At 50.1% G+C, this 1075280-nt stretch overlaps 340 protein-coding genes and 8 pseudogenes across 348 annotated transcripts in view, besides 8 other annotated features; 174 read left to right on the top strand and 174 right to left on the bottom strand.

Moving 5' to 3' along the window:
* The window catches only part of NCS57_01123000 (Cyclin N-terminal domain-containing protein), a gene marked incomplete at both ends in the record, with an annotated part of 2173 nt that extends 941 nt beyond the window's left edge, over positions 1–1232 (top strand). Inside the window, 3 exons of the mRNA XM_053060951.1 lie at positions 1–292; positions 345–884; positions 936–1232. The exon at positions 1–292 is cut by the window's left edge and continues 791 nt beyond it. Of these exons, the coding sequence (XP_052909337.1) occupies positions 1–292; positions 345–884; positions 936–1232 (1129 nt within the window). The remainder of the gene's footprint in view (positions 293–344; positions 885–935) is intronic.
* Positions 1233–5639: 4407 nt separating this feature from the next.
* On the top strand, positions 5640–7859 carry NCS57_01122900 (uncharacterized protein; the record flags this gene model as incomplete). Its single annotated transcript, XM_053060950.1, has 3 exons — positions 5640–5828; positions 5911–7086; positions 7143–7859. The coding sequence occupies 3 exons, from the start codon at positions 5640–5642 to the stop codon at positions 7857–7859; spliced, it is 2082 nt and encodes a 693-aa protein (XP_052909336.1).
* Positions 7860–13732: 5873 nt separating this feature from the next.
* On the bottom strand, positions 13733–14371 carry NCS57_01122800 (uncharacterized protein; the record flags this gene model as incomplete). The annotated part of the gene is made up of 1 exon (XM_053060949.1): positions 13733–14371. The coding sequence occupies one exon, from the start codon at positions 14369–14371 to the stop codon at positions 13733–13735; it is 639 nt and encodes a 212-aa protein (XP_052909335.1).
* A 2798-nt stretch (positions 14372–17169) lies between these two features.
* Positions 17170–18546, top strand: NCS57_01122700 (uncharacterized protein; the record flags this gene model as incomplete). The annotated part of the gene is made up of 3 exons (XM_053060948.1): positions 17170–17196; positions 17255–17612; positions 17792–18546. 3 exons carry the CDS (start codon positions 17170–17172, stop codon positions 18544–18546), a joined length of 1140 nt encoding a protein of 379 aa, XP_052909334.1.
* Positions 18547–23779: 5233 nt separating this feature from the next.
* On the bottom strand, positions 23780–26813 carry NCS57_01122600 (Leucine--tRNA ligase; the record flags this gene model as incomplete). Its single annotated transcript, XM_053060947.1, has 2 exons — positions 26202–26813; positions 23780–26149 (listed from the first exon to the last, which is right to left on the bottom strand). Exons 1-2 carry the CDS (start codon positions 26703–26705, stop codon positions 23780–23782), a joined length of 2874 nt encoding a protein of 957 aa, XP_052909333.1. The 5' UTR covers positions 26706–26813.
* A 574-nt stretch (positions 26814–27387) lies between these two features.
* NCS57_01122500 (Methylenetetrahydrofolate reductase) lies at positions 27388–29412 on the top strand (the record flags this gene model as incomplete). The annotated part of the gene is made up of 1 exon (XM_053060946.1): positions 27388–29412. The coding sequence occupies one exon, from the start codon at positions 27388–27390 to the stop codon at positions 29410–29412; it is 2025 nt and encodes a 674-aa protein (XP_052909332.1).
* Positions 29413–30079: 667 nt separating this feature from the next.
* NCS57_01122400 (uncharacterized protein) lies at positions 30080–31308 on the bottom strand (the record flags this gene model as incomplete). The annotated part of the gene is made up of 2 exons (XM_053060945.1): positions 30080–30822; positions 30918–31308. The coding sequence occupies 2 exons, from the start codon at positions 31306–31308 to the stop codon at positions 30080–30082; spliced, it is 1134 nt and encodes a 377-aa protein (XP_052909331.1).
* Positions 31309–32939: 1631 nt separating this feature from the next.
* Positions 32940–34056, bottom strand: NCS57_01122300 (uncharacterized protein; the record flags this gene model as incomplete). Its single annotated transcript, XM_053060944.1, has 4 exons — positions 32940–33015; positions 33076–33537; positions 33594–33812; positions 33878–34056. 4 exons carry the CDS (start codon positions 34054–34056, stop codon positions 32940–32942), a joined length of 936 nt encoding a protein of 311 aa, XP_052909330.1.
* A 1132-nt stretch (positions 34057–35188) lies between these two features.
* NCS57_01122200 (CTP synthase) lies at positions 35189–37810 on the bottom strand (the record flags this gene model as incomplete). Its single annotated transcript, XM_053060943.1, has 15 exons — positions 35189–35784; positions 35882–36043; positions 36113–36428; positions 36477–36555; positions 36605–36717; positions 36772–36779; positions 36832–36980; positions 37039–37128; positions 37201–37207; positions 37269–37319; positions 37373–37394; positions 37443–37451; positions 37509–37555; positions 37607–37615; positions 37762–37810. 15 exons carry the CDS (start codon positions 37808–37810, stop codon positions 35189–35191), a joined length of 1707 nt encoding a protein of 568 aa, XP_052909329.1.
* A 561-nt stretch (positions 37811–38371) lies between these two features.
* On the bottom strand, positions 38372–39200 carry NCS57_01122100 (uncharacterized protein; the record flags this gene model as incomplete). Its single annotated transcript, XM_053060942.1, has 2 exons — positions 38372–38743; positions 38796–39200. The coding sequence occupies 2 exons, from the start codon at positions 39198–39200 to the stop codon at positions 38372–38374; spliced, it is 777 nt and encodes a 258-aa protein (XP_052909328.1).
* Positions 39201–53406: 14206 nt separating this feature from the next.
* NCS57_01122000 (Zn(2)-C6 fungal-type domain-containing protein) lies at positions 53407–56321 on the top strand (the record flags this gene model as incomplete). Its single annotated transcript, XM_053060941.1, has 2 exons — positions 53407–54503; positions 54563–56321. 2 exons carry the CDS (start codon positions 53407–53409, stop codon positions 56319–56321), a joined length of 2856 nt encoding a protein of 951 aa, XP_052909327.1.
* A 1390-nt stretch (positions 56322–57711) lies between these two features.
* On the top strand, positions 57712–58971 carry NCS57_01121900 (uncharacterized protein; the record flags this gene model as incomplete). The annotated part of the gene is made up of 2 exons (XM_053060940.1): positions 57712–57757; positions 57950–58971. The coding sequence occupies 2 exons, from the start codon at positions 57712–57714 to the stop codon at positions 58969–58971; spliced, it is 1068 nt and encodes a 355-aa protein (XP_052909326.1).
* A 311-nt stretch (positions 58972–59282) lies between these two features.
* NCS57_01121800 (uncharacterized protein) lies at positions 59283–60631 on the bottom strand (the record flags this gene model as incomplete). The annotated part of the gene is made up of 4 exons (XM_053060939.1): positions 59283–59439; positions 59494–60112; positions 60168–60428; positions 60484–60631. The coding sequence occupies 4 exons, from the start codon at positions 60629–60631 to the stop codon at positions 59283–59285; spliced, it is 1185 nt and encodes a 394-aa protein (XP_052909325.1).
* Positions 60632–61061: 430 nt separating this feature from the next.
* On the top strand, positions 61062–63771 carry NCS57_01121700 (Spindle pole body component; the record flags this gene model as incomplete). The annotated part of the gene is made up of 2 exons (XM_053060938.1): positions 61062–61133; positions 61186–63771. The coding sequence occupies 2 exons, from the start codon at positions 61062–61064 to the stop codon at positions 63769–63771; spliced, it is 2658 nt and encodes an 885-aa protein (XP_052909324.1).
* Positions 63772–64103: 332 nt separating this feature from the next.
* Positions 64104–64964, top strand: NCS57_01121600 (Abhydrolase-2 domain-containing protein; the record flags this gene model as incomplete). The annotated part of the gene is made up of 1 exon (XM_053060937.1): positions 64104–64964. The coding sequence occupies exon 1, from the start codon at positions 64206–64208 to the stop codon at positions 64962–64964; it is 759 nt and encodes a 252-aa protein (XP_052909323.1). The 5' UTR covers positions 64104–64205.
* A 506-nt stretch (positions 64965–65470) lies between these two features.
* On the bottom strand, positions 65471–67501 carry NCS57_01121500 (LCCL domain-containing protein; the record flags this gene model as incomplete). Its single annotated transcript, XM_053060936.1, has 1 exon — positions 65471–67501. One exon carries the CDS (start codon positions 67499–67501, stop codon positions 65471–65473), a length of 2031 nt encoding a protein of 676 aa, XP_052909322.1.
* An 816-nt stretch (positions 67502–68317) lies between these two features.
* Positions 68318–69788, top strand: NCS57_01121400 (Queuine tRNA-ribosyltransferase accessory subunit 2; the record flags this gene model as incomplete). The annotated part of the gene is made up of 2 exons (XM_053060935.1): positions 68318–68561; positions 68611–69788. The coding sequence occupies 2 exons, from the start codon at positions 68318–68320 to the stop codon at positions 69786–69788; spliced, it is 1422 nt and encodes a 473-aa protein (XP_052909321.1).
* A 1756-nt stretch (positions 69789–71544) lies between these two features.
* NCS57_01121300 (Alkaline phosphatase) lies at positions 71545–73791 on the top strand (the record flags this gene model as incomplete). The annotated part of the gene is made up of 5 exons (XM_053060934.1): positions 71545–72153; positions 72204–72388; positions 72438–72516; positions 72565–73238; positions 73287–73791. The coding sequence occupies exons 1-5, from the start codon at positions 71614–71616 to the stop codon at positions 73789–73791; spliced, it is 1983 nt and encodes a 660-aa protein (XP_052909320.1). The 5' UTR covers positions 71545–71613.
* A 444-nt stretch (positions 73792–74235) lies between these two features.
* On the bottom strand, positions 74236–75066 carry NCS57_01121200 (Copper homeostasis protein cutC-like protein; the record flags this gene model as incomplete). Its single annotated transcript, XM_053060933.1, has 1 exon — positions 74236–75066. One exon carries the CDS (start codon positions 75064–75066, stop codon positions 74236–74238), a length of 831 nt encoding a protein of 276 aa, XP_052909319.1.
* An 873-nt stretch (positions 75067–75939) lies between these two features.
* Positions 75940–76976, top strand: NCS57_01121100 (uncharacterized protein; the record flags this gene model as incomplete). Its single annotated transcript, XM_053060932.1, has 3 exons — positions 75940–76045; positions 76098–76817; positions 76867–76976. The coding sequence occupies 3 exons, from the start codon at positions 75940–75942 to the stop codon at positions 76974–76976; spliced, it is 936 nt and encodes a 311-aa protein (XP_052909318.1).
* A 714-nt stretch (positions 76977–77690) lies between these two features.
* Positions 77691–79236, top strand: NCS57_01121000 (uncharacterized protein; the record flags this gene model as incomplete). The annotated part of the gene is made up of 4 exons (XM_053060931.1): positions 77691–77873; positions 77929–77970; positions 78021–78742; positions 78789–79236. 4 exons carry the CDS (start codon positions 77691–77693, stop codon positions 79234–79236), a joined length of 1395 nt encoding a protein of 464 aa, XP_052909317.1.
* A 74-nt stretch (positions 79237–79310) lies between these two features.
* On the bottom strand, positions 79311–82102 carry NCS57_01120900 (Periodic tryptophan protein 2; the record flags this gene model as incomplete). Its single annotated transcript, XM_053060930.1, has 3 exons — positions 79311–81852; positions 81917–82029; positions 82085–82102. The coding sequence occupies 3 exons, from the start codon at positions 82100–82102 to the stop codon at positions 79311–79313; spliced, it is 2673 nt and encodes an 890-aa protein (XP_052909316.1).
* Positions 82103–82786: 684 nt separating this feature from the next.
* On the top strand, positions 82787–84154 carry NCS57_01120800 (uncharacterized protein; the record flags this gene model as incomplete). The annotated part of the gene is made up of 4 exons (XM_053060929.1): positions 82787–82888; positions 82994–83156; positions 83216–83526; positions 83576–84154. The coding sequence occupies 4 exons, from the start codon at positions 82787–82789 to the stop codon at positions 84152–84154; spliced, it is 1155 nt and encodes a 384-aa protein (XP_052909315.1).
* A 725-nt stretch (positions 84155–84879) lies between these two features.
* NCS57_01120700 (uncharacterized protein) lies at positions 84880–86402 on the bottom strand (the record flags this gene model as incomplete). Its single annotated transcript, XM_053060928.1, has 4 exons — positions 84880–85683; positions 85737–86019; positions 86076–86195; positions 86257–86402. The coding sequence occupies 4 exons, from the start codon at positions 86400–86402 to the stop codon at positions 84880–84882; spliced, it is 1353 nt and encodes a 450-aa protein (XP_052909314.1).
* Positions 86403–88661: 2259 nt separating this feature from the next.
* NCS57_01120600 (Ubiquitinyl hydrolase 1) lies at positions 88662–92772 on the top strand (the record flags this gene model as incomplete). The annotated part of the gene is made up of 10 exons (XM_053060927.1): positions 88662–88884; positions 88968–89172; positions 89238–89697; positions 89748–90690; positions 90740–91389; positions 91438–91589; positions 91639–92068; positions 92119–92433; positions 92486–92615; positions 92663–92772. The coding sequence occupies 10 exons, from the start codon at positions 88662–88664 to the stop codon at positions 92770–92772; spliced, it is 3618 nt and encodes a 1205-aa protein (XP_052909313.1).
* A 626-nt stretch (positions 92773–93398) lies between these two features.
* Positions 93399–94205, bottom strand: NCS57_01120500 (uncharacterized protein; the record flags this gene model as incomplete). The annotated part of the gene is made up of 1 exon (XM_053060926.1): positions 93399–94205. The coding sequence occupies one exon, from the start codon at positions 94203–94205 to the stop codon at positions 93399–93401; it is 807 nt and encodes a 268-aa protein (XP_052909312.1).
* A 4163-nt stretch (positions 94206–98368) lies between these two features.
* Positions 98369–101573, bottom strand: NCS57_01120400 (2OG-FeII-Oxy-3 domain-containing protein; the record flags this gene model as incomplete). Its single annotated transcript, XM_053060925.1, has 6 exons — positions 98369–99389; positions 99445–99684; positions 99738–100105; positions 100155–100187; positions 100245–101022; positions 101071–101573. 6 exons carry the CDS (start codon positions 101571–101573, stop codon positions 98369–98371), a joined length of 2943 nt encoding a protein of 980 aa, XP_052909311.1.
* A 484-nt stretch (positions 101574–102057) lies between these two features.
* Positions 102058–103079, bottom strand: NCS57_01120300 (LysM domain-containing protein; the record flags this gene model as incomplete). Its single annotated transcript, XM_053060924.1, has 5 exons — positions 102058–102379; positions 102429–102494; positions 102545–102619; positions 102672–102968; positions 103024–103079. The coding sequence occupies 5 exons, from the start codon at positions 103077–103079 to the stop codon at positions 102058–102060; spliced, it is 816 nt and encodes a 271-aa protein (XP_052909310.1).
* Positions 103080–104239: 1160 nt separating this feature from the next.
* Positions 104240–104818, bottom strand: NCS57_01120200 (uncharacterized protein; the record flags this gene model as incomplete). The annotated part of the gene is made up of 1 exon (XM_053060923.1): positions 104240–104818. One exon carries the CDS (start codon positions 104816–104818, stop codon positions 104240–104242), a length of 579 nt encoding a protein of 192 aa, XP_052909309.1.
* Positions 104819–106352: 1534 nt separating this feature from the next.
* On the top strand, positions 106353–107219 carry NCS57_01120100 (uncharacterized protein; the record flags this gene model as incomplete). The annotated part of the gene is made up of 1 exon (XM_053060922.1): positions 106353–107219. One exon carries the CDS (start codon positions 106353–106355, stop codon positions 107217–107219), a length of 867 nt encoding a protein of 288 aa, XP_052909308.1.
* A 504-nt stretch (positions 107220–107723) lies between these two features.
* NCS57_01120000 (uncharacterized protein) lies at positions 107724–110911 on the bottom strand (the record flags this gene model as incomplete). Its single annotated transcript, XM_053060921.1, has 2 exons — positions 107724–110433; positions 110481–110911. 2 exons carry the CDS (start codon positions 110909–110911, stop codon positions 107724–107726), a joined length of 3141 nt encoding a protein of 1046 aa, XP_052909307.1.
* Positions 110912–111463: 552 nt separating this feature from the next.
* On the bottom strand, positions 111464–112778 carry NCS57_01119900 (Semialdhyde-dh domain-containing protein; the record flags this gene model as incomplete). The annotated part of the gene is made up of 4 exons (XM_053060920.1): positions 111464–111519; positions 111572–111621; positions 111671–111871; positions 111928–112778. The coding sequence occupies 4 exons, from the start codon at positions 112776–112778 to the stop codon at positions 111464–111466; spliced, it is 1158 nt and encodes a 385-aa protein (XP_052909306.1).
* Positions 112779–113480: 702 nt separating this feature from the next.
* Positions 113481–114353, bottom strand: NCS57_01119800 (uncharacterized protein; the record flags this gene model as incomplete). Its single annotated transcript, XM_053060919.1, has 1 exon — positions 113481–114353. One exon carries the CDS (start codon positions 114351–114353, stop codon positions 113481–113483), a length of 873 nt encoding a protein of 290 aa, XP_052909305.1.
* An 823-nt stretch (positions 114354–115176) lies between these two features.
* Positions 115177–118513, bottom strand: NCS57_01119700 (Mediator of RNA polymerase II transcription subunit 5; the record flags this gene model as incomplete). Its single annotated transcript, XM_053060918.1, has 5 exons — positions 115177–116207; positions 116309–116846; positions 116899–117474; positions 117527–117783; positions 117832–118513. The coding sequence occupies 5 exons, from the start codon at positions 118511–118513 to the stop codon at positions 115177–115179; spliced, it is 3084 nt and encodes a 1027-aa protein (XP_052909304.1).
* A 744-nt stretch (positions 118514–119257) lies between these two features.
* Positions 119258–120339, bottom strand: NCS57_01119600 (uncharacterized protein; the record flags this gene model as incomplete). The annotated part of the gene is made up of 3 exons (XM_053060917.1): positions 119258–119719; positions 119769–120175; positions 120234–120339. 3 exons carry the CDS (start codon positions 120337–120339, stop codon positions 119258–119260), a joined length of 975 nt encoding a protein of 324 aa, XP_052909303.1.
* A 385-nt stretch (positions 120340–120724) lies between these two features.
* On the bottom strand, positions 120725–121906 carry NCS57_01119500 (Pyr-redox-2 domain-containing protein; the record flags this gene model as incomplete). The annotated part of the gene is made up of 1 exon (XM_053060916.1): positions 120725–121906. The coding sequence occupies one exon, from the start codon at positions 121904–121906 to the stop codon at positions 120725–120727; it is 1182 nt and encodes a 393-aa protein (XP_052909302.1).
* Positions 121907–127357: 5451 nt separating this feature from the next.
* Positions 127358–127567, top strand: NCS57_01119400 (uncharacterized protein; the record flags this gene model as incomplete). Its single annotated transcript, XM_053060915.1, has 1 exon — positions 127358–127567. One exon carries the CDS (start codon positions 127358–127360, stop codon positions 127565–127567), a length of 210 nt encoding a protein of 69 aa, XP_052909301.1.
* Positions 127568–128345: 778 nt separating this feature from the next.
* On the bottom strand, positions 128346–129429 carry NCS57_01119300 (Splicing factor YJU2; the record flags this gene model as incomplete). Its single annotated transcript, XM_053060914.1, has 5 exons — positions 128346–129034; positions 129087–129106; positions 129179–129213; positions 129268–129363; positions 129415–129429. The coding sequence occupies 5 exons, from the start codon at positions 129427–129429 to the stop codon at positions 128346–128348; spliced, it is 855 nt and encodes a 284-aa protein (XP_052909300.1).
* Positions 129430–130239: 810 nt separating this feature from the next.
* Positions 130240–131262, top strand: NCS57_01119200 (C2H2-type domain-containing protein; the record flags this gene model as incomplete). The annotated part of the gene is made up of 1 exon (XM_053060913.1): positions 130240–131262. Exon 1 carries the CDS (start codon positions 130246–130248, stop codon positions 131260–131262), a length of 1017 nt encoding a protein of 338 aa, XP_052909299.1. The 5' UTR covers positions 130240–130245.
* A 272-nt stretch (positions 131263–131534) lies between these two features.
* On the bottom strand, positions 131535–132105 carry NCS57_01119100 (Transcription elongation factor SPT4; the record flags this gene model as incomplete). Its single annotated transcript, XM_053060912.1, has 3 exons — positions 131944–132105; positions 131628–131881; positions 131535–131568 (listed from the first exon to the last, which is right to left on the bottom strand). The coding sequence occupies exons 1-3, from the start codon at positions 132025–132027 to the stop codon at positions 131535–131537; spliced, it is 372 nt and encodes a 123-aa protein (XP_052909298.1). The 5' UTR covers positions 132028–132105.
* Positions 132106–132290: 185 nt separating this feature from the next.
* Positions 132291–132722, top strand: NCS57_01119000 (uncharacterized protein; the record flags this gene model as incomplete). The annotated part of the gene is made up of 1 exon (XM_053060911.1): positions 132291–132722. The coding sequence occupies one exon, from the start codon at positions 132291–132293 to the stop codon at positions 132720–132722; it is 432 nt and encodes a 143-aa protein (XP_052909297.1).
* A 179-nt stretch (positions 132723–132901) lies between these two features.
* Positions 132902–134654, bottom strand: NCS57_01118900 (Serine/threonine-protein phosphatase; the record flags this gene model as incomplete). The annotated part of the gene is made up of 7 exons (XM_053060910.1): positions 132902–132940; positions 132995–133119; positions 133166–133527; positions 133577–133820; positions 133873–134308; positions 134374–134454; positions 134514–134654. 7 exons carry the CDS (start codon positions 134652–134654, stop codon positions 132902–132904), a joined length of 1428 nt encoding a protein of 475 aa, XP_052909296.1.
* Positions 134655–135439: 785 nt separating this feature from the next.
* On the top strand, positions 135440–136795 carry NCS57_01118800 (uncharacterized protein; the record flags this gene model as incomplete). Its single annotated transcript, XM_053060909.1, has 1 exon — positions 135440–136795. One exon carries the CDS (start codon positions 135440–135442, stop codon positions 136793–136795), a length of 1356 nt encoding a protein of 451 aa, XP_052909295.1.
* A 387-nt stretch (positions 136796–137182) lies between these two features.
* Positions 137183–140236, top strand: NCS57_01118700 (Fe2OG dioxygenase domain-containing protein; the record flags this gene model as incomplete). Its single annotated transcript, XM_053060908.1, has 5 exons — positions 137183–137693; positions 138110–138371; positions 138431–138883; positions 138939–139190; positions 139246–140236. 5 exons carry the CDS (start codon positions 137183–137185, stop codon positions 140234–140236), a joined length of 2469 nt encoding a protein of 822 aa, XP_052909294.1.
* Positions 140237–141240: 1004 nt separating this feature from the next.
* On the top strand, positions 141241–143436 carry NCS57_01118600 (ABC1 domain-containing protein; the record flags this gene model as incomplete). The annotated part of the gene is made up of 1 exon (XM_053060907.1): positions 141241–143436. The coding sequence occupies one exon, from the start codon at positions 141241–141243 to the stop codon at positions 143434–143436; it is 2196 nt and encodes a 731-aa protein (XP_052909293.1).
* A 163-nt stretch (positions 143437–143599) lies between these two features.
* On the bottom strand, positions 143600–144579 carry NCS57_01118500 (RRNA biogenesis protein RRP36; the record flags this gene model as incomplete). The annotated part of the gene is made up of 2 exons (XM_053060906.1): positions 143600–144319; positions 144370–144579. The coding sequence occupies 2 exons, from the start codon at positions 144577–144579 to the stop codon at positions 143600–143602; spliced, it is 930 nt and encodes a 309-aa protein (XP_052909292.1).
* A 265-nt stretch (positions 144580–144844) lies between these two features.
* On the top strand, positions 144845–145964 carry NCS57_01118400 (FCP1-like proteiny domain-containing protein; the record flags this gene model as incomplete). The annotated part of the gene is made up of 2 exons (XM_053060905.1): positions 144845–145116; positions 145172–145964. 2 exons carry the CDS (start codon positions 144845–144847, stop codon positions 145962–145964), a joined length of 1065 nt encoding a protein of 354 aa, XP_052909291.1.
* A 363-nt stretch (positions 145965–146327) lies between these two features.
* NCS57_01118300 (uncharacterized protein) lies at positions 146328–147933 on the bottom strand (the record flags this gene model as incomplete). Its single annotated transcript, XM_053060904.1, has 4 exons — positions 146328–147309; positions 147366–147414; positions 147647–147833; positions 147904–147933. The coding sequence occupies 4 exons, from the start codon at positions 147931–147933 to the stop codon at positions 146328–146330; spliced, it is 1248 nt and encodes a 415-aa protein (XP_052909290.1).
* A 352-nt stretch (positions 147934–148285) lies between these two features.
* Positions 148286–149286, top strand: NCS57_01118200 (uncharacterized protein; the record flags this gene model as incomplete). Its single annotated transcript, XM_053060903.1, has 2 exons — positions 148286–149123; positions 149195–149286. The coding sequence occupies 2 exons, from the start codon at positions 148286–148288 to the stop codon at positions 149284–149286; spliced, it is 930 nt and encodes a 309-aa protein (XP_052909289.1).
* Positions 149287–156221: 6935 nt separating this feature from the next.
* On the top strand, positions 156222–157469 carry NCS57_01118100 (uncharacterized protein; the record flags this gene model as incomplete). The annotated part of the gene is made up of 3 exons (XM_053060902.1): positions 156222–157008; positions 157089–157343; positions 157402–157469. 3 exons carry the CDS (start codon positions 156222–156224, stop codon positions 157467–157469), a joined length of 1110 nt encoding a protein of 369 aa, XP_052909288.1.
* Positions 157470–165907: 8438 nt separating this feature from the next.
* Positions 165908–166867, bottom strand: NCS57_01118000 (Calcineurin subunit B; the record flags this gene model as incomplete). The annotated part of the gene is made up of 5 exons (XM_053060901.1): positions 166666–166867; positions 166530–166582; positions 166357–166430; positions 165968–166302; positions 165908–165918 (listed from the first exon to the last, which is right to left on the bottom strand). Exons 1-5 carry the CDS (start codon positions 166715–166717, stop codon positions 165908–165910), a joined length of 525 nt encoding a protein of 174 aa, XP_052909287.1. The 5' UTR covers positions 166718–166867.
* A 1019-nt stretch (positions 166868–167886) lies between these two features.
* Positions 167887–169924, top strand: NCS57_01117900 (Enhancer of polycomb-like protein; the record flags this gene model as incomplete). Its single annotated transcript, XM_053060900.1, has 3 exons — positions 167887–168033; positions 168194–168964; positions 169046–169924. 3 exons carry the CDS (start codon positions 167887–167889, stop codon positions 169922–169924), a joined length of 1797 nt encoding a protein of 598 aa, XP_052909286.1.
* A 1396-nt stretch (positions 169925–171320) lies between these two features.
* Positions 171321–172361, top strand: NCS57_01117800 (TRNA N6-adenosine threonylcarbamoyltransferase; the record flags this gene model as incomplete). The annotated part of the gene is made up of 1 exon (XM_053060899.1): positions 171321–172361. One exon carries the CDS (start codon positions 171321–171323, stop codon positions 172359–172361), a length of 1041 nt encoding a protein of 346 aa, XP_052909285.1.
* A 385-nt stretch (positions 172362–172746) lies between these two features.
* Positions 172747–174370, bottom strand: NCS57_01117700 (AMPKBI domain-containing protein; the record flags this gene model as incomplete). The annotated part of the gene is made up of 3 exons (XM_053060898.1): positions 172747–172794; positions 172844–173387; positions 173583–174370. 3 exons carry the CDS (start codon positions 174368–174370, stop codon positions 172747–172749), a joined length of 1380 nt encoding a protein of 459 aa, XP_052909284.1.
* Positions 174371–175336: 966 nt separating this feature from the next.
* Positions 175337–176045, top strand: NCS57_01117600 (uncharacterized protein; the record flags this gene model as incomplete). Its single annotated transcript, XM_053060897.1, has 3 exons — positions 175337–175648; positions 175705–175719; positions 175770–176045. 3 exons carry the CDS (start codon positions 175337–175339, stop codon positions 176043–176045), a joined length of 603 nt encoding a protein of 200 aa, XP_052909283.1.
* Positions 176046–176390: 345 nt separating this feature from the next.
* Positions 176391–178323, bottom strand: NCS57_01117500 (Serine/threonine-protein kinase BUR1; the record flags this gene model as incomplete). Its single annotated transcript, XM_053060896.1, has 6 exons — positions 176391–177117; positions 177171–177362; positions 177413–177809; positions 177861–177963; positions 178022–178103; positions 178178–178323. The coding sequence occupies 6 exons, from the start codon at positions 178321–178323 to the stop codon at positions 176391–176393; spliced, it is 1647 nt and encodes a 548-aa protein (XP_052909282.1).
* A 1774-nt stretch (positions 178324–180097) lies between these two features.
* Positions 180098–181881, top strand: NCS57_01117400 (Asparaginase; the record flags this gene model as incomplete). The annotated part of the gene is made up of 2 exons (XM_053060895.1): positions 180098–180305; positions 180470–181881. The coding sequence occupies 2 exons, from the start codon at positions 180098–180100 to the stop codon at positions 181879–181881; spliced, it is 1620 nt and encodes a 539-aa protein (XP_052909281.1).
* A 960-nt stretch (positions 181882–182841) lies between these two features.
* NCS57_01117300 (uncharacterized protein) lies at positions 182842–184105 on the top strand (the record flags this gene model as incomplete). Its single annotated transcript, XM_053060894.1, has 4 exons — positions 182842–183205; positions 183253–183422; positions 183469–184026; positions 184079–184105. 4 exons carry the CDS (start codon positions 182842–182844, stop codon positions 184103–184105), a joined length of 1119 nt encoding a protein of 372 aa, XP_052909280.1.
* Positions 184106–184848: 743 nt separating this feature from the next.
* NCS57_01117200 (Translocon-associated protein subunit alpha) lies at positions 184849–185818 on the top strand (the record flags this gene model as incomplete). The annotated part of the gene is made up of 3 exons (XM_053060893.1): positions 184849–184911; positions 185031–185482; positions 185533–185818. 3 exons carry the CDS (start codon positions 184849–184851, stop codon positions 185816–185818), a joined length of 801 nt encoding a protein of 266 aa, XP_052909279.1.
* A 434-nt stretch (positions 185819–186252) lies between these two features.
* Positions 186253–190882, bottom strand: NCS57_01117100 (uncharacterized protein; the record flags this gene model as incomplete). Its single annotated transcript, XM_053060892.1, has 3 exons — positions 190627–190882; positions 187392–190577; positions 186253–187346 (listed from the first exon to the last, which is right to left on the bottom strand). Exons 1-3 carry the CDS (start codon positions 190877–190879, stop codon positions 186253–186255), a joined length of 4533 nt encoding a protein of 1510 aa, XP_052909278.1. The 5' UTR covers positions 190880–190882.
* A 229-nt stretch (positions 190883–191111) lies between these two features.
* Positions 191112–191810, top strand: NCS57_01117000 (Protein FYV4, mitochondrial; the record flags this gene model as incomplete). Its single annotated transcript, XM_053060891.1, has 1 exon — positions 191112–191810. One exon carries the CDS (start codon positions 191112–191114, stop codon positions 191808–191810), a length of 699 nt encoding a protein of 232 aa, XP_052909277.1.
* Positions 191811–196727: 4917 nt separating this feature from the next.
* On the top strand, positions 196728–197582 carry NCS57_01116900 (BZIP domain-containing protein; the record flags this gene model as incomplete). The annotated part of the gene is made up of 2 exons (XM_053060890.1): positions 196728–197166; positions 197218–197582. 2 exons carry the CDS (start codon positions 196728–196730, stop codon positions 197580–197582), a joined length of 804 nt encoding a protein of 267 aa, XP_052909276.1.
* A 2039-nt stretch (positions 197583–199621) lies between these two features.
* Positions 199622–200890, top strand: NCS57_01116800 (Small acidic protein; the record flags this gene model as incomplete). Its single annotated transcript, XM_053060889.1, has 3 exons — positions 199622–199682; positions 199834–200102; positions 200159–200890. The coding sequence occupies 3 exons, from the start codon at positions 199622–199624 to the stop codon at positions 200888–200890; spliced, it is 1062 nt and encodes a 353-aa protein (XP_052909275.1).
* Positions 200891–201320: 430 nt separating this feature from the next.
* Positions 201321–201655, bottom strand: NCS57_01116700 (Stress-associated endoplasmic reticulum protein; the record flags this gene model as incomplete). The annotated part of the gene is made up of 3 exons (XM_053060888.1): positions 201321–201385; positions 201444–201579; positions 201653–201655. The coding sequence occupies 3 exons, from the start codon at positions 201653–201655 to the stop codon at positions 201321–201323; spliced, it is 204 nt and encodes a 67-aa protein (XP_052909274.1).
* Positions 201656–202092: 437 nt separating this feature from the next.
* NCS57_01116600 (uncharacterized protein) lies at positions 202093–202510 on the top strand (the record flags this gene model as incomplete). Its single annotated transcript, XM_053060887.1, has 3 exons — positions 202093–202200; positions 202257–202383; positions 202437–202510. 3 exons carry the CDS (start codon positions 202093–202095, stop codon positions 202508–202510), a joined length of 309 nt encoding a protein of 102 aa, XP_052909273.1.
* Positions 202511–202788: 278 nt separating this feature from the next.
* NCS57_01116500 (uncharacterized protein) lies at positions 202789–204715 on the bottom strand (the record flags this gene model as incomplete). The annotated part of the gene is made up of 2 exons (XM_053060886.1): positions 202789–203465; positions 203515–204715. 2 exons carry the CDS (start codon positions 204713–204715, stop codon positions 202789–202791), a joined length of 1878 nt encoding a protein of 625 aa, XP_052909272.1.
* A 1185-nt stretch (positions 204716–205900) lies between these two features.
* Positions 205901–206653, bottom strand: NCS57_01116400 (Protein YOP1; the record flags this gene model as incomplete). Its single annotated transcript, XM_053060885.1, has 4 exons — positions 205901–206018; positions 206089–206210; positions 206303–206518; positions 206603–206653. The coding sequence occupies 4 exons, from the start codon at positions 206651–206653 to the stop codon at positions 205901–205903; spliced, it is 507 nt and encodes a 168-aa protein (XP_052909271.1).
* Positions 206654–208185: 1532 nt separating this feature from the next.
* On the top strand, positions 208186–210849 carry NCS57_01116300 (RFX-type winged-helix domain-containing protein; the record flags this gene model as incomplete). The annotated part of the gene is made up of 4 exons (XM_053060884.1): positions 208186–208195; positions 208321–208942; positions 208993–209286; positions 209337–210849. The coding sequence occupies 4 exons, from the start codon at positions 208186–208188 to the stop codon at positions 210847–210849; spliced, it is 2439 nt and encodes an 812-aa protein (XP_052909270.1).
* A 1738-nt stretch (positions 210850–212587) lies between these two features.
* On the top strand, positions 212588–214621 carry NCS57_01116200 (Aspartokinase; the record flags this gene model as incomplete). Its single annotated transcript, XM_053060883.1, has 6 exons — positions 212588–212677; positions 212751–212770; positions 212845–212925; positions 213008–213335; positions 213553–214471; positions 214524–214621. The coding sequence occupies 6 exons, from the start codon at positions 212588–212590 to the stop codon at positions 214619–214621; spliced, it is 1536 nt and encodes a 511-aa protein (XP_052909269.1).
* Positions 214622–215422: 801 nt separating this feature from the next.
* NCS57_01116100 (F-box domain-containing protein) lies at positions 215423–218245 on the top strand (the record flags this gene model as incomplete). Its single annotated transcript, XM_053060882.1, has 2 exons — positions 215423–215519; positions 215571–218245. The coding sequence occupies 2 exons, from the start codon at positions 215423–215425 to the stop codon at positions 218243–218245; spliced, it is 2772 nt and encodes a 923-aa protein (XP_052909268.1).
* Positions 218246–218570: 325 nt separating this feature from the next.
* NCS57_01116000 ([RNA-polymerase]-subunit kinase) lies at positions 218571–219861 on the bottom strand (the record flags this gene model as incomplete). Its single annotated transcript, XM_053060881.1, has 2 exons — positions 218571–219586; positions 219639–219861. The coding sequence occupies 2 exons, from the start codon at positions 219859–219861 to the stop codon at positions 218571–218573; spliced, it is 1239 nt and encodes a 412-aa protein (XP_052909267.1).
* Positions 219862–221001: 1140 nt separating this feature from the next.
* NCS57_01115900 (uncharacterized protein) lies at positions 221002–223125 on the top strand (the record flags this gene model as incomplete). The annotated part of the gene is made up of 5 exons (XM_053060880.1): positions 221002–221333; positions 221429–221552; positions 221604–221732; positions 221786–221902; positions 221956–223125. The coding sequence occupies 5 exons, from the start codon at positions 221002–221004 to the stop codon at positions 223123–223125; spliced, it is 1872 nt and encodes a 623-aa protein (XP_052909266.1).
* Positions 223126–224216: 1091 nt separating this feature from the next.
* On the top strand, positions 224217–225154 carry NCS57_01115800 (uncharacterized protein; the record flags this gene model as incomplete). The annotated part of the gene is made up of 3 exons (XM_053060879.1): positions 224217–224246; positions 224301–224748; positions 224796–225154. The coding sequence occupies 3 exons, from the start codon at positions 224217–224219 to the stop codon at positions 225152–225154; spliced, it is 837 nt and encodes a 278-aa protein (XP_052909265.1).
* A 602-nt stretch (positions 225155–225756) lies between these two features.
* On the bottom strand, positions 225757–228069 carry NCS57_01115700 (uncharacterized protein; the record flags this gene model as incomplete). The annotated part of the gene is made up of 3 exons (XM_053060878.1): positions 225757–226427; positions 226478–227944; positions 228009–228069. 3 exons carry the CDS (start codon positions 228067–228069, stop codon positions 225757–225759), a joined length of 2199 nt encoding a protein of 732 aa, XP_052909264.1.
* Positions 228070–229609: 1540 nt separating this feature from the next.
* Positions 229610–230782, top strand: NCS57_01115600 (TYR-PHOSPHATASE-2 domain-containing protein; the record flags this gene model as incomplete). The annotated part of the gene is made up of 6 exons (XM_053060877.1): positions 229610–229689; positions 229762–229802; positions 229856–229931; positions 229987–230169; positions 230231–230439; positions 230499–230782. The coding sequence occupies 6 exons, from the start codon at positions 229610–229612 to the stop codon at positions 230780–230782; spliced, it is 873 nt and encodes a 290-aa protein (XP_052909263.1).
* A 55-nt stretch (positions 230783–230837) lies between these two features.
* On the bottom strand, positions 230838–232216 carry NCS57_01115500 (Methyltransferase-like protein; the record flags this gene model as incomplete). Its single annotated transcript, XM_053060876.1, has 2 exons — positions 230838–231661; positions 231874–232216. The coding sequence occupies 2 exons, from the start codon at positions 232214–232216 to the stop codon at positions 230838–230840; spliced, it is 1167 nt and encodes a 388-aa protein (XP_052909262.1).
* A 429-nt stretch (positions 232217–232645) lies between these two features.
* NCS57_01115400 (ER membrane protein complex subunit 2) lies at positions 232646–233727 on the top strand (the record flags this gene model as incomplete). The annotated part of the gene is made up of 3 exons (XM_053060875.1): positions 232646–233023; positions 233077–233283; positions 233338–233727. The coding sequence occupies 3 exons, from the start codon at positions 232646–232648 to the stop codon at positions 233725–233727; spliced, it is 975 nt and encodes a 324-aa protein (XP_052909261.1).
* A 4570-nt stretch (positions 233728–238297) lies between these two features.
* Positions 238298–241336, top strand: NCS57_01115300 (uncharacterized protein; the record flags this gene model as incomplete). The annotated part of the gene is made up of 3 exons (XM_053060874.1): positions 238298–238302; positions 238511–241264; positions 241321–241336. 3 exons carry the CDS (start codon positions 238298–238300, stop codon positions 241334–241336), a joined length of 2775 nt encoding a protein of 924 aa, XP_052909260.1.
* A 693-nt stretch (positions 241337–242029) lies between these two features.
* NCS57_01115200 (Polyketide-cyc domain-containing protein) lies at positions 242030–242683 on the bottom strand (the record flags this gene model as incomplete). The annotated part of the gene is made up of 1 exon (XM_053060873.1): positions 242030–242683. The coding sequence occupies one exon, from the start codon at positions 242681–242683 to the stop codon at positions 242030–242032; it is 654 nt and encodes a 217-aa protein (XP_052909259.1).
* A 382-nt stretch (positions 242684–243065) lies between these two features.
* Positions 243066–246636, top strand: NCS57_01115100 (AP-3 complex subunit delta; the record flags this gene model as incomplete). The annotated part of the gene is made up of 6 exons (XM_053060872.1): positions 243066–243136; positions 243362–243480; positions 243549–243745; positions 243807–244190; positions 244244–244472; positions 244526–246636. 6 exons carry the CDS (start codon positions 243066–243068, stop codon positions 246634–246636), a joined length of 3111 nt encoding a protein of 1036 aa, XP_052909258.1.
* A 654-nt stretch (positions 246637–247290) lies between these two features.
* NCS57_01115000 (uncharacterized protein) lies at positions 247291–250008 on the bottom strand (the record flags this gene model as incomplete). Its single annotated transcript, XM_053060871.1, has 3 exons — positions 247291–248129; positions 248183–249641; positions 249691–250008. 3 exons carry the CDS (start codon positions 250006–250008, stop codon positions 247291–247293), a joined length of 2616 nt encoding a protein of 871 aa, XP_052909257.1.
* A 4682-nt stretch (positions 250009–254690) lies between these two features.
* NCS57_01114900 (uncharacterized protein) lies at positions 254691–255530 on the top strand (the record flags this gene model as incomplete). The annotated part of the gene is made up of 1 exon (XM_053060870.1): positions 254691–255530. The coding sequence occupies one exon, from the start codon at positions 254691–254693 to the stop codon at positions 255528–255530; it is 840 nt and encodes a 279-aa protein (XP_052909256.1).
* Positions 255531–255904: 374 nt separating this feature from the next.
* Positions 255905–257255, bottom strand: NCS57_01114800 (Tyrosine--tRNA ligase; the record flags this gene model as incomplete). The annotated part of the gene is made up of 4 exons (XM_053060869.1): positions 255905–256171; positions 256231–256466; positions 256518–256584; positions 256638–257255. 4 exons carry the CDS (start codon positions 257253–257255, stop codon positions 255905–255907), a joined length of 1188 nt encoding a protein of 395 aa, XP_052909255.1.
* A 1070-nt stretch (positions 257256–258325) lies between these two features.
* NCS57_01114700 (Dipeptidase) lies at positions 258326–259979 on the top strand (the record flags this gene model as incomplete). Its single annotated transcript, XM_053060868.1, has 4 exons — positions 258326–258629; positions 258713–258925; positions 258976–259348; positions 259403–259979. The coding sequence occupies 4 exons, from the start codon at positions 258326–258328 to the stop codon at positions 259977–259979; spliced, it is 1467 nt and encodes a 488-aa protein (XP_052909254.1).
* Positions 259980–260227: 248 nt separating this feature from the next.
* Positions 260228–260715, bottom strand: NCS57_01114600 (uncharacterized protein; the record flags this gene model as incomplete). The annotated part of the gene is made up of 3 exons (XM_053060867.1): positions 260228–260539; positions 260610–260654; positions 260713–260715. 3 exons carry the CDS (start codon positions 260713–260715, stop codon positions 260228–260230), a joined length of 360 nt encoding a protein of 119 aa, XP_052909253.1.
* Positions 260716–261170: 455 nt separating this feature from the next.
* On the top strand, positions 261171–262249 carry NCS57_01114500 (Peptidyl-prolyl cis-trans isomerase; the record flags this gene model as incomplete). Its single annotated transcript, XM_053060866.1, has 4 exons — positions 261171–261591; positions 261649–261775; positions 261837–261988; positions 262119–262249. Exons 1-4 carry the CDS (start codon positions 261267–261269, stop codon positions 262247–262249), a joined length of 735 nt encoding a protein of 244 aa, XP_052909252.1. The 5' UTR covers positions 261171–261266.
* Positions 262250–262564: 315 nt separating this feature from the next.
* Positions 262565–263130, top strand: NCS57_01114400 (uncharacterized protein; the record flags this gene model as incomplete). The annotated part of the gene is made up of 2 exons (XM_053060865.1): positions 262565–262828; positions 262933–263130. Exons 1-2 carry the CDS (start codon positions 262643–262645, stop codon positions 263128–263130), a joined length of 384 nt encoding a protein of 127 aa, XP_052909251.1. The 5' UTR covers positions 262565–262642.
* A 417-nt stretch (positions 263131–263547) lies between these two features.
* Positions 263548–264605, bottom strand: NCS57_01114300 (Protein BIG1; the record flags this gene model as incomplete). The annotated part of the gene is made up of 4 exons (XM_053060864.1): positions 264478–264605; positions 264057–264400; positions 263749–264003; positions 263548–263687 (listed from the first exon to the last, which is right to left on the bottom strand). Exons 1-4 carry the CDS (start codon positions 264570–264572, stop codon positions 263548–263550), a joined length of 834 nt encoding a protein of 277 aa, XP_052909250.1. The 5' UTR covers positions 264573–264605.
* A 192-nt stretch (positions 264606–264797) lies between these two features.
* NCS57_01114200 (uncharacterized protein) lies at positions 264798–265588 on the top strand (the record flags this gene model as incomplete). The annotated part of the gene is made up of 2 exons (XM_053060863.1): positions 264798–265094; positions 265157–265588. Exons 1-2 carry the CDS (start codon positions 264882–264884, stop codon positions 265586–265588), a joined length of 645 nt encoding a protein of 214 aa, XP_052909249.1. The 5' UTR covers positions 264798–264881.
* Positions 265589–265852: 264 nt separating this feature from the next.
* NCS57_01114100 (uncharacterized protein) lies at positions 265853–266643 on the bottom strand (the record flags this gene model as incomplete). The annotated part of the gene is made up of 3 exons (XM_053060862.1): positions 266530–266643; positions 266122–266426; positions 265853–266015 (listed from the first exon to the last, which is right to left on the bottom strand). The coding sequence occupies exons 1-3, from the start codon at positions 266545–266547 to the stop codon at positions 265853–265855; spliced, it is 486 nt and encodes a 161-aa protein (XP_052909248.1). The 5' UTR covers positions 266548–266643.
* A 357-nt stretch (positions 266644–267000) lies between these two features.
* NCS57_01114000 (uncharacterized protein) lies at positions 267001–268386 on the top strand (the record flags this gene model as incomplete). Its single annotated transcript, XM_053060861.1, has 1 exon — positions 267001–268386. One exon carries the CDS (start codon positions 267001–267003, stop codon positions 268384–268386), a length of 1386 nt encoding a protein of 461 aa, XP_052909247.1.
* A 1703-nt stretch (positions 268387–270089) lies between these two features.
* Positions 270090–274077, top strand: NCS57_01113900 (Histone-lysine N-methyltransferase, H3 lysine-4 specific; the record flags this gene model as incomplete). The annotated part of the gene is made up of 3 exons (XM_053060860.1): positions 270090–270797; positions 270879–273915; positions 273974–274077. 3 exons carry the CDS (start codon positions 270090–270092, stop codon positions 274075–274077), a joined length of 3849 nt encoding a protein of 1282 aa, XP_052909246.1.
* A 597-nt stretch (positions 274078–274674) lies between these two features.
* NCS57_01113800 (uncharacterized protein) lies at positions 274675–275395 on the bottom strand (the record flags this gene model as incomplete). The annotated part of the gene is made up of 2 exons (XM_053060859.1): positions 274675–275274; positions 275375–275395. 2 exons carry the CDS (start codon positions 275393–275395, stop codon positions 274675–274677), a joined length of 621 nt encoding a protein of 206 aa, XP_052909245.1.
* A 6288-nt stretch (positions 275396–281683) lies between these two features.
* Positions 281684–282366, bottom strand: NCS57_01113700 (uncharacterized protein; the record flags this gene model as incomplete). Its single annotated transcript, XM_053060858.1, has 2 exons — positions 281684–282089; positions 282146–282366. 2 exons carry the CDS (start codon positions 282364–282366, stop codon positions 281684–281686), a joined length of 627 nt encoding a protein of 208 aa, XP_052909244.1.
* A 1702-nt stretch (positions 282367–284068) lies between these two features.
* NCS57_01113600 (uncharacterized protein) lies at positions 284069–285682 on the top strand (the record flags this gene model as incomplete). Its single annotated transcript, XM_053060857.1, has 1 exon — positions 284069–285682. The coding sequence occupies one exon, from the start codon at positions 284069–284071 to the stop codon at positions 285680–285682; it is 1614 nt and encodes a 537-aa protein (XP_052909243.1).
* Positions 285683–286954: 1272 nt separating this feature from the next.
* NCS57_01113500 (uncharacterized protein) lies at positions 286955–287881 on the bottom strand (the record flags this gene model as incomplete). Its single annotated transcript, XM_053060856.1, has 1 exon — positions 286955–287881. One exon carries the CDS (start codon positions 287879–287881, stop codon positions 286955–286957), a length of 927 nt encoding a protein of 308 aa, XP_052909242.1.
* Positions 287882–292135: 4254 nt separating this feature from the next.
* NCS57_01113400 (Sterol regulatory element-binding protein cleavage-activating protein) lies at positions 292136–295653 on the bottom strand (the record flags this gene model as incomplete). Its single annotated transcript, XM_053060855.1, has 3 exons — positions 292136–293070; positions 293134–295526; positions 295622–295653. 3 exons carry the CDS (start codon positions 295651–295653, stop codon positions 292136–292138), a joined length of 3360 nt encoding a protein of 1119 aa, XP_052909241.1.
* Positions 295654–299137: 3484 nt separating this feature from the next.
* On the top strand, positions 299138–300450 carry NCS57_01113300 (annotated as a pseudogene). The gene is made up of 5 exons: positions 299138–299502; positions 299557–299687; positions 299766–300195; positions 300243–300308; positions 300357–300450.
* Positions 299138–300450: a sequence feature.
* A 42-nt stretch (positions 300451–300492) lies between these two features.
* On the bottom strand, positions 300493–303096 carry NCS57_01113200 (AdoMet-dependent rRNA methyltransferase SPB1; the record flags this gene model as incomplete). Its single annotated transcript, XM_053060854.1, has 3 exons — positions 300493–301043; positions 301098–302880; positions 302929–303096. 3 exons carry the CDS (start codon positions 303094–303096, stop codon positions 300493–300495), a joined length of 2502 nt encoding a protein of 833 aa, XP_052909240.1.
* A 439-nt stretch (positions 303097–303535) lies between these two features.
* Positions 303536–306394, top strand: NCS57_01113100 (uncharacterized protein; the record flags this gene model as incomplete). The annotated part of the gene is made up of 3 exons (XM_053060853.1): positions 303536–303833; positions 303887–305911; positions 305961–306394. 3 exons carry the CDS (start codon positions 303536–303538, stop codon positions 306392–306394), a joined length of 2757 nt encoding a protein of 918 aa, XP_052909239.1.
* A 464-nt stretch (positions 306395–306858) lies between these two features.
* Positions 306859–308383, bottom strand: NCS57_01113000 (uncharacterized protein; the record flags this gene model as incomplete). The annotated part of the gene is made up of 2 exons (XM_053060852.1): positions 306859–307959; positions 308021–308383. The coding sequence occupies 2 exons, from the start codon at positions 308381–308383 to the stop codon at positions 306859–306861; spliced, it is 1464 nt and encodes a 487-aa protein (XP_052909238.1).
* A 697-nt stretch (positions 308384–309080) lies between these two features.
* On the top strand, positions 309081–310118 carry NCS57_01112900 (uncharacterized protein; the record flags this gene model as incomplete). The annotated part of the gene is made up of 1 exon (XM_053060851.1): positions 309081–310118. One exon carries the CDS (start codon positions 309081–309083, stop codon positions 310116–310118), a length of 1038 nt encoding a protein of 345 aa, XP_052909237.1.
* Positions 310119–313287: 3169 nt separating this feature from the next.
* On the top strand, positions 313288–315237 carry NCS57_01112800 (MYND-type zinc finger protein samB; the record flags this gene model as incomplete). Its single annotated transcript, XM_053060850.1, has 1 exon — positions 313288–315237. The coding sequence occupies one exon, from the start codon at positions 313288–313290 to the stop codon at positions 315235–315237; it is 1950 nt and encodes a 649-aa protein (XP_052909236.1).
* A 1047-nt stretch (positions 315238–316284) lies between these two features.
* Positions 316285–317625, bottom strand: NCS57_01112700 (uncharacterized protein; the record flags this gene model as incomplete). The annotated part of the gene is made up of 3 exons (XM_053060849.1): positions 316285–316613; positions 316672–317350; positions 317413–317625. The coding sequence occupies 3 exons, from the start codon at positions 317623–317625 to the stop codon at positions 316285–316287; spliced, it is 1221 nt and encodes a 406-aa protein (XP_052909235.1).
* Positions 317626–318295: 670 nt separating this feature from the next.
* NCS57_01112600 (uncharacterized protein) lies at positions 318296–318597 on the bottom strand (the record flags this gene model as incomplete). The annotated part of the gene is made up of 2 exons (XM_053060848.1): positions 318296–318351; positions 318435–318597. 2 exons carry the CDS (start codon positions 318595–318597, stop codon positions 318296–318298), a joined length of 219 nt encoding a protein of 72 aa, XP_052909234.1.
* A 697-nt stretch (positions 318598–319294) lies between these two features.
* Positions 319295–319896, bottom strand: NCS57_01112500 (Cyanate hydratase; the record flags this gene model as incomplete). Its single annotated transcript, XM_053060847.1, has 2 exons — positions 319295–319804; positions 319864–319896. 2 exons carry the CDS (start codon positions 319894–319896, stop codon positions 319295–319297), a joined length of 543 nt encoding a protein of 180 aa, XP_052909233.1.
* A 325-nt stretch (positions 319897–320221) lies between these two features.
* NCS57_01112400 (uncharacterized protein) lies at positions 320222–321297 on the bottom strand (the record flags this gene model as incomplete). The annotated part of the gene is made up of 2 exons (XM_053060846.1): positions 320222–321134; positions 321185–321297. The coding sequence occupies 2 exons, from the start codon at positions 321295–321297 to the stop codon at positions 320222–320224; spliced, it is 1026 nt and encodes a 341-aa protein (XP_052909232.1).
* An 832-nt stretch (positions 321298–322129) lies between these two features.
* On the top strand, positions 322130–323054 carry NCS57_01112300 (uncharacterized protein; the record flags this gene model as incomplete). The annotated part of the gene is made up of 2 exons (XM_053060845.1): positions 322130–322173; positions 322232–323054. 2 exons carry the CDS (start codon positions 322130–322132, stop codon positions 323052–323054), a joined length of 867 nt encoding a protein of 288 aa, XP_052909231.1.
* A 347-nt stretch (positions 323055–323401) lies between these two features.
* Positions 323402–324637, top strand: NCS57_01112200 (uncharacterized protein; the record flags this gene model as incomplete). Its single annotated transcript, XM_053060844.1, has 2 exons — positions 323402–324146; positions 324201–324637. The coding sequence occupies 2 exons, from the start codon at positions 323402–323404 to the stop codon at positions 324635–324637; spliced, it is 1182 nt and encodes a 393-aa protein (XP_052909230.1).
* A 1202-nt stretch (positions 324638–325839) lies between these two features.
* Positions 325840–331571, top strand: NCS57_01112100 (B-block-TFIIIC domain-containing protein; the record flags this gene model as incomplete). The annotated part of the gene is made up of 2 exons (XM_053060843.1): positions 325840–325907; positions 325955–331571. 2 exons carry the CDS (start codon positions 325840–325842, stop codon positions 331569–331571), a joined length of 5685 nt encoding a protein of 1894 aa, XP_052909229.1.
* A 600-nt stretch (positions 331572–332171) lies between these two features.
* Positions 332172–333247, bottom strand: NCS57_01112000 (UBC core domain-containing protein; the record flags this gene model as incomplete). Its single annotated transcript, XM_053060842.1, has 3 exons — positions 332172–332757; positions 332819–333116; positions 333199–333247. The coding sequence occupies 3 exons, from the start codon at positions 333245–333247 to the stop codon at positions 332172–332174; spliced, it is 933 nt and encodes a 310-aa protein (XP_052909228.1).
* A 458-nt stretch (positions 333248–333705) lies between these two features.
* Positions 333706–334320, top strand: NCS57_01111900 (uncharacterized protein; the record flags this gene model as incomplete). The annotated part of the gene is made up of 3 exons (XM_053060841.1): positions 333706–334104; positions 334185–334209; positions 334280–334320. Exons 1-3 carry the CDS (start codon positions 333991–333993, stop codon positions 334318–334320), a joined length of 180 nt encoding a protein of 59 aa, XP_052909227.1. The 5' UTR covers positions 333706–333990.
* A 160-nt stretch (positions 334321–334480) lies between these two features.
* On the bottom strand, positions 334481–335736 carry NCS57_01111800 (uncharacterized protein; the record flags this gene model as incomplete). The annotated part of the gene is made up of 5 exons (XM_053060840.1): positions 334481–334675; positions 334735–334989; positions 335038–335242; positions 335305–335665; positions 335727–335736. 5 exons carry the CDS (start codon positions 335734–335736, stop codon positions 334481–334483), a joined length of 1026 nt encoding a protein of 341 aa, XP_052909226.1.
* Positions 335737–336136: 400 nt separating this feature from the next.
* Positions 336137–340548, bottom strand: NCS57_01111700 (Cation-transporting ATPase; the record flags this gene model as incomplete). The annotated part of the gene is made up of 9 exons (XM_053060839.1): positions 336137–336420; positions 336477–336946; positions 336996–337228; positions 337278–337412; positions 337463–337545; positions 337592–337924; positions 337976–338129; positions 338180–340330; positions 340399–340548. The coding sequence occupies 9 exons, from the start codon at positions 340546–340548 to the stop codon at positions 336137–336139; spliced, it is 3993 nt and encodes a 1330-aa protein (XP_052909225.1).
* Positions 340549–342174: 1626 nt separating this feature from the next.
* On the top strand, positions 342175–343680 carry NCS57_01111600 (uncharacterized protein; the record flags this gene model as incomplete). Its single annotated transcript, XM_053060838.1, has 5 exons — positions 342175–342221; positions 342316–342395; positions 342473–343186; positions 343250–343578; positions 343630–343680. 5 exons carry the CDS (start codon positions 342175–342177, stop codon positions 343678–343680), a joined length of 1221 nt encoding a protein of 406 aa, XP_052909224.1.
* Positions 343681–345681: 2001 nt separating this feature from the next.
* Positions 345682–347473, top strand: NCS57_01111500 (Phosphoglycerate dehydrogenase; the record flags this gene model as incomplete). The annotated part of the gene is made up of 6 exons (XM_053060837.1): positions 345682–345992; positions 346148–346455; positions 346510–346989; positions 347042–347151; positions 347208–347391; positions 347445–347473. The coding sequence occupies 6 exons, from the start codon at positions 345682–345684 to the stop codon at positions 347471–347473; spliced, it is 1422 nt and encodes a 473-aa protein (XP_052909223.1).
* A 2392-nt stretch (positions 347474–349865) lies between these two features.
* On the top strand, positions 349866–354985 carry NCS57_01111400 (uncharacterized protein; the record flags this gene model as incomplete). Its single annotated transcript, XM_053060836.1, has 7 exons — positions 349866–350000; positions 350093–350225; positions 350295–350484; positions 350540–354386; positions 354438–354511; positions 354566–354780; positions 354837–354985. The coding sequence occupies 7 exons, from the start codon at positions 349866–349868 to the stop codon at positions 354983–354985; spliced, it is 4743 nt and encodes a 1580-aa protein (XP_052909222.1).
* A 478-nt stretch (positions 354986–355463) lies between these two features.
* On the top strand, positions 355464–356197 carry NCS57_01111300 (Adenylate kinase isoenzyme 6-like protein; the record flags this gene model as incomplete). The annotated part of the gene is made up of 3 exons (XM_053060835.1): positions 355464–355676; positions 355755–355900; positions 356002–356197. The coding sequence occupies exons 1-3, from the start codon at positions 355494–355496 to the stop codon at positions 356195–356197; spliced, it is 525 nt and encodes a 174-aa protein (XP_052909221.1). The 5' UTR covers positions 355464–355493.
* A 272-nt stretch (positions 356198–356469) lies between these two features.
* NCS57_01111200 (Inosine triphosphate pyrophosphatase) lies at positions 356470–357368 on the top strand (the record flags this gene model as incomplete). The annotated part of the gene is made up of 6 exons (XM_053060834.1): positions 356470–356697; positions 356754–356827; positions 356894–357038; positions 357091–357127; positions 357178–357211; positions 357275–357368. The coding sequence occupies exons 1-6, from the start codon at positions 356527–356529 to the stop codon at positions 357366–357368; spliced, it is 555 nt and encodes a 184-aa protein (XP_052909220.1). The 5' UTR covers positions 356470–356526.
* A 29-nt stretch (positions 357369–357397) lies between these two features.
* NCS57_01111100 (uncharacterized protein) lies at positions 357398–359264 on the bottom strand (the record flags this gene model as incomplete). The annotated part of the gene is made up of 9 exons (XM_053060833.1): positions 357398–357425; positions 357497–357707; positions 357761–357912; positions 357963–357994; positions 358047–358258; positions 358319–358423; positions 358474–358564; positions 358619–359089; positions 359187–359264. 9 exons carry the CDS (start codon positions 359262–359264, stop codon positions 357398–357400), a joined length of 1380 nt encoding a protein of 459 aa, XP_052909219.1.
* A 1276-nt stretch (positions 359265–360540) lies between these two features.
* Positions 360541–361270, bottom strand: NCS57_01111000 (uncharacterized protein; the record flags this gene model as incomplete). The annotated part of the gene is made up of 3 exons (XM_053060832.1): positions 360541–360780; positions 360854–361122; positions 361219–361270. 3 exons carry the CDS (start codon positions 361268–361270, stop codon positions 360541–360543), a joined length of 561 nt encoding a protein of 186 aa, XP_052909218.1.
* Positions 361271–362009: 739 nt separating this feature from the next.
* Positions 362010–364433, bottom strand: NCS57_01110900 (WAPL domain-containing protein; the record flags this gene model as incomplete). The annotated part of the gene is made up of 2 exons (XM_053060831.1): positions 362010–362252; positions 362307–364433. 2 exons carry the CDS (start codon positions 364431–364433, stop codon positions 362010–362012), a joined length of 2370 nt encoding a protein of 789 aa, XP_052909217.1.
* An 818-nt stretch (positions 364434–365251) lies between these two features.
* NCS57_01110800 (Uracil phosphoribosyltransferase) lies at positions 365252–366217 on the top strand (the record flags this gene model as incomplete). Its single annotated transcript, XM_053060830.1, has 5 exons — positions 365252–365406; positions 365460–365818; positions 365891–366045; positions 366103–366119; positions 366166–366217. The coding sequence occupies 5 exons, from the start codon at positions 365252–365254 to the stop codon at positions 366215–366217; spliced, it is 738 nt and encodes a 245-aa protein (XP_052909216.1).
* A 111-nt stretch (positions 366218–366328) lies between these two features.
* Positions 366329–366879, bottom strand: NCS57_01110700 (Transcription elongation factor 1-like protein; the record flags this gene model as incomplete). Its single annotated transcript, XM_053060829.1, has 4 exons — positions 366329–366477; positions 366538–366585; positions 366640–366778; positions 366835–366879. The coding sequence occupies 4 exons, from the start codon at positions 366877–366879 to the stop codon at positions 366329–366331; spliced, it is 381 nt and encodes a 126-aa protein (XP_052909215.1).
* A 1306-nt stretch (positions 366880–368185) lies between these two features.
* NCS57_01110600 (Uracil-regulated protein 1) lies at positions 368186–370774 on the top strand (the record flags this gene model as incomplete). Its single annotated transcript, XM_053060828.1, has 19 exons — positions 368186–368481; positions 368538–368656; positions 368724–368732; positions 368795–368912; positions 368968–369107; positions 369159–369202; positions 369264–369301; positions 369353–369422; positions 369482–369521; positions 369568–369623; positions 369676–369718; positions 369766–369848; positions 369897–370052; positions 370104–370146; positions 370178–370340; positions 370395–370424; positions 370489–370574; positions 370628–370697; positions 370762–370774. The coding sequence occupies 19 exons, from the start codon at positions 368186–368188 to the stop codon at positions 370772–370774; spliced, it is 1617 nt and encodes a 538-aa protein (XP_052909214.1).
* Positions 370775–372573: 1799 nt separating this feature from the next.
* On the top strand, positions 372574–373071 carry NCS57_01110500 (uncharacterized protein; the record flags this gene model as incomplete). Its single annotated transcript, XM_053060827.1, has 2 exons — positions 372574–372931; positions 372992–373071. The coding sequence occupies 2 exons, from the start codon at positions 372574–372576 to the stop codon at positions 373069–373071; spliced, it is 438 nt and encodes a 145-aa protein (XP_052909213.1).
* Positions 373072–374060: 989 nt separating this feature from the next.
* On the top strand, positions 374061–375089 carry NCS57_01110400 (40S ribosomal protein S1; the record flags this gene model as incomplete). The annotated part of the gene is made up of 5 exons (XM_053060826.1): positions 374061–374074; positions 374131–374215; positions 374286–374311; positions 374376–374877; positions 374946–375089. 5 exons carry the CDS (start codon positions 374061–374063, stop codon positions 375087–375089), a joined length of 771 nt encoding a protein of 256 aa, XP_052909212.1.
* A 500-nt stretch (positions 375090–375589) lies between these two features.
* Positions 375590–376794, bottom strand: NCS57_01110300 (AB hydrolase-1 domain-containing protein; the record flags this gene model as incomplete). Its single annotated transcript, XM_053060825.1, has 5 exons — positions 375590–375621; positions 375680–376179; positions 376233–376357; positions 376418–376457; positions 376508–376794. The coding sequence occupies 5 exons, from the start codon at positions 376792–376794 to the stop codon at positions 375590–375592; spliced, it is 984 nt and encodes a 327-aa protein (XP_052909211.1).
* Positions 376795–377140: 346 nt separating this feature from the next.
* Positions 377141–380434, bottom strand: NCS57_01110200 (AMP-binding domain-containing protein; the record flags this gene model as incomplete). The annotated part of the gene is made up of 7 exons (XM_053060824.1): positions 377141–378850; positions 378901–378994; positions 379059–379343; positions 379396–379499; positions 379557–379639; positions 379685–379819; positions 379870–380434. 7 exons carry the CDS (start codon positions 380432–380434, stop codon positions 377141–377143), a joined length of 2976 nt encoding a protein of 991 aa, XP_052909210.1.
* A 4971-nt stretch (positions 380435–385405) lies between these two features.
* NCS57_01110100 (uncharacterized protein) lies at positions 385406–386572 on the top strand (the record flags this gene model as incomplete). The annotated part of the gene is made up of 1 exon (XM_053060823.1): positions 385406–386572. Exon 1 carries the CDS (start codon positions 385508–385510, stop codon positions 386570–386572), a length of 1065 nt encoding a protein of 354 aa, XP_052909209.1. The 5' UTR covers positions 385406–385507.
* A 1180-nt stretch (positions 386573–387752) lies between these two features.
* NCS57_01110000 (uncharacterized protein) lies at positions 387753–388931 on the top strand (the record flags this gene model as incomplete). The annotated part of the gene is made up of 2 exons (XM_053060822.1): positions 387753–388183; positions 388238–388931. 2 exons carry the CDS (start codon positions 387753–387755, stop codon positions 388929–388931), a joined length of 1125 nt encoding a protein of 374 aa, XP_052909208.1.
* A 3573-nt stretch (positions 388932–392504) lies between these two features.
* On the top strand, positions 392505–393681 carry NCS57_01109900 (AB hydrolase-1 domain-containing protein; the record flags this gene model as incomplete). Its single annotated transcript, XM_053060821.1, has 2 exons — positions 392505–393456; positions 393656–393681. The coding sequence occupies 2 exons, from the start codon at positions 392505–392507 to the stop codon at positions 393679–393681; spliced, it is 978 nt and encodes a 325-aa protein (XP_052909207.1).
* Positions 393682–395158: 1477 nt separating this feature from the next.
* NCS57_01109800 (uncharacterized protein) lies at positions 395159–395805 on the bottom strand (the record flags this gene model as incomplete). The annotated part of the gene is made up of 2 exons (XM_053060820.1): positions 395159–395644; positions 395698–395805. The coding sequence occupies 2 exons, from the start codon at positions 395803–395805 to the stop codon at positions 395159–395161; spliced, it is 594 nt and encodes a 197-aa protein (XP_052909206.1).
* A 47276-nt stretch (positions 395806–443081) lies between these two features.
* On the bottom strand, positions 443082–444919 carry NCS57_01109700 (uncharacterized protein; the record flags this gene model as incomplete). The annotated part of the gene is made up of 7 exons (XM_053060819.1): positions 443082–443301; positions 443359–443395; positions 443452–443913; positions 443970–444148; positions 444207–444615; positions 444663–444720; positions 444776–444919. 7 exons carry the CDS (start codon positions 444917–444919, stop codon positions 443082–443084), a joined length of 1509 nt encoding a protein of 502 aa, XP_052909205.1.
* A 768-nt stretch (positions 444920–445687) lies between these two features.
* Positions 445688–446689, top strand: NCS57_01109600 (Alpha-L-rhamnosidase; the record flags this gene model as incomplete). Its single annotated transcript, XM_053060818.1, has 2 exons — positions 445688–445858; positions 445982–446689. 2 exons carry the CDS (start codon positions 445688–445690, stop codon positions 446687–446689), a joined length of 879 nt encoding a protein of 292 aa, XP_052909204.1.
* A 709-nt stretch (positions 446690–447398) lies between these two features.
* On the top strand, positions 447399–448766 carry NCS57_01109500 (uncharacterized protein; the record flags this gene model as incomplete). The annotated part of the gene is made up of 2 exons (XM_053060817.1): positions 447399–448116; positions 448165–448766. The coding sequence occupies 2 exons, from the start codon at positions 447399–447401 to the stop codon at positions 448764–448766; spliced, it is 1320 nt and encodes a 439-aa protein (XP_052909203.1).
* Positions 448767–452316: 3550 nt separating this feature from the next.
* Positions 452317–453370, bottom strand: NCS57_01109400 (Fungal-trans domain-containing protein; the record flags this gene model as incomplete). Its single annotated transcript, XM_053060816.1, has 2 exons — positions 452317–452475; positions 452525–453370. 2 exons carry the CDS (start codon positions 453368–453370, stop codon positions 452317–452319), a joined length of 1005 nt encoding a protein of 334 aa, XP_052909202.1.
* Positions 453371–454831: 1461 nt separating this feature from the next.
* NCS57_01109300 (uncharacterized protein) lies at positions 454832–455093 on the bottom strand (the record flags this gene model as incomplete). The annotated part of the gene is made up of 2 exons (XM_053060815.1): positions 454832–455027; positions 455080–455093. 2 exons carry the CDS (start codon positions 455091–455093, stop codon positions 454832–454834), a joined length of 210 nt encoding a protein of 69 aa, XP_052909201.1.
* Positions 455094–457296: 2203 nt separating this feature from the next.
* On the top strand, positions 457297–457968 carry NCS57_01109200 (uncharacterized protein; the record flags this gene model as incomplete). The annotated part of the gene is made up of 1 exon (XM_053060814.1): positions 457297–457968. One exon carries the CDS (start codon positions 457297–457299, stop codon positions 457966–457968), a length of 672 nt encoding a protein of 223 aa, XP_052909200.1.
* A 1356-nt stretch (positions 457969–459324) lies between these two features.
* On the bottom strand, positions 459325–460599 carry NCS57_01109100 (FAD-binding-3 domain-containing protein; the record flags this gene model as incomplete). The annotated part of the gene is made up of 1 exon (XM_053060813.1): positions 459325–460599. The coding sequence occupies one exon, from the start codon at positions 460597–460599 to the stop codon at positions 459325–459327; it is 1275 nt and encodes a 424-aa protein (XP_052909199.1).
* A 1219-nt stretch (positions 460600–461818) lies between these two features.
* On the top strand, positions 461819–463462 carry NCS57_01109000 (2-(3-amino-3-carboxypropyl)histidine synthase subunit 2; the record flags this gene model as incomplete). The annotated part of the gene is made up of 1 exon (XM_053060812.1): positions 461819–463462. The coding sequence occupies one exon, from the start codon at positions 461819–461821 to the stop codon at positions 463460–463462; it is 1644 nt and encodes a 547-aa protein (XP_052909198.1).
* A 718-nt stretch (positions 463463–464180) lies between these two features.
* On the bottom strand, positions 464181–464848 carry NCS57_01108900 (uncharacterized protein; the record flags this gene model as incomplete). Its single annotated transcript, XM_053060811.1, has 2 exons — positions 464181–464744; positions 464795–464848. 2 exons carry the CDS (start codon positions 464846–464848, stop codon positions 464181–464183), a joined length of 618 nt encoding a protein of 205 aa, XP_052909197.1.
* A 1568-nt stretch (positions 464849–466416) lies between these two features.
* NCS57_01108800 (uncharacterized protein) lies at positions 466417–468969 on the bottom strand (the record flags this gene model as incomplete). Its single annotated transcript, XM_053060810.1, has 1 exon — positions 466417–468969. The coding sequence occupies one exon, from the start codon at positions 468967–468969 to the stop codon at positions 466417–466419; it is 2553 nt and encodes an 850-aa protein (XP_052909196.1).
* A 2213-nt stretch (positions 468970–471182) lies between these two features.
* Positions 471183–471717, bottom strand: NCS57_01108700 (MARVEL domain-containing protein; the record flags this gene model as incomplete). Its single annotated transcript, XM_053060809.1, has 2 exons — positions 471183–471583; positions 471639–471717. 2 exons carry the CDS (start codon positions 471715–471717, stop codon positions 471183–471185), a joined length of 480 nt encoding a protein of 159 aa, XP_052909195.1.
* A 1289-nt stretch (positions 471718–473006) lies between these two features.
* Positions 473007–474528, bottom strand: NCS57_01108600 (uncharacterized protein; the record flags this gene model as incomplete). Its single annotated transcript, XM_053060808.1, has 6 exons — positions 473007–473475; positions 473523–473618; positions 473671–474047; positions 474096–474169; positions 474222–474275; positions 474324–474528. 6 exons carry the CDS (start codon positions 474526–474528, stop codon positions 473007–473009), a joined length of 1275 nt encoding a protein of 424 aa, XP_052909194.1.
* Positions 474529–475625: 1097 nt separating this feature from the next.
* NCS57_01108500 (uncharacterized protein) lies at positions 475626–476726 on the bottom strand (the record flags this gene model as incomplete). The annotated part of the gene is made up of 2 exons (XM_053060807.1): positions 475626–476606; positions 476655–476726. 2 exons carry the CDS (start codon positions 476724–476726, stop codon positions 475626–475628), a joined length of 1053 nt encoding a protein of 350 aa, XP_052909193.1.
* Positions 476727–477525: 799 nt separating this feature from the next.
* Positions 477526–478764, bottom strand: NCS57_01108400 (uncharacterized protein; the record flags this gene model as incomplete). The annotated part of the gene is made up of 1 exon (XM_053060806.1): positions 477526–478764. The coding sequence occupies one exon, from the start codon at positions 478762–478764 to the stop codon at positions 477526–477528; it is 1239 nt and encodes a 412-aa protein (XP_052909192.1).
* Positions 478765–479571: 807 nt separating this feature from the next.
* NCS57_01108300 (Chitinase) lies at positions 479572–480874 on the bottom strand (the record flags this gene model as incomplete). Its single annotated transcript, XM_053060805.1, has 3 exons — positions 479572–480328; positions 480380–480694; positions 480771–480874. 3 exons carry the CDS (start codon positions 480872–480874, stop codon positions 479572–479574), a joined length of 1176 nt encoding a protein of 391 aa, XP_052909191.1.
* Positions 480875–481290: 416 nt separating this feature from the next.
* Positions 481291–485145, bottom strand: NCS57_01108200 (uncharacterized protein; the record flags this gene model as incomplete). Its single annotated transcript, XM_053060804.1, has 3 exons — positions 481291–481930; positions 481994–484996; positions 485024–485145. 3 exons carry the CDS (start codon positions 485143–485145, stop codon positions 481291–481293), a joined length of 3765 nt encoding a protein of 1254 aa, XP_052909190.1.
* Positions 485146–486185: 1040 nt separating this feature from the next.
* Positions 486186–487520, top strand: NCS57_01108100 (WD repeat-containing protein JIP5; the record flags this gene model as incomplete). Its single annotated transcript, XM_053060803.1, has 2 exons — positions 486186–486447; positions 486502–487520. 2 exons carry the CDS (start codon positions 486186–486188, stop codon positions 487518–487520), a joined length of 1281 nt encoding a protein of 426 aa, XP_052909189.1.
* Positions 487521–488455: 935 nt separating this feature from the next.
* NCS57_01108000 (Fe-ADH domain-containing protein) lies at positions 488456–489511 on the bottom strand (the record flags this gene model as incomplete). The annotated part of the gene is made up of 1 exon (XM_053060802.1): positions 488456–489511. One exon carries the CDS (start codon positions 489509–489511, stop codon positions 488456–488458), a length of 1056 nt encoding a protein of 351 aa, XP_052909188.1.
* A 2641-nt stretch (positions 489512–492152) lies between these two features.
* On the top strand, positions 492153–493980 carry NCS57_01107900 (uncharacterized protein; the record flags this gene model as incomplete). Its single annotated transcript, XM_053060801.1, has 2 exons — positions 492153–492559; positions 492618–493980. The coding sequence occupies 2 exons, from the start codon at positions 492153–492155 to the stop codon at positions 493978–493980; spliced, it is 1770 nt and encodes a 589-aa protein (XP_052909187.1).
* Positions 493981–494550: 570 nt separating this feature from the next.
* NCS57_01107800 (uncharacterized protein) lies at positions 494551–497570 on the bottom strand (the record flags this gene model as incomplete). Its single annotated transcript, XM_053060800.1, has 6 exons — positions 494551–495986; positions 496036–496169; positions 496221–496384; positions 496433–496898; positions 496953–497301; positions 497477–497570. 6 exons carry the CDS (start codon positions 497568–497570, stop codon positions 494551–494553), a joined length of 2643 nt encoding a protein of 880 aa, XP_052909186.1.
* Positions 497571–498919: 1349 nt separating this feature from the next.
* Positions 498920–501438, top strand: NCS57_01107700 (uncharacterized protein; the record flags this gene model as incomplete). Its single annotated transcript, XM_053060799.1, has 3 exons — positions 498920–499115; positions 499507–500273; positions 500326–501438. 3 exons carry the CDS (start codon positions 498920–498922, stop codon positions 501436–501438), a joined length of 2076 nt encoding a protein of 691 aa, XP_052909185.1.
* Positions 501439–501650: 212 nt separating this feature from the next.
* Positions 501651–503675, bottom strand: NCS57_01107600 (uncharacterized protein; the record flags this gene model as incomplete). The annotated part of the gene is made up of 4 exons (XM_053060798.1): positions 501651–502286; positions 502336–502731; positions 502783–503507; positions 503558–503675. 4 exons carry the CDS (start codon positions 503673–503675, stop codon positions 501651–501653), a joined length of 1875 nt encoding a protein of 624 aa, XP_052909184.1.
* A 1149-nt stretch (positions 503676–504824) lies between these two features.
* NCS57_01107500 (MRNA-capping enzyme subunit beta) lies at positions 504825–507572 on the bottom strand (the record flags this gene model as incomplete). Its single annotated transcript, XM_053060797.1, has 3 exons — positions 504825–504998; positions 505053–505532; positions 505581–507572. 3 exons carry the CDS (start codon positions 507570–507572, stop codon positions 504825–504827), a joined length of 2646 nt encoding a protein of 881 aa, XP_052909183.1.
* A 2047-nt stretch (positions 507573–509619) lies between these two features.
* NCS57_01107400 (26S proteasome regulatory subunit RPN2) lies at positions 509620–513337 on the top strand (the record flags this gene model as incomplete). The annotated part of the gene is made up of 3 exons (XM_053060796.1): positions 509620–509894; positions 509962–512869; positions 512921–513337. The coding sequence occupies 3 exons, from the start codon at positions 509620–509622 to the stop codon at positions 513335–513337; spliced, it is 3600 nt and encodes a 1199-aa protein (XP_052909182.1).
* A 421-nt stretch (positions 513338–513758) lies between these two features.
* On the bottom strand, positions 513759–515564 carry NCS57_01107300 (Nitrate reductase [NADPH]; the record flags this gene model as incomplete). Its single annotated transcript, XM_053060795.1, has 1 exon — positions 513759–515564. The coding sequence occupies one exon, from the start codon at positions 515562–515564 to the stop codon at positions 513759–513761; it is 1806 nt and encodes a 601-aa protein (XP_052909181.1).
* Positions 515565–516272: 708 nt separating this feature from the next.
* Positions 516273–517856, bottom strand: NCS57_01107200 (uncharacterized protein; the record flags this gene model as incomplete). The annotated part of the gene is made up of 2 exons (XM_053060794.1): positions 517599–517856; positions 516273–517550 (listed from the first exon to the last, which is right to left on the bottom strand). The coding sequence occupies exons 1-2, from the start codon at positions 517836–517838 to the stop codon at positions 516273–516275; spliced, it is 1518 nt and encodes a 505-aa protein (XP_052909180.1). The 5' UTR covers positions 517839–517856.
* A 669-nt stretch (positions 517857–518525) lies between these two features.
* On the bottom strand, positions 518526–519257 carry NCS57_01107100 (uncharacterized protein; the record flags this gene model as incomplete). The annotated part of the gene is made up of 1 exon (XM_053060793.1): positions 518526–519257. The coding sequence occupies one exon, from the start codon at positions 519255–519257 to the stop codon at positions 518526–518528; it is 732 nt and encodes a 243-aa protein (XP_052909179.1).
* Positions 519258–519814: 557 nt separating this feature from the next.
* NCS57_01107000 (uncharacterized protein) lies at positions 519815–521494 on the top strand (the record flags this gene model as incomplete). The annotated part of the gene is made up of 2 exons (XM_053060792.1): positions 519815–519971; positions 520017–521494. The coding sequence occupies 2 exons, from the start codon at positions 519815–519817 to the stop codon at positions 521492–521494; spliced, it is 1635 nt and encodes a 544-aa protein (XP_052909178.1).
* A 209-nt stretch (positions 521495–521703) lies between these two features.
* Positions 521704–523565, bottom strand: NCS57_01106900 (MFS domain-containing protein; the record flags this gene model as incomplete). Its single annotated transcript, XM_053060791.1, has 2 exons — positions 521704–521721; positions 521769–523565. 2 exons carry the CDS (start codon positions 523563–523565, stop codon positions 521704–521706), a joined length of 1815 nt encoding a protein of 604 aa, XP_052909177.1.
* Positions 523566–525300: 1735 nt separating this feature from the next.
* On the bottom strand, positions 525301–526486 carry NCS57_01106800 (uncharacterized protein; the record flags this gene model as incomplete). Its single annotated transcript, XM_053060790.1, has 2 exons — positions 525301–525589; positions 525735–526486. 2 exons carry the CDS (start codon positions 526484–526486, stop codon positions 525301–525303), a joined length of 1041 nt encoding a protein of 346 aa, XP_052909176.1.
* A 1197-nt stretch (positions 526487–527683) lies between these two features.
* Positions 527684–528529, bottom strand: NCS57_01106700 (uncharacterized protein; the record flags this gene model as incomplete). Its single annotated transcript, XM_053060789.1, has 2 exons — positions 527684–527754; positions 527824–528529. The coding sequence occupies 2 exons, from the start codon at positions 528527–528529 to the stop codon at positions 527684–527686; spliced, it is 777 nt and encodes a 258-aa protein (XP_052909175.1).
* A 2597-nt stretch (positions 528530–531126) lies between these two features.
* NCS57_01106600 (uncharacterized protein) lies at positions 531127–532638 on the top strand (the record flags this gene model as incomplete). Its single annotated transcript, XM_053060788.1, has 1 exon — positions 531127–532638. The coding sequence occupies one exon, from the start codon at positions 531127–531129 to the stop codon at positions 532636–532638; it is 1512 nt and encodes a 503-aa protein (XP_052909174.1).
* Positions 532639–532700: 62 nt separating this feature from the next.
* NCS57_01106500 (Cupin-2 domain-containing protein) lies at positions 532701–533272 on the bottom strand (the record flags this gene model as incomplete). Its single annotated transcript, XM_053060787.1, has 3 exons — positions 532701–532942; positions 532988–533041; positions 533104–533272. The coding sequence occupies 3 exons, from the start codon at positions 533270–533272 to the stop codon at positions 532701–532703; spliced, it is 465 nt and encodes a 154-aa protein (XP_052909173.1).
* Positions 533273–534076: 804 nt separating this feature from the next.
* NCS57_01106400 (F-box domain-containing protein) lies at positions 534077–535740 on the top strand (the record flags this gene model as incomplete). The annotated part of the gene is made up of 2 exons (XM_053060786.1): positions 534077–534188; positions 534257–535740. The coding sequence occupies 2 exons, from the start codon at positions 534077–534079 to the stop codon at positions 535738–535740; spliced, it is 1596 nt and encodes a 531-aa protein (XP_052909172.1).
* Positions 535741–536092: 352 nt separating this feature from the next.
* Positions 536093–537286, bottom strand: NCS57_01106300 (CTP-transf-like domain-containing protein; the record flags this gene model as incomplete). The annotated part of the gene is made up of 1 exon (XM_053060785.1): positions 536093–537286. One exon carries the CDS (start codon positions 537284–537286, stop codon positions 536093–536095), a length of 1194 nt encoding a protein of 397 aa, XP_052909171.1.
* Positions 537287–537960: 674 nt separating this feature from the next.
* NCS57_01106200 (uncharacterized protein) lies at positions 537961–538561 on the bottom strand (the record flags this gene model as incomplete). The annotated part of the gene is made up of 3 exons (XM_053060784.1): positions 537961–538027; positions 538081–538427; positions 538484–538561. 3 exons carry the CDS (start codon positions 538559–538561, stop codon positions 537961–537963), a joined length of 492 nt encoding a protein of 163 aa, XP_052909170.1.
* Positions 538562–539782: 1221 nt separating this feature from the next.
* On the top strand, positions 539783–544101 carry NCS57_01106100 (uncharacterized protein; the record flags this gene model as incomplete). The annotated part of the gene is made up of 3 exons (XM_053060783.1): positions 539783–540252; positions 540303–540963; positions 541018–544101. 3 exons carry the CDS (start codon positions 539783–539785, stop codon positions 544099–544101), a joined length of 4215 nt encoding a protein of 1404 aa, XP_052909169.1.
* A 671-nt stretch (positions 544102–544772) lies between these two features.
* On the top strand, positions 544773–546259 carry NCS57_01106000 (uncharacterized protein; the record flags this gene model as incomplete). Its single annotated transcript, XM_053060782.1, has 2 exons — positions 544773–544853; positions 544919–546259. 2 exons carry the CDS (start codon positions 544773–544775, stop codon positions 546257–546259), a joined length of 1422 nt encoding a protein of 473 aa, XP_052909168.1.
* A 357-nt stretch (positions 546260–546616) lies between these two features.
* On the bottom strand, positions 546617–550845 carry NCS57_01105900 (Calcium-transporting ATPase; the record flags this gene model as incomplete). Its single annotated transcript, XM_053060781.1, has 2 exons — positions 547893–550845; positions 546617–547846 (listed from the first exon to the last, which is right to left on the bottom strand). Exons 1-2 carry the CDS (start codon positions 550509–550511, stop codon positions 546617–546619), a joined length of 3849 nt encoding a protein of 1282 aa, XP_052909167.1. The 5' UTR covers positions 550512–550845.
* Positions 550846–553037: 2192 nt separating this feature from the next.
* On the top strand, positions 553038–554396 carry NCS57_01105800 (uncharacterized protein; the record flags this gene model as incomplete). Its single annotated transcript, XM_053060780.1, has 3 exons — positions 553038–553169; positions 553225–554005; positions 554056–554396. 3 exons carry the CDS (start codon positions 553038–553040, stop codon positions 554394–554396), a joined length of 1254 nt encoding a protein of 417 aa, XP_052909166.1.
* A 477-nt stretch (positions 554397–554873) lies between these two features.
* NCS57_01105700 (Protein kinase domain-containing protein) lies at positions 554874–557219 on the bottom strand (the record flags this gene model as incomplete). Its single annotated transcript, XM_053060779.1, has 3 exons — positions 554874–555565; positions 555618–557110; positions 557173–557219. 3 exons carry the CDS (start codon positions 557217–557219, stop codon positions 554874–554876), a joined length of 2232 nt encoding a protein of 743 aa, XP_052909165.1.
* Positions 557220–561020: 3801 nt separating this feature from the next.
* On the top strand, positions 561021–561998 carry NCS57_01105600 (Zn(2)-C6 fungal-type domain-containing protein; the record flags this gene model as incomplete). Its single annotated transcript, XM_053060778.1, has 1 exon — positions 561021–561998. One exon carries the CDS (start codon positions 561021–561023, stop codon positions 561996–561998), a length of 978 nt encoding a protein of 325 aa, XP_052909164.1.
* A 20-nt stretch (positions 561999–562018) lies between these two features.
* Positions 562019–563803, bottom strand: NCS57_01105500 (Beta-lactamase domain-containing protein; the record flags this gene model as incomplete). The annotated part of the gene is made up of 3 exons (XM_053060777.1): positions 562019–562487; positions 562557–563521; positions 563573–563803. 3 exons carry the CDS (start codon positions 563801–563803, stop codon positions 562019–562021), a joined length of 1665 nt encoding a protein of 554 aa, XP_052909163.1.
* Positions 563804–565251: 1448 nt separating this feature from the next.
* NCS57_01105400 (MFS domain-containing protein) lies at positions 565252–567318 on the top strand (the record flags this gene model as incomplete). Its single annotated transcript, XM_053060776.1, has 5 exons — positions 565252–565314; positions 565379–565853; positions 565906–566088; positions 566135–567015; positions 567070–567318. 5 exons carry the CDS (start codon positions 565252–565254, stop codon positions 567316–567318), a joined length of 1851 nt encoding a protein of 616 aa, XP_052909162.1.
* Positions 567319–569161: 1843 nt separating this feature from the next.
* On the bottom strand, positions 569162–570833 carry NCS57_01105300 (Pyruvate kinase; the record flags this gene model as incomplete). The annotated part of the gene is made up of 2 exons (XM_053060775.1): positions 569162–570332; positions 570379–570833. The coding sequence occupies 2 exons, from the start codon at positions 570831–570833 to the stop codon at positions 569162–569164; spliced, it is 1626 nt and encodes a 541-aa protein (XP_052909161.1).
* Positions 570834–574481: 3648 nt separating this feature from the next.
* On the top strand, positions 574482–575038 carry NCS57_01105200 (uncharacterized protein; the record flags this gene model as incomplete). The annotated part of the gene is made up of 4 exons (XM_053060774.1): positions 574482–574487; positions 574540–574684; positions 574773–574815; positions 574900–575038. 4 exons carry the CDS (start codon positions 574482–574484, stop codon positions 575036–575038), a joined length of 333 nt encoding a protein of 110 aa, XP_052909160.1.
* Positions 575039–575502: 464 nt separating this feature from the next.
* Positions 575503–577404, bottom strand: NCS57_01105100 (uncharacterized protein; the record flags this gene model as incomplete). Its single annotated transcript, XM_053060773.1, has 1 exon — positions 575503–577404. The coding sequence occupies one exon, from the start codon at positions 577402–577404 to the stop codon at positions 575503–575505; it is 1902 nt and encodes a 633-aa protein (XP_052909159.1).
* A 1411-nt stretch (positions 577405–578815) lies between these two features.
* On the top strand, positions 578816–580866 carry NCS57_01105000 (uncharacterized protein; the record flags this gene model as incomplete). The annotated part of the gene is made up of 3 exons (XM_053060772.1): positions 578816–579694; positions 579746–580337; positions 580388–580866. 3 exons carry the CDS (start codon positions 578816–578818, stop codon positions 580864–580866), a joined length of 1950 nt encoding a protein of 649 aa, XP_052909158.1.
* A 1372-nt stretch (positions 580867–582238) lies between these two features.
* On the top strand, positions 582239–585516 carry NCS57_01104900 (Transcription elongation factor SPT5; the record flags this gene model as incomplete). Its single annotated transcript, XM_053060771.1, has 3 exons — positions 582239–582547; positions 582614–584855; positions 584906–585516. 3 exons carry the CDS (start codon positions 582239–582241, stop codon positions 585514–585516), a joined length of 3162 nt encoding a protein of 1053 aa, XP_052909157.1.
* A 414-nt stretch (positions 585517–585930) lies between these two features.
* NCS57_01104800 (uncharacterized protein) lies at positions 585931–586433 on the top strand (the record flags this gene model as incomplete). The annotated part of the gene is made up of 2 exons (XM_053060770.1): positions 585931–586306; positions 586360–586433. The coding sequence occupies 2 exons, from the start codon at positions 585931–585933 to the stop codon at positions 586431–586433; spliced, it is 450 nt and encodes a 149-aa protein (XP_052909156.1).
* A 601-nt stretch (positions 586434–587034) lies between these two features.
* Positions 587035–588858, bottom strand: NCS57_01104700 (uncharacterized protein; the record flags this gene model as incomplete). The annotated part of the gene is made up of 1 exon (XM_053060769.1): positions 587035–588858. The coding sequence occupies one exon, from the start codon at positions 588856–588858 to the stop codon at positions 587035–587037; it is 1824 nt and encodes a 607-aa protein (XP_052909155.1).
* A 2007-nt stretch (positions 588859–590865) lies between these two features.
* NCS57_01104600 (uncharacterized protein) lies at positions 590866–592576 on the bottom strand (the record flags this gene model as incomplete). Its single annotated transcript, XM_053060768.1, has 3 exons — positions 590866–590995; positions 591042–591418; positions 591467–592576. The coding sequence occupies 3 exons, from the start codon at positions 592574–592576 to the stop codon at positions 590866–590868; spliced, it is 1617 nt and encodes a 538-aa protein (XP_052909154.1).
* A 998-nt stretch (positions 592577–593574) lies between these two features.
* On the bottom strand, positions 593575–595246 carry NCS57_01104500 (Zn(2)-C6 fungal-type domain-containing protein; the record flags this gene model as incomplete). Its single annotated transcript, XM_053060767.1, has 3 exons — positions 593575–593982; positions 594029–594729; positions 594778–595246. The coding sequence occupies 3 exons, from the start codon at positions 595244–595246 to the stop codon at positions 593575–593577; spliced, it is 1578 nt and encodes a 525-aa protein (XP_052909153.1).
* A 625-nt stretch (positions 595247–595871) lies between these two features.
* Positions 595872–597923, bottom strand: NCS57_01104400 (Amidase domain-containing protein; the record flags this gene model as incomplete). Its single annotated transcript, XM_053060766.1, has 1 exon — positions 595872–597923. One exon carries the CDS (start codon positions 597921–597923, stop codon positions 595872–595874), a length of 2052 nt encoding a protein of 683 aa, XP_052909152.1.
* Positions 597924–598695: 772 nt separating this feature from the next.
* Positions 598696–599705, bottom strand: NCS57_01104300 (uncharacterized protein; the record flags this gene model as incomplete). The annotated part of the gene is made up of 2 exons (XM_053060765.1): positions 598696–599070; positions 599118–599705. The coding sequence occupies 2 exons, from the start codon at positions 599703–599705 to the stop codon at positions 598696–598698; spliced, it is 963 nt and encodes a 320-aa protein (XP_052909151.1).
* Positions 599706–600978: 1273 nt separating this feature from the next.
* On the bottom strand, positions 600979–602985 carry NCS57_01104200 (uncharacterized protein; the record flags this gene model as incomplete). Its single annotated transcript, XM_053060764.1, has 5 exons — positions 600979–601427; positions 601480–601495; positions 601545–602556; positions 602692–602776; positions 602868–602985. The coding sequence occupies 5 exons, from the start codon at positions 602983–602985 to the stop codon at positions 600979–600981; spliced, it is 1680 nt and encodes a 559-aa protein (XP_052909150.1).
* A 649-nt stretch (positions 602986–603634) lies between these two features.
* NCS57_01104100 (Beta-lactamase domain-containing protein) lies at positions 603635–605026 on the top strand (the record flags this gene model as incomplete). Its single annotated transcript, XM_053060763.1, has 3 exons — positions 603635–604204; positions 604260–604557; positions 604611–605026. The coding sequence occupies exons 1-3, from the start codon at positions 603680–603682 to the stop codon at positions 605024–605026; spliced, it is 1239 nt and encodes a 412-aa protein (XP_052909149.1). The 5' UTR covers positions 603635–603679.
* Positions 605027–605662: 636 nt separating this feature from the next.
* Positions 605663–608246, top strand: NCS57_01104000 (uncharacterized protein; the record flags this gene model as incomplete). The annotated part of the gene is made up of 2 exons (XM_053060762.1): positions 605663–605792; positions 605848–608246. The coding sequence occupies 2 exons, from the start codon at positions 605663–605665 to the stop codon at positions 608244–608246; spliced, it is 2529 nt and encodes an 842-aa protein (XP_052909148.1).
* Positions 608247–611770: 3524 nt separating this feature from the next.
* NCS57_01103900 (uncharacterized protein) lies at positions 611771–613268 on the bottom strand (the record flags this gene model as incomplete). Its single annotated transcript, XM_053060761.1, has 3 exons — positions 611771–611827; positions 611877–612439; positions 612494–613268. 3 exons carry the CDS (start codon positions 613266–613268, stop codon positions 611771–611773), a joined length of 1395 nt encoding a protein of 464 aa, XP_052909147.1.
* A 1125-nt stretch (positions 613269–614393) lies between these two features.
* NCS57_01103800 (Amidohydro-3 domain-containing protein) lies at positions 614394–615998 on the top strand (the record flags this gene model as incomplete). Its single annotated transcript, XM_053060760.1, has 1 exon — positions 614394–615998. The coding sequence occupies one exon, from the start codon at positions 614394–614396 to the stop codon at positions 615996–615998; it is 1605 nt and encodes a 534-aa protein (XP_052909146.1).
* A 2980-nt stretch (positions 615999–618978) lies between these two features.
* NCS57_01103700 (Alcohol oxidase 1) lies at positions 618979–621511 on the bottom strand (the record flags this gene model as incomplete). Its single annotated transcript, XM_053060759.1, has 9 exons — positions 618979–619527; positions 619573–619789; positions 619839–620061; positions 620147–620565; positions 620616–620741; positions 620794–620935; positions 620992–621073; positions 621191–621362; positions 621414–621511. The coding sequence occupies 9 exons, from the start codon at positions 621509–621511 to the stop codon at positions 618979–618981; spliced, it is 2028 nt and encodes a 675-aa protein (XP_052909145.1).
* Positions 621512–625077: 3566 nt separating this feature from the next.
* On the bottom strand, positions 625078–625974 carry NCS57_01103600 (Methyltransf-25 domain-containing protein; the record flags this gene model as incomplete). Its single annotated transcript, XM_053060758.1, has 1 exon — positions 625078–625974. One exon carries the CDS (start codon positions 625972–625974, stop codon positions 625078–625080), a length of 897 nt encoding a protein of 298 aa, XP_052909144.1.
* Positions 625975–626551: 577 nt separating this feature from the next.
* Positions 626552–629052, bottom strand: NCS57_01103500 (Glycoside hydrolase family 28; the record flags this gene model as incomplete). Its single annotated transcript, XM_053060757.1, has 6 exons — positions 626552–627090; positions 627141–627255; positions 627547–628082; positions 628131–628331; positions 628384–628615; positions 628663–629052. The coding sequence occupies 6 exons, from the start codon at positions 629050–629052 to the stop codon at positions 626552–626554; spliced, it is 2013 nt and encodes a 670-aa protein (XP_052909143.1).
* A 2476-nt stretch (positions 629053–631528) lies between these two features.
* Positions 631529–632341, top strand: NCS57_01103400 (uncharacterized protein; the record flags this gene model as incomplete). The annotated part of the gene is made up of 3 exons (XM_053060756.1): positions 631529–631749; positions 631799–631985; positions 632033–632341. 3 exons carry the CDS (start codon positions 631529–631531, stop codon positions 632339–632341), a joined length of 717 nt encoding a protein of 238 aa, XP_052909142.1.
* A 2270-nt stretch (positions 632342–634611) lies between these two features.
* Positions 634612–635304, bottom strand: NCS57_01103300 (uncharacterized protein; the record flags this gene model as incomplete). Its single annotated transcript, XM_053060755.1, has 1 exon — positions 634612–635304. One exon carries the CDS (start codon positions 635302–635304, stop codon positions 634612–634614), a length of 693 nt encoding a protein of 230 aa, XP_052909141.1.
* Positions 635305–636308: 1004 nt separating this feature from the next.
* Positions 636309–636732, top strand: NCS57_01103200 (uncharacterized protein; the record flags this gene model as incomplete). The annotated part of the gene is made up of 3 exons (XM_053060754.1): positions 636309–636352; positions 636401–636503; positions 636553–636732. 3 exons carry the CDS (start codon positions 636309–636311, stop codon positions 636730–636732), a joined length of 327 nt encoding a protein of 108 aa, XP_052909140.1.
* A 267-nt stretch (positions 636733–636999) lies between these two features.
* NCS57_01103100 (uncharacterized protein) lies at positions 637000–639924 on the bottom strand (the record flags this gene model as incomplete). Its single annotated transcript, XM_053060753.1, has 1 exon — positions 637000–639924. One exon carries the CDS (start codon positions 639922–639924, stop codon positions 637000–637002), a length of 2925 nt encoding a protein of 974 aa, XP_052909139.1.
* A 3555-nt stretch (positions 639925–643479) lies between these two features.
* Positions 643480–647276, top strand: NCS57_01103000 (DNA mismatch repair protein; the record flags this gene model as incomplete). The annotated part of the gene is made up of 4 exons (XM_053060752.1): positions 643480–643797; positions 643846–643899; positions 643949–646552; positions 646602–647276. 4 exons carry the CDS (start codon positions 643480–643482, stop codon positions 647274–647276), a joined length of 3651 nt encoding a protein of 1216 aa, XP_052909138.1.
* A 511-nt stretch (positions 647277–647787) lies between these two features.
* Positions 647788–654356, bottom strand: NCS57_01102900 (uncharacterized protein; the record flags this gene model as incomplete). The annotated part of the gene is made up of 2 exons (XM_053060751.1): positions 647788–653807; positions 653858–654356. The coding sequence occupies 2 exons, from the start codon at positions 654354–654356 to the stop codon at positions 647788–647790; spliced, it is 6519 nt and encodes a 2172-aa protein (XP_052909137.1).
* Positions 654357–655456: 1100 nt separating this feature from the next.
* Positions 655457–656719, bottom strand: NCS57_01102800 (Transaldolase; the record flags this gene model as incomplete). The annotated part of the gene is made up of 6 exons (XM_053060750.1): positions 655457–655868; positions 655913–656144; positions 656197–656305; positions 656350–656502; positions 656548–656591; positions 656653–656719. 6 exons carry the CDS (start codon positions 656717–656719, stop codon positions 655457–655459), a joined length of 1017 nt encoding a protein of 338 aa, XP_052909136.1.
* An 864-nt stretch (positions 656720–657583) lies between these two features.
* Positions 657584–659116, top strand: NCS57_01102700 (Protoheme IX farnesyltransferase, mitochondrial; the record flags this gene model as incomplete). Its single annotated transcript, XM_053060749.1, has 1 exon — positions 657584–659116. The coding sequence occupies one exon, from the start codon at positions 657584–657586 to the stop codon at positions 659114–659116; it is 1533 nt and encodes a 510-aa protein (XP_052909135.1).
* A 794-nt stretch (positions 659117–659910) lies between these two features.
* On the bottom strand, positions 659911–660972 carry NCS57_01102600 (Myb-like domain-containing protein; the record flags this gene model as incomplete). Its single annotated transcript, XM_053060748.1, has 2 exons — positions 659911–660402; positions 660451–660972. The coding sequence occupies 2 exons, from the start codon at positions 660970–660972 to the stop codon at positions 659911–659913; spliced, it is 1014 nt and encodes a 337-aa protein (XP_052909134.1).
* A 4091-nt stretch (positions 660973–665063) lies between these two features.
* Positions 665064–666632, top strand: NCS57_01102500 (uncharacterized protein; the record flags this gene model as incomplete). The annotated part of the gene is made up of 1 exon (XM_053060747.1): positions 665064–666632. The coding sequence occupies one exon, from the start codon at positions 665064–665066 to the stop codon at positions 666630–666632; it is 1569 nt and encodes a 522-aa protein (XP_052909133.1).
* A 438-nt stretch (positions 666633–667070) lies between these two features.
* On the bottom strand, positions 667071–668939 carry NCS57_01102400 (Non-reducing end alpha-L-arabinofuranosidase; the record flags this gene model as incomplete). Its single annotated transcript, XM_053060746.1, has 8 exons — positions 667071–667608; positions 667655–667820; positions 667867–668164; positions 668213–668301; positions 668350–668364; positions 668413–668525; positions 668577–668771; positions 668833–668939. 8 exons carry the CDS (start codon positions 668937–668939, stop codon positions 667071–667073), a joined length of 1521 nt encoding a protein of 506 aa, XP_052909132.1.
* A 993-nt stretch (positions 668940–669932) lies between these two features.
* NCS57_01102300 (uncharacterized protein) lies at positions 669933–671641 on the top strand (the record flags this gene model as incomplete). Its single annotated transcript, XM_053060745.1, has 5 exons — positions 669933–670081; positions 670130–670321; positions 670368–670501; positions 670550–671388; positions 671438–671641. The coding sequence occupies 5 exons, from the start codon at positions 669933–669935 to the stop codon at positions 671639–671641; spliced, it is 1518 nt and encodes a 505-aa protein (XP_052909131.1).
* A 503-nt stretch (positions 671642–672144) lies between these two features.
* NCS57_01102200 (Peptidase-S15 domain-containing protein) lies at positions 672145–673062 on the bottom strand (the record flags this gene model as incomplete). Its single annotated transcript, XM_053060744.1, has 1 exon — positions 672145–673062. The coding sequence occupies one exon, from the start codon at positions 673060–673062 to the stop codon at positions 672145–672147; it is 918 nt and encodes a 305-aa protein (XP_052909130.1).
* Positions 673063–674056: 994 nt separating this feature from the next.
* NCS57_01102100 (uncharacterized protein) lies at positions 674057–675350 on the bottom strand (the record flags this gene model as incomplete). Its single annotated transcript, XM_053060743.1, has 2 exons — positions 674057–675059; positions 675106–675350. 2 exons carry the CDS (start codon positions 675348–675350, stop codon positions 674057–674059), a joined length of 1248 nt encoding a protein of 415 aa, XP_052909129.1.
* Positions 675351–675594: 244 nt separating this feature from the next.
* NCS57_01102000 lies at positions 675595–677277 on the bottom strand (annotated as a pseudogene). Its single transcript has 2 exons — positions 677014–677277; positions 675595–676965 (listed from the first exon to the last, which is right to left on the bottom strand).
* Positions 675595–677277: a sequence feature.
* Positions 677278–678119: 842 nt separating this feature from the next.
* NCS57_01101900 (uncharacterized protein) lies at positions 678120–680112 on the top strand (the record flags this gene model as incomplete). Its single annotated transcript, XM_053060742.1, has 3 exons — positions 678120–678126; positions 678173–678927; positions 678979–680112. 3 exons carry the CDS (start codon positions 678120–678122, stop codon positions 680110–680112), a joined length of 1896 nt encoding a protein of 631 aa, XP_052909128.1.
* Positions 680113–680559: 447 nt separating this feature from the next.
* Positions 680560–683745, bottom strand: NCS57_01101800 (uncharacterized protein; the record flags this gene model as incomplete). Its single annotated transcript, XM_053060741.1, has 1 exon — positions 680560–683745. One exon carries the CDS (start codon positions 683743–683745, stop codon positions 680560–680562), a length of 3186 nt encoding a protein of 1061 aa, XP_052909127.1.
* A 2769-nt stretch (positions 683746–686514) lies between these two features.
* NCS57_01101700 (uncharacterized protein) lies at positions 686515–688267 on the bottom strand (the record flags this gene model as incomplete). The annotated part of the gene is made up of 3 exons (XM_053060740.1): positions 686515–687219; positions 687296–687513; positions 687562–688267. 3 exons carry the CDS (start codon positions 688265–688267, stop codon positions 686515–686517), a joined length of 1629 nt encoding a protein of 542 aa, XP_052909126.1.
* Positions 688268–688686: 419 nt separating this feature from the next.
* Positions 688687–690291, top strand: NCS57_01101600 (uncharacterized protein; the record flags this gene model as incomplete). Its single annotated transcript, XM_053060739.1, has 1 exon — positions 688687–690291. One exon carries the CDS (start codon positions 688687–688689, stop codon positions 690289–690291), a length of 1605 nt encoding a protein of 534 aa, XP_052909125.1.
* Positions 690292–691063: 772 nt separating this feature from the next.
* On the bottom strand, positions 691064–691794 carry NCS57_01101500 (uncharacterized protein; the record flags this gene model as incomplete). Its single annotated transcript, XM_053060738.1, has 2 exons — positions 691064–691403; positions 691454–691794. The coding sequence occupies 2 exons, from the start codon at positions 691792–691794 to the stop codon at positions 691064–691066; spliced, it is 681 nt and encodes a 226-aa protein (XP_052909124.1).
* Positions 691795–694295: 2501 nt separating this feature from the next.
* On the top strand, positions 694296–695756 carry NCS57_01101400 (uncharacterized protein; the record flags this gene model as incomplete). The annotated part of the gene is made up of 2 exons (XM_053060737.1): positions 694296–694504; positions 694604–695756. Exons 1-2 carry the CDS (start codon positions 694335–694337, stop codon positions 695754–695756), a joined length of 1323 nt encoding a protein of 440 aa, XP_052909123.1. The 5' UTR covers positions 694296–694334.
* Positions 695757–695982: 226 nt separating this feature from the next.
* On the bottom strand, positions 695983–699502 carry NCS57_01101300 (NACHT domain-containing protein; the record flags this gene model as incomplete). The annotated part of the gene is made up of 6 exons (XM_053060736.1): positions 695983–696681; positions 696735–696779; positions 696847–698134; positions 698180–698998; positions 699046–699345; positions 699393–699502. The coding sequence occupies 6 exons, from the start codon at positions 699500–699502 to the stop codon at positions 695983–695985; spliced, it is 3261 nt and encodes a 1086-aa protein (XP_052909122.1).
* Positions 699503–700091: 589 nt separating this feature from the next.
* Positions 700092–701431, top strand: NCS57_01101200 (MFS domain-containing protein; the record flags this gene model as incomplete). Its single annotated transcript, XM_053060735.1, has 2 exons — positions 700092–700470; positions 700518–701431. The coding sequence occupies 2 exons, from the start codon at positions 700092–700094 to the stop codon at positions 701429–701431; spliced, it is 1293 nt and encodes a 430-aa protein (XP_052909121.1).
* Positions 701432–701899: 468 nt separating this feature from the next.
* On the bottom strand, positions 701900–704359 carry NCS57_01101100 (Patatin-like phospholipase domain-containing protein; the record flags this gene model as incomplete). The annotated part of the gene is made up of 2 exons (XM_053060734.1): positions 701900–704053; positions 704102–704359. 2 exons carry the CDS (start codon positions 704357–704359, stop codon positions 701900–701902), a joined length of 2412 nt encoding a protein of 803 aa, XP_052909120.1.
* A 2355-nt stretch (positions 704360–706714) lies between these two features.
* On the top strand, positions 706715–707706 carry NCS57_01101000 (Opsin-1; the record flags this gene model as incomplete). The annotated part of the gene is made up of 3 exons (XM_053060733.1): positions 706715–706775; positions 706832–707441; positions 707487–707706. The coding sequence occupies 3 exons, from the start codon at positions 706715–706717 to the stop codon at positions 707704–707706; spliced, it is 891 nt and encodes a 296-aa protein (XP_052909119.1).
* Positions 707707–708901: 1195 nt separating this feature from the next.
* On the top strand, positions 708902–711370 carry NCS57_01100900 (Fungal-trans domain-containing protein; the record flags this gene model as incomplete). Its single annotated transcript, XM_053060732.1, has 8 exons — positions 708902–708913; positions 708965–708978; positions 709139–709443; positions 709495–710033; positions 710093–710366; positions 710419–710594; positions 710641–710818; positions 710871–711370. The coding sequence occupies 8 exons, from the start codon at positions 708902–708904 to the stop codon at positions 711368–711370; spliced, it is 1998 nt and encodes a 665-aa protein (XP_052909118.1).
* Positions 711371–712438: 1068 nt separating this feature from the next.
* NCS57_01100800 (uncharacterized protein) lies at positions 712439–713476 on the top strand (the record flags this gene model as incomplete). The annotated part of the gene is made up of 1 exon (XM_053060731.1): positions 712439–713476. One exon carries the CDS (start codon positions 712439–712441, stop codon positions 713474–713476), a length of 1038 nt encoding a protein of 345 aa, XP_052909117.1.
* A 1068-nt stretch (positions 713477–714544) lies between these two features.
* NCS57_01100700 (MFS domain-containing protein) lies at positions 714545–716211 on the top strand (the record flags this gene model as incomplete). Its single annotated transcript, XM_053060730.1, has 2 exons — positions 714545–715557; positions 715611–716211. 2 exons carry the CDS (start codon positions 714545–714547, stop codon positions 716209–716211), a joined length of 1614 nt encoding a protein of 537 aa, XP_052909116.1.
* A 2655-nt stretch (positions 716212–718866) lies between these two features.
* Positions 718867–720172, top strand: NCS57_01100600 (Pyr-redox-2 domain-containing protein; the record flags this gene model as incomplete). Its single annotated transcript, XM_053060729.1, has 3 exons — positions 718867–719119; positions 719166–719981; positions 720030–720172. The coding sequence occupies 3 exons, from the start codon at positions 718867–718869 to the stop codon at positions 720170–720172; spliced, it is 1212 nt and encodes a 403-aa protein (XP_052909115.1).
* A 1109-nt stretch (positions 720173–721281) lies between these two features.
* NCS57_01100500 (Fungal-trans domain-containing protein) lies at positions 721282–723237 on the top strand (the record flags this gene model as incomplete). The annotated part of the gene is made up of 5 exons (XM_053060728.1): positions 721282–721323; positions 721377–721486; positions 721538–722105; positions 722154–722947; positions 723009–723237. The coding sequence occupies 5 exons, from the start codon at positions 721282–721284 to the stop codon at positions 723235–723237; spliced, it is 1743 nt and encodes a 580-aa protein (XP_052909114.1).
* A 282-nt stretch (positions 723238–723519) lies between these two features.
* Positions 723520–724724, bottom strand: NCS57_01100400 (GFO-IDH-MocA domain-containing protein; the record flags this gene model as incomplete). Its single annotated transcript, XM_053060727.1, has 2 exons — positions 723520–724079; positions 724130–724724. The coding sequence occupies 2 exons, from the start codon at positions 724722–724724 to the stop codon at positions 723520–723522; spliced, it is 1155 nt and encodes a 384-aa protein (XP_052909113.1).
* Positions 724725–726321: 1597 nt separating this feature from the next.
* On the top strand, positions 726322–728274 carry NCS57_01100300 (MFS domain-containing protein; the record flags this gene model as incomplete). Its single annotated transcript, XM_053060726.1, has 4 exons — positions 726322–727019; positions 727065–727711; positions 727758–728066; positions 728117–728274. The coding sequence occupies 4 exons, from the start codon at positions 726322–726324 to the stop codon at positions 728272–728274; spliced, it is 1812 nt and encodes a 603-aa protein (XP_052909112.1).
* Positions 728275–728770: 496 nt separating this feature from the next.
* Positions 728771–731582, top strand: NCS57_01100200 (NAD(P)-bd-dom domain-containing protein; the record flags this gene model as incomplete). Its single annotated transcript, XM_053060725.1, has 6 exons — positions 728771–729166; positions 729213–729748; positions 729859–730594; positions 730649–730661; positions 730756–730934; positions 730986–731582. The coding sequence occupies exons 1-6, from the start codon at positions 728801–728803 to the stop codon at positions 731580–731582; spliced, it is 2427 nt and encodes an 808-aa protein (XP_052909111.1). The 5' UTR covers positions 728771–728800.
* Positions 731583–731861: 279 nt separating this feature from the next.
* On the bottom strand, positions 731862–733214 carry NCS57_01100100 (MFS domain-containing protein; the record flags this gene model as incomplete). The annotated part of the gene is made up of 4 exons (XM_053060724.1): positions 731862–732574; positions 732629–732769; positions 732819–732911; positions 732962–733214. The coding sequence occupies 4 exons, from the start codon at positions 733212–733214 to the stop codon at positions 731862–731864; spliced, it is 1200 nt and encodes a 399-aa protein (XP_052909110.1).
* A 505-nt stretch (positions 733215–733719) lies between these two features.
* Positions 733720–735354, bottom strand: NCS57_01100000 (uncharacterized protein; the record flags this gene model as incomplete). Its single annotated transcript, XM_053060723.1, has 4 exons — positions 733720–733921; positions 733969–734166; positions 734214–735136; positions 735184–735354. 4 exons carry the CDS (start codon positions 735352–735354, stop codon positions 733720–733722), a joined length of 1494 nt encoding a protein of 497 aa, XP_052909109.1.
* Positions 735355–735753: 399 nt separating this feature from the next.
* On the top strand, positions 735754–737671 carry NCS57_01099900 (FAD-binding PCMH-type domain-containing protein; the record flags this gene model as incomplete). Its single annotated transcript, XM_053060722.1, has 6 exons — positions 735754–736050; positions 736103–736929; positions 736977–737206; positions 737253–737464; positions 737513–737586; positions 737635–737671. The coding sequence occupies exons 1-6, from the start codon at positions 735760–735762 to the stop codon at positions 737669–737671; spliced, it is 1671 nt and encodes a 556-aa protein (XP_052909108.1). The 5' UTR covers positions 735754–735759.
* Positions 737672–738092: 421 nt separating this feature from the next.
* NCS57_01099800 (Zn(2)-C6 fungal-type domain-containing protein) lies at positions 738093–740431 on the top strand (the record flags this gene model as incomplete). The annotated part of the gene is made up of 4 exons (XM_053060721.1): positions 738093–739222; positions 739274–739701; positions 739749–740011; positions 740060–740431. 4 exons carry the CDS (start codon positions 738093–738095, stop codon positions 740429–740431), a joined length of 2193 nt encoding a protein of 730 aa, XP_052909107.1.
* A 42-nt stretch (positions 740432–740473) lies between these two features.
* Positions 740474–741799, bottom strand: NCS57_01099700 (uncharacterized protein; the record flags this gene model as incomplete). The annotated part of the gene is made up of 1 exon (XM_053060720.1): positions 740474–741799. One exon carries the CDS (start codon positions 741797–741799, stop codon positions 740474–740476), a length of 1326 nt encoding a protein of 441 aa, XP_052909106.1.
* A 545-nt stretch (positions 741800–742344) lies between these two features.
* NCS57_01099600 lies at positions 742345–743784 on the bottom strand (annotated as a pseudogene). Its single transcript has 2 exons — positions 743583–743784; positions 742345–743537 (listed from the first exon to the last, which is right to left on the bottom strand).
* Positions 742345–743784: a sequence feature.
* An 831-nt stretch (positions 743785–744615) lies between these two features.
* NCS57_01099500 (uncharacterized protein) lies at positions 744616–746356 on the bottom strand (the record flags this gene model as incomplete). Its single annotated transcript, XM_053060719.1, has 4 exons — positions 744616–745191; positions 745247–745408; positions 745458–745969; positions 746026–746356. 4 exons carry the CDS (start codon positions 746354–746356, stop codon positions 744616–744618), a joined length of 1581 nt encoding a protein of 526 aa, XP_052909105.1.
* A 722-nt stretch (positions 746357–747078) lies between these two features.
* NCS57_01099400 (uncharacterized protein) lies at positions 747079–748374 on the top strand (the record flags this gene model as incomplete). Its single annotated transcript, XM_053060718.1, has 1 exon — positions 747079–748374. The coding sequence occupies one exon, from the start codon at positions 747079–747081 to the stop codon at positions 748372–748374; it is 1296 nt and encodes a 431-aa protein (XP_052909104.1).
* Positions 748375–753406: 5032 nt separating this feature from the next.
* NCS57_01099300 lies at positions 753407–755555 on the top strand (annotated as a pseudogene). The gene is made up of 6 exons: positions 753407–753483; positions 753599–753694; positions 753753–754583; positions 754634–754720; positions 754771–755310; positions 755363–755555.
* Positions 753407–755555: a sequence feature.
* Positions 755556–756980: 1425 nt separating this feature from the next.
* On the top strand, positions 756981–757745 carry NCS57_01099200 (uncharacterized protein; the record flags this gene model as incomplete). The annotated part of the gene is made up of 1 exon (XM_053060717.1): positions 756981–757745. One exon carries the CDS (start codon positions 756981–756983, stop codon positions 757743–757745), a length of 765 nt encoding a protein of 254 aa, XP_052909103.1.
* Positions 757746–758360: 615 nt separating this feature from the next.
* NCS57_01099100 (uncharacterized protein) lies at positions 758361–758741 on the top strand (the record flags this gene model as incomplete). Its single annotated transcript, XM_053060716.1, has 1 exon — positions 758361–758741. One exon carries the CDS (start codon positions 758361–758363, stop codon positions 758739–758741), a length of 381 nt encoding a protein of 126 aa, XP_052909102.1.
* A 1970-nt stretch (positions 758742–760711) lies between these two features.
* NCS57_01099000 (Fe2OG dioxygenase domain-containing protein) lies at positions 760712–761413 on the top strand (the record flags this gene model as incomplete). Its single annotated transcript, XM_053060715.1, has 1 exon — positions 760712–761413. One exon carries the CDS (start codon positions 760712–760714, stop codon positions 761411–761413), a length of 702 nt encoding a protein of 233 aa, XP_052909101.1.
* A 1233-nt stretch (positions 761414–762646) lies between these two features.
* Positions 762647–763433, top strand: NCS57_01098900 (uncharacterized protein; the record flags this gene model as incomplete). Its single annotated transcript, XM_053060714.1, has 3 exons — positions 762647–762842; positions 762888–762959; positions 763009–763433. The coding sequence occupies 3 exons, from the start codon at positions 762647–762649 to the stop codon at positions 763431–763433; spliced, it is 693 nt and encodes a 230-aa protein (XP_052909100.1).
* A 2611-nt stretch (positions 763434–766044) lies between these two features.
* On the top strand, positions 766045–766808 carry NCS57_01098800 (uncharacterized protein; the record flags this gene model as incomplete). The annotated part of the gene is made up of 3 exons (XM_053060713.1): positions 766045–766092; positions 766150–766560; positions 766629–766808. 3 exons carry the CDS (start codon positions 766045–766047, stop codon positions 766806–766808), a joined length of 639 nt encoding a protein of 212 aa, XP_052909099.1.
* Positions 766809–767410: 602 nt separating this feature from the next.
* Positions 767411–768164, top strand: NCS57_01098700 (uncharacterized protein; the record flags this gene model as incomplete). Its single annotated transcript, XM_053060712.1, has 3 exons — positions 767411–767458; positions 767518–767928; positions 767991–768164. The coding sequence occupies 3 exons, from the start codon at positions 767411–767413 to the stop codon at positions 768162–768164; spliced, it is 633 nt and encodes a 210-aa protein (XP_052909098.1).
* A 1462-nt stretch (positions 768165–769626) lies between these two features.
* NCS57_01098600 (MFS domain-containing protein) lies at positions 769627–771704 on the bottom strand (the record flags this gene model as incomplete). The annotated part of the gene is made up of 9 exons (XM_053060711.1): positions 769627–769883; positions 769948–770063; positions 770121–770268; positions 770324–770386; positions 770436–770626; positions 770680–770871; positions 770922–771063; positions 771112–771335; positions 771391–771704. The coding sequence occupies 9 exons, from the start codon at positions 771702–771704 to the stop codon at positions 769627–769629; spliced, it is 1647 nt and encodes a 548-aa protein (XP_052909097.1).
* A 1247-nt stretch (positions 771705–772951) lies between these two features.
* Positions 772952–774526, top strand: NCS57_01098500 (DAO domain-containing protein; the record flags this gene model as incomplete). Its single annotated transcript, XM_053060710.1, has 3 exons — positions 772952–773270; positions 773348–774322; positions 774375–774526. The coding sequence occupies 3 exons, from the start codon at positions 772952–772954 to the stop codon at positions 774524–774526; spliced, it is 1446 nt and encodes a 481-aa protein (XP_052909096.1).
* A 748-nt stretch (positions 774527–775274) lies between these two features.
* Positions 775275–777414, top strand: NCS57_01098400 (uncharacterized protein; the record flags this gene model as incomplete). The annotated part of the gene is made up of 4 exons (XM_053060709.1): positions 775275–775313; positions 775493–775556; positions 775613–776427; positions 776599–777414. The coding sequence occupies 4 exons, from the start codon at positions 775275–775277 to the stop codon at positions 777412–777414; spliced, it is 1734 nt and encodes a 577-aa protein (XP_052909095.1).
* Positions 777415–777702: 288 nt separating this feature from the next.
* NCS57_01098300 (MFS domain-containing protein) lies at positions 777703–779535 on the bottom strand (the record flags this gene model as incomplete). Its single annotated transcript, XM_053060708.1, has 5 exons — positions 777703–778061; positions 778114–778725; positions 778788–779028; positions 779103–779234; positions 779311–779535. The coding sequence occupies 5 exons, from the start codon at positions 779533–779535 to the stop codon at positions 777703–777705; spliced, it is 1569 nt and encodes a 522-aa protein (XP_052909094.1).
* A 1014-nt stretch (positions 779536–780549) lies between these two features.
* NCS57_01098200 (uncharacterized protein) lies at positions 780550–784874 on the top strand (the record flags this gene model as incomplete). Its single annotated transcript, XM_053060707.1, has 7 exons — positions 780550–780598; positions 780654–780764; positions 780846–780956; positions 781012–781665; positions 781728–781963; positions 782031–782888; positions 782943–784874. 7 exons carry the CDS (start codon positions 780550–780552, stop codon positions 784872–784874), a joined length of 3951 nt encoding a protein of 1316 aa, XP_052909093.1.
* Positions 784875–785700: 826 nt separating this feature from the next.
* On the top strand, positions 785701–787953 carry NCS57_01098100 (Zn(2)-C6 fungal-type domain-containing protein; the record flags this gene model as incomplete). Its single annotated transcript, XM_053060706.1, has 6 exons — positions 785701–785773; positions 785824–786216; positions 786280–786689; positions 786754–787263; positions 787332–787503; positions 787553–787953. The coding sequence occupies 6 exons, from the start codon at positions 785701–785703 to the stop codon at positions 787951–787953; spliced, it is 1959 nt and encodes a 652-aa protein (XP_052909092.1).
* A 405-nt stretch (positions 787954–788358) lies between these two features.
* NCS57_01098000 (NB-ARC domain-containing protein) lies at positions 788359–790982 on the bottom strand (the record flags this gene model as incomplete). Its single annotated transcript, XM_053060705.1, has 3 exons — positions 788359–790252; positions 790308–790508; positions 790564–790982. 3 exons carry the CDS (start codon positions 790980–790982, stop codon positions 788359–788361), a joined length of 2514 nt encoding a protein of 837 aa, XP_052909091.1.
* Positions 790983–791650: 668 nt separating this feature from the next.
* NCS57_01097900 (HET domain-containing protein) lies at positions 791651–793677 on the bottom strand (the record flags this gene model as incomplete). The annotated part of the gene is made up of 2 exons (XM_053060704.1): positions 791651–793266; positions 793317–793677. 2 exons carry the CDS (start codon positions 793675–793677, stop codon positions 791651–791653), a joined length of 1977 nt encoding a protein of 658 aa, XP_052909090.1.
* Positions 793678–795655: 1978 nt separating this feature from the next.
* Positions 795656–798485, bottom strand: NCS57_01097800 (Chitinase; the record flags this gene model as incomplete). Its single annotated transcript, XM_053060703.1, has 3 exons — positions 795656–796179; positions 796230–797723; positions 797849–798485. The coding sequence occupies 3 exons, from the start codon at positions 798483–798485 to the stop codon at positions 795656–795658; spliced, it is 2655 nt and encodes an 884-aa protein (XP_052909089.1).
* A 2211-nt stretch (positions 798486–800696) lies between these two features.
* On the bottom strand, positions 800697–801176 carry NCS57_01097700 (SMP domain-containing protein; the record flags this gene model as incomplete). Its single annotated transcript, XM_053060702.1, has 2 exons — positions 800838–801176; positions 800697–800789 (listed from the first exon to the last, which is right to left on the bottom strand). Exons 1-2 carry the CDS (start codon positions 801096–801098, stop codon positions 800697–800699), a joined length of 354 nt encoding a protein of 117 aa, XP_052909088.1. The 5' UTR covers positions 801099–801176.
* A 413-nt stretch (positions 801177–801589) lies between these two features.
* Positions 801590–802912, bottom strand: NCS57_01097600 (uncharacterized protein; the record flags this gene model as incomplete). The annotated part of the gene is made up of 1 exon (XM_053060701.1): positions 801590–802912. One exon carries the CDS (start codon positions 802910–802912, stop codon positions 801590–801592), a length of 1323 nt encoding a protein of 440 aa, XP_052909087.1.
* Positions 802913–803408: 496 nt separating this feature from the next.
* Positions 803409–804162, bottom strand: NCS57_01097500 (TNT domain-containing protein; the record flags this gene model as incomplete). The annotated part of the gene is made up of 2 exons (XM_053060700.1): positions 803409–803716; positions 803769–804162. 2 exons carry the CDS (start codon positions 804160–804162, stop codon positions 803409–803411), a joined length of 702 nt encoding a protein of 233 aa, XP_052909086.1.
* A 1568-nt stretch (positions 804163–805730) lies between these two features.
* NCS57_01097400 (DHQ-synthase domain-containing protein) lies at positions 805731–807325 on the bottom strand (the record flags this gene model as incomplete). The annotated part of the gene is made up of 3 exons (XM_053060699.1): positions 805731–806409; positions 806457–806897; positions 806949–807325. 3 exons carry the CDS (start codon positions 807323–807325, stop codon positions 805731–805733), a joined length of 1497 nt encoding a protein of 498 aa, XP_052909085.1.
* A 1711-nt stretch (positions 807326–809036) lies between these two features.
* On the top strand, positions 809037–810638 carry NCS57_01097300 (ATP-grasp domain-containing protein; the record flags this gene model as incomplete). The annotated part of the gene is made up of 1 exon (XM_053060698.1): positions 809037–810638. Exon 1 carries the CDS (start codon positions 809109–809111, stop codon positions 810636–810638), a length of 1530 nt encoding a protein of 509 aa, XP_052909084.1. The 5' UTR covers positions 809037–809108.
* Positions 810639–810758: 120 nt separating this feature from the next.
* Positions 810759–812629, bottom strand: NCS57_01097200 (HET domain-containing protein; the record flags this gene model as incomplete). Its single annotated transcript, XM_053060697.1, has 2 exons — positions 810759–812522; positions 812570–812629. 2 exons carry the CDS (start codon positions 812627–812629, stop codon positions 810759–810761), a joined length of 1824 nt encoding a protein of 607 aa, XP_052909083.1.
* Positions 812630–813687: 1058 nt separating this feature from the next.
* NCS57_01097100 (MFS domain-containing protein) lies at positions 813688–815363 on the bottom strand (the record flags this gene model as incomplete). The annotated part of the gene is made up of 3 exons (XM_053060696.1): positions 813688–814993; positions 815047–815109; positions 815158–815363. 3 exons carry the CDS (start codon positions 815361–815363, stop codon positions 813688–813690), a joined length of 1575 nt encoding a protein of 524 aa, XP_052909082.1.
* Positions 815364–815873: 510 nt separating this feature from the next.
* NCS57_01097000 (Zn(2)-C6 fungal-type domain-containing protein) lies at positions 815874–817721 on the top strand (the record flags this gene model as incomplete). Its single annotated transcript, XM_053060695.1, has 1 exon — positions 815874–817721. One exon carries the CDS (start codon positions 815874–815876, stop codon positions 817719–817721), a length of 1848 nt encoding a protein of 615 aa, XP_052909081.1.
* A 343-nt stretch (positions 817722–818064) lies between these two features.
* Positions 818065–819585, top strand: NCS57_01096900 (Cellulase domain-containing protein; the record flags this gene model as incomplete). Its single annotated transcript, XM_053060694.1, has 1 exon — positions 818065–819585. The coding sequence occupies one exon, from the start codon at positions 818065–818067 to the stop codon at positions 819583–819585; it is 1521 nt and encodes a 506-aa protein (XP_052909080.1).
* Positions 819586–821161: 1576 nt separating this feature from the next.
* NCS57_01096800 (uncharacterized protein) lies at positions 821162–822355 on the top strand (the record flags this gene model as incomplete). Its single annotated transcript, XM_053060693.1, has 2 exons — positions 821162–821280; positions 821326–822355. 2 exons carry the CDS (start codon positions 821162–821164, stop codon positions 822353–822355), a joined length of 1149 nt encoding a protein of 382 aa, XP_052909079.1.
* Positions 822356–822472: 117 nt separating this feature from the next.
* On the bottom strand, positions 822473–824398 carry NCS57_01096700 (uncharacterized protein; the record flags this gene model as incomplete). The annotated part of the gene is made up of 4 exons (XM_053060692.1): positions 822473–823861; positions 823912–824007; positions 824058–824223; positions 824271–824398. The coding sequence occupies 4 exons, from the start codon at positions 824396–824398 to the stop codon at positions 822473–822475; spliced, it is 1779 nt and encodes a 592-aa protein (XP_052909078.1).
* A 914-nt stretch (positions 824399–825312) lies between these two features.
* Positions 825313–827635, bottom strand: NCS57_01096600 (Zn(2)-C6 fungal-type domain-containing protein; the record flags this gene model as incomplete). The annotated part of the gene is made up of 7 exons (XM_053060691.1): positions 827544–827635; positions 827359–827487; positions 827239–827307; positions 827076–827186; positions 826686–827014; positions 825729–826636; positions 825313–825675 (listed from the first exon to the last, which is right to left on the bottom strand). The coding sequence occupies exons 1-7, from the start codon at positions 827597–827599 to the stop codon at positions 825313–825315; spliced, it is 1965 nt and encodes a 654-aa protein (XP_052909077.1). The 5' UTR covers positions 827600–827635.
* A 3249-nt stretch (positions 827636–830884) lies between these two features.
* On the bottom strand, positions 830885–833550 carry NCS57_01096500 (Alpha-L-rhamnosidase; the record flags this gene model as incomplete). The annotated part of the gene is made up of 2 exons (XM_053060690.1): positions 830885–832337; positions 832382–833550. The coding sequence occupies 2 exons, from the start codon at positions 833548–833550 to the stop codon at positions 830885–830887; spliced, it is 2622 nt and encodes an 873-aa protein (XP_052909076.1).
* A 543-nt stretch (positions 833551–834093) lies between these two features.
* Positions 834094–835940, top strand: NCS57_01096400 (MFS domain-containing protein; the record flags this gene model as incomplete). The annotated part of the gene is made up of 5 exons (XM_053060689.1): positions 834094–834240; positions 834290–834562; positions 834615–835272; positions 835320–835649; positions 835699–835940. 5 exons carry the CDS (start codon positions 834094–834096, stop codon positions 835938–835940), a joined length of 1650 nt encoding a protein of 549 aa, XP_052909075.1.
* Positions 835941–836605: 665 nt separating this feature from the next.
* On the top strand, positions 836606–837211 carry NCS57_01096300 (uncharacterized protein; the record flags this gene model as incomplete). The annotated part of the gene is made up of 1 exon (XM_053060688.1): positions 836606–837211. One exon carries the CDS (start codon positions 836606–836608, stop codon positions 837209–837211), a length of 606 nt encoding a protein of 201 aa, XP_052909074.1.
* A 1349-nt stretch (positions 837212–838560) lies between these two features.
* NCS57_01096200 (uncharacterized protein) lies at positions 838561–840739 on the bottom strand (the record flags this gene model as incomplete). The annotated part of the gene is made up of 5 exons (XM_053060687.1): positions 838561–838690; positions 838833–838887; positions 838951–839708; positions 839768–840251; positions 840313–840739. The coding sequence occupies 5 exons, from the start codon at positions 840737–840739 to the stop codon at positions 838561–838563; spliced, it is 1854 nt and encodes a 617-aa protein (XP_052909073.1).
* A 958-nt stretch (positions 840740–841697) lies between these two features.
* On the bottom strand, positions 841698–843248 carry NCS57_01096100 (uncharacterized protein; the record flags this gene model as incomplete). The annotated part of the gene is made up of 4 exons (XM_053060686.1): positions 841698–842219; positions 842284–842601; positions 842653–842865; positions 842919–843248. 4 exons carry the CDS (start codon positions 843246–843248, stop codon positions 841698–841700), a joined length of 1383 nt encoding a protein of 460 aa, XP_052909072.1.
* Positions 843249–843843: 595 nt separating this feature from the next.
* Positions 843844–845576, bottom strand: NCS57_01096000 (uncharacterized protein; the record flags this gene model as incomplete). The annotated part of the gene is made up of 2 exons (XM_053060685.1): positions 843844–845489; positions 845543–845576. The coding sequence occupies 2 exons, from the start codon at positions 845574–845576 to the stop codon at positions 843844–843846; spliced, it is 1680 nt and encodes a 559-aa protein (XP_052909071.1).
* A 330-nt stretch (positions 845577–845906) lies between these two features.
* NCS57_01095900 (Aminoglycoside phosphotransferase) lies at positions 845907–847153 on the top strand (the record flags this gene model as incomplete). Its single annotated transcript, XM_053060684.1, has 3 exons — positions 845907–846005; positions 846065–846360; positions 846412–847153. 3 exons carry the CDS (start codon positions 845907–845909, stop codon positions 847151–847153), a joined length of 1137 nt encoding a protein of 378 aa, XP_052909070.1.
* Positions 847154–847368: 215 nt separating this feature from the next.
* On the top strand, positions 847369–848667 carry NCS57_01095800 (PKS-ER domain-containing protein; the record flags this gene model as incomplete). Its single annotated transcript, XM_053060683.1, has 4 exons — positions 847369–847583; positions 847637–848415; positions 848466–848517; positions 848565–848667. The coding sequence occupies exons 1-4, from the start codon at positions 847465–847467 to the stop codon at positions 848665–848667; spliced, it is 1053 nt and encodes a 350-aa protein (XP_052909069.1). The 5' UTR covers positions 847369–847464.
* A 149-nt stretch (positions 848668–848816) lies between these two features.
* NCS57_01095700 (Zn(2)-C6 fungal-type domain-containing protein) lies at positions 848817–852810 on the bottom strand (the record flags this gene model as incomplete). The annotated part of the gene is made up of 7 exons (XM_053060682.1): positions 848817–849883; positions 850255–850764; positions 851017–851042; positions 851101–851756; positions 851816–851896; positions 851956–852574; positions 852629–852810. The coding sequence occupies 7 exons, from the start codon at positions 852808–852810 to the stop codon at positions 848817–848819; spliced, it is 3141 nt and encodes a 1046-aa protein (XP_052909068.1).
* Positions 852811–853298: 488 nt separating this feature from the next.
* NCS57_01095600 (Zn(2)-C6 fungal-type domain-containing protein) lies at positions 853299–856217 on the bottom strand (the record flags this gene model as incomplete). Its single annotated transcript, XM_053060681.1, has 8 exons — positions 853299–854121; positions 854184–854339; positions 854400–854627; positions 854679–854811; positions 854870–855069; positions 855123–855944; positions 856015–856094; positions 856158–856217. The coding sequence occupies 8 exons, from the start codon at positions 856215–856217 to the stop codon at positions 853299–853301; spliced, it is 2502 nt and encodes an 833-aa protein (XP_052909067.1).
* A 793-nt stretch (positions 856218–857010) lies between these two features.
* NCS57_01095500 (uncharacterized protein) lies at positions 857011–858909 on the top strand (the record flags this gene model as incomplete). Its single annotated transcript, XM_053060680.1, has 5 exons — positions 857011–857115; positions 857163–857221; positions 857277–857371; positions 857447–858362; positions 858432–858909. 5 exons carry the CDS (start codon positions 857011–857013, stop codon positions 858907–858909), a joined length of 1653 nt encoding a protein of 550 aa, XP_052909066.1.
* A 388-nt stretch (positions 858910–859297) lies between these two features.
* NCS57_01095400 (putative oxidoreductase yusZ) lies at positions 859298–860336 on the bottom strand (the record flags this gene model as incomplete). Its single annotated transcript, XM_053060679.1, has 3 exons — positions 859298–859725; positions 859789–859970; positions 860020–860336. The coding sequence occupies 3 exons, from the start codon at positions 860334–860336 to the stop codon at positions 859298–859300; spliced, it is 927 nt and encodes a 308-aa protein (XP_052909065.1).
* Positions 860337–860834: 498 nt separating this feature from the next.
* Positions 860835–862608, top strand: NCS57_01095300 (Aldedh domain-containing protein; the record flags this gene model as incomplete). Its single annotated transcript, XM_053060678.1, has 7 exons — positions 860835–860879; positions 860929–860954; positions 861010–861296; positions 861350–861449; positions 861505–861876; positions 861924–862197; positions 862246–862608. The coding sequence occupies 7 exons, from the start codon at positions 860835–860837 to the stop codon at positions 862606–862608; spliced, it is 1467 nt and encodes a 488-aa protein (XP_052909064.1).
* Positions 862609–862860: 252 nt separating this feature from the next.
* Positions 862861–864744, top strand: NCS57_01095200 (uncharacterized protein; the record flags this gene model as incomplete). Its single annotated transcript, XM_053060677.1, has 4 exons — positions 862861–863479; positions 863535–864277; positions 864329–864438; positions 864489–864744. The coding sequence occupies 4 exons, from the start codon at positions 862861–862863 to the stop codon at positions 864742–864744; spliced, it is 1728 nt and encodes a 575-aa protein (XP_052909063.1).
* Positions 864745–864955: 211 nt separating this feature from the next.
* On the bottom strand, positions 864956–866787 carry NCS57_01095100 (MFS domain-containing protein; the record flags this gene model as incomplete). The annotated part of the gene is made up of 8 exons (XM_053060676.1): positions 864956–865081; positions 865135–865248; positions 865301–865934; positions 865990–866075; positions 866123–866182; positions 866232–866326; positions 866379–866646; positions 866701–866787. 8 exons carry the CDS (start codon positions 866785–866787, stop codon positions 864956–864958), a joined length of 1470 nt encoding a protein of 489 aa, XP_052909062.1.
* Positions 866788–867562: 775 nt separating this feature from the next.
* NCS57_01095000 (uncharacterized protein) lies at positions 867563–868931 on the top strand (the record flags this gene model as incomplete). The annotated part of the gene is made up of 5 exons (XM_053060675.1): positions 867563–867677; positions 867740–867973; positions 868020–868343; positions 868395–868617; positions 868670–868931. 5 exons carry the CDS (start codon positions 867563–867565, stop codon positions 868929–868931), a joined length of 1158 nt encoding a protein of 385 aa, XP_052909061.1.
* A 295-nt stretch (positions 868932–869226) lies between these two features.
* NCS57_01094900 (HET domain-containing protein) lies at positions 869227–871227 on the bottom strand (the record flags this gene model as incomplete). The annotated part of the gene is made up of 1 exon (XM_053060674.1): positions 869227–871227. The coding sequence occupies one exon, from the start codon at positions 871225–871227 to the stop codon at positions 869227–869229; it is 2001 nt and encodes a 666-aa protein (XP_052909060.1).
* Positions 871228–871740: 513 nt separating this feature from the next.
* NCS57_01094800 (MFS domain-containing protein) lies at positions 871741–873557 on the bottom strand (the record flags this gene model as incomplete). Its single annotated transcript, XM_053060673.1, has 5 exons — positions 871741–872086; positions 872143–872410; positions 872470–872812; positions 872871–873133; positions 873200–873557. 5 exons carry the CDS (start codon positions 873555–873557, stop codon positions 871741–871743), a joined length of 1578 nt encoding a protein of 525 aa, XP_052909059.1.
* Positions 873558–877311: 3754 nt separating this feature from the next.
* Positions 877312–878759, bottom strand: NCS57_01094700 (PNP-UDP-1 domain-containing protein; the record flags this gene model as incomplete). The annotated part of the gene is made up of 3 exons (XM_053060672.1): positions 877312–877615; positions 877676–877709; positions 877760–878759. 3 exons carry the CDS (start codon positions 878757–878759, stop codon positions 877312–877314), a joined length of 1338 nt encoding a protein of 445 aa, XP_052909058.1.
* A 1342-nt stretch (positions 878760–880101) lies between these two features.
* On the top strand, positions 880102–880599 carry NCS57_01094600 (uncharacterized protein; the record flags this gene model as incomplete). The annotated part of the gene is made up of 1 exon (XM_053060671.1): positions 880102–880599. The coding sequence occupies one exon, from the start codon at positions 880102–880104 to the stop codon at positions 880597–880599; it is 498 nt and encodes a 165-aa protein (XP_052909057.1).
* A 522-nt stretch (positions 880600–881121) lies between these two features.
* On the top strand, positions 881122–882846 carry NCS57_01094500 (uncharacterized protein; the record flags this gene model as incomplete). Its single annotated transcript, XM_053060670.1, has 2 exons — positions 881122–882292; positions 882695–882846. The coding sequence occupies 2 exons, from the start codon at positions 881122–881124 to the stop codon at positions 882844–882846; spliced, it is 1323 nt and encodes a 440-aa protein (XP_052909056.1).
* Positions 882847–884352: 1506 nt separating this feature from the next.
* On the top strand, positions 884353–885189 carry NCS57_01094400 (uncharacterized protein; the record flags this gene model as incomplete). Its single annotated transcript, XM_053060669.1, has 1 exon — positions 884353–885189. One exon carries the CDS (start codon positions 884353–884355, stop codon positions 885187–885189), a length of 837 nt encoding a protein of 278 aa, XP_052909055.1.
* A 946-nt stretch (positions 885190–886135) lies between these two features.
* On the bottom strand, positions 886136–888535 carry NCS57_01094300 (Alpha-l-rhamnosidase; the record flags this gene model as incomplete). The annotated part of the gene is made up of 4 exons (XM_053060668.1): positions 886136–886199; positions 886286–886913; positions 886968–888103; positions 888165–888535. 4 exons carry the CDS (start codon positions 888533–888535, stop codon positions 886136–886138), a joined length of 2199 nt encoding a protein of 732 aa, XP_052909054.1.
* A 1849-nt stretch (positions 888536–890384) lies between these two features.
* Positions 890385–892190, bottom strand: NCS57_01094200 (MFS domain-containing protein; the record flags this gene model as incomplete). The annotated part of the gene is made up of 3 exons (XM_053060667.1): positions 890385–891637; positions 891690–892052; positions 892121–892190. 3 exons carry the CDS (start codon positions 892188–892190, stop codon positions 890385–890387), a joined length of 1686 nt encoding a protein of 561 aa, XP_052909053.1.
* Positions 892191–893614: 1424 nt separating this feature from the next.
* NCS57_01094100 (Fungal-trans domain-containing protein) lies at positions 893615–895312 on the top strand (the record flags this gene model as incomplete). Its single annotated transcript, XM_053060666.1, has 1 exon — positions 893615–895312. The coding sequence occupies one exon, from the start codon at positions 893615–893617 to the stop codon at positions 895310–895312; it is 1698 nt and encodes a 565-aa protein (XP_052909052.1).
* Positions 895313–895895: 583 nt separating this feature from the next.
* NCS57_01094000 (Oxidored-FMN domain-containing protein) lies at positions 895896–897080 on the top strand (the record flags this gene model as incomplete). The annotated part of the gene is made up of 1 exon (XM_053060665.1): positions 895896–897080. The coding sequence occupies one exon, from the start codon at positions 895896–895898 to the stop codon at positions 897078–897080; it is 1185 nt and encodes a 394-aa protein (XP_052909051.1).
* A 201-nt stretch (positions 897081–897281) lies between these two features.
* Positions 897282–898364, bottom strand: NCS57_01093900 (PKS-ER domain-containing protein; the record flags this gene model as incomplete). The annotated part of the gene is made up of 1 exon (XM_053060664.1): positions 897282–898364. The coding sequence occupies one exon, from the start codon at positions 898362–898364 to the stop codon at positions 897282–897284; it is 1083 nt and encodes a 360-aa protein (XP_052909050.1).
* A 444-nt stretch (positions 898365–898808) lies between these two features.
* Positions 898809–899537, bottom strand: NCS57_01093800 (uncharacterized protein; the record flags this gene model as incomplete). The annotated part of the gene is made up of 1 exon (XM_053060663.1): positions 898809–899537. One exon carries the CDS (start codon positions 899535–899537, stop codon positions 898809–898811), a length of 729 nt encoding a protein of 242 aa, XP_052909049.1.
* A 749-nt stretch (positions 899538–900286) lies between these two features.
* On the bottom strand, positions 900287–902279 carry NCS57_01093700 (uncharacterized protein; the record flags this gene model as incomplete). The annotated part of the gene is made up of 8 exons (XM_053060662.1): positions 900287–900498; positions 900551–900679; positions 900733–900933; positions 900985–901332; positions 901386–901695; positions 901745–901950; positions 902007–902073; positions 902127–902279. 8 exons carry the CDS (start codon positions 902277–902279, stop codon positions 900287–900289), a joined length of 1626 nt encoding a protein of 541 aa, XP_052909048.1.
* Positions 902280–902994: 715 nt separating this feature from the next.
* NCS57_01093600 (uncharacterized protein) lies at positions 902995–905469 on the top strand (the record flags this gene model as incomplete). The annotated part of the gene is made up of 1 exon (XM_053060661.1): positions 902995–905469. The coding sequence occupies one exon, from the start codon at positions 902995–902997 to the stop codon at positions 905467–905469; it is 2475 nt and encodes an 824-aa protein (XP_052909047.1).
* Positions 905470–906364: 895 nt separating this feature from the next.
* NCS57_01093500 (Transcriptional regulatory protein moc3) lies at positions 906365–908049 on the top strand (the record flags this gene model as incomplete). Its single annotated transcript, XM_053060660.1, has 5 exons — positions 906365–906404; positions 906464–906793; positions 906849–907135; positions 907190–907417; positions 907468–908049. 5 exons carry the CDS (start codon positions 906365–906367, stop codon positions 908047–908049), a joined length of 1467 nt encoding a protein of 488 aa, XP_052909046.1.
* Positions 908050–909013: 964 nt separating this feature from the next.
* On the bottom strand, positions 909014–910417 carry NCS57_01093400 (MFS domain-containing protein; the record flags this gene model as incomplete). The annotated part of the gene is made up of 2 exons (XM_053060659.1): positions 909014–910304; positions 910359–910417. The coding sequence occupies 2 exons, from the start codon at positions 910415–910417 to the stop codon at positions 909014–909016; spliced, it is 1350 nt and encodes a 449-aa protein (XP_052909045.1).
* A 689-nt stretch (positions 910418–911106) lies between these two features.
* On the top strand, positions 911107–912063 carry NCS57_01093300 (Cysteine synthase 1; the record flags this gene model as incomplete). Its single annotated transcript, XM_053060658.1, has 1 exon — positions 911107–912063. One exon carries the CDS (start codon positions 911107–911109, stop codon positions 912061–912063), a length of 957 nt encoding a protein of 318 aa, XP_052909044.1.
* A 3031-nt stretch (positions 912064–915094) lies between these two features.
* NCS57_01093200 (uncharacterized protein) lies at positions 915095–916927 on the top strand (the record flags this gene model as incomplete). Its single annotated transcript, XM_053060657.1, has 3 exons — positions 915095–915575; positions 915628–915778; positions 915979–916927. 3 exons carry the CDS (start codon positions 915095–915097, stop codon positions 916925–916927), a joined length of 1581 nt encoding a protein of 526 aa, XP_052909043.1.
* Positions 916928–917411: 484 nt separating this feature from the next.
* Positions 917412–919143, top strand: NCS57_01093100 (annotated as a pseudogene). The gene is made up of 2 exons: positions 917412–917506; positions 917559–919143.
* Positions 917412–919143: a sequence feature.
* Positions 919144–919899: 756 nt separating this feature from the next.
* NCS57_01093000 (Zn(2)-C6 fungal-type domain-containing protein) lies at positions 919900–922268 on the top strand (the record flags this gene model as incomplete). Its single annotated transcript, XM_053060656.1, has 3 exons — positions 919900–921302; positions 921367–922153; positions 922212–922268. Exons 1-3 carry the CDS (start codon positions 919909–919911, stop codon positions 922266–922268), a joined length of 2238 nt encoding a protein of 745 aa, XP_052909042.1. The 5' UTR covers positions 919900–919908.
* Positions 922269–922861: 593 nt separating this feature from the next.
* NCS57_01092900 (GFO-IDH-MocA domain-containing protein) lies at positions 922862–924110 on the top strand (the record flags this gene model as incomplete). Its single annotated transcript, XM_053060655.1, has 2 exons — positions 922862–922923; positions 922976–924110. 2 exons carry the CDS (start codon positions 922862–922864, stop codon positions 924108–924110), a joined length of 1197 nt encoding a protein of 398 aa, XP_052909041.1.
* A 3468-nt stretch (positions 924111–927578) lies between these two features.
* NCS57_01092800 (MARVEL domain-containing protein) lies at positions 927579–928517 on the top strand (the record flags this gene model as incomplete). Its single annotated transcript, XM_053060654.1, has 4 exons — positions 927579–927869; positions 927947–928132; positions 928279–928358; positions 928424–928517. The coding sequence occupies 4 exons, from the start codon at positions 927579–927581 to the stop codon at positions 928515–928517; spliced, it is 651 nt and encodes a 216-aa protein (XP_052909040.1).
* A 6119-nt stretch (positions 928518–934636) lies between these two features.
* On the top strand, positions 934637–936597 carry NCS57_01092700 (MFS domain-containing protein; the record flags this gene model as incomplete). The annotated part of the gene is made up of 5 exons (XM_053060653.1): positions 934637–934806; positions 934864–935217; positions 935266–935319; positions 935372–935766; positions 935816–936597. The coding sequence occupies 5 exons, from the start codon at positions 934637–934639 to the stop codon at positions 936595–936597; spliced, it is 1755 nt and encodes a 584-aa protein (XP_052909039.1).
* A 219-nt stretch (positions 936598–936816) lies between these two features.
* On the bottom strand, positions 936817–940587 carry NCS57_01092600 (HET domain-containing protein; the record flags this gene model as incomplete). Its single annotated transcript, XM_053060652.1, has 1 exon — positions 936817–940587. The coding sequence occupies one exon, from the start codon at positions 940585–940587 to the stop codon at positions 936817–936819; it is 3771 nt and encodes a 1256-aa protein (XP_052909038.1).
* A 1063-nt stretch (positions 940588–941650) lies between these two features.
* Positions 941651–943668, top strand: NCS57_01092500 (uncharacterized protein; the record flags this gene model as incomplete). Its single annotated transcript, XM_053060651.1, has 3 exons — positions 941651–942292; positions 942339–942597; positions 942644–943668. 3 exons carry the CDS (start codon positions 941651–941653, stop codon positions 943666–943668), a joined length of 1926 nt encoding a protein of 641 aa, XP_052909037.1.
* A 19467-nt stretch (positions 943669–963135) lies between these two features.
* On the bottom strand, positions 963136–964365 carry NCS57_01092400 (Endothiapepsin; the record flags this gene model as incomplete). The annotated part of the gene is made up of 1 exon (XM_053060650.1): positions 963136–964365. One exon carries the CDS (start codon positions 964363–964365, stop codon positions 963136–963138), a length of 1230 nt encoding a protein of 409 aa, XP_052909036.1.
* A 2029-nt stretch (positions 964366–966394) lies between these two features.
* NCS57_01092300 (uncharacterized protein) lies at positions 966395–967683 on the top strand (the record flags this gene model as incomplete). The annotated part of the gene is made up of 2 exons (XM_053060649.1): positions 966395–966700; positions 966763–967683. 2 exons carry the CDS (start codon positions 966395–966397, stop codon positions 967681–967683), a joined length of 1227 nt encoding a protein of 408 aa, XP_052909035.1.
* Positions 967684–968263: 580 nt separating this feature from the next.
* On the top strand, positions 968264–968817 carry NCS57_01092200 (uncharacterized protein; the record flags this gene model as incomplete). Its single annotated transcript, XM_053060648.1, has 2 exons — positions 968264–968323; positions 968389–968817. The coding sequence occupies 2 exons, from the start codon at positions 968264–968266 to the stop codon at positions 968815–968817; spliced, it is 489 nt and encodes a 162-aa protein (XP_052909034.1).
* Positions 968818–971341: 2524 nt separating this feature from the next.
* Positions 971342–973327, bottom strand: NCS57_01092100 (FAD-binding PCMH-type domain-containing protein; the record flags this gene model as incomplete). Its single annotated transcript, XM_053060647.1, has 5 exons — positions 971342–971816; positions 971870–972147; positions 972204–972556; positions 972613–972645; positions 972700–973327. The coding sequence occupies 5 exons, from the start codon at positions 973325–973327 to the stop codon at positions 971342–971344; spliced, it is 1767 nt and encodes a 588-aa protein (XP_052909033.1).
* A 2290-nt stretch (positions 973328–975617) lies between these two features.
* NCS57_01092000 (Alcohol dehydrogenase) lies at positions 975618–976799 on the bottom strand (the record flags this gene model as incomplete). Its single annotated transcript, XM_053060646.1, has 3 exons — positions 975618–975647; positions 975693–976673; positions 976755–976799. 3 exons carry the CDS (start codon positions 976797–976799, stop codon positions 975618–975620), a joined length of 1056 nt encoding a protein of 351 aa, XP_052909032.1.
* Positions 976800–977951: 1152 nt separating this feature from the next.
* On the bottom strand, positions 977952–979547 carry NCS57_01091900 (uncharacterized protein; the record flags this gene model as incomplete). The annotated part of the gene is made up of 4 exons (XM_053060645.1): positions 977952–978244; positions 978294–979097; positions 979148–979202; positions 979257–979547. The coding sequence occupies 4 exons, from the start codon at positions 979545–979547 to the stop codon at positions 977952–977954; spliced, it is 1443 nt and encodes a 480-aa protein (XP_052909031.1).
* A 1761-nt stretch (positions 979548–981308) lies between these two features.
* NCS57_01091800 (uncharacterized protein) lies at positions 981309–982875 on the top strand (the record flags this gene model as incomplete). Its single annotated transcript, XM_053060644.1, has 7 exons — positions 981309–981366; positions 981416–981507; positions 981559–981592; positions 981643–981841; positions 981889–982284; positions 982334–982745; positions 982798–982875. 7 exons carry the CDS (start codon positions 981309–981311, stop codon positions 982873–982875), a joined length of 1269 nt encoding a protein of 422 aa, XP_052909030.1.
* Positions 982876–983912: 1037 nt separating this feature from the next.
* NCS57_01091700 (HET domain-containing protein) lies at positions 983913–985393 on the top strand (the record flags this gene model as incomplete). The annotated part of the gene is made up of 2 exons (XM_053060643.1): positions 983913–985310; positions 985385–985393. 2 exons carry the CDS (start codon positions 983913–983915, stop codon positions 985391–985393), a joined length of 1407 nt encoding a protein of 468 aa, XP_052909029.1.
* Positions 985394–990768: 5375 nt separating this feature from the next.
* NCS57_01091600 (uncharacterized protein) lies at positions 990769–992233 on the bottom strand (the record flags this gene model as incomplete). The annotated part of the gene is made up of 8 exons (XM_053060642.1): positions 990769–991005; positions 991050–991404; positions 991457–991513; positions 991568–991725; positions 991785–991829; positions 991922–992009; positions 992060–992097; positions 992150–992233. 8 exons carry the CDS (start codon positions 992231–992233, stop codon positions 990769–990771), a joined length of 1062 nt encoding a protein of 353 aa, XP_052909028.1.
* Positions 992234–993359: 1126 nt separating this feature from the next.
* Positions 993360–994272, top strand: NCS57_01091500 (annotated as a pseudogene). Its single transcript has 2 exons — positions 993360–993580; positions 993636–994272.
* Positions 993360–994272: a sequence feature.
* A 614-nt stretch (positions 994273–994886) lies between these two features.
* Positions 994887–996059, top strand: NCS57_01091400 (uncharacterized protein; the record flags this gene model as incomplete). Its single annotated transcript, XM_053060641.1, has 5 exons — positions 994887–994923; positions 994981–995035; positions 995080–995547; positions 995595–995933; positions 995984–996059. 5 exons carry the CDS (start codon positions 994887–994889, stop codon positions 996057–996059), a joined length of 975 nt encoding a protein of 324 aa, XP_052909027.1.
* Positions 996060–997985: 1926 nt separating this feature from the next.
* Positions 997986–999170, bottom strand: NCS57_01091300 (NmrA domain-containing protein; the record flags this gene model as incomplete). Its single annotated transcript, XM_053060640.1, has 4 exons — positions 997986–998234; positions 998285–998614; positions 998669–998953; positions 999075–999170. 4 exons carry the CDS (start codon positions 999168–999170, stop codon positions 997986–997988), a joined length of 960 nt encoding a protein of 319 aa, XP_052909026.1.
* A 534-nt stretch (positions 999171–999704) lies between these two features.
* On the top strand, positions 999705–1000742 carry NCS57_01091200 (Oxidored-FMN domain-containing protein; the record flags this gene model as incomplete). The annotated part of the gene is made up of 2 exons (XM_053060639.1): positions 999705–1000113; positions 1000207–1000742. 2 exons carry the CDS (start codon positions 999705–999707, stop codon positions 1000740–1000742), a joined length of 945 nt encoding a protein of 314 aa, XP_052909025.1.
* Positions 1000743–1002524: 1782 nt separating this feature from the next.
* On the top strand, positions 1002525–1003447 carry NCS57_01091100 (annotated as a pseudogene). Its single transcript has 3 exons — positions 1002525–1002533; positions 1002581–1002814; positions 1002866–1003447.
* Positions 1002525–1003447: a sequence feature.
* Positions 1003448–1003754: 307 nt separating this feature from the next.
* NCS57_01091000 (4HBT domain-containing protein) lies at positions 1003755–1004354 on the bottom strand (the record flags this gene model as incomplete). Its single annotated transcript, XM_053060638.1, has 1 exon — positions 1003755–1004354. One exon carries the CDS (start codon positions 1004352–1004354, stop codon positions 1003755–1003757), a length of 600 nt encoding a protein of 199 aa, XP_052909024.1.
* Positions 1004355–1005065: 711 nt separating this feature from the next.
* Positions 1005066–1007501, top strand: NCS57_01090900 (putative long-chain-fatty-acid--ligase protein; the record flags this gene model as incomplete). Its single annotated transcript, XM_053060637.1, has 1 exon — positions 1005066–1007501. One exon carries the CDS (start codon positions 1005066–1005068, stop codon positions 1007499–1007501), a length of 2436 nt encoding a protein of 811 aa, XP_052909023.1.
* A 2208-nt stretch (positions 1007502–1009709) lies between these two features.
* NCS57_01090800 (uncharacterized protein) lies at positions 1009710–1011719 on the top strand (the record flags this gene model as incomplete). Its single annotated transcript, XM_053060636.1, has 3 exons — positions 1009710–1010055; positions 1010113–1010596; positions 1010648–1011719. 3 exons carry the CDS (start codon positions 1009710–1009712, stop codon positions 1011717–1011719), a joined length of 1902 nt encoding a protein of 633 aa, XP_052909022.1.
* Positions 1011720–1012507: 788 nt separating this feature from the next.
* NCS57_01090700 (Beta-lactamase domain-containing protein) lies at positions 1012508–1013668 on the bottom strand (the record flags this gene model as incomplete). The annotated part of the gene is made up of 1 exon (XM_053060635.1): positions 1012508–1013668. The coding sequence occupies one exon, from the start codon at positions 1013666–1013668 to the stop codon at positions 1012508–1012510; it is 1161 nt and encodes a 386-aa protein (XP_052909021.1).
* Positions 1013669–1014539: 871 nt separating this feature from the next.
* NCS57_01090600 (N-acetyltransferase domain-containing protein) lies at positions 1014540–1015214 on the bottom strand (the record flags this gene model as incomplete). The annotated part of the gene is made up of 1 exon (XM_053060634.1): positions 1014540–1015214. One exon carries the CDS (start codon positions 1015212–1015214, stop codon positions 1014540–1014542), a length of 675 nt encoding a protein of 224 aa, XP_052909020.1.
* Positions 1015215–1018728: 3514 nt separating this feature from the next.
* Positions 1018729–1020645, bottom strand: NCS57_01090500 (uncharacterized protein; the record flags this gene model as incomplete). The annotated part of the gene is made up of 7 exons (XM_053060633.1): positions 1018729–1019047; positions 1019102–1019635; positions 1019685–1019942; positions 1019994–1020062; positions 1020113–1020338; positions 1020419–1020432; positions 1020485–1020645. 7 exons carry the CDS (start codon positions 1020643–1020645, stop codon positions 1018729–1018731), a joined length of 1581 nt encoding a protein of 526 aa, XP_052909019.1.
* Positions 1020646–1021769: 1124 nt separating this feature from the next.
* NCS57_01090400 (PKS-ER domain-containing protein) lies at positions 1021770–1022822 on the top strand (the record flags this gene model as incomplete). The annotated part of the gene is made up of 1 exon (XM_053060632.1): positions 1021770–1022822. Exon 1 carries the CDS (start codon positions 1021836–1021838, stop codon positions 1022820–1022822), a length of 987 nt encoding a protein of 328 aa, XP_052909018.1. The 5' UTR covers positions 1021770–1021835.
* Positions 1022823–1023129: 307 nt separating this feature from the next.
* On the bottom strand, positions 1023130–1024429 carry NCS57_01090300 (annotated as a pseudogene). Its single transcript has 5 exons — positions 1024188–1024429; positions 1024003–1024132; positions 1023846–1023949; positions 1023216–1023789; positions 1023130–1023162 (listed from the first exon to the last, which is right to left on the bottom strand).
* Positions 1023130–1024429: a sequence feature.
* An 872-nt stretch (positions 1024430–1025301) lies between these two features.
* Positions 1025302–1026785, bottom strand: NCS57_01090200 (uncharacterized protein; the record flags this gene model as incomplete). Its single annotated transcript, XM_053060631.1, has 3 exons — positions 1025302–1026423; positions 1026473–1026607; positions 1026726–1026785. The coding sequence occupies 3 exons, from the start codon at positions 1026783–1026785 to the stop codon at positions 1025302–1025304; spliced, it is 1317 nt and encodes a 438-aa protein (XP_052909017.1).
* Positions 1026786–1028440: 1655 nt separating this feature from the next.
* NCS57_01090100 (Cofilin) lies at positions 1028441–1029105 on the bottom strand (the record flags this gene model as incomplete). Its single annotated transcript, XM_053060630.1, has 5 exons — positions 1028441–1028584; positions 1028627–1028675; positions 1028721–1028972; positions 1029029–1029039; positions 1029100–1029105. 5 exons carry the CDS (start codon positions 1029103–1029105, stop codon positions 1028441–1028443), a joined length of 462 nt encoding a protein of 153 aa, XP_052909016.1.
* A 632-nt stretch (positions 1029106–1029737) lies between these two features.
* Positions 1029738–1032148, top strand: NCS57_01090000 (Zn(2)-C6 fungal-type domain-containing protein; the record flags this gene model as incomplete). Its single annotated transcript, XM_053060629.1, has 8 exons — positions 1029738–1029797; positions 1029848–1029871; positions 1029926–1030038; positions 1030089–1030501; positions 1030597–1030892; positions 1030949–1031383; positions 1031445–1031689; positions 1031743–1032148. The coding sequence occupies 8 exons, from the start codon at positions 1029738–1029740 to the stop codon at positions 1032146–1032148; spliced, it is 1992 nt and encodes a 663-aa protein (XP_052909015.1).
* Positions 1032149–1032717: 569 nt separating this feature from the next.
* On the top strand, positions 1032718–1034195 carry NCS57_01089900 (Actin, gamma; the record flags this gene model as incomplete). The annotated part of the gene is made up of 6 exons (XM_053060628.1): positions 1032718–1032724; positions 1032785–1032815; positions 1032876–1032931; positions 1032989–1033019; positions 1033138–1033909; positions 1033965–1034195. The coding sequence occupies 6 exons, from the start codon at positions 1032718–1032720 to the stop codon at positions 1034193–1034195; spliced, it is 1128 nt and encodes a 375-aa protein (XP_052909014.1).
* Positions 1034196–1035829: 1634 nt separating this feature from the next.
* Positions 1035830–1037150, top strand: NCS57_01089800 (EHN domain-containing protein; the record flags this gene model as incomplete). The annotated part of the gene is made up of 3 exons (XM_053060627.1): positions 1035830–1036285; positions 1036338–1036410; positions 1036462–1037150. The coding sequence occupies 3 exons, from the start codon at positions 1035830–1035832 to the stop codon at positions 1037148–1037150; spliced, it is 1218 nt and encodes a 405-aa protein (XP_052909013.1).
* Positions 1037151–1037883: 733 nt separating this feature from the next.
* Positions 1037884–1039347, bottom strand: NCS57_01089700 (uncharacterized protein; the record flags this gene model as incomplete). Its single annotated transcript, XM_053060626.1, has 7 exons — positions 1037884–1037992; positions 1038123–1038215; positions 1038263–1038291; positions 1038345–1038906; positions 1038958–1039104; positions 1039161–1039215; positions 1039266–1039347. The coding sequence occupies 7 exons, from the start codon at positions 1039345–1039347 to the stop codon at positions 1037884–1037886; spliced, it is 1077 nt and encodes a 358-aa protein (XP_052909012.1).
* A 343-nt stretch (positions 1039348–1039690) lies between these two features.
* On the top strand, positions 1039691–1042039 carry NCS57_01089600 (uncharacterized protein; the record flags this gene model as incomplete). Its single annotated transcript, XM_053060625.1, has 6 exons — positions 1039691–1039743; positions 1039810–1039938; positions 1039992–1040270; positions 1040333–1040649; positions 1040704–1041596; positions 1041698–1042039. The coding sequence occupies exons 1-6, from the start codon at positions 1039697–1039699 to the stop codon at positions 1042037–1042039; spliced, it is 2007 nt and encodes a 668-aa protein (XP_052909011.1). The 5' UTR covers positions 1039691–1039696.
* Positions 1042040–1043365: 1326 nt separating this feature from the next.
* NCS57_01089500 (uncharacterized protein) lies at positions 1043366–1044469 on the top strand (the record flags this gene model as incomplete). Its single annotated transcript, XM_053060624.1, has 3 exons — positions 1043366–1043681; positions 1043740–1043963; positions 1044023–1044469. The coding sequence occupies 3 exons, from the start codon at positions 1043366–1043368 to the stop codon at positions 1044467–1044469; spliced, it is 987 nt and encodes a 328-aa protein (XP_052909010.1).
* A 1149-nt stretch (positions 1044470–1045618) lies between these two features.
* On the top strand, positions 1045619–1046700 carry NCS57_01089400 (uncharacterized protein; the record flags this gene model as incomplete). Its single annotated transcript, XM_053060623.1, has 3 exons — positions 1045619–1045850; positions 1045908–1046215; positions 1046293–1046700. The coding sequence occupies 3 exons, from the start codon at positions 1045619–1045621 to the stop codon at positions 1046698–1046700; spliced, it is 948 nt and encodes a 315-aa protein (XP_052909009.1).
* Positions 1046701–1047800: 1100 nt separating this feature from the next.
* NCS57_01089300 (Lysophospholipase) lies at positions 1047801–1049834 on the bottom strand (the record flags this gene model as incomplete). The annotated part of the gene is made up of 4 exons (XM_053060622.1): positions 1047801–1048939; positions 1048985–1049134; positions 1049189–1049728; positions 1049780–1049834. The coding sequence occupies 4 exons, from the start codon at positions 1049832–1049834 to the stop codon at positions 1047801–1047803; spliced, it is 1884 nt and encodes a 627-aa protein (XP_052909008.1).
* A 478-nt stretch (positions 1049835–1050312) lies between these two features.
* On the bottom strand, positions 1050313–1050821 carry NCS57_01089200 (uncharacterized protein; the record flags this gene model as incomplete). Its single annotated transcript, XM_053060621.1, has 2 exons — positions 1050313–1050410; positions 1050458–1050821. The coding sequence occupies 2 exons, from the start codon at positions 1050819–1050821 to the stop codon at positions 1050313–1050315; spliced, it is 462 nt and encodes a 153-aa protein (XP_052909007.1).
* A 669-nt stretch (positions 1050822–1051490) lies between these two features.
* NCS57_01089100 (Cellulase domain-containing protein) lies at positions 1051491–1053247 on the bottom strand (the record flags this gene model as incomplete). Its single annotated transcript, XM_053060620.1, has 5 exons — positions 1051491–1052077; positions 1052124–1052240; positions 1052285–1052789; positions 1052840–1053127; positions 1053173–1053247. 5 exons carry the CDS (start codon positions 1053245–1053247, stop codon positions 1051491–1051493), a joined length of 1572 nt encoding a protein of 523 aa, XP_052909006.1.
* A 975-nt stretch (positions 1053248–1054222) lies between these two features.
* NCS57_01089000 (MFS domain-containing protein) lies at positions 1054223–1056134 on the top strand (the record flags this gene model as incomplete). Its single annotated transcript, XM_053060619.1, has 6 exons — positions 1054223–1054440; positions 1054549–1054914; positions 1054961–1055241; positions 1055290–1055409; positions 1055456–1055859; positions 1055913–1056134. 6 exons carry the CDS (start codon positions 1054223–1054225, stop codon positions 1056132–1056134), a joined length of 1611 nt encoding a protein of 536 aa, XP_052909005.1.
* A 242-nt stretch (positions 1056135–1056376) lies between these two features.
* On the bottom strand, positions 1056377–1058495 carry NCS57_01088900 (Zn(2)-C6 fungal-type domain-containing protein; the record flags this gene model as incomplete). The annotated part of the gene is made up of 4 exons (XM_053060618.1): positions 1057543–1058495; positions 1057410–1057496; positions 1056635–1057363; positions 1056377–1056581 (listed from the first exon to the last, which is right to left on the bottom strand). The coding sequence occupies exons 1-4, from the start codon at positions 1058463–1058465 to the stop codon at positions 1056377–1056379; spliced, it is 1944 nt and encodes a 647-aa protein (XP_052909004.1). The 5' UTR covers positions 1058466–1058495.
* A 1810-nt stretch (positions 1058496–1060305) lies between these two features.
* NCS57_01088800 (ZZ-type domain-containing protein) lies at positions 1060306–1061527 on the top strand (the record flags this gene model as incomplete). The annotated part of the gene is made up of 2 exons (XM_053060617.1): positions 1060306–1061279; positions 1061500–1061527. 2 exons carry the CDS (start codon positions 1060306–1060308, stop codon positions 1061525–1061527), a joined length of 1002 nt encoding a protein of 333 aa, XP_052909003.1.
* A 1223-nt stretch (positions 1061528–1062750) lies between these two features.
* NCS57_01088700 (uncharacterized protein) lies at positions 1062751–1063891 on the bottom strand (the record flags this gene model as incomplete). The annotated part of the gene is made up of 5 exons (XM_053060616.1): positions 1062751–1062825; positions 1062873–1063041; positions 1063109–1063241; positions 1063295–1063540; positions 1063627–1063891. 5 exons carry the CDS (start codon positions 1063889–1063891, stop codon positions 1062751–1062753), a joined length of 888 nt encoding a protein of 295 aa, XP_052909002.1.
* A 1126-nt stretch (positions 1063892–1065017) lies between these two features.
* On the top strand, positions 1065018–1066789 carry NCS57_01088600 (Methylmalonate-semialdehyde dehydrogenase; the record flags this gene model as incomplete). The annotated part of the gene is made up of 2 exons (XM_053060615.1): positions 1065018–1065675; positions 1065732–1066789. 2 exons carry the CDS (start codon positions 1065018–1065020, stop codon positions 1066787–1066789), a joined length of 1716 nt encoding a protein of 571 aa, XP_052909001.1.
* Positions 1066790–1067172: 383 nt separating this feature from the next.
* NCS57_01088500 (C6 transcription factor) lies at positions 1067173–1068785 on the top strand (the record flags this gene model as incomplete). Its single annotated transcript, XM_053060614.1, has 3 exons — positions 1067173–1067270; positions 1067329–1067627; positions 1067686–1068785. The coding sequence occupies exons 1-3, from the start codon at positions 1067188–1067190 to the stop codon at positions 1068783–1068785; spliced, it is 1482 nt and encodes a 493-aa protein (XP_052909000.1). The 5' UTR covers positions 1067173–1067187.
* Positions 1068786–1069517: 732 nt separating this feature from the next.
* On the bottom strand, positions 1069518–1070654 carry NCS57_01088400 (uncharacterized protein; the record flags this gene model as incomplete). The annotated part of the gene is made up of 3 exons (XM_053060613.1): positions 1069518–1069610; positions 1069664–1069748; positions 1069801–1070654. The coding sequence occupies 3 exons, from the start codon at positions 1070652–1070654 to the stop codon at positions 1069518–1069520; spliced, it is 1032 nt and encodes a 343-aa protein (XP_052908999.1).
* Positions 1070655–1071329: 675 nt separating this feature from the next.
* NCS57_01088300 (Aminotransferase) lies at positions 1071330–1073152 on the bottom strand (the record flags this gene model as incomplete). Its single annotated transcript, XM_053060612.1, has 6 exons — positions 1071330–1071590; positions 1071647–1071845; positions 1071907–1072072; positions 1072130–1072217; positions 1072274–1072620; positions 1072672–1073152. 6 exons carry the CDS (start codon positions 1073150–1073152, stop codon positions 1071330–1071332), a joined length of 1542 nt encoding a protein of 513 aa, XP_052908998.1.
* Between the last annotated feature and the right edge of the window lie 2128 nt (positions 1073153–1075280).

Raw genomic sequence — 1075280 nt, 5'->3', positions numbered from 1 at the left:
CCCTGCCATGTCAGAGGCTGAAGAGTGCTGGGACGAAGAAGAAGAGGATTTTGACGATCAAGACCAAGCATACACAACGGCGCATTCTTTCCGTTCTCGCGATCTGACCGCTGGAGGAGCTACAACAATAGTGCCGCCACGAGTGACTGCCCGCGTACAGCGTGAACTAGAGGAAGCCCGTGAAGAGGTCGAGCGGAACCGCACTGACGACGAGATTGAGGAGGAGCTTTGGGACGTCAGCATGGTTGCAGAGTACGGCGAGGAGATCTTTGAGTACATGCGGGAGCTGGAGGTACGTGACAAGGATTCGCGTCGCGAAGCGAGCGAGCTAACCATTTGTGTAGATGAAGATGCTCCCCGACCCTCACTACATGGACATTCAGACAGAGATCCAGTGGTCAATGCGATCGGTCCTTATGGACTGGCTCGTGCAGGTGCACACACGATTTTGCCTGCTTCCCGAGACCCTATTCCTCACCGTCAACTACATCGATCGTTTCCTTTCATCCAAGATCGTGTCGATCGGCAAGCTTCAGCTGGTCGGTGCCACCGCTATCTTCGTGGCCGCCAAGTATGAAGAGATTAACAGTCCATCGCTTGACGAGATTGTGTACATGGTCGACAACGGATATTCTGCTGAGGAGGTCCTCAAGGCGGAGCGATTCATGCTCAGCATGCTGAGCTTCGAGCTGGGCTGGCCCGGTCCGATGAGCTTCTTGCGACGTGTGAGCAAGGCTGACGACTACGACCTTGACACGCGAACTCTCGCCAAGTACTTCCTGGAGCTTACCATCATGGACGAGCGTTTTGTTGCCACACCGCCAAGCTTCCTCGCTGCCGGAGCACACTGCCTTTCTCGACTCATTCTTAAGAAGGGTGACTGGGTAAGCTGAGGTGGTCTCTCATACCGGAAGTTGAAGCTAATATGCAATTAGACTAAGCAGCATGTCCACTACTCGGGGTACACCTGGAGTCAGCTGAAGCCGTTGGTTACCATGATCATTGAGTGCTGCGATCAGCCTCACCTGCACCACGCGACAGTCTTTACGAAATACACAGACCGGCGGTACAAGGAGGCATCTTTGATGGTGCAAGCAGCCTTGGAGGCGGGATTCACGCTCCCTCACCAGCTGCACCCCGTCCGAAGGGAACAGTCGCATGAAGCTTATCATGATAGCAGCGATGATTTGCAGTACAATCCTCATGGCCATCTCGTCCCTATCGAAGGATGATTGTCGGCTGCGGGGGAGAGGTCGGCACGTTGCGGTTGAGTACGGTAATGTGCACTGCAATGTGTGAGCAGCGTTCTGCGTGGCGTCTGCACGACCTTATCGCGGCTCTTGTTCTCGATCCCATGGCAGCGATTGTGCCTCGGCGCAAACGTCGGCGTTGATGTTGAGAAAGTGTCGCAATTGCCGTTGCTTCGGCCGCTGTTTCTTGTTGTTGTTGCCATTCGGCGCTCACCGTCGGAGCGATGCCGGCCCGGGTTCGTCTTGACCGTCCACGCCTTGAGACCCGGGCCGGGAAGCGGAGCCTTCACGACGCTCTCCCCCAGCTTTGACAAGCCCCATTCCCCAGCCTTGGTCGCTCTCGGGCGTTTTTGTTTTTGCGTTAATCTCCTTCTCGAAGAAGGTGGTTCTTCTTGACAGCGTCTTTTTAATAATACCAGGCTGGGGCTGGGCATGATTCGCGACACCAACGACACAGAAGAGGAAGACGGTCCACAAGCTCCCGACCTGACCCACCTTGGCTTCTCTCATACCTACCGTTAGCCCTGTCTCAACCCCGGACTCTCGGGAACGTAAGGGAGAAAGGTTGGGTGAGACGGCGAGGGGAGAGGGATCGAAGGAATCTTTATGAAAGGACAACACTGTATAACGACTCTGGATGACTGTTACGAGTACCACGACTTGCGATCTTTGCGTTTAGTCACTTTTTTCTTCTTTTTTTTTTTCTACTTACCTACCGGTTGGCTGGTTTAATATGCTTCGGAATTCGGCGTTGCGGGAGAGGGACCTGTCCTCCCACACCCACACTGCAAGGTGTCGCAGAGTTGCAGCAGCATGTGGGAGATGACACTGGTGACCCGGGAGATGGACCACGGATCATGGATCGGGGAGGAAGGTGGCGGCGCATGGAAGGATTGTGTGTTAAGGGACCGTGGGGGTGAAATCGGTTTTTTTTTTTGAGTGGTGGCCTTGGCTCTGCGTCCCCGGAAAAGGCGGGCGACAAGAAGCAGCAGCACACACGCACACAAGGACCGTGATAGATGGGATCAATTGGGCTTGGGATCATTGTTGGTGAAGGGGCAAGATGGCCGTCGTGATCTCGGCCGATTTGGTCACCACCACCAAAAAGGCCGGAAAACACCAAACCACTGGTCTGGTCTGGCGCCCAGGTTGCATTTACAACATACGTAATTTAGACTCACTAGAGGCCCTGGACGCGTGTATGATATCTAATCCTCAATTCTACTGCTGAATGAGCTGAATCCTACCTGAAGCATCTCGAGTTGATGGTGTTGTGGCGTTTCAATGGCTGACTACTATCTACAGATTGATATCATCAAAGACCTTGTCTCACATGGCAATGTCGAGATGGCACATCATCCCGCACACCCACCACAACGTTCAGCTTTTTGAAGGCGGGCGTCAAGGATGGCCCGCCCTGTAGGAGCCGGCCGGTTCCCTCCACTCTTACTCGGCTGTGAAACCCGACCCGACGGTGAGAGATGGAGAGTCTGTAAGAGGTCGAGGCCATGTTACCGGTCCGATCCAGAAGGGAAAAACGTTGCTTTTTCCCAATCTATCGTGCCTGTCCCATCTCGCAGATTATGCTACCATCCCACGAGATTATGTGTGTATCACGTTTTGAACACGATCTGATTAATAAAAACAAGGTCAGTTTCAAAGATTCTAGACCAAAAGAGCCTCCCCCCTTCGACCCCGGGAAAGCTCCTCCAAACCCCGAGATTTCCCCACAAAGGAGATTCTCGTAATCCATTGTCATGGCTGCGCACGTACTCTCTGATTGCTCGCGCACGAGCTTTCTTCGCGTGGGTTGGTGGTGGTGGTGGCCACAGGGGTTCGATGGGTGAAGATCTGATTCCAGGGGGGGCAAGCAAAGATTCGCTAGCCGGGAATTTCCGGCACTCCGGACGGCCAAGGGGCCCCGGAGGTACTCGGCGCAAGTAGACTGGTGTACCTCTTCCTCTGACCCTGCGTACATACGTGACGCTAAACTCCCCGCAAAAAAGGCAGAGAGGAACGACCAAAAGATGAGAAGTGTGAGAGAAAGCTGGTGTGGATACGGCAGGGCAAAAAAAGAGCGCGGCCGGCAGCACCTGTGATAGGTGCGCGAGCGGTACTCCCGGTACTTGCGACCTTGTACCGGGTCTACAGCACGGGGTGGTTACAGTCAAAAGACGGGAGCCCACGGTGAGAGTCGGCCTTCTCTCGCTTTTCACCTTGGATGGAAATGGTGAAAGCGAGGCACCTCGTGACCTGGGGGAGATCCATATTTGTGAAATGACCAGGTCGCCAGATGCCGCTAGAAAATCCCAACTAGGACATGTGACGTGTGGGAGATGGGTGGACAAGAACTCGACTATCTTTCTGGAAACATGGGCATCGACAGCCCACGCCAAGCACAGACGACAAGCAAACCCTCCGCGCCCCCGGATCTGGAGAACGGGAGCGAGGGAAAGGTGAGGGAGCAGGTGAATGAGAAAAGCTGAGGAATGGGGGTCAGGGGATCACCGTTGGCCGCCTGCTCCACGTACTCTCTCGCTCGCAATCTACATGGCAATGCGCTACGGCCCAGCGGAACCGCGACAGTACAGCAAGCACCAGCACCATTTTTGACGCCCATGGGGATTGCTCCATATCCGCACGTCAGAAGGTCAAGGCTGGGCTGGGGGACCCGGAGGGGTCGAGGACCCTGTCTCAGCCGCGCGGGCGCAGGCGCGCAAGTCCCGTAGTAGGTAGTTCCGGGCCTTCGAGTTGAGTCGAGTAGGATATTTTCTTCTTTTTTCCCTCAAGCTGTGCGACGTCGACAGCTGCGCGACAAGGAGACTGGCAGCATGCGAGAGAGGTGGTTAGGTGCCGCTGCGGAAACGCGCCAGCAAATAAACGGCCTGGGCCTTACTGAATGAAGCAGTAGGCGCTCCTCCGAACTCCGGCTGGGCGGGTCCGTCCCCTGGGGTCCGTCCCCACCTGCGTATGCCACCCCGGGTCGGAGGGGGGTCGAGGGGTGGGAGGTATTCCCGGTGCTGAGGAAGACGAGGCTTGGAGTTGGACAGACATGGCTGTCCCGTCCAGTGGAGGGGCTTCATCTCGGTCTGGATCTGCTGGATCTGTGTGTATTCCGGACCGCGCGCTGCAGAGCCCGTATGCGGGTGATTTGAGTGGTTGATATTGGACTGTGGGTTAGCCTTTTTTTGAGGCTCAAGGTACGGGAGCAGCCTCCTTCTCCTGCTGGGCTACGTACCCAGGTGCCGCCGGGATGTGCAAGCCAAGAGAGGTCCACTGCAAGATGAGATGTGTGAGTGTACACCCTTTTGCGTTTGGACATGTACCACAAGGTACCACCGCATCTTGCGTGCGTTGTCAGTCACAGTTCAGTGGGTGCCCTCAGACGACGGCGGACGGGCTTGTCTCCCTTTGCACGTGGAGATGGCTTGGGGTTTAGTGAGGGCGGTCCCTGAGTGATGCCATGGTGGATGGTGACCTCTGTCGACGCCGCGTGTCATGTACGGCGTGGCCATTGTCTCGAAAGGGGCAACTCCTACATAAAGGAAGCAATATTAAAAAAGGCCAATTCTCTTGCCGGTCGGCCAGACCCTCAATATCTCTCGAGAAAAGAAAGGAAACCAGAAAAACTGCGCGCCTCCAGCGGCTCAACTTATGTCCGTCCGCTGGTCCGGTGTTCGCTGACCGCCCACGCCCCACGTCTCCTTCTGTTCTCACAAACCCGGGCGGGCAGGTAGTCCGCGCTTCCAGCTTCCAGCTTCAGCGGCGTTCGAGTTACTGGAGGTTAGGTCCCCCAGTGGCAGCTGCAGCGCAGCGTGGGCGGGCAGTCCAGTCCACCTCACGGACGGGGACGGGGACAGGCAGGCGACACCGAAGGTACTTGGGCCCATGTACCCTTGTACCCCCGTACCCCCGTGCCTTTCCATCGTTCCTTCCACCTCCCACACCCCCGGACCAACCACCGGCCTGATAGCAAATTTATGCCAAAATCTTGCTGGTCTCCTCCATCGTCGAAATTCCCAATTGACGCATCTCGTTCCTCTTCTTCCTCTTCCCCTTCGCTACATCGAATTGTCTCCGACATCCTCCCCCTGCCGCTGACTTTCGACTGTCGAGGGAATCATAATCCCCCTTCTCTTTCCTCTTTTTTTCCTGCTTTGTGTGCGCTTTGCGTCGTGCTATAGAGAATTCCCTCTTTGAAGCCGGTTCTCGGACCACCCGCCTCACAGCGAAAACGAAACCGTCCTCCTTAGACCCCAAAGGAAGAACCCCCCGGTCCTGATCTTTTGATTATCGGTCCGCCTTGTCCGACTCTTCAATTGCTAGATACGCGATTCGAATCCCCTCGATACCCCTTCCTTTACCCCTCCGATCGAATCATATACAACCATGTCCAAGCTCGCCGTGGCCACTGAGGCCGTCAAGGAGACCCTCGTTGGGACGCACGAGCCTGAGCAGCTCTCGGCCCACTCCAAGGCGCGCTTCATCAAGCACGCTGTCAAGGATGCCGAGAGTGGTGATCTCTTCCTGGGCCCCGATGAGTTCATCAACGCCGTTGCGCCCAAGGGCGAGGATTTCGTGAGTCACCACCACCCTCGTCAGCCTGGGCTTCTTTGAGGTCTGGATGTTTGCTTGCTGGGTTTGGCTAACCTCCAAATAGCACAAGATCTCCCGCGACCAGTACTCCATCCTGTTCAGCGTTGCTGACGCCAAGGGCGCCGGCAAGGTGAGCCTGGCCGACTGGGGTGTCTTTGAGAACCTCCTCAACAAGCCCGATGCCGAGTATCAGATCGCCTTCCGCCTCTTCGATGTTGAGCGCACCGGCTCTGTCAAGTATGACGACTTCCGCACCCTGTACGAGCTCAACAAGGGCCCCGAGAACATCGCCTTCGACTGGGACTCAGATTGGGCCAAGATTTACATTGGTAGCAAGAAGCACCGCCACCCTCTCGACTACCAGCAATTCTCCCAGATGCTCCGCGGCCTCCAGGGCGAGCGCGTCCGACAAGCCTTCCACCAGCTTGACAAGGACGGTGATGGCTTCATCAACGGCGAGGAGTTTGAGCGCATCATCCGAGAGACTGCCCGCCACAAGCTGTCTGACCACATCCTCGACAACCTCCACACCCTGTGCAACCTCTCGATCGGCGCCAAGATCTCTTATGCCAATGTGCGCGCCTTCCAGAATGTCATTGGCGGTATGGATCTCGTAGAGCTCATCCTGCGCCGAGCCATCGACAAGAGCGGCGACGGCAAGATCACCCGCCCCGAGTTCCTCAACGAGGCCGCCAAGCTCACCCGCTTCTCTCTCTTCACTCCCATGGAGGCCGACATCCTCTTCCACTTTGCTGGTCTCGATGAGCCTTCTGGCCGCCTCGGCCTTTCCGACTTCGCCAAGGTCCTGGACCCCTCATGGCGCAACCCCATTTATGACGCTGTTGAGGCTACCAAGGCCAAGCTTGCTGGCGGCAGTCTCCTGTTCGGAGTTCTGAGCTCGGCCTATAGCTTTGCCCTCGGTAGTGTTGCTGGTGCCTTTGGTGCCTTCATGGTGTACCCCATTGATTTGGTCAAGACCCGACTCCAGAACCAGCGAAGTGCTCAGCCCGGCCAGCGGCTGTACAAGAACTCGATCGACTGCTTCCAGAAGGTTATCCGTAACGAGGGTGTTCGTGGTCTCTACTCGGGTGTTCTGCCCCAGCTGGTCGGTGTCGCTCCCGAGAAGGCCATCAAGCTGACGGTCAACGACCTGGCCCGAAAGATGCTCACTGACAAGAACGGCCACATTCCCCTGTGGGCTGAGATGGTTGCTGGTGGTTCCGCTGGTGGTTGCCAAGTTGTGAGTTTCGTCCTGTGACATGAGCGTGATGAATGTTGGCTAACCAGTTTCGCAAGGTCTTCACCAACCCTCTCGAGATCGTCAAGATTCGTCTCCAGGTCCAGGGTGAGGTTGCCAAGACTGTCGAGGGCACCCCCAAGCGATCGGCCATGTGGATTGTGCGCAACCTGGGTCTCGTCGGTCTGTACAAGGGTGCTTCGGCTTGTCTGCTCCGTGATGTTCCCTTCTCGGCCATCTACTTCCCCACATACAGCCACCTGAAGAAGGACTTCTTCGGCGAGTCTCCCACCCACAAGCTCGGTGTCATGCAGCTCCTGACTGCTGGTGCCATCGCCGGTATGCCCGCTGCGTACCTGACGACTCCCTGCGACGTCATCAAGACCCGACTTCAGGTCGAGGCCCGCAAGGGCGAGGCGACATACAACGGACTGCGACACGCGGCCAAGACCATCTGGAAGGAGGAGGGCTTCACTGCCTTCTTCAAGGGTGGTCCCGCTCGTATCTTCCGATCTTCGCCTCAGTTCGGTTTCACTCTTGCCGCTTATGAGTTCCTCCACACGATGCTGCCCATGCCTGGCACCAAGCCCGAGAAGATTCCCACTGGTCTGGAGGCCGTTTCCAAGGCCAGCCTGGACACTAGTCCTTATGGCCGCAGCCGCAACGCCCTCAAGGTCATCCTCGACCTGGATGAGGACTTTGGCAAGGTGAAGCTGCCCAATGAGAAGGGCTGGCGATCGCTGCCCAAGATCATGGGCGGTGGTGGTGCTCAGTAAAGAGACGAAATGATGAAAAATGACCAAAAAATAACAAAAGGAAAAAAAAAAAGGTCGAGACCAAGGTGAAGTCAAGGTCAAGAAGGAGATGCAGAAACCAAGTTGAGGAGATCCAAGGTATCTTGTCGGTGGCTGCTCGGCTATTGCGCCTCCAACGGTCAAGGCTCGGGCTTCAATGTCCGACCCCAGGCCGCCCCGTTCGGTTCATGGACCCGCGGCTATCGTTGGTTGGTGTTCGGCAACGTGGAGACCCCCAGACCGGGGTATCCGAGGGAAGAGAACCCATCCATTCTTTTTTCAATATTTTCTTGGATTATTCTAAAAAAAGACAAGACGAAGAAAGAAAGAAGGAGGATATTCAATCAGGGATCGACCGAAATAAACTGGCGAGAGCGGAACACAAAAATACAACTGATATCCGAGTCCCCTGGCAGAGCGGGCGAGGGGGGAGCGTCTGCTACTTTTGCATCAGACTCGGCGTTCTGGGGCATTTAAAGGGCATGATGGGTGTCTTTTTTTTTTTTATTCTTTTCTCTTTTTTTCTGTTTCTCTTGTTGTTTATTACACCTGTTATGTGCTATTGTGACTATATCTCTGCGCGATTCTGTAGAAAATGATGAAGAAGTTTACATGTTAGAGTTGTGGTTCTTGTGCGGTATTCCATGGTGTGACCTATGTGACTGTACAATGCTAAGCGTTTTGTTGAGTCTTGTATCTGATTCTTCAATGAGACACTTGTTTGATCAACGCCAATTGAAGCTGTCCAGGTTGATGTGTCTCAGACACTCACGCTGAAGTTGGTATCGCTCCGGCTATTGAACACCGACGACTACACTGGATCTATGTCATCCGTTATCTATGGCCACGTTGGCAAGTCAAATATCCGTCCGCGTTATCTCTCATGTAGCGGACGCTTCTACAGTATTCGAGACCAACAATGAGATGGTAGGTCTGGGCGAGGATTACAGGACGACCGACGTATGAGGGGAGATGGGGCCGAGAGCGATGGGTTTGTCTTCAAATTTTGAATTGATCTAAACTACCTTTCTCCGTCCTCTACCTTTCCCTGTAACCTATGTCTGCACAGGGAGCCTAAACAGAGCAAATGATCCCCCCGACACCCTCTATGACTATCCCACTTGTGGCCATCATCATTGTTCAGGGCAGTCCTCAGTGTTGATAACTCCATTTCCATTCACAAGACCCAAAGGAAGTGTTGGGTACAGTAGCAAAGAACACAGTTCCATTCGATTCAATCTCTGAAATGTCATTCGATGTGGTGTCGGGTCTTAGGTCGTACCCATAGTTGCAGCAATGCTCTCCAGGCGAATAGCCTCCAGCTATTGGTGCACTGAAAACGGAGTAAGTCGGGGACATACTTGTGACTCCCCATCTAACTCTCTGTTTATTGGGTGAGGGACTGTTGGGCAGGGAGGCGATGGGGTTCGGTTGAGATCCGGGCCCTCAAAGTTGAGGCGAAGGCGGGGTGGGGATGTCAGTGACGAAGACTGGAGCGCAACGTCGCTGGCGAGTCGAAGTAGAGGCGAAGCCGAGATTAAGAGGCCAGTGGCGATACTTGCCCTGGAGCGTGAGGTCGGGTTGAACGGGTTGAGTGTAGATGTTGGTGGTCGTAGTGAAGACTTGGGTAGTAAAGCCTTCTGAAACCTTGAAGGACTGAGGCGCAGGATGACTGACTTTGAGGGCTCCAGGCAGTCAAACCTAGCTCACAGCCAGGTTTCGTTTTCGAGCTGCAACTCCAAGAGTTGCATGGTTGATCCAGTGACTTTGTGAACTCGAGCACTTCTCTTCCTACGAAGAAGAGAGAGTGTCAAGCTCGGTGACAAAGAACACCGTCTTCAACACAAGATGTGCTGCGTCAGACCCAGATCCGTCAAGACACCGCGACGACTCTGAATCGTCTGGTGAAAGTTCTGGATGTGGGTTTCTGCGCGTCGATGCAACCAAAGCCGGAGACCAAGTGTCTACCAGTTGCTGTGAGGTTGCTAGGAAATGTGAAATTGTGTGCTTCCCGTAAAAACAGGATGCCAGGAATGGTTGGCATCGAGCACCAGTCCCCGACATAATGTCGGCATGTATGTGATGGAAGCACCCTTGGGTGCCCTGAATCGTGCTAAAACTGACAGGGCCAGCAAGCAATTTGCGTCATCAAAGGGCAGGTGTTAGTGTTACACTTGGTGGTGCCGTAGAGAGCGACTGCTCTTCACCAAGTGACCCTGCCCCTTGTCCCTGCTACTACCAATTGAATGGCGGCAGGGAGTGTAATAGTTCATGTGCTTTCAAGTCGGTAACAATCCCTCGGGGAGAGATGCCGTGTTCTTCCGGTTCAAGTTGATCGTGGTTGGTATGGAACAGTAGGCATCTCTGAGGAACCTGATTCCGAGATGGAGCGGTCTGAAATATCAAGGAAAGGTCGCATCTCCACTGCACAGGAGACTCTTGTCGATTAGCCGTGTTCTCGGTGGGCCTGCGCATGAGAGTGTTTGGTCGTCAAACACCAGGGCGACATGAGAGGGACGCAGGTGAGAGCTTTGGCGCATCGTCGACCGATCCGAATGTTTTGGACGGATTAGAGGAAGAACATACTGAGACGGTCCCAAATATTGACTAGGAACCGCCTCAGTATGGGTTGGAGTTGATGGAGAAGATGTTGTTTGGAGCCCCGGAGGGCTCGCAGGAGGATGAAGAGGAAGGAAGGAAGGGATCGATCTAGGGGGGTAGACGGTCATTATATAGACGAAACAGATATAGAGTTTGAAGAATGACTCACTTTGAAAATGACCAGGTGGCCACAGAAACACCGAGAGGATTCGTTGGTGAGGCTGTAAAGTTGAAGGTTGTTGGGGCGGGTGAGGTGTTTATCGTGTAGACAGACTTTAACCTCGCATGGTTACCACCGTAGAAGGCCCGTATAATGGTAATAATGCTTCGGCCGCGGTGTTTTAAGGCATTAGGTTTCAATGCTGTCATGTGTTGATAACTGTGTTCTTTGTTATTGTGGCTGATGCCCTCTTTCGGAGAGAGGTGTCATGATGATAGAAGAGTATGCGACAATGGTTGCTGACCCGGAAGTCAGCATCTGTCGGACAGCAAAGGGGGCTTGTATGGGTAAAGTTCTTACACTTTCGACGAGCTATCAACCTTTGTAGGTTACGGTATTTTTCGACACTGGGTTTTGGTGCCGCCGTTGCAGCGATAGTGGTGTTGTTTACTCTATGCCTGGTCCTCTCTTTGACCGAGAAGAGAAGTGTAACCATAATGGAAGAAAAAAAGTAGAATCGTTAAGTATGACCAAACCGCTTGTATCGTGGGAAAGGGGGCATCTCGGGGGGTTGCTGTTGAAGATGTAGGTGTGCATCGCTATGCAGCTGTGTGCGTCGAAGGGCATTCTTCTCTTGCCATCAAAGACACAGTTATCAATACATGACGGTATCAAACCCCAATACCGTAAGATGAGCGTCGAAGGGTATCGAAGTCGGAACGCCAGGGCGGCCATCGTCATGGAAAGGGTAGGGTTCATTGGTGGGTGGGTATGGGATAGTGATGGGGACGTGACTGAAATCCCCAAGGTCGAGAGTCTCCCAGGAGTAGATCGACATGCGCTGAAAGTAGGCATGGTCGTAGACGGCACCAAGAATCTGCTCCGTCGCCTGGTATGGGTACTTGACGAGTGCATCAATGAACTCCTTCTGATGAACTCCTTCTTCTTGTTAACCTTGTCGACACTCAGGGTCATGATACCGTTGTTGTTCTGACTCATGAGCTGAATGAGGCCAGGCCCATGGTCAGGGAGATATCCAGACTCGACGAGGGAGGTGAGGAGTAGTCTAGTGCGGTGTTTTTGATGCCGTCGTGTGTTGATAATTGTGTTGTTCGCTGCTGGGGCTGGCGTGAGCGCTTCTGCAAAGCTCATGAGATGTTTGACTGTTGCGCTCTTCTGGCTCAGTTATCCCATCGAGGGCCGGGCTTCAACTATAACAAAGAACACATTATCAACACATCATAGCATCATATCCCAATGCCAGCACAGTGGCCTTGTTTGATTGTTGCGTTGAGAGACAGATATGATGGTTGTGTGGTCTCGTTACTGTGCTTCTCTGGTGAGTTGCCTTGATATGTCCCTGTGGTGGTGAACGAGATCAAGCAGCTTCCAGTTGTTGTTGGGTTGTCTGCGAGAGAAGGAGTCATGATATGTGCCCCATGGAGCTGTTCATCCCCATGTAGAGGAAAGGTAGTAAAGCTCAAAGGAGGAGAAACCTTTCACGGGCTACCTGCTCAAAGAAGGAGGGGACCGTTCAAGGTGAAGGGATCGCGGCAATCAGCCGCCATGGTTGTCTGGCGAAACGGCACCCGAACCTCCATCGGATGCGAGCTAGATGGGCCCTATCGCCTCATGTCCTCCCGGAGCACGGCATCTCGTCGCTGCACCTTCTCCGGGCTCCAATTCTCCAACAACGAGTCTTCGGTCAACGAGATGGCACTGGGTGGAGGTTGTCCGGCTCGAGGCTAGACTTGGGCTTGGTTGATCATCCAGAGCTCTCCCTGATGCGCTCTTCTAGCCGATGCCAGAATCAATCCGCCTAGAGGTACAAAGGCTTGAGGTATGTGGCTCCCTTCGGAAAGTGCTATAGCCTGGCGGACTGAGGCTCGCGCATTCGCAAGGATGCTGGTGTGGTGGTCGTCAATGCCATGACGAAACACGGACCAAGGAGTCGTCTTCGTATGGGAGTCTTTGGCAGGTGTGGCTCCCAAGACCTGAGCAAGGCCTCAAAGAGTTGGGATCTAAGGCGAAGATATGCATTGTGTGGGTGGAAGGCGAGTGTTTGGAGAGGTAGCTCATTGCCGGCGAGGTTGGTCGAGTCGTGATGCATCGGCAACACAGGCACGTGTCAGTGTATCACACACTCAACTCTTGCTATGATGCGCAAGTTAAAGATTTTATGATGATATGCGTAGCCTAAGGCAGGCGCAGAATATACCTTGCTTAAATTTACTCTCTCGAGGTTCAGATGGGATGTGGTATGCGGACGGATATTGATGTCTTTAAGCACTATGGTAGCTCTCACGTTATTCATGCCATGTCTCCTGCAGCTATTCATATGAGCCTCGATGTGATTGTTTCAGAAAATCACCCTCTTAGTAGCATTATTGCGCATCTCTCGTGGATTTCTATTTGTTTGCTATACTCTGTCCGAGCTATAAGACACAGCTCTGGATTTACAGGTCCCTTTCGTTAAGGACAACCATATCAGGAACTTTGCTTGTATCTGGCCAAAAGACTTTGATTAATAAGAGGATAATGGTAAGTATGCTATTCTAGCAAGCTGATAGGGGATGTAGCCAGCAAGTTATTAGGATAGTCATGATGTGGGAAATTTGGCGCCATCGTTGGTCAACCAGGTGAAACTCTTTCATGGATCTAGCGGATGGCTTGCCGTCCTGTCTTATCTGTATAGAAATGGATATCTCTCTGTCTGACTGGGAAAATAGGGACCTCTTCCGCGAGCTCATCGATTTATCTCTGCACCTAAGAATAGCCTCTTCCAAGACTTCACATGGCAAAGGAAGATTCTTTGTTGAAATCTTTGATCTGATTATAATCTATCACTATACTAGTATTGTAGATTGTCTTTCCATCCTGTATTTGCGCCCGTTCAACGAACGCTGTGGGAATCTCTTGTAAAAGTGTCAAATTCCCATTTTCCCAAAAACGCCGGCCAATAACAAAATCTAAACAGTCTTCATCATTCGTTATTGCTTTTTTGTTCGCCCTGTTGTCCAAAGTATACCCAAATTTACAAAACACGCGATGTGAAGCGAAAAAAGTCGAACGAATCAATCAAAGTAGAGTACACTTAGTAGTGCACGTTGGCTAACCGCTGGACCCAGCCGGCTTGTTGCTGAGGCACAAAGTCGGGGACCTTGGCGTCGGGTTCGCTCATCATGGCCATCTTGAGCCACTGGACGTAGTCCTCGAAGCCAGTGGTGCTGCCCGTGATGCGGACCTTCTTGACACCGCGGACGCCCTCAAACTTGCGGAGGTTGCGGTAGCCGACGCCGAGGAACATGGCCTGGACGACGTCGATGGAGAGCTCGTCAAGCCCGCTGAATGCTTCTGTCACGGCGTCGGCCTCGTAGGGGAGGTCGACGTCCAGGCGGACCTGGGTGTGGAAGCGGCGGATGCGGGGGATGATGGAAGACTCCTTGACGGGGCCGTACCAAGCGCGCAGGCGGGGGAATGAGGTGAGGAGTGTCGGGTGGGCGAGGAAGGTATTTGAGCCGTAGAGGAGGTCGGTGGCCTCGTCGTGGATCTGGCGGTTGGTGCGGAGGAGAGAGGCGTGCACCTTGGAATCGGGACCGGGGCGACAGCACTTTGTGTAGGGTGTTGTGCGGAGGAGCTGGTCGTAGATTTCCAGGCGGATCTCGACGGGGAGATCAAGGAAGCCAGTCTGATGGGGTTGTTCTGAGGGCTGTTGCTGAATTGTGGCAGCCATGATGGTTGATGTTGTGGTATTGGTGTAAGTGGTGATGGTTGATGTGGATAGTGATCCGACTAGTGGGCTTTCCCCAGACTTATGAACAAGTTGGAAAAGTTGGATTGGATTGATGGTGATGGTGAAAGATAGCACGTGCAGCTTTTGGCGTGATGCTGATCTTAGAGCTGAATGTCGATCCTTGGAGGATGGTAGATGTGGTTGACTCTAGTCAATTGGTTGGAAGGTCCAAGCAAGAGATGGATTGTAGATTTGCAACAGATGTTGATAGATACAAGATGGGGAAGAAGTGAGATTCAGGGCGGGACGAGGCTCGCTTCATATACAAAATCAAGATTGACTCTTTTGTATGAGTCTACTGTACTGTGCCAGACCTGTCGACCGGACACGCCCTCTCCGAGAAATGGACGAGGTTCGATAGCGACCAACAGGGACTAGGGTGAGTCAAACGAGACGAGTCGAGTGGCCAGGGATCGGGACGGGACGGTACATGATCATGATACCTACACGTTCATCAAAAGGCAAGGGTATGCCGAGCTAAGGGATTGGCTCCTCAAGGTTGATCCATTGTCAGCATGCAGTGGCTTGACGGGACGGTGTCTCACCGAGCGCCAGTCGCACACCCTCAAGACGCTATCAGGAATAGCATTGCGACCTGGTTGAAAGCTGAAGTCTTTCAAAGGCTGGCTGGAATGACAGATTCGGTACTGTATACAACCTACGCCCGTTTTGCCCGTTAACCTTTGAGCGGCGCGTAAAGACGCCCATCCCGGCGTCAGATAAGCTGACTCGCGGTGGGTTGTCGTGCGACCGTGGATGATTGGGTCGATCAGTAAAAGAGATAAAGGGCCGTAGAAGAAAAAAAAAAACATGATGGAAGCAATAGCAAATGCTGCCCTGAATTGCGCAACATGGGTGGATATCCGCCATGGGGGGCGTGTACGATCATGACCTGTTTCTTAAGACCCTGGGGCCTGGAACTGACGATGCCGAATGCCGGGCCCTGGGTCAAAGGGAATAGAACGGGCTGTTTTTGCTATCTCTGTGATCCATTAATTGCCCAGAACAGCAGTGTGGATATCGACAACTCTGTTTGTTAGACACGCCAGTGATACGGGTCAGGCTGTGTGGACGTCGGTAGCCGCCTGGCTGCGCTGCGCTTCCTGCATGGATGGTTGCATCTCGCAGTCATGCTGCAGCCATATCTGTCTGCTGCACACACACGCAACGCGGCGTAACCCAATGTGAGGTGAGGTGAGGTAGCCTGCGTAAGGTGACAAGTACCGTCCCGGTGCCGAGCAAAGGCCGTCCCGGAACGGCCGCCAGGGGCAGGCCAGGCCCAGCCAGCCCAGCCCAGCCCTGTCGATGAAAGCATACCCACTCTCTTCTGACAGGGTGTGCTATCGGGCTGGCTCTCCTTGACCAAAGCTCTAATCTAGCCTCCGTCTCCCGTTGGGCGCCGACAGGTGAAGCAGACACAAGTGAGGTGAGGTGAGAGGTTAGGTGTGTCGGTGAAGAATTAAATCATGCTGTTTCTGTTAATTGACAATAATCCATGGGTGATGAAACCTGGTTCTGTCTGTCCATCGTCATGACGTTGAAAAAAGGGGGTCCCGCCTTCAACGGAGGCCCAAGGCCGTGTGGCATCAAAACAAACGTATCGCGCGAGCTCGTATCCTGATTCTATTCCCATCAGCCTCTCCCTCGGTCTGTTCCCGTGATTCTATTCCAAGTTGACGTGTATCATTGATTTAGAGACGTGGGGCGGAGATAGTTCGGACACAGCACGGCATGGCGATACCGGCGGAAAACCTTTTTAAAAGAGTCACATCCGTTCCAGAAACGAAAGCAAAAAAGTCCACTTCGGATCCGAGTATCATCAGTCTCTTTTTCAGTGTGAAAGTGAAACGGAGACGAACCAGAAAAGAAAATAACCCGTGACGGTCGCCAGTTCGTCCGGCCTGTTCCGATGCTGCGAGCCCCCCACTCTTTTTTTTTCCCTGGTCCCCTTTTGCTTCTGGCGTGCTTTTGTCGTGGCTGGCCTGATCGAACTTGCGGCTCTGAGCACACCGCTGGCGACCGGCGACAAAGCTCAAGGTGAAGGAATTTCGAAGATTAGAAAGGGGGGCGTGTGAGTTAAAACAGGGATCCACAGCGGTGAGGGTATACCGAACAACGACAGGGCGCCTCGGACAATTCCCGTGGTGTGCGTTTTCGTCCTTGTCTATGCTTTTTGCTTGTTGGGTTTATTAGCCCGGGTCCCAGCAAATATTTTGTTCCAGAAGCCATGGATTCGAATTTTGATACCCGTGCCTTGCTCTAGTCGAAATAACATCGAGCTCGAGCTGACCGAATCTTTCCCGTATGGCTGCCCATCCCATCGCGAAGGCTGCTGAGATTGAAGGCAGAATGTCCATTTGTAGCGTCTGCATCATTTCTCGCTTCGCACAGGCGCAGTAGATCTTGTATCACCGCTTTCCTGCTCTACCCGATCTTTTATGCATCATGACAACACATTCAATTTATTGATGCTTTCACGACGTCAAAAGCATGTGCAACAAACACACAATATCCAAGATTTGGCAAAACAGCCCCCCTTCGATTCGACAGGGCCCCCACCTGATCGATCGGCAGGTTCTGATTGGACCATGCAGCCACAGCTCGGCACCTGCGCCAGCCACAGCTGCAGGCACTTTCCGGGCTTCTGGCAGGTCAGCCTCAGGGCCCTAACTTCCACTTCCCGCGGCGGCGCCACGTCGAGTTTGCCCCCTTTACCGTAAGGGGAAAGGCGGCTAGCGATGGCGCAAGGGAAGGGGGAAAATAAGGTACGTACCGCGATTGCATCAGCTGCGGCGCCCAGCACATGAGCTCTCCTTTAACCAGTCACACGATCTTCCACGAGCAACATCATCATCACCACCAGCGACTCTACGTCGCCGTTTTTCCTTCTCTCCGCTCTTTCAATTCCTCTCTTTGTATCTTTATCTGGTCTTTTCCGGTCTCCGCCTTTCTTTCCACTCTCTTACCCCGGTCTCTCATCGCGTCTCTACCCCCCGTAGAAAGCAAACAATAAAACAAGACCAGACCATGGCCGACGGGTTGCTCACCTTTCTCTCGGGCGTCTTCGGCTGGGTCTACTTCCTCGCCTGGAGCGCCTCCTTCTATCCCCAGGCCTTGCTCAACTGGCGTCGACGCTCCACCAGCGGCACCACTGTCGACTTTCCCTTCATCAACGTGCTCGGTGAGTGCCCAACCGCGCGCCCGTCTACCATCCCATCCCACGCGCCCTCTGCTTCTTATCCTTCCCCCCCATGGCATGATTGTCATCTCACACCCCCCGGCCCGCGGCTCTGTTGCCCTGCCGCCCCGGCACCCTGGGCCCGATCACCGCCACGTTCATGACCCCCGTTGGTCTCTTAGCCAGGGGATCCTCACCCAGCTCAGCTCTGCAACCCCTCCGACGTCGCTTCAAGTTTGCTGACCACGATGATTCTGTCACAGGCTTCCTCGCGTACTTTGTGTCCAACCTGGCCTTCTACTACTCCCCTGAGATCCGTGCCCAGTATGCTGCCCGCCACCGCGGCCTCGAGCCCACCGTCCAGTTCAACGACATCACGTTTGCTCTCCACGCTCTGATCCTGTCCATCATCACCGTCTCCCAGTACCTGTTCTCCTCCCTGTGGAACTTTACCCCAAGCCCCGGGAATCGCCCCAGCCGTTTCATCCTTGGGGTAGCCGCCGGCTGTATCACAGGGGTCGTCCTGACGTGTGTCATTGTTACCGCTTCGGCTGGAAACGATCCTCTCTACGATTGGGTCGCCTTGGATGTTGTGTATGCCATCGGCTATGTCAAGCTGATCGTGACTTTGATCAAGTACACGCCCCAGATTGTCGCCAACTACAACAACCAGAGCACCGAGGGCTGGAGCATCTCGCAGATCCTACTCGATCTGACGGGTGGCGTGCTGAGCGTCAGCCAGCAGGCCATTGACAGCTACCAGCAGCGTGACTGGAGCGGCATCACGGGCAACCCGGTCAAGTTTGCGCTCGGCAACATCAGCATGATCTACGACAGCATCTTCATCACCCAGCACTATGTGTTATATCGCAACAAGCCCCATCATGCGCATGCGGAAGGCGAGAGGTTACTGGATGACGAGGAACGGAGGGTGTAGTAAGCTTTTCTGCTGATTCGATCATTTACCTGTGATAGAAGATGCCATTTACACGGGCTTATTGTCAGACATGCCCAACCATTATGTAACCTGTCATTTGAGCGTTTGGATACCCTCCCAATAAGATTTACATACATGAATGTATCAGTTACAACGGCAACCTGGAAAGCGGCGGCGCACAGGCGGTATCTAGATTTGGGCGGTATAACAGTCAAGTTTTAGCAAATGAATTAATCGTATTTAATGCCAAGACGCGTAATCCCGCAGCTGAAGCAATTCAGCTTGCCTCTTGTGCCTGGCTGAGCCAGTTTCGTTTGATGGTGTTGTACTTGGTCAGCCAATAGCAAGGCAAGGGCTTACACCCTCCTAACGCATGTAACTTGTCAATTCCCATGGCAGGCCTCATGCCAATTGGAAATGGCTATTTTCATGCTGACCTCCATGTTTTCGGTCACAAGATTGTTGGTGTAAGCTGCCATCCAAGCCAGGTCAGGAGGCTGTACTCATTGGGAAGGTAATTTGATCTGGAAGAAGCTGAATGTCATGTCATGCCTGTCAATATCCAGCCTCTTCCTTCGCTGGCTAATGTTTTGTTTTGTTTTGAGAGGAGCCTTCATATGACGTATCACTCGGACATGACCGTCATGATGGTAAGTCGCTTATCTCGTAATAGAAGGCCTCGTATACAACTCACCAGCCATTTTCTTACCCTATCAGATGTCTCCCCCCAAGTTTCCTCACAATATCCCCAGACGAAAGAATGTGTCCGCTTATCTGGTACAACAATACAGTCAAGGAGGTGTCGCTGACAAGCTGCAAGGGTTGTATAGATCAGGTGCCTCGCCGGTGCGATCTCTCAAAGGGCATGTCATGACTTTTCTCGCCGAGCTCATGGAGCCTTTTTGACCAAGCCACCAGGACTCGCAGTGTGCAATTCTTGGAATGTGATTTCCTAAACTTACAGTTTAACTTATACACGGGATGAAGCTTCTTTCATCGAGTGCCCGCGGATGTTCTCTGACAAACCCTCCACAAAAAGGAAGCAAGTCCAAACCCTGGGGTCGAAACAGGACCAGCCACCCCCAAAGGGCCTACTTGGCACAGTCATGTAGGTGAGACTAGCCATGCTACTAATTACCCCAGTTTGGGTTTTTGTTATATGTAGAGTACACGTTTTATTATAAATGGCCTTTTCATCGAAGTTTATTACACGCAAATCGACTCTGCAAATTGTCAAAACCTTGTGGGTATCTTGACCTGTTTGGCCATCTATTTATAGCCACGAACCTCTTTGCGGGATAGCAAATCAAGAGCCTTGAAATAGAAGCTAGCAGGGGTTCATAGACCCACTAGGTTTTGCCAATTTGTAGATGCCTTTTGCAGGCTATCAATAGCGAGGTTTTGAACGCGATAATTAAAAAATTGACATTACATGCTGTTTATGTACTGAACTTTTATTATTTATTTAATCGTGTGGCTTCCCTAGTCGCTTTTTTCGTCTACTGTCGGTTCAAATGTCTCCAGAAATGACAGCCTAGACATATGCGTGCGAGGAATTGAACCACATGAACAAAGACAAGGATGACGGGATCTTGACTTCTCTAGTGGGTATGATCGTGCGTGCTAGAGCGCGTTTGTGAAAGATGTGATATGGAGCGAGAGGTGAATGGTTGTCAACCAATACTTCTCGATACGATAGTCAATTATTCCCAGCATAGTCTATATTCACGTTGAATATGGTCACAGAGGCGGTCTCTTCTCCTGGCAAGAGAACAAGGTCAACTAAACGCAAAATAGATTCGAAATAAATGCTAATATATGGCTATTTCGGCAAACAGACTGTTGTTTGTGCTGTAGATCTTTCCTCTCCAAAACCATTACCCTGCAAAGGCATTCACGGATTGGTGCAGAGTCGTTATAACACTCGAGCTAGCCCCAGGGAGGAATCTTGTCCTCGCCTCTGCCTGTCCCCAAGTCAAGAACAACCCCAGACCCCGTCACTCCAGGAGTGAAATGACTCGTCAGTCTGGTAGATCAAGGCACCGAGGAATAAAGAAGACGTGTGTGGTAACGCCTGATCAATATCAAGCATTCACATCGCCACTGTCCAGATTGCTGTATGCAAACAGCTATCCGGCCAAGTTTGTTCCTCGTTGTTGTGCCTCGCTCTTGTCCAGTCGACCTCTCAAATCTCATCCGTCAAGGAGCGTGGAATCTCCGTACCGCATGCGTATACCTGTCGTCAACCCTCCGTTACATTCGCAAGCCTTCAAACAGGTTTCGGTCCCCTAAGAAACACATTCTCCTCTTCAAGGCACATTCCCTTCCCCAAGAAGCATCCCTCTCTTCAAGAAACATCCCTCTCCCCAAGGATCATCCCCTTTCTCCCATCTTCCACCGTCGTCCTTTCAGTCATGCCATAGCTCCATGCAGAAAAGGACCAAAAAGACACAAAATGAACCGTCTGTCGCAAACTGATCCGACCGAAGAAGGGTACCCGATACCCTTCCACCGAATTCAGATTTCGTTGCTGTCGTAGCTTCCATTCTGAGTAGATGAGTTGCAAAGTACTCGAGGCATCATGGCCGTCGAGATGCCGTTCAGCCCGCGTCCAAAACACACAAAGATGGCTTCGTGATTTGTATTGTGGAAGTCCAATCCGTGACATACCGACAACCACAACCACAGCCACAACGACGAGAAAGAAATGAGGGATTTCCCGAGGACTAGATAGACAAGCCCTGACGAAAAAAAAAAGCCAGGACCCAAGACCAACATCGTAGTCCTGCAACACGCCCCGTGATTGAGCGTATCACTCGAACATTTCGCAATTCCAGATGACAGAAAGCTTGGATCCCCAAGTATAAGGATCCAAAAACACCATCATATGAAATTTGCGAAACTGGCGATACGTCGGTCTTCATCGGGCTGCCTCAGCCCTCCATCTGATCATCCCAAGGGGTGTCTCGCTGGTTGAACACCAGGGAATGCTGATCAGGTAGGTGGAAAAGGGGTTTGTTTGCCCCTTTGCACATGGCCAGCCGTGGTCGTTTCCTCCATGTCTCTTCGTCTCCGGCACTGCCTCGCCAAGGGATCAAGGTCGAAACTTGTCAACCTTCCTCTCCTCTAACGGCAGCCCGCAGCCTCTCCCAGGTCAATCCCCAGTCTTTAGCCCTGGCCAGTTCCCAGTATCTAACCCGAGCCAGTTCCTAGTCTCCAACTCAGGTCAGTTCCCGGTTTCCAGTCCGGGCCACTTTCCAGTTCTTAACCTGGACCAATCCCCCTTGTCTCTTCCGTTACCAACGGTCCAAAGAAGATGAGGCTCCATGAAACCTCGCTCAAAAGACCCCCTCACCACCTTTCAACGTGCGTTCGACATGCCCGGTGCTTCGACCCAAGGAACGAAACTGAGAAGTCGTCTCAGTCCTGGTCCCAGGACGCTATCAACCTCCATAGGTTGTCCGTTGATGAATGGTCGTCCGTCGATGGTCGTCCAAGCAAACCAACTTCCTGGAAAAGCCCAACACATGGGCAATCACCTTTCCATACGCAAACTCCTCCCACCGGCTCCCCCAATGCATCAGACGCCAAGAATGGTCAATCCAGACCGTCAAGCCAAGAACGTAGTCGAAAAGTCAAGCAAGAGCTCCTCATCCCTTCTGGCAGATCCTAGATTGCCCCTGAAGCCAAGGGCTAAAGATGCCTAGTTCGATTGCCATTATAAGAATTGCCGTTATGTACAGCAATCCTTTATACAAAAATCGTGTAGATTGCGTTGTGTTGTCCCCGGGTTTGTGTGTCCTGATCGCAGTTCCAATTTGACGTGTCCAAGAGCTGTAGATGTGTCGATCGAAAGAGCCCCGGGGAAATGCCTTTGCAAAAAAAATGATTTTGTTTGTGAGAGCGGGATGAGACGCTGTTGATGTGCTAGACTGTAAACGACCCGTAAAGGGGCTCACAGCATGCGATATGTGATGTCAAAGGGGTGGGTTGCAGATGCCGGGTTGTAAAGATGCTAATCCCACTCTCCGTTGTGCTGGGAGGATGCATGTTACTGAATGAGATCTGTCGGGTTGGTCTGAAGTGTTGACGAAAGCCTGTCGATCCAATCTGAAAGGATGAATGTCAAATGAATGTGATATGATGGGCAGTATGAGGCCGACCGGTCGTATGCTGTAATTAAAGAGTGGATAATGATAATGAACGAAGCCCTATCCAAGGGTAAATCAAATAAAAAAAAATGTGTGCAAAAGTAATGAATGCAGTAGTACCAAGCGAGTGTGAGTAGCTTGAGAAGATGCCAAGTAATGAATGTATGTTCGTAATGTATATAATGAGACGAGACCCATCAGAGAGGAATTCCCACTAGCCTATATACCGCGTTTTCATCGAGGACACATTGCCATTAATATCTTCCTTTACGTCCGGGGTCGGTGTAACAAAGGTGTAGCCCCGGGGTGAGGTCTTCGAGAGTTCCGGCGGATCGTGAAAATACCATTGTGGTTTGTTGAAGAGCGGGGTTATCTCAGGATTCACTCACCGTAGAGGCAGCAAGAGGTGAAGAATGATCGCGAATGAGCTGAAAAAGAGCTTAACTCGTCAACACATGCGGTTGAGGGTCAGCTGTTAGTGCATGAGACTCAACCGTATAACCTCTCCATACACGATCAAAAGGGGGAGAAAACTTGGAGAGCAGCCGAAAGTCTAGCACGCTGAAGTCCGTGTGGCGGAGATTAATCATTCAGCAAGAACGTCGCCGTTTCATCCCACAAGGTCTTGCGGGGTTCATTACCAGGCCGAGAGAGAGGCCGTATAGTTTCTTTACCACCATGAGACGGGGGTTTTAAGAAGCTTCGAGTGTGGCAGTGCAAGAATAAAGCAGCGAGATTGCCGAAACTGTGTTTGGGTACCAAAAAGGTACTCGTCGATGGCGAATCTGGCCTCATTTCCAGATTCAAGCACATCCATGACAGGCATATCATGCCCACTCAGGGGCAAAACACCATGATACCCCTCATCCGATCTTCGGAGAGGGGAATCATGGTCAAGCTCGACCCCCAGCATCACCATGCCAAAATATGAACACCGAGAACTATAAATGCTTGGTCATATGAAACTCCAAGATGCTATCACACGTCGCAGGCACCACATGCTTAGAGTCGGGTATCTCCTCATATCTATTGTCATCTAGGTAGTCTAGTCATCACAATATACGAATACATGGCTGATGGGATTACTTCCCCAGCACAAAATTGATGGTTTTTCCGCCCCTCACAGGAATGGCCCTCTTCGCGGATCTTAGGTCATACGGTCCCTTGGAGAAGCGCGCGGCTCCCTCGTCAGTCGCGAGAATCTCCTTCACCATCCAGTCGCGAAGCGCGTCGCCAGAGAGATCGGCTGGCGGTGGAGGGATCTTTACCACTCCACGCACCTTGCCATTGACCTGGACAGCGCACTCCTGCACCCGTGGCCGTACGAGCTCAACCAGAGAAGAGTCTGGCACAGGGAACGTGGTTGAGCGGAACAAGGAGGTAGTCGCGGAGGGATGAAGGGTAGCCCAACATTCTTCGGCGAAGGCCGGCGTTATGGGCGCCATCATGGAGATGATTGCCTGGGCGGCCTCGCGTCTAATAATTGGGCTGGCCGTTGAATTCTCGACAAGATTGTTGGTAAGGATCATAAGATCCGAGACGATTGTGTTGAGAGAGTAAACCTCTTCATATGATGCCGTGACCGAAGCAATGGTGCGCTGCACCTCACGCCAGATGGCTGCCTCAGCATCCCACTGCGCAAGCTCCTTTGCAGACAACGATCCAAGACGTCCGTGCTTGTCAGTCAAGTATTCTTGAGGAGACACTGTGTCGGAGACGGGCTCAGCAGCGATGGACACGATCTGATCGTGTAATCGCTGGAGCCAACGAGTGATACCTGAGATCTTGGCCTCATCCCAGTTGAGGATGTCCCCAACTGGTGCCTGGAAAAGCATGTGTGCTCGGGTAGCATCAGCGCCGTATTGAGAGATAAAGCCAACAGGGTCTACACCGTTGTGCTTGGACTTGGACATCTTCTCATATGATATGGTGGCCAGCTGCCCAGAAGAGACCACCTTGGGCTGGGCTGGGTCTGACAGGTCGACCTCATCAGGTTTGAGGAAGCGACCATTTGCAGGATCGATATAAGTCTTGCCGTGGACCATACCTTGCGTGATCAGACGCTTGAATGGCTCAGCAGTATGGGACGTCTCGTCAGAGTACTGGGGGAGAAGTGGCGTAGAGGCGAGGAACTTGTATATGAAGCGGGCGTACAGCAGATGAAGAATGGCATGCTCAATACCGCCGATGTATGTATCAACGGGAAGAGTCTTGCCAGCTTCGGGAGAGAATAGCTGCTCTTCATTGTGAGGGTCTGCAAAACGGGCGTAGTACCAGCTCGAGTCGACAAACGTGTCCATGGTGTCTGTGTCCCTCCGAGCAGGGCCGTCACACTTGGGACAGGTCGTGTTGACAAACTCAGGAGTCGCCTCCAAAGGATTTCCGCTGCGGAACGAAGCCCAGTCAACTTCAGGTAGTTCCACAGGGAGCTGCTCGTCAGGGACAGCCACAGGGCCACATGAATCACAGTGAACAATGGGGATTGGCGCGCCCCAGTAGCGCTGGCGACTGATGAGCCAATCTCGCAGACGCCATTTCTCAACGGCTTTTGCAAGCTCTGCTCCTTCGAGCAGTTTGATGATTTCCTCTCCTGCAGCAACAGAATGCTTCCCCTTGAAAGAGCCGCTATGCTCTGTCATGATTCCATGGTCGACAAAGGGCTCGTTCTTCATGGCCGTGGTCGTCTCATCTTCTGAGGCACAGAGGACTTGACGGACAGGCTGATCATAATGATGCTCTTTCCAGAAGGCATGATCTCGCATGTCATGGCCAGGGACGCCCATAACAGCACCCTCGCCGTAGTCGCCCAAGACATAGGGCGCCACGTAGACTGGAAGCGAGACTTTGGTGGCATCCGGAGTATCCTCATGGTAGGCAAGCGGGTTAATAGCCCGCACATGAGGCAACAGATAACCGACCTTGGAGTCTGGGGGCAGTCCCGGTATAGTGTCGAGGAAGGCCTGTAGCTCAGGGTCTGCCTTCGAGAGCTGAGCTACAATCGGGTGGCTAGCTGCAAGAGCTATGTACTGCACGCCAAACAGAGTATCGGGGCGAGTCGTAAAGACTTCGATAGCAGCATGGATATCATGACCCATGGCCAACACGGGGAACTTGACAGAAGCGCCCATCGATTTACCCAACCAGTTCTTCTGCTGAGCCAAAACTCTTTCCGGCCAAGCGTTTTCCTTGGCGAGAGCATCCAACTCCTCGAGGAGGGCTTCACGGAATTCGGATATGCGGAAGAACCACTGCTTGAGTTGTCTCTTTTCGACCTTGGCGCCAGATCTCCATGAGCAGCCATTGGCGTCTACCTGCTCATTCGCCAGCACAGTCTTATCGACAGGGTCCCAATTGACCTCAGCTTCGGCCTGGTAGGCAAGTCCTCGTTCGTATAGCATTAGGAAGAGCTTCTGGGTGTGTTTGTAGAACTTGGGGTCGCAAGTTGCCAGTTCCTAATAATTGTCAGTCTGACATTGATTATCCGGTATGACGGACCAAACGCACGCGATCCCAGTCCCAGCTTCCATTCATGAGCTCTAATTGCTCCTTCATCTTGGCCATATTGCTTGTTGTCCAAGTTCCCGGAGCAATGCCTCGTTCGAGGGCGGCATTCTCAGCAGGAAGACCGAAAGCATCCCAGCCCATTGGTAGCATCACTTTATCACCCTTCAACGTTCGAAATCGAGCGACAACATCGGCAATGGTGTATACACGCAGGTGACCCAGGTGGAGCGTCCCGGAGGGGTACGGGAACATGGGCAGGACATAGTGCTTGTCCTTGACTTGAGCAGCATCCTCAGCCTTTTCGGATTCCTCCCATCTCTTTCGCCACTTCTCGTCCAAGGTAGTAAGATCGACAGCGTACCATCGTCGCGAGACTGTCCTAAGAGTTGTCGTCTGAAGTGTCGTTAAACGCGGCCGGGTGGCGCTTCGGATAGAGTTCGATATAGCCGGCAAAGCGCGCCGAGCCGCAGCGCAGCTCATGAGCCTTCCGTGCAGCAACGGCATTGGAGCGTCGGCATGATGCGAGGGGGCATCAATGGGAGGGAGAAGCCGAGCAGTGTAGGAGCTTACACTGGTAGAGTTGAACTGAGCAAGGGACGAGAGGATATCAACCACGCGATCGTCCAGTGCAAAAAATCAGAGCTCGGGCCATGCCGGTACTTGGGTCACAGTATCCAATGGGCGCAAATGGGCCCTGCATGATACCCGGCCCCAGGTACCGCGCTGGTAACCTGGACGGGAATCGGTGCGTCATGGCTCTTTCCCGAGCAGGCGCCAAACCCAGAACAGACGCTGAAAGCCGACAGCGACAACCCAGGCCGTGCTTTCCAGTTCTGAACCCCGCTATCAGAGATGCCCCGCCAAACAAAACTCGTCCATCCCATCCCATCCCCCTCCAAATGAAAACCGAGCCAGAGGAAGTCAGCCTTCTTGTTTCCCGAGTTATCCCCTTTGGACTGAGGCTCTTGTCGGAGGAGAAGCCAGACGATTTCAGATAAAAGAGGTTCGGATCCTCCTTCCTCAATCCCCGTCCTATCTTAGCCTTTGAACTTCGTCGAGGCTTTGACTCGAACAAAACGGCCCCCGCCGACGATATCCGCCCAACTGCAGCACCGACGTCCGACATCATACCCAACTCGAAGCCTCAAAGACGCCGTCTACAATAGCAGTAGCTTTTACCGTCGCAATGGACAGGATCACGGACCGCATCGCCGCTCTGCCGGCTGATGGCAGCTACTTCTCTCTCGAGTTCTTCCCTCCCAAGACCGCCATGGGTTTCTCCAACCTTCGAGATCGTCTTCATCGTATGGAGCGAGCCCTGCGACCGCTTTTTGTCAACGTAACTTGGGGCGCCGGCGGCAGCACCTCTCAGAAGTCGCTGGAGCTGGCTGAGTTATGTCAGAGGGAGCTAGGGCTTACAACATGTCTGCACTTGACATGCACCAACATGAGCAGGAAGCTCATCGACAAGGCGCTGGAGGATGCAAAGGCATTGGGAATCAGGAACATTCTGGCTCTACGGGGAGACCCTCCTCGAAGGGAAGAATATCGCGACCCAGACGACTCAGAGGATGACGGTGGCCAGGACTTCAATTGGGCGGCTGACTTGGTCAAGTACATCCGCAAGACCCATGGCGACTACTTCTGTATCGGTGTTGCAGCATACCCCGAGGGACACGCAGAAGAGAGTCACCCCCTGGGTCAGAGCTTGGAGCATGATCTTCCTTACCTTGTCCAAAAGGTTGAAGCCGGCGCCGATTTTATCATGACCCAGCTTTTCTTCGATATCAAGGCTTACGAGCACTTCGAGAACACCCTCCGCGACCACCCCAGCGGTGCCTTCAAGACCTTGCCTATTATCCCTGGCCTCATGCCGATTCAGAGCTACCAGATGATCAAGCGCACAACGAAACTAAGCCACGCCCAGATCCCCGATGATATCCTCGACCGTCTTAATGCCGTCAAGGGAGATGATGAACGGGTCAAGATGGTCGGTGTGGATATTGTTAGTGAGCTCGTGGAGAAGGTCAAGGATATCAAGAGCAAGACGCCAGGTCCCAAGGGCTTCCACTTTTACACGCTCAATCTTGAAAAGGCCGTGTCCTTTATCCTCGAGCGAACAAATCTCATCCCTGAGCCTCCGGAGGATGAGGAAGCGCTTGTGGTTGACGAAGCTATTCCCATCCCCGCCCTCCAGGTCAACGGCAGCTCCAACCTACGCTCTGGAAGCCACTCTCGTTCTCGGGCCTCGAGGCGACACTCATCAGTCGGCTCAGATCCTCACAACCGAGTCATTGTGGGTGACCGACCAGCCACACACCCCGAGTGGGAGGCCACTGGACAAGAGGCCGGCGTGCGAGCCGAAGCCATCAACACCCGCGCCAACACTCTGGCCATCTCGGAGGGCGAAGGCGTTCTAGGCCGTGAGGCCACGTGGGATGACTTCCCCAACGGTCGTTTCGGTGACGCCCGTTCTCCGGCTTATGGTGAGATTGACGGCTACGGTGTAAGCCTCCACATGTCCATCACGCAGGCAGTCAAGCTCTGGGGCCACCCCAAGACACGGCAAGATATCAACGACCTCTTCGTCAAGCACATTCAGGGCCAGCTTTCAGCCATTCCCTGGAGCGAGGAGGAGCTGCTCGCAGAGAGTTCAACGATCCAGCCCCATCTCCTGCGGCTTAACCAAAAGGGCTGGTGGACTGTCGCCTCGCAGCCCGCCGTCAATGGCCTCCGGTCCAGCGATGGCACATTTGGCTGGGGCCCACCCAACGGCTTCGTGTTCCAGAAGTCATTTGTTGAGTTCTTCATCCCGGCATCTGAATGGAGCGTGCTCAAGGAGAAGCTCAACTCATCAGAGCTATGCGACTCGGTGTGCTTCTACGCCGGCAACGCAAAGGGAGACTTTGTGTCGTCGGACAATGGCGGTCACGTGGACGGGTCCTCGGGGGCGGGACCGAGCACCAACGCGGTGACCTGGGGTGTGTTCCCGGGCAAGGAGATCATCACGCCGACGATTATCGAGGAGGTGAGTTTCCGAGCTTGGTGCGAGGAGGCGTTTGGCATCTGGGGGGAGTGGGCCAAGGTGTACGGACGGGGGTCGGACAGCGAGAAGCTCCTGAGCGGCATCAAGGACGAGTACTGGCTGGTTAACCTGATTCATCACGACTTTGTGGAGAAGGATGCTCTATGGCAGGTCCTTTCTAGTTGATTGGTGATTGGTGGTAGTACAAGGTTACACGTCTAGTAATGCAAAACAGTAAAAAGTACAGTCTGTCGTACACCAGTGGCTTTGTGAGGATTGTGTCATGTCACGTCAAGACTCGGATTGTTTACGATGTGTTGATTGGTGTTGATTAGCTAGCTAATTCCCATACACGCCCCGTGAGTTTTCATTCCCATGGCCTTCCACAGTCAATCATAGATAGATCGTGAGGGGAAGACGTTGATAAACCCGCCCAAGAAGTAAAAGAACCGCGCTCGCACTTTGTAGACCTCGTGAAAGATCCTGGTATATAAACCGTTGTCGTGAGAAAAAAAAATGAGACGTAGAAGATGAATGAATGAAGAAGGACTGCTTTGTGTGTCCTTTGTTGGGTATCTGCGAAAAGGGGGCGAGTTGGCCATGTCGCAGAAGTGAAAGGGCATCATCGTTTGTTGAGATGCCGAAAGCGAAATGTCGAAATAGCCATGGTGTTTTGTTTTGCCAAGAATTAATACGGTACGCGGGGCTGTTGTTCTTTCTCTGGGGGTTACTGTATAATACAGTTGTTGTGGATGGATCTGAATGATGCGTGTTGTCGATACTCGAAAGGAGTATGCGAAACAGATTTCACCACTCAGATCATTTAGTGTGGTTCAGATGAACGGAAAGAGATCTAGATCTCTCCTTCACCGTCGTCATAGTCCGTGTAGTGCAGATCATCATGGTGGTTCATGAAGCTGCTGTTGTTGTTGGAGAAGCTGTTGAGCTCAGGCCAAGGCGTGGTAGAACCCATGAAGCTCATGCCAGAACCATAGTTAGTCATGAAGCCGCGGGGCTGCTGAGGCTGGGGCTTGCGCTCAACGTCGCCAAAGAGAGACTGGGGATGGATGGTGTTGGGGGGAGGATGAGTGAGAACCGGAGCCGCGATGGGCGCGACGACGGGAGCGGGCATCTCTTCGGGGGACGACCCGCTGCTCAGGGGCTGCTGCTGTGCGGCTTCGGCGATGGTAGCGGCGGCCTTGACGGCAGCAGAGCGGGAGGGCGTCGTTCCACGGGCAGGACCACGTCCGGTAGTCTTGGCGCGCTTCGAAGGGGTAACGTCCATCTCGTCAAAGTTGAACTCGTCATCCTCGCCCTCGTCGTCGGAGAGGGAGCGCTTGATAGGGCTCGAGACGGGGGCGACGGCGACCTTGCGCTTGGCTCCCTTGCCGGAACGGCTGCCGGGCTGGCTTCGAGACGGAGTAGGCTTGGAGGGCGTACCCGGGGCGAGGTTTGAGCCGACACCGAGGGAGAGGCAGTTGGCCACGTCACCGCCGTCGTTAGCGGTCTGACGGAGGGCTTCAGCGTCCTTCTTGATGGTGCGGAACTGGAACTGGATGCCATCCGCAGTAGACTGGCCAAAGTACTTGGCAATGTCTAAGAAAGAAGTCGAGTTAGTGAGATGTGCCATACGAGTGATGAGATATGTGGGTGTAAGGACATGAGAGCAGGGGCTAGAGGAAAAGCCGTACTGTTCTTGTCGATGGCTCCCTGGGTGGCAGGGAGGATGTTCTCGTCGGTGGAAAGTTCCTTGATGTCAAGATTGCGGGCGCGGGCTTCGGAGATGATGCTTGCCTGGGCACGCACGCGACGGAAGCGGTGGTTCAGGGCATGCTCAGTCATGTCGGAGCCGTAGCAGGCGACAATTTCTGCGGCACAAGAGAAAACAAAAGGGTCAATCCTCTGAATGGGCTTTTCACGCGAGATGAGGGGATCTGGGGATGTGAAGAAGAATATGAGAGAAGTATGCTTCTTACCCTTGTAGTTCCACTTGACCTCGGGGTGCGCTGCGACGATGGCGCGGACCATACGGGCCTGAGCCTCGTAGGTCTTGTAGTTTGCCTTGGAGTTTGCGGGGGCCATGATGATCTGCCTGATGATGCTGTTAGCGATGGTTGAGAGATGGTAGCCGCAGGCTCAGCTTTGGCCGGGATGAAGGATGTGAGTGAAAGAGAAGTGTTAAAAGATGAGATAAGAAACACGCGATAGAGGCAAGCAAAGGGTATCGCGAAGTCTCAAACGCGAAAACAATACTGACCTCAAAGGGAAATAAGATCGTTGAGAACGCGCGCGGTGTTTGACGAGTTGACGATCTCGAGGGGTGTGAAGGAGAAGAAAAGGTAAAGAGGCGACGCAAAGAAACGAAACTCGACTTGAGTAGTGAGAATGAATGGGAGCAAACGTCTATGACGTAGATAGAACAAACGAAATAGAGCTGCCCGAGCTGAACGCCTGTTTGAAAGATGAATGAGCGTGTGTGGTTTTGTGAAGGAGTTATTGTTTCCCGTGTTGTGAATGAGAGCGAGGTTAAAGGATGTGGATGAAGGCTTGCCCTACTTAGGGCAAACCGAAGATGATTCACGGACGATGTAAAAGAGAGGGACGAAATAATAAAAATGGTATACTCACCTAAGGAGTTTAAGACTATACTCGATGGCTTCTGTGAGGCTGGATAACCGTTAAAGGTCTCGAGTTGCGGCTGGCGGTTCTAGTTGCTGGGCGACGCGGGGTGTGCCTCGAAAAAGCAAACAGCCACAGCGAGAGCAGCCTTGCTGCCGTTTGCCAGCAACGAGATGCCCAGAACTCTAAGTAATAACAAAACTCTATAGGATGTAGTTGTTTATGTCTTGTTGACGTAAGAAATACTCGATATTGAGAATTGAGGTTGTTTTTGGCTGTTTCAGTCCGTTTGAATCTGGAGGCGGGACGAGAACACGGGCCACATAGGCCACTTTGGGATGATGACAACAAATGGCGGAAGGAGCGAAATCAGACAACGAAAGACAGCTTGAGATGAGAGAGTATCATTAGAGACAGTTCTCTATATTAGGAGTGCTTCACAAAGACAAGTCAAGCCAAGAGACAAAAGTCTGGTGGCTGGGAATCTCTTAGCATAAGGTGGTGAGATTTAGATAGTGCGTGACTTTGTGAAGAAACACGAACAGGTCAGGACAGAGATCAACAACAAGACAAAGGAACAGAATGCACAGATTTAAATATTAATTATGCGTGTGATTAATTATATACTTATATGTCTCGCTTCGTGTGTGATGGCGAATGTCTAAACGTCTATATCTAGTTTCTCGTGGCAGGTACCCCGCTAACAACAAGTAACGGCGGTCGCGTGTGGTGGTGCTAATGGTGGTTACACTTTACTGGTGCTTGTTTCAGAAACAAGCCAAGACTCGAGAGCCAAGACTCGAGAGCCAAGATCAGGATGGAGCCAAGACCCGGCAATCGTTCAAGGATTGCCCCGAATTGTGGAGCTTCAACTTGACCGGAGCAGCCGAGTCAAGACAATGAATTCCTGGCCGGTCCGAGATGGATGTCGCCTCGGCTCCGTCATCTCATCTCGTCTCGACTCCGGCTCCGATCAGCTCGACTCGACTGTTCTGAAGTCGACGTCCTCAGCGCCGTCTTTGTAACCCTCCAATGCTTGACTCGGCATCAGCACCTCACTCTTGTTCCATCTCTTCCTCATCCTTTCGTCTCCCTTATCGTGGTCGTAAAGGATGGCTGTTCTGACGGCTCGTCACTGTCGCAGCTCTCTCTTGGTATCGCACACCAAAACTACCATCACCATGTCATTACATCGTCTATAATTGATTAGGACCCTGGAGAGGCGCCTACTCGGTCTGCTCCGATTCCATAAACGGCCCCGCGTGTCGCGTCGGGGTGAGGCTCCTGCTGTGGCTCCGCGTCGTCCACTCCTTCATCGGGTGCTCCTTGACTGCCGTCTGCACCTCGCGGCTGTTGTACAAGAGGTACTGGAACCCGAGGAAGAAGTCGCACGACGCCTGGAACATGCCAGAGATCTTGAATGACCACGGGATCGCCGTCTTCGCCGTGAAGAACCAGAACAGCTTCATCGTGTCGCCGCCGATCCACGCCGCCAGAACCGACAGTCGCAGGCCAGCTGACGACTTGGATCGGTAGTTGATCAGAATTTGAGGGATGGGAAGCGTCGCCTCCACACCGAGTCCAATACATCCAATGGCGTTTGCGTAAGCACCGTAGAGCCCGGGAATCTGAGAGAGGAGCAACTCGAGAACGAAGAGGGCACCGGCGAAGTACATGATGGCATGCCAGTACCTATTTATCAATTAGTTCCCCGTCACTCATCCGAGGATCCCGGAGCAGACACCAACCTTCTGGGTGATCGCCACTGCCAAAAGTTATAAGGACGCTGGAAGCCAAATAGAGTATCGTCCCCGCCGGCAAAGGGGAGACCGGCCTCTCCGCCCTTGGTGGGCGGGGGCGGGCGGTAGTCGAGCGCAACCTTGAGTAGGACGACTTGGACAATAATCATGAGCAGCGACTGCAGGAGGAGGCTCGTATCGTATTGGGCATGGGGCCAGTAAAAGATCCTGTATATTCCGAGAAGCGCGGGTCAGCCACGTGTCGCGCCGAGGGTGAGAGGGAAATATCCAACCTCAGCAGGGACGCGACGAGCATGATGAGGGGGATATCCAGGGAGAAGCCGACGCTCGTCTTGTTCCGGTACATGGAGATGATCTGGTCGCTGTAGGACAGGACGGGCGACATGACGATGAAGAAGGGCGCCACCCAGGCCGTCAGCTCCATGAACCAAGCCATGATGTCTTGCTGCATCTCGAAGGCGTTCTCTGCAAGGCCAGCAGGATGGATCGGGCGCAATGGATGTTTATCGATGGGGGGACGGTCAAGGGTCGAGGGTGGAAGCGGAGGACGCGGACGGAGATGAAACGACTCAAAACGATAACGACAACCGTCCTCCGGGCCGGAAAGGGCAAGTTTCGTCTAGTTCGATGGAAGGAGTGATGGCCCGAGATGTGCAAGACGAGGCGCGAAGAGAGAGACACGGTGAAGAAGAAGAAGAGGGAGAGACAAGAATGGAGATGCAAAAAGGTCTAAAGTTGGCGAGGCGTCGAGGCGGGCGCAGGGGGTAAAGGAGAAGAGCCAGAGATTCTGGAAGAAATTAATACGGGCTGTGGGGCCCGAGCGCTGAATGGATGGAAGGCTAAGCATCTCACGCCCTGTAAGCCAAGCTTCTGTCCGCTGAAACCTTGGGGTTCGAGCCCGCTGAAACTCTCGAGCGTGAGCGCCCCCTTTCAGTGGACGGGCCGGGAGATGATGGGGATCGACCCTACGGCACTTGAGCCGCAGCCACTTGAGCACTCGTCAATCCAATGGGAATCTCGACAAATTCCCACATTCTCATGCCGTCGATCCGTTCGCTTGGGAATCCTGTTCCCATTCCGGGCTTGATGCTCAGACCGGATTGGTTCATTCCAGCTGAAGACACGTAGAATGCCCTTTCTCCTTTTTTTCTCAGTTCCATTTTTATCATCAGTTCGTAACGCGCAAGTCGTGGCATTAGGTGCCCTTTGCCACGATAAGCCCTATACTCGAAAAGCACACCTCTTGACCCCTGTTGTTTTGTCATCATCACGTCGGTAAACGGCGGAAATTGCTGCGGAGCTGATACCGTATCTTTTGCAGTAGTTCACTCTGAGAGACAGGGGTCAACTGGCACATGGAACTGGAACTGAGTGAACCCTTTGTCCAAGACAGTTGACGACAACCACACGTGACTCTTTTCCTATCTAGGACCATCAATAGACCATGGTTGTTTGTCAACCAACATGTTGACCAAACAGACAAACGGTTTCTAATTTGTAGTTAAACACTCTCTACACTTCGCAGCTTCCAGCAGTCTATCTAATCCGTAAACTCCATTTTACCACTAAACCACACCTTCACCCTACTGTCGGCTCTGCTGCTCCTTGGTGATCTCGTCAAGACACCCCGCGCTAGCAGCAACAAAACCAAGATATGTCAACGAAGGGCTAACAACTCGAGAAGTAAACTCCGGGTGAGCCTGAACGCCAACAAAGAAGGGATGGTCCTTGATCTCAACAACCTCCATGCGCTTTCCCGTCTCGTCCTTACCGATGAAGCAAAGTCCCGCCTTCTCAAGCTCATCGATGTAATCCGGGTTCACCTCATAACGATGCCTATGCCGCTCGCTCATCGTCTCAGCATCACCGTACAAGGCACGGAGCTTGCTCCATTTACTGTCGGGGGTAAAGAGCGTCTTCTTCTCGCCGAGCCGCATCGTGCCGCCCATGACCTCCTTGGACGATTCGGGCATGAAGATGACGACGCGGTGCTGGGCAACTGCGTCAAACTCCTCCGAAGTGGCATCCTTGTAGCCGCATAGGTTTCTCGCCGCTTCCACGACCGCCAGCTGCATTCCTAGACAGATGCCCAAGAATGGGACCTTGTGCTCGCGGGCCCATTGTGCCGTCTTGATGAGGCCTTCGCTAGATCGAACTCCAAATCCCCCTGGGACCAAGACTAGGGAGAGTCAGCAATCAGAACACTGTGAATTTGGTTTTGGCTGAAAAATCTCGCAAAAAAATCAGCAAGGAATAGAGAGACGCTTGCTACTCACCACCAGCGGCAGCTGTAAGCTGTGACCAAGCCTTGTGATATTTGGGTGAGTCCCCCTCCAACATGGCATCTTCGAGATGGTCCGCGTCAATCCATACGAGGTTGAGCTTCCGGTTGCATCGCATAGCTGAATGCTCCAAGGCCTTGAGCACAGAAAGGTAGCCTAACACGTTCATGGTTAGAAATTATCACCAAAATCTACCGTTAATAACGAGAACAGAGGGAGACTTACTATCAGGCAACGCAGTGTACTTGCCAACCAAGGCAATGTCAACCGGCTCCAGACCCGGCTTGATAGCAACCGTCTTCTTCCACAAAGCCCACAAGTCCGATCCTTGCTTGGCCACAGCCTCGGGGAGAATCAGCTCATCCAGCATCAATCCCTCAGCAAGGCGATCCCGCAGGCCCTGTTCCTCGAGAAGCTGGGGGACTTGGTAGATGGACTCGATATCCCGGACCGTGATGACCTGCTCGTTCTCGACCTGGCAGCTTCGGGCAATCTTGTCGACTGTGGCATGATGGAGGGCACGTTCGCAGCGGCATGCGATCTATACAAGCGATTAGCCATGGACTCGGCAAGTTGTGTCAATAACTACCAAGTCCGGGATTAATCCAGCGCTTCGCATCGTCTTGATGGCGTGCTGCGTCGGCTTGGTCTTTTCCTCTCCGTGGATACTAGACACTATCAGTTCTGGCTCTAGACAACACCCAACGGAGTTCTCACATGGGCACATATGACACATGGATGTTGATAAAGTTGCCCCTTCCCACTTTGTGTCGAAACTGGGTCAAGGCCTCGACAAAGGGCATACTCTCAATGTCACCAACTGTGCCGCCCTAGGTACAAGTTAGGAAAGCCGGCCAACGAGTGGCAGAAGCACAAGAACTTACCAGTTCCACTAATAAACAAGTCAGCAGCGGCACTAGTTTCAGGAACCAAAAAGAGCATACCAATACAGACGTCGGGCTCTTCGCCACTCTCGTCAACCGGGATCTTTGCTACTCGCTCGACCCAGTCCATGATTTCGCTCACAACGTGAGGGACGACCTGAACGGTTCGCCCTAGGTAGTCACCTCTCCGCTCGCGCTCAAGAACAGCCCTTGACAAAGGCTCCATGTCAGTGCGAAGTGTGAACGGTAGGAGGTAGGTGGACCAACTTGTAGATCTTGCCGGTGGTGATGTTGCTCTCTTTTGTCAGATTGAGGCCGAGGTAGCGCTCGTAGTTGCCCAAGTCGAGATCAGACTCTCTGAATTTAGTCAGCACATGAGATCAATGGCTGGCGACGGCGAGTCGCATGATGTCGCATGTGCCAACATACCCTCCATCTACATTGCAGTTCAGTCAGCTTGTAAGTTGACGATTTAGATTGCCAGGGACAAGAGTTACCTTTGAGAACAAAACACTCGCCATGTTCAAGTGGTCCTAGGGTTCCGGCGTCTATGTCCATGTGAGTTGGCAATTTTCGTTACATTTTGAGTCATGGGTCATACCTTGGTTCAGGTATGGGTCAATCTAGAGGGTCAGTAACTCCAACTAACTCGGATCAAGATCGCCGTATACCTTGATTGCCTATAAACTCTTCCATCAGCACTTGAGCGTGCGCTGCCAGGGACATCGCCTCCATACCGTGACTTTTAGTCCTGCCGTCTTGAGTAGAAGTCCAGAGGAGGAAGCTCAATGGGGTCAGCCAGGAGATAGAACCAAGAGAGCTAGCGTTTTCGTACCGATTATGCCTATAGATACACCACGTCAGAGATATCACGAGAAGCGAGGTGAAAAATTCGAGATAATTCAAAGAACCTGATCTTCCGGCGCAAAGTTCATGATGAGTCGCAATGCGACGGGCTCAGCAGGGGAATAACAAAGATAGAAGACACACCTTTCCCAATGCCACTAATGACGCCGCCGCTCACCAGCACGTACTTCATCTTGACGACTCGTTCCAGAGGCTGAATTAACGTGGTAGATGGTGAAATGCTTGTGCCTGCTCTCGGCGTGAACCAGTTGGTGCCCCGCCGATCCGGCGAATGACCAACCCCTGCACAGTATGCGCTCATCATGCACACGGTACCTTATCGATTCACAACCCAGCTAATTCCCACGTGGTCTGCGTTTAAGCCGAGTTTTTTCTTCTTTGGCATTGGACGCATCAATTGACTTTGTTTTAGTTAGAGCTGGTTGATATGCTTACGGAGTGCCTTTCCGCAACTCAAACTGCAAGTTTGCCTTGACACAAACACCTGAACTCATGATGTGCCTGATCTCTAACCGTCTGAGAGAAAATATGAGCAATTGCGCTGCGGGTTCGGGCCATTTTAACAGAGTAGACTTGGTCTGTTATAGAAGTACAAATACAAGATAACTCTCATGGAGCCAGTGATCACTCCGATAATCCTGACAGAATCCTAGCATCGATATACAGTATACAGTAGACCCAACATACCCAATCCACAGTCATTCATCATTCAGAACGTCCCGGTACTCACCCATCAAGCCTCCTCTCCAAGCATAAACCGTATACTAGCCTTGGTGATCCTCTTCACAACCTCCAACTCCTCCTCCCCCCTCGGCGCATAAATCATGAGGAGCCCCGTGTACAGCATCCTCCCACTCAGCGGATGCCGCTGTCCCCAGCCTCGCTCCAGCACCAGCTTGGCGTCCTTGGGCGCCAAGTTGAGGTGCATAGACCCGTCGCTGGCGTGCATGTGCGTAATCTCTTTCCTCGCCCACCAAGCTACTGGGTGAAGAGGACCGTCTGAGGCAATGAAGAGGGCTGGGCCGCGGCCTTCTGCCAAGGATTGGGCGATCTTTAGTTGTGAAGGTGAGGATGCAACTAGAGATTCGAGGAATTGATGGTAGCTCTGTGTAATTATTAGCTCTCATGTGTTATCAAAAGTCCTGAGGAATACTCACCTTCTTCACCTCTTCATCCCCCATATCCGTCAACTGACGACTAGGAACCGTCCAGCTGCCTACCTCTGGCCTCGGCGAACGGCGCACAGGAACATCATCTTCACTCAAAAACGCCGAGCTGGCATTTGGCCCTGCCTCTTTGATCGCCCTTGCGCCATCATAGCAGCTCGTGTGAAACGGTTCCTTGGTGATGGGTCGCAGGCACAGCTGGATGAGCCACCCAAAGACGTTGTAGGGGACGCCGCCAGGTCCAATCTTGATGTACTCGCGGTAGTCGAGGACCGCAACTCGTAGCACGGGAACTCCGATAAAGGTTGCTGCCAGGGCCGTAGCAACAACTCGTTGATTGCTAGCAATGCGCTGGAATAAAGATTGGAAGTGAGACGTCATGGTGATACCATCCATATTGAGGAATCTGCAGTACTATAATATCGATAACTGTTTGCTTGGCGCTGAGTATTAAATATCTAGCTGTAATCCGGAATCTGCACCGTCGTCGTTGTCAAAGTCCGGGCGGTTGGTGACGTTAATTCGGGGGCGCTCGGATTCGGATATGACGCTCGAGCGGATTTGCCTGTTCCGAAAGCCGAAATCCGCTCCGATAATCATGCTCCGTGCGCCCCACCGAGATCCGGACCTCCCGGCGACACGCGGATACGACGATCCCGATATATCACGGCTGCATGTGGCAGTGGTATCCATATATGGGCATTTCTGCTTACATGGCACGGGTTGTGGTTCAGTAATCGAATAGTGGCAAGTATACGAGGACTTCTATTGTTAAATGGAAGCGCTGCTAGTTGACTGTTACGGAAGCACCAACACTTTTACTCAACGCCAACAGCCTATAGTTCAGTTTCCATACAGTCGCTTTAACTTTGCTTTCTAGAGTCTCATATATTCGGTATATAGCATAGTTGTATCCGCCCAAAATATGCCATAACGGAGTTTGAAGGAGATGGGCACTGGTGCAAACACACATAGAAACACACCAAGTTGGAACACTACCTCCCCTCCATCGCTTTATTGCGCATACAACGCTTTGCGTTTCATCTAGTTCTGTAATAAGGGTGCTGATCAGGCCTTCTCTACTCCTACGCGCTACATCCACCTAAGATGCAACCTCTGAGGCATTGCGCAACTTCCCGTCGCAATTAGGTCACACTGGAAGATGTTCAAGTAATACATCAAAGGCATTCCCAGTCGTCCTTTTATGTATATACTTCAATTCTACCTGAGGTATATAACTAGGTAGCTAGGAGAACCATCACAAGCGCCTATACTTAGTCTATAAGAGCGGTGATAAGGTGGCAACTCTTGGCGGTGCCAGCTTTTACAGATTATAAGAAGCAGCTATATAGTTTATCTTAGCATAGTCTCGCACTCCATAGCGATTCGCTTTCTCTGTTGTCAAAGACAATATCCCAAGTCTCAACTTCAGGATTACGCCGTGGGCTTCAAGAAACCCCAATCAGGTTGCCCAGGACAAGCAGTACTGCCGCTATTATGACCACATATGAAGACGAATAGTTCCTTTAGATCACTCTTGACTTCATTCATAGCTATACTCGGGTATGGTCACTTCGTCACAGTGGATAGTCTCCCACCTATCTTGAACCACCACGTGCAAGTTGTCCTCGCGACGTTATATTTTGTATCTCTTGTGATATCACTCTCGCTTTGTCTACATCATATTCTTGTGTGAGGAAAGCGTGGTGACTTGCTGTACTAGTCTGATTGTGACTACAACCAGCAGCTGAGTCGCAGAGTGTACCAGGAGGAAGCGCCCCTGAGCAATGGGCGAGGAGCAGGATGCGAACAAGTATCAAAGCCGTGTGTTGTTATGTTCTATAGACTTAAATAAAGGCAGAGATATTGTGAAGAGGCGATAAGTGTTTATTGTGTTGAGTCTCCTTCTTGTTCTGAGTCTAGAGAGAGTCGGGAGGTGGACAGACAGGGTTGGTGAAAGTTGCCCAACGCAGACTATCGCCTATCTCTTCTGCTACGCATATATCCTCATCAACAATTTGAGATGAATTTATTCAAGTGCACACCGCAATGGTGACATTTACTATTCTCTTAGAGGTGCAAGTTTCGAACCCGTGATGCAAGTCGACATCCTTCTCCAGGTTTCAGTCAGGGCAACATTATGCGTCCAACTGTCGGGTATGCTATGATCACACGGAGTTTTCATTTACTCTCCAGTTTCTGTCTTCAACTGTGCAGTCTGTTTTGCGGGCTTACGATCAACCATGAGGATGAGGTGGTTTCCCCTGAGTTGCTGACACTACCAGGCATATGCCACGTCGGGCCAGAACGACATATAAGCAGTATCTGACTGCAGGTGATTTTTAGGCACTACTAGTTGCTCTGTGGTGATGATGCTGAATTCTCTAGTCTTGAGTTGCACTGCAAACTTGAGTATCCCTGCGCTGTAACAGTCGAGTATCCCTTCTTGCCGTTGCATCATTTTTTTTCGTCAAGGTCCAGTTAATGTCCAGTTCTATTTAAACATTGCAACACAAAGGCCTTCTGGGTTGAATATGACTCCATAATTCACAGTTTATGCTTTACTCTATAATAGATCTCTGTTGCGTGTATGATCTGACGACTCTCAGATATACTACCCTTGACCATTAGCAACACCTCCTGGCCATATCGAACAATGCTCGCCCGATATGTATATCCGAAGCATGGTTGTTTTAAATCCAGACGTGCCAAGTAAAATGAACATAGTCCAAGCATGAAAGATTGAAACCAGACGAGGAAACAAATCCTTGCATTAAAGTCAAGCAACTCCCGGGTTGCAGGCTTAACCTATACTCACCTGTAGTATAACTATGCCGCTGTCAATTCGCATCCTCCAATATCAGGGTCCAATATTAGCACCCAAAAGTAAACAGCCACCGGGACAGGGCAGCTCGCTCGGCACATGGGGAAAATCTCGAGACAGGTTTGTTTAGGGTATCTCGACCGGCTTTCAGAGTTGGACCCCGGCACCTCAACCGCGGACTTTGCTGCCGTCACATCGCAATGTATCATTCGGGTCATCAGTTTCGCGCGGCGCCGCATCCCATTCATTCCTCATTCCTTTGCCCCCGGAAGCCGCGACCATGAGCCGAGCCTAGGATGGATCGCACCCCATAGCAATAAGGTGAGACTTTCGGCATGAGTTCGCCAAAGGGCTTGGCGTCGGGAATCCCAGTGGAGCTGCCCTCGTACGCCGTCGAACCAACGCAAACGATGACGACTTGTCTGTGTGCGGGAGGTCACAGTCAAGGTATCCGTAAGGTACGGGACGGGCTGTCAGCGGGTCGAGATTGCTCGACTGCCGAATAAATTTACCCAAGAGGCAAGGATCCGTCAAATCTCGACCACCTCAGCCACCGTGGGCTAATGAGCACCCCCTGTTCAGATCCCTTAACTGCGGGATGGCCAATCAAGCGCCTCGGAGGAGCCACAAAGTCCACCGAGGTGGGCAAATTACCTGACTCGACTTTGTGTATCCCAAGGCTGGCGTTAGGCTGGCTGTCAGTCGACGGAAAAGATTTACCGGGTGGGAGATAAGGAGTGGACATGACCCCAACCAAGCGTGGGCGTACTGCAACCAGTTAACGTCAGCATCGGATGCCAAGAATCGTAGGGGATTCTGTCTCAGTGTGAGACAAAGTGAAGAGACCAGACCCGACTCATCGTCACAGTCAGAGCGGCCAAAGACCCGACGGGTACTCGTCCCGTCAGGGGACAGGGCAGCCTCTCGCACTCGCACTCCATACCACCCATGTCATGATGGATTGATTGATTAGTGATCGAGTTACCCTGAAGCATGGGTATCAACAACACGCGGCTTCTGATTCCTCCCTGCTTGCTGACCAGTTGTATTGTCATTGTGGTATCCGTACTGTGACCGGCTTGGTAGCATCAACCCACGTTACTTTCCCTGGCGCATAAACATCAAAGTTGACAGTACAAGTCATGGCTCGTCCAAGACAACCTAACCAGGGAAGAAGGTGAGAAGAAAAAAAAGTTTGCGGTTACGCCACCGATCTCCCCCTGCAGCAAGCATTAAAGAATTGCCACCATCGAGAATCTCGGCCGTTTCCCAAAAGATGTGCCATGCAACCGTTTCACTTCTGCAACGAATGCCCGTAGACTCGGCCGTTTAGCTGGGTCCGACGCATTCTTCTGCACTGTGCTGTGCAGAGATTGCCCACAGGACAGGACAGGACAGTCGCGCGCGCATTGCAGGGTTCAGACGGAACACGACCCGTACGGCCCGAACGGGAGCCTCGGCGACGTCAAGACTCTTGGTAGAACCGTTGCGTGTGCTGATCTCAATGCACTCCCCACCGATATTGGAAAGAAATCAACCACAACACCCAACTTCCAACCCAGGAAGAGGTCCATCGTCGTCGTTGACCAAGTTTCTCCCTGCTCAACCCCCTGAACTGAAATCCTGTTGTGCCGAGCAGTAGAGACGGACTCGATGGTGGGTCGGATAAGCAGCACTCTACGGCGTGATTCTCGGCCGCGTCAGTGTGATATTGCATCTCACCTGCGCCAGCTGGCCAGGTCCAGAGGCTGAAGAGGCAGAAAGTTGGGTTGTGCATACGATAGTGACCTGCCAAACCGACTTAGCAGGCACTCTAGTCGACATTTCGCCGAGCAGCACCTCCAACATCGCTACAATGCATGTTCCAGGCCCTCCCCGTGCTACGTTGTAGTAGGATGTAGTAGTGGTAGGCTTCCTCGACCAAAAAGCAAGCAATTCGATCGAGGCGAGATGCTCACCTCCTGGAAGGATCCCTGGGGGGTCATCTCTGAACGCCGTGGCGGCATCTCTGCATGTGGATGCCGGTACTTGTCGCTTGTTGCTTTTGTATCGGGATCCAGATCGGGTGGTTGAGCCGGCGCCAGGTCTGAGGCTGTCACAAATGATCTAGAAAGGAGTACAAAAACTGACTGGCCCTTTCACATGTTCGCATGCGCGCGGGGCATGGCATGGGGCGTTGTCAGTTCTTCAGGTCAGTCCTCCAGGCTCACTCAGGCCTTGCCTTGCCTTGCCCACTTAGGGCACCGTTGCGACTGGGACCTTGTAACTCCAAGCACATGATCCAGGGCTGCGGCTGGGGATATGACAGGATCAGAAGTGGCACAGCCGTCGATCAACGGATGTATCTCCATCGACAACGGATCCAAGTACGGATACAAGCTGTCCGTTGCAGTAATGTATCCGAGCCTGACACAGTTAGTGTTAGTTGTTGGTCGACATGGCAGCGGAACTTTCGCATCCGGCAGGTCGTTGGTTGGTAACATGATTACCCATACTGTCCGTTTGTCATCCCCTCACTAAGGAACAGCCGTGCGGGTATGCGCGGCCAAACCTGTCAGACAATCAAGACCAGATGCTCGGGCATCATCGTGGGCAAACCTAGAGGCTTGAATCAAGAAGGTCCCCATCTCTCTGTTTCGGGGATGCTATTTCGAGGAATGTTGCATTAGACAAGTACCGTGTCGTAGTCGACCCCAAGCTAGCCCAGTACGAGGGGTTGCCCCAAAGCGGCATGGAGTGGCCTGTCGCGAACTTCGCGTCGACGAGCGAATGCCGCATTCGCTGGCTGAGACGCCACGCCTTGTAAGCTCCGATACCCCTGTCGCCCACCCGGCAATAGGTACACACAATCATCGGTCTCACGGACCCCCAAGCTCGCTCTAGGCCCGCTTGGAAGGGAAGACAACTGGAGACACCTGGTACCAACAGCGTCGGTATGTTCGGTGGTGCAACCTGACCATTCCCTGTCTTTTCCCCTCACGATTAGACCATTAGGCTCATGGCGTCGAAAGATGAGGCGGAGAGACGGCTCGACAGTTTACCCTTCAATCAGCGACCGAGCTGCTGATGTCAATTCATGACCCCAACTCCGTCCCTGTACCCACCATACCCCTGGAGGCGGGCGGGTGTTGATGGGTCGAGAGCTGTCATGATGAGCCTTGTTCTAGGGCAATCACCCGTATTGGGATAACAGTTCGGTAGACAAGATGATGATTTGTTTCCGGCCGAGACTCGATACGCCTCGATACGCTCTCAGGATCCCCCCTTTTGTCTCTCGTTTCGACTCGCCAAGCCCGTGCTGCACTCTAAACGTGGATTGCACCCACGTCCTACGCAGGGCAGGGCAAGGCAGGGCGGAGTGATTTTCCGTCATCACCGAACTGGGCCGACGCTTTGACAAGGCTCATTGAGCCTCTTGGGTAATCCTTCGAGAAGGGTTCTCGGCACGTGGGCGCACTGTCAAATATCGGGTTTTCGGAGTTGAACTCAGCACGCCCGCTTGAGGAAACCAAAGTGGAGAGCCTTGTTGGTCAAAGAGTCGAACCGAGTTGCCCATGTATCCTGTTATCGCCCTGATCCCGACATCGCGAGACCCTGAGATCCTCCCACCGTGGGAGGGTGGCATGACGGGACTTGTTGGAATGCTGTGTCAAGACGGTTGTTGGTCTGCCCTGGCTGCGGGCATTGCGGCATTGCGTCTTCCGCTGGCATGCCGCACACGGCAGACGGGATTCTTCTGCAGGGACCAGGCTGAGCAGCCGGGCATGAAGAAGAAAGCGGTTGGGAGGGTTGTATCGCCAAGGAACCCTGGTGAGCCCCGGACTCTTCAGGGAGGCCCTGAAGATACAACGCAACACCGAGAGGTACCGCCAGTGGGGGTGGGCTGCAAAGCCATGATGGAATCCCTCTTTCCCCCAAGCAGCGCTGCCTTGCTTTACCCCTTGCTTGCTTACATGAACTCGCTCACGGGACTTGCCAACCAAGATTGCCGGAAGATACTCCTTTGCGACGTATGTCCTTCCGACCCTCCAGCCTTGGTGGAGTGATATAAAAGGCTCCGAAACTTTGGGCTGGCTTCCCTGTGTCTTGCCCGAATAGGAAATCCGTCTAGAAGGCTTGCGGCTATTGGCGAGTCACCAGAAGGTTAAGCCCTAGCGCGCTCCCGCTAATTGCAATGAAACTGCCCGGCGACCAATCGACCAATCCAGAAAGACGCTGGCCTGCGCGCTTGAGGGGGACGGCGGCTGGCACATGGGGATCCGCACCCGGTACTACGATAGACCGTTGTGCCGGCTGTTGTGCGACGTCGCGGAGACGGTTGCCCACATGCTCGGTAATTTCATGATGCCACGATAGTGATCATCTTGTCGCCGACCCAGGAGCTATCTCGAATCATTGTCTGAAACGGGACCGAGACTGCGTCATCACCCCCCTCGTTTTGTAGAGCGGCATGGCCTCGTCATGATGCCCTTGCTGAGTGATCTCTGACGGAGGGTTGAGTCCGGGTTAAAATGCTCTAGCGCCTGGCCCAAAGATCGACGTTTGCCGCCCGCGGCAGGTCCGTCTATTTCCAGGTCCGCACTACCCAGCAATTGCCGGCTTAGTTTAGGGATCTAGTCCAGACATAGTATTTTCTAGCGAGTGCCCGCAACAAGTCTCGAGCTTGGGCCGCAGTGCGAGGGCTGCGCGAGCGCATTGTCGATTTGACATGAACAATATTCTCACTCAATCTGTGTGTTGATGCGTGCCTTGGCCGTAGTACTGCCACCGTATTGTAATTACGGGCAGCGAATTCGGCATTCTTCTGCTTCGGAATGGGACCTTAATTGTCGACCTAAATGTGGATACGACCGATTCCAACGCTCTGATTCGAACAAAGAAGCGAGGCCGAAATCCTTCGTGTCTGATTGATCATGATGTCAGCGCTCAGCCACAGCACAAGCCCACCTTCTCAAGTCGGCTTTTCCTTGAGACTGCCTGGTGCCACATTTCCACACGATCCCGACAAGCTAGTGGCTTTCGAGACAAAAAAGAGTGCTAAACTGCGCTTGGGTGTCCTGATGCCATGGGGTGAGGTATACAGTAGTGCCAACACCCGGCCAGCTGGCTAGACGGAACGTAATACCGAACCTGTATCCATAATGTTGTCGAGAGTGTCGATCCGCTCACTAAAACCGCTTTCATACGAGAGTTTGATTGCCATGGAGGACCGTCATTCACGTATGCAACGAGCCGACCTACAGTTGTCAACAAGATGCTGCCAAGCGGTATGACGAAAGGGGATGTTGTTAAGAGGTGACGGCGCAATTGATGAGTCTGCCGTCATAAAACAAGATCTCCGATTGCTGATAAGTGACCATGTAGAGGTTATCGGTAAAAGAATATGCATCTCGGTCAAGTCTCATATGAAACCATCGAGCCGCGTTCTTCAATGTGAATTGCACCAATTCTTCCTTTCTAGGCTCGTCTGAGCTGACTCTCTGGGCGACGTTAGCGGATGGTTGTTGAGGTGTGATTGGCGTGGCTTTGCAGACACCGAGTCAAGGCAGGTTCTCGCTCCCGTCGGGACCGAGGGAGCCCAACGGTGTGGGGAGAGTGTGGTCACTGCGTGGCAGGCTTCTGCAACCACGCCAGGGTGCATGTCTGAAGAAGCGTCCGCGCTCCTTGGACCCTGGTATCCACGTTACAACTTGGTCCGAACATCCCGGCATTTGCTTGGCATCCTTCTTAGCGGCAGTTACCCGAGCTGGTACCATGGGCGATGCTCGGTGTAAGTCAAATGGTGGTGTCGTGTTCTCAACCATGAGTGGAATTCCCATAAGAGCGCGATGACCAAAGGGTGATGTTGCAGCTGAACGACCTGAGCGCCTGTGCAGCCTGACCCAAGGTGAGCATGGCGCACGAGACAGACGAATACATGCGGCACTTGGATTAAAAGGGGGCGGTAGCAATTAAACCCCTCATAGGCCCATAAACTGCAGGGCCAGCACCATCATCGGCATCTCAGGAGAGCCAAGACTCCATGTCCCATGGTTGTGGCGGTGGTGGTGAGGAGCCTGTTTCCAACCAACCTTTCCCGATTGACGGCCGGGCGGATTTTGAACCGAGGAAACATTCCTTGTGGGCTGATCTGGTCCGACTGTTGATCTTTACCACAGAATGCCATGGTGCCGGGAGCTGAAACCACTTGTTCAGCCTGGGCGTCAACGTTACAGCATCTTGGACGGGCGCGATGCGAGAAGCCAGAAGGAGAGCGAATTAACATCTGGGGAACTCGGCCGAGCGACAAGTGCCCAGGCTGTTAGTGTCCCAAAACCAGGATCGGAGATGAAGCTGGATTTGGAAGTCGACAAAGAAGCACCATGCCAGATCCGCACCGCGGCGACGTGACTGTGGATCCGGGGTAGAAGCCTTAAAGAAAGCGGAAGAGATGTGACCATTCGAAGGGAAGGGTGATCTGACAATGCGTATCAGCCACTGGTATTCGCGAGTTACTGAGATGGTTCGACATGTCTTTGGCACGGGCAGATTACCGAGGTCATCAAGAGAAAGGTTGCCATTCACCATGCCCTGTGCTTTAATCAGCCACCTGTCAGCGGTCTCGACGCCAACGGGCGCCAGGAAGTCGTCCTGTCGTGCATGGCAGAGTTGCTTGTGGTGTGGAGGCTGACGGTGACCCGGGACATCAGCTCATCATGTCCGTGTTCCAAATCTAAAATTCGATCTTAGCATATCCCTGTCCATGCAGTGACTGGTCACCTCGCGAAAGCAGCATCCGAGCTGGGAATGTGTCCACGGAGGTTGAGATGGACCAACCATGAGCGTGGCAATTACACAGCCATTGCTTGTCGAATGTGGAGGCGAGGCGCCACGAGGTGCGATTTTGCTTGTCGCACAAGCTTGTTGCTGCCCGCATGTCGATGTCCGAGAACAAAGTCATGCCGTCAAAGGGACGAAGTGATGATTCAGATGACATGCATTGTCTGAGGCATTGTTTGAATATTGGCGACTTGCTTCAGCAGGCCTGGGGCAGGCTCGCTTGGCCCCTCACATGGCAAAATGGTTCTCGGTGAAGTGCCCACGGTCTCGAGGGTAGACGCCTGCAAAAGTCTTGGCCTCTTTCAGCACGAGGTTGCCAATGCCTCGCGTAATGTAATGCCGACGGATTGCTATTGTCGTCCTTTGCGATGGAGATCTGATGCGAGGCACTTCTGTCAACCTTGAATGTCCGGCAGTTTGTGGCACGTGCTGTCGATTAAACAGTTTGGCAGGTGCCACGGCTGACGGTTGATCCGACTACCTGCCAGGTTGGTACCTATTTTTGCGACCTGCAATAACCCAGGTGAGCCAGCGAGTTGCCATTTCCAGGCAAGGTAGGCGTGATTGGTCCAATCCAAAGCGCGCCTGTACCTGGTGAGGCAGGTACGCAAGCACGGAGTGCGGAAGCACAATCCGCTGTCAGGGTACGACAGGAAGGTGCAGGAAGGACGACGCCGGACCTTCCTCAGCTAATTACTTGTCCTGGCCTCATCCTCCATCGTCTAGCATCCATCATAGCAACGGCTCCGCAGTGACTGTATGTTGGTGGCGCGCACTTACCCAAGACAACAACTTCTCCATCGAAAGCTGTCAACCGCGCACTTCTTTCGAACGATGCTGACGTAGCAGTGCGTGCGGACGAAGAAAAACAGGGGGCCGAAATGATTTCCATGCGTGCGTCTATTACCGCAAGGGGGGCTTCGACGGGGAGGATTCCGTCCGGTTGGTAGCTGACCTTTCATTCCTCGAGGGCGTCGTCCAGCAGCTTACACGGGCAGCGACGACCAAAATATCACGATGAGCGGCCAACGAGGGAGGTCACGGCACTGAACGCCTCCTACAAAGTCTCTCAAGGTTAAAGAATGAAGAAACGCTCTCACTTGGTTGCTGGTCTCTGACACTTTACATTGGCACCATGATGGGCGAGCCTCGTCTCCGCTTCTGGAATGACGACCAGACGACGAGGCACCAGTCGACATTAGCGGCTAAAGATCGTACGACTGCCGTGACGGAGAGTGACGATGAGGGCGCGCCATTCCTCTTTGAGAGACATGTGCCGCACCCAGCCAAGACGTCATAAGCGTGGGTCCGGGGGCTAGCGATCAAGGGTCACGGCCGGCACTGCGTGAAAAGCAATTCTCCCCACGGCGCTCGATGGAACCACAGCACCTCTCTGCAAGATGGTTGAAAGTCTATCGTCCCGCCTCGAGGATCGACATGCGCTTTGGCAGCCGCCAGCGACAACCGCCGTCGAGGGTGTGCACGCATAACATAACATGCATGCCTGCAACAGTTGAGCCTGTTCATCTTCAGCCGCTCCTCGGTGCATAATTTACGAGGGCAGGAGACGGGAATACGCGCAATGACATGTTGGTCATGGCGGCCTCTCGAGCCAAAGCACTTGAGAGATCCTTGCATCATCAAATCACCGCCCTGGTTACCCCAAATCCAGTTCACCGTTTTCCAACATGGTAGTCTTATGCAGCCCGCCAGATTTGGGATGCTCAAAAGCCGTGAGGGGTTCCTGTTGTCGCAGGGCCTTGCCTCTCGACCGGTGCATACCGTCCGATATTGGTTGAAGGGGCCAGATGGCATCGCCTTAATGATCACAATACTGCACAGCGGATTGTCATTATCATGGCAGAATAGCCTTTGAGCGGACAATACCCGCCGTCTACACTGACGCCTTGACTAGTTTCATGACCGGGCATTTCAAGCGCGCATCGCCCCACGAGTGCCGTTGACGAAGTAGATCACTCCTCCAGCTCAGGCTATATCGAACACGAGCCAGATATAACCTCAGGGATGCAAACATGCGGAGCCTCGTCTTGAGGTCGGAAACGGTGTCGAAAACAAAGTCCGTTGCACTTAATATGTACCTGCCCACGTCCCCCGCTCTTGAGACGATACGATACGGAGCGCATCAATGATACGGGTAAAAAGAGCGTCCCACCTGAACTGAGGGCAAATCTCCATCAGCTGCCAACAGCAGCTGGAGCACTGGGTCTTGAGGCGCTGCATCATCCCGCAGCCCACATGAATATGGCACCACTGCTCGGTAATCCCGCACTTGGGCGCTCTTATCTGTCTATCCCTTGAGCGTCATCACCAGTTCAGAGTTCACGACAACGAGAGCATCTGTGCTTCAGCCAGGGGACATTGGGGTCCGATGCTTCGTGCCAGGCTTCTAGCGTCTTACCCCAATCTGCAGGTGAAAGGGCAAGCCAGCCAGTCAGGCCAGACGGAGCTGCCTTAACCAGCCGCGATTGGTTCGAGAACGAGATCGCCCGTCTTGAGTTGACGAGCAAAGCCTCAGAGGGCCAGTGCGTCTTCGTCTGTTCGCTGATCAGGCCCGCTCTGAGCTGATGATGGTCCCGCAGTGACTTTGAGCGAATCCAGGGGACTGGGAGACCTACCGACCCCGTCTCCTCTAGCGCAGCCCTGGCCCCTGACGGCAGGGATCTCTTGGGATAAGGCCTGTTGGCCCTGCGACACCTCTGCCGTCCGCCATGGCCCGCCCGTCATGGTCCGTCCCAGTGCCTCTCCGGGCATGTTAGGCTGCCTCCTACCGACACCATTCATATCGTGGTGTTGGTGCTGAGTGCCAGATGCTTGGTTTAGCTCGGTCTTCGAGTCTTTCCACCGGCGCTCGCCCGTGGCTACCTACTCTCCTGCCAGATGCGATCAGTCCATGCGCCAAGACCAACCCATATAGGCTACTGCTCTGTATAGCACAGGTTTCATCAAGATGCTCTCGCGCGTTGGACTCATTCATGACTCTCTTGTCGCGGAGACATTCAGACCCCGCGCTGACTTCCGCACTCGCTTGATGGCACTCTACCCAGGCATCCCCGATCCACCATTGCCTGCCGGCACATGCATGGCGCGCGTGGTTTCATCAAGCAGAGCATTGGCAGAGCAGTTGGCTTACTATACAGAAGGCATGTGCTGTCGTTCTGGTGCCCATCCCTCAGTTCTTCTACCGGCAGCGCCACAGGCTCCCAGCCATTGGGACTCGTCCCTTTGCGGAGTGTGACCCAGGACTTAGACGCCTGTGTCGTCGCCATCACGTTGCCAAGAGCAATGGTCTTTGACCATGGTTCGCGCCGCGCCAGCTCCAAGAGGCCAATACCATCTTGACCTGCTTCTCATTCACGTCATCGGCTCTCGGTCTGTGATGGTGCTGGGTTGTCTGTCGATGAATGTTTCGAGCGTTTACCTGCGGTTAATGGCGGAGCGCACGTTCTCCCAAAAGGCCTTTGTTTTGGAGTCGAGTCTCGGTTCTTTTCCAGATGGGCTCGGAATATTCGAGCCCTGCTAGTCGGGTTTTACTCGTTAGTTCCAGTACCGGCGGCCCAGGGAGGAAGGTGTTGAGGCCCTGGACGGTAGCCCGTTGTCCCTCGCACGGATACCGTCCAGTCGTTCCGTGGCATTGCTCGCCTGGACTGGATATGCTGGCTTCGGCTTCCCGTCCCCTAATCTGGATCAGGGATCTGGCTGACGCAAGGTGCCACCCCTGGGTAGGCTACCTGACTCTTGTCACTTCAGGAGGAGCCTCTGCGCTGGGTCCTCTTGGCCCTCCACACGCCCGTCCTTGGGCATGCTCGCGCGGCTTCTGGTGCTCATCCGCCCACCACCCGCCGGCTGCTTGCCGTAACGCTGGCGCCTGGGTCGCCGTGGGGAGGAGCCATGAGCCGTCAAGACATATCAGCCACACACGCCCCCATGCAGAACACACGCCCACCCGGCCCCGTCCCCCGGTCCCCGGCAATCCATCCCTCATCCCTGCGTGCTTCCAGAGCCTGCAGACAGGATCACCATCAACCACCAGTGTTGGACCGTCTTGGAAAGAGAGAGCCGTTGGGTTGGCACCCACGCCATCTTGTACCCGCAATGCCGTTGGTGCCGATGTCCAGCGACTTGGGATCGCTCGACGCCTGCACTAGTATCCGCAAGTCATCCAGCCCGGGCCCATCCTGTTCCATGCAAATAAGGCCACAGATGTTCACCGCACCACACGTGTGGGTGACGGCACCACTCCAGAGAGGCGCCCGGTACTCGCATTTCGCGTGGCGGGCCACTGGCACTGGCACAGCACGGCTCCGTTGGCCGCTCGTTTGGTCCGTCGTCTCGCAAATCTAATGAGCCAAGGCCACGCCGGGCGAGTGAGTCCACGCCTCTCTCCCACGCTGAGGCGCTCGGTGTTAACGAGCGGCTGTTGACCATCGCCGTGCTGTCCTGGGCTACCGAGTATATCACTTGTTGGCCGTCCTGCTCTCTTCATACTCCCCCTTCTCTCACTTCCCCCCCTTCTGCACGCTTGTGTCTTGGATCCCGATTCGGTTTGTAAGTCACTCGACTACCGTGGTCCTTCCTCTTCCATCACCCTAGTCTTGAACTGTCACGCCCAACCTTCCCGACAGTTTGGGTCGTGTTAAGATTGGCACCTCATCCGTCCATCCACTCCCCTTCTTCTTGGACCAGCTTGTTCCTGGTTTTCGACTATCCGTATTAGGGCACCGCCGCGCCTCTGTTGTGGCCTGTCTTGGCATCCTTGCCCCCAAGAGAGCCGCGCCGCTGGTGCGATAGTTGTATCCGAGGGCATAGATATCTGCTCCCCTCCCCCACCAGCCGTTGTTGGCTTGTGTTGACCTCAGCTCTTCTCGTCCACGACCATTATTTTCCAACTTCAGTTATGCCCCCTTGCTGCAACTCGAGCCACATCGAGTAGCTCTCTCAATGGGTGTCCTACCTGCTCTAGATTCTCGTCCTCACTTGGTTCTCCCTAACACCCCGCCAGACTTGGTGAGTCCAGACGCCTCGTCTTACTCGTCCAACTCGTCATCATCTGCGGACCGACCCTGGATCTCGCCTGCGCCTACATCCCCTTCTATGAATAGCTATGAGAAGCCTTTGACAAGCAATATGCCTGCGGATCAGAAGATGGATGGAGAGCAGAACCGGCCGGAGTCCGCTTCTCAAACAGCACCTCGACAACAACTTCCTTCATTAAGTAGCCTCTTCGGTCCGCCGACAGCTCCTGGTCGGCCGATGCACTCGCCTCTCTCGGACCGCACCAGCTCTTTCCCTGCCACTTCTCCCCTGGATCGTCCTCGAGTTCCCTCAGGCGACAGGCAACATCCGACATCCTACTTCCCGCCGACCCTCTCTCCTCCTATATCACAACCTCGCAGCACTTACGACAGCAAATACGATGCCGACCGCCAGCCACTTCATGCGCTTTCGCGATCATACTCCGGCTCAGGATCGCCTAGGTTTCGCGATGGCGAGCACCCTCGCCCAGAGTCGCGCGCCGAGGGGCTTGGAAAGTGGTCGATGCAGCACGAGACCAGCCGGCATGAGTATTCATTAGGATCTCGGGATGGTTCCTTTCGATCACCCCAGGACCAGTTCCGTCTCCACTTTCCAGGACCCAAGGACCGTGTTGTGCCGAGCTATAACGACCAAAGATCTCCTCAAGGGGCACCGAACCCCCCGCCAACTCCGAGCACCACGGCGACCGAGGGTGTTCCCTCTAAGGATGGACTGGGACCGAAGATCTGGACTGGCACTCACTTCTTGCCTCGATTTGTGCGGGCCGCGGAGGTGCCTGGCGAGGGAATGTGTTACTTCTATGACGATGGCAGTCACTGCAAGACAGTGATCGATGGCGAAGCAGTCAACGCCCACTGGGGTGTAACCAAGGCCGGTAAGCCTCGGAAGCGACTGGCGATTGCTTGTGTGACATGCCGCGAGAAGAAGATCAAGTGTGACCCGGATTACCCCCGCTGCGTTCAGTGCGAGAAGTTTGGTCGGGTGTGCAAGTTTAAGAATGCGTAAGTAACATTGGGTGGGAACCGCCTCTGCAGGTCCCGACTTGCTAACGATTTCTTAGACCTCGGGGAGGCCACAATACATCTCCTTCAACCCCCCCTGCCGAGCTTGACGACCTTCGCAAGCTGGGCGGACCATCCAGACAGAATGAGAGCGAGGAAAGCTCCCCTGTGTCACCACGAACCACCATGCGGCCCCCGTCACCAGATGTTGGCTCCCACAAGCGTCTTCGGGTGGGATACGACAGCTATGTTACAACCGGCGAACCAGTTCCCTCGATGGCGCCTGTCGAGCCTCCGAGGCCTCAGTTTCCCGTTCATCGACTTCCCGTCGAGCTGCCTAGGATCTCCGAAGAGGTTCTCAACCGAGCCTGGTGCACCGACCCTTCTCTCTCAGACCCCCAGTCCATCCGTACTGTGATTTCCCACTTTTTCGTTCACCTCGACAGCACCATGATCGTTCGATTCATCCCTGAGAACGTTTTCAAGACATGGGTTGTGAACCCGGGGCACCGCAAGTCTCCCGAGGACTTGATGCTCCTCTACAGCATTCTTGCAGTCGGAGTTGCTCTGTCGAATGGCCCGAAGCCTATCGCCTATGAGTACGCCTCGGTGGCGCACTACGCTCAAAAGTTGACAACAGTCAGCTGCCTCCAGCTTGTGCAGACCAGGATTCTGCTCGCACTTTACTACCTCTCCATCTCTCGCGTATCCGAGGCGAGCGAGATGATCTCGGCGGCTGTCGCAACAGCAGCTTGTCTCCAGCTCAACGTCGAGCTCGAAGAGTCAAGGGAGGCTGGACTCTTGACTTTCCCCTTTGGGATGAGCAAGGCGGGCTACTGCGAAGCCAGGAGAAGGACTTTTTGGTCTCTGTTCATGCTGGAACGACTTGATGGACATTTCCCTGACCGTCTGGCAATGATCAATGCCGAAGACATTTACACTCGCCTGCCTGCTGACTCGCACAGCTTTGAGCGAGAGGTGGAAGGCTTCTCGCCAATGTTTAACCCCTACGTCTCGAACCTCGCCAGTACCCATGAGCGCGAATTTGGAATCTCGGCGCATCTTGTTGAGATGGTACACACGTGGTCGAACGATGTGTGCCGAATCTACAGGATGGCACGACGAACTACGTTGATGGAATCGGATTTGGAGTCTTCGCAGAGGATTCTGAAGAGGATTCATGACTGGCGTGCTGCGCTTCCTTCTCGTCTGCTGTTTACGGCTTCAAACCTGGAATCAGCGGCACTGGCAGGAGAGCTTGGCCAGTTCTTGACCATGCACCTCCTATACAACCACGCCATGATCAAGCTCAGCCGCCATACGGTAGCTGCAGCACGCTCATCGCCACAGACGGCCTCTCTTCACGTGCAGACTTGCTACGAGCACGCGACACAGGTATTGGACATGGTCAAAGCTGTTGTGCGACTCCACCGCGGGGGACAGCAAGTCCTCAGCGCACCGGCTCCGGTCATGGCCATGGTGGTGACAGAGGCAGTTGACGTGCTGACCTCTAGTGGTCGTCTATCTCACCTGGGCGATATTATTGAGAACGTCCATATGGTTCAGGAGGTTGTTCAAGCCATGTGCTCGACTTGGGACGACGTCAGGGGTGCACAGGAGGCGATCGAGGGACGACTTGGAATGTTGCACCGTATTCGAGACCGGGGCAGCCAACCCGCGAGCCCTATCGAGGGCTATCGCATCGTATACAGCGCTGAGGGACGCGAAGACGACAAGAGCCTGCGCTGGCAAATCAACAACCCGATGGAAAAGCTGTATCCCAAGGATATGGACACCATCTACTCGTCACTTATATAAGAGGACGGAACGCATTGTACATGCCGATCCACTGACATCGTTTGTTTCAACACTCGACGGATATATCCATTTATGTTTTTATCATCTCTGCATTATGCGGCATTGTACGCACGGAGTTTTGGCATGGGAAAGGGAGCATATTGGTGTTTATGGCGTGGTTGATACTGGGCGGGCGATTTTCGCAAGCAGCCCCTGATGTTTTTTGATACTCTTTTCCCAGGCAGAATACGTCGTGTCTGTCGTTTCTTCTCTTCTCATTGTATCATATTCTCTCACCTCGCACATATGCAGAGGGATTTGGCGTCTTCCCCATGGGCCGAGTTGCTCGGCACGGCTGGGTTGAGAGCAAGGATAGGATTGTGGGACATGGACACGATTCATGTGGCATGATGATGTCCCACGCATCAAGGTATCTGGGGATTGACCCAGGCTCGTTGGAAATACAACTGGTATCCGACAATTTGTTGGATTTGAACACACAAACATGGAGTGTCTCTTGGTGTGACTGTTGACTATTGTGCTGAATGAATGACACTGCCGGGCAGCATGCTCGCCTCTCTCAGGCCACCGAAGGGCGGGGTGAGTGTGCTGGGGCATGGGTAAGATAGGCTCTAAGGGAGCTGAGGGTCGGTTAGAAGCTTTGAGGCAGGGCACGGACTGAAGATTGGGGTCATAGGCGATGCCGACTGGGTATGTAGGTATGGGACGAGATGGATATGGATTGCCGGAGGGGGGAGCTGACAGCGACAGCAGCTGAGCTGTGATAACCGAGGTGGAGGAGGGAGGGGGGAGCGGGGAGACGGAGGCAAGATGGATCTCGCATGACTTGGGTACGAGATGAAGCTATTTTACGTAGTGGTTGGTGTTTTTCGAGACGACGAGGAGCCTTTTCCCAAGTTGTCCTTGTTGGTTGGTTCCCCTGTGTGTGTATGTATGTGTGCGTGTTTATTCGGGAATCCCCCCACCGGATACCCGTCAGGTGTTGTTTAGTGCCAGTCCAGTGACATTGATCTAGCCCCCCAGAAATCCAACATGGAAGAAACGCCTTAATCTCACTACCGTTGATGCCTCTCTATTTTTCAAACTTTGTTGTAAACCATCTACGTTTTGAAGTGCCATTTGCCGCCCGTGGTTACACTGCAGTTTGTGTTGTCAGACGGCTGGGCCGTATGTTTTTGTTAAAGTGACGGATGGGGTGTTTTTAGTGGTAAGATGCGACTAGCCTGATTTGGCAATACGATGGAACAAGCTCTGCCTCGGAAGCTTCAGGTTGACAAGCGCGTGAGACAAAGACAAGACAACATCGTCTAGACCGCCGTCAGCTAGAAAAGGCGCTTCCTGACATCGAGGTTTCATGAGTTTGGGATAATGGACTGCGCCATCTATCGACATGGGTTTTCCCGCTGAGCCTGCTGCTCACCTGCTGGGCGCCAATGGTGAGTTGTTCGACACCCCCTCCCCTCCCCTCCCCATCCCTCTCGGCCCCTTTCATACGAGGGAGGCATCATGGAGCCATCGCCGAGGCCCTCACCTCAGCTTCCGGTGTGGCGCTCGTCTCCATCGTGGAAAAAAAAAAGGTTGCCTACTTACTACTCTATCATGCGCTGACACGAACTCTCTCAAAAAAGGGCCGGTCCATGCTCTTGCATACTCGGCCTCTCCGGGCACATACATCCTCACCGGCTCCGCGGACCGATCCATCCGCCTCTACAACCCATTCCCCAGCACTGCCGTCCCCGGTGAGGATCGCCGCAGCAAAGCCGCCGTGCCTCAGGGCCGTCTCATCCAGACCTATGCCGCTCACGGTTACGAGGTGTTGAGTCTTGCCGTCGCTGCTGACAATGAGCGCTTCGTGTCGGCTGGTGGTGACCGCACCGTCTTTCTGTGGGACGTGTCTACTGCTGTCACCACGAGGCGGTTTGGCGGTAATGTTAATGGTCACTCTGCGCGTGTCAACTGCGTGAGCTTTGCTGGCGATGGGGATTCTATTGTCGTGAGTGGCGGGTTTGATACCACTGTGCGGCTGTGGGATACCAAGAGCAACAGCTTCAAACCTATTCAGGTGCTTGAAGAGGCGCGCGATGCCGTGACGTCTCTTGTCGTGCGCGGGCCCGAAGTCGTCGTGGGGAGTGTTGATGGGCGAGTACGCAGTTACGATATCCGCATGGGTCGCGTGACCGCCGATGTCATAGGTGCACCCGTCACGAGCCTCAGTCTGACACGCGACGGACGAGCAATGCTAGTTGGGAGTCTTGATAACAAGTTGCGACTCATGGACCGCGATAATGGCGCCTGCTTGCGGGCATATGCGGATCCTGGATGGAAGAACGAAGATGTACGGTTACAAGCACTTCTGGGCGATAAGGAAAAGTACGTTGTCGTCGGTGATGCCATGGCTGGCGAGCCTGCGCCTGAAGGGCAAGGGAGGATATGGGCCTGGGACTTGTTGACAGGCAAGTTGGCAGCCAAGGTGACGATACCATGGGGACCTGAGGGCATGGAGCCTAGGAAGAAGGTCGTAGGGAGAGACGGAAAAGAAAAGGCGAGAAGCAACATTATCAGCTGTATGGCGTGGAGAGAGGACGGTTGGGGAGACCAGTTCTGTGCCGGTGGAACATCAGGCGTGGTGACGGTATTTGGAGCGTTATAGATATATATATATATCACGGCACTGGAAATAATCACGAACGGACCTCGCTTTCAGCTTCAACATGGTTGATCACACGTGGCTTCGTCTATTCTTCAAGTTTCCATCATCGTCAAGGGGGCATATACTCCAACTCATACAAAGAAAGAACAAGACTCTCCGTCACAAAAAGAGTACACCACACAATATTGCTCGACATTTAGTCGTCTCCGCCAGCGCCAACAATGATTAAAACACCATAAAAATCCCAAACCCTTTTTCCAAATCATATCCACGTGGATTCGTACAAGATTACAACTTCGAGAGGTTGGCTCTCAGCCCATGCCAACGTACTTGAACCAGTTGGGACGGCAGTCTTCGCGATGTAGCCAGGCTTCACCGTCGGTGAGACGGCCGGTTACGCAGCCTTTGCACTTTGGTGAGTTGGGACAGTTGAAGAAGGGGATATGCTGATATCCAATGTCTCGGAACCTGGGTGAAGCAGTTAGCATAGGAAGTTATAGTGTTGATTGTTCTTGTACGAACCAGTGAATCTTGCTAGAGTCCTCAAACAGACCCAGCGCGATGCTGTGAACGGGAGCATCGCCCCATCGCTCATAAAAGAACCCACCAGCACGGTCGAGGTGGTTAAAGTAGTCTTCATAGGGCTTGCTGCGCCAAAACTCCATGTCTGCAATCTCAAAGTTGCTCCAGAAGTGACAAGTCGAGTAGCCCTGGGCCTTCTTGTTCGTCGACGGCCTGCGAGTGTCATCGGTAACCCACTTGACGGCGCTGTTCTCGTGGATGTAATCCGGGTGCTCGGCGAGGAACTTGACCGTTTCGGGCCACAGAGAGGGCAGGGTCTTGGGGTCGTCGTAGAGGTTGATGGTGAATCCGTACGTCTTGTTGTGGTCGTGCATGTAGCGAAAGACATCATAATCAACGTCGCAGAAGAAGTGCACGTTGGGCTCAACGCGCCAGTAGTAGCGTATGTCCTTGAGGGCCGGGTGCTTGTAGAAGAGGCCGCTGTTCCATCGGCACATCTGGTGGTACGACAGCTTGCGGGCGTACTGCACGCCGTTCTTCTCGAGGATCTTGGCCGACTCGTCAAAGATCTGGTTGTCTATCCAAGACGGGGCGTCCCAGTGCTCGGCGGGGATGACCTCTATAGTCAAACAATCAGTCATGAATTCCTCCCTTGATATTGTCCATCTGCCTACCGTAGTTACACTTGGCCTTTGTCGCGGCGCTCGTCTTGCGCTTAAACTCTTCGGTGAAAGGCTTGTCGTTGAAAAAGGTCCACGGGTAGTTGAACTTGGAGTTCCATGTGCGCTCGAGGTCGCGCATCGAGCTCACCATGGCGTCCACCTCCTCGTTCCTGACGAGCGCCAGCAAGGTGGCGTCGATGCGCTCCGTCTTCTTTGCGTCGTGCGCATATCTCGGACTCGTTCGATGTAGTACGCCTTCCGGTTCGTCGGTAGCTGCGATAGAGGATAGGTTAGTATCTGGTGACGTAGGCTCAAGACTGCGACTTACGATCAAGATTGGGATCCCGTTCAAAGTTAGAATAGCGCTCTCCAGGACCTGTCAAACCCCAGGAGGGAGCAAATATTTGGAACAAAAAGAAGCACCAGAGAATAATTCCCACGGCGATCAACGCCCGCACCGGCCGCGCAACCGTCATTTTCGTCTCGAAGGAGTGGAATCGCTGTCGGGGAAGAGGATACCGGGGTTCGCTACAAGCAAGCTGACGACCAAAAAGAACAAGAGAAGCTGTTTATCTAGCCATGAGGAACAAGACAAGCAAACAGCACAATCCCTAGAGAGATAGCATACGGCTAGGGAATTGTCCTTGAGAATTAACTTTTGTTTGGACAGCAAAATGTAAACAAGAAACAAAGTTGAAGGGATGATGAAAGGGGTTTCGAATAATTGAAGCTGATGTCACGCCAGATGGACCAATCAGGGACAGCGGGTGCTAGTGGAGCCGCTTTGACGCGACAGACGCGCTTCAATGTCATGCCAACGCTTGCTTCCCCCACCTCGATATAGCTTCATTGTCATGATACCCTCGCCATTTCGATTTGACCATGCGTGAGACATGATAGGCGAGAATGGCTTTTGCTGCGAGGCTGGGTGCTCTCACCGGAGAGTTAGTGGAGGCCATTACTCTGCGATCTGCCGAGGTACGTTTCAACAGACCTTTGATGGATCCCTCGTGCTCATGACTATGCATAGACAAACCTTGAACGATTCAAAGCCCAACGTGAAGCATCGCTGCGAACCTTGCGACCGAACCAATATCTTCGGACGAACCAATTCGAAGTCGAACACCAACTCGATGGCCTAGAAGAGCGATTCCGCGTCAATGGCCGTGAGGCTCTTGCCGACGCCCTCCATGAGAGACGAGAAACCCTCCTGGAAACACCCTCAAACTTTCATCCCGAAATCCTATTCTTGCTATTAGAACTCTCGGACCAGCCGACGTACTATTCAAAGCTGAGCGACTTGGACTTGCTCAAGACGGGAGAGGACGACGCGGGGCTTCAGCTGCGCTGGGAAGACATCGCCAAGGAAGATGGTTGGGGGAAGGATGCTGCCATATGGAAGTCCATAAAGTACAGCGACAGCTCGGATGATGAGATATACGAGGACGACTCTAAGAGTGAGTCCGAGGTCAGCACCGATCCCTCGGAGGTGCAAATTCTCGGCCGGACAGCAGAAGACTTCATCATCCACTCCGAGGACATTGTCCAACTCAACCAGATACGAGAAGCCCAGGAATGGCGACACGAGAAACCGACAGACTCGCACGGTCACGCACGAAAAGTCCCCGTAACAGAATTTCACATTGCCCGGGAGGTCTTGTTTATGCTTCAAGGCTTAGACACGACGCTATTTGGAGAAAACGGCGCCGCGAACCCTGCGTTCCAGATGGCGCATCTCGTCTGGGACACTCACCGGGCTCTGATCAGCTACTTTTCCGAGGCGGGAAGACAGCTTGCTGTTTTGCGCAGCTTCATTGAGCGGCCGCAGCGTGCATCACATCTGCAGGTTTTCCAGGATACAGTAGCCATGAGGCTCCGTGACCTCGACAGAAGGTTGACGAGTATAGAAGCGAAACTTGTTGCTCCCAAGGAAGACGTCATTGTCAGCCTTATGGCGATCAAGAGGGATCTGGTGTCTGACCTCGAGCCGCTGTATTCGCTTTCAAGTATTATCGCTCAGATTCAGGATGTGCCGAATCTGGGCACGTTTCGCTACCTGGAGCTACTTTTTGATGAAGCCAGCATGGCACAACTTTCTGGGAAGCTCGATATTTACGAGTTTCTGGCACGTATCTTTGTCGAGTGCTTCAATGTCTACCTCCGCCCGATTCGCCTCTGGATGGAGGAGGGCAAGCTCATTCCCGGAGACAAGATCTTTTTCGTGTCAGAGGCGCCGAGTCAAGTTTCTCCGAGCAAGATCTGGCGAGAACAATTCAGACTCCGTCGATCAGCGGACAGGAAGCTACATGCGCCCAAGTTCCTCCAGCCTGCGGCTGCCAAAATCTTCAACGCTGGCAAGAATATCGTCATTCTCAAGCGGCTGGGCCGCTGGGTATCGACGAGTTCGGAGTGGACTGTACAGGAACCTCCGTTGGACTATGAGACTTTATGTCCCAAAGGTCTTGACCTGGCACCGTTTTCGGAATTATTCGATGCGGCATTTGATGGATGGATACAGACCAAGTACAACACAACCTCTACAACACTTCGAAATGCTCTGTTTGAGGAGTGTGGACTTTGGTCTGCCCTCGATGCCATGGAGCACCTCTATTTCATGTCAGACGGCTCTGCGACTGAGCATTGGACGAGTCACCTCTTTGACAAATTGGACACTTTAAATACTGGCTGGCACAATCGCTACAGCCTCACAAGTGTGGCACAGGAAGCGTTTACGTCTCTTGTCGACATGACAAGAGTATCTGTGAATGTGACCCCTGGAGGGTTGCGCATCCCCGTCTTATCAGCCCGAGACTCGGTCAAAGCCGCGTTGCCGACCATCAGGGTCAATTATCGACTGGCCTGGCCGATCCGCATGATCTTGGCAGAAGACAGCAATTCGCACTATGATGCCATATTTGCGCTGCTTCTACAGCTGAAGAGGGCTCTATATGTGTTGCATAAACGAAAGCTGCTCGAGTGTTACTGGACAGATGGTGAGAACTGGGATGAAGAGGCGTTCTATTATTCGTTGCGCAACAACCTCGTCTGGTTCTGCACAACTCTCCAGACATATCTGGCGACACTGGTCTTGGCGCCCAACTGCGCAAAGATGAGACAAGAGATACGAGGTGCTCATGATGTGGACGCCATGATTGCCGTGCATGCTTCTTTCATGAAGCAAGTTGTTGACGAAGCATGTCTTGGGAGCAGGCTGACCCCTATTCGAGAATGCTTCCTCGACATACTTGACCTCGCCATCAAGTTGGAACAAGCGCAGACAGCCAACGCAGCCAAAGAAGCACAGAGAATGCAACATGTCTCACGGCTTTCAGCCAGAGACCTCTCCCCCACACCAGGAACTCCAGGTTTAAAGTCCAGATACGTCGACAGCAGCGACTCTGACCTAGACGAGCCCAGGGGGCGACCTCGGCGGGGGAAGCCATTCATGGCGGCCCTTAAGGAGATCAAGGCCGACTTTGATAGGCACTTGAGATTCGTGTGCGGTGGATTGAGGAGCGTGGCGAGGGCGACGAGCGATGTGCAGTCGGCAAAGTGGGATATTCTGGCCGAGATGCTGCAGACGGGATGTCGGGAGGAGAAGATGGGATTTTCGTGATGAATATGATACCCTTGAGCTGATTTACGTCCTCACCAATAAATGAGTCCACAACCATTTTGTTCTAAGAAAGGTTTCAAAGCCATTAGAATATGCATATTTGAAAGGCCCATCTGAGTCCATTATTCCATGTGCTGCTTTTCAAGCTGAAGCGTCATTGGCCTTGGGCTGGTTTTTTGCTTTCTCGAGTGAGCTCTCAAAGATGGTTATCAAACATATCCATTATGGTTCCTACTCATGAAATAATGGACGATTGTTCATGTTGAGCTGCAGGTTTTATCTATAAAGTGTGATGCCTTTTTAGGGATGCTGTACAAGCAAACCCAAACAAGCCCCACTCTACCATCATCATCTTCAACACCACAAAACAACATCACCATCACATCTCAATCATCACAACCCCAAACTCAACTCAGAAAGCTACAACCGACAAGATGCCCCCTCGTATCCCCACAGAAGCCGACTTCTCCCCCCTCCTCCCCTCCTTGCCACACACCCTCCACTTCCCTTCCCCGCCAGAGTCCACCACAACCTTCCTCATCCTCCTCCACGGCCTCGGCGACCACGACGTCCCCTTTGCCTCGTTCGCCCGCAACCTCAACCTCCCCGGCGTCCTCGCCATATCCGTCCGCGGCACAGAGGTCCTCCCGCCTGCGCTTTTAGGGTCTGAGAGGCCAGGCTTCCACTGGGGCGACGACTTGGCTGTGGACCCCGGCACCGGGGAGCTTGCTGATGATCCTGGGTTTGAGAGGGCGAAGAGGGCAATTATGGATAAGTTGATCGGGGAGGTGCTTATTGAAAAGTGTGGGTGGGAGATGAGCGATATCATCTTCTTTGGATTTGGTCAGGGTGGTTCTCTTGCGTTGGGTCTGGCATCTTCTCTCAGACAACCAGCTCGCGTGACCGACATCACCGAAGGCGAGAAGAAGGGATCTCACTTTAAGGGTGCCGTCTCTATCGGGGGACCTTTGCCACAGTCCATGGTGCCTACAATCAGCAGCCGCGAGAAGAGCCGGACAAGCGTGTTGGTGTGTCAACTAGAAGAGGACGCCGTTGACGCGGTCAAGAGAGAGTTTGAGGATGTGAGGGTTGTGCAGTGGAAGAGACGCGAGGTGGCTATGCCGAGCAACAGAGAGGAGGTGCTGCCTTTGATGCAATTCTTTGCGGATAGGTTAAGGAGCGGTGGGTGGTAGTTGTCAAACATTCGCCTTATGAGCTCGATCATGAACACTGGGGATACGGGATACAAAATACTACATGCGACTAGATGCAACGTTCTTCTGGTCAAGATGCTCTCGGTTGAAGCGGTTCCGAGACGAAAAATGAGCTTGTTATTCGGTGTTAAACACAATACTGATCTTGGTACAAGAAAAGGGAAAGCCTAGAAGGCAAAGCCAGTTTTATACAGTCCCCTCTAACTATCCATTTGATTTTCATGTCAAGATATACCTAGCTGGTATAAATATCTGTCGAATAACCTATCTACTCCATTCAAGATAGAAGTACATGTAACCAAATACAAACATTTTTGTCGTCAAGAGAGTGTCGTGAAAACCAGCCTCAAAAGACTGGCGAGAAGCATGGTATTCGTCCCTGAAACGTGACTACCCAACGCCAGTACCTGGTGTAAATGACAGTGATCCGTGGTATAAAGCAGTAAATGCACAAGCACAAGTGTCCAAACAGACGTATATCATGATCAACGCCGGACCAGCAGGTCTCTTTCCAGACTTCGAGCCTTGACCCGTGACGGACCCGGCCTCATCTTCTGCCACTCGCCATCTGCCGTCCAGGTGCCGGCCTTGGTATAGTCTCCGCTGTCGCTGCCATCCATGTATGCAAACCTAAAGTACTCTGGCAGATCCAGGGTGTTGTTCCTCTTCCAGACGAAGCTACGCTCCTGGTCTTCGTCGCCAAAGTACGACCGGAACCGTTCCACGTCATTGACCAAGATACTGATGCCGTCAAACATCTGGTCTGGTGGCTCCTCCCACTTGAAGGTGATGGTCGACAAGGTATCAGTGCTGTTGGCAAGGTCGATGACCGGCGTGGGGATCACAGGGAGACGGGTGCCCTTTTGCGCGTCGCCCTGCAGCTCCTCCGACGTCTGCAGCACCGGATCAAAGCCCCATCGCGCGATGCCGGCGATGAAGAGGCCAACAAGAAGCCCCTGGAACAGTAATGATGGTCGTGTTTGCATACTTGTCCCCGGTAATAGCAGGAGAGCAAGGATGTAATGGTGAAGTCGTAAGCTGAGCTTTGGGATGACAAGCGAAATGAGAATAGAACCCACAAACAGTATGTAGAGCTTCAAATACTTGATGAGGCGTCCTTCTTGTCTAAAGAACCACACCTGCATCGAGATGATGACGATCAATAGGAGGATGATCATGGCCAAGGCGGCCCTAGCGCCCGGCTGCTGGTCGAGATCGTGCTTGTTGAGCCTCTGGATAGGAATGAAGCTGAGCGTGTAGTTCTCCATGGCACCCACCCAGCAGGCGCCCAACCAAAGAATCGTCTTTTCGACCTGGGCTGTAAGACCACGCAGAGTCCGTCGGATGCCCATCTTGTCGTACATGACCCAGGCGCAAAACATGGCGGGCAGGAACTTGCCGATCAGGTTGGAGAAGAGAGCTGGCACTCTCGAATATGGGGGCGGGTTCGACGCCATGCCGACTGTCCAGAAAACACCGATGAACGTTGGGAAGTAGAACAAAGCCGGCGAGTTGGTGAAGAGCGAAAGGAGACCAGTAAAGACGGCCGAGATAGCCAGCAGAGCCCATCGCATGTCGGCCGCGGAACATTCAATGCCTTGAGTGAAGCGGAAGGAAAGCGGAAAGTAAGAGTCAAAACCTACGCTTTTAATCCCGTTGCGATTCGAGGAGACATAGTTCTTATCGCGACCGACCAGCTCGACCACGCCACAGCCTCCTCTCGCGTTGGAGATGACACCGGCGTGGATGGCAGCTCCACAGACAAACGAGTCTCCGCGGTAGACGGCATCGTCATCTCCGTTTGTCGAAGGACCTCCCACGACCATGGATCGATAGATGACCTCTTGATCTCCCACAGCTCTGGGGTTCAGAACGTGATAGGCCTCGCAATTGGCGGTACACTTGAACGGAAACCCAGTGCCGTTAAAGGGGCGGCAGTCGCTTCCATCAATGCCGCACAGGTTTCCTGCTCCCCAGTATGTGACGCCGCAGCCGATAGTCTGAGGCCTGCCCCAACCCTCAATCTCGCTGGCGATGGTGTCCTTGCGCTTGACAAGCGCAAATGTGACGACCCATATGGAGAGATAGAAAAAGACAAGCCAGGCGCGGTGCTTGAACTTGGGGATGAATCGTTCGACGAGCCAGAGAGGGTACTCTTGGACAATCGGGAAGAAAGGCTTAATGCGATGAGGTTGGGGACTCGTAGGGCCGCGAGACCACTTGGTGACCTTTTTCCAAACTCGACGGACGGGGTACGGTACCCATCTCCAGCGCTTCCATGATCCCTCGTCTTGTATGAAGCGCGGCGTAGGGGGATCGTTGTCGTCGATCTCTAGGTTCGACTGTGTCTCGAGCGGTGCGTCCGGATGGCCTGCATCAGTTGGTCGCGTGCCTCGTTCTCGTTGTTGGTCTCTCTCGCTCTCGCTGTCGGTGCCACTAACGGGCCTGACTTCGATGTCGACTTCGTCGTGGCCGGCCATTAGAGGTTGTGATTCTTCCTCGTCATAACCCACCATGGCTTGTGGTCTTGTTAAGAAGTAGAGGAAGAGGCGGAGAAGCAGCGGAAGCAGGAGAGAGTCGCCTCAGCCCGCCTTCTTGGCGATGGCGTGGACTTGGACTGAGGGTTTGCCTTTCCGGAGCACCCGATGCCCGCCCAGCGGAGCCAGCGGGTGGAGAATCTCACTGATCTTATCGCCGAGCGACCCCCCCTTGTCAGCCTCGTGTTCGTTCCAGATGCACCTTTAATGGGAACGCGGGGCAGGTGAGGATTGAAGGAAGGCAAGGTGAAGCAGTGGCTGTATCGCATGAATTGCATACTATCCACCCAAACGACGATGCCCTCAGAATATTGATACTTGCCGCGCCTTTGTCACTCGCAAAGTGTTGCAAATGTTTGTCTGCCGTAAGCTTCCATTGGTTGGCCTCGCCTTCTCCCACGCGGGCCGGGGTGTAGCTCCCGCCCGAAGTCGGGGTCCCAAGAAAGCAGGTACGAGGCGCCGTGTTCGGGTGCCTGCCTGCCCTGTCCTGCGCCACAAGCCACCAGATGCCGGATCATCTTCGGCGATTGGGGGCACTGTGAGCACAGTGCGCACCGACACTGACATGAATGGCGATCGATTAATCCTTGTCCAAACTCCAAGAAGCATCTCGTGAGGATTGAGACCTGGTGCTTTGACTCGGCGATAGACAGGGCGACTGCGACTGGTTCATTCTATTCTTTTCATTTGGGTTTATACTATTCTTTCTGATATTATCCCGGGACGATATTACACAATCTCGCCAATCTCAGTTGACAAACTTTCTTCACGTCAATCTGACTCAACCATGACAAGATGACCCAACCTGCTACTGGAGACTCTCAGCAGGAATCGACCCTCACAATGTTCGAGCTACTCAAGCCAGCTGTTGCTGATGTCGGAGTCGCCCGACTAGGCCGTCTGGCGTTTGCCAGTCGCAGGGTTATGGAGACACCAAACTATGTCGCTGTGGCTTCACGAGGAGTCATTCCTCACCTGACGCCGGACAATGTTGCTAAACACACATCATTCGATGCGGCCTACTTGGCCATTGAAGATTGTATGAAAATTCAAGTTTTTTTGTGAAACAATACTAACTTGAAAAATAGTTCTCGAGAAAAAGGAACCCCCTATTCTCAAACTAAACCCTGCAACACCTCGAAATCTCCAAAGCTTCACTTCTTTCCCATCAGATCGAGCCCTAGTCCTGGGCCCGAGACGTTTCCCGGCGGTCACGACACCCGTCGGCAACGGGGCCCACCATCTCAGCATCTTCACCTCCACGGGGTTCCGCAATCTCACCATTCCCGAGTTCGCCAAGACCATTGAGCTTACACAACCCGACATTGCCATCCCGCCTGCAGACCTCTTCCACACCAGCACCACTCCTCAGTCGAAGCGCCAGGTTCGCATGGTTGAACGGACCGAAGAATGGGTTGAGGAATTCTTTCACTTGTTGGACCCTCAGGGCCGCCTCAAGGATATGGGCGTTTCCGTATTCGCTCCCGTACTTCCTGTCGAATACCCTATACAATGGGACTACCTGAGATTCCTCGCCGAAGATGTGAGAGAATCTCTTTCAGGTTTGGCTGTATACGATGTCAATCTTGTGCCTGAACTTGTCAACTATCCGCCTCTTGTGGCATTGCCACGATTGTCTTTTGGCCCGTCCAAGACGCCCCAGGATCTGCTCCGGCAAATATCCCTGGGCATCGACGTATGCACGGTACCCTTCCTCAATACCGCCTCTGACGCAGGAATCGCCCTATCATTCACGTTCCCGCCCCCAGACACCTCCGGTGTACAGCCATTGGGCGTTGACATGTGGTCGGAGGACCACACAATATCCCTGCAGCCTCTGGTTGAAGGCTGCAAATGCTACACCTGCACCAGCCATCACCGGGCATTTATCAAGCATCTCTTGAATGCAAAGGAAATGCTTGGATGGAATCTTCTTCAGATTCATAACCACTCTATTCTCAGCGCTTTCTTCAATGGCATCCGAGAAACTCTGAGCCAGGGTACAGAGAAGTTTGGGGAGCTCAGCAAGAAGTTCACCGCTGCTTATGAGCCTGAAGTTCCAAGGGGAACGGGCGAGAGGCCTCGTGCCAGGGGTTACCACTTCAAGAGCATTGCTGGTCAGACCAAGATCAACGAGCCCAGCTGGCAGGCGTTCGAGAGCGATGACAGCCCCCACCCCGAGGCCATTGCAGAGCCTGCCGCGTCTGTCAACGTGCCTCCCGAGGCCCTGCTTGGTAATGGGGTTGCACCGGGCCTGGAGAAGTGACGGGACTAATGTACCCATCCGTTCATGTCAGGCACTGCGTTGCAATAGGGTCTTCCGGTAAGCTGGTTCGGCCCACCCTGGACATCTCTCGAGCATGTAACATGGCGATGTGATCGACAAGCTGTCAAGTTATGCTTGATAGTTAAGTCGGGAAACAATGCTCGAGTTATAGTTATGAGAGACATCCCCAGGCGAGTTACGGAATAGGCTTTGCACCACCGACAAGCCAATCGATGGATGTACGGACCGACCACCTCGTCTTTACCTGGTCGAAAGTGGACAAGTTGGAGCTCAAAAGACATCCGCCATTCCTCGCCTTTTTACATCTGAGAATACTTCTCATATGTGACTACCGAAGCCGATACCTAGTTATTATCAATGCACGCTGCTCTTCATGTCGTTCAACAGTATCGGTCGCCGTTGTGAATTATTACCGGAGGATGCATGATGGGGCTCCAACTAGAGAAGTCGCTTACACGTGCAAGCAGTTTGTGTGTCTTGCAGAAGTGGAGGATGCTAATTACGTTGGTGTCGATAAATTTTCGTCCAGCCATGTCCAGTTAATTCCGAATCCGCAGCACGTGGAACAAAGTCGAGTGCAGCTGAACCAGGCAACACCGGCCGGTACAAGTCGACACTGGTGTGAAGTCAATATGGCGAGATATCATGACAACCCGTCCCACTAACGTCATGGTGGGGATGAAGGAACGGTTGGCGTTACTCGTTCCGAGCCAACGCCACTGACGGCAAGAGACGACCGGGACGTCAAAAGGCCTCGAGAGGCGCCGCTTCAGCACAAACGAACTCGGTCGTCAAGTCCGATAGAGTTGAGTTAAGGATCAAGCTTGTTAAGCTTGGATGTCCGGGGATGTGTGGAACCGCGGGAGCAGGGGTCGAACTACCAATCAGGGACTTGGGTTTACCCACGAGCGGCATTTGAGCAACTTGGAGGAGGCATATCTGGACCCTTGTCATGCATGTCGCGGCTTTTTGACTATGATCTTATCTATGAGTGGAGGAGGGAACTGCATCGGCGGGCTTGGGGCACCAAACCAGGGTTGGAAGTCTGTTGCTTCTCCCCTGGTCGAGCTTGAGCTCGGTGAACGACTTGGGGCATGAACCCCCCGTTCACAGGATTGCCAAGGACCGACGATGGCGCGGAGGTGCCGTTCACCACGTCCGGCTGTGGTCTGTCATGGCACCTGGGGCCGAGGGCGAGGGCTGATTGACCTGCTCTCCTTGCAGCAACGGCATGGATCCCCGCTGTAGGCCATCGACAACAGTCACCGAATCGACTCGACAAGCACTGACGGGTCTTTTGCCAACGGCGGGGCCGGTAGAGCTTACACACGTGCCAGCTTCGCCCATCATGAGGCGCCAATTGCTCCTCTGGTGCAACGGTGCTGTAGCACTTTTGCTTCCCAACCCGATGGAACTGGTCGCACGCATCATGTCGATCCAAACCAAGTCGGTGCTGGATCATGCTCATCTCCCGGGCGCAATTGGCCAAGGGTGAGCTGATATTGGCCAGGACCGTCCAAGTCTCGTCCACCTTGCCCACAGAGGAAGGCGGCCGTTGCATGACATGGGGAACCAGCTGCTTGCTGTAAACATGATGCTCCGGGGACGGAGATGACTTCCGGACAGAAGAGAGCTGCAGCTATCCACGTGGGATCGTCGGGTTGATGTTCCCGCCAAAGTTAATATAAATGATGCAGCTCCCGCAAACTCTGAGCTTGCTTGGAGCTCCCCTCTCAAGCTGCCTCAGCTCGTTACTCTTGAGTCAACCCAAGGAAAAGCTCAAGCTTACCGCAGCCTCACCACAATGGTCAAGCTCAACGCCATTGCCGCCCTCGCGGCCTCGCTCTCTGCTGTCTCGGCGCAGACCTACCAGCGACTGGGCACATGCCCCAAGCTCGGCTGCGTGCTGCCCCCCGACCAGAGCGACTTCCTCCCCGGCCAGCTCTTCGACCTCCGCGTCGAGGTTCACGCTCCCGTCAACGGCTCCGAAGCCGCCCACGACGGCAAGCCTGACCAGAAGTTCAAGGTGACCATCGCCAAGGACGGCGGCAAGCCCAAGGACTTTGCAAAGGCCTTTAACATCGAGGAGCCCAAGGTCGAGACCTGGGACTTTTCGTGGTACGAGGACCTGTTTGCCGAGGACGAGGACAAGCCCACCATTGTCAACGTCGCCTCCAAGGCTTACCGCAAGCTCGCCATCTACGAGCCCGGCAAGTACACCGTCACACTCAACTACTACAATGGCGAGAAGACCACTGCCGAGTGGACTGTTCGCAAGCTTCAACCCAAGCGCAAGGCTAAGAACGTCATCTTCTTCATTGGTGATGGCATGACCACCAACATGGTAAGTGTTACGACAACTGTCAAGACGAATTGGAAGCTTACACTTGCTAGATCACTGCTGCCCGTCTCCTCGGACACAAGAGCATCAACGGCAAATACCAGACTCTCATGAAGATGGACGAGTTCCCCGTCCTGGGCCACCAGATGACCCACTCCATCGACAGCTACATTACCGACTCTGCCAACTCGGCCTCTGCCCTGTACACTGGCCACAAGAGCACTGTTAACGCCATGGGGTTTGTGATCCGCGGAGAGCTTTTGGAGTACAAGCTAACATGGCCTCAGTGTGTACGCTGACTCTTCCCCCGATCCTTTCGATGACCCCAAGGTCGAGACCATTGTCGAGATCTTCAAGCGCATCTGGGTAAGTCTGAGAAGCCAATTGACTTGATATCTTGCTAACGAAGCCAAGGGCGGTGCTTGGGGCGCTGTCTCTACTGCCTACCTCGCTGATGCCACCCCCATTGCCCTCACTGGCCACACCCGTGCCCGTAGCCAGTATGGTCCTCTGATTGACCAGGCTCTCCACGGTAACACCAACTACTCCTGGACCAGCCACGGTGGCCCCGATGTCTTCTTCGGTGGCGGTGCCGAGCAGTTCTTTGCCGGTGAGGAGTCTTTCCAGGGCAAGGACTACTACAAGGAGTTCCAGAAGCAGGGATACACCGTCAGTCTGAACAAGACCTCTCTCCTTGCTGCTGACAAGAGCAAGAAGGCCCTCGGTGTCTTCTGCCAGAGCAACCTCCCCGTCTGGCTCGACCGTAACATCTACAAGGACAACCTCAAGGGCCTTGACAACAACCCCACCGGCGGCAAGGGTGACGCCACTGACCTGCCCGGTCTCAAGGAGATGACCCTCAAGGCCGTCGATATCCTCAGCACCCGTGGCAAGGACAAGGGTTTCTTCCTCATGTCCGAGGCTGCCTCTGTCGACAAGCAGATGCACGCCCTCGACTACGACCGTGCTCTTGGTGACCTTCTTGAGCTCGACGACACTATCCGTGCCACCATTGAGAAGCTCAAGAAGCTCGACATCCTCGACGAGACCCTCGTCATTGTCTCTGCTGACCACGGCCACGGCTTCGAGTAAGTTTCATATCTAAATCTGGATATCAACATGCTAACAGTTCCTAGTGTCTGGGGTTCTGCCGACACCAAGTACCTCGCCGAGCAGGAGGACGACCGTGACAAGCGCCGCGCCATTGGTGTCTACCACAACTCTGGCGAGTCTCAATACACCAAGAAGGCCAAGGGTCTCGAGTACGGCACTGGCCACACTTTCCCCGTCAACTGGGAGCCCCGCTACGCCATTGCTGGCGGTGTTGGTGCTGCCCCTGACCACCGTGAGGACTACAAGGTCCGCAAGAACGGTCCCCGCAAGGCTGCCGTCGAGCTCAAGGATGGCGACTACTACGTCAACCCCAAGGACTCCCCCAAGGGCTTCGTCGTCAACGGCACCCTCCCCACCGGCGAGTCCCAGGGCGTCCACTCGCTGACCGACGTCCCCGTCTACGCCTGGGGTCCCTGCCAGGACACCTTCAGCGGCACCTTTAACAACGTCGACATTTTCTACAAGATTGCCAACTGCCTTGGTCTCGCTCAGGGCAAGGGCCGTGGTGCTCACTCTTGCAACCTTTAAGAGTTTGGTGGTGGTGGTAGTGGATTTATGACGAGATGAACGATGTGTATTGTAGATGATAAGCGATGATAGAGATGCAAGAGCTGCGTGACATAATGGGGACGATACTTAATGAAAAGATTAAACCTTTTGGTTTCTGTAAATCTTTTTCAATGGTTCGAGTTGAGATTTGATTGAGGATCAACTAGCCAGCTAGTACAGATTCCTTCTAATGCCCCCTTGACAGTATCCTGCCATCCATGTCATGCAGTATTCCATATGCCCTTCATATCGTGAGAAAGCCTAAACCGATTCCGATCGTCCCCTCATAAGTCGTTAATCGTAACTCGTGGTGTCTCCAAGCCACAGTCCCAGCCCGTCTGCCAGCACACCGGGTGCTGCTCAGTAGTGGTAATGAGGTGCTGCTTAGTAGTAGTACTGCTTGCCAATGCTGCTGGGGGATCGCTAGTCCTCAGCGTCGAGGCCAAGTTGGTCGACCAGACCCATAACACCGTTGACATCGGCGGTCTCGGGGTCGTCGTGGTCCTCGGGGCGGAGACACTCGGCGTTCATCCAGATGGTGTGGACATTGACGCCGTGGGTGTCTCTGCGCAACTTCTGAACCTCACGGCAAGCAACACCTCCGGCAATGACGAGTTGCATCTCATCAAGACGGTCGCACATGGATATCAGGCGTTCGACGTGGGTGTTGAAGTAGCCGTAGCCACCACCCGTCATGACACCCTTGAAACCGAGCATGTTGATCTGATGGAGGGCATCTCTCCACTCACCCGTTTCGAAGAAGTGGTCAAAGGCGCGGTTGAAGGTGCACGGAAAGGGCTTGGCTATCTCGATGAGGTGACGGCAGTATGAACGGTCAACGACAATCTTGTTCCTATCCTGAACGCTCCTGTTGTCGTTGCGTCGGAGGCAACCGAAGACAAAAGAGTCACCGCGGATGGGATTCATGACGCCGGCTTGCTTAAGCTCGCGGATAGCGTCGCACATCTGAGAAAATTCCTGGTTGGTGTAGATGTAGTCTTGTTGTTCGCCGAGGCCCGGCTTCGGAGCGGCGCGAGGCCGGATGGTGCAGTTGATGGGGATGAAGACGTTGTTTTTGAGCCCTCGAAGCTCTTGGACAGTTGGAGTGAGGCCGCCATCAGACTGAGAACCCTTGTGGCTGAGAAGGAGACGCTTGGCTCCATACTTTGATGCCTGGATGCCGTTATCGGTACCGTAGACAGACACCTCGAGGGGGATGGGCTTGGGGAACTTGTCGTTGGATGGGGGAGCCATGGTTGATGGATTGATAGGTTGATGAGGAATTTGGGAGAGAGAGATGATGTTATGAAGAGGAAGTGAGAGAAGGAGAGGGGTTTGTCATCTCCTATCTCGCTGATATCTGTTTCATGAATGATGCCATTTTCGGAAAACGGAGTCGTGACTTATACAGGAGCTGACCTGCTATTGTTGTTCGTTTGAAAAGCCAACGGAAGAAAAGACGCTGTGGACCTGTTTGAAGCATTCTGAAATACCATTAAAACGAGTAAATGGCCTGTACAAACAGCTATTTAATATCCTATATTCGTTGTCAATCTCCGCCTCGTGGTGTTGAAGACTCGAACCTGCCTCGGTTTGGTCGAAGTTGGATCATGATCCCGCACTGTCAATTAACACGGAGTACCCCGAGCCCTGTACCCCGCTAGAAACGCAGTGGAACAAACCCCCTGTAAAGAAACAGAGATCAGAGCTTTTCAGCGGGTCCCCCTCGGCACCTGAGCCACTAAGCGTTCGGGCCTTTCTCCTTCCGTGCAGAGCGCCCAATGCGTGAAAAAAGCAGGGGTCTGCGGGGTCCGGAGGGCGGGCCAATGACATCAGCTTGACCCCACCAAAAAGATTTCACCGCTGCGCTGCGAGGGAAGGTGCAAGTCATTTCCACTGCTCTGGGACTTGGGAAGTTTTTTTTTTTGCTGGAGCTGCCTTACTAAAACAAGCTGCCACTCACACTCCCCAGAAAAAAAAAAAATCTTTTTTTCTTTCATATTTATTCCCCTGTGTGACCCTACTTAATAGATCACTTCATCTCTCGAATTGGTTTATTCGAGTGTTTGTTCTGTTGCAATTGAGTTGAATTTGCTTTTCCAAGTACACACACACACCACAGCAACCATGTCTGCCGGCGATATGCAGGACGAGCAGCTCAAGGAGGCTCTCGTCACCTACGAGAAGCTCCAGGCCATTGAGGATGACTTTGAGGATGTCGAGCTTGAGATTCGTGAGTTTTTAAACCAAATTGACTTTACGCAGCGCTGACAGTTAGTTACAAGTCCGCCAGCAGGATAAGCTCACCCGGGACCTCTACGTCCGCCGTCAGGAGGTCATCGCCAAGATCCCCCAGTTCTGGCCCCTCGTCTTCGAGCAGGCTCCTCCCGATGTTGACGAGTACATCCAGCCCAGCGACTCTGAGCTCCTCCTCCAGGCCCTCACCAACCTGACTGTCGAGCGCTTCGAGCTCCCCAAGGGCGACCCCCGCAGCATCTCCCTCAAGTGGGAGTTCAAGGAGAACGACTGGTTCGAGGACAAGGTCATTGAGAAGAAGTTCTGGTGGCGCTACCACAAGGACGGCTGGGCCGGCCTCGTCTCCGAGCCCGTCGACATCAAGTGGAAGGAGGGCAAGGACCTGACCAACGGCATGCTGAGCCTGGCCAAGAAGGTCTACGACGAGGAGAAGGCCGGCAAGACTGGCGAGACCGAGTCCTCCAAGAAGCTCCTCAAGCTCATGGAGGAGACCGGCATGGGCGGCGTCAGCTTCTTCTGCTGGTTCGGCTTCCGCGGCCGCAAGGTCACCCCCGAGGAGTCTGAGGAGGGCCGCAAGCTCGAGGAGGAGAAGCGCAAGGCCCGTAAGGAGGGCAAGCAGACTGAGGATGAGGATATGGATGAGGACGATGATGATGAGGATGAGTACGAGCACGAGATCTTCCCCACTGCCGACGATCTCGCCGTCTTCATCGCCGAGGACCTGTGGCCCGGTGCCATCAAGTACTTCAGTATGTTGTCCTGTGTTTGTCTTGACGATTCATTGCTAACATATTACAGCCAACGCCCAGGAGGATGACGATATCCCCAGCGATATCGAATTTGAGGAGATGGACGAGGATGACCTCGAGGATGATGACAACCACCAGAACAAGAAGCGCAAGGCTTAGATACCTGATATGATGAGATGTAATTTTCCTTTGTTTGACGAAAAAAATAGACGGCGAGAGGGTAGAGGAGTGATTTAGAGAAGAGATACACACGAAGAGAGACGACTCATATTTGCAATACCTTGATCATGAATCATTCCCTTTATTCGTGTGAAGAGCTATTGCACACACACCCCTCTACCTGTAGTTATATCGACATCCACCCTGACAGATACATAGAGCGAAAACCCAACGCTGACCTGTACCGAGAAGAGAATCACAATCAAGAAGAAGAAAAAAGGAAGTAGAGCTTCATTGTCTGCCTTCACGCCCCAAGTCAATGTCAGCATTGCCAAACCTCGGGACCCGACTAGTCCGAAAAGTGGGCCTCGGCAGCACCTCAATGATGTCAGCTCCGGTTCAAAATCCGGGGTAACCAAGAGCTTCCAGCCCCGGCAGCCACCGAAATCTGACAGGCACCGAGACAACATGTTTCGATTTTACACTCGGAATTACGGTTAAATACGTCAATGTTGCATTCATGATTCAACGGCATTAACCAATCTGCGTTCAACTTTGTGTTTGATACATCCACCGCGGGAAACGACCGAATGCCGAGTCGTGACACATTTGTCAGCCCACCATCCTCTTTTGTAACTTGTCGTCACAAGACGATCTTGTTTCGTCGTCTTACATGAGGTTGTTTGTGTATGTTGGTCACGTATATAAACACCCATGTTGACCCCGCGTGTGATGAGAGTCTGGGCTAGACCTGTAGTAGCTGCATGTTCTAGATACAGCACCATGGCCACGCCGTTCAAGATTGAGATTCTTCCCAAGGATGCAGGGTTGTTGGGGATGAAGCTTGGGGATAAGGAGGCTTCAAAGGTTTCTGAGTTGCTGCAGAGGGATCTCGAGGTATGAAACTGCATCTCCTATTCACCATTTCTGGCCAGTACTCACAACGAACCAGCACCACCATGTCTTTTTCAATGCATCTGGATTCCATGATCATGTAAGTCGATTGTTATCATTCAATGTCTACAACTTACAAACAAATCTCAGATCGTTCATCATGTCCTCACCCTGTACGGCACCGGCGCTTCTACCAAGGACATGGATATCGCCTATGACGCAAACAAAGGCTACCAGCTCAAAGCCATGAAGCCCAAGCCAGAAATGGTCGACAACCTAGAACACGGCTCCGACTGGGCGGCATACCTCGGAAAAGGCCGTAACTACGCTGCTTTTTTGCGCTTCTTCCAGGATGAAATTCAGAGGATTGGCTGGCAAGAGGTTCTGAATGAGTACCTCTTCAAGAACGACGACCGTGGGCGTGACATGAAGAGTCGTTTGTTTGGAGGCCTGCTTCATCCTCTTATTCAAATGCTATACGCTATTGAATGGGAACAGCCCATGCTCGTTGCTTCAGCTCTCGCACAAACGGCAGTCCACGAGAACAAGCTACACGACTTTCTCACCACCGCAGCAGCAAACGCAAAAGCTGACGATGCACCCCCCAAGATGAGCACCATCCTTGGTCTCCTTGATGACATCAACAGCAACGAGAAGACTAGGAGCAGCGCTCGCTGGAACGACTCGCAGCCCATGTTTCAAGGTGTGCTTGGGCGTGCTAGGGATGAGATGGCTGTACTAGCTAGTAGGGTGAGGGTGAACGAGGATGAAGTGGAAGAGAAGGCGGCTGAGATGGTGCATACTGCTGCGTATATGGCCGCAGGAGCAGCTTTTCATCCTCCTCACACACCCAAGTTTGACTTTTTCCTCATGTAAGTCGTCTTCCTAGCTATGCCACATTCATACTAACATGCACAGGCACCACGTCACATCAACCCCCTTTTTCCTCTCCCTTAACGCCAAACCCTGGATCCCAGCCTCCACCAAAGCACAGCTCCTCGAGTACAAGATCCGCATGGATCTCCTGACCTACGCCGCCCGCGGTTGTCCAACCCTCCACGGTGACTTGCTCCGCGAGTACACCCCCAGAGACGGCAAGCTAGCGGACAAGATGGAGGATCTTCTCCCGCGGTTTCACAAGATTGTGGATGATGGGCACACGGTCAAGTTGGCGAGGGCGCTGATATTGGCAAAGAGGACTACAGAGCCGTTTGAGGATAAGAAGTGGGTGAAGATCAAGGGGGATGAGTGGTTGAGGGTGATGCATTTGTTACTGGATGCGACTGAGAATGCTGGTGGGACTATGTGGGTTAGGGGGGCTGGCTTTGACCAAGCTTGGGATGGCATTCCCAAGGCTAGGATGTAAGATAGTGATGAAAAGGAGACTAGGAAACACAATCTTGTACGATATTCGTGGGTATTAGCAACCATATTTACTGTCTATTCTAAACCAACCCATTCGTCAGATCCCTCATCAGACTCCTCACCCCCATCAACAGCCATGAGCTTCACCTCTACATCTGGAGCACCCAGCGTCTTGACCGTCTTCTTCTCCTGGGCTTGGCCTAGAAGATAATCAACCATGTAGACGTTCTCATCTGCAAGCCTCCTGATCTCATCCCTCATCTTGGAAACAGCCCTCGCGACGACACGCAGCTCAACATCAGCCTTTGCGCGGTTCGCAGAGAGCCAGGCGCCGTGCTTGTCGACGATGGCCTTGATCCACACAAGGCAGAACTCAATGTGCGGCGACTCCTCTGTCTGGGCGGCCACGAAGCGCAGTAGGCGTGACACGTAGATGGTGGGGAGGTCGGCTACGACGAGGGAGACTTCTGTGGCCGGGGTGGCTTGGAAGACACGCTTGATGAGGCCAGCTTCGTTGAGGCGGAAGGCCATGACCAGTGCCTTGAGGTAGTCCTTCTCCGTCTCGAGCACGGCAAGGGTCGAGGCGGGTGTGATCTCCATGTTCAGGTCAAAGGGGTCGAACTGGAGATCCTGGTCCAGGCTGTAGATGAGCAGACCCTCAGTCGAAGCCGCGCAGAAAGCCGTGCCCGTTGGAGAGAAGCCGATGCCCGTGACGCGGACCTCGGGCATCTTCTTCCTCGCTGAGGGGTCGCCTCCGCGTTTTGAGCCTGGCAGAGAGCTGTCGACGCGGTCTTCACGGTCAGAAGCTTCCTCCTCATCCAAATCACCAGCAGGACCGGCTTCCGTCATCAGCTTGCTGTTGAGGAACTCTTGCGTGCCCGATAAGGACAAGTTGACGCTGACGGTAAACTTCTTGAGCAGCACCATGGTGGTCACCGAGTACAAGCAAATGTACTTGCTGTTACCACCGGCCAGGAGGCAGCTGCCGTCGGTGCTATAACGGATTGTGTTGAAGCTCTTGGTGCCAGCCATGTTGGCCGCAGTTCGTCGGTCCGTGAGCTTACGCCCACCAGACACATCTCTTCGTCCGTCCAGACCAGAAACTTGCTCAGCATCCGTCATTGACCAGAACGACAATTGGCCGTCTAGTGTTGAGATGGCGAGTTGCAAGGAATCCGGTCGGATAGCCATGTCGAGCACATCGGCCTGGAGCTGCAGAGGCTCGCTGGTTTGCGTCCGGTTGAAGATGGACCAGATGCGGGCTGTTCGGTCCCAAGAGCCACTGACAAGGGACGAGCCGTTGGGTGCAAACGCCAGAGATGAGACGGGGCCTTCATGGCCTGAGAGCTGGTCGAGTAATTGGCCCGTCTGGACAGACCAGATGTGAATGTCGAACGAGTCAAGGGAGCCGGCAGCAACGACTTCACCGCTAGGATCAACCGCCATACACGAGAAAGACAGCCTCGTAGGTGCCGTAAACGTTCGGAAGTTTCGGTAACGAATAAGATCCCACGCTCGAATAGAACCGTCCAGACTTGATGTGAAGAGCACGTTGCCCTTTTTCGCAAACTCGCATGCCGTCACACCGCTGGTGTGCTCTGTAAATGTGACAATACAGAAGCCGGACTGAATATCCCAGACCTTGATCTTGCCATCGTCAGCGGTGGTGATAATGCGCTGTCCATCAGGCGAGTAGACAAGTGAATTCATCGAATCGAAGTGTCCTTGTTGCTTAAGGATATAAGACTCGGATTGCCATTCCCACACCAGCAATTGACCCAGCTTGGACGCGCCAAATGCCAGCCACTCGCCGCTCTTGTTGATAGTAACAAAGTCGATGTCGTTCTGAGAGATGCTCAGCTTGTGGATGTTGTTAAAGTCGGGCATCTCGTAAAGTCCAAATAGACCATTCGAGAATCCAGCAACCAAAAGGTTAGTCTCCGCATGGAAAGAAGCGCATCGCACATGAGCGCTTCCCTGCATGAAGAAATGCTTCTGAACGATGCGCCATTGCATATCGGAATCGTCGTCCTCGTCCATCTTATCGTCCTCCGCGATGCGATTGATGGGCTTCACATATTGCCAGTCAAAGACGGCGCCATCCTTGCTGACGGTGTAAATTGTCTCTTGGTTCTCGGAGAACCAGGCGCCAATCACAGACTGCTTGTGACCCGAGAGAACCGTGGGGGTGAAGCCCTCCTCAGGGTTCAAGCTCCATATCCGAGCCGTAAGATCCTTAGACGTTGTGAGGAAGAATCGAGAGTCGCTCGACCACTCGATATGCGTCACAGTATCGAAATGGCCGGTGTGTCTATGGTGTCGAACAAAGGGAGCGAACTCGAGCTCGCCATCCTCGGAGGTATCAGGTGTCGAGGGCACATGCCAGACCTCAATCTTGCGTCCAAGACCCACGGCAAAGTGTCGACCCGATGGCGAAAATGAAAGCGCCGTTACGGATGATCGGAACGAGAAGTGGTATATGGATATGCGACGAGGCACATTGGTCAGGATTGCATGGCCATCTTCGTCAACGGAGAGGAGCAGGTTGCCGCGGGGTGTAAGTCCAATTCGGGCAATGTTCTTGCGGTGCGCGAAGGGTAGGGTGTATGACTTGTTCCTGTAAGTGAAGAGTTAGCCAAGTTCCAAAATTCGTATATGCGATCCAGGTAGAGACAACTTACTCTACCAAGTTAAACACAGTGACCCTGTTGCCGACAGGCGAGAAGAGGTGAGTGCCATCTGGACTGTACAGCAGGTTGCCCTGGCAGTAAACAGTGCCCAGCAAGTTCGAGAACTATATTACAGTGTCAGTAGTCATCGCATAGAACATCAATTAAGAGCAATCCCACCTTGAAGTCGGTCTTCATTGTTATCGGTAAGCCAAGGCCATGATGCTGCTGAGCTTGAAGTCGCACGCCGCCAAAAAATCAACTTGCGCCTTATCGATAAGAGCCAAAATTTTTGGCCGTCGCAAAGGACCGGCGGGAAATTAATCCGAGGCGCCTGTCATTTCGCAGCGCTGATTAGACTAGTCCATATCCAGTAAGATCAGCCATTCCCCTGTGGCTGAACACTGGTTCCCGTGGCTGGGGCGCTCTATCTAGCCTCCAATTGGCCAAAGCTTCAAGAAAGGGGACCGTGGCTGTTTCTCAGGCCCCTTGACAACAAACCTCTGACCCCAAGAACCCCTGTTGTTTGGGCTTGTTTGGCACCTTCCCTTGCTGCCCCGTGTCCACTAGCCACCCATTTCAGCACTGTCCACTCACCGTCCACGCGGTCGCAGCCAACCAGAGGCAGGAGCCCCCCCTAAAGCGACTCCTTCCCAAAGGCCCAGGGGGGAAACTGGAAGGGCAGGAAATTCGTTCCCCTGAAGCACGAGCTCTCCCCCAAACCTCCACCTTGCACTCGTTCGACCTTCATCGCGATATCGCCGTCGGCCGTCGTCTTTCCATTGCCTCCGCCTGCTCGCCGTGCTTCTCGCTTCGACGCCCCGTTACGAACTGTTCCTCGCCGTTTTTACCGCTGCAACTTTAGAGTAAACCACGTCCAAGATGGCTACAGCTGCTGAGAACGCCTCACCGATTGGCATTGCCAATCTCCCCAACCAGCGACACAAGATTGTCGCGAAGCGTGGTGCTAGCTTCACCATCATGGTACGCGTCTACAGGATACTGCTTGTCCATCGAGAGTTGCTGCCGTGTCCGGATATAGCTATCTCGTGGACCTCATCTTCCCCATACTGACCGCATCATGTCTAGGTTGCTGGCGAGTCTGGTCTCGGCAAGACTACATTCATCAACACCCTCTTCTCCACCACCATCAAGAACTATGCCGACCACAAGCGCCGCCACCAGAAGCAGGTTGACAAGACCGTCGAGATCGAGATCACCAAGGCCGAGCTCGAGGAGAAGTTCTTCAAGGGTACTGCGCCTGTGACACAACACCTCTGACCGACACTCGCTAACACTGCTTGCTTCCAGTCCGACTGACCGTTATCGACACCCCTGGCTTCGGCGACTATGTCAACAACCGCGACTCTTGGATGCCCATCATCGAGTTCCTCGACGACCAGCACGAGTCCTACATGCTTCAGGAGCAGCAGCCTCGTCGCCAGGACAAGATCGATCTCCGTGTCCATGCCTGCCTGTACTTCATCCGCCCTACCGGCCACACCCTCAAGCCCCTCGACATTGAGGTCATGAAGCGCCTTTGCTCGCGCGTCAACCTGATCCCCGTCATCGCCAAGGCCGATACCCTCAGCCCTGCCGACCTGGCCAAGTTCAAGCAGCGAGTAAGTAAATAGTGATTCGCATTGATCACCCCCGCTAATTAGACTGCAGATTGTCTCTGTCATTGAGGCCCAGAACATCAAGATCTACCAGCCCCCGATCGAGGAGGACGATGAGGCCGCTGCTCAGCACGCCCGCAGCCTCATGGCCGCCATGCCTTTCGCCGTCATCGGTTCCGAGAAGGACGTCAAGACTGGCGACGGCCGCATCGTCAAGGGTCGCCAGTACTCGTGGGGTGTTGCCGAGGTTGAGAACGAGGACCACTGCGACTTCAAGAAGCTCCGCTCCATCCTGATCCGAACTCACATGCTCGACCTCATCCACACCACTGAGGAGCTGCACTACGAGGCCTACCGCGCCCAGCAGATGGAGACTCGCAAGTTCGGCGAGGCCCGACCCCGAAAGCTCGACAACCCCAAGTTCAAGGAGGAGGAGGAGGCTCTCCGAAAGCGCTTCACCGAGCAGGTCAAGATCGAGGAGCAGCGCTTCCGACAATGGGAGCAGAAGCTCATCTCGGAGCGCGACCGCCTCAACAAGGATCTCGAGCAGACCCACGCTCAGATCAAGCAGCTCGAGGCCGAGCTCGAGTCCATGCAGGGCAGCGCTGTCCGCAGCCACGGCCGCCGCTAAGCGCAACCTGGCAGATGGTTATGCGTGCATGCGTGGCTGCAGTTGGACAGTCGTTTTTTCATGCTTCTTTTATTGTGGCTCCAGTTTGGGGTTTGGAGTTGAAAATGAAAGGTCCGAGAAATACCACACGAAGAGGAAAGGGGGAGACCGAGTTCATGGATATACCTGCTCGCTCTTCCTACGGAGACAAGGGGGAGTAGCCTTGCTGGGACTGTTTTCATGGCCACGGCATGGCTGTGTAGGAGTTATGATTCCCTCCCCATGATTTTGTTTGTCCCTTGGTTGCGCCGGTAGCTCACGCCAGAAGTACGAGACCCCCTTGAGCGAACAAGACGTATGGAGAATGCCTTGATAGTCTTGCCTTTTTTATTACACCTTTTTACTAGAGCCCTTTCTCTGAGCTAAGCACATTTTAGTCCCCATGTAATTTCAGTCACAGCCTTTTATGATACCAATTTATAGGTTGTCCAATGTTGAATATTGTGTGTGTGTTTACCTTGAACTGTTATCTTGACCCGTGAACTCTGTCACGAGCATGTCCGTTGCCTGTTGGAACTGATGCAAACCCCATAACCATTCAACTCCTTGCTGAACGCCCAGTATTAATCCAAGATGATCGAAATCAAACACCGTTGCCCCAAGATACTAAACACCCTCTCATGATCGCCTCATATTGCACGCCAGTATACTCTAATAAGCCATCAAATTCAATCCCTCGTCAGAGTTCACAAAGCATCCATGCTAGCACGCGTTGTGAGCTGCTCATTCTTGTTGCCCAGTCGTGAAATCTGTAGGAACACGTCAACCCCGTAACCTTCGAGGCTGTGCAAATCCAGACTACCAGCCCAGTATTCAGCATAGACACGGCTCAGGGGCAATCCCATGCCCAGGCGCAGATTAGGTGGTCGGCTGGTGAGCGAAGAGAGAGAGCTCTGATATGGCGGGGCCTTGAGGTCAGCGCGGCCCAGCTCCTCCTCGACGTGGAGTTCCTGCATGGTGGCGGCCATCTTGGGCACCTGGGCGAGATTCTCAAGGCGCCTCTGACTCTGCGGTCCCTTGGTGAAAGACCAGAGGTAAGGGAGCTCCACCCGGGGGATGCCGCCACCACGGTCACAGATGCGGATGATGACGTGCTGGTGGTTCTCACAGATGGTGACCTCGACAGGGTGCGGTTTCACAGAGTTAGGGTCGGCATGTATCTGCTGGTGTCGGTCGATGACGGCCTGGACCGAGTTTCGGAGCAATTCGCCGATGATGTACTCGAGGTGACTCAGAATGTAGGGGAAAGACGCGTCGAGGTAGCCCTCAACCTTGATCTCGGGGATCTGAACGCCAGGACCGTTGGTCGTTCGAGCTAGGGCTCTAACGGCTTTTGAGCAGCGTTCGATGACGTCTTTTGCATAACATTTTATAAAAACCTCGCCGATAAAGTCCGATTCGGATAGCTTGGCGCCAGGGGAGAAGTTGGGGGAGTTGTAGGTCTCGGTCAGGGATAAGTGCTGTTCAGCGATGACTCGTCTTGAGATGCGCTGCCCTCATGGTTAGTAGCTGTTGATGTAGGTTACGGGTAGCCACGCCTCACAGATCTGAGAATAGTATTCATGAATTTGTCCAGGTCATTGGGATCCATGAGTCCGCCGCACTCTAGAATCCCCATAGCAAGCTTTGGTATGACGGTCAAGTGACTCTTGAGGTTCTGGCTGATGATATCGCACATCTTGTCGTTGTCCTCCAGTGTCTTGACCTCTTTGATCTTGCGGAATGTGTCAAAGGCATTGTAGTAGAGGTCATATACAGCTTTCATGTGGGGGTTCGTGACGACGACCCAGGGCAGGCGCTGCATGTCCCGGAGGCGATGTGCGATGCTGTGGTCGCGTGTGTCAGTTTTGATGTGTCGAGATGATGGCGGCTGACAACTCACCGGATGGGCAATTCGGTGCGGACATAGTTGGCAGAGCTGATGAGGCGAGATTCTGTGAGGGATCGACCGAATACCATGAGCTGGCGAAGACTAATAGGGCGGGCTTCCTTTGCGACCCATCTGAAGGGCATCATGGGTTAGCATCGGTTCAATCGAAAGCTGAGCATGGAAGGAAACGCACTCGTCGAGGATGGCGACGGGGCGCCATGAGGAATTGTTTGGAGCGCGCGCGTGGGCTGTCGAGTATAGGGCGTGAGAGGTTCTGAAAAGAGCACCCGGATGTGTCAGTCTGCATCGCCTGCTCTGTCGCAGGGCGATGGATGGCATCTCGTCGGAGGTCGCATACGTCGCGGAGTCGGTTCAAAGTGTAGCAAGACACAGTCGCGTGAGGGTGTCGAAATCGATGAAACGGCAAGAGAGGAGCTACCCCGGGGGGAAGATGAGAGGTTGGAGTTTCTGCTGCATGTGCCGCCTCGGGCAGAAGCTGGGATGGGCAGGGCACAAGTAGAGATGGTGTGGTGTGTGGGTGACTCGGTGCCTCGATTTCTTTACCCCACATTGGCGATACCGGCCGCTCGCCCGCGTTCCCGCATCTGGGGGGGTTGCATGTGCCTGCCGGTTGCGGCCCCTACACGGGATGAAAGGTTTGTAGAGGTAAATCAAACGGATGCTATAATTGTGTGACTAGCTGGGGTTGCTACTTGTGCAACTGATTGTGCATGATTATTGACTTTTGTCGGGCGGCTTGCTTGTTGTTGTGGCGTTTGCTGATGGAAGAGTTGTCAGGAGCTTCTGATGCTTCCAGGTTCCAGTGCCAAGCTGTACTGTACAAGCAACCCAGTCATACAAGAGCTTGCAGTGTTTGTCAATTCCCTACATCACAAGTCTAATGACGGAAATTTTTCTTAAGAGCGAGGATCTGGTTCTGTCAAATCTTGAAACCAACTTCAGAGTTCAGACCATGCTTGACGGCATGGAGCTATGGCAGCTAACTGGAGCTTGAGCCAGGATGATGCTTCCGCTGGGGGACATGCAAGACAGTGCTGGCTACAGCTAGAAATAGAAGCTAGAGAAATACTCGCAGCAAATGCTTCCCGGTTGTCAGTATTGCATAGCTACATAAGTACACAATTCCCACTCTACCTAGGTACTATGTGTTACCGATATAAGGTTTGTTGTCCATGCCTCCAGCTCTAGCTATGCAGCAAGCTCAATACTGCCCATGAAGCTCTTCCACAGCAATAGGTACTACAACTCACTGTCTACGCAGCAGGATCCAGCTTCCTTGCGTCAGACCGCTTCTTTTAGTCAACTAACCTCATCACATGTCATGAGCAAGGCGATCCCAGGATAGTGAGGCATGGTGCGTGCCTGTCTGACATTGCCTTAGCTTCGCATTTGCCTGGTATTTGGTGAAAGGCGGGCAACGTCATTGGCGGGGTGATCCGATGACGCTTCTTTGAGATAAGGATGTACTTGTAAGTGTGTGATGCTATAAGCAAAAATGCAAGTCCTTCCCTAGTGCCGCTGTCGCCTCAGCCCGGATCCCTCAGGCTTCGCACAACTCTTTGTTCCCGCCTTGATGATTGATTATCAGCTTGGGCCTGTCGATACCAGACGTCTCACTCTCCTCCTCACATAATTATCCCCGTATCTCGACGACGCGATACAGCTTCTCTATTTAGACGAGACGAGACTTGGGCCTTGGGGGGGCTTAGAACTGTGTGGGTTTCAGCCATTGTCTATCGCCTTTTTACTGACCTAACCGACCGCTCTCTTTTTTTTCCTCTTTGCAGTCCATTTGAGTCGAGTTCCTCATTCCTCCTGTCCTGTCATTGCTGCATTGACCTTGACCTGGCAGGCCTGCCAACGTTACGTTACCCACCTCATAGCTCACTCTTTTTTTCCTGTTTTACTTTGGAGTATTCATACATATTTATCTACCTCCAACCTCGGACTCCGTCCATCTACGTCGATACCTATCTGGGTATACGTCCGCTTCTGGCATCTGCCGTGTCTTCCGCTTCTCGCCTCGACATTGTCGAGCTGCTGTCGACGAGACGCCTTTGGACTGTCGCCACGCCCGCCCGCGCGTCGTCGCCAGTTGGACCAGCATCTCGTGAGATCACCACCACTTGCGTTTTGTCCTCGGCCGCCCTATCACCGGAAACTTGAGTTGCCTCATCCTGCATAACCACGCCGCCGTTCCTGCCGCTCCGGTCGGCTGCCTTGCACTGTCAAAATGGTACGTCGTTGTCCGTCCCCGTGCATCCTGCCGTGAATTGGCACTGCTCTTCGTACTGCCTGCACTGCAGCCCCGTTTGCCTTGGCTTGCCGTCAAGTGTCTTTTGTTTCTCTCTGCTTTCTCTCTTTCATTTCTGTCTTCCAACTCAAACTCCTGACTCCCTGCATCATCCTCCCGCTGCTCATCTCCAGCTGCATCCTGCCCCCATCAGTTGACCTTCGAAATCGCGAGCTTCCCCTACCAGTACTCGTTAATTCCCATCACCTTCGACCCGACATCACATCACTTGCCCCTCACCACCCGCGCTACTGGACCCCCCAGTCCCTCCGAATGCCGACATCATGGCCTCAAATCGTCGCGAGCTGCCGCATCACATCAGGCCCTTAGCTGACCGTCGCACTCTCCCGCAGACTCACGATGTCCATTCCCCGAACGACATGGTCATGGACACGGACGATTACATCAGCGTCGCCAACGAGCCCGAGAACGTCGCCATCATCAACCCCGACAACCTCGAGCATGGCGAAGCCGATCAGCTGCAAGATCTCCCCATGGCCAACGACCGTGCGTATCCCCGTCAATATGCCCTACCGCTGCCTACACCTGCCGTGTCCCCCTACAGATTGCGTCGACCGCGATACCGCCAGTTTTAGGCGATGCCATTCTTTCCAAGCTCCCCACGCTAACCGTCATCATGGCTTTAGACGAGGCGATGAAGGAGCTCTGCCTCCCCCCGTTGATCGATGAACCCAAGATCCTCGGAGACTACAACCATACCTGGACCGTCGAGAACTGGCGCACTCTGAGCAAGAAGGAGCATGGGCCTGTTTTCCAGGCTGGCGGCTTCCCATGGTGCGTCTGACTTGTTTCCGACGCTGCCGTTTGCCTAGACGCTGACACTCGCATTCCCGCTACAGGCGCATTTTGCTCTTCCCACATGGAAACAATATAGATCAGTGCTCCATCTACCTTGAGCATGGCTTCGAAGCCGATAGCGTCCCCGAGAATTGGAGCTGCTGTGTGCAGTTCGCACTTGTGCTATGGAACCCGAACGACCCAAGCCTATACGTCCACCATGCTGCCCACCACCGGTTCACCAAGGATGAGGGCGACTGGGGCTTCACCCGCTTCGTCGAGCATCGGCGTATGTTTAATGTACCATGGGAGGGTGGTAGTCGACCGCTCTGCGAAAACGACACGGCCAACATCACCGCCTACCTTCGCCTAGTCGACGATGAGACGGGTGTGCTGTGGCACAACTTTATCAACTATGACTCGAAGAAGGAGACGGGCTACGTTGGACTCAAGAACCAGGGCGCCACCTGCTACCTCAACTCGTTATTGCAGTCTCTGTACTTTACAAACAAGTTTCGAAAGGTAGGTTCTTGAGCTTGTCTCGCTTGCCTCTGTTTTGCTGACCTGCCTAGGCTATCTACGGAATCCCCACCGAGAATGACCCGAGCATGCACAACAGCACTTATACCCTACAACGACTATTTTACCAACTACAGACCTCTGACCAGGCGGTGGGAACCAACGAGCTCACAAAATCATTCGGCTGGGACACCCGACACATCTTCGAGCAACAGGATGTCCAAGAATTCTCTCGCAAACTCATGGAGAGAATGGAGGAGAAGATGAAGGGAACCGAAGCTGAGAATGTCTTGCCTGGGATGTTCAGCGGCAAGATCAAGACGTACATTTCGTGCATCAACGTCGACTACGAATCCAGCCGTATCGAGGACTTCTGGGACATTCAGCTGAACGTCAGCGGCAACAAGAACCTTCTCGAGAGCTTCCAGGACTATATTCAAGTGGAGAAAATGGATGGCGAGAACCAGTACTTTGCCGGTGACGAGCACAAGCTTCAGGATGCCAACAAGGGTGTCATTTTCACTAGCTTCCCCGATGTCCTGCACCTGCAACTGAAGCGGTTTGAATATGACATTCAGCGCGACATGATGATGAAGATCAACGACCGATACGAATTCCCTGAAACGTTCGACGCCGCGCCGTATTTGTCCGAGGATGCTGACAAGTCTGTCCCGTGGACGTATCAGCTTCACAGTGTCCTGGTTCACAGTGGTGACCTTAACGCGGGCCACTACTATGCCTTCCTGAAGCCCGCGCAGGATGGCTGGTTTTACAAGTACGATGACGACAAGGTGACCAAGGCCACGCTGCGGGAGGTGATGGAGGAGAACTTTGGCGGCGAGTATCGAACGGCCAACGGCTATCCACGCGCCCCCCTGCAGAAGAAGGTCCCGATCATGCGCCAAAACAGCGCGTACATGTTGGTGTACATCCGCCAGTCGCGCATAGACGATATCCTCTGTCCAGTCACCAAGGACGACATCCCGCTTCACCTCAGTAAGTCACACAGGGTGTCTCTTGTATCTCGTCTTGCTAACCTAGCAAGAACAAAAATTTGAGGAGGAAACGGCCCAACGTGAGGCCAGAAAGAAGGAGCAAAGAGAGGCGCATCTGTACATATGGGCCAAGGTGATCACCGACAAGTCTTTCCAACAATTTAGCGGAACCGATCTATGCCAATTCGATGCGAATCCCGACGTGGACCCAGCTGCACCAAGCTACTACCGGGTTCTCAAAGCAATGACCATGGAGGAATTCGTTGGACAAGTTGCAGCAGACATGGGCGAAGATCCACGCAGGGTGCGGTTGTGGCTCATGGTGAATCGGCAAAACAAGACAATCCGCCCCGACCAGCCGATCATGGACCTACGACCTACGGTAGACGAAACCTGCTCTCGATCAGCCGCTCACCGGGATTCAAGTCTCCGTGTGTGGGCTGAAGTTGCTGAGGAAGTCAATGCGGATGGTGAGGCAATCTGGCCTTCGTACCAGAGCCAGCCAAACGGCGTGATTATGAAGAACGAGGTCATCTTGCTTCTCTTGAAGCACTTCGATATCGAGACTCAATCTCTAAGGGGTGTTGGCCACGTTTACATCTCCAAGGAGAAGAAGGTAGAGGAGCTTGTCCCCCTGATCATGAAGAAGATGGGTTGGGGAGACAAGCTACCAGCCGACGAGAAACTTTCCCTCTGGGAGGTAAGACATCCTTCTGACTTGGAGACCTTGGTATCTGACTGCTGCTAGGAAATTAAACCGACCATGATCGAGCCTTTGAAGCCTAAGCAGTCTTTGAAGGTTGCAGAACTGCAGGACGGAGACATCATTTGCTTCCAGCGAAGCACAGAGCGCAAGGCCAGTCTAGAAAAGCGCTCTGGCGACAAGCCTATGCAAGAAACGTGTGTAATGACGTGGATTTATATGAGTAACTTACTAATGTTTCGCCAGGGTCAACACATCAGAGCACTTTGAGGATGCGCGCGAGTATTACGATTTCCTTGAGCATAAGCGAACTGTCAAGTTCCATCCTCACCCTACCCGGTGTGACCAGGCTCAATACCCTCCTTTCGAGCTGGTGCTCAACTCTAAGATTACATACGACACGCTCTCGGAACGGGTTGGAGCTCATCTGGCTGTGCAACCTACTCACATTCGATTCTGGACTGTGAACGCATCAACCCAGAATCCCAAGACACCCGTGAGACGAGGAGCAAACCCAACACTGCGACAGATTCTAAACCCGATGGGCTCCACGGCACTCAACTCAACCCAACGGAACGACGCATTCTACTTTGAAGTGCTTGAGATGAGTCTCGCTGAGCTGGACACCAAGAAAAGCATCAAGGTGATCTGGCTGAGCGAGGGCATCACCAAGGAGGTACGAGGGCGTGTGGCATTGAGATATATATCAGCTGACAAATTGTACAGGATCAATACGATCTCCTTGTCCCCAAGACGGGTACAGTCGACGACGTGGTCGAGGCATTGATCAAGAAGGCGCAGCTTCCGAGCGAGGCTGAAGCTGGTAGAATACGGGTGTACGAGACCAGCTCGAACCGATTTTACCGAGAGCCGCTCCGCGAGCATCCTGTCATGAACCTTAACGAGTATGCACAGATCTATGCTGAACGTGTTCCTCAAGAGGAGGCGAACGCCGATGAGAACCACTTCATCCAGGTTTTCCACTTCCAGAACGACGTCAGCCGAGTTCATGGTGTGCCTTTCAAGTTCTTGGTCATTGAGGTAAGATTTCCGGCTCGAGAAGGAAAGACATGTGGCTAATAGTATTGCGTAGGACGAGAAGTTCGCCGACACAAAGAAGCGGTTGGAGAAGCGAACTGGAATCAAGGGCAAGAGCTTTGAGAAGATCAAGATCGCGGTGGTGCGACGATCTAACTACTCGAAACCACAATATCTCAGCGATGGTATGTCTCGAACGGCGATGTTTGTTTATGTAACTAACAAGAGACAGACGACGTATTATCATCCTTTATCCAAGGGGAGGATGACTACCTCGGGTTCGACCATGTAGACAGGACAAGGACGCTGAGGAACGGCGTTGGGGACCTGTTTCTTCGATAAAGGGGGCTGAGGAAAAGAGACAGGCTTCAGGCACGACACGGCGTATCTAGCATATCTGCCGGCTTGGTGTCGAAAGGCATCATGCACGTTTGCGGCGACAGACACGGCATTTTCTCTTCGGTTGGGCCACAGACACGAAGAAGGCAAAGGAGAGGGATGAGTGGACCATGTCGACTCACGAAATATGACGTAGGAGGGACAGACAAGACGAAGGGGAGGGAGCGAGTGATGAGCACGACATTCGGTTTTATTATTACTGTTGATCCTATGAGCTGGTTCATGGCTTGTGAAGTATAGTTGTGTATGCAGCAATTGGCTAGACGCCGCTGGATTATACCCAGCTCATGGACAATGAATAGTTATCCCGAGTCGTTTGAGGGAGAAACTAGTGTTGGTCTATCTCGGTTCCCTTGATTAGGCTGAGCGCTTGTAAGATCAAGCCAGTTGCTAGGTAGTTGTTGGCAGTATCATCTGGTCCAGTTAAGTATTGTATCCGACGTCTTGGATATAAGATGAGAGAAATACGAGTTTGGTAGGTGTACATAAGTGTCATATCATTGCGTGCCTCAAAAATTGAGATCGTCTAATACAAAACGCTAGTCCAATACATACAACGAACCCCTCCGTTACGATACCGATATCGCCGCAGCAGAGGATGATGAACTAGCACTGCTAGCGGCACCCGCGGTTGCCATGTCTCGCATGGCCTTTTGCCAGATTGCCATACAGCTCATGACAACCATTAAGGCCCAGGCCGTGCCCAGCTCACCGGTAAGGCCACTGCCTCTGAATTGGAGCTCTCCCACGCCCGAGATCTTCCAGCAGCTGCTTCCCGCCCACACGGCGACAATCTCCTTGCCGTCGCTGGTGAAACCGTCTCTGTCATCGGGAATCTCCTCGTCACTTGAGTAGTCCTCTTCCTTGTTGCTTCCTAGCCGGACGAGCTTCCAGCCCCATCTTGACTGGCCGACGCTCTTGACTTCGCTGCCGTATGAGCGGCGCCATTCGAATCGCTCAATGTGTCGTCCGGCGCCTTGGCCGACTTGAATACCGAACCACCATCTTCCTTTTCTGCCAGAAGGACGGCGCAGGATCTCTAAGCCGCCATCAAAGTCGGAGCCGGGTAGTGGTGGTAGTGTGATGGAGTAGTCTGAGCTTCTGCAGACGCGGTCCCTCGAACCGCTTGCCAGAGGTGTCGACTCTGTGCTAGGTCCGTTGTGCAAGATGATGTCTCCGTACCAGCCCTTGGGGAGGCTGACGGAGTATGTAGGTTCAGCGTCGGGTTCGCCAAGGTTGAGAGAGACGCTCGTCCAACAGACGAGTTTTGACCAGGTGTTTTGGTACGTTGCGCGGATGACTGGAGGGACGCCTTTTTGTTGGCCCTCGGGGGACATTTGAGGAGCGATACCGGGTTTTGACTCTGAGTTGCCCATGGTGGTTGTGCTTGTGGTGTAAGTCTTGGTAATGATGCTAGTGGTGACAGGGTTGGTGTTTTTGGTGATAATTGCCCAGGTAAAGAACAAGATTGTATAGTAGTAAAAATGTCAAAAGACTGTTTTGCTTGGTTGTTTTTCATCATCATCTTTCACGTCTTCTTCATCAACTTATATACTTGAGGGCCTTGAAGCCGCGATATGCCTCTGACGACGTTGGAGCGCTCCATCTGCCTTATCACGGAAATGATCGACAAGCGGACAAACACCGCCAACACCAATTGTGGCTTTTTGCAATCAACTCGCCACCAACAAAGGGGGAGACATTATGACGTTGCAGAGAATGCAGACATTCGTTCATGGGCGCTAGGTTTGCTCTCGTTGTGGTTAATAGGGCTGATCTTGAGACCAGGTACGGGGTGTGATTCACGGCCAGGGTTGATTATTTGTAGATCAGGGCTTGAGCAGGGGACCATGATTTTTGTAGAGTTTTCCTTCTTTGGGACTTGGGCATTTTTAAGCTCAGGATTTGCTGTGATGGAGGTTTGAACTGGGGAGAAATGACGGAGCTTAATGTCGCAATCTTGCCAAGCACAAGGTGACAGCCAACAGCAGTTAGATATGCCTGGATACCTTGATAAGTGCGGCCGTCTCTGGATTTCATAAATACTTGGTGAGCTTCGCTTGAGGTTTTGCTAAAAAGACAATCAATTGGCTTGCAGTTTCGTCCAGGGTGGCCGCAATAAATGATGGACTGCCCACCTCGGTCACCTTCCAGAGCAGCATCTCTCCATAGATGTTCGCGGATCAGGTCAATGCCCTCTATTAAGTAGAACATTAGACGGGGTTTGCGCGTCTTGAACTTGATTGCTCAATTTGCCATCCATGAGGATATTTGCCTTTTTGCCATGGATTCTGACAAACACAAGTGACGGGGTCGTGCTGGTTGTGGCTGGTTGTGCTACCTACGGCGGCAGACATCGGACAAATGGCTGCGGGATAAATGCTAAGGTAAAATTATGCCATCTTCTATGCATTGATGGGTCTTGTTCACATGCCGGACGGAGACACCGGTGATTGCAGCAATTATTCTTGTTAGGAAGAATATGATCAGAGAGGTAATGAATGAATCAACATTGGAGGTTCTACAAGTAACACCATAATAACGTGAGTTTAAGTGGAGGTCCTGATTTTTCGGACGTTGAATTTGCTGATGTCTTTTGGAAGGTGGGACACGGGCTTCCATTGCCGACCGAGCCAAGTCAAACTTGTCGGACTCTTTTTCGTTTTTCTCCGACTCCTCGTCTCGAAAGAATTCACAACACAACGCTCATCAAGCTCGAACTTCTCAATCATGGGTATCAAGCGGTCTTAGAAGATGATGGATGGAGGAGATCAATTTGTGTTTCAGAGGAGAGGAGAGAAGTTGACCTCACGCCCACTCGCATCAACTCGAGTGGGTTTTATGGCTCTGATGGAGGATTGGAGGATTTAGAAAAGACAGGCATGTTTTGTTCGAGAGGTGAGTTCAATCTGCAAATTCTTTGAAGTCTTTTGCCCAGTGATGTTCAATCACAGATGAGGCTTAGATGTATGGGTGGTTGTGCCTCAACCAGAACAGAGACGGCACCAACATCAGAGATGATCGAAGAGCTCCGTATTCAATTAAAAGTAGTTGTTCAGCTCTTTCAAAACTGTATCTACTTCTATCTGCCATGGCATTAAACCCAGTCACTGTACTCGGTTCGCTTCACAGGACATACTGGGGCATATAGGGCCAAGGAGCAGACATTGGGCATACCAACTCTTCTCTTATCTCAGTATTACTATTACTTTGTCTACAAATATTAGAAAATGATCTAATATCATCATAAGTTTGCAGTGTTACCTTAATAGCATGGTACATATTTGTATTCTTTATATGCCACCCTCTCTGGTTTGCTCTGCGTGTTTTCGGGACTGCTTGTATGCTAGCATACCTCTACAGACAAACAAGCAAATAGACATCAGTCGTAGCAAATGTGCTTACCTTGATTCCCTCACCACCACCTATAAATATGTGACCTCCTCCTATACCGATGAGATTTCAACCTCCTTCTTTCACGGGGCCTTTGCCCGCCCTATAGTATAGTCGAGGAACCACGGTCCTCACCGGAGTGCATGCCAAGTTTCTTTAACCTTGGATATCCCACCGACAGAGACTCTTGGTCTTGTCTGATTACCCACAACCCTTCAACGTCGTATATACCTTCTAAACCTGCCTTCCCCTTGGATAAACGATACGAGCTAGCCAACTCTACCATCGATCGAAGACGAAGACGAAGCAAATCTCTCCCTCTCCTGGACCATCTACTGGGAGGATCTGGATATCTTCATTAGGCTAAGAGCCATGCTCAGCAAGGGGCACACACGGCGTCAGTTTTAACTTATGCCCGGGAGAAAGCCTGCACCTCCGGGAAGGAGAATGGTTCTGCTGATGGGAACTACCCGTCTTCGCAAGACCGGGATTCCGGAAACGGGAACGATGGAATTCGACCTTGTATGGTAAGAATCCAACCTAGGATTCGTGATTCTCATTGCTGATACATATGTAGATATATCGCCACCGCGATTCATTGTCCGATGAATCTTGCATCCACCGGATGAAGCAGACCAAAGAAGCAGACAAGGTCCCGGCTCCTGCAGGATATATATTTTGGCTGTCGAACACACTCAAGAACGGCATCTTCAGCGTTGTTTTGTTCCGTTTAGCCTGTGTAAGAGTCGATGGAGGGCCTGGTAGACTTCTACGTCTATCCACCAAGGATGTCCTTCCGGTTCTGCTGTCCAAGTTCTCTCCCCATACTCGATCGTCTACTTCTCTTGGATGATGTTTTGGTATACTTGGCACGGTTTCCTGGAGCTGCACTGCAAGACACTGGACAAATTGGGTTGCTTCCCGGTCTCTCGAATCATTAAACTATATATCGCCTACCAACTTTGAAACGGCCGTGTCACGGAAAGGCTTCGCGGGGTAGGCCTCCCTGATACGATGTTATCCAGAATCACAGGCAAGAAGGGATTGCCGAGACTCTCCAGGTTGTACTCGACCGGCCAACACCTATATAGGAGCTGACGCCTCCAAAACTGATCATCAGCTTATGACGCTGCTATGACCGGGCTACTGTCGGTCGTAACAGCGCTGCAGTACATGCTTGTTCTTCGACCAATTCTGCTTGGGAGCATGACCAGAAGCTCATCTCATGGACCCGATATGAGTATTCCGTCATGCAGTCAGAGTTTTCTGGTGCTTTCTTCTGGCTTGCTGCAACCCAGCCACCAAAAGGAGAAGGACTGGGGCTAGAGGGTCTTGGATTGTTTTCTTCTGTTCCGGGCGACATACCGAGAAAAACTCAAGGGGAGGGGGTGTAAGTTTATAAACCAACCATCTGTCTCACGAGGGCTCATCGAAGCCGAATTCAAGCGCATGCGGGTACACTTCTTTTGGACAAACTGTTTCTTGCCAAATTATATATGAGAGGCGGATATATGGATGACTTTTTCGACGTTGGTGCTCAACATATGGGCCATGTTATGGCCAGAGCCAATATCATCTCGCAGCCCTGAGCAGAGGAGGGCTTAACACAGGCAGACGCTCAAAACCTATTTGAAGAAACATGAAGTTGGATATGGGTATCTGGGGGGAAATTGGTGAACTGGATAGGTGAATTCGATGAAAAATCTCGGAATGAACATGCTGTAGCATGGGATGCTTGGAGGTGAGTAGAGGATGGCGGCGACGACGTGATTGACCGGTCATTGTCAGTGGACATTCTGGACGAAGGGAAAATAGATCAAGATGGCGCAGGTAGCGAGTTCTTGGTTCCACAGCTATCATTTGAGCTCAGTTCTATAGCTTGCGAGTGCCTTGGAACCCTAAGAGGAACTGAGAGACTATGTATGAAGACAACCAGATACAGATCGGCATTATACTTAGCTGCGGTGTCTGCCGTGATGCAATTTTGTATTTCCCACAAGACTTTTCGATAGATCTCCGAGTAACGTGAATACCAAGTTTCTCAAGTCCATATCCCATACAAAGGGGTTTCCTGTTCAAACTCCAATACCACTAGTATACACATGAAGAAAATTCCAGTCTCAATATCAAATTACAATACTTTTATTCACTCACCAGTCAAGTCAATGACATCGATATCTTCAGACCACCTACGCTTCTCCCCAACCACGGGTGCTCGCGAGGAGCCAGCCTGGGCCGTCTCTGCCAGGGGTTGCCGCGCACTCCGGGCAGCCAGGATACGGTCCATGTTGGTGATGGCCGTGTACTCGTCCCCAAGCAGCTTCTTAAGTCTATCCTGGTCAAAACGCACTAGCTCCTTGGTGGCCTCTGTGCGGCGAGTCGTCCAGCTCTGCAGCCGCTGCGCGATCTGCTTGAATGTCTTTGTCACGACGAGGGTCTGAGGGGATCCCCTGCGCTCCGTCGTGTGGGTGCAGTCGACATGTGCGCTGTCAAGCCCTTGGTGGAGATGGGCACGTCTTTGCTTGTTAACCGCGAAGCGTCCGACTTCACGAGAACGATCGACAAGGAACTCGTTTAGACGCTCACAGTCGCCACAGTTGCAATGAACTCTGGGTCGTACCAAGCTTCTGTTGTAGACGGGCTCTCGGCCTACGTACTTGTCAAGATAGGCCTTGAGAAAGGTGGTCAAGAGTTTCTGATAGCGTGACGACTCGTCTGACGACATGGTGGGATAATCCAGAGCCGCGTCGACTTTGCGCAGGAAGGGAATCCATAAGTGAGGAAGTTCAGTGGCTTTAATCCCAGGACAATCAGAGGTAAGCTTGGAGACAAAAGACGCGACGAGGTTATCAGCCTCCGTGTCAGCCTTTATCAAGCCCCTAAACAGGGTCGACAGCTCACGAATGCTGGCGCTCACTGAGAGTTCACGGCCAAGTTGGTCTAGCGAGCAACCGTACCGGGCCTTTTTAGCCGAGTGGTCAAGCGAGACGTGGCTCTGTGCCTTTGTGAAGTCGACCGAGGCGATCATGGTCTTGGCGATGGATCGGTATAGTTGCAGGGAGCTCTCCATAGGTAGCTTGCCGTCACTTGCCTTGTCCATCAGTCGAGATAGGAAGCTGACAGCGAGTGCCAGTGACGCCTTGTGCTTGGTGATGATGGGTGCCACGCTGTATAACTGTTAGCACCGCCAACTCTGCCCAATATTGAGAGCAAAAGACTTACGTCTCCGAGAGGAAGGCCAAAGGGTCGTCAAAGTAGAACGCAAGGTCTACCATGGATGGCCCATCTAAGCTGCCCAGAACATTGGTGGCACTGCTCTCCAAGCACTGGCGCGTGGTTTCGCGAGCCCACTCAAGCGCAGCTGGTTCGATGCTCGAGAGTTGGTCAGGGATGGGAACCAGTCTGGTGATGGCCTCAGCCCGCTGGCCGAGATCAGTACCCAAGAGAACAGCCGAGGTAATCCTGCCTTGTGTTAGCCTGCCAGATTCTCGTTACTGTTCACGCTAGAGACTTGCCCTTTCTGAATGGCCTTGAAGCGTTGGTTGACATCACCCCCATTTAACCACTCCTTGATCCAGTCCCAGAGACCAGGCTCCAGCTTCCTAGGGCTCAAGGCCATCGTTTTGTCAAGTAGATCATATCGTTCGCGTTGCAATGCAACTCTGACGACTTCCTGCACGGCTGCCGCATCCAAAGATGCCTGGTAGCCTGGGGTTCCCGTGGGGTTCCACGTCTCGCTCAAGATACTGTCGAGTGCGACGAAGAGAGACTCTGGTGCCCGAGGGAGCAAACATCTGCGGGCGAGGTGTGCCACTGGCGATGGTGATACGCTGTTACCGGCAAATAAAGAGGGAAGAGAGTCGTGGGGAGCAATGACAACGGTCTGGTTTGGATGATTAGACGAAGCTAGAACAAGGATGAGGAGATCATACCGCTAAGCGATACCAGTGTGTCGCCATTGGTCCCTGGAGAGTGTGTCAACATGGGCAGTCGAAAAGACAACCATATATGGAGAGGCATACCGAGTTCCCCATGTACCCTTCATACTCCTCCTGTCCATCAACGTCCTCAAAGGCGTCTTCCTGGAGAATGTCGTCTTCATCAAGCTCTAGACCCTTGGTTACAGTGTGACCGTCCAGGTCGACAAGAGTCAAGACTTTGTGCCAAGACTCTATAACCTCGTCGAGTGCGTGGAAGCCGTCTTCATCCTCGTCGTCGTCGTCGTCTTCGATGTAGCCACCATAGCCACTATAATAGCCACCGCGGTAAAAGCTCCTCCTATCGTAGGGATCAGGGCAATACTCGACGCTTCCCGTTTCCATCTTCTCGAGGAGCGCGAGGTAGACGTCGACGGGAAGCTTGCTGCACTCTTCCTTCAGGGCTTGTACACGAACTAGATCATGGGCCTTTAACGCATTGAGAGAAATGCTGGCTTCGGTGTAGTCGTGGTCCAGAACGTGGTAGAAATACTCATTCTCGCGTGTCGTTGGATCTTGGGCAAGCCAGCGGTTCAGCGCTTGTCTAAGTGGCTGAGTGTTGACCTGGCTAATGAGACTCGCCGAGGGGCGCGGCTGGGCCGGGTCGAGAGCCAGGTTGTAAGTGAGAACCCAGCGATATCCAGAGGTGACGGGGAGGACCTCGTGTGAGACATCCGAGTACCAGAAGGCACAAGATTGGGGATAGGCCGACGACCTGAAGACGTGCGCCTGGCCGTTGTGTTTAAGTACCACGTCTCCGCCCTGATGGGTTGACGGCAGACAAACGACGAGTGTGCCAAACATGCCAGGTATCTTTTCAGTGCTGTCACTTGTCAGTTATGGCATAGAGGACCATAGCCTGAGGTCTTACTCAGTGTGTGCCTTGAACATGGCACCCTTTTCGTAGATGAGCATCTTGTATAGCTCAGCCTTGATGGTTCCATTGATGCCCAGAGTCTTTGCAACTTGTTTACACAAGATTTGAACCTGAGCCGTCCACGTAGGATCTCGCAGCTCGAACTGGCTTGGATCCAATTCCCATGTGTTGCGCACGGCAGTGTCGACGATGGTATCGCTGCCTTTGCCGTAGGGTGCTTGGTGGGCCTTGGCGATCATCTGGCATGCATGAAACTCGCTGAGTGGTGTTGCGATATCGCCGACGCCATGAACGAATACGCCCGCCGAGAGGCGATTCACGGCGGATGAGGACGCAAATGTGCCATCCACTTGGATGCTCTCGATAGCCTGGAGGAGTTCATCCTTGAGGTCGCTGGGGTCACTCGAGATTGTGTGAGAAGTAGCATCACGGTCGCGCATCTCAACTTTGACGTCAGATGCCTCAACCTTGACGCCGGACATGGGCTCAGATGCCATGACGGTCAGTCCTGGGTTGTCGAGATGAAGTTATCACCAATGTCACCGATGTGACGTGCCCGTCGCGTATGTTGTGAGGCGCGTTTATGCACTAACCAACTATGACGTCGGCTGTTAGCATTTGCCGGCCACGACATGGGTATTTGATACTTGTACTGGGCTATTTCTATCATATCAGAGGTTGATCCGTCAAGTTTGGAAAAGCATTAACTAAGAGGATTTGTTGGTATTTAGTTGAAATGGTGACCACTCGTGGTCCCATTGTAAGGCACAGTACCCCTTCTCTATGTCGTTGTCTATCGGATCGTTAGTCACCCCCATAATCATCTTCGAAAAAGCAAACATTAGGAAACTCCCACAGTGTGTACTGTATCAATTCTCTGCATCCTGTGTCTTGCAACTCTTTTCCTTTGGATCGAACGGTATTTACACAAATACCCTAACACCAGCTCCACCACGCGAGTCTCTTGTAATCTCAGGCCCATCAGAGTTCATCAACGTCGCTCCCGGGTGTACATGTCTCGGGGATAGAGGACGGCGCCGTTGGAGATGGTCTTTCTGGAAAGGTGCAGTATATATCCATTAGGCTCTGGCAGTCTTCTGGTGGACCATCGGTGTCCAATGTGTAGTCCCAGGTCTCGTTCGTGAGCCAGCAGTACTTGAGACACTCTGCTTTCGAGTTTGCGGCTTCGGGGCTGGCGTCAATCTTTGACAGGTGAGTCTTGTATGGTTCCAAAGGCTCTGTTGTGGTGACGGGTGTTGAGTTCATGATGGTTTTCGATGGTTTGGTGGACACGGGGGCTTCTCTGGTTCGGTAGTTAGAAAAAGATTCGATCATGTTATGGAAGCACCCACATTCTCCATTTCCCCTTTACTGGTCGTGTAGGTGATGGCTCTGGACTATTGAAATCGCCTGGGGGACTACAACCCATTAGAAGCAGCTTCGTACAGATGCCCCAAGAAACACTGACCCGATGCAGATATAACGGCCAGCAACGGCGTCCAAGTTGGGAATAAGTCGGCTGTTGCACAACGGCTTCAGTGTACTAACAACCTTCAGTCAGTAAACACCAACAAGAAACTGCGGAGAATACATACGGGTTCCATGACTGGAGCTGGATCGTGCTAAACCACTTCCACTTGACAAAGTCTTGACAAGTCTGGCCTTGCTCGATTCTCGCAATCTCGCAGGCATCCTCTATACAGAGATTCCTCCCCTCAAGCAGGTCAGAACAGGTATATGTCAGACCGTTTCTTTCAATCAACCTGTCAGTGGCCACTGACATGGCCTTTGAAATAAACTGGCAAGTATCGCCCTTTTGGACGGTGTAGATCGTTCCCTCGCACGCATGCTGTGTGTTGGTTACAAGGCGAGAACCAGGAGTCGAGTGTAGCCTATATCACATGTTAGTAGGGACGCATGTGTCTCCTAGAATTGTTGAATACCCACTCGTCTTCGAGACAGAAAATGTCCTGCGCCCACAGAATCGACTCTGCAAACTCCATGGTCGACCTTGACTCGGATATGTTTTCCCATAGACCGCCTTTGAAATCCCCGCATGCTACCACGACATTGTCCAAGAAGTTACTGAGCGAAGAACGGCATGGGTTGGCACAGTATAAGGTCTTCGGGCTGTCGTAAACTGTGCTCTTTAAGCCGTCGAAATCTCTTACTTGCTCCACCGAAACAACAAACGGACAGTCAATGTCTTGCGACAAGGCTTCTCGACATGTCTGGGGGACGGAATCCGGCAACTCGAAGGGCGACTTGAAGAGCCTGTAACAGCTTGCCAACTGGAGAAGAGCTAGTAATCTGAGCTTCCAAGTCATGCTGGAGACTGTTTCGAACAAATGACGATGGATAGAATTCGTGAAGAAAGCACGCCAGGTGCGACCATATGAATGATTTGGAAACCTTGTAGAGTGCGCAGTGTCGTGCCGAATTGGGTAACCGAGTTGCGAGTGAGCGCCGGAAAGAGGTGAGATGGAAGGATTTGCTGCAAGGAACAGGGATGGAATTTCATGAGATTACATTTGTACTTGGAATTGTTTGTGTTGCTTGATATTAGTGAAGCAAGACTGAATAACTATACCAACGAAGAAGTCTTCCTCATAATAGCAATACACATATCGTGATATTTTATGCTTGATTATTGGGTAGTTTATTGAGCGTGCCATGAAGCTAATATGAAGCAATTCACCTGTCAGCTTACACCTGCAGTGCCGTGTAACCAACACTCCAGCGGGACGTGAGGTGATTTATCCCTGCCCATGATTCCTGAGCAGCTGGCCTTTCATTGAAGGCTTGGCTTTATAATTTCATCCTCAGCTCTGCCCCCCTCATTTTCCTCCTGTCAAGAGTCATCTCGTGAGAAGCCGAAATCGTCGGATCCCGAGGCACGGCCCCACACCGGGTGGTGGCGCCGGGTCGGCCAGGAACTCGGACCTTGTGTCGGGCTTGATCACGCAGCAGTGAGCCCCGGGGATATACATGTCACTCTGGAATCACCGTTCACAGTGAACTCACATGTGGGAAACAAAAGCATTTAATAAGTCATCTCTTAAAGCCTAGAACACACTCTATCTCGACAGTATCCAAACAGACTCAAGTACACGATAGTCACCTTCAACACCCTCACGTCCCCGAAGGAAAAGGATCACTTTATCTAGCATCCTCCGCCTCCGCCTCCGCAACCACCACCACCACCTCCTCCTCCTCCACCACCCCCTCCACAACTGCCGCCTCCACCGCCGCCGCCGCCTCCTCCTCCTCCTCCTCCGCTGCTATAGCTACTATAGCCTCCGCCACCACTGCTGTAGCTGCTGTGGCCACCTCCTCCACTGCTTGTGTGGCAAGAGGTCTTGTGGGTGCTGCTAATCGCAGCGTCGGCAGCGAGAAGAGAGTTCATCGTCGTGTTCTGATTGAGTCTTGATGCCATTCCCGCACCGCTTCCTCCCCTCGGGGATGAGGATGTCGCTGGCTTAGAGGCCGGCTTGGCTGCCGGCTTCTTGGCGGGAGCTGCAGCAGCAGGAGTGGTCTTGGCCGGGGCTGGGGTAGACTTGACTGGAGCCGGAGTAGATCTAGTAGCCGCAGGGGCAGCGGCGGCGGGAGGAGAGGTAGTTTTGACAGATGGAATTTGGGTCGTCTGAACAGGCTTTGGGGCTTCCTGCTTCTCTGACTCCTCTTGGGCAGCATCTCGCCGAGAGAAGCAGAGGCACTTGGCAAGGAGGTCCTTGAGAGCCATGTTGCCGGCTGCCAAGGTGGCTGAAGTATCAGAGAAGTGATGCAGTTGACTGTAGAGTTGAAGATGCTGGTGATGATTTTTCCAACTCGTCAGCCAGAGCGTGAGGCTTTATAGCTGAGATGATCAATGCTACAACTCCACATCTCGTATGCCTCTTCGTTGATCAACAAGGCACCCGCATCTCGGTGGTGCTGGGCCAAGACGGTTCGCCCGCACGTCTAGCTATCGCGTGCCTTGAAGCTCGGTATCAAAACAAGCAAGACATGGGTCGTCAGGTTAAGGTGCGGAGAAGGCGTCTCGGTTTATTCTAGTTTCCGTACGTGAGCCGGGCGTCTTGAACCTGGTCAGATCGAGGCTAATTCAGCTGGCGAGGTTGAATCATGCATAGCCTCCATGATCAGAGCCCGCCAAGACGTCTGTTGGCCTTGTTTCTGTACCCACTAGCCAGGCCGTAATCTCACCTTATTTTTGTTTCTCGCGCAAGTTTCTTTTTAGGTGCTGATGGCTAAATCAAAGAATATTCTTGGAAGGCTTGGCATATGCACCTTTGTAGTCAGATGTGCCTGAGCGGTGCCAGCACAAATCCATCGTATATTCAAGGTTGTTGTTTTATACTATCCATTTCTTGACTACTATTGCGCTTCCTTCTTTATTAATTCTGCTGGTCGTTGGGTTGGCTATGAGTTGTGACTGCGAGACCAGGCTATGTATGGGTGCACTTGAATATCAAAAGCCCACTTGCAATCATTCATCAACTCGGATAAAATACCCAACTGTTTGTTTATGCCCAAAGGAATCAATTGTAACCATCAAGTGAGTTCTTAAATGGAAGCCTGGAGGAACCGCCTCATTCTGCAGCCAACCGCTCAAACAAGTCTCAATTACTCCCTCCCCAGGCCGTGAAACAGATCAATTCCGAACATGTCTTCTTCTTTGAGGCTGCCTAGTGCTTGCCAAGCATGTCAAAGCTCCGCTGCAGCGTTGGACCTGGTGACACAGCCACCAAAATAACCCCTCAGAGTTATCGAGCGATACCAACTGCAAGGCGTCTGCAAGGCATATTCGCATTTTCGGTGGATACTTGATCATCAGGCAGAAAGGAAAAGTTATCGGTAGTTTTCATGTCGATCCTCTGTCCCTCCTTGCAAGTTAATAAACGCGATCATATGAAATAGCTCGAGCCGTCCCCCTAAAAACATTGATCTGTGACTTTGTCAAGATATGTAGTTGCTTGTTCATCCCACACCGGGGCACTCCCATGCTCTAAAGAAGGTATCAGCTAGGCACACTACAGTAACGAAGAACAGTTTTATAAATACATGGCGGTACTAAAAACCAATGCCATAAAACATCGTCATCTGGATATTGTAAACCTTCCACGGCAGCAGCCATAGAAAGCTAAAGGGATAGTGGAAAGCCATCTACACAATATGCCACCATTCCCAGGTTCCCAGGGGGAGATAAATACCCGGCCTTTGTCCCCAAGTACCTTTGTCACTTGCAGTTGCTCCTGAATGTCATCTTCCTTGTCACCATGGCCGACCAAGTTCCCGAAAGCCTCCGCCAGCTGATCGCCGCCCTCGACATCATCTTTCTCTTCATCTACCTCGCCGCCTCGTACCTGCCCTTCATCTACAGCTCATGGAACTACAAGAAGGGCATAATAATGAGGCGAGATATTTGGATAGCCACCGCCGTCCTGACCATGTCGGCGATCCGGATGGTGGGGATGCTGTGTTTCATCATGTACTATATGCAAGGTGGGAGGGGCTCTAGTATGTACAGCGTTACTCTCGGCCTGGGAGTCATGCTCTCTTTGAAAATCAGCCCCCTTGACGCTAGGGTGACTAGATGGGCGTTCAAGACGCTCAAATGGGCGGGGAGGAAGAAGGACAGCCTAGAGTCGGGGCCTCATCAGCCTTCCGCCGGCACGGAGCCCATGGCCCCCATCCCTCGAAGCCAGCAAGTACCCGTCCCCGTCAATCCCAACGGGGAACTCCTATCGGAAAGAGATGGGAGTTCTCTTCATGAATTCCTGGTCGCCATGTACTGGAGTGTCCCTATCAGCACCTTCATAGCGGCCACGGTCTGCGCCGGGCTCGTCATGTCCAAATCACAACAGCACGATCGGTACTCGCTTGAGACCATCATGATCTTGTTGCTGCCGCCGATATTTCTGATGATCAACAGATGCTTCTCCTCCGCTGGACGTCCGAGTCCAGCGAACCCCAGCCTATTGCGACCTGACGGCTGGTACTCGTGGATGATGGGGACCATATTCGGAGTGGCGATTTTTCTTGCATCATACGCCTCCTATTGTAAATTGAGAAAGGAGGCCGTTCCCAATATGGACGATTTCTGGACTCAGTTCGCAGGTGTAATGCTTGGTTGGGGTGGATGAGATTGAGCCCATCCACGTATGTGTGGTAAAAAGGGACACCACAAGTTGACAACCATCAACATTCCATTCACAATCGTCAACAGCGGTCAAATGATCACTTTGAACAAACCGCCAGCTGATCAAAAAGCAAAAAGAATGAGCTTGATCATTCGACCACGCCAGGATTCGAACCTGGAATCTCTAGAGAGTTCGGGAGCTCAAGACCGAAATCTAGCGCCTTAGCCATTAGGCCACGCGGCCGGTTCTTGTTGAAGCTCGGCCTTCTTGTTGGCAGTTTCATGGTGGGAGGTGGCCGGTCATCAGCAGTATGCAATCCATGTCCCTTGCTTCATATCATCATTAACACGACACATCCTTCTTAAGAGATACCTAGCTATACGTCCTGCACTAGATTGGTGTGCAAAATGGCCAAGTTGGTGTGCCTAACGCCCACTCACCACGAGTTACGTATCAAGTTCAAGTCTCTAAGCATTAACACCACTGCTAAGCTACACATATATCCGTCTACACGAGCCTTCTGGCCTTGATTGCTCTGCTTCCTCCCTCTTCATCCTCTTCAGCCAACCTCCGTTTGAAGTTGATTTCTTGTAGCCTGCATGGGAGCCTTTGCATAAGCTGATGAGGATCAACGCACAGGCACTGTGCGAACCAGCCCTGACACTGTTCAAAGGCCGCAAGGTTATCGCGAAGCCCGTCCAGTACCTTTGCCAATAGCCTGAGGAGAAATGTGTCGTCCTGAGGGCGAGACTGTTCCAGCAGCTCCTGCGCAGGGATCCCGTACGGCATGGCGTCCCAAAGGCTGTGGGAAGTCCATTTTTCTTGTTCTCTCCCCTTAACCCATGAGCAGACCTTCTTGCGGAATTGTGCTTGGCTCAAGGCCGGGACACGGTCGAGTGTGAGGTCCCAGATTCTCTCAAACGCTGGTCTATGGCGTAAACTGATATACCGTACGGTGAGGAGAAGGTGCAACCAGAAAGGGACTTTGTACTTTCCCTTGAGAGATAGCGGTATAAGGGCTGTTGGGTCTGCCCCATGACGGAGCAGCATCTCTAAGGTACCAGTCTCCAGCGCGATACCAGGCATTTCTCGACGGGAAAGTGTACACAATTCACAAGTGTAAAACTCGACAAATCTAGTCCAAAAAGTATCATCGCCATATGCTTTGTTTGGGTCGTGACCACCCTTGAGAAGAGTCTCCAATAGCCGCGGGTTGATCTTGGTGTCGATAGAAGAAGCGCTGGGTGGGGAAATAGGAACCATTTCAAGAACAAAAGAGAGCGGCGAATGATGTCGGTCTGTGTATGGATTGTCGAGGTATCCAGGCATGGAGAGTTTGTTGTCAAGGTAGCCGTCGATTCCGCGCTCGAGAAGCAGCAGGCGATAGACTCCTACCGCCGTCGACTCAGAGTCGACTTGGATCTGGAATGTTTTCACCATTTTCCCTATACCGAGTTCAGCATTATCGAGAAGGGCTGCTACTGCAACTTCTGTGTTTCCACCCTCATCACTGGCCAGGCGCGCGTATCGGGCCGCCTCGCGCAAGCTGTGAGCAAAGCCAGGCGCCTTCTCTATCAGATCAGGCACGTTGTTCATCAGATCTCGATATACCGTGAGAGGGGGCTCCTGGGTGAAAACAGTTCTTTTAAACCAGGCAAGTCGGGCCCGAAGCAGTGAAAGATAAGAGCAAAAGTTGGCCTTGGCCTTTTCTCGGAGGAACTTGGCCATCTCATCAGTCTGCAGAAAGTCAAAGACGGTTCTGTGCAGGAAAACCATTCGGCCGTTTTGCCATTCCAAAAGACCTTTGCATCTCCCATTGATTCGACGAGGGACCAAGCTAGACTTTTGCTCACAGTCGGCGAAATTGAGCGTTTGGTCATCAGTCGGATCGCGCAACGCATAATCCTCGTCGTCGTATTCGTGATCGTGGAACATAAACATCTCAGTAGCCAGCGGCTTTCCTGCATCGCGAGCAATCATCAGAGTGCCCGCCATCTTCTCATGGTAGAATGGGTCCACGGAATCCAGTATGTGCTTGAAAAATTCCTCCAGGTCGTTTGGGTAGCTCGAGACTCTTCTTTTTAGGTCCGAGAAGCTGTCGCCGTTACTCAGGCCTTCGCGTAGGAGGTCTGTGACGAGAAAAACCCATAGAAAGACCCCCATGGACTTGTCGACAACTTCGTTGATCAGAAACTGCGAGGCTGCAGCATTGGAGCCACTAGAGAAGAAACCCCATCGAGGATGCTCCTGAAGACGAACTTGGGTGTACCTAAGGATATCCCCATGGGTGAGTTCATGCATGTATAGTTTGGACTCTCTAGGGCTACCAAAGGCATCTTCAAACACATTCCACGGTCTGCTGGACACGCAGACCTTGATGAAAGGTGATTTAGATAGCTCCTCAAGCGTCTGGCAAATCTCAAGGTGGTCGCACGCGTACTCGTCTAGCCCGTCGATAAAGAAACACATGTGAACCGACAAGTCCATGTTGGCGACAGCTCGCATCGTAGATTCAAGCTCAGAGTGTGTCCAGTGAGATTGAACTGACTTGCTTGTCCATCGAGTCGGCAGTAACTTTTGCATCAATTTCGGCTCCCCGTCCAGGATGTTGTGCAAGAGTGACCGAAGAAGCCCTTCCAGGGACCTCTGAATGGTTGTGCCGTAGATAGTGAAGAAGTGCTTGGCTAACACGAGTTGTCCATGTCCAGCCCACTGTCGTAGACACTCTTCAGTCTTTTCGTTGTCAGCAACAAACTTCATAAAGGTCGATTTGCCAGACCCTGGCTTGCCCGAGACCCAGAAGAGATTAGAGTGCCCGCTCAGCCAGCGACGAAAAGACCCCGACCCTTGGCTTTCACCCATGTTGTCTTGTTGTACTCCCCACGCAAATGTAGTTTGGTGGGCTTCGGGGATGTTGCTGTGCCGTTTCGGGCGTTCTTCGTAGTCAAGAGACCTCAAGATATTCATGGTCTGCCGGTAGTCTTGGGTGTCAAGCGACAAACCTCTTAGACCGGAGCAGATGCTTTCAATGGCATCTTGGGGAGTGTTTTCCTGACGATTGGGTGTCTTAATTTGTTGACTGAGTGTCTCTATTTGCTGGCCGAGGCTTTTGTGTGTGTCTAAAAGCCTGTCAAACCAGGCAGCGGTTCTCATTGTCCAGTCTGTGATGGTCGACTGGAGTTGTGAAACCTCGTTGCTCATCACCCGGACCCTCTGGCTATAGATGTTAGTAAGTGGGTTTCAGGAATTCCCAGGGGAACAAACTTAAGCATCTTCGATAGCTGAAGGGAGATGAGGTTCTGGTGATCTTGGATCCTGCCCTTCAAACCTTCGATTTCCCCTACCTTCAGCTTGTGCGACAGGGCAGCGGAGAAGCTCTTCCAGCATTTCCGAGTTTTGCCCTTCTTGTCAGCCAACATTCTCACGATGGAGAGTAACCCATCGCAGTCCTTTTTGCAAGCAGCAACGCATGCTTGGAGGTCCTTGTCTAGAGGCGCATGCGGGCCAGAAGGCGTCACTTCGAGCTGTGCGCTGAAGGTGTCAAATTTGCTGCAAATGTCTTGGATATGGAGGTCATCGGAAGTGAGGCCCGACGCCGATGCGTAGATCTTGGATGCGTCCCTGAAGAGTCGGCCGACAAATTCAACAAACTGGAGAACATTCCCGGCTAGGGCGACAGCTGCCAAGGCCTCCATGGCTTTCGCTGTTGAAGGTGAACATGTAGAGCTGATGCATGGCGGGGGAGGCCTTGAATTTGAGGTGAAGCCTGATCAGCCCAAGCTCAAGCCCATGGGGCGAAGCACCTGTAGGTCGGACAAAGTGCAACTTTTGTGGCTGAGCTCCCCCATGCATGGAAGTCACAATATATTGGTAGGTAAGTACTGGGGGTTCTTGGCCAATACAGAGCAGGCGAAACCGCTATCGGCAGGGTCCCTTTCAACCTACAGGCCTTTTGAGAAGCCCGTATCTACGGCATCGCCATGGGCGGCAAGGCCCGTAACGAACAAATAACGCACTAAACGAGTGCCATTTTTGTTACTCGAGAACGGGTTTTACATGTGGTTTCTGTGGTCGGGTATCATCCATGAGGTCACGAACAGGCTCCATGTCCAAGAATCGGGTCGAGATGAGTAGAACTCTACCTTTTCGGCTAGACGCCCCAGATACGCCTTGGTGATATTTTGATCACTCTCTTCTCGAGTTCTCTTGTCTCATTATGTATCCATAATCTAATCTAGCTGACGCCTTTACATGGTAGGAATGCCCTCAAATTCCGCATAACCAAGTGCCAGGTTCATGTTTTCTGTAAATGTCGTTAGAACCTAAACGAATATCTTGATCAAAGAGAAACTTACGCAAGCACTGAGTACTGGCTCCCTTGTTCAGGTTATCTATTGTGGAACAACTGGACACAGTTAGCATGATCAATCCTTCAAAGGTTGTCAACCACTTACATGACCACACGCTTGCCAGTCTTATCAACGGCGAACCCTCCAATCTCAACGCCGTGACGTCCCTGGATTGCCTTGACAAGCGGCGCCTCTCCAACGACCTTGACCAACTTCTCGCCGTCGTAGCGCTGCTGGAACAGCTCCCTGATGTCGCGAGAGGAAATCTGCTTGTTAAGCGGGATATTGACAGTGTGGTGAATTCCCCTGCATATATTGTTAAAAAAAAAAGCCAAATTAGTTAGAGAAAAGGGAATACTGACCGGAACCAAGAAGCCACATGGGGAATAAAGGCAGCGGAAATACCAAGATGATGGTTGATCTCGCGTTCATGAATGTGACCAGTCAATGAATAGGGGAGGAGGTTGTCAGTCAGGTTTTCGACATTGTTCCTGGGAGAAGGCTTGGTGCCAGCACCTGAGTATCCAGATACGGCAAAGACGACAGGCTGGCCTCCAAGAAGGTCGTTCTCGACGATGGGAGCAATGCTGAGCTGGGCAGCAGTGGCGTAACAGCCAGGCACAGAGATCCGGGTAGACTGAGCAATCTTGGACCGCTTGGTGATCTCAGGTAGGCCATAAGTCCAGGCGTCATCAAACCGATAGTCGGCGGATATATCGACGACGACGCTCTTGTGATCGCTGTTCTTCTGAGCCTGATCAATAGCCTCGATGTAGGGCTTGCAGGCAGAATTGGGAAGAGCCATGACCCAGCAGTCGATGTCCTTATCCAGCTGAGCAATGTCCTCGGGTATCAAGCTCTCGTAGGTGAGCTTGCGCTTGGTGTATCCCTCAAGCTCTTGGCCAGCGAGCTCTCGGGAGGACACATGCCGAAGGTCCATGAATGGGTGCTCATTGAAGAGATCAATCAAGGCCTGGCCGGTATAGCCACGAGCACCAATCAACCCAATGCGGGAGGGGGAATCATTCGAGGCATTCTTCTTGCCCAGAGGTGGATTCGGGTTGGGGGTGGTGTACTGCCCCAGCGACCTCGTAGATGAGAGGCAACGGATCTGGGGATACTGGACGAGACGTCGGCTAGAGGCCTCAATTGGTCTCAACTGCTGAAAAGCTCGACGGGCGCCGGCGCGCATGGCAATTGAGGGGGCAGACATGATGTTCTCGGGTCAAGGTAGGCCGATGTTGTGGTGATGTCAATCAGGCCAGCGAGTGTCTCAGCGATTTCGCTTTGACCGTGGTGGTGTAAATATCACGTGACTGTTTTGAACTTGGTAGAGGGCGCTCTAAACGTTGCATTTTACATCAACTAACTCGTAAAAACAAGGGGCTATGGGTTTATTGGGCAGAAAACAATGATTGCGCTGTTGGAGTAGTGGTCGGGGTTACTTGAGTTCCACGCAATGTTGTCAATGTGGGTTAAAGCTGTGAATTCTGGGGACCACTTACACGGGCCCAGGTCAGTGTCAGACTTTGTTTCGAAACATCTTCATGAATGATAGAGGATCAATGCAGTTCGAGCGAGACTTCTCATCTGGGAACGCCAATAGCACATTATTTATGTGGAAATGTCATTACTGAGCTTGTGGTTCCAACTCGTAAGGGGCTGCTACGAGAACACTCCTCGACGGCTAAGCGAATAGACCCCTTCAGGACTCTAGAAGACCGGGTTATGCAGAGAATCGAGACACCATCTGTTCTGTGTACTAATAGTGAGAAATGAACGTGAATATCCTGGGTGGATAATTCTCATAGGATGTTACATTACTATTACCGCCAAATCTAGTAGACAGGCGCGGAATGAGATAAAGAAACTCCTGTCTGTAACCAGATATGACCATTCACCCTCCTCAATCGCCCTACTGAGCCAAAGGTCCAACCAGAGTCACCTCGTCGATGTGCGAATACGAACTACCACACACAAACTTGAACAAGATCTTGGGGTTATCCCTAGCCTGCTCCTCGCTCCATCGACACGTCGTCGTCATCTCCTGAAACCCTCCATCGGTAGTGGTCGCCGACGTATGGCCCTCTGCCTGGTTGAGTCCACCCCAGACGCAATATATATCGACGCTCCGGCACCCTAGGTCGCCGCCGAAGTCGAGGTCGAGGTTGACATACGCCGAGAGGTCGTACTCCGCTCCCGGCACGATGCGCGAGGCGTCGAGAGTGTTGAAGACGTAGTAGCTAGTCATCGCTCCGCTCGTAGAGAGGCCCAGAGACCAGCCCTGCACCTGCGTGTCCGGGTCGGGGCCGAGGCCCTCGATGCCGCCGTTGAGACCAGACGTCCAGGGTTTGATGGTGCGGCCGTCATTAAAGTCACCGTTGATGAGGATGTTGGTGATGACAGGCTCAGCAGATGAAGTGGTCGATGAGTCGGCCTGGGTAGTGGATGTAGCGAGTGTGGTGCTGTCGGTGGAGACGGTGGTAATAGTAGAAGAAGACTCGACTGTCGAAGAGGCAGACTCGGTGGTGGATGTAGGGGCCGTAGAGCTGTCAGTTGAGATGGTGACAATTGTCGAAGACGTCTCAACTGTCGACGATGCAGACTCGGTAGTTGTAGTAGCAACCGTAGTACTATCAGTTAAAATGGTCGCAACTGAAGATGTCTCAACCGTCGAAGACGAAGTCACATCCGCGCTGCTGCTAGACTTTGGTCTACACAGCGCGGCCTCGGAGCCAGCGACAAAGCTCAAAGCCGCAAACGCGGCAAACAACTTTTGCGAAACCATAGCGAAGGACTGAATGTGAGTTAAAAAAAAAAAAAGGAGAGAACTGAGGTGACCGCGAACTCCCCCAAGAACAGGCGAGGTCTGGACTTTTAAGTAGCCGCTCGCTCATCACGATAGAGCTAGCGCAGGGTCATCAGAATCTAGCTTGGCTCTAGACCCGTCGTCGATTACACGGCGCTTTTAAGCATACTCCCCGAAATCTAAGCCGGTCGATGAGGCATGATGGTTGTAGACATAGACTCTGGTGTTTCCCGACCCTTTCCTCTGATTCTGCTCCTTCAATGCCAAGATATTTGCCAAGGATAGAAGCAAGAGAAGCCAAAACTCTGAGACCCGTGAATTCCATGGTTCTAGATCTAGGTATGGATACGCCCCTTAGGCTTGGACATTCAACTCCCCTGTCAACTTTTCAATAGTTTGAAGAGTGGATATTCAGCTGAGCGAGCTATTTAGTATGCGACTGGGGCTATCCCTGCTGGCTTCTCATCAGTGTCTTTTTATATCCATGGCAGTCATCTTGGAGTTGACGAAGAATATTAAAGGTAAAGGGTTCTTTCTAGGTGTTTGCTCAATGCTCGTGTTAACAAACAACTGTGATTATGTAGCAAGTGCCAGCCAAAACACCACTTAGGTAAGGCTGCCCTTAGTAATTTATATTAAAACCTCTGTACCTCTCAAATAGCAATCTTGGATTAAGAGAAAGGCATTAAAGACAAAGACGAGCTTAACTTCTTATAAAGTCTTGAGACTTTTATTTAATTTTTGTTTCTTTTATTAAACCTTATATAAGATATACCAAACCCATGAGCATGCAAGCAAAGGTCTATACCATGTTATCCATATCCCAATCAAAGTTGTCCAACTCCTGGGACCCAAAAGCGCCAAACAACTCGTTATCACCCGACGGATCAAGGCTTCCACCAGCGCTCGCAGGCCCAAGTCCGAGGTCTGACGGAACTCCACCCATTCCAACATCGAGCATGTTATCGACAGACATGCTGTCACCTTGTACACCTGATGCCGCAGCGGCCATCGCATCTCCCAGCGTCATGTCTGCCGTCTGTAGCATGGCCTGCGCCTCAGGCATGACCATTAGCATCTCAACCCTGCGGTGTAGACGAACCACGATCTCAGCCAGCGCCGCATCCTTCTTCTGAAGCTTCTTGCAACCTTCTGCCTCGGCCTTCAACATCTCACGGAGCGTGCGCTGGCGCTGCAAAGATGGAGGCATGTTGCCGTTCGCATCGAGCATGCCAACAGGGGCATCCTTGATAGCGTCGGGGGCGCAGATCAGCGACGTAGCAACGTCATACACGCTGTTGGCGTTTCCTGCCTCGGTCTGCTGCCTCACCTCTTCCAAGATGATGTGCAACAGCCGCTTCGACCCGAGGAGCTTGAGGGCTGCAAGCATCTGGCGATGGGTATACGAGGTCGGCATGCTGTTGATCGCTGGGTGCATGCTCCAGTGCACTAAGCCCTGGATGTTGTGCTTGATGGCACTGGCAAGTCCGTTCGTGGCCGTCGAAGTCCAGGACTCGAGTTCGTTGATGTCGGCACCTCCTGTCCGTCGGGACAACGGGATGCTGTCCTTGAGTGCCCGTAGAAGGGGCTCGATATCCTGGTTCTTCGGATCGCGCCTCTGGTATGTCCGGAGGGCATGTTCGAGGGGTTTCGCAATGAGATTCTTGACAGACGACAGCATCGTACTCGCTTCTCCCGATATGCTGCTGGGCAGAAGGATAAGCTGAAGGACCTTGATAACGGACTTGGCCTCCTTCTGGTCGACCCAGAGATAATCTGACAGGAACCGGATAGCCGGCACGAGAGATGGCAACAAGAACGTATCTACCAGATCTGCGTTTTGGCGTTAGTACCTCAAAAGGTCATCAAATAGTCCTCCAGAGTCATTATAAACTCATGAAATATCCTTCCCAAGTTACTATTAGAGTACTCACATTCGACGCCCCCCTTTAGGCTCTCATCATTAAGATAGCCGTGCGCATAGGCAACCACAATGTTCTGGAACAACGTTGCCACCAACAGATAGAATTCTTGCGGCGGACAGGAAGACATTAATTCGTCGCCAAGGCCGCCGGCTTCGGTGTCGAACAGACCGTGGATCCATCCGCCTAGATGTCCGTTTTCCTGTTCTGTCAACTCGTCGCCTTGTCGTGCGATATGTCCACGTCCGATAATCTTCGCCACACATGAGTCTGGTCCGATCGCCCCGACATCTGTTGCCGTTAGGTTATATCGGTAGGCAAACGCCAAGACCAGCAGGAGAATGGAGCCGAATTCTTCGTAAACTGGTTGATACTCGCCTTGGTCCTCTTCATACCGCCAGTTATCGAGCAATTGGCATAAGGGCTCCAGGATTGTCGGCAACTTCTCAAACAGAAGAATCACATCTAATGATTGGGGTTTCGCTGCCAACTGACTGCACAGGAGCTTTAGAGACATCGTCTCCTTGCTATGGCAGTATTGTCGCAAGAGCTATGACTGTCAGTCGGCAAACATACGCGGCACACGGCCTCGAGTTGCTCACCTCGATGAGGGCTTGACAGACGGCACCGACATTGCCGTCCATCTTGTCAAGCTCTGGAATTAAGCCTTGGATCTTGTCCGTGTCGGACAGACAGTCCTGAACAAGTTTCTCTTTCGAGTACTTTTGCAATGACGGTTCGTCCGACAGAGAGATCTCGCCGAGGATTCTTTCCACGTGGTCTCTCTGCACAAGACCATGAAGGACACATGAGGCGCAAAACTCCTCTCTGACGCTTTCAGTATACGGATTGTTATTGCGAGACTCGTCAAACATGAGTGAGGCCGTCGGGAACAGGCTGGTGTCGACATGATGCAGTGCTTCTGTGATGCAAAACTCGGCAGACGTGCCCGGGAACTCAGGAGGGCAAAGTTGATATAGAAGTAGAGGAAGCTTGTTGATCAGGTATGAGCGCAAAAGATGAGCATCTTTCTGTCCCTCGTTACGAAACACAGCATTGGCTAGTATATCGAATGATGCTAGGATCAGGTCAATCGCGCTAGATTGAACGTCTCCTTGGTACTTGTTGTTCATGTAAGAGAATAGAGCGTTGTCATCCAGAATGGGGCGCCCAATAAGCTAAGGTCTACTATTATTATAAGGAAGCATTTTGAATGAGGTTATTACTGACCGCAGCGTTGAGGTAAATATATAGCCCTGCTCGGGTATTACTGATGGGAATCTCAGGTATCACAAAGTTTTCCAGTCCAACTGTGGAATCCAGAAGTTCATCCATGGCGGCATTAGCAACCTGCTTTTTCTTATCCGCAGGATCGAGACTCGCAAGGGTCTCGGTTCGAAAGAGCTCCAGTTTCTCGGTGAGCTCAGGCACAAGCTGCAGGGTTGGTACGAAGCTTGCTAGACTAGCAGCCAGTTCTTTTCGGGCGTCTGTCACAAAGTCAGCGTTTGATCATCAAGATCTGCGGGTTTAGGCACCTTTGGCAAATGGTTTGCTGACAGCCTTAACCAGTATGTCATTCTCACAAAGACGCAGAAGCAGCGCCACAAGGCCGGCTCGAGCCGACTCCATCTCATCTCTAATCTGCGGAGAATGCAGTTGCCCGAGCATGTCGGCCGCAAAGGCCGTAGACGCAGCCGTAAACAATGTCATGTACTTGGAAATGATCTTGACGACGTCCAACGCAATCGTCGAATCTGGGATAGCCCTGCCTTCCACTACCGCCTTCGTAAGGCTGTAGAAGATGGCTTCTTCGGCCCAGTACGAGCTCTTCCAATGCTTGATGTGTGGTGTCTTTGGCGGTTGCGCCGCCTCGTTCTTGTTGTCGCCATCGTTGGGCTGCTGCTGCGCCTGGGCATGTGAAGACGAGTATTTATAGAGAGCCTGCAATACGGATGGTGTATCGATATAGCTCAATCGCGTGAGCACTTGTAGATACGGAGGGATTCGAGGGTCGAGGCTGTTGTCGTTGGAGGGTTGCGGTCGCAAGAAGAAGTCGGCGATGACGGCGGGGGGTAGAGGATGTTCGGCGTAAACCTGCTGCACCAAGACCTCGAATCGATCCGAATCAACACGTCTGGCGATGCAGCGGGAAACAAATGTTTTCCAGAAGTCGATGGTTGCGCGCAAGGCGCCCTGCGCAGCGGTGCGACTATCCATGTTGATGGTGGTGTTGATGTCGATCGATGATGGTTCAAAGAGGAAGATCTGTTTATGCGCCGACAGAAGAAGGAAACCGATCCATGAGTCAGGCCTGCCCGGGCAACGAGCGCTTGCTGCCTGCAGTATAGATATACTTTGTCGTAAGGAGAGTTCGTTGTAGGTGGGAGCTTTGAAGCTTCAACTGCAGGCGCGAAGAGCCGGTCGGGTGGGACCTTGAATGTTGCGACCGTGACGCGGAATGGTTCCGCGTCAGACAGAAGGCATGATAGTTCTCTAAGGGTGGTCAAAGAGGGTTGCTAGAAGTGATAGAGTAATTAATAAAATAGATCCAAGGTCATATAAGTGATTAGAAGATTATTTTAGATTTTTCTTATAGATTTTAGGTAAATTATAATAAATATCTTTGAGTAGAGTTGGACTACCTTAGTTTTGACAGATAGAAGACCACGGCCGACAGGTCATCATAGGAGATGGGACATGACAACATGACGAAACAAAGAGGAGGCAATACAAGTTGCAATGCTGAATTTGCTGAATGGCTCCCTTTTTGTATATCGACTGTTTGTAGTGACTTAGGCGTCAACAGTCGGTCAATTGAAGCATCATCTCACTCCCTCACAGAACGGATATGGGCCGAATCAGCTTTTTGGTTCAGGTCACCTACAAGATGAGACGGATGTCTTGTGGGCAGACCTCCCCAATGCCTATAGTCATAGAGTGACACTCTTGTCCAGGTCTATGCTAGATGTTGTTTGTCACACCAGGCACGATCCCCTCGAGAATCTCCACCAGTTCATCCCACACCCTCCGTGTCAATCTCTCTCCTTCGTCACCCTGCATGATGCGAGGAGGTTCATGTAGCTTGGCATCAAACATGAACCGTCCATGTGTCTCGTCTCCCGCAAACGCTGCGACGAGCAGGGTTCGTGACCCCATCTCGGCTGTCCGTGCAAACAAAGCAGTGACAAGCTTAAAGATCAAGTTGAACGGGAACGGGAATCGCCTAAAGAGTTGTGTGCCGCAAAAGCCAGGGTGAAGGCAGTTGACGATTATGTGGCCTTTGCCTGATGCATCAACGGCCTCAGCGAGCTTTGCCGTGACCATGACCTGCATCATCTTGGAGACATTGTAACGCTCTAGCACGTCCGTCTTTGCATCCAGCGCTTTGAAGATGTTCTCTGACTCACGCTCCGGGAGAGGGCTCTTTCAAATTGTTAGCCAAAGAACCTGTTGAGTTGTCGAGAACACGTACCGCGGTGGCTGCATCAGATGACACGACGACGATATGGGGAACCAGGTTGAACTTGGTCGCCGTGCGCCTCATGATAGGCAGCACCAACATCGTGAGCAGAAATGTGGAAATGACATTTACAGTCAACGTAGATTCATGACCCTCGATCATCTCGCGCGTGAATATGAGCAGACTGGCGTTGTCGACCAGTATATCCAAGCGACCCAACTTGTCGACACGCGCGGCAAACTCGCGCACGCTGTCGAATGACGCCATGTCGAGTTGCCAGACCTCGACTACGTCCTTCTTTCCCGTCGTCTCCTCAATATCCTTCTTGGCTTCTTCGCCCTTGTCGAGGTTGCGACACCCCAGGATGACCTTGGCGGCCCCGAGGCGCACAAAGTGACGCGATGCTTCGCGACCAAGGCCTGATAGACAGTCGACGTCAGTATCGATCGGATAATGATGACAGCTTCTTAATATTACCGCTGTTGGCACCCGTAACGACGACTACACTGCCCGAGCAGTCCTTTTCTGGGTAGGGCATGGTGATGAACCCACTCCGGGCCATGTTGTAGACGAGGGTATTCATGGTGGCTGGCCGACAGTTGTCGCGCGATTGAATGGTGTATACAAGCCCGTTGATATGATCGAGACAGATCCAAGCCTTGAGATGGCCAGAATCAATGAGTGTCAAAGTGGTCAGTCAATCTGACAGCTCGAATGTAACTTCTAAGTTATCGCTAACCCATGTCGTCCCAGCTCGGGTTGTGGATTTCCCCAGACGGAGGGAGGCGCATCATGTCACTAGTTTTGGCGACACCACCAAACTATACAATGAATATGCAACGATTAAAGATTCATTTATTAGAAAGGAAAAAATCTAGAGGCAAAGCAAGAAACTGCAGAGCATGTGGGGGGATATAAATATTCCAACAACGCCGTCAAGTGCAATAAACACCAAAAAACGCACTCTCTCACTTCTCAAATGTCACCGACATGGTCCTCTTGCCAGCAGCCCAGCCACCAGCGTAGTCGGTGCCCAGGTACCGTCCCTTCATGAACCAGATCAGGAAGCTAAACATCTTCATCGTGCCCATCTGGCCAGTGGCCCTGCTGCGTCCCAGAGTCAGAGCAAAGATCTCCTTCTTGTTGACGGCGTACTCGGGAGCCTCGCCCGACTCGAGGTAGGCGGGGAGTGCCTTGAGCATGTGCCTGGACTGCGCCTCGGCGTGCATCAGCTTAGGAACCTCGAGGTTTCCAGCGTCGCCCACGACAAAGATGTTCTTGTGGCCCTCGACCTGGAGGCGTGTGGTCTGCTTGATGTAGTTGCGGCCGTCGAGAAGCTCCTTGGGCACGAACTCGGTGTTGGGGACGATGCCCGTGGCGGGGAGGTAGGCCTGCGCCGTGATGGTCTTTGTCGTGCCGTCCGAGGCCCGAAGCTCGAGGACGATGTCGGAGGATCCGGGCGTGGGAGTTGCACTTGCGACGGTCGTGTTGGGGATAAGCTTGACCTTGAGCTTCTCGAGCTCCTTCTGGGCCTGCTTGCGGACGGCATCGGTGGCAGGGGCCGCGAGGGGAAGGTTCTCAGAGTAGATGAAGACGACCTCCTTCTTGCCGTGCTGAGAGTACTCGAAGCCAAGCTCACCAGCCGTCTCAGAACCGGTCATGCCACCACCAGCGACGACAATTGTCTTGGCATTGCTGATCTGGTTCTGAAGCTGATGCAGCTTGTTCTTGGTCTCCTCGGTAGTTCCCAGGCTCTTCCAGATCATATCATCCCGAGTCCTCGAGCCAGTAGCGATGACCAGAGTGTGGTAGTTGACCTCACGAACCGCAGCAGTGCCATTGAGCTCAACACCGACAATGTTGGACGAAGGGTTCAGTGACACAGCCTTGCCCTGGATCCACTCAAACTTGTCGGAGGGATACTCCTTGAAAGTGGGCTCGAAAGGGATCAGGACCTTTTCGTCGGCGAGCTGACCAGGGACGACGGCGCGGGGCATGGCGATGGGCCAGTGGAAGTGGGTGTTGGGAGAGACGACGACGATCTTGAGGTCCTTTCGCTTGATGACATGGTTGACCATAGTCTGGCGGATGATGGGGAGGGCGGCAGGGCCAGCGCCGAGGACCACGATGGTCTTGACGTTGTCAGTCATGGTGAAGGTAGTGTAGTTGGATTTGGTGGTGTAAGTCGTCGAGATGTAGCAGGAGTCGGAAAGTCGAAGATCCTGTGCCAATTAAATTGTATGTGATTATAGATTATCGTCCTCAATTGAATCTCGATATAGACAAACTATTCGAGTTCTTGGGCTTGTTTGCTGAGCTTGGTGAGTGAGGTGGATGTGAACGAGATGCTTCATTCGGAACCAGCAGCCTCTAAATACCACAAGAACATCGCAGACATTTCAAACAAGAGACAACAAGACCCACCAAAAAAGACATTTGTCACCCATCGCTTGCTTTCAAAGCGGCTCTCAAATCCATCATGCAAAATTAAACAAAGCCCCCCCAGGCCGCGCGCCGACCGGCGACTTTTCCACACACAGGGGGGACCGCAAAGTTTGCCAGGGCTAGAAATCCACGATGTGGGAGAGGCTTCTTTGTATTTCAAACGGATGGATGTCTGGGGCATTCCCCCGTGTAGCCGCGCGCTGTGGCCGTCGGGTCGAGTCCCGCGCGGGAGGTGTCACCGGCGCGGGCCAATCACGGCTCTTGACGCCGGCGTCCCCCCGCCCTACCGAGCGCCGGACCTTTCAAGACAGCCGGCGTTGGGGTCGGGTAGATTTGTAAGTTTGCGAGATTCCAAGCGAGTGAGCGAGCTGACGACTTGTGACACGTGAGATTTCTCTTGGCCGGCATTTGGGAACATGATCTGATTTGGGGGCGGAATGATAAGCTTCTCTTGCATCGGTAAGTAGGCAGTGTTTGCTGCTGCACCTCGAAGCTATCATGTAACCCAAGACATGCCATTTCCTTGAGAAAACTCCCCGTATTCGGCGCCATCATTCAACATTGCCAAGTTCTTCCAAACTTTAATCAACGGCACATGCAGCAGATCAACAATAGCTCTACAGTAGCACCACCTCCAGAGACAAGCCATATCAGTCAGGTCTAGACCCTCCAACTATCGGTTCCCTCGTTCAATTACTCCGGCGATTCGGAAAGCTCCAACAATCCGAGGATCCCATCCCTTGCTGCCAGGCGCCACACCACCAATAAGCGACTTGCCAGCGAGATTAGACTGCCCAATTCGGGGGCCCAGAGTCGACTCCACTCAAAGGTTAAGACTTTAATTTAATGTCATAGAAACACCACGAAGAGGATCTATCTGATGACTACGAATGAAGAGGGAGTTGGACATTGCCATGTCAAAGAATCTCGAGATGTCAAGCGATGATATCCCGGTTGATGGCAGACTGCGCTATTACTGCCAACCCCCCCGGTCAAGTCAATTGAGATAGGTACCCTCGAGTTTATGAAGTACACGTGATGCAATACCTGCTTGTGTTTGGCCTTGAACATTGACCTCGTCAACCACTACAAGTCAATTCTATAACACGCATCACGTGTCATCACGGATAATATCAGTCATGACACTCGCACCCCTGGCATTCGCCTAGTTAGGCGTTCAAGCTGTACTGTAGGCTCTCTTATTTCATCAACTGACTCATGGACCCGAAGCTACTCATTCTTGAGTAGGTACTATGATGAACTACTCGCTTCCGAACTTTACAGAGGGATAGGAGTGTTCTCGTTTAGGGTATCTCACCTGTCAGATACGTCAGACCAAACATCAACGACATCATCGGCAACTTTTCTACCACAAATTTCAATCAGTGTCAGGAGTACCCTTGACCTTCCCGTGCTGCAATACGTCGTTCGAATCACTCGAATCTGAGAAATTGCGTAGTTCGTGACGCCGCCTCTCGACAGAATCTACAGAAGCTCATGGAAACACCTCTCGGTTCTGATGCCCAATGACGGCAGCCTGAACATCTTGACATCAGAAGTCAACCGGTTGTCACTTCTCAAGCCTAACCCATCATCTCGATCCCATGCCCGTCCCGAAAGGCAAATACCCGAGTGGCTGCAGGCATGCTGTCGAGGGTGTGCAATGACGAGTTTACCCTCGTCCAACCATCTGGCCTTTGGTGGCTCTGAAAGGCAATGACATCTCGACGTGGATTTGAACCATCGTCAGAGAAAACACCGAGTCGACAATATCTAGTTCAGAATGTCATCCCATCTAGCTATTGATCGTCATAGGCAGGCGAGGTTGAAATTCCGTTGCCTTTCCAGGTAAAAGGACACTGGGGTGGTGGTGCAGCTCAACGTCATATTCCTCGGAGGCGCTGTAGTATGATGCAAAATTTCGCCGCAGCGCAACCCACCAACACCTGCGGCGTTTCTGCCTCCTCAGGAACAAACAGTAAATTCCCCGAAGCAAAGCCAGCGTTGACAGTCTGGAGAAGAGTCGGATATCGGGTCATGGTGACGCTAGAAGATGTCGAAGAGGTGGGGAGCTCTTGGCCTGCACCTATGTCATTTCTCGCATACGACGTCAAAAGAAGCATTGGAGCAAGGATTGGGTTAAGGAGAGGGAGGGGCGAGGGTTGGGGCCGACAGGCTTGACACACCCTCAAACCCTTGAGCAAAGATGGGCCCAAGCCCAAGTCTAGAACGATTGACCCAGCTTGACTCAGCTCAAGAGTGACATTGAGGCTTTTGGGATAATCGAGCCAAGTTTGACCACCAGTGTCGTCATCACGTGTGTGGACAGATGATCTGGAGGCGACTCGACGAGGGTGATAGGCAAGGTATCCATATTGAGTAAGTAGCTTGCCTCAACAGGCTGAGATGAGGAAGCTGCCGTCCAGGGTCGAGGATCATGAGCTTCTCTTTGGGTAAGAGGCAAGCTGAATTGAGCAAGACGCCGTTTGCGACACTCACGAACCGTGGCCTTGGAAGCCCAGTGGGGTCAAGCGTACCTGGAAAGATGAGGCCCTTGATGCCTCCTGATGTCGAACGAAGCTGTGCCAGGCTGGATGGCTACAGTACCTTGACCAATGACGCAGATGGAATGTTGGAAGATGGCCTAGCCTTGTGGACGGGTTGTGGTCCAAGCTCATGACGCTCGAGGTGCAGGCAGCGTAACGTAAGAGGCGAAACGGTGGATGAGGCAAGAAATATGACGGTGTAGCATCGCACAAAGAAAGGAGGCTCAAGTCAATGAATTGTTTGTTGATTAATGGTTGGTGGTCCGCGTTGGGCTCCGTTTCTTCCCTGGAACCTAGCGAAACCCTCGAGGTGACATCAGCGGGAGGGGCTTTTTTGGCGTGGGCGGGGGTCAGTGACCTCACTGGCGCTGTGGGGTGTCGCAGAGGATGCCGTCATTGGCCCACTCAGAAGCTGAAGTTCCGTGTTGGGAGAGCAAGAGAGTGAGGGAGTGCTGATTATGAGTTGATACTGTGGTTGTGGTTCGACGTAATTGCGCTTCCTCTCTTGGCTCCGTTTCTCTCTTTCGAGTCAATCCGTTTTCGTGGCGTGCCGTTCAATGACAGAATGGAGAAGTCCATCTGTGGTGGTGGCGGCAGAGACTCCCGTCGTTCGGTGACTATCGACGTCAGAACAGTTGATGGACTCAGGGGGTGTATTGATCCTCGAGGTTCCAGTGCCTAGGATAGATGACCATATCCAATATTCGGTGTAAAGAGTCCATCCAAGTCAAAGATCCTTCTCGTCAGGTGCAACACCATGCAAGCAGTACCATTAGCCTTTTTTCGAGGCCGGAGCCCTGGGCAAATAAGGGGAATGGGGAAATTCAGGGTCCCCTCCAGATCGAGGATTTGGCTCGGGACCATGGGGAATTGGCGACAATCCCATGGTGCCTCGGCCGAGCCCGCTCCCATGATTCTCACTTTTGCTACCCCCTCCCGAGCATTCCCCACGTTCTCTCGATGGCGGTCGCAGTTGAGCCTCAAAGGGAGATAATCTCTCATTCTTGTTCCCTCTAGTTGTCCAATCACTCCAACTCTCGCCGGTCCACATGGGGTCCCTCGATGTCGACAACTTCGCCCTCTGTTGGGGATCTCAACGGTACGTACTCCCGCCAGTCTCGAGTAATCCAGTGAGCGCGGAACAGAGCATCCCCTAGACCCGGATGCCAATCCCGGGATGCTTGTCCTCCGGCTTGCAGCGATGATCCCTCGGTGCTAAAATGTCTCGGATCATCATTTCTGTTTTGTGCCGCACTGGGTCAGACCCAGATGAATCGTTGTGCTCTCACCCCAGCAGCCGCGTGACCCGCCCCAGGAGGAGGTGAGCGAGAATGTTGGCCCTTTCGAGTGCGTGTGCCTGCGTGATTATCGAGCAGGGTCTCATGGACAGGAAATGCTGAATGGAAACCTGAAGTTTCAGAGTCTGCAGTGGTCTAGAACTACTCTGTGCCCGCCTGTCAACGCAGAGACTGCATGCCACTCGGCCCATGATTATCTTTTCCTGCACGTCTCTTTCCGGCTTCTTCTCGACAGGCAGATAGGCAAGACCCGTGAGGTGTGACGATGACTTCAGTGCCGGACCCGGATCAGCAGGGTCTTTCCACGTCCGTCTTGTTGTGTTCCGTGCCACTGGGGGAGATCAATGCCGGCGAGCCAAGACTTGCTCCCAGGGCTGATCAGAGGATCCCGGAAAGCTTTGTTTCTGGCTGCTCAGTGGCGTCTCGTCTCGTACAGTAACGGCCATACTGTCATCCTCTCGTGCCGTAGCCTCGTCGTCGTCTGTGCAAGTGGCAAGCAAGCAAGAAAGCACGGGAAAAATGTGGGAGAAAGGACCCTGAACGACCGGGGGTTGTCTTGCAGCAAATCAGAAGCCATCTCCCTTGCCCGCATGCATGCGTATGGCATGGGTCAAGGACGCAGGGATCCAATGTCTCTACCTGCAGAGTGAGGATCCCTTGAAAAAGCTTACTGCGGCAACTGCTCATCGAAAACTCGTCCAGTTACGACATTCACCTGCGCTAGGAGACGACAATCACCGCCGATCAACAGAGGGTGCGGCCAAAGGGGATTGGGCCGTCGACCGAATGACTGCCCCCCGCCGGAAACTGATTGTTGAGCTCCGGTTTGTGGGATTGATTGATTACCCGCAGCGTGAGCTCTCTCGTGTGTTGTGTGTGTTGCCGTGCTTGCCCGTTGATGGCATCACGGGTATGACACGCAAGAAAGAAAGGGTCCATCCACACACACTCCCTTTCCCCTCCCCCTCCCACACACCCCCCATTACGCAGAATCAATCGTTATCCTCGAGTGGATGGATTTTCAAGGGACCTGGGGGTGGAAGCTTGCAGCCCACTGATCCACACACAAACCACCCGCTGCTCTTCTCTTCTCCGCTCCTTTGGGCATTCTGGCCTGGACGGCTTCTGGTATAATAAGACTCTGTATTCCCCCCTCGTAGACAGACTTTTTTCTTTATTCCAGTATCAGCATCTACCACTATAACAGTTCAGCCTCATCATCTCTTGACTAGACGGCTATTTCCACTACAAGCCTTGATCATCACTCAACTCTACACTCGTACACTCACCGATAAACATCACCACCGCCATCATGCCCGCTCGATCTGAAGCCTATACCGTCTCCATGCCTCTCTCTCCTCCTCCTCCCCAGAACCTCTCCAGCTACTCGCGCTTCATGCATGCCCACACCAAGCGTCAGATGGAGGCTTCCGGAGCCCGGTCGCCTCCTAACGGCTCGACTCCCCGTTTCGCTGCCTCGCCCACCATCACCAACGGCACCAGCACCACGCACTATCAATAAATGACGGGCGTCGTCATCACCAGCAGGAAAACATCCGCGCAAACTCGGATCGAATTTTCTTTGGCCGGCAAAGTTGGCGAATTTCCCCAATGACATCAAATACGACGTCAAGGGTGGCGAACAACAACCCAGCCCCTCTGGTCTGACAGCAAAGGGCTCAAACAAACAAACGAACACGACTCTCATCTCTCTCTTCACTCTCAAGTGAAATCATATTGCCCGGCGTACGGAGGAGCCAAAAGCAAAATCCCCGCCATTTTCAAATGGCGAATTGGCCTGTCTTTATTGTCTTTTTTTTGAGCGGGAGAAACAAACACTCGGTGCAAGGCGTTTCGGCTGCGATTATGTCCTGTTTTTGGACACGACATGGGGTTACAGCGAGAACAGGGGGTACACAGCATTCAGAGGAGGATTGGAATAAGGGAACCAGCTCCTAGCCATTGCAATTAGCGAATGATACACGAATTGATGATTCGACTCTTTTCAATCAACTTCTCTTCAATTCTCGTGCTGCGTGATATTATGCGATGCGTGCGAATCCTGCCAAAGCGTTCCAAGCCAACACAGCAAGTCTTGACTCGAGAAACAAGTGTTTCGCCGAATTCTTGACCAGCTGCGCCATAACTGCGCGACTTGATGCCAAGATGGTATATTGAGATTTGCCTTGCTGCCTTGGTTCCAAACTCCGAACTCCGTGTGCTGTAATTTGCCATAATTCAATCTGCCGTTATCGTAGAATCTTGGCGTGTCCCAACTCCTCCCACTCCGTTTCCTGCCTTTAAACCAGCGATGGCTTCTTCTTGATTCCAAGCAGAGCCGAATGATTCTTCTTCTTCTTGACGACTCGCTTGAACGACGGAGCTGCTGCCTCTGGTTCTGGGTTTGCCACCACAACCGCACCCGCGCTTGGTGATGGTCCTGCGCTACTCTCTGCTGCCTGTTCTGCGGGGCCGTCTTCGGTAACTGTGTCCAGCTGCGCTCGCGCCGCAGCAAATGCCCTCTTGGCCGCTTCATCGTCCTCCCTCTCCTGTCGCTCCCGCTCCTCGTCCTCGCTTCGTATGATCGAATCAGCAAAGTCGATACCCTCTTTTTCTGATCGGTTGATGCGTGCGTTTCGTTGTCGAATCTCGTCCAGTGCGTCTGCTGCCGCCATCTCTCGCTGCGCGTCCGCGTTCTTGGCCTCCAGATCCGCCATGGCATCCTTCTCCTCCTCGCCTGCGGCCTCTGCCTCCTCGCGCTCCAGCCGATTAAGCCTTTCTTCGTCAGTTTCCTCCTCCGCAGCGCGGTTGCGCCATGGTTCCATGCTTCGGACCGCCCCCGACACTATGGCATAATCGTTGTTTTTCGGGTCAGTTCGGAACCTGATTTCAGCGCTGCATCGAGTACATCGAATGGAGAAAAAAAACACTTGAATTCCAAGGTACTTTTCGTCGACGGGAGTTTCTTTTCTACTGTTGAACTTCCTTCCTTAATGATAACTGGTTAGTTTTATTCCTTAATGAAGGAAGAGGGCTCAAACCTTTGTAGATGTACTCGCCACTGGATATGGTTAGCATGAGTGTTCACAGAAGGCAGAGAGAAGCGGAAGGGAGAGGATATTGTGAAACTTACCAGGTAGTGCATTTCATTGACCAGGGTGCCATAAGCTGACAAGATGTTAGCAATCTATAGTAAGATGAAGCGATTCTAGAGGCACATACACGAACTGTCTGCACTCGGGGCCCTGAAGCCTTCGGTCCCCTCCTTCGGGTGATATCATTGGGGTTGAAGTCAGGCGGGTAGTACTTCTGGAGGACCTGTTCTCTAGTTAGTAGGAAAGAGCAGCGAAAAATCCATATAATACATACCTTTCGCTCTGACATGGTCGCGACGGGGTTGGTGATGCGTTTTTTGGTGTTTGTTTTGAGGAAATGGGAAATGCGGCCTAGAAAACGACGTAACTCAGTCACACGTGACAGTGCTAGGCAGTGCTGAACGGGGCTGACCTGGCAGTGGTGAACAGCAGCCCCACTGTCGTGTTGATGCCAGTGCCAGAACGGTGGCAGACTGGGTTTTTACCTTTGCCTGGGTAAATCTTGTAAGCAAACAATCTCGAGCTTTCCACATTCTCTGCCTAATATGGGGCCTCTTCTACTTCATGGTATCCATTGATGTTGGGTTGATTATTAATGTAAGTCATGTTGAAAAGTATGTCGGCTGCTATGTTAACCGCCCGATCTATCTGTTAGAAGAGATGCATATAATTAGTAATCTTTTCTTCCTAATAGCTCATCTGAGTTTCTGTTCCATGAGCTTTTTTTCTGTCCTTGGTTATCTCTTCAGGGTCTTTGTGCTGGGCGGAAATATCTGAACGGTCAGATGAAGGATTGACAGCAAGAGCGCCATGAAGTTCATCTACCAAAGCAGTAGCAATAGTATATTAGTGACAGAAACCAGGAAGCTAAGTAACTCCTACTTGATTCACAGGTTAGATATTTGCGAGACGCAGAAGCAAAAAGTCAACAAGTTCTCCATGGTGTTGTCTGTTGAGGCCGTTGAATTACAAACCTCCTTGGCCAATCACGTAGCCTGGCATTGTGGCTGGGTCCCTGCCCCACCGCCATGCTTTTCTCCAGTTATTCTGCCTACCGTTAGCGTTTTTTCTCCAAACTTTCTCCACTAACATCAACATCGCCAAAATGCCCAAAGCAGAGGTCGGCTCGACGAAATACATCGCCAACCGCATGAAGTCCAAGGGGCTTCAGCGGTTGCGATGGTATTGCCAGGTGTGCGAAAAGCAATGCAGAGATGCTAACGGCTATAAAATGCACACTCAGTCCGAGAGCCATGTTCGACAAATGCTCATCGTCGGCGAGGATGCGAAGAAGTACATCAGCGACTACAGCAATCAGTTCCAGCGCGACTTTCTCCTGCTCCTCAGAACCGGCCATGGCGAGAAGCAGGTCCACATCAACCACTTCTACCAGGAATACATCGCCAACAAGGAGCACATCCACATGAACGCGACGAAATGGTCCTCCCTGACAGAATTCGCCAAACACTTGGGTCGCGAGGGAATCTGCCGGGTTGAGGAGAACGAGAAGGGTGTACACATCTCTTGGATCGACAAGTCCCCCGAGTCTCTGCGACGACAGGAAGCTCTGAGGCGAAAGGAGGCGCAGGATCAAGGCAACGAGGAGGTCGAGCAGCGCATGATCCGCGAACAGATTAAGCGCGCGCAAGCGGCCGCCGGAACCCGAGACGAAAACAAGGAGGAGGATTCCGAGGCTCGTGAGCTGAAGCGACAAGAGGGCGAGAAGATTACGCTGTCTTTCGGCCCCAAGCCTGCCGCACCTGCGACAACTTCTACCGAGAGCCCCGCGCCCGACACGACCGCGACGGAAGGAGAAACGCCAGAAGCATCGAAAGCGACTACGGATAAGGGCAAGGAGGCTGAGCCAGCACCTGCAAAGCCCAGCGGCTTCGGGGGCATCTCGATGAAACTCGGTGGCAAACCTCAAGCCAAGAACGTATTTGCCCAGGCCAAAAAGAATGCCCTCTCGTCCGGTTCGAAGAAGCCCGCCAAGATAGAGCAGCCCAAGAAGATGAGCGAGGCAGAGCGCATTATGAAGGAGGAGATGGAAAAAAAGCGGTCCAGGGAATCGGCGGGCTTCAGTTTCGGCATGGGCTCTGGAAAGAAGCAGAGAAACAACTAGGAGGTTTCAAGATCTTGGTTGCATACGGACAGGGTGGGATCGTGAGGGGCGGCGTTTTACGGCAAAGGAATGCATGTGTAGACGGGACTCGGAAACATGCCAAGGCGTTTGGTTTTATTGTCCATCTTAGATACCAAGACGACACTTATCGAATGATGATGCACTATTTTTCCTATCTTTATACGGAATCACTGCTGCTCCTGTTCCTCCAACGCCTTATTCGCCATGAAAAGTGAAAAGTGTCAATTTTGACGGGCTTCGCAAAACGCTTTCTAAGCATCCGCCTCGGCCTCTGTACCGTCGCGCCTGCAAAGCAAGTTCTGTCAGACATAATATTCTCCAACTCGTCAAGGATCATCACTTACGGGATGTATTGTATTCTGTATTCGTCCTCAAGAGTCGACCGAACGTCATCAGGCAGCTGACCCGACACCTTGATGGCGTACATGCCTGGAACGTAGCCGTCGAGTCGCTGGTACTTCGCTATCCACGAGCGCGCAGGGTTGGCGAGGGTGATGACACCTTCAAAGACCTGCGAGGTGCAGCTTTCGATCTGGTCCTGGGAGCCAGCGAGGTGGAGGAACTCGTCGCAGTTGGGGCAGCCTTCGTCGCGGAATCGCTAGAAAACAAGGCGTCAGCTTCATGGAATGGAATGGATGATTGCTTTGAAGGGAAACGAACGTTGTAGGTCATGACGATGGAGCAGACCATGCACGCGCGCAGATAGCGCTGCTGGCCGGGGGAGACGAAATTCGTAGACGTCATGATTCGGAGATCGCTTCGAGACTCGTTCGGAGGGTTTGGGAGCTGAGAAGAGCTGCGTTGATCGTGGAGAGTGTTGTTTGTTAAAGAAGTAGGTTGGCATTGATCGCGACGGCCAGAGGCGGAAGTTGTAAAAGTTGTATGCATTTAAGTGGGTTATGCAACAAGTGCGGTAGTCGCTCAAACTTCAATCTTTACATCCAGGCAACTCACGAAGTATCACGAACAAGAAGAATTCGACTTTTGTGTTGAATCCTGGAATAAAGATGACGCAAAATACAAGCCAAGGGACTCAAAAGTCCATCTTTCAACAAAAAGACCTCGAGAAATCTCACGACATCCTCACCTGCACCATCAAAGAACCACCCTTCTCATACGTTCACCTTGAGCTCGTCTCAGACAGAAGCGGCGCCGTCACACTCGACAACCTACAAGTAAAGAGCTACTGCACAGCAGCGCTCCGTCAACTACTCGGACTTACGGGAGCAGCCATTTCTCTGGATATCCTTAAGGTTGAGGGTAGTCATGCATGGGTTCGTGTGCCGCGACCAGACCTAGGCTCCTTCTCAGCTGCCATCACAGCCTGGAGAGGCACAAGCGACGATGGAGCTGAGGTGAGCCTTCAAGTACGGCAGTGCGCCGACTGGCTCGGTGCCATGGTGGGAGCCGACGGGCAAGACCGGTTATGGAATGCTTGACGACAAACAAGAGCTTCATCATTCAACTGGATCGTCATTTATCATGTGAATGGGTATAAATGTATGCATGTACATCGCCCATCGGCCAACTCTGCAAATGCACCGTTTCCAGACGCCCGATACCCTACCATGCTTTCAACCCTACACCAACTCCGACTTCCAACGGCTTTCTACACCTCTTACATGAGAGAAGACATGAGTGAGCTCTGAGCATATGCCTGATGAAGGGTTAGTGCTGGACTTTGGTGGGAAACGCATCAATTGTAACTCACCATGGGCTTAATGTCGGGATGCGGTACGGCATCGAACTGCTCATACTTGAGCTTATAGTCGGGGCCGATGTTGATATAGGCACCCCTGTTCTCCGTCGAGTCGCAGTATCGAGGAGCAGAGAAGACTAGAGGGTTAGCCAGTGAGCAATCAGGGCAGCACATGTCACTTACCAGTAATACAACGGCCATCGTGCTGAACCTCATAACCATCCATGCGAACCTCGTGACTTCGGATAACAGCCTCAAGGCCGTTCTTCTCGCAAAACTTCTTCGTGATGTCGGGCCCGAACTGCATACCGACACCGCGCTTGCTGGGTCCTCGGCCGTTCTCCTCCTGGGGGTCCGTCCAGAGCATCTCCATCATCAGACCAGCCTGGCCTGGTTGTCGCTGGTTGTGTCGGTTCAGTTTTCGAATGTCATCGAGTGTGATGTTGTCGTCGGAGAACAAGCCTCCGTGGAGGACCAGGTACTTCTTGCCAATGAGGGTAGCCAGCGCCAGAGCAGAGAAACTCTCAGAGAACAGCTTAAAGACCCTACATCACAGTCAGTATGAGGGCACGGCATATGACACCAAAATCTCACCTCTCGTTGTACTTGGCCTTGCACTCGCCCTCGAAGCCGTAGACTCGGTTCATGTCGTCTGTCTCGTGGTTTCCACGGTTCAGGAAGAACTGGTTAGGTCGCAGCCACTTGTAAGCGTAGAGCAGCAGAGCAATCTCAGTTGACCAAGACCCTCGGTCCACAAAGTCACCGTTAAACAGATACCAGTGCTTGTCGCTAGGTGTGCCATTGCGGCGGAACAGCTCCATGAGATCAAAGTATTGGCCTAGAAACGGAGTCAGTTAACCATCGCTGCTGTGAAAGTTAGGGCGTCTTACCGTGGGTATCACCGCAGACAGTCAGTTGGACGTCATCAGGGATCTCAACCTCGACCATGGTGGGCTCGTCGTACACGAGCTTCTTGACGGCAATGATGATTTGGTAGACGTATTTGCGGTGGATCTTCTTGCCAGTCTTGAACCGCTCGATCATGTCGTCAATGAACTCTTGTGTCATCTCGTCGCCTAGTCGCACGCCGTCATAGCCAGGCTCGACAACCATAGAGTCGAGGTCAAGACCCTCGGCCGCAGAAGGCTCATCGCCGACCTCAATAGCGGCAAAGAATGCCAACTGTCGAACAATTTTCTTGCATTCTTCCAACTTCAGTCGTGCATCCTTGTTGTTAGGATCCAGGCTAACGCAGGTCTTGAAGTCGTCGATGGCTTCCTTGGGTCGCAGGATCGCAGTCTTGGCTAGACCTCGTCGGTAGTAGGCCTAGTTGTGTCAGAAACAAGACTGTTTCTTCTCGTCGAGGGCGCTCGCGTGCAAGGGTGACAAACCTTGACCAGCTTGGGGTTGAGCTCGAGGGCCTTGGTGGCGTCGGCGATGGCGTAACCGTACGCTTCAGTCTTGATGTACGCCTAATATCGGAAGAAGAAGGAGGTTAGCCACAATTCAGGCGCATATGTCGGCTACAAACCTGCGCTCGGTTGGTGAAGAACAACGGCTCCTTGTCGTTCAGCTCGATGGCCTTGGTGTACAGGTCAACTGCGGCGGGGTAATCGCCGTGGCCAAAGGCCTTGTTGCCCTGGTTCTTGAGGTCGACAGCCTTTTGCGACATGTCGACGGTATTTATCGCTCGCCCGCCGGAGGAGAAGGCGTCAAACAAAGGGGAAACGACGATCGACGTGGGGGAAGTTCGGTAGCCGAGAAGTTGGTGATGTTGCGCCGGACGTCGCTGCAACTACTTGAGTGTGTCGCAAAAGGAGGATCGGTACCAAGAGACGGAGTGAATACGTCCTAGCAAGTCAAAGTAGCAAAGGGGGAGAACTGGCAAGTCTACCAACGACAGGGCGAGGCTTGGTTCCACGATGTCAGGGAGAGCAAAAGAACTTTTGACCTCGACGTCTCGAGCGGCGGCTTTTTGGTGGGGGAAGCTTCTAGGCCCCGTTTACCGGCGTCATCGGTGGTGGGCAAAAACGACTTCCCGGACAGGGTTACAGGGCTTGAGGGGCCTCGGGAGGCAGCTGATGGCCCTGTAACCCCCTGCAAGCCAGTGCCTCTCGATCTGCCTGAACCAGTAAGACCTAGCGTGAGCAGCCGCCAGAAACTGGGGGACCGGGTGCTCCGTTATCAATCGCCACGCATGGAGAGCAGAGCCGGCCAGGATCGGAGGTTGGATAATTGCATACGCATCAAAGCGGACCTGACACGGCCCCACTAATATCCGTGCTCCTTCGACAAGGTTGCCATGAGGCTTGCCTGCCTTGAACATCAACTCACAACTTACAGCTCAACCATCGGCATCCTTTCAAACGAGATGCTTTTATTCAACTGGAATCGACGATAGACTCACTTCGAAGTAAAGGAGCTGTTTCATTGGCGCATCAGGCGCTTGCCATCATCATGGATTCATCAACCTCCGGGACCTCCAGCGCCCTAGTGCGCAAGAGAACAGACACAGACTTGATGCCTCCGCCTCCCCCAGCAAAGAAAATTAAGCGCCCTAAGCAGGTTCTTGACGAAGATACTTACACAGAAACACTTTCACAAATCATCGCCCGCGACTTCTTTCCTGGACTGTTGGAAACTGAGACTCAGCAAGAGTATCTGGATGCTCTGGACTCCAAGGATGCTGCCTGGATCTCGAGCGCTGGTCGAAGGCTGCAGCATGTTATGACTCCTGGGCGCCGAAATACACCTCTACCATCGCAGTCAAGATCGACCCTCCCTGGAGATCGGACACCTTCAGCATATGGTGGAGACACACCTGCCTCGGTCGCCTCAACTGCCATGGGACCACGGCCACGACTAAACACCAGCATGAGCCTGTCCAAATTTCAAGAAACTTACACCAGTGAGGACAACGAGAGCTTCTATAAACTCGTCGACAAGCAGAATCAGAAACGTGCCGAAAAGTATGCCTGGCTCTGGCGCGGCAACAAGCTTCCTTCAAAACAAATGATCAAGCAGAAAGAAGTCGAGGACAGATTGAGTCAAACGCGAAGCCTCACAGATGACGGCTTCAAGCGGGATCGTTTAGCCATCAAGGACAGGGACGACCGTCCAGCACGACCAGACACTTGGGATGCGAAGCCCAAGAACAACTTGATGTTTGGACCTGAGGGAGTGGAAGATGGAGTTGTTACTGTCTCTCAAAAAGCTGAAGAAGCTTCCAGGATGGCGCCCAAGTCTATATCATACGAGAACACGAGAATGCCCCAACCTCGAATTCCGCAGCGGCCACCATCCCCCACCATGTCATCAATACGGGATGCCATCGCAGGCAAGCCTCGTATAGGAGACCAGGACTCAAGCGCTGTGGGTGGCGGAGAAACACCGCGGGTTAACGGATACGCCTTTGTTGACGATGAAGACGATGAGCCGGAGCCTGCTCCCCCTGTTCCCATCATCAATCTTGGCCCAGGCGATGCCAGCCCCAACCCTTTTCGGTTACAGGAGCAACGCAAAAGAGAAAGCCTTCACGAGCGGATGGTGGATCGAATATCGCAATCGAAGAAGGAATCTTCGCGGAATGGCCTCACGGGGAAGGTTGATAAGACACCCGTGCCCAAGTTTCCCAGTAGCCCGAGGGTCACTGGAGGCCTTACTCCTGCAGCTCAGAGGCTTTGGAGCAAGATTGGAACTCCTGGGCGCGGCTCCTCCGGGAGCTCATTCGGACAGTCTAAGCCTATGACTCCCAGGGGCTCGCTACTAAGGTCAGCGAGCGGAGCCAACTCAAAGCCGAGGCCGAACCCATGATAGACCGACGACCCTGACTCCACGAGGAGGCCGGATTAGGAAGGGGGGGTTGATAGGTTGGTTGGGATAACCCCAAATGCAAACATTGAGTCTTGAGATTCTTTTCGAAGGAGTTTTGCAACCACGAGCAGTTTAGATACCTACGATTTTCCTTCTCACTAGAATAAATAAGCAGGGAGCATAGGCGTTATTATCACAGCGTGGATTTGAAGGATACTGGCATGGACTGCTATTTTTGTCAACCAACGACGGGATGAGCCGTCTTTAGCGGTTTCCGAGTGCCCCTTACATCATTTCCACCAACCACTTTAAGTTCACGCGACAGGCGCGTCACTCGCGACGATAACGCGTCAACTTGATCCTCTCCCATTCAACATAATACCAACCATGGTGAAGACGAAGATAGAGACGGTCGACGAGCTCGTCGACGAGACGCTTAGCGATGGCAATAGTGACGGCAGTGACGACAGTGACGGCAGTGACGACAGCCACGTTTTGACCGACGAGGAGCTGATTGGCGCCTCTCTGCTCAACACCCGGACCTCAGAGCCATTCGCATCCAATTACACGCTCGATCCTGAATGCAAAGCCTCCATACATGTCCCCGACGTCGGTTTGATCGATATGCCTCTCAAAGAATCGCAGGCCCGCCAATTGATTGCAAAAGCGCATCCCCCGGCGCCGCATGGCCACGGAGGCGATATCACCACTGACACTTCTGCTGGGAAGATATGGGAGCTGGATCTAAACCAATTCGGCTTTGGGGCAGGGTGGCCAGTACTCCTGTATCACGTATGCCGCGTCGTCAACCCGCCGAATTCTTGGCGGCCCCCAGTCCAGGTCGAGGTTGAGAAGATGGTCATATCGAAAAGGGCGCCACGTACAAGACACACACTGAGTATGCCCTCCATACATGATTTCCCCTAATCTACCACTGATGACTATGGCGGTCGCAGCATCGAGAAGAGGAAAGGCGTGTTCGGCACTGTCATCATCAGTCTGCCATCCAAACATGAGGGTGGAGACATGCTGTTCGAGTATGGCGGCCAGAAACCCAGGCGCGCTACAAGTCTTGCTTGAAGACCCAGTCCTTTGCTTTCTGGTACACGGGAGTGTCGCACAGGCTTGCTACCGTCACGTCAGGTTACCGCTGGGTGCTAGTCTTGAAACTCATGGATGACTACGGCCCTCAGGGCCACAGGCCGACAGGTCTCATCTTCCCAGACGAAGTTCAAAGAGTCAAACGGGCTCTGGAGTGATGGCTTATGACGAGTCAAGAGTCGCGCAAACAGCCGTGTCTCCACTTGTTGTTAGATCGAGACTACCTCTCAGCCAACGGTCAATATTGCCTACGAGACCAAGACTTGGGCCGAGCCCAGCTTCTGAGAGCGGCGTGCAGCGAGCTGCCCATCGAGGTCTTTGTTGGATCGTTTGAGGGGAAGGCTAAGCCACGCGGCGAGGATGTCTACAGAATAAAAACCCTGGTCGACCTTGATGATCACATGGTGGCGCGAGATCTCACATTTGACGAGAAGCACATTCTTGACCCGGACAGTTTCGGCGAGGTCAAGGGCAAGTGGGTTGGTCTGCCCGGTCATATTCATATTGCCACAGGTGCTAACAAATGATCAATAGGGGTGTAAAAGACAAAGACGTGTGTCGGTATAGTGCCTTCCTCTCCCCTTCGGATGGCACGATGTCACTAACCCCCGAGACTCAGTTCATCGCCCTGGTCCCCCATGACGTATTGGCCTCATTCCTAAAGTGTGATGGCGAGATACCGCCCGGCACCCTTGAGCCACTCATGGCATTCTTTGCCAGGTCGTCCATGCGCCCCGGAGCCTCAAAGTGTGTGCTCGATACCTTGCTGCATCTCTCCAGACAGCTAGAATTTATAGAAGCAATATCTGGCAAAACCTTGGCGCTCTGCCTCAAGGCCTTTGTTCAGTTTGGAGAGTTTGAGTATTTCAGAGCGGCTGTTATGCACCACCAGAGCACATTACCATTATCCTTCTTTGAATGGCTGCGAGGCTGGATAGTGGCTAGCCCTGACAAGGCCCTTGAGCGATTCATGAACATTCGGCAAGGGTATGTCTCTATCAAAGACTACTACTCAGACAATCCGCTCACTGACTTGCGCTAGGGCATCACTCGCCATCTCATCGTGCGAATCTCCGACCAACCAGTTCAAGTTCATAACCCGATTGGTACCTCCCCCCTCAAGAGACTTGGCTGGTGAAGTCGAAACACCAAAACTCGTGCTTGGCTGGGCTCGAGAAATGATCCGCTCCTGCCTGGACAGCATGGGGTCGGGTAACCTTGGCCAAGAAGCGGGATCGCTCATTGCAGACCTTTCACTATATTTCAGCGATCCGGCCGCCTTCCTGACGGAGGCGTGCGTCCTCCCAAGGCCATGATGCGTTAGATCACAGTGCTAACCGTTGACACAGCGCCTTGCCCAAGTTCAGGGGCATGTCCAACCCACTCCCGTTCCATCTCAGGTTCTTGGACCAATTGAGGAACCTGATCGTCAAGGAGGGGCTGCCCGAGAGGGAATACTCGCATCTATTCAAGGAAACGTTCCGTTGGCTCATTGAAACGGCAGATTTCGCCCAGTTGTCCGGCCAGGTGTCTGGCGAAAAGTCAAAAGCCGTCAACCAAGATCAGCTTGGATACAAGGTCAAAGATGTGAGGATTACCAACTTTCTCGTCCGCCTCATCAAGAGTAGCACCAAGCCGGATGACCTCGTGTCTCTATTCGCTTCCAAAATCGTCGCCGATGCTCCACGGTTTCGAGCCACTGAGCTCGCGACATTGTGGATGCCCTTGCTTTGCGAAGTCCCTGGCAAACTCATCGAAAATAAGATACCCCTCAACACGCCCTGTTACCAACAGTTGTGCTCTGCCTTGTTCAAATCTCTCCTCGACAACTTGGTTGGCCCCGAGCCTGTCGATACTGAAAGCCAGGCGCGAGGCAGCGTAAGTTGTGGCTGCGTCTACTGCACGCAACTGAACGAGTTCCTTGCCGATTCATCACAAAGCGTCGGTACTCTTCCTATAGCCAGGACAGAACGAGAGCACCTAAAAGACGGGATCAAGTCAGCAGGCGTCGACTGCAAGTGCGAGGCAGTGCCGGGGGACAGCCCTTGCACGCTCATGACCAAGGCGCCGTCTCCGCAGCATGTCGAGAACCGTAAGGCCTGGGTTAGTCGGCAGGAGACTGCCTACAACCTACTGAGGAAGATGGAAAAGAGTCATCTCGAACAACTACTCGGTCCTGATCACTCACTATTCCTCGGCCTAGAGCGGACGGTACATCCGCCAGCGACGCCACAACCCGGCGCTGGGATGAAGCGGAAGGTGTCGGATACTGACATTGTCGACTTGGGTGGTGAGAAGAAGAAGAACTTGAAGATAACTAGCTTTTTCACCAAGAAGTGAATGCGGTGGCTTGGGTCGAGGTTGCACGTGTACGAATGTACGTGCGAGTAATCATTGATTTGCAGCTTTGGACTTGCATCACAGAAAGATACTGGTTCTCAAATCCATGTAAAGGGACACGCTTATCATCAGAAAGAGCTCGCGGATCATATCTGTATCAATACACCCATGCCCTGTCAATAGGTAAGACGAATAAGGGATACGAGGTAAGTACGACCACAACGGGCTTGTCCCAAGTTTAACGGGATTCTTTTGACTCCAGGTGAGGCTGCATCTCGCCTTGCTAGAGGCTGTGTATGCTCAACACGCGCCCCCAACAGTAATAATAGCCTTTCCACCTTGATGAAAGCACCAGCACCCGCAAACACAGCCATCAAAGTGATATAAGGGAGTTTCATTCTTTCCCTACTGCCCTGAGCGGACGGTGGCAGACCTGGTAAAAAAAAAAAGATGAAATTTGAGAAATAGAGTTCCAGACATCTTATACCAGATTCGATTCTACCATATATCTTCTAACATCTCTATTATTTTACCAACTCGGATTGCTTTTTTACCAAGTATTACAGGCTTTTATTTTATAGCCCTATTTCCTCTCAATCTACTCCTTACCTTTGAAGTTTTCACACATTTATGATAATGCAGGTGGCCATGGGCGTTATGAGAGCGAGGATTTACAGACACAATTGTGCTTCAACCACAGTAGAGATGCCACAACCAGAGGTTCAGTTGCATAATATAAACATGTTAACGGATTCAGATTAGTCTAGAAGCAATTTTTATAGTCTCTAAATGTGTCAATTCACTTCCACTCATCATCCCGTCCACCCATCTCGCAACCCCCTTAGTTGCATGCCCCATCGATTAGATCATGGACTTTTTCCCCAATAACCTCAACCCAGCAATCCCACCTCTAAAAGCTGGCAGCCAACGCCAGCACGCCAGACAAAGCCCCCAAAACCCGTCGATCGATGCGCGCCCGGTCACGAGAGGCCGCATAAGCCCTCATGAGGTTCGTCGACTTCGCCATCGACCTCGCAGCGGTGCTCAATGCCTCCCGGGGCGTCGCCGCAAAGCATGTCGCCCTCCGGGGTCGGCAGCTCGAGAATTATAGCCGGACGTCGAGTGTTGCTGCGGCGCTAAGGAATAGAGCTGCGCAGAGGGGAGCTTATGAGAGGACGGCTGCTGCGGAGGAGAGCGATGAGGTCGTTTACGAGCAGGCTGCGCCGGCTGAGCAAGCTACGGAACCGACAGTCGAGACGCCGAAGGATCGAGTACAGACACAAGAGGTTAAGGCGGAGGCTACAAGGACGGAAAAGACACCGTTTGATGCTGGTATTCCCAGTCTCAGGCCGAATCCGCTGCAACAAGCTGCTCCCAAGTCAACAGAGGAGGAACTCGATCTACCACCAGGAATCGACGTCAATATCTTTCACACCACAAGAGGGTCCATGATATTGGATCAATTGAAGAAAAAAGGCAGACCGGGAGCTCCCCCGCCGCGGCCTGGAGCTGGAGGCCCTGCGAAGGAGCATCCTCTACGCAATTGGCCCCTACCACCTCCAGTACAACCTGAGCAGAGCTTCAAGCCAGCTCCTGAGAAGCCTCGAGAGGCTGAGGTCAAGGTTGAGGAGACACCGATCCAACCGGTAACTAAGCCTGTAGAGGAATTGGCTACTCCTGCGGAGGAACCGGTCACGCCTCAGCCAGAGGAGACTCCCAAGGCATCAATTCCTGCGGAGGAAGTGGCTGCACCTCAGCCAGAGGCTCCCTCAAAACCTGAGCCCGAGAAGGTTGACGAGAAGATTGATGAGGAGGTTGTCCAAGCTGCAAAGGAGATGGTCGGCGAACCTGTACCACCCCAGACTCCAGCATATTCTCTCAGAGAGTCCAAGGTCCCATCCTCCCGCATCAGCCGAATCTGGAACTATGGCGGTCTCGCAGCAGGCATGCTTGGAGGGGCCATGACCGAGGGCGTCAGCCGAGCCTTTGGCGGCGGAGGTGAAGGATCTATCCTGCTCAGCGGCAAGAACATGGAGCGTCTCGTCGCAAAGCTCTCGCGCATGCGTGGTGCCGCTTTGAAGCTCGGTCAGATGATGAGCTTCCAGGACACCAAGATGCTCCCGGCTCCTATCCAGGAGGTGCTGCAGCGTGTTCAGGACCGCGCTGACTACATGCCTGCCTGGCAGCGTGACCGTGTCCTCGCTGCCAACCTTGGTGCTGAGTGGCGAGACCTGTTTAGCGAGTTTGAGGAGAAGCCCATTGCTGCGGCGTCTATCGGTCAGGTGCACAAGGCGGTCCTCAAGAACGGCAACCGAGTCGCCGTCAAGATCCAGTTCCCTGGTGTTGCTGACTCTATCAACTCGGATCTGGACAACCTGAGCATCCTTCTCACGGCCACCAAGCTCCTGCCCAAGGGCCTGTATCTCAACAAGACCATCGACAACGCTCGGCTTGAGCTTGGTTGGGAGTGCGACTATGAGCGCGAGGCCAAGTGCGCCCAACGCTACCAAGAGCTCCTCAGCTCTGAGCAAGATGTGTTCCTTGTACCTTCAGTCTACCCCGAGGCTTCGGGCAAGCAGGTGCTCACCATGGACTTTATGGACGGCATCGGTGTGACACGCATCACGTCGTTTACACAGGAGCAGCGAGACTGGATCGGAACCCAGATTCTTCGCCTGTGCCTCCGCGAGATCACAGAGTTCCGTTTCATGCAGACGGACCCCAACTGGACAAACTTTCTCTACAATGCTGACCTCGAGAAGCTTGAGCTACTCGACTTTGGCGCCTCGCGCGAGTACCCTGAGGAGTTTGTGACTCAGTACGTCCAACTCCTCGCCGCTGCGTCGCGCTCTGACAAGGCGGCCGTCAAGGACCTGTCGGAGAAGCTGGGCTACCTGACGGGCCTCGAGAGCCGGACAATGGTGGAAGCACACACAAAGTCTGTTCTTACCCTGGCAGAGCCATTCCTGGCCAGTGCTCCCGAGGTGTACGACTTCAAGGACCAGACCATCACGGAGCGCGTCAAGGCCCTCATCCCCGTCATGCTTCATGAGCGACTAGCACCCCCGCCAGAGGAGACTTACAGTCTGCACCGCAAGCTGAGCGGCGCGTTTCTACTCTGCGCAAGACTGGGCAGCAAGGTGCGGTGCAGGGAGATGTTTGAGGAGGCCCTCGCCAAGGGGGGTTACCTCGATGCTTGATAGAGCTGTTGTAATGTATCATGTAACATAGTCTTGTAACACTACTAGACCATTCTCTAACGATTTGGGGATATAAAAAATAGAACTCGATGGGGTATGAGTAGATGTAACTTTTTTTTCATGAGGGTATATACTGGATGAACAATCTCCAGAGACAAACACTTTAACCACGCTCCCTCGCCCCCTGAAGCCAATCCAGCTCCTTCTTCTCCTTGCCCGCAACCTTCTTCCTCTTCCTCTCGATAGCCCTGTCGACCTGCCCCTTGCTCATGCCCTCGTACCGCTTCACCAGGAGCTGCTTCTTCTGCTCGCTCCTCTTGAGGTAGAAGGGCGTCTTTCCCTGCGCCACGAGTTCCTTCTCCTTCTTCCTGTGCTCCTTTAGCAGGTTTTCCTCCTCCTCCTTGCGCTTGCGGGCCTTTTTCCGTGACTCCATCGCTTGGAGCTGTCGCTTTAGATCTTCTTTTGCGTGGGTGTCCTTGGTCTTTTTGATCTGTGCGCGGAGATCGGACATTTCCTTTTCGCGGTACTCGTCCAGGAATGCATACGCCCTGCTGGCCTTTTCCTCATCCACCTTTCCTACAAGGGGATCAAATCGCGGATCGCGGTACTGCCGCCTCGTATCGGGAATAATCTCGCGACGGCGCGAGACAGGCTTCTTGGAGGACTGCTCCTGGGGCGCGTGCTTAGAGGAGCGCTTTGGCTTGGGGTCGTCCTTTGATCTGGTAGATTTTCGAGGTGCGGGGGTTGTTTCTGTGCGTGAGGTTTCGGTCGTTTGCTTGGAGGATTTTGAGCGACGGGAGGAGGATGGGAGGGATGCTTGAGCTTTTGCGAGGGCGCCGAAGGAGATTGAGGAGAGGTCGACTTTGGGGGTTTGTTCTTCGGGCTGAGGATGCGGTTAGCAATTGTAGAAGCGATTGGGGAGATATCGCATACCTCAGATTCATCTTCTGAACCTTCTTCCGAGTCTGAGCCTTCATCATCTTCATCCTCGTCGTGTTGACCTCGAATACCCTCCTCCTCAACCTCATCATCATCCTCACTCGAAGAACTCTGACTCTCCGGATCCTCCTCCCACTGATCCTCCCTTCTCGGACGCACCCTCCTCTCCAACCCCAGCGCTGTCGACTTGCGCTTGAAAGCCATGTTGTCGTCGTATATGAATAGTACCTATGTATAGGTAAAATGATGGTGGTTGGCTGCTGTAACTTTTTTTAATTTTTCGACCGATAAGCCCCACGAAACGCTTATCTTAGCACCCAACCTCCCCCGATACGTGAATATCCTCAACTTTGATCTACCAAAGGGGCTTTTTGGATCTGATCTGCCCCGCGCTAAAGAAAAAAATAGCGGTTGCGCGCCAATTGAGATCGCATCTTGTGAATATCATCTTTCGCTTCTCCTCATCCTAATGTCACACAAGCTTTTGACAGCAGCATCTTTGAGTATCCGTCGCTCGCTCGGCGCCTACACCTCGCGCATCGTTAGACACTCGCAGTCTTACTCTTCCTCGTCGCATTATGTCCCTGGTCTGCTCCCGTCCAAGACAATGACGGGATATACTACTTCTATGGCGCCTGCGCCCGTCGCGATACCTGGCCTCACACTCGCTGCGCAATCAGTAGACGCAGCGCCAAAGAAGAAGCCCTACGTTATTCCGAGAATACGAAATCGTCGGTCCAAGTATGTCATCCTCAACACCATCACGGGCCTGCCTAGCTAACCATCGCCTCTTCAGAACTCCTTCCGGCCCCAGAGATGAAGCCAATTCCGCAGACGCCAGACAAAACCGCGTCTCCTCGCCTCCAAAAGTCCCCAGCAATGAATCCGGCGGTGTCCCAAACCCAACACCCCAATACATGGCCCAGGCCCATCTCGAACCCCGTCGCCTAGCCCAGCCGCGCCGCATCCTCATCGTCATGGACCTCAACGGCACCCTCCTCCACCGCCCCAACAAGCGCCGCCCCTTCCACTTCGTCGAGCGCCCTCACGCGAAAGCATTCATGTCCTACTGCCTCGACACCTTCCACGTGGCCATCTGGTCCTCGGCCCGCCCCGACAACGTGAGCAAGATGGTTGATCAGCTGCTCACTCCGGAGCAGCGCGAGCGATGCCTCCTCGTCTGGGGCCGCGACACCTTTGGCCTCTGCAAGGCCGACTACGACACCAAAGTCCAGGTCTACAAGCGCCTCACCAGCGTCTGGTCCGACCCCCGCATCATGGCGGCTCACCCTGCGGTTCAGACTGGTGGCAAGTGGGATCAGACAAACACCATTCTCGTCGACGACTCGCTCGAAAAGGCCCGGAGCGAGCCCTTCAATCTTCTCCAGATCCCCGAGTTCTCTGGTCTGTCCACCGAGATGCCCAATGTCCTGCCTCAGGTTCACGATTACCTGAACAACCTCGCCCACGAGGCCGACATTAGTCGATTCGTCTGTCAATCGCCCTTTAAACTCGACCCAGCCTATACTCTAGAACAAGCCCCGGCCAAGCCCAAAGCCAAACAAAAGACCTCAGCCAAAGCTGACTGAGTAGATGGTAGCCAGGACTAGACTTGCATTGTTTGGCTTTGCTTCATTAAAGATACCCCGAGGCTTCGCTCCTCTTTCCAATTAGACAAACACTTTACTCCGAATAGTCAGATCACGTCGGGTCAGGTCAGGCAGGCAGGCACTTGGTAGTTGCAGCAACGCTCTGGTGGTATATTGTCCGTCGTCTTCTTCAAGACACCATTTTGTTTGTTTGTCCGGGCATTACGTCCAACAAGCTGCCGGCCCGGAGGCCTTCATGAGGCATACAATCATCATAAATCATTTCCCCATCCCAACCCATTTGGTTATCCGTAAGCCATTATCATCATCCCTTTCCCTTTTTTTCCTTTTGATTTGATTTTTTTACTTGAAGACCTTGCCGTCGGCAAGGGCGTACTCCTTGTCACCGACCTTGATGCCCTTCTCCCAGCCCCAGGCATCCTCGACGAACTGTCGGTCCTCGGGCTTGGTGGGGTCGAGCTTGGTGAACTCGTAGCTCTCGTAGTCGGGAGCGACATCGAAGGCGGGGAGGTACTCCTGGCCTCGGACGACAAAGGCACCCTGGATGACGGAGTCGTTGTTCTCGCCGTAGACGGCAGCGCATCCGAAGATGTACTTGCGGGAACCCTCGAGACGGTTGTTGAAGCCGCCAATCAGGTTGTTGGACATGAAGGTGAGGGTGAGCTCATCGTTGTACTTGTAGTCAACCTTCCAGATGGACCACTCCTCGAAGTTGAAGTTCTCCCAGAAGTACTTCATGGCCTCATCGTGGTTCTTGATGTTGGAGTACTGGCGCTTCCACTCATCGAGGGGGAAAGAGGGCTTGCCGAGAAGCTCAAGAGGGTGCTTGGGCTTGGGGGGAGCAGGGGCATCCTCAGCGGCGGGGGCGGCAGCGGGAGCGGGAGCCTCCTTCTCCTTCTTGGGAGCGGCCTCCTTCTTGGGCTGCTCAGGCTTCTTGGGAGGAGTGTTGGTCAGGGCGGGGGTCTCGAGGAACTCGACCTGCTCAGCAACCTCGGAGAAGATGGGCTGGCTGCGGACAGTCTCGAACCAACGGGTCAGAGCGGGGTGCTCCTCGCGGTAGGTCTTGTCAAAGAAGTACTGGAAGCCGCGGAGGGTGATGCTGGCGGCGAAGAGATCAGCGAGGGTGATGCGCTCGCCAACAAGGTAAGTGTTGCGGATGAGGTGGTCCTCAACAACGTCAAAGGCCTTGAGGGCGGCCTTGGAGGCCTCATCGACGTTCTTCTTGTTGTAAGGAACGACACCCTTGAGGGGCTCGATCCAGGCACCGAGACGGGGAAGGACCTCGGAGTTGAAGAAGGACAGCCACTTCAGGATGGAGGCATAGCTGAAGATGGTCAGCGACATGAACTACAAGCTCAGGTGTGCATGTCATCAACTTACTCCTGCTTGGTCTTGCCGAGAAGAGTGGTCTTCTCGTTCTGAGAGGTGACTATTGGCGGGGTTAGCAAAGCTCCCGACACACAATTGGCAGCAACAGGCAGCAAGAAATGGGGTTGCAAGTCAGAAGTTAGACGGTATCCGCACAATGTCTTCTGAGGAAGAAATCTCAGATAGGGATAACTGTATAATAAGGCTAGGTCATCATTCGCAAGGGGGAGGAGGGGTAGCTGAGAAAAATGAAATGAAAAGTGGTGTCATGCTCCATCACTAGCTGCACGTACTGTAGATGGCGATGGCGATGCACTCGGAGAGAGCGAAGCCATCCTCGCCGACAAAGGCGGGGATCTTGCCCAGACCGTTGGCCTTGAGGTGCTCAACGGTAGGGTTGCCCTTCTCGGCCTCAACAATGTTGAGCTCGATGTCGTTGGCCTTCGCCACAGCGCGGATGGCGGTAGAGCGAGCGTTGTTCTGGAGAACCCAAAACCTGTCAGTAACGACATCGCGAAGCTATTGTCTTTCAAGAGCCGAGAAGATGTACCTCGCGGGTGAAGAGAGTTCCGAAAGCCATCTTGGATGCTTGCTGAGCGTGCAGCTGAGAACAAGTTGACGAGGAGGATGAGGAGGAAGAAGAGAAAGTAAGGTTGAGGAGGGGGAAATTTTTTGAAGGCGGGATAAGTGTGTCAAATTACATGCCCCGCGCTAGTGTTACTGCCCGAGCAACGACGAGGTATTCGTGGCTGGTGCTGCGGGCGGTGAGGGGGAGGTGGCTGGTATTGGGAACATGTGGCAGAGCTCTCCACGTGATTGGGCGGATGAGGCCGTTGCACATCCGATTCTCGTGAAGATTTTCTGGCCCAGCAGTGAGTGAACTTCGAGGTCCGATCCGCCATTTCGACGGGGCCCCCTCCGATCCCGCCATCATGTCAACATTCACGAAAGGCCTACGGCAACTACGATGCCAGGGCCAGCTCCTGCGCGCACAATGGCCCCGAGCCGCATGGCAACCGCCCAGCTTCCATCTCGGCCTACGAACTCTCAACACCGAATCTACGGATGCTCCCAAACATGACCAGACCTCATTGGCCGAGTCGAGGCTCCCGTTGCCCTTCCAGGGCGTCAGACATGCACGAACGATCCCGTCCACGGCCTCGTACTTCTCTCGTGAGCCCCAATTCAACGAGATGTACATCCGAATTGCTCGGCTCTTCACCAAATATCACCACCTTCCGACACTACCCTCGAGCGAGGCCCCCCTGACGGCCTGGGTCAAGCTACCGGAGATGCGATCGAAGCTCGGTGAACGAGTCAAGGCCTCCCACTACGCCAAGGTTATTCGGGTTGCCAAGCGGCTCAACCTCATTGAGCCCACGCTCCTCCCAGAGGAGGTCAAGGTTGCCTTGGATGATTTCAAGCGAGATATCAACCCATTCTTGAACGTGCCGCACCCTGTATCCGTCGACAAGTTCGGCCGTGCCGTCGGAGTCGGAAAGCGAAAGGAATCTACTGCCCGCGCTTGGGTTGTTGAGGGCACGGGAGAGGTTCTGATCAATGGCAAGACGCTGAGCCAGGCCTTCGGCCGTGTCCACGACCGTGAGAGCGCCGTCTGGGCCTTGCAGGCAACTGAGCGGTTAGACAAGTACAACGTGTGGGCGCTGGTCGAAGGCGGCGGAACCACCGGGCAGGCCGAGGCTCTCACGCTGGCCGTCGCCAAAGCTTTGATCGTGCATGAGCCAGCGCTCAAGACGGCTCTTCGAAAGGGTATGTGCAGTGACATTTTCCTTTTCCATGACGAAACTTTTCGAGTGAGAACTAATCTCACCATCTTCCAGCCGGTTGTATCACGAGAGACCCGAGAACTGTGGAGAGGAAGAAGCACGGCCATGTCAAGGCCCGCAAGATGCCGGCCTGGGTCAAGCGATAAGCAGATTCTGCCACAACTTGATGATGAGGGACTTTGGAATGAGTCTGCGTCTGCGGCTGTGGGGGTGGTTATGAGAAGGATAGCGAACGGGCCAGCCACGCCCTTCCTCGCTCATCCAACCTGTACAAAACAATCATCGTGTAGTTTTAGGATCCCGAATCTAGGCTTCAGCCCCGAGGCGAGGTTGAACGTTGCAATCGTCACTGTGGCCAACAGGTCGTATTCGTTGCGAGAATCAAACGTGACATCCACATGTCGGGGTATCATGGGGTCGTCTATCTTGCAGCCTAGTCCTTGGTGATGGATGTCGAATCTCTGCCGTCCAACGCCACAGCTGTCAATCTCCAACAATGAATGGCGTTCGATCAGGGACTTTAATTCCGGCCCTTGACTATCCCATCCCATCCGTCATGGTAGGTTGAGATCTCAGGAACACCTCATCAGATGCATGGGAACCCTGGACACCAAATGCCAAATCGACCTTCGCTTCGCTCGCACCTCTCACCGATAGTGATGGCGTGCATGGCTGCAGGGGAGAGCGGCCTCAAGATGTGATCCAGGACAATATCACAGGTCCATAACTGTGACGAACCGGCCGAGCCGGATCAAGTCACGGACCAAGCCATGAGCACCCTGCAAAGCGTTCCTGTACGGTAATTAGCAAGCCACACGTGGAGTTGGTGGCCCAAGCCGCTGCCGAAAAATGCTGTCCATCAGACCATACTGAGCCTCTGTCGCCGCGTTGGTGAGTTGATGGCCTGGGCCAACTGTAGTGTGCCCCTGCAGCAGAACGTGGCACTGAACCGAGCGCGCCATTCAATCCAAGACAAGGACGGCCATAGGCAGTAGGCCATGGATCTGGTCAGAACTCGGACTTAGCCCGGTGTTGGTGGAGCAGGCAGTTGGATCCTTGGGAATGGCGATGGCACTGGCTGCTCGATCGCCCGCTCAAGAGGAGTTCAACGCTGGCAAGGGAAGGAAAATATCGCAGACCGGGCGGTGAAGCGTTTCGCGTCTGATGCGAGCGCGTCTCCCAGCTCATTCCGTGGTAATTGCAACCTCTCCACACAACATGTGGCACCAGGGCGGCATATGCTCAAGGATGAGCGGGATATTAAGGCGCAACATCATGTGGAAGGCACACATTTTGCGCATGGAGAAGGGCCACTGATTCGTTCGAGCCGTTTCAATTTCATATACGGCCGGCAGGCCGTGCTAGAATTAGCCCTCCGGAGGCGGGCAAGACGGTCGGTAGTGGTCATGGTAGCGGCAACGGCACCAGCTGCAGAGTGGATTTGCTGTAGAATCGAGAAGGTTTCTAGAAGAGTTTGGGTGGGGTGGTCGGAGATGTTTCAGCCTCTCTAGGCAGAGTGTTCCGGTTGGTCTCGACTTCCAGGTTTCAGCGGCGCAACGGTGTGCTGGCGGGTCGATGAGTTGGGAATCCTCCGAAGGAAATGATGGATAAGCGAGAGGCTAACGAGGAAGATGACGGCATCGGACAGCAAAGTCGAAGGCTGGCATCACGCGGCGCACTCGAGGACTGAGGATTGAGGCCGTCGCCCAGGCCAGGCCAACGCGGGTCCAACTTAGCCCTGATGGAAAGGTCTGATGAGAGGTACGTCCTCGCGACGGAGGTGGAGCGTCGAGCGTGGGCGGACTGTGGTTTGAGGTCGGCGTCTGGGGCGGACGCAGCCACGAGTGGACAGCAAGCCCTGTTGCGGGCAGAAAACCGTTGCGGCACTCTGTACTTCGGTACCTTTGTTCTGGTCTGGTCAGGTCTAGTCAGGTCAGTGCCATACGGACCGGCATCCGCACAAAGTCGGCTAGGCGGGAGGGGAGGGGATGGGAGGGGAGCAGAGTCCAACGCCTCCTGGGTGAGGCTGAGATCGTCCGTCGCTTGATCTCTCGCTCGCTCGCTTGCTCGCCCAGTACGGGACGGCCCAGTTTCGCAGGGCAGAAGACGATGGGCCAGTCTAATGCCGCGCCTTGCAGGCTTGCAGAACGGGGCTCCGAGAGATGCATCTTTGCCGCGCCGCCGCGTCGATGGCTGGCTTTGACGTCCACCCGCGAGCATCTGCCGGGTAGCAGCATCTGCACATCATCCGCATCGGCGCAAGAGCTCATAGCTCTTGGGGAACTTGCCGGAGAAGCGTTGCCTTGCTGATTCCATTGCAGGGCCGAAATGCAAGGCGAACAGGAGTGTAACCCATGACATGATGACCTCCAGTTGGCCAATGGCTCTGGCTGTGGGCAGCACCATGATTGGGCTCCCAGGCTGAGAGCAACGGGCAGCTCTCTTGGATGGGACACTAGCACAGCGCTATTCTCGCCCCCTCAGCTCCAAGCCAAGGTCGGGGAGGGGACAGCCTCTCATGCAGAGCTGATGCGCGTTCCCCTTTGCAGTGCTAGACGCGCGAAACATGGTCCGATATGCGCGTCAGCTAGTGCGCTTCAGCAGCAATCCCTGCCGGTCAGGTACCGGTACGGGACCTAGAGTGTTGTGTGGAGTCGTGGATGGGAGATCTTGGTGGCCACCTGGGTGACATTTTGGTCAGTACAGCCGTTGGAGATGTTTGATGTAGGGTAGTGATCGTCGCGTCAAATGCAGGCGTTGATCCTGAGGCGTTCCAGCCAAAAGTGAGGCAGGTCTAGGCGCGTATCATCCTGGAGTGCGTGTATGGTTCCAGGAAAACAATGCGCCGTGGGCCATTTGATGATACAGCGGTGTTGTTTTGTGTGCTGTTTTGTAGCTCGCATTTTGGATATCAGGAACAATTTGGGGTTATGCGGAGCACGCTCAGTTTATTGGTCCCGTCGTGTAAGCCACGCTGGTTTCCCCCGTGAGATGTTGGCCGGCTGAACTGTGGCGCCTGCAGCAGAAACTGGCAGGCTGGGGAGTACCTGGAGACCCTGGAAGACATCCGAGAGCATTGGCAACAGGAGCTGAAGAACGACATCGACAACGACGTGTGACTGTGAAGTGCAACTCTCAGCATTAGCATGGCTCTATAGCTTCTTATTTTCATGCTGCCTGCCTATTCGAGCCTCCTGCATTGATATTATAGTAAAGGATCATTCACTCACAAGCACCAGTGATGAAAATCGCCACCAGCCTCACCTTAATTCTTAGCTTAACGTCGTGTAAGTTGTTGCCTCACAATGATGAGAATCAATGGGCTTGGCCACTCCTTCCTTTGTCCTGATATTTCTGTCACCCGGGGAGGGATGGTGCTTTCCCCCACTGAAGTCAGCCCCGCGATCAAGCTTTCATTGGCAGGTGCCCTGGCTACCAAAAAAATTCCCGCCTGATGGCAACCGAGAAAGTGCCTTTGCCCCTAGTATCTGGTTAGACATCGCCTTTGTTTTTTCTTCACCTTTCACACGATGAGCTGGGATCCAGGGGCCATCTCATCCTCCACGACACGACCCATCAAGGACCCGTCCTATGCCCGTCTTGCCCGCATGCTTCTATCCTCTACGACCTGGGCGTTCTCCAAGCCACTATTGGCTTCCCGTCGGAAGAGAACGCAACGCTAGCACGCGCCAGCACCAGGTACGAACGTCGTTGTGTTTTCGTACCTGTACTCCGTGCTCCGTCCAGCCCTGGATCATCACCTTCTTGGACTCGGGGGCTCGTGCTGTTGTGGTTTGCACGTCCCGCCATCGCACTCTCCGAAGAAGACACACGGGCCGGTTTACATCCAATGCATCCAAGCTCAGGGAGACAACACGTACACCATCCGCACGAACGTCCGCAATTCCAAGCAAGGCAAGGATGCTAGTCGTTATCGCCCTCCTCCAACGATTGGCCAGCGTTTATTCGGGCTCTTCTCTCAGGATCCTCTCCGAGTGGATAAACACTATGCCTCAATCTGGCTCAGTTCTACTGCTTACTTTCTTTTCCTTGGCCGTAGCCCAATGTTCCAGCATTGCTTTTCCTAATGCTATCAAATTCTTCCTCGTTCTGGACCCTGGGCCGCACCGAACCAGGCAGGAAAAGCCAGAGCCAAGAGGAGGTTTTGTTTATTCGGACGGGAGGGCGGGAAGAGGAGGAGACATCTGCACCAATTGATGTTGCTGTCTTAGATCCAGCACTGTTGTCTTGCTTTTTATCCTCGAAGTTGATCCTGCGATCAGTTCTGACCCCTTCCAAGACAACGATCGATACCCCAGCATCGATTGGCTGCGGAACCGACATCCCCAAGTCTTGGGGATCAGGGCTTGACTCTTGACAACCGACCTGGCCCAAAACCGCTTAACCGCGTTTGACTACGGCACTCGTTCATCCTTCGGCCGATGGTGTCTGGACTTTTCTTCTTCTCAGCCGACCATGGACGGCGCATTGGATCGTCGGCATGCTGTGTGTGTTAACGGCACACGCTCCCTACCTACCCGTACACCCTTGCGCCCTGCCGCCCTACTTGGCTCCCGCAATTGTTTCGGCCTTTCGTTCAACAGCGGGATGCTACGATGCTACGACTTCACTGCGCATACATACGATGCGGAACCAGCTTCCAGAAGACAGGACCTCCAGGGCCCAAGGTGCGTGCGTCCTGACCTGACTTAGCCCATCCTGTGGTGTGTGCTTGGGCGGAAACGTGCCAGTAATAATTCAGGATGGCGGGCCTTGTCTCAAGTTGGCAATAACCCACTCGACTCTCTGTGGTTAGACTTTGCAATCCTCCACTCCAGGGCAGGCCTAAGCACCCCCATTCAAGCCCCGTTCATTCCTCTCTCACACGCTACTATGCACCCGAATAGTAATACACCACCACCGCCTTGCACCACAATCGACTCCCCTCCAAGGGCCCCAGGCCTCCGCGGACAAGCCCCAGACGACGCAAGCTGCAGGCGGTTACAGCGACCAAATACCGGTCACCATCAGCGCATGCAGTAGACGCGGAAACGCAGAAGCAACAGCAGCAACAACAACAACAACAACAGTATCAGACCCGCGTCGAGTCTTGGTTGTGTGTCGACTGCGTTGCTTCTCGGTTGCCGCAATTTTCAGCTGCCACTCACCGGCAAGACAGGAATGGAACTCGCTGGCCAAGAAGTTTTGACCAGAGCTTGGAGCTCAAAAGACTCCGAGCCCTTGAGAGCCAGACAGATGTTGGAGCCGCTGTTCAGCGCCAGCGCCCGCCTCAGCAGCCTGGATGCGCACACACTCCCGGATTGTCCGTTGGAGGCGCAGAGCGTGGTCGGTAGTCACTGAAGCCGAGGAGAGGCCCCAGTTTCTGTTGTGTCCACCCCGAGTTTAGGCGCACACCCAGACAAGCCACGTCGACGAGCTGCCCATGCCCTCCTTCAATCTTTCTTCGCGCCTCTTACCAATGTGCCGGGCCAGGGGGGCGGGTTGTGAGGACTCAACGCCGATCCTCTCTCAATCTCCAAAGCCGTTGTCTTGAGCCCTCTACTCCGTATTCGCTGGCTTACTTGACTGTTGTTCTCGGGGCAGCCGTTGCCGGTCTTTATCGGTGCCTCATCGGGATCCTGTCCTGTGAGCCAGCCAAGTCCTGTCTACCGCGTTGCCTCACCTATGCCGCTTCGATCCTCCGTCCCTCCATGACAGAGGATGCAGAGGACGTCGATGCCATGCCACCCACACTGTCAACATGGCTTGGGTTACACATGTCTACGATCTATCATGCCTCTTGGAGACATTCCCCATCATCATCCACTGCACCAGTCTTGACGCCATCTACACTGCGTCTCTGGGTGACAGACTAAAACCAACCGCCTCACCTTACCCTGTCTTTGACAGACACACGCCCACACCCCTCCTTCTCTTCTCGCGACCCCCTTCGAATCACACTCCATCAGTCATTCTTTTGCCCCTGTCGCGCCGCCAAACAGTGGACCCGAGCATGTTGCAGTGCAGCAGAGACTGCGATGCCTCTGAGAGCAAATACGCTATATAGATGCCATGGCTATCCTCTTCCATTTCAGAATTTCGTCATCTCTGCGATCTGTTTCTATTCCCGTGGCCCCACAGCCGGCCCTCCGACCTTCCAGCAACCCTCATCGTTACTAGCTGCCCTCACTTAAATCTTCGCCGGCGGGACTAGAAGGCCGTCGCTACCCCGACTCGGCGGCCTCGGACGCCTGTACTGGCTTAGTGAAGGCTTTTCTGAACGCTCTGGTCCCCCGTCGAGACCCTGGTGCGGTGTCCTGGCCCCAGCAGATCGAGGTGGGCTCGAGCTTGTCATGCCGAGGGCTCCTGCATGGGGCTTTGGCCAGGATACTCCCAGTAGAGCGCAAGACAACGGTTTTGACAACTCATCCCAATCAGCCCTGGGCCCCCAGAGCCCCAGACCAAGCTACTCAGCGGGCCCAACGCCTCGCTCTTCGTCATCCTTCTGGACCTCAAGTGTCTACCGGGCATAAATGGCACTAGTCTCTAGCTCGGCTACCTTGTCATTGGGATTCGACTTGATAACTACCTTGCTACACCCAGGTCCCCGGCTGAGCCAGCTTCCCTGCCTGACCAGTGAATCAGTTGGGCTTGGTTGCGAATAATAGGCCAGCGGCACCCTGTTTGTAAACTCGTTTGCGCTCTCTCACTTCGACTACTACCTCGCCTAGCCATCGATTCCCTGCCTCACCACCCCCCCGACCATCGATCATCGCGACTACTCCAACCGAGTGGACTTTATCCTAACGACCCCGCGGTGACCCCTCCAGCATCATCCTACTACTGTACCGGATTATCTGTGGCTCTCTACCATCTTGCGCGCGCAGATCTACCTGTACCTACCTACCTAGGCAAGAGAACATCACCTGCTCCGTTCTCCCTCTCTTGACGACAAAGCTCTAAGGCTTGTGCGATCTCTCGGGTGTATTTGAAACTGGCCGCCGTACACTCAGCAGCACTACCGGTCACCCATCGGTTGGGATCGACGGTAGGGTCGTGTGGGAATCAAGGTCTTCGGGGGATGGACGACCCGAATCGGCTAAGGAGGCAGAATGAACCGCCGGTTCATTCAACCCCCAACCAGAGATACTCGCTCAACGATCCCTCCCAGCCGCGCCGTTCTATCGCCGGAGCCTCCAGCGACAGGTACCGGCCTGCGTCCCTCGCTTCCTCGTCTCCTTCAGCAGCAGTGCGAGGGATGGGGGGCTCGGGCAACTACAGCAGCTACTATCCCGAACCCAGCGCATCCTTCTCGACGGCAAACATGCCTGGGACGGCCATGGCTTACGGGTCCGAGTACGGCCAGGACTCGCGCCAGCAGCCTCAGAGCTTTGGCGGCTACAACACAGCCGCGACCATGATGTATAACGTCGCCCAGCCTGGGGCGCAAAACCCCGTCTACGATGCGCAGCAATTTGGGTCACGGCAACCTGCAGCTATGCAGATGATGACGCCGGATGTCGCCTCGACATACTTCGGATCCGAGACGGGAAGCACAGGCGGTCCGGGCCTGCAACAGTCGGCGCAGGGCTCAAGCGGATCTGCAAACGTGTACCAGCAGAGCAATGCCATGAATTATGCGAGCAACATGTCGAGCGTGGGCGCAATTCCCCAGGCGACCGCGAGCACCGATGTTTCCATGGCAGAAGATCACGAGTACCCAGATGGCGCACTAGAGGAGAAATGGGTCAACTACCAGAGACAATTGGGCACCATATTCCAAGAGATCATGAATGGATCCCTAGAAAGCGCATCCGAGACATTACTGAGCGTCACCAGCTGGCTGTTGTCTCAGGTGGCAGACCTTGGTATGTGTTGTCGCAAACCCCAAGAGCATGGGTGGGAGCAAAGCATCAGGGCAGAACGACATGGCTGACCAAGACTGCAGGCCTCAATTTAGACGATACAAACCTCCACGCCGATCGAATCAAGTTATGGGACGATTTTAACCACGCCTGGCTAGGCCTAGGCCAGCGCCAGATGGAGTTGATGACTTCATCCCAGCCATCGAGATCGCAGAGCCTCATGTCAAAGGCCATGATTAAGAAGATGGGTAACGAATTAATACGTTTATGCGACGGGATCGAGCGCCACGGACTCGTCGACTACCAATACGGGGTATGGGAGGAACAGATAACTGCCGGTATGCCCAAGACTCTCCTGACCAAGGCCCGACCTCGATGGCTAATAGAAGCGCATAGTTCTCGAAGACTGTCTGGACCTCTACGAAGCCTCAGAAGAAGCCAGCGGAAGCGGCGGAGCTCGATAAAGACTTAAGCCGTCCGTCTAGCACAGACTGTGACTTGCGGCACCCTCTTGACATGACCTGGGCAGTGTTTTGTCACTCGATACGACAAAGAGATGTGACCCTTGCAATCAGGGCGCGGGGGTTGGCGGCTGTATTGCGCCACGGCACTTCGGACCAACCGCCTCGACATTGACGCCTGTTTTCCCCTTTGGTCACTGACACTTTGGACGCGCAACTACGCATCCATCCCACCCACTTGCTTGCGCTTTGGCGGCTGGACCGGATGGCGAGGTGAAGGGATGAAGTTTGAGAAGGGGACCCGCCCTCCTCCTTCGGTATTGTTGCTTTTCTTTTGACTTTTTTTTTCTCGGTTGGATTTGCTTTTTCCCTTTGAATTTTTTTGTCCCTCTTACAACGGTTTTTATTTTTATTTTTACGTCCTGGGGCTCCGTTTCATATGATTGCAATGGAAACGGAACCGGGTTGATGTCATTGGATGTACGGTAAGCCCATTGGGCAGGTTCACGATTTTCCTTGGATGCTTTTCACCCTTTCTCTCCTTTGGCGTCCGTTACCAGGGGTAGACTTGGGCGCAGAACAGCGATTATTCATGACTGCATGGCGGGGGGTTTAATCGGAGAAAGGACTATACAATATGCTACGCTACGCTACGGATACGGGACACACACAATGTCGGCTATGGAGCGGAGAGGATCGGAGGGGGGTAAGGGGAGGGGATAAAAAAAAAAAGGAACGGACATGAACAGGCAGGGCAGATGTGGGAAAGGGCGCGCGGTTAATGACTTGAAGGCAAAGGCGTTCAGACTGAGTTGCATTGCCTTGTTCTGACTGGGTTGGCGAGGTCAGTCGGTCAGGCAACAAGACAGGACAGGACAGGTCGCGGTCAGGCAGGCAGGGAGGGAGTGAGTGGGTTTTGCTTTCCAGACGACTCTCGACATAGACTTGGTTACTTGCTTGTACGTATGTACTCTATGTATTATTAGCCCGTTGGGAGCCTTGCTTATACTTAGAAGGGCTAGGGCGGATGGGACTTTGGGAGGTTGGGCGAAGGGGGGCGGGAATGGAAGCCCTCACGGGTTGGCTGGCCGGGTGGGAACGAAACACTGGGACGAGACGAGGCGTTTATTTGGCCTGGCCATGGCATGGCACATACATACATTGGATGGCACACGGACACACATGTATACCTGACGAGATGGAAGGTCCGGAGTAATAGACATGTATCATTATCACCCTCAACCTGATCTCGGTTGACTGCAGTTGTGACTGACTGACTGACCTACTTGACATGATAATGACATAGTAGCATGCATCTAGTTGTGAGAGAGTTGGCTGGGCCTATGGTAGTTTCGAACAAGTTCCCACCCAACCACAAGAGGAGGGATGCAACGATGGTGTGTTAGTTCATGCCCAACTCTGGATTGAAGAGGGACGACACAAACGCCCGGCTTCGTCCCCGCAGACGCGCCATGATGGGAAAGGACAGCAAATCGTTGACACTGCAGCGGGTAGGAACCTGGAACCTGGCCCTCTTAGTAAGGGCAATACATAAAAACAGCACAAGAAAAAAAAAAGGAAAAAAAAAAAGAGGTCCATCCCAAAAAGAGGGGGCGCGGCGGCCTAGCAGGGAACAAGGGGGAAGTGTGTTTCCGTCGTCGGCCAACGTAACATGAAGGGGAATGCTTGCGAAGGAGAGCCGAGGCCGCGATGAGAGAAAAATTGGAGAAATGTATGTCAATGGAGAAGATATCGAGAATGAGTAAAAGGAGATGGCTGAAAGTTGTTTTTGACCGCTACTGCATGCGATGAAGCTGGGCTTTGGTGGGTTATCGAAAGGTTAGCATCGTGGGTTTCTTTCTGGTTTTGGCCTTCTTGGGCAATTCGCCGAAGGTGGTGGAGGTTGGAGAAGGTATGAGCCTTGAGCTCTGATCCATGGGCTCATGACACGTTTTTTTTATGTGATTCTGTCTAAATGTGACTTGATTTATGAAGAAGGATCGAGGGTTCTTCTGTCTGGATCTCACTTTTAGGTGCCAGGGGTTGTTTCTTCAGCTGCGGGAGTGGCTGTTGGTTGCGCAGATGGGCGGACTGTGGAGGTAGAGTTCGTGTATCGGAAACAGCTATGGAGCTCTGTTGATAGCTGCAGGAGAGAGGTTGGAGAATGGCAGCAGATAGACCGGTGAGAGAGAGAGGGACGCGAATGCCGGGCTTCTCATGCTGCTGAGCGGCACAGTCAGTCTCAGAGTTTCTATGGCCAACGCCTGGGTTTCTCCTCCTTTCTATCTTTGTCTCCCCGAGTTATCCCGGCCCATATTAAAGCGGCCACATAATGCGGCCTGGTCTGTGAAGAAAGAGGGAGGTTGGAGAAGAGGAGAGTCAGTGGGCAGCATATCTCTTACATGCACGTGAGGAGACGAGAATAGCAATCACCATTCACAACCACCCAATTTTATTCATGCATCTGAAACAAGAGGTTCTAATAAGGTCACGTTTTTTTTTCTGTACATGGCATGGGGGGAGGTCAGCTCAGCTCAGCTCAGCTGAAATGGAGGGAGGGGATGGATGGATGATCCCCCTTCCCCATGCTCTTCAGCTGGGTGATGCACATTGGAAAGTGCTAAAGGTACATGGCCAAAGTACAGGTACGGGCGAGTCGGTTAGCTTCCCGCAGGCGGGCTCCCCAAGCCTTTCTCATGCAGGTACCTGAAAGCAAGTCTCTGCCCTACCCGGCCAAAAAAAGGCTGAGCCAATGGGGAAAGGCGAGGCCGTTTTTTGACTGGTCAGGGTGGCTTGCGAGGGCGTTGAGCTCTGTGTCAGGGCGTGTGAGTGGAGAGGAGAGGAGGAGAAGGGGAAAAAAAAAGGGATAATGGGGGGGAAAAAGAAACATTTGGCGTATTCTATTCTATCTTGAGGTTAGTACGTGCTTCTCAGAGTTGCACTCGGCCAGACTCCCTACAGTACATTACAGCAATTAGGCATTCTTCTCCCCCCATGGCGGATGCGCCATTGTCGCTTCCATCGGAAAATGCCATCGAGTCCAAGACGCTGTAAGCACTGAAACCAGTTAGTTTAGTTTCGACGCCCAAAAAGATTGCAACCTTTACCTCTAGACATGCAGGTGTCGCGCAGGGGCTAGGGAGACGAAGAGGGTGGGCACTTAATCAAGTCGGGGTTTCGATTTGGGCATGCCAGAGATGGATGATTGGGGATGGGCAATTTGTGCTGATTGATTTGACTCGTGTTTGTAAAAGGGGGTTGGGTCTGCACCTCACTTTCACATTGCATTGGATGGATGCAAGCAAGCTGTGAGTAATGATACTGGCCCTTCCCTTGGCTTCCATCCTTCCAACTTCGGACAAGAGGTAACAGAGGTGGAAACCTCGGCAGTTGCGTTTCTGCTGCACGAGAGAGGATCCGACTCGTCCTCTGGTTTTCCTTGGTTGCTGCGTCGATTTCAATCCCGAGTTTACTGTCTAATGAATGTCACTCTCACCAGGACACGAACTGTATCCAAAGTCAGAATCAGGCGATTTCATACTCGGGCAGACGGGAACTTTAGACTTTAGGGCTATAACTTCTCTAACGGTCGGGTTCTTTTTTAGTTGATTCATGGAAAAGACTACTCTAAGTGCTGTAGTAGTATTGGGTCCGTTCTAGTAGCAACAACATGAACCGTTCGATTTCCAAGGCGGCAGTCGAGGTAGGAGCCACCTAGAGGACCCCTTCTATATTCTGCTGTATTATAGGCGGGGGGTTCCCTTTCATCCTCACGAACTCTCTTCTTCGCTAACTTCTCAATCTCCAATCCTCTCACCGAGAACCCGAATGAATTTGATTCTTCACCGTCGTCCAACGTGGAGACGACGCGGCCGACTTTGCATCTGCGTCCATCAACCTCTCTATCGGTCTGTTCGATTCTTTTTGTCGCCCTCAGGCTGCACCTCAGTTCATCCCAATCTGCCCCCCGCCTTCTTCTTGGCCCCAGATCCTACAACCCAACCCAACCCCCCCTCAACTACAAGAAGAGGGGGAAAAGGACGAAAATGGCCTTCATGTCGTTGTGCCCAATATCAGCCCAACTCGTGGGCTTTCATCGCCACGGTCACAGGTTCTGGACGAAAGATGGGGGGAGGAGGGGGGGTGTTGAGCTTCAACTAGCAGCGCTGATCACGTTGCCCCTCGTGGATGCGACGCTGCGCAAGTGCGGCTGATGGGCGACTACGAATTGTCGAATGGCAGCTGATGCTTTTTTTTCTCCCCTGCGCCGCGTGGGAGAGACAATGACGACAATGATAGGGCTCCCAAAAGGATTTGTTCACCCGGCGCAGCAGCAGCTTCAGGCGCCAGCAGCCCCCCATCGCAGAAGCCCAACAAGGACGGCATCGACGCCCAACCGCTTCATCGGCAACTGCGCCATCATCACCAGATCGTGCAGTGCAGCCAAGAGCTTGCTTTTTCAGAGATTGGGGGCGGTGACGCCCTCGATCCTGCAGCTGGGCCTGGCGGGTAACATCACCATGATGAGCATCATCCATCCGTCCATTGCATCGGGCATCAACTTCGCCGCCTGTGATGCGATGCAGCCTGTTTCTCGAGTAGCGAGACTTGGCTGGCGCCTCAATCCGCTTCCTTCCTTGGCGAATATTGGGCGCTTGATGGTCTGAGATGGATGGCATCCCTTGCTCCCTGTCTTGTTGTTTCGACTCATCTCTGCGTTAGCTGGCTCGGAAATCTTGCACCCGTCCATCTTCAGCTTAACCGACCTGCGCGCCATGCCGGTTCAATCTTCAACTCCACCTCGTCCGGGACGACGGAAATGCTGGGCATTCAGCTCGAGGTTTGCTCTTTGTCTCCCCGTGTCATTGTCCATCTCGCTTCGCCAAAAGCGCCTGGCACCATCGACGGACATTGGAAAAAAGAAGAAAAACCATGGCCACTATCGAATATCGGTAGCGCCGTACAGGTTTGGCGCGCTCAGGCGCAGTAGCGCGCGGGGTCCGGCTTTGCTTTCAGTGTTCCAGCTGAGCGGATGCCGGTAACCAATTGGCACGGCAGTTTTTGAACGCAGATTTTGTGTCTTGGACTCGATCCCTTTTCTTCCGCCGCCTTGTTCAAGATGAGATGCTGACGCACACAGGAAAGCCTCAAGACATTGTCTCAAATCCTGAGGGCGGCGCCTGTGCCTAGCGTGACGGGTACCTAGCTTGAATTGCAAGCCATTGATATCAGATCAGATCCAGATGGATGCAATGAGCTAGATACCTACACGCCGTCTCGCCTTTGACACACCGCCGTCAAATTGAATCGCGGATAGTCGACTCGACTAAATCCCGGCAGTTGTTCTCCCGCAATTCGTCTATCGGTTTTGAAACACCCCTGCCCCAGCCCAAAATGTCTGTTCGCCGTCCCAGTCTGCCGGGGCACACGAAATCGACAAGACGGAGGGTCCAAAAGTGACAGGTCATTTTGCTACATATACCATCTACTGTACACCCCTCCGGTTCGGTTCACCGCAGCGCCGAAAAGGGAGAAGAGACAAGAAAATAAAATAAAATTTACCGACCTCAGCCTAAACCGCTTCGATACATATGAGATCAACTCGACGACCCTACAGAAATTGGGTTACATTTGATCGACATGTGAAGCTATCAATCTCCGATGCTCGTGCAATCTCAGCCTTTGCCTTCTCAGCCTCAGCATCTCAGCCCCTGGAAAGTGAAGCTGGCGTTCTTTGCGCCTTGCCCTGTCCTGCTGTGCCGTGCCGCCTTGTGCGACCTGTCGAATTAGCCACCATGGCTTCATGCCCACGCCCCGAGATATTTTCCGTGCTACCTGGGAAAATCGAGGCTATTCAGACATGGCTGTCGACGCCCCATGCATCCGATGACGTCCGGTACCGATCCTTCGGTGACCCTGGTCCTCGGCGATCCAGTCTCTCCGGAGGATATTCGCGCCATGAGACATCTCAAGAATTTTAGCTCCCATTGCCAGGGTGAAATGTCTCTGATGAATCATGCACCGGGCAAGGGATAACGAGCGACATTCCCAAAGTGTCGGTAAACGAAGTCGCTTGCTGAAAGGCCGAAAAGCATCGGGAAACCGAGACCTCGATGACCCCCCCGAGCTGTCGGCGATTTGATTCCGTGGGGGCCGCCGCTCCGCCTTCTGGGCGGGACCTGGCGCCGACTCGGATCGGGGCCACCCACGGACGGACTGGCCCGATTGGAGCGGACGAAAAGGCCGATCCGCGCGCCCTGGTCTTAAACACCATGGGTCTCGAACCTTGAAGTCAACAGGCGTGTGATGAGAAGATACACCAAGAGTTTTGCAATTCCAAATCACCAAACAAGGTCGAACAAGACTGGGTGACGTTTTCTTTGCTTTTCATCGCTGTCACATCGGGACTTCTTCGCCACGGTTCGCCTTGTCATGGATTGCTTGGCCTACAGCCTTGCTTTTCTGCGAGGCGACCAACGGCATGTCTCCAAGTTGCGCTTTCGACTGCCCTTGTCTGTATCCATTGTATCGCCGCATAACGCGTGTACCCGACAGGGCGGCTCAGCTCAAGCCGCGTCTCCCTGGCCAAAAAAAGAGCCCGAGTACGTAGCACCGGAGGCGACGCCATGATCCTAGTGTCTCAGCCACGGCCGTGACTGGGGGGTGCATTGCCTCAAGGGCGTCTGTGGATGTAAGTCTCATCACCCCCTTTGCGAGAACAAGGACGAGGATCTGCCGAGCTGGCGGTAATGTCTTGTCAGGAGGGCGATTACAGGGTCAAGGTTCAGCTGGAGAGGTTTGAGACTGTTCTAGTTTGTCTCCGGGGTGGATGGAGAGGGGTATCTTTGGAGTGTTGATCTTTAGCATCATCATTCCGATCATGGTGTTGATGGGAGCTGAATGTGCATATCTTTTGGCATCGACGTTGGCCAACAGGGTGATGACAAGTCTAAGATTGCGTTGCTGAGTTTATGCCTGTGGTTGTGTTGGCAATGCTGGTATGTATGGTCTTTCCAAGGTTGAGGCGATGGCCGTGTCAGCTCTTCAGATCTGGGACTTGATGATGGAAGTCGGAGAAAGATGTTGAGCATTGAGTTAGTCATTGCATTGAGAAATACAGTCTTATCGAAAAAGATTCTTTAAAGATACATGCTGGTGGGTATTGCGTTATCATTGCCTACCTCGTTGCGGTTTACCTCGGTTTGACGAAGTGAACAGTAACTCCGATAAGGCAGACAGGGCAATACAGAATATTATCCACAGCCATTCTGAGAGCAACGCTATCATCGTGGTCTCATACCATTTCGAGATGGTCAGGAGATTTTCTATCGATGAGGTTATCGTGCTTGATAGGGTGTCGTGGCGGGATCGGGTGGCCGGAGGGAGGTGGTTGATATCAACCAAGCTAAGTACTGGATCCTAGAGCTTGTCTGTTGGCGTTGGTGTTATAACATACGTGTGCTTTTGGTCTTGCCATCCTCTTGAACTCGTTTGATGATGATGCCAAGGTTGATGTTGGGGTGAGAATCTGTATATTGAGGACAGATGATGCCATATCTGACAGAGGGTGACGCTTCACTACTTGGACAAGCATGATTTTGGAGTTCTATAAGGAGTAGCATTCAATGTAGCTGCTTTGGCGAGTGATAAGAACATTCGGGGAACTGCGAGACAAGATATTGTAGTCGACAAGTCCAGCCCCTCTCTGTATACAGAGTCGAAGAGGGAGTTGGGATAGTGGTAGAGAGCACAGTCATCGAGACATGGCAGCGTTAATGGGATGTTGTATGACAGTATGACGCTGCATGAATGAAAGAGATACTTTACAACCTAGATCTATGTACTCTACTTGTATCTGTAGTGTTACGCCTGATGCCAGTGTTGTGGCGGAAGCTGCCTCCTTTGCTTCTATGCCCCGACTCCTCCCAGAGGGCAAGTCACTGCATCAATGCCAAAACATACTTGTTATAGGGTGGGACAGGATGTACTCTGGATCATGTAATGTCTACAAGGTTGTGCATGATGTTGTTGGCATTCCGTCATTGAGACTGAAAGCCTGACTGCGGACGACCTAGGCCTCGCTGGAGAGTCGTGAAAGTTACCAAACATACAAACATGCCACTGGCCTTTTCGTGAACTGTGTCACAGGGAGTTAGGCATGGTGGTATCGCTTACCGTATAATAGATAGACACATTGTAACATCGTGGTTGGCCTCCTCAACCATGCTAACCTCGACATCCAATCTCTGTAAGCAACGTGAGCATGAAGGATAGACACAGACGACCAACTATAGCCACGGCCATGACACGAAACTGAAACTGAATGCGTGAATTCATGATGGTGATGCTGTTTGAACCCGCTATGTACCCTGACTTGTCTTGCCCTTCTTTCTCTCCATGTCGACGCCCCAACACACCAACTCCCTCTTGTCCAGTCGCACTTAGAACTGATCTGATACGAGTTAGTTTTTGTGAGAACACCCACTTCTCAAGTAACTCACCAACAGTCATGCTCATGCTGACATCGGTATTCTCCACCATCTTGGTAAACTCCTCAAAGCTGATCTTGCCGTCCTTGTCGAGGTCGGCCTCCATGATGGTCTTGTCGACGATCTGCTGCAGCTGCTGGTCCTTGAGGTTGCTGCCGACCATCATCTTGAGCACGATGAAGAGCTCGCCGTTGCTGATGTAGCCGTCGCGGTCAATGTCGTAGACCTTGAAGGCGAACTGCAGCTTCTGCTCCTTGTTGCCCTTGCTGCTGAAGGCCGAGAGGCCTGTGACGAACTCTTGGAAGTCGACGTCGCCGCCGCCGTCCTCGTCAAAGATGGCGATCATTCTGTATATGGGGGGTTAGTGGTTGTAATTGAAGGTATGGAGGGCCATGACGGACCGTGTTGCCAGAGGGTTGGACGAGATCTGAGGAAGGCTGAGGAATTCATCGCGTTCGATCGTGCCAGAGTTGTCCTGGGAAGCTCTAGTTAGTACACTATGCCCATATACAGCGTGTACCCTTTCATCCACCAGCATCTATAGCTGATCCCAAGGGTCAGACAGCTTGCGCACCTTGTCCAGCTTCATAAACCGCTTCCGCAAACGATCGACCTCGTCTCTGTCGACTAGAGCAACACTCTCAGTTATAGTTCCTTAGCTGCAGCCAGCCCCTAACAACGGACCGCAGGGGAAGGAAATCAAAGCTCACAGTTGGACCCTTGGACGAGGTTGTCCAGGACTGCGCTGGTGGTATTGCCCATGGTGGCGGAGGGGTAGAGGGGAGTATAGTCGAGGGGGATAGATTCAAAAAACCCCCAACGTTTATCGGCGGCTTCGGAGAGAAAGTCGAGTAGAGTTTCGAAGTCGCAGGGTCCGCAGGTTCGACAAGAGGGAGGGAAAGTTGTACGTTCGTGATAAGGCTGAATTTGGCTGGGGCGAGGCAAAGAAGGCGGTCTTGTCTTACGGTTGGCGGTCACTCTTTAATTCTAGACCGGGGTCGTCTTCTCCTGAGTGAGCGGAGGGGTAACTAGACCACTACTGTACAGTAACGGAGAGCGGGAGGGGAGCTTGTCAGAGAAAACGGAGCTGAAAGAAATGACGTGACGTGACGTGCACGTGCCGTTGGTTACGGCAGGAGCGCTTCGCCCGATGCAGCCTTGAAAGGTTGCCTCCGTTTTGGAATTTGACCGACAAGACGGAAAGAGCTTCTGGGACATGCCGTGGAGAAATTGGCTTTGCACCTTATCATAGAGTGAAAACTATCGTAAATGATTCAATGCAAACTGTTCCATTTACTACCGTGATACTCATCCAGTACATCATAGCAAATAATGCACCAGAGTCAAAACATGGCAAATTACCTACCGTTTGCTTCCGTCTGTTACGTGGTCGCCTGGCCAGCCAGCCTACCCACTACGCGGCGTCGCCCACCCACTGAAAGCAGGCGCTGCTAGGCACCTATAGGCACCTCGCACCCACTGAACACCACGCACTGGCGGCCCAAACGGTACTCCAGTACCCCAGCCCGACTCAGCACCCAGCGACGGTCCCCAAAAAAAAGGAGGCAGTGGTCTGAGCGCCCCAAGTACCTCCCCCGCAGAAATCCGCTGGAGAGTGACCTCGTTCCCCTCCCTCCAGCAGCGCCGCCCGTCATCAACACTGACGTTTCCAGTACGTTCATCTCGCCCATTTTCCCTTGCAACCCAGCGAAAAATCTCTGCGCGGCAAAACCATCTCCAACGTCACCCCATCGAACCCGACCGCGCCGCCATCGAAAAAAGGCTGCAACAACGCCCTTTGCATCCTCTAATCGATCGATTTCGATCAGAAACCCACCGTTTTATGTCTTGATCGCTTTTTTTCGCGGATTTTCCGCCGCCTAGCCGCCGACCTCCTCCTCTCCCTTTCCCCCCTTCGCCCCCCTGCCAACATGTCATCACGCAAGGTCCGCGTCAAGAAGTTGAGCGTCAAGACGACGCTCCCCGTCCTTCGCGAAGACCAGATCGACCCCTCCGAGTACGAAGCCCTCACAACCGAGAACCAAATCGCGACCGGCGTCGAGCAGGCCGAGGAAAATGTGAGTCCTTTGTCCTCTTGCCAGATATCAGATATCACGTGTCTATTCACGTGATATATCTTGGCACTTCCCGACGCGTCTTGATACACCACCCAACTACTATCCACCACTACCTAGCACCACCCCTCCACGGGCCTCAGATTTACTCATTTTTAAATAGGAATACCATCTGCAAACCATTCTCAAGGAAGCGGGTACAAGCAATGACCAAGAAATTCCCGTTCCGCCTCCCCAGGAGAGCGACATCAACTATGATGAGCTCTATCCTGTTCCCTTTCATAAACCTTCCTCTTATATCCGCTTCTCCCAGACTGTCGAGGAATGCATCACATGTCTCTATGACATGACCACCGAAGATGATGAGTTCCTCAAGCAGTACAATAGTAAACCCCCTGCCGCCGGCCTCCTCTCCGAAGATGACTTTGAACGCATCATGGAGGTGTTTGAGGACACCGCCGCAGAGCAGACTCCATTTGCGTCAGTCGACAATACTGTTGCCGCCTATGACATGATGGTCCCAGCTCTTAACCACCTTGGCTCGCCAGTCTTGATGCACCACGCAAAGCCGGTGTATGAGTACTGGAAGTCAAGACGGTTGGAAGCTGGCAACAAGCCCCTGCATCCAACCCTCAAGTTCGAGACTCACCAAGAGACTGACGATGCGGATCCCTTTGTCTGTTTCAGACGGAGAGAGGCTCGCCAGACTCGAAAGACGCGAGCTCGTGACAACAAGATCGCAGAAACTCTCAAGAAACTGCGGCGTGAGCTTGAAGATGGTCGGCAATTGGTCCTCATGGCATATGAGCGCGAAATGCTGAAGCGAGAGCTGCTGACCATGGATCGTGCTGTCTTTGAGGAGAGGGCAAGGCTTAAGGGGATTAAGCTTCGGTTGGGGATCAAAGGAGAGGACGAAGATCTCGTCAACCAGAAGGTATGTGAACTGAACAGCCCGCGCAATACTCCTGGCGCATGTCACCAAGTTGGCCCGCTCGGTACTGACTTGGATAAACAGCCCCAAAAGAGAAAGCCCGTGGATGCGCCAGTGGTGCAACGACCGCCTGGAGTCCACCTGCGGCAACCTGTGCGGTCGGATGGTAGAACACTCGACGCCGATCTCGTCCAGCTGGCAGACAAGCTGGCAGAGAAGGACAATGAGCTGCGGCTTGACATAGAAATGAAGGTCCAGAACCACCGCAAGTGGAACCAGAACCATATTGATCTCACTCGAGATCCGCTCTCGCCTGTCAAGGACCAGGGCATGGAGCTCAAGTTCCGACCGGCCAAGACGCAATACTTGATGACGCCTCCCGCGTCGAATTCTTCAGAAATGGATGTGGATGAGGACGCACCTGATGCTATGCAACTGGACAAGCGTGAGCCGCCCGTCTTCCAGTTCAGCGCTGGATCGAGTGAGCCACCTCGGAACAACCATCCAGCGTTCCGTCGACGAATTGGCCGACTGAACCGACTTTGGATCGACCGAAGAGGCATGGTGACGCCGCCGCGGGAGATGAGTGACGAACAGTCAGACCGGTGGAAGTATGACTCAGACTCTGATGATGACGAGCCGCCGGTATATGAGGTCGATCCGTTCGATACTCGAGCGCTCAAGTTCAGAGCGACGATTCCGCTCAACCCATATATGTTTAGACCACGGCCGGCGGTGCCGCCAGAAGCAGTGGCGGCAGCGCAAGCGCAGGCTGCAGCACAAGCTGGAAACCGAGGACTACCGTCGGCGGCAGCAGTGGCAGCCCATGCGCATGCTCAAGCCCATGCGCAGGCGGCAGCACAAGCGCACCTGGCAGCGCAAGCGCAAGCTAAAGCGGCGGCAGCGGCGCAGGCACAGGCAGCGGCACAAGCTCAAGCTCAAGCTCAGGCGGCGGCATCGTGAGTGCCGAAAGGTGATGACCGGGACCGGCCCGGAAGCATATTGTATGATAATGGTGTTTATGTGTTTTATACCCAATATTTGGAGGAGAGCGTGGACGGTGGCGGTTCGAAGAGGGCCGGTAGCCGTTCAAAGGCGGGGGAGGAATGATGTAAAGTATTCAATCGTGGGCCGTGGCATTGCGAGGAGTTTGGAGCCGGTGATGTTTGGACGCGGGGGAGGAAGAGCTCAACCGAAGGCCCAAGCCGATGAAAAATAAAAAAGACGAACGGTCTGTATCAGACCGTAAGAATATTCGTGTGTCGTGCCTGCGAGTGTGAGTGTCATTGCGTGATGTAGACGGTCTGGTCGAGACCTGGGGGAGGTCAGGTGGACGTGTTGGTGAGAGGGTGGCTGAAGGGGGGAAGCTTTGTAGCGTCCTCGGACTTGAACGTGATGGAGGGAGTTTTTGAAGCAAGCGGTGGTGAATTGTTGACGTCTAGAAAAGAGACTCGAGGTTTTATATGTAGCAAGCAGAAAGTAAAAGGTCGATTTCGAGGAGGAGGCAGTGCGGGAACAAGGTTCGGGATGACGAAGCTTGAATGAGGGACCTGGAATATGTCATGTTAGCAGGGTAGCAAGGCTGGGGGGTGTGTAATGCAGAGGGGGGAATAGAGGAAATTAGTATACCAGATAAAACGAGGCAACAAAGAAGCAGACTCCAGCAGAAGAGATATCCAAGCTTGGAGGAGCAGTAGAAAAACTGCAAGGTGGATATCAAGTGTGAGCGAAGCGTGTGATGGTGATAGAGGAGGCTCGGTCGTCGAGTGGAGGGCAGCAGGCGGGCGGGAAAAGTGGCCGGCGAACCGGGCGCCCTGGATTTGGGTTTCGCTCCCGGTACGGGTCGTCGATGACTTTGTAAGGGACCTTGTTGTGGCTTTGACCCCCATGCACACTTTGTGTGGGAGGGGTGAGTGTGGCTGGTGACCCGCGCTAGTTAGTTTTTTTTTTTCTCTTTTTTTTCTTTGAGCTTTTTTAATTCCCATCAAACGGCTTGAACGATACCCCCACCCATTCAGGGCTGCTTCGACGAGTAAGCGAGGAGCTAGATTGGTTAGGTTGTTCCGTTTTGTTTCCCCTTCTCCACTGATTCGATTCTTGTATCGGCCGGGAGAAGGAGGGGGAGAAGATCTGGGTGTGCCCCTCTCTCCATCTCTATCTTATCGCAATTCATCCTTTGACATCACTCGATATACTTTGCCAACAACAACATTTTACCTTGGACATCTTTCTGCCTAATTTTGTTTATTCTTTGATGTTTATTTACATGCCATGATATAGACAGACTTTACGATATCAGACTACGATCTACACGCTGCGAACAACCTAGACTTCTCAACACCATCGACGATACCCCACCATGGCCTTCTCACGCAAGTCCTCCTACATCGCCCTCGGGTGCGAAGGCTCAGCCAACAAGCTCGGCATCGGCGTCATTCTTCACACTGCGACCGAGACAAAGATCCTCTCCAACCTCCGCGACACCTTTGTCTCGCCCCCCGGCACAGGCTTCCTCCCCAAGGACACGGCCGCCCACCATCGAGCACACTTTGTCCGTCTCGCCCGTGAGGCCCTCGCGGAGGCCCGTGTTTCTCCTGAGGATGTCGACTGCATTTGCTACACAAAGGGACCTGGTATGGGCGCTCCGCTCAACTCGGTCGCTGTCGCTGCGAGGGCGCTGTCGTTGTTGTGGGATCGGCCGCTTGTTGGCGTGAACCACTGTGTTGGACACATTGAGATGGGACGATATATCACCGGCGCCGACAACCCTGTTGTGCTGTACGTGTCGGGCGGAAACTCGCAAGTTATCGCCTATGCCGAGCAGCGGTACCGTATCTTTGGAGAGACGCTCGACATCGCCGTGGGAAACTGCCTGGACCGGTTCGCCCGTACTCTAGAGATCAGCAACGACCCCGCGCCGGGCTACAACATCGAGCAGCTCGCCAAGAAGGGCACAAAGCTCCTCGACCTCCCCTACGCCGTCAAAGGTATGGACTGCTCATTCTCAGGCATCCTTGCTTCTGCAGACGCGCTCGCAGCGCAGATGAAGGCCGGCGCCGACTTTACCCCCGCGGACCTGTGCTTCTCGCTGCAGGAGACGGTCTTCGCCATGCTGGTCGAGATCACGGAGCGTGCCATGGCGCACGTGGGTTCGTCGCAGGTGCTCATCGTGGGCGGCGTCGGCTGCAACGAGCGGCTGCAGGAGATGATGGGCCACATGGCGCGCGAGCGAGGGGGATCCGTCTACGCCACCGACGAGAGGTTCTGCATCGACAACGGCATCATGATTGCCCACGCCGGCCTGCTGGCCTACGAGACGGGGTTCCGCACGCCCCTGGAGGAGAGCACCTGTACGCAGCGCTTCAGGACCGACGAGGTCTTTATCGAATGGAGAGACTGATGCAAGATTATGGGCGATTTATGAATCGTGTGTGATTGTATTGACTCATCCTGGACTGGACTTGACGCTGGCTTGTCATGGTTAACAGTGCCATGGCGACTCGACTCACAAACAACCGCGGTGCCTATTCATCTCTCAATCTCCCGCACCGAGACGTTACTCATCTTGCTGCAGCAATCGTGGGCATCTGAAATACCCTCTCACCCCGTCTGACCTCCATCACTCATGCTATCCCCTTCATGCATACATATCGGCGTACATCACATCATGACCAAAAGAATGGAAGTTTCCACTTGAATCTTCCGTCCAAAACTGAGCGGGCCCATCGAAACATGGCCGTTATCCCCCGAGCAGGCTTTGTCGCGCCCTTGTCTGAGAGCTGGGTCTAACCATCATCCGAAGACGTGGGCTTGTAGACAATCGTCGTGACATACTATCTCCTCCATTAGCAAACTCCCTTTAACGGGAACGACGCCGCATACCTTGTTTCTATACCGAGTCGTGGCCGACACGGCGAGAATATTGTTCTTGATGCTGCTGGTGGCGAGATGGTTGAGAATGGTGTGGTTGGGCATGTTGAGCACGCTGTTGTCGTCCTTCATCAGTGTCGCCGCGTTGAGGATGGGCTTGCTCAGGAACCCGGGCAGCGTGGGAGGGTTCGGCAGCTTCTCAATAGCCGTGACGGCGTACTGATACGCGGGCGAGTCCTCTGGCTGATCAAAGTCGACCAGGTACTTGGGGATCTGGCTACGGTACGACTCTGGCGGGGGGACGGCCTTGCCCTTGGGCGGAGGCAGGACCTTTTGGCCTTGGGGAGCAGCCTGAGCGGCGGCTTGAGGATCCGGGGCCTGCTGCTGATGGGCATCATCAGGGTTGACCTCGATGTAGTTGACGAGGTTGTTGCCAAAGTCGACAGTAGTGGGCAGGTCGGGAGACGTCTGCATGATACCGTCCACCAGGAAGCGGACATGGTGGGTGCCGGGGAGGATGTAGACGGTGGTGCTGAAGCACCCGGGCCGACCTTCGCTGTATTAATATACATGTCAGTAAAACGAGCCAACTTGCATAATGTTTTTCGTTTCCTCATACGACCATGCCGGGCGAGTCGGGTGTGACAAGTCATCCGAGACTGTCAAGCCCGCCACGGAGACACAGGAAGATGCGGATAACCGATTCAATGTCTCGGAGGGAGGGTAACATGAGGGCAGAGTAAAGACTTACATGGGATGAAGTCGCTGCTTTCGATTCCATTGGAAGATTGTGCCCGTTACGTAGACCTTTTCGCCGCCGCGGAGCCACTCGAGCTTGGCCGGGACGACAGGTCTTGTCTTATCAACGCGAAGCTCCTCGCTGTCCTCCTCGTCGACAGTCGTCGCGCTCAGCGCGGAGCTCTTGCGGGTCATGCCATCCGACGAGTCGATCAGCTCGATCTCGGGGACCGGCTGGTCGTTCTCAGGCGCGAGGATGGGGGAACCCGGTGTGTGGACCTCCTCGTCGATGGGGAGCGGCAGACGGGGAGGGCGGGTGAGGTACATGTCGGTGATGCTGCTGTTGGAGACGAGGGTCGGCTCGGGGATGGGGATGTGGGCTGAGTGGTGGGAGCGGACGGACGAGGCCTCGATGGGCACGTCAACTGGCTTGGAAGGCTCATCGCGCGGAGCGGCGGGGGGCTTTGACTCGACAGTCTTGTTGGGAACGACCCTGGCGTCGGAGGACGAAGCGATCTTTTGCGGCACGGCGACGCCGCTGTGGGGAGAACCGCTGAGGGACGAGACGGCGGTGGGAGGCAGGCTCTTGGGGCGGTTGACGACGGTGGAGCCCTGGGCCTGGGCCATGGAGGGCTCCGGGGGAGCAGCGGAGCGGTGGGTGTGGCCGGGGATGATGTTGCGGGCGTCCTTGCGGTGGTGATGCCGGGGGGACTCGTGGCCGTGTCCGTGACCCGGCGCGGACCCGGGGGCCGACGACGTCGGGGTCGCCGGCTTGGAGGAAGAGGACGGGTTGTTACCCATGGTTCTCTCGATCCCCAAGGGGATGTTTGCAGAAAGGGTTTGGTATTTCGGGGGGGTTAGGTGAATGGTGTGTTTGTGGGAGTTTCTCTTATAGCGATGACGATGTTGGCATCTCAATCACCACGGGTTCCGATCAAGGGGCACAGGGTATCCCCATGCGTGCGCCCCCTCCTCTGCGCCAATTGAACGGCGCCCCTCTGATGGGACGAAAAAAAGCCAACAGACGGTCTGGCACGATAGGTTGAGCTCTGTGTGTGTCGCCGGTAAAGAGGTTTTGTACTTGTATGTGTATGTGTCTCGTATCTGCAATCGCCGGATGGGTAATGAAATACCGATCGTATAGAGAAAAAGTATAGCGCTTATATGTCCGTCGTGAAAATGAATATCGTCGTCGTCGTTGGTGGCGGCGTCCTTTTCGTCTTTGCTTGTACCACGCGTTGTGTGGCCTGTCGTCGTTGTCGTCGGTCGCGGGGCGGGAGTGGAGAGGAAGAGAGTCATGGAGGAGCGGAAGGAGAAGAGATGCTGGGGAGTGGTAGGGCATGGGCGGGAGGGACTTGACCCCAAGCCAAAAAATGGTGCTGATGAAATGTCACTCTGTGGCCTCCGCTAACTGCTGTGAGACCCACCGTGGTTGGGCTTCTGCAGTGAATGGCGGGGTGGAAGCATCCGCTAAGTGCAGGCCCACCACCACTGGAACCAACCATGAGAGTTGAGCTCAACAGCTCACAAGCTCTCCCTCCATGCTTGAAGCTTGTGAAAGAGTCCAACTTTCCATATCTATCAACTCTGATAAAGCTTCAGCGATACCAAAAACAAGTCAATTCCACTCGAAGACCAGATCGAGTTGCTCCTCTCCTCCTGTCTCGGTGATGTAATCTCAAACATCATCCTCCCTGGCTACTTAGGTAGCTTCCTAGCTGGAGGCTCTTCAACCTTGACTCCTATATCAAGCTCCTCCCATCAACAATGTCAACCCTCACAATGTCCGACGCACCACCGCCAACAGCAACCGTCATAGCGACAACCTCAGACCCTCACTCACCACTTCTCATCGCCTGGGACGTCGTATCCGCCGTCTTCCGCTTCGTCTACTCCTTCAACTGGTCACTCTACATTTCCCGTCTCTTCCGCGTGTTGTCCTTTCCTTTCCGCCTCATCCTCATCCCCTTGGGATTCGTTAAAAATGTCATTCTTGTCCTCCTTGCTCCCCTGTTCTACATCATCTCTTATTCTCTAGCTGGCGTTCGCGCCGTTGTTGATTTCCTTGTGAGCCTTGAGGTATGTGATGTGACACAACCCAGAGGAGCCAACTCAGCTAACTTGTTCCCACGTAGCCACTATACACATTCGTAAGAGTCAAATACCCCATGTTTACGCATGTATCTAATATGTCGTCTAGTTTGGCGCTGCTGCAGGCGTGGGCATCTTTGCTGGCATCGTCCTGGCAATCTGCTCCTCCCTCATCACCACCCATCTTGGAATGCAAGATGACGATATGGCATCGGAGCGGCGAGCCTCAAAGCAGAGCCTCACTATTGACACGGGCAGCCGACGAGATTCATCCGGCAATGAACTAGAGTGGCAATGGCTCGACTCGCCCAGCCACAGGCGCCGCCCAGCGGCTGGTTTGCTCTCGCAGACGATTCACGAGGAGGACGATGACTCGGAATATTAGTCCGTCTTGAGTGAGGGCGCAGAAGACGGGGCAGATACTACCAATACCAGGCATGATTCTATAGTTTACACACTATGATCCGAGGCACATAGGCTAGATACCTGCCTCACTGGAACGCGTCGCATATCGTAGATGCGCTGCGTCATGCAATAATGCTACAAACTCGGTCCTTCGCAGATCATTATCCCTTCCTTACTTGTTGATATTGTTGCGTCACATTAATCCGTTGCGCCGTGTGCATGCTCTGCCCTTGGATAGTTGACCAAAAACTGACAGACCTGCCCTCTTTAACGCCTACCAATACCGTCGTTCTTTGACCTCTTTCGTCGTCGCTTGCCGGCTATCCTATCTCCGGTACACGTCGCGGTCTGACCTCTCTCGATCCCGCGATCGGTCGTGTCTTGGTGATCGGCTGCGACTCATCGTGCCACGATCTCTGTCATAGCGACGATCGTCTCTGCTGTCTCGTCGTCGTCGCTCATCCCGTGGTCGGTCGTCCCGGGGTGGTCGATCATCTCGAGGCGGTCGATCATCCCGAGGTGGCCGGTCATCCCTCCGTCGACCAGGATCATCTTGCCTGTAAGCCGGGATGTATGTGTCAACATCCGGTCCTCTGGGCCCGGGTGGGCCTCGGCCTCGAGGAGGCGCTCGATCCCGATAGTCGGCATCATCGTTAGGAGGCGGGCGCGGAGGAAGCCCGGCGCCGGGACGTTCTCGCTGCCAGGCGGGACGACGCTGATCATCAGGCCCGTTGCGATATCTGCCTCCGTTCACCCCGTTACGACCGTTTCCATAGGGTTCGTTGCTATTGAAGCCCGCTGTAGCACCATTGGCATCAGGCCCCAAACCCACCGTGCCTCCCTTAGGGGCAGGAGGGAGAGCGGCCTTGCGATCATGGAACTTTCTTCGGTCCAGCTCGTGGCTTTCTTCATATGTCGGAATCTCGTGGGGTTCCAACGGGAGGGGTTGCATCTTGAAGTAGGGGTGCTGCAGAGCATCAACGGCGTTGATTCGCGTCCGCCAATCCAGCTTCAAAAGCTCTCTAAGGAGTGAAACAGGCCCTGATCCGAAGCTAGACATGCGAGGTTAGAGACGTTCACAGGTTGTCTTGACGAGTCAACTCACTCTCTGAATCGGTTCTGAAGGTTCCCTGTTCGTGGTCGAGGCGATAGGTGCTCTCCACCTGGAAGCGATTTCCACCTGGGCATCGTCTCTTCAGTGGGAGATCCCATCAGGTCCCAGATCATCTCGAGCTGATGGGCGTCGCTCTCGCCAGCCAAGATGGGCTTCCCCACCAGCATCTCGCCAAAGACGCAGCTATACTTGTTAGAACGAAAAATGTAAGAGTGGTCAAAGTCTGTGCTCACCCTACTCCCCAAACGTCAATAGCGGGGGTGTATTGCCGCAGCTGAAGCAGAAGCTCAGGTGGACGGTACCATCTTGTGACCACCAGACCAGTGTAGTCTCGTCGCCCCTCACCCATGGGCCGTCCAGCTTCAGGCACAGGTCCGTCGTAGTGCCGGGCCAAACCGAAATCGGCAATCTGGAGGATTCCTTGGTTGCTGATAAGCAGGTTGGCAGCCTTCATATCTCGGTGAAGGATGTTGTTGTCGTGGAGGTATCGAAGGCCCTCGAGGAGCTGTAGCATGTAACACTTGATCTGGGGTTCCTTGAAATGAACGGATGGGTTATCGAGAAGACCAGAGAGATCGTGATCCATGTAGGGAGTAGCCATGTAGACGATGGGCTTTTTGCGCTTGTCGGCTACAAAACGGTCAGTAAGAACAAGGCGCTGGGGTGTGAATGGGTGCGTACTCTGTCTTGTGGGATGTTCGATGGCCATGTCTTCGAGCTTTAGAATATTCTTATGCGATAGAAGCTTAAGCAGTTTGATTTCGCGAAGGGCGGTGATGGGAAACTTGATGAGGTCAGAAACGCTGTCATGGTCGCGCGGCGGAGTAGTTGCAAGGACATACGCCATCCTTCTCGTGATGCATGATGATCTTCTTCAGAGCGACGAGAGCGCCCGTCTTGCGCGATCGGGCTCGATGAACTTCACTAAAGACGGCCAAGTCAGTACAGACCAAAAAAGACGCTCGCCCGCGGTGGGCGACAATGCCATGTGCACGCACCCAAAGGTTCCCTCTCCCAGCTTGCCCTGGAGTTCATAGTCGGAGATTCGCGAGCAGCCCTTGAAGCTGGAACGGGGCCGCGAATGATTGAGGGCGAATGTGCGCGGCGAGGTGCCGTTTGGCGTCGAGTCCGGGACTTTGTCCATGATGCCAAAGTTCGGAATGCGACACTCGAGTGAAGCACGGATTCTGGCTTATCGCTGGGCTGGACGATGCGCGCGCGTCAAGGGTCGAGATAGACAGAGAGGCTGGGCTAAGTATCGACTCGGAGGGTTCGCATCGCCCGTCAGAAGCGGTCCATCGAGAAAATCGTGGAGGAGAGGTGATGGAAACGATGTTGAGCGGGAGAAAAAGCTTCGAGGGTTTTTGAAAAGAGTTGAAAAGTTCCAAAGATGGTGAATTTCATCCGACCTCGATTTGGTAACTTTAACTGACGACTCTCCTCAACTCGGAACTTTAGAAGAACAAGGGGAGAGGAAGCGCAAGAGGGCGGTGAGGCGAAAAAGCCGGCAGAATTTCCCAGAACGGGAAAGCCTGCAAACGCAGACATGTCGCGGGTGGTACGTACCCGGACACCCTTGCAGCATGTGTTTGCATTATCCAGGGCATGATCTTCAGTGTTGTGAGAGATTCTCTGACATTTTGGGCGATGGCCTTGCAGCAAGGGGTTCTGTGGCATTGGGTGGTGAATACGTCATCTCGTTTAATGCTGTGCAGTTGTTCACTGCTGCATTGCAGGCGGTATTCAAGAGGGCTCGGCAGTTGAAGAGACTACAGTGAATCCAGATGGACATTTTGATTCATTACATCATTGTAGTAATTAGACCCTGGTTACGTAGGTGTTCAACGGGAACTCGTTTTCTGTACACCCTGATTGCAAGGCTGCGTTTGTATGGCCTCAAACGGCCCCGTAAATCGGAGCTCAAACAGGCCACCCACGACTCAGACAACCCCCAAATTGGCCACATCAGGAACCCACTTTGTTCTAGGCGTTTCGCCAATGGAAGAGAAAGAAGAAAAAGGGTCCAACAGGTACAAGTTGCAGGACGGGACCCAGAAGCAGCGGCAATTCTTGACAGTTTTTTTTTGTGTCCCTGGCGGTTGGCTCTCAGACCATCTCCCATCTCCACGCCCAGACTTTTGTGTGACCCCCGCCAGCTGTGTCCTGGTTTGTCGATATTTCTCTGGGGTAAAAAGAAGTAAATAGACTCTACAACATGTTGTCGTATCTGACCACCGAGGGAGTGAAAGAGTCAAAGCCAGAGTGAGGCTCTCTCACCGACTGGCGAATACGGCCGGATGCTAGGTTCCGGTTCGAGTCAATGCAAAATCACATGTTGTACTCGACCGTCGTCTCCGATCAGCTTGTCCATGCTTCTTCTATCATTGTCCAAAACACCACCACCACTACCATCTCACTACCCGCCAGAGCCCATTGAATGTCCGTTCGCTCGCCCTCGGGGTTCAATAGCCGGTCACTCGTCAGATCAGATGCTCCCCTGATATTATTAGCCTGCACCTGTCCGCGTGGGCATCTTGCGTGCACCCATCTCCTCTCCGACTCGCCCAGTCCCCGCGAGAGGTCGAGTTTCTGTTACCCCTTCACAACCTCAAAAGGATCCACTTGATGGCCTCTTCTTCGCCCGGAAGGTTTTTGTGCGAATCCCCCCGGCATCGCGCGTGCCGTGGCTAGTTTTTTTTCTCACTTCTCCTCTTTCTATAAAAACCTCTTCTTTTCCTTTTCCAACGGTTTTTTGCGCATTGTCTAGTATTCTAATTATCATTGATTGTCCCAAGGTTGAGCTGCTTACATCAGGCCCCTCCCCTATCTCTCAACCTTCTTATCGAAACGTCACCTAGCACCTTATCTACCTACCTCTCAACTACTGGGAAACGCCATCAACCCCCTCAGTAGTCAACATGTCCGACACCGCCTCCAATGGCAATGGCCACCCCGTGGTGTCCGTGATAGTCCCAGAGACAACTTATCCTGAGTCTCGAGTCCTTATCATTGGTACAGGAGGAACCATCTGCATGCAGCAAGGCCCTGATGGTCTTCAACCTACCGACAACTTCTTGGAGAATGCTATGGCTCCTCGACCATCATTCAACGACAGGTCCGAACCAAGTGAGTCAGTCCCAGCATTAACCTTGTCAATTACCTTAGGGTCTCATGATATTTATATGAATGGGAGTCATGAGCATGGGGTCCCTGCACATCATGACTGGGATCACTTGAGCCTCACTTCAACATGCCATGACCTTGATGATAGTCCAACTAACATTCTTCAGTCACACTCCCAGCTATTCGCAACGGCGAAAAGATTCAGATTGACAGTCTCCGCACTCCTCCAACTGCCTATGATCGTCATGTCCGCTATGGAATCGTCGAGTTCAACCCCCTCCTGGACTCGAGCTCCATCTCGGCTCATGACTGGGACGCCATGGCTTCATGCATCCAAGAAAACTACCACCTCTTTGATGGTTTTGTTATCCTGCACGGCACTGATTCACTGGCCTACACAGCCTCTGCCCTCTCCTTCATGATGGAGAACCTAGGAAAACCCGTCATTCTCACTGGTTCCCAGGCACCCATCTTTTCTCTTCAGTCTGATGGCGTCGACAACCTCCTTGGATCGCTCATCATTGCTGGAACCTTTGCCATCCCCGAAGTGTGCCTATTCTTCCACCACCGCCTCTACCGTGGAAACCGCAGCGCTAAGGTCTCTGCAACTGAGTTTGAGGCCTTTGCCAGCCCCAACTGCGAGCCCCTTGCCAAGGTCAACGGCTTGGGTGTCACCGTAAACTGGCCCCTCATCCTCCGCCCAACTACGATTGCAAAGTTCCACATCACCAAGGGCTTAGACACCACGCACGTCGCCTGTTTGCGTGTTTTCCCCGGCATCAAGCCTGAGATGATTGATGCTGTGCTTCATCTGCCTGACCTCCGCGGCCTCATCCTTGAGACGTTTGGCATGGGCAACATCCCTGGCGGCGCCGACGGTCGTCTTACACAGATTATCAAGGCTGCCGTTGAGCGAGGTCTCGTTGTAGTCAACGTCAGCCAGTGTGTCAACGGTTTCGTCTCTCCCGTGTACGCCCCTGGTACCGTCCTCGGCCGGGCGGGCGTCATCTTTGGCCTCGATCTCACAGCTGAGGCCGCCCTGACAAAGGTTTCATACCTACTCGCTCAGCCCAACCTCTCGCTCAAGGACATCAACGAGAAACTATCCCGGTCGCTACGGGGCGAGATGACCGAGATCGCTCACCAGAGCTTCTCCCACCCGGCGGGCACTCTCGACTTTGCCGCCTCCCACCTCACGCCCAAGGAGATGGCATTCTCTGCCCTCGGATACGCCATCGAGAACGGCGAGCTCGGCCTCGTCAAAGAGCTCCTACAGGGAGAGGGTGCGCAGCTACTTAAGCAGTCTGACTATGCCGGCAACACAGCGGTGCACCTTGCGGCTGTGGCTGGTAGCACCGAGATCCTGCTGGAGCTCCTGCAGCGCGGCGCGAGCGTACACGAGCGCAACAAGGCCAACCACTCGCCTCTCTTTGTGGCCGTCAAGTCTGGAAAGGAGCCATGCGCGCAACTACTGCGTGTCGCAGGCGCACATCTCGCTGTGGAGGAGAGAGAGACGCTCCCAGGTTATGTGACACCTCAGTACAGTCAGTATGGGCAATACGGCGGGCACGGCTTCTAAAGTTTGGGTATAAGGTATTGATTTCTTGACATAGATGGTTTTGAAGCGAATCTGGATGAACAAAAAAGGGACGGTAGCGAGGTTTCGATGCTTTTTCGGATATCCAATTGGATGTGTTGCGCAGGCCGATAGATTTTGGCTACGGGAAGACTCTGGGTTAGCAAAATCAAAAGTAGAGAGGAATTGGTCCTGGGATAGGTACTAATTCAAGTATTAATGAGCATTGAAGTCGTACTTGAGTATCATGATGAGGAGTGGTCCAGTGTGGAGGCGTCCTTGGCATCGCCAGGGTACATGGAGTTGACTCGGGACTTGATGTTGCCCCAGATCAAGTTCTTTTTATGGTTTTACTGCCAGTTGTAGTTCTTATATATAGTTTGACGGTTTATTATCTTATGCCCAGGAGCTTTAAGTCCAATGGCTTCATTCGTCTGATGTATCTTCTCCGACTGGAGGAGCAATGACCATGCAGGCGGAAACAACACACCTCGACAACGACTAATCAATTAGTCATGACACCAAGGCCTCAATTGCAATTATCAAGTATATATTGAGTTTGCAGGCTCAACTGAATCTTAGGTAAAACATATCCCGATTCATCTTGAACCACAGCCCAGATCCAATAATAGCGTGTCCATTGATCCAACGACTCAAGCCCCATTCTCAAGTCTCCGCGGGGATACTCACAAAAGGAGGCACGAGCTGCCTCCACAAAACATGTCATGGCCATCGGCTCCAATTTCGTTCTGTCAGGAATATATGACGTCCAGCGAATAAAGACTCTTTGCGGGGCACTTGAAGAATCGGCCGAGTTTTTTCGACTCAAGGCCGAGACGTCAGGTGGCGTTTTTTGTCTCTAGCTCGTCAGATCATGGTTGTTTATAACTTGGCTGGATCTGCCAGATGCAAAATGTACATCTCTCAATTGTTGTTTAGATCTGGGGCGATCTGTTTGTCGTCATGACTGCTTCGGGGCTCGACTCGGGCCCGGATCTTGGTCAAGTTACATACCCCGGGTCGGCGCCGACGATCACGGAGGACTTCAGCCGGGGCCGGAAAGCTGTCAATCACCGGGGATGGCGCCGTGTCGTGCTCAGCTTCACACCGTCGTGGTTCACCGTCACCATGGGCACGGGCATCACGTCAATTCTGCTCCACAACCTGCCCTACAACGGCCGATGGCTGTACTGGATATCCGTCGTCATCTTCTGTCTCAACATCCTCCTCTTTATATCTTTCCTGTGCATCTCGATTATGAGATACACCATGTTCAAGGGGTTGTGGTCTGAAACTCTGCGGAATCCTGCTCAGGCTGTCTTTCTTGGTATTGCACCTTGTCAAGTTTACCCGATCTTGGCTGACATGTTTAAGGCACATTCCCAATGGGTCTTTCTACAATCATCAAGATGATTGTATTTGTCTGTGTTCCACACTGGGGAGACCGAGTAGCTGTCTTTGCGTGGGCTCTCTGGTGGATAAACATAGTCTTGGCCATGGCATGCAACTTTTACATTCCATACGCCATTATGCAAACGCCTAGTGTAAGTCTCCTGCCATTATTCATTAGCAAGTTGTTGAATCAAACAGGTAACACTCTCGTCAATGAACGCATCTTGGCTTCTGCCCATAGTCGCCGACATCGTCGCCTCCGCAACAGGCGCCATCGTAGCCAACGTCTTGCCCAACGAGCAGCACGCCCTCTGGACAGTCATCATCAGCTACATCCTCTGGGGCACCGGGGTATCTACGGCGATGCTGATACTGGCCATGTACTATAGCCGGCTCATGTTCCACGATGTGCCCCCAAAGGAGGTGGTCGTATCCTCCTTTATCCCTCTCGGTCCTCTCGGCCAAGGCGCAGCGGGCATTCAACTACTGGGACAACTTGCCCTTAAACTCTTCAAGAGTAACAACTTCATTCCCGCAGCGCCCATGGCAGGTCAGTTCTTCTATGTAACAGGAATACTTATAGCGCTCGTAATGTGGGGGTTCGGACTCATGTGGCTCTTCTTCGCACTCGCGGCCCTCTATCGGCGTCGACGGTTCCCCTTCAACCTCGATTGGTGGGCCTTTACTTTTCCCTTGGGAGTGTACGCGGTAGCTACGACTACTCTAGCGCAGGAGCTGCCGTCGATGTTCTTCAAGGTTCTAGGAACCATCTTGTCAGTCATTGAAACGATGCTATGGATTATTGTAGCTGTGGGAACTGTACGGTATAGTTTAAGTGGGCGGTTATTTCAGTCACCGCAGCTTAGGGCGTGAACTGAGAAGAAGAGGGAAAACAATAGAGAATGGGACATTGGTATGATTGAGTACCTACCTATTTAGAGCTTAAAGTCCAATTTGTAGTTGAGTCGCCGGAGAATGGCGAGGTGGGGCCGAGTCGAGCTCCGGAGAACCCCACTTTTGTCCGGGCAGCCTTTCCCATGTGGTGTGCCGTCCATCAGCTCGAAGCTTCCAAAAGCCTTGTGGAAACGTGAGATGAGGGTTAGAAGCTGGAGCTAGTGAAATTTGGAGAGGGGGGAAGTACATGAGAGATGGCGCACAGTTGAGCAAGAGTTTTGGTTGGATCCTCAACTGTAAGCCATTCTTGACAATAAAACACGCAATGAATACATTGCAATATCCAGCTAATTAGAGAAGATACTCTCTCAATTACCTGGTCATCCAAAGTTTAGGCTATTCACATAATCGTCAAAGCTGTTGAACGGAATATGCCAAGTCCCAGTTCCCCACACAAGAAGCAAGCACCTCCACTTCCCCCCTAAGAGGGAGGTACAGCACCTACCCCTGTTTAGTGTCGCCTCCTCCATTCGATCCCCATTTGCGTGCTGAGGCCAGATTGTCACCACCCAAAACCACCTTCTCTTCCCCATCGCCGCCCTTCACACAACCTTTCTTCTTCCTCTCTTCTTCATCCCCTCTTCTGTCTTCTCGGTTTCTCACGGTTCTCTCCATCTCGTCGCCATGCTCTTCAAGTCCTCGATTCTGGCCCTCCTGGCCTCTCAGGTCTTTGGTGCTTTCGCCCAGGTATGTTTTTGCTCTCCCCTGGTCTTTCATCCGCCACCCAATCTTTCATCCTCCCCCTTGGTCGCATGATCAATTGCTCTCGACTCCATCGCCAGAAACACCGCTAACAGCTTCCCCAGGACACTTCTGATGCCAACGCCCCTCCTCCCAATGTCGCCCAGCTCAAGGCCGATGTCAGCGCCAGCTTCCCCGAGGCCGACATCTTTGGCGTCAAGCTCGTCAACGGCCGTCCCACAAAGGCCGTCATCGAGGTCAACAACCGCGACGATGGCCCCATCCAGATTGCCTTTGTCGGCGGCTCCCTCTCCACCACCAAGGAGCTTCCCGCCGAGAAGCCCGCCTACGAGGCCATCGTCCGCAACTTGACGGCCGTCCAGTATAACCTCGAGGTCCCGGCCGGCGAGAAGAAGGAGCTTCCCTTCTCCTTTGCCCTCGACATGCAGCCTCAGGATGTTCTCCTCCGTCTTGTCGCTGTCGTCTCCGACGCCAAGGGCAACATCCACCAGGTCCAGGTTCACAACGCTGCCGCTTCCATTGTTGAGGCTCCCACCAGCTTCCTCGATCCCCAGATGTACGTCTCCAAACCACCTCCCATTGATTCAGATATCTGACTTTAAATAGCATCTTCCTCTACCTCTTCCTCTCCGCCGCCTTCGCTGGTACCCTCTACTTTGTTTACAAGACCTGGATCGAGGCTCTCTTCCCCCAGGCCAAGCGCGCCCGCTCCACCAAGAAGGCCAAGAAGGTCGAGACTGCTGAGCCCCTCTCCGGCTCCGAGGCCACCGGCGCTGCCACTGGCTCTGGCAAGGACTACGACGAGAGCTGGATCCCTGAGCACCACATCAACCGCCCTGCTGCCCGACGCGTCAAGTCCAGCGCCAGCAACAAGAACAAGAAGCTGGAGTAAAGAAGCTTCCAACAGCTTGTTGGGCTTTCTCCGGCTCCGGCATCGTCACGAAATATCGAGAATAATCTCGACGCGACGCGCCATGTAACGAGTTTCCGAGGCGGTGGGCAGAGACGTCCGCTTCCCGTGTATTCTTTCATTTTCGGGTAGACTAGGGGCGAGCGCGTCACAGGCAGGCAGGCAGGCAGGGCATGATTTCAATCGCATGATGGACGGATATGCGCAAAATGGTTGCTGCAGTGTACATTACCTGTGCCAAAATTGAATACCACGTCATGATATGGGTGTTCGCACTGATTCAGATTTACGCGATATTGCCTTGCCTGATTGTAGTTGTAAAATGCCCCAGATCTAAAAGCAAGCTCATGGCATGTCCAGCAGCCATTGCCTTCATCTTGTCAAGACAAACGCTTCAACATAGCTCTCATGACACATCACACGCCGTTTGACTGACCCATTCTCTCCTCTGCTGCTTCAGCTGCCAGATACCCCATGACGGCCTGTTCCTGCAACCGCGTATCCTTCTCTGGGCCCTCCTCTTGCCTAGCAACATGCCCAAAGAGGCACTCCCAGAGGTCATTCTTCTCGACATTCTCTCCAGCCGTCTTGTCCTTGCTCATGAGTCGTGACAGGGCCGCCTGCTCCAGCTCGAGCGTGTTGGCTTCGTCAATACTCGCCGCGAGCAGATCAGGAGTCGACTCCTTCGACTTGCCCTTGCCAGTACGGCGCATATGCTCCATGCGCCGCTGCACCGAGAGGTTGTAGATGGACTCTTCCACCGTGCCCGTAACAAGGTAGAGCCATACCGTAGTCTCGTGCTGCTGGCCAATACGATCGACACGCGCAATAGCCTGGAGCTCCAGGGCCGTGTTGAGGAGCGGCTCGCAGAGAAACACGTGGCTTGCATTGACGAGATTCAGACCGCTCGAGTGTGCACGAGCGTGCAGGAGGAAACATTCGACTGAAGGATCGTCCTTGAACCTGGTGATACCGTTGGCATCGTCGATGGACGCAAACCCGATCCTGGATCGCGAAAAGGCGTTGCGAAGGATGGCCAAGAACCCCTTGTACTGGGAGAAGATGATGGATTTTGCTCCAGGGTCTGATTCTCGTAGCCAGAGGAGGTGCTTGACCAACGTATCAACCTTGGTCGTGAACGAAACTCCATCAAGCTCAATGTTCTGGATCTCAGCCAGCTTGTCCGCATTAAATTCGGAGTAGATTAGCGTCTTGTTGGACAACGAGTTGCGCTTCTGAGGGCTATCGCCCACCTCGTTCTGTTCCTGCTCAGGGTTGTCATTGAGCACCTTAAGCTGCTGTGGATTAATGGTAATGTCGTGGAGATTGGACGACTTGAGCTTCCTCTTGCACACAGGGCAATTGTGGTGAGCTTTGAACCACAACATCATGCACTCTTTGCAGAACTGGTGCCCGCACACAGTCAGAACGCCAACCGTGAAGGGCGTCTGGCAGATGACACACATGCGGGGTTCGTTGGACTTGTTTCCTGATTCCTTGAGGTTGAGGACTAGAGAGGTTAGCCAAGGTCAAGTATCTTAGGCACAATACTTACGGTATCTATGCTTGGCTTCGTTTGACGAAAGCTTCTTCCGGAGGTTGTCCTCTGTCTCCTTCATCTTTTCCATGGTTGCCTCCGTGTTGGGCCCTTCGTACGGCAAAACGCTGTCCGAGACTACCTGCAGTTGACGGTAGTACTCCACGCGGAGGTTCATGATGATCCTGAAGTTTTCGACTTCAGCTTCAAGCGCAGTTGTCGCCTTGCTCTGCTTGTTGAGAAGCGCCTGAGTTGCCTTGAGTTGTCTATCGGCGATTTGTGCCTCAAGAACGCTCCGGTTCGTGTCCTTTGCCAACCTCGACGATAATGCTCGAAACTCGCTAATGGCCTTCCGCATTGAGGTCGACTGCGGCTTGATTTGATCTCGAAGGGTCATCAACTCGATGAGTTTCTGAGGAGCAGGGCCCTCGCCTTCGCGTGCAAACTTGAGCGACGTTTCTGCCTCATGCTTGATCAGCTCATTCGACTGCCCAGTCAAGGCGTCCTGTCGATCTGCCACGATGGCTCGCAGTGCCTGCACGTAAACCACCACCTCTTCCTGGATTCTAGCCGACTCTCCCATTTCCTCGCCGGTTGTGTCAACTTCATCCTCCTCATCCACCAAGGGCTTCAGGAGAAGTCCAATGAGGTACTCTCTCCACTCGTCAATCACATTCGCTTGGTCGTTCAACTCTCCATACAACGCCTCTAAGTCGTCTATGATGCGTCCGCTTTCTATGCCTCGTTCAGTCCCTGCCACGAGCTCTGGGAGCTCCGCAAAGGACTGTTCAGATGCTTTCTGCGCTATTTTCTTCATCAATCGAGTCGCTTTGCCATGAGACTCGCGCAAGATCTCTCTTCGGATGGCCTTTGCCTCGTTGTACCCGTCGTCCTCGAGCTTTCTTAGACGAAGGAACTCTTCAGATTCCGGCTCGGTCATTTCAGGGTTGTCACGTATCTGGAAGTAGGCGTTGGCGCAGAAAAAGACAGCTCTGTGCTCCATCTCGAGCGCTCCGCGTAGCCGCCGTCGGCTCTCGCCCAGCTGGCCTTTGTTTCCAGCTTCCATCTCATCTTCAGAATCTTCGTCTTGGTCACTGTCAGCGTCTGCTTCAAGGTTCCCATTCGCGTTGCTGGCAGTCAAGGCCTGGAACTCGGCTCGGGCATCTGAAACAAGCTTGCGTGTCTCTTCTCGGACGGAAGTCCAAATTTCCAAGGCTTCCCGAACCCGTGGGCTGTTTTCATACAGCTGGCCTCGAGTCAGCTTGCTAGAGAGGTAAGCTTTCTCATCTGCTCGTATAGCAACTTCGCTCTGTTCAATCATGGCATCCAGGACCTCGTCAACAGTTCTCATCGGTCGGTTCTTGTTATGACCAAGTCGACGGTTGTACCCTGCAACTTCAGGGTGCAAGGCTGTCTGCCTAAGTCGGTTCAACCAGGTTCGCATCGACTCCTCGTGCTCCTCCGGCAGCCATTCATCCGAAATCGGTGCCCCATGGAGATCGAGATCGCACTCCTCTGCCATTTCGCGAAATAGCGATTGATAATGTTGCTCCTCGACGGCCGTGAATGGCATGCTTATCACAAAGCGCTTCTGAGGTGGCAGTACCAGCTCATCCCGAACCATCGACTTCGTGTGGCGAACTGCGATACTATTGAAGAGGCGCTGGAATATGGGTTTGTGTCTTTCGATCATGGCCCGCCAGATGTAAGTTGAGGTGCAATACGGCTCGTATTGTAGGAACAGCAGCAAGCCAAAAAGATCCTTGACATCGTCCTTGACTGGAGTTCCAGTGATCCCCCAAGCATTGACACGAGGAAGCACCCGGGCCACTGTTGCCGCTTGGCTAACACCACTCTCGATCATCTGTGCTTCGTCCAGACAAACTCTCCACCATGCCAGTTGCGCGAGGGGTGACTTGGCTCGGGGATAAACTCGTGCGTGTCGTCGTGAACGCTCAGGGGGTGCCGCTACGAAATGAAGCTCAGCCGACAGAATCGAATACGTGGTGATGATGATGTCGTGCCCGGCGAGTTCATTAATAATCTGGTCCTCATCACCGGACATCTTTTTCCGACCCTGGTAAAACTTGACGCTCAATCCAGGTGCATGGCGAGCGATCTCGGATATCCACTGGGCCCTCAGTGACTCGGGTGTCACTATCAACGTAGCGCCGGTGGGCGTCAGGTTCGCCTGAACCTCATAGTCAGTCGCCACTAGAGGGGTTGCCCTTTGGTGGAGCAGAACAAGGCCAAGAATCTCCAGGGTCTTCCCCAAACCCATCTCCTCGGACAAGATGCCGCCTTTGACAGACGCTTCCGCGTTTCGAAATGGCGCCGGATCCCTTGTGACGACATGAAGTAGTTCGTTCAGATAGTAATCATTGCCCGCCACGTCGACCAGTTTGCGAAAAGCATTCACGGGCTCCTCTTGGTCGGCCGCGTAAGGAATGATGGTCTTGTCGGTGTCTGACCATTGGACTCCTTCTCGTTTCAGTAGCCACTGCAAAGTTCTCTTCTGGTACGGGAACAAGGCGGCTTCAAGAACAGGAACTTCGATTGTTGAGGGGGTCTGGTCGTCCTTGGGAGGAACAAAAGCTGCCTCGTAGAAATCCATTGGAGACCATGAGCGGTCGATCTGGGCAGAATCGGGGAGCAGAGCGTCAATCAAGACTTGGCTTTGACGTCGGTCCGCCGTTGGCCTCAATTGGTGTAATAGTGACGGGGTTTCATTCCAATGGAAAACGTGAGTAATCAGTATTGTCACCTTTCTTCCGGTTCTCTGGACTGTCACGTCAACCGATTTCCACAAAGCGCCTGGGCGGGACTTTGCTTGAGCGATACCAGCCTTGGATAGAATTGACCTTGCTGTCTTGTCCGCATCATGGGGCCTCAGAGTAACGTGAGGGCTGTATTTCGGACCTGTTGTGAACGTGATTTGGAGAATATTGGAGACGATTAAAAAATGAACATATTGGCCAATGTCTCGCCGAACAGTCGTAGAATCCGTAGGCGCAACATCTGCGCACTCGCGAGAAATCGAGACCTCAGTCTTTAAGACAGGAATCGAGGGCAAGGCAGGGCTAGAAGTCTTCTTGCGCCGCTTAGTCGGCGGCTCACTGGAGGATGAGGCTTGGCTTGAATCTTCGGACTGTTCGGAAGATGGAAGATTGCAAAGGCCATCAATGATCCGTGCTGGCATTATGGCTAGGATAAGTCAGAGTGAGTGTGCTAATAAGTGACCGGGACGACAAACCATCGAGGCCAACCTTCTGATGCTGGCCGACAAACATCTCGGCTTTTCTTGCGAGTTGTTCCCTTATGTTCTGGAGATGAAAAGGCTGCCGACCGAAAAATGTGTGATGAAAATAAAAAAAAAATGAGAGAAAGATGGTGTAACAGGAAGGATGCAGGTCGAGGAGGGTAGGTAGTCCTCGAGGTGGGATGTCAGCCTGGCCGTTGTTATCGGAGGATGACCAATGAATGAGCTCCGATAGTGCGCCACACATGCCGAGTGGACCGCACTCGACCAACAGCCTCGCTTACCTAATGCGGGTCCATCGTCAAATTTCGAGATCAATGTTCAACGGCTCATGAGACTCTAGCGAAGCTCGACGACGACCCGAGGATAGAGGCGGAACTCGTAGCCATTCGACCCATTGAACAGTGTAGGCTTTCTCCTCGGCTTCAATTGCCCACCTCAACAATTGGGTTCAAGGACTAACATCCATCTCTAGCAAAATGAAGGGCGAACGACTCCGGTCAACTTTTGGCCTGCTTCTGCAGAGCGGCAGCGCCTTTTCGCGGACAGGACAGATCCGACAACTGCACAAGACGAGGCCAGCACCGCCGATCCCCCAGCCCCGACCTTTTGTTCCCGATGTGCCGACTTTCCTCACCCTGATCGGCCGCGGCCTCAACAAGTACGCCAACAAGTTCCCCTCGTGGGAGGCCCTCTTCTCCCTCACCTCCCCGCAACTCAAGGAGCTGGGCATTGAGCCGCCCCGGAACCGACGATACCTCCTCCACTGGATGCACCGGTACCGAGAGGGCGCTCTGGGACCCGGTGGAGACTTTCAGCACGTCAAGGACGGGGAGGCACTGCTCAAGGTTGCGACACCGCCGCCGTCGAGCCTCAGCGATGCCAAGTGGGTTGTCAACGTGCCCCACGAGGTCGAGGGTGCCGCCGCGGAGCCTTCCTCAACGCTGGTCCGGCCACAAGGATACAAGGTGCTGGGCGCCAAGACGATCGCAGGACCTTATGCCACACCACTCCCCGGACTGGACGGCGCCGTGGTCAAGGTGACGGAGGGAATGTGGGAGAACCGCCAGGGCCGCAAGATTGACGGTGGTGAGCGCAGAAGGGCCGAGGTCCGGTTCAAGAGGAGGTCTGCGGAGCGGAGGGCCGAGCGTGAGGCCGAGATGATGTCGAACCTGTAACGGCCGGGCAAAGGAAACGATACGACGTGTACATTTACCACTGTAGTTTTAGCCGATTCAACTTATGGTTCATGGCCAGTTTGGCAGAGCATGTTGAACATGGTTGTTCTTGTGTACTTGGGTGAGATGTCTAACAGCTACGTTTCAGGCCTGTTTTCTTCCAACTTGGAAGCGGCAGGTTATAGTTTTTACATAGTAGACATTGACTCATTTCTCCCGCCATAGGAACCATCTACTATGTATTAAGCCAGTTCCAGGGATCATTCTCTCGTCAACACCAGATCTAGTCCAGTGGATCTCTCAAGGCGGTGCATTTCCCCAAAACGGCTGACGGAGCCGTTACCTTGTGAGAAAAAAAGGGCCCCCAGCCCCCTTGACAAGCGAGTGGCGAAAAAAAAGACAAATGCTCCTTTGAGAAGATGCCTTAATCCTTTTGACATGGCCTCGCTTGGAAAAGTTTAATTCAACGTCGTTTCTTGTGTTTGAGTGAAGAGCCGCATCCTGTTGTGGTTTGTTTGTAAGCGATGACGAAGACGGGGTGTGGGCGTGAACGGAAAGATCCGCATTGCCTTGGGTTTGATCGAGTTGGGAGTCGTAGGGCTGAGAAAGAGAAGAATGATCTGATATTTGGATATGCAAGTAAAAGCCGAGTAAAGGTGTATGGCGTTGTCTATCAGTTGAAGCCACGCGAGTAGACGGCGGCCTCTAGAAGCATTCCATGCACGACAAGATAGCCCGTCTACATGGACGATTTGCCTAGTATTATCTTACTTGGGGGCACCTGTCATCGCATTAATTTAGGCCTTGGCGATGGTATGGAGAGACACTATCGGATGTTGCCAATCCCAGACATACAATATTGACAGAGGCCTCCAAACTCATGAGCATGACAGCCTCCCTCAATCCCAGTCATGAATCCCATACAAACACCAGACCACGGCAATGACACGTTCCCGTCGCGTCGCTCCCAACGCCACAAAACCGTTCATGTCGAGCCATGGTTACAGGAAGCGAAGCTGCTCTGCGGCGGGGGGGAGGGAATGACGGGCCATGGATCATGGGTCTTGAACAAGGCAGTTTTTTTCTTGATAGGAGTAAATATCCACCAACCCTTCACCCCTGTTCACTGAATTACAACGCCGTGCGAATCACTCCCGTCGTGCCGTGGCCCCACGTTCAACGTGATGTTGATTGGGGTCGAGATAGTCTACCCAGCAGCGTTGACCTCCTGGAGGGGAAAGGTCTGGCCTTGTGCTTGGCATGGCATTGAATGGATCTGCTGTCATCCACACTCGCTGTTGACATCTCCGAGGATTAGAGGATGAGACCCCTGGATAGTTGAGCTTGGACAGTGGATGGGTACTGCATCCGTACCCCAATATCATACCCTATATCCATTCACATCGCGGACCGTTGTGAAACAGAAAAAAGCTGCATGTGCCGAGGTGGGTTTAAATAGCCTTGCATATTCGGCGTGACTCTGTTGAGGATCGACAACGGTAACATTTGGAGTCGTCGTTCAGACCTGTTAGCGTTGTCATGTAAATGTGCAGTGTCTGGTAGCGAAATGGCACGCGCAGCCGGCGTCGACGCCACATTCTTTAAGAATAGAAACCTCCAAGTTCTAAAGGTGGCTTGATATAGGTGACCATGGACGGCTCCTTGTTACATTGAAAAGTTGCACAAGACTCGCCCATTGGCATCGAGACTGTGATGATGGTCTTCAGCTATTGGATTCGTGTGTGATGGCTACATACTCTGCACAGGACGTGAATATCCATCCGTGCCATGAGACCCAGATTGCCAGCAAACATGCCAAAACTGCCTTGCCAGGCCGCTAAGGCTCGTCGGTGCAACTCCCATCTGGATTGGACGAGCCAAACCCTGTCAGGCTGGACGGACGAAAGCACGGCCGCAGCCATCATGTCCGATCCCATGGATGTTCATTTTAACGCAGAGGGAGAAAAAAACCCCTCTTTTTGGGGAGGAGAAGGGAAGATCGGGGCTGCACACCAACACACACTTACAAGAGAGTATTTTAAGTAACAGCAAAGGTGACGAACGCCGTTCGTTGGTTGGACAAGCGAGCGAGTGGGTGAGAGGCGTCAGGGATGGCCCGACCTGACGGGTTAGAGTTTCTTTCTTGTTGATCTAGTCTAGGAACCTTTGTCTTGCAGATCCCTCTTTTTTGGTGCAAAAGGCAAAAAAGAAAGCAGCTCGAGGGAGATTGCTTGTTCTCTCTCACCGACGAGTGAAGAGAGGTCTGCGTAGTCGATACGCAGAATACGGGTGACAGAAGAGACAGAGGAGACACATCCAAGAGCTGCCTAATTTTGGACATTGCTGTTTTCTTGTCTGCAAGGGTATGAATGAGCGAGGTTGTATTGAGTGAAGGTGACGACGTCGATCATCAGGGATCACTAATACAAGTGAACAAGGACTGAAACACGAGAATTATTCACACTGAGAGAGTGGAATCCGAATAGTCCCTGGATTTGTCAGGAGGCTATACTCTACAAGGAGGGGTCACGACGACGCCCTTTGCAAGACAACAAGATGTGAGGGCTTTAACTGCAGATGATGACTCTTGACTTGAACCTGACCTTTTTCGTATTTGGCTGTGTGCTGAATAATTGCCCTTGTATGTGTATGCTAAATGCCTTGCCAAGACTTGCTTCCCTGCTGGCACATCACCACCACCAGGCGAGAAACAAGGTTACAGCTGGAATACTGTAGGGCTGATGCGACCGACGGGCAACTCGGCCTCCCTCGCCTCCCTTGATTTATCCCAATCTGGCATGTGGGTATTTTCCGAGTCGAGCATCACCAAGAGCAAGAGTCTGGGCCATCTGGACTGTTGCATCACCTGGACAACCTGCCATTCGTTTGTCGTCACCACCATGATAATCAAACCTGTGGCTCATTGTGCAGCGCGTCCATCTGGCATCTGCCTGGCGCACTGGGGGCTTGCTGCGATTGCCTGCAGGCCCCAAGGCAGCAAGAATCTTGTATCACAGCCGTTCCAGAATCTTCCCGGCATACGCAAACTACAGTAGCATAACGGTCGAGCATAACGGGGCACATATCAGATGTACAATGAATGGGGTTGCCTGGGGCTGGATGGCCTCAAGAGGAGAGGAGAGAGTCCAAGTGCCTGGGACGATTCCTAAAACGACGCCCAATTGATCCTTGTCCCCGGCACATGTTCCGTCTGTGACAGGGATACCTAAAGAGTTGAAGAAGCAGTGAGTGAGTGCCATCTTGTGCAACGTCTTTCTATTGCTAGCTCATAATGATAGCCCTTGTTAATTTATCCAATGCCCACGCCTAAACTCTTTACAGAACAAGTCCCCCCCAAAAAACCCGCCCGCCTAAAACAACCCAACCCCAAGCAAGCTCCGCTTTGTCTTTCTTTGTCGTCGTTTTCTCGTCGTATATCTCGCATTCGGCCGCCTGGCCCTGTCCTTGCCTTACCTTCCCACACCCGTTGCGCTCGTGCGGGTGGCTTGGTCTCTGGGGGTGGGTGATTTCCCGAGGGGACGGATATGTGTGAGAGAGGCGTCACAGCCGACGCGTCTCTGCTTGATTATTGCCGTTTGCAAAGAGGTGATTCTGCTTCAAAGACTAATCATCTTGCTCCCAATCTCGAGGTGTGACGTCGGCACATACGCAGCCCTACCAGGAAAAGACAAGACAGCCTCGCAACCCCCCCATGCACTTTCGGAGAGCGCGGCCCCAGGACGATGACTCTTCCCGTTTGTCACGGGGACGGCCAATTACTCAGAATGTGAGTGAGTCTTTTGCTGCATGGCCTGGCCTGGCATGTGTCTGACCGTTCGTGACGGGACGGCTCAAGCCTCCTGTCACTCGTCTACACCACCACTCGGCGACGTCAAGCCCCACGAGCCTTGTACCTGCCTAGCAGAGCCTGGCTTCTTTTCCTTCTTCCCCCGGCGGAGTGAGGTTTGTCCCGGCCGGCGGGCGGCGGGCGGGTCGGACACCCTCCCATCCCCACTCCCGTTTTCACGGACACTCCCTCCAATGGACACACCCTCCTTTTGCTGCTCAAGCCTTCACTCTTTTTCCATTCCCACGGTCACACTAGACCCCCGGCTGCCAGGGCTGAGGGGGCCCATATGGCAAAGGGGAAAAGAGTCGGTAGACTCTGGACGGAGGGCGTAGACGATATGAATAGAGCCACCTCCAACTTCCAATTATGAATCCTAGTTATTCGACTCTTATTTCTCCCTCCCCGTCCACTCTCTGATCCCAATTCCTCGCCTCGCCTCGTGTCCTCTGCGTCACCCATCGTAATTCATTCCCCATACAAACAGTCTGCCCTACCGGGTCCCCCGTCAACCCTCCTTGTCTTGGTATTCGTATACACCCCCCCTTCCAAGACCTCTTCCAAGCCCCGGTCCCGGCCGACTCTCTCGGGGCTGGCTCTGCTGCAGATCCACTGTCGCATGGCCGTCGACATCTGGGTCCGTCAGGTACTACCGATGATGAGGATCATGGCACAGGGCGGACTTGTCTGGTACGTGACCCATGTCTCTTTTGCATCTTTTGACTCCCGTCCGCCTCTCTTTACACTGCCCTGCATGTATGTGCATTCGTCCCGCTGCTTGTCAAGGACCCCTGTTCAGTGCTGGAGTCTTGTTCAAGGTTGAGATATCCCCAAGTCTAAGCCTGCAGCTTGTCTGCCTAACTGATATCAACCCCTTGGACTATTATATATCAAGACCTCGTCTACCTGACTCGAGATAATCTTTACCTTCAACAACTTACACTGTTTTACAGATTCAACTTTTACTTGAAAGACTCTGAACTTTTATGTTCCTTCTTTACTACTACTCTTGTCTTGACAACCTCAAAGCCCTATCCTGGGGCTTTTCTTGAATGATACTCTGAGGGTAGATGTCATCGCCGAGATACTCTGCCTCCGACTTGCAACCCCCAGAGATCAGAATACAAAGCGCTTCTCCAGAAGTCCCACAGGCACAGCAAAGCCAGTACCAGTACCTGTACGAGGAGGAACTGGAAGCTTCTGAAGAACTTGAACAACATCGTCGAGCCAGATCTCTGCCTTCTGAGACTCCCCGTGAGGGACATCGAAGGCACAGGAAGAAGAGATCTTCCAACACGGCGCACCTCGAGACACCCGAGGTAGATCCTAGAAACAACAAGATGGCTGGAAGCTCAAAGCACAGTTCCAGCAGTTCCCGAAAGGGCAGCTCTTCCTCTTCTTCGTCAAAGAAGTCAAAGTCAAGTCCAAAGGACGATCTTGACTGGACCGACGTGACAGATCCTGAAGAGAGACGGAGAATCCAGAACCGCATTGCCCAACGCAAGTTCCGTATGTCAACGCTGCTTAACTACAAATGACAGTAGGCTAATAGAACAATAGGAGAAAAGGCCCGAGAAAACAAGGAGAAGGCGGAACGAGACTCGCGTAACCAAGAGTACGCGGGCAACAGCTACCGTATCCCAAACCCCGGCGACTTCAGCACAGATCCAGAGCCCTCAGGTCTCCCCTGGGGAAGCGTCAATATTGCGCACTTTGTAGCGCGAGGCCAGGAGGTCGAGAGCCGGCGAAGCAGCGGGCGAGGAACATACAGCGGAGATGACGGCTTCGCGACAGCGACATACGGGGCCTCACCGTCCTACGGAGGAGCTCAATGGGCGCAACATACAAGCTACGGTGGAAGCAGCGGAGGAGACGAGATGTATTACGACGATTCCTATCTGTACGACCCGAATCTGCAGCAATAATGGAGGGCTGAGCGATGTGTAAGTGATGCCTATGATGCTTCTCCTGAGGTAACAACTGACGGGATATCCAGTTTCTGGTATCTGAAGCATAGAGGAGGACTGAAATGGAACGTATCATGAAAGATTGGAACTACACATGTATCACAAGGGCTTGGTTACTTTTGCAATACCCCCCTCCCTGATGAGATGATGTTTTTGGGATTTCTATTCTAGGAAACGGCTGAGATTTTCTTTTTTTTTCTCCTGTAAGACGACATGACTCTGCTTTTTCTTATTCTTTTCTTTTGTGGCCGAGGATAACGGCAAAGATGCTGGATCTCTTCTCTATTCTATTCATAGACCAGACTCTCTTCTTTTGTTTCTATAGGCTGGGGCGTTGGAGACTGGGGTGGGAAACATGGATATGATTAGGGGATCAAATTCCACACACCGATAAAGAGACTGAGAATTTCGTATTCCCAACTTTTGAAATGGGGCCATCGTGATGTCTTACTGAATGCGCCAAGTTGTCGATCCCCTTGGCGGGACACTGACAGTTGTCGAGGGGCGAGGGAGACACTTGGGGATGAACTCGACACGAACCCCTGGGTGTGTATCGAGTCGTAGTCAATGCGTGAAGAAACTACTCGAGAGTAGGGCAAGCTTGGGTTGATGTCCTCCTGAGCCATCACGGAGAATACATTGTGGCTTAGCTCTGCCTGGCTGGCCAGAGACGTCCCTCACCCGCATTCCAGATACGTCACCAAAGACACAAAGGAGCCCCGAACGGGACGGAGCCCTGGTCCGCTTCCACGATGTCCTTGGGCATGTCGGCTGCGGCGTTTGGTGACAGACATGCAACCCGCGGGATCCGGGGTCCCATCACCAAGGCATCCTCCTCGGCAGTTGAGACAAGAAATCAACGTGACAACCGCGGGTACCTAGGTTGTTGGGTAGTTCAAGCCTACTGTACAGCACGTGCCGTGAAGCTCATAAGGCTACTACCCAGGACCAGGCTGTTGGCAGATCCAGGGGATGGAATATCGCATAGGGCAGCAAGCGTGAAACGTCCCGCCGGCCCCGCAGAAAGAGAGAGGACCTGGACCCTTGAGAAACTCCTGCTTGGGCGATGGATGGGACACTCAGAGACGTACGTACGTGCGTGCGTGGGTAGCATCACTCCCCCCAAGAACGAGCCACTTAGCATTGGAGGAATAACCTGGTCCCAAGGTCTAGGTAGTGTAGGTAGTAAGTGTGTGTACCCGCCGCTAATCATCACCGTCGTGTCTCTTGCTGCAGTGCGTAAGGCAGATTCAGCGGCAGGAACCCACCCGTTGCGGCGGGTCGGAGTTTCCTTCGTCTGCACGACCAAAGGGGGAAAGAGGAGCCCATCTCTATTAGGAAGACGATTCGAGAGACAGCGGCCGCCGAGAAAGCGACTGACATCATCTTAAAAAATGAGGGGACACGAGGAAGAAGGTGGGAAATCGAGATGATGGGCGTTTTTTGTGCTGACCTTAATGGCATTCCCCAATTGACAGACATAATTATAGAACCTGAGGCTTGCATATCCTATACCCTGTCATCTCGTACATCTTACCATGGCTGGATGCTTATCCGTCACCTCCAGGTGTATATCCGATTCTTCATCTTATGCAGAGACGGTTACAGTGTAAATCGCGGAAAGCCTTAGCTGAAGGCGCGGATGCCCCGCGACTGCCTCTTTAGGCAACCTCAAATCTGCTCGGGAGCCTCTGGCAGACGCCCGAGCTCCACATCCACAGGGAAGGCACGGAACGCCCCTCCTTCCCCCACACCCCTGCTGCAGGCTAACATTCACCGCCCGGCAGAAAAAGTAGGTAACGACATTCTCCAATGGCCCAGAAACCCATGAAGCCATCACCAAGTCTTGTTCATTCCATCGCACCCCCCACACCCGTTGGCGTCAAGGCCCACTTTGCAGTCTACAATTGATCCTTCGAGATCTTCGAATCTGCCTTCCTTCGTGCTGTGATCCCTCAAAATCTGCCTTCCTCGCGACGAGAAACGATCTAGCCGCCATGTCGGAGTCCACGAACCCCGGTCCTTCGATGCACCCTGACCGGCTGAAAGCAAGGAGAGGTAAGGCGTCTACCGGCCTAATATCAAGCGCTTTCTTACCAGTCTTATGCGCTCTTCCTCTTGCACCCCTTTTGCTTCCTGTCACGATACGAGGAGAGAGAGAGAGAGAACACACCCCGTTGCTAACATGATGCGCCGTGCGTGCTTGCAGCTCCGGCTCCTAAGCGCAAGCTCGACAAGAAGCAGATCAAGGCTGAGAAGCGCATGAAGAAGCGCACCGCCAGGGCGGAGAAGCGCGCCGCCAAGGCAGCTGTGGAGGAGCTCCAGGGCCCGAAGCCCAAGGTGCCACCCTTGGCCAAGGGACAGAGCAAGGTGCACAAGATGAAGATGCGTATGGAAAAGCTTGAGAGGGAGGGCCACCAGAAGCTGGCCAAGGCGAAGAAGTTGGCCGCTCAGGTTCAGGCCATCATCGATGCTCAGGTGAGTAATGGCATCGCTGGCAATTGGTTTTTTTCGATCTGACTTTGGAACTACAGAATGCCAACCAGTCCGAGTCCAAGTCCGAAGACAAGGATGAGGATATGCTTTCCGTCTCCGGATCCGAGGCTTCTGAGGCCACTTCTGACAGCTCTGCCGATAGCGATGGCGGCGTTGACGTGTCTAAGCAACCCACTGAAGTGCCCCCGGAGGTCCCTGCCGACGAGGTCGTTATGAAGCACCGCCGATTGAGCAACGCCGCCTCCGAACGAAGCCACGTTTCCCACGTCGAGACCCCCGCTGAGACGGAACCCAAGAAAGAGAAGAAGTCAAAGAAGGAAAAGAAGGCCAAGAAGGTTGAGGCGGAGGAAGAGGCTGTCGAGGCCGATTCTGAGGCCGAGGAGCCTGCTGTTTCCGAGAAGAAGTCCAAGAAGGCCGAGAAGAAGCGCAAGCGGGACAGCGAAGTCGCCGAGACTGCTGACGAAACCTCCACCAAGAAGGAGAAGAAGAAGGGTAAGGGCAAGAAGGAAAAGGAGGCTTCTTCAGCTGATGCCCCGGCTGAGCAGTGGCACGTCGACGAGATTGAGGGTGGTTCTGCTCGACAGGCCAAGTTCCTCCGGCTTTTGGGAGGTAAGAAGGGTGGTGCTGGCGCTGGCGCACCTGTGACCTCGCATGCTTCCAAGGGTCAATCCGATTCGACCAAAGCCGAGGCTGAGATCCAGAAGCAATTCGAAGCGGGCATGAAGATGAAGAACGAGGGCGGCAGCAAGCGCCGTGGCCTCGGTGCATAGTTTTGGACCTCTCGTTGGAGGTTGATGTTTAATTTCCCATCCATCATCGTTTCTCACCAATTAGTGGCACGGCGTCAGGTAGACAAAAACAAAAAGCAAAGAGACCCAATTGATATTTGCTCTTCAAAAAGAAGGGGATTATATTTGATTCCATTTTGCGCCGATTCTCCCCAAAGTTCCATGTGATATCAAGTCAACTCTTCAGTTCAGTGAAACAAATTACAGGTATAAAAGCCTTCCCCTTTTTGTTGTTTCCAGCCTCTCGGCGGCGGCGACGGCAGTTGGGTAGAGAGATTTCCATAAAGAAAAAGGTATCGGTGCAGAGACGGCCTGCTTCTCCGGTTTTGCACCACTGGAGGAGGAGCCATGTTTTTGTCGATTTGGTGGTTTTTGTTGTAGTGGTTTCGTCGAGTAAAGGAGACGTCTTCTCTTAACCGAAGAATCGGGAGATGGCCTCGAAGACGAGACCGCCAAAGATGATGAAGCCGAGGAGGACTGGACAGGAACATGTTAGCTTGATCATAGGCAGTGGTAGGGAGAGGTAGAGACGCACCAACCCAAAAGAGGGAGATGGGAGACTTGGGAGTCTCCTTGACGCGCTGCTTGATCTGGGTCTCGGACTTGCCCATCTTGGCCTCGTTCTCCTTTGCGAACTTGGCGTTGCGGCGTCGCTGCTCGGGGGTTTGCGCCTGCGAAAGAGTTCATCATGTCAGCTTGACTTCATCATGGGATCGTCGGTGGAAGGGGTGCGGGAAGCTATACCATTTTGATGTATGTAGGTTGGAAGGAAGTGCAGGCTTTTCAAGGCTTAGATGCAAAAAGTATAGACAGGGAGAAGAGAATGGAAGAAGGAGTGCGTTGGTTTGAAGAAGAGGTTCGAATTGATCTGCGCTGTTGGTTGAAGAAAGGGAGAGAGGACTTTATTAAGAGGGGACAGATTTCATAGATTACAGTAGAAGCCACCTTATGACCCCTGGAGCTCACTTTACTTCGCGCACGCAGCAAGCAGCAGGGTGTCAACATTTTTGGGGACATGTGTTCCTTTCCCTTTTAGTGCCCAGTCCCTTCAATTCCTCCGCCCGCCGGCCCCACCCCCGCCGAGCTGTGCCACACATCCCTTTTTTTTCTTTGATGTGGCTGGTGCAGTGGAAGCTTATCGATTGCCGCTCATCCAGGTTGAAGCGCAAGTCAAACATATCATCATGTCTACCACAATGCGGTCTGCCATGGCCCTTAGGGGCGTCTATTCACGGGGATCTATGCTTCAAAGGAGGGCCTTTGCGAGCAAGGCATCTAAGCCGAGTGTAACTGTAAGACTCGCCCAGACAATTGATGACATGTTCATGTTTGCTGATGGTCAATGTAGTCCCAATTCTACCGCAGCTTCACACGGCCAATCGCAAAGACACTACTGCTCGCCGTGTTCACTTACCAGCTCGTGTACTGGGCGTGGGTGAAGCTCGAGACGGATGAGGCCCGCGCTGAGCGAGACGGTAAGCCTGGGTATTCTGCTAAGAAGGCATGGGTAGCTAATGACAGTATCTAGCGACAATTGCTCAACTCGAGACAACAATCAAGGAACATGACGCTGCAACAAAGGCCAAGGAGGGAAAGGCATAAAGGTTTGACAAGATGCGACTAAACCAAGGTGTTTTCTGTATCATATGACGAACAATGAGTGTATAATATCATGATATCTTTTCTTCATGCACCCCCATTATCGAGCTCCCAGTCGTTTGATGTTACAACTATATCACACACTGGAAATTCTACTGTATCTTGCGGCTCGAAAAAAACCTAATTCCCAAGCAAAGGCTTCTGATGCAACCGTCTTCGAGGCTCATCTTGCCCGAACGCCTTTTATAAACGCCAAACATAAACATTCAAGGCACAAGGCCTTATAATCCCAACCAAACCATCAATGGCACCGCGCTCAGTAACAACACGCTTGGAGAAAGAACCCCAGCGGCACTGATCTTTGTTCTCGCCTCGCCGGGGTAGTTGCACGTCACACCCGTGCCTCGCTGCCCGTAACTGACGTCGAAGCTCTGAAAGCCAGGCTGCGGACAGCTGAAGCCGATCTGAGCGGGGCAGGACTGAACGACATCGTAGCAGAGGTCTTCGCAGGGTAGCATCTCTCTGTAGGGACCTGGCTTGATCGTTTGATCGATAAAGGCGTTGCGCGAGGCGTTGTTAGCCGGCTTTATCGTCTGACCCTTGAGGAAATCGGCCGATAGCTTTGTCCCGTTGGGAAAGGGATGAAAGGCATTGCGTATGATGCTTATGTTGCTGCCGCCCATGACATCCTCACAGCGAGGAATACTGACGGTACACAGCCAGCGCTTGTAGGCTTCACGACAATCATCACAAGTGCGTGCTAGAGAGTAGGCCGACTCAGGGGGTGCCTCACATGCGACCTGCGCCAGAACCTTTTCAAAGTTGGCATACATCGTCCGGGCGTAGTCGTCGTATTCCTTGGCGAGCATCGTGTTGTTGTATTTCTTGTTGTTGCCAGGAACAGCATACTGCGTCTCGTTGCAGAACGTGAGATCTGTCACCACCATGCAATTCGTTCCTGCATCCAAGTTAGACTCTTGTACCAATTACCGAGATACTCGACATACCGGATGACGTCTCAAAGTCGGTGGATTGAAAGACGATGCCTCCGCCGCCAATTGTGCGCCCATTAGTCGACTGTCTCTTATTGCTCTTTGTCGGCATCTTGACGAGAATGCCCGTGTAGTTTGTGCTCGAATTGAGGCCCTCGAGAAGAAACTGCTGCTTCGGTAGCTGTTCTGGCCCTGGCCCTCGGAGCGTCATGCCCATTGTGACCTGGTTGTAGCGCTGCCCAGTCTTGTCGTTGCTTGCCCAGATATCGGCCGAGTTTTTCAGACCGCACGCCGAGTGCCTTAGACCATCGATCGTCTTCAAGTTGCTATTTCCGATATAGATTTCATATGGTGGCGGCCTCTTCATGATCGTTTGCGTCTCAGTTGAATTCGAGCTTAGGACTCTGCTGACCAGCAAGGCCGATTTCGAGTCGCTGTCCAGCCACAGCAATTCAACGCTACCATTGTTGGGCACGTACGAGTGGTAGTACTCGTCAAAGGATATGGCAACCTCATACTTCCAAACAGCCTCCTCCTTCCTAGTCAAGTTGGGGGCTGCGATGCTGAGGTAGACGGTGTCGGTGGCGTTGAGGGTGTACATGACAGCTCCCTCCACGAACGGGATCTCCTTCAAAGCCGAGTTCTTCTCGTCAAAGTTGGTTGCGTCTGGGCATTGCGTCTTGTTTGTCGTCGAGACGTAGAGAGTGAGCTGCGGCATCTTTAGAGGCTTCCCATCCTTGGTGCCTGCGGCTGGACCATTGCAAGTGTTGGCTGAAATGTAAACAGTCTTCGCTTCAGCCCTGCGCGAGTTCTGGTGTCCCTCATTGTTGCCATCGGTCGATTCGTCGCCCGTGATATCCCGTTCACTTCTCTCGCCGTCCAACAACGTCTTCTTGTCAATCACATAACAAACTGTCTTCCCAGGGCCTAGGTTTCGGGCGTCAGGACCATTATTATCCAGAGACGACAGCTCGGGTTTCGGGTCGTTGGGTGCTCGTCCAATAATGCTGCGATCGAATGGTGTAAACTCGGGTTCGTATATCAAATCCAATCCGCTCCTTCGTTCGATCGGTTCTTCGATGTGAATAGCGGAATCGAGTACTGGTTCAGCTGCACTGGCAAAGGCTAGAGATCCAAATGCCAGACATAGTAACAGAGCCAGCAGAGAAGCCGCTGTCGACGTAAAAAGTCGTGATATGGGCGAGTCGAGCGTCATGACGAGGGGCGTGCCCTCCAGGGGCCTTCGCCGAGTATCGATCTATCGGCGCGCAGTCGAATAACGAGGGTAACGAGAGGACTCTTGGCTTCAACTTGTTATTGGTCGCAAGCTATCATGGTGAGGCCCTCGAGTTTAATTCGCCAAGGACGGTTTGCAACGGGGGGATTTGCACAATAAATAAAATAGTTGGTACAAAGTCGAGGCTGATCAGCCCGACGAGACGAGACGAGACGTTGCTGACGGGCGTATCTGCGCCAAGACGGCTTGGCCCCAAGAGTTTAAGGGGAATGAGGCGCAGCAGCCGGGGGAGCACAGCCACAGTTCAAGGCAGTTTTGAGCCTGTCCAGGGGCGGAAAAGAGGATTGACCACTGAAAATGTCAAGGTTCTTATAAGGATGGTGAAGGCGGCGGCTCAAACTAGAAGCTCTAAACTTGATTGAATTAAGAATTTCTTGCAATAAATATCAGAGCCTCCCCCGTATGTTACCCTCAAGCATCCCATCGTTGTGACATAAATAGACACGTACGCATCCCGAGTCATTGTATTTCTGTCACCCGCACTACGGACCAGGGAGCTTGCAAAGCTCGGGCCAGGCTAAAAAGGGACCCGTGGCCACTACGTAAGGCCTAGCAGATCGATCATGGCCCGGAAAGCTTGAGCTTGGCCGTCCAGAGCCAGTCAGCAGCACACAATTACGTCGATAGCTGCACAGAGACATCGCAGAAAATAAGCAAAGTGAGCACGCGACACGGTACCAGTACTGGAGATTTGCTGCTTGCCATTGTCACTGCTGCAGAAGCCCTTGCCCCGGAAATCGCTGTCGGGCCCATGCCACAGAGACAACCATGTGGAGCCGATGAAAAAGACGTAATCGCGAAACGTGTTCTCATGAAGCCTCAAGCAGCAGCCCTCTAAGAAAAGTCCATCGCAACAGCATAGCATACATTACACGCACAAAGTCATACGACATGAACCCTTCCTCCAAGCTGAAACACCCGTTGCGTTTCGAGCTTGTGTGCCATCCTCCTCCCTCTCGTCGTGAAGCACCTCGTGCCGGAGCTCACTCGTTACCAATCATTCAGAATGATATGGTTCTGTTCTCATTAAAAGCGTAGCAACTTGACCCGGGTCGCGCGGATGCGCCGGTTGGCTTTGCGACCAAGCTGCACTTCGTTGGCCGCTTATTCGGTCTTGTCCAGACCGTCGGCCTTGGCGCGAAGGCCAGAGGCAGTAGAGGCAGACTGGAAGTATCGGCCGAGGGTAGGGGCCAGGAAAGATCGGAAAAGAAGCTCAGCGCCACTGCGTTGTGTCAGTTTTCAGGTCGCACCGGACAGGTGGCAGGGAGCGCAAAATCTGCACCATGACATACCGGAAAGCAGGGAGAGAGAGCCAGAGGAGGAAGATGAACTTGAAGACGTAGTAGAAGGGGAACCAGTGGACAACCTGGACGAAGCTCTCGAGCACGGTGAAGAAGGAGAAAACGACCCAATACTGAAAAATGCGTTAGCAGCGACTCGCGATCAGTGTGCGACCGGCTCGATCCAGGGGAGAGCTCAGTTAGCAGGGTAAAAGAGGCCACGTACAGTCAGCCACTGAGTGTCATCCTCCTTGTTGGCAGTGAAGAGAGCGGCCAGTGAGTAGTAGCCGGGAATGACGAAACCAGCAAAGTTGGTCAGAAGCTGGCCGCCCAGGTTGAAGATGATGAGGAAAAAGTAGAGAGCGCCAACGCCGATGGCGGCGTAGGCCTTGGGGACGCCCGACGTCTTCTCGAGGTTGTTAAGGGCGGGGTACTTGGAGAGCTATCAGGGCAGAACCGTCAGCATCCGTCGGCTTGCGCAATCTGTCTTTGTCGGCATCGCTGTCGCGATCCGAATGAAACTTACCTCGCGGTCGAGCTGACCGAGGTACTGTTGAGCCTTGTCTTGAGTAGACATTGTGATTTTCTTGCTGTAAAGTTGATTGCAGTGACGTTGAGTGATGCTGAAAGGTTGAAGAAGGCGTTGGAGGGGCTGGAATCAAGGGAATGTGGTGTAGTGTGCAGCTAGCGTCCAATACGTAAGTACCAAGGTTGGAGGAGTTTAAAAGAGGTAAGGAGCAGGGCAGCTTTTATCGCGGCGCTAGCTATGAAGCGAATCTTGGAAGCGGGAACAATTTTGACGCGGCGTCAGTGGCTTGTGACCCTGTAGGCTCGGGGGCCTTCTGTGTGCTAAGGTCAGCAACACTTCACTGGAGCCAGTGGGAGGGTTCAGCTGACGATGGTTTGATGATGGCACAAGAATGAGGTGGAATTGAGCAAACCTGTCTTTTTTGCGCCGGTTTCCCCTTGAATGCGGTCATGCGAGTCCTGTGCGCCTACGCTGTGGCACCTGCGAGAGCCCGGATATCCCAGTGAGAGCTGCGCTGTTAAGGGACGAGTAGCCGCTATGACGCAGGGTACTTTTTCCGCCGTAGTTCTGGCACGGAATCACATGTATTTTTTCCCAAATGTGAGGGGACGATTACATCATTCACAACAGATAAGAGGATCGGGATGCAGCAGAGTGCATGTAATACTCCAAAGGCTTGAACTCCCCAACAACACAACACGGGGAAGCGGCAGCGGTTCGCAGCTGAGTTCCCTTTATTTATTTAAGATAGGTTTTCGCCCTGTCATGCGCATCCAGCCGTGGATTGTAGACGTGATTGTGATCGCGTGGTCTCAGCAACAGCAAGCCTAGAGTCTCCGAGGAGAGAGGAGCACATGCTCTCTCCCAGACAACGTCTTGACCTGACTCGGTCCCTCCACCTCTGTCTTTCGCGCTGCAATGGACGATCACAAGCTGCGAGCCAGTGGCAGACACTTGCAGATGACAGTCCGAGGACTCGCCGTGGCAGCTCTGGCCGGTCCTAGACTAGCCAACCAGCCACCCACCAGCCACTTGAGACACGATCGAGGCAGGATCGTGAAGAGTCGAGATGCGCAGCCAGTCAGGACTCGTATCACTGGACGCAAGGAATTTCGGCTAATTAGCGGGCACGCGCCAACCAGCGGAGGTCACAAATGACGGGGAAAGCAAGACGTTGGCTACCGCCAATGGGAGCGCGCAGAACCTCTCATCCCCCGCTGCAGGTTTGATTACCTAAGGCGCGCCTGCCCAGGTCTATCAGCCCGGACGGGTTTCCCACCGTCGGTTGGCCTCGCAACGTCAAAACAAGCTCGACAACAACAGTCCCAGCAGCTACACTTCAAACCAGCCAGCGCCTCGCCAGACTCGCCGGCGGCCTTTGCGCGGCATCATTTGGATTCTATCAGTGTCTTTCTAGGATTTCTCCCTTTTTTTTCTCCTGTCCGTTGTGTCGTCGTCGACCTTTGCGATCCCAATTCCCGTGTTATTGCGGCGACGCATCCGGCCCCAGCTGATGTTTGTTGTTCGGTTAACCCGCAAAATTCCTCAGTCCTAAGTCAACAGAACGTTCGTTTTCTACTATGGAGCAGAGTGAGTTCCTCCCTCTTTTCCTCGCTTCTGCCCACAGGCCATAACCCCATCACGTCTCCTTCTACCGCCTCTTCGCTCCGACCTGCTTTGAGGCAAGACCACGATTGTTGACAATCCATGCTCAGTCGACAACCAAGCTGCCCGTGCGAGGAAGCGTCCGCTCTCCCGCGCCTCTACCACCTCCATCAACAGTGTCCCCAACCAGTCTACCACTCTCGATCAGTCCGGCTTTGCCAACGCCTCGGATATGTACCCTGGGCAATGGATGTCGAGCGAGCATGCCCACGCGCAGGCCCACGCGCATGCCCATAGCCACTCGAAGGATATGGGGGTTTCGCAACTGTCCCCAGAGGACATGATCCTACAAGCCGCGAGCCACATGCAGGGTACCGGTCAGGATTTTTCCATGGACACCTCTATGAGTGCTCCCATGGGACATCCCATGTCATACCAGCAGAAGCACCCCATGCAACGGCACCCTCTTCCCGCCGAATACACACAGAATGCCAGCTTCACTGAAGGGAGCCAGATGATGGACCGAGACGAAAATGGCGAGGTAGGTGCTAGAGCCGCTGCCGGTGCCGCCAAACCTGCGTCTACTAGATCTAGCGCCAATAACGAGCTCGAAATGCGGCAGCTCTTCAGTGCCCACAGGCACCGCACCCTTCAAGAAGTAGCGGGAGAGCTCCATGGCAACGAGCGAGGTCCCAATTCGGAACGTACACGCCAAGTATTTGCCATGCTCTGGTATGCCGTAGGAGTTTGTCACTTTTAGACCTTGATACTGACCTGCGCAGGATTAACTCGGTCTGCGCCAAGGGCAAGGGCTCAGTGCCCCGTGGCAGAGTTTACGCCAACTATGCCTCAAGATGTGCAACAGAGAGGATCACTGTCCTCAACCCTGCCAGCTTTGGCAAGCTAGTCCGCGTCCTGTTCCCTGGCCTAAAAACAAGACGACTCGGTGTTCGAGGAGAATCCAAGTACCACTATGTCAACTTTACCCTGATTGACGACGAGCCCGTGGCCCGAGAACCCTCGGTGCAGCCCGCACGGCCTCAACCAGAGGCCACCAGCATGACCCAGAGCTTCAAGTAAGGTCCCCATGGACCTCGCATCAACTTGTATGCTGACAATGCAGTAGCACCGTCCCCGCTCCCTCACATACGAACCTAAGCCAAGGCGCCCTGCCTTCACCTCACATTGGCACCGAGCCTAAGAGCTCGTCGAGCCACCCCGACCTTCGATCACACAGCATATACAACCAACCAGATCTCGCAAGCCTCGACCATTTGCATACCACCACGACCAAGACCCAACTTGAGCTTGCGTTCCCCCCTGAGGTCGAGGAAGCGTTTGATATGTCGGAACCGCTCCCTCTTCCTCAGATCGAATCATATCTCCCACATGGGACCGATCCCGATGCCGCCAAGTCCCTCTCTGCGTTGTACCGCTCGCACTGCACATCACTAGTAGAGTGCATCAGGTACTGCAGGGAGAAGAACTTCTTCCACCTGTACACCTCCTTCCAGGGAACCTTGACCATGCCTGTGCAAAAGCTGTTCGGAAACCCGGCCTTGGCCCCCTGGATCGAGGAGTGTGACTTTGTTCTCTATCAGCGAATGATGAGAATTGTGTCTGGCCTTACACTGCAGGTCGTCCCGAAGCCCGTTTTGGATACCCTGAGGACCATCTCAGAAAGACTGGTTATGCATATTCGAGATTCATTCCAGGGCCAACCCCAACATGTAGTTCGAGCAAAGGAGGCACCCGCAGCCATCTTTGCTGGCCTCCTCGACCGGGCATTGAGAACCAACTTGACCGCCCACGCTGCAGCAAACATGCTGTCGAACCCTGCCAACCGCGATCAGATGTATCTTGACTGGATCACCATGATCCGACCGCGGAAGCTTGCAGAGTGCGTGCCGACTCGGGGCATGGATGATGTGGTCAACGTACTACTTACGGAGATGCGAGATCTCCTGGACCCTGTCAAGGTACCATGGGAGATGGAGTGCCTCACCATCTATGGAGATATCTCGTCCCGCACCAACCGAGAGACGGATGGCGAAGGAGCGTCAACACAATCTGGGCAAAATGTGCTGGATCGCTGGGTCGACTTTCTGCGAAGCCTCCCTCGCAAGTTCCCTTATGCATCTCATGCAGACATTGTGTCATGCGTCGAACGCATCGGAACGGCGGTGATGCGAGATCTCACTCTGTCCCAGGGTAAGAGCTTTGGGTCTTGGTGGGTGACAAAAGCGTTTCTGGACGAGATGATGTGCTTCATGGTGGCACAAGGAGGATTTATGAAGCAAAAGATGAGCCAAACAACAGGGGGCCCGACACCAACACCTCCGCCAGCCACGCAAGAGACCGCAGGCAGTCGGCAAAATTCTCGGTACAACAGCAGCGCTGAAGAGCTCGGCGTGAACACAGCGTCTCAGAACCAAGGAGAGCGAGCTCCGTTTCCACCGGCCAAGACCAACCAGAACAGTATGGGCATGAGCGGCAACGACGGGCTCGACGATAGCGGAATCGGGATTAGGACACCCGAGGAAGACTTTCCTATGGACAAGTTTAGCTTTACAGGATCAGAAAACCCAGACCACGGCCTATTAACAGGGACGGAGCTTGATCCTGGGGCAGGACTATGATTGATGGATGGGTTGGGCAAGGCGAGACAAGGCTGAGGGCATGGCCAGATGGCACGGCATGGCATGGCATGGTAAAGAGACAGGGCAGGATAGAGCGGTCGGCGGTGGTGGGGTCTGGCGTTCCGGGGTCGGGATATTCATCTATACCCTTGGGTGATTTAATACGGCATTCCCAGAGGGTCTTAATTCAAGCATGATGGGACGATAGGACGACGACATGAATTCGGGCCAAGGAAAAGGGGAAGGGGGGTCTTGGTCTGGGAGGGCGCGACTGAAGGATAGAAGAGCGCGCCCGTATCATGCATGGAAGGCAGTAGTTCATGTTTTTCAAGCTTCAATGTATATCCTTTCGGGAGAACCATGTAAGAGTCGATTCTTGGGGCGAATGGGTATGGGTGGCGTGAGGGCATTGCTTGAGGAGTCAACAGATCCATTATTATATTGCGAGCATTGAGCATCCACAGCAGACTGGAGTGAGTACTGCATTGCGGGATTACTATCGTAAGTAAGACTTGCAGGATTGTTCCTGAAGCTACCGAGTACGAACAGAACAGAACAACCAGTCAGTGACAGCGATTCTGCTGTTGTGTTGTTATTGTTGTTGTTGTTTTCGTGTAAGTGCCTCTTCTGTCGTATCACACAAGCCACCAGTGGAATCAATCGAAGCTCTGGTGGGGGGGTGGGGTCCCATGCGCTAACGAGTGGGGCCGAGGGATAAAAAAAAATGAGTTAAACCTGACTGGAAGGAAGGAGTCCCAAAGCCGAAGACGGAAGCAGAACTACGCAGAGTCCAGTCCATGGGGAGGGGAGTTCGAGTCATCCAGCCGGAGACTACCTTGCGTTTGGGTCTGGCTGGGGGTGCCAGGTTTGGTTCGGAGGTGCATTCGGTGAGAAAGAATGACTGGACGAGCGGGGAGGCATTTAAGAGTAGAGCAGAGTAGCTCTTCTACTCCTATCTACTCTCTTCTACTTCATCAGCCACATACATGTGAATATAGCCGGTTACATATCACGAACCGCTACCCGCACGCATTGACATCTGACGGGACCAGTTTATGAACCCGGGCCCCAGGCTTATATCAGACGCCTTACCCTCTGCCTTTGCCTTTTGCCCGCCGTCAGGTCACTCACTGCCCCTTCCGACCGAAAGCTTTGAAGCCTTGATTCCGTTCCCGGGGAACAAGGGTCCATAATAGCTGCCATACGGCGCCTTACCTCACCTCACCTCACCTCATCTACCTTTGGGCCTCTGACATCTGTCGTTTCTCACCTTAGTCCTCAATTCTTTTTTCGCCACTCGGTACAGCATTTGTACAAGCTCAATTGCAATCGCCTCTCCAAGAGGACCCTGAATATCATCTCATCCACCATATCAAACAAGCTGGTACGAAACTTTCCGCTTCACTGCCCCAATCTTAAAGCTTCAGCGTTTGTTCTTACACCCTCTTCCTCAGCCGCACGAACCCATCAGTGGATTGCGTTGGGCGTCAGACTCCATCAGCTTTTCGGCGCTTGATTTTTTTTGGGTACTCTACTCACTATACCTAGTGCCTCATTTTTTTTTTTTCTCTCACTCTCTCTCCGTTACTCAGCCGAGAAAAAAAAAAACTCCACCTCTTTCAAGGTTGCAGACACACCCTGAGAGCCTCCCCCGCGTTTCATCGACGACTTTCACCTCAAGGGTTCAGGGAAGAATAGGAAGAATTTCTTCTTTCCTTTGTTACATCTTGTCACAATCATGGGCAGCCACACATACAATAACCACTCGGACCTGGGCTGGGTCGTCCAGAAGTTTGGCGGCACCAGCGTGGGCAAGTTTCCAGACAAGGTTTGCTACCTTTACCCACGCGGGACTCAATTGAGAGAGAATTATATTTTTTGCTGACTTTTTATTGTAAAAGATTGCTAGAGATATTGTCAGGTATGGCATAAAACGCGGGGAGAATAGGAAAAGTTGGAGAAATGAGTTGGAATCGTCTCTAACCCCGCCAATAGAGCCAGCCTGTCTCAGAACAGAGTCATTGTCGTTTGCTCAGCGCGGAGCACTGGTAAGAAGGCTGAGGGAACCACCAGCCGGTAAGTATTTCTGTCAATGGCAGTTAATCTGTCAGATTTGACCTTGTAGTCATGTATGAGCAACTCAGCTAACGGCAAGAAGCCTACTCGCCGTCTATGGAAAACTACGCGGCGTCGGTGCCGCCATGTGCGTCGACGAGGACCAGCAGAACGAGCTGGTCGAGCAGGCGCGGGGGCTGATGCTCGACATCTGCAACGACCACGTTTTCGCAGCCGAGGCCTTCATCAAAGACAATGTCCTGCGCGAGACGCTCATCCAGAAGATCAGGGATGAGTGCCAGGAGCTGGTCGAGTACATCGTGGCGGCCAAGCGCTTCAACCTCGAGATCAACTCGCGGGCCAAGGACCGCGTCATCAGCTTTGGCGAGAAGCTGAGCTGTCGGTTCATGGCGTCGCTGCTGCAGGATGTGGTGAGTTGCCTCCCTTACCCGGCCGTGCCTTGGCCATGTGTGCGCGAATTAGCAGTTCCGTTTTGGATATGATATCCACCCTATGCACGTTTGGTTTCAGTCTGCGAGATGCCTCGTTTGGATGTCGTGAAAGCTACATCAGGAACAAGCAACATCTCTCTCATGCAACTTATTCACTTGCAATAGTCTGGGGGAATCACGCTAACATCAGCTTCAGGGCGTTGAATCGGAATATGTCGACCTCTGCGACTCATTCCACTATGATGCTACAGAACGGCTCGACGACGACTTCTACCGAGTCGCCTCGGAGGCGTTTGTCCGCAAGATTGTGGCGTGCGAGGGCCGGGTCCCCGTGGTTACGGGATTCTTCGGCAACGTGCCCGGCAGCCTGATCGACGGCGACATCGGCCGCGGCTACACGGACCTGTGCGCCGCCCTCTGCGCCGTGGGCATCAAGGCCGAGGAGCTGCAGGTCTGGAAGGAGGTCGACGGCATCTTCTCTGCCGACCCCTCCAAGGTTCCCACCGCTCGGCTGCTGTCGTCCATCACGCCCTCCGAGGCGGCGGAGCTGACCTTTTACGGCTCCGAGGTCATTCATCATCTTACTATGGACCAGGTCATCCGTGCCCAACCCCCGATCCCCATCCGTATTAAGAACGTCAAGAACCCACGCGGTAACGGCACCATTGTTATCCCCGACCCTATCCTGTCGGCTGGTCACCAACTCACAAGAGGCTCTCCCAAGCTTGAGAGTGACCACCGGAAACCCAAGCGACCTACTGCCGTCACTATCAAGGATCACATCAGCGTCATCAACGTCCATTCCAACAAGCGCTCCATCTCCCACGGCTTCTTTGCTCGTGTGTTTTCCATCCTCGACAAGCACTCCATCTCGGTGGATCTCATCTCCACCAGTGAGGTGCACGTCAGTATGGCCATCCACGCTGGTAGTCATCAGGTTGAGGCTTTTGCCAGCGCCACAAAGGAGCTTGCCGAGTGCGGTGAGGTCAGTGTTCTTACAGATATGGCCATTCTGAGCTTGGTTGGTGCCGAGATGAAGAACATGGTTGGTATTGCTGGCCGCATGTTTTCCACCCTTGGTGAGCACAATGTCAACCTGGAGATGATTTCACAGGGTAAGTGCTCAGATACTTCTCGGCTGTGTGACGATACTAACAAGAGTGACAGGCGCTAGCGAGATCAACATTTCCTGCGTGATAAATGCCTGGGATGCCACCCGGGCCATGAACGTTTTGCATACACATCTCTTTACCTTTCTTGAGTAGAATGTGACAGGAGTTGTCATTATATCCATGTGGATTCGGAGGTGTCTTTGGCTCGGCGGTCATTACAAGTATCGACTAGGGAGAGCATTTCACGGCGTTTGGAGTAACATATTGGATGCAGGGCTGAGATATAGTAAAAGCGATAGAGCCTGGATGGTGGGTAGTTTGCATTGGGTGGATAGAATGGCATAATTTGATACTTGGATTGTACACCTTGCTTTTAGCTGTGATTTTGCACATCTACTATTAACACATAAACAAAAGCAAATAGATATTCATTGCATTCAACAATAGCCATATTAATAACCAAGACGCCTCAAATACCTACACATGGCCACAAAACCTGTCGCTATAGGGTAGTTCCCTCCCGAGGTCGTCAGGGGAAGCTCTCCTGATGCTGATGCGGGGCACCCCCATTGTCTCCCTCCCCGGTAGCTTCGCTTCGCTTCGCCCCTGGAACCAGCGACCGCCAGCTACGTAACCCAACGTCGGATTATGGGTCCAGCGATTCCCACCGACAAGGTTTCTTTTACAACTCAACAGCGACGTTTTGACACTCAAACAATCTCGAATCGTTCACGACGATAGACGTTGATCGGCTCCATTGCTCAATGCTGGCGTCGCTGTCCTCGGAGAGCCCGGCGGCCACATGCTGATGGATTGACCGACCTATGGCAGTACGGAGGATAATCAGACGACTGACGACGACTACGAGAACTATATCACGCTGACGAGACGACACTGAACGAACAAGAACGAGACGGACCATAATCGAAATCACTGCGACACACTCCTCCCATCATGTATAGATCAAAGACGGGTGCTGCCAATCGCGGCAGCATCCTGAGCACCCTCAAGGCGACCGAGATGCTCGACTCAAAAGCCAATCTCCCAGCGGGTAAGAACGCGAGATGTAGCATGCTTATGAGCGTGTACTAACACCCAACAGAGATCCTGGCAACCATCCTCGACTACCTCCCTGTCGCCGACCAGATGCGCTGTGCCCGCGCCTCCCACCGCCTACGAGAAATGGTCTACGACGACACGCGATGGGTCTCGCGACTAAAGAGCATGGGATGCTGGGACGAGATAGAGGCTCGGAAGCGCTTTGAGGAAGCCGTACGGCGGAGGCGTGAGGCTGCCAAAGCTGCGAGCCAGGCCAATGCGCCTTCTGCTCAACCCGTGGGAACTACACTATTCGATGCGTCCCTAGAGGAAGCCAAGAACCGCACCATGTCTGATATTCGGGATGGATTCGAGACCATGTCTGTGGGGGCAACCTCCAAGAACCCCGCCGAGGATCCAGCAGCATATCTTGACGTCTTCAAGAAGGTACGGAGTATTCGAGGCGGCGCGAGACACGAGTACGGCAAGATCTACGGCGCCCTTGCACCCTTTTACTACGACCTGGCACGAGCAAAGAGTCACGCAGATCCTATTGTGTTTCAGGCGTTTCGCGATCCTGAGCGACAAGCGCAGATGCTCTCCAACTTGCAGCGCTTCTCCAAAAGCGACTGGGCGTCTGGATCTCATGAACGGACGGAGAAGGTTTCCTCCATGATTGGAATCTTTGAGAGCGCCGTGTTGCGAGAGTTTGAGCAAGGATACGAGTTCTGGGATGTTGATGGGCGTATGCGACGATATGCACATGTCCTTCACACGCTTGACGGCGCAACAGGGGGTGTTGACCTCTTCATCCAGAAACATCCCATCTTTAATGATCGGGAACTGCTGGTGGTGAATTCGATGGACTGCCTTAACCAGGCGCCTGAGGATGACATCACACTTGAGCCTTCGAGGCTGTTTTTCGAGATGCTCCTTGCCAAGGTCAACGAGCAAGCTTCGGTCATGGAGCGCATCTTTCCTGAGCCAGCACACGTATTCTGGACTTTTGTGGATAAGGTGAGGGAGGATATTATCATGGAGTACTCGACACCTTTATTCGATGAAGCCCATGAGCGAAGCATCGAGGCATATCTCAAGGCGGTATCCGGCGTCTTTGAGCAGACAATGCTCTTCTTCCAATCCCTCACACCGCCAAAGGGATCTACACGGGACATTAAAGAGGCGGCAAAGGAACTCTCATTACGAGTGTTCGAACCGCATCTTGACCTCTACCTCCAGGCCGAGCTGGACTTTTTCACAAACCACGCCGAGACGGAGGTGGCGAGTTGGGAGAAGAAGTTGTCGGAGCAGGACTCGACGATAGAGTCGTTCTACATGTCCAACATCAACCGATCGGCGGACAAGAAGGACTTTCTTAGCTCCTTCAAGAAGGTCGTCATGATGCCTGTTACGGTATTACCCAGCTTCCCCATTGGTTCTCCCTTTGCAACGAGCAAGCCGTCAGCGGCTGCAGCTTCATCCGCGTCCAAAGAGGCCAATGGCTCTGGAAGTCTTACTCCTCAGCCTTCACGGCCAGAGACGCCTAGTGTAGGTCTTGATGGACACAAGAGTCCACTGCCCGCGCAGGCGCCGACAGATGAGCTTGCGGCAAAGGCTGCTATCATGGCATCTAAGCTGGAGGGCATCAAGTCGCTCTTTAGCATTGAGATTGCGCTGAACCTGGTGCATGCTGCAAAGACTAGTCTAGGCCGTGCTGCTGTTTTTATCCGCCTGGGCGGACAAGCCGGCGGCGAGGCACGGGAGCAGTGTGCAAGCATCTTTGTGGTACTGTTGCGCATCCTCGGACAGAAGCACGTCAAGACTGGCTTCGACATGGCCGTCGATCACCTCTCACATTATAACCCCCGAGAAGTCAGCGACCACAACAAGGCGGGCGTGGCGCCGCTCGTCACATTCATCGAGCTCGTCAACGTGGGCGACCTCATCTCGCAGATGATTGACGTCTTTTACGAGCAGCAGCTCGCCGCGCCAAAGATTGCTGACCGGAACGACTTTTTGGATCCAGCGGGTCTGGCCAAGAAGAAGTTTGAGCAGATGCTTGATGAGAGTGTTGCAGCTGGTCTGAATAAGGGCATTGATGTCTTGATGGATGAGGTTGAGTATCTCCAGGCCACGACGCAGCTACCTACGGATTACAACCCGGTCGACCCCTCGGCTCCATCCTCCTCTTCTCCCTTTGGTGCCTCCGCGTTCGGGTCTGGCTTCGGGTCTAGCACCCCCGTCGAGAAACCCGCCGCCCCGGCCGCTGAGCCGGACATTGGCCCGACCTCGACAGCGAAGCGCATCGTCGACCTCGTCTCGTCTCATACAACCATGCTCGTGGGCACGACGGACAAGTCGATGCTGGACGTGTTCAATGGCGAGGTCGGACTGCGCCTCTTCACCGCCATCTGCAAGCACCTCAAGCGCCAGCGCGTCAGCACTGCTGGTGCTATCACACTTATCGCCGACATGAATCTGTATTTCGAGTACATACGCACCCTGCGCAATGCCGATCTTTTGGCCTACTTTGGCGCCCTGCGTGAGCTCAGCCAGATCTTTCTCATTGATCCGCGCCACGCTCGAGAGATGGCTACTGTCATTGCCGATGGTGACCGCTTTGGTGGCGTGTTTCGAGCTGAGGAGGTGTATGAGTATGCCCAGAGGAGGGCTGACTGGTATCAAGTAAGGAAGAGCGTAGAGAGAGCTATGTATGGATTGGAGTGCTTACTTATGTGACGGATGATGAATGCTCATGAATGGGGAATCTTGGGTTTGAAGGGAAATGAACGTCACGAGACATGTTGGGAGCGAGTGTTTTGGTTGGGATATAAAAACAATATAGAATTACGTATCATGATGAATGGGGAAGAATCCAATCCATCTAATCTAAATGGAAAGCCTTCCCATGCCTTTGTTTGCCTCCCCCCTTTTCAGCAAAGTCTTGTCTTGTGTGTCTGCCCAGATTCAAACGCCAAATGATGCCAAAGTGAAACGAGTACCGTATGCTCGTGAAAGATCCCCCTCCCCTTCCAATGCGCCAGGTATATAAGTTTCCCCTTTTTTACATGCCTCCAAAGTCGAGCTTGCGAGCAACCTTGGATCCCCGATCGTCGTCAATGACGCCCGGCCTGCGCTTGAGGTCGGCTCCCATCTTGTCGTCGGCCCCGGCACCGCCTTTCTTTGGGAGGTCCTGCTTTCGCGTGGGCTTGGGCTCCGAGTGCCACCACGGGTGATCGAGCATGGAGCGGGCTGTGATGCGCTTCTTGGGGTCGAGGATGAGCGTCTTCATGAGGAGATCGACACCGTCAGAGCCCACACTGCCGAAGCGCATCTCATACCAGTCTTTACCACGAACCGGGTGCTGTCCGGGAACAGCGTACCCGGAGAGCTTCGTGACGCCGGGCCAGTTGTCCTCGGTAGGTGTGCCGATGGCCTCGCAGACGAGACGGACCTGGTCGAGGTCCGTGTTGCCGGGGAGGTAGGGCGCACGCATGATGAGCTCCGCAAAGACAGTGCCGACGGACCAGACGTCGACAGCGCCGCTGTAGTGCTTTGCGTCAAAGAGCAGCTCAGGGGGACGATACCAGCGGGTGATGACGCGCGACGACATGAGCTGGTGAGGATCGGCAAAGCTGCGCGCGAGACCAAAATCAGCAAGCTTGACCTCCCCGTCAGCGGCGATGAGCAAGTTGTTGGGCTTGATATCACGGTGTAGAACAAAGTTCTCGTGGCAGAACCACACGGCGCGGGTGAGCATGCCCATCCACGTCTTGATGTCTGCTGTACCGTAGCGGACGTTTTCCGTGTCGCGGATGAGCATCTCGAGGTCGCCGCGGGGCAGGTACTCGAGGACGAGGTTGAGGTTCTGGTCCTTGGAGGAGAAGACGGAGAGGAGGGAGATGATGTTTGGGTGGGAGAGCTCCTGGAGGTGCTTGAGCTCGCGGACGGCGTCGGGCGCCATGCCCTCGTCGTACTCCTTCTGCACCTTGATCTTTTTGATGGCGACGAGGGTGGACGGCTTGGAGCGGAGGTGGCCGAGGAAGACGATGGCGTAGGTACCTTCACCTAGCTTCTTGCCTGTAGAGAGTTAACAATAATGCTTCGGAAGGGTGTGTATGCACGCTGTCACCTTTGACGTATTTCCGCTTCTCCTCGTCGTTCATCTGCTCGGCGAGATCCAAAGTCGCAGGCATGGTGGCTGGCGCAGGCACCGACGTGACGGGTGGTTTAGGAGTGCCATTGGAGGAAGAGGTTTGCGAGGTGACGTTCTTGAGAGGCGAAGAGATGGCGCGCTGGAGGGTTTGTGATTGAGGCACCTCTACCGTGTGGGTGACGACTGGGGAGACTGCCATGTTGAAGGTTTGCGGCCAGCTGGGAGTGAACCAGCGGACGCGTTCAATGGGAGGGATAGAGCTGATCAAGAGGCGAAGAGAGAATCGCACTCTTGGGAGTAAATGGTTGAAGTTGGATGAAGCTGAGTGAAGCCTACGCTTATCGTTATCGGAGGCGTTTCTCCGTGCGTCGGAACATCGGCGTTTAATTCGCCGACTCAACGTCACAGGAGGTACGTACCTCTCCCCTGAGGTCCTTTTTGAACCTTCTTCCCATCATCTCGCAACATGGTTCTCTCATCGGCTTAAAGAGGCTGGTATCATTCATCATGATTTATTCCTAGTGATGCTATGGAAATGAGCCAATTGCTACAAGAACATACAGCTTCAACTCCATCGGCAAGCCCGAAGCCAGGGGCTGAGCAAGTGCTGCAATCAGAGGCCTATTTTGCACGACCAAGAGTCTGGGCTTTTGGATATTCTCGTCATGATAACATTCGACTCTCGGTGCTTGCGCGGCCTCTGTTAGCCATGGCTACACGAAAAAGGACATGAAAGGGCGCCTCGTGAGGGGAGTTTGCCTCAAGGTTTCGTTATTAATGCAGAGTACGACTTGAACGACAACACCATCAGAACATCACAGTTCTAGTGAATCTTTGATTTGGCATCTAAGAAAAATGAACAAGTGTTCTCATTGAAGCTTCAGCCTGAAGACGTGGAACTCGGCCAAAATCTACAGCGAGGCGTCGAGTTGTGGAAGCCTTTTCCTCCGCTACTATGCATAGTTATTTCATCATGCTGGAACTGCGAAAAAGACAAAGACACATAGCCATGTATTTAACTGCCTTGTTCTTCAAGCAATGGAATACCTGGCCTCAACCCCTATCCAACCCACCCTCGCTTGCAATACATTCTTGTTTGTTTTGAGACCGACATTCATCATGAAGGTGGCTCTCGCCCTTTCGGCGCTCCTGGCGTTCCCGCTCCCTATCATGGGTTTCGCGCCCTTGTTCAACAACAAACATAAGGATCACCCTCTCGTTCGTGGTTCCAAGGCCAAGATCACTATTCGCCCATTTGACCTCTTTGAGAAAAAGAAGGGACCAAAGGTCACTTCTGGTCCTGGGAGCAGGGTGTTTGATGGCCCGCTTAGAGCTCGCGATGTCAATCATGGGAATCATGACCATGGCCGCCATGAGCACCATCATGAGGGTCATCACGGACATGGACATCGCCACGATCATAATGAGGCACATCGCCATGGACACGATGAAGGCCATCGTCATGGGCATGGACATAATGAGGCTCACCGTCACGGACACAGCGAGGGTCATCGTCATGATCACCACCAAGAGCATCGCCACGGCCATAGCCAAGATCACCGCCATGGACATGACCAAGTGCACGACAGCGAGCACAGGGAATCTCACGATAACAGGCACAGCTCGGCCCATCATGGCCATCACCACCAGACTTCCCACCACAGGCATGGCGTGTCCAGGCACAGGCATCCCACCAAGCACCATCGCCATGGACATCTTCATCCCCATTATCACCACCATCACACTCACCACTTGCATCCCATCAGGCCTTGCTACATCCTGACGGAGAAGAGCCTGTGTCGAGATCTTTACATCCTCGCCGAGAAGGCTGATCATGCGGCTCATCTTGTGCAGACTAGTCTCTGCCGCCAGAACTCGACCTGCTGGGATGTGAGTTGACTTCAATGACCATGATGATTTGAAGCTGACAAGGATGTATAGCATATCCGTGAGGCTATCTATAGACTCGAGTATGGTCTTGATCTCTTTGACAAATATGTCGACCACACCACCCTCGACAAGTGCTTCACCCGTGCCGAGGAGGCTGTCGTGACCAAGTGCTACATTCACGTGAGCAACACCCAGATAGAGTATGTCAGTTTGATATCTAACATCCATAATAGTATGCTCAATCGGTTATCCGCCTCCTAAAGGTCACCCACGAGTCGGGTAGGTACCTCGAGGGTGAGGTCGACCGTCCCATCCTGACCGCTATCAACAGCTTGCGTGCCGCCGACCGAGTGAGTAGTACAAAGTGAAAGCCAAGAAGTGTTTGTACTGAATCATCTGGTAGGCTTTCGTTCTGGATCTTGGACGTCGCATCGAATCTAAGGAATCTCTCAAGGTCATCATGCGCAAGCAGGGTGCCGAGGACGGTACTACTGGAGATAGTGTCCAGGAGGCCTTTAACAGGTTCATCTCTACACCTCTGATCACGGGTGAAGATTTCAAGAACTACCCATCCGAAGCCGAGGAAAGGGCTAGGAAGGTTGAGCATTATGGTAAGGGTGGCCGGAAGCACGGTGTTCAGGGCCATGGACATGGACATGGACATGACGGTCACGGTCACGGTCATCACGGTCATGGGCATGGTCATGAACACGGACACGGTATCTACCGTGGTTATAAGAATCATGGCCATGATGGTGGTTACACCGAGACTCTTTCTCATGTTCGAAAGGGAAGGGATGGCTATCATCATGTTCACCACCACGGCCATCATCATGGCCAGAAGGGAGGTCATCACCACGGACATGACGGCGGTCATCACCGTGGCCATCATCACGGCCATAAGGAGGGCCACCACGAGCTTCACGGGCACAAGAACGAGCATGGCCACGGAAACAAGCACGGTCATAGCCACGGGCATCAGAAAGGCCATCATCAGGGCCATCGCGAGGGTCACGGCCACCATCATGGTAAGCACCGCGGCCATGCTGACCATCACCAGAAGCGCAGCTTTTTCATGTTGCAACAATCCATACGTCCCGTCCTCATGACGGGGGACAAGATAAGGCCGCTGAAGCCGCTGACTCCAAAACAGGAAGAGGAGAAGATCCGCCAGCACAGGATCCACGACGACGTCGAGGACACGGTGGAGAGGTGGCAGGGTTCTGAAGACAAGACGTCGCCCTACAGCTACTACCGCGAAAAGGCAAGGAACGAGCGCCTGCCGCCCCAGTACAGGAATCGAGGCGAGCAGTACGCCGCCGACAAGCTCCGTGAGGACCGTGGTGGCCATGGGCACCGTGACCGCGATAGTCACTACGACGACGACAAGCACCATGGCAAGTTTGATGACGATGAGAATATCGACTACTTCTTTGATGAGCTGGATGATGGTGATGCGCCGCCGTATCCCAAGAGTGAGCACAATGGGCGTCTTCATGATGATCATCGACATCAAGATACGCCGTATCATCACCAGGAGGAGTACAAGTTTGGGGATAGGAAGTACGGTTAGTTGATGATGGTAGATGGATTGGGAAAAGTCTTGGAGAATAATGATTTATTGTCTCTGGAAGCCATTGGTGCCATGGTATCCATAATTGTCGTCTCTTCTTCAAGGTGCCTGTGACCTGTAGCCCTCTACTGATTGGGCATTTTTGTAAAGAGGTTGTTGATCTTGTAAGCGGAACCTGTGATGTCAAAGATGACATTCTGCCCTGAATCAGGGATGTTAAGCACAGCCCCACAAGCCCAAGTCATGGGCGGAGAGTTTTAATTGAAAAAGGGAAGGGGGGGAAGAATCTTGATGATGTAATCCAAGGGGAAAAGCAAAGAAATGGTATGATGTCATGTGAAGGTTGCATTTACCGAGTAATTTCGCAGTCGTGTCAGTGTCGTGTGCCTTTTTTTCTTGGCCTTTTTCCGTCTTTGTAATACTGTTTCAACAAGCTAAACTGCATTTCATTGAATCTAATTCTCTCGTTGTCTTGTTTCTTCTCTTTATCTGCTACGCCACGCTCTTCAACTGGACCCCGTTTGGCTGCCGCGTCACCAGTTGAACCGCTGCGCTAGCCCCCTGTCAAACCACGCCACGTCCGCGCCACAAGTTTACAGTTGCAGTTCATCTTGCTTCTTCTTTTCACTGCCTCGGCCGCGTGCTCTTGATCATTATTTACTTTGATCGGGGAAGAACCAATCGACAGGGCTGAGCTCTTGCCAAGAAAAAGAAGCTGGAATCATTCGCTGTCCCGGACTTTACGCGTTGCGGGACCCCGGGCTGTCCGATGTGTCCGAGATCGTCGGGTGCATTTGAAAGCTAAAATACTTTAGTTCCCGGCCGAGAGGGACGAAGCATTTCTAACGACTCCATACCTTACGTATTGTGTGACCCATAGAGGAGCATATACTTGACATCATCCTCCCCAATCTTTTTTTTATTTTTATTATTTCCTTGATATCTGTTTTTCATTTTCTACATCTGCGCCGTTTGTCGCGTGTCAGTTTATTTACCCTCAACAACTCCTTGGGTACTGTCACTTGCTTGATTGGGTACACGCGAGAGCTTCACTTGTACATCAACACCAAAACATCACAACTACCGCCAAAATGGCAGTAAAAGGAGTATTCTCATACTGGGTACGTCATCAACACCACAAACCCCCCCTCCAACTCTCAACTGACAGCATCTAGTGGTTCCCCATCATCTCGGGCCTCGTCTGGTGCGGCATGCTCCTCGGCCTCCTTCTCGAATGGCTCGTAAACCAGCACGGCCGCCGCTACCCGACCATGAACGAGGACGCCAACATCGCATACATCTCCAACGTCGGCGCCGACCGTCTCCAGCCGCTCTTCATCGTCGGCTGCGTCTTAACGTCCGTCTTTCTCGACCTCGCCTTCTTCTCGGAGCGCTGGCTGCGACACAACGGTCGCCTCGTCCCCAACGTCTCCCTTGGTGAAAAGATCCTGAGCATCTTGTCCATGGTGTTTGCCATTGTTGGTACTGTTGGGCTTATTTGCTTGTCTATCTTCAAGACGGGCAAGTACAAGGTGCTGCATAACTTGTTCCTCGGACTCTTTATTGGAGGCTACCTCATCTCTGCTGTATTCATCTGCTCTGAATACCAACGTCTGGGCAAGAGCATGTATACCCTCACTTTGTCACAAACCACCCTCTAACATCACCAGAATATCGCGAACACCGCATGCTCCGCCTCTCCTTCTGGGTAAAGCTCGTCTTCATCATCGTCGAGTTCGCCCTCATCGTCGCCTTCGGCGTCCTCAGCCGCCAGAAGAAGCGAGATCCTGCCGCCGTCCTCGAGTGGATCATCTCCTTCATCTTCACCTTCTACGCCGTCTCCTTCGTCATCGACCTCTACCCTGCCGTCCGCACAAAGAGTCCTGACGCTAGGTACCCCAAGTCCTACCTCGTCCCCTCTGCTTCTGCCACGCCCAACGACGTTGACAGCGGTAACGGGTCGAGCAGCAATATCTACCCCCGCGACGTCGAGATGGCCCAGAACGGTCCTCCTCCCCGAGACTTTTAAGACTCGATATCCATCAACACCATACATACATTACATCTCCAACAAGACATAATTACACATAAACACACACACACAAAACATCTCGCTTGCATGGGATATGCCGGAATGATTCCCCCTTTTTGGTTGCATGGCGTTTTGGGAACCAGGAACTGGCTCAAACTAGAGACAGCATACATTCTGTTTGGTTTAAGGCTGCATTCTAAACACTGTTAGACATTGGGAAAGACATTGGATGCCGCCACGACTCTGTTACACTAGCTTAGACATTCATCATCTTGTACTGTACATACATACAATCTGTGCACATTGCACCTTTTCCATCATGACCATCGTTTCCAACGTGAAAAACATGTCCACTTGTCGTATACTCAAAACACAGGTATCCCATCTCCCTGACAAATAGGGTCCTCATCATTGTCATACAAACATGATACGCCACGCTCAGGGACTGCGCGTCATCCAAAGACACTATCGAATAGGAGACTTCCACTTAACTCCGACACCAAACTCAAGTAATCACCACCCAATGACACTCCTCCCATGTTAAACACCCAATGCTATGCGCCAGGAACCATCCAACATGTCACTACATAGTAAGCAGCTTATTGATCCATCATCTCCTTGAACCGAGAATCCCGGGATGGACTAGGCGTCTCCCGCACTGCCGGATCCTCGATCGCTGGAGGCGGAGTGATCGCCAAATCTCGGGTCCTATCTGTTGTTAGATCCTCAAGAGTGCTGACAGGGCTGACGCCCCGAGAATCCTTCCGTTCCGGGTCGCTCGTCTCGGCTTGGGCACTTCGACCGGCGAGAGCAACGTCTCGCATGCTCGACGGCCGGTTATCAAGACTTGTCGTACTATGATTCAGATCCGATCCCCGAAGAGCAGCACCTCCGATGAAGCTGCGCCTCTTGTGGTCGTGGGTCTCCCTGTCCTTTTCTCCCAGAGACTTCCCTCGAGAGAATCGGTTCCTGATCCACCCCTTGACCTTGGAGGTGGGTGACATTCCTGAGTCACTCATTTTGCGCTGGTTGTCCGTATTGCTCGTATCCGTGTCAAGCCTCGTTGTTGTAGGTTGCTCAATCGGTTCCGTCACAAGTACACCTCCAGCCTCTTCACTTCGAGCACTTGCATGATCGTCAGTGCCCTCTTCGCCTGTAACCACAGAATCGCCCCTGGACCTTCGCTTCTCCTCCTTGGCGTGGCGCTTCTCCTCCGCCCTGGCTGCTTTCTCTTCTGCTTTTTTGGTCTTGTACTCTTGCTTTTCTTGTTCTGAAACATGTGTTAGTTCCTGTGTACCATTTCGCTGACAGACATCTCACCTTTCAGTTTCTTGGTAATCTCCTTAATCTCTCGCTCTCGGGCCTTTTGCTTCTCTTGCTCGGCCTTCTTTGCCTCCTCCTCAAGCTTGAGCGCCGCGAGTCGCTCCCGCTCAGCCTCTGCCTTCTCGTTGATGTCGTCCAACACAGGCTTCACTCTCTTGGCTGCAATCGTGTTCACCTCGTGGGGGTCCATAAACTTCCCACCTCCAATGTCAACCTTGCCCTTGTTCTCGTTTCTAGCATCATGACTGGCAGTTGCTACTTGGTGAGCCTTGAGCTCCCACTCGTTCAACAGTGTTGGGTTGACCATGCCGGTTTCGTGGTAGACCTTCTCATCCATGCCTTGAAGCCGAGCCTTGACGTTGCGCTGCGCCGCGGCAAGTAGTATGTTGCGATCTTCTGCGCGCTTCTTCTCGTCAACCTCGGAAAGCTTGTTTGAAAAGAGTGACATTTGCTGTCGAATCTTTTCCGACTGTTGCCGATCATCGAGGTCACCGTCACTCGATGACCGACGTCGCAGTTTCGAAGTCAACATAAATCTGCGTCGAGACGAGGTGGAATTCCCATAGTATCCTTGGAGGTCTCGGTTCTTCTGGTGTTCTTCTTCAAGTTTCGCTAGTCGCTCTTGGGCTTGCTTGTAAGCGGCGTCCTGGAGATTGATGTATGGCTTGGGATGTGCCACGTCGGAATCCTGGCCCTGGTTGTCCTTGGCCTGGTCAATCATCCTCTGTTGCTGTGTGTACATCTTCCGTGCCATTGCGACAGCAGTTGCGTGAAGTTGCTCGTTAGTTTTCCGTTCATCCACCTCTGGCTTGACGGGAGGATGAGAGGTGAACATGTTTCGGGTCATGGTTGTGATAGGAACAGCGCCTGCGCTTTCTGTCGATGGCTTAGACCTGAGACTGGCTTTATGCGCCAGAGTTGCACCACTTAACGCATCTGGTCGTGTGCTCGCACTCGGGTTCAGAGGGTCGCGGCCAGGAGGGGCTGTAGGTGTGGACTGAGCGCGGCGTCTGGTGGTTGCCATGGCTCCTTTGGCAGCGGCGAGAGACTTCTGGCCCTGAAGTGAAGAGTTGGAGGTCGTTTGGTGAACTTGTCGGATCGAGTTGGATCGATTTGTGTTGAATGCCTGGTTGGCAGCAGAGCTTCCCCAACCCTCGTGAGACTTGCGTTGGATCGACGTCTTGTTTGCTGCATTTGCGGAGCCAACTGCTAAAAGTGCCGCCTGCTGTCCTGCAGAGTTAGATGTTGGTTCCCATGACGGCGCCATCTTGTAGTTCTTTGCTAGAGCGGCCGCCGCGGAGGCCGAAGACGTCTTGTCGGGCTTCCAAAGCTCGATGGGTTTCTGGTTGGACCACCCGAGAGAAGCCGCAGCACTTGCAGCAGCACCATCGGGACGGAGACCGGTAGAAGGAAAGCTGGGAAGATCGCGGGGGTCGGCGTATTTGAGCCGTCCCGAGTTGTGCGCTATTCGCATGTGAGTGAGCTGGCGGGTGGGATGCTGGGGGGTGTCAGCCACAAGAGTACATACCTGGGGCTGTCGCGGACTGAGACTGAATCATGGTTGGCTGCTGGGATGTGACGGGGGGCATTATGCTGCACGTCAGAACAGACGTCGCCTCTAAGTGCGTAGACCCTCGTATTCAAAATGCAAGTGGGCGAACCCAGGACCAGAATATGATGCGGGACAGTGGTCGAGGGCACCCGATGGGCAGTGATGGAGCCAGTAACAGGACGCTTGGCGGTTTGGAGACGGGGTCTCGGGAAGCTGTCCAAGTTCCTGCGCCGAGAGGGTGTCGTCAGGTGTCTTGTCAATGAATCGTATTCGTCCTGGTCATGGGCCTGTAGAATTCTCAACTGGAAATCGAGTCCTGCTTGACGGTGGAGACGGAAGATATGTTTCGCTGCCGGGAGCAACGAGGTAAAATGCGACAGCTCAAGCTCTTGATGATGTATGCAGAGGTAGGTTGCATCTAGGGACGGTAAGGATGTAGGCAGTATCTGTAGTCAGCTTTCCCGTCTTCTTGGTCGAACGATGAAAGAGAGGAAAGGATCAGACGGCTAGGAATGGAGAGAGATAGGGCCAAAGCAAGATTTATTCGAGAAGACGATGATGATGCTGAGAGCGACACCCTCGTGGCGTCCCTCGCTCCAGTGATGGCGTCGTTGGCCCCGAGACGAAAGCAGGCGATGGCGCTTTCCTCCTGCGCCGGCATACGTCAGGTAGGTCCTTCCCTTTTCCTGCCCGCGATGCTGATACCCCAGATGGTGCTCGGTGCTGACGTCATGGGGCCCGGGGCGATGATCTCAAGGCGCAGGCGCTAGCGACAAAAGCGGAAATCGTGGCACAGTGTTCACCGTGTTCGGCGCACTTCCCGGCCGTCGCTCAGCTGGACCAGCGTGGTTCACGGCTGGGCTTCCGTGACGTCGGACGCCGGGAGGCTGAGCCCGGGTGGAGCTGTCGAAAATCAAGACATCCAACAATAGCGTCTCTGTCTCAATCACACCAGAGAGGTCTCGACCGGAATCCACGGGCAGCTCAAACTGCTTCTCGGTGTCTCACCACCTCGGAGGGCCACCGGAGACTATGACACCACACCGCTATCAATCCGCACTGTACACCCGTCAACCTATTTTTTTGCAGTAGCTGAGATGCCCATCCCCATTGGCATCAATCAACGTTTCAGCCCGCCAAACCCACCAGACTATCGAACTGCCGACGCCTGAATACGAATTCTTGGGCTTTGGGGGGATAAACTAGGCTGAGATTCCCAGCTCTTACCTGCCTTGTACCCGACTGGGCCTCGACTCTTTGTTCAGTTCCTTGGAATGAGACTCAGTCCCTCCGCTACTGGGATCAACGCCGAGTTTCACCCTTTTTGTCTGCTTAAACTTGCGCCGGCGGACGGGTCGTCCGCGCTTGAACCCTCCGATCACTGCAGGTGACCCGGGACTGGTTGATCGGCTCTCCGTCGTCCCCGGTCCAACGTCCGGCACTTCGTGTTACACAGAGCTACTCACCGGAACTCTCTTTGTCCGTTTCTTGATTCAGTTGCCCATTGTGAGCCAGGTGACTTTTAGTCTGGAATTTCTATCGAGGTTGTAGAAGAGCAAGATTCTTGGTAGCCAAAGATGAGTTCCCACGTCGGCCTTGAGAATGTTCTCAACTTTCGCGACGTTGGCAAAACGGTGAACGACTTTCTGGGCACAAGGTACTGAACTGTTTAATTTCTCTTTCATTTGCAACCATAAAAATATAATTAAGGATCTCTAACGGCGAACAGGAGACTTAGAGAGGGCATCTTTTACAGATCTGCAAGATTAGGTACGAGACTCATTCATCACCTAACCTAGGCTTTGCTCACATGGCACCTGTAGATGATGCTACACTCTTGGATAGAAAGCTTATTAGAGATGGTCTTGGTATCAAGACTGTAATAGACTTGCGCACCAAGTTTGTCCCCTTGAACTGACCCTTAATGATGAGAGATGCACTAACACACGTCCAGAACTGAGCACCTCAACCGGGTCAAAAGGCGACAGGAGCAATCCAATATTCCTGCTCTCGTCAAGTCCAACGCAGCTCTTGCAGAACCACTTCATATCTCGGGGCTGGAATATCAGGAGATCAAGATTACTGGTCGTCCCTTTGAGTTGTTTCTCCTACGACAACTCTCATGGTGGGATTTCTTGTGAGTTGCTCAAAACCGTTGTGTCTTGGCAGTTAAAATGTCGATTAACATGTATGCGCAGTCACTTTTTGTTCCTCTTCCTTTGCGGCTACCGCATGGAAGCCATCAGCATCCTTGGGCGACAGGTCATGATACCGCGAGGCCTTGTCGGCCTTGGTCTCGATACCCTCGACCAGTCAACAAGAGAGATCCGCGAGACTTTGTCTCTATATACGACCGAGACAACTCTGCCGTCTGTCGTTCACTGCACCCAAGGCAAAGACCGTACAGGTATAAGACACACCATATCGACTGTCAGTATTGCAGCTTGGCTCTGACACATGCGATAGGTCTCGTCTGCACTCTGGTGTTGATGATCCTCGATGTTCCGGTCTCCGCTATTGAGCATGATTATGCCCTCACCGATGAAGCGCTTACCCCTGAGCGAGAGGAGCGCCTGGTTGAGATCCGTCAGATAGGACTCACTGATGAATGGGCTGACACAGCAAAGGACATGATTGTAAGGATCGAGCAGCACCTCAACGAAAAATATGGGGGACTAGACGCCTATCTGGACGGGATAGGTTTCGGTGCCGACGATAGAGCAAGGGTTCGTGACGCGTTGCTCTACTGAGGTAACAATACACGGTTGCATGGCGAATGGTTTGTTTGACCTTGAGATGCTTTGTCTATTTCTTTCTAAAGCGGCCCTGCAGCCAGCATCTATACATCTTGAGCTTGGATGCTCGGTTGACCAGCAGGCGTCGATCAACACCAAGGTTCTCTATCTCGAACCGAGGGATCTCTGTCTCTGCCTCTGCCTCTTCTACCTCCTCAACACCATCAGCACTCTCAGCCGCTGGGGCAGCCAGAGGAGAGGGTTGCTGAAGTGCAGCAAGCTCCTTGGCCTTGCCTGTCCAGATATCGGCCAGCTGATCCTTGTCAAAAAAGTAGACGCGGGTCCCGTCGCCTCGGATGTAAAAGTTTTCGTCCAGATAGCGACCCTTGCGGAACCGGACCTGGGCAAGATCTCCTCTTCCATAATCTCGGAAGCAGACCAGGCCGCCAGGCTTGAGGACTCGGTGGACGTTGCTCACGGCCTTTGGCCACTGGTCGGGAGAGAGAGCAGAGAAGATGAAAATCAGCACGGCGACGTCTACGGAGCCTTCCTCGAGTCCAGGTGGTAAGCTGTCACTGGTCACGTCCCAAACGTCGGCCTGGATCGACTTGGGATCGTATTCTTCATGGTTCCGGATGACCTCTACAGCAGTCTTTGAGTAGTCGCAGGCATGGATCTTTAGTTCCGGGTTCTTATTATTGGCCAGGATGGGGAAAGCCGTATTACCGGCACCTGCGCCAATCTCGAGGAGGACCTTGGGTCCGGCATCTTCCTTGGTTACCTCGGCCAGCACGGGGAACTCCTGCTGAAGCCATTTGCGGTTCTTGAAGAAGTTGGCCGAGTTGTTCTTGTAGAAGAGATTCCACCATCTCGCAGGATCGATACTGAATTTTCCTGAGTTGTCATGTTAGCATCTCTTCAAAAGAGGATGTTGTGACAGCAAAGTGTAAAGGATGGTGTTGATCAGATGGGAGCGAAAGAATAAGAAGGTATAGTTTGTCTTCAGTAGGCTCAGATGAACTATGCATTGGTTTTGTATCATCAGGAACACCAGGCAAAAGCCAAGGCAAAGGAGAAACTCGAAATGCAGATGAGGGATAACTTACTCTTCTCAAAGTCAGAGACGGGGCTTTGGCGCTGCTTGGCGTACTGTTGCTCCGCATACTCTTTGTACGCATCGTCAGTCTCCACGTGGTCCCAGGCGTTGAACTCAAAGACATCGTCTCCCTCGTTCAAGTACCGGCTGCCAAACTGGAAGGGATCACTCCGCTTCAAGTTGTTGGCAGGATCATGCGATCGATGAGGCGGCACCTCGCTCTCAGGCGCCTTGGCTTCCGTGTCAGCCTCGGTGATCGGATCCTTGACGTCCAGCGCGGCCAGCTTCTCGACAGGCACCGACTCGATTGTCTGGCTCACGACGGCATCGCCACTTGGCGTTGACGACGCCATGATGGAATGTGGTGATCCTTGGAGCACGCACTCGCAAGCGCAAGTGAAGTGCTTCTCACAGCACGAGTGTTTTGCGCCGCGGGAGTAAAGATGAAGGATGCTTCAAGTTCAAGAAATTTTTCTGCAGAGCAGCCTTTTGTTGAAATTCTGAGAGTGGGGGAGCTCGACTAGCCTCTGATTGGCCACAAAGCTGGAGCCGGATTTTCTCAAACGCCGGGTTCCTGGAGCTTGAGCTAGCCTAGCCAATCATGTGAAAGCCTACCTGACCGAATAGCGCCCTCATCAAGCCTCCTGTGTCCATTCGAGCCGTGGCATTCTGAGGTCGACGGTCAACAACTTTCTCGACATCCAGCTATTTCGGTCGTCAATTCCTCGTCTACAGTTTTAAGGCGCTATAAACGTCTACGCGACTTCGATTCAACGCCCACCATGGCCCCCTCGCTCCTCCAGCCGCAAGGCCACCTATCACCAACCGAAGCTCTCCAGCTTGCGCAACAAGCTCCCATCATCTTGAAGAACAACCCTAAAGCCTTCTCCGCCTCGCCTCTCGTATCACTTTTCTCGGCCACCGAAACCGCTGACCTGTGGACCATCTACGAGAACCTTCTCCTCTCATGTCTTCGAACGGGCGACGACGAATCTGCGCACCAAGTTCTTGAGAGGCTGGTGTTGCGATTTGGCGACCAGAATGAACGCGTCATGGCACTCAAGGGACTGGTGAAGGAGGCCGAGGCAACAAACAACAATGAACTTACGCAAGTGCTCAAGGAGTACGAGGACATTCTGGAGGAGGACGGAACAAACATCGTGAGGATGAACTGCTCGTGACCATCCAAGGACGGCAGACTGACGAGCAACAGCCTATTGCGAAGCGACGAGTAGCCCTCTTGCGATCTATGGGAAAGACCCCTGAAGCGATTTCGTCATTAATATGGTTGCTCGATTTCAACCCTACGGACGCCGAAGCATGGGGAGAGCTAGCGGACCTCTATCTGTCCCAGGGATTGTACTCCCAAGCTATCTACGCTTTGGAGGAAGTGCTGGTGTTGGTACCAAATGCGTGGAACGTATGTGGCCTCATTGTTGCCCCTGTGAAACCCCCATCTGACAACCTGACCTAGATGCATGCACGCCTCGGTGAGGTGTCGTTGATGGCAGCCAATGAAACGACCGATGGTTTCCCTCAGAAGTTCCTGGCAAATTCCGTGAAGCGGTTCTGCCGAAGCATCGAACTCTGCGAGGACTACCTACGGGGTTACTATGGCCTCAAGAAGGTTACCGATAAGTTACTGGCTGAGTCTGCTAAACTCAAGAAGCACTCGGAAGGAGACGAGTTCTCTCTGCCAGACCAGGCAACAATCGAGAAACTGAACCAAGCGGCTACCAAGAAGCTAGCCGAGATCGTTCGTCGCTACGGGGCCCAGGAACCGCTGTGGCAAGGATACAATGCAGATGAGATTGCTGCAGCCCGTGACCTGCTTGACAAGTCATCGTCAGAGGTGGTCCGGTAAAGAGACTACATCTTGACAGTGACTCAGAATAGCGGGCACACGGGGTGACCAAGCGTACCGGGGGCTTGCCAACGGTGTCTCTGCCTGAGGAGCGGGGCGCAAGGAGGCCCCTGACTAGTTCATACACGACAGCAGAGGGGGCTTGAAGTCGAGAAGATGGGTGTCAGGCATGTGCAACATGGGCTCTCAATCTGGCTCTGGCTCTCGGCCAGATGCGAGCGGGAGGCAGCAACGGGGAGTTGGGCGATGCTGGGCATTTGGCACGTGGCGCCATAGAAGGACAGGAGGTGGGGTGTCCCATGCTCGATGTGGGCGGTGATGGAGTTTGGCAGGGAAGACAATGCCTGAATGAAGATATGAGGCCTACCCAAGGCGTTGAGGTGACGTCTACCTTGAAGCCTTGGGCAGGAATCTCGGGTTTTTGAGGAGGAGAGGGATGACTGGCTTTCCTAATGTAATATCCAACACGGCGTCTGGTGCAACCGACTTGTGGACGCGATACATAGTCTCTTGGGCCTCACCGCGACTGAGGCAGAATCAGCAAATTCGAGACTTGCAATTCCAAGTGGGTTCTCTCCACGTCGAATGCGCAACATCATGATGGGCACCTACTTATGCCCATGCGATTGTGGCCCTGTCCGTGGACGGCTTCTTGGTGGAGTCTCCCGGAGGAGCCGCTGCGGGAGAGAATCTGGCACCTCGAACGGCGCATTTTTGTTTGATTTGATCTCGATTCCCGAATGTCTATTCTCCGAGGATGGTCCATGCCTCACTTTTAACAAGTAATCTAGAGCCTGTGTCATTGGTCACCTCGTCGAAGATCAAGTGGCCGATCTTGGCCTGGCGCGAAGAAGGGTGAGTTGAAGAAAGATATGGATGGCTGAAAAGAATTATAGCTGTTCCGCCACCGTCCACATGGCCGCAGCTGGATGGCTGAGGCTCTGCGGGAAGGCGGAAATCCTGTCATTTGATGCCTATCATTCTTGGCCGGGTGGTTCCAAGTTGAAGCGAGTATGTGCCAATGTGAGCGCCAAGTTGTGAGAACTAGCAAGGCTTCTGAGATGGTTGATAGCATTTACACCAAACATGATATGGGGATGGCCCAATACGGACTGTATGAGGGGACAACAAGCATTTCTCACCGTATCTTCAACTCGTCCCATGCAGCGCCATGGTCCGTGATGAGCTGGCCCTGTGAAGCGATGGACCAGAGGGCATCGGGCCTCAACGCTGAGATGGGGCTCCATCCCCAGCCAGTCGCGGAATGGAGGGCATCGGGTTGCAGAGATGCTGTAGGTGATGGGTTCGGACTCGAATTATTGACTGAAAGGAGGAAGGGAAGAACATCAGAGTGGAATTGACGAGAGGCCGGTTGATATAAGGAGACGTGGTTTGCCAATGCCTCAATTCTTCTCTCCGTCTCCCTCATCAACCCTATCAACACTGTATCCGTGCAACTTCTAGACTGCAATTAAGCAACCCCCAGTACCGTTTTTCAGACTTTCAACTGTACGGGTACGGTAATCAATCAGCTCCTGCGCCTCGGTCCGTCCCGATTTACGTTATCATCCAAGACGTTTAAAACTGTACTTGGTTGGACAACGACGTCGCACAGCCTGAGACGAGCCGTCAACAAGAAATCCAGCTTCATGATGGGATCATGCTCCTTGCCGATAGTAATTGTTTCCACGACAATAAATATCGACAATGTCACGGGCCGAGGGACTCGAGTGCGTATCAGTGGCGGCTAGGGCCGCTCGAGGTATCCGACGGATAGCGGTCAACTGCAACTATTCTTCTAGCGGTCAGACCGACAAATGTTCCGTTCCCAATCGTCGCCCGTGGTGGGTGTCAGCTTGAGGGCGGAGGGGGAGCCTGGAACCTCACCATGGCTCCCCAGCAACTAGACGGCGTAACGTTGGGCTGCAGTACAGCAACACCGCCCTCTCGTCTTGGAGCCCGGGCCGCCTTTTTACTTTTTTTTTTATTTATTTTTTTTCTCTCTTGTCGTTTTTCTTATTTCCTGATGCTTCTTTCTTTTTCTTCTTTTCCCTTCTTTCTCTCCCCTCTTCTCCTCATTTCCGCCTCCCCCTCCGTAACAATTCCTTGTGTGCACTCTGCCATTGTCTCCCATCCAACCAGCCAAAAGCCCATGTTTTCTCATGCCCTAGTTAGGCTGTGTTTTTGCATTTCTAGTGACATTTGACCTGCGCCAACAAACCGAGGCCATCCTTGGCTCTGACCTGCACTTGCACTTGGGCGCTTGGGCAACTACCCCACCCCACCACACCTTAGGTCCATTCCCCAAATCGCCGCTAAGGGAGCTTGTCCGGGTGTTGTCCACTGCCGACTCACACAAAACCAACCGCAACAACAAACAAAACCTTCCTACACAAGACGACGACTCTCCCACAAGATTTCGTCAGAATCAGAGTCTCGCAATACGGTCCAGCTCAACCGCAGGGGCTGCCAGCACCTGGAACTCTACGGTATGTGACAATCTCTTTGGCTGTGTACTCGTCGTTGTCTCCCAGTCTCGTCAAGCATCCATCCATTCCCTTCGCATGAATCTTGTGTCTCGGGTGCGTCTGGGGGTGGGCTCAACAAGATGATGGTCCATGTGATCCCATCTGGCAGCTTCGAATCAAGCAAGCGACCGAGCGACCGAGCGACCGAACGACCACGCAAACATGCGGCGGCGGCGGACTCGGCAGCAGGTCAAATGTCTGCATGACATCCAGGCCATGAGCGCTGCGCCTACGGCTTCTCCCAAGGCATTCATTCCCGTATCCATCTGAGTTCCCGCTGTCGTAGCGGATGCTACCTCCGCCCTGCTGTCGTCTCTGCCACTATCAATGCTCCAGCGCCAATTCTAGCTTCTTCCATGAGCCATCAGGCTTTGTTTGAGGCTCCCTGGTTTTTGGCCCCCACCAGCGTTGGGCATTGGCATCCGCGATCTTTGACGCCCTACCACCAATCCACCGCCATGCGAAACGCGGGCGCAGCAGAGGGCGGAGAGAGCCTGTTGACAGGCACGACTGGGCAGCGGATGCCTGGGTCAGAGCCCGGGAGAGCCAAGATTTTCAAGGGCATCGACTCCAGAGCCGGACACTTCAAGGGTTGGTGGACCAGTCGCTGGCCAGTCCAGCATCTGCGCGCCAGCTCCAGCCCGACGAGCGCTAGCGAACACGCTTGGACAGGGTCCCCCATTGACTCCATCGACAGGGCGACGAACCAGGGTGTCCCGGTCCCGGGCGGCTGACAAGAACCGTGCTTTGGTGCCCAGCAAACCCAGCCGAGAAGCACATGGCAAGTCTTGTTGGGCATGGGCATGGACATGGCCTGGGATGAGGAAGCCAACGCCAACGTCGGGGAGCGCTGCTGCCAGTCGATAGATGCTTTACTGCACAGCATCGTGTCAAGGCCATTCTTGTCATGTCGTCCTTCCAATCCTCGGAGCCTGGTTCGCAGAAAGGGTTTCGCGCCACCATGTCGTTGTTCGGTACTCATGCAAGGGAGGGGATGCTAGTTTACCGGGATGATGGCTTGGACCGACCTTCAACTGTCCAAACGTCGTCGCCAACTTTGCTGACTGTCTGATGTGTTCCCAGTTTAGGATAACCTTTTTGCTCCCATCCACGAAGTCTGCCTGTGACCGAGATTTCGGTTTCCTAGAGAGCCCGCGCGCGCATACATACACACACGCCTAGATTTGCACGCCCACCGCCTCTGCACTCTCACCGTTGCAACACAACGGGCCCCTCCACTGTCGTTTGCTTCGAAACGTCGGCAACCGCTCGCTGCTTGACCGTTACGAACGCTCAACCCGCCGGCTTCCTCAACCACTGCAGTCACAGCGCACCCGCCGTTTCGACCCGAAGACAGGCTCGATTTGTTTCATCTGCATGGTTGGCAGCGCGGACCAGTCCTGTCGAGTGACCCATAAGTAAACGATCTGGACCCCCTCACCGCCGATCGATTTTCTGCCGTCCATCCCTCCAAAAACCTCTACCCATCCTTCGCAACCGCCGCCGCCTGAATCCACCCGCCCACACCTCTTTGCGCCTGACCTTCACGCCTACTCTCTGCAGTCAGTGCAGTCCAGCAACTTTGGTACCCTCCTCCGTCAGCAACCACAAGGCACCGTCGCTAGTCCTTGTTTTTATCGACTCCGCACCATCTCTTGCAAGCAGGCATTTTCCCCGTCTCACTGCTTTCGTGACCAGCCGACCATCCGCCTGTCACGCCCTCGTCATCTCTAGTGGCGCATCCGCCCAATCGAACAACCCCTCTCTCCGGTCGCGCAAGTCCAATTCCTCCTCGCCACGACCCTCGCACCAGCACTTGCCGTCCTGTTTTTCTCTACTGCCGTGACAACTTCGTCCTCCGTTTCTCCCTGTGTACTCTCTGTTACGTTGGGGGCCGCTAGCCATTGTCCTTATCCTATCAGCTGAGCGTTTGCTTGTGCTCGCTGCCTATTTTACCTTTCCTACCTCAGACGGCAGCGCCTTTGCTCCGGCTTTCTCTCGTGGATTGTCGTGGGCAGAGGGCATCCCATTAGTTCGCTGCCATGCCGTGAGTCCCCCTCCCTCGCTCACCCTCCTCTATCTCACCCTCCGCCTGCATTCCTCCCCCCTCCCCCTCCCTCTTGTTTCTCCCACATCCACCCCTCGGGTTGCCTCCACTGCGCCCCTTTGCCTTTGTTTACCTTTGCGCACACTCACCACCACTTCCTCTTCCTTTGAAACTCTACCCAGTCCACTCACCACAAGTTTCCGAATAGGCTCATCAAGCGTGCCCCGTCTTCGAGAGCTCCAACCGGTCCACACGGTGGTGATACTTCCTCTTCTCAGACTCAGTCCTACAACACTGAGGAGGACGACTCCTCTGCCGACACAAGCCAGGACTACACGGAATCAGAGGAGGAGGACTACTACAGCGAGGAGGAGGACGACGACCTTGGTCCTGCCGACTCAGCTTCTACGAGCGACCACGAGCAGCACTACGGTCGCCCTCAACGATTGCCGCAGCAGCGCCAGCATCAACTTCCAGCAGCAGGCCAATTTGGGCAACAATACCCACCACAGCACCCATATTCGACGCAGCACCAGTTCCCGCCGCAGCACCAGCTTCCTCCACAGCAGCAGCATCAACTCCCTCCTCGCCAACAATTGACTCCTCACCAGGCTTTGCAGCCGCATCAGCCCCCTCCTCCACAGGATTACGGGTTCGAAGAGGAACCGCAGCCGCAGCAGCAGTCTTATCGTCGACCGTCGCGGCGCGATCGACCGCCAAAAACCGCCACCCTGGACGACCCCCGTTATGGCCCGGCCTACGGCCGTGGCGGCTTCCCGCACCCTTCGGCCCCGGGCCGGCCCGGACCAGGCCAGTTCTTTGGCCGGGGCCAAGCTGGCTTCCAGAACCATGTTGGTCCTTATATGGGCTATCCCGCCAATAGTCAGATGGTCCCTTTCGGGTATGACCCGAACAACCCATACGACCCCTATGGCGGCGAGGGAAGAGGCATGTATGACATGATGCCCTACCAGGGACAGCAACAACAACAACCACCTGGTTTCTATGGAGCAATGCAGCCTCATCAATACGGCATGGGCTCTCACATGCAAATGCATCTGACTCCACCCCCTCCCCCACCTACTGAAGCCCCTGCCAAGCCATCCACGCCAGCACCTCCAAAGGAAGACCCGGAGAAGATTCGCCTTGAGGCCGAAATCGCTGCCTTCAAGGCCATGGAGGAGAAACAAAAGGCTGTGGAGAAGCAAAAGGAGGTCGAGGCTCAGATCCGCAAGGAGGCTGAGGAGGCCTTCCATCGCCGAATGGAGGATATGAGAATTGCTCAAGAAGAGGCCAAGAAGGAGATCGAAAAGGCCAGGATCGAAGCTGAAAAGGCCGCTCGTGAGAGGATGGAGGCTGAACGAAAGGCCGAGGAGGAGCGAGCTCGAAAACATGCCGAGGCTATGGCTGCAGCCGAGGAGAAGGCTCGACTTCGGTTCGAAGCTGAGATGAAGGCCGCTGAAATGCGTCGACAAGCTGAGGCCGAGGCTCGCGCTAAGGCTGAAGAAGAGGCCAGGCTAAAGTTCGAGGCTGCTGCTAAGGCCGCTGAGGCACAACGAAAGGCAGAGGCTGAGGCTCGCGCCAAGGCTGAGGAGGATGCCAGGATCAAGTTCGAAGCTGCTGCCAAGGCTGCCGAGGAGCAACGCAAGGCTGAAGCCGCGGCCCGTGCTGAGGCCGAGAGGGAGGCTCGGGAGAAGTATGAAGCCGAGATGAAGGCCGCTGCTGAGCAGCGCAAGGCGGAGGCGGAAGCTCGTGCCCAGGCCGAAGAAGAAGCTAAGAGGAAGTTGGAGGCCGCTGCTAAGGCTGCCGAAGAGCAAAGAAAGGCAGAGGCAGAGGCCCGCGAGAGAGCTGCGGAAGAAGCCCGACTCAAGTACGAGGCCGAACTGAAGGCGGCTGAAGAGCGAGGGAAGAGGGAAGCTGAAGAGCGTGTCCGGGCTGAGAAGGAGGCCAGATTGAAGTTTGAAGCCGAGTTGAGGGCAGCTGAGGAGAGGAGAAAGAAGGAAGAGGAGGAACGCGCACAGGCCGAGGAGCTTGCTCGAGTCCGTTTCGAGAAGGCACTGAAGGAGGAGGCTGAGGCTAAGGCCGCCGCTCTGAAGAAGGCGCAGGAGGAAGCTGAGCGTCTGATGAGAGCTGAGGTTGAGGCCAAGGCTGCCGCCGCCGCCGCCGCCGCTGCGGAGGCCGAGAAGCTCAAGAAGTTTGAGGAGGAGACTCGAGCCAAGGCTGAGGCTGAGGCCCTTGCCAAGATTGAAGAGGAGAAGAAGGCGGCCGCTGCTAAGGCCGAGGCTGATGAGGCCGCTGCTAAGGCCGCGGAGGAGCTCAAGAAGAAGATTGAGGAGGAAACCAAGGCGAGCCTCGAAGAGTCAAAGAAGTCTGCCGAGCAGGCCCCGATTCGATTCAAAGACGCTGTCGGCCGAAAGTTCACCCTTCCGTTCCATCTCTGCCAAACGTGGCAGGGCATGGAGGACCTCATCAAGCAAGCGTTCGTCCAGGTCGACGTTCTGGGACCTCACGTTATGGACGGCCATTACGATCTCATTGGCCCTGATGGCGAGATTATCCTTCCCTCTGTGTGGGAAAAGGTCATTCAGCCCGACTCGCTCATCACCATGACAATGTGGCCAATGGAGAAGGTGCCTCCTCCGGGGGTTAAGATGCCCCCTGGTCGCCATGGTCACCCGCCCATGCCTCCCCACGGACGCGTCCCGATGATGCCCGGTGGTGTCCGACCTCCTGGTGGCATGCCTCCTGGCGGCATGCCCGGTGGTATCCCCGCTGGTGGTATCCCTGGAGGATTCCGACCCCCCCCTGGATGGCCCGGAGCGGGCGCCCGACCCGGCCCCGTTCCCAACATTGTCAATGTCGGACCTCCTCCTGCCGCCCCTGCCAAGCCTTCTAAGCACAAGAAGCCTGCCAACCACTCGGCCTTTGCTGGCTTCATGTTCGGCAAGCCCCAAAAGAAGAAGTGAGTAACAGATACCAACTGATGGAACCTAGCAAGGGATGCTAACCACTGTCTAGGTCGAGCAAGAAATAAGGTGCTCGAATGCGGCATCGTGAGACGATAATGTGTGGAATTTGGTTTTTTTACAACCCAGCTTTTCTTCTTACCAGATACCTCATCGGCGCTACCTGCCGGCTTGCTTTTTTGATCCCCCCCTTTTTTTATGACCGGCTTGGTTTTTGAATTTGGATTGATTTTTGTTGTTGTTTTTGCTTTTCAAAAATATGAAGCAGTGGAATTTGGGTCGTTTTCCAACTCATGGGTAGCGTCACTCATATGTCGACGGCGTCACGAATCGTCCTATACGCATGTGGATCGGAGTATGATGATGAATGGGTTCAAGCAAATGATACTGGGGGAATGGAATACGATCCAATGTTGGGGACCCGGACCGCGTCTATGGTGCATCGCTGCGCCAAGATGGTTTCAAGTCCGGGCATCGGCGCAAAGATGACGCTTTTCTGTTTTTGTTGGATGGTGGACGAGCATGTTGGATAGACAGAGCCGTCCTAGACACGTTGTCATGTAGAATGAATGGAGTACGCAGAAATATGTTTATTATGACTTTTAACTGAGGCATTGAGTTGAATGTGATTGCTTGACCGAGAATGTTTGCCGTCTAAGTGGAACTTGTTCCTTGGCAAATCTATGATGTAAGGCGGCTTCTAAAGTTCTATCTATGGATGAGAGCGCAAGCACTGTCTAGGCTTTTTCGAATATGTGATTTTAAAGCTTCCGTTGTGACCCCAACTTCTGACGAGCTCGTTTCTCGAACGCTTCTATCATTAGAGCAGCGACCTTGTCAGAGACGGCCGCGCTCACAGCGCCGTAGAGAGGGTTTGTAAACTGGAAATCGATGTTGAGGTGCACCTCGGTGCGCGGTGTCGGCGGTCCCGCAATCGGCCTCACGGACCAGCGCGTCACCAAGTTCCGGAAGACAGCTGACGCATCGGGGCCCGAGCCACCGGGGGTCGTATCCCCGCTAATGGCCTCTACCGACCGGCCGGGGACGCAGCGCAGCCGGCTTGTAAAGACCTCGTCGAAGCCGCCCCAGCCGACGTGCAGGTCCGCAAGTGTGGGGTAGCGGCGACCGGTTTCGGAGTCCGGGTCGGACCAGCGGATGACGCGGGACTTTGAGCAGTACGGGACGAAGGACGAGTACGAGTCGACGTCGGAGATGAGGTCGTAGAGGGGTTCGGAGGGGTATGGGAGGGTGCGGGTGGCGGTGAGTCGCTGGGGCTCGGAGGACGGGAAGGAGATGAATGAGCGGCGGAGGGAGGCTATTCGCGGTGTTGAGGCTGAAGTGAGGCTCGTGATGTTGGAGATTGTAAAAGTTGAGCGTGCGACGACGGCTCGGGGAGGGAGGAGGCGGAGGGCCATTGGGAGTTCTGAGGTGGTGGGGTAGAGTCTTTAATCGTATATCGTTACGTTCGTAGCAAGTTCATGGTTTTGGCGTCGTGGATTAATCTCTAGGACCGAAATGAAGTCGACGGAGAATGAAAAGTGGTGATGGTGTTGAGGCTCTGCTCAACTCAAGTCGATAGAAAGTTGTAAAGGTTTCCGCCACCACCGGAGGCGTCCAGCCCCACTGATGGGCAGGTACCGAGGCGCCTGTAAAGTTGAGTGCTTAGCGGATGACAGAACTAAAGCCACAGGGGGTTAGACCCCTGTAGATGCCTGAACTGCGCACCTGCCGACCCGACCTCTGGGCATTAAACGCTCGGGCCGTCCTTGTCGCCGAGTCGAGGGCGGTGATTCCGTCATGGGCTTAGGTTCGCCAATCTGTCTCAATAACTCCCAAGACCGAAAACCTCACAGGCGACGCAACCTTGAGTGTGTGTGCGCCTCCCGCAAACAGACGACTCCTTATTGACTGCCGCCGTACGAAATGCGCCGTTCGATCGTATCCTTGCGAAGCCCCTGAAAGACCGTGACCGACCTCTCCCCTACACGAGCACACACTCGCTGACGGTCGGCCCCACGCCCGCGGGGCAAGCTTTCCAAGATGTAGGAGATAGCTTCAGGTATCGAACAAGAACTCGCGCTGACGCTGCGCAGGTTTGAAAAGTCGCTCTACGACCTCATCCGGGGGCTCCGGAACCACAAGGGCAATGAGAAGGAGTACATCCAAAAGAGCCTCAAGGAGTGCCGCGCCGAAGTTCGCAGTCAGGATATGGGTGCGTGCTTGACTTGATGAGTTGGGGATGACTTATGGATCGCTGACGCGTGTGTGTGTGAACATTAGATCTCAAGGCGACGGCGCTTCTGAAGCTCATATATCTCGAAATGGTTGGGCACGACATGTCGTGGGCGTCGTTCCACGTGCTCGAGGTCATGTCGTCGCCCAAGTACCAGCTCAAGCGCGTGGGATACCTAGGAGCTGTCCAGAGCTTTCGTCCTGATACTGAAGTTCTGATGCTGGCTACGAATCTGTTGAAGAAGGTCAGCTATAGAAGCACCATGACCTCTGCGTTGTGCTTGTAGCTAACTGGTGCCCTTGTAGGACCTTGGCTCGACTACACCGACCGTCATCTCCCTACCGATCGCGACCCTCCCCCACGTCATCACGCCTTCGCTGGCGCTCTCGACACTGCAAGACTTGCTACCGCGTCTGAGCCATAGCCACTCGAATATTCGAAAGAAGACGCTCGTTACGCTGTACCGACTTGCCCTCGTGTACCCTGAAGCTCTACGCGCCGCCTGGCCCAAGATCAAGGAGCGGCTTATGGACCCGGACGAGGACCCAAGCGTTACAGCTGCTATTGTCAATGTAGTTTGTGAGCTTGGCTGGCGACGACCAAATGACTTTCTTCCCCTTGCGCCTCGACTATTTGAGCTGTTGGTAGATGGCGGTAATAACTGGATGGCCATCAAACTCATCAAGCTTGTGAGCAGCTTTGTAAACTTCCTATTGCGTCTGGATATTGACCAGCTGTTTAGTTTGCGACCTTGACGCCCTTGGAGCCTCGACTCGTGAGAAAGCTACTACCCCCTCTCACCAACATAATCAGGACAACACCAGCAATGTCATTACTCTACGAGTGTATCAACGGTATTATCCAGGGCGGTATTCTCGGTAGCGGAGATGACGTCTCTGGAACTGATGAGATTGCAACCCTCTGTGTCAATAAGCTGCGAGGCATGATAATGATTGATGGTGATCCTAACCGTAAGTCGATATGTTGCTATACTGACACTAAATGACGACTGACGAGGCACTAGTCAAATACGTTGCGCTCTTGGCATTCAACAAGATCGTTACTACGCATCCTTATCTTGTATCACAGCAGGAGGATGTGATTCTGGAGTGTATCGACAGTCCGGACATCACCATCCGAATACAGGCGCTTGACCTTGTGCAGGGCATGGTTACAGGCGACAACTTAATGTCTATCGTGAGCAGGCTGATGAAGCAGCTCAAGTTATCCATGCCGGCTCGGGAGGTGTCTCAGCCAGGAACGCCTCCAAACGATCCGAACTACTTAGACGACGAATTCTCAGACTCTGCGCAGCCCAAGTCTGAAGCTCAAGCACCTCTTCCTGACGACTACCGAATAGACGTCATTGGGAGAATTCTGGCAATGTGTGCAAAGGACAACTACTCGAGTGTGTTGGATTTCGATTGGTACATCGACGTTCTTACGCAACTTGTCCGCATGGCGCCAGCTTCTCGCAAGGTTGACGATGAAGACTTGGGCCCGGCAGAGAGAGCGCGTGCCAACGTGTCAGAAAAGATTGGCGATGAGCTCCGTAACGTCGCTGTAAAGGTTCGAGTGATGAGGTCAACTGCGGTGCGGGCAGCAGAGATTATCCTCAACCAACTCAACAGTGACACACCGCCGGGCTATAACATTACCTCTGGGGCATTGAAATCAGTGACCTGGATTATGGGCGAATACGCCTCACAACTGGCCGTGCCTGATGAGGGGTTGAACGGCCTTCTTCAGCTCATTCCTCGGACAACTACCCCTGAAGTCTTGACCACTACTCTCCAAGCTGTTACGAAAGTCTTTGCTACCATAGTGGGAGACGAGATGGAGCCATGGACAGCCGAGAGGAAGTCTAGGGTTTCACTCCTCATGGCTCGCATTATTCATGTATTTGAGCCACTGGCGCTGCACCCTAGTCTTGAAGTCCAGGAGCGAGCCGTCGAGTTCACGGAACTGCTGAAGCTAACAGCCGAGGCGGCTTCAAGTCAACCTGCTTCGACCGATGAAGTTGAGCAGGATCCTCCGTTGTTGCTCACCCAGGCGATTCCTTCACTATTCAACGGCTGGGAGCTCAATTCGGTGGCCAAGGATGCGCAGTACAACGTCCCAGTTCCTCGAGATCTCGACTTGGATGAACCCCTTCATCCAAATCTGGCCAAGTTGCTGGCAGATGCCGACTCTGTTACTCTTGTTGCGGACGACTCGGACGAGTTTGAGGTATACTACCATCAGAAGCCACCACCAACCAGCATCGACTCTTCTGCCCCAGCCATTAGCAGGATAGCCGAGCCTGTGGACGATTATGTGGGTTCCTACCAGCAAGCAGACGAAGACAGCTATCTCGACGCCGACATCGTTGCGAGGAGAAAAGCAGAGCGCCAGGAGCGGAACAAGGACGACCCCTTTTATATCCCCAGCAACGATACGCCCCGAACTTCAACTCCTATCCACAACATTCTCCAAAACAGCAACGGCCCCGATCTGGATATCGACTCTATACCTATAATGCAGCTGGACCTTGAACGGCTCGGAACCCCAGCTGCCGCTCCCCAACGTCCCCAGCCAAGACCTCGTCAAAGGGTGGTCATCGCCCAAGACGAGACCCTCGGCGGAAGCGACAGCGGCCACGTCTCGGAGAACAACTCTGACAGCGCCGTCGCAAAGTCCAAGTCGCGCAGGCTCAAGCAGCAGGGTCTGCTGGGTGTGGACTCGAGCGGCATCGGCTCCTTCAGCCTCGAGGGCCAGCCGTCCTCGGGCTTTGACTATGAGCAGCAGCAGCGCGAGGAGGCCGAGATGCAGCAGGCCATGAAGGAGGTTGAGAGGCTTCGTCTCGAGATGCAGCGCGCCAACGAGAGGATCCAGGTCGCTCAGGGTGTTGATGTCGAGGGCACTATTGTCAAGAAGAAGAAGAAGAAGGCTGCCAAGAAGGGTGACGAGGAGGGCGGAGAGGTCAAGCCAAAGAAGAAGAAGAAGAAGGTTCCCCGCGCTGAGGCCATCGAGGAGCAGGCTGGCGGCGACAATAGCAGTGTTCAGGGGGTCGAGTCTCCCGCATCGGGAGAAGTCGTCGTGGCCAAGAAGAAAAAGAAGAAGAAGCGTGTGGTTGACATTCAAGAGGGGGAATAGGTGATGGTGGCATGACATGGGGAGGAAGTGTTGATTGATATGAGACAGCATTGTTATGGGGTTGGTATACCTAGGTAGCATAAGATAAAGGGATCAGGAGCATAGGAGGAATAAAAAACCGAACCGACAATAACTGATGACCATCAAAGACTCCATCTATTCATTCATTCGTTCATTCTCGTCATGTCTAATCTTCATACAGTCATGATAGAAGCACCAGCAATGGCCTCAGCTCCAGCACAAGCTCACCAACGAATGAATATCTCGGAAACAAATCTTAAACGAATAGGGAATCTCCGCCATGTCGTGAATACAATACAGCATAAATACAAAGACAAAACAAGAAAAGCAAGCTCATCCAAAAGCAGCAACAAGACAAAAAGTACACCGGTTGTTCTTTTTTGCTCATGTTCCATTAACACATACACATGACAAGATAGATGATCCCGGCCAGACTTTCATGGGCATGAAAACAGACAGGCAGACAATGATACTCGTGTCTCCCGTCTCTTTCGGCCCATATCCCCAAGCCCCGGCCGTCCACCTTTCGTCCCGCTGTATTCCCAAAAACCCAACTCCTCAGGTATCTCCCATGGTGTGCCCTGTCAGGTGAGAGGCCCTGCCTCAACCACGGGCAAGCCGTCCCACTCCAACCTAGTCCTCCATAGGGGCATCCTCGAGCTGCACGCCGCGGGCGGGCGATTCTTGAGGAGGGGTAGACGGCACCACGGGGATTCGCCTGCCACCTACAAACTTGGTCGGTGTCCGTCCCATGCTGTCGCGCTTCTCTGACTCGCCGTCCGCCTTGTCCGCGTCGCCGTTAACAGGTGCAGATCCATCGGGCTCGGGAACCTCAAGACTCTGGCGCTTAATGATGTTTAGGCTGCCGAGGCTGCTGCGTTGCCGGTCAGTAGCCGAAGTCGGGCTCGTTTGAATCGGAAATCGGGTCTCAGGTCCTCCGGTGCTGCGATCTCGACGATGGCCGCGGGGGCTAGGAGCAGGGCTCCTGTCACGGCCTCGGGTTGCGTTGGCCTTTTCGAGCAGAGCCCTATTCCGCTCCTCCATAAGGGCCTTGCGGTTGCTCTCGTCGGTACTAATTGCTCGAGGCCGGTTGCCGCTGACAGAAGAAGAATGACTAACCATGGACATGCGCTTGAGTTCGCTAAAGATGGCGTCCTTGTGGGCAAACAGATCCCGGACTAGTCGGTATGCGTGCTTCTCCTCCAGGGTCAGAGAAGTTTCGGTTCGCGGTCGCAGGATACAGGGGGCCAGGGCGGTTGCCAGAGACACGACGTAGGTTTCATCCGCGGACGTCAGGTCGATAAGACGGGTAAAGTGGTTCATGCAGGCATCAAGGGTCGCAATGTTAGTGAGACGGAGCTGTGAAAGAGTTGATTGGAGAGCCGCAATCCGGGAAGACTCGTCCGTATCGGTAGAAGTAGTCGAATAGATTGTTCGAATAATCTCGTAAACATGAGAAGAGATGATTGAATCTGGTTGTGGTCAGTTTCCGAGACAGAGTCTCTTACGCACACCCAATACTTACCAGGAAGCTCCAGGAGATAGACCTTGAGGAGTGAAGCAACGGTAGGGATATCAAACTCGTCAAAGACATCAGGAGAAACAGGCTTGCCGTCGTTGACCTTGGCACGGAGTTTGTGTGTCTGCGCCAGAGGAACCTCGACAAGCCACACACCTCGTCGAGCCTCGTCACCCTCCAAATCGGGATAATGGTGATCCAGATACGTCAGGATAGTCGTGACAATCATGGGCACTCGCTTCTTATCGGCCCTTGCGCGCGCCTCGAGGTCGATTCCGAAAGTCTGCTCGTCCACCTTGTTGTAGTAGTTCTCGTACGTCACAACCTTCGGGACGAAGCTTCCGGTGCGGTACGTCTCGAGCAGATACCGTAGGTCGCCCTCAGGCTGGATGGTCTCCTGAAAGAGCATCATCTGGTCTACAGTAGACTGGAGGCTGGGAATGACGTTGCCAATGGTGCCCGAGAAGTCAAGGATGACAGTCTTGACAGCCTTGAGACGGTCAAGCTCGCAGCGCTCGAGGAACTTGAGGTGAAGGAAGATGGCCTCCTCAAGCTCACATCGCAGCTCATCAAGCCTGCGAACACCGGCACGGTACTTCTCGTCGGCTTCGCGGGCCTCGCGCTGCATGCGCTGGCTGGGAGTTTCGTTCGGGTGCGAGTTGTTGAGGACATTCCAGCCCGACAGGTACTCGCTCACGGTGCCAACAACAGGGGAATCGGCCGTCTCAGAGCCAGTCGAGGCCAGGGAGAAAGTGCGGTTGATAGACTTCTTCTCGGGAACACCCGCCAATTGGAAGGCCTTGGGCCGCCACTGATAAAAGAGCTTGGAGCTGTTGGCAAAGTTGTTGCCGACATTACCGATAAGACGGAGGAAGCCGTTGGAAATCAGATCCTGACCAATTCGCTCAGCATAGGCGACGCTGATGTTGCCCATGCTGCGCTGGAGGTACTCGACGATATCGGAACCGGCTGAAGTGTTGAGGTATGTGCCCAGGATGGGGACCTTGGTCTCGCCCATCTTGATAGACGAGAGCATCTGGGAGAGGATCTTCTTGACCTGCTCGGGCTGATAGGTATCATCGCCAATCTCGTAGAGTATCTCCTCCTCCTCCTCCTCATGGGCGGGCGCCTCTTCCTTGTGGGGCTGAACCTTGATCTCGGGAATGTTTTGGTTCTGCTTAGGGCTGTTCTCGGGATCCTGGAAAGCGAGCTTGTTTTCCTCCTCAAGGTCCTCGACTAGGCGGCACTTGTTGAAGTAAACCGATCGGAGCTTCTTGACGGCCTCGGCTTGGCGATCGTGAGCCTTGATGCGGACTTGTAGCTCATCTTGAGAATCCTGGATGCGAGCCTCGTGGGCGTCGCACCAACGAGAGAATGGGTTTACGACGAGATCGCGAATGCTCTGGGCGATGCGATGATGGTTGCGGGCAGCATCCTGCATCTCGTTGCGCATGCCATCGAAGGCCTGTGGCGGTGTGCCAGTCAGTCAGCATAGCTCAGGCATTTGCGCTTACTGCGAAGACGGTGCTGACGGAGCCGGCTGTGGCGCGTCGACGATCCAGCCAGCGGGTAGGGACAAGTGAGGTGAAGCTATTCCTACTTACCTTGCGAACGGTAGCACCATCGTCGCGAGTGAAACCGCCAGTGACCTTGTCCGCAGACGGTGTGATCTCGCTCAGGCGTGAGCTATAAGTTTCCTCGGCTTCGGCGCGTAAGCGAGCGATGGTGAGGACCTGTCTGTTCTCGAGAACGCCCTGCTGAAGCTTGCTGAACAGGACGCCGAGTCCCGCAGCGTAATCGCTCGACCAGAAGGAATCAGCGAACCCCGGCATGATGGCCTGCCTTATCCAGCCCCTTCGACTGCTGTGATGATTGCGGTTCTCGTAGTCGATGTCGTGGTCGAGGTGGGAGAGGGCGAATTAAGAGAGCAGGCTGTGGCGGTGGAGGGCTGGCGAGCGGACGAATGACAGCGCAGGCGACGTGAGCGTGTGGGAGGGGGGATTGTCGTCGTGATGATGGCGGGGGAGGAATGGCAGCTGGGATCGTCAGCTGGTGCTGGTGTTGACGTCTCGTGGCAGTGACAGTGGTGGTGGTCTTGGTAGTTGCTGCGTGTCTCTATCTTGTGCAGGACTAGTTTTGTGAGACGGCTGCTGCCGAATGCAGGGGCTGCGAGCTTTGCTGTTGATTGTTTGTGCGGCTGCCAGGGATTGGGGGACCAAAGTCCAGTCCAGCCCGTCCAGTAGAGTTATGGGTCGAACTTTTTCTGCCCTTTGGCTGACTCGGCGTGGACGAGCAAGGCTGAATGGGGGAAGGGCGACGACGTACTGCTGACTGGGCTGACGGCTTGAGAACTGGGGGGCCTGGATCGCGGATGGGAGTCTAGCCTAGCTCGAGTGAGGGAGGGAGTCCGAGAAGGAGGTTGGCTGGCCTGGCTGATGACGACGTTTCGGAACTAATTAACAAGGGACCACGGATACGGGATGAATGGAGACGCTCAACTCCGGCGCTTGAAATACAGGTACGCGTACGCAAAGGTTGATGGGGAGATTGAATGCTATGAAGAAGATGTCAAGATGCGTGTAAGAGAAAGATTGGAAGATAAGATGGAAGGTTCTGCTTTGGGAAGGAAGCCGTGTCTTTTGTCGCTCGCAAACGGTGCAGACGTTCAGCCGTCAAATGTGGAAGGAACGAACCCAGCCAGCCTAGAATGTACCAGCCAGCATCAGCATCAGCGCCAGCATCAGCTCCATGCATGATGGGTTGTCACTGGGGGAACAACAAAATAAGGGACCAAGTGTCAAGTTTCAAGATGGAATACGACAAGGGAAACGAATATTTAATACCTGGGTCATAGTCGACGACACTCATTGCACCTCCCTTCCTCTCTCTCCCTCCAGTGACACACCAAAGGCTTCCCCTGTCGCCCTCACTGTCGCCAATCTCTTGGTGTTGTAGCACAACCGCCAGCGGCTGGAGACAAACGGCACTTGTCATGGAGCCCTCCCAGAGGCCTCTCTCTCACTGGACCGGTAGGCTAGGGGTAGCTTATTAGTGGCTTTTCCAGTAAAAATGCCTACCGAAGCGGGCACCCACCCCAACCGCTCCATCCTTCATCCGTCGGGTCTGCGTCTGCGCTTGAGTGAACCCCTGACGGCTTTTGCTTGTTCTCGTAACCAGACGGCGCGCTAATATTAGAGGCTTGTTTCAGGGAGTCGTGCCCAACTGGGGAAACTGCCCACTGTCCAGGGGTCCATCGCTGGCTGGGGGGAAGCGTAAAAGTTCGGTTCGTTCTTATCCATGGCTGGAGGACCGCTATTTTTGGTGGCTGCCATCCCATCTTACTCAGCGCTTGAGTCCGAGCTGGACTCCCGTGGAAGCAAGTTGGCTGGGCGGCTGGTGTTGGTTGTCCTTGTCAACCTCGCCATCTCCACCGCCAAGTCATCAACAACATGGTTTCTAGAGAAGCGAGAGAATGCAGACGAAAAAGCCTCGATGAGGACCCGATTGGGACCAGAGAAGCCCAGCAGGAACACATCTCAAGCTTGGCATTCAAGCCAAGCTTTACAACAAACACAGCAGTCATTCGTAGCCACATTGCCAGCCTAACCACCATTCATGTCGAGATTATCTGTTGACGACCCGAGCCATGGAATCACTTCAATGACTAGACCACCACATGTGTCGAGGACATAGAAGGCCCTGAGCCCACCTCACCGTCAGGTCAGCAGGGCTTCTATAGTCCATCACCCTCCCACCATGCGGACTGTCGAAAGTATCCTCCGTCCCGGTCATTATAGCTCAAGTCTTGCCTCGGAAACTCTTCATACACCAGATCAATGCCCACCTCCCCGAACGCCTCTTTGACGGAGCTGTCGAAACAGACTTCCTTCGTATCGCATCGAACAAACTTCAGCTTGCGAAATCGCTCTGGGTTACACCGCTTGTGTTCAGCAAGACCGAGCAGACCCAGCCTCAGTCGTTGAGCTCTCAGCCACCATGTCTTGGCGAGAGTAAGCGACACGATGTTCGGCGGGAGGATATCGACGAGAGAGTCCTCATGAGGTAGTTCCAAGTTGTTGAAGTTGTATATCGCACTGGTGGCGAGGAAGAGGTCCTCCAGAACCGTAAAGTCCTCGAGGCTAGGTAAGCTGTCCATCCCGGTATCGTGAGGCGTGCGGGTGTGGAACCGTAAGTCTAGACGCAACGACTTGAGTGTGTCGTGAAACTTGCTGAGATGTGTAACGGCATCAGAAGGCTGCACAACATGATCCAAGCCAGAATCAATGCTTGTTTCCAGAAACCCAGATGCCTCGTATGTAAACGAAGAAAGACTCTCAGGGCAAGACTCGACGATCCGGCCCAAATTATGTCTGTTGACACGAGTCCCTCTAATACGGAGCGACTTCAAACGCGGAAAGCCGGATTCCTCGAGGCCACCTACGCGACCACACGTGAGGGATTCGAGATCCGGCGTCACTCTAGAAAGGTATCTCGGTTTGAAACCCGCCTCAAGAACCCGAAGAGGCAGCTTGGTGACACCGAGGGCACTCATTGCCGCCGGTGGCACATCGGCCATCCCAACACCGACACTGAAAGTGGTCGGGGATGTGCTGAAGGCGAGGTGCTTGAGATTGGGGAGCAAGGCAAGTAGAACTGCGAAAAGCTCAGGAACCAGGACAGTTAGGTCTCGGGGGTGGGTTACTCGATTGATGCTGTGGAGAGGTCCGAGGAAGAGCTCCCGGCGAAGCTCGTGGTCCGCCCTCGACGCCTTTTCCCTGTCGTCCAAATTTCTCCGCTTCCAGACTTCGCTGAGGTCGACCTGCAAGGCATTCGCAGCGTGTCTCATAGCGACCCAGGCATCACCACGCTCGACGCCCTCTTGCAACGAAGGGTGGAAGAAGGCGGTCTTGACCAGGGCAGCAAGATCGCGTCGTGTGGAGGCGGTTCGAATGAAACTCGTCAATCGTCCCCGCCACGAATATTTCACTCGCGTTCGCAGGTGGGCGTATCCGAGGATGAACTCATGATGTAGGACATGCTGCGCAACATCTCTCATCCGTCTCGAGACCAGGCAAAGTGAAAAGAGCGTGTGTCGGTCACGCAGATAAGTTTCCGACTGGTCATGTTCAGCGTCTTTTTCGACCCAGTAAGGCTCTCTGAAACCTCCACGGCAATGCAGACAGAAATGCCCAAAGATGAGATGGAGAAGTTCAGATGGAACGTCGGAAAGAACGGGTGCATGGGCCATATTGCTTTGACGTCGAAGTGGAGCTATGAGGATCGTGTAAAAGATTGCCAATGTGAGGTGGAACCAACCTCTGTATGAGTGTGAAGATGGTACCTTTTATCTCTTAGGGCCCATGAGAAAGGTAGTCATAAATCTCGGAAGAAGCTTTGTTAAGGCCATCACGGCGTTACTATTGCGGCTGAAAGCCTTATTAACTTCTAGTTGTTACTGTGTTATTAAAGCTTGGTTCAAGCTTGTTATTTCTGTCGAGTTGCTCTGAAGCCCCCACCACTCGGCCTCATGCTCATGGAGGAGCCTTTTTCACTAAGGTAAGTGAGGTGGGACCTGGCAATGAGCAGCCAAAGAGAATTCTCCGTATCAAGTGAACGGTCTCGGCGGAAATAACTCTTTGGTGAGTAGGTATGGATCCATGGTTGTGGCCAAGTTCAGCTGTCGGCGGTGTCGAGGGCCCAACCTCTCTGCATCAACAAAGATAAAATAAAATGTAAATTTATGCTTCAAAGTTGGGTGTTTTACGTCAAATTAACTTTATCCTGTTTAATCAAATCCAGTTACAACAGAGTCATAGCATCTGACAAGAGTCGACCGTGCTGTTCTCACCATGTTTCACGCTCGGTTATCGAACCGAGAGCCTCCCCCATCATCTCATCTCAACGACCAACTGCATGCAACGCACAGATGAAATGGCAATTGCACTTTTCCCTTTGAGAGATTAGTCCACCGCATCTTCAGGCACTGATACGAGTTTCCCTGCATCACCAACAAAACGTGCCCTGGTCACATCGAATCGTACCGTCGCCCTAAACGCCCAGTCCTCGACTCAGCTCCCTCGAAACACCAGCCGTCATTGGTCGCTCGGAACGGCGGCCAAGAGCTTCACCTGCATCCCCACACACCCATGTGGACTCTTTTTTGTTTCTTTCAAGACATTCAGGAACAAAGGCGCCAATTAGTTCCCGCTGCTGTTTTTGGCCCTGAATATGGGCCCATTCTTGATTTGTTTGTTGCCAAGGGTCAGGTCAGGGCGCGGCCAACATGAGGAGTTCGGATGAGGGCGGGAAATATCCAATGTTGAGGGCGGCCCTTGGCCCCCTTATAAAGGAGCCTGCCGCCCTGAGGGATGCATGACCTTGTTGTGTTGTGATTTGCTATTTAGAGAGCCTTCAGTTCACTCGTTTTTCTTGTTTGAAGACTCATCTCCAATCATTGACTTCATCTCCATTCTGATACCATCTTTTCTTGACTACCTTCTTTCACTCACTCACCATGCCTTCAGTCAACACCCTCATCACTGCCATTGTGGCCGGCCTTGCCATTGGAGCCCATGCTGGTCCATGCAGGCCCCATGGAAGCTCCAGCACCGTCTCAACCGCTGAAGTTGTCACGACGACATCTGCTCAGCCTTCTACCACAACCTCTGGAAGTTACCCCAGCGTCTCCAACAACTCGGAGACCAAGACCACTGGAACCACGTCCACCACCGAGGCCTCTGAGACGAAGACAACACAGTCCTCTTCCGTCACCAGCAACTCAGTCACCGTGTCTGAGACTACAACGGATGTAGGAGCTCACGGTTCAAGCGAGTCCGAGACGACCTCTTCCACGGCAGTTGACACAACCTCCACTTCCAAGGTTGAAACCACCTCCACCTCGGCTCAAGAGACTACAACCGCTCCCTCCACCACTTCTTCTACAGCCGCTCCATCTACAACTTCTTCTACAACTGCCCCCTCCTCTACCACCGCCGACGAGTCAACCACCCAGGAGACCACCACCCTCGAGACCCGTACATCTGCCGCCTCGACCACAACATCCGCTGCGCCCAGCCAAACCTCTGGCTCTAGCTGCCCTCCCGCGGCCAACCTCGTCTGCGGAAAGACCGGCTACCTCGGCGAAAACAGCTCCAGTCACCTCCTCGACCTTCAGCGGGATACTGACTTGGAGACTTGCAAGACCCAGTGCAAGGAGAATGACAATTGTGTCACCATTGGACACATCGCCGACACTAACCAGTGTGAGCTGTACGATGCTTCGCCGGCTACGCTCGAGTTGAACGAGGACCCGAACTCTTGGTACGCCGTCTACGAAGCTTGCTGTTTCGAGTAACATCCACGGTTGCTGGAAGGAGTCTGCATGGAGAGTTGATATCGTGACTGTATACCCACTGGCGTTGGAGCCTCTTACATTACAACTTGTTCAAAGAAAGGGGGGATTGGAAAATAGTCCTGGGTGGAGATAAACCGTGTACTAATCAGTAATCTCATAGTGTAGTATCTTAGTTTTACATATCTCGTTTCAAATGGTATCTCGAGGCCTCGTTCTTCATGTCTCATCTATATCGCTTTTGGGGCGTCGAATGAGTCTATAGGGTCCGCTGAACAAAGACCATGAGCCCGGATAAACACGCTTGAGTCCTGACCGTTTCCCGTGTAGCAATCGTATCCCCTTTTTCTTCTTTTTTTCTTTTGACATTAACCCTCTCACGCACCGTTGGGCTGAGCGCCGTCGGCCACAGACAACTCCTCAACCTTTTTTGTCACTCCATCCTGCTGGGCATCGGCTCCTCCCTTGGCTCCAGGGAATCGGGTGCCTCTGTTCTTCACCTTCTTCTCCTTCTTAGCTGGTGGGGGGTACGCCTTCAACGTCACCTCCTGCCATTCTTCGGAGGCCTGGAAATCGGCCTGGATGGGCGTCATGATATCGATAAGACCCTGAGTCACGGTGGCCTTGAGCATCTGGGGTGTCAACTATTAAGGGCATAGTCAGTAATAGGCTCATCGGAGGGAGGGGCGTGGGCAAGTCATACCACATCGTTCTCGTAGTCCTCCTGCATCTGCTTGATGTTGGTGTAGACCAGGGGCTCGGCGTCGCGCCTCTCAACCTTGACCTCGCGAACACCATTCTTCAGACCTGAACCTGGAAGCAGAACGTACTCCACCAGGGCCAGCACGCCGTTGCCCTCCACCACCTTAGGGACGCACTCCGCTTTCCGAATCTTCTTAGCCACGGCTTCGGGGGAATCCAGAAGATCAATCTTGCTGTCTGCGAAGAGTTAGTTGGGAGCTTTGACTAAAGTCGCAGTGAGTCACGCACTCTCATCACTTGAACTCATCTTGTTGCCGTTCAGACCAGCAACCATGGGGTTGAGGAGATGCGCTCGCTGCAACAAGTGTTAGCATATGTTCAGAATCCAAGCTCAGAATCAATATTCACCTGTCGGTATCCGAGCTTGGGTAGCCACTCCTTAGCCGCCGTAAACAGCTTCCGCTGGTCAACGCCACCGAATTGAGCATCACAATCCAGGTACTGCTCGTCCAGCACCTGCAAAATGGGGTAGATGAGACCGCTCAGAGGAGCATTGGAAGTCTGCTTCACGACCTCGGCACCCGCCTTCTTGGCGTCATGCTCCGACACGAGTGCGGTCAGCTTGTAGACGTCCATGGTGTAATCCGAGCTAGTCTGGTAAGAGCTGCCGAGGACGAATCGCAGCTTGTCGATAGGTACACCAACAGCCTTGAGCATAGAGGTGATGACGAATCGGTAGTAGTTGGCGCGCTGTGCGACAAGCTCGAGCGGGGCCTTGAGGTTGTCGAGGAAGCCGTGGACGTCGGCAAGGAGAATGGTCACATCGCAGCCGGCGGCAAGGAACTGGGCAATCTTCATGGCGGGCACGAGGTAGCCGCAGTGAGGTCGACCAGTGGTAGCGGTGCCCCAGTAGATCTTGGGGTGCCGTCCCTCAGCCATGATGGACTCGATGATCTCGGGGTTGAGGACCTCGGCGAGGTTCTCTCGGATGAGGCCGAGCCTCTCTTCGATCGATAGGGCCGTCATGATTCACTGCGCAGTCGGGTTGATGTTGGAGGGAGAAAGAATTGTAGGCCGAGAAGGGCTTTTAATGGTGTTGCGCCTGCTACTCCTGCCGTTTGACTCACGCACAGTCGAGGTGGGCAGGTACATTGGTACCCCGCCAAAACCTGAAGGTGCAGTGAATCGGACTCCCCGCCGGAAAGGAGGCTCAGTTTTTCCGCCACCAAACGGTGAGGGTGGGACGAGGCCTACCTTAAGGAAATATAAATACAATTATAGGAGTCTTTTAAAATTATTACATGTTCTCATGATGATTTTTGCTCTTATTTAACTCTTCTTATGTAGATCTCATCATAATCCTCATAGCCTCTGGCTGAGTTGGCCATCCGTCCGCGCTCTCCATGCCTCCCTATGACTGTCTGTGGCTGGTGGTTTCAATTGAAACAGCCGCCATGATGAATTGCGCAGTCGGTTTAGAAGTTGGGGACCAGACCTGGAGGTCAGACCGCGTCCGTGTACTTCGGCCGCCAAAATGAGCTGACTCCCTGCGGAATGGAGGCTCAATATTTCCGCCAAAACGGTGAACGTCGAGGGGATAACGAGGTCATTCCCTCCGTTTTCGGCTCCGTTTGGCAGGAGCTCGGGCTGTGCACAAAACTTTGTGCAATGCCCGTGGCTGGTGACACCCCTGAGCGGCTCCTCCGAAAGTCCGAAGGTCCGAAAGTCCGCAAGTGCGACAGGGCGAGTTGCACTGTGGAGGCAGGCAGTCCAACTCGTCGGTCTTAACCAGCCTCCGAGAGAATGTGCCTGAACAACCTGTGCTATTAGGAGTAAGATCAGATGTTCTCAAGCGATATTTTGAGATCTATCTCTGCTGAATAGTGATATCAAGTATTACTCCATCACTAAAGGTGGACTTTGAATCGAGTTGCACATATTTGTCAGCGTGTTCCGTCTCATCCCTGTCTCGTATCTATCATCGTTCAAGACTCCAGATCAAACACACGACAACTCCATCTACCAGATCATTCATCTCCCACTATCGTCCATCCTTTGCGTATTTCTTCATTTTCATTTGCTCTTTTAACTTCATTATGGGTCGTCAAGAACCCCTTCTTCCTTTTAACAAGACAAGACCATCTCGGACAAGGGGTCCGAGCAGGCCGGTCAAGGGAGGATTGCTCCAGCAGCTTCACAACCATCAGCATCATGAGCCTCCCGCGACACCAAAGTTGACGCCGCGGAAGGCTATCCTGGCTATTTTCCTAGCGCTTCTTGGGCTCAGTTTATTGCATCGACCAGTCAGTAATCGTTACGGCGGAGTTCCTCGCTATGGTAACGGCCTTAGAACGCCTGAGGAGCGGGCTCGACATATTCTCACGACTACGCCATTGATTGGTAAGGCACAAGCACCCGATGCTACAGGCCCTCTCCAGGTAAAGGTGTTAATTGCAGTTGCTAACGAAAACCTACCTAATCAGATGGGCATGTCGACTTTCCCATGCTGATACGCTACTTCTATGGTAACCGTATCTACGAGGAGAACTTCACTCAGCCCTTTGTGGAAGGCGGCCTCCCTGGTCATGTAGACCTGCATCGTCTTCGCCAGGGCCAGAGTGGCGGTGCCTTCTGGAGTCTCTTCGCTCCCTGCCCAGAGAACGGCTCTGACTTTTCTGATGAGAACTACGCGTCGAGTAAGTTTGACTGTGTGCACGCTGACTCCCAAATACTACTTATCTCATAGGCGTTCAGTTCACCCTGGACCAGATTGATGTCATGACAAGGCTGCAGGCAGCCTATCCTGATCATTTCTCTCAAAAGGTTGACAGCTCCAACGCGTACGAGGCCTTCAAGCAGGGCAAACTGATCTCACCCCTTGGTATCGAAGGTTTGCATCAGATTGGCAACTCGGCGGCCAACCTTCGCAAGTTCCATGAGCTCGGCGTGCGCTACGCCACCTTGACTCACAACTGCCACAACAAGTTCGCCGACGCCGCCATTCTGGAGAACCCTACACGCAAGGCTGAGCCCCTATGGGGAGGCGTGAGTCCTCTCGGACGTCGTCTTATTCACGAGATGAACCGCATCGGCATGATTGTAGACATCTCTCACGTCAGGTTAGTTTACCCTTTTCCGAAATCATAAGTGCTATTCTAATTAGTCACTTCTAGTGAGGATACAATGCTGGATGTTCTGGGCAACGGCGATGACTGGGCTGGTTCCGAAGCCCCTGTGATCTTCTCACACAGCTCTGCATGGAGTATCTGCCCTCATCCACGTAACGTCAAGGACAACGTCCTTGAACTCGTCAAGAAGCGCAACTCCCTTGTCATGGTCAACATCGCCCCTGATTTCATTTCCTGCGTCGAGAGCGACAACCCCAATGGACTGCCCGACTTCTTCCCTCAGAACTCAACCATTGAACACGCGGCTCAGCACATCTTCTACATCGGAAACCTCATTGGCTTCGATCATGTTGGCATCGGTACTGACTTTGATGGCATTCCGAGCGTGCCCCGAGGTCTGGAGGACGTGACCAAGTACCCTGATCTTATCGCTGAGCTTCTGAAGCTGGGTGTCAGCAATGTTGATGCTGCCAAGGTTGTTGGTGGTAACCTCTTGCGAGTGTGGAAGGAAGTGGATGAGGTCGCTGCTCGCCTACAGTCCAGGGGAGAACTGCCTCTGGAGGATGTCTTGCCCGAGCTGAAGTTTTCAGACGTGCTCGAGGCCACGTTCGAGACCGTGTAGAGTACTTGTGGCGCCCAAAATATGGCGATTTAGGATCTCATTTCATCTGATCGTACATTGTATATACAAGTCTTGTACAGCAAGGAGGTGTTCTTGCTCGCACTTCCTCCTGGAGGTTGACTTTCCCATTGATGGCCTTTCCAAATGCGCCGAGATAGGTCCTCATCATGTCGACAGCCCACCTCTCAATCGAACTCCAAGTGACCATGCAGGTCATGACAAAATCGGCCAATCTGCATGTGAAATGCTTAACCCCTCCGCTCGACTCTGTTGAGCCTGTTGGCCGTTGTCGTCTGTGTCCTCGTCCTCTGACCGCGCACAGGCAGACCCATTGCGTGACGCCTACCACGGTACGAGCCCATATCCTTTAGTCGTCGAATGTTCTCCTGCACCAGTCGTCGGGCGTCGGTTTCGATGGTCATTTGTGATAACTCGGCCGTGAGGGAAGTGACGGTTCTCGGGGCGAGGGAGCCGACCTTGGCGAGCTTGTGGATGGAGTACTTGGCCATGATGCGAGCAGAGGTCGTGGGCCCAAGAGCGTAAAACGACTCGAGGGCTTTCTATTCGGGGGAGAGACGTTGGCGTGAGAATTGAGATCGTCGGATCGTGGGACGTAGGCTAGAGACTTACCTTGACCAGCTTCTGCTCGCCGAAGTTGACGCCTAGAATGAAAACCTGGATGAGTTGTTAGTATCTACCACTGTCATCTAAGAAGCAATTGGCGCAAACGTACCATTGTGACGGCTTGTCGTGGGTATCACAGTCGCATGCCTCGATCTCGGACCTGACGTGCAATTGGAAAAAGATGCACCATTCGGCGAAACCGGGGCTAATCCTCCGTGGTGGAGGGGTACGTACAGGTACTGGCGTTGCAGCAAGCGCTGGAGCTGCTCCAACACCTGTGAACTGCAGCGTTCCAGCGGGCCAAGGTGAAGGAAAAGGACAATGCGGTGAGACAAGTAGACATAAAGACGCAGTCAATTCAATTGCCAATTAATCAACAGACTGATCATATTTTAACATCAACCTGCTCTCTTACCGCATCTTTTTCACACCCTTGACGCTGATGAAACGCCCTGGAACTTGAGCTCCCCACTCCGGCCATTGATGTCGACTCCCCGCCACTCGCATGCCCCCAATTGCGCCAGCTCCTCCCCCGGTCAAGTTGGTAAGCCATCTACGGTATAAGTGTCCCCTACTCCAGCTCCCCTCGTTCCCTTCCTCGCACCATCACCATCATCAACTTGTCAGCTGCTTCACAGACAGTCGGCAACAAGACGATACACAATGTTCAACCTTCGTCGCTTCTTCGCGTCGGCCCTCGTCATTGGGCTCGGCCTCGTGCTGCTCGCCCAGACGGCCGAGGCTGCCAAGGGTCCCAAGATCACCCACAAGGTCTACTTCGACATCCAGCAGGGTGACCAGAACCTCGGTCGCATCGTCATGGGTCTCTACGGCAAGACTGTCCCCGAGACCGCTGAGAACTTCCGCGCTCTTGCCACTGGCGAGAAGGGCTTCGGCTATGAGGGCTCCGTCTTCCACCGTGTCATCCCCAGCTTCATGATCCAGGGTGGTGACTTCACCAAGGGCGACGGAACTGGCGGCAAGTCGAGTATGTTTTGACACTCTCTGCAGCTTTCACAAGTCCATTGGCTAACATACCTTCCAGTCTACGGCGACCGCTTCAAGGACGAGAACTTCAAGCTCAAGCACTCCAAGAAGGGTCTCCTCTCCATGGCTAACGCCGGTCGCGACACCAACGGTTCCCAGTTCTTCATCACCACCGTCGTCACTTCGTAAGCGCTATTCCCTCTGCCGAATCCCCGAATCAGACAAAGACTAACAGGACGATCACAGGTGGCTCGATGGCAAGCACGTCGTCTTCGGCGAGGTCCTCGAGGGCTACGACGTCGTCGAGAAGATCGAGAAGACCAAGACCGGCGCAGGCGACCGACCCGTCGAGGCGGTCAAGATTCTCAAGAGCGGCGAGCTCGAGGTCCCCCCTGAAGGTATTCACGTCGAGCTCTAAAGAGACAACGCAACACGCAACGCCCCCCGCATTGTTCGTTGCCTTTTCCACATGCCCTCATGCCGTGGCCGGATGTGCTGATACGTAGCTCTTTCGCCCGCCGCGCATAGACCTCTTTGGCGCCGCCGAGTTCGCCCCGGAAGATGAAGGGTGGTCTACTCTGCAAAAGGCTGGCCTTTTTGCCCTCGTGGCAGGCGTCCTCCTCGTCGGTCTCCGTGCTGCCCGACGATCTCGACTTTAGGTAAATCAGACTTGTGTCGCAGCGACAAGACAATATAAGACTGGCGTATCTTGGAACCTTGACATAGTCTGTCTCTACTGGATGCTTTGTCCATGCCAATTGTTGCGGATAAATGCGTGATCTTGTTAAGCTTTATTCTCCATTCCAAGACAAACTTACTCGTACTCCCACAATTTCGAGTCCATGTAAAAGATGTTCATTGTAGTCCTTGCCAAGTTCTCCTGCTTGCTGTCCGCGAAGCCAACACCCCTGTCACGTGGGGCTTACGACTCAACGCTCCCCCGCCATAGAAAAAAAAAAGTTGTAAGTTCAAGACACAACAAATTCGAGCCTCACTATCCCGTCGACACTGTTTTACTGTACTCAATATCATTCATCTTGCTGGATTTTAATATGAAGGTCCTCAGCCTCAACTTCCTCACCTGCGCCGTCAAGGCCTGCAAGTCCTCGTCCGACTCATACCCCCTCCATCCCAAGGACGCCGAGCTCGTCCAGGATGAGATTGAGCTGAACCCCCAGATGCTTCTCAACGTGCTGCCCCGTCTTGACTGGGCTGCGCTCCGAGTAACGGCTTCAGAGGTGAGTTTTAAACACTAAACCGAAACAGGGGGAGAGAGTGAAACGATTGGGGGGCACTCTGTCGCATTGATGTTGGAAACGTTCCCTGACTTGTTGTGTTACAGCTTGGTTTCCCTCAACTGCCTGAGCAGGCCCCCACGGCTGAGGAGCTTCAGGCGGATGAGAAGACGCTCAAGGATCTGCACCACTTGCTGCTTGAGACACAGATGTCCGAGGGCAAGCTTGTGTGCGGAAACTGTGGGCACGAGTACGCCGTGAAGGAAGGCATTGCCAACTTCCTCCTGCCCAGCCACTTGGTGTAGAGATGGGTTTTCTGGATAGCAAGCAACAAGGAGAGGGTGTCGAAAAAGAGGCGTCAGCGAGGCCAATAACTACGGGATTACGCCATGAGCATGAGGGAGGCTACTCATGATGCACAGATGGGGGTGAATGCATAGACCAGGGACCGGAGTTTGGCGTTGAATTCTCTCTATTACAGCTCTCAAACAGCATTTGGGAAAAAAGCATTCGATAAAAATCCGAGGTCGAGGCCCGCGATTTGAATCCCTCCCGTCCCTCCATATCATGTCTACACTCGATGCTCGCAACATGCCGATAACTGATTCCTCCCGTCAAGTCGCACCAAACGAAACCCAAACTCCGTAAATCTGATATACAAATACCGTGCCGCTTGCGGCAGTGATACTAACGACAGAATCCACCGAGCAGACACAGGTGGCTTACTGCTGCTTCTTCTGGGCGGCGGGACCCATGTCCTTGTCAAAGGCGCCGTAGGACACCTCGAGACTGGCGAGGGCCCTCAGGCCAACGCCCAGGATGGAGAACAGGACAATGGCAGTGACAAGAGCCATGAAGATACCTAAGAATGGAGTCAGTACGATGTCTAAGGCTAAACCGGAATGCATTGATGTAGGACTCACCAGGAGTGAAGAACTGGTACTTCTGGAACAGAGGACGGTTGTCCCACTCGGTCTCGTTATCAGCTCGTCGCTGGAAACCGTCCGTAACATCCCTCTTGACATCCATGCGCACAGGCTCGACAAACTCGGACTCGTAGATGGTCTTCTCAGAGGAGGAAGCCGACTTCTTGGAAGAGCGAGGAGTGCCGACGAACAGGACAGTGTGGGAACCCTTCTCAATCAGGCTCTTGGCCTGCTGCCACAGATCGACATTGTCTAAATCTCCATCAGCATGCGCTCTTATGGAATGGCATACAAAAGGTACTCACCACGGCGCTCCGGGTCATTGTCCAAGGACTTGAGCTCGACAACCTGGAACACAGCATCCTTTCCTTGCTGAGAGCACGCCGTTGAGACATAATCTTCAACATCCTTCTTGTTGATTGACTCGCCCACAACCTCGGGGACGATGAATTTTCCATGGATATCCTTGCTCTCCATCTCGAGATGCAGGTAAGGCATCGTTTGCGGTCGGCGGAGGTCAGCAGCATTGACATCCTTGTGGATGACCAGGAGGTAGTTGTCGGTCGGACATGTCGAAAGGATATCATTAACCTGTTCGATAGCCTGGGATCGCGTTTGGACTTGGTTGGAGCTCGGGGCGTCGGGGAACCTGAAATCATCATCATCGTTAGCAGGGAGCTCTTGAAGCTTGGAAACGGGACACGGGGGAATGATGGCGCGTCATACTCGGAGGTGGAAAACATGACAAGGGGCCATGAGTCGGAGAAGGCGGTCGCGGAGCCGACGAGCGCCAGCGCGCTGGTAAGAATTTGGAGACGCATCGCTGATAGTGTTGCTGGATCTTGGACGTCGTGTCTGCCTGTCAATTCCAGCTTGTGATGGGATACTGCCAGACATGGGAGAGCTGATGCAGCAACGGCCACCTTACGTAACCACCTCAGTACCTGCAGCGCCCCGTTTTGTGCACACCTCGGTGAAGGACCCTTGTAAAGCCAGAGCCACCTCGAAAGTTTGCGACTGGTAGTGGATTTTCCAGATGCTACAGACCAATCATCCAACCAAACAGTCCATTCGATATAGCTCTTGTTGACTCGACAGCGTCAGGGCTTGTCGAAAGAGCTAATTCAACCATGTTCGCCAAGCCAAGGCCCAAGAAGAGTCTTCTACCGCCCCCGTCGAAGAAGCGAAAATCGACATCCGCCGTCGAAGAAGTCAGTTTTGACAACGATGCGCGTCATGAATACCTGACGGGATTCCACAAGCGAAAGCAGCAGCGGATTAAGAATGCTCAGGAGGAGGCTGCCAAGAGGGCTCGCCAGGAAAAGATTGAGATGCGGAAGCAGGTACGTCTAGCTGGCACTCCTAACAATGGATGCCCATGATGAATCCTAACCTGTGCTGCTAGATCCGAGAGGAACGCCGCCGCGAGGTCGAACAGCACGTGGAAACTGTGAACCGAATGCTACAGGAGTCAGAAGCCGCCGGAGCGATCGAGCAGGGGTCGGACGACGCCTCTGACGAGTGGGACGGCTTCCCTGATCAACCCAATCTCGACATTGTGGACCACGAGGAAGAGTACATTGACGAGGATCGTTACACGACGGTTACCATCGAGTCTGTATCGGTGACAAGAGACGGGCTGCATAAACCAAAGGTCGACGAAAGCGAGGACGAGGACGACAACAAGGAAGAGGCCAAGGACACAACCGAAAGCAAAGCGGCAAAGTCACGACAGGAGAAGCCAAAGAAGAAAAAGAAGAAGTTCCGCTATGAGTCCAAATTCGATAGAGAGTTGACGAGCATCAAGCACAGGATCAAGAGCAAAAGGAGGGAATAAATAAGGTCTCCAGCCGAGGAAAAAGGAGCCACCGGAGGACCACGAGGACAAGCATTTACAAAGATACCCTTGAGAAAAGCCAGCTTCAACCAGCTAGTAGAAACGTAATATGCGGCAGCTGCTCCATTCGCTCATCTGGCAACACTTTGAAAACCATACAACCAAGACAACCGCCGGGCGGGTAGGCCACAGACACAGCTGTCCCGGGACATGCTAACAACCATATCTTGCATCCGGCACCTATGTATCGAGGTCGAGAGTCGCTTAGATGTTGCCAATCTCGTTCTGGAGGTCCTCCAGGTCCTTCTGGAGAGCAGCGTACTTCTTGGACATCTCCTCGTACTTGGTCTCCCACTGGTCACGCTCGTTCTCGAGGGCTTGCACCTTGCGCTCAAAGTGTCCAGCCTTGACGTCGGTCTGTCGGAGCCTAAAAGGGGGTAGATTGTTAGCGTACAGCCATCCAACAGGGAGCGAAATTGAAGGTGTCCGAAATGGCGGTGGGGAGGGACAGCTCGCCAAAAGGGCTGACGTACTTCTCGTTGGCCTCACGGAGCGTCTTGTCGGCATCCTCGGCCTCCTCCTCGAGGAGCTGCAGCCTTCGCTGGAGAGTCTCGTTCTGGGTGCCGTGCTGCTGGCCCTCATCGGCGGCCTTCTTGAAGTCCTTGACGGCGTTCTCGAGCTTCTCGACCTCACCCTCGAGCAGGTTGTTCTTGTGCTGCAGCGAGGTGATTTCCTGCTCCTTGGACAGGTTCTCCTGCTCAAGCACCTTGACCTTGGCCTTGAGTTCCTCGACCTGAGAAGTGGCCTCGTCGGCCTCCAGGCGGAGCTGGTTCATTTTCTATCCACCATCGCCATATTAGCATGGGGCGACGATAGTTTACCCCTCCACAGGGGCCTTGGGGAATTATGGCGGGGTAGCAGAGGGAGCTTGGGTGACAAACCTCCTTGATGCGGTCCATTTCGATGAGCTGGGGCGGTTTCGATTCGGGTGAAGAAAAGGGAGGAGGAAGCCTGGTGATGGAGTCAAAAAGCACGTTGTTCGGGTGTAAGATGAAGTGGTCAAGATTCAGGAAAGGGGAGAAGTGATGCCCCTCTATAACTGCCTTCCCGGCGGTGGATGCCGCGATACGTACCTAGCGAGCCCAGCCTCATTGGTTTGTGGCGGTCACTGGCCTGTGGCGCTCACATGCCTGCGCCTTCCAATTTTAGGTTGCAGCATACGGTTGCCCGGCCAGCCACCACCGGCCAACAAAACATCCTGGCAGTAGACCCAGCTGCCTGGGGGAAAGGGGTCTATTTCCTGCCCAACTAATCACCTCTTGAATTGCAACGGATGACGAAGACACCATCAGCCTAGCTACCTACTCCAAAAGAAACATTTTCGAATATTTGGTTCGTTCATTGTAGCCATCATGTTGGCGGCGCATCGCGACCAAGAGAACCTGGTTCACAGCCAGCAAATTCCCACCAAGCAGCAGCACAAGACCCCGGGCGCCCGATACCCCAAGACGCCATCTCGGTTTGCTCAGCACGATGAGAACGCGCCCGCCGCTTTTACCGGCAAGACTGGGCTTGGAGGAGCAAAGGCCTTTCTTGGAAATGATAAGACTCTGACCAAGGGCCATGGAGCTCAACAGGCCATGGCGACTCCCATGGGTATGGGCATCTTCCCAAAGAAAACAAAGACCAATTGGCTAATTGAAAACACTTCATCAGGAACTCGAAGCAGAGCCCCCCTTGGCAACAAAACCACCAATGCCAAAGCTAAGAATGGGCAGGCGGGCGGCGTCAAGGACATTGTCAAGGAGATCGAGAAGACGCAGCTCAAGCCAACAGCTCAGAAGCCCAAACTCCGGCCAGTCGACCTCGCACCACTCGAGTTCAGAGTTAAGGAAGAACAAAAGGCGATCGAGCAAGAGGAAGAGGAGCCTGAATACGCTCCACCAAAGCCCAAGGACTTGCCTTATGAATCTGATGTCTTTCCCAAGGACCTCCTGACTCTTGAGGGTCTCAAGAAGGAGAACCTTCTCAAGGGGTATTATCAGCATTTCTACAACCCTGTAGATGATCAGGGTATTTCTCGTCAGGACAGGGAATTCGAAGCGGCCTTGAAAAAGGTGGCAACCAAGGCCGAGGAAAGAAACAAGCAGGAGATTAATGCTCTCACTTGGAACATCGACGACCTTTCGGAGACTGAGGACCATGCCAAGCCAGCGGTAACCAAGAACGCAGCCGCCGGGGTTTCGGGCCAGAAAAGAACGGGCATTCGATCCAAGCAGCCTTCCAGCCTTGCCTCGAGACGCGCTGCTTCGGCATTGTCGATCCACTCAGACACTAGCAGCAACACCAAGGTCCCGACTGTCGCACGAACGACGAAGGCTAGGAAGCCTCTCAGCTCCCTGGTTCAGGGCAGAAAGACCACTCGTACCGTCGCTCCTACGAAGGCCTCGCATGCCGATAGCGCCACTGCACAAGCTGCCTCAAGAACCACCATCGGTTACAACCGAGGCCGATCTGCCTCATCCATGATGCAAGCCCAAACTCGTGGAGCTGGCGCGACAGTCAGGCCTCAGCGTTCGGTCAAGCCTTTGGAGACACTCGACTCCATCCAGTCTGATTCGACGATCACACCGGCTCGCCTTCGCCAGGCGGCGTTGAAGAAGCAAGAGAGCCAGCCTCGCCCTCAGTTCATGTCCATCTTCGATGAGGACAGCGAAGGCGACGACCTCGGGCCACTGAGTCAACCTCTGGTGCTTTCCGACGACGAAGACGAGTTTGAATTGAAGCTGAACTTCTGAGATTGGATGCGGAACAGTCTGTACGATTAGGGAATATGCGGCGTTGGGAAGGGATTTCGTCAGTGCTTGACGCTCAGTTCATGGGAAGGCGTTTGGGGTATTCTTTATGAATAGGTCTCTGGGTCGCTTGACTTGGAGACGAAAAGCCAGGACCTTTGTGATTCTGGACAGATACAGTTGGCGAGTGCCAATATGAATGACTTTGATTGATGACAGGTGTCGTTTGGTGTGTTGTCAAAATAGAATTTGCTTTCCAAACAGTCCAGAGCATCATTTCGCCGAGGTGTTGTTGACTGGCTGCCTACTTAGATAGGTACCTGAGTAAACAGACAAGCGATCCCCAGTTCCTTGGTACTCCACTATGATGACATCGGAGCGACTGATCATGGGGAACCGAACAAACAAAAAGCCTCGATAAATGCCAATTTTGGACTTTTCTTTCGTCTGTTTTAAGCTGGCGTTCCCTGTTTGAACCCAATCTTCCCAACCAATATGAGGAGCACTCTCGTTTCCAGTGTGTCAGGTCTGGCCCCCTTTGTGGACTCTGGAATGCTTGGACAAAGAGGTGGCCATGCGTTTGATGCATGATGACTGGCTCCCCATGGTGGATGAAAAATGCCGGGATGGCCCACTAGCATAATAGCTCGGCTACGTTGAATTCCAGGGGTTGTCAATTTTAAGATGGCCGCGGGATCTTGAAAGCGATATTTCCCTCTTTTTCAAGAAATGATGGGCCATTCAAAGTATGGTACCACGTAGAGTTGTGGCAGGCATGGAAGGTAGGTAGGCGCTATTTGACTACCCCATGGGTTCTTTCCACTGTCATGCCAGTGTGAAGCCCAGAAATGAGTAATAAAACAAACGTCACATGCTCTGTTGGACAAAGAAGGAGACTCTAGTTCGTTTGTCCCCGATCGGACTGTGGCTGTTTGCATCATCTCATGCAGTCAAAGAAAGCGGGCAACTGATCTGATGCGCATCAGAAGCTGGACGCCACGTTTGTCGAGGGGAGGCGCGGTAGCGGGACTTGGGACGCGTTAATGAGCACAACCTTGCCCCGTCAACCGTGTATTTTCCTGCTGACCCTCTCCAATCAGCGACAGCACAAGTCGCTCAAGCCACCCCAAGATCACTCACAGTGTGGCTGGTGGGACCTTCATTACCGCTCTGTCCAGAGGCTCCTGCTCCTGCATCCCTGAACCCAAAAGTCAAAGCCCAGAGCCAGCCAGGCCCAGTCAATCGTCAACTTTCTTGGTCGTCAGCCATTTTTTCCTCCTCCCGCAACCAATTCTCCTCGTCTTGCTGCACGACCTGGACATTGATACCGGCCATCGCAATCGACACTGCTACGCGCTTCGCTTCCTCTTCTCGACAAGGCGTCGGACCCTCTGGCCCTGGCGACTTTTTTCTCCTTACCGCCGCAGGACCTTGCTTGCTGTGCTGCGCTGGTGGATGACGCCGCTCCGCCGCCCTCTGCCACATTTCCACCTGCAACGTCGCTCGGTCGCGTGAAGGCTCCTCCTGCGCCCTAATTCTGCCCGCCTCTTCGCTCCTGCGCTCACAACCACCCGCCTGGAATCGCCTCAGAGAACCTACCAGCGTGGAAATAGCCCCTCCACAGTGCCGTGTGTACCAGACGCTTCAACGCTGGGTATATCATGGTCGGAGCACGGGGGGGGAGATAGGAAGAGCGCATCGTCACGATGACTCGCCCGCCAGGCGCGAGCTTCGCGCAGTTCTTCCCGACGGCTCCAAAGGTAAAGGCTCAGGCTCAGAGTCGCGCAGATCGAGAGCGGGATCGCGACCGCCCCAAGACGACGTCGTCGTCGGCGTCCATCAACGGCGGCGCCCCCGACCCGACGCCAGCGTCCGCTGGGTTTGATGCACACGCGAATGCTTCAGCCCAGCCCGCCTCTGGCCCCAACGGCCATCTTGCCGTGTCGGATTCCCTTCCCGCTCACCCTGACGACAACGGATCCCCCCTCGCAGACATCCCCAGCACCGTCGACTCGGCTAGCTCCTACAGCAGCGCCGCCTCGTCCATCTTCAGCACGTCCGCCCGGCACGGTGCCGCGGCGACTGCCACTTCGTCCCGCCTCCCCACCTCGAGCCTCACTCCCATCGCATCCAAAGATTCGCCATCCAACTCGTCGGCTACGGCCCCAACAAAGCCAGACATGTCGGCATCCCTGGCCGCCGATCGGGCCGCGAGACAATCCTCTCATAATTCCCCGGCCGTTGGTCCCAATGGCTCGATATCAGACGGACCCCTCGCCATTGAGCGCCCTCCGGCTCGAGATCCCATGCCCTCCGTCAAGGGCCTCAAGTGCACCTATGATCCGCTCCTCGATCGAGTACACAATAAGAGCGTCAGCAGAAACGCCAAACCGACCTATAAAGAGTTCGGTCGGGTACGTACAATTATATATCTTTCTCCCTTCGGGGGGGCGTCATCTGTGGTGAAGAGACTCATGGCTAATGAAACTGGTTAGGACGATGACGCCCCCCCAACAGATCCCCGGCTGTCCAAGCCTGGAGGTCGTCTGGGTTACATCAACACCGACTACTACCTCCCCAAGGCGCGCCTCCGGCCAGCGCCTGAGAACATCAAGCCTTACCCCTACGACCCCAAGACCTCCATTGGCCCTGGTCCACCGACTCAGATCGTCGTGACGAGGTATAATCCGCTGGTCCCTTTCAGCAAGGTGACGGCCATCTTTGCCACCTTTGGCGAGATCGCCGAGAGTAGCAACAAGATGCACCCAGAGACTGGCAGCTACCTCGGCTTCGCTACCATCCGTTACCGCGATTCGAAGCGCCCCGACCGACCCCGTGTTTCCGCCATCGATGCTGCTCGCCGAGCTGTGCGAACTCGTGGCATCAAAGTCGATGCTGACGTCGTGCGTGTTGACTATGATCCTGAAGGGCGTAGGAGTCGACGAATGCTTGAAGAGCATCTCAGGAGGGAAAAGGAAAGGATGGAGAAGAAGGAGAAAGAGAAGCTTGCTCAAGCAGCCCAGGCACCTCCGATCGGTCCAAAATCCACACCAGCGTCGAGCTTCACAAGACCTCCCCCCACCGCTCCCAAGGGGCCAGCAGCCCAGAGACCTACTGGTGCTCCCAGCACCCCGCAGCCGACGACAACTCCAGTCCAGCCCAAGGGCCATGCTGCGGTCGAGGTCAAGAATCTGGCCCCCCAACTTACAGACGAACCATACATCTACATCGCAGGCGATAGTGTCCCCGTTCTGACAAGCATCGTACCGCACATGAAGAAGCGGCTAAAGAATTACGGATTCGAAGACATTCGCCTCGACAAGTCTGGATACTACATCGTCTTTCGCAACTCTTTTACTGGCAAGTCTGAAGCTGAAAGATGTTTTCGTGCTGTTAATCACACCGAATTCTTCAACTATGACATGACCATGCAGCTCTGCCTCCCTCGGCCTCGTCGGTCAGATGAGTCCCCCGACCGTCGCCGACAGGCCAGCGCGAGCCCTGATCGGAAGCCTCGCGGTGAGACGGGCCAACGCGATGAGAGAGACAGGCGGCGAAGAGAGGAGGAGGCAGACCTCGAAGAAGAGAAAAAGCAGAGGGCTAAGAACTTCGACCCGGTGATTGAGGCTGTGGAGGTTGTCCGTCGTGAGATGACTGAGCATCTCATTAGACACATCCGCACCAAGGTCGCCGCGCCTTTTCTCTCCGAATTCCTGGATCCTGCCAACCACGTCGCTAAGCGACGAAAGCTGAACATTGAACACCCCGACGATATCGAGGAGATACCGAGCATCGAGGACGGCAATAATAGCTCACGCGTGGGAACCCCCAACTCACGGGCCGATCCCATCGAGCGGCGAACCGGCCGCCTGGAACCCAAGGCCTTGCCGAGAATTCGAAAGACAAAGGTCAAGGGCCAGGCCCAGCGGAGCGCCTTTATTGATCCCTTCGCACGTCAACGGCCTCCTGTTGCTCGGAATGCCTTCCGTTCCCTCCATCACCGTCTGCGGAGCTTGGATAGTGACGTTGAGTCCGATGACGACACCGATACTCGGGCGCTCCTCGCTCACGAAACTGAGGAACCCGAATCCCGTCCTCGCAGTCGCATGAGCACCGATGACGAAGCTTCCAAGGATGACTTTGCCTCTTGGGGACCTGGGGAAGATGACTCGATGACGGAGGCCAGCTTCCACATTACAGATCCGTTGATCTCCAGAAAGCGTAAGCTCGATGCCTCGGTAGAAACCGCCTTCAAGCGTCAAAAGAAGTCTGATGAGGAACTTTTCGGAGTCAAGCTCGGACAACTTGGCACAGGCTTCGTCACTCGGGAAGATTCTGTGGACATTATCCCGGAGCCGGAAACCGGCGACGACCTTGAGAGCAGAGTATCTCGGTCCGAAACTCCTGCCTCGGTGATTGGAAAGACGCTCAAGAAGAAGCCCGCCAAGGCGAAGAAGAAGACCAAGAAGGCTGTGTTTGAGGAACGTGAGGCCTTGAAGCGCCAAGCCGAGACGGATTCTCAGCGTGGTGATGAGGAAGAAGTCGTGGAAGCGCCCAAAGCGGAGCCGAAGGTTGAAGAGAAGCCGCCTGCTGCAGAGCCGGTTCCAGAGCCAGTTGTGGAGAAGTATGATGAGAAGCTCCTGTCGACAGAACCCCTGACACCAGCCCTGGTATTACCTGACGGCTTCAAGCCAGATTTGTCCCTCTTCCAAGGACTGGCCCTTGGTGTGAACGACAAGCCCGATGTTGCAAAGCTCTCCAAGAGATTTGCGGTCAAGGACATTGGCGACCCCGAGCTGTGGCTGTGGAAGCGTAATCGCATTAGGGAGCTTAACTCAACCCAGGGCACACTCGAGAAGCCAGTGTCGATCGAGGGCTACTATGTCCCCAACCCGACTGGCTGCGCACGTACCGAGGGCGTCAAGAAGATTCTCAACTCTGAAAAGTCCAAGTACTTGCCTCACCACATCAAGGTGCAGAAGGCCCGACAAGAGCGCGAGGCGCGCTTCAAGAAGTCAGGCAAGGACGCGGCGGCTGCAGCGGCAGAGGCGGCTAAGCTTGCGGCCGAGAAGCTCATCGCCAAGGGCAACTCGCGAGCGAACCGTGCTACTAACCGGCGCTACGTGGCAGACCTGAACGATCAGAAGAAGACTCTGGGTCAAGACTCGGACGTGTTCAAGTTCAACCAGCTTAAGAAGCGCAAGAAGCCCGTCAAGTTTGCCCGCTCGGCCATCCACAACTGGGGACTCTACGCCATGGAGAACATTGCCAAGGACGACATGATCATCGAGTACGTCGGCGAGGAGGTGCGGCAGCAGATTGCCGAGATTCGCGAGAATCGCTATCTTAAGAGTGGCATCGGCAGCAGCTACCTGTTCCGCATCGACGAGAACACCGTCATCGACGCGACCAAGAAGGGCGGTATCGCCCGTTTCATCAACCACAGCTGCATGCCCAACTGCACCGCCAAGATCATCAAGGTCGAGGGAAGCAAGCGCATCGTCATCTACGCGTTGCGCGACATCGCTATGAGTACGTCCTCCAGTTTCCACATCCCCTATAGAATCTCTGCTAACACTATTGCCTACAGACGAAGAGTTGACCTACGACTACAAGTTCGAGCGTGAAATCGGCAGCCTCGACCGTATTCCCTGTCTCTGCGGCACGGCGGCATGCAAGGGCTTCCTCAACTGATTGATTGATTGATTGATACTATAATACATTTCTCTTTTTTCAACAGCCGAAAAAGGGGTCGGGCTCTCTGTTTTACTAGGTACACCAAAGGCGAGAAGGGGGGGCATTCATCAAACGTTCAGGGGGCCTCCAAGGGGCGTTCAACCGGCCATTACCATGACTTTTTTTTCCTTTTCCTCTCCTCTTCTAATCGGCTGGAACAAGGGTCGTCTGGTTGCCATTCTCCTGTATATACCAACCAGCCCAACATGATAGACACGGAGTTTGCGGCAACTCTACCAAAATGAAGTTCAGCGTCGACGCTACCTATCCATCCACACTTGACACATCTCTATAACCTAAGTCCTCGAGTATGTAATGACAGCAATGGCAAAGCAGAGCTGGAGTGTAGGTACTGGTTCCCTAACTCTCTCCATGTTGTGTACAAAACCCTTTTTCTGCCGTATTATCCTGATCCCCCTCCACGTCTTCTCCTATCAAGACAGCTCGGTAGATTCGAAGTCAGATTTGTCCCTCCCTCTAGTTGGCGTCATATTGTAGATGTCGTGTGTGCGTGCTTCTCGTTCTTGTTCGCGCCGTGTTCGTTCTATATTGGTTTCAGTCTTGTTCTTTCTTGACCCTGACTCGTCGGTCGCCGACGTCTGGAGGAGCTCTAGGTCCAAGCATCCAGTCTTGCATGGCAAGCCACTCGCTCCAGTTTGATTCGGCTGCCTGTATCTCCTCCTCAGTGACGTTTTGTAAAGGCCTCAAGAAGGGAACTGTCTGCCCGTCCGCCATGTCGTACTGGGACTTGACTTTGAGCCAGTTGTCACTCTTTGCGGCAAATAGGTAGTTTCTGCGTTCGCTCTCGTGGACGGGCCCGATTCCTTGCAGCCAGTCATCGCCAAAGAAGCCATGAAGAACAGCAGGAGAGTCGAAGCCGGTCACTACAAGACGGCGAATGTAGGGAATCAGGGTAACTGGGGTCCTCGGCAAGCCCAGAGGAATAGGACCGGAGGCTGATGCCGACGGACCTGGTCCGGCGCGAGTAGGTGTCACGGGAGGGGAGTTTCCCTTCTGGAAGGGCAAGAGAATGTTGACACAAGCGGCCACAGTCTGAACGGGGGCGCTGTACTGGGCATGGTCGATGAAGTAGCGGAGGCAGGACTGGAATTGGGGATACCACTCGAAGATGTCAAACTGTGACTCTTGAAAGGGCTGTATCGGCAAGTTAGTTTAGGTAGGACTAGCTCTGAGACTGGACAAGCCAAGGGACGGTCCAAGAGCCAGCAAGCGGGGTTAAGGATAGACCACGTACGCTTTGGAATTGCATGGACATGATGGCTGACGGTGGTGGGCTCAGAATAGGGCTAAGGCATCCAACATGCTCTCCGTCACAGTTCTCAGTGACCTCGAATCAGGAGCACTTGTGGAAAAGGTGGTGTAGAGCAGAAGAGGTGTCTCTCATGGCAAAGCCACTCAAAGTAAGAACAAATGGACAGACACTTGGCAAGTGTTCAAGATTGGAGCCGCACAGTCAGGGAAAGGTGAGGAGCTAAGCTGCGGATAAGTACTCAGCACCGTTGAGACAGGCCCGACCCAGTACGGGGTACGGGATCAGCAGGGAGGTTGCAGGCCTCGCAGTCAGTGACTGCAGCGAGCGCAGCGACTGCGGCGTCAGCGGTGAAAGCGACGGGCAAAGAGAGGGTGACGGTGATGGGGCGCGCAGCTGAGAGCGGTTGCAAGCGCTGTACTAGTGATTGGTCGGGGGCGAGCTGCCGGACCAGAGTCGAGTGGATTGTAGATGGATCCCCGTGTAAGTCAATTCGCAAGGAGGACGTAAAGGCGCGGAATGGCTGGTGTAGTTGGCTGTCCGTATTAAACCCCAGCCAAGCAGCAGGACGAATCTCGACCCCAGGAGACCCCTGCCTGGACCTGGACCTGTCTGCAAGATGGAGTATGTATGTAAGGAGACAGACAGGGTTAGGCTGGCAAAGATATTTCTGGAGCGTGACCAGCCAAGAATGCAGCGATGTGTATGAAGCCTTGGTTGGGCAGTGCTGAGATGAAGATGGAGTAGGTGACGAGAATTGGTGCGTGTTCTATCCAAGATATTGGTGTTGGCGAGAGATAGAGGATGCTTGTGTAAGATGACTGAGAATGGAAAGATAGGGCGACGGGACTGAAGGCGGATCCAAGCCTGGGAAGGCGCAAGAGGGTTGGTGGTTACCAAGGACGTTGTTGCCTCTATCAGCAACGGGATCTAATGCAGGAAGGTGCCTCGAGAGGAGCGGTAAACGGGCAGGTGGCGAGAAAGAGTGTCTGGGGTTTCGGCAGGTATTATACTCGGATGAGGTTGAGCGTTGGCATTGGCCGAGGGAAGGGACCTAGATGTTGTCGGTAGGTAGAAAGGCAGACGGGACAGCCTGGTAAGGTTGAGGTTGTGTTAGGTAGCCCAGCTCTTGCCTTTCTTTTCTCACTCGGTCTCTCCCTCCCGAACCTAGAACCTACTCGGACCTGACGTCCCTAGGCAGGTACGTAACCAACTCTGACCTGCCCCAGCACACTACTATTGGACCTGGACCCTTCTTTCCTTCTTCCTGTCTCCCTTTTCCCTGTATGGGCAGCCGGCCGAATCACGAGTTCTCGAGAGGAAAGTGACAAGTGATAGCCAGAGGCGAGACTAGCTTCCATTTTCCTCCTCCTGACCCTCGTCCATTCTTCTTCAGCACCCCAGGCATGTCTGTCATATCATTCATCCATGGACGGTCCAGGTCCAGGTCCATCATCAACTACCGGCTAAACCCGCCGATTCGATACCCTTCCCCTGGGGCAGACCCACGTTCGCGCCGGCGCCCACCCTCACGCCCATGCCCAGCTACGGTGGTACAGGTAATTACAGCCCACACGCCCTCGTCGTCCGGGTCCGCTTCGAATATCTGCTGTATGCAGGTATATACGGTACCGAGCACGGAGAATGGATAGTGTCCGCTCACCTCACCTCCTCGAGAGGACCCTTGGGGCTGCACAAGCCTGCCATCCATTACATGTCGGCCTGCGGCAGCCTTGCGTCGCCACACACTCGTCGTGGATGCAGCATGGCAAGGGTCCTCACTAAGGTCTCGGCTACCGACCCAGTCTGTCAGTACAGCAACCTCCCACGGCCTCTCACCTGGGCGATCGTCTCCCGCGGACGGGAGAGCTATGTCTACTCTGTATACAAATGAGTCCCTAGAAATCCTGCGTCCGCGCGCGTACGGAAGCATGTCATAACTGCCGAGGTGAGGCTTCAATCCCTGTTAAAACAAGCGGCGTTCCCGTCCGCTTGAATAGTTTGGTGGCTGGCCCATGGTTCTTTATCCCTCGACTCGACGGCTGCGCCAAAAGCCCATCACCTTGCAGCCCGGGAAGGGGACCGCAAGTATAGCACGCGCGGTATATCCTCGTGCAGGCATTCATTCACTGTTGTGCATGCATGCTTGTGGTGCCGTACCGTGGGCTTGGGTCCCCGCCCCGATCTCTATCAGCCTACAACCAACCACGAAATCGACGTCAGAGCCCGCCAAATTTAATTATTACTCAACAAAGGCAAACCCAGGCTGAGCACCGTCCAACAGACCCTGGTCAAGCTCAAGACACGCAACGGGGACGCGGAAAGAGGCTTGTCACTAGCTAGTCATCTTTAACTAGGGCCCAGAGCTGAGGCGTAGCAGGGGGTTGACCTCCAGGGGATCTGGTTGGCCAGTGGCCAGATCTAAATGCCCGTTCGAGATAGACGAGCCTTTTGCCTCCTCAAGGGCCATTGCCAGGTAATTATCAAGTGCTCTCTCTCACAGCCCAGAGACGGCAGAAATGCACTCAGTTACCTCAGCAGCGTCAGCCCGGGGCGCCCTCGGTGTCAGTTGACTCGAGCGGAGTAGGATCAATCGTCAATAATTTCTTGGCCGGCGGTTAACACGACTCGCGCCCACCGCAGGCAGGTCCTCGGCAAACCATTGTCCTCGACGGGACCGAGATGAGCTGCCCCTATCCCCCGTCGCCCATCACGGCTCAGGTTTGCTATCGCAAGTCATGAATGGCACACAGCTACATAAAAGCAGGGATTTCAGCCAGCAGCAAGGATACACATATCGGAACAAGAAAAAGCAATGGAAAAAAGCAAGTCAGCGACGATGTCACACTCGTCCCCGATGGACCCGGTCGATTGGAAATCGACCTGTTCCCTCAGCCAGCACCCACCTACATGTACATACTGTACAGCTTTGGGTGCTGCAGCTGCAATGATATGACTGGCGACTTGAGCGGGACAACGAACCGAGTGAAACGAACTGTTGGTCAACACCGATGGTGGCCAACAAGAACCCTTTGACCTTCAGGCCATCAAGGATGGAATGGCGATGATACACTGCGCGGGTGACAAGCCCCATTCAGCAACAATGGCGATGCATCGTCTGTGGGGCGTGGGCTCAGCTCTCTGCCACTGTGCTCGAGAAAAGATACTCCTTGCCTCGGTTGTATTCATCGACTGCTCATCATTGACGTTAGTCGGGGATCATTTGTTGCCAAAAAGAATATGTTCCAGGCAGTTGACTACTGGCGCTGTCCTAGCAGTTTAGCTGGGCTTCTCAATTCCAGCAGGTCAGACAAGATTTCGCGTCCATTGACGCCAGGAATAGGGGAATTGGACTCACCAGGCTGTCGACGACAGCTCAAGGATCAAAGAAAAATCTGCTTGATGTCAGCCGGCCCCTTGATGGCTTTTTCGCCACTAGCCGGTCCACTCGAATCGTGCAAGTGGGCATCCATGCTTGGCTCTCGGGAGTCTTTTGTCTTCCAGACTCGGGCATATTGACATTCTGGATAGAAACGTATATCGCACCAGCCACACTACTGGACAGTACTCTCAGTCGGCTCTCTTTGGAGCTCCAGCGATCAGATATCTACCAGCTGGGTGTGTGCGACAAAGGCCGCTGAACCGCCGCGGACATGTCAAGGCGAGAGCCCTACGGTACCAGGGGATCTGAGGACTGGGCGCCGCGCAGCCCTGCTGATTGGCGGCAACCCCCTGGAGTTCCCAGGGTGGTCCCAGTGTGATTGAAGGCGCCCAACGAGTGCTGGGAGAGACTTGAGGTGGGATCTACGACTAGCTCCGCAGGTGTGGCGGCACGGTTACCATCCCTTCGGACTCCATCGACGTGCCCGTCGAACAGGGGCCGGCGCCAGATGAACGCGCCAGCACGCTACCCGGGCCGCTGTCCAATGCCCTCGTGCTATCTGGGTAGTTGGATCACGGGTGACGCACTTTTCAGCTGCGTCTAGCACCGCCAGATCTTGGTTGAAAAAGCAACAAGCCTGCCATGTCCCCACGCCCCCGAGACAGACAGATCGGTGTCGACCACAGTGCCGGCCCCGGGAGGGGTTGCAAGGGTTGTATGTGTTATTTCCAAACTAATGAGGACGTACTGGTACTCGTCTGGCACAACACTGTGGCGACCGGGGCATGTATCTCGAGAAGCTGCTCTGCTCCGGGTCTGTCAGTTCCCTGCCAACGGCCAAAGGGCCATATTCGCCCGGTTGGCATATCAATCAATGGATAGAGGCTAAAGGGTTCCAATATGCTCGACCCTTGCAACCAGGACGCAGTCGAAAGCGTCAGGAAGCGGCGCGATGCAGTCTATCCGCCATGTTAGCGCAGCAGGCGCCACCACCATGCGGTTTGGTTGAGCGGCAGCGAGCTGTCTGGGCCGCCAACCGAGGCTCCTTGATGCATGCGCGGCGTGGACATGGTCCAGCAGGCAAGGCAAGTCTGGGTGTTTCGCATAATGATTACGGAACGGAACCCAAGGAGCCTTGGCCACGAGGTTCGACTGCGGGTTTGAGTTTGAGGCTCCAAACCAAACCAAACCCAACCCTGGGCCTGGGCCTGGACCCAGCTGAAAGCTGCAGGGTGACATGGCAGGGGAGCAATGTGTCGACGGATGGACATGAGGAGTTGCAGGTGTCGTTTGGCGAATCATGAGCTTATGCTTTCAGATCCGGTGTGGCAACCAGATGCGACCTGTCAACTTGGCCGAATGAAAGTTTGACAAGCTCCCTTGCAGGGTGGTGGACGAGTTTGACACTCGATCGGGATAATGGTTGCGATGCTGGAACACGATCAACTCGATCGACTATCCAATCTGGTTCAGTTGGGAGCCGTAGCAACACCAAGCTCACCAGCGTTCTCGCTGACCGGTCAGTGACGGGGCCACATGACGATGCGGCAAAGACTTACTGGGGAATATGCGACTGCTCCTTGGAGATTGGGTGGAGGATAAGGGAGTCGGGCCCCTTGCAAGGCTGTCTCAAACGTACACTCGGAAAGAGAAGATGCCGACCGACGACTTTGAACTTGACTAATGTTGTTCATATCGACGCACCATGTCGTCTCCTACACTGCATGGCGAGGCGAAGCGGGTCGAGTCGATGGCCAAGGAAAGGAGACGGTATTAATGGCGATGCTGCCAAATGCAAATTGACCCGACGATCTCACTCGGCGGGGGATGGGCTCCAGATAAACATAGCACGGTTCCGGAAGCTCAACCAAAGGATTAGAGAGGAAAGAGGAAAGACGAGGCGGATAGGAACCACGACAGCCAAGCCACGAAGCGTCACAGGACAGAGGCAGCCTTGAGGGTGTATAGGGCGTGTCCATCGGATGCCATGCCAAGCCAGGCTGCGATGTGGTTGTCAAATACGATATCGGGAAGTTTCCATGTCAAAACAAAAGGTGGTTCCCAGGACCCTGGGAATGTCAGTCTGATGACGGTGACGTTCTGCGGTGTGCTGGATCGAGGGCACGCTGGATCTCTTGTGCTACCCCAGACGAGACCAGGCCAGCCGTCTCATCTCGTCACAGCGAACCCGACGGTTACACTGACGATCCCCAGGGTGTTGTTGGACGCTAGCTCGTGGGCTCAAGCCTCCAAGGGGCACGGCAGAGGTGAAGCGTGTAAGGCTGGCGACATGACATGGCATAAAACGAACCAGGGGCAGACTCGACAGGACAGGACACCACCAATGGGTATATTTCGATGGCCGTTTCCAACGCCACAGGCGGCCATCTCTCAAACTGGCAGACGCGCCCGCGTCCTGGCTTCCGATGCAAAGACGCCAAGACCAGGGCTTTTGACTTTGTGTGACACGAGAGAAGAGATGGATGTTTGGGGGTTGGCTGCTCTGTTGCCGTTATTGTCTTCGACATGCACATACATACATGCACATTCAGCCATGTTGGATCGGCAGCGACTTCGGGGCCGAAAATTTACGGACTTTTTATTATGACGCCCATCATGGCTACGTGATGCTATGCAAGGGGACAGGCAAGTTGGAATCTTGGACATTCGATGGTGCGAGGTGAATTCCCCTGTCGTCTAGTTGACTCTTGCCTCTTGCCTCTACCCTTCCCTAACTTGGGAGACTCACCAAGAAAGGGTAAACACATTGATAGGCGGACTGGGCTATGTCATATTTGTGAATAACAGAGCTGACAAGCAGATGCACATGGTATGCATGAGTCACGGTCACTCAGCAAGCTGCGTTGTGTTGTGTTGAGCCAACAGACAGAAGCTTTATGGGCAATACTCATTCATCCGGCGAGTGCCTTTCCTATCAGCTCCTTGGCTCGATCACTGTGGTTCATCTCGAGAGCTAGTTGATGCCCCTTTTCGCCCATCTTGCCCCAGGTCTTGCGAAGAATGCCAACCATCTTGTCTTCGTCGAGGTCCGACTTGCTCTCAAAGTCGTCAAACTGGTCATCAAGGAAGACCAGGCAGGCCACATCCTCGAGGACCTGAGTTTCCTCGTCTGACTTGAGATTCTCTTTCCGGATCAGGGCGGCCACACGGGCTCGATCCTCCTCAGGGATCGGGGGTTGGATTTCTGGTGAAGCCAGCAACTCGGCGACTTGGACGGCGGCCTGGGTCTTGAGCTTTGCGCGCCAAGTGAGATAACCCGGACGGGTCATGGGATAGCTGCTTCGAGGGATCTCCCATCTATGAGGATTTGGTGAGTCTCATGAAGCTGTGGCAAGTTGGGACAAGGCACAAACCTCCTAAAGTGCTGAGCTCGACAGGCGAGCTGGAGCACAGGGCTAGCGGATGGGGATCGGAGAGCGAGCCACTTGGTCATCTTTCGGGCATAATCAAGCTCGTAAGGGAGAGTAGTTCCATCGGGTCCTGAAGCTGTCCTCGGGTCCTCGGCGTGGGCAGCGTCAATGAGCTCGAGGCCCCGGGCGTACTCGGCGGGGAGGGGAGGTAAGGAGTCGGGCATTGTGTCGATACTTGAACTCCTTATAGAGTCTCAACTTGGGTCCTCGGGACCTAAACGCGTGTTTGATAGGATGAGTGGTGTTTCGAAAGATGGAGGCAGAGGATAGAGAGTGCGAGTCAAGCGATATCCTGATGTTGAGCGAGTTGCGGGATGAGTCAGCTAAAATGGCGACAGCCCCATTGGGCCGTGATCAGACTAAGGTCTATGGCGAGAACAATATACTTGATCTGGACGTGGTTATTACCTTGAGGAGATTACTATTCTTTGAGTCCAAGTTCTGTGACTTGTGGTGTTGTTTTGGGACTTGAATGCCGTTGTTGTGTTGAAACCATTGTTCTCTGGATTGTGCCCAAGACTCTCTTTGACTCCCTGAGAAGGAGAGTGGCATCGTGAACAATAGTTATTGACGTTGATGGTACTAGCTTGTGTTCTGCTGAGTAGTAAATCACTGTTGGTTCTTGGTGGTCCAAGGTGTCGATGCGGCGGGGGAGTAGAGTGTCGCTTGGTCAACTAGAGCGACAACAAGAAGCACCATGAGATCGCATCAACAACTCGTAGATGATCTGAACAGTAGCTAAGCAGTATTTGATATCTCTAGGTAAATCTCCAACTGTTGGTTGTTCTGTTAAATAATCCTTTGGTGTTGAGCACAACTCTCAGTTGCTGTATGCATCAACTCTGCCCGCCTTGTTTACTGGCTCTGCCAACTGCCCGGCACCCGCAATTAGAGTCCAGGTAGAAAACGACTGCAGTGACGGCCCTGACACTGCTCGACGGCCGTATGCTGCAGCTTTGAGATGCCTCAAAAAGCTCGACTCTCTCCAACCTCCTCTCTTCCTCTTCCCACACACAACACAACCCTTTCCAGCATCTCGAGATCTTGGGGGTTATTTCTTGCCTCTGCTTCTTGATCACGAGTATCTTGTTCATCGCTTGGATCATCGCGATAGATGCTCTTCATATCTTGCATCGCTTTGGAGTCACAACCTTTCAGGCTTCCGGGCCTATCTGCCTGTTTACCCAAGAACCTTTCCCTCTTATTCTCTCCCTTCTTGCTCCCGAGCCATCTCCATTCACCTCTCGAGGCACCGCGGCGAGTCTTCTTCTTCCTTGATCCTGCGACCGAGCGGCAGGTCTTGATCCTTCTTCCCTTTCACCTTCATACCATCTCGAATACCCTTCCTCTTCCTCTCCTCCCCCTAGAAGCATCTCTCTTCACCTCTGACCCATCGCATCGCGCTCTCGCCTTCTCTGATACCGCGACCGGGCATCAGGTGCTGATGCTTTCCATTCACTCTGGAACCCCATCCCGAAGACCCTTCTTCTCTTCTGCGAAGCATCCCTCATCCACCACCTCGAAGGTCGCGTCGGAGATCCAGCATCGTCTGTCGCCCTCGAGCCTTTTGTGCTTCCGAGCCCGCTTCTATCATTCACCTTTATTCACCCCAAGCTTAGAGTCTTCTGTGCTCGTCATCATCCTACCTCCTCCACACGAAGGTCAAGGCACATAACCATCAAGACCATCGACTATCGCGTTCAATATCCGTCACCTATTGCCGTGCTCAAGTCTTCAGTACTGTCAGGCCCAACAATCCATCTTCCTTCATCTCAATACGAGACATACTTCCTTACTCATCATCACACCTTTCCCCAACTCAAGACGCGCAACCAGCAGCATACTTGAACGGCTTGTTCTTTCATCATGCGTCGTATGCGTCGTGGTAAACGTCCGGTGCCCTTGACGCCGCGAAGCTTCCATGTAGCTATCGCCGAAGCCGTCAGAGGCTACGATCCTACTGCACCAGGACCATCCGAGGGTCAGGGGGCTTCAGTTGTCCAGCCTCCTTACGAACCGCATGGAACGCCAGTCGTTAGCCCGCCTGTTGTCCAGGTACCTTACGAGCTTGACGGGACTCCGATCGACCCTTCTTCTCAAAACGGAAGCACTTGTGTCAAGGGATGTGACAAGAAGTGTCCCAAGAACAAGTGTGTAAAGGCTACACGTCGTACAGCCTCTTTCAGAGACGATAGCTCTACCCAGGCCGAGACCAGCGAGTCTGAGGCTCAAACCAGCGAAGGCAGCAGCAAGGCGCCTTCCGAGGCCAAGAAGACCAACAGCAACAAATCCTCCAATGCAAACTCCACCGAGGATGAGTCTGAATCACAGACTGATGAGGCCTCAGCTCCAGAGGCAGAGGCAAGCTCGGCCAATGAGGACCCAAACTGGACAATCTCCCAGGACTGCCTCCTTCGCGGGATGAAGGAGGGCGACTCACCACTCCCCTGGACCGAGATCGCGACCGCCCTAGGAAAAACAAAGACCGAGGTGGCCGATCGCTGGAACCTCATCAAGGATCTCCCCACCGAGAAAGAGCCCGAGGTTTCTTCTTCTGACGATACCACGGATTCAAACGACGACACCAGCGGCGATGCCGATGATGAATCCGAGAGTGACACCGACCAAGAGTCGAACGAAGAAGAGGACGAGGAAGTCGAAGTTGAAGGGTCTGACGATGATGAAGAAGACGAAGAGTCTGAAGAAGACTCCGATGTTGACTACGACGACTCTGATGATGACGACGAAGAAGAGTATGAAGAAGCCAGCACCAAGGGCAAGGGAAAGAGTCCAATCCACAACAAGTGGCACACCGGTATCCGCAACGAAAAGATTGCTGCCGAGAACAAGCAGGCAAAGGCCAACGCAAAGGCCAAAGCCGCTCAGCGAGATGACCACTCCTCCTCCGGTGAGGATGCTTCCTCCGAATCGTCCGATGTTGAATCCAGCAGCTCCGATTCCCAGGTCATCATCTGTGATTCCGACAAGCGCGCTGACATGCGCTATCTCCAGGACCGTGTGTACAAGTTGCTCTACCCGCCAGAGATTCACCCCGAACCTGACGAGAACTTCTGTAAGAAGGACTGCGAGCTGCTCGGATCTATTGACAGCAAATATAAGAACCGCTGGCTTGAAATGCAGGCAAACTTCTTCAACGTCACAGGCCGCTTGATCCCCCTGGAGTTGATCCGAGCCAAGTGTGAGCGCGCCGAGGCTGAACGTGCCGAGAAGGAGGCCAGACGTGCCAAGAGGGCCGCTGAGCGTGAGAAGGAAGATCGCGAAAAGGTCAAGGAGTGGATTCAAGATGTTCCTGATGAGGATGAGTCCGACGATTCTGGTGAGCCCGAGGAGGAAGACAACTCTGAGGAGTCTGGTGAGGAGTCTGGTGAAGAATCCGGTGAAGAGTCTGATGAGGATTCCGAGGAGGATTCTGAAGAAGACTCCGACGACTCTGATGACTCTTCGAATTCCGAGTCTTGAACAGGGCCAGAGTGAACCGACGAGTATCTTGTTGCGTGAGTGTTTCTCACGATCCAAAAAAGGATCATGACGATCGAGGGAATAACCAAGTGGTGGTGTTGTTGTCGCGAGTCTCAGAGAGACACGCTCAAGGCAAAGATCGAGTGCGATGATGAGTCGAGGTTGGTCAAGGAGAGTTGGACCATGTCGATATTTAACCTCTAGAGTTGTTCCCGGATTGGATTGGATCTTGATTGTTTGTTACATCTTCGTTGGATGGCGTTTCGATGGATATTCATAGATCCCCTATTCGATAGACATCCGATTAGACATAGACAGACACCAAATAAGACTCGTTCGACCCCTTTTAAATCAGATTCAGATAAACCACGTGTCGATGCAAACGTCCTGGGTATTGTCAATGAACATGCTAGGTACTCTTACATCTATCAGACAAGCCCGATCAATCAATAAATAAATCAGTCAGCCAATGCAAACAGAGCCTCCTCCCCCCGTGATACCTTCTGTTCTATTTTCCTACCGCCAACATCCGAGACCCTACAACATGAAAACAGATCATCAATAGATAAATGAATACGTAGAAAAGTAAACGCACATGCATATCAGAGTCCGGAAATATTTGGGTATCAAATAACAGAGTAGAAGTGAAGAAGAAAATGCACATCAAACGCGAAGGGGAAATTAGTCCTCGCGTTGCGCCAACATGGATGTGTCCACTCCGCGGCTCACAGGTAGATGGAAAGGTGAGACCGACTGGCTGCGTGAAATAACATCCGAAGCCGTACTTATGCTGTCGTTCCTCCCTCTCAACCGCGTCGTGAGAGGCTCCGAGCGCGTGTCCTGTCTAGGTTTGCCCATCGGTCAATCGATGGACCCGTATGTGCCGTGAGCTGATTCAATCTAGGCCCTCCTGTTGATCATGTCTGAGAATCCCCACACGTTGCCGTGTCGTGTGCGTGTGTGTGGTGCCGTGCCGTGCGGAACGGCCCGCTGAAACTGATTCAACCCCAAGTGTTGACTTCTTGGCGCGCCCGTCGTGACTCAAAATGATCTGTCGTCGTTCCAACTCTGGTGTGGTGCAACCAATGCCTGGGTCCAAGTAGTGTCGTGTCAGCCTGTCCCTGCTCGCATCAAGTTGCCCATGCCGCGAGCAAGTATCCAGACCTGACGTGAAGCTTCTCCCCGGCTCCCTCAACCTCCCAAGAGTGCTCGCGATTATACGCCCGCGATCAAAGCATTACAAATTTCCAACAAATCTCCCGTGGCGACTCTTCATATAGGGTTCTCCATCCCGGGGACTGCGGTAATTCCAGGCGCAGGGCTCTGGTTCGATGCCGACGCTCTGCTGCCACGCAGGTTGCCACTGGACCCGAGACCACGCTTCATCATCTTGCCAAGGACCGTAACCAATTCGCAAGCGTCGCCAAACATGTCGTCGTCCATTCCTTCGGTAGCTTCGTAAACTTCCGCGATGGTGTCCTTGGCGAGCTTCCGGCTTGCCTCGGCGTCGTGGACACATTCGTACAAGAAGGCGGCATACTCAGTCTTGACTGAGAGTCGGAGGGAGTGCGATCCCCAAAGAAGAGAGTCGGCAAGCTGGATGGCTTCGAGGAAGTGCTGTTTTGCCTCTGGGAGATAGTCCTTGGCTGGGATGAGAAAGCTGGGAGAGAGAGGCATGTTTCGGTCCTCGAATCCTGGAGGCGGCATAACAGGGCCTCCTTCCAGAGGGTGGGTTGGTTGTACCGAAGAAGGTCTCGAGTCAGCCTCCAAGTCAATGGCTCGTCCTTTTCCCTTGTCCAACCGTGGTGTCAGAGCAGCTGTGACGTCTGGTGTATACCTGCCCAAGTTTGACACTACAGGTTGGTTGCCAAACAGGGCATAGATGTGAGAAAAAGAAGCACGAAGCTTGTAGGCGAGAACCTTGAGTTCACCATAGTTTCCAACCATGGGGATGACGTACTGCTCGAGCATTGTCCTGCCCTCGCGGGAGAGCCAGATGATGCGCAAGATGCGACGCACGGCATTGGGTGATGGCTCATAGTCGGGACGGCGCTGCTTCTTGGCTGCGACAAGCTGCTCAGCAAGATTCAGAGACAAGCCCAGAATCTTGAAGAGCATAGAGGCCAGGAGGGGGTTGTCATTCTCGACAGCCTTGGCCAGCTTGCCGAGAAACTTTTGGTCAACCTCGGAGGACGCCATGCAGCCCAGCACAGAGTTTCAAGGGGATAGTCAAAGCAGGTCAAACTAGACTTGGAGGATCCACGGCTGAGACTAGTGGATTGGTTCAGTCTCGATATGTCGACCAGGGGAACAGAGGGGCGACGAGGGTGGGAAGGGAATAGCCTCGCATATGAATCAAAGCACGAGTGACAGGCGTCATGGACAGGAGCAGATCAGGAGGAAGCAGGGAAACAGGAGAAATGGAGGCAAGAATGAAGAGGTTGGCTGGACTAACCGGTACCAAGATCCACAGCTGCAGAGAGACGCACGGCGGGAACGAAGCGAAGTGCAGGTCGTTGCGGCACGGCGCAGGAGCTCGCGCAATGCAGCCCGATGAGAGGCAGCCAGAGCAGCCTAGAGACAGGAGGCGAAAGGCTACTTGGTCCGCAGAGGGGCGACTCTACGGGTCGGCCAGCCAAGTTGAAGGCGCGCGCGCGACAGCTGGCAGGCTTTGATTGGGTCCGAGACGAAGTGGTGGTGGTTGGCTCCGAGGGAAGCGATGAGATGAGATTTGAAGATCCAGAACGAGAGCGTCAGGACAAGAACGAGTGACTGATGACGCTTGAACGGCGCAGAATCGATTACCGAGCGCTCCTGGGACCAATTGACCTATTTCGAGATCAGAGGCGAACGGTACACACGAGGGCGCATGCGCATGAACGACCCAGGGCCCAGCTTCAACTGAACTGAACGTACGGTACGGTACACTGACGACGAATGAGACGCAGGCGGGCAAACGAACGCGTGAAACTGGGAGCCAGCAACCACAGGACTACAATGGAGGACTCGGCAGAAAACGAGAGACTAGCAGCAAAGAGCAAACGCGAAGGCGGCGACACCGGATAGCATGGCGGAGGAACGACAGGACAGCAGGCTCGTTGGGGGATGTTGATATAGCGGCCGGCCAGTCGCGCGCTGGTTGAGGTGTGAGCGCGAACGAGCGAGTGTGAGTGAGAGTCGCCCAGCAAGCAGAGGGAGCGTGAGACGTGGGTGCAGTCAGGTCCAAAGCAAGAAGCCGAGGCGCCCTCAGGTCCAGCGAATGGGCAGGGCAGGCGGTGAGCAGCGCGGGCGACAGGCCTAGCAAGACGGTCAGCGGGCTGCCGACTGGGGGTCTTTGTCCCAAGACTGGGTCCGCAAGATGGCCTGTCAGGCTAGACAAGGGACCCCGAGCCCGAAAGAGGCACCACTATCGCCAATGCACCACTGGGCGCTGGTACAGGTGGCCAGGGGCTTGTCTAGTCGGATCGAGTCCTCGAGGATGTTGGCGATAGAACCAGGGACTACGACGAAATGCGGGTAGCAGTTGTCGAAGCCTCAGGCGGGGAGCTTTGAGAACGGTACGGTGACGAGGGACAAGGACGGATGACTGACGCTTGGTCCAATCGAAAGACGACTGAATGATGCGGTTGACGAGTTCAAAGCTTCGGATGAAGTGCTCGAGAAGTGTCACGCGTTCAGCAAATGTCAATGCTTTCTAGGTGCTGGCTGTACAGCAGTTGAGGCAGATGCAAGAGGCGAAACGATTGGTGAGTGAGTAAACAAAAGCCGCGCCAAATCGATGAGCCGCAAGGGTGCGCTGTCAGGGCAGCTCCAACCGCTGCAGTCGATGCTGGTGCTGATGGGCCGAATCTCGAAGATGCGAACCGTACGAGGAGAACGAACAGTGGCGGATTTCGACACTTCGCAGATATAAGATATGAGCAGAGAAGAGTAATATTCGAGGTTGGAGATGAGACCACAGAGCAGACAAAAATAACACGCGCACTGAACGCACGGGGCGACGCGGCACGACGCGGTACCGTACGGGGAACCCGGCTCCTTGGGACCTGAACCTTACTGCACGGTGGGCGGACAAAATAGGAGGAGCCTGTGAAAAAAAAGAGAGAGAGAACCACAACACGAAGATGGCCAAGAGTAAAAAAATAAAATGTGCGATGAGGCTGTCTTTGGCGGCGGGGACGAGGTTGGACTTTGCTTAACAAGAGTTAAAAAAGAAAAGAGGAAAAGAAATTATGTCGCTCGGCAAGATCGGGTGGAAATGAGGTCTTCTTGCACGGCAGGCGCGTTCCTTCCCTCTTCTTTTTTTTTCTTCATTCATGATCGTGGACATGATGAGCAACGGGGAAGGAACCATGGAGCCTTGTTTCTTTTGCCAGCCAAAGGGAATGATTGCAATGTCACCTTTCGTTTTTCCCATGTGATTGAAATATCACGGTTCATCTAATCTCGCCCAGTTTCCTCTTCTGGAATTTTGCCGACTCGACTCGAGTCTTCTCTTCTTGTTATACGCGACATCCGCTCACTTACACGCCTCGTTCGCCATGTTTAATACGAATACTCCGCTTCGTACTTCCCTCCCCTTCTGTCCTCCCTCCTTGCGGCTTCGATTCCGCTCCGTCCCTCGGTGCAAATCCTCTCTCTCTCTCTCTGAACACATCCCTGTCAGCTGTACCCTGCCCGAAAAAAACATGACGGGCATCAAAATGTCAGCCAGCAGATCGTACGTGCGCATGAGGACCCAGAAAAAAAAAGGAAGCAGAGTCAAGGGATGGATGATTCCAAGCTAACGTAGGTACGGAGGGACACGCACGATGTGACACGCAGGCGAAGCGAGGGAGAAACACGGGGGGGTTCTCCCGAGACCTTTCTGGCTCATCCATTCATCGCCTTGGCTTGACATCAGCGTCTCACTGTCTGCAATCTTGTGTCAACCACCTCGAGACTCGGAAACCTAAATGGCCGTTGGTATTACGCACGTTTACGCAACTATCATGTTGGCTGTAGATCCTAGCCTCACCCTCTCAGGTTCGCCATGCCATCATGACATGAAACCACCCCTGTCTGTTCCTTGGGCGTCTCTGTGCTCCACGTAGTTAATCCTCCGCCTATGGCAAGGCAAGGCACCAACGTGCATCATGTCTCGACATTGGATCGATGACATGGCATGGAGCCTGGCTTGACTTACAACTCAGTGTCTCCCGATACCAAGAAGAGCTCGCATGCCATCTCATCAGCGCTCAATATTCCAAACACACATCATCCAATATTTCATCCAGCTCAGTGCCCTCCATCCATCCTTTTACATCTAGTGCACCGTCCTCCTCCAATCACCATCTACCCTGCACTCCCCAACCACCTCAATTACCTCGCCCAAGATCTTGCATCGTTCATCCTCATCGACTCAATCACCATCCGCCCGATATCGCGGGTGGCCTCTTTTCATGCGGCCACCCTCACTGACCACGTAGCTTTCAGGTCTCGATCGCCATCAAGCCCAATCGCCTGCCATCGTCCAATCCCGAACCCCCCCAGCATCGCCCATTCTGGAGGCATGCACCCAGACCTGACCCAGCCAGGACACACTTACACGCGAAGCAGCCCAAAGCGGCCACCACCAACCTCTTGTTTTCTCAATAGCCTCCAGCCAGTTGCTCGTATCGTCGCCTCGCTCAGCTCCGTGCCCGAGCCTAACCTACCTACCTACCTACGCGTCAGAGTAGCGGTGAACCAACAGGTTTGGTTCTCCTGACTATTCCCTGGCATTCCCTGTGCTCCATCCATCATATCGTCTCTCGTCCTCAATCATGACCAACCGACAGGCAGACCATCATTACTGTAACAGATACAGTGTCCGCAGGGACCCGTCTCCTGCACGTCAAGAGACGGCATTGCCGCACCAGGCCCAAAGCGCCAAAGTCTGCCACTGTGATACAGAGACCATGTGAAACAAAGGTTCCCTTCAAGCGTTTGCTCCTCCTCCGCCTCTGCAGCTGTCTTAGACATCCATGGCTCTGCCCTGGCTTACAGTGGGCCTGGAAAAGGACTCTGGAGTCTTACCTGCAGAACCATCAGCATCCATATGGATCCGGTTCAGCCTGTGGGTGCCACCCAAGCTGAATTCTCCAGCCCTATCCTCTCAAATCTCGATGTCCAACGTCAAAGGCCAAAACAAGTCAATGCATTCATTTAGCTCACGTCTATGAGCTTCGTTTCCCACCGTCTATGACATGTGACGCCGGCTGAACCTATGTACGACGCCTGTCCTCATAGCTCCCCTGAACTGTACTCCACCCAAGTTGGGGAATCATCCGAACGAGCTATACAACCGATTGACCACATGTACGCCTTCCTTCTATTCCAACCAGACCGTTATGTATCCAATGTCCAATGTCAAGTTGCCTAAAAGCCAAACGCCAAATGTCCTATGACTGAAACGCTGTCCTGTCTGCTCCATCATGTCCAAGCTCTAGGCCGCACCATCGCGCCTGGTTTTCGACGCCTGCTTCCAACATTCAGGTGCTCAAGAGCCTTGTCCTCTATGCTGCTCTCGAACCGTTCGTGGCCGCCCACTGTAACCAACTTTACCACATTTCCAAAGCTGAATGCAACAGATCGCTGCCCCACTCTGACCATTGGTCCCAGGTCTGACACAATAAGATGCCCTGCCTTCTCATCGTTCTGAAAGAGTGGTCGTGTTTCGTCCGTCCTTAGCTGACCGCTTTGTGGTGCTGTCCATACTTCCCACCGTCCGAAGAGGTCTCGCGCCGTCTCCTTGCGAGGAGATCGATGCCGAAGTCCTTCTACCTTGCGTCGCCCGTTGCTTTCGATATCGAGAATTCGAGCTGACTTTTGCCGTATCCCTACCACACTACCGTCTGATAGAACACTCCAAGAGCCTGGGTTTTCGATATGTCTCCGGCTCTCCTTAACTGATTCCCACGAGCACCAGCCCCTCGTTGTCGGCGTAGCAGAGCTGTGGAAACAAATCATGTCGTTTTCGCCCGGGGGTGTATATGTCTGTACCACGCAATCTCCCGAATCTGCCTCGGTGTAACATAAAATGAACCATGACAAACCCTTGACCCCTGTCTGCGAAGACTGTCGATTGAAAAATGCGCTTTGCAGAGACCGCTGGCTCATGCGTTCGGTGGAAAATGTGTGGACGAGACTGTAGTCGTCAAGGTTGATGAGATGAACACGGTTGACACCGGCAATCAAGAAGAGACCCAATGACGCGAGTGGGACTACCTGGTGCACCTCGTCCTGCTCCAAGCCTTCTAGCTGAACACTACGGGAGTTCCATGATAACGTCTCCCGAGTTGCCGCGTGAACACACCCTCGCCGAGATGCCGTAATGATTGCGACCAATGGCGCTGTCTGTTTGCTTCCTATTGAAACGTTGTCGTGTCAGTGCTCTCATTACGTACTCCCAAGGGACAGCCAGAACCTACGCTTTTCAATAAGGGGTCGGACACAGGTTAAGGGGCTCCGGCAAACTCCAAAATCTGCCCCTTCACCAGCATCGGGCACAAACTCGGTCAATGTGCCATTTCTCCGCACAAGGACTAGTCTGGGGATGTCGGTATGCGGATCGGGGGAACCAAAGAAGAAGGCCTCGGGCTTTTGGCCATATAGGTCGACGGATAGCCAAGGTCCCCAGGTTTTCTCCTTCAGATTCCATAGCGCTGCCTTGTAAGTGGATAAAATCGCGAGCCACTTGGAGTGGTCGTCAATGGCCATGGCGAGGACCGGAAAAGGAGCATCATCTGATTGCTCCCCGTCAACAACCACGTAGTGTAGCCCTCCGGGGCGAACATTCCATACACGGATCAGGCGATCCAGTCCAACTGATACCACATGGCCGTCAGGAGCAGCCGCCAGCATCGCGATGTCAAGCACATGACCTCCAGTAAAAGACTTTACACCTAACGTCGGGTCTGTGTCAGAGTGGCGATCGTCGTCATCTGCCTCATCTTCCCACAGGAGAAAACTTGTAAGTAACCGAACGGCCGCAACAACCACAATGACAATAACCATAAACCGTGTGAGCTGATGATTGACAAAGTCATACACAGCTGGGAGCAATGTAGGCTCCTTGTAGTTCGGCATGCGGTCTGAGCCTTTCATGACAAAGACGACTGGTTCGTAAACTCGGGCAACATAACTGTGCGCCTGGGGCTTGATGATGCTGATGATTTCTTGAGCTGTTTCGTGATCCTGCAACCGTAACCACGACTTTGGGCTTCGTGCTTGGTGAATAGCATCCAGTGAGGTCCGAGATGACTCTGGGCTCTCCGGGACATTTTGGCGTCGATAGAGGTGAACGAGGAAATGCAACAAGGTATCGTCCTCGAAAAAGTGCCACTGTGCAATGATGACAAAACCAAGCATAATGACCGTGCCAGCAATGCGAGTTGACATTGTTACCTTGCCTTGGAGCATAAGCTCCCATGTGGTGCGAGGTCTGAATTCGGATGCGCCACGGTTGTGTCGCATCGAGGCTTTTGCAAGCGCCTCACTGAGTTCCGTCCGCTGCACATCAACACTCAAGACCGAGAGGAAGAAGGTTGAGAGATAGAAGAAGTCGAACACAATGGCAACGGCAGCAAAGATGCAGAATGCCGAAACGCCAGCCGATACCCAACGGGATATCATCAGCAAAAGAAAGACATTTTGCATGGAGCTGGCAATAGCTGTATACGCAGTCTCGCCAAAGGCGTGGCCGATGCGGCTACTCGTCGAGTCCTCGGCAGGGGTTAGTATGACAGCATTTATCAGCCTGAAGATGTTCTCGAGGCTCATGGCAAGCACAACCAGCGGGTAAGCGGCTCGGGGGATGCGGGACAAGTCAAGCCTGAAGATGGCGCAGACGGTAAAGCTTGACATGACAGAAAATGCAATCTGAGCCATGACTGTGACGGTAAGGCCAAACTTGGACTTGAAGGCCCGAAGTTTAGACAGGCTCATGAGGAAGTAAATGGTAGTCAAGCCGTAAGCTACGGCGAGAATGACTGAATCCTGGCGAGATATGGGACGGAACTGGAACTCGTAGAGCTGACTTGCCATGGAACGACCGCTGGGAGGGTAGATGTCCCATTTCTCAGAGACCTTGCCCGGAAGCAAGGCAGCTTTTCTCTCCCATTGCTTCCCTACAGGCGAATCTCGAAGATAAACGAGGGTGATGACCAGCGCGTCTGCGGCGAGGAGACGACGTTCTTCGAATCTTTTGCCGCTGAAGACGATGGAATGCCTGAGTGTGACATTGACCGAGGTCGACTGGGTTTTCCTGTCGTTCACAGTTGCCAAAATATCAGGATCCGCCAAGATGCGCTCCCGAGTGCAGTCCCAATACTGAAGGGGAGAATGGAAGAACCAAGACTGATTGGTCAACCCGTTAATGGCGTGGAACGCATCGCGCTGACTTGTAGAAAGATCTGTGCCTGGCTGAGGAGTTTTGCGGGGGACTTGATGAGCTTGGCCTGGCCTGAAGTTTTCAGTCTTGCCCAGTAGTTCATCCTGTAACTCCAGGGCGGAAGCAAGAAGTTCCTTGTCCAGAGCCTGCATATAAGTCCCGTGAACCCAGATAGACCGCATCATGACATCGGGATTGATGCTGGCGCCATAGGGCAAAGGTTGGGCGACGGTCCAGGCATGGTGAGGTAGGTTGGAAGCGCCGTTGACGTAGTCACTGGTGAAGAGGTATGGGATAGGGTAGATGAGCATGGTGGCAACAACCACCGAGACGAGGAGTGTGGTGACAACATGGTTGGCGGCATAAGACCCGTACCGAGAGAGCCCATGACGGAGAGGATGAGTAGGCGCAAGCACCGGCGCTTCCGTTGTTCTATGGCGGGATGTGAGCTGAGGACGGAACGGAGCGGGGAACGGAAACGGAGGAGACGGAAGAGCTCGTGGGAGTTCGGAGCAAACATGACTGACCCTCGGAGTGGGTACAACAAGTACCAAATCATGAGGACGGGAGGTGAGATTGATACCGCCTACTGTCCCATGTGCGAATTCGTGAGTCCAAGGTGGAAAGATCAGCAAAGGTGGGAATGAAGCAGTAGCTTAAGCTTCGTGATGCGTCAAGAGGCGGTTGGCGTGACATGGACTGAATGTCTAATAATGAGGAAATGATGCGGTGGTGCGATGTGCAGACGCGGGCTGCGCCGCCTGGGAAACCAGGCGATGCTCGACAGGACGAGGGTGAGGCCAAGGACCGCAGACGATGACCAGGGCGCGATGAGGCTCGTGTTAGCGATCGCCCGTGTCGTCAGGTCAGGCCAGTCTCGGCGCAGATCAGGTCACGAGACTCGATGGCGCTGGCGCTGGACTGGCAGCGACACTGGGAGGACAAGGACAGGGTGTGGCTTTGGGAGAAGGTGGCTGGCATGGACAATAGATGGCCCGTGATGATAGGTACGGTGTCGTTTGAGATGATGAAGATCGCGGGAAGGGTGTTGCCGTCAGCTTTGGTGAGTTCCCGGCAATGGCGACGCGGTGAAGAGAGACAGAGGCCTTTGAGCGTGGAGGATCGTCCAGATCTCAGGGTGACGAGGTGGTGATGGAGGATGGAAAATTGGCAGCTGAACGCTACGGGAAGTGGGAAAACCTGAGCTAAGATGGATAGCGGCGATGGCGGCGATGACGGCGAGGCACGAGGCTGTTCCTTGTTACTCGACCCTGCTTAACCTCTGGTGCCTTCCCGTCTTTTTGGGTTTTGGGTTTGGGCAGGTGGGGGGATGGAATTGGATTAGGGAATGCCCGTGGGACGGGATGGCAGGTTGGCGGGAACCTGGAGGATGGGAGGCACTCAAAAGAGAAGGAGCAAGAAGGGAAAACCGATTGGGGTACGGTGAGTACGTTGAGTTGGGGATGGGGGCTAGCAGATGAAAAGAAACTGAAACCCAGAAGGGAAAGAGAAAGGGAGATCAACAAGCCGCTAAGGGCTGCTCTTGCCGTTCCCATTGGCATCCGCAGCCTTTGGGCGCGCGGCCCGTGTGCAAATGTCCTCAGTCGACGCGTTCTAAGAGGAACCAGTGATCGACCGAGGTGAGCCAAGCAAGGTACCTGCCTTGGAAGAGAGGGGATGGCATGTGGGAGAGAGGGGGATCTCCCAAGGGGAAAACATGGGGTGAAAACACCACTAAAACAAATACCCGATAGAAATGACGAAAATGGGCTTTCGACGACGGGGAAGGGCCCACGAAAAGATGAGCTGTTTAACGCCCATCACCGCCTCCAGAATGCAACATGGAAGAAAAAACATGTACCTTACCTGGACCCGGGTCCTGGGCCATCCATGCAATGGCCCACAATAGCTACAGATGGTATACCTTTAACCCAACGACACGGAGGCGGCGGTCTGAGGTACTCGCAGTGTACCCGGCACGTAGCGTGAATTGCTTTCCCGCCGTGTCCCAGTTTGGATTCACAAAGCCCTTTTTGTGATACTTGGCGGTTGCACAAGCTTGGATGGGGTAAATGCTCTGAAATGAAACCCGCTCGTCCACGGGACGACGAGGTTGGTAAGGGAATATGCGACGCTGGCTATTGGTCGTTGGATGATAATTAATCGTACATCAAGCCAGTGGTGAAGGCCAAGGATACCCTTTGAGGCAGGGGAATGCACTTTGCCAGCCTTAATGCTACCGCATTGCACTATTCCGGTAACCCCCCTGACACCCATGTCCCTGCTTCCCGTTCTGAACGATTCCTATGAAGTCAAGCCGCCTTTTTCTTTTTCTTTTTTGATCTCGGTACACAGTTGGCAATCTGTTGGAATGCCGAGGAGGAGTCAGAGTCTTGTATGAACTTGGCCTAGCAATGATGTTTAGGCTCACTCTTTCTCAGCTTCCCCTCAGTCAGTGTGACCTGCTCCCTCCTGGTTCTTGAACACACTGGCCAATGCAATTTAACTCTTTTTAACCCTCATCTACTCTTTAAGCCACCAGGTAAACTGTCTATCCCGAAAATGGATGGGCCCTTGGACTTGGGCTTGAAAAGCTTAATAACCTTGATCGCCTCTGCCCGCCCCCCTCTCTCTCTCTCTCATATCTCAGCTCGGTTGAGTGATCCCAATGGTAACACATCCTTCAACTCAGACTGAGCTGAGGCGATTCTAAGACCTTTTCAAGTCTAAACACTCTGCGGCTCAAGGATGCGAGTTACTCCGCGACATTTGCCGACACGGTTCGGACCCCCACATTCTTGCCATCGTTTCGGGTCTCGACTTGAAGCGTGGGAGTGTGACCCTTAATTTGGGCCAAGTGTCGCGGGTCTCACACGCAGTGGCATTCCCAAGCAAGGAGTTGGTGGTCGCTCAGGCTTTTGCGGGCCCTGTGGCATTATCCCCAAGTGATGGGAGCTTATTATGGCCGCAAGGCTTGCTGCAATGGTGGCGTTGCATTCGAGATGGGGGCGTAGGTGGGAAGCGAGCTGGCAGGGCTTTGACCTCGATGAGAAGGAATGGGATGTTACCTTTCATGCACAACATTCTCCTGTCATCCATAGAAGCCATTTCGAACCTGGCCCTACTCTTGTCTGTGTGTCCGTGCCCATCCGCGTATAGATGGGAGCAGATATAGACACCAACTCGGCATGCCGCCGAGGCTATCATGTGTTAATCTCCATCCGCATCTATGCATTTTATGGTATCCAGTAGTATTCGTCGGTTATGGATATCCCTATTATAAAAAGTCGATATTCTTCTCTAGCTTCTTCTGACCATTTATTTACGCTGTTATGGCATGAAGGCCCGCGAAATAGCAAAGTTTTTTATATCGTAGGTATTCTAGATGCGGGTTGTAATTGAGTTGCGCGGGAGGTTCCGGCACTAAGGTCGATCACCAGCCTTAAAAACGCGGGCAACCTGGAATGGGGAGGCTTTAGCGTTCTAGAAACTCGTCGAGACGTGGAAGTATTTCAATAGGGGATAAAGGATCTAATTGACATGTGATGGTCACCTCACTTCTTGAAGTTATGCCTAATTGAGTGTCTTCAATCAGGATCGATATCTCGGTACTTGGCTCCATTCCTTGGTCCAAGTTTCAAGCTTAGATGTCCCACCAAGAAAGGGTGTCTAGGTCTCAAAATGTCGATTTTTAACCAGTGCTCAGTATAGGCTTGCTCTCCGACCCGTCTTTTCATCCTGGGGGAGAAGAAATGTGATATTTTGCTCTGAGCTTGTCCTCCACTGGTTACCTACCCTACGATCCAATATGTGTAAAGCTGAAAGCGCGTAAAACACACCAATCGGCGAAAGCAAGTGATAATCTCCTTCAGACTTTACGACCTGATGATACTCTAATTGTTAAAAAAAAAACCATTGCCGGGATTGTGTGATCCTATTGTTGGATTCATAGGGTCCTTCATCCGCAACGGGCCGACCTGCATTTTCGCTGCTTTCTCATTGGTAGCGGAGGGTTGCGTTCAACTTCTAACTCCACCATAAGCTCACTCACTCAACTTTGGCCTCACTTTGAAACTGGGCCGACAACCATGAACGGCCTCTTTTTTAACCAGCATCTAGCTGGCCAGAATCTCACGACCGGTGCGAAGTCAAAGGGCAACTCGGGTGGGGCTGCAGACGCCGCCATCGAGAACCTCATCTCGACCTTTAACGAGCTCAACAGTAACGTTATCGATGAGCTTCATGAAGAGCCTAGTCCACTCGAGTTTATGCGATATGTTTCCCGCAACACGCCGTTTGTGATCAGGGATGGGGCATCCTCGTGGAAGGCCTGTCGGGAATGGAACTCGGCTTATCTGCTCTCTGCGCTCAAGGGTCAATCTGTCAACGTTGCTGTGACACCTTACGGGTTCGTACAGTGCGGACATGGCCTGGTAAAGGATGGATGCTGATGATCACATAGCAATGCGGATATGCCAACCGTTCCTCCTGGCGAGGATTCTCCTGTCTTTGCTAAACCCCACTACGAAGATGAGCCTTTTGAGGAGCTCCTCGAATATGTTGTTCGTCAAGAGACGGACCCCGACTTTCCTAGTGATGCAGAGATTCGATACGCACAAACTCGCAAGTAATCTGTATTCCGTAAGCTGGCTCATACTGAACAGGTCCCAGAGAACGACAATCTCCGCGATGAGTACGTCACCCTCTTCTCAGACGTCCAGAAGGACATCCCTTTTGCAAGGATAGCACTGGACAAGAGCCCTGACGCCGTCAACCTGTGGATCGGCAACTCCAAGTCAGTCACAGCAATGCACAAGGACAACTATGAAAACATCTACGTCCAGGTCCTGGGAAGAAAGCACTTTGTCCTGCTCCCCTCGCTGTGCCACCCCTGCGTCAACGAGCAGCCCCTGAGGTCTGCTACCTACAAGCGAGGTGATGACGGCTTGCAGCTTGTGATGGACTCGGACGATAAGGCTGTGCCTTTTGCGATCTGGGATCCTGAGAAGCCGGAGCAGAATGCCACGCGGTTCTCTCACCTTGCTAAACCCCTGCGAGTTACTTTGAACCCGGGAGACATGCTGTACCTCCCAGCTATGTGGTAAGATGATACGTTCAAGTTGATATCCAGATACTCATACGTCCAAGGTATCACAAGGTATCGCAGTCGTGCGCCGAAGAGGATGAAGGCTTTGTACTTGCTGTCAACTACTGGTAAATCCCATCAAACTCCTCTCGGTCCTAGGAACTAATATTGTCCAGGTACGATTTGGACTTTACCGGTCCCCTGTATCCTACATCAACATTCGTTCGTGACATCAGCCTGGGAAATCGTGCACAAGCAAGCGCAGAATAACAAATGCCCCAAATCTATTTTCGCCAATAAAATATCTACCTATTACTTCCGCTTGGCTATCCTCTTCTGCGCCCTAAGCTCCTTCTTCATCCTGGGGTCCACGATTCTGTAACGACCCTTGACACCCTTTGGCCGTCCCTTGATACCACGGTTGAGACCGCGCGCCACGACGAGCTTGGCGGCCTGCTTGGGCTTCTTGCGGGCAGCCTTGGCCATCAACCTGGAGATGCTGTCCGACTTCTCCTTCTCCGTCATGTTCTCGTCGTTGTTGAGAATGTCCGACTTCTTCTTGAGCTTCTCCAGCCTCTGCGCGGTCTTGAACTTCTTGCGAGCCTTGGCTTCCCGCACCTTCTTGATGGGGCGGGCGTTGAAGGCCCTCATCTTCTCCTTGATAGCCTGGGCGGCAGCCTTGGTGATGGGCTTCTGGAGCTTGTCATGTCTCGACTCGTCATCGATGAACCACTCAGGTAGGCCGTCGCGGTCTCGGAAGGCGTATTTGTTGAATCCGTCGTCAATGGCATCGTGAGTTGTCTTTTGTCCTGTGGCGAGCTGGTGTGCCAGCGTCATGGCTTCGGCCGTGATGATATCGATATCTGAAAATGTTAGCTCCCTGTCCTCATTCATGCCAAAGTGAGTAAAGCACTTACCGAGTCGGCCATCGGCCTTTCGCTTGTCCTGGTCCCAGTCGTCCTCCTCATCCCGCTTAACTACTTCAAACCCATCCCCAGCGTCTTCCATCTCAGAGTCAGAGTCAGCTACCACCTCTTCCTGCTTGGCAGGTGTCTTTGTCTTGCGGTTCTTGGCTTGTTGTGCAACAGCAGCCTCTGCAGCCCGGTCCATCTCTTCGTCAGCGCTGTCCTCGGCGTTAACTTCCTCCTCAGGCTCAGGAACAATGCCTGTTAGTCCCTGAAAGATGTCTTGGTTGAAGAAGGCCGTTGCCTTCTTGGACAATCCATTGGCACCCTGTGAGGAGTCCAGGTCTCGGATAAGTCCAGATGAAGGGCCCTCTTCGTCGTCATCAGATGAGTCGTCATCCTCATCAAGTTCTGAAGAATCATCTTGCTCCTCCTGTGCCTCATCCGCAGACAATCCTTCCCACTCATCATCGCCGTGTTCTTTGCGCGCCTTCTTCGCCCGGTACTTGGCATCAGCCTCGGACTTGCGCTCTCTGAACTGTTCGTACATGGAATCAAGTTCCCGCTCGAGGCGATCCTCTTCAGCGTCACTCTCATCCGTCTCCCCAGAGGATCCAAGGCCACTGTCCTGGTCTTTCCTGGCAGTCGAGCCTGAGACGATGGCCATCTTACCACGGTTCAACCGTCGCATGGCGTCCGTCTTGTCGACCTTCTTGAGAGAGAACATGGCTCCTTCACCGATAGGGCCAGATTCCTCCATACCGATATCCATGGGAGCAGTCATGTTGAGCTGCATTCGAACAATCTCTCGCTGTTTCCGCTCATTCTCCTTGCGCTTCTCTCGCTTCTTCTTCGAGTTTTCTTTGTCCTTCATTGCTTGCAGCTCCTCTTGGATCTTGAGTTCCTCGTCCATAGACTCAACCTCAGCCACTTCCTCAGGCTCCTCTGTTGCAGTCTCCTTTGTCTTGAACCCAAAGATCTCCCGGACCTTCAAGCGCCACTTGAGCAGGAGCTTAAAGTCCTTTCGGCCAAGCACTCGGAGATCATCACAGCAGTTTCGAATCTCCGGAGTGGTTTCGGGGAGCTTATCCAGCGCAGCCAGTGCCACATCGCCGTTCAGGGGTTGCTGGAAGGTGAGCTTGTTGTAGCTTCCGAGTACTGCGATAGGGTCCGTAGTCTGAATGAACTCGCTTGCCGGCATTTCCTTGAACTGTGTATAGTCACCCTCCTCGTAACCGTCTCGCTTTCGCTTTTTGACCTCGGGGTTGTAGACCTTGGCTTCGTTGTTTGGGGTCGCGCCAGTAAGCTCTGCAAAGACGGCTCGTGGATCGAGGAATCGAGGATCGATCTTCTTCGGGGCCTTGTAGCCTCTGCAGACGACGAAAATTTCGGCCGAGACGTTTCTGGAGGACGGGGGCTTGGTTGCTTCGACCTTGGTGAAGAGCTGGTTGAGAACCCATAGCAGGGGATTGTAGTCCTTCGATCTGAAGACCTTGGTCACAAAGGTACCTCCCTCGATGAGGAACTCCGTTGCCAGCTTCATTGCCTGAAGTGCCAGCTCCGCCTGGTTGAAAGAATCCTGCGCCCAGGCAGTACCGACGTTGGGAGCACCATCGTGCAACACAGTATCGGCCTTCCATGTCTTGAAGTGTTGTCGAATCGTAGCGCGACACTTTTCGGTCGTGATATCGCTCTGGAAAGTGATGACTCGGGGGATGGGCTTGATCGGAGCCAAATCGACACCGACGATAAGACTGTTGGGGGGCATCACCTCGGCTGCGACCTGGCACCATGACTGCGAGATGTGAGCTCAAGTTGGTCGACCGAGAATTGCAATACTTACACCAGGAGCAGCGCAAAGATCCAGAAGGACCTTGCTCTTCTCCAGGAAGCCATACTTCTTGTTCAATTGAACAAGCTTAAAGGCAGCTCGAGCACGATAGCCCTTTTCCTTGGCCAACTTGTACCACTTATCCAAGCGGCCCTTGCCGTGCTTCTTTTGGATCGCCATCTTGACGGCGTTGGGGCAAAAGAATTGATCGGAGCGACCTACTCTGTAGCACGAGAGGCTTCCCAAAAAGTCCCCGCGACACCAGAAATTTTGCGACACGGTCAGCCTTATCGGCTTCTCACGTGGAGATAAGCCCAGCACCTGCCATTTTTTTCTTGCGCCTCGGTTTTGCTGGCATGCGCTCAACGTCCCGCCAGTTTGGTGGGTGGATCTCGCTTACCTAATAAGTCAATGCCTCCTCGGCATTGCATTGCATTGGCAGATGGATGAGCACTTGAATGATATCAGAACTTCGATAGAAAACGGACCACCCGATAACGACTCGATCTTGGATGCTACACACTCTTACCGGCCATTGTCAACTTTAACTCGGGCGTGTCGACGGCCCTCAACACCAAGACTTTGAGCCTCGAACATCACCGGACGGCGATCCACAGCCATGAGCGGACGAGTCCTCGCTGCAGGGCTCCGGCCTGTGGCTCGGCGTGCGGCTATTCACCCTGCTCGACATCTACATCGTCATTCTACGGGCGGACTCCTCCAGGCCGATGCAACGATACGAGCGACTCGGAAGCGTATGTGGTACGGTGGCAACGCTTTTCACAATGCCGTCACCGCTAGGAATGTCTCGTTTGCGAGATTCTTGCCCAAGCTCATGGTCAAGTTTCTCAGAGTGCCAGCAATGTTTGGCGGCGTAGCTATCGGTGCTTTCGCTTGGGTTCAATATCAAGCTGCTCGTACGTTTAGCCTTCAATCATGATCTGGAGTCGTTATACTGACTCGTGACCAGAGGCCGGTACCTTCGCCATCAACCTCTTCAACACGACCACCGATACGGTCACCGGTGCTGCCTCGAGCCTCTTCGGCGGCGCCAAGGATATTGCTGAGCAGATTCATCAGGGCTGGGAAAATACAAAAGAACAGGCTGAATTACCCGATTGGGTCAAACAAGTTCTTCGACTTCATGAAGATATCGGCACCGGTGGATCCGGCGGCTCAGGCGGTGGCGGTGACCCAAAGCAGAGCAGAGTTGGTGCCGCAGCTGTCGCCGGCGCTTCAGCTGCCGCCTATGGATATGAGAAGTCAAACACCGATGATCCTCGTGATGGCGAAGAGGCGGCCAAGGACGACCAGATGATGATTCTGACCAAGAAAATGATCGAGATTCGAAGCATATTACAGAAGATTGGGCAGTCGAGCACCCTGACCCTTCCCTCGATCGTCGTCATTGGCTCTCAGTCATCCGGAAAGAGTTCTGTTCTGGAAGCAATTGTTGGTCACGAATTTCTTCCCAAGGGCTCAAACATGGTCACACGACGACCTATTGAGCTGACTCTCGTCAACACTCCATCTTCCAAGGAGGAGTATGGCGAATTCCCCGATCTCGGCCTACGACGCATCACAGACTTCTCATCTATTCAGAGGACATTGACCGAACTCAACCTTGCCGTCCCCGACACCGAGTGTGTCTCTGATGACCCAATTCATCTCACCATCTATTCCCCCAACGTTCCTGACCTGTCACTCATTGACCTGCCTGGTTACATTCAAGTTGTCGGACAAAACCAGCCGTTGCAATTGAAGCAAAAAATTACTGAGCTCTGCGACAAGTACATTCAGCCCCCCAATGTGATCCTCGCCATCTCGGCCGCCGATGTGGACCTGGCGAACTCGACTGCTCTGCGAGCATCCCGCAGAGTTGATCCTCGAGGCGAGCGAACCATTGGTGTTGTCACAAAGATGGATCTGGTTGACCCTGTACGTGGTGCTGCCATTCTCAACGACCAGCAGTACCCCTTGAGGCTGGGCTACGTTGGTGTTGTGCCCAAGGCTCCGCAAAGCCAGGGTCTGTTCAAGATCGGCTCTACAAACCTTCTCTCCGACATTGTCCGGAACGAGAATGCCTTCTTCTCGTCTCATCCCATGGAGTTTGGCCCCGAAGCCGGCGTAAATGTGGGAACCACAACGCTGCGCAAGAAGCTCATGCATGTTCTGGAGCAGACCATGTCTTCTAGCCTGCAGGGCACAAGCGACGCTATCCGACAAGAGCTGGAGGAGGCTACCTACGAGTTCAAGGTGCAATACAACGATCGCCCACTCTCAGCTGAGTCGTACCTCGCTGAAAGCCTCGACGCCTTCAAGCACTCGTTCAAGCAGTTCGCAGAAGAATTCGGCCGACCTCAAATGCATGAGCTCTTGAAGCAGGAGTTGGACCAAAAGGTTCTTGACTTGCTTGCAGCTAGGTACTGGAATAAGCCTATCGATGATCTGTCGTTGGCCAAGCCTGACCTCGACAACCTGGCGGATCTTCCCAAGGCTGATCCCGACTCCCTTTACTGGCACCGACAGCTCGATGCGTCCACCTCCGCACTTACGAAGCTCGGCGTTGGACGTCTGGCGACGACAGCTGTTGCATCTTCGATCCAGGCACATATTGATTCCCTCATCGCCCACTCCAGCTTTTCCACCCATCCCTTCGCTCGCCAGGCCATCATGGAAGCTGCCTCTACCATCCTCAATGAGCGGTTCTACAGCACAAGTGATCAGGTGGAGAACTGTATCAAGCCATACAAGTTTGAGATTGAACTTGAGGACAGAGAATGGGCCAAGGGACGAGACCACGTCGGTGGTGTTCTCAAGAAGGAGCTACAGGACTGCGAGGCAGCCATGAAGCGACTCGAGGACACTGTCGGTGGACGACGAAAGCTGAAGGAGGTCATTGCCTTTGTCGACAAGGCTCGAAAGGGCGAGATTGTGGTGGAGGGTGATGGACGAAGCGGCGCTGGCGGCTTCAGTGCAGCTCTTCTGGGCAAGGGTAAGTAAACGAAGAGATCCTGGGGAGACGAGTGCTAATTATGATATAGGACGTGAGGCTGTCTTCCTTCGTGACAGAGCCGACATCATCAAGATGCGTCTGCTTGCAGTCAAGTCCAAGCAGTGCGCCAACCTCAAGAACAAGTACTACTGCCCCGAGGTCTTCCTCGATGCTGCCGCTACCAAGCTGGCCTCCACTGCGGTCCTCTTCCTTAACGTTGAGCTCCTCTCCGAGTTCTACTACAACTTCCCCCGTGAGCTGGACCTCCGCCTCGGCCGCCACCTGTCCCAGGAGCAGATCGAGAAGTTTGCCAAGGAGGACCCCAAGATCCGCCGACATCTCGAGGTCATCCGCCGCAAGGAGCTGCTTGAGCTGGTCCTCGAGAAGATGGAGAGCCTGCGGCAGCTCGACGGCCGCGGCGACCGTGACCGCATGACCAGGAGGGATTCTGGAAAGCAGCGTGGTCGCTGGGGTCTATTCTAAGCTGCCAGTCAGCACCTGATGTGTCCAATACGAGTCATGAGAACCACACTGGGAGTTAGCGGAGTTGACTGCTTGGCTGGCCATTGGATTTAGATTTCTTACTTGCGGTGGTGAGGATCGGATATAACGTCAGGGGGACGCTCAAGTTGTTCACCCGTATGGGTCTCTTCTCGCCCCTGTGCTGTCCATAGTCAAGAGAGGCCCGGATGCTTCAATCCAAAGAGCACATTGAGCGAGGCTGTAGATAGGTGTGCTTTCGTTACGTGCAAGGATACCCTCCTCAATAACATGACTATTCCATTCCATGCAACCAAAAAAAAATGATGGCGATCAATTACTCCTGAATCCTATCTGTCGTGACATGTTCATCTGATATCCAAGTAATGAAATAGGACATCTATCTGGCAACAGCCTTGGTTATATGTATCTTCCCCCCCCTCTCTAGTATACCATCGTCTATACCGTTATGCCCTCCCATCGGTACTCATCTGCAGTGTCACCTCCCATCGAACGCTTCCACCGTGACCGTAGCCTTCGCCCAGGCGATTTTGAATCAACGCCGAGATACGGCTACGCAACTTGCTGAGTGACATCTCGTCGTAGCCCTTGACCACACTCAGCTTGAGATTGGCCATGCAAAGGCCGTAGTGGACCTGCCAGAACTGGGCATCGTCAATTGCAACAATACTGGGCTCTGTCTCAATCTCACGCAGGACAGCGCTGACGCCGTTGTTACCGCCGTTACCACCATAGGACATGAGCAACATGAGGCCCTGAGCCACGGCGAGACGCATGCCCAGGGCGAACATGGCAAAAGAGATGACAGCGCAGATTAGGCGGTCGAGCCATGTGTAGAGGGCAATGGAGAGAAGGGGTAGCAGAGCAATTAGGGCAGAGAAGGATAGAGTGAGGAAGTGGAAGGGGTTGGAGAGAACGCTGGGGAGAGAGGCAAGGTAGGAGACACGCATGATCTTGGCAATGCGAGCGTGGTTTCGAAGACCATACGCAGAGACCAGTGTGCTAACCATGGCAGCAGCAGAGACAAAGTCAATGGAACCATCTGGGCCCTCATGACCATGTGCATGGTGAGCCTCGTGGTTACCAAGAGACTCGAGGAAGTGCTTGAGAGCATGCGAGACAAGATCGAATCCACCAAAGAGGAGGAAGATTGACATGGCAAAACCAGCCAGAACCTCTGCTCTCTCAAGGCCAAATGGATGGCGAATGCTGCTGCGGCGCCAGACCTCAAAGTTGCCGAGAACGTCCACCATGACGCAGACAGCGGCACTTCCGGCATCAAAGAAGACAAGGTGTGAGAGCGCTGTTGTAGCGAGAGAGCCCTCGGAGCGGAAGAAGACGTATGTAGCAACGGCAAGATGGCAGAGACTCCAGTAGCAGTGGATGCGCTGGTCCTTGGTCATGCTCTTCCATGCTTCGCGGATGGTCGGGATAGGAAGAGACGCCGGCAGAACAGGCGGAGGCCTTTGAGGTGGTTCCTTGAAGATCTGGTGTTGTGACGAGATGCTACTGTGCTTGTATCGGTGACCACGACGTTGTCCAATGTTCTAGGAGAGCGTTAGCACTCAAGGCATAGATACCGACTTGTCCAAGAGAACAACCACATACCGACTTGACAGGAGCAGTTGATATCACTTGTGTCTGAAAGTTGAAGGGATTCTTGGGAGCAGCGGCGGAAGAGTCGCCAGCCTCATCTTCGAGACCCATTGTGGGAAGTGATAAGGAGGATGAAGACGCAGTGGCCGATGGCGGGAAGAGGAGGCTTGGGGTGGACGAGTTGTAAAGAGCGGCGTCGCGATTGAGCTGCCGCTGGATAGCTACAGATTCGGCCTCGACCTCGTCCTCGTCTTGGATATTGATATCGATAAGCGACTGGCGTTTGTTCTGGCTGATATCGTCGTCGCTGTCACCGTGGACAACGAGACTCGGCGGGGCGGGGATGCGAAGCTGAGCACCTGGATGGCTCGACATGTGCTCCTGCTGCTTCCGGAAGGTAGACGCGTCCCCTTGACTCGACCGACGAGGCGATTGGGAATGTAGGGTTCTGTTAGGGACAGAGATGCTATGTCATTGATGTGATTTTTGACTTTGGCGCAGTTCGATTTTCTGCTTGCGGCGATGGCGCGCGTGGTAGAGGAACAAAATGGAAGGCTGATGGAGGATGGAATGCGTTGACGTCGCGATAGAGGTGGAAGGTGGCACAGACTTTCAGGGGTACTCCAGGAGATGCAGGGGTTACAGGGGACTTCGCTGCGCCTAAGCCACATCCCCATACCCGCTGGGGGAGGCTGCAGCGACGCCTGGAGCTCAGTGCGGCAGGCGGGGGTCGGCTAACCTTCAGTGGACGGGACGGAAGGTGGGCGGGCTGTTTCGAAACCATTGTGGCGTCGCGGTTCAACTGCCATCTAGGATCATCGTCATCGTCAAATCTGGCTTCCCCTCCAAGCTTCGTTATCTATCAAGGAATAGGATACGACCGCCAGAAGAGGCCATGCAGAAGACTTCTTTGTATCAATAACGCCAGCTTACGGCACGTATATGCGGCCGTAAACTCGACCCTATTCTTCATCTCGGACGATTGCCGAATCGCATTCATCAACGTTTTCGAAGGACCTCACAGCGACATACTCCCACCACCCGCAACCTCTGATCCGAGCCTCTCGCGACCATGGAGGATACCGCCCGAACGCAGCGCGAAACTTCACCCACACCGTCTCCTTCACACCGACGAGCCCCCTCGAATTCGAGTCTCATGTCCAAGTTCCCCTTTTTGAAATCCTCAGAGAAGCGAGGGGGGCAGGATGGTGCCGCTACCGCCGACAACAACACCACGTCTGCTCCCCGTACTGCACCGAGACCTTCTGCAAGCGTGATTCAGCAGCAGAGAACGCGCCGACGAAGAGGATCTCTCAGAAAAGTTGCGCTGCTTGGCCGGGGAGCGCAACGCGAACGAAGAGAGAGCAGACCCCTGATTATCGATACTTCGCACGCCGCAGCGTATGGTCTCGATCCGGCAGCCATTCAGACCGGGAGTCCTACGCAAATTGAGGCCTTGGACCTTAATGCCACCTCAGAAGACACGTCAGGCACGTCAATTGGAGGATTTACGCCTTTGACAGGGAGCATCGGCTCATCATCTGCGCTGCCCCAAGGAAGTTCGATGTCACAGTCAGTCGCACATACGACATTAAATGTGGATGGAGATGCGGCATCATATACATCAACGGACGAAGAGGATATGCTTCAGATTCCGAGGGGTTCGGCAGCGCTACGGCAAGGACTGTCAATGTCACCAGGACCAGATTCATACTTTGGCAGTTTGAGCTCAGCGGTTTCTCAGCAGCGACGGCGGTCAATCAACCGAGCCAAATCACCCTTGTCATACGGCGGGCTCTCAACCAACACATTACCGCAACACGAGGACTGGGACTATGCCGAAACAGAATGGTGGGGATGGGTGGTGTTATGCGTGACATGGTTTGTGTTCGTTATCGGGATGGGATCCTGCCTCGACGTCTGGAGCTGGGCATGGGACGTGGGCAAAACACCATATGCGCCGCCTGAGCTCGAGGATGACGAGACCTTGCCGATCGTGGGATACTATCCGGCATTAATTATACTTACTGGCGTTATGGCTTGGGTATGGGTTGTTGTAGCCTGGGTCGGCATGAAATACTTTAGGCATGCCAAAATCAGCGGTGACTGAAGAGATGGTGTTGTCGGTTTGAACACCTGCGTTAGATATCAAAACTATCACGCAACCCCTTATTAATAGCAGCACCAACACGAATGAGACCGTAGACCATGCTTTTTCCAACTTGTTGGTCTTGATGTCAGCTCCCGTTTGCTGTGCCTACATCTGCATTCGGCTAGATACTCCAGGTAGGGGTAAATGAAGCTGTTGGTTAAGAAGTTGTTGGCTGTTATACGATTCTTGATTGGGTTTAGGAGGCGAGACCTTCGATGGAGTGTCGAAAGCTAAGCGCCGGTTCGGCGGCAACATACGCCAGGGCAGCCAATCAAGATTGGCCGATGCTCAGCCGTGGCTTTGGTCGATCTCGTTGTGGTTCCCTTCGGCGGGGACCGACAAGCCTCAATCGCGGGAATGACGATGAATCAGAGGGAGCCGCTGCCGGTGCTGGGCGAGTCAAGCTGAAAACCTAGCTACCCAGGCAGGCCTGGGCAGGGCATGTCCCAAGACAGAGTAACCAAGATCCATGCGGAGAGACCGATTCAACACTTGCCTCCACAGCTGAGCAATGCTGTCCCTGCACGATCGTGACCTAGGCTCCAGAGTGGATGTATGAGCGCTGTCAGAGTAGGGTCCACGGCGGGAGAATCTACGTCACTGTCCTCTGCCTGTCGTTGCTAGCGGGAGGAAACGGTGGCAAGCCCATGTCAATACTGGCATCAGCACGATGATGGGGGATGACTGATGAAGAAGAAGCGAGGAGAAAGCCGCAATTTGGTAAACCCGGTCATCCCAGTCAACTCCGAGATTTGCGCTTAGTAAATCTCCGATCTGACTGAACCCCCAGGTGAGAGAGAAGAATGCTTTGTCACCTCCTGCCTGATTCACGCTTGAGCGATAAAACGGTGATGTGCATGAAGGGATCGGCATGACCATTCCCAAGAACGTCGTCAGAGCTGGCTTGGGGAACATCGAGAACTCGCCGCCCCCGGCCGAGACGATCATGCCTGACACGAGCATCGCACTGTGACTCTTACTGTGACTGGGCCAGTAAAACCGAAGGCAATTTGTACTAAAATCACAGTGCGTGAGGCGACGTGGGGGAGAGGGCTGCCAGCCGCGACAAGAGAGAGAGCCAGAGTCCAGAACGAGCTGAGAACCCGGACGGAAATGTGTGCTTGGCGTCCAAGCACAACACGGTCAACCCCCCTCATGCCCTCTCACGCTCTTCCACACTCAAGGTCGACCCATCCTCAGTCATGGGGGAGTGGTCGCTGTTTATAGAAGCTGCAATGGCGACCAGCCCTGACGTGACATTTCAAGGAGCGGACGAGCCTCATCTTTGAAATGGGGGCAGTGGTCTCGTGACAAGTAGTGAGACCCGACCGAGAAGCGAGATGGGAGAGCTGGCCGTGGCATCCTCAGAAAAGGGTGCGGGTAGCGGTGGTGCTTTTTTATCCTTTTGATGTTGCAACGTCGGGTTTCACCTGCATACGAAGCAAGCCACTGCATCAGAACGGCCAGACTGTTTCTCGTATGGAACTCAATTCTTTTTCTTCGAGAGTGCATAAAGTCGAGATTGAGTTAAGCTCCAGAAGCTCCAAGAGAACGTTGGCATCCATCGAGACGACCACATGCTGCTGTTGGCGTCTGTGCATGGATCCATTCTCCAGGTATAGAGACGTTGATATTACCCGTGTACTCCCTGACCTCCAGGCGTTGGTTCGACCCGATGGCACGGAAAACCCTCAAGGAATGAAGCTTCAGAATAGGTATTCCCGGGAGTCGGATCCGAAGCCCTGAGGAGACCCTGCAAGAAGACGACAATAGGTAGCAGAATAATAGACGGAAGGGAGAGCGAGCCCTTGTCGCCCCCAACTGCGCCTGAAACAATTCCACCAGTGACCACAATCAAAATCAAACCACTGAGAAGCCCAACCTCACACTAGACGCAACACCAGCCTGGCATTGCCATCTCGGCTGTCAAACCTTGCTCGGAAAGGCTCATTCATCAATAATTCTCTATTACCTTGTTGCGGCTATTTGCCGCTTTTGCCATCAGACCTCTGTTGATCCATCCACTTGCTCGCAAGATCCACAATCCATCTGTCCGCTGAGGAAAATTGCTGATGAAGGAGGCGAGTGAGAGAGCAGAGAGCGAGAATCGGAACAACGATTTCGAGTGGACAAAGAGACGAGAGATTCTCTCGAGCTGCAGCAGTACATTCATGCTCCTCTTGGCCCAACTCGTCGTTTTCTGCCTGCTGCATTATCCCCTTAGTCACATATTCACCACCAAGCTTGGTCATCACCACTACCACTGAACATCAAGAGGACAACTCTCCGTTTAGACTCGGATTGGAATTCATCTTCGAGATTATCCATTTGCAATACCCTCATCAAGGTGCTCCGCTCCGTAGAGGTAGCAGGTTCTTCCACCGCCACCCACGCACCGCACCGCACCGTACACGCTGGGCTGGGCTGGAGAACACACAGACCCTCCCCCATTTGTCTCCCCCGAGAAGCCCCAAAAGAGACCCCCTAGCGCGCCGCCAAATTCGGTCTCCCCTACAGCGGGCACCAGCGCCAGCACCGTACTGGACCACCTCCAGGTGCCTACGCTCTACCGAAGCCTGGGCTTCCAAAACCCGCCTAAAACCAAACCAGCCTCTTCCTCCTCATTTGCACTCACTCCCTCAACCCTCTTTTCTCCCATCTTCCCCCATCATCCTCCTTCTCCCGCCGAGCCTGCTCACAACGCCATCAAAAAAATCCCTTCATCTCCATCTTCACTTGTCTTTTCTTCTTGTACGTATATACCGTCGCCCGCCCTCGAATATCGCCCTTCCGCCCACGGCATACGTTTCCCCTGCCTGCTCGCGAGCCATCCTGCGCCTATCCGCTCCACCGCGTCACGACCCGTTACGATAACCTCGAAAAAAACTGCCCGACTCGCTCTTCCTTGGCCAGTCCCCCATCGAGGGGTTTGTCCAGAGCCTTCTCCAATCCCGTTTGCCGTCGTATCGTCGCTCTCCCACCGCAAAACTGGCCCAGCTCGCCTGTCGTTATTGGAGGCTCCTGGTCGCCACGCCACTCCGACTTTTGCTTCCTTGAATAATCCCTCCCGCATCCTCCCTCGACTGCCTGGCTCTTCGCTACCTGGCCATCGCCATCAACAGCAACCATGAGGGAAGTCAACTTTAGCATTCCAAACGTCAACAAGGCGTCTGTTGGTATTACCACGGCGCTTTATGATCGAAGGGCCCTGGATTGCACGTCCACTCTCCCCCTCATCAACTCCCTCAACCATCTCGCCTATCTCACCACATCGTCTGCTCGCATCCGCGATATTCTCACTGTCGATGGCGGCATCGAGCGTCTGGTCTGCATCCTGAAGCAGGGTCGCAGTAAGGATATGATGGGAATGTGGAAGTGGAACCTTGCCTTCCAGTGTGTCGTCAATATCGGCGTCCGAGGAACGGAAAACGTCCGCACCCGCGTTGTCGAGGCCGATATGGTCCCCGTCATCGCTACCATCCTCGACAATTACATCAAGGCCATCGACAAGTGCCGTGAAAAGGCAGAGGAGGCCAAGCAGAAGCAGATCCATGACCACCACCACCGCCACAGGAGTCACGAGCATCGCTCAGGCCCCAAGCCCTCAAACTCGGCCTCTTCGTCCGCCTCGTCCTCAACCTCCACCGTCGCCGCTTCTGCTACCTTCGGCCATCGCTCCATTCCTCGCGTCGATGCCGCCGACCAGCGATCGCTTCGTCGTCACGGCCCTCCGCCGTCCATTGACGTTTCAGCTACCTACGCTGGCCCTTCTACCGCCGCTCCTCAGCCCCTACCCCAACAATTGCAACAACAGCCCCTCGATGCTGCTCTGGCGACTCCTCAATACCCCCTTGGCACGCCGGACCGTGCCGTCTCTTTCACACCGACCCGTCACCAGAGCTTGAGGGGCTTTGAGAGTCGTCACGCCACGACTTCAGCTCCCCGTCAGACCATGCAGCCCCTTGCAACTGCAGTCCCAGCGACTGAGACTGTTGAAGGTTTTGTGAGGCCTGTCCGTGATGTCGACCGCCTTGCTTCGATGGCCCCATTCGGCCCCACAGACCTTGCTTCCCAACCGACCTCCCCAACCACACCTCTACCGCCAGCTCAGATGCGCTCGCCGACCGTCCGCCCAGCCTCAGTTCTAGGACCCTCGGGCCGATCTAGAAGACGCCCATCGATCCGTCATCAGAACTCGACTGCTGATGCCGATGACATTAACGGAGACAGCATGCCTTCGGACGAGTCTCCTGAAACCGAAATGACGGGAACCGACAACATGCAGTCTGCCGTTGGGATTCAGGACATCACCATGGAGGACGGTGATGCTATGCTTGCCGGTGCCGCTCTTGATTTGACTACACCCACAGTCTCCGAGACGCACCAGGAAGCCAGCACCTTCAACATCACCCACCGCAGCCCCATGGATGGCAGTATTGCTAACAACAATACTCCCACCCCTGTACCCCCAATTGGGCTTTCGCCTAACCGTCCCGCCATGGCTACTCCTCCTCAGCCTCCCATGCCCGCCACTACTGTCCCTCGATATCTCCTCGACCGCCATTTCGTTCCGAACCCTCAGATGCTCGCAGCCATGCCACGGGAGGAGGATGTACTCATGTCTCTGCAGCTCCTCGCCTACGTCTCCAAATACTGCGGTCTTCGCTCTTACTTCCAGAAGAGTCATCTTGTTCCTCGCCTCAAGATTGGCAAGGAACTCGCCGTGCTCGATGGTGAAGAGGAAGTTCCCGAGGTGTATGACGAGGACGCCGACGATGAGGAGTATCTGCTCCCCAACGACTTTAACCTCTTCCCACTTGTTGAGAAGTTCACAGTTCGCTACCACAGCACTGATATGCAGTACTGGGCTGGTGTTGTTATGAGAAACCTCTGCCGCAAGGACGACACTCGTGGAGGCATCCGCCAGTGTGCATACTACCAGTGTGGCAAGTGGGAAGAGTACACCCGTCAGTTTGCCAAGTGCCGCCGATGCCGGCGGACCAAGTACTGCAGCAAAGAGTGCCAAAAGAGTGCTTGGGCTTTCCACCGCCATTGGTGCGTGGCGGCCACGCAGTAAAGCAATCGGAGCACTTTTTCATGATGATCCGTGACAGCATCAACTCGGCGCAATCTGCGGCATCTCAATGCTTGTTTCACAGTCTTCCAAGGGTTGCAAATGCATTGCACAGCAAAGCGTGTCATGAGCGCATGGCGTTTCCTCTCGATACCACTGGTTTTTGCTTTCTCTTTTCATGGGCGTCTCAAGGCTGGGCATCAACAACGGACGTTGGGTTTGGGGGCATTATCACATGTCATTGCACTTTGAAATTTTCTTGGTTCCTTTTTGCTTGTCGTCTCTTTTCCTCGACTTCTTCCTCACCCTTGGAGGGCTTCCCTTTTTTCTAATTCTTACCCATTGCTTGCCAGGAGCCTCCCAGAGATATTGCCACCCCTGGGCCGCTCCTCGGCGCGAACGGGCATCAAACATATCACGGCCGATGCTCGACATGTATATAGATACCTTTGATTGCTGGCGGCCCACGGGGGGCAATACTCTCGGGGGCCATGGAACTCTGGATATGACTGATGACGGACGGAGAACGACGGGAGGAGCGATTGAAGGAAAGGGGGAGGTACTTGTTTTCGCAGGGTCTGCAGCAGCTGCGTAAAATTGACCTGGAGGTTGGGGGGACATGTCCAACGGCGTTGGAGGACGGTCTCTTGGTTGGTGAAGTGTCCTGAAAAAAGGCTTCATCATCATGGGCGTTGGACCGCGGCGAATGAGGCAGTCGCTACTCAGAATCTTCTACATATTCCTTTGGGTATAGATGAAATGACCAATGAATTCAAACACTCGAGTGCCTGATGGAGTGAGATGTGTTGGGGACGTGGGTATGGACATGAAGACAAAGACATGCCTACACGGCCCACAGGCAATTTTTATGCAGAGTAAACTTGGTCAGATAAAAATGTGAATAGTGACCAAATGGCTTCGATTTACATGTATGAATGAGGACCCGAAACGCCAGCCCTTCTCCTTCATCTCCAGCCTTTTCTTTCAATGGGAATGCCGCCTCCAACAAACTACCTTGCTCAGCAACTCTATCTATCAACTCGAACCCTCTCACCGGGCACCCATGGCCTTCCTCCTGGCCTTGCCGGGCCGCGACTTGGAAACCTTGCTGCCGCCGGCCTTCATCTTCTTGGCGTTGAAGCCGCTCAGGTCGCTGGAGCTCATAGCGTCGCCCGACTTTGCGTGGCGCTTCTTGCCGCCGAAGCCGTACTTTTCGTTCTTCTTGGCTCGCTTGTGGTTGACGGTTCCCGAGCCCGCGCCCATCTGACCACGGCCGGCGCCGGAGCGCTGGTTGTGCTTCTTCATCTCGCTCTCGACGCCCACGTCGAAGAGATCGGCCTCGTTGGTGCCGAGGTCGGCACCGCCAGATTCTTGTCGCTCTAGGAGGATAAATGTCAGCAGGTGAAAAATACAGCATGGAGAGAGTGTGATACTCACTTCGCTTCAGAGTCTTGATCTTCTCGAGGGTCTCGCGCTTGGCCTTTTGGCGCTCCTGGAGCTTGGCGACCTGGACCTGCTTGCCAAACTTCTTGAGGTCGCGTAGCTTGCGGGCCTCGGCGGCGGCCTTCTTGTTGGACGCCTCCTCGACGAGCTTGGCCTTGACCTTTTCCATGTGCGCGTCCTCCTTGACCATCTCGGCAAAGTAGTCCTTGGGGCGGGAGAAGGGAACACCCTCTGCGCGGAGGAGCTTGCGAGCCTGGCGGGCGGCGTCGAGGCTCTGGGAGTAGAAGGCCAGCTCGCGCTGGAGGTCGTCCTGGACGTCGGGGATGGAGGCCGACGTCTCGGACTCGGCGAGGACGGACTGGTGGGTGGCGAAGGGGACGGACTTGTCGGAGGGGATGGCGATGCGGTTGAGGGCGGCGAGGAGGGCGGTGGTGTTGTTGATGGTGAGGCGCTGGTGGGGGATGAGGTCTTCCTTGTCGGCGTCGTCGAGGTCCTCGAGGTCCGACATGGGGATGTCCTCGTCGTCCTCTTCCTCATCCTCATCCTCTTCCTCCTCGTCTGCGACCTTCTTTGCTGCGGGCGAGGCGTTCTTTTTTGACTTGCGGGGAATCTTTTCCTCGAGCTCGATTGACGAGTCCGAGTCGTCGCTGTCGTCGATACCTTCTAGGTTGTACTGGTACTGGTCAGTGTGCCGTTCAAGCTGCGATTTCCCTCCAATTGAGGCCAAAGACAAACCTGGACTTCTTCATCCTCCTCATCTTCATCGTCGTCATCCTCGGCGACCTCGTTCTCGACCTCTTCCTCCTCATCGCTCTCCTCAGCTGCCCCGCGACGAGCAGCCTTGTTGCGCTTCTCAGCCTCCTTCTGTTTCCGCTTCAACTTGAGCTTCTTAAAGTCGGTGCCCTTCTCCGCGGCCAGGGCCATCTTGAGCTTTCCCTTGGTGACCATGATTGCGAAAACTTGAGAAGATGTGGACGTTGGCGCGTTTCTTTGGTGGTCGGTCGCTACAAAGCAAATTGTTTGAGCATTTGGAGCGCCTGCTAAGGAAAAATCTCCAAATTCTGCCGCGCCATGTGGTTCACCGCCTTGACATTTTTTTAGTGGGTCCTTTGCGCTTGCGCTTGTGCATCTACAGCGGAAAGGAAGGTTAGGCCATTTCCCAATCGAGACGTTTAGAGCTTGACAACCTACAGATACTCCTTGCCCTTTATTACACCAACATTGTGTCAAGAATTTCTTTTTCCAAGACTTTTGAGGCTTACCTAATAACTTGGTGTAGTTTGTCCAGTTTCTACGATCTTTGGTTAGTTTTGGCCAAGTATGGATGGCCAGGTAAACCAACGTCACGGGCAACACACCAAACTTCGGTCCAAGGGCTTGTATTGAAGAAATTATAAAGTAAAATGTGGGCAAAAATCAATCTCCCCCGTCATCTAGATGCTAGTGGCTGTCCTGTTCCCATCTTGCGCTTGATCAAACTAGGCAGCATGTCGTGGTAAAAATGGCTTCGGAGTGTTGGCGTCCCTTGACCCAGAGCCAGGTAATACAAATTACAAGCCAATGGTACCCGTCTTCTCCCCATGTCATTTGCTCCTCTTGGTTGTCGTGAGGGCGAGAATTATTCGTCCGGTGCTCGTGTGTATTGCGTATCGAGTTGTGGTCGAGTGTTGAGAGCTGGTTCAAGGTTGTCGGATCACCAGCTCAGGGGCCTCGTCTTCAAGACAGCCCGGAAATGCAGGGCTTTTACATGATGATACAGCCAATGGGGAAGCCAACAGCTTCCTTGGGGCCAGGCTTGGCCATAACGTTGCAGCCAATGGGGAAACCGACGGCTTCCTTGGGAACGGGCTTGGCCATGACGCTGCAGCCGATGGGGAAGCTGACGGCCTGGACGTTGGTGTTCTTGGATGAGGCAGGCATGATGAAGGCTGGGGTGGAAAGACTTTGAAAAGTCAGAGAGTGTTCTGTGTTGAGAATGGTGGAAAGAGTGTTGTTTGTAAGTAAATGTTTGTGTTTGTCGTGTTCTGAAGATTCTGGTTTTGGGGAAGGATGAGGACCTCTTTATACTTGGACTTTGATCACTTCTCCAGCTCATTTTTACATTTGTGACAAGTGAGTGTAAACCCAAGACTTGCTAAGATGAGACGTTGGTTGTGAGGCCTGTGATCCGTGCGAGATGCCTTACTATTGTTCTTCATATGGTGTTGTCAGGGGACAAAAAGATCACGACCGCCACCATGTCATGGCGCACCTGAAGAAACTTGCCGATGTTCCATCAAAGACGCTAGTGAACGTCAAAACAAGCCTGTTCCTGAACATGGCAGGTGGGATGTCATCGTGTGATGCAAGTAAGTGGGAGGCAGGGATATGGAGCAGGGGTTTCTTTGTATGGGCTTAGTATTGTTCTTCAGCAGAGGCCACAACTGCCTCTGTCTAAGTGATGAGACTTTAAGAAAAATGACTCGTATTTTCATGATATTTCGTAATAGCCTAATCCTGTTGACTCATTTCAAAAGAGTTACCGGCTTAATACCCGTAGAGGCGGCGGATGAGGCGGGAGAGTTGGATCCGGGATGAGCAGCCAGCCGACTGCCACTCACTAACAGCAACACTATCTTTAGAAACGACTGAAAGGGAGCCTGAGACGGTTAGTGTGAGTTTGACGTTGGGAGGAGGAGAGGACTTGCCATTTGCCCTTCAGTGTGATAACCACCCACGGAGAGCCGGCTTCATCCACCTCCTTATCCACGGTGGTAGAGAAGCAGATGGCACTCATGATTCCGTCGCCAAACTTCTCATTCAAGATTGCCTTGTAGGCGTATCCGTAGTTCTGCACAATCTCATATAGCCGGTAGATGAGAGGCTCAACCGGGGGCATGGGACCAGCCTGGCCACGGTTAGGGAACCCTGTCATCTGGGTTGTCAACGTCTCCTTGGAGATTTCCAACAGCTCCGAGAGGCGGTCAATATCCTCAGGTGAGGCTGTGGCTTGGCCGTAGAACAGGGCCGCACAAGCAACCTCGCTCCTGTCAAGATGCTTTGCGATTGTCTCAAAGCTAAGACCCTTGGCGGCCTTGCCGTCGAAGAGCAGCTTGGAATAAACCGGGAGCCTGTCGGCAACCGTCGACTGGTTGGTTGAGAATGATGAGTACAAACTCTTACACAACGGGATCACGGGTATCTCACATCGAGGGTAGCAATGCGTCCTTCGTTGGCCATGGTGATGCAGGGAGGATATGTTGGCGGGATATTGTTGTTGGTTCTTGGATGAGGGAGAGGCGAGATCTTATCAAGGAACCTCAGATCCGCATGTCGGAGAGGTTTCCTTTCCTGACAAACTTGCGGGGTTGTGCTCCATGACGTGTCATAGGTGTGTACTGATCTAGATGGGGTCTGCATTCGGTGATATTCCGGAGACTCGGGAATAGATGGTTCGACAAGGGTGGATGTGCGGAACTCGGCAGAAAGCGTCAACATTAACTTCGTGATATCACGGTTTGTCGGCATGGATAGATCGGTCTGTGTTGATACAATGCTATCGACTTTACTCGACCAAGCGTCCTCGCCTGGCAAATATGTCCTTGGCCTCCACCAGGTCGTCAGCGTTGAGGACATCAACACCTTCATCGATTAGAAGCTCTCGGAGTTGATCCCGCACATGAATCGGCCAGTAGGGCATGCCCCAATATCGTGCCTTGAGTCCTCGACTGTGAGCCTGGGAAATCTGATTCCGCAGCTTGGCCAGCTGCGCCGGCTGAAGACCTCCACGGCCAATCTTGCCGATCGTCTTCTCGAACGACACGCTGGTGTAGTACGAGTTGAGAGAGCTGAACTCCCCTTCCTCGAGTTCGTTAAGCGGTGCGTCAAAGAAGACGTCTCGAAAAGGAGTCTCCTCATTCACCAAACGAACTTCGGTATCGCCGGTTCCAACGACTGTGATGGGCCTTGAGATGAAAGCGCCGTTGTTCACATGGCTCAACCATCCTCTTTGACGCAAAGGCTCCAGTCTTTCCAACAAAAGCGGCCAAGAGCTGTTGGGGTCGGCCTTCAAGTCCACCAGCAAGACCAACGTCTGGCTGGGGTCGTGATCGTACACCCCTCGAAAGGGGATGTTTGGATCTTTGACTGAGTTCTTTGTCTGGAGCAGTTCAACCAGAGGTTGAATGTACATCGACGTCAAAGTCTGGCCGCTGGAAAGGGATCCCAGGTTATGACCGACCAACAGTTCACCCTGAACCACCCACACGTCTGCTTCGATACCAATACAGCCAGCGTTGATGGCCGAGTAAAAGGGAATTCTCCTCCAATAGTCGTTGTGTGAATGACAAGGAATTGGAAGTGCTGAGCCGAGTCCAAGAGTTGGATTGTACGTAGGCTCGACTGCTGATGAACCTGAGCCCTGAGACCAAATCAGGGGTGTGACGCCAACAATGAGGGCCAGCACAAGGGCCATGGTGCTTCTTATAGTCAGCTGGTGAGTAAGAGATTAAAAGGAGTCGAGACTTGCCTCAAAGCTGCTCCGACCATACCCAAGGCGAAGACATAGGGGTTTCGTTGAGCGGTAAGGCCGGGTGCCGCTTTGTTGGCCTCATTTTGGGCTTTGGGTTTGCGTGAAGCCATGTTTCAAACAAAGATTGGCCTTGAATCTGACATGGATCCCATAAAGATGTTGTTATTATGTTGAGGATATTCGCCGTTCCATGGATATGCAGTGAAAGAGTCTCATTGGAAGTCTCACCACCATGGCTGTTGCTGTTCGGTAGAGGCGGAGGCCCCACTCGACATGGATAGCTAGGTTCATCTCCGTTCAACGGCGCCGAGGGCGAGATGGATAGGTTTGAGATTTGCTATCGACATGGAACCGTGTGAATATTTTTAAGAATTCATGAAAAAGGCAAAGCAAGAATGAGTGACTAGTAAAATACTGAGTTGGTGATTCTATCTGCCTACCTATTTAATCCGCAAACCAAAGCATTTAAGGCTTGTGATTATGAAACTAAGCTCATGCATAAAGCGTTTAGAGTAGAGTTCATCTATTTTATATCTTTCTTTGTATATTATACTCTAAATTATGTCCCCACGGCCCGACGAAGGTCTCATTGCCCACAAAGGTGAATCTCTAAGTTGGTGTCTTGAAGAATCATGAACTCGGCCGAGTCCGGCAAGTATAGAGCATTTTGGTCAAGTATTTTTAATCGGAAATACCTACGGGGGTACGTTATTTGGGAGGCTGGGGCTGTACTCGAACGGCCAGTGACCTCTTAGAACGATAAGCCCCAGATAGCACCGATAAGAGAATTTTTGGACTGCTCCATCCAACTGCGACAACTTCAACTTCAATGTCTCTTTGACGACCTTGCAACTTCGCGATCACGCCCCCGGATCAAACGACTACTGTTTCGAAAGTAAATAAGGAGAATTATTATTATTATATCCTCTTCCAGCTGCAGCCATGCCGCACAAACACAAGAGAAAGAGGGGCGACGACGAAGCAGAGTGAGTCTGATGCCCTCTACAATGAACCTCCGTTTGCGCTTCTGACACTTGTTTGTAGATTCAATCTGCCCCCCTCCCAACGAGCGCGAGCTTTACCTGTCGGATCGAAGAATGCCGGAAAAGATGGTTCCCAAAAGGGAAAAAAGGGCAAGAAGGCGCGCAAGGAGAACGACGCACCGAGAGCGTTTAGGCGGCTCATGGCTGTCGCACAGGGCAAGAAAGTGAGGTCTGGGCTCGACGATGGAACCGAGGGCAAGCCGACTGCGAAGGAACAGGCACCAGAGCTCAAGATCCGGCCTGGAGAGGATCTGCGGTCCTTCTCTCACCGTGTAGATGCTGCCCTGCCCGTTGCTGGCCTCACAAAAAAGACGGTTGTCAAGGATGGCAAGGATGAGGCTGGTCTCAAGGTCTACCGTACGAGGAAGGAGAGGAAGATGCACAAGCTCTACGATCAATGGCGCGCTGAAGAGCGCAAGATTCAGGACCAGCGCGAGGAGGAGGCTGATGAAGCCATTGGCCGAGAACTGGACGAAGATCCTACGGGTGCTACGGCGCTGGCACAGTCAGAGCTCAACGAAGCCCTGAGCAAGCGATCCAGGAGGAAGCGCGGCAAGGTCGATGACGATCCATGGGCTGAGCTGAAGAAGAAGAGGGCTGAGGCCAAGGTTGCGGTGCACGACCAGGCCCAAGCACCCCCTGAGCTGAACAAGGGCACGTCGCGACAGCTCAAGGTGGAGGGCGCCACGGCAAACGTGGGCAATGTCCCCAAATCGGCGGGCAGTCTTAAGCGCCGGGAGGAACTGCAGGAGATTCGCGCAGACGTCGTGGACGCGTATCGACGAATTCGGGAACACGAACAGGCCAAGTTGAATAGAGCATAGCGAACGAGGACTTGCGATTGTAGCGTGCGTTGGAGTCGAGGCGTTTGGCAACAAAAAGGAGAACCATATCAAACGGCGAACTTGATTGCTTCGGTATTATTCAGTGTTCGTCAGTGCAAGATGTGAATAACCTGTTCCAGGATATAAATATTTACCAGTGAACTTGAAGTCATTTTCAATTCCTCGTCTTTCATCTCTAAGTCCCTGACAGCTGCTGTTCCACTCAACTTCAACGTGAGTCTCCCTCGTCTCGACATCAGTCTCGACTCCGAACCACTCTTATAGACATTGATCAGCCTTAGCCTCGTCATACCCTCATCTTGGCCTCGTCTTAGGCCGTAGCCAAGATGGTTGGTTGGAACGACATGGCCTACGAGCTTCGCTTGAAGGTCTACGAATGGGTACTTGAAGAATACCCTCGGCCTCGCGGCAAACTGACCGACTATTCTCTCGTTTCCAAAGAATGGCAGCAGTTCTTCGAGAAGGAGATTTATCGTCACATCACCATCGATCGACGCTATTTTCGAACGTTCTACCACTACATTCATCGTCAGAAACACCTTGTTAAGCATATCTGGCTCCGTATCGAGCTTGAACGATATGAATGCGATGTCTGCGACCACACACACTTGAACGATGCCTCCGATAACGACAACCTCGAGCTTCGACGATCCATCATAGGGCTCTTCACGATCCTTCATTCCTGGGACGAAGACGGAGCTTCGGACATCAAGCTGGAGATTAGCATCTGGTCCCGCAGCGACTTTGACCATACCTTCCGGGAGGATGTCTACATCGACTCCGACTTCAACTTGATCTGCGAGCTCGACCGACCCGAGGGTCCTTGCGACGAGACCTTTCGCGAGATGGATGGCGAAAACATGTGGCGTCGTCCTTACGGCCTCGGTTTGTACCCCGACATGAAAGGCCTCCCTCGTGTCCGAGCCATTGGCGGCCTGCTTGTTCGCCGACAGACTCGATGCGTCATTGGTGTCGAAACCATTCAGCAGATCATTGATAGACTTCCAAAGCTCAAGGAGATCTTCTATGAGCCACGTCGCAAGTATTACCTGATCCCGCACAATGACCCCCGTAAGTACTCACACTCACCCCTAAGAGATATCACCAGGAGACTAACCATTGCAGGCCTCGGCTATGGAGAGCTCATGCTGCTGAGGATCCCCGGGACGCTCCGACGCGTGGTCATCTTCGAGGATTTCAACGAGGCTCACGAGAAGCACATCCTCAGCCGTTCCCTCTGGGCGCAGTCGCAGCCTCGCGTCCGAAGCCCTTCTCCTGAAGTTGGAATCGCCATGGCACACCTCAGCCTCTCGCTGGAGAAGCTCTCCGTCTCATACATGACCAATGCGACTCAGTTCTTCAACGCTTGCAAGAGCCACTGGGTCTGGCACAATCTCCGAGAGCTGGCCCTGACGACCAACCTGATGCGAAGCATGACCCCGGAGACTTGCGACTTGATTGTGCGAGCAGGACAGTTTGCCATGAAGATGCCCAAGCTGCACTTCATGGAGCTCTGGCACGGAAAGTCCAAGACTGCCGCCAAGTTCGTCTACCAGTCCTAGAGCGACTGGACCGCCATCTCCTGGGCTGCCACCTATCGCATTCGCTTCAACCGCGAGATCGTCGACCAGTGGAGCAAAGTAGCCGCCGAGGTCCGCGGACATCAACTCAACGTCTTTGGAGGGCAGACTGTAGATCCCCGTGATGTCAACTCTCACGCGACGGCGATCCAGGAGCTCCAGCTGTTGTGTGTTGTTGCTCACCCGGCCTCCCTGGAGGAGATTCGCCTTGAGGCGATCAACTATTCCCTTCTCAACTGAGTGGGGACTGATTCGAGTGTTTCTTTGTGGTTTGCTTATGGGGTCAAACGAGTGAGCTGAGAGCATGGAACCGGCTCGATCGAGGGGAGGTACTTACCAGGGGGCTAAGAGTAGGGTGCTCTAGCCTATGACTTAATGAACTTAGCTCAGATGTTACGAATTAGTCGAGCCATACTTACGATATTCTTTGTCAACATTTGCCCACTGTGAGAACCTTTCGTTTCGTAATATACCTTAATCATGACCGGACGAAGGAGCTGTTGTAGGTGGTGGCAGGGGTGCACTCGTTGATAAAAAAGACATAACACAGTTACCAACGCAACAGAAGAAAAAAACATTGCTTAAAGGGCATAAAATAATTGCAAAAATAACTTAATAAAATGAATAAAAGAGCTATCATTATTTGACAATTTTATCCCTTAATTTACGTATCATTAGGTTCAGTTCATCATGTCTGCTGTCTAAAACTACAGGTGCCTCACTGTCAGTGGTGCAAGAGTCCCGTGATCTTATTTGCACCGTTGGTGGTGCAGGTATGAGTCCCCCGATCTGCCAAGAGTGCTTATGTCATCAGTCTCGACCGCCGCAGCTGGCGTAGCTTCGTTCTCCATCACCCCGCCATCCCCACTTCAATCTGCCTCGACTGCAGCAACCGGAAAAAAAAGTACGACAGACCCAAACGACCCGGGGCTTCTCTGTTCAATTCGCCCCAGACGATTCCTGTGCAGATTTTTTTAAGGCATCGCTTCGACTCGAGAATGAGCCATACGGTAACTTGGATGAAATGGCATCGGAGCTTGAAGGCTTGATCGCGGGCCTGTTGGTGCACATCTCGTGCGCCGGCGAACAGGGCAAGTTTGACTGACTGCTTGTTATGTTTCGTTGTTGTAGTGACAGAAACTGACAAGATCAACTTTCAGGGTGTCCCGTGGGCGACGTTTTAGATGCGATTCACCATCCTTCAAAAACTCACGCTGAACCTCTCTCGCAACTACGTGGGGGTGATCCCGCGGTACAGCATCGTACTGCCTCTACTATTTGGAGCTGGCTTGTCTCAAGACGAGACATCTCTGTTGGTCCTAATCGCAAGTACAACCGTCTCACATTGGATGAGATACTAGCACTTGAACCACCCGCAGATGCCAACGAGCAAGATGCGGAACCCTCAGAATCAACATCAGAGGCCCGCACAGCTCCTCAACATGTGTTGGTGTACGCCTCTGAGGAGACCATGTGGGAGTCTCTCACCGGCCACGCGGTTGACTACAAGCGGGTACCCAAGTCTGAATGGATGTTGTTGCTCGGAATTGCTTCTACGACTACCCAAGGTATCCTGCAAGGCGATCTCGGCCGGCTCGTCGACCAGGACAAGAGGTCCGTTCCCAAACGAACCGATGCGCTGCTTAAGAAGGGCTACATCGCCAAGAGAACGACACTCGTGCGAGGAACCAAGACGAGTAAGATGTGGCTCAAACTGTTTGCGCCGCCGCTGCCAAAGGATAGTGAAGGGGGAGATGAAGTCCGCCCTGACATGACCCTCACTCGCCAAGTCTTAGTTGACAACCTCGACCCAGTGCCCTGGCACATCCGATGGACCGGAGAATCTATCGACTACACAGCCTTGGCTACAACCATCATGGCCATCGCCAAGGAATGGGGTGTCCTGCGAATGACCGACATGAAGTCCAAGCTCGGCGTGCTGGGAATGCGCTGGCAGATGAAGGTCCTTGCCAAGGTGTGCCGTTTTCTCAACTCTCGAGGTGTCATCCAATACGTCGCCGCGAAATTGGGGGAGAAGGTGTTCAAGGACTGTATCAAATATGTCCGAGACTTCAACTCTGAGGATTGGGCGGTCTACTTGGCTACGGGCAAAAAGCAGGCGAAGACGCCCAGAAACCCTGATCTGGATGGCCTCGATGGAACCAAGGCCGACGGCCAAACTTCTAACGCTTCAGAAGTAGCCGCAGCACCACCGTGGTCGCTAGATAAGCCAGTTCCTGTCATCATTGCGGAAATGGCACAGCGACTTGGCGAGACCGGCTTGACAAACCCAGATGTTTATGCCTTGACCCTGGGCCCGTCTTATAGCCGCCACCTTTCTTCCATGACCACCGCTTTGTCTGTCCCAAACCTGCAACCGGCTCATCTATCCCATTTTCAACTTCGCAGTGAGCACACCAGGACTGGAAAGGTAGCTTCATATCGCTATTTTGCTCAGAACGATTCACTTCCGCCTCCAATCGCGAATGGCAACGACGGCTCTCACAGCCATGGGGCAACTCTCGCCGACTCCTACGGCTTCTCCCCGATACCTGCTACAAGCATCTCTAGCGAACCTTCCACTACATTGATGGAACTTTGCAGCCTGGGGCTGGCGACTCGAAAGACGAACAAGGGGCGTCCCAAGAAGGGCAACGCAAAGAAGCAGAAACCTGCTCCTGCTACAAAAGCCAAGGCAAACCGAAAACAGTCTAAAGAATCATCAGTGCCACAACAAAAACAAGCAGCTCGGGAGAACACGGCTCAGGAGGATGCAACTCAGGAGAGCGGAACTCATGAAACCGATACCCAGGAGAATACAAGTCAAGAGAGCGCGACTCAAAAGGATGGTATCCAGGAGAACGGTGTCATTTCGCAGGGTACAGCAGCTGAAGAGCCGGGCGCGCCTTCACAAGATTCGACAACACAGCTGGAGACAGCGCCAGAAAAATCACAAACTTTGAATCCAGACGATGCGCCATCGGGCTCAGGCGACGCTGATACGCTTGTAGCTACTCTCAAGGTGTCTTCAGACCATCTCAAAGACGTGCTTTCCGAGAGTCAGCCAGCTGTTACCACCCCTGTACGAGCAACACCTGCACGAGCGACGCGTGCTAGATCAACAAGATCTTCAGCGAAGAAAGCAGAGACTGAAATCGCGAGCGCTTCTCTTGACGCCGAGGAGATTGAGGACGGAGATGAAAATGAGAAGGAACCTGAAGCTGAAGAGGCAATCAAGAATCCCTTGAGCAATAGAAAACGTGGTCGCCCGAGAAGGGGCGAGACGAGGAAGAAGGGAAATGCGGCAGAGACTACCGATGGCGACTCTGGTCCACGTCCATGGGTTTGCGAAAAGTGCGGCGGCAGCTGGAAGAACGACATTGGTTTGAAATACCACCTGGAAAAGTCGAGGACGGCTTGCAACCCCTCATTCGATGAAGCCACGGCAGGCCCAGTCCGGCGCGGAAAGAAGCGAGTCATCTCTGAGGTTGAAGAGCCCGAAACTCCAACTCCCGCAGAGGATAAGTCACCACAGGCCGAGGCACCCGATCAGGCGGAGCCAGAGAAAGAAGATCAAGGCCAAGAGGTGGAGGAGGAAAGCTTCTCAACTCCAGCTCGACGTGTTCCGAAACTACGAGGCCCAGTTGCCCGACTATCTTGGTCTTCACGACCAACGGTCAGTTTCAAAAGCGACTCGTTTCATGTTAACCCAGAATGGCGACGTCCTCCAGTCACCAGTTTTGACACCCCGAAAACACCGCTATCGAATGGAACCAACGGTGCTCTTGTGCAGAATGAAGATGGACAACCACGTCCTGTTCTCGGGCCACTGCACCGCTTCGATTTGGCTGCGAGCTCGCCAAAGACCCCTCGCCCGAGATCGCAGGCGAAAGCACCTGAGTCAACGGCTGAGACTCCCCAGCCAAAGGCGCCTCAGACCAACGGCCAGGAAGGTAGCAATGGCTTACTCAATGGTGGCAGTTCAGCTGTGAAGCCCAGATCACCGGCAGTTGTCGATACCCCCATATCCAAGGCTGCTATGAGTGCTCGCATTCGCCAGATTATTCAGGAGATCCTAACAGAGCAGTCCGGCGTCTTTCCAGGAGGTAAGCCGTTTTGGCATGCGATCACAATACGTTGGACACAAACGTTTCCGACAGAAGCAATCCCCCAAGTGCGCGCGTATCAAGCCGTACTTCGGGATATGCTGAAGAACAAGGTCGTTGCCGAACACTGGCACAGCTTCCGCAGTACCAAGGGCATGACTGAAAAGTGTCACGTCATAGTTCAGGCTGGTGTTGATCCATTCTCCCCTGAAGCCACCAATCTGCTCGACAAGATCAAGGCAGCTCACCCAGATACATATATACCGCCACCCTTTGACGCTCTGGCCGACCACGACTTGCTCAACCGCGGCCGTCGAGATCTTCCGATCGAGGTTGAGATGCTGGATGCCCCAGTGTATGTGGCACGAGCTGCACAGAAGCGAGCCTTAGAAGAGCTGGACGATGATGACGAAGATGCCCCTCCACCTCAGAAGCGAAGCAGGAGACGCAAGAGAGCGGCAAGGGACAACAGCGCGTCCCCAGATAGGGCATCCAAACGGAACGATATTACCTTTCATCAAGATTACGAGACCGGGCAAGGAAAGTGGTATGAACACTTTGCGGGCGTTGCAACCCATGGTGCCCCCGAGTCAATTCGTTTCCTCGAGCCCAATACTTTCCTGGACGAGGAACCCCCGAGGTGGTTGTCGAAGCGCGCCTCCAAGGCCGCAGCTCGTCATGTGCAAGAAGAGGAAGCTTTCAATGATATACCCAAAGAATTGGTGTTTGACAAGCCGATTTTGGTTTCCGGCGATCTTGGTGCCTGGCCATATATCAGCGCCCAAGACTTTGAGCTGCAGGATGCCAGCTACACGCTGAAGGGCTGGATGCCTGACATGAACTGGTTTGCTTGGTCATCTATGCTGGATGTGATTGACGAACGCACCCTTGAGCTGAAACGCCAGAAGCGGCAGCATAGAACCGACCTTGGTCGATACCAACGCTTCGTTGAGAGACTACAGTGTTGTATGGATACGGAGCGATCATGGGCCGAGTCCTTCATTCATGCGCCACGCGGTGCCGCGGGTCCTCACAACACCTTCGTGACGTTCTTTAGCGGAGCCGACATGGAGTTGGTCGATGTTCCTGGCCTCACGTGGCCTTCAGAGTGGCAACTTACACCAGAGTCCTTCCCAGGAGCCGTCCCAGACCGGCAGCTTCTTGTCGACTCGACATCTGATGAGGAAGACGACAGCCCTAAGTGGACGAGACTATCAGTGCCCCAAGCAGGACCCGACGGAGAGAGCGCGCGCACCACTACTGCTCGGCAGCAGCAAGGCCAGCAGGCCAGAGTCAAGCGTGTCCGCCTCCTAACCCGCGCTTTAACCACCATCCCTGCCGAAGCAGAACAATCAGAGGGTCTCAACGCCCAGAATGCAATCAATGACTCTTCTGACTCTGAGGAAGCGGACAGGTTGCTCGCTGCATTTGTTGCTGTTCGTGTGCTACTCGGTGGTTCCGACAAGGCGATCGATTGGGGACTGTTGTTGAAGCTCTTCCCATCGTTCAAGCTCAAGGATCTTCGCCGTTTTTGGATCACTGCCCGTAGAGATCAGGGCGCATACATCGGAAAACTCACGAAGGACTTTCAGGATAAGTTTCTGATCGCATATCAGAAGGAGGAACTTCCAGAGTTTGACTTCGATGACCCCTTGGACTATGATTGGCACGAACTGATTGATTGGACGCTTCAGCTACCACGCAGAAAGGGCGTTGATCTGCCATCGACCAGAGCTCTTCTGGAAGAGGACTTTACCTCTCACAAGGCCTCTCGCGTGGTGGATGACTGGCGAGAGAAGTTTCACCATGTGCAGTCATCTGTCTTCTCTCGGTTTGAGGCTACTACTGGCAGCCCAGCCGTTGTATCTGTTGACAAGATGCTGACCGGCCTTGAGGAACATGTCGAACTCACTGACAGGGTCATTGCAAGGTCTTGGGTGAGATCTCTATGCTGCACGGAGGACAGCCGGTATTCAGTGGAACAGATCCGGCAAAAGTTCTCCTCGCTCGCGAAGGGAGACCAGGATCGGAATAACGCGCTTCTCAAGCAGGCCATTGAGGATTTGACTCAGCAACGAATCATCTGCAGGAGCAAGAAGGCTCCCCTTGGTGGCCGACCATACCGTCTCAACGAATGGTATTACCACATGCTGGGGAAACTAGCACAGCGGACAAAGTATCAAGAAGCAGCCGACTTCAAGGCCAAGCTGGACGCTGTCTTTCGTCGTGGAGAAACCTTCCAGGTTCCATACACTCTTGAGGACGGAGCTGTCATGGCATTGACAAACTTGAACGCTTCCGAGAGAATCAAGCTGATGCCCGTGGATGTGCCCAACATTCCTCTTGGATTCGAGCCAGGCAACTACGAAAGTCGCAAGTTCCCGAAGTCGTACTATCATTTCAGCATCGAGGCGGTCCCGACAGACACGTACAAGTATGATGAGGATATCGATGTGATCCGCAAGACCATCTATGAGGGCCCTCCCACAGCGGGCAAGGAGAGCGTGCTGCCGCAGTGGGTTGACTTTTTTGGGCGACGAGATGCCCAACGTTGGATGGATATCTTGGGCGCATTCTGCTTCGTCTTTGCTCTCAGGGGATACCTGTCGATCGAGGGAGTGTGCAGTGCACTCAAGCCAGTGCTAGAAGAGTTTGAAGCCCAGATGATCATCGACTGGGGCAAGAAGACGGGCGTGCTCAAGGAATCGGAGGATGGGCTAGGAGTGACGACAGGAGAATGGTGGTGGTTGGCAGTCCCGTGGCAATGGGGACGGCAACTCAGAGCGAGAGGTCGACGAGAGGACGACTAATGCAGGACCATGGAAGGGGGCTGCGATGTACGAGTATCATGATACCCCTGAGGAGGAAGCGCAGGGTGGTGAAAGTGTATGACAAAAGCATTGCTATTCGCTAAGATCATGTAGCTCTAATAACTTGCAGTAGCTAGCCTTTGAATATTGACTATTGCTAAAGTTCCTTGTTCTGGTCCGTTCAACCGCTGGTATATATGATGTCGATGCCTTTGTACTCTGGCGGAGAGCAAAAGAGTCGGCAAAAAGGCCAAAAAGACAAGACATACAACACTCGGCATTCGCTGGTCGTCACCGACCCAACTACTACTCAAGCGCTCCTCAGCTTGACTATGGGAGAGCAGACGGGATCCCGTATTCTCTAAGGGCTATGGTCGTATGTACTTGGGAGGGACGCTGTTGCGGCTCATGTCGATGATCCTTGGAGGTCATCGGCAAAGGGTCAGTGTGGGAAGGCATCTTTCAGCGCCAAAACTTGCCCCAGCTATGTACCATGACAAATACTCATTTCCATTGGATATATAACTCGCTACACTCAAAAAAGATCCAATTCACCATACGCCAAACTCAGACCCAAGAAGATGCCCTCTCTATCCTCGCCTACAGGGCAAAAAGGATCTTGAGCACGAGAGCTACCAGAAGCACCACCAGGACGACAATAGTCCGGTCAAGCCAGACCGGGACTCCATCGTCGGATGCGCGCCGTATTTGTTGTCGCTGTGTACCGGGCGCCGCCGCTCTGGGGATGGGGGCCGCGGCGTTGGGTGCTGGGCCGGCCGGGACGGGGGCGGGGTTCGGGGCCGTAGTTCGGGTTGGGGTGGGGTTGTTGATCTCGGATGTCGAGTTGTCGACAGCGGCAATAGGTGCAGTCTGAACGAATCCCTCAGCCAGTTCTGCTGCCTCTGCATCGTCATTTGCCTCGTCGGCCTGGTTCTCGGTCTTCTTCTTGCCCTCCATCTCATCGCGCCAGCCCATGTTCAGCTCCTTTGGCACCTCGACCTCCTGGGCGCTGGAAGATGCTTCGCTTGCTCTCTCCTCGCACTCCTTGATAATTTCACCGTTTGTCTTGCCGCAGGCTGCGCATTTGAACGAGGACGACTCTGCTGCGAGACGTTGTCGCACAGCGTCGGTTGTCTCCAGGCCGCCTAGTTGACCACGGGCGTCGGTTTCCATGAAGCTTCGAAGCCTGCAGGTTACATCACGTTAGCTCTGCATACACGTTTTTCGTATGAGGAGATACAACGTACGCCACGAGAGCTGTTCGCACTCCCCAGGCTGGCTGCCACGTCTCCTCATGATGGCCACTGATGCTCAGGCAGATCTCTCGATTGGCCTCGAAGCGACCACTAGGTGTCATGAAGCGGAAGCTGGGGGGTCGCAGAGGGTACGTAGGAGGGAGGACGATGCGGCCATGGTAGAGGCCGTTGCTGTAGACTGAGTTGGGAGGGCCGCGGAGGGTGAAGTGCCATTCGAAGAGGTCGGACTCGAGGGGCTCGGCAGTGTAATCGGCGGATGGGGAGTTGGATAACTCAGCTGCTTCCTTGACTGTTGTGACATGTCAGTATCAAACTAAGGAGATGGGTGTTGACGGGCCTGGAGGAGTGATGGTTGAGGCGGGGAGACTGACGTATACGACGAATCGTAGGGGACTTTGTGCTGAACTTGGGAGTCGCCATGGTTGGCTCCTGTTCCCGTTGTCGACTCTTTGCGTCGATCTTGGGGTCTAGAATGCGAGATGCTTTTCAAGTGTCGCGTGCTAGATTCAAGGTGGTTGCCTCCGGCTGATGATACTAGGTAAAGGTGAGATGCAACGAGGAGGAACAAAGGCAATGGATATTCTTTTCCAACAACAAAATGTTTGACACGAACGATGCAAGACGTTGAAAGAAGAGTAAGAATGAACAAAGAGAATTATACGAGTAACATAGTTTGGCCAAGGCAGCTCTTAGACGCAAGGTGGTATCTTCGATGGCATGGACAGCCTTGTCGTTTGTTCGGAGCTATCACTCGCATTACCTCAGACGGGCGCGGAATGGGTCTAGAAGCGGGAACCCCACTGTGGGAGGGATCCGATAGAGGTGATAACTCGATAGTGGCATCTGCATGTATCTAAGAGAGTCTTTTGTTGATTACATGCATATCAGCCTCGCAGCCAATCAGAGGTCATCCTTACCTAATCAGAGCCTCTGCCGAATTGGCTCGGCTCACGACTCCATCCACGACCATTGCCGTACCATCACGACCTCGATCGCCTTGTCCACGTCCCTCAATTCGGTCTGTCCGTACGTCAGCGACATTCTCCTTCTCCCGAACAACTCTTGTCGCCTCTCAGCAACCGCTAACCCGCCTAATTCCTCCAGGCCGAACCCCCGAATCGAGCGATCTCTCCCCCGGCCGACACATCAACCGACGCTTCATCATGGCTGGCCACGGTCACCACAGCTTCAATGGGCCCCCCAAGCCCCCGGTGGCTCACGTGCCCCGGATCTATCGATTCACTGCCACTGCTCTGGGTGCTGGCATGTGGTTCTTCGTGAGTCGACCTGGACCGAGCTGAGCCGATGTGGATGAGGATTCAAGAAGTGGAATTGCTAACGGGGTTGGGGTTTATAGCTGATGTACCGGGCTAAGAAGGATGGTATGTTGAAGCGCGCATGCTCTTACAGGGGAACTCTTGTGCCTGGGCAACAATGGCTAATATTCCTCAGGTGCCGTGCTCCTCGGTCTCAAGCACCCTTGGGACCACTAAACGACAGCCATGTACGACTACTTCCCATTCCCGCAGCATCTACGACAACACGAGCGTTGGGGCGCCAAGAGAAATTGGCTTTGGTGCGGTGTATATAGAGCAGATGAAGAAGAAGCTCAGGAATGAAATCAAAAGATGCAATACACTTCCAAGTCCCAAACTACGCGCCCGGCTTCTCGAACAGATAGTGCGATACGCCCCATGTGTCTCCGCCCTCGTACGCAAACAGCTCCGAACACGCCATGTAGAAGATTTGCCAGCGGTTGTACCACGTCGTTGCGTTTTCCTCGCCGTACGTCTCAATGAGGTGCGGCCAGATTTCTTTCTTGCTGGCCGTCATCTTGGACAGCCAGTGCTGTTGCAAGAAAGTCAGTCAACACATATTGAAATGCAAGGGGGAAAGAGAGAGCTCACCTCGCAGGTCTTGGAATAGTGCTGGCCATTGACCCACCACTGGTTCTTAATCTGGAGATCCCGCTGGAAGTACAGCAAAAGATCGGCCGAGGGCATGGTCCCGCCCGTGAAGAAGTGAGTCGTCATCCAGCCCTCCTCGTAGTCGTAGGGGTCCGTCTTGTGTGCAAAGATGTGCACAAAGAGCTTGCCCCCGGGCTTGAGGGCGCGTGACACCTTGGCCATGAGCAGTTCATAATTCTTCATATGTTCAAACAACTACGGGCTGTCAGTGAGACGTTACTGATTTAAGAAAAGGGGGGATACCTCGATGGAGACAACGCGGTCGAACGACTCGGGTTCAAACTCGTAGTCGACGACATCTCCGGTGATGATCTCGAGGTTTGTGATGCCCTTTTCCTTGGCCACCGAATCAATATACTCCTTCTGCGTCCGAGAGTTGGAAAATGCTGTGATGTGCGAGTTGGGTAGCTTCTCGGCAAAGTAGATGGCACCAGATCCCCATCCACAGCTAGATATCATGAGTTAGCCTGTCTCTCATGAGTGACTCACTTCTCCCCCAGCTCAACTCACCCGAGATCAAGAATTCTCATCCCATCCTTAAGCTCAGCCCTCTCCAGATACAGCGCCAACATGGCCTCCTCGGCCTCAGCCAGCGTCTCCCTGCCCTTGGGGTAGAGGCAGCAAGAGTACTTCATCCTCGGACCCAGACACGCCGCCAGCACGCCAGTCCCGACCTCATAGTGCTGTGTGTTGGCCGTAGCCGTCTCAATGGCCATGGGTCGTGTGCGCAGCTTCTCCAGGTAATTCATCTTGCGCCCATAGGCGGCGCTGAGAGAGGTACTTGCAATAGAGTCGATTCGCTCCCGCAGCTGGCGTCTGATGCCGACGCGAATGACGGCATGGGGGAGGTAGCCTCCATCGAGAATCCAGTCTAGTAAACATGTTAGATGGCATCTTGGGGGTTGAGTGGCATGAGTTATGATGAGGCTCACCGTAGTTCATTTCCAAAGAGCCCGCGTATACTTGCTCTGTGTACCTATCCCAGTTCGAAGAAAATCATTCAGCTTGATCAAAGTCTATGACCAAACGTCAAATTATCGTCAATTTGTACATGGCTGTTGTTCTGGTTGCCGAGGCTGTGCGTGATGTCCACACCAAGTCAACTACGTCATTGACTCTGCATCAATCGACAAAATATGCCATGTAAACAGCTGTAGGTCTATATCCAACCATTGCATACACGCAATCGTGTTCGAGTATCCGAGTGTTCCGATAGAAAATTGGTTAACTCGCTATGGATGCTCTACTTCATACTCCATCTCATCCAAATGCTTTTATCATGGCTCTAACATCGCCAACCAATCCAACTCAGCCATTGGCTCACATCAACCATATCCCAATATTATACCCGAGCTGCTTCCCTAATGATCTTGTACTCCTTGCGCTTCTTTGTCTTTCCCGTGATTCGCTCCTTAACAACCCCGATATATCGGGCGAGTTGTAGAGCCAAGAAGTGCTCGAATGCCCAGGCCACAACGAAGTAGGCAACTCCCAATCCAATAAGGAATAGTTCGTAGTCCCAGCTCATCTTGGTCAGTTCCATCAGATTGATCACCCACTGAGCCGGTACGAGAATCATGTACACGGTGATCAAGAGGGCTATAACGACAGTCGTGGTGAATGGCCCTGCAAACATCTCAAGTCAGCCCAGCTCATTACGCGGCGTAATTTTAAGTACTCACAGTTCTGCGTTGTCCGCTGCCGGAACGGCCGTCCCGCGTTGAGGATTACTCCAGACAAGATATATTCGAAGCAAGAAAACAGGAAGAGGGCCGTGTTCTGAGAGTTTTGGATGCTGGGCTCATCGCGGTGCACCTCTGGGGGAATGTACCACGGCTGTTCCTTGACTGTGATATATGTCACCGTCTGGAATAGAACGCAAATGGTCATGAAGCCCAGCAATGGCGTAAGTACTTTGCGCGATACCAGGTCCGCCGTGGGTCGCTTGCGACAGAGCTTTGGTGCTGGCCCTGCCCATCCCATGAAGATGGCGATAGGGAGGATCAGGGTGAGATCGATAAATAGAAACTGGAAGTCTCCCAGGTTGGAGGCCCTGGCGTAGAGAAACGTGACCGAGGTGAACTGGATTGCCGAGTACAAACTCATGTACTTGAAGCAGCTGAAGCTCGTCACCAAGGCCGCTCGACCCTCCCTGTGAAATTGTTAGATCACTACTCAACCTGGTATCACTGCCAACTTACTTGATAACCTCCAAGACACAGCCGATATCAAAGACTCTGGAGGTGAATGGGGCCGCCACAGAAGCCTCTGCCTCGGACAAGGAAATGCCCACGTCTGCTGCCTTCAGGGCACCACAGTCGTTCGCACCATCGCCGCAGAAGCCGCACGTGTAGTCGATGCTCTGCAGCTTCTCAACCAACTCGTGTTTTTCATCAGGGGACATTCTCGCAAACACTTTGCCAGAGATGAGCATCTACATTCCAGTTAGCTAAGCCTCAAGATAAGGAATTGGATAGACGAACTCGTTGGAGAACTTGAGGTGATGCAAAGTCCACAACCCAGCGGAACACATCGCCAGTAACGGCCAATGAGTAATTACGCAAGTTAGATATGTCATATGGCAGAGATGCATCATCCTCCGGGGGCGCCGGTAGAGGCTGCTCATGTTAGCGAACGCAACTTATAGCAGCTTGTAGTGCCAACTCACCAGCAACGTTGCTTCGTCCAAGTGGTACAGGTTGTTGTCAATGCTTTCCCACTGCAGTTTTGCTTCCGCATCACGGCAATCGCCTACCAAGTTAGCATAGTTCTCACTACTTACGAATTCCAAACTTACCCTCGACGAAGCGAGGCACAAAGCAATGAGCAGTTCGATCCATAAGGCCGCACTCCCGAGCGACGCTGATGGCTGTCAAGATGTTGTCTCCAGTAACCATCACAGCTCCAATGTTGGAAGCCAGAAGCTCCTCCAAAACTCCCGCGGTGGTAGGCTTGAGCTTATTCTCAAAGACGATGAATCCTACAAAGTCGAGGTTACTTTCGACATCAGCTCGAGTCATCTTCTGAGCCTTGACCCAGCTAAGCTTCTTAAGGTGGCGGCTAGCAACACCGATGACACGGTAGCCCTTGTGCGTATAGAATGATAGAAGCTCGTCATAATCACTGGGAACTATACGGGGACAGTCAGCGTAAATCTCTCGGCGAATTACGCAATACTTACGGCTTTCTGGCCGGCAGATCTCCCTCATAGCTTCAGGAGCACCTTTGACGAAAATATCACCGCTTTTCTGGCCAAATTGACGGACAATGACGCTGGCTCGTCGAAGCTGGGAGACAAACTCGAACGACTTGAGCACACCAAGTTCGAGGTTTGCCTAATTGAACGTTAGCATCCACTTAACCAGATGAGACATGAGTTGCTTACGTTGGGAGGTCTTGCAATCGATGGCGCAAGTCCGCCTTGTTCCTCATCTTCACCCTCTGCAACGTTTTGTTTTCCTTCTTCGTATGACCAGCATGTGAACTCGAACATCTTGAGATCCAAAGGATCACCGACCAGTTCGTCATCTACAGACCGCAGAGAGTGACACGTGGCCATGGTGTGCAAGGCTGCTCGGAAAGTGTCCTGGGCATTTTGCCGCGTAGCCTCGGCAAGTAGCATCTGAGGCTCCGTGATGATCTCGCCGAACTTGTTGGAGTCCCGGTTGACAACTCGAACACCGAGAACATCCAGGCCCTCCTCTGTCAACGTGCCTGTCTTGTCGAAACACATGATATCCAGCTTTCCACCGACATTGACTCGCTGTGGGCTAATGCAGAAGATTTGCTTCTTCTTGAGCCGGCTTAGAGCAAAATTCGTTCCAATCGTCAGGGTGGCAGGCAGAGCGGGAGGCACGACGATAGTAATGAGATCGAGTGCTCTCACAATGATCAAATGCCAGGCGAGTCCCAGTCTAATGAAGTTGACGAATGACGCCAGGAAACCGATGGCAGCAACAATTGCCATAACACTAATATACCGGAACGAATCACGGTAGAACTTGAACCCAGATGGTTTCGGGAACAGCATTGATCGTACCAAAGACCCCTTTGTGGTATTGAAACCAGTCCGGACAACAAGTGCAAGCGCAACTGCATCGCCATCCTGATCGTCCTGAGGCCGTCTCGCACGAATGATCTTGGTACCAGCGAAAAGGAAGTGCCGAGCCGTCTCAGGCGTCACCGAAGAAGCCGCCAAGTCCATAGAGCGCAGCGTCTCGTCGGTGGCCGGGAGCTTCGAGACAGGAACTGACTCGCCAGTGAGCATACTCTCGTTGACAATGCAGTCCCCAGTGAGCAAAAGACTGTCACTTGGGAACTGTGTGAGACTAGGATCGCTGAGTTCGTAGACATCGCCAGGAACCAAGTCGCTGGAGCTGATGAACCGCCAGAATCCGTTACGAAGGACTCGAACATCGCACTCAAAACGCGAGATCTCGCGGAGACGCTGCATTGTAGCCCGTGTCTCGAGAAGCGTAGCTGCAATGCTACCAACAGACATGAGGAAGATGCAAACCGCATAGTAGTAATAGCTGTCCAGGGACCAGAGTATAAGACTGGCAATCTGAAAGACATAAAAGGGATGGAGCACCTCATCGACCAAGAGCTGGCCCATCGTCTTTTGCTCAATGTCAATCAGGTTGTTGCCAAACACAATCTCACGAACACCCTTCTCGTCGCTGTCAAGTCCAGCGCGAGTGAGCCGCACATCGGTCCAATTTGGATCCTTCCACCCATTGAAAAGCATAAACTTATCCTTGAGAGGGTGGAAGCAAAGTCGGACGTAACGGTAATCGAGGGTTCGGAGGTCATCGATAATAGGATCATCATCGTCCAAGACTTCTGAGTAGAACTTCTCGGACAGGCCAAAAACGGTCGACAACGGCCGCCCGTATGGCTGAGAGCGAACCGACATGGTGACAAGTTCACCCCATTGGTTTTCTATGACAACCCATTCGCAGTCCCGCAGGGCGCATGGCTGCCCAAGGAGGCCGACATACCACCGGGGCAGCCAACGGAAAAGAAGGTAGGCCAGCCCACAGGTTAGGATGCATAGCAGCAGGTATACTGCAGAGCCGATGCGGCTGGTTTTGAAACCTGCAATTGCGATTGTGAGGTCCTCGTTGACCATATAAATCTTCTGGCTGGTCCGACCATGTCGGCGGAAACTTCCGATTGTGGCCGTGCTGTCCCGTCGCAAGAGACGAGCATGAACCGAATTTCGGGAGTACGATGAAGAGTGCCTTCGAAGGGCATAATCATCCTCCGAGACACGATAGTCGTGATCCAACTCTTCATCCTCATCTTCGACAGCATCAGCTCCAAACTCCAAGTCGCCAATGTCCGAGACGCTTCGCCGAATATAGTCACCAGGGATACTTTGAACGGCAACGCTCTCTGCGTCTTCCTCATCTGGGAAGCCATCGGCATCGTCATCATAGTAGGTGAAGCTGGTCGTCGAGTCGGCGCGTGGTCTGCGGTGCGAAAAAGCTGATACGCTGGTGGGGAGACTTTCAGCAACCGGTCCGGAGTAGAGCTGATAAGAGACTTAAGTCAGTTTGATCCATGCTGGAAGATGGCACCCAATTGGACGGGCTGTCTTACCTCTTCATGAGCCATCTCTACATCTTCAAAGATGCTGGATCTGCTCATATTAGAGCCAACTCGATACAGAGAGACGCGACCATTGGATCTGTGATGGCCATCATGGTGATCCTGGCCCGGATCCGGGCTGAGAGGAGCATCGTCTTCCATCAAGGTGTCTCAAGGGGGTCCGGCTCTCATCGTCCGCAAATACTTGATGATGGATTGACGATTTGCGGATAATTCGATTGTGGTTGTCGCGATGCAATTACGTCGTTGGTTCAGCGCTCGTGCCCTGGCCAGGCTGAGGCGAGCCATAGCGATTCGATGCCGAGTTTGCCCCGCAATGACGATGATTGGACGATTGCCGATGCAGGATGCAAGGCTGTCATCACAAAAGGGCGAGAGAAACATGCATCACATGATTGGCTGACAAGACCAATGCGAATTCAGGTATTTCTATGAATCAGTATCTATGGGAAACGCATAATATTACGATTGCAGCTGGGTCCCAATGCACAAGACCTGAAGAAGCTAGCAAATCTCATGATGGTACTCTCAGTATCAGGGATTCTTAGGTAAATGGTCCCAGGATGCATGAGTGTGCCCGGGGCGGTCTCTGTTAGCCACCAATATCCATCAACAGTTGCTGCAGAGAGAAAAAAGGAAGAAGCATTGGGCGAATGAGACGCCGGCCAGGCAGCCCGCTCCGCGTAACATCAGGGCGCGATTCGTGACGCATCCCTTGACTTGTTGGTATCGGTCCTTGATCATGATCCAGCCAATCGTTCACCTCGTTGCGAGGAAACGCAGGGTCTGTCACAGTGCGTGCGAGCCGCGTTTTATCACGTAGGGGTATGGTGAGTTGTTGGAAACATGTTTCCCTTCAACCCTTCCATCCGAGCCAAGGGCAATGAAGGGGTCAGCATTTTTTGTCTTTCTTGGCTGGGCGTTTCTTTTGATAGCCGGCTCCGTGTGAACCGTTGCTTGGGGCCCAACTTCGCTTGCTCGAGGCCAATGCCGCTCCCGAGATTGTGAGCAACCTACGGAACGGGGCTACGTAGTTATCAAACAATCCCGAGTTCTCCATCGGGCGAGTCCGGGTGTCTCGAAGTCAACAAAAGAAGAAGTCCGAGATCCAATCCGGGGGACGGCGTGCTGTTCCTGGTTTGGGGCGCCACCATTCCAGTGTCTTGGTGTCTGGGAAGAGAAGGGCCGGTGACTGAAGGGCTGACCCGAGGGTGAGTGAGAGGCAAGGGAAGGGAAGGGATCTGGGTTTCTGGAATTTCTCTGGATTGTGGCGAGTGCTTCCTCGGGCTGCGAATGGGCGAGTCGGGGTGCATCACGGGCCATGCGCCACAGGCCCCGGCACACGATTCGGTCCCAGAAATGGGCGGTCGGTGGGAATAGTGCGGCTACTGTGCTTCACGCACTGTCCTTCTGTGGCTCAGTCTCCCTTCTGTTGTCTCCCTTCTCCGCTATCTCACAGCGCCTCCACGCTCCACACCCCTCTTCCCGCCTCTCCCAGAAGGCTAGAGCATCCCCTCTTTCACACAGTCTGGGTTTTTTAGGCGATCGACCAGTTGAGCTTGGTGCTTGGTGGGCGGCCCAACAAGTGAGAGCGCTGCTTGTGTACCTACCAGCCAAATTTTTTTCAACTTGTCGCCCCCCACCAAAATTTAGCAAACGTCAACGGCCGTCGCTCCCTCAACTTCCTTTCCTCCTTCTCAACCTCATCTTCCGTCTCCCCCAAGACGTATCCCAAGCGCATCTTCGGATCCCCTCATATCAGACACCATGGCCGAGCCGATTCGTGGAAAGCGTCCTCAGGAGACTGTGGCTCCGTAAGTCATTTTTACGACTCCAGATGCCATCCTTTATTGATGTTTTGCCCGCCGCTTCACGGACCACGATGCTAACTACCCCACCTTCGCTCAGTACGCCTCAGAACACTCCCGCTGCCACCGCTCCCATCTCCTCCCACGCTCAGCAGCCGGGCGTCGCTAGTATCAAGGAGGGTGAGTGTCTCTTTGCGACTTTTCGCCTGCTCGGTCAACGAGAAACCACAAAGAAGCTTGTTCTGACCCCGCTATAGAGGATCTGGACCGTGCCGCCGCGGCTTCCGTCTTCGCCCAAAACCCCAAGCTCATCCAGATGATTCAGGGTCGTCTCGGCTCCCTCGTGGGCCAATCTTCGGGTTACATCGAGTCCCTGCCCGCTCCCGTCCGCCGCCGTGTCGCTGGCCTCAAGGGCATTCAGAAGGACCACTCCAAGCTCGAGGCCGAGTTCCAGGAGGAGGTGCTTCAGCTCGAGAAGAAGTACTTCGCCAAGTTCTCTCCCCTCTACGAGAAGCGTTCCGCCATCGTCAACGGAAAGTCTGAGCCCACCGAGGAAGAGGTCAAGGCCGGCGAGGAGGATGACGAGCCCGAGGCTGAGGGTGATGCCCCCAAGCCTGAGCAGAAGTCCGAGATCCCCGACAATGTGTCTGGTATCCCCGAGTTCTGGCTCTCTGCCATGAAGAACCAGATCTCTCTTGCCGAGATGATCACCGACCGTGATGAGGGTGCCCTCAAGCATCTCACTGACATCCGCATGGAGTACCTGGACAAGCCCGGATTCCGCCTCATCTTCGAGTTCGCCCCCAACGACTACTTCAAGAACACCACCATTTCCAAGACCTACTACTACCAGAATGAGAGCGGTTACGGTGGTGACTTTATCTACGACCATGCTGAGGGTGACAAGATCGAGTGGCTGCCCGGCCGTGACCTCACTGTCCGAGTTGAGAGCAAGAAGCAGAGGAACAAGAGTGAGTGATGGCTTACCGGCTGCGCTTTTTCCAGTCCGAGCAGCTCAACTAACCCTTTCTCAGACACCAAGCAGACCCGTATCGTTAAGAAGACCGTCCCTACCGAGTCCTTCTTCAACTTCTTCTCGCCACCCAAGGCTCCTACCGATGATGACGACGAGGATGCCGAGTCCGATATCGAGGAGCGTCTCGAGCTCGACTACCAGCTCGGTGAGGACATCAAGGAGAAGCTGATCCCCCGCGCCATCGATTGGTTTACTGGCGAGGCTCTCGCCTTCGAGGAGATCTCAGACGACGAGCTCGACGGTGCCGATTTTGACGACGATGATGATGACGAGGATGAGGATGACCTGAGCGAGGAGAACGATGACGAGGAGGAGTCAGACGACGATGTATGTGACGGCCCATCCGAGATGTCATGATGCAGCTAACAGCGTACGCAGGACGAGTCTGGCAAGCCCAAGCAGGAGGCTGCCGAGTGCAAACAGAGCTGAGCGAAGCGATAAAAAAAAATCGACGCCAGGCATTCACACACTCATGACATGAAAGGGTCCCGTGGGGTTTGAGGATTACATCTAAGCCACCGATCTACCTCGGAAAATGGACGGGCGGCGAACGACAGGAGAAAAGGCTACAGAAACAGGAAGCGGTTGAAGCAGGTCGGCGATCCAGCCGGTGCCGTTTTCAAGGGGTAGCATGGTCAGTTGATAGGCATCTTTTGCAGGAACCAGCAAAGTTCGCAGCAAAACTCTGGGACTGGAAACCATCTCATAGACAGCCAGAGGGGCAGAGTCGGCCCGCATCTCATGTTTCCCTTGTTTTTGGCAGCCTCTTTTTTCTTCGTTTTTCGGGGTTCTTGTCTCTGATTTTTTCTTACACTGATGTTAATTTCGTCCTGGCATGGAGGTAAGGTTAGTGACGGATGGTTCTTACAGGGTGCAAGGTTTTCCGGTGCATAATACATAGAGAATGAGTTTTGCCACAATGTAAGCTGAAAATGTTGATGCAAGTATGGAAATGTCTGGTGTCTCTTGTGACTGTCTTGGTGGAGTGTTTACAACGACAAGGGGAGTTGACGTGAGGCGGTTGTCGGTGTGGAGTCTCTGGGGATCGATAATCAACACCATGGATTTCACCATATGTGCAATTGACAACCGACATGATGGGTCACCACATGGTCTATACATCTATTGGCACGCGAAGAAACATTGAAGTCCAGATATAGCCTCCGTCATAGGTAGAAGGCCGATTACCGCCAGAAAAGAGACTGCCCGTGAGTCGACTCTACACATATAGGGTAAGGCTACCACAAGCAGACGGCGAAATACAATGTTTCGCCGATGGATTCATAATGGACCAAGCACCGAGAGCCATCAACAGGGGCCGGGAATGACAACTGCCGTCGACATTATACACTCATCAACCGGGGAACCATTCGGAGGTCACGATGCAAGGTACTGCAAGCTCCGGGGTGATGTCCGTGTATCCCCCGCCCATCACCGCCGCCTCCGCCGCCGAGCTGCATATCCTGCTCCGAGATTCGACTTCGCTGACGCGGGACTTCTGGAAGCGGCAACGCATCGCCCAGCAACCGACCACCATGCGCCGCCGGCAAATGCAGAGATTGACGCCATTGCATGACGGCATGGTGGCATTACCCGTCTCGGCCAAGGGTCAAAGGATGCTGCGGCGATTTTTTATAATGTGGGAACCCGTCTTGCAACGGGGCTCCCTTTCAGGGCTGGGCTCGTCTAAGCGCGTCCAGTCAGTCCCAGGAATTTGCTAGCGGGGAGTCACTGGGACGAGGCTTCTAACTCGTTGCCTCGACGGGATCCTCAAGGTCGAACGACAGGTAACTTGGCCGCGGCCGAGAACGGGGGAAAAAGTTTTTTCTGCTCCCTTCGCCTTGTACCCGAACTTTTCCCTCCCACTCAGCCGCTTCGAGTTCATGTAGTTTCACCAAGAGTGACCTAGAGTTGCAAGGGTACCCTGATCCCGTCTTCTCTCTGACCGAGTGCGAATTGCGCTCTGATTCGGCAACGATGGCATCAATTCTGGATGACTCAGGTATCGGAACTCGGTAGAAGCTCTCTACACGTGGATTCTGAAGCTGGGTCCGGCCCGTCGCAGGTGGACGGCAGTGAATTGCCCGGGCCGATATCCAAAGTCAAGGTACATTTTATACATTGGATGGAAGAGCGACGTACGTAGCTGTGTCCACCAAGCCAGCGGAAGCGGACGAGTCATCATAGCCTTTGCGCTTGGAGTAGAACGTTTGCCGCATCATAAATACAATTGGGCCCCTCCCTTTGTCTCTGACCATTTTCTCGCACCCCCAAAATAACCGCATTGTAATTCCCTCGTGGTTCCAACAACAGCAAGCGGCTTGTCTTTACCTTTCTCGTGTTTCTCGATAAAACATCCTCCGCGTCCTCCGACCACCCCGCCGCCATCTGCCCCTCCATTCTACTCCAACAAAACAACCACACACCATCATGACGCCTGCTCCTCAAAATATTGCTGGCAGCCTCTCCGCTGCTGCTCAGCGCGAAGTCTCCCACAGCTGGGACCAGAACCTTTCCACCTCCCCAGTCGCTTCTTTCCACTCTCCTCCTCCTAGCTGGGCTGCCAACCTCCCCAGCCGTGGCGCCCCCAAGGTTCTCAAGCCTTTCAACTCCCAGGATATCAAGATCCTGCTTCTCGAGAACGTCAATGTCACCGGACAGGAGATCCTGAGGGCCCAGGGCTACCAGGTCGAGGCTATCAAGACCTCTTTGCCCGAGGACCAGCTCATTGAGAAGATTCGGTATGTTGATGCAATGCCCCGCCATTTCCAACTTTTTTTTTCTGCTGCGACAACATTGCCCCTCCATTGTCACCAAGCTTCACATGCCCCTCGCTTTGAGCTCCCTCATAATCTCATTTACCCCGCCATTTGTGCTAACGTAACGATTGCGACAGTGAAGTCCAAGTCATCGGTATCCGTTCCAAGACGAAGCTCACCGAGAAGGTCCTCCGCGAGGCCAAGAACCTGCTCGTCATCGGCTGCTTCTGTATTGGTACTAACCAGGTCGACCTCGATTACGCTGCCCGCCATGGTATCGCCGTCTTCAACTCTCCCTTCGCCAACTCTCGCAGTGTCGCCGAGCTTGTCATTGCCGAAATCATCACCCTCGCTCGTCAGCTCGGCGATCGATCCAATGAGATGCACCGTGGAACCTGGAACAAGGTCAGCGCCAAGTGCTGGGAGATTCGCGGAAAGACTCTGGGTGCGTATTATACCATGAACCATGAGCTTGGAGGTCAATGCTAACGGCCCGCAGGTATTGTTGGTTACGGTCACATTGGCTCTCAGCTGTCCGTCCTGGCTGAGGCCATGGGCATGAATGTCATCTACTACGATGTGGTGACCCTGATGGCTCTGGGAACCGCTAGCCAAGTCCCGACCCTCGAGAAGCTCCTCCAGGAGGCCGACTTTGTCAGTCTGCACGTCCCCGATCTGCCCGAGACCCGCAACATGATCTCGGGCCCCCAGTTCGATCAAATGAAGACCGGCGCCTACCTCATCAATGCTAGCCGCGGCAGCGTTGTCGATATTCCCGCCCTCATCAAGGCTAGCCGCACCGGCAAGATTGCTGGCGCCGCCATCGATGTTTTCCCTCAAGAGCCCGCCGCTAACGGCGACTACTTCACCAACGATCTCAACACCTGGGGCGAGGACCTGAGGAGCCTCAAGAACCTCATCCTGACCCCCCACATTGGTGGCAGCACTGAGGAGGCTCAGCGTGCCATTGGTATCGAGGGTAGGTTCACCTTGCAGAAATCCTGATGAAACACGACTAACTCTTTTAATAGTCAGCGAGGCTTTGGTGCGCTACATCAACCAGGGTATCACTCTGGGCAGCGTCAACGTTCCTGAGGTGCAGATGCGCTCTTTGACTCTGGACGAGTCCGACACCGCTCGTGTAAGTTTGCCTTTGTGTCACTTGGAAGTATCGGAATATTCTGACACGCATTGCAGGTCATTTTCATTCACCGAAACGTCCCCGGTGTGCTCCGAAAGGTCAACGAGATTCTTGGCGACCACAACGTCGACAAGCAGATCTCTGACAGCAGAGGCGATGTGGCTTACCTCATGGCCGACGTTAGCAGCGTCAAGTATGAGCAGATCAAGGATATCTTTGACAGCCTCGAGGCTCTCAGCTGTAAGTCAAGCGCAGAAAAACAAAGCCAAGACGTTAAACTAATGCATGCACAGCTCGCATCATGACCCGTGTCCTGTATTAAATAATGAAGCAGAGGCCGCATGGTGGTTGTGAGGTTCAACCCTTACCCTTGAAACAAAAGAAAAGCGATGGGACCAACGACGCACTGGTCATTAGGCATGGAGAAAGGGGAAATAAAGGGGGCGGCCCAGCCTTTCTGGCCCGTCTCCATCCCCAGAATCGTCACTGACGCATTAATGCATTGAATACTTGAATGAGGACCGAGCCATGGAATGCTCAACTCAGCTCACGACCTGGAGATCGTGGACCGGTAGGAAACGCTGCGCAAGACGGAAGAGATGGACTCTGCCCTGTGGCGGACTGTATGTATCCGGTCAGGGAACAAAAGGGGGATGTAGTTATTGTTTTTGCGGTTGGTGCTAGGGGCTGGTGATACAGGAATGAAGCCCCGAATCGACTGGCTGGGCGAGCCGGTAGCACTGTACGGGGTATATGGGAAAAGACATGGATTTAGCGGCCTTGAATGGAGCAGACGACTTCAACACAAGCTTAGAAATACCAAAATAGGACCAATCCGGATCAAAGTGAGACATGTTAAGGACCCATATCTTTTCTGTTGGCCTCTGTGGAAGTGGTTCTTGGCTCTGGAGATGTGTGATCCAATAGTGAATCAAGAAGGCTCTGGCTTACAAGATAAGCACGGCTCAAGCTGCTTGTTGGTGAGATGCAGACACGGTAGTTCTGCCTTGCTCAGGCAGACTGAGTTTGCTTGACGTCAGGGGCTAACTGAGTGTTGGGGATGCGATGCGAGATGCATTGCATAGGCGTGGATGGCTGCGGATAAGCCGGTGGATGACGGGCTTTTGGGGGCAGCAACTGAGGTGCAAGAGGATGGATGCGTGTCAGCCGGACCGGTCGAGAACCGGACGAACGCGACGGGCTTTCTCCGGGGGAGGGAAAGAAGGATGTTTGCGCCTTGCTGGGGGTTGGGAGCAACAACAAGTTGGTTGAGTTTCTTGGACCGTTTCTCCAGGAGGACGAGGGTGTTTCGGGTTATGAAGCCGTCTGTGGTACGTACACGTGGGGATGGGATGGTTGTTGGCTGGGGTTGGAGTTGTATCTGAAGCTGACTGGGGGCTTGATCATCTTTTCCCCGGTATTTTAGAATTGGCATCCCCCTTTAAGATGAGAAGTTCTTTCTGTAAGTGTCCTGCAATGTCGGGCCAAGGACCAAGTATCGATGGAGTACGGAGTACTGTATGCTGCTTGGCTGCAAGCCTCTCATCAAGGGCGGAATCAGTTCTGCAAGTGAAGCAGTAGGCGGGACAATGCCGTTCTAATTACGGAGTTGAGGTGTTTGATCGTCAAAGTTAAGGGGTTTGCGGCAAGACGGTTCAGCTCTGATCCCCAGTCACTCACTCAAGTCTCTTGCTCCTATTCCCCGTCGCTCCAGGGCTGTCTGCTTGTTCTGGGTCGGAACATGACCAAGAAAGACGCTCTCGAAAGCTCACCGACTGTCAGTCCCCTTCCCCTCCACCGCCTCGCTATAGCACAGTGCCGACACCGCTTGCGCCGTTGATGATCGGAAAAATGCATTTGTCTCGCTTGTCCTCACCCCAGACCAAGAAGAGACCAGACAAAGCCAAAAGACGCGGACGGGTCGGCCCCTCATTGGCCCGCGGGACTGTCCTTAAGCCCCTAATCCACTGAACCTCCAGGAGCTTCCATGAACTGAAGGCTGGGAGGCCCTCCTAGTGCGGAAGGTACTCTGGAGGGGAAGCGTGCGTACCGCGTGGCTGTGAATGCTTGCAGTGGTACCTGTCTCAGAGCCCCTATGTACATCTGAGCCCTAACGCATGCTGCCCCGCCCCCCTGTTCCTCTCACTCTCCAGTGCCCCGTGCGCTGCAGCAGCCGCCCGGCCCTTTCAATCAGGAGCAAAACGCGTGCTGGCATCACTGCATCCGTAACTTTTGACTCTCCAAGGTCTCTGACTTTACCTTGCCTTGTGCGACTCATCTTGCTCGACCCCTTGTCGGCGAGCTTCCTGTGTGCTGCGTGGAAAGAAAAAAGGGACAAGAAGCTCCTGCTTTTTGCCGCCTCAGGGTCCTTTCCGCTTCCGTTCTTCGAGTACGGAGGACCTCCGATACTCAGCTTCGACTTGCGCATAACCTTTTGAACGACGTTCGACGGCCCGTTCAACAGACCTGCAGCTTGCATCGATCGCAAGACGCCCTTCAGCCATCGTCGACACAGCCAACGATTGCATATCACACCTTGGTTCCCGGCTGGCCGCGCTGCCTTTCCTCAACGACCCCATTTGCGACTGAATGCCTCCCACCGCCGTCTAGCCTCGTCCGCCCCTTAGAACCGCTGCTACCGCTCCGCTCTGATATAAGCGCCTTCAACTTCTCGGATTGTATACACCGGCCTTGCGCCCGGTCATACTGCCTCCATGGCATCGACCTACGAGGTTGGCACAAGGGCATGGCAGCCCGATGCCGCTGAGGGATGGGTAGCCTCAGAGCTTATCAATAAGACCATTGATGGCAACAAGGCCAAGCTCACCTTTCAGTTCGAGAATGGCGAGGTTCGTTTCTCAATATCCTGCTTTAATATGATTCCCTCTGTCTCTGTACATCTCCGCAAAGTCAGTAGCTGACCGCATCTTTGTCCCCGCAGACCAAGGACATCGAGGTCACTGTTGAGGCCCTCCAGAGCGGCAACCATCCCTCTCTGCCGCCTCTGATGAACCCCACCGTCCTCGAAGCCAGCGATGATCTTACAAATCTTTCCCATCTCAATGAGCCTGCTGGTACGTTGGACCCCGAACCGGAATTTGCGCGGTGGGACTGGAAATGCTGATGCTGACGTCTTGCTTCAGTCTTGCAAGCAATCAGGCTGCGATACCTGCAGAAGGAAATCTACACCTACAGTGGTATCGTTCTAATTGCTACCAACCCCTTCGCAAGAGTCGATTCTCTCTATGTTCCTGGCATGGTCCAAGTCTATGCCGGAAGACAGCGAGCTACCCAGGCACCTCACTTGTTCGCTATTGCCGAGGAAGCCTTCATGTAAGATCTGCCCCACCATCAAGCCTATTTGTACAGCGATTGACTCTGGATCTAGTGACATGATTCGGGACAAGAAGAACCAGACCATTGTCGTGTCGGGAGAGTCTGGTGCTGGAAAGACTGTCAGTGCCAAGTACATCATGCGTTACTTTGCTACCAGAGAGTCTCCCGACAACCCTGGCGCGCGCTCCAAGCGAGGTGAAACCATGAGCGAAACCGAGGAGCAGATTCTCGCGACCAACCCCATCATGGAAGCGTTCGGTAACGCCAAGACCACCCGAAACGACAACTCGTCTCGATTCGGAAAGTACATTGAGATCATGTTCGACGACAAGACAAATATTATCGGTGCTAAGATCAGAACTTATCTTCTCGAGCGTTCACGACTCGTGTTCCAGCCTCTCAAGGAGCGAAACTACCACATTTTCTACCAGCTTGTCGCTGGCGCTTCGGACAAGGAACGGGAAGAGCTCAACCTTCTGCCTATTGAGCAGTTTGAGTACTTGAACCAAGGAAACTGCCCAACCATCGACGGTGTAGATGACAAGGCCGAATTCGAAGCGACCAAGAAGTCTCTGACTACCATTGGTGTCTCGGATGCTCAGCAAGCCGACATTTTCAAGCTCTTGGCCGGTCTGCTGCATCTCGGTAACGTCAAGATCACGGCATCGCGTAACGACAGTGTGCTCGCCCCGACTGAGCCTTCCCTGGAGCGTGCTTGCGACATTCTCGGTGTCAAGGCGGAGGAGTTCGCTCGGTGGATCGTGAAGAAGCAGCTCGTCACCCGTGGTGAAAAGATCACATCGAACCTGAGCCAGGCTCAGGCTATCGTTGTCCGAGATTCCGTCGCCAAGTTCATCTACTCGAGTCTGTTTGACTGGCTGGTTGAAATCATTAACTATAGTCTGGCTGCCGAGGAGGTCCTGAACCGTGTGACCTCGTTCATCGGTGTCCTGGATATCTACGGATTCGAGCACTTCGCCAAGAACTCGTTCGAGCAGTTCTGTATTAACTACGCCAACGAGAAGCTCCAGCAGGAATTCAACCAGCACGTTTTCAAGCTTGAGCAAGAAGAGTACCTCAGGGAGCAGATTGATTGGACCTTTATTGACTTCTCTGACAACCAGCCATGTATCGACCTAATCGAAGGCCGCATGGGTATTCTGTCCTTGCTTGACGAAGAGTCTCGTCTCCCCATGGGTTCTGATGAGCAGTTTGTGACGAAGCTTCACCACAACTTCTCTACCGACAAGCACAAGTTCTACAAGAAGCCCAGATTCGGCAAGTCGGCCTTCACAGTCTGCCATTATGCCATCGACGTCACCTATGAGTCCGAGGGCTTCATCGAGAAGAACCGTGATACTGTCCCTGATGAGCACATGGCTGTCCTGCGTGCCTCGAGCAACGACTTCCTCAAGAAGGTTCTGGAGGCTGCCTCGGCAGTGCGAGAAAAGGATGTTGCGTCATCGTCCTCCAACGCCGTTAAGCCCGCCGGTGGTAGGAAGATCGGCGTTGCTGTCAACAGGAAACCCACACTTGGAGGTATCTTCCGATCGTCGCTGATCGAGCTTATGGGCACTATCAACAACACCGATGTCCACTACATCCGATGTATCAAGCCTAACGAGGCCAAGGAAGCCTGGAAGTTCGAGGGACCCATGGTTCTCAGCCAGCTCCGTGCTTGTGGTGTCCTCGAGACCGTTCGCATTAGTTGTGCCGGTTACCCAACTCGATGGACCTACGAGGAGTTTGCTCTCCGATACTACATGCTGGTGCGCTCTGACCAATGGACCTCCGAGATTCGCGAAATGGCCGATGCCATCCTTAAGAAGGCGCTCGGAACCAGCACCAGCAAGGGGCTTGACAAGTACCAGCTCGGTCTCACCAAGATCTTCTTCCGAGCTGGTATGCTTGCCTTCCTCGAGAATCTCCGAACCAACCGCCTCAATGACTGTGCTATCATGATTCAGAAGAACTTGAGGGCCAAGTACTACCGACGTCGCTACCTTGAGGCCCGTGAGGCAGTTATCCGCACACAGTCTGCTATCAGGGCTTGGAAGGCCAGGAAACAGGCTATGGAGCTCCGCACCATCAAGGCTGCCATTTCCATCCAGCGTGTCTGGCGTGGTCAGAAGCAGCGCAGGACCTTCCTGCGCATCAGGAGAGATATGGTGCTCTTCGAGTCAGCTGCCAAGGGATACCTTCGGAGAAAGAACATTATGGAGACACGCCTTGGTAATGCCGCGCTTGTGATCCAGAGATCATGGAGGTCACGAAGACAGCTGCGGGCTTGGAGACAATACCGCAACAAGGTGGTGTTGATTCAGAGCTTGTGGCGTGGTAGGAAGGCCCGCAAGGATTACAAGAAGATTCGTGAGGAGGCTCGCGACCTTAAGCAGATTTCCTACAAGCTTGAAAACAAGGTCGTTGAGCTCACCCAGTCTCTGGGCTCGATGAAGGAGAAGAACAAGAGCCTGGCATCCCAGGTGGAGAACTACGAGGGACAGATCAAGTCATGGAAGAACCGCCACAACGCTCTGGAAGCCCGAACGAAGGAGCTTCAGACAGAAGCGAACCAAGCCGGTATTGCCGTCGCCAGACTGCAAGCAATGGAGGATGAGATGAAGAAGCTCCAGGTTGCCTTTGATGAGTCAACGGCGAATATCAAGAGAATGCAAGAGGAGGAACGGGAGCTGAGGGAGTCCCTGCGCACAACGAACTCGGAACTGGAGACAGCAAGGAGGACAAGCACCCAGCACGAGAAGGACAACATGAGCCTCAGACAGGAGCTCGAGGCTCTTCGAGACGCTCTGGAGATGGCTCGGAGGAACGCTCCCATCAACGGAGAGCTCGCCAATGGAACAGTACCTGCACTTCCGGCAGCCTCTGGGCTTATCAACCTTGTCTCCTCCAAGAAGCCCAAGCGCCGCAGCGCCGGGGCGGAGCCACGGGAGCTTGATCGCTTTAGCGGTACTTATAACCCTCGGCCGGTCTCCATGGCGGTTACTAGCACGGCACATCGTCAGAATCTTTCTGGCTCGACCTTCCTTCCTGGCGTCGATAATATCGAAATGGAGCTCGAGGGCCTTCTCGCGGACGAGGATGGCCTCAACGAGGAGGTAACAATGGGCTTGATCAAGAACCTCAAGATCCCCTCTCCCAACACCACCCCTCCACCTTCGGACAAGGAGGTGCTCTTCCCTTCATACCTCATCAACCTGGTAACATCAGAGATGTGGAACAACGGTTTCGTCAAGGAGTCGGAACGTTTCCTCGCAAACGTGATGCAGTCTATCCAGCAGGAGGTGATGCAGCACGATGGCGACGAGGCCATCAACCCTGGTGCCTTCTGGCTGTCCAACGTGCACGAGATGTTGTCATTCGTGTTCCTTGCCGAGGATTGGTATGAGGCCCAGAAGTCGGACAACTATGAGTACGACCGACTCCTGGAGATCGTCAAGCACGACCTCGAGAGTCTGGAGTTCAACATCTACCACACTTGGATGAAGGTGTTGAAGAAGAAGCTGCACAAGATGATCATCCCGGCTATCATCGAGTCCCAGTCTTTGCCTGGTTTCGTTACCAACGAGAGCAGTCGATTCCTGGGCAAGCTCCTCCAGTCTAACTCAACACCAGCGTACAGCATGGACAACCTCCTGAGCCTGCTGAACAGCGTCTTCCGCGCGATGAAGGCGTACTACCTGGAAGACTCCATCATCACCCAGACCATCACTGAGCTCCTGCGGTTGGTGGGTGTGACGGCTTTCAACGACCTCCTCATGCGACGAAATTTCCTCTCATGGAAGCGTGGCCTCCAGATCAACTACAACATCACGCGCATTGAGGAATGGTGTAAGAGCCACGATATGCCCGAAGGCACGCTTCAGCTGGAGCATCTGATGGTGAGTATCATTCTTGATGTTGTGCAGAGTAACGTGCTGACAATCGAATAGCAAGCAACCAAGCTTCTTCAGCTCAAGAAGGCCACATTGAATGATATCGAAATCATTCAGGACATTTGCTGGATGTAAGTCGCAGAACCCAGTCGTCATGGCAGAGTCTTGGTACTAACTACTCGTAGGCTCTCACCAAACCAGATCCAGAAGCTCCTCAACCAGTACCTGGTTGCTGATTACGAGCAGCCGATCAATGGAGAGATCATGAAGGCTGTGGCTTCGCGGGTAACTGAGAAGAGCGACGTGCTGCTCCTCCAGGCCGTGGACATGGACGACAGTGGTCCTTACGAGATCGCTGAACCCCGAGTCATTACGGCGCTTGAGACTTATACTCCTTCTTGTAAGTTCCCGATATGATTTGAAATGAGAAATGACCATAACTAACTCAATATGCAGGGCTCCAAACTCCTCGCCTCAAGAGGCTGGCTGAAATTGTGTCAGCACAAGCTATCGCTCAGCAGGAGAAGTTTGACTATGCTGAGGGCGACGAGTATGACGCACCGGACGAACTGGCTGGCGTTGATGAGGTGGAGGTAGAACAGTAGAGGATAATGAAGCTGGGTTAGGCATTTCGAAGGCACATAAGGGATAGAAGCCGCATTTTCAGGGTGTTCGATGTCGAATTTTCTAATGGCGGCGTGTAGCCGTAGGGGATCTGGAGGGACTGGAGCACTCGGGCATCTGTCTCCCATATCTTGACGGCGTCATGTATTCAGAGTGTGAGATCAGTGACCTCCTTCCGCAAGTCGGCAGGGGCCTGGACTTGGCTCTATCTATTGTAAGATGAGATACGGCTGTATTGGAGAGCGCGAGAGACGAGAGTACGAAGCGATCGATCTTGTGGTTGTTTTCTGTTCAACTATTGTTCCTGATCCTGAGTGACTTGGATCTGAAGTTGAGGATTGATATTCATCTAACAGAGCCGCACGACTCGATACGTGCATGATAAAATTCCGCCTATATGCATTCAGCAGAATGCCCAATCTTGAAGGCCAATCAATCTCTGCAACCACAGAATGAGATGAAACCTCAGCTACAAATACAATAATCACCATGCGAACTTCACCAAATATTATCGTTACGGGGACGCCCGGTGTCGGAAAGACGACTCACTGCGAGAGTCTGGCGGAAAGGACTGGTCTTCGTCACCTTTCTGTCAACCAAGTGGTCAAGGACAAGGAGTGCCATGAGGGATGGAGTGACGAGTATCACAGCTGGATCGTTGATGAGGACAAGGTGAGACATGGAAGACACTCCTAGGAGGTTTTGAGGAGAGGCAAGACAAAGATCAAGGCTAATGCTGGAGTGTCATAGCTGCTGGATGCTATTGAGGATGATGTCAAGGCTGGTGGTTGCATCATCGACTGGCACGCCTGTGATCTTTTCCCCAAGAGCTGGATCGATCTGGTCGTGGTACTTCGAGTCGACTCTTCGACGCTCTATGATCGTCTCAAGGCGAGGTATGCGATTCCACGCAGCCCCTTACTCACAGGCTTTTACTATGATCATGAAGACTTGGGAGATGCAAGCATCACTTGGCTAATACGGTTTCTCTCTACAGAAACTACCCCGAGTCTAAGCTCCAGGAAAACCTCGACTCTGAGATTATGGAGGTGCTGCTACAGGAGGCGCACGAGGCTTTTGATGAGGAGATTGTCATTGAGTTGACGAGCAACACTGCGGATGAGATGGAGACCAACGTCGATCGCATCGAGGCCTGGACGAAGCAGTGGAAGAAGGACAACAGCGAGCAATGACATCAAACTACGGATTAAAACTACCAATGAGGATTAAATGGGGGCGGCTCGGGAGGCTAAAAGATGTTTTTGCACTGGGAAAAAGAGGATGGATCTTGAGGGGATTCGGTTGGTGAAAATAGATTTTTAGATGCAAGCCCTGGAACAGGCGATGAATTGACACGATCTCTCTAATGGTGTTTTTGCTGCTAAAGGTGCTCTCCGATTACCGGACAAGTGCATATCTTTTCACGACCAGTGGGACCTACTGACTCTTTCGCAGCCCAAGTATCTCGAGACTCCTTCTAGGATCTGCACATAATTTGTCTCTAGATTTCAAAACTGTTAAAATGGCTGCGCACAAGGTTAACTTCATTACTGGCAATGCCAACAAGCTGCGCGAGGTCAAGGCAATCCTCGAGCCGGAGATTGAGGTCACGAGCAAGTCTATCGATCTTGAGGAGGTGCAGGGCACGCTTGAGGAGGTTTCGGAGTCCAAGTGCCGCAGGGCTGCTGAGCTGGTATGGGTTCTATTGATATCATTTGCAATAATCAACTCGTCTAACTGGAATTGTAGGTGAAGGGCCCTGTGCTGGTCGAAGATACGGCGCTGTGCTACACGGCGCTAGGCGGTCTTCCTGGAGTGTACATGTATGTTGTGCAGCGGCTTATTGGAGCTGCTTCTAAGGAGAACCCCATGCTGACATATAGGTGAAGTAAGTGGTTCTTGGCTACCATCGGTCACCAGGGCTTGAACAACCTCCTGGCTGCTTATACCGACAAGTCTGCCGAGGCTGTCTGCACGTTTGGCTACTGTGCTGGACCAGGCGAGAAGGTCATTCTCTTCCAGGGCCGCTGCCCCGTATGGAACCCCTGTATCCTATGCGTCTTCTTACTACTGACAGTACCCATAGGGCAAGATTGTGCCTGCTCGAGGTCCCAATGACTTTGGTGAGGCGTTCTATAGAGCGAGGCAATAATTCTAAGCTGACTTTCAACAGGATGGGATCCTGTCTTTGAATATGAAGGCCAAACGTACGTTCCAAACCAAATATGACGAAAAAAAAAATTGCTTGCTTTGTTCGCTAACATCCCCAGGTTCGCCGAAATGGACAAGGTTGAAAAGAACAAGATCTCCCACCGAAGCCGCGCGCTGGCCAAGCTGCAGGCCTGGTTCAAGGAGCAGCAGTAAACGGGCCTGATCATGGAAAAAGCACGAGACTACGGGATGGTGGCATAGTCTGTCAGACTAGAGGGGTTTTCGCAATTAGATGAGCAACACGATTTCCATGCAAAAAAAGGGGGATATAGACAGCTTACTATAGCACTTCGAACTGGTTGTACTTGCGGAAGTAGTGTCCTCCGCGGCGATATGGGTGCAGTGACTCGTCGATTGAGGATGCCTTGTGCTGAACGGTTCTGCCAATGAGGCTTCGGATCTTGGATGAGTCGCGGAAGCTGGGGTCGAAGACGAGGAGGTTCATGTGGCCGTCCATCTGCTTCTCGATGCCGACGATGGTCAAAGAGTGTCCTATACTCGCTACTTAGTGCTCGTCTTGTGTATGTGATGTAGATTGTTATTACCGGGATGTTGCAGGTAGATTGGCGGGAGGTCTGTGACGCGGATCCTGTCTTCTATGTTCTTGATGCCGCCCTGGAAGTAGCCCTCAACGGCCTCGAAGAGGCGTGATTTGGACCGTCCTCGCTCCTTGTCCTTGAAGGCTTGAACAGAGCAACTGAAGTTCGAGTTAGTCATAGTTCCCAACCAGTTCTCGACTCGACTTACGTGATATCCAGGCTTAGAAAGACAGCTTGTGCCTATTTCCTACAAGTCAACTCAGTCCACCTACAATGGGTTGAAATGGAATACCTCTGGCGTGCCGATGTACTTTCGGGTTCCCTTCACACCTCCCGTCTCCACGCGACCTTGGGAATTGATGCCCATGTCCCAAGCGTTCTCGATGAGATCTTGGATCTGGAAGACAGAGGGAAAGGTTTGAGCGAAGCGCTCCGAACCTGGTGCCTTGGCACCAATCATGTGCGAGATGAGCATCTGGATGTTTCTGTAACCACAGAAGCCACCTGTATGCCCGCGTTAGACTGCCTTTACTGATAAAGGTTGGTTCTCGAGAATGTGCTTACCCTCTCGTCGTAGCTTGGAAACATGCTGTACCTCAGGGTGGCACAAGTATGCGTATTGAGTTTCAGGGCTCTGTTCGAGGAGCTGTTTGAGAACTGGCAAGACGCCTAATTGCGTGTAAGAGACTGGCAAGGAGTTCAGTAGTAGTGGCACATACCATCGTTGACAACTTGACCCTGATCCTGCAGGAGGTCTACGAGCCAGGATGGCATCCGTTTCTCGTGTGCAAACCGGCCAAGCTCGGATTTCTGTCCAGTCAGTCTCAGCCACTGCACACTCATAAAGACTAGGAGACCGCATACCCCTAACCGGTTGGACTTTCGACTTGACTCTCCCTCCTCTGCTGGCTGAGGACCCTCAGACCGACTTGAAGAGCGCTTCGTGCTTCCATCAACGGTAGACCTCTTTGTCTTGTGCCGTGTCCGACTGCTCGACCCACGATCACGTCCGGAACTGGTGCTGCTGGTCCCCGAGAATAGATCCTTCCACGCCTGTATGGCACTGACCTTTTTCTCACTCCGGTGCTTACGCGAGTTGTCCTTGGAGGAGGACCTCGGCCTTCTCGGTTCGTGCTTCCTAGAACCGCCGCCGCCGCCATCGGGCTTGGGGGGCACGGTAGGCGGTTCCGGCGTTGGCTCCTGGGCCTCGAGCTCGTGAAGCCCTAGATGGTACGCTAGCTCATCCGTCGAGACGAGTTCACCGCAGCCATCCTGTGGACAGGGGACGGGATCCTCGCCGGCGGACTGATCGTCGGGGTGCTGAGTGTCAATGTGCTAGGGGTAGGTGCGTTCTTAGTCCATGGGTTTTTGCTTAGGGGCGGTGAAGAAAGCAATAATATTCAGGGGTGTGAAGGGGAAGAGGCATGCGTACTAGAAGGAGCTCATATTCGCCCCTTTCGGGCTTGAAGCCGCAGAAGGGGCAGTCGGTGGCAGGGTCGGGATTGGGCATCAGGCTGAGGTTTGAGGGTATTGGTGAGATGGGTGTTATGAGCCAGGGGCGGGTATCACTTGTAAGGACATGGGAAGGAAAGAAAGAAAGGAAAAAATGAGGAGTCTAATCTGGTTATTCTCCGACTGGAGAGTGAGTCTCTTGCTTTGTGTCTTGTTCTTTTTTTCGTCAGGGGCCGTGATAAAGGACGGAGGACAAAGGGCTGATGCGCGGTGAGATGTAAATTGAGGCTGTGATGCCTGCACACGTACCACCTGTACGCAGGGTCTCGGTGGCCGAAGTACACTCAGCCCAAAGTTTAGGCGTCAAGGTACTTTGGATAGGTACCTTGTGACAGCACAAGCAATAGATGACAACTCCATGGCAGCAATACAAATTTCTATATCCGGATTTTACGGCGACACAGCAAATCCCGTGGATTTCACCGGTGAATAGCCAAGACAAGGGCATCGGATTCCTAACTTTTTCTTCCATGGGCATGCAACCCAATGACCGAGACCGCGGATCTCGAATCGTTCTCCCGGTGCTAATACGACCCTGAATTGCATACGCGAGGCCGATGCAGCCACCAAGGATCCGATAGCGGGACCGGCCGAATGGGGCCAAGTTGGGTCGCGGCCTGCGCCTGGCCTGGAATCGCAAGCATTCACATGATGGTCCCAAAACTTGCTGATGCAGACCGCCAAGAAAACAACAGCAGATTCAGCCTTTACAACCAAGGCCCGGGCCAGATATCAGGAACCAATTACCTAACCCGGGACCGGGGACGTGCAAAAAAAGACAGATAGCACTTCTCGGTAGTTGCGAGCTGCCTCTGCAGCTATTGTCAACCCCATGTCCAAGCTAACAAGTTCCCTGGCGTCAGTCACGAATCAGGACATCATCCCGGCCATGAGTCAGGGCAGGGATGGATTCTTCGAAAGAAAATTCTAAACCCAAAAAACCAAACCCGTTGATTGAACCGTATACTCTAGTTGTAAAAATGGCAGAAAACAAGACATGGAGAGGAAATGACAAGACAAGGACAAGTTGGCAGTCGTTGATGGCTGCGTACAAAATCTGACACCACGGAGAATTTAGCCATAAACAGGACTCTGAATCAAGCCCATGTCCTGGCCATCCCGAACCACCTTGTGCCCTGTGACCCTGTGAAACGACAGGACAGGGCTTGGACGCCTGGGTTTTTGCCCCGCGGCTCCGAATCATCATCGTGATCGTGATCGCCTGGGTGGTGGAATGGGCTTCTTCGGGGGGAAGAGAGAGTTTCGCAATTGCCTCACATCAGGACGCAATTGCTCTTCGCAGGCGCTTCGCCGGGGTTCTGCGACTTCTCGATCTGCGCTATCAAGAGCTCAAAGGCCTTGCCCACGTTCTCGTTGTACCGCGCGCTCGCCTCGGTCCAGCCGCACTGGATCTTCTCGGCGAGCTTCTGCCCGTCCTCGGGGGTGACTTGCCGTTGCTCGGGTCGCAGATCGCTCTTGTTGCCCACGATGACGATGGGGACCGACTCGGTGCCCTAGGCGATGAACAGTCAGCTTTCTCTCTCTCTGGTGCGCTCTCGTCGCAGAGGTGTGAACATCTCCACTCACCAGGTGGTTTAGAATCTTTTCCCGAATGACCTGCACCATTTCGAACGAGGGCAGCGATGATACCGAGTAGACGAGCATGTACCCGTGGATTCCAATAAAATGCTTCGAGTTCAAGATGCTGTACTCGTCTTGGCCTGCCGTGTCGACAATCTCGGTAGAAAAGTCCTGGCCCTTGTACTTGATCATCTTGCTAAACGTGTTCTCGATCGTGGGGTAGTAGCTGTCGACGAAGTGACCGTCCACGAACCGCACCGCCAGAGACGACTTGCCTGTTTGATCCATCTCTGTCAGCTCTGTCTGCACCCGACACTTGCAGAAGCAAATTCCAACATCGAGAGGGGGGATCAGTACGAATCAATACTCACCGACGGAGCGGCTGCCGACAATGGCGACCTTTCTTTGCTTGGGGGAAGGCATGGTGGAACAGCGTCCTGTCGCGATCGCACACGCAGGTCGAGAGAGTGAGTGGAACAAGAGAAGGGCAGTTGGAGAAACTGCCGCTTGGTTTGGAGCCGGGTAAAGATGCTGGGGGAGCCCAAAAAGGGAACAGGTGGCGGTACAAAGCCGAGACCTACAGCCGGCGCAGTCACAGTTACGGACGAAAACGAAACGGATGGGAGTTGATGGGCGACGGGATGTATGATCGGAGTTTGGATGGATGATGCCAGTGTAACAGCCTGGAAGTTCAGGTGTACGTCAAGTGTAAGTGTCAGTGCAACCCGCGGGCAAACAAGACAGACAGACTCAACCGACTTGCGTCCAGTCCAGTCCCAAGCTAACTAAACCCCCCCCACCGGATCTTCCCCCCCTCCCCCTCCCCTTGCATCATACCTGAGGTAACTTTGGCCCGTGCAGGTGACGCCTAAACTTTCCGGGATTGCTGGTTAGGGAGTTGTGCTCCTCGCTGGCTGCATACTGGTTGGTTATCCGTCACCCCCAAGCCGGATATGTGCATATCAGCCTCCCTGACGAAATGGTATTCATGTTGGGTTATCAAGCTCACATTGTAGCATCATCGACTTTGAAGCAGGTATGTCATAAGAGTTGTTCTCAAAGCACATATCCGTCGCCTTTTGGACTTTATATCCCTCTCCTACAAGCAAAGCCTCTAGTTTAGTATAACGCCCAGGATGCTCACCAGCTCAACCCATATCATCTATTTCATCCGTTGTCGGATTTGGAGGTCATTGACAAGCCCCTCGAGCTCTGTCACCTTGTTGTCCACGGACCTGTACATTCCGATGAACTCTTGGATCGATGAGATGAGGCTCGAGATCCCTCCACTTCCCGCCTGCTCTGCGAACCGTTGTCGTGCTGAGTCTATAAGCGACAGGTAACCCAGCAGCACCGCGAGATACCCGAAAGCCACAGTGAGTTGTGACTTTTCCACAGAGTCGGCCTGAATCACTCTTGTTAGCTCCGACATGTACATGAACTGGAAGAAAAGGCTTACCTCGCTCATCGAGGCCTGGTTCTGTAGGTACAGGGTCACCAGGCCGTCCAATGGCTCACCGGCGATGTTAGCGCGAGCAGGCGGGCAATGCTCCAGGATGTTGATTGCCACACCGAGCACCAGGAGGAGTCCATCATAAGTTTCCCCTCGTAGGCGTCGGTTGCTCAATGCATCCAGCGCTGATTTGAACCCTGCACGCATGCAGCTGGAAAGTCTCGCCAATAGAACCTCGTCGTTGAAGGCTGCTGCTCCATGTGCCGTGTTTGACATGTTGATCGAGAGTTTGAGTGTTGTAGTCTCGACACTGCCAGGCTTTTCTGGCCATTGCCGCAGACTGTTGTTGAGGAAGCAGGCAACCTTGGATGTCTGCTGAGATACCCATGAGACCTCCTCTTCATCGCCCACAGCTTGGCTTGATTGTGTCTCCAGAATTGAGACCACAAGAGCAAATACCGCATTGGTGCTCGGGTCTGCAGTTGTGCAACGTTCCATGATGACTGTGAGATCGCTTTCAATGTCTCTGATGACCCCTGAAGTCTGCAGAGGATCAATGCGCTGACATACTATGTTCAGCAACTGCAGAGCAAGCGTCTGGGGTGACAGCTCCTGAAGGTGACGTCCTTGCCAAATATCCATCTTCATCAGAAGCGTCTTGACTTGGCTGACAGAAGCTCTGCTCATCTTGGAGAGTCTCATTTTTCGTTGCACAATCTCATCAATGTCCTCGGATGCATGCAGAAGGACACCGAGCAACTTGCCTAGGCCGTCCTCTACCAGCTGTCGCAGGAGATGCGCCGCATCACTGAAGTTTAGAAACGTGACGAGGACGGCCGTCAGAGCAAACCCGCTGATCACATCTTCCTCTTGACCGATGTTGGAAGCAATTTTGTCGCGGGTGGCATGGTCGCGGAACTGGCCGATGAAGTCCTTGTTCTGTAGTTTCTGTGCAAGCTCCAGTAACGCATTCCTCCTCATGGTTGAGGGAGAACTGCTAGGTGTTCCTATCCGCGCGAGCAGATCCTCCATCTCGTCGGCGAATCGATTGTTCGCTCCCGCTCGCCGCAACTCGTGCACGCTCTTGATTGCGGGACGCACATCTCCGTCCTCATCCAGGTCGTCATCGCTCATATCAAAGGGGTCCGGGTTTATAGGTGGTGGGGGTGGTGAAGCGAGCAACGCGTCCAACTCTTCTTCTGTGGTAGCCATGCCTGCCCCCATTCCAGGCTCGCTGAGTTTCGAGGACTCGCTTAGAATCGATCGAGATTGTCCATAGGTATACTTTATTCGCCTCCCTTGAACACCCGCAGGGCGAGCTCTCGGCCGAATGACTGCATCTTGAGAATTGTATTGGGAGTTGGTTTGAGAGTTATCTTGTGATTGCTGCGAAGGCGTTGCCGCCCCGCTGTACACGGGCGATGGTGGGCTGTGATGGTCGACTTCTGGAGCTGAATCGTCGGAATCTGAGCTATCCGGCCGTTGGGCGGCAAGCGCATCAATCAATCGTGGACGTCGCTTCTTAGGCCTCGTCACTTCTGGCTCGCGGTTCTTGGGAATCGGCGTCGGTCCGAGGCTGGATTTAGTTGCTGATATATCAGACTTGCTTCGAGGTAGAAGGCGGGAACGAGCGCCTGCGTCTTTAGGGCTCTTTTTCATCAAGGGTTCGCGACCAGGGAGACCAGGGGTTTTGGCATCGTTCTGGGATGTCGCGGCTGGCGGATGTCGTGGAAGCGTCTTCGTAGGCTTTGGTTGCTTCTGTGGTGAAGGAGCTCCGTCATCATCCATCGACTCTGCAAGCGCAGCTTGAAGGCGCTTTCGCTTCTTCGAGTCTGTCGCATCTCGCGACTCCGTCTTCTGTCCTTCCCCGGCTTTCGCGCGGCTTGACCCATCGGGCGCGCTCGGTCGGCTATTAACATGGAGTCTCGGTGATGGATCTGATGTTGATCTTGGGAGCGAGGGCACCGATGGTTTTGCGACAGGTTCGGCGGGCTCGACGTGGCTTGATGATGTCGTGTACAATTCGGCAGTTCGCAGCGGCACCGCACTCTGCATATGCCTCTTGCGCGAGGGCTTGCCATACGTCACCAGCTTCCGCGGGGTGGGCGCGGTTGAGCCATTTCGCGATGCCATCGCGACCGTGTCGTTTGAGACGACGGTGACGGAGGCTGGGATGGGATTAAGCCATATACCTAGGGCCTGGGCGAGGCGACGTGATGCGAGATGGCCAGTCGAACAAGGGAGTCGATGATTGCCAGAGTACGATTTGAACACAAAGGAAGGAGGCGGGTAGGCACGGGTTTCTGCAAGCTCGGGTGCTTGCAGTGGGATGACAGGAGGAAGTTGTTCTGGGGGAGGTGCTCGGGTTGATTGAGTGCGCCTCAAAGGGTCCTGTAACGTGAGGGCAGTTGTTAACGTTGAAACGTTGCGGCTCTACGGATAGCGACGCCAGGCCTTTAGTGTGAATATTGCAAGTGCCAAAAATAAAATAACCAGCCCTTCGACTCTGACTTGTCACTGACAGACAAAGTACCGACGAGTACCTGTTGCGTAGTGGTCTCGGTGCGAACGCAGAAGTACCAGGCGCCATCTCCACTGTTATCAATGCGACGCGGTCGACTCCGGCCTCGTCGCATCGCCATTGGAATCCCCCGCGTGTTGCCCATGTCTCTGCGGACCCCGTTTTGCGCATATGCAGGTGGCTTCGAAATGGCGGGCAATGCAGGGCTCCAGACTCTTATCCTCGAAGGTTCATATGAAAGATAATTCCTCTCCCACAAGCTCAATCTTCTTATTCATTCTTGGTTTCTTGAATAGACACACAACACTCGACGCCTTAACTTCAAAATCATAACCCCACTTGTCCCACCAAAGCTCTGTGGCAGCTCTGAATCCCTCTCCTACTATCAACCGCTTACTCCAAATACCGACGTCAGTTCCAAACCGCTAACATGACGGACAAGACGACCCAGGAGGCTCCCACGACTGGCGTTGGCCCTGAATACCGTGATCACCAGCAGAAGCCTAACGCGACCGTCTCCGTCAATGTCAACCTCGACAATGTCCATGTCCTGCCTCAGACCCCTCAGCTCATTGCTCTCCTGTCGTACGTCTCAGATCCCAGTTAGGTCACCACATCACGGAGCTGAGAATGTCTAGGATGATTCGCAGCAAGGAAACAGACCGAGCAGACTTCATCTTTTACTCGAACCGCATCATTCGACTACTGGTCGAGGAGGGTCTCAACCACCTGCCCGTGATTGAGCACACCGTCACCACACCCGTGGGTCGCACCTACAACGGTCTCATGTTCCAAGGCAAGATTTGCGGCGTGTCCATCATGAGAGCTGGCGAGGCTATGGAGCAGGGTCTCCGAGACTGCTGCCGCTCCGTTCGCATTGGCAAGATTCTGATCCAGCGGGACGAGGAGACGGCGCAGCCCAAGTTGTTTTACGACAAGCTACCCGAGGACATTGCCCAGAGATGGGTGCTTCTCCTGGATCCCATGTTCGCTACAGGTACTCGATTCTCCTTTCCGCTCTACGGTTTATCCTCTTCACGCAGGCAAATATGTTGACCAAATGAAACAGGCGGCTCGGCGACCATGGCGGTTCAGGTCCTCAAGGCGCGAGGCGTGCCGGAGGAGCACATCCTGTTCCTCAACTTGATTGCAAGCCCCGAGGGTGTCAAGAGCTTCTCTGCCAAGTTCCCCCGCTTGAGGGTCGTGACAGCTTTCATCGACCAGGTTCGTCATTTCGCTTGCACACATCGCATGAAACCACTGGCTGACCAACATCCACAGGGCCTTGACGAGAAAAAGTATGAAGACTCAAACAAGTCAATGCACATGCTGACCTTCCAACAGCTATATCGTTCCTGGTTTGGGAGACTTTGGCGACCGTTTTTACACCATTTGAGAGAACCATCGAGGAGGTCATGTGTTCGTTTGTGTCGCAAGCGCATGGAGGGAGGTTGTCGGTTATTGAGTGACGTATGTCTTGGTATTGAAATAGGGCGCATAGAAACGTTCAATAATCATCATACTCGCCCTCGTAGGACCGTCTATCGTCTTCATCGTTATCGACCGCTGACCGGCCGCCCGCGGCACGTCCAGATCCTGCACCGCGAGAGGTTCCGGTGTAACCGGCGTCCGCGCTCTCCCCCTTGGCTACCGAGTCTAATCAAATTAGTTAGCACCTTCTCGCATCATAAGGCATCGGGATATTGGAGGGCGTACCGGCTGCATCAACCCACTCGCCGTAGACGTCGACTGCAGCGGAGAGGTCTGTCGCAAAGTTAGTGGCTGATGCGCCCGAGGCTTGAGATGGCTGTATCGTACAGTTGACGGCACACTGGAATTTTTGTCCGCAGATACGGCAGTCAAGCTGGCCAACGCCAGCCTTCTTGTCAAGCTTGACAGAGACCGAGTTCTCGTGGTTGCAGAAAAGGCATGCGAAAGTTGTAGGCAGGGGGTCGGACTGGCTTTAGCGTGAGCGCGGAGGGTCTTGAGGACCGCTGTGTGTAAACTACAAACCTTCTTGGGCCCCATAGGCTTTTTAGACGACTTGCGCTTTCCCATGGTGGTTTTTTCGGGGTCGCGATCCGGGTCGAAGAATGCGAAAAAGATGCCACCAATATTGCTGATGTTAAGCTTGGGACTGTCGCAAGAAACAAACGCGCCAGGGGTGTTGGTGCGTTATCTTATCAGCAGCCTGATTTCTGTCGCACGTGCTCGGGTCTTTATTCACGGTCACTGAGAACTGGAAAGTGGCATCGACGGCAGGTGTGCTCATAGCGCATGCATCAAGCGGGGGAGACACACCGAAGAGCCCCGCCCCCGCCTCCCGGCGACCTCCGGCCTCTGAGATCTCCTACGCCGGGTTCCGTCCAGCTGCCCAGGTAAGCTAGTTTATCCTTATCAAACAGGCTGGATGGATGGGCAAGGAGGATGATGCCTGGATACATAGCAGGGTAGGCACGGCGGTAACGGTGCGTCTCTTTGTTCAAAGACATGCAGTATGAATGGAAGACGTTGGCTTGAGACACACAGGAAAAGCCAAGAGAGGCGCCCAACAAACAGCAAACTTGTGGCCCCTGCCGTGTTGCCTTTTCAGTGTCATCCAGAGAGAGATGACGTTCGTCGAGCAACGGGCCTGCCTGGGCTAAGGTCGCCGGCGCCGGCGGCTGGACGCAAGGGGCTCCTCTCCGATTTGGCGGGGTAGCTCCGCCGGCCGCCGGTGGGGACGAGGCTTGAGAGTTTCAATGTGCCGTCTTATCATGTGGCCTCTTATCAGCGAATAGTGAGGAGCTAGATGCAAGCTTCCCGTCAAAGAAACCAGCGACTGGCTATCATGACTTCTCCTTGTTGGGAGAGCTCCCCTCCTGAATGCCTGACAGTTCATGCTAGCCCCTTCATGGCGGCCCGATAAGTGAAAGTTATGATTCTACAGGGGACCTTCCCACGAGGTCTGGTGACCCTGATACGACAGATGAGGCAAGGTCGATGGGTTCCTGCTTGATACCTACGCCTCATTATGTATTACGTGAGGCATCGGGGCGGTCGGGGGGGATAAGAGGATGTCGCTTTCAGTCATGTCGTCCGTGGTCATGAAACTGTCTCGGTAGGTGTTACCTTGTGTTCCGCCGACCGCTCTTCTTGTCCCTCTTCTCTTTTCTCCCCCCTTCCTCGTCTTCCGATCTACTTCTCTTTTCTTTTCTTTATTGAATCCCCTCGATCCTCAATTTCCTCACCCCATCTTTTTGCCTCTCGTCGCATTCAATCAGTACCTACAACTCCACTCCGTGAACCTCCTGGAACTACCCTAGAGATATACTCCCAGCAGCAGTTTCTATTATCGCCATTGCGCAACCCTTCGAATCTCGTCATGGAGCCAGGCGATCAGCAGGCCAGCGTCCTAGACGCTCTGCGCGAAATTCAGCGCACTCAATCACTTCTTGTGAACGCTGTTGAGTCGCTATCGGGCAAGTCGATAGACGACGCGGCCGGGCCCAACGGCGACCTCACTGCCAACAGCATTTATGTCCAAGACTCACGCAACGAAGCTGACGAGAGCGAATCGCCTTCCGTGGAGTCTCCTCTCGAATCTGCGGACAAATTGAAGGCTCCGGCTCCTCCAACGCCCAGTCAACGCCAAGGCTTTACGTCGCGCATTATCTTGACGTGAGGATCCTCGCACATTCCCCACTAACACAGGTCACTTACACCAAGGTAAATAGGACGTATCCTAAGCAAATTGGAATCAAGCCTTTGCCTATGGACTGGGGAAACTCAGATCCTCTTAAACGTGGCCCTATCGTAGTTTCCAGGGCTGCCTCCACTATCCGACGCCGTAATGGTTCGTTCAATGTTGCCTGTGATGTTTGCGTGATTCCGTGTTGCTGACGTCCATGTGTGTCGTCTAGCTGTTGGAGGTATGTTCTGTCCACATCAATGTCCGTTATTATTCGCTAACAACGTTTTTTAGCCCAGTGAGTCGATTCCGAACCAATTGAGTTATTGCAATACATACTGAACGAGATTCCCAGTGGTGGTTCGTACTCCATCTACTACGCCCTCGCTGTCGCCAGCAACGAGCTGAACAGCGACCATCGGTTTGTGGCCTTGACCCAAAGAAAGACACACCAAAACTGACGATGCGTTTAACAGACCCGATTTTACCAACACCGAGCCGGCCGCGAAGATTGGTCCCTTCCCTCAATGGGGAGACCCCGGCAAGATCGTGGCGATGGACCCTTGGGGTCATCTTGCCCCCTGGATTTTCAAAGACACCATCGAGAAAGACGATGGTAGCGTTTGAAGCCCGAAATTTGCAATAAGCTTGCTGATAGCATCCCTAGTCGACATTCGACCGACCATTGCCATCACCAAGGCTCATATGAAGGTGGGTGATACTCCATTGAAATCTGAACTGTTGAAGGGGTTGCTGAATATGTCGTCACCAGCTACCCGAGCTTGCCGAGAGTGTCAAGGCTGGACGTTTGTAAGTCGAATCTAGATGTATTTCGACGTTTTGTACAGCTGACGAGATCAGGGTTCCTGATGGCAAGGTGTGCCTCAATGAGCAGGGTGAACTGGCTGTCACCAAATTCGCCGTTGAGCCTGTAAGCGCTTCTTTGGCTGGCAAGCAGACCAAGCTCGTGACTGACCCAATCTTCTTCAGGTCTGGTATCTACCTGGTGTTGCAGAGAGATTTGGCATCGGTAAGACTACGGCATAACCTCCGAACCCGTCACTGACACGACGTAGATGAGGCTACACTCCGACGTTCCCTGTTCGAACATACTGGAGGAAGTTACCCTGAGGTATGCCCATATTTCAAGTGATCTTAGAAGCTAAAGTGTTGACATATCCAAGTTGATCACTCGCGGAGACATCAAAGTCTTTCTTCCGCCTATCGGTCAGTCACGAAACCTAGCCGGTAGACTGTTGACTAACAACTTCAAGGTGGCCTTACTGTCTACTGCTTCGGGGATCCTGCGAAGATGTCGGATGAGTCTGTTCGACTGTCTCTGAGAATCCACGACGAGGTACGGCCCCCAACTCTTCCCGTTAGGTCTCAGCTTACCTCTTGCTAGTGCAACGGCAGTGACGTGTTCGGATCTGACATCTGCACTTGCCGACCATACCTCATCTTTGGTATCGAGGAAGCCGTCAAGGAGGCGCAGAATGGTGGAAGTGGCGTAGTCATCTACTTCAGAAAGGAGGGACGAGCCCTGGGAGAAGTTACTAAAGTAAGTGACTTGCTGGTAGACGCAACAGAGTGGATCTAACATGACTGGCAGTATCGTAAGGATGATATCCCTTCGTTTCGGGAACACAACCGGCGTGGAGACTCGGGGTACTAATTCTGGGGTAGTTGTCTACAATGCCCGTAAACGCGGAGCCGATCGAGCATCAGACTATTTCAAGCGGACCGAGAACATTGCTGGGGTCAAGGACATGCGATTCCAGGCTCTGATGCCGGACATCCTGCACTGGCTAGGCATCAAGAAGATCGACAGGATGCTTAGCATGAGCAAGTGAGCGGTTATCGCTGGACACGTCAAGGTGAAAACAGCTGACAATGCGCTTAGTATGAAGCACGATGCGATCGTGGGACAGGGGTAAGTTGACAGGAGCCGGAAGGCCGGCCGAGCGGACCAAGAGATCCGATTAACGCGCATCTAGGATCCCGATCCATGAGAGAGTCGAGCTTCCCGAGGAGCTGATACCGGCCGACTCGCGAGTCGAGATTGACGCCAAGATTACAGCTGGTATGTGTCAAATCGAGGTCTAGAAGATTTCCGGGAACTAACGGAAGATCAAGGCTACTTTACGACGGGCAAACGTATGACGACTGAGGAGCTGCAGGCAGTCCAGGGAAGAATCTGGGAAGAGTAAGCCAAATCAACATCTCATCAACCGAGGAGAAATGGAGCAAGAGACTGATGACTGTGGCAGCTTCGACCACTAAGCCGGACGGGCTGAAGGACGCGGGACAGGGACGGGAGAGACGTGGCGGACTTGGCTGTCGCGGGGTGCGTCAGCAGCGACCAACTGTGCATGTCGGTCTGGGTCGTTTGGCGTGGGAGGCTCATCTTGATTGATCAGAATCCATACGATGCCACGGTGCCACGGTGCCATCCGCCCATGGTGTTGGGGCTGAGCGCCCCAAAGAGGTACCCGGTCAAAGTGGGAGGTCGCACAGGGCAATCAGGGGCGATACTGGAAACTTTGGAACGGCCGTTTTCGCAAGCGCCTCCAAGGAGCCGGGTTGTAGAGGTTGCGAGATTTGAAGATGGAGAATGACAGGTCGCTGGTGGAACTCGGGATGGAAGCCTACGGGCCGGCCCCCACGAGGCCGGTGAGGCGGTCATAGGACGTAAATAAGTGTAATTGCGCCTACTTTACCTATGTACAGATACTCTTACCATTCCCACTTGGAAATTGCATCCTTATCCTTGGGTACACGTGTTGTGCGAAGAGCAGTTTCTGACAAGTGCAAGAATAGAGTGTCTCCTGTGAGGGAAATACTCCGATGGCTGCGCACCCCAGCCTGGAAGGCGATCAATGATCCATCATATTACCATCTCGACGGCAGAGCGGCCGGGGCTGTCGAAAGATGGGAACGTGCTAGACTGGATTTAATTACCCGGAGAGACAACGTGCACATCTTGGCTTCCAGGTACAGCACGGTTCAGGGCTGCGGGATGGTCCAGCTGTGATGCTGGTCCGAGGCTGCTCTGTTTTGTGAATGCCATCACGCCCCCATCATCGTACATGTACAGCGCAACCCCCTCCTCCAACTGCACCATATGCCAAAGGTAGCACGCTAGAGTGGCCTTGGCTGGTAAGGAGCGTAACCGCTGACCCCTCGTGTCTGCTACCGTACTGTATCATTCTCTGTTTCCAGGGAAGATAGTCGCCGTCCGTATCTGCTGCCATGGATGGATGGCATCCAACATGAGCGGTATGCATCTGGGGGACCTGTTGGGTAGCAATGCGACGGTAGCTCAACGGCGGTTTCCATAGTCTCGCTCCCGTTTCCCTTACCGACCTTTACCAATAGCTCCGGCCCCGACGCGCCCGAGTCTTGTCTCGCTAGGGTGAGCCTTCACTGGCTTCGTGGGCTAGAGGATCCCCGCATGCAACTGCACGGGAAGCCCGCCTGCAGGCCCCGGGGCCCGGGCGTACCCAACGCCAGGGATACTTGGGCCATACACCTCGAGACACGAAGTTGGCACCCAATGCAGCGATGAGCCGACAAGTGGCGAGCAGAAGCTGGCACCCCCAGGCACCACAAGGACACTTTCAGGACGGTCCCAGGGCCTGTTGTTGCGTGATGCTGTGGGAAGAGGCGCGTGGTGAATGGCGGGCGACCACGGGTGAATTTGCTGATGCCCTGGCCTGGTCTGCCCTGGTGATGGGATGGCTCATGTCGGGTAGCGGGTGGACCATGTCCGCACTGCCGCCGAAGCTTGATGACTTTTGATGCATCCATGTTTGTCTCTGTACGTACCGTACCGTCGACGCGTTGACTAGTTTGTTGTACCTAAGCCTTGGGGGTGGATGTGGATGCCTTGGTTGCTGTCCTGGTGGTTGCAGATTCATATGTATTGCCAGCTACTGCCGTCCATGGCTTCCACGAACCTTACAGCTTTTGCTTTCTTTCCAATGCTAACCCACCTTTGCCTATATTCCATTTTAATTCACAAGGCTTTGCACCCTTGATTGAACAAGCAAACGTTACAACACTCGCATACATCTTCGACCATGGCCTCCTTTTCACGAGACACTCGAAGTGCGGTGAGAGCTCACCGTCGAGACTCGTCGTCGTCATCACACAACACCAGCCGTCAACGACCACGACTTCTCCGCTCCAGCGCGACTGAACCCTCAATCACCACATCCAATGCCATCCGCGGATCACTCGCTGGACCTGGATCGCCGCAGAAAGCAACTGATCTGCTCAGCCGCGTTGTCGTCTATGCCCCGCCTCCAGAGCAATCATCAGCCCCAGAGCCGATCCCCCACCGCGCCGAAGCTATTGTCATCTGCCGCGATGATCGAGACCAGTCTCCCACCGGCAGCCCCGGAAGTCAAGACGTAGTCTTGGTTGACTCGCCCTCTGGTATGTCGACTCGCAATTTCATCAATCACCTATTCTGGCCCGAGCTGACACCGACCCAAGGTTACTACTTCAGCTTCCCTAGCTTTGAGGAGTGGAATAGGGACAAGTCCGAGGACATCGACAAAGACTCGGATGATTGAAGGGTGAAGGGGGACGAGGGTGAGGGGAACCGGATGGCCTCGAACCGAGATGGTAGACGACATGACAGCGATGAGCACGACGCGAATCGTTTAACCGGCAGGACCAAGCTCTCGACATAGAGTTGCGCGTCCTGCTGAGGCTCCGTGGAGGAGCAAGTGACAGCGAGGCACAGATCCGGAGGGAGTGGTATCCCGTCGCCCGCCAGCAACCGTACCGCCTCCTCGCATCATCACCAGCCGCGGGAGGACGAGGCTGCGGCGGGCAGGTCACACTCTAGGACCAGGCTGCCGGTGAAAGGCTTCCTGCCTCATGAGAGGCGACACTGAGACCAATGCTGTACACGATAGATGAGGGACGAACTGCACCTCAATGAGGTGAAGTTACGGGACGGATGAGGAACAAACCAAAAGTCGGGGCCTTTATTAGCGACCCTTGAATGGCGAACCAGACGCCGAGGTTCTGGATTTCTAGCGATGTATTCTGTAAAACATAGTCGACGAAACCAACATGTACAGCAAGTCACATTTTGTTCATGGGCGTTGTCTGAGTGATGGATAGACACCTATTTTGTTTTGATAGGCGACGAATGAGAACGCGATAAATGCATCGATAACGAACAGCACCTATCTCATGCTCTGGGCGTGTCAACCTGTGAAGTTCCAAGCCTCATCGCGAATGTCTCACCAGGCACTCAATCGATTCAAGGGGCTGGAGAGAAAAGTCTCGGATCTGGCCTGTGGCGGAACCGTGGCTCAACTGACCCACACACATTTTTCGTCTTTCTCGGCACGTGATGTAGGCCACTCTTGCCCTCTCCAAAGCCCACAAGCCTTAGCGCCGGAATAACCATGAGCCGCGAATTTTCGATCCAACTCGCTTAGACCTAAGCTGGTGCACACAAAGCCTGAAATTATTTCGCCCCTCCTCCAATCTCTCCAGTCAGTACCTTCGGTTTTCTCTCCAACGGTTCACACATAGGCCAGCAAACATGGCGGTTGGAAAGTGAGCATCACCACGACGAGCAGCGATGAGGATTATCGACTTACGCGATTCTGCAGGAACAAGAGACTCTCCAAGGGCAAGAAGGGCCTCAAGAAGAAGACGGTCGACCCCTTCACCCGCAAGGACTGGTACTCGATCAAGGTGGGTGGTTTCTTGACCCGATGCGATGCAATGCGCGCTGCTCTGAACACGGCTGACTCGAATTCTCCAGGCCCCTAACCCCTTCAACGTCCGAGAGTGAGTTGCGACGCGAATCGAGAATTTGATATTTTGTGGGCAGCGATTGACCGAATATTTGCAGTGTCGGCAAGACCCTCGTGAACCGGACTACCGGTCTCAAGAACGCCAACGATGCCCTCAAGGGCCGCATCGTCGAGGTCTCCCTCGCCGATCTCCAGAAGGACGAGGACCACGCCTTCCGAAAGGTTCGCCTCCGTGTCGATGAGGTCCAGGGCAAGAACTGCCTGACCAACTTCCACGGCCTCGACTTCACCTCCGACAAGCTCCGATCCCTGGTGCGAAAGTGGCAGACCCTCATTGAGGCCAACGTCACCGTCAAGACCACCGACGACTACCTCATCCGCCTCTTCGCCATCGCCTTCACCAAGCGACGCCCCAACCAGATCAAGAAGACCACCTACGCTGCCTCCTCCCAGATTCGGGCCATCCGACGCAAGATGACCGACATCATCCAGCGTGAGGCTTCCAGCTGCACCCTCACCCAGCTCACCTCCAAGCTCATTCCCGAGGTCATTGGCCGCGAGATTGAGAAGTCCACCCAGGGCATCTACCCCCTCCAGAACGTGAGTCGAAACCCCCGCATTTTTACTGCCATTGGAAATTTTCTGTGCGCTGACACGCCACTCAACAGGTCCACATCCGAAAGGTCAAGCTGCTCAAGGCCCCCAAGTTCGACCTTGGTGCCTTGATGGCTCTGCACGGCGAGTCGGGTACGGATGACCAGGGCCAGAAGGTTGAGCGGGAGTTCAAGGAGCGTGTTCTCGAGGAGGTTTAAAAGGCTTTTTGGCTTGTTGGCGCGGGGAGGGCATAGGGACCTCGCGGCTAATAAACTCATCCCTGGCACTGTTTCGGTCATCGCAAATGGCGTAGCATCACAAGGGCGGCTAGGGGATTGGGTCATGTCTCTTTGAATGGTAAAAAAACGTTCAGTCAAAAAGGCGAATGGTTTACGACGCGTGACCTGGTTACGATGATGCTGTGACGATTTGGCTTGGTCATGTAGCTAAAGAGAGATACTGCTGAGCCGAGATGAGTGAGCCGCAGGTAGACACAAACCGAGCTGATACCCTGTGAAATTTGCTTGGCTCGCTTGACTGCAGTGGTTCTGAAGAGTAGGTATGCAACCTGACGCCACACGAATGAGAAATGTAATCAATTCTAGTGGCCCTCGTCTATTGTCTATGATACCTAGGGTAATGTTACACAGGCAGTTTCTCCATACTGTCCAAAATCGAGGCCGATAGCGGACTCGCCACCCTTCACGCATTTACAAGTTCACTCGGGCTTCTGGAGAAACTCGACAACCGCTATCGACAATTAGTCTCTGCTACCCCTCGGATTGGAACTATACCAATGGATACTTACCTTGCCTGAAGGCTTCAGGCTGCTCAGAAATGAGCCAGTGCCCGGCATCTACGTCGACAAGGCGGAACTTGGGGAAGAACTGGCCGATCAAGGGGATGAGCTCGTCCGGAACATATTTACTCTTGGTGCCTCGCACAAACAGGGCAGGCTTCTCAAATCGGATCTCGTTGGGGTCCTTGTAGGGAAAGTCTCCGAGGTTGTCCAGAGACTTGCCTAGGATATCCAGAGGGATGCGGAACTTGCGGAACTTTTCGCCTGCGGGCTGATACATGTTGCCCAACAAGAACTGTCGGATGGCGAGGGACTCTTCGTACTCGCTAAGAATCTTGTCGGCCTCGGCCTGACGGGTGACGTTTGCGTTGTCGATCTTCTTCATGCCGCGAACGTACTCGGCAAAGTCCCTGCTGAGGGTCACGTCTACGGGGGCGTTGTCAACGGCTACGATGTCGGCCACAAGTTCCGGAGAGCGCAGGGCCAGAGCCATTGAAGTCTTGGCGCCCCTGAGTTTCGATCAGCGTGTCGGTCCGTTTACAGAAGTCGTATGAGTGCTTACATTGAGTGACCGATGAGTGTCGTGTCAGTGAGACCATGTCCTTCGATGAACACTGCTACATCCTGGGCCATGGCAAGGTAGTCATGCTGGGTGCTGTGAGGCGACTCGCCATGGTTTCTGAGATCCTGTGAATTGATCGTTGAGTCTCAACCGCGCTGTATCCTTGATTGGCTGGATGTGCCTACCAAGGCGTACACATATCGTCCAAGATCCCGGGCTAGGGCTCTGTTCCGTTGTTAGGACTCAATTGGTGAAAACGGATGAGAATGACCAACTTGCTGATGGCTCTGTTGTTCTTCTTGGATCCGAATAATCCGTGCAGAAAGAGAATGGGAGCTTTCCTCTTGTCGGTAATCGGACGCGGTGGTTCATGTAGATCATAGACCAATGGGCCAACGGCCTGGGAGTACAGTCTTATCCTTGCAGATGTAGCCTGAAGACCCTGACGGCCAACAGCAGGGGCCGTCGTCGTCGCTATCCTTCGTAGGGAGAACATGTTTTCCGTCACAATGAGAGACAAAGATGTTTGTTCAAGAAGCCGATTAGATGTCAAAGTTGCCATTTTCGGTAAGACTGAACCAATCGGAACCCCTTTGCTGCATATATGCTTCTAAGGTACATAGATTGAAAATGGTCTCGAGTGGGCCATGATGTCACAACTTTTTGGTCGCCCATGCCTTTAGCTTGCTGAGGAAACAAAACAAAACAACTATTTTACACACTTCGCGATGATGCTCACTACAATAACTGACATAAGAAACGGAGAGAGAAGGAAACGATAGACGCCGAACGATCACCAGATACACGACGCTCGATCTGGTAACATGCTGGAGGAGGAAAGATTAAGAAATGAAGCCTGAAGGAGGCACAGTCGAGAAGAATGAGGGAATCGAGAGAGTTTGGGCAGCTTAGCTGTCCCAGATGGCACCGTACGCCGGTATGCCACGCGTTTCGAGACCGTATACGATCTTCTTTGTTATCTTTTCGTTGGCGATTACAATCACGGCCTCAGCGTCAAAGGCCTTGGCCATGTTGAAGCCCATTCGAACAAGGTCTGGTCGACCCTCTTTTTTGGTGTCGTGGATGATAGCGTCTGGAACATGCCTGCGGATTAGGCCAACGATTTCCTTGCCAAAGGTCTCCTCTGGCCGTGGCGTGGACCAGATCAGCTGGGTAGGACACGACTGTCGGGTAATATGTCCAAGCAGTGGCCCAATTCCAGACCCCGTGCCGATAAGCACAATGCGGTTGAACAGAGTCGCGACACGCATCACCCCACATGTCGGCACACCACGCACCCACAACGCACTGGGAGGGTTCTGAATACAGGAACGCGTCCAATCGCCGGCGTTGGAGACCACTAGCGAGTATCCTTTGGCATGATGGGTCGTCTCTGGGTTGGGGATGGTCGCAAACGAGTGCCACTCGACCAAGGGTCGCCGCGAGATGCGCGTGAAGCTTCCATTTACGGGCACGGTGTAGTCAAAGTGCAGCCGGATTGCATGGTTAGAGAGGACTTCTGCCTCGACCGGCACCTTGCGAAGGAAGAACCATGAGGAGGCGATACTGCAGGTTGCCACGACCAGGAGCCAGAAGTCTGGACTATTGACAGCTGCCAGACCGAGGTCTTGGTCCTTAGGCCGAGAGTCGTTAATGGCAAGGATTATGCGCACCCAGAACATGGCCAATGCTGTCCAGCCAGCAAAGCGATGGAAGCGTTCAAAGAGATTGTGATATTGTTTCCGGAACGATGGCCATGCAGTCGCCACCATGGAACACAGCAGCCCGCACAGCAGCCACGACACCACCTGAGTGGCCAGGGAGCCCGATGTGTGTCCTTCACAGAAGCCTGCATTGCAGACGGTGCCGCGGACCGTTGAGATAACCAGCCATGCGGTCGCACAAACCCCCGCGCCGGAGTGAACACCACCCAGGTGATAAATCTTGGCGCAACGGGTCCTAATCCACAGCGGCAGTTGTCTTGGTACCGAGCAGGCAACAGTGTACAGGACGTTGATCATGCTGTCCTGGCGCACGAGCACTGCAGTTGCGAGGTTGATGGCGGTAATGGTACCCAGCCATTCAGACCTTGGCTGAAGGGTGATCACGCAGATCAATGCGGCCAAGTTTAGTATCCCGATCAGACTGAACAAGGTGCGATAGACGATGAAGATTCTGTATCTCAGACCCCTGAACGGCTGCTTGGTCGTCTTGTCAGGCAAGTCGCGCATCAGGTCTGGTTTCTCCACCACAGTCGACAGAGTCGACATGGAAGAGTGCGACTTGAGCTCGCCATGGTCAGACACGCTCTTCGTACTCTCGTCATGGTGTGTAGATGGCTCTGCATTGCATAGCTTGGCCAATGCCAATGCCTTGAGTGCGTTCTTGTCTACTTTGCCGTTGGCAGTTGAGGGGAGGTCATCCAAGAGGTGGAGGTGTGTCGGGATGGCGTAGTAGGGTTGGTGTTGCTGCGTGTGCTTGAGGATGGTGGTTACATCGCTCCCGCATGGCGAAGTGAACCCATGGATCTGCCCGTTGATCAGCAGCGCAGCCGCCCGAGACACGCCGGGGGCGGATGCGAGGGAGGCGGACACGCCATCAAGCTCCACGCGGAAACCCTAGCCAAGTCAGATTGGGATGACAGATGGAAGATGAGATTCAGACGAACCTTTACTTTGACTTGATCGTCTACGCGGCCGAGGATTTCGATTGAACCGTCTTGTCGCCATCGTCCAAGATCACCGGTGTTGTACATGGTAGACCTGGCATTCATGGGTCAGCCTGCTTTGACGCAGGGTTTACTCTTTTACTCTCGACACCACTTACCCGTCGTTGGCAAACCGATCCGGTTTGTACTTGTCTTTTGCCTTGTTTTCGAGTCCAATATAGCCTCGAGAAACTCCCAGTCCGCCCGCCCACATGACACCTGCGGCACCCACACCGAGTTGCTTACCATCCTCGCCTAGGATGTACACCTTGTTGTTTGGGGTTGGCTGACCAATTGTCAATTCTTGTCCCACAATGTGCTTTTGCATGGTGTTGACAATTGTTGTCTCGGTCGGGCCGCAGCAGTTCCAGTACGTGCCGTGGGTGGCCCATAGGTCGGCAAGACTGGGGACAGGTCAGCGAGGGAGCAGGAATGTAGTCTCCGCAGGCGACTTACCCCTTGGTGGTCGGCTCACCCGCTGTAGCGACCGTTTTTATTCTGGGGAACTGAGAAGGATGGTACTTGGAAAGGATCGTGGGAGTGCAGATCAAGACGTCAATCTGTCTTTGTTGTCAGTCGGCCTAGCCAATGCTTCACACAACAAAGGACTGACGGACCTGCTGCAGCGTCGGCTCCCAGTCGGAGCCCCGGAGGACAAGTGTTCCTCCATTGCATAAGCATGCAAAGATTTCCCATGCCGCTGTCTGGGTTAGCATTGATGGTGATATCAGGATGATATACCTACCCATGTCGAAGCTGATGTTGAGAACCGATCCCACACAGGTCCCGGCTGAAACCCCTAGGTTTCCGGGAAAGAGGCACACCAGATTGGCGACATTCTTGTGTGTTACATCGACTCCTTTCGGCTGTCCTGTGGTTCCTGTGATATTGTCAGCGAGAGTCCATGGACATATGCATCTTTTAACTTACCGGATGTATATATCACGTAGCAGCCCCCGTCTGGTGTTGAGAGGTCGACATGATTGCCTTGATCCGGCTCAAAAGATGTGGTCTTGGCTTCGTCAATGACTACAACGGCCTGGTCTGGATGCTGAGTGGTGATGCGATGCTTGGTCGAGGATAGACAAAGGACGACACCCGACTCAGACTCCTCCAGAATCCGACGAATCGTCTCATCAGGTACAACGCCACCATCGAGAGGGATGTACTGGGCGCCGCAGGATAGAATCGCCCAGATACCAACTACCATGTCTAGCCCTCGTTTGATGACAAGTGGGATCCTTGAGTTAGGGACTACCCCTTGAGCTCTGAGCTGGGCGGCCAAGCTCTGAGCTCGTCCAGCAAGTTCCGCATATGTCAGCTCTCTCGGAGATCCCGAGAGATCACGAACGGCTGTGGCATCCGGACAGACTGTTGCATGGTGATAGAAGGCGGCGGTGATAGTAGGGAATGGACGCTCAAGAAGCTCTCCGTGGCCAAGCCGGCCTTGAGACTCGGGGTGGCGATCTCCCGGCCGGGTATTTGTCACGGTCATGATGAAAAGAACTCTGAAAAGAGAAAATGAAGGTAAGAAGAGACAATGCTGATTGTTGACCGTTATGGTTGACCCTGAGATATCCCTCGAGACTTATATAGTCTTAGACGACGTGGCGGCGGTGGCAACTCACCCTCGCCAAGTTGATTCAGTGATTCAGTCGTTCATCTTGATGGACGTGAATTCGATAACCAGAGCCATCGGCGTCTCAAAGATTTGGTTGTCCCTTGAGTGTCCCCACGGGTTGACGTCGTCGCCAGCTATCGAAATTGCCCTTGATTCCCCTGCCAACATGTAGTGCACCTCTGTACGCCGAGGGCACGCCGGGGGCGCCAGCTCTTGTCACAATTACTGCAGCATTCCACGCCCGCCCCCGGGGTCTAGAGTACATACGGAGCCGGCCCCGGCTACGGAGAATGTGGACGGAGCAGTCCGGTGAGGGAGGAATGTGATGGCTGTCAATGGCGATGAGACATGGACCTCAGCCGGCCGAGGGATGCTGGGCTGGGGGTGGGTGCCCGGCCAAGGGACCGCAATCACGCACCGACAAAGGAGCCCTTTATCGAGGAAGATCTCTGGGGTAGCATCGCTAGTTCTGATGCGAAATCCCGATGAGATGGATCATTGGCTCTCCCTGAGAACCGGAAACCCGTCAATGTCGGTCGGTGGCAGTGGACCCTTGCTCTCGGGGCGATCATTGACGACCGAGTCCGTCTTGGACAATCCATTCCGCCCTGCCAACGTAGGCACTGAAAACATGGTCGAGAGATTATCGGCACTGGTGGCTTTGGGTAGTGCATTGAGGAGTGTCTTGTGTTTGTCTGCACCAACGTTCTCAACATTACCTGATGGCGCGTCATTCTGGGATGACCTCGGTCCAGGGAACCTTTGATGCCCTTCTGTTTGTGCCCTTCTTGGCCCTTTTCTCCGAATCTTACGATGTGCTCCTGGTGATGGATCATTTTCTTCTCTTCTGGACCAAAAAGTGTCTCCATACCTGTCCAATTATGGCTACTTTGCAATCTCGTCTCGATGTATTGCCCCGTCGACCAGGTTGAAGTGATAGATCTCAACCACTTGGCGAAGCGAAATACGCCATCAAAGCGCTTGATTAATGAGTTTGCTCCGGTCCTTTTGCGGGAATCGGCTCACGACAACGCCATAGTTGCCGTAAATTTGTGCTTCGACCCTCAGCTGTTGGTTGAGTTGACAAACCGCTCTGTGCTTGACTCCCTTCTAAACCATCCATGACCAGCGCGGCCGTCAAAGACATCGCCACGATGGAGATGGCAGAAGCAAAGCCTCCCCGCGCTCAAAAGAGTTGTTCCATAATATGGTTCCAGTTCGCGAGTCCGTTCTCGTGCGTTGACGGTCCCATCCGTCTGCATGTGTTGGGCCTAGCCAACCGATGGTCAACATAACTTGAAGGTGGCGTTGAGCCTCCCTCATAGTGAGACTTGTAGGGAACTATTGGAAATCAAATTCATGCTTCTAATTAGGGTGCGATCTCATTTACGCGTCTCCACGAGCCCGGTTCGTTGTTCCCCTCGAGGCGAGCCTCGCCTCATCCCTGGAGTAGGGGGCACGCGGCGACTTGCGTCTACTTTGAGCCAGTTCAGGGTGAGTTATATCACAGAACCGTTGTTACACGGGCGGTTGAGAAGGGGCGCCGAGACCATGTCCATTGTCAGGCCACGAAGGCTACCGTGTTCGAGGCGGCCATGTTGAGCGAGGAACCCGTGTCTTGTGGACTCGTGTGCGACATGTTTGAGGACGGGCAGGTCTTGCAGAAGACTATTGATGATACATCACAACTCTCCAGTTGAAGAACTATCGCCACACAGCTAGCAAAGAAGGTTGTTTGCCGAGGTTGGCGGACGGCTGGCTTCCCTCTGTCGAATCAAGAACTGACGACACATCCCGGGCGGATGAGGCTTGTGGTGATGACGAAGTTGAGAGGAACTTGTATCACTTTGCTTTTGTGACTTGAGCAAGGGCAAAAAGAGTGGAGGTTCCTCTTTGGAGGTACAGTTTGAGTCATTGATTGATGTCAAAACCTTCAACGTTGGTCTCTGGCCGTTTCTACCGTTGTCGGTTGGTAATTCATGGCCATGCTTTCAGTGGACCGATAACTGTTGCTGCAGCTGCCGCATACCAACTCATTCACTTCCGCGACGCCCAAGAGCGGAACTATAGACTCCCCATCCCTTTCTTTTCTCGTTTGTTCAGCGGCGCCCTATCGGATTGTCCCCCACTGAGGTGAGACAGATTGGTGTTGGCAGGCGGCCCATGCTGGACGCATGTGGTTGATGGCGCTCAATCGCCAAGATGACGGATAAGGCGGTTGTCCTACTTCAGGGTAATTATCAGACAATAGGTAGGTGATGAAAAGGAGATGTAGAGACTCTGGCGTTCTGAGTCACGGTCAGCTCGGCCTTTCTTTGCCACGCGGTCCGTTGGCGAAGAGGCGTCCTGGAATGGGAAGATCTCTGTCTTGAACTGCGTGCCATCCTTCTGGAAGACAGACATGGCCGAGGGATAGCACGCCGTCACATCGTGGGCGTGGGTGGGTGGATTAGTCCGGACGTAATGAATGGATCTCTTCACGGGCAAGGCTACAGGGCACATGGTGAGTGAGGATGTGGTTGGCGGGCCAGGCCGCGATCTCTGCAGCGACCAACCCAAAGATGTGGGATCTCGTGGGAACTTGTGAGTTGCCGTGGAGAAATCCCGTGCTTGATCGTTGCACCGAAAATGGACTGAGGTCATCGTGAATGGGATGTGACTGTTGACTGCGGTCGAGTGTCCGATGCCGCCACATGAATGCCTACGAACACCTTGTAAGCCTGTCGTCAGCCTCAACGATCTCCAGTCTCAAGGCCTAGCCTCCAAGTTCAGCTCAAGTTGCCCTTTGGACATACCTAAGATGATGAATCAGCTACGCCCAGTAATAGATTCGCATGGAAAGGGTTGAGTGGCTTCTTGTTCTAGCCCTCCTTCGGGAAGCTCACCAAGGCGTCCACGCATTCGCGTCCGTCTTGGCTCAAAAGCCCATGGGCAGCCATGACGACCATTGCGAGGCTATTGGCCGTACGAATAAAGAGACCGAGATGCTTCGGAAGGGAAGCAAAAGGTCCACTTTAGACTCACCCGGGTCTCAGCTGGCGACCTGAACGCCGGGACTATCGCCCACACTCCCTTTGTCACTTCTCAACTCTGATAGCTGCCAGTGTCTCAGCTGTCACTCAGCCAGTACCGTGGAGATGGAAATGGGATTCACGCGCAGGCGCCGGGGAACAAGGTCCCTGAGGAGAGACAGAAAGGGCGAGGGATCTGCGCACACCTTGGGGGAAGACGCCGAGTGTCCGGCCGAGGGCGCAGAGCCCTGGTCTGTCACATCTTTTTGAAGCGTGCTAGCAGTGAATCAGTCGAGTGCAGGATCTGAGACCTCTTGCGAGATTTACTGCTAGGATTCGCGGTGGTGGGATGAGGAGGAAAAGGAAAAAAAGAGAAACAACAAGGGGGGCGCTTTAGACCGGAAGAAGTAAACAACGTGAAACATTTCTCAGTCATTTCATAACTCGAGACAGTGCATTGTTTGAGCACACAGTGCCTTGTGCATGAGTTGTATTTGTACAGTGCTTGGTGAGTGTGCGATCGAGTCGCGGGCTTGTCACCACGACCCAAACCAGGTGACGTTGATCTGACCGGAACAAGGCGTAATTGGGACCTGACGCCTTTTTTCTAGTATTATAGACTTATTATACAGAATCTCTGTCATCGCTTACCATTAAAAGCCCGCATCTGACATCAGAGATGACTCAGGCGTCGTTCACCAGACTGTGTGTCTGCGACCAAGGATCAATTCCCTTCCGTCAAAAGGCTTCAGTGGTTGCACGCCTCACGTAACTGAGTATCTATGGATAAAACTCGAAAGGTATGCCAAGGACTTGATTGAATGGCTCAGCAAATTGCCTTGAGTTGGGCATTTCTCAGATCTTCAGAGATATGCGCTTGCTGCCATGTTTCACGGCTAGCCAGGTTGCCGAGACAATCATACCGATTCTTAGAGAAACTTCATGGATCAAGATAAAATGGATCAGCTATATCGAAAGAACTTCAGAGCTCCTAGATAGAATTCTGACCTCGCATCTCTGCTTACTCCCAATATTACTAGTCATGAGACTCGCGATGAGAGCGTTTGCTCCTTGACGTAACCTCTTCATTGGAGGAGAAGTTTCAACAAATGTAGTTTAGGGTAGCTAGAGCAGAAAAATTGTATATATGAAAGCTTGACTGCGGGGGAAGTGCGTACCTAGAGAGGACTAGTGATGCTGCCGTAGGAGGTCTGCCGGAAGAAGTACGAGATCCAGGAACAAACGCCTGCCGCGTCAATCAATCTCCATGAACTCCTGTAGAGTATGATATGATGTACTCTCATTTGTTCCGTAGTTTCTTCGGGATTTAGCCTATATGCGGAATTGTTCAATTTGAAGTCAATATCGATCCTCCATGTATCGCTGACGAGAGCGAAAAGGGACATGCTTTTGCGAGCTCTATTTACGTACGACAGAGTTCAGATCTTAGTCAGACGCCCAGACTTCGCGAATATCGGCTTCGGCTACAGAAAATATTTAGATGAGTGCAGAGTAACTGACTGTGACGGTAGAGCGGTCCGCTCACACCCAATTTCACTTCCACCGCAGGTCCGTAGGGATTCTCAACAGAGGTGATCTGTCAAAGCGCCGGCAAGAAGGAAACCTAGTTGATGTCCTGGCCAATAGAGTTTTTGGTATTTAGCTCTCAGGTCATGCTGATCGACGACATTCACGTATCATCGGATCAACTAGACGCCACACTAGCTTTAACAGGGCGTACTTAGCACTTCTTGGCCCGGGAGCAGTGCACTGAGCCGGCTGTAGCTGAGCGTAAGATAGATAAACTGACTAATGTCTCGAGTAGATGCCCCAAATCCTAAATCCCCATGCCACTGTCTATGACGCGTGTAGTAGCTCACGTTTCTTCACCTTCTCTTCCTCTCACTCACACACGACCAGCCCCTACTGTGCTACTATGAGTGACAGACGCTGTCGACTACTTCAAACTCAGCTGTCGTCTGCTGATAAGCAGCCTCGGCCAGTGTTGACATCCTTGAATGGGGACAACAGTTGGCTGATGTCCTTCCCAAGGCCCGAGACCGAGCGGGCGGCAGCAGGGAAGGTCTTTTACCACGTCGTTTTCGAGCCGTGGCTCGAGGGGCCGACAAGTATGCTTGGGTCGTGGTTTATCAACATATCACTAAGCTCCAGCCCCGCAATCCCAGATGCCGAAGCTGTCAAGGATGTCGTTCGAGAGATCGAAGATGCGGCTGCCATCCATCTCTTCCAATCAGGTGATGCATCGGCAAAGGCGCCGAAAGAAGAGCCAGATAGCGGCGGTATAGATGCCATCTTACTTGGATTTCATTACCTAGACCACGTTCACGAAGCGACGCTTCGAAAATTCTCCAAGGATATCCCTGTTATAGCCACGCCTGAAGCCGCCGATATTGTCAGACGTTGGGGCCACTTCGAGACGATCAAGCTTATTCAGGACCTGGAGCCGTCGATTCAATCGTGGCGTACCCCAGAGCTTCACCCTGGTGAGCCTCTGCCTTTGTGGCTAACACCAATCCGCCTTCCCGGCTTCGCGGTCCTCAACTTTTGTCTTGCTATTGTATGGACACATCCCACCAATGGTGAGGGTGAGGTTCATGAAGTTATTTTGAGCTCGCCGCATGGAACTCGCTTCGAAGGATCTCTGGAAGCCTTCCGCAATGCGGTGCCCAAGACAAAGATGCTTGCCATGCTCCATGGGCTCAAAGAAAGCCACACATTGGGAAGTCAGACTACACTCGGGGCCAAGGGAGGACTCGAAATCTATCGAAAGGTTGGAGGAGTCAAGTATTGGGTTCTGAGTCATCATTCCAAGTTGCTCTATGGTGGCATTTTCCTATATCTCGCTTGGACTCAAGATACCCAGAGAACTGTGAGCTGGATGCTGGAGGAAGAGCAGAAGGCAGACTCTGATTCGGCCAAGAAAGAAAAACCTAACGTCGTGGAAGTCGACAATGGGGGATCGTTTGTATTGGAGGACTGAACGAGAGCGGTTGGAGTGCTACTTATTGTGCTGCTTGCTGGAGTGGTTTTCATACATGACGATTTCGAGCCAAATCCGATGTTTTTTGTGTAGATATCTACATTTGAGATTTCTGAATAGGCCAAGGCAACGATATAGGCAGCGAAAGCAAAGTCTATCTTACTATACCTCTGTATTTTATAGTTGATAGTGTTAACTACTGCTTGTCATTGGCTCCTAGACCCATTTTGCCTCCGCCATTCGCGAGATATTCTCCACCGCTTGCTTAATTTCTCACGCATTTCTTACCACCATGTATAATTTCTGATAGCGTTACAATGGCATGATCCGAAACAATTAGGGCATTTGCTTCTCTCTCAAAATGAGTTGGTGCTCGTGGATGATTGGTGGAGTTTTTGGATTGTCTTCAGGTGGTTTGCACAGCCCTGTGCTATGCTAACAGAGAGGGCCTGCACACTGAGGGAAAAAGATGGTGCTACTTTGTGGTACTTGTCCGAGGAGAATTGATTGCCGAAGACCGGGATCTAGGCGAACTTTACCGCCTTGAAACAACCGCTTGTGTATGAAAACCAATCACATTGACTGAGGCTTCTCAATAGTAGGCAGGGGTGATCCACCCTTGTCCTTGAGCTCTAGCCTGATGCCAGGGTCCTCCTTGCAGCCCGGGTGCAGAACCCGGCAGCTCAGCCCAACTTGCCAAGGGCGGCCAAGAAGAGCTGAAGCTGCACGATATTGGGCGTGTGCCACGCTGTGTGTGTAGGTTGCGATCGATCACGTTGTGCAACTGGTGATGAAGTACAGACTTTGTGTAGCGTACGCCCTGTTACTGTGAGCAGTTGCACAGCCTGATTTTGAAGATAGCCGGGCTGAGGGCTGAGAGCTACAATGGTTTTGGCGCATTCCCCAGCGAAGCGAGGGGACCTAGAGACTCAGCCCATGCAAGCCACTCGAGGAGTCATGTGCTGTCTAACGCAGCATCTTCAATCAGAAGCTGCCTTACCAGAACGCCCATCGCTTGGCGCCAATCAACCCCCAACCTTCATCGACCCTTGCTAGCGGGCTGCGTGGTTGCGATCCTTTGAGGCTGGGAGTATGAAAAAGCTGTACCCCGCCCCAATTGCCATTGTTGAGACCTCGCGAGCTCTTGCGCCTTGATCCCCTGGAGTCCTAGTCTCTTGTCATGTATCGGCCTTTCCATGCGTTGGCCCTCGGTGCCATGGCCGTTACGACGGCCGCCATGGCTATCTCGGAGCCAACAGGGCGACGCGATGCCGGACACCTCTATCAACCAGCGCCGACGCTAATGCCCGAGATGCACGAGCTGGAGAAGCTCCAGAAACAGCTTCTTCACCTGGGCAAGCGTCAAGAAACCGCTTCGGTAAACACCTACACGGTTGTCAACAGCCCCGACGAGACATGCGGTTTCCTATCGGGCTCTCCAGGCAATGCCATCAAGTGCGCCAATGGTGAGAAGTGCAGCTGGGAGCTTGCACACATTACGAGAATCATGTGCGGATCAGTCGCACATGTGACGTGCTACAATCGAGAACAGGCTCTAAACACGGAGCTCTGTAACGATGTTTGTCAAAGCAATTCTTTCTACCTGCTTTGGTAAGACCCCTGGCTTGACGGATACCATCTTCATATTGACCGGACTGATTACAGCACCGAACGATCATCAGCGTACTGCGCAGTGTACTCCTACGAAGATGGAGTCAAGGACTATCGATGTGCAACTGCAAGCCTGTCGAGGGCCCAGGGCGTGTCATTCACCTACGATGGCCAAAGAGGGCGACGTTTCACGACGTTAACGGTTGCTGGGGATGCCGTCGAGACTCCGACTCCCTCCTCAACCTCTACATCTACAACTGAGGAACCGGAGGAGTCCGAAACCGAGACAGAAACGCCCACTGAATCTGACGATTTAACCACAACTGTCACTGTTGATCCAGGCAGGGTCACCAGTGCGGGCCCTGTGGAAACCGAACATGGCAAAAGTGACGGCCCCAATATCGGAGCTATAGTTGGCGGCTCTATTGGCGGCTTCGTCGCCCTATCGTTGATAGTATTGGGCGCTATTTGGCTGCTCCGACGCAACAAGAAGAACAACCAAACTCCCCCGAACCAACCAGCGCCTGTACAACCGCCTATGCAGCACCACACTCCTGTGTCCTCAGTGCCGCCAAAGAGCGAACACACCGGTCTCGTCTCGCCAGCCTCGCCAACCCAATCTGACTGGCGAGGTTCGACCGTTGCTCCGACCTCGACCCAGAGCCCAGTCTCGATGCAAGGCTGGTCAACCCATTCGCCCGCAAGCCAGCCTTACAATGCTGCCCCGCAGAATCCCAACTATCACTAAAAAACTTGGAAATATGAAACGAATGCTGGAGGAAGGTGAGATACCCGAGGGATCAATGCGTTGGGAGAGGCCGCTGGCACAAACGGGACGGGTGTCTCCCGATGCGCCGAATGGCTACGCCTCTCATTCCAGATTCTGTATCATGCTGAAGTTTGTGTTCACTCTGGGGCTGGAATCTCTCCTTTATTGACAAGTATGGATGTTGCTTGGGATATCATGGAGGCTTCGGTAGCATATTCATCCAGGGACTACTGATGGGCTCGGGCAATTAGAAGAAACACATGGGCATTGCTACCCGATATGAAGTGCATATCGGCCAACACTCGCTTCTGTAGATAGAGGCTTTGGCTTTTCTTCAGTAATATAGTGTTTGGAGAACTAATACTGCTCCTAGAGCGAGAGACACATGCTTTCCCTAAACTGATAGTCAGTACATATGGTCTGTATATCTATGTGACGTTGAACTACCTCTTCTTTTGTGCTGCGTCTACAAATGAGCATCGGGCAGATAGTTGTGATAACTATCAGCCTGAGGAATTCGCATGTTTCAATGATTCTCCGAGTGGAGTGCATCAAGAAGGTAAATTCTACCCGACATTGAGAACGACTAAGCACTGTAAACCCCCACCCCCCAAAAAGGATATGAACACGCATCACTCAGGTTCTTAGTCAACTAGATACCTAATTCTTGCTGCAACGGGGAGACTGTAGGCGAAGACAACCTCAAACCTTGGTCACGTATCTAGAGTTACGACTGCACCCCCAAATGAGGAGCATTGATTGGAGAGCAATCCCGTCTTCGTTGGTGAAGCAGTTTTCCCGAGAAGAGGAAACTCGTGCGCAATGATGAGTTCGATCCAGACCATATCATCTAGTCAGAGCATGTAATCGAATGAAACGTTCTTCAAAGCCACAGTGCTCTCTAAAGTGAAAATCGAGTCATTCCAGCGATACACCGACTTCAGCTACCTATGCTCTATTTAAGTCCTTCACTAACCACGGATGAAGCCCATCATGCCCATGGCATGAACAAGGTTCGTCGACAGCCAGCCCCATGGCATACTGGCTCATCGTTCACTCACACCAGGAGCTGAGCGCAAGAGTAGAAAGCTATTTTTGAACATCGTACCGGCCTGTAGTTCGCGTGATGGAAATCATACTGTGAACAAGGTTGGTGCCTTGACATACCAAATCTCCTTTTACTTGTCTTTTGATTCGTGTTTGAAAATTAAATGATACATTAATCTGGCCACCTATATCATGTTTCAATTAGCGGGATTCTTCTATTGCCTTTCAGGGAACGATAGTCTTGAGGATGAAGGCAGTCGAGGTACACTGATGGTCACAGGAAGATTCCCAAAGGAGACTTCCTTGGCAATCGCCCTGAGTTGAGTTATCCTTCCTGAATCAAGCACCATATCGGCAATCCATCCTCGTTTAAGAATTCTATGAGTATCATCTGATAACCATGTCGTTGCTGGCATCAGTCGACACGACCCAGGCTCTCCTGGACCACTCATTGCTCCATTCGGAACTCTCATGCTCTCAAGGATACTTTCCATGACCACTGCTTCTTTTGAACTTCTAGAAAAGGTTTCATACTCATAAGTAGGGGCCTTTTAGCAGCGCCAGAAGCTTCCATGGGGTAGATGTCGCCTAATCACTGGGATTGTCGCTAACCTTGACCACCACAGATGAGGATGCCTATGACAACTTTACGAAGTTTAAGTCATTTTATAGCATAGATTAAGTTTAAAATTCAATTGTTCATAGACTTCCTAATACGAAGGAGGAATTTTAATTGGTGTTGCTGGGTTTGGTTTATTGAGCTAGGAGGAACGGGATCTTAATTAGAATAGATACTTAGAAAGAGTGATAAACAAGCGGAGAGGATGAACAGGAGAGAGATGAGAGAGAAATTTAGTGTTGTAGAGTATTTAAATCCTCGAACTTTTGTCTCTCATCTTGCGTAGAGATTCCACTTTATTGCAGTTGAGCTTGTCGAAGGCGGCCGAAACCCCAACCCTAGGCTGATCCTTGAAGCGAGTAGCCAGAGTCTGTGCAAAATGGAGTCTCGTGGGATAAGAATGACTTTGAATGCCAGCCGGGCTCATCCAAGCTCCTTCGAGATCTTGTAGGCTTGTGGGTAAATGATACAATAGCTCCGAGAGCAGCATGCAAACTCATTGGAGTGTGATCCCTCAGCGCTGAGCTGAAGCAACCCCAGAAAGCCTGAAAAGGGTTTGAAATTTATGGAACCAGATGTCTTAGATCCAATATTTGGTGCCTGGGTGGGAGCGAATGTAATACTCCGTTGTAGGAGCAAGAATCCTTAACAGAGTCCTAGGATTTAAGCAGTCAGTGGGCAATTCAGATAGCGTTTGCTTCTAAATTTCTTCTCTCACATACATTGTATAGCCTAAAGTCTGTCTTTAAGAGTTGATTTCTCGTTTTTCGTTCCTAGTCTTTGTGCATTGGTCACCATGTCGGCCGCCCAAACCATGGAAACGCCATCTCAGTCTGTTCTGTCACTCTAAACAAACAAGAAAAAAAATCTTCCGCCATTGACTGAATAACCTATCTGAAAAGCCGTGTGTGCTCTCCAACGGTGGCCTTGGGTGATCTGGTCAGAGCTACTGCTAAGATGAATCGTCGACTGGCTTTTGGCTTTCCACAACTGACTCGAGATAACGGAACAAAAGTGTACTTGTGGTATCTGGACGGAGCTGGATTCAAAGAATCACAAGATATAGTGAGACTTTGGTGACCATGGTCGCTTAAAAGGATACGAACGTCTGGCACGCTGTAAACCAATACCTGTAGAGGTATTGGTTCAGCTTCTTCTGGAGTGATTTTTATACACTGCCTCAGATCAGCCTGTATGTACTTTTGATAGGCACTATAGACATCTAGATGCTAGCTACACGGCGTGGTGAAACAGCCTAATAGGTCATATCGCTTCGGCAAGATGCATAGCAGGAAGGAAGCTGTGCCTAACCACAGGTCGTGTTGTGGTGGACATATCGATGTCGTTCGGTAACTAAAGAACTATTCGTTGTGATACCACTTTTGACAATGGAACTTTTGAGAATGGATACTGCTAATTGCGTAGGTAGATTAGAGATGGGTGAGAGTCGTAAGGTATCTTGTGTTTTGTCTGCTTGATGTTGCCATCCATGGGTCTTTCGGCCACTGCACTAAAGAGATAGATACCCGGTTGAAAAGAGCTTTATTATTGACAGGCGCCTGAACAGAAGTGAAACATTATCTGGAATACTTTTCTTCATTACCTGAGGTAGATTGATCGCAATTGGTACGGTTGGATTATTTTGTCCATGTGGCGATGCAGAAATAGCGTTGTTATGGTCGACCGTACACATCCGCAGCGGTGTACTCTCATTGGCCAGAGAATCTCTTATCTTTGGCAACCCCTGAACAGCCCTTATTCGATTAGCGGGAATAAGCATGCGCCCTTTGTTTGACAGCATATCTGACACTCACACACACCACACGCAGTCTCAATTTCATTCGTACTGTACTCCGTACCACCCGACCAGCAACACTCGTGCAAACATGTCCTTCAACCCGGACCAACTCGTTCTCCCACGCCCTGGAGGGGATGTGGCATCACCGCAACCACCAATTTCCGGCCCATCTGAGGAAATCTTCACCAAGACTTTTGGTGCACTTCTCCCACCCGCCAAGTTTCTCAACACGGCCACGGGAAAAGCTGCATACTATGAGTTACTTCCCTCGTCGCCCGGCGATGATTCAAGCACGCCTAGCCGTGTGCTTCTTATTCATGGCGTGCAGACCCCGGCTCTTGGCATGCTGCCACTCGCACGGGAGCTCCATACGTCATTCCCAAACGCACATCTCGTGCTTGTCGACCTCTGGGGCCACGGTCTGAGCGACACACCTATTGTCCCACACGAAGCAGGACTATTTCACCAATTGCTTGATGATCTGCTTGACCATTTGCAGTGGCCTTCAGCCCATCTTGTGGGGTATTCCTTTGGCGGAGCACTTACAGCTGGATACGTTGCATCGCGGCCATCGCGAGTGCAGAGCTTCACGCTTGTTGCCCCGGCTGGCCTCCTTCGCTTCACCGATTTCTCGGCCGAGGAGCAGGGCTACTTACGCGGCGGTGACGAAGTCGCAGCAAGGAAGTGGGTGGTCGAGTGGCTTGAAGGCGGCGAGTTGACTGTGCCCGCGGACTGGGAGAAGCGCGTTGAGAAGGGTGAGGTTGTTGCCGAAGCCGTCAGGGAGTGGCAGATGCGCAAGCATCCTGGGCATACCGCTTCTGTTGTTGCCATCGTGAGAGACGGTGGGGTTATGGACAGGCATGCTGAGTTTACCAAGGCGGCAGGAACTGGGATCCCGGCTCTGGCGGTCCTAGGCGAGCTGGATAGCTTGTGCTTTGAGCAGCAATTGAGCGATCATGGCTTTTCTAATGTGATTGTGGTCCCGCAGGTCGGACATGGTGTTGTGAGGGAACGAGCGAGAGAGGTAGGAGTAGAAGTAGGTAAGTTCTGGGATAGTATTATATAAAAATATATATATATATATATAAATATAAGCTAGCTAGCTAAGCCTTTCTAAGCTATAAGTATAATTAATAAGAGATTAATAAACAACTTAATGTATTAAAAAATACTTTTATATATATAATTAATTTAATATATTAAAAATATTACTATATAAATTAACTTTTATAAACCTAGCCTGGGCGGCTGAGCCGCCGGTCTGATGAGTTTTCGCATTGTCGTTAATCCGTAGCATTTGATAATTTGTCCCGCACTCAAACTCCGCGATCCGCTCGTATTTATTCCTTGGAACGCGAGAGCGACGTCTGAGGACTATCTTAGCTCCTTGACCATCTAACACCGACCTTTTTGACCTTTTACCCATCACCAAGGACCAGCCGTTCCACACCGTACAATGCTGGTGTTCTCGCCGATTTGCACTATCTTTGCCGTATACCTGGCCCTCGCGTATGGCTATCTCTATAACTTATTCACGTCCGTCCCATATGTTTTCGAGGACACTTACGGCTTTTCCCCAAAGATGGTCGGTCTTGTGTATCTTGCACTAGGCATTGGCGGCTTTATAGGTATGGCTTGGTTCGCAGTGGATGGCAAAATGAGGTTAAGAAGCAGTTAGCTGCTAAGAACTTCAAGCCCGAGACTCGACTCAAACTATTGCCTCATGCCGCGATTGTCTTTCCTGCCGGCTTCTTTATCTATGGCTGGACTGCCGAATACAAAACCCACTGGATGGCTCCAATCATTGGTTTGGCCGTCATCGGCATTGGTAAGCTGTCCTCTCTTTTCTGCGGGTAGTAACCCACCCTGGCAAATCTAGGCAATCTGGTCTGTTTTATGGCCATCTGCGTGTATCTCGTTGATGCATACGAGCTATGATGCTGCCTCAGCACTAGCAGCTAACATCATGATGAGATCCATTGCCGGTGCCATTCCTCCTCTTTGTGGACTGAAAATGTATCATGCGTTGGGCCTTGGATGGGGAAATAGTACGCTTGGGTTCATTGCCGTGGCACTTATCCCTGCCCCATTTCTGGTTCTGCGATATGGTGAGCGGTTGAGGAACAAGTTTGCGATTGAAAATCTTTAACTTGTAACTGGTCGTTCCATTTTGAAAAGAGTGCTACTCCATTAGACGAATTCAAAGTCTTGGAGGCCAGACAGAGGTTTGCGTCAGCTATGACTTTCTTTACTTGCACAATTGGTCTAGTATTTTCACATCAAGTCACTTATTCTCTTATGTCTATCGGTCTTCTAAATGCTGTAGAGATAATTCAACAGTCATACAGCACACATGTAATATTCTGATGCATCAGACAAGTCCACCAAAAGCTACCAGCAAAGAAACATATCCACTCCCGTTTCTACAGCGACATCTCATCCACATTGATCTCCTGTTCTATGGGCCTTTTTGGCCAGGCGATCCATTCCTGCCACTTGTCCTCTAGAGCACGCTCAACCGAGGCCATGACATTAGCGCTCCAGTCCTGGTTCATCCAGTGTTTATTTTCAAAAGATTTCGCCAGTGCGCCAGAATGATCAACGCAACATAATGGCTGCTGCTGAGTAGCTCGAGAAAGATATGGGTTAGAGAGATAGGCCAGAGCCAAATGCGGCGCGCACGAGACGGTGACCTGTCAGTCGAGCAGCTCGAATGGATGGTCCTCAGCGATTCGATAGCCATTAGCACGATGACTTCTCATTGATGGCATCGAGGGTCGGGCTAAGACCTCGTGCGAGAGCATACAGCTGATCCATACGATCATGAAACGCCCCAGTCTGCTTTGCAGGCAGAGCTTGGGGTTGGTCTTGCTCCACAAGCGGTGCCAGAGGCCCATCACGGCTCCATATCTCCGTTGACTTGAACTCGTAGATGCACTTGGCTCCCTGTAGCAGCATGAAAGACTGGGCGATCTCACTCGGTGTGACAGGAGACGGCGAATCTTGGCGTTCAGTGATGGAACAGAGGCTCAAGATAAAGATAAAGGTGGCCAGGTAAAAATAGGGCTCAATGTTTTCTTCATTAATGTCTTGAAGCTTAACCGCAAACATCTTGAGGGCAAGGTTTTGATAGTGTGAAGAGATGAGGATATATTCCTTCCGTTGACCGGGATGGTACTGAACGTAGTGAAGTGCCGACACAGCAAGTAGCCCATGCATGAGGGACTCCTGTCGATGATGAGTCAGTCATCCGCTGTCAACCTGCGGGGAAGTTAACATGCGTGTGAGAATGCCATCTTTGGTACAAGGTCCTTCCAGACCTGGGATGTAGACCGCTCATGCGACAGCACATCACTGACAGCAGTGTCGTAGTGATGGAGACCGCTCATGCGACAGCACATCACTGACAGCAGTGTCGTAGTGATGGAGCAGCTGAAGACTCTGTAGCCACGCCGTTGGGGAACGCCAGGATTGATCCTCAGCTGGGTCTCCGCGAGGCGACCTAGAAGGGGGCGGTTGGTCCGAGACTAGCAGACGAGGGGCGACAAGCGATTGTGACCGGTTTCTTGGTGAAGTATGCTTCGCGGCATCCCGATTGGGTTCCGACGTCAAGCTGCAGGATACGTTGAAACGTACACATTCTTGACAGGGGCGTTGCTCATCGCACTGGACGTTTCAGCGCGAAGAAAAGCGACGAGAGATCTCCCCGGAAGTATTTACCTTGACATGGCGTGCCTTGCATTGAACACAACCGTTTCGAGACTTTTTGTGGCCGAGCCGCTTGGGGGTCGGACGCAGTCTCACAGGCCGTATAATGCACTGCTTGAAGAGGTCCTTTGTGGACAGGCCAGTATCAAGCCTGGATCGCAAAAGGCTATTGCCTGTCTCTTTACGCAGACGGCTCGCCTTACGCTCTAAGAGAACAGGGGCATAGCTCTCCCTCAGTACTAAGAGCATTGCGCCTGAGATAGTACCGGCCACAATGACGATAACCTAAAAGTCCCACCGCTAGCCTTTAGCCTTAGTGAGAAAGGCTCCTATGACCGGCCCAATGATAGGCCCGACCAGAGGTCCGACGCTGAACACGGCCATGACGCCAGCTCGCTCCTCGGCAATATACATGTCTGCAATGCTTCTTCTCCCATTAGCCATCGGTGGTGCCCCGAAGGTTCTAGCAAAGGATCGAAAGATAATAAGCGAAGTAAGCGAGGGCGCCTTAGCATAGGCTACTGTGAAGCCTAGGAAGATAATATTACAGGCGTGGTATACTGGTAAGCGCCCTAGTATCTCTAATAGAGGTGCTAGAGCTATAGGCCTAAATGCAAATCTAAGGACATAGACCGAGATAATAAAGGAGAAATATCTTATTAATAAAATTAGATTAGACCTTATATAATAGCTTAGAGGGTAATTATATATATAAATAGCTAGCTAGGTAATCTCTAGCTTAATAATAAACTAGGCTTAATTAAGAAAGCTATATTATAGCCTAAAAGGAAAAGAAAATTAATATTAAAAATAATAATATAAGAAATATATATAAATTAATATAATTTATATAAATGGCCTTAATTTATAATAATTAAAAGTTTTATATATTAATTAATAATTAATAATTAAAATATTTAATTAGAAAATATTTATTAATTAGTTCTTAAATAATTATAATTTTACTTTATATTACCTTAAATAAGAATTAAAGTATTTTAATTTATATCTTAGTAATTTTAATAATAAAGACTTTATACCTAAAGCTAGAAGTCTTAATAAGCTTAAATTAATAAGGTTTATCTATATAACTATTAGTACCTTTAATAATATACTAAAGCTAGCTTTATTTATACTAAATAGCTTATATCTTAATTAATTAAAAAGATTAAAATCCCTTTTATATAATAATTCTCTCTTTTAATATTAACCTTTTAATTATAATTCTTAATTACTTAAAAAATTTAAAATTACTTTTATTATCCTTATAAAAAGAAATTTAGCTATAACTAATAATAACTATAATTAATTAATTAACTAATTAATAACTAATTAATTAATAAATAATATATTAAGGGTATATTTATATTACTATAAAGACTTTAACTTACTAAGTCTTCTTTAAGGCTTTAGCTAAATTAGGTTATATAGTCTTATAGGTTATATAACCTTAGTGGGTTATTACTAGGGATTTAATAATAATTAATCAATTTTAGATATGCTTATAATTACCTCTCCTCTAGAGAGCTTAGTCCCTAAGCTTTATTATTTAATTAGGGTTATATATTTTATAATATTATATATATATTAAATTTAAGTATTTTTTTTATTAGCCTTAATAAATTCCTTTATGCCTATTATAGCTTATTAGTAATTATTTACTTTTTTTTTTATAATTTCTTTTATAGCCTTTATAAGTCTTTATTATAATTATTATAATAATTCTTTATAATTAATAGCTATCTATTTATTATATTATTATTAAATATTTATTAATTAGCTATTACTAATAGCTTTAAATATAACTAATTATTATTATAACTTAGAGGTTTTTTTTTGTTATAATAAGCTTTTTCTTATTATATTATTTTATTTTTATATTATTATATTTTTATTTTTTTAAATATTTCTTTATATTATTTATAATTATAATCCTAATTTTTCTTTTTACTTAGTTATTATAAAGCTCTTAATAATATCTTTTTTTATTACTTATATTATTATACTAAAGAGATATAAATATAACCCTAATATTATATTTTAAAATATAAAAATAAATAAAGTTTTTTATATATATTATTTAAAATATATTAATAAGGATTTTAATATCTTATATATTATTAATACCTCGCTAAATTATTATATATTTTATATTTATAATAAAAAGAAATATAGCTTTATAGGTATTTTAATTTTATTTCTTAATTATTATTAATTTTTTATAAATCCCTTATAAGCTTTAAGGTATTACTTAGTTTTTATAAAATATTATTTATAAACTTATTAATAATATAAAAAAAATAGTATTTTTTACTTAAATATTTAAATCTAATAGGTTAACTAAGTAATTAGATAAATAATGTATTATTAATAAAAGATTATTAATTATTTATATAACCTTATTAGTATATTTATTATAAGTAAGAAAAAAAATAGCCTTAAAAGAGATTATATAGACTTAAGAATTAGCCTTTAACTAAGAGTTATTTTCTTTAATATACCTCTAAATAATATATGCCTTTATTATATTATTATTATTATTTTAATAAATTTTTCTTTTTAAGCTAATATAAATATAAATCTTATAGAAATAACTTAATATATTATTATTACTACTTTTATTTATATATATAATAAGACTTTTACTAAGAACTTAATAATAATAATTAATAATATATATATTTATATTAATATATTAATAATAAATATTAAAATTAAAAATTATAATAATTTTTTACTTTATAGCCTTAAGTTACTATATAATTAGGCTTAAGCTACCCTTAATAATAAAAGCCCTAGCCTTATTTACCTTATTTTATTTATTAGTATTAATCCTTATCTCTAAGGTATTATTAACCCTTTAGTAACTCTTAGTAATTATAAGTATTATATTTTTATCCCTAAGGTTAAGAAAAAAAAAAAAAAAAATCTAATAAAGACTTATTAACTTATTAATTAATTAAATATAAGAAAATAACTATTACTAAGGGTATTAAGAGTAATTATAATTATAGCTATAGTTATAGTTATAGCTATAATTATGATAACTAAGTTATTTATAAGTATTTATTAAGTTATTAATAATAATTTATTTATATATTAAGTTTTTTTTAATTTTAATATTATTATTTTTTTATTTTTAATATTAATATTATTAAGGTAATATTTTAAAAATAAATTATATAAGTTTTTATTTTTTATTATTATTTTTAGGTTTTTTTATTATTTAAATTAAGTTTATTACTTTTTTATATTATTTTAATATATATTTAATTATACCTTATTTTATTTCTTATATATTTTTTTTATAGCCTTATAATATTTTTTTATTATTTCTTATATATTTTATAAATATATTTTTAGCTCTTAAATATTATATTTTATTAATTAAATTTTTTATTTAATATAATAAAAAAAAGGTTTTAATTTGTTTATATATAATAACTTTTTTTATTTCTTATTTATTAGGCTTATTTTTAAGATTTAATAATATTTATAATTTTTTAATAGCTTTTTTATAATTTTAAGAAAAAAATATAAAATATATTATATATTTCTTAATATTTCTTTTAATAATTTTAATATATATATTTATTCTTTATAATATTTTATTATTTTAGCTTTTATAAATTAAGATATTAGCTTAAAATATTAATTTTTTATTAAGACTTTTATAAAATCTTTATAATAATAAACTTATAGTTTATATCTTATATTATAATACTTTACTTATAATTCTAAGGCCTTTTATTAATACTTTAAGGCTTATAATCTTATTTAGCTAAGTATCTTTAAGTATTTATAAATACCTTAGATAATTATTTTTATTTCTAAAGGAATATATTTTATATTCTTAAGGTAATATCTAATAATTATATTATTTACTTTTTAGGTAAGTCTCTTATATATACTCTTAAGTATTTCTTAAGTATTCAATAAATATATTTAATTTAATTATTTATTTATAAGTAATATATAATAAATAATTAATAATAAATTACTTATTTTTTTATTAAGTCTTTTTAAAATTTATTTATAATTAATATATCTTAATTATTAATAATTCCTTTTAATATATTAAAATAGCCTTTTTTATACTTATATAATAAGGTTATAAGCTTTATAGCTTTAAGTTTTTTTATAATTAAAATAAATTTTATAAATTCTATTATTTAATATATAATAATAAGTATTATATTACAATTTTTATTATTATTTTAAGTATTTAATAAAAGGCTTATAATAAAGTTTAGGCTAATTTCTTAAAATAAATATAATAATAATAATAATAATAATAATTTATTATAAGGCTTATACTTAGGTACTTAGATATTTTAATAAATTAAGTAATTTTTAATATATTTTTAGATATTTTTTATAATACCTTATTAATAAAACTTTTTTATTATTAAGTCTAAGGTTTTTTATATACTTATATATCTTACGCTTAGGTTATTATAATATTAATAAAAGATCTTTATTTTTATTATATTTTATTTTAAGATAATTAATCTCTTTTTATAATATAATACCTTAAGGTTATTAATAATATAATTTTTATATTTTTTAATAATTTTTTTAAGCCTTTATTATAAATCCTTAGTATTATTAATCTTAGGCCTATAAATCCTTAATTAATACCTTAAATTATTATAAAGGTTATAAAAATAATATTATTTTACTTTTTATAAGTTTTTTTATAACTAGGCATAAGATATATTATTTTAAAATAATAACCTTAGCTTTAAATAAATCCCTAAAAGCTTACTTAGAGTCCTTTTTTTACTTAGTAATCTATAAAGCCTTAGCTTTTATTTATAACCTTATATCTATAAAGATATTTATTTTTTTCTGAATAAGCCCATAGAGAATAAATCTCTTAGTTTTAATAATCTTCCTTATAGGTATTTATTTAACTAAGTTTATAGATAAAGGGTTAAGATTATCTTTTATTTTCTTTAGTTTTCTAAAGAATTAAGGTATTTAATATATATATAGCTAATTATTATAAATAATTTATTTTTATCTTATAGGGGAATCTAATTAATATTAATTAATTTTTTTAATATATAATCTAAGGCTTTATTTTAATTTAATTATAATTATAATATTTAATTATAGAGGGTTTATTACCTCTTTAAGCGCGATATATTATTACTATAAGTATACTTAATTTATTTTAGCTTTCTTATATTTACTTAGATATATAGCGAGATAAGTATATAGAGGGATATCTTCTTTTTAGCCTTATTTATAGTTTTTTTTTATAAAGAGAATAATATATTTATACTAAGGGTTTAATAATATTAGGTATATATTTTTTCTTAGTATTTATCTAGGATAAAAACTAGCTCTAGATATATTTTACCTCTTAAGTAATATCTCATACTCTTATTATAAGGTGCTTAAGTTATTTTAATTCTTTTTTTTACCCTTAATATAAGGTAATAATAAAAATAATATATTATATTTTTAATTTTTTTTTATTTTTTTACTAAGGAGTTATAAAGGGTATATTATTATATAAAATATTAAAAGAAGGTTTTTTTTTTTTACCTTATATTATAATTATAAATTAGTCTTAGGTATATTTTTCTTATAATTTAAGATTAATATATTATTTTTATATAAATATAAGATATTTTTTTTTATAAAAGAGGGTTTATTAACAAGCCTATAATATATATTTTATTTATAATAAGTAATAAAGTTTTATTATTAATTATTTAATTTATTATTTAATAATAATATTAAGCCTTAATTAATTATTAATCTTAATAGCCTTAACTTAGTTATTAGTCTTAATTATATTAGCTTATTTTATAAAAACCTTATAATTATATTAATAGCTTTATATATTTTTTTTTAAAAAATAATTATTAATTATTTAATAAATTAAATTAATATCTAGTTTTATAATTATAGCTATTTTATATATACTTTTTATTTCTTTTATTAAGCTTATTATGTATTTTATTAATTTTATTTTTATAATTATCTTAATTATTTTAAGAAGGAAGATCTTAATAAAAAGCTTAAAGAAAATATCTTTTATTTTTTATAGCGCCTTAATAATACTTTTATTTTACATAATATTATTAATAAGGTCTATTCCTTTACTTAGAATTATTTTTATCTTAAAAAATAAATAATCCCTTTAAAGAATCTTATTAGGTATTTTTTATTTTCTTAATAAGGAATTAATAGAATATTTAGAAGAGTATTTTAGAAGGTCTTATATTCCCTTAGATTAATTAATTAAAGTCTTTTAAGTTTAGGTAATTAATTAGCTTAGTCCTCGCGATAGAGGCTAATAAGGATATTTATCCTCTATAATATAATTTTACTAAGGTAATCTTAAGGGTATATTATTTTACTATTAATTATTGCTTAATAAGTATACCTTAGTATAATTTATTTATTTTAATTATATATTAATCTTTTATAAGAGTAGAAATTAAAGAATTATAAAAAGGTAGGCCCTTTTAGGTATAATTCGGGTAAAATTAGAGATTAAGGGTATATTTATATTACTATAAAGACTTTAATTTACTAAGTCCTCTTTAAGGCTTTAGCTAAATTAGGATATATAGTCCTATAGGTTATATAACCTCGGCGGGTTATTACTAGGGATTTAATAATAATTAATTAACTCTAGATATCCTGATATCTATAGAGACCTTTAATTAAATAATTAAAATAATATAACTAATATATATTAATAGGTTTTTTAATATAGCTAAGATAATCTTAATAAAGAAGTCTATAAGCTTTATAAAGATATAAAAAATATTTATAATAAGCTATAAGTAATAATATTAAATAAAAGCCTTAAGAGTATTAATATTACTATATAATATAATAATTTATTATTAATTAAATTTATTATTTTTAATTATAGTATTTTTTGTTTTACTTAGCGTTTTATATTTAATTATAATTATACTTTTAATAAAAGGTTTAATTTTTTTAAAAAAAGCTTTTTTTATTAAAAGCTCTTAAAAAGAAATTATAAAATAAGAAATATCTTATTAATAAAGATATTAAATTCCTTAAGGACTTAAAAAATAATACTTAATATAAAGTATAAGTTATAATACTTATAATAACTATAAAGATTTTCTATATTATAAAATAAAAAGATTAAAGAAATCTTATTATAGCTAGCTAGGATCTAGCTATATAGCTATAGGCATAATATTAGGAAATAAGGGTTATTAATATTATAGGTTTTAGAGGGATTAATTCTTAGAATTAATATTAGAGTTTAATCTTAAAAAGAGTTAGTATTAAGGCTTAGTACTAGACTTAGAGGTAAATAAAGGTCTATAAGTTAAATTAATTAAATCTATCTAATTAAATATATAATATATATATCTTAGCTTATATAACTATATAAATAATAATAATTATAATAATAATTTTAATAATAAATATTTATAATTATAAATATAAAATAAGCTCTTAATAACCTTAAGAGATCTTTAAAAATATAATATAAAAAGCTTTTTTATAATAATAAATAAAAATAATTTAAAAGTAATTAATAAGCCTAAGTACTAAAAAATTACTTAAGAATTAATTTAAAAAGGGAAAAAAAAGCCTAAGAAATTAAATATAAAAATAAATAATTAAAATATTTAATATATAATTTCTTATATCTCTTAATTACTTATTATAATATATTTCTTAAAAAAATATAAAAAATATAAATTAAATATTAATTTAAAGAAATTAAATTTTTTTTCATTTTATATTTATATATTATTTAATTAAATATAAAAAATTTAATTAGAAGAATTAGCTTAACTATAGCTTATTAACCTTTATAATTAAGAACTAGCCTTATTTATTATTAAGCATTACTTATTAAGAAATAATATTTTTTTAATGTTAAAATAATAGTATATATCTTTAAATATACCTTAGGGGTTAAAAACTTATAAATTATCTTAATAAAAAACTTTTTTTAATTAAAAATAAATTAAATATTAATAAATAATTATAAGAATATTATTATTAACCTTAAAGTTATTAATAGCTTAATAAAAAAGCTAAGATTTTATAATATTATCTTATATATTAATCTTATTATTTATTTAATTTATTATAATAAGTTTAAAAAATAAGGCTTTTAATAAATATAAGGCTAAATAAAAATTACTTAAGAAAAGTAAAGAATAATCCTCTAAAAGAAATAAGGAAAATTTATAAATAATATATCTTGAAATACTAAGTAATAACTTAGGTAAATAAATTATATTATATATATAGCTAATTAAGTATTTTTTTTATATAAAATTATAAATATATAAATTATTTAATATAAAGATTATTTAAAAGAGATTTTTTTATATAATACTAATACCTAGGGTATTTAAGGCTAAAGGTTTTTAATTACCTAATAATTATCTTAAGAAATATAAAATTATAATTAAATAACCCCTAAGGCTTATAAGTAATTAGTATAATTAATTAAAATATATATAATAGAATAAAGGCTTAATAAATAATCCCTTAAGAATTAATAAAAGAAATAAAGCTAAGAAAATATAATAGTATAAGCTTTTATTTAATAATATTAAAGTATAAAAAATATTATGAATTAGATTTTTATAAATAAAGCCTTAAATTATTTATAAGATTATTATATTATATATTATTATATAAATATTATTTTCTTAATATTAAAAAAATTCTTAAAGCTCTTAAAAATATAATATTTTTTTAAGATAAAAATCTTTAAATATAATAATAAAATTATAAAAGTTAAGCTTTAAGTAATACTTTATTAATAAAAAGAGAAATATATTATAAGCCTTTTATATTTAATACTTAAATATAAAATAATAATACTATGAGAATTCAATAATAATTATATAAAAAATTAATAATACTAAAAATAATAACTTATTTATTTATTTATATACCATTAATTTAAAAGAAAAAAATTAATATATAAAATCTTTTATATTTATTAATACTTTAAGAATGATATATAATTAAATCTTTTTATATTTATAAAGATTTAATTATAAAATATATATTCTTAATATTAATATTTAATTATACTAAAATTATCTTTAAAAATAAGCTTTTTAAATATAAATATATTTGTTTATTAATTATATTTTAAGTAATTCTTTTTATAAATAAAATATATTTTATAAAAAACTAATTATAAGAAATATAAACCTAAGAATTTATAATAAAATAAAAAACTTTAAGTTAATAAAATATTTAATATTAAATAAAAAACTTAATAAAATTAATAAGCTAAAATATAATTAAGAAATAAAAAAAATCTTAAGGTAGTATTTTAAAATTAATAAAAATATTATATAAAAAAACTTTTTAAATAAAAATATTACATATTAATTAGATTTTAAGTCTTTTTTATATTATTTAGTTCTATATTAAAAATATTTATTTATATTTAAAATATTAGTTTAAATATAAAAAAATATAATAAAAAAGATATATTTAAAGAAAATAAAAGTATTCTTAATAAATATATATAAATTCTCTTTTTAATATAATTATTCCCCTAGTGATTTTTATTTTTTAAAATTTTATAAAAATACTTATTAAAAGGTATATAAAGGCTTATACAGTTATAAATTATTAATATTAAAAATAAATATAATTTACCTTTTAAGTATAAATAAATAAAGAGTTCTTAAAAAAGATATAAAATAGCTAATATAGCTTATATATTAAAAATTATTAAAATACTTTCTAAATTTTTATATAAATATAATAAATTATTTATATTAAAATGTAATTTATAATACTAAAAAAGTATATCCTAAGAAGGTATAAGTAATTAAATTTATAAATAAAAATCTTGAGGCTAGTACTAAAAAGTTATTAAGTATTATAATATTATTAAATCTATATTTATAAATCAAATAAATAAAATAAGTTTCTAAAGATTAAGGTATATTTTATAATTTATTAGAATTAATAAATTAAGAATAAAAGAATATATATATTATTATATTAATAAATATATTAATTAAAACCTTAATGATTAATATTAATTAATTTCATTAGAAAATATATTATTATAATATAATTAATATTTTTATATATATCTTATTAAATAAAACTATATTTATAAAGATATTAAAAAGGTATTAAAAGCTAAGTAAAATCTTAAAACTCTAGAAAGCTTTTTATAGCTTTAAAAGATTTCTTTTATTTCAATAATATTATTTTTAAAAAGGCCTTATAAAGAATAATATAAAAAAGGTACTTAATATGAAATATTATTAAATACTTAATTAGATTATCTTATTTTTTTTTATATAAATAATTATATTTTTTATTTCTGAAAGTATAAATAAAAAGAAAATTAAAAAAATTCATAAAAAGATATAAGATTTATATTACTTTAAATAGAGAAATCCTTTTTATTAATTTCTAAGAATAAAAGTAATATAATATTAAGAGAATTATTAATTATAGCTTTTTTAAGTAATATATATTATTAAAATATCTTATATTTTCTTTAATACCTTACTTAGATTTAAGATAAATATTTTAATAATATAAAAAGAATTCTTATTATATTAGAAATTAGTAAGCCTAAGAAGTATTAACTTATCCTTATAGAATATAACTATAACTATGTATATAATACTAATAACTTAGCTAGATATTATCTTTATAATAAGCTAACGCGCGAGATTTAATTAAAATCTAGGCTACTAATATTATAAAATTATTAATTAAGTCTTATAGTATTTATTTTAAATTAGAGATTATATCCTTAGGTTTAAGTAGGGTTATAATTTAGTTAGTAATTAATTCACTAACTAGTTACCTAAGATTAGTTATAACTAATAAGTTAGTGATTTTTTAGTCTTAGTCTAACTAAAGTTACCTTAAATTTTTAAATAAGGATTTTAGTTAGTCTAAAGTTAAGGGCTATTTATAACTAAGAATTTTTAATTAGACTAAGACTAAGACTAAAGATTTTTTAGTTAGACTAAAAGTTAGATCTTTTATTAAAGGGAAAAATCAGTTATATTATATATAATAAATTAAATAAGTCTACTAAGCTTATATTAAGAGCTTTATAATAAAATATATAGATTTAATATTATATAATATATTTTTTATTAATTTTATATAACTTAATAAGCCATATATAGTCTTATTAGAAATTATATATTTTTAAAGTTCTAATTTAAGTCTTATAAGGATACTTTATATTTCTTTAAATTTTAATAATTATTAAAAGCTTACTAAGTAAAAAATAATATAGCTATAAAATAATCTTACTTTTATAGTATATATAAAGACTATAACTCTATAGTTATAAGGCTTAATTAATAATATATAATTTATTTAAAATTAATATCTCTTAAAAGCTTTAATTTAATTCTTAATAAAGTATATTACACTCTTTTAAAATTTAATAATTTTTAAAGGCTTGATAAGTAAAGATAGTTATAAAATATAAAATAATATTATATTTATAATATATATAACAATTATAACCCTAGGGTTATAACCCTGAATTAGGGCTATATAAATTCTTTAAAAGTAATATCTCTTAAAAGCTGTAATTTAACTCTTAGAAGAATACTTAGATAAAAAATATAATAACTAGGCTAAAAAAACCCGTTTTTATATATAAAAAAATATAATATAATTTAAATTATAATTAATAAATATTATATAATAACCCTAACCTTAATAAAAATTTTAACTTTACATAATAAAAATAAGATTTTATATAATATCAAGTCTATACCTCTTTACCCCTTAATTAGCTTTAATATCTTTTTTTCTAGCTTTAAGCTAGCTATATATAAAATAAACTAAAATATATACCTAGAAAACATTTTCTAGACTATATAAATAGATAATAAAGTAGCTTACCTTATATTAGAATAGCTTATTTTTACCCCTCTTTTATATAATACTTTATAATTTATTATTAAATAATCATAAAGGGTTATTAGGCTGATTTTATATAACTTAGAGCTATTATTAGCTAAAAGGGTTCCTTTTAATTTCTAATAGCTTTCTTTATATTTCCATAGCTATCCTTTTATTTTCTAATATATTATAAATTTATTTCTAATTTCTAATTAATTTTAATTATAATAGTAACTTATTTCTTCTCTTAATAATACTTTTTCTATCTATCCATAATATTAATTCCCTATTTATTATATATATAACCCTCACCTTAACCCTTACCCTAAAATAGCTACTTTAAGCTATATTAGGTCCAAAGACTAAAGGTAATCTTAATTATTTAATTCTAATATTATTTAATCTTTTATTTTTTCCTTTATTATTTCTTTTAAAGATAATAAGGAAAATTGCCCTTATTTTTTACTTCCTTCTTATAAAAATACGAAAATTTATATTATAAAAAATTAGCTTTTTACCTAAACCCTATTACCTATATATTAAAGTAAGCCCCGGTAAATACTTATAACTTATAATATATAAGTAATTATTAAGGTTTTTATTAATGTTTATACTAATTATTTTAGATATAATAAAAAAAAGATTATAAATATAGCTAGCTTTTAAGCTACTAATTTTATAAGATATTATAAGTAAAAATACTCTAAAATTACTTATTATAAAAATTAGAAAAAACCTAAAAAAGAAATAAGTTAATTTCGTATTTTATAATAAATAAAATACTAATTAATTATAATTATAATAGAAAATAACCTTAACCCTAAATTAGATTTTTTTAATCTAATTATAAGGGAAAAATGCTAAAAACCCTTATTTTCTTAGTATGGCTATCTAAAGAAGATATTATACTTTGTTATCTAAAATAACCTATCTTTTCGGGTTATTAATAATAAATCATTCTAAGAGCTATTATATTATTATAATAGGTATTTATTATGTTTTTTAATATTTAAATTTTAAAATATATATTAACTACACTATAGCTAATTACCTATTATTAATAAGTAGAATTTTAAAAGCTTTTTAGAAGAGACTTTTAAAATATCCTTATTTCGCCTAAATTCCAAATTAGAGGAAAATATAGCTAATTTAGGGTCTTTTTCTAGTACTTTTAATATTTAGTCTTCTATTAGGTAAAATTCCTATTTAGGAGTTAACTTATCTTATATTTTATCTAATTTTAATTTAGAATATAAGGTTATTAGTAATTATAACCTTAACCATAACCCTAACCTTATATTAATATAAATAGGCTTTAATAAGCTAAATAAAGCTCATGCTAGGTTATATATATATAAATAATTCCTTTCTATTTTGAAGAAATTTCCTATTATGTCTATACGAAATATATTTAAGTAAATATAATTATTTTATTATCTATTTAAAGCTAATTATTTATATTATTAATATTTATTAATATATAAATAAAAAAATACATTATTATATAAGAAAAAATAGCTAATATATATTTATAGTATTACACGCGATAATATAGTAAATAATAATTATTTTTTAAATGCCTTTTAAAATATAGCTAAAAATAGCTATAAAAGTAATGTTTAAATATAATATTTACTATATTAGTTATAATTTTAACCTTATAACGTAAGATATTCTTAAGGAATATATAAATACTAATTTTTCTATTTTATCTAATAAAATAAATAATTTATCTATAGAAGATAATTTAAAGGAAGCTAAATTTATCCCCCCGGGCTATAATAATAAGTATAAATTAAAGCTATTTTTTATTATATTTTATTAATATATATATAGCCTTAATAACCTGATGACGCTGTATTATTACTATTATAAAATATAATAATAATATAAAAAAGCTATTCCTAGAAGGAATATAAAGCGAAAAAGACCGCAAAGCTTTGCCTTATAATTTTAATATTTAGTCTATTTCTTTATATATTTTTATCTCTTTTTTCCCTTTCTATAATATTTATTATAAAATATATATTACTTAATTATATAAATAATATAACCTATTAGTATTCTACTTATGATATAATTTATATAGCTTATATCTTAAAAGAGCCTATTAATTATATTATTAATATAGATTTTAATAAGGAATTAAAAGCTATTATTTTTAATAAATTAGATTAGGCTACTTTAAAAGACTTAGAATTTACTTTTTAAGTGTTTTTAAAAGCTTTAATTAAGCTATAAGGCTAATTTTATTTAACTATGCCTAAGGGGTTATTATATATATATAAATTATATAATAACGTATATGATAAGCAAGCGTCGCAATCAAGTAAGCGTCGCATCTATACTGTGCATTAAATTTCTAAATTTTAAGGCTTAATAAAAACTGCAATAAAATAGCTATAGATTTAAAGAGAAGATTTTAATAAATCTAACTTTAAGATAAACTATATATAATTTTCTAGGATTTTTAAAAAATTCCTATATAGAGAAAAAGCTATATATACAGTGCGAATAGCCTTTTTTCTAAACTACCTTATAAGGGATTTTTTTAAAATTTGTAGGAAATTATAATAGATTTATTTTAGCTTAATTAATCAAATTATAAGTTATAAGCTAATAGAAACTTAAGCTAAATTTCTTAGAATTTTTAAAGCTATTTTAAAATTTAGTATAAATCCCACTATAGGGTAAAATGCGACGCTTGCTTGACTGCGACGCTTGCTTATCATATACGTTAATCTTAAAAATTTAAAAGAAGGCTATATAAATAATTTAAAATTCTCTAATAAGGTAAGTATTTTATTTTATATTTATTTTATATTTATTACTAATATACTTATAGGGTTATTATGCTTATTATTTTAATACTATCTTAAAAGGCATAGAAAATCTAGAAATATAGTACCTTAAAAAGCTTACTTGTATTTACTTATAAAAATATAAGTAAGTAATTCTTTCTTATTTATAAATTAATTATAAACTATATATACTAATTTTAATTAAATAGGGCTTTTACCCTTATAACCTTATTTAACCCTAAGTTTAAAGTAGCTTATTTTAAGCCTTCTAGGAAGTTATATATTATTATAATCTAAATAATAATATAATTACTCTTTTTAAATAAAAATATAAAAACTAAATAAAATTTATATTTAAAATACCTTTAAAAATATTTATTTTATTTATCTATTATATATATACTAAGTAAAATATATATAATAAGGTTAAGGCTAAAGAAAGCTATTTAGAGCCTAATTAGTTTATTAATAAATTAAATACTGATTTTATTTATAGAAGTCTTTCTTTTTTAAGGTATATGGAAGTAGATTCTAATAAGGAGCTATATATTAATAATTTAGATAAGACTAAGGAATATAATATATATTTAACTAAAAATAGGATAAAAAGAGAGGTATTTATAGCCCTAACCTTGTCCCTAAGCCTAACCCTTATGTATTAATTATTAATTATTTATTTTACTAAGATAATATTTTATTATAATAGAAAATAAATATTAATAAGTTTCTTATTTTATTTATTTTAGCTAGGCGTTATTTAGCTGTTCTTATTACTTTTATTGCTATAAAAAAGGTATTTTTTATTTCTAATAATATTATTATTAAAAATAAAAATCGAATTTCTTTTAAACTAGTTAGGTAGCTAATTTTATTAAAAAGCTAAGAAATTTAGGATATAGATAGCTTAGTTAGTGAATTAGCTAATAAAGATACTAATAATAAAGAAGGTTAAAAAGAGCTAAAAGGGAAGCAAAGGCCTAATATTACTAAAGAGGAGCCTATTAAGGTTAAAGATAATATTAGGAATAATAAATATTTAGATTAAAAAGGGAAAAAAAATAATTACCCTATAGTACTTATATAATATATATTTATTTATATTAATAGTATATATATGTGTTTTTTTTTTATTATTTTAGCTATTTTATTTAGCTTATTTATAGCTCTTTTTATCTTAAGGCTTTTCTAAGAATTAAATTAGAGCTTTTAAGAGTTATTAGTTTTAAATAATTTATATTACTTTAATTAGGCTATATAACCCCAGGGTCATAATTTTTAAGGATAGTATAAAAATAGGATTGGTATTTACTTATAACTATATTTACTTATTAAGCCTTAAAAAATTATTAAATTCTTAAAGAATAATTTTTCCTAGTATTATTACTATAATAGTAATTATTTTATTAAAAAATTCTTTTTTTAATTATATAAAATAAAAAAACTTATTAGAGTTAGGGTTGTTATATTATATACATTTCTTATAGTTTAATTTATATTATAGTCTTTTTTATTAATAAAAAGGGCTCTTATTAGCTTACTTATAATATTTTCTATCTTAAGGCTTTACTAAGAGTTAAATTAAAGCTTTTAAGAGATATTAATTTTAAAGAATTTATATAGCCCTAATTAAGGGTTATAACCCTAGGGTTATAATTTTTATATATACTATAAATATAATATTATTTTATATTTATAATTATTTTTACTTATTAAGCCTTTAAAAATTATTAAAATTTAAAAAAATCTAAAGCACTTTATTAAGAGTTAAATTAGAGCTTTTAAGTAATATAAATATTAAATACTTATATATCACTAATTAAGCCTTATTACCCTAGGGTTATAATTTTTATATATAATATAAAATTAAGATTATGTTAGAGTTATATTATTTTTTTTTTTTATAAGCTTCTAAAAATTATTAAAATTTTAAGGAATATAAAATACTTTGTTGAGTTAAATTAGTGCTTTTGAGATATATAATTTTTCATAAGGCTATATAATGCTTATTAAGCTATATAAAATTAATAAAAAATATATTATGTAGTATGATAAGTATATATTTTATAATAAAATAATTAATGTAAGTTTAATAAGCTTATTTAGTTTATTATATATAATATAAGTACTTTTTTCCCTTAACTAAAGATCTTACTTTTAGTCTAACTAAAAAATCCTTAGTCTTAGTTCTTAGTCTAACGAAGAATAATTAATCTTAGTCTTAGTCTTAGTTAGGCTTTTTTAGTCTAACTAAAGTTAGCTCTTAACTAAGACTAAAGTAATTAAACTTAGCCCTTGACTAAGACTAAAGTGACTAAATAATAACCCTGTATAAACCTAATATTTTATAGGTTTATATAAAGCTATATTATATTTATCCCCTCCTTTATATTAAAAATCTTAGCTAGAAGTAAGTCTATATTATTAATTCCTTTAATAGTAATTAATGGCTTGCTAATACTATTAATGATAGCTTCGTTTTTATTAATAATAAAGCCTATTTTCTTTTTATATAGTATAATAATAAGATAATAATTTATTATTACTCTCTAGGTATTTCTCTTTATTAATAAAATAATAATATAAATAAAGAGTTATTTCTTTATATATATCCTTATAATATATTCTCTTATTTATAATTTATATTTCTTTAAATTATTTTCTTATTAATCCCTTATTATATCCCTTTTAATTCTTTAATATAATATTTAGTAATAAAAAGACTAATTATATTAATTAATATACCCTACTAGAGATTAATTATTAATATATAAGGTATTTTATTTAATAATTAAGGCTAAGGGTATTATTATTAATTCTTTAAATATTAGCTAAATCTATTTTAAGTATATATTTATTTCTTATAATTATACTAATATTATATCTTCGTATTATACTAATTATAATAAAAATAATAATATTTATTTTATATATATATATTTTCTTATTTGTATATTCTTATTAAATTACCTTGATAATAATTTAATTAATTTATAATAAAGCCCTTTTATTATTCTTAAGAGTAATATTTATAAGCTTTATTCTATATTAGCTTTTATTAATAAGGCTTATCCTATAAACATAACTTTAATAAAAACAATAATATTAATAATTATTATTTCCTTAATAAAATTACCTTTAATTATTTTATTATTATTATTAAGTAAATTCACTAAGCCTTTTATACCCTAGAGATTACTTATTATTCTAAGTATATTATTATTAATTATTATTAAAATTACTATTAAAATTATTATTATTTATATATTTATATAAGCTAAGATATATATATTATATATTTAACTAGATAAGTGTAATTAATTAAATTTATAGACCTTTATTTATGTCTAAGCCTAGCGCTAAGCCTTAGCGCTAACTCTTTTTAGGTTTAAACTCTAATACTAACTCTAGGAACTAATCCTTTTAAAACCTATAATACTAATAACCCCTATTTCCTAATATAGTTATAGTTATAGCTATATAGCTAGATCTTAGCTAATTATAAGACTTTTTTAATCCTCTTATTTAGTAATATAGAAGGTCTTTATAATTATTATAAGTATTATAACTTATATCTCGTGCTAGGTATTATTTTCTAAGTCCTCGAGGAATTTAATATCTTCGCTAATAAGATATTCCTCTTTATATAGCTTTTTTTTAAAAGCTTTTAATAAAAAAAGGTCTTTTCTAAGAAAGCTAAACCTTTTATTAAAATTATAATTAAGTAAAAAAAGGCTAAGTAAAAGAAGAATAATATAACTAAAAATAATAAATTTAATTAATAATAAATCGCTATATTATATATTTATATTAATACTCTTAAGGCCTTTATCTAATATTATTACTTATATCTTATTCTAGGTACTTTTTATATCTTTATAATACTTATAGAGTTTCTTACTAAGGTTATCTTAATGATATTAAAGTATGTATTAATAGGTATTAGCTATATTATTTTAATTATCTAATTAAAGGTCTTTAAGGAAAGCTATTATAATCTCCTTAATATATTATTTATTAATTAATTAATTATAGTTATTATTAATTATAATTAAATCTCCTCTTATAAGGATAGTAGAAGTAATTTTAAACTCTTTAAGTAATAAGAATTATAATTATAAGGTTAATATTAAAGGGGAGAGCTATTATATAAAGAGGTTAGATTTTAATCTCTTTAGTTAGTTAAGATATAAGATATTTATTATAAATAGAGCTAGCTTTAGCATATTATTAAAGCTATTAATAATTATATAGATCAACCTTATTAATTAAAGCCTATTAAGACCTCTAGCTTTAGGTATAAAGCCTTTATTATTAAAACTACTAAGATATAAATTAAAATATATTAATCCCTGTTTTATATAATATAAAGTTAAGTTATAATATTATTATTAAAATAAAGAAATCTATATAAGTAAATTATTTATTTCTTATATTTTTAATATTATATCTTAATATTTTTATAAATAATAAGCTATTATTATAATATAAAATAATATAGTTTTTAATTATTCAGCTTAATTAGCTATTATATTTTATACTCTTAAGATAAATATAATATGTTTATTTATTTTTTATATTTTCTTTATATTTTTAGTATTATTTTATTAACAAAAAGATATTTAGCTTTATTAGCACTAAACTTAGGTCTTTACCTTTTATCTCTTTAATACTAGATATAATACTTACGTAGCTACTTACTCTATCTTTTACTGCGAGATTAAGGCTATTATTAGCTATAATAATAATATAAATATAATTTATTAGCCGCTATACTTAGCTCTCTCTTATTAAAAGTAGTTATATTAAAACCTATATAATCTAAAATTTAATTCCTCTTAAACTAATATTTTAATTAATTTTTCTTAGTATTTTAATATATTAGTTTTATTATATAAGTAGGTACTTTAACTAGGTCTATAAATACCTATAATAATTAGTACTTATTTATATAATTAGTTATTATATATATTTTATATTATATATATTAACCTATTAGTTATATCTTATTAATTATCTTATCTACTTAATTAAATAATAGATTTAGCCTATACTTTTTATTTTATTTAATTTTCTTAACTATATATTTTTTTTTATTTTTATTTAGATAAGATATTAATAAATCTTTTCTATTTTAACCCTAGTGGTATACCTAGGGTTAAAAGAGGCTAATATAGAACATATTATAAGTTTAGAGTATTTATATAATAAAGTAAGCTAATAAGCATATTTTCTAATCTTCTTAAAGATCTTAAATAGTTTAATATATCTTAGTAATATTTTTTTTTCTTATTTTACTATAAGGTTTTTAATAAATAATCTTATAAGGTCTCTTTATTTAAAGTCTATAGGTTTATAGTAAGAATTATGAAATTTTATTATTTTTTTAATAGCTCTTTATTATAATTATTAAAGCCTTTTTTTAACCTTATATAAATATATTAGTTATATTTTAACTTTCAATACTTAATACTTTAATATATTCTTCTTAAGGGCTAATTAAAACTCTAGCTTAAAGCTTAGAAATATATTATTTAGGGAGATATTTATTATTATATTAAAGGCTATATTATATATAAATTATATTATAAGGAGGAGTTTAGGCTACTTTTCTTAATACTTTATTATAAAGTATTATAAATAATATTTTAGTATTTAGTTTATATATTATATTTAGCTATTAATGTAAAGATAAAATATTATTAAAAGCCTTTATTTAATCTAAGATATAAAATATAACTCTAATTAGGACTTATTTATAAAAATAAACCCTTAATCTAAGATAACTCCCTATAAAGCCCTATAATATAGCTTTACCTCTATATAAAAGAGCTTTATTATATCTATTATTATTATTATAATATTAATAATAAGAAATATAATATATTTCATATACCTATCTATAATAACTATAAATATATTAACCTCTTAGTTCTTATATATAATAAGGGATAACCCTATTATAAAATTTATAAAGAGTTTTATTATAAATTAATATAGAATTAATAAGGTTATTAAGGTATTATATAAATAATACCTCTTAATAATTACCCCTTAATAAATTATATATATCTATATATATTCTTTAATATCTATAGTTATTACCTCTTAATAAGATTTATATCTTATGAAGTTAAATGTCTTCTTAGTATTAAAATAACTTATTAAGAGGTTTTTATAATATAAATAAAAGATATTTTTTTATAATATAAGGTCTCTTAGGATATATATTTAGTCTTTAAAGAATAAAAGCTTATCCCTTTATATAGTCTATATTATTAAGTTTTCTTTTTTTTTCCCATAGGCTTTATAATACCTTCTTATAGTCTCCCTAAGGTCTTTATTTTATATTACTTTAATTAGCTCTAAGAATAAGCTAAATACTAATATTTATATTAATAACTCTTTTATAAGAGTTATTTAAGTTATTTTTATATAGATAAGGTTTATAACTCTTAGCTTTATTTTTACTTACTTAGGAAATTAATATAAATTAAGTAGAATTTTAGTATTAATTCTTAAGGTTTAAGTAAAGAATTCTTTTTCCTCTAAGACTTTATTATTTCTAATTTAGGCCTTTTACTTAGCCTTATAGCTTTTATTTATACTTATATAATAACCTAAATTTTAATTATTTTATACCTAAGTATTTTAAGTAATTTAAAACCTTAGTTATTTTATAAGATATATATAAATAATCTTAATATAATATAAATAAAGTTTATCTTACTTTTATAATACTTAATTATAAAATTATATAATATTAAGTAAATATATTATTTTACTTATTAATTATTAAGCCTAGGCATTTTTATAAATATTTATAGATTTTAATAATTACTAAGGACTTTAATTTAATTTAAAGCCCCTCTTAAATAATATTTCTTAATTAGGGGTATTATAATTAATCTTTATTATATTAAATTTTCTTATTAAAAAGTAATTAACTATTATTTATCTTTTATTATTTAAGTAATATTCTCTTTGCTTTTTCTTACTTAATATCCCTTTTATAAGACTTATAAATAGTTTTATTACTCTTAAGTACTTATAAATAAAATATTTATAAAAATTTTAAAATATAAAAAAAACTTAGACTTCTCTATATATAATAAGTTTAAGCTAATTAATAATTACCTTTACTTAATAAAAGTAATATATATATATATATATATTAAGTATACTAAGTAAATAAGTATACTAAGAATCTTAACCTTTTAAATAAGAATTATAATAAAAATATTATAAATTATTTAATTAATTAAAATTACTTATTATATTTTTCCCTAGATCTTTTAATTATTACTTAATAAGTCTTTATATTATAGCTAGGCTAACTATAAATATTATAATATTAAACCCTTAGTTATATTAACCTTCCTTAATTACTATATCTTAATAATTTAGCTACTACCTATATATTAATATCTATTTAATTAATTACTTATCTTCCTTCCTTTATTATTATAACCCCTCTTTTTTATAACTAAGTTCTTTTTACCCTCTAGCACTAAGTAAATATCTTATTTATCTCTTAAAAGTCTTTATTCTTAGTAATTAATAAGGTAACTTAATATATAATTTGCTTTATTTCTTTCTTAAGAGACCTTAGGGCTTTAAGGATTAACTCTAGGGAACTATTTTAATACCTTTTAATTTATTTTTTAAAGTATTTAAATTAAGATTTAGCCTTAAGTATAATCCTTAGGGTCCTTAAGACTTAAGAGGTTAAAGGCTTAGATCCTATCTTAGTAGGTATTAAAGTCTATAGCTATATATTATACTTTAAGACTATAATTTCTAAGTTAAAGAAAATAAAATTAGCTCTTTTAAAAGCCCTCTTAATATTTTATTTTATTATAATAGCCTTATATATAATATAAAAAGCTAAAAATAATTTAATTTTTAAAATATAAATTATAAAATATTTAATTAATTAATTTATTTCTTAATTATAAGCTTATTTTAATATATTAAAATACCTAATATTAAAAGACTAAAATAAATAAAATAATATATAAAGCTAAATAATTTTTTTTATAATATTTCTTAAATTTAATAAAATAATAACTTTTATAATAATTAAAAATTAAAAAATAATAAAAATTATTTAATTAATTAATTATATATTAATTAAAATATTTAAATTACTTAAGATTAATTTTATTATTAATTTAATTATTTTAAGTTATTATAGATACTTAATTACTTAAGTAATTATTATCTTAGTATTAATTAATAAGGTAATATTAGCTTATATTAATAATATATAACTAGATTACTTAGCCTTTTATATTAATTACTTAAATAATTATAAGTTATTTTTAATTTCTAATTTAAATTAATTTTAGCTTTAAATACCTTTTTAAGCTTATACTAATTATTTTATTTATAATTATACCTATAAGAAAGCTAATCTTATTAAAGTTATAAATATTATTTAATTAGATATTATATTTTATAATTATATTTATTATAAGCTAAAATTAATTATAAATAATAATTAGATCTTTATATTTAGCTCTTTAGTAATTATATTTCTAAAAAAATATCTTAAGGTTTAAATATTACTTAATAAAGTTTAAAGCCTAATATATATTACTAGGTAATATATTATAATTAATAAGTAATTAATTAGCTATTTCTTTTATATTATAAAGCTAAGGGGGAAATCCTTATAAATCTAGGTTAAAAATAAACTAAATAAGAATCTATTCCTCTAGATCTAAGAGTTTATATAATTTTAGGATTATATCATATTAAGACTAGATGCTATTATAGCGATAATATAAGATATAATAGCTAACCTAATAAAGCCTTATAGTTAATTAGAGCTTTAAACTTAAGTTATTTTAAAGGGCTAAAAGTATAAGAAATAATCTAGTTATATTATTAATAAATAATATATTAGGTAATTAAGTATTAATTAATTAAATAAAGAAGATATAAGTTAAGGGATTTTTAATATACTCGCTTATCTAGTATACTTACTATATATATATATATTATATTAAAACTTTTTTACTTAATAAAATATACCCTAAGAATTTAATTTCTATATTAATAAAAAAAGTATTTTAATAATTTAGTATATAACTTTATTTTTATTATATAACTTAATACTTTTTTAATTACTCTTAGATAAGATTTTTTATCTTTAACTAAATAAGAATAGTATTTAAATATATTATATAAATTATATTAAAAAGCCTATAAAAGGCTTAATAGATATAATATTAAAAATAGCTAATTTATTTATAAGTCTAATTAAATATTTAAAATAATTATAATATATATAAAATATAGTCTTTTACTTATTACTTTCTTTAATATAAATATAATAATATATAACATACTTAATAAGCGAGTAAACTATCTAAGCGAGTAAACTACTTTTCCTAGCCCTTATAACTCTAAACTATAATAAAAATATAATAGATTAATTAATTAATTAAAATTACTCGCTATACTCTTCTCTAGAGGTCTTAATCACTACTTGACACGTTTTTGTATTATGTCCGGGCTTACCATATATTCCATAGCGCCGAACGCCCGGTCCGATTGACCTTCCTTAACTACTACTTCTCGACGATTCCGCAGCTACCTACGCATTAATATCCATTTGATTAATTACTTGCTTTCCTTCCTCTATTATCATTACCCCTCTTTTCTATAGCTAGCTTCTTTTTGCCCTCCGGCGCTAGCTTAGTATCTTATTTACCTATCGAAGATCCTATACCTTAGCCTTCAATAAGGCATTCTTATATAATATACTTAATATTCCCTTAGTTAGAGACTTAAGAGTACCTAGAATTAACTCTGGGGAGCTATTGTAATATTTTTTGATTTATCGCTCGAGGTATTTAGACTAAGAATTGGCCTTAAGTATTATCTTTAGGGTTTTTAAAGCCTAAGGGGTCGAGGGCCTGGCCTCCTCCTTAACCGGCGTTAGGGTCTATAATTATATATTAAGCTTTGAGACTATACTTTCTAGGTTAAGAGGGATAAGCCTGGCCCCTCTAAAAGATAACCTAATATTTTGTTTCGTTATAATAGTTTAGTAAGCGGCATAAAAGGCCGGGAAGAACTTAGTTTTTGAAATATAAGTAATAGAGTATTTAATTAGATGCTCTATTTCTCGATTATATGCCTTCTTTAGTAGGCTAAAGTACTTAATATTAAGAGGCTAAAGTAGATAAGATAAATAAGGCGGTATATAGAGCGTAATAATCTAGTTCTCCTTATAATATCTCTTAAAGTCGATGGAGTGGTGACTTTTATGCCTATTAAGGATTAGGAGATAATAATAATTAATTAATCGCTTAGTTATATATTAATTAAAGTGCTTTAGTTATTTAAAGCTTATCTCGTTATTGGTCTAGCTATTTTGAGAGGTTATAATTACCTAATCGCCCGGGAGGTTGCTACCTTGGTATTAGTTGGCGAGGTGATATTGACCCGCGCCTATGATAAATGGCTAGACCGCCTAGCCTTTTATATTAATTGCCTAAATCACTATAATCTATTCCTAGTTTCTAGGTTATATTAATTTTAGTTATTTATATCTTTCTGAACCTATAATAACTATTCCGCTTATAATTATGCCTATAAGGAAGCTAGTCTTATTAAAGTTATAGATATTATCTAATTAGATATTATATTTCGCGATTATATTTGCTATAAGCTGAAATTAATTATGAATAATAGTTAGATCTTTGTACTTAGCCCTCTGGTAGTTATATTTATAAAAAAAACGCGTTTTTAGCTTTTCTTATCGCCTAATAAAGTTATGAGCCTAGCGCTTGCTGATAGGTAATACGTCGTAGTTAGCGAGTAATCGATTAGCTATTTCTTTAATTATATATAATCAAGGGGGAAATCCTTGCGAATCTAGGTCAATAATAAATTAAATTATAATCTATTCCTCTAGATTAGATAGTCGGCGCGAATTTGGGATAGCATCGCGTCGAGATTAGATGCCTTGCTGCTAGCGATATAAGGTTATGCGATTAACCTTATATATATCTGCAGCGCGTCGGAGGCTTAATTTAAGGTTATTTTGAATAGCTTAAAGTGCAAGAAGTATTCTAGCTTTATAATTTAGGTCTAATATGCTTAGTGGTTGATAAATTAATTGATTAAGTGAAAGTTAGGTATAAGAGGGAAAAGTGGTTTACTCGCTTAGATGGTTTACTTACTTATTAAGTATGTTATCTTTATATTAATCTTAGAGAAATATTTAATATCTTATATTTTAGTAATAATCTCTAAAATTAAGGCAAAAAATATTAATTTTTAATAATATTAATATTAAGGCCTTTATAATTTATATAAAGGTATAATCTTTTATTTTTCTTTAAGATAAAGAATATTAAAGCTTTTATAAGACTCTTAGAGAGCCTTATATATCTATTTTATATATAATTACTAATATATTCCTATAATTTTATTAATTTAGCCTAAAATAAGAAATAAATTAGCTTATAAAAAGGGTCTTTACCCTTAATAAGTTTAATTATATAATTAGTTCCTTTATATTAAGGTAACTTATTTACCTTCTTATAGCTAAAGATATTTACTTTATATTATAGCTCTAGAGGAAAGGTAAAATTACCTAAAGGTTTTACTAAGTCTTTATTAAGTAATTAATAAGGTTCCTTAGGGAAATAATAAGAAAATTTTAATTTAACTATTTTACTTTTTTATAAAACTTCTAAGCTCATAAGACTTTAATATTATTAATTTTTATTTTAAATTATTAATATTATTTTTTATTATTAATTATATAAATAAATAAATTATAATAGATATTAAAAATAAGATATTAATTCCTTAGGGTTTTATTATCTCTTTAATATAAATATATATATATTTAAATAATTATATATACCCCTAATAATTAGTTTTCTTTATTAAGACCTTTTATATATAATATTTTATTTTTCTTATAATTTAATAAAACCTTATTATTTCTTTATATTCTTAAAGTCCTTATCTTTATATATATATTTTTATTAATATAAGCTAATTCTATTATTATATCTAAATATATTATAATTTCTATAGGTTTTTAATTATAGATTTTTATTATTATTTTAAGGCTTAGTTTTACCTTAATTCTATCTTTTTATATTAATACCTAGGCTATAGCGCTAGCTAATTATAGTTTTTTATTAATATTCTTATTTTTTTTATTTTTAAGGCTTAAGGTAAGCTTATAATAAATAATTAATCCTTTTATATAAATAATATTTAAGTAGGTTCTTAGCTCTATCCCTAGGGTTCTCTTTTTATTAAGGTATTATATTAGTATTTATTTAATAAGAATTTAATATAGTTTTATTAAGCTATTACCTTACCTTCTTTTATTATTAGCTACTAATAATAGTATTTTTATATTTATTTTATTATATTATTATAATATATATTATAAGTAAGTAAAATATATAAATGAGTAAAATAAAAATCCTAACCTCTTTTATAAAAATCGCAATAAAAATACCATAAACTATTTAATTAATTAAAACTACTTATTATATTTTTTCCTAGATATCTTAATTACTACTTAATAAGTCCTTGTATTATAGCCAGGCTTACCGCAGATACCATAATATTAAATACTTAGTCGCGCTGACCTCCCTTGACTACTACTCCGCGACGATTCGGCTATTACCCGCGCATTAGCATCTATTTAATTAATTATTTGCTTTTTTTCCTTTATTATTATTACCCCTCTTTTTTATAGCTAGGTCCTTTTTGCTCTTTGGCGCCGGCTTAGTATCTTATTTGCCTATCGAAGGTCTTAAATCTTTGCCTAAATAAGAGCCATCTTATATATAATTGCCTTTATTCCCTTTATAAGAGACTTTAATACTTTAAGAATTGACTCTAGAGAGTTACTTTAGTGCCTTTTAATTTATCTCTTAAGATATTTAGACTAAGATTAGGCCTTAAGTATAATCTTCGGGGTCTTTAATGCCTAAGAGGTTAATTAATTAGATGCCTCCTTAACCGGCGTTAGCGTCTATAGCTATATATTAAGCTTTAAGACTATATTTTCTAAATTAAAAGGAATAAGCCTAGCCTCTTTAAATAATACCTTAATATTTTTTTTTATTATAATAGCCTTATATATTATATAGAAGGCTAAAAAGAACTTAATCTTTAAAATATATATTATAAAGCATCTAATTAAATACTTTATTTCTTAATTATATACCTTCTTTAATATATTAAAGTACCTAATATTAAGGGGCTAGAGTAAATAAGATAAATAAGGTAATATATAAAGCTAGATAATCTTATTTTCCTTATAATATCTCTTAAATTTAATAAAGTAATAACTTTCGTAGCTATTAAGGATTAAGAGATAATAAGAATTAATTAATTAATTAGTTATATATTAGTTAAAGTATTTAAGCTACTTAAGACTAGTCTTATTATTAGTCTAGCTATTTTGGGTTATTATAATAGCCTAATCGCCCGGGAGGTTACTTTCTTAGTATTAGTTAGCGAGGTAATATTAGCCTATATTAATAATAAATAGCGGGATTAACTAGCCTTCCATATTAATCACTTAGATTACTATAATCTATTCCTAATTTCTAAGCTATATTGATTTTAGCTTTAAATACCTTTTTGAGCCCGTAATAACTATTCTACTTATAATTATGCCTATAAGGAAGCTAATCTTATTAAAGTTATAGATATCTTCTAATCAGATATTATACTTCGCGATTATATTTACTATAAGTATAAACTAATTATAGATAATAATTAAATCTTTATATTTAGCTCTCTAGTAGTTATATTTATAAAAAAAACGCGTCTTAAGGTCTAGGTATCGCCTAATAAAGTTTAAGGCCTAGTTTATGCTAACTAGTAGTACGTCGCGGTTAATAAGTAATTAATTAGCTATTACTTTTATATTATATAGCTAGGGGGGAAATCCTCGCGAATCTAGGTTAAGAATAAAGTATTTAAGGATCTATTCCTCTAGATTAGATAGTTAATATGATTTTAGGGTAATATCGCGTTGAGATTAGATGCCTTTTTGCTGATGCTAGAGCGTTATTGGGTTAATTATATAGATTATTACAGCGCATCGGAGCTTTAAGGTTAGGTTATTTTGAAGGGCCTAAAGGGCAAGAAGTATTCTAGCCTTATAATTTAATTATAATATGCTAAGTAGTTAAGAATTAATTAATTAAATAGAGAAGGTATAGGTTAAGGGATTTTTGTTTTACTCGCTTATGTGTTTTACTTACTTATGATATATATTATTTTAATATTATATAATAATAATAATTATTTTATTTTAAGATAAAGGTAAATTTATAGAATTTAATATAATATAATTATATAATTTATAATATAACTTTAAGAAATAAAAAAATACCTTTTATTTTTTAATATATCTTAGAAAATATTTCTTTAGGAAATTAAACTATAAATAAAAGTTTTATAATATTTAGCCCTCTCTTTATTTACCCCTTTCTAATTAAGATATTAAGAATATATCTTAGTTTTTTATATCTTTAATTAGGTATAAAGTCTATTTCTTAAATACCTTTTAGTCCTCTTTAAGTTTATATTAATATATCTCTTTATATTCCTTTAGGTTTTTATTTTATCTTATTTTTTTTTCTTAATCTATATAATTAAATATAAGTAAAATCTTCTTATACCTTTTATAATCTTAATAATAAGCCGTATTAAGTACTTAATAATAAATATATAATTAATTATTATATTTATAAATAATTATAAAGAGAATTAATTTAATTATATTTTTAATTTTTATTTCTCTTTTAATTAAAATAAAAAAATCCTTAGATTCTTATTAATAATTAAATAAGTTTATATTTAACGTATATGTATAGCGAGTGCACCGGACAAGCGAGTGCACTACTATACTGTACTGCAAAAAATAGACTACCCTAGACTTCCTAACTTTTTCTATAAAATAGCTATAAATATAAAAAAAGTATTTTTATAAACCTAAAATTTTAAAAAGTCTTAAAATAAATCTTTTAGACTTTTAGAAAAATCCCTTTATAGAGAAATAGCTAAGTATATAGTGTAAATAAGGTTATTTCTAAACTACCTTATAAAGGATTTCCTTAGAATTTTTTAGAGAATTATATAAAATTATATAATATATAAATAGTATTTTACTAAAATCTTATTAATTTTAAGTAAGATCTCAAATTTTAAGATATTTTTTAATTTTCTCTTTTTAGGTAATAATACAAGTAGTGCACTCGCTTGCCCGGTGCACTCGCTATACATATACGTTAGTAATAATTATAATAATTTAAATAATACCTATTTCTTATTTTATATTATTTTTAACTCTTTTAGGTATTTTATATATACCTTAACCTAGGCTTAGTATTTCTTTATTACTAATATTTTAGTAAATTCGTTATTAAGTTAAGGGTATAGGGGTATAAAACTATTAATTCTTATTAACCCTAATAAGAGAGAATTCTTAGTACCTTTATAGGCTAATTCTAAGAGAATTATTTCCTAAGATCGCTTATAAAGGAAGTTTTAGAATTATTATAGTAATAACTTCTTAGGTTATAAAAAGCTAAGTAGGTAAAATAGTTATAGTATATTAAAGCTTATTAGGATTAAGATAATATTTTCTATAGCGAAATATAACGGATCTCTTTATATTACTTCTTTAAAAGGGTAGGGGTATATAAACTTACTATTTTATAGGTTTATATAAAGCCGCGTAATAATAGCCTGAACTAAGACTAAATAACTAAAGTTAGCCCTTAACTAAGAATAAAGTAACTAAATTATAACCCTATTTATCTTAGTCTCCCTAGGATAAAAGATATTCTTAGAATTATTTAGATATAAGATAACCTCTTTAAGTATATAAGCTAATATTATTATTAAATTCTAAGCTAACTTAAAATTAATTAAAATAAATATTTTATACTTAATTTAAAAAAAAGATTAATTAATATTAAAAAAATTATAGTATTATTAAAATTACTTTATAACTTTTTAATATACCTAAGTTATACCTAAGAGCTTTAAGGGAATTTATAAATTAATATATATAAACTAAAGAAAAAAAAACCCTTTTAATTATTATAGTATACCCCTTATAGTTATACTTATAAAAAATATATATTTTTAATTTATTATTAATTATATATTATAACTTAAGTTTTTAATAAGCATAAGTAATAAAATAAAAAAGGGCACTTTATTAATAATATACTTAGTAAAAATATAATTAAGATTAATAATAAAAGAAATTAATTTAATAATATTAATTAAAAGAAAAAAAGATATATTAAAAAATTAAAATAGAGAAAATATAAAAATTAATAAGTATTAAGAAAGAATTCTTATAATAAGGAGTTAACTTAGCTATTAAATAATCTAAGTTTATAAAAATAATATAATAGACTAAGCTTTTAAGAAGAGCTAATAATTTAAATAAAATAAAAATACCTTAATTTAAGTCTTAAGAGCATAAAAGCCTAAGAAAATATTAAGATATTATTAAGCTATATTTAAAAGCCCTTAAATAAAGAAAGCTATTTATAATTAATAATAATAGTATAAGGGTAATACTTCTTATAATAAAGAGATATATTAAATTAGACCTTATATACTAGCTTAGAAGATAATTATATATAAATAGCTAGCTAAGTAATCTCTAGCTTTATAATAAACTATGCCTAATTAGGAAGGCTATATTATAGCTAAAGAAAAAAAAAAAGAGATTATTATTAGGAATAATAATATAAGTAATATATATAAATTAAGATAATTTATATAAATAATATACTTAATAAGTAAACTAATTAGATAAATAAACTAATTAAAAATCCCTTAACCTATATTATTACTATTTAATTAATTAATTTTTAATTACCTAATATAGTATAATCTAATAGAGAGGCTAGGGTCCTTCTTGCCCTTTAGGCCTATTAAAATAACCTAAAATTAAGCCTCCGACGCGCTATAAAGATCTACTAAGTTACTTATAATACCCTTCACGCCTAATATAATAGTATCTAAGCCTAAGCTAATACTATCCCTAAATCACGCAAGCTATCTAAGCTAGAGAAAGAGATCCTTAAGTATTTTATTCTTAACTTAGATTCGCGAGGATTCCCCCCTTAGCTTTATAGTATTAAAGAAATAGCTAATTAATTACTTATTAACCGTAATATATTATTAATTAATATATATTAGGCTTTAAATTTTATTAAGTAATACCTAGAGCTTAAGATATATTTTTTTTAGAAATATAATTATTAGAGAGCTAAATATAAAGACCTAAGTATTATTTATAATTAATTTTAGCTTATAGTAAATATAATTATAAAATATAATATCTAATTAGATAATATCTATAACTTTAATAAAATTAGTTTCTTTATAGGTATAATTATAAATAAAATAGTTATTATAGGCTTAAAAAGGTATTTAAAGCTAAAGTTAATATAGCTTAATAACTAAGAATAGATTATAATAATCTAAGTAATTAATATAAAAGGCTAATTAATCTTATTATTTATTATTAATATAGGTTAATATTACCTCGCTAATTAGTACTAAGAAAATAACCTCTTAGGCGATTAAGCTATTATAATAACTTAAAATAACTAAATTAATAATAAAACTAATCTTAAGTAGCTTAAGTATTTTAATTAATATATAACTAATTAATTAATTAATTCTTATTATCTCTTAATCCTTAATAATTATAAAAATTATTATTTTATTAAATTTAAAAAATATTATAAAAAAAAAAATTATCTAGCTTTATATATTACCTTATTTATCTTATTTATTTTAGCCCCTTAATATTATATACTTTAATATACTTAAGAGGACTTATAATTAAGAAATAAAATATTTAATTAGAAGCTCTATTATATATATTTTAAAGACTAAGTTCCTTTTAGCCTTTTATATTATATTTTAAGTTATTATAATAAAAAAAAATAATAAGGTATTATTTAAAAGGGCTAGGCTTATTCCTCTTAATTTAAAAAATATAGTCTTAAAGCTTAATATATAGCTATAAATACTAATACTAATTAAAGAGGCTTTTAATTAATTAACCTCTTAGGCATTAAGGACCCTAAAGATTATACTTAAGGCCTAATCTTAGTCTAAATACCTTAAAAAATAGATTAGAAGGTACTAAAGTAGCTCTCTAGAGTTAATTCTTAAAATATTAAAATCTCTTATAAAGGGAATAAAGGTAATTATATATAAGATAGCTCTTATTTAGGCAGAGGTCTAAGACCTTTAATAGGTAAATAAGATATTAAGCCGGCGCTAGAGAGTAAAAAGGACCTAGCTATAGAAAAGAGGGGTAATAATAATAGAAGAAGAAAGGTAAGTAATTAATTAAATAGATACTAATGCGCAGGTAATAGCTGAATTATCGCGGAGTAATAGTTAAGGGAGGTTAGCGCGACTAAGTATTTAGCGTTATAATATTTATAATAAGCCTAGTTATAATATAAGAATATATTAGGTAATAATTAAGATATCTAAGGAAGAATATAATAAATAATTTTAATTAATTAAATAATTTATAGTATTTTTATTATGATTTTTATTAAGGTAGTTTAGGATTTATAATTAGTTTATTTATTTAATTAGTTTATTTATTAAGTATATTAGCTCTAATTTATAATATTATTAAAATAAGTTCTTAGCTCTTATATATAAATAAAGAAGTATTTATATTAAGATATAATAAATAAGGCTAAAGAGATATAGTTATAAAGCTATAAATAAGTAAATATATAAAAAAAAATCTTAAGGCTAATAATAAAAGAATACTAAGTCTTATATTATTATTAAATATATATTTATAAATTAAATATATATAATATATTCCTTAGAATTAATATATATTTTATAATTTATAAAGATTAATAAATTATAAATAAAAGAAATATATATACTAGTATAGTAATAAGTATATTACTTAAGACCTTAGTAATTATTATTACTTAATTTATAGATAAGATATATTAATATAATATAATTAATATTTATATATAACGTACATAATAAGCAAGCGTCGCAGTTAAGCAAGCATCGCATTTTACCCTATAGTGGGATTTATATTAAATTTTAAAATAGCTTTAAAAATTCTAAGAAATTTAGCTTAAGTTTCTATTAGCTTATAACTTATAATTTGATTAATTAAGCTAAAATAAATCTATTATAATTTCCTACAAATTTTAAAAAAATCCCTTATAAGGTAGTTTAGAAAAAAGGCTATTCGCACTGTATATATAGCTTTTTCTCTATATAGGAATTTTTTAAAAATCCTAGAAAATTATATATAGTTTATCTTAAAGTTAGATTTATTAAAATCTTCTCTTTAAATCTATAGCTATTTTATTGCAGTTTTTATTAAGCCTTAAAATTTAGAAATTTAATGCACAGTATAGATGCGATGCTTACTTGATTGCGACGCTTGCTTATCATATACGTTATATATATTATTAAATAAAGATATATTTATAGAAATATTAAAGAAATATTAAAAACTAAATAAGATATTAAAACTCTAAAGGGTCTTTTATAACTTAAAGAAATCTTTCTTATTATAATAATAATATTTTAAATAAGGCCTTATAATTAATAATATAAAATAATTATTTAATAAAAATTATTATTAAATAATTAATAATATTATATTATTTTTATATATTAATACTTATATTTTTATATCTTATTATATAAAAAGAAATAAAAATTAATAAAAAACTTATAAATATTATAATATCTTAAAAGAAATTTATTTATTATTAATTAGAGATAACGTATATGTATAGCAAGTGTCACAGTCATGCAAGTGTCACAATTTGATTTTAGTTAAAACAAGGGTTTTTTAAAAAATTCTAGAAAATTGAAACTAAGCTCAAAAAGGCTAAAAATTAGAAGTTAGTATGATTATACAATATATTACTCACCCTAATTCTTATAGATTATTAGAAAAATTCGTATAGGGAAGTATAGAGAAAACCTATTCGCATTGTATAAATAGCTATTTCTCTATAAAGTAGATTTTTTAAAAATCTATAAAAATTATATATAGTTTATCTATAAGTTAAATAGCTGGAAACACTCTTTTTAAGTTTTTAGCTATTCTATTTAAGTTTTTATTAAAGTTAGAAAATCCTAGTTTTAGTGCACAGTCTAGCTGTGACACTTGCATGACTGTGACACTTGCTTATCATATACGTTAAAAATAATATAAAATTAAGTATAATTATATGCATATTAATAATAATTTAATTAAATATTATTTTTAAAAATTATTATTAAAATTAGTATAAAAACTATTATTATATATATATTAATATAAGCTAAGATATATGTATTGATATAAGCTAAGATATATATATTAATATAAGCTAAGATATATATATTATATATTTAATTAGATATATTTAATAAATTAGATTTATAAGATTTTATTAATTTTAAGTTTAATAAGAAGTTTTAATATTAAGTTTTTTTAAATATATAACATTTTAATATTAATTATAAAAATTAATCTTTTTAAAACTTATAATATTAATAATCTTTATTTCTTAATATAATTATATTTATAGCTATATAGCTAGATCTTAGCTAATTATAATAAGATTTCTTTAATATTTTTTATTAATATTATAGTTAAATAAAAAAAATACATATTATATCTAAAAATTATAAATTTATTATATTTTAAATATTTAAGATTATTAATTAATATATTATTTTAAAAGATTTTATCTAATCTTATTTATTATAAGTTATTATAAATATTTTAAATATTTTTATAACCCTGATAAATTTTCTTAATAAAATGATTTTAATTATATTAAAAGATATATTATAAGGTATTAATTATATTATTTTAATTATTTAATTAAAAATCTTTATAAAAATTATTATTATCTTTATAATATATTATTAATTAATTATAATAATTATTATAAAATATATTTAAATTTCTTTTTATAAAAATAATAAAAATAATATTAATTTTGTTAAATAATTAAGAATTATAATTAAAAGGTTAATATTAATAAGAAGAATTATTATATAAATAATCTCTTCATCTCTTTAATTAATTAAGATATATATTATTTATTATAAATAAAACTAGCTTTAATATTATTTAAGCTATTAATAATTATATAAATAAAGTATATTTATTTTTACTTATTAAGACTTTTAGCTTTATGTATAAAGCTTTAAATATTAAAATTATTAAAATATTTTAAATCTCATTTTAAATAATATAAAATAAAACACTAATAATATTTATGAAAAGATTAATATTATTAAAAAAGATTTATATATATTAAAAGCTTTTAAATAAAATTTAAAAAAAGAATTAAAATATTATTACTAAAAATAAAGTTTTTCTTAAGAGCTTATTAAATAATTAATATAAGATATAATTAATAACCCTTATTATTAATATTAATCCTATTTATAATATTAAATATAAAGATTAAAAAAGTTTATAACTAACTAAGATCTAGCTATATAGCTATAAGTATAATATTAAGAAATATAAGTTATTAATATTATAAGTTTTAAAGGGATTAATCTTTAAAATTTATAGTAAAAATTTCTAAATTTTAAAAAGAAATTAATATTAAGGCTTAATATTAAACTTAGAGGTAAATAAAGATATATTATTATATATATTTATATTACCTAAAATATAAATTAAAGTATTTTAATTTATATCTTAGTAATTTTAATAATAAAGGCTCTATACTTAAAGCTTAAACTCTTAATAGTCTTAAATTAATTAATAAGGTTTACTTATATAATTATTAATAGCTTTAATAATATACTAAAGCTAGCTTTATTTATAATAAAATAGCTTATATCTTAATTAATTAAAGAGGTTAAAATCTACTCCCTTTATATAATAGCTTTCCTCTCTAATATTGATTTTCTAATTATAATTCTTAATTACTTAAAAAATTTAAAATTACTTTAATTATCTTTATAAGAAGAGATTTAAGTATAATTAATAATAATTATAATTAATTAATTAATAAATAATAAATTAAAGAGATTATATTACCTTTTTATAGAGACTTTTAATTAAATAATTAAAATAATATAACTAATACTTATTAATATACCTTTTAATATAATTAAGATAATCTTAATAAAGAGATATATATGCTTTATATAAATATAAAAAATACCTATAATAAGTAATAAATAATAATATTAAATAAAGGCCTTAAAAATATTAATATAAATATATAATATAATAATTTATTATTAATTAAATTTATTATTTTTAATTATATTTTTTTTATTTAATTTTTTTTTTTATAATTTTAATAAAAGGTTTTATTTTTTTTTAAAAATAGCTTTTTTTATTAAACGCTTTTAAAAAAAGCTATAAGAAGGGGAATACTTTATTAATAAAGATATTAAATATTTTAAAGACTTAAAAATTAATACTTAATATAAGATATAAGTTATAATATTCAAAATAATTATAAAGACTTTTTATATTATTAAATAAAAGAATTAAAGAAATTAATTAACTTAGATCTAGCTATATAGCTATAAGCATATCTATATTAAGAAATAGGGGTTATTAATGTTATATATTTTTAAGGGATTAATTCTTAGAGTTAATATTAGAGTTTTATAAATTTAAATAAAATTAGTACTAAGGCTTAGCGCTAGACCTAAAAATAAATAAAGGTCTATAGGTTTAATTAATTAAACTTATTTAATTAAATATATAATATATATATCTTAGCTTATATATATATATATATAAACACTACTAATTTTCATAATAATTTTTATAATAATATCTTTTAATATAATTAAAATAACTTTAATAAAAAGAATTTATAAATTTTATAAAAATATAAAAAATATTTATAATAAATTATAAAAAATAATATTAAATAAATAGTTTTAAAGTATTATATTAAATAAAAACCTTAGTAATTTCAAATATATTAAACTTATAATTTTTAATTATAATATATTTTTTTTTATTTAATTTTTTTTTATTTAATAAAAATATTAATAAAAAAAAGAATTTTATTATTAACAACTTTTAAAAAGAAATTAAAAAAAAGAATTTTTTTATTAACAACTTTTAAAAAGAAATTAAAAAAAATAAGTTTTTATTAATATAAAAAATTAATTCCTTAAGGACTTAAAATATAATTAATATAATATAATTTATAATACTTAGTATAAATATTAGTATTTTTTATTATATTAAATAAAAAAATAAAAAAAATCTTATTATAGCTATTTAAGATCTAGCTATATAATTATAAATATAATTATATTAGGAAATAAGGGTTATAAATATTATAAGTTTTAGAGAGATTAGTTCTTAGAGTGAATATTAGAATTTATCCTTAAAAAAATTAATATTAAGGCTTAGTATTAGACTTAGAGGTAAATAAAGGTTTATTAGTTTAATTAATTAAACTTATCTAGTTAAATATATAATATATATATCTTAGTTTATATAAATATATAAATAATAGTAATTTTAATAATAATTTTAGTAATAAAAGAGGCTAAATATAACTTTTTTTTAATATATTTATAATAATTTAGGCTATATAGATCTTTTAGTATATTTAATTTCTAATTATTACTTATAAGCAGGGTTGTGATTTGGTCACTTTAGTCTTAGTCAAGGCTCTAACTAAATCACTTTAGTCTTCGTCAGCCCTATAATTTAGTCAGGCTATTTTAGTCTTAGTTAGACTAAGACTAAGACTAAGACTTTTTAGTTATACTAAAAAATCAAGCTTTTAGTAATGTATAAATAAGGGAAAATTACTAAAAATAGCTATTTAAGGCTATTAAGAGAATATTATATAATATAAAAACTATCATAAGTATCTTTTTATAAGCCTTTAGTTATAATATATTTTATCTTAATTTTAAATAATTTATATAAGGTATAATTAAATAATCTATATTAGTATTCTTAAAGAGCTCTAAATAAGCTTCTTAAAAATACCTATTTTTTAACCTATTATAATAATCTTAATAAATTAAATAAAAATATAAGGTTAATTTTAGTATAATATAAATAAAATATAAATAATATATAGCCTACTTATATTAATATGAATTAAGGTTTTTTATTTATTATATTAATAAGTAACTAAAACTATAACTTTTCAGTTATAACTAAACTTAGTCATTTAGTCAGTGAATTAATTACTAACTAAATCACAACCCTGATAATAAGTATACTAATAAATTAAATAATAAAGGCATTAGGTCTCGAAGGGGCTAAGGTATTAATACTTAAGTAAGAGATATTTTAATATATAATAATCTTTGCTTAGATACTTATATTAATAAAGGTATTTTAGGTAATATATATATTATACGTAATAAGCTATACTCTAAGCGCAAGGGTTTATTTTTACATAATATAATAGATTTTAAAAGAATTTATAAATAAATATAAGAATTTAGCTTTAATAGTTTTAAATATATTAATAAAGACTAAGAAAAATTAATTAAATATTATCATACAATTTATAAGCTTTATTATAGTATTAAAGTAATAAGTTTTATTATTAATAATAATTACCTTAACTTCTTATTTAAAATTAGCCTAAGTAATATTAATAATTTTATTAGTTTTAGTAATATAAATATAAATAGCATATTAATACTTTAAGGCCCTTATTAGGCACTAATTAATATATAGCGCTCTTTAATAATTATAAATAAAATATTTAATCTCTATAAAAAAATATATATTAAGGTCAGGGTTGTGATTTAGTTAGTGATTAATTCACTAACTAAATAACTAAGATTAATTAAAACTAAAAAGTCAGTGATTTTTTAGTCTTAGTCTGACTAAAGTTAGCTTATTTTTTTAACTAAAGATTTTAGTTAGACTAAAGTCAAGGGCTATTTATAACTAAGAATTTTTAGTTAGAATAAATAGTAACTAAGACTAAGACTAGTGATTTTTTAGTTAGACTAAAAGTTATATTTTTCGTTATTATATAAATACCTTGTTTATTTAATTACTTAAATAAGCTTATTAAGCTTATTATACTAATTATATTATTAAGAGTATTTATATATATATATATTTATTATTATAGCTATTTTTTTAAGGTAATTATGGCTTTTTTTATTTTAATACTCTTCTTAGAGTTAAATTAAAGCTTTTAAGAAATATTAGTTTTAAATAAATTATATAGCCTTAATAAAGCCTTATAACCCTAGGGTTATAATTTTTCTATATATTGTAAAAATAGGACTATCATATAGCTATATTTACTTTTGCTTATTAAGCCTTTAAAATTATTAAAATCTAAAAGAGTAACTTTCCCTAGTATTATTACTCTAATAATACTTATCTTAATAAAAAAATCTGTTTTTTCTTACATAAATTTAAAAAGCTTATTAGGGTTAGGGTTATTACGTAATATATATTTTTTATATTTTAATTTATATTATAATCTTTTTTATTTATAAAAACGGCTCTTTTTAGCTTAGTTATAGTATTTTTTATCTTAAGGCTCTTCTTAGTATTAAATTAGAGCTCTTAAGAGATACTAGTTTTAAATAAATTATATAACCCTAATTAAGCCTTATAAGCCTAGGGTTATAATATTTATATATACTATAAAAATAAGATTATCTTACAGCTATATTTATTTTTACATAATAAGCTTCTAATAATTATTAAAATTAAAAAGACTATAAAGTACTTTACTAAGAGTCGAATTTGAGCTTTTAAGAGATATAACTTTTAAATAAACTATATATCGCTAATTAAGCCTTATAACCCTAGTTTTATAATTTTTATATATATATAAAAAGTAATACTATTTTATACTTATAACTATCCTTACTTAGTAAGCCTTAAAAAATTATTAAAATTCAAAAGAATATAAAGTACTCTTATAAGTACTAAATTAGAGCTTTTAAGATATTCAAGGTTTAAATAAATTATATAGCGCTAATTAAGTATTATAACCTTAGGGTTATAATTTTAATATATATATAAAAAGTAAGGCTATTTTATAATTATATATATTTTACCTTATTAAGCTTAGTTAATTAGTTATATTTAATATGAGTGATTTTTCCCCTTAACTAAAGAAATAACTTTTTAGTCTAACTAAAAAATCTTAGTCTTAGTCTTAGTCTTAGTCTTAGTCAGGCTATTTTAGTCTGACTAAAGTTAGCCCTTGACTAAGACTAAAGTGACTAAATCACAACCCTGATTAAGGTTATTAAGAAATATCTATAATTAAGTTTATAGCTTATTATTATAAGAGGCGGCTTAAATATTAAGCTTTCCTTAGCTATAATATAAGCGCTTTATATAACCTATATTATTATAAGAAATAAATATTATAAAAAATATATTATAAGGCTTAAATTTAGGTTATTATTTAGCTTTTATTTTATTAAATCAAGCCCTCTTATAAATTACTAAGTATTTCTCTTATAATATATAAATATAAGTCTTAAGCTATACTTTTTTAGAGTCTTATAATAAAATAAAAATAAAAATATTTAAATTATCCTTAGTTTATAATCTTAGGGTAGGCTTAGGAGCTAAATTATTATTATTATTAAATAGCTTAAGGGCTAGGTTTTATTAATTTTTATAATAAAAAGATATACTAACTTACCTTTATACTTTCTTTCCCTTAGGTAAATAAAAAAATTAATATATTAATAATAAAAGATATAAACTCTTTTTTTATATTATTTCCTTAAGCTAAGGCCTTAGGATTTTATTAGCCTTTAATAGTTTTTATACCTAAGTTAACAGCCTTAATATTTCTTATTTAAGATACTTATAATATAAATATATAATATATATATCTTAGCTTATATAAATATATAAATAATAATAATTTTAATAATAATTTTAATAATAAAATAATATTATAAATAATTAAAAATAATTAATAATATTAATAATTATAATATTATTATAACATATATTATAAGTAAGTAAAATATATAAATAAGTAAAATAAAAATCCTAACCTCTTTTATAAAAATCGCAATAAAAACACTATAAATTATTTAATTAATTAAAACTATTTATTATATTCTTCCCTAGATATCTTAATCACTACTTAATAAGTCCTTATATTATAGCCAGGCTTACCGCAGATACTATAACGTCAAATACCTAGTCGCGCTAACCTCCCTTGATTATTACTCCGCGATAATTCGGCTATTATCCGCGCATTAATATCTATTTAATTAATTACTTGCCTTCCTTCCTTTACTATTATTACCCCTCTTTTCTATAGCTAGGTCCTTTTTATTCTCTAGCGCTAACTTAATATCTTATTTACCTATTAAAGGTCTTAAACCTTTGCCTAAATAAGAGTTATTTTATATATAATCGCCTTTATTCTTTTTATAAGAGATTTTAATACTTTAAGAATTAACTTTAAAGAGCTATTTTAGTGCCTTTTAATTTATCTTTTAAAGTATTTAGATTAAGATTAGGCCTTAAGTATAGTCTTTGGGGTCCTTAATGCCTAAGAGGTTAATTAATTAGATGCCTCCTTAACTAGCGTTAGCGTCTATAGCTATATATTAAGCTTTAAGACTATACTTTTTAGATTAAGAGGAATAAGCCTAGCCCTTTTAAATAATATCTTAATATTTTTTTTTATTATAGTGGCCTTATATATTGCGTAGAAGGCTAGAAAGAATTTGGTCTTTAAAATATATATTATAAAGTATTTAATTAGATATTTTATTTTTTAATTATATGCCTTTTTTAGTATATTAAAATACTTAATATTAAGAGGCTAAAATAAATAAGATAAATAAGGTAATATATAAAGTTAGATAATTTTATTTTCCTTATAATATCTCTCGAATTTAATAAAATAATAATTTTTATAGCTATTAAAGATTAAGAGATAATAAGAATTAATTAATTAATTAGTTATATATTAATTAAAGTATTTAAGTTACTTAAGATTAATCTTATTATTAATCTAGCTATTTTAAGTTATTATAATAGCCTAATCGCCTAAAAGGTTATTTTTTTAGTACTAATTAGCGAGGTAATATTAGCCTATATTAATAATAAATAGCGGGATTAATTAGCCTTTTATATTAATTACTTAAATTACTATAATCTATTCCTAATTTCTAAGCTATATTAATTTTAGCTTTAAATACCTTTTTAAGCCTATAATAATTATTTTATTTATAATTATACCTATAAGAAAGCTAATCTTATTGAAGTTATAAATATCTTTTAATTAGATATTATACTTTGTGATTATATTTGCTATAAGTATAAATTAATTATAGATAATAATTAGATCTTTATACTTAGCTCTTTAGTAATTATATTTATAAAAAAAATATATCTTAAGGTCTAGGTATCGCCTAATAAAATTTAAGGCCTAGTTTATACTGATTAATAATGCGTCGCGGTTAATAAGTAATTAATTAGCTATTACTTTTATATTATATAGCTGAGGGGGAAATCCTCGCGAATCTAGGTTAAGAATAAAGTATTTAAGGATCTATTTCTCTAGATTAGATAGTTAATATGATTTTAGGGTAATATCGCATTGAGATTAAATACCTTTTTGCCGACGCTAGAGCGTTATTAAGTTAACTATATAGATTATTATAGCGCGTTAGAGCTTTAAGGTTAGGTTATTTTAAAGGGCCTAAAGGGTAAGAAGTATTCTAGTCTTATAATTTAATTATAATATATTAGGTAATTAAGAATTAATTAATTAAATAAAGAAGGTATAAGTTAAGGGATTTTTATTTTACTTATTTATATATTTTATTTACTTATGATATATATTAATATTATAATTTTAATAAATTTATTAAATAAATTTTTAATTTTTAGTTTATATAATATTTTATAATTATAGAAATTATATAAATTAATAAAAAGGCTTTTATTTAAGTTTAAATTAATTATCTTTTTATATATAAAATAATTTTAATTATAATATAAAAGGTAATATATTATAAAATTAAAAATAATAATAAATTATATTTTATATATTTTATATAATATATATCATAAGTAAGTAAAATATATAAGTAAGTAAAATAAAAATCCCTTAACCTATACCTTCTTTATTTAATTAATTAATTCTTAATTACTTAGTATATTATAGTTAAATTATAAGGCTAGAATACTTTTTACCCTTTAGGCCCTTTAAAATAACTTAACCTTAAAGCTCTAATGCGCTATAATAATCTATATAATTAACCTAATAATACTTTAGTATCGGCAAAAAGGCATCTAATCTTAATATAATATTACCTTAAAATTATATCGATTATTTAATCTAGAGGAATAAATCCTTAAATATTTTATTCTTAACCTAGATTCGCGAGGATTTCCCCTTTAGCTATATAATATAAAAGTAATAGCTAATTAATTACTTATTGACTATGATATATTACTAATTAGCATAAACTAGGCCTTAAATTTTATTAGGTGATACTTAGACCTTAAGATATATTTTTTTTATAAATATAATTACTAGAGAGCTAAATATAAAGATTTAATTATTATCTATAATTAGTTTATATTTATAGTAAATATAATCGCGAAGTATAATATTTAATTAAAAGATATTTATAACTTTAATAAGATTAGTTTCCTTATAAATATAATTATAAGCGGAATAATTATTATAGGCTTAAAAAAATATTTAAAGCTAAAATTAATATAACTTAGAAATTAAGAATAGATTATAGTAATCTAAGTGATTAATGCGAAAGGCTAATTAATCTTATTATTTATTATTAATATGGGCTAATATTACCTCGCTAATTAGTACTAAGAAAGTAACCTCCTAGGCGATTAAGCTATTATAATAACCTAAAATAGCTAGACTAATAATAAGATTAATCTCAAATAGCTTAAATACTTTAATCGGTATATAATTAATTAATTAATTAATTTTTATTATCTTTTAATTTTTAATAGCTATAAAAGTTATTATTTTATTAAATTTAAGAAATATTATAAAGAGAATAAAATTATCTAGCTTTATATATTATTTTATTTATCTTATTTACTTTAGCTCTTTAATATTAAGTACTTTAATATATTAAAAAAGGCATATAATTAAGAAATAAAATATCTAATTAGATACTTTATAATATATATTTTAAAAATTAAGTTCTTTTTAGCTTTTTATATAATATATAAGGCTATTATAATAAAAAAAAATATTAAGGTATTATTTAAAAGGGCTAGGTTTATTTCTCTTAATTTAGAAAGTATAGTCTTAAAGCTTAATATATAGCTATAGATATTAATACTAGTTAAGGAGGCATTTAATTAATTAACCTCTTAGGCATTAAGGACCCCAAAGATTATACTTAAGGCCTAATCTTAATCTAAATACCTTAAGAGATAAATTAGAAGGCATTAAAGTAGCTCTTTAGAGTTAATTCTTAAAGTATTAAAGTCTCTTATAAAAGGAATAAAGGCGGTTATATATGAGATAGCTTTTATTTAGGCAGAGATTTAAGACTTTTAATAGGTAAATAAGATATTAAGTTAGCGCTAGAGAGTAAAAAGGACTTAGTTATAGAAAAGAGGGGTAATAATAGTAGAGGAAGGAAGATAAGTAATTAATTAAATAGATACTAATACGCAGGTAATAGCTAAATCGTCGCGGAGTGGTAATTAAGGGAGGTTAGCGCGATTAGGTATTTAATATTATAATATCTGCGGTAAGCCTAGCTATAATGCAAGGACTTATTAAATAGTAATTAAGATATCTAGGGAAAAGTATAATAAGTAGTTTTAATTAATTAAATAGTTTATGGTATTTTTATTGCGATTTTTATAAAAGAGGTTAGGATTTTTATTTTACTCGCTTATATGTTTTACTTACTTATAATATATATTATTTTATATATTTTATATATTTTATATATTTTATATATTTTATATATTTTATATATTTATAATTATTATTATTAAAATTATTATTAAAATTATTATTATTAAAATTATTATTAAAATTATTATTATTTATATATTTATATATATGTATATACTAAGATATATATATTATATACTTAATTAAATAAATTTAATTAAATAAATATATAGATTCTTATTTACCTCTAAGTCTAGCGCTAAGCTATAGCGCTAATTTTTTTTAAGTTTAAACTTTTAAATTAACTCTAAGAATTAATCTCTTTAAAACTTATAATATTAATAACTTTTATTTCCTAATATAGCTATATTTATAGCTATATAGCTAGATCTTAGCTAGCTATAAGACTTCTTTAATCTTTTTATTTAATAATATAAAAAGCTTTTATAATTATTATTATTTATTACTTAGTAAAAAAAAATATATAAGCTATATAAAAATATAAAAAGTATTTATAATAAGATTATTTTAAATATATTAAATAATATATTAATAAATATTAATTATACTATTTTAATTAATTAATTAATTATAATTAAATTTTTTTTTAAAAATATTAAAATTAATTATAAACTTTTTAAGTTATTAAAAATTATAATTAAAAAACTAATATTTAAAAAGAGAATTATTATATAAAAAAGATTTTAATCTCTTTAATTAATTAAGATATAAGTTATTTATTATAAATATAGCTAGCTTTAATATATTATTAAAGCTATTAATAATTATATAAATAAACCTTATTAATTTACGCCTATTAAGACCTCTAGCTTTAGCTATAAACCTTAAATTATTAAAATTACTAAGATATAAATTAATATATTTTTATTTTTATTTTAAATATTATAAAACTAAGTTATAATACTATTTATAATTAATTTTTAAATTAATATTTTTTATATATAATATAAAATAAAATTAATATTTTTAATATTTAACTTTAAAATTAATAAAAATAAAAATTAATTTTTTTAATTTTTAATTTAATTATATTATTTTATTAAGCTTTTTTATTTAATTTATATTATAATTATAATAAATCCTTTATTTAAATAATAATTAAAATATTTAAAAATAATTTTTTATATAAATATTATAATTTTTATAATATCTATTAATTTAAACTATTTATTTATTAAATATATTAAATAATTAAAAATATTTAATTAAATTAAAATATAAATATTATTTTTTTTAATTCATTAATAATTAAGATTAAAATAACTGAATTATTACCTTATTTATCTTTAAATAGCTTATTATTTAAGCACTCTCTACTACTTACGCCCCCTTTGCATCCTCCAGGGTCTCGACCTCCTGAAAACCATGCTTATAATCCCGTGACTTGCCTTCTAACATCCCTGCACCCTTGTCGGTGTGGTCAATACCGCCGAAGAGATGGTCCATATGTTCCAAGGATACCCCCTTTGTTTCCGGAATCAAGAACCAGACATAGAGAAACAACACAATGTTTATAGCGCCAAACATGTACATGGCATAACTGTCGTCGCGATGTGTTAGCCCTGATGATCTCGTGGGTGATTGGAATGACACCTACAAGCCCTTCTTGTCAAGAAAAATGGGGAAGATTTGTTCTGTACTTGTTGTTAGCGTGAATCAGCTGAGACACCTTGTCCTGATGTATGCTTACGAAGAATTGTGTTTGAGACGGACTGTGACTGTGTGGACATTGCAACGGCTTGCGCTCTGACGTTCATGGAGAAGACCTCAGAGGTCCAGATCCAGACGGTAGCACCCCATGAAGGCTTATAGAAGAAGGCAAAAAGGAACATGAGGAACACAGTGGCGATACCTACGCTCTTCTCCTTGGACCCATCTGCCAAGTTGGGTGTTTCGGTGACAACGGCGGCAACGATAAACATGCAAACCGACATGCCGGCAGCGCCAATTAGCAAGAGAGGCCTCCGACCAAAGCGGTCGGCCATCCATGTGGCATTAAGTGTAAACAGAATGCCAAATGTGCCATTGAGAGCGTTGATCAGCTGGATCTGGCTGTTGTCGGTGAATACCTTCCTGTAGATCATGGTTGAGTACATGACCAAGGAACCCTGGCCTGTGAACTGCTGTCCAATATTGATTCCGACAGCCAACACTAATACGATCAGCATTGACGGTCACATGTTAGAGTCGAGCGGAGAGGATACTCACGGAATCGGTAACGGGTCGCCTTGTCTTTCCACAGGGGAGAGTACTTTCCATTCATGTGGGCCTTCTCGTACGCAATGGCCTGGTGTACCTCCTGAAGCTCAACTTGAACGTCATCATCATTGTCCCGTAGTCGGGTCAAGGCTCGGACAGCATCCTCCATGCGGTCCTTTTGGATATACCTGGGGTCATGTCAGCTCTCCTCGCCCATCGAGGCTTTATCGGGGCTCGCAAACTCACCATCGAGGTGTCTCGGGACAGAAGAAGAGCCCAACAATGATGATTATCGGTGCAATCAGCTGGCCGAGCATGACAATCCTCCAGTCCCAGTTTCCGAGTGATTCCGACTTTTTGGTGCAGACGAAGTTAATCCAGTACGCCAGAAACGAGCCAAATCCGAAGAATAGCTGCCAGAGACTCATGACCATTCCACGATGTCCAGCCGGAGCGATCTCGTTGATGTAGACAGGCCCAGCCGGCATGGCCATTCCTTGGCCTATACCGGTCAAAGCTCGGCTTGCAATGAAACCACCAATGGCACGGGGTGTGAAAGAACCGATTATGGTGGACACAATGATGAAAAGAGCCCCGATATTCATGGTCCACTTGCGGCCGAACCGATCAGAAACTGGAGCGGATAGAAAGAAGCCTGCATCCATGTCAGTCAAAACTACAAGTCGAAATCTACCCACTCACCAGTTACCACGCTTCCAACCGTGTAAGCCGTGTTGACTGATCCGATGACTTCAGGGGACTGCATACCCGACAAATTAGCGAAGCCTCGTACCCAATTTGTTTCACATTCATACCGGGTTATGAAAGTAGTTCATGAAATGCTCCGATCCTTGAACCGCGTTGAAGGTAGACGAGTCGTATCCATTGAGGAACATGCACATAGCTGCAATCACACAGCAGTACCAGAGGTACATCTGGGTGCGAGTTGGGGCCTTCATGGGTGATGAGGTGAACGCGATCTTGAGAGTTTCGAGAGCAACGATGAGCAAAGATGTTTCTTGAAGGGATGAACTGGCATTTTGGCTGCCGAACACTGGGCTTAATATAGTCAATGTCTGAGCCCATGCTGAGTGAGTCGTGAACTACGTCCACCTGACGACCTCCACTTCCCCATAAACCCCGGACATCGGGGCCGTCGTTATGATCCTCCGCATGGATGGATTGTGGGGAGAGCCATTTACCCCGGCCCCCGAGTGGAGCGGAGCGATCGGGCAACGATTGGTTATCCGCTCAAGTTGTCAACTAGCGTCTGTTGTATCCGCGTATACGAGATGGTGACCTTGATGTGGCTGACGGAGGCAGCCTTCAAATGTTTTGTCCCAAGGCTATGAGCGCCAAGGCCGCTCATCCCTGTTAGTACCTGGGATACAAAGAGTTAAATCCCTTTAGCTATCTACTCCCTAAAGCTATAGGGAGTAAATAGAGCTAAGAAAGCTATCTCGTGAAGTGAGGCCGGTGAAGCCCAGGGGTGATATAGAGGCTTCAAAAGCAAGGAAAGGTGACCAGAAGTATCGAAGTATCATGGCTTTTTTTGCCCCTTCTTAATAGCTGCTCTCAAGAGGTGGCCTACTGGCCAGAACAAAATATTTGAAGGCTGCCTCCGTGCCAATGGCCTCGAAGCACTTTTGACTTGCCACCGGCCGATTTGGGGTGACGTGGCTGTTGCTGGGCCATGGAACTTGTACCGGGCATTTGGAGACGACGCCATGTTAGCGGAGCAGTATTCTCAGGCTCAGTCTTGGCTCGATATAGGTCTTCCGCGCAACTCTGAGGGCCTTTGGGCGCGGAATCTGTTCCAATTTGCAGACTGGCTGGACCCCAAGGCACCGCCCCGGTCTCCTGGTGACGCCACTACGCCCAAGGACTTGGTCGCAGACGTATATTTGATTCGGATGACCCAGTTTATGGCTGAGATTTCATCCGTCCTTGGAAGAGAGACAGAAGTCAAGCGGTACAGGAGGCAGCACTCAGAGCTAATCTCTCACTTTCAGAATGCCTAGGTCAAGGACGGGTTACCACCAACCCAGACTACGTACGCCCTAGCTTTACACTTTGGCCTTCTCTCGGGACAAGAACAAACAGAAACTACTACCCGTGTCCTAAGAGAGCTGGTAGCACAGAACGACTACCTCGTAGGCACTAGGTTTGCAGGAACTCCATGCCTTTGGTTTGCCCTTCACAACATCAACGCAACCGAGGACGTTTGCCGCATGCTTCTCCAGATCCAACTCCCATCTTGGCTCTACCAAGTCGTCCAAGGCGGTACAACCACCTGGGAGAGGTGGGATAGCTTGATTCCTGAAGGGACTGTCAATCCAGGAGAGATGACCAGCTTCAACCACTACGCCTTTGGCTCGGTGGCGGACTGGATGCACCAGGTTATCGGTGGTATCGCTCCTCTTGAGCCAGGCTGGAGGAAGTTCTTAATCGCTCCGGCCCCAGGTGGAGATAGCACGAGTGCTGAGATCAGGTTTGTGAGTCAATACGGCGAAATCCACGTGGAGTGGTGGCTCGAATTGAAGGACAAGAATGCGGCCAGTCCCAGTCACACTCTCCAACTGAGAGCTCTGATCCCGCTCAACTCACGCGCGTCAGCTCGGGTGCCAGGCAGCCAGGAGACATTTGAGGTTGGCTCTGGAGGGTTTGAGTACCGTGGACCGTATTATCATTTATCGAGGCTCAAAACCGGTAGACTGGGGGATCTTTGAGTCAAGGACGGTTAAAACATATATTATGTAGCGTTAGATAGTTACATGATGCAGTTCACTCTAATGTTCAGAATTCTTGCCGTGCCATCCAAACATCGCCATGAAAGGTGTTACGACTCACTCACCCTTGGCAAACGCCATTGGAGAGTGTTTGGGAGCAAAGAAATATGATGGCCTCGTGCTATTATGAGACAGATCAGGGAGTCTGTCAGGGGTGAGGACACCAAGCTGCGGCCCAGGACCCGTAAAACACAGCAAGTGTAGCGCCGCGGCCAAAATTCCACCGAAAACTGCCAAGCCCAGTAGCGCCATGTCTAGCACCATCTCGAACGGATCGCTTGCGTATGGAGACACAGGCTGTGGTCTAGTAGGAACCCAAGGGCCCCGGGGTGGGAACAGGTAGGGACCATTGGTCACGAGGGGCCAATTGCGGACGTAGCGGGTAGCAAAAGACCCATACCAACTACAGTGATCCAAAGGTAGGGATCGGGAAGGCGGATATCCAATCGTTTCTGAAGCGTCTTCGGCTTATCAATAACCGGACGGCATAAAAGCCCCCGAGAGAAAGGCTACATGCCAACTTGAGCATTTCACCAGGTCAAGAGACTTGCCACCAATGATTCCTTAGCCATCTCTCCTGTCATTCTCTTCTCTGTGTCCTGGCACTTGACCACCACCGCCCTAAATGCCTTCATCAGTCCCCTCCAAAATGTCATCTTCCGAAACAGTCTTCGACACTGCTTACGAAAACTCCCTTCCGTCCAACTTTATCTGGGGCTATGCAACGGCTGCCCCTCAGATCGAAGGGGCATGGAACGTTGACGGCAAGGGTCCTTCGATCTGGGACACCTTTAGTCGAGTACCGGGCAAAATTCGAGACGGAAGCACAGCATCTGATGGCTGTGGTGCGTACAAACTGTGGAAGGAAGACGTGGCGAGACTGAACGAATACGGCGCCCGCGCATACCGATTCTCTATAGCCTGGTCCAGACTCATCCCTCTCGGTGGCAAAGATGACCCCATCAACGAGGAGGGGATGCAGTTCTATAATGATCTCATCGATGAGCTGCTGGGACATGGTATCCAGCCATGGGTTACGCTGTACCACTGGGACCTTCCGCAGGGCCTACTCGATCGATATGGCGGCATTTTGGATCAAAAGAGATACACCGAAGACTTTGTTCACTATGCTGGCCTCTGTTTCGAGAGGTTTGGTGACCGAGTCAAGAATTGGATCACCTACAATGAGCCTGGGCTGACGGCTCGTGCTGGGTACGCCCAAGGGCGGTATGCCCCAGGACACACGAGTGTTACTGAACCATATATCGTCGGGCATACTCAACTGGTCTCCCATGGCCACGTCTGCGCTCTATACAAGAACAAGTTCAAGCCAACACAGGGAGGCATAATAGCGATCACCTTGGACGGTAACTGATACAAACCTTGGGACGGGAATGACGACCGAGACGTGGAAGCGGCTGAGCGAGCCAAGGAGTTCGAGATTGGCTGGTTTGCCGATCCCATTTATGGTAAGGGGGAGTGCGACTACCCAGCCTCCATGCGCGCGCAGCTCGGCGACCGGCTTCCACAGTTTACGGCCGAGGAAAAGGCCCTGATCAGGGGTAGCTCAGAAGTCTACGGCATGAACTCTTACACTACCTTCTTCGTTCGGCATCGAGATGGGCCACCACAGGAGTCAGACTACCGAGGCAATGTCGAGGTTCTCGATGAGAACAGCGCTAAGAAGCCGCGTGGGCTCGAGACAGACACCCACTGGTTGCGAATGTGTCCGTGGGGCTGGGCGAAGTTGCTACGCTGGATCTGGAACCGATACAAGACCCCTATCTGTATCACCGAGAACGGGACGACTGTGAAGGGGGAGCATGGGCGCTCAGGTCCATCTCAGCCTGGAGAGATACTTGAGGACCCCTTCAGAGTTGCCTTCTTCAAGGCATATATAGACGAGGTTGTAAAGGCTCGTCAAGATGGAGTTGTCATCAAATCTTACTTTGCTTGGAGCTTCATTGATAACTGGGAATGGGCACTCGGGTATACCTCTCGGTTTGGCGTTACATAGGTTGACTATGATAGTCCACAAAAGACACGGTTCGCAAAGAGATCGGCCTTCTTCTTGAGGGGCTACTTCAGTCATCTTTTAGAGTAGATACATAGATGAGATGGCGTCAAAATATTCCTTCAATTGACAATTCAGTTCGGCATTTGCTGTGCTCGCTTCTTGGGTTCTTGAAGTCTGCATTGTCGATCATGTTTCTTTTCACATTAAAGCAAGTGTCAGACATAGAAAACGAACTCGGCTTTAAACATGAAATTGAACTGAGAAGGAGCCCTGTAAAATACCTCCGAACTCTCAAAGCGCCCCTTCTAGAGTTTCCCTTGTTGGTCTGGTTGCTAGATTGTCTTGTTGATTCTCTTCATCAATGATGTCTCCAAAAGAGGCCATCTGCCATTACAGGAAAAGACACAGTTATCGCCTTGTTCGTATGTTGTTGGTGATTCAAGTCTGAGTCCGTGAATAGCGGGCATAGGTGGAGATTGGACAAGTTATTTATCATCACTCTCGGGACAGGGAAGGAAATGCAAAGGAATTTGCGAGTTGAACCCAGTGATACCCAGGCTTGGCTATCGAAAGAACAACCTTCAACGTGGCATCATTCAGATGTATTCCGCACTAGACTTCCCAGCGGTTCTTCGAACTCTTGAGACAGCCTACAGCTGCACCAAGAGAGCTTCCGAGACTGACAGAACAAAGCTGGCGGTCCCCGAGCGAACCTTTACTTCTTCTTTCCTCGCCAAGCCTTCCAGTTTACAAGTTGTATCAGAGATAGACTGGCCTCCAAATGTCGGTAAATCTCCATGCTCCTGTCGTGCCAAAGCGCTCTGGGCCGTCAGCCGCTTCGCGAATAGGCTGTTCTTCGTCAGGCCTGAGATAACAAACTCTCTGGTCTGCCTTTCTTCATCTCCAGTGTAGATATCAGTGTTGATCAAGACCATGAACTTCGGTGTTCCCTTGGAGTATATGGCGTAGACAGCATAGCTGGTTGTTCCGTTGTCCAAGGCCGCTATACGGTCCCCGCCAGCCATTGCCTCAGTCGCCAGCAAAGCACCGTAGGAAGCGGGTTTGACACCAACAAGGTCCCACCAGGCGTAATACGACACGCTGTTAATCCCCTGGAAATGAAAGTTGAGCCTGGAGATATTCCTGGAGATATTGGTGCTTGCGGCACGGAGGGAGTAGTCGAGAACCCAGAGCCCTGCCCCGAAGGTGGGAGAAATCTCTGGATCACCGCCTCCAGATATTACCGACAGTCAGGACACGGAAGGTAGAGGTTGTAGTTGTGGCTCACCAGAGTTGGTCTCTCCTAGGACGTATTGAATGCCCTGGGATGTCGAAAATGCGGCATCCGCTTGGTACTGTCCAATGTTGCTAGAGACATTGGCATGGGACATGAATGACTTCAGGTCAGGTCGTGATAGACCACTGGTCGCACGGTCAGAGACGGTCTGTGGATAGTTGTGATGAGAGAAGAACTTGACATAGCTCTTGGCGGCCGGCTTGAGATATGTAAGGAGACTTGGCGCTCCACCCCAGACGTTTGGAGATAGTACCCGCCAGCTTGGATAAAGGGTTTTCCCACACTGCGGCCGACGGCTAGATTCCACTTGGACTCGGAAGAGGCCTCTGCCTCTGGCGTCCAGGTCGTGGCATCAAATCCAGCATTCGTAACGACAGCGTGAGGCTTGCCGCCTGGTCCGGTGTATGGGTAAACTTGGAAATGATCAGCATTTGTTCGGGCGGCCGTTGTCAATCAACTCTTACTATCCTGCACAGTCGGGTCAGAGGAATTCACCCCTCAGAAAGGGGTAGATGGACTCACTGGCTCGTTGCCTAGTTCCACGGCCTTCACAGATGGTATGTATCGTGCGATGTCTTTGGCAGCAAGGATGGTGTTGGTTAGATTGTCGCTGTCTCGGTTTAGCCCTGGCACTTAATGCGTCGACTGTTAGATGCAATGAGGTTGTCGCAAGTAGTATTTACCAAACACAGAGAGACCAGGATACTTGGCGACTGCTTTGAGATGACGCCTTCCGTAGTAAAAGCGTCTGTCAAAGAAGCCCGGTTCAATTTCATAGTAGTAAAGATATTCGTCCAGGTCTGGTTTGTAATCACCCCAGTCAATATTTTCACAGTCAGCGGAAGTTCCTCGATCTGATTGAAACCCTGCAACTGACTCTTCTCCCGCCTCCAAGCGAACATCAGGCCATACTCCGAAAACGCTCTTCAGGTTTCCCATGCACTTGAGTATGAGGCTCATGTTCTGGAGGTACTCTGCAAAGCCATAATCAAAGCTACGCAGACAGTCAGCTCATCCAGGTTGATCAATGTGGTCAGGATGGGGAAGCAAACGAGAATCCAACGGGAGCAGGGTCAAGAAGGGCACTTCAACCCGGCGGGCTTTTTGGGAGATTGAGCACTGCTGGGCCTGTGTCACAGGCTGCAACGATTGCAAGAATGGCGAGGAACTTCATTGTCGTGCCTCATGACTTGCAGCTCCAGTTTGAAGTGAAGTAGGTGAGAGCGTATGTTTTCAATGTGTTGGTCAGTATTGTGCATGCAGAAGGCATTCCTTTCATACACGGTAACTCGAGTACACGTAGAGAACTTGCAGCAACACACTTGACGGGATTAGAGATGCCAATTCATTCCCCGGCTCCAGCTCCCGCCCCCGCTCCCGCCCCCGGACCCCAGGATCTCGGGAGCGTGGGGAAAGTCCCTTCGATCGAGCGTATACGCGTACTGCTTGCTGTCAGATTGCAAACATTGTTCGGCCACTTCGCACAAAGCTGGCCCGAGAGTCGTGCTCTCCGGCTTGGTTCTCAACATCACATACCGAGACAAGCCAGGGTTAGCTACCCAATGATTGGCTTCTGAAGGAGGCCCAACACCAAGTCGGATGAGTATAGCACCGAGAATATGATCCGATAGTCACCTGGTGTGCTTGCTTGCCCCATGTGGAAAGCAGCGGAGTGTCGGGGCGGGTTTTCGTTTCATTGGCTATTTCTCCGACCCCTGCTTGGATGGTCTTCACTACAGAGAGGGCTTGACTCCACGAATGCAGGGTAGTGATGGCATCGATTAAAATGGGGTGATCTAATGGGATGAGGGGCAGTCAGAAGAGACAAATCCTTTCAGAGATTTTCCTGAGCAAGGCTTGAAGGTGCTGGCTTGTTTAGCTCAAAGTTAGACAGGTATGCCAACCTTCCTCCGCGTCAGATTGGGTGCAACAGGGGCAGACAGTCTCCTCTAGATTGAAAGGAATTGCTAAGTTGAAGAGAGTTCAGCCTTGTTTACAGTTGAACGACCGCCTTGCAACACCCTCTAACCATACAAAAAGTAGCTTCCAGACTCAGCCAGTGCTGGATAAGCTCAACACGAAGCGAACGGCTGTCGTGGTCGCACCCGATGCCGTTATTCGCCAAAAGTCCCACTGGGCACCCGCAAAGACCCTATGTGTCCCCAGCCATCGGGTTCCGTAGTTATATAGGTCTTTGGCTGTTACCAGCGCTATTAATGTATTACGATTCGTCAAGTCCCTGTCGGCCCTTTGTTATACAAGACGTGCCCCGGTTGATGCGGCTTCTAAGCCAGGGTCCTCCAGGGGAAGGTGATGCTCTAGGAGGAACCTGACCATCCACTTGTCGAGTTTGTACGTTTGCAACTCGCAAGGCTTTAGGCAGGTCTCCTGGAAGATGTGTAGGCGCTTTTTCTCGAGGACTTGTAAGTTGACAATCAAGCACCGTGGAGTCCTCGCTTACCGAGTTTGATAGAGATGGCCAGTATCTTTCAAGCTCTGTAATGGCTTCGAAATTTGACTGCAACATTGTTCGAATCTCAGCGGCATCATGTCCATCGCCAAACATAAGCATATGAAGCAAGACGGCCGAGGAGACGACTGCCCCGTACCCCACTGCTCCGTAGATTATCTCGCAATCTGGAATTTCTCTTGATAGTTTAATGAGTCGACTCTGAGAGGCAGCATGCTGCTTGCAAAGCTCCGCATACTCTTTTGACTTGTTGGTTTGCGGTCGGTCAATGTCGAGGAACTGAAAGAACAGGAGAGTTGAGTAATGATGAAATCCAGTATGAAGGGCCATAAAGGGACCTCCAAGTCCTTTCCTGGCGTGACAGTGGACATTCTCATCACTCATTCTTTTGTCGTCTGGAAGCCCGGCTTGCCAGAGGCGAAGGTTCTCTGCAAGTATTGCGACACGTTGTTCAACAAAGTCGTCGGTGAGCTCACCCTGAACCAACTGCTTATTTAAATCATGAATTGGCCCAAACTGTTCTGCCAGCATAATATTGTATGCCCACAGACCCGGGGTTGCCTGGCGGGCGAGATCAGAGTCAGCTGGATCACCATCGAGGCGGTGAAAGACACATTCATCGATTGGTAGACCCAAGGCCTGATCAAAGTCTCCTATGGCCCTCCGCAAGTTCCATCCCGCAGAGCACCATCGGTCGGCCATGTACAATGTCCACCACACTCTGCGTTTGGTTTCACGCAAAATCGGGGAGTCTTCGGGGTTCGGAGTGTCAAACCCGAGAAGTTCAGCCATCCGTATGCCAATGCTGATATAGAGGGCCTCGGACTTTGATTCCATGGTCGAAGATGAGAGGTTGGCGAGAAGAACGCAGGTCTGGATATTTTCTAGGCAGACGTTTCCCACGTCAGAATGTAGGAAAGCCTTTGATTCAGCAAAAAGGGAGGATTCCATGGAACGTAGTCTTTCTTGTGGATGAAAACGGCAGCCAAAAGCCAGAATCGCGCAGAGCAGCCCGCGTTTCAAGCTCGAATCGCGCACTTGAGTCCGTAGGGTGGGTAGGTGAAACAAGCTATGAGGCCTGTCAAGAACGTAATGAACGTAGTTTTCAAAAAGCTCCTGAACCATGTCGGGAGAGAGATCAAAGACCTGAGTCTGTTTCGTCGAGGCTGTAGTCGTTGCCGGACGACAAGCAATGGTGGCTATTGGCTTGCTCTCTTGTTTAAACGAGCAGGAAAGGTGCCGTCGAACGCATGTGTCGCATGGTCTTCCGGGCCCTGGGCGAAAGCATTTCTTCCTTATTGCCCTACAATTGGAGCATGCTGTGAGGTTTCTCATTATTAATGCTCCTGGGCCACTTGGCGTTGGCGTTGAGATGCAATGAAGCAATGCATTAGGGAGAGGGTTTACATGCCTCTGCAGCCCCCAACATGGGGAGCGGGGCCGGTGGTTGAAATATCACGTGATGTGTCTTTAACGAGGCAAATGCAGTGGCTCAGATCCTTGGCTTCTACGACCCCCGGTTCTCCAAGTTTCGCGACTTGATGCAATAGTCCATCCCGTCCGGACATGATATCGGGGCCAGTCTGTGCCTGAACATTAATGGCGACGAAAATGTGGTGGAAATATTGGGGAGAAGGGGGCTCGCTGACCCATCGATCGAGAAGGCCTGGCCCCTGTCGTGCCTCCGCCGGGGCTTTGATCCAAGAGCCACTTCAGCAGATGGGATGCGAGCCGGACTCAATCACAATCCGTACGTCACGTAACCCCCTACTCACAGATGAGGGCGCCAATACTGCGTTCTGGAGGTCCGGCGTGTTGGGCTCAGTCAACGGCCACAGGAACGCCAGGGGCATGGTCAAGATCCTCTCCTGCTTCTAGCTTGGCGGCAAAAGTGCAGAAGGTGGCCATCGCCTGCTGTCGACTGAGGCCGTGGAGCTGGCGCTCACAGAGCATGCGAATGGGGTGAATTTAGTCACAGGGCGTCCCGGGAGACGCGGGCTTGGGATATACCTCACCAGACCTGGCTCAGAAACCGTCAAAGGCAAGCTGTCAGATGGTCGTGTTGGATAGGGTAGTGGATGGGCGGTTCGATCGTGGTTATGGACCGGGACAGGAAACTTAGGATCGCGTAGGATGCTGAGTGCAGAGCATCCTTCCCCAGCAGCGTTTATTAAGACAGTTTATGAGATACTTGGAGTCTGCAAGAACAACTTCAGAGGCACATTATTATTGACCAGAATCGAAAGAAGTACCAGTACCTCAATTTTCTCTACTATAGGCAGGTTGCCGTCATATCTATTAGGCTGGAGTTGCCGAAGGCGTAGCTTCAACGGGTGGAGGAGGCGGCGGTCCATCTTCCTCCTTGGCAGGGGTAAATGCTGCCCCGTCCAGTGGAATCTCTCCCACAGCTCCTCCAGATACTTCGGTTCCGTCAACATTGGCTGATGCTGCTGCCGAGAGCTTTGAGTAGTTGACCAGCGAAGCTTCGTTTGGCCTATGAGAGTTCAGTTAGCAAGCTTCAAGCGCTAGTTAGGGATCTCTCTTACGGATTAATTGCCATGACTTGGCCGTTTTGGCAATGGGGACCAGTCGCACAATAGAGATAGATGGGGTCTGTACTGGTCAAAGGCAAATTAAAGGTCCCAACCGTAGTCTGCCCAGCCTCGAACGGGATGTGCCCGCTATGGATGGCTCCAGCCACCGTCGCCTGCAACGGTTGACATGGGGCGTCCTCGGCACTCTGAGTGACTGTGTGGTTCCCTGAGCTGAACTGGAATTGGATCACGTCGCCAACCGCGGCCCTGATCAAATTGGGAACAAACGTGTCCTGGGGACCGCCAACCACCACCGGTATAAGCCTATTGGCTCGTCGCTCGAGGGGAGGATTCGTTCGAACTACCATGTCTTAGCTGTTGGGAGTTTCAAACACAGATCGAGGTACTGACTTGTAAATTGCCTCTTTGTTTCAAGCTTCGGTAACAGAGCCGGCTCTGATTGATGCACCTCAATAAGCGGCATGGCGACGGCGACTGCCGCCAGCAGCCCATATACCAACATTAACATGATCATTTATCCTTCGGTAATGGGTAGAACAAGGAGAGGCTGCGAATGATGTATCCTCCAGTGATAACTTCAACCGCCCGAGTTGTGCTCGGTAGGAATTACAGTGAAAAAGAGAGAAAGAACAAAGAGAAGAGAAAAGACGCCCGCGCTATGGGATAGATCCAAGGTAGGATTCTGGAGTCTTTGGTCACGCCACATCTCTTATAGATAAATCTTGGGGGTTGTAAATTCATTACAAAGACGGGCAACATCCACTCTTGAGTCCTTGTTTGCAACACTCGAAACCACCCGAGAGTGGGTGAGACAACAAAAATGCGCAATGCGTCGCTAATATTGCTCAAATCTTGCTCCTGCGATGACGAACTCTTGTCGCATCCATGTCCCAACGTGTAGCCAAGCCGTCTGAAGAGGTTGTCTCAAACATCGTTGCAGGTGTGCCGAGAAGACTTGCTCCAGTCATCCCTCGCCTGTGATTGGATCATCATGGAGACGTTTACGAAACAAGCAATTAGAACGCAGCTGAGATTCAGTTCTGATGCAAATCAGGCACTGACCTTCTGTGTCATCTCCCCTGTCAGAAAAGGTTTCATTGATCGGGATGTGGGCGGTGGAACAGATGACACCCTAACTTTGGCGTCCTGAAACGTGAAACCCAACGGCCCATGAAGATCTTGAAACCAGGCTTAAGCCGCTGACAAAGCGATAAATCCGTATATCCAGGCGTCAAGCTCAGTGAATATAATCGGTATTCAGACCTCAGGTTATTACATACGACCATACCCACCGGAGAACTCGGGATCCCGTCCGCTCTCCCATAGATAAGCCGGTGAGGGGCGGATTAGTAGTTGGGTCGGTGACGACCAGCGAATCCCCGCTGTTGTATGTTTTTTTGGAACCCCCTAACTCAGACTTTTTGGGCAGTTGATACAGCCACTCGGTCTTATTTTTGCACTGTCATTCCCTTCAAGTTGGATCTTTGGCCAGCCAAACGAGTATTTGAATGACTCTCGTGTGTGTAGACATCTTCTTTCCAGCTTTTGCCTTCGCGTGATGTTCCTGGCCCCGACCCTTTGAATGTGCCAAACCCAACAGCGTCCGCTCTCATCAGCATTCCTCTATAGGTCTTCTTGGCCCGGCTACTTATTCATTTCCATTTCGAAGATTATGGTGTGGAAAAAAACCTGGTTGTCATCTGTTGTTGCCAATCCGACCTGCATCACCATCGACCTCATCACAAACACCACATCCCTCTGTGCGGGGGTTCAGGGGAGGCCCATCATGTTATCACCACAACGAACGCACCATTTGCTTCCTAGTCATGAGCTGGTGGCTTCTCAAAATTATCATGAATCAGCCTGTCAACCCCACCCGGCCCGTTTGGCCAACGCAGCTTCCTGTTGAATGGAGCAAACGTGACATGATTGCAATATGCCCTGCTCCTGCGTTCGTGTACTTGGTTTGCTTCGATCCTCCAACACTATTGCATGCTTTTGTGAGCATTCTTCTATTCTTTTGTCCCCATTATTCTCAACAGTTGCCCAGAAGAAACCCCAAAATCTCCTCGTTAGCCAGTCTTCTAACCAATATCGACCCCATTTCGTCGGCCAGTTCTCCTCTCCAAGCGCGTACCGACCCAAGCCTTCTCAGTCTCAACCCGCCGGTGACCTTCCGCAGACCGACAAGAAATCATAGTGGTCACGATGCTCCGGCTCAAGATTGTCGTCTGTATGTTAGTGGCGGGTGTAACAGGGGCGGCATGCCTGTTGGTCTACAACCCCGAGCAACATGAGGATCAGAGCGCCCGGTTCGCTGGCGACAAAGGCTACGATAGCCTAGAAGAACAGAACGACCAGTCCTCCGACCAAGAGAGCCGTGATATTTCCGAAAGCAAGTCCAAAGGAGAGCCTGTGTGGCTCCTGCGACACATCGACGACGAAGGCGACCCCAGGCAGTGGGCACTCTACATGTTTAGGAAAGTATACGAGCTTCGTGTCGTACGGAATGCGCCCTTCCGCTACTCAATCATTTGTTCTCCACGGTTCGAAGCGCACGTCACCGACGGTGTCCGACTATATCCAAGAACGGGCTTTCATCATATGAGTCCAGAGAGACCTTGCGTGGGAGGTACCCCTGAGCTTCACATGACCTACTACCTTACCAGTTGCTACATCTGCATGGTTGGGAAGACACGTTTGACGCCAGATGAGATTCAGCAAGCTTTTAGCAGGGTCAAGGACGACTTTGGAGTGTTCATTGCCACTTTCCCTTGCCAGAGCGTCCTAGACAGGTTTCTTAAGAAGATCATTGCACGAAGGGATCGATCCCCCGCCGCAAGAATTCTATCAGGCAGGTTATCACAGGCAAGCGATTGACCATGTTCAACCCCAGGTCAAAGAGAAGACTCCATGAAAGCCAGGTCAACCATGGTGGACCGTTTCAAGGTCAAGAGATACCGGTCTTGGAATCGCAAACGAAACCAGATTCTGTGCAAGATGGCGATCAGGCGAGACAGGAATCATCGCTGTCTACTTGATAACTTGACAACTTGACAACTGAGACTGATTTCTCGAGCTTGAGGTGACCTATCTCTGATGACTGTCACCAGGATCGTTGTCATGCGGGTAAGTGTCAATCTTCTTGGGCCTGGCCATTCTAACACATGAATAAAACTTGTCAGATCCAGTCAAAGCGCTTCCAAGCGGTCATTCATTCAGACTTTTGGGGAGGCTTATTTTCGACGGGAGTGTGGCGTTTACGTTTTACTCTTTGGTCAGTGAGTGGGAGTCGAGGCTCACATACTACCTAGCTGAAAATCGTTGTCGACCGCCCTGGCTCATTTGTTCACAAATCACCCATTTTCTCCTTCATGCTTTGAGATTCAACAATAGCCGGTGAATGTTTTCCCTCACAACGGTGATCCCTCCAGAGGACATGTCCGCCCTTCAGTTGGCACAACACACCAAGAAAGAGGAAGAAAAACATGAACATGGTGGCACGCAGTCCTCGTAACTCCTCTGGTAAAACTCTAGGGTGGGCCGCAGATACTTATGAGGGATGGCTTCTTATACTCTCCTGAGATTACCTTTGCCTGAGACTAGGTAGTCAACGCCTTTCTAGGCAAAGACGTTAAGAGTCAGGGTTGCCTCACGGGTTTGTCACGTCTGATGACATTTGAACTATGTTTGTTCTTTCATCCGCCATCTTTCACTTCGTAGGTTCGTTAAACCTGCCCAGGATTCATATTGATGCTGGTTACTGGAAGCCGGTCCCTTACCCTATCCTTCCCTCAAGAGGAATCAAGAAACATATGGATTGCTGATACAGCAGGCCCAGTCACTTGCTTTGGATGCTTTGCCAGAATGAAACCGTGGCTGTAGATAGGAAGATTGCGTACAGTTCCCTAAACAATACCACGTTAGTTCTTCAGTGGCATCGTAACGGTAGCCGACAACTGGGAATACACCTACCTCTGTAATTTGTGCTTTGTTCCATGTTGAGGTAGACAAGGACAATGACCTTAAAACAAGTTAAAAACCCAATATCAAAATTTCACATTCTGTGACTACAAGGGGTATCTCCGAACGGTAGTCAGCCTGACTGCATCGAGCCCTTCCATCTACCTCGTTTCCAACGTCACACCATCATCAAGCAACCCAACTTTTCCACCCTCACGGCCACACAATGCCCACTCCTTCAATTCCGTCAAGCGCTTCCTCGCCTGGGTAAGTTTAAGTTCCCTTTCTCCCTAGAACCCATCTGACAAAGTTGCCCGCTATTAGCATCAGCCACAGTATCCAATATCGCAGCCCTGAGCTGTGCCCACTCTTCAATCTTGCCCGTGAATCTTTAAGGATCTTCATCGCTCGTGGTACCGCCAGCTTATCATATGCCGAGATAGCCCCCCCTAGCGAATGCCCCTTGGATAACTGTTCCGCCAAGTCCCAGGAATCACACAGCGCCAAGTTGGCACCAAACCCAGCAAATGGGCTCACGGCGTGGTTGCTATCCCCAATAAATACCACGGGCAGCTCGTCGATATTGTCGTGGGGAAAGGCAAGCTTGTCTCGCGCGTTGTGTGAAAGAACCGTCTTTGGGTCTGTGTGCGCGACAATGGTCCTAAACGGTTCTTGCAACGCAGCACCCAGCTCAAGACCCCGATCAATCACAGCTTGGACTTGTTCTGAATTTTCTAGGTCAAGCACCGGAACTGGAGTGGCTTCGAGATGTCCAATACCCCAGAAGACGCTATTCTTGTCAACTGGAGAGAAGAAGCATGATATGCCGGTTCCTGACAGCATAAAACCCCAGTCTTTGTCCACTGGAGCAGGAGGATCGTGCTCAAATCTCGATATGCCACCTCGAAGAATGGCGCCGGCAAAGTTGAGGTTGTCATCTGGTCTTAAAAAGGCCCGAAGCTTACTGCTGGAGCCATCTGCAGCAATGAGAAGATCGCAGTCCTCGTCTGTAATGGTGTCTTGACCCTGCGTCCTCCTCGCAACCTGCACCCGAACTCGCCCATTATCAAGTCGGTGGGCCGAGACGCACCGCGTATTCCATTCAACCGCATCTCTCGGCCCAAGCCCTTCGTGAATGGCTTGGCGGACGTCCTTCCGCGGTACTCGTATGCTGGAGGAGGGTAAACCTTCGATAGGCTCGTGCCTCAGGGTCATGTACTCCTTCCAGTCAGGTGCCCAGATCTTGAAGGCGCCAGCCCCATCGAGCCCCGAAACAGCTTTTTCGATGATCTTATCGAGTAGTCCTAGCTTCCGCAGCGCGAGGAGCCCTCCTGACGTGTTGTAACCGGTGAGTGATAGACTGTAGCCCTCGCGCTGAGCTGTGATTTCTGGCGAGTCGCGATCATAGATGAGGATTTTTGGCGGATTCCATGCGGGGTTCCAAAGTCTGCGTAGCCCGACGACAAATGCCGATCCAGAAATACCTCCTCCAGCAACGATGATCGTCTTGCCTTCGAGGAAGTGGTGGCTTGGGGTCTCCTTGCCCATGGTGACTGTTGGCTATTATCTCCGCAATGCGACGTGGTCGACAGGTGAGGAGATCCGTCGAACGCAGAGCATTTTCGATAAAGGACACATCGTCATTAAATATAATTGTTACACAAACACATCGGCAATAGTAGTCGCAGGTATTTGTTAGGGGCGCGTCGCCATGTGTCGCCATAGTTCGCTAGCCCCCGTTAAACCCGAACGGCAGTTGAGCCGTGCATTTACTGATTTCCCTTCTCAGAATACGTATTGCCTATTTCGGATAGGTCACGAACACCGTCCGAAGGGACCTGACGGCCACAGTCACTCCCGCGATATGTTTGGTGTAATTTCTTCTCTTAAAACGGCTCTTCAGGGGCCGTGGGGAAGAGAAGGATTATTGTTCATTGCGTAAGCTTCGCGTGAAAGACAGTGCACGAGAAATCATGCGACCGTTGGCTCACCGATCCCAGAGGCGTCGTCACCAGGCGGATATATCCTCTTAATTCGGAATTCATTACCACGGAGGATTCAAAGTGTCTACGAAGTAGTAATGTCGCTCCGGGCTTCCTTCCAGAAGAAGGTTTCTTCGGTCACACTCTAACATTTGCCGGGCGCAAGTCGACGGGCACTTTTCAAAAGGGCACGGCCCGGCATCTTGATGCCTGAGAGAGAGATGATCGTCGACGCTCATGACTACCAGAATACCACGGGAAAAGATATGTGTGGTTTTATAGGGGCATCTCAGGAAAAGCACTCGAGCTAGGTAGCCTCCCCCGCGCTTCTCAGAGATCTAGCCTTACGAGTGCGGGACAGTCGCGATTGTAATGCTCGTCGTCTCATTCGCTCGTCATCTGGCCAGCCAAAAGCTGGGGCGATCCAGCCTAACTAACACGGCGCCTTGAGCAACAAATATCCAGATATCTTTATTGAAATTCTTAACAACTCAAATTGGAGAGACTGCTAAACACTATTAGATCGCCATAGGTGCGAACATCTGGGTAGGATGTCACTAATCAGCCTAGAGGTTCAAGATATTCGGAATACACCGCGACCTAGAATTGGTACCCTCCCCTCCCCAAAATGTCAATGAAATTCGCACCATCACCCCGCCTTCACACCCGCTCTCCTCAAACCATCCATCAACCCCACCATGAAATATTCCCATCACCATCACCACAACCACAAAAAATTCCACCATCCTCTACCACCGACATAAACCTTCTCCTCTCTTGCCGTCATGTCGTCCGAGCTCTCCGCTCCCCCTGTCCTCTCCACCCCGGACGACCATATCCTCGAAATCCCTGCTGCCGACTCCCTTCCCACATCCTCCCTTTCCGACGATGCCCTACGCTCCACATACGAGGTCGTTCGCACGGCCACAGAGATCCGCGCTGGAGGATGGCGGCGTGTAGGGCTACAGTTTCCAGACTTCATGCTCGTTGATGCACCGCGTGTGGTAGAGGCGCTGTTGAAGGAACTCGCTTCCCAGGACGAGCGCGAGGATTCGGCCGAGGACAAGGGCAAGGGAGAGAGGAGGATCTACATCCTCGCGGATAGTAGCTACAGTGCCTGCTGTGTCGATGAAATCGCGGCCGAGCATGTCTCTGCACATGTTGTCGTTCACTATGGCCGCACGTGCCTTAGCCCAACAAGTCATCTCCCCGCGATATATGTCTATACGAGCCATGACCTCGACTACGATGCGACGCTCGCCGAGCTGGAGAAGGAGTTCAGTGACAAGGAATCAAAGTTGGTCGTCATGGCGGACCTCACATATCAAAACCACGTCGACAAGCTCGTATCTCTGCTCCACGAACGAGGCTTTGCCAACGTCGTATCAACAGCCGTCACACACAACCCCGCGGCCCTCATCCCCAACCGCAAGATCATTTCCGACCCCGATGTTAGCGACGAAGAGCACTGGAAGTCCTACTCCCTAATCCACATCTCCGATCCTCCCTCCGCCTTGCTCCTCGCCCTTCACTCCCGCTTCGCGTCCCTACACATCCTCTCCACACCCTCCCCGACTCTCGAGAATCCGACCTTCCGCACAGCTGGTCTCCTGCGACGCCGCTTCGCCAAGGTTCTGTCTCTCGCGTCCGCCGGCGTCATCGGCATCCTTGTCAACACACTCTCGGTCGCGAATTACCTCACCTCCATCAATCTTATCCGCGAAAAGATTGCCCGTGCGGACAAGAAAAGCTATACTGTCGTCGTGGGCAAACTCAACCCTGCGAAACTCGCAAACTTTGCAGAGGTCGAAGGCTGGGTCGTTGTCGGATGTTGGGAGAGCGGTCTTATTGAGGATGATACTGGATACTGGCGGCCTGTTATCACACCATTCGAGCTCGAAGTCGCCCTGATGAGTGAGGAGGAGCGAGTCTGGGGAGGAGAATGGTGGGGAGGTATTGAGAAGCTGAAGTTGGATGACAAGCCTGCTCCTGCAGAGGAAGATACGCCTCAAGCTAATGGCCATGAGGATGACGTCGCGGAGGAGGATCAATTCGACGATGTCCCTGGTGGCGTTGAAGGCGAAGAGTCTGCACCACCTGAATTCGACCTCCGCACTGGAAGACTCATTTCTTCGAGTCGGCCAATGCGGCTACCAGTTCGCAAGAATCCCTCAGCCGTCGCAGGTGCTATCACAGCCAACGGTGACGCAAACGGGACATCTCATCAAACAGAAGCCCTCGTCAAACACTCAGTGGGTGAATTGGTGAGCATCAACGGTGTCGCGAGTCCAGGTGCAGAATTCCTCCGATCGGGGCGCACATGGCAGGGTCTAGGTGGTGACTTTGACAATGAAGCGAGTACCCTTATTGAAGAAGGCAGAAGTGGGATCGCGAGAGGGTATCAGGTTGGCGAGGGAGGTCGCCATTAAAGGCAATCCGGACTTGTTCATATATGGCGATACCAGTTTCTGGCATATGGCGTTTGGCATGGGAAAATAGACCACGGGGATTGAGTCCAATTTATTCTCATTTCATTCAAATTTGTAGATTTTGCTCATAAGTTGACTCGTGAAATACTGAGTCGTGCTATATACAAGAGAATCATGACTGGGAGCAGCCTCCAGGGCATTCACTCCTCACTTACCATACCGATCCAAGCCTTCGCTATAAAACGTTCAACATGTGCAAGGAAATCCGAAGGAAGCAGACCTTTGCGGGCTTCGTAATACGTAGACACAAGGAAATCATCAACATTCAGACATGTTGGTCATAGATCCATCCATCCAAATCCTTCAAGTATAGGAAATTCTTCTAGGGGCGTCATAAGGCGTGAGACCAATCCTTTGGCCATCATTACATCAGTTCTTCAGCTCGTTCCATTTTTCGTCTGCCGTACAACCTCGTCATCATGGGGAGGGAGTAGGGCTCATCGCCCATGGCACATCTGTAGTGCATGGGCATCTATCGTCTCTCGAGACAAATAAAAGCTCGTGGGGATGCGATCATCGCATGGTCATTAGGTTGGGTATTGTGATATTGGGGTAGTCGTATATGCGGAGAGCGGGTGACAGCCGAGGAATGTGTCTCAGACTAGCGCAGCTCCATGTATTTTTGGATCGTTTTGTTTCAGGTACTCGACTGAGCCGCTTAGACGTAGACACGACGAGAGTGAGGGCGGCTGCCGCTGTAGCGAGAGCCAGAGCGAGATCGGCTGCTTCGGTGGCTGTGGCGGCTGGAGTGGTAGGAGCGGCGGCTGCTGTGGCTGCGGTCGTAGGCGCTCATGTGGCCGCCATGCATAAAAGCGACGACAGCGGTGGTGAAGAAGAAGATGATGTTCATGATGCCAAAGGCCCAGCAAGCCTTGAGCATGGAGCAGGGCTTGTCGTTGACAAGGTTGTAGCTGGGTCCAATGACACGGACATCGCCCACGGTGACATCCCAGTCCTCAGCGCGGCGGATGCTCACACAGTCTGAGTAGCGGACATAGCGCAGGTAGTAGACGGCAGCGATAAAGGCACCGAAGAAGAGGATGTCGACGAAAGCGACAAAGTGGGCGTTGGTGGAGGACCGGTGGTAGCTGAAGAGGGTGAAGAGGGTCCAGGCAAGTGCGAGCACCGAGACGATGAAGAGGATCAGGATGGAGTCGGGAGTGAGAGCGTTTTGGTTGACGAAACCATTAACGAACCAGGCGAGCATGCCCATACAGGGGATCTAAGGTATTGTCAGCGATGCACGCTCGAAATTGGAGCGGAGTAACTAACCAGAGTGACGATCTGAAGGACCCGAAAGAAGACGAACAGCAGCGCGAAGAACATTTTGGCGGCGTTGTCTCTGCTATGCGACTATGCGACGATGAGGGTGGTGGTGATGGGGATTTGCGCCCAAAAGTCGCAGAAGCGGGGAGTTTGCGACAAGAATAGCCGATGACGTGTGCGACGACTTATTCGAGGCGGACGAGAGAAGGGATGCAACAGAGAAAACGAGTCGCTGTCAATGCCTAATAGTGATGGCAACTTATATTGTCGTTGGATGGATGATAATGGAGGAGAGGAAAGATGATGGAGGGTGCGGAAGAGACGTCTTTTTTGTAGCACACACAAATAACCTCAGTTCGGTTCCAAGCTTCCAATCCCATCCATCCCACACACGCCAATTGCCTTTGCATCTGGGATCCTTGGTTTGTGAGGTGGTTGGGCTTGGAAAAGGATGGCGCAGGGCCACGAGGAGGGGGGATGACCCTTGTCAAGCACACCCCTGCGATTCTGGTTTTTTAGTGGTTGGACGACCCTTTGGCGTGTTCCTTGTCAGCTCCTTCAGGGCCTTGGTCAGCTTTAGCTTCTCCCGCTCTTTTTCCCACGCGAGGGAGGGCATAGAATTGGTAGGTTGGGGTTTCATGCAGAGACTTGAAGAAAAAAAAGTCAATTTATTCGAGGGAAAAAAAAAAATGTAGCCTGAATTGGGATGAACCGCTATAGCCGTCATCCTCCATAGACATGGATTCATGCCCAGTTTCGGCATACCCAGGCTCTTACAGCTCATCAAGGCATTCCCCCATCTCGCCAGAATCATGTTTCCCTGCCGGCCATGCCGACTTCTTGGACATGACGTCGGGCTTGGCACTAACCATGCAAGCACTCTACACGGGTCTGGTGCGATAACGCGACAATGAGAATTGATACCCAAGACAGAAGGTGGAAGAACACAGACCGAGATGCCGGGAGGGTAAGGATAGATGTTCCATGCCTCCCTTCAATTGCGACGTCATCAGAAATCGCGGGGTTGGGGAACGGGCCAAACCCCCAAAAGCTCCCCAAAAAAGAAATCGCCCAGAGAAAAAAACAGGCTGGCTGGACGACCAAAAACACGAGATTCAGAATGCCCTCAAGGGTCGCCGAGAAGGCGGCCCCAACCATCCAGTCAATCACGTCTTTTCGGCCCCTGCTTGTACCTCAATAGCGTCCTTTGTTGTCTCGGCTGCCAGTGTCATAAAGCCAGGTGGCTAGGAAATACCCACGAGATCCATCAAGCCAGGCACAGAAAGCTCAGGAACAGGCGAGGCGCAATGCACACTCCCTGGGCCGTCCCGCTCGTTTCGGACACAGACGAAGATCGGATCGAAATATGCGGGAGGCGGGTAAGTCTCCTTTTATCTCGGTAGCTGCAACTCCACAGTCGTTTACGGCTACTCCGTAGATATAATCGCTCAGCGTCCTGCTTGGCGGAGACCTGCAGCTTTGGTGTTGTTAATCGGTGGCTGGGAGACGTGATCAACAGGTACGATCTGTTCCTCCTCGAACTATCAATTAATAGTGGGGTGATTAATTCAATGTCCACCACATGGATGCAGACATTGTGCCTATTCGTGGACCACTGCATTACTGATTTACCTCTCTTCTCTTCCTCCTCGTCTGTCCGGACTTTTCCTCCATGGTGTCCCGGGTCCCGGGCTAAGAGACCCACCCAGCACCGGACTCACATCACCCGCTGCCCCGGTTCCTCTCCATCCCCGCACCTCCCTCGGTCCATCATCCTCATCTGTCTCCCATTTCTCGTCTGCAACCCAGCAGTACGACCTCTCGTGCGATCCTTGTCCAATTCTATCACCGTCTCCGCCCTTCCATGGTGGTATTCTCGCTCCCGTCAGCCTTGGACTCAGATGGTATTCGACCCGATCAGTGTGTAGCACCATCTCGTCATCCACAGAGACGGACGCCAGCGTCTGCAAGATTCCGTAGATAAGCACCCATCGGCCTCGTCGCGCCCTCGCAGGATCTACATCATCGGCTCGGCCACTCTTCTCAAACCGTTGGAACGCCTCAACGAGCTTGTTGGCAGCAAACTCGCTTCCCAACTTGAAGATGTTTGTGCTCTCTGTGTAAGCAAGTTGCACTCTTCTCTCCAGCGCTCCCATGCGGCCTCCACTGGGGGTCTCAGACCTCTTCCCTCGGGATGGCATTTCCAACGGCGATATGGACTCGGGGAGCAGAGGGTACGGATGCGGGATATGTGGGAACCGATGCTTGTTGTCAAACTCGATCAACATGTCCGTCATTGGCACTTCATCAGTGTCTGCTTCAAACATGCTGCTGCGGTTCTCCGGTACCATCATCCACTTCCGTCCCGATCGCGCCTCCGAAACGTCCCAGACAATATCCCGGTTGACGAGGAAATCGTACAACGCGCCGAAATCCTTTTGTAACGCCCTCACCAGCGAGCGTGTGAGCCATGTGTCTTCTTCAGTGCTGGTCTCTGAAGTAACAGACTGATTTCTAGATCGTGCCAGGGGTGAAGGTGGCCAGGATCCGTATACTTGCTGATAGTGGCAGTACAGCATTTCTCTGAGTCTCTCAGCTGCACCCCTCGCCTGGCCAGCTTCTCCGTAGTGCGTCCACATATCGTCGTACTCAAAACCAGCCAGGCGTTCCTCCGCGGCGTTAACACGGTCTTGCATCTCCAGGCTCGCCTTCTCCAAAAGAGCTCTGGAGATTGGTGTCAGGGACTTGTAGTCCTTACACATCTCGACACTCGGGAACATGCCCGTGCAATGCGTGAAACACTGCCTCCAGCCGTCTGCCCATCTCACGTCCTTCCCTTCCGCCCAGATGAGGAGCGACACTGCCGTTGCAGGGCTACATCTCACATCATCTAGGGCGCGACTGCGAATGTACCGCACTATTTGGCCAACGTTGTCGTTGTACGGGGGCATGTAAGTGTCGAGACGTACATGAAGGTCCGAAAGCGCCTGTTGCAAGGAGAGACCGACGATTGAGGCATGGCATAGCATCGCGAAGACGTTGCGGGTGGTGATTTGGTGTCGAAGCTCTTCGATTCGGCCAAGGTTCCGAGGAGGGGGGAAGTACATCTCATATGAGATTTGGCCTTCAAAATCCCCAATACTGGTGCCTTCAGAGGCGGGTGGTGTAAGTGGCTCATCGGCGAAACCTCGACCAAGATTTGCACCGTAAGATCCATCGCCTGGTGAGAGAGGTGGAGGTATATCTTCTTCCGTCGATCCTTCACGCAACATCGTGATGAGTGGGCGACTCCCGGTGCCCTCGATGATGTGTGACGATAGACGGAAGCTCGGTAACTTCTGGCCTTTGCGACCGAGAAAGATGAGGACATCCCCGTTGGGATCCCACAGCTCCGGATCCTTGCGGAGTTTGTTCCACTTTCCAACCGGACGTCCTCCGCCTAGCCACCTCTTCATCTGTGGCGCCGGTGCGGACGGTGGTTGTGGGATCGCAGGCAGCTTCGTCGTCGGTGGTGGACCGATGGGAGGCAGTAATGTCTGCGGACTAGGCGGCGAAGGTAGGGGATGATGAGAAGACGCATATGGTGTCGGCGTCGGCGCCGTTTGTATCATCATCGGAGAGTACTGGGCGTTCGTGTGACCCTCCTCTTGACTTGAAGTGGTGCTTGGTAAAGTATTTGCGACACTTGGAGGTCTATCACTGCTCCCCCGTCTTTCCCCCTCTTTATCCTTCTTGCGAAAGGCAAACGTCTTTGCCAATCCTTTTCGAAAATCGTCGCTCCGCTTGTCTAGAATCGTCCGTAGTCCGCTCCTCTCGATGCCGCTTCCATCTTCTATCCTCGGCTCCGGTAGTGTAGCTCTCCTCTGCGGCCAGGCATCTGATGAAGTAATCAGATTGCTCATGTGTACGTCTCGCCTCGTGTCCCCCCTCATCATTGGGCTTTCCGGCGGGTTCCAGCCTCCTCGGATTCCCGGTGATGGCTCGCCAATTTGAATCTGCGGCAGCTGGTTGGCATACCTCGGGTAAGAGGCGCTCGTGCCCATAGGCGGCATCGGGAAGTCGGGGAGAAGGTCATCATTGCTGGAGACCGTGGTTGTAGATCGAGGACGACTGGTGCTCTCATTTTGTTTCTGTTTGGTCGCGGTGACCTTTTTGCGCGCGATCGCGCTCCGTCCAGACATGTCTTTGGTGTGGCGTCGATTCGGATCGAGGGTATAGTTGTAGTTTTCGGATGGTATCGATCATAGATAAGATGATGGCAATGCTTCGCGTCAAACATTAAAAATGGCGATTAGATGTAAAGAGCCTTTCTGGAGCTCAGTGGTAAGAATGACGCTCGCTGTCGTGGGGAAAAAGAGGTCGAAAGTTGTCAGACAGGTTCAAGATGCAGACCACGACGATGAGTAGACTGGCCCAGAGGAACCAGCATCGGACGGAGTTAGGAGATTAGTCAATTCAACTGGCTCGACTCAGGTAATTGACTCTGAAGATGCAAAACACCGTCAGACGCCTTTTGCTGGACCGCGGTCGAGCCCTAGATGGTCCCCCCAGAGTTCTTATACACCGGGCGCAAGAGCGCACATCCGAGGCCGTTAACTGGATGCCCCGACGTCAGTTGCGCCCGCTACACCGGGAGCTTGGTTAGAGCCCTTGAGCCCACGAGGATCGCAGCTTTTTCGTTAGCGCAAAAGGCAAACTCTGGTCGTAGCTTTTTGGCTTCGTTCGGGGTCAGGGCCGAAGCTTGTTTCTGTGCCGGAGGGCCGGGTCTGGAGGGTGTTGATGCCAGACTGTCAAGGGACCCTACTCTCCTAGGCACGATGTATCGTGAATAAAGTCAAGGCTGGTCTACTTCAATGTCGATCGAAAATCAAGCTCGGGAGCTTTGACTAGAGAGTGAGCTTTGGTGTTGTAGTCCAAGTTTCACCCTCACATCGCCAGGTGAAGAAGCAGTGGGACTTGTCAAGGTCAGGATGATTCCAGACGAAAAGATCCACAGCCCAGGACAAGGACATGCTCGCCATTTAGATAGAACCCTTACGGTTCTATCCCATCTCTCCATGTTGACCTGGCAAAAAAGAATGACCATCTCCGTTGATAAGGATGGTCTGCCTCAGACCCTGGAAGCATCCCGGAACTTTGCGATATCTCTGTGCCGGCCTACTGATAAGGATGACAGCACTACTACGATTACCCTTGAATGAGACGGGCTCATATAAAGAGCAGCGAACAGTATCACCAAAAGGTAATTCTCAAATTGGGCTAACGCGACGGGATGGTAGCATCGTGCCGAACCGGAGAGCGTGAGCCCCCTGAGTGGGTGGCCCGCCTTTCTTTTTCGAATCTTGGGGAAGTGAGCGATCAACAGATAACGGGGAGAATGTCAAGTGGAGCGAGATGCTCACCCGTTGCGGTTTGTCATGAGCGACACAAATCACTAAGAGCCCCCCATGTCTGGGGGCCTCCAGGGTCTAGCCCGCGGGGACCGAACGGTGCTTATCAGGACGCTTGCACTCGCTAGACACAAGTCTCCCATCAGACCGCGGGCCAGAACGAAGGTTCAATAATTGAGACACGGAATAACCATCTCGAAGATCATTAAGGAGGAGAGTCAACTTCGGGATAATGTGCGGCATTGATCTCCTCCAATGTGAATCAGCCACCGCGCGGCGCGGTAGGGGTCCAAGTCTGACTTGGTGCATGTGATGAGCGGCGCAGCATTGAACCTATCGAAGTGCTGATACTGATAGTAATAATTTCCTATGCCTTTTCTTTGACAGCCAAAAGTGATTGTTCTAGATTCCTGAGACGGAGCTTTGCGATATTGACAATCGAGATGGAAGTGTCCGGGCCACGCCGTTAACCACGAAGTGGGTGGGTGATCATCTGGCGCATGGCCCCAAATTACATCATCGCAACAAGAACAAGCACAAGTTGCTGATTATCAGTTCAGCCAACACGCACTTGGTAAAATAGTCAAAGACATGTCTTGGCCAGGTAGTGAGTGACCTCGGTAATTAATTCAGAAACGTCAACGAAACACTACGCTTATCCATGGCGACGTCACACGCATTGTGTGAATCAATGCAAAGACCAAGCCACCAATGCCACTGGCTTACACCCATTCACTTGTGAGACAGCAGCCCATTCACACAAGAGATAACAATTGAGAAAAGTGATTCATCTTTTATTAACAGACTGACGGCAATCTACCATTGCGCAATACACAAGAAACACCCAAATAAATGTTGACGCGTTCCAACGCGTTCGTCAGTCCTGAAGGGTATCTTCCGGCCGTTTCGCATAACGTTCAAAAATCATACAAGAGACGAGTAGGCGTAGGAAACCATTACCACCGTCATTCTGTGACACCAAATTGCTTCTTCTCACACATCGCTTAAGCACCGTAATGGTTCATGGCGGGCTTGGTGGTGTCCGCATGGGCCGCATGACCCCGGGATCGCATGTAAGCCAAGCCCTCCATGACAGTCAAGCCAGTAAAGATGGCCCAGATGAAGAAGCCAAAGGCGACGGCAGCCTGGGCGGACTGGCAGGGGGTCCAGCCGTGGCAGTCGGGGACGCCAATCTTGGCAGCCATGGCGATGGAGCCGGCAAACCAGAAGATGGTGGTGATGGCGAGCAGGCCAAGGGCGGCGACGCTGTGGTAGAGGCGGGAGGCGAAGAGGGGCGTCAGAGCCAGGTAGAACAGGATGATGATGGACCAGACCGAGTTGAAGAGCATAAAGGCAAACGACGAAGGGGTATCGCCCCAGCCACGAGGGTTGCTGATGTCGACAACTGGGCAAGAGTTAGCGTGGTGATGGTGGTGAGGGAGCCCACAATGCGGACTTACCATATGCCGTCAGACCAAGCTCAATGATGAGGAAAATCGCCAGGACGGCGTGGATAATGGTGATGATTCCCATAGACATGGCGACGGTTTTTGTCGGGCTTTAGGTGTAGGAATTAAGCTTGTCTAGAGTGAGATTGGAGCTCCGGAGGCGAGCACTGCAAGATTCAGGTCGGGGTTGAGGAAAGAGAAATCTAGATGATTAGCAACAATGAGGAGCGAAGGTAGCACTTTAAGAAGACGGCAGCTTCGGCATGATGGCAGTGACTTCACTGTAGCAATGACGGAACTCTGTCAGGTGGCCCAGCCCATTCAAGGAAACGAGGCCAGCCCAGCCCTACCGGACAAGAAAAGTCGATACGTCAGGACAAGCCCACGGAATAGCGCATTCGCTCTTGGTCGGCAGTCATCAAGTCCGGCTTGAACCCTTCCAAGAGCGTCGTCGACCAACCAAATGCATTCACACGAGCAGCGAGTGGGTGTGAAAGAACAGCAGGTGGAGCGAGGATCCCTCCGATGACGACGACGCTGAATGGCTGGATTCCCGGTTCGAGAGCTTCTTGTCATGGCAGATTGGGTGGTGATGGGCAAGAATGGCAGAGCGTGGCGTCGCGCGAATGACGTGTTGTGCTCGAGATTTGCCCATCTTCTGACGTTTTTGGTGTGCTCCAGTGAAGCCTTGGCAGATGAGGTCATGCTGCGTGGCTTGGGCGTGGCTCAGTTTGACTCGGCAGGAAACTCTCCGGGGGCAGCTTTCAGTGCTAAAGAGCGCTAGAACTCCCCTCTGAAGAACTTTGGGGCTCAAAAAATCTTATGATACCAAGAAGCTTGAACCCGAACACGAGGTCTCAGCATTCCTCAGCCATCAAAACAATCATCATCTCCTGACGACGACGAGCCGCCCGACGCGACGACTCTTTTGGTTCCGTCGCCTCCGATTCCCCAATTGAAGCTTGCGCGTTTGCCGTGAAACTGAAAAACGCGAACACAGCCTTGGCTCGGCAGCTGAAAGCCGTACGGTAGCCAACCCATTTTTAGCGTCGAAGGGTTCATCCTGGTTTTTGTGGCCTTGGCTCCAGTGGTTCTTTCGGAATGTGACGACGGCAGTGGAAACGCGTTTCACGGTCGGCCTCAGGTCTTGCGGCCTAAGATCCATCCAATGGATCCCTTGGCGCTTCTCTGCTTTGCTGGTTAGCAACCACTGGACCCAACGTTTCACGCGAACGGCGTCGAAGGCCTCCGAACCAACGAACACAAGCCCAAAGGATATCAAATTAACCCTGTCGCCAGGCTTCAAAAATAATCACTAGAAAGCAATCAGTTACTCGTGTATCCCATCTATCCAAACGCCCTAATCATCCCGTCAATGCCTCAGAGGCCTCTTTTACCCCGCTCCTCATACACGACCGTCACAGTCGTCGTCTGAACAATCGCCCGGTCACCCTCATCACTGTCCTTGCGTGGATCCCAGAGCCGCGTTTCAGATGCAGCGTCTCCAAATTTGTTGATGGACTCTTGTCGTCGAAGGTGCTTGATCATCTTTTGCGGCTGAGCACCTGTTTCATAGGCCTTGACCTCGGTCTCTGTTGGTTCGGCCTGTCCAATCGTCTTCAAGTCGAAGCCGGCTTCTTCAATGTCCATTCCGTATTTGTCGACTTTTCCTTTGTTTGCGACGCTTCCGATCGTCCGGAACGGGTGCCCTCGCGTTCCTTTGCTGCCGCTTACTGCATATCCAGCCGACGACCCTCGTTCGCCAATGAGCTTGGGAGCTGCGTGAATGAAGAACCGTCGGAGCGTTGTTAATGAGGCACATATCACAAGAAGGTTGGCTTCAACATATCTGCGGCCCTGTTAGCCACGGTCTTTCTGAGGATGTGACGGACTTACATCCAGACCACGGCACTGGAAATAACCCAGGTCGTGTCTGTGGTGGTGAGAATCGGCATCAAGAGTATCAACCGAACGACCGACGTCACAAGTGTGCTGTATTTCGGTTAATGATCCTTCAACCCAAAATATCCCTTCAACTACTCACGCAGATCCAATCCCAAACAGCAGGACCAGTCCAGCCTTTTGCCTCGGCGGCATCTGCAAGCGCATGATCATTGGCATCGGCATCACCAACAGCAAGAGATCCGACGCGATGCCAAGCACTGCAGTGCAGATGTAGATAGCCGGTCGGTTCACGCAGCTCCCCTCAGTCACCCTCACATCCCAATGCTTGTTGAATGGTTGACAGCCAAAGATGATGGCGAAGAAGATGGAGATGTTGTACCCGGCCACAAGGAAGAGGACGAAGTACACGCTCCACTTCCACCAACGTTGTGGTGAGAGCTTGCGGTAGAAGAGGATCAGCGACATCTTGGAAGCGCCAGTGCAGATTGCATAGAGAATGGGCGAGATGACCATGAACTGAGATTATCAGCGATCCATTCACGGTGGTCAAGTGGCGCAACTCACCTTGCTCCCAAAGATGTAGTCATCCAGCGAGAGTTCCCATGCGTGCACTCCCATCAGCCCCAAATAATACGATCCTGCTTGGAGTAAACATCATAGACACTAACACGATGTCGAGCTGACACTTACGAAGAGCCACGGCTTGAACCGCGATGGAGGATAACCACGCGAGCATAAGGCATGCTATCCATACTCAGCACATATCCCAGAAAGCAACCAAGGGGCACATACCTGTCTCTCCATCCGTTTTCCGAAGAAGCCCCAACTTGACGTACATGAACTGCAAGAAGAAAAGAGCCGCTATCGCCATGCCGAGACCCGATACCACATACGACTCGATCTCATGCCGCCGTTTCGGGTGCTCAAAATCGACATCGTAATCATCCGGCGATGCGACTGCCACTGTGACGCCGTGGACAACTGGGAACTCTGGCATGGTGGTTTCTTCTGCCGCACCCAGTTGCCAGAGGTGTCTTATGCAGGCTGGGTGATCGATGAAGCTCGTTTCTTTTTCGCAGTTGCCTGTATTGCTTCTCGTTTCGTATTAATGCCAACGTCGTCGGATTCAAGAACGCTTCGCAAATCGGCTTTGATGAAACACAATCTCACACCAGGTGAGTGATTCAACACCGCAAACTCGAACCGAAAAGAGGAAAGGACAATCAACCCAATGAACGCTTTCTCTAAAAGCAAGCAAAAGAAGCATCACGAGAAGAGAACCAACCGTGAACAAGACCCAACAACCTGGGGGCTCCTGCTCTTAAACCATCTCCCCTTTGAACCCACGAAACAATCCTTCAATCCTCCAAGACCACTTTTGTTTCCACAATCCAGCATCAGCCTTATCCATCCGCACAAGGTACGGACCATCCACTGCCCTGGGACACGCTGCAGGATGCAGTCGTGAGACGGAGTCCGCAAGGAGATGCCCGAGAGGAAGGTCTCCACTGATGTGATGGTGATAGGGATCAGCGGCCGGGATGTTGTTCCCATGTGGGATGGCGTCCTTTCGGGGGCTTTCCGATTGCGGGGAGTGGAGAAAATGGTGGTTTTATCGTCAGATGTCAGATGCGTCTTTGAGTTTAAGATCTGATTGTCTTTCGAAGGATCGATATGGCGGGCTCAGTTGGTGATACCTTCGCAACTTCAACTACACTCCTAGAGACCTCCATCGTTAGTTTTGTTCATCTTTCACCCCCTTCTCAAACAATATGACGGCAATCCACAATCAACAAACGCATCTGCAGGGGTCGGGTCAGGACAGCCAACATCTCCACCAGATCCATGACTCGGACTTTGCATACGGCGCGCACGGTTAACAAGACAGCGCATGGTTTCGTTTCAGCTACAGTATTTTATATGAGTGGACATTACCGGCTGAAATCTTTGCCCAAGAACATAGGACAAAATAGCCATTATAGCTTCAAATAGTCAGGTCCATGGGTCGATACGCAAGTCCTTCCACATGACAAGGCCCAAGAGCAGGGACGGCATGAAGAGTTAATATTCTCAAGAAATTATATTACTACAAGTTCAGCTCCCTCCCTTGGATATTTGCTTAATCGCAGCATCATACAGCTGATCCGTACTCTCATCATCCCCCGTCTCCATCCCGCTCCTCTCATGCTCTATCTCAATCTTTGTCGTCACAGTAATCTGCTCGTTTCCCCTCCGCGATGACGGCAATTCTTCAAGATACACAGTCTCCGGCTCGGGATTGCTCCTGGAGCGTACCTTTCCAACTTTTGGCCTGCTTCCTGATAACTCGACGAACCCGCCCGTATGGTGATGTGATTCTGGACCTGAGGGATTCGAGCCGCCGCGGTTCTGCACAAATTCGACCAACTTGCCCAGAACTGCAAACTCGAGCTTGAGCTTGATCGAGTAGACGACCACTTTTATCCCTTGCTCCAGCGTGTAGTGATTCTTGTACATGATGACCAAGAGAGCAATGTCCATGGCCACGATGACGAGGTTGATGATGAAGAGGTGCCACATGAACTTGCGCTTGCTTCCAAACGACGTCTTGAGGATGTCGACCGTTTTCCAGATATACAACCCCGAGATGATGAACTCTTGGACGCAGAAAAAAGTCATCTGGACCTTCTCCATCATCTTGTACAGAGGCGTAGTCTGACTGCCATTCATGCTTGACGAAGACCTCGTAACAAATAGCAACACAGTCATAGTCGTATGCCACGTAACTCCATTAAAAACAATCATCCAAAACACTGCGCGCTGGATATGAATGTTTCTGAGAACTAGATGGAGTCGCGAGTATAACACGACAGACTGTCCGCTGATGAGGAGCACCCAGCCGACGCTGCAGATGGCCATGCCGACATACCTGACGACGAGATCAAAGTAGTCAATCAGCCAGCCGAGGGTGTAGGGCACGACGCCAAACGCCGCGAGTAGAAGACTCCAGAAGTAGAGTCCTCGGCGGTGCTTGAACGTTGTGAAGATGAGTGCGATGAGTTCGAGGCCGTTGTACAAAGCCAAAGCCGAGCAGGCCTATCAACAGGTTAATCACCGCAACACTGCGTTTTCGAGAAGACGTACAATGACCATGACGGACTCGGAGCTATACGTCAACCCCGTCACCTTGCCGTCGCCGGCGCTTGTCACAGACATCGTTTCCTGCCGATCGCTCAAACGTCAAGGACAGGAAGAGATGGTGACCAAGTAAGACGAAGGTTACTCTGGACGGGAGGCATGTGGGGACAAAGAAGGTTTAAAGGGTTTCTAGTCGAGGCAAAAACCTCCCTTACTCAACCCTCACGCTATCAAGTTACTGCACCCGTTGAATCCGGGGTACTCCATGGGGCAGAATCCGGGGGCGGGGATTACTGACTCGAGCAATGTCACAACATGTTATTCCTCCCTCAGGTCTCCCGACTCCATACTCCTCTCGCCTCTCATTCCCCAGAGTCTCGCGCGAGCAAGGAAAAAAAGCTGGGGGATCCAACCATTCGGACAACGAGAGCTGAAGGATGGTGGAGGAACCATGACCTCACATCCTTGCCCACGCTGGGGTTCAAACCGAGCTACTCTATAGCGCCGTCTTCTATTGGTTGTTTCCACCGGCGAAACTTGCCTCGAAAGGGCGAGTCGTCGTGGGGAATTGCTTGTTTGAGGTGATCGTCGAGAAGGGCAATTCTCTCCACGAGGTCATGTCAAAGAGGAAAGTACTGAGAGCTTATTAAAGAAATAATATTTCCAGAACCTTTTAAGTTGTCTGATGCCCCTTTCTTGACGTCGTTCTGAGATGCAAGTTTAATGAGCCACCGTTATGAGGCGTCTTCTAGAACAAAGACGTTTAACTCTAATCAACACCTCGAACGACAACGCACACGCAGCAAAAAGTGGTGCAAGAAGAGACATCTTCAATTCTTCAAATCTATCTTCTAATCATTATCATCTCATCATTCCTCTACTTGAGGCCAAAGCAGTTGGCGTAATAAGTCACAGTAGCGCTCCAGTCGGAAAAGACGCCAACGACTCCAATCTGTCGGAACACATCCAGCAGCTTGAACACGTCGCCGTCGTTGTCGACGATTGAAGCAATGGTGGCATAGTAGTAGTTGCCGTTCGCACCGTTCTTGAGGGGACCGGATCGCTCCAGACTCCAGGTGACAATGTCGAGACCGAGCTTCTTGGCCTGGATAGCATACTCGCTGGGGACAATCTCGCCGTTCTTGGGAGCGACGAGGTATGGCAGAGGAGGCGCAATGTATTTCACACCATCAGCAGCATAACGAGTAAGATTGGCGATGGCAGTCTTGAAGGTCTCGGGGGTGTCGCCCGTCTCGTCGAGGTACATGGCCTGGCGGGCAAACTTGGGCTCGGCCTTGAGCCAGTACAGCATATCGTCGTACAGGAAGCTCTGCAGGAAGACGTTCTTGGGCTTGACGCCAGCCTCCTTGTACTCATCAATCAGCTGCTGCGCGTACTTCTCCTGCGTGTAGTCGCCTTGGAACGGCATCTTAACCTCGGGTGTCTTAAGCTCCGGGGTGTGCTTGAGGCCGAGCGACTTTGTGAGCTCAATGTGCTCCTTGAGGCTCATGACGGTGCCGCACGTGGCGTACAGGTCGGTGCGCCAGTTGGGCGTGCCATCAAGGAAATCGACGGCGTTGGTGGCGCTGGCGTTGAAGCCCTCCATCTTTGCGCACAGCGTCTTGAACTCCTTGAGAGTGATATCGCTGGTGCAGCACTTGGCCGAAGCCGGCTTGCCATCCTTGGCCGCCGTGAAGGGCTGCGTGCACTTCTTGTTGAGCTCGGGGATAGTGACGATGTTGGTCGTGTAGTGGAGGTCGCACTGAGAGTGTCGGCACACGAGCTGGCGGTCCTTGGTGAAGGCCACATCGCACTCGAGGATACCAGCACCCATACGGGCACCGGCAAGGTTGGACTCGAGAGAGTGCTCAGGGATCATGAGGGTACCACCACCACGGTGAGCAATGGACCACTCCGAGGGCTTCTGACGCTTCTCAGAGCACGACTGGAGCTTCTTCTTGAGAGGACCTTCGTCCATGTTGTTGGCGAGGAAGTAGGGTCGTGGGCCAAGCTCGATCTGCTTGATGGGCTTGTATTCGCCATAGTTGGGCTTGGGCGCGGCCGCAGCAGGGCTCACAACCGCAAGACCGGCGAGGAGGGAAGTCGAGAAGCGCATCTTGGACGAGAACGAGTCAATTGATAGACACAAGAGACAAACGGCAGAAGGGAACCAAAGCACTAGGTCGGTCTGGTGAGGAGCGAGGAATTGAGGCCGCAATTGAGACTGAGGCTGACCAAAACACCAGAGACATCGATACAGCCTGGGCACCCTCCAGGTTTTATGGACGTTCAACCACGGCCTGGGAACAGTGATCCGCGACGGATAAGCCTATTCAGGAAGTTCACCCAGATGACGTCGCAGCGAGGGTCCCGTCTCGCAGGGACGGGTCGATTCCTCACCAGACATGGCGCCGCGGGAGCTCCAGCTGGTGGTCCTTCGCCGAGACCTCGGTGTTTAGGATTGGAATAGCCCCAACCCAGGCGAAGGGATCATGACGCCGATCGCAGGCTTTCACAGGTCAACGTCTGCAGCAAGAACACATGGTTTCGGGAGCTCGCGGTGGGCACACAAGCTCCCCTGGCCACGAGGAACGGTATCTCAACGGGCACGTGTGGGGAGGAGGCTGGTATCGTTGGAGGACAAGAGCGGGGGAGATACTCTGCAGTGTCGCACTCAGAGGATCAGCCGTGGTCGATGCGTGTTTAGTTTAAAGCTTATGATTCGTCATGCAGGAGCTCAATTGGAGGACCCTAGCTTAGAGCTATGCATATCCCGGTTAAGGTAAACACCAATATCCCCGAGACAAGTCTTTAATTCGCGGATGAATATCTCTATCCGGGACGGCCGAGTCGACAAGGCTTGGCAGTCATCTCATAGCCTGCTTATGCATTTTGGTGAGCACGTGGAAGCGGCCTCTTGGTGTTATAGCTCGTCCTTAGCTCCATCGGCTGCTCGTATCTTACGAACTGCTTCAGTCGTCGTCTTGAAGTGCTCAAATTTCGGTGCATCTTCTCCGAGGCCCCAAGCAAACACCCCGCCCACGTTGACCTGCGGGACAACATCGTCCATCTTCCTCTGGATACTCGCCTCAGAATCGAACGACCACCATCGGAGCTCTCGAGGATCCCAGTAGTAATAGCTCCCATCATCGTCATAGCTTCCTCCATCTCGCGCATGGGCAAATGATTCAGCCACATCGCCGGGAATATCATCGTGCCAGCTAAAGGCGCCCGTCTTGCCCAGATCCGCCCCAGTCTTCGGGTCCTCGAGCAGTTGAGTAGGACAGCCTATCGGGTTTGAGGGATCGCATTGTTCCGTCAAGAACCACTTGACATAGTACCCAAACCCAAGATTGAGCCTCTTTGGCGAAGCACCGCGGTCAATGTAGCGCTGGATGGCGTCTCGTGAGTCTGCAACACCGCTGTGGTGCTTGGTGATGTTGTCGCGACGGTTCATCAGATCGTACGTCATGACGCTGAGAAAATCGACCTCTTTCATGATTCTAGGGACCGTGTCAGGTGTGAATGCCATCAAGTCGACTTCTTTGCCAGGCACTGCAGCAGACAAAAGCTTGTCCGGCCCAAGGGCAGCGCGAAGATGCTGGAGAAGCGAGACAAAGGCCTCAATCTCCCATTCGCGCTTCGAGTTCGGTATCAACTTGTAGTCATCACGGTTTCCTCTAGTTTTCACGTCAGTAAGTCTTTGGTCCGTATCAATAGAGAGAGCATACCCTGGGTACTCCCAGTCAATGTCGACGCCATCTGCCCCGGTCGCATCAACCATGGCAACAACCTGACGAGCCCATCGCTTCCTCGACGTCTCACTTTTTGCACCTTCCTCGAAGCCCTTGGTGTCGCCCCATCCTCCAATCGCCACCATGACTTTGGTGTCGCGTGAGAAGCTAGAACGGACCTCGTTGACCGTGGTAAACAGAGGAAATTCATCGGGAGTCTCGTCAACATTGAAGACTTCGGAGCGCATAAAGGCAAGAATGACGTGAGATACATCTCTGGTGTCTTCTTTTCGGGGAACAACATGGTGCTGGCTGAGATATAGTCAGTGTATTGTCCAAACTCAACTTCATGGCATCCCTCCACCTCTCGTGAGGCAACAGAACTCACCCAGTCAAGTACATGATGCAGCGAAAAGGCTCTTTGCTAGAATCAGCGGTCGCCACTGCTGAAAGCGCCATGAGCCATGCGCAAAAGATGCTCACGAAATGCATCTTGTCGGTCTCAATTATGACAAGAACAGTGTTGATATTGGCGGAAGGGAGGTTGGGTGGTTGCAGGTGAAGACCCACCCACTCGCAGGCGTTGGCCACTGCAGCTGATCACGCACCGTACGTGGAACGAACGGCTGGTCGCAGACCGTCGCAGCTCATGCAGTGCTTCCAACTCGTCAGAATAGTGTCTATTCTCGTTAGTATTCATCTTGATTAACCCCTGTTGGTACCCTCCATGGATACTTTAGAGCGCCCAGACTTCACTTTCACTCAGTCAGACAGGGACAAGTTCATGCATGGCAGCCGGCTAATACGCGACTCGGCCTTCATGTGGTTGTGTTATTTATCCACAATGTAGTTAATGTAGGTGTACTGTTTACAGGATATTTTGTTGCTTCGCTTCGTTAACATGTCCGTTACACAATGCCATGACTCTTCAGAATCCGGCTCAGCTCCTTAAGTTGCACCGGTTTTGAGAGGAACAGGTCCAACCCAGTCGCGAACGCATCTTCTTGCGCTTCTTTCGAGGCCAACCCAGATATGGCAAATATGTGGCACCGTGGAAGGTGCTTCTCCTTTTCGAACCCCCGAATCAGGCGAGTCGCCTCGAATCCATCCATCACTGGCATGGATATGTCCATCAGAATGCACCGATAGCGTCCACCTCCGTCTCTGTAGGAATCAACGGCTTGTCTCCCATCTGTTGCTGCGTCGTATACGTGGCCAAGCTTCTTCATGAATGCTTGGAGGATCCTCATATTGATGGCGTTGTCCTCTACGAGAAGGAACCGGGGCTGGTGTGCATCCTGGGTTTTCTCTTGAGCCGGCGGCTTGGGGGTACTGGCTTCGTCATTGGATTCCGTAACTTCGAGACGCGGTCGTTTGGCATCGCTGCTCCGGTCACTGGGTTCGTAGGGAGTCTCATCGACTTCTGGCGGCGGAGGGAGCTGGTCAAGTATCGTCGAGATGCTCGAAACCTCAGCAGCCGATGCCTGCAACTTCACCCATCGCCTGAAACTAAGTACCAGGGCCTTGGCCAACTTTCTGGGGCCAATACTGAGCATCATGGACTATCAGTAACTGCCAATCATCGAATCATGGTGCGGGGGGTTAACTTACGGGCGAGAGATGAAGCTGAACAAGCCCCCGTTGAGTTTTTGCAGTGACTTGTGCGATTTTTCCTTCTTGCGAGCTGCTGCCACGCTGTGGCATACGACAATGACGGGAGACGAGGATTCGTTGCGTGGCTGTTTCGTGAGGAGTCCGACGTGATTCTCGTCGCAAAGGATCAGATCTGGGAGGAACTCTGACCTCTCATCCATGGCGACAACCTGCATGCGCAACCAGTCTTGGCATATCTTCTCCAGAGACTTCTGTTCGTCAAACTCCTTTAAATTCCACTGAGCGGGGTCCAAACCACTGTGGGAAGGCGAGAATCCCAACACCGCGACGCGCAGACGAGACAGCTCAATCACTTGTGCCCTGAACTCGTCCCGTTCGGCTACTGTCTCAGTTGCCTCGAGACTAGAAACTTGAAGTGGAAGTTTCACGGTCGCTCTCGTCCCCTTACCCACCTGACTCTGGACATGAATCGAACCACCAAGTGCTCTGACAAACTTCCTCACAAGGCTAAGACCAAGACCGGCTCCCGCAGAGTGCGTGTCCTCTTGTGTAAATGGTTTAAACAGACTATGGTTGAGATAATCCAGTCCAATTCCAGGTCCAGTGTCGATAATGTCGATGTGAACAACTCGGTCTCTCGACCCGCGCTGAGTAGGCGGTTCTTGGTAGGCCGCTACCTTGACGAAGCCACGATTCGTGTACTTGAGCGAGTTTCCGCAGAGATTCATTATGATCCTTCGAAGCGCACCCGGTTGAGATCGGAACGTCCATTCCACTGTAGGGTCAATGTCCAGAATCACCACGACTCTTTCAGAGCTCAGTTGCGATCTGTTGTTTGTACTCCCAAACGCACCCGGGTTCTCTGCAGCATCTATGCCATCGAGTCTAGTATGCGGATGGGCATCACTGCTTTCCGGTGACCCTTGATTACGGAAACGAAACAGGGATTGCTCTTGGTAGGTGTGTCCGGCGTGGACACATTCGACGATTTCTTCCACCAACATGTCCACGTCCAGATCCGAAGCAATGTACATCATTCCATCCGACATCGAATTCCTCTGGGGAGGAGATTGCACGCCCCTTCTCGGAGGCCGGGTCAGATGTGTCGGTGGCTCTCTTGGGCTCTGGATGAAGTTGTTGATCTTTGACCAATCAAGCAAATGATTGATCGTGTCAAGTAAGGTGCGGCCACAAACTTCAACAGACCGAAGCACATCGCCTTGGAACACATCCAACGAAGTGTCGCGGAGGAGCTCTGCACACAGGACGATTCCGTGGAGCGGAGATCGCAGCTCGTGGGAGAGTGAGCTGAGAAGACTGGTGGATGCCGAGGTCACAATCGAGCTGTCCATCATTGCCACATCGGCCATGATAACTGTGCCAAATGCCGATAGATAGCTGAGTTCGCCCTGGACGGTAAAGATACGTGTGGGCGTCATGGTGTAGGCAAAGCAGCCCGAACACCAACGCTGCTTGTTTGAATCCCAGAGGGGCACGAAAGCGACGCTTCGGGCTCCTGGAAAGAGATTTGCAATGACTTTACCTTCATTCTTGCGCGAAAATACCTCTTCACGCCGTCGTGGGAGCTTTGCGTGATCACTCCGGTCATTCTCGTGCCCAGTTGAACCTTGAGCAGAAAAAGGCGTAGCTTCTTCTCCGGAACGGCTACTCGAAGCCAACACCCCGTGATGATCAAAGTTGAAAATCTTTCCCTTTGGGTAACGGCGAAGCAATCGTTGCAAATGTCGTTCAGGGAGTGATTGATTGCGAGCGGTTGGATCTTGGCCATCGATGCTGGACGATATAGAAGTCGAAAACCCCAGGACACTACAGGTAGCTGGCGCTGTATCCGAATTGCTCGAGGATACGGGATTTGCATTGAACTCGCTGTAGTTTGAGGAGGAAGATGAGGAGGATGGCCGCCTTTTGGTACTCGAGTAGCGTGGTAGGCTTCTACGGCCAACGAGGCCAGCAAAAGATGCAACGCTCGCGTCCAAGAAGAGTACACCCTCAACCTCGATGGATTCCCTCAATATGTTGGCAGCTTTTGAGAAAATTCGGCGTAACTGTATGTGTCGGGGCTGGTCTACCAGCGGTATTGATTGATCACTCAATGGACCAAACGATGCGGATGTCCCGGCTTCAGTGGGACTAGCAAGAATGAAGGGCTCTGCCAGCGGTCTAATCTTTTCGGGCTCGGTGGTGTCGACGATGGAGCCGGGCTCAAGCTCATCTTGTCGACGTTGCAAGTCTTGCTGCCCAGAATTCAGGGAGCCCTCCTCGGTGGCAGGATTCGTGTCAAAGGCGTGGCTGAAACTGCCCTGCCAGCCAGACATTGTGGCCTTTCCCTCGACATAGCTCCCCAATCCGCGCACCATGCGCTCTGCAGGGCGACGGCCCTCGCCGGATCGTCGCAGTTCTAGATGGTTCAGGATGGCTTTCGAGACATCTTGCATGAGGTGAATGGACGCATCATCCAGGCCCGGGCGGGGCTTCGCATCGAAGATGCAAAAGACGCCAATGTTGATGCCTTGAGGGGACTGAATTGGTACACCCGAGTAGAACCGATTCCGGGGCCAGCTTTGGCAGAAGCTCTTTTCTCGGAAGACAACATGCTCAGAAAGGTCGCGAATGACGGTGACGGGGAGCCCTCCAGCGGAAGGTGGTTCGGGTGTCCAGTCCGACCTTTGAGAGGTAAGAACGTGCTCGCATACTCCAGAGGACCTAGGGATGGAAGTTCCACAGAGCCAGAGTCGCTCTGAGTCATAGGTTGGCGATTCGGCATTAGCGGATATGCTCAGCGTAGGCGTGGCCTCGGCGATGATGTGTTGACGCTGGCAGTCGAACAAGGAAATGAGGGCACGAGAGGCTCCTAATCTCAAGACAGCGACCTGAGCCAGGGCTGTCAGGGATGGATCAGAGCACGAATGCAGTGCAGACGAGGGTATCGGGTTTGCGATGTCATTGCGAACCGAGTTGGCAATCAGGACCGAGTCGTATCTAACATGGACGGAGAATTAGACGAACTCTAGCACCGCCAGGATGCTTGTGGTCGTGGCGAAGGGGCCCAGCTGGAAACTGACAGGGGGCATGACGTACTTGAACGTTTCTCGTTCTCGAATTGCCTCCGTGATCCCTTCAGCTGTCATGGTCGAGACTCATGCGCATGAGCCAAGGGTTGCGGGAGCGGACATGCGCATGTATGGAAAAAGATAGGGCTCAACAATTGACGGCCTCGATTTGTGTGCAGACCAGTCTGAGACCCATATGAGTAGTAGGCAAGTTAGGTAAGTAGGGAGATACAGTAGTAGGTAGTGACTAGGTACGGCCATGGATGGAGATCGCCACATTGAAGGAGGTGGGGTCGTTCTAGACCCAGATCTACCAGAAGAAACGGGCACTAGGCGCGGTGTAACAAGGGAGCTACGGCGCCAGGCGGCCACCATTTGACTTGTCGGCTCCGATCGGGATCGAGCTTCGATGGATCTCCATCGTTGGATAGAGCCACCACCAATAAACAGTGTCTTGTGTTCCTTATTTGGCTTTGATCAATGTCATTGACGACATTATGTGGAGAGGCTTGTAGCTAATCATGCTATTCCTGTTTATGAGCATCTATTAGATGCGATTTGAGACCTACTTCTCGATTCTCCCATTCTAACAGGCAAGATTAGTAGGGTTGAAACAAGCTTTTCCGCATTGCAATCGGGACGAACCACGAACCCATTTCCACCGTAAGTAACACGGTAATAAAGCGCCAACTTAGGTGCTTCACGATTTGTGTTCATGTTATTCATCCGGGTTGTCGTGACCGAGTAATACGTTGGTCAAAAGTTACCGTGAGAGATCATTGTAGAGTTGTAGGGTAGGCAGGTACCCGCCTCCACCGTGCCCAATCAGAGTTATCGGCAGTATCGACACTGTACAAGCTCCCTGGAGCTGGGCTGCCATCTTTTTTTTTTCTAGCCTCAGATGCGAAACATCTCGATCTGCAGTTGACCAGTTTCGACCAGGCTCCAGCCCATCATTCCTATTGTCCAAGATCCGGGCAAAAGTGTCAACACTTCAGCTCACTGGAGTTGATTGGCCCCTGCTCTGTTTCTAATTCGCAGTTTCTTTGCGCCTACCTTCTACTGTTCTCTATTCTTTCCAAGCTGCGATTCACGCCGTCCTTCAATCATCCACCACCATGTTCGAAAACACCTGCACGCTACCTCTGACCGCCGATGTCTTCGCGACAGCCCTTCATCCTACCGAGCCGTTGCTCACCGTTGGTCTCTCCAGCGGACATGTCGAGACCTTTCGATTGCCTCCCGGCACCGGCTCTGACGAGAGCGCCGACGGAGATACCAGTGTCCTTAGTGATGGAAAGAGCATGATTGACTCTGTCTGGCGCACGCGAAGGCACAAGGGTAGCTGCAGGTCTCTTGTCTATGCCCATGACGGCTCAGGTAAGTATTGTTGAGGCCTCATTTGCGCTTCAGGCCAATGCTAACAGGACATAGCCGTTTACTCGGCCGGAACCGACTCCCTCGTCAAACATTTCGAACCGACCACTGGTCAGGTCATTTCCAAGTTCGCTATCCCGAGTACAACATCGATGCCCGATGCGCCTACCTTGCTCCACGTCCTGAACCCTCAGAGCCTCCTTCTTGCGACCGACTCAGGCGCCTTGCACATAATTGACCTTCGTGACGGCGCTCCTGGCAAGAAGCCTGCCCAAACCCATTTCCCCCACGCCGACTACGTCTCCTCGATCACACCTCTGCCGCCTACCAAGGAGAGCACTAGCGGATTTCCTAAGCAATGGGTCAGCACTGGTGGTACGACCCTGGCTGTCACAGATGTCAGGAGAGGAGTGCTTGTGCGCAGCGAGGATCAAGAAGACGAGCTGCTAACCTCGTGCTTCGTCCCCGGCATGGGTCCCAAGGGACACCGTGACAATGGCATATTGGCCATTGGCTCCGGATCTGGCGTCCTGACACTCTGGGACAAGGGCGCATGGGATGATCAACAAGAGCGCATCATTGTCGACGGCGGTAAGAAGAGCGGAGGTGAAAGTATCGACGCCTTGGTGCTGGTGCCCCAAGAAATGGGTCTCGGAAAGAAGGTCGTCTGTGGCGTCGGTGATGGAAGCCTTCGTGTCGTCGACCTAGTCCGCCGTGAAGTCGATGTCTCGGCCAACCTGCGCCACGATCATATGGAGAGCGTTGTGTCTCTGGGTTTCGATTCGGAGAACCGCCTTATTAGCGCTGGAGGCAAGAGTGTCAAGCTGTGGGAGGAGCTCTCGGAGCTACAAGGCGGCAACGATAGCGACGACGACGATGACGAGGACAGCGATGACAGTGATGATGAGGAAATCAACTCTGGCAAGCGAGCCGCGGATAGTGATAGCGACGAGGACAGCGACGACGAGCGAGTCGCCGAGATGAAGCGACGGGCAAAGCGACGCAAGGAGGTACAGAGCAGCAAGCTGGGACCGATGGGAGCCCACGGCATCATGGGCTTCGATGGTCTGGATTAAAAAGGGGAGGCGTACGTGGATGATATTTTTGATGGAGGACAACTCACGTTGTGATACCCTGTGAACATGGCTCTGGAAGGAAAGGAAAAACGGTTATAAACATGGATAGCAACCCGAGACAGTTGCTAGCCAGCATGTCGTATCGAATGGCATTGGTAATTCACACATGCAATCAGATATGGAAAACAAAGTCTGGCCATATTATAAGTTGGCAAGAAGCCTTATTGATAACACTAGCAGTAGAAGCTAGCTATTCGGCGATTCAAAGAAGTCCGTCCTAGGAGACGGACATCCAACGACTCGTGTGCAGTTGGTGGTCTTCCGAAACGAAGGCATCACAAAGTGAAATAACCAAGAGCCCCTCCATCGAGTCGAAACAAAACACGCCTCGGCCGATGCTAGACAGCCAGCCTTTGAGGGTGGATTCTGGGGCCCAGCGGCCCCGTGGTAGTTCGAAGCCTGGCAGGCTCCAATCATGAGTCTCTTCCAACCCCGGGTCTTGACTCGAGGTGTGAGATGGTCTCTTGTTTAGGTTGAGCAGAGGCGGCCATGGCTCCTGCTATTGAAACATTAGGTTTCGGAGACTCAAATGGTGACGTCATCCCCGGAACTGCTCAAGTCTTGAGCATCCTTTGGGACGGCCGTCAGTTGCCATCTTGTAGAAGCGTCAGGCCTCGGGCTCTGCAGAGCGCTTGCGCACTCGGCGGGCCGGACACTGGCTTCTCGGGCTCGTATGGCATGCCCGATGGTGTTTGGGGGGCGGTAGGTAGTGGTCGCATGTCGTGTATGTCGCATAAATTCATCTCAAGTCCGAGAAATCGGCGCCATCGGGTGTACAGTATGAGAATCGGAGCCTCAGGTGCTCCTAGCAATATACAAAACTGGGAGTACCGAGTCTAAGGAGATGGGAAATCTGAGTAGGGAACCCTGTGGCCTTAGACACCTGGAAGATTGATGTAGCTCCAACAGGCGTCTTCTGACTTGGGATGTGGTTCGGCTCGGTCCTCCATGATGTCCTCGTCGCTTGGAGCAGAGAACCGGGTTGATGAGCTTGTGGTGAGGTCGTCGTCGTAGATGATGACAGCAGGGAGTGTTTTGGATTCTCGAGCAATCTCCCTCGCTGCTCTTGAATTGCTTCCTTCACTGCCACCACGCTCGCGGGGCACTGGGGTGCTGCTTTCGGGAATCATTTCGCTGCCGCTGAAGGTTGTAGGGATGCAAATGTGCGGGATCCCCTTGCGTAAACTAACAGCCCGGGCCAGAGTCACAGCTGAACCACTGCCGACACTAATAACACAGTCTCGGCCGGAGATTCGAGTAGGTACAGTGATGACGGCGGAGCTGAGGATGCGAGTGTCGAGATTTGGAATGATGGCCTGAATCTTGCGGGCAATCTTCAGTCGAGAAGGGCTCGAAACGATGAGCGGCGACGACAGGCGCAGGCTCGCCAGCTCAACGGGCAGCAAGTTGATGGCCTTGGGGCCGACGACAACACGGGGAGACGGGCTGTGGACCGGACGGCGGGATCGCAGACGAGGAGTCGCGCTGGGAGAAGCGGCGCGCGAGGACCGAGGAGTGACGAGCGTGGACGTCTTGACAGCGAGGGCGTTGAGCAGCTTAGCGCGGATTGCGAGGAGGTCCGGATCAGTGGCTTTCTGGGGTGGTAGCCTCTGTATGGTGCTGCCAGAGCGGATCATCAAGACGGACGGACGCTTGTCGTCCGACGAAGCGGAAGCGACGTTTGTCTGAATATTGAGGCTTTGAGCGAGCACAATATCAATGTAAATATTGAAGAGAGAAAAAAAGTTATTTGATCGATGGCGATGAAGTTGACCGAAAATAGGGTTGTAAGATGTAAGGGACTTATGGGAGGAGACAACAATGGCACGAGGGGAAGAATATGGGCAGATGAACGTGACCCGGAAGCGAAATATTGCTACTGATACTGCTAGCAGAAACCGAAACGCGGGTGCCATTGTCCATCGGAGCATTTTGTTATGTTATTCGCCACATTATTAAAACGCCACCCCTTGCTCTAACGTAAAGCACGCAAAGGCACTCCCGGGACGAGAAGCTACCCGTTGGGCTAAGGGAGTTAAACAGCGGAGCATTGTCGCCGTGGAACAAATGAAACCAATCTCTGCTGATCAAGTACAGGAGAAGAAGCCCACTGGATCCAACTCACTTTTCGGTCCCTGCATCAAGGACAGAAAAACCTGCAAGACCCTGAAAAATGACGAAAGAGAGGGGGTCCAGAGGACCACGGGATAGACCCGTTGATGTCAAAGAGACGTCAAAGGGAAGTGCAGTGGGGAGCTTTGGACCCTGAAGGAACCACCGTTGAGGGAGTCGTGGCTTCGGGGATGCAAGGTGTTAGCGTCGGGGATGCGGGTTCCCCTGTTAGCTTCCATCGGAGAAGGACCCGTCAGCTATAATTGGCTGTCGTTGTCGCCCAAAAGGCTTGATTGTGCGTGTGCTGTCTGTCATCCCTTGCTGGAAAGGCTTGAGCAATTGGGCACCGGGATTGTAATAGTAGAATAACAGACTCGTATTGAGACTACTGCAAGATCTGGACAGTAACGCCTGGTCAAGGGCTCGAAGAAGGGGGAGGGGGTGAGCTTCTGAGCAACCCAACCTGGACAGTAACGCTCGAGCAGTCGGGATAAAGACGACCTGATAACTCACTCCTCTTGGAAACATCAGTGATACCAACAACGAGGAAGAGTCAAGTCGGAAAAAGGAAGAAATGAGAAAAGTGACCGAAATGGATAGTAGGGAAATGCCTGGGAAAGATGAGCCTGCAGCGCGGAGAAGTCGCCGAGGCCGGATACCATCATTTATACGTCTGTATTTCGTAACGCTGATCGTTTGCCCTCTCTGCACTGAACTATGCAGCAGCGGACGCTGGCGAGTGGGCAGCCCGGAGCAAAAATCGCGGAGGCGGGCTTTCGGGAGGGGACGGGAGGGGGGTTGCATCGCTTGTGGCTTGGGAGATCTGGGGAAGCCACAGCCTGAGGCTTCACGATTCATGCCGAGCACGTACGTAATACAATTTTTTATCTTCTTGATCTCGTTACAAACAATTTCGCAGAGATCAAGTCCACCTTATTTCCATCTCGTCGCTCGATTCCGGGGCGACTGTGTGCTGCAGTATCGCAGAACGCATCAATTATTCTGGGCAAGGTTAACTGTCACGTAGGCACCTTCCGTAAACGACAGCAGCATTCTCGCCAATCTCATAATATGGCGAGACTGGATATCTTACGGCAATCTCGTTTTCTCCTTTCTTTTTTCTCTGTATAGATCTCAACCATCCATCCGTCCGTCAACCATTTCCCTTTTCTGCCTACGAATGAGTTGCGTGGCAAGCTCTTCTCACGGTCATCGCCGTTGCTCAACTCCGGGGTTGACCCTTTATGTTTAAAATTTCGATGCCATTGACGCTTGCGCTACCGCCCGACTCCGTCCTCTGATATCCCAATCACCTCTGCTATCGCAGCGGATGTGGCCGAAACCCGGGGTCTCGCACCCGCCCTATCTTATCTGATAGCGCTACTCCTTCTTGGATGCCCAGAGCTGAGCAGTGGCCGCGGACAGCAACGTGCCTCGGTGAACTCTGTCTGGAGCCAAGAACTGCCTCCACCTGCAAGATAAACAGGAGCAAGTTGGATGGCCACAGCGATGAAATGCATGTCCTTGGTGCCACAACCTCCGCGATGGCGCCCCCTTCCCCGGCCATGCTTGATCTAGCGCGCGGGCTGGAGGACCGAAGCGAAGCCATCACATGCATTACCTTTCCAATCGAGCTCTGTTTGTCATCGTCACTCTTTCTTGACAGCGATTAGGCGAAGCATCCTAATCTGTGGCGAAGAGTTTACCCCGGACGATGGACTGATGCACCCGTCGATTCGGTCCCAGCCCAATGGTTGCTCCAGGCCATCCTCCTTATCCCCCACGCCGTCGGCGCATTTCGACCTGCTCCCCGCCTTCGGTGATAACGAACTGAAAAATTTTGGCATCCCGGATGTAGCTCAGGGTTACACTTTCACCAGAAGTTACTGCGCACAGGCAAGCTCACCGGGAACACAAGAGATGATCTGCCCTGACCGTCCCTGTCGTTCGATGTCATCCTATACCAAAGATGGCCTCAGGGACCCGCATACGCCCACTCGAAGCCCCAACCCTGGCCATTCACCGAGCTGAAGGAGGCTGATAAGCTATCTCTGGAACAAAGCTGTCAGTGCTGAGACCTTGAACTATCTGCGCCAAAGTTGGCCGCCGGCTCCGAAAGGCTCCAGCACCACGCGACAACGGCCCCATCCGAACGCTGTTCTGACTCTGGGCCGATTTGCGCAGAGTCAGTTGGCGTTTGATACTTTAACTCGACCATGTCCGGCCGATTCACAACTTTTGTTTCGACAATTCAGACATCATCTCGTCTTCGGCTCATCCAATTGCCTGCCAATTGGTCCCTCACTTTGCTCTAGGCTGTTCATGTACAAGAGTCGATCGACGCTGAACCCCTGTCTAGTGTCGACTCCTTCAACGATCGCCGTCTAAGGCCATATTTATCAAGTCGAAGCGAGCCATCATCGACCCATCTCTCTTTCTCCTCCTTTCAACATCACAAAAATGGATGAAGATCAAGGTCCGCGGTCCATCGTGCCCGAGCAAGCACCAAGAAAGTCGATTGGCCAACGCCTCAATGGCCTCAGGAAAGCATTCACCACCAGGCATGGCCTCATTGGCGATTACAACTATGGCTTCCTCTTTCGACCAAACTTGCCTTTCATGAAGAAGAGCACCAACGCGAGCCCCTTCTTTGGCGTCAACGATAAGATGCCAGTCCTCTTGGGTCTTCTCCTGGGTTTTCAGCATGCACTGGCCATGTTGGCTGGTGTCATTACTCCTCCCATGATCATTAGTAGCAGCGCCAATCTGCTACCTGATCAGAAGCAGTACCTTGTGTCGACCGCTTTGATCGTCTCAGGTATCTTTTCTGCTGTTCAGATCACTCGTTTCAAGATCTGGGGCACTCCGTATGCGCATCCTTCCAACAATGTCCTGATTCTTCGACTGACTTGGATCTCTTTTTAGGTACTTCATTGGCACTGGTCTGCTTTCCGTCGTCGGTGTTTCTTTCAGTGTCATTCCCGTTGCCCAAGGCAGTCTCACTCAGATGTACGCCAACGGTTACTGCCCTTCCGACTCTGAAGGCAATCCCCTCCCTTGTCCAAAGGGCTACGGAGCCATCATCGGCACATCTGCAGTGTGTGCTCTTCTGAACATCTTGATCTCATTCATTCCCGCCAAGTTCTTGCTGCGGGTGCTTCCCCCAATTGTCACTGGCCCCACGGTCATGCTCATTGGTATCAAGCTCATCAAGTCTGGTTTCTCTAACTGGATGGGCGGCAGCGGAGTCTGCATGACGGCTACCGAGGGACTGTTTGCCATGTGCCCGGATATTAACGCGCCTCACCCTCTCCCCTGGGGATCTGCAGAGTTCCTGGGCTTGGGTTTCTCCGTCTTCCTGACCATTATCCTGTGCGAACGATTCGGTTCTCCTATCATGAAGTCCACCTCGGTGGTTATCGGATTGTTGACGGGTTGCATTATCGCTGCTGCTTGTGGTTACTTTGATCGATCCGGCATCGACGCTGCCCCTGTGGCCTCCTTCGCCTGGGTTCACACATTCCCGCTCTCGGTTTACGGTCCTCTCGTCCTCCCTCTCATGGCCGTTTATCTCGTCTGCGCTACCGAAGCGATCGGCGATATTACAGCCACCTGCGATGTCTCGAGACTCGAAGTCACCGGAAAGACGTACGAATCGCGTATCCAGGGAGGTATCCTCTCGGACGGTCTCGCTGGTTGTATCGGCTCTCTCATGACCATGACTCCCATGTCCGTCTTCGCCCAGAACAACGGTGTTATCGTCCTTACCCGTTGTGCCAACCGCAAGGCTGGTCTCGCTTGCGCCATGTTCCTCATCATCATGGGTGTCTTTGCCAAGTTCGCCGCCTCTCTTATCGCCATCCCCTCCGCTGTCCTCGGTGGCATGACTACCTTCCTCTTCAGCGCCGTCGCCGTCTCGGGCATGTCTATCATCACCCGTGGCGTGCCCTTTACTCGCCGCAACCGATTCATCCTTACCGCTGGCTTCGCTCTGGGTTTTGGAGCCACTCTTGTCCCCAACTACTTTGACAACATCTTCACTTACAAGGGCGATAACCGCTCACTTCAGGGATTTTTGGATGCCATCACCCTCATCATGGAGACCGGTTTTGCCGTTGCTGCCATTATCTGTGTGATCCTCAACCTTGCTCTGCCAGAGGAGATGGAAGACGATATCGATGCGGGACGCTCGTCTACGAACATTGCTATTCATGAGGAGGCTCAGCCTGATAAGACCACGACTGAGCTGAGCAGAGAGCATAGCATCGAGCAGCAGAAACAGGGCTGATGACCACTTTACGATCGTTACGTTCTTGAAAAGGAGTTGGAGGATATTCAAACACTGGCTTTCTACACACGCACATATACCCGTACATTTAATAAACGCCATTTAGGCTTGAACTAGACTCAACATGACCTGTGAAGTTGATGACCGATCCAACATATGCGAGACACAGACGGCATGCATCTCAAACCCCTCTTTCTGCCTTGCCTTAGCTCCGATAGACGCCACAATCTCTCACCTGATGCACAAATCTCATCAACACAAGCGTGCGAATCAGTCCCCAGAACGATATCGCCTTGGACAAGGAAGCCCCCAGGTGTGATGTCGCGTGAGCAGCAGTCAGATCGCAAGCACAAGCCATCCAGATATCACAATCAACAGGTTTCAAAGATTCAAGCTAACCCCAAATTACATCAAAGGGAGTGCCTCAGATATCATCAGATTTTTGCACGCCCTCACGCCATCTTCCCCCAGTAGATAGACAAATGCCAGTACTCCTCTGCTCCGACCCAGCCAGATAACTCCTTCAACGCTGATGCAGCCCATACCATGCATCTCACAGACAAAATCTCATCAGCTCATGCCTCCGTAGACCACATGTTGTCGGCCCTCGTTCTTCTCCTTGTGGAACTTGTTGACGTCTCTCCTATGAAACTCCTGTACTTGTCCCCATTGCCCACGGTGACCTTCTTGGATACATTTCTGCAGCTCTCCTTGCTTCTTGATCTTGCAACGACACTTGTTCGGAGTTCCAACAAACTTCTCCCTCGCAGTGGCGTTGGGGAACTGAATGGACAGACGCTTGAGGTTCGGCCAGTTGACATCGTCACTCGCTGCTACTGGGTTGTTGAGTGCCAGCCGGGCCATGTTCCAGTCCATCTCTCCGTCGGACGGCGAGGGTTCATATCGTCGAGCCGCGAGATTGGCGTCACCCTTGCGCTTCTCAATGGGCGCCAAGGCACAGGCAGCTCCATCCTTGCCCGACTTGCGACAGTTGCAACGTTCCGGGTTCAAGTTTGTGTCTTCGTCAATCTGGACAGTCACAAAGGATAGCTTGCCAGTCTCAAAGCTTTGCGTGAACAGGACAAGCATGGGCTTCGGGGGTCGACGGCGCAGCAGCACTCCAGTGGTGTTAGCTCCTGTAGAGATGCTGATGCTGCGGCCGTCACTGTTGGACGAGTTGCTGTTGCTCGATATGCCGCTGGATACGCTAAAGGAGCGCCTGTTGTTCGTCCCGTTCGTACTGTTTGATGGTGTCCCAATCAAAGTGTTTGATCGACGAGGGGAAGGGGGCTGTCCGACTGGTTTCCGAGGTATTTGACGAGGTGGAGCTCCTCCAAAAGGAGACTGCCATTCTGGAGGCGACGACCGAATTGGCCCGGGTGAGGTCTGCCTTGGGAAGCCAAACGCCTCGGGACCAGTCGCTTGTCGTTGATGGATCGTTGAGAGAGACGAAAAGCGACCGGAAGAAGTCCCATTGCCTCCGTTGAGTGGGCTACTCCCTGACATTACTGTCGGAGATGATACTGAGAACCCATTACCGTTGTTGCTAGGTGGTGAGTTGCTTCCGGTAAGCGTAGTCGAGAGCGAGGCGATGGAGCCACGGCCAGGGCGTTGAGGAACTGCAGAACTAAAGGTAGCAATAGAGTTCTGTCGGCTGCCATTGGGACTTCTGGTGGTACTGGCTGCGGCATCACTATTGGTGACCAGCGAGCCCTCGGTCTCCTTTGGAACCCAGAGTTGAATGGTGGCCTTCTCGATGAGTTTTTTGTCGCCAATGACAAACGCAACAACGACCCCGTGATATGTAGAAGTAGACCACACCTTGTATCCGGTGATAGCTTGTTGGAACTTGAGGATGTCGCTCATATCCATAAAGGTCATTCTTGCAAGCCTCTCGTCACGGCGGATAAGTAGCTCTTGTGGTATACCGGGGCCAGTTGGGAGGTCGGGCATGGCGTATTGGGGATTAACAACGGCCGAAGTGATATCGAAGTCGATGACTTCAGCTACTGAGTGTTAGTAATGAGCCCACGAAGAAGTCAGAGTCTCACATACTCTGTTGTCTAGGCCGACCAGATGCTGTTTGTTCTGAGCCTGACATGATGATTCTGAATCGACGTCCATCTGCACCAAGACGCCGGAGAAGCTTGGCCTTCTTTTCGACACTTGGGTGGGAGCCCCTTAGAGGTCTACAATCGGTTAGTTATCCATCCAACTCGAAGTTAACAGGGTCAACTTACACCTCGAGCAGCTCCTGCATCATCTCGTCTTGGGTCACCACATCGACCAGAGGAGTCGGGTCTTTCTCCGGCCAGATGATAAACATTTCGCGCCTCAGTATTGCGGTCGATAACTCTGGTTTAACAAGCTCGCGACCGAACCGACTGCACTCGAATGAAAGATCCTACTAGGGTTAGCAACAATCCCAGAAACTTGGCTCGGAGCTGCTCACATCTTCAAGCTGTCGGGCATAGGAGGGCCAGTGCGAGATGTCCCGATCCGCCTCCTGGAGAGCCCGAGACCCTTGGATCCTTCTAAACAGCCATATACACTTGAGGAGATTAATATATTGATCGATAGGTGGGACACGGTCCGTGACCAGCATGCCGGCTTGGAAGTTGGCAGTGCTGCCTCTGAAGTTCATGATGAAGGCATCGGATAGCTCGCTTAGGTCGAAGTCGCTCTCGGTGCGATACTCTGAGTGGCCAGTAAGGGCGGCAAATCGGAATTGCTCTGCCAGGTTCATAGGTACTTCCAGGAGGACCGTTGTGTGCTGCTCTCGCAATCTCAGCGCTTCATCGAGGTCAGGGATGAGAACTCCCATGAGTCTTTTGATATCATGATGAATGCCGTCGAGCCTGTAGGCGATGTCTGCGTGCATGTACTCAATGTCTTGTCGTACTCGATAGAGAAGATCGCTTCATGGTTGTCAGCCCAAATTCCTCAGCAACTACCCCACCAGTCATACTTACATCTCAAACGGCTTCAAAATATGGAGGACCTTGGAGTTGTGCAAAATGATGCGTTGGCGCAGCCGGTCGGCAGTGGGTTGAACGAGGATGTTCCATTCTAAGTTGCGGAGCGGGCCGCTTCCCCCACGATACCGTATGTTTGATTCGAGAAGTTCACGGCATTCTCGAAGCGTACCGTCATAGTCGCCGACAATCTCTATCAGTGATCTCCGATCCCATCGCACTCTGGTCTTTACGCTTTGTCTTTCTCTCTGGAGGGAATTGTCCGCCTGTGTAATCACGCTGCTGAGGATGTCGAGGTTCTCGGCAAGCCCTCTCACATCTCTCCAAAATTCCAAATACTGTTTTGCTAAATGACAGTCAGCATGACTAGTTGAACAAAAAAGGAAGGAGAGAATAGCTCGATAGAGTTTTGAAGGACATCGTGTGCAGAAGGAAGCCAACGACGGCGATGTGCCTGGGGAGCCTTGCAAGGCAGCCCAACGTGGAGGTTGGAAACACTGGTTGGAGCATTGGGCACTTACTTGCATTGCGATCTTCAGTCCAACCGGCATCATAAATCTCCCAAGCTAGCCGCCCAAGACTGACAAGATCTCCAATCTGGAGAGGACCTGCCATCAGGTACAATTCCGCCGGTGTCAAACAAGGGCCTCAGGTGGCATGAGATGGATGTTGGTGGAGGAGTGAAGGTGATCACTTGGCGCAGCGTCGACAAAAGTAAGACTATGGGAAGAGGTGGCAAGCAGGAACTCCCTCACGGGTGCGTGGGTGGTATCCTCATAAGAGAAGATCCATAAGCCAGGCTGTCGGTTGGGAGGCCACCGAGTGAACAGTAGGACAGGGCTTGGTTAGAGGGTATCTGAGGGGGATATCGCACCGGTCCGTCGTCTGAGAGGTGCGAAAAAGCAAGGGCCGAAGAGCCTCTTGAAATGAGAGGCAAGAAGTGGGTGTGCAGGACTTGGTACAGAGGCGTCAGACGCGTACGAACTGGCTGAGACAGGACCAAACAGCGTGAGTCCAGCCCTGGGACAAGGACAGAAGAGCTCGTGTGCCCTGCTTCCACCCAGGCAGCGGGGGTAACGGAGATTGGGAGGGATGGGCGGTTGTTCCGGGTGAGATGGTATCGGTCACTCATGCGGGCTAGCACACGCACATCTGCTTGGGCCTGGTCTCGGTGGGGTGGGCGTTGGGAAGGGCACAGCAAATCGAGGCGAACGTCGTGCCATAACTATCTCTCATCCTGGACACCCGGCTCTCCGGTCATCGATGCTGTAGGCCGTCGGAGAGACGAGAGGGATTTTCCCTTATCAATGTCGGACAGAGGGCGGTTGATAATGGGTCCTCGTCATCTTGAGCCGAGTCCCACAACCCAAGTTCCGAGCAAGCTTCCCCGCGTAAAGACTTGATCGTCCCCAGGTCTTCAGCTCGGCTTGGCCCCGTCCGTTTGCCTGGCATGTCTGGGGGCTGTGCAAACGCAGGGGTAATGTATTGGTGGTTCAAGTGGCACAGGAGGCGCTAGGAACCCCATTATTACCGGCCGGCTTCTGACGCGGTTGGAACGTGTCGGCAAGGCAGACACATGGATAAGGCTGTAGGGAGCTTGTCGCCAAGCTAATGACGAGTCTGCCTAGGACGGCATGGGTCACACGATGCGTGAAGAGGCTGAAGCGGCACGTTTTGCTTGGTCGGTTGCTAATCCTGGTTCAATGCTGTGCGCCCGGCTTTGGTGGTGTTTGTCGCGCCCTGCGTCCAGGATACCAGATGCGTTACTTAACTACCACTGCCCCAGATAACCGCCGTCTGTGTGTTGGTTCGCTCCTTGCCTATGCGTGTCTTTAATTGACTTGACGACTGCATCGACTTCATGCCAGCTCTTCGTTCGGCCTGGCTCTTGAACTGGCCTCAAATCTAGCTCCAGCATCGAGTTAGCACAAGAGGACCGTCGACGGCGATACACCAGCGCAAAGATGGACGACTTTGCGCAATTCAACCAAGGGCACCAGGCCGAAGCCCGGAATCGAGAGGCACCGGCCATGGACAGCGACATTGAGGAAATCATGGGAGATCCCGACAATCCCAATGAGATCGTCACATTTGCGCCCAAGGAGGCGTTCAAGTTGGGATACTTCGACGTCGTCTGCTTGGTGGTGAACCGAATGATTGGTAAGTGTCCCTAGTTTTCGCAAACTCGCAATTGAGGAAGAGAAAGCTCTCAGAACTCAAGCAATTGGACGATCTGGCGATGTTTTGTCGAGGTTGGATTTAAGTTGCGAGACTGGAAGGTGTCAGTGACAATCCAAGTGGGGATATCCGCTGTCATGGCAAGATCGGACGAAGGATCGATCGCTCTTGCTTGGCCAGTGCTTCAGTTTCCATTTGTCAAGCGAGCGATCTTCGTTTCTTGAACTTGGCGTCATCCCCAGATCTTGAATTGTTCACTTTGCCGACATTGCGATGGATCAATCCACTCTGCGCTGCGCCGCGCATTGTGCATTGTCACTCGCTCTATGATTGCTACCCTGAAGCTGAGAAGATGCTGACCAGAAAACTACAGGAACGGGAATCTTCAACTCGCCTCATCGTGTGATGGAAGGGACTCACTCGACGGGCGCTTCGCTTCTCCTATGGTTCGCCGGGATGATCTATTGTCTCGCCGGCACCCACGTGTACATTGAATACGGCCTCAATGTACCCCGATATGTCATCAACGGGGTTGAACAAAGCGTTCCTCGAAGTGGCGGTGACCTTAACTATCTCCAGTACGTCTACCGAAAGCCGGCGTACAGGAAGGGCACAGTGCTTCTGAGCACTTCTCTTTTCGCGATTGGCTTCATCGCATTGGGCAACATGGCTGGTAACTGCATCAGCTTCGCCATGAGAGTGCTCATGGCTTCAGGGCAAAGTGACCCAGAGCCTAGTACCGTCAGGGGCGTTGCCATTGCTGTTGCCATCCTGACCTGCTTTATCCATACATTTTCTCGAAGGGGTGGTATCATGCTCAACAACCTGTTGGCCATCGTCAAGGTCATGATCCTGTTACTCATCATCGTTACTGCTATTGTGGCCGGTGCTGGTGGATTGAAAGACACCAAGAATGTCATATCCGAAAACACCACTCCTTCAAAGGCCTTCAGCGACTCCTCAAAGGATGCAAACGGATATGCCCATGCATTTCTTGCCATCATCTTCAGCTTTTCTGGCTTTGAGCAGCCCAACTATGTCATGGGCGAGATCAGCCGACCGAGACGGAAACACCCAGTTGCCATGATCATCGGCATCAGCACTGTCATTTTGCTTTATATGGCCGTCAACATTTCCTATGTAAGTTTGAGTCAATCGCAATTGGAGGCACACATTTACTGATACCTCTCAGATGGTTGTCGTCCCCGCCAAGCTGCAGGAAGAAGAAAACGTGGCGCAAGCATTCTTCGACCTCACACTTGGCTCCTTGTCCAGCAGTGACACTGGATTCCGAATTTTCAACGCCTTCCTTGCTATTTCAAGCTTGGGAAACATCATTGTTATGACATATACTGCCGCGCGCGTCAAACAGGAGATTGCCAAGGAAGGCATCATCCCTTACGCCAAGTTCTTTGCTCAGGATGGAGACATCTCCCTGGGACGCTTGTTGAATTGGTTCTACCAAAGGGGGATGTTCAGCTCGCTCTGGCGCATCCGCTGGTTCTCCCCCGAGGACCATCGTGAGAAGACACCAGTTGGCGCCTTCATCCTACACTTGGTCTCGTGTTTCATTCTCATCTTTGCCACTTGGAGGATGAGCAATGATGATGCTTACGACCTGCTCACCAAATTGAGCGCATACACTATCAATGCCTTCTTTGGCGTGTTCCTTGGCCTGGGTATTCTTATCCTGCGTTTCAGAGGCCCACCAAAGACAGATGCTGACGCGCCTCACAACCCGACCTCACCTCCTCAAACATGGCGCCAGATGACGGGCAAACATTTCAACCCTGTTCTCAGTGTCGTTTGCGCCACAATCTACATTGTTGGTGGCCTCTGGCCCATCGTCACCACTTGGATCAAGCCCACGACCAAGATTACACAAACGCTCACATGGTGGCTCGTTCCCACCATTTCGTGGTCAGTCATCGGAGGAGGCATCATCTGGTTCATTGGCTTCATTGCGTTTGCCTGGCGCAGGAAGAAGAAGAGAAGCGAGATCTTTGTGGTGGAGAAGAAGCCCGAATTCGAGCTGGCCGACGACTTCACCGAGTCGGGAGGCAAGCCAGGTCGAGGAAGCGGTGGCTATGTGCTTGTGCACGAGACGGTGTACCACAGCTGGGAGGCAGATGAGAATAACGCTCTGAGGGATTTTGACACAGGGCAGTATCAGAATCAGGCAAAGGAAGTACCGATGCATTCGACGAGTCCATATGTAGGAACGGACTTTGAGGGGTTCTATGAAGGAGGTCATGGACAGCAGCACAACGGAGGAGGGTATGGAATGGGATATAGGGGTAACTGATATACTTTAGAAGCCGATGGATAATGGGATACCAGGAAAACAATAGGCCCAGGATGGGTTATTTGGGTTGGTGTTGGGGTGTCATAGTTATTTTACTTGTCATTAACCTTCAAGTACTTTCAACCAAGGTCAACTAATGACCGTGTCTATGATATTGGATGAGAAGACGCGAGGGTTTTTAACAACACTAGAGGCAAAAGTTGACCAGCTCATCAATCATCAGCCCCTCCTTCGTGGGAGATCTCACAGCGGTAACTCGAAAACCACCACACCAGTGTACCAGACCACGGAACCTTGATCCACCCGTCAACTTGGTCAACTGTTGACAAGGTCGCCTCCACCACATTGTTCCACTTGTTCAGACGAAAAGACATCTCCTTAGAGTCTCCAACCTCGACGACCGCATCGAGGAGATCCGGACGGACACTGCCCACAGCCCTCTTGCACCCGTCCCCGTGGTGGAAGAGGATCCCCAGGACGCAGTCTGGTATGCCATCCGCCTCGCCCCGGCAGAAGGACAGCTTGGTCGCACCACACAGCGGAGCCGACGAGTAGAGATACTCGTCATCGAGGTCGTTGTCCCAGGGGGACCAGTATTCGTCATCGAAGCCCCCATTCTGCAGTTGGTAGTGCTGGCTGGAGCTTCTGTAGGGTACCCGTGGCGGGTTTGCTTCATGCCCTTCGTTCGGGTCGGGGGACTCGAAAGCCAGTTGGGGTGGCTCGTTCAGCGCATCTTCGATATAGATGCGTGAAGGACTCACAGATGGCGTATCCAGCAGAGTCCAGACGCCAGGGTAGCACCTCGAGTGTAGGCCAATGTTCCACATGCGACCCTGGCTTGTCTTCATCTGTGGAAAGGTCAGTATGAATTGTTTTATGCGACGCCAGTAAACGTACCACTAGTGACTGGATCCTCCGAGATTCCGGTCTACCGACGTCGTGAATCTCGACCCGTGACTCCCAGAGCTCCGTCACTAGCTCACCCTTGTCCATCGGCATGTACAGCCAGGTTACCGTTGGGTGTTCTTCTGCTGTCTCTTTGTAGAAGCTCATGTCTTCGCCGGTAAAGTGAGGGCGAATCACTCTGACGGTTTTGTACCAGCAAGCTGAATAGCCAACGATGTCCGGATGATTGCATTCAAAAAAGGTGAATCGAGGGATGCGATAACTATATCCTCCCTTGTGGATGCGAAGCCGTTTCTTCAAAGGTTGAGGAATAGACCACATATGCTTGGGCTTTACTTCCTTGGTGATTCCGTGAGACACAGCTGACAGTTTCCGCAATTTGATACCCTGCCCAAGATGTCAGCAGTGATTACAGGGAGGAGGTGTGGCTGTACGTACGTCGGAGTGACTGTGAAGTTGTCCTGGTTGTTGAAATGAACTTGCCCACCACCAGAGACCAGGTTCCGGAGAGACCCGGGGAGCTTCTTCAGAGTTCCCAAGCATGACTCTCCTGATGCCCAAGTGATCTTGGGCGACATAAAGAGTATCGATCTTGCTTGTCCGGGGCACGGGAACGGCCATCACCCCCTTTGGAAACCGCAGGTTCGACAGTTCCGCAACGTAGGCAACGCCATCAAACATGACATACCGAGCCCACACGGGGTACTTAACCATGACCATGAACATGGGCTTTCGGTGGGCTGCCATGCTGGCGACCGATTCTGCGAGGGACTCGGCGTGCGACAGGGCCAAGGCTGAAGCGCACTGCTGGGCGATATCGATGGACACTTCGGGAGGCAGCCACTTCACGCTGGTTGACACAACTTGAGCAGTTTTCGAGATGAGCCAGTTCTCCCGTCGTTCGCGAACCACCTTGGAGGGGACAAAGGTGCAAGCCACCCGTTGCAGGACTTCGGGGATCCGAGACGGCGCGATGGCCTCAAGGCATTCACCGTGACAGACCACCCTCTCTCTGGTGTAGCTGGAATCCTGCAGCTTGATCATGTTGTGTTCGCTTCCTGAGTTTTGGAGGTCTGAAGTGAGAGTGATGCCAGGGGCCTCGTTCTTGTACCCTGGTAATGCCTTGAGTACTTCGATGCTGCCCTCCGGGTTCTGACGGATCACTGGGCTCAGTAAGAAGATGAAGACCACAGAAATGAACAAAAAGCCTCACCCAAGATGACCAGGCCATCACAGCCAAAAACATCGTTCTGGCAGAGACCGCACCAGGGTGGTAGCCAGTGCTTGGGACGTTCCCATTCTCGAGGAGAACAGGTACCGCACCAGCACATGTTGGAATCGCCTTTCGCAATATCAAGAAGATATCGTTTAGTTGGAAAGATTGATTGAACTGGGTGATGTTGTATCAGGAGATGAAATGTCGAGATGGATGAAAGAATCTCAAGGCGTCAAGGCAACAACGGTGTAAATAAGTAAGCTGTTGGTCGAGGTCAGTACGTGCAGCAATGTGAGAATAATGTGAGGAGGACCAAAACGTGTTGCAAAATTCTCCGTTTCTGGTTAGCGTCGATGCTGAATTTACCAAAATGGCAGTTTTTACGTGCGAGCCATTCACTTACACGAACAACTCAGAAAACAATGAGAACGCAATGGAAATATTTCTCCTTCGAGCGAAGTATGCTTGACACAAGATCATATAACAAGATATTTCTTCTTTCAGCGAGATTTCCCACAGGTTGTGCTTGTAGAGGAGCTGGTGCGAAGTGAAGCTATCCATGTACGTTTCTTACACTCAACACCCTAGAGCGATCAGAAACTCAAGGATTCACCAATCTTGGGTTGGAGGTTAATTGATCATGATCATCCTTCTTTTTCTCCATAAATATTGGAGGACCTAGTCCTTTAGACACTGTCATGTCCTTAGTTTCTGTAACTCAATAAAAACAGGCCTTGCGTAGCGATTGAAGTGAGGTTCAAAACGGGAGATATCAACCATTCAAGTGGATATAAATTGCTGTATTTACAAACACACCAACAGCCAACATCCTCGCTCTCCCAAACAAAGGCCATGTCAAGAGCCACAACGAGCACAAAAGAATCAAGAGGTTGAAAAGTATTTGACAAAGAAACCAAGATAGAATAGGTACCTAAACGGTAAATCAAGAATGACGCCACGCTTTGTTCTCCTTGACATCCCAAGGCCCATCCATTTTTTCGCATATACCCACCCATAAAGGTAACAATTGGTAATCCCGGATTTCTAGCTAAGATGCAGAACCTTGTTCTCGTTTGACTAACGCTACCTTTGTTTTGTTTGTTTGTTTGTAAATTTACCCCGTCTTTCTTTCTTTCTTGCTTGCTTGCCTTCTTCCATGAGCGCCCCTTCTCGTTCCCGCCGTTTTAAAAAAAGAACCGCTGTCGTTTGGACAAAAAATTATGATATCATTACTGGGAGTGTTGTGGCCGTGCGCATGGGTGTCTCATTGGAGATCCCTTGCTTTGCGAGCCAGAACCCGCACATTGTCGACAAAGCCCTCAACGAGCTCTTGGTAACGGTGCGGTTGTCCACTGCTAGCTCTGCGTCCTTGGTCGACGAGGACGGTGGGGTTGAGCTCAATCTCGAGTTCGTGCTCCTTTTCCATCCGCTGTGCGCCCTGGAAATAGTTAGTACGGTGTGTTGAGGGTGAATGTTGGGCATGGAAACTTACACCTGGGCCAGATGTTGCGTGTGTGACCTGAGTAAGGTCAACTTGGTAATGCCCGTGGGTGTAGCTGAGGCGATCTTTGTTTCGATCAGGTTGGCGATCTGGATGGTTCCCTAGTTGCTCCAGCTCTTCTGCAGGACCGTCCCAGTTCATTTCGAGATTGATGCTGATGCGGCAGTCCATTGGACACTGAGGGAAATGGATGTCGAGATCTGCCACACGCGCCTTGATGATCTTGGCAAGAACCTCGCGGGTCTTCTGATCGTAAGTTACTCTGGCGCGGACGCTCTTCATCCTTGAGCCAAGACGACTGCGGACACACCCGGGAATCCGCGCCTGCAGCTCTGGTGGAAGCTCGAAGAACCGGTCAACTTCTCGACGGTGCTTGTAGTGTACCTGGACCCGGTTGCCTCCATTGGGAGCGCGTGGGTGAGTTTGTTTGACAATCTCATTGAGGAAGTCGTTGAAGTATTTGTGTTGTGCCTGCCAGTTGTTAGCATGAACCAGCCTACGCCATCAGACCTGACTCACCTCAGTCATGCTGCTTCGGAAGGCAACGCGCTGGGTTTCTTGCAAAACACATTCCGAGTCAAGAGCGCGGTCTACTCGATGGTTGGTATCCTTGTCAATGAGTGTGCCCAGCTTTGCCTCAATCTCAAACTGGATATTTCGGCTGACAATTTCGCCCATGTCGGGAATGTTGATGATGTTGACAAACAAGAAGTCGGCCACTCTTCTGGAGATCTCTTCGTATGGCTTGACACCTGTGATGCTGGGCTCCCAAGCACCAAGAATGTCTTGCGGTCCGGCTTCGGCTGGAGGAGCAGGGGGAGCGGGTGGGTTGGCTCTTGTTGACTCGGGAGAAGCGTGACGACTGGTGCGGTTGCTGGCCTCGGGTTTTCCGTTGATATGTGAGTGCACTCTCTTCTGCAACACAAAGTTTGCGTGATTGGGCATCTTGTTATTCAACTCTCTGACATCCTGCGCCCAAACTGGCGGCTGAGCGCGATTCCTCCGCTTCTTGCGTGCTTGAACCACGGGTGAGCTAGGAGGTTGTGATCCACGAACGGATTGAGCAACATGGCTGCCGTTGACCCCACTGGGCCGAGCGCGCTTTTCCTGATGCTCAGGTTCTTCTTTGGGGCTTAGGTCGCGATCTTCAAGCTTTCGCTTCGCCGGGGTTGTCGCGCGCTCACTATCGATAGCCATGGGCTGAGGAATAGAGGCCTGCCGGGCCTTCTGAACTTGCTGCGCTTGTTGAGCTTGCTGCGTTTGAGCCTGCTTGGCTTTGGCGTCTGCTGCAAATGCGGCGAGGGGATCGGGGTTACTCTGGAGCGATGGTACACGCGTTTTTGGACTGACGGATGCGCTTGGTGCTCGTTCGCTGTGAGACTGAGATCGTCGGTGCATGTCCGGGACAGGTGAGCCGTAGCTACTAGATATACGCTTGACCGGAGGGGGAGGTGGTGGTGGTGAGCTTTGTACTTGTGCCTGTGCTTGTGCCTGTGCCTGTGCTTGCGCTACTGGAGCGGCGGCCGCGGATAGCCTTTGTTGGTAGGGACTGGGCGGCTGCGCAAAGCCACTTGCGTTCGAAGGTTGTCGAGAGCCAGCAGACAAAGGAGGCCCAATCGGCGTCGCAGGTTGGGAAGGTTGTCGATTGTATTCGCCAGGAGGCGGGCGCGATGCGGCGACGGGGCTACCGTGACTGTATGGCGGCCCGTATGGGTGCTGAGATTGAGCAGAGGTGGGCGTAGGAGTTGAGTGTGTCGATTGGGAGCGTTGATGAACAAAAGGTTGAGTATTAGTCGCAACGGGTGGAGTGTGCGGAACGCTATGCTGCTGTTGCTGTTGCTGAGCCGCGGCATAGGCAGATGGATGAGCTTGGGGCCCGCTTGGGGGGCCTTGAGAAAAACTTTCCCGATACTGCGGTGGATACTGTTGACGCTGTACCGGGCTGGCCATCTCCGCAGGGGGCTGCGTAGGGAAAGGATATCCAGCACCGCCAGATGCAGATGGAGTCACCGCAGTTCGATAGGGAGACTGAGCTGGACCTGGGCCGCTGGGCGAGCGCACGTCGTGGAAAGAACCTGCAGGTTGAAGAGGCGGCGGCGCAGGACGCCCTGGATATGGACCTGGCCCCGGCGTTTGATACGGTGAGGGAGGGGGGTATGCCCCGGCAGGGGGTTGATGAGGCGACTGCTGAGGGTGCGACGGCGGCCGCGACTGTGGTCGTGACTGGGACTGTTGGTGTTGATGATGAGGACGGCCAGCATGCGGAGGATACTCCTGCGGTACCGGCTTGCCCGGCGAGGGCTGAGGCGGTGGTTGACGATTATAGTCGCGATAATACTGCGGAGGAGGAGCCCCAGCTGGACTCTGGGGCGGACGATGATGAGGCTGCTGTTGCGGATGAGGCTGTGAATGCTGTTGAGGCGGCGGAGGGGGTTGTTGCGGCTTTGGAGGAGCTTTGGCCGGAGCGCGGTCGCCGGCATCCGACGTGTTGAGGACAGATCGAAGATCCATGGCAGCGGATTGAAGCCGAGGGTGGAAATTTGCGACAACACTACGCCGCCCTGGGTCGGCGCGAAGGAAGACGACGACAGAACAATGTCAGCGGCAATGGCCCGTCTCGCATCAGATCGTCGACGCGACTGAAGCGCAGCAGAATATGAACAGGTTGTGTCCGCGCTCGAAGCGGTGGTTTGGGCGGCTGTGGGCGATGATGGATGGCGTTCGTCGTCGCGCCAGGGAGAAGGCGTCGCAAGCGGACATGGATGACTGGGGGGGATCTTTAAGCCGCCATGGCGAGGCTGCCACGCTGTCGAATTGACGATTGACGATTGATAGACGATGATCGCAAACGGGACGAGATGGACGCGGCTGAACGGCGGACAGACAGAAGGAGAGGCTGGCGGGTCGTGGAAGCTGCGTGTCACTTCAAATGGCCATGATCGTTTTGTTCGCCGGAGTTGTTGGTGTCTTGTCGTCGTTTTCTGGCGACAAAGAAAGATGGGCGACAGCCTGGCGCTAGAGCTCCAGGGGTGCCCAAGCACGTAGCCTGGTGGTCAGAAAATAAACGAGACACCAGAACGGCAAAGATGATCTAATTCTTCTCAAAGCTTATCCATAAATTTACATAAATATCCTAAAATGATACCCTAATCTAGTAAATGCATTAGACATTTCTTATATATTATTTTATTGCTCTTATTACGTCTTCATAGCTGCCTTTAGAGAAGGACAATCTAATTTGAACCTCTGTGCGGATGTCTTGTCTTTTTGTCGGCCTACGTGCCACGGTACATGGTGACTGGGCAGAATTTGTTAAGGATTTTCTTTCTTTCTTTTGGCGGCCATGCTGCGACTGATGGCGGATACCTGGGCGAACGAGCGAATCAGTATGGCGAACGAGGTACCACTCATTTCGACCCTGGGGAGCTTAGCACAATTTCAGGTCAGGTTAGCCCTGAGGTGAGACGCGCTACTTGTCACTCCTCATCAGGGCCCGGCAGTAATGCGCCAACTGAGCAACAGGCATTAGATAGCTACCCAGATGCCGTGCGCTTGATAGTGGAGGCCAATCTGTGTTCTATTTCAGGGGCTCAACATGAATGGTCTGGTCCTCAGCCTTGTCGCCAGTGATTCCTCATGGAACATTTCTCTTCATCGCAAGACTTTGTTTACAAAAAGTTTCAAGCTCCGTGCTCGTACGTCGACGTCATCCTTGTCAGTAGGGGTCTTGGGGAGCTTCTGTGCGCTCAAGCTGTGACGATAGAGATGATCATCCTGATACTGATGCAAAATAAAACTCCCGAGCGGGTATCAATCTGTGATAAAGCCCCGATATGGAAAGTCGTGAGTCATGGAATAAAATGCACTGCTGATCGCATTGTGCTCTGGCCTTAATTCTGTCTTGCTCCCCGAGGCTGAAAGATGCATAGAGCTCTATGAAGCATGTGCACTAGATAGTCGCACGTGAGAGAGTGAAAGGAATTTTGAAGTCCGATCAATCTATCAGAACCATGATTTGGCAATGAACAAGATACTGAAAGATTCATCTTCGATTTCGTGGCGGTGATTATGATATGGCTTCCATGCGGAGGTCCTTATCCTGGAGATGGTACAAGACTGCACGTGCTTCTGGAGTTTCACTGGTCTCTGTGATAATAAAGGCAGAGGCGCCCAGCGTGGCTGCTCAATTATGCCAAGATCGAGTGTCCCGCGCCCGCGTTTTGCGCTGAATACTGAGCCAAGCCGCGTTTTATCAGCCGTGTCTCTGTGACGCAACATGTTCCCTGTCGCGCGGAATCTCGCGATGCTTCCATGCGATACCCCCTTGAGTCACGTGGGGTGCTGAGTCAGTGAGGGGAGTTATGTAATCTTGCACCTGCCTGGAAGCTCTCGCTGGTCCGTGCACCCGCTGCAAGGCAGAGCTGTGCCTGACGTGGACGTCTCGAGTTACTCTTTGGAGCAAAACACCAACCGATCCATCTTTCTCTTATTCCCCCAATTCTCTTATCGTCTTCTTTGTTGAACCCATCATCGACTCCTCCGTATTCGGGCTCTGCATATGCCCCTGGGCCTGTACGGAAATAGTCCCTTCTCTTCAACTCGACCACTTGTGCCACAGCAACCGCTCGCGTCGCCCCTCGCTCTGCTACAGACCTCTCTCGCACGTCCCTACGACCCGTCGCGATCCCTCAAAATGCCTGGTATCGTCTCGGCGACCGGCGTCCTCGCCTTCCTCACCGATGAGGAGCCGGAGCTCAAGGTTTTCGCCCTGCAGACCCTCAACGATGACATCGACACTGTCTGGACCGAGGTTGCTGCTGTGCTGAGCCAGATGTACGTCATGGTCACGACTCGATCTTGCTGCTCCTGTGTTTCCACAAACTGACTTTCGTGTTTCAAGTGAGGCTCTCTACGAAGACGAGTCCTTCCCCGAGCGGCAACTTGCTGCCCTCGTCCTTGCTAAGGTCTACTACCACCTCCAGGCATACAATGACAGCATGGTATTCGCGCTCGCCGCTGGCGACCTCTTCAAGCTTGATGCTCCTGGCGAGTTTGAGGAGACCATCATCTCCAAGTGTGTCGACCAGTACATCGCCACTACTGCTGCCAAGAAGTCGGCTCCCCAAGCCTCCAAGACGACTGACCTCCCTGAGCTTGCTACCACCTTCGCCAGCGGCACCGATGCCGTGATGTCGCCCACAACGCCTTTCTCACAGACGACTCTGCCCCCCAAGTCACTTCTGTCCCGCGACTCCATCGACAACACCATGCTCGAGGCGACCTTCCAGCCTGCGTTTAAGCAGGGTCGATCCGGCTCTATCGCTGAGCTCCCCTCTCAAGCCACTGACTCGCTGCAACGGGTAATCGATAGTCTCTTCGAGAGCTGCCTGCAAGAGGGTCGGTACAGGCAAGTGGTGGGTATCGCTGTCGAGGCCAAGAACCTTGATGTTCTCCGACGGGTCATCAAGCGTGCGAGTGACGATGAGAAGAAGGCCAAGTCCAACCCTCTGGAGAACGCTCCTGGCCCCACCGAGGACTTGATGGAGTACACTCTTGGTATCTGCATGGACATTGTTCAGGAGAGAGGCTTCCGAACTGAGATCCTGAGCCTGATTCTCGACCTTCTGAACGAAATTCCCAATCCCGACTACTTTGCGATTGCCAAGTGTGTCGTGTACCTCAACTCCGACGTGGAAGCCTCCCGCATGCTTCGCACTCTTGTTGAGAATGGCGACCGCACCTCCATCGCAAACGCCTACCAAATTGCCTTCGACCTTTACGACAACGGAACACAGGAGTTCTTGGGCAATGTCATGGCGTCCCTTCCCTCTGGAGTCCAGGAGAAGCCGGCCACAGATGAGAATGCCGAGGAATCCAACGAAAACCAATCTCTACTGCAAAACAAGCAGGAGGCTCCCGAAGATGAGCTTCCCGATGAGACAGCCAAGGCCTACCGCAACATCAGGTCTATCCTCGACGGCAGCAAGACGATCCGCCTGAACCTCGAGTTCCTCTACCGAAACAACCGTACCGATCTGAGCATCCTGAACAAGGTCCGCGATAGCCTCGAGGGCCGAAACTCGATCTTCCACACCGCTGTCACCTTTTGCAATGCCTTCATGAACCAGGGAACTACCAACGACAAGTTCTTTCGCGACAACCTCGAGTGGCTGGGCAAGGCTGTGAATTGGTCCAAGTTCACCGCTACTGCCGCGCTTGGTGTCATTCACCGAGGCAACCTCACCCAGTCCCGCAAACTGCTTGAGCCCTACCTTCCTAGGCAGGGTGGACTTAGCAGTGGCTCCATCTTCAGCCAGGGTGGTGCTCTCTACGCATATGGACTCATCCATGCCAACCACGGCGACGAGGCCTTGGATTATCTTAAGAATCAATTCGGCCAGGCGGAGGAGGAGGTTGTTCAGCATGGCGGTGCTCTTGGTCTCGGTATTGCCGGGATGGCCACTGGGGACTGGGAAATCTTTGAGAAGCTCCGAGAGGTTCTGTTCCAGGACTCTGCTCTCAATGGTGAGGCTGTTGGTCTGTCGATGGGTCTCATCATGCTGGGCACCGGAAACGGCAAGGCTCTGGAGGACATGATCACCTATGCTCACGAGACCACACACGAGAAGACTGTTCGCGGCCTTGCCATTGGTATGGCTCTCATCATGTATGGTCGCCAGGAGGGAGCCGATGTCCTTATCGAGGGTCTCCTCAACGACCCTGATCCGACACTGCGATATGGTGGTATCATGACTGTTGCCCTTGCCTACTGTGGCACTGGCAGCAACAAGGCCATTCGAAAGCTTCTTCACATTGCCGTGAGCGACGTCAACGATGATGTGCGCCGAATTGCGGTTATGAGTTTGGGTTTCATTCTCTTCCGCAAGCCGGGAAGTGTTCCTCGCATGGTTGAGCTTCTGTCCGAGTCTTACAACCCCCACGTCCGATATGGTTCCGCCATGGCCCTTGGTATCTCGTGTGCTGGCACTGGTCTTGACGAGGCCATCGACCTCCTTGAGCCCATGATGAAGGATCCTACCGACTTTGTTCGACAAGGAGCCTTGATCTCCCTTGCCATGATTCTCGTTCAGCAGAACGAGGTCCTGAACCCCAAGGTGTCGTCTATCCGCAAGACTCTCAAGAAGGTGGTTGGTGATCGCCACGAGGATGCCATGACCAAGTTTGGTGCTGCCCTCGCTCTGGGTATCATCGATGCCGGTGGCCGCAACTGCACCATTGGCCTCCAGACTCAGACGGGTAACCTCAACATGGCAGGTATTGTCGGTATGGCCGTCTTCACTCAGTACTGGTACTGGTTCCCCTTCACACACTTCCTGTCCCTGAGCTTCTCGCCCACATCCATCATCGGACTGGACCACGACCTGGAGATCCCCGACTTCAAGTTCCACTGCGCGACACGACCCAGCCTCTTCGAGTACCCGCCTGAGCAAGAGGTCAAGGCCGAGGAGGGACCCGCTATGATCGCCACTGCTATCCTGTCGACAACTGCCCAGGCTAAGCGACGTGCCCAGAAGAAGGAACGTGCTCAGCGAAGAGAGAGCATGGACATCGACAGCGCCCCTCCTAAGAACGTCGGCGACAAGATGGACGTGGATGAGGAGAAGAAGACAGAAGAGGCCAAGGACAAGAAGGAGGGTCAAGAGAAGGAAGCGGCCGCCTCGACCGACATCAAGAAGAAGCCTGAGAAGGAGAAGGTTGGCTACGAGATTGAGAACATGACACGAGTCCTCCCTGGCCAACTCAAGTACATTAGCTTCCCGGCTGGCCGATACAAGCCTGTCAAGAAGGTGAGATATACTGATCCAATAGTTGGGACGAGTTGAACTAACGCTTTATAGCCTACCGGTGGCCCTCTGCTGCTCCATGACACGCAGCCAGATGAAGAAAAGTCCCTTTTGGAAGAGAAGCTCAAGAAGGTGACAATCGAGCGGGCCCCTGTTGTTGGTCAGCAACCCACTCGTGGTGGACGATCTGACCAGAGACGGTCGCTGCTTGAGGGCCTTGTCGACCCCTCGCGGCCAGGATCTAACAGCGCCATGATCGGACAGCTCCTGCGCAACCAGAGCCGAGGTTTCGCCCACTTGGGAGCTGAGCCCCAGACCCCTGGCAATGTGGGATCTGGTGCTGCCGCGGCCGCAGGTGTGCTAACGGCGGTTGACGAGGATAATGAGGGCGATGAGGAGGCCAAGACACCTCGTGAGTTCGAATACTTCTCCGACGGTGATGACGACGACGATGAGGAGGAGGAAGAATAAGAGTAATCTACTAGCACCGGGCGTCTCTTCAAGATGAACAGGGGCATGCTACGTATACTACTGGCAGGCCATGTTCTGGAGGAAAGTTGGATTGTACAACTAGAAGGGTCGGCGAAGGGAATAGAGGAGCTCTGGGCGAAGGCACCATGGTGTATAATACGTCTCGGAGGGATGTGCACACGGTCAGAAGAATAGAAATTATCGGACTTGTCCATCATGACAGGGCGAGTCTTGTCAATTAATGAATGGACTTTTCTGATTTTGATGTAACAACTAGCTTTTGATGATTTACAAGGGACAACCGTGGAGCTCTCGACGCAATGCCACCTAGCACATGCGGGCCGAGGCTGTATTTACCAAACTCCTCAACCCCAAAACGCCTCTACTCGATAAGAGTATCGCTATGAGTTCCTATACAACTTTATCCATGCTTTGGTGGTTGACTCCCTGTCCTGGCAGGGCATTCGGTGCAGACCTTCATGCGATGCCACGCTGTAGCCAGATTCCCACGGATATTCCATGTGGCGGCATGGCTCTCTGGCTGTGTGTTGTAGGACTCATCCGTGGCCTTGACGACAAATGTCGCACATCGCTTCTCCCCCTTTGATGCTTCATCTCCCTCAAATGCGGTAAGCGGCACATGACCATCAAACTTCCAGCGTCGCCAGGCCCAAGAGCCGTGGCCGAGACAGGGAGACGGGGCGCCGTCCTTTGTGGTGCAGTCGGGGAGGATAGACGCTTGAGACCAAGTCTTGCCGTTGTCGAGTGAGACGTCGACGCGGATGATGGAACGGCCGCCCCCTGAGTATGCGTAGCCTGTGAGCGCAGCTGTCTTTGTGTGTGCCTCTGCGCTGTCCTTGTCTAGTCTTGACCAATCGCCGAGTTTGCAGGTTGTGATGGCGCTCTGGACTGGTAACTCTTGGATTGCAGGGGCAGTATCCCAGTCCACATGTGTCTGATTGGGTCCAAAGCATTTATAGTCTCGTCGCTGCCATTGCGTCGTGCTCTCCTCGTCACTAAGGGTGATGTGGTTTAGCCACTTGACTGAGCGTGCAGCTACATGGCCTGGCACGATGGCCCTCAAGGGAAACCCGTGGTCGCGTGGGAGTGGCTGGCCATTCATCCCGTAGGCGAGAATCACGTCGCCTTGGGGGTCAATGGCTTTCTTGATGGGGATTGACGCGCCGTATGCTTCTAGCCCGGAGAATTGAACGTGCTTGGCCTCGGATTCGCCCGTAAGACCAGATGACAGGTCGAAGCCAGCATCTGCGAGCACGTCTGAGAGCAAGACTCCTTCCCAGCAGGCATTGGATATGGCACCGGCGGTCCAGGGGAGTCCACTCGTCTTGTGTCCAGAACCTTCATTCATGTGGCGGCGGCGGTTTCCAGAGCATTGGAGCACAGCTGTGACCCTCCGAGGCTGGAAACGGGACTTGAGGTCGCCCAGAGTGTATTCTTTTGTTGTACCATCCGGGAGTTCGACAGTGAGGGTGTGTGTATCCGCATTCTCGGGGATGGTCGGCACCCACATATGGTTGCGAACATAGAAGAGGTCATTAGGGGTGAGGAACTCTGTCGTCATGGCATCTGCTGGTGTTTCTGCGTTTCTGGGCTTATCCGTCATGGTGATCAAATCTGGATGTCGGCTAGGGTCGTCGGCGAATGGATCTTCAATCTCTTCCTGTGCTGGCTTTCCATTGACGAGGTCCGCAGAGTCGACGTAACCGATGAGGTACTGATTCAAGATATCATAGACATATTGGTTCTTGTGGATGGCAAAGATGTCCCAGTAGGGGTTTATAGAACCGCCTGCGGCACGGAGGATAACATTGCCTCCAGGATGGGCGCCTATCCACTCGGTAATGTCGTAGACCTTGTCATCGTGTATGACCCAAGGGTTGTCAGAGTGAGCATCGTGCTTGCGGACTTCAGAGATGCGATACCGAGGGAGAGAAGGGTCGCGGCTGTCGGAGGGAGCATCGCATCGCGTGGGAGGAGCTTTGGCGAAGGAGTAAGCAGCGTAGAAGGAGGCAGCTCCAGCGAGGAGGATGGTGATATAAGCACTTGGGAATCTTGGTGTTGTTTTTGTACTAGGTCGAGGGTTTGTTGATGCGGCTCTCGCTATGGGGGAAGTGATATACAGGCGAGCTTGTGCCCTCGGAGCAGCTTGTGGAATAGACAAGGATCGTGAGCGCCTGGCCAGGCGTAGGAAGGGTCGCGAGAACATGGCCAAGGCAGCCGGAGGTGAAGGTGTTATGATATCGAAGGAGGAAGCATCACCAATTGAGGTTCCGGGGCTTTGTGCGACGATGATTTGAGACCACCTGACTGTGCGGCAACTGTCCCCGGTCAACAAGACCACGAACAATTACAAGATGACGTTTGCAGAGTCAGGTCAGATCTCAAGATGAGATCGATGTCCGGGGGATGTCAAGGCCATGTTTGTTGAGCAGCGGTCAACCGGAGGCGACACGTGGACAATGCCGGGACTCGGGACAAGGAAACCAGCAAGAGATGCCGAGACACGAACAATCATCGTGAAAGGGTCACACTCGAGAGTCGCGTTTGCACAAGAAACATCCTTTTGGTCGCCGATTAGAGGGAAGCAATCGCCGATGGATGCCGCGGGAAGCCATGACAAGTACGTCACTTGACACCTCACAAGAGCGTGTGATTGGCTGACACACCGAAGGTGACCCCAAATGGAAGCTGTCTGGAGAAGCGGGAGCTGGGGTAATTTAGTGGACGGGGCCCCTGTAAGTCACCTGCAGCCACTTTTGAGATTGGCGACGTGACCTTGATAGGGGACGATAACAAATGCCCTTCATTTTACAGGTGAAGCAATCGCCGAAAGACACATTGTTGTTTTCTATCTCGGATCTTTTTGCTATCTTTGGTTTTCTGTGCGTGAGACACCATGATTGATCCGTCCCCCTCATGTCTCAGCCCCCAACGCTGTAAGCTCCTCCTCGACCTTGTCCCAAGTCCGTGGCAATAGAGATCCCTCAAGCCAATAATTCCCCTCGTGATCCTTGCCCTTGATCACCATGACATTCCTAGTCACTATACTCTGCTTCATAGTCGAAGGAGATAACTGTATCATGGTGCCTGGTTTGTTCGTCCTCGTCTCTGCCCCTTCGCCCTGCCGGATCACCGCCGGACTAAAGTCGGCAGCCTGCATAATCTTTGCTTTGGTCCAATTGCTGATGAGTACCAGCAACATGTTGGGCTCTCCAAACAGAAGCGTGGTATCCTTCTTTTCTTTTTCAACTATGAGGGTCCGCATTATCGCTCTGAGTTGCGGCTCTGTCGTCTGCGCCTCGATATGTTGACGGTTCGCGAGGGCAATGGGACCTATCGGGCCCTTAGCCATGGCTGGCGACAGAAATGTGTAAGCTGCCGTTGCCAGATTCTGAGTGTAAACACCCGCCGTCTCCATTAGAGACTTGAACCGATACCTCAAGTTGACCGTTGTAAGTGTCGTCACCGGGAGTCTTCGGGGATCTGATGATGCGATGAGCCTCGTGGTCCATGCCGCCAACACATCGCCCTCGCTGATAAAGGGCTTGTCGTCACCAGGATGCGTCGTGATGGCCGCCTCTTCCAAAGCCTGACGCATCAACTTTGTGACAGCATCTTTGGGCAGAAAGATGGACTTTGATTGGCAAGCTCCCTGCCAGAGCAGATCCCAAAGGAACCGCAGACCGAAGAGAACTAGCTTGAAGCCGCTGATGCGTTTTTGGACGAGATGCAATTCCTCTTGCTCTGTCTCTTCCATCCCACTCGGTGGTTCAACTATGTCGTAGACCATGTCATCTCTTGCCCTAAGAACAGGGAGGACCTCCGACTCCCGACCTGCCATCACAAGGGACCAGTTCTTCAGCACGGCCTGGAATCCCACAGCGTCCATGGCAGAGTGCGGCCACACAAGCGAAACTAGGGTTGCGTCTGAGAAGGACACGATCCGGAGTGACATTTGAGGCTTGTCGCCCTTGAAAAGGTCAGATCCATTCACGGGATCGTCACTCGTTACGGCAAACTCCTTGAACTCTTGGGCTCCAGGTTGGGTTGATGGCTTCTCAGTGACTTTTGGCATCTTTTTCCCTAGGGGGTGGCTGTTGATGCTCATGTCGAATGCCTCGTGGGTATACCTCACAGCTGGTCTTTCGGGAGTAAACTTCCGGGGAACGTGAATCTCGAGTCTGTCCTCTTCCTAACAACTTGTCAAATCAGATCATTCTCGTCGTACTGGAAAATGTACATTTAGTCTCAGGCGGCCACCCAACTTCCCCCAGTCATCAATCTCCAATAGCATCGTCAGCGATGAATGCAGTTTTTCTGGGTCGAGGACATCGTTGAAGCAGAAAGTCCAGGTAAGAATCAGGTCCCGAAAAAGATATGTGTCGTCGAGCAAAGATGTTGGGTATACATAATCGCTTTCAACTTTAGGAAGCTGGCCTCGTTGCGGGTTGGTCCCAAAGAGCCCCCGGATAGCGTCCATGGCGGTTGACAGTCGAGCTCTTCAGAGTTGAACGACATGCATGAACGACACGGGCGGCTTAAAGGCTATTTAAATATCCATGCACTAGCAATTCTACCCGAGCGTCTTCGTTTTTGACCACCATTGCCCACGCGTGGGTGGAGTATCTGACTTGTCGAGATCTAGTGCTGATGTCTGAGCCTTAGCGAGGTCATATTCCGACAGGGGGCGTTCAATGACAACAATTGTGAGATGGCCGTGAGACTCAGCTGACGTTCAAGACGGACACAGAACCCTGTAATGGACCGGATAGCCGGTCGTTTCGGATATGACCATTGACTTTACTCCGTTCAGGCTCTTGGTCAGATTGGATGTTCAACTTTGTATTGTCAAGTGTGTCTAATAGACAGCTCGACTGTACACTCTAGGATTAGATGTTGACCAAAGCCCCAACAAACAAATGACCAGGACAAAAATGCTCGCAGAATTGGCATAAGGTCGTCATGGTGTCCATGGCAACCATCTCCAAGTATTAACCAAGTCCGAATGAACAACGTTTCTCTTCCAATGCCTTCCATGGCCAACAAGGTTCTCGAGCACCCGACTTGCTCTCTGCATACCCCAGCAATATTATCTCGATGTACCGAAGCCCTACCGATGGACTGGGGTGTCTATGTGGTAAAAGTTCGTTGTTTATCACCGAAAAAGTTAATCGCATCCAGCTCCAGCATCTGTTCCAGCACAACCATCCGATCCAAAGTCACCACAACCGTATGACCCATAACCAACAGTCCCAGAAAAACAATCAGATCCGGAACCTCCTGCGGCAGTGCTGCTGGACCCCACGCCGCAGTCGTCTGCTGAACTGCTGCCGTGTCGTGTCCCGTGTCCGAGTTCGAGGTCTAGGCCGGTTTTAAAGGCGGATGAACCTGTTATGACGAGCTTGACTTCCTCCAGAGGCCCGGCGAAGAAGGGCCCCTTTTCTTTCCCCTTGGGAGATGGCTTGGATGTGTCGGTGGGACTCTTGTCTGAAGAAGACATGGAGTGCATCCTCTTGATAATAGCCTCGCTGTCAAATTCCTTCTCCGGCGTATCCTTTCTCTTGTTGCTCTCCTTCTTCTTGTCGTACCGCTTATTCTCAACCCTTCGAAACTGATCCGTGAAGAGGATCCACGCCTTGTAGAGGTTTCTTGGGTCCAGCATGATCTTGGGCATCGTGATGAGCAGGAGCTTAAAGAAATCACCCAGCGTCGTCATGGATTCTTGGAGTTCTCCTGTGCGGTGTTTGCGGAACATGTCGACGGCTATCATGCCGACAAAGGCGAGTAGCATCAGGCCGAGGATTGCATAGGAGAAGACGAATGTTCGGATGTCATTGGGGTCGATGGACCAGGGGTTTTGGCTCCGGGAGGGGCCGACGGTATTTGGGACTGGACTCATGGTAGATTTCGAATGAATTTCGTCTTCGTGATGAAGAAATCGAAATTTCGAGTTGTTGTTATTAGTTGAGAGTATTTGAGAGTCGAGTTGACGATGGTGATGGAGTCTCAGCCATTACACAACAAAAGATGACAAGCTGGGGAGCAAGACAACAGGACAACATGCCATCTATATAAGTCACCTTGATAAGAGTCATCGTGCATGAGAAAAGCTTGACCTTTAACCTTTGTAAACAATGAAGTTATCAACATGCCTTGCATTCTGCAGAAAGCTTGTCTCTCAATACTCCCGCGTGGAGTTTCATGACTCAGTCGACTTACATAGAGTCCCGTGACTTGGAAAGCCAAGTAATCTGTGTGAGAACTATGTGAATTTGGGTTCAGGCAAGTTAGAAAGTATAAAAGATGTACTCCCTCTTCCGAGTTTAATTCACGCATGTTGTTTGTTGTCGTCGTTGTCGATGGTAAACAAAACACTCTCGTTAGATCATCATAAAGAAAGAGGGGAGATGGAAACTGTCACAGCAGTGTCAAGCAACTGGCGAACGGTAACAAACAATGGGATCTCCAAACAAAGCATCCGCCGCCGGAGGTGGTGATGATTCACCATCTCCCTCTCCATCACTTCGAACTTCATCTCTTCTCCGTCGTGTTGGGTCTGTGAGGGCACACAGAAACGACCTCTCTGAACGCCTCGGTCTCTTGAGAATGATGAGTACGTATGTTCTCGCGCATATATCGAGATGTACTGACAATCAAGACTCTTCGAGCGTCCGCAGGAGGAGCAAATCAAACCCCCAAGTGGCTTCGCCGCCAACCACGCCGCGGTTTTTGGTCCAAGAACCGCCTTCTCATCGCAAAGGGCTTCCTGCTTGGGACCGTGCCTTTGATGCCGTCTACCACAGCAACAGCAGCTACACTCCAAGCTTCTCCGATACTCTTACCAGCTTCTTCGAAGATCACGGACGCTCAAGACCAGACTCGGGTTACTTTCGCCTCCCAGATGATATCCGTTTACGAATCTGCAACCTCATCCTCCCCATCGTCGATCGTCCAGTCCGTCTAGACCGCCTATTCTTCACCCGCGATGTCTGGCGCGAAGGAGACCTCGCAGCGCCAACCGATGCTCTCCTCCCCCTGGCTCCGTACCTCCAAGTCTCGTTTGCCTTTCGCGCCGACTTTCTCGTGGCGTTCCTCCAGAGCGTCACGCTGCATGCCGTCTTCTCGCCCTTTGTCGGATACAGGGTTAACCCCCTCGCCACGACCTGGCTGAATCGCTATGGACCGTATGCGCGGAGCATTGCTGTCGAGGTCGACATGTCGCGTTTGGGTTGCGGACCGGCGGATAGTGCTACTTGTCTTCTTCCCGATGTCGAGCACGTTGAGGACCTTGTCTGTGAGTTTGTAGACTCGCAGCTGAGACGAAAAGAGTCTCTTCCTCTGCAGAGTCTGATTCTCCTCTGTCGACGCTTCTACGGCCGCCGCGACCCTTCACTGTCAAGACCGGACACAGGACGTTCCAGCGGGGCGAGCAGTAGCAGTAGGGCCAACTCGGCCGAAGACATGAGGTTCCAGTCTCCCGAGATGTACGCATCCATGGACGAGCTCATGAAGCAGATGACCGAAGAAACCGTGTCGAGTCCGTTCGAAACACCGATGCCGTCGCCGTTGCCACAATCAGAGTACTGTCCAGACTCGTACCTTCTTTTCTGCAACCACATAGTCCATCTCAAAGGACGAATCAATTCCCTACGAATGTGTGGTTTCGACGAAACGTATACGACGCGGTTCATGGCGACCTTGTTCTCGGATGCCAGCAGTGGACAGGCATACCGGGTAGCGCCCTCGACGATATGGCCTAGACTAAGCGGACAAAAGTCCTGCCTAGATGCTGGAGACGGATACACAATACTAGACGATCACCAAGTCCAATCAGCTTTGAACGCCCCGGTAGCGCACCGCCCCTGGGAAGGATGCGTGCAGCTCCCTCCTCCCATCCCCGACGAAGAAGGAAACCAAAGCCTCCCGTCCATCGTGGGAGATCTACAAAGACTAAGAAGTCCATACGCAAGGACAGTCACGAGTCTATCGGAGCGGACGTGCGATCAGATGCTCAAGGAAACTGGGGGACTTGGAAATGGATCCGACAAGAATAGATTTCTGCGGTTCATGAAAAAGTACGGCAAGAAGAAGAAGAAGCAGAGGACTCTCACGAGGGAAGCTTCTGCAACGTTGTGACGAGACACATGGGACAACATAGATAGAACGGAAGCAGCAATGCATCTAGGTCATTAGGACATTAATATGGGAGCATATGATACCCTCATCAAAGCGCGCCCAATAAATCATGGACGCGTGTGCTGATTCTTTTCACCTCAACCAACTCTCTGCTTTATGTGTGAGCGCAGCGATCCATCATCCACACATCCATCCCGTCAAGTAACATGTTATTGTTTCTGCAGAGACTATGACTTGTTAGCACTTGAACATATGGACCAGTGTCAATACTCACAATCGCAAAGCTACTCCTCGATCGGATCCTCTCTCCAAACAGCACCAACACCCAAGGGATGAGCGTCAATCCGCTGGCAATGCCACCCAGAACACAGCCAGCATTCTTCAGCCCGAGATTACCAAACATGATGCCAGTAATCACCGGGAACGCCCCGCCGAGCACGTTGCGGCAGAAACTCTGAGCAGCCAGCGCCGAGGAGGCGTAAAGGTGATACGTATCAGCCAGATAGTTAAACGTGGCCAGATACACCGAGTAAATGCCCCAATTAGCAAGGCCAATTCCAATGGCAATCGAGTAGTGGCTTGTACTCGTCGGGCTCAAGAAGGCGGCAAACAGCCCGGCAGGAAGCAGTAGAGACGTGATGCAAGCAAAGTACAATCGCGCCTCTGGAGCATCCGCTGGGAAATGCTTCCTGATAAACAGCCAAAACTGCGACACGGACTTTTCATCGTCCTGTCCTTGCCATAGAGGATGCTTCATCAAGTTCTCCTGAAGAATGCCAACCACGGTCGCGATGATCGCTGACGCCATCATGGCAATGTAGACACGACTCGACATGTCAAAGTTTGCAGCGTACAGGTATGGCACAACGGCAAAGGACAAGTAGAGAACGCCCCATGAAAAGGCAGCCCAGAGGGAGAAGCAGAAGACGACAGGCTCTGTGAACAAGAGGTAAAAAGGTCGCTTCACCGACGTTGCAATCATCTGGCCCAAAGGGGGTCGCTGCTCGTCTGCGGCCACGAGCCATCGAACTCGTTGCAGGCGTCGTTCCCTGGACTGGATGCCGTTGTACTCGAGTTCCGTGTGATGGCCAGGGCTGGTCTTGATGGTCGACGTGGATGAGCTGGCGCTTGTCTCTTCTGGGGTGCTGGTAACCCAGACTCCATAGGCGCCAGCCTTTTCCAACTCTTCATACCACTCGTTCAGCTTCTTGGCCTTTCTCGACAATAACACAGACCCTCGAGTCTCCTCGAAGAGAAACAGAATGGCAATCAGCAACAGACCATCCATGATGACCTGATGCCAGAATGACCACTTCCATGCTAAGGTATCATCAGTCAGCCCCTTCACAAAGGCAGCCGAAACCAACGGTCCAGCACCAGTTCCGAATAGAACTGATCCGCTGAACAGCGCCATGGGGGTGTTTCTTTCTTCCTTCTCCCAAAGATCAGCGAGGACTCCTCCAACGACCGAGCTGAACACGGAGCCTCCGACCCCGACAAAGAAACGAGCGATCAGCATCCCAGCAAGGTTTGGCATCACAGAGCAGACAGCCTGAAAGATGACATAGACAAACCCAGCAAAGACAAAGACAGGTCGTCGACCCCAAATCTCAGATACCGGGGCAAGGACCATGGGAGCAATCGCAAACCCCATGCAGAAAGTTGTGATTCCAACAAGAACGGCCAGATGTGATGCCCCTAGATCCTTGGCCATTGCGGCTGACGGAGGGGAGTAGGCTCCCGCAGTATATGCTGTAAACATTGTAGCAATACATGACAACGCAAGCAGAATGTTCTTTCGTGCTGCCGGTAACGTAAAAGGTGATGCGTATGGCCTAAGGTCGGGGCATGGTGGGAGTTCCTGAGATTCGGAAAGGCCTGCCTCTTTTGGCAGTGGCGGTGTTGGCAAGACGGTGTTGAGGGTCAGATATAGGGAAGTGATGGGCTCGTCTTCGTTGAGTTTCGGCTGTGGTATCCTAGATGGAAGTGTTCCTTCGATACTGATTTCGAGATCGCCAGGATCTCGATTCCAAGTGCCGCCGTTCTGACCGGCCTCAATATCTTGAGCCATGTCTTCTGTTGAAGTCTTTTTAGACTTCTTTTCGTGTGGATCTGGGAGTTCCTCGCCGAAAACGATCGTTGTAAGTCCTGACGGCTCGAGTTGTCACAGGACAAGATCAGGGAGGAACAGACAAAGAGATAGGAGGAGGAGAGACGAGGAACAAGAGAAAAATGCAGTGGTCCAGCCTCCGGGGGCACAACCCCGGCATTATCAATGCTGGAGTAGCGGGAGATGAGGAAAAGAGAACGGGATCTCGACGGGAATAATCTCTTCCTTGGCACTGGATCCGCCCTCTCCACGCTGGACCGCGAGTACGAGGCCAACGATTCGCTTGAGCGTCAGCTGCCGAGAGACGCTAGTGCAGATTTTGTGCACCCGAAGTGGCATCAAGGGTGAGAATCCCCATTGCGGCGCGGCACTGAGATGGATGGTAGCCTGTGAGGGAGGGACTGAGCGTCATGGTTGGTGTTGACGAGGGATTGCCACCTGTCTTTCCAACAGGTGTCTGATGATATCGAGCATGGCTCTCAACAGAAACCTTGAATAAAAAGCAAAGACGGTAGTTCCCGGGCAAGCATCCCAATTTGACATGCCGCCGCCCTACATGGACATGTTGCATCATCCGGCATCCCTCCCGTTGTCAGCAACAAGACCCGACTCCCGTTCCCGGGGCTGGCGTTGTCGGGAATAACCTGGACGTGACGTTGGAGTCGGCGCCAGGGACGCCAAACGGTTAGTCTAGCCCTCTTAGTGGCATCCAGACCTCTTGGCTTTCGAGCGCCATGACCGGCATTCTCGAGCTTGCCCGGGGAGTTGCAGCTCTTCGCACATACCCGAGGAAGAAGGACCACGAACTGATTGGGCGTCGGGAGCATCTCCAATCAACAGCTTGGCCAGAGAGAGCATGTCGTCAATGCCACCATGCCACGAGGAACCAACAGTTTGCAGCTCCGAGAACACCAACTTTGCTTGGCGCAACCCGACAAACCTGCACGCTCAGACGCAAGTTCGGAAATGAGGGGTAGGGGTGATGGAATACGGGATATTTCCGACTATTACCGGGGCGCCATCTCGCCAACGAAGATCTTAGATTCGAGGGATCTCGTGAGAGGTGATGGGGCTGGTTTCGGCTTTGTTTCCCCACCATTTCCGCTTCGGATCTTGGCCGCATGGAGGTGCGGAAACCAAGGGTTCTCCGGATTCCCGCGTGGAGTAGGAATGGAGTAGAAATCGATCTTGATTTCAAATCAGCTTTGATGTCAGGTCGGTTGATGGGAATGGAGGTCCCATTGAGGTTGAAAGAAGGTGGCAGATCTGAGTCATCACGTGATTAGCCGGATGGCCACCTTTCAGCTCACTCTGGCGAGCCAGTTCTACAACCGGACATTCCTCAATGTTTGGTGTCTTGAAGAACTCAGGCACGGCATATATGCAACGACTACTTCTGCTTCTGTATTAATTCGGAAGTTCGTGTTGTGCATGGTGATACCTGTCCGTCATGTCCATCGCACGTATCGGAGTGGCTCCTACACCCTGAGGCTCAAACTCCGGTGACGAATTGAGATTACGGAGCAAAAGGAGGGAAATTCCTAGTCAAACTAGAGAAGAGAAATCAGTCGATTGCCTGACCCGTATTCTGGCATCATGACTAACTAAAGACCGTAGCGTTAAAATTCGGCACCAAATCCCGAGCAATCCCCATCTCGGGTCCCATCCCGTGTTTTTGTAGGTAGTCGTTGTTCCCTCAGTCGACATCGTCCACACTCGTCTTCGCGTTTTCTTCCTCTCCATACTTGACCCCAAGCTTTTCACCCGCCTCCTTGAGCGCCTCCTCGTCGTCGAAAGTGCCGTCATTCCCAGAGATGGGGGCTTGGGCCGGCTCATGTAGAGACTCTTCAGCACCCTCCTTGAGCGTGCCATCCTCATTGACATAGTCCTTGTGATACAGCGTAAAAAGAATGACGAGGTACGTCTCCTCCGTCTCCTTGTTCCGCAGGACATATCTGAGCTGATGTGAGCGTCTTCGGCCGGACCTGAAACGAGGGTAAACGAAAACGGCGTAAGAGAGATGACCACAATGGGAACGTACCACCTACGGCTCTAGGAGCCGCAGGGACGTAATCAACAAGGGGATTGCGCATGGCAGTACCCAAACGCAAGGAGAGGGGCATAGCTTACCTGAGTGCTTGACCATCCCAGTACTTCATTATGGGTAACTGGAAGCCAGGCAGCTTCAATGCGAGGTTGGAAAAGTCGAGGTAAGGGTTGAAGAAGTCGAAGCCGTACATCTTGTCGTACTCAAACACCCACTTCTCCTTGCTGTCCGCCCTCAAAGCCCACTTCATACGGGCCTTGTTGTCAAGAGGAGCGCCAATGTCCTCACGAGCCTTGAGACCAGCTTCATCACCGCCTTCTTCGAACCAAAGGCCACCCTTGGCTTTGTCATGCTCACCGGTGCCCACGTGGATGGTGTTGAAGGAGCTCAGAGCCGGGCCATAAAGAAACGGCTTGTCAGCGTAGGCATCACCCTCCAGACCAGGATCGATCCACCAGCGCACAATGCTCATGGCAGTGCCGAAGCCAGGAGGCAGACGATCACGAATCGGGTGATCAAAGTCATTGCCAAACTGCAAGTTGGCGCCATTGATCCCAGTGCCCTCGTCACTGGTGAGCTTCTTGGGGGTGAAGCGGAATGAGATACTGTACTGGTCCTGGTTATAGGCGTGAGGCTCTGTTGAGAAGTAGGCCGAAGTCTCTGGTGAGTTTCGAGGTAGGCCCTTGTAATCCTGGATGCGGACGTTGAGCTCGATGTCAGCGAGGTCGCTCTTGATGACCATGGGCTCAGCCGTGTTGACAAGGACATCGACCTGCTGCTTTGAGTCGTAACCGGGGCCGGCCGTGACCCGAAGGACGTAATTGTTCTCCGCCATGTTTGTCGTCTGCTGTACCTGCTTGTTTGCTCCTATTTCGCTTTATCTCTATGTGCTGCCCTTGGGCTTCGTTCTATGGCTCCGGCTAAGAGCAAGGTAAAATCTTTCAATGACGTATGGACCGACCGCTAATCGACGATAGCAAGAGAAAAAAAAAAAGAACAGGCAAGGTATAAGAACACAAGTGAAGAAGAAAAGAATGCCTCGCAATGCCGTCGCGTCGATGTTGATAAACCGGAAAGTGGCACTGATAATGGTCTTATAAGTTGATGACGTGAGGGCTTTTTCAAGCCGTGAGTCGCCAGCACATGCCAAAGAGCACCATCACTGGCTCCATCACCAACAAGCGGCGGCCACTAAATTTGCTCCGCTCGAGACGGGTATTTCTCCTAGTAAAAACTTGTGCATGAAAACCGCGGACAAATAAGGGACTTGCCCGCATCTGTATCCTTTCGATTTTGCTGGATCATGGCGTGTGCGCCGGATGCAGACATCATCTGGCAGATGCAAGCAAGCTGCAGCCCTCAGATTCTCTGCCTTACAGTGGACGAGATGTCCCCAACGGCTGCGACTCGACACGCTCACCGCCGCGACGCGTCTTTCGTTGGCGGTGCGGGCCCCATGCTAATGCTTCCTTATGGAATTCACCGCCAAAGAAGAGGTGCCTGTGGCGCATTATCACCGGAGAACGACTTCATTGAGGAGCATCGGGATAGCTGCCCTGGTTTGTGCCTGAGGCTGAAGATCGCCTTCGTTAGATTGAGGGTTGCCACGTGACGCCCCACATCGCACCTCCTCAAGCGATGGCTGGTCACTCATGAACTACACGTCATTCAACAATGAACAACACTTGATCATCTCCATCTCCATCACCAGCTACAGTGTATTGCGTAGGGTTCACTCAATTCTGGCGTTGCATGCCCATTTGCTTCTACTACGCATCCTCACTCCGCTTCATATGGCCCACGGATAACATCTCGCGACACGACGACAGGGATACGCCTTCAAAGCCCCCTCACCCATACGATGCGAGAACGGTAAGGATAACAAATGTTCGAACTGACCACTTGACAGGCAATCCTGTTCTGTAGCCTATTACCAAGAACTTGTACACTCTATACCCCAAACGCCAAACCGCACTGCCCTCATTACAGACTCTGAACCAGCATTGTCTCACTATCGCGTTTCCAAACTTCATCACTCATCTCGGGGCACCATCGCCCCCGACCCCAGTCGGGTCTGGGCAATGTGCGCCTGCGCATCAATCACTACACCATGTCAGCAAACCGACAACAACAAGCACGTCTTTGGCCTGGACTTATCGGGCGCCAACTTACACTGCATGTCCATCTTGGACCTCGAAACGAAGTAAAAGTCTTCGTTGATCTTGTCCTCATCTAGGCCGTCTGGATGACACGAGCAAAACTCAAAGTCGGTGCACAAGGGCACAAGATCTGGGGTTGACAGTCGACTATCCCGAGGCGTCATTGGAGTCCAGTCCTCCGCCAGGATGTCTCTCTCATCATCAATGGGATCATGCACCTCGATGGATTCCTGGGGGGCCAAGTGGCACCAAGATCCAGCATGCGAGAGCCTTTCGTCCCTTGGGAGGTGAGAGGGCCGGCCACCATCGTTCCAATCAACCCGACTGTTTTGAGGGGCCGGAGCCCGGCGTCGCTTACGGGATCGGGGCTCTGAGTGATCCCCACGTTCCCGGCCAGCTCTTGGGGAAGATGAATCGATCTTGGCCGACACTGGATCTGGGAACAGTTGTGGATCACGTGACCATGCCACTTTACCACCAGAGCCAGGACGAGTGTCAACGTCACCCATGTGGTCAGCCCCATTCGAGACGGTTGTGCGACGACGCCTATGACCATCGCCGAGATTGCGCTGCTCGGCTCGGCCTGCGGGTAGCGACGAGTGCCTAACCGTTTCACGAATCTGCTGGTGTCCGAGCCGCGAGGCTTGGTCCAAGGCCCGTTTAAGCTCAGGTGCCGGCAGGGACTGAGGGAACAAGATGAATTTATGTTGCGACGACATATTGTTGTTGTGGATGATGGGGTGTTACTATGCCAGGTGTCTGGATGCGATATCAAGTCGTCAGCCGAGGACGACGACGACGAGGTCCCAGTGTGAGTTCTACGAAGTCCTAGTGGGACTCAAGAGACTCTTGGGGGGTATCAAGTGATGCAAGTCGATCAACTAAAAGGGGTGGGATATTTTATGGCTGTGGATTGATGATGGGGAAGAATGAGGATGGATAAGGGAAGAGATGGGAAGAACGAGAGTCGAGGGGGGCAGAGCTGGGCTTTATGCCAGAGGTCCGGAGGTCAAGTCCCCCGCGGAGCCAATCAGCTTGCCGCGCTCTCAACCTCACACAACCTCACCCCAGCCTACCCTCCCATCCAAGTTCTCATTACAATTCTTCACTCGTCCTCGATCGTATCTCTTTTCGGGTTGAGTAAAAATGGCGTGCAAAGGAGCCTCAAGAAACACTCTGCCCTACTACCTCCTCGACCACTCCAAACTCTCTGCGTACGCTTGTCGTGGGCGATTCTCAGGTGCCATTCATTACGAAGCCCATTTGCAAGCTATCCGCCATTTTGTGCGTTGCTTTCGGGACCACGATTGCCGCCTTCTGCGATTTGGCGAACGATGATCTACTTGGCTGACCTAGGTTGCCTCTTGGTCACCTTGGTAAATGCTGCTAGAAGTGGGAGGCCTAGATCATCCACCCCTCCTCCCCCTATCTTTGGTGTCCACTCCCATCCCAGTATACATGTTGCGCCCGCGGAGTGGGCGGCGGAATGTGAAGCTGGTTTGCTGTATTGAATGAAGAAGTGCAGTGATCCATGGATCCATCTTCCATCTGGGGTTGTCGGGGGGTGATGTCGCCGGTGGGTCTTGCTGCTCGCGCCAGAGTGGACCCACAGGAGAAGGCCGGCGGTTTGGTACATAATCTTTAGCGGGCAGCACCGCAATGGAGCATGTACCATGCCCTGGCCCAGCTGGACTCAAGCGGGTCTTGGCGGACGAGAAAGACCCACTTCTCCGGCCGGTGGGGTCCAAGCATACATCGACTGCATGTTTACGTGCCGCAAGAGACGATGCGACACAAGAGGTTATCGACAGTGAATCATTGTCACTAATCCCGGCTCCTGGTCAACGGAGCACATGGTGTAATAAGAGATTCGTGGGGAGGTGTTAATTGTACATCACAGTTTGTAAGAAATGATGACTACCTAGTCATAACGCTTTGGCACGACATGGCTCGCCTGCTTAGAACTTGAAGAAGGAGGGGGTGCAAAAGCCAACCGACGCCATACAATATGCGGATGTCTTTGCTTCGGTGTTGAATCCAGGGTCTGGGTGTGCGTAGTCCTAGATCTCGAGGTAAGGAAAGATACCCAACCCGGTCCATATTACCCCATGACGCAGCATTCGGTATCCGTTACTTCTCATCTTTCAAGGCTCAGCCGAATCCGCGGTCGAGCCTGCACTGCATCAGCAGAGCCCACCCCCTCCCACGCCCCTCCCACGCCCCTCCACCCCCGGTCAAGGTAAGAAAGAGCAGCAGATGCAGGGGTGCACCGCCGCCAGGTACAGAAGCGGGACGTATTGCTGGGCTGCCAGCCTTGAGCACATGCACACGCAACCCCCATTTTTTTTTTCTTATAGACTTGGCTGCAGGTTGACCATTGTCATTGTGGGTAAGAAGCGTAACGCCCTGCACGCAAAGGGTCCTCTAGGGATGAACACTGACGGTGGCATTGAACCTTGAAGCCTGGTGATCTTGTTAGATTGTTAGATTGTCAGGTTGTTAGATTGTTGGATTGTTTGAGTAGGTATGCGGTGCGGTTCTAAGCCAATAAAAAAACATTCTAGAAACCCTCCGATGAGATATACTTCCAGTAAGATGCTGATTCGCTTCTGAAGCGAGTATTTCTTAACTGCATGACAGACCCATAAATTATGGCAACTCCATGACCGACAGACGTTGCGTCGACACTCGATTTCGGGATCGCGTATTGATCACGTCGCCTGAGGTGAGTGCCCAAGCAGCTGTCAAAGCATGTTGGTTTTTTTTACTCCCTCTCTTTTTGGAAGAGCCTTGCTTCTCCAACAGATTAAAGCGGTCTCTTCAAACGGTTCACCAATCAGCACCCACCGGATAAACCGACCCGGGAAGACTTGACCAATCTCACAGCCTTGACGGTAGTTGAATCACTCAAGCAACCTCGAACAATGGTTGTTCAACGCTTTTGTATCTTATCAGACCACCGGCCGTCATCTCTTGGTCAGGCTCCAGGGATTTCAAGTCTCTTCTCTTGTCTCCACGGCTGAAATATGAGGCCGCTCTGAATGTGTAGGAATCTGATTGACTGGGACACGTGGCTGTGCTCTCTCACTAGCCACATCTCTTCAATAATCCTGGCCTGACGACCAGGATGGGGATCCAGATCCTTGCAAGGCTGCATCATCCCATCGTCTGCCCCAACAAGAGCCGTTTCAACAAATGCGTCATCATGTACGCATTTCATCCCTCAAATTCTCTCTCATCACCAGAAAAAACTGCATCTGTATCGCCAAAAGTTAAAGCCTAGCAAGTCCGGTAGACCCGGCACACTCCGAACCTCATGATCGGCACCTCGTTTGGCGAATGGATACTCATCCGCCTGTCTGTTGCCTTCTTTCGTTACGCTCCTCTTATTTACATCTTTTTGATCCTGCTGCTGCCTCTTGTTGCGCCCTTTTCCATCGCCTTCCCGTCTATTTGCGTGCTTCTCGCAGCGTTACTCGCTGAGGGGACGTTTTATGCCTTCATCTATCGACCGTACCTCAGACGACTTAAACGGAACGCCGTTCACCCGTCACCGTTGTCGCGCGAAGAGCGGAGGGTGTTGTTTGATCGGTGCTTTAGAAATGTGCCATCTCCAGAGAGTTATCTGACGTGGTGGTTTTTGGGTGCTGATCCTGATGATATTCGACGGGACAACATCAAAGAGTTCCTCCTTTGGGCTTTCTTTGAGCGAGGTAATGGTTCCGTTGATGAACCAGATGAGGCGGTGGATGAAGAGCTCGAGCAATATGTGACTCTGCTTGAGCAACGACTTGGACGACAGTTGCCGAGCGGCAGAGGAAACGTCCAAAGTCTTCGTCTCACTCTCGATGGGATCACGACAACGTATCGTGGCCTCGCCTGGTACGTGATCGTCTTCTTCGTCGATCAACTCACGCATCTTGCATTCCTCTGGCACGGCTTCGAGTACTATCGTCGTCCTCGATCATCTGCGATTCGAGTATTCCCTCCGCGTCCGCAAGAGTTGTGGCCAGGCCGGACATCCCCCTCCTCTCAGCTCAGTTACTGGCATCGCCCACACACCGCCGAGGGCCAACTGCCCGTCGTCTTCTTCCACGGCATCGGAATCGGGCTCTGGACTTATGTGCGTTTCCTGGCTGGTCTCCACAAGACGAACGATAAGAAGAGAAGCGTCGGGGTCATCGCCATTGAGATTCTACCCATTTCGTTCCGCCTCACGTCTGCCATCCCAGACAAGGCTGAGTTCCTGTCCCAGATGACAGCGATCCTAGACTACCACTGCTGGCAGAACGTTGCGCTCGTGTCGCATTCATACGGATCCGTTTTGACAACCCACATGCTGCACTCACCCAGCCTGCAGCATCGTGTTCCCTCTGTGGTACTCATCGACCCCGTCACAATTATGCTGCACCTCCCCAATGTGGCGTACAACTTTACACGGCGCAGGCCCAAGAGGGCCAACGAGTGGCAGCTCTGGTACTTTGCAAGTACCGATCCAGGTGTTGCGCTCTGCCTGGGACGACATTTCTTCTGGCGGGAGAATATCCTCTGGAAGGAGGAATTGCTGACGTCTCTGGGAGACAACGGCTTCAAGAGGGACGTCGCAGTGACCTTGGCTGGCCGAGATCTCATTGTCGACACTGCATCGGTCGCGGAATACTTGGAGGATGATGCCGAGACTTGTGTGGAAGGTGATGAAGGTGGAGTACAAGTGGTCGTGTTCCCGAAACTTGACCATGCGCAAGTGTTTGACGACGCTCCGAGTCGCAATACTGTGATCCAAATGGTCCGGTCGAGATGTAAATCGGGAGGGCTGGCACTTCCATAGTTGCAACATTGGTAGAGTAACCGATAGACAAACGCTTGCAAGAATACATACTATATCAAGCCTTATTTACGCGACTTGACCATGTCGCCGCCCCAGTCAGTCAAATCTGCTCGTATAGGAGTTGGCCCGCTTTGAATGACGAGAAAGACAACATCCTCATCTGTCTCGTTCTTGATCTGATGCTCGGTCCAGGCTGGGACAAAGGCAAAGTCCCCAGGTGATAGCTCGTGATTTTTGGGGTCAGAGTCCACTGACTCACTGACTGCCAAGATACCGTTTCCAGAAACGGCATAGAAGATGGCGTCTACAAGGTCAGAATAAGGTTCAGAAACAAGAGTGAGGGGATTACCTTGTTCGCTGTTGTGACGGACGGTTGAGTTTTGGTGAGGCCGCGCCGTGAGGACTATACTGCGTGAGAACTGATGCTTGAATATCATGAGCATAGGTGCGCTCTCAAGTGCTCACCTGATACACACATCCTGTCGCATTTCCCAACGACGGCTGGCCGCTCAATCACAGGCCCTTCAACAGTTGGGTGAGTCGGCTCGAGCTGTTTGGCACGGGTTATGTTGGCAGAGGCGGGCATTATCATCGGAAGAATCTCCGAGATAAGCGGAAGCAACGCGCTCATCATGGGTAGGTTGGTGTAAGTTGTTTTGACTGGTGTAACGGGTGATGCAGGTGAGACACTTTCAAGCTTCGAGGCGTGTGGATTAAGTTGTAGGCGTGAGATTGTAAGCAGAAGGATTAAGATGTGATTATGAGCCTCTCAGTCGCTGAGTATTAAAGATATGGCGCAAAGTAGGAAAGGAGGCGAAAGATGAAGGTATTCCCATGTGGTGATGAAGCTCAGATGACGTCGACAAGTGGCTCACGAGACTGCGATCGACGATATGACGGGCGAAACAACGTTCTTGGGGATGACACTCAAGACGCAATAGACATTATGTTGGACCAAACCAGAGATCAGGGCACGTTTGCAAGGACGGGCGGGATGACCTGATGACAAAGGGGCAAATTTGGTGTTTGTTGTTTCTGGCGCTTCGAGATGTCCGGCCCAAAGCCGTTTAGTTGGGTACGTACCGGGGGGGAGCAACCGAGGCGGCGGCGTTTACTAAAACTGCAGTATAAACATTGCACAGCACAACAGTTGACATAAATAGTAGTGAGACCTTTGTGCAAGTCTCCACATAATATGCGTTCTTATTTTTGGACAGGTTCGTCAGCGTTAGGTGCCGGCGTCGGAGCCCGCAGGTGCCGACCCCCGCTATATTGTCCTCCGTGCATCCTCCCGTGATATCACCACCTCAGCTTCACCACACCTAAACAAGAATCCCCCCTCGCTTCTTTTTCATCTTGGCATCCGGGAATAAACACTCTTTTTCCTCCTTAGAAAAGCTCCCCGCGACCCTGCTACAGCTGCCATCGTCAACTAAAAATGTCGGATCCCAGCGACCCTGCGTCCGTGCCCCCTGGACCATCTGCGATACCTCGGTCTGCGACGCCCAGCCTTTGCCCAGACTTGCTTGGGGAAGGATCAAACCCCACCGGTAGGTTTCGATGCGACGCTGCTTCTGATTGGGGTCTATCTCTTATCACCAGCTAACCCGTTCAGTAGATGACGGGAATCCATCAGAGTCGCATTCATCAACGTTCGGGGCCTGCCTCCTTCTGGATCTTCCCTCAGAGCTCATAACCACCATCCTCTCTCACCTCTCACCTTTGGAACTCATAGGTATATCCGAAACATGCCGCGAGCTTCGCGAGCACGCGCTATCCGATGTTCTCTGGCACCCTCTTGTCCAGGAAAACGTCCCTGACGTTACGCTCACTAGTCCTCACCCATGCAGCAGCTATTATGAGCTGTACGTCGCTCACGACCGTCTGTGGTTTCTCCCCCGCCACAAGATCTGGTTCTGTGATCGCGATCTCACTGGAAGGGTTATGCTTGTCCGGTATGACCCTCGCCGTGGATGCATCGAGGGCTACCAACTACTCGCGGCCCGTGGACGGCCTGACTATTTCCAGTGGGAAGGCCATCCCAACGTTGTGATCCACGATTTCAACCCTCAGGTCAAGCTTCATCTCGACAAACCTCTCCTGCAATTCCATGCCAACGTGGAGACGGACGTGAGCAGGTTCTTTAGCCGCCCTGACGCTAACCGATATGCGGATGAGATGCCCATGGCGCTGGAGGATCGTGTCGACGGCATGTTTAGCAACTTTATGCTCGCGCATGAGCTGGAAAGGGATATAAGTGACGAGATGATTTCTGAGCGCTTCCCCTACAGTCAAGTATGGCCACCCCCTGCGATCCCTTCGGATCATCGCACTCGTGGTCAACCAAACTTTGTCGTCACTGGCTTGCCCTTCTCTGCCCCGTACGACAGGCCCAAGAGAAGGGACGAGGTATCGGAAAAGTTGTTTCACATTCGCCAGTGGATGGAGATGGCTGGCGGCATGACTCGCCTTGGTCGGGCTGCAGGGTTGACTGGCATCGTCAACGTCTTGCGCGAGTTGCACCCAGCAGCTGTTGGCGGTTTACCTGGGATGCATGTTGGCGAAGAGTTGATCACGTATTCGACACTCGACCCGAAGCTGTATACGCCGACGCCGTTGAAGCCGTGGAGGGGAATCTATGCTGGCGACTACAGCACTCACGGATGCGAGTTCTTGCTCGTACATCAGCCAGATGATGACGATGACGAGCTCTTGACGGACGAAGCGCTGGGTATCGTCCGCTTTGAGGTAGAGTCGGATCAGGAATGGGAGAAGAGAAAGGCCGTGGCTCGCACCCACCGAGGACGACTAGAAGCCATCAAACTCACCGGCGACCCCAACGTACCACGCGGCGAGATCTCGTTTGTTGCAGAGGATCTCGGACCAGGAGGTTTCGTCGGCGAAGCAAATGATCCGCACTTTGGCGGTGCGAGGATCGTCAACAGCAGGGGGCACGTCTCCGACACGGGCTTCACCTCGAGCAGTTATATCGACGGTCAGCTCATCCTCGTCAGCCATGACCGGTTGGCTCATCATTGGATTGAGTTTGGGCATGTGAGTTGCTTCCAGAGGGTGGACATTGATCAGTTTTTGAGCGTGTGAGCGGGATTGTATTGACTATTTGGTGTGATGGTCACATAATACGCCCAGTCTCATGATGGGTTTGATGGGCTTATTGAGTACAAGTAGTACGGAGAGGTCAGGGGGCAAGTCTCTAGGAGAATGCTGGTCTATTCAAGGCTCCACGAAGAAACGATTCGAACCGTAATAACATGTAATTAATGAAACTGTCTCAAGTACTATGGCCTTGTATGAATTCTATTCCTAGGGGTGACTGGTCTCGTTTATCAACTCGTAGGCTAATAAGATATGGCGACTATAAACAGCTCCAACGAGCCCAACAATGCCCGTCTTCCTGGTCACTCTCTTCAAATAATTAATCACCCATCATCCCTCATGACTGTCTTTTGGCCTCAGCCCTCTGCTGTCTAATAGTCGTACTACTAATCTTTGCCGCAAAATCCTCCGTCTTGCTAATATCACCCTCCCCAACCTCTGTCGCATCCAGCACGTCAATCTCAAACACCTCTAGGGGCCTCCACCCTTTCTCCGCCCTGCGATCGTTGATCGCTTTCCCTCCGCTCCGCGTCTCTGCGGACACAACGATGGCGTCGGCGTCTTCCTCGTGGATTGGTGGGCCGAAGGGGTCGCGGAGGATTATGCATCGGACGAGGATCCTGCCCTCGCGGAGGGAGGCTACTAGTTCGCCGGGTTTGGATGTTGTTGGGGGTTGAGGTGCTGTTGTGTCGTACTCTAGCAGTGTGCTTAGGAAGGAGAGAACTGTTTGTACACGGTCGTCCCAGGATTGAAGCTCTTCGGCGTATTTTTTCTTAGCGAGGAGTTCGTCGCTCGATATGCCGATGATGAGGGTGCACGTCTCGGTCGACTTTTTATCCGGGATTGCCAGGAGGAGGGCGGAAGCGTGAAGGAGGAGCTTGTGACCTGGGTGAAGATGGTCGAAAGTCCCGCCTAGACAGACAGTCTTGAAGCCTTTCTGGAGGTCTGATGATAGAGTGCCGGGTTCTGTCGTCAAACTGATGCCGCCTTCGATAGCCACGAGCTGACTCTGTGTAAACGTCTGCTTTCCCTCGGCGAACTTGAGAAACAGGGATAGCAGCTCGTAGCCCGCTTCGCAGCTTGGATGGTAGACAGTCTTCCAGGGTCTCCTCTTTGTCGCAAAAGCAGCAAGGTCCAACACAGCAGTGCAGTTGGCCTCATAGCCGCCATCAAAGTCGGGCTCATACCGTCTGCCATGGCCATGATCAACAAGAACGACCCTAACATCCACACTCCCTACCCCAGCTCCAACATCAACCGGAATGTCCTCATTGGCGCAAATGACGGATACGAGGGTGTACAGGCCTGCCAGGAGAGACTGCGCCGTGGACCAACGGATAGACTTGACGCGCGGGGCTGGACCCTCAAGGAGTGGGAGGGTGAGGGCGATGACGAGGGTTTGAGGCGTGGGAGATGATTTGAGCTTGAGGAGGAGGGAGGTTAGGGTGTCGCGGTATGCGGCGGAGAGTGTTATGGGGGATGAGGGACGGGGTGGTGATGGGAGGAGGAGGAGGGATGGTGTAGATGACATGATGGGCAAGGTTTGACTTGAACTATCGAAGTTGGGTCTAGGTGAAGGAATTTCTCGTTCTAGAAACTCAAGTGCAAGTAACTGATAGAGAAGAGGGCGCTTGAATGAGAAATTGCACGTATTGTTCAATTCATGATGAGAGGTCAAGAGTTGTTGTCGCGACAGATGTTCACTGCGAATTGAAGCCGAGGTTGTACCCCGCTATTATCATTACGTGTACTTGCATGGCATTCCTTGAGTTCCAGGCTGCGGATGCAAGCAAGCAGACAACAAGGACTTTGCATAGACTCTAAAACGTGCTTGTTTGGATTCAGGTTCAGAACTTTGTAGATGTGATTGCTAAAAAGCCATTGGCTGGCACACGGATTGCATAGGCAAAGGGACCAGCTTAGAGCCAATTTCTTGGTATATTTTGCAAAGGGTATCACAGAATGATCCAGAAGATTGCAACCCATCAGACTCTATACCTAGAGCATTTCATGCTCCCATTCAGATACAATGCAATGTCATCAAGATATCCCTTTTGACGTCCCGCGTCTGTACCCTGGACCCGTCCTTTTTCTCTCTTCTCGTGGCGTGATCCGGCCTGGGCCAGAGCTGTCGGCGCATGGCCCAGCGTTGGTCGTAGTTTTTCCTTTTTACTTGTTTTTTCGTGTGGTGCGTTGGTGGTGGTTTTACTTGGACTTGGCCTTTTCAGCCTGGGCTTGCTCGTAGATCCAGTCGTTCAGACCAGCACGGTTTCTAAACCACAGCGTTAGAATCTCTCAAAGGAACAGATGTCAGTGATTACTTACCGTGCAATCTCAAGAGCATAAAACTGCATCCTCGGCACAAAAATAGCCGTATCCTCCTCATACTCAACCTTGGGGCTGTTCCTGACCATGGTTCCAAAGTTGTAATCGTCAACCGTCTTCTCATACGCCATCATGAACTTGCGCCAGCGCTCCTTTCCGCTCTTGCTCTTCATCTCGTCCTCGTTCACGGTGGCGGCGGGGTCGAACTCGGGAAAGGCCTCCTTGAGGTGCTCCATGATCTCGTCGTCGATCTTTGTCAGGCGGAGGGTGGAGCCGCGGACGCGCTCGAGGATGGCCCAGTAGGTTTGCATGTGCTGGACGGCCTTGACTGCGAACTGCTTCTCGATCTGCAAAAGTGTCAGTTTGCGGTTTTGTGAACGTGGTGCTGCTGGTGGGGGCTTACGTCTTCGTTGTTGCCGGCGTTTTCGGCGTCAAAGTTCTTGGGGATTTGCCCGCCGGCCATGCTATCGAGAGGATCCATCTTGATGTTTTAGCTGTAGCTCAGCTTGTGCGTGTAGTGATAATTGAATGTGAGGTTATCGTTCAAGTTGTCGTTGGGCAAAAACCTTGAACGTGGGGCAGATGTTTGATGGAGGGGCAGAGGAAGAGGAAGATGTGGGGGGATGATATCAGCGCATAGTGCATGCGCCTATCAACACTGTCTCCCTGACACTGTGTAAATGGTGCCTGCGAGAAGTTGGTGGATGCTTCATGTTTCTGGTAGCAAACTCCAGCATCATCTCGTCTTGCCTTCCGCTGTCACATTTGCCTTGAGTTTTTTGTATCGTGTACATCGGGTACTATCATTCTTTATCAGAGGCCTCCGTTTCGCATCTAGTGATGTGACTTCAGCTAGCAACACCGATCGTCGGGTCAAAGAGTGGCGAACATCACCAGGAACCTCATATTGCAGCCTCTACTAAGAGCACCGTCATTAACGACTTATGCCACATTTTATGGTCTCGACCGCTATCTATGGTCTCGATTGCTATCCGAGAAATCATTGATTAATCTCACAGTTGCTTACACATCTTTCCGTCCAATATCTCCATGCACCGTTGAGTGCCATCAACACAGCGTTACGCATTTCAGTTCGCGATCGCTATTACCAGCTGCAAGGGGGCGTTGGCCTGACTTACAGGCATCTCCTGATACATGGGCCAAATTCGACCTATCAGATCTTCTACATAGTGTGGTTGAGGTCAAGCGTGCCTCCTGTGCTCAAGCAAGGGGCTGCAACACCATGGCCAACACCACTCAAACTAATAGCCTACTGACATCGGGTCGGCTCGTCGGGATTTCCAAGCCCCCGAACCTTTCACCAAAAGCATCAATACTTCCCAGTTCGGCAGGTCGCCAGCTCGGGGCTTCTATCCTCCCGCTTCCGTGTGTGATATCACCGTTGGCAGCCTGAACAATATTTCCAACTCGCTTAGGAAGAACAATACTAACGCATCCTCATTATAGTCTGTGCGCAACTTCAACCTGAGTTTGGCAGCATACACCCATGTCATGCTTGATATTGTTCTTTGTTCTCCTACCAACCCGGGCAACATATCTGCGTCGTCATGTCGGCTACTGAAATGTCTTTCATCGCGCTTCAACTTCTGCTCTTCATGATTTTTATCTTTGACCCAGATTGAATTCCTCCAAATGATTGCTGCTGAGACGCCTTGCTCTTAAGAAGATGCGCGACATCGACATGGCTAATATGGATTCTCAATCTCCTATCAATACGGACTCTCCCAACTCCAACCCTCCAGCCCAACAGGCCCCCAAATCATCATGGCGACAACTCTTCCTCTTCACCAGAAAATCCCACACAGGTGCCCTCATCGCCGCCCTAATAGCAGCTGTCTTCACAGCCGCCTTCAAGACCGTGCTCGCCGTCATCCTCGGCAAGATCTTTGATGTCATTGCAGGTTTCGGAAACGGCTCCCTCAGCAAGTCCGAGACCTTGTCCGACATCTCCATGTGGTCTCTTGTTCTCCTCGGCCTTGGAATCGGCAACTGGATCGCTAGTACCGCTTTCCTTGCACTCTGGGTGGTCTTTGGGGAGTTACAGGCTTGCAGTGTTCGGCGGGACATGTTTGCTAGTTTGTTGTCGAAGGATATGGCTTGGTTTGATGCACAAACGGAGGGAATTTCTAGTCTTCTTATTCGGATTCAGACGTGAGGAACTCTGTCATCTACCCTTCATCCCAGGCTAACATGTTTGACAGACAAACTCGAGAGCTTCAGCTTGCAACCTCCCAAGTTCTAGGCCTTCTCGTCTGTGACCTCATCACATCCCTAGGTTCTCTCGGAATCGCCCTCTACTACTCCTGGAAACTCACATTGGTACTCCTAGCCACTCTACCAATCTCAGCCATCATCCTCTCGCTCGCCACACAAAGACTCGAACCCGCCATCCAAGGCCAAAAACGAGAAATGGCAGCTGCTTCAAAGTTTGCCGTCGCTTCGATTACCGCCATCGATCTCGTCAAGGTGTTCAACGGGTATGATCAGGAGGTGTGGCAGTACTATCCTGCCATCAAGGCCGCGGCGAAGCATTACCTCGTTCAAGCACAATGCAACGCGATACAGATGGGCTACGTCGCCTTCTGGGTTGTGACAATGTTTGTCATCGGATTCTGGTATGGTGTTGTTCTTGTCAATGATGGTCTTCCGCCAGGATATGTGTTGACGACCTTTTACGCCACTCTCGCATCGTTTCAAGGCATTGAGGCTTTGATGCCGCAGTGGTTGGTCATTGCAAAGGGCATGTCGGCTGGCGGGTTCCTGTCGAGCATCACATTGGACTTGATGGGTGGTCGGTCTGTCAAGACCATGACTGGCTCGTTGAAGCCAGAGAGTTGCAGCGGTGATATCGAGCTCAACAACGTGAGATGCATTCCCCTTGACAGCTTCTATCTTACGAGTACTAATTGAGTCTAGGTGAGCTTCGCATACCCTTCAAATCCAAACCAAAAAGTGCTGAACCAGTCCGACTTCTTCTTTCCTGCCGGAGAATTAACTTACATCGTCGGGAGGAGTGGTTCTGGGAAGAGTACACTCGGCAACCTCATAGTCGGCTTCTACGAACCAACAACTGGCCAAGTTCAAGTCGACAATCACCCCCTACAAGTTCTCGATCGACAGTGGCTACGCGAGAACATCACCTTGATTCAGCAATCCAGCATTCTTTTCAACGAAACATTCTTCAAGAACGTGGCATTCGGCCATAGTAACCCCGATGAGGCGACGCGATCCGAGGTGATCAGTGCCTGTGACGCAGCACTACTTCAATCTACACTTGCAACACTTCCTGGGGGAGTTGATACATATGTCGGCGCTGATGGCTACAACTTGAGCGGCGGACAGAAGCAGCGGTTAGCACTCGCCAGGGCCCGACTTCGAGATCCTCCTGTGCTCATCCTTGATGAAATCACGAGTGGTTTGGACCAGGTCAGCAGAGCTCTCATCATGGACGCTATCCGAGACTGGCGACGCGGCAAGACGACAATCATTATTACGCACGATGTGTCCCAAATCGAGCCTAATGACTTTATCTACGTGATGGACAATGCGTCTCTTGTCCAGGAGGGCTTCAGGCGAGACTTGGAACGACAAATTGACGGCGTCTTTGCCACGCTTGCATCAATCATACCAGGCGAACCGGAGACGCCCATAGAAATCACCATCACATCCCCCGAAACACCCATCTCCCCAGTATTTCCTCTACCAACAAAAGCATCAAGGCTCTCTCAGTTGCTCGTCGGAGAACTAGAGAGACGGTCCCTCAGTCCGGCCCCAACCGGCCTATCACGACCTGTATCGCTGGGAGCAAGCACAGCAGCAGCTCTTCGACTCAAGACAGCTCAGATCTGGGAATCCGAGACTCCCCTGGAACTTGAGCGGCCAAAGTCGGTAGCCATCAGCTCACCGACGGCGATATCTGAGAAGTATAGTATAGCACTTAGGAGTCATAGCAGCATGGACGCCATTGACGCTTTGGAATCAGAAGACCCGACAGTTGATGAGCCGCGGTATCTGTTTGGAGGAGCCGATCGTCGCAAGAATAGGTCGAAACTCAGGCTGGCCAGGATCGACGAAAAGACTGCTGCAGACGGCACCGGCAGCGAAGCTAAGGACCTTCCTCCGCCAATGTCCCTGGTGGCCATTCTGAAAACCGTTTGGCCCGCGCTCGGATCTCGACATCGGATCATTCTCATCCTTGGAGTCTTGACGTGCTTTGTTGGAGCTGGAGCCATTCCCACGTTTGCGTATTGCTTCGCACAGCTCCTAGGAGTCATGTGGTCGTCCGGAAACAAGTTGGCTGAAGGACGGAAATGGGCCATCTACCTCATCATCAACGCCGTCGCCGACGGATTGTGCACTGGCGGTGGTCGCTATCTCCTCGAAGTTGTCGGCCAAGCCTGGGTCAACACCATCCGCGTAGAGGCGCTCAAAAGAATCCTCCGACAGCCCAGACCATGGTTCGACAGATCGCGCAACTCTCCCGGTCGCATCAATGAGTGTATGGATAGGAACGCCGAGGAGATGCGCAACATTGTCGGCCGGTTCGTACCCATCGTCATCGTCGTGACTGCCATGATCTCGGTGGCCGTCATCTGGGCGATGGTCGTGTCTTGGAAGCTGACTCTCGTGGCACTCGCTCCTTTGCCGGTCGTTATGGGCTCCGTCAAGGGATATACGATTGTGAGCGGAAAGTGGGAGGTGAACTGCAACAAGGGGGCTGAAGATTCGAGTGCGACTTTGACAGAGATATTTCTCAACATTCGAGTCGTGAGAGCGCTCACGTTGGAAAAGTACATGAGCAACAAGTACTTCAAGACTGTCATCCACACTCTTGGCCTCGGGAAGAAGAGAGCGGGATACACAAGTCCCTTATTTGGACTGTACCAGTCGCTCAACTATCCCCTTACCGCGCTCGTCTTCTACTATGGAACGGTGCTGCTGGCGTCTAAGCAGCAGATCACAGCAACGGCCGTGGTGCAGGTGGTGAACCTCCTCTTGTTCAGCATAGGCACGTCGACAAGCATCCTCAGCACGATCCCGCAGGTGACGATGGCTCAAGCAACGGCAGCTCAGATGCTGGGTTACGCTAACATGCGTGTGCCACTGTCAGCAGAGAACCAGGCAATGCAGAAGCCAAGTACACCACTACCAGTGCAGTTCAACCATCTCGGATTCTCGTACAAGCCGGGTTGTGAACGACCAGTCTTGCGGGGGTTGTCGTTTGATGTGCATGCTGGAGATTGTCTGGCCATCGTGGGTCGTTCTGGCTGTGGCAAGTCGACTGTCATTTCGATGTTGCTGGGCCTTTATGAACCTTTGCAGCCCATAATCCTAAGGGCGGCATCACCGCTCACTTTTGCTGGCATCTCATATGCTGACGTCGATATCGAGCATCTCCGGTCGATGATGGGATACGTGCCGCAAACACCATTCCTATTTCCAGCCACCATCGCCGAGAACATTGCCTATGGTCTTGGTGAGCTCTCCCCATTACGACGGATCCAGAACCTCATATCTGCAGCGCAAGCAGCTGGTCTTCATGAGTTCATTGTGTCACTACCAGAAGGATACAACACAAGGGTCGGTGATGGCGGACAGGCCCTTTCAGGCGGACAAGCACAACGGTTGAGTATCGCACACGCTCTAGCCAGGAATCCACTCCTCCTCGTCCTAGACGAACCTACCAGCGCACTCGACGCAGAAAGCTCCGAGATGATTCGACAGACGATGCAGAAACTAGCCGACAAGTCGAGACGGAACCGCGGTGGAATGGCAATCGTGGTGGTGACACATAGCAAGGAGATGATGGCGATTGCAGACCGGATCGTGGTGCTTGAAGATGGAGTCAAGGTTGAGGAAGGGACATATCATGGATTGATGCACGCAAGAGGGCCTTTTGCGCATTTGGTAGGTAGCGGAAGCTGGACGGGAGATGAATCGTCGAAAGCTAGTGGTAGTGGCGGAGGGTTTCCTGGTGTAAGCGGCGATGAAAAGCAGTAATTTTGAGGGTCGTGATAGCGGATAACGTCGATATTAGTGGTGTTGAAAAATTTCCTTGGATATCAATCATACAATCATTCAATGATTGTCTCGAGTCGTTGCATCTTGTACCACCTTGATTGATAATGCAACATCCATCGGCACCGCATCCGTAGCGAATCTATAAATCGCCACCGTGTCGTTGGTTGCGTCTCCGTGGTGGTTCGCGCGGACTCACGGGCAAAGGGAGAGGACCGAAAGAGGCCCTTTCCTAATGTATTCCCTGGTCACGGGATTCGAGGGTCGGGATGCTGATGTAACTCCTCCGAAACCACTTAAGAAGAGGGAAGCCCCCGATACCCGCGGGGAAACCCACTTCCCGGATTAGTGATCTCCAGTCTCTTTCACACTTACAGTGACACCAAACAAAGGCCAGCAAATACCAAACATTAACATCCATTCTAGGCTGCTCAACAGTGCGACCACTTGGAGAAGCACGTGCATTTTTTAATACATTCGATGCTGAGTAATTGATTTGCCCGCCTGAGGAAAGAGCGATTGGTTTACTTGTCGACGACGCGCCCTTTGATATCGGATGTTCAAGTCCGGACATCATCTCTCACCTTCACAACGCCAGACACGCTCACATACTCACTCAATCATATCAACGACAAATACATCCAATCGCCTAGATGTCAGATAAGCCTCTTCCCGCCAAGCGGCGGGGCCGTCCCTCTTCCAACACCCAAGAAGTCGATGAAGCAACTCTCAAGGTAAAATCCTCCGTCAACAAAAATCCTCCGTTTCCTTCGGTGGATATTCAAACTTACACATACAGGCCCGTCGCGAGCGCAACCGTGAAGCTCAAAACATCTTTCGCAGGCGTAGACAAGCCGCAGAGGCTGCGCAGGCAAAGCGCGTGCGTCGCCTAGAAGAGGTGGTGGAGGAGATGAGCTCCATATTCATGGCTTTTTTCGACGAGGTGCTCGAGACCGAGGCCGTGCTAAAGAGTCAGCCCGTCCTTGTCGGGAGTCTGAGGAGGTCCATGGCTAGGATCTTGAAGTTGGCGCATGAGGTCGTTGGGCCGGATGAAGGGTGTGAGGGCGTCATGATGAGTGCGCTGCCGACGAGGGAGAAGAGCGATGAGGACGAGGACGAGGACGAGGCGATGGAAGTGGAGGGGAACAGGGAGGAGGAACCGACGAGGTCGACTTCGGAAACTTTGAGCACGTCTCCTGATTCCAACGACGACACCACGACGACTTCGGATTCATCGCAGTCTTCAGCTCTAACCGTTCCCCCCAAAACACCACAACCAAGCTTCATGCTCCAAGACCACCCCTTTCTCAAACCCTCCCCTCCTCCGCAGCCCTTTGGCTTCACACCATCCACGCCCATACCCATACCCCCTCAAATCTTTGCCAACGGCTGGATAGGAAATACACCCGCAACACCAATGCGCAGGATCGACTTTGTCCCCTCACCGTCTTCCCCTCTATCTCAAGATTCCTTCACTTACCGCCTCGCCAGGGCTGCACTCACAGTCGCATACCTCTTCCTCAGCAATGACCCGCACATCCGCTCCATCACAGCCCCCGAAGCTCGTCTCTTCAGCAACCCCCTCCGCGGCAAGGCAAGAGACGAGATGCTAACCCGCCTCCGCTGGCTCCTCGGTCCCGGTCGCCCCGAGATGTACCGAGTCGTCGACCTCCCCTACGGCCGCTACGGTCCCCACGTCTACTCGCGCGCAGAGCTCAACCCCCAGACTGTAGAGGACGTCGGCTGGCCCTGGCCTTCAAAGCCCGCAGGTTCACAACTCTCCGGCCTAAGCAGATTCTTCAGCATCATTGGCGTCGAAAAGCAGCTCCTCGCCCTGGGCGCAAGGGTAATCGACCACGAGACCTTGGAACTCAACCTGACCAGTCCGCCATTCGCCCATTGCCTCACGGATCCCGGCGCGGAGCAACCCGCGAGCTGGAGCTTCGTCAACTGCTTCCCCTTCCCAGCCCAGCAGCAGCAAACCAAGTCCAAGTCAAAGTCCGACATGGCCATAGTGAGGCTTAGCGCCGGAAAGCTCGTGTCAAGTCTGGCGCTAAGGGCCGTGTGCCTCATGCGAGGGCCGGGGTTTCCGAGGGACGAGATTGGGAGTGCTATCGAGGAAGCCATCATCACGACATGACAAGAGGTGGCATCAAATATGGAATCAAGAGCGAGGAATTAGATGGAAGGCGTTGGAGGATCAAGACAAAGGATACTTGGATGGATCGGAATGACCAGGCTCATCTCAACTAAACGGGCTTCATGAAAGACAGCATATTCAACACGGCATTTATTTATTAGGTGGCAGTGGAATTATTGATTGATTCCTTGGCTATTAAACAATCGCAACCTGTATATTGGTATCTTGGTTCCCTCTGTTTTGTCCGTCATAACGTCGTAACCCGTCATATCAGTACAATTATATGCACATGTCCGGTATATATCCTCCTCTTTCTGTCCTGTAAGATCCAGTCAAACAGATGGTGAGCTTGATCCCTCATCTTCTCTTAGATCTCAACAGTGCTTCCCATGTAAAATGCCTCCTCCACGACTGCTGCTGTTGCTGTTGCTGCTGCTGTTGGCGAGGTTGTTGTTGCGCTTCTCGTCGTGGTCCTCGAAGCGATTGCCTTCTCGAAGGTTGCGGCCGCCGAGCCTTGTTCAATGCCACAAATCTCATAAACCGGGCATCTTGGCTTGGTGGTATCGTCGTACCATCGCTCGTTCTCAAAATGGGGTCGTCCTTGAGTGTCTTTGGGTGAAGCTCCAGAGTTGCACCAGCATATTCTCGTCCCAACTTGGCTGCCTCCACAAGACCAAGCAGGTCTATCTCTCTGGGCTGCTTTTCCGTCTCCTGGGCTTTTCTCCTCCTGTCTGAGCTCTCTAGTGCCTCCCTCTGCTCCGCCGTCATAGGGGTCTCATCCTCTTCGGGTCCAGGCGTCAAGTGCATCCTGTGGAGAATGTTTTCCACGTGTCCCATCTCTTGGGGCCCTTGTTGCTGTTGCTGTTGCTCTTCATCTGTCTTCTTGCGCCTGCCACAGCAAAACATCTTCGAGAGGAACGCACGAAGTGGTCTCCAGACGGCGTACCACGCGTGCGAGATCATGGTGAATAGATCTTGAACGATGCTATCCGGGATTTGGCGAATCAACGCACCCAATGGAATCGACATGATACCAAACAGCAAGCTCCATCCCCATTGGGCACCTGTAAGCGGACTGGTGTCGAACGCTTCACCACCCTTAAAAATGATGACGAACTGACCCGCCACCGTGATGAGTTGCACTCCAATGAACCATGGATTGCGCAGGATCCCCTGGTAATAGATATCGAGTTTGTTGTCTACCCGGCGGCAGTTGTGCTGGTTGAAGAACTGCATCCACACATAGATGTTGAGCACCAGAGTCTGAAGCTTCTCGATCTCAAACTCGGTGTCGGGGTTGAACAAGTCCCATCCGGCGTAATGCACAGTGAAGACGACTGCCAGCTGGTACATGGCTTGGCCCAGGATCATCTTCCACATGGTGATGCTGACAATAGGGGCGTTGCGAGGCTCGGGCTTCCGCTTCAAGAAATCCGGTGACGGATGGTCGGTGGCATAACCAAGCGAGGCGAAGATATCCATGATGAGGTTGATCCAGAGCAGCTGAACCACAGTAAAGATGGCATCACCAACGAGCTCGGAAACAACCGTGATGATGCCTGCAGTGATGTTGATAGTGAATTGGAACTGACCATCATTAGTCTGGCACTGATAGAGCAAACGAGAATCTTACCTGGCAGAACTTCTTGACCGCATCGTTGACTGTTCTTCCCCAGGCCAGAGCCTTGACAATTGACGCAAAGTTGTCGTCGAGCAGGATAATCGAAGCCGCTTCCTTGGCCACTTCTGTGCCTTGGATGCCCATTGCAAATCCAACATCCGCAGCCTTGAGAGCCAGGGCATCGTTAGTACCGTCACCTGTCACCGCAACCGTCTCGTTCATGCGCTTCAGATGAGATACGAGAAGCAGCTTATCCTCGGGGCTCGATCGAGCAAGAACTTGTAGCCGTGGGATGACGGCGTCCAGCTGCTCTGGAGACAGATCTCGAAACGTAGGTCCGTCCATAGCAATACCACCAGCCGTGTAGATGCCGCACTCGGCCGCTATCGCCTTGGCCGTCAAGAAGTTATCTCCCGTGACCATGCGAACAAAGACTCCAGCAGCTTGGCACTGTCGAACAGACTCAACAACCTCGGGGCGAAGGGGATCGCGAATTCCAAACACGCCAATACAGATCAGTCCAGAGGCTAGCCATTCGAGGTTGATGGCGTCCGGATCATCCTCGGGGCCCTCGAAGATGTCCTCTTCGCTGAAATCCCGATAGGCCAAGGCCACCGGTCGCAGCATTCTGCAAGCGTAGTCCTGGATGGTGTTGCGAAGGCTTTCACGATCTGTCTCTGACATGCGGACAATGGGTGTTCTGAAGGTGGGATCCGACACAATGAAGGCACTATACTCCAAGACAACCTCTGCGGCACCCTTGACCAATAGTCGATATCGACCATTGGGGAGCTTGATGAGAACTGCCATCCATTTCCGAGACGAGTCAAAGGGAAGAATGGCGATGATTGGGCTGTTGGCTCTCTCCTCAGCCAAGCAATCCATACCCAAGTGTTCACGGCTAAATTGCAGTAGAGCTGTCTCAGTGCTTGAGCCCACAAAGGCCATGGAGCCAGAGTCGTCGTTCTCAAATGCTGTCGAGTTCAGCGCGATACTGTCCTTGATCAACCTCTTCGATTCTGGTGACAATGACTTTGCAAGATCCACCGAGCTGTCACACTTGATGGTCGAGGCGCGGGACATGGACGTATCGGGGTCAGGGGCGCCAAGGTCGGTATCGTCAAAGTAGGACTCGAGGCCGATGCGTCCAACAACAACAGTCATCTTGTTCTGGGTGAGAGTGCCTGTCTTGTCGGAGCAAACACAGGTTGCATTGCCCATGATCTCGCATGATCGGATCAGCCGCACCAGATTGTTGTCTCTAAGCATACGCTTTGCTGCAAAGGCTAGCGCGATCGTGACATTCAAAGCCAGACCCTCAGGAACAGTGATAACAACGACCGTGATAGACAGGATTAGCACATGCAAGAAATCCTCGGCCTTGTCGGAGGGGCCCCCTGTCAGGTCCTTCAGCCTGATCATGAAGCGGATGAACAAGATCAGGAAGAAAAGGGATCCAGCAATAGCGCCGATGACGATGAGCTGTTTACCAAGGCGGCCGAGCTTGGCCTGTAGTGGCGTCTCCTGGACATCGTCTCTCAGAGACATGAGAACGCGGCCGTAGGTAGAGTTGACACCGACAGCTGTGACAAGATAATGGCCTACTCCACTGGCAACAGTAGTTCCGCTCAGGATGAATGGGTCGGCCTGGACTGTGTGGAATGGATCATAGTGGTTCGGGACAGATTTGTGAACAAGGTCTGACTCTCCAGATATGGCGGATTCGTTCATCTGAAGGCTCGAGGCTTGAACAAGAACACCATCCACGGCCACCACGTCACCAGCTTCGAGATGCATGATATCACCGACGACGACATCATACACAGATATGCGCTTCAGCCTGCCCGAACGCATAACCGTAACATCTCTTTGCTGCTTGCGTTCATTGACCTTTTTGAACTTATGGTTCTTTTGCCAGTCGGTAGCAGCGCTAGCGATTATGATGACGAGGATAGCAACAACGATGGTGACACCATCCACCCATTCAACGCGCGAAGCATCAATTGACTTGTCGACCGACTGGTAGATGCCGATGGCGAGCGATATGGAAGCCGAGATGGTGAGCAAGATGATCAGTTTGTCGTTGAACGCTATCCAAAGTAGCCTCAAGAAAGATTTCTGGGCTATTTGGGGAAGACGATTAACACCAAACACTCGTTTTCGGTCGGCATAGTGATTATCGCGATGTTCGAAAAGGCCATTGGGGAGTAGCGGCGACGGCGGGGGAGGCGAGGCTGCTGAGAGAACAGGAGGTCGTTCTAGGCGGCCAGAGGCCACAGCCTCGTCAAAGGTAACGGTGCCATCGAGGGTCGTCTCGTCGGCACTGAGACCGGATGATATGTCGGTGCGCAGACCTGCAGCCAAGCCCAACAATCCGCCAAAGGCGCGAAGCGCGGGAAGACTCCTTGCAGTCACGAGTTTGTGAAGCTGCGTAGGAGTAAAGGCAAAATTGTTCCCCTGAATAGGTTCATCGTCGCCGAAGTCGAGGGAGGCGTTGTCGTCGTTGGTGAGCTGAGAGGTTATCTGGTCGTCGGTCTCGGGTTGGAGTTGGAGATGGTATCGAGCACCCTCAATTGATGATTCGCCGGAGCCGCCATGGCGTTGATCAGGAGCAGATGTGATTTCGTCCATAGATGAAGAACACAGAACGAAGTCAGAAAAGGAAGCACCAGAAGCCGGGTTGGGCGCTGTGCCACGGGGAAAAGAGAGGGAGAGAGGCCAAAAAAGAGAGGAGAGAACGGAGTCGGATCGCGACCGTTGACTGTGGAGGAAGCGCTGGAACCGGCCGCGTGGGGGGGTTGGTGTCGGACCGGAAGGGAGCAGCGGGCTCTGTCTACCCCAAATCAGTTCAAGCGTCAATAAAGAGCAGCAGGAGAATAAAGAACCTTAAGAGAACTTCGTCATTTGCAGGCCGGCCCCACTGCGGAATGACCTGGAGAGCGTCTCTGACTGGCTGGTGATGGTGATGCCCTTGTTGACAGGCAATGAGGATGGTCCAGCTAATGCCAGGTTATCCGCTATGTACGGTTCCCCCAGTAAGAAAAGCCGGAGAAACCTCGCACGTCGACGCTATTCGTCTGCCCTGCAACACACAGGACGACAGTCTGTGGATCAGTGCTGCTTGGTGGGTTGAGAGTTAATCAGTGCACCATTTCCATGGGTCGCTGTCCGTCATCTCGGGGACGCCGAAGCAGAAGCCGCGCAGGCCCTGGATTCTGGTCTTTTTGATCCTCTTGGCCTGCTCGTTGTGATGTTTGGTTTTCTTGGCTGCTGCATATTGTGCCGATCAAGAGAAAGAGGCCGACCTAGCGCATGCGGCATGTCAGCGTCGTCGTCATCAGGCTTGGCGGCGGAGAGTCGTGTATCTGGATATCATCTCAACAGAGCGAAAGATGATGTGAGGAGCCGGCCGAAGGTGCCGAGAAGCCTCGACGTCTGGTGATTTGAGGTGCGTCTTGCGCAGTGAGAGTGCCTCCTTCCTGAGTAAGATTTGGCAAAGCTGGGCAAAGTCTTGGCGCTGAGGGATGCCAAGAGTCCAGTCTGGTGGCAACGGTCGTGCCTTCCTCAGAAAGTCCAACTACCGATTCTTGATTCTTGCTCCAGTCCTGCCGCACTGACCATATTGTGAATATCCAAGATGGGTAATAGGACAATTGTATGGGCCCTCGTCTATTTTCAATATGTCTATTAAGGGCAGTAGTTGAAATGAGGTCGATATTAACATCCATGAACCTCAGGATTTAGATACAGGGGAGAGGTATCCAGTGGAAGCCCGCCGTTGGCCGTTGGAGGCAGGGACAAAGCTACAGGGCGCCTGCCGGCACTCAAATCCAACAGCAAGGAAAGTGCATCCCACAGCATAAAAAACTCGTCAAAAGAGCAAGAAACACAGACACAAACCACGTGCCCCCAGCACAAAAGTCCACTCCCTCCGCTCCATCCCGAAACAACCTCATGATTCTCGTGGGGAGGCCTCACACTCACACATGGACATGGACACATCCGCTCGCGCGTCCACCCACAAACCACCAAATGCAGAGCGTACACGGGCACAACAACGTACAACAAATGTCATGATTGCTACCTTGTTCTCTTTTTCCTCACTTTGCACCACCTTCGTATTCGGCACACAGAACACTCAAGACATCCATTAGCATTGTTCTTGATGTCTTCTCGTGCGTTATGAATTGTTCATTGACCAGGGTCCTCCAAGACTCGTCTCGTCTGCAGTAGCCAATTGACTCTCCCCCCTCTTGATTCGATCGCTTCGGTACCCTGCCGGCCGAGACATGCTACCCCCGGATCGCTTTGTCGATTCGGCGAGTGCCATTTCCAGGGGCTTCGAGTTACACGGGAGACGATCGGGAAGCCGACTCTTGACGTATTGTCTTGCAGAGGCCTTAACGGGAAACTTGTTCAGCTTTGGGAGCTGCGAGGTCCACAATCAAGTGTTTGTCCGGCTGTACGAGGAACCTGAAGTTGTCATGGCTCAACAAGACGTCCAAGACAAGTTCGACTCATGTCCAAGTCCGGTCCCTGCTTCGCGAAACTCAGGGTCCTCAGCGGTCACATTCCCCAGCTAGTTCCCGAATATCGATCGCATGTCAAGACATGGCGATGTCTTTCGCTTCCGTCTGGTATGTGCATGGTGTCTTGTATCAGCTTGTTTGTACATGAGATTCTTGGTGATAAAACTAGCAACCTCACAAGGCTTTGGTGTTACTTCTGGTTTGACCTCAATCCCCAAACCATTCGGATATTGACAATCCAGGCAATGGCTTTCCGTCAAGTCCCATCATTGTCCTTCGTTCACTCCACTTTATCCCGATCCCTATCCACAATCTCGGGTATGGTTTGTTGACGGTCTTGAAGTTAAGATTCAGTATCACTTGTCTCATTTTACTCCCATTCCTGGAGTCCCATCCACCGGATCTTCCCTCATGGTCTAGTCTGACAAGACATTGTTTCCCACATGGCTCTCCCCAGGCAGAAGGTCTCATGTATGACCCGTCTACGCCAAGAGTCTCAGAGTCTTGGTGTTTTGACATGGACGCTCCTCTTCAATCCGTCTATCGACAAAGATTAAAGAGTGCACCAGCCGCGCTCGAGGTCGAAAGAATCCTCTCAGGGCCCGCAGGAAACTAGCATGTCGACACAATGCAGCTCTTAGGATTCCTCTTAGTGATGGTCTACCCAATGTTACTCGTTCCTGGGACACAGGCCCGACCGCATTCCTTTACATCCAGGTCAGAGGAACTGATTGCCCCCAAAGTGATGATCATATCAATGGTTCGTCGTTCCTACCTCGGCGTTATAGCACTTCTTTGCTCATCCGTCTTGACAGTGGTCCCCAGAGGCTGATGTTTGGTACGACCGTCTACCAGACTCAGGCCTTGGTAACTTGACTTCGTCATGCTATCACTCCCCTGGGCTGTCTATGCTCTTCCCATCGACTTGCTGTATAGAAGGCGGTGCCATCTGCCTGCAGACCGTCGGCGAGGGGGAGATCAACTCTGCGGCATCGCTCATGGCCCTTGTTTTGTCACCTAGATTCGACCTCAGCAAGACCTACTTTCTCCTCGCCGGGATAGCCGGTGTCAATCCCAAACATGGGACTCTGGGCACCGTGGCCTTGGCTCATTACTCTGTCCAGGTCGCTCTCCAGTACGAGATCGATCCTAGGTCCCTCCCCTCCAATTTTCCCACGGGCTACATCTCGTATGGCCGCAATCAGCCTCACGAGTATCCTTTCATCACATACGGGACTGAAGTATTTGAGCTCAACGCCCGGCTTCAAGATGAGGCCTATGATCTTGCTTCCAAAGCAGAACTGTCAGACGCCGATGGGCCGCGACAGTACCGTTCCCTGTATGTCCGCATGGGCGAGTCATACATGGCCGCTTCGCAACCACCAAGTGTTGTAAGGTGTGACACAGCTACCAGCGATGTGTACTACTCCGGAAGCAGGCTCTCAGAGGCATTTGAGAATACGACTTCAGTCTGGACCAACGGGACTGGGATCTATTGCATGAGTGCACAGGAAGACAACGCATTACTCGAGGTCTTGGTCAGGGCTGCAATTGAGAAGCTCGTTGACTTTGAGAGGGTCATTGTCCTCCGAAGCGGTATGGCTCTCACCTTGTTCTACACGAAAATGTCTTGCTGACAACCTCAGGCTCCAACTTTGACCGCGCCCCTCTTAACCGATCCGACCTCGAGCACCTCACGGATTCTCAGCAGAACGGCTTCTCTATCGCCATCGACAACATATACAATGTTGGCGTCAAGATTGTCGAGGGCATCGTCGAAAACTGGGACTGCAAGTTCAAGGGTGGCGTCAAAGCGGAAAATTACGTGGGGGACATCTTTGGCAGCCTGGGGGGAGAGCCAGACTTTGGGTTTGGAAGCCTCACCCGTGGAGAACGTGTCGCTCCTGATGGCAAGGATACTACTTTGGCGATGAAGGAGATGGACAGACGGAAGATCTTGACTCAAAAGTCGTTGAGAAAGGTTTAATTCGGGTGATGTAATGTTGGCCGCGAGGTCGGTACGCGCCCGAAGCGTTGCGATTGGAGTGGTCCGCTTTCATTTATGGTTTAATGCGTTTGCCTGCTGAATTCATATCCTGTATTAATAGTTCAAGATGTTATGATAGCTTTCGAGACTGAGCTGGGATGGTTCCCAGACAACATGGATAATCTGTGAAAGATGAACAAAGGAGCACCCATGGCAGCAATATCGAAAGACAGGCATTGAACATGTATTTTATTCACCATGGTAGACGTTATAACTATTTTAATCCCAACTTATGCACCCCCAATAATGATCCCCCTTTCCATCACCATGTACAACCTTGTAAATCTAGCCCAGTTGAACCCTCCCGCGCCAACTCTCTCGTGTACCTAGTTGTAGCATCCAAAGAAACCAATCGCTCAAGAGAACCCCATCATAATACACTGTTCTTTTTTAATAGTCATTCTTCATGAGATACCATCACCACTCTGGCTGTGTCCATTCCTCCTGCTGAGGGGCAGCACAGAAATTGTCCCACCCAGACGCAATCCAGAGCAGAGTAAAGTGAAGACCCAGCAAGGTCAAACTCGTTCCTAAGCCCCAGGCCCGCGGTCCGCTTGTAAAGTAATCTCTTGATGCTGGTAGATAGCTCGTTATCCGAGGTAGACCGAGGTCCAGGGCCGCGACGGCCACTAGGGGAATAGCAATGTTGAGCTGCACCATAAAGGGCCAGCAGGGGCGTGTCAAGGAAGTGATTTTGACAGCAAAGAGACCCAGGCGGATGATGTAGCTCAGGAGAGGCAAGCTCGGTCCTGCCATAGCAACAATCTGAAGGAGATACATGCGCAGCCTGTCTCTCAAGGCGTTGGAGATAGTAGTTGGAGGCGCCAACAGCAGTGGGGGGCTCTGCGAGCTCCTCCTCTCGTTCAACTCTGGCACTTCAGGGGCGTCTCTCACAGTGGCCACGATAGAACTACGACGGTGGCCTTCTTGGCTGCGAGAAAGAACCATAGAGTGTGCGGTACGATGACGAGAGACAGATTGTCGGTTCGGATCCAGACGAGAGCTCTGTGTGCTCTTGGACGGCGACAAGTCTCGCGAGGTAGGCCGAGCCAAAGCCCCAAGCTCCTCAAACTTATCCGCTGTGCTCGAGTGGTGACGGTGCCGGGAACCTACATGACAGTAAGGGCAAAGCTTGTTAGGAAGTAAGACTACGGAGCTTACCGGTGACTGGGGTACCCGGGGGAGCGGGCGAGTCAAGATTTTGGACTCGGCTTCCATTCAGGCCAAGTCCAGGGGCGGCTTCTTCCCTTACCCCATTGTCAAAGCTCATTGACTCTCTCATGCTCATGACCTTGAGCACCTCGTTGGCGCTGGGCCTTTCGGCGGGGTTCAACGACAAGAGCCTCTTGAGGAGCTGATAGAGCTTGGAGGGAAGGTCTGGGCGTTCGCGTCGCTCATCCTGGAAACCCTTCCACTGAGTGATCTCTGCTCTAAGCTCATCGACATCCTCAAGCTCTTCCTGGAGGGCATTCGCGCTCTTATAAGGAAGCCTTCCGAAACACATGAAATACAAAATCATGCCGAGCGAAAAGATATCGGACTTTGTGGTGAAGTTTGCGTAGCGTCCTGTGACCGGATCCAGTCTGAGCACTTCCGGGGCGCAGTAGGATATTGTTCCAGTGGTCCCGGATGAGTTGCGGACAACATTCTCAGGCTGGACTTCACCAAAGTCACTGATCAGGCAGGTGAGTCTGCTACCCTCGTGGTGCAATAGACAATTGCTCGGCTTGAGGTCGCGGTGGATGTAGCTGGCAGCGTGGAGATATGCCACGCCAGAGGTGATATCTCTGAAGAGTGAGTAAATCTCATCAAAGGATAGCTGGCGGTTGCCATGAAAGAGGTCCACGGGAGGGTCGAGCTGGCCCTTGGATCTTCGGCGCATTTGGGCCTTGAGCTCTTCTTTGGTGGCCTCGCGAGGCGCCCCGCCGACAATGTACTGGTGAAGATCGCCACCATTGCAGTACTGCTGAAGAATGAAGGCACAGGCTACACTGGGCCCGAAACGAGTGAGCTGGAAGTCCTCCAACCAGACATGTCGGTACGACACAAGATTTGGGTGGGAGAGCTTGGCAAGCAGCTCGACTTCAATGAGAACCTTTTCAAGCCAAGCATGGTCGTCTCCGACCGGGACTCGTTTGCAGGCAAACTGACCCAGTGGGCAGCCGTCAATCTGGTGGCGCACAAGTAGGACGACTCCCTTGCCTCCTCGGCCCAACTCACGTTCTTCGACAAAGAAGGAATTAAAGTAATTAGGACTGAATGCGTTTCTTCGAATTCGGCTGCCCTCGGTATGCACAACACCAGGTGTACTCGAGAGGAACTCGGCGTTGCCGTCGTGGAGCTCGGGAGACGGCGAGGTTGGACTTGGAGAGCTACCAGCAGCGCCGAGGGTAGGCCCAAAGAGTCTCCTCACAGGGCTCGGAGGTGCATGTTCTGGAGTCGTATCGGTGTTCGCGTTGACAGCGCGAAGCATGCGAAAGTAGTCGGGGTCGACATAGCTCTCTCGACGAGGGCCAAAGGAACGATCAAAGGTGCGATCATCGGACGAGTCAGGACGGGTAAGCGGCTGATGACATGTCGGACACTCTGTAACGGCGCGGATTTCGAGACGATGAGACTGAGAGTCGCGGACGACAATGGCGTTGTGGTGGCGGCTGCAGAGGTCAGCAGGCGTTGGAGTCAAAGAGCAATGCGAGGTAAGGTTACTATGACGTACAGGACGATCTCCCGGCCCTCATGGGGCTGGTAGGGAATCAGCGACATTTTCTCGAGGCAGAAGCATCAAATTGAGGAGAAAGCATCGCAGTCATTATGCGCCGAGGGCAAGATGACGGGCGATGATAGAGGCGGAGGGGGGTTTATGGTGGGAGAGCTTTGGAGGAGGTGCAAGAGGAGGGTTTCTCAGGTGTGAAGCTCGGAAGAGGTGGTGGTGTTTAGTGGCTGCTGACTACCTACCTAGGGAGGAGCACAAGGGACCTAGGTAACATGCCCTGGGGATACACCACCACGTAGTAATATCCGACAGGTCGGATGAGAGGTGAGTGATGCAAATGAATGTGTGTTTCTTTGAGGAGTTTTCTTTGTTTCTGCTGTCAAAGTTGAATATTTCAGTGCTCGTACAAGTTGTGCGCTGCAGGGTAAAGCGAACTGGTTGGAAACTCTCAGTGGGCTTATGACAGAATATGGTACTAGGAGAGGTTCCGAGCTGCTATTTTGCCGCTGCAGTCCTGGAATATGGCCTCCATCAAGCCGAATTCTGTTATTAAAAAAGAACAGAAAAAGAACTACAGCCCATTGCCTTAGAATAGAAAGCATACGTGCAAAGAGAAAAACATGGCAAAAAAATTGGTAGCTTCTCTTTGAAGAGCGTGTCATCCTTAGTGCAGGGGCCATGCTACTACAAAGTTGTTAGATGTGGGATTCGAACACTCGAACTGGAGAAACTTACATCTTCTCTGTATCGTTATAAATAGACCATTTGCCCGAAGGCGAAATTCTTCTGCGTAAAATTAGCTTATAGACCTCCGTGGGGAAGCACCGGCCTGCTAGGCTGACTCAGCAGTTCTTTCCCGTCGTTCCAGAAACCTGCCAGCCTCTCCCTTGCAAGCCCATTCACTCACAAAAGAAAGCATCGATGTCACAGAAGCAAATCTACCCGGGACCCGCCACATGATGCCTTCTGAATACAGCAAACCGCGGAATTCTCGAAACTCGAAACTTGGAAGCGCCCTCCAAGCCTGGATTGTTGCTCACAACGGCCGTCTCTGGCAAACGACGGAGGAAACAAGCGTTGTCACAGAGCAAACGGGCTTTACGAAGTTACAAATCAACAACTGGTTCGCCCCTCGACGGAAGGACGCGAGACTTGCGTTGGAACGCACGCTGTTGGAAAACCCTCAAGAGTTCATGTCAGGGTACAGCGTCGATGCGGCCAAGACTCTCAAGCATTTCTTCGCTACTGTTAAAGAGTATGGCTACCTCCCCGAGGCAGGCAAAACCTTGATCGCAGAGTCCACAGGGCTCAGCACTAGATCAATTGTCGATTTATTCGATAAACTCCGGGAGAATCCTCGTTTTAATCACGCCGCTGCTATCATCACGAACATGGAAACGCCAGATTCAATCGTCCAAGGAGATGTAGCGCAACCCGTCGACACCCCGATCCCATTGTCGCCCGCATGCTCAGTCACTACCCCCAGGCCCTCAGTACCAGTGCAAGTGTCGCAGCCTTCAGCACCACAACTCATACTGGTCGAGCAAGCCGCCGATACACTTATAGCAGGTGCGGCATCACCTGCTAGCACGAAGTCGCCGAAAAAAAGGAAGCACAGCAGTGCAAGCTTACAAGATGGCAACATGTTCGCGTGGCATCGAGGCCGTCAGGTTAACCTCACAATCGAAGTCGAGCCATTATTGCGCAACCATCCTGGCGTCCAATCCGCTGCATGTCTCAGTTAGGGACAGAGATTAATCGGATTCGTTGCGCCTGATACCATCTCGGCCAGTCAACTCCAACAGCAGCTGCAATACCACGCTGAGCCCCGCGTAATCCCTGATCTGATTTTCGCACTTGAAAGGATCCCGCTCAAGGCAAACGGAACTGTTGACTTTGAGACACTGGGGACAACAGCATTGCAGTATTTTCCTGCCCAGGCAGCAGGAGGGTTTGGCTGTCCTTACTGCAATAAATTCTACAAAGATGCATCTTTGGCTGCGGCTCATCTACAGCGCCACACCGGCCCATTCTTCATTTGCTCTGTACCGAATTGTCGAGCGAACGTCGGCGAGATCCCCATGACCCACAGGTGCGTGCAACTCCATATGGAGGAGCACAAGAAAAGAGAAGACGTCAACCCCCCGGGACCTCCTCCAGCTCGACTTGATGCTAAAGAACACTGGCAACGGACACCTCAAGAGATCCAGGAATACATTGTCCAACTGTTGGCCCGCAAAGTTGACAACGGCCACATCCGAGATAATGCACCCCAAACTATCGATGCAAAAGAGTCCGGCAAAACGACCGACATATGGCATAAGAGGTTGAAACAACAAGCTGCTGCTCTAGCTGAGGATGCAATTTCGAGGACGACAGACATATCGGAAGAGACACAAGCTCAAATATTGTCATACAACCTTGAGCAAGTTGAGAAAGGCAAGTTTCAATACAGTGACACTTGCAACCCGCTAACATCTAAGATCCAGGGCTCTCGTCTGGAGTTGAAACTGCTTTCACGAACTGGGGCCGCATGTGTCTCGGTCCCCGCCCTTCCTTGGTGTGGGTTACAGAGCGATGCCCACGGGACGCCCGCTTAGAATGGACTACAGCAAAAGTCAAGTCAAACCGAGCAGGGCTAGTCATGGACCTTGATATCCGCTGCATTAAATGTGCTAAGGAATTTGCACTGAACGAGCTATTCCGATCCTATGGAGTTCTGGCAGACGACGATGACACTGAGACGATCTGTACCAACCAAGATTGCTCTTATCCCCGGGTATATCGAGCGCTCTACTGTTCAGTTCACCTTGTATCTCAGACGTTGTCATCCCACAGCAGGGTCTTCAAACCAGAGCATCAAAGCCTCGTTTTGCAGAGACTCCAGGGAACTGGGGTTTGGAAATTAGACCAATCATCAAATTTTGGGCTTTTCCTGAACAGACGCCGGCTGCCCGGCGCACCAAGGTTTTTCGCTCTAGATCTCGAAGGGCATCTCTCAAGGAAACCGCCTGTGGTCGAACAAGCTGCCGCCGTCGACATCGATTTGATGCATAGGGAGAGAAATCAGATCATGTTCAATGTTAACATTGACAATCCTCCGGTCGCCAATGACGAGAAGCATTCCCAAGAAGCCGAAACCCAAGATTTTTGCCTCAATCTCCTCAAATTTGGGACTCGAGATTATTGGCAATACAACAAGGAAACCTTGTCAGGAGAACGAGTTGATCCTATCCGAGCGTCGACCATCATTAAAGAGAGCGGCATCACGTCTCAGGACTACATCGTAGTCTGGCATAAAAACCACGCGGATGTCATTGCGTTGAGACACTTACTCTCGCAAGCTGGTGTCCAAGGAGTTCTACCTCCGGATGACCACGTTATTCGGCTTCCCTACCTTTTTCGGCATAATCTTGACCTTCCGAAGGGGGTGGTATGTGCTCTCGAGTTCCTGTTCAGCATCTTCTTCCCAACGCATCCACTGAGGTTTGATCACCATGACGCCTTGATCGACAGCAGAAAAGCTGCCCTGATGGCCTTATTTGCAGAGAAATTATGTAACGGGGAGTGTAAGGACGACCAGAAAAGAGATTAGGCCTATGTTTAAATATAAGCTAGATTTGTTGGAAGGCACGATTAAGCTTGTGCATCACTTCTATGTGCGCATTGCTTGTGTTGTTCTTGAGGCTATTGCGACCTTCCTTTGCAGGCCGCAATGTGGCCTTCCTAATTAGGACTAGATTACGAGGCTTCTCCGACCGATCTTGTGGCCTTCAGGCGACCGCCTTCGAACCTGTACACAAGGCTCCAACCTACTTGACAACTTCTCCTATACTATCGTAAACTCAACCATGGCCGACCTTCGTTCAGCGTGTGATCGCTGCCATAACAAAAAGCTACGATGCACAAAGATACCGGGCTCTATAGTTTGTGGCCGCTGTGTCAAGGCTGGCGTCTCTTGTATCTTTAGCCCTCCTGCTCGATCACTCCGCCAGCCCGACAATACCGCCTTTGACTGGTCTCCTATGCTTGAGTTCGACAGCCAGACGTTTGATCGTCTGGGCAATGTTGGCCTAAATCCTCAAACAGTTACTCCTCCCGTGAGCGATGAAGCAGACCCAACACCTCCCAGTCCAGTGTCACAGTTGGCCGACCTCATGGTCTCACTGGACCGACTACAACAAGACTTTCCCAGCCCTGTACAACATCACGTTTCAACACATCAGCTTAAAGAGATTCCCCAGAGCTTGACTGCAAAGTTCAACCTTCAGACCACTCTTGATAATTTACTACAGAGGGCTCAGAAGCTTTCGGCGTTATATCCCGAGGTGCTTGAGCGACTCCAACCAGAGCAAGACACTTGCAGTATCCCAGATTGCATGCATACGGCACATGGATTTCTACGGACTAGACCTCAACTACCATTTGACCAGTCTACCGTTAATCTTCTCCTCGCCTGCCATCTGAAGCTCCTGGCAATCTTTGATAGCATCGTCGATCACGCTCACCTATGTGCGAAAGTGACCGCGATGTTGCCCGACGACCATGAACCCAGCTTCGACATCCCCGAGATCCGAATCGGATCCTTTGTGGCACCAAAAGCCTCTGCCGCTTCAATGATGACGGCCATGATAATTGAGCTTCAGTCAACGCTCGCAGCAAGAGCTCAACAGCTCAGTGACCTGGTCGCATCTGTTGCAGGCAACGAGTCAAGAGAGGCCAAGATACTTGGTCTGCAATGCGAATGTCTAAAGGAGCATTCTTCAACTACACTAGCCGACCTCCACGAATTAAGAGACCATCTCACCAAGCTTGGTTTTATCCGATGAGGTGAATCATCAAGCAATCTCTACCTCTGCCTCTCAAACCAGATCAAGGGTACATCTTCGCCTTCCATCCGAATGTCGAGACCAAAACTATATGAACGTCCTGTCTCGTCCACCCTGAACTGAGCTCGGTAGCATTCCCTCGGACGTCTTACACTGGCAAAGTCATCATTAAAGAGCCAACCCACCCAGTAGTCTCCCGACTTGTGCTCCAGTTGATATGAGACTTGTTTACCAAAGTTGTCCGTCTTGAACGCCATCAGCCTGCATCCGTCCTTGGTGGTGGAAGAGGGTGCAGGAGAGTCAGAGGGGGCATCCCATTTGTCGCAACTAATGGAGACGGAGATTGGGCCATAGCCTGGGTGATGATATTCACCAGCAAACCTCCCCGGTGGCAGCGGGGCCCGAATAGGAGGGGATGGCAGAGAAGGGTACAGCCTATTCGAACAGTTTCCAAGGCGCTCCTCCCACTCTGCATACGTCTGGTTCCAGCTGAGATGTTGTTAGCTTCTGGTACGATAAAACATGCTGTGGCTCGATAAGAGGAAATAAGGTGCTTACTTTGCTTCCAGGTTTTGCCGCTTTCCCTCCTCTACATGGAAAAAGTCGTATAGAGTCTTGGCAATGATGGAGTCAAGTACAGGGGCATTTTCACTGTTCAGCATGATGACAAAGCCGAACTTCTTGCTCGGAATCATGAGCATTATGGACATCATGCTGTTCACGAGACCGGAATGCCACCAAACTGGCTCATCCTGGAAGACACTTCCAAACCAACCGAAGCCATAATAGACAGGGCCCGTGAAGAGCCGCTCGCTTTCTTCGACAACCATGTGTGGAAGTTTGAGGATGTGATGACCAGCTTTGGAGATGGGGCCTGTCTCATCGATCATGTGCCGCAAATATCGAGACCAATCGAGAACAGATGAGATGGCCATTCCTGCACCGGCGATGTTCTGCTCATCTCTCCATGGGATCTCGCCATATGCTTCTGTGTCGTTGTTCCAGTAATATGGAACTGCCAGAGTACTCTCGCTGGCCAGTGCATCATCGGGATGCAAGTAGGTGTTGCGCATCCCCATGGGAAGCCACAGCCGATCTCGGGAGAAGTCAGCAAGTGAGGAGCCTGTGAGCGTCTCAATCAGGTAGCCCATGGTTCCGTACATCAAGTTGCTGTACCTCCACTGCCCGCGCGGCTCTCCAGCCATTGGCAGATGGCGGAACGAGTGGACCATGTTTACGGACGAGTTGAGGAATGGACCAGCATAGTCGTGCCTCGGGTACCCGGTTCTATGGCAGAGTACATCGGCGACAGTGATGTGGCTGGTGGCCCAGTCATCCGAAAGAACAAAGTCCTCGCGGAGGAGGTTAGATACGGGCGTGGACCATTGGATGTCGGCATAGTCTTGGGATTGGTCTACAAGGAGTGACAGGGCGGCAGCAGTCAAGGACTTTGTCATACTGCCACAGTAGAAAAGAGTTGAGGGTGTGACCTGTTCACGGTCTAGTGAAGCATATCCGAACCCCTGTTGACGACGTCAGTTGGCTATGAATGATACACCAAAGCTGTTACTCACCCTCGTCCACGTCTTGTTTCCGTCAAGTATGGCCATGGCAAGACCAGGGGCATGCCATCGGGCCATCTTGTCCCGGATATACTGCTCAAAGGCAGCATCAGCAATTGGAACGTCATTGCCGTCGTGGTCTGTTGACTCAGAGTGCGACGACAGCTGTTCATTGAGCGGGATCTGCTGAGAAGACACCAAATCCGCCAGACACGCGACATGCAGCGCTAAGAACAGCCTCATGGCTGGGATCTAGACAAGGGTGTCGGGTCTTTTGACACTGGATGTTGATCTGTGGCTTGGTTTTCTAATGGTCCCGAGAGGATGGTTCACGATGGGAAAATGCGACGATCGGCGACTGCATTTGCCGGACGCCAACTTTTTCCGAGCGTCTCTGAAACGAACGGAGGCATTGATCTTGGCCCGAGATCACGCCTCCTTGTTTATCAGATCCTTGGTCTCGCTATGGGTCTTGGCTACGGGTGGTGAATTCTCCACTAACAAGGCGACAGATGCGGAGCCAGGGAGAAAATCCATGACAGTTGCCCAAAGAGAGAAACTGTACGTATTATTTCCAGAAAAGATTGTTTACGACATGGATCAAGTCCGATAAGACGCCTAACTCCGGGAGACGGATATAGCTGTTCTGTTTGATGTTGGGTTGGGAGACTTTTTGTCACGCAACCGAGATGACAACAAAGGGGACCACCCATGCCTCCACTCGGAAGGGTAAGCTTAACATGATTACAGCTGGGCTCTTTTCATCTCGGACCCGTCTCATAGCGAGGTCTCTCTCACGCTTCAGCTTACCAAGCCAAGCACCACCCATTTTCACTTCTGTGGGGAAGACGGAGGGCGTGCCGACTTCCGGGGGTGGTCCAGCGGAATATTTTACGGTGATGAGACGTTGATCGGCCGAGAACTCGTCAAGGGTTCGCACGAGGTGGCGTGAACTTGAACGGGAGACGATCAAATCAATGGAGCCCGGGTGCTTCTCCCGTCCAGGGGTCCTTCGTTTGAACGATAACGAGATGCTCTTCTGCGCAAGTCGGCGGAGTTTGCGATGGCCCCGAGAGCGAGAGCCCGAAACTGGGGTCCTTTTTTCGTTGATTCTTCTGGTCCCGAGGACATCGGAAGGAGGCCATCCTGGTCCACGGGCCTCGAAATACCCGGGTCCCCCTCTCGTTGTTTTTGGGGGTCCCGTCGCATCAGATGAGCCTACCAAGGGGAATAAGATGAATGGACGATGCCTGTTATCTTTATTCACATTTTCGCCTCTCTCTCTGTTGACCTTCCTTTTCCTGACCGCTTCCTTATATAATGTACTTGATCCCCCCTCTTGGTATTGGCAAGTCTGGGGTATAAGTCAAGCGATCTACTTTTAACCGGTCACCACACCCGATTTGAACATTACTTCCGTTCTCTGTCCAAGAAGCCGAAGCCGAGGGACAAGATCTTTCGTTCCGCTCTGCGAGTTTGGTCATTCCGTGCAGAATCTCATCTGATCGAATATCTGTTCGGGGCAGCTCTCCTCTTTTATACACTGTCACACCACCTCTGTGGACACGAGTTGATACGACCGATTACGCGACGATTGAGAGTAGCGAATATTATTCAGAGAAATCATTTATTAGATCTAATTGAGGGATTCAGGCGCGAAAGGCGCAGGTACGTACATCCTGACCTCCACCATGTCGAGCCGAGGAATTGCCCAAAACGGAAATGCGGATGACTTCAGTCCCAATGACGACTTGGTACCTCTGGCGAACATGGGTATATGCTTGGATTACAGTAGCTGGATCTAACTATCGAATCAAGAATTGCAACATGGCTGCCGAAGCCAGCATGGCTCCAACCGAGTCCGCACACAAGACGACATCCTACGAACTAAGACGCGAACCAACACTAGAGGAAAAGACACGCGAGGCCGTCGACGAAGGCCACGATGCCGACATCCCCAGCAGCATGGGTTTCGTGCCCACCCAAGCCGACGAGCGTAAGCGAAGAGCCAGTATCGCGAGCAGCAGACGTGCTAGAAGGGCCAGCAGCGCTGCTGCGGCGGAGAATAGAAAGGTTCTTGATGATTTGCAAGAGCGGAGGAATAAGGAAGAGGGGAATGAGGAGGATGGGGAGAGTGGGGAGGAGAGTGGTGATAGTGAGGAGAGTGAGAGTGATATTGTTTGGTGGGAGGGCGACAAGGATCCTCAGAACCCGTACAACTTCCCCACGTGGAGAAAGGTTCTCAACTGTGCTCTCGTCAGTTCTCTGACGTTTGTCACGCCGTTAGCTTCGTGTAAGTCATCTCATCTCCTCACTGACTGTTCGAAACAGCTAAACATCTGTAGCCATGTTTGCACCTGGTGTTCCTGAACTCATGCTCGAGTTTGGAAGCAAATCCTCTGAACTTGCCTCTTTCTGCGTTTCGGTTTATGTCCTTGGTTTCGCTGCTGGTCCTATGGTCTTTGCTCCTCTTTCTGAGCTGTATGGACGTGTTATTGTCTACCACATTGGCAACGTTGGCTTTATTGGTAAGTTTACCTCTCTTAGCGAGGAACTAGTTATAACCTTGTACAGTCTTTGTTATTGCTTGCGCAAAAGCTCCGAGTCTAGGGGCTCTCATCGCGTTTCGATTCTTGAGCGGTGTGTTTGGGTCGTGTCCTATGGCTAATGGAGGAGGTTCCATCGCCGACATGATTGTTCAGGAGAAGCGTGGTACAGCCATGGCCAGTTTCTCAATCGGACCTCTTCTCGGTCCCATCATCGGTCCCATCATTGGCGGTGTCGTCACTGATTCACTCGGCTGGCGTTGGGTCTTTTGGATCATCACTATCATATCAGGAGCCATCACCGTCGTCTTCTTCATCTTCGCCGTCGAGACATATGCACCAGTTATTCTCGAGCACAAGGCCCGACGTCTTCGAAAAGAAACTGGCAACGATAGACTCCGGTCGAAACTCGACGCTGGCCTAAGTCCCGCCGACTACTTCAAGCGCGGCATCCTCAGACCATTCAAGATGCTCCTCTTCTCGCCCATCTGCATCATCTGCGGTCTCTACGTCGGCCTTTCATACGCATACCTGTATCTCATGTTTACAAGTCTCACACCCTTGTTTATGCGCATCTACCACTTCAACACCATCAACTCCGGTCTCACATTCCTCGGTCTCGGCATCGGATCCATGATTGGCGTTGTTTACTTTTCCATCTCGAGTGACAGGAACATGAAAAAGATGGCAGCCAAGGCGCAGACTAGCAGCGATGAGGAGACGGGGCCTACGGAGCAGCAGCCTGTGGTTATGAAGCCAGAGTATCGGCTTCCTCCTCTGAGGGCTGGAGCCATCTTTTTGCCGGCTGGTTTGTTCATTTATGGGTGGACTGCTGAGTACAAGGTTCATTGGATTGCGCCTATTATTGGGACTGCTGTCATGGGAGTTGGAAACCTCATTATCTTTATGGTAAGCCCCTAACTCTCACAGTGCCCCCCTGACAGTTACTAATTACACGTACAGACCCTCCAAATGTATCTCGTCGACAGCTTCACCGTCTACGCAGCCTCAGCACTCGCCGCCAACGCTGTCATGCGTTCCATTGCCGGCGGTGTATTGCCTCTTGCTGGTCTACCCATGTTTGACAAGTTGGGCATGGGCTGGGGAAACAGTCTTTTGGGCTTCATCGCAGCTGCTCTTATTCCTGCGCCTTGGTTGTTTATCAAGTATGGTGAGCATCTGAGGAAGAAGTTTGAGCTCAAGGATCTTTAGATGGGGTTTTGTTATGGCGTTTCTGGTGGGAGGCATATTGATACATAATACTTAAAAGTCATATTGGGATACTCAGTGTTTAGATAGATAAAAGGGCTGGCCAATCTATAGTTAATGCATTTATCTATATCACGTATTAGTTTCATGATGGAAATAAAAACAAACAAACAAGTCTATTCAAGGCCCCCAACGCCTCCTCCTTTGTCTACGTCTACGTCTGCTCTACTACTTGCTCACCCACTCACCCAAACTCGCACATTCTGTACGTGCAAGTTTACTTACTCTCCTTTGTGCCGCCCTAATCCTTGCACTTACCACAGTTCCCCTTTCTGTTAACAGTCAGCGCAAGATACGGCTTAACGTTCTCGCAAATGACGCCGGTTCTCGCAGCCTCGGGACATCGCCTGTAGAGCTGCCCATCCTCTTCGTGCAACCACACCCTGTCTTCAGCAGAGATCTGCGATCGGGGACGGGGCTCCTCGTGGCCGCAGCCGTCAAACTTGATGGTAGGAATCCAACACATGGCTGTTGGTGGTGGTGGTTTGGGCTCAAGGCTTTCAGTGAGTGTGTGAGAGAGGAGAAGGGTGCAGACTTGTTTGCCTGTTTGGTGAAGAAGCAATATGTGCCTGATGTCAATAGATTTAAATACTCGTGACTACGAAGGATATCCATATGCAGTTTTACAACAAAAACATGGCGTTCAGTAAAGTTGTGTCTTCTACCTCTGTATCTATTTATGTACTTGGCCCTTTCGCCATTGTTCATTCGGCTTGCTCATATGTGAGAGGACTTGAGTAACCTCCACCTGCGAGTGAACATTCATCAAAGACCAAGAGCCTCTCCTTTGTTCTAGCAAGTAGCTCCAGCGTTCTCGTATGCATTCTCAATTCACCTTACCTACACCTGTTGATGCAGATGGAAAGGACTCGGAATATCCTCGTCCAAACACCATACCCTCAACACATCCCCTTAACAACCCTGAAGATGGCCTGACACCAAAACTATCCCTCAAAGCACAGACTCAAACCCTCATCATGACTTTCTTTCGCCTCATGCCAAGCCCAGCGGATACACCCGCTTCTAGAACAAAGGCTCAAACTCGAGTCCCAGTCCAACGACATGCCCTTTCCAAACGAGGCCTCGCTAGCAATGGCCCGAGACAGTTTTCCTACAAACATCATGCCACCTCGAGGCTATGACTCTTTTTCCCCTGACGTGAAATCAGCCCACTCTTTAGAGCCCTAGCACACGGACCAAGGCCGCATCATGATCTCATGTATCGTATCGTATCGTCCAGGGGTTTGAAGTGTCTATGCAAAGATCCCTTGGCCACCTTGCATCGTGGCTTTTTGCTTGCCTCTCCCTCGGGTATCATATCATAGCTAATCCTTGGCCGCATATGCCCACGTTGTTGGCTGGTTGGCGTCGGGCTGACATCAAGGATGCATGAACTTTATCCGTTGCCTTCAGCCAAAGCAACTTCTTTTGTCATATCATATATGCTACCTGCCTCTTCCGCGCGGTTGGCGCTTTGTCCATCTCCCTGCATGATCCTTCACGATACGTATACGAAGCATTGCTGACGACGACTCGATCACCGCCTTGTCAAAGTTGATGGGAATTGGACAAGTTAGTATCAAGAAGATAAACAATATGACAGTCACTGGAGGCACAGACTTATGCTCAATGGGGTCTTGCCCCTGCTTTATTCCTTTGATTGTTCAGAACTCGAAATTCCGATACCCTAAACCCTGGAAACAACCGTTACCCTGTCTATCATTACTTATGTGCATTAAATCACTCCCCACTCCGGTCTCAAGGCCTCAGCCACAAGACGTTGCTCTTAGTTGAGCTGGCCAATGCCAAGGTGCTCGGGGTCGGCCTTGACAATACGCAGGGTGTTGGTGTTACCCATACCACCCTTCCAGCCCTGAACAACCACGACGGTGTCGCCGGGGGTCAGGACCTTGAGCTGCAGGGCGTTGTTGACGGCCCACTTGATGCGGCGATCCACATCCTCCTGCCAGTTGACCTCCGAAAAGTCAGGCTTGGCCTCGGGGAACAGGAAGGGGTACACGCCACGGTACAGATGCGCGAATCGAGAAGTTGTGGGGGTTCGCGTCACCATGAAGATGGGGCACACGGGTCGGTACTTGGACAGCATGCGGGCCGACTCTCCGGAGGTCGACAGGACAATGATACCACCGGCACCGAGGTCCAGGGAGGCACGGACAGCAGCCATGGCGCAGGACTCGACGGTGCTGACGGGTCGCTTGACCAGAGTGCACAGCTCCTCGAAGTGGGAGACGTAGGGGATGGTGTTCTCAGCCTTGAGACAAGCCTCGTGCATCTCCTTGACGGCCTCGGAGGGGTAGCTACCCTTGGCCGTCTCGCCGGAAAGCATGACACAGTCAGCTCCGTCAGTGATGGCGTTACCGACATCGCTGATCTCGGCACGAGTGGGACGGGGGTTCTTGATCATGGACTCGAGCATCTGGGTAGCGCAGATGACGGGCTTGCCAGCAAGGTTGCACATGGCGATGAGCTTCTTCTGGGCAGCAAACACCTCGGCGGCGGGAATCTCGATACCAAGGTCACCACGGGCAACCATGACACCGTCAGTCTCTTCGAGAATCTCCTTGAAGTTGTTAAGTCCCTGTCGGTTCTCAATCTTGGAGATGATCTGGATGTTCTTGCCCTCGTCACCGAGAACCTCACGGATATCTCGGATGTCCTGGGCGCGGCGGATGAACGAGGCAAAGACCATGTCGACACCGTTCTCGACACCAAATCGGAGATCGGCCTTGTCCTTCTCGGAAAGAGCGGGCAGGTCGACATCGGTGTTGGGAAGGTTGACACCCTTCTTGGAGCAGATGGCGCCGTTGTTTCGGGCCTGGACCCGGATGGTCTGCTCATTCTCAATGCTGAGAACATCAAAAGCGAGGACACCGTCGTCGACGTAGATGACACGGCCAGGCTCAATGACCTTGGTGATGTTCTTGTAGTCGACGTACCTAAAGAGGTCAGCAAGAATAGGCATGCGCAAAGCGTTAGACTAACATGTTCTCGGCATCGGAAGCGGTGGCGTAGGCATCGTCGGTGGTAATGTTCATGATGTGACCAACAGAGATGGGGATATCCTCATCGTTGGGGGTGTTTCCCGTTCGGATCTCGGGACCCTTGGTATCAAGAGCAATAGCGACGTTGCGACCGTCGTGAGTCTTCTCGGACTCGCGGGCGTGCTCGATGACCGACTTGTGGTACTCGTACGATCCGTGGGAAAAGTTCATGCGGACGACGTTAAGACCGGCATCACGGAGGTTGTTGATGGCCTCGACCGAGTTGGTCTTGGGGCCAATGGTGCAGATGATGGAGGAGCGGCGGTAGTTGCGCTGAGGTCGGTAGGCGGTGTTGAGGGAGGCAAGCCACGAGATCTTGCCTCCGAATTCGAGGTGGTCCTGAGCGGTGGCAGCCATGATGCTCTGGGCGCGCTTGTGCGAAGGTCTCTGAGCCATGGTGAAAGGAGGGGTTAGCTACAAAACCGACTATCAAGGGTAAATTGGTGGGTGGTGGAGGAGCTATCGGCGGGGTAGCTCAGGTGGTGGAAGTGAAGGATGAGGATTCAGGGAAGAAGCAAGACAGATGCAATCGGACAGAGCAAACGTTATATGTCTGTCGGTCAAACAAGACACCTGTAGCAAACGCTGCGACCAGCCCAGGGAGACATCAGGTCGTTATGCGGGCACTTGCAGTGCACCACACAGATGTCCTGAGCTGTGGGCAAGGACAAGGGGCGGGCGCTGGGGCGGCGAGCATGGATCTGACGTGAAGTGACGTGGTGGGATGGGCGATTGCGATGGGGCGTGTGGCATTTGTTGGTGGGCAGAGCAATCGGCGCGACGCAGAAGGGCTGGACTGGACTGGCTTGGCTGGGGCAGAGAGAGAACATGGCTCAGCAAGCTGAGCTGATGGGCCGGGTCAAACAGATGTCGGGCCGTCGAATAATCGGGCCTAGAGACGAGGCGAGACGGATTTCGACAATCTGGTGTGATTTCGAATCGCAAAAGAGGACCATGCCCTGGCAGAGCACGATATGCTATATGCGATGCGATGCTGTTGAGCCAGATATTGCCACTGCCTGCTATCGCCATCTGTTGCCAGACTGGATCCCTCGTTCCCCTGGGCCCAAGCCACCGCGGTCGTCTCCATTCATGTGCAGCAGGTCGACTTACAGGAGTCTTTGGGCTTCGTTGTACGAGTGTAGCACCGTACGATAGTAATCAAAGAAGATGAGGTGGTCAGAGAGAAAGAGGAACGTGCGTTCTCCCTGGTGTTATTTCAGGACGTTCGATGACGGACGAGGAAGCTTGCGAAGGTCGAGACAATAAAAGGGGGGAGTGGAGGCGAGAGGATAAGGCTGCAGGCGGCAGAGGGAGAAGAACCGGAGGGAGGATGAAGAAGAAGAAAAGAAAGAGGAGAAGTAAAGTTGGTGTGTGGTGATGGTGGTGATGAGATAAAATAAAAGAAGGGAAAAAAACCTAACGAGGCCACCACCTTTCTCTGCTCCTTCCTCCCCGGACAACAAAACATACGTACCTCACCTTACCATGGGCAGGTAAGGCACTGCCACCAGGCCGGGAAGGAACCACGAGCGATGTAGCGCTACGGAGTACATGCCCAAGAGGTACGGAGAATTCCCAGTCCGCCTCATTTTTTCTCTGTGGTGTAGTTTTTGGTGAGATGGGGGAGCTATTTTTCTTATTTTTTCTTGCATTCTGGCGATCTGGTTCAAAAATTATGGGGAGCTTCCTTGCACCCCGCTTTCCGTGTCAGATGCCAGATGAGAAGCTCAAGGGGCCTGTATCATAGATCTAGATTTCGATTTCGTTAATTTAGCCATCTCTACAGAATCTCGCATCTTTCTCGAGGCTCAAGCATTTCAGAGACACCCATGGCCAGCGTATTTGCCTCTCGGTCATGGTTCATGTCGTCGTTGGAGGTTGCATCAAGGCGCTACCTGGAGCTGCTTGCCTTGCCCTCCTGGGTAGCTGCCTCCCCCACCAATCCCCGCCGCTGCGTTAGGTGGCTTTTACCATCGTTACAGTGGCCTCTCGGGGCAAAGTGCTCCGCCCGCTACTGCAGCAGCCGACAGTACATTAGCTCCTTCCCTCGCTCGCGAACTGCTTTGTCCCACACAGGCAAGTGGGCTGGAGATGCATCGTACCTACCCTGCGAGAAAAGAAGAAAAACCAAAGCTATAAAATGAAAAGCAATATTCGACCATTGCTTCAGCATCACGATGGCTATGTTCCAATATTCAGCGCTCTAGCTGTCATCCCCGGCTCATCGCTGACTGTATCCTCTTTGTACACGTACAAAACCGTTGAGTCACTTTTTCCTCCCTCCCACGGGCAGGGTACTTGATGGTGCCAACGTAAAGACGCGCCCAGCACCAGCGAATGAGCTGCCTCTCCCCTCATTCGATCAGATTCAAGGGCACTGACCTTGACCTTGTTTTGTCACTCTACCTAACGCCTCAACAACGGCCGGCGAGGCGTTGATTGGGCTCTGGCTGGCAAGGGGACCCAATCAGTCAGCTATTTGGGCGGCATGTTGCTGAGGTTGCTGATACGATTGGAGTCGGGGTTTGTGTGACTATTGCATACAGGTAAGGGTTGGAGGCGTCTCTTGGCATGGAGATAGCTGCAGGGCCATTCCCTACCTCAACCTAGAAGGCGGTTGGAGTTGAGACACAGGTGACGACTCGGCTCAACCATTGGAGTTTAAGAGAGCACATGTCTATGACGCGCAAGGAGAGACAACGGGCCCATGATACTGTCAGCTGGGCCTATTAAACACGGGACAGTTTACAGTGCTGTCATGAGTTCCTGGTTCCTGTCATCACACTCAACTCAAGACAGGTTGTTAGGGTTCAAACCGCAACTACAACCATGTCGATGCGGAGAGACTCTTGACCGCGGAGACAATTCCACGCTGCCGGAGAATGCCTTTCCAAGCTCGAAACGAACAAGCCCCCATCTCTTGACAAATCGATCAAGACGCTTGGCATGGCATCCCTCGATGGCTTTTTGCTGACCGACCTGTCTTTCAACAGAAAAAAGACGCCGGCGGGAACCCACTTACAAGCAGCCCCTCACCCAAGAGGCGCGAATGAGGTTTCAGACACAGCTCATCGCATTGAGTAACGGCATTCTGACCGACTCCATCTCCAGATATCGGTAGATATCACCCGTTGGGGGGGAAGGAAGCGAACATGTAACAAGAAGTCTGGCCCACGCGGGGGTCCATCATGAGGGATTTTGCTTTTGCTTTGCCCCCTCCCCCTCCTCCATCTCGTGCTCTAGACAAAACGGAGAGCTCGGCGGTGCTTTTGGGACCCTTGGACCCCTCCATCGTCTGGACTCGGTTTTTTTTTTCTCTGGGCTCGGTTCGAGTAAGGCCGAATGCGAGAAACTTGAGTCGCTGAGGGGTCCCTCGACGGCGACTACGATGCTAGCGGCTGAATAGCTGCAGATGGAAACGTGTGCTGCATCGTTTATGAGACCCATCATGGCCGGTCCAGCCCAGACCACTCAGAGGTTCGCCGTCTTAGTTCCTAATCTGGAACTTCCGCCCTGAGGCTTGTCCTGGGCGATGGTGATGCCTCATTTATAATGTGCGCCACCAAAGACTGACTCCAGCAGAACCTCTACCCATTCTTGGCCTAGCCATCTTCCATCGGCTCAACCCCGGTGATTTCTTCCTCTTTCAACTGAGGTCGTCGTTATCTTTATCACCATGTCACATGTCACGGGACCCAGCGATTTGGGACGCTCAGATCTTGAGTCTCCGTCGACACGTGAAACTTGAAGGTGCCAGCTGAGAGTGCATGCTTGGGTCCAATGGAGGTCGTCCAGCCAACGTTCCCCGGAGCTTTCGGCGCCGGTGAGCCGGGGACCCACCCCAGACTCCCGTTCCCCAGCTGGCGTTGTCGCATGACGAACTAGCGACTCCATCAACTGTCTATTATCTTGAACGACCAGCCTTGTATCTATTTGCGATTCATATCGAACTACGGGAAACGATTCTGGACCTACGCTAGGGTCATTCAACGTCAATCCACTCAAACCGCGCCCTACACATCTCAATAGAAGCTGCCCATCATGGTGGTATGTACTTCCCCCGCTTCCCGACATTGAAGCCTGCCTCTCTCCCCCCGAGCTCCCGCTCTTGTCTGATGCCGCTGTCGCTCTCTGGCCTGGCACGTCTAAAGACTTTTTTCTCTTGCAGCTCCTCGACCTGCTGACTCTGGGACTCTGGTCAAAGGTCGGACGGTTGACGCATTATGCCTTCGACGCCGTTCTCAGTGAGTTATCCAACCCCCGTGCCGAGGTTGCTCGCTCCGCGCATTGCTCGGCTTCTCTTGCATGACAAACCATTAACTTATGCCATAGTCTCGGCTTTCCTCGCTGGAATGAAGCGATCGACCGGTTTGACGTGAGTCTCTGCGCTCTCTTCTCCTTTTCGAGATTACACCGCCTATGGGAAAACAACGCTCTGACACGAATCGTTTGGATACAGTTTCAAGACGGACAAGGTCGCTGGCGAGAACAAGGAGGTTTCCGGCTGGATCACCAAGTACCTGGGAGTTGGTGAATGGGTCATGGATCAGTCTGTCGCCATTGCCGGCTCGAGCGGCTTCTTTGAGCGAACTCGATGAGCTAGACATTGACGGGAGTCTGTGGCTTCACCGCTTACTTGGCTCGATACCATGAACCCCCTCCGACTCGAGCACGATCACGGCCAAACTTTGGGATGCGATTGATGATTTACGTACGTTTTCTGGGCGCCAATACATTGCGCACACGCACCGACGACTCTGCCACGGGCACTTGGAAGAGGCGGGACAAGTCTTACGTTACCTACCACCATGACAACGCACGAACCTCGGCTCTTCACGACGCACCAGATCTTGATAGCGGCGTTCGGGTATATATGATTAGGAATGCGAACATTGGATCAATGATACCGAATTCATGAGAAAAACTCCTACCTCCCTTGTCCAACCGCTCTTTGCTCGAGGTCAATCTCAGGGACACTGCACGCCTCAACCCTTGTAGTCTGATATCTATTCAAGTCCGTACACTGTCATGATTCATATTAAAACGTAAACACTCCTCTCCCTTAGTCCACCTTCTGTTGAGGCTCTGTCAGAAATGCCGGCGGAACGTCGCTGTTTTCAGAATTATCCCGTCTGAGCACCACGCTCTGCTGCTGGGGGCTGTCCGGAGGATCATGGTCGTGATCCTCAAACCTCGATACCAACAAGTCGGCCGGTACCTCATTGTCGCTCTCATCGTGACTCTCGTCCTGATTCTCTTGGCTTGGTTCATCGGATTCCTCTCTTGATTCGTTGACATCGGACGACTCTTCCGTGACTGGGGGTTCATCCGAGACACCGAGCGAGTCCCTGAGGAGTGCTCTAGCCTCCAAGAAGGCCTCCAACTCGGCGCCGATAGCACAGATGAGAAGGTTCCAACCCTTCTGCTCAGCTACACCCAGTCGCTCCTCCAGGGCTTCGACGACAGAGTCCATCTTTGCCAGATGATTCTGCATTTTGGTCTGCTGAGATTCATCAGAGTCGTCGACTGGTCCAGTCTTTATCAGCTCCCGGAGTCCAGCTTCAAACTCAGCGACGATGCCGGTCACTTCGGTCCAAACCCGAGATCCCTCGTCGAGAGCCTGGCAATCTTTCGATATCTGTGCTTTGCGACGTTCAAGGATCCCAATCTCTCCTTGCCACCACGTCCTGGCCATCTCGGCTGTACGGCGCTCCGGTCTCAGTTGTAGAAATTCTGTTCCTCGCAGTGATTCGACGTCTTCTCTTGACTGTGACTTTGCGCTGGGTCCAAGAGCGTCGATATCCAAGGGAGTAATAGGTGGTCGTTGCACCAACGCTCGTACTTCCATGTCCACATCTCGTCCAGCAGCTCGGTATCCGCTCAGGCCTGCCTCTCTTCGGTTCTTCACATCCTCCATCTTCTCTCGTACCCATCGACGACGATTTCGCATCCCAACCAGTTTCTCTTCCAGGAGGCGGATATCTTGATCCAAAGCCTCACGTTCTGCGCCAAGCTCGCGCAACTCTCGACCAAGGGGTTCCTCCTCGTTGTTCTCAAGCGTGTCGAGTTCGGCATAAATCTCATCTCTCCTTGTGCTGATCTTGTCGAGGTAGGTGAGAACATCCTTTCTTTGCGCCAGAGCCGTATCGAGATGGGCGTCCTCTTCTGCCTTTAGTTGAAATAATGCATGCATGGACTGGTGAAGGCCGGTTCGAGCTGACTTCAATCCTCTCGGCTTTTTCGGAGGAGGTTGTCGCACCGGAATGACGTTTCCTTCTCGCGTCGATCTTGTCGGAATGTGCAAAGAGTTGACCATTTGTGACTTGGAGGTGGCTGTCGAGTAAAATGTGCTTTCGCCAGTATCGCTGTCCCGTTCAAAGTCCCTTTCAGAACCATTCCCGCTACCAGCAATTAGCCCCGAGGCTTGGAGGTCCAGAAGCTCTTGAATCTCGCGCTCGATAGCTTTCTCTCTTCGCTGCATACTCCGCCATATTGAATCGCGACGAGGGTGGCTCTCCGGCGGCTTCTGGTCCAGCAAACTGGTGCCGAGCCCGAACCGGGTTGGTGAGAGCAATCCATATCCCCACACGCTGTCACTTTGGTTCGAAGGAATTGGTTGTTGAGAAGAACGCTGGTGGATCAGACCCGACGCAGCAATTGGAGGTGGTGGTCCGGCGTAGAGTGGCTTCGGTCTCGTTCGGGAGGGAGAGTCGGAGTAGCGACGTTTACCATCGCGCGAAGATGGAGAAGAGGATTGTCGAGTTGACGCAGTGGAAGTAGCTTGAAGTGGCTTTCGAAGCCTGGGGCCTGGGGGCCTTTGGTCGAGGATAGGGTCTTCGGCTCGCGGTTCAAGATCATCCAAGTCATACTCGCTGACTTCGCGCGCAGGAGGGCTGCGTATCGATAAGCTGGAGAGGCCCTGCCGAGGACTCGAGATGCGGTCGAGAATAGACGGTGACGGCATATTGAGGAGGGGTAATTCGGTCGCGAGAGTTGGTATGCGGTGAGGAGAGTACAAGGGACCAGCGTCGCAAAGAGCAAGATGGTCGCCTACATGCGCTCAGAGTCGGGTAAGAGCTGTCTCACACCGGATCGGTCGGGCGCTGCCAGCTACAATCCGTGAGATTTGTTGCACCAAGTGTCGCGATTCCGAAAAGGCCAGTTGTTGAAGTAGAATCCGCTGTCGTGAATGGCATATGGTGGGTTGGATAAGGTCACAAGGAGATTTGAAGCTGAGAATTGAAAGCTTCCAGGGTTGGCATGTGCCCGCCTGGGGTGCACCTGCCATGATTCCCCGTTTGGGAGCTCCTGCGATCCACAGGCGCGGGGAGTGGGGACCTCCGGCCGCGTCACGGGGGTTTCACCTGCCCTCCATGTGATTAAAGTGAAGGTGAGCTCTGTAGGCTTTCCGTGACACCTGCCTATCAGCATGTCAGAAGAACCTTAGCTAAAGGCGTTGCGTGCAGGCAGATTCTATCATATGCTCCTCTAGTCCTTATGGCGTGCCTTATCAGAGAACTTACAGAATAGATGTGAAAGCTTAGGGCTGTCAGCACGAGCGATGAGCAATCCAAGACACGATATCTACCGTTGATAAGCATGCCCAACGGTTAATCATAATACATGGCCCTTGGTCGCCTTTCCTTGCTGCCGTTTCAATCTTCCGGCGCATATCATATCAGGGAGGTGGTAACGTTGGAAGTGGAAGGCGCATCCTTGGGCAGGTAGGACTGCTAAACCGGGCAAGATTGGTTTTCATTTCCACCACCACCAACTGCCGCCTGGCCGTCAACTTGCAGCAAACATCTTCTCGCAAGGCGCATCTGTTTGCCCTCGGCTTCGAGGACTCGGCTGTTTCTTGGTGCGAACCATTCATTAAACACTCGTATCCGCGTCCTTCACCTCTGCCTGGGCGCTATTTGGTAGCCTCGCCCGATCGACTCAAACGGAACTGTCTCCGCCGCCCGCACCCGCACTTCTCCAAACTCCCCGCTGAGCATCGTTCGCAACCCATTCTTTTCCCCTTCTTCACCTTCTCTTGTCTCTGATGCGCGCCCAATAATACATCCAAGGCCGAGGGTTCGTTTCTTCTGTTCCTCGAGCAAAAGGCGCTTGGCACCCGGATGGGACGGACGACTGCAAGCCATCAACTGCCGAGCGAGACCCTCGCATCTTCAGCAGCGAACGGCCGAGGGAGATTCTGTTAACCCACTCTGACTGACTCCAGTCCGGTTCCCGTCTGCGCGCTTCTTTTTTAAACTCTTTTCCCCTCGTCCAGCCACTGTTCCACCATCTGTTCCGGTCTCTGGCGCCAGCCCACCGAGCTTCTTTGGCCAAAAGGGCCCCCAGCCAGAAGTTAGAACACCTCAGTCGCCATGAGCCAATCACAGCAGTTCCCCCCTTCACTGCGTCAGACGCAGGTGGGCTCCTCTTCGTACATGTCTGGTTCTGGTTCCGGCTCTCAGTCTCAGCAAGACGAACTGCACATGCCGGGCTTGAGCCAGACCGGTGCTCCAATCTCCATGTCGCCGCAAGACTACGAATTCGCGCCCCAGATCAAGCTCCAGGAGTCGCCTGCCAACCCCCAGTACCAGTCCGCTCCCGTTTCCGCGTCCTCGGTGCCCAACGTCCTCCAACCCGCCGGTGGCCTGTCCGCTCGCGGTGCCCCAGCCTCGCCCAACTTGGCTTCGCCGATGCAGCAGGCCTCTCCTGCCTCATCTGTCTCTCACCAGCCGCCGCCGCAACACCAGCAGCACTCTCACCACTCCCAGCAGTCACTGCATCATCAGTCTCAGCACGGCCAACAGCCCCACGACTACGCCAGCGCGTCTGCCGCCACTCCCAGCAAGCCCCCGCTGAGCATGTCCCATAGCTACTCTCGGTCGAGCCCAGCCGCTGCCTACGACGGCTCCTCGAACTACCACGCCTATACTCCTACGACGCCTGGCGGCGCCTCTTCCTCTCACCTCATGTCGCCGCTCGACCCCTCCAAGTACAATGCTCCCGGTTCTCAGCGCACCATCTCCAACACCCCGCTTGGTCTAGCCGACATTCGTCCTCGAGCCGACTCGAGCATGTCTGATGGCGCTCCAGCTAACATAGGAGGATACGACCCAGCCGGCGCGCAACCTGGAACGAGCAATTACCTGGCTCCTTGGGCTATTTATGCCTTTGACTGGTGCAAATGGCCACCTCAGGGCAACGGTGCCGGCAAGCTGGCCGTGGGGAGCTATCTTGAGGATGGCCACAACTTTGTGCGTTGATGACATGCCAACGCATCTTCACCCACCTGCTGACAGTGCCAGATCCAAATCCTCGATAGTCACATCATTCAAACTCCCCAGGACGTCTACACGCCAGGCACATCCAAGTATAGCCTCGACTTCACCAAAGTGGCCGAAGCCACCCACTCTTACCCCGTGACTCGATTGTTGTGGGAGCCGCCCTCTTCTCAGAAGCAGTCTACTGACCTGCTTGCGACTTCGGGCGACCACCTGCGTCTATGGTCTCTGCCCAACGAGAATCCTTCGACTCCTAGCAACACGATTGGCCGACGTGACAATGCTGTTACCAAGTTGACGCCGCTTGCTCTGCTATCCAACTCAAAGACTCCAGACCACACCGCACCACTCACGTCACTCGACTGGAACACCGTCTCCCCAAGTCTCATTATTACGTCTAGCATAGATACGACATGTACTATCTGGGATATTCCCTCGCTCACCGCAAAGACTCAACTCATTGCCCACGATAAGGAGGTCTACGATGTGCGGTTCTGCGCTAAGAGCGTAGACGTATTTGTTAGCTGTGGTCAGGATGGAAGTGTTCGCATGTTTGACTTGCGGAGCTTGGAGCACTCGACCATTATCTACGAGCCCACCGGCAAGGAGGAGAGAGGTGGGGTTGCCTTGACTTGAATATTGGTACGTCTACTGACAGATATCTAGACCCCAACGGCGGTCGAATCAGCCCAACACTGGCCCAGCAGACAATGGCGAACCCTCCACCTCTGCTACGACTGGCCACCTCACCACACGATACTCATCTCCTCGCCACGTTTGCTCAAGACTCCAACACGATTCGCATCTTGGACGTGAGACAGCCAGGCCAGGCCCTGCTCGAACTCCGCGGCCACGGTGGAGCTATCAACTGCATCGAATGGTCGCCTCTACGGCGGGGTATGCTTGCTTCTGGTGGTGACGATTGCCAGGTTCTTCTTTGGGATCTCCTCAACTCCAACAACCATGGATCTCAGCCTATGAACGGCGCGCCTCAACAGGATAACTCTAGAAGCCCTGTGGCCAGCTGGCAATGCGATTACGAGGTTGGAAATCTCGGCTGGGTGCCTCATCTGCCCAACTCGGAGTGCGGCGAGTGGCTTGGAGTGAGTGCTGGACGTGGCATCTGGGGAACTCGAGTCATGTGAAGACCTGTAATGGGCTGGCGGTGTCATTTGTGATGCATGGGGCAGAGCTAAGGCTCTGCTCTGAGGACTGATGATTGATTCATGTAGAATGAGGTTGGTTAGGGTATGGTACATGCATTATGCAAAGCCTGGAGTTTTTCGAGGGTTTTGAAGTTTCCGGAGCATCTGCGACATAGCCGGATTGCTGGATCAAAACGTGGACGGCGCGGTGGCGGGTTGGTTTGGGTCAGGTTAGTGGTTGATGAAAACAACATGAGAGGTGTATCATGGACATTGGCGATCTTTCAAGGACTCGGGTCGCACATGCCGTGATTACCAAGCGATGTATGAGTTTTGCAAAGTCACCACACAGCAGACAGCACTCTACGGCCTGAAAGCTGCAGTGCCGATGGCGGGTCTTTCATGGATACGCCAGCAAGGGACAGGCCGTCCAACCGATGAGGGTATATAGAGGACATGACGAGATGTGCCCAAGGGGAGAAACTTGGAACGAAGACGCGGGTGGCGATATAGACTTGATTCAACATGCACTACAGACTGTCGATGGACAAAGGAAAAGGGGTAGAGGAGGGGATACTCTGTATGATATGGGTTTGCGGTGAGGTGATAACTATCTTGAAACACATCTAAGAAAACATGTAAGCGTTTATACGTTCCGTATCAAATTTGACTTCATATCCGTTGTGAACCCTCGATTTTCTTTGTCAAGTTGTCACGGAGGTCTAAGTCTTGCCTCTTGCTGTCCTAGCAACACCCACTACTTGGGATACGCCTCTGAGGTACGCACAGCAGTTTATCGACACTGCAATGGAGAACCTGTCTTCTTTGAGTGATTGGTAGATTACTTTTGAGCTACTTCAATCACAGCCAAGCTTGTGGTATCACAAGTTGTCGTCAAGAGGTGCTCCTTTTGCCTGACTTCACTCCTTTAAGATGCACCTCGACCAGCAGGTTCAATGAGATGATACAATGAGCACAGTTATATCATTGCTTCCTGCAAAGGTCTGACTTCTAAATGTTTTATCGCTGCTCGGCAAGACCCTGGGGTTTGGTTGCGATCAATGCCGATACAGTGCATATAACAGTGTCCAATCTAAACTCACACGCACCGCACAACGCGTTATGCGACTTGTGCAGCGCCTGACTTGCCTGCACAACGGCCGGGATTTTGCCGTTGCAGCATCAAGCTCTGGAAACCTTGAATCTCAGACCTCTCATCGCTCGAGGTTCTTTGTCATCCATCAAAGCGCTTCTCTTTTCTTTCTTTCTCATCGTCGCCTCTTAATTCTCTTTTTCTCCTCCTTTCATATTCTTCGAGCAAACCCCCCAAACCGATCCCCGACGCGCTACGTGTCGCGGCCTCCTCGCCACGATGTCTTCCCACGACCCTTCGCGCTTCGACGACTCGGAGGATGAGGAGGATTTCAATCCCGCGCCGGCCGACCTTTCTGACGAGGAGCAAGATGGTGATGATCAACAGTCGAGATCGCGAGCTCGTGACAGTAGCCCTGCGCATCGCGACGATGACGATGATGAGGATGAGCGACCTGCCAGATCGCGACATGTCGACGACGATGAAGAGGAAGAGGAAGAAGAAGATGACGGTGGAAGACGCCGCGATGATGATGATGACGAGGATGAGGAGGAGGAGGAAGATGACGAAGACGAGGATGTCCAGCAGGTGAGTCTGTCCTTTGCGCCAGCGGGTGGTCTGGTACCTTCCCAGAGCCGTACTAATTGTCCTCAGGGGCATCGTCGGAAGCGCCGCAAGGAGAGAGGCGCCAATTTCTTCGATATCGAAGCCGAAGTCGACGACGAGGATGAAGGAGAGGATGACGAAGTCCTTGGCGAGGAGATAGGAGACTTTATCGCCAACGAGCATCCCGACGACATGCCTGGGTCTGGTGGAATTAATGACGACCGACGACATCGCGAGCTCGATCGACGCCGAGATATGGAATCGAGCATGGATGCTGAGAAGCAGGCAGAAATCCTGCGACAGCGATACGGCAACCGACGCTCAGGCAAGGGCTTCCGAGACGCTACCATCGTCCCGAAACGACTCCTCCTCCCCAGTGTTGATGACCCCAGCATCTGGGCCGTCCGATGTAAGGAAGGCAAAGAACGAGAGGTTGTCTTTTCCATCATGAAGCGCATTGAGGAGCGAGCTGGTACCAAGGATGAGCTCGCCATCACTGCTGCTTTTGAGCGTGGTGGCACTGAATCGGTAATGAAGGGCTTCATCTACGTCGAGGCGCTACGCCAGACCGACATCATGAGAGCGCTGGACAGTATGCTTAATGTGTATCCCCACTCCAAGATGGTTCTGGTCGAGATCAAGGATATGCCTGAGCTCTTCCGGGTTCAAAAGACTCCTACTCTGGCTCCTGGCGCTTGGGTTCGTCTCAAGAGGCCTATGAAGCACAGCGGAGATCTGGCGCAAGTCATCGACGTTACTGAGAATGGTCTGGAGGCTCGTGTTCGCTTCATTCCAAGACTGGACTATGGTATGCGTGACGACGCCTTTGCAGGAGTTACTGCGGACGGCAAACGTAAGCGACCCTTTGGCGCCAGCGCAGGTCCTCGACCGCCGCAGAGACTATTCAGCGAGATCGAGGCTCGAAAGAGACACCCGCGACACATCCAGGGAAACCCCACCACCAACACTTGGCAATACATGGGTGATGAATTCGAGAATGGCTTCCAAGTCAAGGATATCAAGATTCAGCAGCTTACCGTGGCTGGAGTCGAGCCATCTCTTGAGGAAGTGACACGATTCGCCTCCAACGCCGAGGATGGTACTGAGAACCTGGACCTGAAGGCCCTGGCAGCCAGCTTGAAGGATAGTGGAGCTCGAGCTACATACCTGCCTGGCGACATCGTTGAGGTTTACACTGGTGAACAGAAGGGTGTGGTGGGTAAGGCGATGAGAGTTCAGACTGATGTCGTGTCCATCACGGTTACCGAGGGTGACCTCGTGGGCCAGGAGATTGATGTTCCCATCAGGGCTCTGCGCAAGCGTTTCAGAGTCGGTGACCATGTCAAGGTCATTGGTGGTAGCAAGTTCCGAGATGAGGTCGGAATGGTTGTCAAGATCCAGGACGACCGGGTGACTCTCCTGTCGGATCAGACCAACGCTGAAATCACCGTCTTCAGCAAGGATCTTCGCGAAGCCAGTGATATTGGTGGACAAGGTTCTCTCGGCCAGTACTCTCTTCACGACCTTGTTCAGCTGGATCCCACCACTGTGGGTTGTGTTGTCAAGGTCGACCGTGAGTCGCTCGTTGTTCTCGACCAGTTTGGAGACACTCGCCAGGTGATGCCATCGCAAATCGCCAACAAGCTTCCGAAGCGAAAGAACGCCGTGGCTGCCGACCGAAATGGTTCGGAGATTCGATTCGAGGATGTCGTCAAGGAGTACACGGGTCAACAGCGCCAGGGCAAGATCATCCATATCCATCGCTCGTATGTGTTCTTGCACACCAACGATAGCAAGGAGAACGCGGGTGTCTTTGTCACCAAGGCTAGCATGGTTAACACCATTGCGGCCAAGGGTGGCCGAGTCAGTGGCGGCTCATCAGGACCAGACTTGAACGCTATGAACCCAGCGCTCAAGCTCCACAAGAACGGCAATGAGAATAAGCCCGTTCAGCCTGCCAAATCCTTTGGCCGCGACAAGGCGATTGACCAGACTGTTATTATCAAGAAGGGCGCCTACAAGGGTCTACTGGGTATTGTCAAGGACACGACAGACACACATGCTCGTGTCGAGCTGCATACGAAGAGCAAGACGATCACAGTTCCTAAAGACTGCCTGAGCTTCAAGAACAAGACTACAGGAGCTACAATTGAGATCGGTGGCCGAGGCCGTGGAGGCTACTCAGGAGGTGCTGGACGAGGTGGTGACAGAGTGCCAGGATGGCAGGGAGGTTCTCGCACGCCCATGGCCTCTGGTGGCTCGGATCGGGTGCCTGCCTGGGGATCACGAAGTAAGTTTTTTTTGTTTGAAACAATGTTTCTTGATGCTAACTCGCAATAGCACCCGCAGCAGGTGGCCGAACACCGGCCTGGAAGGCTCACGACATGTCCGGAGCGCGCACACCCGCTTGGGCCGATGGCTCTCGAACGGTCAACCCCTATGATGGGAACCGAACTGCCTACGGCTCTGGCTCGCGCACACCTGCCTGGCAGGCTGGAGGCAGAACTCCTGCTCCCGGAGATGCCTTTGGTGCTGGATCACGCACTCCGGCTTACGGTGGAGGAGACAGCTGGGGATCAGGTTCCAAGACTCCTGCTTGGGGAGTGTCGGCACCAACTCCAGGAGCCAGTGGCAACGACTCGTGGGGCTACACACCTGGTGCATCTGGCTCAAGCTACGATGCTCCTACACCTGGAGCAGCTCTCGGGGCACCAACTCCTGGTGCAATGAACGCTCCTACGCCAGGCGCCTACTCGGCTCCCACACCTGCAGTCAACGCACCTACTCCTGGAGGCTGGCAGGGCGGGTGGGGAGCAGACTCGGCCCCAACTCCCGCAGCTGGAGCTCCCACGCCGGCTGCAAGTGGCTACTACGGCGCTCCTACGCCTGCAGCCTATGGAGCACCAGAGACTCCCGCAGCTTCTGGTCCTCGATACACAGATGATGACTGATCGAGGCGACTTGAGGGACAGGGTGCAAGGAAGGATGCAAAAGGCGTTTGGGTGAAGAGAGAAGTGTGATTGTATAATTAGGCTCAATTACCACATTTTTAGTAAAGCTGCGAGCTTGCAGTGAAGATGACCGTCTTAACTATTTGCCGTTTAAGCGCAAGGTCATATCCTGGCTTGATTAATACATATTGTTGTTGTATCTCTATGCCATGTGCTTGGTACCTGCAGACACTTGGTGTGACGCAGCCTTTGACCCGAGGATTTCCGGCTTATCGATAAGACAAGTTGCTGAAGGTGGACATCTTTTCCACCATCGCCAACTGTATTTGACGCCTTCAACGGCAATTGAAGCGACTTCAACAGCGTCGCATCGACCAATTACGTCCCAGATCGCTTTCTTACTCTTAAGACATCATGTCGTTACTTCAAGCGCCTCGAAGACAGCTCTTGGAACGCCTCCCTCGAGCTTGCGCGATCAGTACCGAATGTCATTTCCAGCAACACCTCCAGCACCAACTTCAATCGCCCTCGACACCCCGACGCCTCTTGTCAACGACTATCACACGGTCGTATGCCTCTCGCCGTCGCTCACCGGACAATGAGACTATCCAGCGCGTCAAGCGGCTGCAAGAGGCCAAGTTGGCAAAGGACCAGTCGCTCCAAGGCATAAACAAGGCCGAGAAAGAGAAGGAGTATAAGAAGCGGTACAATTCGGCGGCGAGGAAGTGGACGGCGTCCATAATTGCGCTGCCGATCTTGCTGGTGACGAGCTACTACTTGTTTGACCGATGTGAGTTTGTCTAGCTAGGTTTGGATGAGTGATGGAAGCTGACTTTTGAGCAGTGGTTAAGGGGAATAAGCAGAAGGAGATGCCAAAGCAACCAGCCGCGTTGGGAGGATTGCCAGAGCCACGGTGAACGCGCTTGAGGCTAGAGGATCGTGACGTATGAGACCGAAGTCGGCCGCTTAGACATTGAGACATTGAGACGCGTGGACACGGATGCCCGATGAGCTTCGGCTCACTCTATCAGAGTCCGAGCACACGATACGGCAAGAGGTGTCAATCTACAATGTAACCCGTCTTATCCGTTTGACAAACGCCAAGACGGCACCAGAGGCAGAAAGTGAAACGCCACTGGATAAGGGGACGGAGGAAGACATGGCAATTCCAATTTCCCAGGCTCAGCTTGACGGGCACAACCAAGACGCCGCTTCCGGTCGGCTACAGATTGGTGGAAACGGTGGCTAGTCAAGCCATGGTTATTATCACAACAGGAGGAGCAACTCTTGGAGCACATAAGAAGGGAAGTGTTATAGCAAGTATAGTCATACAAAGGGTATATGTTCATGTCTGGAAATGGACGATTTAGAAATTAGGTACGGTACATATATGTGCACTCCGTTTTCCTCCGCTTCAATCAACACGCAACATGTCCTAGAAGGTGAAATAGTTACACTCGTGAAGCAGTCGTTTGTACAAGCCGCCGCAACCTCACGAGAAGGCCCGGACTAGGACGCTTAGTAAGGGCCGTTCTTCTTGTTCTTCTTGGGCCACTTGCAGCTGAAGCACTTGGGCTCGTAGAAGAAGTCGACCATGTAGTTGTTCTCCTTGACCTTGCCGCCAGAGTACAGGATACACTTGGCAGCCTTGCCGTTCTGCTTCTTGGTGAACATGAAGAACTCGCAGGTGGTGCTCGACTCGATACAGGTCTTGGCGCAGGCTCCGAGGTTGTCGTTGTCGCCGTTGCCGATAACGACGCCGTTCTTGACGTAGCCGCGGGTTCCGCAGTTGGAGTCTCGCTCACACTGGCTGAAAGAGGCAGTGTACTTGGGGCAGACAGCAGAGGTGCTGCTGGGAGGCGCAGAAGTGGTAGTGGTGGGGGTGGAAGGCTCAGGGGCACAGCCGTAGCACTTCTCAATGTCGTAGTACTTGGGAGTCTCGTAGTTGCAGGGCTTGAACTTGAGCTCGCTGAGGGGAGCGTCGTAGAGCTGGCAGTGGCTGCCGAAGGTGGCGAAGCTGTAGGACTTGCAGCCGGGCTTGGCGAGACACTCGATGCCACACTTGGCCTCGGACTCGGCCTCGAAGGCGACGCCGAGCCAGTGCTTATCGCAGCCGGAGTCGACAGTGCCATGGGCACCGCAACCCTGGGGGGCGGGGACGATGGGGGTGAAGTAGGTGCAGGCCTCGGAGGTGGTGGTGCTGGGAGCAGCGGTTGTCGAGGTGGTGCCGATGGTGGAGGAGGAGAAGGTGGTGGACATGGTGGAAGACTCGGTGGACGAGGCGGTGGTGCTCTCAGTGGAGGAAGCAGTGGTGGTTCCGGTGGTAGACTCGGTGGAAGAGGCAGTGGTGGACTCAGTCGAGGAAGCGGTGGTGGTTCCAGTGGTGGACTCGGTGGACGAGGCAGTGGTGCTCTCAGTGGAAGAGGCGGTGGTAGACTCGGTCGAGGAAGCAGTGGTGGTTCCAGTGGTGGACTCGGTAGAGGCCGTGGTGGTTCCGGTGGTAGAGGCGGTCTCGGTGGAAGAAGAAGCCGACTCAGTGGACGAGGAAGCAGTCTCGGTAGAAGAGGAGGCAGTTCCCGTGGAAGAGAAAGCAGACTCGGTGGAGGAAGAGGCAGTCTCAGTGGAAGAAGAGACGGTCTCGGTGGAGGTGGCGGTAGCAGTAGCCGTGGTAGAGACAGTCTCGGTGCTAGACTGAGAAGCAGACTCAGTGCTGCTGGAGCCGGTGGTGGACGAGGCAGTCTCGTGGCCGCAGCCGAAGCAGTTCTCAAGGTCATAGTACTTCTGAGAACCAGATTCCTCAGAACCGTAGAAGCCGAGATCCGTGCGAGGGACGGTGTACAGTGTGCAAGGGGTGGTGTCGACAGCATAGTCGTTGAAGGAGAAAGAGACGCAGCCGATGGTCTTGCCGCACAGGTTACCGCAGTCCTTGACGCTGTAGGCGGTGTTGTCGCCGGGGATCTTCTTGCCCTCAGTGTTATCGGCGAAACCCAGGCTTCCGCAGTCCTCGGGTTGGAGCTCCAGGGGAGTGTAGTAGGTGCAGGCTCCGGAGGAGGTGGTCGAGGCCGAAGCAGAGACGGTGCTGCTGGACTGGGTCTCGCTGGACTGAGTCTCGGTGGTAGAGACGGAGATGGTGGTGCTGCCAGTCTCGGAGGCAGTAGTGCTAGTAGCAGTGGTGTCGGTGCCCTTGCCGGTGCCGCTGGTGCTGGCAGACTCGGTGGAAGAAGCAGACTCGGTGCTGGAGGCAGTCAGGCTGGTAGTGACCTTGGGACGGCAAGGCGAGGCGCTGGCCAGGGGAACGGCCAGCGCGGCCAGGACGGCCGTGAAGACCTTGGCAGAAGGCATTGTTGTGTGAATAGAGATTAGACTAAGTTAAAAGAAACGATTGTAGTAGGAACTGGGGAAACAGATCCGGTTGGTGATGAGCGAGTGAACTGTCTAACGAACGACAACAGCAACAACGGAAGAAAAGAATGATACCGCTGAAGTGAGAGAGGAAACTCTGTGAAGGCTGCCAGGCTTCTGACGGGATATATACCACTCAGTCCCGAGGTTGCCATCACCACTGGGTGAAATTAACCGATCGGACCACCCGGTCTAGCGTAAAGAGAGAGACTCTTCCGGGCTCATCGTCAAACGGTGGAACTAGCCCGCGGGTGGATGAGCCCAGAAGTTGAGCGCCAACAAAAAAGGCGCCGTCTCTCCGACTAGAAGCGGTGATGAGGTCAGGGCGAGATGCACTGGTTGGACGGCGAGGGTCCGGCGCACGGGAAGCTCGCAAGCCAGCATGTCGTTCTAGTTCAGGAGGGGTCTAGCCAGGAACGAGCACAGCAGTCAGGGGGGCTGGTTCAGCTGCAGATACGCTGAGGCTATCGACGCCTCCCTAATAGGAAGAATCGATAGTTCAGCTGAGTGGCGGTTAGGAAGCTGGTCAAGCCCTGGTTGGTGATCCCTGTATGCGTGGGCCCCTAGAGACCCATCCCCGCTTAGTTAGTCAGGGGTTCGGTTGACGACTGGGGGCGAGAAGGTTTTTGTTGTCAACGTCGGGACCGATGGCGCGGTACCGTGAAATTGAAGGAAGAGAGAGATGGAGAAAGAGGGGATGTTGGTGTTGGGGCTGAGTAGGGAGAGACATACCGGAGTCTGAAACGCAAGGCTGGATGAAGATGGAGATGTTGGAGTAGAGTCGTTTTGTGGCTGTTGGCTGTGAAAGACGATAGTTACGAGTTATGAAGCGTTTGTGTAAGCAGTCTGGCTCCTTTCTTTCTTTCTCTTCTTCTTCTTCTCTTCTCCTGACAAGCTGATGCGATGCAACCTCTTGTGAGGCGAGTAGTCGGCGCCACGAATCTCCACCACTTTTTGGACTGGGCGCGTATTTTCACAGCATCACAGCTTGCACTGCACAGCACTAACAGACCTCGCCTACCGTAGACCGCGATGGCCGACGACCGACAATCTCGGAGAATAGCGAAAGCAAAGAACCGGTCTCTTTCCAGAAAAACAAGGTTCGTCTGCCCATCTCCCGCGGAACCTGTTTGTCTCTGCCCTACCAATTCTTGGCCAAACAAGTTCCAAGTGGGGACAGCCTAAAAACGCTCTGTGTAATTTTAAAATGAAGTCGGCGCCAGGAGGCTTTTTTTGTACTGTGGCTTGCTAAACGGCGCGAGACTGTCTCCTGTCAGAGTCATCCTTAATCGGGTCTATCGAGTGTCTTTATCGAGACTATCGAGGATTTGCAGTGTCAAGCTGGGGAAAGGAATGACGATGTGCATTCTTAAAAAATACTCGGCCGAAAGATGTTTTCCCCATGTTTTTTGATGTCTTAAGAGAGGTGATATTGATGTTTCTACCGAGGGCCCGCAAAATGTTTGCAAGATTTGCTTGTTGGCACGGGTCATCGAACGAGCCGAGTCTGCCTTGCCCTGCTCTGCCAGGGCAAGGATGTTGTTCCTCTCTACGGTTCTGCCAAGCTGAGCTCACAAGGCACAGATTCTTCCATGTGCTGCCCCGTTCAACGTTTCTTCCTGTGGAGACTCTTGAAAGAAGCAAATCAAACCGAAAGACTGCCGGCAGATAAGGGGGGCGCACGAGTTTCAGCGTGAGTCAAGATGGGGCAGTCTTGAAGAGTCGAGAGCGGATCAACAATGATAAGCGCTGCCAGATCTGGGCACAGAAACACGAGCTGGGATGGCCCCCCTGTTCGCTTGGGCTCCCCTACGCTAATATGAGCTGGTTGTTTTGTTAGAGGCTGTGCCAAGAACCGGCTCACGGTAAGACGGCAGAGAACGGTGATGGGAGATGCCATTTGTTTCTATCGGCTGTGTTCTACGGATGCCACCGACAGAAGGTCGTCTACTGATATCTTAGCTTGGTGATGGTGGTCCCATCCTCTAGGACATGTGTTTCCTCCTCCAGCTTGGTTCCTCGCCAGCGAGGAATCGCGATGGTCCACATGTACCAGTATACAACGCCCAAAGCAAATCTGTAACTGTTAGCATCAACCTTCACATAAGAGGCCAGTGACTTACATGCTCAATCCCACAACCGCATACGTCGCCGTCTCATCCGGAGGCCGGAAGAACGGCGCAGCCAACAACGCACAGCTCAGCGCTATCCTTAGAAACACGGCTGGCAACCACGCCCTGAACGGACGCTTCAGGTCCGGCCTCTCCACCCGGAGCTTGACGAGGCCGATGGCCACCGCCAGCGCGATCATCTGCCCGGCGTACCCGTCGATCTCGAGCACCAGGGAGTAGATGTCGCCCGTGGGGAGCACCATTACTAAGAAAGAGGGGATGTAGTGGATTAGGAACCCGCCTAGGGGGGAGTTGAAGGGGCGCGAGGAGGAGAGGAGGGATGAGTAGGGGAGGAAGCCTTGTCGGGCGATTTCTTGCTTGATTCGGGCCTGGGGGTTGTTAGTCTTTGTTTGAGGGGATTGGTAGGGCTACAGTACCATGGCGAATGCTACCACGAGGACGTTGCCAATGGCAGATGAAGCAACCGCCATAGGAAGAACCTTGCGACCAAAGCTCTCTCCAAAGAGCTTCTCAAAGAAGAGCGCTGCGACGAGTTCACCGCTGCCTCTAATGTCCTCGATGGGTACCACAAGGAAGTACGCGACGTTAATAAGAAGATACATGCCGCACGCCGTCGCCAGGGCCGTCAACGCGACAGACCTCAAGGTTCGCACGGGGTTCTTGACCTCGTTCATCACATTGGTCACATTATCAAGACCGGCGTATGAGTAAAAGACTTTGAAGAGCGAAGTCGCGATGACGCCCCAGTTCCAGCTGCTATCATCCCAAAGGTGCTCCCATGCGAGTTGACCCTGGGGTACGGCGTCGATGTTGGGGCGGAAGAGGACGACGTAGAAGCCCGAGAGGATCATGAATAGAATGATCGCGATTTTTATCCAGCCGAGAAAGTTTTGGATCCTGATGCCCGTCTTAGGGAATACTCCGTGGATTATGGTCACGGCTGTCAAAAGCCCGACGGCGAGGGTTTTGCTCCAGAAGTCATCGTCTTTGTTGATGCCAAAGGCGAAGAGCGTGTATTGCGCAAAGATGATACAGTTACTGGCCGTGAAGCCAAGTAGCACGGCGTATATGGCGAATAATGTGGATGCGAGTAATCGTGGTCGTCGATATGTAAACTCGATAAAGACCTTGTCGCCTCCAGATCTCGGAAGCATGCACCCGTACTCGAGAGACACTGCCAACCCGCACGCGCCGATGGCAGCCCCAACGACCCATAGGAGCAGAGACAAACCGGGGCTTCCGACAGATTGAACTATTGTCCCTGGAGTCGCAAAGATGCCGCTCCCGACGACGCGCGAGATGACGAGGATGTAGGCGCTCTGCCACGAGAGGGTCCGTCCGATCGGGGACGTCTCGGGGAGGACGTCGTCTTCGAGGGAGCGCGAGGGTTCAACAGCTCCAACAGCGATTTCGCCTTCGTCTACGGAGCTTGGAGGTGACGTGGGTGTCTTGTCAACAGAGCCATATGAATCTTGACTTGACGGCCGCTGCAGCAGCGGCTGCTTTTGAGGAGCGTTTCGTGTCATGACATTTGCGATGATGATCCCTCTTTACCAAGCCTTGGGGGGCATGGGTTTATAAGAGGTACGGGTGAAGACGTGATCGAGGTCATGGTTGATAAGCTGCGAGACATCCGGATGTTCCTTGGCGTGTGATGGGCTGTGATGGTGTTGTTCGTCAGGCGTGATGAGGATGACGCGATCGCTTGGGGGGTCTGGCATCAACACGTGTCGTAAGCTGTGTTTCAGATGATTGTGAAACTTGATGGCTTGAAGTATAAGAAAGAGGTGAATTTTTTTAAATTATTTACGTGTTTTTCTGTCATTTGAGAGAGTTGTGATGCTGTACTGCTCCTTTGCTTGTTCACTGTTGCGTCAGCTTGCAGATATCACTGTTACCACTCAAACAACCAAGATAAGAGTGGTATGGAGAGATGGACCCCCATATTCAAGAATGACATCATACTTTCCATATTAAACGTCAAATCAAAAAGTCCCCGACGCAACGTTGAGGAAGAAAGCTATTAATAATTCCCCAATAACGCGTGTCTGTAGGGTAAGACGTGATAAGATCAACACCGAATAAAGCGGGATGATATCCCACTCTGGCACCCTTGTTAACGACTTTCACATGCTCACAAATTCTTAGGTTCATTGCTAATTTATTCCATGATAGCTATTGGATAGCTATGGCCTCGCCAACGAGCCGCCCACGACCACCAAACGGAGTATTTCTAATTTGTGAACTTCCTTCTTTGCTAAAGTCATGTAGAGACTATTTGCATCAAATGAGGCCATGAACCGCATTGGAATACTTCGTTAAACGATATTCCTTTCATTAGACAAATTCGTTGTCTCCCATGCTGGTGCTCACCGCCTGGCTACTGTCTGCCCTGAGCTTCCAAACAAGACATGACTCCGATGAGCTCTTCAAAAACTCTCAAAACACGCTGTCTATTAATCATACACTACCCTCAAGACCATGACGCCGTACCTTTCTTTGCTTTCATCTCGAGACTTGCTATTCATATCAGAATAGCACAAACCCCCATATCCGCCATAGCATGCCTCGCACTCCAAAGCTTATCCGGATACTGTTCCCTCTGCTTCCAAGCATGCTTAACAATCCGATACACCGTACCGCAATTTGTAAACCCAGCTTCTGACCTACTAAGCAGCCCCTTGAGAAGATCGTCGAAATACTGTTGCTGTGGAGGAAGTGCCATCGACCCAGCTACGCAAAGAGGCCACGGCGTCCCGCGTAGTGAGATGTTGGCGGGCATCTGCTCCAGGACTTCGATTACTCGCAAAACCGCTTGGTGCGGATCGGGTGCTGTTAGGCCATATTCTGATGCTAGGGTATATAGTTGGACGAGGGCTGAGGTTGCGAAGAGGTGGGTTACTGAACGTGTTACTGACGTTGACTGCTTTGTCTGATATTCGTTAGCTTTTGATAGTTTGAGACAGTGATGGACCTACCGCTGATTCAACTTCCAGAGTTGCTTCCATTCCGTCAAATATTTGCTTCTCGAGCTCGAGGATGCTTTCTTGTAAGGTCTCGGTGCTCATCGAACCAGCCTTTGAATCAACAGCCACCAAGTCCCCAATCGCAACGACGATGGAATTCTGACACCCCATGACCCTCGACATGTCGATCTTGCCGGCATCCAGCCACTCGCGGTAGGGCAGCTTAGGAGCCTCGCCCGTCGAGACGGGAGCTAGAACGTCAATCCAGAGGAGATTCGCCAGGAGAAACTTTTGAGCCGTGTTCATGCCCCGGAGAAAGTCAAAGTCTGGGCTCGAGGGGTCCGGGGGGCAAAAGTCGAATTCGGCGGGTGTCAGGCCGTTGGCGACCGATACGAGGGCGTTGAAGTGTGGTTCCCAGTTGCTTGTGCCTCCTTGAAAGACCTTGATTATCAGTACGGGGTGAGAAAGGTTGCAGAGTGGGAGGTGTACCTCGAAACTTATTAGAAACATGCCGCCTGCGAGAAATTCGAGCCATTCTTCGCGGCTGTCGGCGAATCCGCCTACTTCTCGACGACCTATTATTTGTCGAAGTTCTTGTAGGGCTTTTGTGTGATAGTTGAGGAGTTCATCTTCTTGGTTTTCTGTTCGGTATGGTGAGGAGATGTGTTGATGGAATGCAGATAGTGTAAGAGCAGCATTGCGTAGAGGAGCACCTTTGATATGTTAGTACAAGTTGGGTTGGTTTAAAGAGAGATGCATACTTCGCTCGAGAAGAAAGAATAACCATCCTCGCCCTCCTTCTTCAGGTGCATCAACGTAGAATGTATACTGGATAGGAAATATGTAATCCAAGTAATGAACAAGATACTGCGCCTCTCTAAACGTCGTGTTCCTCGCCTGCGAATCCGAAGTAGAAGCAACAACAACAGCATCATCTTTGAGCCTAGCAGCAGCACTCGCCCTCGACGCCTGCGCAGCCTGAGCGGTCGCCTGAGCGAGCCGCCTATTCTGGACCCTCTTGACGCGCCGAAAGTTCTCCTTGACAGCGGCCTTGATGCGTTGTAGTTCTTCCTGCAGGAGGGCCTCGTCGGCCATCCACTCCGGCGCGTCGAGGTCGTAGCCGTGGCATTCGATGTGTCTGTCGGTGCACTCTTTGCAGTCGGGGACTTGCTCGTCGCATTTTCTATGGCGGATGCGACATGTCCAACAGCCCCTGCGTCCTCGTGTCATTGTGTCTGAGAGGATGCAAGGTGGGAAATGGGAGGTTCAAGGTGGGAAATGGATTTGTGGGGGATGTGGAGTTTTTGACGTCTTGGCTGGTGAACCTAGTTAAGGAGACTAGGGAGGTTTCGACTCGTGATGGTCCGAGGTTAGAGATAGGGGATGGTATTGGGTGGCTGGGATGTCACTGACTCGGACAAACCACCTGATCCTAGTCATGATGTTTAACTTTGTAGTACGTGGGGGTGGTTGATATGAAAGTAAAGGGATGATAGGTGCGATGTTTGACACATAATTCGAATATTGAGTTGCATTGCTGTTTTTCTTATCTGCCATCCACCTCAAGTGCTTGGGGGTTAAAACTCATACACCTTTAAGACTACGGTATCCTTTGTTGATGTCAACAAGGCAGAAGGAACTGAATTGATGAATGAATGTTCGTTGTTTAAAGGCATGGCTGTGGGTGGCATTTATGCGATCCTCAAGACGAGATGAATAATTACTGATTGCAAGTCTGAAGTGTTGATCATCAGAGCCATCCATCGCAATGGCAGGTTTCAAGCATTCGTTGAGTTTGGAGTTATACAAAAACCAATAGTATACAAATCTACTCTATCCAAGAAACTATCAACGCTTAATCAATCACCACCAGTTCCGCCGCACATCGTCCATTAGACCCCTTGGCAACTACAACAACCATGAACTGATCCTTGGGCACAATCCTCGCTGTCGGGAACCGCTCCGCCCTTTTTGGCCTCGTAAGGCGATCCTTGAAAGCCCAGCTACTACCTTGAACGGTGATGGCATCGGAGGGTTGGCCGTTGACAAAGGCTGTTACGGATGTCACTTGGACGTTGGGGTTGTTTGTCTCGAGAGTCCCGTTGATTTCGACAGTGCGGATTTGGTTCGACTTGTCTTCGTCTTTTTGAGTGGTTGTGGAGGCGATGGTCAAGACAGGTACGACATTTTTGAATGTCTCCTGAATGGAGGGGGAAAGAGAAATCTCGTCTGTAGCTAGAGGAGGTGCTAATGGGGGCGTGGCTCTGCTCCGAGATCTAGTTTCGTACGCAAAAGCATATCTGAGAAGATCTTGGTCCTGCCAGGCCTTGGAACAAAAGGTGACACCAACGGGCATGCCCTTGTCTGCCATCTTTCCCATCGGCACAGTGATGCAGGGGATGCCGAGATGCTTGAATGCTCTTCCTCCGTTGGAGTACAAAACACCAGGACGAAGAGCATCCGTCATGGACTCAAACGTCTCGTCTGCATCTGCATACGCCACGTCGCCGTTGGTTGGGAAAGCCACGAGGTCATACCCGTTGGAATCCATCCACTCCTCATATAGTGTCTTTCGCATCGCGTTGAGGGCCTTGGCGGCTTCTTCACACTCGGGGAGTGTATACAAAGTTCCGTTTCGTTCGCGAACCGCTTCGATCATGTCGACGTATCGTACTTGGTTTTGGGACTCGGTGTGCAAGGTCGGATCGTCCATAGGCGCGACGAGGGGATGGATCTTGTCGGGGTCTGCAGCGGGAAGGTTTGGAATCTTGGCGTCGTTGTTTTCTCGGAGGAAGTCATCCCAGGCTGTGGCGATCATCTGGCATCTTTCAATGCTCACCCACTCCTTGGACATGCCGGGCACGTTGGAGCTCTGGCCTGAGAAATCCTTTTTCGTGTATTGTTCGAGGATGGGGAAATCTGTTTCGACGATTGTGGCTCCGAGGGCCTCGAGGTTGGCGCATGTAATCTTCCAGAGGCTCAGGACTGAATCGGAGCAGAAAGAGGTTGGTTCGTAGCCTTCCATGCCGAGGAAGCATTTTGGAACCGCGATTCTCTTTCCTTGAAGGGATGTTATTTCTTCGAGGGTGTGGTAATCAGTTGGACGGACTTCTGAGGGCTTTGGGACATGAACATATGTCTGATTCCGCCAAAAGTCGACTCCTTTTGCTGACTCGGCATCATCGGCCACAGCAACATTGAGAACATCAAAGAGATCTCGCATCGACCGTGTGTGAGGTACAATAACATCGCAGGTGGGATAGAGAGGCCACTGTCCCCTATTGGGTAGCACGCCCCAGCTCGGTGAGTAGCCAACCAGAGAGTTGTTGGACGCAGGGGCTCGGCCTGATGAGACGGTCTCCCCGGCGAGTCCGAATGCGGCGAAACTCGCTGTTGTTGATGCTCCACAACCGTTGGATGATCCAGACGCAAATGCGGTGGCCATGTAGGTGAGGTTGTAGGGGCTTTCTGCTCTTCCGTAGACACCGCGTTGAGAGCCGCCGTCGGCCATGGGTGGCATGTTGGTCTTGCCAACGAGGATAGCTCCAGCCTCACGGAGGGACTTGACAATGGCAGCATCTTCAGAAGCAATAAGATCCGCAAAAGCAGGCGAACCTGCAGCCACGGTCATGCCCTTGACCTTGAAGCTATCCTTGACGGTGTAAGGAATGCCCTCGAGCGGACGAGGAGGATGGGAAGCCCGATAGTTGTCTGACTCTTGGGCTTCTTGGAAGACATTGCGGTTGAGGACGCAAATTGAGTTGAAGGAGGGGCCGCGGCAGTCATAGTAGCCGATTCTGTGGAGGTAGAGGGAGACGAGTTCGACGCTGGTGATGGCTCCTGAGTCGAGGGCCTTTCTCAGGTCGGCGATGTTGGCGTCAACCAGGTTGATGCGGGATATGGCCATGGCTTGACTGATTAGATGAGTAAATTAATAGATGAGGAGATGTGAGGATATCGCCAGTGATGGTTCTGAGTCTGGAATGCTGATCGAGTTGTCGATGGTTGTCGAGGGTATTTATCCCTGACTGGAGGCACTCGCCCCCATCTTGGCCGGCGCGCCGGCGGCCACATTCAACGTGGGAATTCCCAGGTTTCTATAGATAAATGATACGTAAAAGAGGCCGAAATTTGGGGGATCGTGTCATGTGCATTGTTTTGACGATGCGATATAGGCAGTTGTGTGGTATCAGTATCGCGGTGTTGCGAAAGACGACAGGGATGGAAAGTCGAGGCGGAGGTTGGGGTGGAAGGTCGAAGCGCTACCCTATACAATGGATACTGCCAACGGGGGCAATTGTGTTTATTTGCTAGCAGTAGACGACGTGAGGTTTAAGGAATGTTGAGTCCTTTGTGAGAAATATTCTACCTCTCAACTGAGAGGTTCTTTCAAGTAACAACTTAAGATCCCATCGGTTGTTCTGACACGTGGAATAAAAACATCGGTGAGGGGTTGGTTCCTGGATGTCCATCAGATTAGATCACTGATTTAAAGAATTCTGCTTAAGAGGAAAACAAACGGTTCAAACAAATGAGATTATCGCTGATCATTCTTGCTGGTGTGATACAAAAGAAAAATGTGCCGTGGTCAACCGTTACCCCGAAACTCCTCACTGTCCTTCTTCCATACCTTCCAATCCCCAGCTCTGAGCCTGTAATTCATGCTGTCCCTGGTCTCATCATTCCTTGAAATACTCGGCAATCTCCTCGATCAAATCAAAAACCTTGTATCGAAGGCGATGCTCTCCCTCTACCGCGATCCAGCAAGTAAACACAATCGTCTCTTCTGTGAGGTTACCCGAATGAGGGCCCTTTGGGTTCAACTTGGCCGTTTCTTTCTTCTTCTTTTTCGATACCTCACCGTTCATTGCAGCTTCGTATTCGGCTGGGAGTTGGAGATCTTCTGCGTTGCACTCTGGTAATGAGTAGATTCGGAGTGCCCCAAGTAATTCCTTCTTCTTGTTTGGTGGTTGTCCGGTCTTTTCAGATCGTCTGAATGTGGCCCAGCGGTCCTTTTCAAGTGTGGCAATGACGGTTCCGTCAGAGCTGACAAGCTGAGGAGATGTTAGTGTTGATCCCTGTGTCGACTCGGAGAGCATACCTTGAAGTCATGGCTTATGCCCTTCCAGTTCTTGGTCCTCCCACTTCTAAACCTCCTCGTTCCAGTCCATCTATACTCCTGCCCACCCAACTCCCACTTGAGAGTCCTGCTTAGGAACCCACTCCTCTTCATCTCAACCGGAAAAACAAGACCCTCAACCTCCTGCTGCTCCTCAAGTTCCTTCTTCGGCGGCGTAGGGCCCAAGCAGAACCACTTTCTAAACTTTTGCCCTATCCTATAATCCCTCTGTTCTTTTTTCCTCCTCTTATTCTCCATGATCTCGTGCACGCCGTCGCCGACCTGCAGACGGAATGAATTCCACATGCTTGTGCGACGCGCGCGGGCTATGGCTTTGCTGGTGGGCGTGTACTTTGGGTTGTCGCCTCTGTACAAGATGGGGCGCCATGTGTCGTGGTGTTTTTGCGGGACGGGGTTGACGATGAAGTACTCTGCTGCGTCGGCGGTTGAGGTTGCAAAGAGATGTTTCTTGCCGAGTGCAGCTCTGCGATAGAGCTGGAGCGTCTTGAGAGGCTCCTGCGCATCGTTGAGGGCGTGTGTTTCTGTATCGGCTTTGTCTGTACCGGCCATGGTTGTTGATTTGATGTTGTGGAATTAGAGTTGATGCCAAGGCAGGCTTGGCCGATGGGGATCTTAAATATCGAGATGTGAGTGTCCTCCCGAGGAATGCGAAATACGAGAATTACGGAGGCTCAGCTCCCTACGGGAAGCTTACCCAATCGGGGACCGTAGGCAGCACAGGTGCTGCGGCTGAGCAGTGCGGGAAATTGGATTGGGCTGCGAGGCGTTTTATAGCGGCATGTTGGTGCGGCTGACGCTGTAAAGGAGTCGATTTTAGAACTCGAGGTGGAACAAAATGGATTTATTTGTGCTGCCGGCTTTGCTGGATTTAGCAGCTGCTTCGACAAGGCTGACTTCGGGCGAATTCTACTTCCGAGCATTACCACTTGGTATTCATGCACAGCATACTGATAGTCGGTGAGACGTAATACATCGAGGCACATCAATTTCGTATTTCTCGGGTTAGGGCAACCTTCCATGTGACGACTTGAGAGCCGTGCTCTTGCCGCCAACGGTAATCTATAGAGATTTTAGTGGTCGTGGTTTTCGCAATGCCACCACGGTATTGAAAATTGTACCTTGTTGTGAAGTTTGTGTGGGCCAGAAAGGAGAGCTTATGAGATCAACGAGATGGAGTTTCTCTCAGTACCCATTTCGGGTTGCTAACAGCTTCATGGCTATTCGTGCTGTTGGAATGCGAAAGTATTTGAATATACTTCAAGTATCTTGGTCCTTTCCTGTGATTGGCGGTGTTCACATCCTTCTTTTGTCGAATCTGACATCTCACTCTTCAAGCCTCCGCAGCAAATGCCTCTGCCCTCCATACCGGTAATGCTGACTTCCGCTGTCAAGGATCAAGCCCGAGGCCTTTGAAGTGTATCGATGTGTTTGAAAACATGGAATTGATGCTATTACCGGTACTTCATAGGCCGGGAAGTGTTTGTGGCTGCGCTCAGCTAATGCCGCTCTGTACTAACCCTACGGTCGATTTAAGCTTACCTCTCTAGCCACCAATGGCCGATGATGACACTTCCATAAGCGAGCCCCAAAGAAGGAAGAAATCTCCAAATTCTTTCTGCTTTAGACTCCGGAAAGGATGTTACGTCAAAATCAGAGCTACATCACGGGTATTCTTCTGGCTCCTTTGTTAATCTGTTCTGAGACTAGGCTGATTTTCCATGGACACATATTCCAAATCGCACAGAATAAATCGAACTGATAACAGACTTTAAGTATATCAACAGATCTACAAAGGATAACTAATTGCTTTCGTTTGTTCAGCTTAGGCCTTGACAACATCGAATCCCTTCATAGAATCCAAAGCCTCCCGAATCTCAACCTTGTAAGTCGGAATACCTCCAGAGTAACAAACCGGCTCGTACACCTTGTCAGGAATAGATCCACCCATGTAAGTGCTCCTGGTAGTCGGGAACAAGCTCCTGTTGTTCAGCTCAACTACATGCTCCTTCCACTTGTCGGCAGCCTCCTGCTTGGGGTTGATGTACTTGATGCCGTTGTTCTCCATCTTGGCGATGCAGTCGGCGATCCAGCGGCCTTGGACTTCGACGGTCGAGGGGCCGTTGGAGAGGAGGGTTGGGCCGTGGACGCCGTAGATGTGGAACATGTTGGGGTAGCCGCTGGTTGTCACGCCGAGGTACGTCTTGGCGCCCTTTACCCATTCTTCTTGGAGTTTGGTGCCGTGGGTGCTCTTGAGGCCGAGTTGGGTCATGACTGTGAGAAGTTAGCTTGGCTCGGGTGATGATTGACATTTCATGTGACAAACCTCCAGTGACGACATCCTGTATCTTGTTAGTAACTATTCAACACATCTAGATTGAAGAAACTTACAAATCCTGTGGCAACAGCAATCACGTCAAACTCGTGGTGAGTACCATCAGCAAGAGTGATACCAGTCTCGGTAAACTCCTTGATGGCGTTGTTCTTGATATCCACAACATCCACGTTGGGTCGGTTAAACTGCTCGTAGTAGTTGTACTCGAGACAAGGACGCTTGATGCCAAAGTAGTGAGGCATCTCGACGGGAGCCAAGAGATCCCTCTTTCGGGGGTCACCGATGCGGGCGCGCGTCTTCTTGAGCCAGAAGTTGTACGACTCCTTGTTGGCTTCCGGGTTGAAGAGGTTGTCCTTGTAAAGGGCGACCCAGTAGCGGAAGCCACCATCAGCCCAGACCTTTTCGTAAAAGGCGTCTCGCTCCTCGGGGGTATCGTCGAATGTGTTCTTCTCGTACCAGTCGTAGTGGAACCCGGCGAAGCTGGTCTCACGGAACTTGAAAAGCTCGGGGTACCACTTCTTCTCGCGCTCTTGCTCTTCGACGGTGAGCTTTCTTCGACGCATGGGCACAGCCAGGTTGGGAGTTCGCTGGAAGACCTTGACTTCGCCGGCGACAGGACCCCAGGCTTGGGTTATCTGCACACCAGAAGCTCCAGTGCCAATGATGGCGCAGCGCTTGTTCTTGACGTCGACTTCGTAGTCGGGCCAGAAGGACGAGTGATGAATGACGCCCTTGAACTTATCCATACCGGGCCAGTCTGGGACATAGCGCTTGGCGGCGAAGCCTGTTCCAAGGATGAGGTACTTTGCCTTTGCGGTGCGGCCATCTTCGGTCTTGACGGTCCAGCGACCGGTGTTTGTGTCGAACTCTGCGCCGACGACGACAGTGTTGAAGGAGCAGTCCTTCTTGATGTCGAGGACCTTGTCGACGTGGTCAAAGTATGCGCGGAGCTCATCATAGGTGGGATAGTTGCTCGACCAGTTCCAGGTCTTCCAAGTCTCTGGGAAGCTGAACTGGTACTCTGGGACCTCGGAATCCACACCTGCTCCGGGATAGCAGTTCCAGCGCCTTGACACTCGTGTTAGTGGAGATGTACTCGGATATGAGGGGCAAAGTATGCAGGTGGGGGATCACAAGGCCACTCGGCCCCATAGGACATGTATGCAAGGAGCCTGTTTTTGCTTGACCGGCGTGGGTACTTACCATGTGCCTCCGAGGTCGTTGCCGGCCTCAAAGATGACGGCTTTGTGTCCACGGTCGCGAAGCGTCTTGAGCATGAAGATGCCGGCTGTTGATGTCAGTATTTGCATAATCCCATGGCACAATCGAGAAGAGAATTGTGTTCATCGAAAACAGTGCAATGATGCAAAGTGACTTACCAAAGCCAGCTCCTACAATGAGTGCATCAACGTCGATATCCTTGCCATGTTGGGTAGTCGAGTAGGCAGTCAACTTGGTGTTGAACTCGTTGGATCGGATAGCAACATTTTCGCCCATTTTGGAGACTGTGATGTGAAGAGGAGACTAAAAAAAGGAGTAGAAAGATGCTGAAAGTTGGTATTGGAATGCTTGAATGAGTTGAGAGTGATGATACATGAACTTGAGGAGGATCAAGACGTCCTATTTAACAGTTTCTGTTCTATGACTCGCAACGCCGCATCAAACACTCAAAGAAACCTTGTCCTCATCTGTACGCACAGAAGATTGCGGAAGGTCCTGCAACAGATCGGGCTCCCGTCCGCCGCAACTTGGTCACATTCATGAGGATGCATTGCGTCTTGCTGCAACGCAGTGCAACACTACAACTCCAGATTCAGCCCGTATCTAACCCCCTCTCCCCGCGTCTTTCCCCGGCTTCCTTGGCGTGGGGAAAGCTCATCTGCCGAGCTAGGATCTTCATCCACCCCGGGAGCGGCGCCGCGTCCTGAATAGCTACCCCTCAGTTTAGGTAGGTGGTGAAACCGCATTTCAGCTGCGGAGGCGGGTCCGCTTGCCGGGGCAAGGGGATCGTCGTTGGCGTTGGGCTCGAACTGAGACATGTGTGTGTCCGAGCACATGACAAGGTTGTGGAGTTTGTGAGGGGGAGAGGATAAATAGAAGAGTAGAGACTAAGGTGCATGTGTTATTGTGGCAGGTATTCACCAGTATTCGTATCCTCTTTTTTACTCAGACACATATCAATTCCTCCAATATGCCCCTCGATTCAAACGTCGTCACCAAGCTACGAGGCATCGTGGACGGGGCCTGCGCAGATCAAACTGCAGGTATCCCCGGCACGTCTGTCGTCGTGGTTAGCAGAAGCGGCGAGGAGCTGTTTGCCCACGCGGCGGGGAAGAGAGGAGTCGCCTCCCAGGAACCCATGACGCTCGACAATGTGTTTTGGATTGCATCCTGCACAAAGATGCTGACTGGCGTTGCCGTCATGCAGCTGGTCGAGCAGGGGTTGCTCAAGCTCGACGATGGGGAGCAGACGGAGAAGATTGTGCCTGAGCTCAAGGAGCTCAAGGTTTTGAATAAGGATGGCAAGTTGGAGGACAAGAAGAGGGCTATTACTCTTCGCATGTTGTTGACGCATACGTCTGGATGTGCGTATACCTTCTTCAATGAGAGGTTGAGGGACTGGACTCTTCCTGCTGGGTTTGATGAGTTTTCAGGTCGTCTTGAAGACATCAAGATGCCTCTGGTGTTCCAACCGGGAGAAGGCTGGGAATATGGTGTAAGTGGCCCTTGCATGAACCGATCTCACTGCATAAAATACTGATCATCTCCAGGTGGGCATCGACTGGGCGGGCTTGGCCCTGGAGCGAGTCAGTGGGCTGTCGCTCAACGACTATCTCCAGAAGCACGTGTTTCAGCCCCTGGGCATCAAGAACATGTCTATGCTCCCCGGCAAGGATATGCGATCTAGACTGGCCTACATGCACGCGAGGGATCCCGACGGGAAGCTTCGGCCAAGAGATCATCTCTTGAGGCTGCCACTGGTTGTGGACCCAGACAACAAGTCTGAAACGGGTGCCTTGTTTAACAGCGGAGGAGCAGGCATGTTTGCGCAACCACAGGAGTATTGCAGTGAGTTTTTCCCTTGGTGATAAGAGACTCGGGTTATTGACTATTTACGGCAGAGGTTCTGGCGGTGCTCCTCAACAATGGAACATGCCCTCGAACAGGGGCCAAGATCCTTCAAAAGGAGACGGTGGACGAAATGTTCCGCAACCAGATTGAAAAGTTCCCCAACGCATCTCGGCAGTTCATCCCAGCGGCCAAGCCGGATCTCACCAACCCGATCCCCGAGCTGTACCCCGTGTCGGGGAACCCTCCGCAGGGCTGGGGTTTGACCTTCATGATGTCCAACGGCGGAGGTACGGGGAGATCAAAGGGCACGGTGCACTGGGCTGGTCTGGCGAATCTCTGGTGGTGGTGCGATAGGGAGAATGGCGTTGCGGGCATGGTTTGCAGTCAGATTCTGCCCTTTGCGGATGCCAAGGTTCTTGGGCTCTGGGCCGAGGTTGAGGCTGAGATTTACAAGGCGATCAAGTAGATACATACCCTCGAGACGTGATCAGGGCGCGAGAATAGGACGTGCTTCACTAGAGTAACCTCGCTTAAACGTTTGGATGAATTCAAGGCTTGCCTTTCCAGTTCGAGACAAGACCCAAGACATGTCAGGCTCGAGGACACGTGGATTAATTCGGGAGCGTCGGAGAACAGGGGCTTGACAGAACCCTTGCCCTGCAGATCCAATGAATGCGTCTCCTCGTCCAAAGAAAGTTTCGACGGCTCTCCTCCTTTGCAATGCATCCTTCCAAAAGAACAACCTCCGCCCTCCCTCTGACGTATCACCCATCCATCACCCATCCATCACGTAGCACAGAAAACGCGGGGAAGATTCCATCCAGGTGGAGACGACCCCCGGAGAAGCGGAGCTTGTTGCTCCACAAAATATAAGGGGCTTCTCGGTTTCGGGTTTTTCCCCCCGCCCTCAACTCGCAGATTGTCCCCAGCTTTTTTCGGCCTTCTTCCGCAATCTTGTTCATGCTTGGAAATGCTGAGAAAAGAGAGATAAAATCATATCGCGTGCTTTTATTGGCTGATACCCTCTTCCTCTTCCTTGTCCTCCTCCATCCATCGACACATATAACCTGTCGCGAGTCCGTCGCGCTCACGGTAACGCGTCATGAAGCGTCAGACAAAGCTCGCATGCGACCAGTGCAGGAGGTCTAAAAGGGCCTGCGACGCCCCTCCTCTCGAGCTCCCGGATCACGACAGCTTCTCTAACGGGACCATCGTCCTGGGCAAGAGGCCTGGTGGGTTCCCCCGCCCTCCCCCGGTGCTCCCATTGTCCGTTACTAAATCCCTCAGCCTCGGAAGCTGAGCTTCAGCCTTGCTCGTACTGCACAAAGACCAAGAAGCAATGCACCATGAACTGGGCCTGGTCCCAGGTCCAGATCACCGCCGCCCTGGCTGCCGCCGCGCGTGAGGACTCGAGCTTGGAGTGCATCATACCAGGGAAGCGGAGGCAGAGTAGCAGCAAGGATGTCGAGGTTCAGCCTGCGATAACAGATACTGCCAGCTTCAGCATTCCAGCTTGTCAACCGGGGCCGTCTCAGGGCCCACCGCAGGGTCTGTTCAGTCAGGAACTGCCGAACCTCGATCTATCGTTCCCCGAAGGGTCTCTCAGTGTCCTGCCGTTTGGTTCCGTGCCGCCAGAGAGTAACGTCCCTGGCCATGACTTTAACATGTCGGCGTTTGAGGAAGCCACGTCGTCGTCGTCGGATTACTTGGCTGACAACTTGAGTCATCATTTATCCGTTGGACCGGAGAGCATCTGTTCGCAAGCGCCACCTGAAGTCCAATTCGACGATTCCCTTTCTGCCTCGCAGCAAATTGAACCGATTCCTCCTCCCAGTCGCTCTTCTCGCTCCGGATCTAGTCGACTTGGAAGTGACAAGAGTCGGCAAAGGCAAAAACGCCGTCGCACGTCACGGAGCTGGTCATCGCACCAGACCGGCTCTCTATCCCCCTTCTCTATAGACCAGTCAATGATGGCGCGGTCCAACACTCAGTTCATCTCTACCAACCTGTTGAAGATCTATCACGACGTGTTGGAGCACAACCTCAGCTGCTGGCTGACAGAAGTGACGTGTCCGTATAGACCTGGTTCCAACACGAGTCCACACTCTGAATGGGGTGCTTCATGGACGAACAGAATCTATATCCGAACACAGAGACTTGACCGAGTGGCCCAGTCTGCTAAGCTGATACAGTTGACCCGATCCGAGGACCAAGCGGCCACGAGGGCCCTCCACCTTGCCATCATGGCCTTTGCGACCCAGTGGGCTCAAGGGAGTCGTCGTCAACGAGAGCGCTATCATCCCATTGGCGACCCCTTCGAGGATGACCGACCAGAAGACTTTCTCGACGAGATCTCGGAAGAGTTTGATCGAAACATCCAGAAGCACTTTTGGGAGCAGGCGCAAAAGGCTCTGCAGGATGTCGCCGACGTCGAGTCATACCGAGTAGCCTGTGCGGAGCTGGTCTTTGGTCTGACGCAGAAGCCATGGAGTCGTGACGATGACTCGACCTCTGGGACTGATGGGTTCGACTTTTTACTTGGTCAAGAGAGGAGGTTCGACGCGGACTCGATGATGGCTGAGCTAGGCGACATCATTGCCCGCGATGGTGCACCAGTCATGATGGAACGAGCAGCTCGAAAGATGCATGCGTTAAAGTTCCAGTTTGACTCTACGAGGAGGGGCCTCGATGGGTTCCGTCGTGGGAAGAAAGCTAGCGACTCTCTTTCCGTCATGAGCCCGGAAGACCGAGGGACTGTTGGCTTGTTGTTTTGGTTAAGTATAATGTTTGACACGGTGTCGTCGTCGATGAACGAGCGGCCGGTGGTCGTTTCTGACGCTGAGAGTCAACATGACGATGCTCGGCAACATCCTGAAGGACCAGATGGACAGTGGAATGTCCCTCTGTTTATCCAGGATAGTCTTGAGCAACCGTATCGGATGGTTCATTGGCCTTGCACATACGAAGCTGCGGCGGAAGCTGTCACAAAGTCGGCGCCTGTTAAGGTCCTACTCTACCGACACGTCTCATACCTGCAAAACATTCTCCGAAAGGGAGGCAGGGGAGAAAAGGTCGAGCAGATCATCCGCAACTCGATATCCGTCTTCAGATACTGGAACCTCACACACGGGGCCTTCTTCAAGGAACTGCTACACGACTACGAGGCTGTACCAGGACGTATCCAGAGTTGGTTCGTTTGTATATCATGTCACTGGCATTTGGCTGCTCTCATGCTAGCTGATCTGATCGAGTACGTGGACGAGAACGAGCTGGGTGTTGCTTCTGTATCTTATGGCCGTCTTGGAAGCAAGATGGTTTCAAGGATACGAGAAGCCAGCGCAAGAGAGCTATCAGACCTAGCAAAAGTCTCCACCCCGGACAGAGGCACAACAGGCATGATATCACCCTCGCTCTCACACTTCCACGACGCCGTAAACGAAGCCACCATCCTCACCGAACCGTGGACCATCATCCTCATCCGCGCCTTCTCCAAGGCCGCGGTCCTCCTCATCAGCGAAGCCAACGACTTTCTCGAGTTTGGACTCACGACAAGGGGGAGCTTCCAGGAGAGTCTTGCTCGGGCGGATGAGTGCACAAAGGGGTTGTGGTTGTTGGGTAAGAAGTCGGATATGGCGAGGAGGGTGGCGGATAGGTTGTCTTTGGCGATTAATAAGCTAAAAGTGTAATTTTATTGGAGTTTTTGGGGTTTGTAATATGATCAAGGCAATAATGATCTGTTTTCTTGCATGGGCGGTTGGGGTCTTGATGTGGTGTTAGCTGAATCAAGACTGGTTGTTGTTTAGGTAATTTGGAGTTGTTGGATTTTTGAAGCGAATTTGATGTTAGCTTACGAGGACCTTGTGACGACAGATGCGAGTGCTTGACTCCTACTAAGACTGTCTTCTGAAAACAATAATTTAATCATTTACTACGAAGCCTGGGTATTATATGATTGCTGTATTTGTGTCTCCTCACCCGTGTGCATCTGTTCAAGGCCTGGTGGCTGTGGAGGGTCATGGGCTGGCCAAGATGACTTGCCAACCCTAGGCCACCTTGATACTTTCCATCACGACACGTCAAGCTTACAAAGGAAACAAACACCAAAAAGATTGGTTTTTAGGTGGATGGTTTGTTTTTATATAGCGCCTGGTCAGGGGTGGATTTAGGTTTTGCGGATTAAAGAGAGTGGTTTTGTTTTTTTAGGAGCGGATTTTAAGGAGATTTTGACCACTTGACCAGGCGCTGAGCACTTTGTGCTTTTAGGATGGGAGAGTAAAGGGTAACCTTGCTTATATGGCTATCTCTCGAGTCTACAGAGCCTCAAAAAGACAAAAAGAGTAGCCCTTTTTGGGTGACGCCCGGTCAGGTGATTTATTAAGTTTGCGGATTTGGGTTTTTTTTTAAGGAAGAGGAAGAGTTAACCACCTGACCAGGCGTCGAGTGTTTTGTGTTGTTTTTTTGGTTGATAGAGTAAAGGTTGAACCTCCTTATAAGTCTAGTTTTGCCTGTCATCTCCGGTGTCATCCTCACTTTGGGCTTCCAGGCGCAGCAACAATGGTCACGTCCGTTGTGTTGAGTATTGCTAAAATCCATGGCTTCATCGCCTGACTCGCACTTTTTCGTATGGAACAATGACTGCTTCATGTCAGACTCCAGGGGGGAAGTCGCCTCAAATGCCAATCAGCAGCGGAAGCATTGGAGTGTTGCACAACTTCGAGGCCTGCCACGGTTGGGGACTCCACTGACCGGCGTCCCCAAGAGGGCGTTATCTAGAAGCCAGTGTGTTCTAAACCATCAAAAGGCGCAGCACTTGACTGACGTCCTGGGCTTGATGGGAGACCGGGGTTCTTGTTTATGGGCCTGATCGCTTTCTAGGAGTTGTGTCGGGCCTCTCGGCTTTTTCGTCTGCATGGAACCGACAGACCATGGATCATCGAGAATCATGTCTGCCTTAGAAGATGTTGGGCGATAATACCGATAGACCGTGGCAAATCCCCAAGATACAGGCCCAAGGCCGCTGGGGGAAACAATGCTGTGTTACACACAAGGGAGCTTGTAAAACAGCTCACAAGTACCCAGAGCCAGGTCGATAACAGATTTATTTGTTTCTAGTTGTCACTATCACACACTGTCGCACGACATGATGCCCGTCTTGTCACCTGTGCATCCCATAATCATTCGGCCCTTCCGATGCATTGACGCCCAAGCAGCGGGAATCGCTTCCCCGGATTTACGAGGGTGGGTGATGCCATGCTTTATACACCCTCTGAAAAATTCGATTCAAGATAGACCCCACGGACCCTGCGGGATTCAGTTCAGATTGAGTTTCTTGAGCCAGGACTGAGATAGGAGGTCTGGGGAAGATGATGCCCAGGAAGGATGTTCGAGCCGCCGTGAGCCGAGATTTGGCTTAAGCCGAGATACGCCAACAACCTCCGGGGAGGGAAGCTCGAAGCGCCGATGCTGTAGACTCGCGAACAGATTCACAATTGTCTTTATGAAGTCTTGGAAATTATCAATTATCATTTTCAAGCAAAAATAAGTATAAATGAAAGCAACTCTCTGTTACGATTCTTGACATTGCCTTGCTGCTAGACACGCCCGAATGGCTCTGATCGCGTGTCAGGGGCAACTCATAACCGCGACCCAGCAAGACTGGTGGACAAATACAATGGAGGTAGGACTCGAGACAACCAAGAAAGATTTCGGGCCCTATTAGTTGGACTAAGAGCGGATCCGTATGAGCTTTGGCCCAGACTCTCCATCCTGGAGTGATGGGACAGAGGACCTCAGGGTCGGCCTAGTCTTCCAGCGAGTGTCACCCCCTGGACCCAACTCTTCGGGTTTGAGTCTCTATAACTGCCTCTCCCCTCAACAGCCGCCGCGGCGTCACCGAGATGGGGAGACAGAGTGTGGAAAGCCACACTCTCTGAAGACGGTGTCCTGATTGCGTGTGCAGCTGATGCCCATCCCATGCCCATCCCTTATCATTGCCACTCCCAGCCGACCCGGAGATGCCCAGTCCAGGCCCAGTCCAAATTACGCAACAGATTGGGGATTCTAGATGCCATTGGCCCTAGCGTGATCCTAGTTGAGCTCACTTTGGAGGGCCTCGAATCGGACATCTCGGAAATCGGGGGACTTGCTAGGTTTCAAGAAGGCTGTCTCCATCATCTCCCCATAACCCCGCTGGGACTCTTAGTTCAAGGTCTTCCCTTGGCAATTTTTTCGCCTTCACTAGGATCGGTAATGTCTCCTGTTGGTCGATGAGGTTATCTGGATGTCCATTACAACACCCTGTTACCAACGGCAGTCCCGTCTAGGGATGATACTTTGCGTCAGCTCACTGTCATGTATCCCTGGATAGGTCCCCGGCAATTACGCAACACGAACAACCTCTTAAGGCAGCTGCAGAAAATACAGACAGATAATCAGTGGCGGGGAGCGTGATTGGCGAGTGGGATCAGTGGGTTACTGGCAAGATCTGCCTCAGACAAGGAAGTCATCTTGGCCCCAGCCCGTGATGAGGTGACTACTCGCATTGAGGTGGCAAATATGGTTGAAAAGCCTGCTGTGCTAGAAGGAATGAGACCAGTCAGTGGCACGGTATGGTTCCTTCGGAGGAGCCGTGGGCCAGCTCGTGGTTTGCCCATTTTTAGGACACAAATGGGCAGCTATGAAACATATGTCGGGCCGAGACACTGCTTCGGAATTCTGAAGTCTTGTTTTGCGCTTGGATCTGGTCGCTAAATCCGATAGGAGTCTGTTGGCGAGCACGGAGGCTGGGTCATGCCTAGGGGTTCGCGGGGTGGGAGGGAGAGATCTATCACTCAAAATGCTGTCATGGCTACATTGTCAAGTCATGAATGAATGCTACAATACGGAGTCTCCATGTCTTTAGTGCTATATTACTAAGGTGTGTAAGAACTTGGACCATTGCCATGACTCCATTGGTGCCAATTCCAAAGATCAAAGATGACAGTTCAGATATTACATCATCTCAGCCTTTATCCAATACTTCTTCAAGGGACAATTGGCTCATACCACCTCACAAATGAATCAGAAAAAGCAATTGAACACAAATAGTTCTATTTCCTGGACGACGAAGGCTCTTGCAGGGGATGTTCCAACCAGGATGAAGTTCTATGTACAACGCTCGATCCCCAGCTTCCATGCTAACAACTGACAATCTCAAATCCAAACGCGTCAACTAAGCGATGTTGCAGGAAAAGGGTCTTCCGATGTCTCCCTTGTTAAACTTGGCAACCTGGACTATTATTAGCTTCAGTGGCTTAATGTTGGGTAGATAAACTCACGATCTGGTCGAAGCTAGAGTAAGTTCCGGCAACAAAGATAAAGAATCCCACAACAAAGACGATCAAGTTAGGGATGGCCCGCTTAAGATTGTGTCTATCGTACCAGTTACCCTCCTTGAGGAGACGGAACCAAAGGATAGGAGGGATCCAGAAGGAAAAGCCGGAAATAAAGAGAGATGCGCAGATGGAAAGCAGCTCCGAGAAGAAGGGGATGGCCTCTGCGATGATCCAAGACAGGATAGTGATGAACGAAACGACTGAAATCCAGGAGATCCAACCCTTGGGAGTATTAATGTATCGCGTAATCGAGTCTTTATACATTCTTCCGTGGATGAAGCGGCAGGCCACCGTAGCGTTGATCGAGCCCGAGATGTAAATGACAGGTAGAGCAATACCGAAAGCGATCTTAGATACCAGAGGGCTCGCGGAAAGCAAGGCTGGAGACTGCACGCTCTGGCCAACGAAGGCATAGATGACTGCGCCAGTAATGGTATAGAGGACAATTTCGGTGCATCCGAGAGTAACGATGGACTTGGTAAAATCGGCTGGAGTATGCATTTCACCTGTTGAAAACTGAATTAGTATGATTACCCCTGATTCGAGCATCTGGAACTTACTCATGAAACTGAACTGAGCAGCTGCAAAGGCATACGAAAAGACAATGTTCGAGATAGCGACCATGGCCTGAGTGAAAGAAAGGTCGTCCTGAGGCCATGCCGACCAATCAGACGAAGACATGCCTCCAGGAGTCTCTGATCTCTGAACACCCGTGGCAATAATGGTGATGCCAATGGCAATAATGATGGAAGCAAAGTCGACATATCCCAAGATGGCAATCTCGGTGAAACTAGGAGGAATAGCCAGAACCAAAAGGATAATGGCAGAGACTGCGCCGAACACCAGAGAGCAGACATTAGTCGCCCCGGTGATCTTGATGAAAGCAATCGTGCCCGTGAGACAGTGGGAGCCGGTAGCGAGAACCATCAGGCCCACAAAGATGACGGCAAAGATCTTGTCGCCAAAGCCTCCGAACAAGAGCCGACCAGCATCGACATAGTGATCGATGTGAGGGTACTTGAGCTTGGTAAGACCAACCATGTAACTGGCATACATGGCAATGAGGCCTACTCCAACGCATGCAATGGTTCCTGGGACCATGCCGAGGGTGGCAAAGGCTCCTGGGAGACTCAAACTGCCGAGGGCAATGGCCTGGACGATGAGAACGACAGTCAGTCTCTTCCAACCGAGGCGGTGGAAGTGGGCATCGCCCTGGATGGTCTTTTCTTTCTCAAGGTCGGTTTGGAGGTACTGGCTCGGGACCGCGTCGAACGAGGCCTGTCGCTGGATCTCATCGCCAGTCTTTTCGGCCATGGAGATCTGGTCTTGACCCATGATTGCGGCTGGCCTAATCACCCGTGTATATCTTGGAAACAATGAAGATGGAGGAGAAAGGTCTAGAAGGACTGAAGAAGCAAAGAAGGAGGATGTGGATGGAGAAGAAGAACTAGAACTCCACGGGGAACGGCGTAAGTTATATCTCCAACCAGCCAAGGACAAGTTCCCCATGGGGACCAGGGTGTCTCCATGGAGCTTACCTATGGGGAACAGTCACCCTAAGCATGGATGAGGTTCTTCTGGGGTGATAGGGGTTGGTCGGAGTTTCGGAGAGAACGAAACTTGAATGTTTTGAGAATATCACGCTTTGACAAACTGGAGTGTGGACATGGTTAGCCTGTCCCGGTAACCGTAGTGGATTATGGCCCAACCGAGCGTGGAGGAGCCCGGCGAGGGCGATGGGGTTTAAGCCTGCGTTTACCGATTGCTGGAGTTTTGGCGAGTCAGAAGCGCTAAGTGGGCTTTTTGGGCTGGTAGGGCATGGTCTTGACAGGTGGTGATGTTTTGGAAGAAGGTTTGGACGGTGACATGCCATTAGCTGAAGTCTGTATCATGTTGATTGTAACGGTTCATGTATGTCGTTTATGTATTTCTTCTTGCAACGGCCTGGCATGCAGCTAGTGTCAACGACGAACGCATCCTCCAACTCCAATTTCCTCGTGCGGAGAGGACAGGCTCCGTCACATCCTCCCCCGTCACCAATACGCTTCTCTCGAGCGGGGAAAAAAGGTTGGGGTCACTTGGGGTTTCAGTGACAAACCGATGATGGAGCGAGAAAACACGCCCTGGCGCAGTTTATACGATTCCCACTCATAACTGGGATCTGTATGGTAGGACGTGGGCCGCATGATGACCAGCTGCCGAGGAAAGGATTTTATGAGTGGGGAACTCTCCTGGGAAGGAAGGTGGGAATTAGACTGGGAGGGAAGTTCGAAGCGGTTTATGCGCGTGTGGTGCATGTTGGGAAGAATGACTCGCTTTTACGAGGCATTGAGATCCGAGGTTATCGTGTGGTTTGTTTATCAGTCTGGGCATGATGTGGCTGTTCGAGTTTTTCGTTCTGTTTGGATATCTTGACCCTTGATTTACTCTTTTCATTATTGAGTGTATCATCACATCGCAATGTCAACCACCTTGTTCGTCAATGGTCGCATCTTGACCAGTGCTGGGGCAGGCCTCAATGGCACGGCCCAGTTCTCGGACTGCATGCTTGTGCGAGGGGACAAGATCGCCGCCGTCGGAACCCGAGAGGAGATCGGAAATGTCGAAGACGCAGAGGTTCGCGACCTTGAGCAGAAGATTGTGCTTCCCAGCTTTATCGACGGACATATGCATCTTTTGCTACTTGGTCAATCCTTACGAAAAGTCGATCTGAGCCATTGCAAAACCCTCGAAGATATTCGATCCGTTATTCGAGATTATGCTGTCGCCAACCCTGATACCCCGACTATTCTATGCAAAGGATGGAGGAATTGGATGACTCCTGATGGAGTAACGGCCGCGATGCTTGACGATATCGATCCGAGACCTATATTCATCGACGCTGGTTCTCTTCACTCGTGTTGGTGCAATACTTCCGCGCTTGAGCAGCTCAATGTGGCGGATATGCCTGATCCTGCTGGAGGCAAGATTCATCGGGATGCTGATGGAAAGCCATCTGGTCTCTTGGACGAAGGCGCTATGATGTCCATCATCTGGCCCTTCCAAGCTAGCTCTTCTCCCAAGGAGGAGCGCATTGAGGCTATCCGCGCGGCTGTGCAAGAGTACAATGCCGCAGGTTACACTGGAGCTGTGGAAATGGCCATGGATGAAGATGCTTGGGATGCCCTCATCACATTATACAAAGCCCAGCCGGATCTTTCACTTCGTGTGTCAGCGTATTGGTTAATCAAGCCGACGGCCGATCTCGAACAAAACTCCAAGCAAGTACAGCGAGCGATCGAACTGAGCCGGATATACAACTCAACAACAAGCCCCGATGTCCGTCTCGTTGGAATCAAGGTTATTACAGATGGAATCGTTGATGCTTGCACTGCGTACCTGTCAGAGCCGTACTGCACTGCGGACAAGCCGCCACCTATTTGGGAGCCTGAACGCTTGGAACCTGTTGTCAAGGAAGCTGATGCTGGCGGACTACAAATCGCGCTTCACGCTATTGGCGACGGAGCAGTCAAAATGGCCATCGATGCCCTCGAGAAGCACGCTACCCCTGGTCGACGGCATCGAATCGAACATCTGGAGCTTACTTCTCCCGAAGACGCAAAGAGACTTGGAAAGCTGGGGTTGACGGCTTCGATCCAGCCTATCCATGCAGATCCCACCGCCCTCGTCGAGTGGCCTCGACTATTAGGAGAAGAACGATACGAACGAGCGTTTGCGTACAGAGAATTTGCAGACGGTGGTGCCCTCATGGCCATCGGAACAGACAGCCCAACATCCCCCTACTCACCCCTGCACAACTTTCAAGTCGCCATCAACCGAAAGTCCTCCAAGGACCCAGCTTGCCAAACCGTCATACACGAGCACTTCCGGCTTGGTCTGTGTGAGACGTTTGTGGCTGCTTCCGAGGGAGCGGCGCGCAGTGTGTTTTTGGAAGATCGGACGGGGAGTCTGGAGGTGGGGAAGTTGGCGGATTTTATTGTTGTTGATATGGAGTGGAATAGGGAGGATTTGTTGCAAGGGAAGGTTAGGGAGACTTACTATAGCGGGAGGAAGGTTTTTGGATAATCTTTTGAGGATTAATTAAAAGTTTTCCGTTTCGAATTGGTCTCATGTGGTTGATGTGCTTTGCCTTGCCAATGTGTGGAGGATCAAGGACTCAAGGCCAATACAAGTTAAACAAGCCCTCTCAAATGTGATAAAAGGGAAATTCTAACCACAGGTAGTCACAGCTGCCCTTTTATCAGCTTGGTGCTTTCATTGAGCCCCCTTTTCGCCCCAACTCTGGTCCGTAGAACATCCACTTGGCCAACTTTGAAGGTCATGCAAACTTATGCGTTGACGACATAAGTAAACATGCTGAGCTTGGGCAACATTAAACTGATAACCGAGACATATGAATTCATGATTTTCTATTTTGCGAACCCTGAGCAACTCGATGTTATTGTCTGTTGCTCGCTGTTGTGAACTCTGGCACTTCACTAGTGTCGTTTGCTTAGGTATGTTCGCCGTGCCCTCGCCGCGCCCTCGCCGCGCCCTCGCCTAACTTACCACAGCCCTGGGGATAACGGCCGACATTTCCAGCCTACTTCACTTCCTACCCAAGGACGTTGCTCGGCAGCGACCCGTCCCTGCTGCTTCTGCTGCGGCTGCGGTTGTCTCTGCTCACGCCTGCGTTGGCCATGTTCTCACCAGGGTTAGGAACACAAGCCTTGAATAATCAGCTACCCTTAAAAACCACAATCATCACCAAATTTTCTAACAAGACAGATGGTCATGCACTGTCAAGTAATATTCCGTGCTTCAGTGCCGCCCGCAGGTATCCCGTTATCCCGTTGGATTCGAGAGCGTAGGTACCCGGTAGGCCCGTCCATCTCACTCTTCCAAAACATCCATGTGAATGTTTTACCCTTGATCTTTAGCGTCGGACTAAGAGTAGCATTCATCACTGTCTTTTTTTAATGATCACCATGGACTGTTTCTCTTGAAAAGATGGATTGCTAGTATAGTTATAAAGAATGCATGTAGCCTTCGACAGAACGTTGACATGAATCCCAGTACAACAAACACCAATAGACATGGCCCTTCACAGTCACCTACTCACTAAAGCGAACCCTTTGCCACTCCCTGCCCACCTCCATCCATGAAGTCCCCTACACTCCGCTCGCGCATGCAGGCCCGCTCAGTCCATGACCCTGAACTTGATCTTCATCAACGTCGTTAGCACGAGGTCCAGCGCTCAAGCTAGATGGAGTCGTGCCCTCTGGTACTGCTGGCTCTCCCGCCAACAGACCACGGGTCGCATACGCAGACGACCTCACCGAGCCCAACCCCAATGAAGGAATCTTCCCTCAACAATCACTGGCAAACCCTCGACTGAACCAAATCTCTGCCGGATAGCCGTCACTCTCCTCCCCACTACCTCTAGGCCCTGTGGAGAGTACTGCCGTAGGTATATGAGCTTCTATCACCAGCACGTCTACTCACCTTGATGTTGAGGCCTCGGCCATGGTGATGGCTTCTTCGCCTTGCCGTTGCTCTAGCGTTCGTTGACTCAGTGGCGCCGGCTCATGGCCATGTAGGCTTCCCGAGCTGTCCGTCATCGAAGAGAGGGAGATACGCGAGGGTCTCGTCTGAAGAGGTATGCAGGTGACAGCGCGGGGACGATGGAACGGGAGTCCAGACAGGAAAAATACAGCACCCTTTTTGCTCCACGAACGATACTTGTCGCGGCCAACTTCGCAGGTTCAGCTCAAGGAAGACCTTCGGCCATGATGTTTCAGCGTGAGGCGTCGTCCTTTCCACTCTTTCATAAGCTTCTGAGTATTCTGCCTGGGCGTCACAATGACTGCCCACTGCACACAGACCAGACATCCAGCGACAAGCTTCCTAGACCAAGTATGTATCCGCCATTGAGCCGAATCGACAGGGTAATTTGATCCATCTCATCCATGATCATTTGGGAATGTCCCGTACCCACGAAATAGTTCCAGTAATGTCTCCCATATGTATGTATCTCACACCTGAACCCAAAGGTCACCCCAGTCCTTGCCCTTGGATGTTATCACTTGCATCCCTTGTAAGGACTAAAAACTAACATTTTAGTGATCCCATGGCTGTCGGCGCTTCCTGTCTGGACACGTGTATATGAGAGGGAGAAAAAAGCCGTCTACACACACACACGCACAAAGGAATCATATGCATTAAGATGTTAGTAATGCTTTTGGAGCTGACCTTCAAGGACGCGATGCGTATGTTTCAGCATCGGGAGATCGCTTTCTCGCTGCTACCTTGATAGTGTCGCCATTGAACTTTTCCTAAATGACTAGACCATATTCGCGTGATCGCCCTTCGGTTTGAATCTCTTCCAAGTCCTTGAGCTCGGTTGCGCCTTCGCCTTGAGGGTAGTTCGTATCGTCCTGAGCAGTGTAGTGTATATAATCCACTAATCCGGCCCCCCCACCATCGAACTCTCACTACAGTGGTTGATCACAATCACACATCTTCCGTAGTATAGTGGTCAGTATGCAAGCTTGTCACGCTTGAGACCCGGGTTCAATTCCCGGCGGGAGAGACGCCACACGAGTAGTAACTCGTGAACATTCTTTTTTTGATGATACTGATCTTTCTTGCATCACCATTGTGTCTACTTGGTGTACCTTGGTCAGGAGTCTTTTTTTTTTTTTCCCCGTTACACCAGATTTCTCTGCGTTTTACACTTTCAAGGTCCGTCGATCAGTGAGTGTTCATGTTTCCTTTGAATTATCAGCTCATAGGTAGCATTCTGAATCAATGTTTGCATTTTGGTTGATCCCAAGTCATCGTAACGTCGTTCCTTCCTCAACATTCTGTGTCCTGAAATAGGTCAAGCCACCCGCACCGTTGTTACCGTCCCATCCCGTGGCAACCTCGGATTACCTGTTTTGGAAACCACGACAATAACACTCATCAATCAATTTCCATACATAGACCGCTCTCAAATCATTTCATTGCGTTTGGCTAAAGTGATACAATCTCAAACAACTTTCAGTTTCTTTGCGCTCAGCACTTAAAGACGATATCGAACGGCAAGCTCTCCAGGGGCATTATATGTGGGCACAGTCATGTTGAGAGCATCGCCAGAGTAGCCGAGATCCTCAGCCACGAGCATGGCAGCCTTCTCACCGATGAGAAGGGCAGTCGAGTAGGTGTTGCAGCCGACGTTGTCGGGGCAGATGGAGAGATCGGCAACCTTGAGACCCTTGACGCCGTGGACGTTGAGTCTCTCGTCGAGCACGCCGTGCTTGACGATGCTGTTGCCCTCCTTGGGTGCCATGGAGCAGGTTCCGAGGCAGTGCCAGGTGGACTCGACGTGGCGCTTGACCCACTCCTCGACGGCCTCGATGTCCTCCTTGCCGTACTTGAGCTCCTCGCGGATGTGCGCCTTGTTGGAGTTGAGGATCTGGGCACCGGGCTTCCTGTCGCACTCGGGGAGAGGAGAGGACCAGCTTCCGTGGCCAATACCGGCGGTAAGGTTGCCGGGGAGGGCATATTGCTTGGTGGTAGCAAGGTCAAGGTCGTGAGTACGGGCGGGGCTGTCGTAGTTAAAGAAGGGGTGCTATTCTGGTGAGCAGAGGTTCTCGTATTTGATTGATCAACTTACCATGTTCTCGACTTCACCGGCGTAGGCATCCATGCGTCGGGCTGTCTCACGAGACTTGATGTAGCCCCAGACCATGGGTGCCATATCACGCTCATCGTTCATGAAACCAGCATCAAAGTCAGGAGTCTCATAGGGGTCGGCAGACTTGATGTGGGTAAATCCACGAGAGAAGGGGTACTCGAGGAAGTGGAACATGGTGAAGAACTTGCCAGGGGGCCTGATATGGTTAGCAGGTGATCAAGGCTTGGAAGTTAAGATGAACGTACATGAGCATGTGGTCACCGAACCAGCCGGCAATGACACTGTAGTGCATGACGGGCTTGTCAGGCTTGTTCTGGAAGTACGACTTCCATCCGTCGGTGAAGTGGGGAGTGGGCCAGCGCTCAAAGTCCCTGAGCTCCTCCTGTGTGGGACGGATCTTGACACCGGCTTCAATGCCATTGGTGGCAAGAGGGCCAGTTCCCTTGAGATGCCACTCATCAAAGACCTCTGAAAAAGCGTGTTAGTCTTGGTAACTCGAAGATGTATTGATGAATAGGGGGCAGTGATGAAAAGGGGCTGGAGTGAGACGTACTCTTCTGAACTTCAGGGTCACCCCTGACAAAGTCATCGAAACTCTCAGTCTCAGGCTTGGCCCTGTACACCGAGAAGGTGAGGTAGTGGTCCTGGAAGTTGAGTCCCACACCGGGAAGGTCGACGATGGGCTTGACACCAGCGGCGCGGAGCTTCTTGGGGTCACCGATACCAGAGCGCTGGAGGATCAGGGGCGAGGAGAGGGTTCCGCCAGAGACGACGATCTGCTTGCGGGCACGGAAGGTTCGGGTCTGGAGCTGGCCTGGGTGCAGGGGCTTGGTGGGAACGGTCTGGACGCCGACGGCCCGGCCGTTCTCGATGATAACCTTGTCAACCTTGGTGTTGCAGGCCAGGTACAGGTTGCTGTGGACGGCGCGGGTGGCGTGGACGTAGGCGTGAGCGCTGTCCGATCGACGGCCACTGGTGCCGTGTTAGTTGGAGTCGCATTGCACGTGTCTACAGTTACTTACGTGTCTCTGTTGATCCACTTGAGCCAGTGCTCCGCACCGTGGCCAGTAGTGAGATCCTGGAGATCATCCACAGTGGGAATTCCCTGGGACTCGGCAGCCCGGAGGAAGTCATCCTTGATAGGGTATCTGGCTATTGTTCAGCTTCCGGGAATTCTTCAGGCAAAGGGGGCAAACTCACGTGTAGTTTCCGAAAGAAACCTTGATGGGACCCTCAGTTCCGTGAATCTCACGGTTCTGAGAAGCTCGCTGGTAGGTCTCATGCTTCCTCATGAGAGGAAGGAGTTCCTCAGTGGTCCAGCCCTCGGCCTGGAAGTCATCATCTGTCGTAGAGTCAGCCACAGGGCCCGGGAATTGCATGCTCGGACTTTGAACTTACAATCAGATGCACTGGCACGGGTGTACATCATGAAGTTGATTGATGAACCACCTCCGAGGATGTGAGCACATGGCACAACGGCCTAATTCCGTTAGAAAGGTGTTCATCTTGGTTGTGGCGGGGAATTCAAACACCGCCATTGAGCAAGCAGAGCAAGCCAATGGCGCTAACACAGTGACAATCAGGTTGTTGCGCTTACCTTGCGACCAGCCAACCACTTTGAAGGACGAGACTCATAGAAAGAAGCAGTCTTGGAGTCCAACTTCATGTTCCGGGGGTAGATTCCAGGACGGAACACCCAAGGGTTGTTCAAGTTGCTCTCTCCAGCCTCAATGAGCAAAACCTTGAGGTTGTGGTCAAGGTTGGCAAGTCTATCACCGGTCAGTTGCGTGTCCCCAATATCAGAAGTGTCATCTCCTTACCGTCCCGCGACTACACATCCGCAGCTGCCACCACCGCACACGATGATGTCGAACTCATCGGGCAGGGTGCCGACGCTGTTCGTGTACGATGCGGCCATGTTGGTGCTTATTCAGATCAGAGACAATTGTTTGAGAAGTTTCTTGTTGAGAGTGAAGTATGACTGGAGATGAACGTCCACCAGCTCCTTTATAGATCCCCTCAAAGGCAATACGATGCCGAGTTTACGTCGAAGACGATCAGAACAGGACTTGAGATGCCGAGAGACCTCCGCGAGTCAAGTCTAGATGCGCAATCATGTCTGAAAGGAGATATCCAAGCGCTCATCTTCGCATATGGTTCCGATGCGGGCACCAATCGAAGACGCATCGCCACGGGTCATCTGGGGAGGGAGTATGGTTTCATTATCCCATCAGCTCCTGGAGCACTGGCCAAGTGCGTCTCTTCAGGGTGTGGTTGGACCAACGGGTTGGCTTGGCTGCATTCGTGGGTAAGGGAGTGATCTGCCGGACGAGCTTGTGTGCCATGTTGAGCGGGCGTTCCAAGGCTTGACCCTGTCTAGGGAAGCGTCTGAGGGTGTTATCGTGTCAAGACCAAGCTCGCACTCTGTTGCTTGAGCTCCTTCTTTCTCACTCAGAGCTCATTCCTTCTCTTCCAGAGCTTCTCCTCTCTTCCCCTGAGCCAATTGCTCACTCTGTTTTGCTCAGTCTCGCATATCGATATCCGCACTCCTATATCATGACTCGACCTGTCACAATTGACCCACGCAAGCCGTCCTGGGCAAACTATATCCGCACCATCCCACGCCTGGCAAGCTGGATCAGGAAGTCCCATCTCCCCGAGCCCCCCGGTGCTCATAGCTGCAATCCCACCACTCACGTCAAGCCAAGGAGGAATAACAAGCCTCTTCTAGCCCATCAGATTACGACGTCCCCCGCGGGGTCACACACGCCAAGGACGCCCATGGGTCCTATCCCCAGTCTGTCCCCGGGCGAATAACCTCCCCCAGTCCCCCACAAGGTTCCACATATCCCATGTACCCCAGAATGCGGGGAGAGCTTTGCCGATCTCTCTTGCCAGATTCTCGGCAATCCAGGCAGGCTGTGCTCTTGATCTAGGACGCGGAGGTGGTCTTACGAGAGGATGACGAACCAAGCAAGTGCAGAGGCTGTGCCCCGGAGGAGCAGACCAAGAGTCCAAACTCGAGTGATACTGCATATGCACAAGACTGGGATTTGCCTGTCCAAGGCGGGGTAGGTTCAAAAAGTATAGCTCCTGAAAATAGCTTGTTCTGTTCTGCCGGGTTAATGAGGCCGAGCATTCCGGCCGCAGGTAGGAGCCCGATGTGACAGTCTGGCGGCTGCTGTCTTTGTCTCGTCTGGCTAGCGACGGTAGTACGACGACGACCGTACAATGACTCGCAGTCTGGGGTATCATGGGAGGTCTGGAAACGTGCCCAACGGGTGCTGCGGGCGCTAAGCCGTCCAAGCCAGCCTCAATACTGTGTGCCATGCGTCCAACGCGCGCAGATCTGTATGCGGAACTCGCCACGGAACAAAGACATCAGGGAGTTGGGTCTCTGACGGGGACGTAAGCGGCAACGATAATCCGAGGCAATTCGTGCATGGCTCGTTTTCGTGCCCTGCGTCTCTGTTTCAGTTTCCATCGTAGGAATTACATTTCCGTCTCCCTTTTCCGTCAATATTTTTTTTTTCTTTCCTCGACAACGGGGGAACAAGCTACCCCGCAAAAAAGATTGGCTGCCACGTGTTGTACTAAGTTAACGTCGATTCCCCCAGCGTATTTCTGGGGAAGTAAGCGCTACTCCCCCGGCCTTGACATGTCCGAAGGTCCATCCTTGCCGGCCGATGGCTGCTAGCCCGCACCTCGTGCGGAGCCGTCGCCGCAGCTCTCAGGTGTGAGGGCGGATCAGGCGGCTGAGTTCGAGTGCATTGAGCTGCGGTGAGACTTGTGGAGTTGGATCCTAGTTGCTATGGATAAGGGATACTCCCATCTGAAGTTAGATGCCACGTCTGTTGAGGTACTCTTCATCAGCTTCTTCTACTACTCCGTATTGGTCCAACGATTCCCCGCAAGCCTCGACGCAGCTAAGGGAGATTTAGGTAGCACTTCCCCCCGCAGCTGGCTCGTGTGTACGCTACGAGAAGATGTCCATGTGGCATTAGTCATGAAATCAAGGAGAACCGATACTATTCACGACTACCGTTAGCTGGTCTCTGGCTGGTGCCTCGTTGGAGTCTGTTAGTCAGTTCTCAGCTACGTCGGAGGCGGCGCCATCAGGGCTTGCCATGTGCTCATGGGCCCCGGACCTGCATATCCCTCGAGGCAACTGGTCAATTTCGCGTGGTGGCACTTTGTTGATGTCCGACATGCAGAGTAGCGAGTAATTGGGGGTCCGGCGACATGAATCAACAAACATGGTGATCTGCAGACCGCCAAGCTTCCTTTGTCTCAATGGTTGTGGATATCAACTCAGGGCACAGGAGTTGCACAAATTACGGAGTTTCCCGGTTTGGCTTGGGAATGGTTGCATCGAGTATATCTTTGAGATTGCGAAACACCGAAAAGTTCAGCTGTTCTTCTTCGTCTCCGCGGACTTCAGGACGTTAGGCTGAGCAACTGTTGGTCTTCCACATAAGCCATTCGCTGAACATGGATCCTGGCGCTATCTGCGGCACTGCATACAAATTTTGTTCTCAACTATGCAGCTTTTCCCGACAGAGTGAGCAAATACTTATTAGACTAGCTTTACTTCTGCCTCGCCGTAAGAATCTAGGGTCCTTTCGCGGTTCGAGCATGAAGACTGTATTGAGCAAAGACGGTTCGAGACCCTTGACAGACTATCGGCAATTCTCTCGTGATCTAAGATTGCGAACACAGATAAATACAATGAACAATAACGATGGTTTCCCGTGGGGAGTCTCAATAGAATGGCAAATTGCCAAGTTGTTCTGATAAGTCCCCGCTCCCGCCTACTTTGGAGCGGCGTACTAATTATGAAGGATCGCAATCCCAACCCATGTTCTCAATCTAGACCTGTGGGGTTGAAGAGGTCAGTAGCACATGGATATCACGTTCTAGATGCATCTTTTCTTCTCATTACTAGCTACTGATCAAAATAGTTATGAGGTCTGGATTTTAGGGTAAGAGGAAATGCTTGGGCACTAGGACGAACGACGAGAAGAGGGTTGACTTTATTTTGCACCCTTTCTTTTGGACCATTCAACATTTTTCATGCATTTTTATGAAGATACCGGAGGTAGCGGTCAGCATTTGGGGGCTAAGCTTCTCTGTGACATATGTTGATTTTCTGGAAGTGCACTGTAATCTACGAGCTTCGAAGGAGGGGATATTAATATCACATATTCAACAGTCATAATTCATCTCAAAAAGTAGATCTCAAAAAGTAGAAAGGATAATATGGAAACCACCTTTAAAGCATGAGGCATTGCCTCAGCCTTCATAGATCTTACGGGACACAAGTTCTGAGCAACTATTCTATTGAGGTTTGCGATACATCGCGTCAATATACGGATCATGTACCCTACAGTTGCCGAGTTTTGAGGCTGCAAAACCATTGGCCGTCACCCCTAAATGTCGTCAATCAAGATCTAGACCAATAGCCCATCCAAAACTGTCCGCTCTTTACCGCGTCTTTGGCTCCTTAATAGGCTCCCCTGGCTTCTTGGCCGTGATAGCAACGTAATGCCAACGATCACGCCCTCGATACGACTCGACACCAGCCACCGTGTTGATGAAATGCTTCTCCAAGTGAAAAAAGGTAACGAGGAGCCAAGGGATATAAGCGACTAGGTAGAATAACCGCGTCATGGGAACAATGTTCTTTGAGTAGTCTCGAACCATGACGTCGGTGAAACCCGCCTCCTCGAGCATCTCCTTGAAGACGCCGGGGTGCGAGAGGTCATTCGTTGGCATGGCGGAATAGTCATTGATTTTCTTCATTGACTGGGCCATATCCTCAGTTGAGTCAGAGACGAACTCGTGGTCATACTCGAAATGAGCAACATGGCCACCTGGGCGTAGAATGCGGAAGAAACCCGCTAGAACAGCCTTGGGATCCGTAGCGTGCACAAGAGTCTCCATAGTGTAGACTCCGTCAAAAGACTCGTCGTCTAGGGTTTCGAGGTGGTGGTAGTCCATCCGACTCGCCGAGATTTGTCCTTCGGATAGCCCGGATCGGGCAAAGTTGCGCTTCGCCTTGGCAACGTGGTGCTCAACGACATCAATAGCCTTGACGCGGTACTTGAACTCCTTGGCGAGGTGAAGAGCCACATGACCGACACCACAGCCAGCGTCAAGGACGTTGGCACCTGGGGGGAGGTTCAGCAGTTCGCCCATCTTTGTCTCCATGGCCCTCAGCGAGCGACCGATGGGGAAAGGCCAGCTTTTGTCGCTAGGATAATAACCAAAGTGACGCGTGTCACCAAGGAACACCTTGTAGCCGATTCTAGACTCGAGGGAGGCATAGTAGGCCTGGAGTTTGGTGTTGTCGTTGATCAATGGGTCCGAGTCGCCAGGCATGATGGGCTACGGAAGGGTCGGGATAGCGTAGATGAGGTGGTGAGGAAATTCTGTGGTTGTTCTTTCAAAGGCGAGATCAAGATCTGCCAAGTGGCTGGAAGATGTAGAGAGAAACTTTCGAGGAGGTCGGAAATTGCTGCTCATGGTAAAGAAGAGGTTGAAGCTAGAGGGGACACGCGTCAGCACCAAAAAACATAAGCTTGGCACGTCTCAAGACAAAGAATCACGGCCATCTTGGCAGAACAAAGGACTCTGAATATTGAAATGCCATGATTGATTCCTGGACTGTCCAAAACACTTACGATCAACCCAGCCAATCTTGACTTTGCGTGGATTAACCTGGTTTTCATGCGCTTTAACATTATCATGGAATGGATCATTGCTGCTTATTTATAGTGATGCCTTCTTTTCAAAAGAGGGCACTGGACACAATATCAGCTAACAAAATGGGGTATCTGAATACACTGGCGGCATTACCAGAATGCCTCAAAACACAATAAGCCTATCCCGTGACGCCCGCGCAAGGGATGGCACTTTGACAGAGGGCCTGCCTCGCCCTGCCACTTCGAGACATGGCTTACCAGAAGCGGTTGTAGCGGCTGTAGAAGGGATCGAAATGGTCGTCATCGTAGACGTCGCCGTGCTTACGCCCCTTCTTATAGTTTTGCTTCATCGTCACCAACTCCCAATCTCCCCACTTCTTCTCTTCAGATCGACTGACCAGGGTGATTGTCATGGCCTGCCTCTCCTTACCTAAGGCGCGTATGGCCTTTATGAACTCCTTCTTGTTATCCTTTTCGCCGAGGATGAGCGTCCTTAGCTTAGGCGCCCACTCCGGGTTCTCCCGTAGGGCATTAAGAGACGTTCCGGTGATATCGTTCCCACGGGAAATGCCGCTCTGCTCAAGGTACGTCAGGGCAGGATAGTTCTCGAATAAGGCGAGGAGGGCATCCTCGCTGACTTTAGTTGTAGCTTGGAGCTCGATCCTCCTGAGTTTGGGGCATGCCTTTGCTAGACGGACGACGGCCGTAGCTGACGTCTTTGTACTCAAAAATGAATTACCAAAGGCTTCCATAGACGCCAGGTCCAAGGGCCAAGATGTCGTCGACGTGGCGACTTGAGAAGAAACGTCAGCCATGGGGTGTCGTATAAGGAGGGGGACTCACTCTTCAAGATGAATTCGGATCCAAACTTGATGATTTTAGTCGCCGTTCCGATCTTGGCTTCGTACTTGTCGTCCCAGTCACGCTCGCTGCTCTTAAAGTAGGCTTCCTTGTCGCCCTTGGGGATGGGGGTTTGACGCGACCGCGTTTTAGCGTGTTGACATTACGCAAGGGGCTGAGAAGCAAAGAAAAAGAAGAAGAAGATACATCTCAACTTGGTTAAAAGGGCTTTTCTATTTTATCATTCAAGTTTTATTTCTTTTTGTACTGAATTAGGCAGCTATACTATGTGGTATGCTGCGCGTTCCTATCATCTCGTTCCAGCAATGCAACCACTCGTTTCCCCAGCAAATCAGGAGACATTCAACCTCCTTTACTCATGAAACTTTCGGACCTTGAATGGACTCACAGAAGCCGCAGGGGCAGTGCACTTGTTCGCCAATGCCGCCTTGGCTTCCTTGCTGGTCGCACTCACACAATCCATGCCAATGTCTGAAACACCATCGCAGATGACAACAGGCTTTCCGCCGCAAGGCGTCTTGATGTCAAAGTTCTTGAACTTGATGTTCTCACACACGGCGTTGGGGTTGCTGCTGCATGTCAACCTCGCGATGGCATCGCCGTACTTGCCGGATGAGTAACCGGTAAAGTTCTCGAAGAGGATGTTGGTGATGTTCATCTGCGAGGGGTACTTGGCACATGTTGCCTCGTCGATGTTGAAGTAGCACGAGTCGATGAAGGCAGTGTACTCGTTGTTACCACCCCAGAAGTTTCGGAATGTAACGTTGTCGATGAAGCCGTAGCCAACGTCAGGGCCGGCCCAGGTCTTGAGGCGGGCTCCGTGTTGGCCGTTGAGCATCCAGACATTCTCGATGACGACGTCCTTGACAAAGGACTTTTCGCCCTTGTACTGACCAAGAGATCCAATAGATTGTCCGTGAGTTCCTACGCTTGTCAGTACCTATCAAGCAGGAATCAGAGGAGGTGGCATACCGTTGCAGTACATGGTGTTGACATAAACATCCGAAGCATTGCTCTTGGGCGAAAAGCAATCATCACCAATATCAACCCAGGCACGCTCAACCGTGAGATGCTCGACATTCAAAGAATCAAAGAAATCGGTGTTCTTGGGCAGAGATGTGGCGTTGTTGGAGTGAGCCGTGCAGATAACATCCTTGAAAGAGATGTCCTTAGCTGATGGTATGTTAGCTTGATACTTCTTGTTAGCGAGTGCAGCAAAACTTACAGGTGACGACAAAGTTGGTCCAGCACGGCGAGTCCTTGAAGTGAATTCCTTGAATATCCAGACCGGTGGCGTTCTCGGCGTAGAAGAGAATGGGACGGAGGTACTGGTTCGTCTTGTCCAGAATCTCTTTACCGGCAAACTCGTTCCACCATCGCTGACCGTTTCCGTTCAGCACTCCGTTACCGTAGATCTTGATGTTCTTGCCTCCCCACTTCCAGAACATGATCGAGTTCTTTTGAAAGTCAGTCGTGCACGCGAGTCTCTTTGGGGATGACATACCTGGAAAGGATGGGTGAAGGAGTTCTTCTGCCAGTATCCAGTGTCATTGGTAAACTTGATTTCTCCATCAAGATGAACATGGACATTATCCAGCCAGGTCAAGTCAAGAGGCTTGCCAATGACATATGTATGTCCCTTGGTCAAGTGGAGTGTACCTCCCTTGTTCGCTCTCTTCAAGCCCTTGTAGAACTCAGACGAAACATCATCATGATCGTTCTTGGAGGCCCTGATGGTAAACACCTTGCGGTGACTGCGCTTGGATGGCGGCGTGTATTGGTGTTTCTCACGAAACTCATCCACGCTTCGAGGAACACCAGCAGGAAGCTCAACAGCTCCTGCGAGTGCACTCGTGACGAGGGTAATGGCGGAAACAAAGATTGACAGCTTCATGATGAAGGGACGGTTTGACTATTTTAAGGAGCTGTATAGCCAAGACAGATGAGAAAGATCTGGTGATGAAGCTTGAAAAAACAGCTCGACTTGACACTCAATTTATATGAAATCGACGCACAGTCTCTCTCGGAGCTACACCCCCAAAGCATACACCCCATCCGGTCCATGAACACATGTTCCCCAGGTCAACTCATCAGTCTAAATTACATCTGTCGATGCAAACATGGGGTTAGTCAAGCTCGACTCCACGATGCAAGGTTCGCAGACTGTCATCGCTGTGCGGCAAGTAGATAGATTCTAGCTAAAGTGGCTTAAGCTTGTTCTAGTCCAAGCTTCTGATTCGTGGACTTGGATTTTTCCGCGGCTGAGATCCCGTGGAGGCATTTCTCCAGAGTAGATCCCCCGCCCCCAACTTGGTCGGCACAAAGTTGCCGTGGAGCAAGGGACTGCGTTTCAGCCATTTGTCCTTTGTAAGTGTTTATTTCTCATTTTAGAAGGGCTGTTCTTACCCTGAACTCATAATTGAAGATGGATGTTGAAAGAGGTAATGAAGCTTGTAAGATGCAAGTTGGGAGTAAACTCGATGGAAAAGGGAAACAGCGAGCATTATAGACGAGTCGGCTGGGTCTTATGGGAATTATTTTTAGGTGTCTCTGGCTAGCGAATAACGGTTCTCTCGTGTGTTTGGAGGCCTTTCCCTGCATCGGGTCGTCGCTGAGATAAACTCAATTCGCCGATAATGTTCAGAAGAAGCAACAAACTTGCTCAATGATGACAACAACTTTCCGCCGTGGAGACTGAGTAATGGTGACTTGAGCAGATGTTACATATCAAATTATAGATCGTGGAATTTAATTTCATGTAACATGGGATTTAATATCAATAGTATTTAAGAACTATCTTCTGTACTCCTATACCTGGTATCTTCTTTTTCTGTGAGGAGGAAGTAGCAATGCTATTCTCATGTATTTGTCTAAGCGCCCACTAGTACCCAGGCTTTTTTCATGTGTAGTGACAAAACGCAAAGCCACCACGCATTGGGGTGCCCAAGCCGCCAAGCGAAGGATGCGGGAGATCCCCGAATCGGGGGAGCTGATGGCTTCCGATCCTGATCTGGGCCCCCAGGAACACTGGACGGCGAAGCCATGGACGAAAATGAGCACTTCGTGTCCAAACACTGAGTGAGCCGTCAATGGTGCGCGTAACAACTTCTACTGAAGCGCAGGGACGAGGCCCTTGTACAGTACTAGCAAGCCCTCCTGGGGTCTTGACCACAGCCTCGGAGAGAGCGCAACAAGGCGATAAAGTTCCTTCTTACTTGATCGGCCCCTGTCGATCCCTTAAGGCTATGCTTATTCCCATAGTTAAATGGGTTTAAAGGAAACGCAGGATGTAACGTGAAATGCGTCCGGCTGTCCAACCTAAAGGAGCAGCACAGTATTTTTTCTTCAACAGCGAAAAGACATGTCGGTTAGGTTTTCTGTCAATCTGTATAACCAGCCAGCCAGCCCTTTGAAAAATAGACAAAATTAAAAAAAAAAAAAGAGAGACAGACAGAAAGAAACAAAGAAAGAATGCTGGGGGTTCAAACAGCAGCCCAACGGATTAGATGGGCTCACCACAAGCCTAGGGCCCCGCAGTTCCCTAGCGCCTTGAGTTTGGTGTCCCCCAACAGCACGGGACGAACGGTTAACCCGTTACGCCACTGGCGATTACGGCTGCTCAAATTGAGGTTTATATATGTAGGTGCAATGGGATTGTTTGGATGCTGGGAAAAGTTATTGAGATTGCAAAGTTGACTGGCAAGTGTTGATGTGGTTCCAAGCTTTGTGGGTGGGGATGACCAAGTGGACGATCATGGTGATCATTGGCCAAGTGGACGTGTGGGACTGCGACTGGGGGTACCCGCCTGAGGCACCCCCATTCCGAGAGCCTCCAAGTCCTTCAAGTTGCTAAGATCGAATTTACAACTATCCTCTTCAAGTTTTCCTCTGTTAATCTAGTTGCCCTTTGGAGGGATGATTGGGAAACGGAAAGGCGCTAACATGAAGGTTGTCTAGTCCAAGCAGGAGCAACAACCATTCATACATGCCAATATCAGTTAATGGCAATGGTCATCATCTACAGGACACCACTGCCAAAGGATTTTTGTGAACAACGCCTATCTCCGAAATCCTTTGTTTCAAGTTCATATGTGGCAATATATTCAGTGAAAATCGCTGTGCTGTAGAGGCGATATCGCCGATCATGACCTCGGTGGCTTGCGATGGCTTACTATGGCTTACTCTGGGTGATCGCCTTCCCGCCCGGGACAGTGGAGTTGTTTAAAAGTCCGCCAGCAACTCCTCAAAACTCCGCACTTTCAGTTATCTCCTGATTCTTGGCGACCAGTGCTAATCAGATATAAATACATACCTTGGTCTTGAATTATTACCTCATTCACTTCAGATCCATCACTGTTCAATTGTTCACCATGAAGGTCCTAATTGTCGGCGCCAGTGGCATGATTGGAGGCGAAGCCCTGCTTCAATGCCTCGCCAACCCTCAGGTTTCGAGTGTCGTCGCTTTTGTTCGCCGAGAACTTCCCTCCGACGTATCAAATAACCCAAAACTCAAATCCGTGATAGTCAAGGATTTTTCAAAATGGCCGGAAGACCTATTGCTTGCCCACGCGGACGCCGTTGGCATGATTTGGTATGTCGTCATGGATCGCCTGAGGGGCATGTCCACTAACACACTACAGGGCCATGGGATCATATCGCGGTGATGTTAAAGCCGACTTGGAGTACCCATTTGCGTTCCAAGAAGCCATGGTGCGAGTATTGAAGCCCACCGGTCGTCAGTTTAACTACGTACAACTGAGTGGCAAGTTTGTCCGTCAAGACCAAGACACAAAACTATGGTGGGGAAATGAGCCGCGAAAGATCAAGGTACAACCAAATCCATAATTACTTTGCCTCATCTAACAACAGTTCAGGGACAGCTTGAAACCAAAACTCTTGAACTTGCCAAGACCCATCCCGATGTATGGAAGGCTTTTGTTCTCAAGCCCGGAGGTGTAGTACCCAAGACCATGTTTGGCAGCGGATTTCTCGGTATTGTGACATCTACGGGGAGAGTTATGGGTGAGAATTGGTCCGTCCACATTGAAGAGTTGGGCGCTTTCATGATGTATCTTGCACTTGATGGCCAGGGAGAAGAGCCGCTGCTGCTCAACGCTCGAATCGTGAGACGAGGGAGAGAGCTGTTGGAACTACAGAAGAAGACCGAGTCGTCTGCGAACTAGTGGACTTGATTCATCATGGCTAGTACGCCAGGCACACCCTAAGCTGACGCTGCACCGATCTCATCCTCCCATACAGAACAACACCTACGAGTAACAACCTCGTTTCACGATTCCATAATAATTAATACCAGTATTCTTCACATTTCAACGGAAGAAATGTACGTGATCTAGAGCTTGGGCTTATCCCTGGGCTGGGCTATAATGCCCATGGCTCCGCTTGCAACGGCATCAGATCTGCTCTCGCTGGTCATTTCCTACCGGCCGTCCTAAATGAAGCAGATAGTCACCTAAGGATGCTCCAAGTACGGATGCTCGTACGAACTTGTATTCGTAAATTCGGATCTCAGCGTCGTTCGAGCTTCAGCGTCTCGAAAGGAGAGCATGATACTGCCGTTGGGCATCAGATAGTCATTTCTTGACTGTTCAACTTTAGTTTGGCCTTGTGGAAGCTTCAAAATTGGAACATCATTAATTAGCTACCAGCCGGACAAGGTTCCCAGCGGTCTTGCTACAAATCTAATCTACAGAGTGCAGACACTTGCATGGATGGCAATAGCACTTGGGATGAACCTGTCATCCACGTAAGCTAGTTATGAGATCTTCGGATCATCACCATGGTCGTTGGAAGAGAACCAACTGCTATGATCTCACCACCACCGCCCAAGCCCGGTGTGCTTCACTGGGTAGGAACTCAAACGCGAGCCCCTATATGCATCTTGATTTCCCAAAAACTCAAGCTTGTCAAGTGACAGTGATGAACTTTAGATGCTCGAGCTGATATAGATTTTTAGCGGTGAATAGTTTCGATACGTCGCCGAAGGTCCCTTGCTGGACTGGCCAAAAAGAAAAAAAGAGAGAAAAAAACCTAGAAAACTGGGTGCGCTGCAACAATCCGTTCTTTAAGTTCTCTGGTAAGGTTTACGATAACGCAGCTGGACTGTACGCCGTGGCCTAGCAGCCAGCCCATTAGCAACTACGCCTAGGTCAAAGTCGACAATGGGCAAGGGGAGTCGCTAGTACTCAAGGTCATTGAAGCATTCCATGCCAAGTATGATGCTAACAACCCCACGATTTGCAAGGGCGATGTTGATGGGGCGATTGACGAGGGCGCCCTGACCAACACGGATGGTGTCACAAAGGGCACGAGCCCTTCTCATAGCTGCTAACCACAGATGGCCTGGGCATAATTTTGCTCGCTTAGATTGCCTAAATACAGGATAGCATTTGCACCATTGATCTAAATAACCCCCTGGTCTCAAGGAAACCCCGGTTGTGGAGAAATTGCTGCTTGGTCCAGGGCAGGTAGTCCAGGGCAAAGCCGACAGCAAATCATACTACAACGTGTGTGCATGTGCCTTCTGAGCCCCTTGTAACAGTGCAGCTGAGGTAACGCCTGGACTCTCTGAGCTATCTGTTGTGGTCGCCCAGACAGCTTGTAGACTCGTGGGTAGACTATGAATACCCTGCACCATGTACGGTAGTAATTGATGAGTTGAACAACCCGAGATCCAATATATAGGCAACCCGTAAATGTATAGGTTAGCAGGGAGAAGATCAGGCTGAGAACTGAGCTGCTAAGTTTCTAAGCTTGAAATAGGGTAGGTGGTTTTTCTTGACTGGGTGGTGTATTATTTTCTACCTTAAACCGCTAATAATAACCTCCCTCTTACCTTTTGTCGCCTTTTCTCTTTATGAATCACTATTCCTTGGCGTGGTAATCACACAGTCATCTGCCTAACAAGCAGCGTCATTGGTCTAGGGGTTAGGATTCAACTCTTCCATTAGAGAGAAGTTGAGGCTCGGATTCGAATTCCGGATGACGCAAAAGCTGTTATTTTTGCCCCTTTGAAGTCCTTATTCCGATTTCAAAGCACCGGTCTTCTATTTTTGCCTTGGGTGTGCCTGTCGGACCTATTAACTTGTCTGCCCCTTGCACGTCTCTCGAGCTGGGATATCAAGGCGGTGAGATACTGGGACTTGACCGAGGAAACCTCTTAGGATCACGTTGCACAAATATAGTGTCTCTTTTTAAGCACTGCAAGGAACGGGAAATATGGAATAAATCCTTTTGTTTCTGTGGAACCGTTCTAATTCCGTTATTGAATGTTCATGCCATTGTAACCCACAAAACGAAAATCGCAAGTCCACCTCTATTCAACTGCACACTGTATAATACATCTAGTATTAAGATTCCTCCTGCACAACTCTGCATAATTCAAACCCCAACTATCCAACCCGTAACGTTACTCGCAAAAGACCTGTGCAGCCGCTTACTTGTGGCTACCCTCACCGTTGCAGTAGGGGATAGGGTACTCAGTGCTGTTGCAAAGTCGGATGAGGCCCTTGACCCACTGGAGGTTGCCGTAGCTCTGGCTCTCATAGGTATCAGAGACAAAGCCAGTCTTCTTCCAGTCGTCGGTGCAGCCGTCGAGGTAGTTGCCCTCAACACGGCGAACGTAAGGCTGGCTGACGATGACACCGTGCTGGCCAGCGGGGACCTCAAAGGTGAGAGACTGGTCCTGGCTGGTGCTCCAGCTCTCGGAGTAGTCGACGGAAAGCGACATTCCGAGGATGCCCTCGAGGGCGCTGACGGAGAAGGACGAGCCAACAGAGATGGAGTTGGACAGGGAGTAGCCGGAAGACACAGTAACGGAGGCTTTGCCGCCAGTGCTGCTGACCACGGGCGAGATGGCAATGTCCCAGTTGAGGAACTCCTTGTCGGAAGTGACCTGAACCTCGCTGGACTTCTCGCAGCCACGGCGGCGGAGCTTGGAGGAGCCCTTGACGGGAGCGGGGGCGACAGGCTTGTTCTCGAGAGCGTTAAACTCGGCAGCCTTCATGACCTGCGAGGAGCCATCGTGGCCGAGGACGATGACCTCATCAGGAGAGAGGCTTCGCTTGGTGGCAGCGGCGTTGGAGGCCGAGAGGAGGCCGAGAAGGGTGATAGCAACAGAGGGAAGCATCTTGATGGTTTGTTTGGGTAAAGTAAAGAATGTAACTTGAAGACAAAGTCTCTGATCAAAGAGTGAATGTGTATGAATTGCACGTCAACGAGCGTAGTAAAAGAACGAAGCTTAAAGAGTGTGAGTGGGTTGTGAGCGTTGTGTCAACTCAACTTCAGACGCCGGTGTCCCAGTTCCTTTTATCATCCACGACACCACGATCATGTCCAACAATAGACATCTAAGCCACCAATTTGTCGGAGGCATCGGCCTCCCCGTTGATAGTCACCGCCGCATGCAAACCCTCCCATGCAAACTCAAAGATAGAGTTCCGGTAGCAGTTCGGGGATGAAAGGGATGACGGAACCCCATTTAGAATGTCAACGTCTTGTAACACTCTGCCCAGCAAGGCGACCACTCATCTTTCTGCATTCCGTCACCTAGATGCTCTGTCCCACACGGACAAAACTTCTCCGGGTTTCAAATCGACAAGGATGCGATGGTTCAAAGGGTCGATTTAAAGTTTAGACCCCTGCGAACGGGTTTATGCGACGATGGCTATCACCGGAATCGCCGTCAGGGCTAAGATCAGATGATTAATGTGAATGTGGGATGCGAGTTTCCAGATTGGAGGATAATGTGACGGTCTCGGAAAAGTCCGTTAAAGTCCGTTGCTGTATTCGTCGATTGTCTAGTTTCAGAGGTTCGTATTCATCTAGACTTCGTTGATGCGTGCGTCATCATGGTGTTTCAGGCGCGTGGGCTTAGCAAGTTCAAGATTGGGGTGGTCTTGGCGTTAATAGCTTGTATTATAGGACTGATAGTGATGAGAGAAAAGAGAAGGAGGCATTTGGAGTGATATAAGGTCTTCGTCTTCTGCTCGTTGAGTTAACTCTCCAAGACACTCATTAATCTTGTGCTTACAACTACCAACTCTCATTCATTCATTCATTCGTTATCAGTCACTCGTTTAGACTATCATCCTTCGCTCTCAGTTCATCAACACAAGATACTCTTCATTCAAGATGCTGGCCAAGACTCTTAGCGTTTTCCTCTTCCTTACTCTGGCGTAAGCAACACTCCATCACTTACAAGAACCAAACACTGACTGCTGTAGTGCGGCCGACCTGCACGACTCGTGCACCTGCCACAACGGCGACAGCTACAACTGGCGCATCACCACCAACGCTTGCTCTGACTACAACGACTCCAAGTACGAGGTACGTCAACATCTTTCACTCATACAGAATCTAGCTAACGTGCCTTTAGTGGGGTGGTGCCTCCTACAACACTCCCTCTGGACGATGCACTCAGATCACCGCCGAGGACAAGATCGCCGGCAAGGAGTGGGAGGCCGCCTGCAAGAAGATTGCCCAGAGCGGCTTCCAGTGCGCTGATGGCGTTGGAACCTGCTACGCTGACCCTAAAGATGTCCGTGGCCGATGCTAAGCGTCTTGACCGATGTTGAGGATACTGTTAAGAGCGGTGCATCTTGATAATTGGTTCTCAAGTTGAAGAGGGGGTGGTAAGAGGAGGGTGCTGCTTGAGGCGGCATGGGCATGTATAAATATTTCAATTTATTGCACAATCTGATAGAAACTATGAAAGAAAATCCGTGATAGAACCAGCCCTTGCGTAAATATGAACGACAGATCCAAGCTAAAAGAACGTCCAAAAGTATCAACACCATGATTGATCAGGCGTTAGACAAAGTGTCTACCACTTGACACGTTTGTTCCTGAACACACTGACCATGCCCATCGGCAAAAGCCCCGAATCAACAATATTCAACTCCCCAAAGCGGTCAACAATCTCTGGCCCGTACACCATGGCCACCCACCTCCAATACGGCTCCATACTGTGCCAGCTGCGAATCTTGGACATGCCGCTTACATTATCAAGAGCCAAGCACACCTTTCCATCGTCCTTGTCGATGCTCTTCTCCTGGGGACGCGTCATCAGCCGACGGAACACGCTGCGCAGCTTCTTGCTCCTGCGGTAATGGTTGAACTCGAAATCTTCTCTGTAGCGGATGTACTCTTCGAATGGCATGAAGTTTTCTTGGTCGTGTTCTGACTTGGGCTTCCAGTCTGGGTCATCGAGGGAGTAGCGTTCGTTGTTGATGCTTCCGTTGAGGAAGGCTTTTTCGGCACGTTTGTACGACTCGATTTCTGCTTCTTCAAAGGCGATGACGGGGTCCAGGGGAGACTTGTACACCTGCTCGCGGATCTGAAGTAGCGAAACGAAAGGAGACTGTAGGTCGAGACCTCCGAGGTCGACAGGGAAGTAGAGGAACCCGTTAGGGATGTTCTCGATGCCAAAGCGTCGGCTCATCTCCCTCTTCAGATACTCAGCAACACTGGACACCTTTTCCTCGCCGTCTCCCGACAGCTTGGAAAAGACTTGTCTCTGAATCCGCTCATGGGTAGAGAGCATGTTGTCCACGTGCTCTCGACCAAAGCAATTTGCCGCCTTGCCAAAGTTGGACGTGAAGAATGTCGCAGCGTACGAGTTCCAAGTCTGAATGAAGGCGAGAATGCTCTTGCGCTTGTCATGAAGCTGCTTGTGAAGCTCATCAATGTGGGCGTCCACCATCTTCTGGTCAATCTCGAACCTTCCCGTCTGCGGCGATAGACGGAGGAAGCCCCAGCGAATCTCGCCTTCGGGGAGGGACTCGTCGATGGCGAGCGTCATGTCGCGGTTCTTGGCGACACGGATGGTACCGCTCTTTGCATGGTTGATCTCTGTACCCGTGATGGCTTTGAACTCGTCCAGGACTTCCCACGTCTTGACAGCCAACTTGTGATCGTGGGTCCAGAACCAAACGTCGTCCTTGACCCTCCAGAGTCTGTTTCCAGAAGTGGACTGGTTGACAGCAAAGTCCAGACAGAACAGAACCGTCTCTCCAAAGACATCGCTGAGCACATGTGAAGTCGGTGCTCCTCGTCGGCGCTGGCGTGGAGTCACATCTTCGTCATCGACAAACTTCAGAGGAGCTTCGAGGAACCTCTTGAAGAAACCAAGCCACTTCTCAGAGACGCCAAAGTACTTGAGGATGGTGTACACAGTCTGGTGCGGGAGGAGGGAGTTCCAGTTGTCAAAGACAGAGTGAAAGGCCGTCAGTTCACCGTAGAGCTGCGTGTTGATGTTGATCTCCGTTGACAGTAGGTGCAACAGATCTTGCTTGAGAGTCATTGGGTTTCTCTCTCCCACTGAGTCATCGTCCTCATCATCCTCATCATCATCGAAACTGTCATCGTCATCATCATCATCGTCGTCCTCGCTGTCTGAAGGCATCCGCACTCCGCCAGTCGAAGGCGCCGACTTGCGACAAGCTTTGCTCGCCAACTGCCGGTGTCGCTTGGCTCCCGTTGTAGCCCTGGCAGTCATCTTTCTCTTGAGACTGACAGCCGAAAAACTCTCGTACTCTGCCTCCTCTTCACCCTCTGCAACATCCGTTCCCTGGAGCTGGTTGTCCATGAGCCCAGTCATGAAAAACTTGGAGTTGTAAATCTTGGTCCTGGCAGACTGCAGCGATGGAGAATCAGAGAGCGGACCGAGGTAGTAGCCGAGTCTGCGTTTGTCGATCTTGGGAATATCGGCACGCGTAGACTTCCAGGCATTCTCGCAGCGACGAAAGTCCTGAAAGGCATCTTTGAAGAAGACACTCCACTTGACACCGATATACTGGAGGAAGATGGCGTTGAGGAGATCCTCCTGAAGGTGAACATTGTAGATGCCGCTGATCTTTCGTCTCATCTCGAGGGGAACCGCGTCAGAGCTCCAGTTCCATGAACCCAGGGCGCTGATGCGCATGTCGAGGACATCAGCGATCTCCTTGAGGATGACGTGATTGCCCTGGAAGTCTCTGAGAACCTCTCGCTTCTCGTCGGAGAGAAGGTCAGACGATAGGAGTCCTCTAATGACCCATCCCAAGGTCTGCACGCCGAACTGGTTGGGAGTCGACAACTTCGCCTCGAACGCATATACAGCCCTGCGGAGTTTCTTCAAGGCACTGGCAACGTCTTTTTTGTGCTTGTTGTCAACGCCAAAAAGGTGATCCAGATACTGCTTCAGTGCAGTCTCGTCAACATCAGCTGCCTCAAACGCCACGCCCTCCCATTTCATCCTAGACTCCAATTTGGCGGCGCTACCAACATCCTCAAAGGGTTCACCCATCTCAACGTCATCACCAGCAGCACCCTCCTCTTCTTCATCACCCGACAGCCACTCAGTGACAAGCTGTGCGTACAAAGCAGCGTACTGGAATTGAAGGGACTGCATGTTCAAGTGACGAATGAGGGACTGCTGCCAGGCATCCAACATCTTTGAGGAGATTGACGGGTCACATTTCGCCTGGTCGAGGAAGCGATCGAGATTCTTGAGCTCAATCTCTAGTGCTTCGTGCCCCGTCTGCTCGGTTATGACCTTGCCAGCCTTGTCGAGCTTGATGTCGAAGCACTTCTTCACGCCATCACTCAAGGTGATGACACGCTTGACGGCATCATCCTCGACCTGGATAGAGGCAAGAATGGAAGCCTTTGCCTCCTCAAAGCGGGAACGTCTCTTGGAGAGCTCGTCGAGCTTGGTGTTGGTGATCTCCTGTAGAGTAGCAGAGAAGACACTGCCTGAAGAAACCATGATGTATATGTAAGAGTATGTACAGTCTTGATAAGGGGTTGAGGTGATGTCACTCGATGGTGAGATGTATGTGATGAAAGAAAAGAAGAAGGAGAAGAAAAGGAGGGGAGAAGGATGGAGGAGGAGGAGCAATTTATATCAGGGAGTGCTCGATGGGAACTAGCGTCCTCAGGCCACAGTCATGTTGGCTGGGCCAGCCTCGAGCCAGCCAATGATATGAGGGTCTGACAGGGTGGGCGTCTGCCTGAACCCGACCAGAACGTCATAATGGCTTCCTTCTATGATTCGGGGTCGCCATTCGATAATTTGGACATGAAATGTCTCAAAATTGGTCAAAAATTCATTTAGTAGACGGTAGAAAGTTGTTTTAAGCAAGAGAACCAAGGCATGACGTTGGTATAAGACGTTGGGAAAAGCGGGTCGGCCTCGACTTACACCACCTCCCCTGACCTCACCTTGGTCTCGATGCCGGAGCCTCGGAATAGATGACAACAAGTTACTATTAGAAATTGACCTCTTGGGATGTTCTAGTGGCTTGACTTGATCCAACAATGATATGACCGGGATAGTTGCTGATTGAGGGATTCAACTCTCAGGGGTGCACTTGACGACCCTGCCTGCCCGTCCCCTTGGAGGCTTTGTACTTTGTGGCACTCCTCATGTGTCGCTAGGAGATGACTCAACAAGAGATCAACGAGTACTTTGTGAGCTTCACTCATCGTAAGCGATATTGATTGGTGAAAAACCTCGTATTCCTAGCTATCTACCACTACCTCATCGGCGTTGCCCTCCTCCTCCTCCTCCTCCTCCTCCTCCTCCTCCTCCTCCTCACCCTTTCCCCTGTTCTGATCCTACCCACCAGCACCAATACCTCCGCGACTTCCTTTTGATGCTAGATCAAGATTCGGTACGTCTTGCCTCCATTGCGTAGTCAAGCTTTTCGATGGCATCTCTTACGAGTTTGAGAGACAACTGCTGGCTTCGAGCTCAACTGAGCGCTTTCTCGCAGGACGCGGCATTTTTGATTCCAATCCAACAACGTCTGTCAACATGGCTTCGATTAAAAGGCCCAAACTTAATAGGAGACTACTCCCCTCCCGTCCACTTGGTGTGTACTCCTTGGTCAGTTGCTCAAGATCGGTCTGGTTGTTACGCCCGCTGGGGCTCGAGAGTCCTTTTCCAAGGAAGTTCTTCCATATGCTGGCCATGGTGGACGATTCAAGGTCCTTGTACTCGAATTGAAAGTGAAGACAGCCTGACGTATTGTGTTAGCAAGCGTCGGCTTGGGGAGGTAGTGCCTAGCCAAGATCCGGATCCCCTACTCACTCATGAATGCATCGTCGATGTCCTCCATGCGGTTGCTCCATTTCATCCCAGGCTAGTAATAGGGTGTCTAGTGAGATTTACATCGGTAAGGCCTTGGTTATTGAAACAAGACCTCGACTGTGTATGCATAGCCGCGTGTTCTTGCCTACAGGCGGCTCGGCCGACTTCCCCAACATCAACGCCTTGATACCGTTGAATATGTCTCGAAGGACTGCTGCGAGCTTTGGTGACTTGATATCGATCTCGGTGTTCTCAAGGAGTCCCTTGGCATTGATGATTCTTCGCAAGTCTGAGTATCCCATATGCTTGAGGGATATAGGGGCTCGATGAGTCTTTGGTTGCGAATGGCCAAGCATGTTGATGAATGGTATCAATAATATCGCAAGGTCAGCTTCGAGGGCGTGGACATCCTCTGGAAAGACGTGGATAAGCTTGTTCGTTCGGAGGACCTTGGTATCTCTCCAGATCCAGAGTCTCATTTCCCAAGGGATGCGACAGCATCCCGATGCCAACTCGTTTTTTTTTCCCATACGGCATGCTGATATTTCTGCAGGCAAGTTCTCAGATTGAGGGTTCCTTTGAATCGGCCACTAGCTATACTACTGACATCATGTAGGCGATCTCAAACTACTTTGATCTTAGGTGCTCTCGGATTGAATCCGTCGAGCAGGCGTGCTATAGCGGCCTGCGGGCTGCCATCGTTCACCCGAGAGGAATCAAGGTTGCTGAGTCTGAGGGCAACCATGCCACAGACTGCTCGTGATGACGAGGAGCAGTCGGACAGCAGCAGCCATAGTTCTAAAGAAGATGAGAATCTTCTACTGCCTGCAGTAGAAGGTTAAAAAAAGGTTACTGTGTTAGCATTGGGATATGATGCTATGATGTGTTGGCAATGTGTTCTTTGTTATAGTTGAAGCCCGGCCCTTGATGGGTTAACTGAGCCAGAAGATCGAAGATGAGAACATGTTGTTTGGAGATATGAATGAACTCTCTAGCGAGCCCTCTATCCATCTACTAGTGAAGGCGCGACTTCGAATCGAGATTCCCGGTGGCAGGGAGGATGCCATTCGGAGACAGCGAGGAGGAACAAGACTGCCAAGAAGACTACCAAAATCGCGAAGACGCACTGTCTGGTAGGATCTCGAGGAGCGCGATCTCGGCCAAGAGGCGCAGCTGCGGGATTCTGATGAGAAGAGAAATGTCCCAGGGTTTCATTCCGGGACAACCTTGACCAAAAACCTGGACGAACAGACGCTCCGTCTCCTTTCTCACGGCACCCGACGCGGCAATAAGGACCATCGAGGCAAACAAGAAAGGCAAAGGAAGGACAAAGTCTTCGCCGAACCCTCACAGGGAAAAGAGCGAGGGGGAAACATCGGCGGCACGGTAACCATCTCACCAGAGGACAGCCTCGCCAACAAGGTACAGCAACCCTGTCTCAGCCCCCCGCAAGCGGTGCACCTGGTGGCCGATAAGTTTGAGTGTGGGGGGCCCAAAGGAGGACATGACGGCGATCGGGACAATCTTATCAGAAGGTGAGACCCATTATGTCAAATTCAAGTTGTTGCCGAAGTTGAAAGAACTTTTAAGGCTCACCGAACGTTCCGGGCGAGGACAAGGATGAGGACGACTGGGTACGAGTTCCACCTGAAGAAGACGGAATTGCTGGGCCAATCAGGTATAAGTGATCGGGAATACTGAATTCCTCACAGGCCGGAATTATCTGTCACGGCGAAATTTGCAACACGGTAATCGGCATCTCACTGAATCACCGGTTCACGAAATTCTTACAATGAAGGTGAAGATAATGGACCCATGATGGATGCCTTGGGTGATGTTACAGCGCGTCACGGGGAAATGATCTTGAAGTGCCGAAAAGTGGGTCCATGTCGGCAGTAGCGTTGTTTCCCCAGCACCAGACGCAGGTGCCAGGGGTGCTTTACGCGAGAACTTGCCTGACGGGACGCGCCCGCACGCGCTTGGGACGCGACTGCCAATCTCCATTTCGCCAGGGCAGGCGATAAAGGATCAACCATGTCGAGTCTGTGATCTCCCATCTTTAACCATCACCAACTCTTGTTTCTCCTGTCGTTGGTACCAATTGTGTGTCCTCGACAGTTCCAAGTTCATCCTGTTTTGATCTGCAACGTCGTCCCGTGATTCACGGCTGCGGACACCAGCTGCAATATTCACGATCCCTCGTTCCTAGGTGCTGCTCGTCCGTTCACCATGGCTCCAACGACGGCCAAAACGCCCTCCAGGGCGACCAAGCCAGCTGCACCCTCCTCCTCGGCCAAGCAGCGTTCCATTGTCTCCTTCTTCCAAAAAGCTCCGCCCTCGAGCCCCGCCCCGGCATCATCGCCCCTCAGCAAGAACACTCCCGCCAACAAGCAATCGTTGTGCCTCCGAGAAACCACAAAGGCCAACTCTCTCCCCAAGCCGACTCCCAAGTCAACTCCCAAGACCTCTACCAAGCTGTCGACTCCCGTCCCTAGCAGTGACGCTATCGAGCCCCCGAGTTCGCAAGAGAACGAGTCAACAGTCAAGGTACGCCAACATCCCCATCATCGCCACCACAGCTGCTGAACAGACAAGAAACCCAAGTCCGCAATGAACAACGACGCTCTCCCAAGCAGCCCTACTCGCAAGGTACTATCTCTCGTCCCTTCTTTCCTCTCCTCTCCGCTGACCCACCCAGGTCAAAAAGGTCGTTAGCTACGCCGAGTCCTCCGATGACGAGCCCTTCACGTTTGGCGCTTCCAGTGCCCGCAGGCGATCAAGAGCACGCCCATCCGTCAAGGATGAAGATGACTACGATGAGGAAGATGCTGAGCAAGCAGAGGATACCGGTATGCGCTACTCTCAGTCGCCTTTCGACACAAGACTCACCACCATAGACACCATGGATGACTTTATCGCATCCGACTCAGATGAAGATGTATCTCGACCCAAGAAGCGGAAGCGATCCTCGAAGCCAGCTGCTCCACGCAAACGATCTAACATGTCGTCGCCCGTCCCCGCACCCGATATCGATATCAAGGATAGTATCCTTGAGGATGACGAGATGATGGAAGATATCCCAGAAGGCTCAACAGCGTCTCAATGGAACTACGACCCCAAATCATCCGAGAAGCACCCCGTTATGAAGCCAGCAGAGCGGGCCGCAAAGGATCCCAAGTACAAGGAGAAGGCCTACGTCAAGGAGCCCGAGCAGCGATATCCTTGGCTTGCTAAGATCATGGACAAGGAGAAGCGCGCGCCCGACAACCCAGAGTACGACAAGAGAACCATTTATATCCCCCCCGCTGCTTGGAAGAAGTTTTCGCCTTTCGAGACCCAGTACTGGGAGATCAAGCAGAACCTGTGGGATACCATTGTCTTTTTCAAGAAGGGCAAGTTTTACGAACTCTACGAGAATGATGCAACTGTGGGACATCAGGAGTTTGACTTTAAGATGACGGATCGCGTTAACATGCGCATGGTCGGAGTTCCAGAGAGCTCCCTCGACTACTGGGTCAACCAGTTCATCGCCAAACAGTACAAGGTGGCTCGTGTCGATCAGATGGAGACCAACCTGGGCAAGGAGATGCGTGAACGGCAAGACAAGAGCGGCAAGAAGGCAGACAAGGTCATCACCCGTGAATTGGCCTGTGTCTTGACTGCTGGAACCCTCGTCGATGGCGGCATGCTGCAAGACGACATGGCTTCATACTGCGTGGCCATCAAGGAATCCGTGGTGGACGACCTCCCTGCCTTTGGCATCGCCTTTGCCGACACTGCTACTGGTCGATTCTACCTGTCCAGCTTTGTGGACGATGTTGATCTCACCAAGTTTGAGACTCTGATCGCTCAAACTGGTCCTCGAGAGCTTCTTCTGGAAAAGTCGAAACTCTCAACCAAGGCACTGCGTATCCTCAAGAACAACACCAGCCCGACAACCATCTGGACACACCTCAAGCCTGACACCGAGTTCTGGGATGCAGACACGACCCGTCGCGAGCTTGGTTGCGGAAAGTACTTCAAGGTTGAAGACATTGATGATGAGGTTTGGCCCGAGGCTCTCCAACAGTTCCGAGACGATGACATTGTCATGTCAGCCGTCGGAGCACTGGTCTCGTATTTGCGCTTTCTCAAGCTGGAGAGACCTCTGCTCTCGCAGGGCAACTTTGAGCGTTACAACCCAATCCAGAAGAACGGAACTCTGGTCCTTGATGGACAGACGCTCATCAACCTGGAAGTGTTTTCCAACTCGGTCAATGGTGGCGCCGAAGGTACCTTGTTCAGCCTGCTTAACAAGTGCATCACACCCTTTGGAAAGCGCCTCTTCCGATCGTGGGTTGCCCACCCTCTCTGCAATATCGACCGGATCAACGAGCGTCTGGATGCCGTCGAGATGCTGAACGCCGACCAGGGTGTTCGTGAAGATTTTGCTTCGCAGCTCGTCAAGATGCCTGACTTGGAGCGACTCATCTCACGAATCCACGCCGGCGCGTGCAAACCCGAGGATTTTGTGAAAGTTCTGGAAGGCTTTGAGCAGATAGAGTACACCATGAGCCTTCTTGGAGCTTTCAAGGGCGGCAATGGCCTTGTTGACCGCCTCATCTCTTCAATGCCGAACCTTGAGGAGCCCCTCAGCTTCTGGAGGACGGCATTTGACCGTCGCAAGGCTCGCGATGACAAGCTTCTCATTCCCGAGCGTGGTATCGAGGAAGACTTTGACGAGAGTGCGGATCGGATTGAAGAGATCAAGCAGCAGCTGGACGAGCTGCTCGCTGAAAAGAAGAAGGAGTTTAAGTGTAAGCTCCTCAACTACAGGGACGTTGGCAAGGAGATCTACCAGCTGGAGGCACCAAAGAGTGTCAAGGTTCCGTCCAACTGGCGTCAAATGTCGGCCACCAAGGACGTCAAGCGCTACTACTTCCCCCAGCTGTCCCAGCTCGTCCGGGAGCTGCAAGAAGCTGAGGAGACACACTCGCAACTTGTACGCGACGTCGCCTCTAGGTTCTTCAAGAAGTTCGATGTCGACTACGAGACTTGGCTGCAGGCCATCAAGATCATCTCGCAGCTGGACTGCCTGGTCAGCTTGGCCAAGGCTTCAGCATCGCTCGGCCATCCCAGCTGTCGCCCACAGCTTGTCGACCAGGAACGAAGCACCGTCGACTTCCAGGAGCTTCGACACCCTTGCATGATGAACACGGTAGACGACTTTATTCCCAACGACATCAAGCTCGGCGGCGAGCAAGCCAACATCAACCTGCTGACAGGTGCCAACGCCGCTGGCAAGTCTACTGTCCTTCGCATGGTAAGTTCCATTCTCGATGATGCTCCGATATGGTACTAATGATATCTAGTCCTGCATTGCAGTCATCATGGCCCAGATTGGGTGCTTTGTTCCAGCCAAGTCTGCCCGCTTGACACCTGTCGATCGAATCATGTCGCGCCTTGGAGCCAACGACAATATTTTTGCTGCCCAGTCAACCTTCTTTGTTGAGTTGTCCGAGACAAAGAAGATCCTTTCCGAAGCCACTCCTCGCTCGTTGGTCATTCTGGATGAACTCGGCCGTGGAACCAGTTCGTATGATGGTGTTGCTGTTGCCCAGGCTGTTCTTCACCACGTTGCTACTCATATTGGCTGTGTCGGCTTCTTTGCCACCCACTACCACTCGCTGGCGACTGAGTTTGAGAATCACCCCGAGATTCGAGCACGAAGAATGCAGATTCATGTTGATGACGAGGAACGACGTGTCACGTTCCTGTACAAGTTGGAGGACGGTGTTGCCGAGGGCAGCTTCGGTATGCACTGCGCTGCGATGTGTGGCATCTCATCAAGAGTCATTGATAGGGCTGAGGTGGCTGCCAAGGAGTGGGAGCACACCAGCCGACTCAAGGACAGCCTGGACAAGGCAAAGACGGGATGCTACATCCCATTGGGCATTCTGAGTGATGTGGGGTCGTTGCTGGGCGACAAGGGCGAGATGGGAGAAGGGGGTGTGGATGTTCTTTTGAAGGCTATCGAGGCGTTGTAGGAGGGATATACATGATGAGATTAATGGGTAAATCCGAGGACATGGATGGACATGGAATGGGTGGAACAAGAGTTCCACAGGGTAAGGTAAATGGGGATATATCAGGCGTGTTGGGCGTCTGTAGATGCAAGGCTGAGTAACGTCGATCTAAGAGTGCCTGGGATATAGGCGTTTAAATGGTAGTGACCGATTAATGGCAAGATTCGTATGAAATAGCATTCTCTTCCTCGTGTCAGACATCATTATTCATGAAGACCATGGTGATGGATGAATTGAGAATGGGCAATTGGCGCCATCGTGACAAGTCAATAGCAGCAATAGCACCAGATCTCTAACCACTACCAAGCAAGGCAAAGCGCCAACTCGAAAAAGACCAAGCAAATAGATACAAAAACACTATCCATCCATCCCAGTTCTCTACCGCCAAAACCTTGCCAACCCAAAGTTCATGTCAGTCATATCCAATCCCAAACTCCTTTCCTCTTCTATCCCATCATGTGTCATCCAATATCTACTCCCCAGCACCAGAGGCATCCTCAGACACACCCTGGGAAGCCCGCGACGTCTGCCCCTTAGACTTTGCACCGCCAGACTTCTTCTGTCGAACTCTACTCGACGCTCTGCTGGGCTGGCCGCTGGCCGCTTCGCCGCGAGGTTTCTTGGCCCTCTTGGCCTTTGGCTTTGGCTTTGGCTTTGCTAGATATCGTGTTAGTACATGACTTGATATGCATGATTGTAGGAGGAACTTACTACCCGGAGTCTTCTTGGTCTTCTTCGTCGCAGGACCTTCTTTTTCTTCTTCAGCTCCAGTATTGATTCCAGACCCGGCAGGCGTGTTCATAGCTTCACCGGTCCGTCGCCTCTTGAGTCCACTAGCAGCACTGCTATTGTCATTGCTCGCCTCGTCCTGCAACTCGGCAATATCATCCTCATCAGGCTTCAGGTCATCATCCGAGTCCTCGTCGCTCTGGTATCTATACAGAGGATCATCCTCTTGTCTTCCCTGCCACGAATCGCGACGCTTCTTGCGACCCCTTTCCTCGGCGGGAATGCCGGGATCCTCCCACGAGCCAGGGAACGGAGGCTGGCCCTCGTAAGGCGGCCAGGGAATGTTCCAGAAAGGCTCATTGTCCTCGTTGTTGGGGTCAGATCGCCACACGGACGCGTTGTTATCGGACGGCTTGGTCGGGTAGATGGTGCGATCATAAGCAGGATACTTTGATGTGAACTGCGACTTGATCTGGCCGAGCTTAGCAGGCAGGTCAGCGGCGCGGATCCAGCCGCTGCGGTTGGGGAGATTCTCGGGAACGCCCTCGCCGTTGCGGATCCTACAGCATCGGTTGAGGTTGGAGTGGCACTCGAGTTCCTTCTCGCGGCCGATGGGGGAACGGCTTGGACTCTTGTTTCCGCTCTTGGGAGCCTTGCGGAGACACTTTGAGCAGTACATGTCGTCGCTTGGCTCGAAGTCGGGACCTCCAGGGCCGAGTCTCTTGACCCAGTCTGGAGATCGAGCTCGTCGTGGGCGCTTGGGAGCTTGAGACTCTTCTTCAGGTTCATCATCTGTAGAGGCACCATCGTCTTCATACTCGCCATCGTCGTCGCGGGGTTGGCGCTCTCTCCGGGGCTTCTTGGAAGGACGCTCTCTGCCTTGGGTCGCTGAGCTTCTAGACTCACTCGCCGCCGGGGCGTAGGCGTCAGTCTCCTCAAGAGGTTGAAGCTCAATGGGGACCAGCTTCTCGCGAGTGCGGGTTCGGCTGGTGCGGGAGGGGGTATCGCTGGCGAGGCCAGAGAGCTCATCCTCTGATCCCTGATTCATGACCTGGTTGCGAGGCTTCATGTTGCGCTTCCTCTTCTTGGAAGTTGACGTCCCAGACTGTACAGTCGAGGAAGAAGGACGGTTTGACTCGTCAGTTTGGGCGCCCTCGGCCTCTGTGACCTCTGCGACCTCTAGTTGAATCGCAGGCCTAAGAGTAGGCGCTGGTGTCCGAGTACGGGGACGTGGAGCCTCCTCCTCTGTTTCTTCCCCATCTCCAGAGTCAAAGTCGACCATCTGGACCTCCTTTGGATGGCAGACGCGTATGTGACGGCGGAATTGTTCATCCGTCATTGAGCCAATGACGGCACCACACTTCTCAAAGAAGGGACATCGGGGGTCTTTTTCTTTTCCAGAAGTATCGGCTGCTTGCTCCTCTTGAGCAGTGTCTTCTCGGCACTCTTCCTGAGGGCGAACAGAAGCTCCTCCAGGGCGACTGGTCTTTTCACCACCTTTCCGACGAGCAGCATCCTTTGAGCGAGCAGCCAAAAGAGCCATCATCTCTTCATCAGCATCCAAGTCCTCATAAGGACCCGGCGGCGGCAAATCCACCACAAAGTCGTACGTGGCATACTTTCCTTTGGGCATCAAGCTATCCCAGAGCTCCCAGATGTGACAGTCAAAGTGCTTGATACACTCCTCCTCTGGATGATGCTTTTTGACCTTCTTGCCAGTCTCTTTGTCGTCTATGGTGTAGACGAACGGCAGATGGCAGAGAGGGCAGCGATCTAGAGTGCCATCGGGATGCTTCTTCACAAAGTGATCCCATATCTGACGAGATTGCAGGTACTCAAAGTTGTTGGCAAAGCAGTCGGGAAGAGGACAAGTCATGGGAGGATCGTCGTGGACAAGGGGGCCAGGATAGTCATACCAGGGGAGGGGATATGTGAGTGTCCGGGGAGGCTGGAGATTTCGAGCTGGGGTATAGCTGTCAAACAGCTTCTGTTGCTCGACGGGATCATAAGCGGAGGGGTGCATTTCCGGGAACAGCTTCTTCAGGGGATGTATCTTGTCTTGAGCCTTCCCCTTGGACACAAACTTGGTAATGACCTCATCGAGAATCTTTTCCACGACGTCTCGAGATACCATCTGAGCTGACCCAGTAACAGCACGCCGAGGTGGTGCCGTGGTTCCTGCTTGAGGTCGCTGGGTATTCACCCCTCCAACCAGACCATGGAGCTCCGAGATGATCTGCACAACTCGATCGGGAGCAACGCCAATGGGCTGCAAGACACTACCTCCACAGACAAGAGAGAGAAGCTCCGAAGAGAGTTGCAGAATTCTATCAGGGATAGCACCCCTCGAAGTGTTTGTAGCAAACAGCTGGGCGTTTCCACCTTGAAGAGGCGCAGTACCCGTCATGTCGGCCATGGGGGCTCTGGGAGCGCTCTGGTTCCCAAACTGAGGAAACACCTGCTGCCGTTCTGATCTAGGGACCCTGTTAAACAGACCACCCGAATTGGCTAATTGGCTGTCGGTAGGTTGCTGCCAACGAGAGCCAGAAGCAAACGATGACTTGGCCTTGTCTCCAGCAGGCGGCTTCATACCCAAGGCCCTGATGAGCTTAACCTGATGGTTCTTGCGCAGGTGAGCCATCCTCTGCTCTGGCGACCACCACTCAAACAAAGGCTCATCACACCACATACACTTCTTCGCCTGGTGGACGAGCTTGGCGTGCTGCTCAATGGCCTCCGGCTCATCGAGACGGTGAGAAAAGTCGCAGCCCTGGAACGGACATTGCATGGCGCGCTTCAAGGCAATGTTGCGGACACCGAAAAAGCTGCTCTGCAGCTCAGCCTGCTCGCTTGGCGTGAGTACGGCCTTGATCATCATCGGGACGTTGTCGCTCGTTCGAAAGACCTTTTCTGTCGGTGCCGCCGTGATGGGAATGGCTAGATCGTTGCAGGACGGCCATGCCCTGGGGTCCCAGCCTTCAAAGATACCAGGTTGTTCAGCCCACGTTCTGGCTCTGTCGTCATTGTCGATGGGCTCCATGGGTTTAGGGCGCGAAGTACGCTCATGGAAGGTGACAGGTGCGTCTGATGGCCCTGAAGTATCAGATACAACGTCATCGCCGTATTCAGAGCCGGATGCGAACTCGACCTGAGGACGCCTGTCTTGTTGATTGCTAGGCTCGCCTTCCTCTTGGGCTTCCTCTTCCACATCCCTCATGGGCTCATCATCTTCTCCCCAGAGATCAGCATCAGGAGGGAGTCTACCTTGATCCGGGGTTTCGGTCGGCTCTTCCTGCAAAGGGTCTTCGGAACTATGGGTTGTCTCTTCTTCTTCACTCTCTATAAAGATCGGTCGCCTATTATCTCCCGGCGTGCGGAGCCACTCAGGACGCTCTCGCTCTCGCTGTGGCTGTGGCAGCGGCTGCGGCAGCGGCTGCCTCTGTCGCCTTGGGCTTGGCTCCCTTGAGAGGAATGAGGGAAGCTGAAGCTTGGATTGGGGAGCAGGTACAGCGCGCTGGATCTGGCCTCTAGGCTTGGCCTGATGTTCAGGCTGTTTCTTTGTAGAGCTGGGTAGACCAGGAGTGTCACCCTTGTTCTGGCCTGTTGGTTTGACTGGAGGCTCAGGCAGTGGCCTTGCAGAGCTTTGCAGAGGTGGCCCATGACGAGACACTGGACGCTTGGCTTGGTGCCCTGGAACCCGCTTTGCAGGTCCCGAGGAGTTTTCAGGTTGTGCCGTCTGCTTTCCCGACCCCTCTTGAGGCTCAGGCACAGGAAGAGCCAATCCACCAGGAGAGATATAAGGCGACTTCGGACGATCAAAGATAGGACTCGTCCCGAAATGCCTTCGCGAACTAAACGCAGACACCCTCTCTTTGGTTTTAGCCTTAACCGTGCCCTTCCTGCCGTCGACGCCAACTTTGGACTCCTTGGCGAAAGGAAGTTCTTCAGCGGCGGATTTGGCCTCTTGCTCGAGCTGACGGGGGATCGGTAACGATTTACTGCCGTCGACCTTTTTAACCGTGAGAGCGTTGATGTCAGTCCATGCGTGGGTATTCCAAAACCAAGAGAGGGAGTTGTCGTCGCTGAAATATGGTCGCACACCCCAGATGTTGCTCTTGGCGATGCTCCGCCACCAATCCGCCTCGGAAGCCTTGAGAAATGACACCGAGACATCGCAGGATGTGATTGCACTTCGAATCGCGCACCACTCGTGCTGGGTCGTTTCAGTGGTGAGGAGAAAGGCTGGAGATTCCGTCTTGGGTGTCTTGAGGGCGTCCCAAGGAGGCAAGGACTTGAGGAGGATGACATCTTTGGCACGGCGCCAGTCTCTTCTGTGATTTGTGGCACTACACAGGGAGTCAATCAGCTTGAACAAGGTGCCCAAGCTAGAGTTCAGGGGCGGAAAGTCGGTGTATACGTTGGATGTGTCGGGCCAGGCTGGGAACAACTTGCTCTCCCCAGCTCTCCAGACCGGAAGAATCAGCAAGTATTCATCAGCAATCATGCCTTGAAGCTCTTTTCCGAGCTGTAATCGCTCCTCGAGGAGATATGGGCGGTTGGTCGGAATCTCGAAGCCGTTCATCATCCCCTTCACAATGATCGAGTCCATTCTGGCAATCGTCTCCTTGTTGAAGGCCTCGGTGACAGCATCTTGTATGACTTCGAAGGCATCTTCAAAGGGGCTCATCCCAGTCCAAACTTGGTTAGATAGTAGATGAGGATGAGGGTCTGGGTAGTAGTTGGGCACAATGACAGCCGTCGTGCCGTAGACGCCTATACCCATCCAGTCCACCATCCAGTCGGCACCTGGGTTGTTCAGAGGATGGAGCATCTCCCAAACCCACTGCATCTGGCCCATAGCATCAAACACAATAGGCGGCAAGATCTCCGTGTCCGGCTTGTTCCTGTCCACAAGGCGAACCAGTCCATGTTTGGGTTCGAGGCTGCGAGGCTTACCGAGCAGGACATCAATTACCATCCGAAAGTTGGCATTGAACTGGTTGCAGCCAAACTTATCGATAGTGAAAGTTTCTGTCTTGGTCTTGGGGAAGGCTATATAGGCATAGCTGATGGCATTCTTTCCGGGGCCGCTCTTGGCGTCAAACACATAATGACCAATCTTGGCCAAGTCCGCTTCAAACTGCTCCGGATGAGGCTCCCAGTGACGAGGGTGTGGCGGACGTTCCCCTGCATACGTCGCAAAGAAGGCGCAGCAATCTTCATGGCCGCTGGTAGTATCGCCAGTGAAGTGCTCCAAGAGATACTTCATGGCAGGGCTATCCTCGGTCAGGTACAGTTCATCGTCTATCGTCGTTGCCTTTTTGGTCTTTCGGTCAAAGTGAACCAGAATGTAGTCGATGGGGTCTTCAGGATCTTCAGGGTGGAAATAAGGAGAGTCGTGGTCCAATTGAAGAATCTGTCGAAGGGCTTTCGCGTATGACCGCCACTTACGGGGGACAAAAGGGATGCAACCGGTGTAGCCATATAGGTAGATCCATTCGTCCTTTGGAAGAGCTCCAGTTTCGAATTGGGGCCAGTAATCGTGCTTGACAGTAAAGGGGAACACCCTGTCAGGGGAAATATAACCTATGGCATCATTGCCATCATCGCTATCGCTGTCATCATTGTCATCACCATCGCCTCCTCGAAGGCCCATAACTGGCTCATTCTGAGAAATAGATGTGTTCTTCGGGGCAGGTCTGTCTTGGTGGGTGGGCGCATCACCCATCGGGATAGGCATTGGCCAGCAAGGAGCTTCCTGGCCTATACACTGTTAGTTAAATACATTCCAGATAGTAGACTCGTCAACTCACCTCGCAAGCTGTCCTTTCCCCAGTTGCGAGCTTGGTGGGCAGAGAGGAAATGCAGCGGTGGCTGGACATTGTACATCGGGACATGTGGTTGATTAAGCCCAAAATCATTGACCAGCTCCTCCAGAAGAGAGGTCAAGGGCTCAACGGGCAGACCAAAGTACATCATGGTGAGCTTGGACACCAGGTCTCTCTCGACGCCGCGAAAGCGCCCCTGAAGCAAGGCGTTGTACCGTTCCGTGTTGGCATCCTGAAGGCTCTTGATGTCGGCACGGTCCGAGGCTAGCAGCATGCGGGTTTCGTGGTAGGTAAAGTGTTCCGACAGGATCTTCTGGAGAGTTTTGTCGGACTTGTGCAGCTCGGTAAAGGTGTAGAGCATCCTTCTCCAGTCGCGATCTTGAGGTGTGATGGTAGGGTTGACGCGCTTGGCGGCTGCTTCAGGCGACACATAGGGAGTCGGCTCGCCTGTGCCAAAAGCGGCCGATAACGGTATGTCCCCCATTACTAGATCACAACGACAAAGGGAAGAAGGGAGGTGTATGGAGAGGGATCAAGTTGTCGGGCGGTCTATGGTACAATGCGAAGAAAAGGGAGAGAACGAACACAGAAGAGATCAAGTTGGGGAAGAGAAGTCTATAAGGGACGGCAAAGAGAGTGAAGACATAAGATTGGAGGGAGGGGGTGAATAATGGCCGAGGCTGATGGAGGGTTAAATGACAGACGTGCTCTACCTCCAAGGTGAATTATCTCAAGCAGCCAGTTCAGGCTGCAGGGAATACCAGCCCCTGGCAATACCATTGTTCTTCGGGACGGTAACCTGGCACATGCTCTCGAGGCTTGGGTATGGTGTCGCGAACAAAGAAAGGGTGATTTCTTTGAGGATTGAAAGGGTGGTCTGTGAATGCCATCGGCATTGCCGGTCTTTGAGGTTGGCGCAGTTACTGTACTAATCGCGGTTCCTTCTCCTGTGTCAAGTCCAATTAAAGTACTATGCGTTATAAATCCAGTCGAAAGTGAAAGCTGAGAGAAAGTTTCATACAGTCACGAATTGTTGCGACAGCTTCGTTCACTCTAGTTGACATAACTCGAGGGTGACCGCCAAGTTGGTTGCCAAAGTCTGTGTGCCCACCATTTCAAGTGACCGATCCGGAAGAGGATCTCAATAAAGCCTGCAACGGTGTAAAATTAGCAATGGTCCAAGGGAGTGCACGTCCTAGCCACATCCCAACCTCCCTTCAGTTGCAAGTTGTCTGTCTTTCTTTGTTAGCTGTCACGCTCTTGGTGGAAGCCAAAAGAGGGGAAGGCATCCGCCAGCCTTGATGCCGAACAAAGGATATCGAAGGTTCCAGTTGAGCACCCTACAGGGATCAATTCAGGGCCCAAGATCCTCTGTAATCTCTTTGTCCTCGAGAATGGGTCTTCTGATCAGTCGGATTGCGATTGCGCATTCACGGAGAAGGCAGTGATTGAGAAGTTGAATGATATGGTTGATTTGAGTATTGTCAGTCAATTGCTGATTGCCGGCCTCTGTCGACCGCTGTGAACTCCCGTTAACGGGCCGCTGCGACTGGGTTATTGACAATCACCGGTCGGCACCCGTCGTTATCCAGCATGGTGCTTCACCAGTTCCTCCAGTTTCTCTTGAAAGTCGGCAAAGTAATTGATGGCCTGGATGATCTTTCCTTCGCTTGAGCCGAAACCACTTCTAGTAAAGGCGAGCCTCCATGCGCTTTCATCTTTGACAAGAGCACCGTAATCCTTCGTCTCCCAGCTCTTGTTCGCAGGTCCTTGGGCAAAGTACTCTCCCAGGGTCCCTTTCCAGCTTGACAGGTCGGTGGAAGCCAGTCCGCGGAGCAGGTTAGGCGAGATGGTGACATGCTGGATGCCTGCAAGTTGCATCACTTCATCGAGAGAAGTGAGTGAAGCAGCCAGGACCTGGGTGCGGAAAGAGTGGCTAATGTAGTACGCTTGTGCCTCTCGGCAAAAGTCGAAGGCTTTGTTTTGGTCCACGTACCTACGATTGTCAGCAGGGAACAGGCATGTCAAAGGGAGACATACCCCTCTTCAAAGTGAACCTTGAGTTCATTCACGTAGGGGGCAATGTAGGTGCATTGTGCCTCAGCGGCCAACGCTGCTTGCTCCATGCAAAATATGGTGGTCGCAAGAGTTGCGATGCCTTTCATCTCAACACTCCGACAAGCTTGGAGGCCCTCCCATGTGGAAGGAATTTTGATGCACACCCTCTTTGTGTCAAAGTCGGGCGCCAGTGCTTTGAAAATGTCGATGATTCCTGATAACATGTTAGCGAAGGGGATGAAATCAGGTCAAGGACAAGAGTTAACTGAAGGCGTTGTCAATTGTTCCAGCTGTTGAGTATGACAGCTTGGGGTTCGTCTGGATGTGTACGTAGCCCGTCAAGTTGGGCAGTGTCAATAGTTGCAGTTTGACCATCTTTTCATGTTAGAACATCTTCATCTTGCGAGAAGCCTTCATACCAGAATCTCAACCACGAACTCCTCAAAGGTCGCGGTGCCTTGCAGCCCTTTTAGAGCCTCCCGTGCATCTCGAATGGCCTCCACGATCAAAGACTCATGGTGCAATAGGGGTTGGCCAGCGAGTGGCCGAGAAACCTCAAAGAACGCAATGGCCTTGAACTTGTCAGCACCACACAATACACACACGGGGTGACCAACCTGGTTAGAAGTGCAATCCACGAAAGGGCCCAGCTCCCGAGCAACTGGATTTACAAGTCAGTTTCTCAATGTCGTAAGAATATAGCATGTCCGAGCAGCCCGTACCGTCACTGTCAAGAGTGTCGCAGTCGACCTGGCTGGTCTGACGAAGAGCACTTAGGAGAGTCGGCATTGTCAAAAGGACGGCGTTGGAACAGAAGCTCGAAATTGATCGTAATGTATTTTTGATAGTATGCTAGTCACATCGAAGCATCCAAAGACGAAGATATTTGAACGTTTCGAGACAGGTGAGCCGAATTCGGTGACCCATACTGATGTCGACAGACACCCCACCTTGTTGATCTGGGAGGACATCTGACAACCTCGAGCCGAAAGTCAATCGGTGATTCGCTCGGCTTGGCTTCCCAAAAGGTTCAAAGGCGTCGTTCTCGTCTCCATTGCCCTGACGGTGCGGTTGCGACTGCCATCAGAAGCACGAGAGAACTTTTCCAGACCCATTCTAGGCTTCCGGTTTTCGAAGCTCCGCTAGTGTCCTTCACCAATGTCGACGCAGAGAGTCGATCATGTGGTGGAATGCGTGGGTCGTGGTATGGAGGTTGTGTCTTGAGACCCAGAGAACCACTCAACCTGGGCCACGATCCTCAAGGTCTGGAGAACCACCCCGGCACTTGCCGATGGCAGCTGCTGCAGTTGTGAGACGGCAGGATGGGTCCTCTGCTGCAATCATTGCATTTAGCCGGAATCAATCTGCAGAGAAAGAACATGATAAGAAGATGGTGTGCAGGGCGTGGAGGAGACAAAAACGTGGGGGCGTCTGAGAGCAAGTGCGGGTACCCACGTGACTGGTCACGTTTCACTTCCTTTTCCCCAGACACTTCCTGATTGGGTCAACCCACCAAGAAATCTGCCATCAGAGTCGAACCATCCATCCAATCCACGACCAGCTTACTCTACTCAATCGAACCTCTTCGGCTCCGCGAGTCGGTTATGGATTGAGTCTCGTCGACGACGGCCATGAACCCATCGCCCGGCGATCATGCGACCACCACGATGCCTCGTCCCCGCCGCGGAGCTCCAGTCCCTGCTCCTCAAGGCTCCGAGGACCGGCCCATCGCGACGATGGATGTCTGCCGCCGCCGCTTTTCCTGCGCCTAGGATGGTCGCTTCCACTTCGTCCAAGTGTGCACCGTTTTTCCTATCCAACAGGCTCTTTGACCGATCCAATTGCCTCGATTTCGTCATCCTCCGCCGTGCCAATGGCATCTACTCTACCTCTGCCTCGGCATCCGTAACACCCGATTCGACAGTATCGTCAACTACCTCAAATGCCTCCAATTCCTCTCAATCCGAACCTGAGCTTGCTCCTCACCGGCGACGACAAGCTCAACGCCGCGAAAAAGCTGCTACTGCCGCCGCCGCTCGAGGAGAAACCCCTCTTCCTCCAGATGCCTCATCTCTTCTTACAAGCCATGCCGCTTCACACCCCACCGACTCGCTCCGACGGCACATTTCCACCTTTCTCTCCCTCTCGAAACCCCGATTGACGATGCTCGTTGTTCTTACCGCAATGGCTACATATGCACTCTATCCCGTCCCCGAGATGCTCTCCCCGAGCACTACCGAGACTCCGAGTCTGAGCCCGCTCACATTATTATTCCTCACGACCGGCACGGCTCTTTGCTCCGCTAGCGCGAATACCTTCAACATGCTGTACGAGCCCAAGACCGATGCCAAGATGACCCGAACCCGCAACCGCCCACTCGTCCGGGGCCTCATCTCGAAGCGAAGCGCTATTATTTTCGGAGTCCTGTCTGGTATCATTGGAACGGGTGCCCTTTATGTTGGTGTCAACCCCACTGTGTCCGGACTCGGTTTCGCCAATATCGTCATTTATGCCGGCATGTATACACCTCTCAAGGCTGTGACAGCCTTCAACACCTGGGTCGGCGCCGTTGTTGGAGGTATTCCTCCTCTGATGGGTTGGGCTGCTGCTGCTGGCGAGACTGCTACCAAGGACGGATCCTGGAGGGAGCTCCTGTTTGCTAATGACGGCTCGTCCATTGGCGGTTGGGTCATGGCAGGGTTGCTCTTTGCATGGCAGTTCCCCCACTTTATGGCCTTGAGCTGGCCCATCCGTGAGGAGTACAAAAATGCTGGACTTCGCATGTTGGCATGGACAAACCCAGCCCGCAACGGGCGTGTCGCTCTGCGATACAGTATCGTCTTCATTCCCCTCTGTATATCGCTCTGCGCCGCAGGAGTCACAGAGTGGTCTTTTGCCGTTACCAGTCTTCCCATCAATGCCTGGCTCGTGCGAGAGGCCGTGCGCTTCTGGAAGTACGAGGGCCACAAGGGCAGCGCCCGAGGCCTCTTCTGGGCCAGTGTGTGGCATCTTCCCGGTGTCATGATCCTTGCTCTGCTACACAAGAAGGGTATGTGGAGCAGGGTATGGAGGAGCATTTTCGGTGAGGAGGATGGTGAGTGGGAAGAGGAAGAGTTGGATGAGATGGTGAGCATGGCCGTGGAGAACACAGGCAGTAGGTTACAAGCTGAGAAGCCTACTCGGTGATGTAGGATGGACGAGTAAATGGATGTACCAACAATTGTATGAGTGATGGTGGGAATGAGGTCTATGTCATGGGCTGTAGTCGTGGTTCTTGTGATGCCGTCTCTTGCACACTACTCATCATATCATGCATCACTGTAGACTATCATGTTAATAACATTTCAAGACATTAGTCTGTAGAGTATCTAAGGCTGAGCAAGCCTAACCATCAACCATCCCGAAAGATCAACCTTGGGAGTATCTACAGTCACAATACCATATTCGAACCCAGTTGAACGCAGAAAAAGCTTGTATTCCTGATATCGCATGTCTCAAAAAACAGTAAAGACAAGGCGCTGCTAGATCAGCCGACATGCTTCGTGTCATGGTATCTCTATCTCTAGTTGTACAAAGGAAAACGTAAGCATTCCCCCGTCCCTCCTCTTTCGAACCACCGTTTTGAACAAAGCAAATGCACACAAAAAGTAAACAGAAAACATTAATGCAGAAAATATCCAACGCCAAACACACACAGAAAAACAAGTAGACAAAATGACCCAGTCGTGCGTGATCGTCGTTATAGTTTGTCCCAGGAGCGCCAGAAACACCAAAAACTCGCCCGTGCTGCTGCTCGCCATGCAGTGAAAAGGACTGGAACCGCCAACATGATGATGCTGGAAACAGATAAAGAAAAGAACGGACGGCGGCAGTTGGGATTTGTTTGTGAGAGAGATGAAGAGGTAGATGAGAATGTGTTGGGTGAAAGTCGGAGAGTGAGAGAGAGTAAGGAGAAGGGTGAGAGCCATGATGAGTGGTCATTAGATATTGGCTCGTGGTCGGTTGATGAGATTCCCAATGCCCATATCTGAGCTCTGGGGTCGTTGTGTCGTCAAATACTGCTGCGGGCTGTTGCCCTGGCTGTGCCCATTCCCAGCATGAGCTGCATACCCATGGCCGGCGCTGGCACTGGAGCTCACGCTCGACGAGTACCCGTGTCCCCCGTAGCCGCCTCCGTACGCGGCGGCGGCTGCGGCTGCCATGCCGTACTGGGCGTTGCCGAGCGCCGCCATCTGGGCCTGCGACTGCAGCTGGTGGAACGAGGCGGTGGCCGAGGCGGGCACCGAGTGCACGACCGATGAGGTTGTCTCGGGGCTGCTATAGGATGCGTCTAGTTCGTCAACGGGTGTCAGGCCCATGCCGGAGATGCCGCTGTCGTCGTCATACCCTGAGAGAGCGCCGGACTCGAGACGGTCGCGGCGAGCAGCGGCGCGGGCGGCGCTTTGAAGATTCTTGAGGCCATTAGACATGCACTGGAAGTATGTTAGTATTGTAAATATCCAGGGACACTGGGAGCTTACCTTGGCCTCAACAACATTCCACTTCTCGCCTGTTCGAGCGGCGAGTCCACTCCAAATCTCCTTCCTCATGGCCATGTACTCCTTGGCCAGCCGTTGGAGCTTCAGGTTATCCCAGTCATCAGCGCCCTTGCGCTCCATCAACCGCTCGTGACGCTTGCGGCAAGCATTGGGGGTCTTTGTGGGAAAGTAGTTGGCCTGGATCTGGCCCCAGTTGAGGCCTTGCATCCTCGCCGTGAGCAGCTGCTGGTCGTCCTGAGGAGTCCATGCTCCCGAGCTCGCTCGGTGCTGCACCGGAGGGGGCACCGACACAGTCGGCGCTGTGCTCGTGTAGGACTCGTAGGTGGGCTGCTGGGCCTGGGTCTGAAGGGCCATGGAGGAGGTAGTAGTAGTAGGGATGTTGTAGTATGTGGATGGCATGGTCATCCGGTGCTGGTTATACAGAGGAGAAGGAGCAAGAGAAACAGGAAGACCAGGATTGTAGCGGTTCTGGGGGTTGCTGGGAGCGCGAGTGTGTTTCGGCATGATGAAGAAAAGGAAGAAAGAAATGTAGAGATAGGTTGAAGAGAAGAGGATCCCGTTGATGAAGGATCCAGTTGTAACAAGAGATTACGGATTAAGCGTAAGAGAGAGGGTAAGGCCTGGGTCAACCGGCCTGGGTCTGCTTGGTCCGGTCTTGAAGATGGTGGCCCGGAGGTTCAAGTGTGTAATCGGCCGAAGCGATAAAGATTGAGATGCCAAAAGGAAATCAACGATTGGGTTTCAGAGAGTCAAGGAAATAATAGGAAATTTTTTGAAGCCCAGATGATGAAAGCGACAGATGGAATATCGACCAAAAGGAGAATGAACCAAGAACGGAAAGGAAAGGAGAAAAAATAGGAATGATGCTGTATAGCGAAGGAAAGGTTGTCTGAGGAGAGAGGAGAAAGAGGCCATGAGAAGGCCGGATATGAGGCAAGCTTTAAGCACCCCCGCGACGCCATCGCAGAGTGGATCGTTCGCCCAAAAGCTGAGGCAAAAGATACCATGTACCCAATCTAACCCTGGGCGGCTCTGGCAGTGAGTGAAACAGGGCAAAGAGGGACGACAGATGGCAATGAAACGGCACACTTGTGTCTAGAGCTAAGAGTATGCTATGAATAGGTCACGGATATTGGTCGGGACATGGCGGCGGCTGTTTGGAGCTCGGCGGTTAGGAGGGGGAGTGGAGGGTGGAGGGGGAGGGGAAGTTTGACAGGGCGGCTAGGGTGAATCTGCTGAGGATGGGGAGAGCGGAGCTGGAATATGGATTCATCCGTAGCACGAAAGGGTTTGAGCAAGCGCCAGAGGTTTTAAGCGGGGTGCTGAAGACCAGAGAAAGAGACGGGAGCATGTTCGAGCCGTCTGTCTGTCTGGCCATGTTTAGTTCAGATGGCATGTACATTAGTGACATGTTGACAGGACAACTAAGAGAGAGGCTCTAGATCTTGACAGCCAGCCGATTTGCAGGTTCGAGAGCGGTTCATGACAGTCCAGCATGGGTCGCTAACTCTGATGTGGCGGACTGACAGTCAATCGGGCGCCTGGGGAAATGAAACGGGGGCTACAGGGATTCCGGGTGAGAAGTGGTGTGCCAAAGTCAAACGTGGAACCAGAAGGGACGAAAAAAGAACCACAGAGCAGAATGCCCGCGGGGATCGCCAAAGGCTGCACGAACTGACGGGAAGTGCATCTTGTGCAGAAAACAGCATGGGTATTTTTGTTCTGTCGAGAATGCGCATCATCGTTGCCGAGAAGCAGCAGCAGCAGGGGTCTTGTGTGAAAAGATGAAACGAAACAACCCCTGCAGATCTATTCAGAGCATCTTTTTTAAAGTTCGCCGACGATTGTGGTTTGCCGCCCAACCGTTCTAGGCGAAGAAGAAACGGTTGCCCAAGAGGGAACGATAAGAAGAAGATGCAATGTCTTGGTGTTGAAGAGACAGTGAGTTCACTGGGATTGTGTTGTGGGGGTCCCGTGGTTATCCAATTGGCCAGCCCTTCCAGGCGCGCGTTTAACTCAAAAACCATCGGCGACTCCCGAAACAGACTAGCTCATCTATTTTGAGAGCAATGCTGATCCTCGATTGGACATGACCTCACAAGTATCCCTACCGCAACATTTTGCGGCACAGGTACCTGTCCACTCAGAAGCTCTCCATCTTGGTTGACAAGCGCCGAGGAGGGTCGCGGGCCGGGGTTAGTTGACAGCGGCAAGCGTGTAGTGAAGCAGACGGGGCGTTTCAGGTAGACGAGAAGCAAGCAGGTGAACAAGTTTCTAAGCCTGTATGTTTCTTTAAACTTGTCTGGTGAGTTTCTTTGTATAGTATCATTCTTTGTGAGACATTGACGTTTTTGGAGACGCCTTGTTTCTGCCTACCGTTTGCGCCATTGTCTCTGCAAGGACGTCATCTGCCGAGCCCGGCGTTTGGGTACTAACCGGCTACCACGACAAAGATGGGCGGCTGTTTGAAGATATCATGAGGGAAGTAGGGCTGGCGGTCCGATAACTGATGACATTATCTTTGAGAAGCTTGGCAGTTGTTTTGTCAACTTGCTGAGGTCAATTTCCACCCTCATCCTCCATGTGAGGACCACACGATCGTGAGCTTACAAGATAAAGTTCAACTGACTCTGGGTATCATTGCTCTATGTATGTTTATTCATCTACGGAGAACTATGTACTCATAAGTTTGTATACACAACCGAAAAGCCCAAGCCTGGGGTTGCCGCAATTCGGCAGGGCGACCGGAAGAGCTTATCTGACAAGCCCTCCAGAGTCCACCATCCTCCAAGCTGCCATCTTAGTGAACTTGGCCACACATTCATCAGTATGAGTCCCCCAAAAGCTCAATGCTGATGCACGCCTCGGTATCAAAGCGCAGCCAAGTGCAATTCTAGGTTCCTATACGTTGTTCTTATCGACGCGACTCGCATGATTGAGTGTCGCGTGCTTGCAGGTTGCCTTAACAGACGAAGCATCCACGCTCGTAGGCATTATAGGCTGCTGAGGGGACCTTCTGGAAGCCAGCGCGACAGATGATGAGCCCGGTCTACAAACAAGCGCATCAGCACCGACAGCAGCCAAAGCGACAGCAAAGCCAACGATCATCTTGAAAGCCATTTCAACGTCGAAATGTTGAAAAGAGACGACGAGAATTCTCCACCCTTTCACGAATTGCTCGTCTTTTGCTTTTAAAGTCTTGCGCTGTCCCATCTTAATTTCCCGGGTGGCGTCGAGCTAGACCTTGGCGACGGACACCATTGCTAATAATTTGACGGCTAAGAAGCCACTCGTCAACGGTCGTCGAGAGAGGGTTCCACAATCGGCCGAGACATGTTTAGCGGTTTATGTCTATGAGCTGTTGGTAGAGTGTTTGGTCTTGTGTGTTCTAGATAGGTTCAAGTGTATCTAGAGTGTAGAGCTGAAGTGAAGAAGAGGTGCTCGAGCATTATTCCTTGTTGTTTTGCCCGAAGAGGATTCATTCCCCGCTACGGGTGATCCCGAAACCGACACACGGCAGAACCCCGCTGACAAGAGCGTATTGAGTCAATGCAACAAGTTAGGGGAAAGTGATAGCATGACCGCCTTTTTCATCTAGGCAGCAGCAGCTACTATGGGCCATATACAATGTTGTCACTGGCTACAGGAATAATTAGCTTTCGCTGCTGATCGTAGTTGAAACCGGGTGGATAAAAAGGCAACTGAGCAAGGGTGATGATAGCATCAAACAAGTGCCGATCCGTACTCAACCGACTTTAGCATAACAACCGAAATTGTGACATTCGGTTAAACGCTGTAAATGAGAAAAAGTAGCAATTCACGCTTCAAATATGAGTTATCAAGTCTTGAAACGCCTTGAGTCGCGACACATTGCTGCATTCCTGGGCGATCTTTTGTTGATATAGGGTAGCCGGTTTTGCCCAACCTACAGTGTAACAGGTCGTGATCCCACTGTGGCAAGCTTCGTATCTGCGTATCTGCATTGAACAGCCTCCAAAGGCAGGGATCCAAGCCTCCCATCCATTCAAAATGGTTCGCCTCAGCCATATTCTCTCAACAAGGCAACTTGTAGGGCTGCAAGGATACTGACCTTGAACGAGAACGAACTCTTAAGTGGAGATGTCAAGCTAAGGCAGCAAGGCGGTGCGTCTGGCAGGTTGCCTCTTTTGGCTTTCTGTATCCAGTTTCAAAGTCACGGGTACCTGGGGTTTCATTCTGCACGGATGGATCGGCAGGTATTTTGGACCCTTTCTGGTTTTGGTGAGCCTCGCGTCTCTAATGCACGCACGTCATGAAGGATTTAGTCTCTTGCGCAGCCAAAAGGGGACAAGAGAATGTGAGTGTCTGATAGGTTGGGTATGGCACAGCCCAAAGCTGACAGAAATAGTGAGCGTCCGACAGATAGGACACTGTCTGCCGTATTCTGTCGTTGATATCCCCACCCTCTGGCAACCCCAGCTGGACATGGCGATGCAGGTGAGACGATAGGCAGCGGAGGCTATGAACATGCCGTTGAAACGAATATATAACTGGCCTGCTTGGCCCTCTAAACTTCTTTCCATGCACAGCAACCTCAGACACCTACATCACACAAAATGGAGTCCCCAAGCACAGCTGGCAGTATCCTCGGCCAAGGGTCAGCGCTGGCCGCTCTGGATGCTCTGTTCCCCGGTTTCACATCAGTCCGCAACGCCACCTTCTTGATGTTTCTCGCGCCGTACGTCTACGATGCTGTCAAGGGCGTCGTCAAGACTCGACTCATCTCGTCTGTCGAGATCAGTGCGAGCGATGAGATTTACACCTATGTCATGCGCTGGGTTGCCGCCCACAGCCTGTCCAAGAACAACCACCGTCTTCTCGCGAGCAGCAGCATCAACTCAGAAGATGATGAGGAGGAGGATGGTGATCCCGACTTGGCTGAGCCTGCTAGCAACAACCTCGCTGATTTGAGGTCCAACATCTCACTTTACAATGCTCGACCGCTGCATTGGACACCCGCCATGGGTACACACTTTCTTCGTTACGGGGGCCGTTTCTTGACTTTTACCAGGTCGTTGGAGGAGAACAACACTCAACCTTTTGGTCGCCACATCGAAAAGATTGTCATCTCGTGTCTTGGAACAGACGCGACAGTGCTCAAGAGGCTCATCTACAACGCCCGGATGGAGCACCTGCAACAGCAAAGGGGACGCACCAGCATCTATCGCGCAGTCAAGGTCTATGGCGACGACCTCGCCTGGTCCAAGTACATGTCCAAGGCAACGAGGCCCATGTCAACAATCGCACTCGACGAGTCCATCAAGGAAGGCCTCATCAAGGATCTCCAGCGGTACCTGGATCCCCGGACGAAGCGCTGGTACGCCACCAGGGGCATTCCCTACCGTCGGGGGTACCTCTTCTCGGGGCCCCCTGGCACCGGCAAGACGAGTCTGACTCTTGCGGCTGCTGGGATAATGGGTCTGGATATTTACATGATCAGCCTGAACTCGCCGCTTCTCTCCGAGGATACTCTGGCGACTCTGTTCCGGGATCTGCCCCGTACTTGCCTTGTGCTGCTCGAGGACATTGACGCGACAAACCTCACCCACAAGCGAGAGGTTATTTCGGTCGAGTCCAAGACCCCTGCTGGGCCAAAGCGCGTTCGGGAGCGGGAGCCCGTCTCCCTCTCGGGGCTTCTCAACGTCATCGACGGTGTTGGAGCACAGGAGGGACGAGTCCTCGTCATGACGTCGAACCACACTGAAAACATTGACCCAGCTCTCCTGCGCCCAGGAAGAGTTGATTTCTCGGTTAAGTTTGGGCTGGCGACTTCTCACATGGCCACACAGCTGTTCACGCAAATGTACGAGGACAAGGCTGAAGAGGCGGAGGAGGAGATGAGGATGTCACTGAAAGAGACGGAAGACTTGAACTCTTTGGCCGTCGAGTTTGGAAAGAAGGTTCCCGAGTTGACGTTTAGCCCTGCGGCTCTTCAGGGGTTCCTGCTCACGCACCAGGATGATCCTCATGGGGCTGTCGAGGCTGTCGAGGGATGGGTAGAGGAGCGAGCTGCCCAGGATAAAGCCGCGGCCAAGGCGAAGGAAGAAAGTAAGGCTATTGAAGACGCACCAAAGGCCATTGAGGATACACCCAAGACAGAGGTGAATGGTGAAAAGAAGGATTAGTGGGAATAAGCGAGGTGGAGAATAATAAGGGCAAAATGCAGTGATGAGAGATACTCAACGCAATGACAGGCGTGACATGACAAACACTGGGAATAGCACAATAAGATGAGGCCAAGATACTTCATGACTCTGATTCATATACATCGTTACTTGGTCTATCTATCAATATCTCTATAGGTATCCAACCAGGCCCCCATACCAAGCCCCCATACCAAGCCCACCAAAAAGACCCACCAAGTGCAAAAAGAAGAGACCTAGAGAACCTCATGGGGTGAACCGGGATCGAACCGGTGACCTTCAGATAATTCGAATTCGAATGTTTGATTGAAGTTGTAGCTTCAGTCTGACGCGCTCCCAACTACGCCACCGCCCCAAGTTGCTTGGATGCCGGCCGCGATAACTCTGCTCAGGTGTCCGCGTCCTGGAGCAACGCCCGCTCTACAGCTTCCAGCGGAGAAGAGTGAGGGAGTGCTTGGGGAAGGTAAAGGTTCCTTGGCCGTCCCACTTGGACTCCTTGATGCCGACTTCTTCCTTCTCGGCTGTGTTGACAACCTTGACGTCTGCGCCGCTGACCGTGTGCACCTCAACCTCTCCGCTGACAAGACCCTTGAGCTCAGTCTCATAGTCCTTTTCCTCGTGGATGTTGACAACAGCCAAGTTGACAGTACCATCCTTGTCAAGAGCAGCAGAGACATCCAACCAAGGCGTCTCGATGGTTCCCCGGATCCAGGCCGGCTGGGTATCGCCTGCGTACTCGCCGGAGCGAACGTTGACGGCGATGGTGGAGCCGCGCATGTACTTGCTGTAGAGCAGGAGAGGCCACCAGGTTGACTGCTTGAGGATACCGTCCTTGGTCGTCATGAGAGGAGAGATGACGTTGACGGATTGGGCGATGTTGGCCATGCCCATGTGCTTGGATTGGCGGATGAAGACGTTGAGCCAGACGCTGACGGCGAGGGCGTCGGAGAGGTTGTACCTGAGATGTTAGTATTGTTGGTGAGTGAAAATGAGGGTTTACTTACTTCTCTTCAGCACCCTCTTCTCCGGGAGCGCGGACGGGATCCCAGACGTTCCACTCATCGAAGCAAATCTTTTGTCGTCGAACTGAAGGAGGAACACCGTTCTCAATGCGGGCGAGATCGATCAAACCAGCCGTAATCTCAATAGCCCTCTCAGCAGATCTCGGAGCTAAACCTGTCAGCCATGCCTCACTAGCTCTCAGCATCAAACATACCGGTAGCGTTCTTGTAGTGATCAGAGCTAGCAGTATACACATGAATACTGTGCATATCGATCAAGCTCGCCGTCGTGCTACCTCCCAGTCCGTGGAGATCAAACTTGATGCACTCCTTGACGACGTACGAGTCCCACGTGCTGTAGCCCGTCTCACCACAGAGGATGAGCTCAACGCTGGGATCGAGAAGCTTGATGGCCTTGGCCCATTGGTAAGCCTGCTTTGCGTAGTCTTCCTTTGTCATCTGGCCGACTTGCCAGGGACCCCACATCTCGTTTCCGAGGGCCCAGTACTTGACCTGGTGATGGTGTTAGTGATGGGTAAAGTGAAGGTTTGGGGGACGTACGTTGTAAGGCTTTTCGCGGCCGTTTTGACGGCGGAGGTTGGCGTAGTAGCTGTTTCGGTCAGAGTTGCAGTACTCGACCCATCCGAGGGCTTAGCATGTTAGTGAGAGTGCGTGCTTTAGATGCCTCATTTACTGACCTTCATCGAGAGTTCCTGTGACATGTTAGCAAGTGCATCTCTTATTGACATGAGTATGCTTACCGGTTCCAAAGTTGAGGCAAAAGTAAGGCTCAGTGCCAACAACCTCACACCACTTGAGAAACTCATCGGTTCCAAATTCATTGCTCTCAGTGCCGATCCAAGCAAGCTCAGGTCTGCACCTCATTAATACTCTCCCAAACATCAAATATTAAGTGCAAACTCACCTAGCAGGTCGCTTCTCCTTGGGTCCAACACCATCAAGCCAGTGGTACGTAGCAACAAAGTTACCACCGGGATACCGCACAACCGGAACGTTGAGCTCCTTCATGGCCTCGATGACATCTGTGCGGAAGCCGTTGGCGTCGGACAGGGGGTTTCCCGGGTCGTAGATGCCGCCGTAGATGCAGCGGCCCATGTGTCTGGGCGCGGCACGTCAATACAACCCTAGGGGGAACCATGAAATTGGGGGGATGTGCTCACTCTGTGAATCCTCCATAGATGTTGTCTTCAATCTTGGAGATTACGGCCGTTGGGTCGACCGTGATGGTTGGACGTTCGTCGTCCGAAATGCGAGTAAAGGTGGCCATGACTGAGTTCTACTGTGGTAGGTCACACAAGATCAAACAAGCATACACAACAAGGCCAAGCACACGGGGATTCTCCAACATGCACACACACTTGTGATGTTGTCGATTCTAGATTCCTTAATGCTCAGTCACGAGAGACACTCAATTTATGCAACTCAAATCTCACGCCAGACACATTCTCTCCATGCCATATCGTGCAGTCCCACCGCTCCCCTCGGTGCTTCGACGGGACTCCTCTCACCGCGTCTCTCGTCCGGTTCGTGCGCTTGACGCGAGCCCCAGCGATTGGAGCGCTTCACCTGTGATCATTCTAGGTTTCGATCGGCATAGTAAAGCACCCCCGCAACGACACGAGACGTGGCCGGGGCCCCGGTCCAACCACATGGTGGCGTGAGCTTTTCTTTTCCCTCGGCCGGGGGAGTAATTGCAACGCCGGAGCTAGCAGGGGAAACTCCACCAGTCCCGTCGAGTTCCCATGTCACGGTCTGTGAGACCGGCATGTTGCTAGAGCCAAGCCTCATCAACTGGTCGGGACACATTCCGGCCACTGTCAGTTGAGCGCTTGTAGAGCAAGTCAGCTAACAGAGAAATATTCCAGCTAACTCAGGTCACAAGGGATCTCACCGAGGCTCTTGTCATTCCGCTCTCTCCACAACGCACTAGCAGCCTGGCCCTGTCAACCCACATTGGCGATCCCAAAGACGGTAGTCACTCCGGGGACCCGCAGAAAGGGTATCCCCAAGGCCCATGCGGGGAAAACAAGAGGGAATGAATTGCCTATTGATGATGAGCATCTTTGCAAGATTGCAAGTTCGGGGCTCTCGTGCCGTCGCGCCAGAGTGTGATGGACCTAGCCCTGTCCCCCGTTCTCCCGTTGTGTCGGGATCCTTTGACCCCGTCCGTATACGACCTCGATGTGTTTAAATAGAGCCGTTGATCGCCTCTCTTTTTTGTGATTCTCCAGTCAACCACTGCCAATCCAAGATCTTCATCATGGCTCTCCCTCCAAAGTGGTATCAGTTTGCAGTGTCCGTCTTTGCCTCGCTGGGCTCTCTGCTCTATGGCTATGACTTGGGTGTCATTGCCGAGGTGATTGCCTCTGGCAACTTTGTCAATCAGTTTGGTAATGACCCAAACAAGATGTGAGTAACCTCACCCATGTGTCTCCGTGTTTATACTGACTCTGGTAGTGGTGCTGTCGTGTCCGTCTTTACTGGAGGTGCCTTTTTCGGTGCCATGTTTGCTGGTCCTGCTGGTGATAAATTCGGCCGCAAGTATACCATCCTGATCGGTGCTCTCATCTTTATCCTCGGTGGTGGTCTTCAGACTGGTGCCTCGCATATCGACTATCTGTACTCTGGACGATGTCTCGCCGGTGTTGGGTAAGTTTCCTTAGTCTAATTTGCTGTGCTTCACTAACATGCCCAGTGTTGGCTTCCTTGTCATGATCGTTCCCGTTTACCAGGGAGAGCTTTGCCATCCTGATATCCGTGGAAGAGTCACTGCCCTTCAGCAGTTTATGCTTGGTGTTGGTGCTCTCATCGCTTCAGCTGTCGGCTATGGTAAGCCCCCATAACCCTGCCTTAACCTCCCAAAACTAACACCCCCAGGCACATACGTTGGCTTTGAGGACCACGACTCTCGCCAGTGGCGCATTGCCCTCGGCCTGCAGTGTCTCCCCGCCGTCATCCTCGCCGCCCTGATCCTCTTCTTCCCCGAGTCCCCCCGATGGCTCATCGACAAGGGTCACGTCGATGAGGGTCTCAAGACCCTCGCCCGCCTGCACTCCCAGGGCAACGTCGACGACCCCTGGGTGCGTGCCGAGTTTGAGCAGATCCAGGAGCGCATCGCCATCGAGCACGAGGCCGCCGCCAAGAGCTACCTCGAGCTCTTTACCGACAAGTCCTGCTTCCGTCGTCTCTTCCTTGCTGTTGCTCTGCAGGCTTCCGTTCAGATGACTGGTGTCTCCTGCATTCAGTACTACTCTGTCAAGATCTTTGCCAAGATTGGTATTTCCGGTGACGAGACTCTCCGCTACCAGATGATTTCTTCTGTCATCGCTCTGGTCGCTCAGTTCACTTGCATGCTTCTCATCGACAACACTGGTCGTCGCTGGCCCCTGATCGGAGGCAACTTCTTCAACGGAATCACCTTCATCATCGCCACCATCCTCCTCGCCAAGTTCCCCCCTGGTTCCGAGGGCGGCGGCGGCGCTGCTGGCTGGGGTTTCATCGTTATCACCTGGATCTACAACTTTTCCTTCAGCGCGACATGCGGTCCCTTGTCGTGGATTATCCCCGCCGAGATCTTTGATATGAAGACTCGTGCCAAGGGTGTGTCTATCGCTACCATGATGTCGTTTGCTTTCAACACCATGATTGGCCAGACTACTTCTGTCGCTCTTGACGAGAAGGACGGCATTGGCTGGAGATGGTACATTGTCTTCATTGTAAGTTCCCTCTTTGCCAGCATCTCTGTAACTATGCTAACCGAACCAGGTCTGCAACATGACCAACGCCCTCTTCTTCTGGGCTGTCCTCCCCGAGACCGCCCACCGACCCCTGGAGGAGATGCGCTACCTCTTCACCGAGGCCCCTCTGTTCGTTCCCTCCATGGACAAGAGCAGGTTCGCCGCCGGCCAGGATCTCGAGAGGCGAGCCGAGGAGGTTTCTCAGAAGCAGGAGTTGGCTCATGTCAACTAAAGTGGCTGTTGAAGCTGGCACAATGTAGTTAATAGCATCAAGTGTGTGTAGCATGCTTGTTGTAGACTGTTAATTGGAAGACGCGCTTGTGTACTCCATTCTGAGGTTGTCATGGGTACTCGCTGTGACATCTGTGAATAGTAATGCATGACTAGAATGCAGAGAATCAATCCGATGTTCACATGCTTGAAGTTGCCATAACAACATGGTTCCTTCGAGCACGACCCCTAATGCACACCCCCAAGTTGTCACGATCCTTCACTCACCGTGATATCTACACCCCTCCCAAGCAAGACCGATCTCAACGGCTCCCCAGTTATACCCGAGTTGTCACCATCCAATCACGGACTCTCCCAACTACCCCTTGGCTGATGTGCGGCTAAGGACATACATAAGCCAACGGGTATACCCCTGACACTTCACTTTTCGTGATATCAACCACCAGTTAGACACCAAAGCACTTGTCAAACTTGCCCCTGATACTCAATTGATATTGACTACCCCTAAAGACTCTTTCCAAAAAACTCAATCAACTTCTTGCCCGCCTCATCAACCTTGTCATACAAATCCGCATGCGTCATCCCCTCAAGCACAACAAGCTCCTTCGGCTCCTTGGCCTTTGCAACCGCATCTTCGCTATACCACTTTGTCGCAGCCTTTGTCCCCGTAATCATCAATAACGGCCTTGGGCTGATCATCTCAATAAACGCAAACGCGTCAAAGTTCCCCATGATATCCCAACTTCGGGGAATGCAGGTATTAGTCGCTCGCTTGTGATGTCCTCGAGACGTGCGATAGTAATTCGCCAGATCACGGAACGACTCGGGAAAGTCGTCTGGTAGATCCTCGTACTTCTCCGGTAGCATGTGGACGATGTCTACCTTTTCGCCTGTAACGTCGCTGTTGCGGTCCGAGGCTGCGGCTTGAAGTTGAGAGTGCAGGACGTCCATGTTGGAAGAGTCCTTCTCATAGCCTCGACGGGCCATTGTGCCGGCGCACACGGCTGCTGCTGTTGCGCACGCTTTGATGCGGAGATCTGTCTGTGCTGCAAAGGGTGCGTAGCCACCAGAAGCACAGATACCAAAGACGCCAATCTTGTCGTTGTTCACCTCCTTGAGGCTCACGAGGTACGTAACCGCACACTTGATGTCTTCAACCCTCTGATACGGATCCTCAAGATCGCGGGGCTCTCCCTCTGATTCACCCTGGTAAGCGGCATCGTAGGTCAGACAGATGAAGCCGGCGGGTGCGAGGACGCGGGCGTAGTTGGCGGGCGATTGTTCTTTGATGGAGGTCCAGGGGTGGCAGATGATGATGGCGGCTCCGTTGCGGTTGGGGGCGTCGGAGGGGGGGAGGTAGAGATGAGCAGCGATCTTGAGGCCGCGGGACGAAAAGGAGACGTTCTTGGGAGTTACAGACATGTTGGCTGATGCTGATGCTGATGCTGATGCTGATGCTGATGCTGATGCTGATGCTTGTTGTATTGTCTAGATATTCATCATCTCCTCACGGGATTCCCCATTATATATATCTTCAGCCCAACACCATCATCTTGATCAATCCCATGTAAATGTGGAGTGATCCCGATCGAAATGTCTCCGTCAAAAGATTCTGGTGTCGTCTTTTCGGTATCGACTTTCGGGCCCCGACAATCTTCGGGGTGGAGGCTAAAGGCAATGCAACCTTCGACTCCGCGAATCCTGGGACGGAGGCTCCAATCCAACGGCTGCGGAGACGCCACTGGCTTTAACTTTTATTGGTGTCAGGCCACTTTGACATGGAAGCATGGGTTTGACCTGAGCTGGTGATGACCGGAGGAGAGTTATAAGTCCGTGGGCATACATATCACTTTATCCTGTTTGTTCAGCTTTCGGACTCAGCTTCGGGAATCGCCCGTTGTTTTCGGGATGATTAATGGCATGTCCGAAAGTGATTGTTTCTTATTGGATGTCTGACTACGAGAGTTCTTTGTCGGCAAGTTGACTTGTCTCTCGATACACGTCATGGCCACGACTAGCTCCAAGCACATGCTGGCCAGCGCTGAATGCAAAGACACTCCGGTTACAGCATGCCTGAGACAATTAACTGTGGCCAGCGTGTGTTTGTGAGTGGCGTAGGGATATGACTGTTGGAATAGGTGAAGCTCTTTCTCTGAATGCATGTTGAATGCAAGCTAACAAGTCACCAAGTCGATGACAGAGGCGTCTGTGAGAAACTATTCAGTGTTCCCGGCAGAGAATAATCTGCTTGTTGCATATCGTATACTCGTAAGATATATAAGTCCAGCCCTCTGGATCCATTAATCGGACCCAGACCAGGGGTGGGTCATTCCCCTGATGTCCCTTCTCATTCTGAATGCCCTCACTCACCATGACACCCCCAAAGACCTCAACTTGACGACCGATCCCAAGTAAATCACGCCCCAGACGCCGACCCAAGCAACTCCTCAGCAAACCTCCCAACAGCATCCTTCATGGTATCCAAAACACCCTCCTCAACCCAAAAGTGTCCTGCCGTTGTAATCTCACGTCCTCGAAATCCTGACCCAGGTCTGTCACCTAACTTCGCTGTCCAGGCTCGTAATCTGTGTGCTGCCACAAACACATCTGTGTCTCCGTAGACGGCCAGTGTGGGATTCCAGATAAGCTTCTCCTCGGCCGCCACATCGTGAGGATCCCGGTTCTTGACGAGCGCCGTTGGTACCAAGGACATTGTAGCCAGGTGTGTAACCAGACCTTGAAGCGGGGAAATCATGAAATACGCTGGCTTCGGCATGGTGAGGTCCGTGATGGTAGGCAGATGCTCCCCCGGTGGAGGAGCAACAGCACTACTCTGGCTATCCGTCGGACTGTGAAACAACCTCTGCCCATGTCTCCCTGACTTAGCCTTTGCAATAAAATCGTGAACACCACGCCGAAACCTCTCCTCGTCCAGCGAGAAGCTCCTCCTCCCACCTTCATGGCTCCGTCTTGGACTTCCACCCTCGTCGCCGCCGATCCTAACGCCGCGCTTGCTCTTCCCTCTTATGGAGCCGTGCTCTTTCATCGCAGCGCGGGCGCTTGCCAGGACAATGTTTTGTTGCTCAGCTAGGTGTGCTGCTCGGAGGCGGACTTCTGCGGCGTCGGAGCCTGCTATGGGAGACACGAAGGGTTGGAGGAGGGCGTCGAGGGGAGGTAATTGGCTTGTTATCATTGCTCCGTATGAGTAGCCGCCCATGAGGAGGATAGGACGTTGTCGAGTTGTCATTGCGTTGACGTCGATGGGTGCTGGACTCTTTGGGCCAAGACTATCCGAGGATTGAGGTCGAAAAGGATCGAGAAAGTGAACATAGTGTAGGATAAATGCTACAAAGGTAGCATAGTCGTCACGTTCTGGTTTCGAAGTCCAGCTCGTCTTGCCCGCTGAACCACTGGCGCCTCTGGTACAATTAGCCATGAACCAATGCAGACCCTGGAAACACGCACCGAAAGTTGAAAGTGCCGACTAGATATCCCTTACGCAGGAGCTGAGCAGCAACTATATCCACCACGGGATCATCGTAGGATCCTCCCATGGGGGCATAGGGATGCGCTACGACGGCGGCATGGCGCTGCCACTGCGGAGCGCGAGGGTTCGCCAACAGCGACACAGGGTGGTAGACGCGACAGTCGAGGGTGAGGCCGTCGTGGATGCTGGGCAGCGTCAGGGTCAAGGTCGGTTCGGGGAGCATGCTGGGCGTGTCAGTGACATCTTGCCTCTGTCCGGACCCCGTTAGTGATGATGTAGGGTCTGGGTTGGATCTGAGGGGATCTCGATAGCGGGAGATGTAGTACGTCAAAGCTGGGGCGCCAAGGGTGGTCCAGCCGAGGCGAAAATAGGTATAGCTACGTAATAGTCCAGGACAAGGGTCTTGACTTCAATTAATGCTCGTATCTATATTTCTACATTTCTAACATACATACATAGTAAATAAATCATTGCGCCTTCTTCTCGCCTGCATCCTTTGCCCTCTGTCTCCTCCTCTTGATCCATCCCCTCAGCTCGTTGACCAACCCCATCACCAGTGGAACCCCCACGGGGCCCAGAAGGGGAAGATAGACTGCAATCTTGTGCTCGTCTGGGAAGTACAGCTGTCCGACCATGCTCTTTTCAAAGAATGCTCGCTCAGCTTCTTCCTCGGCGATTCTTGCATGCAATAATCCAGATGGGTCGCCTAGATTGGAGCAAGCCTGCTGGAGATGCTCCATGGTTGATGCAACACCATCAGCGACGCTGCGGGGAATAGCAATGGATGGAAGAGCAAGAGATAACCGCGCCAGCGATCCAAGCGTTGAAGAAGCCTGCAACAGCAAATCCGCAGAACGAATGCGCGATAGTGTAGACAGCCTCAAAGGCAGAGATCCAGACTGCGGCGTGCCCAGCAGCGACAACAAATGACCATTAAACGTCAGCATCGGCTGCTTCAGCGTCTCGGCCGACACGTGCGCCGTCGTCTCGGGCAGCTTGAGGAGATACACGCTTCCCCACTGCGGGAACATCCACGACTGCGAAGACGTGCCCGCCTCCGAGTCGAGGCCGATCTTTTGGTCGCCCACGTAGATGACAAAGTTGACGGTCGGAGCTCCACCGATGGAGGGCGAGAGAGGCCACTCGGCGGCGTTGATGAAGGAGGCCAGATCATCCTTGCTGAGAACCTGCGACTGCGCGCCAGGTGTCGCATAAAGCTGCACCTGCGTGTCGATGGTGAAATTATGAATAGGACCTAGAATATCGAGCATGGGCTTCATGTACTCTTCGATAGCAGCCTCAATGTCCCACGTGTTCGGGACGGCGCCGGCCGTGAAGAGCGAAAACGTGAGGTGATACGTCGGCGCATATCGCAGGGATCGTGTGGTTCGCTTCGATAGTTGGTCGACCGTCTCGGGGCTTAGGCCTGGGGGTTTGGCGTCGGGGGCTGAAGATGTGGAGAGGAGGTACGAGATGATGGATTGTTCCTCTACAAACGTCGACTGAAGCTCGTTGGCGATATACGTCGCAAGAGTCGAAGACGACGAAGAGGAAGAAGGAACGGCGTTGGGAGGGTATGCGATGTTGAGAACGGCAGAGTCGGAGTCTAGAGAAGCCGAGTTGCTCTCGCCGGGTGTGAGCTGGATCGTCAACGCAACGTGGGAATCGTCGTCGGTAGAGGACTCTTTCGGGGCGAGCTGGAGTCGGAGGTGATGACCAGAAAAGTCATTGTGATCGTCGAGAGCGTGCTGCGTCAGGCGCACGAGGTTCTGAGCGTCATTCTCCTGGAGCGCATCGGCCTTGACTGAGATCTGGAGGGGGAACACTGGACGGCAGGCCTAGAGATGTGAGTTTGACGAAGCATATTATGGCATTGATCATCTCACCTTTCCCTCTGCCCATTCTAGCATGCCATCGAGAGGAAGATTGGCACGGTATATGGTGGTAGTCTTCCACCAGATGGGAAGACCAAGACACAGCACTATAAGCCAGAACGACACAACGACGCGGGTGCGCCTGGTAATGTCGGAGGGCTTCTCGGGAGGGGGAGAGTTGAGCCCGGGGTTTTCTGCGGACGGCACCGCTTGAACCTCTTGGGACGCCATGATGCCGTCCAGAGTTTGTGAATAGAGGCGCGGGGGAATTGTGCACCTTGGCTCTTATCGTGATTGTCCTTTTGGTAAGGGAGCTTGGAACACGACATCGCCATGTCACGTGATAGGGACGGTGGTTCGGTGTGTGTAAGCGCCGATGTGGAGATGCGACTTGGATGAAGTCTAAGATTCTGGGGTTGATGATACAGTGAGGAATTGGGTATGTTGTTTGTTATATTAAGCTGTCAAATTCATCAGGTGTATTATGTAGAGTTTCTGCAAGAGAGATAGCTGTACCTCATGCATGTATCCTCTCTATGATAACTGATATGCCCATATTTACAACATCGACATCTACAAACAGCTCTAGCAGGCCGCTTATCGTACTGTACCTGCAGCGTCCCATCAACCAGATCCCTCTCTACCTCCCTAAAAAAAACATCCAAGTCATCATCGTCATCATCATCATTCTTCTTCTATTTCCCCTCATCCCGTAACTCTTGCCCTTCTCAGTTTAAATCCCTTCACATGTCGTACACGCATCCCACCCAAACGTCCGTGTCTCGGGGCCGAGGCATCATCAACACTCCGCAGGACTTGACCATGCAAGCTGCGTACTTGGCCTGACAAAGGCGGTACGAATCGGGTAATTTCATCGCGAGCGTTGGTCGTGTAAAACATTGACGCAGACAAGATGTGCCTCTCTTCTTGATTTTTACTTAGTTCAACTCCCTATAAATACTTCGGCCCCTTGTCTTCCCGCTGTGGAGAGTGTTGTCGTCACTGACATCTCCTTATCGCCATCACCCCATCGACCCACGTCAACAACACGGAGCTCGTTCTCTTCTTTCAGGCCCGACAGGTCCGAAGGCCTCAATTCACGCTCAACAACCTCTACAATGCCTGGTAAGCCCTCCGCCCTCTTACTCTCACTCCCAATGCTAATCCTCAGTCCCCCTCGCCCTCGCGGCTCCAGCCGTAGCTGGCACCATCGCATACCTCAACGCCCGCTCTTCCACCTGGTACGACCTCTGCCTCCTCCGCTGCGTACTCGCCGGCGCGTCGCGCATGTACTACCGCGAATGGGTCGACCGTCTGAACCTGTTTTACCTCGTCGAGAACATCGCAAAGAACCCGAAAACCGCCGACCGTTTGTTCATCATCTTTGAGGGCAAGCGCTTGTCCTACGGAGAAGTCTATGATCGAACACTGAGGTGTGGACACTGGCTCAAGACGGAGCAGGGCGTTAAAAAGGACGACATCGTTGCTGTCGACTTTCAGAACTCGGATACGTTTGCTGTGCTGTGGCTTGGTCTTTGGAGTATCGGTGCGAAACCTGCGTTTCTCAACTATAACCTCTCTGGCGCGTCGTTGGTGCACTGTCTCCAGGCCGCGACGACCAAGCTGTGCATCGTGGACCCCAACGTCGCCGACAATGTGGGACAGGATGTTCGTGATGCCATGGGCGAGATGCGCTTCGTCGTGTATACCCCAGAGGTGGAAGCTCAGCTCTTGGCTACGGAGCCTGTGAGGGCGCCAGACTCCGAACGATCCGAGAGCAGTCTGTCCAATATGGCTATCCTCATTTATACCTCTGGCACGACTGGTATGCCCAAGGCTGCTGTGGTTTCGTGGGGAAAGTTGATTGTTGCGGGTACCATGGCACAGAAGCTGCTAGCTCGTGAAGCCGGCGATATCATGTATACCGTGAGTCTTCCCTATCTTGGTCTTCAACTCCATACTAACGCTGATATCCAGTCTATGCCTCTCTACCATTCCTCAGCAGCCATCCTCTCCTTCTGCGCAACCCTCCTCGGCGGCAGCACCCAAGCCCTCGGCCGCAAATTCTCCACAAAGCTCTTCTGGCAAGAAGTCCGCGAATCCGGCGCAACATCCATCCAATACGTCGGCGAGACCCTCCGCTACCTCCTCGCCGCGCCTCCCCAGTACGACCCCGAGACGGGCGAGTGCCTCGACAAGAAGCACAATGTGCGCGTGGCGTTTGGCAACGGTCTGAGGCCAGATATCTGGAACGAGTTTAAAGAGAGGTTTGGCATCGAGGGGATTTGCGAGTTTTATGCTGCTACTGAGGGCACGTTTGGGACGTTCAACCTCAGCAAGAATGACCTCACGGCTGGGGCTATTGGTCGGAATGGCTGGGTATACAACATGATTATGAGTTTCTCAGTCACCCTCGTCGAAGTCGATTGGGACACCGACATGCCCAAGCGCGACCCAAAGACGGGGAGATGCCGCAAGGTCCGCGCCGGCGAACCTGGCGAGATGCTCTTCAAGCTACCCTCCAAAGATCCTTATGCACGCTTCCAGGGGTACTACGGTAACAAGGCAGCCACGGAAGCCAAGATTCTACGGGATGTGTTTAGCAAAGGCGACGCTTGGTTCCGTACTGGAGACGTCGTTCGGTGGGACAGCGACGGACGCATCTACTTCCACGACCGTATCGGCGACACGTTCCGCTGGAAAGGCGAAAACGTGTCAACGGCCGAAGTCAGCGAAATCGTATGCCAGCACCCCATCATCAAAGAAGCCAACGTCTACGGCGTATCCCTCCCTCACCACGACGGCCGAGCAGGCTGTGCAGCAGTATACCTCTCCTCAGAACCCACGCAAGAAACGATGCAAAGCCTAGCATCCCACGTTCAAAACTCACTCCCCAAGTTTGCCCGCCCTCTATTTCTAAGAATCGTCACAGAGATGGGAGGCGGACAGATCACGGGGACAAACAAGCAGCAGAAGCACGCTCTTCGCGAGGCGGGAGTTGATCCTGCGCAAAAGGACATGGGAGAGGTGTATTGGCTCAAGGGGGATAGCTATGTGCCGTTTACAGACAAGGATTTCAGAGAGATGGAGGGTGGCAAGGTCAAGTTGTAGTCTAAGAGTCTAGGATACCCATAATGATACTGCATACTCATTTCATCTCGTTTACTCTTCTCCCTTGGACCGTCACTCTGACCCGTCACATCTATTTGAATCGACACTAGTTTGGTTTCCTATATCACTCCAACCTAGACAATATCTCACCCCTCACATCTCCCCAGCCTCGGCACGGCACATGCATTCTATATCCCCCCAAGTCAAGGTCCATTAGTCTAGTTAGCGCGTGATATCTTATATGTTATGATATGTCCATCCATGCCATGCATGCAGTGCTCCATGTACATTGCTACTCGACGCCCTCCTCCTTTCTTCTACATAGATAGACCGTGACTCGTTTCGTTACATATGCCATGCCAGTGTTTTACTTATTTTGCTTATCCCTCGCTAATGTTGCCTGCCTGCCCATCCGATGCGATGCCAATTTCACCTCCAGCAACCACCTCATGATCCTGCTATTCCCAACCCAACTCGAGGCTGGCTTGGGCCGCCAGAGTACCCTGGTCCCATGCCGCTTCCACCAGTCGTCCCTGTCCTCTCTCTCATCCTTCTGCCCTCCATCAGCCCTCGCAATCCTCGCTTCTGCAGCCCAATCACGCTACTGAGCTCACCACTCCACACAAAGTTCTCCCGCTCGCTGCCACCAATCTCTGAAGAGCTCCACTCTGAACCGCTCTGGCTTGTCGTCGCTGACAGTTCGTCACTTGGGGGACGGTTAGGCTGCTGTACATTCGTGTTGAGACTAAGGCCTTCGGTTCGCGCTTGGATATCTGAAGAGAAGCTGTCGCTAGCTCCATGGCCCAAGGAAAAGTCCGATGTAGCAGTAGGCGAGCCAACAGGGTCCAGAGTTCCCACAAAGAAGTTGGGGTTGAGTGATCCATCAATACCACGACCTCCTCCGGCAGCCATTGCTGTTGCGTTAAACACGGCTGCTGCGTTTCGGCTGTCAAGCAGAGCATGAAGTCGTTCGACAACTGCTTCAAGAAGTCCATCGATACGATAGGGTCGTGCAATTTGCAGGAGCGAGCAGAGAATCTGTGGCGTGCAGAGCGGAGAAGATGGTGGGGGTAGGGAGCTCGTGTAGAGGAAGTGAAGGAGGGCTTGGATCGTGAGATAGGTGTGTGGCAGGTAAAGACATCGCGGTCGTGAGTTTGGTGGTAGCGAATGAGGCGTAGGCGCAGCATTGATGTTGGTCGGGTTGGCCTCGTGGCCCATGGCCCCAGCAGAGATGCTTGAAGGTGCTGTGCTTGCTGGGATACCAGTTGAGCCCAATGATCCAATAGTGCTACTCATGGATCCTGAGCTCTCGGCTGTCCTGGAACTCGGCGTGATGGTGATAGCTGATGCTCGTAGGGGATTGCTCGCTAGACCAGACCGGAGAGTCATGGCGTCACTTCCATCCTGAGTTGCCGTGCCCTCTCTCAGGAGCTGCACAAAGTAAGGCCCCCATCGTCGTCCCACAATCCTCGAGTTGACAGGGATCCGCTCGCCTCCGATGCATAGAATGTCCATATCTGACAGCTCCCGCAAAGTAAATGCCTTTTCACCAAGTTCTTCGCTGGCCCTCGAGTGATGTCTTCCACCAGCTGTGTACCCAGCTTTGCGCGCGAGACTGAGTCCAGGGCCCGCATAAGGACTGCTGGCAGAGATGAAACCGGACAGAGGACTCGTCTTGCGTGGGTTATCATAGAACCCAAAAGCTTCCAGCTCAACCATGCAAACGTTGGAAAAGTTGATTCGTCGGTGATTATAGTCATCGACGAGGCTTCTCTTCCGGTTGCCCAGAATCACAAATGTGTTTCGTCGGTTCCAAAGCACTCCGCGATTCCAGCTGCCCTGGCTAAACACACTTCCTCCAGCATCGATCCGGCTCCATGTGAGCGTCCGCAGGTCCAGAGCCCAGAGAGCATACTCTTGCCGAGACGAGGTGAGGTACGTCCCGCTGACCACAAAGTGTGTATCGATAACTCCGCCGTTGGGGAACCGCAATCCGGGAGGTGAGTATGTTCCCGACATGGGCCTCTCTGTCAGAGTTCCGTCTGGCGCGCGAATCTGCAGTTCCAGCTTGACATCCAAAAAGTTGTAGTTGCAGTAAATGAGCATAGACGATCCTGGTTCTCGGGCCTCCTGGCTGATTCCTCCCTCTGTGCGCTGGACTCCATTCGAGTGTCGTCGACCAAGCTTGGCTGCCACCGCAGGGGGCAGTGGAGCCGTCACGCTTCTGTATGCACCCCAACTCCTATCCAGAGGTTGTGTAGATGTCCATTTCAGGCTTCGCAGGTTGAATACGCTGATTTGCTCGATATAGTTGTTCCTGCCGTCTTGTCCACCCACAATCACCATTTCAGCACCTCCCGTGCCGTCTATGTTGATACCAATACGACCCTCGTTGGGATTTCCGGACGAAGGATTATGCTGAAGTGCGGACAGAGGTGCGCGGTGCGAGGAAAAGGTGGCGGATGAAGGGAGTATACAGGCACAGTGGGCGTATCGGCCTTGAGGAGGGTCCTGAGTCGGGATAAATGTCCACACTTTGGTCGTGACGTCGTAAATGTAAATATCGGACATGACAGTGATTTCGGGCTGGTCACCGCCAGGGGGTTGGTTAGGGGCAGGCGACATGCCTCCATAGCAGACCATCTTGGTATCTCCAAGCGCACACATGGAGTGAAAGTATCGAGGAGGTGGAACATCGCCAGTCGTCTCCAACTTCGTCCAGTGTCGCCTAATAAGATCCAGCTCGTACATGTCTGATGTTAGAGGGGCGGGTCGGCTTCTAGACAGAATCCTTCCTCCAAAAACATAGAGCTTGTCCCCCAAGATTGTGGTTGTGGCTCCAACTAGCGCATGGGGCTCTCGGCCTGTCGTTCGATGCACATTGCACATGAGGCCAGAGAGGTGTGTGGAAGGACCTTGTGACGGTCCTCCGACCGGGTTTGAACGACCCTGTGTCACATTTGGTGATGGTCCAGCAGAGGCCGCCCCGGTGGCCCCTGGCTTCAGATTATTGTTGGGATCTTGAGGTCCCTCGTATCTGGAAGAGCTCGACACGCTGCTCATGCTGTTGTTGGCCTCGTTAGCACCGTACATGTGCGGCGGTGGCGCCGAAGAGTTCGAATCCATGGTGCTTGTCCGGCTGTCCATGGCGGGTTCTTTTGGTGGCGGTAGTGGTACTGGCGATTGCGCCGGTGATGGATCAGGGTAGTTTGGCGTGACCTGACCCTCAGGGACGCTCGGTAGGTTTGTGGGAGAGTTGGAATCTAGTGGCGACGCAGAATCTCGATTGGGAGGTGGTCGGGGTAGAGGCTTCGCAAGACTATATTGTAGGCTCAAATTTCGAACATGCTGGATGGCCGAACTCTCGGATGGTTTCTGAACGCTCGATGTGGACGAGCTCGCAGAGTGTAAACTCGACGAGGAACTCTTTAGGTTGAGGCGGGAAGGGCTGCGAGAGAGCTTGACTGAGGGTAGCTTGCGAATGCCTCGATAGACGCCTGAGAGCAGATCGGGAGTGTATCGAGCGGTCGTCGGCGGCGGTCGTCCGTCATCGGAGTCTGAATCGGAAAAGTGGGAAAAGTCGTCGACGGCGGGAGGATCCTGCCGGACTGTTAGTTCTGAGGAATCAGCCATGTCGGTTGGCGAGTGGATGGCGCAAGTAGCAAAACATGAGATGATGGATCTGGCAAAAGACAAGGAAAGAGAATCGCGGGGATAAAGGGTAGCACTGGGCGAGTAGCTGGCCAAATAGGAACTCGCAAAATGACAGCTGCCCTCGAGACGGAAGCCAAGGAAGGGATGGGAGCCAAGGGAACGGGTGAGCCTAACAGACGTTGCGTTGGAGATCGTGAGGGCGATCCGGTGAGACCAGGGAGGTCACCGCTCAAGATGGGTCTAGATGGGGACTTTGAGCCAGGGTTGGCGAGGGCAGAGAGATGATGACGGAAGCGTAAAAGGACAAGAGGCGTAGTCGAGAGACACGAGGACTCAGGGAGGCGAACGGAAAGGGCCGTGGCGGTTGCTGGTCGCGGGGGAAGAGGCTCCGTCTGGAGACAGGACCGAGATGTGACAGGCAGCCAACCGAACGAGGATAAGAACGACAGGGACACGGCGGGACAGAGAGAACAAGACAAGGACCAGGCAGCGGAGGCAGGGGAAGCAAGGCGTACGTACCGTTCGTCAAGATGCCCGAGAGGCCGCGATACGGGGCAGTCGGTCAAGAGGTTGCAGGTGGTAATTTCGGTCAGGGTCGCGGGCGCGGAATCGAATCTGTCGACATCCAGGAGGTTTGGGCAAAACGGGAGAAGTGGACAGCCGAAGCCGAGCTCTGGAGCGCACTGCAGCTAGTGCAGCGCACAAAGTCTAGATCCAACAACCACTAAGAGACGTCCGAGCCAAGGCAGGGTCGCAGTGGCAGTCTGAAGTCGTGATGAAGGGGACAAATGGACACCGACACCAGCCAGACGAAGTGACAGGGCGTGCGTTGGCAGTCCGCGCACGGACACTGAACGAACGTCAAGGAGGGGATCCGAGGGGTTCGTTTCCAGGTGGTCGAGCTGTAGCGCTAGTCCGCGTGGGAAACGGGGGGTTTCTCCTCGGGGGAGGGTTCGATACGATGCGAAGCTGCAGGTGCGAGGTTTTAGCGCCAGACGAGGAGATGAGACGAGACGAGACGAAGTCTCTGGCAGCTCGCAGCTGGTTTCTCAGTGATGGTGTTGGTTGCTTGACGTTGTGGGTGTTGATCGTCGTGGACCCGGGATTGGTGGTGCGCTTCTCTGGGGGTCTCGGTCGGTCCCAACGGTGGAGCGGATCCTTTGGACAGTCGTAGTATCCCGTTCGCGGAAAAAAGTCAGGGGCAGCGACGGTCAGATTCTGAACCTAGAGAAGTTGCTTTTCAGCGATTGGGATCGACGATTATGCCGATTTCTCGGTCTTGATCTTTCGGTGAGGAAAATGACGGAGGAGAGACGGATTGTTTCAGAGAGCATGGTGCAATCAGCGCTCAGCAAGCGCTCAGCAGGAGCTTCAGCAGTCACTAGAGGAAGGCGGCAACCAGTGGCAGACGGGATGATTCGACCAATGAGAGTCCACAACCTCCAGTGGGAAGGTGCGGCGTAGTCGCCCGCCGTCCACTGTTTTACCGCCAAGCAAACCGAACGCGTTAGCTGTCACCCCCCTAGAAAGCGTGACAGCGCCTAGAACTCCAGTGGAAGCAATGTGTTGCTTTTTTAGCGACAAGGGTCCCTGCAGCTAGGTTGGTCTTGTGATGGGTGGTAACCGCTATGGAGGTACTGACGTAAGATGAAGTGGGTAGGTGGTTTTTGTCTCTGATCATAAAAGACATGATAAGTTTCAGAATAAGGGTGTCTAACTATTCTGAGAAGGTTTAGAAGATCTTATTAACTAGCTGTTTGAGGATATTATTTGCATTGGGCATCGTAATTAAAATGCTCTTATCTCCACATCCACATTGGATCCCATCCACCTGCTCAAAGGGGTGTCTTTCGGCTTGACTCTTGTTATGCTTTGCATCTGCTGGGATCTAGAGTTTCTCATAGATGTAGAGTTTGTCTTGGCATCACAAATAGGTAGGCAAGGATATTTCAGCTTTGGAGCGAGCACGCGACGGTTTCTGCATACGCTACGACGTCTTGGCTGCTTGAATTTCATCCCAACTTTGCCCATGCATGCTAGGGCAATGCTACGCAAGACGTGAATATTAGAGGTTGCTTTAGAGTAGTTTCACATGCTGCTCGTTGGAGGCGTGGATACTCAAGGATCAATGTCAGCGGTGAGAAGAGATCTCCTCTACGGAAGTTCAGAGATCAACATGTAAGACGAAACGAAACATTCTAAAACCACTCCGACTATGATTCCCATTCTAGACATCAAAAGACAGTTTCACACCCCACGGGGCATCCATCTCGGCAGCCTTTCCAAGCTAATCAAGAAACAACCAACCCGCATATACGCGAGACCACAAACGACAACCAAAACAAGGATCAGTTCCGAAACCGTCACCAACAATCAGAAACATCGCGGCATGTGACCGAAACGCGTGGTCTAGACCCTCTTTTGAAACGGATTCAGAAAGATGATGCTTGGCGGTCATCAATAGGTGCATTGCGTAGTGTGATGAGACGCGCGGCTTACAACTCGCTTCTGAACGTTGACTACAATCAGTATGCAGTTCGGTCACCCTTTAAGCGAACTGCAAGCCTATCACAGGTGAAGTTCCGTGCATAGATAGTTGTCGGTCCGGGAACTCTATGGGTGTAATAATCTCGACTGACTTCTATTCAAATGGGTTGGTATCTGCCTATTCAGACATGAGCCGAGGTCGGTTCCGGCTAATATCCATCGGGCTTTGCAAATATAGCCAGCCGAAGCAACTATCCGTCATTAAACTACCGTTCCAGCCACCTTGCTCTGCGTGTTCTTGGGAGCATCGAAATCATAGCAGACATCAGTGATAGGGAGCTCGACATGGTACAGGTTGGCGCTCCACCACTTTGTAGCGAATCCAACAAGATCAAAGACAAAGTCGGACTTGAAGGTGACATCACAGTCTCCGACAACTCCTCCAGAGGCTCCTCCAACGTGCGTAGCTGTTCCGTTGGTTGAAGCGCTGGCAGACTGCTCAGAATCGAGAGTAAACTTGTTGATCAAAGCGGGCGTAGCTGTGAGACCGCTGCTGAGGTCGATGAGTCCTCCGAGAACCTTGACGGCCAGTTGGACAGTCACGGAGGTGCTGGCGTTGAGTCCAACTTCGACGCTCTCGCTGACGTTGGCGTATGAAGTGTACTGGGGCACCCAGCCGGTAGCAGAGTTCTTGGCTGAGTCAAGGACGTCGAGGTGGACGTTTCCATCTGGGATGGAGATGCCAGCACCAGCGGTCACGGAAACGGCACCCGAAGCATCAATGTCGACGCCAACGGCAAAGCCGACACCTGGGCCGAGAGAGACGATTCCTGGGACGTCGATAAGGTTGAAAGTAAGAGAATCAGGGTCGTAGAGAATGGAGCGAGACCAGGCAGCTGCGACATCGGCGCTCAGGGCGACGTCGGCAGAGAACTGGGTGTCGATGTCAAAGTAGAGATGCTCGAGCTAAGACAGTCAGCACCAGCATATTAAAGAGCTTGCATCTACCCAAGGGTTGATACAATGAAATTCAGACACTCACTTTGAATCCCCAGAAGTTATACTTGAGGTATCCCGAGAACGTGACTGTAGACGCAAACTCGGCCTGGTCGGCCTTGACAGTCACCCAGGGGTCTTCCTTGAACAGGATGGTATCCTCTGGCAGTCCAGCTCCGAAGCTCAGGGCAACGCTAGGGTCAAGCGTGAGGCGCTTCTTGAGGGTAGTAGAGGGAATAGAAGAAAACTCCATCTCAAAGCTGTCTGTGCACTTGTCAGTACATTGCAACAGTTTTCATATGCGCAACTCACCAGCCACCTCTGAAATATCTGCCTTTGAGGCACTGCAGGTAATGGTCTGCTTCTTTTCATCTGGAGACACATTTCCAACTGAGAAAAAGGTACGCTGAGATCCCGAATCGCAGCCGCTTGAGCCACTGGTGATGATGGTAAAGTCGCTGTACTTGACCCAAGACTCCTTGGCCTTTTTGAAACCTTCTCCCTTTCCAAACTCGACGGTGATGGAGTCGCCGCTGCATTGAACCTTGGTGATGGAGCCGATGGTGTCGAGAGCAACAGCAGGCTTGCTCATGTCGATCTTCATGTTGATGGAACCATCTGCGGTCTTGTTGCCAGGGACGCTTCCTCCAGGGACAGTTCCCTTGGGGGCGCCATAGGACAGCTTGACCTTCTTCTTGGGGACACAGTTCTCGGGGTTGGAGTGATCCTCATCAGGGTGGGGAACTGGCGTAAAGATGACGGTGGTGTTGTGCTGGGCAGTAGGAGTTGCTGGGCGAATCGTGGTCGTGACAGTCTCGGAAGCCTTGGGAATCTTGACAGTCTCGGAGGGTTTGGCACTCTCGATCTGCGCAGCGGCAACAGTAGGGACTTGGCTGGGCATTTCCACTACAATGTAGCGGACAGAGCACGCGCATGATTCTTCAGCAACGGCATGACGGGCGAGCAGCAGCAGATTGCTGACTGCAAAAAGAATGGACGAAGATGCAGAGATCTTCATGTTGAATGAGTGAATGGCAACTGTAGGAGATTAGCGAAAGGAGGGATGCATGGTCAACAGAGAGATTTCGCAAAGGGATGTAGTTATCTATATACATGATATATCAAGACAGGGTCCTATAGCGTCCTCGGTATAGCCCGAATAGGGCAGGAGGTACCACAACGGCATGTGAAGAATCTACTGGGTATAAGATAATTAAAACCGCCGAGAAGTGGAGTAGTCATGAGGTGAGAACGGTGGCAGTTGTGAGGCTAACTCCGGTTGGACCCTGCAGAGTAATCGAGTTGTGGCTTGGCCCGCTCTATGACATGGGTTGTGATGCAGCCCGTTAAGGTAGCGAAACTCAAACCCAACAACTACAGCCCTTCACGGCACTTATATCCACATCCCGCCGGCGAAGCCCTACGTGATCTGCACCCATGTCAGTGCCTGAGCAACTTGTCCAGAGCGTCTTCAAGACAATCCCTCCCCGCTTGCGTGGACCTGGAGGCGCCGTCGCCGTCGTCAAGGATGGGCATCTCCTCGGGCAGACCGTTTGGGGGTACGCAGACCTTGACAGGAGGATCCCCATGACGGCGGACACGCCGATGCCCATCTGCTCCATCTCGAAGCAGATGACATGCGCAGTGCTGCTCGACCTGGAGCGTAACCCGACGTTGTCCATGTCCAAGGGCGACATCAGGGGGCAGTTCGAGGCTGAGCTCAAGAGGCTGCTGCGTCCAGAGATGACCAAGGACGGCAAACTGACCCTGGAGCACCTGTGCGATAACCGCTCTGGTATTCGGGATTACTGGGCATTGACCACGCTCTGGGGTGCCAAGCCGGAGGGACGGTTCGACCTTGACAAGGACGGCCCGCAGGCAAGGGACCGACTGAGGAGCTTCCACTTCGAGCCTGGGGCAGAGTATTCCTACTCCAACACCAATTTCCACATCTTGGCGCGAATCATTGAGAAAGTGAGTGGAGAGTCGTTCGAGGTGTTGCTGGGAGAGCGAGTCTTTGGTCCAGCTGGGATGAAGACTGCACGGCTGTGCGCAGACACGTCAAAGCTGCCTGAGCCGTGTGTTGGATACGAGGGAGATGAGAAACGTGGCTATACGCCTGCTGTTAACCGCATAGAGTGGGATGGTGACGCTGGCATCGTGGCTTCGCTCTCAGACATGGTTGCTTACGAGGGATATCTGGATCGCAGCCTGTCTGATCCAACGAGCTGGTACCAGGCTGCGATTGAACCGTCACAGTATAGTGATGGTACACCAGCTGTGTATCGCTACGGCCTCTCCCACGTCGACGTTGAAGGAGTGGAGACTATCGGTCATGGTGGTGCACTACGTGGGTTCCGATCTCGACGTCTGCAGGTTCCAAAGGAACGTCTCTCTATTGTGGCCATGCTCAACCACGAGTCAGAGGCTGGAACACTTGCTGAGCATGTTTTGAGAGGTATCCTGAACCTCCAAAAGCCTCAGTTCCCCGTTGTCGCACCGACTCCTGACTGGTTCGGTACCTTTATTGACGACAGGACCTTTCTGGCAATCACGGTGTCGCCGAGTGTCAAGGGGAAGGTCAGCATCTACTACGCTGGGTATCCCGAATCTATCACCCTCACGGAGCCTTCTCGTGGAGTGTCTCGCGACATGACTGCGACTCTCACTTTAGATACACTTCACATCGAACGCCTGAAGGATCACAGGGCCCTCAGGGCTGTACGTGTAGCCCAGAGCGGCACCCCCGTGGACAATACCTTTTACCAAGGCGACTTTTACTGCGACGAGATTGATTCGATCTTTCACTGTTACGATCAGGGCGGTATAATGTTTGGTGCTTTTGATGGATTTCTAGGTGAGGGGCCAGTACAGCCGATGCGTTACATTGGCGGTCATGTCTGGACTCTCTCATGTCCGCGTGGAATGGATGCTCCAGCGCCTGGTGACTGGACTGTTGTGTTCAAGTGTAAGAATGATGCTGTTGTTGGTGTTGGAATTGGGTGTTGGCTTGCCAGGTCACTCTATTTTGACAAGAAGTAGGCAAGTATTTCGCTCTTTTGCAGAACAGCAGAGGTCTGGGTGACACCCGGCTCATCCGCGAGGAGGATAGGGTAGTTGTTGGTTTGGGCTGTATGCAACATGATTGATGATAATGTAAGCTACGAACAACACAGAATGGACATGAACGGCTTATTCAGATGCTCAATTCGATTGTATCCATTGCCCAATAAGATAGCTGATATCAGCCAGCTCAAGGCTCCGGTGTCGTAGCTTGACCTCACGTCAGCTCAACATCATGAACCCACCCCAGCAGCATCAGACTTCCGGAACTCGGCCTCCCAAGAAATCTACGGCTATCGTCAGCCAATCTCGCTGCACACTTCTCAAAACACCTCAATGGCTGACCGAGAGAGAGCGAATATTGCTCACTTGGCTTCATCAGCATCGGCGTTTACATGGCACTTTCGGGGTTCACATTCGCCGACTAGCAGGGTCCTTCAACCTTCTGAATCTCTTGCTCCACTTGATGCCGCCATCGGCGACCGATGGCCCGAACCCCGCCTTCTAGAAGCACCTCATGATCAAAAATTGGGCGGTCACTGTTTATCACTTCACGTAGACAGATAGGAACAATTTGGTCATTTCTTCATTTATTCTTCATCTTTATGCTATCACAAATGGCAAGTCTAGAGTAGGAGACCAGTCATGGTGGTTCCGTCCACTGGTATCATGACAGTGGTCGTACTGCGCCCATTCAAATCTCCCTTGCTCATCTGCTCGGTATCATTTTGGGTATTAAGTGGTGATCCCTTTACTGGGAAATAACCTTCTCCTTGGCCAGAGGAGTGAATCGGAGGTAGGGCTTGACGATGCGGAACTCGGGGAAGAGGGTCTTGGCCTCCTCGTTCTTGACAGAGGGGTGGACAATGACGTCCTCACCGGGGACCCAGTTGATGGGGGTGGTGATGCGGTACTTGTCGCCGGTCTGAAGGGAGTCGATGATGCGGAGGATCTCGGCGGCATTGCGGCCGGTGGAGGCGGGGTAGGAGAGGATGGTACGGATGGTCTTCTTGGGGTCGATGAAGTAGACGGATCGGATGGTGAAGGCAATACCCTTCTCATCGACGTTGGTGGCATCCTGCTGGTCGATCCTGGGGAAGTCAGTACGCTGTGATAGTTACACGCACAGACGTCAACTTACATGTCGTAGAGCAGAGAAACCTTGCGCTCCTTGTCACCAATGATGGGGAACTCGACGTTGCCGCCAGTGACCTCGGAGATATCCTTGATCCAGCCCTCGTGGGACTCGATGGTGTTGGCAGAAAGACCAATGGGCTTGACACCACGCTTGGCGAACTCGGGGGCAAGCTTGGCCATGGCGCCGAGCTCGGTGGTGCACACGGGGGTGTAATCCTCGGGGTGGGAGAAGAGGATGACCCAGTTGTCGCCGATGAACTCGTGGAAGTCGATCTTGCCCTTGGTGGTCTCGGCCTGGAAGTTGGGGGCGATGGAGCCCAGACGAAGAGGAGCGGGAGCAGACATTTTGGCAGATGAAGAAGATGTTTTTTTTTTGGTAGAAAAGGGTATCAAAGTTGTTTGGGAAGCAAAAAGGAAGAAAGGAGGGAAGAATGAGGGAGGGGGCGGGGGATTATATAGACAAGACGTGTTCTCCCGAGCAAGCACGACAGGCCGGTAGGAATTCCGAATACGCACGCAACTCGCTCAGCCTTTTTCGAGTGGGTTGCTAAGCTGCTACACCTTGTTGGAAAGCTCGCCGGCTAGTGGCACGCCCAAGGGGATGCTAACCCGCGACGATCCAGCCTCGCCCAGAGCCCGGACGAGTCCAATTGAGGGCGCCACGAGGTGAATTGGCACATTGACGTTGGGGCTGTTGAAGCTCGGCGTGCAACCTTTTTGACCTGAAGTTAATCCACCTAGTAAAGTATAGGATCACTCACAGGTGCTAGCAAGCTTGCTCGATCTCTACAATACAGAAATTCAATTACCACTATCTATTCTCACTCTCATCATCTCATCTTCTGTCCATCATCATCTCCCTCATCTCCTTCATCACCCCGCCAAACCAAATAAACAAGACACCCTCACTCATAACGTATCTCTCCCCCACCATCACAAGCCTCCACCACCCGCCAACCTGCCCCTCACTTGGCCCCAGAACGGCAAGGCTCGGTATTGCGTGCTGGGGACACGTCTCGATTGGTTCACTCTCGAGAATTGTGCCATCGCCAGCGGCAATGCTGCCATCGCGACGTTCCTGACGCAATCCCTCCCGCCTGCGGCGTGAACTCACCTGCCTGCCATAGCGCGATGGGCCGGGCACATCTGTGCGCTTCCATGGGCTTCGGAAGTCGGGGCGGGTTCTTGTTGGTTGAGAGATACGGCAGTAAGACGTGGCAGTGAGGATAGACGCGGTGTAAGAGCCACTATTTGATCAGAGTGAGTTTTTAGCATTGAACATCCTTGACAAAATAAACTATTCTTGACTACATTTGGAGTGGTGATGGTCCCTTGTTTCGTCAACATCAAGGCGATACGCCATCCGCAAAACTGCCGGGCCCAGCACACCATGGCAGCCAAGCCTAATCACACAAACCTCGCATCACATCGCGTTACGCCGTAGCTTCGCGTCCAGATGTGATTGACAGAGACAGCTCTGCCTGACATCCACTTTCATCCCCACGTCGCCAGCAAGTCCGGTCTGTCGCTGGAGGCCTACCGCCCGACCCGATGGAGGGGCTGGTTGAGAGCTGGCGGGGTAATTAACTGTTGTAGGGTAATTGAGGTTGACCAGACATGAAGAGACATCGTGCAGTCTACAGTCTAGAGTTTGGAGTAGAAAGAAGTATATTTGAATACATGGAAGCTATCTGTAAATAGGATGGTGGTACTCTCAAATCATCCTGATACTTTCATAGCACGTTTGTAGCCGGCTCCTTCAGAACGATGTTGGAGTCGTAAATAGGCATTCTGGAAAATCCATTGCACCCAACTCCATGAAAGAATACTCAAGAATAGGCCAGTACAAGCTGTTTGAAGCCGTCCGACCTCACGCCCAACACTCGGCGATCTTAGCCTTACCACGCATCTGTTCATACAAACGGCGATTATCGAGGCTTCACTGGTCATGGAAGGACCTCCCTGCACGTGCCTCCCACCTTAGGCTCATGGTGGGCCGTACGACTGCCTTTCTTCAACAAACAAGCTCCGGCCGCGTGGCCTAATGGCTAAGGCGCTAGATTTCGGTTCTCGGACACCCGATCCCTCTAGAGATTCCAGGTTCGAATCCTGGCGTGGTCGAAAACAGCTGTCCGGATATTTTTTTGCGGTTTGAAGTATTTTTGGTGATTTTCTGAGCATTTTGGTGGTGGTGCTGATGCATTCTGAGGCGGCTTTGATATCCAAATCGCGCTCTTTCCCTCGCTGCGCTGGTCAGCCTTATGCCAACGGCCCGTGTCGCATGGCGTCTAACCCGATTGGGATTTTTTTTTTTTTTTTTTTTTTTTTTTTTTTTTTTGATCGCGCTCCTTCCCTCTGCGACGAGAAATTCAACGACATCTCTTCCATCGTGATGCTTCAATTTTTTGCTTCGGCAATGGTGAAGCTTTTCATGGTGCATCTGGATAGTGGTGGGTCAAATGCATCAGTGCTTGTCGGCTGTCCGGACACAGTTAGCTCCCCCATCATCCCACAGTGGAGCGTCCCCTTGATTGACCAGGTCAACAGGTACCAACCCGAAACCGCCAGAGACACCCTCTGCCAAGTATCTGATACATTCTCGCTGCAATTCTCGTCTGGGAAAACGCGCTGGAGAATCGGGAGCCAAAAGGCCACCATTGAACGCCACAGCACGCCAGACAAAGTCGAGTTCAAATGCAACGCACTTGAAGCGTCTGGATCAAATAAAGTGGCGGCAAATAGGGGTAGTGGGGAATAGGGAGGGATCTTCCTTCCCGGATGGAACACTGGCCGTCGCTGTTATTTAGGCGTACGCTTATTCCCACATCCCGTTCCTGCCTCTTCTCCCTTGTCTCGGAATCGCGCTCCCTTTGGCCATCTTGACGATGCTGTCCTCCATTTCGCGCGCCCCGCGCTTTTCGGTCACTACTTGTATTCTTATTGCTGCCGGCGTCTCTCTTTTGCTGGTCTTGTTTGCTTATTTCTCGGATTCTTTGAAGGCGCCGTTAGAGTATGCGCACGGCAAGGCTGGAGAGTACTGGGACAAGACTTTCAAGTATGCATCTACGCTGTGACTCTGTTGGCTACACAGACGTCAACGGCCCACGTGTCGTGACGACTTGGCATTATCTTGGCTCGGCGCTGACCATCACAGACCCTCCACACAGGTGTACAACTGCGAGGACCCTTATCGCCGACCAGGCTACCTCTATATCCCGGCTGATATAAACGGCACCGATCAGTACAAGAAGACACGATGGATCCCGTACACTGATGACCTCCTCGACGCCGAGGACCCTGATTACGCCGTGTACCCTGCCGCCGGCGAAATCGTCTTCAACGCCACCGAGGTGGAATCCGAATACCTCGACCTATCATCCACACCCCGACAATGGATGCCCGCCGTCGTTGCCGAGAGCCAGCGCCGACGAAAGGCTGCTCAGTATATGAAGACGGCCAGCGTTGAGGACTATGCTCCCATGAAGAACGAGGGCGAGTTGGGCTGGCTCTGGGGCCGTCGTATCCTGCTCTTTAGCGACTCGGTCGATCGATTCATGATGGAGTTTTTCTGCAAGGAGCTCGGACGAGGCATGCAGCAGCCGGCGCCGCACACGACGGCCACTTGCACTATCCCCGAGTTCAACCTTACCTTCGTCCACTGGCATTTTGCTGGCTCCTTCACATACCGACCTGACTGGTGGTGGATGACCGATATGAAGGCTATCGCCTTTGAGGACCGCTGGGAGCAGTACTGGGGACCCATGAACGAGACGATCCAGGGCCCCAACGGATACCCCGACCTTATCCTCTGGCAGAGCGGTCTCTGGGATCAGCGAGCGTTCTGGGAGAGCGGCGAGGCCAACCACGAGAAGGATGTCTACCCCATGGGAACACGGGTGCGACAACTGGTCTGGCAAGAAGTCCGGTTCACCGCTGCCCGTCTCAGGAAGTTTGTCGGCCGCATCGCCCTCGAGTTCCCCAAGTCCCCAACCATGTTCCGATCCATGACGATCCACCGCGTGAGCGATGCTGGAGACGCCACCATCTACGACCTCGACCGACTCTCGCGGGCCATCGCTGAAAAGGCCGGGCACGAGGTCTTTGAATGGGGCCGTATCATCACGTCGCTGTCGATGCTGTACAAGGACAAGACGCACCCGGGTAGGGGCCCAGCGAGCTGGCTCTGGGCCGACATGGTGCTTGAGTACCTGGCTCGTGGTGGAGGCGCTGGGGATGAGCAGAGGAAGCCGTACTTCGACGGGTGGGATGCTTGCCATCCGCAGCTTATGAACTGGGGAGGACGATGAACATTTTCTGTACATGTAGAATTATGAGCGACTAGACTAATAAGACAAGATCACTGTCATTTGACACTTGGGCATAAATCGGCCGTTTGTAGACCGTAGACCTCCCCTTTGGCATGTGGTACAAGTGTATGATGTATTTCCCTCGAGGCCATCGAACTTGTCATAGTGGATTCATTGCATGATTCCCACCGTACAGTTGTGATGGTGGTTGCCCTCTTCCCTGTATTCACTCCAGCGGTTTTGCGCCATACTCCAAGAGCAGATCAATAACCATCTTGTTTCCAACCTTGAGGGCGTGCGATAGCGGTGTTGCACCGTCGTCTGATGTTGCATTCACGTCCGCCCCATTCTTCAGGAGTAACTCGACCATCCTTGGGCTACGCAATTCCCTGGTGGCAATCAAGAGAGGTGTGAAACTATTTACTATCCTGTGAGAAGGAAGAGGGTAAGAATGGACGTCGACTGGCTTTGTTCTCAACAGAAGGTCTACCACGGCCGTGAAACTCTCTTGTTCTTCTTGGTTCCTTGGAAGAACTTTTCCTGCACCCAGGACAGCCCATGTTAGAGGTGCCCGACAAAGGGGACCTCTGCCACACGCGTCTGGGTCAACGTGGCCAGTTTCGAGTAGTCTTTCCACAATTTGAAGATGACCTCTCTCGGCGGCAAATGACAAAGGCGTTTGGCCCGCGATGGACTTGTCCAGCGATGTATCCGCAGCTTTCGGATCGACATTGATGGCGGATGTCTGTAGAAGCGCTTCGACAACTTCTATCTTGCCATGTTCAGCAGCATATGACAGTGGAGTCCGTTGTTTGTCGTCTTTCGAGTTGACGTCAATGTTGGGAGCCTGTAGGAGGGATTTAACCACCTGCTCATGGCCGTATTCAGCAGCATAGGATAGCGGTGTCCTCTGCATATAATCTTTCTAGTTAACATCGGCGTTGTGTCTCTGAAAAAGGCCTTCAACGACTTCCACACATCCTTGGCGCGCAGCATAAGATAGCAGAGTTCTTCCCCAAACATCTTTCGCGTCAGTATTGAAAGAACAATAGCTTAGAAGAAGGGTGGTAGCTCTCCGGTGGCCCCTAACTATGGCCATTGCCAAAAGCATATCGACAGATTTTGGTTGGTCCGTCGCGAGCAGTCTTTTGAGCATCTCCTCGTTCTCTTGCTTGACTGCGTAAAACATGGGTGACTCACGGGCAGCACCTTCGTAATAGTCCAAGTCGATTTTATCTCCAAATTCCGGAAAGGTGACGTAGACATCACTAATTCTCAATAAAACATCTGCGATTGAGGTCGAGTCTCTTTCGACAGCATATGACAAAGGGGTTCGACCATAATAGTCTTTGAGATCCACATCGGCTCGGCCGGTTTCAACCAGTGTCTCACAAACTTTGGCATGTCCGTTTATCACAGCTCGATGCAAGGAAGTCATACCTATTTTATCCTGGACGTCAACCTTCGCTCCATGTTCGAGCAGCAGCTGGATCATAGGGTCATGACCCTGCACTGCCGCGAAGGCAAGGGGTGTCCACCCCTTGGCATCTTGCTTGTCGACGGTATCGGAAATGGCGAGCTCCGGCACAATGGCAACAAGGCCAAAAAGAGCGGCGATGTGAAGGCCGGTGACTTGGCTCTTGACTGAATTCAACAGATTGCTGCCAAACAGACCGCTGCCATAACCGAGCTCTATACAAGTTGGACCAATTTGGTTCCGGACAAACCCATGAGTCTGGAACAAGGGTTGAAGAGAGGAACAAAAAGCTTGTTTCAGCCGGATGAAGGATAGTATTCTGGCAGGCGACGTCTGGCAAGCATGGTATCCCCAATATTGGCAAGCGTATTGATAGAACGGCCAGTCTTCAAGACGCTTCTGGAGCGCGCCAGAGGTTTTGCATTGCTCTCTCCTGAACGGCTCAAACGACAGATATGCGAGACAAACGTCGGCCATTTTTTCTTCAGCAGTGGAAAACCAGGCCTCTCTGGTGCGTTTAAAGTACTCTTGAGTGGTGTAGTGAACGAGACGGATAATGCCGCTTGCCTGGTCAATGGTGACTAGCCCTCCGCAGGCGGTCACCATGTCATCAGCGTCCGGGAGGTTGTCAAAGTCCAGATCATCTTCACCAGATTCCACAGCCAGAGCGTGCTGTAATTCTGATACTGGCAGGGGGGTCTTTGCGCAGACGATCCACTGCAACACGTCCTTGGCGAGGCCTGCCTGGTCAGGTGACTGTGTTTCAATTCGTCTCATAGTTCTCTCATAGGTATCGTCGTAGGCAGTCGAACCTCGTGGGAGTCCTTCGAGGGCTGTGCGTAGGGCCTTGGCAGTGCGCTTGTACATCAAAGACTCCAGATGAAGATGGGCAAGGAGGAACCTGCGAGGGTTAGCAACATCGGCAAAAGAGTCTCGAGTCACATACATTCCGTCAACAACCTGCACTATCTGTTTCTTGACTTGCTCTTGGAGCTCGGGGCTGCGTGCCACGAAACCTGGTAGCCGCCCTATTTGACCATCGAGGTACTTTCGAACGTCATGCTCGCTGGCTCGGACCTTGATGGACACAGCCTTGGGGAACCATGTTTCGATGTCGGGGATGGGCCGGGATGTGCACAAGACATTGGCTGAGAGAGCAGTTTGCAGCTTCATGATTTCTGACAACAGGATGTTCCGGCGCCCGTCCCGTGAGGGGCATTCATCGAGGGCGTCGACAATGATGAAAACTCTTGAGTATAGGGCAGACAAGCTGTGGAGAATCTTAGAAATCTCTTCGAATTTCAGTTTGGAGCCCCTTTTTGAATGTTCTTTGTAGACATCCTGAACAGCGTCTGGAATATGGGATTGCCCCGCCACGAGCTGTCTGAGCAAGTTTCCAAAGACTTGATCGATAGTTTGGTTCTCCTGCTGCTGATAATTGAAGTAAACGTGAGCAACACAGACGTTCGAGTCGTCTTGAAATCGCTTTGTGAGTTCCTCCACCACTACGGACGAAAGAATTGTCTTCCCGGCACCGGGAATGCCTGGACAGTAGAGGGTTTTGCCCTTGGAGGACTTCCAAGACACAAATTCTCGGGATTCAAGAAGCCACAAACCTGTACCGGCCTCCCTTCGAGCAGAAATATCGTTCTGTTGAGCCATGTGGTCAAAAGAGCTGAGCCAGTTGAGAGTGTTAAGTCGTTCTTGACGATCTTGTCCCTCGTTCAGACGGTCGACGCCTTTCTTCACGGCAACGGTTGTCTCGCTATGCTGGTCAGACTGACTAACCAAGATATTCTGTGTATATCTCACCTGGAAAGTTGGTTCAACAATGTCGTGAGCAGAGAAATGCTGGAACTGATGCGCTCACGAAGCTCTCGAGCCTCGTCAGGCTCCCACTTGAGCTTCTTCCAAACTCGTCGGATAGACTTGCGAGAATGGCCTTGCGAGGTATCCATGTCGCTGAAATTGTCACAAACAGCTTGTAGGTCATGGAGAACGGCTTCACACGTGCTCATGGCTTGCTCTAGGTTGGTCTCTTGTTGTGGGGTGAGGTCCGACTCGTCCACTTTGACGTCGACATCTTGAAGCACCATGGACAGAAGTTTGGTTCTGGGAGATCAGTCTGTAGTTCCGGTAGGCAGAACGGCGATACTAACTCGTCAGAAAGACTCTTGAACTGGCTCGGCGCTCCGCTAAAGTCCTTGCGAATCTTGTGCGCTAGCTGTGCGGCAGCGAGGAAATCGCCAATGCTGAATCCGAAACTCATCTTGGCGAAAGACGAGATGCACGGCCCTAAGTGGCCGGAGGCCACTGATGATTGCGTTTGGCCGTCTGCTGGGATGAAATGAGTCGATGGGGGAAAAGTTGCTGAGGAGGGCTCAAGCCAAAGAGGAGAGAGATTGGGTCAGATAAGAGGGAACTCCAGGTCAGGAGAGTCGTAGAGCCTCGTGAGGCGGAGTTAAGGCAGCCTGGGACTTGGCGACCAATGCATCAGACGTGGCGCACTCAGCTGCATGTTGACGGCCGTTGGTTGGATATTTAAGGATGGCAGTGTTGTGTGGATGTGACAGAATCACAAGTGGCTCTCAAGGCACAAATGCATGTTCCTAGAAATGAGTATATGCAATTGTTTAACGTAGAGGTTAGATAGAAAACTCTATAGTCTTGACTCTAGGTTGATATTTGTAGCTGGCTCTACTTCCTTATTGGGCAAATGGACAATGTCTCGATTAGGAATGAGTGACCATGCATCTAATCCATGCAACTCAACTCAACGCCTTATAAAGACGTCGCATCCACCTGCAAGGATTCACCGCTCAACGTTTCCTACTCATTCGATATACCTACGCTTCAAAATGGCGTTACAAAACCCCGAGTCAACCCAAAAATACGAAACCGACAATCACACGACTGAGAGCCCTGATGATGACGTCCTTACGTACCCAGAAGGCGGCCTCAGAGCTTGGGGCGTCGTCTTTGGATCTTTCTGCATTATGCTCTCTGTTTTTGGCGTGATTAATACTGCGGCTATTTTTGAGTCGTATTTTATGGAGAATCAGCTGAAAGATAAGGAGCCGTCGACTGTTGCCTGGATCTTTTCGTTATATCTCTTCAACATTTACTTCCTGGGATTGTTGGCGGGCCCTGTATTTGATAAACACGGCCATCGACTGCTCATCTTTGTTGGAAGTGTTTTAGTGGTTGCTAGTTTCATGTTGTTGAGTTTGTGCTCAGGTAAGATCCTATGAACTCCTTGAGAACTATCTCTGACTGGTATCTAGAATATTATCAGATAATTCTCTGCTTTTCTATGCTCTTTGGAATAGGAGCCTCTCTAATGAACATTCCCGCCTACGCCGTCATAGGCCACTGGTTCGACAAACGACGCGGCTTTGCAGTTGGTGTAGCATCAACAGCGGGAGGTATTGGCGGCATCATATTCCCCCTACTTTTTCAAGCTACACTGCCAAGCATTGGGTTTGCCTGGAGCATGCGGATGCTGGGCTTCATTCTACTCTTACTCGCCCTACCTTCCAATCTCTTGATTCGGACTCGATTACCACCGAGTGAGCAGTTTGAATCCGCATGGCCTGAGTTTAGGCTGTTTAAAGATCCAAGACTATCTTTATGCTGCGCGGGAATATTCTTCATGGAATATGGGATAATGGTTCCTTTAACTTATGTTGTCTCCTATGCCACAGAACATGGACATGAATCTTCAAACAGTTATATGCTCCCGGCACTGCTCAACGCCGGTAGCGTTGTTGGGAGAGTCGTACCAGGAATTATCTCAGATCGAATCGGCAGATTCAATGTTCTCATCATTACTGTCGGGGCATGTATCATCTGCGTTCTTGCACTCTGGCTACCAGCGGGAGATTCAAAACCCATGCTCATAGCCTTCACCCTCCTCCTGGGCTTCGCAAGCGGTGGAAACGTCAGCTTGGTCCCTGTCTGCATAGGCCAGCTCTGCGATTCGAAAGATTACGGACGATATCTGTCAACCGCTCTGCTGGCGGCGAGCTTTGGAACCTTGACGGGCATTCCTATAGGGGGTGCTCTCCTCGGGCTCGGTAACGGAGATGGGTGGTTGGCTGTCATCATATTTTCTGGTGTTTCATATGCGGTGTCTTGGAGTTGTTATCTTGCCGCGAGGATACTGGCCGTGGGATGGACTGTGAAGGCTATCTATTGAGAGTTGATTCTCAACATAGAGTCAGGATATGAAAAGGCCTGGAGATAAATATCAGAAATGGAGCCATCCATAATGAGGTAGGATTTAAAAGGGATAAACGAGAAGAGGGGTTGAACCAGCAATACGAATATTGTAGCTTGTCAAGACAATACATTGGCCACATAGGTACCCGTTACATGAGCCAACAGGTAGTTAAAGCCCAGGACACGTACGCTTGGAAAGATAATTGGTATATCGTATCTGAATACTCGAGGTATAACTGCCAACCACTCGCCCCCCATGCATCCATTATCCCACAATGCTCATCCTAAAACAACTCCAAGTCGCTCTCAAAAATGCTGCTCAAAAACAAAAGAAAGAAAAAATATGTAAAAGGTGGTTCTCCCTCCTCTTGTCTTGATGTACTCTCTCTCGTCTAAGCCAAAATGCTCATCTTGTACCCCTTCTCGCATATCTCGCCTGGTATCCCTAGTCCCAGAGAATCCAGCCTGCCCTCTCCTCTGGGCCGTAACGTCCTCGACTCTCTACGCTGAGGGCTTTGTTTGGAGTGTTTGAGATTTGATGTACGTCGTATGGCTCGGGATCACTAATGTCCGTGTCATCTCTGTGGGCGTCGCTGGAATGATATGCTTCGCTTGTTTCAGCTTCTTCAGCAGGCGGTGAAATGCTTGTGCGTGGCTGCCATGCTGGTGCAGACCAAGGTTCTGGAGTTGCTTCCTCCGGCTCTTCATCTACTGCCACCTCTGTATCGTTATCCACCCCCTTCAAAGGTGGAGTTATGGGCTTCGAAAAGTTAAAGCCTGGGTTGGTTTCCTCGGCGTGAACTGAGGATGCCAGTGTAGCTCGGGTGTGAATGTGAACTTGGCTTCTAGATGCTCTCTTCAGACGAGGCTTGCGCTGCGAAAGAGATGATCCGACCTGGCTTCGGCGGGACTCCATCTCGAGTCGTTCCTCTTGTTCCGTCTCGTCATCGGTGATGGCATCGTCGACCAGTAACCATTGTCTGGGAGCCACGAGGAGGCTGCTTCCAGACTTCCGACGATGTCGCTTCTGGTTCTTTGTCTCCGCAGACGCCGCTGCCGCTTGTCCTGCTTGTGCTGTGGGAGGGATCTTGAGGGGAATGTTCCCCATGGTGACATTCAGGCGACGCAGGTCCCGCTGGCTCTCGGAAAAGATGACTCTGGCCCGGAGTCTATGCACCGCGCGATCCAAGGCCAGCTCAATAGCGCATCGGTCTCGTATCCGGCTCAGTTTGGGCCAGGTCGCCCGCTCACCCACGAGACACGCTCGCATCATGAACTCGGGCGACGGATTTCGCATCAGGCGTGGGAGGTCGTTGATGCTCATCTCGGGTAGGATGTTGATGTCACCAGAATACTTCTGGCTGAGGACACTGCGAAATTTGGTGGCAAGGTTGGGCATGATGCCAAGCTCAGCCAGGAAGTGAAGTCGGTGAAGCGCCTCGTCCCTCGCTAGAGATGTCAACGTGTACATCCAGTCAAACTCGTCGGCATTGACTTGCTGGGGGCGTTCCGGCTTTCTTTGAGGGGACAAGTGGTCATCCTTGGCAAGAAAGGGGACGACGTGGGGATTCACTTGGGAAACGATAAAGTGATTCACGTTGAACATTTCCGAGAGGCGCGCCATGGGCAAGTCATTGTCCACTGAGCCATCAATCCAGCGCTGTGGAGTTGGGTTCCATGGCAAATGCTCGCCCGTGATGGGATCTTTGACGAGAAGAGGCGACGCGTTGAAGACGAGAGGAACCGAACATGAAGCGGCGACAGCGGACCAGATCATGACATTCGGAGCCGTGACGTAGTTGAGCAGTCTCGGCAGCTCATACATGGAGGCCGTCGAGACGCAAATGTTGAGGATTCGGCGTGTTCGGTTGTAAGCCTCTTGAAAGGTCATGTCACCCATCAAGCCTCTCATGACCCTAGTAAGGTGCTTGATGTCGGACCAACTCCCTTCGGTGAGCAGACGGCGCAAGTTGTTCCAAACGCCGTCCGTGCCATCGGGACTCTCGAATACAGAAAGGTCTCCGTAGGGAAACTCCTCGATCAACTGAGGGATTTCCTCGTCTGTTCGCGTGCACATGGCGGCGCAAACAATACTTCCGGCGCTTGCACCTGAAATAATCCTTGGCAGAAGCTGTGCCTCAAACAGGGCCTTCAACACGCCAATATGGGACATGCCAAAGGTGCCACCACCTGACAGGAGCAATGCGCTGCGGCCAAAGCTCTGCCGAGCAAATAGGATGCCTTCAAGCAAGTCGCGATACTCAACACTCTGGTCAAGTCGACTTTGCGTGACAACAGCCTCAATTGTATGTATTGTGGACTCGACGTAGCGCTCGATGAGATGCTTCGTTCCCGAGTATGAGTGTCGGTAGAGATCAACGTTATCCATGCCACCAAGATCTCGAGACAGGGCAGTGCGTATCAAGTGCATCATGGTATGAACGTCGCATTTGGTGCGGGCTTCGTCAAGGGCTTGTAGACGCTCCTTGATCAACTTGGGGTTGTAGTCGCCCGACGATGCGTCTCGTTTCCACTCGTCGTTTCCTTCGAGAACGTCAAGTTCCTTCGCGGCAGCCTCCCATTGCGCGTGAGACTCGGCCTATGTCTGTTAGCAAGTGACGCGACGGGAGAGGTGACGGCAACTCACATTTTGCATGCGCAGACCCAAATGATGTTTCCTTTCTTCCAACTGTTGAACCTTTTGGCGCTGGTCTTCTGTCAAACCATCCTTGCACCATAACCAAGTATCATTGGCCTGCTTGATGGCCTTTTGAATCGTACTGACGACCGCTGGAGCCGACGAGGACACGCTCGGTGGACGCTTCGCTTTCGTGTTCGACTTGACGGGAGACTTGGGCTTCGAGTGGGTAGGAACCGCACGGGTTTGGAGCAGCAGATCGGCCATGATAAAGGCCCACGCAGGTCAAGCGTGGGAGCAAGGTCGTCTGCGAGGAGGGAGCGGTAGCGGCGGGAAAGCGACGTTATAGCATGGCAGGGGAGATGTTTGGAACAGGTTCGAACGCGAGCGTTGTAGGTTTGAGAATCGTGATCGTAGGAGGGATAGAGCGTGTTTGCGTCTTGTGATTGAAACTGAGAGATTATTGTTGAAACAGGACAAGAGATGGGAGTAACCGGGGGTCACAAGTCGAGGAGCGAGCGGAACTGTAGGTGCGGTGAGCTGGCGGAAGTGGTGGGGGTTGGCGGAGGGGCTCCGAGACACGGCACAGAAGGAGATAACGGCAGTGGCTTGTAAGGACGGCTCGAAGTTTTTCTTCCAGGTAGATACAGGTAACAAGCGATGATCTGAGGGTGATGATATTCGGGGATGGACTTGGTGATGATGAAATTGGATCTTGGTGTGCGAATAGGGACGAGAGGAATTTCTTGAATTTGGGAAGGTCCCCATGACCATGTCCACTTTCCGAAAGATTGAATCCACTTTTCCCCGCCATTGTTGAATGTGGGGAAAACTGCCATGCAGCCGCTGTAGAGCAGTTGGCAACCGCTAAACGCCCTGTAACGTTCTGCAAATACAGGGCATATGTTTCTCCTTTTTTCTTCTCAACACCACATCAAACATTGAACACGAGATATTCAGCTCACAGCCTCTGCAATGCCCTTCGTCGTCAGCCCTCAGCAGACATCTGACCAGCCGCAAACTGGAAGCGCACCCAATTCAGGGCATCCTCACCGCCTGGAGGGAGGGCGGCCGACCAATCAAGGAGACAGGAAGGGCAGCCCTTACAGGGGCACGTGGCCGCATCTCTAGGGTGGCTTTCCAACTGGGGCTGGCCTGGCCTGAGCGGGTCCTCATCCCCGCCACAGCGTAATCAATTATCCCGCATTTCACATGTCAACAAGGCTGTGAGTCCTCTTCTATTGGATCCTCCGCAATTCTTTGCATCCTTTGTGCAGTTCACGCGGGCCGATGCTCGGCAGCTGATTCAGACGAGAAAAAAGTCTGGGGAATTTGCGGGGAGGAAGGGGAGGAAAGGTCAAAAGTGTAAGCGAGATGAGAAAACGTGAGCGGGTGGCTACGGTTCCATCGTGGTCCGATGTTGAAGCTTCAACGTGATCTACCACGATAAAAGTTTCTTTTTAAATGCGGGCTATGCACAGTATTGCATTGTTAGACTGAGCTTCGAGTGCCAGTATTTTTTATCTGCCTGTTTCACGGAAGAGAGGGGAGACTTCCGTCCAACATGAGACAAGGGCTGACTCGTCTGACCTGCACATTGACTCAGGCGGCTTCGGAACAGACGATCAAAGAGCGATCGAGATTCCATTCCTCACAGCCAAAGATCTGCACAAGGCAGTGAACACAATGACGACAACCCGTGGAAGAACCATGTTCCATACCGATGAGCTGCTGTCTAAACTGGGCAAGACCTCTGGACCAAGGTCCTCGTAGGGTGGGCGATAAGCTTCTGAAGCTCCTCACAAGCTTGCGAGTTCGGACACTCCGGGGCAAAGGAGAGGGCAGCCATTCACGACTAAAAAAGTAGTGTTCATGCCTGAAGGACCAAGGTGCCAAGTTATCTTCAAAAAGGCATAGCAGCTGCAGTAGCTTCCCTGTTTGAGGCTGAACCAAATCCTCAGAGTCTGGACCATCCATGTTGCAATGAGTTCCTGGCTGCCGGCCCTCTTCCAAGCTTTTTGCATTAAGGTATTTTCTTGAAACGATGGATCTGCAAAATATGCAGGACAAAATTTTCTTGAACGTTCCATCGGTTGCTCGTTTGTGACGCCTCTGCCGCGAGGGCAGTGAGGGTATCGTGAAGCCATTCCCGCCATGGCTTCGGTCAGCTAACACCACACAGCTACTGACAATCATGTGGAAGGACTACACCATTATCACAAGCTTACACAAATTATCATCTCTAGAGCACAATTACAATACAATTATAACATCCATCAACGTCACCTGACGAAACACGTGCATCAGCTCCCAAAAAGCAAACAACTCAACATCACCTCGTCCTACCAGATTACGTTATGGTGACGCCGTACACACGCGAAGCCCGCCTAGACACGTCGCGATCCTGCTGCTCCCCCGCATCAATACCTGCTTTTCTGCAACGTCGTTTGCCAATCTACATGTCATGGATGACGTTTGTTTGCTTACAGGAGGCGCAGAGGACTGGCATGCTGCGTTTGCCTCTTAAATGCCTGTTTGCCCGCTTTGCCTTGGGGGGTTGTGTTCTGTAGTCTTTGAGCTCTTGACAACTTGAATATTCAGAGGAGATTCGAAAACGATACAATGGATTCTGTGATTGAGGCCATCAAGACCAAGCCCGTTGGGCCGATCCCGACCGTCATTCGTATGTTCTAGAGCGAATGGCTTCACTCGAATGGGCTTCACACTAACAATTCCCAGCTGAGCCGACTCATTACGAGACAGCCGGGCACAATGGAATCCGCGCTCTATGGGTTCTCTTCTTCATGATGGTGGTGGCTTCCGCCGTCTTCGCCCTCCTCTCGTGGAACGTCGCCGTCCAGCGTCGCATCTTTTACTTCCTCACCACCCTGACCACCATCATCTCCGCGCTCGCCTACTTTGCCATGGCCTCCGGGCATGCGTCCACCTTTAACTGCGTCAGCGTCCGAGATCACCACAAGCACATTCCCGATACGTTCCACGATGTGTGCCGTCAGGTCTACTGGGCTCGTTTTGTGGACTGGGCCATCACAACTCCCATCCTGGTTCTCGAGCTTTGTCTGGTGGCTGGTGTTGATGGAGCGCATACCGTCATGGCTATTGTGGCGAATGTTATCATGATGCTTACGGGTCTTTTTGCTGCTATTGGTCATGCGAATACTGCTCAGAAATGGGGATGGTATGCCATCAGTTGCATTGCCTATCTCTTCACCATCTGGCATGTCTCTATCCATGGTGCTAGAGCTTCTCGAGCTCGTGGTACCAAGGTCTCCCGACTGTTTGGCTCCCTCGCCACTTTTGCCCTCATTCTCTGGACCATCTACGTTGTGTAAGTGATTTCCTTAAATGCTGTGTTGCATGCTAACGATTACAGGGTCTGGGGTGCTGCTGGCGGTGCTTGGAGGGTCAAGGTCGGCACCGAGATCATCATCTACGCCGTCCTCGATGTCCTTGCCAAGGCCATCCTTGGCCTTTGGCTAATTACGGCTGCTCGTCAGAACCGCGAGACGACCCCCGAGGTTGGTGGCTACTGGGCTCATGGAGCTGGTACCGAGGGAGCGATTCGCATTGGCGATGACGAGGAGGGCGCGTAATCGCCTCGAAGAAGAACTGGAAAATAGCCTTTCCGATCACATTGGGCGAATTGGTTATTTGGGTGCCATCGTCAACATGGTGCCTGGGCAAGAGTCCTGCGTCTGGAATGACGCGCGACAATGAGCGGGTGGTAATTGGTGGTGGAAAGTGTCTATGACAGGGTAAAATGGCGTCGGAGCAGTGCAAGGTATACAAGGATGCGAACTGCGTTACATGACACGCCGCGATGGCGTCAAGTGGTTTTGAATGGGTTGGCAAGGTTATGGTCTCAGAGTTTGAAGATGGAGAATCAAGTCATCGAGTGGTAGGGAATGCGCTTTAATGGAAAATCGCCGGAAGGAGAAATTGGAGTGTTATCTCAGTCTTGTTACTTGTTCTGTCAATGAGAACATGAGCCAGGGATTGATGAATTGATACCCCCATTCTGCTGTCTTGAATTGACAATGCCACTCGCCGCATCCAGTGGGATCGCTCACCGTTACCCTTCAGCATTGCAACAGACAATAGATCAGTCTGCTATTGCTTCGGAATGATTCCTTAGGATCATATTGCCGTATAAAGAAGTGTTAATCCTCGTATTTTGTGAGGGAATGAGTCCGTCTCCTCTTGGTACCGAGTATACCGAAGTGGGCCCGGACCGGTCGGCTCGGTATCTCCGACTCCCGGAGGTACGGGGTCGTTTCTTGCTGGAGGCCCAGTTGCAGTATATTCGGATGGGCACAGCCTTGCCTGCCAATAAATTCTCTTACCATCTTATATAATTGCCTCTTCCAATTACTCTTCGTTAATTTACAGGTTGATGGTCTTGTACCAGCCCGTCACAGCATCCACTGGGTACACCATGTTCTATCGGCCTCAATTGCACAATTACCTTCTGAGATAGAGTGCCCATGTAGGCCTTTGAATAAACTTGGACAGTTACTAAAGCCAGGTCAAGCAATATAAAGAATACATCTGCCTCCATTTGCGGATGATTGTGAGCTCAAGTCAACACCTCGAAGGCTTGCCTGTCTAGGTTACGTCAGCATTCAAGCCCAGAAAATGGTCTAGCTTCTGGTCTTGGCCTTGCGATCGGTCCGTCTTGACACGAACCGGCCTCCTCCTTCATTATCGCTCTGCCTTGATAGCTACCAGTCTCCTATACTGCGTCGTTCCACACAGCTTCAGCCATCCGGAAGAGATGAACCGCCGGCGATGTTTGCGCGCGTCAGTGACCTATCACGGAGATACTGTTCCCTCGACTGACTGTTGTTATAGATGCGCTCGATGCCGTGACATGAAGGTTCGATGCTCAGGCTCGGCTCCATGTGCACGGTGTCAAAGAAAGAGGCACGAATGCTACTTCAGGCCTGAAGACATGCGGACAACCGTCCCGATAAGGGAAGCAGACTGACTCACTCTTCGCTTGGGCCTAGCTAACATTGGCTGTAGCTATCTTCAGTCGCTGGAAGCCCGGGTACAAGAGCAAAATCTTCAAGAACAGAGTCTTCAGCCACAGCAGCCGGCCATGACGCCGCCGCGGTCAACCATTCCGTCGGAACAGCTCAGCGGTATCGACCCGGCGATTCTGAGCCCAACAGAGCGCTCATCACACACCCAGGGCCATTCAGATACGGCTGGGAGCAGCACTCAGGTCCCCTGCCAAGTTGACCCTGCATTGAACTCCCCCGAGTTCAATCGCAACCCGCTTGTCGACAACGGAGAAGTATTTGCCCGTGATCCTCACGGCAAATTCTGTAAGGAGGCCGTGTATTTTTGAGATTTACTCTAATTAATTACGTCGATAGGGTATATGGGACCAACGTCGTCTTGGGCCTTTTGCAGGCGTGTCCTCGCCATCATCGGGAGCTGCATGCCCAAGCCGGAACCTCCAGTTTACCCCTGGGACCTCGAGACCATCAATCTGACCTGGAGTCCTGTCGGGTTGTATGATCAGCCAGACGTTTCGGGGCTCCCATCATGCGAGTATGCGCTCTATCTATTGTCCACGGTTCAGTACCATCTCGGATCGCTCTACGAAATCATCGACCATGAGTCCTTCCGTGAGCAGGTCGAGCGCTTCTACAAAGATCCTGCAGGAGAGGCTTATCGGTCGAGGTTCTGGTATTCACAGTTTTTGCTAGTGCTGGCATTTGGTGAAGCCTTTTTGAACACTGGCTCAAACAAGGGCGTTCCGGGCATCAAATATGCTTCACGAGGGTTATCATTGATACCAAGTCTCATTCCGCTAGACAAGGACAAGGAATCGTTGGCGGTGGTACAAGCTCATTGTCTAGCGGCTTTGTACCTCCAAGCGGTTGACTTGCGACTGATGGCATTTCAGGTTGTGAGTACAGCAGTTCGACCTCCTTTTTTAGTCAAATGTGATGATCTAATACTGAGTAGATTGGGCAAGGATTGCGTCTCGCAATCATTGAAGGATGGCATAGACACATGCCACCAGAAGATGTTGGCGAGCAGCACTCGAAACGCTGCAACACGATTTTTTGGATCTCGTACATCATTGATCGAGAATACGGCCCTTTGGTCGGAGCCCCGAGTTCCATCAGAGATGAAGACATCACAACAAAGCTGCCCTCCGATATCGGCGGTTCTCTAAGGGCCGATGCCCTCACGCTGCAGATTCGCATGTCTCGTCTAACAGCGACAATACTGAACGGTACGGAACCAGTATTCCTGTGTTTGTGGAAATCTTTATTGATGGCATCTAGGCGTTTATGGAGTTGACAGAAACTTTGACGGGACTCTACTCAATGATACGCAATCGGTGCTACACAGTCTTGCGGACGTTTCGAGAGATATCACCGCGTTTCTCGAGACGAGGCTTCAGAAAACAAACATTCGCTCTTCAAAGATCGCCACAAGGTTGATTCTTTCGTATCATCACGCAAGTAGCACCTCTTTCATACTATATTCGACGCTAATGAGGCCAGTGTGTTGTTTTAACAACTCGACCTTTGGTCATGTGTGTCTTGCAAAGACGATTGACTGGGAGTGATGGAGACCGAACCATACCTGATGGTCCCATCAGTTCGTTGCTGCAGTCGTGTGTTCATTCAGCCTTGAACATTCTAAAGACGTTACGAGCACTCGGAGATGAAAATCTTCTAGGTAAGAAGTCAACCTTCCCATTCGATGGACTGATCTGACCCCTAATACCCAGACTCCTTTCTGCCGTTTCAAATGGAGACGGTCTTCTCATCAGCCTTTCTCCTCTACGTTATCGACGCAGTATCACCCGGTTTCGTGCCAGACCAAACCTGGCTTGCAACTGCACACGGAATATTCGACACAATGATTGCAAAAGGCAGTCCAGCAACACCACTTCGAAAACGAGAGCTACAACGCTTGGAGCAGATCATGACATCGTACCTTGACTCCGGATCCAAGACGAACCCTTCACCGTTGCAATTCCAGGAAGAGCCCATACTGAGGCGGGGAATGGATATACCTGATCAAACAGCAACGACAGACGTTGCGTATGTGGATGAGACTTCCCCTTGGGGACTGCTGGGCTCTCATGGAGGGTATATCTTGTCGCCCGGGGAGATTATGCAGTTGGCTGAGGGACTCAACATGGAGGATTTCATGGTTACACCCGAGGATGGTGTGGCTCTGGGGGAGCATGGCCAGGTCGAGATAAACAGGGATACTGGACCGTGATAGGAGTAGTAAGAGATAATGGTATCAGTGCGGAAGTCATGGTCAATAGCGGTGCTGTGACATCTGACTGACCCGGTCTTGACTCGAGGCAATCCGGACTGGACTGGATCTAGTCCTGAAATGTGTCCTCTTGGAAAAAACGATGAGATTTTATTACTTCCTTATCAGCCCGGGATCGCGGCTTGTTGCCGGCGATGGGACCCCGGCCCGAAAGTCGGCCCCACATACCGACGCCGTGATACCGGCCGGGTCCCGGACCGTCCCTATTTTTGATGGGCTGGAGCATTGCCTGCAAGCTGAGAAATAGCGCGGAAGTTGGCACGGGAGTTCTGGAGCGGACTTTATGACATGGAAGCTGTCTCATGGAAATCATCCCACGGAAGTGGTGCCAATGAGAAATAGGGGATGGCATGTTGAGCGCGGTGTTCACGAAGTCAAGAACTATTGGCTCTCTAGGCCTTGATTCATAAGCCGTTTATGTGCGTGAGTATGGAAAGATGCATTCTCTACCGGGAAAATATGTATAGCGTTAGAGACACTTGTAGATCCAACCGGGGGTTTCACAGTCTAAGTCATTCACAGTTGGTAGCCTCTTGTCTTCAACTGGACTCTTTACGTACCTGGGAATGCCCTAGAAACTCTGGCACGTGCTTGCGTATTCAATCTGAACTCATATGAGCCTGAACCGGATCTGTAAGTTCCGTCCTCCATCTCCATTGTCCGCAATGAGGGTCCACGCAACGTCGGAATCCACATGCCGATGTATCCACTCGCCGACTTCCTGGACTGATCGATGCCATGCAGAGGCCGTATCGATTACAACAATGCGGGGGACGGAGTAAAACGTCGAATGAATGAATATTGAACGGAAAGAACGGATTCTTGAACCATTCAGATGATGGTGATCTCCCGTTCAGTCGGTTGGACCACCTCGGAAATCATCTAGAAAAGACGCCTAACCTGCATTCTTCCCATCCTTGTCCATTGTGGCATATCACCCCCTCACGCCCTGGGCCACTCCCACGATCTCCCCCTCACAGCAAGCCGAATCATCCCTTGCAGCTGATCATGGCTTCCTCTCCATTCTGGATTGAAACCGAAGACTGGCATACCGCCGGGGAACCTTTCCGTGTCGTTAAAACGCTTCCGAATGGCTACCTTCCCGAGTCTTCGACCGTTGCCCAGCGTCGTTTCGATATAATAGCAGATCCTCAGCATCCACTCGATCAGCTTCGTCAGTCGTTATGTCACGAACCTCGCGGTCACGCCGATATGTATGGCGGCTTTATCACGCCGCCTGATGATGCTGGAGCTGCTTTTGGAGTGCTCTTTTGGCATAAAGACGGCTTCTCCACAGCTTGTGGTCATGGAACGATTGCGCTTGGATATTGGGCTGTCGCGAATGGTATCGTCAAGGTCCCAGAGTCTGGAGAGGCCAAGGTCGACGTTGTGATCGATGTTCCATCCGGTCGAGTGGTGGCTAGCATGAATATCGTCGACGGCAAAGCTGTTGGCGCCGACTTTATCAACGTGACTAGCTATCAGTTGGCCAAGTCATTACCCGCTGCCGTGCCCTCACGAGGGACCGAGGTCAACGTCGATTTGGCATTTGGAGGAGCTGTCTATGCTACTTTGGATGCGGACCAACTTGGACTCAAGGTTGAGCCAAAGAATGTCAACGAGTTTATCAACATTGGGCGAGAAATCAAGGCGTCATTGGGAACTCGAGCTCACTACGGAACATATGACTGCTACGGAGTCATCTTTTTCAACGAGGAGGGCGATGAGGAAGGAATCGTGAGGCAGCGGAACGTTACAGTGTTTGCAGACGGCCAGATCGACCGATCGCCCTGTGGCTCTGGATCATGTGCTCGACTTGCAGTCTTATTTGCGCAGGGGAGAGTGGCACCCGGAAAGGCGAAGCTGCTGCACCGGTCGATCATCGCGTCGCAGTTCCAGGCGGAAGTCTTGTCGGAGGAGAAGTCGCCCGTGGAGGGGTTCCCTGCTTGTATTCCTCGTGTGACAGGTGAGGCGAAGTTGTGTGGGAGGATGAGTTTCTATATCGATCCTTCAGAAGACATCTATCCTGGGTTTCTTCTCCGATAGACAATACAAGAATAGTTTTACTTTCCACTATACTAAACTTCTTTCATTGTTGATATCTGGGATGTTGTGTCTCGCTCAAAGGAGGCAGTGGGGTAGCTCATGGCGACATGCAGCTCTTCAATGCAGTCATCACTATTTGCATTCAATGGGTTCACTTCCTAAGCGACTATCAAGCAAAAAAGGACGAGAAAAGATGTATTGTAGAAGTTTCCACCGAACTCCGGATATTAACGAGCATATCCACCTAGACTCGTTCCGCTCCACGATCCTCTTCGTCTTTAGGGTAGCTGTAAAGAGTTCGACTCGAGGCACCTTCTGAGAGGTGGTATTGATCCCTGCATCTTCTTGGCTGCCTTGAACACGAGTAAGACTCTTCTATTAATAAGGATTTGGTTTGTAATCGTAGATTGCTTTGTCTGCCTCAAACCCAACTCCCAATCAACTCCCATAACCTGGCACCTGGTTAAAATCTGGCTAAATCTTGCAGAAAGATGCAATCGATGCAAATCTTGACCAACAGTTCGTCCCATCTTCCCCACCCGCCTGCATCTTAGATGGAGTTGACACTACTCCTCAGATAGGCAAGTCAAGCCGGCTTATCTATGCTTATTCGCCAACTCGCTGTGAAGCTCCGCTTTCGGCCTAGTTTTGTCCGGTCCGAAAGTCCGAAATCCTCGCTTGCGACGTTAATACCCTTTCTGGTGATAGACGATGGAGGTGTAGAGACCGAGATTTTGCTTTGGAGGATCATGCTCGGTCTCGAGATATGTCCGTCTGTCCGTTAAAGAACCAGCCTTAAGAAGGAGGATCTGCCTCTTTGTCTAGTGCCGGTGCTAGACCTTGAGCTTACAAACCAGACACTTCGAGTCGTATAATCGATCAATAACATCATCACCATCTCCGCTTCCTCTGTGACTGTTTTCTGCGAGCTAAACACAGCGGACCCAATTATCAATTCCTTCACCAGACCCACACTCCAAAACCCAACGTCGCTTATAAGAAACGAGTCGCCATTCTTCGACCCTTCCATCGGGCGCACACCTTCACGCACACTTACCGACACTCCATATGGTTTCCACAAACGAAAAGGATTGCACCGTCGACGGGGTCCTCGACCAAGAGCGCAATGGATCTTCGCAGGAACCTTCGCTCCTGTTTGATCAGAAGGAGATTGAGAGGTTGGGACGAGAGCGTCCGGCGTGCTTTCACAGCTGGTACGCCGAGATAGGTTTCGTCTTTGCTGTTGTCGGGTCTATGATGGTTAGCGAGTACTTTGTCAGCGGGTTCAATATTGCGCTTCCTTCTCTTGCGAAGTCGTTGGATATTCCAGAGTCGGCTCGGACTTGGCCTGCGGCTGTCATCAACTTGACTACGGCAGCTCTCCTTCTACCTTTTGCACGACTATCCGAGATTCACGGCGGGCGATTAATCTTCTTGGGAGGTCACGTATGGTTGCTGGTTTGGTCATTGATCGCCGGGTTCAGCCAGAACCCAACCATGCTCATCGCCTGCCGAGCCATGCAGGGCTTGGGATCCTCCGCCTTCCTACCATCGAGTGTTGCTATCATGGCACGCATCTATCGCCCAGGACCTCGAAAGAATTTGGTCTTTGGAATGTTTGGAGCCTTTTCTTGCATTGGGTTTTATTCAGGCATCTTCTTTGGCGCCCTCGCTGCCCAAGTCCTCGGCTGGAAGTGGTACTTTTTCATCGGTGCCTGCTTCTGCGCTGGTATCTTTCTCGCAGGTCTTTTGACAATCCCCAAGAGCCAAGGTCATACACAACCTGATCTTGGGATGGATTGGATGGGAGCTTGCACTATCGTTCCTGGGCTGGCGCTGGTTGTGTACGCGTTGACGGACGGTGGAAACGCTCCTCAGGGTTGGCGGACACCTTACGTCTACATCACCCTGATCATCGGTGTCTTATTTCTTGCTTTGGCCTTTTACATCGAAGGCTGGAAGGCCAGTCAACCTCTGTTGCCCGCCGAAGTATTCAAGACAAAGTACATGACTCGCCTGATCATTGCTCTGTTCTTTTCCTACGGATCTTTTGGCCTGTTTCTCTTTTACGCCAGCTTCTAGTACGTCGCTCTGTCCAAGGTTCTCTGATCTGTTAGACTGACATTTGACCTAGTATCGAAGAAGTGTTGGGCATCTCCCCTTTGCTGACAGCAGCGTGGTTCATCCCTCTGGCGGCAGGTGGATTCATCCTAGCCGTCGTTGGTGGTTTTGTCCTTCACATTCTCAGCGGACGACTTTTGCTGCTGATCTCTGGATTTGGATTCCTTGGATGTTGCATATTATTCGCCCTCATTCCCGATAGTGGCAAGTCAAACAGCTTTCTCTACTGGGCGTTTGTCTTCCCTGCCATGGTACTCAGCACAATCGGCGTGGATATCGCATTCAACGTCACCAACATTTTCATCACAACATCCCTCCCCAGCCATCTCCAGGCAGTTGCTGGAGCCTTGATCACAAGCCTGCTCTACCTCGGCATGGCATTCTGGCTGGGCGTTGGAGAGATGGCCATTTCTGCCAAGAAGGACGCCGAAGGAGCAGAGAACGTGAGCCAGAGGAGTCAGTATCAGATTGGATTCTGGGCTGGTGCAGCACTTGCGGTCGCTGCTTTGCTCATCTTTATCACTGTCAAGATGGAGTCGGCCAAGGCGGATCTTACTGCAGATGAGAAGGCTGCGAGGGAACGGGAGAATGCAACTGAGCAAACAACAGAATGACGAACTTATTGAATCACGGGTATAATGGGGCATTGAGGACATTAAAAGTTATTGGTTTCATGGCATATATCCAGCAAGCACTGTTGTTAAAAGTGGAATGATAGACATGGGCACATCTAAGACAGGCTTCTTGATGTGGAAATAGACTAGGATTATCTATTTATATATAATGATATAAAAGACAACTCAACTACCCTTCCTAGTACCGGCGGCTTTTGCTTTCTGAGGTGTGTTGAGGCGTGCTTGAGCTCCCCGTTGAATGAGCGGCAATGAGCGAAAGAATGCTGTATGAAACGCAGCTGCAGATTGAACCATTAGAAACCTGAAGGAATCATTGCTTGCATTGTGAAAATAGAAGAAGAAGGCGTTTGGGGTCATCTTACCAAAGATGATCAGCCTTGATTTTGATCGCTAGATCACTTGCTTTTGCACTCAGGTCTCCCACAGTTTCCAGGCGCCCTCTTGGAAGCCAAGTAACTCTTGCAGACAGCATGGCCCGGCTTTCCCTGTTGTGCGCAGGGGATGAGGACTGGCTCTCTTGCCACGGTGTGGCCGCAGCCAGTGTAGATGACGTCGGAGTAGGTAAGCTCGCACATCTTGTCTGACGAAGAGGCGATGATCGGTTCAGTGTGTGCTTTTGCTGAGCAGGCTTGGGGTCGACGGGGTTTTAAGTAGCTGGCAAAATGCTGAGATGCGTGAGGAGGAGGAAGATGCTGAAGAACAGAGCTCAACGGCCTGTAGAACGATTCGGCGCAACAAAGAGAGCCCAACCGAACGCATAACATGCTGTTTGTTGTTATTGGTTGTGGATCGACGGTTTTGAATGATTAGGCACGTACAATGAATACAAAGAAACCATGAAACAATGCTCAAGAAAACCCTTTGCAGGGACTGGTTTGATGTACAAGGGAGGGTCTACAATGACCAACCTGTTTGTTAATTACAACCAGGTTTTGAGCTCTCTCAGTTGGTGTTGGTGTTGAGATTGATATTAGAATAGGTACCTAGACGTGAATGAAATGGCATCATTCAGTGGCCTCGATGCATGCTCTGTTTGTCATTCGAGCCTGCAAGTGATGAAGCATAAACAAAACCTGCGACCTATCCAAACCTAATCAAGCAACGATATTTCCTTTGAGTGATATTCACGCTGAGCAAGTCAGTATCAAAGTGTCATCCTGACCAAATAGGCATCTAATGAAGACTACTGGAAGTAAAAGAGACTACCATCCTGATCACTGATGACCAGATATCTCGGCTTTCGTTCTTGAGGCTGTGTTGACCCTAGGCAAGATGTTGGGTAGCGAAGTACGGACTGACAAGTGTTGATGGCTGGAAAGAAAGTTTGCAATATGCTATTGTGTGCTGATGTGACCTGTGACCTCCTAACGAAGGCCAAGTAAGAAAAGGAGAATACCGAGCTGAGAAGGATCAGGCACCATCTGCCTCTCCCTGGTCACGACCAGAGCCCCCGAGGACAAAGAGATGGTCGTCCTCAAGTCCAATTGTTTCTTGTCGGTTCTTGAATTCGTCTACGCAAGTTGAATAATGCGACGTGCCTGACTGCTTGTCAACGTCTACCCGCCGATGAAGTCTTGGATGTCGTGTCCCGTAGGATACTTGACGCTTGAGAGGCTCAAATGCTGCAGCTGAAAATCTCCAACCTGGTATCTCCATGCGGGGACGTCGAAATTGAAGCTGATTTTCGGCCGAGACCAGTCAGCAGACCAGTCCCAAGTGGAGAGCTTGTGTGGATTTGACAAGGCGGTGATGGTGGCACGGGAATGCCCGCACCTTGGCTCCGCTGATGACTGGGATCATCCTAGAAGAAGTGTTTATGGTCTGCAAAGGGTCCAAGTTTATTATCCCTTGGCCATGTCTTGGACCATGTCGTGCATTCATCTCGCTACCTGGTGCTTGATGAGCTTGGCTGCCGATCAGAATGAGAAAAACACTCATGACGCGTGGCTTGAGAATGGGCTTCACAGAAACGCCCTTGGGTTCTTCAGCTGGTGTTTGGCCTCAATATTGAAGCGAAATCTCGATAGAAGCAGCCACTCAAGACAAGATTCACCTCCCAACCTCTCGATTTTCCTCATGCATGCACGGAAACTAGCTTCAACCTTCAGCTCTTGGCCCGCCGTAGATCCCGAACATCCCTGCTCGACAGATTTCCTTGGCACGGCGGCGCCTCGGGAGAATCAGCTCAACCGCAAAGAGCGGCTTGCGTACAAAAGGGCCTCAAAGCCTGCGGGGAAACGGGAGCTACCAGGACGGTCCGAGCCTGTCGCTGACACAGAAGAAGCCGTGAATGGTTAGAGCTGCTGGAAGATGGAGAGCTGAAGGCTTCCGTGTCTCAGATGGCCCACTGCCCAGCTGATGGTACAAGCTGCAGGCGAGAGGGTAGCTTTGGACCATGATCGACATTGGAACCAGAATTGGCGAATCATTTTGGTTCGTCTCTTTTTGAGAGAAATATCTCTCGGCTTGTGTCAAGCGATCACAATATGTAGCTATCGTTAGTAGCGGCAGTCGTGATGCATCCTTGCTGCCGAGGGAGCGGAGTGAGTCTGGTATAAAGGCAGGCGCCCATCGCAACATCTTCCATCTCGTCACCTCCATTTGCTCTTCATCTTCTTCTCTCCATCTTTAGGTCTGAATATGCGGTTCCTTTCCACTCTCGTCGCTTCGGCGCTCATCTCTCTCGGCAATGCTGCTGCCATTGCTCGAGGGGATGTCCCTCCCGTGCCTCAGACCCAATACGATGCCATCATCGTGGGAGGTGGTCCTGCTGGCCTCGCTGCCTTGAGTGGCCTTGCTCGTGTGCGTCGAAATGTTCTCCTCATCGACTCGGGGGAGTATAGAAATGCTCCTACTCGACACATGCACGATGTCCCTGGCTTCGATGGTGAGTATTATCGTGTCTGCCGCTGTGTCGCACTAACACATCCCAGGTGTCACACCTGCGTACTACCGCTGGGCCGCGCGTAAGCAGCTGTCTTACTATGACACTGTCAAGATGGAGAATGGAACCGTCACCGACATTAAGGCTCGCGACGAGAACACCTGGTTCTCTGTCACTGTCGACTACGGTAACAAGCAGAAGAAGACCTTGACCGCACGCAAGATCGTCCTCGCCACTGGACTTCGTGACATTCTTCCCGAGACACCTGGCGTCGAAGAGGCTTGGGGCAAGGGTATCTTCTGGTGCCCTTGGTGCGACGGCCACGAGCACGCCGATCAGCCACTCGGACTCCTCGGCCCTCTAGACAAGGTTGCTGGCATGGTCCGTGAGATGCTGACCCTGAACACTGACATTGTCGCCTTTGTCAACGGAACCGACACTCGAGATTCCCGTGCCCTGGCCGCCAAGGATCTTCCTAAGTGGGAGGCATACCTCAACATCCACAACGTCACGGTCGACAACCGCACCATCACCGAGATTGAGAGGGTTGCCGAGGGAGCCAACGAGCACGCAGACCCCAGTCTTCCCAGTGTTCCTGAGAACGACTGGTTCAACGTCAAGTTTGACAAGGGAGAGCCCGTCGGCCGAGCTGCGTTCCTGGCCAGTTTCCCCGACGAGCAGCGATCTGACGTTGGAGAGAAGGCAGGAGTTCAACTGTATGGTGGTCGTCTGGCTGCTAACCAGTCTGCGGGTCTTGTCACAAACATTCCCGGCATCTACGCCGTTGGTGACGCCAACTCGGATAACGTCACGAACGTGCCACATGCCCTCTTCAGTGGCAAGCGGACAGCCGTGTTCCTACACGGTGAGTAGCCTTTGTGTGTAACGTGTACGTGCACTAATGATCATGCAGTCAAACTCGAGAGAGAGGACCAAGCCGAGGAGCTTGCTGGAGAGCCCGCCAAGCGTGACACCCATCTGCAGGCACGCGATGTTTGGGAGGCGATGAATGGCAAGCGGGGAGATATGCTGTATGCTGGAAAGTTTGATCAGTAATGAGTTGGAACGCGAAAATGAATACCTGTAGCAATGAGATAGCAGGTCTTGATGAGTACATTTAATGCATTCGTATGTTGATCTCTGCCGTGGCCTGACAAGTGTGTACTTTGACCCGAGTTGCAAGAGTGACTTGAGATTGAAAATAACTACACAGGTCAAGACTCCATCCATATAGATATGGAATGCTAAGAAAATCACTCGGTGCACATCACGTGGATGCTTAGCAAGGTGTTTCTATGAAGCATTCATGCCACACTTGTCAAATGTCAACTGAATGCCTGAGTTTGAGATGCCCCAGAACTACATTAACAGCCAATTGTCTTCAGAGCCGAGTTAAGTAAGCAGGCTATCCTCAGCCAAATGCTATAGAGAGGAGAGTGTTCTTACATTCAGGAACACATGCTTTTCTGCTCCTTGATGTCTTTCCGATGAGGGCCATGCTTCTTTGGCTTAAGAACAGCCAACTTCCTTTGATATAATGAGATGGAATGCACAAGACTGAAATTGGCGACTAAGAGGAAGCTTTAGTTTTAGCCTTGGAACTAGCTTAATCACTCGCCAAGAACTTGATCTTTCTCTTTATATGGCCCGAGGATAGTTTCCATCAAGATGATAGATTTTTTAGAAAAAAAAAAACAAAGACACTGGATGTGCGTTGATCGTGACTATATAGATAGGTAGTTTCCCCTAGATGACGGAATCGAGAATGAACAAGTCATTGAGTGATGAGAGAAGCATATGAAGGGGTGTAAGCGCCATAGCTAGTATGTAGAGCTAGGTTAATAGACGAGCAAAACATGGAAAATGATGTATCATGATGACACGCTGTACTGACGACTAGTGGTATTTTATCGCCATGATATCTAATATTGTCAGGCGTCATAACATCCCCTTCGGCAGTCCCTGTAGCATCCGCCTTCCGAGCGATGGGTCGAAGCTATTCCCAACTTGCACATTCTCCGCTGAGTCATCAGATCAGCAACATGGGTCCCCCTGGCATAGCTTAGCTACCAACTGTCGGATTCAAGTTTGGACTCCTTCCTTGCGAACTCTTGCCCTTTGGCGACCTGGCCTATTCCGAGGGAACGTAAGGACTAGTCGCCGACATGCCTCCGAAACGGGCTTGCGACTTGTGTTACTCCAAGAAGGTGGGTTGCTCTGTGGCGTCTGCTGTTTCCTTGTTGATACTGACGGTTTGTAGATCTCCTGCGACCGGTCAGATCGAGACGCTGCCTGCGACTGGTGTAGGCATCATCAGCTCACCTGCACATTTGACAGGGCGAGGGCTAGAAAGCGATGCCCAAAGCCTAGGTAGGACAATGCGTGACAAGCGTTGGGCGTCCCTGACTTGTGTATGTCTAGGATAGAGAATAGCGTCTTTGCGGTAGAACGCAGTCTGTCGAGCCAGCTGCAACCCGTTGACTTTGTTCTGGACCGGGTCATGATGGACCAAGTCAACTCTAGTACTTCTTCCTCACCTTTTGTGCAGGAATCACAACCGGGTCACTGCGGTATCTTTGCCCAGGAAAATTTCAAACCCGATGATCTCCTAGAATCGTCAATGCCTTTGGCCGAAAGCCATCTTTCGCAGCTTAACGACCTCGGTTGCCTGGATAGAGAGACGGCCTGGCAGATTCTTCAAGCATACTCCGAGTCTTCTGTACGATATGTCCTACCCCTTGTCGACCCAGTTCTCTTCCAGGATAGCCTCGAGCTCGCATACTCCTCCGAGGAAACCATTCAAGCGTCTCAACGAGCTCAGGCACAGGGAAGTATCTTGGCCCTCATTTCTGTTCTGAGCTTTCTCGACGACCACGCCTTGTCTCTCTCGCACGACCTGGGAATGAAGTGTGCGTCTCAGGCATCGGCCCTGGTAGAGTTCACGAATGAAGAGGCTAGCCTCTTGAATCTCCAGACTGTTTCTTTGCTGGTATGTCTTGCGCATGTTCATAGGATACGGCAGCTGATGATTATCAAGCGACTTCAATGTGCCTTTACTGGCCAGATCTCAGGTGCTATCAAGAGGCATGAAACTGCCTGTCGTCTCGTCAAGGAGCTTGGCTGCCATACTATGGGGGTTGGTGGATCAGGACTTGAGAACACGGCTTACAACCAGCGCGAGAATCGAGAGCTGCGCACATTGTTTTGGCATAGCTACATTACCGACAAGCAGATTATCATGCGAACCGGCATGGAACCTCTTCTACCTGATGACATCTGCGACCTGACACTCCCGAAGGACTGCAGCGCCTCCAAAGGATATCCCATCCCCGAACTCAAAGACGGAGGCATGTCTCTACCGCCGTACGGGGTCTTGTCGCCTTGTCTTGTGGGGGATATCCAACTCAGCATCCTCAAGTCCAAGGTCTGGCGACTCCTGTACTCGACCGAGGCACGGCAGAGGTCCGAGGCGGAGCTACTGTGGGCGGTACGCGAGCTCGACGGTGAGCTGGAAGCCTGGAGGATGTCTGTCCCTACAAAGCTGAGACCGACATTCTTGATCGCTGACAAGAGGCACATCTCGCCTCCTGAGATTGATCTACCGTCCTGGGTGCGGCATCATGCTACTACTCTGCATTTGGAGTATCGTCATCTGTTTATTACTATACACCAAGCCAACGCGAGATATCAATTTTCCAAGGGTTCGGATAGCTTGGAGCATGCGTGGAGTAGTAGCGTTCAGTCTAGCATTACGTTGGCGCTTGAGGCTAGTCGCTCGACACTGTTGTATCTGGAGACGGTGCTGGATCGGCTCGCAAAGGAAATGTTCTGGTGAGTCCTAACAACCTCTGAGCTGCTAGGGATTGCATGACGGTAACCATTGAGCGTGCAGGATGTGTATTCACTACCCCATCGTCGCCCTGCGAACCCTATTCGTAAACATCGTGGCCAACCCGTCAGGCCCAGATGCAAAGTCTGATCTACAGCTCCTCTGCTCCACGGCTAGCTTGATCGAGCGGATGCCCATGTCTAACAGGCTTGTTCACGGGAAGGTGTACATCCAAAAGATAGAGGAAGAGATTTCTGGGTTGGTTGAGTATGTACGGAGTCTAAAGGGTTGATGTTTACTGGTGATGGTTTTGAGCCTTGTTTTCTACTTGACCATATAGATGGTCTGGGCGAGAATGGTGACTCACGTTTGCTTGAATCTGGAATAGATATTGGCCGTGGGTATGTGTGCTTGATATACCTAGTTATATGTACTTCTCTTGAGAATGGAAGTCAATAAAGGAGTTGCTCATAGCTATTGGATTATAGACTCGTTAGAAATAATGTTGAAATCGCCTCATCGAGATGCCCACCCCGTGATGTTCGGAATCAGGGTGGTTTGTCAATCCTGAGAACTACTTCGAGCTATCCGAGTCCCATTCTCTCAATAGTCCATTCAACTGCTCATGGCGCAAAAGAGCGTCGTCAAAAGAGACCAGCCCTTTCCTGTTACCCTCTGCAAACCTCTCGTAGACAGTAGCAACGCTACGACTGACAAGGGGAAGCTCTTCCTGCCAATCCTTCCATTGCCAAGCAATCTCCTCAACCTTGCCGGTATCAAAATCATCAACTTCAATAGTCACGGGTTTATCGTAGCTATTAGCATGCAGAGACGTTCCACCCTCGGCCTTGAGTCTAATCTCTCCCTTTTCACCGTTGATGGTAAAGACGAGGGGGGCCTCTCCTGGGAAGGGCTGGCCCCGACGGAAGCGGATGAGGACACTTGCGCCCTCTTGGGAGTTCTCTGATTCTTTGAGAGTGCCGGTCGCAAAGATTAGGTCTGGGACGTCTGACTTGACTGTGCTGATGATTTTGTTTGTTGTTGGGTCACGGACTTTGACGTTGGGACGTTGGAGGTGGAGGCGGCTCTTGAAGTTGCCAATGTCGCCCAAGATGTATTGGACTTGGTCAAAGACTAATCTAGTGTTAGTAGTGTTTCGCTCTTTCGGGAAAGCATTAACTTACGGTGACCAAGGCCGATGGTATAAATGTTGCCGCCCACAGCCCGCCGAGTAAAGTAATCCAATATAGATGGCAATACCTCACGGTCATTGGTGCCTCCAGAAGCACGAAGTTCACTGCTAAGAACCTTTCCAATGCGGCCTTGCCGTAGAAGCTCGTGGATCTTGACAATAGGCGGCGCAACACGACCTTGAAGGCCGACGATAGTACGACTACCGCTTTCTTTGGCGAGAGTAGCAAGTTCTCTAGCATGCTCGTCATCTTGCGCTAGAGGCCACTCCACGTAGACAGCCTTTCCAGCTCTGACACTAGGCAAGGCAGTTGAATGATGAACGTCGACGCGGGTAATGACAACCACTAGATCAATCTCATCATCGGCAGCAAGAGACTCGGGGTCGCCATATGCCTTTGTCTCTGCGGGTAGTTCAAAGTGCTGAATAGCTTTGTGAGCAGCTTCTACACTGCTATTGCAAAGAGCCACGATCTGATACTTGGACTTGCCGCGCGGGGAGAGGAGGTATGGCAGATGGGCGACAGCGGCCCAGGAGGTTTTGGCCGAGGCGGAGAGGCCGATGAGGGCGGTGCGAATGGGAGCCATTTTGATACTCTTTTACTCGAATTGAGTATTTACAGTTGATAGATTCATTGAGAATCAAGGCGTCTTTTATCTTGAGATGTGATGCCAAGATGTGAGATGGATGATGCCATCCTGATTTCTAATCATGGATTTGTCAGGTTGCTCACAGTGAGATATCTGCACCAAATTGGGTATTGTTGGGCGAAGGGTAAGCACGTTGTCTGTTTCTGGGCTTCGTACAATGGGTATATATTCAATTGGGGTTACAGAAATATCTTGACGGAACTGTGCTACATGCGAGCCTTTATAGTGGCATCAATGTGGATTGGGTAGAGCTGGCTTCACGAACTGGGTTATGCTGGTTTGAACAAAACACAGGGTTTAATTGCTTTAAAACCATTCGAATTCGTAAAGTAGCCGAGGCATTGATAATAAATTCCACCGTCTCCAACGTCCATGCGACACCCAGATGAAACGTTCCGTTCAACACCAAAAATCGGCTGATCCCCCATGACATCCACTTACCCCAGAGGCCCAGACCAATCGCGAGAAATCTCCGACGACAGATTTTCCGACGGCAATTGCCTCTGCGGGATATATCGAATTTAGGCATCAGCATTTTGATACCGTGATCATCTCGTGGAGGCTCTGCGGAGTGCCCCATATCTCGTTTGGACGGTGCTCGGCCGGTCGCTTTGGGGGTGGAGAAATGGGTGTGATATGCTTACTACAGAGTTGAGACGGGGTCTGCTCACTCACAGACGGGGTTCACTGGTGTGCTGAATTCTCTCCCTGTATCAACAACTCCATGCCAAGTAAGAGGCTCTGTCTAGCCAAGAATTGCCCAGTCTTCAGCTCCTTCTTGGCCGAACTTCCCGGGAGATGTGACGGACCAAGCTTGTCGATCTTGAGCCGCAAGTGAAAAAAAGTACCCGCTGTGACGCAATAGATTCTACTCCCGACAGACTAACCAGGGAATAAACTGGGCGAACAGAACTTCAAAGGCTTCTATTGTGGAGCATATGTGGAGATCAAGAATTGTGCTGCCTGGAGGTCAACGTCTCGTGGTTGTTCGAGTTTTTGTAAAAAATGCTTTTATTGCCTCCTTTTGTGGACTGAGACGTCATTTTACAAGATGCGCTTGTCAGTTAACAGTCGGTCCGGTTTTGTCGGCCGAGTCAGTTCGGGCTTCAGCTTGTAGGTTAGCCATGGGAATCCTGAAGGTAAGATGAGGCAAAATGGAATAAGATCAGCATGATTTACCTACCCCGGCTGCACCCAACACGTCCCAGCGTCTGCACAATGAAATAACCGCATCCAACAACCTTGCCCCCCAGACTTGACTCTTGCTGCTCGCATCGGGATATCCGTCGGATAGAACGGCTCGTCCTTCTCCACACAGACGTCCCCACGACACCATCTGGAATGGGCATGTGTCTTGGTTTGCTTCCATGGAAACCGGGACGTTGCTAACGTGCTGTGATGTCAATGTGGGTTTTGTCTTGTTGGTCGGAGCTGCCGTGGTGATCGCTCAGTTTGTTATAAGAGAAAGATACCCCGTAGACGTAATGAAATTCTCGTGGACAGCCTCAATGACCTCGGTCTTGTCATCATCACAATGCCAACCCATTTTTCAAATGACCCCCCACAGGTCATCAATCAAGATGACCTGCACATTGCCAACTCACGTCTAGAAGGATCAACAGACCACAGCCCTTCCAGCGGTGATGAGCGCACCGTCCACAACGCCAGCGGCGGCGGCCTCGAGAAGATGGGCACCTACGACAAGTACGAGATCACAGAGGATGACTGCTACGAAGAGCTGGGCTACTCATTCCCCAAGTGGAAGAAGTGGTACATCCTCACCGTCATCTTTTGGGTTCAGGTCTCGATGAACTTCAACACTTCGCTGTACTCCAATGCCATTCCTGGTATTTCGGAGGAGTTTGGCGTGAGTGCACAAGGAGCCCGGTGCGGAGCCATGATCTTTCTCGTCCTCTACGCCTTTGGCTGTGAGCTCTGGGCTCCTTGGTCGGAAGAGTTTGGTCGTTGGCCAATCATGCAGGCATCACTGTTTCTCGTCAACATCTGGCAGCTGCCCGTTGCCCTTGCGCCCAACTTTGCTTCCATCATGGTTGGTCGGGCGCTTGGCGGCTTGTCGTCTGCTGGTGGGTCTGTGACGCTGGGTATGATTGCCGATATGTGGGAGGCGGATAATCAGCAGTATGCTGTTGCGTATGTGGTGTTTTCTTCGGTTGGTGGATCAGTGCTTGGTCCCATCGTTGGTGGTTTCACGGAGCAGTTTCTCGACTGGAGGTAAGTTAAACCACCTACTTGAGTAAGCATGTCTGACATTGTTAGGTGGTCCATCTGGATCCAGCTCATCCTGGGAGGCTTCATCCAAATCGTCCACTTCTTCACCGTCCCCGAGACCCGAAGCACCATCCTCATGAACCGCATCGCCAAGAAGCGCAGAAAGGAGACCAACGCCAACATCTGGGGTCCCGACGAGCTCGTCCCCTTCCGAGACCGTTTCTCAGCCAAGGAGATTCTCATCACCTGGACCCGCCCCTTCAAGATGTTCCTCACCGAGCCTATCGTGCTGGTCCTTTCTCTGCTCTCCGGCTTCTCTGATGCCCTCATCTTTATGTTTATCCAGTCTTTTGCTCTGGTTTATGCGCAGTGGGACTTCTCGACCATTGCGGTCGGTCTTTCGTTTATTCCCATTGGCATTGGATACCTGATTGCTTGGCTTGCTTTTATCCCTGCCATCTGGAAGAATGTCAAGGAGCGAAAGGAGAAGCCGCATGATGAGAGGGCTCAATACGAGTCTCGTCTGTGGTTCTTACTTTACACTGCTCCCTGCCTGCCAATTGGCCTGATTGGGTTTGCTTGGACAATCCAGGGTCCTCCTATCCATTGGATTGGATCCATGATTTTTGCTGCAATTGTGGGAATCGCCAACTACTCCATCTACATGGCCACCATCGACTACATGATTTGCGCCTGTGAGTATCCTCAACCTCTACATAAAACCTGTACTAATTATCAAAGATGGACCCTACTCTGCTTCAGCAACCGGTGGCAACGGCTGGGCTCGAGATTTCCTCGCTGGTGTCTTGACCGTCCCCGCCACGCCGTTCTTCCAAAACATTGGAAAGTCATCCGGAAAGAACCTCGAATACGCCTCAACGATTCTATTTTGTATCTCTTTCGTGCTTGTAGTTGCCGTGTACGTCATCTACTGGAAGGGTCCAGCTCTGCGAAAGAGGTCGCCGTTTGCCCAACGGTTGGCGGATGAGCGACAGGAAGTGCAGGCCGAGGGTCGTCGTGGAAGCATCGCCTATGATACTAGGCGGAGGAGTAAGTTTTTACTGAATAAACTTTGAGGAACATGGCTAACGATATTTCAGGCTCAGCTGCGTCTGCGGATGTTGAGCGTCCCGTATACCCCCGTCAGTACAGCAACTCGCATCGTTTCTTTGGTGAGAGTCGTGTTACTCCTCGCCATACGCCCCGTGGCACCCCTTCAGCCAGTCGGGCCAACAGTGTCCACAACGTCAGGAGGTAAAAGAAGAGAAAAGACACTCTCTTTGTGTGACTTTATGAGCTGTACATGACACTCGTTTGCATTGGAACTGGCGTCGGTTGGCAGCCGTGGTGTTTTGGTGCCTAAGCATAGCCGGATTTTTTAGACTGCATATCGATGAAACCTGGACGATTGTATATAAATCTTTGAAAAAATGCATAAACATTGTCAAACTCACCGTTATATCTGAAGCACGATCAGACGACTATGGCTATCTAGATGGAGGTTGACCCGGAGCTACTGTGACGTCATTGGGCCAGTCAACCTCCCATCACCAAACCACCTTTGACGCACACAAAACCCGCATATGGTGCATTACATGACTTTAAAAGCTTCGAATAAAAGAAAATGATAATCGGGTACTCTCCACTGGGAAACTATCGTCCGAGTAACACGTGAATACCACGTGTTGGCCTCCACTTGTGGCTCTTTACGAGCGTGAATCTTGGCAACCATTCTTACTCATTCATGCACCTCGACACTCTGTACAGCACGTTTCAACGATATCATGCAGGTTACTATCGCTCCCGCTAGCACCAGGACTGGTGCCGCCATCGTTCGGTCACTGCTCTCGTTTGAGAACCAGTCCATCAACATCAAGGCTCTCTACCGGAACGTGAAAAAGGCACCTGAGGAGTTTACGTCACACGACAAATTCACGGCCGTCGAGGCGGATGTTTCGGATGCTTCATCACTGGACTTTTCTGGATCGGATGCTGTTCTTGCTATTACTCCTCCAGTATATGACGGCCGTGACATCGTTGCTCACGCTACAAACGTCTCCAAGAATGTCCGTGATGCTGTCGAGAAGGCTGGTACCGTGAAGAGGCTCGTGTTGCTCTCGAGCGTGGGGGCTGAGTTTTCTGAGGGAACAGTAGGTGTAAATGGTCGTCATTCACAATCTTGGCTTACCTTTACAGGGCGAACTCAAGACAAATCACACTGCCGAGCAAGTCTTTAAGGACACAAATGTTCCCGAGATCATCTTTGTTCGATGCACGTATTTCATGGAGAACTGGACAATGTCTCAAGAGACTCTCAAAGCACCAAAACCCTTCTTCTACTCAACCATCACGCCCTTGGACTTTAAAGTCGCCATGGTCGCTGTCAAAGATATTGGTCAAGCTCTGGCTTCAGAACTGGTCAAGAAGTCGACCCCACCCGCCAAGCCTTACATCTTGGAGCTTCACGGACCCCAACCGTATACACCACTGGATGTCAAAAATGCATTCTCGCAAGTTCTGGAAAAGGACGTTGAGGTTATGGCTGTCGAGAAGAAGGATCTGCCAGCGTTTTACGGCAAAATCTTTCCTCCTCAGATCATCAACGAGTGGGTTGAGATGGCCACGTGCTTCTTGCCTGGTGGGATAGCAGAGAAGGATGTGACTAAGCCGAGTGAAGTTGACATTGTTAGAGGCAAGACGGAGCTGATTGAGGCTATTCAAGCGGCACTGAAGTAATTGTATCGTCAAAAGTGCAAGAGACGGAAGAAATTGAGTATTTAAAAGGAATTATTTCATTGGTCAATCCCATCCTGCCTTGAGTGACGTACCCCGCTAATCATAGCCCGATAAGCATTCCTTATCGGACCTCGCATCGCGACTCGTACAACAAATTCTTGATCCTTCAAGAACATGCACACTCGACGACCATGATAATAACCAGGGTCGCGCGCGTCGCCCTGCGTCGCCAAGCGATAGCGACGACGATACTTACTCGACCGATACCGGCCCATGCGCGATCGTTTTCGTTTTGGGATTTGTTCAAAACCCGAAGAGTGGCGGGGGAGGTGAAGGAGTCGACCGAGACGAAAACGATCGAGACGGAAGCGGCCGGAACAAAGACGTCCGATACGCAAGCGACCGAGATACAGCCGGTGAAGAAACCGCCGTTCGATACGGTGCCTGTTGAGACACCGCCAAGCGAGAACCAATTGAACAAAGACGAGCCGGCCAAAGACCAGCCAGCTGAGGAAGAACCCAAGGACGAGTTCAAGGAAAAGTTCAAGGGAAGGTCCCAGAAAACACAGCCGACCGACCAACCGAAACAGAAGGAGAAGGGACCATACAACAGCCGTCATGGGCCAAAATGGATACACATCATAAACAGGCGCATACAAGCGCTGCAGGAGAGGCAACGCACCAAGAAGGACATACCCCGTTCATTATGGAGGGAGATTGGGAGGGTGAATGCCTCTGTCAAGCAGAACTGGTCGCGGGTCTTTGCTTCGAGCGAGGGCTTTCTGACGCCTAAAGAAGGCGTGGCTGGATTGACGAAACAAGAGGTGGCTTGGGGTGATATGGTGAGTCTATTTGTTTTTGTCTGTGCTGATAGAATGCTAACGCGAGAGTTGTAGGATAACATGGTGAGTGACCTGCCCTCTGCAAGGACAAGGCTGACTAACGATAAATGATAGGGTAGGTTTTCCCGGTCAAAACCATGGCCCGTCTAACCATGAAGCAGGCCATGTCAACAACGTCATGTACAACAAGTATGCCGAGGCTTCCCGTATCAACTGGATCCGTGGATTATCGGAATACCGCAAGGATAATACAGCGGAAGAAGTACAGGAGTACCTCCAGTTGATGACACCCCAGTCAACTGGCCTTGTTCTGCGAAGCATCAAGACTTGGTTCAAGTTTGTACGTGTTCCACCTGATCAACTAAACTGGCCCCCACTTACCATCCTCAAGCCCGTCACATTCCCCGATCGTGTGAGTGTCTTTCACAAGATCACCAAGCCTCCTGAACCGAACTCGGATCACTTTATTCTTGAGGCCATCATCCTCTCTGAGTACCACTACAGAACCGCCGCCAGATTGACCGAGGAGATCGGCATCTACGACCACATAGAGGGAAAGAAGACGACCTTGAAGCCTAACCAGGTTAGGGATCTGAACCGCATCTTCAAGAGGCAGCCGCTGAACAGGGAAGCTGCGGACAAGGAAATCGACGAGTGGATGGACCGACTTACCGACCTTGAGATGAAGGTGCAGATGAAGGGTAGACGTCTTAAGGACCTTCCTCTCAAGGAGGCTGCGGTGGAATCTGCCATCGACGACGCCCTTAGGGCTACTGGCGAGCTTGAAGCCGAGTTCGACGTCAGCAAGGAAGACTCCAGATACGCAGAAGCCCCCGAAGATCTGGAAATCTCCAAAAAACTAGAAGCCGAGGAGGTAGAGGCTTCCAAGAACACAGTGTCAGAGTCTACTGAGGAGTCGAAAGAGTCAAGGACTCCGAATACCTCCAAGGCTGCAGAGTTTTTCAAGAAGATCTTCAAGTGGTCATAAGTCCTAGCAGGTACTAAGGAGTCAATGTTGGAGTCTTTTGAGGAGTCGAAACGGCTCAAGGGCTTGAGTGCATTCGAGGATGCAGAAGCCCTTAAGGACTTGGAGGCAATGGGACGGTGTCAGAGTCTGCCGAGGAGTCCAAAGAGTCCAAGGACTTGGCGTCAGAGTCTCCTGACGAATTGAAAATGTGCAAGTATGCCCCAAAGTGTAAAATAGTGTACATAAGGAGAATGAATGATCTCAAACCATCCGCTCCCCATGATTGGCCGTCTACCCTGTCTAGAATACAGTCCTCAAGTTCCACCCTCCAGCAACACCTCTGGCAAAGACAAAAGCTGCAAACGCCGCCGTGTACAGAACCCCCGCAAAAACGATGAGCCCCCAATACGAACCATTGTTGGCTTCCAATATGGCCCCTGCTATAGGTATCCCCGTCAAAGCGCCGAAGCTGGCGATGAAAAAAGCTGTTCCGTTCCTTTTCCCGTAGTCTTCGATCTTGCAGACCTGGCTGACGCAGACTGGCGTGAGGCTGATGGCTGCTCCGGACCAGAAGCCGAAGAGGATGGTGAAGGATGTTGTTCTGACTTCTTCGCCGTCGGCAGTTAGCCATAGTGTCAGGATAAAGGCCGCGCATATGAAGGCCGTTATACACATGGTGTTGAACGTGCCGAAACGGTCTGCCACGTACCCCGGCAAGGCGCGGCCGGGAACAGCGCCCACGTTAAGCAGGGTGTTTAGCATGTATGCTTTCTGTGAATCGAACCCATAATGAATGGCGTACGCCGAGATGTACGAGTAGGGTATAAACACGGCAAACTCGATTAGAAAAATGGCCGCGGTTGTTGCCGCGTACTTCAGGTCTGACAGTGCTTTCAGGTCGATCGATGCGCTGGCCTTTTTGTTCGGCGGTAGTCGTTTGTGGAGAAGACAGCATGCCACAGCCCCTGAAACGGCGTTGATCAGAGCGATGACTCGGATCGCCCAAGGGAAGCCTATCTTTGGGCTTAGATATAAGATGACTAGCGGGAAAGCTACTCCTCCTATACCTCCTGCGGTACATGCCAACCCTGTGGCAAAGGCGCGGCGTTTGTAGAACCAGTGTCCTACGGCTGCGAGGCTAGGGTTGAAGAGGAGGGAGGCGGATATGCCACCGAGAACACCGAAGGAGAGGAGGAACTGATAGAATTCTGCGAGGTTCAGCAAGAGGGAGATGCTGTGAGGTGGTGTGTGCCTGACCTGTTGATAAACTGACGAAAATCATCGAAGCTACCATGCCGATGGAGCCAGGGATGATGACAAGTTTGATGTCGTGAGCATCAACAATTGGACCTATTGAAGTCAGCAATTAGACTAAATATTGTTGAAGTAGAATCACTTACCGACTTGAGCACCGCAGAAATACAAAAAGAAGCCATAACATCCAAAGATCCATCCGACGGTAGACTCTGGCAGGTGAGACAGCTCATTCTCCAAAACCCAGGCCTGCAGCACGGCTAGGGTGTTGAGAAGACCCATTGAGGGTATCATGGCGCACCAAGCGCCTACGACTACGAGCCATGCCCGAGTGCCGCCTTCTGGGTAGTCTTGATCGTCATCGGTGACGGTGATGGAGGATGGGCTGTGGTGAGGCATTGTTGCATCCTCGGGCGGTGGGACATTTTTCCTTGTCGATATCATGGCGTTCTTCTGACTTGAGGTTTGTAATTGATGTTTGGCCCATTTTCTTATCTCTGCTAGAATTTTCGTGTATTTATTCGCAGTATACGCCTCAGGCGTATACTCAAGTGGAGGCTGCGTAGATTACAAATGGCAACGACAAACTAACTAACAAGGCATCCGAATACGACGGCCGCTTAGCAAATGAAGGGGGGTGTTCAAGCCATATTGGCCTATCTTGGCAGTCTCGGACATGTTCAAGAGCTGTCATTAGAGGGCGCCGTGGGGTGTGCCAAAAGACATGCCATCCGGAAGTCGTCGTTCCGCCCCACAACTCACGAAGACTCCAGAGGACTTGGGCGGATTCCAACTAGGTAGAGTACCTTTGGAGAGCCTGCCTCGTATTACTTCCACGAGTTGGCATGTATGAGTATGTGCTTTATTCAAGAATCGAGGTTTATGTCTGTCTTTAATAGACTTATCACAGATTATATCTGAATGACTTGTTCTCCCTGTCCGTCATATCTTCTAAACCATGGCTCAGTTCGGGTTGGCCGTATTGCCTGTCACGGCTACTATTTTCCCGTGCAAGCATCACACGAAGTGCAAGAGAGACGCCCACGCAGATGGCGAAGCAGATCATAATGCCAATAAAGCTTTCATCGTAGCGAGGGGCATATTTGCTAAGACATATCAGCAACTGGAGTGACAGAGGCACCAAGGTACTTACGCATCAAACATCAACGGGCCTACGATGTTTCCGAGAGAGTATCCGATGAATGTACTCGCGGCGTAGACGGCCTTTTTGGTGTGGCCGGCGACGTTGGATGTACCCAGACCAATGCATTGGACCCAAGCGGACGAGAAGAAGCTGATAAGGTAGAATCCCACAATTCGCCCGGCCAGTGCGGTGTCAGGTAGTTTCCATCTGAGTAACTTAGCAAAGAACAACACATCTAGGGTCGTGCAACTTACAGCAGAGCACAGCCGAGAATGACAGGCGCACAGGCACCCACAACCACGTACAAACGCGAGTTGGGAACCTTTTGTCCTATGTAGCCCGATCCGAGAACGCAGATAAATGCCATGGCGCCGATAGGCAAGTTGAGGAGCAACGAGGTAAAGACGTCGAAGCCCATATCTTTGAACACGATGGTTCCAAAGGTCGTCACTGCTCCAGAGCCTGTGCATGAGACGATGGATAGAATGATGATGCCCCATAGCTGATAGTCGAAAAGGGCTTCCTTGAATTGGTATGGCTTGAATTGTCTGTTTTCGGAGCCGGCGTTGTTTCCTCGTACACGTTCGAGTAGGAGACGACGTTCCGTTTCGGTGAAGCCCTTGGCGTCTTGGGGACTATCCGGGAATACCCACCACAGGGCAATGCCCCAAAGAAGAGTGGCGATACCGGCGATGATGTACATGTACTGCCATGAGTTGAGAGAACCACCTTTGATGTGGCCCAGGCCATAGTTGATGAGAGGCGAGACTAGAAGGGAGCCACCACTGAACGAGTACCACCAACTGGAACGGGAGACTTGTTCAGCGTGGGTATACCACAGTCCAACAACAAGCATAAATATCGGCGACACACCAGCCTCGATGAGTCCCAGGAAGAAACGGTTCACGAGAAGACCGGCGTAGGAGGTACACGCTGGGGTGCAGAGAATGACAAAGGACCAGGCGATGCAGATGCCAGTGCAGACTATTCGACTCGGGAAACGTTGGGCGAGGAACGAGATGGGATATGTACCGACAATGTAGCCAAAGTAAAAGATGAGGGATACCCAGGAGTATTTTAGACCTGTGTTGAGGTTAAGGTCATCTCGGAGTCCAAAGATGGCGGCTTGGCTGAGGATGGCCTTGTCGTAGTATTGTAGGGCGTAGGTGAAACAAAGCTAATAATGTTAGAAAGGAGTACTGAAGGGATTGGGGGCTGTCGTACCACGGGCATTAACCGCCAGTCAATCTTTCGTAGGAGACGTTTGTTGGTCGCCTCGTCCAGCTCGATCATGTCTCCATCGAGCGAGGATCCGATGACATGGTCTCCCTCGACGGCACTGGGCTTTTCACCCAGACTAGTCGAGGTATCTTCTTTCTCGTAACGTGAAGTCATGACGAACCAGCAAAAGGTGCATAATACTGGGGAAAGATCACAGAGTCATAGGGAGAAACGTGGGTTTTTTAAGCAAATGAATTTTTCATCTGCCCCAGACCTTACCCCAGACTCCTCCCCCATCCCTGTGACCATCTAAGCGAAGCAATTCCTTCACCGGTGTACGACCCAATCATCAGACGATTGATTCACCCAGCTAAGGTCCATCCGGTACCCCGAGACCGGACGCGGCTCCACCTGTATCCGATCCGGGCGGGGAATGCGGAGGCCTTTCCAGTTTTGGAATATCCGACGGATGTGCTTCGGCAGCCGAGACTTTGTTATCTGGACCTTGGTTTTTGATGTGCAAGGGGATTTTTTCCTCTGGATATGTTGAGATTGCGTCAACTTGCGTCAGCCATCAAGATGAGGCCTCTGAGATTGAGTTTAGCCGCGCGAAGGCCTCAATTGGTCTCGATGAGGGGAAGGCGCTCCCTTGGGACACGCCGGTCTTCCACGTCGCAGAGTAACAGTCAGCAGCGGCCTCTGGGCTACGCAGTGGCTGGAGCTATTGTTGGAGGCCTATTAACTGCATCTGCTGTATCCTATGGCTTCTTCCAATCGTCAGCTGCAGAGCCAGCTCCAAAATGGAAGGATAAGGATTTCAAGCAAACCCTGGCTCCGGCAAAATATGCTGACCATGCGACAATGATGAAGGCACGTCCGTACCAAACCACTCGTTTAAACATGTGCTTACCATTTGCTCCAGGCGGTCAACGAGATTCGAAGTATTCTAGGCAACGACGCCGTCAGCCTTGACTCTCACGATCTCGACGAGCACGGCTACTCCGAGTGGTCCACCTCCAACACAGATGTCCGCCCAGTAGCCATCGTCCGACCTAATTCGACCGAAGAAGTTTCGAGTATCGCAAAAGTCTGCACGAAATACAAAGTTCCGATGGTTCCGTACGGCGCAGGATCGAGCGTTGAAGGTAACTTTAGCTCTCCGTATTCTGGCGTCTGTCTCGATCTTTCGGGCATGAACAACATTGTTGCTTTTCATCCTGAGGATATGGACGTTGTGGTTCAGGCTGGTGTCAACTGGACAAACTTGAATGACGAGATAAAGCATTCGGGGCTGTTTCTGCCGCTTGATCCTAGTCCGACTGCGTTGGTTGGAGGAATGATAGCGACAAATTGCAGCGGAACCAACGCGATGCGCTACGGCACCATGAAGGACTACGTGGTAAACCTCACAGTGGTTCTAGCAGATGGATCCATCATCAAAACTCGGCATCGTCCTCGAAAGACGTCAGCTGGGTATAACCTGACTGGTCTTTTTACAGGCTCTGAGGGAACTCTTGGTATCATTACCGAGGCGACGTTGAAGTTGGCCATCATTCCGGAGAGCTTTAGCGTTGCTATTGCTACTTTTTCTACGGTCAAGGAGGCTGCTGATGCCGCTTTCAAGATGATGAGGAGGGGTGTGCCGCTTGCTGCTCTTGAGTTGATGGATGATGTGCAGATGAAGGTTATCAACAAGAGTGGAGGAGCTGGAGGTAGAATGTGGGAAGAGAGGCCTACATTGTTCCTCAAGTAAGTATTGACTGTGTTGGAGTCGATTCGTTTGCTAAGAATGATAGGTTTTCCGGGTCAGAAAAGGCTGTCGAGGATAATATACGGTTGGCTCAAGAGATCACCAAGTCTAACGGCTGCCACGCATTCGAATCAGCCAACACGGAGGATCAGATGCAGTCTCTCTGGTCTGCAAGGAAGCAAGCTCTCTGGGCCAACCTCGCTGTTCGACCTGAAGGAACACAGATCTGGTCGACTGATGTTGCGGTGCCTCTGTCCCGGATGGCAGAGTTGATCGGTGAGACAACTAACTAAAGATGCCTTCAGAGGCTAACGGGCATTAGAAATCTCCAAGGAGAGAGCGAGCAAGCTGGGCTTATACAACAGTGTCCTCGGGCACGTGGGAGATGGAAACTTTCACCAGGTGGTAATGTACAACCCAGATGTTGAAAAAGAGCGAAAGGCAGTCTCGGATTGTGTTGATTCGATGATGGTGAGTGCCCTAGAGATGGAAGGCACAGTATCTGGCGAGCATGGAATCGGACTTGGGAAGAAGGTGAATATCACTCTCAGGATCTGTTTCTACTTGGCTAACTTCGTCTAGCATTGTCTGCAGAAGGAGCTCGGTCCGGCGACAATTGGAGTTATGAGAGCACTCAAGGAGACGTTGGATCCGCAGTAAGTTGGTTAAATGCTTCACTTTGGATCGGTGCTGATATGTCTTAGTTGGCTTCTTAACCCAGGTAAGGTATTTGACAAGTGAGGACGGCAATAGAAGGAAACCTTTATTAGATTTGGCACGTTTATGAATAGATATTAGAAAGATGTCTGCCAAGTTACGATTTGATGCCGTGATGTTTGGACATGCCTTTTGCTACTGTGGCTGGTGGCCTCTTTTGTCGACGCCGCTGATGACAACCAGAAGCACCATGGAACACAATGAGTTACTACGCTATTCTCAAATGTCAAAGTTCCCTTTCAGCAGGTACCGAGGTAATAAGGCCTTATATCCTACTTCACACATCCTCTCATCCCTGTCCGCTGCCAAGAACCAATAACCGATCATCGGAGCCGAACGTGTGGGGAAATGAAATGAGCCATTGTCGGATATCCGTAGCCGAAATCTTGAGCCGAACCACAGTGACATCCGACGGCTCCAACCTCCACGATTCGGCTTCTCTACAATGGCCGAGCAAGATCCCAGCGGGACCTCCCAGATCGGATTCCTTCCTGTCAACCAGACGAACTCACCACCTGCGTCTAAACATCGACGGGCTTACTTGTCTTGCGAACGCTGTAGGAAACGCAAGTCGCGTTGTGAGCCTCTACAGGGAGAGACGCGATGCAAGAGATGTGTCGCGGATAATCAGGTTTGTGAGTTTCGTGCGACGAGGAGTACTAAGAGAAAGGCATCGCCTGTTGAAAGAGATGTGCGTCGTCGACGAGAGGATGAACCTGGGCCTCAGGGCTCCGACACGGTGGAATTTCAACCTTTCAAAACGGGAAATACACCACAGACACGGCATGCGATGGATATGAATACGCTCGAGAGCCCGGTTACGACTGCTCTAGATGCAAGATCAAGACTTGTCTCCACACACATCCACAACACTGCGGACGCGTTGGATCTTTTGACCTTTGCTGCAACGGGGAGCCAGGGCTATAACCCGTCAGATACACCGGCACATGAGAGTCAGACCTCATCGGCTATGCCTCCGAGTGTTTACGGTCCGTCAGCTGAAACGAGAAGAGTAGCAACCGCCTGGTCTGGTTTTGTCCTGATTCGAAAAGGCGTCATCTCGCAACAAGAAGTCATCGAGTATTTGGACTTTTTCTTTGAGAGACTCTGGCCACTGAAACCTGTTGTTCCTTCCTACTATCGCAACAGAACATCATACGTACAACTGGCCGTGGAGGAACCGCTCTTACTCACGTGTCTTGTCACAATTGCGTCGCGATACGTTCCCCTGTCTGGTTCACACGGGGAGATCAGATCCGAGAGGATACACTGGCAGGTTTGGAAGTTTCTTCAGCGGTTTCTGCAGTCTGTCATGTGGGGATCGACGACCACTCGGTCTCTCGGGGCTATTTCGTCCATGATCCTGCTTATTGACTGGCATGTCAAGGCCATCAACAATCCGATGGACTTTACTGAGGGTGATGGGGAAGCTATCAACTTTGTGGATGATTCCATGACGGGGTTTAGGGAACATCCTGGTGATTCATTGACGGGTCAGCGTCGTTATGGTATGACCTCCTTAATGGAGAAGCTCAACATTGTGTCTCCGGCGTACCGAAGCAACAAAATGTCATGGTGAGGGCCTAATTCTAGACTATCTAGTTATCTTAACTGACTGAATCTTAGGATCCTGTTGTCTAATGCAATCGCCCTTGCACACGAAGGCTGCTGTTTCGAAAACGAATCCCACACACCCTCAACATCCTCTTCAGAGTCAGAAGCCATCCGACAAGAATGGAGCCGCCTCGTCTGCGTCTTCATCTACCTAGCGGACGAAAGCTTGGCCACTCGCCTCGGCCTCGAGCCCTTGCTCCCCGAAAAGTCGAGACAAGTCGTCAAAGATCGGTTCTCTACAACATTTGCAGATTCTTTATCTGATAGTACTTTGTGGGAGGGATATCTTGAGCTTGCTGTTGAGGCTCGGAAGGGGAGAGAATTTCTACACTCGCTTAAGAAAACTGGGACGACGTTGTCAAGCTTGAACTTGGTTCCTACTCTTGAGCACTTGAGACGATCTTTGAGTCGTTGGAAGAGGCAGTATCACCACCACTACGGTAAGTATGTTCAAAACCTTTTCATTGGCCTTGCTAACGGTGCCAAGATTCCAATACCTTTCTGAGCGCATGCTTAGACATGGAGTTTCATTACATCACCATGTACTGTTTCGCCCCAGCAGCTCAAGCATTGCCCTCCTCTTCGAGAACGGCGGCTAACGCGCTGTCCGAGTTTTCTGATCAGGCAGCACAGGCGAGCTACTCGCTCTTGGCTGTAATTGTCGATGTGCTTGAGCCAGGAAAACTGATTGCCTACTTGCCTGTGAGGTGTTGGCTGTTTATCGTAGCTGCGAGTCTGCATCTGTTGAAGGTAGGTGGGCTCGTGCATGAGGAGAACCATTGCTTACGAGTTTAATAGGCCACTATTGCCAAGGAGCAGCACATCTCATCATCACATCCAAACATCCATCTCCTTCGATCCGTCATCGACGCCATCCGCCAAGGCTCCCCAGACGATTCACACATGGCCATGCGATTCTCCAAATTTCTCGGAATCATGCTCCAGGCCTCACTGCCCCCTCCTCGAAGCGCTGTACCCGAGAGAGCCCAGCAAGGTCCTGAAATAAACGGAGTAACTTCCCAGGGTGAAGGTAACATTGAAGGACCGTTTGCTTCCATGTTTGAGGATGTCGGCATCTGGGATATTCCGCTCAACATCGATGTAGTTTCTGATCCTTTCACGTGGTGGGACTCTTTTTCGGGGAGGAATGGGTTTGCTAGGTTTCCATAAGAAGTCATTCAAACAGAATGATCATTAGACAGACTATCTTGACTACTGGAAGAACCGGTTTTCTGGTCTAGGAAGACCAAGATGCTCTCTCAGAGTAGTCCCCTCATAGTCCTTGCGGAACAACCCACGCTTCTGCAACTCAGGCACGAGCCTGTGCGCAACGTCTTCCAGTCCCTGAGGCAAGAAAGGGAATGTGACAGTGAATCCATCTGCTGCATCTTCATGAAGCCACTGGCCCAACTCATCCGCGACACTCTCGGGCGTGCCTACAAAGGCAAGGCCAGAATAGCCTCCGTACCTCCCTGCCAGCTGTCTAACAGTAAGTCCCTCTTCTTCAGCGAGCTTTATGACCCCGGCGCGGCCCGTCTTGCTTGCGTTGGTCTCTGGGATATCTGAGGGTAGAGGACCATCAGGATCGAAGCCGGATGCGTCAGTGCCGAGTGCAACAGAGAGTGAGGCGATGGCGCTATCGTAGTGCACAAGACTGTCCAGCTCAAGACGCTTCGCCTTGGCTTCCTCCACCGTATCTCCAATAATAATGAGAGCAGCTGGAAGGATCTTCAAGTGGTCTGGGTTTCTTCCAGCAGCCTTGGCACGTCCCTTGATGTCGGCGTACAGCTCCTTGGCTGCATTGATATCCCGAGGCGAGCAAAAGACAGCCTCTGCCGTTTCAGCGGCGAGTTGCTTTCCAGGCTCTGACTGTCCGGCCTGTACGATAACAGGCCATCCTTGGACTGGACGCGCAATGTTGAGCGGGCCTTTCACTTGGAGGTTATCACCCTTGTGGTTCAGAACGTGAAGCTTCTCAGGATCAAAGAAGACGCCACTCTCGCGGTCTCGAATGAAAGCATCATCAGCGAAACTATCCCAGAGACCGGTCACGACATCGTAGAACTCTCTGGCTCTCTTGTAACGCTCGCTGTGCTCGAGATGTTCATCGGAGCCGAAGTTCTTGGATGATTCGGGGTTGCCGGTTGTGACAATGTTCCACGCGGCACGGCCGTTACTAAGATGATCCAAAGACGCAAAACGACGAGCAATATGATAAGGTTCGTCATATGTCGTAGATGCAGTAGCCGCGAGTCCGATCTTTTCCGTGACTACCGAGAGTGCCGAGAGAAGCGTAAAGGGCTCGAACGAAGTGACTGTGTGACTGCGCTTGAGGGCTTCGGTTGGCATGTTCAGAACAGCAAGGTGATCGGCCATGAAGAAGGCGTCGAATTTGGCCTCTTCAAGTGTCTTGATGAAGGATTTGAGATGGGCGAGGTTGAAGTTGGCGTCTGGATAAGAGCCTGGATATCGCCAAGCTCCTGTGTGCAGGCTCACCGGCCGCATGAAAGCGGTTAGGTGCAGTTGCTTTTGACTCATTGTGAATTTGTATTGGAGATTTGAATCTTGTTTAATGGCAATGGGAAGTAGACGTCACTTATGTTTAGAAGCACCTGGCCTTTATACATGCAGATAAGACGCGCGGTAGTTGAAGATGACGCTAGATACCGGGCTTGATCACGACATCGGCTTCTGCGGGGAACGAAACGGGATGCTTACATATCCTGTCCGAGATTATCAATCCGACGTCCATTTGTAGCTATTTCCGTCCAGAGTCGGAGGAATTTTGAGTGCGTCAAGTAACTTGAAGATGGAGCAAGTTGTAATCGATGCTGGCTAACTGATAGTGACTCGGGCCTCTCCTACGGTCTTTACCTCCCCACAGAGCCACGTTTGGCATGTTTTATATCAGACGGAGATCATTCTCGTCTGTAGTCTCTTCTGAGCTTCATTACTGTCTACCGGCGTATCGTGAGAGTGACTCGAATCATCTTCGCTAACAAAGGTCGACTCCTCAATAGGCGGGCGTGACTTTTCACTACACTCATATTAGAAAACTTCAAAACACCAATTGTAGTCAAGACTTACCCGTGACTTCCAAAGACGATGCGAATGACCTGCGTCATAGTGACCAGACCGACAACCATAACTGCCGAGTATACATATCCCTTTGGGAAACGAGGTGCTTCCACCGTGGGATACACGAGCAGCGGGATCCATGCATTCGTCGAAGTGGCAATCGCCGTCATAAGAATTAGAGTCAGCGCTCTTTGCTCGTTGTTATGTCTCAGGATAGTATTCGCCCATCCATACAACACAGAAGACACCGCAACAGCAGAGTATCCAACGCTAAAGGCAAACCACTTTGCAGCCTCGGGAACATTCCAGATTGCGAGGATGACGAGTCCGGTAAAGTTGATTGCTGAAGCCAACGTGATGGCCGCTGGTCTTCCAATCCAGAGGTCGGCGCTAAAGTTGATGAACAGAACGAAAAAGATACCGAGACCGGGACTGATGGCTCCCAGCTGGTTGAGTCTAGTCGTGCTGTACCGGTTGAGACTCTTGATCCAGAGTAGGAACGCAGCGCTGTTAGCACTTGTGTTGAAGAAGAAGATGTCCCAGATAACCAAGAGGTAGAACTGCCAGCTTGTAAAGATGCGACGGAGCAAGGTCCAGGAAAATGGAGTGCTTTGGACTTTGGAGCCTGCACGCTCCAGTCTCTCCTTGGCGAGGGCGATTTCAGACTTTTTCATGACGAGACGATTGGGTTTGTCTGGTGTTCCAGGCCAGATAAAGTAGCCCACAAATGCCAGAGGGAGCGTGATAATTGCGTTGATGATAAAAGCCCAGCGCCAGCCTGGAAGACCATTGACACCGTCAAGATATTGAGTCGCAGCTCCTTGAAGAAGACTGGCCGTCATTGTACCAAGTGTAAGACCGATGTAGAAGGTGCCTCCTCGTCGACCAATCTCATCACTTCGATACCAAGAGCCCAGAACAAAGTGAACACCAGGGAAGTACGACGCCTCAAAGATGGATACCATGAAGCGATATGCCATAATCTCGGCGTAGCTATGTGCTTGGTATTGCAACAGGGTAAAGATTCCCCAGCCGAGGTCAAGACTGGGGACAAGATAGTGCATAGGAACGCGGGGGAAGAGGTAGATGAAGGGGAGGAGGCCGACAACGTTTCCAACGACAAAGATTGTCTGGAACTGGACTAGTTGGTTTCCCGTGAAGCCCAGTTCTTCGGCCATACCAGAGACGTAGGCATTGTCTGAATTGTCAGTACGGGTTCAACGCTGGGGAGGCGTAAACGTACTGATGTTTGTCTGGTCGACATATTTCACCCAATAGATGGCAAAAGCATAAGGAACAAGTAGTAGATCGAGTTTCAAGATGAGCTTTCTCTCCTCTGGGGAATCAGTCGGCGAGTACCAATGGTACCATCTCCTAACAGGTGGACTCGACATATTGCCTACAGCTGCAAAGAATGTCGAATCTCCTGCAGAGGGAACGGCACCAACTTATGCTGATCATCCAGCTGATACACCTCGCTAAAGACCCTTCATCCCGCCCCCGCAAACCGGCCGAGTCGTCACTATCATGACCGAGCACATCAACCATCTGTGGGGGTTGAGAGCCTGCGTATCTACTAGGATCCATGTATCCGACGAGAATTGCCGTTCTTAGAAATGGTCGGCTGGAAACCAGCTGTCTGGCTGCCAATCGGTGGTCGGGGTTGATGATGCCATTTCGGCCACCATTGCGTGAGCCTCAAGCGATAGCGCCGTCCCTTCAAAGTCTTGGCCACGGCACATATTATCCTGATAATGCCGTATCATCTCCGGTTAGAAGTGCCTCGAGCGGACTACAAACGAGTTTTTAGACTGCTTGATAATGCTGGATATAAAGAGCCGGTTAAAACCACGCAGCAAGCTAGCAGTCACGTCATCTCACCAGCCTAACCCTGAGCTCGCTTGAACAGGTTCGGGGCAGTTGCAAACGAAAAATGCTGGTCATTTTATTATTCGCTGGATGCATATCTGGCGTATACATGAGGTCGAAAAACACACCCGGGCCCCATTATCTTTTGTACATGACACATCTCTATCTTGCAAATCTGATAAAGAAAAAGGAAATATCAACCGTGTAACCAGGGAAACAAATCTTGCGTCCGTTCTCGCGTGAGTTGGAACATGCATGAAATATGTATAGAGGCTGGCCAATGCCATCCCATGAAGAATTGAAGTGTGGTGAGTCATCTTTCGCTCATGCCATAACTGGATATCCACGGCGTCTTGCCAGGTGACTTTAAAACAAAGCTGTCACGCTGCAGATACGGCGCCATGTAATTACCTAGATGTCCTTGCCCAGATCATTTGCTTGCCCTTGTACAAGATGAGGCCAAGAGCCCAAACGACAATAATGACAAGGGCTTGCTGGGGCGCAAAGAGAGCTCCCCTCACAATAACGAATCCGCTGACCAGTACAAACAAGATGGGGTTGAACGAGTACGTCTTGTAAGGACGGTGGAGCTTTGGCTCGCGGTAACGGAGGATGATGGCGCCAAGAACCGTGAGGAAGAAGAAGGAAAACTCAGCGAGACCGTTCAGAGTCAGAAGGGCGCGGAAGTCGCCAAACAGGATGTACATTGTTCCAAGAAGAGCCGAAAGAATGACAGCGTTGATGGGCGCATCGGAGGACTTGGCCTGGCCGTCTCGGGAATGGCTGTTTGTGTTTGAGTCGACAGTGAAGCCAACTCGACCAACAATGGTAAAGTAGTCGGGGATCCAGTCCTTCTTGGCTGCAGCAACCGTCATGCGGCTGGCGACGAATGAGTTGCCGAGGAGAGAGCCAGCAATGACCAGGCAGACGAGGATGGCCATCAAGATGCCAAAGCCACGACCCAAGAGCAGTGTGATGGAGGTCTACGCACAAAACGTCAGCCAAGTTTTTCAAGAAGAGCTCAAGACTTGAACTTACCACTGCCACGCTGTCGGTGGTGGAGACAACCTTCCAGGGCAGGAGGATGTAGTATCCCGCGTTGGCGAAAAAGAAGCAAACAATGGCCGTGGGGATCGATGTGTTAATAGCCAGAGGCAGCTGCTTGGCAGGCTGTGAGAGCTCAGAGGTGACATAGATGGCCTAAAATTCGTCAACGTGACAACTCCATACCAGTGATCAGATAACTCACCTTGTCCCAGCCGGAATAAGCCCAGAGAGCAGCATACAGAGCAGCCGAGTAGTGACCAAAAATCTCCCACTGGCTCAGCTGCGTCCAATCCGTCTCGGTGCCATCGGGGTTCAGCGTCTTGCGCCAAGAAAACCAAGACTGGCTGAACCACTCCTCTCCGCCAATCTCTCGGTTGGGCTGCGCGAGATGGATGCCAATGACAGCCATGGCAGCGACAACAACGACCAGGATGCTAAAGAACTTGGTGGCGACAAAGAAGTTGTTGAGACGCGTGCTGGCCTTGGTGCTGATTGAGTTGGCCACGCTCATGCCGACGAGGACCATGATAGACAGCAGCTTGTGCTCCACGGTGTCGGAGGCATCTGTGACACCAGCAGCTGAGAAGGCGCTCTCAGCAAAAGCGATGCTAAGGATGGCGAGAGTCGCCGGCATAATAGCAACAATCCAGGTCCATGCTGCAAGGAAACCAAACACTGGACCAAAGATGTGCTGAAGGTAAGGCTGAACACCACCTGACATGTCGTTAGAACCAAAACAAATCTCATCCACTAATGTCTCAGCTTCAAACCTTCTCCGGGAATGGCGGTTCCGAGCTCGGCGAAAGTCGTGGCTCCGGTCCAGGCAAGACCACCGCCGACGAGCCAGATCATGAGGGCGATGCCCGGCGACGGAACATTGGTGTCGATTGAGCCGGGCGACGTGAACACGCCGCTGCCGATGACGATGCTCACGACAATGCCAAAGGCCTCGACGGCTCCGAGATTCCGCGTGAATGACCCCTGCGCCTGCGCGTGTCGATCAGTGGGCGGGTACTCGGCGGACCCCTCGCGACTCTCATCGCGGTCCTCGGCCAGCAGAGGCTGGTGGTCTCTGATGTCGTCGACCTGGTGAGAGGGCATCTTCGCGTCACGTTGCGTCAAATGAGTGAAAGGCTTCGTTATCGCGCGAGATCAGCAAATCGTGGGAATAAGGAGGTCCGTTGGTTTGGTCTTGAGACGGCGCAAAATGCGGAAGCCAGATTGCGTGACCCCCCATAGCGGCTAATCGTCGGAGCTTACGTCAGAAAACGCCACAGGGGGAAGCAAAACACTGATCTTTTTCCTAAGGTGGTCTCAAATTGAGACAAGATCAGCCACAGTTGTTGGTTGTGTTTTTTCTCAATCAATCTCGCGATGGCTTCCTCTTTTTGAAGTTGGAGCTTGGCCTGCATATGTCACGGTCTTTTAATTCGCCCTTGCGACCCCCGTTCGTGGGAATGCGCCCATCACTGAAACGGTAACATTTCCCCTTTGCAATTTAAAGCCCCCCGTTGTTTGGACCCATCTGGCACACGCTCACTCGTCGCCTTTTCGTATTCACAGTGCAGGGACTCGCTTCTGTCATTCTGCCCACTGATCCCTGGTTCTGAAACGTTTTGACGAAACTATGCCAGGCGGGTTGGATAGTCCACCAATTGACTGCTGGAACTGGTGTAAACTCCCGTCGGATGTTTTATCGTGATAGGGGAATATAAAGAAGACTATGGTGCCGGTGCAGTGGTTGGCCGATTAAGCACCTTGAATTCACTTCCATTCTTTACCTTATTTTTAACCTTCTTTTTTAAAACTGCCGTTCGTTCAAAATGGGTTTCATTAACCGAAAGACTGCCGCTCTCGGTCTTCTCGCTGTGGGCAGCCATGCTGCTCCCCAGGCCGCTACCCCAACTGCTGATGCCCAGGCGGCACCCGCGACTTACACGGCGAACCCCAACGTTGGCCCTGGTGGCAGCAGTTTCAAGGATTCCGCTCACTTCCGCGTTTACGGTGGAAACGCAAACGATGTCAGCCAGGCTATTGACATGCTGGAGGGAGCGTACGACTGTTTGGTTGGAACTCTCAAGTGGCGCTCTCCCGGTCTGTCTTTTAACGACGTTGAGGGTACTGGCGAGCACTACAAGACCAACATTTACTCTGTTGGTACTCTCGAGAATGCCGCTGGTGTGATGCACTCTGACTACGAGACCGGGCTGGCCTGGCTCGAGGTCGTTAATGAGTATCTGGCTGTTCCTGGCGTCACCGTTCACGAATATGGCCACGGCCTTCACTACCACCAGCGCACCTGGGTTGACCAGGGCCGAACTGGCGCTTGGTGGGAGACCCTCGCTAACTGGGTTGCTGATACCTACAAGACCTCTGACATCTGCGCCGATGCCCGATCCAAGCATAACCAGGAGACTTCCGCCACTGAGATCGAGCTGAACAAGGTCCTTGGCGACTCTCACCAGGTCATTGTCGACGGATCCGTCAACACTGGTAACTACTACCAGGCCTGGCCTTTCTTCACCTATCTCACCAACAACCCGGATGACTTTGCCGGCCTCGGCCAGGACACGCTGCGACAGCTTATGGTCCAGTACCAGGAGGGCAGCAACGAGACTCCTCTCCACACGCTCGCCCGCGTCTCCCAGAACGCCACCATCGGCGATATTGTCGGCCGCTACTGGGCCCGCATGGCCTACGTCGACATCGGCCACCCCTCTGCTCAGGAAGTCTTCTTCAACCAGCGCGAGACTATCAACTTTGCCAACGTCGAGGCTTCCGGAAACGGCTACAAGCCCAAGGCTGACCGTCAGCCCCGATACATGGGCGCCAACATCATTCCCTTGACCGTCTCTGGCAGCGAGGTCCAGGTCAAGGTGACCTCTGATGCCGAGTTTGTCGCCACCGTCGTTGTCTACCGTGAGGGCGGTGAGTCGTCTTACGTTACCCTCACCAACGGCGCTGCCACTGTTCCCGTCAAGACCGGTGAGCAGGTCAGCGTTGTTGTGGCTAACGCTCCTGCTGAGCCTATCCTCTACGACGGCTTCAACCTGAGCGACGAGGTTTCCAAGGGTCTGGACTACACCCTTGAGGTTACCGGCGCCACCGTTCAGGTTTAGGTATAATCCCGACTATTGTACGGCTTTCCATTCTTGTACATAGAAAATTCCATAGATAGTCAAGGTATATACAAAAAGCATGGTAATCCAAAGGTTGAATGCTACATCTATCCCAGTCTGAATATCCTGACGAGTCAAATGCTCAATAATAGGGTTACAATGGTTCTCTAGTAAGAAGTACTAAAGATGTAATGGTAGACTTGGCAAGTGATGAAATAGTTTATTGAGTTTGCTTCTTAGTAGCGCGTCAAGCCTGCAAGCAAGGAGAGCATAATTATATCTCTATAGAGAACAAAGAATCCTCCTCAATCCTAGGACTAAAAAAGCTCTCCTTAATCTTGAGCCTTATCTTCCAACCAATTTATCGGATCTGCGGATAATTGACCAGATAAATCCTTACATATCCTACATTGGCCCCCAATTCTGTGTCCTTGTAGACGACTTATATTGTGTTGTGTTTTCTGAGGCTAGTGCGACCTCCCGGGCCCGCCTCAGCACGTTGGGAGCTACCCGCAGGATCCAATCCGACGATAGCAATAGCCGCCAGCAGATAAAGAAACGTCAAATACCAATGTTATCGCGCAGATTGCTTATTAACAATTTCTACTGCCAACAAAAATTGACATCTCACCAGGCTGAGATTATGTCCCTTCAACTTTTTCTTTAACGCGCTGCCATGACCATATGCTCTCTATGCCTCCCGGCCTTGGTAGTCCCAACACAGCTGCCGATACTACAAGGGTCTGACGCTGGCTCCCTCCATCCTTGCACTATACCATTTGTTCGCGCCAGCCGCGATGATGTACCCGCTCTTGACCAAGTTGGGTTGCTCCATCATTCCAGCCTTGATTCACTCTCGCTTTCAGCAGAGAACTGCCCGCTTTGCAGAGTCATCTTGCAAAAGATTGAAAAGTTCATCCAAGATTTTAAGCAGATGGAGCAGAATGCCTACAATAGGGCCTGGTGGATTGATCACCTAGGCCATGCTCTTCCCGCCGAGTGGACCCTTAGACTGGTCCAACGTGACGATGAGGCGGATGGCTTCGTGGTCCTTGCAATTAGCAAGAACGAGGAGTACCTCTACATGATTGATGTTTTTGGGTTCTGCGTCGAACCTGAAGAGTCAATGTATTCGATTTCCAATTTATCGGACCGCGGAGCATCGGTTACTGGACGAGTTCGTGGGGCTCGAGTTGATCCCGATGCTGGGTCTAAGAGAACCCTGAACGTGGCTGCTGGTTGGATACACGACTGTGTGTCAAACCACGACGGCTGCCACCCTCTTCAAAGCCCACTTCCCTCACGAATTCTTGACCTGGAAGCCTTTGATGACCCAAGCAAAATCCGCCTGTGGGAGACGAAAGGCACGACGAGATCCGATTCCTATGTGACCCTCAGTCACTGTTGGGGAGTTGACACCTCGCATCATGTGAAAACTACACATGCAACACTCCCTAGTCGCTTGGACACTATCATCGTACAGGAGCTCCCCCAGACTTTCCAAGATGCAATCAACGTCACACGCCATCTTGGCATACGCTTCCTCTGGATCGACTCTCTCTGCATTTGCCAAGATGATCCTGATGACTGGGCCAGAGAGGCTGCTGCTATGCAGCGAGTCTATGCCGGAGCATTCTTAACCATCTCCGCGGACGGCGCGCCAGGGTCTGCACATGGGCTGTTGCAAAGGCGGGAACGAAGGCATGTGCCTATACCATTGAAATTTACCCCTGACAACACCGACTCAGCCACTGCCACAAGACCGAAGGAAACTAGTGTACCTGCGTACGCCTTTGAATTCCCCCGGTGGGAAACATTCAAGAAACGCGTTTTACTCGCGTTGATGGGTCAGCCTCTATCATGCCGAGCCTGGGCCATGCAAGAACGCCTCCTTTCCCATCGCGTGTTGCATTTTACGAGTGAGCAACTCTTCTTTGAATGCGATTGCCACTTTCTATCTGAAGATGGCATCAAAATCTTGGGCCGCTGGAATTCTTTAGACCTGGGGGGTGATAAAACATTGTTTGACCTGTCCCCGGTTTCCAACATTCACCGAATGTGGGACCTCATCCTGGAAGAGTTTACTACACGACAACTCACGGTCAAAACGGATTGGTTCCCGGCTCTTTCAGGGTTAGCAGCTCAGATCAAGGGTAAGTTGAGCGCTGATGCGGCGCGAGACAAGCCATCGGATAACCCTCAGGATGTCGAATACGTCGCAGGCCTCTGGAGCAACGCTTTGGTCAAAGGGCTGGGCTGGGGCCCTTTTAACCGAATGCAAGAAGGTATCGCTTTTCCAGATGAACGACCTCTGCCAGGAGACAAAGGATACATTGCTCCAACGTGGAGCCCAGCTTCATTCGACAGGCATTCAGTTCACAACACGGCTGGCCCCTGGGCTGACATTGCAGTTGTTACTGGCTACAGTGTGACACCCAAGACTATTCAAAACCCGCTCGGCGAAGTTGTGGATGGTTGGATCAGCCTGCGAGCTCCCTTGGTGAAACTGGAGCAAAGTGAGCTGCCAGACACTGATGAGCATGTCCGGAGCAGGAGGCAACGGTTTCTAAGGCTATGCACGCCCCACGGTGACCGATATGGATCGGTTGTGGATTTCGATGGGCTTGGACGCCACACCGCTGATACACGCTCCTGGGTTCAACTGAATGAGATATTTGCAGTATTTCTATCCGAGTTCAGGTGTAAAGATGATATATCTTACAGGGCGCTAGTAGTCACGCCTGTCAGCCCAGAGAAACGAGTAAGGGCTGAGCGGAAGGAGTTTCGTAGGATTGGATGCATTTATTTCGATTCAGATGATGATGTGGATAAAAAAGGGATAATACATGATCTGCAGAGGGTTGAAGAGATAGTCTTGGTCTAGCAGTATGGTTTAATGATATAAGAGTAATTATGCCTCTAAGCCATAAGAATGAAGAGGGTCTACAATAATTTATAAAAAATCATCTATCCATTCTGGTTCTATCTATTAAGGCCAGGCCCTCTATCTCAAATCGTGAAGCCGCAAACATGATTATCTAGGACACAAACGGAATCACTCCAAAGGGGGAACAAATCAAGACCAGTCCCCGTCGTCGACAATCTTTTCCCCACGCTCGGCAAGGCCCAAAAGCTCACTGACAGTCCACAGCTGGAATATGTGACCAGGAGGCGTGTTCATGTTCTCGAATGGGGTCCCAACAACACCGGCGTGGTCATCGGTCTCAAAATAGTCAACTGCCTTGGCAGCGTAGCGGATGGGAATGCCGAGGTGCATGGTATACTATGGAGTAGTGGATGAAAGAGGGATCGACACATGCCCAGGCCTTCGCCTAGCTTGCCAATGAAGCCACTGTCGAATTTGTATGCATGGTACTCCCTGGGGAATGTTGATTCGTAGCAGGCGTCAAGGAAGCCGGGCCAATTCTTCATGGTGTTCAAAACCGAATCACCAATTCCAATGATATCGCCGATCAGAAGCTTAGCTCATCATATTGAGTGAGAAGAGAGAAGAAAGGGCGGTCGTACCGTAGTCTTCGAAATTAGGCCGGCGGTCGATGACACGAACGTCGTGACCCTTTCAGTATCCCTCAATTGCCATGCCGAGACCTGCAATGCCGCCGCCCACAATTAGGATGGACAGCCTGGATGAAGGATACCTCTTGATTGGCTCCACATTGTTGAACGTGTTTGGCACAGCTACCATTGTGTCGACCAAGACCTGAAGATGTTGGGAGAGGTTGTTACTAGAGTAACTGGCAGAAAAGAAATCCTGATGAACAGGTTGGTGATACTTATAGCTGTAGTTCACGTATATGTATAACCGAAGAGTAAGATATCTGCTCCCACGGAAGTTCTGGGAGGTCGTGATCCCGTATAAACGAGGGTCGTGGATACGGCCAAGGCTCATGCGGCCCAGGGACGGGATTGCTCAATAGTCCGGCGGCATTTGGATAATGATCTGCATTACCCGTGAAGCTTGAAAGTTATGGCTTAGTTCAACATGATTCTGGAAGACCATTTTCTGGCTTGGCTTCGCAGTCAACGAAGAACCACGCTGTGAGATGTAAGAGGGGGGGCGGCTACCACTGGCACTCCCACGGAGATGCTATTGGTCGATTCAAGCACCAGCACCATGGGCACTTTCGAACAGACTCGGCACTTTCCCCATTGATGCTAAAGTCAGTAATAAGCGGGAGAAGGGGCTGGATTAGAAAGAGAGTCGTCTTCTCGATGCACCCTAATTACATCAAACCCAGGTTTCAATGCTGACCCACCGATCTGCGGCTTTCAGGGCCCAATACTAGCAGCATGAGCGTATACAACCCGGTGCGACGGTGTAGGGGCAGCTATTTCCGAGACCTCATCATCCACATTTTTTTCGTTGTTGGAAAACAGAAGGGCATGCACATCTTCAGACAGAACTTTAGCGCAACTTCACTTCGTACATAGCAGTTTTACTACATCATTGGCTCAAAGTATGTAGACATATTTTTATAAGTGGATATTATCTCGGAAGAAAATTCCCAGGAGAATGGCCTGAGTCCCTGAGTGCTTTGACATCAAGGTTCAGATCTCTCTTGAGTTGCGTCTGTTAAGCCTAGTGATGAACAACGCACCACTTAAAGGACTATAATTTATTATGTATGTCGAAAAATAGATTTCCCACTTTATTATTCCCAATCCATTCCCATCTTCTGGCATGTCCTACTCGGGAGCTTACGTTCATTCCTCAGTACAGATCAGCCAATGGTTCTGTATCTCTCACACCGCGTCATCTTCACCCTGTAGAGAATCATTTACCCCCCACGGCCCCATTCAGAACCTCGGAGTCTCCTCCGCATCCGCACACTGCCCGGAGCACCCCCGGCGATACCATGCCGGAGGTCCAAGGTCAAGCCCGGGCCGGTGACTCAGTTTCTCCGTGCCCTATTGTCAAAAGTGGATCCGGAGGGCGCGACATGGGGCCACTTGTGTCCGGGCGGAGAAAAAAGCCGCCAACCTCCGCCACTCTTCCGCCCTCCTCCGCAGACTCATTCCTACCCTCTCAGACATGGATTCTGCGAAGCGGAAGCGTGCCGCCAAGGCTTGTAATTACTGTAGGAAGAGGTAGGTTACACGAAGATGATGGTCGCCGCAGACTCTGTCAGAGACTGCGCTTTTGCTGTTGTTTGCTACTCTTTTGAGCGATGGACTCTGCTGATGATTGACTTTTCACCGCTAGAAAGAGAAAATGTGATGGCAGGCAGCCGGTTTGTTCTCTCTGCGAAGAGGCAAACAACTCTGAGTGCGAATACCGGGATGAGAGTGAGAGCAACAAGTATGCGCATCCGAACCTGTCTACACCAGTCACCCCATTTGCTGACTGCAGCTGGCAGACGAATAGCCGTCGAGGTAGACCGAGTCGATGAAATCTTCAGTCGGCTCGAGACGCTCGAGTCTACCTTTCGCCATGCGATAGCAGTGCGAAGGGATAGGAGCCCTGTCTCTACTCCTTACACCTTACCACGACATGGAGAAGCCATCAGTCCCGAAAATGCAGCTGCCTCGGTCCCTTCGACGACCGACAGACCTGGAACCGCCTCACTTTCTCACTTTGCCAACAATAATGTTTTCAACACCACTATGGACATACCCTTATCCCATTCGTCCACTACAGGAAACCTCCTTCGATCAGCACCCGCCAAGGCGTTACTAGGCCACTATCCCGCTGACCTGTTTCTCCATATTGAACTTCGTCGACCTATCCCCGACGGCCTGCAGCTCATTCCAGTACCGACCAACCAGATAAACTTGCCCACGTTACAACCCGATGAGACGGATATCCTGATACAGAACTTCTTTCGACTGGTGCATCACTTTCATCCTATCCTTGACCAGAGGGCATTTCACGACTTGTACAACCGGACTATTGATGATGGCTTACGTCCCGATCTTGCCTCTGCTTTGGTCTTGGTCGTGCTGGCTCTTGGAGCTGTAGCCGCTGCAACACCGAACCTGTCGGAGCCTTCGTGGCACCCTGGTATTCAGTATTTTACTCCTGCCGTTCGACTCCTCTTGGCCGAGTCTCTGTGCTCGTTTGGTGGCAATCCCATCCTGCCGCAGGCGCTGTACCTGGCGGCGCTTTACTATAGTTATATATCCAGGCCTCTACTCGCTTGGAGGCTGGTTCATATGGCATCTACGGATGTGCAGCATTACTGGATCCGGTGAGTCAAATTATTTGGTGATATTGACGATTGCTAACTTCTGGGATGAGCTCTGAGAAGTTGCTCCGTGATGGCCAGGGCGGATCACAAGATCAGTCAATTCTCAGGGTCTTTTGGGCGATTCTCGTCCTTGAATGGTGCGTTACTTGCTGAGGAGAGCTGTGCGCGATGTGCTAACTACCCGTAGCGATATTCTTGCCGAGCACCATCTTCCACGCAGCGGTATTGAGAAGATTGTAGACAAACTGCCCTATCCCTGGTCTGACGGTCCATCCGAGCCTTACATGCACCGCTGGCTCGCGGACCTTTCATCACGCCGCCTACTAAACCGGATTCACTACGTGCTGTATGCTGGTGCTGAACCGGGTACCGGGGGTGATGGGGCCGCTGAACACTCGGCAGATGAAAGTCTCCCTAATCTGGCGAACGAGTTGAATCATCAACTAGGCGGTTGGTATCATCTCCTCCCTCATAGCATACGGCCGAACTTGGATAGTCCTCCATCTGGGGCGGACGACACCATGGTTACGATCCGCTACCATACCACAGGGGATATCATTTTTAGACCCTTTCTGTATCAGGTTTGCGCATTGGCACCCGATGCATCTCCAAGTGCAACTTTACTCGAGAATGCTGAAAGATGTTTGTTCCATTGCCGGGGATACTTGAATGCCGTGGAGCATGCTGTCCGCGCCCCTACAGCTTCACTGGAGAACTTGCTACATGGGTGAGTGAATACGTTCCTTGAAGCGAAACTCAAATGCTAACTAGGACATCAGAACAATGGCGGTTGTATTGCTGCTATCATTCGCCGCCTTTTCCAAACTCGAACCTCTTAGAGTACCAGACCTTAATCAACTGCAAGATAAGGGGATACGGATCTGTGAGAGATGGGCGTTTCCGGGATCGAGCATTGAGCAGATGGTTGTCATCTTGCGTGCGCTGAGAGCTAAATGCATCGATACGGGATGAAGGATGGGCAGTCATATAGTAACCACTATAGTGATGTCTTTTGTAAAGATACCCTTGATAACGTTTCTCTTGAAGCTTGGTCCAACGTTGTCATCAAGTGTCGATCTCACAGGTGGGCTCTCCCATATTTGACATTAGGGCGCACGCTAAAACACGCCTTCACGCCGACAACCGGGAATGCCGTGGAACCTTCAAGATTCTGCCGATAACAATTCTCAGAGAAAATCCACAAGGAGGTCCATTCGGAGTCAGCTTTTAAATATCAAGGGATGTCAGAGGAAACTGACATAACAAATTCCTTACGTGAACCCTCTGAAAGATCATACGACACCATTACCTCCTCAACACGTAACATCGTCCTTACTTTCACCGACCCAAGTGAAACGCTAGAGTCATATTACGTTAGTCGAATCAAACCCATCGATCCAATGGCGGTAAAAGAATCGCAGCCTGTTGCATCAACCAACAAACCTGTCACTCTCCGCCCGGCAAGCGCCAAAGATGCTGGTCGCATTGCGGAACTCGGGGCCCACGTTTTCACAGTGACGTTTGGCCACTCGGTCGAGCCACACGAACTGGAAGCTTTTCTTGAGGAATCTTACACTCCATCGGCTATTGCGAAGGATATAAACGACCATGACAAGGATGTGATAGTCGCGACCGATGCGAGTAATTACATCCTTGGCTTTGCGTACCTCACGCGGGGGAGTACTGAACCTTGCGTCCAACGTGTTGAGAATACAGTCGAACTTCAGCGCATCTACGTCCACCCTCTAGCACACGGGAAAGGAGTTGGGCGCGCCCTGGAGAGAGCAATAGAGAACATGGCACGAGAACAAGGCTTTAAGAACATCTGGCTTGGGGTCTGGGAAGAGAACCGGAGAGCAATCAAGGCATACGAAAAATGGGGATACACTCAAGTGGGGGATCATGACTTTGTTATTGGGACGGTGGTTCAGACGGATAACATCATGCTTAAGGCTTTATAAGGGTCATTTTGGGATGGCGTTTGGGTAGTTAGGGAGCTTTTTTAGACGATAGATTACTGATGTTACGAAACCCATATCCTTCGGACAAGTTCTCCGTCGATAACTGGCGACTTCGGAGTCTTTTGCCGGCTCCGAAATATGCAAACAGGGTGATAGCGCTACCACTGACCAATGCCCTTCTCTCGATTCGTCCTAGGCTCTGCTTAGAATGACTGAGTCGTTGATTTGCCGCGCCGAGAGCCTCCCACACCGGCCCGGTCTGTCGTCATATTGGGCGGTCCGCTTGTCCCGCTGCTGACTTTAAGACGTGCATTGCGCCTTGCGATTACCCCAGATTCTCCTTGTTACCCTGCCGAACCTGATCATCAACTTATCCATCGCTGAGAGTATCTTCTTCACGATCAATTGTTCCTAGAATACTTGCCCATCTTCCATCATGTACATTCGAGCTGCCCACGCGGAGACTGATCTCCGCGTCCTTCGACGCCTCATCCACGAGAACCCACTGGGCATGCTCACGACAGGCATCAGATCCCCTACATACCCCTTCCTCCAAAGCAGCCATATCCCATTCATCCTCGACGTCCAAGATGAATCAAGCGAAACCGAGCTTGGGCGGTTGCGAGGGCACCTCGCCCGACAAAACCCCCAGAGCAAAGCCATGATGGAAGCTTGCACCTCCAATCCTAGCGCCAACAACTTTCTCGAAGATGAAGTCCTCGTCATTTTTACTAGGCCAGCTCACCATTATGTTACGCCTAAGTTTTACAAGGAGACGAAGCCTGCGACTGGAAAAGTCGTGCCTACTTGGAACTATGCCGCTGCGCAAGCGTATGGAAAGGCGCGCATCTACTTTGAGAACAACGATGAGACGTCTTCATTCCTCGGAAAGGCTATTTCTGACTTGAGCCATCATGCGGAGACCAATGAAATGGGATATACCGGTGGAGATAGACCTTTGGAGTGGAAAGTCTCCGACGCCCCCGAGAGGTTCATCGATCTGCTCAAGCGAAACATTATTGGCATCGAGATTGAAGTCGATAGACTGGAGGGTAAGTTCAAGATGAGCCAGGAGATGGGCAAGGGAGACAGGGAAGGAGTTATCAACGGCTTTGAGAGTTTGCAGTCGGAGAGGGGAGATGATCTTGCAAGGGTGGTTAGGGAGCGTGGTGAAATCAAGGATAGGCAGGCTCAGAAATGAATTGATTGAGAGTTCTGAGGCAGTAGCAATTTAGAATAATGATACCAAGTTCAAGAGGAATGCCCATATACAAAAGAATGTTTTGCAGCGTCCAGATCCTCTTAGCAGATGCAGGCCTGAGCCCATCGTCTGGGGACAAATTCGTATATATATTAGTATAATGATTAGAGAAGCGCTTAGAAGAGACTCCAGAATACTTTTGTTCAGACTTGGACCTATTTCCATTACTCTTAGACATCTATTCGATAATTTATCACATACTCATGAACATTTTATCCGATAATCTGGGAACAGGTCACAGAGCCCGGCTGGTGTCAAATGCCTACTTCCTAGAAGCATGGCGAACAATATGCATCACCGATAAACCCGCAGACCCGATTGAAGCATCGTTTCGTTAAAGCCTACATACCCACCAAGACGGATCAGAATGCATGACTGCTTGGCTCAAGATGGGCATCTCGGCCCGCCGATTGTCTCGGCCCGGTGAGTTCTCAGCCAAGATAAAAGCCCAAGAAGTCATCTCGATGTTCTCTCGCGGACTTGTCATTACAGATATTAGAGTCATTCTCTTACCTTTAATCCAGAACTCAAATCTACGTCTTTGAAACCGCAGTCATGAAGACAATCTGTCCCGACCGCGCCCCTCGCACCATCGGCCCCTATGTCCACGCCATCGTCCACGGGGACTTTGTCTTTACCACGGCCTGCATCCCTCTCGACCCAGAGACAAACAAGCTTATCGAAGGAGACGCTGAAACTCAGCTTCGACGTATCTTCGAGAACCTCAAGATCATTCTTCAAGAATCTGGCACCACACTCAACCATATCATCAAGCAGAATGTCTACCTCACCAACTTTGACGACTTTGAGGCTTTTAATAAGGTTTCGGCTGAATATCTTGGGGAGCATAGGCCGGCGAGGGCGACAATGAAGGTTTTGGAGTTACCAAAGAAGGCCAGGATGGGGTTGGACGTAGTGGCTGCTCTGCCTCACTGAGTTCTCGACCCGAACCACGAGCAATGGCGAAGCAGATCTCTTGTTGTGCAGTATCGCTTTCAATGTGTTTTAAATGCAACGGTGTTAAAAATTGCTTGTTTACTGGCGTGTCTGACACTTTGTATTTGCCTTTGATGAGAAGAGCCATAACCTCTATCTATCGGTGCAGTTATCCCATCAAGGGCCGGGCTTCCACTATAACTAAAGAACACAATACCAACACATCATAACATCATATCCCGATTACCACAGTGTCCTATTTTTAGTCCTTTTGCTGCCTGCAGTAGAAGGCGAGTCATAAACTCACTAATCGGGCTCACGCGCGGGCTACGCATGCAGGCGTTCACGGTGGATGACGTCGCACAAGGTTTCACAGCATCTTGGTAGTGAGTCACACGTAAAATTCGATCGTGTTGTTACCGACCCAAGCATAAAGCCGGCCGCATTTTCTTAAGTCCCGCTACTGTTATTGCTGCTGTCGTCGTTAATCCCACTTCCCTCGTCATGGAGAACATCGCCATGGAGAACGCCGCTCCAGACTTGCAATTATTAAACCCAAAGCCAGAGGCAAAGGATGAATTTCACCTCTTTCCTAAATTTCCGTTGGACGTTCGGTGCGCGATCTGGGAACAAGCACTTTCCCATGAGCGTCTTATCTTTATCGATCTTGTCCCCCCTGAAGCCGACCTCGCGAGTTATTGGTACCGTCCCTGGGACCCTTGGGTAGAGTGACCAACTCCCAACGACTACGTTATCGTTTTATCGCAGCGCCCAATCATCAGCAAGCTATTCCGTGTCAACACAGAATCCCGGTCCTGCGCATCCCGCTTCTATCGGGTCCAGCTTCCCTGTACCTACCAATACGGGGACCATGTGGAAGAGAATGGCACTCTGTACTTCAACCCCGAACTGGATATCTTGACGATTTCGGGCTTTGAGTATTTCGTCAAGTTTGCCCATGACACCTGGGTTCACGACCCGAGACATGTAGGGATTCTCAATATGGCTCTATTCGACCACAGAGTTAGGCCCATGTATACCCACGAGAAGAAAAACAATCGCCTGCGCGAGGTGGTGTCCCGGCTTCGGCGCATCATGTTCCCGTTCATGCAGCAAGGTAGCGCCGAACTTCGACGTGTGCGCTTTCCCGGCACAAACGACACCATCCCGAGACTCAAACCACTCTTCTACCGACCCATCATGCCCGCAACCCCTATTTTCCATCGGCAACCCGATCCCAGACCTATTCAGGCAGAGCTTAGACTGGTATTCATTGGCTCATTTGACCCCCGGGTCGGGATTCATGAATGGGTTAGCGTGGTTACTGCACTGGGCGCGCAACAAGATATCGAATACCGATTCATGGTTACGTACAGGGATAAAAGAGCGCAGATCAGCAATCGAGACGATGCTGTGAGATACATTCAGGAGGAGGATAAGCTGTGGAAGGAACGATTGCGTCGTCCCCGGAACAAAGTGTGTCAGCCTGAATGGCTATCAAGCGCCGCCATCGACGAGACTTGCCAAGATGCAAACCAGGTACCTCAACCAGTGATGGGGTTTTGGCTCTTCCCCATTGAGTGCCTTGGACCTTTGCCTCCGGTCAGCAAGGATCCTCGAACTCTCTACCAAGGCCCTTGGGTCTTTGACAGGGTAACCACAAAGGGTTAACGGCCCGGCCGCTATCTCACGAAAGTCAACATGTCTGAGTATTGGCCTGAGCTTTGTCTATCATATCTTCCATAGATGTCCTGTAGGTACGTAGGTAGGTCGCTGAAGTTACGAAGCGTAGAGTCGGTTCACTTACAACCTCAACCAGCGGGTGGATCACGTGATAGGAAAACTTGGCCCATTTCTCATTTTGCCCCATCTCAATGTGCGACTCATACGATGTTGAACCTTGATTCAGGCCAGGTCTCCCATAACTTTGCACCCGGATATGATGCCCTTTTCGATACGACCTAAAAAACATGGAGAATCTTCCTATTAAGCCCTCTGGCATCTTGATGCAAAAAGATTTCATCACGCCAGAACACGAAGCCAAACTTGTCAACCTCTTTCAGCACGAGCTGGACTGGCCTGCACGCTCAGGGCGTCTATCACTACACTGGGGGTATACCTTTAGCTACAAGACGTTTGGAATCGATGAGGATATCCCTTTCAAGCCGTTCCCAGACTGGCTCGTCCCTCTGCTGCCCATCACGGAAGGTCGCCCGCCGGACCAGGTCTGCCTTCAACATTACGCACCTGGTACTGGGATACCGCCTCATGTCGACACCCACGGTGCTTTTGACCAACTATATGCGCTTTCCCTAGGCTCACCACTTTTCATGCAGTTTCTTGACAAGGAAACAGGCGAAAAGACAGAGGTGGATTTGCTACCCCGGAGCATGATCCAGATGAGCGGGGACTCGAGACTTCACTGGACACACGGCATCAAGTCTCGCAAGACTGATACCCTACCGGATGGGACAGTGAGACCAAGGAAGGATCGTTGGAGTCTTACGTATCGCTGGCTACGCGAGGGTGGAGAATGCGAGTGTGGGAATGAGAAGCTATGCGATACGGCGCAAAGACGACAGGGCATGGAGAGAGAATATCGGTGGAAGCAATATGAGGAGGATGCAAAGAAGAATGAAAAGACTACAGGACATATAGGGTTGGCGAGTTGACCTTGGGATCTATCCTGTTGACTCAAGATCGATGGTTCAGTGTATTGACTCCCTGTCGGCTCTTTTCCCATCTTGGAACATAGAACAAGTGAAGTTAGTGTTGACGACCGCACTTGAAGGCGAACTAAGGAGATCATGACATGCTTCAAAGAGCGCTGCTAAGGAATAGACTATAGTTAATACAGAGGCCAAGAAGATAAAGAACCAAAGACGTTCCATCAAGATAACAAGATCAATGAAAAATAGGGTGATAGGGTAGACGATGCGGACTTGACACCGCAGGGACCGTTGTGTGAGCCCGATGCAGGTGATGCACAGCCCACAGAAGGCCCTTGGCAATAGAGCCAACAGCAAGTATGCCTCGAGTAAAGTCTGGACGATCTGTTGGAGAGCGGCACGGACTTTCTGTCATGGTACGTCAACCGAGCCGATGACAGCCTACAGACTTCGACAATCCAGACTCTCCAATAAGGATATCCCCAATGATAAACTGCGTGTTGACCTCTCCAAAGCCAAGACTAGACGATGCACACATCCCCAACAGCCCAGCGAATAAAACGTGGAGTGAAAACAATCCACGCTTCGGTAAACTCGCTTGGCGTGCTGGGGTGTCGTCTCGCTATTAAGAATAACCCAAATGGGAATGCACGAGACTCGCAAGCGAAGAGAAAGCTCGTTATTTTTCGCATGGGACCACCCGAGCGATCTGCGCGGTCCAGAAAAACGCCAAAGCTTCCTCGTTGGCTGATGATGATCCGATTTCCACTCTGATGATCAGATAAGATCAGTGCTCCTCTCCAGGAAACCTCAACCCCCACCCTCGAGCTGAATGCTCAGAACAGAGGGGCCTCTTTTCAATCTCTCACTTCTTACTCGTAGGTCGATTGCCCGGTGTTCAGCTGCAGCCCAGACAACGCGACAAACAGGTTCGCTGGTTCCACTTACTTCTCGGTTGCACGGCACGAACCCCATTGTATTGTGTAGTTCTTTTATTCCTGGTCACATCATTCCAGTGCACACATCCTTGTGATCGTGGGAGATGTAGTGTGTGTGTGTGTGCCCCATTACGATCTTCCCCTCTGGGAACGCCAGCAAGAGTATATCAGCAGAGACGTTCGCCTTGGCTTCTGTTACATTTTTTACAGAGCTTTTATTCACTTGAGGTTTAGTCTATTCTAGCTCATCTTCAAATCAGTGGTCTTTTGTTTTCAATCACCCTCTCCAAGCATCGCCATGGCTCCCACGCTAACCTCCATCCTGACCCTTGGGTTCTTGGCAGCCGCACCCGCATTCGCGCAGACCTTTAGTGACGGAATGGGCCCCGCTGCTTTCATGTGGCCGAATGACAGAGAGTGGAAGGCTGATGGGGACCGAAAGGCCCCTTGCGGTTCGGCTGCCGCTGTCGGAAAGAGGACCAAGTTCCCTCTTGGTAAGTCGTCTTTTGTTAGTGTTGGACAGGACTAACACGTCACAGAGGAAGGTCACCTTGCCTTTGTTGCTCAGCATACCTTCTACGATACCAAGATTAGCATCTCCTTTGAGGATGGTACGTCCCCTTATGTCATGTATCTTGGACAGCCTCTAACCCTATCTAGACCCCAAGTCAGACGACGACTTCACGGCCCTTGTCCAAGACACTTCTATCGCTTTCCTCGAACCCGGCCACACATGCTTCAACATCCCCGACCCCAAGGGTAAGAAGGTCGGCGACAAGGCCACAATACAGTTCCAGTACCAAGCCACCTGGAACACAGCCAAGAACGAAACCTTTTACGCCTGCGCCGACATCATCTACGCCGAGGCCGACGAGGTCAGCTCCCGTGTGCCCTGCTTCAACGTCACTGTCCCTGGCCGTCGAGACACCATCCCCGCTACAGAGTCCGAGAGCGCCTGCACTACGGCTTCTGCTGCGCCGGCTGCTACCTCTGCTGATGATGAGAACCTCGGTGGAAAGAATGGTCTGCCTGGTACCGCTGCGGCTGCTCTTGTTGTTGCTGCTGCCGCTCTGTTTGCTCTCTAAGTTTCGATTCTCGATATATAATAAGGGATGGGGCAGTTGGCTTGCCCGGAGGGGTGTTGGGGACCCTTTTGTATATAGTACCTATAGATTTTAAATTTGCATTATAGACTCATATCGGATCGCAGTTTCATGGCCTGGTCATCTCCCTAGCTTGGGCTGGCGATTCTGCCGTAGCGGCCGACAGTGGACGTTGGAACAGGGGGTGTGGTGCTTGTCGGCCTTGCGCCGTACCGGCCGATAACCCCAGTCTTGACTCATGCTAAGTGACCCCCTTGGTCAGGAACCAGCTTGTCATTCTAAGATTGACTATTTCCAGAAAGGGATTGAAACAAAAGCCTATCAAAGGCCTTGGTGGTTATCTGAGAGGACGTTGGGTCCGGATGATCTAGCCGCGCCCGTCGACTCTCGGTTTCGCCCACACTTTGGATAAGAGAATGTACGGCCTGGGTTCCCCGCCAGCCCAAAGGCGCATAACTACATTATGTGGTCTAAGCTATGGGCTCAGAGGAGGCCTGCTTACCGAAGCAGGCCAAGGTCTCCAAGGTTAGGCCCAAATACCTTGAGTTTTGAGATCGCTAAGCTCTTTAACGGCTAGCTCAACTCAGTACTGGTTACGGCTCTAGTGATGGTCACATTATAACAATCGAGGAGGAACCCCAGAGACTACCATAAAGGCGCTCATATTCCCACCTCCGCACCATGAACGGATCAGCAGTTTGCAAAGATCCTTTGTCACAATGGGAGAACAACGGCTACCGAACATGCAAGGGAGCGCCGGTGAAGAACTGGGAGCTTTTCAAGCAGTTGGATGGATTGATCAGAAACTTGAATGAGCTTGATGCCGAGGTTTTGTTCTGGCATGTACCTCGGAGTCAGAATACGGAGGCGGATGAATTAGCTAGCAGGGCACTGCGAAGCCAATAGTGCATTGTCTTAATCACGACACTGAGATGGGCAAATGTGTGAGAAGTGGTAGCCTAAGTGGGCTAGATCTATGGCTGGATGACGCATAACCTAGACCAGTACCTTTTCGCATCAGACATAGCTATCCTCCACCCTCAAGTACGCTTCTATGCAGCATACTGTTGTGATTGCGGCGGCAGTGCCCCCATATGGTTAAGGGCCTATTTCGGCCTTCCGGCCATGTTAGTTATGTACCAGTCTTGCAAAAGTCATGTTTTACCTATGCGCGTAGCCCGCCCCTGGCCGAGCCTCAGTTGAGGGGCAGCCTTGCAAGCAAACAGAAGGCGATTCATTCATTCATTTTTTGGCTTCTTTCTGGCACGATGGAGACCCATTGACAACCGAACCATGTTGATGGTTCTTTGCTCCTAGAAATCGGTCTAAGGGACGATGCGGTTCCTTTCTAGCCTTGCTAGTATCAGCTGGAGGTGCTGGCGGCAGAAATGGCACGCTCGGAAGTAGCGAGAGGATGAAATCAAATAATCCCATTGCCTTGTGTACCACTGGTGGCGGTGTCAGTTGTGTAAGCTGATGGAGGCTTCCTTGCGGTGTTGGTGGTTGAAGCTGGTATGATGCCCAAAAGGCCGAGGTTTTCTGTGGGAAGCTTGAACCGACACTTATGCACAACTGGCGGGCTATTTAAGAGGTATCTTTTCACGTGAAGATGTAATGACGTCAGCAGATACGGTTGGGCTCCGTCGGCCTTCTAGTCCCCCTGTGAGACTGGCCGGCCTCTGGTCACGAGACCCTTAGACCCTTGGTAATTACTACCATACAACGGGTTCAATTTAGTTGGCAGCACTGTAACTCTCACATTAGCTAAGAGTTAGGTCGTCGGTCGAGTCTCTCGGTCACAAGAGCGATGGATATGCTACCCATGATCCCCATTCAATGTCCGCCGACACGATCTGAAAATCCTGCCAAGCTCTTCTATCCCCGAAAGGATGCTCGTATCACCAACCTGGCTCGGTTGCCAGGCCCCGTTAGGTAACAGGGGCATGCACACCCGGGTCTAGACCACAGTCTGGTCGGACGACAAAGACCTCCCGTGCCCTCCCCACCTCGGCCCGCTATTGATGTGAGATATGAGTGATCGGTGCACATAGCCGACACATTGTTCTAACTGGCTCGCACGGGGCTGGTTATGAAGCAGCCCCCATCCATGCATGGGAGCTTGCCATCATGATGTAAAGTGCTATAGCAACTGCTAGAAAACACCGCATGTGTCCTATTTCGAAGGGGGTGCTTGACCGTCATCCCGAGATCAAGCCTATGGACGGTCTCTGTTGGCTCGGGAAGCCCCGGTGCTGTCTACTACCCCTGTAAACTGTGGTCCTTCCTTCTTGGGACTAATAGCTAATATGTGTAAATGACCTGATAGAGAGACCTAATTAAGAACCAACTGCATAAACTAGAGGCACTTCTGGATATGAGGGCACCCACCGACACACCCAACAGCATCATGCCGTGGAGTCGAATATGCCTTGTAACGCAGTGGGTGCTGAGGCCTCGAATATTCCAGCCATGACCGCTGTCTGGATCGGCCCACATCAGCATTAAATTCTTTATCTGGCTGGGCATCCCTTTGTCGCTTTACTCTCCAACGCTGACTTCTTTGTCTCATACCGGCTGAAGCCTTGCCAGCGCCATGAAACTTTCCTACGTCGTCTTCTTATTAGCAGCCCTCTTTTCCAACGTAGGTCCCTCGACCAAGTCCTCTCTTTGAGAACTGCGCTAACAGCAAGCGGAATAGGCCGATAGGCTTGAAGCTCCTATCGAAGGGTACGGAGTGGTAGTGCCGGAATGGGAGGTTGAAGTGACACCAGGAGGGCCCACGACGGTATTGAACGGGACGATCGAGGAAGTGCATGATGAACTGCTCCAGTTGAATCCCGACTGGGATGAAGAGTACATCGGAAACAGCACTGCCGATGCTGGCGAAATCAACGAGCGAGACGCTGGTTTCAGGCTCCTCGCTCGGACCGATTTTAGCGATGCTGCCTATCGTTGCGGTGGCCGATGGCCAAAGTGCCGAACCACCTTCATCAGTCAAGGCATCTACTATCTCCGCAGCGTCAAGGGAAAGCCGCGAAACGGACCCGGGCCCGGCAATTGCGGTCGAGTTAGCTGTTCTTTCAACTCTGCAATTTGGTGGTGCAATGATGTGAGTGTTTACGTTTGACAGTTGCTTGGCCGAGGTTGTTTTGATAGCTGACCATGATCGGGATTTAGAACGCTAAGCCAAAGACGCTGAACAGCTTTGGGAGCATTGCAGACGGTGCTGCGTTTATTGTCAAGAAATGTTACATCCCCGATAGAGGACCACCTGTGCCAGGAAAGTGGAACATGATCTCTGGCCAGGCTTTTCACCATACCAACTGGAATGTGATTGTTAGAAAGGATAAGTGTTAGTGGCTTAGTACTTGCTTGGATATTTGGGCGAACGGGATCATTTCGTAAACCTCTGCCTCATAGATAAACCACAGATTTGACGAAACCATGGCAAGCCAAGAATAGAGTCTAGAATTATGATGACTGCGGCACAGTGGCGAAGTGAATTTTAATGCGGATAACCCTCAGGGATGACTTCTGTTGGTCCACTGCTGGAATACCTGCCGTGCTGAGCAGGGCTTGAACCTTCCGAGGTCCCTCAACATCCAAAACAGCTTCCAGCGCGGCATTCTTGATACGGATGCCAATGTCTTTCATCTGATGATGAGTATGAAGTCAGAGCCCCACCGAGAACCAACTGCATATACGAACTGATGGGCCCCCGTGCGCACTGCAACTGATTGGGAACGAACACCGCATAACCGACAAGACCGATCCAACGTGAGGCATTTGACTAGCGGTCAAGTTCCGCCGTGTGCGTGGTTTTATGACCCTAAAAGCTCATGGTGTCGCTATCCGGTCATGATGTTCTGACCAAGGTCTACAACTGTAGTACAGTCCCGATCGCTTCAAAAGCCACTATTGTCCAAAGTTTTCACTCAAAATTCTTCCTTATCTTTACTATGAAGCTTCAACACGTCGCCTTTCTCGTGGCTGGCATTTTGCCTGGCGTGAGTCTACGAAACAGCCGTATGACCGAGGCAGTGCTAACGTCACATCTGTGTACTAGGCACTCGGGCTTGATGCTCCCATCGAAGGGTATGGAGTGGTTGTGCCTGAGTGGGAGATTGAGGTCACTCCGGGAGGTCCTACAGCCGTACTCAATGGTACGGTAGAGGAAATCCACGAAGATCTCCTTCAGTTGAACCCCAACTGGGATGAGGAGTACATGTCGAACTCTACCGATACTGCCGGCGGCGCTTCGAAGCGAGATGGCGACTCCCATCTGTTTAGCCGGACTGACTTTAGAGGGTCCAAATACACGTGCCGTGGTCGATGGCCAGAATGCCACCCTAACCCTATTCAGAGGGGAATAGAGTATCTCAGGTACGTGCAGGGTAGGCCCAGGAATGGCCCAGGTCCCGGGAACTGTGGCCGGGTAAGCTGCTCTTACAACGCCGCGATCTGGTGGTGCAACGATGTAAGCCATACTGAAAATTCTGTCGATAAGGGTTGAACCTAATGGCTAATCAACGTAATTAGAACACCAGCGCAAAAACTCTTGCTGGATTTGGGAGCATTGCGGACGGGGCTGAGTATATCGTCGATAATTGCATGCGGTGGCACTGGGTCAAGGGGGGTTACGTGAGCGCCGTAGCGGGCCAAGTGTTTCATAAAACCAAGTGGAATGTTATAGTGAGGAAGGATAAATGTTAGATAGGCGTTGGGTTTTAGGAGAGGTATATCACATTTCGTCGCCGCAGTCTCTGTCCGCTCTAATGTCTGATTGCATTATATCCTTCGAGCAGGTGCTCTTTGGGGATGGGGTTAGGCGCAAGTTTATCAACAATTCAGCAGCAATGGCCCGTTTCCAGTTCTGGACTAATCATGGCTCTCTATTACTACAGGGGTCATCTAATATCTTCATACTTCCCTCTACCTCACCTGTCCCTCTCGCCCGATGGACCTGGGCAGACTCGCAGCCAGACTCTATTTACGACGAGGCGGTACACAACAAGACGGTCTTTATGAGCTGGTTCAACAAAAGAATTCTCCCCGCGGATCATGATTATCTGATCTGCTCCTCTGGATTCCTTCTTCACATGGACAGCAGTGGCGGCTTCAGCAGCCGCAATCAATACCTCAGCCCGCCCGGACTACCATTTGGATTCTCGAATGCGGGCATCTCCATTTTTTCCGAGGCTCCCGACACCGTCTTTCCCCTCGGTCAGATTCCAATTTTTAGCTCCATTACAAACCAGACCGAGTTTCTTCCAGTGACGATTGACGTGATTGCCGCAAGAGGGTGTGACGGGCTGATTGCAAGGCTGGCGAAGGACCTTGTTGCCGCGGGAGTTCTCAATGCCCCTAGCACTGGTTCAGGGCTTGACAGTGGGACCATCCTGCTGAGAAGAGATTATCGGTACTGATATTGGTCGTGTTTGTGGCTCTCGCTAGATTATTCCTCGGCGACTCTTTGCAACTACGTAAGAACGTACCGAGGTAGCTTGGGTATCTAGAACAATACAGGAAGAAAAGCTGCTGCTCAGAACTAGTTTTAATGGCACTGATTGGAGACTTTCACCAAATTCACACCTAATTTGCCTGGCCATCGCAAGTTACACTTCAACCATTGGGCTTCTCTTGCACCCCGGAGATTGTCTCATATGCCGTGCAAGCTTCTCACTGCAACTAGGCGTACAAACTAACTATGGCAATGAGATAGTTATATGGGCAAGAGTCATTGGAAGTGCGGCTACGATTTTTGATACAGGTACAAGTTTCAGGCGATGTATTCCCGTGAAAAGGTGGGCAAGGCGTTGGTAAATATCACTCCCAAATACCGTGAATGAGCATTTCCAGTAGACCTCCAGATGCGATGTGTCATCCTCACGTTGGGGCATTTAACAACGAAAGATATTATAGGGGCTTTCAAGGCAGATGGCACTATTGAGAAAGGGCATATGTAGATGAATGCAGAGACCTAGACCAAACTCTGGCCCGCTAAGTATGGTGGGAACTAATCACCTAAAGTACACCTATCTAGCTACTCTGTGTTATCCTTTGGGCAAGGATCTTGCCCGGAAAGAGTCACATAGATAGTTGGGATAGACGTATCTGAACCTGCGAACCCCGTTTCGTTCTAGCCTTACCTTGATCTAGTGGTGCACCAGACCATTCAGACACACTCGACATCCGCCTTGGAAGGCTCCTTTAGGAGTTCCTCGTCCTTAGTGGCACGATTTCCTACTTCCTCAGTGCCTTCAATGGCGTTGTTCCTCTTGGGCTGGAGGGAAACATCAGCCAGGTGCTCCAAACAACGCTTCAGGGGTACCGGACTTACTCGGATGACTTTCAGCTCAATGACTCGCAAGGTGACGGCCACCATGATAACAAAGCTGCAAAGGCCAATAGATGACTGCCAGCCATGCTTGTCTAAAAAGTGTTGATGTGAGCAAGGCTTCGAAAAAGTCGCTGACTACCAGGCAAAGCTGCTTACAGTAAGGGGCTTGCTTAGCAGGCCAGACGAGAACTTGACTCCATGCTGAAACTGCGTAGTAGCCTGCGATGGCAACACCAACCGTAAGGGATCGCTCTTCGGGTTCTTGAGGAGCACTGTGACACATCTTGGTTAGAGCCTATGCACTTCCGCGGCAGGTCAAGGATAATTACAGGTCGGAAAGCCATGTCCAGATGAGCGGCGCAGTGCCAAGAGAAAGGGTGGACAGAAAGTAGCCGGCGTACGCGGACGAAACCGGTGTTCTGGTAGGGTTTGTTGTCCAAATGGTAAGAATGATTCCCACAATGATGGCAATACCGGCTAAGACGACTTTATTAGCATACCTAATGATAGCAGACACTTTTCAGCTAGATACCTTGAGTGACAATCAGAGCCCATCTCGTTTTCAGGATATCAGACAAGAAGGCCCAGATCCATACTGTAAGCTGGTTAGCTAAACGCAACGATAGATTTACGGCAAGACTAACCGAAAACAACCGTGATGACACTGCCACCGATTGGGATGAGGTTGACCTCCTCAGTCGACCATCTACGCGTTCCGTCACTGTTCGTCAGAGCTTTCAAGAACAAGTTGAAGTAGTTGTATCCCAATGTTCCAACAACCATGGCAATGTACATGACGGTGATGACATAGACCAGCCAGTTGGTAAACGTGCGTCTGTCAAGAATCAGCTCCCTGTTCCATCCAATACAGGCGGGGGATATAGGTACTTGGCAGCGGTCCAAGTGATTGGCTTTATGTCGACGCGGCCCTCCCTATCAAGTCGATGCATAGCAAGTTCTGCATGAACTCGCTTGAACCAGACTGCGCGGGGGTTCGGGTTGTTGGGGTAGTCGGGGATCATGAAGTAACCGGCGGCGCCTTGAAGCACCGTGATGATTGCGTTAACAACAAACAGCCACCTATGGTCTTTAGTGAGCTTCGTCCTCTCAGATGGAGTGTGGTAGCATACCTCCAGCCGGACAGGCCGTGTCGTCCTTCCAACGACTTGACGATAGCTGCCTGCATCGCGCCAGAGATAATTTGTCCAATTGCTTGACATGAGTGGTAGAAGCCAATTCTTTTTGCCATTTCAAGAGGGGTATACCACGACACTACAGTTGTTAGCCGAGGGATATCAGACTTGATGAGAGCGCACGTACTGAATAGCGTGATCATTCCTGGATACGCCGTGCTCTCACACAGTCCCAAGAAGACACGGAGAATATAGACCTGCTTCGCATTCTTGGTGATAGCGAACAATCCCGTAATGACGCCCCAGACAACTTCGAGGGAGGGCAGCCAAAGGCTAGGTCGGACGTAGGTGATGATGATCTGAGAGGGGATGAGCATGACGCAGTAAGCAATGTTAAAGTAGGTTGTGAAGCTGGAAAGAATATGTTAGCTTTACATGAACTGCGAGAGAGCTGTGCCACGCATACTAGTTCAGCTCATTGCCCCAGAGATGCAGGTCCTCTTTCATGCCCGAGACATAGGCGTTCTGGATATTCGACTGATCCAAAGACCTGAACTCATTAGCCAGTTTCCATCTGAATCCGCAGAGTATGCATACTTGATGACTGCAAACGTCAGTGATTTGAACCAAATTAACAGGGTACATCGAATTCCACTCACTCTGGGCAAAGCATCCAAAAGTCAAGAGGAACATATCCAGTCTCCTCACAAGGCTCCTCTCCTGCTTCGACCCGGCAGGTGCCAATGCCGATGGGACTTTGAAACGACTGAAGCCGAGCATGTTTTTGAGATTTGCCAAGGGATCAAGCAAATGTTGGGCGCTGCGTCAAGGGGGAGGAAGTTGCACACGGTGTGTACGACTCGAGGTGTGATTTCGGTGACTCGATTTGGAGGAAGAGTTTGAAGGCGTACAGTCAAGGTGATTGTTGGAGGGGATGTCGAGTTGAGTCGTTTCTTTTATCATGGATCTGGACTGAGTAGATGAGATATGAGGTGTTATCTGGGGAATCTGGGGTAAGATGCCTGTCAGTCTAGATACCTCGGGATTGGGGGCCAAGGCCCGCCTGTGGGTGTAGACGAGGGTTAGTATCGACCGAGCGCACGAGTCAGGCTTGTTCAGATATGATGCTCGGTTATCCAGACCTAACCAAGCCAATCAGTTACTGTACATGCGATTCAGCAATGCTTATTCCCTATCATGCAGCATTGAACCCTTGTTATGTATTATCAGCCCCTCAAAATTGTGCAGCGACTCCAGCAAACCTGCTAGAGCCGGCCTCAAGACCGTAGCGGCCGATGTGGCTCCTCTTTATCCTTGCCATTCCTTTCTATTCGTTCGTGCTCTCTACAGTCCCGCTTTGTTGCAGGGGATCAGACGTCGGTGGCATCGCCGTAGCGTCCGCCGATGTGGCGCCTATTAGTCGTACATGTCCACCACGAAAGGAAGACCTTTGAGGGCTTCCGCGCAGCCGGCGGTTATGTCCCGCGTGTCGAGTACCTACTACTATGGCGAGGAGGCGGCCAACAAGACAGGGATCACGGACGTGCCAGATGCATACGGGTGGCGTTCAGTGGTGGCAGGTGTGACAGCGTCCAAGCCCACAGGCGCAAATCCTAGCCACTCACTTTCTCCCCTTCCATCTTCTAGGCATGGCTTGCATTTTAACCAGCGCACCAGGGGTTACAAAGATGATACTGGGAGGTTCATGGAATGAGACTGGACTGCCCGAGTGTTTCCAGCACAGCCAGTGCAGAGTGGACAAGGTGTCGAGTCTGTTCTACACAACGGCCAAATTGTAAAGGTACATACTGTAACTTGGGCATCCTGGCTAGTCGGCGCCACGCCGTAGCGGCCGATGTGGACAAACGACCTGCTCCTCGTCTCCCAGGGCATATCGTCTTCAGATACAGAAATTTGTCTTACATCCTTATAAAGATGAGCTTGGACATTCTTTTCATACCACTCAAGTGCATATATCTACTAGTTTATCTGATTTCCCCGTCCTCGACTCTTTACCTTTAGCAAACATGGCCTCCAAATCCGATGTGGGCGTTCTCGCCGCTCGTGTCAACACCCCTGAATCTCGCAAGCGTGGGCCACCCATAAGGGACCCTGGTCTGAGTTTCTGGCAGCAGACTACTCGAGCCTACCGCCACCTCCAGTCGAATCGATACCAGCCCGTCCCGTCGACCTCGCCCTACGTCGTCATTGGCACTGGCATTGCTGGGGGGTTGCTAGCCTATGAGTTGATACAGGCCGGCATCCCCGGCAAGGACATTGTCCTTCTCGAGGCTCGTGAGGCTGCCAGTGGTGCCAGTTCTCGCAATGCTGGTCACGTCAGGCCTGGTAAGGACATGGCATCTCGTTCTGGACTTTTCAAGGCCTGGCAGCATGAATCCGCTAACACTTGACGTACCTGCTAGACGCATTCCGGGGCTTCGAGACGTATGCACGACACCATGGCAAGGAGCAGGCCGTTAAGATTCTTGCCAACGAGCGAATCGTCCTTGAAAAGGTGAACCAGTTTGTTCGCAAGCACGACGTCCCCTGCGACTTTAACTACACCACGACCTTTGAGTGCTGCATGTCACCCGAGTTTGCCGAACATGACAGGAGGAACTACGAGGCGTTTAAGGCCGCTGGTGGTGATGTCTCGCACGTTCGACGCTACACCGGCGAAGAGGCGACAAGCAAAACTCGCATCGCCGGCGTTCTGGCAGCGTATGAGTGGCCGGCGGGCTCAAGTCACCCGGCGAAGCTGGCTCAATGGCTGCTGGATGCTGTCGTTGACAAGGGCGCACAACTGTACACCTTTTGTCCAGCCGCCGCCGTCACCAAGTCCTCAGGGAGCCAAAGAGATGGGCAGCCTCAGCTGTGGGATATCCAAACTCCTCGAGGAGTCATCACGACCCCCAAAGTCGTCTACTGCACCAATGCTTTCACGGGCCATCTTCTGCCACAGCTTGCCTCCTATATCATCCCGTATCGCGGGCAGGCCCACGCCATCATCCCAGTCCCATCTCTCACCGGCGACAAGGTGCTAACCAGCACTTACTCTCTCCGATACTCCCTGAACCATTACTACTCGATTATCCAACGCCAAAGCGACGGTACCGTTATCTTGGGATGTTCGCTTCCCAATCCCGCGCTTCCCAAGAGCGTCATCGAGGGCATCCGAACGATTGATGACACGTACTTCAACGACGCCATCAAGCAAGACGCCTTTACCCAGTTGAAGGCTCTCTTGCCAGATGCCGGTCTTGAAAAGGCCACGTACGGTGAGGGACTTGTTCATGCATGGAATGGCATTGTCGGTCTTACTAGTGATGAAGTCCCATTCTTGGGACCCGTCCCAGGCAAGCCGGGTCAGTTTGTCTGCGCTGGATTCAACGGCCATGGTCAGTTTCTCTTCTCCATCACACTAGCGGGCAATGCTAACATTCTACAAAGGCATGGCAAGAATCTTTACTTGTGCACCCGGTGTAGCCCAGATGATGTTGGGCAAACCTTGGGCCGACACTGGTCTACCTGAATGCTTCGCGTTCGACCAGGAGAGGATCGACAAGCTGTCAACCTTGATCAAGCCGACCTCGAAGATCTAGGGCGTGAGTACACGCAGTACAGTGATCAAGTGTTCTTTTTCCACTTCTTTTCTAGAATAGATGGTTCATCGGACAATGCAGAGGGGGTGGTGACAGATGTGGTGATAGCTTGGGTATTTGGCCAGTGCGTGACGGAAGCTGAGAATGCTTCAATGTGTACGCGGGGTTTAGAGTGGTCGTAGCAGATAGCCGTTAGTCTTTACACGAAGATGAAATGATAGACCCCAGACGGTGCTATAGCCCAAGCAGTGAATGAACTTCTCGTTCGGCATCGACAGGTAGAGTTGTGGTCGGGTCGTCGTCGCCGCACAGTCCCGAGTCATGAATCGAGGACCGAAAATTAAGTGGTCTAGTCATCGTCATGCTGATGCTATTCAATGCCGGCATACTTTAAGACTGTGGTTGTTTAGTACGATGGCTGATGACTTCTTTTGGAAGCGTCACCAAGTTCACGAGGGTGATCTGTCATGCCCGGCTACACTAGGCGAGTCAGCTACGGGACGGACTCGATTGAGAACCTTATCAGTGGCTGGCTGGGGTTATCTTGGAGCGGTGTTATCGCAGAATGCGGGGAACCCTTGTCACTAACGTTAGTGAGCTGCTGCTATCGCGGTATAAAGAGGAGGACAAGAACCTTCACTCCTTAGAAACCACCCAGCTCCACGAATCTGTAGTTACGTCACCCATCACAGCCCAGGCTTTACACCCTCACATCTTAGAATGGAAGCCAAGACAGACAGACGACGCAATGCCAAGCGGCGGCGAACTGGTTGCTGGCCCTGCAAAGGTGAGTTGCGGCGTTGACTTGCCAGCATTCCCCAAGACTGATTGGAGTCGTAGAACGCAAAGTGAGATGCAACGGTAATATGGTCTCTACTCCCACCGTGTATGTACTCAGACTGATCGCTACAAACAGAGGCTCGACCAACATGCAACGCTTGCGAGCGTCTGAACCTGTCCTGTCAGTATGGCATCAGGTTGCTCTGGCGCGAAGAAGCCCTCTCTAGAGGTATAGCTTTCGGTCGATCAGGTAAGCTGGACACCATGGCCTGCACATTCGGGACACTCACAAATATCTTTGTTTAGGCTTGTGGTCCAAGAGCGGGGGAATATCGGATCAGAGGCACTCTAACTTCAATCATGACTGGCCTTTGAGATCCCAGAATGAGCGAGTTGATGGCCTAGCTCTCCCGACTCACGAATGGATGTTCTTGAACACCACGTGCCAGGACTTCAAACGCAAGCTAGAGGCAGGTGGCGTTCGGAATGATTCGACGTTGGACGAGGCTTCAGATTACGCACCATCCTGCCCGTTGCCGGCCTTTGCGGCATTCGCCGCTCCCTGTATCCAGAAAGGACATTTCTCGGAACCTGAAGATCCTCTGGCCGCAACTCCTCAAATCCTGTTCAGAAATAACCTAAGCTTGGATGATGTCCGAGGTGTCAGCATGTTCAAAGAGAGTGATTCTGGCGTGTCGTTGCTTACGCCGAGGAACCAGACTCAGATATCATCATGGAGTAACCGGACATTCAGTTGGCCCATCGCCCGAAACCCGTCTCCCCTCGCTCTAGGAGACAACGAGATCTACTTACTGGACTACTTCACCCATGGAGTCAGCCCCCGATGCACAACCTGGCCTGCAGACAATCCCTTTGCAAGAACCATGTTGCCTATTTGCATGTCCGGTCCGAACAAGCCGCTCTTTAACATTGTCATCGCGGTTGCGTCGCATCAGCTCTCGCTACTCAACGATACCCGCTTCAGGAAAGATATCTGGATTTACAGGGGAAAGGCACTTCGCGCATTTCAGGCCGAGATGGGTCGGCTCCAGAGCGGACGAGAGTGCTCTGTGGACTGGGAGCAGGTCATCTCCACGCTCGTGATGCTTACCTTTTTTGATGTAAGTCCAGCTTCGAACCCCTTGCATGGCTTGTCATAAGCATCATCTTCTGACGCCATTCGGTTCTTCAAGATCTCTCATGATAGTGCCTCCGCATGGTGTGTACACCTTCGCTGCGCCCGCAACCTTTCGAGTCTGTTACCCATCCAAACACACTTGTCAACCGGTCAGAAGGAACTGTACAAGTTCTTCTTTGCCTACTTTGCTCAGCACGAGGCTTTGTCGCGCACGACCTCGGCCCTATCTGACCCTCATGATGGCCAGCCAATGCAATGGTTCCCACCTGAGCTTGACATTGATATGACCATCATCGATTCGCTGCTGGGGTGCTCGCACGAGCTGATATACTTGATCTCTAGTATTTCGGATCTTGCCACTAGAAAGCAATCTCAAACGTATGGTTCTCGCGACCAAGTATTGGAGGCTGCAGACGGCGTTAAACAAGAACACCCCGCAGCCCTCAAGGAACACCGCGACAGCATCGAAAGGCAGCTCCACGCTCTGATACAACATCTGCCGCCTGATAAACCAGATCTACCAGGCTATGCTACTCACGGCTCGAGCACCATAGAGGAGCTTGCCTACATTGCCGAGACTCGCCGTCTATCCGCCCTGATCTATCTATATTTCAGGATCGATGGGTTATCTCCCGGCCACTCGCCAATCAGTCGCATAACGGGACAGATCCTTGCTCTCATCCCGAAAATATCTCTTCGATCTCATGCCCTGCTCTGGACACTATTCATTGTAGGCACGATGGGTATCGGCCAAGGTGACGGTGATCCAGGCAGGAAGTTCATCCTCGAGAGATTGGTCAGCCTACAACGTACTCGTGAGCTAGAAAATGTGAGAATAGCGAGAGAGGTTGTGGAGGCAGTTTGGAAGATCAGGGACTCGAGAGGACCGGAATATGTATCAGGGACTCGAGAGGACCGGAATATGTCGGCGGCTGGGGAGACATTGTTGATGCTGGAGGTGAGGGTCTGAGCTTGTGCTGAGCCAGGCTAGAGGAAGGGGATAAGGGCTTCAAGAGCCCCGGAAGATTCAGATCAGGTAATAATGAACAGACTCTTTATCAAGCGGCTAACTAGTTACAGTATCCACGAGCTAGCCTCTGCCTGCCATTCTTCTTGGTCAGTCCCGTATTCATGGTTATTCTCATCAACACCACTTGCACGTCCCCTTGCACCTTGGTAGCTGCGAACACATCTACACAATGGGTCCTACTATCCACCCATAGTGTATGGGCTGTACTCTACAACTGCCCCGCAACATCTAGTGTATATATCTGAAATCCTCCTGCTTCTTATCGGTCAGATCCTGGTAAACATCAAACAGAGCATTGAGATTGTCCTCGTCGACCTTAAGCGCAGAGCCGTACTTGCGGTCCTTGATGCGGTTCTCCAAAGAAGCCACAAGGAAGTAGACGAGCATGAGCAACATAGCCGTGCAGTAGCAGACCAGCATGGCAATAGTGCCACCGGTGTACGCGGGGGCTTGGCTGGCGCGGAAGGTCTGGGGCCCGATGAGGTTGCCTGTACCGTAGCCTAGGAGCAGGATACCATATGTGACTACCTTTTTTGTGCTGCCGGCCGTATTTGCTTGAGGGAGGGAGATTGCAGCGACGTATGGGGCTGTTGAGGGGTGTTATTAGCTATGCTCAACATCACACGCAGAGAGACATACCCCAGTAGCAGTACATCATATACAGTCCAAATAGCTGGCCTCCAATATTGGATCTTGGGAGGCCGTAGACGAGTCCCGTTCCAAGAAGGGGGAAACAGATGGCAATCATGACGACAAAGGTACGGCGGCCAACCCATTTTGCAGCGCAGTAGGAGGCTATGAAGCCCGAAATCGACGAGATGATGCCATTGGGCATGGAGAGCAGGGCAGATTTCTGAGGATCGAATCCGAGGTTCTTGATGATGATGGCTCCAAAAGTGATGAGGCCTCCGTTGGGAATGTTGACCGAGATGTTGAAGAGAAACATGATCCAGATCTTGACATCCATGACAGCCTCGAAGGCCTGATCCCACTTCCACTTGTTGCCTTCAATGCCGGTACGGTTCTCGGCAAGACGCTGCACAGCGTGCCATCTCTCCTCGACGGTGAGGAACCGGGCGTTCATGGGGGAGTCGGGCAGGTAAATGAGCATGAAGATCGAGTAGAGCACGTTCATTGAACCCGTGAGGAGGTAAAGATATTGCCATCGAGCAAGGGGCGCATCCTCGGGAATCAAGCCGACGAGCCAGGAGAGGAATCCGTTGACCACGGACGAGAAGACGGTCATGATGACTGGGTGATGGTTCACTCGTTAGGTGGCTTGCTAGGTTGTTTGGGGACAAGAAAAGACTCACTGCCGTTGCGGATGGGCTGCTCCGACTTCTTCCAGAAGACAGATATGAGGAGAGTAGCGCCGGGATTGATGATGGCCTCAAAGAATCCCATCAGGAATCGTAGAACCATCAGACCAGCCCAGTTGTGGCAAGCTGCAATGCACAGGGTCATGATGGACCAGCACATGGAGCAGCCACCTAGGTATTTACCGGCCGGAAGACGATGGATAAGGTATGTAGATGGCCAAATACCGACCAACATCTAAAAATGGGAAAAGAGATTTTTCGTTAGTTTCTCATCCAGGCGCAGGCGAGCGAAGGACAGAAAAGACATACTCCGAGAGACAGGATACTGCCTAACCAGCTGTATTGCTGACCGACCAAGCCAGTGTCCTTGCTGAAGCCGTAAAGCTCACCAGTAGCCAACTGAACTTTGTCAACAGCAGCAAAGAGTCCCATGAACAGCAGCTATGCGAGCGAGCTCAAGGTTAGCTTGTCTGAACGCGATTGCCGAGAAGAGAATCCTAGAATGTTGACAACGTACCAAGGGAATCATCCAACGATCAATTTTGCGGACCAGCTTCTTCTCCTCCTCTGGGGTCATTGGAGGGAACGGACCAACGGTTGCCAGAAACTGGGCTGCTGCATCATTGGCACCAGAGGCATCCGCCTTAGCCTTGTCAATGCCATCGTCGTTGGTAGCAGCTTGCGCGCTCGTCACGGGCTGAATGACATTGTCGCCTCCCGTGCTGGCGTCTTTGGAGGTCATTGGATCGACTTGAGGTGAAGATGATCTTGACGAAGTGGGGGAAGAAAGCTGGGAATGTCAACGGGAGAGGTATCTACCGAGATTGAGGGGATACTGATGAGGAAAACTGGAACGAGGACTGGCCAAGGCTTATATACACGAAATGCCGACTATCTGCTCCTGATGTGTAGATAAGTGCAGCCAGATAGCGAACATCTCATATCGTCGGGATGTTGATCAGGTTGCGGGCCTGCGGAGGGGTGCCAAGCCTGGGGAAGTTGGGGTCACAGATGATTGACAGTAGCCAAAGGCAACTAAGTCATGATAGGATGGGCGCCCCGTGGAAGGTTGATGCGACGAGTGGCGGCCCACTAACCTCGACGTTGTAACTAGGGCAAGGGTTTAGTTGATAGATCCATGCTAAGCCGGGAGCTGCGCTAGCTAGAGACAATGATAGGGCGGGCGGCTTCAGGAAGGTTGATGCGAGCAGGGGGCCCACTAACTTTGGCATGCGTCAGCTCACAGATTCATGCCAATCCCCGGGAGGTTGGAGTTGTGCGAGTCAGAGACGATTATTGGATGGGCCTCCTAAGGAAGGTTGATGCGACAAGAAGGCCCACTAAACGCTTGGGCTCCGGGGTAAGCGTTGGTAGTTCTGAGGAGAGATTGCGGAGGCGATATGGCCTCATTCCTGTCAAGGGTTCCCTGGATTATCTCCGGCGATGAGGAGGCTTGTCGGAGGAGATGAGCACTGGGCCGGAACCTCTTATCCGCTCGACCTTATCAGTCTAGTGATAGCATCTCGACTCTGGTCGCATCGACCTTCCTGACCGGTTTCGCCTTGGTGCTCACCACACTCTCCCGGCCATGCGGGTGTTGATCTCGGAATCAACATCGGAGGCATGTTTGAGAAGGTTGATTGTGCAGTCGGGTCTATATAAAGGTAGTCCAGATCCCCCGGTAAATTAGGTCTCATGCTTAAAGCCATAGAGTCCCCTCAAAGCCATCGTCTCCTCATCAGGATAACAATTCACAATGAACTCGATTCCAGCTACGACGCCCAAGGGCATCAGATTTGCCATAGGTACGTTCTCGTGATCACAATCCCATCTTTTAGATGCTGACTTTGCCCTTCCTAGATCGTGGTGGCACATTCACGGATGTGTGGGCCGCGGTTGACGGCCAGCCTGACATTGTTCTCAAGCTGTTATCGGTTGACCCGGACAACTATGCTGATGCTCCCTCTGAAGGTTCGTGTTGCACAAGGCGGGAGAGGAGAGGAATTTGTGATCCAAGTGAATGATGACTGACAACTTTGACCCTTGCGTTAGGAATCCGAAGAGTCGTGGAGCAGGTAACCCAGGTCAAGATCCTGCGAACTCAGCCAATCCCAAAGGAGCACATCGAGTCCATCCGCATGGGAACGACTGTGGGCACAAATGGTATGTATCAGTGTTCTTGACTACGAAAAGTATTATGATTAACATAATGTCTTAGCTCTGCTGGAGAGAAAAGGTACTAGGCACGCATTTGTTGTCACCAAGGGCTTCCGAGATTTGATCGAGATCGGCCATCAGTCCCGCCCCAAGCTGTTTGCGCTCGACCATCGGAAGCCAGAGACACTCTATGACGTCGTCGTGGAGATCGATGAGCGCATCACTGTTGAGGGCTTCGAGGAGGGGCCTGACAAGCTCGACATACCGGACGAGGAGGTCACTCCAACCCTGGTAGAGGGCTTGACCGGGGATGTCCTCCGCATCATCAAGCCTCTCGACCACGACGAGGTCAGGTCAAAGCTGGCTGCGATCAAGCAAGATGGAATTGATGCGCTGGCCATCTGCTTCGCTCACTCGTATCTCTACCCTCGTCATGAGGAAGAGGTGGCCAAGATTGCGGTGGAGCTTGGCTTCACACACGTCTCGACCTCATCTAGCGTGGGTGCCAAGATGATCAAGATGATCACTCGAGGCAGCTCAGCTTCGGCAGATGCATATCTCACTCCAGAGATCCAACGTTACGTGGAGACCTTTGCCAGGGGCTTCGACGGCGGCAGCCTAGACGGTGTGAGGTGCGAGTTCATGCAGAGCGATGGCGGGTTGGTCAACTACCGATACTTTAGTGGTTTGAAGGCCATCCTGAGTGGTCCTGCAGGTGAGTCTATCCAACTTAGCCCCTTCGTGACAATTACTAACCTCGTCAACTTCATCTTCCAGGTGGTGTTGTTGGATATGCACGAACCTCCTACGATGGAAAGACTCCCGTTGTCGGATTTGACATGGGAGGCACCTCCACCGACGTCTCTCGATATGGAGGCGAGTTTGAGCACGTCTTCGAAACCACTACAGCTGGCGTTGCGATTCAGAGCCCTCAGTTGGATGTCAACACAGTGGCAGCTGGAGGAGGCAGCATTCTATTCTGGGAAAATGGGCTCTTCAAAGTTGGTCCAGAGGTACGTACAGCCAAGCACCCCCTGTTGAGAGACGAACTCTCTAGACTAACAAATCTCGTTCTCACAGAGCGCAGGGGCTCACCCAGGTCCTGCATGTTACCGCAAGGGCGGCCCTTTGACCGTCACGGATGCCAACCTTGTGCTCGGTCGCCTGCTACCGGATTACTTCCCTTCCATCTTTGGTCCCACGGAGGACATGCCGCTCGACGCCTCCATCGCCCGGGAGAAGTTTGCCGAGCTCACGCGGCAGATCAACAACGAGACTGGACGCTCCATGACGCCAGAAGAGGTGGCCAACGGTTTCATCGACGTCGCCAACGAGGCCATGAGCCGGCCTATTCGGGCCATCACCGAGGCTCGTGGCCACAACACTGCAGCACACAACTTGGCCGTCTTTGGTGGAGCAGGTGGCCAGCATGCCTGTGAGTTGGCAAAGAAGCTTGACATTAAGCGCGCCATCATCCACAAGTTTTCCAGCATCCTCTCTGCTTATGGTATGGCCCTTGCAGAGGTGGTGCAAGAGATGCAGGAACCGAGCAGCGAGGATTTGTCAGAGGAGTCTATGCCTAGGATCCAAACTAGGGTAGAGCATCTCAAGTTGGATGTTCGGAAGAGCCTTCTGGCCCAAGGTGTTGAAGACAAGGCCATCCGATACGACGTCTATCTGCATCTCAGGTATGAGGGAACAGAAACACAGTTGATGATCCTCCAGCCCGCAGACAACGACTACAGGGCTGCTTTCGAGAAGGAGCACCTCAGAGAGTTGGCATTTCTGTTCCCTGCCACAAGAAAGGTTCTTGTTGACGACATTCGAGTTCGAGGGGTTGGTGCTAGCACTGAGGTTAGCAAGGACAATGAGCGTCTCACGATGGAGCTGCAAACTACCTCATTCAAGGCCGTCAACCCGATTGACGCAGTCAAAAAGGTTTGTAATCAGGCCCTCGATGTTTACAATACAGACAGCTAACAACCATCACAGTCCAAGGTCTACTTTGCCCCAATGGGTTACCAGATGACTCCCGTCTTTCTGGTTGAGCAGCTCAAGACTGGGGACGTGGTTGAAGGCCCAGCCGTCATCATCGACAAAACGCAGACTATCATTGTTGTTCCATCTTCAAAGGCGTCTATCTTGACCTCCCACCTGGTCATCGATCTTCTTGAGGAGAGCAAGGTTGTCAGCACAGGGCTGGCTGAGCTGGTGGCTGATCCTATCCAACTATCGGTTTACAGCCATCGGTTCATGAGCATTGCCGAGCAGATGGGCCGCACACTACAGAGAACTAGTCTTTCCCTTAACATTAAGGAGCGGCTTGACTTTTCTTGTGCAATCTTCGGCCCTGACGCTGAACTCGTCGCCAACGCTCCTCACGTCCCAGTGCATCTGGGAAGCATGAGCTACGCCGTCAAGTATCAGGATATGCTTCACAAGGGTAACCTGAGGCCGGGAGATGTCTTGGTCTCCAACCACCCTGAGTGTGGCGGTACGCATCTGCCCGATATCACCGTCATCACCCCGGTATTCGAGGCCGATGGGAAGACTGTCTGCTTCTACACGGCTTCGAGAGGCCATCACATGGACATCGGTGGCCTTAATGGAACATCTATGCCTCCAGATTCGACCACCTTGTATCATGAGGGCGCGTCCATTCGCTCATTCTTCTTAGTGAGGAATGAAGAGTTTGACGAGAAGGGCATCTGCGATCTCCTGCTTGAACCTGGCACTCACGAGGGTTGCACGGGTTCAAGACGGCTGGAAGACAACATCTCGGATCTAAAAGCGCAGATCGCCGCAAACAACAAGGGTGCAGCCCTGATCCAGGCGCTGATGGCGGACAATGGAAAAGACCAAGTACACTTTTATATGAGGAAGATCAAGGAGAACGCTGAGGTTGCTGTACGGAACTACCTCAAGGAGACCCGGAAGACGTACGGTGATGAGCCATTGACCGCAGAGGACTACATGGACAACGGCTCCATAATGCGCGTTTCAATCACCATCGACGAGGAGGGAACCGGCACCTTTGACTTCAACGGTACTACGTGCGAAATGTTATCGAACATGAATGCACCACCAGCCATTACCTACTCGGCGCTCATATACGTCATGAGAGTACTTATCGGTAGCGATATTCCCCTCAATCAAGGATGTTTGAAGCCGACCAGAGTCATTCTCCCAGAGAATACCTTCTTGAATCCATCGTCAGGACGCGCAGTCTGCTGTGGCAATACCTTGACTTCACAGCGAGTGACAGATCTGCTGCTCAAGGCGTTCCGTGCCGCTGCCGCCTCGCAAGGGTGTATGAATTGCATGGGATTCTTTGGTCGCGGTGGTGTCGGCGAGGACGGCAAAACTCTCCCCGGTTTCGCGTACAACTACGGCGAGACCATCGCCGGAGGAGCCGGAGCCGGGCCAACTTGGCACGGCGCAAGCGGTCTGCACACGCACATGACCAACACTCGGACGACGGATATCGAGGTTCTGGAGAAGCGCTATCCAATTCTAGTTCGGGAGTTTTCCATCCGCCAGGGCAGCGGTGGGAAGGGCAAGTTCAACGGCGGATGCGGTGTGGTCCGCGACTTTGAGTGCCGTGCGCCGCTGACATTCAGCATGATCTCGGAGAGGAGAGTGACTCGGCCGTACGGTATGGAGGGTGGTGAGTCCGGTGCCCAGGGAGCCAACTACTGGGCTCAGAAGAAGGCTGATGGCACGTACACGTGGTTGAACTACGGACCCAGGGGTCAACTGGACATGGCGTATGGTGACCGATTCGTGGTGCACACCCCTGGCGGTGGTGGCTGGGGTCGACCAGAGGACGCTGTAAACGGGAAAGAAGGTCATAGGGGGAACGAGTTCCAGCCTAGGGCCAACGGAAGCTTCAATGCCTTCCTCGCAGCCCAGCTCGAGGCTTAGTTGTCTTCTGGGTTATAGATAGAATAGGTATAGGTATTGGGCTCAGAGTAGTAATCAAAGGGACCACATTTTACATGTTCTGACAGTATAGCCGCTGGATATCTTCAACACTTGCTGTCACAGCCAAAGTCCTAGTTACGCGAAAAACTCACCGGAACCAGACCAGGCCCACTTCCTCTGACCACCGACAAGGGACTTTTCTTGTTCTTGTCATCAATGCCATCTCCAGAAAAGACCATTAGCCACAACAGAAAAAGAGACCTTTTTCAAGAGGTGAAGGCATCAAAACCCAATATGGTAAAGCATCGTAGCATAGTTGAGGGGGCCTAGAGACCGGCTCGGTTCCCCGTGCTTGGTTTCGGTTGCACTTGGAAGGTGCTTGGTCTTCCGAGCACAACGGAGCTGCGAAAGAGCAAGCATAGGAAGAGGCCGGACTATAGGCCCCCTCAAGTAGGGAAAGCTAACCCCCTCGAGAAACAATGAGTGATGCCACACCTCTCACTCATCATGAAGAAGCAGAGCCACAAGGCTTACCTTAAATAAAGTAAGACTGCTCGCATTATAAGAGGCACTTATTTACACATCCCTCTATCGTAGCTCCCCGAGCTATCAATATGTCTAAGTTGTACATAACGCCTGTCGGATTGGATTAAATATTCAACCGATAGTCTCCTCTAAACCTCATTGGGCATCTTCAGAACTTTAACATCCCTCGGATGCGGTTAAATTGCGGAGCAAGAACCATTCGCTATCCACGCAATCAACGTACCTATCTTGGTCATGCATACTTTCACCGTAACAGTGTGAACACGATCCTACACCGAAAATGCTTAGACCCAAGGGACGCAATATTACGGCATGCTATGACTGTCATCGTCAAAAGGTCAAATGTAGTGGAGGTAAGCAATGGCAAACCACAGCCTATTTCCCGCATGCTCATCTCTCACAGAGCAGCCGTGTCAGCGATGCGCCGCCAGACAAAAGCCTTGTCTCTATCCAAAGCAGGATACAATTATCCCCGTTCCGGAGAGCTACCTGCAGCGCATAGATCGTTCTCTGAATGAGTTGACAGAAGCCATCCGGAACCATTCGCTTGATGCCGGTGGCAAATCAGCAGATGCATCTCGCAGCCAGACCAATCTGCAATTCGAGGGGCGGCAAGCACGTCCTGTGGTTGACTCGATGATTGGGAACTCTACTTCTGAAGCGTTTGTCCTCAAACTGAGGGAGACGGGGAGCTTTGCTCGTCAATCCGAGGACGCCTTTGAGGCCGGGCCGCGTTTAGATCACTCGAGTCCTCAGACTCTACAAGGCCATGCGAGGATGAGATTCGATACCTTTCGTATGTTAAAAACCTCACTTGGTGATTCACCACCAACTCGACGTAAACTAATCCCTGCTTCAGTTCCCAACATAACATTTCAGCTTCCCCCATACTCTTATGCTACGCAACTAATGACGAGAGCAGAACAAGAGTTTGGTGACTATCATACCTTTCTCCGAAAATCGTTTTGGAAGCGATTTCATGCGACATACAGAGGTGACGAATGTGAGGCTAACGACAGGAACTGGTTGTGTCGCTTGTCCCTTGTTCTGGCCCTTGCCGAAGCCAACACGACGACAAGGCGACCTATCCAGGTCACTGCAGATGACGGGGTCGTCGAGGCTTTCCCTACCGCCGGTGTCACAGCATTGGAACAGGAAACAGCCCCGATCTTGTCTGCAGGGGTTGAGCTTTTTGAGCAAGGCCTCGTGTTGCTAAAGGTGGCTTATGAAGAACCCACTGTTGATGACGTCGAGGCTCTCAACTTGGCTGTCAGCGGCTCCCCATTCACCTTTCACTTCCTAGAACTGAACTAATCAACGGTCGAGGTCATAGTCTCATTGCTCCCACATCCTCAACCGCCGCATGTCAGCCTATTCATATGCAGGGCAGAGCATCCGAATCGCCCATTGCTTGGGCCTAGACCGCCCGGCGCCAGCGTCCTTATCCAATCTCGAACGTGAGCACAGAAAGCGGGTTTGGTGGACCGCCTTCTGCGTGGACCGCGCCATTAGCACGGAGCTTGGCCTGCGTCCGGCCTATGTCGGCGTGGGCGAGGATTTAGACTATCCGAGTTCAAGCGGGTTAACTACAGAAGAAAAGGAAGAGTTTTACGATCCGGATCTGCTTACGGCACAGATCAAGTTATGCGAGATCAAATGTGCCGTGGTCGACACGGTCAGCCAGTTAAAGAGTAAAGATATTGCTGGACCGTACCAAGTTCTGGGGCAATGTCTGCAAAGGTTGGATCGATGTGGGAGAGAAATGCCTGAAAAGGTGTTTGCTGGGTCAGACTCAACGCCGGAGCGCCGTATATGCGCGTCCATCGCGCTGCGCTTTCATCAGGTACGCTATCCCTATCTACCTAGGCCGTCTTTACTACCACCAGGCTAATCCCATACCTGTTATCTTAGTGCTACATCTTGCTTCTTCGACCTGTTCTTCTCTATCAGTTTACGTTCCTGCTTCGGACAGAAGCCGTCACCACCCTCTCAGATGAGCTTTGTACAGTTAACAACATTTGTCTTCATGCGGCGCGGAGCAATGCTTTCATCATGCTCGAGAATGCGCAGTCGGGAAACCTAGGTTAGGCGTTTCATATTCACAGGTATATCATCAGAGCTGACCTTGACAGTAAACTATGGCTATTGGGACTCGGCGCACCTATTCTCGTGTCTTTCCGTCCTCGCTATCGCTGGCCCCATGCTGAGCAAACACCCCAACGCTTTTCAATGTAGCGAGGATGACATTGCACGCGATGCAATTACCTACCGAAAGGCTCGCAATGTCTTGGTGTACATGGCGCGAGCTGGGAACTTGGCTTCAAAGCGTCACCTCGGTATGCTCGAGGAGGTGGAGAGAGATGGAATCGCTCTATCAGCACAACCAAACCCGGCGCCACGTACCTGGAATGACACGACTGCAGCTTCAGAAACGAGGAATATGGAGGTCGACCTGGGTTTTGAGGACTGGCCGGGACTAATGGCCATACCAGACTCTGCATCTAGCGGCGTCGACCCCTTCTCAATATCATAACGCACTGCATATCTACCACATAGCCTCACCGGTCAGCAAGCGTTGTTTCGTTGACTTTGTGGCATGGCAGACCTCTCGTCCTCTCGAAAAGAGCCTAGAAAAGATATGATAGGACTAGATTGCCGCTAAGCTCTGTATATCGTGCCTGTGGATGAGCATAGGTAGTTAGCTAGGAGCGGAAAATAAGCCGCCATATAAAAACATGCCTAGAAAGGGGAAATATGTCCAAGCTTAAAGAAATTTGTTCCAGACTGTCCAAGTACTTCTCTAGATCTTTGCAAGCAATACAGGCTCAAATTCGCGTATCAAACATTCACTTCATCTACACGAGAACGTCTCCCAGCACATCTCTCACTGAAAATAGATACATGCAAAATTATCAATCTAATCCGACCATCTCCACCGCTATGCTTTCCTCAGACTCGCCAATAGACTCCGCGTGTACACCGTGCGATGGTGATCCTGACCACAGACTTGTTCCAGCAAGGGAAGACACCACTGCGCGAGAGCAATCGCCTCCTTGTAGCGCTTCTGCCGCTTATACACCCCTGCGAGAACAGACGTTGCCCACAGGGTAATTCCTTCATTATGTCCCCGGGTCCTTGTTAGTCTCTCCACTGCCGGTTTCAACAACTCCTCTGCTTCCGTGTACTGCTGAAAGTCCATGTGTGCTATTGCCAGGTTGACTGCGTCTGTGTCGTATTGGCTGTCTTTCTTTGAATCTCTGTTGACCTTTTCTAGTACAGTAAAGAGTTTGAGACCTTCCTCCTTCTTGTCGTTCTTTCGGTAGAGGCCCGCAAGCCGCCTCATGGTGGTGAGCGTACCGTGATGATGCTCTCCCAGAGTCCTCTTTTGTTTCTCAATAACGGACAGAAAAAGTTCCTCCGCTTCTTTGAAACGCTTCTGCTTGCAGTATGAGTCTGCCAGGAGGTCCATCGCGGTGAGGGTGTTGGTGTGCTCCTCGCCAAGGGTCCGAGTTCTGATCTCAACAAGCTCGGCCAAGAGAGCTTCTTCTTCCTGGAATCGACGCTCGTGGCCCAAGAATAGAGCAGTGTGGTCTATCAAGGTTTGGGTCTTGACGTCTTCCCTGCCCCAGACGGCCTCGGCTTTTGCCAGTGCCTTTTTAGACAACTCGATTGCTGTTTCGCCTCTCTGGGTGTCTCTGAAATACAATGCGCAGCGTCTCAGCAAGACGACCCAGTCATTGAGACTGTTGTCGTCAGGTTCCTCAGCAAACAGTCGTTCAACATGAGGAAGAAGTGCTTGGCAAGTAGATCGGTTCCCACCGCCTGGGACACTCGGAAACTGGGCGGTCATGTCGCTTAAGAAACGCCGCTTCCAGTACTCCATCTTTCCAGACTGAGTCAGCCAAGCGCGTGTACAAGTTTGGATCAGAGGGTGCATCTGATAAGTATCTCCCGAGGCTGAATCTGACACGAGACCCAACGCGCAGAGGGTCCTCAGATCTTTGGTTAGTTGGCGCCTGACCCTCCAATCAACGTCGAACATGTAGCGCTGCAACCCCAAGGTAGGGATTTCTTGAGGATTGAAAATACTCATCAAAGAGAGTAGCCTCGCCACAGATAGCTCTCTCTGTTCCATTCGTCTAAACGACATTTCCCATGCTGCAACAACAGGAGCCGGGACAGTCTCGTCTAGTGCAAGATGGCCCCCTTGCTTGCTCAACAGACTATCCTTTTGCTGACCAACTGTCAAGAATTGATCCAGATAGCTCTCAGTCGTCATTTCGGATGCAAGATGAACAATGAAGGCGGCGGCAATGGAAATTGCGAGTGGGCAGTGATCCAGAGCTCGAACAAGTTTCCGAGCTGAATTAGCATCGTAGCTGTCTTCAAGTTTGGACCGATTTATCTTGCCTCGGAAGAGACGCATGGCTTGGGCGTCGCTCATTGCGTCAACCTCGTAGATTGCCTTGGGGAGTATAGCGAGGCTCTCGGCAACAACTTGGCTGCGCGTGGTGGCGATGAGACAACCGGTGCGTCGCCATGGGAGGAGCGCTGCAAGTTGAGTGTCATCCTCCTTGGAATTCAAGATGCCGTCCTCGACATTGTCCAGGACCATAACCCATGGCCCAGCTTCTTCCTTATTGAGCCAGTCACTAACAAGTACGAGGCAGTTGGCTTTGGGATTGTGGCGTCCAGGGAGTTGGAGCGTGTCTGCGAGGGATCGGAACGAGTGTTCAAACATTGGTTTGGAGCTCGCGTCTATCCAAAAGACGCTACATCTGTGGTCCTTGTCGTGCATTTTTTCGGCGAAGTGGAGTGCCATCTGTGATTTTCTGTATTGTGGCAGTCAGTCTGGGAGTGTAAGGTGATGGGTTCGATATCTCATACCCAAGCCCGTCTCTGCCGATTAATGCAATGCGCCCAGCATGGGTATCATGCTGTTCCTTCATCCACTTGAGAATCTCAGGTCGATTTATAAAGTCCGGGTTAGACAGAAATGGGACACTGAAGCAGCCAATGCGAGATGCGATGTCCAGGTGCTGGTGGGAGACGTTGTCGAGTCCACGAATAATGTTGCCGAGTATTCCGCTTGGAGCACATTCATTAACCATGCTCTTCCTCTAGTGGGACATCTCAGACTTACGTTTTATCGGGTTCCAAGGCGAGAGTAATGACCTGCTCGTAACGATCCAGTTGTGAGATGATTTTGTCAAGCTGGGCTCTCTTCCACGGCCACTTCAATGTACGCGTACTCCATCGCCGATGCAAATTTCCTTCCTTGTTCTCCTCTAACGCCTTCTTTATACTGGAGAGCTTCTTGTTGCAGATATCAATGACGTCCAGGGTTTCCTGGGATACAGTAAGCTTTTGGCCATCGCGGCTTTCGACAAACTTCTGGGTGGCTTTGAGTGCCGTGCCAAGCCCCTCTACGCGAGACTGTAGCTTGGAGATTTCGGGGTTATTTTTGTCTGCAGCAGAGTACTCAATGCATAGAGTGGTGACTTCGCCAGAGAGCTTGATGAGAACGGCGATGTTCGCGGCTAGTCCGGCTTTTTCGGCCATGGTGATCAGATTGGCTTGACACTGGTGTGACAGTAAGAGGGAATTAAATCCGGGAGAGAATTATCACGATGCGGGGGATATCTAGAGCCTGATTCTTCAGCTGTCGGTTTCATCACCTGACAATGCCGCCCGAGGCATACTTGCCAGGCTGCAACTGTTGGTGTCTGCCTTGTATGGGATGAGATGGAGGGGTAACATGCAGCTACAGAAGTGGGCGTAGGCAAGATGGACATGCATAAGATAAGGCCTGCAGTTACGATTAAAGTTTCTGTGAGTGGATCAAATGAAATGTAATAATAGTCATCAAAGCTTGTGTGGTGATGGGGGTATGGCGATGCCTTGCATCAGGCCAAAGGTGGTGTTGAATGCTTTGCACAGCGGCCAAGAACAACGCATTAGGTTATCCTCCCCTAAGGTACCTACAAAACATTTGGTTATCCTTCCCTATGGTACCTACAAAGCATTAGATTATTCTCCCCTAAGATACTAACAAAGATACAGTACTAAAAGGCCGGTAAAAAAGCAATCTCGAGTATTGGGCCTTATCGGGATATATCCTGGTATCTTTTTTATTCCGTAATTACATAGGAGGGTTCATCGAGTGTACCACAACGTCACAAGTGATCTCATGTATCTTTTAAACATATATTTTAGTCCCATGTAACTACTTAATAGATATTTACCGTCACTGTTGTAGCCTCACTCAAAAAGTGATCCAGAAACGTCAAGCCTTGATCAGGCGCCCCTCTCCTCCTCCTCACCTGAGCCCTCAAGAGCCCAACGCGTCGAAACAGGTCTTGATCAGGCTGCAGAACCAGAAAAGTAGCCGACTTTACCTTTTCATCAACCGTTTCTCTAATCATCTCTACAACGAATACTTCCGACGCTGCGTCATCCATTCCCCAGTTCTGAATGTCAGGATGAAAAGTCCAGCTCCCACCCAGCTCTCCGTACAGCTTAGCGTTTTTGAACCGTATTTCTCGTACCCTTCTGCCCCCCTCATCAACTGAAGATATAGTTAAAGTGGCAACTCGACTCTCAATAACCAGTGTGGCTCGGTCCACATGGCCCAGGAATGACGGAGGGTCGGGCTCGCAGCTGATCTCAAGGACTGTGGCTACTGGCTTCACCTTGTCATCATCAAGGTCAGACTGACACCAGAGTGTTGCCAGCCCCCCAGATACAGATCCCCAGGACCAGGATGGGAAACCTTTCAGTTCATCCGGTCTTTCCCCATTCTCGAGGATCGACCAGCAAAGATCCGCGATGAGACAATCTTCCCATAAACCTGCCAAGTATCTGCCAGTGGCTCCCTTCGCCAGCCGCTTTGCCACTCCCGCAGCAGCAGGAAGTCTATCCTTAAAGTATGTAAAGTTTAGGTTCATGATTGCCTCAACATTATCATACCACATTCTCCGTCTGGACTTTTTGTTTGTTACGTCCAGGCCAGTCTTGGTGACGCTGAGGACCTGGTTCGTCGTGTAATCAGACCTTGGCTGCTTGGGTATAACGCCACACTGGCAATGTGTAGCAGAGTGACACTCCCACATGAGTTCTCTCCTTCCAAAGTGAAGGAAGCGCCGGGATAAAATGTGCTCTTGGTAAACCCATCCTCGGGTCATCAGTGGGAACTCGGTAAGTGCGTCCTGCTCGTCTTCGAAGACGTGGTTGATCGAAGTTCGAGCAACGAGGTAGTACTGTTCTCCGCGGTCATTGGTACCTTCCAGCACTAGAGGCTGATCCTCGACATGAGGTTTGGGGAACAGTCCAACGGTTCCATCAGGAGCTGCTGTTGCGGCCAGGGTGACATGGGCGTTGGTGTAGTACGTTGCCATTTTGACGGCCTCTTGTTTCCAGTCCTCCGCGTCGTCCTGCACGATGCATAGCGAGTCAATCCAGACAAACTCCAGTCCCAAATGCAAACAAAACTCAATGGCGTCTTGAAAAGTGGTTGAAAGATCGTCCCACGGGATTTCGTCCTGATGCTGGTTGAAGTTGCTTTTCGTCGTGGTGATGATCTGATGCTTGCCCCAGCAATGGCTGAGACAGGCATATGCGCCTTGAGTATCCTGAAGCGGCTCGTGAAGGCGCACTGTACAAATGCCAGACCCCGGCCCAGGTACCATCTGAACGACCCGTTTGGGGAGACTGGTCTGGGCCCTCCGACAGTCAGGATGATTCTTTTCGCAATCATAGATCCATCCCTTCGCTTGCGCAGCCAAAGCTTGGCGGTCGGAGGAGATAACAGAACCTCCGCCAAATAACGGCCAGGGGTTGGGCTTGTCTGACTCTTGTCAGCACAGTCAGACAAAAGCTGAGCCATTCAAGAGCTACCTTGCACAGAAAAGATGTGAAGAACGCGAGGCTTCCAGCCACCGGGTATCATCTCCAGAGGATCATCGTCTGTATCAGGGAACTCTCTCGGTGAGATGCTCAATCCGAAAACATCGTTGGACCGTTGGTGTCCTTTTCCACCGAAATAAGAGAAATAGAGCTGGAAGAATGCTGGCTTGGCAAAAACCTCCGGGAAAGAGTGCCGGACAGCCTTAAGCAGGAGGCTGCATGTTTGACACTTTTCCGAGGATGCAATGATCTCCTCGAGATAGCAAGAATAGGCTTCTCCGTGGAGCTTACGTTCCAAGAGCTCCTTGTCGAGGTCGAGGCAGACGTCGCATTTCGGCAGTTGAGGGGTCATTCCGGCTATTCAAGCCATGAATGTCTCGGGGATGTGATCCAAGACAACGGCAAGGAGAGTTTCAGAAGATAAGTCTATTGGGAGCAGACCCTTGTTGAGGCTTTAAGTGCGGCTGTCAGGTGAGGCTGAAGGGGTACGGGCTGAAAAGTCGGTCTGGCGCCAAATGCAACGTTGTTGATCCCTGCAGTATGTCACATATGCTGTTAGCCAGAATAGGCAAGTGGCTCTGTAAGGCTTTAGAGTTATTCCAGCTGCTAGAATTCCTTTAGGAGACTTAATATCCGTTTGTTAGAGTGTTAGCTGCTTCTACGATAGCCCTTTCATCATAGTTACCAAGTATTTAGAGTAGGTATGTATCTAAGGATATACTATCGACACAAACGAGCATAGAGCCGCAAGCTAGAAAGAGACAGATATAGGGTGGCTAGGCGATTCCAGTTGTCCTGGTGAGGATTCGAAAAAAGAATGGATACCAAGAGGACATGAGAGATACTCATAGATACTGCCAAGCTTTCTCGAGAACTTGCCACAGCTTTTCTTACGGGATATCTCCTTGCATAGAGGCTTTTAACATCTCAGCCACATATCCTACTTCAAAAGAATCGCATGATCATTGCTTTCAGCTGGGCTTGAGGGCTTGCTCAACATTCCCCACAAGATATCTTGGCATTGCATGGCTGATAAAGTGTTACGTTTTCCGTTGGCGCCACAGGCAATGTAATTGTCCAGCTGCTCTTCAACTTGATATCATGGCTTGGGGCTGAATGCAACCGGAATATCAAGGAGTAAATGTCTTGAAGTCTTTGAATTGGACCTGCTAGGTAGGGTAAGAAGTGTAGCGAGGTACGAATCAACAAAGGTTCAACATGCAGGGAGGAGCAGACAAACATATACCACATGCGATAAGAGGGGACTGATTCTAAGTATAAGAACCTATGCATCACCCTTCCTCTCTATCAAGCACTTCACACAACATTCTCTGCTCAACCTTCCATACTCTACTTTCTCCCCTTAACTTAACAACCCAACATCATATTCTACTTTCTCTACTTGCAACAATGCGTTTCTTCCAGGCCATTGTTTCTTTCACGCTCATCGTCGGCTGTATGGCTCTGGCATTCCCCAGCTATGACTGGATGAAAGCAGACCCTCTTCACCGTCGAGCCGAGCCCAATGCACCAGCTAAACTCGCTCATCGAGCTGAGGATGCTCCTCGAGCTGACCTTGCCCCACGATCTGATGTTTCCCCACGAGGATCCGAGCTCGCTCCACGAGCGGACCATGGTCCTCTGGCAGGGCTTCCTGATCGAAACCATCTCAGCCCGCGATTGTTCGGCTCATTCTTCTTCGAAACGGAAGGTCGCACTGTCATTATCTACCCCAACGGGACGAGAGTCGAATATGGAGGGAAAGTGAAATTCAGCTTCGTGAACGGTTGGGTCGACATTGTCAAAGATGGGATAGGCCTTTTCAGAGTAAGAACCATCCAGGGATCCAATCCCCGACGCAAAGCAATAACAATTAACAATTTTTTTTGCTAGACCAAGCTTTCTTGATCACCAGTACTGGCGATGAAGGAGACTGTTGCCGCCATGCGGTGTCATGGAATTGTCTACCTGGACTGGGCAGTGTGGGTTGAATGGTGGGTTCGGGATTACAACGCGTGCAATAAACCTGGCTTATTAGCCAGAGGTCTCGTTAGTTTCCTTTAGTTATCCAGGAATGAGAGGCTCGCACAAGGCAAGCGTCTTCCCTTTGTGATGATGCGCAGACATGTGAAAAGAGTTAGTTGACAATCATCAAACCTTCGGGGCACCGCCTCTGGACAAGTAGTCAGGTGCTCAAAAAAGGCAGAAACCAATGGCTTATGTACGAAAAATGAATCGCTTCAACGTGAAATTCGCAAACTGTGGTACTATGTGGGATTCATATATAGCTACAGGCAAGATTAAAAAAACCCCGAAACCACATCATCTTTTTAAGGCTTGGGCGAGAACCAGACCTCCAGGTCAACAGCCCATTCGACGACACCTCCAAAGTTCAAGCTTTGAGCCCAGCTTGTACGCTTGGCCTTTGTAGCCTCGCTCATGTAGGCTACCCAGTCCGTTATGCCCTTTCCTTTGGTGCCGAACGTCAAAATGTCGGAGTCCGAGGCCGCGTCGTACCAGCTGTTGGCGGTGACTCCAGCCTTCTTGTACTTGAAGTCGTAGATGATCTTGCGGATCTCGGCGTTGGCGAGGTAACCAGGGGAGTTGGTGCACTCGCCGGGCTCGGCGTTGGACACGCTGAAGCTTCCGGTAAAGGTGCACTGAGGGCCGGTACATTTGGGATCGGTCATTCTGAAGCTGCGGCCGTAGCTGGAGATTCCAATGATGACCTTGGCGGGGTCGACTCCGGCCTTGGTGATCATGGCGAGGGCGTCGAGGGTCTCGGTCTTGTTGACGTGGGAGCGGAGGCAGTTTCCCTTGGGGCAGCCGGGGCTGACGTATTGGTTGCCGTAGTCTAGGCTGTCGTTAGCATGTCATCTAATACCGATAGTTAAAGAAACTTACCCCATTGACCGTGGAGATCATAGGTCATGTAGACCATGTAATCGACGAGGGGAGCAATCTTGGCGACAGGGAAAGGCTTGAGGTACCAGTAGGCGGCAGGAAGGGCAACAGACATGGACTTGCCGCTGGTGCCGAGCTTCTTTCGCATGAGGGCCAGGAAATCGACGTAGTTGGCAGTGTCGGTAGCTGAACCGGTAGAACCAGCAGAGCCGGGGTACTCCCAGTCAAAGTCGACACCGTCGAGCTTGTGGCCGTTGAGAACGTTGATGACGTTGGTGGCAAACTTCTCACGGTTGGCGGGCTTGATGGCATCACGGTACAGCTGGAAGGTAGAGGCGTCGGTGGAATCAGCCCATCCTCCGAAAGAAAGAATCTTCTTCCAGGAACCCTTGACTTCCTTGAACTTGAGGAACTGCTCCCGAATAGCAGGCTGGAGGAGAACGGAGAACTGGGGGGTGAGGCCAGCAAAAGCAAAGTGCATGTGAGTGTAGGGAGTCTTGAGAGCAGTCAAGTTGCCGACGTCCATGTTCAGGCACTTGCGGCCGAGGTTGTAGCCCTGGAAGTAACCGACGTTAAGGAACTTGGCAGGCTTCTTGGTGTTTCCAACAATCTTGGTGCCGCAGTTAGAAACGCAGCCGGGGGTGTTGGGCGTGGAGGTACCAGGAGAGCCACCCTTAGCAGTCGTGTTGGTGCAGAACTCGGCGGTGATACCGCAGAAGCCGTAGCCAGAGCAGCAGGCGTTAAGGGGACAAGGGTTCATGCCAGTGAGATCCCAACCAGTCTTAGCAGTGGTAGGAAGCTTGGATCCAGGCTTCTGAGGACCGCAGACGGCGCCGGCGATGGCAAGGGGCATGGGGTTCTTGCCAGCACTGAGGCAGATGAGCTGTCCAAGCTGAAGACGGTCACAGCCAGCAAAGCCCCAGGTGTTCTTGTTGTTGTCGAGGATGCGCTGCTGGGTGATGCCAAAGGCCTGGGAGATGGAGTAGCAAGAATCTCCAGACTTGATGTTGTAGGTGTAGCAGCTTCCGTCCTTGTTGGGCTGAGGAGTCTTGTCAGGGAGAGTACCAGCACTGCAGCAAACCCACTGCTTGGGAGCAAGGGTAGAGCAAAAGTTCTTGGCAGGGTTGTACTTGTTGAAGTTGGCGGTGGTGACCTTGCACTTGGTAGCCAGAGAAGCACAGCTGTCGCCGGAAACGACCTGGATGGCCTTGCAGTCAGCTCGGGGGGCGAGCATGTGGTCGAGGCCAAAGAGACGGGATCGTAGCTGGAGGCTTCGGGTCTTGACTTGGCCGACGGTCAGGACGCCGAGGTTGACGCTCTGCGAAGTGGCCTGGGAGACGGAGACGCATTTTCCGTCGGACCAAGTCTTGACGGCGGCTTGGGCGTCTTCGAGGTCTTCGACAGAGTCGACGGCGAAGACGCCGACGGTCTCGGCTCGCTTGTCGTTGGCGTCGCAGACTTGGAAGGCCTGGGTGCCCTTCTGGAAGCTGGCCTCTATAGATAGTGTTAGTGATTGTTCTCGAGTATGCAAGTCTATGTAAGTGAGTTGAGGTTATACGCACTGCATCAAAGTTAGTTAACGCTCGAGGAATATAATGGGATGACTGACCTGGCTGAACGGATAAGGCTGGAAGCGCTCGACTTCTGCACCTCAGCACCGACATACAATCCAACAACAGAAGAACCAGACTTGGCAAAGAGGATAGTAGTTCCGCAAGAGGCGCCGTTGTCGAGGTAGTTAGCAAGAAGGTCAGAAGCAGCCGCAGCATCGCCAGATCGAAGAGTTCCAGTTCGACCAGAAGAAGCAGTCGTCTTGACGGTACCCTTCTGAGCACCGCAGTTGCTAGCCAGGGAGACGGAGCTCTCGGCAGCTCGGGCCTCTACACGGCTAATCTCATCCCGACGAGTTGGCGTAGATCCAGAGGTCGTGACACAAGTGTACAGCGTCGCAGACTCGCTGTAAGGGTTCTGAACATTGAGGGCAAACAGCATGGGCTGGTCACACCCAGACAGCTCATCCAGACTGTGGAGCTGCGTCCAGTTGACGGGGTCAGAGCCGGCAGCGCTGCATTCTCGGGGGCAGCCCTCCTTGAGCGGGCTGGCGATGGGATCCTCGGTCTTGATTTCCTGGATCGGAGGCACGGGGTTCACGTCGCCCGGGTTGGCGTCGGTGTCGGCGGCGAGAGTCGCAAGAGGGGAAAGGAATGTGAGGAAAAGAAAAGAAAAGAGTGACGGAGAATAGGTTCTAGAACCCATCTTGGAAAGACAAACGGCCTTTGTTTCCAAAGGCGATAATGAGCGACAGGTGGTGGGAAAAGAGGGAGTGTGAGGGATGGGGTGAGAATGGAGGGACGAGCTAGTCACCCGTCATCTTATGTATGGCGTCGACCATCCCCAGGCAGTGGCTTTTCAATCTCGGCGCCAGTTCTAAGCTAAGACTGTCTCAAGGAGCGTGCCTGGCATGTGTTCGTCGTGGGATGGCAGAGGGCTGGAAAGATGCGCCCACAGTGGCTCAGCGGTGTCTTTACCCTTGTCTAGCGTTCTTGTTCGCTGTAGGGCTGGTCCCAACCTTGCATTACCCCAATCTCTTGGTTCCATTTCCCTCCAATGACCACGGGACAGTGAGTGAAGGGTTCTGTTCGGAAGAGCGCAGCCGAGGGGGTAGAGCGGTCCCGACTCGCCAGAATGCGACGCTCTGTGCTTTTTGAGAGAGGCAATTAGAGGTCAGGATCAGGCCAGCAGGTCGGCCGCTGAATCCTTCGAAGCTGGTCCGGCGATTTCCTCATTGGCTCAAGTGTCGCCATTCAATCTGGTCTAGAACAGAATCGGGCCTGGTGCGGGAGGGTGAGATTTTCGACAGGGCTAAAGTGAAGTGTTAGTGTCTCCACGTGGGATCTGCGTGGCTCGCTAACAGAGATTTCTGTCCTCCCTGCAAATAAAGTGGTCTGGCCCAGGAACAGGTTCTTTTGTGGCGTGCTGCGAGACAGGAGCTGCGCAGGGATTGGCTTAGTGAGCGTTGACAACCCCCTGACTAGCTTCAACAAGAAGCGGCCGACAGCTCGGTAACATTAGAGATGGTGCCTCTGCTGACTGGCTTTGGAAGCCTGGGTGGGAGACTGGATGGCAGATATCAAGTGATGCTGACAATGAGATGAGTACCGTTGCTTGTCAAGGTTTCAGCGGGTATCCGTTGGTCAGGGTCACTGGAATGCAGCCCCCAATATTGATACCGCAGATCTGGTTGGCTCGAGTCAATCTTGTCGTTCCGTCTTCTCTCGGAAGATTGATAAAGCCTGTTACAACCCGTCTCGCCTCTCGCCAGCCCCTCGAGGCGAAATCACTCCGACGGGCCGGTTTCCCTCGAAACTTTTGAGTCATCACACCGAAAGATTTACCCTCTTTTGAGACTAGGCCCTTTCCAGCAGTTCGGACTTGGCATACCCGTCAGGGTCGGATCGGGCCCGAGCACTGACCCGCAGCAATCTATCGGCCCGGCGTTAAGGATGTACGGATAACAACGTTGGGATACCCTAGAGCAACAGAGGAAGAAGAGGAATTTTGAGCAGTGAGAAATTCTTGATGGCATTTATGATGTGGAAACTGATGATGTGGAATGTCCCGGAAGCAGGTTTGGGCAGAGTTGATCACCATTAGCCGCTGTTGATCAAGTTGATCAGTGGGGGTAATCTGCCTTAAATTCGCCATGATGTCACTAGCCAAACTGATCGTTCGACGGAGCTTTTCAGCCGCTACTACGTCGGCCGAGCAGAATTGGTCCAAACTCTATCTTGTTTGCGCAACAAGGTTGTGAAGGAAGGATCTTGCTACCTAAATCAATGCCATCTTCACATGCATCGTTTTCAAACCAATTTCTGTTTGAATGAGAGTGGATATTTAGGATCCATTTCTAGTGGTTCTCAAGATAAGGATAGATAAGGATGCAAAAAATTCCTTTGAAGAGTTCGATGCAAAACTTTCCCTTCTCAGGCCTCTGTTTGTTACTCTTCGTTGTTACTAAATAACAGTAGAAAAAGGCATAAATAAGAACTCCAGTAAGGAAAACCAGATATATACAAAGGGAGCCTTACTAGTATCCCAAATACCTGAGTTAGTACAGTAAATATCTACCCCCTTTGTAAAGACTCGAGATAGAGCTTGCTCAGCCTGCAGTATGGCTAAGATACTCTTTCAAGGCCAATTCATCTCGCAAGCAAACAAAGTAAAGTGACTTCAATTTCGAATGATAAACTAGTTTTATGTCACATTTTGTTTCGACACAGGCAAGCAATATGTAGGATCACCACAGGAGCTACACACATCATCTGTTCTGGGTACATGGCAGCCCGATATGGGAGGTCACCGTTTATAATACATTTAAAAACTTTCATTGATCGACTGTCTCATGATTGGGAAGAACGCATATGTAAACTAACCGTGGGATTCCGAGATGGCCTCGCTTGGTCCCCCCTACTCCCCAGTTGCTCTCGCATTCTGATCAGCCACCGACTGAACATCTGATGAAAATGACCCTCCTCCTACAGGTGCTCCTGTAAGCCGAGCCTGCTAATCGTTAGCTACAGTTTCCTTCCTCGGATGTCTGGGTCGCACCTCTGCACTCTGCACCTCGGCTGCGTCCTTCTTCGTAATCTCGTCAATAGGCTTCCGAGCAATGTCGCCGGCCTTCTCCAGAAAGTTTTGCTGTCGGTCATGGATACTCTGAGCAGTCGCTGCAGTGCCACCTTTGATGGGCCCACGACCCGTCATGTCGGACTCGTTGGCGGCGATGGTGGATGCTTCAGACTGAGCGATGGGACGGCCCTCCATAGCCCGGGCTTGAAGTTCGTCCTTCTGCGGGATGTCTCCTTCCATGTTGACTGGTGCAGATGCTGTTGAATTGAAGAATGAGGATACTTTAAGGGTTAACAAGGTCGAGATGTGTGAGCAAAAGTTATCCCCTGTTTTGGCAGCGTCGTTGATCGATGATATCATATGACATCCTCACCCAATGCCTGGTGCTCGTAATTATGACCTCACATAGAAAGGCAAGAACGGAGGTACCTTGATCCGAAGATTACCTGCAGGCCTTTGCCAGAGCTGTTCGGTTATTGCCATAGCTGATACAAATATTGCAGCTCATGCGTGGTACTGAGTCAAATGGAAGCCAGGATATTTCAGCAGTTGTATGCAAACTTAAATTCGCTATCAACTTTAAACTTTCCACGGATACCTATCGATTACTATATCCCCCATCGGTAACAAGTTTCGGCCACTCTTCCATACCCGTCTCCGTTCATCATCAGGTAACGCCGTCTGGTGAACATAAATCTCTCTCCACCCTTCACTCTGCTACCACTGACCACTCATGGTAGAGGCAGAGTACTCATCCCATAGGCGAATGCCTCATCAAGGATTTGCAACCCCTCGCTGATCTCCTCCGCTGTGACAGTGACAGGCGGCGCAAGTCGAAAGACCCCGCCCATTCCTGGTAGATTGACAATGTTGCAAGACAGACCGAGCTCCATGGCCTTGTCCGAAACCTTCTGGCCAAGGTCAGAGCCTGGTGCCTTGGTCTTGGGGTCTGAGATGATCTCGACTCCTTGTAGGAGACCCCGACCTCGAATGTCGCCAATGCACCAGTACTTCTTTTGAAGCTTCAGGAGACCCTCTCGGAGTTGTGCGCCTCTTTCAGCTGCCTTCTCACAGATAGCGTCTCGCTCAACAATCTCGAGGACCTTGTCACCAACGGCGGCTGTCAATGGGTCGTTAAGATGAGTCGTCAACCACAGGAATCCCGCTCTCTTGCAGCCCTCCGCAATCTCTGATGTGGTCGAAACAGACGCCAACGGTAATCCACAGCCAAGTGTCTTGGAGAGAGCAAGAATATCAGGAACGACTCCGTCTTTCTCGAAGGCAAACATCTGGCCAGTTCGTCCAACTCCGGTCTGCGCCTCGTCCATGATGAGCAGCATGCCACGCTTCTTGCACTCTTCGCTCATCCGCTTGAGGTAGCCCTCGGGCATGTCGAGAATACCTCCAGTGCTGAGGATGGGTTCCATGATGAATGCTGCAAGGGATCCAACGCTTTGACGATCAATCATGGACCAGCCAAATTCGAGTTCAGTCTCCCAGTCATATGACCCGTCAGCCTTTCGGAACGGCGAGCGGTAGGCATAAGGGGCCGGGAAAGCAAGTTGGCCCGGCATGGTTGGACCACCGTTCTTTCGGCCGGCAGAGAAAGTTGCAGATCCAGAACCCTGGGTCAAGCCATGATAACTAGCCGAGAAGGCAACAATCTCGAACTTGCCAGTATAGCACTTGGCCATCTTGATAGCGGCTTCAGTAGACTCGGAACCAGTGTTTAGAAAGAAAGATTTTTCAAGAGGAGCTGGGAGAAGACGCGCGAGGCGCTCCGCAAGATCCACCACGGGATGTGTGATCATGTTGCTGAGCAGGTGATCGAGTTCAGCGACATAGTTCTTAACAACCTCCACAATCTCGGGATGGGAGTGCCCAAGAAGAGAGCTCATCTGACCAGATGTAAAGTCAAGGATCTTTCTGTTGTTGGCATCGTAGAGTCGTGTGCCCTGGGCTTTGGTGATGACGACGGGTGAGTATGGGACACCTGTTGACATGAGGTACTTGTCGGCCCTCGACCAGAAAGTAGAAACGCCGTTGGAAGACATAATGCTTTGACAGAAAAGATCAAAGTTGAGGAGTATGGTGACGAAGAAGAAACGACTTGTTGGGCTTATCAACCTCACATTTTATATCTGGTATTGTCTGTGGAGGGGAATTCTCTTTGCCGCGGGAAACTGGTGATAGGGCGGAGGGATAACATGATAGGGCTTTGATGAGCTCCTTTGCCGATATCTTCCTCCATATGATGCGAGATATGCAATCCATGATCCGAGGTTGTGGAGTTTCCCGCGGCGATGCAGGAGTTTCCCTTTCCGCGGAAAACGATACTGGGTCATTCTCCTTATCGGGCCAAGACTCAAGACCCATTCAACCCCGCGTGGCCTAGCTATTAGATAATGAAGATTTGCGAGACTTGGCAGTTTCTCATATCTCGTGATCACAGTATTTACTCTGCATACATGGCAATCGGGAGGAGAGGTGAAGAAAAGTCTCGCATAGATTCTGTTTTCCAATGACTCCCTAGTGCACAATACTGCTATTTTACAGCTCCTCGCGCTCGAATCCACAGCCAGGACCATCCTTGACAAGTTCATTAGGGTCAATTTCCTTCAAAGAGCCATCCTTAAGGTAATGCTCCACCCTGACATCATCACCAAGGAAGAACTGTGTTCCAAGCCCCGGCTGGCCAAAACAAGGAGCAATGGGCCCGGCAATGACGGTTATCTTCTTGACGACTCTGTAGACATGGTAGTTGTTGGGAAATTCGGGGGAGTTCTGGGGGGTGTCAAGGTTCTCGGGGTTAAGGGCTCGCTGCGCGAAAGGAGCGCTGGCTGGAGAAATGTAACGCCCTACGGGAGTTAGACTTTGCTTTTAGTCGTGCATATTGACAGATGTGCTTACCAGTAGCGTAGCCGAATCGGTCCACGAGCATACCAGGTTCCAGGATCATGCTGGCATTCATGGGCTTGTTGTTGGCATCGAGTTGGAATCCATGGTGGTCGGGGTACTTCCATCCCTTCTCCTCATCCCACCACGTCTTGAGGAAATCATCAGGGCTCAGACCTCCAAAGCGGTCGTAGCTGGCAACGAAGGTGCCAAGAGGCAGCTTCCTTGGAAGAACCCTGGGTCCAAGTCGCTTATCGCCGCAGATGTAATCATAAAAGACAGAGACATTGGTCTTGATGGAGGTACCGGTGCAGTCGCAGTATGGGTACTTGGAAATAATAGGATCTTGGGGTAGGACTGAGGCGACGGATAAGCCCAAAAGGGATAGAGATAGGAGATAATGGAGCATTTTGGAGGCTCTTGAACGTATAGAGTAGAACTAGGGAAGGTCGAAATAGTAGCTAGAGAAGGGACAAGGAGAAGGTGGTCATCGAGTAAACTCCACGGCTCAGACTATCGCATTTTATAAGTAAGCCTCAGCACGCCAAGTCCACCATTTTGTTGCTCCCTTGCTACATGAACTACGCGGCATCGCCATGGACCATCTCAAAGTCCTGCGTTCACCATGCCCAAAATGGTCAAGCAGGAAGCGAGTATCATTCCGTCCCGTGCCGCCCGCGCCGCCCCGAGATGAAGTGGCTGCCTGACAAGAGCCTTTAGCTTGTCTTTTTCCCCAGGTATGCGAATATCAAAAACAACTATCGACGGTTATTCGTACAGAAACGAGGCAAGCCCGACGGCCCGAGGGTAGACTAACAAAGAGAGGCTGAGACGTGCAGAGAGAAGCGGGGTTTTATTGCTTCTTCTGGAGGCGATCAAGCGATGTATGTCCTAATGAAGCTAGAGGGTAGGCAATAGTGTAGCTGAATGGGCAATGTGGCTTGCGCTCAGATACGAATTGATAAAGAGTATGGGGCTCGCCGCACCTTTTGCGAAGTGTCGTGCATTCTGAAATGCCGTCTTTGCATCCTGTGAGAGAACTGCTTGAACTTTCCCCCATGTTGAGAGTGTAGGAATGGATCTATGCTCGCGTGGCGCTACACGTTAAGGCTGGGGAAGCTTAGCCCTCCTGCCAATCACTCTCACTCTATTTCAGACGCGTAAAGGGGGCCTTGAATGCGCTCAAAGGCCCGTCACTTTGCCACTTGCCAAGGGAGACGGCTCGGAGCGAGTACCTTGCCTCCTCGCAACCTCAATGGCGGCAATTAATGTATTCAGCGTCTTAAACATCCGTGTAGGCACGACCTGGCAAGGGCCCAAGCCAAGCGGGCGTCAATTTCCACGCTATCGAGTGGGCGTTACGGGGATACCTGCAGTGGCTTGCGCACCTCAAGATCTGCACCTCTCGCTGCCCTTATTTGACTTGGCGATAACAAAATGGAATGCGCTTCTTATTTGTGGCTAGCTCATGTTGATTGAAAAGGATGTGATTGGGTCTGACACCGCGGATACTGTGCAGCTGAAAAGATAGCTGAGACATTCTCTCCTAGTTCTGCACAGGCGGTACATAATGGCGATCAATCACCTCCCACATGTTCCTGGGCATTCTCCAGTTCTCTGTTGGTACATGGCCCAAGCATACCTCCCCATGCCTGCCGTACTTCACAACAGGGGTGTGCATATTTGAAGACCGGTGCCCAACATTGAACCGTTCTAGACGTTTATGGGTCGGAGAAAACGGTCTCGCTAGCATTCGACCTTTCAATAGGCAGTCGTTAGCGCCGGACAAGGCTGCAGACAAGGCAAGGTCTAGACCACCTGTCATGAGACAGAAGATGAGGAGAAAATGGTAGTGCTATTTTTTGATGCATGATTATAATCGGCCAAAGAATTTCCTGGACCTTGTGCGAGTAGATAAGAAACGCCCTGGACTTGAGCCAGCCAACACGTATAAAAGCTGGTCATCCCTCCATCACATCAAGATCCACGCAGACTATCAACAGCAACAGTGTTGAAAATGTGATTCTCCAGACCATTCACCTTGTCCTTCAATCCACTGCTGAGCTTGCCAACTCCGTCTTTATACCCATTGGATCGACCGTTGAGGGTGTAGTTGGTCGTCTCCTCGTCGCTGCTGCTCTGAAGACCATCTACACCCTCTGGGCCAGATGCATGAAGATAACTGTTTTCGACACTATTCATGGGCAGACCCTTGGAAGCACCGTTCTCTACCGGTGTTCCTTGGACCGTATAGCCGGTGTCACTGGCATCCACGTAGGCTTCAAGACCTTCGCCCTGACGAGGGAAGCTCTTCATGAGCTTCTTGTGTGTCTCAAGTGCGCCGCACATCTCTTCATGGCTGACATCGTTGAGGAATACACAGTCGCCCATGGGGCTGACAGGAACTGCAGCCCGAAGCTTGCCGTCTCGTGTCTTGAGGATGGCAGCTGTGGCATTCTCCAATAGAGGACCGTCGAACTGGGGGTGGTCCATGGAGAGACCTGCTCGAGAGAAGAGGTTTAGCAAGCGCTTGTGCTCTTCAGACGAGAGGAGTCCCCTCGAATGAGCAAGTGTGGCTGAGTAGGCCATGTCAATAGAGATGGCATGACCATGTCGAAGAGGTGTCTCTGGCACAAGTTCATGTAGAGGAGACCAACTATTGCCATGTCAATAAACAATCAGTATATATGAGGCAGTACTTACGTGTGTCCGTAGGCAATCACGCGGTCAAGCATAATCTCATGAAGATTCGGCGTCTCCAGTTTCAACATCTCATAAATGCCAGCCCGACAGATCTTGTCAGCAACAGTCTTGATCTCCTCCGAAGCATCATCAGAACGACCAAAAGCTGTGTCAATCAACTCCTCGCAGTACCCATCGAGCAACTCATAGGTCTCGTGATGAGCACATGTGGAGATCTTGATGAGCTCGGCAAATCCGTTGCGGATCTGCGCTTTGGGGAGAGTGCGGAGGAAGGTAAAGTCAAGGAATGTGTGGGAGGGGGCGTGGTAGGCTCCTAGGCGGTTCTTGTAGCGGCCGTAGTTGACGGCAACTTTGATGGAGACTGAGGCGTCGATGAGGCCGATGACTGTGGTCGGGATGCGGATGTAGTTGGTGTTGCGGCGATAGGCAGCACAGGCAAACCTAAAGAGTTAGAATGAGATTGACATAGGGGAAAGCATAGGCATAGCATACCCAGCCACATCAGTGACAAGGCCACCACCAACAACGAGGACAGGTTCCTTTCGGTAGATGCCAAACTCCGTCATAGAATCAACAATAGAAAGCAAGGTTTCCATGCTCTTGGCCTTTTCGCCAATCATGGTCTTGTGAATCTTGAGAGTGATGCCATGATGATCAAAGTACTTCTGCATCTCATCGCCGTACAGGTTGAAAATGTTTAAATCCATGACGGCGAGGCAGCGACCCCAGGGCTTGTAGCACTGGGCCAGCTGCACGTTGGCAACGTTGAAGACGCCATCGAGAAACTCGAAGTCGTATTCAATCTTTTCGTAGCCGCAGACTGAGAAGCCTTTTGTGGTGGGCTCGACAGTGGCCTTCATATCAGACATGGTGGGCAATGGGGTTGTAGTGTAGGATGTTTTGAGGGGTAGAAGATTGAGGGTGAGATGAGTAGGGTACGGGATACTTGTGTGTATGGGAGAGCGGCTTTTATGTCGTTCAAGCCACACCGAGACACGACAGGAGAGATGTATGGGGAGTTGCTTGTGAGTGGATCGGCTGTTGAGGTATGTTCAGTCGATTCAACTGCCGACGATGGAGTATGTCTTCACCGAGACTTGTAGACAGTACACAAATCAAGGCTGAGACTGTACTACTTTAGAGGTACAAAAACATCAACAGCATTATACTCGTTCCATTGGCCATAGATCATCCAGTGTTTTGAGCACATAATGATGTGATCGGCCTAGCGTTCTAGCCAAACCAGTCGTACCACGCGAACTCGAGAATATTCGTGTCATCAAGTCACCGGAGATGTGTCCGGCAACCCGCCCAATGAATGGCTGAAAGGGGACCCTTGCAAAAGCACGGCATAGGTCTCTCTCTAACCTCTTCCGTGCAGTGTCTTGTAAATCTCCCCGTCTAGGTGTCATACTTTTGCGGGAGGTATCGCCAAGAATGCGTTCGCTGGGGACTCGGATAACCGTCATTGAGGGAACACGTTGTTAGACAAAGGGTCCCCACACCTAAAGACGGGTATCTCAGATATCTAGAGATGGGGCGCGTGCCTGGATCGATCTAAACTCAAAGGCAGATTCGATTACACTACCATCTTGCATGTGCGCGTCATCAAAGTTTTGCCCATTTCTGCCGCATGCGAAAGATGGATACTCCCGCAAGGGTTTGTTCTTTTGGGCATGTGAGAAAGGCAGTGTTTCACAGAAATATACTCAAGAGGGAGGGCCGGGGAGAAGGCTGCCGTGGAAGATTCCACGGCTGATCTGCCACTATCACAGGGTCTTTTACCGCAACAAGGACCCGAACGTTCTAACATCTGCCAATGTCACCGTGTTTCTCTCGAGCCAACTGCATCTCTGCTGTGTTGACAGCTGACTGTGACAAAATATGCAACTCCCTTGAGCAACAGTCTATCACGTCATAGAGAAAGATGCGGTCAGCCTGCCCCGTGTGTTACTTGTACGAAAATGCAACAGAATAGATGAAACATTTTCTTAGTGATACAACATGAGGGGACCCATTCCTCGGGGATCGCTTCAGTGTGAATGGCCGTTTTCAGGGGTTGCGGTGTGTCTATGAAGCCATGATTCTCGACTAGTCCAGACTCGTTGGGTGTAGAGTAAGATTAAGCCTCAACGGTCGAGTCAGCCTGGGTACGTACACGGGAAGATGTATCCAATACTGTGTTTCTATAAAGAATAGAGCTAAAGTTACTTGTCGTATTCAATCGCGGGAATATGCAATATTGACCCCGTACTCCTCGTGTATCCCGTCCCGTCTCTTCAACCCTCGGTTCGCCGCTTTCGGATAGTCGAGCATACAACTCCCATTCCACACTCTGGCGTTCCCCTTTCTAGCTTAGAGCTCTTCTCCTAAAAAATACATCTCAAATCTAATGATTATTCGCCGGAATGTGTTGCTCCGGGCCGCTCCACCAGACCGCGTTTTCTGTGAAACTACCCCCCGCAAGTCATGACGTCTTAGATATTTCGGCCAGGCTCTGAACTCTTGGCTCTTGGCTTTCTAGCTACACTCGGCAATCTTTGTAAAGCTTCTTGTGAGCTTTGCTTTAAGCAAATACTGAGCCAGTTGAATTTGTTGTCACAGCCTTGTTGTTATTCTTTGTTCTTTCACATTGTCCGACGTCAGCTCCTGATGGCGCCTCAGGATTTCGGGCCGAAAAGGTCTAGGGAGAGGTCTCGCCTATATGACTTCTTGAAGAACCTTTCGCTCCTATTACTGAGCCTCGCCCTGCTTCCCGCTACCAGCGTGGTTGCGCTCACAGCCTACCTATGGAATCGAATCACTTCCGGTACTCCCGAGAAACCTCGTGATGCTGAAAAGAGAGTCACCGTCCTTGTCACTGGGGTGAATATGGCCAAGGGTCTTGCACTGGCCCGTCTCTTCTACCGTCGTGGTCATCGTGTAATTGGAGCCGACTGCTACTCTCTTTCTCCTGGGCGAGTTTCCTGTGCAGTTGACAAATATTACCGCCTTCCAAAACCTTCCGGCTCTTCCGATGTCAACCTCAATGATCCTTACTTGGAGAAATTGGTAGATATCGCCCAAAAAGAAGAAGTGGACCTTTGGATCTCCGTCTCAGATGTCAACGCCGCCATTCAGGATGCAGCAGCCAAAGAGATTCTCGAAATTCGTACAGGCGTCAAGGTCATCCAATTCGGCGTAGAGCATGTGAAAAGGCTCCATGAGAAGGACACGTTTATCGAGTACACGAAAACACTCGGTCTGACTGTTCCTACTACTGAGATTGTTGGTGGGCAGGAAGAGGTGATTGACTTTCTCAGACGACATGGAGGCTTAGAGTACAAGTCTGGTGCCAAACAATACCTTGTCAAGCCTGTGGGCGTTGATGATGTTGCCCGGTTCTCCATGCCTTTGCTACCTTTGGCCTCTGAAAAGAACACCCTCGCACGGATCGATTCCATTCCCTTCAAGTCAGCCAAATGCTCCTTCATCATCCAAGAATTCTTAACCGGCCCCGAGTTTTGTACTCATGCTCTGGTCATCCGCGGTCGAGTCTGCGCCTTTGTTGCATGTCGCTCCGCCGACGTACTCATGCACTACGATGCTCTTCCCGCCGACTCTCCACTGAGCAAGGCCATGCTCGAGTTTACAATCAAGCAAGCGGAAGCAGGTGGAGATAAATTTACTGGACATTTGAGCTTTGATTTCTTGACGGAGAGGGAAGATGAGGAAGCAACACAGTCAGAAGCGGAAAAGGAGGTGACGATATATCCCATCGAGTGCAACCCGAGAGTTCACACTGCAACTCTTCTCTTTAACGAGACCCCTGAGATTGCCGATGAGTATCTTTCCGTTCTATCAGAGTCTCAGACGCAAAAGCCCCTATCCACTCCTCCACTCTCGCCGACCAACCCCCAGCGCTACTACTGGGCCAGCCAAGATCTCGTAGAGTTGGTAATATGCCCCCTCTACTTGACTCTGTTTCGTGGCACGATGGCACTTTCAGAATTTCACAGATCGATACGCACTTTTGCTCATCACCTTCTGTACTGGAAGGATGGCACATTTGAGGCGTGGGATCCATTGCCTGGGCTTTGGATGATGCACGTGTACTGGCCGACACAGTTTGTTTGGTACATGGCCACGGGATCTGTGTGGACTAAACTGAACGTGAGCACTGGAAAGGCGTTCCAGGGGTAGGGGCGATGCATGGGTGACGAGCATTCGAAACGATGTTTTATCAAGTATTGCAAACAGTTAGTCGCGTACTTTTCATCGAGATCACAAAACAAGTTAGCAAGCGAGATGCAATATCGATCATTAAATAATCGCCATGTCTTGAAACGTGGGAGAACCCTCAACCTTCTCGCCAACCATGACACAATCAACAAATGCATCGCCAATAAACTCATACGTCGGAACTCGATCCTCCAAACCAGTGGGAGTATCAGCCCTTCTCAACACATACGGAACTCTTCCCCCGGGAATGATAACAACAACATCGTCTACTTGTGCCGACTCTGGCCCAAACGCCATGTCTCCATCTTCTGTCACAAAGAAGCACCTGCCCAGAGAAGCAATCTGAACGAGAAAGTCAAACTCGCGAGCAGTTGATCTCGCGTCCTCTGGTAGTGAAGCAGGCTCTGGATGAGTAAACCACGAGTGCCATGTATTGTATGCCGCCGTGTGGTTGCATGAATGGTCTGCCCATTGTGAAAGAGTGACATTGCCACAGAGTGATCGTTGGAAAGCCCACTCTCGCTTGGACTCGTCAGAGTCTCCGTTGGGAGGGGCTATAGGTTCTCGAGGCAGGCCGGAAAGTTGACGCCATTTCTGCAACAATTGCTTGCCTCCCGTTGTCGAGTCAGGGTCGGGATAGCCTGGGGCTGTAGCTGCGATCTTGGCAAACTGGAGGCCATGGGTCGTGACGAGGCCTGAATCATGGAGAATCCATTTAAGCTTGAGATCTTTTGAAGCTGAGAAATGACGCAGCTTGTCGGTTCTCTCTGTGTACATCAGGTGATAATCGTCATCCATGAGAGCGTCCCAGTCTGGAACCCAGCTTGGCAGTCCAGAGGTTCGCTTGCGAATGGATGGCCTATGCAAGACATGGCTCAGAAGATCCAACGTTTGAGAGTTCTCAATCGCAGCCATGGCTAGGTTGCGATAGAGGAGCGCCGTCGGAATGGTGTAATCTGTCGGTAACATCTTTTGGAGGTTATCATCTTTGAGATGCAACCCCAGCAATCCAAATACTCGATCACGCGGATCTGAGCATTGTCTCGTCCGGAAGAGACTGGTGGCATCCAGCAAATTCTGAACACCAAATGCTTCGGCATTGATGATGGAGTTGAGGTTGTTAATCCGGAGAGTAGCTTTAAACAAGGTCAGCCCGTTATTCGCCTCGCTAGGGTAGTCGAGGAATCCACGAGCATTGCCATCAGCAGCTCGACGCGCAGCCCAGCAACATTTCCTCTCATGAGTTGCCAGGTTTCTAAAAGCCGTCAAGACTACACTTCCTTCCATTTGCCGGTTTCCACACTGGAAAATGACCTTAGCTGCCAGGGCATATTCTTGGACGGTCCACACTCGGGTCCACCATGGGGCGGCGAAAAAGGAAACGAGAGAATCTCGGAGAGATTCGGAGCTGGCGGTGAGGCCGTTGACGGAGATGTGCGGTGAAAGTGATGGCTCATAGTGAAGCTCCGAATCACGAGCCGCCTCTTGAAGGAAATCCAGTCCAAGATCGAAAGGCTCTGGCAAGGGAGATAGAAACGCCAGGACATATGACGCGCGGGAATAAATACCGCCCATCAAGGCTACCTGGGCAGCACGTTCAAGCAAGTCATTCTGGTTTATGCACAGAGCATCGATCCAGAGGAATTGGTCAAAGTTTGCCGAGGAGAGACATTGTAGAATTACATGGAGATTTCTGGTGGCTGGGATGACTTCTCCCGAAACGTGCAGTGGCAGGGTATCTTCCAGGTCGCCCCATACATACGAGAGGGCGACAAAACTGGGGAACTCCGGATCTGACAGTGAGACTTGCTCAAAGGTGATGACGGGCTGAGAGGCTGATTCTGTCTGGTTCTGTCAACACCGCATTCGCTTCTGGAGAGATATTTTCTTACCTTGGAACTCAAGCGAAGGAGTCGTATCTCATCTTTTTGCAGGGGAGTTCGTATCGTCATGGCTGCAGGTGACCCCATGTGGGCATGACAGGGCATGAACCAACTGCCTGCCAAGACGAGCCGGGTTGACGCGACGCGCCTGAACGCGGAGTCGCGGGCTCACCTTTGTTCCCGAGAGGTGCTGAGTAATCAGTATCGTGATACAGGGTAGGTCAGTATCTTGTGAACAGAGAGCTCAAGGTGTTGATCTTGGGTTGAAGCTGAGCAGCTAAGGCAATTGAATGAAGGGAGCGAAGTTCTTTAGTTCTTTACGGAACTGTTTCACCTATTTTTGCAAGTCATCCGTGTCTTACAGGCTTGCAAATGCTGAACAGTCTATCCATTGGAATAAGCCAGTGCATGAATGTATGAGCCCCAAAACACTTTCTACCACTGAATGCAAAACACAGCAAAATTGGCAATACAAGTGTAATGAGAGTATCTACCCATTTAAAATGCCCCCTACTACAACAGAGACATCATATCTGCCAAGCAAAATCCAATTTGATCAGGGAAAAGCCACCAAGTGGGCGCTGACCCATCGGCTCCAGTTTGGGTAGCGCTTGTCAGACTCAATAACGTTGCGTCATTCACAAGCAATCGGGCGAATGGTTTAGGGGTATAATGCTCGCTTCGCATCTCTGAGCCCCCTGGTTCTGAAGACGATCTGCGAGAGGTCCGGGGTTCGATTCCCCGTTCGTCCAAAGCCAATCATCTCAAGGTGTTTCTTTTTTGCGACCGTCGACGACTGGCGACTCTTCTTTTTCGCGTGCTTCATTGTGAGATGAGACCTGTAGCTTTCTTTTCCGCAATGCAAGATGGAGTATTAAAGGCAGTTGAATGGACAATAGTTGCGACCGTAATATTCCGTCGCATTAACTCCTTGTTGCATAAGACCACATCCCTTCACTCTGGAATAATCACCAGATTGGCCATCAAACTTGTAAAGAACCGAATAATGTGAAATTGCGCTCGCTATCTTATGGCAACTCCCATCATCGCCGAAAATTTAATCAACTCAACTGCCACCCAATTACATCTTGGCCAACGTCAGTCAACCGTCAACTCATCATCCCTGCTTACTCCAGCTTATAAGTACCCATCTTCCTCGGGCTGACCTTGAGCTCAAACAGCCTATCAATCTCATCGTATCGTCTTCCTTTGAGCTCAGGAACAAAGATCCAGCTCCAGATCATGCCCAGCAGACCGAGACCACCAAAGATGAAGCCGACCTTGCCCTTCAGGTTGCCCTCGTCTGGGTTGACCATGTAGGGAATGGAAACGTTCATGGCAATACCCATGACGGATTGGGTGGCTGTGGCCAGGGCCATGGCCTTGGCCTTGAGAGCCAGAGAGCAGGTTTCTCCTAGGACAGCAAAGGCCATGGCTCCGACTGTGGCAAAGTAGACAAAGGCGTAGATGACACTGCATGCGGCCTGCACCCACTTGGCAGCGCCGGTAGGAACCACATCCATGATTCCGATGAGGAACAGAAGCGCCGTGAGCGAACCCATACCAATGACAAAGATGTTGCGACGACCAAACGAGTTGACGACGAACCAACTGCAGATGTTGCCAGCCACACCGCAGGCTGTAACCACGACACCCAGGTCAAAGCTGCTGGATTCGGCGAGACCGGCCAGCTGGAAGAAGTAGGTCGAGTAACCGAGGACAAAGACAATGCCCACAAGATGCTGGCAGACAAAAACACCGATACTGATCATGGATCGGATGAGATCAGTGCCTCTGAAGCACTGAGACCACGATGCTTCCTCAGCTCGAGCAGCATCCTCTTCGGCAATGGTGGTCTGGATAGCGGCAAGCTTGGCTTCGACGTCAATGCTGGGGCCGTACAGCTGGATCAGAGACTTCTTTGCCTCATCGAGCTTGCCCCTTCGAGCCAGATACCACGGTGTCTCGGGTGCAAATGGAAGGCCTATAGCAAGGACGATGACGAAGAAGAACTGTGTGCAGAAGGGTCCGCGCCATCCCCAGCTATCAGGCCTCTCACCGAAACCCTTGATGACGGCGTTGGAAACGAGCTGACCGATGGCGATGCCCAGGTTCACACCGGCCGTCGCGATACCTCGAAGAACCACGGGTGCGATCTCGGAGGTTGCGAGAGGGGCGATGGTGAGGTAGAAGCCAAGGCCACAACCGAGGATGAGCTTGGCGATGAGGAAGGACGCGTTGGAGGTGGCAAAGACCTCTCCAAAGATGCCGCCAGTAGCAAACACGAGGCCGATGGCGAGGGACCACTTGCGGCCAATGCGGTCACAGAGATAGGAGCAGAGGAATCCACTGAAGAAGCCGCCGACGCTGGTGATGAGGTTGAAGGCTGATTGCCAGTCGGCGGGGAGAATTGCCACGCCATCTTGGACGTATCTGGGACATCGTTAGTTGTTGCTGTAGTAAAAATGGAGTGGAATTGTCCATACCCAAAGTCACGACGGAATGATTCAACCGAGATGGCGGCACCGTTGATCTGAGCATCAAAGCCCCTGCTCATTGTCAGTAATCTAGCCACGATCGATCAGAGTGTAACTAACCAGCCAATGGCAGCAATGGCATAGAAAAAGGACCAGCCAATGAGTGCTGGATGGTGACGGAGGACTTGTCGAAGAGTCAAGTCGTGCTCAGCCTGACGATCAGCATTGACAACGTCGGCCTTGGGGTCCGCAAACTCGGCACCCGAGGCTTTCGGCTCCAGGGCAAACGAGGGCTTGCCTTCTGGGGAGATGTCTTCAGCTGCCATGATCTGAGAAGCTGTAAAGATGTAGGATGATGTGATGGTTCAATTGGTAATGTGAAAGACCGATGAGTCTCTTGGTCCGAGTTTTTCGACTTGGGATAATGCTCGAGGATTATATAGTTGCAACCATGACATAACAATAGTCGCTGGTCACCGGTGGTTGTCGTCTCGCAACGCCATGTCGAAAACCACAAGACCCGGCTAAAGACGACAGTTCATGGCCTGACAAGATTAGCTCTTCAAAGTCACAAGACTGACATCCGAGCTTCGTCTAGGCCGGTCTGGGGTTTGTGGGGAGAGAAGCTATTGGAGCTGCCGGATGGATCCTGGAATGTGGGGGATCCGCTTAACCCAGTCTGGCCGTTAAGGGCGACACTCCCCGACAAGGTTTTCCAGCTGAGCGGGTGAGCCGTTTACCTGTGCCGGCGATCTCCAGCGGTTCTTATAAGGGGCGAGACTCCCCGACGGACTCTGACCGTGACTCGCTAACCCTTCATACCACCCCCTAACACCATGACTCCACCGAAACAAGCTGAACAGATGGACGAGACCTCGGTAGACAGAGATCGCCCCCCTGGCAAGAGGCCGGCAGCTCGCGGAACTGCCTTTTACCCGCGCAAGAGGGCCAACGCCGCCTGTCAGGTCTGCCGAGCTAGAAAGACGAAATGCGATAATCGAAAGCCATCGTGCTCATACTGCCTCAGCGTCGGCGCGACGTGCATACAGTCACCTGTCGACCTCTCCGCTTTTGACCCCGCAAGTCTCAAGATCCTCGAACGGTTAGATGAGCTAGAGAGGCTGATCAAAGAGCCGCGTGCCGAGCAGGGGCTGGGAAATGAAGCTGTCAATGCTCCTCAACAAACGTTTTGTCAGAATGAAGAGATGCAATCGTCTTCGAGTTCACCTGCCAGACCTATTGGTGATCTCAATGATATCCCTCTGAGGAGCATTCTTCCGGAAAAGATGGAGAGTCTGCTTATTTGGTCCGTCCTCGCTCAGCACTCGCCTCAGGAGAGCCTTCAAGCTTCCCCTGCCCAGCCACGGGACTCGTACTCCCCTGGATGCAGCCCACTGAGTGGAATCGTCGACATGGACACGCAGAGCGTGAAAATGCTTCTAGACAACTTCTTCACACACGTGCACTGCAAAAACCCCATACTCGAGGAGACGGCAACTCGGCAGCTCGTCACGAGCACCATCATGGAAGGCATAGACTGGTCGGCAAACTCGTGCCTGGCCCTGCTCATCTGCGCGCTGGGAAAGGTTGCCACTCCCCTGGGACCGAGCCTTGGGTCTAAGCCGGATACAGCAAACTATCTCGAGGCCCAGAAGCTGTTCCACGCGGCGCAGAAGAGGATCGGGACGCTCATGACGCAATCGGACATAATCGGAGCGCAGTGCTTCTTTTTGTCTGGGGTGTTTCTGATGTGCAACTTTCAGCCTTTTGAAGCGTGGAGGTTCTTCTCGCAGGCTCTGGCTGCTTGCCAGATGTTGCCGTTCCTGCAGAGGGCGCATAGGGGCGTCAGCTCGGGGCTGGACATTGTGCAGCCGGAGGCTGATGAGACGCAGCAAGAGGCGATTTATTGGTCTTCGTGGAAGTCGGAGCACGAATTGAGGTCGGCGCTTATGTTGCCGGATTTTAACAAGTCTCACCACTCTTCGAGCAATTTGTATCCTCCCTTTTTTCCTACGCCGCCTCATCCGCTTGACTCGAACAAGACGACAGACTCGGACAGACAGCGAGCGTCATGGCTGTTTTACCTGGCTGAGATTTCTCTGCGACGGCTTCATAGTCGAATCGCTAACGAAATACTTGAGCTGCATTGTTCTTCTGCTTCTAACCTGGACTTCCTCAGGGATCTGGCCGCAAGGGTACCGGACTATGAGACACAGGCTCATCAGTGGGCCGGTAGCCTACCACCAGAGCTCTGTCTTTCAAGACCACCTACAGAAGATAATGTGTGCACTTTTGTTCTTCGCGGGCATCTCGTCAACTTCTTCGAAACCATTTACTGGGCATTTGTCATGGCTCACTTCAACGCCCTTGAGAGAGGGCTGCTGCTAGATTTGCCTGGTAAAGAGTACGCCGACAAAGGATTGGAGTATCACGTTATTCGAGTGCAAGTGAATGAAGTCGGACTATTGCATCGTCATCACGGGACGTGGCTGATGATCAGGGCGTGCATCCGCTCTGCCGGTATCCTACTCGGGGGGCGCGTGCTAGGCGCAACGATGCCCAGGGGCTGGCACGAGGCGGTGCAGAAGATCATGTACCTCCTCAGCTCATGGGAAGACGAGGCCCCAGAGCTCTCCGCACGAAGGGCGTTCCTGCAGGGGGTCATGATGAGCTTTGACAGCTGATCCGGGGAATGTAGCTTTGATGGACAAGTTTGAATCGATCGATCAACTATGTTTGGCACTGGTAAATTCCCACGGCTAAATTCTCATGGCAAGTTTCCCCAGGTCAAGTGAGATGCCGATCCTTGGCGTGGCCTGAGAGCGTCGGGGAGTGTCGCCTTTAACCGATCACAAGGCTCCAGCCCACTCGGCACCTTGACCATTTAAGTCTTGATTCGTGCTGCAACTTGGGACGTTGAATCAAGACAGCATAACTGTGTAGGGCACTTGGAATATTGTTTCTTTGTCTTTTACACATTTCTTCTCAATTTTTGTTTCTATCCGACACATCCTCAAGTCACACAAAATGGTTGCGACCGCAGACAGCAAGGGCTCTTACAGGGTCTCTGAGAGACCAACCCCTCAGAGATCTTCTTGCACTATGCTGCGAACAGATGGAAGCCGCATCGTCAACCCGGCGGGTGAGACTGTCGTTCTCAAGGGCGCTGCTATTGGTGGCATGCTCAACATGGAGAACTTCATCACCGGTTACTCTGGACATGAGCATGAGCATCGCGCTCAAATGGCTGAGGTTCTCGGAGAGGAGAAGGCCACATACTTCTTTGACAGACTTCTTCACCATTTCTTTACCGACTCAGATGCCGCCTACTTTGCCTCTCTGGGCTTGAACTGTATCCGAATTCCCTTCAACTACCGACACTTTATGGATGACCTTAGCCCCGACACACTCAAGCAGGAGGGCTTCGATCTGCTGGATAAATATGTCAACATCTGCGCTCGACACAACCTTTATGTCGTTCTCGACATGCACGCTGTTCCCGGAGGCCAGAACCAGGACTGGCACAGCGACTCTGGCATTGCGCGAGCCATGTTCTGGGACTTTAAGGACCACCAAGACCGTGCGATCCAGCTGTGGGAGGCTTTGGCCAAGCACTACAAGAACAACCCCGTGGTGGCCGGTTATAACCTTCTCAATGAGCCTGCCGACCCTCACAAGAACAAGTCGGGATACTTTGGTGAGAGGCTGATCAAGTGGTACGAGCGCGCCGAGAAGAGCATCCGAGCTATCGACCCCGACCACATGATCTTTATCGACGGCAACACTTACGCCATGGACTTCCGAGCTTTCCCTGAGAACCCTCTTCCCAATGCTGTGTATGCTTGCCACGACTATAGCATGCTTGGTTTCCCATTCGGACCTCAGTATGAAGATACCCAGGAGCAGAGAGACCACCTACGCCAAAGCTTTGAGCGAAAGGTCGAGTTTATGAGGGCTAAGAACGTGCCTATCTGGAACGGAGAGTTTGGTCCGGTGTATCAGAATGAGAAGAAGGAGGGAGAAACAGCTGTTGCGACCAACGCCAAGCGATTCGCACTTCTGAAGGAACAACTTAACATTTACAAGGAGACCGACGTTAGCTGGTCTATCTGGCTTTATAAGGATATCGGTTACCAAGGCATGGTCTATGTCGACCCTCAGTCAACATACATGCAACTCATCGCTCCCTTCGTGGAGAAGAAGCAACGACTCGGTCTCGACTTCTGGGGCGTCGCAAACAAGGACGAGGCAAAGCACATCTACGAGCCTTTCCTCTCGAAGCTCAAGGAAGGCATCCTGCCCGCCTACCAGAACACGAGATATCCCAAGATCTGGACCTTTGAGCGACACTTTGAGCGAGTCATCCGTGAGTGCCTGATGAGCGAGTACGCGGGCTGGGAGATGGCGGAGCTGTTTAGGGGAAAGAGCAAGGAGGAGCTTGAGGAGCTCGCGAGCTGCTTTTCGTTTGAGAAGTGTGTTAAGAGGGATGCTTTGACTGAGATTCTTAGCTTGGATTCTTTAGATGCGGTTAAGAGCAAGGGTGCTTAGGTATGGGTATAGGCTGGGTAGAGAGGGTTGAGTTTCTGTAAACATCTCCTTGGGTTATTGGGGTCATGAATCTGGGTTAAATATTAGACTGAATGCATATAAACGGTGTTTCTCATGAGAAAGGGGTGCTCTAGTCAAGACATACTTGAGAGCCTAGAAAACAGAGTGAGCGAAGAGGATCAAGTTGGATTATAATTCTATCACGATTGGCCCATTCATGAGCGCACTGTTCGGCCCAGAAACAACCGATGCATTGGCAAAGACAGTACCTTCCAGGCCTAGTTTTGAAGTCAGGATCAACCCCTTCAGTTTCGCCCAAAGTACTAGAATTGCCATCCAGCCCACCGCCATCCATCCGGCCCATCCAGTCACTACCTCCTCATGTGCTCTCTGTACACCATCTAGAACTACATCTTCACATCCATAGGAAACATGGATGTGCTCAAATACGACGAGGCGTGGCCGAATTTGAGCGATCTCCTCAGCTAGGTAGGGACATCCTGCTCGGTGAAAGTCGCGCGTGTCAAGCTGGTGCTTTGGCGGACCGTGAGTGATGATGATGTCCGGTTTGGTGTCCAATGAGGAGAATCAAGTGGACCAGTGGAGTTCATCGTCAGGCCGATACTGGAATGCTGATGTTCCGTACATTGGTGTCCAGGGACTGCGTCCAAACACCTGAGTCCATCCGTGATGTAGCCAACGGGCCATAATATGGGTGCTGGTCACGTGCTGCCAGAGCAAAGGGGTTATTCCAGCCTTTTCAAGCTCCACTCTACGGTGCCAGCCAACCACAGCCTGTGGCTCGGTTTCTCTCTACTTGCACGCAGTAAGTATCCAAGTCTTTGGCGGGGAGAAAACGTTCTGTGAAGGGATAGGAAGAAAAGATATAGTGGCAAAAAGAAACTAGACTAGCTTTAAATGAGAGAACCGTGCTTTACAGGTACGAAAAATGTCAGGAAACACGGTGCTCTCACGCATGGTCCAGGCAAATAGAGCAGTGTCTACTCCATAGGTAGGTATATAGTTAGATATAGAAGATTCAGTGTTAATGGCCTTACTAAATTTTGTTTTCTTCTGTTGTTTATCTCGCTCTCATAACCATAGAATTCTTGTGTAAATGCTATTGAATCACGAGGTCTCATAAGTCGGATCGACTCCCGAAGTCTCGATCCGGTTCACAACCAACAGCCAAGATTGAACAGAATCTGCCTTGTAAATCCAAGAACGCATGATTCATTTCATTTAGGAAAAGACCAAAATATTGACTGAAAACACGTTGGCAATTTGGGCATTCCCAGCCCTTTATCCAGTAGCCGAGAATGCATGCCAAGACCCTTGGCTCCTCTCGATCACCACGCCTTGGCCACGTGGGATCGGACTTTAGCAATGTGTCCCTCAGCTGAGGCTCACAGTTGCTTGGCGGCGGGGCCTTTACTCCGTTGGGTGGTTGGAGCTGGGGAAATAAAGGGATTCTCGGATGTCGCTGAAATGTTTATTTGAACAACCGGAGACCCGAATTTGAAGCTCTGATTGAACAGTGAATAGTTGTGCCATTTCAGAACCCTTTTCGGTAACTATGGCTTTGCAGGTCATCCCCATCAGCCGACTCAACCTTGAGCCAGAGACGGTCAAGTGTCCAGCCTGCCAGCATGTTGGCAAGTCAATAAGGGTCATGGAGACGACCTCTAACGGACAGTGAGTTCTTGCATCTCCCTTGGCTGCAGATCTGACATCAGATAGGGCCACGGCGAGTTGCCTCATGGGAATCCTGGCCTGTCTTGCATGTAACTGCGGATACATGACGGCCCCAACATATTACTTCCTCAGCCACTACTGCTCTCGCTGCGGTATCCGGTTTGTCATTGTGCCGTGGTATGATAACCCAATTCTTCATCTGGAACGGTCACTTCTTGTCGAAGCCGACTCTACAGAGAAGGGAGAGTCTGGGCGAAAGATTATGCCCTCGCCTCTTGGACCGCCACCGCAACTTAACGAGGAGCTGTTGCGCAACTTTGCCATCCGCTTCATCTCCTCCACTCCATCCCTCACCCTTGAGATCCTTTTGCAAGGCGATCGCAAGTTTCCCTCTCAGGCTACAGATGTGGCATCTTCTAAGAAGCTCTACGACATCACTTGGCCTGGTCTTGCGGCTGGGGACCCTGTCGAGTATACCCCGGGTGAGCCCATGACGGCAACTCCAGCGAAGCCAGATAGCAAACAGATCAAGTCGATGGCTTCTTGGGACCCCTCAAAATCGACACCCCACATCCGCGTGTCAACAGTCGATGGTGTCGACCGGGAGGTCGCTACAGCTCAGGTGTTTGCAACTTCCAGGGACTATATCCTTCACACACCTACACTAGGCCCGGATGGAGTTGTCAACTATGTCTCACGTCGATCTGGTATCAAAGGACAAATCTCAAGCAAATCCGGTCACATGGTCTGGAGTAGTTGTGCTGGTCCACTAGCTTGGATTGTGCGCAGTGTTCAAGACAAGGAGATGCAAAAGACTTCCCGCAGGATTGTCCTGATGGATGCATATGACAGACTCGTGGGAATGATTAGCTCTGCTGATAATGAGGAGAGTGTGCGGTTGAAGATCTATGGCGACCTGTCGCCAGAGCTGATTGGGGAAATTCTGGCGAGTTTCTCTGCCGTATCATATACTATCTGGAACTATTCACGTCTGGAAGGAACTGATGAAGGATGGGGAGTTGCCGCCGGTGCGATGAGCGTGGCTGGTTTGGGTTTGACATTGGCTGGCATCTAATATTTCTTGTGTTGAGGGGCTCGGCTACTGTTATGGGATATTGATACACGAACGACACTTATGCCTTATTGTTATGAACTCGATAGCAGCTATGCGAGAATTCCTAGCCCAGGAAATCTACTGTCGCTGCTGCCTCTCCATCTCAACGGGTTCTTCCTCCTGCGCCTCCTTTTGCTTAATGGCCCATGCAAGCTCCTCGTCTGCCTGTGCCGCTCTCTTGGTATCTTCATCTCCAAGCTTGACGTTCTGCACCAGGAAAGCAAGGAGGAGGAGGAGTGCAGACACAGAGACGGATCCGATAGCCAATGTCTGCTGTGTTTGGCGGTAGCACTTGTCAATGGCGTTTCGTTCGGGACTGCCGACTTCATACTTTTGAGCAACGACAATGGATCCAAAGATCTTTCTGCCGACTTCTTCACCAAAGTTGGCGTTGAGCTTCCGGGGAAGAAGGGAGTTCCAGATGGCACCGCTGATGGTAACACCGAGGTTGGAGCCAAAGCCTAGAGAAGAGAGGTAGACAGCGGTAGCGACGGCGATCTGCTCATTCGCGAGAACGGCTTGCAGAGAAACTTGCAATGAGACCTGAGCAAGACCACGACCAACTCCAAGTAGCGTCTTGGAAACGATAAAGGTTGGCTCATTGGCGATATGCGTTCCCGAGATGTTGGTGAGATAGATGGGCAGGCCAGAAGCAAGGATGATCAAAACAACACCAAGCATGATGAAAGGCTTGGTGTGCTTGACGTACTTGAGGCAAAGACCGGAGAACAGGGCACCGATGTTGTACGCCACACGCTGGGCGTTATCGACTCGTGTAGCAGCTCCCGGGGAGTAATGGCCAGCAACTTGGAGGAAGCTGGAGAGAAACGGTCTGTAGATGCTGTCGGACATGGCGATGACGATAACAGATATACAGGCGATAATGACGTTGCGTTCTCGGATGGTTCGATAAGGGATGATGGGATTGGAAGCAAACTTTCCGTCCCAGACCAGGAAACCGACAAAGGTCAAGACACCGACGATAAGGAGGACGATGGAGGATGGCTCTTCCCATCGGTCGGTGTTTCTGCGTCCAGCGATGGTCATGGGAAGAAGAGTCATGGCCAAACCGCCGATCAGGAGAAGAGCACCGATGAGATCAAGCTGGGTGGCGATATGCTTCACCTTGCCGACAGCACCAGAGGGAGAACCGTGAAGGAGGGACAATCTCTCGGTGATCAAGCCGATATTCTTGGCCCGGCGACCCATCCAGAGCATCATAGAGATAGTCGGGATCGCAGTAACGGGCAGGATAATTGCCCACATGCCATAACCCCATCTCCAAGACGAGAATAGGAGCATGTGCTCGCCGAGGTACGTTCCAGCATAGAGCGTAGGAATGGCCGAGAGTGATTCGGGCAGGGTGAATAGGAGACCTCGGTTTACCAGGCTGGTGACGTCCGCGACAAAGATTTGCTGGGTAATGTTCCACCAAGTATCGCCAAACGAGTCAAAGATTCCTCCAGCCTATAAACCGTCAGCTTAATGGATGTTGTTGGCTTAACTAGGATGCGTACAAGGAAGGTGTCGACGTTCTGGCAGGCCGCAAACATGGCACTGCCTATGGCCATCGATAAAGCACCTCCTCCGAAGCCTTGGGGGCGGCCGAAATGCTATCAATATGTTAGGGTGATCCCGAGATGGTGATAGTAAGGAGACGTACGTCGGCAAGCTTGGCAAGAAGAGGGTAGGATACGATTCGCACGATGCCATTGACGATGGAGCCAGTGGTAAGAAGCGAATGGCCATCGAAATGACTAGTCGCGTATGGTTCGTAGACATTCTGGGTATACACGTTTAGGTTCATGAAAAAGTTCATGACCAGGAGGCTACCAGTTGTCAGCGGAGTTTGCAACACTCGAGTGAAAATGCCTACCATCCAATAGCGATACCGAGTTTTCGAGGCGTCCATAGCTTTCGCATAGCCTCTGTGGCCGTTCTCGGTCCAGACTCCTCCACCGCTGGAGTCTGCTGGCCATCGTTGACTTGAGATTCGACTGCCATCTTGACTGTACGCACTGCTCGACCATCACTACAAACCCTCAAAGACGACCTCTGCTCTTTTCTTATAGGAAAAAGTCTTCCGCAGTCCTACGGCGGTCATGCCCAATTCAGGATTCTCAACACGAGGACAGACGTGGGGGGCCATGAATATCATTGCTCGGTAGAGTATAACCCGTTCCCAGAAGTTTGTCAATGGCCGGTCTTGGCTGTAAGACCATTCCCACTCGCTTAAGTCTCTTAAGCATGTATCTAAGCTAGTTTGGCAGGGTTGGGGCGGCCGCTCAAACGTACCGAGCTTGCCGAGGGCACCGTTGGATGCTTGAATAATGGATCATGACTGTTTTGAGTTTCTTCTCCGCGGCGTCTTCTCCACATTGTTGTGGGATGGTGAAATTGTGATAGGCGCGCAGTTGGAGACATCCTTGTTATCACGGGAGTGGAGGATCTTATCTGATCTCCGTTTTGTCCCCTCTTTATAGACGAATCGAACGACTGGTGAGGCATATAATTGACGACGGATTTTTACCTATACCTTGGCTAGCTTGGCGCTGCCCACCGTTGGTCTTGCTGACAAAAGGAAGATTTAGTGTGGCAGGGTTCATCCGTTGACTCGGTCCTGGAGGTCTATGGTGGAAGAAATGGTATTCTCCACTTGCCTGACGGCATTTAAATACATTCAAATACGGCAATTTTAGCCCGAGGGGTGTAATACTCCATTGTTGATGTATGTGCCCATACGCCAGACGCCGAACATATTCCCTTGGCTGGGAGTCTTCCACTCTGATATATGAGCCAGACCTGAAAATCCCGTCAATGCCATATAGCAACACGAGAAGGCTCAAACAGGCGCCAAAAACCCTCAACATCTAATCTTCAGTGACCTGCCGTAGTTGTCCTGCATGGTGCCCTCATATCTACTGGATATTAACGAGCAAGGAGTCAGAAAAGAACTGGTCCAGAAAGGGCTCCCCATAAACATCCCCCAGATCGAAGAAATTATGCACCGTATTGGGAGCAGGCGGCGGGTTCTCCTCCTTGTCATCGATAGGATGGATGAACTTTGTCGCCACCTGGATAGTGGCACTCGAGCCATGGCTTGATCCTTGCCGTTCTGAAGTGCTGTTGCAAGTGGTGAAACTGGATCCTGACATTGTGGGGTCGAGCAGCTCCCATATCATCTCGGGCTCAAAGCAGATCGTGGAACCTATCGACTCATCGTTTTCTACTGCTTGTGGTGCTTGAGAGGCCTTAGAGTTGAGTCTTTGGAGGATCTCGACCTATTGAGGAATGTTAAATGTGGCCACGGCGTAGCAATAGGACAGACACGCACCTTTTTTGCTATATGAGGCCAATTGTGTGACAGTCGAGAGAGAAACGCCTCACACGTGCCAATATTTTCTTTAGCCTTATCAGACACCTTGCGGTCTCGTGCAAACTGGAAAATCCAGAGTATGGAGACGCATGCGGCGACGGCTTGTCCGATCAGAGGATCATTAACCTCAAAGGAGCGATCTTCGCACATCTGCACTAGTCGGGAGACCCATTCCGAGTGAAACAGTGCCTGGTCAACCGTCTTTTGCAGGAATGAGCGAGGTTGGAATTTGCGTCCTGCTCTTCGAAGGGCGACGAGTTGAACAAATGGGTGATTGAGGGCGGCATGAGAAGCATGCATCGTGATTTGCATCAAGACCCATGGTGCCCAATATTCTCGATGTTCGTTGAGGCTGGAAGGTGGTTGGTCCGGGAAGGGCGCATTTCTTATAAGATGCCTGTGTGAAGTGTGATTTTCGAGCTCGTAGAGCTTGACTGTGAGCTGGTTGTGTCTCGATGTGGTTAACCAGGGGTACTCCATTGCCCCGTCTCGGATATCTCGTAGGTATGAGATGATGCTGCCCCAGAGACAGACATAACCCAGACAGCATGCAGTAATACCGGCGTCGTGAATATTTCCCTCGTAGGCATCCGTCAAATCGGGGCAGTAGCTCTTCATGCTGTTTAATGGGTGTAACGGCGGAGGAACGGGAACGCTCTTGGGGTAACTCGGTGCGCGAGATGCTTCGGCCAGAGTGTTCATATGAGGAGAAAAGGCGCTCTCCAGGATCACGATGCTCCAATGGCATCTTGAGGTAGCATCGTCGGTATGTCGTGAGTCTGAGTTTGCTCTCAAGTTTGAAAGTCGGAAGGCTTCAAGCCTTGATGCGATGCCAATAGTCATCCACGAACGGGCTGACTTTCCAGCTGGAAGATCATGAGCCAAACATACCGAGCATGTATACACGTGACTCACCTATTTGTTCACATAATGAAAGCAGGCAGAGAGCCTGCAGTACTTCCAACTTGGGGACACCATCGGCAGCCATGTCCACTACGATGCTCCTGGCTGAAGTAGCATAATACTCAATGGCCTTTGACTCCAGGCCATAGTAAAAGCTGTGGCTGGTATAGTGCAGAGCAAGAGCAAGGAAGCTCCATCGCAGATAATGAGGGAATGAAGAGATCTTTGACTGGAGACGGTGTGGATCGAAAAGTGGGAGAGGCTGGAAGTAGAGCTTCTCGCGGTAGACGGCGACAAAGTCGTGGAGTAACTCTAGAGGAGGCTCGGGGTTTCCCGGAGACCTAAAATGCCTTTTAGTCAGTAAATGGGGCCATTTGAAGCGAGAATGCTGTTGTAGCTGACCATGTAGATGGGCCTGTCGCCGTTAATGAAGCCATTTGTTGAGAAGCCGGTGAACTGGTTGGCCTTTGCCGAGGAGCAAGCCCCTGGGTGCTCAGGGCGCCTGTAAATGGCCTGTAGTCATTTTTATCAGCAATTGGACACACTTGCGATGGAGTGCGCTTACTCTGCATCTTGGTGATGTGAGCTGTTGGATGGGCTTGGGGAGCTGTTGTCATAAGCCTTTCGGGGTCTTCTGTGATATTGTCAGACCAACAGAAATCTGAATTTTAGACAAATGCCCTACAAGGTCTTGTTTTGGGCTCTTCGGCCTCCATGGCTCACATGGTTCCGGGGGAGGTAGACGCAAGGTGAATTAGCAAGATGGCAATGGGAGCACCCAGGCTTTTCTGCGGGGCATTTAATCTTCTTTTGACTAAAAACAATGCTTGATCAGCGATATCCCCAAGTTCCACCAAGCGGAAAACGTACCGACAGCGTTCGCAGGATCGTCTCACACGGGGTTCACAATCGGTTCGCCTTGTCATGTGGAAAGCGGTTGATGGATGGTCACGACGAGCTGTGAAGAATCTCGGTGATAAGTAAGAAGTCAACCGGCAGAAACGGCCGAATTCCTGGCTGCGGGGGAGATAAAGGTCCTGGCCTATCGCCTTTGAGGCTTGGTCCCCCCGCTTGATATGATTCGTGGCTGATGAACGCCTGGAGAGATAACGTTGCCGAGATGTGGAATGTGTCGGCTCATGGCTTGTTTGAGCCGCTATGTCGGGTCGGGATCCGAGCTGGGCATGTTTCGGCTTTGGAGCCGACTAATCAAAGCTGAAGCAGGACATCACCATTTTATTATTAAACATGTCAGAAATAGACATGTCTCAGTGCCTCTAGCTATCATAATAAAGCAATTTGACAGCAACCGGCTCGGAGTCCATTTCTGTGATCACGGATCCCACAGGTTATGAGGCCAACAACAGCGCAATTCAACTCGGTTTAAAATGGCATTGGAGAGTCGAACACTTGGCTCTCATTCCCACAGATCTACAAGCGATTAAATGCCATATTTTAACCATTCAAGCGGGACAAAGCTCATAACCCACGTTGTAACTCAGTATCATCCTAACCAAGCGACTAAAGAGAAGCAGCTGGGGAGACGAACCCCCTTCCTTTATCTACCCAGGAACGAGTCAGTATAGTTTTCTTCGGACCATTCGCTATTGTCTCGTCCCATAGTTGTCTGGTTTTGCTTCTGGAGCATGCCAACTATTAATAAATCTGAGCAAGGGCCTCGTCTTTTCATTGGCCAACCCTTGAAGCTATTCGCAAACTATTGATTTTCCAGCAACGCCAAGATAAACAACCTCTTTTCCTCTTCTCCTCTCTTCAGCTCTTTTCCTCTGTTGTTTTCTTGCATCTTCTGTCGACTCCTTCCAGGTCATCCACTGCATTGACACGATTGTCTCGTGGCGGCCCTTTGTTTCCTGCCGTTGTTTCCCCCAATCTGATAGAGAACAAACGAACCCACTTCCGGAGTTTGTTGGCCGTTGAAAATGTCTTTGTCTTAAAAAGAAGTGCCTGATTTTGTTTCGATTCGATGAAGTTGGACAAAGGACTCATTACTACGGGCATTCCCTGAGTTTATCTACGTACTGAGGACGACAAAGATGTGCAGGACCTTGGAGTACTTTTCTGATGAGCGTTTTCTTCAAAATCTAATCTATCTTGACCTCTATTCGGTATCTAGGGCACATAGCTTCAAAACCCGAAACGCAACACATGATACAGCGATAGCCCGACCAACTCGGTGTCTTGTTTATACCCACTGATTTTGGGAATCTCAGGACTTGAGCGATTGCCAGATAGTCGGACATTGCGACCAAATTAGGATCAAATCAACCACCCTCATTCAGATCTGAACCAAAGCTAGGATCCAACCAAGTAGCCTCTTCTCGGCTCAGGACTGCACCCGCACCTTGTAGAAGGCCAACGATTCGTTTGGCTTCCTCGGCTCGTCCACGGAGCTCGTCATCAGTGAAAATCGAATATCGATTAGGGTGCGTTCGGTGCTGGTCGGCATAAAGACATATAATGGCGTGTTCACGCCCCCAGTATGCTCCGTTGAGCGGGCTGCAGTAGCCATAATACTTGTTAGGATTGGTACCCTGGGCGAGGAGCCATTCTACCGCTTCCGCTTGGTGATTTAGGATGGCTTCCTCAAGTGGGCTCATACCGTGGCGTATTTCGGGGCTCACATAGGCTTTAGAATCATGTTTGCTGTCCCAGAAGATATCCGCGGGTGCACCAAGTTTCTTGCACTTGTTGAGGGTGGCAATGTTACCTTGACGAGCTGCGAGAAATACAGGAAGCCAGCTCAGTGTTGCGGCGGCAGATTCGTACAAGTATTTATCGAATATCTGATGCAGGCATCTAGATGTGAGAACAAACAGCCTTTGTCTCTAAAGGCAGGGAGCACTGAAAAGATATCCAACAGTATCTCTTGGGGAAGAATGGAGAGCCTGTCCCGATTTCTGGCGAGAGCAGCCTCGGAAGCTGCTACAGACCCCGAGATAAGACCCACTTGCTCCTGGATCGTTTCGGTGGTTTCGAATGCAGAGACTCGGATCATTTTGGGCAGTGTCTTAAATCTCGCACGGGTAATCAAAGTGATGAAAGGTCGTAAGCTAGTTGGTTGTTCTGCTTCTGCTAGTAAGATGATTCTGATGAAACTGAGCCAAGCTGAGCATCAGGGCACTGTACTTATACCTGCCCATCCTGTCCCATTACAGAGTTTAACATGCGAGAATTAGGCTTTCACTGATGCCCTGCTCATGTCTTTGTTAATTCTCATGATCTGGGTCTGTTCATATCTTCCCATTGTCTATCGAACGGTTTCCCTGCAGCCGCGGGAATGTTCACTGCGACTCTTTGTCATGTTCCAGAAGTCGCTGAACCTAACCAGCCGGCAGCAGTGCTGATTACTGCTTTCCTATTTATAGAACCGAAAGAATTGGCCACACCATTGTCCAAAGCCGTGTTATCCCCAGCCATCTCGATTGCTTCAACCCGCTAATTCGTCTTTGCCGACTTGCGCTTCCCATCATTCAACTCCTTCTCCTCTATCTTGGCGCAATTCTCGCAAGCTGGCCAACTGATGAATATTGATGATTGCACGACGTTTGGCGTTTTGGTACATGGCTTTTTCTTCTCGTACCCCTCGCACGTCCGGTCGATGACGGTCTCATCTTTGAGGACGACGTAGCATTTGACGCATCTCTTGACGTAGCGTGATTTCCAGCACATTTTACTTTATCGAGTGTTGAGCTTTAGTAGCTGTAGGCGGTGCTGCGGAAGGTTGGGATTCGTGGTAGAGATTAAGATAGCGAATGGAGAATTCGCTCTTGGAGGACAGCGACATTTTTTATATCGTTTACCAGTTGATTCTGCGTACATCAAAAGCCGTCAACTGCCGGTGAGGCAAGACGATGCGACAGAGTACTGACTCTCGGCGTATCACCACACTACCCATCTCCGCATTGTCACAGGGCTAGAGTGTCACCTGTAGTCTGGATCGCATGTGTGACGGGAACTCGAAGATACACATTTAGACTTGGTGCTGGAAACGGAGACAAGGTTCATGAGGTCTTCCCGGGGGTCACATTCGTTTACTTTTGTCTAAACTTTACAGCTGGCGTTGTGTAGGTCTTATTCATGGCCAGTGCAACGATTAAGCGATGACTGAATGCTGGTTTCGCACTCGATATGGAGATCTAGAAAGAGATTAAATGTTAAGTTACGTATTTATTTACTTGTCTATTGATAGTTCAAGGCACAAAAGAAGCCCCGACCGTGTTTCTCTGAGGTCCCGAGATGTAATTCGGCGGCCACTCAGCATCATCATTCCACTCGGTTACATACTCATATTCACCACTTCCGACCGTCTCATCGACTCCATTCAAGACAACGCGGGCCTCTGTGTTTGGAGGGATCTTGGCCTTGGTCGTCATCTTTCCGCCTTCTATCTTCCAGTCCACTTCATACAATCCATATGGTGAATCGAAGCTCGTCTTGGCGAAGCGAATAGTTCCACCAGGCTGAGGCTTCACAAGGGCAGTCTTCCAGCCGGGAGAGGTGGGAGAAAGACCGCCGACCGTCTTGTGCATGAATGCACATACTGAACCAAGAGCGTAATGGTTGAAAGACGTCATTTGGCCAGGGTTGATGCTTCCGTCCTCGAGCATCGAGTTCCATCTTTCCCAGATTGAGGTTGCGCCCATGCCGACGGGGTATAACCAGCTGGGACAGTCTCGCTCTTGAAGCATTCGGTATGCAAGGTTGAGCATGCCATTCTCCGAGAGAGCATGGAGAATGATGGGTGTTCCGGCAAAGCCGGTGGTGATCTTGAATCTCTCCCAGCGGACGAGATAACCCAGTCTCTCTCTTGCAGTTGCGAGATGCTTTTCTTCCAGAAGACCAAACTTGAGGGCAAGAGCGTAGGTCGTTTGCGTATCGCAGGCCATCCTTCCTTTTGGAGTAACATATTCCTCTCTGAAGAGTAATATAAGGGACGCCGCATCAGATGCGTACTTTACGCTCTTTTCATTCTTCCCCAACACCTTTCCAACCTCTGCAGCCAACTTAGTGGTGTAGATGAGGTAGGCGTTTGCGACCAAGAAGTTGTCGGTTGGACAGTTCCCTGGCATATCGACCGGCGCTCGGGGATCTAACCAGTCACCATATTGAGGCCAGTCTGTAGACCAAAAGCCTCTTTCGTCTCGAGGAACACCGACATCAAGCCAACTGCACATGCTTTCCCACTGTGCTTCAAGTTGACTGATGTCGCCAAAGGCCGTGTACAAGTCCCAAGGCGTAATCACAGAGGTGTCTCCCCAGACTGCCATTGGCCTTTTCATGCGGTTGTCTGGCTGTTTTGGAAGATTGGGGATAATAACGGGAACAACGCCATTGGCATCATTCTGATCCATGTCAAGATCACGCAGCCACGACCCCAAGAAAGCGGACGTGTCGAAGAGGAAGTTTGCGGTCGGGGAAAAGACTTGGATGTCTCCGGTCCAACCCAGTTTTTCGTCGCGTTGAGGACAGTCGGTTGGGATCGAGATGAAGTTGCCTCTCATGGACCAGATGGCGTTTTCGTGCAAGCGGTTGAGCATGGTATGAGAGGACTCGAAAGTGCCTGTGCGACGGAGGTTCGAGGCTATCACAATGCCTGTGAAGTCTTCGAGGGAGACATCTTCATAGCCGTTGATCTCGGCATACCTGTTATGTCAGTCTCTACCTTGATGTGCGGTAGGGGCACATACCGGAACCCAAAGAAGGTAAACTTGGCTTCACAACCCTTGGTTGGTCCTCCAAGCTTCAACTCGTAAAGGGCTTTGGCCGATCTTAAAGGCCTGGTGCCCAGCTCTCCATGCTCCATGACCTCTGCATGCCTGATCAAGAGGGTATCACCAGGCTTTCCGGGAATGTTTTTCTCGACTCGAAGCCAACCAACAAAGTTCTGGCCGAAATCTAGGACCTTTTTGCCTTTTGGAGTCGTGATAATCTCCTTGGGCTTCAGTTCCATGATGCGAGTGATGGGGGCGACTTCGGGTGCGATCAGCTCCGCCTTTGGGAAAGGGAGCTCCTCAACCGATCCCTTCGCCTGTGCCTTGGATGCTAACGTAGACCAAGCAAGGTCGGCGAGATTGCTGTCAAAGACTTCGCCATTGTACAACTCGGAAAGGAGGAGAGGACCATCTAGGTACTCCCAACTCGAGTCAGTCTGACAACAGACGCTGCCGTCGACTTCAAGCTGTGCCAGGAAGCCTAGTTGCTCTCCCCAGTGGTTCGCCACACCAGGTCGTCCAATCCTGCTGGCGAACCATCCCTCAGCTACATGGGCGCCGATGACGTTTTCGCCTTCTTGCAGAAGAGACGTGACGTCGTAGGTTTGGTAGTGAAGACGGTGATTGTATGACTGCCATCCAGGGGCAAGTAGTTCATCGCTGACGCGCTGACCATTGATGTGAACCTCGTACACGCCATGGGCGGTTGCGTAAAGACGAGCACAATTAGACCCAGGATTGGTAAAGGTCTTGCGCAGCAGCACAGGTCGTTTCGGCTCTGGCCCTTGTGGAGGTCCGCCGATGAGCTTTGCAGTCCAGTCGGAGCGATTCAGGAGAGCAGCCTCAATAGTCAAGTTTGCCCAGTCTGTTGACGATGCATCGACTCCCACAGCTCGGACCTTAATCCCCGCCCGTTCTCGAGATGACAGGGGTGACGAAGGCCAGGGGTTGTACACTGAGCTGGCAGAGTCGACATGATAGGTTTCCTCCTTGCCATTGCGAGTTATGGCTAAGTCATAGGAAGCCTGTTTCCAGCCTTTGATGGTTGTAGAGTTGAAGCGCCATGATAAGCGAGGAGTAGCTGTAAAGAGGCCAAAGCCATTGTGGTGGTGCTCGGCACTCAACTGGGCAATTGAAACAGACATTTCTGAGAGGGTGCTGTCACTTGCTGATCAACTGACTGACTCGGCTGCCACTCTTCCCTGCGTTTATAATCGCACAATGCCACCAGCGCTCGTCTCAGCTGAACAATGTTTAAGCGAGGGGTTGTCGTTTGGGTCAGACGATGGATAAATATCCGTCTGTCGGATTCCCATCTGAAAGCTATTTCCGCCTCAGAAAGAGCATGCCAAGGCCCTAGGAATGCCATCCAGCCGGACAAGTTTCCTGCTCTCCAGTCAACAGCAAGGATCGTCGTCTTGTTAGCGCCAGCTTATCCCCGCATCCTGCTGTCAACCTTCGCGGGGCCCCGGATTCAAGCAAGACAGGACCGGTATCTCGGTTTGAAGTTGGGCGAGGCTTCGGGTTGTCTTTTGTGCGAGGTTGCTGTATAAAGAGGTGTCAATCGATGACAGGTTCAAGTTCCCCACGAAGAACTTCAAGATTAAACATTGTCGATCTTGCAACACAACAACCAACCCTCAAGTTTTGCCGAGGCTAGCTTGCATCTCACTTAAGAGGAGTTCAGCATGGTCGCCGACAAAGACAAGATAGAGACCGCGCCTCGTGTGTCGGGCGACGAGAACACGGGTGATGACCTCAAGAAGGGACAGGCCCTGCTCAAGTCTGGCCTTGACGAGCTGGGCTACTGGGACACCGTCAAGCTCTTTTGGAAGGTAAGTTCCCGGGCTTTCTGGACCTTGGTTGTAACCGCTGACCGCCTAGGCTGTTCTCATCTGCAACCTCATTTCCATTGCTGCTGCCGCCGATGGCTACCAGTACACCCTGAACGGCAACGTCATTGCCAACAAGGGCTTCATTAAGCATGTTGGCTTTGTTAATGAGGAGGGTAAGAGCGTCCTGAATGCCAACTACACGGCTCTCTGGGGAGCCATGCAGTCCCTTGGTCAGCTGGTTGCCATGGTATTCATGAGCCCCATCTCGGATGCGATTGGTCGCAAGATGACTCTGTACACACTCTGGGTTATTCTCGCTGGTGTAAGTTGTCACTGGTCATCTCTCTGGCTTGCATATGGCTAACCTTGCCTAGTCTATTGCTCTCGAGACTGTGGTCCGTGACTGGAAAGACTGGACTGCAGCCAAGATCTTGGCGGGCATTGGAGTAGGCGCTCTCCAATCCACCCTCCCCGTCTACATTGCCGAGTGGTCCCCCAGCAACATTCGAGGCGCAATGGTTCTCACCTATGGCGTCTGGAACACGCTTGGAAAGTTCCTTGCACCACTTGTCCTTCTCATCTGCGAGAAGCAGAACCCTATGAACTACAAGATGTCCATCCTGACTCAATGGGTATTCCTGGGTCTCATGCTGCCTATCTTTATATGGTTGCCCGAGACTCCCCAATATTACGCCGAGCGTGGACAAGACGATAATGGCAAGAAGACACTTGCGCGTGTCAATGGCAAGGTTGCTGGCTATGACGTGGACACCGAGTATGCCATTATCAAGAACAGCATCCTTGAGCAGCGCAAGAGAAAGAATGAGCTGGAGGAGACTGGCCTTGGGTGGAAGGCCGTGGCAAAGTCTTATGTCGACTGCTTCAAGGGAGTCAACGCCAAGCGGACTCTTGGTGCTACAGCTCCGGCTTGCGCCCAACAGCTTACTGGTCTGTCCTTCTTGAAGACTTACTCTTCTCTCTTCTTCCGTCAGGCTGGATTCGACGATCCATTTCTCATTACTACAGTTATCAGTAAGTTCAGTTTCCACCCACGATTTGGCATTGCTAACAGTTGTCAGCTGTGATTGCACTCGTCACATCCATCGTCCTCATGCTCTGGACAGACTATCTCGGACGCCGCATCATCGTCATTGTCGCGTCGGTCGTTTGTACCCTGACAATGTTCATTGTTGGCATCGTTGGCCAGTTCTCTACCACTAAGCCGCTTCAGAACTTTTGCATCTTTGTCGCTTGTGTTTGGTCCCTCTTCAATGCAGCATTGGGGTCCCTAGGCTGGGCTTTTGTTGGAGAGATCGCATCTCAGAAGTTGCGTGCACGAACTGCTGGTCTGGCAGCTGGTATTTCCGTCATTTTTGGTCTGACCTTTAACACTTCGGTTCCTATCATGCGTACGTATACCCGATAAGGTGTAAAGAATGACTATTAATACTATGGCAGTTGACCCTGAGGGTGTTGATTGGAACTACAACACTGGCTGGCTGTTTGGTGCCCTTGGCGTCATCACCACTGTCATTGTTTGGTTATACGTCCCTGAACCGTCGAAGCGCAACACGGCCGAGATGGATGAGATGTACGAGAATGGAGTGCCCGCTTGGAAGATGCAGAAGTATGTCACCAACGTTCAGTTGGCGCAGCAAGAGGCTTTGAACCGGCAGCCAGAGAGACAGGGCAGTGTCTGATCCGGATTTTGAGGCTCGGTGACTGGAATATGGGGAGAGGTCACATTTGTGCTACAGTGGTGTCTGAGATTGACCAGTCTCAACGGCGCATGTGACTGTTGACTGTTACGAGAGCAAGTATCAAGGAGGTAGAAAGAATCACACATTGTCGAGTGATGCAGGCTGCAAGTTGTGATTCTCGTGTCCCCTATCAGGGTGTTTGCTTTGCAATGGGCTGTGTCTGTTTGACCATGAGTTTGTGCATCTCTATACCCCATTGTGCTTGGCCTGACTCGGAAGATGAGGAGGGGACGCAGGGCGCAGCCATGGCTCTAAATAGAATCTGTCCAATGCTGTGCGACTGAGTACCTGCTTTTAATCGCGACTGGCCTATGAAAAGAGTCTGTGAATGGTAACACGAGCCGATTGACAACCGGCTCAGCCCAATCCGAACCAAGCCCCCTCCCGCACAGCCGCTGTTTGACTCTCAGCTATTACACTCCCTAGCCACCTATTTCAAGATGGGATATCAGATGACATCAGATATTTAATAAAGCATTTGCGACGCCCGTCGGTCTTCCCATCATCTCTTCACGACATTCTTTAATCTCTTCATCGAGATCATCACTTTCTAGAACATTGGACTTCCAAATATCACCACTTCAACCTCTAAAGACCCAGAAGCAATGTTTTGCGCCTCTTGCGGACAGGAAGGCCACGGCCGCTTCTGCTCCAACTGCGGCACGGGGCTTGGCGAAAAGATCCTACTCTTAGCTTCCGCCGGTCCTGTGCACTGGACTCAACAAACCAACTATGAAGCCCTCATGGAGTGCCTTGAGGTCAAGCATAAACTCGCCCATCAGGTCATGAGAGACAAGAGGCTCACCGAGGAGGAGCTGCTTCGCCATGCACCCAAAGTGGTCACGACTATGTACTCGTACGACCAATCCTTCAGTGCCATGCTGAACATGAAGACGGGCAAGTCCGATGCCCGAACATTTGCAAAGCCTTGTGGCTCCATCATCGTCGCTACCATGTGTTACCTTACATGGGCTCGGTTCGAAGTCACCACCGTCCGTCAGGGTATCGACCTCGTGGCCCTCTCCTGCAAAATCACGTCTGATGCTTGGGCTCCCGAGGGTGAACTGAACATTGTCATCTCGAAGATAGAGGAGGAATTGACCCGAATCGAGGTCAAGACGCATTTTCCTGGCATCATCATCGATTGGGGTAGAAGAAAGAGGATTTTGACGAAGCTGTTTGCCTTTTGTGAAGAAGCACAGATGGAATGAATTGCTTGGGTTGTCGATGGATGATTATGATGGTGGGGTGCTGGATATGGTATGGTGTTGTGGGAGTTAGTTACTGGGGTTTCTGCTCTTTGTTGATCTTGTTTGGCCGAAGTTACTTGTCTTGCTCCCTGTAGACATATTGTACCTTTAGTCTCGATTCATCATGAGTTATTACATGTACTAGAACGGAAATGACTTAATGGACTCAGGGGGCCAGTGATGGGACCGTTAATCATCTAGCAGTGTACAGCTGATTGCTACGTGATGATGTAAAGCCACTAGCACACACGCCAACGGCAACCAATGCACCCCCAACAGCCAGCACGACAGATCCAGAGGCATAAAAATAAGTGACACACAACAGTCAAGGATGAAAGTAGCAAAAAAAGAAACTCGACGCCGATCGGATTCGAACCGATGCTCCCGAAGGAATTAGATTTCGCTGAGGAAACCGAGTTAGTATGAAGGTGGGAACAGGTGTTGTTGAATGATACTCACAGTCTAACGCGTTAGACCACTCCGCCACAGCGCCTTCATTGGTGGTTGGTGGCGGCGTTGTTAAGCTGCACTATATACACTCACAGAGATAAGCATCTCGGATGACTTGGGAGATGCACCTTGCCATGTATTGTAATTGTAATGCATACTTGCGATAGACTTGCGAGAAGCAAGGTAGGGGCTTATTTTGGATGGGAAATATGTCTTAAAGTGCGAGATTTTGGTTCCCCCATTGATGTGAGAATACCTACCCTACACTGACACATCTCCAACTCGTGCCTGACACGCCATGTCGCTGGACGACATCTTCCAGCTGTGAACGACGCCCTGTCTTTTCTCTCGGGCAAGAGCATACCTAGTCTCAACACGGGCGAGTTGACCTATTTCATTTACTGGTCGATATGCCCATGCTCGGCTTTCGCAGCCTTGGCTCCCTATGATTGGGCGCAACTGTCAATGGGGTGTTGATGGTACATTTCCCCTCGTGGTGGGTTAAAAGTGCAGTGAAATCTATTGAACCAACCGGGAGGGCCCGAGATCCCCATCAGCTGAAGGGGCTCAAAGTGCACTAAAATTGCAGTGAATGATCACAGTTGCGTAAGAGTAGAAGGGCTCTCGCATTATGTGAAGCCCCCTCAGAAACCGCATACCGCCAGAAGCCGGAGCTTAGGGTTGATGTCGTGGTTTTTCTCAAGCTGGCATAAACCTCTGTTCCGTACCGCGCCCCAGTGCTATTACTATCGAAGGATAATGTGGTAAATGCGAGGTTATCTGTCACATTCTAACCTGCAAAGTACTTCTCGTTTGGGCGAGACAGGTCAAGAAAGTTGAGAAGGGCTGCGACATGTTGCCTAGGTACGCAGACTATAGGGCAGAATCTCCGCATTGCACCGTGCAAGGTTGGCGTTGAGACCCAGGTCATAGGCAGGTGAGAACAGGCACTTCGGAATCAGGTCTCTACTTTCATAAACGGTAATGAGGCTACGATCCAGCAGTCAATTGCATCTCCTGCTTCTTGAGGCTTAAGCGAACTCAAATCCTTCCTCGATCCAGAAACTTGGTTGGAATATCCACCAGTTTGCATCTCAAGTATTCCGCCAAGTTTTTACCCAAGACATCATACGTCGAACTGGAGGCTACACCTCTGTCTAGATGGTCCTTAAGAAGGAAGTGCACGGCTAATGAGCGTCAGTCTCGGGTCTCTGCGAGTCGATACTTAATCACGTATCGAATAAACTCACCTCGAATGTTTTTGAGCTCGAATCGGAAAATGGGCTTGCCGGTGTTATCATCCCCCAGCAAGTCTCGAATCTTGTCTACTGTCAAGAGACTTCGAAGCCAATCCCACTCGTCAGCGTGACGAACGAAAAAGCCAACGTTGGCATCGGATCCCTTGTCGCCAGAGCGAGCGTGGACAACGTAGCCAAGAGGGGCCTTTCTGGTAGGACCCAAACTGGCCAGATCGAGCGGGAGTGCCGTCTCATAGGTAGTCTGCTCGTAGACAAAGTCTAGCGTGTCGGTAGGGGCTGGGATGGAAATGTCGAGACCTTTTGAGGGAACGTGGGCGACATGAGCAATGTCGCTCTGTGGGAGAATAGAGACAAAGTACTCATAGTATGGCTTGGGGTGGGCTTGTCGGGCATCTACAGCAAATGTAGCACCCGGGTAGGACTGCATAATGACATCCGTAACTGGGCGAAAGAAGTTTGCAGTGCTGAGTGACTCTTCGGTCCGGGATTGGGCAAAGATTCGGACGTCGACAGTCGCAGCGTCTTGGTTCCTTGGGTTCTCAGGACATCGCCCGTTGACACGGAACTTCAGGCAGTGGAACTTGGACTCGTCCAGGATGGCCCGTACTTGGCGTTCGAGTAGGGAGGCCTTCTCCTCGATATCCAGACCGCAAAGGAAGTAATGTGCCTCTGCTTGGTAGCCTCCCTTGGCGGTGATGCCGACTTTGGTGGTAGGTGGAGGCTTCAGCCCGCCAATGTTGTGAACATAGCTATAGTCATCATTAGCCATTTCATCACTGTAAGAATGAGAAGGTGATCGGCCACTTACACCTTGTCGTCTCCCGCTTGTTCAAGAATAATGTCCTCAAGTTGGGCTACCACGTCCGAGTTGTAATACAAGGGACCTTGGATCTCGTACAGCAGTTGCGCCTTGCACGTATCGACAGTGACCATGCCACCGCGGTTCTTCTGCTTGGTGACGTAAAAGGTGCCGTCACTCTTCATCTCCACGATAGGAAAGCCCAGGTTCGTTACATCACCAACTAAGTCTTTGAAGCCGCTGAAGTTACCGCCGGTGACATACGTGGAGCATTCAATGAAGTGGCCGGCAACGAATGCCGATGCCAGCTTCTGATACTCGTCTCGTTGCCAGCCGAAATGGTAAGCAGCGCATCCGATAGTGGGTGAGGCGTCGGCCACTCGGCCACACAAGACAATGTCGGCACCGTGTTTTAGTGCTTCGACGATACCCCAAGCACCGAGATAGCACTGAGCGTAGATGGGTTCCAGGCCCCAGTCCTCGAGGTTTCCGCCTGTTTAAGGGAATAGAATGAGTCTACCGCAACACTAGTATAGGGGAGAGAGCAAGCTTACCGTGAGTAAGACTCTTGAACTTGTTGCCCTCGGTGACGGCCTTCTTGACAACATCCAAGACTTCGTCTCCACCAATCCACGCGACCTTGAGGCTTAGCCCAGCGGCTGCAATCTTTTCCACAACAACTTGGTGAAGTTTCTCAGTGTCGCTGGCACCGGCGTTGACCACGAGCTTGATCTTTCTCGAATCCAGGAGAGACAAAGCGGGCTCTAGAGCCTCGAGGAAAGAAATCTCAAACTCATCCGAACTGCCTGCGCTGTCAACCTTTCCTCCTCCTCTGGTGGTCATGTTGTACTCGGACAGCCAATCGCCAACAATGAATTGAACCTGTTCATCCTTGGCCAGATCGGCCAGTGCATGGCGCCGATCCGTGACTGAACCAGAGGCAGAGGCGATTCGCAGTGGCATGTCGATAACGGAGCCCATTGTGGTTTAGGTCTTCAACATTCGTAATTGATTGTATAAACACATGGCCCAAGCGTAAAGACTACAAACTGCCGTTTATGTAGGCGACCATTACCTTGGTCAAGATGCGACGGGTAATCACCGCGGCGAAGCATTTCCGTTGCTTCAACCGTGGTCAAGGCCGGTAATGGAAGCCCTCGGTCCCGGGATGAGCTGAGTCATGTCAATTTAGTTTGGAGGATGGTCGATTCTATCCAAATAATCATGATTCTGAACTGAGTCATGTCAAGTGCCTGTGGAGAATGGTCGATCTTTTCCGCAGAAGGGTTAGTTAGACTGAGTCTGGCTGGTCATGACAAATGTCTACGAGGAAGAATTCCGAGTGGGTCCTTTTTTGAACCTTGGCTATGTTACGCCTTTATGTCTGAAACATTGATTATCGTAGTGGTCTTGAGAATACGTCACTGTGTTAGCATTGGGACATGGTGCTATGATGTGTTGATAATGTGTTTTTTGATATAGCTGAAGCCCGGCCCTTGATGGGATAACTGAGCCAGAAAACCTTTGACAATATGTGTGTGTAACTAAATGGGAGGTTCCTGTATTCATCTGAAGCTCAACAAGACACCAATCCTCACTATCCAACATTCGCTTTCATCACTTTTTCCTAATTGGAGGATAATACTTATTAAATCGTGAGACTACGTACATCGGATAAGATCATCTGGAGTACCTTGTCAGGTCTTACTGTTGTGGTCTTGTGTGATTCATATTGTTACATTAAGGGCCTTCATCTAGCTGCTAGATGTCCAGCATGGCATGGCACTGGGCATTGGTAGCCAAACTCGCCCTGCGATGATCAGGCATGGCATTGCTCGGGGTTAGATATACTGAATAGGAACAATGTAGCTGATAGTAAAGAAGCGCACTGCAAATCGAATTATCCATGTTTATCTACTAATTATCCAGTCTCCGTCCACTATAGCTTCGGCTTCGTGTCGCTGGTCCACCCCATGTGCAGAGCATCAACTTTGTCAAGCTTATACGCGCCGAACAACTCCTGCTCCAACTCCTTTTGTGCCTGCAGTCGAGCTCTAACAGCCTCTGCGCGTCGGCTCTCTCGTCTACCCAGCTGGAGCATATGCACCTCATCAGGACCATCAACAAGTCTCATAGTCCGAGCGCTGGCCCACATGTATGCTAATGGCGTGTCCTGGCTTACACCAGCGCCTCCGTATACCTGGATGGCATTGTCGAGGATGCGGCAGAGCATTTTGGGCACGAGGATCTTGGCCTCTGCAATCTCTCGGATGGCGGATTTGGCACCTCCCTTGTCGATCTTGACGGCTGCGTTCAAAACGACAAGTCTGGACGCATCTATGTCGATGCGAGCTTGAGCAACCTGGGTGATGACGTGACCGTGCTCATGGAGCATCTTTCCAAAAGGAGTCTTGGACGGGTCATGGATCCGAGATAGAATGAGTTCAAGAGCGCGTTCAGCCTGACCTCAGGTCAGCATTGTTACTTCTGAGCATTACTTATTGGGTGGCTTTGTCAATACTTACCGCACCGATACATCGCATAGTATGATGAATTCGACCAGGGCCCAATCTCCCTTGTATGATTTCAAAACCTCGCCCTTCGCCCAAGACAATGTTGGATGAAGGAACACGGACATTGTTAAAAGAGATGTGGCCGTGACCGTGGGGAGCATCATCGTACCCAAAGACAGAGAGCATACGATGGACGGTAATGCCGGCAGTTCGGGCCGGGACGAGAATGACGGATTGCTGGCGGTAGGCATCCGGATTTGACGCATCAGTCTTGCCCATGACGATGTAAAGCTCGCATCTCGGGTCTCCAGCACCACTACTCCACCACTTCTATTGCCACTCAGTTAGCCCTGGAGAGCCATAGTCCCTAGCATCACTCACACTACCATTCAGGATGTACTCATCGCCATCCCGTTTCATCTCGAATCGGATGTTGGTGGCATCACTGGAAGCAACGTCGGGCTCTGTCATCAAAAATGCCGAACGGATCTTTCCCTCAAGGAGCGGCTCAAGCCATGCCGTCTTCTGTGCAGAGTTTCCAAACTTTGCCAGGACTTCCATATTTCCAGTATCAGGCGCCGAGCAGTTCATGGCCTGGAACATGTGAATGTGAGCATGCAACTTGAAGGGATCCTGGGATAACGCACCTCACTTGCGATTTGGCTCTTGCCAAGCTGCTCAGCCATCAAACCATATTCGAGATTGCTGTAACCGGCTCCTTCAGCATAATGCCCCTTCGGCAAAAACAGATTCCATAATCCCCTGCGACGTGCTTCTTCCTTGAGATCCTCCAGAATCCGTGGGTGAGCGGCGAAGCGCTCCTCGGCTGCTTTGCCGAGCATTTGCGCAAAGACAGCATCGGCTGGAATGCATTTCTCCTGGACGAAGCGCTCAACCTCATCCAACGTCCTTTGAGCTTCGTTGCTGACCTGTCCAGCAAAGGCGATGGGGATGCGGGCAGATGCCGGGGGCTCCATGGCGGCTAAAAACAGCAGTTGGAGACCTATAGGTGGGTTGATCCTGAAGATGCTAGTGAGGTTAGCAATTGATGATGTTTGAGGCCCTATTTGAGGGCCTAGGTATAACCCACCGAGTCTGCGGACTGAGTCATGCAGGGCACAGCGAGCCCGCCCGTGGCCCTTGTCGATTGATCAGGCCAGAAGAAATCCAACCTTCGGAAACGCGGTACCGAGAGCCGAGGTATCAGCCCGTAGAGCCGCGTCGAATGAAGCGGTGCCGACAATTCATCTCTTCCTTGTCCAGTATGACTTGGACAGTAGACAAGTCTAGGCCGGGTAAAACCAAGGAATATGGAATGCTAATGTCGTCTAAGGAATGATGGACAAGCTTGAAATGCTATATTGTATGACCTCGGTGACGCCTTCGAAAGAAGCCAAAGGCCATTAGCCAGAACAAAAAGAGCCCAGCTATTCAGACATAACGGCATCAAGACCCAATCATCATACAGAGTAACCTAGTCGACGCAGCATATGCCCACCCATTGGGTCAAAAAACGAATCAAGAAAGCCAGATGGCTGATTTAATTGACTATTCTACTGCCACCTGACCAAACTAGAGCTTCGCCGCAACCCTCACATCCCGGGCTACAACGTTCTTACTGCTTCCTGATCCCAAGCCCTGCAATTTGCGTCTCAAGATTTTGCCTGCTGGGCTCTTGGGAATCTTGAGGACAAACTCAATTTCTTCCAGCCATTTATATCGTGCCTTTTCTCTCTTGACGTGGGCGAATATCTCCCGCGCCGCTTCCATCGGCTTCGAGGAGCCGGAAGACCTCAGAACCACATATGCCTTTGGTCGTTCACCTGCGCGCTCATCAGGAATACCGCAGACGGCAACATCGTGAACAAGGGGATGTCCGAGGAGAAGATTCTCTAGTTCTGCCGGAGCAACACCGATCCCCTTGACTTTGATCATCTCCTTGAGCCTATCCGTGATGGAGAGAAGCCCCTCCTGGTCGAAAAAGCCGACATCTCCAGTATGCAAGAAGCCATCCTGATCAAACGTTGATGCAGTGGCCTCAGGATTGTTGAGGTAGCCCATGGCAATCTGCGGTCCACGAGCCCAGATTTCCCCGGCTTTACCAGGAGGGCAATCCTCCCCGGTCTCGACATCTACAATCCGTACATCGGTAGATCCCACCAACATGCCCACGCGGTCGGCGTACTTGTAAGCGTACTTGGAAGGGGGGTGAGAGACAATGGCAGAGCACGACTCGGTCATGCCATAGCCTTGCTTGAAGCCGGTTCCCGGGAAGGCCTTCTCGAGGAGATTCAAGATCTCGCGAGATAACGGAGCTGCGCCTGAAGAGAATCGTTTGACATGGGATAAATCGTATTTTGCCACCATCTCCGGTTCTCGGACGAGTCGAATCAAGATGGGAGGGACGATGAGAAGCTCCTTGATCTTGTAGTCGGCGACCGTCTTGAGCAATTTGTCCAACGTGAACTTGGCCAAGACGTAGACATTGGCGTTGAGATGAATCGGCAAGTGCAATTGATGTACGATGCCTGTGATGTGATAGAATGGTAATGCCGCGAGGACCTTGTCGTGATCAGGGGGAGTGATGTCGGTGATCTGGATGCACTGGGCGATGATGTTGGCATGAGAGATCATGACCGCTTTTGGGAGGCCAGTGGTGCCGCTGCTGAAGCAGAGAAATGCGCAAACATCTCGATTCGTTTTCCCCTTAGGTATCTGGAATGGGGGCGTCTTGGGGGTTCTTGCAAGGCTCTTGGAAGCATCAAGTATTGCTTGAATGCTCGAGACGCCATTTCTTGAACCCTCAAGCAGGATAACGTTGTTTTGTGCGATCCCAACCCTGGCAGCGGCCACATTCGCCCTTTCCAAAGTTTCTGTCGTAGCGAAAATGATCTTGGCTTTGCTGGTCCTGAGACTGTAAGACAGTTCGTCGATGGTGTAATCTGGTGACACACCGCAAGCTACGGCACCAACGCGAACCGCAGCCAGTGTGGCAACAGGATACCATATCGAGTTCCTACCAAAAACGACCACCACATCGTTTTCGCCTAGGCCATGGGCGGTAACCAGGGCTGATGATAGATTTGTTGCGTGATCTTTCAGACTCTGGTAACTAACATGCTCCTGCGTGATGGCATCAGTGAAACCTGGACCATTGGCTTCAAGGGTCAGGGATTTAGACTCCAGAAGCCAGGACCACAAGGTTTGCTTTGGGTCAACTGATGGCCTGATGTTAGTTCAAGGTCTTGAGAAGAGAGTTGGGCAGACACACATGAGATTTGAGGGTTTTGTGACTTGTAGATCATGATGCCTGATCCCGAGCTTCTGCAGTGTGTAGCGATTGAGATGCAATAACGAGACGAGCCTGAGTACAGAAGACGATACAAAGCAAAAGCTTCACATAATAAACAAACAATAGCCCCCTCTTGAACTACCTTGGCATTCCCGCTCGCTGCGATGCGATGGAAGCTGGAACTTCATTAGTCAGGAGCCATGAGTCATGACTTCAGTAGGCAGAGTCCAAGGTATAATGCTTTGCCGGAATGTAGACCTATGCTTCTCAGCATAAAAGACAGAGGATAAGTATGAACATCTCCACGTCTTGATAACCACCAGAGCCACATTTGCTCGACAGCATGGCAGACACGGTGAGACAACCTATCGACATTGTGCGGCTAAGCACGCACATCAAGCAAAATGTGGCCCAAATTGCTCTTCCAATCAGTCTGAAGCAGGTGATTATACATTCCATCATTCTAATTGTTTTGGCCCAAGTCATTCTGACATGCATCAGTTTGGCCATGGACAGTCTAACCCAACGTACGAGATCACGTCGGCGACAGGAGCGAAATTCGTCTTGAGAAAGAAGCCACCGGGCGAGCTGCTGTCCAAAAGCGCACATGCTATTGAGCGAGAGTATGAGATTATCAAAGCCCTCGAGACTACCAATGTCCCTGTTCCCAAGGTGTATTGTCTCTGCAACGACAGTTCCATTGTTGGCACGCCATTCTACGTGATGGAATTCCTCGATGGCAGAATTTTCGAGGAGGCATGGCTTCCCGGTATCCCTCAGCAAGACCGCAGTGCAATGTAAGTCTCTACAAGGGAATAGTATGTGTCGTATGCTCATTATTTGGCTAGCTGGAAGGAGGCCGTTGACACGTTGGCCAAGCTTCATTCGGTTGACCTGTCCCAGATTGGTCTGGGCACCTGGAAGAAGTCTACGAGCTTTTATTCCCGCCAGGTAAAGTCATTGTCTCGGACATCTGAATCCCAGGCGAGCACAACAAGTCCATCGGGCAAACAGGCTGTTGGGAAGCTGCCCCATTATGAAGAGATGGTCAGCTTCTTTGCAGACAGAAACTCGCACCCTCCAGACATACGAAGACTGGTGCACGGAGACTTCAAACTCGACAACCTGGTCTTTCACAAGACAGAACCCAGAGTGATTGGGATTCTAGATTGGGAGATGGCGACAGAAGGCCATCCGCTGTCGGATCTGGTCAACTTACTCATGCCGTTCAGCTGGAACCCGCAGCAAGTGTCATTCCTGACATCCGAGACATTGACTGCAGAGCTGAAGGAGCTGCAAGAGAACTTCCGGCCGAACAATGTCCCCGGGATTCCCAGCATGAAGCAGTGCCTGACGTGGTACTGGGGCGGCGTTGACTGGGCCGCGACCGGCTTTCTGGACTGGGGCGTAGCATTTAGCAACTTCCGGACAGCTGTGATTATGCAGGGAATCGCGGCCCGGATTGTGAGAGGCCAGGCGAGCGGTGCCAAGGCGAGACAGTTTGCTCAGCAAACACTGGCGTATGCCTCGTGGGCGTACGCGCGAGTCGCGAGACTGCAGCAGGAGAAGCGAGTACTGAGCAAGATTTAGGTCTAGCTGTGAATGAGTAATGACCTTTTCAGGTGCTGTGATATGACGTAGGTGTGACTTTGTGCGAATGTCTTGTGTTGGACTAGATCGGCACTAAATCCCATGTGCCTCGGCCCCCTCCCCGTATTCCTCGGCCGGCTGCCACTGGACGCCGGGTACAAGTGTGGCTCAACGTCGATCGCTGATAGACACCGCCCCCGTGAACCACTGCTCCCCGGATTCAGGCAATTGCATCATTCTTCAAGATCATTACCCGACAACTCCCCTGCTCCATACGTCCTAGTCTGATACGGATATCCAACTTAGTCACGATGCGAGCTGTTGTTTTCAAAGGAGTCAAGCAAGTTGCGCTTGAGGATCGGCCTAAGCCCGTCATTCAGCATCCCGCCGATATCATCGTCAAGGTCAAATACACAGCGCTATGCGGCAGGTACAAGAGCACCAGTGAAGCGTTTCCAACACTATTGCTGACCTTTTCTTCAGCGAGCTTCATGTCTTTCGCGGACATCAACCCTCCGGAACTGGATTCATCATGGGCCATGAATTCACTGGCCTGATCGATGAAATTGGTTCCGATGTCAAGAACCTGAAGGTGGGCGACGCCATCGTCAGTCCTTTCACCGTGAGCTGCGGAGAGTGCTTCTTTTGTTCACGTGGATTTTCCTCCCGTTGTGATAAAAGCCTTCTCTTTGGCACTGCGCTTCTTGACGGGGCGCAGGCCGAGTACGTGAGAATACCCTATGCCGAGACCACCGTTGTCAAGGCTCCGAAAGAGGTGGATGACGTCAAACTTTGTCTGATGGCTGATATCTTTCCGACCGGCTGTTTCGCCGCAGCCAACGGTCTCAGCCATCTCGACAAGAAGCATGTTGAGGATAGCCTCGTTGTGGTCATTGGTTGTGGCCCGGTTGGTATTTGTGCTCTGATTGCTGCACTCGAGTACAAGCCTAAAGCCATCCTGGCGGTAGACGGCATCGAGCCGAGACTGGATCTTGCCAAAAGCCTCGGTGCTGAGCCATGGAACTACCTCACACAGAAAGACGAGTTGGAACAACGTGTCAAGGAGTTGAGTGGCGGCCGTGGTGCCGACGTGGTCATTGAGGTCGTGGGACACAGTTCTGCGCTCAAGATGGGTTTCGAGCTTCTTCGGCCCTGGGGCACCATCTCTAGCGTCGGTGTTCACAATGGCGAGATCCCGTGGACTGGAAACCAGGCTTATGGCAAGAACCTCACCATCAAGATGGGAAGATGCCCAGTTCGAAGTATGTCTTGATAGTTGACGTGTCTACTCGTTGCTAACGTCTGTGTACAGGCGTCTTCACCGAGGCATTGGAACTACTCGCAAAGAAACAGCATCTACTAGAGTGAGTCGATATAATCATGCGTATGTCCCCTGGTTGACAAATGATAGTTTCATGACGGCGACGGTGATGCCTCTGAGCAACGCCCTTGAAGGATACGAGTTGTTCGACTCAATGAAAGTCCAAAAGGTCATATTTGATGCTGAGAAGTAAGACAGTTTGAGGGAATCCATTCTTCGTGTTAAAACCCATGACGACGATCAATAAATGTCATCCAGTTGGCCATTGAAGAACACCAAAGCCATCAAGTGACTTATCCATCATCTAATTCCACACGGTGTTGGAAGATAATTGCATGAAGACTACTGTGTCTCGAGTCTGGTTCCATCGAGTGTCTTCACTCGTTTCCCATCTACATATGTCCCGTCGACAAGATACGGCCTCGGCTGTCCATTGACAGGAAGCTCAGCCAAGAACCTCCACCGCAGCAGTTGCTTCCATCCAGCTTGATGCCAGTGATTGAGGTTGCCATTCGGGAAGAGCGGGAGAGCGACCACAATGGATGGGTCATGGGCAATCAAGACCAAGACCTTGTCGTCTGTGTCAAGCGACATGAGAGCGTTCACACTCTTGTGTGCTTCCGGTGGATCGACATACCACGAGTCGGCACGGCTGCAGGGCTGATAGTATGGCGTCGAACTCGCCCTGTCGGGGTTCGGATGGCACGAGAGATATTGTGCGCACGATACAAGTTCAGGAGCTGAAGGCGGTAGTGCAACCTCCTCCCTCTTGAGCTGCGCCGGCATACGGGTGTGCTCATTTGGCCTGAAGGCACCACCAAAATGACAAATGTCCCCTCCAAGGAAAACAAACGTGTCGCGAGTGGTTCTGACGAGGGCAGAAAGATGACCGACTGCGTGTCCTGGAGTGTTGAGGAGAAACAAGCTGCCGTCGCCGAAATAGTCTATGGCTTCATACCCAGCAACCTTGGAGTGCCCGTCAAAGTCAACTTCTCGGACCGTTCGCCCTTGAAAGGCAGACTCGTGCACAGGTGAGTTGGGGTTCTTTGGGTATCCAGGAAGGAAGTGTTTGCGGAACCCGGGGCCAACAATGAGGTCCATGGTCTTTGGGAACGTGCTGGGGTCACCCATGTGGTCGTAGTGGTGATGACTGATGATTGCCGCCTCGATTTGTTCCAGGTTAATGCCACCTTGTTGCAAGATGTCAGCGAGGCTGTCGTCAACCCTGATTCCAGGAACCCTCTCATCGATGGTCTTGGAGATAGGTTCAGGGAGATTCCAAAAGTCCTTCCGGCAGCCCAAGTCGAATAGCAACTGCTTCCTTGTAGTGTCGTGCGTGATCAAGAAGGAGAAGGTAGGAAAGTTCATCAGCTCATGTCCCGGTATGGTTGGCTCAACCAGGGTGTCGGCTGGCACGGTCAGGGAACAGGTGGTGTCAATGATTGACAAGGTGCAAGTGGCTCCATTCCCAGGCAGACCAGTCATCTTGAGTAGTACTTCACGACAGTGGCGTAGAATGGGTTGGTAGCTCGGGTGATTATAACACAGATCGTCTGGAGCAGATCAAGGAGAGGCACCATGGCCACTGCAGTGGCTCGTTTATATGTATCTATCAGGTCTGGAGTGGTCCCGGATTTAAATTCCGATCCCTCTCTTTCCGGCAGAGTATGGTGGGGGCGTACAGCACCATTGAGGCAAGCTCCAACATCTAAGAGCGGCTTCATTTGGAGGTGTCCTCAAGGTTCACAAACACCGCGCGATGGCTCATTCATCTACGGACCCAACCCCATTTCCTGAGCAAAGAATAGTGACCGGTCGTTCTGGATCCATCCAGTAAAATCCGGAACCTGCGGCGACGCGCAACCCACGGCGCTCTGTTCCATCTCGGATGAGGGCTGTTCCACAGGAGTAGCCCCAACACTGCCACCGACTTGGACTCCATGCGAGAATACAATGGGCATAAAGCATCCGGTTCTACTTATCAGGGCCTGTATTCTGGCAGGAAAGTCCTTCTCCACGGGCAGTCGGTCCTGGCCGAGGCTCAAGTCGAGGGTCAAGGCCAACTTGAGATAGTGTGTTGGATTCTGTGTCATGACATCATCCGCCTCGGGACTTTGGCCATTCACGGTTTGTCTGGATGATGCAGCCGGTTCAAGGTATGTGCACTCCATGAAATACCTGATGGCTCTTGTGATCCAATCTGCTTCCTCGTGCCTCGGGCGGTACTCTCGTATGGCCTTGATGAGGATGTTGAGGCAGTTCTGTCTCCCAACCCCCCTAGTCTCATCAGCTGATCTACAAGGACTTGTTACAGATAACTTTGCATCTAGTAGATGAAGGGCCAGTGGCAGTGCTATACAGCTCACGACACTACTAGGTAGGTAGTGTGCCAGCTGAAGCTTCAGAAGCTGACCAAGTCTCTGCGTCATGTCCGTTGTTGCATCCCAGAGCTCCACGCGTATTCTTTCGATTGTCGTTGATGGAAACCGGGCACTGCCACAGGGGAAAATGGTATTGGTAGCCGCGTCCAACAGCAACTCACTGTTACAGAGCGTGATTCGACTAGAGCTGTTGGGTCAATCAGCAAATGCATCGACAATCAGAGACCTGGCAAGGGTAGTCTTACTGATAATAAATCCAGACAAGATGGGCAAACATCAAGATGGAGCTTGTCGGTTCGCCGCCTTGGTGACGGCCAGGCTGTGTGCTTGCTAGCACCGGTGAGGAGGCCACGGCCTTGAGGGACCACGTTTCGAGATCCTTCTTGCACTCCCAAATCTGCATTGTCTTTCTAGATGAGCCGTGGGACTCGGACCCTGTCAAGTCTCTGACCGAATATGCCACTGTCAAAATGTTTGATAGGCACAGGCACAGCTCTGTCATTAAGAGCATGATGGTGATGAGGGACTGTTTTGAATCAGCGTCGTAAACTCGAGAACGCTGGATCTCATCAGAGAATTCGTCGTGAGACATGGCGTAGCTCGTATGGTTAATTTGGACCTTTCGACGGAGACAAAGAGACAAGACCCGATCGCGGATGATGCAGGACAACCAGATTCGACGTAGAGTGTTGTTGCGCTTTCCCTGCTGGGGCGAGGCGGAATCAAGGCTGTTGGCACACCTGTCTGCATTCAATGCCTTTGCATGCTGGATGGCACGACTGAGCCAAGTGCTATTCGCTCTTTGCTCACCATCGCCGAGCGAAGGGCATCGGTGGGTTAATAACAGTGCAGCCTGCGCCATCAGGACATGATCCGAGGGGTCCTGCGCAGAGTATAGAAGCTGCTCAGATGCATTAGCCCAGAATATCGTCAAGTCTGAGAACCGTAGTGTTGGAATACCTTTGCTTGCTTGTAGAAGGAAGCCTTTGCCTGGCGAATCGTCTCGAAGCCCAATCCTTTGACGTCCTCTTCAGCGACAAACTTGGCACAAGATTAGCGTACGGTTTGGTCTTAGTATAGATCCCTAATCGAAAGCCTACCGGACACGCAGCAAAGAGCATTGCCTGGAGCAGAAGAATACTGGGTTGACGAGTCTTTGAAGTCGTCTGTATTTCTGGAAAGTGTAGATCCCAAAAGTCGCCCTCATTTAAGACTGGAAGCATCGGATGAACATAGAGAAAGTAATGATGCATGAATGTTTTGAGGACGGGTGCTGACGGAATCCTGTAGCACCCCTGGGACTCAAGGGCGAAATCATAACGGGATGGTATTTCGGCGGCTCCGATTTCTTCCCAGCATCCGGCTGTGATGGCCAGGGGCGCTGCAATCTCACCAGAGACTTTGGGTGCTTCTTCATCAATGGCAGTTCCGAAAGATGTCCGGCGATCGCTTTCAGCACTGGTTTGGTCGTATGAAAGCTGTGTAGAGAGGTCGTTTGAATGGATTGGTGAGTTATGGAATAAATCTGCCTCTGCTTGGGCGACTGGGTAGACCTCCTCGATGATGGAAGATGCGGGAAGGCTAGTAGCCTCCCCAGCAGAGGAAGTATTAATGGGGGGTGTTGGAGGTGAGAATTCCAAGATCTCAAGAGACAGAGAATCATCGAGACGTTTGTGCAAGTCCGGTAAATGTTGTTGGAATGAGAAATCGCCTGGTATCCTAGATAAAGATGATTAGCGTTTCTCGTGACAACAGCACAATGGGTCTACATACGGCGCAAAGAATCGAGGCACTACAATGCATTCGTGGGCATTATACCGGCAGTTACTGCATGGCTGAGAGGTGCGGGTTACATCACAGCGAACCTTGCGCTTTCGGCATTTCAAGCAAGCCCTCGCGGCTCTCCTTCTCGATATCCTCTCCATCGAGGTGCGGCGCAGTGTAGAGGTGCTCATTGGGCCAACCGTGAGTCGATTGCATGCGTTATCGACCCGAGGTAAGCGTTGCTCGGCTCCGTGTTAAGTATATCCTTCTGCCCCTTGCTCCACATTCCCCCATCCTCGGAAGTTTGTGGCGCGGGATCCATTTCCACGGCTTTGACAGCTTGTGTGGAGCTGGGCTAGGCAGACTGACCTCGATTATGACGAGCTGCAATGGAATGTACGTGATTCAAGGGCATGTTTGACTCATGACTTGATCGCTTCCTCATCTTCATCATCAACGGGCACATGCCTTACATTGTACTCCTTTTGCTTGGTTCAAGTGCTTAGATTGCCCGAGAACACGAAGAGGCGACAGGCTCAAGACGATGTCGATATTTTCCATTCAAGTTCTTGGTACCTATCCTAACATGGTGGACTTGCAGTTCGAATTACATGTCATAAAACCCAATCTGTCCTATCCCGCATTGGAACTGAATCATGACCAGATCCGTAAAAGTGCATTACGCCGTGTTTGAGGGTTCGACACTCGGCTCGTCTGGAATAACCTGCATTTCTGCCTGAGCTTCAGGCAACGCATCTTGTGTTGGTATATGGGTCCCTTCGAGCAGCTGATTGTTGAACCAGTCGATCGGCGGCATCATTTCGTTCACGTCAAAGCCAGCGTCGCCCGAGAAGGGCCACATATCCTGGCATTGTGCATCGAGATTGGGTCTGCCAATGTTCACGTCTTCGAGACCCAAAACGCCTTCATCGGTAAAGAGAGGAGGCATGTTGAAATTGGGTGCCTGGAACCTGTCGTTGTCTATGATCGAGGTTCGATGTCTTCGCCTGGGCCGATCATCTCCGTCAAGCTCCTCCGAGTTGCCAGACATGCTGAAGCTTGGACGCTTTGTCCCAGTCTTCTGACCTCCTCGGGGTCCAGCAGCCCTTTGCCATTCACTCTTTACAAGGATGACGACCTCTAACGCCCGTGTTGCGTTCCCAAAGCACCGGCCAATCTCCCCCAGTGAGTGGCAGCAAAGCTGCAGGTCGCTCAGAGAATGGCGGGACTCTGCATAGCTACGCGTGCAGACATCGTAAATAAAAGTGAGAGACGCGGTGAGAATTATGTGAACGATCTGTACGTTCCCATGCCGGAGCGAGTGTTGTTGCTGATAGCATCGGAGAATCTCAGCTACCTGGTGGGCTGCTGCGACGCAGTCACTCGGAACGCTTTGCATTGCTGATCGGCTCTCTGGCGTACTCCGTGGTGTCATCTGAGATACCAGCTGGCATGAGAGATATGGCCGATATAGAAAGATGAGGGTGGCATAATATTGCATACTGGTGTCCATCAGCCCAGAAGAACCCAAAGAGACAAGTCGTGCAAGGGCATGGTAACTCACTGTAGTTGAAGAATGGCAGGATGATAGATTCTGCTTGACCCCATGTCACTGATACCCAGCAGCGGAGATAAGCCTGCATGCCATTCCATCATTTCTTGCTTGGTCTTGATGAGAAAATCGACGAGTGCGCTCAGCTCCATGGTTTCTCCAGCATACCTGACGTCGGTCGAGTCAGTACCTTTCCTACCCACATTCCAGGTTTCACAATGACGTTACAGTGTAGTGTTTATCTGCCGCATGAAACCACAAAGTGTGGCATTGGCAGCGGTACAGGCGCGAACCGGGAAGAGCACGCCGGACTCGAGCCCACGAGGTTGCCAAGCAGTGCTTGGATAGGACTTCCATATTTTGCAATCCTTGTCTTCCAGCTCGGCCTCTGGCTTGGGGATAGTTATGTTTTGAATCCCCAACCCCCAGGGGCGGCCGGCATAGAGATTCCACATGCTGCCGATAAACCAGGTTAGCAAGGATTTGCTTGGGCTTCACAGATCTTACTGTTCATGAATAAAGACTCCCCAGAAGGCTGTCTGTCGTATCTCCATGTCACGGGGTGTGAGGAGCCCGTCACGGATGTGCTTGGTCATGTCCAAATGAAGCCCCAAGTCGGCACTCAGCCGAGTTGCCATGCCTGGAACGTATATGGTTAGTCTCATTCGACTATAAAATATACTTCTTGTTTCACCAACCACTGTAGAGCCAGCCGCGAGCATCTCGGGTGGATGCTGCTTCTGTGGCACTCATAATGACCAGCGCCTGTACGGTGGCAACTGTAGGGCTGTCCATTTCAACATCCAAGAGCGCCTTGGCACGGGCAGAGAAGAACTCGGAGGCTGGCTCCGGAAGGTAGAGGTTTTCTCCGGCTGCTAAGCTGGCGCCCATGGCACAACTTAATGGGTCAGCGTTCTGCTAGATGAATAGTGTGCTAGGCCAGTCACTTACATGGCGTTGTTGAGAGTTTCGGAATAGTATGGGCTCCCTGTGTCTTGTAACAGACAACGTCGCTTTTCAGCGAAAAACGTCTCTTGGTCGACAACGTGGATGGCCGGGTCTTCCCAAGCGAAATAGAGCATCGCGAGGTGGGTTTCAAGGGCCAAAGGCACTTCCTGATCTAACCCTAATCTCCGCAGCACACCAATGCCTTCAGTCGCCACGGAGCGGAATGACGGACTGGAGAGTGATCGAAGCCCATCTGCATGCACATGCAGATTCGACGTTGGTCCGTAGTACCGGAGTTGCCCATCCTCAACAAGTCTCAGCGCGCCCATGCGTGCAGACAGGATACCCGTTATGCTATTGTCGTCGTCTCCAGAATCTTGTACATTGGTATGGAGAGAGCTCGGATACGGCGCGGGCTGAGAATCTGGTGTATCAACCAGCACGAAGTGGTCGCTTGGGTTCGAGATACTGGGGGGCGGTGCTGGGTCCATTCTAACTTCGCGCGAGGCATCCGGATCCTTTATCGGGTCGTAGGATCCAGTCTTGATAATGCTCGGCGACGATGCGCACTCGAGTGCCAACGAAGGAGTCTTGGGGTCTGACGGTTGACGCTCATCGTGGCCTTTGCGGTTGCCACTCTGGATTTGGTTTGCACTGGCACACGGCTGTGCTTCTGACGTACAAGATGTGTGTTTGGGGGAGGTGGCTGATCCAGGTGCTGAGGTTGGTGTTGGCTGGGGCTGTTCGATATTGTGCTCTCGCAGCACACCTTCGAGTTGACCGATGCGTTCTTCGAGATTCACGATTGTCTTTTTGGTTGATAATCTGCGATTTGGGGTAGAGAGTGTTAGCATCCAGCAGGAGATGGTAATGGAAAAGGCTCTGCCACACGCACCTTCGCATGTCACCATCAACATTGTAGAAGCACTCGAGATTCGAGGTTACGCAGTTGGAACAAACATGGTTCCCGTCGCACTGCAACACGGTCGGTCAGGTCAAGAAGTGCAGGATTGGCAAAGCAATGCAAACCATGCTTACCTTGACCTTTCTCCGCCTGCAGTTGAGACATGCACTCTTGACGTACTTTGATCCGGCCATTTTTGACAGACAAGATTGCTTGACCATGATACAAGAATAGGCAGACCTGCGGAGTCATGGAGCTAGATGAAAAATCTCATCAATTTCAAGGTACCCCAGGTTTCCAACCCCTGACATAATGGGGCTAGTCTGGCTTTTCTGGGGAAGCAAGATGCGGGGGTGGACATGACATGTGCCACTTGTTGGTCCCCAGAGCATGACAAACGACATGCCCATGCATTTTTAACTGACCTACAGTACAGTAGAACCACTAGAGGCTCACGATTTTCGGAGGAATCTTGTCCTAGTATGGACTAGGCAGGAAGGGCATAAGAGAGCACGCAGACAATCATCCGGGTACGGTAGAGTAAAGTCAGAGCGATGAATACAAGCCTCAGAACAATGCGGTGCCTTGCAATCGATGATTTGTGTTGACAGTAGTAGACTCGAGGTAAACGGCATTGAAACAATTACGCAGTCCATCTCGGTGGAAATCTTGCCGGCGGCTAAGTCCAACCTTTGGGCCGAGGGTGAAACAAGTTACGTGTCCGAAGGCCTTGGTCTCGGAATCTAAACCCGTGGAATCAACCTCCACACCCGCAAACGGAGACGGCCGAGTCCATTTCGCTGTCTTGTGCTACTACAGTCTTCGCTCAGTACCTCATCCTACGCCTCGCTCGGCAAGCACAAGCAAAGAGATGGGAACTATTTATCTACAGTGGTCTTCAACAGGACACCGTTGGATATTGGCCTGAAGCAGCAAACTTGAACCATTCAAACACCGTTCCTATACCAAGGCAGGACAAGACCGAACATGTCTACGCCCAACATCATCATCATTGGCGGCGGTGCTGCCGCCATCTCCATGGCGCACACCCTCAAAGAGAAACTTGGCTTCAGAAACTTCGAGGCATGTCTTGTCCCGTCTCCATCCTGCCCCACGCCACTAACGTACCTTACATACAGATCTACGAGAAGCGAGAAGGCCTTGGAGGTACTTGGAGAGTCAATACTTACCCAGGATGGTTCGTTTGCCCGGACCTACGCAAGCTATTGAAGATGTTGACTCTATTTGCGCAGCGGCTCCGATGTCCCCATACATCTTTATTCTTTCAGCTTCAATCTAAATCCTGACTGGACTCAAGCACTGGCAGACCAAGAGGAGATTCTCAGATGTACGAACCTTGCAACACCCCCTGCCGTCTATCCATCTCTCGTCAATGGCAGATGAGTAGTTAACATCAACATAGATATGGAGAACACAGTGGACAAGTTCCAGCTACGCAGCCACTTTCGCTTCAACACCGAGTGTACCGGTGCTGAGTGGGTAGACGGGGCATGGCACGTCCACTTTGTCAACCCAGTCACTCGAGAAAAGTTCACCAAGCGATGCACCATTCTCCTCTCAGCAGTTGGCGGCTTCTCGATCCCTCGACCGGCTCGATTTCCTGGCATGAACAAGTACAAAGGCAGAGTATTCCACACAGCCGAGTGGGATCACACCTTTGACTGGACAAACAAAGCCGTGGCTGTAATCGGGAATGGCTGTAGCGCTGCCCAGGTGGTGCCCTCGATCGCACCGGGGGTCAAACGGCTCGTTCAATACGCCCGCAGCCCCCAGTGGTACCATCCTCGACCTAACAGGGGGTTCTCTGCCTTTGACAAGTTCTGCTTCCGCTATTTGCCATTCTGGCAGAGGTACCACAGGCTTGATCTCTTTCTCAAGACCGACAGTCTCGCCTCAGTGTACGGGTCCGACGAAAGGCAGATCAAGAAGCGTCTTGCTGTTGAGGCAGAGGCAAGAAGTTACATCCGCAGAGAAGCGCCTCGGAAATACCATGACTTTATATTTCCCGACTTCCCTCTGGGCTGCAAAAGACGAATCTATGATCCCGGCTATCTGGCGTCTCTGCATCGTGACAATGTTGAACTGCTCCCAGAGGGCATACAAGAGTTCACTGAAAACGGCCTTGTCAGTGAGACGGGCAAGGCGGAAGACTTTGACGCAGTCATTCTGGCAACCGGCTTTGACGTTCAGTCTTTTCTTGCCCCGATGACGATCACTGGCAAGACTGGCGAGGAGCTCCAGGAGCAATGGTCTAGACGACGCGGTGCTCAAGCATACATGGGAACATTCGTGCACAACATGCCAAACCTTGCTATCTTGTGAGTTCAAATACCTTCTATGCCATTTAACTTGTCACCACAGGCTACAAATTTGCTAACTTGCGCAAGATTTGGACCAAACACGTTTCCCGCCTTCAACTCTGTCATCTATGCCATCGAAGTGCAGGTGGCTTACATCACGTCTGTGCTTGTGAAGCCAGTTATTGACGGATACGCCGACGTGATTGAAGTGAAGCAAGATGCTGAAGAGAGCTTTATCCAGGACCTGGATAAGAAGCTTGGCGAGACTGTCTTCTCCGCGGGATGCAGCAACTGGTACATCAACAAGGCTGGTCGCAACTCGGCTGCATGGCCTGGTCTTGCCGTGACCTTCTGGCAAGCCACCTTCTTCCCCAAGTGGAATCATTTTCTCATGACAGGAGGATCTCCATTTTGGATCATTCGAAGGACATGGAGGAACTTGAAGAGTATCTCATCACGGACATGGCTGGCCCTCATCGCCAGCATCGGGTTGGCAGTGTTTTGGAGTGGTTTAACAACCCCAGATCCTCTTGAGGATCTTGTCCGCCTGTTGAATAGAGGATAGGGCATTAGGCCGCAATGGGAGAGTTCACATCTGACATTAAATCGTTGCTTGGTCTAGGTATATAAAACAGGACTCGAATACAATTCATGCCAAGTTACGTGGTTGCCAGACTCTTGTTCAGAATTACATGTTCAACTAGGCGGTGACGAGATCCAATCTCTCGATATAATAGTTGTGGTCAAAGTGACCTTGTACTTGACAACCTGGCTTGGGTGCCTGGCTTTTATCTTCCCCACCTTACCATCATCTCAATGTTCTCAGTGTTGCTCATGTGGAATGTATTTTTACAGATCATGATGGAATACGACAGTGCAACCGAACGTGTCTATGAGAGGAGAACAACTAACCTTGGGAAAGCACATGTTCTCCATCCATACTCGCATACTTGCTACGAAAAGAACGCAGGCAGTCGTTCAGAATCCTCAAAGTCTGCCTCCGCACTGAACCGGTCCCATCCATCCAACACGGCAAGAGTCTCCAAACATTTCCGTCTCATGACATCCACCGCTTCTGCCCCAAGAGGGATGCGCAACGGCAGGTTCAAGACTTGGGTGGCAGTGAGATTCTCCACCCTTGCTATATCAACCATCTTTTCCGCAGCTCGAAAAGGGTCTCCGGGCTGGTTATCATGAGAAGTCATCAAGTGATGTGCAAAGTCATTCTTTACCCTGGCGTAGTCGGCGATGCCTTGGTGCGAGTTCATCTTTGCAATTTCGCTCTGTTCTCCCAGGATACCAGTACGAAAACGGCCCAGGACAAAAATGTGCACACGAATACCAAGATCTGAGACTTCTCTAGATAAAGATTCGACAGCGCCTGCGTTGGAAAAAAGTCAGTGGGTATGAACAGATGGGTGAAGCTGTTGATGCGAGAACTTGCCTTCCAGCGCGCACTTGGAGGAAGCATAGAGCCCGCCTGAAGCGGCACTATGCCAGGCCGCAATGCTTCCCATAAACATGATGATTCCTGACTTTTGCGAGCGCATAAACGGAAGGACAGCTCGGGTCATGTTCAGGGCCCCGAAAAAGTTGGTGTCGAACTCCTTCTTCATATCGTTGGCACTGAAATGACTGTGAGATATTGAAACAGTAATTCCGTTTAGGAGCCTACCTGAGTTCTTCCCAGACGCCCGAAATCACGCATCCTGCATTATTTACCAGAACGTCTATTCTTCCAAAAAATGATTGAGCCTCCTGGACTTTGGCGGCAAGCTCAGTCTGATCTGCCGTGACATCAAGAGAGAGCACTCTGACATTATCGTCATTTTCCAAATCTTTCAGGGTAGAGACCTGTCGAGCTGTGGCAATAATCTTGTCGCCTCGTGCCAGAACGGCTGGGACCAGGCATCTACCAAGACCAGTGGAACACCCTGTTACAAGCCAGACCTTGGAGGTTTTGGTTGAGGCGATTTCAGCAGTGGATGTCATGGCGCGAGCTTGTTTGCTATCCGTTAATGCGAAAATTGATGTACTTGAGAATAGATTCCTGGTGATGCAAGCTCCAGCGACGTTAAACAGGCCCCGTGATATTCCTGTTCAGCAAACGTATCAACTACAACACGCGTCAAGTAGCCCGCTTCACGACGCGACTCCATGACGTTATGGTACCGGGTAAGTTTAGCACCCTTGCTTGATGCGGATGGTCTGACATGACTCATGGCACACCCACTTCTGGCAAACATGTTCCATCCATTGTGGAGCCTGGCACATTACTCAGTTCCAGGCTTCGCTTGACCATGTTGCTAAACCCATGTGACAAAGGAACCAGTGTAAACAATGTAGATATCAAGTCGAAAAGTAGGATATCTACCACCGTTTTGCGAGCCCCCTTTACATTCCTTGACTCTGAGATTGTAGATGACAATCAAGTATCTATAACATAGCCGTTCCAAAGACGCTGCCTGATCACCTTTAAGAACAACCACCATGGAGCTCGAACCCCATTTGACCCAATTGTTTATCAACAACCAGGTGAGAATCCTATCATTATGTCCTGTCGAGTGCAAACTGACGACTCAAGTATGTCGATAGTAGTAGCCAGAAATAGTTAGTACCCTCAACCCCTTCCAGTTACCGCGCCATGTTGCTGACAGGCCACAAGCGTGTCTGTATACAATCCAGCCACCGGAGATTTGGTCAGCGATCGAATCCCAGTCGCAGGCGACAAGGATGTTGACGAGGCCGTCGCCTACGCCAACGAGGCATTCAAGCCAGATTCGACTTGGCGACGAATGACACATACCCAGAGGACGGAAATTCTCCTCAAGTTTGCCGATCTGCTCGAAGCCAACCAAGAGCGTCTTGCCTATCTTACACGACTTACCCTGGGAGCCCCGTTTCTTCCCTTTGGAAAGTCCGAGATTGGCACCGCTATTGGTTGCTTCCGTTGTGAGTTTTGTTCAAATCTTGGAGACATGGTGCTTAGAAACTGACAAGACAAGATTACGCCGGATGGGTCGATAAACATGCTGGTCAGAGTTTTCCCGCTGATGACGGTTTCTACAAGATAGTCCGCAATGAGCCACTTGGCGTTGTGGCAGGGTAAGACTTGATCACCGACCGTTCTTGTTTTGGCTGTTAACTAATGTCTCGGCAGCATTATCCCATGGAACGGACCACTGGCCTCTGTCGGACTCAAGGCCGCCCCGGCACTCGCCACCGGAAATGTTTTCATCTTGAAACCCAGCGAGAAGACACCTTTGATGGCTGCAGAGCTTGGGAAGCTGGTACTCGAGGCTGGCTTCCCTCCTGGCGTCTTCCAGGTCCTGACTGGAGATGGCTCGACAGGCGCTGCTCTCGCATCCCACATGCGCGTTGCCAAGGTCAGCTTCACGGGCAGTATCCAGACAGGAAAGACGGTGCAAGTTTTGGCAGCCAAAAGCAACCTGAAGAGAGTCACGTTGGAGCTTGGAGGTAAAAGCCCTGCCGTGGTATTCAACGATGCCAATCTCGAAAATGCTGTCAACTGGTGAGAAGAGCTATTCCTGTCCAAGTCGTCGTTGCTAAGGATTCAAGGGCCGTCAATGCACTCGTAAGCAACTCGGGTCAGATCTGTTTCGCAGCAACAAGAGTGTACGTGCAGTCAGGGATCTACGACAGATTTATTGAAGCCTACCTTGAAGGCCTCAAGACGAAACGACAAGTCATTGGTGACCCGGAAGCGGCCGAGACGCAGATTGGGCCGGTTGTGGACAAGGCCCAGCACGATCGTATCATGGGCATCATCTCATCTGCCATAGAGAAAAAGGACGGACAAGTGTTGATCGGAGGGCAAAAGTTGGGTGACAAGGTGAGTGCATTGATATGGGCCTGACCAACCAGGGCCTAACCGATACAGGGTTACTTTATTGAACCGACCGTCTTCGCCGACACCAAAGATACATCCTTCATCTACAAAGATGAGATCTTTGGACCGGTAGCCGTCATCAACAGGTTTGAAACGGAAGAAGAAATAGTTGAACGTGCCAACGACAGCAAGTATGGACTCATGGCTGGCGTATTCACCCAAGACATCACCCGGGCGCTTCGGCTTAGCTCGCTCATCGACTCTGGAGTTGTCGGGATCAACTGCATCAGCACCATTTCGTTTTCGTGCCCTTTTGGTGGAACAAAGGAAAGCGGCCTTGGCCGGGAGAATGGAGAGCATGCGTTGAGAGCGTACACTGAGCCCAAGACCATTCTGATTAACATGGCGTGTTGAGGGGAGATTTAGGCAAGAACTTGCGATGCAGAGTATCAACAGATGATAGATTTTGATGCGGTCACTTCTCAGGAAAAGAGTTTGTGCAGTGTGAGTGGCGTCGAGGCTGCCAAGCCCACACTGGTCGTCCAGACCAGGAGCCACTTTGTCTAGTCAGCCACTAGCGTCGTCTACGCATCTGGTACATGACTAATGATCACATCCTCCCAACGTGCTTCCTCCTTTCGCCTCACTCTCCTCCGTCAAACATCCATGCTGGTGATCCACAGCACAATATTGCCCTCATCTGATCCTTGGTTATCCCATCCTGCTCATCGAACTACCCCGCATTACCCCGTGGGGGATCCCGCACTCGTCACCTCGGTAGCCGGTTTGGCTGGCAGTTCAACGCCTGGCTCCGTACCCCCATCTCCGACCTTGATTGATACAGAGCTCGCATCATCTACTTGGCTCACCGTCCATTCGTCCATCTGTATTCACCCGCGAGTCTGCTACACAATCATGACCGGGGCTCAGTCTCAAGCTACGACCAGAGCAGCCTCCTCCCGGAAGCGCTCCAGGGCCGTGTCGAATCTCACAGAGGAGCAGATCCAGCACAAACGCAACGTCGATCGTAGGGCACAGCGCGCATTTCGTCAACGGAATAAGGAATGCATCACCAACCTTGAGCTTCAGTTCTCTCAACTCCAGGGGACGTGCGCCGACCTGCGCGAAAGCTGCAGCCAGAAAGACGCCCAAATTGACTCCATGCGTGACGAGAACCAATCCTTGATAACCTGCCTGGAAGCTATCTCGGAGCTTGTGACAAAAGCCCTGAGGCAGGCCGGCAAGACTCATGACCAAGACGCGCATGACCCAGATGTATCGCGGGGTGAGCTTAGCAGACCTATGAGAGTTATTTTGTAGCCAGCTGACTTATTTGGCAGACGAGAGCCAGGTCGGGGGCCAACAGACCACTACGGGGACCCCTTCTCGTCAGGAAGAACCCGATGTCGACTCCTTATCTGCAGGTCATCAAGGATCCCCGCAGATTCAACATGACACAGATGCTGGAGGATCCAACTCGGAGGAGCCCTTTGACGACCAGCTGGTGCAGAGCCACAGCTCACCGACACCCACGAATCATGTAGCCCCAGTACATGACCAAACCTATAACATTACGGATGCTATGGGTAATGAACATGCCATTTGTCATGTTTCCCCGGCAGCAAACGCAGCCTTCCTGTCACCCCCTGGAAGCCACCAGGCCCCCGACTCCCACATCCCCTACAGCGCCTCATCACAGTCAGGAACAGAAGCATCCCACGTGGTCCAGCATGAAACAACCGAAGACTACTCAGACTTTGGCGGCTCGATAGCCAATGTCGGTCATTACGCCCCGTCTAACGCCGTATTTGGAATTCTCCCTGCCCACATGCCATCCACATGCCCATTGGACCTCATACTTCTTGAATTTCTCAAGTCGAGAAGGGAAATGCTGTCGAATGGCCTGGACCTGGACTCGATCGTTGGTCCTCCAAGACCCTCGACACGTGCCCTCGTCAACCCTGAGCAGGTCGATTCGGTGCACCCTTTGAGTGGCATAATGTCCAGAGTGTTGTCGACGTTTCCTTCTGTACAATTGGCCGAAAAGCTGGCCTTCTTCTATTTGATGTGCCACACCATGAGGGTATGTATCATCCTCCATCTCGTCCATGAGTACGTGTAGCTGACAATTCAGTGGCAAATTCACCCTACTAAACAACACTACACTGATATGCCTTCGTGGCTGAGACCGACAGTGACACAAATCGCCGTGCCTCACGCTGCTTGGATTGACAACATACCGTGGTAAGCTTGGCCACCTCATGGGCACTTTGGATCAGAAGCTGACTCGTCAGGCCTGGTGTTCGCGATATCCTCATTGAGAACCAAGCCGAATATCCTTTCCAGCTGTTCTCAGATTACTATTCCCAAAATGTCAGTGTGAATTGGAAGTTTGATGGGTTAGACGCTGTGTCAGATCTGAATGGGGAGGGCACATTGCACTCCATCTTTGAAAGGCACATACGGGATCTGAGGAATTGGACAGTTAGCAAAGCATTCCAGGATCGATTCCCTTCGATGACTGGGGCAATTACCGATATTACCCAGTAGACAGAGTCAAAGCTGGTCTCTGCCATTGGCAATGAAATTTGTGGAATAATATTAATGACCAATACATCATAATTTACTCCGTACCTACTCAACCCCCATTTATACCTGGTGATGTACGAGACCAAAGCTTGTATCCCCCCGATCCAGCCGCTCAGCCTGAACGTTACCGTCTTTACCTCCGAAACAACCATGTATCTACAGACTTGTCCCCCTAAAGTGACTTCTCGACTTGGACGCACGATCCTCTGCCCTCTTCGCTGTCGCCCTTGATCTCATGAGCGTTGAATGCATCTCCAGAGAAAACGTAATCAAGCTCTTCAAGTGTTTTCCCACTCGTCTAGAATTCGTTAGACAGACCCTCATGAGAGGAATTGGAGTTAGCAAGCTTACCTCTGGGAGGAAGAAATAAGTGAAAGGAATGTTGAGAAGAATCATGACGCAGAACAAGATGTAAAACTTCCAACCTGCGGTGTCGATGGCATATGGCGTGATAAGAGCAATGACCTTTGAGAGATGAGCATTGGCACTAGAGACCACGGAACGATGAGATACTCACAAATGTCCAGAGCCATTCAGAAAATGCGGCGACGGATGAGCCCACATGTCGCAGCTCAAGAGGAGTAATTTCTGGAGCGTAGAGCCAAGGAATGCTGTTCCAGGACATGCCGAACGATATCTCGTAGATGAAGAGAAACGCTAGAGCCATGGCTGACGTCGATGATGTGTTGACCGCGATGCCCGCAGTGAAGACGGCCATAGCAGTCAAGAGTGACACAGATCCCAACATGAGCATTGGTCGACGGCCAACTCTATCGAGTAGATACATGGGAGGGAACGTGCTCAGCCAGAAAGCAATCTGGATACAGCCAGCGACAAGACTGCTCGTATCCTTGGACAAGCCAACGTTGGTCTCGAGAACGATTGTAACGTAGAAGGCGATGACGTTGATTCCTGTGAACTGCTGCCACAGCTGAATCATGAAGCAGAGAACAAGTCGACGGGTATTCTTGACCGGGGTTTTGTCGTGGATGAGGTTCTTGAGAGAGAACTTTTCGGTTTGATGTTCGAGGTTTAGGGCCGTCTCGATCTCTTGCCGGACTGACTGGATGATTGGGTCATCTTCCTGACAGTCATACAATCGAGAGAGGACTTCAATCGCTTCGGTCCGATATTCGTGGGAGTAAAGCCATCTTCAATCAAGGTATCAGTTAGAGATGTTTACAAAAGGGGATCCTCATGCCTCACCTTGGGGTCTCTGGAAGAAAGGGGAGTGTAGCGACCGTCACCAGGGCAAAGACGTTCTGAAAGGCAATCGGGAATCTCCAGACGACCTGCTTTGTATCAGCTAATGGCTCAATAGACAGCTCAAATACACTACCTCTCCTGTGAGATGCTTGATGGTCCCATAATCAAGCCAGTAGGCCACGACTGTGCCAAACTAAAAGAGAGTCAGCTTCGATTGTATCAAGACGGAGGAGGTCGCTTACAATAACGATTGAGAGTTGTACTGCAACAGCACGTCCCCTGTGCTTTGCATGTGAACACTCCGAGACATAGACTGGCACAATGCTCGTATTCATGCCTAGGGATGTAATGTTTAGCAGATATCAAGAACGAACAAGTTGAAGACTTACCGTTCCCAACTCCAGAGATGAGTCTGCCCACAATGAGTTGCGCCGCGCCAAAAGCAGCGGATTGGATAACGCCTCCAATGATCATGATGATGCAGCCCCAAATGATGATCTTGCGTCGACCCCATTTGTTTCCAATCAAGGAGGCTACAATACATCCCACCAAGCAGCCAATGTTGTACAACGCGACAATCAAGCCCAGGAAGCTGGGACTCGGATTACCGATGGCATCGAGGAAGCTGGGCTGGGTAACAAGACCACCCAACACGCCCTACGACTCCTTGTTGGCCGCTTAAACATGACAGAGGGATCAAGAGACACTTACCTGGTCGTAACCAAAAAGCAAGTAGGCGCTTCCAGCACTGAACGTGATTGCAGCTTGAAGATACCTTCCACGCAGTTTGGTAAACATGTTGGTGCGCCGTCAGTGACGGGGACGCAAGGTGATAGGATTGTTGAGCGAGGTTAGCGGTTGATGTGACAGAGCCAAACAGATCAGTCAGCGTATGATGTTATTGGCTGGGAACAAACTGCATCTGTGAACGTCGGCTCGATGGCTTTATAATGCCGATATCATAGTCGAATCGACCGTTTCCCCATGGTTGGTCTCGAACCCCAGAATCCCCGGATCCCCGGGTTGTAGCATGTACCCCAGGTCCACCGTTCAGCGCCACGTCACTCAGATCGTGTCGGATTTGGGCCGTTGGGCCCCATTAGTTTGCGCCAGAGCGACTGACTCATGCCAACTTGGTGCGCTATGCATGGAGGATAACCCGTGGGGTAACTAACGCCCCTCTTGACTGACTCATGAAGGCCTTCAACCTTTACGTCCAGGAGTCGGAAACTAATTCCGTGGAAGTCAATAGCCAATCACGACAGACTCATAGGTTTATTGATCTCCAACATAGTGCTAGCCAGGTAGCCGATGCTCTCCAGGCGACCTAATCAATCAGGCGGCTAATGAAAGAACCGCTGCCTATGAACTGAGTCATTATCCAGGTGCTCTTCTGCATTGGTTCCAATGCTTTTTAATGTCGAATGTTCACCGTAAGATCCTGCTAGGTCTATGCTTGTTTTCTAGCTAGTCATCAAACGAAGACTGTAACCCTTGACGCCGTCTATTCAGACTCTCACGATTCCCCAATACAACGTGTCTACAGTATCGAATCACGTTCGAGCCGATCATCATGGGTTCCAAGGAGACAGGCACCATGCTTGCCGCGCAATACAACAAGGCAAGACCCATGACCCCTCACCCAGACCTCGAACAACGACTAACAACATTTACAGCTGAGCAACAAGGTTGAAGTTAACCGTATCGATATCCCTGGTTACAAGGATAATGAGATCCTTATCAAAACAAGGAGTGCTTCTCTATGTCATTCAGACCTGGTACGCTACCTTGACCTGTGGACTGCTCCAGTCGACTGACACTCCACACCAGATGCTCTTCTGGGGCCATACGGCTGAGGAGCCTCCCACCGATAAAATCACGATCGGACACGAGAATACAGGTTATGTGGTCGGGGTTGGAAAAGATGTCAAGGGTTTCAAGGTTGGCGATCTTGTTGGCTGCCTTGGTTGCAGTTACGCCTGTTGTACGTGGACAAGGTCTCGAAAGCAGTTCGATGCTGACACCATCAGATGATTGCGAGGGATGCCAAGTCCATAACCTGTTTTGCGAAGAGGGAACAGGAAAAATGCACGGCTTTTCGTGTCCTGGTCACTTTGCCGAGTATTCCGTTTCTGATTATCGGAATGCCATGGTTCTGCCCAAGGGTATGAACCCAGACACATCTGCGCCGCTCTTTTGCGCTGGGGTCACTGGTCAGTATCCATCCCTCATTCATGCCGCTGAGATCAAAGGGCTTACTAACGTCTTGTCAGCCTATCATGCTATCCGGGGATGTGACCTTCGTGAGGGACAGTGGATCGCCATTGTAGGCTGCGGTGGCCTTGGGCATCTAGGTGCGTCCTCAAGATGCTATCAAGAACTATAACACGCTAACGTAGTGGAAGCTGTGCAATATGCCAAGGCACTGAAGCTCAAGGTTGTCGGCATCGACATTTCCAAATCTCAGCTTGACGATGCGAAAAGCCTGGGCGCCGACTATGTCATCAACACACTTGAGGAACGAGACTACGAAACCAAGATCAAGAAGATCACGGGTGGTGGCTGCCATGCTGCTGCCGTATTCAGCGCTTCCAATGCAGCATACGAAAGTGCCCCAAGGACACTGCGGTAAGGCAAAACCTATCGAATTCATCATATTCTAGACTAACCGGTCTTGTAGCATCAACGGTCTTTTGATGGTTGCTGGGATCCCTCAAAAGCCATTGTCCATCAGCGCTCTCGACATTCTCCTTGGCAAATACCGGATTGCCGGCCGTAGCAGTGGCATTCCCAAGAACATGCCGGAAGCTATCAACTTTAGTCATGAACATGGCATCCAAGCACACATGACGACGTTCAAAGACATAAACGACATTCACAGAGTGATTGATTTGATGAATTCTGGAAAGACAGCAGGAAGATTTGGAATAGTATTAGAGTAAATGGTATCCGAAATGCTAGTCCTATTTGTATCAGTTGAGCCAGAGTAGGTAGTGATTCATTTCAACCTTTTAAGCCTGGGGTCAAGCTTGTCCTTCGATTTCGCGCAGACCCAGTTTCCTGGGCCATGCCTTGTGCAATGGCAAACGTGTGACAATACTGTTTATTTATTGCTCTACATGCAAGCAGATAAAAAGTTAAAAGAGGCTTTCCTCTTAAGAGTATTATTCCCTTAGATAAATATAAAGAAATAATAATAAGCTTAAAGAGTTTTAGTAAGAATATACCTTCTTCTAACTATTGCATCTGAAACCACTGATCCATGCCCTTTCTAGCTTGCTCAAGCTCTGCCGCCTCTCCATCCATCAGCTCCTCCACAAAGGCAGTCCCCACGACAGTATACGAGCCCAGATCTGTCCTCCGTAGAAGGACAGGGACATCAGAGCCTTTCAGCACGCAAAGTCGATCGCCGACTGCAGTTCCACGTGGTGCAAGACCCAAATAACCGCTACTCGTGCCCATCAGTCTCCAGGTCTTCTCCAGCTGGATCAGCTTGACTTCTATTCTCTTCCAGGATTCGCCGACCATTCCCTTGGACCCCTCTATCATAAGGTCTCTCAGATTTTTGTCAAACCCCAGCTGTCGAAAATCTGCGCCGGGAGCAAAGCACTTGCGGAATCGGGCCTCAAACTCGACTGGGTCTGTAGAAAAGCCCAGACTGCGCAGCACTTTGTCCCGTTGCTGAGGCTCGACCTGATCCAAGGGCCTGGTCATGTGATAGAAGAGAGAGAGGTCGCGGGTAATCGTTGACCTGCTGACGGTTCTTGACTGATCTCTGTGCAGCAGCCGGAAGAAAGCATTGAGGGCTGCCGACACAGTTTTATACCGCTTGCCCTGCAAAACGGCGGTTATAGCACTTCCCAGCAAATCCAAATCCCTTGCTAATCGATACACAGGATCCTGAGCAACAGAGCGAACCGTGTCAACCTCAATGCCCCAGGCAAACAGGCTCTTTGTCCTAGCGACGACAAACGGGAGCTTGCTTGAGTCGTCTCCAAACACTCCTCTATCCGCAAACCCAGTTTCCATCCTTGTTTTTGAGATGCGAAGCTCCCCGTCCCCCGGGAAGTTGGGCGCCCAACTGGGAAAGTCGGCCTCGGACCCGTAGAGGCCAATTCCGGCGTGAGATAGGAACGAAAGAGGGGTAATATACCTGGTGATTCTCGTATCACGGCAAGTCTCGACCCAGGCGGCCGTGTACTCGATATAGACGTCCGAGACCGTCTTGTTGTAGTCTGGGACAATCGGGATTTCAGTAATGGCGAGAAGCCCATAGATGTAATCCCTGGGGTCTGTAGCCTTGAGATAGCTTGCAAAACTTGACATAAGCCAGCTATAGTTTTGAGTTGGAGGCACTTTCAACCTATTGTTGAAAATGCCCCTTGCGAGGCATGGCCGTTCTATGTTACGGACGCTCGCCAACTCAGTCGCCAAAGCCGACCACACGCTTGGAGACAAGGAGCTTGGTCTTGGTAGGGATAATTTGCGAATATTTTTCCGCATCAGTTCAAAACCCCATTGAAAGGTAAAGAGCGTATGCCAACCAACCGATGCCAAGCCGTTGCTGATGAAGACCAGTTGACGGGCCAGTGCAACCTCTTGAACGATCCACACGCGATTCCAGTAAGGATCTCTCGCAAAGGTAGCCACAGCGGACCAAGCAAGGTTTCGGAAACCCGATCCCGATTGCTCAGGGCCGTCGTCGGAACAAAGAGAGGGATGTTCTTGCAACCAATCCAGCCGAGAAAGCTTTTCTTTATTGAGCCTTCGCGCCGTATCATCATGCATCTCTCTGGCAAGCAGGTTGATTGTAGAGTAAGCGAGCGAATGATCCCCGGGGCCGAGCCACGCGAGGACAATAGCTGCGCTTTTGTAGATGCGGCTCATGAGCTGGACTTGCTGGGTCCGTTCATCGGGGTCTTGTTGGTTGATACACACTGCATCAACCCATAGGCTTTGAACCCGGTGGGGGGACCGCTCTGACGTCCAGTTGCCACGGATATGTTTCAAGGCTGCGGCGAGGTTCTTGGTCATTGGGAATGATTGATTGTCTAAAGAAATGGCCTCTTTGACGTTGGGATCGCCCCACACATATGACAGGGCGGCAAATGTGGGATTGTCGTTTAGGCAGACCGTGTCGAGCCGGAGGCTGTCGTCATCCTTGGGTGGGATTCGAACGACTCGGATCTCAGATTTGACCCGGTCAAGCGGCTTGTAGATGAAAGAGGATGGATCCATCCTAGGGATGGAAGTGGGAGTAAACGGGCAGCAATGCACAGACAGGATGAACACATCCAGCTAGGGTGAGGGATAAGATTGAAATGAGGTCTGAGGGGAATGGGGGGTAATCAGCAAGTTGGTATTTGCACAGCCTGCCTCACTCAGGTGCCTGCTCGGCTGCCTGTCTTGGTTGGCTCAGCTGTGGTGGGAGGCCTGTGGATTGGTCAGCCTCAAGGGCTGAATCAGACTTGGGACTTTGACGTAATTTCTTTAACTGATTGTTGGCTTATGTATTGTGAATTCTGGTGTGGGCTGAAATTTTAGACGATGGTAAGGCAATATAATAAACCATGGTTTTACTGTTAAGAATCAGCATGTGGCTTGGAACTAGGGGTACTAAAGGTGTTAGGAGTCAAGGTAGGGCAAGCCTGTCCTTGCTCCCAACGGGGGCCCCAGCGGATTGAGCTCCCATCAATCCAGTGATCTATGGGATGCTACGCAGAGATAACCTATACTTGTAATAACTTTTGCTTAGTTATTACCCGTAACAGCACCCCAGATCCAGGCTGCCCAGCTGCCCAGCACATATACCAACAACACCAGGAAACAAGCCTTGCTGATCACTCTACCCCTCTCACCAGCGGATCCATGGAATTGCGCCTTCCTCTCGTTTATCATATCTCCGAACCGGATTCTTTGCTTTCGTGTGAATTGCAAGATTTGGAGGTCGGTGGCCCACCAGCACCCAACCAACATGGCCAAAGACACAACGGTAGAGGCGGTGGCGAGAAACACGTAGACGATTGTGACACGGTCATACGAATTATTATCAGCGTCTTGAATCACGCCGGTAATAATACGAATGATGATGTTGGTCCTGGTCTAGGAGTTAGTTGCGTTACGTTTTGTTAGGAATTCATAGACATGACATACGCATTATTCATCGTCACCTTGGCAGCGTAGGCAGTGCCAAAGACATCTTGATGCCACATACTGGTCCGGATTCCCTCAATGATCGTAACCGGACCAAATGTCTTAAAGATGGCGTAGAATGCGTAGGAAGCTGCGGCACTGGTGGTTGTTGTGCCCCAGTTGATGAGTCCCATTGACAACAGCATTCCGGTGCCACAGACAACCATCTGTGTCACACGATGGCCATATATGTCGATGGCAGCACCAATAAAAGGACTAAGGAAAAAGCCTATAAAAAGATCAGCCTCATCGGTTTGATAGAATAACAAGGGTATGTGCATGGCCTACCGGCATACTGAGACAACGATGCGTACCAACCAGCAGCGACGGCATCAACTCCGAAGCGGTGCTCGGCAAGCTCGGTCGCGTTCTGAGAGTAGACATTAGAACAGCTTGTCTGAACCATAGAGAAAAGCATGATAGTCCAAAACACCCAAGGTAGTTCGAGGATTTTGCGAAACTCGAACTTTCGGTTGTTCTCGACAAGAAGCTCGCCCGTGGCAGGATCAGGGGGTGCCCGAAAGCGCTTGCGAGCAAGCTTAGTAAAGAAGAAGAAGATAAGCGTGCACACGTTTGTAAAGATAGAGACGCATGCTCCAATCCAAAAGACCCAGGCAAAGTTCCCGAGGTTCTAAAGACAGGTTAACCAGGCGGCTATGATAAAAGGATTAGGGACAAGATTGCGATACCTTGGCGATGACATTGGCCGTAGAGCTTCCAAGAAAGCCGCCAATTCTAGCTATCCCAATTTGAAGACCAATCGTAGTCCCAAATCCTCCACCAGGGGCAAACCATGCTGAAAACACTCTGTAATAAGCAATTTGTGTGGCGATGTCGCCTAATGCTGCAACAATTTTGCCAAAGATCATCAGTGGATAGGACTTGCAAGTCGCTGCGCCTGCGATGACGAATGCTCCCGCAGTCATGATCAAGTTTCCATAGAGCATAGCTCCTGGTCAATCCGTTAGATATAAGTGCTCTTTAACAGGGTAACAAGAAGTTGAATAAGGGAACATACCAGCGCCACCAATCCGATCTGTCACAATGCCAGAGATCATGGTTAAGAGAGTGACCATGAGCTCTTCACTAGCCTCTAGCAATGCAAATTGCGTATTGTTGATGCCTAGCTCTTTCTTAACTGTGCTCTTTAACGACGAGGTCAGCCTGGCAGACCAGGAAGCCCCGAAGCTTATGAGACAGATGAGCAGGACTGAGCCGAGTTTCCATTTCATTGGAACGAATGGCCGGCTATCAACATCCCCAGAATTTGAGTCTGGTGATATGTTTGGATCGACAGGGACTTCATGAGGTGTTGCAAGACTGACTTCCTTTGAAGCCGAAATGGGATCTTCCTTGCTATAATCAATGACAGCCATGGTGAAAACGTCGACGCCCTGAAACAATGGAGTCTGAGGAAGTAAAGGTCGGGCACAGTACGTAAGGCCCAAGAGGGACAGTATTTATATCGAACATTAAAAGGAGTGTAACGGGTAGCTTTTCCACAGAGATCAGATAACGGCGGCTTACCGGTATCGGGGACGTCTTTCATGATCTAGAACATCTTGTTGCTCCACATGTTCCACGACGCAAAAGTTTATTAGCGATTAAGTGGATTTAAGAAGATGGTAAGGTCTTGGCCTGCATAAATCGCTCACTTATATATGAACGCGATCACGCGAAAGATAATACACCACCGTCTCTAATGAGCGCAAAAGCGTTGGTCTGCCCGCTATCCCTTAACCGAGTAACTAGCGTGCTGGCTGGCGTCCCAATCTTGTTTAAGCTTGGATTTAGAGTTAACTATGCTGCCCACCCCTGTTCCGTTTGAGGGCGCCATGGGAGCGGAACTGTCCCGTCTTGATCATCAAATATCCCCAATGTTAGTCGACTTGGGCCCTTTAAATCGCCCGAGGCGATCCATTGAACTACCCTGATTGCTTTTTTTCTCGAGACTTTCCCATCGCTTGATCAATGGAAACCTGGAGACTTAACATCCAGGTCGTGGACAGATATACTGAAGTTGGCTCTTTTCGTTCATACTTGCAGCTGGTGAAGCCGCGGCCAGTCACCCAGCGGCTAAGGGAGCGGGTTCGAACGGGGCCTGCGGCGCTCATACCCGCATACGGGCAGCTGGCCGGGCGTGTGAGGGTCTAGAGCTTATCAGCCCATAAGCCATGGGGTGGGGGAGGTTGTTCCTCAGTTGCAAAGAAGGGGAGTTCTTTTTTGCTAGGCGGTTTTCCCTACCTTTGGCTTTCCTTCCTCTCGCTGCTAGCTCGGGATGATAAGGAGAGAATTGTTTTGTATTAACGTATATGATAAGTGAGTGGGCCAGACAAGCGAGTGGGCCAAAAATCCCTCAACCTCTCTTCTTCTCAATTGATCAATTGATTCTCAACCACCTAAGATGTCTCGATCAAATAAAGAGGCAAATATCCTTCTTGCTCTTCGAGCCCTCTAAAATAACCCAAAATTAAGTATCCGGAAAGCCGCAGAGATCTATAATATACACCATAATACCCTAGGTCGCCGGCAAAAAGGTATACAGTCTCAACGCGATACTATTCCTAAATCACGCAAGCTATCTAATCTAGAGGAACAGATTATTATTTAGTTCATTCTTAACCTAGATTCGCGAGGGTTTTCCCCGCGACTGCGTGGTATTAAAGAAATAGCGAACTAGCTGCTTATTGACCGCGATGCATCACCTATTGGTAAGCGATAGGCTGCCAACTTCGTTAAGCGGCATCTAGACCTTAAGACTTATTTCTTTCGTAAGTATAATTATTAGAGGGCTAAATGCGAAGACCTAATTATTATTCGTAATTAATTCGCGCTCATAGCGAATATAATTGCGAAATATAATATCACCCTCGCTAATATCTATAACTTTAATAAGACCGGCTTTATAATAGGTATAATTATAAGCGGAATAGTCGTTATAGGCGCAGAGAGGCGTAGAAAGCCGAAATCAGTCTAGCCTAGAAACCGGGAATAGGCTACGGTCATTTAGGCGATCAATGCAGAAGGGTGGGCGATCCAGTCGTTCATCATAGTTGCAGGCCAATATCACCTCGCCAGCTGGTATTAAGAAAGCAACCTCCCGGGCGATTAGGCTATCACCACGACTCATAATAGCTAGACCAATAATGAGACGGGTCTTAAGTAGCTTAAGCACTTTAATTAGCATATGACCATTCGATCAAATAGTCGCTATCGTCTTTTGATCCTTAATGGGCATGAAAGTCACCATTCAGTCGAATTCGAGAAGTACTACGAGGAAAATAAGATCATCACGCTTTATATGCCGCCTTATTCGTCTCACCTACTTTAGCCTCTTGATGTTAGGTGCTTTGGGCCGCTAAAAAAGGCATATGGTCGAGAGATTAAGCAATTAATCAGATGCTCTATCACCCACATTTCGAAGACTGAGTTCTTCCTAGCCTTTTACGCCGCCTACCAGGCTACTATGACGATAAGCAATATCAAGGGAGGTTTCAGAGGAGCCAGGCTTATTCCTTTGGACCCTGAAAGTATTATATCAAAGCTTAATATATATCTACGGACCCCAACGCCCCTTAAGGAGGAGACCAGCCAGCCTAACCCTTGGGTCTCAAAGACCCCAAGGATAGCCCTTAAAGCTAGCTCCCAGTCTAAATACCTCGAAAGACGAATCAAAAGGCATCAAAGCAGCTCTCCGGAATCTATTCTTAAGGCTCTAAAGTCATTGACAAAGGGGACAAAGGCAATAATGCATGAGATGACCTTATTAAAGTCTGAGGTTAAGAACCTTCGATAGTCAAATGAGGCCCTTAGCAAGCGGCGCAAAGCGAAAAGAACCCGCCTACAAGATAGAGGGAAAATGACTATAGATGAGGCAAGGGAAGTAATTAATCAAATGGATATTAATATACAGATACAGGCTGAATCGTCGAGAAGTAGTAGTCGAGGCAGGTTAGCGCGACCGAAGGAAAGCTACTGTGGAATATGCGGCAAGGCCGGTCATAACAGAAGAACATGTCAAATTATTATTGAGCTATCTGAGGAAGAAGAAAGTAGTTTAATTTAACTAACTAAATACTTTATTATATTTTTATCTTGAATCCTATCTTGAAGGTTGAGATTTTTGGCCCACTCGCTTGTCTGGCCCACTCACTTATCACATACGTTACTTGTACGATGAGTAACTAGCTCGCGCGCCTTATTGTAGATCACGGCTAAGCAAAGATACTGAACGTGCGGACTTAGACAACAATCCACTATTTCCCAGAGTCTCCTGGAAGTCGCTGATGTTCTGGTCACCGTGGAGTAACTAGGCCAACACAGGGATTGTAAGAGGAGTTGACAGCAAGATGATCGAGCCGACGATGAGGCGGAACTCTTCAACAATCTGATTCTTCTGCTGTGGCGTGTAACTGTCCGGGCCGCCCTCAAATTGTTGGCTGAGGACAGCGAGATACATCAGATCTAACATTGATGCATGTGTCCGATCCTTAACAGTAATAATTTTGTCCATCTGTCGCTTCAGACTCCCAAGGCGTCGGTCCTCCAGGAAACGACAATTAGTTAACGCCACAATGAAGAGCGGCGTGGCCATATTGACAAGTTGTTGTATTGCGTGTTACCCGGGCCAGGTTGGGGGCAGCCTACTGGAGCCATCGTTGTAGCGAGTCCGAATCTGTTCAATGGTTCCCCTGAGAAATGTTTCGAGATCTTTCTGGGTGATAGCACATGGTACATTTTGTAAAATCATATCTTGATAGGTATTTTGCCAGTAGACACTTGGGAAACCAGCTTGGATGGGCAGTTCGGGCCGGCTGGTCAAGAAGAATTTCAACCGAGGATTACGTAGACTGCGAGCTCGGGGGAGGACGTTGGTGATAATGCTAGTGATGGAGTGATGGAGTGATGCTGATACTCATCGAGAGCATCAATAACAAAAAGAACGGGCTTTCCGGAATACAGCGAGTCCTGAGAAAGAGGTTCTAGGATGAGCTTCGAAAATTGTTGATGAGGCATTTGGTTAAATATCTGAGGGTTCTGGTCGATGGCCTCCCCGATGTATTGAGGCACCACCGACTGCCACCTTAGCAAACTAGCAGCCAGTGTCGTGAACAATTTGGAAGGATTAGCTCAGTCAGTTTCGCCCTTCTTGAAGAAAAAGCTTCCTCCAAGGGTCCCCTCTTCGGCTAAGCGTTGGGCGACAGTTCGAGATATGGTGGATTTCCCAGTGCCAGCCATGTCGTTGAGCAAGCGCAGCGTGGTCGAGTTCGAGTCGGAATCGCTAGCCCACTCGGAAATCTCACGTAGGACATCGACCCGAGTATTTTCCAGACAGGTTGCTTGGAGCCAACTATCAGAAGAATCGTGGGCAGCTCCTGCGGCGGTTGGGAGCCGGTCCAGGACCATCTTTGAGTGGGAAGAGTCCATTGACTCCCTAAACACATCAGTCAGTGGCAGGAACCTCGAAGAGTAAAGATTTCTGTATGTATCTCACTTTAAGTGTGTAATCTTATGGTCAACCGTGGCAACTATCGCGTTGTTAGTATGGGGTATTCTCACATCTGACCAAAACACTAACTTGATTTCATGAGCTCCCGAGCACTCGGCGTTTCCTCAAGTTGCCTTGCTCGTACACATCCAAGTAGTTCCACTGCAAATGCAGCTGCAGTAGCAGCGGCATACCGTTGCCAACGGTCATTTTTATGCGAGTCGGCGTAGTCGCAAATGCCCCTGATAACAAGGCACGGGAAGGTATTCATCAAGCCAGCCGCCCACATCTCGACACACAGGCACTCTTCGCCGACCTTTTGTAAGATGATGTCTCGAACAGCAGCATCTTCGACCAAAGTGTTGCCAGATGCCACAGTGCCATAGTGTATCTCAGGATCTGTTGAATCTCTCTCGGGTCTCTTTACTTGTTGAGATGAATCGCATGCATCACAGGTACTACCCCCAGCATGCTCATGGTCTGATGAGAAAAGTCGATCGTTCTCCCCGCCTTGGTGGACATAATGCTTCTTCATTCGGGGATACTTTCTGATCAGCTCTTGTAGAAGCTCCGTGATTTTTGGTTCTTCGATTTCGTGTTCGGCCTGCAATTTCCCAAGCGCGTGGAGAAGCACCGGCGGAGGCATGTTGAGAGCACCCTTCCGCTCCCAGGTCTGGTTGACTTTGGCCTTGCCCAGGTCATACTGCACCACACCACCGTTCTGCCCATCAGGCTGACTGACAACGACATCTCCAAGACGTATGTCTCGACCAGGACGAGGAATGCCGCCTCCGATGCCCACAAGCAGACCGATCCTAATATGAGGCAGTGAAGATAGTAGGTGAGATGCTGTGATTGCAGCTGAGGTTGTGCCGTACACCCCTGCAGGAAGTGAAGCAATCACCACATTATGCTGTCCGATTTCTCCCCAATCATAGACATTGGCGTCGTTGGCGTGCTGATCGAAACCACCGGGTTCGTCATGACGAGCGTCGAGGAGAGCAGTCGCCGCAGCCCGCTCGATAGGTAACGCAGCGACCCATGCGATAGAGTAGAGAGCTGGGCTCGTCAGCTTTTTTCTCGTAGTCATCACGATAAGCCCCGACGAATAGTTAAGGGTGTCCGAGAAATGGCGATGAAGCTGATTTTGAGGTGTCAAAGAGTGACCACTCAAAAAGTGGGGTATATAATCAGGCATCAACCAACATGCATTATTTGCACACTGGTTAGCCTGATTTGAACCTGGTCCTCCAGCCTCATAGGGAGCCGAGGCTGTGATGACCTGTACAACGACGGCTGGCAACTAAACATGACTTAGCCATCATAGTCAATCTCGAATAAATCTAGAGATATGAGATATGGCTAAGTTTCTTTCACTGGGTACAAGAGTATCGCCAAGTAAAAAACTCTACGAATTTGGGCTACTTGTTATGAAGTCTAGCCTAAGAGTGAGTCTATAGGTGGGGTATACCAGATACATGTAGGTAGGAGAAGAAGATACCATACTAAACTCTTCACAACGTTAATTTCTATAGAGTAAAGAAGTCCTGTCTTGGCACCCCAGCAAAATAACAACGACTCAAACAAGCACAGGATCTATCACACCCCAAACCTGGGCTCACGAAATCTCCTTCTTGGGGCACTTCCCCTCTCCCCAGCTGAACAGGCCAATTCGAGGTATACTCTATGTTTACCGGCATCGGATCATCACAGTTTGTTCAGGTCGCAAGTAAGGCAGTGTTTTCCTTTATCTTATGCCCTGCCAGCATAGACCTATCTTAATAATTAAGCTTCTCTCCTGCGTCAAACAACTGGCTTCTTTGATCATTGCAGACAATAATACTTGTGTCAAACAATTCTCGGTCCGGCCGCTGGGATTCTTCTATGAGACATATGCGGGCATCGTATAAGAAGCCAGCTCTACGACGAAGCTGAACGACGTGAGGTTATTGATTTACGTAAAGGGTGTTATTGAAACTGGAAACACGCTCAATTTAAGTTCTAGAGCCCTGTCACGGAACTCGGCACTTTGTTTGCGCACTTTTGTAGAGCATATGCAGCAGAACCAACAACCCAGGATCCATGACTTCTGGCCGGCTACAATCAGCTCACATCCACATCGACTGCCGGTTTGCCGACCACCGTATAATTCATTCTGAAGCGCCCATACATAATCAATGTCCCGAAGTCCCCGCAACAATCCAGACCTGCGTTTTGTCTCAAAGCTGCGTTGGCAATCATACGTCAAGACAGCCACCCCGGATTGCATGTGAAGTTTGTTCAGGATCCATATCAAATGCCGTGTTATCCGGCATTCACAGGTCTGAGGATGCAATGCAACAACTTATAAAGGTTGAGTCTGAACGCTCGGCAAAGAAGGCCAACCACACTCGACTCCATTCACATTCCATCAAGAGCTCACAACCATCCCCATGTCGCCCTTTTCCATCTTTTTGAATATAGCCATACTCTTCGCTGTTGGCATCATGGCTCTCTCACCCCGAGACGCAATCCATGCCGATGATCTCGAGCACTACGACGAGTTCATGGGTCGCCTGTCCCACACCCAGTTTCTCGATATGTACCTAGAAAATCACCAAGTCAAGATCGACGTCTACGAGCACCCATCCAACCATCTCACCCGATCCGTCCACTTCAAGCCAAGCCCGAATGCCGACAAGTATTTCCACCAGGAGAAGGAACAGGCCAACCAGGTCCTGGGAGAACCGGAGCACTCGGGGGTAGAGGCTCGCGACCATTGCAAGCGAGACGAGTATGTTGGCAGATCTGAGGCCCCGAACCTGTTTGAGAAACGCGCTTCCCGATGTTATCAGTTCTGCGGAACCATCCGTCACTGTCGGGGTAACGGAGGTTGCCCGCACTGTTATGCCATTAGGATGGGTTGTCTCTGGCAGAAGTGGTGCCGTTAAGGGATTTCTACTTTTGGCCTAGCTGTCTGGCCGTTAACTTCACGAAGGATGGTGTGGGAGGATAGCTGAGAGAAGAAACACATCATGCGAGAGTCTAACCTAGGGTCGTGTATGGTTTTGTACTTGAGTCTCTATAGCATGCGATTCAACATCGCGATGACAATTCATCAAGGGGACCAATGTCTCCCGATTTGTGCTGTGCCTTCTACCAACCATTTGGGTCCAAGATAATCTAATAATGAAGGCCGGAATGTAACCATACGAATCACGCCAAATACACGGACCATACGGACATATAATATATCCGCTCTGTGTTTGAGCATGGGTTGCCCCACTGGCCCTCTTTGCTCCATAACATCAGAGCTAGGCAGCTACTTTCTTTCTCCATATTCCTCGTCAGCTTACCTACCTACGTGACAACAACCACCATCATCACAAAGACATCCCTTTTTGAACCACTTTCAACTTCTCTGTTATTCTTTCCTTGATCGTTCCAAGACCTGGTTATTACCCCACCCTAAAATGAGCCTTGGCTCCTTGCCGGTAGAGCTCCTCGAGAGTCTGGAACCGTTTTGCGACCATCGACAACTTGCGGCTCTTGCTCAGCTCAACCACCAGTTCCATCACATCTTCAACCCGCTTCTCTATCAGCACAATGCTTTCAAAGAGGATCCCTCCAAGTCCTGTGCTATATGGGCTGCCAAGCATGACTCATTGAGTACTATGGGGTTGGCCTTCGCCCATGGCGCGTCCATGAAGACCATAGACGCCCACACAGTTGAGCATATTCGGACTCTTTATGAGAGACAGCCAGGCGCAAAGCCATATGGTGGGCCGTTACACATTTCCGTTCAGAACAACTTCAAGGACCTCACGCTATTTCTTCTTGCCAATGGGGCACGTCTGGACGTGCCGTCATATGCGCTGTGCGACTGCAAAGGAGTTAGACACGACCCCAAATGGTACCCTCTACATTTCGCCATATGCCACGCTGGGGAAGCCATGGTTTCTCTTCTCCTCGAACACGGCGCGTACTTCTCATTGAAGGGCGTGCCAGGACTTCGCTGTGCCATACAGTGTGCGTCCCATTCGATCTTGGACGCCCTGCTCGAAAATGACAATTTCGATCCCCGTCATCAAGACCCAGAAGGCTACACCGCCCTTTCCTATATCGTCAACTGCGCTGACTCCATGACGGCTCGTGAGATTGCGAGCAAGCTTGCGGATCACGGGATCCCACTTGATGTCATGGGGGTAACTGGCAGCACAGCGCTCGCGGACTTGATCGAAGCAAGACATCTAAAAGCTGCCATTGAGTTGCTTGAGCGCGGCGCTGATCCAACTATCAGCGAGTGGGGTGACCGCGGGATAGGTTTATTCAGCGAAATCTGCTGCAATCCTAAAGCTTCAGATGCCATAGACGAAGCAGACCAAGAGCCCAAAGCCAGAGAGTTTAGAGAAGACCGACGAAGACTGGTGTCTCTCATACTTGCAAACGGCGTCGATCCCAACCGGCGCTTGGGACATGGAGCAGCCCCGTTCTCAAAACCCCTCTTCTGGGTGTTGATGGAGTTGAGAGATGTGGAATGCGTCAGAATATTACTCGACGCGGGAGCTGAGATCAAGTCTGCCTTTTTCGAAAACTACGAGACCCGATGCGAGAGTCTCCTCCGGGTCTTCTTTGAGCTGTTTGGTAAGCGTGATCCCAACGCCTTACAGAAATGGGACCCCATCACTATAGGTCTAGATCCGTACAGGAAATGCCTGTGCTTGTTTCTGGAAAGGGGCGCACGTATTGATTCCCTGGATGGCGAATGGTCGGCGTTGAGCAAAACTTGTGAGCTTGCTACTTCTGACATGGGACCTGTAGCACTTGAGTTTCTTGTTGATAATGCAACATGCAGAAACGTCGAGTTGGAGTACGTTGAGCTGTTAAGAAGCCAGTGGGAGAGGAATGAAAACGTGTATGGGTTGCTGGATCATCTTTGTTGCAAGTTGATCGAAGAGAGAGAGACAAGCAGGGGGGGCAATACGTGAGACACCATAAAAACGGCAGTAGAAGGCTACAAGATCAGAAAGAAATGATATGTAACAGTCTGCTCTGTGTCTCAGAGCAAGGACATCGTCAAGAAGATTCATGTTCCTGACAGCACTAACAGAGAAAGACAGATCAAGAAACGTGAACTGAATCATGGAAATCAGCCCAACAAGATTGGAACGTGCGGTCGACAACGGCCCCCAAAGTGATTAAATGAAGATAGAAAAACTTAGAAATGCCAATGAGGATACCGGGAAAAAGGAGTGAATATGAATGTCTAAGTCCAGTTTACCAGAAGCTACATTCTTTGACACCCTACCAACGCCTAGTTTTCTCTCAATCCTCTTCACCACCCTCATCCTGGTTCTTGTATTCGGCAAATTCATCATCACTGTCAGCATAACACAAAGTCAGCATAACACAAAGTAATTGCTATGTCCCGCTGGTCAGCGCTCAGGGGCGGTTTGATAATGCAAGCCTCTCCTCCCGTAGGGGCTCCGTAGTTTCCTCGATTTCTTTGTCCGCGTTGCGCCACATCTCATCTGTCCCAACTGAGTAGCTCCCTTCATTTCCGGATTTCGAGGACAAAAGGCTGAACTAGGCGCTGTTGTCGCTCTTTTTCGGCCTTCCCACCGCGTACAGAGGGAAATAGCTGCAAGCAATGAGGCACTTGCCCGCAAATGCTCACTTAACGCCAAACTCGTGGCTCCGCGAGTGCTTGCCTTCACACTGGGCCTCAAAGGGGTTGGCGCCGGGAAGGCCAGTGCCAGCCCCAAGTTCGACAGACGTCTTTTGATAACGATCTAAATTCTTGGCCAGGTCGCTATGAGTTATGGAACCCGTCGTGATGAGGAATTTTCAGTTCTTTTGTTCATGGATAAGATGAACACTTCTTTTCTGCACTTGGCCTGAGTCTCCACCTGCGTCTTATGGGTGATCGTGCCACGGGTGGCCTCGGAAACAGGGGTGTCTTTGGCCGGCTCCTGAAGCAGGGCCTCAAGCCTCCATTTGGCATTGTCCATGGCAAAACGACGAAATCTAACACCGTCGAAATCTGCCTTTCGGGAGACACCGTGCTCGGGCAGCAATCTCACCAGCGACTGAAGCTGGGCTGTTGCCTTGTCGGTCGAGGCCTTTGACTGCACCAGCTTCAAATCATCGCAAGAAACTGTCTCTGCTGGCTGCAGTCTGAGGGACCTGTCGGGGCTGTATGTAGGCTGCAGTCTTAGGGCTACAGGGGTCCATCACAGCGAGCCCCAGGGGCCTGTTCAGCGTGTCGTTATCATCATCAAGCGCTATGGGTTCAGCGAGAATAAAGCTGGGTTTTCCTAATGCATTTATTCATCTTGTCGGCAGATTTTAATAATACTTTAGCTCCGCAGATACCGCCGAATCTAACACCTTGATGCTGCCTAGGACATGCCGGCTGCCACACTTGTGATATCACTTCTGAGACAACAAGGCACTCCCGGTTTTCAGCTTTCAAGCCCGTTCCACCTCTCTGCAGACGCCTCAAGGAGGCTATGCCTTGGTGCGGAGACACCAAAGCTGGGCGAACCAGGCTTGGCAAATCGGCAGTGCAGAAAGAGGATCAGGCTGTCGGCAAAAGGCAGGCTCTCAGCCGCCAAGATCACTCAAGAGAGGGACCTCCTTCTCCTCTGATCACCAGCATCCTACAAACTCGACATACCTCTCAAAGGGCAAAAAAGCCGAGCATGGCGGAAACATTTGGTATTGTGACCGGCGCTATCGGTCTCGCAGGCCTATTCCAGCAATGCGTAGAATGCTTCGAGTACATTCAACTTGGCCGCCATTTCGTGCAGGATTTTGGGCGGTGCCGCCTCAAGCTCGACATTGCGAAACGCCGATTGAACCGATGGGGAGAGGCCGTTAAGATCCACGAGAATCCCCAGTTTACCGATACCAAGTCGGAGGAGATCCAGGAAGTACTTGAAGAGATTGCCAATCTTTTCGACACTATCCAAAGATCATCTAAGCGCTACGAGCGCAAGGCACCCAAGGAAGAGCTCGAATGCCTTAGCGATGAGAATCTCCAACCTGTGTTCCGAGGCCTCCACGCACGATGGGGCAAAATTAGCCCACCTAAGCAGAGGGATGTCAGTCTGATTAAGAAAGCAACATGGGCGCTCTACGACGCGAAATATTTCGAAAAATTGATTGGAGAGGTCACGGGCTTTGTTGACGACCTGGAGAAGATTTATCCTGCCGAACAGGCCCAGCGCCGTCTCGTTCAAATTGAGATCGAGGACATTAGCGATGAGGAGAGTCTGACAGTGCTCCAGGAAACCACCAATGGAACTGACTCGCTTTTGGCTGCTGCAGTTAAGGAGAAGGCCAACAACATTGCCGTGACGAACTACGCCAGGGAAATCCAGGGCGAGGACAATGCCAAGGTGCGGCTGGGAAATGACTGGAGTACGAGCGCGTTGAGCACCGCGATAGGGATAGACGATCGCACTCGCAACGAGGCAGGTTCTGTGGTTGCAAAGGGTTCATCTACAGTGCATATTGGGAACAGATATGGTGACTAAGGCGCCTGTTGGGGGTATCGGGTGGCGATTTATATCTCTTTACTGGATACTTTCTCATTTTCTTTGTTGTTAAACATGCCTTTTCCCATTCTGCTTAAATCCAGCCGCCATCAGTGATGAGGAGGAAAGTGGAATGAGATGTATATTAATAATGATCTCGGTCTTTATCACGACCATGACATAGGCCAGGCGGAGAAACCTAGTAGAATAGAATAACTAAGCCAGGGACTAAAGGGGCTAAACCTTATTTATATTAGTCCGAAGACTAAATATTAGGAATATTAATCATACCTTAGACTAAGCTTAAAAAATACTAATCTAGTAATTAATTATAAATATATAAAATATATGTATTTATACTTCTTTATAGGTTAGCTACCTTAGCTATTAATATAACTTAGTTATATTTAATACCTTAAGTATATTACTAGGTATAACTTATATCTTATTTAAGATTATATAATTATATTATCTATTAATATAAACCTATAATAATTAGTTTATCACTTAGGAATATATAATTATTATATTATTATAGCTATAATATAAAAAGGGGGGTAAACTTAATAAATACTAATTAGCTCAGAGGTAAAAATAAGTCTTATTTTTATTATAAATACTTAAGTAGGGTATAGGGCTATTACTAATACTAATACTTACCCTAAACCCTTAAACTCATAAATATCTTATATTAATAACAAGGGAGCCCGGGCCTTGTACCTCTAGCTCGCCCTCGCCTTTTATACCTTGATACCTTGCCTGTCTGCCTTCGGCATCTCGGGGCCAGGAAATTCTCCCGCTGCACCCAGAAGGCACCTCGATGCAGACACTCCATGACGCATCACCACCCTTTGTCCAAGACGCTACAATGACGCCTCCCCGTGGTGTCGGAACTCGGCCACGCGCAAACTCAAGCGTTTCTAGGAAGCCGATGTGAGGGCTAAAGTCAAATCTCGACCATCCAGGCCTCGTTGGGAACAGACCTAAAGCATAGACCCCAAGTGAGTAGACTGGAAGGGACGAGAAAGGATGCGCCAAAGAACAAAAGTGCTCCATGTATGGCTTTCCACTAGGAGTGGTGAACTCCCAATGGCACCCGGAATAATATGGCGTATTCTGGTCAACCATGGGGCCCCAGCATGACCGCCAAATGTCGATGGCGTCGTTAAAGTTGTCTAAGTCTCCGACTTGCAGGGCCGCCTCAGCGTGCCACCCATTCATGATAGGTGATACCACGGGCGTCTCCATGTAGCCCGACTCTTTGTCAAAGGACAGGTATCCTCCAGGAGACTTGAGCGCATGGAGACGCCTGAGGATTGTCTTGCGTTGGCCGATACTGCTGGGGAAGTCGGCTAGGAGAGCGAAAGCGTTGGCGTCTTCGGAAACAATGTCGCGGTTGTTTTCGGAGGCGTCGTACAGCTCAGTCGTTTTGTTAAAGAGCCTCTCGTTGACTGCAGCCCTGACCCTCTCAGCCCGTTTGCGGTAGTCCTCTGCGGACGCGAGGTCATCGAGAGCCTCGGCAACCAAGGTCATGCGCTGGAGGGCAATGACGTAGACGGCATTGTTCTTGGTGGTACTGCCGCTCCGGCTCTTGTTGTAATAGTCGCTATCCATGGCCCACAAGCCCTCGAGAGTCACAAGGCCCCTCTCGTCGACCTTGTCTGCGATAACCGAAATAAGTTTCTGCAGCCTGGGGTAAATGGAGCGGATGTACCCGACGTTGCCTAGCATTCGATGTCAGCGCTTCACTTGGCAGGATGGATGAGAATAAAGCTTACCAGTATACAGTAGATAATCGGAGCAGAGGCGAACCACGTACATGGTAAAGGTACCCGCAAGTATGTGGTAGGGCGGCGTGACCTCGTGCTCAGGGCTGGCGTCCAACCCTGATATGCCGACCAGAGCAAAGGCCGGGATAGTACCGTCCTCCCTCTGCCGCGATAGACACGCCTCGATAGACCCTAGCACGAAGTCGAACATCCCTGTTGAGTAGTACAATGCGAGCGCTGGGACGACGGTGTCGCCAAGCCACACGGCTCTGTCTCGCTTCCCGCCGTCCAACATGCAGGGCAGATGGTTTGTCCCGACGGCGAAGTCGGAGAGGACGTGAGGGTCCCTCATGGTGCTGGAGTAGAGAAGATCTCCGTTGCGGGACACGGCTCGACAATTCCGAAACATGGCTGTCTGGCCCTTCCCAGTGCCGAAGCCGAAGCTACCCTCGTGAGGCGCGATGGATTTGACACGGCCGTTGGCGTCCCTCCTCTCGCCCTGCAGCTGCTTAAAGGAGGTCAGAACCTCACCTTCGAGGAGAATGACGTATTCCTCGTCTCCGTACGCCGTGATTTCCCATCTCTTCCAGATGCCTTCGGCGAGGCCAAGGGCCTTCACGTTATGCTCACAGGAGCCACAGAAGGTCTGCCACAGCGTAATCTGAGCTTGGTTGTAGAATCCGTAAAGAAAATCGATCTTGAGGTTTGCTCCGTCCAGGTAGAATTGGAACAGAGGTCCGAACCCTCCGCGTGACCGAATTGCCAGGGCGAATCCGCCGTCGATGATATTCGTCTCGACCTGGACTGCATAGTCTGTCCAGTTGCCGCCCCAGGTGTAGTGCGAGGCTCTCTGGGATGAGATGAGCGTTCCGGAGCTGAGGACCTGCCAGTTTGCAACGGTGGACTTTGCAGGGATGGAATTAATCTGAACTGTTCGAGCTCCAGTAGCCCAGATCTGGTTGAGCTGGGAGTCGGAACACTCAAAGTACCCAGTCATATCGGCCGGTTCTTGGTTGTAGGTTGTTGGCTTGAATCCGACCAAGGTCAGTCGAATCGAGCCGGGTGTCACCAGCTCGAGTCTCTGCCATCGCTGGCCCCCTTGTAGCTGAAAGTGCTCGATCATACCAGGCCGGTCAATGCGATATCTGCAAACGTCAGAAAGCTTGCCATACTAGTAGGGGTCGGTTTGTGGAGATGAGGCCTCACCTGTTTGCTCGGAGGGTGTCTGCCCCCGCAGTGAATGGAAACGGACCGTCTCCATCCTCACGGTCAATATACGCCAGGGCCTCCGAGTAAGTGGCCTCTAGAACCACTTCGGTCTCGCCTGCTGCGGGGGACACAGAATGGACAAAGAAGACTGGGACGCCACAGACGACAACGTCGTAGTCTAGAACCACGCTCGCCCGGTCATCTGTGCCACTTGTCAGCGTGCAGACTTGGCTAGCTGGAGCCTGAAAGTCTCGAACGCCAGACAGGAGTGCGTCCTCGTTGTGAACATTCCCTATGGCGGCGTGGACCCTCTTCGGACGTAGGTATCCTGCCAACTCTGGGGCCAGGAGGTGAGTAGTAGCTGACATGGCAGAATCTCGGTCCGGTTGTGTCAGGTGCTTTTGTGGTTGAATGTTGTGACTCGTGCGTCGTAAGGCTCGGAAAATCAGATGAAAAGATGCCTTGGGCTAGAACGGGGAGGGGGAGCGAGTACAATAACCGCCGAGAACAGGATTGTTAAGAGAACTCGGGTCATTAGTAGACAACGAAGCGATGCCTATATCAGAACTTCTCCGCTCGGCCGGAATTAACCCGATTCAACGAACCTGCCCCTTGAAACTTCATGAAAAGCCCCAGTGGGTGGCTTGTCGGCATAGTGCACGGCGAGTCTCCAGGGATCGACAACAAGTGTCGCTGGGATAATAGGGTCTGGCCGGTCGATTGGTGAATGGGCTGGGCCGAACATGTGGAGGTCCCGACCCTAGCGCGTTGCATTGTCCCGAAATCACCCCGGAATCACCCCAGATTTCCTTAATCTCCACCTGCAAGGGCCACACAAAGCTCATTACATCGGTGGCATTCTCGGCCAACAATGCGCTCGTGGCATCCGGGTCATATGACAAGGCTGTTATCATATGGGATGCGAGAACAGGCAAAAAGCTGCTTATGCTAACCGGCCACAGAACTGCGGTTGAGTCCGTGGCCTTCTCAAGAGACAGCAAGCTGGTGGCTTCCGGGTCAGATGATGACACTATCAAGATATGGGATGCTATGGCTGGTGGCATCAAGAAGACCCTTGAGGGCCACACTCATACAATACGTCCGGTGGCCTTTTCGGATAATGGCAGGCTTGTAGTATCTGGGTCAGATGACCGGTTAGGATTTGGGATAGGACAGCAGGCACAATGTTGCAGACTCTGATAGGCCATGGGCACAGGGTCAGGTCAGTTTCATTCTTGAATGACGATAAGCTTATCGCGTCTGGATCGGATGATAGGACCATCAGGGTCTGGGACAATGCCATCAGCAAGGTCATGAAGACATTGGAGGGCCACTACTCCAAAGCTCCATTGGTCTCTTTCTCGTCGGAGCATACGCCCACAGGCTATGGCATAAATTCTGATGGATCTTGGATCACTTTCTGGGATGGATGGGAGAGACGTAACCTGTTATACCTACCCCCTGAGTTCCGACCGTCGTCATCTGCCACTTCAGATTCGACTCCGGCGATTGGTTGCCCCTCAGGCCGCGTTTTAATCTTTTATATTTAATAGTCAGTATCTATAGGTTAGAGTATTTCTACCCCTTCCTTTTACTCTTTTATCACTATTACTTTTGAGAAATCTATGGATGCTGTCGGTCTCATGTGTCTCTCTTTGCCAGATGATCAGGAGGCTCGCCGGCCGAAAGACCTGGAGATGGGTAACATCCTACTATTTTAAGCGCAGCAAATGGTTTCACTGATGCTATCGGTTCGGGGGTATCCAGCGATAGAGACAAAATGAACGTACATAACGCCAGAGTAGCTGATCCATAAGAGGCAGTCATCGGTTAGAAACCCATACCTCATGGCGTACCTCCTCCTTGAGAAGGTACTATCACAGAACGGTACTTCGCCAAAGACGCTTTATAGGAGCTCATTAATGAGATTGGCCTGTCTTGGGTGATATCTAGCTAATAGATCTGGGCATTCTAACAACAGCCGTTGAAAATGTAGAATGACAAAAACTCCAGGATGCATAATGATCGCTTCCAGATGATTAGGTTCCCTCATTCACCACGAGAACTCCTCCAGCGTTCTCTCTTCTTCTTTCACCCGCAATACCAATTTGTTTACCTCAGCGCTTCTCAGCGATATTCAACCACATACGAGGATTCTAATGTTTCTTGGCGGCCAAGACTCGTTCTTCACACGAATGCTCCATTCTCGTGGCCCCTTCAAGGCCTATCAACTCTCTCACTACCAGCCGCACCAGAGCGAGAGTCGTTGGTAAGATGTTTCGTGAGGCCATTGTCCACAATAAGTTCGTCCCTGCGGATACGGCTTCTAGGAACCCATAGGAGCTGCAGCACGCCCAACAAGGCCACGCCCACACAGCTGACCCAGGCAATGACCGAGCCCGCGACACTGTAGATAACTCCAGCAAGGGGCGGCGCTATCGTTCGCGCCAAGCATGCACCAGACATTGCGAGGCCATTGACTCTGCCCAACACTTGAGGAGAGGGTGTAGCATCCTTGAGCAGAATGAGAGTGACAGGCATCGCTATCATACCACAGAAACTCTGCATGAACAGTGAGAGATAAATACCTCCCGAGACCAGCGGCTCATGGAGGGCTGACAGGAAGGGCATCAAACTGTATGTCAGGGGGTATAGCACGATCATCCATAGGAATGAATGCCAGACGCCAACCCGTTCGACAAACAGAGGGAAAATGACAGCCTGAATAAGCAAGCCCAAAGCACCGTTAACAGCAAGGTATGTTCCAACATCGTGTACCGTGTAGCCGAGTCCACCACGCCAGTCAAACCTGCCTGAGGGTACTTCCGGCTTATCGAGGAGATACGTGGCGAGCAAACTACCAGCAGCCATCTGGTGATATGAGGCTATCAACAGGGCCAGTATGAGCATCATGACGGTAAAGTTGAACGTTTTCCCCTCGTAGGCTGGTGGCTCCGTCGAGGGAGGACGCAGCTCATCCGATAGCCTAATGGAGTGGACAGTACCAAAGGAGGAGCGGCGCAAGTCGATAAAGTCGTGCTCGACGGGGAGTGGGAGACTTGACTCTGCGAATTGTGGCCGAGAGCGACTGACTGAAGTTGAGACGGCTCTGCGAGGAATGCTAGTACGCCTTAAAGGCCGACGAAGAAGGGTGGTTTCCTCATTTGGCTCGACATCGTCATCAGCCACCGCGGTAGATTGCTCGTTCTGGTCATGTTGGTCACTGCTGTTGATCTCCTTGCCAGGCTTGGCATTGGTCTCTTCCAGGAAAAAGAGGCCTTGGATTACGGCAATAGCAACGACCGCAACAGAAACGAGGTTGGGTAGCAGATACGGGTAACGGCCGAACAACCCGTCTGCAGGGAAAAGTGACGGGTAGAATATCGCAGGCTGAGCCAGGAATCCTCCCATGGCAGAGCCGATGATGCCTCCCAAAGTCCATACGAACGGCTGCACGGCGTATGCTTTGGCTGAAGAGTAGTTAGCATCAACCAAGCCTCCGGTCTCGGTGAGGGCACCCACGTTCATGCTCTGGGAGCTTAACCATCTCGGCTACCATGGTCTGCATAACCGAGACGTTGCCATTCAGCGCCCCGCCAATGAATCGTGCCAATAGCGCAACCCAATACTGCTTAGCTAGGCCGAAAATGAGACTCGAAATGCCGACGCCTACAAGGCCAAGCAGCACGACGGGCTTGCGGCCAATGTGGTCCGACAAGAGTCCCCAGCCCATCGACGTCAACGCCTCGGCGACAGCATAAGCAGATACTAGAAGTCCAGCGTAGAAAGAGGCATCCTTGTCAGATATGCCTAGATCTTTCACCATGACGAATGTGTACGCCAGGATCGAGTTGAAGGCGATGGGTTCTGAGAAACGGCATATTGCTGCGAGACATGCAGTCAGCGGACAGCGCGGGAAGAGAGGCGGCGTTAATGGCAAATATGGAGCCTACCAAGAACTAGAAGCTGTCTCGTAGGAAATGCATTTGGATCCGGGTTTGACTTCTTGTTCCCTGGCGACATGATCAGAGAACTCTTTTTGCTGTTGAATGTTAGTGTCGAACCAAAAAAGATTGAGATCTCGCTGCCTTCTCTGCCCGCGGGGTAAAGACGACCGACGGCTAGTTTAGCAGCAGGATTTGCGGCCCGGAACCCGAACTCAGCCCCCACGTAGTTTGTGTATCCGAGGGTACAACTTCTAACTCTGGTAATCCGAGGAGCTAATCTTTCGGCTAGCAGCTGTTAAACTGGGTCAGTTGATCAACCTGAGACGCCTAATGCACGTGATGGGTCACAGGAGGAGGTTGGTTGTGAGTGAGAATTCGAGGGCGGGGAGATAACAGAAGCAAACAACCTACCCTGAAGACTCACGAAATGGCGAATAATGCATTCAAAGAATACTTTTTCGCTATTCAAAATCACTTAGGTTAAAGCCTGAGCTCGAGAATAACTCGTAATAATTCTGAACTGATACGTCGTGGTCCGGATTGTTTGTTCATATCCTTGCTTATGACTCTTGAATAACTTGCATAACTGAGTCTTATCTCAAATTATAAGTACATGCTCGCTTATGGCATGCCGTTACCTTTAGTCGCTCCTAAACGATTCGCTTAGGAGTAGTATGAGACACACATCTTGAGACTTCTATGCATCCCATCGAAACTTTAATGCTGTGTGTGCACTGCTATTGGCCCTCAAGAAGGCTCAACCTCCAGGGTCACGTGTTGCGTCATCCATGAAGCTCATCCGATTACCAATTCCGACCCAGGTTTTCCGTCAACTCACCACTGACGTTATTATTCTCCATCCTACTGATACCTACTCAGTCTGCAACAGCGTCTCTAAGTTCATTTAATTAGCACAAAACAATCATTATTGCATTACCTCAATTATCCCGAAACGCTTCCAGCTCATACGAGATGGCAATGGCAACACCAGCAACTCCCGCCAGCCATAGCCACTCAACCCTTTCAACACCACCGACCCCTGAAAGCTTCGGACTAAGGCGGAAACGAAAACAAGTCAGCAGAGCTTGTGATGCATGTCGTATTCATCGCATCAAATGCGACGATAGCGTGCCCTGTCTCAACTGTCGAACGCGTGGTAAACCGTGCAGCAACACAGGCACCAGCAAACCGTCGTCACTTCCTCAGGCAATCAATGAGATTGAAAGGTTGAAAGCGAAAGTAAAAGAGTTGGAAAATGAACTACGGCGAGAACGCAGTGCAAGAGTCTCAAGCTTGGAAACTCAGCGAGAAGAAGCACCGCCGCCATTCACGACGTCAACACCCCAGAGCATCGAGATCCAGCCAACGGCGAAGACCAAGTACTGGGATGGCGTTCATATTCGACTGGCACGTTCACCTCACGGGGCATGGTTTGGACCCTCTTCTCTCTACTACTTTACTCACCGTCTCGGCACATTCCTAAATGCTCAAGCCGATAACATGCTGGTTAACCTTGCGAGTAACCTCGAGTTACTTGGACAACCTAATCCGCCAGACGATTCCTCGCGTCTCTTGGCGCCTCTTGCAGAGATCAACAACTCAGCTGTCTATCTCACCTCTATTCAGGAGGGCTACTTCATCAGCCTCTTCTGGCAAAGCTACCACACTTCGCTCTACTCCGTACTGCACGAGGCATCCTTCAACAGTCACTACCAATCACTCTACACCAACGTACCGCCTGGGAACTCGAGGAGACCTTCCGCACTCGTGGATATAGTCATTGCCATGTGCATGCAGTACGGCACTTCGAAACTGCCCCGTGGTGAGCAAGGGAACCTTGCCCAAGATTACGATGCCACAATGGCTGGCCGATGGTACTATCGACGTGCTCAAGCTCTTCTCGCTTGCGAGGTGCAAAGCCCATCAATATCGACTCTCCAATGCCAATTGCTCTGCGCCGCATATGTGTGTGGCGGCTCATTCCACAACATGGCCGACAGCATCAGTGGTTTGGCTGTGCGCACAGCGTACACGCTTGGCCTCCATATCGACCCTTCGCCGAGCATGCCAGAACCTGAACGTCAGATGAGAAGACGGCTATGGTGGTCAGTGTTCGAGCTGGATACCCTGGTGGGCCTAAAATTGGGCCGTCCGTTTCTCGTTCAGGATTCCCACGTCATGCCGGAACTACCAAGCGATAGCCTCGACGCAGCGATACTCTCCGGCTCAACCTTTGCTCCTATTGCAAACGATACGACTTGGTTAAGCTTCAATCTGAATCGAGTCAAGCTATATAGAGTCGTCCGAACTATCCACAACGCTACGTATAGCCATGATCTAGGTCTAGCGAATGGAAAGACGGTTTACGGATATCCGGACCGTTTGGAAGATTTGGCAAATGCCATTTACCCACTCACAAAGCACCTGGAAGACTGGATTAAGCAGGTTCCCAGTGCACTAAAGACTGGTCGCAAGGAGCAAGGCAAGGCCTTCTCGATGGACGGGTCCCTCTTGGACATTGAGCAATATGCACCCAATTGGCTCCAACGGCAGCGGTTACTTCTAGAATTGGAGTACTGCCACATATACGCCAACCTCAACCGCCCCTTCATCTCATTCACTACTCATCAAGTACCTGGTTGCCGGGGTTACGAGATGGCTGGGAGAAGCGCGTCTCATGCCATAGAGCTTTGTAACATCACCCATCAAATTCTGTCTGGTACGTCACTTCTTCACGGTTGCCATCAGGTCTTCCAGTGGCAGTGGAATGGAGCCATGACACTCATCGGGTTCGTTGTTGCCTATCCGCAACATGCACTGACTCCAGCTGCTCGGGGCGCAATCAAGCTTGCAGTATCTTCTCTGGAGACATTTGGGACTGGCTTTGAGGCTGCGGCAAAAGCAGCTATCATCGTGCGCACATTATCCTCTAACCTGGACTCCGTCATGGATGGCCTGGCTGTTGCCCACAACTCTGATGCCAGTATGGGTAACTCAGCAACCGACAACAATGTCTCAATGGGTGCTATCCCCTCTTCAAATGCCGTGGCTGGGGACAGTGATATCAATCACAATACTACGACGGACGTGGATCTTTTCGACATGGCCCTTGGGGTAGATTTCTGGGCTGGCATGGACGTGCTTTGGCCAGGCGTTTCTCTCAACGTGGGGGAAGCCTCTTTATCTAGTGTGCAATGAATCTGAGAGCAGAACAAAGTTTTCACAAAGTGGGATCAGGCTGAGGTTATTGGCCTAAGTAGAAATGATTGTCGATAAATGCCGTGCTTGATGCCGAATCTTCTCGGGTTGATGACGTCAGTGACAAGCTGAATCAGCTCAATCTCAGGAGTTACTCCTATTGGCCACTCGAGTCATGACGACGAGGAGTCTCTCCAGTTGGCTGATTCCTGAGTTCTTGTGGAGACTGTCAGGGATCGCCAAGTCGGAGTCTCGGAGTTGACGCCTCAGGCCCCACAGAAGATCTAGGCTTAAGTTGCTGAGTGTTCAGGCTGGGTTAATAATGTCTCCATATTGTCTATTTCTAAGCGTTTCTCGAATGTTTTTTGCGGTGGCCCATGCACGTCTTGGTCGATAGATAACAGGCGGTATTGAACTGAGCTAGTATAAATGGACAACAACCCAACTTCTTCAGTGACATACAACACATTCAATCACATACATTTTCTTGTGACTTGATACAAGAGTCTGGACTCATCGAACACCTAGACGAACAACAACTTCATCCTTCTTGTCTTCTACCTCACATCTCCCAACCTCCATCATGGGCTCAACAGCAGCACCCTCTGCCGACAGCAGGCTCTTCCAGCCTCTTCGACTTGGCCACGCCCAGCTTGAACATCGTATTGCGTTGGCCCCTCTTACTCGCTACCGTAACGACCACAGCCACGTCGCTAAGCCCTTTGTGGAGCGATATTACTCTGAGCGAGCTTCGACCCCAGGCACCTTGATTATCTCAGAGGCTACAGGAGTCTCTATGCAAGACACTGGCGAGCGACAAGGCCCATCTTTCGTCACCGATGAGCAAGTCGCTGCTTGGAAGAAGGTTATCGCTGGTGTTCATGCCAACAAGGGTGTTTGGTTCCAGCAGATTTGGGCTCAAGGCCGAGCTGCCAGCCCAGACTATCAAAAGGAGCGAGGCTTCAAGTACCGATCTTCGAGCGCAGTGCCAATGAGCCCTGATGCTGAAGTTCCTGAAGCGATTACTGAGGAGGAGATTCAGGTTCTTATTCAGGACTTTGTTGCAACTGCAAAGCGGGTCATCGCTGCTGGCGGCGATGGTGTCGAGATTCACGGTGCCCATGGCTATCTGCTGGACCAGTTTATCTCCGACTCGGTGAACCAACGTACCGACAAGTGGGGAGGTTCTATTGAGAACCGTGCTCGACTGCTTCTCGAGGTCGTTAAGTCTGTTGCAGCAGAAATTGGTCCTGAGCGCGTGGCCGTTCGACTTTCGCCTTATGCTTCGTTCCAGGGAGCGGAATCTTCAGACATTGAGGCTCAGTACACCTACATCGTCAAGGAGCTGAAGAAGATTGGCCCTTTGGCCTATTTGTCTCTGGTCGAAGCCCGTGGAGACCCTGCGAAGCTACTAGTTGCCAGCGCGGAGGATGCTGTGGAGAGCCGGACCCTCGACTTTATCCTCAACATCTGGGACAACCTTTCGCCTGTCGTTGTTGCAGGCAACTACTCTCCGATTTCAGCCGTCGATGCTGTGGATGGACACTACAAGAAGTGGGACGTCATCGTGGCCTTTGGCCGACCCTTCCTGGCAACACCTGACCTGGTCTGGCGAATCAAGAACGGCATCCCCTTGAACAAGTATCATCGACAGTCATTCTACATCAAGGGCTCTGAGATTGGTTACAACGACTATCCCTTTTCTCAGGAGTACGTTGATGCCCGACGGGCTTGGGCCATTAAGTCCATGGAGGTGGCCTCAAAGTAAAACACTGGAAGCAACAGACGGTTTGGTCCGATTGAGAAATAGAGCGATAGAATATCATGAAGCATAGCGACATAAAGACTAGAAGAGCGTTATATATACAGAGTTTACACACCTATACAGCAATGCCCACTGGTAGTAACAAAAGCTCACAAATTCCCTGTGCCAAATACCTAGTCAGACAACCATAGCGCAAACTGAGCATCATTCGCTATTCGAAACGTGTACAATAATCTTTCCTCTAGTCCTTCCAGCCTTGAGTCTTCTATATGCATCCGGTACCTCATGAAAGCCAAACTCTTCCTCCACAGGTATTCGAATCTTTCCTTCTTGCATCCAGTCAAGCACACGCTCAGCATCCTCGCGGCTAGTCTTCATAGCCAAAAACTCCCATTGCCTTGATCCACCGCCCAAGGAAGTTGGCAGTAGTTTGATGCAAAATAGCTCTTTTATGCCTTGCCAGCTAACATCGCCTCCTATTTGGACGTACGTTCCCTCGGGCTTCATGTAGTGGTTTGCTGCTTTGTATAGGCGCCAAGGCAAATCAACGTTGTCGACAACGAGGTCTAGTGGTGAGATCTTTCCGTTTTGTACCATTTCTTGAAGTGCATCCTCCACGGGGCCTAGGCGATAGTCAATGACCTCATCCGCCCCGAGAGATTTGCAAAGGTTGATGTTGGGAGTTGAACAGGAGGTGATGACGTAACAACCGAGTGCCTTGGCGATTTGGATCTGAAATGTTCCCGTGCCTCCTGAGCCGCCATTGATGAAAACCTTGAAAGGCCCCTCCCCCTCAGACTTGAGTGAATTGTACTTCGAGACAAAAGGGGCAATGGCCTGACATGCCGTTACGCCACAAGTGCCCACGGTCGCAGCTTGGACTGGTGATACGCCACTCGGAACTGGCACACAGCCCTCACTCGGGACAAGCACATACTCAGCTAAGGCGCCTTCAGGCTGCTTCTCGAGTAGGCGAAACATGACAAGCTGACCCACATGCAGAGTACTGTCTGTCGTTTTGACCACACGGCCGACGCCGTCGAGGCCCGGGATGGCAGGCATCGGATGAAGGTATGGCCCAACCAAGGGGGTCTCGGCAAACTTGATGTCGACAGGGTTAAGGCTGACAATCTCAACCTTGATGAGAGATGATTGCGGCGGGAGTGAGTGAAACGAGGTAGGAGGAGTCAAGTCTTCGAGTTTCATGTGCTTCTCAGCTCCCCCGGCAGCTGTGTGGAATCGCCATGCTTTCATAGTTGGAGGAATGGAAGGCATGGCGCTGTTCATTGTGCTCGGTTTTGAATCCATGAGGTCTGTGGACTTGGGTGTGGTTGTGATAGCCAGGAAGTCAAGGTCCTGTGAGTGTACGTCCTAGTAATGTGAGAACAGCGGCCTCACAAAATGAGAGCCAGTATTCCGGGACTTATATAGACGATTAGCTCCGATGACCTGGTGCTTTCGGAGGGTTCGGAAGCTTTTGAAATATGAGGAGACGCAAACTTCCGAATGATGCTCTTGGTTCGGAAGGTTTCTTCAGGGGCGGTCTAGTTAAAACACATTCACTCCTCTTATGTCCAAATGCCAACTCTAAACTGCCATGCCTGTATTGAAGCCCTAGTCTAAAAGTAAAACCCATGATCTAAAAGTGTATTAAAAGAAGAGAAATCCACTGTTGCCAATCCCAAGTCATAAGCTCATGTCTAATGCAAACCTCCCCACATCATTTCTTCTCTAGCAAGAGTACGACACGTCAAAACCGTTGTTCCCGTCTTGGCCGAGGTAAATCTTGGTGCCGCTATCTCCGTTCCTGAGGGAAACCTTGAAGTAGAGGGTCTCAGCACAGTCAACACTACCGGCGTCATGGGTGGCGGAGTCAAGATCGTCCCAGTTGGCAAAGTCAATGCCTCCGACGTTCTTCTTGGCGTCATCAAAGGGCTTGATGGAGTTGTAGGTAACATCCTTGCCCTCTGGGAAGCCCGACAGCTGCCTCACATCAGACACGCCATCGCTGCCCCTGACAATGAAGACTCGGTCAAGCTTCTCTCCCTGCTTCCAACCGAAGCTGCAGGTCTTGGCCTCGGTGGGAATTCCGCTGAAGACAACGACCTGCTCAACTTGGGAGGCGCCATCATAGGATTCCAGACGGACACCAGAAACTGAATCCTGGGCAACTTCGGGGTGCTTGGGAAAGATGTTGTAGATGGCCGATGGTGTGATGACTGTCTGTCCCGACCCAGAAGGGCATTCGCTTTCCGGCTTATCGGGGGTTGAGGGGTTTGAGGGGGTTGGCTCAACACAAGGATCCTTAGCGAAGCAGCCCTTGTGCTCACCGCAGTGGAAAAAAGAGGTGCCAGTAGCGCACTCGTTTGAAGGTTGGCGAGCAGCGAGACTAGCAGGCATGGCGTTGGTCACTGCCATGAGGCAGGCCAATGAGGTAAAGATGTTGCTGATGAGAGGCATTTTGAGGTTGTTGTGTGGAGATCAGGAAATGGGGTTTTATAATTCAAGAGTTAAATCGAAGTGAGAGTAGGTTGGTCACTGTGGACTTGGTTGGTGGTGATGTTGAGTGCTGGTTGTTGGATGGTGCTGGTGTGTGATGGTGTGGAAAAGATTCAACATCGAGAGCGGATTTCGATACTTTATATCTGCATTTCATTTCCCCAGGCCATCTAGATTAGTTCCAATGTCCCGCTGCCATCTCACTGAGGCTCCGCCGAGGCTATCCCAGTTTACGAGGTTGGTAATTCCCTCGCCTGCCAGCCAAGCCCTCAGCCTTGATGACATTGAAATCCATCTCGGCTTAGAGGCGGGCTTGGACACAGCTGGGCCAGTCATATAACAGCAAATAATCCCTGTCCGTTGTTGTGGCAGTGCGTAGGAGCCTCGAGCGGGGTGGGTTAATCACGCACAGGGCCTATTTATAGGTGACAGCTCACCTCAGCATCTATTTTCAGGGCTTTCAATAAAGTCTTGGCAAATCAGGCTCGGTAAGAAACACGGCCGACTTGGTAATCATACCTACAGTCTTTATTTATGCACCTGGTATTTGTTCTTCAACTGAGCTACTAGCAGGCATAAAAAATGATATTTTAAGCATTGAATAACAAAGTAATATCGCCTGGAGGGCTAGAACGACTACCCCCCTCACGAGATTGTTGTATCTACCTACCTTTGTGCCACATCTCTCCTATAGCCATATCGTTTGATGCCTAGTGACTAACTTGATGGAGGGTCTGAATCTCGGTGACATATTTGCCCATCTTCCACGCCGGAACACCTTTGGCATACATCTCATCGACCTCGGCAGCATTGCGGCGAGAACATTCCGGGAGGAAGAAGTAGAGCAGGATGCAGACAACAACCCCAGTCCCAAAGAATAACCAAGCCGTCTTATATCCCCAGTCGACGCCATCAACATCCACTAGTCTCGTGTCAGCATGGGGACAGTTACATGGATAGGCAAGCAATCTCACAAATGATGGGAAGGGATGTGTTGAAAGTCAGACCGAACACGACAGAGAGACCGGAAGCGATACCAGCCGTCCTAGCACGGAGTCTCTGTGACGCAACCTCTCCAACAAAGGCAAACCCGAGGTTACCAACTGCGAAACCTGTCAGCAGGACAACACGCCTTCTTTTATACTGAGGCACTTACTGGTGGCATTGGCAAAAGCCCAGACGCAAGCAACAAAGATGAGAAAGTTCTGAACTGGCTTCGTCTTGTCTACAAATGCCAGGGTGCCCACAACGAGAAGTGTGCCTGTGCATACAATGACGGCAGTGAAGACCATGTTCCGACGGCCGAACCTGTCTGTCATGAAAATGAGACAGATGGCAGTGAAAAGCTGGATAGAGCCTGATGCACTGCTGTGTTAGATAAAGCAATGCTGGAAGCAATGTCACTTACACATGATGGTGGTGATAAGAAAGGCATTATTAAATCCACTTTGCTTAAAGAAGAGACTGGCATAGGTGTTGAGAAACGATAGCCCAGCGAGTTGTTGAGCACAGCCTGGAAGGGCGGCTCCAATGGTGCGGCGGATGTTGGCGCGTTGAAAGCACTCAACATAGGACCGGATAAGGTCCTTGAACGTCATGTTGTCCTGTCCGAGCTCCCTCTGGAGCTGCTTCTCCTCGAGGATCGTGTTCTTTATGATGGAATATTCGAGTTCGATATCGTATGCCTCGACGTTGCCGTTGATTCGCTCGAGTGTTTTCTTGCCTTCATCGTCCATGTCTCTTTCTGCGTAGTAGGCTGGGACAAGGTTAGTACTTCATTCAATGATTTCTAGTGACGAAACAACATACCAGGGGTTTCAGGTAGCCAGAGAAAAATCGGCAACATAATGCCCAAGAACCCCCACTGAGTAAGGATAGGGACCTTGTAGTTCTCAGGGTTTGTTTCTTGGACCAACATGAGTACAAGGTTGGCGAGAAACTTGCCAATGACATTCCAGAATCCATATGTAACAATCATAGCTCCTCTGATGTTTACAGGAGACCATTCTGTTATATAGATTGGCAGCGTTGCTTGAATGGCACCGATGCCGATTCCGGCGAGAATCTTAGCACCGGCCCAGTCTCTCCAGTCGCGGACTACCGTCTCGAGGATTAGAGACTAGACGCAATTAGCATTGAGGTCAATGACATATCTTCAACATACTCACCGCTGCGAGGACGATCCAGAGAGCGTACATGGTCATTTTGCGACCAATAATATCAGATATTGGATTCATCAGGACCATTCCCACCAACTGTCCCAAGGACTGCATAGCTCCCCAAAGGGCAGTGTAGTTTGCCTTGAGGTGAATATCGCCACTGTCTGTGACGAAACCAACATGGTTAATGAAGCCTTGGTTGGCAATGATGTTTCCTTGGGCAAAGGTCAGTCGGTGAGGCTTTTGAAAGATTGATAAAGCTAGTGCATACCATTGAGGTTGATCTGGTATCCATCGGCGGCGGCGGCAATACAGAGGAGATTGCAAACTAGAACGGCCTATCTATGGTTAGTATAGAATGTCTGGATGCCAGACAAAAGGGCTGCTAGACCTTTCGGAACTTCTTGACCGTAGCCCATGCTCCCAAGCTGTCGGTCTCTGATTTCAAGGCTACCTGACCAGCCTTGGTGTCAGAAACGGCGCTTTCGAGATGCTTGGTGTCATTCTCGTCCCCGAGCTTCTCAATATGCTCTTTGGTCGTCATGATGGGCACGCGAGGTTGTTACTGAAGAATGGTTTCTTTGGAGATGTTGCTGCAGAAGTGATGAGACCGTTCTGGGAGCCAGGACGAGACGGGGTATTTAAATTCACTCCAAGGCATCGTCTGGCATTGTCAATTACCCCGAGCTTGGGACATGGGCCTGCTCCATACCCCGTGGAGAGATCGAACGAACGCGGGGATGAAGGCGGAGAAGACATGGTGGTGTGGCTGTTCTCGAAATTAGGCAAAGTTGAACAGTGAGTCTCGAACTCGATCATCTAATGTCTGAGCATCAGATGACTCTTCCATACGCGGATGGGAGTTTCCGGGTGCCCTTGTTGGATGTGAGATCTGACAGGGGTTTTCCGCTTAGCTTCTCCGCTTACCTAGTTAACCGACTAGTTTACCGACTAGTTTACCGCCGCCTAGCGTCATTCAGCCACGAGCCCAATCGCAAGCATTGGTGTTTGATGGATCGTATAATCTTGCCCCGAGTTACACTGCATGGTCCCAGAAACATGTAGAAACATGTGTCAACTCGATCATCTTGCTACCGAGGGGAAACTTCGTATAAGCTTTGGCCCGAGTTACCGAGAGGCGAAAAGCAGAAGTTCCCCCTCGACATTGAACTTCTTCCCTCCAATTCTCCTTGCCTAATTCCATCACCGAGCTATTTTGTCTTTTTCAAACCAATATTGCACCACAAGCCTCGACAATCATGTCCCTGGAGTTTGATACAACCTGGATGTGGCACCCTGCCTTTTCGGAGGAGCAGGGTGGCACAGCCGGTTTGTTTGTTCACTTCCGACGGGAATTTGAGATTAAAGACGAGCCTCCCGAGAAGCTGATGATTCACATCACTGCTGATACACGCTACAAGCTGTACTTGAACGGTCAATACGTTGCCTTTGGCCCAGTCAAGGGAGATCGCCACCTTTGGTTCTACGACTCAATCGACATTGCACCGTTCCTACGTCAGGGTCATAACAGGATCGGAGTTCATGTTCTCCGATTCTTCCACAGCACAAGCTATGCCCCGTCCTTTTCTCGACTGCCTTTGGCAGGGCTCAGAGTCTCTGTCTCGGATGAGCTCTGGGCTAAACAGATCGAAAGCAGCATCTCATGGCAAGCTGCGATTGACCACTCCACTGTTCTGAGAGTCGACGAGCCGGAAGACCGATTTTTACATATTTATGAGCGCACATCCCGTTCGGAAACACGCCCTCTTGAGTGGGTTGCTTCGAAATTACTTGAGTTCAAGAACTCTACCGGGAACTCGCCTCCGTGGCAGCTGTCGCCTCGTCTGATTCCTCCACTTCGAGTTCAAGATATGACGGGGTTGGGGATACACAATGTGCACAGTACTCTAAAGCCTGAGCTTTGGGGTGCTGCTTTGCTCAAGGACTCTCTGTCCCGGGAGGTTGACGACGGTCTCCTCCTCCCAGCCGAGACCAAGCATTTTCTCGATTTCGAAATGCCTCATCTTGTCACGGCATTTCTAAGACTTCGATTCAGACGTCCCAGGATTGGTGGGGGCACTTTAACCGTCACGTACTCGGAGAGCTACGAGGATGAGCCAGAGGAGACTCCATGGGTCCGGCAAAAGGGTGATCGTTGTGATTACAGCAAGGCGCTGCTTGGCCCCAAGGACATATACGAGTTTCAGGGGGTGGCGCCGAGTGAATCTCTCGGGTACTACGGCGATGAAGATACCTTTGAGGTCTTCATGCCATTTCATTTCCGCACGTTTCGATTTCTTCATCTCGACTTCGATGTCGGACCCTCTGACTTGATTTTCCTCGGTTTAAGCGTCGAGTCCGTCAACTATCCCCTCAATGTTTGCGCAAGCTTTGCAGTAGCTGGTACAGAACCGGAGCAGAGTGATACCTGGCATCAGCTTTGGAATACCAGCATCCGTACGCTCTATAACTGCATGCATGACTGCTACGAGGACTGCCCGTTTTATGAGCAACTTCAATACGCTATGGATACTCGCAGTTCGTCACTCTTCACGTACCTTGTCTCTGGAGACGACCGCCTCGCAAGACAAGCCATCATCCAACTTCACAACTCCTTCCAAGCACGCCTCGGGCTCACAGCAAGTCGTGCTCCCTCACATAGGGAGCAGTTTATACCCCATTTCTCTCTATACTGGGTCAATCTCGTTACGGATCACTGGACGTACTTTGGCGATAAGGCATTCGCGTCCCAGTTCCTACCCGTCATCGATGCTGTGCTACAGTATTTCGATAGCCATGTCGATAGCGATGGTCTAGTTACTTCTGAACTCAGACCAGGTATATGGAACTTTGTGGACTGGGCCACGGAGTGGAGGCCTCATGGCATTCCTCCGGCTATCAACAGGACAGGCATCTCCACGTATGCAAATCAGCTATATGCATATACTCTTAGGAACGCAGCACAGCTGGTCAGTGCCCTAGGAAGGGCAGCTATTGCATCCGAGTATCGGACCCGTGCGGGAAACATCATTTCAGCTCTGCAGGCACATTGCTTTGATGGCCAATACTTCCCCGATACCTTGGTATCAGCAGCAACTTCTACGGACTACAGTCAACACTGTCAGGTCTGGGCCGTTCTCTGTGGTGCAGTGGCTGGGGAAAATGCCGAGAGGCTACTACGGGGAAGCCTGGAGCGTACTAAGGCTGGCCATTTTGTGCAAGAGTCTATCTCGATGTCCTTTTACACCATGAGAGCCTTGAGTCTAGCTGGCGGGACTCTCTACAATGAGAGCTTTGTTCAGTTCTGGGACCCTTGGCGTCAACAGCTGCGACAAAACGTCACAACTTGGGTTGAAGATAGTGTATCGCAGCGTTCAGACTGTCACGCCTGGGGCAGTGTCTCGATATATGAATTCATGGTAGAAGTGATGGGAATCCGCCCAGCGGAGCCTGGTTGGGCCGCCATCGAGTTTCGGCCGAGGTTAGGACTGTTCCGTAATATGAATGCCAAAGTTCCTGTCAAAATGCAGGATGGCAAGGAAATTGGTCTGGTGCATGTGTCGTGGGCTACGGACAAGTCTGGGAATGCCGAGGTACGGCTGAGGCTGGACTTTGAGGGGTCAGCCAAGGTACCTGTGCGCGCTTTTCTTCCTGGTATGGAAATGGCTTGCATAGCATCGGAGGAAGAGATGCGTTTCATTATTCAGAAAGACTTGTTTGTACAATATTCTTGATGTAGATAGATGCTGGCTTCGTGAATGGTTGATCCTTCGTTGTGGCAGAGCACACTTGGGGAATTAACCCTCCATTTTGGCAATTCCCGATCAGCGTAGTCAGCAAATACGAAGCACTACCGTCTTCATCCTTTGACATGAACAGTGATAAAATATTGAAACAGGGCTAAAGGGTGAGGGTCTCAATACGGAGTGCCCGACCAACTAATTCATCCGAGGGGTTGGTTGCTAGATGATTTAGGCAAGTCGTATGATCTCTCGCGACCCAATACACCGAGAAAAGGGTCGCCACTAAGTTCTAAAAGGTGAGAAGTGAGAATAGGGATAAACAGCTTCAGTCTATCAAACATCAACTGGAGCCTCGGGGTACAACCCTCAAAGGAACTTCCCTGCATGGAACTATTGAGCTCGTGTGAGGTTAAGCACTCCTCGGGACTTCCGGAGTATTGATCGTCGTTCAGCCCCACGTCCTCCCCCGCAAAGCTGGGGTAGGTAGTGTTGCTCGGTGGTCGATGTATCGCCGCCCCCAAATCCAGAACCTATTCACCTCACGATATAGTTTATATATTTATTATATATATTAATTATCTTTTATTTTAATAACATACAACATTTAACTTTTAATGTAAAAATATTAATAGCTTCGCTAATATGTTTATAAGTAATACATAGCTGGCTAAATACTAAATAGCATTGGCGAAGTAGGTCGCAATGGGATAAATATTTATAGCGCTTTAGCTGTCGGCTAAACCCCGCTTACCGGGCATGAGGGAGATGGCGGCTAAAACCGAGTAGGAATAGAACCTGAACCTGAATCTAAACCTGACTGGAATTTCAGGGTCTGCAAATCTCAGGAATCAGTCGTCAGCTACGTCTCCGAGATTATGGCTGAACAATGGCTCGCAAGGCAAGACAAGGCTGCTGGACATGTAAACGCAAGTCTCTACCCGCCATGATTCTTCTTTTCGGCGTCTCCGCTTCTGACATATCTCAGACCGCAAGATTGGCTGCGACAAGACTGAGCCGAACTGCAGAAACTGCATCCGCACAGGGCGATCATGCCTCGGGTATGGCCTCCGACTGACGTGGCCCGACAGTCCAGACGGGAGGCGGAAGGGCGGCGGTAGCATTACCCACGTGCTATCACCAGGGCATTCCATTCCAAGGCGACTGTGCGGCAGCCACTTCCTCAACACTACATATGAGGACTTTGCCCTGGCACAACTTGGTCCCGGTGCCCGCTCCTTACCACTTGGCAGGCCGCGTTGCAGCCTTTCAATTCACACGCCACTATCTGGCCAAGATGGAATGTTCCTGCGATACTGTAAGCATCTTGGCTCCAGAATCACTCTCTCGATAGCTCACATCCGGTGATCAAGACGAAAGCATCATATCTCCAATGGTCTCGACTACCCGAGCCCGGAATAGCTTCACCACGGAAATTCTCCCGCGAGCGCTATCAAACAAGTCACTGTCCGCAACTGCGCTATGCAATGCAACACTAGCAATCTCGGCATTCCACTTGTTCAGCTCTGAAGCAGCCTTGCTTTACAAGTCAAAGGCAGTCTGGCATCTCTCTAAATCACTAAGCTCTGCCACTTCCCTCGCACTCCCTGAAGCTACAGAAACTCAGTTAGCTGCTTGTATGATGCTGTTCATGTATAGTGTCTGTATTCCTCATAATAGCCGGCGCGACGATGCATTATCTGATTCTGTGCAGGTATTCGACGACAAGGAACCTAGCTGGCATATTCACCTGGACGGAGCCAAGAGGATGCTCGACAGCTTCAACTCGACTCAGGCGTCGCTCTCGTCCGTCTTTCTCCCGTATTGGTTTTTGTACTATCAAGTACTAAAAGACTTTACTCGACCTACCCAAGAGAGCCCTGGTAGCGGAGCAGTGGAATCGCTGTGGCTATGGCAATTGCCAGGGCCCGACAGATCCTGGGTATGCCCTTGATTTCCATTTGACTATCGATTGTTAATGTTGTGTCAAAGGTCATCGGATACTTGGGCTGCTCCATCGAGGTTTTTGAGGTCCTAAGCAAAATCAACCGGATGAGGTTATCATCAGGCTATAAAGATAGCTCGTCGCCGTTGCTGGAGCTGACCAAATGCCGAAATATACTGGAACTCAGACTGAACAACCTACTCCAATTTCTTGATCCCGAGGAGGAGCATTCCACCACACCGATTGAACGCGCCCGTATCTTGGCCAAGGCGGAGTTATACCGACTAGCAGCACTGCTCTACCTTCTGCGTGTCTGTCCTGCGGATGGGGATGGCATCGCGAGGAACGCTTACCTTGACCAGGCGCACAAGGTTCTCGACATGCTGCCCGTTGTGTCAAGCCCTTGGCCTCTTTTCATCGTTGCCTGTGAGTCGCAGACGGATGAGCAACGAGTCATCATTCTCCGCGTACTAGATGAGATGGAAAAGGCGCGGAATATCGGAAATATTCATGTCGCGAGACGTATTATCGAAATGTTCTGGAAGCAGAAAGACCTTCAGGGCCCTGGGAGTCGGCTGATGTATTGGCATCTCATCGACAGGGATGACAAGGTTCCATGGTTTGCATAGAGGTGGCTGAGACCTATAGAAGTTTTACTATCAGCAGGAAACTGTTCTCTATTTTTGGATTCATGCTCGCAAAGTTTGGACCGCTTACGATAGACAAGGACTGAGTTTAGCTTCTCAGAGCTGGTTGGTAATTTTCAAACTCCCCATCCGCAGTCTTTCTCTTGGCTATGTCGCGTCACTCAAGGACATCCGCGGGACGGTACCAGCACCTTGATGCTTGGAATGGTAGTACGGCTGTACTTCCCGTCTGAGAGAGCTCTTTACGTTAATGGGGCGCGCGGCCAGTAATTCGTCAATGAACCTGGCTTGTAACAAGAGGGCGCCTTTTTCGGGTCGCATTTGACGCCCTCCCGGCGACAAGTCCGAGTAGGCCAGCCCAGGTTTCTGCCCAGTCAGTACTTTGGTTACCCATGACCTTGATCAGCTGAGTCGTCAAAGACAGGCCCCGGGTTCGCTAACCGAGAAACCAAGATCGAAGCCCATGTGGGTTATTTCGGAGAGGTCCCTCACTGGCCATGCCGCCCTACCCAAGGGCAGTGCCAACATCTCCAACGGCGGCGACCTCTAGCCCGTGACCCAGAACCATGTCCATTCAAATGATGCCATCGGTGAAGCTGCCTGGGTGGTATCGCTTCGCTAACAGCTGTCCATAGCCGCGTTACTCCCATCACCAGCCGAGCGCACCACTACTCGCTTGACGGGGTGTGCGTTCCTGACTCGCAGCAAACGATGTTCTCTTCTGTTCAGCTGCTCCAAAAAAAAAAGAAAGTCGTTCTCTACCACAGTTCGTGTTGTTCTGCTAGTCCAGAGCTCAGGGGACCTTCACGCACGGCATATTCAATTGCGACAACGAATAAAGACAAGCCTTTGATAAAATACAGAATCTAGCTTGCTGATGTTGAATCTAAGGGTGCGATTTTGCCTGACTCCAAAATACGCGGGCTATTTATTGCAGCCTCCACTCTCACCTCCAAGCCCACCCACCGTCCCCTTTCATGACCCCAAGCCTCACTCCAGTAACTGCGACAGCAGCCGAAGCCATCAAGGCGCCGACCAGCGATGCCATGGCGGCGTAGCTGCCAGGATCACTAGATACCCCGTGTCCCGGAACAAGCACACCAGCGACAGGCGTGCCCACAAGGGCGGCCAATCCCTGCAACATATAGATGGCGCCTGCAATCCGTGGAAGTTCCGCCACACCGAATAGCTCGATAAGGGCCGCTGGAAACAGGCTGATGAACGCGCTCGCGAACAGTCCGTACAGGACGGTAAAGCTGATGAAGAGATTCCTGGCCACTGCCTCGTCGTTGGCCCCGATCAACGTGCTGGGAACCCAGAGGCCTAAACAAACAAAGGCACTGAGCCAAGTTGTCAGGAAGAACGAATTGAGCCTGCCCAGCCTGTCTGCGATAAATCCCACGGCAATTTTGCCAATGGCATTGCAAGCATTGCTCACGGCCGTCAGGTTCGCACCATCCCTCTCATCGTACCCCAAGGCCTTGGCGTAGATGACGGTGAAGAAAACAGGGGTATAATAGGCGGCGCTTTGAAACAGCGTACTAGCAGCTTGCGCGATAAAAAGCCGTTGTTTGGCGGTTCCCCAGCTGGGAAGTGGAATCCTGAAGAGGGCGGTCGTGGGGGAGAGGGTCTCGTTCTGGGCCGAGAGGTGCTTCGCCATGGATACCTCCCAGTCGAGGAGAGACCCCGAGAGGCAGATGAGTGCAGCAGAGACACACCCGGTTAGCCGCAACGTATTGCGGAAGCCCATACCAGCAATGCAGGCCGAAATTACCGGCGCCCAAACGAGGCCGCCAATGCCCGTCCCCGCAGATACTATGCCCATCGCCAAACCTCGGTGCTTATCGAACCAAGTTGGGGAAACTGTCATGGACGGTACGAACGAGAAACCCGTCGCAAGCCCCAGCAGCAGTCCCTGTGTAAGCTGAAAGTGCCAAAGGGCTTTGCCAAAACTTGCCAGGATGGACGCGATACCAAATAGCACCCCGCCGGCACAAACGACAGGTTGAGGGCCGAAGTATTTGGTCCATGCCATAACAAAGGGGGCCACTATCGTCATCAGCGAGGCCGACAGAGTCCCTATGAGATCAATGGTAGCCGAGGAGGCGCCGGTAAAGGGAGTGCCTGGCGTGGGGACCATGGTTTCGTAGTGCTCTTGGTAGACGCCGAAGCCAAAGAGAAGACCACATGCTGTGAAGTTGATCAGGAACGAGGCGAACACGACTGATGCGTATCTCCTGATATCGAGGTCAGCACATGACGATGACTGTCAGAACATACATATAGCCTACCACTTCGAGTGCTGCAGCTGATTGGTGTCGATATCCAATCCTGGGTCTGTGGCGGTCATGCTGGTGCTGTGTTGTCTGCCTGCAAGAGCGTGCTATTGAAGATGCTGTTGAATCGCCTTGAGGGATTACTGGTGTTGTATTTAAGAGAAGAATCCGACTGCCATGACTTGGCCCGGGTTCACGGAAGGCTGGTTCAATAGGGCCATGGCAGCAAAACTAAGCTGCTGGTAACCCGCCAGCTTGCACGCCTGGTGGTCCACCTCGCCTAGGCACCCCCCACAGTTACATAATGCCAGCATATGCTTTGGCAGGAGTTTGCGATCAGGCCCCGCCTGTCTTGAAGTTCAGGTCAGCCGATTGGTTTCCAAGTTAACTTGAGCCAATTAGTGTCTGATCCGGCCCAGCCTAAATTGGATGCAAGAGTACGCCCTCTTTCTTTGGCTCCCTAATGACAAGATTATTCGCTGTACCAATTGAGAGAAAATTCTACGTAATGCAACAGCCACTACCATGCGGTTGAAAGCCGTGGTGGATTCTTCCCGCGCCTGGTCCAGCTCCAACATGCCCGAGAATTCGGCCACTGACCCTGGCGCTGAGAATTTTGCTCCGGCTTATCGGTATTCTCGGCCGCACGCTGTGAACATCCCGTTTCGTACTCTATAAGTAGCTTTCAAGAGCGCTTTCTTCTACACTCATCTCCTCTTCCAAGCCCCGTTACCATAGACTCACCTCAATATTATTCTTCAAGATGACGTTAAACCCTCCGCCCCTTGCTTCCTCTGCCCTGGATATCATCGGAAACACGCCGGTTGTCCAACTCAAGCGCGTAGTCCCTCAGAATGCCGCTGATGTTTTCGTCAAACTCGAGTTTCTCAACCCGACAGGCTCCTACAAAGACCGGATGGCAAAATCCATGATCGAGCAAGCGGAACACCGCGGAGACCTGAAGCCCGACATGACAGTCGTTGAAGCCACAGGTGGCAGCACCGGCGCATCCCTGGCCTTCATCTGCGCCCTCAAGGGGTATGCGTTTCTGGCGCTGGCGGCCGATGCGATTGCGCCCGAGAAGCTGCGTACGATGGCTGCGTTTGGCGGAAAACTCGACATCACCCATAGCCCCTCGGGGAAAACAACGTCGGATCTGATGGCGTCCATGAACAAGAGGGCTGCCGACCTTGGATCGCGCGACGACTATCTCTACACCGACCAATTTTCCAATCGGGATGCGCTCGCCGGGTACGCCCAAATCGGCCACGAACTAGTCCGGCAGTTCCCCGACGGTTTTGATGTCTTTTGCGGTGCTTTCGGCACAGCGGGCATGGCGATGGGCGTGTCCAGTGTCATCAAGATTCATAACCCAAGAGTCCGCGTTGTCTTGCTCGAGCCCGATTCCGCGGCCCTGCTGGCAAGAGGCCGGAGTGGCTCGCATGGCGTCGATGGCATTGCGCCAGGTTTTATCTCGGCCCATATTGACCGAAAATTATACGACCAAGCCCGGACCGTCCACGAAGAGGACGCCCGCGACATGTGCCGCCGTCTAGCTAAGGAAGAGGGGCTGCTGGTTGGTACGTCGTCGGGTCTGAACATCGCTGCTGCGATTGAGCTGGCCAAAGAGCTGGGCCCTGGGAAGAAGGTCGTGACGGTTGCTTGCGACACTGGGTTGAAATATCTGACGGGGTCTCTTTTCTCAGAAGACCGAGAGTAGCCATAGTGTCTTTACCGAAATCTAAGCAGCTATAGTGAACCCGGATGAAATTCCCTAAATAACTAAACATGGACAGGCGGCTGTCTGTTTTCTCAGACCCTATTCCCTAATTTTGTTTGTTTTTCTAAAGATACTACGCTATCTTTCGCTTCTTGATGTGCGTTTACTGAAGGTGAGTTAACACGTCGCGCTGCCTAAAGTTAGCAAGGGAGGGGCGCACCCAGCACTAATTTTTGTGCAAGGTTTTCCCAACATCGTCACTCGAAAATACCTGGTCAACGGCGTCTTAGGAGGTGGGCTGCCTGGCATTTCCGGGGCCGCATTTCACTCCATCGGACGATGGGCTATCCATTCAATGAAAAGCCGATTGGACTTTGTTGGATTTGGGCGCAGCAGGCTAGGGGATGACTAACCTAAATTTGTTAGACAAGCAAGTAAGGCAGATTTAAAAGGCAATAGTTTGCGAAGTGGATGCCAATTCTATAGGTTCGACCGTGATCCCCCCACTATTTGGCAACCCCCATCTTTCAGCCTCATGTAAAGGAAGATTTCGCCAAGAGTTCCAAATTTGGAATTATCTCAGTCTTACCCATTGTGCCGGCCTGGTAAACTCTTGGCATCGTTTGACGGAAAGAAGTGAGGTCATATAACGTCTTCCTCGGACGATTATGATATCACGAGATGGTTATGCAGGGAGGAGTTCTCCCCAAATCCAGTTTGGCAACTGCTTTCCAGAGAGGTTCCAGGCCTGGGCTCCGTGGTCAGGGTCTGAAAATCTGTCTTATCGCCAGACGTTTCTGCTGTATGGCCCCATGCTTAAGGCCACGTTGGGCTGACGAGCAGTCCTGCCCCTTGCTCAGGGGTGTGGACAGCACAAACTTGACCATGCAACAGCGAGATCCCACTTTAATCGGCCAAACTCACCTCAACAGCCTAAACAGGTCACAAGGGCTAGGCGGGAGGACACTTGCCAGAACCCATTCTAGCGCCATACTGCAGACAAAAAAACTGGCAACAAATTGCGATCAGAGAGCACATGAGCCTATCGAATCCCTGGGCCATATAACTCTCCCGATGCACAGCCGCCATAAGAACCCCGCCACTGCACCGGGAAGTTGCCGGAGTTAGCGTTCCTAAACTGCTTTTTGTTCATGAATACATTTGTCCCCAGCTGTCATTGAACTTCACCGATTAACCCAACTCCCTCTATATTTCAAAAACCAAGACAATGGAGACATGTACGTGTGCCAGAAACCAATATACACTTACTGCGGCGGCACCCCTTATAACCGTACCATCAGGCGAGATTCCAACCAGTAACGATCTGTTAACGCCGCCTCTCACGGGTTCTTTCCTCGCCTTCGCGTTTGGCATAACCCACGCCAAAGTTACAAAGTGGACAGGACGCGGGAACTGTTGTATACAGTACGGCACACCGCTCCGTTTTGTTTTAACTCCGCCTTATACAACTACAGAAACTATTGTTCGATTGCCCAGTATTCCTGGCTTATGAGCGTGCTGTGTCTCGCTCTCCCTACAAAGCTAGGAGTAGACAGCCGGCGCTGCGCGGCCATGGCTGTAGTGTATGGAATCTCGAAGACGTTTCTAAAGCAACCACTACACCCCCTTGCAAAGGAGTTATGGGAGGAGTTTAACAAGAAAGAAAGCAAGGAAAGTAAAATTCTTGCAGAGGTTGAGAAGATCACGCTGCTCTTAATCATGCTGCGTTTTGATGAAGCCGGTAACCATGCGGAGGGTCTACCGGACTTATCAGATATTGTCGAAAATGTGGCGACCCTGAAGTGCGATACTGACGAGATCCTTCAAGGGTGGCTTCAATCTAGGGGCAATAACAGAACTCAGCCTGTGGATAACTCTATGCGAGGGAACGGGACGTGGCCCGGTGGCATCGAGTTGGAATCCATTTCCGACTTACGAAGCGCACTATATATCAGGTCTAACTTCGCCACTTTCGCCTTGATTGCTAGCCAGCTCCTAAATAAGAAGCAGAGAGTATCGACACGTCATCGTAAAGGGTCAGTTACTATCGACTTTCATTAGATCGTTTTATATTAACGTACTAAATAGGGAACTGAAGTCGGTTGCCGAACATTCCTGGATGATAGCAGCACTTCTCATGGCTCTACCTGAGAAACGGGAAGTGGACATTACGTATTGTATATCAATGGCCGGTATACATGGTATGGCGAAAGGCTTGTTGGGTGACGCCGTCCCTACAGACGATGCGTGCAAGCCAGAAGATTATTTACACGAATACCTCACTACGGAGCTGTTTCTAGGTTATCTACCGGGTTGTTGGGCAATGAAACTGTGGGAGGAGTTCGAAAGAGGGGAAAGTCTTGAGAGCCGGGTGGTTCAGAACATGGGTGAGATCGAAACGATGGTCCAAGGCCTGTATTACGAGAATGGATCTGGCTATGAAAGCGACTTCTTAGCATTCATGGGAACTGAAAACAGGATGGAAGCGCTGAGGAGTTTGGTTACACACGTTTTGCAGGGCTGGGAAGGAGGTAGGGATGTAGGGATTAACAAGTCGTGATCTATCTACTAGTGCCATTTCAGAGCGGCCACGGGGGGTCTAGCACTGCAAGATAGAGAAAACAAAAGTCTAGATTAAAACTCTAAGGGAATCCTGTCAGACAGTACGTGTATTCGGTCCATTGGTTAAATCAGTGTATTCGTGTTATATTCGTGTTCTCGTTATGCATCTGCCCCTGAAGGACCTGCTTTTAATCCTAACACCAGTGACCCACAACTATGCTTCTAGACAGATCACGGGGATGTGAATGAGACGCAGGGCACTGATCGCATTCTCCTTCCCTCCAACGGGAGGCTCCACTTTGACTCATGCGCATCGGCATGGGCTTCGGCACCTCCATCATTCAACCTAAACCAATACGGGGGGTTGGCTTGAGTAGGTATAAAAGGCAACGTTTGAATCATTAACTACGCTGATGGTCCGTAATCCAGTTCCATCTGATTTCCGCCAATCTACAGTCACAACACCAAAATGCCCGATTATTCCACGATCGAGACGACCTTGGCTTCTATAGTCGCCTCTCCCCGCACCCTAGACCTCCTCCGAGACCTGCATAAGCAGGCACTTGACGAGCCACCGTATGTGAGCACAGACGGTCCGACTTCGATGGCCCTTGATAAGTTCGTTGCCTTAGACCCTGATAAATGCGCCTTTATCTACCTGCTCCTGCGTTCTATGCAGGCACGCTTCGTTGTCGAGGCGGGAACGTCGTTTGGCGTGAGCACTATATACCTAGCCCTGGCTGTAGCGCAAAACTCCGACTCGCAGCCTGACTCGCAGCCTGGAAAGGTTATTGCTACGGAGAACGAAGCGATAAAGTCGGCTAGGGCTCGAGAGCACTGGAGCGCTGCTGGTGATAATATCGAGAAGTACATCGAGCTGCGAGAGGGAGATCTGCGAGAGACTCTGAAGATAGACCTGCCAGATCAAGTAGACCTTCTTCTCCTTGATAGTAAGTTTTTCTTCTAGAATATTCTCGTGGATAGTAGATTAATATCTTATAGTCTGGACCCCCTTGGCCCTACCTACGCTTAAGCTGGTTCAACCTCGCATGAGACCAGGTGCCACAGTTGTCGTCGATAATAATCTGGCAGCTAAGATGGGATATAAGGACTTGGTGACTTATCTCGAGGATCCCGCCAATGGGTTCAAGATGTCAGTAGCCCCCTACTCAGGTGGCCTTTTGCTTGCTGTCTATGTCGGGAACTAGAATAGAGTTCAGAGTGTTAGCTAGTATGTGTTGCAAAGTAAGGCTATCCTTGTGGATCGCTTTAATCTGTGTGTATTGCTTATTGTTCCTCCTGAGATAATTCCCTCTTTCTCTTTTTAGAACGCGACGAGGCCTTCCTAATTAGGCCTAATCTGTCTGATAAGCTAGAGATTACCTGGCTAGATATCAATCCGAATAGCAAGCAACCCGTCGAGGTCAAGGAGGATGCCATTTCCGTGGGCGAATTCCGAGGATTTAGTGGCCGAGGCACTGAAGCTACGTACGTCGGGTCTCCAGTCGAGTCCTCCAACATCGACGTCTTTGCCGTACACCTTCAGACCGGCAAGGTGAGAAGGCTCACTAGCCACCCTGAGTACTGTGATCCGGTGGCTATTTCGCCTGATGACCAGTGGGTCGCGATTGAGGATACACGCGGAACAGATCGGCAGATGTGGCTCTCAGGCATGAGGAACATCCCTCCCATCACAGATCTGATCACCACTTCCGTCACGCCAGCTACCAGGAATAGTGGCCAACAGCGGTATTTCAGACCGTACTTGCTGGATCGCTATGGAGACCGTGGGCAGTACTTTGGCCAGAAAATCAATGGTGGGCAGGGTGTTGCTGGCAGTGGTGATCTCGATGACCCTGAGTGGAATGCGATGGCTGATCCGAGATGGTCTCCCGACGGGACTCAGGTTGTGTACTGGGAGGCTCAGACTATCATACCGGCATGTGGAGGGAAGAACCCACTTCCATGCTGCCCTTCAAGGGAGCCTGGTGGCAGGCGGACACGTGTGGTGTTAGCCACTCTCTCTACCCGGAAGCCACTCAAACTGTCTGCGGTCAAGCCTATCTCGGATGAAATCCCCTGGGGTGTGCCATATTCTCCTAGCGAAGCTAACCCAGCTCGACTAGCCCCGCCAGCAGGTAACTATACTCTGAAGGGCACGAGAGAGGGATACGCAGATGTTGAGGTCGTTGGGAGAAATGATGGATCCATAAGCGAGATTAGTGTGACTTATTATGGTTACTCAGATGATGGATCGACATTGCTCAATGGGTTTGAGTGGAAACCTCGACATTATCATTAACCCTCACGCACATCGACTGGTATTCCAACCTCACGCAGACCGGAAAGTCTACAAATACCAAGATAACGAGCTCCAATGGGTTTCATCTCGATATCGATGTTTTAACAAACATATTCCAGGCAAATGGGACCTTGAAGACAACTATCGATGGACATGTTTACTGCCAATGAAACTTGAAGGAAGTGGTCACAAGGGAGCGGGGTTATAACTCACTTTCGGGTGTGAAAACCGGGTTCAGCAGCTTATTCTTTTCAATTGAGATCAGAAGTATACCATGTTTGCGCGTGTGGATCTCTAGTGAAAGCCGGCGGGCGCGTAAAATACCATCTACCTCTGGTAATGAATGAGGAGCGCGAATTTAAAAGGGATAGGCGTCGGACAAAGATTTGACCGAGGTGGATTGTCTCTCCTGGCAGATCAGGTGATGGTTACCCTCCCCCGCATTCTGTTCGTATGTGCCTTTGGGGCTTTTACACCCTGATGAGAAACCAGATACCACAAGACAAATGTCCTTCCTTGTCTGCTAAGGATAGAGGTATGCGAAGCCATGCGGCCTATCTCAGCCTGTGTACATTGCCGGTAGGTGCAATCTAACCCTTTGATCTCCTGTTGCTAACACAACCTCCAAAAGTGAGCGGCGCAAAAGATGCCTCCGTGCTCGACAAGGAACCAGTTGTGCCTACTGCATCGACAAGGGACTAGAGTGCACAGTCGACTTCAAGCCTTCACCCGCTCAAGGCTCAAGTCAAGGCTACGCCCCTCTCGTTGATCCTGACATACCTGCCACCTCTCGCGTCTCGTCCGCCGCCGTTCCTGATCCGGATCTCTCTGACGAGCTCATAGACCTCTACTTTATTCATGTCAATGCCTCATTTCCCAGTCTATTCCACCGCCCAACTTTGAAGACAGCAGTTCGGGATGGCACAATTCCCAAGGTCCTTTTCCTCGCTATTATAAGCCTCTCTGCGCGATTCTCATCACACCCTGGCTTTGAGGGCATCGAGCCTTGCGATCGTGGTCGCCCGTATGCTGAAGAGGCACAAAGATTGCTCAACCTGCGCGACAAGTCGATAACTACGATACAGGCGTGTATTCTTTTGGGGATCGTATTCCAGGTCGAGGGAGATCCAGACACAGAGTCTGTCTATTATGCAATTGCCTCACGTATGGCTCTGCTTCTAGATCTTCCTAATGCTGTAGCAGACTCACCCATTGAGCAAGAACTTTATCACCGAAGTACGTATAATATTGACATAGTCGGTTTCCCTGGCTCACCTCTCTTGGAAGTCTGGTGGTCAATCATCACAATAGAAACCTGGCACTCGGCTGCTCTATGTATCCCTAGGACTCTTAACCCCAATGAAAAAGTCCCCCTCCCCATCGACGAGTGGGAGTTTTTACAACTCAGGCCTGATTCTAACTCATCTGGCTGTGAATTGCGGATCAGACCCTATCCCACTGCAGACTCATCATTGTCCTTACTTGGATACATGGTGGAACTCAATAGACTCCTCGACGACGTCAACAAACTCAACGCCGGCGTTGCTTCGGGGGCTACCAAAGATGAAGACATCCAACAGTCGGTTCAGCAGCTATCAATTTCTTTTGATACTTGGAAAAGCAGCCTACCGGTTCGATTCCAGTATAACGACGCCAATATTGCCTACTGGGTAGAGAAGAATCTCGGGCAGGCTTTTCTCAACCTGCACATCCTGTATAACAATGTCGGCCAACGCCTATTCTACCAGTTCCTCTACCTCATCCAAGATAGCACAGATATATCACCAACAAACCCGACACACTGTTTTGCCAAGAAATGCAAGCTTTATGCTACGAACTTCTGCGAGATCATCCACCGAGCACAACCACAACCACAAACCCAACTCTTATCCTCTCTCGTTGGCCACATGCTCGTCCTCGCATCCACGGTTCAATTACACACTCTTCTGTTCAGCACCGATGATGCTGAGATTGCAGCCGCGAAACTTCGTCTTGAACGGAACTTTGAAGTTTTGATGCATCTTAACTCATATTGGCCAAACGTATCGACGGCGATGGCCAGGTTCAATTCCTTCCACTCGGCCTGCCTAAGAAGCCGAGATAGCTCGTTTCGGTTGGGTCGATGGATGCTGCAGTTCATGCTGCAGTTTTCAAGGCCTTTGGAGGACAAGGGCGATGCAACTAAGAGTAGAGACTTCTGGGCTGTCGAGATATCAAGGTATTTAAATGATAGGTAACAAAGAAAAGTCCATTACACCTAACTTCTAAGCAAGGTCGAGGTGAGTGGGCGCCTTTCTTTATGCACATTTATTATGCACGGAGTATTATTGTGATGTTGAGCTTGCTAGCGAGTACTTACCAAAAAGAGCATATGTCGCTTCTTGCCAAGTATTTCTTATCAGCACACCCACGCTTCTAATTCGCTATCAGTTTTGACCATCCCTACAGCCCCATCGCCTTGAGACGCGGCAAAGCTCTGATGACTTGCTGCTCGGTATGATCAAAACACTCACATGTTGACGCGTGATTGACTTCATGATTCTCTAATAATTTTCTACTCGGCTGAAGCTTCTTCTCATGTTGTTTTTCTTGAAGGCTTCCTTTTGAGAGATGTCCGTGCTGACTCATCGCGCAACATATCACATTCTCAATGTCAACCTTATAACCCAAAACACACTTTTCTTTCATGAAGATTCTCGCTTAGCACGATTCACATAGAAAGTCTTGCCTGCATGCTTTATATTAGTAGAAAAGGACGCCACTAGTAGTGACGAGGGAGTTATATATAGATTGATCACTGAAAATGGTGCTAATTTCTCAGTGAGTCGAGAGGGTCTAGGGTAGCAGCATTACCCTCGGCTGTGAGCGGATAAGAGAACACGTGAGATCGCCGTCATTTATCCGCCTCCCCTCATGTCAACGCGTAGCTTTTCCGTCACCTTTTCCGCCTCTCCATCAATCCTCCACCATCGTCGCTTCCAATGGAGGAAACACCTCATATGATGCTATCTCCCTCTAGCGAGGCCAGGGGAGGTGTTGAAACAGATGCTGAGACGCCCTCTATTCTTGTCGCAACCCCATCCGAGCTCACCTCAAGCAGATCCAAACGGAACAAGTCAACGGACGGAGTCGAGCCTGGGCCTCGCAAGGTCCGCAAAGTGAGCCGAGCATGTGACTTTTGCAAGTCGAGAAAGGCCAGGTGCACAGGTGATCTACCTTGCGCAAAGTGCGTGGCCAAAGGAAGAGAATGCTCCTACGATGCAAAGTACACCCGCGGCCGACCGCCAACACCACCTCCAGCAGAGACTCACCCCAAGAGCTCGTCTACAAGTGCTTTTCCATCTGTCCAAGATATATCCAGGCACCACGCACTGTCAACCGACCGTGGACCCACCACTGCTGTTGGTGATGACCTTGGTCTCTTGCGTCGACCGAACGAGAGCACTGCGGCATCCAGATCATCGCCAGAGTTGTCCATAGCGGAGATTCAGGGACAAGTGTTTGACTCGAAATCAGGCCTCACATTTATCCAACGAGCTCTGAAGCGCCTTTCGGCTCAGAATAAGAATGGTACATCGGGAAAAGCCCAACCCTTGTCCGACAACCAATCGTTGATGACGGCAGGTGACAAGCCGTTGCCCGAGTTCCCCGGTAATGGCCTATCCACCCTTCCAGATCTTGCCGAGTGCAACAAACTGCTTGCACTATACTTTGAAGTATGTATTGCAACTTACCGCATGCTGCATCGGCCAACAGGCGAGAGATGGCTGGCGATCTTGAAGAGGAATCACGACGAGGGCCGCGCCTTGTGGAGCGACATTGGCCGAGCAGAGGCGGCCATTGTTCTGGCTGCACTGGCTATTGCTAGGCTCCATCAAGAGAAGTCCAGGGGTTTTTTATCGGAGGAAGATGAGAGCCAGGCACTCAGAGCCAGCGATGAGCTTTACGTCTTGTCAACTCGTTTCGCAGACGACGAAGCAGGGTTTCCGAGACTCGAGTCAGCGCAGGCCAAGGTCATCCACGTTCTCTACCTACTCACGACGTCACGATTCAACCGGGGCTGGTATGTCTTTGGCAATGCACTCCACCTCGTCACCGCCCTTGGTCTTTATCGTCGTGGCAACTGGAAGAGAGGAATGAGCTCACGGAACGACTACATCCACACGCAATGTGGCATTCGCACTTTCTGGACCGCGTACATCGTTGACAACTACCTTGCCGTAATATTCGGACGGCCACGGCATTTCCACGATGAGGACATCAATCAGGATCTTCCAGAGTCAGTTGACGATGAGGCAATGACAGTAGATGGTCCCATCAATGCGGCCGATACCCCCAAAGATTGCCACATTGATGCCCTGATATTTCACGCAAGGTTAGTCTCCTAGATAGCGCGTTCTTGTACAAGACTAGGCTCTCTAACTGTCAAATACAACTAGAATCGCCAAGCTCGTTGGGTCAGTCTCTCGAGAGGTGTATACTTTCCGTGCCATCTCGGAAGCCGAGCGAGTTTCGGCTGCCAACCGGCTCATTCAACGTGTTCGTGAATGGCATGCGAGTCTTCCGATACATCTTGGGTCTATACCCCCGTCTATGCTCATTCCTAGCTACCGCCGCCAAGCGACAGTGTTGAGGTTGGCACACTTGCACGCCATCTTACACGCCAACCGACTGTTCCTTCTCGGCAGCTCGTCCAACACGCACGAGAGCCAAGTCACAGAGTGCATCAAGGCTGCAAAGGCGGTGCTGGAAACGGTCGATGAACTGGCTCAAGAAGGTCCAATATTCCATGCATTCTGGTGGACACACTACGTAACCTTTTGCGCTCTAGTGGTCACATATGTGTGGGAGATTCGGCAACGCCGGATCAAGCATTCGAATTCCAGACATGATCGGTCCATGTTACTTGAGTTGGCTGAAAGATGCCATACCCATCTGGCTAAAGCCACTGCCTCCAACTCACCAAGCCGAAGATACGCTGTCATACTCGAGGAGTTTCGAACCGTAATAGCCGAATCCAACACTCGAACAACGACATATCCTCAAGAACAGATGCCAGAATTGTCAGATGTGGGCCAATGTGACCTACCAGAACATGCACTAGCGGTGGGTGCAATGCCAGGGAGCGCTGGACAACAAGTCGATATTGGGAACGCCTCTATATTGAACGATGCCCATTTATTCAGTCAGTGGAATACCACAGACTGGCTGGATATTGATTCTTCGGTAAGTCAACGGAACCATATGTTGGTATACAAGATGCCCTTGCTGACAGTTTCGCCAGGCTTTTTGGATGCAAATGGACACAGATGAGAGTATCCTTTGGCCGGATATGGGCTAGATATCTTACAATGAAATATACCTTCCCTCACGATGGACAGATCAAGTTAAAGAATAGCGGTGTGCAATGAATCGGTAACCCGTGAGTGTGGCAGCTGGTGAGGAGAAAACTGAAGTCCATTTCCTGGAGGGCCGAGGAAACCAAGCAATCACCCGTGGATAGCGGAGGGAGAGGGACAACGATGGGCCTCGTCCTGAGTTTGACAGATAGTAATGCCAGAGCAGTTTCATTTGACGTCTTCTTCGGCAAAGAGACGCACCGACCGGAACTTGCCGAGTTGGCCAGTACATAAATGATGTAGAGCCCCAGCGATGTCGGCCTAGGATGGGCGTCACCACCTCTGTCAGGCCCCGCCACATGTCAAAATCACGCCTTTCGTCTCCGACGCCTCTCAAACCATGTCGATAGAGATAACTGTCTTATCTCGTCACGCCATCTATTGTTCTTTCTGGTAGTCTAAGTTGGTCAAACTATTGCTAGGGTGACCTAGTCCGGCTCGTGGCTCTCGAGTATAAGAACACACTCCTGGACTTTCGACTTCCACAAGCTGCACCAAACCAACCTTTATCAAGCTTTATCCACGACGACTCGAAATGCATGAGCCAAGGAAAATTCGCTGGGGAATCCTCGCAACCGGAGGCATCGCCAAAGCCTTGTAAGTCCAACCACAATCCCTGACGCCTGGCTATGTCCCTAACATGACATAGCGGCCGAGATCTCTCAGTCGACCCCAATACGCGGTCAGTTTCTGACATCTGTCACGAACTTGTCGCGGCCGCATCTTCAACCTCAAAGTCTAGAGCGGAAGAGTTCCTGCGGCACTGCGATGCTCCATCTCACGCCAAGGCCTACGGCTCCTACGCCGAGCTCGTTCAGGACCCTCATGTTGAAATCATCTATATTGCCACACCTCACTCTCACCACTATCAGAACGCCATGCTTTGTCTTGAAGCAGGCAAGAACGTGCTCTGCGAGAAGGCATTTACCGTGAATGCCAAGCAAGCCAGGAAGCTCGCTGAGAAGGCCCGAGAGAAGAACTTGCTCCTGATGGAAGGGCTCTGGACTCGATACTTTCCCCTCTCCCTCTACATCCGCGAGGTCATCGAGTCTGGCGAAATTGGTCCTGTTGAAAGGGTTTTGGCCGAACACAGTCTGCCGTACGCAGGTGGTTTCGAGGACGATTCCCACATCATGGTCAATCCTGATCTTGCTGGAGGGATTCTGCTCGATGGAGGCATCTACAGCCTGACTTGGGTATTCCAGTGTCTGTACAGCCTTCAGCCAGCATCTTCTAGAAGTCTCCCAACTGTCAAAAGTGCTGTTGCCAAGTACAGCCGGACCGGTGTTGACGCAATGACTACAATCCTTCTCGAGTTCCCTCGGTCTGAGGATCAGGGTGGGATCGCACACGCGGTCGCCTCAACCTCTTTGGGTTTGTCCAATGATGCCATCGCCCAGAGGCAAGGCGCAGTTGTGCCCAATATCCGCATTCAGGGACAGTACGGCGAAGTTCAGGTGTTTCCTCCAGCTTATCGACCGACCCGAACCAGACTTGTTCTGAAGGATGGAACGATTGATGATAAGCAATGGCCGCAGCCAGGCCCAGGCGAGGGAAGTGGATGGTACAACGGGTATGGATCCAGCCCTAATCCTGAAGGTCAAGGACATGGATTGTTCTGGGAGGCCGATGATGCTGGCCGGGCTTTGGTGGAAGGCCGCAAGGAGGGTACACAGCTCGGGTTGGATGAGAGTATCCTAATTATGGAAATTATGGACCAGGTGAGAGCTGAGGCAGGGATTAAATACCCCGATGAGGTCGAAACCGTAGAATTTCCTCTATAGGGGTAGAGCAAGCCTAAGATCACCGATATCCTTTGGCTTTCTCATGGAGCATACATACAGCTGTCTTACAAATCTTGTTGCTGTTCACGATGATGACACTTGTGTTTTCTCTAGAAGGAAAACATAAGATATAGTGGCAATTAAAAAGCCATCAACACATGGAATCTGATATTATGACGGCGCAATCTGTTCAAATGTTATTGTGACATCTGAGCTGGATGTTTTTGAGTGCGCACTGCACTGCACTGCAGGGCGATCCAGACCCATCCCCTGTTCTGGCGATGAGCACATTCATATCTCTAAGCCTGGATATTCTGTCAAATCGTTTTTTGTGGGCTTAGTTTTGGCTTATTTCCCGATCAACCAGGCGAAGGGTTTTAAGCAGCTCCTCTCTCGACGAGATCGGACCTCTCCCGCCCTACGCCCTGCGCCCTACGCCCTACGCCTTGCCGTAGGTCCTGAACGCTTAACGCCTTTGTGTTGATGGCTTGACGTTTTGGAAGGGCGAACTTGGTATCACGAACAAAATATGCAACGGCCATTTTACTAACCCCTATGCGTGTAACTACCCCCTAGTCCTTTTGTCTTATACTTCGGAATACCCTGGCAGAACCTCAGTGACGCATGGCCGCTCCCCCGACTCACGCCCGGCATATAGCGTAGAAGCGTCAGAAGGGCGTTGGGGGCTCTCATGAAGCCCCGTATGGTACACGTTGACCTCGGAAGGCTCCAAGATGATCTGAATTGGTGTAGAGAGTCTCAATCGGGTCCCCGAGATGTTGAGGACTAGATGGATTGTATAGGCGCGGGAGATGAGGCAGCTGTAAAAGGTCGGGAGAAACATTTTGGTGTGCATGGGCAATTGAAGTGGGATCTCGATGGCTGCGGTGTGGAATATAGGTGGCAGACAACGCCCATGTCGTATAATCTCAGACACGACATCTGGGCTTGGATGTTGAGACCATTGAACCTGGATGGTTGAAGGGTCCAGAGAGACTGTTTTCCTCCGGTATGGATAACAATTGATCTCCATCTCTTTCATGCCTGGTAGATGTCTCATCGGCTCATAGCTGTACAACGTCTGTGCCTCAAGCTTTGCAGAGATGGAGCAGTGCTGAGGTGGAATGGTATTCACGAAGGAGGGCTCAAATGTCAAACCAACGGGAACTGTAAAGCGGCCTGCCCTGTATCCATCATTTGTAAGCCGGATGGCCCCGGGTTGCGCGGCAGTTGCTTTTATTTTGCCATCAGATGGGGAGAGAAGGCGTGTGCCAACATTGCATGAGTGTTGGAGAGTGTATGCTCTGTTCTGATAATCGAGGCTCAACGGCGGATCCTCAAAGGTTGCACCGATAACATTCACGGCCTGATAGGCATCTAGCCTTAGGGTGGTCGAATCTGTCAATGATTTCCCCGACATCCAGGCCTCGATGGAGTATGTGATGGTGGCTAGCTCCGGACCCATGTCATCCCTCTCCCAGCTGCCCAACGTTGGTGGTAACCGTAAATGGTAGTCTCGCGTATTCAATGTTTCGACACGATGGGAGCAGGCTCCTATCGCAAGTTGCGTAGGAACGGTGAAGCAGAAGGGGAAGTTGTACGTCGTGGATGGTTGAATGACGCGATCGGCAGGGTATGCAGATGCTGAGATAGGCATTTGTAACCTCAAAAATCGGTGAGATGCTATATTGGTAATATCCGGACAATGTCTTCGGGTCTCTGCTCTGCCCACTAGTAGGATCGCCAGACCCTCAAGCTTCACGGCCTTGTCTGTATTGAGGACCACCTCCCCTGCGAGCCTAGATCCAGACGTATAGATCTTGGAATTGAAGTGATGGTCGAGAATGATGGCCAGTCGCTTATTTTTCGCTCTGAGAAAACGGAGAGCTGTACTTAATGCGCCGATCCCCCATAGCGAACTTTCCCAACTGCGCTTAATTCCTAGTTGATGTTGGTCGGGAGGCATCAATACGACGCAGCTTTGCTCGGCGCTGGTGAAATATTGTCTGGTCAAGTAATAACGAGGAGTATAAGACTGGTGATATATATCCAAGTCGACATGGAGAATCCGGTTTATCTATCAGCGCATTCGAGAGGAAGCCCTACTGCCGCATTTTCCAATGGCATCACCAGCAGCCACCTGCGTACGGAGCTCCATACGCCCTTTGATGGTCTCACACACGTCTTCACTTTCACCCCGAATTTTCGTCCCCACTTGATGTCTCCGACACCCTCTAGCCAAGGTGTGTTGGGCTTGGCCAATCTTTCTTCCTTTCATGCAAGGGTGCAACGATACGAGTGGTGAAGAGGAGACGGTTGAGTTGAGAAAGTCAAGAAACAACAAAAGAAGTTCAGCAGCGGAGATAGCACGTGCATGCTATGTCTATCCGATTGGCAGACTGGTTGGGATGCCCCTCTCATCTCAAGCAATATTCATGATCTGATAGCGATGGCGCAAACCATACCGCAGCCACGCCATAACCTTGACGTATGGACACCACATGCCAAAAAGCCACGGTGGAATGCGCACGGCCGAGCCAACCGTGGATTGCGAGCTTGGGTCTTTGTAGCAGTGCGGCAAGTTCCAGTTGGGTGATGTGGTGATGCTCGCATCAACGGGACTGGAGGAGATGGATGATCAGGGGTCGAATTCCTGAATCCCAGCTTCAAGCCATCAGACCACCTTCTATTGATAGGTCAGCCATTATTTTAGACCCGAGCGTTTAAATGCCCGATGCTTTTCTTGGCCAAGGAGGGCCCACGGCACGTTTACGACCACCCACACAGAGTCGAGGTCACGACACCCCTTTTGCTGTCAAGCTGTCTCCAACCACCCATTCAGTTCTCCCTTGACAATTCTGACGCGATAGACAGGGTCCATCTGTCATGTTCCTGAGCATTGCGACCCCGGATATTTCATTATGTGTGAGCTCTTAACCCCTCGCAAGACATCCACAAAGCTTACTCTTAGGAACCGAATGAAAAGTCAGTACGCAAGCACGGTATGGTCTCATCCCGATACGAAACTCTACAGTAATCCAAAGCATCGGATCGGATGTGGACGACTTGGCATCACCATGCCCGTTCAGCCAGCAATTGTGGTGTGATGGAGTGAAAACCTCGACCTATGGAGACCAGCTGGAGGCCATCCATAACCGGCATCTGCTTAACCTTTTTCATGAGACTCCGCCCAAACGTCGCTTATTGTTGGTTGTTCGTTCTTGATGGTTGCATACCAGCCTTTCAGCTCTGCACTGGGCTTGAAGTTTAAGGCTACGAGCCGGTTACCAAGTTCAGACCCATGGGGAGATTGAACGTGCAGTCCACCCACCTGCAAGACATATAAACTCCCGGGCGTTCCTGGGCAGGACAGGGGAATCCCGGCATCCTCTTCCAGACAATTGGTTTCTAGACAAAACACCATCTTGACCTCATCTTTCTTCGCGCCCAACGTGACCCGCCTCCAAAATGTCATATGAAAAATCCGGATCAGCCCACAAAGTCTGTTCGATTATTCTACGACTGGGGCAAATTTCCTGCGCTGCCATTGTCCTCGGCATCCTTGCGCGATTCAGCAATATTCTCACTATCCAGCAGGTGCATGAGGATGGCCGCCTCGTCTACGCAATGGTGGTTGCTGGCATCTCCATCATCTATTCATTTCTCCTATGCCCACCTTTCAGAAACTTGTTTATGAGCTTCCCATGTGACTTTGTGCTGTTCGTTATGTGGCTCGTGGCGTATTGCCTGCTTCAGACCGTATGGCCCCTTTCCTGTACTGATCGGCTTACTCTACCCAGAGGACAGGGCTTACTGACTGGGTGTGCTACGAATAGAAATCGACCACTCACTCATGCTCCTCTACGTGGTATCGTACCTACTGGGGCTACTACTGGGGCGGTTACTGGCGTGTTGGCCGTCCTGGAGCCGTCAACGTCGGCAGAGCGGGATGTTCACACTGGAGGACAGTCTTGGCATTCTCTTTCATTGCTTGGTTTGCCTACCTGCTCAGTGGGATTTTGGTAAGTCTTTTTTTACAAATCAATTTGTTCTCTCTGGAAGGAGACATCATCACCCTCCACGACACCCTTGGCCCCTCACACTCGCCGTTTCTAGTGTTTAGTTGTCACCTTCAACATCGGATGGCTGCTGACGCAATTACCATTAGGGAATCTACGTCTTCCACAAGTACATCCATGTCAAAGAGACAGCCACCGAGTTCAAACACCAGGCCAAGAAACATTTGGGGTAAGTTGGAGATGTACTTGGTGATTTGTCTTTGGGAGCTTGAACTAACTCGCCTTGCACTCAAGCCGCGATTCCCAGGAAAACGACTATGGAAGACCGGTCAACGAGCCGAATGTGGCTGCAGTCCCACCGCCTGTCACGCAGGTGTCTCAGGTCTAGCAGAGAGAAGATCCGATGGAAACTTCCTTGGGCACACATGCCATAATTGGAATTTGCTGAAGGGTGGGTTAGTCCGTAGGGCCTGTTTTGTGTGACAGAAGTTGGGAAGAACTGGCTATGATCACCAGGGTACCAGATTGGACTGACTGTAACGGATCAAGAATATTGATTAAGAAACTTGGTGGCTATTTGCTTCCTTTGGTAATTTGGATGCTTGACCTAGTATCAAGGGTTATCTGTGACTTATAGCCCCTGGTGAATTGGCCCCGAAGGAACTAGTTCTCTCTACACATCCTAGGATGAAAACTCTTGTGAATATCTAGTTACACTTTGCCAAGTCTATAGAACCATCGCTGCCGTCTATTGCCATATTGGTATACTCCGCCCCCCTCATCTGACCAAACATGGCAAGCGTTGCCCAAAAGACGATGCATTAATTGGGTTGATTCGGTGTTTTCTTTGTCTGGTCGTCAAAGCGTCACCTCAATACTATGATGTGCATTTTGGTTTAGCATCTCTCTTACTATTCATCTGCAACCCGTGTAGTGGAGGTGGCCTCATCTCTTTAGCCTCCCTACCTAGCTAGATAGGTAGTAGTTGATACAGTCCGCTTAGCCTCTAGATTTTGGTTAGCAACCCCTCACCGAATTCATGGGCGTGTCAGCTGCACTGCCGTGAAGTGACTTATAATTGTAATGTCTAGAAATGTGCAGAGGGTGGCGTTTCTGTTTTGCTTCTATTTGAGGAAGTTCTGCAGCAGTGGCTGCGAAGGGGAATTTGAGCCGAGCATGCGAACGTTGTTCTGCATGCAGGAAATTATGGAAACGAGCGATGATTGACAACACTGAGAATCAGGCTGTCACAATGATAGAATGACCAACCTTCTCACATTCAAAGCCTGCCTCAGGATTGGTGTTGTGCACCATAAAGGAGAACTAGCTAATGCGCCATCACTTGCTGACCCCCTTGTTGCGCCCATTCATTATGATTGACAAACCTTTCGTGGTTGCACACAGTCGCAAATTGCGTGATGTTGGTCGTGAGTACCGCCTAGAGGGAGCTGTGAGAACCTCTAGCAAGTATCTTGAGCTTATGCAGCCGGGCGAAACGATCTTCAAGGCCGGGCGAGCCTGTTCGTGATAGGTGATTTGGAGCAAGCACTGTACCCTCTTAGGTCTCACTTGCAGCTGAGCCGGCCGCCCACCCCTTCTCGCCTGGGGAGTTGTAAGTGATGTTACTGTACGTAGCTCTGGGGCTATGCTCTAACCAGTAAGATAATAAGCCCCACAACAGGGAGAGGTGTCAAGCATCAGTCACCTCACGACCCAGCATCCATGTTATTTCTTCTTACCTGCCTCATGCTCCGTGATGTCTTCAGCCAAAATTCAGAGGGTTTTTGCTGCTTCGTCTGTTCTTACAGCGTTTGCGAGATCGCCTGTTTAATCTGTCCATACTTCCCATCTTCCTTCGCCTGTGCCTGGTCGCGTTCTGGGATCTGTATCAAGTGAGCCTTATTAACCCCCCTTATTCTAGGTAGCCTTCCCGTTCTTTTGTGGGCTGCTACCGATCTCGTCCCCGTCCGACTCGGGATGAGTTTCCCTGCTCAAATCAATATATTAACGCCGCATCGGCACAGGCTAATCTGCGTGGTTCTTGTTGTTATTAGAACACTTTTATTACTCTCAAGAAGATAAAATCAACAACATGGACCACCATCGACTAGCCGAAAAGCGACCTCTGGATCTCTGCGAAACCTGCGCATCTGCTTTTCGCAACACTGTCATAGATCTATCGGAGCGATATAGCGCTCTGTACCACCTTCATACCACTATTGACGGATTCATAAATGCAGCGGACCAAGGATGCTTTATATGCTATAACGTGCTCAGAACGGTAGGCATACCGGAGCAAGAAATCGTGCGAAGTATTCAAGATTCAATCCATCATATCAAGGCTGTCCCTCGGGAAGATTCTTCGAATTGGTTTTCAAGCATCACTTGCTTCTTCGTCTCTTGTGAAAGACAGACGAAAGAAATTTCCCGGCTTTGGATAACTGCGCGTATGTTGAGCTCATTCTTCATCAACAGGAGATGGGACTACGATCCCAGCGTCGTACCAGAACTTCAGACCCAGCTTTATCACATGAAGAGCTACTTGCCAACCTTTGCATGGAGTGAAGGATTCACCTTTGAGGTCACGATGGCTCAAGATCTAAATTCGAAAAGTATGAAAACGATAGCACGGATTCTAAGTGCTGCTGCTACCTCTACATTCTGGAATTAATAGCTGATTTGTGGTTTAGATCTTCATCAATCTCACGTCACTTCCACCTCGACAGCATCAGACGAAACATTCTCTAAAGTTCACAACTGGATTCGCGTCTGTGAATCTAATCATGCACTCTGTGCCAACCGTGGCGATACTGGATCGTGGTACCCCACTAGGTTGGTGGACCTCCTGACGAGCTCTCCGAAGTCGCTGCAACATTGCAAGCCAAGCTCGTCCGAGGGGATGATGTTCCTCCCGGAACTCGATATATCACGCTCAGCCATCGCTGGAATGATGCAAACCAACTGAAGCTCAGCAAGGAGTTACTGGATCGCTGGTTGCAAGCACTCCCCACTAATAAGCTATCTCCAATCTTCTAGGACTTTGTTATCGTTGCTCGCCATTTTGGTGTTCGCCATGTCTGGATTGATTCCATCTGTATTATCCAAGACGGAGACGCCGGCGCTGACTGGTCTCACCAAGCCGGTATCATGGACCAAGTCTGACATGCAGACATGGGACAGAGGAGTAGCTAACGCGCCTCTTAGTTCAAGAGGATGGATTATACAAGAGTGGATCTTGCCAGCGCGTACCCCACATTTCTGCCGCAGGGGGGTTTTCTTTGAGTGTTGCGAAGGGGCAGCCTGCGAGCACTATTTTCGGGGGATGCCAATTTTCGGTCGCGTCAAGTCACCTATCCATTTCAAGGACTTACGGCTCGAAGGAAGAGGCAAGCTAAAAAGCCGGAGTATTGAGCACTGGGAAGCCGCTCTTGGACAGAAGGTCTATTACTACAACGCCTGGACTCGGATCAGGGACCCCTACTCCTCCTGCAGCCTGACATTCGCAACGGACAAGCTTGTGGCTATTTCTGGAATATGTCGCTATCTGAAATCACATCTTTTAGATAACACCTACGTGGCAGGAGTATGGCTTTTCAACCTTGCCAGTCGAATGACCTGGTACTGGGACTCCGAGGAGTTATGCCTACGCCGGGCCGAGGACCGGGATGTTTCGAAGGGCCGCATCGCCTGGGATATATTCGGCCCAGTGTCTGCTAACCTTGTTGAAGTCAAAGTTGATGGAGAGCTAAAGAGTGCTAAGCTTGTTGACATTGGCACGAAAACCCTAGTCGTATGGCCGTTAGTGGTCGGGTACAGCCGCAAATATATGGATCTCTCCGATGGGTGGGACTCATACAACCCGGGTTTTGCATCAGCTCGGCTCGATTTCGCCGTCAGTATATCTGATGTATCAACCTTCCACGAACGAGTCTTTTACTACATGCCTTAGCGAAGGTATCAGACCAATTTCGGAAATGTTATTCCAACTCCACGTCGAGAGTCGCGCTCAAGTCTTCCGCAGTTTTTACTCTTCGAGCTTGTTGATATTGACATGGGCCGCTTTCGTCGTATTGGGATGTTTCACACGAGCTCAGACGACGCGCTTGAATACGGGCAGTTTTAGCCCAATGAGGCAGAGCTCCCTCGTTGGGGTTATAACAAGGAGGCGGGTAAACATACCATGTATGTTATTTAATACAGGCAAATTTTCCAGGGGCTAGTCAAAGCATGGAAGATATCGTATAGAAAGCTGGCAATCCCTGTGGAGCCAGGTGCTTGTCTGGCGCCGGAGTACACAAAGACCTTACTTTTCTGCGAGTATATTAAATTCCCGGTGGCCATGGGACATGGTCGGCATTTATGTAAAAAGATAAGTAGGGCATTATCGAACTTGATAGTAAGGGGCCGGCCTGCAAGATCGACACCTTTTTCTCCTAGAGATAGCCAAGGACAATGCAGGTCTCTTACCCTACTCTTCGACGAGACGACGATCCAGGGCTCTTCTCCAAGCCCTTAGCGCAAAAGAGTGGTCGGTTGGGGAAACGCCCACCAGTGCGCCGGGGAACAAATCTGTATCATGCGGGTTCGGCATAGAGTCGAGGGTATGGTCTTGGTGATGACCTCGGTGAGGACGAGCGTAATGAGGTGCGGCGATTGGAGCTGGAATTAGAACTAGCGAGATTGAAGAGTCAGAAGGCCCTTAAAGCTGAACCAGCTAGAAGCTCGGCAGGGGATGACGATGATGAGATATGATAGATATGGTAATTAGGTTTTTTCTTGTTTTCTTTAGTTAAGAATCAGATTGCTGGATAAATGGTTGAGGTGCATACAGAAGCGTTCCACATCCGGGCGTTATGCTATCCGCCATCGACCCCCTTAAACTAGTTATCTCGACCTATTCTGGGTATGAATGAAAGAAAACTCTTTCTGCAAGTTATTCTGTTGACCTGCCTCTAATTATGTTTTCAATCATGGGGTAAGAAGTGCCCAAATCTGGGGTTTTCACACCACCACTGAGCGGCGTCATTGGCCACTCGTTCGTCCAGTACGGCACTCTTATCTTGCCAACTACGTAGCGCACGCAGCACGGTACTGCCAAAGTATTGTATTAGAGCACTACCAGTGGCCTGAAACGGATGGTCACATTCTGATTTGAATCAACCAGGCGTGATGTGTCTAGGTAAGGTCGAACTACGATTAGCTGCCTCGTTCGTAGCAGCAGTGTTCGTGTGCAGTACTGTACCCGAATAAGAGATGGATACCTTTGTCGGCCGAAACTCGGTCATGAACCACGTGTCCCTAGATCGTTGTGGCGTGAAATGTCTTGGTGGGCCCTAACGATGAGCTCTCACGGTGTTGTCTGCTGGATAGAGTTCATATGACGTCGCCCAAATCCGGGGAAGTCCAACGCTCCGTCGAGTGGGATCGGTAGACTAAAAACCGGAAATCCGGGTCACCTCGCTGCTGGGTACTCGTCAGCTGGTACCGTATTTGACATAAAGGGCCGATGAAAAGGTCCCGAGGAACCCGTTCAATGAAGAAGATCCAGTTTCATTACTACTAAGCAAAGACCTGGCTCTTTCATTTGTATTTGGCCCGGCATATTGTGTTCTGATCCCTATTTGACTGCTTTGTTTGCATGTCAAGCGGGCCAATACCAGCCAGGTGGTACAGTACTTTACGGGCTCTAGCTTTCTCCTAACGCCGGCGTCATACATTTGCAGCACCGGCGTCATGACAAAGAAACGTTTTCGCCGTTGCCCTTGTCGCGGGGATCGGCGATGGGGCCAAACGCTGAGGCAAGCCGGTCCACGATACATAGAATTGTCGTTGCATGGTGTAGCAAGACACATGCACTGACAACGTGTGCGGACTCTCTCAACGGCATTGCACCATTCTTGAGCTCAATTGACCCTCTTGATCTGGAAGAAAAGGTCTAATTGATTACGGCATCATTCTCTTCAAATTACAATGCCGGGTTTAATGGCCGTCTGGGTTATTCTGTCAACCGATGGCCCCGTTTGAACCGGATCTCTCGGAACTTCCACCAAAACTCCTCGTGAGTATCAGCGACTCCGAATGGTCCGGTCACTCGTAGCTGGGGTGCGCCCCAAACGTCATCTGCCCCAAAACTGGCCGATTTCTTCACTCAAAGGCTGGAGTATCAACCCCAAGTGAGGCTAACTCTGTCGGTGGATGATGACACAACTCCACGCATGGCCACCTGACTCTAAGGACGGACCGATTCCCAAGTCTGGAGCCAAATGCTCGAATACTACGCTACGAAACCGTCAACAGCATGCAGTGATTGGATAGAAGTTCAAGCCTGACATCATGGGTGGTTTAAGTGAACAGTGGTACGGAGCGGCTGAAAGAGATACTTAAGGTCACCTACGGGAGATCATCACGAACTTGGAGTTTTAGATCAAAACGATATTCACACACAATCAACTGCTACATATCCTCATCTGAACTATACGCATTGTTATACACAGACGATTGCCTGCCATGGCACCGTCTTTCCTCACTGTTCACTTTGAAAGCCAAGATGCAACTTCTGAAGAGGGCAAAAAGGCGGGTGCCCGTCGCTCGTTAGTCGGGCTCGACTACTCGCCTTTGCCTCGCATCACCGGGAGGTCTCTGCTGCTGGCCTTGTTTGTTTCCATGGGTGGACTCTTGTGAGTGGTAACCCTCTTTGAGCCGTGAACTGGACGTTATACTTACCTGCTTCTCAGGTTCGGTTATGATACTGGTCAGATCTCTGGCTTCCTTGAGATGCCTGATTTCCTTGATCGCTTCGGCCAGACGAATAGCAAAGGCGAGCATGTCTTTAGTACCGTTCGTTCCGGCCTCATTGTTGCCCTTCTTTCAATCGGCACGCTCATTGGTGCCTTGATTGCTGCCCCGATTGCGGATCGCATTGGTCGCAAGTATAGCATCTCTTTCTGGAGCCTCATTATCAGCGTCGGCTTCATTATCCAGATTTCTTCAAATCGTGATTGGGTTCAAATCATGATGGGAAGATTTGTCGCTGGTCTTGGTGTGGGTGCTCTCTCACTGCTGGTTCCCATGTTCCAAGCTGAAAGCGCGTGAGTGTCCGCTGAATATTCTATTGCGTATTGCTAACACAAAGAAAGCCCTCCTTGGATCCGTGGTGCCATGGTTTGCACGTACCAATTGTTCATCACATTGTAAAAAGCCCATTGTGAGAATGTGGTGGTGACTTTGCTAACACCTAAATAGTGGCATTTTCTTGGCTGCCTGCTTCAATTACGGCACGGTTACCCATCAAAGAAACAGCTCTGCTTCGTGGAGGATCGTCATTGGCATCGGTTGGGTCTTCACCTTGACACTTGGCCTCGGAATCTTACTATTCCCCGAGACTCCTCGATTTGATTACAGACGTGGCCATGTCGACCGCGCTCGTGAGACCCTCTGCAGGATCTACGGCGCCACACCAAATCATTGGTCCATTCACACTCAAATGGAGGAGATTGAGTCCAAGTTACAGGCTGAAAAGGCAATCAAGGAAAAGACCAACCCCGTCTCTGAGTTTATTGCCATGTTCAAAGCGCCGCGAATGGCCTACCGTATCTTTATCGGTGTCTCGCTTCAAATGTTCCAACAACTCACCGGAGGTAAGTTATTTTCCCCTTGGCGTCTGCTCAATACTCACTTGTACTTCAGCCAACTACTTTTTCTACTACGGCACCACCATCTTCCAATCTGTCAGCATCAGCAGCTATAAGACTCAGATCATTCTCAACACCATCAACTTTCTTGTCACCTTCATCGGTCTATACCTGGTGGAGCACTACGGTCGCCGCAAATCTCTGATTGCTGGCAGCATCTGGATGTTCATCTCATTCCTCATCTTTGCCTCGGTTGGTCACTTTGCCCTGGATCGAACGACGCCGCAGAATACACAAAGTGCAGGAATTGCCATGATTGTTATGGCTTGCCTCTTTATCCTTGGGTTCGCAACCACCTGGGGACCCATGATTTGGACTATCATGGCCGAGATTTTCCCCTCCCGCTACCGTGCAAAGGGAATGGCCTTGTCGACTGCCAGTAACTGGCTTTGGAATTTTCTTCTGGCCTTCTTCACCCCATTCATTACGAAGGATATCGATTTCCGTTACGGTTACGTCTTTGCAGGCTGCAACATTCTTGGTGGCTTGTTGGTCTACTTCTTTGTCATTGAAGGCCAGGGCCGCACACTCGAGGAGATCGACACTATGTACCTTGAGCACGTCAGCCCTATGAAGAGTTCCAAGTGGCAGCCACCTCCTCCCGAGGAAATGTCCAGAATCCGCAAGCAGGCTGGTACCGACCTTGAGGCAACGGCTGCTGTGAGTGAGGATGACACGCTGCAGAGGAACTCGGGCTTTACGAACGAAGACGGCCATGCCACTCGTGCGGCCAAGAAGGAAGAGCTCCCAGGAGCAAGTCACAAGGAGGGTATGTAAGATGGTACATCGGAAGTCTTTCTTTGAGGAACATTACTGTATAGGTGCAGAGGAATGGAGTGGACGAGATTGAAACTGTAAGAACACAAGAAGTGCGTATCGAAAGCTATTAGCGGTTACGAATAACATATTTTCTTTTATCATGGTGGTTGTGACGGAGGGCATCAGTTAGAATAAGAAAAAGTAACATTGTCAAAACATTATGGTAATAGTGACCGGTTAGTGAATCAAAAACTCCTCCACAAGATGCTCCTCGTCCTCAAACAACGCGTAAGGATCTAACCCATACAAGTAACAGTCATGTGCCATGGTCCATCCAGTCCCATCATCCCGTCGGCGTAGCACAAAGGCCTGATCTCCTCCCGGAAGGTAGACGATACGATCACCCACACGGGCTCGGGGACCAGCCAATCCCATATTCCCCTTTTCAGTGGTAAAGAAGCGTCGGCCGTAACAGGCAAGCTCCATCTTATCGGCAAACTCATTGAACTCATAACCCAAGTGATAATCCTTTTCACCTTCCTCCTTTCCGACACCTAGCCACCAGAGATAGAATTCGTGCTCTCGTAGGAACATGGTTGGGTCCGCAGCCTCGAGTACGCCTGACCCGTTGTGACGGTACCACTGGACGAATCCAACATCCACGCTTCGCAGCTCTGGCGGTTGAGTGGCTGAAATCGTGGCTGCAAAGGCTGTAGACACAGATGACGCAAGTGAGAGGTTCCATTCAGTGGTGAGAGTTGCGGCTAGGGATTCCCATTCCTTCATGATGCGAGCAAAACACTCTGTTCCAGGTGCAAACGCCGTGCCGGCTGAAAGCTCAGGGCCGATGGCGCGGATCGTGTCAATGATCTTTCCCTGGACAGCGAGCACGCCACCTGGACGGAAGGCTAGTCCCGGGAGGACCTTGTCTGTCAAGTCGCGCGGGCTAACACTGGACCGTGTCCCGGCTGTTGTGCGATAGTCGTAGTCGCCTTTGCCTCCTTCACGGTAAGAAGGGTACCAGTGGCGCCGTGGAAGGGTCCCCACCGTTACAGTATCGGTACAGTCAGGAACCCAAGAAGGTAAAGACTTGGAGCGAGGTCCATGACCGAACCACTTCAAGATGCCAAGGTCGCCCGTCCGTTGAATCGCGGCTTCGGTGAACTGGCGGAATATGTCCTCGACTGGCAAGTCATAGTCCACAGCCATGAAGCCAGGATCAAACAGGCCGAGGAGACCGTACACCCTATCCCTGACCTCGCTCGACTGACATGCACGGCTGTACTGAATCACTTCCGCAGGGTGGCTCCCAGGTTTCAGCATCCGGAGTCTCCAGACGTGGCTATCGGCATCAAACCCTTCAAAGGGATGATCTGCCTTGAAGCCTGGGGCGCTTGAAACGCTGGACAGCCCCAAAGCCCCGCCAGAAATATCAGCACGATGGCCCGATCCCAAGTCCATCCAGGGCGCCGAGTTCTCTCCACATGTGATGATGGCTTTGCGACTAAGAGCCACTTCTTGGATGACCCAAGTGCGGAAGAACCAAGGGCGCCTAACCAAGGCCTTCCACGCTTGAAGGTATCGTGCTGGTGGTTTTCGGAAGTTGGGGAAAGTGTTGTTCGTCTCGTCTTGGAGATATTCAAATACCAGATGGGAATCATTGGCAGCTTCACCCAACCAGACCAGGACTTGGCGTGCAGTTTTGTAGATGTCTCCCATGATCGTCACTTGTTGATTGCGTTCAGCATGAGTAGACTGATCAATACAAAGGGCATCGACCCAGAGTGTTCTAACATCGCTTGCGTGACGGATATGTACGAGTGCTGAATGGAGATTGGCCGTGATAGAGACGGGTTGTTCGTCTAGCATAATGCATTCGTTGACGCTGGTGTCTCCCCAGACGTAGGACACTGCCTCGTAATCAGGCTGGAGAGTGAGATCGCTCTCGATCAGACGGCCCAGCAGAGGCTCTGTCCGATTGTCTGAGGGAAACAACTCCAAGAGTCGGATGGCACTCTTGTTCTGTAATGGACGATACGTAAATTCCGAGGACGGGGCCGCCATAGAAGCCGTTGACACTGATGCTTGGTCCTGCCGTGTCGGTGCAAAAGGGAGCGCCTGTTGAGACTCGACCAGATCCTCCACACGTTCTTCCCAGACAAGCCTTTGGCTCGCGATAGTGTCTGCCAGGAGGACTTTGAGTTCCGTGTAGGAGGGCAATAACCAATCCTTGCAGTTGTAGCTTTCCAGCATCTGAATCACCTTGAGTCTGTCAGGAATATTTCGGTACTTGTACTGCCTGCTCTGGCGTATTGTTGTTGATACGTCAACTGTAAGGCCTGGGCATGTCGGATCGGCACCAGCTTTGATTAGCATCTCCAAAGCCCAAACGTTGTCTTGGAGGGCGGCCATATGTAGCCAGCTTGTTGGGGTCGGTTTTGGATCCTCGTCTCCAAGCGACAGATTGGCAGTAAGTACTGCATCTATATGAGAGCCAGGATACTCTGAGGCCATGTATTTGATGTTATCCAAGTACATGAGGCCACAATTAAGCATGCGATATCCCATGTTGCCCCAGGTCTCTGGATCTGAAGCGAGTTGCGGGCCATACTCGTCAACACACCATCGCAGCAACGACAACTTCCCCTTACTCAAGGCCTTCTTCTGCACTGCTGCAGCGTCGATAGAGGCACCACGAGAGATCAGGAGCTGTGCCATTTGCGCACTCCCCACATTGGCGGGTACTTTCTGTGGCTGAACCCCACGCTGAAGGAGGCTCGTCACAAAGTCGATGTGGTTTCGTCTGGCACAAAATAGGAGGATTTTTTGATGATCCGAATCATCAAGCCCTTGCTCATGCTGCATGAGGCCCTCCAAGAATGTGAAAAGTGTCTCCTCATCATGGTCATCATATCGTGACAACGACAGGGCGATCTCGGCTGGGGTCATGTCTTCGGCCGTCCTGTCGAACTTGGATATGCACGGCGCACGCGTACGTGGACTTTCACCGTGTGCCATCAATATCTTGGCGGAAGAGAGCTGGATATTAGCGGCCGCAGCATGTAGAGCTGTCCCGAATGAGCTGCCTTGCCCTTGTCCACCGTCCACCATCCTGGGGCCTCCGACGTTGGTAGCTATGCCAAAGCCCAGAAGATGCTCGACATATCCTAGTTCACCCTCATAGCAGGAAATGTGTAGAAGCATGATGAGCCCGGGATCGTCCTTGACATACGAAAGCCCGGCTTTCAAAAGATGAAGAATGATCCCGCCCCAAGTGCTGTCAAGGTCAAGTTCCCACAACGGCCGATCATAGCTTACCCCAGGCGGATAGCCAACCCAAGTCATGTCGACAATATATTGGGGAGAGATGAGGGCATCAAGGGTGACCTGAAGGAGATTAACCTTATTGTCTTGTTGGTTCTGTGAATCGTCTGGTTTCTCTAGCTGCTCAGGGAGTCTTCTTGGGTGCATAGTCGACAACAGTGCTCCAGCAGAAATAAGGAAGTGAAACAGCTCAGGATACCCTAGAACGCAGGCATAGGACAAAGCCGAGTTCCCATCATTATCCAGGCAGCTGGGTGACGCGCCATGGCTGATCAGCAGCTCCACCATTTCAATAAGCTCAGGACAGGACTCTTTGGGGGAGCGGCCAAGCCAGCCAGGCTCAATTCGAGCCACCCGGATGGCGACCTGTAGGATATCAATTTCTTCCACAAAGAGAAGACCAGTGTCGTCCTTGTCCAGAAGCGAACGCGCAAGTTGATAGTCTGGCTTCCACCTTTTTCTCATACATTTTCGGACCGCTTCAACGTGATAAGGCTTGAAAACGGGTGAATGTCCGTGCAGAGTGAAGAATTCGTCGAATTTTGCCTGTTCAAGTTGTGTCAGGGCCCGGGTGGTGTCAAAGCTATCATCTCTGCCGCACAGGCTCACGAGCCATTCTCCCGCGGCCACCACCGTGTCCTCAGCTTCAGACGAGTGGTCGTGATCAGGTTGCGTGAGCTGCATCTGGGAGTGGCTGTGGGAATGAAGTTTGGAATGTTGAGAGTGATGAAACGTGCGATGGAGCCAAGGATGGAGCTATTATCGTAGACAGTTGCCTAGAGGCTTATCTAATCCAAACCCTGGCCTTGTAAGCGCTAATGATGGATGAAGAAAATGGTGTTAATAAGAAGGATTGGATTTATATAGAGAGGGTTGCAGAAAAACACTCACCGGGTTTTAATTCGACGTCTTTTATTCGTTTTCTAAATCCGCCGAGCAAGCTTACTGTAAGCATCAGGCATCTCTTTGGACCTTGTAGTGAACAGCTGGCAAGATGAGATGAGTAGAAAATTGTCTTTTATGTAGAATTACTAATACCTGGCAAGTGTGCAGAAAATATTAGCAGTGAATATTTCTTACTTTGATCTTGACGTGGGCATATGCTCTAGATATCGTTTGGAGCTTGTGTCTCGTGAGCCACCATTCCTTTCATTCTTGAATCAAGGTGGAAACCTCTCGAGTAGGTTAATTACACAATTGAACTTGAAGGCCAGCTGGGGAAAATAAGCTGTCTTCATGGCCGTAGTTGGCATTCTCTGATCGACTGTTAAAACATGCTCAATTGCCTTGGGCTAATGCAATCCCACACGACATCACCATCAAGCTTCACACCAAGATTTCGCCCACCCTCCTTGCGCGGCCTAGCTCGAGGAGCTGAGTCCAAAAATGGAGTAGCTCGCGGATATTCTGCATACCCCTACAAGCGACCCAATCTTGATAGGCCAGTTTATACGTGCTCAAGTGGACCGGCATGGAGAGGCCCCAAGAGGTTGCATCGGGGCAGCATGTCAGCTTCCGGATGGCCTGATACTTTGTTTACCAGCCTAGCTTGCATCCCAAGCGGCCGTCACTTTCAATATGGAAAGGTCTCGACTCCACCATTACCCTCGGCGGAGTCTCTCGGCTACTGGGTCCGTTGTTTGTCCCCTCCCAACCGACTGCGTGTTTTTCTACTTCTTCCCTTCCATCTTTTGTTCCACTCTTGCCGCCGAATTCACCACTGCTCGACTCGTTTTGCATTCCAAAAATGCGTGTGGCTGTCATTGGTGGTGGGCCATCTGGTCTAGTCCAGCTCAAGACCCTCCTCAGCGCCCACGAGCACCTAAAATGCAAACCTTTCGAGCCACGTCTATTCGAGGCCAGCTCCAAGGTCGGTGGAGTTTTTCACTCCCACGTTTACGAGGATGCCGAGCTAGTGTCTTCCAAGTACTTGACTTCATTCTCAGACTTTAGACCAAGACAAGGCGATGCAGACTTTTTGTCCGCGGAGAGATATGTCGAGTACCTGGAAGAATACGCAACCCACTTTGGGCTTTGGGACTGGATCAACTTGAACACCAAGGTGATGAACATCAGAAGACAAGATCAGGGACATGTTGTTGTGTACCAAAAGTCCAATGGGGAAGTTGAGGAGTGGCCATGCGACGCCATCGCCATCTGCTCTGGTGTCCACTCAAAACCAAACATTCCTACGATTCCTGGCATTGAGAACGTCCCTACCGTAATGCACTCTTCAGAGTTCAAGACCCGGGCCCAGCTTGGCAAGGATAAGACAGTCATGGTTCTGGGAAGTGGTGAGACAGGCGCAGATTTGTCTTACGTCTCCATCACCGCAGATACCAAACAAGTTGTGCTCTGCCATCGCAGCGGCTGGGTTGGGGCTCCCAAGGTCAGTTTCTCTTGTACCGCGAACTGCAGTTTCTGACATTTCACAGCGCAACCCTCATCAGCAGTTCCTCCCTTGGCTGTTTGGCTACGCACCACCCGAGCTGGACACCCTACCTGTTGATGTCGCCCAGATCACCCTCTTTGACACCATGTATGTACACCCGATTGTTCGAGACAGCATGATTGTCTGGAACTACTATCACACGCTCGCCTTGCCTCTCGGCACTTGGCTTGGTAGTGGCTCCAAGTACGGAATCGACATGCATGTCGGGCAGGTTTGGGGAGAACGCTTCCACATCTCAAGGTGTAAGTGGACCACTGCTACTTTAGTTCCATACGCTGATTTCGACAGTATTTCTAAACAAAGCCTGGACTCGCGTGTCGCCATACATCTACTACCCCTGGATACCAGAGAAATGGCCACTCGCAACACGAATCCGTCGCTTCTTCATGGCCCGAGACCTCCCTCGTCCTTCGCGGACGATTGATGTGGCCCCTTTCCCCTCACACATTTCTGAAGACGGTGTTGCGCATTTCCCAGTTCTTCCAACCAGACCGGAGTCGGAGCGTATCCAGGAGACTACTATCAAGCCCGATATAGTCATCTACGCCACCGGCTATGTGCCGACATTCCCATTCCTCAACTCAGATTCGGGCAGTGATAAGCCCTACCCCAGCTCTACTGATGCCGATGTTCGCGCTGTCTGGAAAAGGGACGATCCCACCGTTGGATTCATTGGCTTCATCCGCCCCAACTTCGGTGCAATTCCTCCTCTGGCAGAACTTCAGTCGATGCTTTTCATCCAGAATCTTGTCGGCCAGCTTCCAGACCTACGCGTAGATGACGAATACCACTACCGGCTCATCGTGCCTCCCTCTGCCCGCATTGGATACGGCGTTGAGCATGACTCTTACGCGTACCAGTTGGCGAAAGATATGTCCATCGCTGCGAGCTTTACCGACATCCTCCGTCTATCCTTTAGCTCTCCCCGAGGCTGGAGGCTTCCCTGGGTGTGGGCAGCTGGGGCCTCTCTCAATCCCAAGTTTAGGCTCGTGGGGCCGTGGAAGTGGGATGGAGCAGCAAACGTGCTGACCGGAGAGTGCTGGGAGACCATCTCGAGGAGGAAGAACCTGTTTGGTGACATGTCGATCGCCGTTCTACCAATGATTTACTTGGGTAGCTGGAGCTTGTATTACTGGGCGTACGCGAAATTCTGGAACGGAATGGCCAAGATTGGCCTGTCCAAGCCTTTGAAGATTGAAAACATGCCGAAGCGGTTGATGGAAGAGCTTTCGAGGAGGGAGGAGATGGAGAAGGAGAGCAGTCAGAATGGGACTGACTGGGCAGATTTGAAGCATACTCCGACTCAGGCATAAGACGTGTTTGCATAAGACATGTTTCAGACGAGCAACGTTTGGTATATCAAATCATAATCGCCTTTCAAGAAACCAAAAGGAGTAGAATTAGGACCTTTTGGCTGGTGATCTTGGCGTGTCATGGGGGTTATTTAAAGTGCGCTTTACAGAGCTAAGTAAGAGGCTCAGAATACGGTCAGGGTGGTTAAAAGCACCCTCGACAACTGCATGGCCCGGAGTGAGAGTTATTGTTGGATTGGGACCTGTACAATAGCTCAGAAGGTGGTCACGTGCCTTCAATGGCCGGCCGGGTGATCTCCGGCTCTACGGCGGACTAGGCCTAATTAGGAAGGCTACGTCGCGGCCTAAAAGGGAAAGAGGGAATTATAATTAGAAATAATAATAGAAGTAATATATATAGATTAAGGTATTTTATATAGATAGCTATAATTTATGATAGTTATATTATAATAAAAATAAGATAAAATATAATATTAATATTATTTATTATAAGTTAAATTAATAAGTAGTTAAGTTTACCTAAGTTTAATAAGTAATTAAATATAATAAAAAAAAATTTTTTAACTTAAATATTTATAAAAATATTATAAATTATTTAATTAGTTAAAATTAATTATTTTAATTTTTTTAAAATTTCTTAATTATTATTATTTAATAAGTTTTTATATTATAATTAATTAATATAAATAATAAGTAAATTAGCTAGTTAAGTAAGTTAGCTAAAAATCCCTTATTTAATATTTTTTTAATTTAATTAATTAATTTTTAATTACTTAATATATTATAATTTAATTATAAAACTAAAATATTTTTTATTTTTTAGGCTTATTAAAATTAATTAAAACTTAGCTTTTAATATATTATAATAATTAATAAAATTAATTATAATATTTTTATTAATTTTTATAAAGGTATTTAATTTTAATATAATATTATCTTATAGTTATATTAGCTTTTTAATTTAAAAAAATAAATCCTTATTTATTTTATTCTTAATTTAAATATATAATAATTTTTCTCTTAGCTTTGTAATATTAAGGAAATAGCTAATTAACTACTTATTACTTATAATATATTATTTATTAATATATATTAAGCTTTAAATTTTATTAAGTAATATTAAGAGCTTAAAATATATTTTTTGTAAAAATATTATTATTAAAAAGCTAAATATAAAGATTTAATTATTATTTATAATTAATTTTAGCTTATAATAAATATAATTATAAATTATAATATCTAATTAAATAATATTTATAATTTTAATAAAATTAATTTCTTTATAAATATAATTATAAATAAAATAATTATTATAAGCTTAAAAAGATATTTAAAGCTAAAATTAATATAATTTAATAATTAAAAATAAATTATAATTATTTAAGTAATTAATATAAAAAGTTAAATAATTTAATTATTTATTATTAATATAAGCTAATATTATTTTATTAATTAATATTAAGAAAATAATTTCTTAAATAATTAAATAATTATAATAATTTAAAATAATTAAATTAATAATAATATTAATCTTAAATAGCTTAAATACTTTAATTAATATATAATTAATTAATTTTTAATATTTTTTAATTTTTAATATTTATATAAATTATTAATTTATTAAATTTAAAAAATATTATAAAAAAAATTATTTAATTTTATATATTATTTTATTTATTTTATTTATTTTAATTTCTTAATATTAAGTATTTTAATATATTAAAATAAGCTTATAATAAAAAAATAAAATAATTAATTAAATATTTTATAATTTATATTTTAAAAATTAAATTTATTTTAATTTTTTATATTATATATAAGGCTATTATAATAAAAAGAAATATTAAAAAAATCTTTAAAAAGACTAGCTTTATTTCTCTTAATTTAAAAATTATAATTTTAAAGCTTAATATATAATTATAAATTTTAATACTTATTAAAAAAGAAGCTAAGTCTTTAATCTCTTAAGTCTTAAAGACCTTAAGGATTATATTTTAGGCTAAATCTTAGTTTAAATACCTTAAAAAATAAATTAAAAAATATTAAAATAGCTCTTTAGAATTAATTCTTAAAGCCCTAAGATTTCTTAAGAAAAAAATAAAAATAATTATATATTAAGTTATTTTATTAATTATTAAAAATAAAAACTTTTAAAAAATAAATAAAAGATTTAATTAATATTAAAAAATAAAAAAAATTAAATTATAAAAAAAGAAATTATAATAATAAAATAAGAAAAATAATTAATAAATTAGATAAATATTAATATATAAATAATAATTAAATTATTATAAAATAATAATTAAAAAAAATTAATATAATTAAATATTTAATATTATAATATTTCTAATAATATATATATATAATAAGCGATATAATTAAATAAATAATATATTTTTTTTTACTTTAAGATTAAAAATTATAATAAAAATACTATAAATTATTTAATTAATTAAAATTATTTATTATATTTTTCCTGAGATATTTTAATTATTACTTAATAAGTCCTTATATTATAACTAGGCTTATTATAAATATTATAATATTAAATACTTAATTATACTAATCTTCTTTAATTACTTTATCTTAATAATTTAGCTATTATTTATATATTAATATCTATTTAATTAATTACTTATCTTCTTTTTTTTATTATTATAACCCCTCTTTTCTATAACTAGGTTCTTTTTGCCCTTTAGCGCTAGCTTAATATCTTATTTGCCTCTCAAAGGTCTTTAATCTTAGCCCTTAATAATATAATCTTATATATATTTCCCTTTATTATTTTTATAAGAGACTTTATAGCTTTTATAATTAACTCTAGGGAGCTATTATAATACCTTTTAATTTATCTTTTAAGGTATTAAGATTAAGATCTAGCCTTAAGCATAGTCTTTAGGGTTTTTAAGACCTAAGGGGTAAAGGGTTTAACCCCCTCCTTAGTAGGCATTAGAGTCTATAGCTATATATTAAGCTTTAAGACTATAGCTTCTAGGTTAAGGGGAATAAGGCTAGCTTTTTAAAAGCTCTCTTAATATTTCTTTTTATTATAATAGCCTTATATATAATATAAAAGGCTAAAAAAAACTTAGTCTTTAAAATATATATAATAAAATATTTAATTAGATATTTTATTTCTTAATTATAAGCTTATTTTAATATATTAAAATACTTAATATTAAGAGGCTAAAATAAATAAAAGGAATAAGATAATATATAAAATTAAATAATTTTTTTTATAATATTTTTTAAATTTAATAAATTAATAGCTTTTATAATTATTAAGGATTAAAAAATAATAAGAATTAATTAATTAATTAATTATATATTAATTAAAATATTTAAATTACTTAAAATTAATTTTATTATTAATTTAGCTATTTTAGGTTATTATAATAACTTAATTACCTAAGAGATTACTTTTTTAATATTAATTAATAAAATAATATTAGCTTATATTAATAATAAATAATTAAATTACTTAGCTTTTTATATTAATTACTTAAATAATTATAATTTATTCTTAGTTTCTAAGTTATATTAATTTTAGCTTTAAATACCTTTTTAAGCTTATAATAATTATTTTATTTATAATTATACCTATAAGGAAGCTAATTTTATTAAAGTTATAAATATTATTTAATTAAATATTATACTTTGCGATTATATTTACTATAAACTAAAATTAATTATAAATAATAATTAAATCTTTATACTTAATATATATCATAAGTAAGTGAAATATATAAGTAAGTAAAATAAAAATCCTAACCTCTTTTATAAAAATCGCAATAAAAATACCATAAACCATTTAATTAATTAAAACTACTTATTATACTTTTTTCTAGATGTCTTAATTATTACTTAATAGGTCCTTGTATTATGGCTAGGCTTACCATAGATACCATAACGTCAAATACCTAATCGCATCGACCTCCCTTGACTACTACTCCGCGATAATTCGGCCATTACCCGCGCATTAGCATCTATTTAATTAATTACTTGCCTTCCTTCCTCTACTATTATCACCCCTCTTTTTTATAGCCGGGTCTTTTTTGCTCTTTAGCGCTGGCTTAATATCTTATTTGCCTATCGAAGGTCTTAAACCTCTGCCCGAACAAGAGCTATCTCATATATAACCGCCTTTATTCCCTTTGCAAGAGACTTTAATGCTTTAAGAATTAACTCTAGAGAGCTACTTTAGTGCCTTCTAATTTATCTCTCAAGGTATTTAAACTAAGATTAGGCCTCAAGCGTAGTCTTCGGGGTCTTTGATGCCTAAGAGGTTAATTAATTAGATACCTCCTTAACTAGTATTAGCATCTATAATTACATATTAAGCTTTAAGACCATACTTTCTAGATTAAGAGGAATAAGCCTGGCCCTTTTAAATAATACCTTAATTTTTTTTTTATTATAGTGGCCTCGTATGCTATGTAAAAGGCTAGAAAGAACTCAGTCTTTGAAACATATATTATAGAGTATTTGATTAGATACTTTATTTCTCGACTATATGCCTTCTTTAATATATTAAAGCACCCGACGTTAAGGGGCTAAAGTAAATGAGATAAATAAGGTGGCATATAAAACTAAATAATTTTATTCTCCTCGCAATATCTCTTGAATTTAATAAAGTGGTAACTTTCATAGCTATCAAGGATTAAGAGATAATAGGAACTAATTAATCGATTAGTTATATGCCGGTCAAAGTGCTTAAGCCACTCGAGACCGGTCTTATTATTAGTCTAGCTATTTTAAGTCATTGCAATAGCCTAATCGCCCGGGAGATTACTTTCTCGGTACTAATTAGCGAGGTAATATTAGCCCGCACTAATGATAAACAGCGGGATCGACTAGCCTTCCGCATTAATTACTTAGATCACTATAATCCATTCCTAATTTCTAGGCTATATTGATTTTGGCTTTAAATGCCTTTTTAAGCCCGTGACGATTATTCCGCTTATAATTATGCCTATAAGGAAGCTAATCTCATTAAAGTTATAGATATCTTCTAATTGGATATTATACTTCGCGATTATATTCGCCATAAGTATAAACTAATTGCAAATAATAGTTAGATCTTTGCACTTAGCTCTTTAGTAGTTATATTTATAAAAAAAACGCGTCTTAAGGTCTAAGTATCGCCTAACGAAGTTTAAGGCCTAATTTATGCCGATTAATAGTGCATCGCGGTCGGCAAGTAATTAATTAGCTATTGCTTTTATATTATGTAGCCAGGGGGGAAATCCTCGCGAATCTAGGTCAAGAATAAAGTGTTTAAGGATCTATTCCTCTAGATTAAATAGTCGACGTGATTTTAGGGTAATATTGCGTTGAGATTAGATGCCTTTTTGCCGACGCTAGAGCGTTGTTGGGTTGATTGTATAGATTATTGCAGCGCATCGGAGCTTTAAGGTTGGGTTATTTTAAAGGGCCTGAAAGGCAAGAAGCATTCTAGCCTCATAATTTGACTATGACATGCTGGGTGGTTGAGAATTAATTGATCAAATAGAGAAGGTGTAAGTTGAGGGATTTTTGTTTTACTCGCTTATATGTTTTACTCACTTGTGATATATATTAGCTCTTTAGTAATTATATTTTTAAAAAAAATATATCTTAAGTTCTTAGTATTACTTAATAAAGTTTAAAGCTTAATATATATTAATAAGTAGCGTATCGTAATTAATAAGTAATTAATTAGCTATTTCTTTTATACTTTATAGCCGCGGGGGAAATCCTCGCGAGTCTAAGTCAAGAATAAAATAAATAAGTATCTCTTTCTTTAGACCTAATAGCTTATATAAATTTATAGTAATATTGCGTTGAGATTAAATATTATTTTATCGCTGATATAGCCTTAGCTTAGAGACCTAGTAGGTCTTTATAGCCTTTTAGACGCTTAGATATAGATTATTTTAAAGGGCCTAAAGGGCAAAAAGGGTTTTAGTCTTAATATTTAATTATAATATATTTTATAATTAGGAATTAATTAATTAAATAAAAAGTTAGATATAAGAGGGAAAAGTATATTACTTGCTTAACTACGTTGCTCGCTATATATATATGTTAAGCTTAGTTATAATATAAGAACTTATTAAATAATAATTAAAATATCTAAAGAAAAATATAATAAATAATTTTAATTAATTAAATAATTTATAATATATTTATTATAATTTTTAGCTTATAAATATAAGAAAAATAATTAATTTACTTAATTAGCTAACTTATTTATTATATATATTATAATAAATAATATTTATAAATATATTAAAAGTTACTTAATATATTAAGGTATTTATATATTAAGATATAAGTTATATAATAAATTTTAATTATTATTATTTTTATTAAATTTTTTTTAAAAAATTAATTTTAATTTTATAATTAGCTTATTAAAAAATATATATAATTTATTAAAAAAATAAAATATATTAATTATATAACTTAAATTTTTAATATATTTTTTTAAGAACTTTTTAAAAAAAGTTTTTTTATATATTATTTTATAATTTTAATAATATAAAAAATAATAAATTAAAAGAAATAAGTACTAAGCTATTTTAAGTTATTAAGTAATTTCTTATATATAAAAAAAGAGTAAAGGCTATGGCCTTAAATTATTATTATTTTTTTTATTAGTTATAATAAGAAAGGGGAGCTTTAGGCTTTCTTTCTTAGTATAATTATTATTATTATTAATTAATTATTTACTTTTAATATTTTTTATATTATTAAGATTATAAAATAATATATAAGATATCTTTTTTAAAAAGTTATAAAAAGAAATATATATTAGAAAATCTAGCTATATAATATAATATATTTTATTTTTTTAATAAAATAATAAAAGTAAATAATTAATTAATAGTAATAAAAATTATATTAAAAAAGAAAGCCTAAAGCTTTCCTTTCTTAATATAATTAATAAAAAAAATAATAATAATTAAAAGCTATAATATTTAATTTTCCTTTAGATATAAGAAAGTACTTAATAGCTTAAAATAGCTTAGTATTTATTTCCCTTAACTTAATAATAATAATAAGAATTATAATATTATATTAATTATTATATATTATATAATAAAATATATAATATTTATTTTAATTATAAAAAAGCTTAAAGCTATAGGCTTAATTATATTTTTATATAAGTATATAAAAAGCTATTTTAATATATTTAAAAGTATTATAAGTAATAAAAATATACTTATTATTAATAAATTCTAAGTAAATTTAATAAAAAAATTAATATCTGTAAAGGACTGTAAAATAGAGGATATATAGTCTTCAAAGACTATAGGGTAGGTAATTGAGATAGGAGGTGAATAAGCAGTGGAATCAGTCCTTATAAAAAGCTGATTGGCTAAATAAGATATCATAGAGTAATAAAAGTGGGGAAATAAATAGATAAGGTTAAAATAGAGAAGACTAGCTTCTGATTGGTGTTCTTATTGCTTTTTTTTTTTAGTTAAAGATCTGGGAAGCTATTTCTAAGAGAGGGTTTATAGCTTATATAGCTAATTAATCGGAATCTATTAGCCCGATTCGGATAAAAGTTATACCGTCGGATAGCTCTAGTTCCGTGCTTTAAAACCCTATTAGTTTTACTAGACACGGATAACTAGAAGCCGGGCTATAGTTAGAAGAAGCTGAAACCCTTAAAGGTTTTAAACTAAGAGATTTAAAACCGGATAGGAAATACCCTATAGAAGGGCACGGCTTTATCGGCTTTATCGGGCTCTATAAGAGCCCTAAGTCCGAAGTCACGTGACCCTTCCTATAAGGGTAATATTACCTAAAAGGGGCATTATTGTAACTCCTTGATATCTTGCTTATATAAGCATATATAGCTTAGATAAGCAAACTATAGCGCATAAGCGATAATATAGGACTATAAAACCCTAGGCTTATATCTTATAAGCCTATTTTTCTAGAATTATATTTATAAAAGACCTTTATAATATGGACTTTTACAATATTTATTAATTATTAATTATTTATTACTTATAAATAAATAAATAAATAAAATAAATATATTAAACTCTAAAAAAATACCTAAGAATATATATAAAAAATAAGCCTATTTATTAAGTAATATAACTCCTAAAAGCTATCTTTATATATAATAATAACTAATACTTAATAATTAAGGTCTCTCTTAATAAGATATTATATAAGTATTACCTAAGATTTATTAAATATATTTCTTTAGAGATAAAAATAAATATCTAAGGTATTACTAAGTATTTAAAGATATTTAATTCAGTATATAAGTTAATAAAAGATTATAAGTATTATATTTTAAAATTTTAATCTAAGTATTATAATACTAAATATAAGCTATAAATATAATATTAAAAATAATATATTTAAATATTTATAAAAAAATTAAAAAATTAAATATCTTAAATTAATCTTAAGATTTATTAAAATTAAAATCTTTATAAAATATAATAAATAAGCTTATATAATAAAATTATTAAAAACCTATTAATATATATATAATTTACTTTATATAATATACTTAATAAATAAGCTATATAAATATATAAATTATATACTTCTCTTAACCTATAAGATTAAAATTATTATAAAAATATTATAAATTATTTAATTAAAAAAAAATTTTTAATATTAAAACTTTTTTTTTTATAATTAAATCTTTTTTATTTTTTAATATTAATTAAATTTTTTATTTATTTCTTTAAGGTTTTTATTTTAATAATTAATAAAATAATTTAATATATAATTATTTTTTTTTAAAAAACCTTAAGGCTTTAAGAATTAATTCTAAGGAATTAAGTTAATATTTTTTAATATATTTTTTAAAATACTTAAATTTAAATCTAGTCTTAAGTATAATCCTTAGAGTTTTTAAGACTTAAGAAGTTAAAGACTTAATTATGTTTTTAATAAGTATTAAAATTTATAATTATATATTAAGCTTAAGATTATAATTTCTAAGTTAAGAAAAATAAAATTAGTTTTTTTAAAAGCCTTTTTATTTTTTTTTTAATATAATAATTTTATATATAATATAAAAATTAAATTTTTTTTTTTAATTTTTAAAATATAAATTATAAAATATTTAATTAATTATTTTATTATTAATTTAATTATTTAGAATTATTATAATTATTTAATTATTTAAAAAAATTTTTTTTTTTAATATTAATTAATAAAATAATATTAATTTATATTATTAATAAATAATTAAATTATTTAGCTTTTTATATTAATTACTTAAATAATTATAATTTATATTTAATTTTTAAATTATATTAATTTTAGCTTTAAATACTTTTTTAAGCTTATAATAATTATTTTATTTATAATTATTTTTATAAAAAAGCTTATTTTATTAAAATTATAAATATTATTTAATTAAATATTATATTTAGTAATTATATTTATTATAAGCTTAAATTAATTATATATAATAATTAGATTTTTATATTTAGCTTTTTAAAAATTATATTTATAAAAAAAATATATTTTAAGTTTTAAATATTATTTAATAAAATTTAAAGCTTAATATATCTTAATTAATAATATATTATAATTAATAATTAATTAATTATAACATACTTAATAAATAAGTAAGCTAGTTAAGTAAGTAATCTAAATTACCTTATAATAGGATTTTTTCTTTTAAGAAAATTACTTTAAAAAACTCTAAAAAATTTAATTATTATTAAAAATAGATTTTACTTTAAAGTTAGCTTATTAATATTAATATAAATAGTATATTTTTTTTAGAACTTTTAAAAAAAATCCTTATAAGGTAGTTTTAAAAAAGTCTATTTATATTATATAAGTAGCTATTTCTCTATAAAGGAATTTTTTTAAAAATCTAAAGAAATTATAATAAGATTTTATAAAGAATTAGGTTTATAAAAATATATTTTTTAACTTTCTAGCTACCCTATAGTAGATTTTAGAAACTGAGAATTAGCTATTTTTAGTTATATAATATAGTAGCTTACTTACTTAACTAGCTTACTTATCTATTAAGTATGTTATTTTTAATATTATATAGCTAAGAGAGAAATTCTTATTAATCTAAGTTAAGAATAAAATAAATAAAAATTTATTTCTTTAAATTAAATAATTAATATAATTTCTAAATAATATTATATTAAGATTAAATACCTTTTTATTAATAGCTAAGGGTCTTTTAAGAGATTATATATATATTTATAATATAATAAAGACTTAACCTTAGGTTATTTTAAATAATATAAAAAGTAAGAAGTATTTTAGCTTTATAATTAAATTAGAATATATAAAGTAATTAAGAATTAATTAATTAAGTTATAATAACGTACTTGATAAGTGAGCTGTACAGACAAGTGAACGAGACAGCATACTGTGCACCTAGAAATAGCCTACCCTAGACCCTCTAACTCTTTCTATAAAATAGCTATAAGCTTAAAAAGAGTATTTTTATAATTCTAATCCTTTATAAAGTTTAAAAATGATTTTCTTATATTTTTTAAAAAATGCCTTTATAGAGAAAAGGCCAAGTATATAGTGCGAATAGCTTATTCTTTAAACTACCTTATAAGAAGCCTTATAAGATTTTTTTAAAAAATATATATAAATAATATATAATATAATAAATATAATTATAGGTTTATAGATATTTTAAGCTATTTTTAGAATTTTAAGGGCTTTTTTTATTTCTCTTTTTAATATATAAATACCTTTGTCTCGCTCACTTGACTGTATAGCTCACTTATTAAGTATGTTAATAAGACTTAAGAGATTTTTAAGATATTTATTTAACTAAGATCTTTATTATATATATATATATTACTTTTTTTTTAATAATATAATTAATATTTAAAAATTATATAAGTCTTTATAATAGATTATAATTTAATTTTATATTACTTAAAATAAAAATTAAAATATTTTAATTTATATCTTAGTAATTTTAATAATAAAAGCTTTATACCTAAAGCTAAAAGTCTTAATAGGCTTAAATTAATAATATTTATTTATATAATTATTAATAGCTTTAATAATATATTAAAACTAGCTTTATTTATAATAAATAGCTTATATTTTAATTAATTAAAAGAGTTAAAATCCCTTTTATATAATAGCTCTTTTTTTAATATTAATCTTTTAATTATAATTTTTAATTACTTAAAGAGTTTAAAATCTTAAAAAATTATATTTTTATTATTTTTATTAAAAAAAGTTTAATTATAATTAATAATAACTATAACTAATTAATTAATTAATTAATTAATAAATAATTAATTAATAAAAAATATAATAAAATAATTATAATAGCTTTTTATAAAAACTTTTAATTAAATAATTAAAGTAATATAATTAATACTTATTAATATACCTTTTAATATAACTAAAATAACCTTAATAAAAAGATTTATAAATTTTATAAAAATATAAAAAATTAACTAAAAAAAATAATATAATATATATTATAAATAAGTAAAATATAACGTACTTAATAAGCAAGCGCCGCAGTTAAGTAAGCGCCGCACTTTTTTTAAGCTCCTCTATAGGAATCGCAATAAAAATACCATAAACTATCTAATTAATTAAAACTACTTATTATACTCTTCCCTAGATATCTCAATCACTACCTAATAGGTCTTTATATTATACCCGGGTTTACTACATATACTACACCGCCAAATACCTAGTCCGACTGACCTTCCTCGACTATTACTCCTCGACGATTCGGCCATTACCTATATATCTATATCTATTTAATTAATTACTTGCCTTCCTTTCTCTACCGTCATTACTCCTCTTTTCTATAGTCTAGTCCTTTTTGCCCTCTAGCGCCGGCTTAGTATCTTATTTGCCTATCGAAGGTCTTAGACCTTTGCCCTCATGAGAGCTATTTTATATATAACTACCTTTATTCCCTTCGCAAGAGACTTTAATGCTTTAAGAATTAACTCTAGAGAGCTACTTTAATACTTTTTAATCTATCTTTTAAGGTATTTAGACTAAGATTAGGCCTTAAGCATAGTCTTTAGGGTCTTTAAAGCCTAAGGGGTTAATAATTTAATTACTTCCTTAACCGGCGTTGGCGTCCGTAGCTACACATTAAGCTTCGAGACCACAGCTTCTAGGTTAAGGGGAATAAAGCTAGCACTTTTAAAAGCCCCCTTGATATTTCTTTTCATTATAATAGCCTTATATATTACATAGAAGGCCAGAAAGAACTTAGTCTTTAAAACGTGGGTTATAGAATATCTAATTAATCGCTCTATTTTTTGACTATAGGCTTACTTTAGTATACTAAAGCACCCGACGTCAAGGGGCTAGAGTAAATAAGAGGAATAAGGTGGCATATAAAGCCAGATAATCTTCTTTTCCTCATAATATCTCTCGAATTCGATAGAGTAGTGACTTTCATAGCCATCGAGGATTAAGAGATAATAAGAACTAATTAATTAATTAGTTATACATCGGTCAAAGTGCTTAAGCTACTCGAGACCGGTCTCGTTATTAGTTTAGCCATTTTAGGTCATAGTAATAGCCTAATCGCCCGGGAGATTACTTTCTCGGTACTAGTTAGCGAGGTGATATTAGCCCGCACCGATGATAAATAGCTAGATCGCCTAGCCTTCCGCATTAATCGCCTAAATAACTATAATCTATTCCTAGTTTCTAAGCTATATTGATTTCGGCTTTAAATACCTTTCTAAGCCCGTGATGACTATTCCGCTTATAATCATGCCTATAAGAAAGCTAATCTCGTCAAAGTTATAAATATCATCTAATTAGATGCCATACTTCGCGATTATATTTACTATAAGCCGAAATTAATCGCGAATAATAATTAGATCTTTATACTTAGCTCTCTAGTAGTTATACTTCTAAAAAAAATACGTCTTAAGCTCTTAGTATCGCTTAACGAAGTTATAAGCTTAATGCGTGCTAACTAGTGGCGCGTCGCGGTCGGCAAGTAATTAATTAGCTATTTCTTTCATACCATATAGCCAGGGGGGAAATCCTCGCGAATTTAGGTCGAGAATAAAGTGAATAAGGATTTATTCCTCTAGATCAGATAGCTAACATGATTTTTAGATAGTATCGCGTCGAGATTAGATGCCTTATTAGCGGCGATGTAGTCGTTGCTCATCGATTATATAGATGCTTGCGGCGCGTCGGATGCTTAGTTTTGGGTTATTTTGAAGGGCCTAAAGGGCAAGAAAGGTTTTAGCCTTAGTATTTAAGTCTGATATATTTAGTGGTTAGGAATCAATTGATTAAATAGAAAGTTAGGTATAAGATGGAAAAGTGCGGCGCTTGCTTGACTGCGGCGCTTGCTTATTAAGTACGTTATCTATAAGGTTTATTATTATATCTTATATTATTAATAATATAATATTTAATCTTAATATAATATTATTTAGAAATAATATTACTTATTTAATCTAAAGAAATAGATTTTTATTTATTTTATTTTTAATTTAGATTTATAAGGATTTCTCCCTTAGCTTTATAATATAAAAAAAATAATAAATTAATTACTTATTAACTGCGATATATTACTTATTAATATATATTAGGCTTTAAATTTTATTAAGTAATACTTAGATCTTAAGATATATTTTTTTTAAAAATATAATTATTAAAAAACTAAATATAAAAATCTAATTATTATTTATAATTAATTTTAGCTTATAATAAATATAATTATAAAATATAATATCTAATTAAATAATATTTATAATTTTAATAAAATTAGCTTTTTTATAAATATAATTATAAATAAAATAGTTATTATAGGCTTAAAAAGGTATTTAAAGCTAAAATTAATTTAATTTAAAAACTAAGAATAAATTATAATTATTTAAGTAATTAATATAAAAAGCTAAGTAATTTAATTTTTTATTATTAATATAAATTAATATTATTTTATTAATTAATATTAAAATAATAACCTCTTAGGTAATTAAGTAATTATAATAACTTAAAATAATTAAATTAATAATAAAATTAATTTTAAATAATTTAAATACTTTAATTAATATATAATTAATTAATTAATTAATTTTTATTATTTTTTAATTTTTAATAGCTATAAAAATTATTATTTTATTAAATTTAAGAAATATTATAAAAAAAAAATTATTTAGCTTTATATATTATTTTATTTATTTTATTTATTTTATATATTTTATTTATTTTAGCCTTTTAATATTAAGTATTTTAATATATTAAAATAAGCTTATAATTAAAAAATAAAATAATTAATTAAATCTTTTATAATTTATATTTTAAAAATTAAGTTTTTTTTAGCTTTTTATATTATATATAAAGCTATTATAATAAAAAGAAATATTAAAAAGGCTTTTAAAAAAACTAGTTTTATTTCTTTTAATTTAGAAATTATAATCTTAAATCTTAATATATAGCTATAGACTTTAATATTTATTAAAAAGAGATCTAAGCCTTTAACCTCTTAGGTCTTAAGGACCCTAAGGATTATACTTAAGGCTAGATCTTAATTTAAATACCTTAAAAAATAAATTAAAAGGTATTAAAGTAGCTACTTAGAGTTAATTTTTAAAGCCCTAAGGTTTCTTAAGAAAGAAATAAAAGTAATTATATATTAGGTTATTTTATTAATTATTAAGAATAAAGACCTTTAAGAGGTAAATAAAATACTTAATTAATATTAAAGAATAAAAAGAATTTAATTATAAAAAAGAAAAGTTATAATAATAAAAAAAAAAAAATAAATAATTAATTAAATAAATATTAATAAATAAATAATAATTAAATTATTAAGATATAATAATTAAGAAAAATTAATATAATTAAGAGTTTAATATTATAATATTTATAATTAACTTAATTATAATATAAGAATTTATTAAATAATAATTAAGATATTTAAAAAAAAATATAATAAGTAATTTTAATTAATTAAATAATTTATAATATTTTTATTATAATTTTTAATATAAAAATTAAAATTTTTATAATACTTATATAATTATAATACTTATTTATTATATATATTTATATATTAAGTAATTAAAAATTAATTAATAAAATTAAAAAAATATTAAATAAGAGATTTTTAATTAACTTATTTAATTAGTTAATTTACTTATTATATATATTACTTAATTAATAAAAATAAAATTTATAAAATCTAAGGTTTTTTAAATACTTATATATTTTATTTTTAAATTATTATAATATTAATAAAATATCCCTAATCTTAAGGCTTTTTATTTTAAAATAATTAATTAATCTTTATATTATAATAATTTAAGTTTATTAATAATATAACTTTTATATTTATTAATAATTTTATATATTTTATTTTCTTAGCTTTATAATTTTTTAATTAATATTTTAAGCTTTTTAAAAAATAATAAAAAAATATTATTTTATTTTTTATAACTTATTTTATAATAAGATATAAGATATATTATTTTAAAATAATACTCTTAATTATAAATAATTCCTTAAAGACTTAATTATAGCTTTTTATTTTTTAAGTAATTTATAATATAATAATTTCTTTTTACTTAGCCTTTTAGCGCTTAGTAATAATTATAAATATAATATAATATATATTATTTTTTAATATATACTTATTATAAGAAATAAAGCCCCTTAATATAACTTTAATAATATATATATATAGCTATAACTAAGGTCTTATTCTTAAGGCTAATAATAATATATTAAAGCTTTAATAATAACTTATATATAAGAGCTAATTCTTTAATTAATATAAGAAATATATTCTTATATAATATTTTTCTTTTTATATAATTTAATTATTTTAATAAGTTATTAATAAGGTTTTTAGTTTTAAGCTAATATTTAATATTAAATTTAAAAATAAAAAGTTAATAAACTTATTTTATTAATTTATCTCTTAGTTTTTTTAATAATATCTTTATAATACTTATAAGAGCTTAATAATTAATAAAAATTAAAAATTTCTTTAAGATATCTTATAAGTAATAACTCTAATAATTAAGGCTATTAATTATAATTAATAACTCTTATTACTTTATAGCTAAGTATTATTTTATATCTTAAAGTTTTTATAACTAGTAAATAATAAGTTATTATTAAGAATTTATTAATTAAGTAAAATTACTTAAGATTATTTTAATTAATATTTTATTAAAGAAATAAAATATACTATACTATATAGCTAGATATTCGCGAATTCCTTTTATAACCTTTTAAAAGAGGGATCTTATATAATATCTCGTGATCTTAATAATATAGAAAATAGTAAGGGCAAAGGATTAATTAATAGTAATAATAATTACGCCGAGGAAGAAAGCCTAAAGCTCCTGTTTCTTATTATAACTAATAAAAATAGTAATAATAATTAAAGGCCGCGGCCTTTAACCTTTTTCTATATATAAGAAATTACCTAATAGCCTAAAATAGCTTAGTACTTATTTTCCCTAACTTAATATATTAATTTTAATTTTTATTAGTCTTAATTAGTCTTAATAATAAAAAATAATTATAAAATTAATAATATATTTTAGGCTTTTAAAGGTATAATTAGCTTTTATAAATTAATTAAAGTCTTTTATTTTTTATATTTTTATTATTTTTTAATTATTTTATTAAAAGACTTATTATTACTAAGTAATATATAATAAATTTTTAATAAAAGTTATAAAACCCTAAGACTTATATATCTCTAAAGGAGGTTAATATTAGTTATTTCTTAATTAAATTTATATATAAAGGATTTATTTAAATACCTTTTTATATAATAATATACCTAAAGAATTTAATAGTTTATTAATAAAAGTTATATTTAAATAGCTTTTTATAAAATTATATTTTAATAAGCTATTATAAACCCTTATATAAGTAATAAATATATTTTTTCTTAGTCTAAGAATATATAAAAATATTATTTATATATAAAATATAATATATATTAAGTAAATTAGTAAATAATTAATAAATATATATTTAAAAAATAATTAATATATTTATTAATTTAAATAATATAATAATATACTTAAAATAGTTATATTTTATATAAAAAAGAATTATTTAATAATTCTTTTTATTAAGCTTAATTTTATAATAAATATTATAAATATTAATCTTAAATATATATTTAGCTCTATAGAGCTTATTTAATAAATTATTAATAAGTAAAAAGATATAATAATTCTTAATTATTACTTTATTTAACCTTTTATAATTTATATAAAGTCTTAGCTTTTTATTTTTCTTAGAGATAAAAAATATTTATATATTAGCTCTATTTATAAAATATTATATATATTTATTCTTTAAGTTTTTTATAATATATTCCTAAAGAGCTTAATATTATATTTTATTTATAAGATATAATAAATTATATAGGGATTCTTTATCCTTAATTAGGTTAATTATATATATAGCCTCTATAAGTATTAATATATTTTTTATTACTTATTTATTAAAAAACCTTTTTAATTTTTTAAGTTTTAAGAAGAGCTCCTTAGGTATTTCTATAAGTATATTTATTTTATCCTTAAGTATTTATTAAATAACCTTTTTTAATATAAAAGATATTATAATATATAATACATATATTTCTTTTTATTTTTAATAATTTCTTAAGTATAAAATATTAAGTTAATAATACTAATTATAATATAATATTATTTATTAATAATATAACTAAATATTATATTTTCTTACCTTATTAATAATATAATAATTTAATATTATATATTATTTTTAAATTCTAACTTAGTTAATACTTATTATATTTTTTATAATTTATTATATAAATTAATATAAAAAAAGGTTAATTAATAAGTATTTCTTAGCTATATTTTTTTTCTTTAAAGGACTTAAGCCTAAGAGCTATATAATCTCTTATTAGCTTAAAGCTAAGCTTTTATATAAGCTTTATATTAATAATATTAAGCTTTATATTAATATTTATAAAAACCCCAATTTCTTTTTTAATTATACCTTAGAGAATTAATATAAAAGCTATAATTATTTTTTTAATTAATATTTATTTTTATATAAATAAAAATAAAGATTTAGGTATAATCTTTATTTCTTTTAGTTTTTTAATAAATTAAGCTCTTAGGCTCTAATTTTATTAACCTTTATTAATAGCTTATTTTTATTTCTTAGAGAGATTTAATTTATAAGGAGGTTATAGCTATTTATATATATCTTAGTATAATATACTTAGGTCTTATAGCTTAAATAGCTATGCTTAATATATTTTAATAATAGCCTATTTCCTCCTCTTCCCTAATATAATACTAATATAAATATATTTAAATTACTTATATTATAATAGCTTTATTTTAATATATAGCATAAGAGATATTTATTAAAAAAAACTTTTTTTAAAGTTTTCTTTATAACTTAGATTATTAAGTAAATAATACCTTTTACTTAATTATTTAATATTATCTTAAAGTTATTTCTTTTTAAAAATAAAAAATAAAAATATTAAGATTAATTTTTATTTTCTTATTAATAAGATATCTTTTTTAATATAAGATATTATTAATTATAATAATTTTAATATTTATAGCTATTTTATATTAAAAATGTTTATAATATTTACCTTATCTATTAAGGATAAGCTATTATAAGATTAGCTTATAGGTAGTAATAAATTATAATATCCTCTAATCTCTTAGATTAGCTCTTTAAGGTTTTCTAAGTTAAAAAGATTTAATAAGGTACTTCTTAGGTTATTCTTTATAATGCCCCGCAAAGTAAATAATTATCTTAGAGAATATTATAATTTTCTTAACCTTTTTATTTTTTTTTATATTAATTATTTATTAAGAAGAAATTAAAGAATTATAAGATAATAGGCCTTAATAATTAAATTAAGGTAAAATCATAGATTAAAGATAGGTCTTTAATATATATAAGACTTTAATTTATTATACCTTTTATAATAGCTTAGCTATAGAGCTTTTAAGAGGTCTCTATACATATAATAATTAGCTAGGGTTACCTTAATTAATTAGTAGATTTAATAGCTGCCTTATATTTTTATAATATTTTTAAGCTTTTTAAGTTATAATAGCTTATTATATTATATAAAGTACTTAAGATTTAATAATACCCTTAGGTGCTTTAATAGTATAAAAAATATCTATTTAGCTAAAATAATAAATTTAATATAAAAACTTAAATTAATATCCTAGTTTTTAATAAACCTTAATATACTAATTTTTTATAATAAAAATTATTATATATTATATAATAGTCCTTATATCTTTAGAAATACTAATAAAAATTAGTTTTTATATTAAAGGGTAATATATATATTACCTAGTGACCAAACCCATTCTGCTAACACATAAGTGGACGCCTACCAACAAGAGCGCATCGCCAGTAGCCAGATCCCCAAGATTGTAATGTGTTGACTGATCTCAATCCTGGGCCGTTGGAGACTCAGGATGTCAACCAGCGAGAATGAAGAGCTTACAGGGGCTTCCTGGCCCATCCAATTCGCTTCTGGCCTCCATCAAAAACTACAAAGGCAGCCTTGAGGGCGATGTCACCAAAGATGTTAATACCGATGTTGTCGCTAGGCTGAAGACTGCCGTAACAAGTCTTACCGTCACTCGTGGTGGCGCCAAAGTTTAGGTATGTGCCGGGAATGGTGATTGTTACACCGCCAACAGCAAAGCTGAAGGTGGGCAGGTTGGTGCTGCATCCGAAGGTGTAGGCGTTCATCCTTGAATCGAATCTTGACCCGCTGACCTTGGCATAGTACGCTCGGTTGACAGTGTTGGGAAGAAGGAGAAGTGTGGTGCCGGTATCGGCAATGCCGTTGATCGACGTGCGGCCAATCTTGTCGGTGCCAACGGCGTAGCCGCTGGAGGTGAACTGCCACCAACCGCGAGAGGAATCAACAGGCACGTATCCAATGTTTCCGGTGTAGGTGGTGTTGTCGATGTAACCAAAGTTGTAGGTTCCAGGCCTTTGACGCCTCAGATTTGCGGTGAAGACGGGGGAGCGAAGCTGTGGGATGGCGTTGTCGAAGAACGTCTTTTGCGGCCTAGGCCTGACAGTGTTGAGAGAGCTGAGGCCCAGACCCATGAGGCCGTCGAGGTTTGGCTCCGAGTCGAAGCTGCCAGAGACCCTGTTGGCAGTCTCGACAGCCTGGTTGTTGACACTCAAGCGGCCAGCAGAGACCTTGTCGAGATAGACATCCCCAGAAGACGTACTGCCGTCCCCATATTGGATGCTAAATGTATAGCCGTTGAGCTTCCTGGAAGTGCTGCTCTTATCAGGGTTGTAGCTGGTGCGTTGACTGGCTCCTTGGGTGGTATTGGTGAAGACCCAGAGATCTCCAGAGCCCGTGTCCAAGTCCAGGTTGAGCACTTGGCCTGGAGTGCCAATCTGGATGGGCGTCAACCACTCAACTTCACCGTCCTCGGGCGTGGTGACAACAGTTCCAGTGCCACTGGCTCGCTTGGCCTTAGTGGACTTGGTGTTGCGCATGACCTCAGCGAGACCTTCAGGCAGAGAGGCTCCGTATTTGATATATGCCCTGGCGAGAGCCTTGGGGCAGTTGGCAACGTAACTAGGGTTCCTGACCTGCTCCACGGAGAACTGTTGATCCTGAACTGGGCGAACGGGACAGCCAGTGACAACAGCCCCGAAGGCCAGACATGCCGAGAGGAAAGTCACGAACAAGGGTGCCATGATGAGAGGTATAGTGGTGACCTAGGAGTGGTTAGCAAGAACAGGGAATAGATGCAGCTAAATGTCCGTGGCTTTACTTCTCTTTCGGCGATGGACTGTAGAGCGACTGGCACTCTTGCTCCGGGATCTAGTACTGGCAGGGGACAAGCGATTGATATATCCAAGTCTTCAAGTTAGGCTGGTGCTATGGTTGGTTTGAGCTATAGTTCGACTTGATGGCCTATTCTCGGTGTATATTCAGCCATGAGTAACCCCCGAGCCCAGTCAGTCATCTCTCTCGTCCCTTGGGCTTGGTCTATCATGCCCTCGACGCCTACGCGCATGAACCTTGGCTTTACATGCTTGCCTTGGGGCGCTCCATAATGACAGCTACTCTCGAGTTATCTCTTGAAATTTCGGAGTCGATGATGCACTCAGTGGTGTTGTGGATGCGCAAGATGATTCACTCTGCCACGCTGATATTTTCATCCTTTCTTTGTTGCTACATGTAGAGCAGGCCCAACTCTCTGGCTGGCCTATCAATAGCGTCTCTTAATCGTATGTACCTCTAACCTTTGTCCAGACGGCGGTATTTGATGATTTAGTAATTAACCAATACCCCCGCAGTATGCAGGTGTTTCAATCCTGGGAAACTGTGCAATACTTGCAGGGTCGGTCAGTTCTCGGCCGATCCCACAGACACAACTCTTCCATGATCCCGTGGCGGCCAGCTCCACAAAAAGAGCATAGCCTTTGGGGGCGGGCCGCAAATTGGTCGAAACGGGGCCTGCCTCAACGAAACTGAGATGATAGTTCCCTTTTTTCAATACTCCCAGCTCTTCCCTTTTCACAGCTTGTTTGGTGACCCTGAACTTGGACAATCCTTGTTTAACACTGTCCGTTTTGTCTTGATTTGAGTCATCTAGAGGTGCCCTTGGTTGTGGGTAGTGATGGCGTAAACGGCGCTTGGTGGGCATGCTTCTCACCTCCCTTCTTATGTCTATACTCATCATTGCGAAAGTAGCGGCGTCTTGGAAACTGACTTGGAATGGAATGGTGCATCTGACTATGGCGCCACTCCAGTATTGCTCGCGAAGTTCCGCAGAGGATCAAGTTTACCCAGCCACCGCCTTGATGTATGGTTACGCCTTGACGGCATCAAGACGCCCAATCATGCACACTACGAACACCATGGTTTGTGGTCAAGTGCCTAAAGGGCTTGTTGTGGTGAAGAGCGATCAATTTACAAGAGAGAATTCATAGCTGATGTCGAGGATAAGTATACTCAACATCCTCTTATTAACAGAATCATAGGTCTTCAGGCAACATTTCAGTGCTCGCTCGGAAGAGCAAAACCAATATTTATGAGAGTGTTTTTTGGAAATTGATCTCGGGGGCTGTGTTAATGAAGGACCAGGAGCGAAGTAGACTGAGTGTTTTAATTTTCTCTTTTGTTTTCCGGCTCATAAACACCAAGCATTTTCAACAGTCGCCCTCCAAGTAGACCAGTTAATCTAGATGTGCAATACTTTTAAGGAAGCCCAGTCTGCAAACTAAAACCTGGATAATGTGTGGGAGGGGTTGCGGGCTGATCTTCGAAACACCCCTGAAACTTGGCCTCAGCTAGCGCCGGCTAGGGCACCAAATCTTGCAGTTGTCCCAGCGTGTCAGATTGCCCTGTCCTGTTTGCCCTGGGAGACTGGATGAACGGCACGCTCAAGTCGTTTCAGGTTAGAGGGAGGGTCGCATTCCAATCGCCTGGCACGTTGGCAGCGTCTTGCTCTCTTCCGAAAGAGGTAATTTGGATTACCTCAACCTGAAGGTTTGGAATCTTTGGTTGATGCGCCAAGCCAGCGACTCTGGATGCACTCGTCTTCATGAGGGAAATAGTATATAAGATGAGTGCATTCAGCGTCTTCAGAGAGAATCTGCAATACAACCACCGAGTATCTCACAAGCTTTTATTCTTCGCAGCAGGCCTACGCTCGTTCAGAACGACCTTTTTCTCGTCTACTTTCTCTCCTGAACAACTTCAAAGCCACCATACAAAATGGTTCCGTCAATTCGACTCTGTTCCTTGCTTTCGGCATTCCTTTGGCTGGCGCAAGAAACCAGCAGCCATCCAACCTGCAGCCCCGGCATGGGCCGTGCTGCGGCGATGGGCAAGGCCATATACTTGCTCACCAACGATGAGGCCAACGGGGTCGTTGCGCTCCCCATTGGGAATGATGGTACTCTTTCCAAGGGTAGAGTTACCATGACAGGAGGAGCCGGCTCCGTGGCTGTTGACGCTGACGGCAAGCCCGCAACTCCCGATGCGCTGATTAGCCAGTCAGCCCTAACCATTGCTGGCAATGTAAGCCCGGGGGAACCCTCCAAAATGCATGCGTGTGATCCTTGCTAACCTTGCTGCTGTAGCACATATTCGCCGTCAACGCTGGCTCGAACACGCTCACCATGCTGGCTATCTCGCGTTCCGATCCAACAAAACTTTCAGTAGTCGGTGAACCAGTCAAGGTCTCCGGCGAGTTCCCAAACACCGTCGCCGCTTCAGCCAAGAACAAGATTGTGTGTGTGGGCTCAACTGGTGCCAAGGCTGGTGTTTCTTGCAGCAACTTCTCGAGGAAGGGCTTGACCGCCATGGACGAGCTACGGCCGTTCGACCTTGGACAGACAACACCACCTGTTGGGCCTACAAACACGGTCTCCCAAGTTCTCTTCTCTGAAGACGAGTCCATGTTATTCACCATGGTCAAGGGTGACCCAGCTGTGAACAAGACGGGTTTCATGTCTGTATTTACCGTCCAGAAGTGCGATGGAGCCGCAGCAGTCGTCTCTAAAGACGAAACCCGCAGCTCACCCCAAGGAACAGCCGTACTGTTTGGCTCGCAGGTAATCCCAGGCACATCTAACGTGTTTGCCACAGACGCGGCGTTCGGGGCGGCGATCTTGAGTGTCGATCCTGCCAGCTGCAAAGCAACGACCGTGGCTACTGGGGAGGTTGAAGGCCAGAAGGCGACTTGCTGGGTAGCCATCTCCCCTGCGACAAAGACAGCGTTTGTGACAGATGTTGGTCGCAACCGGCTTGTTGAGATGAGCCTTGAGGACGCAAGTATCTTGTCTTCACTGGATTTGTCCAGCAACGGTGACCCGGGACTCATCGACCTAGCGGCTGCCGGTAACTTTGTCTATGCTTTGTCACCCGGGAATGGCACCACCAAGGCAGCAGTTAGTGTGGTTGATGTTTCGAACGGCTCGGGTTCAGCAAAGATGGTCCAGCACTTTGAGCTGGCAGAGATGGCGGGTAAGACTGCAATGGGAATGAAGGTCCTATCGTGATTAACGAGCCTCCGAAGTGGCCACCCGACCGAGTTGGACACCGAATATGACCGGTGGAACGGCGCAGGGCCATGGCCCTAGTATATGGATGGGGCTTTGGGGTTGTACACTTAGTAAATATGGTAAACTTTCAATATTAGTCACATACTGGTTTGCTGCCAGCGACTCGGTGAAGAAGCACGCTCGCCTATAGCCTTGTAATCCGCCATTCTCTATAACGCCACGACTCTACGGATCAACTGAGAAGCTTCATACCGAATACCGCATTCATCTGGCTTTAATGGTCTTCGAGGTTGGCTTGAGCCATTCTCCGGGATCGCAACTTCAATGTCGTGTCTCCGGCTCACCAGCCTGTTGGGCAGCATGGACTATGCTGAGACATGTCCACGAATAGGACGCATGCACTGTGCTGCCCCTGCGTGAAAATAAACCTGTAGAATTGAACGCAGGCCCTAACCAACAACTTCTCCCTTCACCAACCTCGTGTCTGAATGTTTTCCTCAGTCAAGACATCGGTCTACTCTGTTATCACCGCACAGTAGCGGATACTACGACTCTTTTTCATTTTATCCTAAACGAGATGGAGTCTTTGGAGCCTAAGGCTGAATATGGTCGCATCGCCTTTGACATCTTTGCCCTTGTGAGTTTTTTTGCGAACTCTTTCTCATCCCTACCCCTTACCGACTCCTAACGTGAGCGATAAAGGAGGAATATTTCCTCCTCGAAGACGCGGCTCTGTATGACGCTGGCCCTGACTACGACAGGGACCATATTCTCCGAACCATCGTAACCCGGCTGCCTTCTCTTGGCGATTTCTACCCTTATCCCCACAAAATCGAGCGGAAAGGGAGGGCGTTGGAGGAGCTAAAGGGTGAGGAGGGGGAAGTATCAAATTACAGACTCGTAGCGGCATCGTGTAGAGCAGAAGCTCTCCTTTTCGTGCTTGATGCCGAGGCAATCCGAGAAAACTTGGTCAAGCTTATGTGGCTCAACGCCCATGGAAACAGGATTTGGAACAATAAGATCGACCTGAGCGCGATGGAGGGCATGCGAGCTACTTTTTCGGATGGATACACACTGCTGGAGGCTACTGAAACACACTGCGTCATCGGGAACGAGGAGGACGAACAATAGAAGCGGGTAGCATGTAGAACAGCCCTGCTCAGAGTGATCTACTCGCTTTGAGTGACAAGCAACTCAATTTGGACATGCATGGTGAACAGATCCTACTCTTTGCGAAGTGTGGCCCGAAAACTAACCTATCAAGCTCACCTAGGGTTACCAAGGAGAGTAGGCAACATTTTTACTAGCTATATTGGCTCCTCGAACTACTCAACGGGCTTTCCTTGTTGCATTTTCTCTGTTCTCGTTTTCTGACAATCAGGGCATCACTTGATAAGTCAACAGTGAAACCAAGAAAATTAATAGGTATCAGCACACGATAGCGTTGGAACTCTCCCATAGAACTCCATCGTCCACCTTCCTGTGCGATCGGTTATCTGGGGTGTCTAGTGCACCCTTTCCTAATAGTTTGTAGGGCTTCCCGTTCGACCTGGCGTCTGCAAACTCTTTCCCGTGACAACTTGATAAGATGCTGATGCCGAAGCCGTCGAAGGAAGACATTTCGAGGGAAATGTTGAGCTCAGAAGTGGCTCACCGACTGCTTCTGGCTCACAACAAGGTTCGAGAATCTCCCGACACTTCTCATCTAATTCCTCCACGGCGAAAGCCTTCTCACAGGCCCCATTATCAAACGGGCGCCATTTAACATACTTGGCATAGTCAATCATCGCTGCGGGATTGCCTGTGGCCGTGACGGTTGGAATCCTGAAGGAGCTTGAGTCTGTTCTGTTGGACGCGTCACTTCCAATCGTTGGTGCCACCCCCCATACGCCTGGCGGCACGGTTTTGGAGGTCGTCCATGTGACTCGAGGGGCCCTTTGCAACTGTTTTCACCGGGAGGACTGAAGTGCCCAGGTTAGTTTTTCGTCCGATGCAGTTGGGCAGATGCTTACCCAACAAAAATGGTTCTGCCCCTTAGTGACGCAATATTATTGCATAACGAGGGAATAACGTGGTTCCAAGAGAGAAATTCTGTCAAGGAGAAGCCGTATTCGCGAATCAAGTCTTTGCAAGTTTCGTTCTACTGAACCTAGGAGATCATTAGTTTCAAGTCTCTTCGGCATGGTCATGGTGTAGACAAAGCTGGCGCAAATCGCAATTCAACCCGATGTAGACCTCATCATCTTCTTTCATTGACTGGTACTTCGTGTCAATGCCATTCTCAGTCTGAAACCGGTCTATTGCGACCCCAAAGGCGTTCGCAATCGAAGCGCTGTTATCGCTGGGGACTTAACATCACGAGATCCGGAAACGACGTGGCAAACCCATTATCCTGGGCCCATCAGGCCTCCTGTATAACAGACAAGGAGGGCGGGGAATTTTACATTCCTAAGATTGCCAGTCGGGTAGTGGAGAAGTGTAGCGATGTATACTCAAGTACCTAGCATCCATTGTCAGTAACGATTACGCCCCTGAAGTTTTTGAAGATGCCAGATTCTCGAGGCTTCTCACTTCTTGCTCGGCGGATGCAATCAAGTATCCGCATTCGACAGCAACAGAAACAATCGCTGATGTCGTGTAAGTTTTCTGCTCTTGGCGAGTGACTGGTATGGATGTCCAAGTTAATGCAAAGTTCCCAGATCGACGACAGAGCCGGTGAGGAAATGCCGCGGCACTAGCCACGCTGTCAAGCCCAGTCATGGTTTTTGAGCCACAGCTTTTAGGACATTTTCCACCCAGGTCTACTAATGTTTAGCATACATGAACGGAGAGACTCGCAGACAGGACTACACTAACCTTCATCGACTTGGTACAGGTCGAATTGCGGTAATGAGTCAAAAGTGTCTTAGTGAGGGACCCGAGTGTCTCAAGCTCAGCTAGGCGGACCAACCGAGGTCCGCAACGAAGCTCCGAACACAAAGCAGCTCGGCTTCGCGTAGGCACTGTCGTGGCAATGCTTCCAGAAGTCTTCCAGAGTTTGAGGGATGAGGCCGGCACGTGAAGGCGGACTAAGCCAGAAGCGTGAACAGCGGTACCATGACGGAAAATCAATAGGGTTGTTGAGAGTGAAAGTTCTCGATGGTGAGATGAAGGAGGACGCTTGACACTCTTTAACTGGAAAGCTCTAAACATCGTAACCCAGCCCCTTGTCTAGGAGGTTGTTAACTGACTAGTGGATGACAGCGTCTCGCTTTGGAATGCACGTAAATTAGACAAGTTAGTTTCTACAAGGCATCGTTTCAAATGGGATCTGATGCACAGACCTTGGATGTGCGTTGCATCTCGCTTCGCCGAAATGATCGAATGTTGAAGTGTTGGCTCAAAGAACGCAACAGACCAACACGGTCGACTAACAGAGTAATATTAGACTACTGAAAGCCGAATAAAGGCGGATATGCATTGGCGCTGTGCCTTCCGTGCAATTATCGTGTTTCCGAGTGATAGTCAATGGACTTTTAGAGACGCGACGCATATATAGACGACCTAGCAACATGCACAGACTAGTTTCTATGGAATTGAACGAGTTTCCAGCACCACTGCATATCGTAGGGATCGAGATAGGATGAGTCTTGTGTGCCTAGGCTCTCTTACTTTACTATAGCCGCGGACCTGGAGTCAAAGGGGCCGGTGCCACGGCGAACCTCTTCGGATCATAGTTCTTGGGCCAGATACCATTCTTCCCCGGGGCAATAATACCTTTTGGATCCAGAGCATCCTTGATGAGGGTATTCAAGTGCATCTGTGCATTGTTGTTGAAGTTGTATGTTCCCGCAATCTGATCCATTAGGGCCAAGTGTGTGCGGTACTCTCCCCAACCCTTCCTCGCTGCGTCGTCTATAAGCGTGCTGATAAGCTGGTGTGCGCGGCGACATGAATCCTCATCGGCCCTGTCAAAAACAAGGCAAACAATATGATGCATCTCACGCATGCCAACGACAAAGGTACCGATGAAATCGAAGTTAGCTTCCTCGCAACGGCTCCGAGTCAGCTGGTATTGCGCCATGGCATCGTCACCGGTGACTTTGGCGATAGGCGAGAAGAAGAGATGTGCGCCGTTAGGTAGCCAGTTCCTTGTAATTTAGTTAGCTGCGAGAAATATTGCTCTGGAGTTTAGAAGACTTACACCCATTCTAGCTCTGTGTAGGTGGGAATACCTTGAAGCGTAAGATGCCGAGTTTGTAGGACGACATTATCAGGCATATCCTCTGGGAAGTAGAACTTCACACCAGGGATAGCTGAGAAGGCATTCTTCACAACCTCCCACATAACCTTCCTGACTGGTTCGGGGCCATAAAGCGCCCCATAAAAGTTCCAGCGCCCAAGGTTTAATTTCTTTGCAATTTCATCGAGTTCTAAGTCATTGAGAGGCTTCTTTGAGGATGTGTATGATGCGCGATTACCCTTATGACAACTGTGAGTAACATGTGGGAAGGATAATAGGAGCTTGCTTCACACACCATGACAGCTGCGTCGAGTAGAATATGTCTAACGGTCGGAACGTTCTGGAGGACCATTGAAGTTCGAAGTGGTCTAATGATCTCGATGGCCTGGTGTAGATCCTTATCCTTAGGAATAGTAATTAGGTAGGATTGATAGCCACCGGGGTTAACCATGAGCCAAATACCCATTTTCACTACAATTCCGAGGGAAGATTGACTGAAGATCCCATCATTATATGGGCCGAATCCATAGTTGAAAAGCTGCCAGGCCGAATTAGGCTCTTGCTCGTGCGGCGGTGCGTTGGGATCTGCATCAGGGTTTGGGAGTGCACCCATTCCCGTGCGAACGAGCGTTCCATCCGGGAGGATAACTAGCAGGAGCATTAGCTATGAAGATCTATAAGGTCTGGTTAGTGTTAATGTCTACCTTCCATGCCGCAATGCATCATAAAGTGGTCCCCTGGCTTATTATCAGCTTGCCATTATAACTGTCTAAGAGCAGCAGTCTTCATACCATATGGCGTATAGCCCACGCCTCTTTCAATTGTGTTTCCCAGAACAGAGCCTCCTCCCAGGTCCGGCACATCAATCCAGAGCTTATCACGGAGATTATTGTCGACCAAGTACTGATGAAGATCTGCAAACGTCACTCCAGGTTCGACCAATGCGTAAGCTCCCTCAACATCAACTTTCAAAACCTTATTCATATGTTTTCCGAGGTCAATAGTAATAGATCCGGGGACTCGGGGCGCCGCTCCCCCATACCCGATATTCCGGCCAATAGATAAGGGCCAAAGGGGGATCTCGAACTTATTGCATAGCCTAACAATGGCTTGGACTTCGGCGACATCGCGCGGGGTAATAAGTGCCGAGGATATGAAATGCTCTGGACCAGTGAGGTGGAACATATCATGGACCTTGCTCTGGTCAAGGTAGTCCCGTTTGTTGCATTGCTCGCTGCTGCTGACGATGGTGACATTCTCGGATCCGCTGATCTCCTTGACCGCAACAATGAACTCCTGGAAGGTAGTGCTGGATGTTCCTGGGGGTAGGACCAAAGGGTTGACAGTGGCTTGGTCCGTCTGCCCATGCTGCGCGGCCGCAGGGGCCTGTTTCGAGTTGGATTCTCGACGGCCGGACATGTTCGGCAGGAAAGATTGATGCAAGTTTATGAGGCAAGGACTGAGCTGAAATGGCTGGAACAGGAAGATGGTAAGATATTAGATGTCTGTGGTCATCCGCCCTAAAATATATCTATCCATTTGGTACGGGCTGCAAGGTCGAGGAGAGAGGAGTCGTCATGTCCTGCAGATTCCCGACCCACTACGGGGCGGTCCTGGGGTGGCAAAAGCCGCTGTGAGTGGCATTTTCCCGTCTCTGCAGCGAAATCTGATTCCCCTCCCCCACAGAGGGGGTGGGAAAAATGCCGTGCTGTGGCTAGGATCAACAAAGCCGCGTGGAGGTGGGAAATTATCCGACAGATGACAAACGCCGCCTGGGGAGCACGGAGGTGATCAACGCTAGTCTAAGCCAGTTTGCCCGGGTCATGTGTCGCAACAGGCTGAGGGTAGCAACGCCAGAATCCCAGGGACTCTAGTTAGCTAGGAGTGTTGTAACATCTCCACAAATGAGTAAGCCAACGTCCAGTGAAGGAAGCCTTTGTACGAAGTATGGTCAAGGACGTGGTGAGATTGTCTATCGTGAGAGTATTTCTTTTTCAGCAAGAAAACATAGGCAAATATATATATATAAATAATAATAAAAATAATGCTTAACCTTCATAATTGCTTCCTGATGTCTAAACGATGCAAAATTGTGGCGTCCAGAACCAATTCATTAACCTAGTGCTATCACAGAAGGAGTATCCATTTCTCCATGCTTTGGGGAGGCCATACGAGTCCTTTCAAACGCAGACTCCCATGCGGCTGATGCCCTTTCCTTTTAAGCGTGCTAAAAGAAAATCACGTCGACAATCAAACCACTGTGCTTTGGTGTTCCAAGGCGTCGCCTCTTCGATCGCCTCGGCGTCTTGGTACCGGAAGAACTGAGAGTGTTAGGTGTGCCCAACCGTGGTCACGTTTGTTAATATTACAGCTTCTTACTGAGGAATAGAAAGAATCCCAGACTTTCCCTCATTAGAAGAGACATCTGGAGCTTCATTGTTTCCTCTCCCCCTGGTCTATGCGCGATCCATCTGTCAGGGCAGAATTTGTCTGAATCGGAGCCAATGGTTTCTCGCCATCGATTCACGCTTCCTGGACTGACACTATAAACAGTGACTTTAGAGATAAAATATGGTGTGAGTTGATAGCCTTCAAGCTGTGCTTTTCAAGGGAATTGACTTGGTACTGGCTGGAATGGTGCAGCTGAGTGCTTTCGGAAACGACAGCAGGCAGATATGGCAGCTTTTCTGCCTCCTTGAAGGAAATCTCGCGCCCTTCTTCACCTAAATTCAGGGTTCGGTGAGTTTCATCAATTTCCTCCGCCGGCCTTGTCTTCGTAAGGGGTCTTTGACAAGATGTCCGGGACCAGCTACGATGGCGATGGCTTGCACCCAGGATATTCACGCCCGGGGTCGTGGTCTTTCTCTTCACCCGTAATCCCTGGGGGTCTTTATCTTGGATTAAATGCTGAATAAGGTCTCTCCGTTGACTGTAGTGGAGGCCGTGTGTCACCCTTGACTCTGCTGTCCAGCCACTCTAGGAAAACATGGAAATCATTCAGACGATGGCAATTTTAGAGATAATGCAGGTGTTGAGCTACAGCGTGCTCTGATTGCCCCGCTTAGGGGGTTGCGCGCTGTTATATCACCGCATTAGGCGATGCCCTCATTTTCAGATAAAATGAGGCTCTTTCAACTACCGGTTTTCATGCTTCAAGGTGAAAGTAGGCACTCTGTAAGACAGCAGGTACCTTATAATTTTGACTATGCACCGAAGAAGCGAGCGGCTTACTGATTATTCTCTTACCTTAGTCACCTTGTTGCCGTGGCCGTAGGTAGTCGTGATTCCATCTTCTCAGGTAAAGCTAACTTTGCCAGAAGAGATTTAGATGACTTGTCCATTCTGGCGGTGAAGTTCTTTGACGTCGTCGTGCTAGGTACCTCGGGAATATCTGAGACCTTCAGAACTCGCTCGACCTAGCCAGGAACGAGACGAGAATCTATCGCGTGAGACCATCAGGCTGATGGCATTTACCTCGGGTCTCGGCGTCACGGCATGTTGTAAATACTTACACCTACCAAGACATTCAGGGTACAATATGAGTCTCAAAAAGAGGTAGAAACAAGCTTCTTCTACACAGATGCTTTTTTGGTTTGCAACATTGACAAGTTTTCTTTTGTAGGAAAGATATATTTTACATAAATTTCTACTCGTGCAAACAGCAAATCGCCACTCGACCTTACCAAGCTTATTCATACGTAAAGACGTGTCAAAACTTGAGCACAACCTTGCCGGTATTCTGCCAATGTTAGAAATGGTTGCAAATAGACGGCATGTCACTCACAGCGGCAGACTTTTTGGCAGCCTGATCGAGTTCCTCGAAGCCCAGCAAGTTCACTTTTGGCTTCACAACCCCTCTCCTAACAAACTCGAGAGCCTCCAACGTTTCAGTTCGCGTGCCCACCAGTGTACCAACAACTGTGATACCTCTATCGATGACCATGAGGGGGTGCAAGTTCATGGCTTGGTCTAGTGGAGGTATACCTACACAGACTAGCGTACCAAGGACCGCGAGGATATCAAGCGCGCACTGATAAGCTTTCCCGGATCCTGCCGTGACGATGACTGCACTTGCTCCGGCCTCATCCGGAGTCAGCTTCCTTAGAGTCGCTGCCAGTTCTGGATCAGATGCGTCGAAGTATACTTCCGCTCCCATCGCAAGACAGAGGTCCTTGGCGGGCCCAATGTCAATTGCAGCCACGCGATAGCCCATTGACTTGGCATACTGGACTGCCAGTCCCCCGACACCACCGCCTGCACCTATAATCGCGACCCATTCCCCCGGCACAGCCCTACAAATCTTCAAGGCCTTATACGCAGTGACTCCACCGCATAGGATAGGCGCAACTAACTCATCTGGCAGGTTAGGGTCGTTTGGGATCTTTAAGACATAGCGGCTAGGCACGACGCAGTACTCGGCAAAGGTCCCATCCCACTTGCGGCCCGAATTCTGCTGCTCTAGGCACCGAGTTTCACCCCCAGGATGGCGGCAACAAGGGCACTGGCCACAGACGTCACGGACCCACGCAATGCCGACTCGGTCGCCAGCTTTGATAGTAGTCGGGTCTACGCCGGGGCCGACCTGCACTACGCAGCCAACGCCTTCATGGCCGAGGACATCACGGCATGGGCCAAGATGACCGGCCGCGAGCGATAAGTCGGTGCCACATACGCCGGTGACGGAGACCTTCACGAGAACTTCCCAAGGGCGGAGTGATGGGATTGTCGTCGATCGGATTTCGAAAGTGAAGCCGGAGCCTGATCGCTGTTCTTGTGTGAGACCATTTTTAGGTAACTCAGGGTGATTGGAGGACAAAAGTCAAGTATGGCGTTGGATTTGACTCACCACTACAACCGCAACTTTGTGGCTGGACTCTTGCTTGTTTGCCATCGCAGTTGCCAGGTACTCGATCGACGACGGTTGCGTCTGTTGTTGGTCTCAGAAGGTGCAGTTGTAGTATTTCACGTCTGTGAGAGGACCAGAACTGATATCGCCTAAAATTGCTATTTACCCAACGCGAGAAACTCATTATATGAAAAGCCAGAAGCATCGATGAAATACCGAGGTGACGAGAAGACCCGAGATCTTAGTCCTTGCTGCCCCAGATTGCCCACTCCAACAGTCGGAGGTGGGGAAAAGCCCGGTGGAGAGATTGCCGAGACATAAGACCCCACAGGGTTAGTACCCGTGATTCTATTGGTTTCAATGGTCTTCTCAGGGGTGAGCATTTCGCAGCTTCGCTGGCAGCTTTACCCCACCCGGAGACCTCGCCTCGATCGATCACATGAGCGTCTCAAGAGTTACACTTGCATCAATATTCCAGACGCCTTAACATGCTGCACCCCCCCCACGTCGCGATTTCTAACGGCATCAAGGTGTTTACGGGGCTAGCTTTAAATTCTGTCATGTATTAATGACTGTGTTCCTTGTTACTGTGGCTGACACCCCCTTCAAGAGAAGTGTCAGCAAGATCAACGACATGTCGCCACTGGGACATTGTGACATCCAAGGTGATGTACACCACTCAACATGGTGTGCACAAGGGCGTTTCTATGCCAGACCAAGCGCCTCGTCCGGAACCAAGCAAGGTGAATATGGGCCAGGCGCGTGCTGCAGTTGTGTTTCTACTGGAGTTCACGGTAACATGTCATTCCGGAGCATTGTTTGGACCAAGCTTTTTCTATGGAGGGCTAATTCACATCTCATCACTTGTGCCGAGATCTGTTGCTGAGCAATTCTGGCACCTGAATAGAACCTGCTGCGCTACAACCCTCACCAGGTTGCTCGAAATGCGGGTATGGTTCGGTGATACCAGACCGAGGCCCGTCGTGGCAACAAGAGAGGAAACTGATCAAGGCGACAACCCAGCCAAATTAGTCTCCTGTTTTTCAAGGGATGGACCCAGCAGAGGTTTTGACCGGAACATGGATGACGGGCACGGATTCAGAGTGGGTGCCCAGTTAGTATTCTTCTCTATAGCTGTTACTCTTGAAGTTGGTTACAAGTGCTCCGTGTCGGAGGCTTGTAAGCTCTACAGCATCACTAGACCTTCGATTTGTACAAATGAATCACCTTCGGCTTGCAATATGCAAGCAAACCCTTTCGGCCCCATTCTCCGCCTAATCCACTCTCCTTGTAACCACTAAGGTGGGCCTGTGGCAGAGGCCTCTCAAAACCGTTGATCCAAACAGTTCCGGCTTCGATCTGATCTGCCAGTCGTCCAGCCCGGTCAACATCCCTTGACCAAACAGCTCCTCCAAGGCCAGAAGGATCACTGTTGGCTCGTCTGATGACGTCGTCTTCATTCCTCCATTTGAGTAGCGGAACAATTGGGCCTAATCGGTCTTATTAGCATAAGAACAATGAAGTAGCCAAGGAGCGTACCGAATGCTTCGCCCGTGACGGCAAGGGCATTATCCGGGGGGTTGTCGATGATCGCAGGCTGAATTATGAAGTCGTCGTCCGAATCCTTAGGGTTACAGCCAAGCGCAAACTTGTAACCATTTCGACTTGAATCCTCAAAGAAGCCCTTGACGATGTTATACTGCATCTCGTTCTGAATGGGGCCGAGCATGATGCCTGACTCCAATGTGGAAGTTGGTGCCACCTTCCACTGCTTCACCGTTTCGACCATTACCTTCAGGAACTCATCATAGATGTCTTCATGCACGAAGATTCTTTTGCTCGCCACACAGAGCTGTCCTGAGTTCATGAAGGATCCAAGTGCCACCTGAGGTGCGACAACCTTGGGGTCAGTATCAGGGCAGATGATGCTCGCGTTGTTCCCCCCGAGCTCTAAGGTTACTGGCTTCAGGAGCCTTCCTGCCACTTCTGCTATCTTCTTTCCCGAGGCGGTCGAGCCGGTGAAACTGATCTTGTCGATTCCAGCATGACTACACAGCGCGGGTCCCAATTTCTCGTCGCCATTTAGAGCCTGGAGAACACCGGCGGGAAAGACACTCTGGAATAGTTCGACAACTTTTAAGATAGAGTATGGCGTAAAAGGAGACGGCTTGACTATGACGCAATTTCCAGTAACCAAAGCCGCGGCAATCTTGCCGATCGCAAGGACCAAGGGGTAGTTCCAAGGGCAAATCGCCACCACTACGCCCAAGGGCTTCTCATGGATACTGAGTTTGAGTTCGTTGTCGTCCTGGATGATCACTTCCTCAATGGGCCCCTGAGAAGCTGGGCACTGTCAGCGTACTTCTTACATTGGGGTTAAATAGCTGGCTTACCATTATATTGCAAAAAGTTCGCCGAGTGGTCGATCTCGAGATGGGAGAACTCGATCTACAACGGATCATCAGCATTAGATGTTGCAGCTTCAGCATGTATTCTAGTCACCGGCTTCCCCCCTTCTTTTGTAAGCAATGTTGCCAACTTCGACCTTTGGGCAACAAGGATATCGCGTGCGGCGACAAGGGAATCTTGACGATGCGACCATGACGACTGGGACCAATCCTTGAAGGCGATTCTGGCCGATGCTATTGCGCGCTCGACATCTTCCAGCGACGCCACTGGCACATCCCAGAGTTTCTGTCTGGTTGATGGATTGGTACCCTGGGTGACTTGCAGCCCCGATGTCGGATTGCCACCCACACCCACAGTGTTGACAAAGGAGCTGAACTCGTCCATAGTGTGTTTGCGCAAGGTGTTCAACACAGTAAAATATGAACACTATGTAAGTGCATTAATTCTACCATCCAAGACATCCCGAGGGCCTAGATTAAATAAACAGAACTTGCCCTTAATCAACTGCTTTCCCCCTCTTCCTGTAGACAGCGTGAGGGGAAATTTCCGCTGGACCCCACTGGTTAAAGTCAACAGCCTACCCTACCGCGGACTGGCTACTTCTGCCGCCGGTGCTCAGACCCTCCCTTTATGTGTAATGGTACAACGAAGTACTGGAACGGAAAAAGGACCACTACGTTTCAATGCCGGGGGAGAGGGGTGGGCAAGTTTCCCGAAATTGGACGTGTGTACTCAAGAGTCACTATGTGCAAAGTGTTGACAAGGAGTTTCTTTTCAGGGCCATCTACAAAGACCACAGCTGGAAGAAAGGCAACGCTAACATGAACATGTCCATGACGGCGCCGATGAGGGAGTTTGACCAACTGTAGAACTTGGTGATATCGGTCATCGGAACGGACCAGAGGTGCAGCTGCAAGATGCATTACCGACATCGCATTGGTCGCCTGTGCTCAGTTTGTCAAGCTACAAACAGGCATCGATGTTAACCAATCAGGCTGCCGTGTCTTGATTCACATCAAAACTCCACTTACTGAACATTGTGCAAGACTATCGGCCAATGCTGATGAATTCTCCGGGGCGGTGGCCATGCTCGTAGTATGTGAGAGTAATGCCAACGGCATGGTACGATAGCTACAACGCAGTCTCAGGGCCAATTTTACATTTTTGGAGCTTCACTCCAGGGACCTTCCCCCTTCAGTCTTCTACGTGACCAGGAAAGTTTCGACTACCAAGCAAAAGGCACAACCCAATGGAGGATGGAATTTGTGGTCGCCTCCCCGTCTCAATTGCGACAAGGCGTTAAGGGATGGCCGAGGTGGCAGCGCTTTGGGCCTTGCCACTCCAGCCGAAGTTGATGGATGAAATGGCGCCCTTTCACAATCAGCCAACTGCAAGTGACGAACCACCTTCACACCTGACCTGCGCCACCGGGCTAACAAACGAGCTAGAGGAAACATCCTTGGCAGGGTCATTTCCCATCGATGCCGAGCCCCGATCCGAACGCTCGGGAATTCCACCACCTCCGCATTCACCTCGGTCTCGTGTGAGTGCGTTTTTTGCCCCAGGATTTAGTGTTGAATATGGGGAAGACGCATGATCGGAAGCTTCTGTCAATGACGATCTCTGGGGAATGTCGATCAACATCAAGCGCAAAGGATACCCCGTAGCGGAGCATTAGTGTGGGAAAGTAAGGATGCCCTTGTGAGTGACTTTGAGCGGGTACGTGTGTGGTAATTGCCAACAGGCGAAGCAAGCCCTGCTCCGTGAGCCTGGGGTCGGGAAATTCAAAGACCATGTTGAAAATCCCGATAACTGTTTCAGCCGCGTCAACCCAGTTGTACAACCACGAGTATCGGGTCGCATATGTGACCACGCCTTATTTAAGTCCAAGAGTCTGCCTTGGACAATACTTGACAAACCTCCAGAACGAACACCAAGCCTTGACTTGCAATGATATTGTCAATTTCTGCCGAAATGTTTAAAGGCGTGTCCTTATCATTTCCCACTTTACTCACATCCGCTTATATACTCCTCGGGTTATTTATACTATATTGGTGTTTCTGGATCTCTTACGCCAGATATCTTCATCCACTCGCGAAATATCCTGGACCCTTCTTGGCTTCGGTGTCGAGATCATGGCTCGTCATGCAAGTTGCCGGAGCCAGCGCCGACAAGACCCAAAGGAAGCTCCACAGTAGGCTAGGTAAGTCTCAAGGCTCAGTACATGGCAGCGCTAAATGGATTTCGGATAGGGCCCGTCGTGCGGATTGCTCCCAATGAAGTTGCGATTTCGGACCCAGGTGCGATCAGAACAGTTTACAGCATTAATTCTGGCTTCACCAAGGTAGTTATCGGCATTTCTCCTTGCACTTTCTGGACTTGCTAACTTCTCAAGACTGATTTCTATCTTCCGTGGCGGCCGTTATGGGGTACGTTTGCAACTATCTGGAAACTGTGAACAAGCACTCATTCGACATAGCCAAGTACCCTGACCACTTCACGTCTTTGGATGAACGACTCCATGCAACCCGCAGAAGGATTGTCAACAACTTGTATTCTATGACAAACATCGTACGAGCCGAGAGCGGCATCGATCTGTGCACAGACTTGTTGATGTCAAGAATGCGGGAGTATGCCGACACTGGTGAAGTTCTCGACATTTCGAGCTGGGTTCAGATGTATTTCCCCCAATGGCCCTCATGAGTGGGTAGCAAGTTACTGACAGGACCATGGATAGGTATGCTTTTGATGTGATAGGCCAGCTGTTCTTCAGCCGCATGTTCGGCTTCTTGAAGGAAGGTGGTGACCATCGAGGTTATATCAGGTCACTAGACACCCTATTGCCGGTTTTGGCAGTGACTTCCGTCATGCCAACTTACATTCGCACTTTATTCTTATTGGCAGGGACAATGTTTGGAAGTGTGCGGCGGGCTTTAACCGCTCTCAATGAGATTGAACGAGCAGCCGAATCATGCATCGCCGAGCGACAGGAAATTCTCAAAAACGGTGAAACTGTTGAAAGAAAGGATATTATGTCAACTCTCCTCGACATAATCCAAGAAAAGGGCGATAAAGTCGACTTCGGATTGACTGAAGCAAAAGTTGAAGTCTACGTTGCTTTGTTCGTGCCCACTTCCTTCTTGCTGCTCAAACAGCTAACCGGGAAATAGGTTTGCAGGGTCCGATACTACCGCAGCGGCAGTTTCATCCATCCTCTACCATCTTGTCAAGAACCCACAGGCTTATCGGAAGTTGACAGAGGAAATTCGCCAAGCTGCCGCATCTGGGGAGCTAAGCGTCCCCTCTGTGCAATACAGCGAGGCCGTGAAGCTCCCGTACTTGGAGGCATGCTGCAAAGAAGGCATGAGGATGCATCCTAGTGTTGGGTTGACCTTGCCGCGCAACGTGCCCAAAGGCGGAGGCATGATTTGCGGCGAGTGGTTTCCTGAAGGAACTAGAGTTGGAGTGAACGCAGCCGTCGTTCATCGTGACAAGACGATTTTTGGGGACGACGCAAACGAATTCAGGCCTGAAAGATGGTTTCGGGACAACGCGGAGAATATGGACCGGTATATGTTTCAGGTATGATAGAGCCCTGGCCTAGGTGCTCTTTGTCCACTAACACCATTTGCAGTTCGGAGGCGGGTCGAGAACCTGTATCGGGAAGAACGTAAGTGCCCTCCTATTGAAGATAATGATTAGAATTAACTAGTTGTTAGATATCCTTGTGTGAAATGTATAAGATGATTCCTCAACTCCTGCTTTCTTTTGATTTAGAGGATGCTTGCACGGAATGGAATACTAGTAACTACTGGTTTAATAAGCCTAGTAATGTTAACATTATAGTTAAGCATAGATCTAGGTTTTAATAAAATAAAAAAAAGATAAAATATTAGGCTTTTAAGAAATAAATAAAATATTAAGTTAATATTAAAAAATAAGCTTTATAAATACTTTTGTACTTAATATTTTATCTTAGAAAAATTTTTTTTATTATAATAATAAAAATAATTTCTTTTTTATTTAAAATTAATCTAAAAAAAAATTAACTAAGCATATTAACTATAAGATATATTTTCGTATTTAATATTATAAGCGCATTAGTGCTATAATAATATAATATAATATAATATAATACTTTTATAATTTATTACTTCTATTAGGGTTAAGTCTTTAAAAGGTATTATAATATCTTAAAAATATTAGTCTGTTAAGGCTATTAAACCCTAAAGAGGCTCTTAGTAATTTTTTTACTTATCTTTAATTACCTCTTACTTATTAAAGAATAAGCTTTTAATAATAATACTAAGCCGTCTTATTCCTTTTAGAACTCACTCAATTGATTAGCCGACATAGAAATAGGCTGCGGTATTAATAGCGCAGATGTGAATCCAGGCTGCATCAAGCGCGACCAAACCTATAGGAAGGTACCCGTCGTGATTGTTGGCAAGAACTGCATAAGCCACTAAGTGCGGTTCTCTACCTACTTCTGTCTTGGTCCGGCCAGGGACGTATGTCAGTCTCAGCTGAGAGTAAGCTGCAATCAATGTCACGTATAACGCAAGCATATCCTATTGGTTGCTCTCATCGGGTTGCAATGTGGTGCCAAGGAATTTACGGGCAGACGGGAAACAGGGGTGGGAGTGCCGGGCAAAGAGTTAAAGTGGCCGCCAGCGCCTGCCCGACATGGCGCATGACTGTTCTCTCACAAATTACCCCACCTTCATACTTTGGGTTATCTACGAGATCATGGTGACACGCCAACCTCAACATGAGACAAAACAAGATCAGAAGACGGAGAGCGACCCCAAACAATCTCTTACCGTCCTACCATCGGCATCCCCATCTCCTTATGAGCCGCTCAGCCAACATATAGACTGCACGCGGCTGATAAGGATCGAAGCAGCAACGACGGACGATGATCCCATCATCTGCAGTTTGTTCGAGGTCGAGTTCCGTGAGAAGCCCAAGTTCTATGCGCTCTCATACATGTGGGGAGATGGCCCAGCCCAATGCAATATTATCCTAAACGGTGTGACCTTCAGCGTTAGGCAGAATCTCGGGGATGCTTTGCGGTATCTGCGAACACACGCTGCTGACACCTCTTATTGGATCGACGCGATATGCATCAACCAAGACGACGTCCCGGAGCGAAACAGACAGGTGCGCATGATGCACCACATCTATTTTAGGGCTGAGACTGTCGTCGTGTGGCTGGGGAAGAGATATGTGGAATACGAGGCGAGCCTGCCAGACTTGCATGGACTTGGCCATTGCAAACCATCGAACGGACAACAAAAATTGGAGTCGTCAGCAAATGGGCCTCAGAGCGACCTTTCCGCGGCGAAGGAGCCAAATGAGGATGCACAGCAGCGCAAGCTGGCAGAAGACTTGTACAAGAACGGCTACTGGAATAGATTGTGGATCATCCAGGAGATTGGGCGTGCTCACAATATCAAAGTGTGTTTCGGAAACTATGCGGTAGAATGGGATCCGTTTATTCATTTCATCACCATGCACAACATCGGAAGTCACGGCCCTGTGAGGCTGAATCGACAGCGACAAGGGAAATATACCGGGTCAAGCTCCTTGCTCCAACTGCTACAAGATCACAGAGAAGCTCTGTGCCAAGACAGCAAAGACAAAGTGTACGGCTTGATTGGTTTGGCATCAGACGCTGGCGGCTTTGTTATCGATTATCAAAAGTCAACCTTTGAGATATGGACCGACGTTATGGAGTTTATGAACCGACACGGTTTATTCGCAGACAAGGACATTGTCTGCGTTGGGGGTCTTGTCAAATCTCTGCTTATGGGTACCAACTGCCTGCCCCTCCAGCAAATTCTGCGACAGGACGCACCTGGCAAAGAAGATAGTGTGATTCTCACAGACCCGAAGCATTTCAAAGCATTTGAGTTGCAGGCAGCTATGCTAGGATGCGTCACTTGTGTGGGCCCGCGTCCGCATGAAATCGTTGGAAATCTCAACCAGGTGGATAAGTGGACAGAACAGGTCCAATCGAACTATAAAAACGATCTCGGTCCTGCCCACCAGGAGAACGATTTGCTAATTCGGACTATTTTGGACCTGGATGATAGCATCTTATCGAAGAAATGCTTTGACTGCAGAAGTGTTATACAGTGGTCGGTACGTGATGACGACTACACAGACCACAATGAAGCCCTGCATAACAATTGGCATTGGATACCAGATTTGCAAAGCAGGTCTAGTGGCCAGCCGCAAAACGAGAACACATCTGCAGAGCAGTCCTCCACTGAGGATTCCCGTCTGTTTCAGATGTCGAATCCATATAAAAGACAAACGCCTTGGAAAATGGGCCTAGCGTCGAGCGACATCCGCTCTGGAGATTTCATTTGCTGGCTTGCGTGGCCGCGAAGAGCCGTGGTCGTGCGCCCACAGAAGCAAGGCAACAAATCTCATTTCTGGAAGCTTCAGGTAGTGGGCACGGCTGTTGTCACTGAGGATTTGAGAGAATCATGTTTGAGTTGTTTGCAACGTGTCGGGTGGTTTGAGAACAAGTTGAGGCAGACTATTTATTTGGATGCAACTACCATTTTCATTCTTTTAGCATAATACACAGAGGAAATACATGCCCTGTCGCAGGTCCACGTTGACTAAAAGTGGACTTTGACACATTCGAATTAGTCCAGTATCACGATAGCCCACCTTTCACTTAAAAGAGGACGCTAACTTAAGAGCCTTATGGCGCTCAGGACGAGACTTATAACCTGAGCCTTCAACAAATATCCTACCGCTGCCCTTAGTGAGTGTTGGGATATTTGTTGAAGTTCCTTCGGCCACAGGGAGTGGCAGAGGCAGGATTTTCGGCTCGGAATCCGTGGCCATGTTCTTCTATCTTGCGTAATTGATAGTCATCAAGAGCGGCCCAATGTTTTTTTTGTTTACTACCTACCTGAAGAAGACTTAGATTAAAGAAGTTTGATGCTTAAAATTAAAGAGACGAGGTCACGAAACGCGGTTAAACAGCAATGCCACAGAACACGGGGTCTGGGCTGCAAGGCTAAGCTAGCGCCGGTCCAGAGCGTCTCAAGCCCCAAAAGGCAACGCGCCACCTCGCAGACAAATGCGCGCTAAATTTGGGCTTTTGCTCGTTCCTTCACAAGAGAAGTGCTGGTGTCGGGCTTTCTTAAATAACGCAAGTGCCTTGCTTCTCAGGCTCGTCCCGAAAGGCATTGCCGAACCCCGTAGGGGACCGGTCTCCTGTCTTCCGCGCCCTCCTTACTCAAGCTCGGGCCACCTAGCGATCCATGCGTGCATGTATTGTAATCGCAGCGCTATAGTTTTAAGCTACCTTTGCTATGATTTTAAGGTATATAATAAACTTTAATATATTATTAAAACTATTAATATTTACATTAAGTTAAGCTTATTAAAGCTTTATATTTTAAATATAAAGCTTTTATTATTAAAATTATTAAAATATTAATTAAAATAAATAATAATAAAATAATAAAATAATAAAATAAATTATTTATATTAAATTTATTTTAAAAAAAACTAATAATATTAGTTTAAATAAAATAAAAATTATATTTTATTATATATTTAATAATATTAAATATACTTAAGTTATATTAATAATTATAATAACATATATATAAAAAAGTTATAATAAGTATAATATATAATTAATTTTTAAAATAATAGTTTTTTAACTTAGTCTAAGATAAAATTAATATTTTTAATATCTAGTTCTAAGATTAACTTAAATAAAAATTTATCTTTTTAATACCTTATAATAGTTATTTCCTTGCTAATTAAATGCTACGTGTGTCATGTCTGTGGCAAATTAGGGAGCATCTCTCCAACCCGATTGGACATATCCTGGACCGAGATTTCACAAGATCGCGGGGGTGGTGAATTTGCCGCTTTGGGGCCGAATGCCTGCACACTATGACGCATATGTGCCAGCGCCCCCCTCCCTTGAAAGCCCCAGCCTCCGCCTGATGGCTATCCCTACGCGATTCGAACTGCCCTCTTGCCCTGTCTGGCTATTCCACCTCTCTTTCGCCGAACATTCTCTCCTCTCTTCCAAGTCATTTTTCGCCTTGAGTCCTCGCTCTGTTTCCACCTTGCTCAGGTACGAGATCGCCCTAGAAGCGATGCCCTTTCAGTGCCATTCTTGCCATGCCAAGTTCTCCAAGATGGGTAAGCAGCCCTTCGCACATTGCTCAACGGGCGCTTGACGCTCCCGTGAGAACTTCACAATCTATCATCCTCAAGCACCGGGCCATGCTAACCTTGCGGCATTATAAGATCATTTGAAACGTCATCAACTTTCTCGTGGGTCTTTCCTTACCATCATTCGCCTCCTGCAACCGCGCAACCGTGTTGACACCTCGCAACTTAAGACGGCAATACGCGTGCATACACCTGTCAATTCTGCTACCTTGGCTTCAATCGCAGGTCAGTTATAACCCTTCCAACTGCCCTCACTTGCTTTCTAATCTGTCGCTAGGGATGCGCTACTTCGACATTGGAGAACCTGTGAAGAACGTCTCAAGGCGGGCCAGCCTCCGCCTGTCCTGCCGCGACGGAAACGTGGCCGCAAGCAGAACGCATGCATAAGATGCGCGCAGCTGAAGAAGAAATGTAGCCGCTCACTTCCATGCGAGGCTTGCTTTAATCAAGGTCTACATTGCATTTACAGAAGATCTTCGCCACCGCCGTCGGCAGATACCATCGACAAAGAGCACCCAACGCCGTCCTCACTACCACAAATGGATACAGAGGTGACCCAACTTCTTGACGACCAGTCACTGGAAATACTTTTACCCGACCTAGAGCTCTTCTGTCCAGAATCAACTGAACAAGAAGCCCCTAGTCTACCATCATCTCGTCCGATTAACGTGCTGTCTCCGAACCACGCTGGATCCAGTTTTTTCCAACCCGAGGAGTCTGCCTCGGCTCTCTCCGCTCACGGTAGATTCTCAGATATATTACACGACTGCCCATCAACGATCGAGTTCAATTGGCATCTCCCGAACATAAACCCCATCTCGTTGTCATTAATTCCAAAGTCACCACCCCGGCCCATGAACCTTCGGTTCCTAGCCAAGCTTACGGCAACCCATGGCCTTGCAAACTCGTTCGAGTGCGGCAACATTTTTGCAAGACGGAAGATCATGTCCACCTTGGGGCAAAGTGGCAAGGCTCTACCGACAGTTAATATTCTCGCGGAAAGCCCAGCGTATCACAGGCCCGCACTTGCACGTCTTTGGACGGAATCGGACCAAGTGCCTGGGTGGCACCACCCTTTGCTCGACGCCAGTTTACATCACGACTGGAGCTATCCCGGCTTTCCCGGCCAGTCCGCACACCTAGGCAATGCAGGCTTGATAGAAAGTCACCAAAGAGTTTCCTCTCACCCCTTGAAATCCAAGTCTCACGAGATTGTCCAAGGAATCCGAGGCGTAGTCTGTCATGACATGCGATGCCGAGGCAGTACAATCAACTGGTCCCCATCAACGGAGCGTTCATGTATTCGATTCTTCTCACCTCTGAATCTCGATAGATTCATGGGAGCCTTCTGGCATTTTTGGTACCCAAACTGGCCAGTATTCCACAAGCCGACCTTTATTGCCGCCCAAAAGCCTGCTCAACTGATCGCTGCCCTTTCATTAATCGGGGCCTGCGTGAGCCCGGAGAAGACCGACCGGGATCAAGCGATGCTGTGGATCGAGGCGGTAGGAGATTGGATTCATCATGATCCCGACTTCTCTGAAGATGCTGTCCCACAAACAGATGATGAAGCCCAGCTGTTGCAGCTTGAATTACGACTTGATATGGTACGTGCAGCCTATGCCATCATTATCATTATGACCTGGGAAGGGAGTGAAAAACAGATGACGGTGGCACGGAGGACCCGGTTCTCGCAAGTTGTATGCGTTGCCCGCAGCCTTTTCTTTTTCCCCGTCGCTCGGGAAAAGGCCTATGGCGGCTCAGATCCGAGCAATCATTTTAGGAGATGGATGCTCTTCGCGTTGAGAGAAGAGTGCATTCGCACACTGATCTATGTTTTCCTCCTCGACTGTGCTTTCGTCATGTTCCATAACTCTGCTCCGCGCATGGTAGTGAGTGAACTCCAGTTTAGTCTAGCCATGCCCGAAGCATGCTTCAACGCTCCGACTCCCGAGACGTGGTTGAATCGTCTTGACGAATGGTCTGAATGCCAGCATGCCGATCACGAAACGACGTTATCTGAGGCGATTCGGGTAATATTAAAAAGTGAACTCGAGCCAGAGGACTGGAGAATGTTTGAAAAGATGAGTTTATTGAACCTCTTTGCCATCACCAGTGGTAAGCCCTTGCGACAGTCTGAAAACAATCGAGTGGAAGGTCAGAGTACTTACTCAAACGCAGCATTTCACAACCTCATTTTTCATCACCACCACGGAGCAGATTATGGATCAACATCCTTGCCAATTACCCGAGGGCTGAGGAACTGGATGCGGGCCTGGGTTGCTCGAGACATGGTTCTAGTCGAAGACCAGCCATCCCAGTCATCCCACCCTGAACCTTCCGAGGGCGGAAGCAAGATTGGGTTTTATCGTTATATGAGAGAATACTGGTGCCTGGCTGTTATCTTTCACAATCAGTTTGAGTATGCTCGCAGTCTTGGTGTTGATACCAGTCTCGGAGCGAGCAGCTTGCCCACGTCGCAAGGTGGGCTTGTAAATTTTGATAACTCGGATATGGGCCAGGTGCACGAGTTGATCATTCGATTTCAAGATATGGATATCAGAGGGGTGCTAGAACAATGACTAAGGATAATTATTTTTTCCAGTCTACCTAAGGCATAGTAAATGTATATCTGGAATATCATATGGCTTTCTAAGATTTAGCTTATTTATTATAGTTAAGGATTTTTAACTCCGAATCCGAGCTGTTTATATAAGAATAAGAGGGGATATATATAGCCATATATTTCTTAAATCTTTAAAATATAAAGCTTTAAACTAATTTAATTAAAAAAAATATCATAAGAGAAATTATGTATCTTCGATTTTTTAACTAAAACCTAAGGTTATGGCCTCTTTAATTAGAATATGTCTTCTCCGTGCTAGAACCTGCCTGTGACGGCGTAAACTCTACAACCGTGTCATCACTATGATTCACTTCGCTAACATGACGAAATGTTTCCCATAATCTGGTAGATAAACTAGACGCCGGCACTTCGGGGCCACGCGAACTCAACGCTCCCAGTCTCGTAACACAGACTTGATTGAATACCGTAGCCAGGGTCTAAGCGCACCCAGATGTACTGTTCAGTTTTAATTTCATCAAATAGACTTGGAAAACTTCATTCGCAATTGCCAAGATCGGCTTCTATTTCACTTGCAACCGGCATCGCGCTCAAAGGCTACCTGGCGGAGAGGATCATGGGCCAGAGGGCTGGCATGATGCCAAAGAAGAAACATAGATGGGGGTATAGGTGGTAGAAATGGATAAAGGCTGATATCATATATTTAAAGGCAACCCTTGAGAAATATAAGTACTTCCTTATCACCCATTTCACTCCAAACTACCTACACTAGAGATAACCAAGAGAGCGTGGAATTCATCACTCGGGCTTCCTTCCATAAACTACGTAGATCGGCGCATAAAGATGAATCGACGGATCCTTGAGCTCCTTCCGGACCTTGGCCACGTACACCTGGACCTCTTCTTCCTTCCAACCGAGGACAGTCCCGTAGATCCGAGGAGTGTATGACTCAACGGCTTGGATCTGCTGGATGATCTGATATCTTCCAATCTCCTTGAGCTTCGGATCCTTGGGCCAGGCACCAATAGGTATCTTCTACGTCAGCAACGCCTAGACAGGTAGGTCAAAGTGTAACATACCTTGAAAATCTCCTGCTTTACATCCACAAACCCTGCCTTCTCCAGCTTCTCCTTCCAGCCAATAGCACCCTCGAGAGGCTTTCCAAACTTGGCGGACCCGTCGATCAGAGTCTTGAGCCAGCTTTGGGCGTTCTCGGCCTTTTCTGCGGTGCCATCGTCAGAGAGCCAGCGCGGGTACGCGGCCTGGAACTCGATGTAGCCACCCGGTTTCAGGTGTTGAAATGCACGCCGGAACAGTGCATCTTCGTCACTAATACAGCCTTCCAGTTCGCGGGAGTGAATAAAGTCAAAGGGCTTGGAATAGAGCCACTCTGCTTCGAAGTCATCCACCTCGAAGGCGCAGTTTGGGGGAGTCCTGGATCCTTTGAGTCAGTAAATGCAGACATATAAAAACAACAATGGCCTACCATTTTGGCTGAATGGGACTGAGATCCGTTCCAATTACCTCTGCGGAGGGATATTCGCTAGTATTTATATTAGAAAGACGATGATATCAGCCATGGCGGGAGGAAACAAACTCGGCAAAGTCCATCGCCCAGATTCCAGTGCCGGTACCGAGATCGAGGACACGCTGGGGGTTATCGGAGATAGGTGCCCTGAAAAGCTCACCGCCGAGTAAGAGTCGAGAAATATGATGTGCTAGGTCCATACGGTCTTGCTCTGTATCGTCGTTTGGCTAGTTTTCTTTAGCAGGTCTTCTTTTCTTTCCCTGCCTATGAGTCTCTGGATACATACCAGGAGATAGGTGCCCGCACGGAATGCATGGTAGCGACGTCCATTCTAGAAGGATATTGTAAGCCACTATTAATGCATTGGTATTTATGCTGATGCTCACCTCATATCTACACCAACAGTGCAGGTGCTGGTCAGACGAGCTTCAGATTAATGACTGAGCGGAGCACGTACTTGTAGTTAATGATGCTTGAGGCTAGTGAGGTCTGATAGCTGGCCGAATTTTCCCTATCGTCTTAATCAATGACCGTCCCTTGAGGTTACAACAGCAGACTTACGAGACAGCATAGGCCGAATCATTATCTTGAGGAGCATCCTACGAGGACATGGTGAGCCAATAGGCTAACCGAGAACGTGCTACTACTCACATCCGCCTCTAAAGGATTCTCCGCCAGAGTCTCCTGGAGCGGGGGCGGGGGCGTCGCAGATTCCTGTCTCTCTTCGGTGGACATTTTCGGGACGAACTCTCGGGGCAAGTTGGCGATGGAGTGACAGTGGGATCGTGATGGATTTAACAGTGGTGGAAGTCTGTGGGACGCTTCACGACCAATAGCCAATTATATCACGATGGCAAGTACATTGTGTACCTCCATATCTCGCAGCTTTGATAGGTATCTGTTAGCAAACTGGACAAGCTTAAAGGTTGAAATGCAGGGTTCCCCTCCCGCTTTTCTCCTTCCAGGCTCGTGTCGTGTTGATCCTGGTTCAATGGCATGACAGACGGGGCAACTATGCCTAATCTAGCCGAGCCCGTTGACGGGCCGCTGTTAGAGCAATTGGAGATAAGAGTTGGACCCGGCCCCACGATCCGTGGCGTATCTTCAAGGGCTCGTCGGGCGTTGGGCCGGTTCCCCTTGGACCTCGCGTAACCAACAAACAGCGCATGTATTGCGCCATTTATGTCTACATCGATTAACAATCTCGTTGCACTTCGGTGAGTAACCATGTAGGCTCTCGCCATTCATCCGAGCAGAGGCCTACAATCCATCCACCAGTTGACTCGTCAGGTTAAGCAAGACTGAGGCCACTCACAGGTGGCCAAGAATCCATGCACTACCCTGTACATCAGCCTAATCTACACGATCCATTCATTTTCAGCCCCCAAAGCGATGAGAATATCAGAATTCCCCAATCCGGCAAGCCCCAGCCTGCCAATGCCTGACGCTCCCCTAGACAGGGGTCATGCCAGTCGCAGATCCTGTGACGTAGCGAAAACCCCCCAAGCGAGCCCTGGATATAATAACCTCGTCTCGTCCGGAAACCGGCAGACAAGTTCGTTTCACTTTCGTCTTGGGGCACATCTGCGGCAGCCAAGCTATCCTTTTGGGATAACCAAGCCAGATGGCATACTTGACATTCGGGACAGCGAGCGATTTCTGAGACGCCGAGTCCGACCTGAGGAAATGAAGTGCCAAAAAGGAAATTGTGTTGACTGGAGTTCAGAGGCCATGTCACTATAAAGCCTGTCGAACTTCGCGATAGTGCATCGTAGGACAATTCCATTCTTAGACCATTATTGCCCGAGTTGAGCTGGGGCTAATTTTCTCTTCTTATCATTCTTTCAGTCAATCGTCCACAATGTTTTGCCATTTTGCCTTGACCATTCTCTGCTTGAGCTCGCAGGTTGCCGCCACGGCACATGCTAGCTACCACAATACACTCGAGCAGGCCTCGAGGCTTCACGCTAGACAGGGACAACAAAGCTGTTTAGACCCTAATCTGATCCAGTCCGCCAGCGCCAAGACAGGACAGGAGCCGGGGACTGAGGGCATCAAGCCGGGCCAGGCGCCTTCCGCAACGTGAGTCAACGGCCATGAGATATCTTTGAGCAAGATTCTAACCCTCTGAGCCCAGAGATGCAAACAACTTTATCAACTTCTGTAAAGGCCAACAAATCACCAATGGCGTGCAGGTAAAGTCCGGCTCATGCAACCCCATTCCCATGGGCCGGATCCCTGCAACATCCAACATGATCTCGGCCATGATCACCAGCCCCCAGCCCGGTGAGGCACTTACATCCGGCACCACGTTCAACGTCCAAGTGCAGACGTCGCATCTGCGTGCGGGTAACTTTGTCAATCCCACTACCAACTATTATACTGCTCCGCAAGATCTCGACCAGAATGGTGACATCATCGGCCACTGTCACGTCACTATTCAGGATATTGGCTCTCTCAAGTCAACTACGCCCCCCGACCCAAGTCGGTTCGTCTTCTTCAAGGGTATCGACGACGATGGCAACGGACAGGGACTGCTCCAGGCTGTAGTTGAGGGCGGGCTGCCTGCAGGCGTGTATCGCGTGTGCACCATGATTGCAGCGCAGAACCACCAACCCGTGGCGATGCCAGTCGCTCAGCGAGGCGCTCAGGATGACTGTACCAAATTTGAGGTTGTTGATGGTCAGGGTGGTGGCGGTGGCGGTGCATCTGCCTCTGAAGGTCAGCAGAATGGCTCTCCAACCAGCCAGGCCCCGGCGGCAAGTTCTAAGCCAGTAAGGTCTGGGAAAGGAAGAGGGCGTGGTAAAGGTTTCAGAAGGCCGGGTCAGCGAGGGCAACGAGGATAGGCGCTGAAGTTTAGAACTCATCGTGTCCCCAAGATGTTCTCGCTTGCTTTCAGAAGGGTTGACAATGCATGGAGAGCAAGTGGAACTCGCAGATTGCCAAGATGTAAAGCAGGCTTTAGCGGTTTTGCGCCTTCAGGCCTGATCCTCTCAACCAAATACAATAATTACAAGTCGTTTGCTCATCCAGGATCCTTGCATTAACCCTTGACAGAGTGCCCTGCCACTGACATCGCCCAGCTCAGAAAGGTGAAGGGGCTAGCTACCCTATAGCGCCTCGATCAAACCACGCGCCATCCCAAAAAGGAAATTTTGATTACCACCGTTTCAACCAGGGCGTGTCAGGTCGCGTGGGGAAATCAGGGGATCTTTGTTTCATTGGCTGTTGCGCGCGTATTTGAACCCACGATGACACCTTGACTAATCATGGGCAACAAGCGAACCGTCAAGTAGCCAGACTCGCACTTTTTGACCTTCATCGGCCATCTTTTCTTGCTCTTGTGCAGCCATCTTCCCCTTTGTCCGTGCATCTGCGTTAGGTCACGATGAGTAACAGCATCTTCCGCATGTTCAATCCTGGGGGTTAGTCTTGGCCCCCCTGCTAGTCACGTTCGTGCTGTTAACCGCTGACGAGAGCAGAGCCAAAGGAAAACCCAGTGGAGAAGAGGCGGGCCCAGCTGCGGCGGGCCCAACAGTAAGATCATTACATTTCAATGGACCGTTGAAGACCGTCTGTAGTGACCCGACCCCCAGATCCTACCGTAGCCGCAAGGACAAGTACACAAGAACACTCGAGGAGGAACTTGCCAACTCCCGGTCGAAAGAGGTGGAACTGATGCGCGAGTGCGAACAACTGCGGGAAAATCTCCAAAATGCCCTTCATCAACTATCTCAACTGGGCGTCAATGTCCCTGCCGAGATCAAATCTAAGGCCAGCGGGAATGCCCCCAACGAATACACAAGCCCATCCACAGCGACGGGATTGTCAACGAGTGTCTCTCCGATTTATCTGGGAGATTGTGGCAGCCAAGCGGTGGATATCATTCCGTCTCCGCAACTTATCTCCCCGGAGTCATTCGGCGACTTCTACAGCCCAACTGAAGGCCAACAGGGCCCAATCCTGTTTAATATTGGAGGAGGACTTGCAAATAACTCTCGCGTGAGTGACGTGGACCAGATCATCGTGGGCATGGAGTTTGTACTAAAGTAAGTCTGACATTTTGTGGGAGGAGTGGTACTAATGCTCGGAAAAGGATCGAGGAACCCTGTCTGGGCCATCTCCATGGCGACGCCAAGAAGCCCCACGAACCTGGAAACCATGCTCTGACGGCCTCTGCCCAGCTCATGGCAGCCTGTGACTACCCATCGCCTACGAATAGATGCACTCCGCTCTTGTCTCCGAATTTTGGAAATACACCGACGACCATGCTAGAACGGCTGTTGACCCTCGCGCCAGACCTGTCTGATGAGGGTGAGATGACACCAATTCAGGCATGGAACAACATCCGGTGTCGGCCAAACTTTGGCGGACTTAATGCGCGAAGCTTGGGGATACTTGCTGAAAGGCTGAAGAAGGCTGTCAAATGTCATGGGTAAGTGGGTTTACAGAATCTGGGATCAGGCAACGTTGACGAAATGTTAGGTTTGGTGCTGTTGTGAAGCAGTCTGTCTTCGAGGGCTTGGTATACGAGACACTCATCGTCGGGCGGACCTTTTGATTGTCTACTTGGGTTGACCTGATATGGTGCTTCATAGTACGAGGTACTGTCTTTCTACCACTGTCTCCCCTAGCCCGCATTCGTACTGGTAAAGCATACAAGCTGCGAGGGTAGATTTGCGGCTTGAAGGACTGATTGAATGAAATAGGGAACTGGAAAGCCGGCCGAGTCGTACTTTTTTGCCACGAGACCTTGCTTTCCACTATCAACCCACCCGTCGCCACCAGGTGATCGAGAGGTAAACAAGGTGAAAGAAGAAGGTACCGAGGATCCTTCGCCCTCAACTACCACATGGCCATCTGATCCTTCAATTCGGCAAAACCCATCATCTGTTTTCACCTCCAATGACGAATTGGCGATGCCTTGTTTACCATTAGGATAAAGAAGAACCGCCGCAGTGTATATATCAATACCATCTTATAAAGTTTATATTGCGACAATAGCAGGGTCCTTAGCCTTATCGCCAGTCCCTGGATCCAGGCTAAGCAGCGCCCAGGTCAGACTATAAATGCCAATGTCCAAGAGGCTACCAGCTCCGAGGGCAGGGTTCTTCAAGCGCGACTCGGTCCCGAGAGATGCGATATCCATCTTCATACCGAAGTCATAGAAAACTCGTTTAATATCCCCGATAATGCGTTCTTTGTGTAAGAGTTGCTGGAAATGTTTGACAAGTGGGAAGTGACGAGTCCACATAGCTTCCATCACCAAGACACCCTTGTCGCGGGCAGCGTCAAAGACTTTGATTGCGTCTTTTGCAGTAATTGTAAAAGCCTTCTCGCACAAGACGTTTTTGCCCGCAGCAATCGCATCGAGGCAATTCTGCTTCTGAAAAGCGTGCGGTGTGCCGATATACACGATATCAACTTCAGGATCATGATAACATTGATGATAGCTGCCATAGATGAGGGGGTTGGATCTTGGAATGAACTCGGCAGCGAACTTTTGCCCTTTCTCCACAGATGATGAACCAATGGCTTGGACAACATGTCTGAAAGGAGCACCGGCGCGGTTCAAGACAAGATCTCTAACAAAGTACGAAGAGATCTGGCCAGTGGCGATAATACCCTAGCGCAAGGTTCGTAAGCTAGATGTGATTATGTAGACCGTTGAATTAATATCGGATGTGTCCGCCATGCAAGGTCATATCCGTCAATTCCAAGATCATGAGGGCGCTCCGAAATCAGTATACGTCCCATCATGGCAAGGCCATAGAGACGTAGCTATTTAACGGTGCATTTTAATTGTCAAGGCAGATCCTGATGGGATTGACTTTCCACGTTCGAGATCGTACTCGTGGCGGAAAATGGGTTCCTGGGGTGGCTCTGTGGCAATAAAGGAAAATATTTTCCGCGTTGCAGCACGTGCTACTCGCCCTAAACAAACATCCCCATATCCATTCTGTAAGGCTCATTCTCGTTTTCTGCTAATTTCCATGTCTCTATCTGCATTAATCTTGTAAAGCATTAAATGGAATGACTGAACCGATAAATACATAATTCGCAACATGTCCGTCAGACCAGCGGTAGGTTCGATGTGTCAATTATTATTATTGTGCTTGTCTCGACCATTTATCATGTCTATCAGCATCGCATCAATTATCGAGGTCCTAGCAGCGCGACATGGAGTCGTGTCATTCTCTTCACCATCTAGGTGATTGTTTCACGAGGAAAAAAGTTCTGGTTGGAAGAAATGGAAACCGAAGTGCTCATTCAAAGAACACACTATCTAGGTGTAGTCGTGTACCCATACGATAAAGGGGAGCTCGATATCACTGGGACGATACAGGCGAATCTAGATTTCTTCCCAGGGTGGTTCAACAGCTATCCTGGTAATTGCCGCGAGACAGGATAGGTGAAGTCAAGTGATTAATGCGGATCCTCCAGTTTGATCTATCCCCCCTTACACATTTTACTAGTCCGGCAAAAGTCAGGAGGAGGTGTGAAAGCGGGCCTTGATATAGTCCTCCACCGCAGTAAACTTGAAGTCGGGATAAAGCTCTTTACCGTCCAAATATCCCAGATACTTGGCATTGTCGGGCGTGTTATCACCGCGGATAGTGACAGAGTAGAAAAGCTGATTCAACACCAGGCTACCAAGTGCTTCAAAGCTAGAAGGGTTTGATGCAATAGCTACTCTCGCCTCGTCGATGAGTCTCTCAACTTGCTCCTTCGAGACCTGTGGACCAGTTAGTTATCTTGCCACAAAGCGTAAGAGTAATGGCTCACATAAGACCTCGGTATCTTTGTGCCCGTCAACTTCTCAACTAAATCGTATAGCTGATTTTGGGTATATGTCTCATTATAGACAAACACTCGCTTATTAAGGGTCCGAGGGTCTGCAATCACCTTGGCAACATATCGGCCAATATCTGTAATCTCTGCAACAGCAACGGGGACGTTGCCATCTGCACCGAGCTTCCCCTGCAAGAAAGTTGCTGAGGGGGTTTCACCGCTTTGAGACGGTGGCTGAGGGATCGCAATGTCATACCACCATCCAGCATCAAGATACGTGTAGGGAAGACAAATCTTCTGGATGTGATTCAAGATATCTTCTTTCTATATTACAACCGAGTCAAATAAAGTCCCTGGGGGAGAAGTGAAGACACATACCTGTTCACGGAAATCAACAACGCCCTTGGGAGGAATGACACACATAAGCGCTGATTGAAGGAAGCGTTTCACCCCAGCAGCCTTCGCTGCGTCTGCCAATGGTATCTCGGCATCCAGTTCGGTGAAAACAATAGCCGACACCACGACATCAACTCCAGAAAGGACTTTCACAAGGTCGTCCTTAGGTCCCTTAATATCAATTGGAACGACAGTTACGCCGCGGCGTTTTAATGCCTCATAAGCGGGCTTGTCGACGGATAAGGGACGAGCCAAGGCGGTTACAGTCTATACAAAGACCAAATACGTCAGAAAAGGAAAAATAAAGGGGAAAAAAGAAAGAAAGAAAGAAAAATGAGTTTGAGCCACCTATATGGAGTAGTTAGGCGAGATGAGAAACCCTACTTACAAATTCGGTCTCACCGGAATTGAGTAGCCCAGCAATGATAGCTGAGCCGGTCGTTCCAGTGGCCCCGACGACAGCAACCTTAAGGCTCTTTGTCATTGTAATCGCTTCTGCGGAAAGGTATGATTGGTGGCTAGATGGCCTGTGTAGACGTGCGACTACTTTATAAATAGCCATGAGTTGAAAGGCACAGCTGACAAATCGAGACTGTAGGTTCTAGAAGGGATAGAAGGGGAATCTAATCAGCTCATCATCTTGTGGATTGGTAATGCGTCCGTGGTAACGCCGAAGAAACTAATATCCACAAACTCGAGGGTTGCTTTCTTTCAAGTGGACTAGACTAATATAGGAGGATTAGAAACGTCGCAGCGTGCCTGCTGGCCTTATAAAAACTCCTTCTCTCGGGCTTAATAAACACTAACTACCTATCCGTCTATCTAGATAAACGTGTTTATATACGTCTTGTCATAAATAACTACTAAAACTCTTCTTTAATCGTTCGCTGGTAATAGTCTCCTCAGCTTACATACATCGGACCTGATTCTCGGCCCTTCATCATATATCAACATGACGGACCATCGAATTTTCCAACCCTTGACAGTTGGGCCTATCACGGCCAAACATCGCGTCGTCATGGCGCCCTTGACGAGATTCCGAGCCAACGACGAACATGTACCATCAGACTTGGCTCCCGAATACTACGGCCAGCGTGCGTCTGTTCCTGGTACTCTTCTCATCAGCGAGGCTACCATTATATCTCAAGAGGCTGGTGGATACCCTAATGTGCCCGGTATCTGGAATCGGGAGCAAGTCGATACTTGGAAGAGGGTCACCAACGCCGTGCACGAAAAAGGAAGCTTCATCTTCCTACAGCTCTGGGCCCTTGGTCGCGTAGCTATGCCAGATATAGCGCGTGCGGAAGGGTTTGACATTATCAGCTCTAGCGATAAGCCATTTGAGAAAGATGCGGCCGTCCCAAGAGCTGCCACCAAGCTCGATATTCAACGTTTCATTCAGCAATATGCCCAAGCAGCTCGAAATGGTATCTAGGCCGGTTTCGACGGTGTCGAGATACACGGCGCCGGGGGCTATCTCATCGATCAATTCACTCAAGATAACTGCAACACCCGTTCAGACGAGTACGGCGGCAGTATCGAGAACAGGTCTCGCTTCATCCTAGAGGTTGTTCAAGCTGTGGCTGAAGCCATTGGAGCAGAACGAGTCGGTGTTTGTCTATCACCATGGCAGCGGTATCAAGGAATGCGTATGGCTGATCCTGTGCCGCAATTCACTCATGTCGTTCAGGGGCTCGGAGCGCTGGGTTTGGCTTATCTACACCTGATTGAGGCACGAGTCAACGGTAACGTGGATGGTGACGACAGAGAGCCGCCCGACTTTGCCATTAACGCATGGGATGCTCGCAAACCAGTTATTCTGGCCGGTGGCTACACGGCTGAATCGGCCCGACAGGTCACGGAGCAATGGGGGAGTAGAGACATCATGGTAGCTTTTGGTCGCCACTACATATCCACTCCCGATCTAGCCTTTAGAATTAGAGAGGGGATCCCTCTTATGCCCTACGACAGAAGCACCTTCTACGCCCCAGGAGCGTTGCATGGATATGTCGACTATACGTTCTCTCCAGAATTTCAGAAGACGATTGGAATTTGACAGAGTGTACTGAATGGATAGTTCTTGTTACAGAGTAAACTTTTAGGAATGAATAGAAGAACAGTTGATGCGGAAATAAGCGTGATGGGTCGTTATTACGTACTACAGTGGCGCCTCAAAGGCTTGATCTGCAAACGAGTTAGTTATGATAGCAATAGCATCCCCCTTAGAGTGGGCTGAGTGGGCTTTTCAGTACAGTCACTGTAGCCGGAAGAATCGGCTATTGCCTTAGAATAAGAGCTAGGATCTTTTCTTGGTGTCTAACCCTAGAAAAGCGCCTTGGCAGCCTCTCTTCTTTTAAGCAAGTCTTTCCTCTTAACCAGCTCGTTAAGGCCCATAGCCAACACCTGTCTCGAGGCAGGTCCTTAATGCTTGGGAACCAGCCTAATAATAAGCTTAATAATAAGGCGTTTACACAAGGAAGTGACTACTGACTTTGGCTGCTTTTACGCAAGCCAGATGTAGCTCCCATCCTAGGGGATCTGTCAACTACCAGGTATGTGGATCAGGCAAATGTACAACTGGCCATTCGGCAAGAAGGCAAAATCAAGAGAAGAAAACGCAGCCCCGTACGGGTATAGTGGCTATAGTGGATAGTCTCCCAGCTTAGAGGGCTAGCCCCCGCTAATATAGGCGTCACGGGCTATATTGGCGGTAATTTTCTTAATATTATCACTTATGAGCGAGCTAATTAGAATCTATTAGCCCTGGTTCGAGATGCAGGCATAGCTAGCCTGCTTTAGAAAGAGTATCCCAAGGTGTGAGGGTAGCGAACTGCATGGATCTCGACTATGCCTCTTTAGAGTCAGATAGCAATTTTCGCCGAAGGTGGGGGGGGGTTGGCGGCGGATTGGGGGCCTTGCACAGGCGAGGGGTGGACCCTGGTAGCCACGGGTGATCAGAAAAGTGGATATCCCCGACTTACATAAACCTCACCCCCCCCCGCAGCTTGATCCCACATCTCGCTTTGCATGTCTAATCCTGCGAACCTGGCGTTATATATAACACCTAACTCCGTCGTCTAGAGGTCTCATACGGTCAACTTGGCAGGCCTGGCCGAACGTGCGGCAAATTTTCCATCCTATGATCCGTCACCGCGGTCGAACTTTCACCGTAAGTCAGCAGATACATGAAAAAGCACCGCAAGAAGCGAGACTGAATGCTAGCGCCAGGGCTGTTGGAAATGCCGAGAGCGCAAGGTCAAAGTACGGACGGCCCCTGGTTATGTTTTGATGTGTTTCTTTTTGGCGGCTACTTACTGTATGGGTCGTTCAGTGCGACGAAGCGAAGCCAGACTGTTTAGCATGTCGAAAGCTCGGCGTTAAGTGCACTGGCTACCGTACCCAATACACTTGGGTTGAGGAGGGTAGATCCACGGGCACGACCCAGGGTCGGCATGTACTCCCTTGCGGTGAGTGTAGCTTGCAGAAGATGGAAGCCGAGCCCCTTTCACCCTCCATGCTCGTACTGACTAACCTTGTAAAGAATCGACTTGGAGGGGCTGCCAGGTGCTACCTTCAGATCTAGTGGACTTCCTGATCTCCCTCTGTGATGAGCCAAGCAAGACAGGCCAGTTCTTAGCCCAGCGCTTTCTTCTGTCAACTTCAAGGATCGCAACCCACAACCCATTTTCTGTTTTCAAATCCTGTTCACCACCTATCCCGCCCGTGCAAGACACAAAAATTTCAGAGCATTTAGAAACCTCGCTGCAGCCGATTGTCGTTACCAGCTTTCCAGACTGGACAGGGTATGAGGTGTTCCTGTTCCATCACTATGTCAACCATGTCGCGGGTATGATGATGCCCTATGAACACCCCAAAAATCCATGGAAGAGTCAGTACCCTGCAGCAGCCCTGGCCCTTGACGCTCGCGAGGACACGCCGCTAGCTAGCGCCATGATTGCTCATGCTGCATTCAATGTGGTTCGGCTTCGCGAGCAAGATGAAAAAATATTGCTCGTGGGCATGAAGCACTACGGTAACGCCCTCCGGGGTATAGCCCGCTCAATAAGCATTGGCAGCACGCAGCTTCCCGTCACGATGGCGTCGATAATGACGCTTATGCTGGCCGAGGTATGGTTGTAACCCTCCTGCTGCATGGAAACCTCGCTGATATGCCAGTAGATCTACAACGGCCCGTCTAGGCCCTGGAGGCGCCATTTCGATGGAGCGTGGACTTTCTTGAAGGAACGTCTGGACTCAGAGCTTTGCTTCGCCACTGACCTAGACCGTGTCTCTCGCCAGAGTTTGGATATCCTCACCATCATTGAGAAAACATTGAGAACTCCACGACAGGGGATGCGGCAAATCAAACAGCACGTGGCGGAGAAGGCTGTTTCGAAAGCATCACTGACGCAACCAGCTCTCCATGACTTTGGCTTCACGATTGGAGCACCGCGTGCCATCTTAGATTGCATTGCGCAGGTTGCTGAGTTTCAAGATAAATTACAAAGTCCACCGGGCATGGCACCTGAACCACTCTTGCTGAAACTCCTGCTATCTTTAAACCAGTGTCTCCATCAGCATCGTACGACCGTCAATCTTACCGCATTGTCAACCGACCAAGCTGGTACGACAAAAACGCCGTCGGAGGCAGTGCATCAAAGCCATGCCTTTATTCATGCGGCCTACATCTATGCCTATCGTTCCTTGCTTAACGTCCCTCCCCATGCCGTTCAATCTCACGTCACCAACGCCTTGAGGCATGTATCTTTGTTCATCACGACTAGCCCTGGGAACCTTTCAATATGGCCGGCCTTCATTGCCGCAGTCGAAGCTTTTTCAGAAGATAATATGAGCGCTGCAAGAGCGTGGCTGAATCATGCGATCTCTTTTGGGATTGGGAGTCGGAACGCCATGAAAAGGGTCGTGGAGGAGGTGTGGCGCCGAAGACAGGCTATTTCTGAATCGTCTGGTTTGAACCGAGGCCTTATCGTCGTTGACTGGAGAGATGTGATGCAAGAACTTGATCTGGACTTATTGTTGATTTGAGGAAGGAATGCTTTGTCATAAGTTACATGAGCTGCACTAAATCGTCGGCCCATTTGGGTTGGATAAACAGGCCCTTTGCCAACGCAACAATTCGACCATCCACCGCATCCTGCACTTTGGCCTCGACCCATGCCTTTCGTCCTTGAACCTCTATCGTATCGGCCCGGACTATAATGACGCTATCTAGCGAGATCGGGTCCTTATACTCGATCTCAAGCTTTGCCGTCACAGCAATCTTCCCCGGCAGTCGACCGAACGTGGCTCTTCCCATGCATTCATCGAGAAGTGCAGCAGTGATACCGCCGTGAACGATGCCCACGTGTCCCGCAAGGCGGCGTCCAAGGTAGTAAAAGGCCAAGAGTGCGCCTTTATTGTCGTCCTTGAAGACATAGGGCTCAGCAACTGCGTCTGAGGCAGCTAGGGTAGCGCCCATGAGGCTGTTAGGCAAGTGTTCCGGCTTGAGAACAAGAACCGACCGAGTTGCTTGCACATTTGGCGATGATTGTAGAAATGAAATCGTAGACGGATGGGCTGTAACGATCGAGCGTAAAAGCTCAGCTGTGTCGGTTGGCTCGGCAGCAGCGGCGCTGCCTTTAGTCGAGGGAACGTCAAGGGTTGCCATAATGATTTATTTAAGGAAAAAACTTGGAAGAAACAAGTCTCGTCTACTTCAGCGAGCAAAACAGGACCCTACTGCTCATCTTATCCGCCGGCTCGGATGTGGACCATCCAACATGGCTTCTGATTCCGCGGCCGGCTGCGCGCTTTCCGTCGGTCCGGTCCTCGGTAAGAGTTACTCTATCGATACCAGCTCGTTAAGATTTTCTGACGTTTTCTTGGCGAGATGTCATTTTATCGCGGCAAAAGTGCTGACGGGCGAAAGGACCTGGTCCTCCTGATCAAACAGATACCGATAGAAGTTTATCTCTCGGCAACGAGCTCCCGTGGCATTCTTTCTGGTTTAGCGTGATGCGGGAGACACCTCGACTAGCCTAGATCTAGTCTGCCATCGGGTCCAGTTTTTATGACTGCATCGTGGGGGACCACAAAAGTGAGAGGGGAAGCGTCGTGATCTAACCAAGTTTATCAAAAAGGATGAGGTTTGCCAACTCTAACCCTTCCATGCTAGATTCGGCGCGAGCTTCCATCTTGCCTAACTCCGAGAATATTGGCTTGGGCGATACGATGTATCGTCGGCCCCGATGAGACAAATGAACTTTGAACTTCTATAAGTAGGCCCCTCAAGGATGAGAATTAAAAACCTGACTTAGAACAGCAACCATCGTTACAACCATCTGTTTATCGCATTTTAAGCCATCCTTGTTCTATCAGAATGCCGTTGCCCTCAATTATACTCGAACACCCAGCCCCAGGTGTGGTCAGGATCATCTTGAATAGACCTAAGGCTTTGAACGCTTTGAACGTTGATCTTCTCGACGGTCTTGTGAGAGCCCTCCGAGAGAATGGCCAAGCACGCGTCATCATTCTCGAGGGTGCCGGGGATCGATCGTTCTGTGCAGGCGAGGACCTGAAGCAAACTCTCGCCCCAAAGACAGGGTCTGGTCAGGAGCTGCGGCAAGCTTTTCACAAGCTGCAGGACGTTACGCGCCTCACTTCGTCTTCGCAAGTTGTGGTGATTGCCGCCGTTCAGGGCTTTGCCATCGGAGGCGGCGCCGAGATTGCCTTGGCTGCCGACTTTATCATCGGTGGGCCAGCAGCGAAGTACCGCTTCCCCGAGGTCTCGCTCGGCCATGCTGCGACAGGCGGCATCACCCTTCGTCTCCCGCATCTGATTGGGCTTCTCAAAGCGAAGGAGCTTCTCTTGACTGGGCGTTGGGTCGAGTCTTCTGAAGCGTTTGGCATCGGCCTCCTCAGCGAGATCCATCAAGACCCAAAGCAGCGGGCTCTGGAACTGGCTTTGGAACTTGCTCAACTCCCCGGAACGTCTCTGGCGTCTTCAAAGGCATCCCTGGAGCGAGCTCTATTTCCTAACATGGAAGGATGCTTGCAAGACGAGGTCAATGTGGCAAGCCATTGTTTCGCCCAAAGCGATGCCAGCAAGGGTTACTCGGATTTTGCAGCTCGGAAGTCGAAGATAAATGAAGTATCCAACTTGAACACAAATGGGGTATCTAGCTTCAAGACGCCTGACAAAGGATCGGGTATCCCCACGACGGCGCGTCCTCTTCATGTCACGCCAGAACATTCCAACATCAGGGACATCAACACTGCACTCGTCCGCGCGGCAAGGTCTTTCCCGGAGCAGGTATTTCTCCGCTTTGCAGGCAAGGAAATTACCTTTGGCCAGTTCAACACCTCGGTTTCAAGGCTTGCGGGAGGTTTGAGACAGTTGGGTGTCGGCCCAGGTGACCGGGTGCTGGTGATGATGGTAAACAGCCCCGAGATGGTTTGCTCCTGGATGGCTGTGAACAGACTCGGGGCAGCCTGGGTTCCAGTCAACACGGAGCTGAAATCTGTTACGCTCCAGCACGTCATTGAGGCAGCAGCGCCAAAGCTCGCCATCGTCGATGCCGCACTGTGGCCAGCGTTCGAGTCAGTCAACGTTGTCGACAGTAGCTCTGTCATCATTCACGGCAAGTCACATAACTCCATAACGACCTTCCTCAGCCTGTTAGATTCAGATTCAAAGATTGACGAACCGGCGATGGTGGGGCCAACTACGACATCTGCGTTCCTGTACACCAGTGGGACTACGGGAAGATCGAAACCTTGTGCCGTGTCACATGAGTACTTTCTCCTGCAAGCCCGGACATTGATCGATAGTCTAGGACTCACAAAGGAAGATGTTCTATACTCCCCCTTTCCTCTATTCCACATCGATTCCACGGCCCTCACCACGATCCCAGCCATTTTGCTTGGGGCCGTTGCTGCTCTCTCCGCCCGCTACAGTGCGAGTGGCTTTTGGGACGAGATCCGCGCTTTTAAGGCCACCGTCTACAACTTCATGGGTGCTACCTTGGCTTTGACGTATAAGCAACCTCCTACTCCTCGCGACCAGGAACACGGTGTTCGCCTGGCTTGGGGTGTCCCAATTCCTTCTTTTGCCCGTGAGTATGAAGACAGGTTTGGCCATCCCTTGATTGCGCTATATGGAAGTGTCGAGGCCGGCATCCCAATTTTCCAAGATCGCTCCCGCAAGCTTCCCGCTGGTTCCTGTGGAAGACTGAGGCCGGGCTATGAGCTGCGCATCGCCAACGACGCCGATGAAGAGCTTCCGAGGCACACCACGGGCAACTTGCTGCTGAGAAACGACCAACCAAACGCGTTCTTCCAAGGCTACTATGGTGACCGGGCTAGCACATTAGCGGTCTTCCGGGGCCTTTGGCTACACACGGGAGACCTGGCAAGGATGGACGAAGACGGGAATGTTTACTTTGCTGGTCGTATAAAAGATATAGTCCGTCGGCGCGGGGAGAATATCAACGCGTCGGAAGTGGAGGAAGAGTTCCTGCAGCACCCAGATGTGCTCATTGCTGCCGCCTTTGGCGTGCCCTCAGATCTTGGTGCTGGCACTGAGGATGACCTCAAGGTGGCAGTGCATGTTAGGGCTGGAAGCACGACGACTGCGGAGGAGCTCTGGGAGTGGTCCGTGGGTCGTATGGCGAGATTTCAAGTGCCAAGCATTATTGAGATCGTTGACGGCTTTAGGCAAACGCCAACGGGCAAAGTGGCGAAGGAGCACTTGAAGGCTGAGGGAGGCCAGCGATTCGATATTCGGGGGATCAAAGGGCAGCGAGTTTCAGTATAAGGGCCGTTCCTTTAAGAAATTTAGTGTCAGAGTATTTATCCATTAAGATATCTGCTGTTCAGTCTTGAGTCTACCTTTTTTACACAATATTTAAGATCGATCTAACTGTTTCCTGTCGCTCTAGTGGAGGTCGTCCTTGCTGCAGAGCCGAGTACTTCAATCGCTGGTACGACTCAAGACAAGAGGGAAACAAAGAGAAGCCGCACCACGCGATACTACCAAGGATGATAGGCCAGGAGAATGACCACTACAGCGAATAGATCAGCAGCAAGATGAAGAAAGCATTTATAACAGGGAACAGTTTCAGTGAGCTGGATAGGTACCTCCGTATGTTGGAAGAACTGAGAGTTCCCCCTTAACTTCAGGATCAAGATGAAAGTTTGAAATCCTAGATGGGATCATTCAAAGATATAAGGCCCCAAAGGGCCTCGCATTGAGATCATGAAAACTTAACCAAGAATAATTACAATCACGACAATAAGAACTACCTGCTATCAAGCGCACTCAGCATTCCTGCGTGACACAATAACACCGTATCGAACCGTAAGATATGCAGGATCCAATCCAGCGGTGGAGAGATCACAAGGCTTCCTTTCCTCTAGTGAGCCACTTTGCGCTAGTCGTGTTAGCAATTCCAGCTATAGCCAGTGATTATGAGACAATTCAGTCTTGCAAAACTGGCTCTGACGTCGCAGAGGCTTTCCATTGGTTCATGTGTGCTGGAATAGGTTCAATACCTGAAGAACTGGGTTAGACATGGTTGGGGTAGAGCTAGGTAGCTGGGTAACTGGGTGAAGGTGAAGATGTGGTGATGTGCAGAGCGTGTAAGAAGCACGACCCACAAAGTTGATTACAGGTATCATTCACCCCAAAGTTGATTTGATTGACATATGATGAGCGCTGACCCGCAGCCAGTTCCTCGAGTGGCCGTCTTCCGCTGGCGCTCTATGGACGCACTAGGAGGATAACAGAATCAGTTCCTCTAGCGTCTTCCACCCCTGAGTTCGAACCGTCTGGGCTGAAACCTAAGATGTGGTTATCGAACTCATAGAGAATTTCGCCTAAGATCGTGTCCTAGTCTCGCTGAGGAAGTGGCTCTAATGCCTGCGGTGTTGGCCTGTTTTCTATGACCGCTTCTATCTCGAGCTGTTCTTCTTGCTCTGCATCAAAGAATTCCCTCTTATTGAATCGTACGTCTCGGGATAGGATAGCCTGATTGAGCTTGGGGACCTAAATACGATAGATATTACTGGCATAGTAGCCAACGAGATATCTAACGTATGCTCGTGGGCTAAGCTTGAATTGATTGATGTCTTTCTTGGCCTTATAGCGGCTATTTAAGGGATATGCTTTGCATCTATCCCGAGTGGACCGCACGAATGAGAACCCATAGCGCCGGCTCCACAGTTGGCCGCGCGGTAATGACGAAATGCCGGGCATGGTGGATCCAGCCCCAACCCAAATGAGTCTATGGTTGCGGTTGGTATCATTGAATGTAACTGATTGTGTCCTCAGCTGAACTAGCCAGCAAGACCGTGGGAGAAACCTGTTAGCGCGTCTAAACAACTGAGACGGGGGACCACTTCAATGAATTTAGGGGTCGCCCCAGCAAGATTCCCAGTGTGTCAGGTATTTCAACTTGCCAACTTTGCGCCTCAAAGCGTCGTCGACCGGAGAAAATCATGTTCCCATTGTCTTAGCGCCTCCCTCGTATGTAAAGCACACCGGCTATCTGGGAATGAACCATGTTGTGAAATTCATGGCTCGGCCACGCCTTCAGCCGGCCTCCGGTTTCGGTATTGAAATAACCCCGAGCTTCCGACGCCTTGCCTTACCCCTGCGAGATGGTCGCGGCAGTAATTTTACATTCCTCGTTCAGGTCAGCCCAAGGCTACGCCTAGCTAGCTGATTTGGCCGGAATGCTCCTGAATAAGCGAGATCAGATCGACAGCTAGTTGATGAGCGAACAACCGAGTCTTCCTAGGTTTAGCTGAAGTGAAGCTCGAAACCCCTCTGTTGTCTTGGACGATCACTATGAACGGAATCAACGGGCACATGGTGATTTCCGATAAAGGGAGCAGCGTCGCGATTATAAAACAACAGCAATATCATTATTTTAATAAATAAAAATTCATCGTGGCACTAAAACGAAACTTGATTGCATACTTCATGCACCTTTCTTTCTTTGTTGCGTTCGCTCATCTCATCATGATCATCCCAACTGGTTTTCGTTTGTTATTTGTTCTTTTTGGGTTGCTCGTCACCGAGTCATTCGCGTGGCCAGTGAACCTCCACGCTAGTCGCGGCATCGGCGGCGTCGGGTTAGAAGTTGACGTCGACGTTACGACTGAGAAAAATCCGAGGCTGGAAGGTGGTGAGAAAAACTTCGACCTGACCCTCACATGGGAGGACTATGCTCCAGACGGCTTTGCTAGGAAGATGCTGTTGGTAAACGGGCAGTCTCCTGGTCCTCTTCTTGAAATTGATCAAGGAGACTGGGTAGTTGTCACCGTCCACAACCAGTCTCCATTCAACACAACGATTCACTACCATGGTGCGCTTAGAGGACTGGCCTGGTTCGAAGAGAATTAGATTGCTAAGAGTGCGATAGGAATTGAGATGATCGACACTCCTTGGTCAGACGGTGTTCCAGGAGTAATACAACGCCCGATTGCCTCAGGTAGCAGTTTCGTCTATGAGTTCAGAGCAACTCAATTTGGCAGCTACTGGTATCATTCCCATTTTCACGGGCAGATTGAGGATGGGCTTTATGGCCCAATATTAATCCACCCGGCCAAGGATACGCTTAAACCCTTTCACATGATCTCACCCGACCCTCAGGTGCAACAGCGCCTTCGAGAGGCTGAGAAGGGTGCTACACCACTTCTTATATCGGACTTTACGCATCTAACCTCTGATGAAAAATGGGACATGACGCAGAAGGCGGGCTTGGAGATTTCATGCTATGACTCTGTTCTCTTCAACGGCAAGGGGAGCGTCCAATGCCAAAGCCTAAATGATCTAGAACTGCGTCTGAGTCAAATACAGAGGGGATACTTGGCTACGGTACCGGGTGCATCCATAACTGATAAGGGGTACAAGGCGTTTTACAGCTAGTATTTGAGCCAGGCTAATATGTTTGATAGTTGTCTTCCAGCCTCAACATTGATCAAATTTGGTGGCGGTAGCGGCAACGAGAGCGCGTTACCACTCGGGACCTTCTCGGGTTGCAAGCCTACAACGGGATCAATCGAAACAATCAAGACTCGGAAGCCAGCTGATCCGGATGGCGAGTGGATTGCAATGGATATAATCGGAGGCTTCAGCTTCATCACCGCCGTCATCTCCATCGATGAGCACGATATGTGGGTATACGCCGTGGACGGCTCCTACATTGAGCCACAGAAGGTCCAGGCAATAACCGTGTCCAACGGGGACCGATACTCGGTTTTTATCAATACCAAAAAGACTGGAAACTTCAAGATCCGTTGCAGCTCGGTCAACATCGCCCAGATACTTGTGGGGCATGCGATACTCTCGGTCGGTGGCAGCAATAGTACCGATGCCTCCGAAGCCTTTATCGACATATCTGGAAACCCCAGGTCCCCAGATGTCACTTTTTTTGATCAAGCTATTGCGCACCCATTCCCACCAGAGCCTATTGCAGCAACAGCCGACGCCTTCTTCCCGCTCAACATGAAGGTGGATGGCGCCTCCTATCTCTGGGCCATGAACAGCACGAGACTGATGCTAACTGATATTGATAATTCGGATCCCGTCCTCTTCGCACCAGCTCCTAACCTACAAAACAACGTCACCATCACAACCAAGTTCAACTCTTGGGTAGACCTTCTCTTCTTCACAGGCAACGAGCCGATGCCGCCGCACCCTATTCATAAGCATGGAAATAAGATGTTCCAGATTGGGTCGGGAGTTGGCGTCTTTAAGTGGAACTCGACCGAGGAGGCGATCAGAGAGGTACCCGAGCAATTCAACTTGGTTAATCCTCCGAAGCGAGATGGATTTGCGTCGCTTACCGCCTTTGGCAATGTGACTTGGGTTCTTGTGAGATACCACGTTACAAACCCCGGCGCTTGGCTACTACACTGCCACATTGACAATCATCTTCAAGGTGGTATGATGATGGTGATCCAGGATGGCGTCGATCATTGGCCGCTGGTTCCGGATCGTTACCGGGACTTTGGAGGATACGAGTAAAGGGCGAACATGGTAGTGTATTTTGTATTGTACATATGATATATGTCTTGAAGCTCGGGGCTTTTGCGATACTATAACTTGTTGGGGTTTATGAGGCTTTGTTGCCCCTTTCTGGCTGTCGGATGATGCTGAAATGGAAAACCGGCGTCGTTACTGAATATAGCAATCTGTTTTTGTATTATTCTACATTTCATCTTCGTATGTTTCTCACATATAGTTAAGCTTAAAGTGAAGTATTGAGGGCTATCAGATCGGATGGGCAAATCAAGGTCTCTCTTCTGTCGACCTAGATAGGTATGATTCAATGTCGCTGAGGAGCTGTATACCTCGCCGAGCGGCGGCAGACCTCTGACAGCACTCGCACCGGAAACCTCAGTCTGACTGTTTGAGCCACTTTAGGTGGGTTATGGATAGAATGGGTTGGGATACTAGGTTGAAAAATACTGAGCGGGGAGCATGGCGGTAGTGACCTAGTGAGTATGAATCTAGCCGATGTTAGGGTGCGAGGAACTAAAGCTAATATACCATCGAGTTGCAAGACTATCTTCTGGCGCAGTTGTCCCATCAAGGGCGGGTTTCAACTGTATGAAAAACACAATATTAACACATCATAGCATCATATTCCAACGCTAACACAGTGACCTCCTTTTTAGTCTTTTTACTGAAGTCCACTTCAACATGAACAAGATGGTTTCTAATGCTACCCACACGGGCCTTCCACCTCCAAGCTATCCTTGGTTGATAGTCACCTCGAAAAGAATTTTCATTCTTTAACAGTACTCTTTGCTCTACTCAAGTCCAGACACCCCAACCGCCCTGTAGATCTCTTTCACGTACTCAATCGTCAGGTCTGATCCTAACCCGACTGGGTACAGCTTATTCATGACATAGACAATAGTCATCTTCCTGTCCAAATCCATAATGGCCACTGAACCCCCAAGGCCGCTCCAAAAGCATATCCTTCCTTTAGGAAGCCAAGAAGGGACCACTCCTTCCCCAGTCATTCCGTATCCGATTCCAAACCGCACCGGCATGTTAGTCACCAGGTCTATTCCGTTCGACATCTCTTGAAAGATCAAGTCGATCGTTGCTGGCTTCAGAAGGCGTTTCCCGTCAACACAACCTCCGAGAGAAATTGTCGAGAGGATCTTTGCAATAGATCGAGCATTGCCATGGCCATTTGACGCCCCTAGCTCAGCTTGTCGCCACATGGTGGTATTAGCCATGTCGGGTGTAAATTTGGGGTTATTCCTGACCCGGGCAGCGATGTAGTCGGGATCAACATTGGAGTCGTTGTCCAGGACTGCGGCCCAGGGAATGAGGTCGGAGACGCGGTGCAAGTCAGAGTCGACAACCCCCAGCTGGAAATCAGCGTCAAGTGGTTTGGCAATTTCATCTCGAATGAAATCTTTCAGTGTCCTTCCTGTGACCTTGCGAATTACCTGGCCGATCAAAAACCCGTGGGTGAAGGAATGATAGCCAGAAGCAGTTCCCGGAGTCCACCAGGGCGGCTGGGAGGCCAGCAAGGAGACTGCTTTGTCGAAATTGCAGACGTCATTCAGCGTGACTGGCTGCTCCCATCCCGGAACACCTGAAGTGTGAGAGATAATATGCCTGATCTCAATATCTTGCTTGCCATTGACGGCAAACGCAGGCCAATAGGTGGCTACCTTCTCGTAGGGGCTGATGAGTCCTCTATCGATGAGAATGAGCGCTGCCAGGCTGGTGATGGTCTTGGTGGTAGAGAAGACATTGACAATGGTGTCTTTATCCCAGATGCGAGTACCACTTTTGTCAAAGTAGCCACCCCAGACGTCGACTACGTTCTGACCGTCTATATTGACCACGATTGAGGCACCAACCTCATCCCCCTCGGAGATGTGTTTGCCCAGTAAGTCGCGGAGACCACTGAAGGATGCTTCAGAGGTACCTTGCACAAGATGACTCATGGCTCTTCAAGAAAAGGCGGCTAGAGAACTGAGTGGGACAGTGGTATAAATGGATTCAAGGGTAAAAAGGCGCTGGATTTTGATCTGGGCATAACATGGTTCTGTACTCGTGCCTGGAGCTGATCCATTCGCACCTACTTATATACCTTGGACACAAAAGTAGCCCTTCGTTCCAGCTTTAACTCACATGGGCCGATTGATCAATCCTTGTTCCGAGCAGGCCCCGGACCCAATCGCCCTTGAGACTGAGGCGCCACGTTATTGTCGTTATATCCTTATCTGGACAAACCTCGTTATCGGATCTTGTTTTGATTGGTGGCTCTCAATCCATCTTCGACCAACCTCGTCTAACCCCATGCCCCGATTTCCGGTTCTGCTCCGATGAGAGAGGATTTGTCAGCGAATCTCGTGTGTCTTGATCTTGACCCTGACACTGGTCCTAGTCTGCGCTGAATTTGTTATGTTGATCTTGCTCAGTCAGCCTTTGTCATGAGGTTGAAGACTGTCTGTCGGCTGGGTGGGTCACAGGTCCCCAGCGTCCGGTCCCATTCATGAACACACATACCCAGCTTCCGACTAGGGTGGAGATGCCTCAAGTAAACAAAGTTTATGGATGTAGTACTTATTCTGTTGATAAGAATTTGCCGACAGGATCTCTCCAAAATAACGGCGGATCCTCACCGCGGATGGCCATTGTGCCTCTTGCAACAAAGTACTAAAGCCGTTCAGCCTCGACACTGCCTTGCTATGCCCACTTCTATCTAAACTAGGACTGACGGGACTCGTGTCCACGGGGATACCGTGCCTATCGTCATTGGGGGCAATTTCGTCTTTTCTGACGGCACCCTCGATGTGATAGATTAAGAGAGAGCTAAAACCCGGACTCAATGGCATGGCTTTTTCTCAGGCATAAAACCATGATGATTCCTGACCTTGTGGTATACTTTTCCTCCAACTTTCCTGTCGGGATCAAGTCTGCATCTCCGTTCGCCCTCAAGGCCTCTTCCAAAGTGCACAATCCAACCTTGGCAAACCCCAGTCGCTGGTACAAGCCAACAGTCACGGTGTTCTCAGGCTTCACCATGATGCGTACTGTAGCACTCCTCGACTCGTTTCCAAGTCGGTTTTGAATGAATTGGAAGGCTTCTCGGCAGAGCTTGGCACCGAGGCCTTTCCCCCTGTGGCTGACTGAGGTGTACAGGCTGAGCATCTGCCATTTCTCATCTTGCATTTCATCCAAAGGCGGTGATTGGCCAGACTGAGATGGGAGTCCAAAATCCTCGACTGAAAGTGGCCCGCGTAGGTTGACTTGAGCGACCCATACTGAGGTCTGTCCCTCTTGATAAACGCATGCAAAGGTTTCCTTGCCCGAGTTTCGAAGCCGGGAAACCCAAGTATCATTGGAGAAGCGCGATTCGATGTCCCAAGTTGAAGAGAAGGACGTTGGTGATTGCTGGAGTGCTTCAAGTCGCAAGGCCCTGTACTTGTCGGCAACTGAGGAAAGATCTGTAGCGGAGCGGTCCACGTGAATGAAGTGATATGACATGACGGGCTATTAGATGAATGTCGAGATATTGAGCTCGTCAGGAATGGACCAGGGGAAATTTGAGTACCTTTCAACCCTTTTAAATTCACAAGAAGTCGAGTGTCATCTCAGGGCAACAGGCCAGGTGGACCTGAACTCGCACCCTACAAATGACGAGAACCCTAAGAGTGACAAGACCCACCTACGCCAGTCTCATTGCGGGAACTCCTATCTTCTATAGGATAACATTAACACGAGGATCTGGCACACAAAGAGTGATACTGAACATTTTTACTTCCGTATCTTCCACCAGCCGGGATTTCCTATTCCCAGAATGGCCGACGCGAAGCTACAAGCGCCAGTTGGTGAAAGCCAGCCTCGTGAAGCCCTCAGCCCGAGCAACGTCTACGAAGCTGCCATCTAAGAGTCTCGACTAGATTCACTTCACAAGACAATAAGCAAAGAAAGAAATCAAAAAGCAAGTAAGAAATAAAATTGATATGTTGAGCCAACAAAGTGAACCACAAGTTATGGCCAATTCGTTAGACTAACGCGTGTACCAGATTACGGAGCACGAGATGAGACTATCTCATTGGTGGTTAGACGAGACTAGCTCCTGGGAAGGGCTGAACTGGACAAGAAAAAAGTGGGACGTGGCGCATTTGGGAATCAAGTTCTAAACTCACATCAGGCCTTCGTTCCACTTCCTCTTTCTCCCTATCAACACAACCATCCGGAACATCGCTCGCAAGAACCCGATATGTCATCGTTCAGCAGCTCTGAGGCATATATTACTGATCAAGTCAGTCACCAGCTTCATCCAACGCGTACAGATTTCGACCTACAGCTCAGTAAACCAACAACTGGACCATGCTCTCAATCCCTGTCGCCTCCATGTCAACTCGAACCCGACTTTTGGTTATCGCAACATTTCCAAAGCGCTGCTGTTGACCCCTTAGCATTGCATTCTACGACATGGCTTGACGGGGCAGGACACTTTGGTCATCCTGAACAGAATATGGATGAAGGCAGCTGTTCTGCAGTGGTTACCTCACGGGAAACGTACGGCATGGGAACCGTCACCAAGCCCCAAAGGCAACAACAGCAGCACAATGAACCAACGGCTTGTCAAGCTGGAAAACGATTTTCGCTGACACAAGGGCGCATTTTAAACAAGTGGCTAGCAGCCCACACTCGCCACCCCTATCCTACGGTTAGGGATGTTGAAATGCTCGAGAGAGAGTCTGGCTTGAGTAGGCAACAGATCTTGACCTGGTTTTCCAATGCCCGCCGCAGGAAGAAGCTTGGCCGGGCAGCTACATCGAATCTCGTGTCAGAATCTTCGGGCACTGGTCCTCGAGATATACCTCCTCGCCGTCCATCTACCCCTTTTGTCGAGCAACAAACTCCGCTCGAGAGATGGGAGAACTCGCCACCTGAAGAAGAGCCTTCTACGTTTGCCGATATCGCACGCGCAATATCTGATGCATCGATCGCTTCTCCGTTCAGATTTAGACATGCGTCATCCTCAATCGCTGGCTCCGTCAATAGCAGAGACACTTCGGGATCCAGTCAGAGCTCTCATGCATCTATCTATTCTCAAACATCGGATGGATCAATCCAGCGTTCTGGGTCAATGAGACGATTGATCAAGAAACGAAGGCGAGCTCCCAAGGACAGAAGCGGGAGAAATCTGTCCCAAATCTGTCATCGTTTTCAATGTACATTTTGCACGGAAACCTTCAAAACGAAACATGCTTGGCAACGACACGAGAAGTCATTGCACCTATCCCTCGAACAATGGGAGTGTTCGCCATCTGGACCATCTACTCTCAACCAACAATCAGAAGCCACATGTGTATTCTGCGGTCTTCTCAACCCAGGGAGTGTTCATTCTGAGACCCACAACTACGATTTCTGCCGTGAGAGAGATAGAGAAGAGCGGGTTTTCTACCGAAAGGATCACTTGAGGCAGCACCTCCGGCTCGTCCACGACTCTCAGTTCATGAAGTGGCCCATGGAAGGGTGGAAACTGGAGTGCGATGATGTACAATCACGCTGCGGATTCTGCGACATTAGCATGACGACGTGGACTGAAAGAGTGGACCACTTAGCGGAACACTTTCGAGAAGGAAAGACCATGGCCGATTGGAGTGGGAATTGGGGATTTGACTCAGCCACCCTTGAGATGGTGGAGAACTCGATGCCTCCATGTGCGTCATATTCTTCCTTCAACCTATGTCCGAGATTGGTGTTGCTAATACAGACGCAAGATCTCATAGAATACGAGCGAAACTCACCACTACCATTTACAACACAGCAAGGAGCACCATATAGTTCCACCAACGCGTTTGATCTACTACAGCTGGAGCTGGATTATTTCTTCTCAAACTACGTCGACGTCAATCAATGCGTACCTCCTGAAAGGCTTCTACATTTGGAGGCCTGTTCTATCATCTTCGGGGCTGAAATGCTGCATCAGCATGCCCAACCCAATGCCTCATCCTGGTTACGCGATATTTTGATGGGGGTCGAAGACATCGCCAAGGAGGCACAGATGAGGCCAATGAAAACTGCTGCTAGGTCTCGATTTACTGACCTGAGGATTCATGGTAAAAGTAATATTTTCGAGGACTGCACACTTGAGGCTTCTCTACGGCAATACGTCGATATGTTACAGATGTTGAACCTGGAGATAAGTGATGATGAGCTTCAGCGAGAGGCGTGTTCCATCATCAATCACATGCCCGATGCTTCACCCATGTTCGCCAACTTATTGGTCGCGCTGGTCTTTCGCTCAACGACTTGGCTGACTTCATTTCGCCTTCGCATGGGGCTGCCTACGGTTGAAGCTATCCCATGCTCCAATAACACCAGTAATGATGTTGGCATCGATTCTGGACACTTGCCGGATCTTACGGATATTAGAATCTCGGGCATGGCAAAAGACACTCAGGCGAACGATGCCACTGCAAACCCAATGAGAACTACCCAACTTCCGGATAGGGCGAATGTGAGAGTGCAAGAACAAAGGGTGATGTCGCTCAACGACGGAAATATGTATAGAGGTTTGACAAGGGACCTGTCACGTTTTGTCGCAAGCGTCATGTCTCCGCTGAATCCGAATCAGCATATCCCAACGGATGAAGAGCTTCAGTTCCAAGCGCGCTGGATTATGTACGATAGGTATGTGAACCGACAATACTACTCGGACCGATTTTGACACTTGTTAACATCCCAACAATAGCGACGACATGTGGAATCAAACCCCAGCTGATAATCCAAATTGGCTCTCGGAGTTTAAGAAAGAATGTGGCTTCTTCGAGTAGCTCAGTGCCCTGCTCTGCTTGCGGAGAAGGATTTGGTAGTTTGCTACGGGTAGTGTTGTAGGTAGTGAAGCTATGATTGGGATGGCAAGCGTGTTTAGCTGGAATAAGGGGAGTGTGCTACTGCATGGATGTTGGACTTATGATTCTTTGAAGAGACGGTAGATAATCTCAAGTTGTGTCTCCCAAGTAAACCCGCTACTGACATCCTACTTCGAGACTGGCGAGTACTTGCTGAAATACGGTGTAAGATCCCCAACACCATCTTTATCAGTCTCAGCTGTCCCTTTGCTGAGACATCGGAAACGGTTCCTGGACCGCCAAGTGATATCAAAATGCTCTCCGCCGATCTCCTCGAGGGCTCTCTGATAGTGCACCAGTGAACCAGGATACAGACCCGTCACCTTTCCTACACTGCGACCATTTTTGTATGACGTGCGGCACTCGCCCGACCACACAGTGAGCTTGAGGAACTCTTGTGCGTACTGGTTGTAATCCTCAACGGCCTCCTTCTTGACAGAAAGAGTCCTGCAAGTGCACTTGGTTAGCAATGGACAGTCCCACCTGGAAGAGAGGCCTTACTTGATATCATGGCGGCTCATCCTCATGATCCAGCGGAGTAGATAGTCACCAGCCCAGGACATCTGTTGGAGAACCGAGCCATGCGAGACGGCGGGATTCGGTCCATTGATCATGCCGTAGTTGGGAAGGTTCTCGACCTGGGTTGCAAAGAAGGCTTCTGGGTCATCCTTCCACATCTCCTCCAGGGTCGCGCCGTCGCGGCCAACCAACTTCCACTGCGGTAGCCTAGAGCTACCAAAGCCCGTGGCGCAGACGATCAAGTCGAACTCCTCCTCACCAGCAACTGTCTTGATGCCCTTCTCTGTGATGCGTTCAATGGGGTCCCAGGAGCCGTGGCAGTTTGGTTCCTGAAGGGCTTCGAGGTAACCATCTCCTGGAGTGATACGGCGACATCCCGCTTTGAAGCTCGGGAAAATTCGCTTCTCGAGGTCTGGTGCATTAACTAATGACGCGTGCATACGGTCTTTGCAGTGGCCCTGAAAGATGGCCTGCGCGGGGTGATCGAGACACATGGCGAAAAAGAAGCCATTCAGGCTATCGTCTTGTCAGCGTCGTGCTGTACGCATAGAGTCAAGACACATACGATTTCTCCAGATCCTTCCTGTACAGGTAATGGGCGTTTGGGTCTTCTCGCCAAGTTCTCTTCTGTTCCTCCGAGTATGTAAAGTTGACGCCTTCTGGGGTCTTGTCTCCTAGGAAGTTGACCGAGATCCAGGTTGGTTGCCGCATGTAGTTGACCAGCTTCTCGACTTTGGGTTGCATCGTTGCGACAAGGTGGATTCCGGAAGCTCCATTACCTATCACTGCCACCTTCTTCCCTTCCCATTGGTAAGAGTTGTCCCTGGGGTAGTCAGCTAGTCAAGTCTTCTTCATGCTCGGGTTGTCAACATACCATCGCGCGCTATGCAAAAGCTTGCCTTTGAAGTCGTGCAGCCCCTTGATATCTGGCCACTCCCATTTGCTATCAACCCTGGTCAGCAGATTCCAGACAGATGCAGAGGCAGTGCGTACTTGAGAAAACCTGAGGCGTTGATAGGGAAATCGGCCTCGTCCTCTTTCAGCTCTCCGGTCTGCTCGAGCTTGATCTTCCATTTGGCAGATCCCTCATCCCATATAGTCTCCCGGATAGTTGTGTTCAATTGGACATGCTTGTCCAGGTCGTACTTCTCCGCAGTACGCTTTATAAAGGCTTGAATCTCCTTCTGGTCCACGTAGAACTTGGACCAGTCTGGGTTACCTTCAAAGGAAAAGATATAGGAGTCGGAAACAGATCAGTCCGCGCTTGGCTCATCAATGGTCGCTCTGTCATTCTCTTACGGGAAGGAACATCGCTGCCAACTAGTCAGTGCAGCTCTTTCGGCTATTAAGACAGGCGCTAATTACCATGCAGCACCAGGATACGTGTTTTCGAACCAGGTTCCGCCAATATCCGCGTTCCTGTCATAAATGGTCAAGTCGATCTCGTCCTCGAACTTTAGTTCGTGTTGGACCTTGTGAGCTATCATCAGACCGCCAAACCTTGCACCAATGCATACGACGCGCATCTTGCGCGTCGGAATGAACGCAGGCTGCTTAATCAGGGCTCTGGGGTGATCGTCATTGTTGCTTGTTGCCGAATTGTGGCAGAATAAAGCCGGAGGGATTGAACTGATGCACCAAGAAAATCTTAGCAACACCCATAAGTATTTGTCTGGGACAGATGCCCCTTTTCAACATCAAAACGACACAAATATGCATGTTGGTCCATCCGGCGGCCGCATCGGATCCGGACCCGGATTGTTTCTACACGCCGACAGCTTGCCAAGATGGCCATCCGGTTGCTTTCCCATCTGTTGGCTTTCCTCCTTTGGTTAGAAGGATTTGCTTGCGCTGTAATGGTGTGTTGTGCTTGTGATGTTCTTTCTGGATATGTTACTCCGAACGAGATACGCCCCCTGCTCTTGCCGAACAACTGACAAGGGGTGAGGTCGACAAGTTTCCCGCAGGCGGCAGTTCAGGGTTTGACAGGCCAACTTACGAATAAAGCGGGTTCAGTCTACAACTGCCTTGTTAATGTGAAACGCAGAAAGCTTGGCTTTTTCTCCTCCAGATATCGTCGGCACAGTTCGTGCTTCATTTAATCCCAGCATGGCTTTGAAATGGCAAACTTGGTAACTGGAGTTACGCGTGTATAACTCGCGTAGATTCTCCAATTCGTCCGCGTCCAGGCCACAATGTGAGAAGCTGTTGGTTTAAGGGAAAGGGGCTTCACCCTCTATCAGAATAGCCCCACTCCATTTGAAGGCTGGCTCAGTTAAACCACGCATATCAAGCGAGATATTACTGCGTTCCCCGGATTGCCATTACCCTAATAGGTAGGTAGGTAAGCTATAGTAATTAGATAGGTGCTTTATTATTATTATCAACGATGACTCTAACAGAGGTCATCAGCCACACCAGCGAAAGACACAATTATCCATCCATGACGGCATTAAAACCCAATATTGGACTCACGTACAGTGATATGCGTGAGGCATCTGATTACCAATGATTATATATACGCTTGTAAGCGATGATGAAAAGGATTGATTACAAATAAGCTTCACAAGATCCCCGCCTGAGGGTTTTAGTCGTCATCACATCAACCTCCTGCCAGGAGCTGCTGCTACTCCTTATCAACAACCCATGTCAAAGAAGTATTGACAATACGAGACTGCCAATTCGAGCTGCAACGCGCCTCAATTTTCCATCTACCATGAAAGCAGCCGTTATTCACGCTCCCGGCGGCCCCGAAGTCCTCCGGCTAGAAGACATCCCAACCCCGGTGGCAAACCGGGGCCAGGTCCTCATCCGGGTCCGGGCCTTTGGACTCAACCGTTCCGAGCTCTTCACCCGCCAGGGCCACTCTCCTAGTGTACAGTTTCCCCGTGTCCTGGGAATTGAGGCTGTCGGAACAGTCGCGGCAGCGCCAGGTGGAGAGTTCATGGAGGGCGAGGTTGTTGCAACTGCCATGGGAGGTCTGGGTCGCGTTTTTGATGGCGGGTATGCAGAGTATACCTGCGTGTCAGCGGATAACGTGCAGGCCATCCCGCGGGACTTAGCTGACGGGCTCGGCTGGAACACACTTGGTGCCATGCCAGAGATGTTACAAACCGCGTGGGGATCGCTATTTAAAGCACTGAAGCTGAGAAAAGGCGAAAAGCTCCTTATCCGCGGAGGAACAACGAGCGTGGGTCTCGCCGCTGCTTCACTCGCTTCTGAATACGGAGCTACGGTCATGGCTACGACGCGAAGGACCAGCAACGACGTCGCTGACCTCATGAAGCGGCATGGTGTAGGAGAGGTAGTCGTTGACACAGGAAGAATTGCAGAAGATGTGTTGAAGATCTGGCCTGGTGGAGCTGATAAGGTGTTGGAGCTGGTTGGAACCTTGACCTTGGACGACTCGATGCGGTGCGCGAAGGAAGGTGGCATTGTCTGCATGTCTGGCATAGTGGGCAACGAGTGGGTGTTGAATGACTGGAACCCGATGGAAGCTATTCCCTCGGGAGTCTATCTTACTGCCTACAGTGGTGGACCAAAGGAGTTCATGGAGACACCTTTGGGCGATCTGGCGCGGAAGATCAAAGATGGAAAGCTGGAGCTGCGAATTGGCAAGACTTTCAATTTGGATGACATCGTAGACGCGCACAGGTTTTTGGAAGATAATAAGGCCTTGGGCAAAATTGTGGTACTGGTATAGATGGAAAGAATCTTAGCAGTGAGAACCTTGGTTTCAAGCGTGAGATGTTGGTGCCAAGAGAGTGATACCTTGATTGCGCTGACTTGTGGAATGATGGATTTGCTGATTGATTGCTTCAAAAGGTACTGTAATCTACATTGTGCTCCGTCCAGAAGACAGATGGTGATGAAAGAGAAAGGTAGGGAAACAAAAGCGCAAGAGAACACAAAAGGAAGCTGCCGTAGTCAGGCCCAGATTCAAGAGACCGCAAAGGGCATGATCACTCCCTGCTTCCCTCCTAAGATCGTCCTTGTAGTAGGTGACCCAACTAACTGTACCATCCGTTCGGCGACAGTTCCAACTCCAATCCTGTTAGCAGATCGAAATCATTATAGCCCACGGGCCGCAACTTACAAAGCTCGTGTTTATCTTCTTCAAGTCTGCAACTCCAAGAGAAGCAGCAGAAGCCGTGATCTCCCTTTTCAAGAGCATGGCTGCACGAGAAACTCCTTCTGCGCCATAAAGATTGGCGTACATAAATGAACGGCCAAGGCCAACTGCCCGAATCCCAAGTGCAAGAAGTTTAACAACATCGGTCCCATAGCGGACGCCGCCGTCGGCATAAACCTCAATCTTTTTGAAAACCTGGGGCGCTTTCTTATGTATCTCTAAAGCCACCTCGAAAGCAGAAGGAGAGCCATCAAGAGCACGACCTCCATGGTTAGACAGGAAAATAGCTGGGGCACCAGCCTCGACAGCTTGGACCGCGTCTTCAACGGTCTGAATACCTTTGGGGACAATAGGTAGCTTTGTAAGTTTCTTCAGGTCTCTGTAAATGGTCCAGGTCATTGGGATGTAACTTGCGGACCGAGTCTGGTTCGTGTTCTCCTCAAATCGAAGGGCACGATGCCGTGTGCGATCCCCAGCCGAGTCCACAGTCAGAACCATGGCCTTGGCTCCCATCTTCTCGATGCGTCGGAAAAGGAGACTATTAGCGGTTTCGTTATTGGATATGTAAATCTGTTGGGTTATTAGTAGAGTGACTTTAGAGAAGGCTTGGGGTTGCATGCCTGTTGAAACAGAACCTGGTCCCCACGGGGCCTGGCAGCCGCAATCTTCTCCAAAGGTACGCTCGAGGCGAAGGAAGGCTGTTTTCGGTCAGTTCTCTCTCGTATATCGAATAGGGCAACAAGAAACGCACGATGTAGAGAATATCCTGCTCCGCTGCCGCCTTAAGCAGACCAATCTCGCCCTCAGCATGAGCGAGACCTGCAGTGGCGCATGGGCTGATAAAGAAGGGCGCAGAAAACTTGTGACCAAGGATAGTAGTCCTGGGCTGTGTTCAGCATCCTTTACTTGGCTTCCCATTGGACAGAGAAGACAAACTCCATAGAAGACTCGATGTCAGTCACATCAACCATGACTCGAGGCCGGAATCGGTAACGCTCAAACACCTCCAGGTTGTTCCTGTAAGACCATTCACCGCCCGAGCCGTGGCGATATCTTGTGTATGCAGAGTTGTTCATGGACTGTCTCGCGGCCCAGTCAAAGTCCGGAAGGCCCAGGATTCGAGAGAGGTCTGGCAGGCTCCCGTTGGCGGTGGGGAAGGTCGCGAAAGACTCGTCAATCCTGCTCTTGTTAGCTCGAAACCCTATAGGCGTAGACGAAGAGATATTGAGTCAACATGCATCGTGTCTGGTTCATTGAGGAAAGGTCTGGCCGCCAAGGCTGTCGAAGCAAGAGAGAGAACGCAAAGGAGAGACGTTTGACGCATTTTGCTCGATAGAAGTGACAGAGTGGTGTTGAATGATGAATTGAATAAATTGAAAAGAGGATCCCAGAAGCTTATAAACCAAAAGGTGGTCTAGCACTATCTCTCTGATTTGTCCACTTCCCCTAGCATTCACGACCACATCGTGGGCTGGGTTTGTGTGGCTCAGGGCTCAGCACATAGCCTCAAAATGATCCACAACTATTCGTTCTCGGATTCATCTCGAGTCAAGTTTTTGACGGAACTATCCCTGGTGAAACTAAATAGAGAGTCGAGAGTCTCCTACGATCCTGCCACAAGGTGGAACGCCCTGTTCGAGAACGCAGGATAGCCAAGCCAAACCACAATATCCCTGGTTTTCGTTCTCGTTCTCGCAGTCGTTCTCGTTACCCACGACCTCTAGTCCCGATTCTGCTCCTCTCGTTCAATGCTATTTCGGGATACGTAATTTCCCACTCAACTGCTGTATCAGCACGAGAACGACAGGCTACAGCGTCGATTTGATTCACGGAAATTGCATCTTTTGTAGTACCATAATATCCTACTGGAGCAATGGCTCAACCTTAACACAACTGCACAATTTTGCAAGAATTAGAGCCGAGTTTAAATTATCTTGCCTCTACTTATATACGATTCCTTCAGCATGCCGTAGCTTGTAGCTAAGCTGAACTGAACCAACCAATGAACAACGTCTTCAACTGCGGCGTTCTTATCCAGAGTATTCATAGTTCATTGTAGCTTTTCTGTGGGCTCATGAATAGTATCAATACACCAAGTGATCATCTCCTCATACCCTGTGTTCTTCAGCGACTCGGCGATGGATGTGATCAATGCAAAGGCCCATCGCTGCAGAAACCAGCATTCAGTTTCGCAGCAACTCAGGAGAACTGCATAGTGGGCAACAATAACCATGGAGGGAGGGTGCCGGCTTCTCAAGAGATCGAGGAACTCATTCCCCAGTCGAATGGGCCACAGGAATGCTGCTCTTAGCTCAGCTGGCGCCCCCAAGGCACTGCTACTCTGCTGAGAGGTCACTATGCTCTCAATAAGCATATTCGATGCGCTGATAGTTATAGATTTGTCTTCGCTGCTGGCTGAAACACTGTCGTCTGACAAGCAAGCTCGGATGTAGCTGAGTCGTTCAATGAGAGGTTGATGATGGCTCTGGATAGTGGCAAGGGGTGATCGCTGGCCGAAAAGCCCATTGAGAGGGCCCTCGCGGAGATCCCTCTCGAAGCAACGGAGTATCACAACCATGCCGGCGACCAGAGCAAAGATATCGATGAGGGCGTCGACGGGTGCGAAGGCGGGGTTGTATAGTTCAAAGCTGGGCAATGTGGCAAAGGCACTGATGACGAGAAACATGGAGCTTGCATACGCGCTGTGACAGCTCTGAGGTGTAAGGCTCTCCCCCAGCGCTGAGCTGAGCATCGTGATTGCTTGGCCCTGACGTTGAGAGGCGGTAAGTAAGTAGGCATGCCGGTGGGTCGGTCTAAGATAGGCCAGGTGGAAAGCCGAGAATGCAAGAATCTGATGCAAAAGGCATGGGGAAGAGAATGCTTCTCGCGGTACAGCTAGTTGTAATGTTTCGTGCGCGATGGGCGTCCGGCTTACGGAAAGGTAGGCTTTGGCAGTGTAGTGGTGCATCAGCTCGAGGTCTGACACTTGTGTATGGCTTGTTGGATAGCTGACATGCCATACTCTGTGGAAGAAACTTGGAAAGAAAGGGATGTTCTCTTCAGAAGGTGGATGTCCCATGCCTGATGCCGTCTGCCAGGGAGATGGGACGTCGCCGGCCCCAAAGGAGGAAGCGCTGGAGCTGGCTGAACCGTCTTGATTTCCATGATTCTTCTGGACATGAGTGTCAGTCGCCCCATTGTATTATCTGAGCGCAACTTACACTTGGTTTTTGTTTGTGGGTTTGTCGTTGACCTGAATTGCCTTTGCGAAGGGCAATGTTGTTGGTGCTTAGAGTCAGGCTGCATGGCAAATCATGCCGTCGGCAGGCACCGCAGCATGGCTGAGATTCATCGCACTGTGAATGTATTAGTGGAATATTCCCGGACTTATCCTCTATAAATTGTTTTGTTGATGATCACAGTGGACAATTGTGTAGCTCTTTTTTGTGTAAGGAAGGGGTTTCATGCCTTTACGCGCCTCTGCTTGCATTGTAGGCAACCATTGCGAGACTTCTTGTGGCCAAGCCGCTTCATCACGGCAAATATTCCCAGCACATGAGAGTTTAGATGGGATTGGGGCGATTTTGCACTGCTGCCGAAGCCAGGAACCAAATGCTAAATCTGTGGGAAGGGAGAGAAGAGTGAGAAGATAGCGATGTTGAAGGACTTGAGCCAAAGTGCTGACAGGGCCTTGAGGTTCTGCCTTTCTCATATGGTTAAGCAGCAAGGACCAAGCACCCCCTGTCTCGTTCTCGTTCTCGTTATCGGTTCGGGAGATTTCGCCCAATAACAGGCCACGCCTCATTGAGGCAACGAGCTTAAACGGACTAGACTGACTACCTGGAGGCCGAGTTTAGTTGGCAAATAGCGTCGTTTGAGCTTGCTGGCCCGCTCTTGGCCTTGATAAATACGGGAACGAGGACATTATCAATTCAGCTCAGCCACCCCAAGAAATGGGTGTCCTCAAGTTCTCTTGGTGATCTTGTCCTCTTCGCTCATCTCAACCCAAGAAACGGTGGTCCATGATGGACACTAGGTACGTTTGGAAATACGTCCCGGTCATACAACTGTGTAACTGCCTCGAGGCAACTGACACCTGCCTCAACATTGTAGCTCTTGCATGCCAAGGTCTGGGCATGACGACGCTATTTCGCCGTTGACAGACTCTTCGGATCTCAGCATGTCCGTATCGACGACCGCGGTTTCTACGCCGACCGACACCCCGTTGTCACGACCGGAGACCCCTGTTTATCGACCGGGCGAGAGAAAAGTGGATTACGAGTGCTTTCCCGAAGTAGTTCCCTCGAACGACCCAGAGCCAGCGGTATTGGAGAATGCAGGCACTGGATTCAACCTACCGGAACTGGCATGCGCATACACGCATGAGCTACCACAGCAGGCCATTACAACATATGCTGGCCTTGAGGTTTCAACATCACTAGAACCATCCACCAGGGACGTGACGCCGTTGCATCTGCTTGGGGATCAGCCTGACTGGATTGATTGCCCCTTTTGCGAAAGACGAGCAAGGACCACAATAAAAAAGAAGCCCTCAAACCTAACACAGTATGTTAGTTCAACAGGCACTTAGTCAACTGGCTAACTAACATGATTAGTATCCAGGCCGCCTTCCTACTCGTTGCGACGGGTCCCGGGGTTGCTGTTCCCTACGCCGCAAAATGGTGTTTTAATGTCGAGCAATATTGCGGAAACTGTGACAATAGAGTCGCGTATTTGTCAAGAGGGAAAGATTTATTTATTTGTAGGGAAGCTCGGAGATGAAGAGGCCCGGGGGTATCGTAGTTTGACTCAGTACCGTCTAATGTTTTCTTTTCTTCGTGTCGATCTTAAGGCCTAGTCTTTAATATGTAATGTCAAGATTTTTTGGTATCATTATTCAAGTTTAATATGAAGCAGCTGAAAGTGAATGTCAGGGCCATGAGGTCTGGTGGCAAAATATTCCATTGTAATATAGAATAAGGCGTGATGTGGAAGTTGGCTGTCATGAGCACGCTTCAAAACTCAGAAAGCCTGATTCAAACGATAAATCAACTATGTATAGAAGATCGCGAATGAGCTTTTCATAATACAAGACTTTTTAGTTCCTCCGCCAAAAGCAAGTTGAAGACATGGCAAGCATAGAAGTAATACAAGCATTGTTATTATGATGGGAAATGAAGCTTCCAACGCTATGCCCTGCCTCGGCTAACTCGCTTGACGACACTATGCCATTCAATATCATCCAGATCGTCAGCGTGGACTGATACTCCGATGTTGAGAGCTTTGTGTAGTTGTTCCTTTGTACTTGCGTAGAGCATGCGAGACTTGACGTTCTATTAGTGGCGAGTGGTAAATATACCAAGTAGAGAACCAACCTTGATCGATGTGCCAGCAGGAACCCAGGCGATGAAAATAGTTGAGACTCTGAAAGATTAGCATGATGGATGCGTATAGGCACATTTTCCTCACCTTTTGCCTTCGTCACCAAGGTCGTATTCGACATCGTAGGCAGCGTAACGCGGGGCGGGCTTCCCCTTGCGATCCGCGGCAGATGATAGTCTCGTCAGAAAAATCTCATAGTCCGCCTCTGGCGAGACTTCCTCCACGACAACATCGCGTTCATCATCTGAAATTTTGAAGATGACGAAGCGAGGCTTGTCTGCGTCTCTTCGGGACCGGAGTTCGTTAACCGCAGCGATACACTCGTCCTGGATTTTTACACTGAGGGTGTTAAAAAGAGTGGGGGAAGAAGAGTGGGTCAAACAAGGGAGAGTTACCCTGAAGGGATCTGTTGCCATCTGCGTGTCAGAGGGAACGCTGCTGGAAACGGGGATAATGTAGTACTTACCGACATGATTTTAGTTTGGAAACAAATGAAAATAATAGTTGTTGTTCAAGGAGTTTTGTGCTCGATTCGGGATTATTAATGACCTTAATGAGTTTGCTCGAGGTTAGGTACTCGAGTCAGATCCGCTTTGGAATCGTTCAGATATAAGCTATAACGCGTGAGAACTTTCAATGTTATCACTCATAGAAAAATACTAAAGGATAAATATCGACAGAACGATTAGTGATGCTATATAAATAGCTTGCGGCACAGCTTAACACTTGATGTGGTTCAATCTCTTTTAATCAATGCCACCTTTTGAAAGTTTCCGCGGCTCCATGCGAGCCGACCAGGAGACCCCCCGGAACCTGATGGGTCTTCGCTCATCAAGCGCACGTCTCTTCCGCGTTGCCGCGGGTCCTTGTCCTTGTGTCACCGAAAGGTGGATCAGCGACCCGGGCGTTTGACGCGACGCGTGTGAGACTTGATCCGTGCCAAGAGACCAGCTTTTCCGGGGACGCGGACCCTCGGACCCTCGGGCCCGCGGCTCCGCGTCATCTAAATTCCGAACGCGTCTGTTTGTTGGCAACCCCTCAGACATTTGCGATTCTTGCAACCGGCATCGAACGAGATCGGCGAAAGCCTCCTAGCAGTTGACGATGGATGCCGAAGAAACGCTCCAGCAGCGCCGAAGGCGGCTCGCACAGGTTTCCCGAGCGGTAGGAAATCATCCACGTGCCAAGAAAGGATTAGAGCTAATGACTCCCAGTGCGAAGCATGTAGGATGCGCAAGGTATAGTATGATGGTACCCATCATCACACGTGGCCTTGACTGAACCTGGTTTAGATTCGTTGTGATCGTTCAAACCCTTGTTCAAACTGCCGCACCGCTGGTCTTGCATGCCAAGTTGTCAATTCTAGAACAGACAGCGGCCCTAAACGGGACAGAATAGCCCAGCTGTATGACGTGCTAATCACCTGGATGAACCTACTGACTGACAGATCACTAGGGAGGAGCGCGTCAAGTACCTGCATGATCGTCTCTTTTCAGCTCAAACCCAGCTGAACAATACCAACACCACGCCTGACTTGCGGAATCCCTCTTCCAACACACCCACTAGAAACGACCAACACGGACCATTCGTGGTAGATGACACTCATGTGTACGAGGGCAGCTCATCCTTTCGCAATCAAGCTGTTCAGGCTAGCGACATCTCTCAATCCAAGGTTGTTGCTAGTGGCGTCTACACTCAACACAACATGGATTGCCTAACTAGGCAATTAAGCAATCTTCTGCAGCCCTCAGACTTGCGTGCTTCAGCAGAGGATTATCAATTTTCTGGAAGTGCCACATCTAACAACCAACCAGCAATGGACCTTCTTCCATCAGGGCTGGTCGTCTCCATTCTTCAACAAATACGGGGTAAGACATACACTATATCTCTTTTCATACTGGGCCAAGATGACATGGAGAACCATGCGTGGTTCATAAAGCACCTGCTTTACTAACAAATGCAGTCAACCGACCAATTTTTCTTTGCTCATTCATCATAAGTGATCCATCCTTACTCGAGACTCTCTGTCGACAAGCATATTACACTACAGCACCTGTTTCACTTGGTCAAGCTACGGCAATGTACGGGATTTTGCATTGCTTGCTCAAAGAATTCATTTTCCTTGAGAATCCTCTAGGCCAAGAGTACGACCTGAAAGCACACGTATCCACCTGCGAGAAAAATTTCAACCGAGGGATTCAGACATACCAAATTCTAGCTATCCCTTGCTTTGAAAATGTACTCAGCTTGGCCTTGGGGGTGAGTAGTGAGCACCAGATCATCTCAGTCAAGTTCTCACGCCAAACTTCACTTAGATTGCCAAAGCTCAAGAAGAAGGAAAGCCATTTTTATGCTGTACACTCCTGGCAGCCGCAGCGAGCCATTGTCGAATGCTCGGCTATTGCCAGGAAACGACATATGGGAAGTATCAATCTCGTAGAGCCGATCAAATGCGCCGTGTGTTCTGGTATATCTACACTGTCGACAAAAATATTTCCCTCCTCCAGGGCCGCCCCCCGTACCTCCAAGACTCCGAAGTGGATGCTTGGAATCCTAGAAGCTCTCCAGACTCTGATGTCAGGCCTTGGGACCAACTCTTGATCATGGCCATCAAATTTGCCAAGCTCCAGGGCCGAGTTTATGACCAGCTTTACTCGGCCGCAGCACGAAATGCTCAGCCGGTTCAACAAGCTGAAACGATCAAGCTGTTTTCGGCCAAGTTGCAATCCTGGTATGCCGAGCTCTGCGAGGTGAGCTGCAAACTATGTCTAGCCATAACAGATATGGTTAAACCATGCTGACCTGATGCAGATTGACTCAACTCAGATGAAGCAACCCCAAGTGTTTGAACTTTCACAAAAGAGCTGGGACATCATGTACCATTCCACAATGACCTTGATCCTGATTAAAGCACCGACTACAGAGGAAGAAGCTGGCGTTAGTCAAGCGTGTCTTCAGGCAGCCCGAGCTGGTTTGCGATGCCACCTTACATGCTTCTCTAGTTATCAAACAGCCGACAGCCCTGGACTGGTATCAGAGGGTGAATATGCAAGTTGGTTGGTTCCCTTCCTTTTCCTTCCCTGCTTTTCTTTTCTGACACGCTCGCTAGGGTTCTTCATCAGTCATCGTTAAACCCGTTCATTGCCGTGTTCCTCCACGCCATTGCGGCGGATAGCTTGGAGGATCTCTGCCTGCTAGACGACGTCGTGGCGGTTTTGGAAAAGATTTCTATCGTGTCAAACAGCTGCCAAGACCTGTTCAAGGTCTGTTCCACGTTCGCTCGCCTCGGCCGGGCCTTGGTAATGAATGATGCAAGGTTGGAAAACCCAGAGGGAGGGCTGCAACTCTCCAATGACCCCAACTCAGGTCCTCAATCTGGGCTGGAGACCTTTGAGGGGATTTTTGGAGAGGGCATGCTGGAACAGCTTTCGAACTACGAGTCTTACAACTTCTCGGCTCTCCTAGGTAACTGGACCAACGATGAGATGGGAGTTGTGGATGAAGCGCAAAAGTAGTAGTTGAGCCACCACCTGATACAGCCATTCAACAACCCCGGCATTGAAATCGAGAACGATAGATCTCCAGCTGGGCCTGGTGTAGAAAACATCATGCGGCCTTGAAATGGACCTGCAAACACCTGTGACCTTACAACTCTAGAGACAAATCACTGGCACGACTTGCTCTGATGAGCACGTTAGTTTAGGTAGTCTTGGAAATGGGTTCATCTATACTAGTATTGCTGCTTTTGCACGCGTTATGACCACAGATTACCAACAATCAAGTACCGATAGTGCCAGCAAGGCGCGTCCAGGGGCTCCTAGTCTGCGGCGCTTGGGGGTGCCACGGATCCGCGGCCTCCGTTGTGCCGAGATGTGGAGAGGATTCATTCGCTTCCCATATCCCTTCATCCTGTGATACGGCAAGGAAAGGGGCTAGGAAAGAATGACGATATCATAAGAGTAGCATGTTTGTAGGATGTGTTCTCATTACCCAGTCCAGTCCACTCCAAACCCCAAATTTCTTGTCCTCAACGCCTTGTCTCACACAACCCCCCCGACTTGGGTTGCATCGGAGCATTTTCGCAATGGACGGTAAGTGATAGCCTTGTGCCATGTTTATCTTCCTATAAACCTTACTTACCATACTTTCAGAAGACCTCGCCGCTCTCGTTCTCGACAATGGGTACGTTGGCGGGTTACAGCTGGGCGACTTGAATCTCAGGAACTAAACATCGATTCTTAGGTCAGGCATGTGCAAAGCGGGTTTCGCGGGTGATGATGCACCTCGCGCTGTTTTCCGTAAGTTGAATCCTTGAGCCACTCCCTTCTTGAAAGATATCGTTAACATTCGTCTAGCATCCATCGTTGGTCGCCCACGTCACCACGGGTAAGGACGAGTCTGCCCCACCGACACATGATCAGGGACTGTGAACTCGTACCGAGATGGCCAGATCTTGAAGATTGCTGCGTCTTATTCCTTGAGTTAACATGACTACTTTGTTTAGAATCATGATCGGGATGGGTCAGAAAGACTCCTACGTCGGTGACGAAGCAGAGTCAAAACGAGGCATCCTCACGCTTAAGTACCCAATTGAACACGGCATCGTTACCAATTGGGACGATATGGAAAAGGTTTGGCATCATACCTTTTACAATGAGCTTCGCGTGGCTCCCGAGGAGCATCCTGCCCTCCTAACTGAAGCCCCAATCAACCCCAAGTCGAACAGAGAGAAGATGACACAAATCTTCTTTGAAACATTCAATTCGCCAGCATTTTATGTTTCTATTCAGGCTGTCTTATCTCTATATGCTTCTGGTCGCACAACTGGCATTGTTCTTGATTCTGGGGACGGCGTTAGTCACGTTGTACCAATTTACGAAGGGTTTGCAATCCCGCATGCTATCTCTCGTATCGATATGGCGGGACGCGACTTGACCGACTATCTCATGAAGCTTCTGACAGAGAGGGGCTATTCGTTTTCCACCACTGCCGAGCGCGAGATTGTTCGCGATATTAAGGAGAAGCTTTGTTATGTGGCTCTGGACTTTGACCAGGAGCTCGAGGCGGCGTCGAAAAGCTCGGCTCTGGAAAAAACTTATGAGTTGCCAGATGGACAGGTACTCACAATCGGCAATGAGCGCTTCCGTGCTCCCGAAGCTCTCTTCCAGCCTGGCGTTATTGGCCTAGAAACAGGTGGCATTCATGTAACAGTTTTCAACGCCATCATGAAGAGCGACGTTGATATTCGGAAAGACCTCTATGGGAACATTATCATGGTTTGATCCCAATATTCCCCGTACGACCGCAGGTTACTGATGTGTGGTCGTTTAGTCAGGAGGTACAACCATGTACCCAGGTATCGCCGACCGGATGAATAAGGAGATCGTCGGCTTTGCCCCTTCGTCGGTAAAAGTCAAGATCGTTGCGCCTCCTGAAAGAAAGTACTCGGTGTGGATTGGAGGCTCTATTCTTGCTTCTCTCTCAACCTTTCAGCAAATGTGGATTACCAAGCAAGAATACGACGAAGCTGGCCCGTCTATTGTTCACCGCAAATGCTTTTAGGGACATTGAAGAATCTAGCTTTGGTAGATAAGACCACTACTGGTGATCTTTGGTTAGCAATGGTTTGAGGGTTACTATGAGATTGGGTAAGGATTCGTTTTCTTGTCATTGAAAGGTGGCTTTAACGTAAGAGGGCAAGTATGTAATATACTAAGTGATCCCTCAGTCAAAAGAAAAATGAGCGCCATGACCTTGTTTCTATTATTGATAGTGGGGCGGTTCTTCGTCATTGTTGCCGATAGACATTGAACCGTTCGACTTGATAGTGTAATTCCTCAAGGGCGACCTTTAGATACTGCGCGTTTAGAGACAGGTGGCCTCCCCGCATGTCTCCAAGATTCCTCAAGACTGCAAGCCCTCCATGGAGGTGAATGCCTACTAGACTCGGCCCGTTTACCCTACTTGGTTCATGCTCTAGGGTATGAGCTCGTAAGAACTCTAGGTTAATAAACAAAACACTCCCCAAGACTGCAAGTTCAGCACTTTCGGCTGTTGCATCCAAGCGCATGTTCAGTGCCCGGATGGCTTGGCTGTAGTGAAGAGTAGGAAAATCAGTCTGTAAAGTAGTGTCGTTGTGCAACGGGGTGTAACTCCGTCTGCTCAGTACGCTTATAGCTAGGGCAGCGTGAAATGCCCATGCTTCTGCGTGGGCTGCGTAAAGGACGAATCTCTCCCAGATGGGTGACTGGAAGTAGAGTGAGAACTCTTGGGCGCAGATATAGCGAAAGTAGTCAAATATGATCACCTCGTTTCTGTCGAGGTGCCTTAGATGACCAGGTACGCCAAGCTGCACCGAGAGTAACTCTTCTCCTATGGTGTTTCCGTATACAGGGGAAAGCAAAGGAGACGTGGTAGCCATCGATTCGATTACGAAGACCAAGGGCGCTGGTTGAGAAGGATGCCGATGTGACGACGTGGAAAAGTCGCAACGCCGACCAGTGCTTACGCACGGGGAACAAGCCGGCCTTGCTTCATCACACTTTTTATGCCTGATTCTGTGAAATTGTCAACGCCTGCTCTTTTATTGGTCTGAAATATGCCTATGATGAACATACTTGCACGTCTTGCATCCAGTCCTGACTTTAGGGACCCCTCGCGCGCCTTGCCGCCTCTTGGGGTGTATGACCATCCCTTGCATGGGCACGTCAGTCTGCCTCGGTTGATCCGTAGAAGCGGGGTTTTGGTCAAAGGACCTGTTTCTCAATCAAGCCCAAAAGTCCCTCAAGCTGGTTGATTCGCGCTGAGAAATTGTAGGAAGATGCAGGGCATGCATGATCAAAATCCCCGTAGCTCCAAGTTGATGCTGACGGAGAGGTCTCAGGGTGGGTCCCAAATCGGACGATATGATTGGCCCTAGCGTATCTTATGCCGAATCTGGGCTAGCAGGGTGTTGGCGTCCATGTTGTTGATTGGATGGACTTTGACCATGTTATCGCCGTGGCATTATAGTGATATTGACGTTCATAGGGCAATGCCGAAGAAAATCTGTACTGTGGAGGTCTGGGATGAATATATAAAGCTGAGACTACCCTTCCTTCTTGTTCAGTATATTCTTACGTTCATCTTCAACTTGCCCACGCATCATCTTGATACCTATCTTCACTTATCTTCACTTTGATACACCGTCACCCACCATGTCAGACATCAAGCCTTACAAGATTCATGTGCCCGACTTCAGGATTGATCGGCTCAACCAGAAACTTGCCTTGACAGACTTTCCCAGTCAGAACTATGATCCAACATCTACCTCGTGGAAGCTTGGACCCCCGGTCAACGAGATTGAGCGACTGGCAAAGGTGTGGCAATCAGGCTTCGACTGGCGCCAAGTTGAAGCACGTCTAAACCAATTGCCTCAGTTTACCGTCCTGATAGAAACAGCTGGCTTTGGGACGTTTGAAGTTCACTTTGTGCACAAGGAGAGTAGCCAGGCGCATGCCATCCCGCTCCTCTTCTTGCATGGCTGGCCCGGCAGCTTTTACGAGGTGTCAAAGATCATCGATCCTCTGGTGCAGGGCGAATCAAATGAGGATCAGACATTTCATGTTGTTGCACCAAGTCTGATTGACTTTGGGTTTTCCTCGCCAAGCAAGGTACGTGCCTGAGTCTTGACTGGCGAATAGGACTGACAAGGCGCATCTGCAGAAGGGTTTTGAGTTTGAACACCATGCAGAAGTTTATGACAAACTTATGCAAAAGCTCGGGTACGATCGTTACGGTACGTCTGCTTGGTAAACACACCAATAACGTCATGTTAACGTTACGTTAGTGATCCAAGCTGGAGATGTTGGATGTTTGGTTATGAGATATGTGGCCAAACTGTACGGTCCTTCACGATGCATGGCTTGTCATACAAACACACCCGTACCAAGAGAGCCGACAAAAGACACCCATCCGGAGCTGCATGCAGATACCTCGGCAACGCAGCTCACAGAGACTGAGAAAAAAGGCCTACAGCGTACTGGAGACTTCTATAGTGAGGGCAGTGGATACTATAAACTGCAATCCACAAAACCCTTCACCATCGGCTACTCGCTGAGGGACAGTCCCGTTGGTCTCCTGGCATGGATCTATGAAAAGATTCGCGAGTGGAGCGACGAATACCCATGGAGCGATGAAGAGATTCTTACCTGGGTTAGCATTTATTACTTCTCAACACCAGGCCCAGAGGCAACGAGCAACGTGTACTACGCCATGGAACATAGCAAACCACCAGCGTTTGCCGCAGCCGCAGAGTACGTAGATATACCACTGGGCATTTCTCGGTTTTCAAACGATCTGGTGCTGTTGCCCAAGTTGTGGAATCAGACTCTTGGCCCAATAGTGTACGAAGTCGAATATGTAAAGGGTGGCCACTTTGCTGCCTGGGAGCGACCGGATGCAATTATTCAAGACTTGCGCGCCATGCTCCAGTTGTTTGAAAATGGTGATGAGGTTACAGAGAGAACTCAGGGATGAAGTTGGTAGTTTTAATAGGGTGGTTTAATCCCCATCTTTTGGTGGTCTTTTTGAATGGAAATTTTGTGGAAGTTGTAATTCAATGTGGTATCACTGGGCTTGGCGGTGCGGTAGAGTGTGGAACCTGGCAGTCGGATAGATCAGAGACATGTTACGCTTGGAAGTGATCGAAGGTTGTTACAATGAAATGTTATGCTTCCTGTCTAATTTAAAATCTCGCCCCTTTCTCGCACCCAAGTAGGGTAAAGATTTTATTCCTACCGAGGTAAAGACCGAGAGAGTTCTCTCTATATCCAAAGCCCTGAACTAGTTCATCTCGGCCACGAACCTTGCGAGTTCGGTTCCCAAGTGTATTAGAAACATCCTCGGCTAGATATAGGACCTCTGAAATGCTGCTAGGTAAACGAAGGTTCTGGTTTGGGCTTCCATACAACCTCCAGCTGGTGACCGTTCCGTCTTTGACTGTTTATTTCCGAAAACCTTGCCCATTGTCGTCCTTCCAAGCCCGCATCTTTTCCAATTTGGTGTCAATACGATCTATCGGCACAGTTATCCTATTAAGGACCGGACGTCAATGATAACTCCGTAACTTAGAGAGCACCTGTGGTAATTCTGAACTGCACACGCTACGATAAAAGGGCTAAGGAAACCAGCCCCCCGAAGTTGATATTGTTATGTGGAGCAAGGCCAAATTTTGTCAACTATTTCGTAGTAGATACATACTCCCAAGAGGTTATGAGATGGACTCCGTGTGGAAGATAACCTTAGGTACCTTGGACTGGTTGAAGAGCTCATAGCCTTCGGCGGCATTGGATAATGGAATGACGGTTTTAAATAAGAATCTTGATAGCACATTAGCCTCGCCCAAGAACACATGAGACTTTGCGTAAGAGAATGTAGAATAGCTCTGTTCACGAAAACGACAATGAATTACAGGCAGAAACGGATTCAAGAAACGGGGACTTGACCTACCCAAGAGAGTGGTGTATCTCCACCAACAGATCCATCGCCTCAGAGAAGACACTTCGAACTGGACATCTCCCCATTTGTAGACGGATGTTTTTGCTACTGATATTAGAGTACTGTGTCATTGACATAGTGGATACACGTACTTGTAAGCCTCAGCACCCGACCATGGAATCTATCAAAGGTCAGTTTCAACCAACACACGACCCCCGGAGGATTTCAACGCACCTCGGCATTATGAACGCCAATACTGCTAATAGCTCCAAAAGGACGGACTAGATCAAAAGCTGTTCTCAGTGCCGGTGAAAGTCCAACGACTTCGACGACAATATCGGCACCGCGGCCGCCAGTTACTTGTGCGATGCGGTCTTTCAACCCGGTCTTGTTTGCCACAAAGTTGAGCGGCTCTGCTCCGAGATTCCTGGCTTGGTCGAGTCTATCACTGACACTGTCCACGGCAAAAAGATGTCGAGGGTGGAGAGCAGCGGCGCTAGCAATGGCGCAAAGACCGACGGGACCGCAGCCAACTACAACGATGGTGGCATCCTGCGCCCGTAAGCGAGGCATCATTTCCAGGGCACTCTTGACCCCGAAGTACCCAGTAGGGAAGATATCAGCCATGAGGATAAGGGCCTGGTCCGGGATAGTTGCTGGGGCTTTGATGATGGTTCCGTCCGCTTGAGGAACCCGCACGTACTCAGCCTGTGCGCCATCAAGACGTTCGGAGCCCAATGGCTGGCTGTTGACACACCTAGCGGTACCGGAATTGATGCAGAAGAAGCATGTGCCGCTGTCAAAAAAAGTCAGCGGTTGAGACTCGAACCACAAAGTGGAGAAATACCATGAGGTAGTGAATGGCGAGACCACCTTGTCTCCGATCTGAACAGATTTAACGCCATGGCCGGCTGCAACAACAGTACCCGTGAACTCGTGGCCCATGATGTAGCCAGTCGTGGAAGGCTCTATGCCACGGTAAACGTGCAACTCCCTGCGTTACGGTTAGCAAGTGTGTCCAGGTTAAGCGGGCAAGAAGGCGGGTTTTACGATCCACACAAGGCGGTCATGTGAACCTTGATAATAACATCGTCATCGTTCTGTACTGTGTTTGAGTTAGACGAGCAGAGAAAGACATGTCGATGAGCAGCATACTCTTGGGGATAGGTCGATCTTGGACGGAGACCTGGAGTACACCGTCGAAGACAACGGCCTTCATGGTATCCGTTGGCGCCATGATCCGAATGTCGAGAAGTTTTTACGAAGTAGATGGAGGTCGCAAAGAAAATTAGCTTGTCTCATGGCATTCGTTTTGGGCTGGTGAGAGATGCTCAAGTCATATTTAAGCACCATCATGTCGGCTCGGAAGCAGCGAGTTTACGCCGTAGAATCCGTCTCATGGAGCTTTCTTAATTCCCGCCTTGTTCCCGATGCTTCTCTGGAAGATCACGTGAACGGGTGAATCGATTCTTCGCGATAATCTCCGATCACATGACTTGGTCCCCACGATTTCTTCGTTTGTTCGACGCGGATGCGGAGCTTTTTTTTTAGTGTTTCTCCCCGGAATCCCTGCTTGCACACGTTCAATGGATCACGGAACGACACGAACTCGAGAAGCCTGTGAGCCATGTCGGTAAGTCACCACACGCTCCTCGTTTCAACGCAAAGGGGTGTATATGTATACTATTTGTCTATGTAGCCGCAAAAAGTCGAAATGCACGGGGGAAAAGCCAACTTGCTCGTTTTGTCAACGACTTGGCTTCTCATGTGTCTATCTCTCGAGAGCGCGGTCGACGCGACAAGGGACTTCTAATGGAGTAACAAAAAAGTCAGTTGGTGTATGAACAAGCTATGTAAATTGTGGGCTAACGAAATTTCCAGGCTGTCTACCAAAGATCGTATCCAGATGCTGGAATCGAAGCTCAGTGATCTCTCCAGTCTGTTGCGGTATGCTGCAGCTATTTCGAAACAGGGTCCCTTCTACATAAAAAAGAGGACTAATGTCTATGTTAGCCCATTGCCTGACAGCAATACACTCGGAGAACCTGACCAGGCACTCGCTGTTGGCAATTCCCAACTTACTCTCGTCACTGACTCGCAAGAGGCAGTGGTCCAAGTATCGGACGCCACTAGGACTTGTGACAAGTTTACTAAAACCAGGTAAAGTCATTCGAGAAACAACACGATATTTATTAAAGTGGCAATGCTAATAATCACTTTAGCTATGATCCCCCGCCAGAGGCACTAAATCATTTCGTGCAAATTTACAAAACTACTCTTCACCTTCAGCCTTTGCCACTATTCAACCCCGACGACCTCTGGGAAAGAATGGCCATTCTCCCTCAGTTCCTCCTTCACAGTTTCTTGGCGCTTATGCTGAAGTTCTCTAGCCACGAGTTCTACCACGGCGAGGAGGTAGAGGCTGCTAGCTTTTATAATCGGTTGGCAGCAGATGCTACCATGCGTCTCGCATTTGACGGGGCCCCGAGACTGGAGGTGATCCAGGCATTATGTCTATTGACTTTGAGAAACATTGCAGGTATGTGGATTGAGTTCGCCGTTTTTGATCTGCCATTCACGCTTTAAAATTTAGCTGGTGACACTTCACGAGCTTGCATGACTACTGGTGCCGCCGCCAGACTCGATAGTCTCCGTAGACCTCAGCGGCACGGTTCTTCGTTGGCGAACGAACTCGATGTCCGATGTTTTTGGAGCGTTTACATGCTTGAGACGATATTCTTTCCACATGTACCGAATGCCCCGGAAATGGACAAGTCCAGCCAACACCCACCAAGTGTCGAGCCGCCGCCGCCGATCCCATACGACAACAACCAAGTCGATGCACCGGACCTCGATATTTCAGATGGGACGACCGAAGATTTGGGCATCAACACATACTGTGTCGAGATGATTAGTGTATGGGGAAAAGTCGCCTCTCTGTTGCACAGAACGCGGCTGGGTGCAGTTGAAACTCCCTGGTTGCCGGGCTCAACATTCTCAAGATTGAACGTCTTACTATACGAGTACGAGGCCCAACTGCATCACAAGCATTTACTAAGAAACCTCTTCCCGTCCAAGAGATCATCAGACGAGATATGCAGCTATCTTGAGTATTGGCATCCATGGTTGACAATGCATATGACCCTGCATGCCTCGCTTGCACTAATGAACCACCCATTCATCCACCTAGTTGCCTTGCGGCGCAAGAAAGGTGTTTACCAATCCCGGCTATTTCTTCAGCAGGTGATCGACCAAGCGTTACTACACACAGGATGGGTCGTTTGGCTTGTGGATATGTTTAAAGATGCGTCTTTTGAGATCTACAACCCCCTACTCGGGTCGATAGTTGCAGCTATAGCCACAATACCGTGGCTGTACCAGTTTGCCAAGGATAACAAGGTTTCTCGTAAAGCGGTTGAGGACTTGGAAAAATGCGAGATGTTCCTCCAGCGGTTATCATTTACATGGCCACATATTTCTCGAAAGGTATGTTCTGAAGAGGACGGCTCGTTTTCGTCTCATCGACAGTGTCAGATGGGGCTCATGGCCAAAATGCTATTCAAGATTGGTGCTGATGGTGATCATAGCTCGATGGCCTCAGAAAGCTGAAATTGTTTGTCGCGGACAAACAACAAGACGTGCCAGGCAAGGCAACCAAGATAACGGTTCCATCGGGCATGCTTTGGGAACTCCTTGATCCTAGTATCTGTGATGCTACCATATCTGGTTCTCAGCTTCCAGCACTCTCGGAGGCAAGCATACATGTTACCACTCATTTTCTTCATCCCTTGGACGATGACAATCTCCAAAAGAGTCTGATGGATAGTGACAGAGGCAGCTTTGAAGATGTGTTTACATTAAGCCAAGATGATCTACGAGGGGTTTATGTAAATAGTAGTGTTTTCCCGTTTGATTACAATGTTATATAGAAATATTCCATTCTTGATCAGCTCATAGTGCGTCTAAGGCTAAGCGAGTATTATTATTTTGGTATAGAGATCATTGAACTTATTAATAAAGGAGTTTTATATGATAGCCAACATTTAGAAGACGAGGGACATGGCTGCCACTTAAATGTCATTTTCACGAAGTTGTGCCAGAGATGTTTTTATCCCAGCGATTTTGCCGTCGACGATACCACAATCTCGAGAGGCGAGCTATTTCTAGGGGGCTAACTATGGTTTTCAAGGATTGATTGGAAGAGAATAAGGTCGCGGGAGTTCATTCTGGTCAGTCCCTTAACGGAGATCTTCTGGGTCGCATTCTTCCGCATCTTTGATGCTAGTGGTTAGACAGCCCGATACTAACAAGAAATGGGACTTGATACTATATCAGACTGACACACCCTAGGCCAAAAGCCTGGTGGCCGCCAGGAAGGCCTCCGGAGTCTTTTACTGTGGTTAACCTCAGATCCTTCAGGGCTAGATTGGGATCTTTAACCCAGCTAACATCGCTAAGATTTCCCAGCAAGGGGAGCCGGGGAGGCTGCGGGATTGGCCTGAATTCGCTTGTCATGGTGAAGGCTGCTCCGGATGAGTTCGTCGCTAGTGCTTCGACTGGTAAGAAGAAGAAGAAGAGAGATGAGTAGTTTGAATAGCTATGAGATACACCAGGAACACGTCCAAGAAGTCCCTGGAACGCGACTTTTATTTGGTAGCTGATACAGCATGGTGAGCATGCTCTACGCGATGGCGTCCGTCAGCCAGGATGAGATTGCCTCCTGCGGACGTCCGATGTCCTGCGGACGCCAGATATCCTGCTTCGCTGCCGCTGATGTACGTAATGTGGTTTTGTGAGTTCGGCAGTTGCAAACGCTTAAACTCCGACTCCGTGGCTTCAAACAACCAGGGGCTGCCTTGCGCCCACCCCTGTCGACGGTGAACTTGCAGGAACTTCTGCAGGTCGGGGTCTCGGCGGTTTCAGCTGTGTGACGCACTGTAAAGGTAAAGATCCGAGAGATCTTAGGGCTGTGCAAAAACCAAAGAGCTCCTTAAATCCTCTTTTTACCTAGATCATGCGTTTTCGTTAGTTCGTTGACATCACTTTTTTTTCTCTTGTAGCATCTCGCAGACCATTGCTCGCCACCAATATCGCCATACACTGACCCCTGGCGCCACAGACGCCTTGGATCATAGCCGAAAGCAGAGCCTGTACCTTGCCACCTACACTTCATCCATCGAGTTCCGCTGAAGCAAGCATCTGTGTCAACATACACGAAAAAGCTTTTACCAACGCGCCTGGATATGAGTCAATCAATGAACTCATCATGGGAGTCACTGCTGCAGGATATGGGTGATGTCCTCAGTAGGGATTACGTGGAAGGCTTTCTTAAGCATGAAATCGATGCCCTCCACCATCGGGAAACTTGCTGGCACCAGGCTGGGACCAAGGGTTTGTACGAGATGCTTCGAGCCAACATCTCAGAGTCTCCGGGATGGAACCCGACGATTGAAAGTGGTCTTTACAACGTATCCAGCTTTGGCAATGATTACTCCATCGAGCTTTTAACACGGCACTTCATCGTTAATGGAATACATAAGTCGACGTACATGTGGCTCACTTTTGCGCACAGTGAGTCTTGAAAAGAAGGAACAATAGTTGAGTTGTCCAGAGTTAACAAGTATCGCAGTTTTTACGATGGCCGCTGGTTTTTTCCTAGTGTATCCAATTATCCTGTTGCTCCAGTCTGTTACCGTTCTATGCGATCTCATCAACAATCCAGTCGCGAAGCATAAAGTCAAGAGATGGGAAACAATACTACAAGGATTTGGCTTTTGCCCGCTCCTGATTGCTGGCCTTACCACCGGAATATTAGCCATGGGCACATCTGATCATTTTAGGACTGAACATGGCGTGTGTTTCTTGTTTTCCTTGTCCAATCAAAGGCCAATAGCTAACTCGTCGCGAAACAGATCATCGGCATTGTTACCAGCGTGCTGGCATCCTTCATCATCATCATACATTACATCCAAGTCTACTTCAACTCACAGATGAGCCGGACTGCACGCGGAACTTGGTGGCGTCAGAACATCCATTACTTCGACATGGCTATCTGTCAAATAATCCTCATCATTTCGGGATTTGCTTTATCTGATGGGTTTGACGATCTCGCCTTCATGGGCCTTTGCGCCGTCCAGCTATCGATGCAATGGTCATTCTCACTGGGCATGACAGTCGTCTTCATCTGGAATAGCGCTGTGGTTATGATGACCGCTCAGTGGTTCTTGGTTCGGAGGGCTGAGGGCGAAACAACACGGCTTTGGAGGCTGGTCCGCTTTCGACGCCGCCAGCGCACGTCACAGTCCCCCTTGATCCCAATGCAGGGTGAGCCTGACTCAAGCACTTCTTCGTTTGTTTGATTATTACGTTGGCCCACCCTCTTCCCTTTATTAAACCCTGAATAGATTCAAGTTCTAGATTTCATATTCCTATTAGCTAAAATAAAGCATATAATAACCATTGCCAACCTTATGTCTACAGAATCACTGCTAGAATGTCACTTTTTTATTAGTGAGCTGGCCTTGGAAATGCCGCATTAATTGACGAAGATGACCTTTTGTACTCCCAATTAGTAAAATCAGCGCCTATACCAGATTGTCGAAACTTTGAAACCTTTTTATATGAGTCTCGGTTCGGCAGTCCGCGGACGTCTGTTCGGCAGTCCGCGGGACCCCGGTTCCTGAGTAAGCGGGAGATGAGTCGTGCCTTTTGACCACGGTCTCATCACGAAACATTGCACCGATCAAGTTCCTCCAATCACGGAGGGATCACGCCTGAACCGTAATCTAAGATCGCCAAGACCCAGCATCCTTCGCGATCCATCAAGATCGACCGCTACTATGTAAGCACTCATGCGAAACAGCCGGAAACCAGGGCAGCAGCCACACAAGGCTACGCCTAAATTTAGAAATGCTCGAGAAGTACGCATGATCCTGATCTCCTCGTGAATGCATCTTATTACCCAGAAGCATTATCATGTCGCCATCTTGGAGATGCCGCCTCGCTTCTCACGTGTCAGATTTACGAGACATGATGCAATCAATGGTACCACTCAGCGGTTCACTACTCGATGCCTTCTCACAGCCATGCTTTCCCTCAATGTTTACTAAATGGTTTGCGTGCCCTGGTTTGCCAGGGCATCAAAAGTTGAGGCGTGAGCCGGGATGACCGGATGATGCGTTTACTTGAACGCGTCAGCCTGCGAGGTCAAGACTCAAGGCGGCGTTTTCGGAAGTGAAAACAACTCCGACAATCTTGTCACAACCAGCCGGCCGCACTAACTTTTCGGTGGCTTCCTCCAATCGTCAGCCGCCATGAGCCTCAACTCCAACTTTAGCTCCACTGCGGCCCACGGGCATGGACAACTTGACCCGGAAATTCGGACGAGTTGTTAAACGCCTGACAGATGTGCTCCATATATCTTGTCAAACGCCTGCTTCAGCTTCGGGCTTGCTCCTATACTTTGATCACACGCGCTGAGCTTAGAGCTTGAACCTCACCTCTGAAACATGACCACCACAACAGGAAGATCCATGCAGCTCACCCAGCAACAAGCGGACGTCCTCAAGAAAGGCTGCCATGATCTGATTGCGGGATACGACACGTCTTACGGCTATGTTCCCACCTTTGGCGCCGGAATTGCATTCTGCATCCTCTTCCTGCTCAGCACTTCCGCCCATGTTTTTCAGTTTGCAAGGGTGCGAAGATGGACTTCGCTGACTTTCGCTCTTGGGGCTATGAGTATGAAGAACACAAACTTATTCTTAACCCGTTCGTTTGCTGACTGACTTCTTGCAGCTGAGTTGATAGGCTGGGCTGGCCGTACTTGGTCGAGCAAATGCCCATATAACGGCGATGCATTTCTCATGCAGATTACTACGCTCATTATCGCGCCAACCTTCTTCACAGCAGGGCTCTATGTCATCCTTGGCACTCTTATAAACAGACTGGGCCGCAGCTCTTCGCTTCTGGGGCCGAAAATGTATGCCGTTGTCTTTCTGACAGCTGACATCGTCGCGCTTGTTATCCAGGCTATCGGTGGAGCGTTGGCTTCTACCGAAGCTGACAAGATCAACGGGGACACGGAAACGGGAACTAACATAATGGTGAGTGTTTTTTTTCACTATGAGATCTAGATCGACTGGTGTTGAGCTACAAAGCTAACAGATCTGTTGTTCAATAGGTTGCCGGTATTGTGTTCCAGATGGCAGCTATGGTTGTCTTTACCGGCTTGGTTATAGACTTCATGAGAAGGGTGTTCATAAAGAAAACCTACCTTTCATATGGTAAGGCTGGACTGGAACCACCCAACAGCCTGCCAGTGACATATGCCTGGCTGCTGGTGGCAGTCTGTGTTTCCCTGGCCATGATTTTCATCAGAAGCATATACCGTACAGTTGAGCTCGCGCAGGGTTGGGAGGGATATTTGATTACCCATGAAGGTTATTTTATCGGCTTGGATGCTTGTCTTATGATTGTCGCTGTTGGAATCTTTAATTTTCTCGACCCAGTGTTTCTCCTTCCAGATAAAGACATCCGTGAAGGGGTCTTTGCGGGTGAGCACGAGATGAGCGACCTAACCTATGAGTAGCTCTGAGAGTAAAGGAAATTATACAAAAGAAAAGAAAAAAATTAATGGCATCTAAAACTCGCTTTATGTAGAATATTTCCAATACACAGTGACTTGAGCTGAGCTGCAAAGGTAGTGGCTAAGGCGAAGAGAGTGAGAGCTGAAATGTCTTGACGAGGTTTCCTTTGTTTTTTGGCATTCCCTGCTTGCCCACCTACTCAGTCGGTCCTTGAGTCATTTTTTCTGCTAGCTCCAAGAGCAGGGCCGTGCGGCCTTACCCATGCAGACATCCAATAGGGATCATCGTTGGACACTCATTTTCACTGGTTACGTCCAAGTGAACATTTTGCGCAATGGCCGTAGAGGTTGTTCAGCCACCCTCGACGAGTGCCTGTGGAGTCCTAGCCTGAGTAGAGCCGGGCTCTTTGTGCAGCATGCTCATAGCTGTTTTACTGAGTGGTATTGCGAGGTAACAGAGCCGAGAGTCGGGCGGGTTGGGCTGGTGGGAAGACATGTCATCGAACGAAGCTCCCATCACAAGCGGTAGTTTCCTCAAGCACAATTCCAGTGAGGTTGCGCCAGGTAAGAGCCGAGATAATGGTCTCGAACCTTGATAAAACGTAGTAGTGACTCAGAATCTTGACTCAGGTTCTGTAGATAAAAGTTCTCATACGGTGTTGGGTTTTGATACCGTCATGTATTTATGGCTGTGTTTTTTGCCGTTATGGCTGATGGCTTCTTGTCATCATTGTGAACAATAACAATAAAAGTTCTCATCCCAGCCTCTGAGATGTTACTGAAAGTCACATAGGTGCCTCAACCCTAACATTGGAGAGAACTAAATCTGCTCAGATACCACAAAACGTGTCTCCTGGTATGAGCAGACAAGACATGGCTGGCACACTCCTTGAAGCCACCCATCACGCTTTAGCAGCAAAGCATGGGGTAAGTCAAGGGACTAAGGGTAGAAGGAAGAGCAAGAAGAGCTTGTAGATTAGCTATCGGTACGAGATTTCCAACAGAATAGTCCAATATGAATCACTTCGGTCTTCATCAATAAAGCAACGGCTGTGCTAGTTGCCAGTGCTTGTTTCGTTGATATACCATTCAATCAGGTCAAATCAAAACGCCATAAACATTATCAAGGCCGCAGTTCCCATCATGGCCAAGTACGGCTCCAGGCGGCGCGCTCCGCTTTCGACAATTTGCTCCGGCTCGTACGTGCTCGGCCTGGTCGAATTCGTCGTGCCGTTCCAACAATACCGCGAAAAGCAATCGACGCACTTGGAGGGCATATCGGTCTTGGTGCGCGCCAGGCTGCGAGCCAATATCGCGCAGCCTACGCAGGCGGGCCAGTTCGAGTCGACTGTACTATTCCCCATGGTCGCGACGTTATATCCGTTCCGTATAATCTCGTTCCGCTCCGTGTTACTGTATTCGAGATCAAAGGTAGAGAAGTTGGACTGGTAGGTGTACGGCGCATTGGGTAGATAGACAATCAGTGGCCCTGGTGACGAGTCTGTGCCTGTATTGCAACCGAAAAATGTCGGGCGCTTGTTCAAGCCGAGGTTGACAAACGTGTTCTGATCTGGGACTTTGGGAAACTCGTCGTTCTGAGTCGAAACGCCGGCTGATGACCTCTGGTACGTTGCCACGAGTGCCGTGCCGTTTGGCCAGTGAGTTGTTGTGTCGGCCGAACCATCGACGGCGAATATGACGTCAACTTGGCGCTCCGATAAGAGCAATGGATGCAAAGGAATGTTTTGGAGGTCCTCGCCACCGTCTACGAGGGTGAGGACGGTGCTATCGGCGTTGGAGTTGTTTGTGGGATTGTACTTGTAGAACGGGTTGGGCCAGTTAGCAATGTCCTGGTTGTCTTCGCCAACATCTGCCAACGTATTGTTGAGAGCCCTGATCAAGAAGTCCGGAGCATTCTCGACTTTGGCGATCTGCAGAAATGCCTGGTTGAACAGTGACGAGGAGGTACCCATGACGAACCCGGCGTTATCCACCCCGGCAACGCAATCTCCATTGCGTCTGATTGTGCCGTTCTCAAAGTCAGATCCGATGTACTTGAGAGGGGCAAAAGCGCCAAGTGATGGATCATAGGACCCCATTTCCCATGGGTTGAACTCCACGATGGTAGAGTTGTCAGCTATTTGAAGCTGGCCTGACGTCCGCTCCACTGCAACAATGAGTGGCATAGGCGCTTTCGCCTCGGTGAACTCGGTGTCATTTGCAATCGACGAGAAAGTGTATGCTAGACATTGTTAGCTGCTGTTCTGATGGTGACTGGCAACCATACCAGGCCCTCCATCAGTGGCATTGACGAGTTGGTACGACAAAGCTCTTCCCCAGTAATCGGTTATGGTCGTGTTGTACCCTGCATCCTCCTTGCTCTTTACATCATCATACAGCTCGCGGTAGTACCGCGTTACGGATATGTCTGCTGGCCCTAGATTTGTCGATGTGAGTAAACACCACCTAGGCTGACTTGTGTACAACAAACCTTCAATGATGGACTCATCAAATTGCCAAAGGCTGTCAAGAAAACCGCTCCGTGCAAAGATGATGGACTCGACCGTGGTGAAGTTCTGCACATAGAGGCTTCCAACAACCCAACTACCTCCGGACAGTCCACTAAGGTAGGTGGCAGCTTGGAGAATGCCACCGAGTTGTCCCTTGTCCGTGGAGCTTGTGGACCGGTTGTCGAACGCGGCGATGGCACCGGCCCCGTTCATCAGGGCCCGATAGCCACCACCGGAGATGGCGATGCCGATTCGCGGCAAGGCCTCGCCATCATCCACGAGACCATTTATATAGGCGTCAATGTCGATGCCACCAATTTCGGCTCGATTAAGGACATCTTTCAGCGCCGAAATAGTGTTGTTATCACGGAGCTGTAGCCATGCTGTTTCGTTGGCCGACAGTGCCGTAGCATTGCGGATGACTGGCCGTCTCGAAGGGCATGAGACTTGGCTAGGTGCGTAGCCGTCTGGGGCGTCTGGAACAGCTCTTGGTTCAATAAATGGCAAATAGGCATGTGTCACTGTCCCAAAGCTTCAGCCGGGGCTCGGTTTGTTCCGTAGCATTCACCTACCCGGAAACCAGACCAGCAGACTCGCCAGGACGATTGACCCACCGTACACAAGCATTGTGGGTTGTTGATCAAGGTCCAATGCAGTCTTGTTCAGCGCTTTTCGTTTTATTCAATTCAAGCCGTCGACAATGGGAGACTTGACAGATTTAAGTATCAACACGAAGGACAGCTCGAGATCTTTACTGCATCGCACTTTTTCTTGGGTCATGGTGACATCGTCGGCTTGCGGGCACTTGGGGTCAAGGTTTCTAGTTTCAAAGCGGTGGCTTGAGCCACAACGGCTTGCTCTCAATCTGGTTGACCTAGGGAGCATCTTTCTCATCCCAATAGGCCTGTTCCTTTTATAGTTTTTGTGGCTCTTGTGGGTTCGCGCACCCTCAAGGAACAGAACAAAATGGGAGGCAGAGAAGTGTTTTTAAGGTTGGCGCTTGGAGAGAATTGACTGCGACTCTGACCCAGTAATGTAGGATCGTCCATCACTGACACTTGCTTTGCTCTGGGGACTATTTCCCTGAGAACCTTGTGATATTGACCTAATGGAAACTACCTAATGGTGCCTCGGCACACTCGACAGGACCCTTGATGATAGCGGCACTCACATTATCATCCGATATCTGGCTCTGGGTTGGTTCTAGTAGAGGCTGTTAGATCACGTTTCCGGCCTGATGGTAAACTTACCAAACACAAAGACCGCAACAGCCTGGTTCCCCCGCCCGCCCAGCATCCTAACCGCGAAGCCCTCGGCCGCGCAGAGGGAGTCAAACTTGTTCTGTCCAACATATGGCACGTTCCATAGAAACGTCACCTTGTAGCTCTCTTCGTAGCCGATGACTCGGTAGGTGACTGAGCCGCTGACTCCGGCACCCACGTGGCTCGACTTGCAGCGCAACATACCACTCTCGCCGGCTAAGATTTGTGCTGGCGGTCGTGAATCCGGTGTGTCCATCCAATGGCCGTGCTGGAGACTTGGGGAGTCTGGTTCGAGATCGAGCTCCTCGTTGGTGTGGTTCAGAATCACCACCAAGAGCTCCCTGCTAGTCATATTGTCACTGGCTCGGGGCGCAAATCGCTTCACTGTTTGGGCCGATAGGTCAAATGCGAGTTGGGAACTACTTGGCAGTGAGGAATACTTGGTATGGTCTCTCCGACTACATGGGAGGAACGACGTGCTGATATAATGCCATGAATCCTGCCTGAATCGATCTGGGCCGACACCGACAGCTTCAACTTGCTGCCCGATGATGCACGCGTTTCATCATTCACGTATGCAGTGTGTTTAACGACAAGATGACAGGGAAACTCAATATCCGGAGGGTGGGAACCGGTCGCGTGGACTAACCCGAGCGCATTTATTTAAGTTGGGAGGCGTATTTGCAAACAAGATTCTCTCAACCCCTCATTCACAACATGCCGAAACGGAAACAAAGGTTTTCCGCACAAGAATGAAACTTACTTTCCAGCTTTTCCATCATGCGGGGCCTGGTCAAAGTAATATTACTTATTACCTGCAATGGTGACAAGAATCCATCAGCCACAACAGCAAAAAACACAGTCATTCAATACATGAAGGTATCAAAACCCAATACCGTAAGGTACTATTACTCTAATACCAGGCGGAGATAAAAACACAACCTATTCCTCGCATTCCCTCTATCCACTTCTTATCCACTCTCGTTCCCATCAATTGAATCACTATTCATAATGTTTTCCCTCAAGCAGCCTGCTTCACCATCTGCACCGTGACCGCAGGCCTCTTCTCCCCCGGCGCCAGCTCAAACACCCCAACCCCCGAAACACTCTCTTTCGCCTTGACAGCCTCCTCCTTGACCTCCTCGAGTTGTATGACCTTTCCCTCCAGGCGAGGATCCATCGCCTCCATCGGCGCATACAGGCTCAGCAGCTCATTCAGCCTCTCCCTCTGCACGCAGTTCTCAATCTTCCAACTGGCTGCCAACTCATCCAGCTCGTCAAACGTCTTGCCCCTAAAGTACTCTGCCCACTCCGGGATCATGTACTCGGCCATGGTGATGCCGCGTATCCCGCGGAAGACGTGCATGTGCATGCGCCACTGCCAGGGGTACTTCTTGCTGTGCTTCGCGGGGACGTTGTCCTCGAACCACTTGTGCAGGGGGACGAAGAGGCCTTCTTGGAGGTGCGCGTCGTCGTAGGCCCACGAATCGACGGCGAGGTCGCGCTTCTTGCGGATGATGGGGGAGAGGAGCTTGAGCCACGGGGACGAGGGGGAGACGTATGCAAGGCCCATGACGTTGATGTCCTTGTAGCACCAGATGCTCCATGCTAAATGTGTAAGTAATTGGTGGAATTGGAGTTGGTGGAGGCTTACCGATGCTTTCGGCCGTGTATATGGCCATCTGCTTGTCTAGCATGTTGAACCGCTCGTCGTTCTGGACTTTGTAGTCGGGATTGTACTCCTCCCGCTCGTAGATGGGGCCAAACTCGCCTGCTTGATCAGTAACAGTCTCATAATCAGGAACGCTATCTTACCGTTCCATACTGGGACTCCATGCTCCTTCATAAAGGCCGCCTTTCTATCGTACATCTTCCGGATGTACTCATCCTGCTCCTTCAGGCCCTGATACCTACCGATCCTGTTGGGGAACCCGAAACCACAGTAATCGTGGATCGCGTACACAGAATTCGGAAACACGTCTGTGAAACCCGAAAAGTCCATGCTGAAAGTGTTTCCCTCCAAAAACAGGATGTGATCACGGTCAACTGCCCTCACAGCAGGTACTATCCTATCATAAAACGAGAGCAGCCGGGTCCACTGCTCGTCAGCCGGCTCGTTCAACAGGTTGTATCCCGCGATCCAGGGATTGCCCTTGTACCGATTGGCAATGACCTCCCACAGGTGGACGACCCTATCCTGGAAGTGTTTGTGGTCCCAGAATGCCGCGTAGCCGGTGGGGTTGTCAGAGTGCCAGTCCTGGTTCTGGCCGCCGGGCGCTGAGTGGAGGTCTAATATGGCATAGATCTTGTACTTTGTGCACTAGAAGTCGCAGGGGTTAGCTCAGTCCATAAACACCCTTGGAAACTTACAATCTCAATCGCCCTGTCAAGATGCTTGAAGCCCTCCTCCTTGATGACAAAGGGATCCATGTCGTCCTCAAAGTGGTGGTAGTTGAACGATAGGCGGAGGCAGTTGAAGCCCAGCGACGAGAGGAACTCGCCGTCCTTTTCTGTGAAGAAGTACTCGAGGAACTTGTCGAAGAAGAAGTCGTACTTTTCGCGGCCGAGTACCTTGAGGAGGGCTGCGCGGATCTGGCACTCGCGGCCGGGGAAGCCGTTGATGAAGTTCTCCATCATCATCCAGCCGCCGAGAGTGGTCTTAAAGTGTCAGTTTGAGCTGATGTATGGTGCTGTAGGACTTACGCCTCGGAGGAGGACGGGCTTGCCATCTGCATCGACGATGCTGGTGCCTGACGTTCTCAGCATTCCGGTAGCCATTTTGACTCCAACAGATAATGAAGAGAAATTTCAAAAAAGGGTTTTGACCAGAGAGGAGAACCCAGGGAGAACAGAGCCCCTAAATACCCACCTGTTATCTTGGTCGTCTCCATGTGAATGGCGCATCCTCCGACCCTGTTCGGAGAACATTCAGTCGATCATCCTATGCTGCCATGACATGCTCCACGCGATAATAGGCTAAATGGCTCATTCTCTAGCAGCCCCACTGAATGGGGAGTTTGAGACATGATGGACGTGTAAATGTTGGGATCTTGGCTGTATGTCGGCATAACATAACTCTCCTGACCAACTTACAAACACCCCTGCATATTAGTCCCGCTAAGAAACCACCTGTTCTTTTACCAATCCTCGTCATCGGCAGAAAAACACCTCGTCTGACTAGCGCCACTCAACTCATCCTCGGCCTGCTCATCATCCGCCGCGTCGTCCAATGGCCCAAGTGATGCCATTGCCCACCGAAACTAGAAAACCATCCCCGACGCTACGGCGGAGCTAATGGAGGGTCAAAAAGTGGAGACTATTCGGGCTTGCGATTTAGCTCCCCCGAAGCAACGCCATTGGCCTGACCCGAGGATTCCTTTTGTGAGGGGGATCTCCATGCCAAACTACCACTCCCACCCATGCCACCGGCTTTACTAGTCATGACCACTGACTCAACTAGGTACCCTGACACGAAAAACCTTGCCATATCCCCATGGGGAGCCCTCTAGGACTTCTCCGTTCTTGTTGATGCCTGTGGGGGAAATCACCCCGGTCTCTCAACACCAACTCGCCTAAATGCCGTCTCCATCTCGTGGTCTCTGATCCTTTTTTCCTGGGCAGAAGAAACTCAATTACATTAGCCGCGCGAGTCTAGTGGCGTTGGGTCCTTTGATGCTCTGATATAAAGAAGCTGTAGATGCCACTTGAACCAGCATCCATCAAGCACTCGACATCACTCCTTCTCTCTCCATCATGAATGCCCTCCGTCAACGCCTCCCAGCCCCCCGGCAGGACCAAGCAGCCCGCAAAGCACGCAAGCAAGGCGGCGATGCCCCAGCCAAGGACTCGTACGAGCCCTCTCGCATGGCCCAGCTCGCAGGGGATGCACCACCATGGTATCACTCCGCAGCCCGTCGACGGCTCTACTTTCTCCTCTTTCCAGCAGCCGTCGTCTCCTACGCAACCAGCGGGTACGTTCTCCTCATCATCATCGGTCTTGTGGCTCAGTTATCCCATCAAGGGCCTGGCTTCAACACATCGCCTCATCATCATGATTGCTAATATTCCACTTCAATTAGATACGATGGTAGCATGATGAATTCTCTCCAGACGGTCTCCTACTGGGACGACTTCTTCGACAACCCACGAGGCGCCCAGCTCGGCCTCATGAGCTCCATCATGTCCCTCGGATCCATCTGCTCCACCCCCATCGCCCCCTACGTCGCCGACAGGTTTGGCCGCCGCTGGGGAATCACCGTCGGCAGCATTATCATGATCATCGGGGCGGTCCTCCAGTGCGAGAGCGTCAACTTTGCCATGTTTGTCGTCAGTAGGTTCATCCTAGGATTCGGGCTGTCGTTTGCGACTACTTCTGCACCCAGTCTCGTCTCTGAGCTTTCGCACCCCAAGGATCGCGTCACTGTAACCGCCATCTGCAATACTTGGTAGGACTCACTCAATTTGTGGAAGTAACATTGCTAACCCCTACAGTTGGTTCCTAGGCAGCATCGCAGCAGCTTGGATCACATTTGGCACGCGTCGAATCCCCAGCACCTGGTCTTGGAGACTTCCTTCACTCCTCCAGATGGCACCTAGCTTGATCCAGTTGTCCACCATCTGGTTCCTGCCTGAATCCCCTCGATGGCTCATGTCCAAGGACCGCGGTGACGAGGCCCTCGCCGCCCTGAAGCAATACCATGGAGACGGTAACGAAACCGAGCTTGTCCGATGTGAATACGAAGAGATCCGCGCTGCAATTGACAACGAGAAGCGTGAGTTGTCCAAGCACCGTAGATAGCTGTCTACTAACACTGTCCTAGTCTCCGGAGCAACAACCTGGAAGTCCATGGTCAGCACCAGCGGCAACCGATACCGCATGTTCCTCGTCCTTTGCATGGGCTTCATGAGCCAATGGTCAGGAAATGGCCTCATCGCCTACTGTAAGTGCCACCTATCTCCCCCTCAAACACCCTCTAATCGCGTCAGATCTCTCCCGCGTCATGGACACGGTCGGCATCACAAACAAAAACATCCAGGCCCTCGTCAACGGCCTCATCAACGTCTGGAACTTTGCCCTCGCCCTCACAACCGCCTTCTTCGTCGAGCGTGTCGGCCGCCGCCCTCTCTTCCGTGCGTCAACCCTCGGCATGCTCACAGTCTTTACGGCCTGGACGATCGCATCCGCCGAGTTTGACAAGACGGGCGCCAAAGCCGCGGGCATAGCAGTCATGGCTCTCATCTTTGTCTTCCAGATGTTCTACTGCATTGCCTTTTCGCCGCTGCCGGTCGCCTACTCTGTTGAGGTTCTGCCGTATTCGATCCGCGCCAAAGGGATGGCTACATATGTGTTTTCTACAAAGTGCGCTGTCTTTGTGAACCAATACGTCAACGTGAGTCCCATCGTCTTGCATCTTTAATTGTTGGATTGAGTTGACTTTTGTAGCCGATTGGCCTTGACGACATTGGCTGGAAGTACTACCTTGTCTATGTTGCCATCCTCGCCGTGGAGAGTTTCATCGCCTACGGGTGGTTCCTCGAGACAAAGGGCAAGGCTCTTGAGGAAATTGCCGTTATATTTGATGGTGAGGCTGCGGATGTTCGGGTGACTGACCTTAAGAATGATGGTGTCGTGGAGCAGGATGAGAATGTCGAGCGCAAGGTCTAGTGGCAATGAGGTGATGCAGTCTCATGCAAGAAATCGAGAGATATGATAGTATGGACTCAAGCAATTCTATAGCTGAACTTTGTGAGCAGACATAGTGAAGCCACGTTTGTATGTGTCTGTGGTTATTGATGTTCCTTGAATGCTGCTCAACACCATGGTAGCATCGCCAGCAAGTCAATAGCGGTTACCTCGGTCCCACCAGTGCAACTTGGAATACATCTTTCTCAGCGAGGCTCTTCCCACTATCGAGCAGCCATCCTCTCCCTGCACGCTGCATCCAACTTTTCCAGCACCTCCAAATGCCAGCCAAACTCCCCAACGCTAACCCCAAACTTTCTGAGATTCCTCTTCCCCACCAGAATCGTCTCCTCGATATCCCCCGGCAAAATCTCCCTCAACACATCGCAAAACGTCGCAATTCGCAGTATCATGACCATCGTAAAGGTGCTAACACAACCATCAGAACAACAACTACTCCATCAAGGGGAGCGTCAACTTACACCATGCCGCTTGCAAACAGAGACGTTATCCTATTAACAGGATTCGCATCAAACACGCCGATAAAGCCCTTGCACCCCTCAAGGCACATCCTGCACCTCTCTAGTATGGCCTCCTTGCACGGGTGCGTGTGAAAGTGACCCACATTGAGCAGGACGTACTCGATAAACGGCCTGTGGACAATGTACTGCCCGGCGTAGTACCGCCCCTGAAGCCGGACAATATTCCACGCGTGGTTGCCCAGGCGCCTCGACGTCCCCGGGGATGCCTCCTCCCCCGGATGCTGCTGCTCCTCCGCCCGACTAAGCAGAACGTCTGGGAGGTTGCGGTATATGGTGCTGTGGTAAGACCAGAGGTCATCGGTTGTGCGAAGGAGCCAGTTGGCGTAGTTTGTCCGCGTCATGCGGAAGTGGTCCTTGCTGTCGTAGACGACGCTGTTGACGTGGTTGAGGAACCGCCGGATGGCGGCGTTAGTGCTGATCTGAAAGGCGACCAGCTCCTCTGCGGGATCTAGCGACGCGGGCTCCGGTCTGGGGGTGGTAGTCTCGGCAGATTTACCACGTGGAGCGCCTTGGATGGGGTACGGGACGAGGTCCTCGTAGCGGGCAATGCCTGAGGGCAGAGTGATGGATATTTCGGAGACAAAGTCACCCTCGAAGATGAAGGCTACCCAGTACAGCCGACGGAATGCTTCGGAAAAGACGTCGTCTTCCTTTGAGCCGATAAGAGTCCTAGCGGGGTGAGTAACATCATCAAGACGACCAGGTTCGAGCTTACCTCTTCGCCAAAGCCTCACATTTCACAGCCGTAGCATGCGCCCAGTGAAACGAGTCCGACACTTGACCTCTTGCTCCCATGTATATACTACTCATGTCAGCACCTCTTGATATCTAGATGAATGGCCTCTCACCTAGCAAGCATGGCACACTGCGTCGCCTCGAGCGTCAGATCCGAGGAGATGTGCCCCATTAACAGCTGCGCCTTCTGCCACAGCTGAACATATGGAAATTCTGCCGGAGAATCCTGGCTTTCCTCCCCAGTTTCAGGTGATCGGAACGGTCGTTTCCGAGGAGCCAAATCACCCAAGCAAAGCACAAGCAGCAAAAGACAGTAACGAGCAGGCGACACGGAATGACCGCCTTCTCCATCACGTCCTTCAGAGCCAGAGACCCGATGCAGCACGTCCAGCATTTCATCATGCGACAAGAGAGGGAAGAACACATTGACCTCTGCAAAGTACGAGTCCAACATGCGTCGATACCTCTCGAAGGAATCCCCAAACACAGATATTCTCCACGACTCCGGAGGAAACGGCTTCGGTTCCTGGTCAGGCTTCCGCTGGAAGAAGATGTCGGTCGCTTCAGTCGAAAGAACATTCCCGTGAGAGGTCCTCGTCGGGGCGATATCCGAGAGCAGCTGCCGCACAATAGGCCAATTAAACACGTGATTCGCACAAGCCGTGTGCGACAGCGGGATCAAGATCTGAAAATCCTGCGGCTCCATCTCTGGCGCATCATTCTCACCACCGCCCTGCCACCCTGCTCCAGGCGGCTGATGTGTCACATTATCATCTTGCCCGCCGCCAAACCCTGGCGCTGCAAAGATGCGATCCTCGAGCAGCTGTATCCTCTCGAGGAGGATCAGCGTATTGGCCTCGATCTTTGGCTGCTGCGAGTCCCTGTACACGCAGGCTACGTTCTGCGTCACGCACAGGCTGCACTTTGGCTTGGCGGCGTCGCACCGCGTCTTCCGGGCGCGGCAGTTTGTGCAGGCCTGCCAGACACGGCGGCGGGGGGGGAAGTACTGAGAGGTTGGGAATGATGTTGAGCTCATGGCATTTCGGATCTGAGGGTAGAAGGATGAAGTTGTCGGGTTGGACCCTGCACATTGGTCTAAGGGTGGTCACGTGTATATGATCGCCGAGCGGGAAAACCCCGGGTACCTACCGGGGGAAGAGGGAGTTTAAAATAATTTTGTCTTTCCTGTGACATAGCCTTGAACTTTCGGGCCAGTGCTATAGAATGAAACAAGGCATCGATCCGTGCATAGGCAATGTCCTTGGTCTCTGGAATCTCGATCTAGGAAAAGACAAAGCCAAAGGCACAAAAACCAGAAAAGACAATTCCACTCATTCCGCACAGTTATAAGTTATAAAGGCCTGTTCTCCTTAGAGCTTACAAAGTACTATGGAAATTACCAAGTCGCCCTCCATCTACTACTAGGATTGCCCCATTTGTATATGCACCAGCCTGCGATGCTAGGTAAAGAACTGTACCGGCGTTCTTGTTCTTCGCCCATCCGTTGCAACGGTACAATATTTTGAGGAATTGCCAGGCTGTCATCTGCGTCGTTCTTGTACGGTTTGACAGTGTTAACCGACCTAGCACTTGGGAGTACTAAACGAGGTATTAGAAAATGAGTGCTGAGAAAAGCTGGGATTGTGAAATGCTGCCGTATTGGTATGGAAATGTTAACTTTCAACCAGGTGCGATTCCATTTGCCCTTAGAGTTTGTAAGTGCATGTCTTGAATCTCCATGGTTGAAAGATTACCTACCGGATGTTCCATTGAATGAGTGTCACAGCTAGCTGTTTAGTGACCAATACTGCTGCTACCTTAGACTGGCCATAAGCCCATCCGCTCGGTGCTTTCTTGTTGAAGCCCGCAATTGAAGTTGTGGTAATAAATTGCGATGCTTACTGCAAGTTGCCTTTTCGATTGTCCGCATCTAGGAGCGTTAGGCAGGCCATAGCCGTGTACCAGACAGCCGTGACATTGATCGTACATGTATCTATGTAGGACTGAACGTCATGGCTGACGTTTTGCGCGGCCCAGTCTTCTAGTGTTTTTTGGGGCGTGGGAGTTGCGACTTGAGGACCTATAGCAGCTGCAGCTTCCTGCAAGAATTCGAGGCGTCTACCTGCGATATAGGCTTTGGCAGTTCCGTTTCTGGCAACCCCTTTTGCTACCATCAAACCAAGCCCTATGTGTATTAGAACATACGTACTAGGGGAGGAAGTTGGGGAATGCCCCATACCAGAACCACCTTTTGTCACTAGGGCAACCAAGCCTTTGACGTTGAAGAGCGTCTGCGACGCGACAGCGGTGTGGTTGAGTTGATCAGCCATTTCAAAATACAAGCCTGAGTAACTTGTGTGAGTATTTCAGATCGTGGGATAGCAACGAGATTCCTTAGGACTGATGCTATTTGAGCGCCAATCCTGTAGGGCGTGCTGGAGGCTGGCCTACTCATCTACACTCTCGATGAACCAATTCGATTGGCTCGGCATTTATTCTGATGATTGCCAAAAGGAATCCAAACCCAAGACAAATTGTACGGTCCCCACACTCACAGTTCCTTGACGTCGGGCACTGGGTTCATCCTTCATGCTTCTCGGAATCTGTTCCTTTGCCTGTGAAAGCGGTTAGAAACCATGGTGGAAACGCGGGACTAGAGGCCCCCATAAGATTTGCGACCAGCACTGCGATCCCTCTATCACAGGGGGCATCATGCCCGTGCAGGGTCGTGACGGAGGAATAATCCATCCGCGCTTACCGCTTTGCGCGGTTTTCTTTCTTTCCTCTCTTCTTTCTTTTTCTTCTTCATGAATTCAACACAATTCTTAACAAACGCACACACACAAATTGTCTCTAACTCAAGAAACCCCACCACTATGCGCCTTCTCAACTCGACAACTTTGGAGATCGAAGAGTTCTTCAGCGATGACACTCCAGCATACGCAATTCTCTCGCACAGGTGGCTAAATGGTGAGGTGTCTCTGAAAGACATGCAGGATGGCACAGCTACCACCAAGGCAGGCTACCACAAAATCAAGCGATGCTGCGACCAGGCTCTCAAAGACGGGCTTGGGTTCGCGTGGGTCGATACCTGCTGCATCGACAAGACCAGTAGTGCGGAGCTGACCGAGTCCATCAATTCAATGTATCGGTGGTATCAAAATGCAGCAGTATGCTACGCGTACTTGGCTGATGTCGAGACGACTGATCCGTCGGAGGATGCGAGCTTCGGAGAGAGCGTGTGGTTCACCCGAGGTTGGACACTGCAGGAGCTCATAGCGCCTGCGACCGTCGAGTTCTTCAATTGCGCCTGGCAGAAAATTGGGACAAAAGAAAGTCTCAAGGATATCATCTCGAGCATAACAAACATCGATGCGGCCATGCTTGAAGGTGCGGATCCCGATGACTTCAGCATCGCGAAGAGGATGTCTTGGGCGGCGAAGCGGACAACGACCAGATCGGAAGACAGGGCTTATAGCCTCCTAGGGTTCTTCAAAGTCAACATGCCCATGTTATATGGTGAAGGCGAACGGGCATTTATCCGGCTTCAAGAAGAGATTATGAAGATCTCGGATGACCAGTCTCTCTTTGCCTGGAAGAGCAACAGCAGCAACTATCGCGGGTTGCTAGCGAAATCTCCCATGGATTTTATCGACTGCTTCAACATCATCCCATCCAAGTCCAAATGGAATCGAATTCCATACTCCCTTACAACTAAGGGGTTGTCGATAGAGCTACCCATGGTACCCTGGGCCATGGAGACATATCTTGCTGCGCTTGATTGTGAGCTGGAAAACATTCCCAACAGTCGCGTCGGAGTCTACCTGCAACTTCTCCCAGAAAGAGATCAGTATGTCAGAGTGCTACTAGAAGGAACGGACACCCAGACCTTTGAGGCAAGATTGGCATCGAAAGCCCAATTCAAGCAAATCTACATTCGACAAAGAGATTATAGGGAGCGTCCGATGAATCGTTTGTACGGGTTCTGGATTCGAACGCTGCCAACAAAAATTACGACCGTTCCGTCAAGGGGAAACGACAGGGTCTCGGAGGTCAACTCATTGAATAAGTGGTCTGACGAGGACCGAGTTCTCGTAATACCAACAGGATCAAGTGGCACTGCTGGATCAATATGGTTAAGTTCGGAATCTGGATCTCGGGCACTGAAACTAGGATTTGATCCAGATTTCAACCCTGTTTGTCAGTTTGGAGGCCATTTGTTCAGTCCTGTCAAACCCCCTATTGAACCACAATCCGTTGCTGCCCAGATGGACCCTTCATGGATGACACTTCCACGAAGCCAGTATCTCCATCGTGGCGATAGACTGTTGGGATACTGCAAAGACGAGTATTCCTACCGAATATCGATGACTAACGAGATGATCGGCAATCGGAGATTGTGGGTTCTGGATATTTTGACTCTTGATCACTCTCTGAGACATGATGCTGTATGTGATGGCTGTGGTCTCGTAAGTTACTGCCCTTCTCTTCTTCCTTCCCGGACAACCTGCTCATCGGCAACAGGATATCTATGGAACCCGTTTCAATTGTCTGGTCTGTTCTGATTTCGACTACTGCTCTAAATGCACCCTGAGAGCAGATTTGACCCACGGTTCTCATGATTTTCAGTCAATTGAGCATCCTAGGGAAGCTTCCTCTTGAGACAGACCGGGCGGGGGGGCTCCTGGTTTTGGACATTCGGCGAATAAAAATTCGCAGCGAACTCGAAGTATTTAACGCTTATCAAATGGTCACTCGTTTATGAAAAGAATAGTTCAAACTTTAAGCTTTCTATTAAGCGAATTTTGAGTGATTTGACGGTGGAGATACAGGTCATGACCGGAAATGAAGCTTCACCGGGAGCTGGCTGATACACTAATTCCATCACCGAACATCCTGTTCACAGCGTGACGATGTTGGTGGGGTCGCCTGAGTCGAGACCCAGTCTTCCCTTCTTCTGAGCCTATCCGATGCTTGGTTACGCGCTGCAAATTATGGCCATATTGATCTTGACCAAGCATACAGCATAGCTTTTATATTAAAAGGGTATATTAAATCAAACCTTGTGTAATTGCTCTAAGGGTAATTATGTATTTTTAATATCTAGCTAAGTAATCTCTGAGTTATTAAATAGACTAACCCTAATTAAAAAATCCTTATTACCATTTCAAATAAAAAAGAGAGAATTATCTTAGAAGTAATAACACGTAAAATATATAGATCAAGGTAAATCATAAAGATAGCCCTACGTTACAATAGTTATACCCCTTAAGACCTAAGTTATAATTACCTATAAGATGCTTATTATAACTAGTCTGACGCTATAGTAGCACCTCTCCGTTGCTCTCCTTCACAATCAGATCAAACTCGGGTTGAAACTCAATGTAGAAGTTATCCTATTTTAATTAGCGTGTGTTGCACCATAGCCATTCTCATCACTTGCCGCGCTCTGAATAACTTCAGCGTTGAACTGAGCAACTTCATCCGAGATAATTGTCTTGGCGATCGAGTTAGCAGCCGCGGCTTCCGCCATGAGCTGCGAGTGGCAGGCTTTGTCGAGGCTGTAGAAAAGAAAGGCTGCCTCGTCAACTGTACGACCTGCTGTCAATAATCTGTTATGAGGGAGTCAGTGGCCCAGTTCCAGGTGACATTCACACGGAAGAGGTGCGAGCGACGAACCCGTGGTTCTTCAAAATGCAGACCATGTTATCCTTGCCCAGTGCTGCTGCGATTGCCTGCCCTTCCTCCTGAGCGAGTGCTGCGCCTCCGTGGTCGTCGTAGACACTCTGTTTGCCATAGAAGTTGCACGAGTCTGTAAATTGGTCAATAGGGATCATGGTAAAGAGGTCATGTATGACGACGCACCTTGAGTGAGCATATCAACCGGTCTGCCGAACGCGCTCCATGTCTTGCCATGGACACTGTGAGCGTGGGCAGCGGCCCAGACATCTGGTCTCGCCTTGTGAACCTCGGAATGGATGATGAACCCCGCCGTGTTGACGACGGCCTGGTTTCCGCCTTCGACAACATAGCCGTCGTGGTCGACGAGGACCAGGTCAGATGCCCTCATATCGGCAAAGTGCTTCGCATATGGGTTCAGCCAAAGGTGGTCTGGTAGAATTGGGTCTTGGCAGGGAAAACGTGGTTAGAATGTGTTGTGCTTTGCTTGTTCCCGGCCATGGAACGGGTCTTCTCACCACGCATCGAGATATGGCCAGCAATGCCCTCAGCATATCCGTGCTTGGCAAAGAACCGGAATGCTGCAGCCATGTGCTCTTTCATCCATTGCCGCTGGGCCACAGGGTCCGAGAAGGTCGGAATGCCCTTGAGCTTCAGTCGCCCAGCGCGATCTCCGCGAGCGAGGTCCTGGAAGTTGTGACCAACGGCGACAGGTGCCGCCGCCAGTTGCACCTGAGAGTGCGAGACTGTGTTGGTGGTCTGAGTAGTAGTAGTGGTCGACATGGCCGAGATAAAAACGCCAGTGAATAGAGTGTAGTTAGTGCGTTGTGTTGAGAGCAAGTGGAATCGCTCCCCAGGCCCCTCTTTTATCTCTCAGGTCGGCCTGTTGCACCCCCTCCCCTCCCTTGGCCTGACTGGAAATGTAGTCTGATAAAGAACACGCCCGTTACGCCAGAGCCGCCAGAGCTGACAGAGCCCCGTTAGTCCCGTCAACCCTGTGTCTTCCTCGTGCACTGCTGCCACTGGGGAAGAGGGGCAGACAGACCCGCAACCTCAATCACGCCCGGGTTTATTGACCTAAGCAAAAACACGTCGTGGAATCAAACCCTTTGCTGGGCGCGGGGAGTGGGGTATGACCGCAAGGCGTAGGGTGTAAGGCGTGGGTGGCAAGTTGTGGATGACCTGGCGGCTTAGGGCGCGCTTTTGGACTGGAGCCGTCGCCATGTACGACCCTGCTGCTCCACCAAACCCAAACCAGGTGCTGGAGGGAAACCAGTTGCTGATAGGTACAGCACCTGGTTAGCCGCAATGCGTCCACGCCGATGGTACCGCCCCCGTGGATCGTCAACGGGCAACAAGATCGGAAGCAGACACGTCTTACCAGTGGCCGGGAACCCAGCTCTTTCTCCACCTGAGGGTGGTGATGGTGTGGGCGCCCAATACGCCGGGAGGGAGGCTTAGGAAAAGCTGGCGAGCTTACAGATCATACAGTTAGTTCCTGCAAAACGGACTCTCGGCTATCGCGTGAGTTCCTTTGCCGCACTTCTCCGGAATTTGCATCATGTCGGAACAAACAGTGGCGCTGGTCGCACTCACGAATTTGGAGGTCACCTGGACTTCTGACTCGCCTACAAACCGGCATGTTGCATCCATCCATCACCCGGCCTCAGTTCTCGAGTACAGTACGCCGGCACGTCGGCTTTGGCTTTGCCTTTTCCATTTCCGTGGGTCGACCGGCCTGGACGAGGCTGACTCTACTTGGGATTGATTTCTTTAGCCTACCAGATCGTATAAAGGTCTCAGCTCCTTTGCTCCCATCCCCAAATCCGCCAACCTACAGCTCTGCAGGCACTCCTAACTCTGACATCTGTGTTCTTTTCCTACATCTTCGACACTCGCCCCGGTCATCATGCGTCGCCTCATCTCTCGCGGCTCTGGCGCAACTCGCCGTGCTTCTCAACCTACTGTCTGCACCCGCTCATCGCTTGTTTTCTCTGCACCAACATTTCATGCTACACCCGGCTCCGTTCGCCAAATCCACGCCACGGCCACTCTCTCAAACTCACCCGTCACTCTTCCTTCGTCGACCACCAACTTCCCAACCAACCATGACAAGGTCAATCCTGTCGATACTCCCTACTTCATCGACAACAAATTCTTCAACTCAACCACCAACAAGTACATAGACCTCCATGATCCGGCTACCAACAACCTGGTTACTCGAGTTCCCGAGATGACCAACGCCGAGATGAAGGCTGCGGTCGCCAGTGCCGAGAAAGCATACGAATCGTGGAGCAGGACGACAGTCCTTACCCGTCAACAAATCATGTTCCGATTTGTGCAGCTCATCCGCGAAAACTTTGACCGACTGGCTGCCAGCTGCACAATTGAGCAGGGCAAAACACTAGCTGATGCACGTGGCGATGTGCTCCGTGGTATTCAGGTTGCCGAGGCTGCGATCGCTGCCCCTGAGTTCCTCAAGGGGGAGTTGCTTGAAGTATCCAAGGATATGGAAACCCGCACCTACCGCGAACCACTCGGTGTTGTCGCTGCTATTTGTCCTTTCAGTGAGTGCCTCTAGAACTGTGTAGGCAAGGAAATCCGCAAGACTGACCAGGCCTAGACTTCCCTGCTATGGTGCCTTTATGGTGCATCCCGATCGCGACCATCACAGGCAATACCATAATTTTGAAGCCTTCCGAACGCGACCCTGGCGCTGCAATGATCCTAGCTGAGCTGATCCAAAAAGCCGGCTTTCCTGACGGCGTTGTGAATGTCATCCACGGCGCTCATCGGGCGGTCGACTTCATCATTGACGAACCTGCGATCAAAGCTATTAGCTTCATCGGCGGCAATAAAGCTGGCGAATACATCTATACGCGAGGATCGGCCAACGGCAAGCGAGTCCAGGCAAACCTCGGAGCCAAGAATCATGCAACCATTCTCCCTGACGCCAACAAGGTCCACACCATCAACAGCGTCGTCGGTGGTGCCTTTGGGGCTGCCGGTCAGCGCTGTATGGCTTTGACGACTTTGGTCACGGTCGGTGAAACCAAGGACTGGCTCCCCGAAATTGTGGGCCAGGCTCGAAAGCTCAAGGTCGATGGCGGTTTCGAAAAGGGCTCCGAGGTTGGGCCCGTCATCAGCCCGGAAAGCAAAGATCGGATTGAGAAGTTGATCGCGAGCGCTGAAGAGGAGGGTGCCAAAATCCTCCTGGATGGCCGCAATAAGGGACCGCTGGACAAGTATCCTAATGGCAACTGGGTCAGCCCAACCATCATTGCCGATGTTACGCCTGAAATGACCTGCTACAAGCAAGAGATTTTCGGTCCCGTTCTCATCTGTCTTCATGTTGATACTGTTGATGAAGCCATCGACCTTATCAATAAGAACGAGTACGGCAACGGAACGGCCGTGTTTACGCGATCTGGTGCCACGGCCGAGGCGTATCGCAAGAGAATTGAGGCCGGCCAGGTTGGCATCAACGTCCCGATCCCAGTGCCGCTACCCATGTTCTCTTTCACTGGCAACAAGAAGAGTATCGCAGGAGGTGGTGCAAATACCTTCTATGGCAGGCCAGGCGTCAACTTCTACACCCAGCAGAAGACCGTGACGTCTTTCTGGGCAGCCAACGATGCTCTATCTAAGAAGTCTTCGGTTGCGATGCCCACGATGCAGTGAGAGGGAAGGTTGGCTTAGTAGCCAGATAAGAGGCTAGAGTAGAGGCATCAAAAAGAATGGAATAAAAAAGCCAATTGGAGAATTATGAATCCTGCTGTACTATGATCAGATTAGACACCGGCATATGATCCCGACCTAAATGTAAGCCGATTGGTCGGGGTCAACCCGTCTTTGATCCATGCTCTTAGTCAACTATTGTATGCATTACAGAAAATAGAGGGGTTAGTACGTCCTGGAACTGCCGCTTATCTTCCCCGCAAGCTGGCTTATCATCACTCGTCTGTGCACAGACCATGTGTCAGTCACGTTCCTTTTCTTCGTCCCGCTCAAATACGCTCAACACGCCGTTGGCTCTGGTTTGTCCTTGCCCCTGAACCCTCACACTCCCTGAACTGACCATGTCTTCATCTGCTCATAAGGAACCCCGGAGGCGGAACGGCTCCAAGCATGATAAGAGGGGTTGTTTGACGTGCCGCTATAGGTAAGCCCGTAACCCTCTGTTGTCTCCCTGCCGATCTTTCGTGCTGATCCAGCGCCAGACGGAAGAAGTGCACAGACAACAACTTTCCCGTCTGCGGGACCTGCTCGCGTCTCAACCTCAAGTGCGTCCGTCAAGATGCAAAGCATGTCGTGCCGGATGCTTGGGCCGCTGAGAAAGGTGCAAACATCCTTGCGGTATCCACGCAACCCACGATCCCACCCGACAGCCCCCCCTTGGCAGGTGGTGCTGGGAGTGTCGGTGTCGATTCTCCACAGAAGCGACAGGCAATGAGGTACTACATCTCGGTGTTGACAACACACTTGACTGTGAGCCAAGAGTTTAATTCTTTTCTCACCGGTGAGTCTTCTTGTCTCTGTTTCTGGTGATACCTTTTGGCTGACTCGTGGCTGACCAGCCTTCCTCCCAATGGCTATGGAATCAACGGCCCTGTTCGACGTTCTCCTCGCCTTTGCCCTGAGGCATCTGTCCCTAAACGACGACTCTTACAAGGTCGCTGCTCTTGAGGCCAGATCAACTGCCATACAAAGCCTGGCCTCGGCCATCAGCACGCCCTCGGATCAGGTCGCAGACCACGAAACAAACGCTGCCGCCTGTCTTGGTTTTGTCATATACGAAGTTGGCGTGGGTGATTGCAGAGCCTGGTACACCCACCTCAAAGGGACGCAGAATATCATCAAGTCTACGGCGGCGCGTTCCGGTAGCAAACTTCTCAACGGGCCCGAGGCCTTCAAGCACAGCACAGAGGGTCAGTGGATCCTGCGCAACTATGCCTATCACGACATAGTTGGAAGCATCACCTTGCGAAAGACGCCCCTGCTGCGGGGAGACTACCTCGATGGTATCACCGAAGTCGTGGATAGCTGCGTGGGCGTTGCGACTGGCCTCCTCAGCATCATTGCCCGCATCGGGTTTCTAGGTGAAGAGACCATGACCAAGGATCCGAATTCGGACGATGAGATCCTAGACAAGTCACGGCAGCTACAGTCTGCATGTGCAGAGATTGAACAGGAACTACTCGGTTGGCATTGCCATCGCGATGCCAGCCCCGGACTCGCAGCCCTTGCATACTCATACAGAGCTGCAGCCCTCATCGTCCTCTACCGACTCGTCCGCAGCCGCATAGAATCCAGTCGTCGTGTGGCCCTCGCCCCCTGGGGATCCGAGGTGGGCGCGATGAATGACATCCAGGCTAAGATTCAAGAGCAGGTTGTCAAGACCCTTGAACATGTGTCCGAAATCCCAGTTGGGTCCCCTCCAGAAGGGGCGCTCCTCTTTCCAGTCTTCATAGCCGGCGGAGAGTCGGTTGCGCAGGACCACATCGACATGGTCCGTTCGAGACTTCGGCTCATGGCAAGGCAGCGACAGTTTCGGAACCTCTGGCAGGCTCGCGAGGTCCTGGAGGATCTCTGGGATCTGCGCAAAACGAGGCCGGGCGTCAATGCCGACTGGTCGCAGATTCTAGACGCGTCGGGACAAGACCTGTTGCTGACCTAGCTTTGCGCTCCGAAACCCGGCCGATCCCCAGCGTCATGAGACAAGATGCCGCCGAGTGCTTTGGGCTGGCGCTAAGGATGGGCCCTTTGTTCAGTCTTGGTCGGAGCATGTACATGTTCTCCGGTCGCAACAGGACCAGGCTGTCAACTGGAGAGGTCACGTCAAGCTTGGGACGCCGATTTGATCGACTCGAGGTATCTTGGCGTTTTACCTCTGACCTTGTGCTGCGATCGCTTGGACTACAGTAGGTTCCATCCCCAGTGACGAGAGTTACATGATACTGATTGGGGCAAAGGACCCCCGTCGTATTTAGCTAAGCCTCGCTTGAATTGTGTCATCCTCTTGTTGCTTCCGTCGCACCACTCCAGCCACCCTGTTGGGGCACTACACGAAGATCTCTGTAGATTCCAGAATAAGTAGTGCGAGGGGCTTTGTGTGGGCAAGCTTGTGCGTCCATCAGACGAATTCTTTCACGATTTCATTGTTTCTCGGGTCCCTTATGGTATGGTTGGCAGCTCTTGGCCATTATTCCTCTCTCACCACCAACAAGGCGAAGGTGATCTCGATGACAGCGCCCATGGAGCTTATCGGGGATGCTACATCACACAAATCTAGTGGGAGGCAAACAAGATCATAATGGCACATCGTTATGGCTATAGATATCCCAGTCCTGCCCAATTTTCTTTCTCGCTCTGCTTTGCTGTGGAAATGCCATCCTGTGTCTTTCCTGTATCAGTTTGAAGAAACCTTGTTGACAGGAGTAAGTGGCTTCCCATCACCGAGGAAATAGGCTTCAAGATTCTGCATGGCGATTTCTTCGAATTTCTATCCTGATCAGCAATGTTTCTTAGCAAGCATCAGCGATGAATATCTCTCACCCTATCGGCATCAATAGTGCTTCCAGCCATGTGAGGAAGTAGGGTTACTCTCCAACTCTTGAGCAATCGCGGGTTAATGATGGGTCTAACCATCCAGTGTTAGTCACAGAACATCCGTAAAGGGTTAAAGCACCTACTCGTCATGGAATACGTCCAAGGCTGCACTTGTAATATGCCCCGTCTCGATGGCATCCGCCAAAGCATCTTCATCAACACACTTGCCCCGTCCGATATTTACCACTCTGCTCCCCCTCTTCATCTTTGCCAGCGTGGCGGCATTGACAAGGTGATGTGTCTCTGGGGTATGAGGACAGGTGAGGAGGAGGCAATCACAGGCTTCAAGTAGAGACTCGACAGTCTCGTGGTAGACTGCATTGCCAAGGGCCCCCTCCTCGCCGGTCTGTTTTCTGCGGCGGTCTGAGTAGTGGATCGCCATGCCTAGAGCCCGAGCCCGTCTTGCAACCGCTGTGCCGATTCCGCCCATCCCAACTATCCCGAGGACCTTGCCGCCGGGCTCGTGTGCTTCGGCGCAGATGTCTTGGACGTGGAACTGCCGAGCCTCTCCTGTTTTTCGGAGAGTCAGCTCACCAAATGAGGTAAAGCGAAAGGCGGCAAGGATAAGGAAAAGGCCAATGTCGGCGGTTGACTCGGTTGCGCCCCCGGCACCGTTGCAGTACCATATTCCTCTTCGCTCGAGAGCCTCGACATCCTCGCCATCATAGCCATGGTTACAATACGAGACGATTTTGCACGAAGAGGGCAGATGGCCAACCAGCTCTTTATCGAGCGGAGGGAGCATGGTTGGGGAGAGGTTAGGGCGGATTATTGCGTCGATCTTGGAGTATTTACCCCCTGGGGAGAAGGCCTCGATGAGTTCGGCTCGCGTCTTCAGGTCGTAGGTGAGGATGTCGAATCTAGTGCGGAACGTGGCCCAAGCTTCATGTGCAAACATGATGGGCTGGCCAGTGTAAAGGATGGTTGGCTTGGCCATGGCGAGGGTCGACGGCGATTGTCGAAGAAGCTTGGTCATAACGTGAGCGACTACTGACTGTGAGGGTAGAAGAACAGATCGAGTAGGCCACCACAAAATGGAGGCGAAAATATAATGGAGACGAAAGGCCGAAGCCAAGTGTCTCTTCCGAGGTAAAGCGCTATGATTTCGCGTCGTCGAATCGAGAGCCCGCAGGCCGTGGATGTTGTCTTGAAGTTCGCTCTTTGCCTCTGACAAGATTGGACACTGACTGGTTGACTGACTGACTGTGGCTGCGCACTGGACTGCGGCGTAAGGCACCCGGGCGTAATAAGCGTAAGAGTGCGAGAAGAGAGTCTGGCCCTACCTGACGGGCCCGTATCTAATCATGTAATAACGCCGACTGACCTTGCCCTTTTAATTACCCCTATGGGTACAGTACTAAAAGAAGCAACGAATTAACAACTAGCAGGCTTAACTACGGCATCGTGAGCCCAGTGTTGGGTGTTTAATTACAGGATTGCTGCTGCCGCCCTTCTGATCTATCATGAGCGACAACTGTGAAGTCGCTCTTTCTCATGGGTTGCATTCGGTCCAAGGCGCCGCCAAGAGGACCACATATCTCGTGCCCAATATCTAGATCATGGTCGAAAGGCTTCTCATTTCCTAGAATCGACCTTCAAGCTACAAACGGATTTATTTCCGAGTCAACTTGACCCCCTCAAATGCTTGCAACACCGCCTCTTTGACCTTTAGTGCAATCTCCTCAATCTCCTCTCTTGTGCTGGTATAAGCCGGCGCCAAGAGGACATGATCTCCTTCAACGCCATTCATAGTGCCCGTTCCCGGATACAAGCTAATGCCAAGGTCGTTTAGGCCTTTGGTGTGGACGGCGTTGGCGATGCCGGCAGATGGCGGAAATGGCTCCTTGGTCTTCTTGTCGGCAACAAACTCGATCTGTCCAGTCTGTGAGCCACTGCACTCCATTTTTTTGTCTATCGGTAGTCACTCACCCCCCAGAACAAGCCCTTGCCGCGAACATCACCGACATGCGGGTGGCTATCGAGATATTTGTGCAACAGCTTTCCGAGCAAGGCTCCTTGCTCCCGAACGTTCTCGACAAGGTTCTCTTCTCGGATGATGCGCTGGACTTCCAATGCCGCGGCACATCCAACAGGATGGCCCTGGTATGTGTGTCCGTGCGAGAAAGCCCTAGAGTTGATGTCCGTCAGCGTCGTGCAACTTGAAAGACCGACGACGGTCGCGCGCGTACCCGCTGCCATTCTTCAGGGCATCCGTAACACGATGGTTGATCAGCATTCCGGCAACCGATGCGTAACCACCACCAAGGCCCTTTGCGAGCGTCTGGATGTCGGGCGTGACGCCTTCTTGCTGCCAAGCGTGCAACGTTCCGGAGCGGCCCATGCCGGACATGACTTCTGCAAAGGGGTCAGCCGGACATATCTCGATCGAGGCCATAGTTGCTCAAGGTTTACCGTCCAGGATAAGAAGAGCGCCGTATTTATCACAGACTTTTCTCATAGCCTTGAAGTAGCCTGGAACGGCGGGAACACAGCCCAGTGTCTATGCGAAAACCATGTTAGTCGAGTCTGCCCCAATAGGACGGTTGAGGCACATACCGCTCCTACCACCGGCTCTGCCACAAAGGCGCAGACCGTATCCGGCCCAATCTCCTGAAACTTTGCGTCGAGCTCGTCTGCCAGCTGTTGGACGTACTCTTCAACCGTCTGCCCTTCCTTCATTCCCCGGTACGCGTTGCAGGCGGATACGCGATGAACGTTTGGCAAAAGCATGTCCTGGAAGAGGCTTCGCCGTGCAACATGGCCGCTCATTGAAAGAGATCCCAATGTAGTGCTGTGGTAGGAGCCTTCGCGAGCGATGAAGTTGACTCGCTTGTTCTGCTTCGGGCTGAGCTCCACATAGTACTGGCGTGCCATCTTCATGGCCGACTCCATCGCCTCCGACCCTACAGGCCTACGGTCAGTTTCGCATAACTTGAGAAGAGCAAGATACTAACCAGAGCACATAATGTATGCCTTTGACATGACTCCGTTTGTTCCGTTGACGAGCTCGGCTGCCAGCGCCTCCCCAACGGGATGTCCAAAGAACATCGAGTTGCAATACGCAAACTTGTCCATCTGCTCCGTCATAGCTTTCTGAACTCGCTTATTGCCGTATCCAATGCATGCCACAGCGGCACCACAGGTCGTGTCCATGATCTTGTGGCCATTGGAGAATGTGAGGTATTTGCCGTCACCTGAAACCACCTGCAGGGGCGCATCCTTGAGGCTTCGGTGCAGGACGGCGCTAGGGATATTTTCCTTGCCTCCCTGGTCTGTCCGACCATCAACGAAGCTTGCAGAAGTCAAAAAGGCTCTGACCGCAGGAGCCGAAGGAGGTCTCGTCGACCTGACCGATGTGGCGACATTGATTTCGACGACGGATCGAACACCAGCGAATGCCCTGAGCGGGACCTTTGATGTGCTTCGGCAGAGCATTTTAATGGACCGTGGATGACAAGTACTGCACGCCGCGTTTGATGTTTAGCCCTTTGGCTGCGGATGAGGGAGGCTAATAACCTCCTCCCACATGCTTCTCTGCCATTGAATACTGCTTGATAGCCGTGAAGTACCGGATGATGCCGAGCTCGTGAGCCGGTGCCGCCTATCATGCATTCGAGACACCTAGTTACTTAGTGAGGGGGGTCATTGTAGGCCGGCGTATTTGGCGCCTGCACCACTGAAAACGGATGAGTTTGTTGAGTGGGGGCCACATATGAAAGCACAGACACTGAGTAGTGCGTAATAGCTGTAAGGGAGCTTGCTGTACCCGCAAAAATAACTAGGCACTATTGCTAGAGTAATTTTTAATAACTTACCTAGCGTTATGCGCTATTAGCATAACGTACTTAATAAGCGAGTGTCTCAGATAAGCGAGTGTCTCAAGAAATCTTAACCCTTATAATAGAAATCATTAGAAAACCACCATTAACTATTTAATTAATTAAAACTACTCACTATACTCTTCCCCAGATATCTTAATCACTACCTAATAGGTCCTTGCATTATGGCCAGGCTGGCCGTAGACACCATAACGCCGAACCCCCGGTCGCGCTGATCTTCCTTAACCACCATATCGCGACGATTCAGCCACTACCTACGCATTAATATCTATTTAATTAATTACTTGCCTTCCTTCCTCTATTATCATTACTCCTCTTTTCTATAATCTAGTCCTTTTTGCCCTCCGGCGCCGGCTTAGTGTCTCATTTACCTCTCGAAGGTCTTTAACCTCAGCCCTTAATAATACAATCTCATATATATTTCCCTTTATTGCCTTTATAAGAGACTTTATAGCCTCTATAATTAACTCTAGGGAGCTACTCTTATGCCTTCTAATTCGTCTTTCGAGGTATTTAAACTGAGATCTGGCCTTAAGCATAGTCTTTGGGGTCCTTAAGACCTAAGGGGTAAAGGGTTTAGCCTCCTCCTCGGCAGGCGTTAGAGTCCGTAGCTACACATTAAGCTTTGAGACTACACTTTCTAGGTCAAGAGGAATAAGGCTAGCTCCTTTGAAAGCCCCCCTGATATTTCTTTCCGTCATAGTGGCCTCGTATGCTGCGTAGAAGGCCAGAAAGAACTTGGTCTTTGAAACGTAGGTAATAGAGCATCTGATCAGATGCTCTATTTCTCGACCATAGGCCTTCTTTAGCGGCCCAAAGCACCTGACGTCAAGGGGCTAAAGTAGATGAGATAAATAAGGTAGTATATAAAGCTAGATAATCTTCTTCTCCTTATAATATCTCTTGAATTTAATAGAGTAGTGACTTTCATGGCCATTAAGGATTAAAAGATAATAGCAATTATTTAATCACTTGGCTATATATCGGTCAAAGTATTTTAGCCACTCTAGACTAGTCTCATTATTAATCTAGCTATTTTAAGTTATTATAATAACCTAATCGCCCAGGAGGTTACTATCTTAGTACTAATTAGCGAGGTAATATTAGCCCGCGCTAATAATAAATAGCTAGATCGCCTAGCCTTCCGCATTAATCGCCTAGATAATTATAATCCATTCCCGGTTTCTAGGCTATATTAATTTTAGCTTTAAACGCCTTTCTAAACCTATAATAACTATTCCGCTTATAATTATGCCCATAAGAAAGCTAATCTTATTAAAATTATATAAATTATCTAATTAGATGCTATACTTCGCGATTATGCTCCCCACGAGCTAAAACTAGTTGCGGATAATTATTAGGTCTTTGCATTTAGCTCTCTAATAGTTATATTTCTAAAAAAAACATATCTTAAGCTCTAGGTGTCGCTTAATGAAGTTATAAGCCCAACGCGTGCCAATAGGTAGCGCATCACGGTCGGCAAGTAATTAATCAGCTATTTCTTTCATACCATAAAGCTAGGGGGGAAATCCTCGCGAATCTAAGTCAAGAATAAAGTAAATAAGGATCTATTCCTCTAGATCTAATAGCTTGCGTGATTTCGTAGTGGTTTCTTATATAAAAAGAATGCCCTTCTATCGGCGACCTAGGGTCTTCCAAGAGACTATATATATCGATGCGGCGCGTCGGAGACTTAACCTTAGGTTATTCTGAAGGGCCTGAAG

This window comes from Fusarium keratoplasticum, chromosome 9 (assembly GCF_025433545.1).
Source record: "Fusarium keratoplasticum isolate Fu6.1 chromosome 9, whole genome shotgun sequence".
In the NCBI taxonomy this organism is placed as follows: Eukaryota; Fungi; Ascomycota; class Sordariomycetes; order Hypocreales; family Nectriaceae; genus Fusarium; species Fusarium keratoplasticum.
Note: the sequence above shows the minus strand (reverse complement) of the source record. Positions and strands in the feature narration are given on the sequence as shown.